The sequence below is a fragment of the Pinus tabuliformis genome, chromosome J, assembly GCF_031772625.1.
Source record: "Pinus tabuliformis cultivar Carrire ecotype Pingquan chromosome J, CPIR1, whole genome shotgun sequence".
In the NCBI taxonomy this organism is placed as follows: domain Eukaryota; kingdom Viridiplantae; phylum Streptophyta; class Pinopsida; order Pinales; family Pinaceae; genus Pinus; species Pinus tabuliformis.
In genome coordinates, this window is record NC_142295.1 from 1459916215 (window position 1) to 1460812938 (window position 896724).

The 896724-nt window shown below is 39.7% G+C and overlaps 3 protein-coding genes and 1 long non-coding RNA gene across 5 annotated transcripts; 2 read left to right on the plus strand and 2 right to left on the minus strand.

Moving 5' to 3' along the window:
- Window positions 1-46814: 46814 nt before the first annotated feature.
- Window positions 46815-47956, plus strand: LOC149232871 (uncharacterized). Its single transcript, XR_016248191.1, has 3 exons — window positions 46815-46934; window positions 47084-47178; window positions 47414-47956. It is a non-coding gene; the product is annotated as an uncharacterized LOC149232871 (long non-coding RNA).
- Window positions 47957-58345: 10389 nt separating this feature from the next.
- Window positions 58346-86990, minus strand: LOC149232872 (receptor-like protein 14). The gene is made up of 2 exons (XM_089382026.1): window positions 86975-86990; window positions 58346-59031 (listed from the first exon to the last, which is right to left on the minus strand). The coding sequence occupies exons 1-2, from the start codon at window positions 86988-86990 to the stop codon at window positions 58346-58348; spliced, it is 702 nt and encodes a 233-aa protein (XP_089238152.1).
- A 60282-nt stretch (window positions 86991-147272) lies between these two features.
- Window positions 147273-685493, plus strand: LOC149232873 (uncharacterized). 2 transcript variants are annotated; one of them, XM_089379531.1, is made up of 23 exons: window positions 147273-147406; window positions 147530-148242; window positions 182685-182890; window positions 183046-183164; window positions 183468-183599; window positions 268911-269417; window positions 319969-320088; window positions 320225-320285; window positions 320384-320469; window positions 320584-320628; window positions 334503-334706; window positions 334838-335042; window positions 335125-335282; window positions 335407-335531; window positions 372098-372211; window positions 372339-372480; window positions 468649-468858; window positions 491193-491225; window positions 491355-491474; window positions 491978-492115; window positions 594339-594458; window positions 684739-684837; window positions 684923-685493. In XM_089379531.1, the coding sequence occupies exons 2-23, from the start codon at window positions 147944-147946 to the stop codon at window positions 685043-685045; spliced, it is 3366 nt and encodes a 1121-aa protein (XP_089235657.1). In that variant the 5' UTR covers window positions 147273-147406; window positions 147530-147943; the 3' UTR covers window positions 685046-685493. The 2 variants fall into 2 exon arrangements, 1 of the variants encoding a protein (XP_089235657.1); XR_016248192.1 differs by lacking the exons at window positions 147273-147406; window positions 684923-685493 and adding an exon at window positions 639153-639338 and having other exon boundaries at window positions 147437-148242; window positions 684739-684836.
- Window positions 604107-607191, minus strand: LOC149232874 (uncharacterized). Its single transcript, XM_089376596.1, has 2 exons — window positions 604898-607191; window positions 604107-604773 (listed from the first exon to the last, which is right to left on the minus strand). The coding sequence occupies exons 1-2, from the start codon at window positions 607100-607102 to the stop codon at window positions 604579-604581; spliced, it is 2400 nt and encodes a 799-aa protein (XP_089232722.1). The 5' UTR covers window positions 607103-607191; the 3' UTR covers window positions 604107-604578.
- Window positions 685494-896724: the final 211231 nt, after the last annotated feature.

Genomic DNA, 896724 nt, shown 5'->3' on the forward strand with positions numbered 1-896724 from the left:
TGCTTTCAAAAGAAAGTAAGGGCTGTATGAGTGGCTGGTTATGCCTTTTGGCTTAACTAATGCTCCTGCCACTTTCATGAGAGTTATGAATGATGTTCTCAGGCCTTTTATTGATGATTTTGTAATTGTATATTTAGATGACATTCTTGTTTTCAGTAAAACATGGGAAGAACATTTGAAGCATGTAAAACAGACTTTAGATGTTTTGGAAAGAGAAAATCTCTATGTTAAGTTATCAAAATGTGAATTTGGCAAAACATCTTTAAATTATTTGGGTCATATTGTAGGGGGTGGTGAATTGAAGATAGATCCCTTTATGGTTGAAGTCATTGTGAGCTGGCCTAAATCCAAATCTGCTACAGAAGTTAGGAGTTTCCTAGGAGCAACACAATATTGGAGAAAGTTTATTGCTAACTTTTCCTTGATTGCAGCTCCCTTACATGCTTTAACAGGATTGAACAAGGTGTTTCAGTGGGGAGGCAAATAGCAAAAAGCCTTTGACACCTTAAAAGAAAAAATTAGTACAACACCAGTACTAGCACTGCCAGATCTTCAACGACCATTTGAGATTGAAACAGATGCTAGTGACTATGCCATGGGAGCAGTGTTGATGCAACACGGTAAACCCATATGCTATCATTCTGAGACATTTAATTCTGTAGTAGTTAATTATCCCACATATGATAAAGAATTGTATGCATTAGTACAGAGTGTGAAAAAGTGGAAACATTACCTAATGGGCAAAGAAATAATCATACATACAGATCATCAGCCACTTCAATATTTGCACTCAGAAACTAAATTGCAGCAATCAAGACACTATAGGTGGATGGGTTTTCTACAACAGTTTCATCTTGTCATCAGATATAAGAAGGGCATACACAATAAGGTTGCAGATATGTTATCTAGACCAATCATAAATGCATCTACTATACTTAAGCATAACTCAGTAATGCATGAAAGCTACATTGAACAATATGCTCAAGATATAGATTTTAAAGATGTATATGCAACTTTAAGTCATGGCAAACAAGTAGAAGAATTGGATTATTATGTTAAGGACCAACTCTTGTATCATTTGGGAAAGTTATGCATTCCACAAACTGAAAGAGTTAACATAATCCGAGAAGCACATACTTCTCTTATATCAGGTCATTTTGGTGTAAGTAAAACAGTTGCACAGCTGCAAAGGTTCTGTTATTGGCCAAGAATGCATGAAACAATTTCTAGATATATTAAAGGGTGTACCATGTGTGCTAAAAGCAAGCCCAACAATAAAAAATTAGGCTTGTACACTCCACTATTAGTTCCTTCTCGTCCTTGGGAAAGTGTTTCCATGGACTTTGTTGGGGGATTGCCAAAATCTAGAAAAGGTCATGACTATTTATATGTTATTGGGGACAGGTTTAACAAAATGTGTATTTTAATACCTTGTAACAAACAGATTATCGCTGAACAAACAATGAAGTTGTTCTTTCAGCATGTATGGGTTCATTTTGGGTTACCCACTTCCATTGTATCTGATCGAGATTCCCGATTTGTTGGGAAGTTTCGGTCAGGTTTGTGGGAATTGATGGACACCAGACTGAAGAAGAGCACAACCTTTCATCCACAAACAGATGGCCAAACAGAGGTGGTCAACCGGACAGTGATTCAGTTGCTGAGGGGCTATTGCAGCAAGCATCCCAAGCTTTGGGATGAACATTTGTGTTATGTGCAACATGCTTACAACCATGCCAAGCACTCTTCTACACAGAGATCTCCTTTTGAGACTTCTATTGGTTTTACACCAAGGTCTCCCTTGGATTTTGTCTTTGGAAAAGACATAACGGTTGATGGACACAATGATGTGGACAAAGCAACCAAGTTCATTGAACAGATCCAAAAAATTCACAAGGAAGTGTAGGAACAGCTGGAAAAGAGCCAGGCCAAGTACAAGGCAAGGCATGATAAACATCGAATTGAACATAGCTTCCACGTTGGTGATCAAGTTTGGCTATACATCAACAAAGACAGAATGCAAAGTGAAGGAAAGAAGCTGAAGCCAATAAGGTATGGGCCTTTCAAGATACTTGAGAAAATTGGTGAGAACGTTTTTTGCCTTGATTTTTCAACTTACATGCACATCTATTCAGTGGTTAATGCAAAAAATTTGTGACTATTTGAACCTTCATTAATTGAAGATCCCGAAGAGCAAAGTTAGTTGCCTTCTATTGATGATCTGTTGCTTGGATATCTCAATGAGTTGCAGGAAGATACAGTTCTGGACAGGAAGGTGAGAACTACGCGCAGAGGGGATATTGAGTACCTCAGAATTGGACTCAAAGGTTCAAAACCAAGCAGTGCACGATCGATGGAAATTGGACAAGTGAGGAAGCTGTATCCTCACTTGATCAATGCTTGAAAACCAACTTTTGGTGGTCCAAAAGCTTTTTCAGTGGGAAGGCATGATCCAAAATGTATCCTAAACACCCTCTAAGTCTTCAAACATCCAAAGCTATTGCATACATCCAAAACTATCGCATAAGAAGAACCTTTAAAAAGGGCGGATTACACTATCGGGAGTGAAAAACACAAGGAAACAGTGGAAATAGAGCCTATCGGAGGTCAAACCAACTTTGCACGGGAGCTGTCAGATCTGGCCGATCAACGGTCCAGATCTGTTCGGCATATTGCAGCCGGCAGTGACAGATGGAGGCTATTGTTGGTGACCATATGACAGTTGCGATCGCGATCAGTACGGGTCAACGAGGACCGTCGATCGAGCGTGCAGATCGACGGCCCAGGTTAACTCGCAACATCGCAATCGACAAATACAAGGAGTGCTTACCAAACTGTCCGGGGTCTATGCGATATGCGATTGCGATCAATCGCACTGCAATATCGCGTTGGAGCAGTACAATGGAGCGGGGCCGATATATATATGACTTGCGATAGCCGGATCCAATGGAGTTATAGCTGATATTTTATATATTTTGAGATCCGGAAAACAACATTTTCTTTTGTATTTCGCATTTTCGTTAAATAAACGAAATGCAAAGGAAATGCGCCCGTTGCGATGAAGTGGACTCGATGGAACTTATAGATGAAAATATATAGCATTTCAAGTCCGCCATAAAGCCATTTTGTGATATTTTCAGTGTTTTAATGTATTTTTCAAATACAAAGGGAAACCACAAAACGAGCATTTGCGACATGCGATAGCGATTTAAAGGCGGACCTGATGGAATATAGGGCTGAATTCATAATATTTGATGTCCGATAAACAATGAGTTGGCGATTTTTCTCGTGTTTTACAGTGTTTCTCTGTGTAAACAGAGAACACTATTTTTGGGGATTTCAAAGGCCCGATGGTCCCTTCCGTTGCAGAACAGGTGGCCACCTTCCCTGAAGACGTTATGCCATGATTGCTAACGCTGAGAAGGGGATTCGAGCGAACAAAGGCCAGGAGCCAGAGAGCCTGAGAAGGGGAAACGAACAGACAATGCCGATTGGATTTAAAGCTACAGGCTGACAGAGACAGAGAGGAAGCAGTACTCAGACAGAGAGAAAACAGAGACAAAGAGTGAAAGAAAGATTCTGTGTACTCAGAGAGGCTTGAGGGATTCAAGCAAACTCCTACTGTTTTGTATCTATGTGTTGAGACTCAATTTGAGTTCACACTTTTGTAAAAACTCTGCTCTTGAAGACATAATAGAGAGGTCATCATTGAAGGCTGGACCAGGAGATGTAGCCCAAGCTTTTTGGGTGAACTCCATATTAAACTTGTTGTGTTTATGTGTGTTAGTCTATTATTTTTCTCTAACTGCTCAATTGTCTATATTATTCGCAATCTTATCGATCCGTTGCACCAAGTAATATAGGAAACTCCATGCACATGAGTCTGTAATACCTTAAAAGTAATCTAAGATCTTCATTTTCAGATCACTTACTCTCTGTTTCATAAAAAATTACATCCCTGTGCACAATAAATTTTCCATTTGTCAAAAGACATTACCCTTTCTTCTCATTAGAATATCTAATCATTTTGCATTTCAAACTTCTTAAGTCAAGCTTAGTTCTTTTTTCTTTCGGAATTAAGGCATAACATACTGATCCGAAAACTCTAAGATGTTTAACTCGAGGGTTGAAACCAAACCAAGCTTCATAAGGTGTGATTCCGTCTAAAGAAGCAGTTGGAGATCTGTTTCTTAAGTAGACAACTGCATGAATTGCTTCTGCCCAATATGTTGGACTTAACTTTTTGAAAGTTAACATAGATCTCGCCATTCCTAAAAAGGTGTGCTTCATTCTTTCTACTACTCCATTTTGCTGTGGAGTGTAAACATTTGCAAGATGTCTTTTTATGCCATTATTGCTGCAATAAGTTTTCAATTCATTTGAAGTGAATTCTCCCCCATTATCTATCCTGAGAGTGCCTATCTTTTCTTTGACTTCATTTTCAACAAGTTGGCGAAAATTTTTAAACTTTTCAAATGCTTTTGATTTTTGCTTCAAGAAATAAACCCACATCATTCTACTGAATGTTGAAATTTGGTACCGGAGGACAGGTGGTTCCCTTAGGCTTTGATCTTTGGCCTAGGGAAAAGTGTCCAAAAGAATTTAATTTTTCTCCTAAAGTAACTTTATAATTTTTATAAAGTTAAATCTAATTTAAAAGTGACTTTAAGTGATAAAGTTACTAAGTCTAATTTTAAAGTGACTTTTATAAAGTCAATGAAAAATTAGAAAGGAAAAGTGACTTTGGAAATAAATGACTAAGTGGGTCTTTATTAAAGTGGGGTGAATTAAAAAATAAAAAGTGAGATTTAAATGAGCATTTAATCTCAGCCTTAGATCTCAATTTATTTCAGCCATTGGATTTAGGGATCACCCAAAAGTCACTTGGGGTTAGATTAAAGGAGGAAAAGGAGGAAAAGGTCATTCATTCTTTCATGAGCAGATTGGGAGAAGGAGAGCAAGAGAGCAAGAGAGGTTTCTGAGCAGGGAGGAGAAGGAGACAACAGCTTGGCACACATTCCAAGGCAGCAGTTGAGCAGATTTGTACAGCTGGTTCAACACACAGTGAAAGGCAGATTTTGGCATGATTTTCGAGGAGTGGTTTGCACAAAAATCGAGCAGTTTGCTGATTTTTCTGCACACAAAACGAGGGCCGTACAGTGCATTTAATGCTGGCCGTACAATAACATTTAATGCTGAAAGTGGGCACGAAAATCGAGGAGGCCGTACAGCATTTATTGCTGTCCTGTTTGCTGTAATTTCCAGATTGCTGTGAGGCACGGGAAAAGAGATAAGTTGTAAATTTGCTTGCTGATTTTTTGCTGAATATTTCTCACTGTAAAAAGGCAATTTTCAGAAATAAAGAAGAGCTCTCGAACTGGTTTTCCCCAAGAGTTGTAGGGGGTTTTTCCAGGGTCAAGTTGACCAAAAATCTCAGTGTTTAAATGTGTTTTAATGGCTGTTTATTACTGCTGATTTTTATTTCTGCAATTTCCAGCATTCTGTAAAATTTCCAGAATTTGTGTTTTCAGCAATATTTATTTTTTTCAGCTTGTTAAATGTATGGTTATGGGAAAGGGCATTTAACTACATGGGAGAAATAAGGTGAAACTGAAAACCGGGATGGGAAAACAAAAATTTCTACACTGAAATCATCAATAAATAGTAAGAAATATTTGCAACCACCGAATGAAGTTTGTAGTGGTCCACAAACATCACTATGAACTAGTTTCAGCAGCTTGTTTGCACGCCATGAACTTGTTGGAAAACTTTCTCCACTTAGTTTTCCATAAATGCAAGCTTCACATTTTGCATTTTCATTTTTGAAAGTTGGAAGTCCCTTAACCATTCCTTGTTTTTGTAGTTGAGAGAGACTGTCAAAATTTAGATATCCATATCTTACATGCCACAATCTTATAGGTGAGATTCCTGTAGTCACTGCCCCGACAAAGTCAGAATGCCTTGGAATAACTGTCCCTTTCATCCTTAACAATTTTCCATCTTCATAACCTGTCATCACAATTTGCAGGCTCTGTTTGACTAAATTAATCTTAACTAAGCCATCTTCCATAATTACTTGATGTCCTACTTGTCGAATTGTGACTAAAGATAACAAATTCTTCTTAAAGGTTGGTACATACCATACATTTGAAATCATTTTTTCTCCAATGCCAGGGAGAGAAACTTTAACGACACCTTTTCCATAAGGAGTATGTTTTGTATCCTCTCCAAGAAAGATGGAATTAAGATGACAATCTTGAAAATTCCAAAAGAAGTCACATCGATAAGTCATGTGCTGAGTTGCTCTTGAATCCAACATCCAAGCATCTTCATAATCACTTTTAAGATAGGTGAAAAGTTGTAATGTTGATGAAGAAGTAAAGACATATTCTGAACCATCATCATCTTGATCATTTGCAAATTGTGTTGAATGCTGATGAAACTTGGGTATTTTATCAATAGAAGTTCGACAATCTTCAGCATAATGTCCAACTTTGTTACATCTTCGACACACAATTTGACTTAAGTCTCTTCCTCTTCCTGGAGATTGTCCTCTGCCTCTGCTTTGACTTCTGTTTTGAGTTTGTCCTCTACCTTGATTATTTCCTCTTCCTTGAAAATAGCCTCTTCCTTGACTGTTTCCTCTACCTTGAAAATTACTCCGGCCTGAACTGTTGCCACTGCTAAAGTTGTTTCCTCTGCTTGGCTTCGACCATGACTTTGTACATTATGTGCTGCTTGATTCTGATTGAAATTCCCTCTGCCTCTGCTTCTAGAACTGTCAGTTGATGATTTACTCGTGTTGGCCTATGTGAAAAAGACATCTTCACCAACTTTCTTTTTCTTCCCAAAGGTTTTATCATGTTGGGTCAACATTTCGCAGAGCTCATCAAACTTTAGCTTCTCTAACTTTCCAGTTAATTGTAGAGTTTACAAAAAATGTGTGTAGGAAGAAGGAAGTCCAACAATTAAAATTGTGACCATAAAACTATCATCTACTGCTTGAAAACCAACATTAATGATTTCCTGCTTAATATTCTTAAGTCTGGAGATGTATTCAAGGGCATCACCTCCTTTTGTCAATTTTTGGTGCAACAATTTTAATAGTAGATCAACTTTCTTTGATTCAGGCTGAGTATCAAAGAAGTCTTTAAAAATCTACAAAGCAGACCATGCATCTGTAGCATTTGCTATATCGACATACATTTCATCATTAACAGAAGATTTAATGAGAGCTAATGCTTTGGCATTCTTAACTTCCCACTTTGCTAGTGCGGCTGCATCTGTGGGTTTATTTGGCTTAATAATCCCATCACATATATCATGCCAAAGTTCATTATAAATGAGAGTACTTTCGATGAGGTGTTGCCATGTTTTGTAAGATTTTGTGCCTTCAAGCTTATCAGAATCAGAGAACATATTAATTAACTTCAACATCGTTGTTTTGAAGCTTTGCACCAAAAAGAATCAAGCAGAAGAAAAAGATGAGCAACACGTCACACGAAATACACCACACAAAAAACGATCTATCGGGGCTTGGCCTTGACCCTCATATAGTTGTTGGGGGAGAAAATTGACTGAGCTTTGCACTTGGCTCTAGTCAATTTTCTTTTAAAATTTTACAATGAAATCTTTGAAAATTTGATAGATTTATAATCCTTGCAGCATTTTATGCAAAATGTACTTTAACCCCCCCTCAAAGAAAAAAATTACTTTGAGTTACAATGTCACGTCTATCTCTCCAAAATAAGAAATTTACAAATAGAATCTCTTTATTACTCTGAAAATTACAAATATCCTTACCATTCCTATTACAATTCTTTCAAAAAAAAATACGACTAGAGCATCACTGAAAGCAGCAGAGATTTCAGATCTCAGTGCACAGCGGCGAAGACTGCTCAAAATGGCATAATGCTTATGAGTGCCATGCTCTACGTTGCTGCTACACTTGCCCATGTTGCAAGCGCTCCTCCACTTCAGCTGGACTTTCGACATTTTTCACCATAGGCCGGTGAGAAAGGAATCTTCGTGAATTCTTTTCACCATATTATAACAACGTGCTCGACCCTCTTTGATTCAACAACGTTCTATGAACATTGAACGTCAAGACCAACGAATTTCAAACTCGCAGGCAACCGTGGGTGTCTAAGCAGATTTGCAGGTATTGAAAACTGTTTTGAATGATTGAGAAGAAAATCTTGTGATGGCAGAAGAAGGCAAGAGCGTAATCGAATCTGCGAGAAGCTCCGTGCTGTTGGATCCCTATGGCTGACTGGGTTGGCTGGTTCCTTTGCTTCCACTACACACATGAATGGCAGCATATGTGCATCAATGGTAAGCTCTGGATGGATATGGACAAAAATTTGGGGCTTCGGACATCATTTATATCATTTATACACCACTTTGTTATGCAAAGGACCTCTACGGACTCCTTTGCATGCACAGGCACTTTGCAATCTCTCTCCTCCACCCATGGCCCATCTTCCTCAAATATACTAGTCAAACACACTGGTTCACACTTCGAACAGCCAACGAGTCTACTTCTGAGGTCACGAGCGAAGCAGAAGATGGATAGGATGCCACCGATGTCGAAATAGAGGAGTTCTTGAAAAACCAGTTTGATACACAACTCTGCGAGGTTCTAATGTGGTAGCTTCCTCTGCACGCAAGGGCTGGTAACAAAATTTTGACACAGGAAAACTATGTACTCTCACACTCTACCACAAACTTTATGTACATTGGATTCACAAGTTACAATATTCTCTGAATTTATTCGAACAAAGTCCCATTGCCAAAGGGAAGCTGATTTGCAAATTGATAGGTGACATTATCAACAAAACAAAGCAACATATCTGGAAGCATCTAAGTGGAATTTTTTTATAGAAAAGATTAGCTGAGAAAGAGAGGTTGCACAAACCAAGGTTCTCCACACGCACGTTTTTGAATATTGAGCTGGATGTTGTGGCCAAGAGCTCGACTCGCAAGCTGACGAGTCCAAATCCCACTCAAGGAACTTCTGTGCCCCCAATTTTTAGGAAGCAATTTATTAGTCTGCTTCAGTGGGTATGCGATTGGGCAAGTCTTGAACTATAATTTTCAATCCTCCAGCAACCTTATCGAGACAGTTTCCAAGAAGCGTTGGATTGTAGGTGCTCTCTAAATCTGCGTGCTGCGGAGTAAGATCTACCCTGGACTGCGAAACGGGGCCGAGAAGATATGAGATTCAACACTTACATTGAACTAAGCTCTTTCAGGAATAGAGGCAATCAAGTCCACAAAAATGAAAAACACGACAACATTTCATGGGAGAGGAAAGAGCATGCAGGTCAGAGGAACAATCTCGGTGAACTCTTCCAGCATTAGCTCATAGCCGATCACCTTAATCTCCTCTCACATTTAACCCAGAGCTACCAAGCTCTGATACCACAATAATGTAGAAGTGTCCTCAGACACGTAATTTTATTAATAAGAAAATAAATTACATCGGGAATTTTGCAAGAGTTTATACCCGAACAACAAAACACTCTTGCAATGAGCTATTCATAAGCTCAATGTCCTAACTACCTCTAATTATGGATCACTTATAAAATAACAAGTGTCCATTTACAATAAAAGCTATTTAAACAACTTACTAACAATTCTCCTAAATTAGAGCCCAAGATACGACACATTTGTAGAGTCATATCTTTTTACAACAATATTCTAATTCTAAATGTCTATATTTAATAATTAAATATCCTAGATTAATAATTTTAAAATATTAAATTAATAATTATTTTATTCTAACTTTATAACCTATGATAATATTTTATTTTTGGATCATCTAACAAATAATAAAATTTAATTTGTTACATTGTAATTTTGTTTTTTATTAATAAAATTAGGAATAACTTTTTAGATAAAAGAAAATAATAATATACATATTACATTAAAATATATAAGTAGCACCAATAAATTAAGATCCATTTTACCTTATAAAATAGAATAATGATTCTGTAACCATATTTAAATTTAATTAATAAGCATATAAAAACTTTAACACTTACATAAACTTAAAATATAACAATATGTTTAACCATGGATATTCAGGTCCATTTTTCATAGATATTATTAACTTGTAAATAGAGTTTGTTACAATACGATGGGCCAATACCATGACTCATCAATACAACATGCCCAAAAACCATCTCTTATTTCACAATCAAAATATTTTATAAATATTTAATTTGAATTTAATTTTATAATATTTTTTTGATTAAATCTAAACGAAAAAGATTTTAATTACTTTTGAGATATATCTACACCTCTATCACATTATTGTATATTAGATATAAATAGCAACCAACCTAGATCCATCTTAACTTCAGATCTATGAACCTCTGAGAGGGATCAAATCTCTTGAGGTGCAAACCTTTCTTCAAGTTTTGCACTCAGAAAAGAGGTTTGACCTCGCCAGATTTGATCCCTTTTTGCACTTGATAGATCCAGAGGTAAGATGGATCTAGGCTGGTTTAATCTTAGCCCTAATATCAAACGAGGTAAGATCTAATCTTTGCTTTCAATCACTTTGTACATTAAGGTTAGGGATTTAGCTCAATGTAAAGTTATAAAAGCAAGGCTAGGGAGAAGGAGAAGACACACCACACAACAACACAAGATTGAGAGAGGCTTCTCAGTGAGTGTGTTGAGTCCAAGGAAGTGGCAACAAGGAGATCTAGACCAGCCAAGGAGGGTTTGATCAGTGAGATCAGATCTAATGTTGTATGTAATTCCTCAGTTTGACCATTTTCCTAGGAAGGGAGCCAAAGTAATTTCAGAACTTAATGAAGAACTCTAATTGGGTAGAATCTATATGTCATTTTTGTAGTGCTTGCTTTTCATTGAATTTATTTTGTTAATACCCTAGTTGGTGTTTTTATTCAATAGATGTAAATATGCTCAGAACTAATTGTTGGTTTGCTAGGCTGAGAAAAAACTTACATGAATAGACGGTGTCTTCTCTTTCTAGTTGTAGTGCATGCTCAAGGCTAGTGAGTGGGTGGTTGGGTTTTTCATCACACAAACATGTGTGTGGATCTCTTTCTCTGCATGACTTCCTTATCTTTGGATGCTTTTTTCCTCTTGAATGTGGTTCCTCATCGTAGGTTTAATTGTTTGCAAGGAAGGATTATATTCACTAAGAACAATTCCTCCAAACAAAATGTAGATGTGGTCTTTTCTATTTAGTCTTGATTTTTGAGCAACCTAGAGATAAATATCAAGTGATACGATCTTGATTATGCTAGATCTTGAGATCTAGAGCATTCCAATAATGTTATAAACATGATAATAAATTAATTAGTTAATGAAAATTCAAAAGGGGACAACCCTCTCACCTTGTGACCAATCAATGTTATAAGCTGCCTATCACGAGCCTCATTGTGGTGTCAACATTCTTATTATTTATCAATCAATACATATTATCTCTCTATCAAAATATTTATCTTCAAATATTAATTAATTAGTTAATGAAAAGTCAAAAGGGGACATACCCTCTCACCTTGTGACCAATCAACATTGTAAGTTGACTATCACGAGCCGCATTGTGGTGTCACCATTCTTATTATTTATCAATCAATACATATTATCTCTCTATCAAAATATTTATCTTCAAATATAAATAGATGCTGTTATAACATTGGTATCAAAGTCCTGCCAACGACTCCCTGTTGTTGTCCATATAGCTACAACAATCAATAAAAAAGTGTTTGTACGCTACTTCCCCCTTATTGTTCGTACCATTTCCATTTGTTACTGTACAACCATCACATCACCTATTGTCGTATTCTTACCAATTTGTCGATCCATACAATTTAATTAATTTATTTGCGCTCAACCACAACTTTGTCACCATCCAATTGCCCTATTCCACTTGCCATACAGTGGCAACTTTGTTGCCTTGCCCTCATTGTCTATAATGCCATCATCATTGATTGATTCACTATACGTTGTTCTGTTGGAATTGTTGCCACAAGCTTGTACGGCCGCACCCCTTAAATTTTCACGCTATACACTGACGATAAAGTTGCGTCCTATTAAATTCTTTTTGCAATTTTAGCGTCGCGAGTTTATATAGGTCGACTCGGTCATAAAGTCAAAGTTATTAAATCCCTTTTCTTATAAAGTCAATTTATTAAAGTGGGAAATTCAAAAACTTTATATAAAGTAAAATTAAATTTAAAATAATATTATATATATACTATTAAAAACAAGGAAATCGAATCAAGTATGAAAAAGAACGAGAAATTACTTGTAGAGGTTAATCAATGTAGAGGTGAACTCAACAACGTAAGACGTCATCTTTGTAATGTTGAGAAGGCACACCAAGAGTTAGGAGAAGGTAAAGAAGAGTCAATGGATAAAATCAATAAACTAATAGAAAAAAAAGACAAAATTGACAAGTTGCTAGAAGAATCCTAGAATTGATGGCAAACCGCATTATGAATGAGAAATGGCGACAAGGATGAAATGACAAGGATACTTAACTATCATGGGGAAAGAATTGACTAACTAGCCTGTTGACCCTGTCGCCTACACCTACCTACAAGTTAGTGAGAGAAGCCTTCAACCCCACAAGGTGTGGTTGGTGGCAGGGAACTCAAAGAAGGGGCTGTCAAACTAATCCCGACTCTTTCCGTTTGAGCTATCTCCTAGGTTAGCTAAGGGGGGTGGTCCCTAATGAAAAGTTAAGTTAAAAAGGATGTGAGTTTCTAGGAGAATTGTTAGAGTTAAATAGATTATCTCTTTAAGATTTATAAGCAAAAACTGATATGAGAAATAACCATCATAAGATAAGCAGGAAATCCATAAACAACCAATGCCTTCCAAGTATTTTCTCTTTAGAAAATGAAATTGTATTTTGCTTAAAATGAAGTGAAATGTTTTCAAATGGAAAGCCAAAATAACCCTGAAAAGTGAAACAATAAATTGTTAGCACAAGATATTATAAATGCTTTCAAGATGAATAAGTCTACAAATCATAGCATGGAAACTATCTTGCTGAAAAAGATATAAACAAAACTCAAATGTTAGACCAAGATGACAACATGTGATTAAGTTTGTAACCCAAAATAATAGTACTTGAAAGTGAAATCAACCATTCATGACAATAAGCAATTAACCAAAAGATGAGTCAATTTCCAAGTACAAGAAAATTAAGCTTGTTGCAAAGTTAAAAGAGATTACAGTGCTTGCATCCAAAGTGTCTTTTGAATTAAGATTTTCATGTGAGACTTTAAGCCAAAGCAAATGTGATAGAATGTTTTTCTTGGTTCATTTTATTAATTAGTGCTAAGGCAAAGTTACAATTGAAATCTAGTCCTCAGACCTCATCCTCGCCCAAATGTTTGGATCTCCCAATGAGGAGTCAATAGAGGTAGAGAGTCACTAAAAGTCTATTCAACCAACTTAAGTTGGAGGTAAGTTTTAATGAGGCTTGGGGCCTTCCTATACTAAAATGCCTAGATGAAGTGCAAATTGTGTTAATTCCCCAAATTAAATTAATGCTTCATGCAAATGCTTCAAAGAGAAATAGTTTGCAAAACTTGAGAGCGTATGCATGTGGGAATTTAAATACAAGATTAGTAAACATTTAAGCATGCACAATATGAAATTTAAAAGTTGGAAAACTAAGAAAAAACTCTTGGAAAATTTAAGCATGCACAATACGAGAGAGATCTTTACAAAGGTGAGACTAACAAAATTAAACTCTCTTCCCAAAAAATATAACAACAACAAACTTGAAGATGGAAAAACTCTCCAAAAGAGATTCACAAGGCTCAAAAGGCCCACGACTTCAATGAGTTTGCAACTATCTCCCAAGTGCTTATGGCCTCCCTAGAAATCAGTCTTTGGATAGCGTGAGGAGGTCCTGCATACACATGAGTGAGTAGTTTTCCAAAGCTTCTCCTCAAGCTCCTTGTTGCCCAATGCTCAAGCCTATGGGTTGCAAAACACAAAAAAAATAACAATTGTCAGTGTAAAATTAGGAAAAAGAAACCAAAACTAAACTTATAATTTAATTTACAAAGTACTAACTCAAGTAATGGGAGTGAAACCCCATACTTGCCTAGCTTTAGAAATGAGTCTTGAATAGAAGATATAACTTTGAAAGAAATAGAATCAAAGGAGTATTTTGAATTTTAAATGGATGATCAAGTAGCTATAGATTAAGAAAACTCCTTTTTGCTCTTCGTTGGATTGAAAAGTTGAAGCGAAAAAATCGCTGAGTCTTGGATCACTGTGATTCTAGGAGTGAGTTGATCTAATTGAGATTTCTTCCACTTCCAGATGGATTCCTGCACACAATACAAAAGATCTTTCCCACACACTTGAACATATATTAGTTTGCACAAGATTAGAGCAATATAATGAATAAGATAAACCAAACATTCATTTTAAAATGAATTGGGAAGCTTATCCCTAGAATACTACTCTAAATCAATGATATGTGCAAGATAGCTTGCAGACATCAATCCAAGCAGGATGAAAGGCATAAACTAATATTAATTCAACATGCGAAAGAAATTAAACACAATAGCAGTAGTACGAAAGGACATTACCTCGTAATGCCAAGATAACACCAGCCAAATATCCCCAAAGTATTGATTGCATTAAGAAAATGCAAGTACAAAATGGCAGAGTTTCCTCAAGCCCAATAGCTTATTACATGATATTACAAATGAGAACTCAAGGCTCTATTATATAGATCTATGGGAGCCAATCCCAATGTAGAAGTGATTAAACAAGTGGCATGAGGTGACAATACCAAAGAGAAATTCAAATTTGTTGAATGGAGCTCCAATGCCAAGTGTAAAAATCGAATTCTGGCAAGTGGACATTATTTTCTTCTTCCTTTATGTGCCAGATTCGAATTTTATGATGGAATGACAAGTGTATATGGGTGGTAACCCATGTGGGGACAATTTCCCACAAAAATCTCCACCAAATATTCTCCCAAATCCTCCCAAATGTGCATTAACTTCACAAATTCGAATTTCCAAGTAAGAAGCTTTTTCATTTATTGTCAGAAATTCGATTTTATTTGAGTACATGTCTTTTCCTTGATTTTATTAGTCCACATCACATTGAGACTTCACTTTAACTCCCCCATAATTTTCCACTTCATTTCCACAACATTCAGCATGTGTGGATATTTATTTTTCTCCATTTATTTAATTTCTAGCTTAATTAATTGCCATATTTCCCACTAAACTTAGGAAAAGTGGGGTTTGAAGGTTCAAAACACATTTTTAACCTCTCAAAGTGTGTCATACTAAAAAGTTGAAGGTGAGAGGTACAAATTTTATTATTCATACTTCATACAACTTATCTAAACATCACTTATTACATTACAAATACAATTTTATTAGCAATTTCTGCAATGCGGAAAATCTAAAAATTTAAAAAATTACTACCTAGACCTATCCAAATTCCACAATTTTTTTTTTGTGTGATCTAGAATGGTAATATACATCGTCTCTATACACTAAGATGTGTTAGGGGCTCAACTTTCAAACCGTCACCCCAACTTTGGGGTAAAAAGTGAGTGAAAAAACCCAAAAAATTATCCATCTCTGAAAAAGAAAGGATAATTATTCAGATAAAAAAAACACTCCAAGGTGTACTCCTTTGCTGATCGAGTCCCAACATCTTAGGCCTGTTACATACTCAAAACTCATCATTACTAGTATCACTTATTACAATTCCCCGCAGGGTGTGGAATCTGGGTACAAGAAAGATGATGAGAAAATAGAAGTAGAGTTAAAAAAAACTTTGTTGACTGATGATATCTGATGGTACAAGTGTCCTCGGATCATCCTTGGGCATGGAGTCTTCATATAATCATCAGGTGCCACTCTAGTGGTCAACATAGTCAGAAAAGTAGACTCATTATTTGAAGAGCCATTAGCCTATCAAAGAGTGATGCAAAGTCCAGAAACACAAAAGACAAGAGTTCACAGACATCAAGAAGCACTAGAATTAATTTTTTTAGGTAGTAAGTATCAAACGAATTTCTAGATAGAGATTATCAAAAAATTGAAAAAGAGTTATGAAAATATTGCAGTAAGGACCATGGAGGAGTATCTTTGAATCAAATCCCTTGTTTCGGTGAATGAGAAAAAATAATGACAACCTCCAACAACTTAGAAGGGGAAACTTACAATTGGTTTCTATGGTGGCCTAGAAAATGTGACGTTCATTCCTTCGATTGACAACTTTTCACGATTGATTTATTAAGAAGGTTGCATGACGAAGAAGACAATGACTTGTATAACAAGTTCATGCATCTTAAACAAAAAGGAAATGCCAATGACTATACACATGAATGGGAAGTTCTAGCAACAAGTCAAAGCAGATTCATTGATGAGAAGTTGTTAAAAATGTATATCTGTAGGTTGAATGATTACATTTGTAGTGAAACAAAACTATGGAATCCAAAAACTATTGAGAATGCCATATATGTGGCAAAATTATTTGACGAAAAAAACAAGTTCAATAGGACATCATTAGCTAGGGAGGATAAAAATCGAAACTAGGACTAGGATAAGAAATGGGTAAACAAATGTAGATATTGAGACAAATGCTTGACAAGGCATAAATGCAACAACAAAAAACCTATATACTTGCGAAATGGAGAAGAAACCTGACACATCTCGTAGTGAATTAGATAGAGGGAAAAAGAAGGAAAATAATTGTCGTAATTATGAAAAAATTGGACACCGGGCCATAGATGTGAAGACATGTCATTTCGATACTATAAAATAGTGGATAGGTAGCAAGTAGAAGTACATAAGTCAGATGATGAAATCACTATAACGTAGAATGTAGATTCAAACCATGATGAAACATTGCAAAAGGCATCATGAGCTTAAATCTCATGTGCCCAACAAAATAGAAATGAAAAACAAAGAACTACAAAGAAAAATAATTACTCTAGAAGACCAAACACAAAAACCGATTAAAAAATACATTCCACCACATTTTAGAAAGGATAGGATCTGGTCCTCAAGAGAAAAAGAAGGCAAACCTAAAACCTCTATTGGCAACCATGACAGGTAAATCTCAATGTAAAACCTTGAAGCTTAAAGGAGTCATAAAAATACAAATGTCAGAATACTCGTAGATATTGGTAGTACTCGTAATTGTATAGAATTTTTTGTTGCTAAACAACTTAACCTCTTTGTGTACCCCACCAAGGACCTCATTGCTATAGTCGCTAATGGACAAAAGTTCAAAGAAGTAGGAAAGAGTCAAAGTCTCAATTCAAATATAAGCACACACTATTGCTCGATGAAATGGATATGGTTCTAGGTGTGGAATGGTTGATGCGGTTGGGAAGTTATACAACAAACCTTGATGAATAGTTCATGAAGTTTAATTGGCAAGGTCAACATTGTAAATTGTAGGGTGTTGAAAGGTTCCACTCTCAAGAAGTGTCAATTGCAGTTTATAGAAAAAGGGAAAGAAACATACAAACTTCATTCCATTGCAAAAACATGATGAACTAGAGAAAATCCTATTTACTATGCTTTGAGGACAAGGCATTCCTTAAGAGGGTGGCAATGCTATAAACATAATAATAAACAATGATAAATTGATTAGTTAATGAAAAGTCAAAGGGTACATACTCCCTCACCTCGTGACTAGTCAGTGCTATAAATAGACCATCACAAGTCTCATTGTGACATCATCATTCGTATTATTTATCAATCAATATATATTATCTACCTACCAAAAAATTTGTCTTCTAATATAAGCATGAACCATTATAACACAAACTTCAAACTGTTGGAAAATAGAGAGACTTGAAAATTAGAACTTATTTTCCTTATCATGATAATTACTTGTGATATTATTTGGTTCTTTGTTACTTCATTAGATCTGTTCATCAAGCAATTACCAAAACAATGAAGATCACAAAGAGACAATACACAAGATATAGGGTCCAAGCCAGGGAAAGACCCCTCCAAGGGGAAAACCCAGAAAATGCTTCTCTTCTTCTTTAGAATCTACTTACAAAAGAGACTTCCAAGACCTAAAGGCCAAAGCCAACAACCGCTTCAAGCCCCGAGCCAACCCCCAACAAAATCTTGCTTGAGACAACTTCCAGAACATTGATAATGCTTCATTGCTACTACAACTTTGACCTCTGCAATAGAATTTCAGCCCTGCAACTTCATCCCCCTGCAACTACTATATAATTTTGTCCTCCTGCAATTGGCAACTTCACAAACCCTCGAGAGACAAGAGAAAAGCTTCCTTGACAAAATTTCGACTTCTGCTCTTCTTCTTTGTCCTACCAGCTACTCTTCTTGTTCGCTATTGCAGATTGAACTTGCTTGAGATGTGTGTCCAAATGAGCTCGAGCTTCCTTGTATTTATAGCCTTTCTTGATGGTTGAATCGCCCTCCTTTAGCCTGCCTTGATCTTGCTCTTGGGCCGACTTGGTCTTGGGCTTATCCATGACTTTTCTTTGATAAAATAAATATTTTTCTTCATTACAATGAGTCCAAATGGGACTATGACACATGACCAATATTATTCTTTATCCTAGAAAGACTTAGCAGACATAAAAGCACGGAGAACATGCTTTTGACTCAAACTTGAGTATGAAACCCAAACTCCAAAAATATAATTTCTTTTCTTTCTTTATAAATAATATATAATGTCATGATTATAATTACATCATAATGAAGACTGAACCTAGTTACAATTTTCAACACTCCCTCTTAACTAGGGAGGTATTCATGGTACAAGGTATCTCAATCTTGAAGCATCTTCATAAGAAGATGTTAGACCAGGGGGTAACTCCTCAAATGTGGTAGTGTTATTCATTCAGGTTGTTCATTATAATATACAAGAGGGTGTTACTGTTTAGTTCATCTCCCGATGACTGTCCATTTCCTCTATTATTTATTTACACTAATTACCGCTGTTCACCCAATCCCTATGATTAGGTGTCAAACCCCCCCTTAATCTGAAGGGATGTTGGTGAGTCCAAGCATCGTTTTGAATCTTTCAAGCTTTTCTCTTCCAAGCGCTTTGGTGAAGATGTTTGCAATCCGTTCATTAGTGGAACAATGGCGGAGATGGATTGTTTTGGCCTCAACATGATGTCGAATCAGATGATATTTTGTATTGATGTGCTTCATTCGATCATGGAACTTTGGGTTCTTGGCCAACTTTATTGCTGAGGTATTGTCAATCATGAGTGGAGTCGATTGTACTTGTTTTACCTCCATGTCAGACCAGGAGGTAACTCCTCAAATGTGATTTTGCATTTGCGAATCTATCAAAGCAATCAAGTTGCCGCTCAACAACATTGTCAGTTTTGGATGATTTAAGAAAGATTACATTTCTAGATACAACAAACTTTTTATTGACTTCATCGTAGAGACGGTATGCTTTGGAGGTGTTTGAATACCCAAGGAAGATACACTTACTACTTCTTGCACCAAGTTTGTTTCTATGTACCTTTGGTATCAAGGCATAACATGTGGAACCAAAGAGCCTGAGATGGTTTACCGAAGGAATGTGCCCATACCACATTTCATATGGAGTCTTGTTTCTAATAGCATTAGATGGACATCTATTCTTTACATATACAACATATAGAACAACATCAACACTAAACATCAATTTTACATTTTTGAAAAACATCATGGAGTGCACCATATTTAAGATTGTCCTATTCATTCTTTCAACTACTCCGTTCTGTTGGGGATTATAAGGCATAGTTGTTTGATGTTTGATCCCATGTTGGTGAAGATAGTTTTCAAATTAATTTGAAGTGTATTCTTTTCCATTATCAGTGCGAATAGAGCCAATATGAGATTGTGCATCATTTTCAATCCATGTATGAAAGTTCTTGAATGTTTGAAAAGAATCAGATTTGTTCTTCAATAAATAAACTCAACACATTCTGGTGTAGTCATCAATAAATGTCATCATATATTTATTTCCATTTGCAGAAGGAACAGGCATTGGACCACATAAATCTGAATGAATGAGTTCAATTTTTCTATGTGCTCTGGAATGTGAATCATGAAAAGACTGTTTGCTATGCTTTCCTAGAATGCAAGCATCACATTGCTTAAGTTTTCTAGGAATTGTAGGCAAACAGGTTGTCATAGTTCAAGTGTCCAAATCAACAAGCGGAGGCTGTCATAGTTCAAGTGTCCAAATCTAGCATGCCATAATAAACTTGATGGAAATGTACCTTCTTCATAATGAGAATTGTATGAGAAATTTTGTGCACGAGCAAAGATACCCTGCAGCTTGAGAAGCCTTTCTTCTTCTATCCCCATCATGACAAGTGAGTGGTCTGATGCTTTTCTCACCTCAAGCTTGCCATAAAACATATGAATGGAGTGTCCTTGTTGGCGGATGTGGACCAAGGACAACAAGTTTCTCCTCAGCTGTGGGAGATATAGAACATGATGCAGAAGAAAGTCTGGAAGACCAGGCAATTTAAGCCTGATTCTACCAAGCCCTGATGGCTTGAGTTTTGATTTGTCTGCCAAGTATACTACTCCATCAACATTGTCAGTAAATTCTTCAAAAAAATCTCTTCTAAAACTCATGTGGCGAGTTGCTCCTGAATCAAGCAACCAATCATTTTTCCAAGAAGCAAGTGAAGCATTAAATAAATCTTCATTTACTCCAATATTACAGTGTGCCACAACATAGTGAGCGGATTGAGGTGCTTTACCTTTCTCTTTGTCATTAGTTTTACCTTTGGGTTGGTTTCTTTCCTACTCAATTCTGTCCCAAGGCAACTTGCATGTGGATGCGTCATGTGATCCATCTCTTTTGCAGCGTATGCAGTGCAAATCTGACTTTTCTCCTTGAGAGTGTCTGCCCCCTTGCCTCTGAAATTTCTTCCTCTTCCTCTTCGACCACCTCTTCTTCTGGAAGAATCTTGAGCAAGATTCTTTTCTCTATGTGCAAGGCACACAACCTCTTCAGAAGACTGAGGAGCTGTCTTCTTCCCAAAAGCTCTCCCTTTCAGCAAAATTTTTCACAAGGGAGTCAAAGGTAATATCTTTGATGTTTCCATTTGCTTGCAATGACTCAAGATAATTTGAGTAAGTGGGATAAAGTGCCTTGAGAAAAGCTATTAGAGGAATATCATGAATAATAGATTTTACTTCTGATGCAAGAGCAAGAGGATCTGTAATTCAACGATGAACAGTTTAATCATGAGTTGAACAACTTCAAGTGCAGAGTGTGAGTCATAGAGTTCCTTTAGTTTTTGTAAGGCTTCGAAAGCATCTGAACATGGCGAAATATGGCGACTCACTTCTTCATTTACTGATGCTACAATCAATGCATAAGCCTTGCTGTTCTTATTTTCCCAAATGGTGAATTCCTTGTCTGAGGTAGGCTGTTCTGGCTCTTTGTCTCCGTTTCCAACACACACTCCTTTCCACAACTCATTAAAAATGAGAGTGTGTTTCATTTTCCGCGACCATTCTGGATAGTTCTCCTTGCCAGTGAGAACCACTCCCACAATAGATATCAATGAATGCAATTTTTTTTTTATAATTTGTGTATTGTAAAAATATACTTCTGCTTCCAAAAAATAGGACTTCCAGTGGTAGTTTTGTAAAAAAAAAAAATTACAATTCTGATACAAAATATATATCAGAGGTTCTTAATGCAATGTGTTATGCAAAGTGCCACTGTTATGTAGTGTGGGATTGATATAGCAACATGGAAGGTGCTATGGTATGGGAGGTGCTAGCTGCGAATTAGAGTTGGCTGCGTATATGAGCTGGTTGCGTATATGGGCAAGGAGCAACGTATATTGGGAGGAGGTAGCGTATACCAAGAGCTGGCTACGTATACCAAGAGTTGGCTACGTATTAGAGCAAGGAGATTGTATATGGTATAAAAAACAGCGCAGGCACACAGTGTAAAAACGCACATAATAAATCACATATGGTATATGGGAACAATGTTAATAACATTCCAATAGCATGAATATCATACCAAGCATTCCACACAGCAAAAAAATGTGATACCACACAACAAAATCCGTGATATAACACAACAAAAAAACGTGGGTTGAGTAGTCCACTGTGTGTATGGTGTTGTATGCGGAGTTTGTGCCTGAGACTGGAATTCATTTTTTAACGCTGCATGTTATCAGACTCATTAACAATGATTTATAAATCAGAAGAGTCACAAAGGCTTTGGTACCTGGAAGCACAATGTCAGGCCTCGAAACTAGCGTTCAGTTCCACAGTCGAATAGATGGGAAGGGCTGCGATAAACCATTTTGGAAGTCGTAAACTTCTTTGGAGCTGTTGCCAATGGAACTTAACCGAAGGTAACCAAAAACCAAAGCTCACAGCTCACGAGCGCCTCTTCCTCTTCTTCAATGCCACGAAGTGACCAGCATATGAAGAGCACCTTTGAATGTGGTGGAGTGGGGATATTAACATAGTGGTATGACTTTGGAGACAGTGCACAGTTGGGAGCGTATGTATAAGGAGCGGAGCAGTATGGAGCAGAATCCCTCGACTATTCTCTCGTCTTTGCCACAGGGCTCATAATGTTAGAAATAGAAAACACATATGAGAGTGCACTATTCAGGCCTTTGGAGCATGACAAAGGTGTCAGTTCTGCAAAATAGGCAGAACATAGGCCAGGAGGAGTTATAAGGGCAAACTGTAATGCCAAAGATAGAGTTGGCTCTGATACCATGTCAGACCAGGAGGTAACTCCTCAAATGTGATTGTGTTATTCATTCATGTTGTTCATTATTATATACAAGAGGGAGTGACTGTTCAGTTCATCTCCCGATGACTCTCCATTTCCTCTATTATTTATTTACACTAATTACAGCTGTTCACCCAATCTGTATGTTTAGGTGTCAACAGAAGAGTTGGAGTGATAAGCCATCTTTTTTCAAGCATATTTATCATAACCAACATTGTCCTTGAAGGCCTTAACTGGACAAACTCATCTTTATTTATGAGCCTTATGCTGGGAAGCTTTATGTGAGTTGCCACACTACCTCTCAAGGCACAAACCCCATCCAGATGTCTACAAGGTATGTTCTTTTAGGACTATTCTTATCTTGGATTCCAAACTTGGATCCTTAAATAATATCGGTCCACTTCGATTCCTCTTATATTGGATGCCCTACCTCATCCTCAAAGAACATCGGTCAACAACTTCTTTCCCTGGATTCTACAATCCATAAGAAGTTCCAATCTAGATGCTTATCCAATCCTCCAGACTCCATTCTTTCTTTATGGCCTTCACTAAGACTTACGACTGTTAGTCCTAGTCTAGTGCTTGACCCATAAAGACAAGAACTATCCGATATCACTCCCTTTCAATCAGGAAAGAAATATCCACCAAACCAAGTTTATTGTTGAGGTACTCAAGCTTCTTGTTTGGCAACGCTTTAGTTAGTATGTTTGCTACTAGTTCTTCTTTGGTAGATAATATAGTTCCACGACCCCATCTTGTACCAAGTTGCTGATGTAGTGGTACTTGTTGTTTATACGCTTCGTCTTGGCATGAAACACTAAGTCTTCTGTCAATCTAATGCAACTTTATCACAATGTATCCATGTAGGGCTAAGCGGTCTTTTAAACAAGTCTGATAGTAACTTCCTGAGCCAAACTGCTTCACGACAGACCTTGCTTGCAACAACATATTCAACTTCAACGCTACTCAAAGCAACTGTATCCTACTTTCTGCTCATCGATGAGACCATGGAAGAACCTAGGCTGAAGCATCCACCTCTTTTTTCGTCTGTCTCACTACCAGTCCAATCTGAATATGTACCTCTTTTTTCGCCTATCTCACTACCACTCCAATCTGAATATGTATATTCCACAAGTTGGATTTCCTTACTTGTATACCAGAGGTAGTGATATATAGTCCCACGTAAATATCTTAGGTTATGCTTGGCTGCAATCCAATGATCATATTTTGGCTCCATCTGAAACTGACTTAGAATATTTACTGCAAAACAAATGTCCGGTCTAGTATTTACTAGATACATCAAGGACCCAATTAGTTGTCTGTAGCAAGTAGGATCCACCGGAATAGATTTTGAACTCCCTAGTTTCTTTAAGTTGGTAATCATAGAAGTCATCATAGGCTTGCAATCCATCATGCCATACTTTTGAGGCATCTTGATCACATATTTACATTGACCAAGATATATCTCTCCTGGCTTTTGCCATACCTCTAGTCCCAAATAATAATGCATGATCCCAAGATCCTTCATATCGAATTCCGCTACTAATTGCCTCTCACATTCCTGAATCCGATGCTCTACACCTGTAGCTAGTAGATCATCCACATACACGAGTATGATAACTGGTTCATATTGGACCACCTTGGCATATAGGTTAGGATCCATAGAACTCTTGGTAAAACTAAGTCTCAATAGATATGGATCCATCCTTGCATACCAAGCCCTTGGTGCTTGCTTTAAGCCATATAGAGCCTTCTTCAATCTACAGGCATGAGTCTCCCTCTAATTTATTTCAAATCCTTGAGGTTTCTCAGTGTAAACCTCCTCATCAATGGTCCCATTCAGGAAAGCTATCTTGAGATCCATTTGATGAATGTTCCATCCCATAGTAGCAACCAATGAAATAAGCGATCTTATTATTGTATACCTAGTCGTGGGATCAAAGGTTTCCTCCTAATTAATTCTTTCCTTCTATGAGAAGCCTCTTGCTATAAACCTTGCTTTGTACTTGTCTACACTCCCATTTGCAACGTGCTTTATCTTGTAAATCCATTTTGAAGTGATTGTAGATTTGTCACTTGGCCTAGGGACAATTTCCAAGACATCATTGTTCATTACAGGGTTGCAGGAATCGCCCCCCCCGGATCCTAACCCGGAACCGCGACCCGTGCGGAAGCGTTCCGGAATCTCCAAAGGAATCGCGATTCCGAATTTGAGGTGGCGCGCTTCCATGTTTTAAAAACGATTCCTGCCAATAAGGTTGCGTTGCCCCCGGAATCGCGCTTCGGAAGGCGATTCGGGCAAGAGGTGGCGCCACGCAACCTGCCCGGAAGCGCACGCCACCCGCACGCCACCCGGGCGCAACCCGCACGCAACCCGCGGGGCAGCAAAATAAACATATTTTTTTTTAATTTCATTTAAAATTTAACTTAACTAAGCATGAGGGGGTGGGTTAGGGGTGGGTTAGGGTCACTTTAGGGTGAGTTTAGAAAAGAATAAAGCCCCCATTCTCTTCTCATTTTCTCACTTTGAGTTTATGAGAGTTGGAGAAGAGAAGAGAGGAGAGGAGAAGAGAAGAGAGGAAAGGAGAGGAGAAGAGAGGAGAAGAGAGGAGAGCTTGGAGGAGTGAAGAAGGAGGAGCTAGGAGAAGGAGGAGGAGCTTGGAGCAAGAGCTTGGAGGACTTCATCTACAAGAGCTAAAGAGGTAAGTTCAAACCCCAAACTCCCTTGTTTTTTTGAAAAAAAAATTGTATTTTTCTCCTCCCTCTCCTACTCTTTCCCATTGTTTCTACTTGCTCCTTTATTTACAGGTTGTCCACCACCTATATCCATATTCCAAGATGGTGTTCTTTTGGCTTCTATGTATCATTCCACTCTTGGTTTTAATGATGGCAAGGGTGAGGAATAGAGGGGAAGAGGAAGGGGATGAACTTGGTCCTAATAGTAGTGACCCAATGTATGATGAGGAGGAAGGGTTTGAAGAGGAAGGGGATGAACTTGAAGGGGACACTGAAGCACAAGATGGGAAAGGTACATCAAATCCCTTGTGGAACTATGTGACCAAACTTGAAGGGGGAAAGGGTGGTGGATCTTACAAATTTTTGTGCCCTCATGGTTGTCATGGAGGAAAACCATATACGGGTTCATATACCCGTCTGAGGAGGCATCTTTGTGGGGTGCTGGAGAGTGATGAAAAAAAGGGTTCTGTGGGGGTAACCATTTGCCCAAACATTTCAAGTGAACAAAGACAAAAATACATCCAAATAGAGATGGCTGCACAACGAAAAAACAAGAAACAAAAAACTCATTCTGAATCAAGTGCAACCTCTAAATTTGGTAGTTGCCCATCTCCTCATGGTACTTTTGCAACCTCTGGAGGTAGAAAAACAATAGGGGATTTCCTTAATGTTGCTGGGAGGGATGATGTGGATGGAAAGATAGTCCGTTTTCTTTGTGCTTGCGGTGTACCATTCAATGTGCTTCGCTCTCCCTATTGGCATGAAATGGTAAAGGCCATCAATGAAGCCCCAAAAGGATACAAGGCCCCCAACTATGAGAAAGCTAGAACAGTGTTATTAGAAAGAGAAAAAGCTAAGGTTCAAAGAGCTTTGACACGTTTTACACATGAGTGGGTGGATTCTGGGGTATCCATTGTATCAGATGGGTGGACAAATATTAAAAACCAACATTTGATAAATGTTCTTGGTGTTTCTTCTAGTGGTGCAGTATTTATTGCATCTCATGACTCCTCCTCCATCAGTGCAACTGCACAAAACATTGCAGATCTCCTATTGAAATCAATCAAAGATGTTGGTCCGAATAATGTGGTTCAAGTGATCACAGATAATGCAGCAAATTGTAAGTTAGCAGGAAAAATTATTGAGCGTACTCATCCACACATCTTTTGGTCTGGGTGCCTGGTTCACACATTGAACCTTTTGATGCATGATATTGTGAAACACAAAGATTGTGGGTGGATTGCTGAGGTTTACAGGAAAGGGAAGCAGCTCATTAAATTCATCACAGGGCATACAAGGGTAAACTACTTCTATGGCACTTACTCCAAGTTGCAATTGCTTAAAATTGCAAAGACAAGATTTGCTAGTTATTACCTCACCTTTAGGCGGCTAGTGAGGGTGAGACAAGCTTTAACTAATCTGGTGTGTGCTGAAACATGGGATGAAATTAACACTGACACAGATGGTGCTAATGAAGTCAAGGACACTGTTCTTGACAGTTACTTTTGGTCACAGGTTAAATATGTTTTGCAATTCACCAAACCAATTTATTACATGATCAAGTTTGCAGATTCAGATCGACCAGTAATTGGGGAGGTGTATGAGCAAATGGATAGCATGTTGGGGCAGATTAAAGACATTGTTGAGCCTAGAGATACCACCTTGTACAATTATATTCGTGAAGAGGTGGAAAAACGATGGGATATGCTAAATGTTCCATTGCATGCATTAGCATATGTTTTGACACCTAAATACTATCATCCATCATGGCTTTCAAAACCAGCACCTGGGGGGGGAAGCAGGAAAAAACCACACCAAGATAAAGAGGTTCACGAAAAATATATGGCTGCATTGAGTAGATTAATCCCTGATAATGAGGAGGCTGCATTGGTACGGAGACAGGTGAGCAACTATACGAGCAACACTGGTCCATTTGGGAGCATGCATGCAATTCAAGATCGAGAGCATTTTTCTGCTCTTGAGTGGTGGAACATGCATGGAGGGCCTACTCCACTTCTACAGAGTTTGGCATTGCGGGTGCTATCACAGGTGGTAAACACTTCTTCTGCAGAGAGGTGTTGGAGCTCTTATTCTTTCATCCACAGTGTTAAAAGGAACAGGTTGAATTTAGACCGGGCAGAGAGCTTGGTTTATGTTCATTACAACTTGCGATTGTTGTCCCATTACTGTGAAGATGCAAAGTCTAATAAAGACTTGTTGACTTGGGACAAGAATCCAGAGGAGCCCAATTTGGAGGATGGAGTGTTGCGACTAGAGCAATTAGAGGATTCTCTTATCCAGGTATGTCCATTGTGGTATGAATTTTCCAATTTTCCCTTATAAAGCATTTCTCTAATTCATGTTTTTAATTTTTTTGTTAACTAGTGTTTTTTTTTTTTGCATGAATTTTTTGAGCGATTCTAGGATGATGACACGGGAGTTGATATGCCACAACCCCCACCCCCATCTGGTCCCTTGGTTTCTAGGTTCCATGGTTCAACACCAACGGCAGGGGGTTCTTCTTCATCAGTTCCAGTGCCACGACTTACACAGGGACCATCTTCTTCATTGCCACCACGTGGAGGCCCGCCATCACGTTCTATTCGTGGTGGAAGGAGGAGAGATTAGTAGATATATTCACAATCTACTTCTTTTTGTCATAGATTACTCATTAGACTTGTAGACTTGTGAATTTGAATTTTGAACCTTTTTGGCTTGGCGGTGACCAAGTGACATATTTTGTAAACATTATTATTTGAATTTTGGACATGACAAATGTTGACAGTTGCTCACTTGCTAGATAAATCATAATATGCTCTATGTTTTATAATATGCTTAAATGTTTTATGTTTTATAATATGCTTAAAAATTTGATGTATGTTTGTAATAGCTAGAATATAGATGATTGTTGTACATACTAGTAACTACAATGGAATCATGGATGCCATATCTATCTTGATTTATGCAAAAATATGCATGTTTTCATGTCTTCTACAATTAATTTGGTATTTGGGATGTTTGTTTTGAGTATAAATGCAAAAAAATATAAAAAAAAATATATATATATAGCAGACGCTTCCGTGGACGCTTCGCTTCCTAGATTTTTGGAAAATGACGCTTCCGCGCTCCGCGCTTCCGCTTCGCGCTTCCGCTTCGCTCCCGCTTCGCTCCCGCTTCGTGCAACATTGGTTCATTATGGATTGGTATTCTTCCTATATAACACTTCTCCACTCTTGATGCTTAGCTGCATCCTCATAGGAGGAAGGTTTTGCTTCAATAAGCCTTGTCATGTATGCAACGTATCCATAATACTTCTTCCTCTTACTTTCCCTGGATGTCCCTGATGCTGTATGTCCTTTTGCCTCTTGAAGAGTAGTTTTTAACCAAACAGGCCTCTTCTGATTTTCTGGTACATATACTTGTTGTATAGGTTCACAAGGACCTTCAACTTTTAATTGAGCAGGTCCTGGTTCTTGGCCATCATTATCCCTAAAGATATCCTCAAAGATAGGTATCTCCTAAAGATATACTGAAAGATAGGTATCTCTTCTTCATCAGAGTCAATCGAAACATCCCTTGATTTCTTGTAAGCTATGCTCTCATCAAAGATGACATCCCTACTCACCTCAATTCGACGATCCTCCTTGATATAGATTCTATATGCTTTTGATGAAGCACTATATCCCACAAAGATGCCTTTTAGACTGGTAGAATCCAATTTCTTCCTCTTGTCCTTGGGTACAAGATACCCAAATATGCGAAGATGATTCACACTTGGCTTCTTTCCTGTAAATGCTTCTTTCAGAGTCATGTTGTTAAGAATCATGTGAGGACTTCGTTTCTATAAGTAGATATCTGTCATGCATGCCTCACCCCATCAGAATTGAGGGAGATCTTGATCATGTAGCATAGCCCTGACACATTCTTGGATAGTATGGTTCTTACTTTCTATCACACCATTCTGTTCAGGATTAGATGGAACAATGAGCTACCTCTTGATTCCTGCTTCCTTGCAGAAAGCTATTAACTCTTTGGAGGTGTATTCTCCACCATTGTCTGACCTTATAATTTTGATCTTTCTCTTAGTTTGATTCTCCACTTCATTCTTGAACTCCTGAAACTTTTCGAATACCTCATCCTTGTTCTTAAGAAAATATAAGCAAGTCTTCCTTGAGTGATCATTAATGAAGGTTACATAATATTGATGCCCACCAAGAGACTTTACAACAATAGGTCGACATACATTTGAGTGCATGAGATGTAAAATTTCCTTAAATCTAGTATCACTACTTGCAAATGGTTTCTTTATATTCTTGCCTAGAGCACATCCCTTACAGATCCCTTCATGATATTTTATTTCAAGGATGCCATTGACCATTTGACTCAAAGATGGCAAAATCTTATAATGAAGGTGTCCATACCTTCTATGCCATAGTTTGGAAGGACTCACTTCTAAGTGAACTGGGGCTTGAGTTAGAGGTGTATAGAGTCTATACAATGTCCCCTCAGGAATCCCAATCACCCTTGCTTCATTAATACTAGAGCCCTTACCTCAATACCAACACCTTGCCGTCAACAAAAGCAATGCTATCACCCTTACCCTCTAGACAAGAAATAGAAAGTTTTTCTTCAAACTTGGAACATATAAGATGCTTTTAAGGTGAATGCTTCCACCTGAGTCGAGCTATAATGATCAGTGTTTTTAAAACCGGAACCGGTGACCGAACCGGTCCACCTAATGAACCGGTTTACCGACCGGAACCGGTCTAACCGGGACTGGTTTGGTCTAAACGAACCGGTTTTTAAAAAATACATTAAATAATTAATTTTTAATGAAACAAAACTATTTTTAAGATGTAAAACCATGATTCCAAGCCAATAGAGACAAAATATGCAAAGTTTGCTCATTTATATACCATGCAAAGGTGAATATATCAAAATGGCACCGAGTGCAATACATATCATCGACAAAATAGCAAAATACATAAGAAATGAGGCTCTAAATGGCCTATAAAGTCCAAAAACAATGCTGCAAGCTATGAGGCCATTGGCCTACTACAAGTCTTCAGTTAAGTTATAAACCGGCCGGATGTAATGTCCTTCAGTCTGCATATTTATTCTCTCTACAAATCTATAGAAGTTAGGAGTAGGACATCTCTTGTTAAGGGAAAAATTTCAACTCTTATTGGTGAATAAATATTATTAGGATCCTTGAGTTGACTGTTGAACAGATCAAAGCTATCCTTTTGCAGTGATTGGTGAATCTTGATAAGCCCTAGATTTATGAGTTTTCGGACTTTGCAATAAGCAAAAGATTAGCAAGTGTTGAAGTGACATATGTGATATATGAATAAAAGACACCTTTGTTAGGTATCCCATTGTGAATATATGACATTGACCCCCTCCGCAATCTCATTGTCTTGTTGAACAACTTAAAGTATCAAAATGCACTAAGCCAATGATTGAATTTAGTGTTGTGTTTTAGCTCAGAGCATTATAATTGAAGGCATATCTTTAGTTATACTAAGAACAATTGGAGTCATCTTTGCAAGTCAAAAGGAAACAACATTAAGCAAAAGCATCTTGATAATATAACCAAAAAAGGGACTATTATTTCATATTTAATCACAGTGAGAATTTTAAAAACTACACAGTTCATGACTAAGGGTTTTCATCATTTACAGTAACACTAACAGTGACAAGTAGCAGTGTATCTTGAGAAAGTCTTTTGTAGAAGGTGACTTTGTATTTATTAGGAAAGTTCAAATGATGTAGGACAACAAGATATTGACTGTCCTATTTTGGTTTTAGCAACAATATTATTGATCATAAGAAGTGACAGTGGTACAATGATAATAACTTAACAGTGAACAATGTCCATAAACTGGCCGGTTTAGGACGGAACTGGCCGGTTTGCTATAAACCGGCCGGTTCCGCCCTAAACCGGCCGGTTTTTACCGGTTAGGGCCTATTTTTGGGCACGTTGGGGTGTAAACCGGGTTAGAAGGGCCGGTTCGGACCGGCCAGCCCTCCAACCGGCTGGTTAGACCGGTAACCGGTTTTCTGGGCCGGTTTTAAAAACTATGATAATGATGAGATGCCTTTCAGTGGATATCTCTTGTTGTATCCAAGTTCGATAGAGTGAGATGAGTTTCCCTTAGATAGGGTTTGGAGCTGATTGCATTCTCCCGTCATATGTCTAGAGGAACCACTGTCAATAACCCATACATTCTCGTCCTTAAATGTGCTGGATAAAGCAGAAAACAAGCTTTGATCTGTTATTTCCTTTGCGAGCTTGGCGATGATCTTTAATAGACAATTCTTGATAGATGTAGTGAGATTTCCAAGAACCTTGAAACCCTTCCTTATAACCCTTGCCATAATGCTAACAAAGATGTGATCTTTAGTTTCCTTCTTGCACCTTAGCTCTGGTACCATGTTGGAAAATATAGAGACTTGTAGGTTAGAACTTATTTTCCTTATAATGATAATTACTTGTGATATTATTTGGTTCTTTGTTACTTCTTTAGATCTGTTCATCAAGAAATTACCAAAACAATGAAGATCATAGAGAAACAAAGTACAAGATATAGGCTTCAAGCCAGGGCAACACTCAAAAAATGCTTCTCTTCTTGTTTAGAATCTACTAACAAAAGAGACTTCCAAGACCCAAAGACCAAAGCCAACAAACCCTTCAAGCCCCAAGCTAGCCCCCAACAAGCTCTTCCTTGAGACAACTTCTAGAACATCGATACTGCTTCATTGCTACTGCAACTTCGAGCCCTGCAACAGAATTTCGGCCCTGCAATTTCAGTCCCCTACAACTACTACAAAATTTCGTATCCCTGCAACTGGCAACTTCACAAACCCTAACAAGACAAGAGAAAAGATTCCTTGACAAAATTTCGACTTCTATTCTTTTTCTTCGTCCTCCCAGCTACTCTTCTTCTTCTTCGCTATTGCAGATCGAGCTTGCTTGAGATGTGTGTCCAAATGAGGTCGAGCTCCCTTGTATTTATAGCCTTTCTTGAGGGTTGAATAACCCTCCTTTAGGCCGATTTGATATTTCTCTTGGGCCGACTTCGTATTGGGCTTATCCACGACTTTTCTTTGATAAAATGAATATTTTTCTTCATTACAATGAGTCCAAATGAGACTATGACACATGACCAATATTATTCTTTATCCTAGAAAGACCTAGAAAGACCTATAAGACCTAAAAGCACGAAGAACATTCTTTTGACTCAAAACTTGAGTATGAGACCCATACTCCAAAATATAATTTCTTTTTCTTTACTTATAAAGAAAATACAATGTCATGATTATAATTACATCAAAATGAAGACCGAACCTAGTTACAATTTTCAACACACACTGCTAATCTGTGAGTGGTTTGTGAGAGGTCTGAAAAGTCTTTCAAATAGCTGAAAACCGAGACTGCAGATCAAAGTGAAATATATTCAAACAATCATGCACAAATGAGACGCCTACAATGCTACATAATTGACTGTCACATAGATTTCCTTTCAGTTTGGACGTGTTCAGCCTTTTTATTCATGACTCTTCCAGTGACCTAGCAGATTGCTTAATGCTGATTTGATGAGATCAATTGTAGATTAAGGCACATGAACAGAGCATGTGAAGGCACTCTTATAAGCCATTTAGTGATAGACAATAAATAAATATTTCCGGCCTCTATGATTCTACAAGAACATCTCTTCTCAAACAAACAAATGCAGAAAAAGAGTTCGAGTGGAATAGATCAAATGCTAAGTAACTTGACCAAATTTGGAAATTCTTTACTTGTTTGATTATTGACAGATCTTTAAATATTTCTAGATATACGCCATTCATAAATCAGGTCTGTTATGATAAAAAACAGATTTGGACTCTTTCCTCAACAATTTCTTGGATTACTACCATGGAGAGAGAAGTGCTATGATGCTCTTAAGACCAAATTGCTCTTTATGAACAATCGTTAACCTCATAGTAGTCTCATATTTTGCAAGAATAAGTAATCCACTACTACACTCGACTTCATCAAATGCTTAGTATCAAATCTCCAACAACATTTTTTAAAGCTTCCTCATTGGCTCTTTCATGGCCTTCCAATGGAACACCACCATGGATTTACTGGGCCTCTTAAGACTCAAGGACACTTTGATACAATGTTAATATTATAGCACAAGTAAGACATGATAAAAACTAGGAAAAACGGCCTTAATCCATTCTCTACTCATTGTATTGATCTTATGATATCAATTTATTATACATGAAATTAACCACTTCTAGATCTAAATCTCACTCACAACTCATTTGTGGATCATGACAAAGCCACATCACTAGATAAGGATTACAACTCATAAATAGGTGGTTTCAGACTTCGATATCGTCTAGGGACTCACAATCTAACTTGTCAAAACATTAAAAGGTTTGGTTGTGGTTGTAACCTACCAACCAACCAAAATTGTAGTTTTCATGATATATTTAATATTAAAATGTAAATAAGATAGAAGCCACTTTTGCCTATAATGACTGTATAGTAATTAAATACGAATGTTTCTCACACGACGTAGTTAGGAATAGATAATGGTAGAACAATCCTGTGAAAAGCCAGTTGTATATGAATAAGAATATATAATATCATCATTAATAGGATTCTTAGTGTATTGGCCTTTGACTTGTACATGGGCAGTGGAAAGCCTTAACAAGTTCATATACCATACCCTTGCGGCTGTTGTGGAGGTGCTGAACTATTCATCAGTTCACTCATAGCTAGAGCATCAAAGGTTATAGGACTAGATGGTTCCCAAACAGAGCCCCCCCAACGACAGGTTCCTTCACAACGTTAGCAGAGTAGCCAGAGAGTTAGCCAGAGCTTTATTCCTTTGGCCTTAGATGGTAGAAGTATCCCTCGCTCCTACATCCTCAGGATCATGTAGCTAGACACCTCGTTGGATCCAAGGGACTCTGATAGCGCGCTAGCGCCATTGTCACACCCCTCATCGTCGGCTATCATATTCAGACATTCTTAACATCATTGGCCTCCAACCTTGGACTTATTCACTTAGCCATCTACATTATGCGGTTATATGCATGTTTATGAGGCTGTCCTATTATTGTATCCTTTTCTACCTCATTTGATTCGAGATTTAGCTTTGGCATTTTCTAGGAGTTGCAATTGCACTCCCACATTGTACTCATACTAGTTGTATCCTTCAGTCCCGTTGACCTATTTATGGTCATTTGTTGGACATTAATAAAATTATCTTATCTTTATCTTATTTCAGATAATGTATAATCCCTTTAAGGAACTTGGTGTCCACAATGCACATATTCGTAACAAACATAATAATATATATTTATGAAAAGCTGTAAAAGTGTGTGCCTTAAGAAAGAGACACGACTCTTCTATTGAAGAATTTAGGGCATTCAAGTTAATATGATTCTTCTTGTCAATGATAACTATTTGTGAAGTATTTTTAACTTTTCTTATTATCTCAACCTTTGCTTGTTATTATTAGTAGATCATGTCTTCTCATTTTATCAAATAGTTACCAAACCAAAAGAGACAAGAACACAAGATGTTGGCTATCTGCCAGTGTCAAAACCTCTCACTCTTTGAGAGGAAAACCCACACAAAATTATTCTTATAGAGATTCCAATTGACGAATACCAAGACCATGACCCTTGACCTATTTAGCCACTCCAAGACCAAGACACCAATCCTCTTCTTTGTCACAACTGAGATCATCATCATTGCCGCACCATTGAGGCCATCACTACTACACCACCGAAATCTTCATTACTGCTGCAACACCATTGCTGCACCTTCACCGAGGTCTTCATCATAACAACTAGATCATTGTTGTTGCACCATTGCTGCTCCTTCACTGAGATCTTCACCTTATGACTATGTCTCCTTTAAGATCGAGATCATAGTTGTGCTAAGATCATGACTGCACCTTGAAGTATGTCAAGACTGTGTGTGTTATATCGAGATCATAATTGAGATCTTGACTGCGTCTGGAGGTATGTCGAGACAGAGTGTTCTCTCCCCGCACCGAGATCATCCTTGTCACCACTATGCCAACACTGTACCTTTGTGGTACCCATCCGAAAGTGTCTTACAGTTTCATCTGAAATTTCAAAGTTGTATGTGCGAAGATCTCAGGCCTGTACACATTTGAAAATCTCAGACCTTCTTGGTTGTACCCATCCGAAGTGACTTACTGTTTTTCCATCCGAAATTTCAGGGACATATGTGAAGATCTCACTGTATTTACCACCGAGATTTCAGAGGTATGTTGAGATCCTGAACCTTCCCTTTTGCGCAGACCCTAGCTGGGTATATATAGTGGTTTGTCCTCCATATTTAGCCGACATGAACCAATGAAGAGATGTGTCACCTTATTTGAGCCGACATGACTGCTTTTTATTCATTTAATTCCTTTTGCAGACCGACATTAAGAGGATTGTGCTTGTCTTTTTGGAGGGTTTTTCTAGACACTAGGTTGACTCATATATATTTTACATATGCTCAAGAAGAGCTCTTCATACATGACATTGACTCTTTGACTCAATAATAAATTCTAAGGCTCTCAATGGGAGCCACTAATAAATAAACCTCTTGCTCATGAAACCCATGCAACAAGGCATACAAAAATAATTTTGTTTCTTTTATTTCATCATTTACAAAGATCATGTCGTTATGAAGACCGAACCTGATTACACTTTTTTCAACACTCCCTCTTAACTTGGGAGGTATTCATAATGGTACTTGGTCATTCTCAATTTGAAGAATTTATAAGAAGAATCGGATTACTAACCCATCTGTATAGCATCATAGTAACCAACATTGTTTCCATAGCAAGGCCTTGATTGACATCTCTATCTCTTATTGGATCAGAGCACAACGTTGGCAAGGCCAATGACTATAGACACCTTCATCATTGTTTCTCAAGGTACATACCCACCCGGGTGTTCATTGAGTATCACCTTCTAGGACTATTCTTATCTTGGGTTCCCAACACTCAAAGAATATCGGTCCTCTTGCCCACTCTTATCTTGGATGCCCTACACATCCTCAAAGAGCATCAGATACCAGATGATTAGCCAATCCTCCATTCTTTCTTCCTAAGTGAAGACAAGAATGTTGTGTCTATCTCTCCCTCTCAACTAGAGAGGATACATCCATAATGTGTCTACATTTCTCTTCATGGCCTTCACTAAGACTTACGATTGTTAGTCTTGGTCTAGTGCATGACACATGAAATGGAAAAAGACAACTGTCACTCCTTTTTAATTAGGGGTGATCCAATCCAACCTCCCTCTTGATCAGGGACCTGTTAGAGTTCCCTCTTAACAAGGGACTCTCCTTTTTCATCAGCAGCTTCTTCTTCGTGGGCCCTTAAGCTGCTTGATCAACTTCTTTCCTTGTTGTCATGAAATTCAATGGAGCTTCTTCCTTGTAGGGCATTGGCCATCCATCACTTTCCTTCTTGGTTCATTATGTCATTCCTTTCTTCATGGAAAGTGGCCTTCTTGATACATCTCTGGAACCTCCGTCATATGGCTACTTCTTCCTTATCATGTTTCTTTCAGGAATTTCCATGCACCACATGGATGCTAGTTGTACTTGTACTTATAATTCTGGTTCCAGTAGCCCTACATGAACTCATCCAGATATTATTCAAGAAATCATAACATTAAATCAAATAGTACCTCTCAAGATGGCTCTTCATCATGACATCTTTCTGTAGGTATCAACATCCTTTATACATGTTGACACATCTCCCAAAGATATGCATTGTTAAGGGTCTCCATCTTTTTCAGACTTTCATCAGAGTCTTCATATCTTTTCCGAGAGATTTCCTAGTCAAATCTTCTTGGTCCTTTGGATGTTGATTGCCTTCATCATGGTTGCATATCTCACGATCTCTTCCTTCCTCACACATTCCTTTCCCAGGAGCTTTCAATTAGAATTTCTTAATTGTAGTCAACCACCTCATACTTCATATGAGGACATATTATGTTGATTTCATCTTAGTGTGACTTATGCCTTCCTGCGTCCTTTCATAAGAGGAGATCCTTTTCCCTTGATCATGCTTCTCAAGATAGAAGTAGTGATCCATGTTACCTGCAACCATACGACATGATATTATAATATTAACACAAGCATACATACCTCATTTTACCTTTAGGTCATCTAGGCTTCTTCCAGTAGCTTCCTTGATTGAAAAGATCTTCAATCCTTGATCTGCTTCATCATACAATCATCCCATGAATTCCATAAGTTGGAGTTCCTGATGAAACACTTGCTTCCTCTCTAGATTAGTGAACCCTCCGATGAGGATTCCATCAAAGAAACTTGAGCATCTTGCATATCCCCATCTGGCGGATGTTTTCCCTTTTGTATGATGAGCCTTGTCCTGGATGACTTCTTCCTTTCCTGCAATATCTAATGAGGTTCCCAAGAGCTATATCCTTCATGTTTGACTATCATAGATTATGTGCTCCATGATTCCCATGATGATGTCACGAGCTCTTGTTTCTAATGCTTCCATGATGCCACGATGCATCTTATTATCATGGTCATATCTATAACACAAGAGACCTGTTACTCCCTCTTTCCTTGGCCCCTTTTTTTTCCAGCTTCGTCAATCTTTCTGGTGATATGAGCTTCTTTCCATCATCTTTCCATAGCATTGAATCTTAGCTATATAATTCTGTCTTGTTTGAGGACCAACCTTCCCTTTCCTTTCTGCACATGTTTGAGTCCTTTAACCTTCAACACTTTTGCCCACAACTTGTCCTTTTCTATCTAGCATAGAGACCACAAGTTGTCGAATGAGGTAACCTTCTTGTTCATGGACATTTGTTACCTTGCTTATTAGTTAATGATGATTATCTTCTTATCATCTCTCCCAAATCTCCCAATTGAGATCTCATGAAGATATTCCTTCATTCTTTGATACCGTCAATCAGGGCTAAGTGATATGACATTCTTCACTGTATTTCAGAGAGTATATCTTGTAGCATTTCATATATCTCTTTTATGTTTCCTTTCTTGCTACATACAGAGGAGAGGACCTTAAGAGTTCCTTCCCATGAATTAAAGATTGGAAAGTACTTTCTTAACAAGTGAAAATGAACTCTTCTACTTGATCACTTTGATGATGGTTGAAGATGTATTAGGGCTTCTCCTTGGATGATCTTCTTTCAAATGAGAAAGCCTTTCCTTAATAGAAAAGGTTGCTCCTTTTGATGAGGACAATTTGTTGCTTCTTTGGATGATCTTCTTTTAGGGCAAGGAGATAATCCTTTCTGGAAGATGACCATGCCTTATTGCCTTCAATATGCTTTGCCTTCTTTTGTAGTGTAGATCAGGACTGCTTCTAGGTTTCATCCTTTTCCAAAATGATGTGATCTTCGTTTTTGAGGTCCTTTGAGCTACCTTGCTTTTTAGACAACTTGATGAGGGTCTTGGTGGCCTTTTGATGATGACTTGTGGAAACAAAAGTTCTTGCTGTTGTAGACTGCTTCTTTGAATGTCTCTTTGCTACCCTTCCTTTGACTTCAGCACCTTAGCTCTAAAACCATGTTGAAGAATCTAGGGCATTCAAGTTAATATGATTCTTCTTGTCGATGATAACTATTTGTGAAGTATTTTTAACTTTTCTTATTAGCACATTCTTTGCTTGTTATTATTATTAGAGTGTGTCTTCTCATTTCATCAAATAGTTACCAAAACAAAAGAGACAAAAACACAAGATGTTGGCTATCTGCCAGGGCCAAAACCTCTCTCTTTGAGAGGAAATCCCACACAAAATTATTCTTATAGAGATTCTAATTGATGAATACCAAGACCATGATCCTTGACCTATTTAGCCACTCCAAGACCAAGAAACTAATCCTCTACTGCTGAGATCATCATCACTGATGTGTTCTCCATGGCGACTGTAGCAGGATTGATGTGTTCTCATGTGAGGCCTGGATTGATGTGTTCTCCATGGCGATTGTAGCAGGATTGATGTGTTCTCCTGTGAGGACGGGATTGATGTGTTTTCCTGTGAGGACGGGATTGATTAAGTTCTCCTGTCGAGACATCCTACCCATGCAGTTTGGGACTCATGGGAAGTACCTCTCATCTGATCAATGAGCAGGGAAATGAAGTTAGGGACCATAGTAGTACCGATGGATGCATCGTTGTATTTATCGTACTCCCTACGCTAGGATGACCTCCATTGATCTAGGATCAATGATATTGGTCTGGGACCAGTGGTAGGAGTTGTACCATACTATGACACTGGCTTCGGGTCGGTTGAGACTGGTCTGGGACCAGTGGTACATACTCTGAGACTGACTTTGAGTCAGTATGATACATCCTCGATCATTTCTTCTTCATAATTCAGACAAAAGTAGAGCAGAATAGAACAAAGCAGAGCAGCGCATAACAGAGCAGAGCTGTATAGATCAGTACATGGCAGAACAAGACAAAGCAGAATAGGCAGAATAGAGCAGAGCAGGGCAAGGGTTAGGTTGTACAGGGCAGTGCATTTGATGGATGAATAGTAACGATTGATAGACAGACTGCAAATGAGGTTCTCCCTAGTTGAGAGGGAGTGTTAAAATTGGCAACTAGGGCAAAACTTCATGTGGGTAATCTTATTCATGGCTGATAATATTTTTATTAGATTCCCCTCGTCGAGAGGTGTAGGATTGATATAAAGATGATCCGATTACGATAAGTATTCACAGAGATATGAATTTATTTTGATTATGGAATTATTATCAAGCCGACCTACAACTCATGTAGGCTCAGAAGCCCAACAGTCGCATTTATTTAAACACCAACGTTGTGTATAAATATAGGAGGAATTTTCCTCATTTGGACTCACTCATCTCATCACATCTCTCTCTCTCTACTACGCAGAAAAGAGTCTCTTCTCTATTGCGCGGAAAAGGGTCTCTCCCTCACACATGTGAAGCCGGAAGCTGTCGAAACTGAAGCTGCAACTGCAAAAGTAAAGTTTGACTTGTGTGGACTAGAAGATCTCCTCATCTGAACTGCGCTGTAGGTTCATCTGAACCTCCTCTGAAAGCCACAACTTTTGGTGGTGGAATCAAGTCAATCCGACGGATGGTTTGCAAGATATCGACTGCCCTAGTTTGAAGCTAGAAGCTGCCGAAACTAAAGTTGCAATTGCAGAAGTAAAGTTTGACCTGCGTGGACTAGAAGATCTCCTCACCTGAACTGCGCTGTAGGTTCATCTGAACCTCCTCTGGAAGCCACAACTTTTGGTGGTGGAATCAAGCCAATCCGATGGTCGGTTTGTGAGATATTGTCTGCTCTAGTTTGATGAGGAAGCCACTAATGCTGATGTTGCTGATCTAGGGTTTGCTACTGCTGATATAAATCAGATTTATTGTACTATTTCTCTCTGCTGAATTATTGAAGATAAAAGAAGATTTGATCAAAGGGTTTCCCCACACATTGTGGGGTTTGTCCTTGGCTAGCTGTCACATCTTGTGTCTCTTGTCTTGGCTTGTTTTCTGTCGATCGTTTAATGTTCTATCTTCACTTTACTTTATGTACATGTGATTGCTAATCTGTGGAATATAATAAGAAAAAGAAGTAAACTGTTATAAGCATAGAACATACCATAACTTAACATGGTATCAACGCTGAGGTGAAGACAAAACCCGAGCAAGAGCAAGAGCAATCACCGAAGAGAAGATTGTCAAGGCTATCCTAAAAGAACTATGGGGTCCTCAACACTCTTTCCTGCCAAAGACAAGCTCCGTGAGAACACTGACTATCATGGATGGAAGATGTCTATCAATCTAACCCTAGAAGATCAAGGAGTGTTTGGACCATGTAAGATGCAATATTGTTGAGCCTCCATCAAATGTATCCGCTGCTGCCAGGTACAAATGGAAAACCTGAGAAGTCAAAACAAAGAAGATCATCCGGGACTCTATCGACAAGCACTTGGTGGCCTACATCTCTGACCTGAACACCCCCAAGGAAATCTACGATAGACTGATGAGTTAATTTAAAGTTAATGATGCAAATCAAGTTTTGCTTCTTAGAAATAAGCTAAGGGAAATCAAGAAGGGTAAAGATGAGAGTATGCAACTATACTTCTTAAGAATCACCGAGATCAAGAACGATGTCCTATCTATTGGGGAGACTATTACTGATAGGGAAATGGCACTCACGACTCTTGGAGGATTACCATCCGAATGGTACGTGTTCAGGACTACTCTTCTGAACAATAATGTAATTCCTTGTTTCGAGTAATTAATGGCTAGATGCATTCAAAAAGAAACAAGGGTAGAAGAGCAAGAAATGCCCTTGCCTAAAGGTCCTCCTACTGCCTTTTCTTCTCATGCTAAGAAAAGAAATAATTCTGGGACTAAATCAAAAGGAAAGGCTGGACCTAAGGGTGGAAGAAAAGGACGATGTTACATCTGTGATAAAGCAAGTCACTATGCAAGGGAGTGCCCTGATAGAAAGCACTCACACCAGGACGATGATCAAAATCCCTTTGATGGCAATCAAAGGAATGACAAATTCAATAACAAAGGTAAGAGGAGAGCTAGGAATCAAGGAAGAGGACAACCATTCAAGAAGGCTAGAAATTCCAGGATGTATTAAATGCAGCTGACCTCCGAAAGAACCTGGTGTCCATCTCGGCAATGGAAGACAAAGGCTACAACGTAACCTTCACCGATGCAAGGTACGTGTAGCGAAAAATAATGTTAAGGATGCCTTTACTCTTGGGTTTTGTGTTGATTCATTATATCAGGTTGATGGAAGTTCGCTAGGTGTCATGTCTTATGACACATCTCTTCAATCCGAACTTTGGCATCGGAGGTTTGCCCCCCTTCATTATAAAGCTCTACTTGGTGTAAGACAAATGATGATAGGGATGCCCGAATTCGGAGTAGAGAAAGGTGGTATGTCTAGGATGTGCCGAAGGAAAGCTCAAAAGGGGACCATTCCCCTCAAGCCAAAGCAAGACCTCCGATATATTACAATTGGTTCACTCAAACATATCTGAGGCTGGCATCCAGAGGGAGACTACTACACCACATGCTCCTGAGCAGAATGGTGTGGCGGAAAGGAAGACCTGTACGATTGTGGAAGCTGTCTCTATGGGTAAATGATGTAACAATGCCTGATGTGGAGGAACCCATGGATCCTATTTATCCACCTGAGCCTTCCTCTTCTAAGAAGAGGCCTTCATGGCTTAGGGGGATACTTGATGATGCTGAAGGACATGCTGCACCCCGAGGAACCTTTCGTGAAAGTAAGAAACCTAATAGGTATCAGGGATACCTGACCATCATGAGCACAATCATACAAAATGAGCCTTCATCATTCTCAGATGTCGTCAAGCATCAAGTATGGAAGGATGCTATGACCGAAGAATATGAGTCTATTATGAAGAATGATGTCTGGGAAGTAGTTCCCAGACCCCAGGACAAGACAGTTGTTACTTCCAAATGGCTTTACAAGATAAAGCATGCGGCAAATGGAAATACAAAAAAGTACTATTAAAGCATGCGGCTACTGTTGATATAAATTAGATTTATTGTACTATTTCTCTCTGTTGAATTATTGAAGATAAAAGAAGATTTGATCAAAGGGTTTCCCCACACATTGTGGGGTTTGTCCCTGGCTAGCCGCCACATCTGGTGTCTCTTGTCTTGGCTTGTTTTCTATCGATCGTTTAATGTTCTATTTGCGCTTTACTTTATGTAAATGTGATTGCTAATCTGTGGAATAATATAAGAAAAAGAAGTAAAGTGTTATAAGCATAGAACATACCATAACTTAACATGAAGTGCAGAAGGTTGAGCAATGACGGCAGGGTATTGTGCAGGTAGCACAAGAAGTAGAAGAGCTCCTGCGATCCATGGTTGGAAGAGGTGGAAGGCTTGAAGATGTGACCAAAATGCAGTGATGGAGGTGAAGGTGGAAGGCTTGAAGATGTGACCAAAATGCAGTGATGGAGGTGAAGGTGGAAGGCTTGGAGATGTGACCAAAATGCAGTGATGGAGATGAAGGTGGAAGGCTTGAAGACATGAAGAAAGATGGAATACTAGAGGAGCTGGATGTATTCAAATTAGTCCCAGCTAAGGCAAAATTATGATTGGGGAATGGATGTGAATAGGCCATACAATTAGACACATGGTTGTGGTTTAATTGCAGGATGAAGGTTCTAGGTTTGGATGATACACTTTCCAGATTATTGCAGGGGTTTGGAGGCTTGGTTTGCGACTTTATAACACTTTGGTCCCTAGGTGTGGAAAGGTACAACTTCTTGAAGTTGAAATCAGATTCTACGTCTGTGGTATATCAACAGAAAATACTAGCCAACATTGACACTTATCCTACTAAGTGTCAGTGCTTGATCAAATATTCGGTGAGGTGTTTCACATTGCATCAGTCATGCTGGTCACATGACTTGTAGTTGACATTTTTGTTCATTTGGTGTCAACATCAAAATCTGATTCTTGGGGTGCATTATAGAGTTGTGCTGCAAAGTTGCAAACATCTTTGACATATTTGGTCCAGATGAGTTTGTATTATGGGACAAACATTTGTTCTTCATATGAGCATTAAGGGAGGGTGTTACAGTTAACATATAATAATGGCCATATGATAAAGTTATAATGACTTATGTCACTTACTAGATAAATAGAGTTGTGTTAGATTAGGTTAGAGCTCAAGTTGTACAAGATTTTGGTATGGAACTTTGTGCCCTTCTGGTTTGCATGCACTGTCAATGTTCTTGTGTGATTTTCCTCACAAGTACTTCAGTTAATAAGTTTTTTCCAACCAGACAAATTAACAATCCCCAGCCTTTTCCACTCAATCAAACAATCCAGACATTAAACTGATAAATTCCCTTTGAAAATGCTTACAATTTGCCTGAGCCAGACTGCATTCACTAAGCATTTTTTCTTCACAAATTCTTGGTTGCTTTCTCTGCCAAAATTTGGCCCATTTTTAGAATTTCTTCCTTTGCCAAATATACATGTCTTGGGCTTGTTTTTCTCCAAAAATATCTTCTCTTCTGGCTGGCAAACAGACTACTCTGCTAGGGCATGACTTCTGCAACTGCAAAAACATCATGCTGGCAGTTTGTCATGAATCTTTTGGACTGAAAGTGAACTGCTTGAATTTGGGTTGCTTCTCTGCTTAAATTTGGGTCTTACCGCAACCTGTCCCAATAAACTAAAGTACTGTACATAGCGTTATAGTCCTTTTTAAGACAATCCAAATCCCAAACCCCTAAACTGTGGTACTAGTATTGTTTACTATTATGTTGGCTCTGGAGTCCTATTATAACATAATTCTCATCTGAAGCTCAAAGCTAAGTCATTATAACTTTCACATATCGTCTTAACTTATACGTTCTAATATTGATGGAATCTATCTTTGTAACTTTTGATTTGGATGTATGGATGACGATGCTATCTATTAATTGCAGATATACAGAAGTACAAACTCCATACACACACGTGAATGCATGTGTTTTACATACATTTACACTTGATATTAACACATGAACTCCAAAAATTTTGTTGTTCATCTCTTCACCCTTTCCCATTACTTGCACGTGGACAACCTTTTTAAAACATGAAATATTGCGAAGTAATAAAATAATATTAAAAGATCTAATATTTAATTAACTGCGGAATTCTATTAATAACATTACAAAATGTTAAATTAGAATTTGTTTTTATGAAGAAATAGAAATGTGAGAGTATTATCATGGCAATTATTCTACACGTATAAAAAGTTAAAAACACAATAGAATATATATATATATATATGGAAACTACTTCATCGCACATGTATGGAGTGACGTCATAAATACTTCCATCACGCCCAATTATTACGATGTTTAAGTTCATATAATTAGTCTTATCATGCATAATGTTCGATTCAATAATATTTGCTTTTCTTAAGGGGATATCCTATCATTTACTTCGATACATCTATATGAACATACAACTATGGTTTTTTACAATTGCAGGTGACTCCATATAAAAGATGGATTTAATAATTATTTTAGGGGCTAGGAATTGTAAGTTTCATTAACATACAACTACTACAGTTTACAATTATAAGCGATTCCATATATAAAACATGAATTTAATACCTGTCTTTTGGTCTAAGAATTTTAAGAAATCACTTTTCTAATAATATAAATTTCAATGTATGGCAACCTCAATTATCCTTAATATTATATATCGACGAAGCATTCTTATGTTTCAGGATTATAATGTACATCTAATTCTTGATTAAATTTTAAGCTTTAGTTAAATTCTTAGATACCTAAATTGCCTCTGCAACAAACCCAAGAATAAGGTTTATGACATGTTGGGATTAGAGAAGTTTCTTGGAATATATTGGAATTTGAACATTTCAAAAGGTTACATGTATATATACTCAAGCAACTTTGTAGATCCCATTGTGTGTGTACAGATCTAACCCTTGGGCTTATATAAATAAAATTTCTAAGTCTGTTACTTAACCATCTACCAAAGGTGTGTTGCTGATGGGGAGGTCAGAAGCCGTTAGTTCAAATCCTGTTGAGTCCCTTAGGGATATTAGCTGATATATTGTTGGCAGTTTAGATGTCCTCTATCTGGATATTCTGGGGAATGGGGTTGGATTCCACGAAGTTTTCCCTGGAATATATATACACACATTTGCTTTTTAGTTTCTCAAACCTGATACTATGCTTATAAGCAGACTGTTGATCATAATCAGTTCTTTATCAAATGATAAATAAGTTTCTATCTGGTTGAATAGCTTATATATTGATGGATGTTCTTATAAGATTTAAGTTCTGCTTAATGTGTCTTATAATCAGGGACTGTTGTTTATAACTTTATATAAACGAGGTCAAATGAAGCCTTTTGATTAACAAGATTTATTTGACCAAAAGAACGTCGTCTATTTTCTCATTCCCCACTGCAGGATACATCACATAATTTTTACTTCTGATGGTGCTAACTTGAAATTAATTTAACTCTAAAACTGTCAAGATTTTATCTAGAGGAGGCAAGTATTATTTTATTGTCATTATGGACAAGGCATTGATTTGATTAACAAGGTCTAATGTCACATGGCTGTGATTGAATTACTATTTTTAAAGCCTTTAATCAATATATGTTCTCAGAAATGCTAATTTCCTCCGATGCTATTCAAACTGCTCTCGGAATATATTATTTTTCAGTAATGATCTGGAATTAAGAAGTTTGAAAAGTAGTTTATGCTATTTGATAGGTGCGGACTTACTCAGAGTGGGTGATAGATGGCGATTATGATTGGCCTACAGCCTGCAATAAATGTCAAGTAGGCTTTGATGATGGAGCTGCTACTACTCGACTGGGTTGCTTACGTAAGACTGACCTTCCTTCGAATAGGATATGGAATATTACCAATATCTTTGTGGTTCATTTAATGGTACATATGGATCTTCATTGCTTTTATCTGGCTTGATGGATTTTGGAAATCATTCCTGACTATTGTATTTTCAATTAAATTTAGATGTTGTGCATACACACTGTTTGGTGTCACATCTCCAAAGTTTTCCTCCCCACACAGCTCCAGCAGGATACGTCTGCCCTTCTTGTTCCTCTCCGGTAAAATGTTTTCTATATGTTTTCGTTATCTTAAAGTTCTCATCTGCATATCTTTAACAACGTTGACTTCTGGTATCTTTGTACTTTTGTAAAATTTGTCATTCATTTTAAGTTTTAACCATGTTTTCTGCTGTTGGTAACACAACTTAAATTTTGGAAATTTTATTTATCTTTCAATATACTCACTAGTGCATCTTTGTAACGTATATTGTGCTAAAATATATTTCGTCAGCAGCAAACATTTTGGTATAGAACTACTGGAAGTGACTTTGTGTATCTGCTGGTGGCAAACTGCCTTCCATTTGTTCAATTTGAGACTTCAAACAGTTATATGATTAACACCTTACACAAATCAAGGGTGGCAATGCAGCATATCCAGAACTGTCTCTGCAATAAAGCTTCTCTAATGGGACAAAAGAGGCATCAAATGATAAGTTTGACCTCTCATATTGTCTAACTGTGGCTGCAGTAAATACAATTGAATAGCAGGCTACACACAAGTGAAACTTATCGATATTGACATCTCAATGCATGGCTTCTAGAGCTACCTGTCATAAACATCATGGCCTAAGACTAATTGCATCGAGAGAAGTGAGGTGCATTCTACATTCTAGCATGGGAGAGATGCGTAATGTCTGTACCTAATGATGACATGGCACATGATATAATTTAGCCCAATATAATATTAATATTTTTAGAAAAAATAACAGCACAGTATGGATGAAATATGTAACATCCATGCTTATAAATCAAAATATATAAAAAGTCCTTGATACAATTTTTTTTTTTAAATGAAGAGAGTACCAAACATTAACCAATTAAAACATACACACTCCCTACTGTATATCCAAATTACTTCATGATCTTTTTGTAAGATTACACAGAAATTGAACAGAGAGGAAACCGAACAAGTGGGAAGAGAACTGTCAAGTTTATATTCATTCAAAATCATGATATGTCTTCCTACATATATACAAATGAAGAGGAGAAAGACATTACGTAATTATTTCTTGTTTATTTGTTATTAACTTTAAAGTACTTAATGTACTATGTATTAATGCAAAGTAAATGCTATTTAATAAAAAAATACCTATTAATAATTACATTAACATTCTCCATTAATCGTGATTCTGAAAAATACACCAAGCTTGTACCTAAATTTGAAAAACATATCTAGACCGAGTGGCTTGGTGAAGATGTCTGCAGTTTTGCTTGTGTGATACAATATTGAAGTTCAACCTCTTTATATTCTACAAGCTGTTTTATGAAGGATGATATACATCATTTTGTTTGGTGTGCACATGAAACACTAGATTATTTTCTAATTTTTAAAACAAAAATAACTCTCTTTGGTCTGCTGAAGCATCAATTTTCCAAGTATTATTCCAACTTCCAAGACAAACTGTTCCACATCCTCCTTTTGCTGCCGCCCAGTACTCTGCCTCAGTAGAAGAAAGTGGAAGATGATGCTGTTTCTTGCTAACCAATGACACTGCATCTGTTCCAAGACTGAACACATAACCAATAATTGATTTCCGATCATCTGCTGATCCTGCCTCATCAGAGTGTGTTTAATGAATCTGTTGAAGTCCATCACTTTCACCATGTAATAATCCAAAATCAGTTGTATCTTCAACATATCTCAAAATTCTTTTTGACGCTGTCCAATAGTCAACTTTAGGGTTTTCCATAAACCTCGATATGTCATTGATTGCAAATCTAAGATTCGGCCTAGTGGCTGTAAGATAAATTGAACTTCCTCTGGCTGCCTATAAATTGACCGCTGGTTGATTTTAAGTTGACTTTGGCTGAAAGTTTCAGCTCTTTCTGCATAGGTATAAAATGAATTTTTACAATCAACCATCTTGTCTTTGTTTAATAGACCTTTGTCATACTTTGAGAAACAAAGACACATTTGTTAATTGGCAAAGTTCTACACCTAAGCAATAATTTAGGAGGGGTTTGAGTTTATCATGTCAAAAGAACATAATTTAGTGTTTACCTTGGTAATTGCTTGGACCTCACTTCCTATAATGATGATGTCATATACAGATATCAACGATAATACCATATCACCATCCTTACTTCTTCTAAATCCATTATCCTACAAATGTTTGTAAATTTTGATGTACGAAGCTCTTGGTGCCTGTTTGTTAAAATTGGCAACTAGGGCTAAATTCCACCTGGGGACAGCTCATTTAATGGAGATGATGATTGCATTAGATTCCTCTTTTTGAGAGGTCCAAGATGTTGAAATTTGATGATTAAAAAAAAGTTTCCAACAATCCCAACCTGGTTTTAATTTCACCTTATCACTCCTATTAAGTGAAATGCCCTTTCCGATAAACATACATTCAACATGTAGAATTCTGGAAATGAAATTTTCAGATTAAAACACATGGGACTGTCAACACATGCTGAAAATAAATATGGACATAACCAGACCAGCAATACACATAAAAATACACAGATTTTTGGTCAACTTAGACCCAGGCAAAACCTCTTCAATCTTCTCTGGGGAAACCCTGTTAGAGAGCTTTTCAAACTTATTTATCTTTCAAGTTCAGGTAAACTACATTTGCAGACAAATCAAAATAACAAAATACAACTTATCTCTTCAGCCCAAAACTCCTTGAAAACGGTGCCCACTTTGCCTTGATTTCCATTCCCACTTGAAGCTGAAAATATGTACTATATAGATACGACTGTATGGATGCACTGTACTGACTGTACAGATTTCGGTACTGCTGTATGGACTGTATGGATTTTTTTTTCAAAAACTTCTCTTGAATGATGTGCAACTCACAACATTAAATGATTTTTGTACTGTACCTTCCGCTGTCTTCTAAACCTTGATTTCCATGCCCAGCGTTGCCCAGAAATCACTCCTTCAGCTTGCTGCAACAAATTTCTCCTTCATAACTTTTTTCTAGCTCTCAACCTCCTTTCTCCAATCTGCGCATGAAGAATGAATGCAATCTCTCTTTTCTTTTCTCTCTTTTGTTTCCCTAAATGACTTTTGGGCAACACTAAGATCTAATGGCTCCGATTCATTTACATCAAGGGATGAGAATAAATGTGCATTTAATTCTCACTTTTATTTTTTAACTCACCCATTAAATAAAATACCTACATTGTACTTTATGTCTAAAGTCACTTTTCACTTTATAATTTAACATTGAATTCACCACTTATAAAGTCATTTTCACTTTATAAAGTCACATTTAGGAAAATAATTATTTTGGACACTTTTCCCTAGGTAGAGACTAACCTATGGGAAACTACTTGTCCAAGGTACATTAAAAATCAACACTCCCTCTTACCGAGGAAAGTGTTTCTCACCACACCCATTTTGTCCTTGAAATGAACATGCTTGCCTCTTGGCAAGGACTTCGTGAGAACATCGACCACTTGCTCGTCTGTTGATATATACTCCGGCTTCACTGCCCCCTTCTGAACATAGTCCATGATGAAATGATATCTGATGTCAATGTGTTTTGACTTGTCATGAAACACTGGATTCTCCGTGAGTTTAATGCAACACTTATTATCACAGTGAATAACCGTCGTTCTCAACTCCTGATCAAATAGGCCATACAACAACTTGCAAAGCCAAATGGCCTCACAACTAGCCTAGCTAGTAGCCATATACCCAGCCTTATAAGAGCTCAAAGCAACTGACTTTTGCTTTCGATTGAACCACAACACAACTGTCGAACCCAATCCGAAGCAACACCCTGAAGTGCTTTTCCTGTCAGAAGCATAACCTGCCTAATCTGAATCTGTGTAACCTGCCAACCTCACTCCATCTCCCCGCCTATAGTCCAGACCATAATCAACAGTTCCCTGCACGTATCGAAGAATGTGCTTTGCATCTACCTAGTGCACCTTCCTGGGCTCATCCATGAATTGGCTAAGCGTGTTCACTGCAAAGCATATATCTGGCCTAGTGTTGACCAGATACATCAAGGACCCAATAAGTTGCCTATACAATGTGGGATCCACCAAACTAGAATCTGAAACATGAAGCTTTTTCCAGTTGGTGATCATAGGTGTAGACATGGGTCTATAATCTGCCATGTGAAATCTGCTCAACACATCCACAACATACCGCCCTTGCCCTAGAAAGATATGCCCCTCCTCCTGCCACACTGCAAGCCCCAAAAAGTAATGCATCAACCGATTGTCCTTCATCTCGAACTCCATAGCAAGATTCTCCTTGAAACCACTAATCAGTCTCTCTGCCCCAGTAATGAACAAGTCATCAACATACAACAAAAGAATAAGCGAATCATCCCCCACAATGTAGTATAGGTTTGGATTTGCATCACTCTTCGTGAAACCCATCTGTTGCAAGTAAGTATAAATCCTCGAATACCAAGCTCTCGGAGCTTGCTTAAGTCCGTAGAGTGCTCGCCTCAATCGACATACATGGGTCTCCCGCCTAAGTACCTTAAAGCCCTGTGGTTGCTCAACATACACCTCCTCCTCTATAACTCTGTTAAGAAATGTGGTCTTCACATCGATCTGATGGATCTGCTAACCCATTTCTGCAGTAATAGAAATAAGAGACTGGATAAGAGTGTACCGAGCTACAGGAGCGAAAGTCTCATCATAGTCAACTCCCTCTATCTGTGAGAACCCTCTAGCCACAAACCTCGCTTTGAACTTCTCAATGCTACCATCCACAACATGCTTGATCTTGTAGAGCCACCTGGAAGTCACAACTGACTTGCCCTCAGGCCTAGGCACCACTTCCTAGACATTGTTCTTAATGATAGAGGCATACCCCCCCACCACAGCCTCTCTCCATACCTCTTGGCTGGAAGCCTCCTCATAGTTAGTAGGCTCAGAGTCAACAATGCTGGTAGCCTTGGCTACATAACTGCAAGATCGCTCAGGTGGCACACTCTCCCTGTTCACCCTCTTTGGAGGACCAATGGGCTTGGCTTCCGTCAAGGTGTCTTGAATCCACTTGGGTCTCTCTTCCTTGAAGAAGCTTCCCCATAGAGAACCTCATCCTCTGCCCCCCAGTCTGGTGAACCTGAAGGTTTGCCAACTAACCCTGGTGTGCTTGAACCAACACCTGTCCTCGAAGACCCTGTATTGGCACCTATGCATGTGTCAGCTGAAGTGCCATGTGAACTCTGTACTAGTGGAATCCTTAAAGAAGTGCTTAGTGAACTTGCCACTGGTGCCTCAGATGTCACTGACGTTGAAGTACCTCTTGTACCAATTGATCCAGAACCTTGAGGTCTTGCTCCCTATACGTGACCTCCCTGTTGAGGAGAAGTCTGTGACTCTCTCTCACCATACTTTCGTGATCTCCGATAGGCCCTATCCTTCTCGAACTTCACATCCCTCCTAATCACCACTCTCCGTTTAGAAGGAATGAAGATCTGATAGGCCTTCAAAGTCTTACTGTAACCCATAAAGATACCCTTCTTTGCCATGGGTTCCAGCTTCGTCCTCTGCTCCTTGGGGATATAAGAATATGTGAGACATCCAAAGATACGAAGATGTCCCACATGACACTTCTCTCCAGTGAAAGCCTCCTCCTGAGTCATATTCCCCAATATTCTGTGAGGACTCCTGTTTCGAAGATAAACAATAGTATTGCAGGCCTCAACCCACAAAAACAAAGACAACCCCTGATCATGAATCATCGCTCTAGCAGCCCCAACAATAGCTCTGTTCTTCGTTTCAGACACCCCATTCTGCTAGGGGTTGTAAGGAATCGTGAACTCTCTCCTAATGCCCCACTGTGCACAAAAGTCAGACAACCCACCATCGGTGTACTCACCACCATTGTTTGACCTCAAGACCTGGATCTTCCTACCCGTCTGCTTTTCCACAAGAGCTTTGAACTCTTTAAAGTGACTGAAGACCTCATCCTTGGTCTTCAGGAAATATATCCAAGTCCTCCTAGAGTAGTCATCAATGAATTCAACAAGTTCATTTGCAGCAGTAGGAGGTACAAGCACTAGCTGCACTATATCCCAAACTGTTGCCTCCTCAAACACTCTTTGAATTCTGTCCTTCCAAATGACATAGTTGGATATCCCATCTAGTCTGTCCTTTATCCTTAAGAACATGGCCATCACTGCTGTCCAAAATTTACAAAACCAAGAAAATGGAGGAATGAACTTTCCAGCACACCTTGCTGTCCCAAAATATCCGTTTGTTGTCCACACTGAGTTTGGTGTCCAAAAATTCACTTTGTTGTCCAAACCATTGTTTGCTGTCTGCTGTTCAAACTGCAATTTTCAGCCTGTAGCTCTGATACCATGTTGAAAATTGATGATTAAAAAAAAAGTTTCCAAGAATCCCAACCTGATTTTAATTTCATCTTATCACTCCTATTCAGTTAAATGCCCTTTCCCATAAACATACATTCAACATATAGAATTCTGGAAATGAAATTTTCAGATTAAAACACATGGGACTGTTGTTAATTTTAGGTATGTTCTTTGCTGAGAGCACATTTACTTCAATTTTCCATATTAGCTCACTATCAATTCCAGACTAGCAATCACATTTAGCATGATAGTAAAATGCAGATAGAACATAAACATAAATCATAGAAAACAAGCCAAGACGAGGACACAAGATGTGGCGCCATCCAGTGACAAACCCCAATGTGGGGAAACCCTTCATCAATTCTTCTTATGTTCTTCAATAGTTCAACAGAGAGAGATAGTACATATACATCAGAGGTCAACATTTTGACTTATCAAAATAAGAGCAAAGATCTTTTCTATGAAGATCATACAAGAAGTAGTTGATCTGAACTCAGGTGAAGGTATACTGCTTCAACTGATTCTCGAAGGTGATTCCATCACCATGCTGCAGCCATCACAGTGAGCTGTTCTCATCACTGTGCTGCTCTATCATTGAGCTGCACCCATCACTGTGCTGCACTTCGTTACACTATGCTGCACTCATCATCATCACTTTGCTGCACCACTGTCATGCTGCACTTGACACTGTGCTGCACCCAATCACTATGCTGAACTCATCATCATTACTGTGCTGCACCACTGTCATGCTGCACTTGACACTGTGCTGCACCCAATCACTATGCTGCACTCATCATCATCATTGTACTGCACCACTGTCATGCTGCACTTGACACTATGCTGCTCCCATCACTGAGTTGTACCTCATTGTACTACAATACATCATCATCATGCTGCTGCAATACATTCTTGTTCCTGCTCCATGCCCATCATCACTGCGCTGCACCATGCTACACCATGCTGCACAAATGCTGCACCCATCTTCACTGTTATGGAACAACCTTAGGTGCTTGTTATGGGCTTGTAGCCTAGCAAAGCAACTAGCTGTAACTTGTAGAATCTCTGCTCCATTCATGACTGCATTAGTCACCAAGATCCTACACCCAAGACTGTAGCTTGTCTTCACTTGCTCCCACAGGCTGCATAAACTTCTGTCAATATTCCACCTAGCACAAACTCAACATAGATACAACGTGCATCTAATATATCTCTGTTGCAATTTGAAGTTTGGTTAGGGCAAGATGACAGTCATCTTCAGCCCACTCAAATATGCACAAACTGTCCTTAATTAGGCCATGCTATCATACAGCTATGTGGCATCATGACAACAATTAAGGATACTGCAACAAGGTTTCTATGAGCTGCTAATAGACAACGGTTAAGGTCATCTTAGGATAGCATGTAGGGATCTCTTTGAACAGTAATACGAGTCTTCACAAGACTGTTAACTCAGTAGATTAAGGCAGCGTAAGAAGGACCTTGAGACAACAGATGAGATCCCTCCATGGACTGCGTATACCTCTCTTCCTTGACAACGTCTAGGGCACCATCTTGCAACACTTGATTGGACTGCGGTTAGGGCTTGTCAAGGCCCCCTCTTTACAACGTATACATGCCTTCTTTTGCTGCCTATGAAACCTTCATTGATTGCGTTCTAGGTGACAAGAACAACAGCATTAGACCTGCATTTAGGTCACTCCCTTGCTGCGTTATGAAACCTTCTTCCTTGACTGCGTTAGCCTTCATGACTGCGTATTAGTTAGGGCATCATTTAGGCCAGGGTTAGGGCTTCTCCATACCAGCGTTAAGCTTCTCTATCACAGCGTAAAGCCTTTTCCATGACAGCTTCTAGGGCATCTCCTATTAGGGCAACATATCACCTAGAGCACTCCTTCTAGATCTCATCTTCATCAAACCTAGAATAGAATGAAGAGAGATCATAAGAGTGTGTGAAGAGAGATCATAAGAGAGTCTTCTTCTATTTATACTAAAACGTGGAGGATAAGTGGGGCAATTTGGTCGCTGGCCGACCTTGACGAGTTGTCACATAACACAAATAAATTCATATCTCTATGAATAATTGTCGGAATCAGATGATCTTTAGATCAATCCTACACTTCTCGACGAGAGGAATCCAAGAAAAATATCAGCTGCCATGAATAAGTAGACCCACATGGAGTTTGGCCCTAGTTGCCAATTTCAACAACTGTCAACACATGCTAAGAATAAATATGGACATAACCAGACCAATGACACACATAAAAATACAAGTATTTTTGGTCAACTTAGACCCAGGCAAAACCCCTTCAATCTTTTCCAAGGAAAACTTGTTAGAGAGCTCTTCAAATTTATTTATCTTTCAAGTTCAGGAAAAATACATTTGCAGACAAAACAAAACAACAAAATACAACTTATCTCTTTAGCCCAAAACTCCTTGAAAATTGTGCCCAAGAGACCTTGGGATCTGAAACCCAAGAGTCACAACATTGTACTATAAATGTAAATCTCTTGTTAATAAAAAAAAGCATTGCATGATTTATCTTTCACATTGTTTTCCTATCCATGTGTGTTTAACATGGTATCAGAGCCGCTTGTTTTTCTGTGGCCTGTCCTGCACCTCTGCACATAATTCTATGTCTGAGCTGCTCATACCTGAGCGCTGCCTTGACATATTCATTTGAATGCGCTCTGACTCCAAAACCGTTTCATATCCTCTGCACTCCCTGGGCTGTGCATATTCCTCTCCTGACATGCTGCCTCTGCCTCTGCCATATAACGCATCTGTCCAAGCCGTTATGAGAACTGCGTTCTCTGTCCATATACGCACCATTTAAAAGCGCCGCACCACCTGGGATTTATCATTATTCCCTGACAAAACTGTGTTTAATGATACGCTGCTCAATTTTCATTGTCTCAGAGGCCCCTGCGCTTCAAAGGGTTTGGTCTCTACATTCATAGCTGTGGCCGAAGGTCTCGAAGAACAGTATAGCAAAGCCAAAGGCAAAGGCATTCATTGCATGCTGTAGGGTTATTATGGTGTACTTTGCTTCTCAGGCTTTCCAGCACAAGAGGAAGAAGAAAGCACGCAATTACTGGTAAAATCCGCTGCTTATGCCTAGAGATTTTCTTGTTTTTGGATGCAAGATTACGAATGCGCGGTGTTTTGTTTTGAATCTCTTCCGTAAAGTAACAACCTTTTAGGAGTTTTTTGGGGTTTGTTCCCAGCACAGACGCTGGCTTTTCTCGTGGTTTGAACCGTTCCGCTTGGGGAAGGTTTTGTGTTTGAGGAAAGTTTCAATCTTTGAAGCTTGGAAAGTAGTATTTTTCTGAAAATTTTGTGGAGTTGAGCCGTTATTGAACGGTTTTTTTTCGAGGTGTGAAGTTCTTGAGGAGATATATTGCAGTTCATCGTGGTGGAAGAAAGAGGTCCGGTGAAAATCTCGTCTGCTGAGTGGCTTCTTTACGAGAAATTGAGTCTCGGTTGTTTATTTTGAGTGAAATTTGTGTTTGCAAAGCTTTTGAGCTACCCGAAGCTGATAATTCTCGGCATTTAAGCTTTTCCTTTAAATTTCGAGCTCAAATCCGTGATTTTTAGGGATCTCTGTTTTGACGAGTACTTGTGAAGATTTTCTGCAATTCTGGTTGCAGTTGGATTGTTAGAAGCAAGGTCATCGAAGTCTTGTTGTTCAGGCCGTTCTTTAAAGCAATTTAAAATTTTCACTAATTATTTTGAGGAACCTTTGCAGTCCCTTAAATTTCTTGCCTGCAATATGGATTGCAGAGATATGGACACGCTGAAGGCTGAGAAGATGATGGCCGTTTGTGGTGACTTATCAAAAGGAGGTCATGAGTTCGATAAGACCGCATGAAAAGGAGAAACGAGAAGCCGTATTGCTCATTCCATTGCCGCTGTTCGAGAATACTTCGAGCATCTGAAGAGACACCAGAACGTTAATGCGAGAATGCCTCTGTCCGCCTGCTTTGGAACGGTGGTTTGAAAAGTCGTTTGGAAGGCTCTTCCCTTTTTGTGGCTTGGCTGTAAATTAGAGCACTGGGCTGAGGATGAGTTGAGCGAGTTTTGATATGCGTTTTTAATGAATTGATGCTATGATGATTCGGTGCAGCGTTTTCATGTGATATATACATATGCGCTCTGTTATATGCTCAACATATATGCGCTCTGTTATATGCTCAACATAGATGCGCTCATTAATTTCTGTGTTAACCTGGTTGTGAATTTGTTCTAAATTTCTCATCGAAATTAGTTTAGTATTTGGTATGTGTGTTCAACAATGTCTGAAACCTGGCACCTAATACTATGTGTCCGCTCCATCCGTGATCGTTTCATCTGAGGGTTATCTCTGGTTGGCATGTAACTGTCTCTGGCTATCTCAACATAGAACTGTCTCTCCTATTTTTGCCCTGTGTATATAGGAAATATCAACATAATGAGCGTATTATAACTAAAGCTACTTTTTAGTTGGAAGATTGATGGTGGACTTGCTAATGCCTAAGAAGAGATATTAATGGATATCTATAGATCAAAATCTCTGAAAGAGAATACCTAAAGGTGTTCATGTGCACTAAAGCATTTATCAAGAATCGAACTCTCATCATCATCGGTGCCTCTGTTGCATTATTCATTCTGTTCATGATTATGCCCTTGCTTCGCTGCGACAGATGTAAATTTATCTATTGATGAAGTTGCCTCTATAACTCGTATGAATCCAGAGAGGGAGACGTTTCATTTGAAATGATCATAAAAAGAAGCAGCATCACCGTGCCCCTTGGTATTATTGTTCAAAGGTGGAGACAGTAATCCCTCATCTCCATCACATAAAGCTGATTGACTCGACATTGTCTTGATGTTACAAAATTCTGATAGAAGAAATTATTGCCACCGCTATTACGGCCGCTATTATTGCCACCCGTGCTGTGTTATCATCGTCTTCAGTATTACTTACCCCTGGATCTGCCTGCCTGCTGAGGTAGCAAGATTGGTTAAGTGGAAAACCACAGAGAAATTTATTGCCCAGATACGAAGAATTAGCGAATGTATTGAACTGACGACCTGTTGGAATCACACCAGAGAGATTATTGTATGAGAAATTCAGTAACGCCAGGCCGGTTATACCCGTCAACGCCGTTGGTATTTGGCCGTCCAGATGATTTATAGATAAGTCCAGCAATTCCAGCTGGGTTAAATTAGCAAGTGCAACCGGGATATTGCCACTGAGAGTGTTGCTGGAAAGGTTCAAATTTCTAAGGCTGTTCAATAATCCCAATTCAGAAGGAATCCGCCCACTTAGTTGATTTCCAGATAGATCCAAAAATGCCTGCGTCGCAAAGAAATATGTGTAAAAGAGCTCCCCTCCCTTGAAATTCAATATGAGTTTGTCCTGCCACAGCGTTTCCGGCTGAGACTCTGCTGCACCGTGTTTCCTCAGAGCTTGTAAAAGACCAATCTTTGCGGGGATCTTACTAGAGAATTTGTTGTTTGAGAAATCCAGAAGTTGCAGGCTGTTGAGATCCCAAAGCCAATCCGGTAAATTTCCTTGTAATTTGTTAAAATTGACATGGTGTTATAATTGTTGAAGTTTTGATAGCCATCATTTAGTGAAGGAGTATTTGAAGGATCCAAGCAAGTTTGCAGTTGCTGCTGCCCAGTTGTGGTATTAAAACTCATTATAGTATCTGTCCACATATATATGCATTGATTCATTTGCTGCACATTTATAAAGGATATTGCTGTGTACTGTGAGTGGGTATTACTTTTCTGCATTGAGTAATAGTTGTGATCAGTTTTTAAGGTGTAAATCTGACATTGAAGCAAAAATGGCTAGAACCAGTGATGTATTACAGTTCCTTAAAACTCTGATATTATCTACTGTTGATGACACATTACAAATCAGCAAAGGATCTCTCTCAGAAATTCAGACATGTCTACAAAATGCACAGGAAAAGATCGATTTTTTGCAGCTTGAATCACAGCTACAGCAAGAAGAACTACATCAAAATAGACACCATTCTGAACCTGTTTTTGTTCAGAACATTGAGACAACCACCCATCAGCAGCGTGTTAATAATGGTACAGTGCATTCAAATAAAGCAGCAGTTGTATATGCAGATGCAGAAACTCAGTCTGCACTTCCCAAGCCCATCATCAGACCTTGGGAACAGCTTGTCCACAACAAGCACAGAACTGGTCTTGGATATGATAAGGACTTGTCCTTTCATATTCCAGACTATGCCAAGCCCATTCAGTTTCAGAGTGCTGGATTCATTCATGACAGTTCACTTGCTTCTCATGACAGCTCACCTCCAGCTGTTCCATATTCTGCCCCTCTTCCACAGCAACAACAACAACAAAAACAACAGATCGTGAAATGCCAACACTGTGACCGAGTTGGCCATTTGAAAGATCACTGTTTTAATCTTCATCCATGTAAGCACTATCATAAAACCAGCCATTCTTCACACAGATGCTTCAAAAACAAACGTCCTGCAAGAACAAAGATTCATCTTGGATGGATCGCTTCTTGGCAATGGGCATCAACAGCCAAGAAGATATTCCAAACACATGTCAGAACTTGTTCCAGAGTATTGAACAGTCTTGCAGTTGAGTTTTCTCCACCTTCTCACCTTGTACCTGACAGGGGGGGAAATGATGGTCATCTACAAGCTTCAAAGTCACATCAAGCGAGCCTGAGCCACAACCTGCGACACCAGTTTTAGAGTTGTAGCCAGCGACAAAGATGCCCCTGAACATGCCTTCAATTGGCAATCTGGGACACTTCCTCTAGCAGAAGACTCCAGCTTCTTGCCAGTTTTGGAAGAATTCCAGGAATTGTAGAGTTGTTGGTCATCCTTAAACCATCACAGATTGAGAACACTTCCTCTAGCAGAAGACACCAGCTTCTTGCCATATTTGGAAGAGTTCAGGAATTGCATTAAGCATTCCAGAGTTGTTGGTTATCCTTAAACCATCACAGGTTGAGACTTCCCTTTTCAGGTTGAAGTTTTACCTTTTATGCGGGGTGAGACCTCCCTTTTATGGTTGAAGGTTTCCCTCTTTAAAACAATAGGATCACTTCCTCTAGCAGAAAACTTCAGTTTCTTGCCAGTTTTGGAAGAGTTCCGGGAACTGCACTAAGCGTTCCAGTGTTGGTGGTCATCCTTAAACCACCGCCCTTTTTTACCAACATTTCATAGAGCACATTCAGCCTAGTGCTGCCATGTATTTTTTGCACATTTTGTATTACAGCTCTCTTCTTGGACTCATACATAACCCTTCGGATTAAGGGGGGGAATGTTGGACACCTAATCCTAAAGGGTTAGTGTGGAAGCCGAAAAGACTAAGCAGTCCAAGAGACCTTGGGATCTGAAACCCAAGAGTCACAACATTGTACTATAAATGTAAATCTCTTGTTAATAAAAAAAAGCATTGCATGATTTATCTTTCACATTGTTTTCCTATCCATGTGTGTTTAACAATTTCCGTGCCCACTTGAAGCTGAAAATATGTATTGTACGGATACGACTGTACGGGCTGTACCATACACACTATACGGATTTCTATACCACTATACGAATTTTTGTACTGCTGTACGGACTATACATTTTTTTTCAAAAACTTCTCTCGAACGACGTGTAGCTCACAACATTAAATTCTGCTCGTACTGTACCTTCTGTTGTCTTCTAAACTTTGATTTCCAAGCCCAGAAATCACTCCTTCAGCGTGTTGCAACAAATTTCTCCTTCAGAACTTTTCTCCAGCTCTCAGCCTCCTTTTTCCAATCTGCTCATGAAGAATGAATGCAGTCTCTCTTTTCTTTTCTCCCTTTTGTTTCCCTAAATGACTTTTGGGCAACCTTAAGATCTAATGGCTCAGATTCATTTAGATCAAGGGATGAGAATAAATGTGCGTTTAATTCTTACTTTCTATTTTTTAACTCACCCATTAAATAAAGAACCCACATTGTACTTTATGTCTAAAGTCACTTTTCACTTTATAATTTAACATTGACCTCACCACATATAAAGTCACTTTCACTTTATAAAGTCACACTTAGGAAAATAATTATTTTGGACACTTTTCCCTAGGTAGAGACTAACCTATGGGAAACCACTTGTCCAAGGTACATTAAAAATCAACACAAGATTGGTATAAAGATCATTTCATTCGGACAAGCAGAAGTGTGATTTTGAATTTATGCCCACACATGTGCAAATTGTTCAGGTCGGCCTCATTATCATGTAGGCTCAAGAAGCTCAATGGATGTGTCTCTTCACCCACAACGAAATGTATAAATACAAGAGACCTCACACCTCATTTGGCACATTCATCACTCAAACATTCTTCTCACTTCATCTGGTTGGTTCGTACAACTATTGGGCAACTTCTCTCTCTCACACGTGCGGCAAGGAGGACGACTTTTCTGGGTTAAACTGTAGATCGAAATTTCAGAGTTCTGTGACAGGTATGACCAACGTTGACCGAGGGCTTGTTGACCAAGTTTGACTACATTTTGGGGTAAAAAATTTGATCTTTTTACGCCACATTTTTGGGCACAAAAATTGAGGAATTCTGGATAGTTTGACCAGTGTTGACTTCGGGGTTGATTGCAATTTGACCATAGAAAAATTACAGTTGTTTTCTCTCTCTTTGACTGAGTTTGACCACAGAAAAATTACAGTAGTTTTCTCTCTCTTTGAACGAGTTTGACCGAGCTGCTTTGGGATGACTTTGACCTCCTGATCAGGCTGAGTTTGATTGAGGAAGACCGAGTTGCTTTGAGGATGATCTGCTGCTGCTTTGACCAACATTGAATTTTTGGTTAGGGTTGAAAATTGACTACAGAAATTTATAGCGCTGTTTTGACTTAGAAATGGGCAAGTTAATTTGATTTTTGTACTCTCTCTCTATTGAACTTTTGATATAATAATAAGAAGAATTGATCAAAGGGTTTTCCCCACATTGTGGTTTTTCCTTGGCATCCACCAAATCTGGTGTCCTCTTGTCTTGACTTTTCTTCTGCACTTTGTTTCATGTTCTATCTGCTTTTAGTGTCAATGTGATTATTGTGATTGCTATTGGAAATTGGAAATTGTTATTGGGCTACTAAGGAACATTGAAGTAACTTGTGTTAAGCATAGAACATACCATCGTTAATTAAATTAACATGGTATCAGAGCCCAGGTGAAGACAAAACCCAAGCAAGAGTGAGAAAAGCAATCACTAAGGAAAGCTGTTGGACAAAATATTGGTATAGCTTCAATGACTACTACATCATACTTCAAATTCGAGGACAAATCCAACTATCATGCATGGAAGATGACTTTGGATTTGACTTTGGAAGAGAATGATGCTATGGACTATGTAAAGGGAAGAGTGGTGGAGCCTCCTTCAAATGCACTTGCTGCTGCAGAAACAAAGTACAAGAAAGGTGAGGCCAAAGCTAAGTTGCAGGAAATGTTAGAGAAGGGTCCGTTTCCAGCCGGAAACGAAACGGAAACGAGGAAACTCGTACCTTATGGCCTGGAAACTCGTACCTTATGGCTTCTAATTTTTTATTGGGCGACTAAAATATCTTCTGGATGTTTCTAGATGCCTCTGAGTGGGGCAACCTAATGTTCAAGCCTATGGCCCTAGTGTTGATATGCAGTTCATGGTAATGTTAAATTCTTAAAGTAAAAGTGACATTCTCCTTTATTTTTCATTTTCATCATTTTACTTAAATTTTTAACATTACCATGAAATGACTCAGGATGTTTGAGAGTGGTTTCACCCTTATTGGATTTCATATGGAGAAAGAAGAATTATAGATCTCACTCAAAATCCAATAGACTTACCTATTTTTCAGGATTTCAGGATTGGGGGGATTACAATGTTTCCATTGGATTTTGTCATGTACTAGGGTATGGAACTCACATTTAATCAAGAGAACCAAGCCCTCTATGCACGGGAGACTCCCAATAATCAAGAGCACGTAGGGTACTAGGGTATGGAACTTGTATTTAATCAAAAGCACTAAGGTCGTTTGACTATGTAGGAGGAGACTCCCAATCAAGCATGAGAAAAGAAATTAGAAATTTCACGTGGCTGATTTTTGATATTGCTATTTTCATTATGTGATCATTCATGAGTAAATGTGATGTAGAATTAGAGACTTATAGTTTATGCCTTGACAATTGACAATTTAATCATAATGTAATAAATTAGAATGTATCATATATGCTTTATGATTGCACATATTTCTTAAATGTCTTAATATATATATATATTTTGCATTTCCTAGTTTCCAAAATTTGGGGAGGTCATGTTTCGTACCCGTGCCCGTTTCGGAAACTCGTACCTGTTTCCCTGTTTCGTGCAACTTAGGGCCAAAGGTAAGAAAATTATTGTAGCCTCCATTCTAAAGCATTTGGTTGCCTATATTTTTGATTTGGAAACATCTAAGGAGATGTATGATAAGCTAGTTGGGATGTTCAAAGTAAACAATGCAAATCAAATCCTCTTTCTCAAGAACAAGTTGAAAGACATCAAGATGGATGGAGGAGATTCTATTCAATCCTATTTCATGAGGATTCCCTAAATCAAGAATGATCTTTTGTCTATTGGAGAAGTTGTTGGTGACAGGGAGTTCACTCTCATTGCACTTGGAAGTCTTACAAGAGCATGGCATGTGTTTACCACCACCATCCTCAACAATGACAGGATTTTGGGTTTTGATGAATTATTGGCTAGATGCACTCAAGAAGAAATAAGGATGATGGAAAAGATAAGCCCTCCAATGGAAATGATCCTACTACTTTCTTCGCTCATGCTAAGAGGAAGAACAACGCTGGTGCAAGGAAACAAGGTTAAGGGTTTAAGCCGAGATTCAAAGAAGGAAGAAAAGAAGATGCTACAATTGCAACAAGTTTGGCCACTATGCTAGAGAGTGTCATCAAAAGAAGGATACTTCAAGGGATGATGACAACAACAACCACAACAACTACAAAGGTAATGGCAATCAAATGAACAACAGTTTCAACAATAAAGGAAAGAGGAATGCTCCCACTGCTCGGTATACAAATGGTCGACCTCCTAGAAGATCAAGAAATTTCAGGCATGAGGAAAGTAATGTTGTAGAAGACTAAATTGCAAATCATACTTGAAGATAATGCCACCTATCCCGTTAAAGGAATAGGTACTGTCACTCTTCACTTAAATCAAGGTCAAACCATTCATCTACAAGAAATATTGTATGTGCCCGATTTGAAGAAGAACCTGATATCTATTTATGCGATCGAAGATAAAGGCTTCAAGGTAGCATTCATTGATGGAAAGGTACGCCTTTGGCAAAGAAACCCTAAAGATGCATTTACACTTGGATTTTTTGTTGATGGTCTTTATCAAGTTAGTGGAAGTCCTTTGGGAGCCATGTCTTGCGACACCTCTTTTCAGTCCGAATTATGGCACCATAGATTTGCCCACCTTCATTACAAAGCCTTACATGGGGCAAGGAAGATGATCACAAGTATGCCCGATTTCAACATGAATCATGAACGTGTTTGTCAGGGTTGTGCAGTTGGGAAACTTACAAGGGGACCATTCCCCTCAAGTGAAAGTCAAACTTTTGATATTCTTCAATTGGTCCATTCTGACCTATTTGGTATGTTGCCCGTAACATCATTAGGAGGATACTTATATTATGCTATCTTTGTGGATGATTTCTCTCACAAAACATGGATCTATTTCTTGAAGAAGAAGGATGAAGTGTTCAAATGGTTCCATGCTTTCAAAGCCTTGTTGGAGAATCAAATAGGGAAGAAGATCAAAATATTGAGGATCGACAATGGAACTGAATATGAATAAAATGAATTCAATGAATTTTGTAGAGAGGCTGGCATTAAGAGGGAGACAACTATTGCATACACTCTTGAGCAAAATGGAGTTGCTGAAAGAAAGAATTGAAGGATCATGGAAGCCACCCGTGCCATTCTTCATGATCTAGGTCTATCGAAGTTCTTATGAGGAGAAGCTGCAAATACTGGCATATATGTTCAAAATAGGTGTCCACATCAAGCATTAAATTTCAAGACACCAGAAGAAGTTTTCACTCGTAAGAAACTTGATGTTTCTCATTTTAGAATATTTGGTTGTCTTGTGTATTTTCATGTGCCTAAAGAGAAGAAAAACAAGTTGGGAGCATGTGGGAAGAAAGGAACATTTGTGGGCTATAGTGAAAACTCAAAGGCATATAGAATCTATGTGCTTTGGGCAACGAGATGTGGAAGTAAGTCATGATGTTACATTCGATGAAGACACTGCTCTTGGGAAAGCCAGAGACCTCCCCATTCCAGGAAAAGAGAATGATGATGCTACAGGAAAGTAGGTTGAACCTCCGTCCGATGAGCTTATGCTCGATGTTGAAGGCTTGATGGATCCCATTGATCCACCTCCTGGTGATCCCTCTACCTTAAGGAAAATACATTTGTGGCTCAAAGACACTCTTGAAGATGCTGAAAAGCATATTGCTCCAAGAGGGACATTTCATGAAAGTAAGAAGCCCAATAGGTATCAAGGGTACTTGCTGCTATGAGTACCATTGTTCAATCTGAGCTTTGTACGTTCGAAGAAGCTATGAAACACCAAGTATGGAAGGATGCGATGAATGGGGAGTATGAATCCATCATGAAGAATGATGTCTGGGATGTGGTTCCCAGATCAAAGGACAAGTCTGTGGTCACTTCTAATGGCTTTACAAAATCAAACATGGAGTTGATGGGAGTGCTAAAAAATACAAGGTCAGATTCTTTGCTCAAGGCTTCTCTCAAAAGGAAGGAGTGGACTATGATGAGATATTTGGACTAGTTGCCTAATATACCACTATCCATTCGATTATTGCTCTTGCTGCCTCTCAAGGATGGAGCTTAAGCCAAATGGATGTGAAGACTGCTTTCTTACATGACTCGCTTAAGGAGGAAGTCTACTTGGAACAACCTATGGGGTTCGAAGTACAGGATCGAAGGACACACATATGCAGATTGAAGAAAGCCCTCTATGGGTTGAAGCAAGCCGCAAGGGCTTGGTATGAGAGGGTTGATAACTATCTTATGAAGCTGGGATTTACAAGGAGCGAAGCTGACCCTAACATATATTTCAACGTTGAAAGTGACATGCCTCTCATTCTGGTCCTTTATGTGGATGATCTCTTTCTGACAGGTGCAGACCCTGTCATTTATTTCATTTATCAATACAAGAGGGAGTTGGCTTCCGAGTTTGAGATGAAGGACTTAGGATTGATGCTCCACTTCCTAGACCTGGAGGCCTTGCAAAAGCCAGGTGAGATTTTCCTTTCTCAAGGAAAATACTTTCTGAAGTTGCTAGAGAGATGTGGGATGGTGGATTGCAAGTATGTGTCTACTTCGATGGAACTCAAGAAGCTATGTGGAAGTGATGCTCGGCCCGAGTTGGCAAATCTTTCCGAATATAGAAAACTTGTGGGGCCCTGATGTCCTTGGTAAACTCCTGTCCTAACATATGCCTCGCTGTGAACACGTTGAGTTAATTTATGGTTGAGCCTCATCACATGCATTGGATTGCTGCTAAGAATCTCTTGAGATATCTCGGGGGCACAATCTATTATGGACTGAGATACACTGTCGGGAATTTGAGACTGCATGTATATACAAATGTTGACTGGGTTGGCAGTGTGGTGGATCATAAGAGCACGTCTGGATGTAGCTTCTTTTAGGGTCTGCTTCAATTTCTTGGATGAGCAGGAATCAAAAATTGGTTGCACTAAGCACCTCCGAGGCTGAATTCATTACAGCTAGTATGGCCTGTTGTGAAGCGTTTGGTTGAGAAAGCTCTTTAGTGAGCTATTTGAGCACATTCTGGATACCACCGTGATCTTCTGTGACAACCAGAGTGGGATTCACCTTTTAGAGAATCTCGTGTTCCAAGACCGCTCCAACCGCATTGATATCAAGGACCATTTTATCTGGGATATGGTACAACGGGGAGCAATACAGCTCCAACACATCAGGATTGATGAGGAGGTCGCAAATATCCTCACGAAGCTTTTGGGGAAGGTCAAATTCTTAACCTTTCGAGAGAGACTTGGAGTCATGGAAAGACCCTTCCATGAGGGTCCTGCGTGAGTTGGGCACCGAACTTTGGGAGCTCCTGGGGGCTTGGGGTACTTGGAGCTATGAGCGACCATGGGGTGAGTGGTTCACGTTCCCCTATGTGGTGCGCTGTGTACAAGGTGAGTGATTCACCCAATGTTGCAGTAATCGTTATCCGGATTAATTCGGTGCGGGGAAAAAATCGGAAAAAATCGGTAATAATCGGGAAAAAATCCTCTGGTACAAAAATATTCATTTTTTTCAATTTTTTTAATATCTAAACTATCTACAACATAAAATAAATACATTGACACATAAATATGATAAAAGAATTAATATATAAAATGTTTAATATCATTTCTAGTGCTAAAATCACACATAACAGTGAATCATGTCCTGAATAGTAAGTCCTGACTCCCGAGTCCCAACTCCACCTCAAAATATCAACAAAAAATATAATAATGTATCTCATATCATGAGTCATAATGTCGTATACAATGAAATGAACCAAATAACTAAAGTCTAATACTACTGATTTCCTTTGCCCCTCTAGATGTAGATGTCGGTAGAGTTGGCAGTATACTCTACTATGCTCTAGAAGCCGAAGAACTAGGAGCTACAGGAGGTAGACCATGTCCTCTACTTGTAACAGGGGTAGCTTGGGTCAACTCCTCCTCCTCATGAAAAAAAATAAAAATAAAATGTCCACAATTTTTCCCAAAAAATTGCGATTTTTTTTCGAAAAAATCGGCTAAATTTATTTATTTTTTTAATCTGATTACTACGCGTGATTTTATCTTTTCTTTGAAATTATCGTGATTATACAATAATATCGCGGTTAGTGCAACACTGGGTTCACCTTCCGTTGTGATACTCCATGGTGACGTGTGTAGGGTAAGTGGTTCACCTTCCCCTACAATTGACATATGCATAGGGTGAGTGGTTCACCTTCTCCTATGGCATATGAGCATGATGAGTGATTCACCTTCTCTTGCTGATGCCCCAGCGTACATCCTACCCATGTAGTCTAGGACTCATGGGAAGAACCTCTCATCTGCCCAATGAGTTGGGAAACGTGGATAGGGACCATAGCACTACTGATGGACGCAGGGTGTACGTCCATAGTCCCTATGTTTAGGATGCATGGTGTTCAACAACTTGATCTGGGATCATTTGAGGTCCTACCTTTGGATTGACTTTTGTCGGTGGAGAGTGGTAAGGTCCTGTGACTCACTCTCGATCAACTTTTCTTCATTATTACTTCGTGGTTCAATAGAGCAGAGATGAGATGACAAAGATGATACATGAGGACAGGATGGTATGATGATCGATGACGACAGAAGGATTGGCAGGTGGAATTCTCCCTAGTTGAGAGGGAGTGTTAAAATTGGCAACTAGGGCCAAATTTCACCTTGGGACAACTCATTTGATGGAGATGATGATTACATTAGATTCCTCCTTTCGAGAGGTCCAAGATTGATATAAAGATCATCTCATTCGGACAAGCAGAAGTGTGATTTTGAATTAATGCCCACACGTGCAAATTGTTCAGGTCGACCTCATCATCATGTAGGCTCAAGAAGCCCAATGGATGTGTCTCTTCATCCACAACGAATTGTATAAATACAAGAGATCTCATACCTCATTTGGCACATTCATCACTCACACATTCTTCTCTCGCTTCATCTGATTGGTTCGTACATCTAATGGGCAACTTCTCTCTCTCACATGTGTGGCAAGGAGGATGAATTTTCTGGGTTGAACTGCAGACTGAAATTTCCGAGTTTTGTGACAGGTTTGACCAGCGTTGATTGAGGGCTTGTTGACCAAGTTTGACTGTGTTTTTGGGGTCAAAAGTTCGATCTTTTCAGGGTACATTTATGGGCATAGAAATGTTGGATTTCTGTATAGTTTGACGAGCGTTGACTTTGGGGTTGACTACAGTTTGGCTGCAGAAAAATTATAACAATTCTCTCTCTCCTTTGACCGAGTTTGACCGAGCTATTATGGGCTGGTTTTGACCTCTTGATCAGGCCAAGTTTGACTGAGGAAGACTGAGTTGCTTTGAGGATGATCTGCCGTTGTTTTGACTAGCATTGACTTTTTGGTTAGGGTTGAAGTTCGACTGCAGAAATTTACAGGGCTATTTTGACTTTGAATTGGGCAAGTCAATTTGATTTTTGTACTCTCTCTGCTAAACTTTTGATATAATAATAAGAAAAATTGATAAAAGGGTTTTCCCCACATTGGGGCTTTTCCCTAGCATCTGCCAAATCTTGTGTCCTCTTGTCTTGGTTGTCTTCTACATTTTGTTTCATGTTCTATCTCCTTTTATTGTCAATGTGATTATTGTGATTGCTATTGGAAATTGGAAATGTTACTGGGCTACTAAGGAACATTGAAGTAAATTTTGCTAAGCATAAAACATACCATTGTTAACTAAAATTAACACTGTTTGAGGCCATAAAGAACCTTAACCAATTTTCATACCAAATGTTCTTTTATAAGAACCTGAAAACCTTGAGGTTGATACACATAAACCTCTTCCTTCATATGTACATTGCGGAAGGTACTCTTGAGTCTTAACATCCATTTGACAGATAGTCTAGCCAAAGTGAGCAGTAGTGGGAGTGAACGTTGAGAAGTTTAGGGTGTGGTATATTGTCTCTATATACCTTCTTGACTACAAGAAGCATTGAAACTATGAGAACAAAATTCACCACCATTATCTGTCTTAAGAAATCTGATGCTTCTCTGATCGCTTTTTAACCATAGCTCTAGATTTTTGAAATGTAGAAAATACATTTGATATTTGTTTAAGGAAATACACTCATTTTTCTAGAAAAATTATCTACAAACAACGAAAAGAACCCTGCATTGGAAAATGATACTATCTTCATGTTGATTTTCGGTAGATGTGGTAGGTATTCCCCAACTACAAGTTGGCCCATGAAAAGGAGGGAAAATTTAAATTAAAACTTGAATTTAATGGTCAGGTAGGCCCCAAAGTATAGGTAGGCCCAACACAAGGAGATGTGCCCCTTGGGCACCTCTTGACCACTATAAATACAAACTCGACCTCCTTCATTTGGCATCAAATTTGGATCATCATCACAACATCTATTATTCTGTTCACACATGCGAGAGGAGGAAGTCTTATGAAGTTTGACCGAATTTGTCGAGATCTGTTTGTTGATGTTTTAAATAGCAGCTAAATGTATTCCCTTCTGGAAAACAATGTATAATATATTATATTATGTACAACAATATATATTTATATAACATATTATATTATATACATAATATATTATATAAATAATCAATAATTAATTATTATAAAAAGAAAGAAAAGTCATGTCTATTAATGAAAAGACATCCCAACTATGTATATTGTAATCTGTTACGAACAAAGTTCATATACGCAACAAAATATTCAGAATATCTGAAATATAAGAATGAAAATCATGGGATGAATGATATATTTATATTAGAATGTTTGAATACAAGTGATATGAGATATGAGATATGATTGTTACAACCGAGGGTCTGTTTATATACATTCATGAATGGTCATGTCATTAGAGACATGCCTCTTCTATATTAATCATTATTTGATTAACCATATATATATATATATATATTCTTGATTTTGGGTAGCGATGTGCTCTAACCTTGAAATTTGGTGGAGAGGCTCAGACACATGAGTATCTGCAAGACTCATAAATCGTTTGGAGAATTTCCACCCGGATGAAGAGTTATTAAAATAATTAATATTTTTAATGGGTTCCTAAGTCTAAACTTAAGAAAATAAAAATATTAATGGGTATTAATAAAGATAAGGGTGAGAAGCTTCTGTGAGACGAGGATCAAGTTTGTTTTAATCTTAGCCGTTGATTAGAGACTTAATCTCGGTCGTTGATTCATCAATAGGAAAAGTATAAGAGAAGAGTTGAGGATCATTTGGAGACACGCAGATACTCAGTATCCCAAGGAAAATTGACTCTCAAAGAGAAGGAGATCAATTTCAGAGGGAGAGTAGCAGGATGGAGGAAGAAGAGGGGAGCAACAACAGTCAGTGACTGAGGAGGAGGTGATGCAGGGCTATCAAGAGACAGCGCAGAGGGAAGATACAGTTCTCAAGCAGAGGCACACAAAGTGACGCAGAGCAGTGCAGAGTGACACAGAGGTAGGAGAAGGGTCTCCTGGGTGTCAGAAATTTTCCAAGAGAGGGATGAACTATGCCTCAGGTGTTTTCTCTCAGTAGTATCTTAGTTTATTTGTATAATCATTCCTTGTAAAGCGATTGTTGCTGAAGATTAATAAAACCGTCATCTGTTGCACCGATTTTCCCACATTGGGTTTTTCCGGGAACAATTGTCCAAAAACAACTGTGTTGATGTGATTGGTTCTTATGCTTGTATATCACTGTTATTTTCTATATGCATTTATGTGATAATTGCAGTAGAATTTATTTTAATGTTTACTAAAGGGATTTCGTAAATAACTTATTGTGAGAAATAAGTAGGTGAAATAAATCAATTGCTGCAGTAGAATTTTGTATTTGGAAAATTTTCACATGGTATCAGAGGAAAGATCAGGTAACAAGGGAGACAAATTTGATATGAGTCAAGAGCATGATGCTGAGGCATCAACTCAGAGGAACTCGTGCAAATCTCTAGAGAAAGAAGAAAGCATGAAGAACATGGATCACGATTATTCTATGTTAGCTTCCAGACTGGAAGAAAAAGTCGCTTGCCTAGCAATTTCTGTCTCCTCTGAGGTTTGGTATATAGATAGTGGAGCTTCCTGGCATCTGACAAGAATATGAGAATGTTGTTCAAATTATCAGGAAGAAAGGATGAATTTTTAGATCACCATGGGAAATAAAGTGTACCCCCATAGGAAAAGGTACTGTAGTAATTCAAATAGAAGCAGGGAATCAGCTTCGGGCAACCAATGTGCTACATGTACCAGGATTGGGGATGAACTTACTGTTCGTATCTCAACTTCAAAACATGGCTATGGCGTTTTCTTCATTAAGGAGAAAGTATATGTCAAACAATTGAGTTTGAAAAAGAACGCCCAGATTGGAATCAAAAGTAACAAGCTATATAGATTGCAACTATAATCTCCAATGGCACTGATAGGTAGCAGTGGGGATAAAGATTTGAATGAACAATGGCACAGGAGGATGAGACACCTACACCATGGGGCTTTGAGAATTCTCATAAAAACAGTATCAGGACTTCCAGAATTAAGTACCGAAAGAGATGATGTATGTAGAGGGTGCGCTCTAGGCAAGTATGCCAAAGCAACTTTTTCCAGAAGTAACAATAGGGCTCAGAGTGTTCTAGGATTGATACACTCAGATATCTGTAGACCTATGTCCACAAAAGCTCTTAGTGGTGCCGAATACTTCGTTACCTTCATTGATGACCATTCTAAGAAGACTTGGATCTACTTTCTAAAAACCAAGGTTGAGGTTTTTGGTCGATTCAAAGAGTTCAAGGCTCTAGTAGGGAATCTGAGAGGAAAGAAGATAAAAGTGTTGCACTTAGACAATGGTGGAGAGTATGTTGACAAGGACTTCACCGATTTTTGCGCTAGGGAAGGCATCAGAAGAGAGTGGACAACTCCCTACAATCCGGAGCAGAATATAGCAGCAGAAAGGAAAAACAAGACTATTGTGGAAGTAGCTAGGGCGATGCTATATGATCAGGATATGCCCAAATTCCTATGGGTAGAAGCAAGAAGCACGATAGTTTATGTCCAGAACATGACTCCGCACACAACATTGGGCAAGATTACTCTAGAAAGTGATGCTCAAATAAACTATACCTTCCAACTGGGTCAGCAACTACTAAAGTGGGGGTTGACTGAATTGATTTCTTCGGCAATGAAACTGGATCATCCTGCCTGATTTATCTGCCAATGAATGAGACAGTCTCATCCTGATACCGAGAAGACACCTGAAGTCAGTGACTTCAGGATATTTGGGAGTTTGGCTTATTGCCGTATACCCGAAGAAAAGAGAAAGAAATTGGATCAAACTGTTGAGAAAGAATATCTTGTGGGATATAGTGAGAATGCTAAGGCATATAGAGACTATCTTCTAGGAAGTAGGAAGGTAGTAGTTTGGCGGGATGTAAAGTTCATGGAGGACAGAGCTTTTAGGAAATCTCGAGAAATGCCTTCCGAGCTGCAGTCAAAAGACGATCCGTTGGTCCAACCACTTCGACTAGTGGAAACTAGTACGAGCAATTCTTTTAGAGGCGAAGTTTCAGAATAGGTGGAATGTGAGGAAGAGGAGCTGATAAATGTACCCAGTGGAAGAATGAGGCGGGAACTCCAACAGATTCTACGAGATGCAGAGGACTTCATTGGTGCACCCAGGAATGATAAAAGGGAGCGAAGTTAGCCAGACAGATACCAGGCCTTAGTAGCTCAGGTTAGGGAACCATCTAGCCTTCAGTGGGTTGTTCAACATCAAGTATGGGTAGATGCTATGGTGGAGGAATACAATTCTATAATGGTCAATGATGTCTGGGAAGTGGTACCTAGGTCTGAGGACAGGTCAGTGGTAGGTTCAAGATGGATCTACAAAGTCAAATATGATGCAGACGTCAGTGTGGAGAAATACAAAGCCATGTTTGTGGCTAAGGGGTAAGCTCAGAAGGAAGGGATAGACTACGAAGAAACCTTCGCCCCTGTAGCCAGGTATACTTCTATTAGAACTGTGATATCCCTTGCAGCGCAAATGGGGTGGGAGATTCACCAGATGGATGTTAAAGCGACGTTCTTGAACGGGGTGATAGCATAAGAAGTATACATTGAACAACCAGAGGGTTTTGAGACACATGAGAAGGAATCTCATGTATGCAGGTTGAAGAAAGCTTTGTATGGGCTTAAACATGCACTTAGAGCATGGTACGGTCGAATTGATGGCTACTTGCAAAAGATGGGATTCGTCAAGAGTGACGCAGATCCTAATCTCTACTATCTTGTCGTAGAGAATGAGTCTCTTATCCTTGTGTTATATGTGGATGATCTTTCCCTGACAGGATCATCCAGGCTTATCAAAGACTGCAAGGAGAACCTGGCCACAAAATTTGACATGAAGGATTTGGGACAGATGCATTATTTCCTGGGATTGGAAGTTTGGCAATAGAAGGGTGAGATCTTCCTTGGACAAGGGAGGTATGCTACAAAGATTTTGAAAAGATTTAGAATGCAGGACTGTAGACCTATGGCTACTCCAATGATCACCAATTGGAATAAGATTAATGCATCAGAAGATAAAGACGTCGATCCCACCTTGTACAGGCAACTTATAGGGTCCTTGATGTATCTAGTCAATACTAGACCAAACATTTGTTATGCTGTCAACACACTCAGTTAGTTCATGGTGGAACCCAAGAGGGCGCACTGGGCAGCGGCCAAACATGTTCTCAGGTATATACAAGGGACAATCGAACATGGACTATTGTACACCCAAGGCAATGCCATTAGGCTGAGTGGGTTCACTGACGCAGATTGGGCTGGAAGTTCATTAGATTGGAAAAGTACCACTGAGTACTGTTTCAACGTTGGATCAGGAATGACCTCCTGGTGTAGTAGAAAACCGAAATCCGTGCCTCTAAGCTCAACTAAAGAAGAATATATGGTAGCTAGCACAGCTTCGTGCGAAGCCATATGGCTTAGGCAATTGCTTGTGAATTTATTCAGGAGAAGGATGGAAGCGACCAGGATTCTGTGTGTTAATCAGAGTTGCATCGAGCTCTCTGAGCATCCAGTGTTTCATGATCGGTTGAAATACATTGATATCAGGTGTCACTTTGTCAGAGACTGTGTCCAATGAGGGGCAGTACAATTAAGGTACACTCCAACAGGAGAACAGGTAGCAGACATCCTCACCAAGGCTCTAGGAATAACAAAGTTTGTTTATTTCAGGGAGAAGATGGGGATGATGAAGAATCCATTTCAGTAGTAGAAACATATAGTATTGGGAGTTGCAGTGCAACAGTTAGCAGTGGCAGTGCTATGGGCAACATGATGCAGCATATTCAGAGGGAGTTGTAATACAAATGTAGCAATGACAGTTGCATTGTCATGGGCAGCAGTGTAGGTTGCAACAACGCAGTAGATGAGGGGCAGAGGATCGATGCCATGGATCAGTGTGGTGTTTCTATTGGGAAGAACTGTTAGAGCACATTCCTCGCTAAGAGGGAGTGTTGATTTTGGGTAGCATCGAATGTGCTCTAGCCTTGAAATTTGGTGGAGAGGCTCAGACACATGAGATCTCCAAGACCCAGAAATCGTTTGGAGAATTTCCGCTTGGATGAAGAGTTATTAAAATAATTAATATTTGTAATGGGTTCCGAAGTCTAAACTTAGGAAAATAAAAATGTTAATGGGTATTAATAAAGATAAGGGTGAGGAGCTTCTAAGAGACGATAATCGAGTTTGTTTTAATCTTAGCCATTGATTAGAGACTTAATCTCGACCGTTGATTCATCAACAAAAAAAGTATAGGAGAAGAGTTGAGGATCATTTGGAGACACACTGACAGATACTCAGTATCCCAAGGAAAATTGATTCTCAAAGAGAAAGAGATCGATTTCAGAGAGAGAGTAGCAGGGTGGAGGAAGAGGAGGGGAGCAATAACAGTTAGTGACTGAGGAGGAGGTGACACAGGGTTATCGAGAGACAGCATAGAGGGAAGACGTAATCCTCACACAGGCTGACGTAGAGGCACACAGAGTGACGCAGAGGTAGGAGAAGGGTCTCCAGGGTGTCAGAAATTTTCCAAGAGAGGGATGAACTATGCCTCAAGTGTTTTTTCCCAGTAGTATCTCAGTTTCTTTGTATAATCATTCCTTGTAAGCGTTTGTTGCTGAAGATTAATAAAACCCTCATTTGCTTCACCGGTTTTCCCACATTGGATTTTTCCGGGGACAATTGTCCAAAAACAACTGTGTTGATGTGATTGGTTCTTGTGCTTGCATATCACTATTATTTTCTCTATGCATTTATGTGATAATTGCAGTAGAATTTATTTTAATGTTTACTGAAGGGATTTCGTAAATAACTTATTGTGAGAAATAAGTAGGTGAAATAAATTAGTTGCTCCAGTAGAATTTCGTATTTGGAAATTTTCACACACACACACACATATAACATTGCCTTCCTCTTTAGAAAGATTTGTCCTCAAAGCTTATTGCATCCCAACTTAAACATGTTTGAGGTGCTGTACCCCAGGTTTCAGCATCTGTACTTCGCATTTTAGCATCCCTATGGCACATGTGGGGCCGTAGGGTGTTACAACATGCTTGTGTGGCATGTGGGTCGAACACAAATTATTTTAAGAAAACTATAATTTACGAGTGGGAAGCCTAATATTCAACTGTAGTGCCCTACTAATGATATGTAATTAATGGCAATGTTAAGGATATGCCATGTAATTAATAGTAATGTTAAATTCTTAAAGTGAAAGAGACATTCTTCTTTATCTTTTTGTCTTTCATTTTCATGCACATTCTCCTTTATCTTTTTATCTTTCATTTTCATCATTTTACTTAAATTTTTAACATTACCTTTAATTGTTTTAGAATGTTCAAGAGTGGTTTCAACCTCACTCGATTTCATATGGAGAAAGTAGAATTTTAGATCCCACTCAAAATCCAACAGACTTAATAGTTTTTAGGATTTTAGGATTGGGGGGATTACAATGCTTCCATTAGATTCTATCATGTAGGAGGGTATTTGTTGAAATTTGATGACTAAAAAGTTTTCTGCAATCCCAACCCAGATTGAATTTCACCTTATCACTCCCATTCAGTTAAATGCCCTTTCCCATAAACATACATTCAACATATAGAATTCTGGAAATGAAATTTTCAGATTAAAACACATGGGATTGTCAACAAATGCTAAAAATAAATATGGCCATAAACAAACCAGCAACACACATAAAAATACACAGATTTTTGGTCAGCTTAGACCTAGGCATAACCCCTTCAATCTTCTTTAGGGAAAACCTGTTAGAGAGCTATTCAAATTTATTTATCTTTCAAGTTCAGGAAAATTACATTTGCAAACAAAACAAAACAACAAAATACAACTTATCTCTTCAGCCCAAAACTCCTTGAAAATCGTGCCCACTTTCCCTCGATTTCTATGCCCAATTGAAGCTGAAAATATGTACTGTACGGACTGTATTGTATGGATTCTGTATGGATTGTATGGATTTCCATACTGCTATACGGACTGTACGAATTTTTCATTTTTTTCAAAAACTCCTCACGAACGACGTACATCTCACAACATTAATTGCTGTTCGTACTGTATCTTTTGCTGCCTTCTATGCCTTGATTTCTGTGCCCAACTTTGCCCAGAAATCACTCCTTCAGCGTGCTGCAACAAATTTCTCCTTCAGAACTTTTCTCCAACTGTCAGCGTCCTTTCTCCAATCTGCTCATGAAGAATGAATGCAATCTCATTTTTTATTTTCTCCCTTTTGTTTCCCTAAATGACTTTTTGGCAACCCTAAGATCTAATGGCTCAGATTCATTTAGATCAAGGGATGAGATTAAATGTGCATTTAATTCTCACTTTCGATTTTTTAACCCACCCATTAAATAAAGTACCCACATTGTACTTTATGTCTAAAGTTAATTTTCACTTTATAATTTAACATTGGCTTTACCACTTATAAAGTCACTTTCACTTTATAAAGTCACACTTAGGAAAATAATTATTTTGGACACTTTTCCCTAGGTAGAGACTAGCCCATGGGAAACGACTTGTCCAAGGTACATTAAAAATCAACAGTATGGAACTGGCATTTAATAAAGAAAACCAAGCCCTCTATGTGCCCTGATGTTAGTGGCATTGGTTGTTGAACTTGTCTATCATGAACCTAGTAAAAGTGTACCCATCACTCAAACAAAATCTGGATTTGACATGTTAAGTGATTTCAATCTTATTTAGTGCTTAGAGGGTGATTTGACGATGAGAATCCCAATATAGGCAATGATTTCGATGATATGTAGGTATTTGTTGTAGCATTATTTTCTTGGGCTTTGGGCTTTGGCACTTCATTTATTGATGAATTTGTATTTGTATTCTAAGTTATAATGTTAAACTTAAATGTTTTTTTTGAGATTTTTAGTATAATTTTTCTGAAATATATATATCATGCTTCCCCGTTTCCTGATCTTTGGGGGGTTACATTTCTAGCGCATTCCTGTTTCAGATACACATTTCCATTTCCTCGTACCATGCAACTTAGTATTCATTCATTATCAATTATGTAATTATTCAATCTTATATGGTTATCAATTATCTTTAATTACTATTTTCGTTATGTTGTTGTTAGAGCCCCTTACAGAGAACTTCATTGATTTTGGCTTTTGGCCACAGTTAGTTTATTAGAATATTCTATTTCTTGTGTTTGACCACACCTTTTTATCTATGTTACTGGATCCGGCAGCAGGGGTTCCAAGATCTACGGATCCTCGGATCTGATCTGGATCCGGATCCGAATACGGAAAAATACCACTGAAATATGGCATGTGGCGGATCTATCTTCTCGGGAAATGGATCATGCTCACCAAAAACGCATCTCAGTTCATTTGCGGTAACTCGCAATTTTTTTCCCAAACACCGGAACTGGTAAACTTTTTGGCCAAAAGCTGGAACCTGCAAACGTTAAAAACTTAAAGCATGTAAGGAATTTAGGGTTTGCGTTTTTGACTTTAGTTAAAGGTGTGGTCCCTCTTTGTCGGCAGTGCACCGAACATTCAACAGGCAAAGTTGGAACAATGACGACATTCAACGTTTGATTTGGCGTTCAACGTTTGGTTTGTCGTTCATTGTTTAGGGATTGCTGCAACATTTGTTGTCTGCTGGACGAAGTCACACAACCTGCAAGCTATTTGTTTAGGCATTCACATTCAGGCATTCAACATTCAGCGTTGTGGGCGAGGTATTAGGTATTTGTTTCGCCGCTCGGAAATTCTTCTGATTATTTCTGCAGCCCAGAATTTTTTAATATTTATAGACACATTAATCTACAAAGCCAACCGCCCGAAATTTTTTATACACATTAATATACAAAGCTGTCCCCTGATATTTTTTATACACATATTTTTATACACTATATAGTATATACAAAGCCCAAAACTTGAAAGTGATAATTTTTTATACAAAGCCCGAAACTTGAAAGTGATAATTTTTTATTAAAAGCCCGAAAGTGATAAATTATAATTCATATTACATACAGTGATAATTTCCTATTAAAAGCCCGAAAGTGATAAATTATAATTCATATTACATACATTATATACAAAGCCAATCTGATAAATTTTTAATTTTTTATATACATATATTATATATACAAAAGAGAATGTGTGATTGATCATTAGAATTTAGAAGCTAAATACTAAAATAGTAAAAGTTTTTTAAATGTTTTAAAAGTATTTTAAATGTTTTATAAGTTTAAACTTTAGGTTCAAAGAATATCAATAAAGTATGTATATTTTTATTTTAATAGAATTTATTAGTATGTATGTATGTAGAATTTATTAAAGAATGTATGTAGTATTAAAAATTTAAATGTAGTAAATGTTTTAAAAGTATTTTAAATGTTTTATAAGTTTAAACTTTAGGTTCAAAGAATATCAATAAAGTATGTATATTTTTATTTTAATAGATTTTATTAGTATGTATGTATTAGTATAATTTATTTGCTTTGTATTTTAATTTTTATTATTTAATTGTGTATTGATAATTATTAACATATTATAATTTGAACTTTATATGTAGTACTGAATAAGGTAACTTATAGACCATTATCATTATGGAACCTGAATCATCACAACATGAGCAGAGTGAAGGCGAAATCATCAAAATAGACCCAAAATCTCCTCTATGGCAGTGTATGGAGATTATTGGAAAAAATCCCGGAGGTGGTTCATTTAAATGGAAGTGAAATGAATGCCAAGATATCAAAAATGGCTCATATACTAAAGTGAAGGCCCATCTCATTGGTCATAGGGGTACAAATATGCATCGGGCCAAAAGATGCAAATGACAATCTTGGCAAAGGTTTGAGTCTTGGAAAAATGAAATTCTATGCATCTTTGCAAGAAGCTACTAATAGGAAGCTTGCTAAGGGAAAACACCTTGTGCAAAGCTCTACAACTAGGCCTCCATTGCCATCTAGGCCTGTTGCCACAACTAATAAAAGGCCCACTCTAGGCCCACTTGAAGCAGCTTTCAATAATCAAGGTGGAGACATAGCCGATGAACATGTAGCTCATTGTATCTATGCAAATGGGCTAGCATTCAATTTGGTGCGTTCCCCTTATTGGCAACAAATGATGAAGGCAGTTAGTGAAGTGCCAAAAGGGTACAAAATCCCTGGATATGAAAAGGTTTGCACTACTTTGTTGGCATAAGAGAGACAATCCATGGATAGACAACTACAGGGAATCTGGGATACATGGGCAAAAACAGGGGTGTCCATCATTTCTGATGGATGGAGAGACCGAAGAAACCACCCATTAATTAATATTGTTGCAGTATGCCCCTAAGGGGCAATTTTTTTAAGGTTGTTGATTGCAGTGGAATAGAGCAAGATGCATCTTTCATATCCACAATTCTTATTGATGCAATAGAAAGTGTGGGGCCACATAATGTTGTCCAAGTCATTACAGACAACACACAGGTTTGTAATGCTGCAGGTTTGATTGTGGAGGGTCGATATGATCACATCTTTTGAACTCTATGTGCAGTACATTCATTGAACCTTATGCTTGCCAAGATTGGTGATATTGAATGAATTAATGAAATATATGTAGTATCAAAAGAAATCCAAATGTCCATAACAAATCATTCAACGTCCCAAGCGATTTATCGGGGTTTTGCAAAGTTGGAGCTATTGAAGGTATTTTTCTTTAATCAATATTATTTGTATTGGAAATTCTTATTTTTAATTACAAATTTATATATGGTTTCTCATTTGAGATTCGACTTTTTGAAACTTGTACGTTGCTGAAACTCGTTTTGTCTCCCACACTCTTGTCATATAGAGACTTGTGGAGGTGAGACAAGTATTACAAGCAATGGTCATTGACCCTCTTTGGGAATCATGGAGGACTTCCATTTCTGATAGAGGGCAAAAAATCAAGTCCATCATTCTTGATGATTCATGGTGGAACAAGGTCCAATACCTTTTACCGTTCACCGAACCAATCTTGATCTTGCCCAGGGCATTTGATACAGATACACCTTGCTTAGGGGAAGTTTATGAAAACATTGATAGTATGTTGGAGAGGATAAGGGAAATTATTAGGGCAAGTGAAAATGGCCCTTATGAAACATTCTATTATTTAGTGAAGGACATAGTTACAGAATGGTGGAACAAAATGACCACACCATTACACCTTTTGGCATATGCATTGCACCCTAAATACTATCATTCTAAAATTTTGTCTTTACTTGGTAAAACAACACCAAACAAAGATTCTGAAGTGGTACAAGGATACAAGACAACTTTGAGGAAAATACATAGAGATATGGGAGTTGCAATGGAAGTCTGCCAAGAATTTGGAGGGTTTGTACAATCTACTGGTAGCTTTTCAGATCCAATAGCTATGGATGATCGAAGGAATCTTGATCCTATTACTTGGTGGGGCTTCCATGGTGGGGATATCATTCATTTCTATACTCTAGCCACCAGGTTATTATCACATGTTGCTAGTTCTTCATTAGATGAGAGGAATTGGAGTACATATGGCTTCATCCATTCAGTGAAGCGAAATAGGGTCGGAGCGGCAAAGGCTGAGGATCTTGTTTATGTTCATTCCAACCTTCGTCTTCTATCACATGTTGAACTAGAGTATAAAAAAGGTCCGAGCAGGATGTGGATGTGGAGCCTGAGATCTATGACTTGAACCTAACACTGAATGCCATGAATCACCTCAACCTACTTGAGGATATTGTTCCACCACCAGTCCAGCCTACTTATGCAACTTACTACATTTCGGGATCCCCATCATCTATTCATGATGTAGAGTTGCAATGTGCAGAAGATATAGATCCATTTGAGGATATATAAATGTATTTACTATTATCATTTATGATTTTATGATCCTTTTTGTTACTTTGTATGAGGGAGGATGTATCATTTCAGTGTTTCAATCTTCATATTTATCATTCAGTGTTCTAAAAGTGTTTGATGGTTTCATGGAGTATTTGATTTTTTAGCTCTAAAGTGTTTTTTAAAATTTTATATATCTATATATATATATATATATATGTTTTGTTTTGGTGTACGTGACATATCTTTGCTGTATTCGGATCTTGGATTTTCAAAAAACTAGTGGATACGGGTCCGTATCTGTATCTGAATCCTAGTAACATAGATTTTTATCCACACAAAGTCGGAGAGAAAATAACAGATCTAGGTCCTAGACCACACACCAGTCTTTGGCCATTTGAATTTCAAAAATTCAGTTGAAGAGAGATCATTGTGTTGATACCAAAAGGTGCCAGAAAAGAACAAAATATCAGTACTGGCTGAAAATAAACTCAAAAGTACCACTGCCACACAATAGACCATCTTAGAGAAAACACAAAGGTGACCTCTTTCCTTGTTCAAAACATTTGTTGCTATTGGAAAACATGTTGTAGGTGTATATGCACGACGCACGCATTTGTCAGGGGAGAATAATCTATGGGAGAGAAAGCCTCTTTTGCTTGGAGATACTTGTTTTGTCAGGCAATAGGAGGTGACAATTGTCCTCTATATTTGCTTGGATTGAGCTGTGGTCAAGCTGTCCGCGACTGTGGACCTTACAAAAATGTCAATCATTTCATCATGGGTATCTTTAGTCTATTGTGATTCTGTTCATTTAATATGCTACTCTCCATAATAGTGGCTACTCAAGACGAAGATTTGTTTTTTTAAGGTTTAATAAGTCATAAATAGTCTTAGTTAATAAGTAGGGTTATACAAGACATGAATAAATTTTTTATTAATCCATGCGTACTGATCCAACCTAGATACATGCTCAAGAAAGTGATAACTCAGATAGCATCCATGAGGGATTGTTACATACACAGAGTCCCCCAGACATGCTATAGTATAGGACCACCCACAAAGTACCACTCTGGGATTGTTACATGAGTCCCCCAAGAATGCTCAGAACTGTACCATCCAAATAGCACCACTTTGGGATTGTTACATAGCTATAAACTCTAGACCTAGCCATCGACTCTATACCGAGCTATAGAAATCCTAAATCACTCCTTTACAATTCCCCTATCCACATTTCTTGCAACTTAGATATCAAGAGATCTTGGATAGGAGGTGACAATTGTCCTCTGTATTTGCTTGGATTGGACTGTGGCCAAGTTGTCAACCACTATGAACCTTACAAAAATTTAGATAATTTCATAATGGGTATCTTGAGGCTATCGTGATCCAGTTCATTTAATATGCAACTCTCCATAATAGTGGCTACTCAAGAAGAAGATTCATTTTCTTAAAGGTTTAATAAGTCATAAAGAGTCTCATTTGATAAGTAGGGTTACACAAGACAAATATAAAAATTAATACCTTAAGGCTTTATTGAAGGAAAATAATATATATATAGAAAATCTAGTGTCAAAAGTCACCATCAAGCCGTGATATTTTTCATGCGACCTCACATGTACCACTTAATTATAAAATAATCATAAAGTTGAAGAAATTTATAAAATTTAAGATTCATAAAGTTGAAGATTTTCTCTTTTCCTTTGAGAACCTTGCTGATCTGTCTATTTTGAATCACTTTATTGTCCTTTATTCTTGTCCATTTGTGCTTGCGCACAGGGTTCATAATTGGACTAAGGCCTGAAGAGCATCTCTTGCCTCCTTAAATGACTATGTAGACCATCCAAATGCTTGATGACTACATCCAAGTTTGGACAAATACCTAGTTGGATTGCTTGTTTTCTGATCTCGGTAATGTACTCTTCTACACTTTTCCTTTGCTAAGTAGGAAGTAGTGTTAGTGGATCCTTTAGTCCTCATACTTGCTGGAATAAAAATATGGGTTAATGAGGTATTTGAATACCTCCCACTTAGTTTTGATGGATTATTCTCAGTGTAAGTGTCTTCGATCATTCTCTAATTTAAATGTCTTTGTATAACTTTCCCATCGAGTTCGGGCATGCTCTTCTAAATTTGGTCAAGCAAATGCTATTTTATTCTTTTCAATTTCATTATGGACATTGAAGTAAACTTCACTTGTTGCAACCAATGATTCGACTTAACTATTGATTTTGTAGCTTTAGAAGGTCTTCTACATAGGTGAGTGTTTTGCATGCAGGAGAAGAAGTTTTCTTTATGTGGTTGTTTGAGAGGAACAACTAATATGATTATTATTTTGAGGCTTTTGCGATTAGTACTTTGTATGTAGTTTTCTTCCGGAGTTCTTGCATCCATAATTGTTTGAATCAACGTTTCAAGCCATCCACCGTGGCTTATCATCAGGATTGATCAGTGAGTGTGTAAGACAGATCTCATTGGAATGAATAAATAGAGTTGAGAGATGTAATGGGAATGGAATCCGACCCTGCCATAATTGTTTTACAATATTTGGATTTAATTTAACAATATAATAAGAATAAAATGATTTAAATTGAAATATTTAATTATATAATAAGAATTTTTAATTGTTTTCAGTTTATTGAGAATAAAATAAATTTAAAGGCTTTTTTTAATTGTTTTTATTTATTAATTTTATATTTGCTTTTATTTTATAATTAATTTGTTTTGGTTTTGTTCTTACTTTAGAATAAATTAATTAGAATGATTTTAATAATAATCTAGAATTAATGATTAAGATCCAATCTCAATATTAGTGTTAATTAATACTAAATTTTAGTATTAGTTCTGTTCCTATGAATTTTTATAATTTTAATGATTTTTATTTTATTTGTGATCTATAAATTGATTTTAATTTTGACTAAGAATCCTATTAATCTTTTTAATGAAATTCTTATAAAAATTCTTCTGGTTTAAGTTAATTTGAATTGGTTTATAATTATAAAATACTATGTTTAAATAATATAAATAAGGATATTAATATTAATTAATATTAATGTTAATATTAGTAATGAGAAATAATTTAATTATTTGTTAAAATAATCTAAGATTTCTATCAATCTTCTTAAATGAATTTCTTATAAAAATTCTTCTAATTTTAAGTTAATTTGAAATGGTATTATAATTATGAACTATTATGTTTAAATAGTGTAAATGAGGAAGTATTAATATTAATTAATATTAATGTTAATATTAGTAATGATCTTTGAAACTAATTTAATTATTTGTTAAAATTATCTAAGATTCTTTGTTTTTAGTTAAAATGTAAATTAATAGTTAAGTTTTAAGAATTGGAAATTAGGATTAGTGTTTAATACGAGTGCAAAGTGTAGAGAGAGAGAAGTGAGGTTGGAGAGGGAGGTGGAAGGTCAAGCGTAACGGGGGAAGGGCTAAGTTAGGAGAGGGTGTTCTTTAGGATGTTAAAGTAGGAATCCAATTGTCACTTATTTTCCATCATTCATCTCGATTGAGGTTGTTAGGGTGTTTGCTTATTTCTATGACTTCTCTTAGTTTTCTATGGTGATAATGATCAATTTTGGCTACTATACTAGAGTTTTCAATGCAGACGTGATGATTGGTTTTACTGGAATGTTTGGCCAGAGCTGACGTGGTGATTGAGAGCCTTAGGATTTATTATTGAGTCAAAAAGTCAATGTCATGTATGAAGAGCTCTTCTTGAGCCTATGTTAATTGTATACAAGTCTATAGAAATGTTTAACAACCCTCCAAAGACAAATATAATCCCTCTTGAAGAAGTCGGCCTCCAAACAATAGCAAAAGAAGTCACGTCGGCTGACCTATGGAGAGACACCTGTTCAACATGACACATCGGCTCATTTATGGAGGTCAAACTACTATAAATACCCTGTTGAGATTTTCACATAAGGATAGGTTCAGGATCTCAGATACCTATGAAATTTCAGTGGTAATTACAGTGGGTAATTACTGTAACAACTCAACCATCTCTGAGATTTTCGGAAGTCACCACAGTGGTTCAGTATTTCGAATAGATCAACCTCTCTGTATTTTTCGGATGGGTACCCCAAAAATAAAGTCTCGGCAGCCTCACAATCATAATGATCACTGTCTCGGCATATCTATAATGATAAGGATCTCGGTGCAAGAAGAGAACACTTTGTCTTGGCATACTTGTAGATGCAGTCATGATCTCGGTACATTTGGATGAGGAGATCTCATAGTTACACACTCTTTCTTGGCATACCTCTAGATGTAGTCATGATCTCGGTATGATCCTAATGGAGATGTAGTTACAAGATGAAGATCTCAGTGAAGGTATAGCTATGGTGCAACACTAATGATCTCGTCGTTATGATGAATATCTCAATGAAGGTGTAGTAATGATGACCTCGGTGAAGCAACAATGATGATGATGATCTAAGCAATGACAAAGAAGAGGATTGGTGTCTTGGTCTTGGAGTGGCCTAATAGGTCAAGGGTCATAGTCTTGGTATTCGTCAATTGGAATCTCTATAAGAAGAATTTTGTGCGGGTTTTCCTCTCAAAGAGTGAGAGGTTTTGGCCCTGGCAGAAAGCCAACATCTTGTGTTCTTGTCTCTTTTGTTTTGGTAGCTATTTGATGAACTAAGAAGACACACTCTAATAATAACAAGTGAAAATTGTGCTAAGAAGAAAAAGTTAAAATACCTCACAAATAGTTATCATCGTAAGAAGAATCTTATTAAACTTAACTTGCCCTAGATTCTTCAACATAGTATCAAAGCTGTTGATTTTGGGTAGCATCGGATGTGCTCTAGGTCCGAAATTTTGTGGAGGGGCTAGAACACATGAGATCTCCAAGACCCATAAATCGTTTGGAGAAATTCCACCCGGATTGTGAGTTATTAAAATAATTAACATTATTAATTGGGTTCCTAAGTCTAAACTTAGGAAAATAAAAATATTCATGAGTATTAATAAAAATATTGGTGAGAAGCTTCTAAGAGACGAGGATCAAGTCTATTTTAATCCTAGCTGTTGATTAGGGACTTAATCTTGGTTGTTGATTCATTAATAGGAAAAATATAAGAGGAGGCTTGAGGGTGAGTTGGAGATACACCACGTTGATTTGTCAGTTCGATTTTTCTGGGGCTTGGTTCGCTGAGAAATCAAACTAGTGATCTGAGTTGCAGTGAGAGGGGCAGAAGTAGTGATTTGGATCGGAGAGGAACTTCCGAGCCAAAGAGTACGTAGCAGAGAGGCAGCTTGAGTATCAGGGAAGCAACGCAGAGGCCTACGTAGCCCAGGAGGGGTTCACGCAGAGCTGATGTAGGCCAGGAGGGTCTCTTGCAGTGGTAGTGTAGAGCATTCATAAGAAGTCCGAGATTTTGCTGGAGAAGCAAGGTTCTGAGTCGGGAGGGCTGAACAACAGTCTTCCTCTAGCAAATCGATCCAACATAAGGGGTGACGCGGTTTTCTAAAGGCAAGACGCTGGCCCACGCAGTGATTGCGAAGGGACTTCACAGTGTTTGTCGGGAGGAGCTAAATCGCTCATTGGATCAGCTATGAGGTAAACCCTCGTATTTATTTCTTGTTGCCGTGATTTCTCTGTAAGGTTAGTTGGTGTGAGAGGCAACCTGTTGTACTCAGATTTTGCTTGCTTAATAATACAAACCCTTTATATGTTGCACCGGATTTCCCGCATTGGGTTTTTTCGGGGACGTATTGTCCAAAAATAACGGTGTCCCTTGTGTGTTTGTCTCATCTATTGTTTTAGTTTATGATCTGTATGTCAGTGTAGTCTGCAGTAGTGTTCGTCATCACCATTTATAAATTAATTAACTTGTTGAATGAAATAACAAGTAGGAGATGCTAATCCAGTGACTGCAGTAGCATTTTTGTTTGTAAAGATTCAGAATTTTTCACACGGTATTAGAGCGTTGCAGATCATAGGATACTGAAGCTATCAGCTGGGAGATCCAGCAAATCCTCTGCAGAGAGGTAGCTGTCCCGAGTGACAACGCTGTTCCAAAGCCAGAGACACAGAGGGAGAGTGACGCAATGCAAAAGAGGTGACACAGAGGGAGAGTGACACAGTGCATAAGAGGTGATGCAGAGGCTCACACAGTGCCTGCGTCAGCATTTTGAGCCAGGTGCGGGTGACACAGTAGCTGGGAGGAGCCCACGCAGTAACTGCGTCAGCGATCTAGGTCAATACAGAAGCGCAGATCAGGCTCACATAGAGCCACATCATCTTTTTGAGCCATGATGGAGTGATGCAGTGGCTAGGAGGAGCTGATCTAGCTCACGCCGTGACTGCACAGGGCCCGAGGAGCTCAGATTCTTCAGTTGCTGGGACAAAGGGAGCAATGCAGATTAGATCTGAGGTGCTGGTGGGACGCTGTTGCTGCTGGTGCAGAACAATGTCTGAAGAGACAAAACCAAGGTGGAGAGAGTCACTGCCTTAATAGATTTCTTGCCAACGAAATCTAGATCCGGGTTGCTGAGCAACAACAAAGGAGGATCAGAGAGGGGTGATTCGACATTATTTGGCGGAAGGATTTTCGTGAAGGAAATCAAGACTTAGAGGGAGTCTAGAGGGAACTTGTTCCTTAGAGGATTTCTGGCGCCAAAGAAATCCAGATTTGAGTTTTGCTGAGCATCAGCGAAAGAGGGAGAAGAGAACATGTTCGACACTCATTTGAGCAGAGATGACAGTTAATGGACCGAGGGATCTGAACAAATTGGATGGAGCATTCAACTTTGTCATCTGGAACGCCAAGATCTTGGCATTCTTGGACAAGAATCACTTCAAGGATTATGCCTTGAAGGTGGTTGCTATTCTGATCGATGCTGATCCTCTCAAGAAATACAAGGAGGCTCAAGCAAAGGTGAAGTGCATGATCTTGGACGGGGTCAAGGATCATGTGGCCCCACATATTGCTAAAAAGGACACAACAAGAGAGATGTGGGAGGCCTTGAGCACTTTGTATGAGGGAACTTCCGTTCAATGGAAGGTGTTGCTTGAGAACCAGCTGAGATAGTATGAGATGCAAAAGGGAGAAGAAATCAATCACTTCCTTCTCAGGTTGAAAGGGATTTGAGACCAGCTGACTTCCGCGGGGTCTACACTAGGTCCCAAGTTCATGGTCAGCACTGCCTTGAATGCAGTCACTGAAGACTGGGAGACTTTTGTCCAGAGCATCTTGGGCATGGCTTCTCTCCCCAGTTGGCAGCTCTTCGACAGGAAGAGATCAGATGGTTAACCAAGGCAGGAAGTAGCGACAAAGGAGTCAGAGTCAAGGAGGAAGAAGAGGATGCAGCTCTTGCATCAGCGGGACAACAAGGGAAGAAAAAGAGGAAAAAGAAAGACATAACCAAACTCAGCTGTTTCAGATGCGGGGAATTAGGACATTTCGCCACTCAGTGCCCTCGAAAGAAGGGCAAGGAAGAGAAGTCTGACTCAAAGGCTGCTGCAACAAAAGTTGACAAGGAGGATGATGATGAGGATCTCGCCATGAGTGCTCATGCACCTCTAGAGAAGAGGTGGGGCGATATTGAGCTGTAGTCAGGAGGACTACACCAGGGGTAGGATCCTTGAGGTGCCCAAACTCTTGGATCACATATAGCTATGGGAACCCTTAATGACAGTAGTAGAATGTCGGGAGTCAATTGGTGCGAGGGATGATGGAGCAACAATGGCAGAGCTAGAGTGCCAAAGTCTGAAGCAATGCAGTGGACTGTTGCAGCAGTGTGGGAAGCACAAACCAGATACAACAACAGTGCAATAGCATTAGAGGGTCAGCACAAATTAGCAGCAGAGGTAGCTTCAGTGTCAAGGGGCATCCAGACTAACTAGCATGTCAGCCTTTGGGTGGCTATTCAGTTGATTACTTCTTAGCAACTGAGTTGCATTACAATAGTTAGCAGTGGCAGTGCTATGGGCAGCATGATGCAACATATTGAGAGGGAGCTGTAGTACAGATGCAACAGTTTCATGGGCAATAGTACAAGTTGTAGCAATGTAGTGGATGAAAGGCAGTTGGTCGAGCATCAACAACACAAAGGATCGATGTTGTGGATCAATGTGATGCTTCTGCTGGGAAGTATTGCTAGAGCACATTCCTTGCCAAGAGGGAGTATTGATTTTGGGTAGCAACGGATGTGCTCTAGCTCCAAAATTTTGTGGAGGGGCTAGAACACATGAGATCTCCAAGACCCAAAAATCGTTTGGAGAAATTCCACTCGGATTGTGAGTTATTAAAATAATTAATATTTTTAATGGGGTTCCTAAGTCTAAACTTAGGAAAACAAAAAGATTAATGAGTGTTAATAAAAATTTGGGTGAGAAGCTTCTAAGAGATGAGGATCAAGTCTGTTTTAACCTTAGCCGTTGTTTAGGGACTTAATCTCGACTGTTGATTCATCAACATGAAAAGTATAAGAGGAGGCTTGAGGGTCAGTTGGAGATACACCAAGTTGATCAGTCAGTTCGATTTTTCTGTGGCGTGGTTTGTTGAGAAAATCGAACCAGTGATCTGAGCTGCAGTGAGAGGGGCAGAAGCAGAGATTTGGATCGAAGAGAAAGTTTCGAGCCAAAGAGTACGTAGTAGAGAGGTAGCTTGAGCATTAGGGAGGCAACACAGAGGTCTACGCAACCCAGGAGGGGCTCACGCAGCGCTGACGTAGGCCAGGAGGGTCTCTTGCAGTGGCGGTGCAGAGCATTTGTAAGGAGTCTGAGCTTTTGTTGGAGAAGCAAGGTTCTGAGCCGAGAGGGCTGAACAACAATCTTCCTCCAGCAAATTGATCCAACAGAAGGGGTGACGCAGTTTTCTAAAGGCAAGACCTTGGCCCACGCAGTGATTTTGCAGGAATTCGCAATGTTTGCTTGGAGGAGCTAAATCACTCATTGGATCAGCTGTGACTTAAGGAACGAGGTAAACCCTCATATGTATTTCTTGTTGCCATGATTTCTCTGTAAGGTTAGCCGGTGTGAGAGGCAACCTGTTGTACTCAGATTTTGCTTGCTGAATAATACAACCCTCTATCTACTGCACTGGTTTTCTCGCATTGGGTTTTTCCGGGACGTGTTGTCCAAAAATAACGGTGTCCCTTGTGTGTTTGTCTCATCTATTGTTTTAGTTTATGATCTGTATGTCAGTGTATGTTGAAGTTTCTAAGTTTACTTAGTTAGAAACCTTCCATGCACTTTATCTGATTTATTCTTACCTACTTGTTATTTTACTTAACAAGTTATTTACAATGTAAATATTGAAAATAAACAGTAGTGCATGCTCAACATATTACAGATCAACAACTAAAGGAAATAGAAACAATCACATCATATGACACAATTATTTTTGGACTAATGTCCCCGAAAAAACCCAATGTGGGAAAACCGGTGCAACTATCTGAGGGTTTTCTTATTAAGTAATCTCAGAGTACAATTTGGGTGCCGAAACTAGCCTACCCAATAAAGAATTTCCTTGGCAGTAATACCTCTCAGTTTCTGACAAATCTCCTGGCTGAAACCCCAGATAAATCTTCCGGCAGCTACTCAGCACAAATCTGCACCAGAAACCCCAGCGTCATCCTCTCTCTGGATTGCGTCAACCCCTTTCTACCCAGCGCTGGCCCTGCGTCACCCCGGATGGTTTTGTGTCAGCCTTAGGAGGCCCTACGTCAGCCCTCTAGCCCTCTGCATCAACAATGTTGGCCTCTCTGCGGCTTTGCGCAGCTCCCGACTGCCTATGCGTGGCCTTGCGTGAGCCTTAGCTGGCTCTGCGTCACTCTACCCGGCTAATGCGCTGCTCTCCTGACACTATCTATGCCTCTCTATCTCTCTGTACTCAAATGCCCCTCAGCTGCAGCTGCATCTCCCGATCACTAATTCTATCTCTCTCAAACCCCGCTCTAGAGAATAGAATGACTGATCACTTTGGTGTTCTCTCCAAGTGACCCTCAAGCCTCCTCTTATACTTTTCCTGTTGACATATCAACGATCGAGATTAAGTCCCTAATCAACGACTAAGATTAGATCTAGAGAGATCCTTCTTCTTCCGCTTTTCTTGCTTTCCCTCATATGCTAGGGCAACATCTTCCTCCTCCTGTTTGACTTTGATCCCCTTGCTGTTGCTACCCGTCTTCGATTGTCGTCTGATCTCTTCCTGGCGAAGAGTTGCCCACATCTCGTCCCAAGGTGGGAGAGTCCCTCTGCCCAGTATACTCTGGACAAATACTTCCCAGTCTTTTGAGACAGCATTCAGGGCTGTCCTCACCATCAACTCCTGATCCGGTGTCGCTTCTATAGCAGTCAACTGATCTCGGATCTCATTCAGTCCTCCGAGGAAGGTGTCAATCGGTTCTCCCTTCTTCATCTGATACGACCTCAACTGATTCTCAAGTAGCATTCTTCTCTGCACAGAAGTATGCTGGTACAATTTCTTGAGAGCCTCCCACATCTCAAATGCCGTTTCCTTCTCGGCTATGTGTGGTACTACATGATCCTTGACCCCGTCAAGGATGATGCTCTTGGCCCTTGCCATTACCTCCTTGTACTTGTCGTTATCATTGGGGTCGACTGGGATAGCTATTACCTTCAAGGCGAAGTTCTTGACATGATTTTTGTCAAGTACGGATAAGATTCTGGCTTTCCAGACTGCGAAGTTCGATGCTCCGTCCAGTCTATCCTGGTCTCTTACTCCGTGTAGTGCCATAATGCTCCTCTACTGCCCTCCTGGAAGTTCACTGTTCGACTCCTCTGAGTCTCTACTACCTGTCTGGAAATTCTCTTCTGAACTCCCTCTGAGTCCTGATTTCTCTCTTGGTATTCCTTCTGCCGCTGTCAAGATGCCCCCTACTCTAATTTTCTTGTTCAACCGCACCACTGATTCGGGTTCCTCGGCTAGAAACCCTCGATAGCAGCTCCTCTTGGCCTTGCTCTGTTAGGTACTGTTCTAACTATAGTACCTCACTAGCTCCACTCTGCAATATTCCCACAACCTTCTAAACCCCAGCAACCTGAAGGTGAGAGCTCCCAGGGTCTGCGCAATTCCAGCACCAGCAACCCGACCTCCTTAGCCAACTACGTTAGCCCTCCCAGCTACTGCGTGGCTCTGCGTGAGGCTCCCTTTGCCTTCCTTCGCCTCTGCACTGCCTCTTTCGGCTCACCTTTGATGACGTAGGCATTGCGTCACCCTTCCCTTGTTGCTGCTTCGCTATAAACAACTTCTGTCACCTCGAGACAACTGTTTTCTGTTGCTATTGCTTTGCTCAGCTGATGTCCTTAGTCCTCTTGTGTTCTGCAACTACCCTCTAATACCAGGTTGAAGTTTCTAAGTTTACTTAGTTAGAAACCCTCCATGCACTTTATCTGATTTATTCCTACCTACTTGTTATTTTATTTAGCAAGCTATTCACAATGTAAACACTGAAAATAAACACTAGTGCATGCTCAACATATTACAGATTAGCAACTAAAGGAAACAGAAACAATCACACCATATGACACCATTATTTTTGACTAATGTCCCCGAAAAAACCCAATGTGGGAAAATCGGTGCAGCTATTTGAGGTTTTTCTTATTAAGCAATATCAGAGTACAATCTGGGTGCCGAAACTAGCCTACCCAACAGAGAATTTGCCTGGCAGTAGTACCTCTTAGTTTCTGACAAATCTTCTGGCTGAAACCCCGGATAAATCTTCTGGCAGCTACTCAGCACAAATTTGCTCCAGAAACCCTAGCGTCAACCTCTCTCTGGATTGCGTCAGCCCCTCTCTGCCTAGTGCTGGCCCTGCGTCACCCCAGATGGGTCTGCGTCAGCCTTAGGAGGCGCTGCGTCAGCCCTTTGGCCCTCTGCGTCAGCAATGCTGGCCTCTCTGAGGCTCTGCATAGCTCCCAGCTGCCTCTGTGTGACCCTGTGTGAGCCCTAGCTGGCTCTGCGTCACTCTCCCCGGCCACTGTGATGCTCTCCCGACACTATATCTGCCTCTCTGTCTCTCTGTACTCAAATGCCCCTCAGCTGCATCTCCCGATCACTAATTCTATCTTTCTTAGCAAGCCCCGCTATAGAGAATAGAATGACTGATCACTTTGCCGTTCTCTCCAATTGACCCTCAAGCCTCCTCTTATACTTTTCCTGTTGACATATCGACGGTCGAGATTAAGTCCTTAGTCAACGACTAAGATTAGATCTGGCTTGATCCATGTCTTTTGGACCATTCTAACGTAGTTTCATATTAATACACATTAATATTTTATTTTCCCTAAGTTTAGACTTAGGGACTCCATTAAAAATATTAATTATTTTAATATCTTCTGGACTGTTTAGAATCTGCCCAAACTTTTTCTGGGTATTGGAGATCTCATGTGCCACAACCTCTCCACCAAATTTCGTGGCTAGAGCACATCCGATACTACCCCAAACCAACACTCCCTCTTAGCGATGACTGTGCTCTAGCAATAGTCGTCACTGAGTATTACTCTGATCATTCGGCATCGCTCCCTGTGTTGATGCTAGGCCTTCCTGCCCAACATCCTCTCCACTGCTGCATCTTGTACTGCTGCCCTTGGTTCTGCCACTGCGGCTGCTGCATCGGTACGACAACTCCCTCTGCATCCGTGCTGCTACTGGTCCTTTCTCCCAGCACTGCATCCGCACTGCACCTCCTCTCATCATGCTGCATCGCGCTGCCCACTGCTGCACTGCAACTCAGTTACTGAGAAGTAAGTAACTGATCTCCCAAATTGACCTCCCTATTGGGCTAGAGACACCACTGATGCTAAAGCTCCCTTTGCCGCTGACAAGTGCTCCCTCTCTGACCTCTGCGCCGCTGCAATAACTCCCTGCATCTCGCACCGTTTGCACACCTCTCTGTGCCATCCTGCACTGGTGCAACACTCCTGTGCCTCTCGCATTGCTGCAACCTGCTAGTCTTGCGCTGTCTCGGGGCTCTTGCATTGTAGCTCCCTTTGTAGCTCCATCTGCATCCGTCTCTACCCACATCAGCCGGTCCTGCTACTTTTCGGGGCTCCCATAGCAAGGTCTAATCCAAGAGGCTGGGTACTTCGAGGATCCTGCCCCTCATCGCCTGTAGTCCGCCTGACTACAGCTCGATGTCTCCCCACTTCCGCTCAAGTAGCGCATGTGCACTCATGGCACAGTCATCGTCTGTCAAAACTTCCTTCTCTGCCCGTGCTGGCACTGCCTTAGTCTCAGAAGACTCTCCCTTACTCTTCTTCCTTGGGCACTGGGTCGCATAATGACCCAACTCCTCACAGTGGAAACACTTGATTTTGGAGAGATCCTTCTTTCGCTTTTCTTGTTTTCCCTCAGATGATCCTCCTCCTGTTTGACTTTGATTCCCTTGGTGCTGCTACCCGTCTTCAACTGCCGTCTGATCTCTTCCTGGTGAAGAACTGCCCACATCTTATCCCAAGGTGGGAGAGTCCCTCTGCCTAGTATACTCTGGACAAATACTTTCTAGTCTTCTGAGAGAGCATTCAGGGCTGTCCTCACCATCAACTCTTGATCCGGTGTCGCTTCTATAGTAGTCAACTGATCTCGGATCTCATTCAGTCCTCCGAGGAAGGTGTCAATCGGTTCTCCTTTCTTCATCTAATATGACCTCAACTGATTCTCAAGTAGCATTCTTCTTTGCACAAAAGTATGCTGGTACAATTTTTTGAGAGCCTCCCACATCTCAAATGCTGTTTCCTTCTCGGCTCTGTGTGGTACTACATGATTGCTCTTGGCCCTCGCCATTGCCTCCTCATACTTGTCGTTATCATTGGGGTCGACTGGGATAGCTATTACCTTCAAGGCGAAGTTCTTGACACAATTTCTATCAAGTATGGATAAGATTCTGGCCTTCCAGATTGTGAAGTTTGACGCTCTGTCCAGTCTATCCTGGTCTCTTACTCTGTGTAGTGCCATGATGGTCCTCTACTTCCCTCCTGGAAGTTCTCTGTTCGACTCCTCTGGGTCTCTACTTCCCGTCTGGAAGTTCTCTTCTCGACTCCCTATGAGTCCTGATTTCCCTCTTGGAAATCCTTCTGCTGCTGTCGAGATGCCCCCTACTCTGATCTTCTTGTGCAACCGCACCATTGATCCGGGTTCCTCGGCTAGAAACCCTCGGTAGCAGCGCCTCTTAGCCTTGCTCTGTCAGGTACTGTTCTGACTACAGTACCTCACCATCTCCACTCTGCAATATTCCCATAGCCTTCTAAACCCCAACAACTTGAAGGTGAGAGCTCCCAGGCTCTGCGCAATTTTGGCACCAGCAACTCGACTTCCTTAGCCAACTGCGTTAGCCCTCCCAGCTACTGCGTGAGGCTCCCTTTGCCTTCCTTAGCCTCTGCGCTGCCTCTTCCCGGCTCACCTTTGATGACGCAGACACTGCGTCACCCTTCCTTTGTTGTTGCTTTGCTAGAAACAAATTCTGTCACCTCGAGACAACTGTTTTTTGCTGCTATCACTCCGCTCGGCTGATGTCCTTAGTCCTCCTGTGATTTGCAATCAACCTCTAATACCATGTTGAAATTTCTAAGTTTACTTAGTTAGACACCCTCCATGCAGTTTATCATATTTATTCCTACCTACTTGTTATTTTACTTAACAAGTTATTTACAATGTAAATACTGAAAATAAACACTAGTGCATGCTCAACATATTACAGATCAACAACTAAAGGAAACAGAAACAATCACACCATATGACACCATTATTTTTGGACTAATGTCCCCAAAGAAACCCAATGTGGGAAAACCGGTGCAACTGTCTAAGGGTTTTCTTATTAAGCAATATCAGAGTACAATCTGGGTGCGGAAACTAGTCTACCCAACAAAGAATTTCCTTGGCAATAATACCTCTCAGTTTTTGACAAATCTCCTGGTTGAATCTTTGGATAAATCTTCTGGCAGCTACTCAGCACAAATTTGCTCCAGAAACCCTAGCGTCAACCTCTCTCTGGATTGCGTCAGCCCCTCTCTGCCTAGTGCTGGCCCTGCGTCACCCCAGATGGGTCTGCGTCAGCCTTAGGAGGCCCAACATCAGCGCTCTGGCCCTCTGCGTCAACAACGTTGGCCTCTCTGAGGCTATGCGCAGCTCCTGGCTGCCTTTGCGTGGCCCTGCGTGAGCCCTAGCTGGCTCTGCGTCACTCTCCCCAGCTACTACGCTGCTCTCCCGACACTATCTCTGCCTCTCTGTCTCTCTGTACTCAAATGCCCGTTAGCCGCATCTCTCGATCACTAATTCTATCTCTCTTAGCAAACCCCGTTCTAGAGAATGGAATGACTAATCACTCTAGTGTTCTCTCCAAGTGACCCTCAAGCCTCCTCTTATAATTTTCCTGTTGACATATCAACGACCGAGATGAAGTCCCTAATCAACAACTAAGATTAGATCTGACTTGATCCATGTGTTTTGGACCCTTCTAACACAGTTTCATATTAATACACATTAATATATTATTTTCCCTAAGTTTAGACTTAGGGACTCCATTAAAAATATTAATTATTTTAATATCTTCTGAACTGTTTAGAATCTGCCCAAACCCTTTCTGGGCATTGGAGATCTCATGTGCCCCAACCTCTCCACCAAATTTCGTGGCTAGAGCACATCCGATGCTACCCCAAATCAATAGTGTAGTCTGCAGTAGTGTTCTTCATCACTGTTTATAAATTAAATAACTTGTTGAATGAAATAACAAGTAGGAGATGCTAAACCAGTGACTGCAATAATATTTCTATTTGTAAAGATTCAAAACTTTTCACAAAAGCATGGTATCAGAGTGAAGGTGTTGAAGTCAAAGGAAGGGCAACAAAAAGAGACATTCAATGATCAAGTTTCAAGAAGGGCATCAAAGCAAGTTGAAGGTCATCAAAGAAAAGGGTCAAGTTCTAGATTGAATAATCGAACCTTGATTTTGATCAAACCCTAGATCAAAGAAGCAGCGTGCAACAAGAAGAGCTTTTGTTTCGGTAGACATCATCAAAAGGACACCAAGACCCTCATCAAGCTGTCTACAAAACAAGGTAGCTCGAAGGACCTCAAAAACGAAGATCACACAATCTTGGAGAAAGTCGAAACCCTAGAACATCCCTGGCACATAAAGAACATCTGACACTTTCAAGGGAGGTTTGGACTCCCTCTGAAATGTCAGTGTCCCCACCCCGACTGCTCTAACAACTCTGTCATCACCGAGTACTACCTCTATATCAGTGCCACTCTCTGAAAGCTCTGAGAAGTACTCACGGACTCCTGTCATGTGACGTGAAGCCCCACTGTCCACATACCAGATACCTGAAGATGCTCCACTAATCGAGGGAAAAGCATGCTCCCTCTGAACCTGTGTGGCAAGTGATCCTGCACTAGAGGACTCACACGTAGTGAACGCAAACTCCCGGTCAAAACGACCTGCAAAGTCCTCAATCTCTGCTGAAGCTGCCACGTCCTGGCTCTTCCCCTTCTTCTTCTTCTTCTCCGAACACACAACTGCATAGTGTCCCATCTTTTGACAATTCCAACACTTCACCTTGGAATAGTCCTTCTGTGTGTTACCCTGTTTACCTTTACCTTTGCCTTTGCCCCCACCACTGCTTGTGGAAGCCTGCTTCTTCCCTTTGCCTTTCTTGCCCCCTGCCACCAGTGCTACATCCTCATCCTGCTCAACTGGCTTGGCTGCCCCAAGCTGACCTTTCCTGATCTCTGTCTGAATGCAATCATCCCAAAACCTCTCCCTGTGGGAAGGGTCTCACGTGCACAAACCACATCAGCGAAGTTCAACCATGAACGGGGGAGGCCATTCACTGCAATCCGCACCAACTCAGTGGGTGGAATGGCCTCTCCAATTGCTGCCAACTCATCTCTCACATTAGTAATCTTTGTGAGATATCCAGCTGCACTATCATTACCCATCTTAATGTTCTTCAGCTTCTCCTTCAGGACCATCTTCCGGTTCTCATTGGTACTCTGGTAGAGATTGGACAATGCTGTCCACATCTCATGGGCATTGCTCTTTTCTCTCACATGAGGAATGCAATGGTCTTTGATTCCGTCTAGAATCAGCCTCTTATCCTTGTTGTTCTTTTTATTATAAGCTGTCAACTGAGTAGCATCAGTAGGCACAACAATAGGGTTCTGTGTAGTATGCACCATGATATCCCAGACTTCTGCCTCCTCAAAGATACTCTGCATTCTCTCCTTCCAAACGTTGTAATTTGTATGTCCATCCAACCTATCCTCCACCCTCAATCCCAATGACATCCTGCTGTCCTAAAACTGAAAAATAGCACTGCTGTAATAAAGGTAAAACTGCTGTTTATGAAAAAATCAGCTTGCTGGAATTTTCTGAGTGAAAAATCAGCAATTGTTATTTTTCCTTTTGCTGTCCCAAACTGTCTTTCAGCACTCAAGCTCTGATACCATGTAGAAATTTCTGTTTTCCCACCCCGGTTTTCAGTTTCTCCTTATTTCTCCCATATAGTTAAATGCCCTTTCCCATAACCATACATTTAACAAGCTGGAAAAAATAAATTTGCTGAAAACACAAATTCTGGAAATTTTACAGAATGCTGGAAATTGCAGAAATAAAAATCAGCAGTAATAAACAGCCATTAAAACACATTTAAACACTGAGATTTTTGGTCAATGTGGCTCTGGAAAAACTCCCTACAACTCTTGGGGAAAACCAGTTCGAGAGCTCTTCTTTATTTCTGAAAATGCTTTTTTCACAGTGAGAAATATTCAGCAAAAAAATCAGCAAGCAAATTTACAACTTATCTCTTTTCCCATGCCTCACAGCAAACTGGAAATTACAGCAAACAGGACAACAATAAACGCTGTACGGCCTCCTCGATTTTCGTGCCCACTTTCAGCATTAAATGCTGTTGTACGGCCATCATTAAATGCGCTGTACGACCTGCAATAAATGCGCTGTACGGACCTCGTTTTGCGTGCAAAAAAATAAGCAAACTGCTCCTCGATTTTTGTGCAAACCACTCCTTGAAAATCGTGCCAAAATCTGCCTTTCACTGTGTGCTGAACCAGCTGTACAAATTTGCTCAATTGCTGCCTTGGAATGTGTGCCAAGCTGCTGTCTCCTCCTCCCTGCTCAGAAATCTCTCTTGCTCTCTTGCTCTCTTGCTCTCCTTCTCCCAATCTGCTCATAAAAGAATGAATGACCTTTTCCTCCTTTAATCTAACCCCAAGTGACTTTTGGGTGATCCCTAAATCCAATGGCTGAAATAGATTGAGATCTAAGGCTGAGATTAAATGCTCATTTAAATCTCACTTTTTATTTTTTAATTCACCCCACTTTAATAAAGACCCACTTAGTCATTTATTTCCAAAGTCACTTTTCATTTCTAATTTTTCATTGACTTTATAAAAGTCACTTTAAAATTAGACTTAGTAACTTTATCACTTAAAGTCACTTTTAAATTAGATTTAACTTAAAAAAAAAAATTACAAAGTCACTTTAGGAGAAAAATTAAATTATTTTGGACACTTTTCCCTAGGCCAAAGATCAAAGCCTAAGGGAACCACTTGTCCTCTGGTACCAAATTTCAACAGCTATACAGATGGGTTAGCAATCCGATTCTTCTTATGAGAAATTCTTCAGATTGAGAATGACCAAGTACTATTATGAATACCTCCCTAGTTAAGAGGGAGTGCTGAAGAAATTGTAAACTTGTAACTAGGTTTGGTCTTCATAATGGCATGATCTTTGTAAATAATGAAATAAAAGAAGTAAAATTATTTTTGTTTACCCTACTGCATGGGTTTCATGAGCAAGAGATTTATTTGTTAGTGGCTCCCATTGAGAGTCTTAGGATTTATTATTGAGTCAAAGAGTCAATGTCATGTGACATGTATGAATAGCTCTTCTTGAGCCTATGTTAATTGTAGACAAGTCTATAGAAATGTCTAACAACCCTCCAAAGAGAAGCACAATCCCTCTTGAAGAAGTCGACCTCCAAACAATAGCAAAAGAAGTCATGTCAGCTCACCTGTGGAGACACACCCGTTCAACATGACATGTCGGCTCATTTATGGAGGTCAATGAAGCGAACAAAGTTCCTTCTTTAGATTAATTACTCCTAAAGACTTGGAATATAAAGTTATCCATGAGGATACAAATATTATATATTAAATGTATGAATAAGAATATGAATCATGATACAATGAGAACGAGAAGCTTGCTTATATATCAAGCAAGTGTCTCTTCATGGAGAGTCATGTCCTATTTAGACATGCCTCTTCAACTTAATTTACTAATTATTATTAACTAATCATTATTACAATTATCCTCGTTACATATATTTATATTATTTATATATATTTTATTCGTAACATTACCTTCTTCCTCAAAAAGCTTTGTCCTCAAAGCTTGTCGATGAAAAAGGCTTGATCTCTTTTTCAGCTTCAAATGACTTTCTCTCTCGGAACAATCATCTTTGTCGATACAAGCTGATATGATCTTCTAAGTGACAAACAAAATTGTCGCACTGAGAAGGGATCAGACCATCCTAGATTAATTTTCTGTGGAATATTCTGATCACTGGAATTTTGTAACGACTTGTCAGCATAAGACGAGATTGATTTTATGTCATTATTCTTTGAAACATCAATTTGTTGTTTCTGGTCTGAATGGTCCCAATACGTAGCTTGGTTGAGTTGTCTACTCTCATGATTCGGATGTCGATATGGGACTTTACTTTCCCTTATTAGGTGTGTGAAATTTTTTTGATTTACTTCAGGGGATGATGTTGTTGAGTTCGTTACTAAACCTTCACTTGGGGTGTTTATCATCTGAATTGCAACATCCAAGTGCGTCTTTTCTTCAACTTGCTTGTCTTCTTCTTGAGTTGTGACATTCACTGGATCGGTATCTGTTGTTTTGTCATCAACTTGAATTCCTACATTTGATGCTTCCTTCTCGATAAGTTGTTGTACCTTGTTTTCTAATGACTTCTTATCCTTCTTAAGTTTCTTAATTTGCGTGGTTAATTTTTCACTATGGTTTTTAAGTCGAGAAACTTCTTCATTTTTGTCAACAATGATTTTGTCAATTTCATTTTGCATATTTTGTAATGTTTTTTACCTTATTGAGAAACTACTTTTGAAATATCTGATATATCTTCTGGGCCAGAGGAGGCCACGTGGGAAATGGTTGATGCCATGAAAGTCAAAAGTCAACTATCCTTTCTTGTTTGATGGTTAAAACAAACATGTACAATTGTAAATATTGTATAGAGTTATGTGTATAAAGATCCACAAATAGTATATGTTGCATTTTGATTTTGTGACTGTATATAGAAAACTAAACACTGAGGATGACATTCCCTCAAGGGGGAGGGGACTATGACAGCCCCACCCAAGGTCCCCATAAAAAGGGCACTGTAAATGCACTGGAAATGTTGTACGACGAATTGAAATAAATAATGGGGGCTGAGTCAGGGACACGGATTCCAGAACTAGGAAGGGAGTTACTGCTTGGGACATTATGGGTTTCTTGTGCAAGGGTGAAATCTGGAAGTACACGACAACCATTAAAGACTGGTAGGTGTCAGAAGTAAAGAAGAGATATATTGAAATTAAATGAGCAGGGAAAGAGGTAAGCATGCCCATGCTTCTTGGGAAGCTACCCCAAGAAAGATGGGATAGGAATGTATGGAAGAGAAATCAAATTGTAGACAAAAGAAAGGACACATCAGTAATAGAAATCGAGAAAAAGAGGAGAACGTGGAAGTGGGAGACAAACTGAGTGGGATGCGCGTGAGTGGAGGAGGAGTTCACTACACGCGACGCCGAGAGAAGAGAAGAGAAGTGAAGGGGATTAGATCTCTCAAACCCCAGAGGTTGTGGGTTGTGATGCTACTCTCTGGAGCCCTGTAACAGCTTGGGGTCCTTGGAAGGCTGTGGGTTGAGAAATCCCTGGAGCCCTGTAACAACTTGGGTTCCTATAGGTTGTGGGTTGATACAGAGGTCTATGAAGCCATGTAATAGCTTGGTTTCCTGAAGGCTGTGAGTTGGGATAGAGTCTTTGGAGCCCTGTAACAGCTTGGGTCCCTTGGAGGTTGTGGGTTGATACAGAGGTCTATGATGCCACGTAATAGCTTGGTTTCCTGAAGGTTGTGAGTTGGGATAGAGTCTTTGGAGCCCTGTAACAGCTTAGGTCCCTTGGAGGTTGTGGGTTTAGATAGAAAACTTTGGAGCCCTGTAACAACTTGGGTAGAGGCCATCCTGAAGAAGAAGTTGTTGAAGGCTAGAACAACGACTAATGATTAATGCCCAGATAAAATAGTGGATTCTGGATGCCAGGAAGGGGGTGAATCATTGTGATAACACTTGGGGTGAGGTTGGTAACCTTTGGACTCCCGTGTCATCTAAGAAAGAAGTTGTCAGCGTGTGGTAATTGACAAAGGAAGTCTTCTAGAATCCTAGAATCTAGTAATCGATTGGTGTGTTAGTCCCTGAAGCACACACTCTTCCTCGACTCTAGAATCTAGCTCGGGGGTGATGACTTCAAGTAATTGTGGTTGTAGCTATCTATAGTTGGATGGAGAGTTCTTGACCCAGACTCAATTTCCTTGTCCACTTCAATATAAGTAACTGTGCATTTTGTATAACATATGATGAATGTTGTTGCTGTTTTATAGACAATGATTTTGTTGTTTTATAGACAATGATTTGAATTTGGGGACTACTTGGTAATGCTAGAAGTGTTCCTATTATATATATTACATCAGTGATTAGCCATATTTTTGTTTTTTTGGGTCAAAGTCTCTATGCAAATCTCATCCTTTCTTGCCTAGATTAGATTGCAAGATTCAAGGCCTAGAGTTTAGACATGGAGAATACAAATGCATTAGATTTTAGGCAAGTTTTGGTGCTTAGTATTCACAAGGATTCTCTCATTGGAACCTAACAAGAAGAACCCAACTAACTCTACTTAAGTTGAATTGAAACAAGAACATATGGTGTTGTAGTCTAGCGAATAATATTCATTAGTTAATGGTAGAGTGGAACATCAAATAAGCTTAAAAAGTAATATGCATCACATGGAAGAGAAAAGAGACGCAAAAGTATTAGAGATCCAACTAAAGAACAATTGTATTAGATATATCTCAACAAGTAACCATCCAACCATCTACATAGAGTCAAGTACATATATATTTATATCCTACAATAACTTAATGGTCTCAACTGACTTATCCAAATTTACTTTTTCGGTTGACTCGACAAAGGATCTTACTGACATACAATACATCTTTGGTGAGTTGGCTCGACATAGCTAGTTGAATTAGTCAACTAGCCCCTCCAATAGATGGTTGATTGGCTCTAGTAACTAACAGTAAGTCAATTATCCCCTTCAATAGATGGTTAATTGGCTCACGTAACGAATGGTCATAAACCAACAACACTCTCCTCTCTCAGATGCTAGTTAGAAATAAGCCAATAGATTACATTTTTTTCATTAATGTGTAATTTTTATAAAGTCAAAAGAATTTTAGATGTCTTTCCCAAGGTGGAAACATGCAAAAAAAATGGAATGTCTATTTTGTAGTTTATAGTAAACTATGTTATGTAGTGACAAACAACTATTTGAATCAAGGATTTGAAACTCTGAAGCAAGATTTTGTATATAGTTTCTAGCACTAGCTACAACAGTTTCAATAATATAATATTTCCCTGTTTTGGCCACACCAACACACATACACACTTTTATTGAAAGTGTATTCATAATTCATATGAGCTAATACTAACAAAGTGAAATAACAGGAACCAATTGAGACTAACTTGGGTGGTTGGGAGGAATGATTATAAAACACCCCTCTCGATGTTAACTTCTTAAAAAATATAATTGCGTGAGTTGTGTCAAAATTATATTCCATGAAACTATGTTCATATATCAAACTTCTATTAAAACATTTCATAAACATGGGCTAATATTTCATCTATGAGTTTTATTGGTATAAAGGCATTTAATATATTATAAAGAGTAATTGTGTCCAACCTTTATATAAATAATAGTTGATGGTATATAACATTGCACACTAATTTATCTTTTGTCAACATTACACTAAATGTTTTTAGATGATAACTCTTGTATTGTACACTTTATATAGGACACGTTCAAACCTAGTTATTTCACACCTGTTCATGCCACATGTGCCACATTATGAGGGTTTCATGTTATATTCACACACCATTTCATGGTTTGATGGAGAAATGTGTGCCATTTGAGTATTTATTACACATTATTTGAGGATGGTTACACCTTGGAGCTTGAGTTTGGCACACTTCTCTTGAGTGCTCATTTTGAGGCCTCTTTGTGCTACTTTTCATGATGATGTGGAATAAATATACTTGAGGAGGTTGTTTCCACATGCTTCCATGCTAATTTGTTGAGGAAATATGGCTATCTTGAGGCTTGGTTCACATGTGGGATCCCTCTCTTGACGGGAGTACTTATGGGGAGAGTCATCTACTATTTTTGAAGATGATTATATGGTTAATGCATCATCTAAAGGAGGCACCCTATTATCTAAATCCATTCGCGGAGGTGGTTGCTAACTAAATCCATTATTTTACCATTGATTGACTTGTCTATTGGAGTTAGTTACTTGAGATCCTTATTGTATTGTTTTCCTTGGAGATTTTATTGTAACCTCTTAGAGGAAATTGTGGATCTCAACACATTGCTAGTTTTAGTAAGAAAGTTGTTGAGAGGGTTACTTTATTGTTATTACTTGGAGGACTTATGGATCTAGGAAAACAATTTCTTTTTTATTGTAAATGAGATAGATTTGAAAACTATATAAGGGTTTATTGTCTCCATTTGTAAATGTAAGTGAAAGAGCTCCCAAACTTTGGAATAAAGTTGCTTCTATCTTTGTCTAAGATTTATGGAAATGGTGATATCTCTTTTTTGAATGTGAGGAAAATTATTCTTGGTGCATTATTGGTAGCTAAAATTGAATTTTTGTGGATGCCAAAGTCCACTTTAGGGCCATAAAGGAGCAAGCTTGTTACATTGGAAGAGTTATATGTGATGGATCCTACTCCTTAAATTATTTCTTTAGTTTGTTTTAAAGAGGAAAACCTTATGCTTTATAATCACTAAATTTATTTGCATTTGCAAAAATATATATTCACTTGGTTATCTACTATTTTTGTTGTTTATGAAGCATATATTTTGTAAACCCTTTACTCCTTCAAACCTATGGTCCTTAGTTTCCATATTAGGGTTATTGTTATGCAAGCCACTTGGCTATATACAACCTCTATAATTAATAATAATAGCCCTCTAAAGAGCCTAACCTGAACCTATAGCCAAAGCAATATAAGGCACTAGTCTTCCCCTTCATCCACCACCCAAAAATATTAAATTCTCCAAAATATTTCTCCTTTTTAAATTCCTTTGCTCCCACTTTATATATAGGACATTGAGCTCAGTAAACCATCAAGATTCTACCTTAGAATGTAGTTCAACTAATCTAAAGAAAGAAAGGAAAGGGTACTAAAGTGACGATGGGAAACTTGCCTAAGTTCCCCTTATTGTTTCACAACTTGTGCTTAGGGAATTTTACAACAAGTGAGGACTTGGGAGGTAACATTTTGGCATCATTGTTCGACACAAAGTTCATTTACTATTAAATTTGTAGACCATGCTTCATGATGGTGACTTTGTGAAGGGAAGAAGTCCTTTTTCTCACAAATGTTGAAGACTTGTTGCTTGTATAGTAAGGAAAACAACATTGTGAAAGCATTAAATACTCATATTGACGACTCCACTCCACTCTCTTGAGTATGAGGTATGATAGTGTTTGGTAGATTTCTTGTTCAAATTTGAAGATTTAAAGTAAAGAAACATGGATTTGTTAGAGTGGTTACTAAGTATTATGTTCTGTTTTATTTCTTAGGTATCCCTATATTTCCAAATGAGGACCCTAACCTTTGTTGGCAAGATCATGTTCTAGAATTTTGTGGGTGTAGTTTAATAATAATTCATGTCATATCCTTAGTGAAAGTCATAATGGATATTAATGTTATACATCAAGATGTTAACATAAGGATGTTTTGACATTCCTTAGATGATGACACAATAGAATGGTATTAAATCTTTGGTGACAAAGAAATTGCTTTATTTGTAGAATTTTGAAGTTATTTCTCTAGCACTGGAATCCTCAATATGAGGAAGATAAGTACAAATGAATTATTGAATATCTCATAGCAACCTTTCCCAAGGAAGAAAAAACACCTCATGATCCTATGGAATATTAAGCATATGAATAATCACTTCATGAGGAGGAAAAAATTAAAGAAATCACTCATTCATCCACTCTAGAAGACAAAGGTTTGGTTAGTTGTACTTCTTTCTAAATTTTTGAGTTTTATGATACATCCTTTTATGACTTGGAAAAGGAAAAATTTGTAAAGAAAACCTCATTTGATTAAGGGCGTGACAACTATGTGATTGGTACTATCTTCCATATTGAAAGGCATATGTGGTATAAAAATTGTTTCATTTTGATGGGGATCCTATTAATGACACAAATGATGATAGTTATAGGGACAATACTATAAATTTTTAGTCTCTTACATAGTTATATAGGTTGAATATTTCCATAGAAAATTTTGGTGGTATTTTCTAGCCATATATGATGATTAACAATATAGATTTGGGGTAACATGTGGAGCACATTTATGGTAAAAAATGCAAAAAAAAATCACAATGCGACAAATTTTTGTAGCCTTATGTTATGGGTAAGTTGGCATGTAAGCGGGTGTTAAATTACGAGATTTTGTAGGCTTTTATTCCCATATGCATGGAAAATTTATTTAAGCCTTTAGGTCATGTTTACAACAGTCATAATTTAGATAGTTTTTAATCATTCTTTGCCTTAAATAATTCAATTTTTGGATGTGAAAAATGCAAAAACTCTATATTCATCACTACTTGTATATTTCTTTGTGTTATACGAAAATATGCCTAGAAATTTGATGTTTGGTGTTGGAAATTATTGGATACAACAATTTTTTCAAATTAAAATATGTGGTAGTAATTTTTAGCCATCCAAAACTAGGCAACAAGCCCTCCGAGTTGAAAATAGAAATGTCTTTCTAATAATAAATTTCTTACCCACACTTTAGTTTTATGCTTGTTTGAAGAAGGATCATAATTGGATCCAACCACATCTTTGTTGATTTAAGGTGTAAATGATGTTTTACATGTAGATTTTCCTTTGAATAAGGATACAAGTCAAATTTTGTTGGTTGATGATGGGTTTCCATATGCATTTTCTAAGATTCGAACCCTCTTCAATGTGGGATTGGATTGTCATGTGTTGGGTTATGCCACTCTTTCATATATTTTTGTATTAGTTTCCATGCCAATGATGTAGTTCCATATTGTATCTATCATATCATGTATATTCTAGCTCATGTTTACTTAGTGATGAGCATCTATTTGTTTTGGTTGGTGATGAAACACAAAGGAAGAGATAATGACTTTGATGAAATGGGCACATTGCTCCATTGGTTGTAAAATTATACTTAACACTTTCATTTTTATATGCTAAATGGAGGGAATAGGAGAAATAAGCTCTCTAGTATGAGCATTGGATTTCATTTCATGTTATTATTGGCATTGTATGCTTAGCTATTTTGTTCCTTGTAAATCCAATTATGAACTATGTGATGGACCATATGAACATTGTATGTCGTGTTTAGGGATGTGGAATCATGCATCTGTTTTTTCACATGGCTTTATTTCATTTTCCGAGAAAGCCTGCCCAACAAGTACCACTGGAGATTTTAGGGTTTCCATCCACTCTTGTTCAAAGAGCACATGTCCCCAAATTAAAACTATTTGTTACTCCTCATATTGCATGAGAGGTAAATTTGTGATTTCATCATATGATAAGGCTTTCTAGATTACATGACGATGGGCCTAAGGTATACATCTTCTATTTTTGCTTTGAGATTGATGATTATGGATCCTCTTACTTCATCATAATGTTGCATGGGCTGCTACACATTCGCTTAATTACTTATACAATGGATTTTCTTAGTACTTACTTCTATATACATGATTACATTTGATGCTTAGATAAATGATGGTGACATGCTCTTTGGTGATGTGATATATCACTGGCAGATGGCCCATATGGTTGTAACATTCATATTGCATGCATTTTCTGAATGGATCAACTTATTTGATGATGATGCTTTCACCTTGCTTCACATGAGCTATATTGGCATCATGATATTTGTACATTTGTAAGGAATTATAGTCATTGATATGACATGATGAAATATGGATTTTATGGAGGACCAACCTACGGATTGACGTCTCTATTATGCTCATATGATGATGCTTACTTTCATAGAATGCTCACTTTGCCATGTGGATTTCATGCATATTGTTTGATTTTTGGATAATCAGAGGGTTTTTAGGTTGATTACACATGCTTTGAAACTTGATCATGAGGATTGCTCCACTTTTATCAATTGATGGCTTCATGACACATATATTGTAGATTCTAAGGAGTTGTTTTCCTTGAGTATTATGATCGCTTCATTAGGAGTTGTAACCCTAGCTTGGGCAATGCAATGTGCATTTAGAATTGTGATGGGGTTCATTTGGAGTTGTGACAAGTTCCTTGGGTGTTGCGGCATTGCCTAGGGTGGTGTTTCTTTGACTAGGGCATTACATCCATGCATTGGGTGTTGTGTTTGGTTGCTAGAATGGTTGTGGACATCCACCTCTTCGAGAGATACCTTGGGGTTTTATTTGTGTATATTGATGAGTTCGTACATGCCATTGAAGGATTTGATTACACACTTTTTCATGCCACATATGCCACTTGAGGGTTACACATGATTTGAGAAGGGTTACACCCTGGAGCTTGAGTTTGGCACTCTTTTCCTAAACATTCCTTTTTTTAAAGCCCCTTTTCACTAGTTTTCGTGACAATGAAGAGGATGTCTACTTGAGGAGGTTGTTTGCACATGTTTCCATGCTACTTTGTGGTGATTTTATAGAGATATTCTTAATTGATAATTATTTCCAAGTAATCTTAGTTCAATTAACCTTATACCATGTTCATCATTAGTCAATTATACAAGAAGATTATCAGAAATAAAGCAATAATTCTAGTAAAAAGAAGAAGAGACGTCCAAACACAAGAGACACAAATTTATCTTGGGAAAACTGCAAATAGGGGAAAAACCCATCAACCTTTTCTTAGAGAATTTTTTCCATTCAAGAAGAGATACAATCTAAACTTCCAAATCAAACTAGGTCATCTCGACCATAGAATTTAGCATAGACCAAACTTGGTCAAACTTTCCATTAGCCAAGTCAATCTGTTGATCATAGAATTCGTCCTTCCATAAACTAGGTGTGTTGTCTAGATATGCTCAGAAATAAGTGTCTTAGATTAGCCTAAGATTTGTCCTCCATTAGTCCTGAAATTTAGGCTCAGAAAATCCAAAATTTACCTTAGAAGTGATCCGAATTCTTGTGCAAATGAGGAAGATGATTGCCCTTATTTACAATGATCAATGGAGCCCCAAGAGGTGCAAATTTTGGGACAAACCAACATGACTTTATGCTGGACCGACTTATCAAATTTTAGGACACAAAATTCATATTATAAAAATTCAAATTTCATTTCTTTGAAAGATGACTTGAAGCCAATTTAGGAGGGCTAATACTGATAATGAAGACCAACCGAAGCTACAAAACTCCAACACTCCCTCTTAGCTAAGGAGGTATTCATAATGACTTCTATAGATGTTCTCTTGTTGAAAAATTATCTATTCCAAGAAAAGGTTGAATGAATCCATCCACCACATGTTCATCACCAAAACCACATGGACAACATCCAACATCAACATTAGGTACAAGCTCAACCCACTAGCCGAATCCCATGGCAATAAGGTTAGAACCCCACTAACTGAGGGATAATTTTATGTTGTTCATGAGGCCAATCTCTCCAACCATAAATAATGGTTTCCCAGTCAAGCTCCATGACCTAAGAGAGTAATCAGATTCAATCTCCCCGACCATAACCAATGGTCTCTTGGTCAAACCCCATGACCTAAGGGAGTAATTAGGACCAATCTCTCTGACCATAATAATGGTTTCCCGGTCAAACCGTGTGATCTAAGAGAGTATTTAGGACCAATATCCCCAACCATAAACAATGGTATCCCAATAAAACTCCATGACCTAAGGGAGGAATCCCAATATTAAAGTTAATTTCCCCGGCCATATGGTCTCTCGATCAAAACCCATGACCTAAGGGAGGAATCCCAATATTAAAGTTAATCTCCCCGACCATATGGTCTCTCGATCAAAACACATGACCTAAGGGAGGAATCTTGATCTTGATGTTAACAGATTCAATCTCCTCGACCATAAATAATGGTATCTCGATCAAAATCCATGACCTAAGGGAGCACTCCAGGCCTCAGTACTCATATATCCAATCTCCCAGCCACCCTCCATGGTTTTCAGGTCAAGCCCCATGACCAAATGAGAAATATAGGGTTGATGCTTATAGAGCCAATATCCCAGCCAAAATGCATGGAAATAAGGTCAAACCCCATGACCATGGGAGAAATCTAGTCTCATGGATGTCGAGCCATCAATACTTCCTTTCACCAAGGAAGGCATTCTCAATTTCTCCAAGCTTGTCCCAGAAGTACACCAACTTCATCCAAGGATAGAGGCTTTAACCAACTCAACCATAGAAATACATAGGAGCCTCACCACTCCTTTAGTACCATGTGTAATGATCTGTCATCCTTCACTTGATTAAACAATCCTGAAGTTATCCTACTTCATAACATGCCAAACAAACTACAACACATTCTAAATTTGTATATCTAGAAGTTATGCTTTGTCATATGAAATATATCTCAATCAATAGTAACATATTAGTACCTCAACACATGTTGTATCGCATTCCATGTCTCAACCAAAAACTGATCAGCTTGAATCCATCTCTACAATTGCTTTCCAATTATTCTAATGTTGAAACAAATGTTTCTAGGACAATTTGAGCAACTCCCTCTGCCACCGATCTTCATCAATATGGATACCATGCAAATGCCAATGGACTTATTGTTTATCATAACAATATTTCATCCCTTTTTACTAAGGAGGATTCCATCATCTCCATTTGTCATCACTGCTCCCTCTATCACGAAATCAAATCTCCCTTCCATTATTGCTTCCTTTGGCACGTGAGTCCTTCTGCTTTTATTAGAAATAAACCATATAATAACAGATCAATTAGGGCTCATCATATATCCACCTAAGGTTCATATAAAGTCTTCTTTGGTCTGGAGCAAATTCCTTCTCATATCTCTCTCTCCCTCTTCTTGGGAGAATTCTCATCCACAAACTTTTCTTCGTTCTTCCAATACTTCCATTTGTTGCCAAAGTCTTCACAACCCTTCACGATGTGTCTGCAATCCTCACTAAGAGGTCATGGAAGAGCGATTATAACCCAACAAAGAGAAACAAAAACGAGAGGCTACCTAATGGTAAACCAACAACAATAATAATCAAGAAAGAGAGAGATAATACTAGATTGACAGCTTAGGTATGTCAAAGACTGGATTGACCCCTCTATCACTAAAGGGGTTTACATGATCCCTTGTCCATATGGGAATCCTTATATAAGTGATACATGTCATTCTATCAAACGTCAGATTTAGGAGCACATTGCGGACATTAGGCATAATTGATCTCTCACTCTTCAACGCTTCCTGAGCATTCTGAAAGACTAAGTATCATATTTGTATCGAGGATGATCATGTTCTTGCTAGGATTTTCCATTATCATCACACAAAGTTCAAGGTGGCCATCGAGATAGATAAATGAGCCACCAACAATCTTAATCAGGATGATGGATAGAGAATCAATAAACATTAGATCCCTACTCTCTCCTTGAAGCATTCTTCTTCTTAGTTTTTATCTTTCTAGCTTTTAGTAATTTTTCTAATTTCTTTAAAAAAAATTACTTTATTTTTATTTTTATTAGTACTAATAAAAAAATTATTTCCTTCTACTTCTATTTTTTTTTTACCTTTAGCTAATATCTCTATTAATTTTATTATCTATTTATAAAAATATTATTTTTATTTTTATAAAATTATTATTAATAATTTTATTTATTGAAATATAATTTTTTTTGTTGGTCTAACCCATGAGGATTTGAACTTTGAATCTCATGCTTTACATATTACTTCATAACAAAGCGATCACCAATTGAGCTACACCCGTGGGCTATTTATAGAAATACTATTATTAGTATTTATTATATTAATAAATACAATTTGTGGCTCGCATATGCACTCTGCGGTGCGAATAACTCAAGGGTGAATACAATTTGTGGATCACACATTAACTCTGCAGTGCGAATAACTCGAGGACGAGTACATATGTGGTTCAACAATTTGATCCCATATTATATCAACTCTATGATGCAAATAAATCGAGGGTGAATACAATCTGTGGCTCATATATAATTCAAGGGTGAATGCATTTTTTCATACAAACTCGGTGGTGAAAATATGGGTTATCTCTACAGCCTCCTGCAATTTGATTGACCGAATTCTTCAATGGTTCATATTATCTGATATTTCAAGGGTGAATACAATCTGTGGATCACACATTAACTCTGCAATGTGAATAACTTGAGGACGAGTACATATGTGGTTCAACAATTTGATCCCATATTATATCAACTCTATGATGCAAATAAATCGAGGGTGAATACAATCTATGGCTCATATATAATTCAAGGGCGAATGCATTTTTTTCATACAAACTCGGTGGTGAAAATAAGGGTTATCTCTACAGCCTCCTGCAATTTGATTGACCGAATTCTTCAATGGTTCATATTATCTGATATTTGCAGACTCTTTGTGGACTTCATTCTGTGGTCGTCTGGGTTTGTGTCTTTTGATCTATGTAGCCTCCTTCTTTGCGGTGGAAATAATATTCCTCTACAATGGTTCGTATTTGATCTCAATGGTGGAAAGAATATACGCCTACAATGGTTCCACAATAAATAAATATACTATCTTTGTGACTTATTGCAATTTGATCAAGCAAATTCTTTGATGGTTCATATTATTTGATCTCAGCAGCGGTTCGTATCTGTGGTGTCGACTCCATAAACATTCTAGGTGCATCAGTTCCTTTACCTACTCTCTCTTCTACTTGCTAAACTCTATTTGTTACAATTATCAGAACTTCTCCCCATATTTCTTAGCATGCCTCTAGCAGAGGGATGCCAAGCTAAATTACTCTAGAAAGCCTCTATGAATACATTGAATCTTTAGAAAAGTGAAGGGAAGAAAGAGAAATACATAAACAAGAATTACTACAATGCTTATGGAATAAAAAATTGAATTATCTACGATGCTTAACAATAGCCTCAAATAATTAGAAGGTAAAGTGATGGCACTGAAGATTGAAATTCAAGGAATGAAAGACACAATGAAAGAAATAGGACACAAAAAACAATCAATGGCTGAAAAAAATTGCCCCTTGAGAGATGAGGTTAAAGAATTAAAATAAAAACTAGATAATAATTCAACCATAAGTAACACAACGAATAAAATAGATATCAAACCCATAAAAGAGGAAATGAACAAATTAATTTAACTGGATCATGAGTGCCACAAAAGAGCCTGGAACCTTATAATTATTGGTCTAAAGGAGAAAAATGACAAGGACACCTTAGAAATAGTAAAATAACAACTAAAGACTAACTCACAAATTCAAACAGATTATCTAACAAAAGCCAAAGGGGTGGGAAAGATTCTAGAGCATAAACATATACTAATTTGTGTTAAGATAAGTTGCAATGACCACAAATTATATATACTTAGTAAATATCCAAGTCCAAAGGGTCGAGAATCTTTATAAATAAAGATCTTATTCCAGAAGATCAATTTGAACTAAGAAAATAGGTCCAAAAGGTAAAAAGGGCAAGAAAGGAAGGAAAATGGGCAATCATTAGAAATAGGAAAGTTATTATTAGAGATAGAGTCCAAAATAAAAGTGATAAATAGGAATTAGGAACATTATGGATCCTCTTTTAGAACTCCCTTGGTTTTCCATGGTGTAAAGGTCCCAAGTTAAGCTGGATCCTAAGTGATATTGATCTTATTTTCTTAGTTTAAACCTAGGAACATGACAAATATAGGGTCCCCCACATCGATGGATTTATTCTTTGATCTGCCTGGAACAGGAAATCCTCTCGTATAGGATTTGGCGGTATAACTTGTTATGTAAAAAACACTATTGATTCCTGCATCTGAATTCATAATGTTGACCCCCTCAATCGGTACATTTGGATCGAAATTCCTAACTCTAATGCCAATAGGATCTTTCTTGAAATTTGTTATTTTGCTCCTATCAACTCTTCCTCCTATAAGAAGAACAACTTGGATTATAACTGCCCTTTCATTCCCATATAACAGGATATCCAAAGTCTAAGGAATGAAGACAATATCATTTTTCTTGGGGACTTCAATGCTAGAACTGCTACTAACCAAGTTAATCTATTAAGTAATAACTCTAACTCTAACCCCCTATGGCTTGATGAGGATCGTGACTTAGCTCATAAATTTCAGAGAAATTTTGATGACCTAACCGAGAACCTATTTGGTACCAATCTAATCAAGCTTTGTAGTTCCCAATATTTGATTATATGTAACAAGATTAGTAAGTGGTCTACATATGGTGTGATGAATTGTATTCATGGGGTTGGTAACAATGTTGTGGCCTATGTGATATCTGATACCTAGATTCGCAACCATATTATTAATTTTGACCTCCTAGATGACCACGAGCTTGATTCTTACCACATACCACAAAACCCTATCCTTGAAACTAAACCTTGATATTCACACCAACCACATGCAAAATAATGGTGAGAGCCACATACACATTTGTTTTAACAAAAGTAAAATGGATCTCTTCTTAAAAGACTTAACAAGGGATTTAGGTCTCTTAATGTACAAGGATAACTTTTATCACATCTACCATAATTTTACTACAACCCTGCCCACTACCATTAACAAATTCTTTACCAAAGTATCTTTATAAAAGAACAATAAACCTTCCAACCCTTGGTACAGTAAGGATTGTAAGATTGCCATGAAAGCGATTAGAGATGCTCCTAACGAAAACGTAAAGCTTGAAAAAATTAGTGTGTATAAAGTTCTTATCAAATGGAAGAAAAGTTACTATATAAATAAGAGGCAAGAATGTCTTCTTCACCTCTCTAAAGTTGAGCCTAGAAAGTTTTGGTGCAATAGTCTTGTCCGTAAAACGAAAGAAGATAATTGAATCCCCTTAAATAAAAAGGATATCTATATTAGGAATCTTTATGACTCCCCAACACCATGGGAAACATCGTAAACACTCCTATAGAGGAAGATATATTTTCTTTGGAAGATGTGGAGTTTGGGATTAAGAAGCTCACTAATGGGAAAGCTAGAGATATTGAAGGTTCCCACACTGAAATTTTCAAAATGGGAAGGTCTATCCTCATCCCTCATATACACAAAATTCTCAATTTTCCATGAAACATGGCTTCCCTAAGCCTTAGACGTAAAGCCTTATTTTTCTTGTCTTCAAAAGTGGGGATAAAAACCGTCCCCTCTAACTATAAGGTTATCATGATTAGCCACATTTTAGCTAAATTGTATGGGCTCATTTTGGAAAATAAGATGAGCGCTTGTCTTGAAATTCATGGTAAAAGAGCTGAAGGGAAAGTTGTTTTTAGGAGGAATCACCCAACTATTGACCACCTTGTCACTCTTAGGACCTTTTTTGAGGAGTGTCGCAATAGTAAAACTAATATCTTCTACTACTTCATTGACTTTAGAAAAGTTTTCGACATTGTCCCTTAAGAGAAGTTATGGCCAAGGCTAGGTGAGATAATTATTCCTCTCGAGCTAAGGGTTGTCGTACCTAGTTTATACAAGAACATTATTACTAAGATTAATACCACTGAGGGTTGGTCTAAGGATATTAAATCCAATATTGTACTTAATCAAGGATTTCCCTTATCCCCTACCCTTTTTGCAATTACATTGATAAGCTAGAAGAGTGTTTAGAAGTCGCAGGATGTGATGGACCCAAACTCACCGGTATAGTCATTAATCTTATCCTTTATGTCAACGATATCGTTCTTCTTGACAAAATCCCTGATGTTCTCAACAAGAAACTTGTAATCCTCTAGGATTACTACTCCAAGATGGGTATGACTATTAATATCGATAATACTAAAGTCATGAAAATTAAATCCAAGAGGATCAACTATGATAATTTCATTTATGATAATAATTACCTAAATAAGGCTTCCTCATACAAATACTTAGGTATTGACATTCACCATCAACTCAACTAGAACTATAGCATTGAGAAAATGATTATAGGAAGCTAGAAAGCTTAGTATGAGCTTGAAAACAATTGTAAGTCCACTGACCTTAGGGTTTGGAGTAAAAAAAAGTTCCCCTTCGAAACTCTTGGCACCCCTGTTACTTTATATGGATGTGAGGTTTGGGGTTGCAATATATCTAGAGAATCATGAAGAAATATTGAGATGATCCAAAAGCAATTTATAACCTACAACCTCAAGATTAAAGGAAATACTCCCTACCATATTCTCTTGATTGAAGCTAGTTTGTCCCCCATTGAAAGCATGGCTATGTTTAGGTATTTGATGTCCAAGAAGAAGTTGTACAACATGGAAGCGAAGAGACTCCCGAAAATTGATTCTAACTCTAGGAAGAACCCCCACTTCTAGCTCAAGTGAGGCTAGCATAAAGATGCCCATTCTTGGCTTGATCAATGGGGGATAAAGGATGAGATTATCTTCAAGAATAAATATGATATTAAAAACATTATTACCTCCAAATTTAAGGATAAGATATGGGAGGATAAGGAGTTAGGGGGAAAAGGAAGTTAAGATATTATAAGGAGGTGATCAACCCCTCTCTTGATTACTAGAATTATCTCTTTCGTGACCAGTGCCAAGAAGAAAATGAGCATTGCAAAGATAATAACCAATTCTCATGAGCTTCGAAGTGAAACTCGATGTTGGTGTATTCCCACAACACCTTGGGATGAAAGAATATGCCTCCTTTGCAACACTAAGAATGTTGAAGATGAAAAACACTTTCTCTTGACCCTTACATACGTTCTCCTTTTCAAAACATTAGCTACACTCCCAACCTTCATGACTTGTTAAGTCAGCCAAACTATAGTGACCTCAGAACGCTTCTCTCACTTCTTTTCGATCGTAGAAATAAAATATTAAAGAACCTCAGTTAATCGCTTACCTTCTTAAGGTCTGATAGACCATATGCGTCTTTATGGATGTTAACCACCACCACCATGATCATTATATTTCGTTTTTTAATATTACTAGCCTTGAATTTATGTTTGACTTATTATTGATTTACTTATTTTTGGTTTTTCATTAAATTTCGATCTCTTTGACTTAATTTATAATTTATTATATTTCATTCATTATTATTAGCCTTAAATTTATATTTGACTTCATTTTTTATTATTTATTTACGTATATATTTAGGTATTTTTGGTTGTCCTTGAATTTAGATTTCTTTAACTTACTTTATAATTATTTAATAACATATTAAAACATTATATATAGTCCTTTTTTAGATCTCATTTTTCTTAATTTATATTTTTATTTATTAATATCATTTTAATGTATTATGTATTATTTATTTAGTCTTAATGGACCCTTATTAAGGTTATTTTTATTTTTTATTTATTTATTTATTTTATTTTACTTATAATTAAATATTAATAATTAATTATGACTTATTTAGCTCTAATTGTATTTGACCCTTATTAGTATTTATTAATATTGAATTATTTACATTTACATTTATTTGTAATAAATTTATTTTTCTAACAATTAGATTTTTTACTTTTGACCTAGTTCTTTAGCTTTTTGAATCCTTCCTCTTTTTATACCCTTGTTGGATCAGATTCTCTTCATTTATTCATCCTGATGATGAATCGCATTGATTGGTTCGAAACGCGTCATCAATCAATACATTTATGTGATGGATGGGGAAGGCAAATATTTAAATATTTCTACTCACAAAAGTCTCCATTCATATATAAGATACTTATATTTTGAGAATATAGGGGAATTAGTCAGCTCCCTGTTGATCCTTTCCATTTTACAAAATTCACCAGAAATCTCATCATCCTTGTCTTCATTATCAACACGTGGTCATTGCTTTAATGAGCGAGGGTATCTTCTTTCAGCAGAAGCATCAACCTTCAATATTTAAGGTCTAGCGCTAGGGTTTTGACGCACAAATCCTAGACCATTCTTATTCAAGTCTTATAGTCAACTAGGGTTTACAAACCCTATATTTTAAATTATGGAAGTTCATATTCAAGTGTCCAAAACCATAAAAACTCTCACATGAGATGAAATCCATTACTGTCATTAAATAGTTATAGGAAAAGTTTCAAGATCAAGGATCTTCCAATGAGATGTCTCTGTTAGCCTCCTGCTGCAGCAGGTTAATCATCTTTCATGATCGACATTTTTACATGCCAAATATGTCATACTTTGCTTGCTGCAGTGCTCCATATTTGCTACAGATGGCCAGAGAAGTGTCCTTGAGAGTGTGCTAGTCTAAGTGCCACTGCTGTGTTCCATTTTTTATGGTTGATCCATTTTGATGAGTTTTCAGCTAAGGGAGGTCCAAACAGCTTAATCTTGGTCTCCCTAGGTTTCAATTTCCTGTTGTAGAATATAGAGAATGAACATCTGTCCAAACTGTTTAATCTTGGCAGATCTGTAAATAGGTAGAGAAACAAGGGTGCTCAACAGCCTAATCTGAGCCCCTGGATGCAATAGGTGTAGATTTAGATAGGAGGACAGCAAGAAGAAAAGAACAAAAAGCTGGGCATGCTAGTTCAAGTGCACCCAAACCAAAAAGAAGAGAAAATGCTAGGTGAATAGGCCGGGTAGGTAGCTTTGTGGTTGCAGAATCATGTCTTGTGATCCATTTCATATTGTCAAGTGTTATATCTATCATATCACAAGTTGAAGGTGATTTTTTAGTTGGAGGACTTCAAGAAATGCATGTCTAACTTCCCCTTCTCCCTCTTTCCCAAATCACTCACTAACTTCCCCTAAACAGGTCAAGATCTGCTTGATACCTCTTAGATTCATCATTCTCCATATCATCTGCCTTGGTGAAGATCTGCTTCACTAAAGGAATGTTCACACTTCTTCTATCAGTCATTTTCCCCCCATTGATAGCCTAAGACTTCATTCTTAGCGCTTTTTCTCATCATTATCATATTAACTACTAACTTTATTATGTAACTCCCTATCTCTTTTCCCTTCCCCTACTAAAACTATCTCTATAACTCCCCTATATACTTATCCCCTCCCCTTGGTTGAAAAATAACCATATACATCCTTGGGAATTGCTAAGTTTATCTGAAACTTAGCAAGAACCCTCATTGACCCCTCTGACCATCTTCCAAATGCATAAGGACTCATTCCTTTGCATAGTTTCCCTTCATATGTATAAAAATCATCTCTTTGGCCTTGGTTTGCCTTTATAAGGCATGAAACCCTCTTTGGTCACTAAACCCCTCTCAAAACCACATCACTTTCCCCCTAAATGCCTTTGGACTCCTTCCAAGGCATAAGAATACAAAAACCATGCAAAAACCATGAAAAACCTTCAAAAAAGGATAAAATCCTCCCTTTTTTGGCTATCAGACCCCTTCCGATGCCTTAGAATCCATGCCAAACTATAAAGGAACCCTTCCGATTTCCCAAAAGGCTTGGCAGTTCACAAAAACATGGGTCCAATATAATAAACTTTCATTTGGACCCCCTCCGATGCGATATCGCTATCGGGAGGGGGTAGTGGCATATATAAGCGAAAATGGCTAAGTCTCAAGGCATGGGGCATAGCGTCGATGGGCCGGACCCGAAAACATATAAAGTGGACTGGTAATAGAATATCGGGTCCGCGCAGTTCGGCGATCACATATATGTCAACCCTCTGCCCCGCCGATTGCCGAAGTCCCGATATAATCGCATCCATCCATTTTTGGGCCCCAGATCTGACGGTCCAGATCTTGTCGCGCAGCCCCCCACTTCGCATCGCCCCATATACTGCTCTGAGTTGGCGGAGCCGATGAGTTATCAAATGCAGTGTTAAGGGTTTTCGGGTCCGCAGACCCATTCCACTGTTAAAACCGCCGATTTGGGTCCCGCCGATGGGACAGACCCGAAATAAAATAAAGAGGGCCTGTATAACTTATCGGGTCCGATGGGTTTCGGCGTTTTTATGTGGCAACCCCATGACCCCGCCGATAGCGAATTGCCGAGTTAATCTCAGCCGCCCATTCAGGCCCAGAGATCAACGGCCCATATTTAATCGCATCACTCCTATATGGCTCCGACCAGCGGAGCCGAAAAGTAATAAAGCGCGGCATAAAGGCATATCGGGTCCGAAAGGGTCCGCACTGTGTGCTCCTATATCCTAGAGCCGAAAAGCTATGAAGTGCAGCATATAGTATTTCGGGTCCGCTTACCCATTTTTACCAAATCCACCGATATGAAAGCTCCGATGGGCCGGACCCGATCTCCATAAAGAAAGGGCATATAAGCATTTCGGGTCCGTGGCATTTCGGAGGTTTTATGTGTTGGGACCAATGGTCCGCCCCGATGCGAGTTAGCGCCAGCCCTTGGATCTGCCTTCGCGATGATCCAACGGCCAGGATTTAATCTCTGCTACAGTGCCGCTCCCGTCTATGTTTTTCACGAATTTTACATAGAAAATGGTCTTTTTCTGTGTAAAAGAAAAGGCGGCATTTGTTCATATTTTCACATATATGCCCACGCCCGGCTCCCGATAAGGGAATTCATGCATCCCTAAGTTTTCTGAGATGGCTCCAAGGCCCAGTTTTGCTTCAGATAGCCAGTTTCGGCCTCGGCACAGTCGGCAACACTTTTTCCTCCTGTTTGCACCATTTTTCAAAGTTTAAAGCTAGTTTTGATCGGCCAGAGCACCGATAGCATTCCAATGGCCACAGAGGACATTAGCAGCAGTTATTTTTGCATTAAAAGGCAGAAGGGGGCGATGGGACAGTTTAAAGAGTATCAGTGGTGAGAAAAGGCCCAGATTCAGTGCCAAAATGTATCAGGATGCGGCAAAGAGTATCAGTCCAGTTTTTCAAAGCAGATGAAAGAAAAGCAAGCCCAGCAAAGTCAACAAAGCATCATTCAACCATTAAGGCTCACCAACACTTCTTTTGTTGCCTTAAAGCCACCTAAAGGCATAGATGAAGGCTTTCAAGGCAGAGTTATTGCAGAGACATTGTTCCCAGTCATATTTTTGGAGCAGCGCTGCTTCCTTAATTGCGCAGTTATCACACAGAGGACAGCGCGTGGCTCAAGGCACTCTTTCAGTCCATTTTTGAAGCTGCAGGACCCTGTGCAGCCCTAAAGAGCCATTTTGATGAGGCTGCTCCCTCATGTGCAGTTGTTTTAGATATTTTATTGCATTTATTTCCAGCACAACTTAGCATTAGAAGCAATTATTGCACAGATCTCTTTTGAATCTGTTTTGATAGATATTTTGAGATATTTTCTCCCTTGACACCTGTTCAAGGGATGTTTGTAAATATTTTCTATTTAAACCACCCTCTGCACTGTTTTAAGGGTTGGTTGGTCGATAACTTCCTCTAGACTTGCATTGTATTTTCTGAGAGTCTCTATAATCAAAGATCGCCGGAATGTTTGGGAGATGAACTGACTGTTGTGTTTTAATGTCTGAAGAGTGACTATGGAATCCTAACGCTTCTACATAGCCCAATAAGTGTTTCTTATCTCTGTTTACAGTTTATATGTGTTTATGCCATCATTGTTTCACTATCTAAATAGCAGAAAGAAAGAATAGTTCAGAGCTCACTTAGTTGTATTCTGTTCTCAATTTCTGTGATTTATCTATGTTTTTCCTCTGAATTAGTCCTAAATATGAATACTGATTTGCTCATATTTACACTAGTTCTTTCATATATGAATGTTGTTTAGGAATCCTTGATTGCTCCTATATAATGTTCATTCACCTTCCCTCTGTTAGCATAATGAGAGCTAATTAGTTGCCTTTCATTCACTGACCTTCATTCCATCCTTATTCCAGTTTGATATTGTTTTATGTGTAGCTATCCTGCTCTGTATTCCTCTTATGACCAAGAAAACGCAACAGCAAGCCTAATCCACGACTCCATGCCCAATGGTTTGAACCTCTCACACTATGCATCCCAACTCTGTTTGAAAGAACCCTCCATCCCACCAAAATCAAACAAAACCCAAGAAAATCATAACTAGCCTAAAATCAACCCAAAACAAAGCTAAATTATAAAGAGAGAGCCCTCTTTGATTACAGATAGGCTAGGACCTGCAGTCCAAAGATTGGTTTGTGGTTACCTCGGCCGTATCCTTTAAGGAGCTTTAAGGACAACCTGAGTGATAACAGTCTCCATGAAAGATCCATATCATACTTGGTTTCTAATACAACATTTCTAGAAATGATATTTTTCATAAATCATCTAAAAAACAGTTTTGACTCTTTCAACCAAAGAACTTATCTTTCATCAAGGAATGGTATTTGAATTATCATATTCAAACAAATTTCAGAAGGCATGAGAAAGTACCAGACTTTCTTCATAGAACTTGCTCACAAATCTCTCTCTACTCCTTTCAAGCTAGGTAACTTGGATTCTTCAAAACAATTAATGAGAATAAATCTACAAATTCTGGAAATAACTTAGCTTACCATGGATTCTTCAAAAACATTGTCACGATAGTAATATTTTATCTTCGAAAGTATAGTCTAAAGACTTATGAGACAGTTGACCTCATTTTGAGTGTTCTTCTTTAAAAAATAAGTTACTTAAGTGCAGAAAATGATGACAATTTATCTTCCTTAACTTGGTGGCCCTAAGTTTAATTCAATGTCCTTTCTTCACTCCCTCTGACTCAGAGGGGAACTTTATTGGTGAATTAGTCAAAGATTAAAGTTTTGCATCATGTCCTAGTCTTAATCATAATCTATGGAGTACAAAGGAAAATATCTTCAAGGAAGTGTCCATATTGTCAACAAAACACATTCGATTCATGGCAATTACATCTTCTTGCAGTCCTTTGATCTGAGAAGTTCATTATCTTTCAAGACACATAAATGAGTTTTCATTCTTCATGGAATACTGAGATCAATGTTTACTCTAGAACATACTTTTCAACTAGACTTCTACTTGGCGTCACATTCAAATGCTCAAGGAGACATTGAACTTCAAATTTGGCATTCGAACATTTCGATTTTATCAACTGTTAGACTCTATTACACGCAATGCATTTCAGCTTGTATAAAAACAATGTCATGCTTGTTTGATGCCTAGAGTATATCTTCAACACTTCAACTAAAGCATCAATTCTTCTACTTATATGATCTCAATTTTAATAGTCATATCATTCTTTAGCTTCCTCCAAAATAATACAAATATTTCATTGTAGTAGGATTAAGAAACATAAGTACAAACCTTTAGCTTCAACTATATGAGCTTATTGGTTTTTTTAGTAACAAAATTATTTTGGTCTGATGTACTTCAAATCTTCTAAGGTCTCAGTCTTCCTGAAATTCAGCCCTGAGGTATTTTTCTGAAATTCGACCCCGAGGCCTTCTTGAAATTTGACCTTGAGGCCCTTCCTGAAATTCAACCCAGAGTTTTTTTTTTTTTAAATTGATTTCAGACTTCTAAGTTATTTCAGAATGAGGCTCGAACTCAGACGATTTCGGCCACATATATTCAAAACAATGATTAGGGCTCTTATAACATAATCTTGTGGATGAGGTCTTCATCATTGTCTTGGGAAAATTTCAAACAAGAATGGCAAGTCTAGGCTTTCATTAGAAATTTGCTCCTCAGACCAGGGCTTTTAAGATTGATGTGAAAACAAACCCTAGAGTGTGTCTTGAAAAAAAACATTCCAATCACTAAGAAGGTCTAATGCCCTCTCAAGTAGCTGCAACAACACTAGTTAGTCCATGCATTCATCGACCATTCAATAACTTATCAAAGCGTAACAAGAGCCATAGATAGAGCACATCATAGAACCATGCTTATAATAATAACATTAACCATGAAAAAACAACTATCAAATCAACATAATAACAAGTACAAGTGCTCATAAATCACAATAGGAAAATAACTCTTATTAACATATGCAAAATCCAACCAAGTCAGGGACTTCCACGTACCACCCGACCATAGATTGAGTTGAACCAAATATTTCTTTCAACCAATCACCCTCGTTCGATATTCCAAGCATGAATGTGGGATCTCATGGGATAAGCCAAGACATAAACAACCAAGGAAATCCATAGGTTAAACCATCTCCACCCTCAAACTACCGTGATCTCACCTAAACTAGTCCTGAGATCACAAAACCAAACCAAGCTTGGATGCCTCAGAATTTCTTCACCGTACCTTGAGGGATTTTATTGTCTCCACCCACCTATCGAGGGCTTCCCAGAGATAACCATCTCCACCCCCAACCCTTGGGATTTTTTCTGAGACTACCTCACTCGGTTCCAAAACCTTTCGGAAATCCAAAGCTCAGATAACCATCTCCACCCCCAACCCTTGGGAATTTTTCTGAGACCACCTCACCCGGTTCCAAAACCTTTCGGAAATCCAAAGCTCGACCAAGAAATGAATCCCATCACACCATGGATATCCAATAAATGAAAAGGCAAGGTTGAAACCAATGTCACACCAGGGAAAACCGATGCCAATGACAACAAATGAACCAAATAAACATATGCATGTACCATGCATTCACACATCAACTAGGAAATCACACATGCAACCTATTATCTGCAAAATCTTCCCGCTAAAGCCATTGACCCAATATTCTCCTTGCTTTCCTTTGCCTTCCTTCCTTGCTTTTCCTCTTCTTGCTTGATTTATCCTCTTGGATCTCTCTCTCTCTCTCTCTTTCTCACGTGACCCAAGCTAAAACTGACAAAAGCTAAACCAACAAAAGCTGTGAATTGATTCTCTGATGCCTTTTGATTATTGATGTCTCCTTTTTCTTCATTTTCCTTCTAATTTCCTTAGCATGAAAATTTGTGTCTCTTCACCTTCCTTTTCTCCTATTTTCTTTTATTTCTCATAAATAAATGCCAATTATTTCCTCTTTGCCTTTGCTAATTTCCATAGCCATTAATAACCAAAAGTGATTCCCACTACAATGTTTGCCCAACATTTAGTTTGGAATACGTATCCCATGACCTTGGTCTTATTTTGTTATTACATAAACTTTTACCCAGGGCTGTTACAAACTCCTCCCCCTTGGGGGAACATAGTCCTCAGTATTCTATGACACCAATAACCAAAAAACCACTAAAAACAAAAGATACTACCTATGGAGCTTTATAACATAACTTGATACAATATTCACAATGACAACCAAAATATATATATACATATACCAAAAACTCATTTGCTTGAACCGATAAATAATGAAGGATACAAAGCAAGCATTTGATCAACCATCTCCCATGTAGCTTCATCAGGCCCAAAGTGCTTCCACTGCACTTTAACTTTCTTTATTGCTCGGTTCTGGAGCATGAGTTGTTTCCGCTGCAATATGAATTATGGTTTTGGCCAGAATTTTCCCTTTGGTTCCACCTGCAGTACAAACTAGTCAATCATTTGATCAACAACCTACACATATCTCTTAAGTAATGAAACATGGAAAACATAATGGAATTTCACTGTCAGAGGCAATGCAATTCTGTGGGCCACTCTTCCAATCCTCTTAAGGATCTCAAAAGTCCCTCAAAGAGCTCCTCTTAGGCTTGATGCGTAGACACACAGGCTTCCCAACCTGAAACTCCTTGAATGCCCTGTGTTGATCTACATAACTCTTCTACATGTCCTATGTTGCCTTAAAATTCCTCTTAATAACCTGCATATAATGTTCCATCTCTGTCAACATATCTGGTCCAATCAACACCCTGTCCACTGGATCACTCCAGCTGATAGGAGTATTAAAACTCTGCCCATAATGGGCCTCAAATGGACTCATCCTCAAGGATTTCTGATACCCATTATTATATGCAAACTCTACCAGTAGAAGATACTCCTCCCACTTCCTATGTTGATGCATCACGTACATCCTCAACATGTCCTCAAGAATACTGTTGACCCTCTTTTTTTGTCCATCTGTCTGCGGATAATAAGTTGTACTAAAATCCAACTCGATCCCCAAAATTGCAAACAACTCCTTCTAAAACCTGGAAGTGAACTTGGCATCTTTGCATGATATGATATTCTTGGGAACACCATGCAAAATCACTATCTCCTTGATAAAGATATGAGCTACCTCGTTAGATGAATTCGTAGACTTCACTACAATGAAGTGATCCACCTTACTCAACCGTCAACCAAAACCATGATAGAATCATGCTGCTTTAATGTCCTCGACAAACCTGTAATGAAGTCCATGGAAACGGCCTCCCATTTCCACTTTGGAATCAAAATCGACTGTCATAAACCACATAGATGCTTACACTCTGCTTTTACCTGCTGACAGTCCAAACATCTCGCAACAAACTCAGTCACCTCTTTCTTCAAGTTCGACCAATGGTATAATTTTTTAATTGTTGTCAATGTCTTTTGATATCCGGGGTGGCCTGAATACAACTTGACATGAAACCCCCTGAATATAAGCTTCTTGAGCTCACTGTCACCTAGCACATAAATCTTGTTCCTGAATATGACCAAGCCATCTATTGTGAGATGATACTCCTCATCCTTATCACCTTCACCCTGCTATTGTAACCTATACATTAACTGTTGATACATGTCATCATGTTGTCTCGCCCGCAATATTCACTCCTACAAATGTGTCCCATAAGAACTCACAATTGAATTATGATTCACCTGCACTCTCCTATTGAGAGAATATGCAACCTTGTTCTCCTTGCCTTTGATGTACCTGATCTCGAAATAAAACTCACTAAGAGTAGCCAACTATCTAACTTTCCTGGCATTCAGATTGGGTTAGTCAAACAAGTACCTTAGTCCACTATGATCACTCGTCCTAATAAATATCCTTCCAAGAAGATAATACCTCCACATATTTAAGGCATGAATGATAGCTGCCAACTCAAGATCATGAGTCACATAGTTATGCTTGTGCTCATTCAACTTCCTTGACTCATAACGTACCACCTGTCCTTCCTGCATCAGGAGTCCACTAAGTCTTCTCTTGCAAGCATATGTACACACCACGAACTCCTTATTAGGATATGTAATCTTCAAGATCAGAGCATCTGTAAGCAAATGCTTTAACTGCTCAAAACTAGATCCACACTCCTCAGTCCATTCAAACGTCTTTCCTTTTCTCTGCAAAGATGTAATAGGATAGGAAATCCATAAGAAGTTCCTAATGAATCATCTATAATAACCTGCTAGTCCCATGAATGATCTGACCTCATCCACATTCCTAGGAGTTGTCTACTCCATGACAGCTCTAATATTTTTCGGTTCCGGTACTATACCTTCATTGGAAACAATATGCCCCAAGTAATGAACTTCAATCTAAAAGAAACTGCAATTTCTAAGCTTGGAATACAATTGATTCTCTCTCAACAATCTTAATACTACTTCCAGGTGCTCCACATGCTCTTCCTCATTATTAGAATATATTAATATATCATCAATGGACACTATCACAAACTTGTCAAGACAAGAACGCAACACACTATTCATTAGACACATGAAAGTAGTTGGAGCATTAGTAAGACCAAAAGGAACCACCACAAACTCATAATTCCCATACCTAGTACAAAATGTTGTCATGTAAATGTCCTCTTCTTTGATGCATACCTGATGATATCCTGATCTCAAGTCAATATTTGAGAACATTGTTGCTCCCTTTAATTGATCAAACAAGTCATCAATCTGCGATAAAGGATACCTGTTCTTGATCGTCACCTTGTTCAACTGCCTGTAATCAATACAATACATGAGAGTACCATCATTCTTCTTCAAAAATAACACTAGTGCACCCCAAGGCAATACACTTGTCCTAATGTATCCTTTATCAAGCATTTCCTTAAGATGCAACTTCAATTCCACTAACTTTGGAGTGCTCACCCTATATGGTGCCTTTGATACTAGTGATGCTCATCGTACCAACTCAATAGAAAAATCCACTTCCCTATGAGGTGGTAAATCTGAAATCTTTGTTCTAAATACATCTTGAAACTGCTTCAAAACCAAATACCTTTTCAAGACTTCAATGTCCTCAACATCCTTCCCTTTGTCACTGGAAACACACATTGCAAACTATACACACCCTTTCTTGCAACTACGCTTTGCTTGCATAGTTGTAACCATTCTTACTAATGTAGGCTTCTTTTTTCCCTACAAGATTCTCCTCTCCATCATCATCCAAGCACTCAATAGCCTTATCGTAATACTATACCTTAGTCCTATGAAGGTACAACCAATCCATACCCAAAATCATGTTATATGAACCCAATGGAAGCACATTTATATGTGTTGATGTAGGCATACCATTCAACTCAAATGCACAAGCTCTCACCCAATGATGAACTCTTTTCTTGGTCCTTGTAGCCAACTGCACCAACCAAGACTTTGCATGCACTTCTTTACTCAAGCCATAATTATCCACCAAATCAGGATTAACATAACTATAATTAGATCCAGGATCAATCAAAATAGGAATAACTCAGTCACAGAGCTTACCTTTCATCTCAATAATGGACGCTTAATGATCCATCTGCTTATTATCAAATGCTACATAGATCCGATGAACGCTTTGTTCAACATCCCTAACTAGTTGTGCCTCCTGAGCACTATAAATCTGAGGTCTTCCACCCTGATGCAATGGATAATCCTTCTTACGGTGATGCTTGCCACATATCCAACACTACAACGGATCTTTGCCACTACCCTTATTTTGTTTCTCTCCAGGCTGAGGTTCGTGTCCCTTTTCTACTATATTGAACTTCTTATAAGGGGCCATATTTTCTTTCTCACTTGCAACTTGAGGTATTTCCCGCTTCAGAGGCCATTTTCCCTTGGTCTTTTTCATTACCTTTCCAATCATGCTTAGGCTCAGCCTTTCACTTTGATTTCTCATAACAGTGCTTCAACTTCCCAATGACTTCCTCCAACGACCAAGGCTCATCATACTCAATCTGATCCTTGAATGCTAATTGTAGTCCAATGATGAATCTTTGAACCTTTGTCTTCTCATCCTTGAGATAAGGCACATACCTCAATAGCTCCAAAAATTTGGTTGTGTTCTCTTCATCTGTTATAGACCACATCTTTAGCTCATAGAACTCCTTAGCCTTTCCATCATAGTATCTCTCAGACAAGTACTTCTTCCTGAAGAGTCTCTTAAACTCATGCCAACTCAACTCCTCTATCCTGATGCCTTTGAAACGCTTCACATCTTCCCACCAGATATACGCCTTTCCTTTGAGACTGAAAATAACTATCCTAGCTTTCATATTCTCTATATAATCATGTAGCTTGAAGAATTTCTTCATCCCAAGAAGTTATGCTTCCGCATCTTCCAACTTCTTCAGCTCTCCATTAAATGTAGGAGGCTTGGATTTCTTAAACTCATATGGAAAGTACCCCCTCTCACTCCTCCTATAAATATGATAGCGATGATGACCATGATGTTTATGTGAATTAGAACTGGAATAGGACCCATAACCACTACCTCTTCTGTGAGGTGTATCCAACCATCTTTCACCTCTGATCATGTCATCCATGTCCAACATGTGCCCTAATCACGGCCTGCTACCATATGCCCCATTATCCCTTTCCTTCTATCCATAACTAATCCGTGGATATCCTTGTCTTTGCAAATCTTAGAAACTCTGAAGGATGATTGCATTGACCTGAACTTGTTTTTCCTGAGCTCTGGAAAGCCTTTCTTGTGACTAAATTATCCTGTCATTTTCTGCCTTGCAAATTCTGATTTATGCCTTCAGAATTCTCAAGGTATCTGCTATGCCTAGATAACATTGTTCTCCTTGCTACTCAACTGATATATAAGGAGAGTCACGTGAATTGTAGTCCACCATTTTGCTCATCGTCTATGATATTCTTCTTCATGCAAACGTACCACGTCAGATAACTAAATATAAACATAATCAAACATACCTTAGTGAAGTCCAGGGGAGGGTATATCGTGTGCACAAAACAGTCTAGATTAACACGATATGCATGTATACATATATAATATCACCAACATATCAACCTATCGACACCATCTCAATCATCAGGCATGATTCCACAAACTGTAACACCGACTATACACATGACAACTATAGCCACGACAATACATGCATATGACTAACATGCATGCATAACAATCACATCCCACCCATCTAATCCACGTTTTTGAACCTAGAAGCTCTGATACTAATCTGTAACATGCCCCACCCCACATTTACTCACTTTTAAGAGCCCTACGGGTAAATGTGAAGTGGAGTGCTTCTATGACATGACCCTACCTCCAAGTTCTAGTTATGGAAGTGGGGTCAACAAACCGACCTTACTGACAAATCTCAGAGACCATAGACCACTCAGAAGGGAAAACCACCCCAGGTGGTCAATCCCCGAGTTGGACACCATTTTCACTAACCTAACACGCCAACTGCATGCATAACAAGGGGAGAGTGCGGTTATTGGCCTTCAACCGCATGCATAGGCTTGCTTCCATGTGATTATGGCCTAAACTCTTCAATTCTGAGCATGCGGTTCCAGGATCTGTGCCACCTTTTCAAACCAGCCTCCAAACCACTGCCCATAATTTCCTGTAACTTTCCAAAATCATAATTTACATTACGACAAAGCCAAACATTCAAACTTGCAACAAGTACTTGACCTAGACTTCCTAGAACACATTAAACATTTCGTCAAACATATGGTAAATTACTACAGGTCATGAACATATATCTAAGTATAAATATCTGAACTTCATCTAAAAATCACCGAGAAGGTCTAATTCCCTCTCAAGTAGTTGCAACAACAGTAGTTATTCCATGCATTCATCAACCATTCGATAACTTATCAAAGCATAACAAGAGCCATAGCTAGAGTACATCATAGAACCATGATTATAAATAGCATATAACTAGAACATTAACCATGAAAAACAACCATAAAATCAACATAGTAACAAGTAAAAGTGCTCACAAATCTTAATAGAAAAATAACTCTTATTAACATATGCAAAAACCAACCAAGCCACGAACTTCCACATACAACTTGACCATAGATTGAGTTGAACCAAATCTTTCTTTCAGACGATCACCTCGGTGCCATATTCCAAGCATGAATGTCGTATCTCATGGGATAAACCAAGACATAAGCAACCAAGGGAATCCATAGGTTAAACCACCTCCACCCTCAAACTACCGTGATCTCACCTAAACCGGTCCCGAGATCACAAAACCAAACCAAGCTTGGATGCCTCAAAATTTCGTCACCATACCTTGAGGAATTTGCCTCTCTCCACCCACCTATTAAGGGATTCCCAGAGAAAACCACCTCCACCCCAACCCTTGGGAATTTTCCTGAGACCACCTCACCCCATTCCCAAACCTTCCGAAAATCCAAAGCTCAACCAAGAAATCAATCCCATCACACCATGGTTATCCAGGAAATGGCAAGGCAAGGCTAAAACCATTGTTACACCAGGGAAAACCCATGTCAATGACAACAAATGAAACAAATAAATCAATGCATGGACCATGCATTCACACCTCGGCTAGGAAATCACACATGCAATCTGTTACCTACAAAATATTCTTGCTGAAGCCGTTGATCCAACCTCCTCCTTGATTTCCTTTTCTTTCCTTTGCCTTCCTTTCTTGCTTGCTTTCTCCTCTTGGAGCTCTCTTTCTCTTTCTCACTTGCCCCAAACTAAAACTGACAAAAGCTAAACCAACAAAAGTTGTGAACTGATTCTCTAATGCCTTTTTATTATTGATGTCTCCTTTTTCTTCATTTTCTTTCTCATTTCCTTAGCATCCAAATATGTGTCTCTTCACCTTCCTTTCTCCTATTTTACTTTATTTCTCATAAATAAATGCCCATTATTGCATCTTTTCCTTTGCCAATTTCCATAGCCATTAATAAACCAAAAGTTATGCCCACTATAGCGTTTTCCCAACATTCAACCTGGAATATGTGTCCCATGACCTTGGTCTTATTTTTCCTTTATTAACCTTTATTACATGAACTTTAACTAGGGGTTGTTACATTAACATATACCAAACTTAGTCAAACTTTCCATAAGCCACGTCAATCGGCTACTTAGGGAATTCGTCCTTCCATAAACTTGGTTTGTTTTTCATATATGCCCATAAATAAGTGCCTCAGATTAGCCTCATATTCGTCCTCCATTAGTCCTGAAATTCTGCCTCAGACAGTTCAAATTTGACCTCATAAGTGATCCAAATTCTTACGCAAATGAGGAGGATGATTGGCCTTATTTATAGTGATCAATGGAGCCCCAAGAGGTGAAAATTTTGGGACGAGGCGACATGACTTTATTCTGGCCCGACTTAACAAATTTTAGTAGGCAAAATTCATATTATAAAAATTCAAATTTCATTTCTTTGAAAGCTGACTTGAAGGAAATTTAAATTTGCCAATTTTGGAGGGCTAGTAAAAATAATGAAGACCGACCAAAGCTACTAAACTCCAACACTTTGTTGAGGATATCCCACTATCTTGAGACTTAGTTCACACATGTGATCCCTCTCTTGAAGGGCACACTTATGAAGATGGTCATACACTAGTTTTGAACTTGGTTATATAATGGATCCCTCATCTCAAGGAAGTGCCATACTCTCTTGTTCTTTTCTTAAATGTGGTTGCTAACTACCTCCATTATTTCACTATTGATTGACTTGTCTATTGGAGTTAGTTACCAGAGAGATTTATTGTACTTGTTTTCCTTGGATATTTTATTGTAATGTGTTGGAGGAAATTGTGAATCCCAACAATTCATTGCTAGTTTTAGTAAGAAAGTTATTGAGAGTGTTACTTTATTGTTATTCCTTACATGATTAATGGATCTTGGAAAAAAATAACTTATTTATTGTGAAGGAGATAGGGTTGAAACCTATAGAAGGGTTTACTCTCTTTGTTGTAAGAATAAGGGAAACAGCTCCTAAGGTTTGTAATAGAATTGCTTTTATATTTGTCTAAGATTTGTGGAAATGGTGATGTCTCTTTGTTGAATGCAAGGAAAATTATTCTTGATGCGTTATTGGTAGCTCAAATTATTTGTGGATGTGAAAATTGACTTAGAGCCATGGAAGAGCAAGCTTACTATGTCAAGGTGATTACATGTAATAGATCCTACTCCTTAACTTCTTTGTGTTCTTTTCTTTAAAGAGGAAAACATTATTCTTTAACATTATTAAATTTACTGCATTTATAAATAATCTCTAACCTCATTATATTTAGGGCCACCTTTTGTGTTGTATTAAAAGCAAATATTTCACAAACCCTTTATTCCTTCAAACTTATAATCCACAGTTGCCAAATTAGAGTTGTTTTCATCCATGTCATTTGAGTGTCTACAACCCCTAATACTTCAACATCTCTAATACTTCAACATCTCTTGGACTATTATAATTTGCAAAGTAATTAATTAGAATTCATTGCACTTTATAAGTATAATAAAATCAATAGCAAATTACAATTCATTCATGACAACATGAATATTTCTTTTCTTAAAAGTTACTTTCCCGAAGGTGGCAAAACCTATCAAACTCAGGTGTCAAACCAACAGTGAGGACAGCCATCTCTGGCTGCTATCCGCGAATGTCGGTTTGACTCATCACCGTTATCAAGGAAAACCACGCCACCTGTAATAACCCGCTGGTGGTCCGTAAGGGAGCAGGCTCTCACTCCTGCCAGATGCCTCTGGGTCTTGGGCCGTTAACCTGTTTCCTTACGTCCGAGGAAGACGAACTCTTAGCCAAGCAGAAGCAGTTTTACGGCATACTCCAGGCCGTTCTTAAAAGTTACTTACGTAACATATTTAAAGTAATAATATAAAAACAACAAATAATTGATAATAAAATAAAAAGTGAATAAAATTAATAAATTAACTTGCACGATATAATATTAATTTCAACTTATAATAATATATAAGTATTAACAGTAACTCTTCTCCTCAGCTGCCACTGCCCATATATGTTTGACGCGTCCATTCATAAACCTAACATTCCATAAACCTAACCTTCCACTACCATTATATATAATAATTGTTGACTTCACGCCGAATACATAGTTTAACCATCTATTCATTGTGCTAGACGAAGTGTCAATCACTTTAATCTAATTAAAAAATTTATTCATGTTTTCATTTTGTCCCATACCAACCAAAGTTTCAACCGCTTTAATTTCTAACTCTCCATAAATAAATCTACACATAATGAATTTAAAATAAATAAATACCTTTCCTAAGTTCCTTCAATCATATCTACGTTAGTAGAAATATGATATTTATAATAACAATAATAATAGAGATTTTCAATAAAATAATATTTATTATAGATAATTACGTTATAAGTATGGTTTATATTGAAATTAGATTTGGGTTTGAGGAATTTTGATTTTTAAATAAATGAGTGGACAAGATTTGATTTCAAGAGAATACTTTTTGTCTAATATATGATCCAATATATAACATAAAAAATATTTAAAAGGTTTTTAGTTTCAAATAAAAAAATATCAAAAAATTAATTTATTTCACCACTTGTTAAATACATTAGAATCAAATAATTTCCTTTGGTTATCTTTAACATTGAGTGATTCAAGCGCTTTGACACCACGTGTTTACATAACACAAAATTATAAAGAAACATAACAATCATGGTAGGGAATCAGATCACAACATATTTAATAGAGAAATAATGATCATGGGAATGATAGAAGTACTTTGCTACATGAAAGTGGCACATGAATGAATTCCAATGGACAAATTGGTTGCTTTTAAATATATAGTTACACATTTCAAAGTTTCAATTCTAGTTCCACTAGATCACTATCAGGACAAGTTCTAAATCATCAAAAAAAAAATTTAAATGTTATCTCGACAACTCAGCCATTTATGTATGTTGGTTGCAAGAGACATAATTGATTTGGCTTAACCGCATAGATTCTTCAACAACTTTGGCCTTACTCTCATCCTCCTATAGTGTAATTGTAGTCAACACATGCATTTTAGATAAGGGAATTAGGATTGTAGGAAGTGATGCAAAAATGTTTGTAGCTCATTTGAGTGTGGAATTGGATCATCTCTTTGCTTATTCTATTTTCTTACCCTTAGCATGTGCAAGTTGGGTTATAGGGATTATGGCTGCTAACGTTCTCACAAACAACGATGTTGGAAACTTTCTCATTCTGGAGGCCACAAATCGAATAAATGGGTGGCTAATGAAGCATGAATTCACTGACATTACAGTGAAGGGTGGTGGAGGATGGATAACAAGGGTCAGGGGAAACATGATGAAGCCCATTTGGGAACATGCCATCAAGCACAATCTTCACACCTCCTATTCTGATTATAGCAACATTTCATCCAACATTTATGACAAGAAGTATTAAACCAAACACAAGGCCAGTGTTGTACTGATTTCATTTCTATTGTCTGTGTCATTTGCAATGGCGTCAGAACATAGAGAGTCTTATATATAAATATGTTGTGTATCCGATGTATCTGAAAGAGGTGTTAGAGTACTTGCATCCATTGTTGATACTTCATATGATCTAGAAGTAGACTTTGCTAATCACGCTCTGGCCATCGAAGTTGCTTCATCCATGGTCGACATGACGATAGAGGCTAATTTTGTTTTCCTATAGCATGAAATAAAATCTTGGATTTTGTAAGGATTCAAATTATAAAGCCTGATTTTAGGAATTAATGTATTGTTCGATCAAGTCGCAATGCTCTGATTCATTTTTTGTTCTTGATACTAATAAGCCTTCCTTTAATGCCGTTGGAATTGGTAATAGACTTAAAATATTATATTTTTCACCTGAATCCGATAAAGCAATTTCAAGAAAGAACATGATTTTTTGTTGTTTAAAGTGTAATTTTGAATGCATAAATGGATTCAACACCCTGAAAAACCCATGAGCACTAGAATTCTACGGAATAAACAACTTGAACTTGCGGATTACAAATACCTCATAATTGACTTCAACAAAAATCTAAGCTGGGATAGTTGTAGAAAGAAAAGATCTTTCGGGGGTTGGAAAACATTTTATGCTTTTCAAAATAGGTGCAGAGAGGCAGAGTTATGGGACTGGAAAACCACTCAAACTCTTTTTGGGCTTCTAGTGATTTTGATGATTCTCTATGGTTGTGAACTATGGGCCAATAGTACATTTGACATGTAGTGGAAACAAATTGAGAAAATTCAGAAGCATTTGATTACAAACAAATTCAAGATTAAAAGTGAAGTTCTTTATGCTATACTGTTAAGTGAAATAGGGGTTGCTCCTATTGAAGCAATTGATATGGTGCGAGTCATAAGGTATTTAAAAAAAATTAAGCAAATGGAAGAGGGTAGATGGCATAAGGTTGTCTTTAATGACATATTGTGCAACAGAAAAATGACTTATATGCAACAAAATAACAAATGGTTTAGTAAATGGGGTATTTGCTTGAACACATGTCCCATAAACAACAAAGAGATAAAAGCTTTCATTATGGATAAGTTCCAAAAGCGTACTTGGAATAAGGAGCTAGGAAGAAAGAAAAAGTACTATATTGAAGTGTTTAATCCCACTCATAGTCATCAACCAAAAGCATACATAGAGGCCAATATCTCCTCGAGAGCCAAAATTCTTATTACTCAATTAAGGACTAATTCTCATCAACTTTGTTGTGAAACAGGGCGCTGGAAAAGGCCAAAAGAAGTGTGGGAAGAAAGAGTATGCATTTTTTGTTCTTCCATAAAAGTGGAAATAGAAAAGCATTTAATTTTAGAATGTGAGGCCTTCAAAGACAACAGGGAAAGTTATGCAAATATGCTGGCATTTAGCTTTTGGGATAATCTATTTAGTGAGGTGTTTTTCAAGAAGCTAAGAGCATTTATTGTGAGGCTTCAAATAAAAAGGGTCGAATACACCAAGCAGATGAAGAAGCAATATGTCCCATAGGCTATCTTTATCCTCGTGGACGTTAAAATAATTTTCTTTTCTTTCTTTCTTTCTTTAAAATTAACCAGAAAAAATGTCGTGAAAAAGGTCATTTCGTCTCTAAGTTAGACTACGCCTATTAGTCTTGTGGAGGTTTGCCGTTACACCAAAACCCGCAGGTGTTGGTAAACATTACAAGCCAGTAACTAGGATCCCCAGGGTGGAAATTACGGATTCTATAGAGGTGCGGTGATTATTCCAACACCCCCCCTCAAACGCAACTTGGGGGAATCGAACCTGGGTCCAAGCTCTGATACCATGTGGAGGTTTGCCGTTACACCAAAACCCACAAGTGTTGGTAAACATTACAAGCCAGTAACTAGGATCCCCAGGGTGGAAATTACGGATTCTATAGAGGTGCGGTGATTATTCCAACAAGTCTAACTTATAATCAAAATGATCTTTTTTCACGACATTTTTTCTGGTTAATTTTAATCAAATTCTAATTAAGATTTTTAAAAACTTGAGTTTAAATTGTTTAATCTATATATTCGAGTGTCCCAGGGATTTTCAGGGTGTTGAATCCATTTATACATTCAAAAATGTATTTTAAACAACAAAAAATCACATTATTGTTTGAAATTGTATTGCCGAATTTTGGTGAATTCCAGTGAAAAAGGCTATTCGTTTATAAGTTAGACTACGCCTATATAAAAACTAGAGTAAATATCCAATTTTATTAAAAATAAAAATATTATTTTATATATTTTATTTAAATGTATTTTAAATAATAACAAAAAATATTCCCCGAAGGGGGTGTTGAACGATGTGATCGCAAGCCCTGAAGGGCCATGTGGGGATTGATGATGGGCACATGGATGCAAGTACGAAGGCCTGCCCCAAGGCCTTCTCCAAGTACCTTGAGATTGGGGGCACTGAACCTTGAGTGTGTGAAACATTCACTCGAAGGGTACGTTGCAGGTGGTGGCGTCAGGGGAGCGCCCATGGTCGGGGAGGAGGCCTGTTATAACCCAGACAAGGCTTCTGTTAATTTCAAAATCTTGCATGGTGAATGATGTTACTACAGCTCCTAGTGTGTGAAGTTGGAGAGGGAAATTGCTAAGTCATGAGCGTAACTGGTGTGGGAAAAGTGGTGGATTTACCGTCAACAGTCTTTCTGGCTCCCGCGATGGTATATCCTGATGAAGTATTGGTTAAGCCTGTGCATATATTTAGTGGGTTGGAGTAGCTGATGGGATAATTAATTTATCCTTGAGCAACTGTGGTTCAACAAAAGTTGGGGAATTCTTCTGCTGAGAAATTAGGGTAGGGAGGTGCGTGTTTGGGGGTGGAGAGACTTTGTTCTTGGTGCTCTCACAAGTTCTTCAACTAGGGTAACTTCGTCCCGGTGGCATAGTGCGCCATGGGTGGAAGACTAGGTGGTGGGCAACATTTTCCCCTCATGCGTCGGTGGTTTTGTGTTGCTGGTGGTGAGAAGGAGAGCTTCCCCGGTGGTGGAAGGAGGGAAGCCCTCCATTGCTCTTTCAGTTAGTTTTTTCTTGTGGATTGGAATGAGGCTGACACCTCGCATTTCACGCAGGTTGTCCCGTCCGAATCCTAATTCTACAGACCCTATGGGTGGTGGGAGCCTATCCATGATGGCATCGACATCCAGTGAAAAACATATAGGACGCTGTGGTTCTAAGGGTGGCTATCTTTGCTCATCAGCTTCAGTAGGCCATGGGGGAGGAAGCTCTGGCGGAAATTGCAAGGATGGTTCAGAGGTTCGGGGAGGTAGAGGCCTGGGAGGTTCAATTGGTGGCCAAGGTGGCCACACCATGAGAGGTCGGCACTGAGGAGGGTTTGCTCTTCACAAAAGAGGACGGAGTCAAGGGGTGGTGCGTCATGGAGGAAGGGGGCAACAACAGACATGCTACATGGATCGTTGTCGGGACCTCATCCAAACAATTATGGATAGATTGGCTACCGCAGAACGTGTGAGGTAGGAGGAACATGTAGAGCTTATCGCGACTCTGAACAACATGCACTATTTTTAGTGCCATACACAGGAACATGTGGTGGTGATCTGGCACAGGCAGAATCTACTCTCCGATAAAGTTGAAAAGATGGAGGTCTGGATGGCCCATTTCGAAGAGCATGTGTAATGTGCCTTCCGCCCTCCTCCGCCTCCTAGAACAGCCCCGGACAACCCAACCTCCATCACTTCTGATGATTGATATGATATCAAGTGTTTTATGTATCTTGCTTGTCTTCTGGTGCTTCTGGCCCTTTCAGTTGTGGTCTTTGTTACTTTCTGTTGTTTTGTTTTACTGTCACTTGCTACTAGCAATAGTCAACAAACCTGGTCGGGTTGAGACTACTTGCGTTTTTGTTAATGATGTACATTTTTTGGAAGAATGAATAGAACACTAATTTACAAAAAAAAAAGAAAAAAAAAAAAAAGTATATTAAAATTTATTTTCCTTTATATTTAAAAAGCATTTTTTTCACTGTATTCAATTTAATTTAAACCATTAAATCCTAATATTTATTTAATTAATGATCTCATCATTTTCTCCTATCATTCCTTCCACATAATGTCTATATTCTACCTCCATTTTCTATTTAATTGGTCTAGTACTCTTCACATCATCTGAAAAGCTTAATGTTCCTAAAAATGGGTGAATGTTCACTGAAAACATCAAGCAGATAAATGACAACATAGAGTTCACCAAAAATTTTGATCTACAAAACAATTTTAATTAGAACATACATTTTAATTTTAAAATAACTAATAACAAATAGTTTAAGTGATTGGAGACTTCCACAGTGATTCATATTGTTGTTGGAGGTTTCCGGAGTAGAACTGTGTAATCTTTGAGATTCATCCAATGTTTTAGATGGTAAATCCATCTATCATTAGGGACCAAAGAGCCTTGTGGGTAAATGAGTGCTGAAGGGCCTATTTATAGGAGAAAAGTAACTAAATATTTGAATGGTTAAAAACTATAACCAATAAGTTAAAATAGAAATAATAATTAGAAATTATTTGTCGAAATTCACTTTTTGACATTTCTTTTTTTTAGGCTTTGTAGGATTTTGATTTTCGAGTTTACATGTCCATTATTCACCCCACTACGGGGGGAGGGTAGCACAAGATTCGAACCCAAGATCTCTATTTTGGTGAGACTTCATTCCACGACCATCGCCACTTCAGCTACCCCAAGTGGACTTTTCTTGACAATTAAATAAAAAGAATTAGGTATATATATATATATTTATTAATTGAAAAAAAATTAAAGAAAATTAGGAATTAAATTATAAATTAATTAAAATAAGAATTAAGAAAATTTGAAAATAAAAATACAAATAAAAATTAATTAATAAAAAATAGCTAAAAATTAAAATTAATAATTAAATAAAACAATAAGAATTAGTTAAAATTGACCATTTTTTAAATGAAATAAAGAAAATTTGAAAATAAAAATTAATTAATAAATAAAAAATAGCTGAAAATTAAAATTAATAATTAAATAAAAACAATAAAAATCAATTAAAATTGAACCATTTTTAAATTAAATAAATTTTTTTAAAATGAATTGAAATATATATATATAAATAATGGAGTAATGAGGCTTAAGAATTAAAAAAGATTTAATTAAAATAAGAATTACAATGTTAATTGAAAATAATTTTTTTAAAAGAATTAATAGAGAATAAGAATTAATTAAATAATAAGATTAGGATTTGTTAATAATAAAGCTAGAGCTAATATATATCTATATTTATATATATATGGTTGAGATGAACAAAATTTTAATTAAAGAATAATTGATTTAACATAAATTAAAATTAGAACATTTATAATTAAAAGAAAATGAAGGCACAAAGGGGAAGAGGGTAATTAAAGTCGAGAAGGTAACCAAGAGAGGGTTAGGAATCAATAGGTGAGATGGTAGATTACAGGTTTCCAAGATTGGCTAAGCATGTAACCATCCTCCCTATTAAAGTTATTAGGGTTCTTCTTGATTTCGAGAGCTTCTCGAATAATACGAGAGTTATAGAATGGTATAGAGGCTAGAATTTTTGATTGATCGAAACAAATTAAGTGCCTGGACTTAAATTAGTGTTCAATGATCGCATGCTTTGAAAGACGGTTATGGTTGGTCTCAACTATGTGTTCCTTGAGGCTGGCTTTGAAATGACGACTAATTTGATCACTGTAAGATTTTCTTCAAGAACAGGGGATATGGTAAACCCCTGATCCTTGCATGGGATCTGATATGTCTTTAGTTGATCAGAGCAATTGCTTGAGGGTTTTATGGGGTTTAAATATAGTTTTTATGTTTTTCTTGGCCAAAATATTTGTAATAAGATCAGTGGTTCCTTTAATGTATGGGAGGGTGACTTGACGATAAGAGGGAGAGGGATCCAAATTGGAGGATCTAGGGTGAGCAACAAAATGGAAGGCTTTAAAGATCTGAGCAGAGGAATAGCCATTGGATTTGAAAGCCTTGACTACATGGGATTTTTTCGTTGAAAGAAATTGGGGAGAAAAGATTTTTAAAGCTCTGGAGATGAGGGTTTTGAGAACACCTGACTTTTGGGATGGGTGGTGATGAGAAAGGGCGTGGAGATAACGATCAATGTGAGTATTTTTTCTATAGACTTGATGGGAGAGGGAGCCATTGGGGAGGCGGGTAATGAGGACATCTAAGAATGGAAGGGATTTATTAGATTCAATTTCCATAGTGAACTGGATATAAGGGGAAATGTTATTAAGATGGGAATAAAGACATCAAGTGTAGGTCAACCATGTTGCCAAATGACAAAGGTGTTGTCAACAAACCAGAACCAACATTTGGGTTTGAGATGCCAAGAATTAAGAAATTTGGTTTCAAAGTGTTCTATAAAGATGTTAGCAACTACTGAAGAAAGAGGAGAGCCCATACCTATACGTTACCTTCTATATGCTCATAGATTTTCCTAAAAATTATAAATATGAATGAAATATAAATCATTTCCCATACTATGGATGCATAGAGAAGGATTTCCATAACCATGGATACATTAAAAATTTTGGCAAGTCCTCGTGGCTGAACTTTTACTCACTTCTTGGTTCTTATGCAAAGTTGTGCAACGTATTGTTTTTTTCCTTTCTGTCTCTTTGAAAAGTTGTAGGTTATCACATTTTGAATTTTCTTTTGTATATTTTTTGGGTTAATTTTGTCTGAAAAAAAAATAATTTTAGCTTGTTAATTTTTTACAATTCAAATGAATTTTTAAGATAGTGTTGAATTTATATAGCAAAAAATGTATTTAAAAAAAATCAGCCAAATTTTATTTTTCCAAATTCAAACCAAAACAAAATATAATAGCAACTTTGCTGCTTAGTACCCACCTTTTATGCAAAAAGTAATTGATAACTATTATTGAATGCTTGGACAAGTTCTTAAGTCTAATAATGAAACACAATTGGATATGATGAAGAGAAGTAACAAAATAATTAATGCACTGGATAACCTTGGAGCAAAATAGAGAGAGGGGAATAGATAATTTTGGATAAAACATTAGCCCCAACATTATTGTTTGTTACAAACGTTAAGAGTTTATTGAAATGTGTTTGTGTACATTTTATTCCATCTTTAACTTATTGGACCATAGGAGAAATTACTATGTCTAATATCCCTATATATATATATATATATATATATATATAGTTAATTATTGTAACAAATTATTTATTTAACTTTAAATTTATAGTCATCCTAATTGAGCATCAAATAAATAATCTATGGTAGAATTTTGATGTCGAAAAAAATAAATTGATAGGAAGTATCTTGTGTCATCTTAATTGCATGACAAATAATTTATATGTAATAAAATATCTAATATAAAAATAACAATGTCTAGTATATTACAATAAAAATTTAAGTTACACAGGCTTAAGTGTGAGTGTAAAAGATTCATAAAAATATATATATTTTTATTTTTATTTTATCTTTTTAAGTTATGATTAAAATTGTGAAGACAAAAGAGAAAATCTTGTTTATTGTAGTGTTGACGTAATTTTTTATTTTTATTTTTTATATTGCATCATGATTTAAAATTAATGGTGAAAATATGTAATATAGGTAAGTTTTATTGAGGAAAATGATTGAAACAATTCCATTTAATAATGAAAATCAACAACAGGAGGCAGGAGCAGGAGGGGTGATTTTTAACCTCGAAGAAAAATATGAAACAAAGTTCGCATGGGGACTCGGGAAAGCTAGACAAGACTTGATGATAAGCATCTCCAAAGGTATAAAAAATTGATTGTTATAGGCGACTCAATGGTGGTGATCCAAAAATGTATATATCTCCTCATAAATGAATAACTAATTGAGTCTGAAACCTCCTCATTGTTAAGTAGGATTGTGATATTACTTAAAAAGTTCAATGAAGTTAAACTTTTCCAAGTTAAAAGGGATAATAATCAAAAGGCCGATTGACAAGCTAATGTGGGAGTGACATTAGTGCAATGAGTATTATATATTGATGGGAATATGAATGCCACGTACCATAATGAATGACATATATTCACACTTATTGAAGTACAAAAGGGTCATTGGGATAATTGCGATACTGAGTGTATTAATTAAAATCTTGGGGATGGCGAAGGGACCATCGAAAGGTGGTGAAGGTAGCTGGGCATTAAAACAGATGGTTGTGGCTGGGAAACAAGGTCATGTTGCAAGACAGGTGGATATCTCCTAGTTGGTTATTAATGGGGGAAGCGGGTGAGATCTTGTCCAGTACATTAGAGTATCACTCTGAATATATTTCGACGGTGTTGCGGATGGAGGAGCGTGCCTTGAAGGAGTTGCAGGTAGGGAATACAATTAATATTGATAAGATGGGAGTCTCTTCTCATATTGACCACGCGGTTATATATAGAAGATGGGTCATGCAGTTGAGGAACATAATTGTTCTGGTGCAGACAAGGATAGCGAGGAAGATGGCAACAACGAATTCTGGCAGGGGGAATGGTGCCGAGGATATAGGGAGGAATGGAAATGTAGGGGAGATGATTGACAAATCATCCAAGCAAGTTGTGAAGGAGATCCAAGACAAGATGACTATTGTGCTGACTCATTTAGTAGGGTTAGGGAAGGATATGGAACTGTTGCAAAAGTCTATGGAAAATCTGAACATCGGGATGATAAACTTGAAGTTTAAAGTTGATAATATTGAGGTAAAGGTTGAAACGACTACTGTAAATGTGTTCAAGGAACTGTTCGGTTTGCGTGATGTTCTCGTGCCAATGGCAGAGGTTGCTGAAGGTGCTGCGAACATCGCCCTGGTGCCGTTTGCTGAGAATAATTTGAACCTTAGCTAGCCTTTTGATGCTGCAGAACAAGATGGTCATGGGTAGCCTGTCTTTCTTTATATGTTATGCCAAATTGTAAAGCTTTGTGGGGTGTTTTGGGAAGTTTTTAGTATAAACAATGTAATGGTAAGATATAGAAATAAAGATAGTAGCATTAAGGTTTCAATGGAAAAAACTCTGTATGTTTTTTACACTGAATTTCTTATGTATGTAAAAGCCTTGAATTCCAGACTTTGATATAAAATATTGCTATATTAACAAAAAAGGATAATGAAAATCAACAAGGGGAAAATTAGTGTATATATAGTGCTGTTACTTTTGTTTTTTAAATTGGTCAATTTTTATGGTTAGTAAAAACCTTAAATGTAATAAATCCATAAATTTGGATACACTTGGTGATTAGAGATTTTTTTTTTTGTTAATTTGAAAATTTGATTTTAAACCACATAAAATTAATTATTCACACTCAAAAAAAATAAAAAAATTCAAATTTCAAAAATTCAAAAAAAATTCATTTCTTAAAAAATAAATTTAATATTTAATTATATCAAAACTTTAATAAATTTTGGAAATAATTTAAAAAAAATTGCAAATTAAGTAAGATTCAAACCATTTTAACATTATGCCTTGTTTTAACCTAATACAATTTTTGTGGAAAAAAAATGAAATTCAGAGGATGATGAATTTTTTTTTTTTTTTTTTTAAAACATTAAATTTTTTCATAAGATTTGGAAAAACACTCAAAAACCAATAGAAATTTAGATAGTGTTGTGAACCGATTCAACAAATATTTTTGACAATCCTTATTATAGCTGTCCGACTTCATAATTTTGAAAGTGTTTTTTACCAGAATCCTGGCGAAATTCTGATCTCGGTAAGCAACGCTTAACAATGAAGCCTTCCTCCTTCCATGCATGTGCGAAGTCTTTGTCTTCTTCCTGCCGACTCCGTGTCATGTGTGTAGTAAGTCATTCCGTCTCTTTCGTCTTTCTTTCCTCTTCGCTTGCGCTTTTGAAAATTTGTAATCATGAACGCAAGAGCATGAATTTTCTCGTCCCTATACGACTGACTACTTTCTTCTTTCAGCCATGGAAAAGCTGGGACCATAAATGATATCGGAAGCAATTTCTTTCTCGTCCCTGTACGACTGACTACTTCTTTCTTCTTTCAGCCATGGAAAAGCTGGGACCATAAATGAGATAGGAAGCAATTTCTCGAGATATGAAGTCTTCTTCTTCTCCTGTAAAGCTCCGGGTCTGAACCATGAATGGAATAGGAAGAAATTTCTCGTGATATTTTAACTTTTTCGAGTTCAGACCGTCAAGTTGTATTTTCAGACGTGCATGTTTGAAATCTTCGGGTTGATTTTCTCTACTGCCGAGGGCTCTGCTGTGCTTAGCAGGCCACTGTAGATGTAGCTTTAGAATACATACACGCTATATATACTTGCATTCACAGTACTTGCGTATTAGTATTGATCAGCAGCAGAGGAAACTAACTATGGCATCAGATAGTACAAGTGTTCTGCTCCCTTCAAATTCTCCCAGCATTAGGGAAGCCATTAGAGTACTTCTGAAGGAATTCGATGCAGAGCTTAGTACAATTATGGACCCAATTGCAGAAAATGAAGGATCATGCCGTTCTACGATAACCCCTTTTACTGAGGCCGAATGGCTGGCCCATTTAGAGCTCAAATTTGTATTGCGTATTCATTATAGTAAATTGCTGCGTGCTATCGGACGCTGTGTCGGTGTAGGGACTCGAGAAGAAGCTGCTCCGCGAATTTCTGCGACTGAACTGTAAGTTTACATCCCGAACTTTTAAATTATACACATCCCGAGCTTCATATTCAGACGCACAGCTATTCGTGTTTTGTAATTATTTTTCGCAAAATAATTTGCACTGTTCTGTATTTTAATTTCAATTGAAGTTATATCGAAAGTTCTCACAATCCCCGTTTTTAAGCACAAAATAAGATGTGAATAAATACGATTCGAGTTGTTGAAAGCCCATGTGGATTACGCCATTTTTAGGGTTCTGTTGTTCTAGTTGGAAGCTGTTTTGAGAAACATGCATACGCTATATAACGTGGACTTCCTTTGGCTAAGGTGCCCAGTCTGTGGTATATATCCAAGGCTTTGCTCTTGACGTCATTCCTTATTGACATGCCATTCGGGGGTGGTAGACCAGAGCAAGAACGGAACCTTGACGGAGAGAGCTTAATGGTCCGTCAATCACAAACAAACGAACTAAGGCGCTGTGGGATTTTGATTCTATCTATTCCCTTGGTACTGAATTCTCGAGCAATGGTGGCGTTGAATGCAACAAACTTGTAGAATATAAGTCTAAATGGATTTCTTTGGTTCAAATTCTCAGTGTCAAAAGGTCTGGATCGAATCGTACCAAAGTCCAAAAGTATGTGTCCTGGCCCCTGGGTTTTGGACCTGATACAGGAGCTTTGGCAAACTCGCTCATTCTTTCCGGTAGAGGCTCCTGGGTTCCTATCATGACATTACAAAACATGCAGATCAATGGTCAAACTTTACAATCTTTGATGTAAACACTTCGTAGACGACGAAGAAGCATGAAATCTGCAGTGTACTGCACAAAACTGCAACGTTGACCCTTATAAAAGCAAATATATTACAAAACAATGACAATTTTAATCCTTTCAGTTGATTTTTTCATTGGTTCTTCGTCCCATGGGCATGGAGAATGAAAAGAGAGAGAATACCAACAAGGCAAGAAAATCTTGCTGATAAAGAAGTCTTAGGTCTGAATCTATGACCTGTTTAGAGCAATCGTGAAAGGAATTCTCGCACAATCAAGATGACCAGTTGGCTGTCTAAAGAGGGTATTCTTCTTTGTTAATTGAAGTTATAGCAAATTTACGAGTCTGAAAATATCAGAATCAGGGCAAAGAACCTAATGGGATTTGTTACCACCTAGCACCTTAGTGGAAAGTTGAATCACAGGTGCTACCTTGGGCAATAGGATGGGAATTGTGTCATTGTCATCTCAGTACAATATCCCTTTCACTTTAGGCTAGCTCCAAAGACTGCGGGGACTATCCCTATGTACTAATGATAGATGATTAAGAAAATCGCTTTAAGTGAATTAATCTCATTCAAGCTTATGATTTTCTTCAATGAACCACAATATGTATAACAATGTAAAGTTCAAGGATTCCAAGAAGTGATTAAACACCTTAAGATTGCTTTCCAAGATCAATAGCATAAATCACAAAATATCCACTCAAGAGAGATGGTTAGGAACTAGTGGATGTGTGTTCAAAATTTGATTTAAAGATAAACAATAAATATAACTTCAAATTTGCATTTATATGATTATCACTCCAACAAATGAAATTTGTGAGAGGTGACTTGAACTTAAACCATTTTAAGCTACTTTAGAGCACTTAGGAATGAAATGTTGGGTCCCTATAATACTAGTGATTACCCCATTACTATTGTAGTTATACCCCTTATTAATATTGTTGTGCCCCTATTGCCCCCATATTGTTATTACTGTGCCCCATAGAATCTCTCTATTGTTATTTTTGTGGCTTTATATTATTATTGTTAGGTCGGCTGGATTATTTTGTGACTCCTTAGACTCCTATATATAGAAATGAGGTTTTGTCATTTGAATCATCCAAGAATTGTTCATTTATGTAATGTAAAGGAGGTTGCCCCCTCGAAGAGGTTAAATTCTAAGGCGTTGATCTATCTTTTCTTGAGCTGGTTTCATAACATTTGGTATCAGAGCTTTGGATTCTAAGGTTTCGCTGCTCCAAACAGGTCATTGTGGCATTTTCGCTATAACTTTTTTTCTGTGACGTTTCAGAAGTCGCAAAAAAAACCTATTTGAGAAAAAATCGCGTTGAACCTTGGGTCCGAATTTCAGAGCTTTTCGCGCGATATTTGCGGAGATATGATCTGAGGAAGTTGGTCTTTTTGCAGACTCCTGAATTACATTCAAAACAGGTGACCTGGGGAAAATCGTCATAACTTTCTCTCTGGGGATCGGATTGAAATTTCGTAAGAAGGTACAGAAAGAGGACGGACTGTAGTTTCTTGTATGAATTTTTCAGATCCATAGGTCGAAACAGTGACTCATGGCACGTCGTACAAGTTCGCTCTACTGAACTAGTCTATAATCAAGTCACTGTGGGAGATTTCGCATAACTCTTCCTTGGAGAATCCAATTTGGGTCAGACTTGTGGCATTGGAAAGAGGACGCAGAAGGCTACTACAAGTCGCAATTTCAGAATTGGAGGATCTGGAATTACAGAGATACATCAGATTCAATATCAGGCTTCTACAAAGTGAAAAAAGGTGTGTAGTTTTTTTTAAATTTTTGTGTAAGCTGGGTTTGAAGGAATTCAAAGGGCATAGTAAAGAATTATTATCGGTAACTGATGCCCCGAGGAAAGAAAATGCAAACACCTAGTGCAACAAATGTCACACTCACAAAAGCTAACAGAAGCTAAGATAAATGGCATGGAATCTAAGATAAAGGGCGTGGAAGCTAAGATGGATGATTGGAAGACAGATTTGAAGACAGACATGGAAGAATTGAAGATAGATTTGAACTCAAACTTGAAGACAGGCATGACAGATATGAAGACAGATTTGACAAATTTTCTACAAGAAATACTTACTAATGGTGAAAAGGTAGTAAAGGAAACTCATGATGTGAACACAATAAATGTTAATCATGATATCATAGAGTCTAATGTTGGATCGAAGACCCACCATATTCCAAAAATAGATATGAGAAAGTTTGATGGCAAGGATCCCGCAACATGGATATTACAGATGGAACAATTTTTCGATCTCAATAATGTGCAAAACATACAAAAGGTACGTATGGCAACTTTATATTTGGAACCAAATCAATTTGTATGGTATCAATGGCTTTGCTCTCGTAAACAATTTATCACTTGGGCAATTTTTACAGAAGAATTGATAGCACATTATGAGGATACGAAAAGCAACACTTTTTTTAGCTAATTGATAAGTCTCAAACAAAAGGGTTCAATAATGGAGCACATTGAGGAGTTCCAAAAATTGAACATAAGGGTAAAAGATATTCCAGAGGAGCATAGGATTGATGTGTTCATAGGGTCTTTAAAGGATAATATCCAACATGATGTTCGCCTTTGGGAACCTGATTCATTAGAGAAGGCATTCAGGTTAGCAAGAAAATGGAAAGCAAAATTATGGCAACCAGGAAGCATACCACTCACAACTATAAAGACGGAAGTGTTGTTGCCCATAGTCTTCCACAACCTATAAGGTTGACACCACAACAATTGGAATAAAAAAGAGCAAAAGGGCTTTGTTACAGTTGTGATAGCAAATACACTAAAGGTCATAAGTGTGCTGAGAAGAAATTATTCTACATAGATTGTGAAAAGGAAGAAGAAAAGGAGAAAGAAAGGTCAAAAGAAGAGGATATACTCCAGGAACAAAGCCTAGATGAAGAACAAATAAATCCGACCATATCTTGTAATGCATTGGCAGGAATTACCACTCCTCAAACCATCAAGATAGAAGGACAAATCAAGAAGAAAAAGGTAATAGTGTTGATTGATTCAGGAAGCACCCACAATTTTATTCATTGTAAGGTAGCAAAAGAATTGAATTGCTTCCTATATCCAGCACTAGAGTGTCAAGTGATGGTTGCAAATGGAGGAACAATAAATTGCTCTGGAAAGTGCCATAATATCAAGCTATCCATGGGAGAATATGTATTGACTAGCCCAATGCTTTCTATTCCAATGGGAGGTGCTGATGTTGTACTAGGAGTCCAATGGCTACAATCCTTGGGCACAATAGCTTTTAATTTTCAAGAACTTTTCATCAAATTTTCTACGGAAGGAACGGAAGTTGAATTAAGGGGTATTGCAGGGAAACCAGGAAAGATAATTAGCTCTAATAGTATGACAAAACTCCTAAAAAAGGAGCAAAGAGGTGTAATTGCACAATTATGTTCGCTAGATGTTTCCACATCGGAATCATCTATTTCTCCAGATCTCCAAAAAGTCCTGGACAATCATTCCAAGGTATTTGAGACTCCCAAAGGTCTCCCACCTATGCGTGATCATGATCATGCTATTCATCTGATTCCAGGAAGTGTTCCTCCAAACATCAGACCATACAGATATCCCACTGTCCAAAAGAGTGAAATTGAACGTATGGTTGCAGAAATGCTAGAGGCTGGTATAATTCAACCGAGTCAAAGTTCTTTCTCTGCTCCAGTAGTATTGGTGCACAAGAAGGATGGATCATGGCACATGTGTCCAGATTATAGGGAGTTCAACAAGCTCACTATTAAAGATAAGTTCCCCATTCCTGTCATTGATGAATTACTGGATGAATTGCATGGATCAATTTACTTCACCAAGTTGGATCTTCGTTCAGGATATCATCAAATCAGAATGAAGATTGAAGACATTCCGAAAACAGCATTTAGAACTCATGAGAGTCATTATGAATTTTTGGTCATGCCTTTTGGCCTTACTAATGCACCTTCAACATTTCAAGGTTTGATGAATTCAATTTTCAAACCATTCCTTAGAAAATTTGTGTTAGTATTTTTTGATGATATACTAATCTACAGCAAGTCTTGGAAGGATCATGTTGAACATGTTGACAGGGTGCTACAACTATTGGAGGAGAAACAATTATATGCAAAAAGATCCAAATGTTTCTTTGGAGTCCAGGAGGTGGAATATTTGGGTCATATTGTATCTCATGAAGGAGTTAAGGTAGACCCTAGCAAAATTAAAGCCATTAAGGAATGGAAAATCCCCACATCCATAAAGCATCTGCGAGGATTTCTTGGGTTGACAGGGTATTATCGCAAGTTTGTTAAGAATTATGGGAGAATAGCAGCACCTCTAACAACATTATTGAAGAAAGATGCATTTTCATGGACTCCGGAAGCAACAAAGGCCTTTGAACATCTTAAAGAGGCAATGTGCCAAGCACTGGTCTTAGCTACACCAGACTTCACAAAAACCTTTATTGTGGAATGTGATGTTTCAGGAAATGGAATTGGTGCTGTTCTAATGCAAGATGAAAGACCCATTGCTTTTGAAAGTCATCCAATCAAGGGAAAGTTTTTAAGCAAAGCTATTTATGAGAAGGAAATGTTGGCAAGAGCACTTAATAAATGGCGACCCTACCTAATGGGAAGACACTTCAAGGTAAAAACAGATCACGATAGCTTTAAATACTTTTTAGAACAAAGATTATCCTCTGAAGAGCAACAAAAGTGGGTCACAAAGATGTTGGGTTATGACTTTGAAATCATCTAAAAAAAGGGAAGCAAAATGTGGTGGCAGATGCACTCTCAAGAAAGGATGAGGATGTGGAAGCATTGTTGTGCGCCATTTCTATTATCCAACCAGATTGGATAAACGAAGCAAGGGAGGAATGGAAGAATGACGAAGAAGTGTGGGCACTTATTCGAAAGCTACAACAAGATTCCAGTACGTCTGATACATTTAGCTGGCAAAATGATTCATTATGGTACAAAGATCGCTTATACCTCTGTAAGAATTCCCAGCTAAAACAAAAGATTCTTATGGAATTGCACACTTCTCCCTTAGGAGGGCACTCATGATTTTTAAAAACTTACCACAGGGTTAAGAAGGAATTTTTTTGGGATGGCCTTAAATCAGATATTCAAAAGTTTGTGGCGGAATGTTTGGTTTGCCAACAAAATAAAGTGGAAACAATTAAGACACCGGGTCTATTACAACCTTTATCCATTTCAAGCCAACGTTGGGAGGAGGTTTCAATGGATTTTATCACAGGTTTACCCAAATCTGAGGGAAAAAGTGTCATCATGGTGGTAGTTGACAGACTTACCAAGTATGCACACTTTTGTGCATTATCACATCCATTTAAAGCCAGTACAGTTTCTACTGCATTTATGGAAACAATTCAAAAGTTACATGGAAACCCAAAGATTATTGTAAGTGACAGAGATCCCATTTTCACTGGAAATTTTTGGACAGAATTATTTTCTTGTCTTGGTACTCAGTTAGCTCATAGCTCATCTTATCATCCTCAATCTGATGGGCAAACTGAGATAGTAAACAAATGTTTGGAAGGATATCTTCGTTGCTTTGTATCTGATAAACAGATATAATGGGTCAAATGGTTGCCTCTGGCTGAATGGTGGTATAACACTTCCTTCCATACAGCAACAAAAATGACCCCATTTATGGCACTTTATGGGTATCAACCACCATCCATCACATCATATTTAAGAGAAAATTTTAAGGTTCAGGCAGTGGAACATCACATCGAACATCAACAACAAGTCCTCCAACTCTTAAAGGATAACCTCGTGTTGGCACAGAATAGAATGAAACAACAGGCAGATCAACATCGCAGTGAAAGAAGTTTTGATGTAGGTGATTGGGTATTCCTGCGGCTACAACCATATAAGCAAATGTCCCTCAAGCAAGCTAAGAAGGATAATAAATTATCACCAAAGTATTATGGTCCGTACAAGGTGTTGCAAAAGATTGGTACTATGGCATACAAATTGGAGCTTCCTACAGCCTCTCGATTGCACCCAGTTTTCCATGTTTCATGTTTAAAGAAGGTTATAGGCGACAAGCTCTTAGTTCAAACAATATTGCCAGAACTTGATGAGGAAGGAAAAATTATATTGGAACCGGAAGCAGTCATAGAAACAAGAACTCGACAGCTACGAAATCGATCAATTTCAGAGTATATTATCAAGTGGAAGAACTTATCTGCTGAAGATTCCACATGGGAGGATGAGAATTTTATGCAGAAGTATCCATAACTACTCAAGCGTTGAGGACAACACTTTTTTGAAGGCGAGGGGCATGTTGGGTCCCTATAATACTAGTGATTACCCCATTACTATTGTAGTTATACCCCTTATTAATATTGTTGTGCCCCTATTGGCCCCATATTGTTATTACTGTGCCCCATAGAATCCCTCTATTGTTATTTTTGTGGCTTTATATTATTATTGTTAGGTCGGTTGGATTATTTTGTGACTCCTTAGACTCCTATATATAGAAAGGAGGTTTTGTCATTTGAATCATTCAAGAATTGTTCATTTATGTAATGTAAAGGAGGTTGCCCCCTCGAAGAGGCTAAATTCTAAGGCGTTGATCTATCTTTTCTTGCGCTGGTTTCATAACATGAAATCGGCTAGTATAAATTGATGGTGAAATGTATGTTTTGAGTGTGAAACGATCATATAGTGAAATAAGGATGAGCTTAGGGCTGTCCTGCACTTCTAAATATGTTTTAACAATGAATAAATTCAGATTTTAAGATTTTGAGTGAAGAAAGAAGCATCAAAGAAAGAGATATTCTTTTTATATGCAAGACGTCTTTGATGATTTAGCTAGGGCTTTGGATATGCAACAAGTAAGTGTTGAAAATAGTAGTGAGAAAGGTCCTTATTTGACTTGTGCCTTAGTCAAAGAGACCAATAAGCAATTTTTCCTTAGCATGCACGAGTTCCTAAAAGGTAGGATGAGTTCCTAAAATTTAGGACAAATTCCTAAATTAGGGAAAATTCCTATAAGTTAGGATAGTTCATGAAGTAGTTTGACTGATAAGTAGAAGTGGAAGGTTCAATTTGTTTGTATTCTAGTGTGAGTTATCTTTTGAAAAAGACAAGTGAGTGAGTCTCAAGTTCTAAAGTGAGGATGGATGAGTTGCATGAGTCAGTTAGACTCATTTAACTCATCAATCACTAGTTTGAGCTCCAAAAATATAACTTGCCAGATGTATCCTATTTAAAAAGCTTATAAGGAGGACCAAGGCACAGAATTATTCAATTGTTTTGTGAGCACGAGTTGGTGAGACAAGACAATAGAGAGCACGAGTTTGTGTGTGTGGGAAGGGTGTACTGAGCAGAAGCTTGTGCACAGATTGATAGAATAGAATTCCTTGGGATTTAGGAAGTAGATTAGGGTTCTTGCAAGGTGTTTCAAGCTTAGGACAAGCAGAGGGAGAACAAGATTGTTTTCTGATTGAAACATTTGTATTGTAAGAGATCTATTGCTCAAATTTCTATCAATAAATTCTCAAACAAGCAAAGGGTTTTCCTAGTTGGGTTCCCTAGAAATTTCTGTGTTATTGTATTGTATGAATGTGTTTTTAATTCGGTTCTATTCCGTTGCAAAAGAGTAGAGAAATTATGTGTTTTGGTGGTACAATTTAGTTTCAAATTTGTTCATTCAAGCAGATCAAAATTTTCGTGGATTTTCTACATGGTATCAGAGCGTGGATTAGAATAAGGACCAACGCATCACAAGTGCAACAATTCCAAGGAAAAGGAGATCTGATCAACTGTAGCCTCAAGGAGTCCAACCGAAGTTGAGGAGTCTGTTTTGGTGTCTCTCTTGTGACTGGACTAGGTTGAGTTGAGGAAGAGGGTTGGAGGACGAGTTTTGGACAATTTTGTGCATAGGGTTCTGTGCAGGAGGTTGACTCCTATAGCTCTGTTTTGGGAGGGACGCAGGGGTAAAAGGGAACTGGAACAGGGGCCGAGAGAGATCAAAGGGTAGCGTAGGAACAAAGGTCTGTTAGGAGAGAAGGAGTGAAGTTTTTTTTGGGCAGTTCATGTCCGAGTTACCGCTGTTCTATAGTGCTACAATCAACCCTAACCAAAGGGCCAAAAATTGTAATCTTCAGTGCATGTACAAGGGCAGAGATTTGGGACATAAGTTAACTTCTTAGGTATGGTAAATCTTCTTCTAAGCTGGTGTTGTTTGCTAGGTTGATTGTCCAGGTTTGGGACAGTTTTGTGGGCAGCTTATGTACAAGTTGGATGGTTGTTAGTAGTTGCCCTATTCAGCGCTTGTGAAGGACTACAACACTGATAAGAGAGCCATAAGTACAACTTCTTGTGAAGGATTACAAGGCTGTTAGTGGGAAAGTGTGGAGAGCTCTCTAAGTAGGTAGAATGGCATGTCAAGGATTGAGAGTCAATCATTGCTTAGAGGGAGCATCAAATTTCATCTCTTGGAAAAGGAGGATCACAATAGTGTTGGAAGATAATGGGGTGGGAGAGTTCATCAAGTAGGTGATAATGCCACCTTAAGATCCCCAACAATTGGCCCATAATAATAAGAATGATATTAAGGCAAGGAGGATTATTCTAGAAGGGGTCAGAGATCATATAGTTCCTCATGTCCATGAGAATAAGACAACTTATGAGATGTTCAAAACTATTTTAGAACTATATCAGAGTAGCGGTGCTACTAGGAAGCTTGCTCTTAAGGAGAAGCTAAGGAGTATCCAGATGAACAAGGATGAGCCCATCGTCACATATTTGTCAAGGTTCACTGAGGTACAAGATGAATTGGGTGGTGTGGGGGTGGATGTATCTGATCATGATTTTGTGAGTTTTGCTTTATTTGGACTTCACAAGTCTTGGAAAGGGATCTAGGATGTTGTGAGTGGGAGAGAGAACTTTCCAAATTCTGAAAGGTTTTGGACTGACTGCATACATGAAGAGATCCAAAGAGGAGCCATAGAAGGGAGAGCAGTTATGTCAGTGGACAAGGAGAACCTTGCCTTGGCAGGTAAGGCCAAGGGCAAGAAAGGCTAGGGAGAGGCTGAGTCCAATTAGAAGGGCAAGAAGAAGGATCTAAGCAAGATTAAGTGCTTCCACTACCATGAGTTTGGACACTATGCCACTAAGTGTCCTAAGCAGAAGGAGTCCAGTAAGGATCATGTTGCTACATCATCAAAGGTAGATGCATTTTTTGCCTAGTTCGAGAAAGATTTATCATTGATTGCTTGTATGGCAAGCTCAATAGATAGCAATATATGTTATATTGATTTAGGAGCATCCTTCCACATTAACGGGAACAAGAAGAGTTTCAACCACCTGAAGGAGAAGGATATGTAGTTTCAAATTGAGCTAGGAGATGATGGTCACTATGTAGCTAGATGGGTTGGTACAGTTAGTTTTCAGAGGGAGTTAGGTAATCCTCTTCATCTCAGAGATGTTCTCTATGTTCCAGGATTGAGGCAAAATCTTGTTTCGTTAGCTACCCTTGAGGACAATGGATATGATATCATCTTCAACAGAGGTAAGGTGTACTTGTTGCACTTAGCTTCTGGATGTAAGAAGCAGATAGGTGTGTTGTTTTTTCACGACACTGGAGAATCTAGGTTAGTGTCTTAGAATCTCTAACACAACCATCTCAAATGCCACAACAAACTACTTTGCGCAGTGGAATAAATACAACAGTAAATCAACTAGTGCACGAATAAACAAATTTTTACAAATTTTCAACAACCCAACTTTGTTATATTAACAAACTGTAGTACAATTGTTTAGGTCTCTCGTACTAGGGATCATGGCCTTCATATAATCACTGATACAAGAATACAATCTAGGGTTTGGTGTCAACAACTATGACCACAAATCTACCCTGAGCAAGATACAACTGACCTAGTAGCTGATGTAGTGCACTTCATAGGTCCACTTGGTCCACGTATCCTGAACAAATTTGCTGGTCCTTCTGCTCCCAATCTGCAGCAACACCAATCTGCCTCTATCAATGAATCCTACTCCTTTAGGTCATTGAACACGACTCACCAATTGTTTGCCCTCTAGCTGATCATTAGTCCATCAATGAGTCAACACATAGGGACTTCCGTGAGTTGTTCACAACTCCTAAGCTACCCAGTTGCTGCTCCTTTGTCCTTCAAGAGCATAACACTTTGGGACTTCTTCCCACTATTGCCTTCTTGTGCTACTTTAATGAAGACAAAATTTAGGGTATGGAGGCTGCCCACTATCACTATCAAAAGTCCTCCAACAGTCAACTTAGTGCCTGTTCGTAAGCCCACTTGGCTGCCCATATTCCTTCAAGAAACAAACCATTAGGCTTCACTTCATTTTCTCTTCTAATAATCCTTAAAGTCCTTCATAAGTGACTGTACTTAGCGTTGATTTGGCACTTATTGTCAGCCCTCCAACTGCTCCTTTAAATGCCAAGAAAACTAACCAAACTAGGACTCTCAACCACCAAGCAAAAACATCATCTTAGGAGAACACTTACCTTTGATTTAAGGACACCTTCCTCTGCTACTGGTCATGGACTTGTGCAAATTCAAACCTGAAGTTTTCGGCCTGGTTAGGGCACTAGAACAACCCTTAACTAAACCTTAAAACTACCAAAAAACTTCGTTGTCCCTCTCTAATAGACTTCCCTTCCTGCGCTGTCACTTAGTCCTCTTTAGGACGCTGATCTAACACCTTCTTGACCACAAACCAACCCAAAGCTAGGGCTCGGTCCCATCTATAAGCTCACAGAAAGTATTGGCCCTACTTCTCAAGAATAATCAACCCATAATGAGATTGTCTTTCGGATTAATCACATCATGATTATTTGGTCAATGTTTTGAACCATCTAATGTGGTTCATCCTCAGGACAAAGGTGAAAAAATCAATCTTTGCAAATGATTAAATAACAGAGATGCATCTGGGTCCAGAGTTAGCCATTAGGAATTAGTTTTATTATTTAATTATTTTTATTTTTATTTTATTATAAATATTAAAATAATGTCAAGCCAAAACTAGAATAATTTAATATTTAATAAAGGGAGGGGAATTGTTAGTTAGGAAATAACCGTTAGTAATCATTTTAGTAGAAGAATAATAATAATAAATTAATAATTTATTTTATTTTTATTTTTATGTTTGATAACAATTTTTTATTTATTTTTAATTAACATGAATTAAGTTAATGGAAAATACTTGAAAGATTTTTAAAAATTAACTATAATAAAGTTATCAAACTATCAGATAAAAAATAAGAAAGCTAGAAAAAAATCAAAATATAAATAAATTAAATTAAATAAAATCAAGTTAAATTAAAAAAAAGATGGGAAATCAAGAGGAGAGGGTATGAATCCAACTCCTACCTAATGTCCAACCATCGTCCCTATTGAGGTTGATTGCATGCTTCTCGATCTCAATAGCCTCTCTTAGCTTCCTATGATAGAAGTGATCAACCTTAGTGATGACATGGGAATCCTTAATGCAAACATGGCGTTTGGATTTCATCGCATGCTCGACTAAAGCAGAGGAACGAGAACGACTGTGCCCAATGTCTGCTGCATGTTCATGGATTCTTTGGTTGATGGAACAACCTATTTCACCAGTGTAAGGAATCCCACACGAACAAGGAATAGAGTAGGACCCTTTCATGTCTTTAGGGTTGATCAGGTCTTTAATAGATCTAAGAGAGTTTCTAATGGTATTAAGGGGCTTGAAAACATCAGAAACTCTGTTTTTCTTAAGAATATGAGCAATCTTATCAGTGGTCCCTTGGATAAAGGGAAGCTGCACATTGGGAATCTAATCATCACGAGTAGGTTTAACTTTGGATTATGTACTGGCTCTTTGAAACGCTTTGAGGCCTTGTTGCCTACTATAGTCATTATTTTCAAAAACCTTCAAAATATGAGATTTTTCCTCTTCTAAGTGATTCTCATTAGAAATCCTGAGAGCATGGGTAGCCAGAGTGTTAAGAACTCATAATTTTTGTGCCGAAAAATGATGAGAATTGGCATGAAGATATTGTTTCGTGTGATTTTTTTTGCGAAAAACTTGGTGAGAAACGAAATCATCATCCATCCTAGAGAGGAGAATATTAAGGAAAGGAAGGCACCCGTTAACTTCGACTTCCATCGTGAATTTGATGGACTCGGATTGGGAATTAAGGTGGTTGAGAAACATATCTAATTTCTCACGACCATGGGGCCAAATGACACATGTATCATCAACAAACCTTTTCCATCGCTTTGGGCTATTTCCTAACTAACAATTCCCCTCCCTTTATTAAATATTAAATTAATCTAGTTTTGGCTTGACATTATTTTAATATTTATAATTAAAAAAAATAAAAAAAATAAATAAATAACAAAACTAATTCCTAACTAATTCCTAATGGCTAACTCTAGACCCGGATGCATCTCTGCTATTTAATCATTTAGAAAGATTGATTTTTTCACCTTTGTCCTAAGGATGAACCACATTAGATGGTTTGAAACGTCGACCAAATCGTCATGATGTGATTAATTCGAAAGACAATCTCATTATCATTATGGATCACAAAAGTCTAAGATCTAGAATAATCAACCCAATCAATGCAAAATTCAGTCCCTCAAGCTTGCGGCTAGCCTCCTGCTCCTATTCGGACCTGTACCAAACATAAGAAGACCCACAAACCAGTCCCTTTGAAGTTATCCTCTCTTAGTTGCGGCTGCCTTAGCCTTCAAATGCTCTCCACATATGACGAATTGCACTTGGGTTGGTGAGAAATGAGGCTCCTCGTCCTTTTATTTATATGTTTTCAAGGGTGTGCAACGTCTAGCCCTTATGGGCACCTTCTAAGTCTAGGCCGACTTGAATCTTTTGCTACAAGTGCACACAAACACACAAATAAATTAATTTATCCACATTGAAAAGGGCTCTCTTGGTGTACTTGGCAACCCCTTGCTCCATTAAGGGTGCTCCATCATCTCCAAGTGCTAAGTCATCAAAACACATGCATGGTTTCACACACACAAGTTTGGGTGCAAAACCCAACTCTTGGGATTTGAGCCCACAAACCCCTTTTGTGGTGTCAATTTCTCCACAACCTTGTACCCTAGGGTTTGTGTTGTTTTTCCATGACACTGGAATCTAGGTTAGGGTCTTAGAATCACTGACACTACCAATCCAAATACCACAACAAACTACTTTGCACAACGAAATATAAACAACAGTAAATCAACACATGCACAAATATAGATAACTTTTTACAATTTTCAATAACCCAACTTCGTTATAGTAACAAATTGTAATACCACTGTTTAGGGCTCCCGTACCAGGGATAATGGCCTTCATACATCTACTGATACAAGACTACAACTGGGACTTGGTGTCAACAACTATGACAACCAAACTGCCTGAACAAGATACACTGACCGTCTAGCTGATGTAGAGCTACTTGCAGCTGCCTTGGTCGTACCCTGAACACATCTAGCCGGTCCTTCGGCTCCGATCTACAACAACACCTCTTTGCCTTTATTAATGAGCCAACTCCATTAGGTCACTGAACACGACTCTAACTGCTGTCTAGCTGATCGTTAGTCCATCAAAACACATCAACACATAGAGACTCTTATTGAGTTGAACTGCTCACTGCTGCTCCTCAACTCCTTTGGGATTCCCTCCCTCTAATGCCTTCTTACGCCACTCCAATGAAGACAAACTTTGGGCCGGAGGGCTACCACCTATCACTGCAAGATGTCCTTCTCCAACAATGAACTTGGGCTGACTCTCTTAGCTATCCTTTGTCCTTCAAGGTATCAACACTAAAGCCTTTAATCAGCCTGTTATAGCAGCCCCCTTTGCCCTTCAAGAGACTGCTTCTAGGCCTCCAATCTTCATTCTCCTTACAACTGTTAATGTCCTTCTTGGCAAGCTGATCTAGGGCCACTTTGAGCACCTACTTGTTGCCCTCCAACAACCTCAAGATGCCCAATCAAATCTGTCCAACTTGGACCACTCATCCACTAGCAACAAACCAACATAAAACACATCACAACATACCTTTATGAGTTGATGTGCACTGATGTTAAGTTTGCGGTCTGGTTAGGGCACACTACAGTCCATGTCAACCCTAATTGTTAGCTCCAATAGGCCTCCTACAGCTGTGACCTTCCTCCCTTAGCCTCCTACTCCCATACGCTGTTGTTCTAAGTGGAATCCAACCCTGTTTTAGGCCTTGCTGCCCCTTCCAACTTGAGGTACAGGGCTCATGTTAAAATTGGCAACTAGGGCCAAATTCCACTTTGGACATCTCATTTGATGAAGATAATTATTGCATTAAATTCCTCTCTTCGAGAGGACCAAAATTGACCTAAAGAACATCAAATTTGGATAAGGAGAAGTGTGTTTTTGAATTTATGCCCTCTCACATGCAAATTGTCAAGTTCGGCCTCCACTCCATGTAGTCTCATAAAGCCCAACTGACATGTCTCTTGACCCTCTCCATCTTATATAAATAGAGGAGTCCTCCTACCTCATTTAGATCATCCAATGCTTGGTGATATGTTTGAGGTAGCCGTGTACTTAGAAGAGGAGGACAAAGCGTGGTTTGTCTTTGGGTTTTCTTCTGCATGAGGGTCGAGATGCTTCAGATAGACAGCCACAAGCCTTGAGGAAATTCTGGATAGTTTAGAGGATGTATTAGGATTGTTTTGTGTGGGACCTTTTACTTCAGGTGAGCCGCTGCACTTGGAAGGCTACTTCAGTTAGGCTGCAGGCCTATATTCTCTTGTGTGATGGACTGGATTCCATAAGAAGGGCGGCCGAGGCTGTTGGAGCAAGTCTGGGCATATTTCATGGGCATTTGAGGACAATTATGAGCAGTGTTTGACTTCACGTGCAGGCCGCATATGTTCTATGGAGATTACAGGGTTTGGACCAAAGTTTGATGGTGATCGTAAAGCCTAAATATCACTCCATCCTTAGCCGCAATATCTGCAAGGAAGTGCGAGCTCTTTTGGGGTTAATCACATGACTTTGCTGCAATATGTTAGGACTGATGTATGCCCTAACCAGACCTGCAATCTTCTCAGAATTGAACTATTTTGGGTTCACGATCATCAACAAAGAAGTCCGCATTAGTTGATCCTGAATTGAGCTTCTTTCAGGAGACTGCCTTGTAGCCGCTTTGTCTATTGTTGACCTCTGGCTAGGACAGAGTATGTCTTCTATTGTTTGAAGGTTGAATGAAAGACTTGTTTGGGCTACTTCTTGGTCATTTGGACTGAGGAATTGATCATCATGTTGGCAAGTCACACTTGACTTTGATTGTACTCTCATTCTCTGCTGAACATTTGATATTTGATAATAAGATGAATTGATCAAGGGTTTTCCCCATCTTGGGGTTTTTCCCTGGCTTGAGCCATATCCTTGTGTCCTCTTGTCTTGGCTTGTCCTCTACTCTTATCGTCTATGTTCTTTCATCAGTTACTCTCAATATGATTATGTTCTATGTGATTGCTAATGGAAATGAAATGAATTAAAATTGGGCTAATATGGATCTTAGAAGTAATTGTCCTAAGCAAAGAACATGTTTTCCTAAAATTAACAGCTCAACCCTTCTCCCAAGCAATGTATAGGTTTGCAGCTGCCTTATAAGAAACTGCCCAAACAAGGCTTCAGCCTCTTGTAATGGAACAAAACCCTGCGACCTACAAAATTGAGGAATATGCCACTCAAAACAACACCAAAACAACAATATAAAACGACTCTAGACATTAGGACTCACCCAAGGCCTCTCCATCAAGCCACATTTCGACTTTGGGGTTATGCTTGGAGGAAAAAACTCAATTAATTATTAAGTCCTTGAAAGAACCTAATAATTAACCAAGTAAAAAAACCTCCCAAATTAAACTCACTTAATGACAAGGTCCCAAGTTACCTAGGCCTATTACATGACTCAATTCATCACACTAGTATCACCTTACATCATCCCTGCAGGGCTTGTGGAATCTGAGTACAACATAGAAGAAGACGAAAAGAAGAAATTTGAGTTAAAAAGCTTTGATGATAGATGAAATTTGATGGTACATGAAGCCTCTGACATATCTTTGGGTATGGAATCTTCAAAAATTTCAGGTGCAACTTTAGTGGTCAACAAGTTGTGCACTCAAATATAAAAGCATAATTAAAAAGAAGTAAATGACGCACTAGAGGGTTGGAAAAAGTAGGCCAAGCATGGTAACTCATGCCTCCACGATTGCTCCTTCCATTACATCTATACACTCATGATGTGGACTCCCCTTGACTATGACACTTTGCCATGAAACCTTTTCCCTATGATTGCCACTTATTTACACTAATACCTATTGATTGAAGTGTTGACCTTTAAAATGCCACCTCTCCTTGGGGTTTAGATGCACCTAATAGGGTTGACTGTCAGCCACTCATACCAAGGTAGGGAATGCCTTTACGGGACTTGGTTGTGAAATTTCCTTTGAATCGCAACAACTGAAATTATTCTCCCAATCGATTAGCAATTTATTAATTTTTGGATTAATACTGAATAAATCACACTACAATTCTTCACAAATAAATTCCACAGAAGTTGAATAAAATGATGGAATTGAGAAAATAGATGCACACACATTAAAATCGACACAATAATTTTGGACTAAAAGTCCCCGGAAAAACCCGGAAGGGAAAACCAGTGCAGTAGATGAGGGTTTATTTTTATTAGTATGCAACAATAATATCTGAGTACAATAATTTGGATGCCTTACTGGCAATCCTCCAGCAAAATAAACTAGCCAAAATATTTGTGAGACCAATTGTCTCACTCCCCAATTGATCCAGCTCCAGAAACTGGCCCAACTGGGCTACTCGAAATGCCCTTGTGTCAGCCTTTGCACAAACCCTACTCATATTGCTGAAGAATGTAACTAGGTTTGGTCTTCATAATTGTATTTGAGTCATAATGAAATGTATTTATCAAAAGAAAGAAAAATATTTTTTTTATTATTATTATTATGACTTATTAAGACATGTTTCATGCTTAGGTCATCATGTTTTAGGTCAAAGTCCCCATTGAGGACTTCGAAGTTTTGTCTTGAGTCATTAGAGTCATTGTCCATTTAATGAGACCCTTCTTGGGCTTTTGAATCATGTAAAAATAATTATTATTGGGTAAAATAAGTCATTTGTCAGCTCCACACCAATTTGACCCTCACCTAATCAAGTCGGCCTACATCAGGGTAATTCGAACTCCAGAAGAGGCTATAAATATTGTGTAGTTCGATTCATTTGGTGCATCCACTCTCACAAGTTCGATACACAAGGAGCAGTAGAAAAAGTGTGAAATTGCAGAAGGGTGAGGAGAATTGCTGGGAAAGACAAGATTGATTTTTTGGGTTATCTCTCTCTCACACATGCCCATCCGCAGAAGAAGGGATGGGCTGAATTGGTGGTTGAAGGAAGTTTGTGTCTAGGTCAAGGAGTCTTGGATTATCTCGTGAAAATATTGAAGGAAGAATTGTTGACTGGGTTTTCCCCTAGTTAGGGGTTTTTCCCTGGCTGTCCACCTACATCTGGCGTCTTTGATCTTCATGTTATGGTTATTGATAATTGCTTGATGAACTAAGTTAAAAGGAACACAAGAAATTTAATAAGAACATAAGAATATCACAAGTAATTATCAACATAAAGAAAATATTTCTGCCCTTCTGATTTTCCAACACGCATTACCTGTGGAATTGCCTGAAATTTATTGATCAGCCTGACTCTGCCTCTGGAAATCACTCGCTTGGCCTTCTGGATATTTTCTCGGCCTTTAACACCTGAATCGACCTCCTCTTTAGCTGAATCGAATTGGCCCTTTGAAGCTTCTTTGCTACCCCTGTCTAGCCTCACTGAGGAAATAATGCGACCTCCCTTCTGCTGACTCTCTGACACTGGAACTCCACTGGAACTCTGCTATTGCTTCCTCAATCACTGTTGTTCCCGTTTTCTGGCTCAAACTCTCCTTCCTTGCTGAATTACTGCACTGGATAGCTCGATTTGCCTAAGGATTTCGCTCTCGCTCTTGCTTGATGTGTCTCACAACTGTATCTATCTCCAACCCATCGATTTGCTCTCATAATCTCTCATTGGAACACCAACAACCATGATTAAATCGTTACCAACGACTAATATTATCTTAGACTCGATCCGTGTGAGTGTCTAGAGCTTTCTCGATTAATTGTTGTTAATTAATCAATTTTCCTAAGTTAGACTTAGGCATTTTTAATTATTGATCAATTAACTTAATTGAGTTGTTTCTACGTGTTTTCTCCCAATTTTTTTTTTGGGTTTTGGAGATTTCGTGTTCTTTAGACTCTCCAACATAATTTGAGACTAGAACACCTATCTGATGCTACCAAAAACTATCACTCCCTTATAGCGAGGAAGGTGTTCTCTATCTTCTCCACTCTACTACTATACCCATCACCCTAATGAATATCCTGAAAGTCTGTAGCTGGACCACCTCACACTGCTGATGTCTGACAACTATGATACAACTACCTCTCACTGTCCATCAACCACTATGCATACCTCTGATTCATCTGCTAACCTTGTAGCTAAACCATCCTGCATCCACACTGTTGCTGACACTGCACTGTGCCATCTTGCACTGCTGCCAACACTGCGTGCGCTGCATCTGATCTAATGTTGTTGCTGCTGTTAAGAATTGATCTACGGATCCACCGTGTCCTTGTACTGGGTTTGCAACTGTCTCCTGAGTCTCTGCACTGTCTACTGAGTATCTATTTGCACTCATCTGATCTGTGCCCCTCTAGTAACTCACTGCAACTAGTCTGTGCATTGCCTATCAAGATCTGACTGTGCCTACTAACACTGATCCTCCTGCCACTGAAAACTGTGGGCCTTTGTGGAAAAGGTATTATTCCATATGAAGAGTATATTGCAGTTGTTGCTGCTCTTCCATGGACCCTTCCCAAACCAAAAATTCTGAAGTTATCATGCTCCTCCTCCATTTGGATGTATAACTGCTGCCAATGCAAACTCCTCCAACCTAGAACACCCATTTAATGCTATCCACACAAGTTCATTATCATTTGGTTGCTCACCTACTACTGCTAGCTCATAACAAATGTCCCAAATTCTAGTGAGGTATGGAGTCACGTCTTCACTTTTCAGCATCTATGTGGTCCTCAGCTTCTCCATGAGAACCATCTTATGATTCTTTTATGGATCCTAGTATAGCTTCACAACGACATCACACATCTCCTTTGTTGTTTCTTTCTTTGCAATATGATCTCGAACCCCATCTAGGATCATCCTCTTAGCCTTGGCCATTTCTTTGTTATAGGTTGCATGTTGTTGTGGATTTGTTTGTACGATAAGAACACTATCCGGAAACTCCTTCAGTCCATACTCATCCAACAAGAAAGTCATCCCAGCCTTCCACACACCAAAGTTATGTGAAAATTCCTTGAAATGCAACAACTAAAATTAATTCTCCTAATTGATTATCTGGTTTATTAATTTTTTGATTAATATCGAATTAATCACACTGCAATTTCTTCATAAATAAAAATAAACATTGCGGAAATAAAATTGTTGGAAACTGAGAAATGCTAGGACACACACACTGTTATTTTTGGACAAATGTCCTCAGAAAAATCCAATGTGGGAAAATCGGTGCAGCAGTGAGGGTTTTTATTATTATGCAACAACAAAATTTTTGAGTAAAATAAAATGTTGCCAAACTAGTGATTCTACCCAAGAGAAATATTGACAAAAATATATTGAGGGATTTTTCCCTCTCTCCAAGCAATCTCGGCACCTAACTGCCTCTGAAAAGCTAGCCGTCCAAACCCTCTGCGTAGGCCTTGCATCACTTCTGCGGAAACCCTCTCACGCTCAACCCAAAACTACTACCAATCAAGCCATCCTGCATGTTGCTGATTGGGAAACACTCTTCGACACACTGGAAAATATCCCTAGCCTCTGGAATTGAAAAAGACCTTCCCTTCACCCCAATCGAACTGCTCTGCTAAAGCAACTGTGCAGTCCCTGTGTTGCTTCTTGGAGAATAATTTCGACCCTCTTCTTTTCGACTCTCTGGAAGTGGAAACTCCATAGTAATACTATGCTGCCCCTCTTCCACATGCTACTGGCTTGATATCCACCGCTGAATCACTCCTGCTATTGGGAATACGAACTGCATAGGCAACTAAGTATCTGCACTAGTATATTCTCAATCTACCCATCGACCTCTTCTTATAATCTCCAATTGGGACTCCAACGACCACGATTCAAAATTAATCAATGGTTGAGAACACCTCCAAGTCAATCCGTGTGAGTTTCTAGAGAATTCTCACCTTTCTCAATTAATTACTATTAATTAACCATTTTTCCTAAGTTAGACTTAGGAAATTTTTAATTATGGTCAATTAATTTAATTAAGCCATCTCTAGGTGGAATTTCCATAAACGATTTCTGCGTTTTGAGAATTCATGTGTTTAAGCCTTTCCTCAAGGTTTCAAGACTAGAACACCATCTGATGCTACAAAAACTAACAAGTTAGAGGTTCCGTAAAGTCTATCTTGATCTTTGAGACCTGCTGTGGCTATCCCTGCGAAACTCAAAAACTGAGAAATACACTGGAATTCTCCTCTCTTTCTTGCTGCCCTGCTTCTACTACTCTCACTTCCTTTGAAAATGTGCAGATCTGCACCTGCTTGCCTCCAGAAATCCTTCTTCGATCCTCACACTGTCTGCAACACCTCAACTGGGCAACTCGCTCAACTTTCCGAAAGTTCTTCTATAGAATCTGGCACATGTTTTGCTGCTCTTGATGCTAACACTGACTAACTGGAAAAACTACTACGACCTGCAACTGAAAATATCGAATCTCCACCTAAATATGGATCTGGAAACCCTCTGAGAAGTTTTGAAAATTCCTATTCAGTTTGCTTTTCTCTTCCACCTAACGTTGATCTGTTGTTGCAAAACTTGCTTGAAACCAATTGCGCCCATATCTGCTCAATGAATTAACTGATTTTCTCATTGGACCCTCTATTCGGCAAATCCACGACTAGCAAACCTCTTTTTTTTCCAAAGGAAAAAACAGTAACTTTTTATTAAAAAATAATAAAGAGTTACACAATCATATGCATTGAAGCATACCTGAAAAGGTGCCCATTGGGCTCCAGTGCTTTCGCACCACATGCAACATTACAAAGAAACTGTAATAGAGAAAGAGAAAGAGAAAGAGAGGAGGGAAGATAAAGAGGGGAAAAACTACATTCCGATGGTGAGTAAGGACTCACCCATCAGGTTTTTCTCCCCTTTTTCTTTTCGACCTTGCGCCACTCACCTTGAGTGGGCTCAATCGATGCTAAGACCAGCTGTGTTTCTGCTTTCTGAGAGGCTGTTTCCTTATCTGAATCTGAAGTATCTGAGTGGTGATGCCTTTTGATCCCTCCCATAATCATACCCTCGCTTGACTTCTCTGTGTGAATCTGTGCATCCTTGTTGTCCGATGTGATTCCTTGCTGGTTCTCCATTTCTTGAGAAACCTCGGTCTTCTCTGCGGGGATCTCTTCCTCCTCTGCTTCTGATGCTTCGTCCTCTGAATCTGGAGGTGAAAATCGCCATCCTTTCTTCTGCTTCCCTTTCTGCTTCTTTTTACTGTTTGCTTTCTTGGCTTCTGGACATGAGCTTTGCAAGTGTCCTGTCTGCCTGCAGAGCCTACACCTGAAAGCGGTGTTTTCATAATCTAGGACTTGCAACCAATTTTGTTGCTTGTAGATCAGCCTTATACTATCCGGCAACCCTTTACTTAAATCTGCTTCCACACATATACGTGCGAAAGTGTAGATTCTTTCATCGATCCTTTCCAGATCTGTTTTGATATATTTCCCTATGCTGTTCCCAATGCTTTCCAAAACTCGTTCATTCCAAAAATGAAGAGGAAGATTGTATAGTCTCACCCAGACCGGCATTTTAGATACAGTCATTTTGTTTGGATCGAAGTCTGGAAACCATGGGGTCATAAACAGCCCCGCTGTTCCCCAAAACCACGGACCAGTACTGATGATTGTATCTCTGACTTCCTTGGATGTAAATTTTACTATAAAGAACCCCTTTGAACATAGATGAATATCGCATTCCATGGTCCAGCTGGTGAAGATCCAATGGAAGAGATCCAAAGGTTTGGGCCAGAAACTGTTGAAACGGCATATTAAGGCTTGCGTTTCATAGGACTGAACGAAATCATCAAGCCCTGTAGTATCTAAATTTAGGGCTGGGGTTTGATCTGATTGATCTACTATGTATGGCCTGGGTATGTGTCCGCCTTGATCTGGAGAGGACCCTGAATCTCTGCTGCCCTGTAAAATATTTTTGTAGGATAAGCCTCCCTTGGGTTGTTGCTGGGATGCAGTTTTTTTTCCCTTGTCTCCCCCTGAGGAGCTTGGCTGTCCCTGAGGCAGGGCCCCTCCTTTCAATCTGAAGTTTAGAGTAATGATTGATCCTGGACCAATCTCATAGTTTTCCAACGATCTACAGTCCTGGAGGGACCGCCTACCACTGACCAGATGTTGGATCTGAACTGGGTAACCCATTTCTGCCCATATTTGCTGTTTCAGCTGCAAGGAAGTGCTACCTGCATGTACCCACACTAAACGAGTTTTCCCCTGAGGAGGTTTAATCAGAATCTGAAAACGATTAGATGTTACCTGCTCTGGCTGTAAGCAGTCTTCCAGATCTGGCCCCGTTTTTGAGCATTTGACCTTTTGCATGTCTAGATCTGCAAAAGCTCTGCACGATCTATTATTTATACCTTCGATCTGCTTCCTGGACTCTGGCTGTGTACGGATATAGTCTAGATCATGTAGATCCAAGCCGGATCTACAACGTTTGGGCATCTGCGTTGTAGGAGGGATCGGATCTGCTGCATGCAGTCCCTCCCTGCCGTTTCTCCATATGTTCTGGGTTTTGCGATACCAGACCTCTAAACGCCTTACGGCATGTAGGCAGCTTTGTTCTAAAACGCATTTTCTGACCTCGATCCACCGCAAAAGGAAACCCTCCTCGTGTGCCCACGCCAGAAGGTGAGCTTCCGTTGATGCCCTCGCCTCGTGGTCTCGTTGGAACCTTGTATATCGTTCCCAGTCCAGGATCGGATGATTTCTCTTGACGGAAAACCCCACGGATGCATAACCACGCAGATCTGAGTGTATTTGAGGCTTTTGGCTGCGGGAGAAAGGCCGTTCCTCTGCATGCTCTTGTACTAAAGGATACCTTACAGCGGCGATCGTCGTCATCCCAAGGCATGGATCGCCTTTGGCCCTTGAGGCGGCCTTAGGAACCGATACAGCCGCAGATCGATCTCTGCTCGCGCAAACCCTAACAAGCGCCATTCTCGTCCCTGTATGCCGGCTTCTCATGGATAGCTTCACGACTAGCAAACCTCTACAATTGAGGTTGATCAATTTTTCCTCCCACCCGAATTTGGAAATTGAACCTTCTGCCTCTGCAATTCACACTTCTTGGTGGCTTGTGCGATCTGAGAAGTTCGTGCTTAGAGCTCCCTCTAAACCTGCACAATTTCTCCTTCTCGCCACTGAGCCTATGATCTGATCGAAATCGCTTTGATACCATGTGAAATTTTCTTTGAACCGTAGCAACTGGAATTTATTCTCCTAACTGATTAGCCGTTTATTAATATTCTGATTAATATCAAATAAATCGCATTGCAATTCTTCACAAATAAATTCTGCGGAAGCTAGATAAAACGCTGGAACTGAGAAAATATATATACACACAAAATAAAACTGACACAACAATTTTGGACTAAAAGTCCCTAGAAAAACCCTGAAGGGAAAAACTTTGCAACAAATGAGGGTTTATTTTTATTATTTTGCAATAGTAAAATTTGAGTACAATAATCTGGATGCCCTACTAGCAATCCTCACACAAAATAAACAGGCCAAAATATTTGTGAGACAAATTGTCTCACTCCACAATAGATTCGGCTCCAGAAACTGGCCCAACTGGGCTACTCGAAAAGCCCCTGCGTCATCCTCTACGCAAACCATGCACAAACCCTACTCGCACTACTTGGAATTGCTCAAAATTTGTTGTTATACCTGACTTTGCCTCTGGAAATGACTCGCTTAGCCTTCTGGAAATTTTCCCGGCCTCTGGCACCCAAATCGACCTTCTCTTTAGTTGAATCGAATTGGCCCTCTTAAGCTTCTGCGTTGCCCCTACACAACCTCACTAAGGAAATAATGCAACCTCCCTTCTGCTGACTCTTCTACACTGGAACTCCACCAGAACTCTGCCACTGCTTGCTCAATCATTGTTGCTCCCCCTTCTCTGGCTTGAACTATTCTTCCTTGCTAAATCACTGCACTAGATAACTCAATCTGCCTAAGGAACTCGCTCTCCCTCTTGCTTGATGTGTCTCACAACTGTATCTATTTCCAGCCCATCGATCTTCTCTTATAATCTCTCATTGGAACACCAATGACCATGATTAAATCTGAAGCATAAAAATTGATAGCTTGTTGGCTTGAATGTAAAAGTACACAAAAAGTATTTTGTAATAATAATTTATTATATATAAAATTGTACAAGTGATGATCAAATGTTACAATGAGGACCCGCATATATACCTAAGCAGGTGTCCTTTCGTGACTGGGCATGTCTTTTAGACATGCCTTTTCACTTAACCTAATGACTATTTAACATAACCAATATCTGATTATTTAATATTTACATTTATTTTATTTATTTACTTGTTATGAATTATATTCATAACATAGCCCCTTCCTTCAGAAGCTTTGTCCTCAAAGCTTGTTGATGAAAGGACTTGATCTCTTTTGTGCTACGAATGTCTTCTCTTCACTTGACTGCTAATGCTTTCTTCATTTGACTGTGCCTTTGGTAGCTCATCTTCTATGATTCGCTGGTAACTCTGATTTGAGTCCAAGGTTAGGTAAACTCTTCCCCCCTTTTTTTTTTTTTTTTTTTTTTATTATTTATATATATATATATATATATATATATATATATATATATATATTCAAATATATATATATATATATATATATATAGATAGATATATCTATTTTTTTTTTCAAATATATATGTATATATAATAACTCAATTTTTATTTTTTTTAATAACTTTTTTTTATCGAATTTTTTTTTGAATAATATATAATTTTTATTTCTTCACTTGACTGTTAATACTTTCATCATTTGACTGCGCCATTGGTAGCTCATCTTCTATGATTTGCCGGTAACTATGATTTGAGTCCAAGGTTAGGTAAACTTTTCCCCACCTTTTTTTTCTTTTCTTTTATTTTTATTATTTATATATATATATATATTTTTTCAATAATATATATATATATATATATATATTTTATATAATAACTCAATTTTTATTTTTTTTAATAACTTTTTTTTTTTACTGGATTTTTTTTTTGAATAATATATTTTTTATATATATTTTTAAATAATCATATAGTCGATTTTTTTTAAACTATATATATATTATAAGGTTATAATATATAAAGTTATAATTTATATATAAGATGTAAGTATATAACTTATATGTGAATTAACTTTATTATTTTCTTAACAAATCGACGATCGTTCAACAGTCATGATGCTTCATTGACATTTTGACCGGATCCATTCTCCGTATCAGTCGATAGTCAACTACTCCACGTCACTGAGCCACGTCTGTTTGTGGAGCGCTGTTCTCCACGGTGGTCGACGGTGTGACGACGTGTTGTTCACGGTGGTCGACAATATTTTGTACACAGTGAAAACACTCTGGGGAATGACTCCACAGCCGTCGTGGTTCTCCCTTGCTGTCCGTAACCCCAATTCTTGTACGCACAGAATTTGTCGAGTGCAGAAACCGTCAGTGTTTTATGGTGATGCGTCGGCTGTATTGAGGCTGCAGTGTGGACTGATCGATTGGTGGAGGGATTGAAACCAGAGCACGAGAGGCGGATAGGAATTGTAGGCCCTACCACATATTATGTTGGGTCGGATTTGGCGTAACAATATGAGAGCCCGCTGATTGCTCTGGCAATCTCCATTTGGATCATAACTTCGTATACGATCTCTTGAAACCTTCTACTTTGTTCATAACTTCGTATATGATAGAGAAGGTCCCTTTTCCGATCACCCCGAGCATCACATAGTCTTTCTCGAATCGATGACCCGAGACAGTACCAATAGCGGGGTGTTCCATATCAATAAACCCTCGCTCTCCAGAGTGAGAAACTTCCGAGTAATAATCTGGAATCTGTATTAGAAAAAAAGTTTACACAGTAACCAATAGCCCCACTCTCTGCTCGCAATTTATGCTCAACTTCCACCTGTGTGCTAACTGGCTTCTTTCGTGGTGTACTTGGACATTTAGGTGAAAATATTTGCTCATTTTCTAGAGTTCTTAGAGTGAAAACTCTTGAACCATAAGAAGACACACTTAAAGGAGTTGGAGTACAATCATCACATTCGCTTGGGTTTCTTTCAGACTTAAATTTCACCCAAGGCGACGACCTCTGTGAAAAGTGTGTCCCTTGTGGAATGTGTATAGCAACTGGGAATTTCTGTGAGTTCAGTGACTCTCCACTGACCACCTTTCTCTTTGACTGTGGTGTGAAGAAAATTCAACTCCCACTTCGGTTATCAGTTTTCCTTACCACTCCATGCATTTAGTTTTAAATCCAAGAATGATAAAAATTCTAAAATCTGGAAATGACAATATTTTCCGAAAACACAAATTTAGAGATTTCACAACTGTTGAAATTGTAGAAATAAAACACAACAAAATTATGACAGCCACACACAGAAAATAACACAGTGATTTTTGGTCAATGTGACCCTGGAAAAACCCCCTACAGCTCTTGGGGAAAACCAGTTTGAGAGCTCTTCTTTATTTATGAAAATGCTTTTACAGAGAAACTGAAATACACAGTAAAAATTCCAACAACCACAAATTACAACTTATCTCGATTTTCGTGCTTGATTTCCACCTCGAAAATCATGCCAATTAGTAAATAGTTTTTCCAGCAATAAAACAATATTAAATGCTATATGACCCACCTTGAAAAATGTGCCCAGAACTTGCTGTATGGACCGTACAGATTTTAGCAATACGACTACCTCGAAATTCGTGCCCTTGCTGCTATCCCTCTTCCTCAATTTCTATGCTATCCCTCTTCCTCGATATCTGTGCCTTTCTCCTACTGTACGATTTTGCCTTGGAATGCGTGCCAATAAATGCTGCTGCCCAGATTTGCTGAAATGTCTTCTTGCTGCTCTCCTTCACTTCCTCACTACTCAGAATTTTTCTCCTTGCTCTCTCTTCTCTTTCTCTCAAATGCTCATGAAAGAATGAATTGATCTTTTTTTTTATTCTCTTCTCCTTTTACTCTCTAAATCTAAGTTGCACGAAACGGGGAAACGCGGAAGCGAAACGAAACGAAACGCGACCTCCCCAAATTTTGGAAACGGGGAAACGCGAATATATATAATAATATATATATATATATATATATATATATATATATTAAAAATATTTAAAAATTATTATTATATATATGTGCAATCATAAAGCATGAATGATACATTTACTTACATAAACATTTAAACATTAAGATTAAATTTACATCACATTTACTACCTGGAAACCCTAAAAAAAATTAAAAACAAATTAAAAAAAAAAAAAAAAATTAAAAAACAAGTGTTTTTTTTGGGGAAACGTGGCACGTACGGCCTGGAAACGCGTTTCCGGCCGTACGGCCAAGTTTCCGTTTCGGGAAACGTGGCCGTACGGCCGGAAACGCGTTTCCAGGCCGTACGGTACGCGGAAACGCGTTTCCGTTTCGTTTCCGTACGGAAACGGACCCTGTACCTGCATTTCCTGCAACTTAGCTCTAAATGACCTTTTGGGTTACCCTAAGATCTAATGGCTGAGATTCATTTAGATCTAGGGATGAGAATAAATGTGCATTTAATTCTCACTTTCTATTTTTTAACTCAACCACTTAAATGAAGACCCACTTAGCCTTTTATTTCCATAGTCACTTTTCACTTTCTAATTCTTCATTGACTTTAATAAAGTCACCTTTAAATTAGAATGTAACTTTACCACTTATAAAGTCACTTTTAAATTAGAATGTAACTTTACCACTTATAAAGTCACTTTTAAATTAAATTGACTTTACCACTTAATAAAGTCACTTTAGAATAAAAGTGCAAATAAATTTGGACACTTTTCCCTAGGCCAAAGATCAAAGCCTTAGGGAACCACTTGTCCTTTGGTACCCAAATTTTAACATGGTGAAGCTCCACTGATCACCTCGCTCTTTGAGTGATGCAAAGCTGCATCGACTAAAATAGACCTTAGCCTATGCTTCTAGTGGTATTTTGTTTGAGGCATCCGTGACTGATAATCTTTTCGTATTAATTTTGTAGAGCCACTCAGTGAATCAGAATCACAACTTGCTCCATCCCATTTATGACTTCTAGTATGTTCATCATAATCTTCTTCTTCCAGTTCAGGGAGATCAGTATCTGGAGGCTGCACTTGGAATTGAGCACTTGGTGCACATGGCAATGAATTAATGTTTCCAAGTATTTTGGACCTATTTTTATCCAGCATCTGCTTCGTGTTCTTATTTTCTTGTTTCCCAAGATAGTCTTCATCCACATCTTCATCCTCATTATCATTAGAATCATCATCTTGATCTACATTAGCTTCATCTTCAACATTATAATTATCTAATGCTTCACCTTGTTTCGTTCCTTCATTGTCACTATCGTCTTCCTCTGCATAACTTTTCTTTAGACATGTTGAAACTTCTGCACATGATTTTTCTAATCGTTGAAATGCTTCTTGAATTTTACTAAACTACTCAACGCATTCAGGACGTGAACGTAATGGCACATTGTGTGGTGAACAACGTTCAAAGACCCGCATGATTATATTGTGCACCATGGCTTTGATACCACTGAAGCATAAAAACTGATAGCTTGTTGGCTTGAATGTAAAAATACACAAAAGCTATTTTGTAATAAAAATTTATTATATATAAAATGTATATGTGATGATCAAATTTTACAATGAGGACTCCCATATATACCTAAGCAGGTGTCCTTTCATGACTGGGCATGTCTTTTAGACATGCCTTTTCACTTAACGTAATGACTATTTAACATAACCAATATCTGATTATTTAATATTTACATTTATTTTATTTATTTACTTGTTATGAATTATATTCATAACAAATTCGTTATCAATGCCTACAATCATCTTAGAATCGATCCATGACATGTGAGTCTCTAGACCTTTCTCGATCTTTCTCAATTAATTGTTGTTAATTAATCAATTTCCCTAAGTTAGGCTTGGGCATTTTTAATTATTGACCAATTAACTTAATTGCACTGTCTATAGGTGTTTTCTTCAGAAACCTTTTCTGGGTGATCTCGTGTTCTTTAGCATCTCCAACATAACTCGAGACCAGAACACCTGTCTGATGCTACTAGTCTAGTTAAATATTGGAAGGTGATCCTAGTTTTAAATATTTATATGCCCTTAACATCCAAGTTTTGTCCACTTACATGCATATATGATCTTAATCTCTAATGAATGGTTGCTTTCACTGTAGTTTAAGTTGGTCTTGTCAAGTGGCCTACAATAGCACAAGCCTTAAGGGCACCCACTCCAGAGGTACGTAGGTTTGACCAGTGTTTTAAAAGCCGGTCGGCTCGGAATCGACTCGGCCGAGTTGGTTCGAGCTGGTAAAACAATTTGCAACTCGGTCGTTGAACCGGTTCGGTCGGCCGAGTCTGTATCAACTTGGCCGGGTCACTTCATGCGGCCAGTAAACCCCAAAAACGCAATTTTTTAATGTTTTTTCTGAGTGTGGGGGACTCCAAATGGTTTTATTAATTGGTTTTTTGGTCTTTGGGGTCCATTCCCCTCTCCTAGTATTGATATGCTATTCAAATTTCATGGTAATGTTAAATTCTTAAAGTAAAAGGATGAAAATACTTAAATTCTTAACATTACCATGAAATGACTCAGGATGTTTGAGAGTGGTTCCGGCCTCATTAGATTTCATATGGAGAAAGTAGAATTTTAGATTTCATTCAAAATCCAGTAGACTTATCAGTTTTTCAGGATTTCAGGATTGGGGGATTGCAATGTTTCCATTGAATTTTGTCATGTATTAGGGTATGGAACTTGTATTTAATCAAGAGCACCAATCCCTCTATGTACCTTGATGTTAGTGACATTGGTTGTCGAACTCCTCCGAGATTCGCTCCCAATCCGGGAGCTTCTGAAAATGTCGCTCCTGCTCCTGTTTTCGCTCTCGCTCCCCACTTTCGCTCCCACTTCTAAGTAACACTGAGCCAAATGATGTTGGCAACTCTAGCAGTAGCCAGTAGTACTGGTCACAGACTTTTGTTGTAGAGGCCATTTATAGCCTCCTTGGTTATGTGTTTTTGTTTTGATCTCTATATCATCATCGTGTATGTATTGGACAGTGCACTGGGTGCCATTTTGATATAATGGATATATTCATGAACCTACTTTGATCATATGTTGTCATCAATCCATATTCTAATGTTGTGTGTTTGGAAACATGAATGAAAATCTTTAAAATTATGTGTTTTTATAAAAAATAAATATTTAATGTATTTTTTACAACGACCGAGTCATTGAAATCGAGTCGGCCGAGTCGATACTGAGTCGGAGTCGACCCTTGGCCGAGTCAGAGTTGGAGTCTGAGTTTTAAAACATTGGGTCTAACAGAGGGGTTGATGACTTAGCAGATGTAAATTGCCCATTTACATTAGAGTGTTGGGCAATATGATGAATGGAAAAACTGATGCACATTTTGTAGTACTTGTGGGACTGAGGATGCTGGTCTTCTTTTGCTTAGCATAGAGGATTATTGATGATTGCACCATTAGACCCAGCATGCCCCCAAGTTGGCCTTGACACTACTTGATGGGCAAGCCATGATTTAGGGCCCATATGAGGACGGTCTTCCATGAGAGGAGTAGGGAGGGCTTGTTGCATCAGATGGAGCCCTAATGCTAGAGGAAGAAGGCACTACGTTGACCATTGGACACCCATGGAGATGACACGACGACTCCCAGCGAGATTTGGGACCTTTGGAGTTGCTTTGAGACTAGATTTCAGGACTAAAATGTTGGGTGATTATGATGCTTGGAGACACCTTCAGCCTTCTCTTCACTATCACTCAACATTTGGGGCCCAAAAAGGGGCATGACATCATCATAATTGAGGCTTATGGCTCACACATGTGGGTATATTTTGGCACAATTTCATGTTGAGCTAGTGGGTTGGTTGGTAACCCAAGGTTTTCTTGTGTTTACTCATTGTCAAACTTGTTTTAGGGGCTTCTTAGTTGAAATTAGGTGAGGTAGACCTCATATAAATAAAAGGTCACCTCACTCATTCATTCATCATCACTTGTGGACTATTTTGACCCTCTTAGAGATTTCAGCCTAGCTCTTGTAGCTTGCTACTCTTGTGGAGATGTGATCTTTGTGGATATTTTTACTATTGGAGACTAGTCCTTTTTGTGGAGATATCACTTTGGGATAATAAAGGATTGTTCATGGATATCTTGTGAGTATTTTTATTGTTGAATATCTTTTATGGTTATTGCATGCAATATATTTTTGCTGGGGCTTCTATGTTCTTTGTCTAATTGCATATCTTTATATGAAATTTTTATGGGATATTTTATGCTCTAATTAAAGAATCTTGAACATCCCTTGAGAACCTCCTAGAGAGCTTTTCTCTTGATTTTATCCCCGTATTGAGTGATAGCTAGGGTTTTGAAAAAGGAAAATTAAGGTTTTCTCACTTACTCCCTTCTAGGGTTTGATATCTCCATAGTAATTTTTCCCTTAGACTCCATCACCCAAGAAGTGGGCACTAGGTTCCACATAGATGATCAAACACTAATACTACATTATTTTCTTTCTCAATCAATTTCGACCCTTCAAGGCAAGCCACTAAGGCTAGGGCATAGGGCCAAATTCAACTAGGGTCAAGTCGTTGATTGGTTTTGAGGCTCTTCTTTATTGTTGGACCTTATAACATCAAAATCTTCCCTTGTGCATGGTTGGAATAGCCTCCCTAGGGTTGACATCATAAACCCTAGGCAATTTTGCCCTAGGAAAACCCTAATCTAGCATTAAAGCTTCAACTTAGGGCTTGTTGACGGCTTGTGGCTCCTTGTTGATCACACCTATCTTGCAAGCCTTTTCTTGGTCTTATATGCATGAGTGTGCCAATTTTGTAGCATATTACTCGAACCCTAGGCTATAAGTATTCTTGGTAAGTTCCTTGGAGGGCTTGCTATTCCTTATTTTATTGGATTGATCCTTTTTCTTAGTCTGAGTGCCCTACCTAAGCCTATTCAAGTTGTCACCTTCTAGCTATTGCCTTAGAATGTCTATTAGGTGATTTCTACTGAGAAGCCTCCCTTGTGGTGAAACTCCATTAAAGAGCAGGGGGTGGAGTGCTGCAGTGATAGTGGCCTCCACCTCGTTGTTGTATCTTGGTGTAGCCTTTGTCTTGTGAGCCCTCTCACAAGGCCTGCTAGATTTTGAGGCAACATGGCCTACACACACTTCCCCTTCTTTTCTTTTTGATTTTTCTTTATTTTTGCTAAGTCCTTTTTTGATTTAGATAGGTATTTTGTTGTTAGGACCTCGAAAGATGGGTGGGGCATAGAGGAGTAGTTTATCTTTATATTTTCTTTATTTGTTTTGCTCTTTACCTCTTAAGCCTTTTATTTTAGCTTGAGTTAGTTAGGTTTTGCATTTTTCCTTTCTCCTTTGTTCTTGACCCTTTTGATGACATTTGATAAGTTAACTGTAAGTTAGGGATATTGATTATTATTATTATTTTAATGGATGAGATGAAAACCTAAGAAAAATTGATTAAAAGTGTATGGAGGTGATGTGACTACACAACTCACCTTGACTTCTTAGTAGTACCTAGTGGCCTAGATTAAGGCACATTTATCTAGAAGTAATTATGTCCCAAAATGGTTAGATATAGTAACAAGGTAACATCTTTGCTTAGTTATGGGTGATAAAGTATCCATCTAATGCTAAGCACATTTGACAAACAAGTCAAAACCTTAGCATTACTTCTAAGCAGGGAAACAACCAAAGGAAAACCATACCAACTGCAGACTAAGCGTCATGAGGCATCATCTAGCACATCTGAGATAGAGAGCATAGGACACAAGGACTGATATACCACTAAACTGATGAGCACAGGTATGCAACTGATGAGATGGAGAAACAGGTCTGGGTTGACGAGCAGGTCTCTCATCAAATCAACAACAAATTGCACCCATATGAGTGTGTCTCTGATGTAGCTGATTGAAGGGAAACAGGAGGGATGCTGGGATTGATATTTACTTGGCCAAATTTCCTTATTTGTGTCTTCAAGTCATTCTTATGTTTTGATGTGAATTTAATTATGTTTGCCTATCAGCCACTATCATTAACATCATGATCAGCTTTCTTATATTTCTTAGTCTTAAATTGTCTTGGTTCAATAACAGGAAGGATGCAATTACGATCATGGACGAATTGATTGAAAAGATTGAATCCAGAGCACAATCACGCCTTACAGTGACTGATCCAGATGTAGCTCCAGTGATATTGCGTTTAGCACATCGTTATGAACTATCTGCTGCAGAGTCAGATTTGTTTCAGCTTCTTTTTGTTAATGGTGCCTCCAGATCTGTTTCATTTCATGCTGTAACAGGTGACTTATATTATCTAAAGTAGAATGTATTGACATATTTTCTCCTTGATGGTTAATATGTTGATCTGAGACTATATGTACTGCACTATAGGCTCATTGATTTTCTATTTTAGTTTTCCTGCTAGGCATGTTTTATTTGATTATGGGATGTGCAGGAGGAAAGCAGGATGCTGAAGAGATGGCTATGAAGCTTTGTAGAATGAGCTTATTGGAGTTGGAAGAGTTCTTGGATGACAAACGGACTCATATATCTGAGGGCATTATTGTAGTACAAGTATGTTTAATGAACAAGACTCATCTGAGAGTCTAGTTGTATTTTTGTTTAACAGTTGAACTGACCGTCCTTTATGTTTTGATTGAGTTACTTTTGGTAATTAATGAGCTTAATGATACAAGTGGTGTGAGATGAATATGATCATGTTGTGTTTGAAACTTTGAATTGAGAACTGCTAGCTAGACGGAACTGATTTTCCTTCAAGTGGTGTAGTATATATAAACTAAAATATTTTCCTTTTGGAGTTTTTTTTTTTTAAATTTATGAAATACTTGGTTGATTAATTGAGCATCGATACTTCAGGTTGACTATAATGGGAAAACAATTCGGATGGCCAAGGAAGCTATATCAGCATTGTTGCTGAGGCCGCTGGATACTGATCAGCGATTGAAATTGAGCAAGACAGAGCTTCTTAATGTTATGGAGACTTCAAATGTAAGTTTGATGTCGATTTGGGCATGTTTTCTGTTATAATTTTCATGTTAGACGTCAATGCCTTTCTTGGTTCTGTAGTCCATAACTATTTGTTTATGCACAGGGAAAATTTAATCAGATCATATGACAGTTAATTATAGCATATGAATTTACATCTTTTTTCTGTAAGAACTCTAATGGCAGAAGATCTGTATTTTAGAAACACGCAATTTTGTAACTTGTTTTCTAAGCATTATTGAATAAGAAACAATGATTATATTTCTGGAAATTTCTGTAATTATAGCATGTGAATTTACATCTTTTTTCTGTAAGAACTCTAATAGCAGAAGATCTGTATTTTAGAAACACGCAATTTTGTATCTTGTTTTCTAAGCATTATTGAATAAGAAACAATGATTATATATCTGGAAATTTCTGCCACTTTTCATGGAGAAATTTTAATTTGTTGAATTTATCACATCTGCTAATCCATTTTATTGGCAGAGTTGTTTGGTTATTCTTTTTCATAATTACTGTTCATAAATTTGAAACTAAGTTTTTCTTTTTCATATTAGTTACTCAGAAATTTGAAATTAAGTACTTTGTATATATAAAATAATGCAGAATCAATATTCTTAGATGTTCTCTTCCTTGTCAGTTCATGAACTTCTCTTAGGGTTGTGATGCACGAAGTAAGTAGATCCATTAAGAGTAGGCCATGGTAACAATTCATGAATATGCCACCTTTTATATTGCTTTGCTTTATATGATCCTTTTTTCCCTAATTTTGGATTGTACCATGTTTCCCTTTTCAGAGTTTCTTCAGTCTCAATGACATCAAGCTGTATCCATGTTTCTGTCTTGTATCATAGCTGTGCTCCAAGATATTGTAGGTCATTTTATTTAGTTAGCTTCTTTATGAATAGTTTATCCATGCCACTTAGATTTTCTACACCATGGTGTTGGCCCTAAGATGGCCTTCTACTTGGAGCACTTTCTATCGCTAAGGGAATGGGCTTATCATGTACTCAAAGTACACTAGTTGAAATTTGTCATCTCAGGGAGAAATTCCCTCCTTTGGGAAGCCCTCCTCACCCTAAGGAGATCCTACTAGCCCTTGGACGAATTTAATTTCTACAAGGAAAAAATATTATTTTAATATGAAACCACAACTGCACAAAAGTACAAGTTGGCCTAAAGGAGGAAATTCGACCTGCTGAACCACATATAAATAGACATCACTTTGCATCATTTGGAGGCATCACATCACATCTTTTCTTCTCATTGGTTCGTACAAGTCTGAAATTGCAGGGCCAAGTTCACACATGTGAAGGAGAGTGTCTTTTTCTGTTGACTGAGTTTGACTTCTGTTTGGGACTGTTTTGACCAGCGTTGACTATGGAGGATTTGACTTTGTTTGACTGATTTTTGGATCTGTATGGAAGGCTGAGTTGACTGGGAGGTTGACCAAGAGGTCTTCTATTGTGCATTTGATTTACTGTTCTATCTATAATTGCTTATTGTTGTTGGAAGATTGAATTTATTGGATAAAGTGATTGCTAATGGAAGAATAATTGTAATAAGTGATTTTGTCAGCATAGAACACTGGAAACTTAACAGCCCTTAGACATATGGCCTTAGGTTCTTCCTTCCCCATTTCAGCATTTTCCCTTAACACCTTTGGGTTGAGTATAGTCAAGAGGAGAGGATTGGTTAGTGATGGCACTTGTAGGAGGTGGACTCAGAAGACATTTACATTTTTAAGTACCCCATTTATTATGAAATCCATGGCAGACACCATTGTTGGTTTAAGATCACATGGTTACTCTGCACTTGAGGCCATGTGTTGATTGATTGTATTGATTGTACCATAGCTTCATGGACCTTGTTACAATGTATTGAAATGACAGTGTATATATCCCCTGTTTGTGCTTTATGGACCTTGTTACTTGCCAAATTAGCAGCGTGGATAAGGTCCCAATCAAGGGGATGTATACACTATGACTTTGATACACTCTCCCCACACTTTAGGCTAGCTCCTAGGAAGCCACAGGGGCTATCCCATTGATGTATCTAAGAAGGACTTCAACACACATGCGTTAGATAGACTAGTGCCTTAGTAAAGATAAAATGACTTATGAAGCAAGTTTTAGGCGTGAACTACCAATGGATGCAGAGGGTTCGGAGTTAGATAGTAAATAGGCATATCCGATATCTGCATAAACACTTCAGAAAATTCAGACCAGCAAGATGAATTCCACTTACTCACTCAAATAACAATGTTCTTTTAGTGCACAAGATTAAGTGTTGATTGCATAAACTAAGGAGAAGAGTTATATTTGAGTTACCTCTTGAGTATATGCTTGAACAAGGACAGATTGGTTGCTGTCCTGCACTTCTGAATCTGATAAATGAGTAAAAACACATAAAATTACAGATTTAAACGAAGTTGAGAGCGACCCTGAAGTGTGGAAACACACTAGGACCTTATGGACCTTGGGTGCTCTTCCTAAGGCAATAATATATAGGTGAAATAACAGCCCAGCAATAGAAATCAGCAAGTAAAATGAGTTATAACACAGTTCACTGCAGCTGTACTTTAAACAATTGCAGCAATTTAAGAGATTGAATTCACTTCCAAATGTTGATGCGAGTAGCATCGGAAGGCCTTCTACAACTGCTTGGCGTCTTAGCATGTGGAAGGCATTATTTGCCTCTTCTAGTGATTTATATCTTCTTTCCTAAGTTTAATTTAGGAAAAGTATAATAATTAAAGTCAATTAATTATTGTGGACTATTGGGTTATTTTCTAAGGATAAATAATTTAATTATTTAAGCGAGTTAGAAATAATCTTTGTCATTAATCTTCAAGATATTTCTAGAAGGAAGATTCAAGATGTCTCTAGAAGGAATCTTCAAATGTCTCTAGAAGAAAGATTCAAGATGCTTATAGTGGGGAGATTGGGGTTAGAGATTTGGAATCAATGAAGATTATGAATGGAGGCTAGCGATGGAGGTGAAGACGCAATGAAGAGCATTAGTGTGTGAGTGAGTCATCATGAGAGAGCGACTCTCTCTATGGTGCGAGTGGCTCAGTGACCAGTGTGCAGAGGAGGAGAAGTGCCAGTGGGTTTGAGCAAATCCAAGAGGGTCGAGTTGCAGGGCCGGGTTGCCAAAACGAGATTGAGTGGGGTTTTTCCAATGTGCATTAGTGGCAGGGTGCAGATTGAGTTGCTGGGGGTGTAGATTTGATAGGATGCTGTTTTTTTTAGAGCAATTTCATCTGGATGCAAATTTATTTGTGGTCAACTTACTTGGGCCGAATTCATTATGAGGGAGCTGAGTTGCAGGTTCTAGATTGTATTTTTTCCTTGTATCTCTATGGGTCAAAAAACCCATATTTTCTAGATAATGAAATGATGGAGAATTGTTTGTGGGTTAACTGATTTTGCAATGTGTGATTGATCTCTTCGGTTTATTTTTGCTGCCCATTTTAAATTCTAGAAGTTAAAAATACCAATGATTTTATTTTTCGGAGATTCAATTATATTTGGGTAAATAATTAATAAACTAAGGATCAATTAAATTGCCGCGAGCAAATAAATTTGGTTGGTATTAGAAATCTAACATGGTACCAGAGCTATCTAAAAGAATCTGAAAGAGAGATTTGAGATCATGAGGTTTTGTGGCAGCAAAATTATTTCTAAACATTTTGAAACTAGGTTTTGTTGCCGTGGTTGATTTGCAAAGGTGGCATCATTAAACAATTTGAGATACGCAGATAGGTTGGACGGGTTATCCATTTTCAGCCCCTGGAAGGAGCAAATTACCTGGATTCTGAAGATGAATGATCCTTGGGATTTAGTGAGCAGAGATGTGTACGTTCTTTCAGATCCGGTACAAGCAGCAGAACATAGAATCAAGGATATGAAAACACGGTCCATAATTTTGGATGGTGTGAAGGGTCATATAATTCCTCACATATCAGGTGTTAATTTTCTTAAGGCGACATTGTACTTTGCTATGATAGTTGCATTTCATCATAAATACATTAAGCTCACCCCATATTATCATTACATTATTCAGATCTACACCATTACATATCAACATATGCAATTACATAGAAAGAAACAACATCACCATCATCATCAATGCAACTGAATGTAAAAGGAACAGTAGAAGAAAGCATGCACACACAGAGAGACACCATGATTGGTCCGAGACCAAGGCAAAACCCACTATGGGGAAAACCCTTGTAAATGTTCTTCTTCTTAGATCGTCGTCAAATGATGCAGCAAAAGAGAGTACAATGATCCATCACTTATATATGTAGCAAAACCATAATGATATCTATGAAACAAATCTAATCATGTTAGGAATCAGAACCCACATACTGATATCTGTAATGTGCTGTCACAAACTGATATCAACTGCTGTATATTGTTGTCAATGTGTAAAACACTGCTGAGTACTACTGTCACTGTGTCGAATACTGCTGAGCACAACTGTTTGTTGAAATTTCTATGTCTGACACGTTAGAAATCCCTACTGCATTATCTGGTTTAATTTCTCCTACTTGTTTATTCCATTAACAAGTTATTTATAAATATAAATACTGAAATAAACACAATTGCAACCTTAACTCATATACAGATCAACAACTGAAATCAATGAGACAAACACACAAGGGACACCGTTATTTTTGGATAATCGTCCCTGGAAAAACCCAATGCGAGAAACTGGTGTAGCAGATATGAGGGTTTTATTATTATGCAATTTTTGAATACAACTAGGGTGCCAGAAATGGCTCACCCAACACAGAATGCCCTTAGTAGTAGTACCTCTCCCCGGAGACAGATATTGCAGCTGATCAATCACCAGATTAACGATCCCACAGCAACTATTGCAGCTTCCACTGCTATGTGTCACTCTGTAGGGACTATATCACCCTTCTCGGCTCACCAACACTCAATCTGCCCCACGAAAATTCATCCAGCGCTGCCTCTTAGCCCTGCGTCAGCTCTGCTAGCCTTTGTGCAGCTATTGAAGCCTTTGCATCAGCTCTCAGACCCTCTGCGTCACCCACGCTGGCCTCTTCAGCCTCTACGTAGCTCCTAACTGCCTTTGCATAGCACCCAACTGCCTCTGCATCAGCCTATCCAGGCTCTGCGCTATCTCTCTGGCACTATCTCTGCCTCTCTGCTATGTATTCCCGACCTCGTGCCAAACTGCCTCTTGCTGCAACAGATCACTGGTTCAATTCTCTATGCAAAACCCTGCTCCAGAAAATCAAACTGACTGATCAATTTGGTGTGTCTCCAATTGACCCTCAAGCCTCCTCTTATACTTTTCCTATTGAGTCTTCAACGACCGAGATTAAGTCCCTAATCAACGGCTAAGATTAGATTTGGCTTGATCCATGCCATTTAGAACATTCTCACCCAGTTTTATATTAATAGCCATTAATATTTTAATTTTCCTAAGTTTATACTTAGGAACCCCATTAAAAATATTAATTATTTTAATAGCTCTCCAACTGGGTGGAATTTCCCCAAACCATTTCTGGCTCTTGGAGATCTTATGTGCCTTAGCCTCTCCACCAATTTTCATGGCTAGAGCACATCCTATACTACCACAAATCAACACTCCCTCTTAGCGAGGAATGTGCTCTAGTAATGCTTCTTTTTTTCCAAAGAAAAAAATCGAACTTATCATTAAAATAAAAAGTTACATAGTATATGCCTTAAGCATTCAATTTGACTGTATGAAAGTAGATCATACAACCCGCAGGATACAGTCCTGCCTAAAAGCAGAAAAAGAAAGTGCCGCTCCTATTATCTGGAGTGCAGCCTACAAAAAAAAATCAGCTGGCCTAAGTCTTCCTAACCTTCTTCTCCACTTTTCGCCAACCACATGTTGGGAGTGGGGTCAATAATGGCAAGTTGGTTTTCCATTGTGCTCATTGGTTGTTCCTTATCTGAATCCGATCCTTCGGACCGTGACTTCGTTTATTACCACTTATTTCCAGCTGGAGCTCTTGATCCTTTTCCTCATTAATCTCCTTATCCTTATTGTCCTGATCTTTTTCCTTTGCTGTATTTTGTTCTTTCTTTGCTGTAGTTGCCTTCTTGTATGCTGCATCTATGTTCTGCCATCCTTTCGACTTCCTTTGTTGTTGCTTGCTCTTGTTGAGGCTTGGACATGCATTGTACAGATGACCTGTTTGTTGACATCCCCGACATCTGAAAGCTGTATTCTCATAGTCCAAAGGCTGTTTCCACTGTGTATTATTGAAATTCAGGATGATGCTTTCAGGTAGTCCTCGGCTGAGATCTACCTCGACACATATTCTGGCAAAAGTAAATATTCCTTTTATGTGTCTCTCTCCGTCTATCTTTAACATTCTCCCCAAGGTATTTCCAATTGCTATTAGAGCCTTTGAATGCCAAAAATGTAAAGGAAGATTATGCATCCTAACCCATACTGGCATCCTTGATACCACCATGGTGTTGGCATCAAAATCAGGAAACCAAGGGGTAATAAAAAGTCCAGCACTGCCCCAGAACCATGGCCCTTGGTTGAGAACTGTTTCCTTTTCTTCTTCTGTGTGAAAACATACTATAAAGAACCCCTTAGGGTATAGGTAGATTTGGCAATTTTTTGTCCAAACCGAGTGGATCCATTGATACAATGCATCAGTTCTAGGCCAAAAGCCATTAAATCTACAAATAACTGCATTTTTTTGTAGCTTTGAATATATATCATTTACCTCTGGTATTTCGATGGCGATAGATGGGCTCTCCGGCATTTGATCTACAATGTACTGCCCCGGAGGTTCAGTGACAGCTGTGGGGTTTTTCCCTTTGCCCTTCACTGCTTCCTTAAAAGACCCTTTGCTTTGCGAGCTAGGTCCAGCGCTTTCGGCTCCTCCTCGTAATCTCATATTGAGAATGATTGTAGAGCCTAGTTTGATGTTGTATTCTTGCATGGTTCTGCATTCCTGCAGCAATCTGCCCTCATTTAACAGGTGTTGTTTCTCAACCGGGTAGCCAATCTGATCGGCAATATTGTTCTTCAAATCTGAAACCCTGTCGCTGTCATAAGTCCAGATCACGATTGTGTTTCCTTTTGGCGTCTTTACAAAGATTTGGAAACCGGACCTGGCAATCTGGGGTGGCTCGATTCGTGTTAGATCTGATCCATCCATCTCCGTATCTGATTTGTTTAAAAACTTCATTTCCTGAGCATAACTTTGGATCTCACTTGCCTTGCGGAGATCCTCTGCGCTTGAAAAGGGATTCTGTAGGAATTTACAGGGTAAGTTCCTCAGAAAGAATACCAAAAGGACATCGCTCACAACCAGATCACAGATCAATACACCAGTATTTTTGACGTGGTTAAAACCCTCAAAGAGGGAAACAGTCCACGACCTGTCCCAACGTGGGTACTACAGGCAATTTATTAATCAAAGAATGAAAATTTACATAAGCTTCTCTCATGCACGGATTCCCCGAACAATGACCCTCCATGCGCTTTAAATAGAACTCATGGACCAATCGGGTGTCAAGCCACGGATCAAGTGTCGGTAATACCGAGGTGAGAGTGAACCGTCGGATCACTACATATCGTGACCGTCGGATTGTAAGTTACAAAATGTACAACGGTAAAGAAAGACACTTTACCTAACTCTATACCTAACTCTATACTAGACCAAGTTGAACTTAACTATATCCTATGTGTCGGAATATCCTAACATCCCCCCTTAAGAACAACTTGGGATAGGATTGAAGGATTTACAAATATGACACAATAGGAGAAGGAAGGAGGCACTAGAGCCTATCCCCCCTTAGTGACAACTTCCTGAACTCCAAGCATATATCGAAGTTTAGTGAACTTCGCCTCTGCGAGAGCCTTTGTGAAGATGTCTGCAACCTGATCATCTGTTGAACAATATTGCATTTCAAGAACATGGTCATGAATGAGCTTTCTGATGAAGTGCATGTGTAGTTCAATGTGTTTGCTGCGCTGATGCTGGATTGGATCTTTGCATAGCTGAATGGCACTTTGATTATCACACCAAAGTGTGGTAGGATGCTGCTGCTCAAAGCCAAACTCTGATAGGATCTGACGAAGCCACAAGGCTTCCTTACTAGCTTCCACGGCACCACGATACTCTGCTTCTGCTGACGAAAGAGAAATGGCAGCCTGTTTCTTGCAAGCCCATGTAATAGGTCCTGAACCGAGAGTGAAGACATAACCGGCAGTAGACTTCCGATCATTAGGGTCACCAGCCCAATCAGAATCAGTGAAACCAACTAATAGAGGAGCGGCTTTGGCACTGTAATGAATCCCAAACTGTACTGTACCTCGAACATAACGAAGTATTCTTTTAGCTGCTTTCCAATGACTTTCACGGGGGTTTTGCATAAAACGAGCAACAAGGCCAACAGCAAAGGAAAGATCAGGACGAGTATGGGTTAAATACAAGAGTTTTCCTACAAGTTGACGGTATAAGGTAGCATCAACTTCAGGAGAAGTACAAGAGACTGAAAGTTTGTCTCCAGACTGAAAGGGAGAAGGGGTTGGCTTACAGTCTTCCATGTGAAAATGACGAAGAATATCACAAGCATACTTGGACTGGGAAAGGAAAATACCCTCCTTGGATTGCAAGACTTGAAGACCGAGAAAATAGTGTAAGTGTCCTAAGTCTGTCATTTCAAATTTCTTTTTAAGGCTGGACTTCACATGGTTTATAAGGTTGGGATCACTACCAGTAAGAATAAGATCATCAACATAAAGAACAAGGATGATAAGAGAGTTGCCCACTTTCTTGGTGTAGACAGTATTGTCAGAATGACACCTAGAAAAGCCAGATTCTAAAAGAAAGCTATCCATTTTGGCATACCAAGCCCGAGGAGCTTGCTTGAGGCCATAAAGGGATTTCTTAAGTCGACAAACAAGGCTGGAGTCTGTTTGTATGAAGCCAATGGGTTGTTCCATATAGATTTCTTCCTGTAAGTCTCCATGCAAGAAGGCAGATTTAACATCCATCTGATGGACTTCCCATTTTAAAGAGGCAGCGAGGGAAAGAACAAGGCGGATAGAGTTCATTTTGGCAATAGGGGAGAAGGTTTCAGTGTAGTCAATGCCTTCAACCTGTGAAAAGCCCTTAGCAACGAGACGAGCTTTATGTTTATCAACTTTCCCATCTGGTCCATACTTGGTTCTGTAAACCCATTTACATCTAACAAGTTTGCGTCCCTTTGGTAGAGGAACAAGATCCCATGTATCATTTGTCATCAATGAATGATATTCTTCATTCATAGCTGCTTCCCAATGTGGATGGCCTGAAGCTTCTGCAAAAGTGTCAGGATCATGATTTACTGGAGCTTGAGCCAGTAAAGAAGAGGCTCTTTCAAACTGAGAACGTGTACGTCGCTGATCTGTAGGATCACCGGCGAGATCACCTGCTGCATCCCGAGTAGCACGGACCCATCTTGGAAGTTGAGGATCCTGAGAAGGTGGGGGAGGATTATCATCCTCGCTTTCATCATCTGAAGAAGAAATGTTTTCAAAAGTAGAAGAGATAGGAAGAGGGGGCACATCCGCCGGACTAGGCTCGCAGGCCGATTTATTTTCATCAAATTTTACATCTCTTCTAATGATAACATTTTTGGACTTAAATGGAATAAGTCTATAACCTTTTACATCTTCAGAATATCCAACAAAAGTACATTTCTCACTCTTAGGTTCTAAAGCTTTATGCTTTTCATCTGGAATATGGGCCCATGCTTCACTTCCAAACACACGAAAGTGACTTACATCTGGTTTAATGGAACTCCAAGCTTCTTCTGGAGTGATATTCTCTAGAACCTTAGTAGGAGTGCGATTGATTATATAATTTGCACAATTAATTGCTTCGGCCCAAAAACTAAGACTGAGTCCTTTAGATTGCAGCATACAATTAGCCATTTCCTTTAAGGTGCGATTTTTCCTTTCAGCTACACCATTTTGTTGTGGAGTGTATGGAACAATATGTTGCATTTGAATTCCATTTTCGGTGCAAAAGTTGATGAATGTGTTTTTAACATATTCTCCACCATTATCAGTTCTTAGCTTAAGAATTTGATGTCCAGATTGTTTTTCAACAAAGGCTTTGAAGGCCAAAAATGTGTTAAATACTTCGCTCTTGAGTTTTAAGAAGTATACCCAAGTGCGTCTGGAGAAATCATCAATGAAAGTTAAGAAGTACTTGCAGCCAGAGAATGAAGCAACAGGAAGAGGACCACATAAATCACTGTGCACAAGCTGTAAAGGGGCTGAGGCGTGCCAAGAGGCACGTTTGTCAAAACTGTCCCGATGATGTTTTCCGAGTACACATCCGGAACAAACACCATCTCTGCAAGATACCATAGGAAGACCTGTCACCATATTTTCTTTACATAGATGCTGAAGGGAGCGATAGTTTAAGTGACCAAATCGCTCATGCCAAAGTTTGCTCACTTCATCATTATGAGCAACAAATACTGAGGGAAGATTGGATGACCCAAAGTTGTGAAACTTATACAACCTTGTGGAATCATCAGCAAGACCAGTAGCTAGAATCTGTTTAGGATCTTTTAGATCCTTGATTACAACATCATGAGGTGAAAATTCAACAATTTTACCTTCACCTGAATGAGTTATCTGATAGACAGATAGAAGGTTGCAGGATAAGGTTGGAACACATAATACATCATTAAACTGACCAATGTCTAGATGAACAGTTCCAGTCCCTACAACATTAAGAGATCTATCATCACCAACATATATATTTTTGGTGTTACAATCATTTAAAGAAGAAAACATGGCTTGGTTTTTGGCCATGTGATAAGAGGCTCCAGAATCAATGAGCCACTCATGAGAATGAGAAGAAGAAGAAGATACATTTAATGCATAACCAGACTGAGATGATTGACAACGACATGCAGAAAGTGCCATTCCGGAAGTTGAAGTTGAAGTAGGCTCCACATGGATGTTATGTTTCTTCATTGCGGCTTCCAAGGCTTCCATCTTCTTAAAGCATTTAGATTCTAAGTGGCCATCTCGATTACAAAAGTTACAATGTCTATCAGTCTTCTTCCATTTGTTTTTATTGGTCTTATCATTTTGCTGAAATGATCTTTCATTTTGAGGCTGAGTTGGTTTAGGACCATTCTTTTGAGGATATGACTTCTTAGGATTCTTTGAATTTGGTTGCTGCTGGGCGGCTAACGCTTTCGTGGAAGAGTTTCCAAGATTAAGAAGACCAAGGTGTAAGAGTTTTTCTTGTTCTCTTATTAAGGAATCACAAAAGGAGTCAAAGGAAGGGGCCTTGTAGTCTTTTCCTTGACAAATGAAAGCTTCCCTTGTAGAATGGAAAGTGGAAACAAATACAGAGTAGGCTGGTCCCAACTTAGTAAGGATGGAATAAATGAGGTTACCATCTTCTTTCTTAACTTTAACACCTTCCAAGAGATATCTAAGGGTCTTGAATTTGGACAAGAAATCTTCAATGCAAGAAAAATTATTAGGATCCAAAGTAAGCAACTCATTTTCAAGTTGATGGGCTCTAATTTCATTTTTAATCCCAAAAACTTTAGCGAGTTTTTCTAATGCTTCATGAGGAGTCTCAAGTTCTGCAATGTGGAATCTAAGATCAGGAGAAATAGACATCCCTATCAAACCACGTGCTTGATCTTGTCTATTTTCCCATTTTGTAGCCTTGTCTTCATCTTTTGATTTCTTCTCTTGGTCTGTGGCTATTCTGAAGAGACCTTTACTTCTAAGTAAATCTTCCATGTAGGCTACCCATTGGAAGTAGTTAGTGCTGTCAAGAATGACTTGGCATGGACTTTCCATTTTTAAAAAAAACTGAAGCTGAAGATGCTGAAAGTAAGTGTTCCAATGGATAGATCTCGAAAAAATAGGCGGTTTTAAAAAAAACGGCTCTGAAAAAGGCTTCCGGATGAAGAAGTTATGGCTTTTTGAAAAAAAAAATTGTTGATGTTGCCGGCAAAGTGCGCGAATGTGCGGGAATGAAAAAAATCCGCCCCCACAAAATGGAGACTTGAACCCAAGACCTCTACTCTCTTAAAATAGCTTTGAACCAATTGATCTATACAAAAAATTTGAGAGAGAGAGAGAGAGAGGGGGGGGGGCCTTGGTTTGCGTGCTTGCCTTGAGAAAGCTCTTTTTCCCTACAAAACACAAAACACAAAACCCAACACGAATATGCAAAGAAAAACGAACCTTGCGGCTCGAAGTTAGCTTTAGCAAAAAAAATCTCAAAGTTAGCTTTAGCCGAAAAACTAAATATTTTTCTCAATGTTTCTGATTTTCCGAGATCACACTAAGGTGCAGGGAAAAGAGCATACGCATGAGAAAAATCCTTCCTTTCTGTTTCTGATTTGCCCAGATCGCACAGAGTCGCAGGGCAAAGAGCATACGCAGAAATGAAAGGTATAGATCCGGTTAAAAAAAAGGGCTAAATAAACCGAAACCGAAATAAGCAGAGAGAAAATAACAGTAAACTGCAAAAAACACTGTATACCTCCCGATCTGAAAAATGACGCAGCTAGGGCTACCGGAAACCTTTTCGCGTGAAACGAAAGGGGTTCCTCACTGGAACAGATGCTCCGAACGCAACAGAGCAGTCCTCTCGGCCCGAAAGCAGTCAGAAACAACAGATCTAGGAAACGACAGCCGCATGCAGTTCTACCGGCTTCAGATTTGGATCACCAACGGACGCGGCCCTCAAATAGCTCCGATACCATGTAAGAATTTACAGGGTAAGTTCCTCAGAAAGAATACCAAAAGGACACCGCTCACAACCAGATCACAGATCAATACACCAGTATTTTTGACGTGGTTAAAACCCTCAAAGAGGGAAACAGTCCACGGCCTGTCCCAACGTGGGTACTACAGGCAATTTATTAATCAAAGAATGAAAATTTACATAAGCTTCTCTCATGCACGGATTCCCCGAACAATGACCCTCCATGCGCTTTAAATAGAACTCATGGACCAATCGGGTGTCAAGCCACGGATCAAGTGTCGGTAATACCGAGGTGAGAGTGAACCGTCGGATCACTACATATCGTGACCGTCGGATTGTAAGTTACAAAATGTACAACGGTAAAGAAAGACACTTTACCTAACTCTATACCTAACTCTATACTAGACCAAGTTGAACTTAACTATATCCTATGTGTCGGAATATCCTAACAGACTCGTGGTAAAATTATTTGATTTGTTCCCAGATCCATACTTTGGTTCTGCACGAGTCCCAAAATAAACCTGCAGCAGCTTCTGATAATCCAAAATACCGGCGGCTTCATCTTCGTTTGCTGCTGCCGTTGAGTAGACAGTCAATCGCCCGATCTGCAGATCCTTCTTTTGCTGAACCGCTTCATTTGCTCCAATCGAAGCTCGTCCATTGCAGGGTTCCAATTTTGGAAGATCGGCATGCAGAGGACGTTTTTGCAGCTCCAAATTCATCAATCGGTTCGGCAATGTTAAGTTATGGTATGTTCTATGCTTATAACAGTTTACTTCTTTTCCTTATTATATTCCAAAGATTAGCAATCACACGTACATAAAGTAAAGTGCAGATAGAACATTAAACGATTGACAGAAAACAAGCCAAGACAAGAGACACAAGATGTGGCGGCTAGCCAGGGACAAACCCCACAATGTGTGGGGAAACCCTTTGATCAAATCTTCTTTTATCTTCAATAATTCAGCAGAGAGAAATAGTACAATAAATCTGATTCATATCAGCAGTAGCAAACCCTAGATCAATAGCATCAGCATTAGCGGCTTCATTATCAAACTAGGGCAGACGATATCTTGCAAACCGTTCGTCGGATTGACTTCATTCCACCACCAAAAGTTGCGGCTTTCAGAGGAGGTTCAGATGAACCTACAGCGCAGTTCCAAAGAGGAGATCTTCTAGGCCACGCAGGTCAATCTTTACTTCTGCAGTTGCAGCTTCAGTTTCAGCAATTTCCGGCTTCAAACTAGGGCAATCGATATCTTGCAAACCATTCATCGGATTGACTTCATTCCACCACCAAAAGTTGCAGCTTTCAGAGGAGGTTCAGATGAACCTACAACGCAGTTCCAAAGAGGAGATCTTCTAGGCCACGCAAGTCAATCTTTACTTCTGCAGTTGCAGCTTCAGTTTCAGCAGTTTCCGGCTTCAAACTAGGGCAGTCGATATCTTGCAAACCGTTCATCGGATTGACTTCATTCCACCACCAAAAGTTGCGGCTTTCAGAGGAGGTTCAGATGAACCTACAACGCAGTTCCAAAGAGGAGATCTTCTAGGCCACACAAGTCAATCTTTACTTCTGCAGTTGCAGATTCAATTCAACAGCTTCCGGCTTCACATGTGTGAGAGAGAGACCCATTTCAGCGCAGTAGAGAAGAGACTCATTTCTGTGTAGTAGAGAGAGAGAGAGATGTGATGAGATGAGTGAGTCCAAATGAGGAAAAGTCCTCTTATATTTATACACAACGTTGGTGGGTGAATAGATGCGACTGTTGGGCTTCTGAGCCTACATGAGTTGTAGGTCGTCTTGATAATAATTCCATAATCAAAATAAATTCATATCTCCATGAATACTTATCGGAATCAGATGATCTTTATATCAATCCTACACCTCTCGACGAGAGGAATCTAATAAAAATATTATCAGCCATGAATAAGATGACCCACATGAAGTTTTGCCTTGGTTGCCAATTTTAACAGGCAACCCTGCTCTTGACTGCGCTACTGGGATTTGTGCGAGATTAGGCATGGATTCACCGAGGTTTTGAGAGACGCAGAGGGCCATCGCATCTGGTTAGGGTTCCTCAAGGATTCCTTCTACTCTAGTAATGCTTTACCATGGAAACATCACACTGATCCTCTGCACTGGTACCTGTGCTGATGCTAGGCCTGCTGCCTTACATCATCTGCACTGCTGCTTCCTATATTGCTACCAATGACACTGCCACTGCCATTGCCACATCTGTACTGCAACTCCCTCTCAATATGCTCCCCATGCTGCCCCTAGCATGCCACTGCTAACTGCTGCACTGCAACTCAGTTACCGAGAAGAAGGTAACTGGCTTCTCCTAAATACTGACAATCCAGTCAGTCTGGAAGCCACGTGAAACTGAAGCTACCTCTGCTACTATCTTGTGCTTCCTTTGCTGCCACTGTGCTACTGCATACACCTTTGTGTCTCTTGCACTGCTGCACCCTCCACTGCGTTGCCTCAGATTTCTGCACCCAAGCATTGCCTTGCTGCTCCACTACACTTTGCTCCACCCGACATCTGTCATTCTGCTACTATCGTTAAGGGCTCCCGTAACCGGATATGATCCAGGAGTTTGGGCACCTCAAGGATCCCGCCCCTAGTTTGTAGTCCTCTTGACTACAACTCAATGTCTCCCCAACTCTTCTCTAGAGGTGCATGAGCACTCATGGCACAGTCATCGTCAGTTTCGACCTCTTTCTCCGCCTTAGTTGGAGCTGCCTTAGAGTCGGAAGCCTATCCCTTGTTTTTCTTCCTTTGACACTGGGATGTATAATGTCCCAGCTCCCTGTAGTGGAAGCACTTCACCTTGGAGATGTCCTTCTTTCTCTTCCCTTGCTGTCCCGCAGATGCTAGAGCCGCATCTTCCTCCTCCTCTTTCTTGATTCGACTTCCCTTGCCACTACTCCCCGCCTTGGTTAACCTCCTGATCTCTTGGCGAAGAACTGCCCACATCTCCTCCCATCTTGGAAGAGTAGCTTTGCCCAAAATAGTATGAGAGGCTTGTCATCTATAACCTTAAAGTAAGGGTTAGGGTCGGCTTCACTCCTAGTGAATCCCAGCTTCGTCAAGTAGCTATCGATTCTCTCATACCATGCTCGGGGTGCTTGCTTTAGCCCATAGAGGGCCTTCTTCAACGTGCACACATGAGATTCTCGATCATAAATCTCAAATTGTTCGGGTTGCTCCACATAGACCTCCTCTTTGATCGAACCATGTAAGAAAGTAGTCTTGACATCCATTTGATGTAGGTTCCATCCTTGCGAAGCAGCAAGGGCTATGATCGAGCGGATGGTGGTATATCGGGCAACAGGTGCAAATATCTTGTCATAGTCTATACCTTCCTTCTGGGAGAAGCCACAAGCAACAAAACGAGCCTTATACTTTTCCGCACTTCCATCAACTGCACGCTTTATCTTGTAAAGCCATTTTGAAGTGACAACAACTTTGTCCTGGGGTCTGGGGACCACATCCCAAACATCGTTTTTCATAATGGACTCATATTCCTCGGTCATAGCATCCTTCCATACTTGATGCTTGACGACATCTGTGAATGCGAAGGCTCATTTTGAATGAGCGTGCTCATGATGGTCACGTATCCCTGATACCTGTTCGGCTTCTTACTTTCACGGAAGGTTCCCCTGGGTGCAGTGTGTCCTTCAGCATCATCAAGTGTCCCCCCTAAGCCATGAAGGCCTCTTCCTAGAAGAGGAAGGCTCTTGCGGAGGTGGATTAATAGGATCCATAGGTTCTTCCACATCGGGCATTGTCTCGTCTTCCTTTTCCTTCGATTCCTCGGTGTCAGCTTCTTTAGATCCTCTCAGAGTAGGAAGATTGTCAACTTTGCTAAGAGCCATATCTTCGTCAAAAGTGACATCATGGCTGATTTCAACTTCCCTTTGTCCAGCCACATAGATTCTATAACCCTTAGTATTTTCGCTATAGCCCACAAAGATTCCTTTCTTTCCAGATGCACCCAATTAATTCCTTTTCTCCTATGGCACACGAAAATATACAGGACTTCCAAAAATTCTAAAATGAGATACGTTAGGTTTCTTACCAGTGAACATTTTTTTGGGAGTCTTGGAACCCAATGCTTGATGAGGGCATCGGTTTTGTACATATACGGCGGTATTTGGAGCTTCGGCCCATAGAAACTTTGGAAGTCTTTGATCATGGAGCATAGCATGGTCGACTTCCACAATTGTATGATTCTTCCTTTCCGCCACACCATTATGCTCAGGAGTATATGGTGTAGTAGTCTCTCTCTTAATGCCAGACTCTTTGCAAAATTCATGAAACTCATTGGATTCATATTCGGTCCCATTATTAGTCCTTAAGATCTTGATCTTTTCGGTTTAATTCTCGACAAGGCTTTGAAGTGCCGAAACCAGGAGAACACTTCATCCTTCTTTTTCAATAAGTATATCCAAGTCTTGCGAGAATAATCATCTGTAAAAGTGAGGTAATATAAATATCCTCCCAAGGAATTCACAGGCATCATACCGGATATGTCTCAGTGAACTAACTGCAATATATCATAGGTCTTGCTTTGGCTTGAGAGGAATGGTCCCCTTTTTAGCTTTCCTTTGGCACATCTTCGACATACACCTTCTTGCTCTAATCTGAACTCCGGCATCCCGGTCACCATTTTTCTTACATCGGGTAGAGCTTTATAATGAAGATGAGCAAACCTTTGATGCATAGTTCAGACTAAAGAGATGTGTCACAAGACATGACACCCATCGGACTTCCTCTGACCTGATATAATGAATCAACTCGAAACCCAAGAGTAAAAGCATATTTAAAGTTCTTTTTCCATACACGTACCTTGCCATCGCTAAAGGTCACCTTGTAGCCTTTGTCTTCCATTTGCCGAAATGGACACCAGGTTCTTCTTGAGATCAGGTACATATAATACATCTTGTAAGTGGATGGTCTTACCCTGATTCAATTGAAGAGTGACATTTCCTACGCCTTTCACGGGATATTTTGAATTATCTCCAAGAAAATTTCCAAGTTGGTTTCCTTCTCTATCAGATTATAGAGAGCTTCTTTGTAACCAGTGAAGTGCCTTGAGGCACCACTATCAATAAGCCAATTTCCCAGCGAGTTTGGGGGAGCAATAGTAGATAGAGTTGCTGGTAGATTATATTCATCTTGCTTATTGTTAACAATGTTAGATTCGTACCTGGAATTTCTTGCCTTTTTGAATGGTTGTCCTCTTCCTTGATTTCCGACACTTCTTTTACCTCTGCCATTTTACCTTCCATTCCTTTGATTGCCTTGAGAGGGATTTTGATCATCATCCCGGTGTGAGTCCCTTTTATCAGGGCACTCCCTTGTATAGTGACCCGTTTTATTGCAATTCTAACATTTTCCTTTTCTTCCACCTTTTGGTCCAGCCTTTCCTTTGAATTTAGCCCTGGAATTGTTTCTTCTTTTAGTATGAGAAGAAAAAGCAGAGGGATGACCTTTAAGTATGGGCATTTCTTGCTCTTCCATCCTTGTTTCTTCTTGAATGCATCTGGCCATTAATTCCTCAAATCCAGGAATTACGTTATTGTTGAGAAGAGTAGTCCTGAATATATACCATTCAGATGGCAGTCCTCCAAGAGTTGTGAGTGCCATTTCCCTGTTAGGAATTACTTCCCCAATGGATAGGAGATCGTTCTTGATCTCGGTGATCCTTAAGAAATATGCTTGCATACTCTCATCTTTGCCCTTCTTAATTTCCTTCACCTTATTTCTAAGAAACAAGACTTGATTTGCATCATTAACTTTAAATAAACTCACCAGTCTATCGTAGATTTCCTTGGATGTGTTCAGTTCGGAAACATAGGCAACCAAGCGCTTGTCGGTAGAGTCCCGGATGATCTTCCTTGCTTTGACTTCTCCGTAATATTCCTAATTAGCCATGGCTAATTGGAATATTCGATTTTGCTCAATTTTGCCTTCTATAGTTATTTATAAATAAAAAGGTGAGGAAAGGGGAGACATAACTCACTTTTAGAATAAAGTCTCTCCCTAGTAGCACAACGTTGTAACTTAAAGGGGGAACCAAGGGGGGCCAAAGAACCACATAGAGGAGGGGCCCACGCAGACACTTGGAGGGACTGCGCAGATGGAGAGGAACACGTGGCAAGAGAAGGAGCTACGTTGGAGGAGGTGAGCCTTGGGGATGAGAGAGGCCAACGCTATAAAGGAGAGAGGAGCCTCCTCATTTTGTCATTCGATTATGAGCATTTGAGCTAGTCACTTCGACTTGGAGCACGTTGGCTGTTTAGCCTGTCTGCAGCACTGTTTAGTGCACTGAGTGTCTCCGTTCGGAGATCTCACCCTTAGCCCCGGGGGACTTCGAGTGCCTACTTGGGCAAGGTAGTTTCAGTAGTCTTTTTGCAGTAGTATTGATCTTTGGCATTGAGGAGGAGCTGAGCATTGGAGGACTGCGCAGTCTTGAGAGAGAGGGACGCAGTTCTTCTGGAGGTAGTTCCGGATTGGGGGTTTGTGGAGGATTTGAGCTGGGAGATTGAGCAAGGGATCAACCCTTGCATATTGGAGGATTTTGGCTGAGTTTCAAGTAGAGTTTTGGTGGGTTTTATTCAGTGGCAGCGCAGAGCCTTGAGGGATTGTGTGGGTTCTCAAGGGGGCAATTTTCGGGGGTCGGCCATTTCAGAAAAGCTTTCTGGGTTTCTTGAGTAGAGTTCGATTCCAGAGTTTCAGCATTTTCTGAGGAGGGAACAACCCCAAATCCTCATTTGATTTCCAGCAGCAGCAACAGCATGACAGTTCTCCAGCAGCTTGGACGTAGTTCAGAGAGAGGCCATTCTTTTGCTATTCTAAATGTATTTCTTCACTTGCCTTGTGCAAGTTGAGGTGCCATCTTTCTGATCACCTCCTGTACTCATTCTATTACTCAGTATAATAAAATGGCTTAGCATTTCTCTCTGCATTTCTTGAGTATTTGCTTATATTTCATGTTTATATTATTATATGTTGCACCATTGTTATTTCCATCACTTTGAGCTTCCCGGTTATTATATCATTTGTACGTATTTGGTTGGAGTTTACTGGGGTTTGGGGAATATCTCTGAAACGGGATATTACAGTGGTATCAAAGCATAGATTTGGCTCAGCCTATGGAGCTAGCAATCTATGACACCGGGGGAAAAGCCCTACATTTATTATAGAGGTAGGAGATACAGAGACACTGGACGTAGGTTGGAGAACACCTACGGGGAGGGAGACTGTGTTCCTGTGGTGGACGCAGAACAGGAGGAGCCTGTGGTGGACGCAGAACAGAAGGAGCCTGTGGTGGACGTAGAGCAGGAGGGTCCGATGGTAGATGAGGACGGGAAGAGATTTGCGGACATGCTCGTCAAATCAGTGCAGGACCTGTCAAGGTAGATTGAGGTGATGGAGCAGAGATTCACGGTAGTGGAGGCTAGACAGCGTGAGAACCCACGGGTTTTCCAGGTTGGTGAGGGATCGGGTACATCCCACTATTTTCCAGAGCAGGGTGCCACTCAGCGTGACACTACTCAGCAGATGGCCTCACATGCCCCTACACGCTCTACCGTGCCCACTTTCCTAGGAGCAGACATAGGGGCTGGAGCCCAGCAGGAGGTAGAGCCCGGTCACATGGGCAACTATTTTGCAGAGTACTAGGCCTATGGGCAGGAGTTCAGGGAAACTCTCTCATTCAGAGACTTTGTTCAGCTCCAGCGGGATAGTAGACCCCGCGATCATCATAGAGGACATCGGCATTATCACGATGGAGACACCCACCACACAGCTAGTAGATTTCACTTGCCTATGTTTGATGGTTCATCAAACAGTTCGGCAAGGTCTTGGGTGGAGAAGCTGGACATCTATTTCCAGCTTAACCAGATGTTGGAGGCAGAGGCCATCAAGGTGGCGACATTACATTTGGATGGTGACGCCTAGGATTGGTGGTTCCATGGGATGGTTACACTCAGACATTCCACAGTGACGACGTATGTCGATTTCACCAGGAGATTGATGGAGAGGTTTGACCGGAGGGATCCGGAACAACATTTTGTTGAGCTGACGAGGCTCAAACAGACCGGGAGCCCTGAGACCTACATCGCAGACTTCTTGAGGGTTTCAGTGATGGTGCCAGATCTATCCATGGCACGGAGGATCTACATGTTTGTGGAGGGGTTAGCAGAGCCACTTCGGGGTCTAGTCAGATCCACTAGACCAGCCACACTCCAGGATGCTATTAGCAGGACCCAGGACTTACAGGATGCCTTACCCAGGACCCGGGCACCTTACCCCCAGAGACAGGCTTTCCAGCCTAAGGGGAAGGATGTGAGGATTCTACCTCCAAAGGGGAATCCAGGACGTGCACAGATTGACGATGACGCGAGGAGGGAGTTGAAGAAGAAGCGTTTGTGTTTTACCTGTCAGGAGCCGTGGGCACCAGGACATAGGTGTGCTATTGGCAAGGCACAATTTATTGAGGTCTTCTCCGAGAGCAGCGGGGAAGAAGATGAGGAGGATGATGTGGAGGCAAGAGATAGTCATGCCGTGCAGGGTCCTTTGCCACCTCCACCACCAGCAACAGGTGGTGCAGCTTTTGCACCTACCGGAGGGGCCCTTGCAGCATTGCGAGGAGTTCCCAAGTATTTGATGCTACGCGTACGGGGGACAGTACGTGGCCAGCGAGTATCAGTTTTGGTTGACAGTGGGGCCACCCACAACTTCATTGATGCACAGATGGTTGAGTGGAGAGGTATACCGATAGAGAGCTTCGATGGATTTTCAGTTCTGGTCCCAGGAGATCAGACCATGGTGTGTGCTCGTTATGTTCCAGAGTTATCAGTGACGATGGGCACCTACACACTGACTAACCACTTCTTCGTGGTCAATATTCCGGACACCAACATAGTACTGGGTGTTCAGTGGCTTATCACTCTAGGGAAGGTCACGACAGATTGGAAGGCCCTAGAGATGGAGTGGGATGATGAGAAGACAGGGAGGCATGAGAAGATACGGGGACAACACACATACCCGCCTCAGATTGTTTCGGCTCATCGGATGGAGGCAGTCCTCTAGAAGGGAGACATAGAATGGGCAGTGGAGCTGCATGCAACAGAGGCAGGGACCACAAGACAGACAGTGCACCTAGAGATACAGTCCATCCTTGACCGGTATGCCACAGTATTTGCGGAGATTCCATCGGGATAGCCACCGGACCGGGGATTTGAGCACACCATCGAGCTTGAGCAGGGAATACAAGCAGTGATTACTACCCTTATAGGCATCCCAAAGCCTATCGGGATGAGATTGAGCGGGCCATTCAAGAGTTGCTGGCTCTTGGGCACATTCGGCCGAGCACAAGTCCTTTTGCTTCTTCCGTGGTGTTAGTGAAGAAGAAGGACGGTACATTGAGGATGTGCATTAACTACAAGGCCCTAAACAAGAAAACATTGAAGAACAGGTACCCCATACCCAGGATCGATGAGTTGAGAGGAGCACGGTTCTTCTCAAAGATTGATTTGAGATCTGGGTACCATCAGATTCGCGTGAGGGAACAGGACATTCCCAAGACCGCCTTCAGGTGTCACTATGGGCACTTTGAGTTTTTGGTGATGCCCTTCGGGCTAACCAACGCCCCCGCTACATTCCAGTCTTGCATGAATCACATCTTCCGCAGTCATTTAAGGAAGTTTGTGTTGGTGTTCTTTGATGATATCCTCATTTACAGCAGGACTTGGGAGGAGCATCTCCAGCATATTGAGACAGTATTGCGCATCTTGGAGGAGCAGTAGTTCTATGCCAAGCTCTCCAAGTGTGAGTTTGGGTTGACGGAGATGTTATACTTGGGACATATCATAGGGGTGGACGGAGTGAGGGTCCACGAGGAGAAGATCAGGGCCATCAGAGATTGGCCGGAGCCGAGGAATGTGACAGAACTTCGAGGATTCATTGGCATTTGCACCTACTACCGGAAGTTCGTCAAGAGTTCTTCGCAGCTTGCTGCACCCCTGATGGATTTGACGAGGAACGGGGCATTTAGTTGGTTGTATACAGCGCATCGAGCCTTTGATAGGCTCAAGGAGGTTATGAGCAGCTGCCTAGTGCGTGCATTGCTGGATTTTTTGTAGCGATTTGTTTTGGAGTGTGATGCGTCAGGAGAGGGGATCGACGCAGTATTGATGCAGGGAGGTCACCCTCTAGCCTTTGAGAGCCGGAAGCTCCTTCCGCACGAGAGGTTGTATTCTATATACGACAAGGAGATGCTAGCCATCATGCATGCATTGGCAAAGTTCCAGCAGTATCTAGTGGGTAATAGGTTCAGGGTGAGGACTGATCACAACAGCCTCAGGTTCTTTTTGGAGCAGAAGCAGCTACAAGAGAGGCAACAAAAGTGGATCAGTAAGATCCAAGCATATGACTTTGACATTGAGTATGTCAAGGGTAAGAAAAACGTGGTAGCAGATGCCCTTTCATGTAGACCAGCCACGTTGTCTCTTATGAGCTTGGACGCAGACTGGAGGGCTCGACTCTTAGTTGAGTACTCCAAGGACAGATTCGCATGTGAGGTTCTGGATGGGTAGGTGGCAAATGACAGGTACAAGGTGGTCGATGAGATCATCTACTACAGGGACCGGATCTTCTTGATTGAGGGGTCTCAGCTCAAGAAGAAGATACTTCAGGCATCACATGATTCACCATTGGCCGGCCATCAGGGGTTTACCAAAACCTACAGGGCCATTAGAGAGAGGTTCTCATGAAAGGGCCTCAAGGAGGACGTACTCCAGCATGTCCGGGATTGCGATGTTTGCCAGAGGAACAAGGGGGAGATGAACCATCCCGCAGGATTATTGCAGCCTCTTCCCCTTCTGGAGGGGAAATGGGAGTGTATTTCGATGGACTTCATCACATGGTTGCTCATGGTACAGGGCAAGGATTGCATCTTTGTCGTCGTTGATCGACTGACAAAGTACTCACACTTTTTTACCATATCCGCACATTACACAGCATCACAGGTGGCCGAGCTGTTCTTCAGAGATATCTTCAGGTTACATGGTCTTCCCAAGGCCATCACCAGTGACAGGGATAGCTGTTTCATGGGTGGATTTTGGCAGGAGATTTTCCGGTTGGTGGGGATGGAGTTGACACCGAGTACTAGTTATCACCCACAGAGGGATGGGCAGACAGAGATAGTTAACAAGTGGCTGGAGGGCTACTTGCGTAACTATGTCAGTGGGCAGCAACGAGCATGGCTGAAGTGGCTGCATCTAGGGTAGTACTGCTACAACACTACACATCACATGTCCATTGGTATGTCACCATTCTATGCTTTATATGGATATCATCCTTTATCTTTTGCTGACGTGATGTTTGGTGCTAGCAAGGCTCCGAGAGCCAAGATTTGGATACAAGAGAGTTAGGATATTCTCCGAGCTCTCAAGGATAATATGGCTACAACGCAAAACTAGCAAAAGCTGTATGCTGCCAGGGGTCGGGTGGAGAGACAGTTTGAGGTAGGAGACTTGGTCTACCTACGATTACAACCATACCGACAGTTGTCACTGAAGCAGAAGGGGGTTGAGAAGCTCAAGCCCCGCTTTTATGGGCCATACAGGGTGATACGCAGGATTGAACAGGTTGCGTATGAGTTGGCGCTGCCCCAAGGCAACAAGATTCATAACGTCTTTCACGTATCATGCCTAGAGAAGGCATTGGGGCAGCATGTGACAGTGACAGATGAGCTATCGCCCATGGATGATGAGGGGCATTTGGTGTTGCAGCCAGAGGCTATTATTGATACCAGGGAGAGGCAGCTACGGAACAGGACAATCCGGGAATTCTTGGTGAGGTGGAAGAATTTGCCAGATGAGGATGCCACTTGGGAGAGTGAGAAAATTTTGTAGCATCCACCACTTCAGTTGCTTGAGGACAAGCAACATTTTGCCGGGGGAGACTGTAATATTCCTAATTAGCCATGGCTAATTGGAATATTCGATTTTGCTCAATTTTGCCTTTTAGAGTTATTTATAAATAAAAAGGTGAGGAAAGGGGAGACATAACTCACTTTTAGAATAAAGTCTCTCCCTAGTAGCACAACATTGTAACTTAAAGGGGAATCAAGGGGGGCCAAAGAACCACGTAGAGGAGGGGCCCACGCAGACACTTGGAGGGACTGCGCAGATGGAGAGGAACACGTGGCAAGAGAAGGAGCTACGTTGGAGGAGGTGAGCCTTGGGGATGAGAGAGGCCAACGCTATAAAGGAGAGAGGAGCCTCTTCATTTTGTCATTCGATTATGAGCATTTGAGCTAGTCACTTCGACTTGGAGCACGCTGGCTGTTTAGCCTGTTTGCAACATTGTTTAGTGCACTGAGTGTCTCCGTTTGAAGATCTCACCCTTAGCCCCGGGGGACTTCGAGTGCCTACTCAGGCAAGGTAGTTTCAGCAGTGTTTTTGTAGTAGTATTGATCTTTGGCATTGCGGAGGAGCTAAGCATTGGAGGACTGCGCAGTCTTGAGAGAGAGGGACGCAGTTCTTCTGGAGGTAGTTCCAGATTGGGGGTTTGTGGAGGAGTTGAGCTGGGAGATTGAGCAAGGGATCAGCCCTTGCATATTGGAGGATTTTGGTTGAGTTTCAGGCAGAGTTTTGGTGGGTTTTATTCAATGGCAGTGCAGAGCCTTGAGGGATTGCGTGGGTCCTCAAGGGGGCAATTTTCGGGGGTCGGCCATTTCAGAAAAGCTTTCTAGGTTATTCTGGGTTTCTTGAGTAGAGTTCGATTCCAGAGTTTCAAAATTTTTTGAGGAGGGAATAGCCCCAAATCCTCATTTGATTTCCAGCAGCAGCAGCACGACAGTTCTCCAGTAGCTTGGACGCAGTTTAGAGAGAGGCCATTCCTTTGCTATTCTAAGTGTATTTCTTCACTTGCCTTATGCAAGTCGAGGTGCCATCTTTCTGATCACCTCCTGTACTCATTCTATTACTCTGTATAATAAAATGGCTTAGCATTTCTCTCTGCATTTCTTGAGTATCTGCTTATATTTCATGTTTATATTATTATATGTTGCACCATTGTTATTTCCATCACTTTGAGCTTCCTGGTTATTATATCGTTTGTACGTATTTGGTTGGAGTTTACTGGGGTATGGCGAATATCTCTGAAATGGGATATTACATTCTCGCTTGGTCCATTTGTTCCTAGCAGCAACGGATGCATTTGAAGGAGGCTCAACAATTCCGCCTCTCACATGGTCCAACACTCCCTGTTCTTCTAATGTTAGATTGAGAGACATATTCCATCCATGATATTTAGACTTCTCACGGAGTTTGTCTTCAGCAGGGAAGTGTGTTGAGGACCCCATAATTTCTTTAAGATAGCCTTACCAACCTTCTCTTTGGTGATTGCTCTTGCTCTTGCTCTTGCTTGGGCTTTGTCTTCACCTCGGCTCTGATACCATGTTAAATTATGGTATGTTCTATGCTTAGAGCAGTTTACTTATTTTTCTTCTTATTACCCACAGTTTAGCAATTACATATACATTAAGTAAAATGTAGATAGAACATTAAATGATCAACAAAAAACAAGCCAAGACAAGAGACACAAGATGTGGCGGCTAGCCAAGGACAAACCTTAATGCAGGAAAACCCTTTGATCAAATATTCTTTTATCTTCAATAGTTCAGCAGAGAGAAATAGTACAAAATCTGAATTCTGTAATTTTATATCAGCAACAGCAAACCCTAGACCAACAAAGTCAAACTTGGTCAAACTAGATGAAATTGACCTCCAAATGCTTGGTCAATTTCTGGTCAACTTGCCCTTGAATAGCTTGAATAAACAACCCTTGAACGACCTTTGAAGTACAGTCAAATAGCAGATTTTTGAAGTCAACTGGCAGCCCTGAACTAGGGCAGTGAACATCGATCAAACCAGAGGTCAGATCACCTCGGTTTTTGTGCCAAAAATTGCGACTTGCGTAGGAGAGGCAACCACACCCAATCCGCACTTTTGGATGGTCAACACTTGGTCAACGCTGGTCAAAGAGATGCCCTGCTGCCTTAGCATCCTTCTTTCTACGTCTTCCTTGCCCTAGGACGTCTTCCTTTCAGCCACACGTGTGAGAGAGAGAGGCTCCTTTTATGCGTAGGAGAGAGAGAGAAGATGAGTGAATGAATTGTCCAAATGAGGAAGAAGGCTCCTTGTATTTATATGCAAACGTTGAGGATGAATAGACGTGACTGTTGGGCTTTTGAGCCTACATAAGTTAGTTGGCCGACCTTGACAATTTCTCCATAATCAAAATAAATTCATATCTCCATAAATACTTATCGGAATCGGATAATCTTTAGATCAATCCTACACCTCTCGATGAAAGGAATCTAGGAAAAATATCAGAAGTCATAAATAAGGTGATCCACATGGACTTTGGCCCTAGTTGCCAATTTTAACATCACCCGATATCATCATTACATTATTCAGATTTACACCTTTATATATCAACATATGCAATTACATAGAAAGAAACAACATCACTATCAACATCAATGCAACGGAATGTAAAAGGAACAGTAGAAGAAAGCATGCACACACATAGAGACACCAGGATTGGTTCGAGACCAGGGCAAAGCCTGCTATGGGGAAAACCCTCGTAAATCTTCTTCTTTTTAGATCGTCATCAAATAATGCAGCAAAAGGGAGTATAATGATCCATCACTTTATCTATGTACCAAATCAATACTGATATCTATGAAACAGATCTAATCATGCTAGGAATAAGAACCCTCATACTGATGGCTGTAATGTGCTGTCACAAACTGATATCAACTGCTGTCATTGTGTCGAACACTGTTGAGTACTGTTGTCACTGTGTCGAATACTGCTGAGCACAACTGTCACTGGCAATGAGCCCAATACATATGTTTGCAACAAAAACTAACAAATCAGATCTACAGATCTACAAATCTGTATAACAATATAAAGAAACCCAGATCTACCTGATCACTGAAGTCAACTGAAGCCAAGATGTGAAAACCTAGATCTGAACTGGGTCACCCTCATCAACACTGTCCGCGGGTGACTGAAACTTCAGGGTCACTCTCATGAACACTGCACGCGTGCGACTGTAACTGCACAGTCGCTCCCAGGCGGTCACTGTCCGTGCGACCTCGACACCGGACTGTAAAAACCCACAGCCGCACCCTTAATGAGTTGTGTGAGCGACCCGGAGAATCAAAGTCGCTCTTTGGTTGAACTGTGCTAGCGATTGCACTGGCAGGGTTGCTCCCAGAGCTACTTGGTGCGAGCGACCAGGAACTGGGTCCTTCCGATCTGACTTTGAACTTAGAGTCACTCTTTCTGAATTGTCTCCGAGCGACTAGAGAGCCAAATTCACTCCCTTGACCACTCTGTCCCTGCGACCGTGGTCGGAAAACTTCTGATTTGTGCCAGTGATCGAGGTCTAGAAAAACCCTAACCCAGAGCGAACTTTTCGCCGTACTTTTGGACCCAATGTGAACTTCTGCAGATGAACCTGTGCGAGCCAAAACAAAATAGAAGAAAAGAAACATGTCTTGATTGAGTGTATCCAAATGAGCTTGAGGTCTCTTCCTTTTATAGTCTTTCTTGAGGGTTTACTTGGGGTTGAGGTTGACCCAAGTAGTTACCCAAGTGGTTAGGGCCGACCCATTCCATAGTGAGTGAATGAATAAAATAATTCAAAACTTAACTTCTTCTTAACTGAATTGGGTGATATTTAGGTCAATTTTGGTCCTCTAAAAAAGAGGAATCTAATGCAATCATTATCTCGGTCTTTTGAGTTGTCCAAGGTGGAATTTTACCGTAGTTGCCAAAATTAACATCAGGGAAGGATACTAGTAGACATATGTGGGTAGCTTTGACTAGTCTTTATTAGAGTACAAACGAGAACAAAAAATAGGTGCTGCAGGAAAAGTTAAACAACATTAAAATGGGCAGATTTGAGACCTTGACTTCTTATATCATGAGGGTCCAGTAGGCTTGTGATGAGCTTGCAGCTGTGCGGGAAACTATGCATGATTCAGAGCTCGTCAAAGTTGCTTTGGAGGGGTGCTTGAAGTAGTGGTAAACTTTTGTGGACGAGATTCTTACTCATCAACAACTTCCTGATTGGAGCCAGCTATGGGACGATTTCAACCTAAAGGAGATCTGGGAAAATTCATAAACCGGAGGACAATGAAAGGGTGGTGAGGAGAAGGACGAAGTTGCTCTTACTACACAAGCAAAAAAGGGAAAAGCGAAGGCCAAGCAAAACCAGAGTGGGAAAGCATCTTCACAGAGCAAGAAGGAAAAGGACATGAGCAAAGTTAAATGCTTTTCTTGTCATAAGTTCGGGCATTTTGCTAGTTAGTGTCCTAACAAAAACAAGGGCAAGGGTAAGACTGCTACGACAACTACTACATAGATGGAGGAGATGGAGGAGAAGTTTGATAAAACTTCACCCTAGTATCTTTCCTTTCTAGAACCGTCATGAGAGGTGTTTGGTTCGTGGACAGTGGAGCATCTCATCATATGACGGGATCACGGGACTTCTTCACCAGCATGACCAGGGGGCTTAGAGATGTAAATGTGGAGCTTGGTGACAAATCCAGGTATGTTGTCGAGGGCACTTGGAGTATCGAGTTCTAGATGGACTCAGGTGGCATCTTGGAGGTGAACGAAGTGCTAGATGTATCGGGTTTGGAGAAGAATCTCCTTTTAGTTTCTGTCATGGAAGCAAGAGGACTAGAGGTTAACTTTATGGGAGGTGAAGTGGTTGTTGGGTCGAAGGGCACTGCTTTCAACAAGAAGTGGGTGATCGGTAGGAAGGAGAGAGATCTCTGTTTGTTGAGAGGATAGTTTATGAAGGCTCTCATCCATGAGAGTGACAACTAGAGCGAGATTTGGCGAGCAGGCCATAGATGATTATTCTAGGAAGACTTGGATCTATTTCCTAAAGACTAAGGATGAAGTCTTCCATCTATTTCAGGAGTTCAAGGCTCTTGTGGAGAACTAGACATGAAGGAAGATTAAGGTACTGCAATCATATAATGGGGGCAAGTACACCTCCAACGAGTTCCTAGACTTTTGTAGGCAGGCAAGAATCAAGAAGGAGCTCACAGTACCCTACAACCCTTAGTAGAATGGGGTTGCCGAGAGGAAAAATAGGACCATCATGGACGTAGTGAGGGCAATGATTTATGATCAGGAGTTGCCTATTTTTTGTGGGTGGAGGCATGCAACACAACTGTGTATTTGCAGAACAGGAGTCCTCACAGGGTGTTGGAGGACGTGACTCTTGAGGAGTTGTTTACGGGAGTGAAACCGAATGAGTCACTTGCGCATATTCAATTGTCCAGTTTATGCCCTTGTGACTATAGAGAAGAGGACTAAGCTGGAGCTCTTATCTGAGAGGGGTGTTTTTGTTGGCTATAATGAGGTCTTGACAAAGAAAGGTGATCTTGAGTTGGGATGTTAGATTTGATGAGGATTGGACCGTCGGGAGATCTCATGAGTGAGAGCTAGCAGTGGTAAAGGAGGAGCAAGAGGCTCCTAAGGCTGAACAGGGACCAACATCCCCAATAGGGACACAACTAGTAGATTCAGAGGATGAGCTAGATATTCCTTCGTTTTCTACCAGGAGGATGCTAAGATAGGCCTAACAAACATAGAGGGATTTTGAGGAGCATGTACAGGCTTCCAACAACACTTTCAGGCAAAGTAGACTACCAACTAGATATTCTGATAGAGGAGTATAACTCCATTGTCAACAACGATGTTTGGGTTATAGTGCCGAGATTGGAGGGGAAGTCTGTGGTCACTTCTCAAGGATCTACAAGATCAAACATGCAACAAATGGCAATATTGAGAAGTATAAAGCGAGGTTTGTGGCGAGAGGGTTCTCCCATAAGTAGGGTGTCGATTACGAGGAGACATTCACACTCGTCGCCATATATGCATCTACTAGGGTAGTTATGTCCATCGTTTCAGACATAGGTTGGAGGATACACTGAATTGATTTGAAGACTGCTTTCCTCAATGAACTGATTGATGAGATGTATATTGAGTAGCCTTGGGGTTTTGAGGTGCATGAGAGAGATTCCCATGTATGCAGGTTGAAGAAGGCCCTTTATGGGCTAAAGCAGGTTCCGTGCGCATGGTATGCTAGGATCAATGGATATCTTCTTGGTTTGGGCTTCATCAAGAGTGAGGCGGATCCTAACTTTTAATATGTACTTGTTGAGGGTGAACTGCTTGTCTTGATATTGTATGTGGACGATCTCTTCTTGACAAGATTAGAGAAGCTCTCAGAGATGTACAAGGAGGATCTTGCTTTAGAATTCGACATGAAGGAAATTGGCTTGATGCATTACATTTTGGGATTGGAGGTGTGGTAGCAGCCATGAGAGATTTTCCTTGGGTAGGACAAGTATGCGATGGAGATCTTGAGGAGATTCAGGATGGAGGATTGTAGGCCTTGTGAAAATTTCAACTATTGCAACAACTGGAAATTATTCTTCTAATTGTAAATTTAATTATGTAGTTTATTTGCTACGACAAACAATGAATAAAATCACAACTGCAATTTTCACCATAAAAATGCTGCAGAAAATAAAATGTGGAAACTGAGAAATCCTAACACACACACAAAATTTTGACACTGTTATTTTTGAACAATTGTCCCCGAAAAAACCCAATGCGGGAAAACCGGTGCAACAGATGAGGGTTTTAATATTATTCCTCAGTAGCAAATATGAGTACAATAATTTGGATGTCAAAATGACAATACAATATGAGAGAATCACTGGAAAAATTCTTGTGAGGATTTTATTTCACACCACAGCTAATTTCAGCTCCCGAAACTGGCCCCTCTGCAATTCGTAATTCCTTCTGTGTCAGCCTCTACGTAGTGCTTGTGCAGGCCTTGCTGCTGTTGCCTTTTGGAGCTCGTGAAATCTGCAACTCTAATTCTTGGGACTCCAACGACCAAGATTAAAACATAATCGATGGTTGAGATCATATCTGGATTGATCCGTGTGAGTTTTTAGATGATTCACACCTTATCTCAATTAATTTTGATTAATTAACCAGTTTTCCTAAGCTTAGACTTAGGAAATATGAAAAAAAATAGGTTAATAATCTAATTGAGACAATTCTATGTGGAATATCCAGAAATGATTTCTGGGTTATGGAGAATTCCTGTGTTTTAGCCTCTCTACAAAGTTTCAAGACTAGAACACCTCTGGTGCTACAAAAGCTAACACTCCCACTTAGCGAGGAAGGTGTTCTCTCTAGTGCTGCACATTTTGCCACAACACCCTATCTCTCTACCATCCTTTGTCATGCTACTGATGTCTAGCTATGCTGCCCACCAACCACTGTGCAACTCTGATGTTGCATCTGCGCTGCTACTAACACTGCTATACTGCTGCCAACTCTGCATCTACACTGCAACTCCCTCTCATTTGTTGTTGCTGCAACTGCAACAACTGTAACTGAGAAGCATCTAAAATATTTTATCCCTACCACTGAAACGAGTTCTCCACATTACCGATCTGTTCTCTGAAATAAACGAACTTAGCTCTCCCTAGGGCTTTCGTGAGTATGTCTGCAACCTGCTCATCTGTGGGAACATATTTTAGTTGGACTGCTCCACATTGTAAACAATCTCTGATGAAATGACACCGGATATCTATGTGTTTCGACCTGTCATGAAACACTGGATTCTCAGGGAGCTTGATGCAACTTTGATTATCACAGTAGACACTAGTCGCTTCCATCCTTTGCCTAAACAAGCTTACTAGCAATTTCCAGAGCCATATAGCTCCGCACGTGGCTGTACTTGCTGCCATATACACTTCTTCTGTAGAGCTTAGTGCTACTGACTTTTGCTTCTTGCTGCACCAAGAGACCATCCATGATCCAACGTTGAAGCAGTGCCTAGAGGCACTTTTCCTGTCCACTGAATTGCTTGCCCAATCTCCATCTGTGAACCCACATAGTTTGACGTCATCTCTTTGGGTATATTTCAACCCATACTCGATTGTGCCATGCACAAACCTCAAAATGTGCCTTGCTGCTGTCCAATGTACCCTCTTTGGTTCCACCATAAACTTATTGAGGATATTGACTGTGAAGCAGATATATGGCCTAGTATTGACTAGATACATGAGAGAATCGATGAGCTGTCTATACAAGGTGGGGTCATCATGCTTGTCGTTGGACGCATCTATCTTCTTCCAGTTGGTGATCATGGGCATAGACATGGGTCTATAATCCTACATTTTGAACCTCTTCAGAATATCTGTAGCATATATTTTTTGACCAAGGAAGATCTCTCTGTCCTTCTACAACACTTTTAATCCTAAGAAATAGTGCATCTACCCCAAGTCCTTTATATCAAATTCTATTTCTAGGTTCCTATTGCAGTCCTCTATGAGCCTTGATGACCTTGTCAAGAAGAGATCATCCACATACAATACTAGGATGAGTGGCTCATCTTGTACCATCAAATATTAAGGGTCAGGATATGTGTCACTCTTGATGAATCCCATCTACTGCAAGTAGTTATCAATCCTACCATACCATGCCCTTGGAGCCTGCTTGATCTCGTATAGAGCTTTCTTCAGTCTGCACATATGAGTGCGCCTCTCATGAGTTTCAAAGCCCTCTCACTGTTCTATGTAGACTTCCTCCTCTATCACCCCGTTCAAGAATGTTGTCTTGACGTCCATCCAGTGAATCTGCCATCCCATCTGAGCTGCTAGGGATATAACTGAACAGATAGAAGTGTATCTGGAAATTGGGGCGAAGGTCTCTGATAATCTAACCCTTATTTCTGTGCATACCCCTTTTCCACGAATCTAGCCTTGTACTTCTCCACGCTGCCATTTGCAGCATATTTGATCTTGTAGATCCATCGAGAACCTACAACTGACTTGTCCTCAGACCTAGGCACCACCTCCCAAACATCATTTGTCATGATAGAGTTGTATTCTTCCACCATGGCATCTACCCACACTTGATGTTGTGCAGCTTCCTGAAAAATAGAAGGTTCTGCAACCTGAGCCACCAATGCTTGGTACCTGTCAGGTTGTCTGAGCTCTCTCTTGTTCGTCTTAGGAGTTCCAATAATTTTCTATGCATCCCTCAATGTTTGATGAACCTCTCTGTTGGCACGACCACTAGTGGTGGGAGGTTTAACCAACTCTCCTCATCCTGCGTCTGCTGCTTCGTGTGCTGTGAACTCACTGGATCTCTTGTAACTAAGGAAATGCTAGTACTAGTCACTATGCTAGATCCCTGTGACTGTCCTACTGGTGGTCCCACTGGCTGCCCCTGCTGCTAGACCAATGGAGCTTCTGCTGGCTGATTCTGATCACCTGCAACCATCTTATGAGATCTCTTGAAGGCTCAGTCCTCCATGAAATTTACATCCCGTCTTACTACAATCTTCCTATTGCTAGGAATATAGACCTTGTATGCCTTTGAGGTTTTTCTATATCCATTAGGAAACCCCTTCTCTATAGTCTGATCCAATTTGGTGTGCTTCTCATCTGGCGCGTGACAATCTGCAATGCTGCCAACGTTCCTGAAGTGACTAGCTTTCGACTTCTTCCCTGTGAAGACTCCTAGTGTTTTCTTCCCCAATGCTCTATGAGTTGTCTTGTTCTGAATATACACTGTTGTGTTACATGCCTATGCCCATAGAAACCTGGGCAAATCCTATTCATATAACATCACTGTAGTAGCCCTGACTATAGTTTTGTTTTTCCCCTCCACTATTCCCTTTGGCGGTGTATTGTATGGAGTTGTGCACTCTCTTCTGATGCCTTCCTTCGAACAAAAATCTATGAAGTATTTATCAATATACTCTTCATTATTTGATCAAAGCACCTTGATCTTTTTCCCTGTCGCATTCTCCACGAGAGCCTTAAACTACCTGAAACGATTGAAGACCTCATTCTTGGTCTTCAAGAAGTAGATCCAGGTTTTTCCGGAATGGTCATCAATAAAGGCGACGAAATATTCGAACCCACGGAGAGCTCTAGTGGACATCGGGCCACAAATATTTGAGTGTATAAGCCCTAACACGCCCTTTGCTCTGTTGTCACTTCTTGGGAATGCTGCCTTAGCATATTTCCCAAGCACACACCCTCTGCACACATCATCGTGTTCTGTGCCAAGTTCTAGAACCCCTGTTACTGTTTCTCAGAGCATCTTGAGTGCTCTATGATGTAAATGTCCCATTCTCCTATGCCATAGCTCATTCAGTTCCTTCCCACTGCTACTATCATTGCCTATTAGTGCCATTGGAGAATCGAGCTGCAACCTATATAACCTGTTGCTTCAAACTCCAATCTGTCTTACCCTCTTCCAACTTGGGTATTTGACAAACAGATTTTCCCCTATGAAGTAGACAATATATCCTTTATCCTTTAGCTGGGATACTGAAATTAGGTTCATACCCAATCCTGGCACGTGTAGTACATTTGTATGTTTGGTACTTGCTCTTGACTTCCTCTGAAAATCGATGGTACCTCTCCCTACTGGAGTACATTTCGTTCTGTTTCCCATCATAATTTGGAAATCCATATGCTCCTCATTGTAGCTAGAGAAATATTCTCTAACCCTTGTAATATGAGCTGACTCTCCACTGTCTATATACTAACCCCTGTAATATGAGCTGCAACCTATATAACCTGTTGCTTCAAACTCCAATCTGTCTTACCCTCTTCCAACTTGGGTGTTTGACAAACATATTTTTCCCTACGAAGTAGACTTTATATCCTTTATCCTTTAGCTGGGATACTGAAATCAGGTTCATACCCAATCCTGGCACATGTAGTACATTTGTATGTCTAGTACTTGCTCTTGACTTCCTCTAAAAATCGATGGTACCTCTCCCTACTGGAGTACATTTCGTTCTATTTCCCATCATAACTTGGAAATCCATCTGCTCGTCATTGTAGCTAGAGAAATATTCTCTAAACCCTGTAATATGAGCTGACTCTCCACTGTCTATATACTAGACACCCTGTGAAGTTGAGCCTGATATGTAAGTAAATTCGTCCTCCAACCTGGAAGACAAGTTTGAGGCTCCCTGAATATCAAATCAATCCATGGCCATATTGGAGAATTCTTCAGTGTGTTATTTCTATTCCACTTGACACAGATTCTGCTCCAGCAATCTACTACAAAACCCTCTGTGTCCAAACAAGGAAACTGCTCAGCGAATATCTGAGTTGCTGTTGGTTCCTCTACCTACTGGAATTACTCAATTTGGAAAGTCGAATTTTTCTTCCATTTTGCATAGAAAAATCAAACTTCCCCTAAGCAACTTGGCCAAGCAACTCACCTTGCCTGGCTAGGCAATGCGCAACACCATAAAATTTCTGCTTGCTGCTCCCTCTGATCAACGAAATTTCCTTCTTCTACCTCTGAGCTTCTCGAATGATCAATCATGCTCTGATACCATGTGAAAATTTCAACTATTGCAACAAATAGAAATTATTCTTCTAATTGTAAATTTAATAATGCAATTTATTTGCTACGACAAACAATCAATAAAATCACAAATGCAATTTTCACCATAAAAATGTTGCGGAAAATAAAATACTGGAAACTGAGAAATTTTAGTGCACACAAAAATTTTGACAGTTATTTTTGGACTATTGTCCCCGGAAAAACCCAATGCGGGAAAAGCGGTGCAACAAATGAGGGTTTTAATATTATTCTTCAGTAGCAAATCAAAGTACAATAATTTGGATGTCAAATTGACAATCCAATGAGAATCATTGGCAAAATTTTTGTGAGGATTTTTCCTCACCCCATCGCTGATTTCAGCTCTCGAAACTGGCCCCTCTACAATTTGTAATTACTTCAACGTCAGCCTCTGCGTAGTGCTTGCACAGGCCTTGTTGTTGCTGCCTCTGGAAGCCCATGAAATCGGCAGCTTTGCTTCTCTATGGCCTTGAAACCGATTCAATAGCCTTCCTGATCAAAATCCCGACCACCAGCTACTGAATCGACTGCTCCTCCTGCTAGGTTGAACTGCTCTGCTGCACAATCCTTGTGCAATCCCTCTGGGAACACTCACACTCTCTCTCACTTACTCTTTTGAAACTGGAAGACTTCCTCCGGAAATGTTGCTAACCTCTTTTTCCACCTACTACTCACCCTATGGTTCAATCTCCTCTGCTAGATCTCTGCCACTGAGAAAATTGAACTGCCTAGGCAACTGAGTATCTGCCCCTGGTGTGTTCTCCATCTACCCATCGACCTCCTCTTATAATCTCTAGTTGAGACTCCAACGACCAAGATTAAAACATAATTGATGACTGAGATTATATCTGGATCGATCCGTGTGAGTTTCTAGATGATTCACACCTTATCTCAATTAATTCAGATTAATTAACCAATTTTCTTATGTTTAGACTTAGGAAACTTTGAAAAGATAAGTTAATAATCTAATTGAGACACTTCTAGGTGGAATTTCCAGAAACGATTTCTGGGTTATGGAGAACTCTTGTGTTTTAGCCTCTCCACAAAATTTTGAGACTAGAACACCTATGATGCTACAAAATCTAACACTCTACACCTATGATCACTAACATGAAGGAGCTGAGCGCTTTTGAAGGTGAATTATTGGATCCAACGATGTATAGGAAACTGATAGGTTCCTTGATGTATCTGGTCAACATTAGACTAGATATATGTTTTGCTGTGAACACACTAATCCTGTTCATGGTGGAACCAAAACATGTTCAATGGGTGGAAGTGAAGCATGTGCTGAGATATTTGCATGGGACAATAAACTTCGGATTGAGATATGTCAGAGCGAGAGGAGTGGAGCTATAGGGGTACACAAATTTTGATTGGGCAGGGAGTGTGGTGGATAGAAAGTCCACATTTGGATGTTGTTTCAAATTGGGATCAACCATGATCTCATGGTTCAGTAAGAAGCAATAGTTTCTGGCACTTAGTTCGGCAGAGGCAGAGTACATGGTAGCGTATGGTGAGTTGTGAGGCAGTGTGGTTTTGCAAGATTCTTGTAGGATTATTTGATTTGCAGATGGGGCCAATGGTGATACACTGTGATGATCATAGTTGCATTAAGCTCTCTAAGAATCCTGTGTTTCATGATCGACCCAATCATATAGATATCAGATTGGGTAGGCAGTGTGGTGGATATAAAGTCCACATTTGGATGTTGTTTCAAATTGGGATCAACCATGATCTCATGGTTCAGCAAGAAGCAACAGTTTTTGGCACTTAGTTCGGCAGAGGCAGAGTACATGGCAGCGAGTATGGCGAGTTGTGAGTACACAGATTTTGATTGGGCAGGGAGTGTGGTGGATAGAAAGTCGAAATTTGGATGTTGTTTCAAATTGGGATCAACTATGATCTCATGGTTCAGCAAGAAGCAACAGTTTCTGGCACTTAGTTCGACAAAGTTAGAGTACATGGCAGCGAGTATGGTGAGTTGTGAGGCAGTGTGGCTTCGCAAGATTCTTGTAGGATTATTTGATTTGCAGATGGGGCCAATGGTGATACATTGTGATGATCATAGTTGCATTAAGCTCTCTAAGAATCCTGTGTTTCATGATCGACCCAATCATATCGATATCAAATATCACTTCATTAGAGACAAGGTCTAGAAGGGTGTTGTGAGATTACAATACATTTCTTCAGAGGAGCAGGTGGTAGATGTTCTCATGAAGCCTTTAGTGAAGGGAAAGTTTGTGATGTAATATACCAGAACTAAATAATGCAAAAAATTTAAATAAATTTCAATAAAACCTTTCATTGATGCCTTTTTACAAATAGTTAGTACACAAAGCTTTTGTCAAACGTTTCAGAAGCACGTTGGAACACTGGCACAATGATGAAATTAGAGGGAGAACAATATTTTATTCAACTGATGAAGAGGAATTACAATGCTTGGGAAACTTGAGACATCCTTCAACAATATAATTCTGAACACAAATAATCACCATGGAGGGAACTCATCCTTTGGATCACGACCTCTTAAAGTGATGGAAATCTGGGCCTTCTAAACAACATATATCGCATTCATACATGAGCCTCCTATAACAAACAACTCGCTCATCTAATAGGAACTCAAACCTCTGATATATAATCTTAATGACAAGTACGATAACCTCTGCTAGAAATGAGACAAATTTGGCTCCAAATGAAATGCTACAAGATGAATCTCGACCCGCAATTAGGATGCTCTCAGCCTTAAAGAATGAGAGAATTCAGTTTGAAAGAAATGCCAAGATCTGCCAACAATTCAACCCTCAGAGAAGATAAAATTCCGCCCTTTGCTGAAAGAGATAATTTGAGCCACGAAATCTTTAGTAATCATCCTCCTGGAACTATATTTAAGCTTCATATTCAATGAAAAATACCACCCACCCCCTCCCCCCTAAGGTCGAAAGTATTGAGTGCTGAAGGTAAGGGAATTTCAACATTCTAAAAATAATTACATTAAAGGAACTCGTCCTCTCTTGTCTTGACTAAGGAAGTCGATGCATATACAAATAGGAATCTTGGCTCAATTGATTTTAGAGATCGAACCCTTCTTTAAGTGTCTGCTTGGTGTTAACAAACATGAATAACCCTCTACAATATTGTTGAAGTTTCTAAGTTTACTTAGTATAGAAACCCTTCATGCACTTATTTTGATTTATTCCTACCTACTTGTTATTTTTCTTTAACAAGTTATTTACAAAGTAAATACTGAAAATAAACACCAGTGCATGCTCGACATATTACAGATCAACAACTAAAAGAGACAAGAACAAACACACCACATGACACCATTTTTTTTGGACCAATGTCCCCAGAAAAACCCAATGTGGGAAAACTGGTGCAGCTATCTGAGGGTTTTCTTATTAAGCAATATCAGAGTACAATCTGGGTGCCGAAACTAGCCTACCCAACAGAGAATTTCCTTGGCAGTAATACCTCTCCGTTTCTGACAAATCTACTGGTTGAAACCCCGGATAATCCTTCCGGCAGCTACTCAGCACCAATCTGCCCCAGAAACCCCAGCGTCTGCCCAATCTGGACTGCGTCAGCCTCTCCTAGCCCAGCGTTGGCCCTGCGTCAGCCTATCTTGGCCTGTGTCAGCCCCAGGAGGCCCTGCGTCAACTCTTTGACCCTTTGCGTCAGCTACGTTGGCCTCTTTGGTGCTCTGCGCAACACTTAGCTGTCTTTGCATGGCCCTGCGTGAGCACTAACTGCTCCTGCGTCTCTCTCTCTGGCTGCTCTGCTGCTATCCCAACACTATCTCTGCCTCTCTGTCTCTCTGTACTCAATGCCCCTCAGCTTCTCCCGATCACTGATTCTATCTCTCTTAGCAAACCCTACTCTAGAGAATAGAATGACTGATCACTCTGGTGTATTCTCCAAGTGACCTTCAAGCCTCCTCTTATACTTTTCCTGTTGACATCTCAACGGTCGAGATTAAGTCCCTAATCAACGGCTAAGATTATATCTGGCTTGATCCATGTCTTTTGGATCACTCTCACACAGATTCATATTAATACACATTAATTTTATTTTAGCTAAGTTTAGACTTAGGGACTCCATTAAAAATATTAATTATTTTAATATGTCCTGATTTGTTTAGAATCTGCCCAAACCCTTTCTGGGTATTGGAGATCTCATATGCCCCAACCTCTCCACCAAATTTCATGGCTAGAGCACATCCGATGCTACCCCAAATCAACTCTCCCTCTTAGCGAGCACTGTGCTCTAACAATACTCCTCATTGAGTATTACTGTGATCATTCGGCATCGGTACTTGTGCTAATGCTAGGCCTTCCTACCCAACATCCTCTACATTGTTGCATCCTGTACTGTTGCCCATGGTTCTGCCACTGCCACTGCTGCATCTGTACGACAGCTCCCTCTGCATCCGTGCTGTTGCTGGTCTTTTCTCCCAGCACTGCGTCCGCATTGCACCTCCTCTCATCATGCTGCCCACTGCTGCACTGCAACCCAGTTACTGAGAAGTAAGTAACTGATCCTCCAACTGACCTCCCTGTTGGGCTAGAAACACCCATTAATGCTGAAGCTCCCTTTGCCGTTGACAAGTGCTCCCTCTCTCTGACCTCTGCACTGCAGGAACAACTCCCTGCATTTCGCATCGTTGCACACCTCTCTTTGCCATCCTGCACTGGTGCAACACTCCTGTGCCTCTCGCACTACTGCAGCCTGCTAGCTCTGCACTGTCTCGGGACTCCTGCACTGTAGCTGTCTTTGCCGCTCCATCTGCATCTGTCTCTACCCACCTAGCCAGTCCTGCTACTCCTCATTGGGGCTCCTGTAGCAGGGTCTAATCCAAGAGGTTGGGTACCTCGAGGATCCTGCCCCTCATCTCCTGTAGTCCTCCTAACTACAACTCGATGTCTCCCCACTTCCGCTCAAGTGGCGTGTGTGCCCTCATGGCACAGTCATTCTCTGTCAAAACTTCCTTCTCTGCTCGTGCTGGCGCTGCCTTAGTCTCGGAAGACTCTACCATACTCTTCTTCCTTGGGCACTGGGTCGCATAATGACCCATCTCCCCATAGTGGAAGCACTTGATCTTTGAGAGATCTTTCTTCTTTCGCTTCTCCTGCTTTCCCTTAGGTGCTAGGGCCACATCCTCCTCCTCTTGCTTGACCTTGATCCCTTTGCTGCTGCTATCTGTCTTCGGTTGCTATCTGATCTCTTCCTGGCGAAGAGCTGCCCACATCTCGTCCCAAGGTAGGAGAGTCCCTCTGCTTAGGATACTCTGGACAAACACTTCCCAATCTTCTGAGACATCATTCAAGGTTGTCCTCACCATAAGCTCCTGATCCGATGTCGCTCCTATGGCAGTGAATTGGTCTCGGATCTCATTCAGTTCTCGGAGGAAGGTGTCAACCGATGGACCCTTCTTCATTTGATACGACCTCATCTGGTTCTCGAGCAACATTCTTCTCTGCACAAAAGTATGCTGGTACAGGTTCTTGAGAGCCTTCCACATCTCAACTGCCGTTTCCTTCTCAGCTATATGTGGTAACACATGATCCTTGACCTTGTCAAGGATAATGCACTTGGCCCTCGCCATCGCCTCTTTATACTTGTCGTTATCATTGGGGTCGAATGGGATAGCTATAACCTTCAAGGCGAAGTTCTTGACACGATTCCTGTCAAGCACTGATAAGACTCTGGCCTTCCAGACTGCGAAGTTCGATGCTCCGTCCGATCTATCCTGGTGTCTTACCTAGTGTAGTGCCATGACGCTTCTCTACTTCCCTCCTGGAAGTTCTCTATTCGACTCCTTTGAGTCTCTACTTCCCGTATGGAAGTTCTCTTCCGGACTCCCTCTGAGCCCTGATTTCCCTCCTGGAAATCCTTCTGTCTTTTGTTGAGATGCCCCATACTCTGATCGTCTTGTGCAACTGCATTGCTGATTTAGGTTCCTAGGCTAGAAACCGTCGGTAAAAACTCCTCTGACCCTGCTCTGTCAGGTACTGTTCTAACTACAGTACCTCACCAACTCCACTCTGCAATATTTCTTCAGCCTTCTAGACTCCAACAACCGCCTCTCTGTGAACTGCGTTAGCCCCTCTCTGCCTCACGCTGGCTCTGCGTCACCCAGATGGGTTTGCATCAGCCCTGGAATGCCCCGTGTCAGCCCTTTGGCCCTCTGCGTCATCAACGCTGGCCTCTCTGAGGCTCTGCGTAGCTCCCGACTTCTTTTGCGTGGCTCTGCGTCACACTTCTTGGCTTCTGTGCTGCTAGAAATAGCTTTTGTCATCTCGGGACAACTATTTTCGGCTGCTATTGCTCCGCTCGGCTGATGTCTTTTAGTCCTCCTGTGATCTGTAATCACGCTCTGATACCATGTTGAAGTTTCTAAGTTTACTTAGTTTAGAAACCCTTCATGCACTTATTCTGATTTATTTCTACTTGTCATTTTTCTTTAACAAGTTATTTACAAAGTAAATACTGAAAATAAACATCAGTGCATGCTCAACATATTACAGATCAACAACTAAAAGAAACAGGAACAAACACACCACATGACACCATTGTTTTTGGACCAATGCCCTCGGAAAAACCCAATGTGGGAAAACGGTGCAGCTATCTTAGGGTTTTCTTATTAAGCAATATCAGAGTACAATCTGGGTGCTGAAACTGGCCTACCCAACAGAGAATTTCCTTGGCAGTAATACCTCTCTGTTTCTGACAATTCTACTAGTTGAAACCCTGGATAATCCTTCTGGCAGCTACTCAGCACCAATCTACCCCAGAAACCCTAGCATCTGCCCAATCTAGACTGCGTCATCCTCTCCTAGCCCAGCGCTAGCCCTGCGTCAACTCTCTGACCCTCTGCGTCAGCTACGTTGGCCTGTCTGGTGCTCTGCGCAACACTTAGTTGTCTCTGCATGGCCCTGTTTGAGCACTGGCTGCTCCTGCGTCTCTCCCTCTGGCTGCTCTGCTGCTATCTCGACATTATCTCTGCCTCTCTGTCTCTTTATACTCATTGCCTCTCAGTTGCTCTCCTGATCACTGATTCTATCTCTCTTAGCAAACCCCGCTCTAGAGAATAGAATGACTGATCACTCTGGTGTATTCTCCAAGTGACCCTCAAGCCTCCTCTTACACTTTTCTTGTTGACATCTCAACGGTCGAGATTAAGTCGCTAATGAACAACTAAGATTATATCTGGCTTGGTCCATGTCTTTTGGACCACTCTAACACAGATTCATATTAATACACATTAATATTTTATTTTTCCTAAGTTTAGACTTAGGGACTCCATTAAAAATATTAATTATTTTAATATCTCCTGATCTGTTTAGAATCTGCCCAAACCCTTTTTGGGTATTGGAGATTTCATGTGCCTCGACCTCTCTACCAAATTTCGTGGCTAGAGCACATCCGATGCTATCCCAAATCAACAAATATCACACTGAATGGCTTTCCAACTTGACCTCTGGACCTATAAAATTATCAATGCAATTCGACCCTTTGTTGTGACGATTCGGCCTCAATGAAACATCAATTTCAGCCTCAGGTTTGTGAAGTGAATTCGACCCTTGGATGAGTGGACAATTTGGGCTCCTGGTGAGACAATTCGACCCTCAAACCTATGCCTTCACCAGGATAAAGCTCCTGTGAGCATAATTTTGTCTTGGGTTCATGAGAGAAAAATGATGATATTTGAAACGACTCAGCCTCCTTAGGGAAAACCTCCTGTAATCAAACAATAAATTTCTCCAGTTTTCCCTGGAACAAGATTAGCAATGAAATCTGAATAAAATATGAATTTCAACTTGGGTGGAAAAGGTGTCCATCGAAATTGGATAGAAGCTAGCTAGGATGGCAATGAAATCCACTGAAACTAGTGTGAGGATCTTGATTGAAACCCTCATTCTGAAACTTGCTTGAGCACTGTTGTCACACAGATTGTCACGACAACGCTCAGACCGGGGGCTGTCACCCTGATCCTCGATCTCTCCGTTTAAGCCTGTCTCCCGCGGCTAAGGGGGGTAGACCCTATAGGAAAATGGATGACCAACTGTGAACCAGTTGGGCTGGGAGACACGATGGGAAACCAACACTAAATTGATTCTATTAAGTTAATAGACCAGTGCCTTATGAAATGAATGATGAAACGATTATTTATCAAATGCTATAGAAATATGAGCTCATTAACAATCATTTACCATCAAATAACTCAAACAAAGAATAACTTTTGCCAAATGCGAGATAATCAATAAATGCTTAATGGCTTAATGATACTCCAGCAATCAAAACTTCGAAAGATAAATGCTTTAAACAATCACGCAATTTCAAACGCTAACCAGATATCACATTCATATAGCTGATCCTCAAAATGATCTTTCAAGCATGTTAAAAATGAAGAAACATTAATTCCCACATCAAAACTTTAGCCTCAGCAGGAAAGATATATCGCAAATACGACGCAGCCTTGAGCCGAGACTGAATCTGGCAAAATATTCCAAAATTTTTATACTTTTCAAACAAGACTAAAGACTAAATGAAACTTTAAATCTAAAATCTAAATAATACTAAGATCTAAACTAAATTAAAAGAAACCTATTTATTATTATTATTATTATTATTTTTATATTTTTTATTATTATTATTTTTATATTTTTTATTATTATTATTTTTTTGTTGTTTTTGTTAGTTAGTTAAAATCTAAACCTAAACAAAATTAAATAAATCTAAACTTAAAACTAAAATTTAAAATCTAAATATCTAAAAGCAAAAAAAAAAACCTAGGCCAAACTAGGGCCCAAAATTAAATTTAAAGTTAACATCTAATGAAAAAATGAAACTATGGCTCCCTAGCCCTTCTGGAGAGACAGTGTTTCCGGCACCACTTCCAAGACATCTCGTCTAGAATGAGTATCATGAATACCTTGATTCGCCCCACAGTGCTTTACGGCTCAGAGATCTGGGGTCCCTCTCTCCTAGAATCAGATTGGGCTTCAGTGGAGCGAGTCCAGACCCTACTTCTGCGTTGTTTTATTAGGTGCAAGCAGACAGTTCCCCATCACATCATCTTAGCCGAATTCGGGGCTCAACCTTTCCGCCTAGAGGTAATATTCAGGCTAGTGTCACTCTTGCACAGACTCCGCGGCCTGGCAGACACGAGCGAGGGTCGTGACAGATACCCATATTTAGCATATTGCTCCTCGGAGAACATCGCCCGTATACAACCAGGCCGAACCAAGTGTTGGTACACCGGCGTAACAGAGATTCTGGAGGCTTCCGGAATCCAGATTGAGCATCTCCCCCCTTTTCAATACTCTCTGAACGCACCAGGCCACCTCCTTCCCAATCAGCAGGAACTGAACAAAATCATCAAGGAAGATATCTACAGACGGTACATTCAGATTACATGGACCAATCCTCCCCATGGGTTGCGCCCTAAAATGGCCTTCTATGCAGAACATTGCTTGGAGATCAAGGATGGGCTCATCATCAGACCCCAGTACATGTTCCAGCATTGGATGCATGCCCTTAGAATCCCCCTCGGGCAGCTCAGAGTTGGATCTCACAGACTCCGGGTGGAGACAGACCACCACATCGACAGAGCAGATAGGATCTGCTAGTTATGTCACTTACAGGAGATAGAGACAGAGACACATTTCATCTTCGGATGTCCTGCATATTACGAGATCCAGGGCCGTTTCCATTGCCTCTTCAGGTCCTCTCAGACCCTGTCTAGCTTCCTCAGTTTGTTGACCCGAGATGCCTTGCACTTTATCTCCAGGAGGCCTTCAGATTTCGGGCCCGCTTTCTTCAGCCCCCCGCCAGATTAGACACCACACAAAAGATCACGGACTTCTTTAAAGCGCTACCCTCAGCGCGGGGCACCAAGAGAACCATAGACCGACCCACAGCCACTGAGACCAGATCAGTGCGGCCCAGAGGGGGCCGACACACCAATCTGCACCAGAGATCCAGGACCGGTCTCACTCCTGGGAGGTGCCTCAGAACTTCCAGGCAACATCAACGACAACGCAGTATGCTCACCAGACAGCAGACTTTGACGAGCTTCTCTCAGTTTTCTTCTCTCGACCTCGGATGTTAGGAGTAGGGACCAGTCAAGGGACTCCCCCCCCCCTTTTTTTTTCTTCTCCTTCCTCTCCCTTGCTCCGAAGCCATGAGATTCTTGCTTCTTCATTTACATTTTAGATGTATTTCCTGCTTTTTAAAGAAATTTTAAAGGGGACCGCTTGGTCCACCGACTTGCATGATGTAATCAGTGTAACCGACAGTCCCGTTGACCTATTATGGTCATTTGTTGGACATTAATAAAATTATCTTATCTACTTTTTGTATATTAAAACATACTCTGTATATGTAAACAAGAGTTAACTGTAATCGATATGCATAAAAAAAAAAGAACTAACACTAAACGTATTTTATTGACAACCCTAAAAATTTGAAAACGAAGCTCAATCCCATAAAAGTTTAAGTTCTAAATATTAAATTAAATAAAAGCTCAAATTTATAATAAAAAAAACCTACGTATGACCAAAGCTGTTAACGTATTACAAACGCAGAGAAGTTTCAAAGTCGTATTTTATTGTGTGATTAAGGTGACGGCGGGAAAAATTTTGCTGGTGAGGAAGCCGCGGTTCAGGCGTAGATGGGCTCACGGGGTTTACACTACGAGGGTGCAGGTCTGACAAATTCGATGGCAGACAGCGGAGGAGTACGCAGGAAGAAACAAATTTGCCGCAGGCTGGAGGTCAGACGGATGGACGACGAGGTAAGGGGCAGCTAAAACACTGCGTGCGGAGGCTGAGGCTGCTTAAAGGGAAACGTAGCTTGAGGGCAGCGTTTTGGATGCAATGTGATGAGGAATGAGCAGCTATTGCGTGGGATTGGAGGATTGATCGTGTGAGGGTTAAGATGGATGCAACTGCGAGTGGAGGGAAGATAGTGAAGTGAAGAGAAGTAATGCTTGAAAAATTGATGGGAAGCTTGTTGCAGTCCCAGGGCAGCGTAAACCTTTTTTAAAAAAAAAATCGAAAAAACTTTCGTGCAAAATTGAAACCCTGGGCAACAGTAAACAGCCTGAAAGGAACCGAAATCTATTTAGACAAGCCCTGCAAGAATTGATCTTAAGGCCAGATCTTGTCCTCCAAGGCCTAGATCTGGCTTCAAACAAGATTTTCTTCTCAGACCTGCAACCTGCAATGGCAAAACAATCACCCAGAGATTATATATGCAAGGTTTAAAACTAAAAACACTACAAACCAGTTAAAAAATTACAATATTTACAGAATTATAGCTCTACAACAGCCAGATTTGTCAGTTATCATCAATAATATTTTCAGAACTTCAGATTTGCTATGAAATGCTTTAGAAAAACTCCCATGCAACTCAGAAATAAACTCTAAATGGTAAACCCAGAATCAAAACTGGCTGGGCTCTACAAGAAAATGCTTTGTGGGAGTTGGCTGGTTCAGCCGAGAACTTCCCCAAACGCCCACTGATTTCTTCAATAAGGGTTTCCTGCACAGCTCACTTCAACCATCAATAAAGAGGGAAAAAACAGTACTAGATTCAAGATGCAATGGAGATACCTGCCATTATTTCAGAAATACTATTACCATTCAAACCCTAGTAAGTGAACAAGATACCTGTGTTCAACAATACTCTACATCAAGCTATTACTAATGGCTGAAAATAAAATTATGCAGAAAATAAAATAGCTCACAGCACTTCAGGAGAGTAACACCAACAAGATTTCAACCCCAAAGTCTTTCTTTATTTGCACCAGAAAAAGTTTACAAGAGAGCTTTCTTCAGCACAAGACTCACAGATCGAATGATCTCAAATGACCCCTAGCACCCTATTTAAAGGAAAAATTCCCAACAGCTAGTTCGAGTGATCCATGTCAAAATGATCTCGACCGTCGATGAGGATCAAGATATCTCTTAATCTCATCCGTCGAATTTTTAATGCATTAAAAAATTGAAATTCTGCATTTATTTACTCAAAACTATTATTATTTTATTATTTTATTTTATTTATTTATTTATTTATTTATTATTATTATTTATTATTTTTATTTTTTTATATCTTTTATATATATATATATATTTTTAATTATTTTTTATCTTTTCAATTTTTAATTTTTAATTTTTAATTTATTTTTAAATGGATCCTCGAACTTAGCCTTTGGAAAAAATTCCCTAGGACCTAGGACTTAGGACTTATGAGGGGATTAAAACATTTCCTAACTCTCAAGACACTTTACATCATGACTTTTACAATTTTACATCTCAAGGGGGAAACCCATTTGACATAGACCCTCATAAACCACCCAGTTCTGCGACACAACTATAATCTAGCAGATTAACACACTAGGATTCCTCTAAGATTCTAATGACACAATTCATTCCGGCTTTGGGGTTAGGCTGAAGGAAAACTCTGACTATCATGGATCGGTGAGACAAAAAACCTTCCAAAACGTAGATTATCACTAGAAAATTAGGTCCACCTAGGCAATTTACATACATGACTCAACTCTGCTAAGATTATTTACAATTCACATATGCAGACTGGGTTTACAACATAAATTGATCAAGTCGATGATGACTGTCGAATGGCATGGACACGTCAATCAAGCGCTATCCCTTTTGCGAAGAAAAGGGGGTGTACTGCTATGGGAAGTTGACACGTAGTGGTAAACATCTGGCTCCACTTGGGGACATGTTGCTGCACTGCAGGAATGTGAGAATCCAGGATCTGCATCCACGCAACACACAACAGGAATAAGTAGCGTCCATTCAAAAATCATCATATAACATTTAAGCACATGAAAGATAGAAGCTCTTCATTTATTAACAAGGAAAATAAATTTAATCCTAAATCAGAAATAAAATGTTGAAATAACAAGGAGTAGGGTTAGAAATACAATACAAAGGATGCCCTATGGCATCAGATATCATCTTTGAAGAACAACTTGAGCATTTGGCCATTCACAGGTAGATCAAGTGATTCACCATCCAATCTGCTCAAGTGGAATGAGTTTGGTCCAGCTATATCTCGAATGATGTAAGGTCCCAGCCACAAACTGTCGAACTTCTTATGTTTTCCTGGTTTCTCATTCTTGTGATCCCAAAGAAGTACCATATCTCCCACCTGCAACGATCTAGATCGAGAGAGTTTATCAAAGCTTTTCTTAATGTTAGATTGATTTTTACATATAGCATCAAAGGCTGTCCTACGAGCTTCATCTAACTCCACAATCTGATCTATTCTATTCTGAACAACATCTTTATTAGTAGAAAAATTATGAAGGAGCTGATAAGCTGGCAATTTCAGGTGCATAGGTAAGGTTACATCCAAGCCATAAACTAATTCAAAGGGAGATTTACTAGTAGCTTTCTTCTTAGTGATTCTATCTGCCCATAAAGCATACTTGATTTTGCTATCCCATGATCTCTTATTATCTCCTACTATCTTCTTGATAATGGTTATGAGATTCTTGTTACTTGATTCAGCCAAACCATTACCCTGAGGATAGTAATTTGATGAATGAGATAAGATAATGCCATACTTGAAACAAAAAGATGAAAACTCTAAGGAACTAAAGGCTTTGGCATTGTCAGTAGTGATCTTAGCAGGGACACCAAATCTAGTAATGATGTTATTTTCAATGAAATCCATAATAACCTTTTCAGTGGCATTCTTAGCAGGAATGGCCTCAACCCATTTAGTGAAATAATCCATAGCAGTCAAAATCCATGAGTAGCCGTTGCTAGAATTTTCATGGAACTTCCCTATGAAGTCCAGACCCCAATGCTGAAAGGGTGCCTCTACAATGATAGGATGTAGGGGCAGGGCAACAAGTTTCTGTTTCCCAGTGAATAGTTGACAGGCTTGACAATTTCTAACAAACTTATGCACATCAGAAAAAATTGAAGGCCGATAATAACCAGCGCTCAGGATTTTGTGGGCAGTAGTTCTAGCAGCATAATGACCACCACAAAATCCTGAATGAAACTCAGAGATTAATTTCTTGGACTCAATATCATCAACACACCTAAGCACTATGCCCTCAGGATTTCTCCATCCAAGGCCATCCTTCATAAGGCAATACTTAGTGGCTTTTAGTCTAAGAGCCCTTCTCTTATGAGCAACTAAATGGTTAGGACATGCAAGATTCATCAAGTAATAAACTATGTCCTTGTACCACTCATGCTCTCCTAATCTTTGCAACTCCGGCGAAGATAGATCGCTAAGACAAAACAAACCAAGAGTCTTTTCGTTACCTTCGGTCAACATTTGAGCCAAACCGTGGCCTTTGACTAGCTTGGTGGGTTTGATCTCTAAATCATATTCTTGTATTTTAGTAACCCACCTAGCACGAGTCCCTAAGCAATCGGTTTGAGTTAATATATCTTTAACAACAGAATGTGGGACGAAAGCAATGATTTTAGAATAACCCACATATGAATGAAGTGCTAAGAGACTTGACCAGGGCATAAGCTTGCTTTTCCATGGTATTGTACTTCAATTCAGAATTTTGAAGCGCTCTACTCATGAAAGCAATAGGCTGCTCGTGACCATCTTTATTCTTTTGTAGCAGGACACCAACAATGGTATCTTCGGAAGCGAAAGAAAAAATCATGAAATCCCTGGAATAATCGGGACTAACTAAGACAGGAGCTCTTATAATAGCATATTTGATTTCTTGAAAATCCTTTTTGCTGTCTTCTTGCCAAACAAATTTTGCATCTTTCTTTAGAAGACTTTGAATAGGCTTAGCTATTTCTGCGTAATTTGGAATAAACCTTCTAATAAAATTTGTCTTTCCAAGGAAAGACTGAAGGGATTTAAGATTATGAGGGAGGGGAATCTTTTGGATTGCTTCAATTCTTTCAGGATCAATCTTGATTCCATCCCTAGAAATGATATGGCCAAGTAATTTCCCTTCTGTTACTCCAAAAACAGACTTAGCTGGATTCAAAGAAATCCCATATTCTCTACATCTGTCAAAAACCTGCCTGAGATGATTTACATGACTGATACCATCTTTAGAAAAAACAGTAAGATCATCTTGGTAAATCTCAATAAATTTCCTGATTAACTCCTTGAAGGCATAATCCATAGCCCTTTGGAATGTAGCCCCAGTGTTGGTTAATCCAAATGGCATTCTGATGTATTCAAAGGTACCCCATGGTGTGGTGAATGTGGTTTTATGACGATTTTCCTTTTTAACCCATGCCTGATTGTATCCAGAAAAACCATCTAGCAACGACATCATTCCAGAACCGGTTACTCTTTGCAACAAAGTCTCCATGTTTGGCAAAGGGTAATTATCTTTCTTGCATGCTAGATTAAGGTTTCGAAAATCGACACAAAGCCTTATTGTACCATTCTTTTTCCTAACAGTTACCAAATTTGAACACCATGTCGAATGCCTGGTTTGAGCGATAATTCCTGCTGCAAGCATTTTCGCAAGCTCTTTTTGAACCAAAGGGGCTAATTTAGGATTAATTTGCCTAAGTTTCTGGCGAAAGGGTTTAGCATTTTCATCTTTTAAGGGGATAGTATGTTCCATGACATCTTCCCTATAGCCCTTTAATTCATCATAAGAAAAAGCTAAAACATCTCGATATTCGCGAAGTAAATTAGTTAACTTTTTTCCTTCCTCCACACTAGTACCTTTACCAATTTTAACAATCTTTGGGTTTTCAGAAGTACCAATGTTTATGTCGAGATATTCGCCTGGGTCCATCTTATTTTCTTCCCTCAACTTCATGGCATCATGTCGATCAAAATGTTGCTCTAAGGCAACCACATTCCTAGGAGTAGGATTTATGATATGCTCATGTTTTAAAGATCCATCCTCCTCAGAGTCTATCCGGAAATCCTCAAACTCATCCAAACTATTAAGAAAGCGAATGACTTGTTTTTCATCATTAAAGACTTGCCAATGCTCTGAATTATCTGGAACAGATGGTCTAAATATTACTTCCATTTTGATCTTATCCTTAATTAGCTCATCAGATAACTGGAAAGTAGTAGCGGCTACGGCAAGTTCATCTGCCAAACTATTTTGCTCTCTTGGGATAGCTTTGAGGTCAAGGGCATCAAAATGCTCCATAGTATCCCACACAGCATTTCGATAATTTCTTAATCTTTGATTTTTACATGTGAATTTATTCTTAAGCTGCATGATAATTAAATCAGAGTCCCCCTTAATGCTAAGCAACTTAATCTTCAAATATTTTTCCAATTCAAGACCCAACAATATAGCCTCATATTCAGCGACATTGTTGGTTGCTTCAAATTCTAATCGATAGGAAAACTTGAAAATGTGATCAAGGGGAGATTTAAGCACTATTCCAGCACCTTTACCATGCCTAGACGATGCACCATCGAAGTACATGTACCAAACTCTATCCTTGAGATCCTTAATCTTATCATTGGGAGGAACTATGAAATTAGACATGATGGCATAATTCCCAAAGTCAGATTGCTCTTTGATTATCTCGTTGTGAGGTCTCTTAGGATCTTCGACATGAAATTTTCTTTCGGGCTCTCTATTTAGTCTTACAAAACCATCACCCCTAGGAGAAGGAATCATAGGATATGACCAATTCATTTGAATACTTCCTCCTAGATCAGAGGCCCACTTTCTGGATAAAAGCATACCCCAGGCATCAGGCACATCCACAACAACAATATCCATGACAATCATGATGTCTGGGTAAATTGATAGATGAACTTGCAAATCTTTGATCAAACCATGCACTTCAATTTTCTTAGCATCCATGGCACATATGTTATTGTAGGGTCTAGAAACTCTTAAGTTAAGTTGTTCCATGACCCTTTTAGTCATTACACAAGCTGATGCACCAGAATCCAACATGCAATTATTCAATTTATATCCATTAACTAACAAGGTGATAAAGAAAGGTTGGTGATCTTTGTTATTCGCATCTAAGCTTTGCAAATATATGGGAGCATCGTGATAGTCAACTTCCCGAATCTTCTGCTGAGAAGTATTTATTTGAGGACCTTGGATAACTTTTAGTAACTTATCTCTTTGGGAAGGGATCTTAGCAATCTCGGAGACAGGAACCCAGATTTTTGCATTGTTAAACCAACTTCCCAAATCGACATCTAATCCAGAGTTTAAACCAGGGTTAAAAGTTCGAGGGGGAATTTGATTCTCACTTTGATCTTTATCCCTTTTTTGATAGGTCAAACCTTTATCTCTAGCAATTTCCAAGATTTGCTGGGGAGAGGGTTTTTCACCATATAACCTAGCCAAAATGTCATCTTCATTTTCAAGGTTATTTATACTAAAAGCTGATGAAGGATTCATAACATCATGACTATTTTCCTTGACCTCTATCCAATTATCCATAGACAAAGGAAACTTGCTACCTACCACATTTATTTGATCACCTGTCCCAAACATTGCATTATCCAAGATTCTTCTAACGATAGGGCAAGTGGCCTCTTCATGAAGAGCATCACAAACCCGACAATAAGGAGCGTTATCAACCAAATTTGTTATCGGATTAGGAGGTCTTTGCTCACTAGACTGACCCTTCTTTTGCCAATTGTTATTTCTGTTATTATTATTTCAAGGTTGGGAGTTTTTCGTTTGTGTTGTTTCCATTTGAATCAACCTATTCTGCAAAGTGGCTATATCCTTATTATGATTAATTTCCATGGTTTCAATCTTTTGGAGCAATTTGAGAACAAGTTCACTTTCAGGTTCTTGAACTGCTTTTTCTTTAGGTTCTTTTAGTTTCGTAGCAGCCCTATCGAAACCTGGGATCTCAGACTTCCCAGATGTTGCCTTGTCCTTTTCAAGCTCTATAGCTAAATTCTGGCAATCTCTATAATCATTAAGTCTAGCACGCCTTAATTCATAAGATGGCTCAGGACTAAAGGCATCAATGTAAAAATCTCGAAGAGATTTTTCAGTAGGTTTATAGTCTTGAGGTAATTCTCTAACAATACCATTAAACCTTTTATTAAATTCTTCAACAGTTTCATTCTCTCTCTTTTTTATTATGCTGATAGCTTTTACAAGGTGTCTTCCCTCTTTCTTATCTCCATACTTTTCTTTAAAGGAATCAATGATTGACTCTAAGGAATCAAATGAATTCTGAGGCTTTTCAGTAAACCATTCATGAGCATCGCCCCCCAAGGTTAAAATAAAAAGAGTCATTCTAACATCCTCATGATCGAAATCAGGAGACCTTGCATACTTGGCCATCCATATACTAAAATCTCTCAGATGCGAATTTGCACTAATCGCATTATCTCCCTGAAAGCTAGGCAACTTATCTATCCCAAGTGATGGAAGAGCATTGGGGTACCCTGGAATATTAGAAAAATTGCAAGGGGCATACATATCCATGATGTCGTGCCCAACTGGACTAGTAAAAAGCAAATGGATATCAGAGAGGGCTTCTTGTCCGAGGTTAACAAGAAGTGTACGAGAAGAGAGTTTGTGTAATCGTACCTTGAGGGCCCTTTCAGGATCAGGAGCAGGATTGCACAGACTGCTTGGATGTCTTCTAGTATACACTCTTGTAGATAATATATGAAGTGGAGTCGCCACCCGGACAGGAAGTGAAACACAAAAAGCTCGAAATGAAAGGACCAAGGACAGAAAAAACTCTATCCCCGGCAACGGCGCCAAAAAATGTTGTCGCACAGATTGTCACGACAACGCTCAGACCGGGGGCTGTCACCCTGATCCCCAATCTCTCCGTTTAAGCCTGTCTCCCACGGCTAAGGGGGGTAGACTCTATAGGAAAATGGATGACCAACTGTGAAACAGTTGGGCTGGGAGACACGATGGGAAACCAGCACTAAATTGATTTTATTAAGTTAATAGACCAGTGCCTTATGAAATGAATGATGAAACGATTATTTATCAAATGCTGCAGAAATATGAGCTCATTAACAATCATTTACCATCAAATAACTCAAACAAAGAATAACTTTTGCCAAATGCGAGATAATCAATAAATGCTTAATGGCTTAATGATACTCCATCGATCAAAACTTCGAAAGATAAATGCTTTAAACAACCATGCAATTTCAAACGCTAACCAGATATCACATTCATATAGCTGATCCTCAAAATGATTTTTCAAGCATGTTAAAAATGAAGAAACATTAATTCCCACATCAAAGCTTTAGCCTCAACAGGAAAGATATATTGCAAATACGACACAGCCTTGAGCCGAGACTGAATCTGGGAAAATATTCCAAAATTTTTATACTTTTCAAATAAAACTAAAGACTAAATGAAACTTTAAATCTAAAATCCAAATAATACTAAGATCTAAACTAAATTAAAAGAAACCTATTTATTATTATTATTATTATTTTTTATATATATTTTTTTTTATTATTATTATTTTTATATTTATTATTATTATTATTATTATTATTTTTGTTGTTTTTGTTAGTTAGTTAAAATCTAAACCTAAACAAAATTAAATAAATCTAAACTTAAAACTAAAATTTAAAATCTAAATATCTAAAATCAAAAAAAAAAAACCTAGGCCAAACTAGGGCCCAAAATTAAATTTAAAGTTAACACCTAATGAAAAAAAATGAAACTTTTAAATTTTTTTATATTTTTTTTTATACTTTTTTCTACTTTTTGTATATTAAAACATACTCTATATATGTAAACAAGAGTTAACTGTAATCGATATGCATAAAAAAAAGAACTAACACTAAACGTATTTTATTGACAACCCTAAAAATTTGAAATCGAAGCTCAATCCCATAAAAGTCTAAGTTCTAAATATTAAATTAAATAAAAGCTCAAATCTAAAAAACCTACGTATGACCAAAGCTGTTAACGTATTACAAACGCAGAGAAGTTTCAAAGTCGTATTTTATTGTGTGATTCAGGTGACGGCGGGAAAAAATTTGCTGGTGAGGAAGCCGCGGTTCAGGCGTAGATGAGCTCACGGGGTTTACACTATGAGTGTCCAGGTCTGGCGTGCTTATCGTGGGTAGGTCTGGCGAATTCGATGGCAGACAGCGGAGGAGTACGCAGGAAGAAACAAATTTGCCACAGGCTGGAGGTAAGATAGATGGACGGCGAGGTAAGGGGTAGCTAAAAGATTGCGTGCGGAGGCTGAGGTTGCTTAAAGGGAAACGCAGCTTGAGGGCAGCGTTTTGGATGCAATGTGATGAGGAATGAGCAGCTATTGCGTGGGATTGGAGGATCGATCGTGTGAGGGTTAAGATGGATGCAACTGTGAGTGGAGGGAAGATAGTGAAGTGAAGAGAAGTAATGCTTGAAAAATTGATGGGAAGCTTGTTGCAGGCCCAGGGCAGCGTACACCTTTTTTTAAAAAAAAATTCGAAAAAACTTTCCTGCAAAATTGAAACCCTGGGCAACAGTAAACAACCTGAAAGGAACCGAAATCTATTTAGACAAGCCCTGCAAGAACTAATCTTAAGGCCAGATCTTGCCCTCCAGGGCCTAGATCTGGCTTCAAACAAGATTTTCTTCTCAGACCTGCAACCTGCAATGGCAAAACAATCACACAGAGATGATATATGCAAGGATTAAAACTAAAAACACTACAAACCAGTTAAAAAATTACAATATTTATAGAATTATAGCTCTACAACAACCAAATTTGTCAGTTATCATCAATAATATTTTCAGAACTTCAGATTTGCTATGAAATGCTTTAGAAAAACTCCCATGCAACTCAGAAATAAACTCTAAATGATAAACCCAGAATCAAAACTGGTTGGGCTCTACAAGAAAATGCTTTGTGGGAGTTGGTTGGTTCAGCCGAGAACTTCCCCAAGCGCCCATTGATTTCTTCAATAAGGGTTTCCTACACAGCTCACTTCAACCATCAATAAAGAGGGAAAAAACAGTACTAGATTCAAGATGCAATGGAGATAGCTGCCATTATTTCACAAATACTATTACCATTCAAACCCTAGTAAGTGAACAAGATACCTGTGTTCAACAATACTCTACATCAAGCTATTATTAATGGCTGAAAATAAAATTATGCAGAAAATAAAACAGCTCACAGCACTTCAGGAGAGTAACACCAGCAAGATTTCAACCCCAAAGTCTTTCTTTATTTGCACCAGAAAAAGTTTACAAGAGATCTTTCTTCAGCACAAGACTCACAGATCGAATGATCTCAAAAGACCCTAGCACCCTATTTAAAGGAAAAATTCCCAACAGCTAGTTCAAGTGATCCATGTCGAAATGATCTCGACCGTCGATGAGGATCAAAATATCTCTTAATCTCATCCGTCGAATTTTTAATGCATTAAAAAATTGAAATTCTGCATTTATTTACTCAAAAATATTATTATTTTATTATTTTTAAGTTTTTATTTTATTTTATTTTATTTATTTATATATTTATTATTATTATTATTTATTTATTTTTATTTATTTATATCTTTTATATATATATATTCTTTTTTTATTGTTTTTTATCTTTTCAATTTTCAATTTTTAATTTTTAATTTATTTTTAAATGGATCCTCGAACTTAGCCTTTGGAAAAAATTCCCTAGGACCTAGGACTTAGGACTTATGAGGGGATTAAAACATTTCCTAACCCTTAAGACACTTTACATCATGACTTTTACAATTTTACATCTCAAGGGGGAAAACCCATTTGACATAGACCCTCATAAACCACCCAATTTTGCGACACAACTATAATCTAGCAGATTAACACACTAGGATTCCTCTAAGATTCTAATGACAAAATTCATTCCGGCTTTGGTGTTAGGCTGAAGGAAAACTCTGCCGATCATGGATCGGTGAAACAAAAAACCTTCCGGAACGTAGATTATCACTAGAAAGTTAGGTCCACCTAGGCAATTTACATACATGACTCAACTCTGCTAAGATTATTTACAATTCACAGATGTAGACTGGGTTTAAAACATAAATTGATCAAGTCGACGATGACTGTCGAATGGCACGGACACGTCAATCAAGCGCTATCCCTTTTGCGAAAAAAAGGGGGTGTACTGCTATGGGAAGTTGACACGTAGTGGTCAACAAGCACCACTCCAATGACAATGAGAAATCACAATATAGAATGATGAAGAATGGCTTCCTCTTCCCCTTTGATAAGACTTCGTTGAACTTTCTCCATCCTTCTAGAACCTTTTCTTTCATTATTTTATTGACGAGGCACTTATTTTTCCTAAGTGACTTTTGGCCCCTTTCTTATTAATAATTATTTTCCCCTTTTTATTAATACTAATAATAACAAAATGGGGTGAATCTCTCATGATCTCCTTGGTAATTTTTTTCTCTCTAGCCTAAAGGAGACAGTTAGGCAAGAGGAAATAATAGCTCTTTGCTCAAGAGATGGGGGACATTATAGTCCTCCTTGCCCAAAATTGCTTGCCCTCAAGCAATTTGAGTACCAGGCGCTGCAATATCTGTACTCCTTCCCACGTCGCATCCTCCAAAGGTGGATATTTCCACCGCACCATATACTCTCTGATGGTTCTGCTCCTCAACCTTTTCTCCCTTACTTCCAATATTTCCTCATGGATTAGTACTAAATACCCCTCGTCATCCAAGGGAGGTAACTTGAATGAAGTAACAATTTGTTGTTCAACGACCTTCTTCAAACAAGACACATGGAATACTTTATGTGTCTTCCTTCTGGAAGCTCCAACTCGTAGGCCACTTCTCCTATTCCGATGACAACACAGTAAGGCCCATAAAATTGTGGCTTAAGCTTTTCCACGCCTTTCTTCTTGAGGGTAGATTGCTTGTACGGTTTCAAGCGCAAGTACATTGTATCTCCCAGCTCGAAGCTCCTCTCAATCCAGTGCCGATCAACATATAACTTCTACCGATTCTGAGCCGTGTGAAGGTTATCCTTGAGTGCCTTAAGAATATCTTGGCACTCCTTGACCCAATCTTTGGCGATTGAGGCTCGACTATCTTCGAAGACCATGTCTGCAATGGATAATGCATCATAGCCATATAACACTCTAAATGATGACATCCTGATTGACATATAGTATGGTGTGTTGTAGTAATACTCCCCCAAATGTAGCCACTTCAGCCATGCCCTTTACTGTCCTAATACATAATTTCTCAAGTACCACTCTAGCCATTTGTTTAATATCTTCGTATATGGCTGATATCTCGTGCTAAGGGTAAGTTTTGTGCCCACTAATCTGAATAGCTCCTTCCAAAATGCTCCCATAAATTTGTTGTCCTTGTCACTGACAATAGTCTTGGGTAGACCATGTAGCCTAAAGACCTCCTGCAAGAATAATTCTGCCACTCGGGAGGCTGAGCTCTAGCAAGAGATCACAAATAAGTGAGCGTATTCAATCAGTGAATCCACCGCCATGTAGATACAATCCTTTCCTTGCACTGCTGGAAATATCGTGATGAAGTCCATAGAAATGCTCTCCCACTTTTGTTCTGGAACAAGAAGTGACTGCAACAGGCCTGCTGGATGCATATACTCCTTATTCTATTGGCAGATGCTACATTCTGGGACATATCTCAAGACATTCTCCTTGTAACCACTCCAAGAGAATCTTTCCTTAACTTCCTAGTAGGTCTTAAAGTAGCCTGGATGTCCTAGAAGTGGAGAATCATGTACTTCCTGTATACTTTTATCCTCCAATTGTGATTTTGGCACCAAGTAGATTATGTCCTTATAGTAGATGATATCATGAACTGCTCGGTATCCACTATCTTGTAATTTCCCATCCAAGATTTCACATGCCATCTTGTTCTTTGAATACTCCACCAATAGATGGGTGCCTTAGATGGTGCATCAACAACCACATTATTTTTGCCCTTGACATACTCGATCTCAAAATTGTAAGCCTTAATTTTGCTCACTCATTTTCGCTGTTGATCATTCAATACCTTCTGATCTAACAAATATCTGAGGTTGTTGTGATCAGTTTTAACCTTGAACCTAAGTTGCATGAAATGCTGAAACTTCTGGAAGTTTCCGAAACGGGTATGGCTGGAAATGCGACCCCCAAAAAATGGAAATGTTGGGTGAAACATCATATATATATGTATGTAATTTTTTTTAACAAATAAGTTAATAACGCATCTTGTAAGAAAAAAAATGAGACACATAAATGACATTTTAGAAGGAAAACCCAGTCCATGTTAACTCGCATAGATGTTTACATGATTAAAATCCCAAAAATATCCTTTATAAATGAGGTTGTACACCCAAGATTCAAAAATCAGCCTTTATACACAAGGCTTTACATCCAAAATCGACCTTTATACATGGCTATATATGCTGGAAATTAAACATAACATGAGCTAATGACAATGCAATTACATATCTTATAATCTTAATCCTCATCTTCATTAACAAAAATAGAACAAGTTGTTTTTTTTTGCAGAACTAGAGCGTGGATTGATTAAAGATAAATTAGTTTTTGGAGTGATTAGATATAAAATTTAGTGTTATATTAAATCTATTTTGGCCATTGAAGGGCCCCACAACATTCTTGGGGGCTTGAGTGAGCCCGCAGAAGCAAAAAGTCACTTAAACAGTGTAAAATTGGGTGGAAACAGGTAGATTTGGGCTAAAACGCCTCTGAGACATTTCAGTGGTGTTTGGTGGCATTTCCAAATTAGGAAACGCCACCAAGGCATTTCAACTGTGTTTTGGTCACATTTCGGTGGTGTTTCGGGGAGTTTTGGGTACGGGTACACCACCTTGGGAGCCGTTTCTTGCAACATAGCCTTGAACTGATTTGCCACCAAATATGGCTTGAACTTGGCCAATGCATTCATGATAGTGAGCATATCTTTGTCATATATAGAGTAGTGATGCTCGTAGTCCCTAAGCATCTTGCTCTCGAAATCAATAAGGTGGTCATTCAACATCAATATTGCTCCAATACCTTCACTTGAAGCATCACACTCTAATACAAATGATTGTGGAAAATTAGGCAAAGCTAAAACAGGGCAAGTACTCATTACCTCCTTAAGTCGTACAAAGCCCTTTCCGCTGCATCTGTCCACCTAAAGGCCTCTTCCTTAGTAAAATCTGTAAGTGGTGTTTCCAGTTGGGAGATCCTTTGGTGAATCGCCTATAGTATGTGTAGATACCCAAGAAGCATCTCAACATTGTCACGTTTTTGGGAGTAGGCCATTCAGTGATGGCTCAAATTTTCTCCTGATCCACATGCACTCCTTCACCAATCACGTGCCCCAAATATAGCATCTTGGTCATCCCAAACTCGCACTTGGATAACTTTGCATAAAATTGTTGTTTCTCCAATATCCTCAACACTTCCTCCAAGTGTTGTAAATGTTCCTCCCAAGTTCTACTATAATACCAAAATGTCATCGAAGAAAACCAAGACATATATGCACAACTATTTATTAAAAACATGATTCATGTAGCACTGAAAAGTAGTGGGTACATTGGTTCACTCGAAGGGCACAACCATAAACTCATAGTGGCTATTGTGACATCTGAAAGCAGTTTTTGGAATGTCCTGCGCTCTAACTCTAATCTGGTGGTAACCCGAATGAAGATTAATTTTGGAAAAATACTTGGCCCCTTTTAATTCATCCATCAATTCATCAATTCCAAGAATGGGGTATCGATTTTTGATAGTCTTCTTATTCCATGCCCTATAATCGATACATATCCTTATGGACCTGTCCTTCTCTTTGACTAGGACTATTGATGAAGCAAATGGGATAGAACGAGGACGAATGTGGCCTAGTGCAAGTAGCTCTTGAATAGTCTTCTTGATCTCATCCTTATATGCCTTGGGATGTCTGCATAGAGTAGTGATGACTACTTGGACTCCCTCCTCCAACTCAATAATATGCTCAAATCCCCTACCAAGTGGCCTCCCTAGAGGAATATCTCCAAAAACCTTTTGATACTTTTGCAATAAAGCGACAATGTTTGTTGGTGGCTGTTGATGTTGCTTTGCTGATTTCTTCTTGTTAGTTTTTGTAGCATCGAACGTGTTCTAGCCTTGAAAGTTTGTGGAGAGGCTAGAATATATGAGATCTCCAAAACCCAGAAATCGTTTCTGGAAATTCCGCCTAGAAGTGACTTAATTAGATTATTAACCAATGTTTTAATGCTTCCTAAGTCTAAACTTAGGAAATTGGTCAATTAATCAAAATTAATTAAGTAAAGGCATGAATGATCTAGAAACTCACACTGATCGACTCCAAGATGATCCTAGCCATCGATTATGGTTTTAATCTTGGCCATTGGTGCTCCAACAGAGGATTATAAGAGGAGGTCGATGTGGTGATGGAGAAAACACTTGAGCAGTTCGATTTTTATGAATAGATTGATTTCTTGAGTAGCAACAGTCAGTTGCCGGAGAGAGAGCTAGTGAGATCGAAGTAGTGAGAGAGGGGCAGAGATAGTGAAGCCAGAGGAAGGTTTCCAAATATGGTGAGTGCATTTGCAAAGAGGCAAGAGAGCCACAAAGAGGCTGATGCTCGGGCAATGTAGTAGCCTCTAGAGGCAAAGTCAATTTGTTGGGAGAGATTGATATTTTCAGTTCCAAAGGCTAAGAAGGAGTCCTAGAGTGCCGGAAAAGCATATTTTTGGTTAGTAGAAGGCGGAACAACTTCATCAGTGTCTAGTTCGAGTCTAGACGTCCAGCCAGCGACGCAAAGCAGTGCAGAGGTTGAAACAAAGGCTTAGAGGGCCGAAATTTTGAAGGCAAGTTGTGCCAAGAGATTGCCTATGGGGTGAGGAAAATTCCTCTTCAGATTTTTGCCAATATTTCTCTATAGGATTGCCAGTTTCGGCATTCAGTTGTACTCAAATTATTTCACTGCTGCTTAATAATAAAACCCTTAGTTGCTGCACTGGTTTTCCCAATTTGGGTTTTTCTGGGGACATTTGTCCAAAAATAACTGTGTGATTTTATGTGTGTGTGCTAGCATTTCTTCTAGCGTTTATTCTTCTGCAGTTTTATGTGTAGGTTGCAGTGTGATTTATTCAGTATTTGTTGTAGCAAACAATAAATAAATTGTTAAATTAAATTAAGAATTAGGAGAATAATTTTCAGTTGCTGCATTAGGATTCCGGTTTGGCATTTTCACATGGTATCAGAGTGCAGTTGATCAACGAAAGAGCTTAGAGGCGAAGAGAGAAGGAATTTCGCTGTTCAGTGTGAGCAGCAGATCGAAATTCCTAGGGGAAACACAGTCACTTTGCCAAGAGGCCGAGTTACTTGAGGAGATTCGATTTTTCTGAGTGAGGGGCAAAAAAATTCGATCTCTCTAGATCGAGTGATTCTAGAGACAAAGGGAGCAACTCAATATTTTCGTGGAGCAGATCTCTAGCTGGACGCAGTGGTTTTGCAACAGTTTGCTAGAGCAAAGCCAACGTCGGGTGGAAGGAAGAAGAGCACATAGAGGGAAAATTTTCCTTAGGGAACTTCTAGTCTCAAGAAGTTTGATTTTTCCTTGTAGATCAACAGTGGTTGTGAGCAGATATTCTCACTTCAGAAGGGAGTGTGAATACCAGAGCAACATCTCAGCAGAAGGGAAAAGGAGATTTTCGACATTTTGTTGAGATGGCCACTGTTAGGCTTCGAGATCAGGACAAGTTGGATGGGGCCTCCAACTACGTCATCTGGAAGGCAAGGATGTCCTTCCTTCTAGATGAGTTTGGCCTAAAACATATATTGATGCAGTGGTAACAGTTTCCACAGATGAAGATCAGCTAAAGGAGTACAAGAAAGAGATGGCACAGGCGAAGAGGCTAATCCTGGATGGAGTTTGGGATCATATTGTCTCACATATAGCGGCCAAGGGAACAACTAAAGAGATGTGGGAGACTCTCTCCACGCTATACTAAGGTACTTCCAAGCAACAGAAGATGTACTTAGAGGAGAAGCTGAGATGCATCAAGATGCTGAAGGGGGAAGGCATAGACCCCTTCCTTACCAGTATTCAGGAGGTCTGGGACTAGTTGTCAGCTGTTGGGGCAATGCCTCAACCTACAGAGCTTGTGAGATTGGCACTCAACTGTGTCTCCGAGGAATGGCAAGTCTTTGTCCAAAGCATATTGGGTAGAGATAAGTTACTAGAATGGGACAGAATGTGGGCTGACTTGCAGCAGGAGGAATTGAGGCGAGCTCTTCTAACGAGCTTCATCAGTGGCAGCAGCAGCGTACAGAAGCAGATGTAGGAGGAGGAGAATGTGGCCCTGGCATCGAAGGGTCCCAGTCAGGGACAGGGGAGAAGAGAAAGAAGAGGAGTTGTTAAAGGTCAAGTGCTTCAGATGTGGTGAGCTTGGTCACTATAGTACACAATGTCCTCTCAGGAAGAAGGACAAGGAGGAGAAGCAGGACCAACAGGCAGCTTCAACAAAGATCGATAGGCTTTCCTCTAGGCTGGAGGAAGACTTAGTGATGTTTTTCGATATACCTCCAGGGGTGAGGTGGGGTGGCTTGGTGTTGTAGCCCCAGAGCACTACAGATGGGCATGATCCTTGAGGAATCCACCTCTTGGATCAATACCTTGCTACAAGGGCCCACAGTATTCAGTGGCAGGATGGATCAGTGACAGTTGATGCAGTCAGATGCTAGAGTAACCATTGGAGAGACAGGTAGTAGTTAGATGCTAGGGAGCGCAATGCAGAGTTGGCAGTAATGCAGAGTCAGGAACAATGTCGATCCTTCAGTGACAGTGCAGATACTAGCAACAGTCAGGGACTTGGGGGGACAAATGCATTATACCGATCACAGTTGATTCAGTATTTTGGATGCTTTTCAGTTGCACTAGCAGCAACAACAAATGAGAGGAATTTGCAGTGCAAATGCAATGTTGGCAGTGGTTCAGCAGGGTCAGCAGCAACAAAGATGCAACGTATACTAGATTTGTGCAGTGGTTGGTGAGCAGTATGGCCAGACATCAGCAGCGGGAGAGGAAATGATGCAGACACAGGGTGCTGCTACAGGTTGTGCAGTAGCACTAGAACACATTCCTCGCTAAGAGGGAGTGCTAGTTTTTGTAGCATCGGATGTGTTCTAGCCTTGAAATTTTATGGAGAGGCTAGAATATATGAGATCTCCAAAATCCATATGTCATTTCTGGAAATTCCCTCTAGAAGTGACTTAATTAGATTATTAACCAATTTCTTAATGTTTCCTAAGTCTAAACATAGGAAAATTGGTTAATTAATCAGAATTAATTAAGTCAAGGCGTGAATGATCTAGAAAATCACACGGATCGACTCCAAGATGATCCTAGCCATCGATCATGTTTTAATCTTGGCCATTGGTGCTCCAACAGAGGATTATAAGAAGAGGTCCATGTGGTGATGGAGAAGACACTTGAGCAATTCGATTTTCATCAGTAGATGGATTTCCTGAGTAGCAACAGTCAGTTTCGAAGAGAGCTAGTGAGATCGAAACAGTGATAGAGGGGCACAAACAGTGAAGTCGGAGGAAGGTTTCTAGATCCGGTGAGTGCATTTGCAGAGAGGCAAGAGAGCCACAAAGAGGCTGACACTGGGGCAACGCAGTAACCTCTAAAGGCAAAGTCGATTTGTTGGGAGAGATTGATGTTTTTAGTTCCAGAGGTCGGGAAGGAATCCTAGAGTGTCGGAGAAGTGTCTTTCTGGTTAACAGAAGGCAAAATGACTTCATTAGAGTCCAGTCTAAGTCTGGATGTCTAGCTAACTACCTAGAGTAGCGTAGAGGTTGACACAGAGGCTCAGAGGGTTGAAATTCTGAAGGCAAGTTGCGCTGGGAGATTGCCTGTGGGGTGAGGAAAATTCCTCTCTAGATTTTTGCCAATATTTCTCTGTAGGATTGCTAGTTTTGGCATCCAGGTTTACTTAGATTATTTCATAGCTGCTTAATAATAAAACCCTCAGTTGCTGCACCAGTTTTCCCAAGTTGCATTTTTCCGGGGACATTTGTCCAAAAATAATTGTGTTATTTTATGTGTATGTGCTAACATTTCTTCCAACATTTATTCTTCCACAGTTTTATTTGTGTAAGTTGCAGTGTGATTTATTCAGTATTTGTTGTAGCAAACAATAAATAAATTGTTAAATTAAATTAACAATCTAGTTGCTGCAATAGGATTCTGTTTGGAATTTTCACACTTTTTTGATACGTAGCACTCTACTGCCCACTCCATGTCTCCATTCCGAAAAATCGCCTCCATTCTGTTAGATGTCACTACTTTAGGGGGATAGGTGTGCATGCCCCTTACCACCTTTTTTCCATAAACTACATCTCCATCTGCTTGTATTCAGTGGTGTATGTTAATTTTTCTTAGAGCTATATTGCTTTTTGCTTTAGATAATTGCATTTCATCATTTACATATGTATTCACTCCATACATCAAGACAGATCAGGGGTAGGTTCGAGATGGATCTACAAGATTAAATATGCTGCAATCGACAGTGTTGAGAAATACAAAGCCAGGTTTGTGGCTAAGGGGTATGCTAAGAAGGAAGGAATTGACTACAAAGAGACCTTCACCTCGATAGCTAGGTATACATCTATTAGAACCGAGATATCTCTTGTAGTACAGATGGGGTGGGAGATTCATCAAATGGATGTCAAAACAACATTTCTAAATAGTGTGATAGAAGAAGAGGTATACATTGAACAACCAGAGGGCTTTGAGACACATGAGAAGAAGTCTCATGTATGCAGATTGAAGAAAGCCTTGTATGGGCCGAAACAGGCACCTAGAGCGTGGTATGGGCGAATCGATGGCTACTTGTAGAATATGGGATTTGTCAAGAGTGACGCAGATCCAAATCTCTACTATCTAGTTGTAGAGAATGATCCTCTAATCTTAGTATTATATGTGGATGATCTCTTCCTGACAGGATCATACATGCTCACAGGGGACTACAAGAAGAATCTAGCCACAAAGTTCGACATGAAGGATTTGGGACGAATGCATTATTTCCTAGGGTTGGAATTTTGGTAGCAAAAAGGGGAGATCTTCCTTGGGCAAGGGAGATATGCTACAGAAATCCTCAAGAGATTAAGGATGGAGGACTGTAGACCCATGGCTACTGCAATGATAACCAACTGGAAGAAGATTGATGCGTCAGAAGACAAAGATGTTGATGCCACCTTATACAGGTAGCTCATAGGGTCCCTGATGTATCTGGTCAATACCAGGCCATACATTTGCTACGCTGTCAACACCCTTAGTCAGTTCATGGTGGAGCCGAAGAGGGTACACTAGGTAGCAACCAAACATGTTCTTAGGTATTTACAGGGAACAGTCGATTATGGACTCTTGTACACTAGAGTAAGGATATCAAATTGAGTGGTTTTGCTGATGTAGATTGGGCAGGAAGTTCAGTGGATCGGAAAAGTACCTCTGGGTACTGTTTCAACATTGGATCAGGAATGACCTCCTGGTGCAGTAGGAAATATAAATCCGTGGCTCTGAGCTCAGTTGAGGCATAATATATCGCTGCAAGCACAGCTTTGTGCGAGGCCATATGGCTTAAAACACTGCTTGTGAACCTATTCAGAAGAAAGATGGAGGCGACCACGATCATGTGTGATAATTAGAGTTGCATCAAGCTCTCTGAGAATCTAGTGTTTCACGATCGGTCAAAGCATAATGATATCCGGTGTCACTTTGTCAGAGACTGTGTCCAACGAGGAGTTGTACAGTTGAGCTACACTCCTATAGAAGAACAGGTGGCAGACATACTTACCAAGGTCCTTGGAAGAACCAAGTTTGATTATTTCAGAGAGAAGATGGGGATGATAAAGAATCCATTTCAGTCGCAGAAATGGGTATCATGTTGCATTGCAGTAGTATCAGCAGTAGCACGATGCAACATGATGAGAAGGAGTTTGCAGTGCAAATGCAGTGTTGGGAAGAAGGACCAACAACAACACAGATGCAGAGGGAGTTGCAGTGTTGGGAAGATGGACCAGCAGCAGCACGGATGCAGAGGGAGCTGCAGTACAGATGTAGTAGTGGCAGTGATAGAGCCATGGGCAGTAGTACAGGATGCAACAGTGCAGAGGATGTTGGGCAGGGAGGCTTAGCATCAACACAAGTACCGATGTCGTATGATCAGAGTAATGCTCAGTGTGGAGTATTATTGGAGCATAGTCCTCGCTAAGAGGGAGTGTTGTTTTGGGGTAGCATTGGGTGTGTTCTATGTTGATTTGGGGTAGCATCGAATGTGTTCTAGCCATGAAAATTGGTGAATAGGCTAAAGAACATGAGATCTTCAAGACGCAGAAATGGTTTGGGAAGATTCGAACCGGTTTGGGAGATATTAAAATAATTAATATTTTTAATGGAGTTCTTAAGTCTAAACTTAGGAAAAATAAAATATTAACGGGTATTAGTATAAAACTGGGTTAGAAGGTTTTAAAAGTCATGGATCAAGCCAAATCTAATCTTAGCCATTGATTAGAGATTTAATCTCGGCCGTTGAAGGAACAAAAGGAAAAGTATAAGAAGAGGCTTGAGGGTCAGTTGGAGAATGCACTGAGGGAGATCAATTAGTTGGATTTAGGGAGCAGGGTTAGCTGAGAAATTCGAACTAGTAGTCTGGAGAGCAGCAAGTACGGAATAGAGAGTTGAGAACAACACCAGGGGAACAATGTAGAGGTTGGAGAGGTAGATGCAGACGTTGCAGACTATGCAGTCACTGGAGGGTCTGCATGGGTGATGCAGAGAGGGCTAGTGTTGACGCAGAGAGGCAGGGGTTGACACAAAGGGTCTGGGAGCTATGCAGAGGTCAGCCAGGCTGACGCTGAGACTGGGGGAAGTGATGAAGAATTTTTCTCTCTATTGGGTGAGCTAGTTCGGCACACACTTGCACTGAAGAATTACTGAATAATAAAATCCTCCCTTGCTGCACCAGTTTTCCCACATTGGGTTTTTTTCGGGGACTGATTGTCCAAAATATTTCTGTATTATGATGTGATATCTACAGCAGAATTTATTTTAATGTTTACATAAGGATTTTCATAAATAACTTATCGGGAAACAAGTAGGTAAAATAAATTAGTGGTTGCAGTAATAGAATTTTCACATTTTGTAACTCTAGTTAAGAGTTGATGTAGTCAAACTTAACCACTAGTAGGCTATCGGGTTGTGTTATAACCGGGTACTAGGAGGAAGAGATTCCATTCTTTCGAGAGCATTTTGTTCCATAGCTGAGCAAAGATAGTCAAGAGAGATAGGAGGTAGAGCACACAGATTGGATCTGTGCACTTTAATACCCCACGGGCCACATACATTACTTCTTTGTATCTGTAACCATATTTCCAGACAGAGAAAGAGAGTGAAGCGGCCTCACCTTCTAGCTGGGTTTTTTCCTGAAAGGATTTCCCAGAGAGCATATCTTCTTGTGTATTATGTGTGTTATATCTTATTTTGTCGTTCTCTACTTTTCTGCTTGATTTACTTTTACATGCATGCACTAATTACAATTAACTTTACAGATCTAAAAATTAAATAAAACTGTAATTGTGTAGAATCTCAGATTTTTAATATAATATTTGTCAGATCTGTTGTGACGAACTGTCTAGTGGAATATCCACGGAAGTTTACGGATCAGTTTCAGTCACGGGTTCTATAATCTTTGCATTACTTATCCATCCTCCCAAGTCAATATTTAAACCAGATGTAGGTGGAGTGAAAGTTTTATGGGCATTTTGATTTCTTTCCCAATTCCTTGCCCTTTTTCTCTGTTTGGCCATTTCTACCATTTTATTTGGTGAAGACTTTTCTCCATACAATGCAGTGATCCTATCAACCTCTTCAAAGTTATTCACACTATGGGAGGATGGAGACTTCTTACTTATCTTTTGGCTATTGTCCACAACTCCCATCCAATTCTCCATGGACAAATGATGCTCTTTGCCAACCACATTGATTTGCTCACTTGTCCTAGCCATTCCTCCTAAAATCCTTATGGCATAAGGACAAGTGTCTTCATCATGCATTTCATCACAAGGTCTACAATATGGGATTGGATCATCAACTAAATTGGTAGACTCAAATGGATTTGGTGGCCTATGTTCCCTTCTTTTTCCATTTGTCATTGCCTCGATTTTGGAATCTCCTAGCTTGATTTTTGTCCATGGCCACCAATCTATTTTGGATGGCATTCATTTGATTAGTGTGAGTTGCTTCCATTGTATTAATAAGTTGATTCAACTCCTTAATAGGATCATATGCACTTTCTTCTTTTGCCTTCCCCTTAGAATCATGAGATTTTGATGGGCCTCTATTGAGACTAGGAATTTTAGATTTTCCTGATTGCTTTCTACCCTTTTCCATCTTCAGGCCTTCAGTTTCAGCTACGCCCAAATTCCTAGGCTCTTTGCATCTCAACTCATAAGCAGTATTGACACCAAACGCATCCAAATATGAGCACAAGAGAAATTCATCAGGAGGTTTAACAGTAGCAGGCATGCTTTTCACCAATTCATTAAATCTCTTGTTAAACTCCTCCATGGTTTCATTCTCATTTTTGTTCATGTTGCTAATGACATTGATCAAGTGACTATTTTCTTTATTTTCTCCCTATTTTTCCATGAAAGCATTGATAATTGCTTGCAAGGAGTCATAAGAGTTAGCAGGTTTCTCAGTGAGCCAATCAAGAGCATCCTCTTCTAAAGAGAGAACAAAAAGTCTCATTTTTACATCCTCATAGTTAGTAGTGTTACACTATTGAAAGATGCGAACATTGAAGTTCTTCACATGTGATGCAACACTAATGGCAATGTTACCTTGGAAAGAAGGCAACTTTTCAATAGTCTTGTCTGGGATATTGTGAGGAGAGCCATTTATGTTTGTAAAATTACAAGGACCAAAAAGATCATTCATGATGCTTGGCTCTACTTGTTCTTGAAAAAACAAGTGAATATGAGAAATAGCCTCTTGCCCAAGATCAGCAAGAGTTCTACTATGAGAAAGTCCATTTAACCCCTCTCTAAAAACCTTTTCAGGATTAGGAGTGGGGCTAACTAGACCACTTGGATTTCTCCTAGTAGAAACTCTTGCAAAATTTGAATTCAGTGGAGTCACCACTTGAGCAAGAATATAATCTTAAAGTTCAATATGCCAAAACCAAAAGTTAGTCGATTTTCTAGGTACAAGAAGGCTTGTCCCCAACAACGACGCCAAAAGAATGTTGTCGCCTGTCACACACACCGACCAGTTAGTGAGAAAAGTCATTGACCCTACAAGGTGTGGTTGGTGGCAAATTAAAGAGATGGGGTTGCCACCTATTCCCAACTCTCTCCATTTAAGCTATCCCCTAGGTTAGCTAAGGGGGGTGGACCCTAAATGGAAAACTAAGTTAAAAGATGTGAAGTTTTTAGGAGATGTTAGATTGAATTGAATTACTTTGGAGATTACAAGCAAATATAATATGAACAATGTGAACCAAAATGAACTTTAATAACCATCAACACATGAGATAGTAGTAAGTATATGTAAAACCAGTGCCTTCAAAATATTGTTCAAAAATGAAAGATACTTGATCAAAATAAATGAAATGTTTTCAAATGGAATCACAAGTAATCCTGAAAACGAAATACAAGATGTTAGCACAATAAAATAATCAATACACAATATAAAGATGCTTTCAAGATATATGATCATTTGTTAATCCAAAGCATACAAGGATAGAATATCTTGCAAAGGAAACCATTTAGAATTCTACTTACAAAATATAGAATGAGATGATACTTGCCAAAAATAGAGTGTTCAATTCAACACATTCACAAATGACAAGTGTAATGGTTATTTGCAAGTAAAACAATAAGATGTGTTAATATGAAATGCACCTCAACTAAAATTGGATGCAATTATCTTGGTTACTTTTAGTCTAAATGCCTAATCTAGGTCAGAGATCCTCCTTTTGAGCTCTTGCCAAAGGGTAAAAATTGGGGTGACCGTAAGAAAGAGGGGGCGAGGACATAGTGGTGTCATTAATGATACCCGTCCCCTGAGTCTTACTAGCCAACATGTGCCTTCCTTCCTACAAGGGGACAAGCCACCTTCATAACTGCAGGGTCACACACCTTTACCTTAATTTGTACCAATTGAAAGAACTTTCCAATAAAGTTTTTTCCTATGATTCTATCAACCAAGCTTATGCTTGGAGGTTAATTTTAACATGCAACTTAATTAGAATGCCTATTATGATATGCAAGTGATATTATAAGTGCCATGAAAAAAATTGTTTAAATTAAATATTATCCACAAGATTACTACTCTAGATTCTCAAATAAACACAAGATGCATAAGCTTCATAAAAATTGTGAGTTTCTAAAGATAGATGATGAACCAATAACCAACTAAAGCAAATGAAGTTCATAAAATTTCTCAATGTAAATTGCAAATGCTTTGAAAGATAAACTTGAGATTTGTGCTCACAATAGCTTTGCAAAAAGAAACTCGTAACTTGAGAAAATGAAAGACAACTTGCTTGACATGAAAGTAAATGATTGCCTTGAAAGATAAATTTTCCCAATACACAATGCTCGAAATATACTCAAAATGGAAATGTGGCACAACCATAAAGCATGAATGATTTAGACAATAGCCAAGCCAAGTATGTCAAGATTTGCTAAAACAAAATAATAAAGATGCTTGCACAAAGTGAGAGTACATTACTTTGCGAAGGAAAATGTAAATTTGAGACTTGTAGCAACAATTGTAAATGGTGCAAGTTTAAAGAACTTTAGCAAACTTGAAGAAAGTAAATGAGATAGTTGGCTATGTTAATTACTAATTTAAATAGAAAACTTGAAAATAGAGAAATGCGATTTGTGTTATTTTCCAATTAGAGCATGCATATGTGATGTGAAAGAAAAATGGAAAAGTTAGAACCAACAAGTCAATCCATCCAAAATTCTCTCCTAAAATGGAGAGGTAGGGATGCCAATGGGTAGGCACACACTCCCACAACAAAAACATAAATTTTATTATTATGGTGTTACAATGAGGTTAGAGTCTCTTTGAGGGCTACCCAAGGAGTAATGGAAAGATACAATGATAGCTCTTTGAATAACAACGAATTCCCCACAAGAATGGGAGCCTCAAGAGAGAAGAAGAGGCATTACAATTAGAAATTAGAAGCTCCAAAGTGATGCATGGCCTAGCTTCTTCCACAAGCACTCCTTATGCCCACGACCTCCTTGGAAATGAATCTTTGGAGTTTGAGAGAACCTACAAAGAAAAATGTTAGAGCTGCAAAACTAAAACCAAAGTTAGTGTAAAAAGAGGGCATGTAAGTGAGTGATAATGCTACAAAATGATATAAAAAAAACTAAATCAAGTGATGGGAAAATACCCCATCACTTGTCTAGCTTATGAAAGCTCTTGACTATCTATATAAGTGTGAAAATTCCTAAACTGGAATCCCTACTGCAGCAACTAATGATATTTCTCTTACTTGTTAGATTTACATGAACAAGTTATTTGCAGTTTCCTACGACAAATATTGAAATACATACACTGCGGCCTTCACTTAATTAATTTATATGCGGAAACAAGAGATTGACAAAGAAAGAAAATACAACACAATAACACCGTTATTCTTGGATAAATGTCCCCAGAAAAACCCAGTGTGGGAAAACTAGTGCAATAGATTTAAGGGTTTATTATTATTAAGCAGTAGCAAATTCTGAATACATCTCTGAATACCTCAAGGGTTATTAAGTTACAAAGAGAGAAATATTGGCAGAAAGATTTGTGAGATTACCTCACAAAATCACTGAGAAAAATCCTGGCTGATCCGGCCATTGGAAGAGGTGCCTCTGGCAGGCCCTGTGCTGCCTCTGCGCAATCCCTGCTTCAACCCCTCTAGGCACTGCATCACCTAGCCAACTGATCGATTTGCTGCCTGGAGTCACTGCTCTTAGCCTCTTGGCCTCACACTTTGGCTTCCTGGCTTCTGAAACTGACTCTGCTACAAAATTTCAGACTCTCTCTCACCCTCTGTGCTGCCTCTGCTTGGCCCTGCGTGGCACTACGTCAGCCTCTGTGTGAGAGCTGCTAGATCACTTTTTGCCTCTCTCTGTTGATGATTCTCCGGCTGAGAAAATCTCTCTCTCTCTCCGGATGCTATCTCTGCCCCTCAACTGCAAGAAATCTACTCGATCAAATTTTCCTCCTCAGAACTTCTCACTTTATAAATTCAATCTTTTGATCTGTCGGTGTATCTTCTAAATGACCGTCAAGCTTTCTTAAATAATCTTCTCGTTGACATTCAACGAACCGGATTAAAAACTATTCAATGGCTAAGATCATTTTAGCTTGATCCTCGTCTTCTTCTAGAAGTTACACCCACAATTAGTTAATACCCATTACTATTTTTAATTTCCTAAGTTTAGACTTAGGGGCCCATTAAAAAATATTAATTATTTTAATAAAATTGTTTATGGGTGGAATTTCCCAAAACGCTTTCTGGGTTCTTTGGAATACATGTGCCCAAGCCTCCTTGTAAAATTTTAGGCTTAGAGCACATCCGATGGTACCCCAAATCAACACTCGCTCTTAGCGAGGAATTTTCTCTAGCAATATACGCTGTTGCATACTGCTCTGGCTTTGAAGCATCGTCCTCTACACTGTTGATGTCTGACATGCTGTCTACCAACTACTGCGCTGTTGCTACAACTGTACTGTTGTTGACACTGCCACTGTCAACACTACATCCGTACTACAATTCCCTTTCAAGTGCTGCATCTGTGTTTCTACTGGCATTGCCACTACCAATTGCCACTGCACTGCACTGCAAACTGTTGCTTCTACTCCATCAACAACAGAAAAACATCCAAAATTACTGAATTAACTATGTTCAGTATGATACCTATTACCACGTGAATACTGGAGCTTGACTGCTGCTAGTCTTTGCGCTGACCCTTTGAATCTACTGCGCCACTGCTAACCTCTGCTTTGTGCCATCTACACTGCTGCCAACTCTACTCTGTGTTGCTCAGTCTTTGGCACTCCTAGCCACTACAACTGTCTCTCCGACACTCTTCGACACCATCCGACACTAGTCCATCTTGCTACGTCTGTTCTAGGTTCCCGTAGCAAGGAATTGATCTAAGAAATGGGTTCCTCAAGGATCCTGCCCCCCTGTAGCTCTTTCGAACTACAACTCCAAATCAACCCACCTCCCTCTTGGAGGTATCTCGACAGTCATTGCGAACTCCTCTTCGATCTTGGTGGGCGCAGCCTTCAGATCGTGCTTCTCTTCCTTGTCCTTCTTCTTGAGAGGACATTGAGTAGTGTAGTAACCCATCTCACCACGCCTGAAACACTTGATCTTCGAGATGTCCTTATTACGTCTTCGCTACTCTTGCTGTCTTTTCGATGCAAGGGCTGCATTATCCTCCTCCTCCTTGGGCTTCGACCCACTGCTGTTGCTTCCGTCAAGTTTAACTTTGACTAAGTCTCTTCTTAACTCCTCTTGTTTTAGAGTTGCCCACATCTCATCCCAATTTGGCAAAGCTACTCTGCCCAGGATACTCTGGACAAAGATTTGCCGCTCATCTGAGACAAAATTGAGGGCCAGTTTAACCAACTTTGAATCTTGAGGTGTATGCCCCCAGACAATTCATCATGGGTCTCCTGAAGCTTTGTGAGGAATGGATCCACACGCTCCTCTTTTTGCATCTGAGTAGATCTTAGCTTCTACTCAAGGTACATCTTTTGCTGCTCGAAAGATCCCTAATATAACATAGACAAAGCGTCCCACATCTCCTTAGCAGTCCCTTTGCTAGCGATGTGACAGACCACATGATCCTTCACTCTGTCTAGGATTATTCTTTTCGCCTTTGCCAGATCGATCTTGTATTTCTTCAATAGATCTGCATCTACAGGGACAACCACCACGCTATCAACGTATGTCTTGAGGGCATGCTCCTCTAGAAGGAACGACATTCTTGTCTCCATATGACGTAGTTGGATGCCCCATCCAACCTGTCATGATCCTTGAAACCACTAGTTGCCATTTCTGCCACAAATGTCGAAAATCTCCTCTCTCTCTGCTCTGCTGCTGGGCTAGCCTACGCACTCCTTGCTGGAGCTAGTAAAACTGCTTCCCCTTGCTGCTGCTTAGCTCTAGAGAATTCAAATTCCTTGGCTAGGAATTCTTTGAGGAAGAAATTCCCTCAACCATGTTTCTCCTCTCTCTTTTGACGATTTTTTGCCTAGCAAATTGCTTGCAGAAAAAATTGCACCCCACCAGCTTCTCCTCACGCCGAGGCTTCAGCGCTGCTCCCTCTCCCTTGGAAAAATCTTGATCCGGAAGCTCTTCTCTTTGTCGACTCGCTCGGAGAGAGACTGCCTTGAAATTTCAGCCTTCCAGCTATTACTGCGCAATCCCTTTGGGGTTTCGAACTTCTACCTCCTACAACTTTTCGATCTTCCTCTTCTGCTCAGCGTTGGGTCTTCTTGTTCCACCTATAGCTTTGATACCATGTGAAAATTCCTAAACCGGAATGCTTACTACAGTGACTGATGATATTTTTCCTACTTGTTAGATTTACATGAACAAGATATTTGCAGTTTACTACGACAAATATTGAAATACATACACTGCAGCCTTCACTTAATTAATTTATATGCGGAAACAAGAGACTGAGCAAGAAAGAAAATACAACGCAATAACATCGTTTTTTTGGACAAATGTCCTCGGAAAACCCAATGCAGGGAAACCGGTGCAGCAGATCTGAGGGTTTATTACTATGTTACCAGGATTCGGATACGGATACGGATACAGATATGGATCCGGATCTGGATCCGCTAGTTTTTTTGAAAATCCAAGATCCGGATACGGCAAGGATACGTCACGTACAAAAAAATAAAATATAATAATATTTTTAAAATTTTAAAAAACACTTTAGAGTTCAAAAATCAAATACTCCATTGAACCATCAAACACTTTTAGAACCGAAAACATTAGATATATTATGAATAGGAAGATTGAAACACTGAAATGATGCATCATCCGTCATACAAAGTAACAAAAAGGATCATAATATCATAAATGATAATAGTAAATACATTTACATATCTTCAAATGGATCTCTATTTTCTGCATATTGCAACTCTACATCATGAATAGATGATGGGGGTCCTGGAATGTAGGAAGTTGCATCAGTAGGCTGGACTGGTGGTGGAACATTATCCTCAAGTAGGTTGAGGTGAGTCATGGCATTTAGTGTCAGGTTCAAGTCAGAGATCTCAGGCCTCACATCCACATCTTGCTCGGAACTTTTTTATACTCTGGTTCAACATGTGATAGAAGACGAAGGTTGGAATGAACATAAACAAGATCCTCAGCCTTTGCCGCTCCCAGCCTGTTTCGTTTCATTGAATGGATGAAGCCATATGTACTCCAATTCCTCTCAGCTGATGAGGAACTAGCAACCTGTGATAATAACTTGGTGGCTAAAGTAGAGAGATGAATGCTATCCCCACCATGGAAGCCCCACCAAGTAATAGGATCAAGATGTCCTCGATCGTCCATAGCTATTGGATCTGAAAAGCTACCTGTAGACTGTACAAACCCTCCAAATTCTTGGCGGACTTCCATTGCAGCTCCCATATCTCTATAAATGTTCCTCAACGCTGTTTTGTATCCTTGTACCACTTCAGAATCCTTGTTTGGTGCTGTTCTACCTGGTAAAGACAAAACTTTGGAATGATAGTATTTAGGGTGCAATGAATATGCCAGAAAGTGTAATAGTGTGGTCATTTTGTTCCACCTTTCTGTAACTATGTCCTTCACTAAATAATAGAATGTTTCATCAAGGTCATTTTCACTTGCCCTGATAATTTCCCTTATCCTCTCTAACATACTATTAATGTTTTCATAAACTTCCCCCAAGCAAGGTGTATCTGTATCAAATGCCCTGATCAAGGTCAAGATTGGTTCAGTGAACCGTAGAAGATATTGGACCTTGTCCCACCATGCATCATCAAGAATGATGGACTTGATTTTTTGCCCTCTATCAGAAGTGGAAGTCCTCCATGATTCCCAAAGAGGGTCAATGACCATTGCTTGTAATGCTTGTCTCACTTCCACAAGCCTCTTTATGACAAGAGTGTGGGAGGCAAAACGAGTTTCAGCAACCTACAAATTTCAAAAAGTACAAAAGTCAAATCTCAAATTGAAATGAGAAATCATATATAAATTTGCAATTAAAAGAATTTCCAATACAAATAATATTGATTAAAAGAAAATACCTTTAGTAGCTCCAACTTTGCAAAACCTCTATAAATGGCCTGGGACATTGAATGATTGGTTATGAACATTTGGATTTCCTTTGCTGCTACATATATTTCATTAATCCATTCAATCTCACCAATCTTGGCAAGCATAAGGTTCAGTGAATGTACTGCACCTGGAGTCCAAAAGATGTGATCATATTGACACTCCATAATCAAACCTGTAGCTTTACAAACTTGTGCATTGTCCGTAATGACTTGGACAACATTATGTGGACCCACACTTTCTATTGCCTCAATAATAATTGTGGATATGAAAGATGCATCTTTCTCTATTCCACTGCAATCAACAGCCTTAAAAAACATTGCCCCTTGGGGGCATACTGCAACAACGTTAATTAATGGACGGTTTCTTTGATCTCTCCATCCATCAGAAATGATGGACACCCCTGTTTCTGCCCATGTATCCCGGATTGCCTGTAGCTGTCTATCCACAGATTGTCTTTCTGATGCCAACAAAGTAGTGCGGACCTTTTCATATCCAGGGCTTTTGTACCCTTTCGGCGCTTCATTCACTGCTTTAATCATTTGTTGCCAATAAGGGGAATGCACCAAATTGAATGGTAGCCCATTTGCATAGATGCAACGAGCTACATGTTCATCAGCTATCTCTCTACCTTGATTATTGAATGCTGCTTCAAGAGGGCCTAGAGTGGGCCTTTTATTAGTTGTGGCAGTAGGCCTAGATGGCAATGGAGGCCTAGTTGTAGAGCTTTGCACAGGGTATTTTCCCTTAGCATGCTTCCTATCAGCAACGTCTTGCAAAGATGCATAGAATTGCATTTTTCCAGGACTCAAACCTTTGCCAAGTTTGCCATTTGCATCTTTTGGTCTGGTGCATACTTGTACGCCTGTGTTAGTTTGACCAGTGAGATGGGCCTTCACTCTAGTATATGAGCCATTTTTTATATTTAGGCATTCATTGCATTTCCATTTAAATGAACCACCTCCGGGATTTTTTCCAATAATCTCCACATACTGCCATAGAGGAGATTTTGGGTCTGTCTTGATGATTTCCCCTTCACTTTGCTCGTGCTGTGATGGCTCCATAGTGATATATAGATTACGTAACTTACTCTGACTCACAATTGCATATAAAATTCAAAATATAATGTATTAAAATTTAATAATTATCCATACACAATTTGAATTAAATAACTAATATATATATATCAATAGACAAAAACTAAAATATATATGAGATTTTAAAAAATTAAATATTCATTTGAAAGCTACATATATATATTATTATTATAATATTATGTATATATCAAAATATCAATACCAAAAGCTAAAATTAAAATATATATGATTTCTTTTAAATGTTCATTTGAAAACTCATTTGAAAGTTAATGAAACTGCAACATATCCAATATGGCTGGTAAAACCTCAAAGTAGGATTTGCTATCCAATATTACATAAATTTTAATAATCATATGACAAAGACTCAAATTATTGAAAAGTCAAACAGGGATTATATTTTATAAGTAACCCTTACTGAGCATTGGCTAAAGCAGTTGACAAACCAACAAAGCGGATGGGGCGTGCTGTTTGTGAAGAAATAAATCTCATCCGAGAAACAATGGTTAACCTACAAAGCCAAAGTTAATGGCTGGTATTTAAATTATATATATATATATTTCAAATTATATAAACGCTGATAAGTTTAAACTAAACGCTGATAATTTAATAATTTATCAAACTGATAGTAATAATTTATAAACGCTGATAATATATATTTTATAATAAACGCAAACGCTGAGGGTAAACTACTAAACGCTGATAATAATAATATATATATTATAAAATCTATGGGTAAACCGTAAAGTTGTAAACGCTGATAATTAAAAAAAATAATGCGGCTGTCGTAAACCGTAATAATGCTGATAAGTTATAACTATGGTTATTTTAAATAATGCGTCTATCGCAGTGCTGGTAATAACCCTCGAACTGTCGCTTGGAACCCTCGAACTGCTACAAGGAGGTTTTAATATTTTATTGTTCTGGTAATAACAATGCGGCCTGGGAAAGATTTCAGGTTTCAGCACATTCCATAAAAACTTAAAATACCTTGCGTGGTTTTTTGGTCCAGCCGACAGACGTTGAAACTTGAACCTGAACGCTGGGCCTCCTGAAGCTAAACGCCAAAAAACTGAAAGCTAAACCGTAAACGCCAAACGCTTCTGTTTCGCCTATTGGGTGCACTACCAACCAAAGGGGGACCACCTAAGCAAAAACCTTAAACTCCAATGCAGATTTTACTTTTTCGCTTTTTCGGGTTTCAAAATTTCGGCAAAAGTTATGCGGGTTCCACCATTCTACTAGGCATATGTTTCTGGCAAGGAGGAGCCGTTTCCAAAAATTGCCATCCGCCACGTGTCGTATTTTCCACGTATTTCTCCGTATCCGGATCAGATCCGAGGATACAGAGATCTGTGACCCTCGGCTGCCGGATCCAGTAACGTAGGTTTATTATTATTAAGCAGTAGCAAATTTTGAATACATCTTTGAATACCTCAAGGGTTATTCAGTTACAGAGAGAGAAATATTGGCAGAAAGATTTGCGAGATTACCTCACACAATCACTGAGAAAAATCCCAGCTGATCAGGTCACTAGATGAGGTGCCTCTAGCAGGCCTTGCGTTGCCTCTGCGCAGTCCTCACACAGTCGCTGCATCAACCCCTCTAGGCACTGCGTCACCCACCCAGTTGATCGATTTGCTGCCCGAAGCCACTGCTCTCAGCCTCCTGGTCTTATACCCCGACTCTTGGCTTCTAAAACCGACTCTGCTACAAAATTTCGGACTCTCTCTAACCCTCTGCGTTGCCTCTATGTGGCCCTACGTTGCCCTGTGTCAGCCTCTGCGTGAGAGCAGCTAGATCACTTTTTGCCTCTCTCTGCTGATGATTCTCCGACTAAGAAAATCTCTCTCTCCGAATGCTATCTCTGCCCTTCAACTGCAAGAAATCTACTCGATCAGAATTTCCTTCTAAGAACTTCTCACTTCAGAAATTCGGTCTCTTGATCTGTTGGTGTATCTTCCAAATGATCCTCAAGCTTCCTTAAATAATCTTCTCATTGACAGTCAACGACCCGGATTAAAAGCTAATCAATGGCTAAGATCATTTTAGCTCAATCCTCGTCTTCTTTTAAAAGTTACATCCACAATTAGATTAATACCCATTAATATTTTTAATTTCTAAGTTTAGACTTAGGGTCCCATTAAAAAAGATTAATTATTTTAATAAAATTGTCTCTAGGTGGAATTTCCCAAATCGCTTTCTAGGTTCTTTGGAATACATGTGCCCAAGCCTCCCTGCAAAATTTGAGGCCTAGAGCACATCCGATGCTACCCCAAATCAACAATAAGAAATGAAAACACAAGAGTATAAGGTATAGATTTGCTTGAAATAATCGGCTTAAACACAAACTATGTCAAAAGGACCCCTGCAAAACCAACACTCTCAAAAGATAAGCTATTAAGATTCAAATAACGATAGGAGCTCTTTGATAGCTATGCCAAGAGCGGGTTGGCCTCTTGAAGACTTTCCCTCACGCTTGCTAGTTGATTCAAAAGATGGCCTCTACAAAAATTCAAATGCGCATTAGGTCATATGGATTAAATCAATAAACAATGAGAAGAGAACTCTAGAATTTGTACGAAAATAGTAGAGTTGTTTAGATTAGAGCATATCAAATAATCAATTGAAAATGTAAGATAGTTATACATTCACAACTCTCTAAAAGCATATGAGAAAATAAAATCAAATTAAACACAAGTAGAGAAATACACCATCATTGAGCCAAGCACAACTTCAAGATAGAAACACCCATGAATGAACTCCAAAGTCTTTTTATTCATATAAAGCACAATAATACATAGGAGCAGAGTCTCCCCAAGCACAAGAGCTAGTTGCAAAAGATTACAAAGTGAGAGCCTAAGGCTCAATTATATAGGAGAATGGGTGGAGATCCCAATGAAGAGCCAAATTCCAAGTGTGATGATGACAATCCCAAAGCTCAATCATGCAATTCGAATTCCCCAGAGAGGCCAACATAATTCATGGGAGGAGCTAACTCGTAGTTGAGGTGGGACATGTGTATATGGGAGTGGAGTGGTAGGAGACCACTCTCCACTCATCTCCAGTAAAAATCCAAGTCAAATCCCACCAAAAAGTTGATTCACTAAGGCAATTCAAATTTCCTTCATTAAATGTGTTTTTTCCTTGTGGTCCCCTCCAAAAAATCGATTTTCTTGGAGCACATGTCTTTTCTTTGATTTTAGGGGTCCACATCACCTTCGGACTTCACTTTAACAACTCCATGATTTTCCACCTCATTTCCACATCGTTTAGCATGTGTGGATATTTATTTTTCTCCATTTATTTAATTGTTGGCTTAATTTATTGCCACTTTTTCCACTAAACTTAGGAAAAGTGGGTTTTGAAGGTCCAAAACACATTTTTAACCCCTCAAAGTGTGTCTTAGTAGAAATTTGAGTTTTAGAGGTGCAAATTTTTATTACTCATCCCATGCAACTTCTCTAGACATCACTTATTACATTTCAGATACAAATTTTATTCCAATTTCCGCTCGGCGGGAAATTTTAAAAATTAAAAAAATGACCCCGTAGACCTAACCAAATTCCACGAAACTTTACGAGTGATCTAGTATGGTAATATACAATGACTCTAGACATTAGGACTCACCCAAGGTCTCACCATCAAGCAATACTCTGACTTTGGGGTATATTTGGAGGAAATAATTCAATTAATTATTAAGTCTTGGAAGGGAGATGATAATTAACCAAGTGAAATAAACCTCCCATAGTAATACTCGCTTGATGACAAGATCCCAAGCTACCTAGGTTTGTTACATGATTCAAGCTCATCATGCTAGCATCACTTTACATCATCCCCGTAGGGCTTGTGGAGTCTGGGTACAATAGAAAATGATAAGAAGAAGAAATAAAGTTGAAAAACTCTAGTAATGTGATGATCTCCGATGGTACAATCATCCTTTGATACATCCTTGGACATGGGGTCTTCAGATAATGCTCAGGTGCCACTCCAGTGGTCAACAGGAAGCAGAGACAAAGAGGGGTAGGGACAGAGAGTCCGAAGAAAAGTTTTTCCAGATCCAGAGAGTCAGAAGTTGGAGGGACGTATTTCCCAATGGCGCTGTGCAAGGGAAGCGCATAAGGCTTTAGAGGGAGATCGAGTTTGCTGAGGGAGAGAGAAATTCAGTTGTTGTTGGTTCAAAAATTCTTTAGCAGGCCAAGTGAATTTCTCCCAGAGGCTGAGTTAGCTGGGATGTCATTTTTCTTGTAGTTTCGGGCTTAGTGAGCCTGGGTTTGCGCAAGCACTGTGGAGAGGCTCACGCATACGCTGTACGACTAGCCAATTTTCTCAGTGGTCGAAGCAGGATCAGGCGTGGTGTTGAGGTATTTGCCTCATAGATATTTCGACCAAATTATTTGTTGTTTGGATTGCCAGTTGGGAATCCATAGATTGTACTCAAAATTTCATTGTTGCTTAATAATATAATACCCTTAGCTGCTGCATCAGTTTTCCCAAGTTGATCTTTTCCAGGGACATTTGTCCAAAAATAGGTGTTTCAAATTTTGTGTGTGTATGCTAGTATATTTCTTAGTTTCCAACGCTATTATTTTCCACAGTTTTATTTGTGAAGGTTGCAGTGTGATTTATTCGATATTTGCCTTAACAAATAAATTGTTAATTAATTAACAATTAGAAGAATTGATTCTAGTTGCTGCAATAGGATTTCAGACTTGAATTTTTCACAATCACATCTTTTGCCCCTCATGGCTGCCCTAGGAGAAATCAGACCTCCTTTAATGAAAAAATAATGCTTTAAATGGTGTTTTGGGAAGGGCATAAAAAATTCTTCGACTTGGAGATGATTTGGCATGCCTTAGAGAGTGCAATGGACCTCCTCCTTTCCTTGGAGAATGTGGTATGTTGACGTGGGGAGCACAAATGCAACGTGAACTGTGAGACTGCCTTAAAGAATGATGGCCATGGCCTAACATGTGTGCATACATAAAATAAATGGTTCATTTGGGGACCAAAAACAGGTGTTCTAAGATATAATGAAATGGATGTTTCCACTATTACATAGTGCCATCACCTTTACAGGTTACAAAACATAAGTTTCCTTGTAAGCCATGTGTCCAAGTATATCCATTTTCAGGGCGCCGAAATTCAACCTATGACATAAGAACGTCCATGAAGGCAGGTAGTTATTGCCCGCTAAAGAGACTCAGCAAAGCCATAAAACCAAACATGAAGATAAAACTAAGAAGACTGATCATGACCGTCCACCCAAGGGGAACTAGGATACACTTTACACTTCATCTGACATGGCCTTGTAGGGCCATAAATTGCACACATTTGGACTTACAAATGGTACGGTTCAAAATTTTTGGCATATCCCTTCTGAAAGAAGGGTAACAGGGTACATACTATTAGTTTTTTAATTTCAACCTTAATATACATAAATAGAAGAATGACAGGCTAGATATAATTTGCTTGGAGTGTCAGGCTTTTCTTTTGTCTTGAGATATTCCTTGTTTTCAGCAGAAAAGTTTGGTAACTATTTCCTTTGATTTTGAGGTCTTTTAGCACTATTTTCTTATGAGTTTTCTTTATTGCAGGGTCAAAGCAATAAGCTCGTAGATACTGAACATGTTTCCCAGATATCACTACCAGCTTTTAGAGAGGATAATGCTACAGGTTCTCTTTTGGTTTCGCAAACTGGATTAGACAATTCTTTTCCTCATAAGGGGAAAAGTGAAGCATTTGATCAAGCAGCTATGGATGATGATTCCACAGTTGAAGTGGCAGATCTAAACAAGCTAGTCAATCAAATACAGATGTCTGACTTCCAAGAGGTCACGGCATCTGCTGATAATGAAAGTAAAGATATAGAATTTTGTGGAATCAATGGTGAAACATGTCCTCTTCCCTCTGGTCACTTAAATGAAGTGGCTAAATCTATAACAAGTGATCTTGCCCCATACAGTTCAAGTCTTGAATATCTGGATGATGCATTTCAAGTTTTAGCACTGATGCTTCGAATTGCAAAAGCACGCCATAAAGAGAATCTAAAAGAAGCCTGTAATGATGAACGCCCATGGTATGATATCCACCGACGAACTAAAGTAAGTTCAAAGCTCAAACTGGTTACTTGTGACTTGAAAATGCCTCTTGATAGTATGCTCTGGATGTTTTGTAATTTTTCTTGTTTTGCTGAAAGTTTGCTTGATCTATCGAATGCCGATGAAGGAAAGGTTTGATGAATATGTTCTTAGTGATTTAATCTGTTTTTTAGTTTGATTTAAGGACTGCAGCATCTTCCATTGGTGGCTGTACATTCAAGTAAACAGAACCCCCCATACCAGGACAGATTAAGAGGCTCTTCCAGCTTGGCTGTCAGGCAAATAATGTTATTTTGTCATTCCCAATGAATTGAATTTAGCACTTGAAAACTTTGAATAATCTGCTGAATTTCCTTCATCACTGTATTGTCTTTTCAGGGAGTATTATTTTAGTGATTTTATTAAATACAATTAATAACAATGAGCCTAACATGTTTTGTCTTAGTAACTGATTTTACCAATGTCATTCTCCTCTCAACACAACATCCTACATGATTTTAGAAGATTTTGTCACATTATAAATAAATAATTATCCACTTACTCCAAAACGTGATAATTAATCTTGCACCTACTCCAAACGATGAACCAATTTATCCATGAACTGAGGTGGGTGTTTGAGCCCCTCCCACCATAAAAAAAAAAGCTTTTACTGCAAGTTTATCCTCGTTACTAAGAGCCTTTTTTATTTTCACTAAATGGCTTTTACTCTTTCACGTCCTCTGCAACCTTAAAAAAATAACCTATGGGTAAAAGGTAATGGCCCTGAGTCACACTCATACTTTATAACTCCAATTGGAAAATTTTCACCTAATATTTTTTAATTAGAAAGAGCACCCATTAAATATTATAGGGACTAAACTACATAATAATATAATAGGTTTGATAACTTGTATAAAAGGTTATATATTATTATATAATAAAGTTATATCGTATGTATTTTGTTGATATATAAAAACTATCTATATTATATGATTATGTGGTTGGTTTATTTTTTAATTTTTAAGGATCAATTATTTTTAAAAATAAATATTTTTTCTCTTTTTAACTAACCACTAAATTTATACTTTGATTGTAATTTATTTTATTTTGAAGGATCAATTATTTTGTTAGTCATAAAAAAAGAAAAAGAATTCGATAATTGGGAGGAAAACAACAAGATCAACATGGATGAAAAGGGGTGAAGACTCAAATTGAGTCTTATGTGCCAAACTGTGTAGCAGTGAAATCCTACCTAGGTCTACCTAAGTTTAGTTTGTTGGAATTGTGGAGGTTACCCTTGGAGGAGGGGACCTGGGTTAGGGCCTATTGTGGAAGGTAGAGACATAATTTGTCTTACGGAAACTCATGAACATGATGGTTGCAAAACTCTTGTGTTTGACAGGTATTTGAAGTTGGCAGTTTGGAACAAGGTAGCAGAAAATAACAAAGGGTATGGGGGAATAAAAGAAAAAGAAGGCCGTCACATTCTGTTAATGAAAGAAGATGCAAATAAACAATATTTATGGTTCGAAATATCAGAGAATGAGAATCACATAAGAACTGCAACATGCTATTTTGCCCCTCAAGTCTCAAAAACTTACAAAAATAAACGGCTAGACAACAAAGATCCATATGTAGCTTTAAAGCAAGATATTTCCGCGTACTCTCAACAGGGAGAAGTTCTTTTAGTGGGAGATTTTAATGCTAGAACAACAAATCAGCAAGCTGGTATTCTATGTTGCAAAGAGGATCACAATCCTATTTGGCTCACTGAAGAGGAGAATCCCCAACGGGTGAGATGTTCAGAAGATGACAAAATTAGTAATCATTTTGGAGAGGAGTTTCTTACACTGTGCGGTGCTTTCATCTTAATTATTTGCAATTGTCTAGATAGATGGAAAAGGATCGAGAACTTCACTTGCAACACACACAATGGGGCAAGTGTCATTGACTATGTGATTTCTTCACAATGCTTGATAGAAAAGATAGACGAAGTTAAGATTGGAGAGCATATTTGGGACTTAAAATCAGACCATAGCCCAATTTATATAAAGTTATCATGGTTAGAAGAAAGACAACATAGGAGGAAAACCCAATGCTCTTGGCAATCACTATCAAGGGGCAAAATTCTTCTAACACAAGAAAATTGTACTATCTTCAAGATAACGCTAGAGAGATTAATTCAAAAGGAGAAAACTGGTTTCCAAAGCTTCAATAATCATGAGTTAACAAATATAATTCAGAGTGCGTTTGAGAAGTGCAAAAGAGCAAATAATAGGAAAACAAAATCAATTTGTTTTCCTGTAAATGCTTGGTTCGATGAGGAATGCAAAATATCACAGAGAATAATGAAAAAGACATGCAAGGAGAAGACGAATGTAAATTTATATAAGCAGGTACTAAAAAGGAAAAAAGATGAGTTCATGCAAACAAGGCAAGAAGAGTTAATATATCTAGGCAAGAATAACCCAAAGCTTTTCTGGCAGAAGCTTCAACCAAGGAAGAAGCAAATTGAAAATAATATTATGGCCAATCAATGGTTTGAATATGCAAGACAAATCTATGAGAAAGAATCGGAGGTTGAGCCTCCCTCCAGGATCAACGCAACTACAAAGGTCTTCATGTTACAAGAGGGGGAGATTGGAATTAAGAAGATGAAAACAGGAAAGGCAAAGGACTTGGTTGAACTTCAAGCAGAGTATCTAAAATGGGGAATGAACACTCTTGCACCGCACATCATGGAAATATTCAACAACATCATTCAACAAGGATTCCCAAGAGACTAGACAACTAGCCTAGCAATACCCCTTTTTAAAAGTGGAGACATTAATAATCTTTCCAATTATAGTACCATTATGATCAATCCTTTGTTTGCAAAGCTTTTTGGCAGCATGGTAGAAAATAGAATCAGTAAGTGGGCAGAAGTAAAATAAAAGAGGGCAAAAGGACAAGTGGGTTTTAGGTCGAAGCATTCTACAGTGGATCATGTTGGAATTTATAAGTCTATCCATTAGAAATTTTTCCTGTACTATCTGATTTATTTCTTCCTACTTGTTTAGTTACTTAACAAGTTATTTACCATGTAAACACTCCAAATAAACATAAGTACAGTATCAACACATACAAATCATCAATTGAAAGAAACAAGCACACAAGTGACACTGTTGTTTTTGGACTAATGTCCCCAAAAAAACCCAATGCGGGAAAACCGGTGCAGCGATTCAGAGGGTTTTATTATTATGCAGTTTCAAAATACAACCAGGGTGTCAGAAATGGCTCACCCAACAGAGAATGCCCTCGGCAGTAGTACCTCTCAGTCAGAGACAGATACTTCGGCTAAATCATTGGATGAACGATCCCACAACAACAATACAGCTTCTGCTGCTCTGCCACCGACTTCTACTTTGTGCTCATCTAGGATATCGAAGCAGAACCCAAGGAAAAACAACACCTGAAAGTTCTATTGCGATCCACCCCATGTTTTAAAAACCGGCCACAAAAACCGGTAACCGGTCTAACCGGCCGGTTGGAGGCCTGGCCGGTCCGAACCGGCCTAAAAAACCCGGTTTAATACCTCTTGTGACCAAAATCTGGCCCTAACCGGTCAAAACCGGCCGGTTTAGGGCGGAACCGGCCGGTTTGTAGCAAACCGGCCGGTTCCATCCTAAACCGGCCGGTTTATGGACAGCCCGCCGATTAATGAAAAAGGTGCAGTGGTTTTGTGGTTTAGGGGTGGTTTAGGGGTTTTGGGGTTGTGCATTACTACCTTGACTTGCCAAATATGATAGAATTTTCATTACCATTTCCATCCTTCGGTTATCCATGGGTGTCTTTCTTTCTTTAAGAGTGCAATTAATCCAGCTGAAACAAAAACATTTTCTAGAACATAGATATTACTACCTTGATTTGTTATTCATGGTGCAATTTCCAGCACCATTGAATGCTTTTGACCTCGACATTTAAACTTTGTTACAAGGCTACAACTATAGATACTTGAAGTTTATTCAAAACATTTTGGATACAATACCACTTGATACAACATATATTAACATATTTATCTATCTATCCATCCCTCTACACAAACACACATATATCCATTTTAAAGGATGGTACTAATTTTAAATCAGAGTCCATGAAGAAATAGAGTTAGTTGTCAGAATCTAGCAGGCCTATATGCAAAAAAAAAACAATAAAACTGCAAATACAGATATGAACTGCAATAAAGAAAAATTTGATATCTGCGGAGCTCAAATTATAAGAAGATCCAAAAACTTAAGACTGTTAGAGGCACCAGAACACTCAAGTGGACTGCACCTGTAAATATGAATGTATGGAGACATCTCCATTGAAACTTTGTTGAATACATAGTTGAAGTGCAAAAAAAAGGTTACAAAAAAGCATCTGGAAGGCCCCTATGTACACAAAAGAGAGAGAAACCTCATATTTGAGGCCCAAGTTACTGTTGAGAAGTACCTAGGCCCTAATTACATGAAAATGACATTCATTATTGAATTTTGAAACATAATACCATAAAGGCCCACGGAAAAAACATTATTACAACATTATGAAGCTTAAATATACCTTAAATACATGAATTTGTTAGTGTGAACAAAAATGTTGTGCTTAGGTGCACAACATGCAACTCCCCAGGAAGCTTTGTCCCCAAAGCTAAAAACCGGAAAGGTGGGAGTCCAAGATTAATAATTTTGATGACAAGCAGAACTTGAAAGATGTAATTATGCCACAATACAAGTCCAAAATGCATAGTATAATAGCTCAAAAAATGCAAAAACATACCTCTCAATTTCAAAAAAAAAAAAAAAAACATTACAATTCTGAAGTTCATCAGTTTACACCACCTTTTGGACTCCCAAATAATCTGTGATTCAAAGAATATGGAATTTGGTTAGGCATGTGTATTTGCAAATATAAACTAAAAAGGTAGAGTAGGGTGACCCCTATACTTATAATCAGGCTAAAAATACATAAGAAATGAGCCTCATTTCTTATGTATTTTGCTATTTTGTCGATGATATGTATTGCACTCGGTGCCATTTTGATATATTCACCTTTGCATGGTATATAAATGAGCAAACTTTGCATATTTTGTCTCTATTGGCTTGGAATCATGGTTTTACATCTTAAAAATAGTTTTGTTTCATTAAAAATTAATTATTTAATGTATTTTTTAAAAACCGGTTCGTTTAGACCAAACCAGTCCTGGTTAGACCGGTTCCGGTCGGTAAACCGGTTCATTAGGTGGACCGGTCCGGTCACCGGTTCCGGTTTTAAAAACACTGGATCCACCACACTGCCTGCCAAATCAAGAGCGGAATAACCATGCATCCTCACATCTCTGGCAGTGTATCTTAGTCCATGAGTGATTGTGCCCCGAAGATATCTCAAAAGATTCTTGGCACCAATCCAATGTGAGTGATAAGGCTCAACCATATATTGGCTCAAAGTGTTGATTGCAAAACATATATTCAAACAAGAGTTCACCAAGAACATTAGTGCTCCTATGAGTTGACGATACTTAGAAGCATTTCCCAATTCAGGTCCGACAACACTACCGCATAACTTCTTGAAGTTAAGCTCCATCGGGCTAGTCACGGGCTTGCAGTCCACCATCCCAAATCTTTCCAATATTTTCACCACATATTTTCCTTGAGATAGGAAAATGCCATACCTCCAACCCTAGGAATTAGTGCATCAGTCCTAGGTCCTTCATCTCAAATTCGGAAGCCAACTCCCTCTTACATTTGTGAATGAGAGGGTCTGCACATGTCAGAAAGAGGTCATCCACATACAACACCAATATGAGATGCTTATCATCTTCAACCTAAAAGTAAAGATTCAGATCGACTTCACTCCTAGTGAATCCCAACTTCATCAAATAGCTATCTATCCTCTCATACCACGCTCGGGGTGCTTGCTTCAGCCCATAGAGAGATTTCTTCAACCTGCATACATGAGATTCCGAATTATGAATCTCAAACCCCTCGGGTTGTTCCACAAAGACTTCCTCTTTAATCGGGCCATGCAAGAAAGCGGTCTTGACATCCATCTGATGTAGGTTCCATCCTTGCGAAGCAGCAAAGGCTATGATTGAGCGGATGGTGGTATATCCGGCAACAGGTGCAAATATCTCATCGTAGTCCACACCTTCCTTTTGAGAGAAGTCTCGAGCAACAAAGCGAGCCTTGTACATTTTAGCACTCCCATTAGCTCCATGCTTGATTTTGTAAAGCCATTTCGAGGTGACAACTGATTTGTCCTGGGGTCCGGGGAACACATCCTAGACATTATTCTTCATGATGGACTTGTATTCTTCATTCATAGCATCCTTCCATACTTGAGGCTTCACAGCTTCTTCGAATGATGTAGGCTGGTTTTGAATGTTGGTGCTCATAATGGTCAAGTATCCTTGTACTTGGTTGGCTTCTTGCTTTCACGGAAAGTCCCTCTGGGTGCAATATGTCTCTCGGCATCTTCAAGATTCCCCCTAAGCCATGAGGGCCTCTTCCTAGAGGAGGAGGGCTCTTGAGGAGGAGGATCAATAGGATCCATAGGTTCTTCAACATCCGACATTGTTTCATCTTCTTTTTCATTCGGCTTCCTGGTGTCAACTTCTTTATCCTTCCTTAGAATAGGAAGATTGTCAACCTTGCTAAGAGCCATATCTTCGTCAAATGTGACATCATGACTTATCTCAACTTCCCTTTGACTAGCCACATAAATTCTATAGCCCTTAGAATTTTTGCTATAGCCCACAAAGATTCCTTTCTTTCTAGATGCACCCAATTTGCTTCTTTTCTCTTTCGGCACATGAAAGTGTATGAGACTCCCAAAAATTCTAAAATTAGAGACATCGGGTTTCTTACTAATGAACATTTCTTTGGGAGTCTTGGAGTCCAATGCTTGATGAAGGCACCGGTTTTGAACATATATGGCGGTATTCATAGTTTCGACCCACAGAAACTTCGGAAGCCTTTGAGCATGGAGCATGGCATGAACAACTTCCACAATCGTACGATTCTTCCTTTCAACCACACTATTCTGCTCAGGAGTCTATGGTGTTGTGGTCTCCCTCTTAATGCCAGCTTCTTTGCAAAAGTCATGGAACTCATTGGATTCATACTCAGTCCCATTATCAGTGCTTAAAATCTTGATCCTCTTCTTAGTTTGATTTTCGATCAAGGCTTTGAAATGACGGAACCAGGTGAACACTTCATCCTTCTTTTTCAAGAAGTAGATCCGAGTATTGCGAGAATAATCATCTATAAAAGTGAGATAATATAGATATCCTCCCAAAGAGTTTACGGGCATCATACTAGATATGTCAGAGTGGACCGGTCTTATATTCTTCAATAATTCAGCAGAGAGAGAGAGAGATAGTACAAATATACAATTTTGTAGTTTTATGACAATAACAACAAAACCCTAACCAACAAAGTCAAAGTTGGTCAAATAGGTTAGATTTGACCTCCAATCAGCTTGGTCAATATCCCAATCAACTCGGCCTAGGACAGCAAGAAGAGGTATCCCAAAATAGTCCGAAACTTTAGTCAAACTGCAATCAATGTCTGGTCAAACCTGCGGTTAGCTCTTTGGCAGTCAACGTTGGTCAAAGTGTGGTCAAAGAGTGGTCAAAACAACTGTTCAGAAATGCGGCTTGCTAAGGAGAGGCAGCCTAACCCAATCTGTAGTCAAAGAGGAGTCCATGCTAGTCAATGCTGGTCAAAATAGTCACCCTGCAGCTTTGGTCAACCTAGGTCAACGCTGCCGTAATCAGAAAACCGTTCTTCGAGCCACACGTGTGAGAGATTGAAGCATAAAAACTGTTATTGAAGCATGAAAACTGATAGCTTGGAGGCTTGAATGTAAAAATACACAAAGGTATTTGAATTAATAAAATTGTACAAGTGATGAATGTTATAATGAGGATTCGCATATATATACCTAAGCAGGTGTCCTTTCGTGAATGGGCATGTCTTTTAGACATGCCTTTTCACCTAACTTAATGACTATTTAACATAATCAATATTTAATTATTCAATATTTACATTTATTTTATTTATTAACTTGTTATGAATTATATTCATAACATAGCCTCTTCCTTCGGAAGCTTTGTCCTCAAAGCTTTAATGTTGTGGATTTTATTCACTTAGTGTCTGTCGCCTCGATGTATATAATTTGGCCATCCTTTCATCATGTAGCTCATTAGTAATATTCCCTTGGAATAATTTTTTTTAATAACTCTAATTTTTTTTCTTATAATTCTATTTTTTTTTTTAATAATTCTAATCTTTTTTTAATAACTCCAATTCTTTTTTTTTAATAAGGTTGTTTTGTTTTTTTATAATAATAATAATTGTTCTTTTTTTAAATAATAATTTAATTAATTAGAATATATTAATTAATTAAATTATAATTATAATATATATATATATATATATATGTTATATAATTATATGATATATAAATAATTATAACGTATATATATAACTATTTATATGAACCAAAAACAAGACGTACGAACAACACATTAACACTAGCAACCAAACGACACGACAGACAACGGTTTACACGCTGGCTCGAAAATGAAACTGTAGATGAGCAGCGGAATCATGGCCGTCATTGGTCTGGTGTTTGGTGTTGCCATAGCAGAGTTGCAGACCGTGGAAAGGCAGGGCAGCATGGAGCAGAGGACTGCGATGACAGCGAAGGGACGGGGTTGGAATGAGACGGAACTGTCATTTGTCGTGTAGTGGGAAGGAAAGACGGCAGACAACGAAGAGCAGACGAAGACAACGGATGGTAGCTCGATGACAGTGGCAGCGAAGATGGCGGGTGGTTGGCAATTTGTGTGACTGGATTGCAAACATGGACAAAGTTGTTGGATCTGCCATTAATGAGAAATCGTCTTGTGCCTAATCCTCGGAAAAGAAATAACATTGGAACCCTAGAAAAAAGAGAGTGCACACACCGAAGGTTTGGAATGTGATTGACATACATGAGAAAAATAAATCCTTTATCCAAATTCGCATGAGTGTGACGATCCAACAGTTTCTTCTCTCTAATGGCCACCATCGCTTTTCTAGTGCCTGCATCCAAGTAAAGAACACAATGTTTGGGTTCCTCGTGCAACCTGGACTCACCATGTTTTAAATAATCTGGAACATTAGACAATTGCCTGTTCTTTTTCACCTCAACCAGTTTTATATAGTGTTGAACTAGCCCTTGAAGTGTGAACTTGGCCTCATCATCAACATATATGTCCATAGGATCCTGCATGAATTTCTTGCAGACAGTCCTGATTTCCTTGCTTAGTGTGGTTGTAAACATCATGACCTGCTTGTCATGAGGGGTCATCTTGGAAATGTCCTGTACATCTCTCCTCATGCCCAAAGATTCTAGCATTTTGTCACACTCATCTAGAATAAAATGCCTAATATTTTTCAGAGTGAGATTCTTGTCTTCTGCCAATGCCCCAATCCTTCTAGGGGTCCTAACAACTATTTGGGGGCATTCATTTTTCAATATTTCCTTGTGATTTTTGATAGGTAGGCCTCCGTGGAATACATCGACAACCTTCAATTCTTTCAGATTAGTCATAAACGTCTCAAATTCATGGATGTTGTTGGTGAAGGTGATATGATCTTCTTTATTTTTCTCCAATTCTTTCCCGTTGCTCTTAATATTTTGAGTGATCCGAGAGATTGCTTCTTTCAGCTCGAGGACTTTTGGTTGCTTATCAAGATTAGCTTTTTTCCTTGTTGTCTTCTTTTCATAAAGCAAGACCTCCTTGAGATATGCAACTTGCTCTTTTTTATCCTTGATTTGAAGTTCAAGGTTCTTTAGTGATTTTGACACATTGTCAAGGTTTTCTTTCTCCACTTCAAGCGCTCTTTCATCTGCCAACTTTGGATCAAAATCTTCTTGTTGTCCCAAATCTTTCTTTTCTTTCTGTGCCTTTGCTTTCTAAGTCGCCTTCTCTTTCTCCTCATCTGGAATATCCATTGGTTCTGGCTGACCTGGAGGTGGGCATAATGGAAACTCCAGCTCTAAGGGAGGGACTACAGGTTTCTCCTTTTTCCTTTGCTCATATTGTTGTTCTTCTTTTGATTCATATTGATCCACTTCATCATGTATTATATCATCCAGATGTAATCCCCTTTGTTCACTTCTTCCCTCCTCTGAAGTAACCCTACCAACACTTTGCTTTGGACTATGTTGAGAAGCATATTCGGGTTGTTCTTCCTTGCCAGAATAACCAAAAACATCATGCATATCTACTGTTGAACAAGTTACATGGTGATCATCACCTTGATCACTTAGTTCTCTAACTGGCTCGGTATCTGCTCCTTCTCCTTTACTTTCAACATCAACTTCATCTGAACCATCATCTTGATCTTTTTTAATTTCTTCATTGTTATTATCATCTTCCTTATTATCGATTTCCTTTCAACATTCTTTAACTTCTGCATATGATTTTTCTAAACGCTAAAATGCTTCTTGAATTTTACTAAACTGTTCAACGCATTTAGGACGTGAATGTGATGGCACATTATGCGGCGAAAAACGTTCAAAGACTTGCATGATTGTATTGTGCGCCATGGCTCTGATACCATTGAAGCATCAAAATTGTTATTGAAGCATGAAAACCGATAGCTTGGAGGCTTGAATGTAAAAATACACAAAGGTATTTGAATTAATAACTTATTATATATAAAAATTGTACAAGTGATGAATGTTACAATGAGGACCCGCATATATATACCTAAGTAGGTGTCCTTTCGTGAATGGGCATGTCTCTTAGACATGCCTTTTCACTTAACTTAATGATTATTTAACACAATCAATATTTAATTATTTAATATTTACATTTATTTTATTTATTTATTTGTTATGAATTATATTTATAACAGAGATGCTGCTCCTTTATGCATACCCAATCAAGAGGAGAGAGAGAAGGATGTGAGATGAGATGATTGAAATAATGCCACAAGGTCTCCTCTTTTTATATGCAACGTTGAGGATAAGCTGGGGGTGAAAATCACTGTTTTGCTTGTTGGCCGACCTTGACAAACTGTCAAGAATACAAATAAATTCATATCTCCATGAATACATGTTGGAAACAGATGATAATTAGATCAATCCTACACCTCTCGGAGAGAGGAATCCAAGAAAAATATTTGCTGCCAAAAATGAGGTGACCCATATGGAGTTTGGCCCTAGTTGCCAATTTTAACAAAGTAGTTGTCAATCCTACAATACCATGCCCTAGGAGCTTGCTTGAATCCATATAGAGCTTTCTTTAGTGTGCAGACATGAGTGCGCCTCTCATGAGTCTCAAAGCCCTCTAGTTGTTCTATGTACACTTATTCCTTTATTGTTAGTTTTTGGTAGCATCGGAAGTGCTCTAGCCTTGAAAATTGGTGGAGAGGCTAAGGCACATGAATTCTAAAGAACCCAGAAACCGTTTGGTGAAATTCCACCCAGATTGTATTTTATTAAAATAATTAATATTTTTAATGGGGTTCCTAAGTCTAAACTTAGGAAAATTAAAATATTAATGGGTATTAATGAAAATATGGGTGAGAATGATTTAGAAGGCGGATCAAGTCATGTTTTAATCTTAGCCATTGATTAGAGACTTAATCTCGACCGTTGAAGACTCAACAGGAAAAGTATAAAATGGAGGCTTGGGGTTTGTTGTCACACAGAGTGTCTAGGCACCACGGCAACGCTCAAACCGGGGGCTATCACCCTGATCCTCGATCTCTCCGTTTAAGCCGTCTCCCTAGGCTAAGGGGGGTAGACCCTATGGGATAAAGGAAGACCAATTGGGAACCAACTGGGTTGGGAGACACAGCGAGGCAATCAACTACTATATTTTAAAATTTGATTAGATCTTAAATGCTCAAGACCAGCGCCTTCGCTAGATGAAGTGAAAACTGAGTAATTGGTTTGCTGTTGTTGCTTAGGAAATAGAAATATGAACAAGCTCTTAACAATTGCTTGAAAATATTTACTGAAATGTCTAGCATACAATGAGCATTAAAATATTCAAGCAATAATGATCAATTTCAATGACTTGGCAAAGCTCCAACAATTAAATTTTCAAAAGATCGAATACTTTAAATAACCACGAAATTTAAAAGCTAAGCACCTAGAATTTAAAATGATTATGCTTGAAATTCCAAACCTAGGAAAATTTATCATTTTCCAAATAGTTAAACTCCAAATATTTTTTTTTTTAGCACTTTTAACTATAGTAAAATGATAAAACACTGATACCATAAAAATCTTTTCTTTCAAAGCTTTAAATCCACAATCTTAGAAAATCCTTTTGGAAAAATTTATTTATTTATTTATTTTATTTTTTTTACTCAAATCCTAAAGATTAATCTTTATGCTTTTTTAGGAATTTTTTATTTTTTATTTTTTATTTTTTATTATTAAATTTCTTTCAATAAATCTAAATCTAAACCAAATAAAGATCTAACTTAAAATTCTTATTGATTTTAAATCAAAATAAAACAAAGAAAAATAAAAATGAAACAAAATAACAAAAAATCGAACTATATGCAAATTTATGCTTAAATATGATTCAAAGGAATTAACCCTAAGCTAAGACCATGAAACCTAACTTAATAAAAAAAAATCGAAATGCCAAATCATAAACTAAATGCATAAAAGAAAATAAACTAAAGTATGAGCGTATTGTTTTCCCTGTTATGCTTGTGTGCAGGTTTTCGACAGCGGCGACCAGTAGCTAGATAGAGGAGGGCAGCGACGACAAGAAGAGAGTCGATGAGATCAAGGGAGAAGATATCCACGCACATTTTTTGTAGGTATGGCAACTAGGAGCTATACACAACTGGTAACATGGGATGGCGTGGAGGAGTGAGCAGTGTATGAGAGTTGCGCGACGGTGCCTACACCACAACAACGAGGAGAGGGTATCGGACTGAGAGGTGAGGAGACCACAGAAGGAAATCCTTGCAGGTTGAAGCTGTGATGAGGATGTAAAGAAAATGGACGACAACGTGGAGAGCAATACGTAGGCTTAGAGATAGCGCATGGACAGTGAGCAGCGAATGATGGATGGGGGATAAGCAGAGAGTGTATGAGAATGGAGCAACAGGGAGCCAGATGGGAGTGCGACCAAACGAGGAGAGCTTGGAGGTTGCAGGTCAAAGCAAGGAAGGGAAAGAAAAACGCGTGGGGAGAAGGTTGTTTTGCGGGACGTGTGGAGTATGAAGAATTTGCAGGTTGATGAGGAGCAGCGTGGGGAGCTTGAATGAAGGTTGCGTGGATGAAGTTGGAGCAACACGTTGAAGAGCAATAATGGCGTATAGTGAGAAGGGCGAGGGGTATAGCAGATGCCGCAAGGAAACTCGAAATTTTTCCAGAAACCTCAACATAGTAGCAGACAAGAGAAGAAAGCGGATTGGTGCCCCAGAAACCTTTGAAGAAATTTTAATAAAAATTTTAAATTTGCCCTGCTTCAGATTTGACTGATGAAAAACCCAAAAATTTTCCAGATCTGAAACAAATACCTCTGCAAGAGCTGATTCTGAGGCCAGATCTTACCCTCCAAGGCCTAGATCTGGCTTCAAACAAAATCTCCTCTTCAGATCTGCAACCTGCAATAACAAAGAAAAAACAAAACACCCAGAAATAATATATGCAATGGTGAAACTAAAAACTCAAAACCGGCTAAATAATTACAATATTCACAAGTTAAAGGCTCTAAGCAGCCAGATCTGTCATTATGCCACACATATATTTTTTAAAATTTTAAATTTAAGATGAGGTGCTTCAGAAAACCCTTCATGCATCCACAACAGAAGTTCTAATGATAAGCCCAAGATCAAAACTAGCTGGGTTCTTCAGAAAATGCTATCTGCGAGTTGGCTAGTTTAACTGAAAACTTCCCCGAACGCTTTGTAATCTCAAAACCAAGGATTTCCTACACAGGTTAATTCAACCACTAACATAGAGAGAGAAAACGACAATGAAATTCAGATTTAATGGAGATACCTACTATTATATTCATAAATTAAACTATCATTCAAACCCTAGTGATCAAACAAGATACCTGTGTTTAAATCACTCTTCAATAAGCTAACATCAATGGTTGAAGGTAAATCTAAGCAAGAAAATAAAACATCTTACAACATTTTCTCGAAGAGTAACACCAACAGAGATTAACCCCAAAGTCTTTCTTTATTTGCACATGAAAAACGATTACAAGAGAGCTTTCACTCAGCGCACGACTCAAAGATCGAATGCCTCAATTGACAACTGACCTCCTATTTAAAGAAAATTTTCCCAACGACTAGTTCGAGTGATCCTTGTCAAAGCGATCTCGACCGTTGATGAGGATCAAAAAATCTTTTAATCTCATTCATCGAAATTAAATTATTGGGGAAATTTGAAATTATCAATTAAATGCATTTTAATTAATTTCCTCAAAAATTTGACTTTGACTTAACCCTAGGGACTAAGGGAATAAAATTTAACAAAATAATCATTTAACCTTAGTCCCTGGACCTCTTAAAATTTAATTTTTTACAGGACCCTCGAATTTAGCGTTTGGAAAATTTAAAATTACCTAGGACCTAGGACTTATGAGGGGATAAATTATTTTTATAACCCTCAAGATGCTTTACATCATGATTTTTACATTTTTACATCTCAAGGGGGAAACCCATTTGACATAGACCCTCATAGACTACCCAGTTCTGCGACACAAATATAATCTAGCAGGTCAAGCAATTTGTAAAAAATAACCTAACCAAATAGTTAGGATTATTCCCAAATCATTTTTACATAGACTCGATCTAGCACACTAGGACTCCCCTATGATTCTAATGACAAAATCCATTCCGGATTTTGGGGTTAGGCTGAAGGAAAACTCTGCCGACCATGTTTCGGTGAGACAAAAAACCTTCCGGAACGTAGATTATCGCTAGAAAATTAGGTTTTCCTAGGCAATTACATACATGACACAGATCTGCTGAGATTATTTACAATTTATACATGCAGACTGGGTTTACAATATAACATGATTAGGCTGATGATGATAGTCGAATGGCACGGACACGTCGATCAAGTGCTATCCCTTTTGCGAAAAAAGGGGGTGTATTGCTATGGGTTGTTGACACATAGTGGTCAACATGGTTCATTTGGAAACACAGAGAGATTGAGGAAATCGATTTTCTGAGGTGAGAAGTTCTCAGGAGGAAAAACGATTGGGGAGATCTTGCAGCTGAGGGGCAGAGAGAATCTGGGAGAAGCACTTTCCGGAAAATACATAATAGAGAGGCGGAGAGAGCTGCAAAGAGGCAGCGCGGTAGTCAGGAGAGCAGAGGCAGAAAAGTTGCTTGTCACGCAAAATCCAAAACTGTCGGAATAGCTAGGAAAGCTAACGCAGAGGCAATTCAGTAGTCGGGAGAGCTGATGCTGAAAAGCAATGTGTCACACAAAATCCAGAACTGTTGGAACAAACGAAACTATTGGGAACTGCCAAAACTGCTGGAATTGCTAGGAGAGGTGACACAGAGGGCAGAGAAGGTGATGCAGGGTTGACGCATAGCCAACGCAGAAATAACCGGGGTTAGCCAGTCTTGTGCCGGATCAACCAGAATTATGTCGGGTGAAGTAAGGTAAAACTCACTAAGATTTTCCGCCAATAATAAGAATGCTCAGATTTGCTGCGTCGGTTTTCCCACATTGGGTTTTTCCGGGGACGATTGTCCAAAAACAAGTGTGTCAATGTGATTGTTCATATGCTGATGTTTCTCTTGCCATTTAATTTTCAGTTCTAGTTTGTGAAGTCTGCAACTAAATTTATTTTGGTATTTACTGAAGTGTTGGTAAATAACTTGTCATAAATAAGTAGGAGAAATAAATCAATTATTGCAGCAAAGTTTCACATGGTATCAGAGCATGGTTCAAGCAAAATGGAAGCAAAGAAGAAGGGCATGGAGAACAATAGGGATTAGAATATTTCTGAATTTGCTTGTAGACTGGAAGAGGAGTTTGCTTGCCTATCAAGTTCTGCATCAGCTGAGGACTGGTACATTGATAGCGGGGCTTCAACTCATATGGCTGGAGAACAAGAATATTTCTCCAGCTATCAGGAGGAACATATGAACTTTCAAATCACAATGGGTAATAGGACGAAGTGCACCCCAATAGGAAAAGGAATCGTTATATTCCAGACAGCAACAGGAGATAGTCTTCGGGCCACGAATGTACTACATGTGCTAGGTATGGGAATGAATTTGATTTTTGTCTCTCAATTACAAGATAAGGGATATGATGTATACTTCATTGATAATAGAGTATATGTCAAGCATCCAAGGTGGAAAAAGAGGGCCCAGATGGGAACTCGAAGCAACAGATTATACAAGTTGTAACTCGAGTCTCCTATGGCATTGATAAACAGTAATGTCGTTGGAGAAAAAGAATTAAATAAGTTGTTGCATAGGAGGATGGAACACTTACATCATGGGGCGTTACGGATGCCTAAGGAAACTGTTACAGGGGTTCCAGTTCTTACTATCAAGCATGATGATACATTATGAGGCTGTGTGCTAGGTAAGTATGCCAAAGCAACGTATTCCAGAAGAACCAATAGAGCTAAGAGTGTATTGGGGTTAATACACTCAGAGATTTGCGGTCCGATGTCGAGAAGGGCCATTAGTGGCGCTGAGTATTTTGTTACCTTCATAGATGATCATTCTAGGAAAACTTGGATATATTTTTTGAGAACCAAGGATGAGGTCTTTGATCGGTTTAAAGAGTTTAAGGCTCTAGTGGAAAACCTGACAGGAAGGAAGATCAAGATATTGCGATCAAACAATGGCGGTGAATACACAGATAAGAACTTCATTGATTTTTGTGCAAGAGAAGGGATCCAAAGAGAATGGACATCACCCTATAATCCAGAACATAATGGAGTCGCAAAAAGCAAGAATAGAAGTATTGTTGGAGCAACAAAGGCGATGTTATACGATTATAATCTACCCAGGTTTTTATGGGCAGAAGCATGCAGCACGGTTGTACACATTCAAAACAGGATTCCTCACAGGGCTTTAGGAAAGAAGACACCAGAGGGAGTTTTCATGGGAAAGAAGCCAGAAGTAAGTCACCTCAGGATATTCAGAAGTGTAGCTTATTTCCATATTCCAGAAGAGAAGCGGAGCAAGTTAGAGCAGACTATCGAAGTTGGGTATCTAGTAGGTTACAACGAGACTTCAAAGGCATATCGGATCTACATTCCGAGCAGCAAAAATATTTTAGTAAAGCGGGATGCGAAGTTCATGGAAGATAGAGCCTTAAGGAAATCTCGTGAGATTCCATTTGAAGAATAGGATGAGGATGCTCCTCTAGTCCAGCAACAGGGATTAGATTTGGCAGGAAGACAAGTATCTGGTTCAAGCAAAGTAACCAGTACTAGCATCTCCTCAAGAGAAGACGAGCCAGGAGTGTCACAACAGGTATAGGTAGAGGAATAGATGGAACCTCCCACCACCAGTGGGAGAACTAGCCAAGAAGTACGACAAACTCTGAGGAACAGTAGAGGAATTCGTTGGAGCTCCTAGAGCTGAGAAAAGGCAGCGTAAACAACCTGACAGGTACCGAGCATGGTAGCTTAGGTCGAAGAACCCTCTAGTTTTCAAGAAGTCGTACAACACCAGGTATGGGTGGATGCCATGGTAGAAGAGTACAGTTCTATCATGACAAATGATGTTTGGGAAATTGTACCAAGACTAGAGAACATATCAGTTGTAGGTTCAAGATGGATCTACAAGATCAAGTATGTTGTAGATGGTAGTGTAGATAAGTACAAGGCTAGGTTTGTCACAAAAGGATATGCGCAAAAGGAAGGAATAGACTATGAGGAAACCTTTGCCCCAGTAGCTCGATATACCTCTATCAGATCCATTATATCCCTTGTAGCACAGATGGGATGGGAGATTCACCAAATGGATGTCAAGACAAAGTTTTTGAATGGGGTGATAGAAGAAGAGGTATATATCGAACAACCAAAAGGCTTCGAAATACATGAAAAGAGAACTCATTTGTGCAGGTTGAGAAAAAGCCTTATACGAGCTAATACAAGCACCCAGAGCTTGGTATGGTTTAGTTGACAGCGACTTACAGCACTTGGGATTCATCAAGAGCGATGCCGATCCCAATCTTTATTATTTGCTGGTAGAGGGTGACTTGTTGATTTTGGTATTGTATGTGGATAATCTATTTTTGACAAGATCATCCAAACTCTGAGGACTATAAGAAGAACTTGGAAACTGAGTTTGATATGAAGGATTTAGGGCTAATGCACTATTTTCTGGGATTGGAAGTTTTGCAGTAGTATGGTGAGATCTTCCTTGGCCAAGGAAGATATGCATCAGAAATTCTGGAAAGATTCAGAATGCAGGATTGTCGACCTATGGCTACGCCTATGATTACCAATTGAAAGAAAATAAATGCTTTGGGAGACAAGTGGACCCCAACTTATACAGACAACTCATTGGGTCACTTATGTATTTGGATCAACACCAGGCCAGACTTGTGTTATGTTGTCAACACCCTTAGTCAGTTCATGGTGGAACCAAAAAGGGCGCACTGGGTAACGACAAAGCACATTCTCAGGTATGTGCGTGGAACAATAAATTTTGGATTAAGGTACACCAAGGGAAATGATATCGAATTGAGTGCATTCATTGATGCAGATTGGGTAGGGAGTTCCGTTGACAGGAAAAGTACCATTGGGTAGTGCTTCGGTAATGGATTTGGGATGACCTCCTAGTGCAGTAAGAAGAAGAATTCTATAGCTTTGTTGAAGCTAAGTATATGGCAGCTAGCAAAGAAACATGTGAAGTTATATGGCTCAGGAAACTGCTTGTAAATTTATTCAGGAGAAGAATGGAAGCGACAAGGATCTTCTGTGATAATCAAAGCTGTATCAAGTTCTTTGAAAATCCAGTATTTCATGATCGCTCCAAACACATCGATATTCGGTGTCACTTTATCAAAGACTGTGTTCAGTGTGGAGCGGTACAGTTGGAGTACACTCCCACGGGAAATCAGGTGGTAGACACACTCACCAAGGCTCTAAGAAGAGCCAAGTTTGTTCAATTTCAGGAACAGATGGGTATGTTGGAAAGTCCCTTTCAATAGAATGATGCAACAATTGAGAGGGAGTTGTAGTACAAAGGTAGCAGTGGTAGTGGCAGTGTCATGGGTAGTAGTACAGTAGCAACAGTAGCACAGTGTTGGTGGCAGCAACAGTGCAGAAAGGAGGTGCTTCAGAAATAGAGCAGCATGTAGGTGGACATTGTTGCTAGAGCATTGTCCTCGCTAAGAGGGAGTGTTAGTTTTTGGTAGCATCGGAAGTGCTCTAGCCTTGAAAATTGGTGGAGAGGCTAAGGCTTATGAGTTCTACAGAACTCGGAAACCGTTTGGTGAAATTCCACCCGGATTATATTTTATTAAAATAATTAATATTTTTAATGGGGTTCCTAAGTCTAAACTTAGGAAAATTAAAATATTAATGGGTATTAATCAAAATATGGGTGAGAATGATCTAGAAGGCGGATCAAGTCATGTTTTAATCTTAGTCATTGATTAGAGACTTAATCTCGACCGTTGAAGACTCAACAAGAAAAGTATAAAATGGAGGCTTGGGGTTCATTTGGAAACACACAAAGAGATTGAGGAAATCGATTTTTTGAGGTGAGAAGTTCTCAAGAGGAAAATCGATTAGGGAGATCTTGCAGTTGAGGGGCAGAGAAAATCCGAGAGAAGGAATTTCCGGAAAATACAGAACAAAGAGGTGGAGAAAGCTTGTAGAGAGGCAATGCAGTAGCTAGGGGAGCTGAGGTAGAAAAGTTGCCTATCACGGATAATCTAGAACTGCCAGAACATCCGAAACTGTCGGAATAGCTTGGAAAGTTGACGCAGAGGTAGCGCAGTAGCCGAGAGAGTTGACGCAGAAAAGCTGTCTGTCACGCAGAATCCAGAATTGCTGGAATAACCAAAACTGCCGAGAATTGTCGTAACTGCCGGGAAGTACCGAAACAACTGGGAGAGCTGACACAGAGGGCAGAGAAGGTGATGCAGGGTTGACGTAGGGCCAACGCAGAAATAACCGAGGTTAGCCAGACTTGTCCTGGATCAGCTGGAATTCTGCTGCGTGAAGTGAGGTAAAAATCACTCAGATTTTCTGGCAGTATTTTCTCCGTAAAGGATTGTTAGATGAGCATCTTAGATTGTATTCAAATATTTATTGCCAATAATAAGAATCCTCAGATCTACTGCATTGGTTTTCCTACATTGGGTTTTTCTGGGGACAATTGTCCAAAAATAAGTGTGTGAATGTGATTGTTCATATGTTGATGTCTCTTTTGCTGTTTAATTTTCAGTTTTAGTTTGTGAAGTCTACAACTAAATTTATTTTGGTATTTACTGAAGTGTTGGTAAATAACTTGTCATAAATAAGTAGGAGAAATAAATCAATTATTGCAACAAATTCTCACATCTATCACCCCATTCACGAAGGCTGTCTTGACATCCATCTGGTGAATCTGCCATCCCATCTAAGCTGCCAGGGATATAAATGACCAGATAGAAGTGTATCTAGCAACTGGGGCGAAGGTCTCCTCATAATCTATCCCTTCTTTTTGTGCATACCCGTTTGCCACGAACCTAGCCTCGTACTTTTCCACAATGTCGTCTGCAACATATTTGATCTTATAGATCCATCTAGAACCTACAACTGATCTGTCTTCTGGCCTTGGCACTACCTCCCAAACATCATTCGTTATGATAGAGCTATATTCTTCTACAATGGAATCTACCCACACTTGATGCTGTGCGACCTCTTGAAGGTTGGAAGGTTTTGCAACCTAAGCCACCAACTCTTGGTACCTATTAGGCTGTTTGTGCTGTCTTTTGTTCGTCCTAGGAGTTCCAATAAATGCCTCTGCGTCTCTCAATGTATGAAGAACCTCTTTGCTGACTCGACCACTGGTCGTGGGAGGTTCAACCAACTCCTCCTCATCTTGTCTTTGCTGCTTCATTTGCTGAGAACTCCCTAGATTTCCTGCACTTGTCAAAATACTGGTAGTAGTCACAGTACTCTATCCTTGTGACTCTCTTCCTGTCTGTCCCATTGGCTGCCCCTTTTGCTGGACCAAAGGAGCTTCTGCTGACTGATTCTGATCACATGCAGGCATCTCACGAGATCTCCTGAAAGCTCGGTCCTCCATGAACTTCACGTCTTGCCTTACTACAATCTTCCTATTGCTAGGAATGTAGATTTCTTATGCGTTTGAGGTTTCACTGTACCCAACGAAGAGCCCTTTCAATGCAGTCTGATCTAGTTTGGTACGTTTATCATTTGACACATGGCAATAAGAAACATTGCCAAAAATTCTGAACTGGCTAACTTCTGGCTTCTCCCTATGAATACTCCTTTTGGTGTTTTCTTCCCCAATGCTTTATGAGGAGTCCTATTCTGAATGTATACTGCCGTGTTACATGTCTCTGCCCATACAAATCTAGGTAGATCCTTGTCATATAACATAGCCTTTGCAGCTCGAACAATGGCTCTACTTTTCCTCTACGCTACACCATTATGCTGTGGATTATATGGAGTTTTCCATTCTCTCTTGATGCCTTCCTTCATATAAAAATCTCTGAAGTCTTTATCAATATATTCTCTGCCATTATCTGAGCGAAGCACCTTGATCTTCTTCCCTGTTGCATTCTCCACGAGAGCTTTAAACTCTCTAAGATGATTGAAGACTTCATCTTTGGTCTTCAAGAAGTAGATCTTGGGTATCCTGGAATGGGTCATCAATAAAGGTGACGAAATATTCGGCACCATTGAGAGCTTTAGTGGACATCAGTCCACAAATATATGAATATATGAACCCTAACACGCGATCAAATCTACTATCATTTCTTGGAAATGTTGTCTTAGCATACTTCCCAAGTACGCATCGTCTGCACACATCATCGTGTTCCGTGCCATGTTCTGGAACCCCTGTTACAGTTTCTTTGAGCATCCTGAGTGCTCCCTGGTGTAGATGTCCCGTTCTCCTATGCCATAACTCATTCAGCTCCTTCCCACTACTTATTAGTGCCATTGGAGAATCAATTTTAACCATTTCAATCTGTTACTTCAAACTGGAATCTGTCATACCTTTTTCCAACTTGGGTGTTTGACATACACTTTCTTCCCTACGAAGTGAATATCATACTGCTTATCCTGTAACTCGGATACTGAAATCAGGTTCATACATAATCCTGGCACATGCATTACATCTATAGCGCTGGTGTTTGCTCCTGACTCCCTCTGAAAATCTATGGTACCTCTCCTTACTGGAGTACATTTTGTTCTATTTCCCATAGTAATTTGGAAGTCCATCTGCTCCTCCTTGTAGCTAGAGAAATATTCTCTAACCCTTGTCATGTGAGCTGATGCTCCACTGTCTATATACTAGACACCCTATGAAGTTGTTCCTGATTGTGAAAAATCGGTTACCCGATTCCTACTGCAGCAAACTGATGATATTTCTCCTATTTGTTAATTGTTGTTTTGGGGTAGCTTTAGATGTGCTCTAGCCGCGAAAATTGGTCGAGAGGCTAAAGCACATGAGATCTTCAGGACCCAGAAATGGTTTGGGCAGAATCTAACGAGTTTGGGAGATATTAAAATAATTAATATTTTTAATGGAGTCCCTAAGTCTAAACATAGGGAAAATAAAATATTAATGTGAATTAATATAAAACTGAGATAGAATGGTCCAAAAGTCATGGATCAAGCCAAATCTAATCTTAGCCATTGATTAGGGACTTAATCTCGGCCATTGAATTGTCAAAGAGAAAAGTATAAGAAGAGGCTTGAGGGTCAGTTGGAGAACACACCGAGTTGATCAAGAATTGATTTTCTGGGGCAGGGCTTGCTGAGGAAATCGAAGGAGTGATCAGAGTTGCAACTGAGGGGCTGACTGGCAGTGAATACAGTAGCAGAGAGGCAGAGATAGTACCAGAAGCATCAGTGCAGAAGCTGGGAGAGGGTTAACGAAGAGCCAGCTAGAGGCAGCCAAGAGTTGCGTAGAACCTGAGGAGGGCCAGCGTGGGAGACGCAGAGGCTCCATAGGCTGACGCAGAGCCCCGAGACGCTGACACTGGGCTAGAGAGGCTGACGCAGACCCTAGAGGTTGATGCTGGGAGATTTCGTGGGGCAGATTGGAGCTGATATCTGTCTCCGACTGAGAGGTACTATTGCCGAGGGCATTCTTTGTTGGGTGAGCCATTTCTAGCACCCAAATTGTATTATGAAATTGCTTAATAATAAAACTCTCAGATAGTTGCACTGGTTTTCCCACATTGGGTTTTTCCGGGGACGTTAGTCCAAAAATAACGGTGTCACTTACGTGCTTGTTTCTCCTTCGGTTGGTGATCTGTATGTGTTGAGACCGTATTGGCCTTTATTTTCAGTGTTTACATGGTAAATAACTTGTTAATTAACAGAACAAGTAGGAAGAAATAAATCAGAAAGGACAGGAAGAATTTCTAACAGATAGACTTAGAAATTCCAACATTAATTACTTGAATAAATTACTTGTAGTTTTCTACAACAAATATTGAAATACATACACTGCAACCTAGACAAAATAAATACTGCAGAAACTAAATACTGCACTAGAGAGAAATAAATCTGAGTACAAATCGTTGGATGCTCAAACTAGCTATCTGATACTAAAAAGTGCTGGCAAAGAGTTAGTGAGAAAAATCTCACACTGATTCGGGAGATCCAACACTGATCATGGGCTAGCTAGCTAGCCCCACATTGCCTCTGCGCAACTTCTGCGTCAATCCTACGTAGATCTGCATCACATTGGCTGGGCTCTGCGTCACCTTCTCTGCTGATCTCCTGCTATCTGGAAATTCGACCTTCTGGCCCTCTGGTCTCACACCCCGGCTTTTGGCACTGGATCTCGACTCTCCCAGCTGGATTTCGAACTCCCTTTGAAGCTCTGCGTTGCCTCTTTGAGCTGCTCTAAGCCTTCTCTGTTTTGCAGTCTCTAGATCTGGAAAGCTCTCCTCCTGACTACTATCCCTGCCCCTCACTGCAAGAAGATCACTCGATCTGAGTCCAACAAATCAATGTTGCTACTCTTGAGAAATTTGATCTTTGATCTCTCATTCGATGTGTTTTCCAAGTGCCTATAAAGCTTCTTCTTATAATCTCTCATTGGAGCACCAACGACTAAGGTTAAAACATAATCAAGGGCTAAGATTAACTGGGAGTTGATCCTCGTCTTTATCTAGAAGATTCACACTAGATTTAATTAATACCCTTTAATTAATCACATTTCCTAAGTTTAGACTTAGGAATACATTAAAAATGATTAATTATTTTAATTAAACCATCTCTAAGTGAAATTTTCCCAAACGATTTCTGGGTTTTGGAGAATGCATGTGTCATAGCCTCTGTGCAAAATCTTGAGGCTAGAGCACATCTGATGCTACAGAAATCAACACTGATAAACAAGCAAATTCGTCCTCCAATCTGGAAGACAAATCTAAAGTCTCCTGAATGTTACTTTTGTCCATGGTTATTTTGAAGAATTTATAGTGTGCAATTCCTCTTTTCCACCTCGATGCTGGCTCTGTTTATAGCGAACTGTTGTACAACCTTCTGTGTTTAGCTAGAGATCTGCTGAACGAAAAAATATGAGCTGCTCCCTCTACCTCTGGAATCACTCGATTTGAAAGGATCGAATTTTTCTACCCCTCATAAAAATTGAACTTTCTTCAAGCAACTCGGCCACCTGGCAAAATACTGCGCTGCCCTTGGGAATTTTGGCCTGTTGCCCTTGCTGAGCAACGATATTCCTTTCCTTCGTTATTCTGAGCTCTTCCACTGATCAACTGTGCTCTGATACCATGTGAATTTTTTATCTGTTGCAGTAACTGAAAATTATTCTTCTAACTGAAAACTTAACTATGCAGTTTATTTGCTATGGCAAACAACAAATAAAATCACAACTGCAATTTTCACCATAAAAATATTGCAGAAAATAAAATACTGAAAACTGAGAAATTCTAACACACACACAAGAATTTTGACATAGTTATTTTTGGAGAATTGTCCCCGAAAAAACCCAATGCGGGAAAACCGGTGCAACAGATGAAGGTTTTATTGTTATTCTTCAACAACAATTCTGAGTACAATAATTTAGATGCCCAACTGACAATTTATTCCGAGGAAAATGCTAGGAAAATTATTGTGAGAATTTTCTCACCCCACAACTAATTTCTGCCACCAAAATCACCTCCCTAGCCTCTGCGCTGAGCCTCTTGCGTCACCCTTTGGGTAGAGCTTACATTGGCCCTATGAGAATTTCGGCCTTCCTTCCTTTGCCTCTTCCGTGGATTGGAAACCTTCCTTTTGGAAGGCTGCTGCCCTCCTCTTCCACTTGCTAATCATTTTCTGGCTCTATCTTTTCTGCTGAGCTACTGCTACTGAGAAAATCGAATTGTCTGGGCAACTGAGTATCTGGATTCTACACTGGTGTATGCTCTATCACCACATTGACCTTCTCTTATAATCCACTGTTGGAGCACCAACGACCAAGATTAAAACATAATCAATGGTTAGGATCATTACTGGATCGATCCATGTGAGTTTCTAGATTATTCTCACCTTATCTCAATTAACACTGATTAATTAACCCTATTCCCTAAGTTTAGACTTAGGAAATATTAAAAAAACGATTAATAATCTAATTGACACACTTCTAGGCTGAATTTCCAGAAACGATTTCTGGGTTTGGAGATCTCATGTATTCTAGCCCCTCTACTAAATTTTGTGGCTAGAAGACATCTGATGCTATAAAAACTAACACTCAATTGGGTCATTTCATTTGTATTTCAAAAGAAAATTTGTCCTTTGATCCGATTCTCCTCCCTCAATAGGGCGAGCCCCTCTAGTGTTGATCAACTCCACATCCTTGACCTAGTTTGAGTCCACTTTGGTTCTTTGTGGTCCCACAACTTTATAACTCAATTCCACAAGGATTGCATAGAAATCATTCCTCTGCATGGTTTTTTAGGTCTAGGAAGTTTCTTGTCAAGCAATTTTCTCCAAACCTAGGCTCAAGTATCCTTTTAGCCCTTCCTAGAGAGACCATCACCTTGCTTCCTAAGCAAGCAAGCCATTTAATTGAGTCTCTCTTGTGAATAGGCTCTATGAATCATCCTCCATCCATTCATTGATCTATTCATCTTTGTGATTCCTCTTATATCGGGTCTCCTCCCATCGGTGAAAGTCTGTAAAGAGCAGGGAGTTATAACTAAGGTGACAGTGGGCTATTGCTCCATTGTTGTCACTTGACCTAGTAGTTTCTCTATAGGATCCCCTCTTAGGACCCTTGATAGTTTGAGTGGTAACATGACCCATTTTCCAATGATCAGCTCTACAAAAGCAGGCTCCCATAAAACCATGAGTCCTCAAGTAAGCCCACCTAAGGTCCTCGAATCCTATATAGGATGAGAGGAACCCAAAATGAACTACAAGGGACCAGCCATGGTCCGACCAAGACAATGGGATACAAACAATGAGAACATGACCCATGCTTGGGATATTTAATATAAAACCTCACATGCTTTTTAGAGTGCTTTGACTTATGACCTTGGGCTTACAATGGTGGTGATAAATGATGCAATTTTTTTTGCATGTATCCCTACTAACATGTGGTGTAATAGACCTTACAATGTGTGATCATTCCTACAAAACCAATGGCTCCTCTAAACCATGAGTCACGATGGGATCCATCCAAAGCCCTCTAATCCGATCCAAGCCAAAACCACTTGGAACTTAACCCAATGGGACCGGTCATAGCTGACACTAATGTTGTTTTTCCACGATCTTGGTGTCCAAGATAAAATCTTAAATCACTGACGCTACCAAACGAAGAATCACAACGAAGCTACTTTGCATAGCGGAATATAAACAACAATAAATCTACTAGTGCACAAAATATACACAAATTTTTACACAATTTTGTATAATAACCCAACTTTGTTATATTAATCCAACTAAGTAATATAACAATCTAGGGCTTCCGCACCAAGGATAATGGTCCTCATACATCCACTGATACAAAGATACAAAATTGGGGCTTGGTGTCAGTCCATCGACAACCAATCTACCCACAACAAGATACTCTGACCATCTCGCTGATGTAGAGCTCCTCACATCTGCCTTGGTCGTAACTTGTACACATCTTCCCGATCCGTCGGCTCCCCATCTGTAGCATCTGCCTCTATCAATGCTTCAAGTCCATCTAGCCACTGAATCTCGCCTCAACCATCTGCTCTTTCGTTTACCGTTTGTCCACGAATACATCGAGACTCTTGTTGAGTTGTTCGCAACTCACAACTGCCCACTATTGGTCCTTAGCTACTCAGGGACTTCAACCCACTATAGTCTTCGTGCGCTGCTCCAATGAAGACTAACATAGCGCACGAAGGGCTGTCAGCTATCACTGCAACATGTTTATGTCTCGAAATGAACATGGGCTAGAAGGATCACCCATCTTCTGATGTAGATGTCCTTCTCCACACACAAGTCTAGGGCTACTCAAACTACTCTTGGTTGATTAGACGCTTGAGCTCAACAACTGCCACTCTAGCAACCATCTAAGTCCATGAAGATGGTGCACACTGGGCTCCACACTTGGTACACTCTCACACTGCCCTCCAATAGACCATAAATGCCCAATCCACTGTCCACACTTGGTACACTCTCACGCTGCCCTCCAATAGACCATAAATGCCCAATCCACTGTCCACACTTGGTACACTCTCACGCTGCCCTCCAATAGACCACGAGTGACCAATCCCTGTTCTAGCATCTACACTCTAGTTATGGCATCCAACACCTAGGAAACCCTTCTTCTCAACTGTCAACAAACTTCCTAAACAACTTCTTGTCGCACAAAATGTGTAGGCATTGCGGCAACGAATCAGATTGGGGGCTGTCACCCTGATCGCCAAACTCTTCGTTTAAGTTGTCTCCCTATAGTAGGCTAAGGGGGGTAGACCCTATGGAAATGGAATGAAGGAGAACTAGTCGGGAATCAACCAATTCGGGAGACATCGTGAAGTGACCAAGTACTTGATTTAGATTTAGCAAGACTTATATGATTTGATTAGATTTAAACGATTGATACCAGTGCCTTATGGAGTCAACAATTTTGCTAGGAAATTTAGGACCAAGTAATTGATTTGCAATTGCTGCTTGGATGAGAAACTATCTTATATGAAATGCAGATCCTAAAACTAATGTGAGATGCAGGAAACTTGGTTAATTTTAGTTAAATGCCTATCTAAGTTTTAACCCTTCAATCCTTTCTATATTGAGCCTGATTTAGTAGTAATTTGCAGAGAGAAGATAAGGTGAAGCACACTAAGGTGTGATTGACGATACCTTTCTTGAAAATCTAACATACCCGGTGCCTCTGGCGCTGCAGAGAATTGTGGCTCTAACGACTGCAACGTCACGTTTTATGTACTATTAAAAGCAGGCTTCTCAAGTAAAGATGGATGGGTACCTATCTCTCTATCGACCAAGCTTATGCTTGGAAGTAAATTTTAATTATGCAGAACTAACTTAATATGCAAATGCACGAGATGATTAGAAGATGAAATGAAGTTAGATTCAAGGATGAAAAGTGCTTATGTCGTGATCTATCAAAGCTCTCAATCACCAAAATGAAATGTTCACTTCACTAGACAAAGATTGAAAGATAAACTTCTTAGCAATATGACAATTAAACCAGAAGCTTACTTCAAATCTTTTTAATACAATAAGAGCTCAAAGAGAACAAAAGCTTCTTCACAATTTAATATTAGATGCTCAAAAAATACTTAGCTTAGGAAACAAAAGATATGCAATTTATCACAATTCCATGATAGAGTAATAATTACTCGAAATATTCGCAAAATATTTAACATCAAATAAACATCAAATAATTCAAGTAATTAAATCACGCTTAGAGCTAATTCAACGACGAACAATCTCAATAGATGCCAAACATAAGAAAATGCTCAAAACCTTAGCATGCAAAATATTCTAGCAATTAAATTTCAAAAATTTAAATACCATGAAGAACCATGAAATTCAATTGCGACAACACTTAACAATTCCAGAATTAAAATGATTTTTCTTAAATGACCCAAATCCTGAAAAATTTGTTGATTTCCTATAGTCAATCCTTTAGAGACAATTTAAAAAATATGTAAGTGTGTTTTGACTATAGAGAAAGTTAAAATTTTTAACTCCACAAAATTTTCCCTTCTAAATTTTAGAGTCTGTTGTCGCGCGGATTGTCACGACAACGCTCAGACCGGGGGCTGTCACTCTGATCCCCGGTCTCTCCGTTTGAGCCTGTCTCCCGCGGCTAAGGGGGGTAGACCCTACAAGGTGAAGGAGACCAACTATCGACTAGTTGGGTGGGAGACACGGTATGGCAAACACTAAGATGATTTTGTTAATTTTAATAGACCAGTGCCTTATGAGATTGGTGCTTAAATGATTACTTGCCATACGGTATAAGAACATGAACCATAAACAACAATCATTTATCATCAAATAAAGAGAACAATGCTTTAAATATCCAGTAAAATCACAAAGCTCTTCAAATAACGATATCCAGCGACTAAAAAGAAATAAATGCTTTAATCAATCACACAGTCATTGACTAGATACCGTATGCAGCTAACATTCATGTACGAGTAAATATTCATTCCACATCAGTAATTTTTGAATCTGAGCATGAAAATTTCTCAAATAACTGGATCTGGCGAGCAAGAAAATTTTCCACAAAATTTTTTTTTTTTTAAATAAAACCTAAGAAAATTCTAAACTAAAAAAAATAGATACTAGATCAAACTTAAATCTAACACATTAAAATCTAATCAAAACATAGAAATTAAATCTAATAAAAAACTAAGACTTAATACATGAACCAAAATAAAAAATTGAACAAAAAAAATGCAATAACCCTAAAGCCAAATCGCACTTTTTTTTTTTTTTAATTTTAATTCTTTATAAAACTAAAACAAACAAACATAAAAACCTACGTTAAAAAAATAAAAGGTTGAAATTTAATTTTGAAAATTGATAAACTAAAATAAAAAAAGGAAATAGACGTAAGCCGTAAAGGAGTTCGAGCTGCAGTTTCGAACGACCAAAGGTTTAACCACGTAAAAAAAAAATCGAATGGCGGAAGGCGATAGGCTGAGGGTTTGAACGATACCTGCGCGGTTTGGATTGAGCTTTACCTGACTCCGAACGCAACATAAACCCGGAACGTCCTCACGCTGAGGACTGAGTAACTCTGTCCGCGGATACCTTTGACAGCAGCAAGTTTAGATCGATTTTCCAAATCGAATTTCTATGCAGATGCATATGCTAACCCGATGGCAGATAACTTGAATGCTTTCCGGAAGATTTTTGGCATATCGGAAATGTATAAACGACAGAGTCACAACCTCCCTGGGCCGGCGGTGAATATATGGTCGATTTTCTGCGTGATGGCCGCTGTTTCGTTTGGAGGATTTCACGCTGGTCGTGGTGACAGTCCAATCCGAGCAGCAACGACAAAATGAATATGATTTCTCGCAGGCCTCAACGTGGGTCTTTGAAACCCTTTGATATTTCTCAGATAATTCCTTGGCTTGCCTGAAAATTTCATACAATAATGCCCATCACAGTGTTAGCACATGTTTTTACAGCCTCGGATCGGAAGTATGTGAGCCTGCAAAACCCTAGGCAGTGCAATGACAACCCTGGAGAACAAAACAAGAGCCCGGCAGATAATATGCAAAACTTCAAAGTGAAACCCTTCAAAATTAACCTAGAATCACAAAGAATTTACAGCTCTAAGATAGCCAGATTTGGCAATAATTGCAGTAATGTTTTCAATATATCAGAAATTTGAACTTTGCTGTGAACAGAAAGAAAATCTCTCATGTAAAACAGGAAATAAACTTTAAATGATTAACCCAGGGCCAAAATCAGCTAGGCTCTGCAAAGAAGAGCCTGTGGGAGTCGGCTGGTTCAGCCTAGAACTTCCCCAAACGCCCACCAATATCCTTCACCTAAAGATTTCCTGCACATCTCAAGCAACCATCAATAAAGAGAGCAAGAATGCTGCTAGATTTCAGGAAATAATGGAGATACCTGCCATTATTTCAGAAACCCTAACAACACTCAAACCCTAGCAGGTGAACAAGATACCTGTGCTCACAATACTCTGAAAACAAGCTATTATTAATGGCTGAAAACTGAAATATGCAGAAAAATAAACATCTCACAGCAATTCCAGAGAGTAACACCAGCAAGATTGTTGGACCCCAAAGTCTTCTTTATTAACCAGAAATCAGATTACAAGAGAGCTTTTTCAGTCTTGGACTCACAGATCCGATAAACCTGTAAAATGACCCCCTAAGACCCTATATAAAGGAAATGATCCCAACGGCTAGTTTTGTGTGATCCATGCTAAAGCGATCTCGACCGTCGATGAGGGTTAAGACATCCCTTAATCTCATCTGTCGATTTTATTTAAAAAAGCTATTTTGCATGCATTCACAAAAATATTATTATTTTATTGCTTAGGGTTTTTGCTTTATGTTTTTTAATTTTTTATTGTTTTTTATTTTTTAATTTTTTATTTATTTTATTATTTTTATTCATTTTTTTTAAATTTTTAATTCATTTTAAGATGGATCATCAAACTAAGCCGTTGGAAACATCACCTAGGACCTAGGACCTAGGACTTATGACTCATGAGGGGATTTACAACATTTTCAACCCTCAAGACACATTTCATCATGATTTTTACAATTTACATCTCAAAGGGATGAACCCACTTAATACAGACCCTCATAGAACACCCAGTTCTGCGACACAACCATAATCTAGCAGATTAACATACTAAGATTCTCCTAAAGTTCTGATAACAAAATGCATCCCGACTTTGGGGTCAGGTTTGAAGGAAAACTCTGCCGATCCATGGATCGGTGAGACGAAAAACCTCCCGGGACGCAGATCATCATTAGAAAGTTAGGTCCACCTAGGCAATTTTACATACATGACTCTGATCTGCTTAGATTATTTACAATTCATATATGCAGACTGGGTTTACAACAAAACGATCAAGCTGTTGATGACTGTAGGCTAGCACGGACACGTCGCTCAGGAGCTACCCCTCTCTGCCAACAGAAAGGAGGTGTACTGCATGGGTAGTTGACCGGTAGTGGTCAACAGAGTCCTAAACCCCTCACACAAAACCCCAAGAAGGAACTTTAGATTAAAAATTTAATTATTCCTTTAGCAAATTTAATATGCTAAGATTTAAGAATTTTTTTTTTAATGTGGCGAATGATTAATTATGTTTTTTAATATGACAAATGTAAAAAATTCAAAAGACTTAATGATTTAAATTTTTAATGGGCCGAAGGCCATATAAAAATTTTAAATTTTAATGTGAGAGTGCAAAGTTCTCTTTTGATTTAATACTTTAGAAATATGAAAGTCACATTAAAAAAATGAAAATATAAATTTTTTAAATTTTTGTTTTCTTTTTGTTTCAAACAAAATCAAAATATTATAAAAAAAATAAAAATCAAAACCAAAAAGAAAAGCAAAAAAATAAAAAAAATTCAATTTCTAAAAAAAAAAATCAATGCCACAAAAAATGAAAAAAAAAAAAAAACTTAAGAAAGGAAATCGAGGGAATTTGTTTTTGTAGGCTCGATGGCAGTGGCGAGGGAGAGAAGCTTTGGCAGTCGGCAGGGAGATGAAGCTCTAGGGATGCAGTGTTGCAGGTCTACGAGGAGGAAAAGGGGCGTTTGGCCGCGGGTAGATAAGGAGATAGCACGCGGATGAAGGGATTCGAGGGCGAGGGGAAGAGGGAGGAGCAACTCACGCAAATGGAGAAGGAGAATGTTGGCTCGACACAGAGAGGAAACAAGAACTTGGGCAGTGAGGAGATAAGGACACACAGAAAAGAGGGAGAAAGGCTGCGGGAGGAATAGAGAATCTGAGGGCCGCGGATCAACAAGGGAAAGGCAGGACGTGCAGAGGAAAGGCAGCGAAAGAGGGATGCTAATGGAGGAAAACACAATGGAAAAATGCAAGGAGAAAACACAACAAACAAAAAAATGATTTCAAGCAGAAGAAAGGAAAAACACAGAGGACCTAGCAGCGAATGGTAGCCCAAAAACCTTAAAAAAATTTCCTAGAAATTTTTGATTGAAATGATATATTCCTCTGCTTCAGATTTGTCCTAGAAAAAATTATAAAATCCTCAGATCCAAATTTTTAAACCCTCGAACTGTAAATAACTTTGAATAATGTCCCTGCAAAATAGTATTGAGGCCAGATTTTGCTCTCCAGGGTCTAGATTTGGCTTCAAATTAAACTTCTCTTTCAAATTTGCACCTGCAAAAAACGAAAACAAAAATACTCAGAACCCAGATATACAAAAAAATAAAACCTCAGAAACACAAGTTAGAAAAAAATCCAGATCTAGGTAAATTTTTTACAAATTTATGCACAAAAGTTTTAGATCTGTCAGATCTAAGGAGTATGAGTTCTACTCCACTCCCAGATATGATAATCTAAGGCTCTTACTAGCCATATCTTATCAATTTTTCCACAAAATATTTAAAAGATTTTGAAATTTTAGAGAGGTACTTACTACTAGCCCAAAAACACCTTGCAAATATATTTTTTTATCGTTTGATAACTCTTGGAGCTTAAATGAGGTAGGCTCTTCAGAAAATATATGCTGAGAGTTGGCTTGTCCAACCAAGGACTATCACCAAATGCTCAATGAAAACCCAAGAGATCTCCTGCAAACACTAGATCAACCATCAAACCAACTAGAGAAATAGAACAATGAAATTATGAAGAAATAGAGATACCTGCTACTTCGATCAAAATTAAAAATGTTATCCTAGATCCAACAAACTGAATAAGATACCTGTATTCAGATTCTTCTAAGAGAACTATTGATTGATATTTTTCACATAACATTAAGCAGGAATTAAAACAATGTTACCATGAATTCATGAAGAGGAACACCACCGCATGTTGAAACCCCAAAGACTTTTGCATTAGTCCAAAAAGTACACAAGAGAGCTTGAGACCTTAGTCCACGATTCAAAGATCGGATGAAAAGACACACTGACACTGACCTATGATTTATAGGTAAAGTCTCCAATGACTAGTTGGCTTGATCCCTATTAAATTAATCTCGTCCATTCATAATGATTTAATTAATCTTTAATCGTCATCGTCGAAATTATTTAATTTTTGAGGAAAAATCGAATTTATCGTTTAATTGATTTTTAATTAACTCAAAATTAATTATTTTGAGTTAATTCCCTCAAAAATTTGACTTTGATTTAACCATCAAGGCCCAAGGGTCCAAAATTTCTTGATTTCCTCAATGTTCTCTTGGCAGGGAACCTCCAAAAATTAACTTTTTTAAAACCCACGAATTTCACCATTGGAGAATTTAATTTTACGTAAGACACAAAATGTAATATTCCTAATTAGCTATGGCTAATTGGAATATTCGATTTTGTTCGATTTTGCCTTCTATAGTTATTTGTAAATAAAAAGTGAGGAAGGGGGAACATAACTCACTTTAGACTAAAAAGTCACTTCCTAGGTACCACAACGTTGTGACTTAAGGGGAACCAAGGGGGCCAAAGGGGGACGCAGAAATGGGGCCCACGCAGACACATGGCAGGACTGGGCAGGAGGGAAGGAACACATGGCAAGAAGGGGATCACGCAGGGGAAGGTGAGCCTAGGGATTGTGAGAGGCAGAGGCTATAAAATAGAGAGGAACCCCCTCATTTGGGATCATTCAATTATGTGCATTTTGAGCTAGTCGTTTCGACTTCTGAGCACGCTGGTGGTTTAGCTAGTCTGCAGCACTGTTTAGTGCATTGAGTGTCTCCGTTCGGAGATCTCACCCTTAGCCCCGGGGGACTTCGAGTGCCTGCTTAGTCAAGGTATTTCCATCGGTATTTCAGCAGTAGTTTTATCAGCATTTCAGCAGCAGTTTTATCCGCATTTTGGAGTACTGCGTAGCACTTGGAGAGGGATGCAGTTCTTTTTGGTTGTAGTGTTGGATTGGGGTTTGCAGGTGGATTTATGCTGGGTGTTTGAGCAGGGGTCCAGCTCTTGTCTCATTGGAGGATTTTTGGCAAGGTTTTAGGCAGTGTTTCAGGCAGAGTTTAGAGGGGTTTTCTTCAGTGGCAGCGCAGGGCATTGAGGAACTGCGCAGAACTCCAAGGGGGTGTTTTTCGGGGGCCGGCCATTCCAGGAAAGCTTTCTGGGTTTCTTGAGTAGAGCCCGGATTCAGAGTTTCAGCTTTTTCTGAGGAGGGGAGCAGCCCCAAATCATCATTTGTTTTGTAGCAGCAACAACATAGTAGCAACATCCACGGAGAGAGGCCATTCTTGTCATTCTGAGAGTATTTCTTCACTTGCCTTGTGCAAGTTGAGGTGCCATCTATCTGATCACCTCTTGTACTCATTTTATTGCTCAGTATAATAAAATGGCTTAGCATTTTCTTGCTGCATTTCTTGTGTATTTGCTTATTGTTATGAAACCAGCTCACAAAAAGATAGAAAAGAGAGATCCACGCCTTAGAATTCAGCCTCTTCGAGGGGGCAACCTCCTTTACATTACATAAATGAACAATTCTTGGATGATACAAATGAAAATACCTCCTTTCTATATATAGGAGTCTAAGTGGTCCCAATACAATCAAAGCCTACATAACAATAATATTGTAGGGCACAACAATAACAATAGTGGGCTTCTATGTGGCACAATAGTAACAATATGGGCACTACATGGGTACATCAATATAAATAAGGGGTATAACTACAATAGTAATGGGGTAATCACTAGTATTATAGGGACCCAACATGCCCCTCTCCTTCAAAAAAGTGTTGTCCTCAACGCTTGAGTAGTTCAGGATACTTCTGCATAAAATTCTCGTCCTCCCATGTGGAATCTTCAGCGGATAAGTTCTTCCACTTGATAAGGTACTCTGAAATTGATCGATTTCGTAGCTGTCGAGTTCTTGTTTCTATAACTGCTTCCGGTTCCAATATAATTTTTCCTTCTTCGTCAAGTTCTGGCAATATTGTTTGAACTGGGAGCTTGTCGCCTATAACCTTCTTTAAGCATGAAACATGGAAAACTGGGTGCAATCGAGAAGCTGCAGGAAGCTCCAATTTGTATGCCATAGTACCAATCTTTTGCAACACCTTGTACGGACCATAATACTTTGGTGATAATTTATTATCCTTCTTAGCTTGCTTGAGGGACATTTGCTTATATGGTTGTAGCCGTAGGAATACCCAATCACCTACATCAAAACTTCTTTCACTGCGATGTTGATCTGCCTGTTGTTTCATTCTATTCTGTGCCAACACAAGGTTATCCTTTAAGAGTTGGAGGACTTGTTGTTGATGTTCGATGTGATGTTCCACTGCCTGAACCTTAGAATTTTCTCTTAAATATGATGTGATGGATGGTGGTTGATACCCATAAAGTGCCATAAATGGGGTCATTTTTGTTGCTGTATGAAAGGAAGTGTTATACCACCATTCAGCCAGAGGCAACCATTTGACCCATTGTGTCTGTTTATCAGATACAAAGCAACGAAGATATCCTTCCAAACATTTGTTTACTATCTCAGTTTGCCCATCAGATTGAGGATGATAAGATGAGCTATGAGCTAACTGAGTACCAAGACAAGAAAATAATTCTGTCCAAAAATTTCCAGTGAAAATGGGATCTCTGTCACTTACAATAATCTTTGGGTTTCCATGTAGCTTTTGAACTGTTTCCATAAATGCAGTAGAAACTGTACTGGCTTTAAATGGATGTGATAATGCACAAAAGTGTGCATACTTGGTAAGTCTGTCAACTACCACCATGATGACACTCTTTCCCTCAGACTTGGGTAAACCTGTGATAAAATCCATTGAAACCTCCTCCCAACGTTGGCTTGGAATGGATAAAGGTTGTAATAGACCCGGTGTCTTAATTGTTTCAACTTTATTTTGCTGGCAAACCAAACATTCCGCCACAAACTTTTGAATATCTGATTTAAGGCCATCCCAAAAAAATTCCTTCTTAACCCTGTGGTAAGTTTTTAAAAATCCTGAGTGCCCTCCTAAGGGAGAAGTGTGCAATTCCATAAGAATCTTTTGTTTTAGCTGGGAATTCTTACAGAGGTATAAGCGATCTTTGTACCATAACGAATCATTTTTCCAGCTAAATGTATCAGAAGTACTGGAATCTTGTTGTAGCTTTTGAATAAGTGCCCACACTTCTTCGTCGTTCTTCCATTCCTCCCTTGCTTCGTTTATCCAATCTGGTTGGATAATAGAAATGGCACACAACAATGCTTCCACATCCTCATCCTTTCTTGAGAGTGCATCTGCCACCACATTTTGCTTCCCTTTTTTGTAGATGATTTCAAAGTCATAACCCAACATCTTTGTGACCCACTTTTGTTGCTCTTCAGAGGATAATCTTTGTTCTAAAAAGTATTTAAGGCTATCATGATCCGTTTTTACCTTGAAGTGTCTTCCCATTAGGTAGGGTCGCCATTTCTTAAGTGCATGGAGTATTGCCAACATTTCCTTCTCATAAATAGCTTTTCTTAAAAACTTTCCCTTGATTGGACGACTTTCAAAAGCAATGGGTCTTTCATCTTGCATTAGAACAGCACCAATTCCATTTCCTGAAGCATCACATTCCACAATAAAGGTTTTTGTGAAGTCCGGCGTAGCTAAGACCGGTGCTTGGCACATTGCCTCTTTAAGATGTTCAAAGGCCTTTGTTGCTTCCGAAGTCCATGAAAATGAATCTTTCTTCAATAATGTTGTTAGAGGTGCTGCTATTCTCCCATAATTCTTAACAAACTTGCGATAATACCCTGTCAACCCAAGAAATCCTCGCAGATGCTTTATGGATGTGGGGATTTTCCATTCCTTAATGGCTTTAATTTTGCTAGGGTCTACCTTAACTCCTTCATGAGATACAATATGACCCAAATATTCCACCTCCTGGACTCCAAAGAAACATTTGGATCTTTTTGCATATAATTGTTTCTCCTCCAATAGTTGTAACACCCTGTCAACATGTTCAACATGATCCTTCCAAGACTTGCTGTAGATTAGTATATCATCAAAAAATACTAACACAAATTTTCTAAGGAATGGTTTGAAAATTGAATTCATCAAACCTTGAAATGTTGAAGGTGCATTGGTAAGGCCAAAAGGCATGACCAAAAATTCATAATGACCCTCATGAGTTCTAAATGCTGTTTTCGGAATGTCTTCAATCTTCATTCTAATTTGATGATATCCCGAACGAAGATCCAACTTGGTGAAGTAAATTGATCCATGCAATTCATCCAGTAATTCATCAATAACAGGAATGGGGAACTTATCTTTAATAGTGAGCTTGTTGAGCTCCCTATAATCTGGACACATGCGCCATGATCCATCCTTCTTGTGCACCAATACTACTGGAGCTGAGAAAGAACTTTGACTCGGTTGAATTATACCAGCCTCTAGCATTTCTGCAACCATACGTTCAATTTCACTTTTTTGGACATATGGATATCTGTACGGCCTGATGTTTGGAGGAACACTTCCTGGAATCAGATGAATAGCATGATCATGATCACGCATAGGTGGGAGACCTTTGGGAGTCTCAAATACCTTGGAATGATTGTCCAGGACTTTTTGGAGATCTGGAGAAATAGATGATTCCAATGTGGAAACATCTAGCGAACATAATTGTGCAATTACACCTCTTTGCTCCTTTTTTAGAAGCTTTGTCATTCCATTAGAGCTGATTATCTTTCCTGGTTTCCCTGCAATACCCCTTAATTCAACTTCCTTTCCTTCCACAGAAAATTTCATGAAAAGTTCTTGAAAATTAAAAGCTATTGTACCCAAGGATTGTAGCCATTGGACTCCTAGTACAACATCAGCACCTCCCATTGGAATGGAAAGCATTGGGCTAGTCAATACATATTCTCCCATGGATAGCTTGATATTATGGCACTTTCCAGAACAATTTATTGTTCCTCCATTTGCAATCATCACTTGACACTCTGGTGCTGGATATAGGAAGCAATTCAATTCTTTTGCTACCCTACAATGAATAAAATTGTGGGTGCTTCCTGAATCAATCAACACTATTACCTTTTTCTTCTTGATTTGTCCTTCTATCTTGATGGTTTGAGGAGTGGTAATTCCCGCCAATGCATTACAAGATATGGTTGGATTTATTTGTTCTTCATCTAGGCTTTGTTCCTGGAATATATCCTCTTCTTTTGACCTTTCTTGCTCCTTTTCTTCTTCCTCTTCACAATCTATGTAGAATAATTTCTTCTCAGCACACTTATGACCTTTTGTGTATTTGCTATCACAATTGTAACAAAGCCCTTTTGCTCTTTTTTCTTCCAATTGTTGTGGTGTCAACCTTGTAGGTTGTGGAAGACTATGGGCAACAACACTTCCTTCTTTATAGTTGTGAATGGTATGCTTCCTAGTTGCCATAATTTTGCTTTCCATTTTTCTTGCTAACCTGAATGCCTTCTCTAATGAATCAGGTTCCCAAAGGCGCACATCATGTTGGATATTATCCTTTAAAGACCCTATGAACACATCAATCCTATGCTCTTCTGGAATATCTTTTACCCTTATGTTCAATTTTTGGAACTCCTCAATGTGCTCCATTATTGAACCTTTTTGTTTGAGACTTATCAATTGGCTAAAAAAAGTGTTGCTTTTTGTATCCTCATAATGTGCTATCAATTCTTCCGTAAAAATGGCCCAAGTGATAAATGGTTTACGAGAACAAAGCCATTGATACCATACAAACTGATTTGGTTCCAAATATAAAGTTGCCATACGTACCTTTTGTGTGTTTTGCACATTATTGAGATCGAAGAATTGCTCCATCTGTAATATCCATGTGGCGGGATCCTTGCCATCAAACTTCCTCATATCGATTTTTGGAACATGGTGAGTCTTTGATCCAACATTAGAGTCTATGGAATCATGATTAACATTTCTTTTGTTCTCATCATGAGTTTCCTTTACTACCTTTTCACCATTAGTGACCCTTTCTTGTAGCAACTTCTTCAATTCTTCCATGTTTGTATTCAAATCTATCTTCAAATTTGCCATCGAATCCTCCATCTTAGCTTCCATGCCCTTTATCTTAGATTCCACACCATTTACCTTAGATTCCACGCCACTTATCTTAGCTTCTGTTAGCTTTTGTGAGCGTGACATTTGTTGCACTTGTTCTTGTAATTTTGATATATCATGTAGCATTTCTTCCTCTTCTTCATGAGTCATGCTAGAGCTTTCAGGTTCCTTACTAGGTGTTTGCATTTTCTTTCCTCGGGGCATCAGTTACCAATAATAATGCTTTACTATGCCCTTTGAATTTTGTTAAACCAAGCTTACACAAAAATAAAAATAAAAACTACACACCTTTTTTCACTTTATAGAAGCCTGATATTGAATCTGATGTATCTCTGTAATTTCGGATCATCCAATTCTGAAATTGCTACCTGTAGTAGCCTTCTGCGTCCTCTTTCCAATGCCACAAGTCTGAGCCAAATTGGATTCTCCAAGGAAGAGTTATGTGAAATCTCCCACGGTGACTTGCTTTTAGACTGGTTCAGTAGAGCGAAGTTGTACGACGTGCCACGAGTCACTGTTTCGATCTTTGGATCTGAAAAACACCCACAAGAAACTACAGTCCGTCCTCTTTCTGTACCTTCTTACAAAACTTCAATCCGATGCTCAGAAAGAAAGTTATGACGATTTTCCCCAGGTCACCTGTTTTGAGTGTAATTCAGGAGTCATCAAAAAGACCAACTTCCTGAAATCATATCTCCGAAAATATCGCGCGAAAAGCTCTGAAATTCGGACCCAAGGTTCAGCGCGATGTCTTCTCAAATGGGTTTTTTTTGCGACTTCTGAAACGTTACAGAAAAAAAGTTATAGCGAAAATGCCACGATGACCTGTTTGGAGCAGCGAAACCCTAGAATCCAAAGCTCTGATACCAAATGTTATGAAACCAGCTCACAAAAAGATAGAAAAGAGAGATCCACGCCTTAGAATTCAGCCTCTTCGAGGGGGCAACCTCCTTTACATTACATAAATGAACAATTCTTGGATGATACAAATGAAAATACCTCCTTTCTATATATAGGAGTCTAAGTGGTCCCAATACAATCAAAGCCTACATAACAATAATATTGTAGGGCACAACAATAACAATAGTGGGCTTCTATGTGGCACAATAGTAACAATATGGGCACTACATGGGTACATCAATATAAATAAGGGGTATAACTACAATAGTAATGGGGTAATCACTAGTATTATAGGGACCCAACACTTATATTTCAAGTCTACATTATTATATGTTGTTCCACTTTTATTTTATCATTTCTGGGTTATTATATCATTTGCACATATTTGGTTGGAGTTTTTGTTGGGGTTTGAGGAATATTCCGGGTTAGGAATATTACAGTGGTATCAGAGCATAGATCTGGCTCAGCCTGTGGAGCTAGCAATCTATGACACCGGGGGAAAAACCCTACATTTGTTACAGAGGTAGGAGGTACAGAGACACTGAGCGTAGGTTGGAGAATACCTACGGAGAGGGAGACTGTGTTCCGGTGGTGGACGCAGAACAGGAGGAGCCTGTGGTGGACGCAGAACAGAGGGATCCGATGGCAGACGAGGATGGGAAGAGATTTGCGGATATGCTCCTCAAATCAGTGTAGGATCTGTCGAGACAGATTGAGGTGATGGGGCAAAGATTCACAGCAGTCGAGGCCAGATAGCGTGAGAGCCCACGAGTTTTTCAGATTGATGAGGGATCAGGTGCATCCCATCACTTGCCAGAGCAGCGTGATACTGCGTAGTAGGTGGCCTCACATGCCCCTACACGCTCTACCATGCCCACTTTCTTAGGAGTAGACACGGGGGCCGTAGCCCAGCAGGAGGCAGAGCCCGGACATATGGGTGACTATTTTGCAGAGTACTAGGCCTATGGGCAGGTTTTCAGGGAAGCCCTCTCATTCAGAGATTTTGTTCAGCTCCAGCGGGATAGTAGACCCCGTGACCATCACAGAGGGTACCGGCATTATCATGATGGCGATACCCACCGTGCAGCTATTAGATTCCACTTTGCCTACGTTTGATGGCTCATCAAACAGTTCGACAAAGTCTTGGGTGGAGAAGCTGGACATTTATTTCCAACTTAATCAGAGGTCGGAGGCAGAGGCCATCAAGGTGGCAACGTTGCATTTGGATGGCGAGGCCCAAGACTGGTGGTTTCATGGTATGGTTACACTGGGGCACTCCACAGGGACGATATATGCCGAGTTTACCAGGAGATTGATGGAGCGATTTGATCGGAGGGATCCAGAGCAACATTTTGTTGAGCTGACAAGGCTCAAACAGACAGGGATTCCAGAGACCTACATTGCAGATTTCTTGAGGGTCTCTGTGATGGTGCCAGACCTCTCCACGGCACAGAGGGTCTATATGTATGTTGAGGGGTTAGCAGAGCCACTTCGGGGTCTAGTCCGATCCACTAGACTAGCTACGCTCCAGGACGCTATCAGCAGGACCCAGGACCTATAGGATGTTTTGCCCAGGACCCGGACACCTTACCCCCAAAGACAGCCTTTTCAGTCTAAGGGGAAGGACGTGAGGATTCCACCTCCAAAGGGGAATCCAGGACGAGTACAGATTGAGGACGATGTCAAGAGGGAGCTGAAGAAGAAGCGGTTATGCTTCACATGTCAGGAGTCGTGGGCACCAAGACATAGATGTGCTGCTGGCAAAGCACATTTTATTGAGGTCTTCTCCGAGAGCAGTGGAGAAGAGGCTGTCGAGGAGGATGTGGAGGCAGGAGATAGCCATGCCATACAGGGACCTTTACCACCTCCACCAGCAGTAGCAGGTGATGCATCTTTTGCACCCACCGGAGGGGCCCTTGCAGCGTTGCGAGGAGTTCCCAAGTATCTGATGCTACGTGTACGAGGGACAGTACGTGGCCAACGCGTATCAGTTTTGTTTGACACTGGGGCAACCCACAATTTCATTGATGCACAGATGGTTGAGCGGAGAGGCATCCAGACAGAGAGCTTCGATGGATTTTCAGTATTGGTCCCAAGAGATTAGACCATGACATGTGCTCGTTATGTTCCAGAGCTGTCAGTGACGATAGTCACCTACACATTGACTAACCACTTTTTTGTGGTCGATATTCCGGACACCAACATGATATTGGGTGTTCAGTGGCTTATTACTCTAGGGAAGGTCACGACGGATTGGAAGACCCTAGAGATAGAGTGGGATGATGAGAAGACAGGGAGGCATGAGAAGATACGGGAACAACACACATATCCGCCTTAGACTATGTCGGCTCATTGGATCGAGGCAGTTTTCCGGAAGGGAGACATAGAGTGGGCAGTGGAGCTGCGTGCATCAGAGGCAGCGACTACAGGGCAGATAGTACATCCAGAGATCCAGTCCATCCTTGATTGATATGCCATAGTGTTTGGAGAGATTCCACCAGGACAGCCACCGGATCGGGGGTTTGAGCACACTATCGAGCTTGAGCAGGGCATCCAGGCAGTGATCACCACCCGCTATAGGCACCCCAAGGCCTATCGGGACGAGATCGAGCTGGCTATCCAGGAGTTGCTGGCTCTTGGGCACATTCGACCAAGCACGAGTCCTTTTGCTTCTTTTGTGGTGTTGGTGAAGAAGAAGGACGATACATTGAGGATGTGCATTGACTACAGGGCCCTGAACAAGAAGACCTTGAAGAACAGGTACCCTATACCCAGGATCGATGAGTTGATGGACGAGTTGAGGGGAGCACGATTCTTCTCAAAGATTGATTTGAGATCTAGGTACCATCAGATTCGCGTGAGGGAGCAGGATATTCCCAAGATCGCCTTCAGGTGTCACTATGGGCACTTTGAGTTCTTGGTGATGCCTTTTGGGCTAACCAACGCCCCAGCTACATTTCAGTCCTGCATGAATCACATCTTTCGTAGTCATTTGAGGAAGTTTGTGTTGGTATTCTTCGATGATATTCTCATTTACAACAGGACTTGGGAGGAGCATCTCCAGCACATTGAGACAGTATTGCGTATCTTACAGGAGCAGCAGTTCTATGCCAAACTCTCCAAGTGCGAGTTTGGGTTGATTGAGATGTTGTATCTGGGACACATCATAGGGGTGGACGGAGTAAGGGTCCACGAGGAGAAGATCAGGGCCATCAGGGAATGGCCGGAGCCGAGAAACGTGACGGAACTTCGAGGATTCATTGGCATTTGCACTTATTACCGGAAGTTTGTCAAAGGTTTCTCACAGCTTGCTGCACCCCTGACAGATTTGACGAAGAAGGGGGCATTCAGTTGGTTAGATACAGCGCAGTGAGCCTTTGACAGGCTCAAGGAGGTTATGAGCAGCTACCCAGTGCTTGCGTTACCAGATTTTACGCAGCCATTTGTCTTGGAGTGTGATGCGTTGGGAGAGGGGATCGACGCAGTATTGATGCAGGGAGGTCACCCTATAGCATTTGAGAGCTGGAAGCTCCTTCTGCACGAGAGGTTGTATTCCATATACGACAAGGAGATGCTGGCCATCATGCATGCATTGGCTAAGTACTGGCAGTATTTGGTAGGCAACAGGTTCAGGGTGAGGACTGATCACAACAGCCTCAAGTTCTTTTTGGAGCAGAAGCGGCTACAGGAGAGGCAGCAGAAGTGGATCAATAAGATCCAAGCATATGACTTTGATATTGAGTATGTCAAAGGTAAGAACAACGTGGTAGCAGATGCCCTTTCACGTAGATCAGCCACGTTGTCTCTTATGAGCTTGGATACAGATTGGAGGGCTCGACTCTTAGTAGTGTACTCCAAGGACAGGCTTGCATGTGAGGTTTTGGATGGGTAGGTGGCAGATGACAGGTACAGGGTGGTCGATGAGATCATCTACTACAGGGACCGGATCTTCTTGACTGAGGGGTCTCAGCTCAAGAAGAAAATACTTCGGGCATCACATGATTCCCCATTGGTAGGACATCAGGGTTTTACCAAAACCTATAGGGCCATTAGGGAGAGGTTCTCATGGAAGGGCCTCAAGGAGGATGTCCTCCAACACATCCGGGAGTGCGATGTTTGCCAGAGGAACAAGAGAGAGATGAGCCATCCCGCAGGATTATTGCAGCCTCTTCCCATTCCAGAGGGGAAATGGGAGAGTATTTCGATGGATTGCATCATAGGGTTGCCCATGGTACAAGGCAAAGATTGTATCTTTGTCGTCGTTGATCGACTGACGAAGTACCCACATTTCTTTGCCATATCCGCACACTATACAGTAGCACAGGTGGCCAAGCTGTTCTTCAGAGAGATCTTCAGACTACATGGTCTTCCTAAGACCATCGTCAGTGACAGGGACAGCCGTTTCATGGGCGGGTTTTGGCAAGAGCTTTTCCGATACCGAGTACCAGCTATCACCCACAGACGGACGAACAGACGAAGATAGTTAACAAGTGGCTGGAGGGCTACTTGCGTAACTATGTCAGTGGGTAGCAGCGGGCATGGCTGAAGTGGCTGCATCTTGGGGAGTACTGCTACAATACTTCACATCACATGTCCATTGGTATGTCACCATTCTATGCCTTATATGGGTATCATCCTTTATCTTTTGTCGACGTGATGTTTGCTGATAGTAGGGCTCTTAGAGCCAAGATTTGGATCCAAGAGAGTCAGGATATCCTCTGAGCTCTCAAGGATAACATGGCTACAGTGCAAAACCAGCAGAAGCTGTATGCCGACAGGGGTCGGGTGGAGAGGCAGTTCGAGGTAGGGGACATGGTCTACCTATGATTATAGCCATACCGACAATCATCACTGAAATAGAAAGGGGCTGAGAAGCTCAAGCCCCGCTTTTATGGGCCATACAGGGTGATACGCAAGATTGGATAGGTTGCATATGAGTTGGAGCTACCCCAAGGCAGCAAGATTCATAACATTTTTCATGTATCATGCCTAAAGAAGGCACTGGGTAGCAGGTAACCGTGATGGATGAGCTACCACCCATGGATGATGAGGGGCATTTGGTATTGCAGCCGGAGGCTATCATTGACATTGGGGAGAGGCGGTTGCAGAGTAGGACGGTCCGGGAATTCTTGGTGAGGTGGAAGAATTTGCCGGATGAGGATGCCACTTGGGAGAGTGAGGAGATCTTACAGCATCTATCACTTCAGTTGCTTGAGGATAAGCAACATTTTGCCGGGGGAGACTGTAATATTCTTAATTAGCTATAGCTAATTGGAATATTCGATTTTGTTCGATTTTTGCCTTCTATAGTTATTTGTAAATAAAAAGTGAGGAAAGGGGAACATAACTCACTTTCGACTAAAAAGTCACTTCCTAGGTAGCACAATGTTGTGACTTAAGGGGAACCAAGGGGGCCAAAGGGGGACGCAGAAATGGGGCCCACGCAGACACATGGCGGGATTGCGCAGGAGGGAAGGAACACATGGCAAGAAGGGGATCACGCAGGAGAAGGTGAGCCTAGGGATTGTGAGAGGCAGAGGCTATAAAATAGAGAGGAACCCCCTCATTTGGGATCATTCAGTTATGTGCATTTTGAGCTAGTTGTTTCGACTTCTGAGCACGTTGGTTGTTTAGCTAGTCTGCAGCACTATTTAGTGCATTGAGTGTCTCTGTTCGGAGATCTCACCCTTAGCCCTGGGGGACTTCGAGTGCCTGCTTGGGCAAGGTATTTCCATCGGTATTTCAACAGTAGTTTTATCAGCATTTCAGCAACAGTTTTATCTGCGTTTTGGAGTACTGCGGAGCACTTGGAGAGGGACGCAGTTCTTTTTGGTTGTAGTGCTGGATTGGGGTTTGCAGGTGGATTTATGCTGGGTGTTTGAGTAGGGGTCCAGCTCTTGTCTCATTGGAGGATTTTTAGCAGGGTTTCAGGCAGTGTTTCAGGCAGAGTTTAGAGGGGTTTTCTTCAGTGGCAGCGCAGGGCATTGAGGAACTGCGCAGAACCCCAAGGGGGTGTTTTTCGGGGGTCGGCCATTCCAGGAAAGCTTTCTGGGTTTTTCTGGGTTTCTTGAGTAGAGCCCGAATCCAGAGTTTCAGCTTTTTCCGAGGAGGGGAGCAGCCCCAAATCATCATTTGTTTCCTAGTAGCAGCAGCACAGCAGCAACATCCACGCAGAGAGGCCATTCTTGTCATTCTGAGAGTATTTCTTCACTTGCCTTGTGCAAGTCGAGGTGCCATCTATCTGATCACCTCTTGTACTCATTTTATTGCTCAGTATAATAAAATGGCTTAGCATTTTCTTGCTGCATTTCTTGTGTATTTGCTTATATTTCCGGTCTACATTGTTATATGCTGTTCCACTGTTATTTTATCATTTCTGGGTTATTATATCATTTTCACATATTTGGTTGGAGTTTTTGCTGGGGTTTGAGGAATATTCCGGGTTAGGAATATTACACAAAATTAATTAAATTTCCGGCCTAGGATTTTAATTTAATTTTGTCAGAAAAATTAATTAATTGACTGATGAGGGGATTAATAATCTTTCCAACCCTCTAATACTTAGCCATGGTGTCTAATTACGAGGGACCATGCACTAAATATTTTTTTACATAAAGATTTTACAATTAAATATATGAAGGGGGAACACCCGTTCATTACAGACGTTCAACATTTACCCATTTTTGTGACACAAAATATGATTTAGTAGACCAAGTAATTTGTAATAAAATAATCTAGCCAATTAGCTAGGGTTATTCCCAAATTACTTTTACAAAGACTCAATAAAAAACACTAGGACTCAATATCTTGACGACAAAATCCACCCTAGCTTTGGGGTGAGGTTGGAGGGAAAAACTATGCTGATCAATTGTGTTTAGAGACAAATGAATCAGTGAGACAAAAAACCTCCTAAGGTAGAAATTGTCATCAAAATATTATGCTTACCTAGGTTGTTACATAATGATGGTCTTACTAAGATCATTTACATTATAACCATGCGTAATGGGTTTAAACAGAACTGTTCACTGATGATGAAATCTGAAAGGCACGAACACTCGAACATGATAGACCCCTTTTGCTAAAAAAAGGGTGTACTGCTATGGGGTTGTTGACACAGAGTGGTCAACACAACCCATCCAAATCAGGTCCAAAACTAGACCCAACACAAGTCAATAATGGAGAAATGACATACCTCTTGACTGCTGTTCATGAACAGAATTCTGGTCACTGGTTAGGGCTTCTTCTGTAGCCTACAGCAGCCCACCAGCTATGGCCAAAACTCACCTCAAACAGTGCAGCTTCCTTCCATCTTCAAGACTAGGCAACTCGCTGCCTTGTTAGGCTCCTCCACAACCCTGTTTTAGGCTTGGTCAGCTCATCAAACTGTCACTACTGGTCTGCGGTCCAACAAACACAGGACTGCCACCTTTTCGGCCTACTTCAAGGAAGAAATCCCATGTCATACTAGCCCAGAACAGGTCCTCTCCAATGCATCCTTCCAGCTGATTAATTTGCACCTTCAAGCAGTCACAAGGGAACCTAAACGTACCTCCTCTTCCTCGCTGAAGATGCTCCGAATCTGTGGCCACCACAGAGCTGTCTTTCTCCTCCTATACGAGCTGCTTTCCTCACTCCTTCGCTGCCCTTGTGTTGCACTCTTGGATGTGTATCAGAACCTCACACAACACCTCCTTATATAGGATTCTTAAGGGCTCCAACGAACTACCCTTTGAGGGTTTGACAACTGTCATTAGACCTCTAACAACTAGGCCGACTTGACATCTCCTTATGCAAATCCATGCTCGTACTTCAAAAATTAATATCTCAAGATTGACAACTCGGATTTCTGTGATTTTCGATGCATCCAGTTGCTCTCAGAGTCCTCTATCATCTCCATCCATCACATGTAAAAATCTCGTCACGGTTTTGGCCCAACAACTTTGGGTGCAAAAACCCAAGCTTGGGTTTCAAGCCCACAAGTCACTTTTGTGGCGCTCCAACCTCCAAAGCCTGAACCCTAGGGCTTGGAGTACCTCCCAAGCTAACAAAAATCAACACCTAATAGGCCTAAGATACCATAATACATAGTCTCTGCATGGCTTTAGGGCTTTTGACTTGCATTCTTTGGGCTTAAAATGGTGCTGCCAAAAATGAAAGCCTGCATATGTACGCCTGCTGAAATGAGGGGTAATAGGCTCAAATCTGGAAATTTGCCTCAGCTATGCATAATAAATCTCATTTTGAGTTTAATCTGTTAATTTCTTAATTTTTTTAGCATCTAAGTGGATTGATGTGAGATAGAGCTATTTCACTAAGGTTAAATCAATTTAAGATATTATATTGCAAGTGTTGAATATTTTATATGTTACATGCTATATCTTTTATTGGATTTCATTACCTATTGTTAGAGTAAGTCTTTGTGTCTTTTAGTTTACCACATTAAAGATTTACTCAGACTCTTGTATTAACCATTTTATATCAAAGGGATACCCCCCTTGGCCTCTTGAAGCCAGCCTAAAGTGAAGAGGAGTTTGTATTGAGGTGACAGTGATATGACTCCTATCTATTACTTCAAGGTTGCATCCATGGATTGGACTTTTCCACTTAGATGCAAGTTTAGGTGGTAACACCTTGCATGTAAGAGATATGAATATGAATCGAAGCTTTCAGACTTATTGGGCTTCGGCATTTTCCATGAACATTCAAATACAGGATTTGGTTCAAACGTCATGTCCTTACTAAATGGGGCACCGATTTTGCCATGTTAATGTAAGGAACCTTCTTGTCTCTTAATGAAATAGTATGCAGGACCATTCCAATTGGCTTGGCTTTTTTTGCTGCTGCATCTGCTAAGGTATTAAACACTGATACAGCCTGGGAAAACTGGTAGGAAAGATAGGGGGGGAAATTTGAGCCCTCTATGCAGCCACTATGAAAGGAAACAAGAAATAGAGAAGAAAACCTAGTTTTTCTTAAGTATTAGTTGTTTTTAATCTATGGTTAACATGGAGGTCCTTAACTCAAGATTAAATAGGTTGTACCTTAATGGCCTTCAATCTTTTTCCAAAATTTGGATGCTAGCATAAATGCATGAAACTATAATCAATGGTAATTCATGTTGCTTGAACTTCACACATGTTTTAACAATAAATAGGAAGATTTTACACTATTTTTTGTTTGTTACTAGTTGCTGATGTATTCTAGTTTTCGATTTCTGTTTATGTGTGTGCTTTGTGAGTTTGGTTGAAATTGATATTCATGTTGACAATTATTTCTTCTTTGACTTGTTATAGGTTTCTAGCATACGAGAATTATGTGCAAAGTTGAAATATGTCCAAAATCGGCTTCAGGAGAGGATCAAACTTACGGAGCAAGGATTGAAAAATGGGTTTACAGAACTTCCTCGTTTGGAGGTGACTAGCTATCATGCACATGTGCCCTTTTACACTTTTTGACCAACCTAACGTTATACATATAATTTAGGAGGCTGGGTATTTTCCAATTTATGTAGATTGGTATCTTAATAGATTGTCTGGTCCTCTCATTCAGGCCCTGGCTAGAAAACTTGGACTAGATGAATTTGAAAAAGGAGCTGTCCTTATGCTTACGGGTAGGTTGGGATGTTTTTGGGTAATGCCATCTGGTTTTAGTACTATGGATTATTAATTTTTCATTGTAAGTTAAAACTATGATCTACCATAATTTTAGGGATTGCAATATCTCCGGTTGTGAAGAGTATTTTTGACGGTGAAGTTGGAGATGGTAGCTTTCGTCGTTATCGTGACTCAGTGCAGGCATGTAATTACATTGAATTGAACTTTTCAAATGTTTTATTTGTTTGAATTATTGCTTAAAGTTTAACCAGGCTGTGTATTTTGAATAAATATTTATCTTAATCTTTCCTACAGGTGAAAGATATTTTGACAGTCTATTGTGATTCCTTCAAGGAACAGGTACTATTTTTTCAAGTTTTCAGTTTTCTTGATTTTCTAGAATGGTTTTAAAAAACAGGGTTAAAGTTGTCCCAGTTAAGATTTTTGTTGTCTGCTTCTAGCATTTGCTTAAAATTGTAAGTTCATGTTTGGTGTAATTTATTGAATTTGGATTCTGGGCTTGCTGAGTTATTTGAATGGCTAAAGAACTATCCATGAAAATGGCATTGCTAACCTGCATTGAATGGAATCCTGGTGATTATTCATGAAAATATCGTAATCGCAAAAATATCAAGAATACATTCCACTGTTTGGCAAAGCAAATCCTTTATATTCATGGGTGATAAGTATTGTTCAGAATGATGAAAGCTTCATTGACATGATTAAATTACAATACACCGAATACTTCCAATTAGTTGAGCCATTTTGAAAGAATGTATTCTATCAACTTGTCCTTAGCCACCTAATGTATATATTGCCAGAATTACACAAAAGTTTAGTTTTGATGAAATCTAGCGTAGGTAAAGTAAATCATATGAAAAATGCCTAGAGTGCTATCTAGAGTTGGTAAGGAAAATTGGTACTGATATTATGAAGATTGAGGTCAGCAGAGGATCTTACTCGACCTTTTTTCATAGTTCACAGGATATTTTTTTAAAATATAGGCATTATACCAAGTCAAAATGTAATATTCCATTTGATTTATTCTGCTAAAAATTTCCAGGGAATATTTCAATAGAAATTTTGCTGGAAATATTAATAAAATGCGACGCAATTCCACATAATTTTTTGTGAAATTGTTGTCATTGCAACAAATACCCTCCAAACTTTTGGTTACACTTGAATTTTGGAGCCTACTGAGGATTTTGCGATCTATCATTCTATGGTCACTTCGTGGTCATCTAATGTTTTGTAAAGTATTGAGTCCTCTTCTAAGTGTGAAAGTCACTTGCTTATGCATGCTCCGTTTTTGAAGAATTTACAAGTGCGCTTCTTTCGATGCAAGCTTATGTAGGCACTACGCAACTCTTAAAAATAAGGCTTGTGCAATCACTGGTGACATTGACTGCGCAATCCATAAGTATAGTGTACTGTGTAACACATGTTGATAGTTAGTGCATACTCTCCATTGATAGTCCTTCTCACTTCGATTGCAATTGTACTTTTATTTCAATGAGTTTTCTCAACTGTCGCTCTGGCGCATTGTGAGTGTCACTTTCACATTCGCGACTGTCATTTTGGCTTGATTTGACTTTGAAAAGTGTCGTTTTCATGTTATCTTCACTCTGGCATGTATCACTTTCACTTTCTATAAGTTTTTGCAAGTGTCATTTGCACTTTTCTCTCACTTTCCAAAGTGTCGTCTTTTGGTGTGGGAGTGTTGCACATCACAAAAAACGAAGTTATGGTTCATTTCAAGGGGAAAATTTGGTGTCAATGGGTCCTATTTATCATATAGACATGTATTAGACCCATTCCCAAAGTTTCATGTACTGTCGCACAAATGTCGTCATTGTCGTTGCAAAGTGTACCTTAAGTGTCACACTTTGAGAAGTATGTTATTTTGCTATTGCAATAAGGTGACCATGTTGTTTCTAAGTGCTTAATGTTCTATGTTGTGTCGTTGATTGTTCTGAGTGTGTGATCATGTTCAAGTCTTACCTTGATTTCATATCTGCTTCATTGATCCCATACTTAGCCAAATCCTAGAAGATCTTTTGCCTGACCAACTTGAGCTCACTCTGCTCTCCTTGAACTACTCATTGCATAGTGGCATGCCTCAAGCATGCACCGTTACCTCATTGCACAATTCCCGCCTCCAAGGATTGCGCATTGCACAGTCATAGTGCTCAACCCTGGCCTCCTGACCTCCACAACTGCGCAATCAAGCCTCCTTGTCAGTCTCCTTTTGCGCATTGCGTAGTGGTAAGCAAAAAGCTATCTCCCTGCCTTCCTGAGTTGTGCAATTGCGCAATGCCCTAGCCTTCCTCTCTACTGAACTGCCCATTATGTAGTCTCAGTGGCCAAGCCTGCCTAACTGAGCTCCTCAACTACACAGTCTTCTTGCTTAAGCCCCCAGAATTGCTCATTGCATAGTCACAAGCACCGATCCTCCACTCCTGGCCTCTGGAACTGCGCACTGTGCAATCCCTCGGTCTTCCTCCTAATCCAGTACCTAGTTCCAACTCCATCAATGATTTTCATGAAGCATGTTAGACTAGGAGCTTTTCGAGCTGATGTCATCTTTTCATGAGTGATTTCTAGTTGCAAGTGTTATATCTTAACATGACAAGATGATGATTGAAGAAAAGGAGAAGGAGACTCTGCTAGAAGACACTCATGAAGCGGTAAAGAAAAGTTGATCATTGAACAAGAAGATGAAGGGGCACTAGATTGCGACGGAAGTTGGAAGATCAAGATCATAGTAAAGACTCCATATCATTCACCCTTTGGAGGGTGAAGATGAAGAACAAAGCAGATCTTTCATGAAGATGGAGTACCGAACAAACCTCTCACGAAGATTGAAGACAAAGCAGCAAGAAGAACAACTTGGCATTGCCACCTCATCATGAAGTCCATGTCATCATTGTCAAGTTGTGACTTGTACCAGTGTCATCACAATATCATACGTCCGTGTGTCTTGCCATGTCATTTGTGGAAGTAATGATGTAATTATCAAAAGGAAAGTACAAAATGTAATATGTGGAAGTCCAAGGGTCATATGTGGAATGTGAAAAGTCACATAGTCATATATGGACAAAAGAGTCTTTAGGAAAAATCCAAAAGTCATATAGAAGTCCAAAGGTCATATTAGAAGTATAAGAGTCATGAGGGTAACTCAAGAGTCATAGGGGATATGAAAGGTCATTCCTCTTGTTATAAAAGAAACCTCATAACTCAAGCAAATGGATTTTGGAGGCATAGCCTTTGGAGAGCTAGCCTTGGCCTCTCTAGCTTAGCATAGGAGAGAAGATGGTTGTTTGGAGAAGCAAGAAGTGACTTAATATTCCACTATTGGAACTTTTATAGCTCAATCTAGCAGGGGTCCTAGGAGGGGTTCCAAAGGGACTACTACTAGACGAAGTGACAACAATGGGATAAGGACCCACTGTCACCTCAGTTGATGTCTCCTGCTCTTTACGGACTTTCATTGATGGGAGGAGTCTCAGTATAAGGAAATCACTAGGAATGATGAATCAATGATCTGATGGGTAGAGATTTCAAGGGTCCATTCACAAGAGAGACTCAAATAATAGGGCTTGGTTTAGAAGCTAAGTGAAGGGCTCTCTAAAAAAGGATCAAGGGATGACCTCGAGCTTAGGAATATTAAAAAATGATGAATGCCTAAGATCAAAACATCCAAAATCCCTCACTTGTGATCTAAGTTGCAGGAAACGTGCCCTAGGGGTCCGTTTCCGGCCGGAAACGAAACGGAAACGCGTTTCCGCGTACCGTACGGCCTGGAAACGCGTTTCCGCGTACCGTACGGCCTGGAAACGCGTTTCCGGCCGTACAGGCACGTTTCCCGAAATGGAAACTTGCCCGTACGGCCGGAAACGCGTTTCCAGGCCATACGGGCCCCGTTTCCCCAAAAAAATGACTTGTTTTTAAAATTTTTTTTTTTTCTAATTAGTTTTTAAATTTTTTTAGGGTTTCTAAGCTGTTCTAGAAGCTGTTTCTAGGGTTTCTAAGCTGTTCTAGAAATTTTTTTAGGGTTTCTAAGCTGTTCTAGAAGCTGTTTTAGGGTTTCTAAGCTGTGACTTGTCTCTATATATATATATATATTATTATATATATTCGCGTTTCCCCGTTTCCAAAATTTGGGGAGGTCGCGTTTCGTTTCGCTTCCTCGTTTCGTTTCGCTTCCGCGTTTCCCCGTTTCGTGCAACTTAGCTTGTGATTGATGTGTTTATACTAGGGTTCCAAGTGAGGCAAGGATGGCTCATTCAGTGGAAAGATTCAATTAAACTGTGAGCTTTGGGAGAAGCTAGGGTGACTTTCCACGAAAAGCCCCTTGAGAGAAATACTATAAGAGACCAAGGGTTGAGAGATATACCATGGTAAAGGCTCATCCAATGATCACCTATAGTTAAAGAGAAAAGGTTTTGAATGATGAACTACAAAGTTCAAAACTTCAAGAAATCCCCTAGTCAAAGCAACTTCAAGGGTTCCGTCTTGGTGTGATAGCTAGGGCATCAATTTATTTGAAATTCCACCGTCGGAATTCGTTCAAAACTGGAGGATGGCTAGAGGAGACATAAATGAAGAAACTTGTCTGGACATAATACTAAGGTTCCTCATCCCTAAAATTTCGCACCAAGCCCAAGAAAATCTCCTATCCTTAGGGGATGAAGAAACGAGGAAGAAAAGAGGTGAAAGAATGATTTTCGCTAAGCTAATGTGATCACCAAGGATCTTGGACCAATGCCTAGCTATTGGGAAGATTGGAGTCGAAATGATCAAGATTTGGGAGCTTTGCTCTTTAAGGAGGCCTAAAGAAGTAGCTTCACTACTAATGGATGCAGCTACATGACAACTTTAGACTTTTATACTTCGATATGCAATATTTGATGGAGTTTCAAGGTAAAAGGTGCACAACCTACCCCAACGAAAATTCGTTCTTCTTGCCAAGGTGAATAACTTATGTAACAAGCCAAGATTTCAAGTGTTTCTTAAATTCACATTAATTTTTAGGGCACAAGCAAAATCAACTCGTAGCATTCGATACAAGACATAAACTATCAAGAAATTCACATGAAAAGAGCGCTTACATGACAAGAGAGTATATCCATCCATCACATTTGCAAAATAGAAGCTCCAAGAGAGATAGTGGAAATATTCCACACATCAAAATGCATTTAATCATCCAAATCATTCCACAAATTGCAAGTCAGAAATCTTTAGAAAGATATATCCCAAATTCAAATGACGATGAAAGATCAAAGGAACCTCTCTTTTATTTATATGATCCTCCAAGGGATTTGAATGGCCTAGTTATGCCTAATAATGGCCATACAATAAAAATAATGTGCAAAATAACATCCTTTTGGTGACAAGCCCACCGAATAGCTGCACAATAAGAATAATTAGCCTCTCAAGAGGGCCAAAAGGAAAGATAAGTAGCTAAGAGGGCCGTTGGAAGGCTAAATGAAGTCCAACATATGCCAAAATGAATAGAAGGGCTTCAAAAATAGTGACGAAGGGGATGGCCCCTTGATCTCAAAGCAAATGAATTGTGGTGCCCCTAAGTGGTTATTTGGGCACAAAATCATCCTTATGGGTCTCCAACTGAATCGAAGAAGCATGTATCCCATCTACAAGGGTTGAACAATGATGCAAGCCCGCCCTTTGTCTCCCATGGTGAGACACAACCCCCATTTGGTCCCTGGATCAACTGCCTAGTGTGTGGTCCAAGAGTGTAGCTGACTGGGCAAGGTGGTCCAGGTGCATCACCATCATCAAATAGTGGGGCATGAGCGAGCAATGATTGGTGCTGAAGGATCCCATGGCATGACTATCTGATCTCTACTATAGTGGAGGCCCATGCCTCTCAACGCACACCCTATAAATGCTAATATGACCCTCTGGAGGGCTTGCACCCCGTCTAGAGAGACCAGACCCCAAGATGAAAACCCACCCGCAATCTTGCAAAAGATCCAATGCATCTCCTCGCCTTCTAGTACAACATCATTAGTGTAATTGAGCAAATGAGCTTACAAGTCATGGAACCAAGTGGGTGTGAAAATTCCTAAGTCTAACAATCTTAGGAATCGTATTGCAACCAACTGAATCTACTTCACCTAGATTGTAAATTACATTAGAAACTTATTTTAGATTTCTTCTTGAAATATTGAAGTAAACTATTGAAGCAGCCTACACCAAATTAAATATGATTTTGAAACATAGAAACTGAGCAAGGAAATACAAACACATAGGACACCGTTATCTTTGGACAAATGTCCCTAGAAAAACCCAAATGCGGGAAAACCGGTGCAATAGTTTTGAGGATTTATTATTATTAAGCAGTAGCAAAATTTGAATACATTGTTGAATACCTCACAGGCTTATTCAATTACAAGGAGAGAGATACTGGCTGATGCTTTGTGAGATTATCTCACACAATCACTGAGAAAAAGTGCCGGTTGATCTGGTCACTGGATGAGGTGCCCTTGGTAGGCTCTGCGCTGCCCCTACGCTGTCCCAATGTGAACTCTCCTAGGCACTGCGTCACCCATCTGGGGAATCAATCTGCAACTCAGAGTCACTGAGCTCAACCTCTTGGTCTCACCCCGACTTCCGACTATTGAAACTGACTTTGCTGCTAGATTTTCGACTTTCTCTCTCACCCTCTGTGCTGCCTCTATGTGGCCCTGCTTTCCCTGCGTCTGCCTGTGTGTCTGGGCTACTGGATCACCCTCTGCCTCTCTTTGCTATTGATTCTCTGGCTGAGAAAATCTCTCTCTAGAAGCTATCCCTGCCCCTCAATTGCAAGAGATCTCCTTAATCGAATTTTCCTCTTGAGAACTTCTCACTTCAGAAAATTGATTTCTTGATCTCTCTTGGTGTGTATTTTCCAAATGACCCTCAAGCCCCTTCTTATATCTTTCCATTGGACAACCAATAGCCTAGATCAACTCCTAATCAAAGGCTGAGATCATTTTGACTTGATCTCCGTCTTTATCTAGAAGATTCACCCACAATTAGATTAATGCCCATTAATATTTTAATTTTTCTAAGTTTGGACTTAGGAACTCCATTAAAAATATTAATTATTTTAATAAAATAGTCTCTGAGTGGAATTTCCCAAAACAGTTTCTGGGTTCTTTGGAATGCATGTGCCCAAGCCTCCCTGCAAAATTTGAGGCCTAGAGCACATCCGATGCTACCCCAAATCAACACTCCCTCTTAGCGAGGAATGTGCTCTAGCAATATACTGCTGCTGCATACTGCTCTGACTCTGAAGCATCGTCCTCTGCGCTGCTGATGTCTGACATGCTATCCACCAACTACTGCGCTTCTGCTACAACTGTATTGCTGCCTTTGAAATTGATATTGCCAATGCTACATTTGTACTACATCTCCCTTTCAAATGTTGCATCTACTATGTTGCTAGCACTGCCACTACTAACATTGCATCTGTACTGCAACTCAGTTGCTGAGAGAAGCAACTGAAAAACATCCAAAATTACTGAACTAACTGTGTTCAGTATGATACTACGTGAATGCTGGAATTGACTGATGCTAGTCTCTGCGCTGACCCTCTGAATTTATTGCGCTGTTGTTGACCTTTGCTTTGTGCCATCTGCACTGCTGCCAACTTTTCTTTGCGTTGCTTAGACTCTGGCGCTCCTAGCCACTGCAATTGTCTCCTCGACACTCCTCGGCACCATCTGACGCTAGTCCATCCTGCTACTCCTGATCTGGGCTCCTGTAGCAAGGTATTGATCCAAGAGGTGGACTCCTCAAGTATCCTGCCGATTTGCAGCTCTTTCGAACTACAAATCCAAATCAACCCACCTCCCTCTTGGAGGTATCTCGACTGTCATGGCGAACTCCTCCTCTTCAATCTTTGCGGCTGCAACCTTAGGATCGTGCTTCTCATCCTTGCCCTTTTCTACAAAGGACACTGGGATGCATAGTGGCCCATCTCGCCACATCTGAAACACTTCAACGTGGATACGTCCTTCTTTCGTCTTTGTTGCCCTTGCTGCCCCTTCGATGCGATGGCTGCATTCTCCTCCTCCTCCTTGGGCTTCGACCCACTGATGCTGCTGTTGCCGTCAAGTTTGACCTTGACCAGGTCTCTCCTTAGCTCCTCTTGTTTTAGAGCTGCCCACATCTCATCCCAATTCAGAAATGTTGCTCTGCCTAGGATGCTCTGGACAAAGGCTTTCCACTCATCTGAGACAAAATTGAGGGCTAGTCTAATCAACTCTGAATCCCGAGGTGTATGCCCCGCAGCAGACGACTCATCACTAGTTTCCTTCAGCTTTGTGAGGAATGGATCCACATGCTCTCCCTTCTGCTGCATCTAAGCAAATCTTAGCTTCTTCTCTAAGTACATCCTCTACTGCTTGGAAGATCCATGATATAACGTGGCCAAGGCATCCCACATCTCCTTAGCAGTTGCTCTACTAGCAACGTGACACACCACGTGATCATTGACTCCATCCAGGATTATCCTCTTGGTCTTCGCCATCTTAACCTTGTACTTCTTCAGTGGATCTGCATCCACAGGTTCAGCTACCATGTTATCGATGTACGTCTTGAGGGCATGCTCATCTAGAAGGAAAGACATTCTAGCCTTCTAGATGACATAGTCGGATGCTCCGTCCAACTTGTCCTGATCCCGCAAGCCACTGGTTGCAATCTCCTTCGAAAATTGTTGAACAACTCCCTCTTTCTCCCTTCTGCGTAGCTTCTGGGTTGACATACATACTCCCTGATGGAGCTGGTAAGTTTGCTACTCCTCTGCTGCCCAACAAATGAGAAATATTGATTTCCTCGGCAAGAAACCACTGAGGAAGTATTCCCTCACTATGCGATCTGCTTCCTTCTTCCGACGACTTTTCTGCCCAACACTCAGCTTGCAGAAAATTGCGTCCCTCTAGCTCCGCGCTGAGGTTCTCTACTTTCTCCCTTTGCCTTGGCAAATTCTCGATCTGGTAGTCTTACCTCTCTGTCGACTCACTCAGAGAGAGACAACCTCGAAAATATAGCCCTCCTGGCTAGAACTGCACAATCCCTCAGGGGATTCGAACTGCTGCTTGCTGTAGCAAGTTGGCCCTTGCTTCAGTGCTATATCTTCTCTTCCTGTTTCACATCAACAACTTTGATACCATGTGAAAATTCCTAAGTCTAACAATCTTAGGAATCCTACTGCAACCAACTAAATCTACTTCACCTAGATTGTAAATTACATTACAAACTTATTTCAGGTTTCTTCTTGAAATATTGAAGTAAATTACTGAAGCAGCCTATACCAAATTAAATATGATTCTGAAACATAGAAACTGTGCAAGGAAATACAAACACATAGGACACTTTTATTTTTGGACAAATGTCCTTGGAAAAACCCAATGCAGGAAAACCGGTGCAGCAGTTCTGAGGGTTTATTATTATTAAGCAGTAGCAAAGTCTGAATACATCGTTGAATACCTCACAGGGTTATTCAGTTACAGAGAGAAAGAGATACTGGCAGACGCTTTGTGAGATTACCTCACACAATCAATGAGAAAAAGTACCGGCTGATCCAGTCATTGGATGAGGTGCCCCTGGTAGGCCCTACACTGCCTCTATGTTGTCCTAGCGTCAAATCTCCTAGGCATTGCGTCACCCAGTTGGGGAATCGATCTGCATCACAAAGTCACTGCGTTCCGATCTCCCACCCCGACTTTCGGCTACTAAAACTGACTCTATTGCTAGATTTTCTACTCTCTCTCACCCTCTACACTGCCTCTACGTGGCCCTGTTGACCCTGCGTCAGCCTCTGCATTTGGGCTACTGGATCACCCTATGCCTCTCTCTGCTGATGATTTTCCGGCTGAGAAAATCTCTCTTTCTCCAGAAGTTGTCCCTGCCCCCAACTGCAAGGGATCTCCTCAATCGAATTTCCCTCCTGAGAACTTCCCACTTCAGAAAATCTATTTCTTGATCTCTCTTGGTGTGTATTTTCCAAATGGCCCTCAAGCCCCTTCCTATATCTTTCTGTTGGACAACCAATAGCGTAGATTAACTCCGAATCAAAGGCTCAGATCATTTTGACTTGATCTCTCTCTTTATCTAGAAGATTCACCCACAATTAGATTAATACCCATTAATATTTTAATTTTCCTAAGTTTGGACTTAGGAACTCTATTAAAAATATTAATTATTTTAATAAAATCGTTTCCGGGTGGAATTTCCCAAAACGGTTTTTGGGTTCTTTAGAATGCATGTGCCCAAGCCTCCCTGCAAAATTTGAGGTCTAGAGCACATCCAACGCTACCCCAAATCAACAGTGGGCACTTCATAGTGGCATGCCCTTCTATAATGGGCTTTAGAGTGTACAAGTGTCTCCAAGTTCATGAAGGAGGTTAATCAAGGGCCCTATTAAGTGGTTTCAACCTCTAAGGGAGTGACATGTGCATGGTACATCTGTCATATGGCAGGTGTCATGTGATATAATGATGGTACAGAGTGGGGTATCAGGGAAGGCTCTAAGACACATCCTATGGTACAAGGGTAGCTATGATGAGGGAAGCCCACTCGGGTGTATAGATGTAGAAGGGAGCAATCGTGGTACATGAGTTACCTCGACCTTTGTTTTTCTACCCTTCTTGATATGCTTTTTGCCTTTTATTGATTTTTCTTTTATAACTACTTGGGGCTCTAGGGGATGAGAGCATGATGCAAATGATATAGCAGTGAATACCCCCTTTAAGGTTGGACAGTTCATCACCCACCTGGGGTTGGGACAATCATGGGTTTCTTAGTGATGCAGGGGGCGAATATAGGGGCCCTAGGAACTAGGGTGATGGTCATGATGATAGGGGTAGAGCTCATGTTGGCTCTTGCCCATGTGCTAAATTTGTATGTCTTGACCATCTTTTGCATTTTATGGTACATTTCCTATTGAGAGTGGCCAAACTATGCTTTTTACTTCTTTTTTAGCTGCATCAACTTCTAGGGTATCGTTCCTGGCTCGACCCAAAGTGTGGACAAGGGGAGGGGGAGGCTAACTCGTTGTGGACCCAATGGATAAATGTGGACCCAGATGGGAAATATGTGAAAAGGAGTTATAATGAGTGGAGGGGGAGTGATGTATGTGATGTCAGTAAGTGGGACCACACAACCAAAATCGGGTTTTCCCATGTAGTGACACTCGTAAAGCTAGTAGCCAATAGAGGAGATCCCACGGGACTAGGATACAAGTTTAACCACCAAGTTGGACAAGGGGACAAGAGTACAAACCAGACCCCTTCTTTCCACCAAATCTCCCCACTAATCCATTTCCAAAAGTGTCCATAATAAGTAAGCAAAAATACTCAACTACATAATGAAAGCCATACCTTTAGGTTTGGAAGGCCACCTTCAAACATATGATTGTAATAGATGGGTGAGGGTGCATAAGTCCTGGGTCATCTGCCAATTGCATGGTACAACTGTGGGGTTGGCTGGGCAGAGGTGAACTAGGTGCATCTTGCTTGTCCAATAGTTGAATCTCAAGCAATCTCTGAACATCTCTGTGGATCTATGGAGTGTTGTCTACTGCTATGGAGGCCCATGGCTCTCAATACACCCTACATGTGCCAATGTAGCCGTCTGGAGGGTTAGCACCCCGTATAGAGAGACCAAACGTAAAATGGAGACCACCTGCAATCCTGCAGAAGATCCAATGCGTCCCTTAGCCTTCCAGTACAACAAGTCATCAAGGAAATCGAGTAAAAGAGCTTACAAACCATGGACAACAAGGGGGGGGGGGCGGGAAATTCATAATGGCATGCCCTTCCATAGTGGTCTTTGGCATGTGCTAATGTCTCCAAACTCCAAATGGGGTTAACCAAGTATCTTATTAGGTGGTTTTTACTTCTAAAGGGGATAGTATGTCCAAGGTACATCCTTTAAAGTGTGGTGGCATGTGATAAAGAGGTGAATGGAGTAGGGGATGAAATGGGCAGCCCTAGGCCACATGCTGGGGTACAAGGGTAGTTAGTAAAAGAAAAGCCCACACTTGGGTATATAATGTATAGGAGGGAGCAATCATAGTACATGAGGTGCTCTGACCTTGATTTTTCCACTCTTGATTATATGCCTTTTGCCTTTTATGATTTTTCTTTAATTAACTGCTCGGGGCTCAAGGGGTAAGAGCATGATGTGTGAGATATAGCAGTGGATACCTCCTTTAAGGTAGGGCGGTTCTTTCCCACTAGGTGTTGGGACAATCATGGGTTCCTAAATGATAAAGGAGGCTCATCTAGGGCCTGTAGGAACCAGGGTGGTGGCCATGATGATGGGGTAGAGTTCATGTATTGGCTTTTGCCCATGTGCTAAATGTATTTGTCTTGGCCATCTTTGGCATTTTTGGTACATTTTCTTGTTGAATGTGGCCAATTATGCTTTTACCTTTCTTTTCAGTTGCATCAACTTCCAGGGTATCATTCCAGGCCCAACCCAAGGTGTGGGCAAGGGGAAGGGGAAAACTAGCCCTATGTGGACTCAGTGGAGGAATGTGGACCCAGGTGGAAGAAATGATGAATGGGGCTATAATTAGTGGAAGGGGAGTAATATATATTGATGAAGGAGCGGGACCACACAACCAAAATCAGGGTTTCCATGTAATACCATCCCCAAAGTCGAAGGGTCAGTGAAAGAGGGCCCATGGGACTAGAATCCAAGGTTAACATCCAAAATGGGTTTAGAAGACAAGAGCACAGACCTAGCCCATTCTTTTTGCCAAATCCCCCCATTAATCCATGCCTAGAAGTGTCCATGATAAGCAAACTACAATACTCAATTACCAAATGACAAGGCATACCTTTAGGTTTGGAAGGCCCACCTTCAAACATACGATGATGGCATATGGGTGAGGGATGACATGGCTGGCTCAGGTGTTGGAGAAATGGCACAACGAGCTAGTTGGTCGCTGCAAGGGGCTGTTGGCTACCGGTTGAGGACCATCTTGGAGTTTTTTTTTCTCCTAGGGATATCACCCACAAAATGGTGGGTAACCAGAGGTAAGGGAGCAAACTCGGCTTTTGCTATGTAAATTGATCACTTTGGCAAATTTCTCCTTGCTTCGGCAACTTGACCTCTCTGAAGCAATTCGCACTATTGGGAAACTCAACCTCCCTGCAGATAAATCAACCGCCCTTTATCTTTGAGAAATTGGAAATCGTGGTGAAGAATTTTCTCTGGAAACTCTGTATTCAGTCACTACTGATCTTAATCTGCTAGTGTTGTCACAATATCCCTGCACCTTTGGTATCACTGCAAATATGTGTCTCTGATGTGTGCTTCAAATGCCCATTGATTTCCTCTTATAATTGCTTGTTGGGCAATCAATGGCCACGATCTATTCTTAATTGATTGCTAAAATCATCTTGACTCCATCAAATGACTTTTCTAGAAGTCACTAGAGGAAAATCAATTAAACTCAATAAATTCCGATTAAGTAAACCATTTCCCTATGTTAGACTTTGGAAAATTAATAAATTGGCTAAATTAATTCTAATTAAGGCAATTCTCCTTAGAATTATTTTTGGGTATTGGAGAAAATTAATCCACTGTGTTCCTTAGCCTCATGGACACCATCTAAGACTAGAACACCTGTCCAAGCTACATAAAATAACACCAATTCCTTGGTGAGCATGCCTTGAAGATCCATACACTTTTTCCCATTGTTTCCATCAAATGTTAACAACTAATGAAGATGGCGTTCACTACTTATTTCTTTCCAATATGAAGTGGTAGTAAGCAAGTGAATTCACAACACAATGTCATATTTGATGTCTTTTTTCAACAAAATATGCATTTGTTTGGCAATTTGCAGTTTCCAAAAGTTCGCCTGGAATTGCTTCACATATTATGACGAATGGAGGGCAGGGAAAGTAATAGTGGATTACTGTTCTCTTTTATCTTTGTTTACTCAATTTGCTTTCTTCAATTGCTTATATTTGTGAATTCATGTTTGTTATTCGTTGGAAGGCAAGTTCATTTTCCATATGAAGAAAAAACAACCAAAGACAAATCCATATTTGCATAGAAATAGCATTTGTTGAGCTCAGACAGTAGAATACTGAATCTAGAATACTCCTACAATATTTTCAAAATTCTTATTGCATTATCTTTTTCATTCCTGTACTTCTATTCATATGCCATCACGTCTGATGGTTGTATTTATGTTTTTGGTTTAGGTTCTGGCTCGTAAATACTTCTACAAGTCCAGCAAACTCGTTGCTAGAGGTGTGATTAAGTTGAGAACGAGTACATATTCTCATGGAGGTGGTGACTTGATGGATCAGCACGTGGAACTAGATCGTCGCATGCTGGATTGGATTGTGGGTCTTGATACTGAAATGAATGAGCTTGTTGAAGGAAGCCATCTGTACAAGCCAAAGGTATAAGTGGTATCAAATGTCTTCAAGCAGTGTATTTACATGTACTCGCTGCAATATCCTTTTTCTATATTTCATTTGCACATTTTAAATGATTCTATGTGGCTATTTATTTCCATCCATCAATTGAGCAGGTGCCAATGGAGCAGGTAGTGCTCCCTGATGAGCAAAAAGAAATGCTATTGTGGACTGCAGATAATTTTGGCAAATTTAAACAATACAGAAAGAATGCTGGTCTTGAAGATGTGATAACTTATGGAGCAGGACTTATTATACTTCTCTGTGGGCCATCAGGAACTGGAAAGACAATGACAGTCAATGCTGTTGCTCATCATCTAGGTGCAAGTTATTCACAAGGCTACTTATTAGGAAACCAGAAGGAACTCGTGGTGATTTTTTAACCCTCTCTTTCTGTTGTCAGGGAAACGTGTTCTTCTTGTAGATTTTCATTCACTTCAGTCAGCTTCTGGAGGAAGCAAGCAGAAGGACAATTCCGCTGACCTTTGTGGACTTTTTCGAGATGCTGATATGAATGATGCCATTATTTTTTTTGATGAATGTGAGGCTATTTTTGCGAAGGTAGAATTGCAGCTATCAATTGAAATCATTCTCGGTTGTTTTTGATTGTCATGCTATGCATGATTATATATAGTTGGTAACATATGATACTGTTCTGCCACCTTATGCATGCATCACTTTTCAGAGAGAAGGTGGTGGAGATAAATTGCTTAATACACTTTTGACAGAGATGGAGCGGTATGAAGGAATTATAATGCTGGCTACTAACCGACCTTTAGATCTTGATGAGGCAATGCATAGGCGCATAACGTATATCCCTTCCTCCTTGAACACATATTTTCTTTTATTCCAACCAACATTTTTTAACTTATGTTTCTAGAAAGTTAGAAACCATGGCTCTTTTCTCTGTAGGTTTTTTTTTGAACATTGGTCAATTTGATTTTCTTATGTACCTCAGGTTCTTCTTATGTGCATGTATGTTTTATAATAAGCCATATTGTGATGCTCTGAACAAGTCATTACCATAGTTGCAAATTTCAGTGATATATCATGTGTTTTCATTTCCGCAATACTATTGGCAGAAAAATGTTCTGATATGTCATCCAAATATCACAAGATCATGGACAATATCAGCTGGGTTATGATATTTCTTGAAATTTTGGATTTTTTTGTTATTCAAAGAAAAAAAGGGATTGGAATGTAGAACAAAATGGTTACTCATTGTTACACTTTCCTGTGAAAAAGCCAGAGGAAGTGGGTTGCTTGATTTTTTTAAATAAAAAAAATTGAATATATTAGTATTTTTAAAGTTTGCTAAGATTTTCTGATATGTCCAGTCAGTTCTTTTGTGCACCCTCGGTGACATATTTGACAACACGATGTATGAGACATTGGTCATAATAAAATATTAGCTGCAAAAAAGTACAAAGGCCAAAATATAATGTCGATTGACAAAATAATAAATAGTTGAATATAAATGAGATGATACAATTGAACAATGCAATACTTTGTATATTGCTTGAGGGGATTATGTCATCAGCAAACGGATGTGTTACTAAGTTTTTAGTTAATAATAGTTGTAATACTTTATATTGTTATATTTATGTTATTCTGGGTGCATGACACATACTGAGGGTTATGTTATCACTTCAAATCATCCTTTGGAGAAATCAGTCACTATGGAGTCAAATGAACATTTGAGTAAGTTCTTCTGTTAGTGATACAATCCCTATAATTCTTGCATTGGTGCTTTGCTAACTAAGGGCAGTTATCCCTATGAAAATTTTCATAACTCAATTTCGATTTTTAAAATGTTATCAGAACCAAATCCAACGGGTGATGGAGAGGTTGAAAGAAGAAAATCAGCAAGGTAACGCTACGCTAAATCTTGCTAGTTAAAAGCTTTAAAAGTTGAGATCATGAAGAAAGGAGAACCACAAAGGATTTCTGAACAGTAAGCAACTTTAAATATAAAACAAATCTGTCTCTAGTAATCAGAGATGCAATTGCATAATTTGTTGAATTTTGTAGCTATGATCAGTCTTCATTTCAAATATATATGTAATAATAAATACAAGACATGTTCTTGATGTCAATTTCAAAAGAAAGAATTTTGAATTCTTAAATCTGAATTTTTGGCTCCAGGAAGGTCAAATCACCCCTCCCAGTGATAAAGTTGGCCCAGCTTGTTGTGGCACCCATTCGGCCTCCCAGAAGACTATCTATAAGGCATTCAACCTCCTCCTCTTGGCACAATTCGGAATCCGGATCTCACACAAGACACAATATCTTCTTGGAAAGAACAAAGTTCGTTCTTTAAGTTAAATACTCCAGAAGACTTGGAATATGTAGATCTCCTTTTAGGATACACAAATATATATTAAAATGTATGAATAAGAATGATGATACAAATGAGAGTGAGGGTCCTGTATATATAGGCAGGTAAATACCCTTTCACAAATGGTCATGTCTATAGAGACATGCCTCTTCACTACTAATTATTAGTTAATTAAATCATTGTTTGTCTATTATTATTTATATTATTTTTACTATTTATATATATATTTTTTTCATAACACTTATATTCATCTAAGCAAAGTAGACGAGACAAGAAGGATGACGACAATCCAAGTATTTTCTCTCTCTCTCTGTCTCTCTCTTTCTTACCTTGTACGTGTGGATTTTCTCTCTTTTTGTGACCTCACATGTGGAAGACAGACCGAGTTTCTGGCATATCTATGCAGTAGGACCGATGTTTTCTAGGTGTAGAGGAAGGCTGAAATTTGACCCCAGCTGATCAAACCATGGTTGCGAGGGAGCGCCCCCTTTGAATCCACTCCCTGTAATGTTCCTTTTTCTGGTGTTCCTCATGGCATGGTTAGAATGGACTTTCAGAGCTGGGGCAGACAAGTCACAGGTGCATGTTTGTTAAGTTATGGTATGTTCTATGCTTATAACAGTTTACTTCTTTTTCTTATTATATTCCACCGATTAGCAATCACATGTACATAAAGTAAAGTGCAGATAGAACATTAAACGATCGACAGAAAACAAGCCAAGACAAGAGACACAAGATGTGGCGGCTAGCCAGGGACAAACCCCACAATGTGTGGGGAAACCCTTTGATCAAATCTTCTTTTATCTTCAATAATTCAGCAGAGAGAAATAGTACAATAAATCTGATTCATATCAGCAGTAGCAAACCCTAGATCAGTAGCATCAGCATTAGCGACTTCATTATCAAACTAGGGCAGACCATATCTCACAAACCGACCGTCGGATTGACTTCATTCCACCACCAAAAGTTTCGGCTTCCAGAGGAGCTAAGTTGCACGAAACGGGGAAACGGGTACGAGTTTCCGAAACGGGAAGCGATACGAAACGCGACCTCCCCAAATTTTGGAAACGGGGAAACGCGAATATATATATATATATATATATTGAAAATATTTAAATATATATATATATATATATATATATATGTGCAATCATAAAGCATAAATGATACATTATAATTTATTACACTTAAACATTACGATTTAATTTACATCACATTTACTCATGAATGATCACATAATGAAAATAAAAATATCGGAATATCCAAAAGCAACCTTTATTATATATCCAAATCTCAAAATCAGCCTTTATTTATATTAATATATGAGGCTGCAAGTACAATAAAGACTATAAGGCTGCAAGAGAGAGATCCAAATCAAGATTTTCTGCATCCACATCCCATTCTTTAGAAGGACCACTATTGTATTGGGAGTCTCCTCCTACATAGTCGAACGACCTTAGTGCTGACTTGATTAAATACACGTTTCATACCCTAGTACCCTACATGATCTTGATTATTGGGAGTTTCCCCTGCATAGAGGGCTTGGTTCTCTTGATTAAATACAAGTTCCATACCCTAGTACATGATAAAATCCAATGGAAACATTGCAATCCCTCCAATCGTGAAATCCTGGAAAACAAACAAGTCCGCTGGATTTTGAGTGAGATCTAAAATTCTACTTTCTCTATATGAAATCCAATGAGGGCGAAACCACTCTCAAACATCCTGAGTCATTTCATGGTAATGTTAAAAATTTAAGTAAAAAGATGAAAATGAAAAATAAAGGAGAATATCACTTTTACTTTAAGAATTTAACATTACCATGAATTGCATATCCCTAACTTCTAGAACATCCTGGAAACCCTAAAAAAAATTAATAACAAATTAAAAAATAAAATAAAAAACAACTGTTTTTTTTGGGAAACGTGGCTCGTACGGCCTGGAAACGTGTTTCCGACCGTACGGCCACGTTTCCGTTTCGGGAAACGTGGTCGTACGGCCGGAAAAGCGTTTCCAGGCCGTACGGTACGGGGAAACGCGTTTCGTTTCGTTTCCCCTGGGGAAACGACCCCTAGGGCCACGTTTCCTGCAACTTAGCAGAGGAGGTTCAGATGAACCTACAGCGCAGTTCAGATTAGGAGATCTTCTAGGCCACGCAAGTCAATCTTTACTTCTGCAGTTGCAGCGTCAGTTTCAGCAGTTTCCGGCTTCAAACTAGGGTAGTCGATATCTTCCAAACCGTTCGTCGGATTGACTTCATTCCACCACCAAAAGTTGCGGCTTTCAAAGGAGGTTCAGATGAACCTACAACGTAGTTCCAAAGAGGAGATCTTCTAGGCCATGCAAGTCAATCTTTACTTCTGCAGTTGCAGCTTCAGTTTCAGCAGTTTCCGGCTTCAAACTTTGGCAGTCGATATCTTGCAAACGGTTCGTCGGATTGACTTCATTCCACCACCAAAAGTTGCAGCTTTCAAAGGAGGTTCAGATGAACCTACAGCGCAGTTCCAAAGAGGAGATCTTTTAGGCCACGCAAGTCAATCTTTACTTCTGCAGTTGCAGCTTCAGTTTCAGCAGTTTCCGGCTTCAAACTAGGGCAGTCGATATCTTGCAAACCGTTCGTCGGATTGACTTCATTCCACCACCAAAAGTTGTGGCTTTCAAAGGAGGTTTAGATGAACCTACAACGTAGTTCCAAAGAGGAGATCTTCTAGGCCTCGCAAGTCAATCTTTACTTCTGCAGTTGCAGCTTCAAATTCAACAGTTTCCGGCTTCACATGTGTGAGAGAGAGAGACCCATTTCAGCGCAGTAGAGAAGAGACTCATATCTGCGCAGTAGAGAGAGAGAGATGTGATGAGATGAGTGAGTCCAAATGAGGAAAAGTCCTCTTATATTTATACACAACGTTGGTGGGTGAATAGATGCGACTGTTGGGCTTCTGAGCCTACATGAGTTGTAGGTCGGCTTGATAATAATTCCATAATCAAAATAAATTCATGTCTCCATGAATACTTATCGGAATCGGATGATCTTTATATCAATCCTACACCTCTCGACGAGAGGAATCTAATAAAAATATTATCAGTTATGAATAAGATGACCCACATGAAGTTTTGCCCTGGTTGCCAATTTTAACAATGTTTACTTCATCAACGGGCCCAGGGGCTTCAGGGGGTGTTTCATGTGGTTTTGAGGGGTTTTTATGTGGTCTGATGGCATTCACTTGCTGTATTCCATCATCTGCACAGTTTGCCTTTTGTTCCGTTGCATTCAACAACATTCAAAAACTTGAGTTATTAATGGGCCTGACTCCATAATTATGCTTAAGGTGGTATTTCGGGAGGAATACTTGGCAGAACACATTAGTGTAATAGCTCGTTGGAACTGGAACAAGAAGACCTATAAGATGGGATGGATAGAAGTGATTTTTGATGGCTTGAGGAAACATGGTGGCCAATTTACCATTTTCCCACATTAAAAATAATATTTTAATTAAGGGAAATGTGCTCAATGATTATAATAATAATAAAATAGGAGCCTCTAGAGGGGTCTATCAGATCTATAAAAGAGGAGGAGGAGGCCATTAGAGGACATATTGGATTTGATATTTCTTCTTGTATGAAAGGTTGAGAACCCAGTTCTCTACTTCTGCAGTAGCCCTAGGACAGAAACCCTTGGGTGATTCAGTGAGATTGGGTGAGTACCCATCTCCCCTTGGTGAATTCATATAATTCGCAGGAGATCTCAGCAGTGATATTTCAGTTCAGTTTTGGAGGGCCAGCATAGTGTGGGAGTAGATTCTTGAGGCCAGTTCCCCATCTTAGCTATTTTATTGTATCAGCATGTAAACCCCATTTTATATTATAATAAAGTTGATATTATTTTTTGCCTATCGTTTTATAGAATTGCATGCACTTTATCTATTATATTTTACATGGCAATCTTTTGTTAAATGAATGATAATTAAATGGTGAAATTTGGGTTGAGTTCAATTTCTGCAAATCTAGTAAAATATCCGATTTGGGACATTATAGTGGTATCAAAGCCAATGCATCTTGACACCCTGAGGGTTCCCTTGGGCTCATTACGGGTTGAGATCAATTTTGCATGGGTTAAGGGATGAAAATTTTTAATTGGGCAAAACCAGATCGAGTCCTCAATCTGGGTTCTGTTTCCACGTGAATCCTCTGAGCGGATTTGCTGTCTATCCAAAGTCGTATTCAGGGCCCGACTCCATCTAATGAAGCGGCTAAGTTGACGAGAATCGATGAGTCAAGGAAAACTTCTACCGTCTTAGAAGTAATTGATCTGAGGCACGTGAATGTGAACCCGAGAAAAGCCGTTGATGCCTGAATGTAAATTCTATAACAAAAGTGTTGATTTGGGGTAGCATCGGATGTGCTCTAGCCACGAAAATTGGTGGAGAGGCTAAAACACATGAGATATCCAATACCTAGAAATGGTTTGGGCAGATTCTAAACAGTTTGGGAGATATTAAAATAATTAATATTTTTAATGGAGTCCCTAAGTCTAAACTTGGGTAAAATAAAATATTAATATAAAACTGTGTTAGAAGGGTTCAAAAGTCATGGATCAAGTCAGAGTTAATCTTAGTTGTTGATTAGGGACTTAATCCTGGCCGTTGAATTGTCAACGAGAAAAGTATAAGACGAGGCTTGAGGGTCATTTGGAGAACACACCAAGTTGATCAAGAATTCGATTTTCTGGGGCAGGGCTTCCTGAGGAAATCGAAGGAGTGATAAGAGTTGCAACTGAGGGGCCGTGAATACAGAAGCAGAGAAGCAAAGAGGGTACTGGGAGCATCAGCGCAAAAGCCAGGAGAGAGGGATGCAGAGCCAACTAGAGGCCACTTAAAGCTAGTCAAGGCCCATGCAGAGGCAGCCAGGAGCTGCACAGTGCTAGAGAAAGCCAGTGTGGTTGACGCAGAGGCTCTAGAGGCTGACGCTGAGCTGACGTTGGGCTAGAGATGCTGACACTGGATATTTTGTGGGGCAGATTGGAGGTGAGAGCTGTGGGATTGTTCATCTGGGCTTTTAGCCGAAATATTTGTCTTCGACTGAGAGGTACTATTGTCGAGATCATTCTCTGTTGGGTGTGCCGGTTTGGCACCTAGATTGTATTCTGAAACTGCTTAATAATAAAACCCTCAGATAGTTGCACCGGTTTTCTCGCATTGGGTTTTTCCGGGAACATTGGTCCCAAAACAACGATGCCACTTGTGTCCTTGTTTTTCCTTCAGTTGATGATCTATAATGTGTTGAGCATGTACTTTGTATTTATTTTCAGTATTTACATGGTAAATAACTTGTTAATCAAACAAAAAAAGTAGGTAGAAATAAATCAGAGAGTACATGAAGGATTTCCAACATGGTATTGGAGCATGGTTGTAGATCACTGGAGAACTGAGCGCATCAGCTGAGCAGAGCAGCAGCAACAGAAACAGCTGTCCCGAGTGACAGAAGTTGTTCCTAGCAGAAAAGCAGCAAGGAAGGGGTGACGCAGTGCCTGTGTCATCAAGTTTGAGACGGGAGAAGGATTAGCGCAGTGGTTGACACAGTCCCTAGAGGCTGACGCTAGGGTTTTCATGGGGCAGATTGGAGCTGGGAGCTGTCGGAGTGTTTATCCAGGGTTTCAGCCAGAATCTCCGACTGAGAGGTACTACTGCCAAGATTATTCTCTATTGGGTGAGCCGGTTTTGGCACCCAAATTGTATTTTGAAGTTGCCTAATAATTAAAACCCTCAGATAGCTGCACTGGTTTTCCCGCATTGGGTTTTTCCGAGGACATTGGTCCAAAAACAATGGTGTCACTTGTGTGCTTGTTTTGTTTCCTTCAGTTGATGATCTGTAATGTGTTGAGCATGTACTTGTATTTTTTCAGTATTTACATGGTAAATAACTTGTTAATTAATTAGAACAAGTACGTAGAAATAAATCAGAAAAGTACATGAAGGGTTTCTAACAGTTAGGCTTAGAAATTCCAACATGGTATTGCAGCGTGGTTGTAGATCATAGGAGAATTAAGGACATCAGCCGAGCAGAGCAATAACAACAAAACACAGCTGTCCCGAGTGACAAAAGCTGTTCCTAGCAAAGAAGTAGCAAGGAAGGGGTGACGCAGTGCCTACGTCATCAAGTTTGAGCCGGGAAGAGGATCAACGCAGTGGCAGAGGGGAGCAGACTCGACCTACGTAGTGCCCGGTCATCTTTCTCAGTTAGGAAGGATTGACGCCCGTGGCTAGGAGGTGCGGATTTTGCTGGTGCCGGGATTGTGTAGAGCCTAGAAGCTCTAACCTTCAGTTTGCTGGAGATTAGGAGGCTGTGGGTAAGTTGTTGAGTGACGCTGGTGGGGTACTGTAGTCAGAACAATACCTAACAGGGCAAAACCAAGGAGGAGGGAGTTCTCTACCGAGGATTTCTAGCCAAGAAATCCGGATTAGTGGTGCAGTTGCACTAACGGTTGGAGTGGGGGCATCTTGAAATCGAGGCTCAGAGGGAGTCACACCAAGAACTTCCAGGAGGGAAGTAGAGGAGTAGCGAGATGGCAACGAATAGGATAAGGGACCTGGACAGACTAGACGGAGCCTCAAACTTCATAGTCTGGGAGGCCAGAATCTTATCCGTTCTAGATAGGAACCATCTCAAGCAATTCACCTTGAGGACAATAGTAGTCCTAGTTGACCCGGCTGATAATGATAGGTACGAGGATGCAATGGCGAGGGCTAGACTGACAAAGGCCTTGTGGGCCTATCGCACAACTTGACGAAATACTACTGGATATTCTTTGTACCAACTTGTATTTGGAAAAAAACCTATCTTTCCTATTGAATTTGAAATAAAGACTCTCAGAATAGCTCAGGAAGTGGGATTGGATCTGACATAGGCCCAAACCAAACGACTTCAATAAATAAATGAATTGGACGAGGCTCGACTACTTTCTCCACAACGCACCACAATTATTCAGCAGCAAAGGGCAAAGTGGCATGACGGTCTTATTAAAAAGAAGGCATTTCAAAAAGGAGATTGGGCACTCCTCTCTGTCTCCAGATTCCAAGACTTTCTGGGAAAGTTATAGAAAAGGTGGCTTGGCCCTTATGAGATTCAAGAAGCACATAACAATGGTACTCTCACTCTGACTACCATTGACAGGTCTAGCCATTCTTTCAAGGTGAATGGGCATTGGGTGCATCTTTATCACAAACCACTCACCAAAGAGTCTTTTTGTCAACAGGTATGTGATGACCCCACTATGCAAATTTTAGCTGCAGGGAGTGATGACCCGGCAGCTTTGCTCTCATAAAAATGTATCTTTCTTCAACTGTAAATAATGTATATATTCTTTTACGGTTGGTTGCAATCTAGTTAGGCATCACCATGTAAATATGAGGATTTCTCTTGTTTTTGGGTGTGTTTAGTAATTGTTGTTCAATCATTGAACAACACTAATTCCTTTTGTGTGTTTTTCTGTTCAATCATTTGAACGATTATTGTTCAATTAACTGAACAACACTTACTTTTTTGCGTTTGTTTTGATGTTCAATCGATTGAATGCTTGTTGTTCAATCAATTGAACAACACTTTTTGTGTGTTTTGTTGTTCAAAATGATTGAACAATTGATGTTCAATTGATTGAACGATTTATGTCCAATCGATTGTACGATTGTTGTCCAATCGATTGTACAATTGTTGTTTGGGTGTTTTTTTTGTTCAATCATTTGAATGATTGTTGTTCAATCAATTGAACATCACTTTTTGTGTGTTTTGATGTTCAATAATTTGAACAATTGTTGTTCAATCAATTGAACAACACTTTTTGTGTGTTTTGTTGTTCAAATCAATTGAATGATTTCTATTCAATCATTTGAAGGATTGCTTTTCAATCAATTGTATGGTTGCTGTTCAATCAATTGAACAATAGTTTTGTGTGTTTTTGATGTTCAATCATTTGAACGATTGCTGTTCAATCAATTGAACAACAATTTTTGTGTGTTTTTGATGTTCAATCGTTTGAACGATTGTTGTTCAATAAATTGAACAACAATTTTTGTGTGTTTTTTTTGTTCAATCGATTAAACGATTGCTGGACAATCAATTGAACAACACTTCTTTATTTTTGTGTATTTTTTGTTCAATCGATTGAACAAAAACCATTGTTCAGTAGAATGAATAGTTGTGACTTATTTTTCTTGTTTTATTGTCGAACATTCTTTTTGACATTTTCTTTCTCTTCTATGTTTTGAATAAAAACCATCTGGTTGTATTTGTGCCTAAGATAAAGAAAAACAATAATGTTAATATCATTATTACTTATGAAACCTTTTGATGGTCATCTTTATTGAAAATCTAACATGGTGCATCTCTATAATGACTAGCTGAATATCTTCCCTTTGGACACATCATAAAATGATTTATTATCTTAATACCATGCTGTTTTATCTTTCACACTTTCAAATGGAAAAATCCATTTGATACGATGAGTAAATCCCTTTGAGGCAACAGTGTGAGGTGCATGGAGTTGTTGCAGCAACACAGAGGTCAGAGAGGGAGAACTTGTCAGCGATCGAAGGAGTTTCAACATCGTGGGTGTCTCTAGCCTGAGGAGATGTCAAAATTGGGAGATCAGTTACTTACTTCTCAGTAGATGAGTTGCAGTGCAATAGTTAGTAGTGGCAGTGCTATGGGCATCAGGATGCAGCATGATGAGAGGGGCTATCGTACAGATGCAACAGTGGTAGTGGTAGGGCCATGGGTAGTAGTATATGATGCAATAGTGCAGAGGATGTTGGGTAGTAGGCCTAGCATTAGCATAGGGACTGATGCCGGATGATCAGGGTGATGCTCAGTGAGTATCAGTGTTGCGGGGGAGCGCCCCCCCCCCCCTTCGAACCCGCTCCCGAAGCGCGCTCCGGGCGGGAGCGGCGCTCCCGTAAAAAAATTTACGCTCCCTGGTCTGTTAGGGAGCGACTCAGGGAGCAATCGCTCCCGCGCTCCCGGAGCGTTTTTTAATGCCTGGGAGCGATCGGGGAGCGATCGCTCCCTGATCACTCCCGGGCATTAAAAAACGCTCTGGGAGCGAATCGGGCCGGGCCGGGAGCGGTTCGGCGGAAAAAAAATCCGCTGGACCCGAAAAAAATAAAAATTTTTGAATTTTTTTTTTTGTTTTATAAGGCCAATGGGCCAAAAAAACTTTCATTATCACTTCATTGAGCAAGTTGGAGCTGGAGCAAGAGCATTGGAGCGAAGAGCAAGTGCTGAGGAGCGAGGAGCAACTGCCAAGGAGCGAGGAGCAGGCCTGCAGAGGTAAGTAACTTAGTAATCTAGTTAGTTTAGCTGGTTAGGTAGTTAATTTAGTTGTTTGAGTTTAACTGTTTAAAAATCATGTATTTAAATTAAATTAATAAATTAAATGAATTAATCCCAATAAACTAAATTAATTTGCAGATTCAAGACTCAAAACCCTACAAACATCAAACACCATGGACCTGGGGATATTTATTGGCATTTTCCTCTTCCTGGTCCCTTTTATGGTTATTATGGTGGTGGAGAGTAGGAAACGGAGGGGGCCTCAAACTGAAGAGGCGGATGAAGAAGCCGGAGGAAGTCAAATGGGTGAAAACCCCAGTGAGGAGGAGGTGGAGGAGGGTGAACATGACCCTCAAAAAACTAAACAAGACCAAACTCCATTGTGGAAATATGTTCACAGGGCTGAAACAGGGAGAGGGGGTGGAACCACTAAATTTCATTGCCCCCATTGCAACACTGATTACACAGGCTCATACACCCGTGCTAGAAGACACCTCTGCGGGAAAAGGCCATGGGATGGAGAGAAACAAATAGGAATCAAAACTTGTGCAGCGGTGTCAATAGCAGATAGAGCCAAATACATAAAGGAAGAGGATGACGCCCAATACAGAACAAAAAGATCAAGGGGTTTCTTTGAACCAAGCTCACAATCACAAAGAACTCCTTCAGCATCCTCCCAAGGCAGTGGATATGGACATGGAGGCACAGGGTCATCATCTTTAAGGCGTAGAACCATATAAGATTTCCTTGATGAGGGGTGTAGGAATGATGTGGATTCAAAAGTTTACAGGTTCCTCTATGCATGTGGGATACCATTCAATGTTCTACGCTCACCTTATTGGCACGAAATGGTTTCTGCCATAAATGATGCCCCTAAAGGATACAAGAGCCCTGGGTATGACAAGGGAAGAACTGTTGGCCTTGATCATGAAAAAGCAAAAATATCACATTCTTTGAATAAAATGACAAGTTCTTGGACTGACAATGGGGTGTCCATTGTATCTGATGGATGGACAAATGTAAAAGGCAAGCCATTGATAAGTGTTCTTGCTGTGTCTGTTAGTGGTCCCATCTTTCTAGCTGCACATGATTACTCAGACAAGTTCAAGACCGCTATCAACATTGCAGAAGCATTACTTGAAACAATTGAGCGTATTGGCCCATACAATGTCATCCAAGTCATCACTGATAATGCTCCTAATTGTAAGGCAGCGGGAGCAATTATTGAGGATAAATACCCGAACATATTTTGGTCTGGATGTTTGGTTCACACATTGAACCTTCTGTTGCATGATATTGTCAAAAACAAAAATGAACAATACCAATGGATTGGTGATTTGTACAAGAAAGGAAAACAAATGATAAAATTTGTTACAAATCATAGCAATACCCATGGCCTTTTCCGCAGTCACTCGAGATTGGAGTTGCTGAAGATTGCGAGGACTAGATTTGGTAGCTATTACCTCACCTTCAGGCGCCTTTTGAAGGTAAGAGAGGCATTAGCTAGCATGGTATCAAGTCCACATTGGCAGGTGTTAAAGGAAAGGGCTACAAATGTAGCTGACATGGCAGGTTTTGAAACGGTGGAGGAGGCCGCTCTTGATGGGCAGTTTTGGACAACTGTGAGGCAGGTATTGGATTTCACCAAGCCAATTTATCACATGATTCGGTTTGCAGATACAGACAAACCAGTGATTGGCGAGGTGTATGAGCAAATGGATACCATGTTGGGGGAAATAAAAGACATTGTTCATAATAAAGATCCCAACTTGTACAAACTGATTCATGATTGTGTGTGTGAACGGTGGAATAGGCTTAACCTTCCACTACATTGCTTGGCGTATATCCTTACGCCAAAATACTACTCTACATCTTGGTTGGGCCAACCTGCAGCAGGGGGTGGGGTTAGGACCAAACCCCATTTAGATCAAGAGGTAACTAAAGGATATCTGGAAGCGTTAGAAAAGTTGGTGCCTGACAGGGAGGAATGTGCAGCTGTGCGCCTTGAAATAGGCAGATACTTCAGTGGCACTGGTTTGTATGGTAACTTCCATGCAATGGACGACAAAGATAAATTTGATTCTCTCACATGGTGGGAAACATATGGCGGCCATAGACTTTTGCCAAAATTGGCAAAAAAGTTCTTTCACAGGTTGTAAATTCTTCTTCTGCAGAGAGGTGTTGGAGCACCTACAGTTATATACATAATGTGAAAAGAAACAGACTCAACGAAAACCGAGCAGAAAGCTTGGTTTATGTGCACTACAACTTGAGGTTGTTGAGCCATTACTGTGATCGGGCTAATGAAGATCCCACATATAAAATTTGGGACAATCACCCTGAGGACGACAATTTGGAGGATGGCATTGTACATATTGAAGAACTAGAAGAGGAGCTTGTACGGGATGAAAATGAAGCAGCTGCAACAACCATGCCACCTCCACCTCCACCATCCAGTAGCAGTGCTCGAGGCCCGAGTCTTGTTCCATTATTGTCGCCACCTCCATCGACACCCTCGCGTGGAGGTTCTAGTTCTGGTCGTCGGTCTATGCGGGAGACTCCTAGAAGACCACCACGACCTGCTTATACTCCTGGAGACTCTCGTGGCAAGGGCCACTTGTAGATTTACAGTTTACTTGTCTTTTTTAGTTTCTATTAGACTTTAGTTTTCATAACTGTTGAGTTTTGAGTCCTTGACTCTTGACTCTTGAATCTTTCATATCATTATGACATTATGATATTTTTTGTAAACATTATATCACTGTGACAATGAAAATTTGAAGTTTGAAGTTGGGCCTTGGCAATTATAACTCATTGGTAATGATTGTGAATTATGAATATGATGCTTTGTGAAAGACTAAAGTTGTTTCATTTCATCTCATTATTCATGTTTCATTTTATAAATTTTTAACATTTCATATCATGTTAACAGTTAGAAGTTAGGACTTAGAAATATCTTCGATATTACTTCTTGTAATGGTTAAACTTGGCTTACAAGTACAACTTTGGTGATCAATGATGATAAATGTTATTGAATTTTCAATTCTGAAAGCTTGAAGTTGAAACTTTAATATTGAATTTGATGAATCATGATTTATAAGACTCAATATGTTGCAGTTGTAATATGTATTTTACTAACTTGTGGACATGGTTGATGACGATTATAATTTCTAGATGATTGATGTGATATGGTTCAATGATCAATTTATGTTTTTTTATGTTTTTTATGTCTATTTCATCATTCTACATGTTTTTGTTGACATATATGTATCAAAAATTAAAAAATATAAAAAATATATATATTTTTAAAAAATCGCTCCCGGATTCGCTCCCAAACCGGGAGCTTCTGAAAATGGTCGCTCCCGCTCCCGCTTCCGCTCCCGCTCCCGCTCCCGCTCCCCGCTCCCGCTCCCAAGTAACATTGGTGAGTATTACTAGAGCACAGTCCTCGCTAAGACTGAGTGTTGATTTGGGGTAGCATCGGATGTGCTCTAGCCACGAAAATTGGTGGAGAGGCTAAATCATATGAGATCTCCAATACCCAGAATTGGTTTGGGCAGATTCTAAATAGTTTGTGAGATATTAAAATAATTAATATTTTAATGGAGTCCTTAAGTTTAAACTTAGGGAAAATAAAATATTTATGTGAATTAATATAAAACTGTGTTAGAAGGGTCCAAAAGTCATGGATCGAGCCAGAGTTAATCTTAGCTGTTGATTAGGGACTTAATCTCAGCCGTTGAATTGTCAACGAGAAAAGTATAAGAGGAGGCTTGAGGGTCACTTGGAGAACACACCGAGTTGATCAAGATTTCGATTTTTTGTGGTAGGGTTTGCTGAGGAAGTCAAAAGAATGATCAGAGTTGCAACTGAGGGGCATTGAATACAAAAGCAGAGAGGCAGAGATAGTCCCAGGAGGATCAGCGCAGAAGCTGGAAGAGAGGGACGCAGAGCCAGCCAAAGGTTCACGTAGAGCCAGCCAGGGCTCACGCAGAGGCAGCCAGGAGCTGCGCAGTGCCTTACAGAGCCAGCGTGGGTGACGCAAAGGCTCTAAGGGTTGACGCAGTGCCTCTAGAGTGTGACGTAGGGCGAGCTAGGGTGACGTTGGGCCAGAAAGGGTTGACGCAGTCCTAGGGGATGACGCTTGGGTTTTCGTGGGGTAGATTGGAGCTGGGAGCTGTCAGAGTGTTTATTCGGGGTTTCAGCCGGAACATCTGTCTCCGACTGAGAGGTACTACTGCTGAGATTATTCTCTGTTGGGTGAGCCGGTTTTGGCACCCAGATTGTATTTTGAAACTGCTTAATAATTAAAACCCTCATATAGCTACACTGGTTTTCCCGCATTGGGTTTTTCCAGGGACATTGGTCCAAAAACAACGATGTCACTTGTGTGCTTGTTTTGTTTCCTTCAGTTGATGATCTGTAATGTGTTGAGCATGTACTTGTATTTATTTTTAGTATTTACATGGTAAATAACTTGTTAATTAATCAGAACAAGTAGGCAAAAATAAATCAAAAAAGTACATGAAGGATTTCTAACAGTTAGGCTTAGAAATTCCAATAAAAATATGGTTTGCATTTTGGTCAACTCAAAGCAGTGAAAGCAACCGAATTGAATTTTAAGGGGGGGCGATTCCAGCAAAGCAAAATTCACAAGGGTCGAGCAAATCATACAACTGTCAAATTTTATTTTCACCATGTCAAACAAAATCACGTTTGTCTCTCGATCATTATCGGGCCACAAAATCCATCCGAACTTCATTTAACAAAATGCACAGATAGAGCATAGTGTCATAGGAAAATTCATGAGATTCTGCGGCTGGGTCTATTAGAAACTGTGAATCAATATTTGCCTACAAAATCAAGTGCAAACCTAGGGCGTGATTTCCTTCAGTGGCAAGACGGGATCACTGACTCAAAGTCAAAGCCAAGTCGAGCTGCCAGATAAATTATGTTGCATGGCCATGTTTTGAGCAATACCAATGTGATTGATGGAGCAATGAGTATACACTGCTTAGAGATTGCATTGCCATGAAGACCGTGCACATTAACTCGATTGTGTAAATTCGCCACAAGAGGAGTTAGCGTCATCGATCCATTGCCAGGGACCAACAGGGGCGAGTTTTGTAGGACTGGGCACATCTATTGATCAAATTTGTGTGCGGGAATGTTATAGCAGAGGGCAGGTTAAGGCTGGGCCAAGCGACGTCAAGAATCAAGAATCGCACACAGTGCGCAACCAACCACATGCCAAGTGTTAAAATTGGCAACTAGGGCCAAACTCCATGTGGGTCTACTTATTCATGGCAGCTGATATTTTTCTTGGATTCCTCTCGTCGAGAGGTGTAGGATTGATCTAAAGATCATCCGATTCCGACATGTATTCATGGAGATATGAATTTATTTGTGGTATGGGACAATTCGTCATGGCCAGCCAACAACCAAATTACCCCCACTTGTGCTCAACATTTTAGTATAAAAAGAGGTGGCTTGCAAGTCATTTGGACACACTCTTCTTATGATCTCTTCCTCCCCACTTGTCTTTGGGTTTTGGTGGAAGGAGGAGTCACTAAGAGGATACGCTTCCCTAACTCTAGACTCTATCTAAGGAAAGTCTATACGCTGCCCTAAGAGGAGTTACCCTAGCCCTACTTACAGTCAAAAGGAGAAGGCATCTACGCTGTCTTATATCCAGTCAAAATGAGGGTCTCCTAGCAACAAGGATGAAGTTTCTAGCAAGACTTAAACATTTTCCAAAAGAAGTCTATATGTTGTCCTAAACACAGTCTCCATGGCGCAGTCAATAAGGGTTTATACGCTGTCATGAGATGGTGTTCTAGCAAGCCTTAAAAGCTGTCAAGAGAAGGTTTTCCATATGCTGCACAAAGGAACTTCAACATGGAGCAAGGGGATAGCAAGTTCTAGTGCTAACAAGTGTTTTATGATGATGTTCTAATTGAAACACAATCATGAAGGATAGATGTTAAACGCTGTCATCCTAATGCTAAACGCTGTCAGTCTCCTAGCCGCTGCACTTAAGGCAACAAGAAGGGACACTTATATATACATCCATTATTCATTGTCCTTGAGTATCATGAAGAGTGTAACTATAACCTAGCTGCTTTGCTAGGCTGCAAGCAATAGCAAGCAACTAAGGCTGGTAAGATACAGTATTGCAGTGCAGTGATGGTGCAGTAAGGTGCATGGAGCATCATGGTGCAGTAAGGTGCATGGGCAGCATGGTGCGGTAGGGTGCATGAAGCAGCATGATGAATGGTGCAGCATAGTGCACAGTGACAGTGGTGCAACACAATGCACAATGATGCATAGTGCAGCATGATGCATAGTGCAACATGATGAATAATGCAGCATGATGATGAAGAGCAACATGTTGGGTACAGCATGATGAGGTACAACTCAGTTATGGTGCAACACAGTGATGATGGACATGATGAATGGTGCAGTATAGTGCATAGTGACAGTGGTGCAACACAGTGACGCATAGTGCAACATGATGATGAAGAGCAACATGTTGGGTACAACATGATGAGGTACAACTCAGTGATGGTGCAACACAATGATGATGGACATGGTGATGGTGCAACATGGTGCAACACAGTGATGATGGACATGGTGATGGTGCAACGTGGTGCAACACAGTGATAGGTACAACAAGGTGATGGAATCACCTGTGTTCAGATCAACTACCTCATGTGACATCTTCTTAAAGAAGATCTCTGCTCTTATTTTGACAAGTCAAAGTGTTGAGTTCTGATGTATATGTACTATCTCTCTTTCTCTCTCTGTTGAATTATTGAAGAACATAAGAAGAATTGATCAAGGGTTTCCCCACGTTGGGGTTTGTCCTTGGCTGGCGCCACATCTTGTGTCCTCTTGTCTTGGCTTGTTTTCTGCGATTTATGTTTATGTTCTATCTACATTTTACTATCATGCTAAATGTGATTGCTAATTTGGAATTGATATTGAGCTAACATGGAAAATTGAAGTAAATTTTTTCTCAGCATAGAACATACCTAAAACTTAACACCAAGCGAATAGAGGAAACTCATGGAGAAATAAGTCGGATGATTGGAATTATGCTCATGGATGCAAGATCAAACGGGAGGTAGAACTATTAACGTCCCAACCATATCGATTGACTAGACCACCTGAGCAAAATTTAATCGCAAATCTGGATTGTGTATTAGTCTGATCTGAATGCTTGTATGTTGATGCTGTGCGAGTGTTAGTTTTGGTAACAATTTGAATATTGCCGAGACTCCATCTACAAATTCATTACGCCAACAGTATATTGGGATTATACGCCGCTAGATTCGACACAAGTCATATGGGGTGCTCACGTAATTACAATATCCGATTTTGGAGATCAACGTGGAACAACCAAGGGAGATAACAACCATCTGGAATTGAATCCTCAAATCTGTGCGAGCGGAAGCGTTGCAGTGTGCACAGAAATGTCAGTGATGAATGGATTTGATGGGCGTTGATGTAGTTTCAACGATTTTAAGTGCATTGACTGCTTGTCTGTGCTGAGGATTGTGTGAGTGAGAAAATGGTGTCGGTCTACTTGTTGGGCGTGTAATTGTGGGCGTCCATATTCCTGTTTGCTTAACTGGAGTATATCGGAGGGCTTCATTGTGTGAAAATTCTATCACTGCAACATCTGAGTTACTTTGCCTACTTATTTTCAATAAGTTATTTATGAAATTCCTTAAATAAAAATTAAAATAAACTATGCTGCAGATGTCACACCATAATACAGAAACAAACACATGCACAAGAATCAACACATCGACACAGATATTTTGGACAACAGTACCCAGAAAAGCCCGATGTGGGAAAATTGGAGCAGCAAGGGAGGATTTTATTATTCAGCAATTCTTCAATACAACTGGGTGCCAAACTAGCTTACCCAACAGAGAGAAAAATTCTCCAACACTTCTCCAGTCCCAGCGTCAGCCTGGCTGACCTCTGCGTAGCTCCCAGACACTTTGTGTCAGCCCCTGCTTGTTTGCGTCAGCCCTGTGCCTCTCTGTGTCACCCATGCAAGCCCTCTAGTGATAGCGCAGTCTCCTGCTGCCTCAACGTCTGCCTAAAAGGCCTTGCATTTGCCTCTCTTGACTCCCGACTTTGCTTCGTACTTGCTGCCTCCTGCTGCTCTCCAAACCACTAGTTCGAACTGACTGGTCTCCCTCAGTGTGTTCTCCAACTGACGCTCAAGCCTCTTCTTACACTTTTCTCATTGGTGCATCAACGACCGAGATTAAGTCCCTAATCAATGGCTAAGATTAGATCTGGCTTGATCCATGACTTTTGGACCATTCTAACTTAGTTTTATATTAATTCACATTAATATTTTATTTTCCCTAAGTTTAGACTTAGGGACTCCCTTAAAAATATTAATTATTTTAATATCTTCCAAACTAGTTAGATTCTGCCCAAACCATTTATGAGTCTTGGAGATCTCATGTGCTTTAGCCTTTCCACCAATTTTCGTGGCTAGAGCACATCCGATGCTACCCCAAATCAACACTCCCTCTTAACGAGGACTATGCTTTAGTAATACTCCTCACTGAGTATCACCTTGGTCATCCGACATCGGTCCCTGTGATGATGCTAAGCCTCCTTGCACAACATCCTCTGCACTGCTGCATCCTGTACTGTTTCCCATGGCTTTGCTACGGCCACTGTTGCATCTGTACGGCAGCTCCCTCTGCATCCGTGCTGCTGCTAGTCCTTTTCACCCAACACTGCATCCACACTGCAACTCCCTCTGCATCCGTGATGCTATCACCCCCATTTCTGCTATTGAAACGGGTTATTTATCATCCCCATCTTTTCCCTGAAGTAATCAAACTTTGTCCTTCCAAGGGCTTTGGTGAGGATGTCCACCACTTGTTCTCCTGTAGAAGTGTAGCTCAATTGTACAGCTCCTCGTTGGACACAGTCTCTGACAAAGTGACACCGGATATCAATATTCTTTGATCGATCATGAAACACTGGATTCTCAGAGAGCTTGATGCAACTCTGATTATCGCACATGATCCTGGTCGCCTCCATTTTCCTTCTGAGTAGGTTCACAAGTAGTTTTCTAAGCCATATGGCCTCACATGAAGCTATGCTCGCCGCCATATATTCTGCCTCAGATGAGCTCAGAGCCACGGACTTCTATTTCCTACTACACCAGGAAGTCATTCCTGATCCAATGTTGAAACAGTTCCTAGAGGTACTTTTCCGATCCACTGAACTACCTGCCCAATCTGCATCACTAAATCCACTCAATCTGATATCCTTACCCCTTGTGTACAAGAGTCCATAATCGATTGTTCCCTGTAAATACCTAAGAACGTGTTTGGCTGCTGCCTAGTGCGCCCTCTTCGGTTCCACCATGAACTGACTGAGGGTGTTTACAGCGTAGCAAATGTTTGGCTTGGTATTGACCAGATATATCAGAACTACTTGTATAGGGTGGGATCAACATCCTTGTCTTTTGATGCATCAATCTTCTTCCAGTTGGTGATCGTTGGAGTAGCCATCAGTCTACAGTCCTCCATCCTGAATCTTTTCAGGATTTCTGTAGCATACCTCCCTTGCCCAAGGAAGATCTCTCCCTTTTGCTGCCAAACTTCCAACCCTAGGAAGTAATGCATTAGTCCCATATCCTTCATATCGAATTCTGTGGCTAGATTCTTCTTGCAGTCCCCAATGAGCCTGGATGATCCTGTCAGAAAGAGATCATCCACACACAATACTAAGATTAGCGGCTCATTCTCTATAACCAGATAGTAGAGATTCAGATCCACATCACTCTTGACAAATCCCATCTTCTGCAAACAACCATCGATTCGACCATACCATGCTCTAGGTACCTGTTTCAGCCCATACAAGGATTTCTTTAATCTGTATACATGAGACTTCTTCTCATGTGTCTCAAAGCCCTCTGGTTGTTCAATGTATACCTCTTCTTCTATTACCCCGTTCAGAAAAGCCGTTTTGACATCCATCTGATAAATCTCCCATCCCATCTGAGCTGCAAGAGATATCACGGTCCTAATAGATGTATACCTTGCTGCCGGGGCGAAGGTCTCCTCGTAGTCAATTCCTTCCTTTTGAGGATACCCCTTAGCCACAAACCTGGCCTTGTATTTTTCAACACTGCCGTCTGCAACGTATTTGATCTTTTGGATCTATCTCGAACCTACTACTGATCTATCTTGAGGCATTGGCACTACCTCCTAGATATCGTTCACCATTATGGAGTTGTACTCCTCTACCATCGCATCTAGCCAAACCTGATGTTGTGCTGCCTCTTGGAAACTAGTAGGCTCCCTATCCTGAGCTACTAATGCTTGATATCTATCTGGCTGTTTTCGCTCCCTCTTATTGTTTCTTGGCACACCGATGAAGTCCTCTGCATCTCATAGAATCTGACGAAATTCCCTGCTAGTTCTTCCTCTGCCAGTAGGTGCCTCTGTTAGCTCCTCAACCTATGAATCTTTCTGATCCAAGGAAGAATTCTTTACTTCTGTTGGTTGAAGAGGTTTAACCAACGACTCTTCTTTTGACTACTCCTCGAAAGGCATCTCATGAGATTTTTTGAAAGCTCTGTCCTCCATGAACTTTACATCTCGTTGAACCACTACCTTCCTGCTTCTTGGAAGATAGATTCTGTATGCCTTAGCATTCTCGCTATATCCCACTAGATATCCCTTTTCCGCAGTTTGATCCATCTTTTTCCTCTTTTCCTCAGGTATGCGGCAATATGCTAAACTCCTAAATATCCTGAAATGACTGATTTCAATCGTCTTCCCCGTGAAAACTTTCTCTGGAGTAATCTTGCCCAATGCTCGATGAGGAGTCCTGTTCTAAACATAGACTGTTGTGTTGCATGCTTCTGCCCATAGGAATTTTGGCATATCCTAATCATACATCATGGCCCTAACTGCTTCTACAATAGTCTTGTCTTCCTTTCTACTACTCCATTCTGCTCCGGAATGTACGGAGTTGTCCATTCTCATCTGATGCCTTCCTTAGTGCAAAAATCAATGAAATCCTTATCGACATACTCTCCTCCATTATCTGAGCGCAAAACTTTTATTTTCTTCCCAGTCAAATTCTCCACTAGAGCCTTGAACTCTTTGAATCGCCTCGTCCTTGGTTTTCAGAAAATAAATCCAAGTTTTCCTTGAGTGGTCATCAATGAAGGTAAGGAAATACTCGACACCACTAAGAGCTTTGGTGGACATAGGTCCGCAGATATCTGAGTGTATCAATCCTAGTACACTCTTGGCCCTGTGTTTACTCCTAGGAAATGCTGCCTTGGCATACTTTCCTAGAGCACATCCTCTGCATACATCATCTCGTTCCGTACTAAGATCCAAAACTCTTGTTACAGTGCTCCTGAGAATTCTCAGAGCCCCATGGTGCAAATGTCCCATTCTTCTATGCCATAGTTCATTCAAGTCCTTGTCTCCATGACTGCCTATTAGTGCCATTGGTGATTCTAGTTGTAATCTGTACAACCTGTTACTTTTGATCCCGATCTGCACTTTCTTTTTCCAGCTCGGGTGTTTGACGTATACCTTCTCCTTGATGAAGTAGATGTCATAGCCCTTGCCTTGAAGTTGCGACACGGAAAGTAAGTTCATCCCCAATCCTGGTACATGCAGCACATTTGTAGCACGGAATCGTTCTCCCGATTCTGTTTGAAAAACTATGGTACCCTTCCCTACTAGAGTACACTTTTCCTTGTCCCCATGGTGATCTGAAAGTTCATCTTCTTTTCTCGATACTCTGAGAAACATTCCTTGATTCCCGTCATATGCCAAGAGGCTCCACTGTCTATATACCATACTTTTGGTGATGCAAAACTAGTCATACAAGCCACTTCTTCTTCCATCCTTGAAGCCAACATGGAGAAATTGAAATCTCTTGTGCAGTTTTTTGAAAATCTGTTCGAGTCCCTTGACGTGGATGCCTTTGCGTCATGATGTCGACCCATAACTGATTTTCCCTTTCTGTCTCTGATTACTCCCCCTGATACCATGTGAAAATTCTATCACTGCAACATTTGATTTACTTTGCCTACTTATTTTCAATAAGTTATTTATGAAATTCCTTCAATAAACATTAAAATAAATTATGCTGCAGATATCATACCATAATACAGAAACAAACACATGCACAAGAATCAACACATCGACACAGATATTTTGGACAACAGTGCCTGGAAAAACCTAATGTGGGAAAACTGGTGCAACAAGGGAGGATTTTATTATTCAACAATTCTTCAGTACAACTGGGTGCCATACTGGCTTACCCAACAGAGAGAAAATTCTCCAGCACTTCTCCTGTCCTTACGTCAACCTAGCTGACCTTTGCGTAGCTCCCAGACACTCTGCATCAGCCTCTACTTGTCTGCGTTAGTAGTGGGCCTCCCTGCATCACCCACGCAAGCCCTCTAGTGACTGCGCAGTCTCCTGCTGCCTCAGCGTTTGCCTCTCCTGACTCTTGACTCCCTGCTTTGTACTTTCTGCCTCCTGCTGCTCTCCAGACCACTAGTTCGAATTTCTTAGCTAACCTTGCTCTAGAAATCGAACTGATTGGTCTCCCTTAGTGTGTTTTCCAACTGACCCTCAAGCCTCTTCTTATACTTTTCTCGTTGGTCCAACAACGACTTAGATTAAGTGCCTAATCAACGGCTATGATTAGATCCGGCTTGATCCATGACTTTTGGACCATTCTAACTTAGTTTTATATTAATTCACATTAATATTTTATTTTCCCTAAGTTTAGACTTAGGGGCTCCATTAAAAATATTAATTATTTTAATATCTTCCAAACTGGTTAAATTTTGCCCAAACCATTTCTGGGTCTTGGAGATCTCATGTGCTTTAGCCTCTCCACCAATTTTCGTGGCTAGAGCACATCCGATGCTACCCCAAATCAACCCATTGCAACGCTGAGGAGCTGAATTTATCATTGACTTAGCTTGAGCCATTCAGGAGCCTGGTCCCACTACTGAGGAACGAATCTAGACTTGTCCTTTGTAGGGTCGAGTTCTGAATTTATTTGGTGGAAGGATAATTAGACGAAAGGTTCCAGGGAAGAAGGAGAAGGGGTCATTTGATCTACTAAATAGAAGCAACATCTCTTATATGTGAACATTCATGACAAAGGAGCCAACTCCTTAACGTAACCAGGTTCCTCTATTAAATTTATGCCTTATACTTATGTCTTAATGATTGTGGAAAAATGTATGATGAAATGCAAATGTTTCTTGGTTAGTTTGTTCAAAACGCTTGGGGTTTGATGGCTATAGCGTCAATGTCACAGTGATAGATATATGTGGGTGTCCCTATAATCATCATTTCTGAGCTAGATTGTTTTTCATTTGCCTTGGTTAGCAGAGAGGGTAGTGTCTTGCATATTGTTGTAGCTTTATATTTTGCTACAATTGATATTAAAGTAGCATTTTGCATGTTTGAGTGCGACTCTTGGAGGTCTGAATAGTTATTGTCCATTGTATGGCTATATGTCCTAGTTTGATTTGTATTGCTAAAGGGATTTAATGAACATAATTGGTGTCAAGTTGAGTGTTGGGCTGTCATACCATGGTGAAGGGACTGTATTGAGTCAATTGGTCATTTATTGTATACTTTGTTATGCTATCAGTCCTAGTCATCTATATGTAATTGCCGCCGTTGAACAAAAACATGGATGAAAATTTCACAAAATCCCTTCATAAGCTAGCAGCAACAATCAACCAATCATTCTCCAAAGGGATACTTACCTTGCTACAACAAGAGGAGCCACATAAAAAACATGAGTTGGGATACAAAATTTATGCCCTTGGAATAGATTTGAGATGCATGGGGGTAACAACAAAAGGCCTTCTCAAAATAGAGAACTTGCTTCACTCCTCTCCAAGGTGTATTAGTCAGATGGGGAAAACTTAATTTGGTTTCTCAAACCAGCCATGCTTTCCTTAGTACAACACAAGTATTGGGAACACCTTTGTGTAGGAGTCAAACTTCTAGTTGCCTCTTGTCTCAGTAGTATCATGATGCTGACCACACTATACCTCCTTACAGTGATGGCCTTATGAGGAGAGTCTTTAGATTGATAGTAGAGACCTTTCAAGATTTGGATAACAATGAGGGCCCTGTTGTCGCACAGATTGTCACGACAACGCTCAGACCGGGGGCTGTCACCTTGATCCTCGATCTCTCCGTTTAAGCCATCTCCCGCAGCTAAGGGGGGTAGACCCTATGGGGTAAAGGATGACCAACTATGGACTAGTTGGGTTGGGAGACACAGCAAGGGGAAACAAGCGCTTGATTGATTTTATAAGTTAATGTGCCAGTGCCTTATGGAGTTAGTGAATGAATAATTGTTTATCAAATACTGCAAAAATATGAACTCATTAACAATCATTTACCATCAAATAACCCAAACAAAGATTAATTTTACCAAATGCGAGATAATCAATAAATGCTCAATGGCTTAACAATATTCCAACAATTAAAATTCGAAAGATTAAATGCTTTAAATAACCACGTAATTTTAAATGCTAACCAGTTATCACTTTCATATAGCTAATCTTCAAATGAACATTTAAGCATGTTTAACCACATAAAAAATGATAAATATTAATCCCACATCAAAATTTTAGCCTCAGCAGAAAAGATATATTGCAAACATGACAAATCCTTGAGCCAAGACTGAATCTGGCAAAATATTTCCAAATTTTTTTGTATTTTTATATTTTCAAATAAAACAAAACTAAGCTAAGCAAAAACTAAAGTCTAAATAGATGAAACTTAAATCTAAATAAAAATCTAAACTATAGAACAAAATAAAAAGTCTAAAGATTACTTTTTTATGTTTTTGAGAATTTTTTATTTTTTATGATTTTAAAATAGAACAAAAATGAACTAAGCAAAAATTAGAGTAAATAAAACTTAAAGATTATTAACACTAAACTAAACTAAAACTAAAACCTAACTTAAAAAATAAAAAATAAAAAATAAAAAAATCAAATTTTAAACTAATCTAAATTTAAAATTTTAATTCTAAAACTAAATAAAAGAAAACTAAAAAAAACTTTTTATGCCTTTTTTAATTTTTAATTTTTATTTGATTTTTATAAAATTGAAATCAAAACTAAGTCTAAAAATGAAACGGAACTTTAGATTTCTGAACTATATAAAATAAAGAATCAATTCTAATCAACATCTACATGGAAAACAAACTTGAACCTAACTTAAATTAACACATACATATGAAAGTCGAAAATTTGCCTTTTTTATTGTTGCGTGTGTGCAGTCGGCAAGGAAAATGCGAGAAAACTGAGGGAGATCACGCAGGAGGAGATTACGAGTTTTTTGCAGGCAATGAGATGGGCAATCGACGAGGTTTCAACGCAGGTCGAGGAGCTTGTGAGCACTTGCAGGTCGCAGGATGCTTGGACGCGGGATGCTGGCAGCAGATTGAGGGACGATCGAAGACTGCGTAGGCTTTGAATACCTGAAGGGAGAGCAACTCTACCGAATAGCAGTTCAATGACAGCGCGGATGCAAGGGAGGAGAGGTGACGTGAATGTTTGCAGGTGGACGAAAGGATAAAAATGGCAGGGAATGGATGCGCAGCAGAGAGAGGTTCGTGAAGACTGAACACAGGTAGAGAGGATTGAGGAATAGACGCGGGGTTTGGAGAAAAATTCGTGGAGAGGGTTTGGAAATGCGAAAGCTTACTGCGGATGAACAGAGAAAGGAGCGCAGGTGGCTGAGGGATATGCGTGCAACGTGAGAGAAAAACGTGAGAGAGACGCGTGGAAGGTGGAATGGCCAGCGTGATCAGAAAAGGTGGATTCACACAGAGGAGGGTATGGCTTGTGCAACTTTGAGCTTTTTTTTTGAAAACTTAAAGAAAATTTAATTCCCTTTGCTTCAAAACCCTGCAACAAATTTCTAGATCTGACAGTGACTTGAATTTGAAACCCTTGGACAACAAAATAGTGCCCTTGTAAGAACCGGTTTGTGGGTCAGATCTTACCCTCTAGGGCCTAGATCTAGCTTCCCACAAAAATTTCTTCTCAAACCTGCAACCTGCAATGGAAAAACAGACACCTAGAGAATATATATACAAAGATTAAGACTAAAACCCTACAAACCAGCTACAATAGTTACAGTTTTATGACTCTATAACAGCCAGATTTGTCAGTAAACCACAATAATATTTTCAGAATTTCAGATTTATTATGAGATATTTAAGAAATCTCTCATAAATTCAAAAATAAACTTAAATGATAGACCCAGAATCGAAACTAGCTGGGCTCTTCAAGAAAATACTTTATGGGAGTTGGCTGGTTCAGCCTAGAACTTCCCCAAACGCCCATTGATCTCCTCAATCTAGATTTCATGCACAACTCACTTCAACCATTAATAAAGGGGAAAAACAGTACTAAATTCCAGATCTAATAGAGATAGTTGCCATTATTTCCAGAAATTCTACTACCATTAAAACCCTAGTGAGTGAACAAGATACCTGTGTTCAACATCACTCTTCATCACGCTATCACCAATGTCTAAAACTAAATTTATGCAGAAAAATGAAATAGCTTACAACACTTCAGGAGAGTAACACCAGCAAGATTTCAACCCCAAAGTCTTTGTTTATTGCACAAGAAAAGGTTTACAAGAGAGCTTTCTTCAGCACAAGACTCACAGATCGAATGATATCAAATGACCCCTAACACCCTATTTAAAGGAAAAATTCCCAACGGCTAGTTCGAGTGATCCATGTCAAACTAATCTCGACCATCGATGAGGCTCAAGATTTCTTTTAATCTCATCCGTCGAATTTTTAAATGCATTTTAATATATTAAAAAATTAGAATTTTGCATTTATTTACTCAAAAATTTGACTTATTATTATTATTATTTTTTTATTTTTTAAATTTTTATTTTTTAAATTTTATTTATTTATTTTTTAATTATTTTTAAAATTTTTAAATTTTATTAATCAATTTATCTATTTTTTAAATTTTAAATTTTTATTTTTTGGATGCTCGAACTTAGCCTTTGGAAAAATTACCTAGGACCTAGGACTTAGGACTTATGAGGGGATTAAAACATTTTCTAACCCTCAAGACACTTTACATCATGACTTTTACAATTTTACATCTCAAGGGGGAAAACCCATTTGACATAGACCCTTATAGACCACCCAGTTCTGCGACCAAATATAATCTAGCAGATCAACACACTAGGATTCCCCTAAGATTCTAATGACAAAATTCATTTTGGCTCTGGGGTCAGGCTGAAGGAAAACTCTGCCGATCATGGATCGGTGAGACAAAAAACCTTCCGGAACATAGATTATCACTAGAAAATTAGGTTTACCTAGGCAATTTACATACATGACTCAGATCTGCTAAGATTATTTACAATTTACACATGCAGACTGGGTTTACAACTTAACATGATTGGGTCGACGATGACAGTTGAATGGCACGGACACGTCTATCAAGTGTTATCCCTTTTGCGAAAAGGGGGTGTACTGCTATGGGTAGTTGACACGTAGTGGTCAATAGGCCCTACCTTCGGGAAGAGGCTAGAGATTCTAGAAGTCATGGCCTTGGTTAGATCTTATGACCTCATGTTTGAGTTGGAGTATGACGATTTGATCCTACAGATGTTCCAATGCTTTTTCAGCATTAGGAAACATCATCCTGACAGAGTCATAAGACACATGCAGTCCATTTTTTCCTCATGTATGGGAGGCCATTATGCCATTTGTAGGAGGTTGCAGTCTAGGTTGTTGGCCATTTAGAGGGAGGAACAGTTAGTTTCACTTGTTGCTTATGAACTAGCAGAAATGTTAGTTGAGCGGAACGTTGAACTGTTTAGGAGACAGTTGACCCAGGAGGAGTTGCAGTTGATTTATGGCAACCAACCATGCAACAAGAATGAGATGAGGAGGAAGGGTTTTTGCTTCATCTACAAGGAACCTTGGGGACCTAACCACTCATGCTTGAGAGATGCAGAGGAGATGGCAGAGGTAGAGCAAGATATTCCTTCTATCTTTCAGGATGAGGACTCTTCTTTGGATGAGTCCATGGGGTCATACAAGGATACCTTTGGGGAGCATAAGCAGTCATGTGGATTTGTTGACAACAATTGTTTTACTATTTTGAGGGTTGTTTTATCTTGTTGTTTGGAGGCTGAAGTTGACTAAAGTTGACCGATTTGCTTAGGGTCAAATCTACCCTGTTGACCAATGTTGACTTTTCTGGTTAGGGCTCTTTTGATGTTATAAATTATTAGATTTGTAAATTGTACTATCTCTCTCTGCTAAACTATTGAAGACTAAAAGAAGATTTGATCAAGGGTTTCCCCACATTAGGGTTTGTCCCTAGTTTTGCCACATCTTGTGTTCTCTTGTCTTCTACTATTTATGTTTATGTTTTATTTGCATTTTACTATCATGTTGATGTGATTGCTAATCTGAATATTGATATTGGGCTAATAAAGAAATTGAAGTAAAATTGCTCTAAAGCATAGAACATATCATTGTTGCCTAAAGTTAACGCTTTCCTCCAAGATCGAACCAAAGATAGCCCGACGCAGAAACCCTAGCTTTGACTTGCATGTGAGAGAGAGAACTAGCCCAAGCACTTCGATCTCTTCTTTGTCCTTCTTCTTTGACCTCTTCTTCTCCTCTTCTTCGCATAGAATGAGATGTGAGTATGTCTAATGGAGGACGAGTTCCTCTCTATATATAGGCCTCATCAAGGGTAGACATGGCTCTTCATGTAGGCCAACTCGACAACTTCTAGGTCGACTTGATCTTGGAGGGCGTTTCGACACTTTAAAGACAAAAACAATTTTTCCTTTATAAGATACTGTTGTTTTAGGGTAGCACCGGATGTGCTCTAGCCACGAAATTTGGTGGAGAGGTTAGGGCACATGAGATCTCCAATACCCAGAAAGGGTTTGGGCAGAGTCTAAACAGTTTGAGAGATATTAAAATAATTAATATTTTTAATGGAGTCCCTAAGTCACTTAGGGAAATTAAAATATTAATGTGAATTAATATAAAACTGTGTTAGAATGGTCCAAAAGACATGGATCAAGCCAGATCTAATCTTAGCCGTTGATTAGGGACTTAATCTCGTTCGTTGATATGTCAACGAGAAAAGTATAAGAGGAGGCTTGAGGGTCACTTGGAGAATACACCTTATTGATCAGTGATTCTATTCTCTAGAGTGGGGTTTGCTAAGAGAGATAGAATTAGTGATCAGTTGCAGCGAGGGGCAGTGAGTACGAGGCAGAGAGGTAGGGACAGTGCCAAGAGACCAGTGTAGAAGCAGAGAGAGGCAGACGCAGAGCTAGAGGAAGCCACGCAGAAGCAGTAGAGACTGCGCAGAGCCAGAAGGGCCTGTGTCATCCACGCAGAGGCTTCAGGAGTGATGCAAAGAGCTAAAGAGGCTGCACAGAGCCTCAATAGGCTGATGCAGAGGGTTTCAGGCTGATGCAGAGGCCAGCGGGGCTGACGGTGAGCTTCAGATTGTGCTGGAGAGGGATTTCGTGGAGCAGGCTTTTTGAATACCTGTTTCCAAAGAGAGGTATTGCTGCCATATTTTTTATCTTTGTCAGATTAGCCAATTTGGCACCCAGTGTACTCAGAAAAGAGCTGCTTAATAATAAAACCCTCAGATAACTGCAACCAGTTTTCCCGCATTGGGTTTTTCTGGGGACATTAGTCCGAAAATAACGGTGTCATTTGTGTGCTTTTTTTGTTTCCTTCATTTGATGATTTGCAATATGTTGAGCATGCACTTGTATTTATTTTCAGTATTTACATGGCAAATAACTTCTTAATTAACAGAACAAGTAGGTAGGAATAAATCAGTAAAGTGCATGGAGGGTTTCTAACTGGTAGACATAGAAACTTCAACAGATACAATGTGCCCATAGGGTCTACAATATATGACAACGACTCTTAAACCTAGGACAAACCCTAGAAGCACTCAATGGGTGCTTGACCTATAAAATAAAAAAACTTGAGCATGAAACCCATGCTCCAATAACAATAATTTCTTTTCATTTTATAATCTACAAGAATATGTTTCATACTTATGAAGACCGAACCTAGTTACACTTTTTTCAACTCTTTGGAGGGGTAGATGCACCTTCTACCTCAATGATGTCATGCCCTAGCTTGATGATATCACCCTAGCACCCGATTTGATGATGCCATGAGATTTTGGAGGATGATGTTGGTTGATGAGAGCTACTTTGGTGATGTAGCCCCTTATTTGGATGGAGAACATGACTTATGGAATAAGATACATCCCTTGAGCTATTCATTTCACCTTTTCATGGAGATATATGCCTTTTAGATTCCAACATTACCTTGGGAGAACTGGTTAATTGAGGCTTATTTTCATATTATTTCATTGTGTTGGCTGTCTTTGGGGGTTGGCTTAATGATTCATCCACCTTGTATCATGGATTTAATAATTCTTAGGGATTTTAGTCTAATTTAAAGGAAAATCAACTTGGTTACCCTCATATAAATAGGGGAGTCAATTTCCTCTTGATGATTGTCACACTTGGAACATAACTCCTAATCATTAGCGATTTTCTTTCTATTATTCGCAATGGTGGACTCGCATAGCGACTTTTGTTGGGTCAATCTTGTGATGTGATGTGATCTCTTTTCATGGATGCTTATGGTGGATCTTGTTAACCACCTAATCCTAAAGTTTATTTAGATAATTAGTTAATTAGTTTTGCTAAATAAATAAAGTTATTCTAGAATGTATTAGTTCTAGAATAATAAAGTGAATTCTAGAATTGTTGTATTTCCTAGGTGATAGGTAGGACTTGTCAGAGCTTTGTCAGATTGATTTTCCTTAATTTGTTGTTCAAGGACACATGGCATGCTGAGATAAGGCTGGAGAGGTTAGATATATGCTATGCCTCTCACCCTTTATGTAAGTCTTAATTTTCTGATTAATAAAATTATGTGTTTAAGGACACTTCTGCTATTTTATCATGGTATCAGAGCCAGGGTAAAGGGGTTTAGTGTAATGAGAGAATCATGATGAAACATAGGCGATGGATCCATGCAGACAAAGATTTGAAAGCTGGGGCGTGATCTCTTCATCAAGCAAATGATAGTCTTCAAGAGGTACTCTGTTTCAAGGAAATCACTTGCAATTCTGAATATTAATTCAGATCTACAATTGTTTAAAAATTCTCAGAATATATTTCTATTGTTATAGAAGGGTAAAGGAGGATTTGCCATTGTGAAATTGTCCATAAATCTGGGAATTGTTTTTTATCGGAATGATCTGAAATGTGAGTATTTTTGAGGTGGGGGGCGGGCAGGTGGGGGGGAGGGGGGGGTGGGGGTTTTTTGCTGTTGTAAAATTATCCGGATCTAGCAATGAAGGGGGCGGGTGGGGGTTTTTTGCTGTTGTAAAATTGTCCAGATCTAGCAATGAATTTCTATATATGAGATTTTTTTTTTTAAAAGGGGGTGCTCTCACTACTGTAAGATTGTCCAGATTTAAATCTGACAGTTTTTTTATTTTCACTCCAAATGACTATTTTTCTGACAACCGTAACAATTTCAAGCAATTAAATTTCTTGCTCTCTGTCCGGAGTTTTCTGAATACAGAAACCACAGGCTGAGGCTGTGGCAGTTCAGATCTATGTATACTTTATAGAGTAGTCTAAGGAGGCAACGTTTTTGCGGGGAAAATAATGGAAAATAGGGCACGGTTTTGACAAAATTCGGCAGAATTTTTTGGAAATTCAGGTTACAGCTGTCAAGCTTCAGAATTTTGGGTGTCCCATGGGTTCTTGGCAGTGCTGAATCCATTTCCACCTTAAAAAAAATCATTCAAACACTCCCACGGTTGGATTTCTTGAAAAGAATTGTCAGATTCCGACGAGAAATTTGCCATCTGGGAAAAATCGTCCCCTTGTTAGACAAGGACATACTTTATTTTCTCTCTGAGAAACCACAATGACCCAAATCTGGCAACACATTTTGGTCATCAGGCAAGCTATCTTCACAAGAAATGGGATATGGTTGCAGTGTTCAGAATGAAACCTGTGCAAACACTACTAGCTTGGTCTAATTTGACTGAAGAAACCCGAGACCCTTCATCTGATTGTAATTTGTGAATTCCACAATCACATGAGAAAGTCAAGTATGTTGAAGAAAGTGTAACTAGGTTCGGTCTTCATGACATTGTAATTATGATTTATAAGAAAATGAATTTATTATGCCTTGCTGCATGGGTTTCATGAGCAAGAGGTTTATTTATTAGTAGCTCCCATTGAGAGCCTTAGGATAAGGCAAAGAGTCAATGTTATGTAATAAGAAGCTCTTCTTGAGCATAAGAAAAATATGAGTCTAGAGAAATGTCAAGTAGACCTCCAAGACAAGCACTAGAAGAAATCTGCCTGCAAAACGATGAAGAGAACAGTTAAATGCACCTCAAAATGAATATTAATGACAAGTCGGCTCAAAATAAAGACACATCGGTTCACCCTAACATGTCGGTTAATTATGGAGATGTAACAACTATATATACCCAGCTAGGGTCACCACAGAAGCTAAGAATCTCTGACAAGCTCTGCAACTTCGGATGAGGAGCAGTAACCTCGGATATCTCTGAAACTTCGGGTAGTTGCAGTCACACAGAACTCGGATTCATCTGATGATTCTCGGAGGAAATTACAGTGGTTCAGAACCTGGGTCAAGTGCAGTGGTTCAGTACTTCGATGAGTACAGTAGTCCTATATTTCTCGGATGGGTAACTCAGAAGTAAAGCATCTCAGTGATTACAGTCTTGGCATAGTGAACAGTCTCATGAAGATGTTGGTGTAGTAAGAAAACACATGGTTTCAGTATATATATCCAACAGAGTACACTCTGTCTCGGCATACCTCCAGATACAATTAAGAATTCAATTCTGGTCTCGATATAGCACACACTGTGTTGACATACTTCAAGGTACAGTCACAAGCATAGCTATGATCTCGATCTTGAAGGAGACATAGAGAAGATCCAAGTGAAGGAAGCAGCAATGGTGCAGACCTCGGTGAAGGTGCAGCGATGGTGTTGCAGTAGTAATGAAGACTTCGGTGATGCATTAGTGATGGCCTCAATGGAGAAGAAATAATGATGATCTCAGCAATGGCAAAGAAGAGGATTGGTGTCTTGGTCTTGGAGTGGCATAGTAGGTCAAGGGTCATGGTCTTAGTCTTCGTCAATTGGAATCTCTATAAGAAGAATTTTGTGCGGGTTTTCCTCTCCAAGAGGCTGAGGTTTTGGCCTTGGCAAGATGCCAACATCTTGTGTTCTTGTCTCTTTGTTTGGGTAGCTATTTGATGAACTAAAGAAGACACACTCTAATAATAATAAGTGAAGGTTGGAATAAGAAGAAAAATTGAAAAGCACCTCACAAATAGTTATCATGTCTAGAAGAATCCCATTCACTTCACTTGCCCTAGATTCTTCAGCAAAGTACGCATACCAGTTACACTAGTTCTACATGTATATAGGTGTGTGTGTATGTCATGAATCATTAGGTCAGTTATTGATTGTTTGCAAGGATGTTTGTGCTTGAGGTAGTTATGTATTTTTATAGAGAAAACTTCAATTGTATTGATCTTGTGTTGAAAATTAATATGTACTTAGATAACAAGAATTAGTCCTAGTCTTTATATCTATTGTTTCTGTTTCATTAGGAATTTAGGTGACTAAAGAGACCTGAGACCCTTCATGTGATTGTAATTTGTGAATTCCACAATCGCATGAGAAAGTCAAGTACGCATACCAGTTACACTAGTTCTACGTGTATATAGGTGTGTGTATGTCATGAATCATTAGATCTTAGAAATACCAATGTAATCAATGATAATTTAGGTCAGTTATTGATTGTTTGCAAGGATGTTTGTGCTTGAGGCAGTTATGTATTTTTATAGAGAAAACTTCAGTTGTATTGATCTTGTGTTAAAAATTAATATGTACTTAGATAACAAGAATTAGTCCTAGTCTTTATATCCATTGTTTCTGTTTCATTACCTTTCTATATAGTGATCTGGTTCTCAAGGTCAAGAAGCATAACAAAATTACTTCAATTACCTACTCTTCTATTGGCATTAAAAGTCACAAAAACACTTGCACTACTATTTCTAGTAGTTTGATTTATTTTCGTTCCATACTGTCAGGTATTTTGTCCATCAACACGTATTCTTACAGGTTGGTTAACTGTTAAACAATGCTCTGTTGCAAAACACACAAAAACAAAGCTCTAAGTAATATAGAATAGCTTAGGTTTAATTTTACAATTCTAATTTAGCTTTAAGACTTATACTCTTCTCTTTCATTATTCTTGAGTTTAGCACATTTTGCTTTGACACTTTATCCTCACAATCTGCCTTCGGCACTTCATTTTCATTTCAGCACTTTTACTTTTGTATAGTTTTCATTTCTGCGGTTTTTGCAAATACAATATTAGAGTCTGGAACTGAGAACTCCAACTGGGAAACCCCATCTTGCAACATTCATCGAACCCTCATTAGTGTATGCTTCAAGTAGGGCCCAGGCATTCACGGAGATAAAAGGTGGTGTTTCCACTTAAAAGGTGGTGTTTCCACTTAAACATATTTTCAAACCTGTGGTCAGCATTCATGTTGCAATCTAATTAAACAATCCACACATAAAATGAATTCTAGTGGCGCGCATCACCAAACTTAATCAATTTATACAATCTCGGTTTATAACTAATCACAACTTACTTTGTTTTCTTTTGCTGCCTCGTGGTTCTCTTCGACATAAAATTCCATTCATTTAGTGGGTTGCAGAGGTTGCTGTGCATCTCTATCCTAGACGGAAGTAACTGAAAATAGTTGCCAAACTGTCATCGTAAATAAATCTTCTAAAGAAACATGCCAACAAATATTTCCTCTTTCATAAATTTATTGTTGCATGCTTCTTGTCCAGGATTTGATCAGCGGCTTCACACATGCTTGTATATAGTACCAGCTAGATCTAACTCCGGATTGATCATGCGCTGAGAGTGATCAAATCCCTCAAGGTGCAAACCTTTCTACAAGTTCTACACCCCCAAAAAGAATGTTTAACTAAATATATATATTTTGGTTTCTTCGTAATTTTAAAAATACACATGTGAACTCTATGTTGAGCACAAACCAAATCATACATCCACGTTGAGCACAGACCAAATCACACGTTGCCTTCATACTGGGCTGTAGAATGCACCTCTAGGCCCAATGAATCTTAGCAAGCGTTTGTGTTTCTCATTCTGAGAATTTCAAATGTTGAGAAAGGTGTTTTCTGTGTTGCCGATGAATACAAGCAATTATGTGGATAATATCAAATTAGGCAGCTTATTGCATAGTTGAGTTCGAGTTTTTACAATTTTCCTGGTAGTATTTATTGATTTTAAAAGGTCAGTAATAAGTTATGCGATCATGTTTTAAGAGAGTTGCATTTTCAACCTTACCCAAGTTGGTCATATTATTCCCCTCCTTACATGGTTTATGTTTACCTCCATTGAAGTGTTGTCTAATTTTTAGATTTTACATAGCAAATGCCCATGTTAATATCCTGAGATTGATTTATTTAATGTGTGGGGTTGTAGTTGTGTGAGTGACTTTCACACACCAGATCACACGCAGCGATACAAGATCTGGAAGCTTGCATCAGAACGCCTCCCAGTCGCTGAGAACATTGATTGGGAGAAAATATCTTTACGGTAGATATCTCATTATACTTGAAGTTAATGCTTTCGTAATTTATAATTGGCTTAATATGCTTACATTTAGTCCTTACTCTCTGCACAAATATTATTAAGTTATTTCATATAATCTCTCACTTTTCAGGTATGAGTTAACAGGAGGGTACATAAAAAATTCCTTGTTAAGCGCTTTGCTCTTGGCTATTTCTCGGGATGGCAAAAATCCGACTATTATTGAAGAGGATGTTATTTCAGGATGCCGGTTACAAATGCGCGGTAGTCTGCAGGTATTGTGAGTGAGGTTTTCCTTAACAATTTCCTAATTGCCTTATTGTATTTACTTCTTTGTAAGTGATTAATTTTTTATGATTAATGTTAATTCTCCCTTATAGGATAGTTAGTCGTTGAAGGGAGAATGTTAAGTTAACATCTCTCTCTTGTTATGTAACCGTGTCGAAATGTCAGAGTGATTGGCATCCTTGGCTGGAATATTTGAGATATTGATTTTCTCTCTATCCCTTGAAGTGATATTAGTGGAGATGCACCAAGGTAGACCTTCCATGGTCTTCCACGTGTTAAGCCATTATCCAATTGCTAGACAAGAGATATGCCATAGACAAGATATATTTATGTCAGCAAAGTTTAAAAAAGGCAGAAGGTTATATACAATTGAACTTATATCCTCTTCCTCAATGCTACTAAAGTAGGAATAAAATTCAAAGATGCATCAAATTATAATGTTCATCATAAATTATAATTTGACCATGACTTAGGTATGAATCCAATAGCTTAGCAAATATAAGTAAATAACCCAATATACATAATCATAAAAACACATAAATTCTAGTGAAGTACCCTAATAAGGGAAAACCCCACTCTGCACGAAAAGTTCGAAGTTCAATGCATATATTCAAAGTTTGCATGCATGTACATTTGAAGCTATGGCCTTGAATATATATAGGTTTAGGATCTTAGTTAGTTACCCCTAAACCTTCAATTGTGAAACCACAAGCCCAACCAATTAATCACCTATATGGATTTAAACCTTGATATCGGGTTGACTGCAGCATCTCCCTTTAAACACAACTTTGAAGAACCAAGTAAAACTAACATTTCCACACCCCCCTTAATTTTACTTAGTTAGGGATGCTCATCCCATCAATCATGACAAATGCCAAAGAAGGAACAACCAAAAGCCTATAATTCACAAACATGTTTTCTCTGTTGAAATTTCTAAGTCTAACCCTTTAGAATTTTTTCTGCATGATCTGGTTTATTTCTCCTACTTGTTTAATTATTGAACAAGTTATTTAACCTTATAAACACTGAAATAAACACAATGCAGTCTTAACCATGTACAGATCATCAAATGAAAGAAATAGACAAACACACAACGGACACCATTATTTTTGGACAATCGTCCTTGGAAAAACCCAATTAGGGAAAACTAGTGTTGCGGGGGAGCCTTCCCCCCCGAACTCGCTCCCAATCCGTGCTCCGGGAGGGAGCAACTCGGGAGTGGGTCGGGACACTTAGGACACTTACATTATTTTCTCGGTCTTCAAGTCTTGCAATCCAAGGAAGGTATTTCCCTTTCTCAGTCCAAGTATGCCTGTGATATTCTACGCCATTTTCACATGGAAGACCGTAAGCTAGCCCCTTCTTCCTTTCAGTCTGGAGTCAAACTTTCAGTCACTTGTACTTCTCCTGAAGTTGATGCTACCTTATACCGTCAACTTGTAGGAAAACTTTTGTATCTAACCCATACTCGTCCTGACCTTTCCTTTGCCGTTGGCCTTGTTGCTCGGTTTATGCAAAACCCATGTGAAAGTCATTGGAAAGCAGCTAAAAGAATACTTCGTTATGTTCGAGGTACAGTTCAGTTTGGGATTCATTACAGTGCCGAAGCATCTCCTCTATTGGTTGGTTTCACTGATTCCGATTGGGCTGGTGACCCTGATGATCGGAAGTCTACTGCAGGTTATGTGTTCACTCTTGGTTCAGGACCTATTACATGGGCCTGCAAGAAACAAGGTGCCATTTCTCTTTCTTCAACAGAAGCAGAGTATCGTGGTGCCGTAGAAGCTAGTAAGGAAGCCTTGTGGCTTTGTCAGATCTTGTCAGAGTTTGGCTTTCAGCAGTAGCATCCGACTACACTTTGGTGTGATAATCAAAGTGCCATTCAACTATGCAAAGATCCAGTCCAACATCAGCGCAACAAACACATTGAACTGCACATGCACTTCATTAGAAAGCTCATTCATGACCATGTTCTTGAAGTGCAATATTGTTCAACAGATGATCAAGTTGCAGACATCTTTACAAAGGCTCTCACAGAGGCGAAGTTCACTAAACTTCGATTTATGGTTGGAGTTCAGGAAGTTGTCACTAAGGGGGGATAGGCTCTAGTGCCTCCTTCCTTCTCCTATTGTGTCATATTTGTAAATCCTTCAATCCTATCCCAAGTTGTTCTTAAGGGGGGATGTTAGGATATTTTGACACATAGGAAATAGTTAAGTACAACTTGGTCTAGTATAGAGTTAGGTAAAGTGTGTTTCTTTACTATGTACATTTTGTAACTTACAATCTGACGGTCACGATATGTAGTGATCCGACGGTTCATTCTCTCCTCGGTATTACCGACACTTGATCCGTGGCTTAACACCCGATTGATCCATGATCTCTATTTAAAGAGCATGGAGGGTCATTTGTAGGGTAATCCGTCTATGAGAGAAGCATATGTAAATTTTCATTCTTTTATTAATAAATTGCCTGAAGTGGCCGCGTTGGCTCAGGTCGTGGACTGTTTCCCTCTTTGAAGGTTTTAACCACGTCAAAATACTGGTGTATTGATCTGTGATCTGTTTGTGAGCGGTGTCCTTTGGTGTTCTGTCTGAGGAAGTTACCCTGTAAATTCCTACATCTGCAACAGTTCCATTTAAACATCAAGTACAAGAAGGGAAAGACCAATAATGTTACAGACTGTCTCAGCCGATCACTGGTTATGGTGTTGGCCACTGTGCTCGACTCTTGTGTACACGAGACTTTGGGGCGACCGCATCTTTTTGATGAAAGGAGATTTTGGGGTAAACCAATTTCCCCTTTCTTTATAAATTTCGATCCTGAGGCCTGTGGTTTATGGCCCACAAACCTATCAGAAGCATAAATTGAAGCCTTAAGCCTTTAAACCGGGACCACACAACTATCAGAATACAAAGGAATACACAGGAATGCACGTGGAAACCCAACCCAAACACTTAGCCGGATCTCAAAAATTATACATCCGCAACTATAATTATCGGCGGGTCCGCTCTCGATCGATCACCTCTTGCGAAATGTGACCACCGATCACTTCTGGACTATCGATCTGATTCCGATGCAACGGTCGAGCTCCTTTCCTGATCCAAAAGTCGCTTGATGGTCCTCTGACGTTGATCTAAACTTAAAGGATCTGATGGTTCACAACGATTTCGACCGGACAACTTGTGCAAGGATTAACCGCTCGATAAGCAGTTTCCTCTCTCCTCCTCGCTGCTGCATGTTGAGTGGCTAATGGAATCGAGCGGACTCGTGATATTACCACTTACCACTTAGAGTGCCCCCGAAATAACATTTCGTGTTGCAAAACTGCTTTTCTTGCGCATTAACGCCCTTGCAGTTTACCCACGTGATAACCGTCGATCTTGTCTTCTACGCTGTTGATCTTCCAAATGCAACGGATCCTATGCATCGTTTCTCCAACCTCCTCTTGGACTTGATCTCTTTCGATTTGATGGATTTCTGTGTTTTAACACAGATTTGCCACATTCCATTTCACACACGACATTCATATAACACAGTTATTCGTTTATCGATGGATCGCCATCGATCCTCCAGTGATCGATGGTCGATCAAACCTACAACACTGGAACATTTAGACGGTTTACAAAATACACACAGGCGCACAAAATCAACGCAAGGCACACTTTTTGTATTATACAGAACAATTACATGCTAAGACGTTTCAGCGTTAGAACAAGCTCCCAATCGATTACATTTTGAATACTCTATCTCTCACTTTGTATTACTATATTACTCTCTCCCTCATTGAACACGCAGGTTCATCATATATATAAGAAATATTGGATCGATCACTGAAAGGATCCATTCAGATCTCGCCATGATTTCCTCTAACAAAAGCCCTAAAGTTTGCTATACGCATACATACATATGGCAGATTACATTTAATTAAGTCTTCTAGAGACTTATCGCCTCCATCAAACTAGCTCTATTATAACAGAATTTGTCCCTGTTTTTCTTCGATGGTCCACGTCGTCCTCCTTACTCCACTTTGGATTCCTTCTTTAATGAAGAGTGCCGAATGCTCCTGCATCAGACTCCCGAGGCACAAAAATTTATGACCTCCTAGTCATATGCTTCTCTTTGTCCTTAGCAATTCTACCCACATCCCTATGGAATTGCCTTTATGATCTTCTGTGAGCTGCAACCAAACCTCTGTAGTAACAGTTTTCCTCTGCTACACGATGTTGTCGCGCGGATTGGCACGACAACGCTCAGACCGGGGGCTGTCACTCTGATCCCCGGTCCCTCCGTTTAAGCCTGTCTCCCGCGGCTAAGGGGGGTAGTCCCTACGAGGTGAAGGAGACCAACTGTCAACCAGTTGGTTGGGAGACACGAGATACGATATAAAAAGCACTAAAATGATTTGATTAATTGAGCAGACCAATGCCTTAAGAGATTGTGGTTAAAAGGATTACTTGTTAAATGATATAAAAAATATGGACCATGAACAGCAATCATCTATTATCAGCTAAATCACAATGCTCTTAGAATGACCAAAACGATATCCAACAACTGAAAATTTCGAAAAAGATGAATACTTTAAAACCACCACAAGAATCATTAACCAGATATCGTATTCGTATCTCGACTTGAAAATTTTAGATCTCAGCACGAAAGATATAACGTGATAAACAACTGAAACTGGCTCTGAAAAAGAAAATTTTCCCAAATTTTTTTTATTTTTTTTTTATTTTTATTTTTTATTTTTTTATAAATTTAAAGAAATGAAAATTAGAAATCTAACTAATATCTAAAATCTAAAAAAATAAAAATAAAACTAAGGCTTAAATTTTTTTATAAATAAATCTTTTTTCATTTTATTTTATATTTTATATTTTTTTTATTTTTTCAAAAGTTAAAAAATAATGAAATCTAAAAAACACTAAATATTAAAATCTAATACTAAAATCTAAAATAATTAAAATCTAAAAACTAAAAATTAAAATCTAAAAACAAAACTATACAAAAAAAAAATCTAAACCAAACCAAAGTTAGATTAAATAAATCCTTTTTATTTTTATTTTTATATTTTCAAAATACCAAATTTAAAAGACTAAATTAACAACCACATAAAACAAAACCTAAACTATATGAAAAAAAATTAAATTAAAATCTAAATCGAAAATCTAAAACACTAACATTTAACATAACATTTAAATCTTAACTAAAATATAAAAGCTAAATCTAAATATATTAAAGAGGAACTAACATACAAAAACTATGAACAGATAATATACAAAGCCTATTCAATAAATTAAAACCTAAAAGAAATAAGATCTAAAAAAAAATACGTAACTGCTAAAAACAAAATAAATTCTAATTGAAAAATACATATACGCTAAACTAAGACTAGTCGCAAAACACAAAAATTCAACGAAAATGCTGATACGCAAAAAACGAAGGCGCTAGAGGGAACGAGGGTTCGCGTGTTGAAATATTACCTGACCCGTCTGTGGAGAAGATCGATATTTTTACCTGTCCGCATACCCAAATTCGATTTACCTGTTCTGCGTAAATGCCTGAATGCTGAGCCGTCAACACTAATGCTGGTCCGATGCTTTGTTTCCGAAACGTTGTCAACGGTGCTTCAGAAATCGATACTAGCGAATGTCTCAGTCAATGGTGATGCAGGTCGATGGAGAGGCTGCGGGCTTGCTGCTGCTTTCTCCAGCGGTGATTGGCAAAACGTGTGGATACTCCTGACGTCTTCCCTCACCAACACTTGAGAAACTTAAGATGATTATATGCGGATTCACAGAATTTTGATGGAGGAATGACGGCGGCGAGAAGGGGTCACGATTTTCTTTTATTTGTAAGACCCAAAAACGCTGAGCCGGTGGTCCAAACAAAAATTCCACTAACAATGCTTTAACCTGGCCCGTGCTGTGCGTTTGCGGTGTATGGAGCAGCTTGGAAACGTGGAGCAGCGTACAAGACTGTAAATCGATGGACTTTCCCTTGTTGTCCACGCTAAAAATTGGTGTTCGTGTTGAAATCTGCTGCTTGTGCACTGTGTGTCAGCGTATCAACCTTGACGGCAGTCCTGCAATTACAAAAACGACAAAACCCTAATGAAAGATGCATAAAACAAAAATATGAAACCCTAGATCAGCTAGTTAATTTACAGATTTGGCCCCTTAACAGCCAGATTCAGCAGTAAGCACGGGAAACATTTGAAAGAACAGAAATTTCAGATCGTCACTGTGAAGAACTTCAGAAAATCTCTCATGCAAACTTAGAAAAATAAATCGAATGATAGACCCAGGATCAAATCCAACTGGGCTCAGCAAAAATGCTTGCGGGAGTTGGCTGGTTCAGCCGAGAACTTCCCCGAACGCCCACAAAATTTCCTTCAATGATGTTTTCTGCACAGCTCAAAACAACTGTTAATAAAGAGGGCAAAAATGCTGCTAGATCTCAGGAAGTAATGGAGATACCTGCCATTACTTCAGAAACCCTAACAGCACCCAAACCCCAGCAAGTGAACAAGATACCTGTGCTCACAATACTCTACAAAAAGCTATTATTAAGGGCGGAAAATAACATATGCAGAAAATGAAACAATCTCACAGCATTTTAAGAGAGTAACACCAGCAAGATATGGACCCCAAAGTCTTCTTTTATTAACCAGAAACAGATTTACAAGAGAGCTTCTTCAGTATCTGACTCACAGATCCAATGATCTGAAATGACCCCTAGCACCCTATTTAAAGGAAATGACCCCAACGGCTAGTTCGAGTGATCCATGTAGAAATGATCTCGACCGTTGATGAGGATCAAGACATCTCTTGATCTCATCCGTCGATTTACTCACTTAAAATATTATTATTTTATTAGTTAGGGTTTTTGCTTTATTTTTTAATTTTTTATTTATTTCATTTCTTTTTTTATTTATTTTATTATTTTATTATTTTTATTCATTTTTTAATTTTTTAATTCATTTTAAAATGGATCATCGAACTAAGCCTTCGGAAACATCACCTAGGACCTAGGACTTAGGACTCATGAGGGGATTTAAAACATTTTTCGACCCTCAGGACACATTACATCATGACTTTTTTACAATTTACATCTCAAGGGGACAAACCCACTTAATACAGACCCTCACAAATCACCCAGTTCTGCGACACAACTATAATCTAGCATATCAACACACTAGGATTCTCCTAAAATTCCAATGACAAAATCCATCCCGGCTTTGGGGTTAGGTTTGAAGGAAAACTCTACCGATCCATGGATCGGTGAGACGAAAAACCTTCCGGGACGTAGATTACCATCAGAAAGTTAGGTCCACCTAGGCAATTTACATATATGACTCATGTCTGCTAAGATTATTTACAATTCATATATGCAGACTGGGTTTACAATAAAAATGATTAAGCTACTGATGATGGCAGGATGGCACGGACATGCTGATCAGGTGCTGCCCCTTTTTGCCAAGAAAAGGGTGGCGTACTGCATGGGTAGTTGACCGGTAGTGGTCAACATCTGGCTCTACTTGGGGACACTTTGCTGCTTGCAGGAATGTGAGAATCCAGAATCTGCATCCATACAACACAAAAAATAAGTAGCGTCCATCCAAAAATCAGCATATACGTTAAGCACAATAAAGATAAAAGCTCTTCATTTATTAACTATCTAAAGTAGAAACGAAAATGCGAAAAAAACAAGGAGTAGGGTTAGAAATACGATACAAAGGATGCCCTACGACATCAGATGTGTTCAATATAGTGCATACTGAGCATTTGCTTGCTTTCAGGCAAATCTGTCGGCTGCTTGTCGGATGTGCCATGTCCAATTTTGCATATGGTAGGACTCTTTCCTATCCAAAAATCAAGCTGCTCGCGGCCGTCTGATGAGTCAAATCTTCTTCTTATTTTCTTTCTCTTGCGCTTTTTCTTTCTGGCTGGTTGAATTACTGATGACCTGGTACTTTCTGTTTCAAAGCTATCAGATGAAGTATGTAAGATATGCGTGCTATGTCTTTCTTCGTCTTGCATCTGATCTTTATCATTCTTAAGTCTGTCTGGATCACCCTCAATCAACCATCTTTCAATCAAATCAACAACCTCCCAATAATAAGATGAATCTTGTTGTAGCAAATGAGAAGACTCCTGATCTGTTGATGTTTGCTGGTTTCTCTTATCCTCTGCCAGTTGCTGAAACCTTTGAACTTGTATTTTAATGGCATCCATCTGACTAGAGTGTTCAACCTTTGTAGCACTGATTTGTCTGGCATGGTGTTCTTGCATGTCTTTTATTACTTTAACATTCTTTTCCTTTATGTCCATCAAGCAATGCTGCATAAAATTTATTTCTTCTTTATGATTCGCTTGCATGTCAGCCACTTGATTATTATGATTGAACGTCATGATAGTCATTTCCTCATCCATAGTTAATAACTTGTTTTGCATAGAGTCAATTTCCTTATCATGATTAGCTTTCATGGTCACCATATTTTCCTCTAAGACTGACAACCTGCTTTGCATGATTCTAATTTCTGTTTCATAATTAGTTTTTATGGCCTCAATTTCTTTAGCATGGTGACTTTGCGTGACCTCAATCTCCCTGTTACGTTTTTCCAGATGGGTGCATAAAGTTTTCACATCATTGACATAATTAGTTTGATTGATTTCCATATTTCTCACCAGCATCATTAGGTCTCGTATAATTTGCTTTTGCTCTTCTTTTTCATTGTCATTTGTCCCTGATTTTTCACTATCATGAACTTGATCTGCAATATTTCCAGTGGATGACACATTCTGACATGATGAATCATCTTGGGATCTTTCAGCTGGACCTCTTATCAAATTACTTTCATTCTGTTGCACAATTTTAGAGGCAGAAGGCAAGCTGTTTGGATAACCATATCTATTTTTAAAAGCATCGACAATGTCTTCTAAAGAAGTGAAAGATTCCTTTGGAAAATTGTTAAACCAATTCAAAGCATCATCTTTTAAAGAAAGGACAAATAGACGCATTTTGATATCTTCATGATTAAACTGAGGGGATCTACAGTATATGGTCATGATGCGAGTAAACAAGACTATATGCCTTCTAACAGCGATTGGATCACCATCCGAGAAAATAGGTAACTTAGGAATGGCATCTTCCGGAAAATCATGGAGACGTTCAGTAAAACGACATGGCTTAAATGAATAATCCATGATGAATGATAAGGGATTAAAAGGATGATAGAACTAGATACCTGCTCAAGAAAATCAAGAGATGAAAACAGTGGAGTCGCCACTTGAACAATGAATCTGATTCTAGGATCCAAAAGGTAACCACAAGCAAATATGAGGAAAGCTTCTTGTCTGGGAAAAATGAGAAAGTGGAGTCGCCACCCAAACAAGAAACAAATCCAAGAGATGCTGCTGATATGGGACGAAAAGATGTCAATAATATTGAATCTGCCAGCTCAACTGAGAGATGAGAGATGAGAAGATAAATGTCGATGAAACTCCGAGAAAACAATTTCCCCGGCAACGGCGCCAAAAAATGTTGGCGTTGCTGGGCCAGATGAATGATAAAAATGAGAAGGAAGATTGTCGTTGAAACGCCGAGAAAACAATTTCCCCGGCAACGGTGCCAAAAAATGTTGTCGCGCGGATTGACACGACAACGCTCAGACCGGGGGCTGTCACTCTGATCCCCGGTCCCTCCGTTTAAGCCTGTCTCCCGCGGCTAAGGGGGGTAGTCCCTACGAGGTGAAGGAGACCAACTGTCGACCAGTTGGTTGGGAGACACGAGATACGATATAAAAAGCACTAAAATGATTTGATTAATTGAGCAGACCAGTGCCTTAAGAGATTGTGGTTAAAAGGATTACTTGTTAAATGATATAAAAAATATGGACCATGAACAACAATCATCTATTATCAGCTAAATCACAATGCTCTTAGAATGACCAAAATGATATCCAACAACTGAAAATTTCGAAAAAGATGAATACTTTAAAACCACCACAAGAATCATTAACCAGATATCGTATTCGTATCTCGACTTGAAAATTTTAGATCTCAGCACGAAAGATATAACGTGATAAACAACTGAAACTGGATCTGAAAAAGAAAATTTTCCCAAATTTTTTTTTTTTTTTAAATTTAAAGAAATGAAAATTAGAAATCTAACTAATATCTAAAATCTAAAAAAATAAAAATAAAACTAAGGCTTAAATTTTTTTATAAATAAATCTTTTTTCATTTTATTTTATATTTTATATTTTTTTTATTTTTTCAAAAGTTAAAAAATAATGAAATCTAAAAAACACTAAATATTAAAATCTAATACTAAAATCTAAAATAATTAAAATCTAAAAACTAAAAATTATAATCTAAAAACAAAACTATACAAAAAAAAAATCTAAACCAAACCAAAGTTAGATTAAATAAATCCTTTTTATTTATTTTTTTATATTTTCAAAATACCAAATTTAAAAGACTAAATTAACAACCACATAAAACAAAACCTAAACTATATGAAAAAAAATTAAATTAAAATCTAAATCGAAAATCTAAAACACTAACATTTAACATAACATTTAAATCTTAACTAAAATATAAAAGCTAAATCTAAATATATTAAAGAGGAACTAACATACAAAAACTATGAACAGATAATATACAAAGCCTATTCAATAAATTAAAACCTAAAAGAAATAAGATCTAAAAAAAAATACGTAACTGCTAAAAACAAAATAAATTCTAATTGAAAAATACATATACGCTAAACTAAGACTAGTCGCAAAACACAAAAATTCAACGAAAATGCTGATACGCAAAAAACGAAGGCGCTAGAGGGAACGAGGGTTCGCGTGTTGAAATATTACCTGACCCGTTTGCGGAGAAGATTGATATTTTTACCTGTCCGCATACCCAAATTCGATTTACCTGTTCTGCGTAAATGCCTGAATGCTGAGCCGTCAACACTAATGCTGGTCCGATGCTTTGTTTCCGAAACGTTGTCAACGGTGCTTCAGAAATCGATACCAGCGAATGTCTCAGTCAATGGTGATGCAGGTCGATGGAGAGGCTGCGGGCTTGCTGCTGCTTTCTCCAGCGGTGATTGGCAAAACGTGTGGATACTCCTGACGTCTTCCCTCGCCAACACTTGAGAAACTTAAGATGATTATATGCGGATTCACAGAATTTTGATGGAGGAATGACGGCGGCGAGAAGGGGTCACGATTTTCTTTTATTTGTAAGACCCAAAAACGCTGAGCCGGTGGTCCAAACAAAAATTCCACTAACAATGCTTTAACCTGGCCCGTGCTGTGCGTTTGCGGTGTATGGAGCAGCTTGGAAACGTGGAGCAGCGTACAAGACTGTAAATCGATGGACTTTCCCTTGTCGTCCACGCTGAAAACTGGTGTTCGTGTTGAAATCTGCTGCTTGTGCACTGTGTGTCAGCGTATCAACCTTGACGGCAGTCCTGCAATTACAAAAATGACAAAACCCTAATGAAAGCTGCATAAAACAAAAATATGAAACCCTAGATCAGCTAGTTAATTTACAGATTTGGCCCCTTAACAGCCAGATTCAGCAGTAAGCACGGGAAACATTTTAAAGAACAGAAATTTCAGATCGTCACTGTGAAGAACTTCAGAAAATCTCTCATGCAAACTTAGAAAAATAAACCGAATGATAGACCCAGGATCAAATCCAACTGGGCTCAGCAAAAATGCTTGCGGGAGTTGGCTGGTTCAGCCGAGAACTTCCCCGAACGCCCACAAAATTTCCTTCAATGATGTTTTCTGCACAGCTCAAAACAACTGTCAATAAAGAGGGCAAAATTGCTGCTAGATCTCAGGAAGTAATGGAGATACCTGCCATTACTTCAGAAACCCTAACAGCACCCAAACCCCAGCAAGTGAACAAGATACCTGTGCTCACAATACTCTACAAAAAGCTATTATTAACGGCGGAAAATAACATATGCAGAAACTGAAACAATCTCACAGCATTTTAAGAGAGTAACACCAGCAAGATATGGACCCCAAAGTCTTCTTTTATTAACCAGAAACAGATTTACAAGAGAGCTTCTTCAGTATCTGACTCACAGATCCAATGATCTGAAATGACCCCTAGCACCCTATTTAAAGGAAATGACCCCAACGGCTAGTTCGAGTGATCCATGTAGAAATGATCTCGACCGTTGATGAGGATCAAGACATCTCTTGATCTCATCCGTCGATTTACTCACTTAAAATATTATTATTTTATTAGTTAGGGTTTTTGCTTTATTTTTTAATTTTTTATTTATTTCATTTCTTTTTTTATTTATTTTATTATTTTTATTCATTTTTTAATTTTTTAATTCATTTTAAAATGGATCATCGAACTAAGCCTTCGGAAACATCACCTAGGACCTAGGACTTAGGACTCATGAGGGGATTTAAAACATTTTTCGACCCTCAGGACACATTACATCATGACTTTTTTACAATTTACATCTCAAGGGGACAAACCCACTTAATACAGACCCTCACAAATCACCCAGTTCTGCGACACAACTATAATCTAGCAGATCAACACACTAGGATTCTCCTAAAATTCCAATGACAAAATCCATCCCGGCTTTGGGGTCAGGTTTGAAGGAAAACTCTGCCGATCCATGGATCGGTGAGACGAAAAACCTTCCGGGACGTAGATTACCATCAGAAAGTTAGGTCCACCTAGGCAATTTACATATATGACTCATGTCTGCTAAGATTATTTACAATTCATATATGCAGACTGGGTTTACAATAAAAATGATTAAGCTGCTGATGATGGCAGGATGGCACGGACATGCTGATCAGGTGCTGCCCCTTTTTGCCAAGAAAAGGGTGGCGTACTGCATGGGTAGTTGACCGGTAGTGGTCAACACACGATACCTCACCAAGCTTTCTCCTGAGTTTAGTCTTTTGGCATCCTTCTGGTTCTCTCTTCTTTGGAACCACTTGAGCACTCGATGCTCTAGGTTGCTGCAAGTCTTCTCATCTTCCGTTGCTGTTATTTGTATGGCAGTAAGATCATAACTCTCCAGCTTTAAACAACTGTACCTCCTTCTCCTTCTGCTTGCAAACTCTTCCTCCTCGTAGGAAATATTCTTCCCTTTCCCTGCTCTAATACCAAATGATGAAAGGAGATTTTGGGGTAAACCAATTTCCCCTTTCTTTATGAATTTCGATCCTGAGGCTTGTGGGTTATGGCCCACAAACCTATCGGAAGCGTAAATTGAAGCCTTAAGCCTTTAAACCAGGACCACACAACTATCGGAAAACAAAGGAATACACAGGAATGCACACGGAAACCCGACCCAAACACTTAGCCGGATCTCAAAAATTATACATCCACAACTATAATTATCGGCGGGTCCGCTCTCGGTCCATCACCTCTTGCGAAATGCGACCACCGATCACTTCTGGACTGTCGATTTGATTTCGATGCAACGGTTGATCTCCTTTCCCAATCCAAAAGTCGCTTGACGTCCTCCGACGTTGATCTACACTTAAAGGAATTTGACGGTTCACAATGATTTCGGCCGGACAACTTGTGTGAGGATTAACCGCCCGATAAGCAGTTTCCTCTCTCCTAATGATGAAAGGAGATTTTGGGGTAAACCAATTTCCCCTTTCTTTATAAATTTCGATCCTGAAGGTTGTGGGTTATGGCCCACAAACCTATCAGAAGTGTAAATTGAAGCCTTAAGCCTTTAAACTGGGACCATACAACTATCGGAATACAAAGGAATACACAGGAATGCACACGGAAACCCAACCTAAACACTTAGCCGAATCTCAAAAATTATACATCCGCAACTGTAATTATTGGCGGGTCCGCTCTCGGTCCATCACCTCTTGCGAAATGCGACCACCGATGACTTCTGGACTGTCAAGCTGATTCCGATGCAATGGTCGATCTCCTTCTCCAATCCAAAAGATGCTTTACGGTCCTCCGACGTTGATCTACACTAAAAGGATCTGACGGTTCACGACAATTTCGGCCGGACAACTTGTGCGAGGATTATGTAATATTCCTAATTAGCTATGGCTGATTGGAATATTAGATTTAGTTCAATTTTTGCCTTCTATAGTTATTTGTAAATAAAAAAGTGAGGAAGGGGGGACATAACTCGCTTTAGAATAAAAAGTCACTTCCTAGGTAGCACAATGTTGTGACTTAAAGGGGAGCCAAGGGGGGCAAAGGGGGACACAAAAATGGAGCCTACGCAGACACATGGAGGAACTGCGCAGGAGGTAAAGAACACATGGCAAGAGGGGAATCATGCAGGAGGATGTGAGCCTAGGGATTATGCGAGGCAGAGACTATAAAATAGATAGGAGCCCCCTCATTTTGGATCATTTAGTTATGTGCATTTGGAGCTAGTCGTTTCGACTTCTGAGCACACTGGCTGTTTAGCTAGTCTGCAACACTGTTTAGTGCATCGAGTGTCTCCGTTCGGAGATCTCACCCTTAGCTCTGAGGGACTTCGAGTGCCTGCTCAGGCAAGGCATTTCCATTGGTATTTCAGCAATAGTTTTATTATCATTTCAGCAGCAGTTTTATTAGCTTTTTGGAGGACTGCACAGCACTTGGAGAGGGACGCAATTCTTTTTGGTCGTAGTGCTGGATTGGGGTTTGCGGGTGGATTTATGCAGGGAGATTGAGTAGGGGTCCAGTTCTTGTCTCATTGGAGGATTTTGGCAGGGTTTCTGGCAGTGTTTCAGGCAGAGTTTGGAGGGGTTTTCCTCAGTGGCAGTGCAGGGCATTGAGGAACTACGCAGAACCCCAAGAGGGTGTTTTTCGAGGGTCGGCCATTCCAGGAAAGCTTTCTGGGTTTTTCTGGGTTTCTTGAGTAGAGCCCGAATCCAATGTTTTAGCTTTTTCCGAGGAGGGGAGCAACCCCAAATCATCATTTGTTTCCTAGCAGCAGCAGTAGCATAGCGGCAGCATCCACACAGAGAGGCCATTCTTGTCATTCTGAGAGTATTTCTTCACTTGCCTTGTGCAAGTCGAGGTGCCATCTGTCTGATCACCTCTTGTACTCATTTTATTGCTCAGTATAATAAAATGGCTTAGCATTTTCTCGCTACATTTCTTGTATCTGCTTATATTTCCGGTTTACATTATTATATGCTCTTCCACTGTTATTTTATCACTTCTGGGTTATTATATCATTTGCACATATTTGGTTGGAGTTTTTGCTGGGGTTTGAGGAATATTCCGGGTTGGGGATATTACAGATTAATTTCCCGATAAGCGGTTTCCTCTCTCCTCCTTGCTGCTATGTGTCGAGCGGCTAATGGAATCGGGCGGACTCGTGATATTACCACTTACCACTTAGAGTGCCCCCGAAATACCATTTACTATTGCGAAACTGCTTTTCTTGCGCATTAACGCCCATTAACGCCCCCGCAGTTTACCCACGCGATAACCGTCGATCTTGTCTTCTACATCGTTGATCTTCCAGATCCAACGGATCCTGTGCATCGTTTCTCCAACCTCCTCTTGGACTTGATCTCTTTCGATTTGATGGATTTCTGTGTTTTAACACAGATTTGCCACATTCCATTTCACACATGACATTCATATAACACAGTTATTCATTTATCGATGGATCACCATCGATCCTCTAGTGATCGATGGTCGATCAAACTTGCAACACTGGAACATTAAGACGGTTTACAAAATACACACAGGCGCACAAAATCAACTCAAGGCACACTTTTTGTATTATACAGAACAATTACATGCTAAGGCGTTTCAGCCTTAGAACAATCTCCCAATCGATTACATTTTGAATACTCTATCTCTCAGTCTATATCACTATATTACTCTCTCCCTCATTGAACACGCAGGTTCATCATATAGATAAGAAATATTGGATCGTATCACTGAAAGGATTCGATCAGATCTCTCCATGATTTCCTCTAACAAAAGCCCTAAAGCTCGCTATATGCATACATACATTTGGCAGATTACATTTAATTAAGTCTTCTAGAGACTTATCGCTTCCGTAAAACTAGCTCTATTATAACAGAATTTGTCCCTGTTTTTCTCCGATGGTCCACATCGTCCTCCTTGCAACACTTTGCATTCCTTCTTTAATGAAGAGTGTCGGATGCTCCTGCATCACTTTCCAAGAGCGATCCAGTGTTTGGCAACACATACCAGATGCTTCTGGAAGGCAAGCAAGTTCCAGATTTACACCTCCAGGGCACACTGTTATGCCACTGGGGACACCTCTGTGTTCCTTCAAGCGAGCATGCCAAGATGATTTGGGAGACACACTATAGTCAGGTCGTTGGTGTGAAAATTATATCATTGCAACATTTGATTTACTTTGCCTATTTATTTTCAATAAGTTATTTATGAAATTCCTTCAATAAACATTAAAATAAATTCTGCTGCAGATATCACACCATAATATAGAAACAAACACATGCACAAGAATCAATACATCGACATAGATATTTTGGACAATAGTCCCAGGAAAAATCCAATGTGGGAAAACCGATGCAGCAAGGGAGGATTTTATTATTCAGCAATTCTTCAGTACAACAAGGTGCCAAACTAGCTTACCCAATAGAGAGACAAATTCTCCAGCACTTCTCCCAGTCCCAGCGTTAGCTTGGTTGACCTCTGCGTAGCTCCCAGACACTCTGCGGCAGCCCTAGTCCTCCCTGCGTCACCCACGTAAGCCCTCTAGTGACTACACAATCTCTTGTTGCCTCTCTGTCTACCTAAAAGGCTCTGCATCTGTATCTCCTGCCTCTGCGTTGGTCTTCTGTTGGTGATCTTGACTCTCTGTTCTGTACTTGATGCTTCTTGTTGCTCTCCAGACCACTAGTTCGAATTTCTCAGCTAACCTCGCTCTAGAAATCGAACTGACTAGTCTCCCTCAGTGTATCTTCCAATTGACCCTCAAGCCTCCTCTTATACTTTTCTTGTTGGTCCTTCAATGACAAAGATTAAATCTCTATTCAACAACCAAGATTAGATTTGGTTTGATCCATGACTTTTGGAACCTTCTAACCCAGTTTTATATTAATACTCATTAATATTTTATTTTTCCTAAGTTTAGACTTAGGAACTCCATTAAAAATATTAACTATTTTAATATCTCCCAAACTGGTTAGAATCTGCCCAAACCATTTATGGGTCTTGGAGATCTCATGTGCTTTAGCCTCTCTACCAATTTTCATGGCTAGAGCACATCTGATGCTACCCCAAATCAGTACTCCCTCTTAGTGAGGACTGTGCTTTAGGAATACTCCACACTGAGCATTACTCTGATTGTACGACATTGGTACCTGTGCTGATGGTAAGCCACTCTACCCAACATCCTCTGCACTAATGCATCCTGTACTGTTGCCCATGGCTCTATCACTGCCACTACTACATCTGTACTGCAACTTTTGCTGCATCCATGCTGCTGTTGGTCCATCTTCCCAACACTGCATCTGCACTGTGACTTCCTCTGCATCCGTGTTGTTGCTGGTCCTTCTTCCCAACGCTGCATTTGCACTGCAACATCATACCCATTTCTGCTACTGAAAATGGATTCTTTATCATCCGCATCTTCTCCCTGAAATAATCAAACTTGGTTCTTCCAAGGGCCTTGGTAAGGATGTCTACCACCTGTTCTCCTGTAGGAGTGTAGCTCAACTGTACAGCTCCTCGTTGGACACAGTCTCTGACAAAATGACACCGGATATCAATATGCTTTGATCGATCATGAAACACTTGATTCTCATAGATCTTGATGCAACTCTGATTATCGCACATGATCCTCGTCGCATCCGTTTTCCATCTGAATAGGTTCACAAGTTGTTTTCTAAGCCATATGTCCTTACATGAAGCTGTGCTTGCCGCCATATATTCTGCGTCAGATGAGCTCAGAGCCACAAAATTCTGTTTCTTACTGCACCACAAAGTTATTCCTGATCCAATGTTGAAACAATACCCAGAGGTACTTTTCCGATCCACTGAGCTTCTTGCACAATCTGCATCAGTAAATCCACTCAATTTGATATCCTTACTCCTGGTGTACAAGAGTCCATAATCCACTGTTCTCTATAAATACCTGAGAACATGTCTTGCTGCTACCCAGTGTGTCGTCTTTGGTTCCACCATGAACTGACTGAGGGTGTTGACAACATAGCAAATGTCCGGCCTGGTATTGACCAGATACATCAGGGACCCTATGAGCTGCATGTATAAGGTGGGATCAACATCCTTGTTTTCTAATGCGTCAATCTTCTTTCAGTTGGTGATCATTGGAGTAGCCATGGGTCTATAGTCCTCCATCCTTGATCTTTTCAGGATTTCTATAGTATACCTTCCTTGCTGAAGGAAGATCTTTCCCTCTTGCTGCCAAACTTCCAATCCTAGGAAATAATGCATTTGTCCCAAATCCTTCATATCGAATTTTGTGGCTAGATTCTTCTTGCAGTCCCCAATGAGCCTGGATGATCCTGTCAGAAAGAGATCATCCACATACAATACTAAGATCAACGATTTATTCTCTACAACCAAATAATAGAGATTTGGATCCGCGTCACTCTCAACAAATCCCATCTTCTGCAAGTAGCCATCGATTCTACCATACCATGCTCTAGGTGCCTGTTTCAACCCATACAAGGCTTTTTTCAACTTGCATACATGAGACTTCTTCTCATGTGTCTCAAAGTCCTTTGGTTGTTCAATGTATACCTCTTCTTCTATTACCCCGTTCAGAAAAGCTGTTTTGACATCCATCTGATGAATCTCCCACCCCATCTGAGCTGCAAGAGATATAACGGTTCTAATAGATGTATACCTGGCTATCGAGGCGAAGGTCTCCTCCTAGTCAATTCCTTCCTTCTGAGCATACCCTTTAGCTACAAACCTGGCCTTATATTTCTCAACATAACCGTCTGCAACATATTTGATCTTGTAGATCCATCTTGAACCTACCATTGATCTTTCTTGAGGCCTTAGCACTACCTCCCAGACATTTTTCACCATTATGGAGTTGTACTCCTCTACCATCGCATCCAGCCAAACCTGATGTTGAGCTAGCTCCTGAAAAATGGCAGGCTCGCCATCCCGAGGTACTAATGCCTGATATCTATCTTGTTGTTTTCGCTCGCTCTTATTGTTCCTTGGCGCACCGATGAAGTCCTCTGCATCTTGCAGAATCTGACGAAGTTCCCTGCTAGTTCTTCCTTTGCCAGCAGGTGCTTCTGTTAGCTCCTCCTCCTCATCCTGTGAATCTTCCTGACTTGAAGAATTCTTTACTTCCGTTGGTTGAAGAGGTTTAACCAACGACTCTTCTTTTGACTGCTCCTCGGAAGACATCTCACAAGATTTTTTGAAAGCCCTGTCCTCCATGAACTTTAGATCTCGTTGAACTACTACCTTCCTGCTCCCTAGAAGATAGATTCTGTATGCCTTAGCATTCTCTCTATATCCCACCAGATATCCCTTTTCTGCAGTTTGATCCAGCTTTTTCCTCTTTTCCTCGAGTATGGGGCAATATGTTAAACTCCCAAATATCCTGAAATGACTGACTTCAGTTGTCTTCCCTATAAAAACTCTCTGGAGTAATCTTGCCCAACGCCCGATGAGGAGTCATGTTTTGAACATAGACTGTTGTGTTGCATGCTTCTTCCTGTAAGAATTTTGGCATATCCTGATCATACATCATGGCCCTAGCTGCTTCTACAATAGTCATGTTTTTCCTTTCTGCTACTCCATTCTGCTCCGGATTGTAGGGAGCTGTCCTCTCCCTTCTGATGCTCTCCTTAGTGCAAAAATAAGTGAAGTCCTTAACGACATACTCTCCACCATTATCTGAGAGCAAAACTTTTATTTTTTTCCGAGTCAGATTCTCCACCAAAGCCTTGAACTCTTTGAATCGATAGTGTTGTCGCGCGAATTGACACGACAACGCTCAGACCGGGGGCTGTCACTCTGATCCCCGATCCCTCCGTTTAAGCTTGTCTCCCGCAGCTAAGGGGGGTAGTCCCTGTGAGATGATGAGACCAACTGTGGACCAGTTGGTTGGGAGACATGAGACACGATATGAAAAGCACTCGATGGATTTGATTAACTTAGCAGACCAGTGCCTTAAGAGATTGTATAAAAATATGGACCATGAATAGCAATCATCTATCATCAGCTAAATCACAATGCTCTTAGAATGACCAAAACGATATCCAGCAATTGAGAATTTTCAAAAGATGAATGCTTTAAACCACCACGAACCATAAACCATTAACCATATATGATATTCGCATCTCGAATTTAAAAATTTAGATCTCAGCATGAAAGATGATAAATCCCGAAAACGACTGGATCTGACGAAGAGAAATTTCCACAAAATTTTTTATACTTTTTTCGAAATTTTTTAAATCCTTTTTTTTTTTTTTTTTTTTTAAATATCAAGCAAAACCTAAAAATAAAAAATTAACCAAACTATAAAAATAAAACTAAAATTTTTTATTTCCTTTTTTATTTTAAAACCAAATCTAATTTAAAATCTAATTTAAATTTAAAAGACTAAATTAAAATCTAAATAAAATAAATCCTAAAACTTAAATTAAAATCTAAGTCAAAAAAAAAATAAAAAAATCTAATTAAGATCTAAATCTAAAATCTATTTTAAATATAAAAGAAAACTATACAAGATTTACATTTAAAAACTTAACATAAAATCTATTTTAAAGATAAATCAAAACTATGAAAATTTTAAATCTAAACTTACTAAACTTAAAAAATTTATAAAACAAATCTAAACTAAAATCGAATTGAAACTATAACGGAACCCTAACTTAAAGACCTAAAGTTATTGAAACATAAATACGCAACAGTCTATAGAACAAGCCTCTATGCGTAACTCGACACACTATGTAGACTTGTGACCCTGAAAAAGTCGATATCTGGATATGCATAAAAATTCAGTGCGATAGAAGATGACTGAGACAGGGAAAACAAAAATCAATCTAAGCTTACCAATATTACGCAGTGGATTCGAGAAATCACATGGGCGCCAGACAAATTGCAGTCATTGAGGATCGAATTGAAGCTGGTTTTATTACCTGGAGCTCCCACTGTTGACGCTTTGAGTACTTCCACGCACAACGCAGCAAAGGGACTCGACAGCGGATGAGGAGTTTGACGGCGGATATTGAGAACTGATGTGCCTCTGATCGAAGTTGATTAGAGCTCCACTGTCTGTGCATCACCCTCCCGCAAGCTTGAGATGCCTGTTCAAAGACTCATTTCAGCAATTTACCCAGAAATCTGGATTTTACATGCTCCGTGGTCGATTCCTGCGGGAAACTTCGCCAGTCTAATCTCTGTGGCTCCTTCAGATGAATCGATTCTGCTTTTCAACGCTGCTCTCCTAAAATGTATTGTTAAACGCTGAAGAGGTACGTTGCTGGAATTGTGATCGGGAATGCATCTTGAACAGAGCAGGTCTCGAAGATGTCCGCGTAGTGATTAATGCACAGTGAAATCCACCAAGAAAGAAAGCTGCCGCTGAATTTTATGGCGGGTATTTTTACCTTCGACTCCCGAGGATTCCAAAGCCGAAACCCCAGCCAGCCAACCTCTTGACTCTAACCAGATCAACAATCCCACTTCATCATACGGGTGTTGTTGGGCGCACTAACTGAAATAACCAGAACACAATGGAAAATAAAGCTAAAGGACTCGATGCGCTTGTTCATCGCATTATGTAGGTACACAGAATGATTGCATGCAGGTGTAGACAGAGGCTTGCTGGCGAAATAGGGTGCAGATGATGGCCCTGAAAATTTAATAATCCTGCAAACCTGAAAGGAAAAGATCACCCAAAGGAAAAATATGCCTAAAACCAAGAAACTGAAAACCCTAATTGAACCTGAACAAAATTTTGAAACCCTAGAACAGTTGATAAATGTACAGATTTTTGGCCCCTTAACAGCCAGATTTAGCAGTAAGCACAGAAAATATTTTAAGAAAAATTTGAGATTTTCACTGTGAAGAACTTCAGAAAAAAATATCTCATGCAAATCAGATAAATAAACCGAATGATAGACCCAGGGTCAATCCAACTGGGCTCAGCAAAAAATGCTTGCGGGAGTTGGCTGGTTCAGCCGAGAACTTCCCTGAACGCCCACAAAATTTCCTTCAATAATGTTTTCTGCACAGCTCAAAACAACCGTCAATAAAGAGGGCAAAAATGCTGCTAGATCTCAGGAAGTAATGGAGATACCTGCCATTACTTCAGAAACCCTAACAGCACTCAAACCCTAGCGAGTGGACAAGATACCTGTGCCCACACTACTCTACAAAAAGCTATTATTAATGGCTGAAAAGAAAATATGCAGAAAATTAAACAATCTCACAGCATTTCCAGAGAGTAACACCAGCAAGATATGGACCCCAAAGTCTTCTTTTATTAACCAGAAACAGATTTACAAGAGAGCTTCTTCAGTATCAGACTCACAGATCCAATATATATGAAATGACCCCTAGCACCCTATATAAAGGAAATGATCCCAACGGCTAGTTCGAGTGATCCATGCTGAAATGATCTCGACCGTTGATGAGGATCAAGATATCTCTTGATCTCATCCGTCGATTTATTCACTTAAAATATTATTATTTTATTAGTTAGGGTTTTTGCTTTATTTTTTTTTTATTATTATTTTTTATTTATTTCATTTTATTTATTTATTTTATTATTTTATTATTTTTATTCATTTTTTAATTTCTTAATTTATTTTAAAATGGATCATCGATCTAAGCCTTCGGAAACATCACCTAGGACCTAGGACTTAGGATTCATGAGGGGATTTAAAACATTTCTCGATCCTCAGGACACATTACATCATGACTTTTACAATTTACATCTTAAGGGAGAAAACCCCTTTAACACAGACCCTCACAAATCACCCAGTTTTGCGACACAACGATAATCTAGCAGATCAACACACTAGGATTCTCCTAAAGTTCTAATGACAAAATCCATCCCGGCTTTGGGGTCAGGTTTGAAGGAAAACTCTGCCGATCCATGGATCGGTGAGACGAAAAACCTTCCGGGACGTAGATTACCACTAGAAAGTTAGGTCCACCTAGGCAATTTTACATACATGACTCATATCTGCTAAGATTATTTACAATTCATACATGCAGACTGGGTTTACAATCAAAATGATCAAGCTGCTGATGATGGCAGGATGGCACGGATATGCTGATCAGGTGCAGCCCCTTTTTGCCAAGAAAAGGGGGGTGTACTGCATAGGTAGTTGACCAGTAGAGGTCAACAGATAGAAAACCTTGTCCTTGGTTTTCTGGAAATAAGTCCAAGTTTTCCTTGAGTGGTCATCAATGAAGGTAAGGAAATACTTGGCACCACTAAGAGCTTTGACGGACATTGGTTTGCAGATATCTGAGTGTATCAATCCTAGTACACTCTTGGCCCTGTGTTTACTCCTAGGAAATGTTGCCTTGGCATACTTTCCTAGAGCACTTCCTTTGCATACATCATCTCGTTTCGTACTAAGATCTGAAACCCTTGTTACAGTGCTCATGAGAATTCTCAAAGCTCCATGGTGCAAATGTCCCATTCTTCTGTGCCATAGTTCGTTCAAGTCCTTGTCTCCATGATTGCCTATTAGTGCCATTGGTGTTTCTAGTTGTAATCTATACAACCTGTTACTTTTGATCCCGATTTGCACTTTCTTTTTTCAGCTCGATTGTTTGACGTATACCTTCTCCTTGATGAAGTAGACGACATAGCCCTTGCCTTGAAGTTGCGACACGGAAAGTAAGTTCATCCCCAATCCTGGTACATGCAACACATTTGTAGCATGAAACCGTTCTCCCGATTCTGTTTGAAAAACTATGGTTCCCTTCCCTACTGGAGTACACTTTGCTTTGTTCCCCATGGTGATCTCAAAATTCATCTTCTCTTCTCGATACTTTGAGAAACATTCCTTGATTCTCGTCATATGCCTAGAGGCTACACTGTCTATATACCATACTTCTGATGATGCAGAGCTAGTCATCCAAGGCACTTCATCTTCCAGCCTGGAAGCCAACATAGAGAAATCGAAATCTCTTTCTGTTGTGCAATTTTCTGAAAATCTGTGTGAGTCCCCTAACGTGGATACCTCTGCATCATGGTCTCGACCCATAACTGATTTTCCCTTCCTGTCTTTGATTACTCGCTCTGATACCATGTGAAAATTCTATCACTGCAACATCTGATTTACTTTGCCTATTTATTTTCAATAAGTTATTTATGAAATTCCTTCAATAAACATTAAAAGAAATTTTGTTGCAGATATCACACCATAATACAGAAACAAACACATGCACAAGAATCAATACATCGACAAAGATATTTTGGACAACAGCCCCCGGAAAAACCCAATGTGGGAAAATCGGCGCAGCAAGGGAGGGTTTTATTATTCAACAATTCTTCAGTACGACAAGGTGCCAAACTGGCTTACCCAACAGAGAGAAAAATTCTTAGGCACTTCTCCCAGTTCCAGTGTTAGCCTAGCTGACCTCTGCGTAGCTCCCAGACACTCTGCGTCAGCCCCTGCTTGACTGCATCAGCCATGGTCCTCCCTGCGTCACCTGCGCATGCCCTCTAGTGACTGCACAGTCTCTTGCTGCCTCTGCGTTTGCTTGAAAGGCTTTGCCTCTGCCTCTCCTGCCTCTGCACTAGTCTTCTATTGCTAGTCCCGACTCTCTGTTATGTACTTGCTGTTTCCTGCTGTTCTCGAGACCACTAGTTCGAGTTTCTCAGCTAACCCTGCTCCAGAAATCAAACTATCTAGTCTCCCTCAGTGTATCTTCCAATCGACCCTCAAGCGTCCTCTTATACTTTTCTTGTTGGTCCTTCAACGACCAAGATTAAATCTCTAATCAACGACTAAGGTTAGATTTGGCTTGATCCATGACTTTTGGAACCTTCTAACCCGGATTTATATTAATAGTCATTAATATTTTATTTTTCGTAAGTCTAAACTTAGGAACTCCATTAAAAATATTAATTATTTTAATATCTCCCAAACTGGTTAGAATCTGCCCAAACCATTTATGGGTTTTGGAGATCTCATGTGCTTTAGCCTCTCTACCAATTTTCATGGCTAGAGCACATCCGATGCTACCCCAAATCAACAACTGGATATTTCGGAGTAGAGAAAATAGTGGCAGTGTTGCAGAAGTATTTTTATTGGCCAAACCTTTGACGGGATGTTAGGAAGTACCTCAAATCCTGCACTGCCTGCACCGTTGCCAAACCAACAATCATGAAGTAAGACCTATATAATCCTCTACCTACTCCTAGTCGGCCTTGGGAATCCATCTCCATGGATTACATGTCTGGCCTTCCTTCTACTAAGCATGGAAACGACTGCGTTTTCGTGGTCATAGACAGATTCTCTAAGATGGCCATTCCGGCGGCTTACAAGAAGAGTATCACAACTGAAGCCACTGCTAAACTCTTCTTTGAATGAGTGTGGGTACACTTTGGGATCCCACCGTCCATTATCTCAAATCGAGATAGCAAGTTCCTAAGTACATTTTGGTCAAGCCTCTGGTCAATGCTGGATACCAAGCTCACTAAGTCCGCAACCTTCCACCCCCAAACTGATGGCCAAACAAAGGTCGTCAACAGGATGATCGTGGACATTCTTCGCATGTAGAACTCAAAGCATTCATGCACATGGGATGAAGGCCTTCCCTATGTCCAACACAACTAAAATAGAGCTCTCCATAGCTCAACTGGCCACAGCCCCTTTGAGGTGGGATTAGGTTTCTAGCCACTATGTCCCATTGATGTGGCCATGGCATTTGCAGCTACTCAGGAAAATTCGGCTCATGTCCAATTCGACGCTGACAGGGCTAACAACTTCGTTGAGTGCATTTAGCACATCCGCTAGCAGGTCCATGACATGTTGGACAAAGTCAATGCTATGTAGAAGTAGCATCATGATCAACATCGGGTGCCACACAAGTTCCAGGTGGCCGAAAAAGTTTGGTTACATTCACAGAAGGAGTGCCCCATTGGGCCCCATCACAAGGTTCACCCGTTCCGATATGGGCCATACACCATCACCAAGGATGTAGGGGACAATGCTTTCGAGCTCAACATTCCACCGTTCCTTGGCCTGCACCCAATATTTAATGTGGACGGACTACGACCATACTTTACCCCATTGTTTGACACATCCGACGTTGCTAAGCAACTAACACCAACAGAGCTCAACCCAAGTTGCATCGAACAAGCTGCGACTAATATGGTCATGGAAATACAGCTCAAGAACAATCGCAAGCGGAGGATCCAACTATATCGGGTTGTCAAAGTAGGGCAACTCCTTCACCAGGGCAAGTGGTTTACTAGGGCCCAGGTTCAACAAAAATTTCCTCACCTCATTGTGGCTTTGCACATAATGGGGACCATTGTTTCCTAAGGGGGAAGGATTGATCTAGGTGGATATTGGTGGCCACTTTCCTATTCCACCTAGACCTCCAGTTGATTTCATCAGTTTCCTTGATTATAGCATCATTTACTATTTTTAGCAGTTTTTTCTAGTCTAAACTTCCAGAGCTGTTTTGACCCCCTAAACAACGTTTTTTTGAGCTCTGCAATAGGCCCATAGTTGTTTCTACGACTACGTGCTGACCTCAAATCTTGTATTACTTAGAGAGATCTTTCAAATGAGGTATTGTACACGCCAAATAGAGATCATATGACCAAGTTACGACCTCGGGAAGTTGCCTACCCAACTAACCCCAATGGGGCGCACAAACTCTTGGTGTTCCATCTCCTGGGGTTAGGGTTTTGGTTGTTTAGGGTTTCTCTTTATTGTTCAATAATAAAAATGCCTTTGAGCCTCATTGTAACACAGTTCAGAGGCATGTTTCCGCCACATCTCTTCTCAAAGATAAACTATCATCGACCAAGCTAGTTTATTTCCATTTTGCTTGTAAGCATGTTTCAGTTCTTTGATATTAATGAAATGAAGATTTATTTTTGTTGCATCTCTGTGTTTATGTTTATATTTGTATTATGATGCATTCTTGCATAAGTTCGGATTAGGGGAGAGCTTATCTCTATATAGATTTTCTAGCTCAACTTCTAATAATAAAATATCAAAAAGTTTGTTCTAGATCCACTCCTTTCTTGAAGAGATGACAGTAGGTATATCCACAAAGGTTCTTTAAAGTAGGGTTCTCCACAAAATAATAAAATATACATGCTAAAGGGTTTTAATGGATGCATGACGCTACTTGTCTATTGTCTTGAAATCACCACGAATATAATGCACAACAATTAAACCATTAAACGATTCCACTAAACTTGGAGGGGATCTCCTTAGAAATCCAACCACGCCAAACAATGGGGAAAGTTTCTCTCTCTATATATTTTCTAGCTCAACTTCCTACAATAAAATATCAATAAGTGGGTTCTAGATCCACTTTTGCCTCCAAGATATAACAATAAGTACATCCACAAAGGTTCTTCAAAGATGGGTTCTCCACAAAATAATGAAATATGCATGGTCAAGGGTTTTAATGGATGCATGATGCTACTTGTCAATTGGCATGATGCTACTTTTTATCGGGGTACTAAAGTAACAATTTTGCTTGCCTAAGTGTCAAGTCTATTAGAGGGACCCACAAGACAACCACTTAGTAGAATATTAATTTATTTAACTATTTCTTAAAGTTAGACTTATGAAATATTTTAAAAAATCCTCAACTTATGATTTAATTTCAGCCCTTCATCAATATCTAATCTTAGCCATTGAGAGTGATGCTAGGGCTAAAGTCAAAATGTAAGAGGAGAATTTTGCGAAGATGTGGCCATTTGAAGAGCACGAGTAGTGTGTGTCAGATCAGCGAAGGGAGAGACTAAGGTTTTAACAAATCACAAAGTTTCAACGACCAAGAAGGAGAGAGGAAGAGAGGGTTGAACTACCCTTTCTCAATCAACTTCAATAGTTGTTCAACTTGCACGTGTGTGTAGGGACAGAGAGTTGCATATCCATATGGGGCACAAATAGGCCAAACTATGCAACCATTTGTTAGAGCGTGTAGAGGGAGTTGGATTTTCCTTAGGGGAGCTAATAAAAAAAAATTGTGGTGAAAGGGGAGTTTTCCCTTTTAAATTTTCTAAAGAATTACCTTTGTAGAAGATAATAAAAATCACACACAGTTTGTAGGTTTTCCTCGAAGTTGGGGTTTCCTGGGTATATCTTGTGTTCTATCTGTTTGGTGCATTTGTGTTTTGATTTATTTATTTCCACTATGCATTAGTTAGAAAACTTATTGTATTTGTAATTTAATTTCTAGAGTAGTTGTTGTTTGTATTTCTGGTTTTACACATGGAAAATTGTGAATTAGTTATTGGGTTTTACGCTGGGTTGCACGAAACGGGGAAATGGGTATGAGTTTCCGAAATGGGAAGCGATACGAAACGCGACCTCCCCAAATTTTGGAAATGGGGAAACGCGACCTCCCCAAATTTTGGAAACGGGGAAACGCAAATATATATATATATATATATATATATATATATATTATATATATATATATATATATATATATATATATATATTAATTAGGACATTTAAGAAATATGTGCAATCATAAAGCATATATGATACATTCTAATTTATTACATTATGATAAAATTGTCAATTGTCAATGCATAAACTATAAGTCTCTAAATTTACATCACATTTACTCGTGAATGATCACATAATGAAAATAGAAATATCCAAAATCAGCGACGAGAAATTTCTAATTTCTTGTCTCGTGCTTGATTGGGAGTCTCCTCCTACATAGTCGAATGACCTTAGTGCTCTTGATTAAATACAAGTTTCATACCCTAGTACCCTACATGCTCTTGATTATTGGGAGTCTCCCCTGCATAGAGGGCTTGGTTCTCTTGATTAAATACAAGTTCCATACCCTAGTACATGATAAAATCCAATGGAAACATTGCAATCCCCCAATCTTGAAATCCTGAAAAACAGATAAGTCTGCTGGATTTTGAGTGAGATCTAAAATTCTACTTTCTCCATATGAAATCCAATGAGGGCGAAACCACTCTCAAACATCCCGAGTCATTTCATGGTAATGTTAAAAATTTAAGTAAAAGTGATATTCTCCTTTATTTTTCATTTTTATCCTTTTACTTTAAGAATTTAACATTACTATGAAGTTATGAACTGCATATGTCTCAAACTTCTTGATGAACTGCATATCAACACTAGGGAAAAATTTCACTTTTATAACTTTAGACAGGCATCTAGAAGTAGCTAGAAGTCACTAGCATAACCTAGGAAAAAAAAAAAACGTAAGTAAATGCTGAAATGTGGGTCGTACGGCAGTGAAACGCGTTTCCGGCCATATTGGCCACATTTCAGTTTCATGAAACGTGGTAGTATGGCCGGAAACGCGTTTCACGGCTATACCAAATGCATTTCAGCGTTTCGTACTCATTTTTGTTCGGAAATGCACCCCTGCCCCACATTTCCTGCAACATAGGTTTTAAGGAAATCTAGCATGGTATTAGAGCATAGCCTCTGATTGAAGACTAAACACATATTTTATCTTTATGAGAAGGTGTTGCGATTCAAAAGGAGTGAGTTCACCAAATCAATTTGGCCGCTAGTGTTTCTGGGTAGTGCAAATTGGTAGTGTTAGTTTTTGTAGCTTAGACGAGTGTTCTAGTCTTAGATGGTGTCTATGAGGCTAGGAACACAAGTGGATTAATTATCTCCAATACGTAGAAAAAGCTTCTAAGTGAAATGCCTTAATTAGATTTAATTAGCCAATTTTAATCATTTTCCTAAGTCTAACTTAGGAAAATGGATTTTCTAATCGGGATTAATTGAGACAAATCGATTTCCTCTAGAGACTTCTAGAAATGTGATTTTTAGAAGTCGATATGGTCTTAGCCATCAATTGGAGTTAGATCGTAACCTTTGATTTGTCAACGAGAGATTATAAGAGGAGATTGATGGGGCCTTTTGGATATCATTCGAACAAGCAAATTTGTAGTGATAGTAGGGGCGCAGTGATAACGTGGGAGACACCAACAATAGGGTTTTCAACAGGTGAGATTGAGGAGAAAATTTCCAGAGAAATTCTTCACAATGATTCCAGTTTTTTGAGAGCAAGGAAGAGGTTGAATTATTCTACAGAAGGAAGGTCAAAACAAGCAGTGCGAGTAGCCAGTTTACCCAGTGTGAGTTGCCAAAGGCTTGTTTTAGTTGCCAGTTGCCAGAACAACTTCTCATAGGCAGTGTGAGTTCGTTTATTAAGTTGTTGGAGGCAATATTTACTCGCAAGATTAATTTTTGGAGACAATGCAAGTTTCTGGAGGCCAGTTGATATTTTCCAGATTGCCAGTGCGAGTTGCAAGAGGAAGTGTGGATTTCCTAAGAGAGGTCGAGTTTTTTTGTAGAGAAAACTCTTGATTTCCCAGTTCGATTTGGTCAGTGGAAGTGGAGAAAATAATTTGTCGGAGGTTTGCTAGTGTTAGGCAAGCAGTTGTTGTAATCCGTGATTTGCTGAAGAAATATTAAAACCCTCATCTGCAAAACTGGTTTTCCCTTCTGGGTTTTTGCAGGGACTATTTGGTCCAAAAAGATCAGTGTCAAATTTGTATGTGTTATTTTCTCAGTTCTTGTTATATTTTATTTGTGGAATTGCAGTTGTGTTTTAATTCAATATTTGTTGTAAGTAATTTACGCAGGACAAATAATTTGCAAAGATAGAAGATTAATAATAAGTAATTGCAATAGAATTTTCACACGGTATCATAGCAACTCAGTGAAGCACTAGATTTGAGGGTAGAAGAGGCTCAACATAGGGCATAGGAAGAGAAATTGAGGATTTATAAAACCTAGTTCAAACATCTCTAGATTTATTCAGGTTTTGTCTATTTTCCGATGGTTTTCAGAATGGCTTCAATTGGATTTAGAGATCGGGACAGATTGGATGGAGGTTCAAACTTTGGTGTCTGGAAAGCCAAAATTTCTTTGTTGCTGGAAGATAATGGTCTCAAAGAATATGCGACCAGTGTTGTAGTTGTACCAACAAATCCAACACAACTCATAACATACAAGGAGGAGGATGCCAAGGCGAGAAGAATAATCGTTGATAGGGTTAAGGATCATATAGTTCCACATATTGCAAATTTGGATACAACAAAGAAGATGTGGGATGCCATTCTAAAGTTGTTCCATGATGCTACTGTTAATAGTAAGCTAATTCTCAGAGAGAAGCTGAGAATTACTCGGAAGAGTAAGAGTGAAAATGTTGTTAGTTACCTCACCAAAGTTCGACTTGTCAAGGATGAGTTGGTTGTTGTTGGAGATCAGTAATTGATGATGAGCTTGTGAGAATGACCTTGAACGGGTTCTCAAAGCAATGGGGCATGTTTGTTTAGGTGATCAATGGACGAGCTACACTACCGAGTTGGGATTGAATGTGGAGAAATTTGACTCAAGAGGAGCTTAGACTGAGTCTTGTTAATGGTGATAGTAACATTAAAACTCATAAGCACGAAGATGATGAGAACATTGTCCTAGCAGGAAAGGGAAAGGCTAAGAAGGGTTCTAGGAAAAGGTTAAAGGGAGGAGAGAAGAAAAAGGACTTGAGTAAAATCAAGTGCTTTGGTTGTAGTTAGAATGGTCACTATGTCAATCATTGTCTAGACTCTGAATAGGAAGAAAGGAGACAAGAAGAAGAAAGGGCATCAGATAGTAGCTTTAGCAGACATTGATGAGCTATCTTCTAGGCTAGAGGATGAGTTCGCCTTCATAGCCTGCCTCTCTAGCTCTACATCCACAAGTGTCTGTATATTGACAATGGAGCGTTATGCCACATGACGGGGTTTAGAGAATATTTGTCTAGTTATTAGGGGTTGACCACTCCATGTCAATCACCCTATAACAACATACATTTTTTCAAAGCACTACACCATGCTCAAGCACTCAGAGATCATCGTTGTCTTTCAGATGACTGTCAAGTCACGTAGATCCAAATTTCGCTGCCTTGTGGGCCTTTATTGTAAAATTGATTCTAGTATGACTATGAAGCGATGTAACACATCTAGGTAAGCTTAGGAATTTTCATCAATGAGTTTCATACTAGGGAGTTTTCTAACCTCCTCGAATTATATGTGTTTTAAACACGGATAATCGACAAAGTTTTTCTCCCAGATATACCCCAAAGCTAGCGTGGGATTCGATGATGATGTCTTACATGAGTCTTATTGTATCCAGTCTATGTATAATTATCATATTAGATCATGTCTTGAGTCTCGCAGAATTTGGTTGAGTCTAAGTGTCTATTTTTAATTATTAAATTTCCAGCTGGTTAGGAAATTTAATAATTTGGATGTAAATTGTAAAATCAAATGATTGTAAAAGTTGAAGGGGGTAGAGTACTCATAGTTAGAACCTCTACACCTCAACTTAGTGTCTAGACACCTTTTGAGGGTTGAAATTATCTTTATCCCCTCAAATTATTTTTACTTTTTGTTTTCTAGCAAAAATTGAGCCAAAAAATGGTCAAAAATTTAAAATTGAGAGAAAATAAAATTCTCTCCAAGTAGGTAAACGAATTTTGGAGAAGGTGGTCATTCCCAAGGAAGAATTATAGTGACAAACTCAATTCCAAGGTAGAAAAAACCACAAGAAATTCTTTCGGGCCAAAAAAGAATTTTTTTTCAAGGAAATTATTTTTTCTCGGTCAAGTTAGTTGAAAAAAATTTGTGGGTCTGAAGGATGTCCAATTTTCAAGGTTCTCCATCAAGGAAAAAATCATTTTCTAACAAAAATTGAACTTATGGATCAAGGTGATTAAGTCAAAATTGATTTTTTTGAGGAAAAAAATGTCAAAATAATATTTTTTGGACCAGGAAAAAAGGGAATTGTCATGGAATTTCAATTTCTTCATCAAGATCAAGGGACAAGATTTATTTTTGGCATGGATCAAGCAACAACTAGCCATTATTCTCCAAGATCAAGTTAAAATTTTGCAATTTATTGGACTTAGTGATCTAGGTGGCTTCAGAAAGGCCTAGAAATCAAAAGTGGGTTTGAAAAGGCTCAAAAATCAAAATCCTTGGATTGCAACGAAACCAAGATCATATCAAAGAGCTCATTGTAAGCTTTCCAATGCCGTAAATGACACCTTAATCTGAGTTCCTATGCAAAAGTTATAGCCATTCAAAGTTTTGGTCAACTAGGCCCACTCGCTAAATTTGGCAGAGCGCCAACTAAATCTAGAGACTCGCCAAATATGAAAGTCTACTAAATTTGGCAGCCACTAACGAGGCGAAAAATTGACACTTAACAGTGACAGTTTTCGGTGGTCGAAAAGGGCGAAATCGTCACCTACTTGATTTTTTGGTGACCCTTAAATTCCGGTTGAAAATTTTTGACCATATTATATCCAAAAAAAAAAAACGTTATATGGGGGCGAGCCCGACAGACCAGCCCACCCCCGAACATTGTTTATATTAAATATATAAAAAGTAACGGCCATACTATGTCGATATTATTAAGTAGGGCTGGTGGGTATTAACCCCGCACTGGTCGCTGACTAGCTTGCCATCGGTGGCCCTCCCAACACCAACGACAGAGAAAATTAACCATTTTTATTATTGTTTAAAAAGAGATATGTGACAAAGTTTGGTCCGCAGGTTGAACCTGTGACCCTGGGGTGGCCCCACTAACCTAATTTGGCATAGTAACCAACGCGCCAGTGTGGAGCTTTGTAACATCCACCCTCACAATAAATATTTAAAGCATTCCTTTGAGCCACGAAAGGGGGAACGAAGACTGCTGAACCAATGACAAAACAAAAGCAGGGGCACACAAGCCTCGTGGAACCCATCCCGGTATGGTTCCCGATGCAAAATATTTCAGAGAATATTCCTTCATGTAGATTCTTGTGGAAAATCTTTAAGATTCCCTTGGAGTCAATTTTGACGGTGACAGAAGTATGTCAACTTTATACTCATTTTTCTCAGTTTTTTGCAAGAAGTCCGATGGTGTAATCAGATTCCTCATATGAGCAGCAAAAATTTAGTCACCCTGTAGAAAAGAATCTTTGTGGAATCTTGAAGAATCTTTGAGATTCCTTGGAGGCCTTGTTACCCACCATTTTGTGGGTGATATCCCTAGGAGATTTTTTTCTCAAAGATGGTCCACAACCGGTAGCCAACAACCCCTTGTAGCCACCAACTAGCTTATTGTGCCATTTCTCTGCCACCTAAGCCAGCCATGTGGTCCCTCACCCATTTGCCATGATTATATGTTTGAAGGTGGGTCTCTCGAACCTAAAGGTATGCCTTCTCATTTGGTAATTGAGTATTGTAGTTTGCTTATCATAGACACTTATGGACATGGATTAATGGGGGGTTCAGCAGAAAGAATGGGTTAGGTCAGTGCTCTTGTCCCCTAGAGCCCTTTTAGATGTTAAAATTCAATTCTAGTCTCGTGGGACCTCTTTCACTGATCATTTGGCTTTAAGGATGGTATTTCACGGGAAACCTTAATTTTGGTTGTGTGGTCCCTCTTCCCCATTTGCATATATTACCCCATTTCCACTCATTATTACCCCATTCATTTTTTCTCCCACTTGGGTCCACATTCCTCCATTGGGTCCACACAAGGTTAGTTCTCCCCTTCTTCTTGCCCACACCTTGGGTCAGGTCGAGAATAATGCCCTGGAAGTTGATGCAGCTAAAAAGAAAAGAAAAAGCATAATTGGTCACATTCAATAGGAAAATGTACCACAAAATGCAAAAGATGACTGTGACAAACACATTTAGCACGTGGGCAAAAGCCAGTAAATGAGCTCTATCCCATCATCATGGCCATCACCCTAGTTCCTATAGGTTTTGTGAGCCTAGTTCATCATATAGGAACCCATGAGTGTCCCAACCCGTGGTGGGAAATGAACCGCCCTACCTTAAAAAGCGGGTACCCACTGCTATATCTCACACATCATACTCTTGCCCCTTGAGCCCTGAGCAGTTAATCAAAGAAAAATCATAAAAAGGAAAAAGGCATATAAAGAAGGGTGGAAAAATCAAGGTTGGGGCACCTCATGTACTACGATTGGTCCCTCCTATACATTATATACCCAAGTGTCAGCTTCTCTTTTATTAGCTACCTTTGTACCCCAGCATGTGGCCCAGGGCTGCCCCTTCTCATCCCCTATTTTATTCACCTCTCTATCACATACCACCACCTTTTAAAGGATGTACCTTGAACATATTATCCCATTTAGAAGTAGAAAACACCTAATAGGATACTTGGTTAACCCCATTTGGAGTTTGGGGACATCAGCACATGCTAATGTCCATTATGGAAGGGCAGGACATTATGAAGTCCCCACCTGTGGTTCGTGGTTTGTAAGCTCCTTTACTCAATTTATCTAATGATTTGTTATACTGGAAGGCTAGGGGATGCATTTGATTTTATGTAGGATTGCAGATGGTCTCCATCTTGGGTTTGGTCTCCCTATATGGGGTCCTAACCCTCCTGAGGGCTACATTGGCACATGTAGGGTGTGTGTTGAGAGCCATGGGCCTCCATAGCAGTAGACAACATTCCATGGATCCCAGAGGATGTTCAAAGATTGCTCAAGATTCACCTATTGGACGAGGAAGATGCACCTCGTTCACCTTTGCCCAGCCTACCCCACAGATGTACCTTGCACTTGACAGCTGACCCAAGACTTGTAGGACGATGTGGTGTCACCTAAACCATCATCAGAGCCCTTATAGATGATCTACAGGCATATTCGACTCATTTGGAGACCCGTGAGGTTATTATTGTGCTGCTACACCCACTGGGAGCACCACAGGTTTATTGTTTGGAGAACAAGGGGCAACCCCTTGTCCATCACTTTTGAGGGTCTTATTCTTCATTATGGCACCTATGGAGTTCATCAGGCCTCTTGGAGGGCCCTATGACATGTATTATTTATCATTCGATCTCTTAAGAGGCTAATTATTTCATTTGTGAGTTAGTTTGGTGGGCTTGCCACCAAAAGTTAGGTTATTAGCACATTATTTTATTTTGGGGCTTTTGTAGATCTAGGAGACTAATTCAGACTCCTCATTAGTGCATAAATACAAGTGAGTTGAGTTGATTTGCTCATCATCACTTTGGATTGGATCTCTTTTCTCTCTTGAGAGTTTCGCACTTCTTCTTGGAGGATGAATTGGAGCTTTATGGATGAATTTTGATGTTTGGATTTGGTTTATCTTATCTTGGAGCTTCTCTATTGTCAAATTGTGGATATTTGGATATGATATATGACATGTAAGTACATGCTTTTAATGTTATTCTTATTTTACTTTTTCATATACATTGGATTGGGAATTTCGCTATTTTTAGGGCTAATTGTTGCATGCATTTACTACTTAAAATTGTGGAATTGTCTCTAAATAGCATCTCTCAATGTATGGGCCATGTAATTTTGAATGAAACTTCCTAGGGATAATTTTATTAATGAATTCATCTTGATAAGCCATCAACTTTTGCAAGTCGAAGTATAAAGCTGTAAGGTTGCTTCCCCTTGTCCTAGAAGACAAGTGAAGTAGTCTTAAGGCTTCCTTGACCAAGAAACAAGGTCCTCATTCATATTTATCCAAGACTCCATTCTCCCAAGGCTAAGGAACTGATCTACCAAGAGGTGGTCACCCAAAAGTCAACTCTTTTTCACCTTCTTCTAGGTCTAGCCAAGTTGGGTCACCTAGGGCATCACTTTCTCGACGAAGTAGCCCTCCAAAAAGTTTGATCTCCTAGCCCCTCTTGCACTTGTGTGTCCTCAAGGCATCCTCCAATTTTTAAGCCATTCTGACGGTGTATTTGTGAGATAACCCAAGCCCTAGCTTCGAGATCAAACTTTTCCCTAACATCCCCAAGGCTAGTGCCTCATAGGATCGAATTGACACCTTTAAGTGGAAATTTTTGCTTTGATCCTTTGCCTCTCATTGTCTGGGTTAAGAACATCATTGGTTGCTAAATTCAATCTCCCCCTTAACCTACGCTGGGTCCACTTGGTCCTGTGTGGTCCCGCACCTTTGAAAAGTCAAATCTTCAAGAACCATTCAAGAAGTCAAGTTCAATTAGGATTTTAGGATTGGGAAACTCCATAAAGCATATTCCTCTAACTTAAACCTCAAGTCCTCATCGCCTTCTCCTAGAAGTCTATGTACCTTGCTTGATAACCGAGAAAGCTTTATTCTTAAAACCCCTTCTAGGAAAAGGATTATAAGGGTCATTTCATATCCATTGGTTGATTTATCCCTTACAAGTTCTATATATACTAGGTTTCCTCCCATCACTGAAATTCCGTAAAGAGTACGGAGTCTTAATTGAGGTGAAAGTGGGCTAAGCCTCCATTGGTGCCCTTTAGGAATCCCTTTAATGACCCTTGCTAGTTTGAGCGGTAACATTTTGGCACTGTTGCCGGGGACACGAAACGTGTGTTTTGTTTCCTATATGACATATTGACATGTCATTATTGGAAGCCCATTGGAAGGACGAAGCCCTAGTTCTTCACTAAGCTTCAAAGTTAATGCTTGTAGGGTGAAGCAGACATTTATCAAGGCCCTTTAATTCACCTTGGCAACTCCATTATAATCTTAATATGCAAAATCATAGAAAAGGGAGATTTCTCTTGGTCTTATATTTATAAAACTCAATAACCAATAGATTCAGGAACTACAAAAGAAAGCGGTGGAATATGTAGAATCTTATCAAAATATATTGGAAGGCAGGGATATGGAATTCATGATTAGGTTTTATAGGTCGCAAGAAGCATAACTCGACATGGTAAGGTGTGCTTATCAAAAAGATCCTCGTTGTCTCCTTGACCTTGCTCACATAACCTGTGCTGTGAATATTCTGGATAACCTGATCAATAACAATGAGAAAGGGAATACCTCCTCTGAGGATGAAGAAGAGTTGGATCTTGTGAGCCTCCAAATCACAGAAGAAAGAATGGATGAATATAATAGGTCTCTCAGGGGGTTAGTAAGGGAATGTAATTCTAATCAAATATTCTCCTGTTTATATGATGACGAGGTGAAGCTTCATAAGATGAAATGTGAATATAAGAGAACCCCACTAACATTCTCCTCCTAGAAGCATATTACCAAAATCATGTAACAAATACCTTAGCCATTGTTCTTCAAGAGAAGAGAGAACAAGAGAGGTCCCGCTTGTCAACTAACCAAGATACAGATGACCTTTAGGGTGTTAGTGATGAGCAGGAAGATGAGTCCTCCTTTTGCCCACAAGATGGACAGGATGATTTTGAGAGCACATGTGTTGACGATAATGAGGCCATGGAAAGTAAGGCCGAGATTGACCTTACCTTTCTCAAGGGCATCACTCTTGATGACTCTCCTTTTCAGAAGCTTGAGGAAGGTGATCCCATGACTCCTTGGAAGATGACATTGGAGATTATTTCCACATTGAAAAGGAGAAATGGGAGATTATTGGGCCTCAATTTGATCGTGGTCCCATTTATGATACTAACAAAGAAGATGAGGTTGAGATTGGTTTTCCTTTTATCCCGGGCATTACTCGCAATGACATATCCATCAATACCCTCAGGAAGGAAAATTATTATTTTCCCTTGCATGCAGAAGGATAGTTGGAAGTGATTGATTCCCCTTTTAACGAAAACCCAACCTTTGATGCTTATAATGAGGAAAGCAATGAGGCTCATACCTACCCACCTTATGATTATATAATCAAATTGCTTGAGCCTTTAGATTATGGGGAAGGAAAAATTGTTGAGTATGACACTTCACCCTCCCCTTTGCCTTCGCCCCTTGTTCATCATCTCGAGTCTTCATCAAGTGATCCCTCGTCCCTTTTTGCATGACCATGAGTGACCATGCCCATTTTCCCCTTTCTGAATATGGTGTTAAGGAAAACCCTTCATTGAATATACTTTATCCCCTTTGACTCATCCTCAGGACTATGATCGCTCTGAGACCTCCCCTCCCTAATGTGACCATCACCATGGGAGACCTATTTGTTGCACTCCTCTTGTCCCTAACCCTTCGTTCCCTTCTCATCACAACCTTGTGGCATCTACAAATCATATTATAATCAATGATTGTGATAGGAAATTCTTAAGAGTGATCTTTCGTTCCATCATTGTGTAATTAGAAGGAAAGCCCTTCACTTCTAGATCAATCTATTCTCCTCCTCTCAGGGCTTCCTTTTACATCAAATGGAGATCATGTTCTCCCACCTCCCACCCACTTTGTCCTCCATGTGATTGTGTCCACAATCGCTTTGGGTTTTGTTTCATGAGTAATCATACTGGTAGGCATATGTACATTGATCTGATGATGTCTTGGTTTCACTGGTTGTATGATTACACTTAGTATTAGCCTTACTACATGCATGTTAGGATAGGATGCATTGCATGCTCGTTTTCTCAATAGAAATAACATCATATGATATTTCTCATGGTAGATTAGATGCATTTAGATAAAATTTGCGTTGTATTTACTTTCAGTTGATTTTATGGCCTAACATTAAACATGTGCAATCATGAGACGCCACAAAAGCATGTTTCCTTGTGTTTTTCATCATTGATATGTGCAGGTAATAGGTCTGCAGTAACCAAGAGATTGTTGGAGTTCTTGACACCTCTCGTTTGAGTAGCTTCTTCCACTTCTTTGAGAGATCATGTCTTAGTTGGAGCTAGATGTTACCCACCATTTTGTGGGTGATATCCCTAGGAGAATTTTTTTTCCAAGATCGTCCTCAACCGGCAGCCAGCAGCCCCTTGCAGCCACCAACTAGCTTATTGCGCCAATTCTCCACCACCTGAGCCAGCCATCTGGTCCCTCACCCATCTGCCAGAGTTGCATCCTCTTCCTCTTCCTTCTTGATCTAGACTACTTTGCCACTACTTCCCGTCTTGGTCAGCCTTTTAATCTCGTCTTGGCGAAGAGCCACCCATAATTCTTCCTAATTTGGAAGACTTGCCCTGCCCAGTATGCTCTGGACAACTGCCTCCCACTCCTCGGAGACTGTGTTTAGTGCAGTCCTTACCATCAACCCCTGATCCGGCATTGCCCCTATGGAAGTCAGTTGGTCCCGGATCTCCTTCAACCAACCGAGGAAGAGATCTATCTGCTCTCCCTTTTGCATCTGGTATGACCTTAGTTGATTCGCACAATGTCTTCAAGGTGTCCCACATCTCCTTTGACGTTTCCTTCTCGGCAATATGTTGGACCACATGATCCTTAACCCCATCAAGGATGATGCATTTTGCCTTGACCATTGCCTCCTTGTACCTTTCATTAGCTACCGGGTCAACTGGGATAGCCATTACTGTCAAGGCAAAGCCCTTGAAGCGATCTCTGTCTAGAATGGACAGGATCCTAGCCTTCCAGACCACAAAGTTGGACGCTCCGTCCAGCCTATCGTGATCCCTCAGTGCATTCACGGCCATCTCTCTACTCTTCTCTGTCGACTCCTCCAAGTTTCTCTACTTCCCGCTTGGAAGTTCTTGGTTCGACTCCGGCTGAGTCTCTCTATGTCCCGTCTGGAAGTTCTTGTTTCGACTCTTCCAAGTCTCTCTACTTCCCATTTGGAAGTTCTCTTCTGGACTCCCACTGAGTCCCAATTTCCCTCTTGGAAATCCTTCTGCCAACTATCAAGTTGCCCCTCTCCAATCGTCTGTGCAACTGTAAAACTGATTCAGATTCCTTGGCTAGAAATCCTCCTCGACAACAACTCCATCTACCTTGGTTTTGCCCTGTTAAGTACTGTTCTGACCACAATAATCCACCAGCTTCGCTCTTGCAAGCTGCCCATAGCTTCCTTTGCCCCACCAACTGAAGGATTAATCCTCTTGGCTCTGCGCAATCCCAGCAACGACAAAACAACTTCCTTAGCCAACTGCGTCAGTCCTCTTAGCCTCTGCGTGGCTCTGAATGAGCCTCTTTCTACCCTTCTTAGCCTTTGCACTGGCCTCTCTTTGGCTCGGACTAATGATGCATTCCCTCTATGTCAACCCTTCCTATGTCGCTTTTTGCAAGGATTAGCTCTGTTACTCGAGACAACTGAATCTGCTGCAAATGCTTTGCTCAGTTGATGCCTTCAGCTTTCCTGTGATCTGCAACCACCCTTTGATACCATGTTGAATTTTCATATCTATCCGTTAGAAAATTAATCTGTATTCTGCTGGTTTATTTCTTCTACTTGTAAATTTTGAACAAGTTGTTTGAAACATTTAAATACCGAAATAAACACAATACAGTCACAACATCTACAGATCGTCAGCTAAAAGAAAACAAACACACAAGTGACATCGTTATTTTTGGACAAATGTCCCCGGAAAAACCCAATGCGGGAAAACCGGTTCAGCTATTTTGAGGGTTTATTATTATGCAGTATTTCCTTGAGTACAACTAGGTGCCTAATCGACTCACCCGAGTCCCGACAGAGAAAAAATACACGGCAGCAATACCTCCCTATTCGAAAACAGGTATTCAGAAACCTTGTCCCACGAAACCCTCTCTAGCATCTTTGAAGCTCTGTGCTGGCCCTTCTGGCCTCTGCGTCAGTCTCTTGCTGCCTTGCGTTAGCCTCAAACCTCTCTATGTCAGCCCTTCTGAGGCACTGCGCATCCTCTGGGACCCTCTACGTCACTCCTGTAGCCTTTGCATGGATGACGCAGTCCCTCTAGCCTCTGCGTTGTCTCTGCTGGGCTCTGCGTGGCCTGAAATGGCTGTTGCTTCTCGATCTCTGCTTCTGCACTAGTCTCTTGGCACTATCTATGCCTCTCTGCCCAGTACTCATTGCCCCTCGCTATTGATCGCTGATTCGACTTTGCTTAGCAACCCCGCTCTAGCAAATCGAATGACTGATCACTTTGGTGTATTCTCCAACTGACCCTCAAGCCTTTTTTGATACTTTTCTCGTTGGTCCTTCAACGACCGAGATTAAGTCTCTAATCAACGACTAAGATTAGATTTGGCTTGATCCATGACTTTTGGAACCTTCTAACCTAGTTTTATATTAATACCCATTAATATTTTATTTTTCCTAAGTTTAGACTTAGAAACTCCATTAAAAATATCAATTATTTTAATATCTCCCAAACCGGGTACAATCTGTCCAAACCATTTTGGGGTCTTGGAGATCTCATGTGCTTTAGCCTCTCCACCAATTTTCATGGCTAGAGCACATCCAATGCTACCCCAAATAAACACTTAGGAGAGAGGGTTCCCACTAGGGAAGGACACCCAAGTATTTTGTTGGGTTTCAGTTTGGGAGCAAGCATGATACCTCTCAGGAACTTTTTGAGATGGGATAACACTTCACATGGGTGGTCTTATGACCAGCGGGATGTGCTTGGCCCCATCATATATTACTCCATCAGGTTCCAGGAGGGGAGGATATGATATGAGTACAATGGATAGTTGACCATAGTCACTGTGGCCTAGTGTCAATATGGTGGTATCCTTTCGAGATTGTCATGGGACCCCAGTATTACGAGGCTTGGTAGATCAACCACCCTTAGGGACGAGCTCGTCTCTACAGGGGAGGTTAGGCGGATCTTCCATTGGGGTTCAGTTCTATGGAGAGTATTTGGTCCCCTAGAGATTTGCTAATGACTCAGTGGCACATTTGCGACCCTGTTATTGTTTGCAGTGATAGTTGGGTCAGTAGGGAGAGAGAGCTTGTTCAAGCATTGCTTGAGGATAAGCAATTTTTGGCGGGGACAACTTTAATGTCCCTTTGAGGAGGTCAACGAAGATTTTGTGAGTGGTGCTAAGCATAACACAATTTTGAAATTTAGGAATTGGAGGCGGTTTTGATATGGGAGGCATGAAGGACTTAGGAAAATAGGAGAAATTTCAGCCTTGGTGGAATGTGGGGACCACAAAAAGGAGGCAATTCGACCCTTGGAGATAATTCACACTTGTGGAGGAAGAGAGAGAAAGAAAGGGGGTGCGAGTTAGTGGAAAATGGGGTCCACCAAGAGAAAGACAATCAACTTCTATAAGTAAGGCGAGGAGGACTCCATTTGGTATCTTTTGACAATCTAACTTTGAACACAAGTTTGCTTGAGTTGTTTAGCCAAGTAAACCAGTGTTGTTTAGTACAAGGAATTCCCAAGCGGGAATATCATCTCTACCTTTGGTGAACTTTGAGTGTCACCCTAGGAGAGTACTTTAGAACTCAGTGGGGAGAGATTTGCTAGAGTTCGTGGGACACATCAGCTCTTGCTTTAGCTAGTTCGAACTTGTAGGACGATGCAGGGACAAAAATCAAACCACTGAGTTGAGGTAGTTTCAAGGGAAATTCGGGCCAACGAATTTAGGATAAATTTCATTGAGGGTGGACTAGCATTTGTGGAGAATTCTGGAGCTGGAAGTTGTTGCTGTTGAGAGAGCTATTGTCACACAGATTGTCACGACAACGCTCAAACCGGGGGTTGTTACCCTGATCCCCGATCTCTCCGTTTAAGCCTGTCTCCCGCGGCTAAGGGGGGTAGACCCTGTGGGATAATGCGTGACCAACTGGGGACTAGTTGGGTTGGGAGACACGAAGGGAAACCAACACTAAATTGATTTTATTAAATTAATAGACCAGTGCCTTATGAAATAAAATTAAATGATTATTTATCAAATGTTGCAGAAATATGAACTCATCAACAATTGTTTATCATCAAACCACTCAAACAAAGTTTAACTTTTACCAAATGCGAGATAATCAATAAATGCTCAATGACTTAATGATACTCCAACAATTAAAATTTTGAAAGATAAAGTGCTTCAACCACGTAAAATGCTAACCAGAGATCACATTCAGGTAGTTAATCTTCAAATGAACGTTTAAGCATGTTTAACCATATAAAGAAATGATAAATATTATTCCCACATCAAAATTTTAGTCTCAGCAGAAAAGATAAAACATAACAAATTCCTGAGGCAAGACTGAAATTTGCAAAAAAATTCCAAAAAAAATATATATATATATATATATTTTTATATTTTTCAAATAAAACAGGACTAAGCTAACTAAAGACTAAATAAATGAAACTTTAAATCTAAAATCTGAACAACATTAAAATCTAAACTAAAGGAAGTTTTTGTTTTTATTTTATTTTTTTATATTTTATGAGAGAATTTTTATATTTTTTTATTTTAAAATCAAAATCAAAACTAAAATTTTTCGGATCTTTAAAGCTATGAAATTGAAAGTAAAAAGAAAGTCGATTTCTAAATCTATATCTCTACATATATATATATTCTTTTTTTTTACGAAATAAAACTAAAATTAGAATCTAAACTAATCTTGAAACTAAATGAAAAGAGAAATCAAAATCTTAAAATCTAGATTCTATATACATAAAATGAAATTCATAAAATCTAACGCCTAAATGAAATAAAACTTAAAACTAGATCTAAATCTAACTTCAATTTTTTATTTTTATTTTTTTATTTATTTATTTTTAATAAAGTCAAAATCAAATAAACTATATTCAAATTAGACTAAGATGTAAAACCCAAAAAAAACGCTGAGTTGAATAAAACTAGCACTACATACGAATACTACATAAATCGAAATTAAAAAAAAGAAAAGAAAATCAGATTGAAAATAAACTTGAAACTAAAATCTGATTAAGTTATGGTATGTTCTATGCTTATAACAGTTTACTTCTTTTTCTTATTATATTCCACCGATTAGCAATCACATGTACATAAAGTAAAGTGCAGATAGAACATTAAACGATCGACAGAAAACAAGCCAAGACAAGAGACACAAGATGTGGCGGCTAGCCAGGGACAAACCCCACAATGTGTGGGGAAACCCTTTGATCAAATCTTCTTTTATCTTCAATAATTCAGCAGAGAGAAATAGTACAATAAATCTGATTCATATCAGCAGTAGCAAACCCTAGATCAGTAGCATCAGCATTAACGGCTTCATTATCAAACTAGGGCAGACCATATCTCACAAACCGACAGTCGGATTGACTTCATTCCACCACCAAAAGTTTCGGCTTCCAGAGGAGGTTCAGATGAACCTACAGCGCAGTTCAGATGAGGAGATCTTCTAGGCTACGCAAGTCAATCTTTACTTTTGCAGTTGCAGCTTCAGTTTCAGCAGTTTCCGGCTTCAAACTAGGGCAGTCGATATCTTGCAAACCGTTCGTCGGATTGACTTCATTCCACCACCAAAAGTTGCGGCTTTCAAAGGAGGTTCAGATGAACCTATAGCGCAGTTCGGATGAGGAGATCTTCTAGGCCACGCAAGTCAATCTTTACTTCTGCAGTTGCAACTTCAGTTTTAGCAGTTTCCGGCTTCAAACTAGGGCAGTCGATATCTTGCAAACCGTTCGTCGGATTGACTTCATTCCACCACCAAAAGTTGCGGCTTTCAAAGGAGGTTCAGATGAACCTACAGCACAGTTCCAAAGAGGAGATCTTCTAGGCCACGCAAGTCAATATTTACTTCTGCAGTTGCAGCTTCAAATTCAATAGCTTCCGGCTTCACGTGTGAGAGAGAGAGACCCATTTCAGCGCAGTAGAGAAGAGACTCATATCTGCGCAGTAGAGAGAGAGAGATGTGATGAGATGAGTGAGTATAAATGAGGAAAAGTCCTCTTATATTTATACAAAACGTTGGTGGGTGAATAGATGCGACTGTCGGGCTTCTGAGCCTACATGAGTTGTAGGTCGGCTTGATAATAATTCCATAATCAAAATAAATTCATATCTCCATGAATACTTATCGGAATTGGATGATCTTTATATCAATCCTACACCTCTCGACGAGAGGAATCTAATAAAAATATTATTAGCCATGAATAAGCTGACCCACATGAAGTTTTGCCCTGGTTGCCAATTTTAACACTCCCTTTCAACCATGGAGAACTTCATCTGCAATCTGTCTATCGGTCGTTACTATTCATCCATCAAATGCACTGCCTTGTACAGCCTGACCCTTGCCCTGCTCTGCTCTATTTTGCCTGTTCTGCTTTGTCTTGTTCTGCCCTGCACTGAGATGTACTGTTTTGTTCTGTTCTACTCTGCTCTTGCATTGTTCTGTTCTACTCTGCTTTTGTCCAAATTATGAAGAAGAAGAAATGATTGAGGATGTATCATACTGACTCAAAGTCAGTCTCAGAGTATGTACCACTGGTCCCAGACCAGTCTCAACCAACCCAAAGTCAGCGTCATAGTGAGTACAACTCCAATGGTCCCAGACCAATATCATCCTCCACTGACTCAAAGTCAGTCTTAGAGTATGTACCACTGATCCCAGACCAGTCTCAACCGACCTGAAGTCAGCGTCATAGTATGGTACAACTCCTACCACTGGTCCCAGACCAGTATCATTGATCCCAGATCAATGGAGGTCATCCTAGCGTAGGGAGTACGGTAGTTACAATGATGCGTCCATCGGTACTACTATGGTCCCTAACTTCATTTCCCTGCTCATTGATCAGATGAGAGGTACTTCCCATGAGTCCCAGACTGCATGGGTAGGATGCCTCGACAGGAGAACTAATCAATCCTGTCCTCACAGGAGAACACATCAATCCTGCTACAATTGCCATGGAGAACACATCAATCCAGGCCTCACAGGAGAACACATCAATCCTGCTACAATTGCCATGGAGAACACATCAATCTAGGCCGCCATGGAGAACACATCAATCCAGGCCTCACAGGAGAACACATCAATCCTGCTACAATCGCCATGGAGAACACATCAATCCAGGCCTCACAGGAGAACTAATCATCCTGCTACACAGGAGAGCGAATCATCCTGTTCCACAAGAGAGCGAATCATCTTGTCCCACAAGAGAGCGAATCATCTTGTTCCAGTGTGCACCACCAGGGGAGGGTGAGTCACCCTGTGGTCGTATGTTGCTCCAGTAATAACCGCAAGCCCTTAGAGCTCCCAGAGCTCAATGTGTGCAACATGTAGGACCCTTGTACAAGGGTTTCTTACCGACTCCAAGTCGTTTGGGAAAATCACAGATTAGATCTTTCCTCGGGGCTTTGACAAGGTGTATCAACCTGTACATCATCTTAATGCGATGGAGCCTCCTTGCTCATCAACTTACCATATCCAAGATGATGTCTATCTGCTGGAGCAATCGACAAATACGGGATTCCTCAATAATCGAATCCCACCTCTGGTTGTTATAGAGAATCACAGTGGTATCCAATGTAAATCCAAATAGCTCACTAAAGAGCTTTTGCAACCAGACTACCTCACACGAGGTTATGCTAGCAACAATATATCCTGCTTCGGCGGTGCTCAAAGCCACCGACTTCTGCTTCTTGCTCATCCAGGATATCGAAGCAGATCCCAAGGTGAAACAGCACCCGAAAGTGCTCTTACGGTCCACCACACTTCCTGCCCAATCAACATCAGTATATCCAAGTAGTCTCACATCTCCGGCAGTGTATCTTAATCCATGAGAGATTTTGTCCTGAAGACATCTCAGAAGATTCCTAGCTTCAATCCAGTGAGGCTCAACCAAATATGAGCTCACAATGCTAACTGCAAAAATTACGTTCGAACGGAGGTTCACCAAGAACATCAATGCGAATGAGTTTATGAAACTCAAAGGCATTTCCCAAATCTGGTCCAACATCACTACCATATAACTTCTAAAAGTTAAGATCCTCGAGGTAGTCACAGGCTTGCAGTCCATCATACCAAATCTTTCCAATATCTTTACCACATATTTCCCTTGAGTTAGGAAAATTTCCCTTGGCTTCTGCCATACTTCAAGTCCTAGGAAGTAGTGCATCAGTCCTAGGTCTTTCATTTCAAATTCAGAGGCCAGCTCCCTCTTACATTTGTGAATGAGAGGGTCTGCACTTGTTAGAAAGAGGTCATCCACATACAATACCAGTATGAGAGGCTTGTCATCTTCAACCCAGTAAAGGTTAGGATCGGCTTCACTCCTAGTGAATCCCAGCTTCATCAAGTAGCTATCGATCCTCTCATACCATGCTCGGGGTGCTTGCTTCAGCCCATAGAGAGCTTTCTTCAACCTGAATACATGAGATTTTCGATCATAAATCTCAAATCCTTCGGGTTGCTCCACATAGACCTCTTCTTTGATCGAGCCATGCAAGAACGCAGTCATGACATCCATCTGATGTAGGTTCCATCCTTGTGAAGCGGCAAGGGCTATGATCAAGCGGATGGTCATATATCTGGCAACAGGTGCAAATATCTCATCATAGTCTATACCTTCCTTTTGGGAGAAACCTCGAGCAACAAAACGAGCCTTATACTTGTCCGTGCTTCCATCTGTTGCATGCTTTATCTTGTAAAGCCATTTTGAAGTAACAATTGTCTTGTCCAGGGTCTGGGAACTACTTCCCAGACATCATTCTCCATAATAGACTCATATTCTACGGTCATAGCATCCTTCCATACTTGATGCTTGATGGCATTTGAGAATGACAAAGGCTCATTTTGTATGATCGTGCTCATGATGGTCAGGTATCCTTGATACCTATTAAGTTTCTTACTTTGACGGAAGGTTCCTCAGGGTGCAGCATGTCCTTTAGCATCATCAAGTACTCCCCTAAGCCATGAAGGCCTCTTTGTAGAAGAGGAAGGCTCATGTGGATGAGAATCTATCAGATCCATGGGTTCTTCTACATCAGGCATTGATTCATCATCCTTTTCTTTCGGTTCCCTGGTGATGGCTTCTTGAGAGCTCCTCAAAGTCGTAAGATTGTTCACCTTGCAGTGAACTTTTCTTTAGGAGTCTTGGAACCCAATGCTTGATGAGGGCATCAATTTTGTACATATACGACGGTGATTGTAGTTTCAGCCCATAGAAACATCAGAAGTCTTTGATCATGTAGCATGGCCCAGACAGCTTCCATCATCGTGCGGTTCTTCCTTCCCACCACACCATTCTGCTCAGGAGCATGTGGTGTAGTAGTCTCCCTCTTAATGCCAACCTCAAGTATGCCTAAGTGAACCAATTGTAATATATCAGAGGTCTTGCTTTGGCTTGAGGGGAATGGTCCCCTTTTGAGCTTTCCTTCAGCACATCCTGGACATACACCTTCATTCTCTATTCAGAATTCGGGCATCCCTATCACCATTTGTCTTACACCGAGTATAGCTTTATAATGAAGGGGAGAAAACCTCTAATGCCAAAGTTCGGACTGAAGAGATGTGTCATAAGACATGACACCTAGTAGACTTCCATGAATCAACACTAAACCCAAGAGTAAAGTCATCTTAAACATTATTTTTCCATATACATACCTTGCCATCGCTGAAGGTTACCTTGTAGCCTTTGTCTTCCGTTCCCGAGATGGACACTAGGTTCTTTTTGAGGTCAGGTGCATTTAATACATCCTGGAATTTCTGGCCTTCTTGAATGCTTGTCCTCTTCCTTGATTCCCAGCTCTCCTCTTACCTTTGCTGTTGAATTTGTCATTCCTTTGATTGCCATCAAAGGGATTTTGATCATCGTCCTAGAGTGAGTCCTTTCTATCAGGGCACTCCCTTAGATAGGAGATCGTTCTTGATCTCAGTGATTCTTAAGAAGTATGCTTGCATACTTTCATCTTTACCCTTCTTGATTTCCCTCAGCTTATTTCTAAGAAACAAAACTTGATTTGCATCATTAACTTTAAATAAACTCACCAGTCTGTCGTAGATTTCCTTGGAGGTGTCTAGATCAGAGATGTAGGCCACCAAGTGCTTGTCGATAGAGTCCCGGTGATCTTCTTTGTTTTGACTTCTCCATTTATCCATTTGATCCAGGCAGCAGCAGATGCATTTGCTGAAGGCTCAACAATATTGCCTCTTACATGGTCCAGCGCTCCTTGATCTTCAAGGGTTAGATCGATAGACATCTTTCATCCGTGATAGTCAGCTTTCTCACGGAGCTTGTCTTCGGCAGGAAAGAGTGTTGAGGACCCCATAGTTCTTTTAGGATAGCCTTGCCAATCTTCTCTTCAATGATTGCTCTTGCTCTTGCTCGGGCTTTGTCTTCACCTTAGCTCCGATACCATGTTAAGTTATGGTATGTTCTATGCTTATAACAATTTATTTCTTTTTCTTATTATATTCCACCGATTAGCAATCACATGTACATAAAGTAAAGTGCAGATAGAACATTAAACGATCGACAGAAAACAAGCCAAGACAAGAGACACAAGATGTGGCAGCTAGCCAGGGACAAACCCCACAATGTGTGGGGAAACCCTTTGATCAAATCTTCTTTTATTTTCAATAATTCAGCAGAGAGAAATAGTACAATAAATCTGATTCATATCAGCAGTAGCAAACCCTAGATCAGTAGCATCAGCATTAGCGGCTTCATTATCAAACTAGGGCACACCATATCTCACAAACCGACAGTCGGATTGACTTCATTCCACCACCAAAAGTTTCGGCTTCCAGAGGAGGTTTGGATGAACCTTCAGCGCAGTTCAGATGAGGAGATCTTCTAGGCCACGCAAGTCAATCTTTACTTCTGCAGTTGCAGCTTCAGTTTCAGCAGTTTCTGGCTTCAAACTAGGGCAGTCGATATCTTGCAAGTCGTTCGTCGGATTGACTTCATTCCACCACCAAAAGTTGCGGCTTTCAAAGGAGGTTCAGATGAACCTACAACGCAGTTCAGATGAGGAGATCTTCTAGGCCACGCAAGTCAATCTTTACTTCTGCAGTTGCAGCTTCAGTTTCAGCAGTTTCTGGCTTCAAACTAGGGTAGTCGATATCTTGCAAACCGTTCGTCGGATTGACTTCATTCCACCACCAAAAGTTGCGGCTTTCAAAGGAAGTTCAGATGAACCTACAGCACAGTTCCAAAGAGGAGATCCTCTAGGCCACGCAAGTCAATCTTTACTTCTGCAGTTGCAACTTCAAATTCAACAGCTTCCGGCTTCACATGTGTGAGAGAGAGGGACCCATTTCAGCGCAGTAGAGAAGAGACTCATATCTGCGCAGTAGAGAGAGAGAGATGTGATGAGATGAGTGAGTATAAATGAGGAAAAGTCCTCTTATATTTATACAAAACGTTGGTGGGTGAATAGATGCGACTGTTGGGCTTCTGAGCCTACATGAGTTGTAGGTCGGCTTGATAATAAGTCCATAATCAAAATAAATTCATATCTCCATGAATACTTATCAGAATTAGATGATCTTTATATCAATCCTACACCTCTCGACGAGAGGAATCTAATAAAAATATTATTAGCCATGAATAAGATGACCCACATGAAGTTTTGCCCTGGTTGCCAATTTTAATAATTTTTTTATATTTTATGAGAGAATTTTTATATTTTGTTATTTTAAAATCAAAATCAAAACTAAAATTTTTCGGATCTTTAAAGCTATGAAATTGAAAGTAAAAAGAAAGTCGAATTCTAAATCTATATCTCTACATATATATATATATATATTCTTTTTTTTTACGAAATAAAACTAAAATTAGAATCTAAACTAATCTTGAAACTAAATGAAAAGAGAAATCAAAATCTTAAAATCTAGATTCTATATACATAAAATGAAATTCATAAAATCTAACGCCTAAATGAAATAAAACTTAAAACTAGATCTAAATCTAACTTCAATTTTTTATTTTTATTTTTAATAAAGTCAAAATCAAATAAACTATATTCAAATTAGACTAAGATGTAAAACCCAAAAAACAGGCTGAGTTGTATAAAACTAGCACTACATACGAATACTACATAAATCGAAATTAAAAAAAGAAAAGAAAATCAGATTGAAAATAAACTTGAAACTAAAATCTGATTAGGCTAATTCTAAACCTAAACTATATGCATGCAAAAAAATTTAAATCAAAAAATGAATCTGCCGTACGTAACGTGTTGAACGCAGGTCCAGCGGAGCAAACTGAACAGCGAAGAGGTCGTCTGATGGAGAGCAGAGGCAGCTTTGCTTGACGGCAGGTTGGAAGGGGAGGAAATTCCAGGTTGAAGAGGAGAAAGCGTGGGCAGGGTGAAGGAATCCAAGGCTGCGTTTGACAGGATTGCAGGTGATAGATGAGGGCTTCACGTAGGGGAAAAACAACGCTTGGATGAATGAAAAATTCTGCTGGAATGGTGGAGCTGACTGCGTATTGAATGCTAAGAAGGAGAAGCAGACTTGTAGCGTTTTGCCAATGTGTTTTGCTGCTGACTGCAGGTTTGCAAGCAATGAAGAAACGAGATGGAAAGCGTGGGATGCGCTGCGATGATGGGCGCAGGGACTCTTTTTTTGTAGATATTGCAGCGTACAGGTTGCGTTGGAAATTGATGGGGAGCCTGTTGAAGGCGGAGAGTAGCACATAAGAAAAATTTCGAACAAAATTTCTGCAAATAATGAAACCCCATTGGGCAGATAGTTGACCCTCTTTAGATAGATTGAAAACTTGCACCTGCAACCTGAAATCAATGGAAACAAGCAACCAGAACCTAAAAACGTAAATAAAAATAAATGAACCAGCTAAAATTATTTACAGCTTTGTGACTCTACAAAAGCCAGATTTGTCAGTAACCCTCCATAATATTTTCAGAATATCAGATTTACTATAAGATATTTCAGAAATCTCTCATGCATTCGTTAAAAACAAACTTAAATGATAAACCCAGGATCGAAACTCGCTGGGCTTTGCAAGAGAATGCTTGCGGGAGTTCGCTGGTTCAGCCGAGAACTTCCCCAAACGCCCACTGATCTTTTCAATAAGGGTTTCCTGCACAGCTCACTTCAACCATCAATAAAGAGGGAAAAAACAATACTAGATTCTGGATACAATGGAGATACTTGCCATTATTTCAGAAATCTTATTACCATTCAAACCCTAGTAAGTGAACAAGATACCTGTGTTCAAACAATACTCTACATCAAGCTATTACTAATGGCTGAAAAAAATAAAAATATGCAGAAAATAAAACAGCTCATAGCACTTCAGGAGAGTAACACCAGCAAGATTTCAACCCCAAAGTCTTTTTTTATTAGCACCAGAAAAAGTTTTCAAGAGAGCTTTCTTCAACACAAGACTCACAGATCGAATGATCTCAAATGACCCCTAGCACCTTATTTAAAGGAAAAATTCTCAACGGCTAGTTCGAGTGATCCATGTCAAAATGATCTCGACCGTCAAAGAGGATCAAGATATCTCTTAATCTCATCCGTCAAATTTTTAATGCATTAAAAAATTGAAATTCTGCATTTATTTACTCAAAAATATTATTATTTTATTATTTTTAAGTTTTTATTTTATTTTATTATTATTATTATTATGATTATTATTTTATTTTTTTAAATGGATCCTCGAACTTAGCCTTTGGAAAAATCACCTAGGACCTAGGACTTAGGACTTATGAGGGGATTAAAACATTTTCTAACCCTCAAGACACTTTACATCATGACTTTTACAATTTTACATCTAAAGGGGGAATATCCATTTGACATAAACCCTCAGAGACCACCCATCTGCGACACAACCATAATCTAGCAGATCAACGCACTAGGATTCCCCTAAGATTCTAATGACAAATTCGTTTCGGCTTTGGGGTTAGGTTGAAGGAAAACTCTGCCGATCATGGATCGGTGAGACAAAAAACCTTCCGGAACGTAGATTATCACTAGAAAATTAGGTCCGCCTAGGCATTTTACGTACATGACTCATATCTGTTAAGATTATTTACAATTCACACATGCAGACTAGGTTTACAACATAATATGATCAAGTCGACGATAATTGTCGAATGGCACGGACATGTCCATCAAGCGCTATCCCTTTTGCGAAGAAAAGGGGGTGTACTTGCTTTGGGAAGTTGACATGTAGTGGTCAACATCTAGCTCTACTTGGGGACACATTGCTGCACTGCAGGAATGTGAGAATCCAGAATCTGCATCCACGCAACACATAACAGAAATAAGTAGTGTCCATTCAAAAATCATCATATAACATTTAAGCACATGAAAGATAGAAGCTCTTCATTTATTAAGAAGGAAAGTAAATCTAATCCTAAATCAGAAATAAAATGCTGAAATAACAAGGAGTAGGGTTAGAAATATAATACAAAGGATGCCCTATGGCATCAGATATAATCTTTGAAGAACAGCTTGAGCATTTGGCCATTCGCAGGTAGATCAAGTGGTTCGCCATCCAATCTGCTCAAGTGGAATGAGTTTGGTCCAACTATATCTCAAATGATGTACGGTCCCAGCCACAAAATGTCGAACTTCTTATGTTTTCCTGGTTTTTCATTTTTGCGATCCCAAAGAAGTACCATATGTCCCACCTGCAAAGATCTAGATCGAGAGAATTTATCAAAGATTTTCTTAATGTTAGATTGATTTTTACATATAGCATCAAACGCTGTCCTAGGAGCTTCATCTAACTCCACAATCTGATCAATTCTATTCTGAACAACATCTTTATTAGTAGAAAAATTCTGAAGGAGCTGATAAGCTGGCAATTTCAGGTGCACAGGTAAGGCTACATCCAAGCCATAAACTAATTCAAAGGGAGATTTGCCAGTAGCTTTCTTCGTAGTGATTCTATCTGCCCATAAAGCATACTTGATTTTGCTATCCCATGATCTCTTATTATCTCCTATTATCTTCTTGATAATGGTTATGAGATTCTTGTTACTTGATTCGGCTAGACCATTACCCTGAGGATAGTAATTTGACGAATGAGATAAGATAATGACATACTTGAAACAAAAAGATGAAAACTCTGAGCAACTAAAGGCTTTGGCATTGTCAGTAGTGATCTTAGCAGGGACACCAAATCTAGTAATGATGTTATTTTCAATGAAGTCCATAATAACCTTTTTAGTGGCATTCTTAGCAGGAATGGCCTCAACCCATTTAGTGAAATAATCCGTAGCAGTGAAAATCCATGAGTAGCCATTACTAGAATTTTCATGGAACTTCCATATGAAGTCCAGACCCCAATGCTGAAAAGGTGCCTCTACAATGACAGGTTGTAGGGGCAGGGTAGCAAGCTTCTGTTTCCCAGTGAATAGTTGACAGGCTTGACAAGCTCTAACAAACTTGTACACATCAGAAAAAATTGAAGGCCAATAATAACCAGCTCTCAGGATTTTGTGGGCAGTAGTTCTAGCAGCATAATGACCACCACAAAATCCTGAATGAAACTCAGAGATTAATTTCTTGGACTCAACGTCATCAACACACCTAAGCACTATGCCCTCAGGATTTCTCCATCTAAGGCCATCCTTCATAAGGCAATACTTAGTGGCTTTTAGTCTAAGAGTCCTTGTCTTATGAGCAGCTAAATGGTTAGGACATGCAAGATTCATCAAGTAATAAACTATGTCCTAGTACCACTCATGCTCTGCTAATCTTTGCAACTTCGGCGAAGATAGATCGCTAAGACAAAACAAACCAAGAGTCTTTTCGTTACCTTCAGTCAACATTTGAGCCAAACCTTGGCCTTTGACTAGCTTGGTGGGTCTGATCTCTAAATCATATTCTTGTATTTTAGTAACCCACCTAGCACGAGTCCCTAAGTAATCGGTTTGAGTTAATTTATCTTTAACAGCAGAATGTGGGACGAAAGCAATGATTTTAGAATAACCCACATAAGTTTTGAAGTGCTTAAGAGACTTGACCAAGGCATAAGCCTGCTTTTCCATGGTATTGTACTTCAATTCGGACTTTTGAAGTGCTCTACTCATGAAAGCAATAGGCTGCTCGTGACCATCTTTATTCTTTTGTAGCAGGACACCAGCAATGGTATCTTTGAAAGCAAAAGAAAAAATCATGAAATCCTTGGAATAATCGGGACTAACTAAGACAGGAGCTCTTGCAATAGCACATTTGATTTCTTGAAAAGCCTTTTTGCCGTCTTCTTGCCAAACAAATTTTGCATCTTTCTTTAGAAGACTTTGAATAGGCTTAGCTATTTCTGTGTAATTTGGAATAAACCTTCTAAGAAAATTTGTCTTTCCAAGGAAAGACTGAAGGGATTTAAGATTATGAGGAAGAGGAATCTTTTGGATTGCTTCAACTCTTTCAGGATCAATCTTGATTCCATCCTTAGAAATGATATGGCCAAGTAATTTCCCTTCTGTTACTCCAAAAATAGACTTAGCTGGATTCAAAGAAATCCCGTATTCTCTACATCTATCGAAAACTTGCCTAAGATGATTTATATGACTGATACCATCTTTGGAAAAAACAGTAAGATGATCTTGGTAAATCTCAATAAATTTTCCGATTAACCCCTTGAAGGCATAATCCATAGCCCTTTGGAATGTAGCCCTAGCGTTGGTCAATCCAAACGGCATTCTGATGTAGTCAAAGGTACCCCATGGTGTGGTGAATGTGGTTTTATGACGATCTTCCTTTTTAACCCATACCTAATTGTACCCAGAAAAACCATTTAGCAACGACATCATTCTAGAACCGGTTACTCTTTGCAACAAAGTCTCCATGTTTGGCAAAGGGTAATTATCTTTCTTGCATGCTAGATTAAGGTTTCGAAAATCGACACAAAGCCTTATCGTACCATTCTTTTTCCTAACAATCACCAGATTTGAACACCATGTCGAATGCCTGGTTTGAGTGATAATTCCTGCTGCAAGCATTTTCGCAAGCTCTTTCTGAACCAAAGGGGCTAATTTAGGATTAATTTGCCTAAGTTTCTGGCGAAAGGGTTTAGCATTTTCATCTTTTAAGGGGATAGTATGTTCCATGACATCTTCCCTATAGCCCCTTAATTCATCATAAGAAAAAGCTAAAACATCTCGATACTCGCGAAGTAAAAATTTGTTAACTTTTTTCTTTCCTCCACACTAGTACCTCTACCAATTTTAAGAATCTTTGGGTTTTCAGAAGTACCAATGTTTATCTCGAGATATTCGCCTGGGCCCATCTTATTTTCTTCTCTCAACTTCGTGGTATCATGTCGATCAAAATGTTGCTCTAAGGCAAACACATTCCTAGGAGTAGGATTTATGATATGCTCATAATTTAAAGATCCATCCTCCTGAGAATCTATCCGGAAATCTTCAAACTCATCCAGACTATTAAGAAAACGAATGACCTGTTTTTCATCATTAAAGACTTGCCAATGCTCTGAGTTATCTGGAACAGATGGTCTAAATATTACTTCCATTTTGATCTTATCCTTAATTAGCTCATCAGATAACTGGAAAGTAGTAGCAGCTATGGCAAGTTCATCTGCCAAACTATTTTGCTCTCTTGGGATAGCTTTGAGGTCAAGGGCATCAAAGTGCTCCATAGTATCCCACACAGCATTTCGATAATTTCTCAATCTTTGATTTTTACATGTGAATTTATTCTTAAGCTGCATGATAATTAAATCAGAATCCCCCTTAATGCTAAGCAACTTAATCTTCAAAGATTTTTCCAATTCAAGACCCAACAATATAGCCTCATATTCAGCGACACTGTTGGTTGCTTCAAATTCTAATCGATAGGCAAACTTGAAAATGTGATCAAGGGGAGATTTAAGCACTATTCCAAAGGGGAGATTTAAGCACTATTCCAGCGCGTTTACCATGCCTAGACGATGCACCATCGAAGTACATGTACCAAACTTTATCATTGAGATCCTTAATCTAATCATTGGGAGGAACTATGAAATTAGACATGATGGCATAGTTCCCAATGTCAGATTGCTCTTTGATTATCTCGTTGTAAGGTCTCTTAGGATCTTCGACATGAAATTTTCTTTCGGGCTCTCTATTTAGTCTTACAAAACCATCACCCCTAGGAGAAGGAATCATAGCATATGACCAATTCATTTGAATACTTCCTCCTAGATCAGAGGCCCACTTTTTGGATAAAAGCATACCCCAGGCATCAGGCACATCCACAACAACAATATCCATGACGATCATGATGTTTGGGTAAACTGATAGATGAACTTGCAAATCTTTGATCAAACCATGCACTTCAATTTTCTTAGAATCCATGACACATATGTTATAGTAGGGTCTAGAAACTCTTAAGTTAAGCTGTTCCATGACCCTTTTAGTCATTACACAAGCTGATGCACCAGAATCCAACATGCGATTATTCAATTTATATCCATTAACTAACAAGGTGATAAAGAAAGGCTTGTGATCTTTGTTATCTACATCTAAGCTTTGCAAATATATGGGAGCATCGTGATAGTCAACTTCCCGAATCTTCTGTTGAGAAATATTTATTTGAGGACCTTGGATAGCTTTTAGTAACTTATCTCTTTGGGAAGGGATTTTAGCAATCTCGGAGATAGGAACCCAGATTTTTGCATTGTTAAACCAACTTCCCAAATCGACATCTAATCCAGTGTTTAAACCAGGATTGGGAGATTGTAATGTTTCTAGGTGACACCACCTACCCGGGCTACCCCTACCACCAGTAGAGGACGTGGTCTACCTCCTATAGCTCCTACTTCTAGTTCTTCAGCTTCTAGAGCACATCAGACTGCCATCTCCACCAGCACAGGCACCAGCATCTACATCTAGAGGGAAAGGGAAAGTTGTGGCATTTTCTCGCAAGAGGGGCAGAGGAAATCAATAGGATCAGGCTTTCATTTTATTGTATATGACATTATGACATGATGAGATACATTATCATATTTTTTGTTGATATTTTGAGGTTGAGTTGGGACTCAGGAGTCAGGATTTACTATTCAGGACATGATTCAATGTTATGTGTGATTTTAGTGCTAGAAGTGATATTAAACATCTTATATATTAGTTTTTTTATCATATTTATGTGTCAATGTATTTATTTTATGTTGTAGATGGTTTAGATATTAAAAAAATTGAAAAAAAATGAATATTTTTGTACCAAACGATTTTTTCCGATTTTTTCCCGATATTTCCGAATTTTTCCGATTTGTTTCTCGCGCCAATTTAATTCTGATCATGATTTTCACAACATTGAAGAAACGAGATGGAAAGCGTGGGATGGGCTGCGATGATGGGCGCAGAGACTCTTTTCTTGTAGATATGGCAGCGTACAGGCTGCGTTGAAAATTGATGGGGAGCCTGTTGCAGGCGCAGAGCAACACATAAGAAAAATTTCGAACAAAATTTCTGCAAATAATGAAACCCCAGTGGGCAGATAGCTGACCCTCTTTAGATAGATTGAAAACCTGCACCTGCAACCTGAAATCAATGGAAACAAGCAACCAAAACCTAAAAACGTAAATAAAAATAAATGAACCAGCTAAAATTATTTACAGCTTTGTGACTCTACAAAAGCCAGATTTGTCAGTAACCCTCCATAATATTTTCAGAATATCAGATTTACTATAAGATACTTCAGAAATCTCTCATGCATTCGTTAAAAACAAACTTAAATGATAAACCCAGGATCGAAACTGGCTGGGCTCTGCAAGAGAATGCTTGCGGGAGTTGGCTGGTTCAGCCGAGAACTTCCCCAAATGCCCACTGATTTTCTCAATAAGGGTTTCCTGCACAGCTCACTTCAACCATCAATAAAGAGGTAAAAAAAATATTAGATTCCGGATACAATGGAGATACCTGCCATTATTTCAGAAATCTTATTACCATTCAAACCCTAGTAAGTGAATAAGATACCTGTGTTCAAACAATACTCTACATCAAGCTATTACTAATGGTTGAAAAAATAAAAATATGCAGAAAATAAAACAGCGCACAACACTTCAGGAGAGTAACACCAGCAAGATTTCAACCCCAAAGTCTTTCTTTATTAGCACCAGAAAAAGTTTACAAGAGAGCTTTCTTCAGCGCAAGACTCACAGATCGAATGATCTCAAATGACCCCTAGCACCCTATTTAAAGGAAAAATTCCCAACGGCTAGTTCGAGTGATCCATGTCAAAATGATCTCGACTGTCGATGAGGACCAAGATATCTCTTAATCTCATCCGTCGAATTTTTAATGCATTAAAAAATTGAAATTCTGCATTTATTTACTCAAAAATATTATTATTTTATTATTTTTAAGTTTTTATTTTATTTTATTATTTTATTATTTATTATTATTATTATTATTATTATTATTTTTTTTTTTTTTAAATGGATCCTCGAACTTAGCCTTTGGAAAAATCACCTAGGACTTAGGACTTAGGACTTAAGAGGGGATTAAAACATTTTCTAACCCTCAAGACACTTTACATCATGACTTTTACAATTTTACATCTAAAGGGGGAAAATCCATTTGACATAGACCTTCATAGACCACCCAGTTCTGCGACACAACCATAATCTAGCAGATCAACGCACTAGGATTCCCCTAAGATTCTAATGACAAAATTCATTCCGGCTTTGAGGTTAGGCTGAAGGAAAACTCTGCCGATCATGGATCGGTGAGACAAAAAACCTTCCGGAACGTAGATTATCACCAGAAAATTAGGTCCACCTAGGCAATTTACATACATGACTCATATCTGCTAAGATTATTTACAATTCACATATGCAGACTGGGTTTACAACATAATATGATCAAGTCGACGATAATTGTCGAATGGCATGAACATGTCAATCAAGCGCTATCCCTTTTGCGAAGAAAAGGTGGTGTACTTGCTATGGGAAGTTGACATGTAGTGGTCAACAAGAGCCAAACTCACCATTTTAGGGCCTGCGCAGAAGTATTATCGGGCAGAATTTGTGGGGCTGGATTCATCTTATTTGTGTCGGGTTTTGAAGGGAATTTCACTCACATCTTCCGAAGGAAATTTGTAGGGAAATCTTACAACTAATTGAGAAGGAACTGGTGACATATCCAACAGTTTGAATTGTGGGGGACGCAAAAATTGTCAAGGAGAGAGTAGCCCCAAATTTGGGTAATTATGAGAGGTTGGAATTAGCCCAAATAATTTTTAGGTTTTGCTGGACTAGCCTCAAGGAGTCTGCTCCTAATTTTGCATAATTTTTGGAGGAGTTTTGGTGCCCCAAAATAGCAGGATTATTTAGCAGCGAGTTAGGAGTGAGCTTAAATTTTGGGTCGCAAGTGGTCGGTAGAATTGGCCAAAACCTTTTCTAGACTTTTGGCAAGGACCTCAAATCTACTTTTGTAGAATTTTTGGGTAGATTTGAGGGGTCAAATCAGGGTCTCAATACAGCCAATAGTGTAGAATTATAGGACCAACGCAAATTTTCTAATAGATAAACTCCAACAACAATTGGGCATTGGCATATCGATCACCTCACGCTTGTAGCTTGCCTTATGCAAGCACGAGTGCACTCTTTCTATTTCACATTGTACTCCAACAATTTATGTAATAAAATTGCCCATTTTTGGCGTGTTTGGAAGCATTTATGGGTTGTTGGTGTTTACTGAAATTTTTTATGCTAAATTGTTTTGCATGTTTTTTTTTTCACTGTAAATTTTTCCATTAGAAATATTACAGTGGTATCAGAGCATGATCTTGGCCAACTGTGGGGAGGCTAGCAATATCATGGAAGAGTTGATGAGGCAGAGCCAACAATTGGTGAGGCAAAACCAACAGATGTTAGAGGTGATACAACAAACGATACGTAACCAGGGGAGAATCGAAGCATAGGCACACACATCCCAGACGTATAACACCCATACATATGGCCAGTTTGGCCGCCCTATGATGCCTTGTTTCTTGGATGAACAGGAGAAGAGTATGGTTCAGGGGTTGGATCATCATGTAGAGGAGGGCAATTGGAGGGTGAGACCCAGAGGCTATTTTTCTGGTGGAGACCTGGTTTTAGACATCAGGATCCTGATAAGGAGGTTAGGATGAGGCTAGGGGCATGCAGGGTTGTGAGGATCATGTTCATAGACATAGTGTGACATAGGATCCACCCTTCTGGGAGTGACCTTTGGTAGCCTCGATTGACACATTGGTGGAGACAGTTGGGCACACACCCATAGGACCATCCATTGATGAGGTGCCAATAGGCATAGAGGTACCTAGAGCTGTGACAGAGTTTCTAGGAGATAGCTACATACAGTAGCATGGAGAGCACTTTAAGGAGCGTGAGCTAGATGAGGATGTTATGCTTGAGGAGCTACCTGTGGTGGGGCAGCGTGGGATTCCTGTTGAACCCATAACTCGGACCAGCGTCTCTCTCGCTAACTGATCAACTGCTATATGGAAAATCGATCCTCCTGGCCTTCGGGCTCCCACTTGGGCTTCTAACACTAAATTTCGACTTCTCCTCAACAAAATACAGATCTCACGCTGAAGCACTATGCTGCCTCTCTGCTCTGCGCTGTCTCTCTGTGGCACTCATTGCCTCTTTACTATGCACTCACCAAACTGGGGAAACTTCCTTTCGGTCTTACTATCCCTGCCCCTCTCTCACTGCATCGACTTCATTGAATCACCTCCGGCAACTAACTGCTGCTACTCTGGAGTTCGATATCCCCGCAAAATCGAATTCCTTGTCTCTCAAGTGTGTTTTCCAAACTCCATCGAATTTCTTCTTATAATCTCTTGTTGAGACATCAACGACCAAGATTAAAACATAATCGATGGCTCAGATTAACTAGAACTCGATCCATGTCTTCTTCTAGAATATTCTCACCATGACTTAATTAATACACTCTAATTAATCACTGTTCCTAAGTTTAGACTTAGGCACCATTAAAAAAAAAGATAAATTAATTTTAATTAAGTCGTCTCTATGTGGAATTTCCAAAAACGATTTCTGAGTTTTGGAGAATACATGTATTCTAGCCTCTCCACAAAGTTTCGTGGCTAGAACACATTTGATGCTACAAAAATCAACACTCCCTATTAGCGAGGAATGTGTTCTAATATTGCAACCCACTGAAGAAACATCCTGTTTCTGCACTGCCTCCTATTATGTTGTTGATGTCTAGCTGCTTTGCCCACCAACTACTGCACAACTCTGATAAACGCTGCATCCGTGCTGCTGCCAGCCCTGTTGAACTGCTGTCAACACTTTAACTTCTTCTCCATCTATTGCTGCTGCAACTGCAACAACTGCAACGGAAAATCCAAAATACTGAACTAGTTGTGGTCATTATGATACATCTGTCACCTGAGTCCTAACTTCTGCTAGACTCTGCGTTGTCACTGAAGCCGCTGCGTTGTTGTTGACTTTGCTCTGTGCCAACTTAACTGCTGCCAACTCTACATTGTGCTGCCCAGCATCTGACCTGCTACTAGCTACTGCATCTGTCACTTTGGCACCTGACTGCACCAACTGCCATTGATCCATCCCGCTACTGCATGCTATGGGCTCACATAGCAAAGTATTGATTCATGAGTGTATTCTGACACTTTTAAGGACAAGTATTTTTATTTACAAGTTACAATGTGCCCAGTGGGGTCTTCAACTTATGACAATGACTCTTTTGACTTCTTAAGCTAGGAAAAACCCTAGAAGCACTCAGTAGGTGCTTGACCTATCAGATAAAAGACCTTGAGCATGAAACCCATGCTCCAAAAATAATAATAATAATTTTCTTTCATTTCATAATTTAGCAGAATAAAAAATACATTTCATACTTATGAAGATCGAACTTAGTTACACATTTTTCAACACTCCCTCTTAACTAGGGAGGTTTTGATATGAAGTACATTGACATTCTCAATCTGAAGAGATCTCATAAGAAGAGTCGGATTGGTAACCCATCTGTCTAGCATCATATCAACCAACATTGTCACATAGCAAGGCCTTGACTAACAACTCTATCTCTCTACAAGATCAAAGCACAATGCTAGTAAGACCAGTGATTTATAGACACCATCATCATTGTCTCTCAAGGTACATATATGTACATACTTCACTCGAGTGTTCACCGAGTATGACCTTCTTTAGACTATTCTTGTCTTGGATAGCTAGTCCTCAAAGAATATCGGTCCACGACTACTCTTATCTTGGATGCCCTACCTCATCCTCAAAGAGTATCGGATGCCAAATGGTTACCCAATCCTCCATTCTCTCTTCCCAAGTGAAGACAAGAATGATGTGCCTATCTCTCCTTCTCAACTAGGGAGGATATATCAAGCAAGCCAAGCTTGTCTCTCAAGTACACAAGCTTTTTGTTGGGAAGAGATTTTTTCCATATGTTAGCTACCTGCTCATCAATGGAGATATATTGTAGCTGCAAAACATGCTGTACTAGCTCCCAAATATAGTGATACTTGTTGTGTATATGCTTTGTGTTTCCATTAAATATTGGGTCCTCAGACAAACATATACAACTGGTGTTGTCACAATGTATCATTGTAAGGTCCATCAGTCCTTCGAATAGGTCGGCTAGCAACTTCCTTAACCACACTGCTTTTATGCTTACATCATAGGCCGCAACATACTCGGCCTCAACACTACTCAAAGCAACTGTGTCTTGCTTTCTGCTCCTCCATGAGATAATAGAGGATCCCAAACTGAAACATCCTCCCATAGTGCTTCTTCCATCCTGCATGCTGCCTACCCAGTCGAAATCTGTATATTCGTCAGGTGGACATCATTCCTCCTATTATATTTCAGGCAGTAGTGGATAGTTCCTCGCAGATATCTCAATATATGTTTCCCTGCTATCCAATGAACATGCTTTGGCTCTGTTGATTTGGGGTAGCATCGAATGTGCTCTAGCCATGAAAATTGGTGGAGAAACTAAAGCACATGAGATCTCCAAGACCCAAAAATGGTTTGGGGAAATTCTGCCCGGTGAAGGAGATATTAAAATAATTATTATTTTTAATGGGTTCCTAAGTTTAAACTTAGGAAAATAAAGTTATTAATGGGTATTAATATAACACTGAGTTAGAAAGTTCTAAATGACATGGATCAAGCCAAATCTAATCTTAGTCATTGATTAGAGATGTAATCTTGGTTGTGGAAGAATCAACAGAAAAAGTATAAGAGGAGGCTTGAGGGTCAGTTGGAGATATACTAGAGTGATCAGTCAGTTCGATTTTCTAGAGCGGAGTTTGCTAAGAGAAATCGAACCAGTGATTAGAGTTGCAGTGAGAGTTAGTGAGTGCATAACAGAGAGGTAGAGATAGTGTCGGAAGACTAGCGCTGAGGTAGAGAGGCGGACGTAGAGCCACAAGGAGCCACGCAAAGGCCAATAGAGACTACGAGAGGACTAGAGGGCCTGCGTGAGTGACGCAGAGGCTGTAGATGTGATGTAGAGGGCCAAGGAGGCTGCACAGAGCCTTAGAGGGTTGACGCAGAGGCCTGGAGGGCTGATGCTGAGCCTTAGAGAGGTGTTGGAGAGAGTTTTGTGGAGCAGACTTTAGAGTATCTGCTTTCGAAGAGAGGTATTACTGCCAGATAGATTTCTCTATAGGGTGAGCCAGTTTAGCACCTAGTTGTACTCAAGAAAAGTTGCTTAATAATAAAACCCTCAAAATTGCTGCATCGATTTTCCCAAGTTGGGTTTTTTTGGGGACGATTGTCCAAAAAATAACGGTGTCCCTTGTGTGTTTATCTATTTCTTTCATTTGATGATCTGTAGATGGTTGAGACTGCATTGTGTTTATTTCAATATTTATATGGTTAAATAACTTGTTCAGTAATTAAACAAGTAGGAGAAATAATCCAGATAATGTAGGAAAATTTCTAACGGGTTAGACTTAGAAATTTCAACATGGTATTAGAGCATTATAGATCACAAGGGAGTTGAAGGAACCAATTGAATCAGAGAATTTGCAGCAGAAACAACTATCTCGAGTGACAAAGTTGTTCCTAAGCAGAAAGCAGCAGAGAAGGAGTGATGCAGAGGGTCTGTGTCATCATTTCGAGCCAGAGAGAGGTCAGCGCAGAGGCAGAGGAAGGAAGAAGAGGCTCACGAGGAGCCATGTCATCCTACTCAGCCAAGTAGGAGTGACACAGTTGGCCAAAAGAACGATTCAACCTTGCCGGGATTGCCTGGAGCCAAGAGTCTCAGTTTCTTCAGTTGTTGGGGCACAGGAAGTTGTGGGCAGATTGTGGAGTGTGAAGCTGGTGGGGTGCTATTGCTGTCGAGGTAGAACAGTACCTAACGGGACAAAGCCAAGGTAGAGGGAGTCGCTACCTAGGTGGATTTCTAGCCAAGAAATCCAGATCAGTGTTGCAGGAGCAAAGAGGATCAGAGAGGAGCGATTTGACTGTTGGTAGAAGGATTTCCAAGAGGGAAATCGAGACTGGGAGGGAGTCTGGAAGAGAACATCCAGGAGGGAAGCAAAGACTCAGAAGGAGTCAAAGAGAGAACTTCCAGGAGGGAAGTAGAGACTCAGAGGGAGTCGAAAAGATGAGCAGAGATGGCAATGAACGGACTGAGGGATCAGGACAGGTTTGACGGAGCATCCAACTTTGTCATCTGGAAGGCCAAGATCCTATTTGTTCTGGATAGACATTGCATCAAGGCCTTCACCTTGAGAACCGTGGCTATCCTAGTCGACCCAACAGATAACGAAAGGTATGAGGATGTGATGGCCAAGGTAAAGGGCATAATCCTTGATGGGGTCAAGGATCATGTAGGTCAGCATATTGTTGAGAAGAATACGGCAACATGTGGGATACCTTGACGACATTGTATCAAGGCACTTCCGTGTAGAGGAAGATGCTACTGGAGAATCACCTGCGGTCGTATCAGATGCAGAAGGGGGAGCAGATAGATCACTTCCTTAGCGGGTTGCAGGAGATTCGGGACCAACTGACTTCCATAGGGGCCACGCCGGATCGAGAGTTAATGGTGAGGACCACCCTAAACGCAGTCTCCGAGGAGTGGGAGACATTCGTTCAAAGCATTTTGGGCAGAGTGAATCTTCCAGATTGAGAAAAATTTTGGGCAGCTCTTCGCCAAGAAGAGATCAGATGGTTGACCAAGGCGGGAAGTAGTGGCAAAGGAGCCCGGGTCAAGAAAGAGGAGGAAGAGGATGCAACTTTGGCATCTGCAAGGAAGCAAGGGAAGGGGAAGAAAAAGGACCTCTCCAAGATTAAGTGCTTCAACTGTGGGGAGCGGGGCCATTATGCAACCTAGTGTCCTAGGAAGAAGAATACGGAAGAGGCGTCTGACTCCAAGGAAACGCGAGCTAAGGCGGAAAAGGAGGTAGAGGATGATGACGATTGTGCCATGAGTGCTCATGTACTTCTAGAGAAGAGGTGGGGTGACATTGAGCTGTAGTTAGGAGGACTACAGGAGATGAGGGGCAGGATCCTTGAGGTACCTAAACCCTTGGATCATATCTGGCTATGAGAGCCCCGAAGAGACAGTAGTAGGATCACAGATGTTGGTAGAGGCGGATGCAGATGGAGCGCAGAACAATGCTAGAGTGCAGTAGTCCCTGGCAGCTTAGAGAGGGTTGCAGCAGTGCGAGAGGCAGAAAGGAGGTTTCAGCAGTGCAGGAAGGCACAAAAGTGTTTGGAATGGTGCGAAAGGCACATAGTTTGTTGCAGTAGTGTAGAGACAACAGAGGGAGCACATGATAGCAGCAGAGAGAGCTTCAACATCAGGAGGGTTTCTAGCTTGACAAGGATGTCAGTGGTTGGGTAGATCAGTTACCGTCGTCTCAGTAACTGAGTTGCAGTGCAACAGTAGCAGTGGTAGTGCTATAGGAAGCATGATGTAGCATGAGAAGAGAGGGCTGCAATGTAGAGCAGAGCTCGGAGGAAGGACCAGCAACAGCATAGATGCAGAGGAGCTGCCGTACAGATGTAGCAGTGGCAGTGGCAGTGGTAGAGCCATGGGCATCAGTGCACGATGGAGCAGTGCCGAGGATGTTGGGCAGCAAGGCCAAACATTAACACAGGTACCAGTGCCGGATGATCAGGGTGATGCTCAGTGGTGGAGCATTACTAGAGCACAATGTTACTTGGGAGCGGGAGCGGGAGCGAAAACGGGAGCGGGAGCGACCATTTTCAGAAGCTCCCGGTTTGGGAGCGAATCCGGGAGCGATTTTTTAAATATATATATATTTTTTATATTTTTTAATTTTTGATACATATATGTCAACAAAAACATGTAGAATGATGAAATAGACATAAAAAACATAAAAAAACATAAATTCATCATTGAACCATATCACATCAATCATCTAGAAATTATAATCGTCATCAACCATGTCCACAAGTTAGTAAAATACATATTACAACTGCAACATATTGAGTCTTATAAATCATGATTCATCAAATTCAATATTAAAGTTTCAACTTCAAGCTTTCAGAATTGAAAATTCAATAACATTTATCATCATTGATCACCAAAGTTGTACTTGTAAGCCAAGTTTAACCATTACAAGAAGTAATATTGAAGATATTTCTAAGTCCTAACTTCTAACTGTTAACATGATATGAAATGTTAAAAATTTATAAAATGAAACATGAATAATGAGATGAAATGAAACAACTTTAGTCTTTCACAAAGCATCATATTCATAATTCACAATCATTACCAACGAGTTATAATTGCCAAGGCCCAACTTCAAACTTCAAATTTTCATTGTCACAGTGATATAATGTTTACAAAAAATATCATAATGATATGAAAGAGTCAAGAGTCAAGGACTCAAAACTCAACAGTTATGAAAACTAAAGTCTAATAGAAACTAAAAAAGACAAGTAAACTGTAAATCTACATGTGGCCCTTGCCACGAGAGTCTCTAGGAGTATAAGCAGGTCGTGGTGGTCTTCTAGGAGTCTCCCGCACAGACCGACGACCAGAACTAGAACCTCCACGCGAGGGTGTAGATGGAGGTGGCGACAGCAAAGGAACAAGACTCGGACCTCGAGCACTGCTACTGGATGGTGGAGGTGGAGGTGGAGGTGGCATGGCTGCTGCTTCATTTTCATCCCTTACAAGTTCCTCTTCTAGTTCTTCAATATGTACAATGCCATCCTCCAAATTGTCATCCTCTGGATGATTGTCCCAAATTTTATATGTGGGATCCTCATTAGCCCGATCACAGTAATGACTCAACAAACTCAAGTTGTAGTGCACATAAACCAAGCTTTCTGCTCGGTTTTCATTGAGTCTGTTTCTTTTCACATTATGTATATAACTGTAGGTGCTCCAACACCTCTCTGCAGAAGAAGAATTTACAACCTGTGAAAGAACTTTTTTTGCCAATTTTGGCAAAAGTCCGTGGCCGCCATATGTTTCCCACCATGTGAGAGAATCAAATTTATCTTTGTCGTCCATTGCATGGAAGTTACCATACAAACCAGTGCCACTGAAGTATCTGCCTATTTCAAGGCGCACAGCTGCACATTCCTCCCTGTCAGGCACCAACTTTTCTAATGCTTCCAGATATCCTTTAGTTACCTCTTGATCTAAATGGGGTTTGGTCCTAACCCCACCCCCTGCTGCAGGTTGGCCCAACCAAGATGTAGAGTAGTATTTTGGCGTAAGGATATACGCCAAGCAATGTAGTGGAAGGTTAAGCCTATTCCACCATTCACAGACACAATCATGAATCAGTTTGTACAAGTTGGGATCTCTATTATGAACAATGTCTTTTATTTCCCCCAACATGGTATCCATTTGCTCATACACCTCGCCAATCACTGGTTTGTCTGTATCTGCAAACTGAATCATGTGATAAATTGGCTTGGTGAAATCCAATACCTGCCTCACAGTTGTCCAAAACTGCCCATCAAGAGCGGCCTTCTCCACCATTTCAAAACCTGCCATGTCAGCTACATTTGTAGCCCTTTCCTTTAACACCTGCCAATGTGGACTTGATACCATGCTAGCTAATGCCTCTCTTACCTTCAAAAGGCGCCTGAAGGTGAGGTAATAGCTACCAAATCTAGTCCTCGCAATCTTCAGCAACTCCAATCTCGAGTGACTGCGGAAAAGGCCATGGGTATTGCTATGATTTGTAATAAATTTTATCATTTGTTTTCCTTTCTTGTACAAATTACCAATCCATTGGTATTGTTCATTTTTGTTTTTGACAATATCATGCAACAGAAGGTTCAATGTGTGAACCAAACATCCAGACCAAAATATGTTCGGGTATTTATCCTCAATAATTGCTCCCGCTGCCTTACAATTAGGAGCATTATCAGTGATGACTTGGATGACATTGTATGGGCCAATACGCTCAATTGTTTCAAGTAATGCTTCTGCAATGTTGATGGCGGTCTTGAACTTGTCTGAGTAATCATGTGCAGCTAGAAAGATGGGACCACTAACAGACACAGCAAGAACACTTATCAATGGCTTGCCTTTTACATTTGTCCATCCATCAGATACAATGGACACCCCATTGTCAGTCCAAGAACTTGTCATTTTATTCAAAGAATGTGATATTTTTGCTTTTTCATGATCAAGGCCAACAGTTCTTGCCTTGTCATACCTAGGGCTCTTGTATCCTTTAGGGGCATCATTTATGGCAGAAACCATTTCGTGCCAATAAGGTGAGCGTAGAACATTGAATGGTATCCCACATGCATAGAGAAACCTGTAAACTTTTGAATCCACATCATTCCTACACCCCTCATCAAGGAAATCTGATATGGTTCTACGCCTTAAAGATGATGACCCTGTGCCTCCATGTCCATATCCATTGCCTTGGGAGGATGCTGAAGGAGTTCTTTGTGATTGTGAGCTTGGTTCAAAGAAACCCCTTGATCTTTTTGTTCTGTATTGGGCATCCTCCTCTTCCTTTATGTATTTGGCTCTATCTGCTGTTGACACCGCTGCACAAGTTTTGATTCCTATTTGTTTCTCTCCATCCCATGGCCTTTTCCCGCAGAGGTGTCTTCTAGCACGGGTGTATGAACCTGTGTAATCAGTGTTGCAATGGGGGCAATGAAATTTAGTGGTTCCACCCCCTCTCCCTGTTTCAGCCCTGTGAACATATTTCCACAATGGAGTTTAGTCTTGTTTAGTTTTTTGAGGGTCATGTTCACCCTCCTCCACCTCCTCCTCACTGGGGTTTTCACCCATTTGACTTTCTCCGGCTTCTTCATCCCCCTCTTCAGTTTGGGGCCCCCTCCGTTTCCTACTCTCCAGCACCATAATAACCATAAAAGGGACCAGGAAGAGGAAAATGCCAATAAATATCGCCAGGTCCATGGTGTTTGATGTTTGTAGGGTTTTGATTCTTGAATCTGCAAATTAATTTAATTTATTGGGATTAATTAATTTAATTTATTAATTTAATTTAAATACATGATCTTTAAACAGTTAAACTCAAACAACTAAATTAAATCAACTAAATTAACTACCTAACCAGCTAAACTAACTAGATTACTAAGTTACTTACCTCTGCAGGCTTGCTCCTCGCTCCTTGGCACTTGCTCCTCGCTCCTCAGCACTTGCTCTTCGCTCCTTTGCTCTTGCTCCAGCTCCAAACCTTGCTCAATGAAGTTATAATGAATGTTTTTTGGCCCATTGGGCTTATAAAACAAAAAAAAATTTCTAAATTTTTTTATTTTTTCGGGTCCGGCGGATTTTTTTTCCGCCGAACCGCTCCCGGCCCGGCTCGAATCGCTCCCGGAGCGATTTTTAATGTCCGGGAGCGATCAGGGAGCGATCGCTCCCCGATCGCTCCCGGGCATTAAAAATCGCTCCGGGAGCGCGGGAGCGATCGCTCCCTGTGTCGCTCCCCAACAGACTAGGGAGCGCAAATTTTTTTAAGGGAGCGCGCTCCCGAAAATCACTCCCGTCCGGAAGCGATTTTGGGAGCGCGCTCCCGAGCCGCTCCCGCCTGGAGCGCGCTTCGGGAGCGCGTTCGAAGGGGGGGGGGGGGGGGGGGCGCTCCCCCGCAACATGGCTAGAGCACATTCCTTGCTAAGAGGGAGTGTTGATTTGGGGTATAATTGGATGTGCTCTAGCCATGAAAATTGGTGGAGAGGCTAAAGTACATGAGATCTCCAAGACCCAAAAATGGTTTGGGGAAATTTTGCGCGGTGAAGGAGATATTAAAATAATTAATATTTGAATGGGTTCCTACTTATGAAAATAGAAATATTAATGGGTATTAATATAAAACTGGGTTAGAAGGTTCTAAATGACATGGATCAAGCCAAATCTAATCTTAGCCGTTGATTAGAGATGTAATCTCGACCGTTGAGGAGTCAACAGAAAAAGTATAAGAGGAGGCTTGAGGGTCAGTTGGAGATACACCAGAGTGATTAGTCAGTTGGATTTTCTAGAGCGGGGTTTGCTAAGAGAAATCGAAACACTGATCAGAGTTGTAGCGAGGGGTAGTGAGTGCATAGCAGAGAGGTAGAGATAGTGTTGGAAGACCAACGTAGAGGCAGAGAGGCAGACGCAGAGCCAGAAGGAGCCACGTAGAGGCCAATAGAGACTGCGCAGAGGGCCAAAGGGCCTGCGTGAGTGACGCAGAGGGCCTGAGAGGCTGCACAGAGCCTCAGAGGGCTGACGCTGAGCCTTAGAGAGGTGTTGGAGAGAGTTTCGTGGAGCAAACTTTCAGAATCTCTGCTTCCGAAGAGAGGTATTACTGCCAGATAGATTTCTCTGTAGGGTGAGCCAGTTTGGCACCCAGTTGTACTCAAGAGAAGTTGCTTAATACTAAAACCCTTAGAAATGTTGCACCGTTTTTCCCAAGACGGGTTTTCTCGGGGACGATTGTCCAAAAAATAATGGTGTCGCACGTGTGTTTGTGTATTTCTTTTAGTTGATGATCTGTAGATGGTTGAGACTGCATTCTGTTTATTTCTGTATTTATATGGTTAAATAACTTGTTCAGTAATTAAACAAGTAGGAGAAATAAACCAGATAATGCATGAAAATTTCTAACGGGTTAGACTTAGAAATTTCAACAGGCTCCACTTGGAATTGAATGAGATATTTACTGCAAAATATATGTCTAGTCGAGTGCAGACTTTTAGAATATCTGCTTCCAAAGAGAGGTATTACTGGCAGATAGATTTCTCTGTAGGGTGAGCTAGTTTGGCACCTAGTTGTACTCAAGAAAAGCTTCTTAATAATAAAACGCTCAGAATTGTTGTACTGTTTTTCCCAAGACGGGTTTTTTCGGGGACGATTGTCCAAAAAATAATGGTGTCCCTTGTGTGTTTGTCTATTTCTTTCAGTTGATGACCTATTGATGGTTGAGACTACATTCTGTTTATTTTAGTATATATATGGTTAAATAACTTGTGCAGTAATTAAACAAGTAGGAGAAATAAACTAGATAATGCACGAACATTTATAATGGGTTAGACTCGGAAGTTTCAACAGGCTCCACTTGGAATTGACTGAGATATTTAATGCAAAATATATGTCTAGTCGAGTGTTCTCCAAGTACATCAGTGAGCCAATCAATTGTCTATACTTGGAAGGATCCATAGGGCTAGATTCGGAACTCCTTAGTCTCTTCAAGTTTGTGATCATCGGAGTTGTTATAGGTTTGCAGTCCATCATGTCAAACCTCTTCAACATCTTGATCATGTACTTTCCTTGACCTAAATAAACTTCATCAGGTCCTTGCTAGACTTCTAGTCCCAAATAGTAATGCATCAACCCTAGATCCTTGATGTCAAATTCTATTGCTAGTTGCTTCTTACATTCTTTAATTCGACCCTCTATACCTGTCAAGAGAAGATCATCTACATACAAAAGAATGATTACAGGTTCTCCATGTTGAAGAATCTAGGGCAATTAGGTGTAGAGTGATTCTTCTTGACTTGATAACAATTTGTGGAGTCTTTTTACAATTTCTTGTTAGCTTAATCTTCTTCTTCTTATTAATGCATGTGTGTGTACTTCATCAAACTGCTACCAAAAACATAAGAACAAGAACACAAGATGTTGGCTCTCTGCCAGGGCCAAAACCTCTCTTCTCTTGAGAGGAAAATCCTTTAGTAAGTTTGTCTTATTGAAGTTTTTTATTGATCACTGCCAAAACCTAGACCCATGAGAAGAATATCCTCCAAGCAGAAGTCAAGTCCTTCCTTCTTCCTGCACTTTGTTTCCTGGCACTTCGTCCTCCTACTTTCAGCAACTGGTGATAGATCTTGTTATGCTTAGTTCTAGAAGAGATATTTTTCCTTGATCCTTAGTGAACTCTTTCACATAAGATGATGCCTTCCTTCTCTTAACCAAATGAGCTTCTTCCTTGAGATGTAGGTACAGACTTAGTATGACTGTCCTGCAGCCCTAATTTCTCGCACGTGTGGTGGTTTGCTTGATGTTGTAGACTCTTTTCTCCTTCGCTTGAGTGCCCTTCTTCTTCACTAGATTGGGAGGCCTTATAGGCCTAGTTTACTAGCCCCAAATGGTGAGGTATATTAGTTGTGAGTTGCTGCTGTCATAACCGCAGAGACAATCCTTCTTTTGTCACACGTTTAGCTGTTTCTTGCCCTAAAAACAGTGGTCTTTAAGCTCAGTGATATATCGTTCTTCTTCGCTGCACTTGGAGATCTTTTCTTGCCCTTTGTTCATGTTAATTTTAGGTATGTTTTATGCTTAGAGCAATTTATTTCAATTTTCATAGTTAGCTCCATATCTTTTCTAGATTAGCAATCACATTAGTATTAAAGTAAACTACAGATAGAACATAAACATAAATCACAGAAGACAAGCCAAGATAAGAGGACACAAGATGTGGCGCTAGCCAGGGACAAACCCCAATGTGGGGAAACCCTTGATCAATTCTTCTTATATGTTCTTCAATAGTTCAGCAGAGAGAGAGAGAGATAGTACGTTTACAACAGAAGTCAACACTTTGACTTATCTAGATAAGAGCATAGATCATCTCTAAGAAGATGATACATGAGATCAGTTGAAGACATGCTGCTTCAACTAATTCTCCAAGGTGACTCCTTCACCTATTGTTGTGTTGCATTTCGTCATCATGCTGCACCTCACCGTGCTGCACCATGTTGCACCCATCATCACTATGCTGCATCTCATCACGCTTCATTAATCATGACTGTACCCATCACTATACTGCATTATGTGCCATTGCTGCACCATGTTGCCATCCTGACCTATGTGTTGGCTGCACCTTGCTTGCTTGTTGTCCCTAGCATGCTTGTTGTCCTTAGCATGCTTGTTGTTGCATGCTAGTTGTCCCTTGCATGCTAGCTGTAACATTGCATGCTTGGTGTATTTGCTGCTAAGTACCATACAATTGTCCCAATGTTAGTTAGCTGTCCCTTACATGCTGCTCTCCTTCGGAGACAGATGCTCTGGCTGTTTCTGGAGTTCCCGACAGTTTTGGTAGTTTCGACTGTTCTCAGCAGTTCTGGCAGTTTCGGTTGTTCCCGGTAGTTCCAGCAGTCCCGGCAGTCCTAGTAGTTTCAACTTTTCTGGCAGTTCCGGCTTTTCCGGCAGTCCCGGCAATTCCAGCAATTCTGGCTTTTCTGACAGTTCTGAATTTCTTCCCTCTGGATTAGGGCAACATTATTCTTTAGGATCTCTGCTCCTACTAAAACCCAAAGACAAGTAGAGAGAGGAAGAGATCCCAAGTGTGTTGAAATGACTTGAAGGCCACCTCTATTTATACTAAAACGTTGAGCACATGTGGGGTTTATTTGGTTGTTGGCCAAGACCTTGACGAATTGTCTTATAATGAAAATAAATTCATAACTCCATGAATACTTATTGGAATTGGATGATCTTTAGATCAATCCTACACCTCTTGATGAGAGGGATCCAAGAAAAATATCAGCTGCCATAAATAAGATGACCCACATGGAGTTTGGCCCTAGTTACCAATTTTAAGACTTCCTCTCAACTAGGGAGAACTCCATCCGTTGATCCATATGTCCGACTGTACTATCTCTGCCATCAGTGCCCTGCACTGCTCTGCTCTACTCTGATCTGCTGAGCTTTGCTCTGCTGAGCTCTGTTCTGCTCTGCTTTGCTAAACCATGAATAAGAATTGATCGAGAATGTCTCATACCATTCTCTACTGACCCGAAGTCAATTTCATCTGAAGAGAGCGTGTCACATCACTCTTACTGACCCGAAGTCAGTTTTATTGATCCCATATCAATGTCACAAAAGAGTGTCTCAAACCACTCATACTGATCCCAGATAAGTTTCATTTATCCCAAATCAATGTCACAAGAGTGTGTCTCAAACCACTCATGCTGATCCAGATTAGTTTCATTGATCCCAGATCAATGGAGGTCATCCTAGCATAGGGAATACAGTAGATACAGTGATGTGTCCATCGATAGTACTACTATGGTCCCTATCATCATTTCCCTGCTCATTGATCAGATGAGAGGTACTTCCCATGAGTCCCAAACTACATGGGTAGGATGCCTCGACATGAGAACTAATCATCCTGTCCACAAGAGAACGAATCATCTTGTTAGTGGATGCCACGGAGAACTAATCATCCTGGCCCACAGGAGAACTAATCATTCTGTTCCACTGTCACCACAGAGAACAAATCATCCTAGCCCACAGCAGAACTAATCATCCTGTTCCATAGTGCACCACCAGGGGAGGGTGAGTTTCCCTGTGGTCGTATGTTGCTCAAGTAAGTACCCCAAGCCCCCCAGAGCTCCCAGAGCTCAATGCATGCAACATGCAGGACCCTTATAAGAAGGTCTCTCAACGACTCCAAGTCGTTCGGGAAAGTCACAGATTTGACCTTTCCCCAGGGCTTTGACAAAATGTCTGCAATCTGTACATCAGTCTCAATGCGATGGAGCCTTCTCACTCATCGACTTACCATATCATAGATAAGGCAGTGTCTGATGTCTATTTGCTGGAGCAATCATCGAATATGAGATTCCTCAATAATCGAATCCCCCCTTTGGTTGTCACAGAGAATCACAGTGGTATTCATCATGTGTACAAACAGCTCACTTAAGAGCTTCTGCAACCATGTAGCTTCACACGAGATCATACTCGTAGCTATGTATTCGGTCTCGGCGGTGCTTATAGCAACCGACTTTTGCTTCTTGCTCATCCATGATATCGAAGCAGAATCCAAAGAGAACCAGCACTGAGAAGTGCTTTAGTGATCCTCCACACCGCCTACCCAGTCAGCATTCGAATAATCATGCAGTTTCATATTTCTGGTAGTGTATCTAAATCCATGAGAGATTGTGCCCCGAAGATATCTCAGAAGATTCTTGGCACCAATCGAGTGAGGCTCAACCAAATATGAGCTCACCATGCTAACTGCAAAACATATGTCCAGATGGAAGTTCACCAAGAACATCAACGCGAATGAGTTTATGAAACTCAGAGGCATTTCCCAAATCTGGTTCGGCATCACTACCATATAAGTTCTGAAAGTTAAGATCCTTGAGGTAGTCACAGGCTTGCAGTCTATCATTCCACATCCGGAATCCAACTCCCTCTTACTTCTACAAATGAGAGGGTCTACGCCTGTTAGAGATAGGTTGTCCTCATAAGGTGCTGGTATGAGAGGTCTATCATCCACAACCTTCGAGTAATGGTTTGGATCGATTTCACTCCTAGTGAATCTCAACTTCATCAGACAACTATCAATCCTCTCATACTATGCCCAGAGTGTTTTGCTTCAAGCCATAGAGGGCTTTCTTCCATTTGTATACATGAGATTCCCGATCATGAATCTCAAACTCCTCGGGTTGTTCCAAACCTGTGGACCTGCTTCATGAGGGGAATGGTCCCCTTATAAGATTTTCCTTCGGTACATCTCAGACATGTACCTTCATGCTCTACTTGAATTCAAACATCCCTATCACCATTTGACTCACATCAGGTAGGGTCCCTTAGGTATACCTCTGGTGTTATAGATGCGATATGTCAATTGACATGATCCCCAATGGACTATCCTGCAACTTGATACAAATTTGAACTCAAAAACATCTTTGAAAATTCTATTTTCAAACACGTACCTTTCCATCGATGAGTGCCACCTCGTAACCTTTGACTTCCATTGCTGAAATGGACACCAGGTTCTTCCTGCAATCAGGTACGTAAATGAAATTCTGTAAATGAATTGAGTTACCCTTATTCAATTCAAAGTTAACATTCCCTACACCCTTTCCAGAATAGGTGGCATCGGCTCCAAGTATAATCCCACGATTGTTTCCATCTCTACCAAATTAGAGAGTGCACCCATCTATCTGATGAAATGCCTTGAAGCACTACAATCTATAAGCCAGATTCCCAAATAATCTGAAGGAGAGGGCCAATACAAGATAATGCTTCTTTATCTTATCAGAAACAACATTTGATTCTTCATACCTGGGGTTCCTTGCTTTCTATGAAGAGTCAGCCATTTCCTTGATGACTCGCATTACCTGTCATTCCTTTGATCATTGAAGATGTCCCTGGAAGGATTGTTATCATCATCAAGTGATGTGTCCCTGGCATTCAGACACTCCTTCGCATAATGGCTGAACTAGTTATCTGCCTTTCCTTCCACCCTGAGATCCGGTCTTCCAATGAAGTGATCTTTAGGTAGGCCATATTTCGCTACGCCATTTTGATAATATTCTCTGCTTCGACTTCACCCTTGGTGAATTTGAAGAGGGATGAGGAATTCACTGATCCTTTTGTCCTTTCCCAACTATCTTTGGTGATTGCTCTTTCACTCTTGCTTGGGCATTGTCTTCACCTTAGCTCTGATACCATGTTAATTTTAGGTATGTTCTATGCTTAGAGCAATTTATTTCAATTTTCACAGTTAGCTCCATATCTTTTCCAGATTAGCAATCACATCAGCATTAAAGTAAACTGCAGATAGAACATAAACATAAATCGTAGAAGACAAGCCAAGACAAGAGGACACAAGATGTGGCGCTAGCCAGGGACAAACCCCAATGTGGGGAAACCCTTGATCTATTTTTCTTATGTGTTCTTCAATAGTTCAACAGAGAGAGAGAGTGATAGTACATTTACAACAGAAGTCAACACTTTGACTTATCTAGATAAGAGCATAGATCATCTCTAAGAAGATGATACATGAGATCAGTTGAAGACATGTTGCTTCAACTAATTCTCCAAGTTGACTCCTTCACCTATCGTTGTGCTGCATTTCGTCATCATGCTGCACCTCACCGCGCTGCACCATGTTGCACCCATCATCACTGTGCTGCATCTCATCATGCTTCATTAATCATGACTGTACCCATCATTGCACTGCATTATGTGCCATTGCTGCACCATGTTGCCTTCCTGACCTATGTGTTGGCTGCACCTTGCTTGCTTGTTGTCCCTAGCATGCTTGTTGTTGCATGCTAGTTGTCCGTTGCATGCTAGCTGTAACATTGCATGCTTGGTGTATTTGATGCTAAGTACCATACAACTGTCCCAATGTTAGTTAGTTGTCCCTTGCATGCTACTCTCCTTCGGAGACAGATGCTTTGGGTGCTTCAAGAGTTCCCGACAGTTCTGGCGGTTCCCGCTGTTCCCGGCAGTTCCGACAGTTCCAATTGTTCCCGACAATTCCGGCTGCCCTGGCAGTTCCGGCTTTTCCAGCAGTTCCGGCTTTTCCGGCAGTTCCAGCGTTTCTAGCTTTTCCGGCTTTTCTGGCAGTTCTGGCTTTGTTCCCTTTGGATCAGGGCAACTTTATTCCTTAGGATCTCTCCTCCTACTAAAACCCAAAGACAAGTAGAGAGAGGAAGAGATCCCAAGTGTGTTGAAATGACTTGAAGGCCACCTCTATTTATACTAAAACATTGAGCACATGTGGGGTTTATTTGGTTGCTAGCCGACCTTGACGAATTGTCTTATAACGCAAATAAATTCATAACTCCATGAATACTTATCGGAATCAGATGATCTTTAGATCAATTCTACCCCTCTTGATGAAAGGGATCCAAGAAAAGTATCAGCGGCTATAAATGAGATGACGCACATGGAGTTTGGCCCTAGTTGCCAATTTTAACAGTTCACTCTTTTCTTTCTCCTTTTCTTCACTAATTTCAGAGATATGATTGCGTTCTCTTTAGAGGAGTAGACAACCTCTATATATAGTGGACTGTCCCTTGTTTAGGTCGACTTGTAGTTCGACTTACTGCTTTGAAGCCGACTTGTCTTCCTTTGTTGTGATAGGTGCTTTTAATGGCACCATTGCTTCTTTTGATGGTGTCTTTGCTAGGGGATGTCTAGACTTTTCTTGGAAGTTACGTCTTTGACTCTTATACATAATGTAACATATCTTTAAGGTCTTTAACATAATTCTTTTGACCTTTTGATTTACCTATAGGACTTTAACATGTACTAGACCTACTTCAATGAGCAAGAAACTCACTTACATATAATATAAAAATAATATTTCTTTTCTTGAATAAATACAAATATCAAAAGTACATTTATGAAGGCTGAACCTAGTTACATTTCCTTCAACACTCCATATACAACCTTGATATAAAGGTTTGGATCAATAGAATGTTTTGTGAAGCCTTTTCTTTGTAGGTATGCTCCATTCTAACATACCTGCCCTTGGTGCTTGCTTGAGGCCATATAATTCTTTCTTCAATCTGCAAACATATGCCGTCATGTCTTTAACTTCAAATCCCAAGGGTTGCAATATATAGAATTCCTCATTAATTGTGCCATTTAGAAATGCAGTCTGGACATCCATTTGATGGATGTTCCATCCCATCGGTGCTGCTAGAGAGGCCAATGAACGAATCGTTGTACACCTTGCTATCAGAGCAAATGTCTCTTCATAGTTGATGCCTTCTTGTTTAGAGAACCCCCTAACCACAAATCTTGCCTTATATTTATCTATACTTCCATTTGCCACGTGTTTGATCTTGTAGATCCACTTGGAAGTCACCACTGATTTGTCTTCAGGCCTAAGTACAATTTCCCAAACTCTATTCTTCATCATAGATTGATACTGTTCATTCATTGCAACCTTCCATTCCTGATGGTTGACAACTTCTTCAAAAGTGGATTGTTCTGGTTCTATTAGTTTTGTCATGTATGCAACATATGTTGGAATTTCTAAGTCTGACACGTTAGAAACCCTTCATGCACTTTACTGATTTATTCCTACCTACTTGTTCTATTAATTAACAAGTTATTTACTATGTAAATACTGGAAATAAATACAAGTACATGCTCAACATATTACAGATCATCAACTGAAGGAAATAGAAACAAGCACACAAGTGACACCGTTGTTTTTGGACTAATGTCCTCGGAAAAACCCAACGCGGGAAAACCGGTGCAGCTATCTGAGGGTTTGATTTATTAAGAAGTTTCAAAATACAATCTGGGTGCCAAATCCGGCTCACACAATAGAGAAAAATCTTGGCAGTAGGACCTCTTTACTCGGAAGTAGATATTCCAGTTGAAACCCCGGATAAACACTCCGGCAGCTCCAATCTGCCCCATGAAACCCTAGCGTCAGCCTCTCTCTGGCCCTGCATTAGCCCAACGTCACTCTGGCTTGCCCTGCGTCAGCCTCTGGAGGCACTGCGTTAATCCTTTGGCTCTCTCCATCACCCACGCTGGCCCTCTGAGGCACTGCATAGCTCCTGGCTGCCTCTGTGTGAGCCATGGCTGGCTCTACGTGAACCCCTGGCTACTTCTGCATCCCTCTCTCTGGCTACTGCATTGATCCTCCTGGTGCTATCTCTGCCTCTCTGCTTCTGTATTCACTGCCCCTCAGTTGCAACTTTGATCACTCTCAACTTTTTCAGCAAACCCAGCTTCAGAAAGTCAAAATCTCGATCTCTTGGTGTGTTCTCCAAGTGACCTTCAAGTCTCCTCTTATACTTTTCTCGTTGACAAATCAACGGCCGAGATTAAGTCCCTAATCAACGACTATGATTAGATTTGGCTTGATCCATGACTTTTGGACCATTATAACCAGTTTTATATTAGTTCACATTAATATTTTATTTTCCCTAACTTTAGACTTAGAGACTCCATTAAAAATATTAATTATTTTGATATCTCTCAAACTGTTTAGAATCTACCCAAACCCTTTCTGGGTATTGGAGATCTCATGTGCTTTAGCCTCTCCATCAATTTTCGTGGCTAGAGCACATCCGATGCTACCCCAAATCAACACTCCCTCTTAGCGAGGACTTTGCTCTAGTAATACTCATCACTGAGTATCACCTTGTTCATTCGGCATCAGTCCTTGTGCTGATGTTAGGCTTGCTGCCCAACATCCTCTGCATTGCTGCATCCTGTACTACTACCCATGGCCCTGCCACAACCACTGCTACTGCTGCATCCATATTGCAACTCCCTCTACATCCGTGTTGCTGCCCATAGCCTTGCCACTGCCACTGCTGCATCTGCACTGCAACCCCTCTGATCATGCTGCATCGTGCTGCCCATAACACTACCACTATTGCCTGCTGCACTGCAACTCAGTTATTGAGAAGTAAGTAACTGATCTCCCAACTCTAACATCTCCATCAAGCTAGAAACTCTTGATGCTGAAGCTCCCTCTGTCATTGACAAGTGCTCCATCTCTGTTAAAGTTGGCAACAAGGGACCAAACTTCATGTGGGTTATCTTATTCATGGCTGATAATATTTCTATTAGATTCCTCTCATTGAGAGGTGTAGGATTGATCTAAAAATCATCCGATTCCGATAAGTATTCATGGAGATATGAATTTATTTTGATTATGGAATTCTTATCAAGCCGACCTACAACTCATGTAGGCTCAGAAGCCCAACAATCGCATCTATTCAAACATCAACAATAGTGTATAAATACAGGAGGACTTTTTCTCATTTGCACTCACTCATCTCATCACATCTCTCCCTCTTCTGCGCAGAAAAGAGGCTCTTCTCTATTGCGCAGAAAAGAGTCTCTCTCTCACACATGTGGAAGGAAGTTGCTGAAACTGAAGCTGCAACTGCAGATCCAAACTTTGACCAGTGTGGACCATCAAACCTCTTCTTCTGAACTGCGCTGTAGGTTCGTCTGGACCTCCTCTGAAGGCCGCAACTTTTGGTGGTGGAATCAAGCCGATCCAACGGTCGGTTTGCGAGATATCGACTGCCCTAGTTTGAAGGAAGCTGCTGAAACTGAAGCTGCAACTGCAGATCCAAACTTTGACCAGTGTGGACCATCAAACCTCCTCTTCTGAACTGCATTGTAGGTTCATCTGGACCTCCTCTGAAGGCCGCAACTTTTGGTGGTGGAATCAAGCCGATCCGATGGTCGGTTTGCGAGATATCGATCACCCTAGTTTTGATGATGAGGCTACTAATGCTGATGCTGCTGATCTAGGGTTTGCTACTGTTGATATAAATCAGATTTATTGTACTATTTCTCTTTGCTGAATTATTGAAGATAAAAAAAGATTTGATCAAAGTGTTTCCCCACACATTGTGGGGTTTGTCGCTGGCTCGCCGCCACATCTTGTGTCTCTTGTCTTGGCTTGTTTTTGTCGATCGTTTAATGTTCTAGCTGCACTTTACTTTATGTACATATGATTGCTAATCTGTGGACTATAATAAGAAAGAGAAGTAAATTGTTATAGAACATACCATAAATTAACAATTTCTGACCTCTGCGTTGCTGCAACAACTCTGTGCATCTTGCACCGTTGCACACCTCTCTATGTCATCTTGCACTGGTGCAACACTCCTGTGACTCTCGCACTGTTGCAGCCTGCTAGCCTCGCGCTGTCTTGGGAATCCTGCACTGTAGGTCTCTCTGTCGCTCCATCTACATTTGTCTCTACTAACATCCCCAGTACTGCTACTCCTCTTCGGGGCTCTCGTAGCAAGGTCCAATCTAAGAGGCTGGGTACCTCGAGGATCCTGCCCCTTATCGCCTGTAGTTCGCTTGACTATAATTCGATGTCTCCCTACTTCTTTTGAAGTGGTACATGAGCACTCATGGCACAATCATCGTCTGTCTCGACTTCCTTCTCTTCCCTTGCTGGCGTTGCCTTGGTCTTAGAGGCCTCTCGCTTACTCTTATTCCTTGGACACTGGGTCACATAATGACCCAAATTCCCACAGTGGAAGCATTTGACCTTGGAGAGGTCCTTCTTCTTCCGTTTCTCTTGCTTTCCCTTAGATGCTCGGGCAACAACTTCCTCCTCCTTCTTGATTCTGATCCCCTTGACGCTGCTTTCCGCCTTGCTCAACCTTCTGATCTCTTCTTGGCGAAGAGCAACCCACATTTCCTCCCAATCTGGAAGGGTTGCCCTGCCCAGTATACTCTGGACAAACACCTCCCAGTCTTCTGAGATTGCGTTTAGGGCTATTTTCACCATCAATTCTGGATCTGACGTTGCCCCTATGGAAGTTAGTTGATCCCGGATCTCCTTCAATCGATCAAGGAATGTGTTGATCTGTTCTCCCTTCTGCATCTGGTATGATCGCAGCTAATTTTCTACTAGCATCTTCCTCTACACAGAAGTATGTTGATACAACTTGGTCAGGGCCTCCCACATCTCTTGTGCCGTGTTCTTCTCAGCAATATGTGGTACTATATGATCCTTGACCTCGTCAAGGATTATACTATTAGCCCTCGCCATTGCATCCTTGTACTTGTCGTTATCAACTGGGTCAACTAGGATAGCTATCGTCCTCAAGGCGAAGTGCTTGACACTATTCTTGTCTAGTACAGATAAGATTCTGGGCTTCTGGACTACGAAGTTTGAGGCTCCGTCAAGTCTGTCCTGGTCTCTTACTCCGTGTAGTGCCATTTCGCTGCTCCTCTACTTCCCTCCTGGAAGTTCTCAGTATGACTCGTCTAAGCCTCGATTTCCCTCCTGGAAACCATTCTGGCAATGTCGAGATGCCCCTCTCCAATTGTTTGGGCAACTGCAACACTAATCTGGCTTCCTTGGCTAGAAATCCACCTAGGCAACAACTCCCTCTACCTTGGTTTTGCCCTGCTAGGTACTGTTCTGACTATAGTACCCCACCAACTCCACTCTACAACTTATCCACAGCCTCCTAAAGCCCAGCAACTTGAAGGTTAGAGCTCCTAAGGTGTGCGCAATCCCCACACCGACAAATCAACCTCCGCAGCCAACTGCGTCAGCCCCCTTGGCCTCTGCGTGAGCCTGCCTTTGCCTCGCTCAGCCTCTGCGCTGCCTCTTCCTGGCTCAATCTTGATGATGCAGGCACTGCATCACCCCTTCCTTGTTGCTACTTTGCTACGAACAACTTCTGTCACTTGGGACCACTGTTTTTTGTTGTTGTTGCTCTGTTTGGCTGATGTCCTTAGTTCTCCTATGATCTGCAACCACGCTCTGATACCATGTTGGAATTTCTAAGTCTGACACGTTAGAAACCCTTCATGCACTTTACTGATTTATTCCTACCTACTTGTTCTAGTTATTTACCATGTAAATGCTGGAACTAAATTCAAGTACATGCTCAACACATTACAGATCATCAATTGAAGGAAACAGAAACAAGCACACAAGTGACACCGTTGTTTTTGGACTAATGTCCCCGAAAAAACCCAATGCGGGAAAACCAGTGCAGCTATATGAGGGTTTGATTTATTAACTAGTTTCAGAATACAACCTGGGTGCCAAATCCGGCTCACCCAACAGAGAAAAATCTCGGCAATAACACCTTTCTACTCAGAAGCAGATATTCCTGCTGAAACCCCGGATAAACACTTTGGCAGCTCCACAGCTCCAATCTGCCCCACGAAACCCCAATGTCAGCCTCTAGGGACAACGTCAACCTCTCTCTGGCCCTGCGTTAGCCTAGCGTCACTCTGGCTTGGCCTAATCATCCTCTGGAGGCACTGCGTCAGTCCTCTGGCCCTCTGCGTCACCCACGCTAGCCCTCTGAGGCACTGTGCAGCTCCTGGCTGCCTCTACGTGAGACCTGGCTGGCTCTGTGTGAACCCTTGGCTGCTTCTAGGTCCCTCTCTTTGGCTACTGCGCTGATCCTCCGGTGCTATCTCTGCCTCTTTGCTTCTATATTCACTGCCCCTCAGCTACAACTCTGATCACTCTCTCAACTTTCTCAGCAAACCCAACCCCAAAAAGTCTAAATCTTGATCTCTTGGTGTGTTCTCCAAGTGACCCTCAAGCCTCCTCTTATACTTTTCTCGTTGACAAATCAACAACTGAGAGTAAGTCCCTAATCAATGGCTAAGATTAGATCTGGCTTGATCCATGACTTTTGGACCATTCTAATGCAGTTTTATATTAATTCACATTAATATTTTATTTAAGTTTAGACTTAGGGACTCCATTAAAAATATTAATTATTTTAATATCTCCCAAATTGTTTAGAATCTGCCCAAACCCTTTCTGGGTATTGGAGATCTCATGTGCCTTAGCCTCTCCACCAATTTTCGTGGCTAGAGCACATTTGATGCTACCCCAAATCAACAACATACCCAAAATATCTCTTGGGTTTCTCGCTTTCTCTAAATGAGCTTTTCGCTGCCCCATGACCTTCTGCATCAAGTAGTGTAGATTTCAACCAATTTGGTTTGTTTCTTGATTCGAGGACCACAGGTTGAATGAGTTCACTAGGACCCTCATATTCATGATGAGATTCTTCTTCTTCCTTGTTAACTTCTTCTCCAAATACTGGAAGTTCTTTGTCATCAGAGTCCATGGGAAGTTCCTTAGATTTCTTGAATGCGACACTTTCGTGAAATATGACATCTCGACTTACTTATATATGGTGTCCTTCCTTTAGGTAGATTCTGTAAGCCTTAGAGGAGTTGTTGTAGCCAACAAATATTCCTCTCACACCTGATGGATCCAACTTGTTCCTTTTGTACTTTGGTATATGACTATATACAGGACACCCAAAGATTTGGAGATGATCTACAGTAGGCTTCTTCCCAGTGAATACTTTTTCAGGAGTCTTGTTGTCCAATGACATATGGGGACTTCGATTTTGAATATATACTGCAATCTTCCTGGCTTCTGCCAACATAAATTTTATTAGATCTTGATCATGTAACATATCCTTTACACTTTCTTTAATGGATCGGTTCTTTCATTCTGCAACTCCATTTTGTTCGGGATTATATGGGACTATCAACTCCCTCTTAATCCCTGATTCCTTATAGAATGCTATAATCTCCTTGGATGTGTACTCTCCTCCATTATTGAATCTTAGTATCTTGATTCTTCTTTCTATAATGTTCTCTACTTCAGCTTTGAATTCTTGAAATTTTGTAAATACTTCGTCCTTGGATTTCATTAAAGTAAACCTAGGCCTTTCTTGAATGATCATCTATAAATGTCACATAATATAGATGACCTCCAAGAGATTTAGGAGTCATAGGGCCACATATATCGGAGTGAATGAGATCCACGATTTATTTTGACCGTGAAGCACTGCTTTCAAATGGTCTCTTGGTATTCTTACCCAATGCACATCCCTTACATACTCCTTCATGGTCTTCTTTCAGTTCAGGTATTCCATCTACTATGGAACTTAGAGTTGGGAAGATCTTGAAATGAAGATGACCAAATCTTTTGTGCGATAGTTCAAATGGGCATATTTCAATGTGAACCAAGGCTTGAGCTAGAGGAGATATCAACCTATAAAGTGTTCCTTCTCGAACACCATTTACTCTGGCATTCTCTATGCTTGAGTTTTTACTCCATAAAACAACCTTTCCATCAATGAAAGCTACTCTATCACCCTTGTCCTCTAGACTTGAAATGGACAGCAAGTTCTTATGCAAACCTAGAAGAAATAGGATGTTGTTGAGGTGAATGTTGCTTCCATTCTCGAGCTCTGTAGAGGTTGATTCAATGCCTCTCACGAGATAGCTTTTGTTATCTCCAAATTCCACTGAATAAGAAGATTTTGCCTTTGATAAAGTCTTCAATTGTTTTTGATGACCTGTCATGTCCCTAGATGCACCATTATCAATTACCCAAATGCTCTCGTCTTGGAATGTGCGAGTGAGTGCCGAGAAGAGACCTTCATCCTTTTCTTCGATTACTTCCTTCTTTCTAGAGAATAAGAGACTCCATGCTTCCTTGATGCTTTTCTTGAGATAGCTTGCTACCTTTGAGCACTTCTTGATGAACTTCTTCAATGTATTGGTGATCTTCATGATTTCCTTAGCCAACCTTAGCTCTAATACCATGTTGAGAATTCAATAGGGCAATGATTATGGTTAATTTTCATTACTTTATAATTGCTTATGATTCTTTTTTTTTACTTATTAGCTTTGTTCTTTATTATTATATGTGTGAAGCATCAAACAACTACCAAACCAAGAAGAACAATGACACAGTATATAGGCTGCAAGTCAGGGCCAAAACCTTTCCTCTTGAGAGGAAAACCCTTAAATCTCTTCTCTTCCTTATAGATTCTTCAATTGATGAATCCCATGACCTTAAGATTGAAACCAATACCCTCCAAGACCAAGACCAACCTCTTTTGATGATGTGCCAACTTTGATCTAGTCAAACTCAGTCAAATCTCTTCCAATAGCACCTTTTTTACTTCCTGCTGCAAGATTTTCGGCTTCCTCTTGCAGATCTAAAATTTCGGTCTCCCAGTAACTGTTACTGCCACACATGGGAACTTCGATATTCTTCTAGAGCCCTCCTTTGTCCTATGCTTGCCTTTCCCTAATTTCTAGAGCTTGAGAGAGACCCTTAGTGACCTTTGCTTGACCTCTTTTCCTCCTTTTCTCCAAGATAGAACTTGAATATGGATGCCCTAGGCCTGTTGCAGAAACTCTAGTCCTCTGTAGCACGTGAGAGAGAAAAATGGCCAAAACATAAATCTCTTTTGTCCTTCTTCTTTTTCTTTTCCTCTTCCTTTGCTAGAATTAGTGGTGAGTGAGTGTGCTTCAAGGAGGACAAGTCCTCTTCTATTTATAGGCTTCTTCAAGGGTGGACATGGCTCTTCCTTTAGGCCGACTTGCTAGCTACCAGGCCAACTTGGTCTTGGAGGGTATTTCGACACTTTTAAAGACAAAAATAATTTTCTTTACAAGTTACAATGTGTCCAGTGGGGTCTTCAACTTATGACAATGACTCTTTTGACTTCTTAACCTAGGACAAACCCTAGAAGCACTCAATGGGTGCTTGACCTATAAAATAAAAGACCTTGAGCATGAAACCCATTCTCCAATAATAATAATAATAATTTTCTTTCATTTCATAATTTACAAGAATCAAAAATACATTTCATACTTGTGAAGACTGAACCTAGTTACACATTTTTTAACACCTATTAGGTGGTTTCAAATGCTAGAGAGGGTGACATGTCCATGGTACATCTATCAAGTGGTAGGTGGCACATGATATATTGATGAGATGGAGTGGGCCATAAGGGGAAGGCTCCAAGCCACATGCCACAATACAAGGGTAGCTACAATAGGGGAAGCCCACACTTGGGTATATTAATGTAGGAGGGAATAATCGTGGTACATGAGTTACCCTGACCTTTGTTTTTCCACCCCTTCTTCACATGCCTTTGCCATTGAATGATTTTTTTGCATAGCTGCTTGGGGCTCCAGCGGATGAGAGCATGATGTGTAGGATATAGCAGTGATTACCCCCGTAAGGTGGGGCAGTTCATCACCCACTAGGGGTTGGGACAATCATGGGTTCCTCAATAATGTAAGGGGCGAATATGAGGGGCCCTATGAACTAGGGTGATGGCCATAATGATAGGGGTAAAGCTCATGTTTGGCTTTTTCCACGTTCTAAATTTGTATGTCTCAACCATCTTTTGCATTTTATGGTACATTTCCTGCTGAGAGTAAACAAGATATGCTTTTTCTTTTCTTTTTAGCTGCATCAACCTCTAGGGCATCATTTTAGGCCCGGCCCAACGTATGGACAAGGGGAGGTGGAAGCTAACTCCTTGTGGACCCAATGGACAAATGTGGACCTGGATGGGAAAAGTTATGAATGGGGTTATAATAAGCGGAGGGGAGGTGATGTATATGGTGTCGGGAAGTGGGACCACACAACCAAAATCAGGGTTTCCCATGTAGTGCCACCCCTAAAGCTAATAGCCAATAAGGGAGATCCCACGAGACTAGGATACAAGGTTAACCATCAAATCGGATGGAGGAGACAAGAGTACAGACCTAGCCCACTCTTTCTGCCGACTCCCCCCACTAATCCATGCCAAAGTGTCCATGATAAGTAAACAAAAATATCTAATTACAAATGAAAAGTCATACCTTTGGGGTTGAAGGGCCCACCTTCAAACGTATGATCATAACAGATGGGCGAGGGACCACATGGCTGGCTCAGGTGGCAGAGATAATGGCACGTCGAGCTATCTGGCAGCTATAAGGGGTTGTTGTTTGCCGACTGAGAAGGATCTGGGAGAAAAAAAATTCTCCTATGGATACTACCCACAGGTGGTGGGTAATAGGCCCTATGCAACCTTAATGTGGAATACCTTTGCACTTGCTACTACCTCTCCGGAATTGGAAAACTTCCTCTGGACTCACTGTCTTTTCCCCTCTCTATGTTTACGTCTCCTCTCTAGCTCAAACTCTTTTGAATGAATGTTGCTCTCTAGAAAATCAAACTGCCAAGGGAAACTCGCCCACCCAGTATGTGTTCTCCATCTATCCCATCAACCTCCTCTTATAATCTCTATTTGAGACTTCAACAACCAATATTAAAACTTAATCGATGGTTGAAATCATCTCCAAGTCGATCCGCGTGAGTTTTTAGAGAATTCTCACCTTTCTCAATTAATTCCTATTAATTAACCAGTTTTCCTAAGTTAGACTTAGGAAAAATTTAAATGATGGTCAATTAATTTAATTGAGCTATCTCTGGGTGGAATTTCCAAAAATAATTTTTGGGTTTTGGAGAACTCATGTGTTTTAGCTTCTCCACAAAGTTTGAGATTAGAACACCATCTGATGCTACAAAAACTAACACTCTTCATTTCCTTTTCTTGTTTTGAACAACAAATGCAGAGGGCTCTCCTTCTTCATGTTTTTGAATCCTCCCTCTAGAGATCATCCTGGATTCATCTTGAGTACATTTGCCAACCAACTCATCAAATGTCGGAAATTTGTCACTGTTTCTTATAGTAGTATACTAGTAATGAAGGTTTCCCTAATAGGGGGAAGACCTCGAAGAGTGACCAACACTAGCTCTTTATCAGATATAGAGTCACCAATAGTTTTCAATTGATCCCTTAATTGGGATATCCTCATAACATAGGATTGCACAACTTCCACCTTATTCATCTTGACGTCGTTGAGTTGATTCTTCAAGGAAGGGATGTGATCAAATTGTTGACCTCATATGTCCCAACTAGCTTATCAAAGATATCCTTAAACTTCTTCAATTTTCCAACTTAAGTAAGCAAATGATCTTTCAAAGAATCAATAAGAATTTTCTTGGCATTGGGCTCACCATTCCTATATTTGGACATGGTAGCAGCAAGAGCATTTTCAGTGGCTCGGGTACTTTTCCTTCCACATATTCCAAAACATCATTGTCATCCAGTATGACTTCCATCCTGATCTTCCAAGCAGCAAAATTTGATGAGTCACCCTATTTCTTTGTATCCTTGAAGTAAAAGGTAGACATCTTAACCGAGTCAAATAGGCTCCTTTAGCTTCTTCCAAAGATGATTGCTCTTGTCTCTTGATTCCTTGGGCTTGTCTTCTGTAATGTCCCACTTAAATCTTATCATGCAAATTTTATTAATGTTTACATTACCTGAAAATATTGAGAAACATTGGTGAATACCTTCATTTTGGAAACCATAAATTTATTTACTAATATAACATTCATTATTTCTATTTAATTACTAGGGAGAAGACATGGTCCTCTCCATTTAATTACATCTCAGATTCCCAATGTACTCTCACATTTACTAGGGAGAAGACATGGTCCTCTCCATTTAATTACATTTCACATTCCCAAATGTACTCTCACATTTACTAGGGAGAATACATGGTCCTCTCCATTTAAATACATCTCACATTCCCAAATGTACTCTCACATTTACTTGGGAGAAGACATGGTCCTCTCCATCTAATTATCAATATATATATTCATCTCACATTCTCAAATGTACTCTCAGATTTACTTGGGAGAAGACATGGTCCTCTCCCATTAATTTCCCAATTTTATATTCATATCACATTTCCAAATGTACTCCCAGATTTACTTGGGAGAAGAGAAGTCAACTGTAAGGATGGAGGAGAAGTTAATGACATTAATGAGAGGTGGTTGAGGTGGAGAAGAGAGGGAGGGTATAAAAAGGGAAGGAGGAAGGGAGAAAAGGGCATGTGGGGTCTTGCTTTGATTTTGGGGTTGGCTGTGATTTTAGGATTGCTGTGATTTTGGAGACCTAAGGAACTTATGGAGGTTTCTTGGGTTAGTTGAGAGGAGGGAAATATTGTTTATCTTGGTCTGGATTATTCATTTTGGACACACTACATCTGGTTGGACTTGGGCTCGGAGGGCTAGGGAATCTGTGGAGGTTTCCTGGGCTAGGAATTATTCCCTAGTCCGCTGGGAGGTAAATCCAATCGGTAGTCGAGAAGAGCGTTTCAGCAGGAGCAACAGCGCAAGGACATCTCTAGCCACTGGTACAGGTATTCCTCTATGCATAGGTTACTCATATAAATTATTGAAATGAAATGTTCACTATAAGTTGTGAGGATTAGAATGTAAATGGTAAATTTTCATTGTTTAAATGTCTTGTAAGAAAGTAAATTATTGCCTCTTATTGTATTTAATTTCCAGAGAAAATAGATCTATTAGAAGCATAGTTTTAAAATTCGGCCGTTTCGAAACCGAAACGGCCGAGTTGATCCGTTTCGTTGCCCTCAGGAGTGACTCGGTAGAAGAAACGGCTCGTTTGGCCGAGTCAGCCATGACTCGGCCAACTCGGCCGTTTCCATATTGACTCGGCCGAGTCACAAACAGCGGCCCGTAACCCCAGTAAAACAACGATTTAACAATTTTTTAATGATTTTTTAAGGTGTTTGCTGATTGGTTTGGACTCCAATGTGTTTTATGAATTAGTTAAATGTTATTTGGGGTCCATTTCCCCCTCCCAAACCCTATTTAACACACTCAAATGCTCTGTACTATTGATATGCTATTCAAATTTCATGGTAATGTTAAATTCTTAAAGTAAAAGTGACATTCTACTTAATCTTCATTTTCATCATTTTACTTAAATTTTTAACATTACCATGAAATGACTCAGGATGTTTGAGAGTGGTTTCGGCCTCATTGGATTTCATATGGAGAAAGTAGAATTTTAGATTTCATTCAAAATCCAGCAGACTTATCAGTTTTTCAGGATTTCAGGATTGGAGGATTGCAATGTTTCCATTGAATTTTGTCATGTATTAGGGTATGGAACTCGTATTTAATCAAGAGCACCAATCCCTCTATGTACCTTGATGTTAGTGACATTGGTTGTCGAACTCCACTAGGATTCGCTCCCAAACCAGGAGCTTCTGAAAATGTCCCTCCCGCTCCCGTTTTCGTTCTCGCTCCCCACTTTTGCTCCTACTCCCAAGTAACACTGAGCCAGATGATGTTGGCAACTCTAGCAGTAGCCACTGGCTAGTAGTACTGGTCACATACTTTTGTTGTAGAGGCCATTTATAGCGTCCTTGGTTATGTGTTTTTGTTTTGATCTCTATATCATCATCGTGTATGTATTGGACAATGCACTGGGTGCCATTTTGATATAATGGATATATTCATGAGCCTACTTTGATCATATGTTGTCTTCTATCTATATTCTAATGTTGTATGTTTGGAAACATGAATGAAAATCTTTAAAATTATGTGTTTTTATAAAAAATAAATATTTAATGTATTTTTTACAACGACCGAGTCATTGAAATTGAGCCAGCCGAGTCGAGTCGAGTCGGAGTCGGAGTCGGAGTTGACCCTTGGCCGAGTCGGAGTCGAAGTCGGAGTTTTAATACTATGGTTAGAAGACCCTAGGATAGGTATTTACATCTTCACCTTAGCTCTGATACCATGTTAATTTTCCACTGTTATATGCTTAGAACAATCACTTAGCCCAATCTTTTTTTCAATTAGCAATCTAATTTAATCTTCCAATGATAAATAGCAATTGTAGATAGAATAGTAAATGCATTGTACAGTAGAAGACAATCAAGAGCGATAACAAGAGACACAAGATTTGGTCAAAGAACAGGGAAAAACAACACAAGGGAGAAAACCCTTTCAAATTCTTCTTTTATTAGATTGTCATCAAATGTTCAGTAGAGAGATTACAGTGTTCCAATTCATCAATCAAGAGTCAAAGTCAAACCTTTGACTAACCAACAAAACCAACCAATTAATATCCAAAAGATGAGCCCAGTAGTCAAATCTAGTGAACAAGTCAAATCTGAAATTTTGGTCAAAGTCAACAATAGTTGTAGTGGTCCCAAATGGTCAATAGTCAATGGACCTCCAAAAGAGCTCAGTCAATAGTCAAGACTCAAAAGTGATGCCTTGAATGCTGGTCAAAGTGTAGTCAAAATAATTCTCCAAATTCGATCAAAGTCAAAGTCGAAGTTTGTAACTTGAAACCCTAGTTGTAGATCTGTAGTCAACCAAGGTCAAAGTACCCAGAAAATTTTGTCCTCCTTGCCAAAGAATTCAGCCTCCAAAACAGATGCAAAATCTCAAGTCAAACCAATCCCAGACTCCAAAAAGTCAATGTTGGTCCAAGATAGAGTTTGGCCCAATCAGAAATCTTCTCTTTCCTCCTCTCACTATGAAAGAGACACGCAATTTTCAGAAGATGTCAAACCTCCAAGAGAAGAAGACGAAGTGCGATGATGATGTCAAAATTAGGTGACATTGAGGTGTATTTATATGCTCCTTTGGAGACCCAATTTGTCCTTTAGGCCAACTTGTACTTTTGTGGACTTGTGGGTTTTCCATTAAAAATTAATATTTTTCCTTGACCAAATTAAATTCTTCCAAGGGCAAAGAGGGTCTTCTTTGGATGAGGAAGGCTGTCCAAAGGAGGGAATTTGTCCTTGAGCTGCCAAATTAACACTCTCTTTCTCTAATCAATTTTGATGGAATGCATGCATCATTATGACAAATCCTGCTCCTATTTTGCCACCTAAAAGACCCCCACACCAGTTGATCAACTTCAACCACCTATAACTACATCACGCCTTCATTGTTTGGAAAAATTTCAACATGGCATGTCATCTCCTCATCAATCTGAGCATTTTGGAACCAAGTTGACTTTTTGACTTATACACCACTTGCATTAGGAAATGTGAACTGCCTCTAGAAATGTGGAATTGTTGATTTTGTGAGAATGCCATGTTGAAAATCATTTGAGGAATACAGTGCCAAGCCCAAAGTCAGATATAGACTCAATGACCCATAACCATGCAGTAAGACAGGTGTACCTTGATGCAGGTTGTACTGGCCCATACACCAATGATGACCCTTACATAAGCAAGGCTCCTCTAAACATGAGTCATCCAGAGATACATTCAAAACCGCTCAATCCAATACAAAACAAAGAAACCAAGGGCTTAGCTCAAAAGGAAAGGCCATGGTGGACCATTAGAAAGTCTAGGATACCTAAATACAAGGACGTACATGGTTTTTACAAGGTTATTGACTAATGACCTTGGCTTACAATCATGATAAATGCAATGTGAAAGTATATGTAACCCCGCTGACATGAGGCGTAACAGGTAGAATTCATGGTTAGACTTACCACTTGAACGGTAGTTTAAGTGGTAAAAGAGACCTATATATTTAACAGTTACATTACATTAAGTGGCTGCTAGTATTAGAAAGGCAACATCACTTTAAGTTTAAAGTTTTACTAGTGTAGCTATATCTCATTTAGTGCATCTTCTGTGAGGCAAGTACGCATTATATTTATTATTTTAGTTGTACTATTCTTTTATGTCTGCTATTAATTTTTTTTCAGCCTAGGGAAGCTTTTGGTACTCCTTCTGAATTGTCCATATGTTTTTGGCAGTCACATTGGCTGTTTCAGGTCATCTGTGGACATTAACATGACTTCTGACTTTCTTTCTGCTTCTTTATTTTTGATAACTTTTTGGCAGTATTATCATAATATTGTAGAGGTATTTGAGCTTTGAAAATCTTCTCTATATTCTTAATGATTCTTCTGCTACCTGTAACTAACATTACTTCTTATGCATACATTATTTAACTATCTCTTATGTTTAGTTAAATGCATCCTAAACAGGTGGAACTGTGACTAAAGTTGGCAACATTAGAGAATATCTTATTTTCATCTCTTATATATATATATACATGCTCAAATGTGTTTGATATTAAATTTGTTGTTCATGATTCCAATGCACAGATGAAGTCATTCACAAACAGGGTTGTTCCAAAGATTTCAATGGATGAGCTCATACTTAGTAGTGCTATACGCAAGCGTCTGGAATCCATCATAAGCTTTGAAAAGGCAAGAGCAGTTCTCCTTGGACAATGGGGTTTCCAGCAGGAACAGCTTGGTACTGCATGCTTTTTCTGGGGTTCTCATGGAACTGGCAAGTCTGCTGCTGCAGAGGTAAATGATCAACCTTTGCCTATTTCCCAATTAATGTCTTTATATTAGTTTTTCAATTCATTAGGAAAGCTATTTTTTGCAGGTCTCCTTTGGGGAAATGATGTTGTCATTTTATATGTATTTTAATTTTTAAGAGCTTGCTTTACAATTTTGTTGGAGTCTTTGTTATTTCATTAAGTTGCAGTAAAGTTCCTCGGAATTCTGATTCACTGTGGCACAAAACTGGAGGGATGGAAACAAAAGAGAGGAATCTTACTAGTCTCAGGAAACCATAGAAGTGGAAAATGAACAATGCAAAATCCTTCAAGCTTTATATGGAAGAATAGGAGCAGAAGGCATAGCAATGTGCATATCTTACATAATTAGTGATGAAATTCCTCACATGCTACAGGATGATACTTTGAATATATGTCTTACATTTATTAGTTAGCTGTGTTAGCCCATAATCTTATGTGATGCTATCTTGTCCTATATCAATCTCCCCATCTAGCATCTTTTACCACAATCTGGAATTGTGATTAGAATCCAAGCATGTAATATCTGGAATTGATTAATCTGAAGTTAGAATCAATTGGTTGGCACTTGGCAGTTGCCTCCACTCATTTTGGACAGGTAACCTTTAAAGGATATAAAGAGTCCCTGTTGCCTCAAAATCTAGCAGGCCTTGTGAGAGGATTCACAAGGCAAAGGCCATACCTTATTGTAACAATGAGGTAGATTGCCGTTGTCACCTCAACAATCTTCCTCCTACTCTTTAGTGGAATTTCACCGGAAGGGAGGCTTCCTAGTGATCACCTCAGAGAATATTCTATGTTATAAGGTTCAAGATGACGAATAGATAAACTAGATGAAAACACTCTTTAATGGACAAAGGCTTTGTTGGTCACACTTTGTCAACAGTCCAAGGAAGCAGAGTACAAAGATGTGAAGACAATTTTTCAAAGCCATCAACCAACACTATTATATCATTGCAAACCCAATTTCTGCGAGTTATATTGTAAATGATGCTAGTATGACTGTTTAAATATGTAACAACACCTAGGTAAGCCTCTGATTTTGGCAATGAATTTCAATTTAGGAAATTTTTTTAACCTCACCGAATTATGTGTGTTTTTAAACATGGACAATCGACAGAGTTTTTCTTCCAACTTAAACCCGAAATGTAGGGTGGAATTCCTTGACGAAGTCTTAGGTGAGTCCTAGTGTTATATCGAGTCTTTGTAAAAGTGTGTTTGGGAATAATTTAAGCACATTTAGCTAAATTATTTTATTACAAACATACTTGGTCTATCCTGTTGAAAAGTGTAAATAGGTTCGATCTTCATAATGACATGTAAATATGATTTTATGTAATGAGATGTAAATAAGAAAAATGAAATTATTTTATTGACTTGCTTCATGGGTTTCATGAGCAAGGATTTTGTTTTTAAGTCAAGACTCCCATTGAGAGTCTTTAGGATTTATTTGTCATCTAGTCATAAAATGTAAGAGTCATTGTCATGTAATGAAGTCGTGTTACACTTTGTTGTCTATGTAAAAGTATCCTCCAAGAACTTGTCACCCAACCTCTTCAAGTCGGCCTACAACGATGAAGGAATATGCTAGAACAAGTTGGCCTAAAGACCCAGTGAAGACATGTATAAATAGCCTAACTCGGCCTCATTTGTAGACATACAATTCAGACAAGCAATTTGATATGATTTCAGCTAGAGAAGTGCGAAAACAAGGCAGAAAGAAAGGTACGAAGATAGGACTAGAAAGAAGTCCGAAGAAGAGGCAAAAGGATGGTGTGATGAAAGAGAAGTTTCTTCTGGGCATACGAAGAGGATTCTTCTGGGTATGCGAAGTAGAATTCTTCTGGGATTTGCAAATTAGGGTTTCCTCTAGGATAGCAAAGGAAGGAATCTTATGGGGCAGTAAAGGAAAGATTCTTCTGGGTAATCAAGGTAGAGACCAAGTTTCTCTATAGAAGACCTAGAGACTGAGATTCTCTAGGGAAGTTGTGAAGGTGTAGTGGAAAAGGATAGAGACCGAGTTTCTCTAGAAGGAGCCAAAAATGAGCAGTTCTAGATCAAGAAGAAAGGAAAAGGAAGGAAGAGGCAGAGCATCAAGGTTGGTGACAAGGTTCTTGAGAGGATACTAGAGTCAAGGGTCTATGTCAAGGTCTTGGTACTTATCAATTGAAGATCTAGAAGAAGAATTTTGATCGAGTTTTCCTCTCAAGAGGTGAGAGGTTTTGGCCCTGGCTGAAGAAGCCTACATACTATGTCACTTGTCTTTTATGCATATTGGTAATTGTCTTGATGAAAGAACACATTAATAAGCTAACGAATAAAAGACTATAAGATTAAGAAGTAAAAGTGCATCACAAGCAATTATCAAGAAGAGAAATTGTTAACTCTGAAAGCCCTAGATTTCTCAACATATACTAGATCATATTGTGTTGCAAAATTGGGTAAATTGTACAAGTCTAAATGTGTTTTCCCCTTTCAAGGATTGATATTGTAATAATTTGATGTAAAAAATATTTTGGTGCATGGTCCTTCATATTTAGATACCGTGGCTAAAATATTTGAGGGTGGAAAAATTATTAATCCCCTCTATTGTTAATTAATTATTTTTTTTGGCTAAATTGAATAAAAATCTTAAGCCAGAAAATTAATTAATTTTGAGTAAAAAATAATTATAGAGAAATTAATTTCTCTCCAAGTGGAAAATAATAAAAAGTTCATAGGTAAAAAAAAAGAGGTCCCCCACCAAGGCAAAAGTGGATATTTTAAGAAAATTTGAGCCGTTGGACCTTGGTGGTTAAGTCAAAGTCAAATTTTTGAGGAAATTAATCCAAAATATTTATTTTTGGATTAATTAAAAGTGGGTTTTAAGAAAAATTCGATTTTTTCCTCAAAATTAAAAATTTGATGGTGGAGATTAAAAGATGATAAAGTTATTTTCAACGGTCGAGATTATTTTGACAAGGATCAAGCCAAGTAGTCGTTATTTTCAGCTTGTAGGGGTCTATGTATATAAAGAAGTCATTTTGCTTCTATTGGATATCTTTGGATGATGTAATTCTTGAATGCTGGTATTGAGCTACTACTTATTGGGAACATTTGATATCATAATCAGGGTTGCGGGGGAGTGGCCCTCCCCCCTCGGACCCGCTCTCGAAGCACACTCTGCATAGTTTTAAACACTGACCTGCATGAACTGGAAATTGGTCAAACTAGCAAATTCATTAGGAAACCGATTCGAACTGGGCAAAAAATTTGGTTTAAGGGCCAACTTCTCAAAAAAACACATAAACCGGACCAAACTGACCGATTTAGGACGAAACCGGTCGGTTTATGGTCAAACCAGTTGGTTCCATCCTAAACTGACCGATTCATTTCCAAGGTCACGACGGACCCACACAATGTCTTTTTGGAAGCTTTCTAGGTGTTTTGGAGGGAAACCAAGGGTTGTTTGAGTTTCCCTCCAAAAACACCCTCTCCAACCCTTTAGAAGGAGCTCACCCCCCTCATTTTCGGAATGCCAGATGATTACACAATCCTCCATTCTTTCTTCCAAACTGAAGACAAGACTGTCGTGTCTAACTCTCCCTCTTAACCAGGGATGAGTTCCAAGTTTCTCTTTACACAGAAACTTACTCATGTTCCTTTACTCATAGGAACCTTCTAGATCTCCCTCTTAAACAGGGGCTCTATCATCAGTACTTTATAGGGTCTTCTAGTTGATTGATGATCCAAGGCCTCGATGTCATTAATTTCTTCATATGTAGGGTTCATCCATCCATCACTTTCCTCCATAATGTCATTCCTTCTTACCCGAAAAGTATCCTCCTTGGCTTTACATCTGGGGCTTCACTCCATAGGGTCATCTATCTTCACTTTTCCTACAACGGTGATTGCTCTAGATCACAAGGTATATAGTTGTGACATCCTTCATAACTCTCCTTACCTTGGCCCTGCACACATACCGAGACTTTCTCCAAGAGGTTAGAAACCAAAAGCAAATCACATATTAGCTTTTTTTTTGGTGATGGCCTTTTCTAGTGACATATTCTTGTAGGTATCAACACCTTGCATACATGTTGACATATCTCCCAAAGATATCTGTTGTCAAGGGTCTTCATCTTTTCAGACTTCCATCAGAATCTTCATATCTTTCAGGGAGATTTCCTAGTCAAATCTTCCTGATCCTTTGGATTTTGATTGCCTTCATCATGGTTGCATATTTCACGATCTCTTCCGTCCTCACACCTTCCATTCCAAGGAGCTTTCATTCAACATTTATTAATTGTAGTCAGCCACCTCATACATCATATGAGGACATATTATGTTGATTTCATCTAGTGTGACATAAGCCTTCTTGCATCCTTTCAGAGGAGGAGATTCTTTTTCTCTTGATCATGTTTGATCCATGTTACCTACAACCATATGACATGACATTACAATATTAAACACAAGCATACATACCTCATTTTACCTTTAGGTAATCTAGGCTCCTTCCAACAGCTTCCTTGATTGAAAAGATATTCAATCCCTTGATATGCTTCATTTCTCATGTCATTAGACCTTCATCTCATGAATTCCATAAGTTGGATTTCTTGATGAAACACTTGCTGCCTTCCTAGATTAGTGGATCCTCCGTTGAGGTTTCTATCAGAGAATCTTGAGGATCTTGCATGTCTCCATCTGGCAAATGTTTTCCCTTTTGACTTCTTGTCCTTTCCTTTGATATCCAATGAGATTCCCAAGAACTATATCCTTCATGTTTGACTACCATGGATTTTGTCCTTCATGATTCCCATGGTGATATTACGAGCTCTTGTTTCCATGATGCCAAGATGCATCATGTCATCATGATCATATCTGCAGAAGCTTTGGAGCTTGTGATAGGACCCTTTTGTGAGGGACACATCTCAGTCATAGTAGACTGCTACTCCCTTTTTCCTTGGCCCTTTTCTTCAGCTTCCTCCATCCTTCCGACGATATGAGCTTCTTTTCATAGCATTGAATCTTAGCTATACTATTCTGTCTTGAAAACTTCCATTGCCTTTTTGCACATGTTTAAGTCTTTTTAACCTTCAACACTTTTGTCCTTCTTCCATCTTGCAGAGATATCACAAGTTGTTGCACGAGGAAACTTCCATGTCTGAAGGACACTTGCCATAGATGATTATTTTATTATCATCTTTCTCAAGTCTCCCGATGTTAATTTTAGGTATGTTCTATGCTTAGAGCAATTTATTTCAATTTTCACAGTTAGCTCAATATCTTTTCCAGATTAGCAATCACATCAGCTTTAAAGTAAACTGCAGATAGAACATAAACATAAATCGCAGAAGACAAGCCAAGACAAGAGGACACAAGATGTGGCGCTAGCCAGGGACAAACCCCAATGTGGGGAAACCCTTGATCTATTCTTATATGTTCTTCAATAGTTCAGCAGAGAGAGAGAGATAGTACGTTTACTACAAAAGTCAACACTTTGACTTATCTAGATAAGAGCAGAGATCATCTCTAAGAAGATTATACATGAGATTAGTTGAAGACATGCTGCTTCAACTGATTCTCAAAGGTGACTCCTTCAACTATCGTTGTGCTACATTTCATCATCACGCTGCACCTCACCGTGTTGCACCATGCTCCACCCATCATCACTATGCTGCATCTCATGATGCTTCACTAATCATGATTGTACCTATCACTGTACTACATTATGTGCCATTCCTACACCATGTTGCCATACTAACCTATGTGCTGGCTGCACCTTGCTTGTTTGTTGTCCCTTGCTTGCTTGTTGTCCCTAGCATGCTTGTTGTCCTTAGCATGCTTGCTATTGCATGCTAGTTGTCCCTTGCATGCTAGCTATACCAATCAGTGTTTTAAAAACCAGCCGGTCTGAACCGGCTTAAAAACCCAGTTTACCTCTTGATTTCGCCTTTTTTTTTCCCTAACTGGCCGGTTTAGGATGAAACCAATTGGATTGTGGTCAAATCGGTTGGTTTTGTCCTAAACCGGCCGGTTTATTGCTAGGGCAAATATAACCCCCACAGAATGCATTTTCGTCTGTTTTGAGGGAAATTTGGGGTTGTTTTCCTCCAAAAATAGTCCCTCCAAGAAAACCATGCCTACCCTCTCATTTTCCTGACACATCTAACCCCTAACAATGTTGGCAATTACTGGTAATGTTAAATTCTTAAAGTAATCCTTTTACTTAAATTTTTAACATTACCATGAAATGACTCAGGATGTTTGAGGTGGTTTCAACCTCATTGGATTTCATATGGAGAAACTAGAATTTTCGATTTCACTCAAAATTCAATAAACTTAATGGTTTTCAAGATTTCATGGTTTGGGGGTTTGCAATGTTTCCATTTGATTCTATCATGCATGGGGGTATGAGATTAGCATTTCATCAAGAGCATGAAGCCCTTTAAGAACCTTGGTCGTGGTGACATTGATTGTTGAACTTTGTTGTTGTTGGTGGTACTGATTGTTGAACTCCTCTACCATGGCCTTAACAAGAACGCACCCTTAACTCAAAGGAAAACAACTGGTTAGGCATGCTAATCTTTTTCTACCACATTATAAGGTTGAGGAGATGAACCCTTTACTCAAACCAAAATCATTGGTTAGGCATGTTAAACATTTTCAATTTCTATCATGTTATAAGGTTGAGCAATCCAAGTCTGAAGACTTTGAGCTAGTTTGTAATATCCCGTTTCAGAGATATTTCCCAAACCCCAACAAAACTCCAACCAGATACGTATAAATGATGTAATAACCGGGAATAAAAATAACAATGGTGCAACATATAATAATATAAACATGAAATATAAGCAGATACTCAAGAAATGCTAAGCCATTTTATTATACTGAGTAATAGAATGAGTACAGGAGGTGATCAGAAAGATGGCACCTCGACTTGCACAAGGCAAGTGAAGAAATACGCTCAGAATAGCAAAGGAATGGTTTTTCTCTGAACTGCGTCCAAGCTGCTGGAGAACTATCGTGTTGTTGCTGCTGCTAGAAAGCAAATGAGGATTTGGGGCTGTTCCCCTCCTCAGAAAAAGCTGAAACTCTGGAATTAGACTCTACTCAAGAAACCCAGAAAAACCCAGAAAGCTTTTCTGAAATGGCCAACCCCTGAAAATCGCTCCCTTAAGGACCCATGCAGTCCCTCAAGGCTATGCATTGCCACTGAATGAAACCCACCAAAACTCTGCTTGAAACTCAGCGAAAATCCTCCAATGTGGAAGGGCTGATCCCCAGCTCAATCCCCCAGCACAAATCCCTTTGCAAACCTCAATCCAGAACTCTTGCCAAAAAGAACTGTGTCATCCCTCTCAAGACTGTGCAGTCATCCCAGATGCTCAATCCTCCTGCCAAAATGATGATGAAACTACTGCAAAATACTGATGGAAATACCTTGCCAGAGTAGGCACTCATAGTCCCCCGGGGCTAAGGGTGAGATCTCCGAACGAAGACACTCAATGCACTAAACAGTGCTGCAGACTAGCTAAACAGTCAGCGTGCTCTAAGTCGAAGTGACTAGCTCAAATGCACATAATCAAATGCCAAAATGAGGAGGCTCCTCTCTCCTTTATAGCCTTTGCCTCTCTCAATCCTAAGGCTCACCTACTCCAGCGCAGTCCCTCTCTTGCCACGCATTTCTTCTCTACTGCATAGTCCCTCCAAGTGTCTGCGTGGGCTCTGTTGTCGCACAGATTGTCACGACAACGCTTAGACCGGGGGCTATCACCCTGATCCCCAATCTCTCCGTTTAAGCCGTCTCCCGAGGCTAAGGGGGGTAGACCCTATGGGATGAATGAAGACCAACTGTGGACCAGTTGGGTTGGGAGACATAGCGAGGCAATACCAGTACTTGATTGATTTTAGGAGTTAATGTACCAGTGCCTTATGGAGATAATGATTAAATGATTATTTATTAAATGTTGCAGAAGTATAAACCATGTAAAAAAATCAGTTATCATCGAATATCCCAAGAGATACAAGCTATTCAATAAACTCAAGCTTTAATAATAATCCAGCAATTAAATTTTAAAAGATTAAATGCTTTAAACAACCATACAATTGAAATGCTAACCAATTACCACTTTCATATAGCTAACTTTAGATAAACATTTAAGCACATTTAACTATAGAGAAGTGGAACAAAAGGCACCAAAAATGAATTTTTCATTAGCCTTTTTCAAAAATTTATTAATATATATATATATATATATTTTAATATAAAATTTTAAGTCTAAAAATAAACAAAGCTAAAATCTAATTTAAATTAAAAATAACTTAAAGACTAACCCTTTTAAACTTTTTAAATTTTTATGAAAGTTTTTATTTTTCATGAATGAAATAAAAAATAAAACAAAACTATTCTAAGCAGAAACTAAACTAAACTAAATCCTAAAAGAACTTTTTTACTTTTTTATGATTTAAAAAAAAGAAGAAAAAAACAAAAAAAAAACACAAAAACCAAATCGAAAATTTTAATTTATTATTATTTTTTTGATTTATTTTAAAACCAAGAATAAAACAAACTAAACTAAATTAAAAATAAAGATTAAACTAAACTAAGCCAAAAATAAAACTTAACTCTAAAAATCAAATATTTAGACTAATCTAAATCTAAAGCTAACACCTTATCAACTGTTTTATTTTTAAATTCTAGACTAGAGAAAAAAAAAGTAAAAAAATATTTAAGTCTAAAACTAAGATCTAACTTAATAAAATCAAAATCTAATCTAATTAGCAAAATCAAAAAATCTAAATTAAAATCTAACTAAAAGAACTAGATTGTTCTCCTGTGAGGCCTGGATTGATGTGTTCTCCATGGCAATTGTAGCAGGATTTATGTGTTCTCCTGTGAGGCCTGGATTGATTTGTTCTCCATGGCAATTGTAGCAGGATTGATGTGTTCTCCTGTGAGGACAGGATTGATTAGTTCTCCTGTCGAGGCATCCTACCCATGCAGTCTGGGACTCATGGGAAGTACCTCTCATCTGATCAATGAGCAGGGAAATGAAGTTAGGGACCATAGTAGTACCGATGGACACATCGTTGTAACTACCGTACTCCCTACGCTAGGATGACCTCCATTGATCTGGGATCAATGATACTGGTCTGGGACCAGTGGTAGGAGTTGTACATACTATGACGCTGACTTCGGGTCGGTTGAGACTGGTCTGGGATCAGTGGTACATACTCTGAGACTAACTTTGAGTCAGTGGAGGATGATATTGGTCTGGGACCATTGGAGTTGTAATCACTATGACGCTGACTTTGGGTTGGTTGAGACTGGTCTGGGACCAGTGGTACATACTCTGAGACTGACTTTGAGTCAGTATGATACATCCTCGATCATTTCTTCTTCTTCATAATTCGGACAAAAGCAGAGCAGAACAGAACAATGCAAGAGCAGAGCAGAACAGAGCAAAACAGTACAGATCAGTGCAGGCAGAACAAGACAAAGCAGAACAGGCAGAATAGAGCAGAGCAGGGCAAGGGTCAGGCTGTACAAGGCAGTGCATTTGATGGATGAATAGTAACGACCGATAGACAGATTGCATATGAAGTTCTCCATGGTTGAGAGGGAGTGTTAAAATTGGCAACCAGGGCAAAACTTCATGTGGGTCATCTTATTCATGGCTATTGATATTTTTATTAGATTCCTCTCGTCGAGAGGTGTAGGATTGATATAAAGATCATCCAATTCCGATAAGTATTCATGGAGATATGAATTTATTTTGATTATGGAATTATTATCAAGCCGACCTACAACTCATGTAGGCTCAGAAGCCCAACAGTCGCATCTATTCACCCACCAACGTTGTGTATAAATATAAGAGGACTTTTCCTCATTTAGACTCACTCATCTCATCACATCTCTCTCTCTCTACTGCGTAGATATGAGTCTCTTCTCTACTGCGCTGAAATGGGTCTCTCTCTCTCACACATGTGAAGCCGGAAGCTGTTGAATTTGAAGCTGCAACTGCAGAAGCAAAGATTGACTTGCGTGGCCTAGAAGATCTCCTCTTTGGAACTGTGCTGTAGGTTCATCTGAATCTCCTCTAAAAGCCGCAACTTTTGGTGGTGGAATGAAGTCAATCCGACGAACGGTTTGCAAGATATCGACTGCCCTAGTTTGAAGCCGGAAACTGCTGAAACTGAAGCTGCAACTGCAGAAGCAAAGATTGACTTGCGTGGCCTAGAAGATCTCCTCTTTGGAACTGCGCTGTAGGTTCATCTGAACCTCCTTTGAAAGCCGCAACTTTTGGTGGTGGAATGAAGTCAATCCGACGAACGGTTTGCAAGATATCGTCTGCCCTAGTTTGATAATGAAGCCGCTAATGCTGATGCTACTGATCTAGGGTTTGCTACTGCTGATATGAATCAGATTTATTGTACTATTTCTCTCTGCTGAATTATTGAAGATAAAAGAAGATTTGATCAAAGGGTTTCCCCACACATTGTGGGGTTTGTCCCTGGCTAGCCGCCACATCTTGTGTCTCTTGTCTTGGCTTGTTTTCTGTCGATCGTTTAATGTTCTATCTGCACTTTACTTTATGTACATGTGATTGCTAATCGGTGGAATATAATAAGAAAAAGAAGTAAACTGTTATAAGCATAGAACATACCATAACTTAACAGCACATGATAGCAGCAGAGGTAGCTTTAGCATCAGGAGACTTCCAAACTGATATGGATGTCAGAATTTGGGTAGATCAGTTACTTACTTCCGGTAACTAAGTTGTAGTGCAGTAGTTAGCAGTGGCAGTGCTATGGGCGGCATGGGCAGCATGTTGAGAGGGAGCTACAGTACAGATGTAGTAGTGGCAGTGGCAGTGTTATGGGATGCAGTACATAGGATGTTAAGCAGTGTTCCACAGGGATGCGTCCCCCAGGGTCGGGTGCGTGCACACCTCGCACTCCACATACCTGGGATGGGGGGATGTTTGGGGAAACTTTTCCCCGCATCCCCCTTTTGGGAAGACGCAGGGAGACGCAAGGGGGACATTTCCCCAGTGTGGGGGATGCGACTCCCCAAAAAGGGGACTCCTGGGCATTCCCCCTCAAAATGGGCTATGCGTCCCCCCCTTAAATTTGCTTGTACACAATGATTTATGACAGGGAAAACCTAGTATTTGACCATATTTCCTTACTAATGCTATGCAATTCATGGTAATGTTAAATTCTTAAAGTAAAAGTGACATTCTCCTTTATCTTTCATTTTCATCCTTTTACTTAAATTTTTAATATTACCATGAAATGGCTTAGGATGTTTGAGAGTGGTTCCAACCTCATTGGATTTCATATGGAGAAAGTAGAATTTAGATCTCACTCAAAATCCAGCAGACTTGACAGTTTTTCAGGAATTCAGGATTTGATGGATTGCAATGTTTCCATTGCATTTTGTCACGTACAAGGGTATGGAATTAGTATTTAATCAAAAGCACCAAGCCCTCTGTGTATTTTAGAGTGACTTTTAGACTCATCACTCCACTGTTTTTGAGTTTTAGTTATATCAATTTACTATTCTAGACTTTAGATTTCAGTATCTATTATAGTCTATTTTATTACCAATTAGATTCTAGAATGATGAATGATGAATTTAAATTTTAAATCAATTTAGAATCTAGAGTGATGAATTTAATTTTTAAATCAATGTAGATTCTAGAATGGTGAATAATGAATAATGAATATGGATCAGAGTATTTCAATATTGAATCTCGTGGTTTATGGATGAATCATGAATGTATTAGTAAGGATGATGAGTATGGATCAATGTGTTTCATTATTTAATTTAAATATGTACGTATTATTGTATTTATGCTTTCATTATAGAATATGAATTTGATATATATATATATATATATATATATATATATATATATAGATTAAAAAGGAAAAAAATTATATACCCCGACGTCCCCCCGTCACCCCTAAATTTCCCTAAAATTTGAGGATATTCCCACATGTCCCCTTTGTGCATCTCCCCGCACTTGCGTCTCCCCGTCCTGGAGTCTTGGTGGAACATTGATGTTAGGCAGAAGGCCAAGCATCAACACAGGTACTGGTGTGGAAGGATCAGTGTGATGGAGCATTACTAGAGCACATTCCTCGCTATGAGGGAGTGTTGATTTGTGGTAGCATCGGATGTGCTCTAGCCATGAAAATTGGTGGAAAGGCTAAAGCACATGCAATCTGCAAGACTCGGAAATGGTTTGGGGAAATTCCACCCGGTTAGAGAGATATTAAAATAATTAATATTTTTAATGGAGTTCCTAAGTCTAAACTTAGGAAAATTAAAATATTGGGTATTAATATAAAATTGGGTGAGAAGGTTCTAAGTGACATGGATCAAGCCAAATCTAATCTTAGACGGTGATTAGAGACTTAATTTTGACTGTTGAAGACTCAACAGGAAAAGTATAAGAGGAGGCTTGAGAGTCAGTTGGAGACACATTAAATTGATTAGTTAGTTCGATTTTTTTGGGGCGAAATTTGCTAAGAAAATCGAACAAGTGATCTGAGTTGCAGTTGAGGGGCAGTGAATACATAGTAGAGAGGCATAGTTGGTACTAGAGAGGTAGCGCAGAGCCCAGAGAGGTTGACGCAGAGGCAGTTGGAGGCTACGAAGAGGCAGCCAAGAGCTGTGCAGAGCCAGAGAGGCCAGCGTGTGAGACGCAGAGGGTCCACGGGCTGACGTAGAGGCTCTAGAAGCTCATGCAGAGGCTCCAGAAGATGACGCAGAGGCTAGCAGAGCTGATGCAGGGCCTAGAGGCAGTGCTGGGAGGATTTCGTGGGATAGACCGGCAACTGGTGAGCTAGATAGTGTGACGCAGAGCAGCAAAAGTTGCAATTGTTGCTATGGGATCATTCATCCGGTGATTTATCAGCCGGAATATATGTCTCCGAGTGAGAGGTACTACTGCCGAGGGCATTCTCTGTTGGGTGAGCCATTTCTGGCACCCTAATTGTATTCTGAAAACTGCATAATAATAAAACCCTCTAAATCGCTGCATTGATTTTCCCGCATTGGGTTTTTCCGGGGACATTGGTCCAAAAATAATGGTGTCACTTGTGTGCTTGTTTACTTTTAGTTGATGATCTGTAGATGTTGATACTGTACTTGTATTTATTTTCAGTATTTACATATTAAATAACTTGTTAAGTAATTGAACAAGTAGGAAGAAATAAATCAGATAGTACAGGAAGAATTTCTAATGGGTTAAAGTTAGAAATTCCAACAGGTCAATCGTCTGATCTCTTCCTGTCGAAGAGCTGCCCACATCTCCTCCCAAATGGGAAGAGAAGCCCTGCCCCAGATGCTTTGGACAAAGGTTTTCCAGTCTTTAGTGACTGCATTCAGGGTAGTCTTAAGTTCTTAACCATAAATTCAGCATCTAGTGTAGACCCTATAGAAGTTTGCTCATCATAGATCCTTTGCAACCTGAGAAGGAAGGGATCGATTTCTTCTCCCTTCTACATCTAAAATTGTCTCAGTTGACTCTCAAGCAACATCTTCCGCTTAACGGAAGTTCCCTCGTACAATGTGGTCAAGGCCTCCCACATCTCCCTTGTTGTGTCTTTCTCAGCAATATGTGGGATCACATGATCCTTGACCCCATCCAGGATCATGCACTTTGCTTTTGCCTGACCCTCCTCGTACTTCTTGAGAAGATTAGCATCAACCGAAACAACAACCGTCCTCAAGGCATAATCCTTCATGTGATTTTTATCCAAAACTGTCAAGATCCTAGCCTTTCAGATGACGAAGTTGGATGCTCCATCCAACCTGCCCTGATCCCTCAGTATGTTAACGACCATCTTTGCTCAAATGAATGTCGAATTGATTCTCTTCTCCCTCTTTCGTTGCTACCCTAGCAAAACTCGGATTTGGATATCTTTGGTGCTAGAAATTATCTAAGGAACAAGCTCCCTTTGAATCTCTATTTCCTTCACGAAAATCCTTCAGCGAACCACTGTCAAACCACCCGTCTCTAATCACTCTTTGTTGCTACTCAGTACTGGATCTAAATTTCTTGGCAAGAAATCTTCTGAGGAACTGATTCCCTCTACTTTGCTTCTACTCCACTAGTTATTGTTCTGCACCAACAGAATCAGCACCCCATCAGCAACTCCAGATGAAATTTGCGCTGCACCTCTAGCCACAGCAACCGGAAAAACAAGACTCAACAGTCTCTGTGCTAGCCCAGGAACCACTGCACTGCCCTCTGCAGCAACAACGTCACCCAATCAGGCTGACGCAGGCTCTGCGTGAGCCTCCCTTGGTGATAGTGTCACCCCTCCTCTGCACTCTTGGCCTGAAACTGCACTGTCTCTCGGGACAGTTGTCTTCACACACAAATTTTAATCTGTCCTTTCACTGATGGCTTCAGTCCTCCTTGATCTGCAAGTGCTTCGATACCATGTGAAAATTTCTGAATCTATCAAATCAGAAATCCTACTACAGTAAACTGATTTGCATTACCTACTTGTGTTCTTCATTTTAACAAGTTATTTTCAGAAATATTCAGAAAAATATTAATTCAAATATACTGCAGCCTATCCCAATATACAGATCAAGTACTAAAAAATAAATGAGACAATCACACAAAGGACACTTATTTTTGGACTAAACGTCCCCGGAAAAACCCAATGTGGGAGAACTGCTGCAACAGATATGAGGGTTTTATTATTAAGCAGATTTCTAAATACAACTAGGGTGCCAAATCTGGCTCACCCAACAGAGAATAAACCCGACAGAAGTACCTCTATCCGGAGATAGATATTTTGGTGGATCCAACAACTGGATGAAGAAACCCCACAGGTGACTGCGTTATCCCTAGTGCTGTGCAATGATGGTTGCTCCCAACTTTCCGCTGGAACTGTGACACCTCCTCTAGGAGTTGCATCACCTTCCCAGCTCAGAAATCGATCTGTTGAATTGATGCCCAATCTACCTCACAGAAACCCTAGCGCTGCCTCTAAGTGACTGCATCAACCCTCCAGCCTCTGTGTCACCCTCCTGGAGTTGCATTTTCTCTCCCTGGTGTTGTGCTGTCTCTTTGTTATGTATTCTCAGCCTTTGACGAAAGTCCCACTGCCGAAACGCCCCTCTCTGCACTAGAAGCTCACTCCGAAATTCTCAACAAACCACGCCCCAGAATTTCGATCTAGCTCAAGTGTTGCTCTCATTGTGTGTATTCTCCAACTGACCCCAAGCCTTCCTTTATATACTTTTCCTGTTGAAAAATCAACGTTCGTGATCTAATCTCTAATCAATGGTTGAGATTTAAATTAAACTTTATCCTTGTCTCTTAAAAGCTTCTCACCCATATTTTCATTAATACCCATTAATATTTTAGTTTTCCCAAGTTTAGACTTAGGAACCCCATTAAAAATATTAATTATTTTAATAAAATACATTCCGGGTGGAATTTCACCAAACGATTTCTGGATCTTGGACATTTCATGTGTTCTAGCCCCTCCACAAAATTTTAGAGCTAGAGCACATCTGATGCTACCAAAAAATCAACATTACCTAGGTTATTACATAATTAAATGGTCGTACTAGCGCCATTTACATTACAAATTTGCAGAATGGGTTTACAATTACATAATAAGTTGTTGGTTGATAATTCCGATCATTTTACAAAATATTGGCACAACTGCTCCTTGGAACTGTGACAAAATGTGTGCAACATATCTCACAGGCCATTGTCTATTATAATCTTGGGAACATTTTTTGGCACCGTTTAATTTGAGCACTTTCTCTTGTGGTGAAAATTTTCATTTATTCATTGTTTAAGTACTTCATTGTCCTAAATTGAAAATCATTGTATCTTGTCCTTAAGCACTTAGGGTCTTTAACAATCTCACCTTAAGAGCATTCATTCATACTTTGCACTTGCACCCTAGGCCTAGTTTTGCACTCATTAATTAACGTCCAAGCATAACCTCGGTCAATAGAGAGATAGGCCCACCTTTCTCACCTAGTTTGCGAAGTCTAGACCCTCTTTAGTGGTTAACACGATGACTTTGCAGTCATCAGAGCCACAGTCTCTGCAGCGCTGGAGGCCTCAAGTGGTTAGAACTCAAGGGGAGGGATTGCTAATCAAGCCATATCTTGCTTCCCCTTGGTTTCTCTCTCACAAACTACTCTAGAGACTAACTTCAAAACAATTGAGATGAAGGATTCACAAAGGTAGGCATATAATTTAAAATAAAACAAGTCTCTACATCTCACTTAGATCTTAGGCTTTGCATTTCATCCAGGATAGTGAAGCTTCCTAAGGCAGCAAATGTTCATCTGGTCACTTGGTAATAATTCATATAAATCAAGTATTTGACTCCATTAAGGCATTGGTCTTTCAAGATAAATCTAATCTAATCATTGAGCTTGCTAAATTAACCAAGTTGCTAGGCCATTCAGTTGTGTCTCTCGGACTTGCTGGTTTCCAACGAGTCTCTCATCTTCACATTTCATAGGGACCACCCCCTCTACTCTGCTATAGGGAGACAACTAGAACGGAGAGGACGGGATCAGAGTGATAGTCCCCACCCTGAGTCGTTGTCGCATTTACTTGTACAAAATGGGTGACAACAGGACCTAAATTTTCTGTGTCTCATTTTGTTCTTGGTTGTCTTCTATTGTGCATTTGGCTTATGTTATATCTACAATTTCTTTACTAATATTGCAGTAGAAAGATTTTTTTGGAATAATTAATTGTTTCAACATAGAACATCAAAATTTCAACATTACCTAGGACCATCCATAGTCTAAAGTGAGAAAAGCACAACCATTGAGGTGAAAATGGTGATTTTCCTAAGTTTCCTTCAAGGTCTCATCCTCGTGCTTAGGACTTTTACACCTAGTGAGAATCTAGGAGGTTATCCCCCCCTGGGCCTCTTGAAAGCCAATCAAAAGTGAGGGAGAAATTGTATTAAGGTTATAATGGTATGAATCCCATCCGTTACACCAAAGTTGCATCGATGGCTGGACTTTCCACTTTGATGCTAGTTTAGGCAGTAACAAAGCGGAATATTAGAATAGAACACGGGGAGAAGATTATCACATAGAAGGAAATCAAAAGCCATAAGGTGTATTGTACTCCATATTGAGACAATCTTTCTTTGTATCATGCATTATTATCTAAGAGGAAAAGAGCAAGGTAGAGTCCACATTTCTTGTTGGGTTTTCCACATTGTGTTTCCTAAGCGCATCTTGTGTTCACTATGTTAATGGTGTGCTCTATTTTTGCTAATGCATCTTTTCTCTTATACTCTAGTTTATTTCAATATTTTGAGTTGTGTGCTTCTAAAGTTCTAATATGATATCATAGTCATGAGTAATCACTACATAGTATAGCATAGCCTCACAACATGCTTCTAATATTACATCTTAATCATAAGTAACACTACATAGTATACCATAACCTCATGGTATGTACAGTAGCATTTTGAGACCTATTGTGGTGAATGGAATAACCATGGCAGTTAAAATATCATATTTGAGGAACTTGGGAGACAAAATATTTCAATGCTATCATTTATTTATATCATGTTGATTTGGGGTAGCATCGGATGTCCTCTAGCGACGAAAATTGGTGGAGAGGCTAAAGCACATGAGATCTCTAATACCCATAAATGGTTTAGGTAGATTCTAAACAATTTGGGAGATATGAAAATAATTAATATTTTTAATGGAGTCCCTAAGTCTAAACTTGGGGAAAATAAAATATTAATATAAAACTGTGTTAGAAGGGTCCAAAAGTCATGGATCAAGTCAGAGTTAATCTTAGTCGTTGATTAGGGACTTAATCCTAGCTGTTGAATTGTCAATGAGAAAAGTATAAGAGGAGGCTTGAGGGTCATTTGGAGAACACACCAAGTTGATCAAGAATTCGATTTTCTGGGGCAGGGCTTGCTGAGGAAATCGAATGAGTGATAAGAGTTGCCGCTGAGGGGAAGTGAATATAGAAGCAGAGAGGGTACTGGGAGCATCAGTGCAGAAGCCAGGAGAGAGGGACACAGAGCCAACTAGAGGCCACGTAAAGCTAGTCAGGGCCCACGCAGAGGCAGCCAGGAGCTGCGCAGTGCCAGAGAGAGGCAACGTGGGTGACGCAAAGGCTCTAGAGGCTAACGCAATGCCTCCAGAGGCTGACACTGGGCTGACATTGGGCCATAGATGCTGACACTGGAGATTTCGTGGGGCATATTGGAGCTGAGAGCTGTGGGATTGTTCATCCGGGGTTTTAGCCGAAATATCTGTGTTCGACTGAGAGGTACCACTGTCGAGATCATTCTCTGTTGGGTGTGCTGATTTGGCACCCAAATTGTATTCTAAAACTGCTTAATAATAAAACCCTTAGATAGCTGCACCTGTTTTCCCGCATTGGGTTTTTCCGGGAACATTTGTCCAAAAACAATGGTGTCACTTGTGTGCTTGTTTTTCCTTTAGTTGATTATCTGTAATGTGTTGAGCATGTACTTGTATTTATTTAGTATTTACATGGTAAATAACTTGTTAATCAAACAGAAAAAATAGGTAGAAATAAATCAGAGAGTACATGAAGGATTTCTAACAGTTAGACTTAGAAATTCCAACATGGTATCAGAGCGTGGTTGCAGATCACAAGAGAACTGAGGGCATCAGCTGAGCAGAGCAGCAGCAGCAGAAATAGCTGTCCCGAGTGACAGAAGTTGTTCCTAGCGGAAAAGCAGCAAGGAAGGGGTGACGCAGTGCCTACATCATCAAGTTTGAGCCGGGAGAAGGATCAACGCAGTGGCAGAAAGGAGCAAACCTGACCTACACAGTGCCTGGTCATCTTTCTCAGTCAAGAAGGATTGACGCCTATGGCTAGGAGGTGCGGATTTTACTGATGTCGGGATTATGCAGAGTCTAGAGGCTCTAACCTTCAGTTTGCTGGGGCATAGGAGGCTATGGAGAAGTTGGGGAGTGAAGTTGGTGGGGTATTGTGGTCAGAATAATACCTAATAGGGCAAGACCAAGGAGGAGGGAGTTGCTACTGAGGATTTCTAGCCAAGAAATCTGGATCTGTGGTGCAGTTGCACTAACGATCAGAGTGGGGGCATCTCGACATTAGCAGAGGAGTTTCTAGTAGGGAAATCAAGGCTCAGAAAGAGTCATACCGAGAACTTCCAAGAGGGAAGTAGAGAGACTCGAAAGAGTTGAAAGAGGAGCAGCGAGATGGCAGTGAATGGGGTAAGAGATCAGGACAAATTGGACGGAGCCTCAAACTTCGTTGTCTGGAAGGCTAGGATCTTGTCCGTTCTAGACAGGAATCATCTCAAGGACTTCGCCTTAAAAACAATAGCGATCCTAGTTGCCTGGCTGAGAACGATAAGTATGAGCAGGCAATGGCGAGGGCCAAGAGCATCATCCTTGACAGGGTCAAGGACCATGTTGTACTAGATATTGCCGAAAAGGAAATGACAAATGCGATGTGGGAGGCCCTGATGAAATTGTATCAGTATACTTCCATGCAAAGGAAGATGCTACTATAAAATCAGTTGTGGTCATACCAGATACAGAAGGGAGAACAGATCGACACCTTCGTCGGTCAATTGAAGGAGATCCGGGATCAGCTGACTTCCATAGGGGCCACGCGGGATCAAGAATTGATGGTGAGGACAGCCCTGAATGCAGTATCAGAAGACTAGGAGGTGTTTGTCCAGAGCATATTGGGCAGGTCGACCCTTCCAAATTGGGAGGAATTGTGGGCGGCTCTTCGTTAGGAAGAGATTAGAAGGCTAACCAAGGCAGGAAGCAATGGCAAGGGGGTCAGAATCAAGAAGGAGGAAGAGGAGGATGCTACCCTAAAATCTGAGGGAAAGCATGAGAAACGAAAGAAGAAGGACCTCTCCAAGGTCAAATGCTTCCACTATGGGGAACTGGGTCATTATGCGAGCCAGGGTTCGAGGAAGAAGAGCAAGGGAGAGGCTTCTGAGACCAAGGTTGTGCTAGCAAGGGCAGAGAAAGACGTAGAGATAGATGATGACTGTGCCATGAGTGCTCATGCACCTCATGAGAGGAAGTGGGGAGACATCGAGCTGTAGTCAGACGAACTACAGGCGATGAGGGGCAGGATCCTCGAGGTACCCAGCCTCTTGGATTATACCTTGCTACGGGAGCCCCGAAGAAGAGTAGAAGTATTGGTAGATGCCAGTAGAGATGAATGCAGATGGAGCGACAGAGGGAGCTACAGTGCAAGATTCCAAGACAGCGTGAGGCAGCAGTGCGAGATGCATGGAGTTGTTGCAGCAGCGCAGAGGGGGTTTTAGCATCGTGGGTGTCTCTAGCCCGACAGAGATGTCAGAGTTGGGAGATCAGTTACTTACTTCTCAGTAACTGAGTTGCAGTGCAGCGGTTAGCAGTGGCAGTGCTATGGGCAGCATGATGAGAGGGGTTGTCGTACGGATGCAGCAGTGGCAGTGGCAGGGCCATGGGTAGCAGTACATTATGCAGCAATGATGCTGGGTAGCAGGCCTAGCATCAACACCAGGACTGATGCCGGATGATCAGGGTGATGCTCAGTGAAGAGTATTACTAGAGCACAATCCTCGCTAAGAGGGAGTGTTGATTTGGGGTAGCATCAGATGTGCTCTAGCCATGAAAATTTGTGGAGAGGCTAAAGCACATGAGATCTCCAATACCCAGAAATGGTTTGGGCAGATTATAAACAGTTTGGGAAATATTAAAATAATTAATATTTTTAATGGAGTCCCTAAGTCTAAACTTACAGAAAATAAAATATTAATATAAAATTGTGTTAGAATGGTCCAAAAGTCATGGATCAAGCCAAAGCTAATTTTAGCCGTTGATTAGGGACTTAATCTCGGCCGTTGAAATGTCAATGAAAAAAAATATAAGAGGAGGCTTAAGGGTCACTTGGAGAACACACTGAGTTGATCAAAAATTCGATTTTCTGGGGCAGGGCTTACTGAGAAAATCGAAGAAGTGATCAGAGTTGTAGCTGAGGGGCAGTGAATACAGAAGCAAAGAGGCAGAGAGGGTACTGGGAGCATCAAAGCAAAAGTTGGGAGGGAGGGACGCAGAGCCAGCGAGAGGCCACGCAAAGCCAGTTAGGGCCCACGTAGAGGCAGCCAGGAGTTGTGCAGTGCCAGAGAGAGCCAGTGTGGGTGACGTACAAGCTCTAGACGCTGACGCAGGGCAAGTTGGGGTGACGCTGGGCCAGAGAGGCTGATGCTGGAGATTTTGTGGGGCAGATTGGAGCTGAGAGCTGTGGGATTGCTCATTCGAGGTTTTAGCCAGAATATCTGTGTCCAACTGCGAGGTACTATTGCTGAGATCATTCTCTGTTGGGTGAGTTGGTTTGGCACCTAGATTGTATTCTGAAACTGCTTAATAATAAAACCCTCAGATAGCTACACTGGTTTTCCCGCATTGGGTTTTTCCAGGGACATTGGTCCAAAAACAACGGTGTCACTTGTGTGCTTGTTTTTCCTTCAGTTGATGATCTGTAATGTGTTGAGCATGTACTTGTATTTATTTTCAGTATTTACATGGTAAATAACTTGTTAATTAAACAGAACAAGTAGGCAGAAATAAATCAGAAAGTACATGAAGGATTTCTAACAGTTAGACTTAGAAATTCCAACATATCAACATTTTATTTTCAGCGAGCTGACCCACATTTAATGTTAATGGAACTAACAATTACTGGTCATATTAATCTTTCATAATCCTTTGCCATTGTTGTGATGTTTAGGCCTACATGTCATGCTCGTAGAAAAACTTTAAACCAGTGTCACAAAAATCAGATTCAGAAATAACTTGCAAGGGTCAAAAAAATGATAATTGGGAAAAAAATTGGCAGCCACACAAGTTTTTGAAATACGCAGCAATTTTTTTAGCAGAACAATTTCAAGGCAATTTTTCAGCCAGTTTCTCAGATAGAGATTAACTCAATGACTAATCAACAATTTCATTCTCAGCCAATTTCTCAGCTAGAGATTAACTCAATGATTAATCAACAATTTTCCCATGAATTAGTTTGACTTGTATTGATTATTAATGTTAGTAATGAGTTAATATGGTAACACTAAATTTATTTGTTTTTTAAGCATGCCATGCCAAAACAATCAGACTGATCCCTTCTATATTGGCTTGGGTTGCAGTAATCTAATGCCTGCTTGGCTGATCTTCCAAGTTATTTATTCTGTCTGGTCTGTGTTTAATGTAATGGGATATGCGGTCCTCTTGAATGGTTGTTTCTGATCTCTGAATAGGTCCTCATTATTTTTAATATTGTTTCCATGCAGGCAATTGGATACGAATTGGGGCGCCCTCTAAAGGTAAACAGTTTCTTAATAGATTCAGGAAAAATAAACCCACTCCAGTTTCATTGGACACTTTACATTTATTTTGTGTTAATTATTTTCTTCCTGAATTCATTTGGTGGAATACATGATCTGGACTATCAGGTGGTAAACTGTGCGCAACTAGTATCAAGAGAAAACAGTGATAAGACAAGTTCTAACATTTGCTTAGTATTTAAAGATGCCCGGCTTATGGATGCCATTCTTTTGCTGGAGGACTTTCAGGTTTTATTCTTCTCTTTTTGTGTGTGAGGAGGAAATTTATCTTTATTTACATTTTGATGGAGATCACATTGAGAATTAGACAAGGCACAAGCCTGTTGATGAAGGACATTTTCCCAACTGTGCAAGTAGGCTAGCCCATCAGCCCCAGAGCCCTGGCTCCAAGATCTAGAGAATCCTTATATATGTTATTAATTAAAGCCTAAAGGCCATCAATTCAGCACAGATCTTCATAATCAAATCATCATTAGAAGCTGAAAGTTCTCCTGGGTTAAGAGGGGTGGAGTCAACATTCAAAGTGACCTGACACCATTTCCACATGAAATATAGAGCTGTATGGGACAATAACCCCCAAAGTTCTCATCTTCCTGAAATATCTTCCAACTGTCATAGACCATCCCCTTTCCTTGAAGCATATTATTTAGAGTAATTGATTATTTTCCTCATTTGACCTTTATCTAGAATTGGGTTCTTTTTTCCCATCGTGACTAATTGTTTCTGTGCAGATCATTGCCTCTGAAGAGGCTTCTTCTAGGGTGGGTATGACTAGTGTTTCAGCCTGGTCAGATGTTGCTATTGGTCTTCTTTTACACGAGCTGCAGCGTTTTCCAGGCATTTGTATCCTTATCGCAAACTTGACACAGGTTTGATAGCTGGATGGAGTTAATTTGATATGTTGAATAGTCTGTTGAATTGGATTTATTTGGAATGTTGATATAAAAAGTGGAAATTTCAGTTGTATACATCATAGCAGTATGCTATGGTAAAGGCAATGTAATAATTGTCAGAAGTGTCAATAGTATATATTTGAATAAAGATTAAGAAAATATTTGCACCAAGTGCGTAAGTAATGACTTAAGACAAATCTGCATGTGACTATACCAGTTCTTTTCAATGTTGCATAAATCTGCTTATGAATATACCAATTATTTTCAATGTTGCAAACACTGTGAGGGAAAGTATATCGCTGAGGGTCCAGAAAGAACTTATCTGAAAATATTGGAAAATGGGAAAATATCAGCTAACTTAAAAAATACATCTGAAGTAACCACCTCCCTTTATCCCTTTTATGGGCAAATGTAATAGTGAATAACTGCTTGTTCTCAATCCCTTTCTTTCCCTCTTCAAAATGAACAAAATTCCAAGATCTCTTGACTTGGCTGATATTTTCCCTTTTGTCGCAATACATCCAAAACTTGATAAAATTGTCATGGGAGAATCACGATATATGGCAATGCTGGCAATGATCACTAATATTTGCAACACGAGTTATTTTTATAATTTGGAGATGTCTTGAATTTCTTAACAAAGATAAACTTGTGTGGTTCTTTGTTTTTTTTTCAAAACTGTCTTATATACACGAAAATATCTACATCAACAAATCTAAAAGGCAAAAAAGTATATACTATGTACAATGGAACTTATATCATCTTCCTCAAAACTACTAGTGCATAAATAAAACTAGAATATGCTGCTACATCTAGGGATTTGGTATCCTCTATTAGCAAGACCCCTTTGGCCAACTATTGCATACGTACCTCATCCCTAAACATGAAACAAAAAGTAGACAAGGCACTAAGCTCATGACTGTTAACAAAGCTATATCAGATCTTCCATAGAGTTAAAAAAATCAAGAACCACAGCCAATGCCAAATGCTAATAAAGGATTTACACACCAAATAATTGCAATCGTTTGAGAGGGCCAACCTCCAATTGACTATCTCCTGAAGGAAAACTGAGTACTAATCTTGGGCATACTACAATGCTTTCCTCGCAATTAACAGTCCTAAAATATATGCTTTATTTTCTTGGGGTGCTGGAAAATTAGGCAAAGACCATTAAAAAACCAAATTGGCCAACCTAGCCTTGGAAGGAAGCCCCTAATATATAACCAACCAAGCAAACACTGTCAACTTATAAGATGTTAAAATTTCCAAATACCAGACAAATTTATTTTCTCGTGGCAATTGATTTTATTCCCAGCAATTTATTTATTTAGCCAAATAAATACTGAATTATCAAAAAATAAAATCACTGGTATTTTTAACTTCTAGAAATGAACATTTGCAGTGGAATTTAAATCAGAGAGATCAATCACACATTGCAAAGATAATTCACCCACTACAATTCTCCATCATCTACTAGTTTGGAAAATCTGAGTTTTCGACCCACAGATATACAAGGAAAAATACAATATATGGAACCTGTTGTTGATTTCTGGTAGCATTGGATGTGCTCTAAGTCTCAAAATTTTCAGGGAGGCTTAGACACATGAATTCTCCAATACCCAGAAATCGTTTTGGGAAATTCCACCCGGAGACAATTTTATTAAAATAATTAATTATTTTTAATGGGACCCTAAGTCTAAACTTAGGAAATTAAAATAATTAATGGGTATTAATCTAAACTGTGGGTGAAACTTCTAGAAGAAGATGGAAATCAAGTCAATATGATCCTAGCCATTGATTAGAATCTAATCTAGGTCGTTGATTTTTCAGCAAGAGGATTATAAGAGAAGGCTTGATGCGCACTTGGAGGACACAGAGAGAAAGTTCAGAAGATTGAATTTCTGAAGCAGAGCAGCTGCCGAAGAGAAATTCGAAGTGAGCTTTTGCAGTGAGGAGCAGGAATAGTATCCGAAGGGAAATCTTTCCCAGTCGGAGAATTTTCAGCAGAGAAGGAAAAGGAAGATCCAGCAGCGGCAGCGCAAAGCCAAAGGGGCTGACGCAGAGCTATGCAGGCCCATGCAAAGGCAGCGCAGAAGCCAAGAGGAAGTCCGAAAATTTGTTGAAGGAATCGATTTCAGAAGCTGGGAGTCCAGGTGTGAGACCGGGAGGCAAAAATCGAAGTTCCTGGGTAGCGAATCGATCAGCTTCTTAAGAGACGTTGTCCCCAAAGGGCTTGACGCTGTGCTGACATAGACACTACGTAGAGGCAGCGCAGAGGCAGCTAGGGGTAGTCATTCAAGGGCTATATCAGTCAGGATTTCCAGTGATAGTCTGAGGTAATCTCACAAGTCTCTCTGTCAATGATATTCTCTGTAACTGGATTGTGGGGAAGGCATCTAGAAGTTGTATTCAGATATTACTACCGCATAATAATAAAAACCCTCAGAACTGTTGCACCAGTTTTCCCACATTGGGTTTTTTCGAGGACATTTGTTCAAAAAAAACTGTCACTTGTGTTGTATCTCTTTCTTGTTCAATTTCTTGTTTCGGCATATTATTTTTAAATAGTGAATATTGTACTCATATTTACTTTGATATTTATCGTAGAACACAATAAATAACTTGTATGGATTAACAAGTAGGAGAACATCAATTTGCTGCAGTAGGGATTTTGGGTTTAGGAATTTTCACATGGTATTAGAGTTGCGGTGAAGCAAGAAGAGCAGAGCCGGAATACCCAACGCTAAAGGAGGAAGGGAATGCGAAATTCTTGCAGAGGCAGCAATTCGAATCCCTAGAGGGTTTGCGTAGTTCAGTCTAGGAGGGCTATATTCTCGTGGTAAATCTCTCTCTAAGTGAGTCGACAAAGGTAGGATTTCCAGTTCGAGATTTGTCAACAGTGCAGTAGAAGCTTCAGTGAAGAGGTTTTTCTAGTGGGACGCAGTTTTCTGCAAGCAGTTGCTAGGCAGAAAGACGTCAGAGCGAAGAGAGAGACATAGTTGAGGGAATTCTTCCTCAGAGGACCTCTAGCCAAGGAGTCTGAATTCTCACTAGCTAAGCAACAGCAAGGGGCAATAGATCTATTGACTCCAGCAGGGAGTGCGTAGGCTAGCCCAGCAATAGCGTAGAGGAGAGAGGAGGCCATTCGACTTTCTATGTGACAGAGATGGCAGCCAGTGGGTTGAGAGGTCAGGTCAGGTTGGATGGGGCATCCAACTATGTGGTCTAGAAGGCAAGGATGTTGTGCCTTCTAGATGAGCATTTTCTCAAGGCCTACGTCGACAGCGTGGTGGTTGTGCTTGCAGATCCAGATCCGCTCAAGAAGTATAGAGGAGAAATGGCGAAGGCAAAGAGAATGATCCTCGATGGAGTGAAGTGTCATGTGTTATGTCACATCGCTAGTAGGGGGACTGCTAAGGAGATGTGGGATGCGTTCTCTACACTGTATCAGGGATCTTTTAAGTAGCGAAAGATGTACCTTGAGCAAAAGATGAGATCCATACAGATGCAGATGGGGGAACGCATAGATATGTTCCTCACGAAGCTTCAGGAGATCCGTGATAAGTTAGCAATTGTGGGGTCTACACCTCAAGGGTCAGAGATGGTAAGACTGGCCCTAAATTCTGTTTCTAAAGATTGGCAAGTCTTTGTCCAAAGTATCTGGGCAGGGTGACTTTTCCAAATTGGGATGAGATGTGGGCAGCTATTAAGCAAGAGGAGTTGAGGAGAGGCTTGGTCAAGTGTAAACTTGACGGAAGCAGCAATAGTGGGTCGAAGGCCAAGGAGGAGGATGAGAATGCTACCCTTGCATCCAAGGGGCAGGAGGAGTAGCGAAAGAGGAAAAAGGACTTTTCGAAGATTAAGTGCTTCAGGTGTAGTTAAATGGGTCACTGCGTAACACAATGTCCTCTCGGGAAGAAGGACAAAGATGAGAAGCATGATCCGAAGGTTGCTCCCGCGAAGATGAGGAAGAGGAGTTTGCCAAGAAAACCCAGATACCTCCAAGAGGGAGGTGGGCTGATTTAGAGTTGTAGTTCGAAAGAGCTACAAATGGGCAGGATCCGTGAGGAGCCCACCTCTCAGATCAACTCCTTGCTGCAAGAGCCCAAATCAGTAGTAGCAAGATGGACCAGTGTCAGTTGGTGTAGAGGAGTGTCAGAGTGACAGTTGCAGTGGCTAGGAGTGCCAAAGACTGAGCAGCACAGAGCAGAGTTGGCAGCAGTGCAAATGGCACAGAGCAGAGGTCAGTAGCAGTGCAGAGGCTTCAGAGGGTCAGCGGAGAGAATCTAAGAATAGCAGCAACGAGATGCATCATACTGAACACCATTTCAGTAATTTGGGATGCTTTTCCATTGTTGATGTAGTAGCAACAACATTTTGCAGTGCAAGGGCAGTTGGCAGTGGTAGTGCCAGCAGCAGCATAGATGCAAAAAATTAAGGGGAGTTGCAATACGGATGCAGGGTTGAAAGTGGTAGGGTCAGTGGCATTTGCGTAGTAGTTGGTGGACAGGATGTCAAACATCAGCAGCGCAGAACAAGATGTTACAGAATAGAGTGATGCTTCAGCAGGGTGCATTGCTAGAGCACATTCCTCGGTAAGAGGGAGTGTTGATTTCTGGTAGCATTGGATGTGCTCCAAGTCTCAAAATCTGTAGGGACGCTTAGACATGCATTCTCCAATACCCAAAAATCATTTTGGGAAATTCCACTCGAAGACAGTTTTATTAAAATAATTAATTATTTTTAATGGGACCCTAAGTCTAAACTCAGGAAATTAAAATAATTAATGAGCACTAATCTAAACTGTGGGTGAAACTTCTAGAAGAAGGAGGAGATCAAGTCAATATGATCCTAGCCATTGATTAGAATCTAATCTGGGTCGATGATTGATTAGCGAGAGGATTATAAGAGAAGGCTTGATGGGCACTTGGAGGACACAGAGAGAGAGTTCAGAAGATTGAATTTCTGAAGCAGAGGAGCTACCGAGAGAAATTCAAAGTGAGCTTTTGCAGGGAGGGGCAGGGATAATATCTGAAGGAAATCTTTCCCAGTCGGAAAATACTCAGTAGAGAAGGTAGAGGGAGATCCAGAAGTGGCAATGTAGAGCCAGAGGGGCTGAGGCAGAGCTACATAGGCCCACGTAGAGGTAGTGCAAAAGTCGAGAGGAAGTCTGAAAATTTGCTGAAGGAGTCAATTTCAGAAGTTGGGAACTGGGGTGTGAGACCGGGAGTCAAAAATCGAAGTTCCTGGGCAGCAAATCAATCAGTTGGAGGAGTGACGTTGTCCTTAGAGGGCTTGACACTAGGCTGACGCAAACACTGCGCAAAGGCAGCACAGAGGGAGCCAGGGGCAGTCATTCAAGGGCTGGATCAGCTAGGATTTCCAGTGATAGTGTGAGGTAATATCACAGATCTCTTTGTTTGTGATATTCTTTGTAACTAGATTGCCGGGAAGGCATCCAGAAGTTGTATTAAGATATTACTACTGCATAATAATAAAAACCCTCATTACTGATGCACCAGTGTTCCCGCATTGGATTTATCCGCGAACATTTGTCCAAAAACAACTGTGTCACATGTGTTGTATCTCTTTCTTATCCAGTTTCTTGTTTCGGCATATTATTTTTAAATAGTGAATACTGCAGTTGTATTTACTTCGATATTTATCGTTGAACACAGTAAATAACTTGTATGGATTAACAAGTAGGAGAAGTAACATCAGTTTGTTGCAATAGGGATTCCGATTTTAGGAATTTTCACACCTGTAACTCAGCCCCACAAGAGTAATTTGGCCTAAGGAATTCAGCCACTTGGAAATCGACCTTTGGAAGAATTCGGCCTGGAGGAATTTGGCCCAATCAATCAACAGGGAAATCAACCTGCATCCTCCCTACTGTCATTGCACCCAAGAAAACTCAGCCCCCCAACAATTCGGCTTTGTACAAATCAAATCGACCTTCCTCGAGCAACTTGGCCTCTTGGATTCACCCTCAATTCTCCCATACTCCTCTATGCTCCAATCCACTAAGCCACTCGCACTAGAGAAAATTGCTCTCTTTGTGATGACTCACTCTCTTGAGTTCTTGTATGTGTATGTGTGTCTTCACCTCTTTGCTAGGTTTTTTCTATGATCTTCATTAAGTCCAAATCCCTAACCCTAATCTCCCTTCTAGAACATCTTGGAGATCAACAGTTGAGATATAGTTGAGATTATTTCTAGGTCACTCAAGTAATTAAATTATTCCTTATAAAATGACTTAATAGTCCACAATAATTAATTGACTTTAATTATTGTATTTTTCCCAAGTTAAACTTAGGAGAGAAGACATAAATCACTACCTCCACCAAGCAAGCACCTAAAGAGGCAATAAATCATCTCCCGCATGCTAAGACACCAAGCCTATGCAAAAAACCTTCCAAAGCTATCACTAGCTTCGACATAATGCAGAAAAGGCCACACATTGTGAAGCCAAAGAACCCACTTGTCCTCTGAATCATTAATCACTTAATGGGATTTGAGAACTAGGGCAATAGTAGGGAAAGAGTATGTCACTAATGCAAAATGGTGCAAAGATGCCATAGTCATACTACTGAAGAAGGCGAATGAGTTATAAAAGAAGGAAAATGAGGAATCCCTCATTCTTTCTTTTGCCCATTTGAGAAGAAACTTGGAGAACTCTTGAGGAAGAGTCTAGGGTTTTTGGAAACCCTCGCTGCTGGTTGCTAATTTCGGTGTTGATACCATACACCCTAGCTAGTTTGAGAGCAAGATCACTCATATTTCACCATTGTGCTTCAAAGAAGAAAATATGGTAGAGATGAAGTAAGTTTCCAAGGTGTTATCAGTTGATTTTAAGCTTTGATTTTGTATTTTCTACATATCTCTTTCTGGTGGTGTTGCCAAGCCAAAGCTATGGGTCGAGTTATGGAGGAAAGGGGCCAAGTTCTAATAGAGTGAAGAGGTTGAGTTTTATTCCCTGGAAGGATGAGTTTACACTGCAAAGAAGGGGCCACATTATGCTTGCATCTTTGCTGGTCAAGTTGTTGGGATAAGGGGTCAAGTTCCACTGAAGAAAACAAGTCGAAGTCATCACCATTCCTATGGGTCAACCTCTATTATACAAGAGGCCGAGTTTTTTCGTAAAAAGGGGTCGAGCTAGCTCTCTTTGTCTGCTAGTTGAGTACCCTCTAAATCTGAGTGTACCATTCTCCATGGAGGGTCGAGCCTTTAGGTTTTGTTGGAGGGACGAAGACTGATAAAGAAGCCTAGTTTATGAGAGGTTGAATAGCTGTTGAAAGAGGTCGAATCTCTAGTCATCTTTGCTGGAATATTTACCAGGTTCTAATTTGAGTTCTTATACCATGTAACCTTTGTTTACATGACTGTGTGCTAATGAATTCACTGTTGTTATGATTTTGGGTTATTTTCATTAATGAAAGGTGTTTAATATCTTATCAGATGGTCCATATCAATGGTGTCTTTCTTGTTGAGTGTTTTATAAATGATATATTGCTATATGAAGACATTTATCTAGCTTTGTGTTAACTCGCTTGGGATTAAGTTGAAGAAAAGTGCACCGACAACCACTAGTAAACAAATTGTTTGACTAAATGTCCCACTGAAACTCAGAAATTTTAAGGGGAAATTTTGAGGTGTCTCAGGAGGGTATCTTACAGTGGTATCAAAGCATAGTCTTGGACATTTGTGTGGTTTGAGGGGCAGACTTTGGCATAGGTTTGATGAGTCATGAAGAAAAACGCTTCAATGGTATTGCTTATAGGAGGAGTTACCAAGTTAGAGAGCCCACTCCTCTATGGGAAGAAGAAGAAGAAACACCTCAAAAATGGAAAGGGGAAGAAGTACCCTCTTAAAAAGAGAAGACAACCATGGGGGATAAGGAAAATCAGGAATTTAACAACTTGCCTAGTGTCCTAAATGACTTAGCTAAGGGTCAAAAGGAGATGGTGGAGTTGATGTGAAACTTAGGAAGTAGAGGGCATTGAGGAAAAACAATGAGCTCCAAAAGACACTGGGGAAAGTGTTTATTCCGTGCTTTGATGGGTCATCAAAATGCTTAGCTAGATCATGGGTCCAAAAGTTGGACACCTACTTTCAATTACGTTAGATGGTTGAGGTTGATGCCATTAAATTGGCTACATTACATCTAGATGGGGAAGCCCATGAGTGGTGGTATCATGGGTTAGTGACCATGGGTCATGCTAGCATCACCTCATATCATGAGTTTACTCAAAGGCTCGTAAAGTAATTTGACAAGAAGGATTCGGAGATTCATTTTAGAGAGTTGGCTTAGCTCAAGCAAATAGGTAGTCTAGAGGCATATATCGTAGAGTTTTAGAGATTGGTAGTTATGGTCACAGATATATCTGAGGCACGGTTGGTGATGTTATTTGTGGAGGGGCTATCTGAGCCTCTATGTGGTTGGGTTAAGGGCTATCAACCTGCCACTCTACGAGATGCAGTTAACAGAGCCAGGGACATGTAGGATGTTGTTCCTAAGAGTAGATTTCCTCCCAGACCATCCTTCCCTCAAAAGGGTAAAGAGGCCAAACCCCTTCAAAGGGAGTACGCTAAGAAATCAAAGTTGGATGACGAGAGTCGAGACCTAGAAGGAGTTGACAAAGAAGAAGCTTTGTTTCAGCTATCAGTAACCTTGGGCTCCAAGACATAGATGTGCGGGAAACGAAAAAGCGGTCAAGCACACTACATTGAGGTCTACTCTAACAGTGATAGTGATGAGGATGATGGAGAGACACGGCAAGGACAGGCACAAGAGAAGGGGCATCTGACTGCAGAAGAGGAGTCATCTCAAGTCGGGGCTAAAGGCCCTATGACCACTCAAACTAGCAGGGGTCCCAGGAGGGGATCCTATAGAGAAACTACTAGATCAAGGGCAACAATGGAGCGATAGCCCACTGTCACCTTAGCTAAGGGTCCCTGCTCTTTACAAGGTTTCACCGATTGGAGGAAACTCGGTATAAGAGGTATGACAATAATGAATATGTCAATGAGAGGATGAAGGGTGATTCCCAAGGCCTATTCCCAAGGGAGACTCAATTATATGGCTTTCTTGCTTGAGAAGCAAGATGATAGGCTCTCTAGGAAGGGCTAAGAGGATTCTCGAGGCTAGGGTTTGGGAATGTATCTTGTAAAGATGTTTCCTAAGCTTAGAAATCCTTATGGAGAATTGGTCTTTAGTGATCTTTGTGGAGTTTGATTTGTAAAGTTGTGGGACCACATGAGATCAAGTGGACCTAGAGTTAGGTCAAGGAAGTGGAATTGATCAACCAAGGAGGGGCTTGACCTAATTGTGGAAGGGAAGAGGATCAAAGGACAAATATTTCTAGAATAGAATGCAATGATCCAAATGAGGATACTAGCCAAGGTAATCCTAGGGCAAGAAACAATCCTTGAGGTAGGGCTTCCAATATCGCAAGATCCCACCGTCGGAATTTCTTGAAGTTTGGAGGGCCTCTAGAGGAAATCCTAGCGCAGTAATGGACAAGCTATCAAAGTCTTTTGATGGCTAGAACGTGAGATAAGTGATGCCCTAGACGACCGATGGAGGCTAGGCCTAAAGAAAGGAGAGGTGAGAGAAATATTCATTAAAGGTGACCACCTATGGAAGGAATAGCGCCTTATCCTTTGGGAGAGATGGAGTCAAGGAAAATTTATGGCTTGGAAGAGGTTTACCCAATCAAGGAGGTCTTCAAGCAACCTCGCATGGCATTAGGGCATGAGAACAACTACTTGAGATCTTTATACTTCAATATGCAATAATTGATGACTTATCAAGATGTATTTTAACAAAATAATCTCTAGGAACATTCACCCATTCATACATGGCTCATGCAATGATGAAATGCTACAAAAGATCAAATTTCCACAATTTCACATAGGAAAGCAGTGAATTTCATACTTGTATAGCAAAAATCCCAACAACATTCATGTGAAAAAGTAAATAACAAGAATAAGCATGAAAAGATTACTTACATGTACAAATGAGTATATCCAATCATCATATTATGCCAATAATGAAGCTCCAAGACAAGAGAAATAGATCCAAACATCAAAATTCATCCATAACATCCAAACTCGTCCTCCAAAAGGGAATGTGAAATTCTCAAGAGCTACTAAATCTCAATTCAAGGGATGATGATGAAAATGAATCACCTCACTTGTATTTATACAATCACTAATGAGTTCAATTTTCCTAATTTGGCCTAATTGAACCCCAAATGGCAAACAATAAAATAATGTGTAATAATATCATCCCTTGGTGATAAGCGCACCAAGATAGCTCAATAAACAATAATAAGCCTTTCAAGTGGGTAGAATGATCAATAAAGTGAGTCATTGGGCCTTTAAGGAGGCCTAATGAAATCCAGAGTGTTCCATGATGTGAGAATGGACCTCAAACATAGTGGACAAGGGGTGCCTCTTTGTTTCCAAGCAAATCCCTGTGGTGCCCACAAGTAGGTGTGAGGGGCACAAGGACGTCCTCATGGGTCTCCAATTGGATTGAAAATGCCTATAAACCATCTATAAGGGCCATGATGATGACATAAACCCTTTGGAGGGCTTATGTCATCTAGACCCTGGAACATCTACAAGTATATGGTGCAAGTGTGGAGCTAGCTGGACATGGTGAACCAGGTGCATCATCCTCATCCAAAAGGTGGAACTTGAGCAATCAATGAGTGGTGTTGAGATTCATGAAGTAATTTTTGCTATGGTGGAGGCCCATGGCTCTCAATGCTCACCCTACAAGCACGAATGTGGCCCTCTAGAGGGCTAGGACACCATATAGGGAGACCGGGCCCCAAATGGAGACCCATCTATGATCCTGTATAAGATCCAATGTGTCCCCTTTCCCTCTAATACAACAATTCGTTAGAATAATCAAGTAAAAGAGCTTACAAGTCATGGAACCAATGGGGCACTTCATTGTGGCATGCCCTTCCATTGTGGACTTTGGCATGTACAAGTGTCTCCAAGCTCAATAAGGGGGTTAATCAAGGGCCCTATTAGGTGGTTTCAACCTTTAAAGGGGGTAACATCTCCATGGTACATCCCTCAAATGGTAGGTGGCAAGTGATATCATAATGGAACGGAGTGGTAATCAGGGGAATCATCCAAACCACATGTCATGGTACAAGGGTGTTGAAATTTCTAAGTCTATCCATTAGAAATTTCATCTGTATTCTTCTGGTTTATTTCTTCTACTTGTTAAATTCAAACAAGTTATTTAAAACATTTAAATATCGAAATAAACACTATACAGTCTCAACATCTACAGATAATCAGCTGAAAGAAAACAAACACACAAGTGATACTGTTATTTTGGGACAAATGTCCCCGAAAAAACCCAATGCATGAAAATTAGTGCAGCTATTCTGAGGGTTTATTATTATGCAGTATTTCCTTGAGTACAACTGGGTGCCAAACTGGCTCACTTGGAAGAGAAAAATAACTGGCAGCAATACCTCTCTATTCAGAAACAGGTATTCAGAAAACCTGTCCCACGAAACCCTCTCCAGCGACTCTGAAGCTCTGCACTAGCCCTTCTGGCCTCTGTGTCAACCCCAAACCCCTCTGCATCAGACCTCTAAGGCACTGCATAGCCCTTAAGACCCTTTGCATCACTACAGATGCTCTTTGCATGGATGACGCAGTCCCTCAAGCCTCTGCGTTGTCTCTGCTAGGCTTTGCGTGGCCTGCTCTAGCTGCTGCTTCTCGCTCTTTACCTCTGCGTTGGTCTCTTGGCACTGTCTCTGCCTCTCTATCCAGTACTCACTGCCCCTCACTGTTGATCACTGATTCGACTTTGCTTAGCAACCCTGCTCTAGCAAATTGAATGACTGATCACTCTGGTGTATTCTCCAACTGACCCTCAAGCCTCCTCTTATACTTTTCCTATTGGTCCTTCAATGGTCAAGATTAAATCTCTAATCAACAGCTAAGATTAGATTTGGCTTTATGCATGACTTTTGGAACCTTCTAACCCAGTTTTATATTAATACCCATTAATACTTTATTTTCTTAAGTTTAGACTTAGGAACTCCATTAAAAATATTAATTATTTTAATATCTCCCAAACTGGCTACAATATGTCCAAACCATTTCTGGGTCTTAGAGATCTCATGTGCTTTAGCCTCTTCACCAATTTTCATGGCTAGAGCACATCTGATTCTATCCCAAATCAACACTCCCTCTTAGCAAGGATTGTGCTCTAGTAATACTCCTCACTGAGCATCACTTTGATTATTTGGCACTGGTACCTGTGCTAATGCTAGGCCTCCCCGCCCAACATCCTCTGCACTGCTGCATCCTGTACTGCTGCCCATGGCCCTGCCACTACCACCACTACCTCTGTACGGCAGCTCCCTCTACATCTGTGTTGCTGCTAGACCATCCTCCCATCATTGCATCTACACTGCATCCCCCTCTCTTCATGCTACATCGTGCTACTGCATACTGCTACTACACTACAACTCAGTTACTGAGAAGTAAGTAACTGATCCACCCAACTTCTGACATCCCTGTCAAGCTAAAAACACTCCCGATGCTGAAGCTCCCTCTGCCGCTAACAAATATTCCCTCTATTGCCCTCTACGCTACTGCAACAACTCCCCACATCTCGCACCGTTGCACACCTCTCTGTGCCATCCTGCACTAGTGCAACACTCTTTGTGCCTCTCGCACTATTGCAGCCTACTAGCCTTGCGCTGCTCGGGGACTCATGCACTATAGCACTCTCTGTCACTCCATCCGCATTTGTCTCTACCTACATCCGCCAGTCTTGCTACTCCTCTTTGGGGCTCCCATAGCAAGGTATAATCCAAAAGGTTGGGTACCTCAAGGATCCTACCCTTCATCGCCTGCAGTCCTCTTGACTACAACTCGATGTCTCCCCACCTCTTCTCTAGAGGTACATGAGCACTCATGCCACAATTGTCATCCTCCTCAACTTCTTTTTCCGCCTTCACTGGCGCTGCCTTAGAGTCAGACGCCTCTCCCTTGTTCTTCTTCCTCGGACATTGGTTCGCATAATGACCCAGTTCCCCACAGTGGAAGCACTTAACCTTGGAGAGGTCCTTCTTCTCCCTCTTCTCCTGCTTTCCTGCAGATGACAAAGCTCCATCATCTTCCCCTTCCTTCTTGATGCAAACTCCTCTACTGCTACTTCCCGCCTCGCTCAATCCCCTGATCTCCTCTTGACAAAGAGTCGCCCACAATTCTTCCCAATCTCTACCTAGTATTCTCTGGAAAAATGTCTCCCACTCCTTGGAGACTGCATTAAGTGCAGTCCTTACCATCATCTCTTCATCCGGGGTGGCTCCTATGGAAGTCAGTTGGTCTCGGATCTCCTTCAATCGACCGAGGAAGAGACCTATCTGCTCCCCCTTCCGTATCTGATATGACAGTAGTTGATTCTCAAGTAACATCTTCCTCTACACGGAAGTATGCTGGTACGTCTTCAAGGTGTCCCACATTTCCTTTTCTGTCTCCTTCTCGGCAATATGTTAGACCACATGATCCTTGACCCCATCAAGGATGATGCATTTTGCCTTGGCCATTGCCTCCTCATACTTCTCATTAGCTACCAGGTGAACTGGGATAGCCATTGTTCTCAAGGCAAAGCCCTTGATGCAATGTCTATGTAAAATGGATAGGATCCTGGCCTTCCAGACCACAATTTAGACGCCCCATCTAGCTTGTCCTGATCCCTCAGCCCATTCACGGCTATCTCACTGCTCTTTTTTCGATTCCTCTGAGTCTCTCTACTTCCCTCTGGAAGTTCTCCTTTCGACTCCTGCTGAGTCTCTCTACTTCCTGCCTAGAAGTTCTCTGTTGGACTCCCTCTAAGTCCCGATTTCCCTCTTGGAAATCCTTCTGCCAATCGACAAGTCACCCCTCTCTGATTGTCTGTGCACCTGCAACACTGATCCAGATTCCTTGGCTAGAAATCTGCCTTGGTAGCAACTCCCTCTACCTTGGTTTTGCCCTATTAGGTATTGTTCTGACCACAGTACCCCATTAGTTTCACTCCCGCAAACTGCCCATAACTTCCTACTAGCAACTGAAGAACTGAGCCTCTAGGATCTGCGCAATTCCGGCACTGGCGAAAATAGCTCCCTCAGCCACTGTGTCAACCCTGCTAGTCTCTGCGTGAGCCTCTCTCTGCCCTCCCCAGCCTCTGTGCTGGCCTCTCTCTAGCCCGGACTAATGATGCAATCCGTCTATGTAAACCCTTCTTTTATCGCTTCTACAAGGATCAGCTTATGTCACTCGGGACAGCTGATTCTACTGCAAATGCTCTGCTTAGCTGATGCGTTCAGCTCTCTTGTGATCTGCAACCACCCTCTGATACCATGTTGAAATTTCTAAGTCTATCCGTTACAAATTTAATTTGTATTTTTCTGGTTTATTTCTTCTACTTGCTAAATTCGAACAAGTTATTTAAAACATTTAAATAACGAAATTAACACAATACAGTCTCAACATCTACAGATCATCAGCTGAAAGAAAACAAGCACACAAGTGACACCGTTATTTTTGGACAAATGTCCCTGGAAAAACCCATTGTGGGAAAACCGGTCCATCTATTCTAAGGGTTTATTATTATGCAGTATTTCCTTGAGGACAACTGGGTGCCAAACTCGCTCACCCAACAGTGAAAAATAACTGGCTGCAATACCTCTCTATTCGGAAATAGGTATTCAAAAAACCTGTCCCACGAAACCCTCTCTAGCGACTTTGAAACTCTGCGCTGGCCCTTCTGGCCTTTGTGTCAACCCCAAACCCCTCTATATATACTTTTCTTATTGGTCCTTCAACGGCTGAGATTAAATCTCTAATCAACGACTAAGATTAGATTTGGCTTGATCCATGACTTTTGGAACCTTCTAACCCAGTTTTATATTAATAGCCATTAATACTTTATTTTTCCTAAGTTTAGACTTAGGAACTCCATTAAAAATATTAATTATTTTAATATCTCTCAAACCGGGTACAATCTGTCCAAACCATTTATGCGTCTTGGAGATCTCATGTGCTTTAGCCTCCACCGATTTTCATGGCTAGAGCACATCTGATGCCACCCCAAATCAACACCCCCTCTTAGCGAGGATTGTGCTCTAGTAATACTCACTGAGCATCACTCTGATAATCTGGCACTGGTACCTGTGTTAATGCTAGGCCTCCCCACCCAACATTCTCTGCATTGCTGCATCCTGTACTACTGCAAATGGCCTTGCCACTGCCACTACTGCATCTGTATGGCAGCTCCCTCTGCATCCGTGCTACTGCTGGTCCATCCTCCCAACACTGCATCCCCCTCCCATCACGCTACATCATGCTACTGCACTGCAACTCAATTACTGAGAAGCAGTGTTTTTAAACCCGGTTCAGTCGGTCGGGTTAATACCGAGTCGGCCGAGTTGCTACACAACTCAGCTGGCTCGGTATTAACCTGGCCAGCATGGCCGAGTCCGTATCAACCCGACCGAGTTATAGACAGTGGCCAGTGAACCCCAAAAAACCGCTTTTTTTATTTTTTATTTTTATTTTTCTGTGTGGGGGACTCCCTGGGCTTCCCTGTCTGACTCATGGGTTTCCCTGTCTAACCCTGATCCCTAGTATTGATATGTTATTCATGGTAATGTTAAATTCTTAAAGTAAAAGAGACATTCTCCTTAATCTTCATTTTCATCCTTTTACTTAAATTTTTAACATTACCATGAAATGACTCAGGATGTTTGAGAGTGGTTCCGACCTCATTGGATTTCATATGGAGAAAGTAGAATTTTAGATTTCATTCAAAATCCAGCAGACTTATCAGTTTTTCAGAATTTCAGAATTGGGGGATTGCAATGTTTCCATTGAATTTTGTCATGTATTAGGTTATGGAACTCATATTTAATCAAGAGCACCAATCCCTCTATGTACCTTGATGTTAGTGACATTGGTTGTCGAACTCCTCCGGGATTTGCTCCCAAACTGGGAACTTTTGAAAATGTCGCTCCTGCTCTCGTTTTCGCTCCCGCTCCCAAGTAACGCTGAGCCAGATGATATTGGCAACTCTAGCAGTAGCCAATAGTACTGGTCACAGACTTTTGTTGTAGAGGCCATTTCTAGCCTCTTTGGTTATGTGTTTTTGTTTTGATCTCTATATCATCATCGTGTATGTATTGGACAATGCACTGGGTGCCATTTTGATATAATGGATATATTCATGAGCCTACTTTGATCATATGTTGTCTTCTATCTATATTCTAATGCTGTGTGTTTGGAAACATGAATGAATATCTTTAAAATTATGTGTTTTTATAAAAAATAAATATTTAATGTACTTTTTACAACGACCGAGTCACTGAAATGGAGTTGGCCGAGTCAATACCAAGTCGGAGCCGGAGTTGGAGTCGACCCTCGGCCGAGTCAGAGTCAGAGTCAGAGTTTTAAAACATTGCTGAGAAGTAAGTAACTAATCCACCCAACTTCTGACATCCCTTTCAGACTAGAAGCACTCTCATTGTTGAAGCTCCCTCTACCGCTAAAAAGTGCTCCCTCTACTGACCTTTGCACTGCTGCAACAACTCCCTGCATCTCGCACCGTTGCACACCTCTTTGTACCATCCAACACTGGTGCAACACTCTCCGTGCCTCTCACATTGCTGCAACCTGCTAGCCTCACACTGCCTAGGGACTCTTGCATTGTAGCACTCTCTGTCGCTTCATCTGCATCCGTCTCTACCTACATCCACCAGTCCTGCTACTCCTCTTCGGGGCTCCTGTAGCAAGGTATAATCCAAGAGGTTGGGTACCTCAAGGATCCTGCCCCTCATCGCCTGTAGTCCTGCTGACTACAACTCGATGTCTCCCCACCTCTTCTCTAGAGGTACATGAGCACTCATGGCACAATCGTCATCCTCCGTGACTTCTTTCTTCGTCTTCGCTGGCACTGCCTTAGAGTCAGATGCCTCTTCGTTGTTCTTCTTCCTCGGACACTGGTTCATATAATGACCCAGTTCCCCACATTGGAAGCACTTGACCTTGGAGAGGTCCTTCTTCATCCTCTTCTCCTGCTTTCCCGCAGATGCCAGAGCTACATCCTCTTCCTCTTCCTTCTTGTTCCAGACTCCTTTGCTGCTACTTCCTGCCTTGCTCAACCACTTGATCTCCTCTTGACGAAGAGTAGCCCACAATTCTTCCCAATCTGGAAGATACACCCTACCCGGTATGCTCTGGACAAATGTCTCCCACTCCTCGATGACTGCGTTAAGTGCGGTCCTTACCATCATCTCTTCTTCTGACGTGGCCCCTATGGAAGTCAGTTGGTCCCGGATCTCCTTTAACCGACCAAGGAAGAGATCTATCTGCTCCCCCTTCTGCATCTGGTATGACCATAGCTGATTCTCAAGTAACATCCTTCTCTGCACAGAAGTATGCTGGTACAACGTCTTCAAGGTGTCCCACATTTCCTTTGCCGTCTCCTTCTTGGCAATATGTTGGACCACATGATCCTGACCCCATCAAGGATGATGCATTTTGCTTAAATGATACTCCAACAGTTAAAATTTCGAAAGATAAAGTGCTTTAAGCTTCAAGGATGCTGGCAGTTTTGGACAAAAATCACATCAAGGATTATACCTTGAAGAGGGTTGTTGTTTCGGTTGATGCTGATCCTCTCAAGAAGTACAAGGTGGCTCAGGCAAGAGTGAAGTGCATGATCTTCGACGAGGTCAAGGATCATGTGATCCTGCATATTGGTAAGAGGGACACAGCAAGGGAAATGTGGGAGGCCTTGACCACTTTGTGTGAGGGAACTTTTGTTCAACGGAAGATGTTGCTAAAGAGTCAACTGAAACAGTATCAAATGCAGAAGGGAGAAGAAATCAATCCCTTCTAGGTTGCAAGGGATCTGAGACCAGCTAACTTTCATAGGGTCTACACCAGATCTTGAATTCATGGTGAGGACTGCCCTGAATGCAGTCATTGAAGACTGGGAAACCTTTGTCCAGATCATCTTGGGCAAGACTTCTCTCCCCAGATTGGAGGAGATGTGGGCAGTTCTTCGTCAGGAAGAGATCAGAAGGTTGACAAAGGCGAGAAACAACAACAAAGGGATTAGAGTCAAGGAGGAGGAAGAGGAGGATGCAGCTCTCGTATCAGCGAGACAGCAAGGGCAGCAGAAGAGGAAAAAGAAAGATATATCCAAAGTCAGATGCTTCAGACGTGGAGAATTGGGTCATTTCGCCACTCAGTGCCCTCAGAAGAAGGGCAAGGAAGAGAAGTCTGACTCAAAGGTTGCTCCAACAAAAGCTGACAAAGAGGACGATGATGAGGATTGCGCCATGAGTGCTCATGCACCTCTAGAAAAGAGGTGGGGCGATATTGAGTTGCAGTTGGGAGGGCTACAGAAGTAAGGGCAGGATCTTTGAGGTGCCCAAACTCTTGGATCACATACAGCGACGGAAGCCCTTAATGACAGTAGCAGAATGACGGGAGTCGGTGCGTGGGATGATGGAGCAACAATGGCAAAGCTAGAGTGCCAAAGTTTGAAGCAGCGTAGTGGAGTGTTGCAGCAATGCGGAAGGCACAGAGCAGATACAACAACAGCGCAGTAGCATCAAAGGGTCAGCATAGATTAGCAGCAGAAGTAGCTTCAACGTCAAAGGGCATCCAGACTAACCAACATGTCAGCTTTTGGGTGGCTTTTCAGTTGCTTACTTCTCAGCAACTGAGTTGCAATGCAGCAGTTAGCAATGGCAATTCTATGGGCAGCATATTGAGAGGGAGCTGCAATACGGATGTAGCAGTGACAGTGGCAGTGTCATGGGCAACAATACAGATTGCAATAGCGCAGTGGATGAAGGGTAGCGGGCCGAGCATCAGCAGTGCAGAAAACTGATGTCATGGATCATTGTGACACTTCTGCTGGGAAGTATTACTAGAGCGCATTCCTTGCTAAGAGGAAGTGTTGATTTTTGGGTAGCATCAGATGTGCTCTAGCTCCGAAATTTTGTGGATGGGCTAGAACACATGAGATCTCCAAGACCCAGAAATCGTTTGGTGAAATTCCACCTGGATTGTATTTTATTAAAATAATTAATATTTTTATTGAGGTTCTTAAGTCTAAACTTAGGAAAATTAAAATATTAATGGGTATTAATAAAAATATGGGTGAGAAGCTTCTAAGAGATGAGGATCAAGTCTAATTTAATCTTAGCCGTTGATGAGAGATTATATCGCGGTCGTTGATTTCTCAACAGGAAAAGTATAAAGGAAGGCTTGGAGTTAGTTGGAGAACACACATAGAAAGATTGAGAAAATCTATTTTCTAAGGTGAGAAGTTCTCAGGAGGGAAATCGATTGGGGAGATCTTGTGGCTGAGGGGCAATGATAGTTCGGGAATACAGACAGAGAGGTGGAGAGAAACTTGTGAAGGCAGCGCAGTAGCCGGGAGAGCTGACGCTGGGCCAATCTGGGCCCACGTAGCCTTAACGCAGAGCCAAGAGGGCCAGTGCAGAGGAAGAGTTTCCTTCCACGCAGAAAGTCGAGGAGCTGTCGGAAACTGTCGGAAGAGCCAGGAAAGATGACGCAGAGCCTCAGAGAGCTCCAAGCAGTTACTGCGAAGGGGGAGCGCAGTTGTAGCCAGGGCCAGCAAGTTTTATTGCCGGGTGAAGTGAGGTAAAATTCACTCAGGTTCTCTGCCATTGTATTTCTCTGTCACTGGTTTGCAGAGAGGGCAACTAACATTTGTATTCAGAACTTCTACTTAATAATAGAGAACCTTTAGAGCTGTTGTACCATTTTTCCCGCATTGGGTTTTTTCGAGGACGTTTAGTCCAAAAATAAGTGTGTCCTTTGTGTGTTTGTCTCATTTATTTTCAGTACTTGATCTGTATATTGGTGTAGGCTGCAGTGTAGTTACATTAATATTTTCTGAACATATTTGAAAATAACTTGTTAAATGAAGAATACAAGTAGGTGATGTAAATCAGTGTTCTGCAGTAGGATTTCTGGTTTGTTAGATTCAAAAAAATTTACAATTGTCTCAGGTCAAAGATGACCTTGCTGCCATCGGTGCGACTGTCTCAGATGGAGATATGGTAAGGATTGCCTTGAAAGGGTTCACCGAGCAATGGAAGCCCTTCATCAAAGGGATCATTGCCAGGGAGAAGTTGCCAGACTGGGATACGCTGTCCGATGAATTCATTCAGGAAGAGTTGCGAGACAAGGATCTTCAACCGAAGCACAAAGCTTCAGATGATGGCGTGGCACTGCATCACGAATGAAGGGTAAGCACAAGGATTCAAGTAAAGTCAAATGTTTCAACTGTGGCGAGATGGGTCATTTTTCGTCAAGATGTCCAAAGAAGAAGAAGGGGGATTATGAGAAAAGAAAAGGGAAGTGGCTGCCCTTATTGCTAATAAAGTAGAGATGGATGAGCTCGCTAGAAGATTGGAAAACGAAGAGGAGTATTTTGCTATGATTTCTCATTTCTTGCAAAGTACTATCAAAGAGAATGGATGGTACGTGGACAGTGGTGCGACGAAGCATATGACAGGGTCACAGGATATTTTTTTAGACTCTAGCTAGATGGGACTCGAAGTTGCGCATGGTGTTGGGCGACAAGAGATGGTTGGAGATCCGAGGATCGGGTGTTGTGCCATCCAGAATGGAGACAAGACATATGATGTGGGTCCAGGATGTATTGTTTGTACCAGGATTCAGATATAATGTGCTCTTTGTCTCGATGATGGAGAAGAAGGGGTTTGAGGTCTTGTTCCAGGATGGAAAGGCAATACTTTGGCTCAGAGGCTCTAAGTCCGATGGGATTGTACTCGGAGTTAGAGAGCATGGTCTCTACAGGTTGACGGGCAATCCTATGGATCATGGAAAGAAACAATGGGAGCAGGTACAGGTTCCAGAGAAGCAAGAGCAGGTGAAGGTGCAGATGCAGGCTTTAGAGGAGAATGTACAGGTTCCTGAGAAGAAGGTACACTTTTCCAACAAGGTCCAGGTTCTAGAGACTCAGAAGGAGTCTAGTTTGAGAGGGAGCTTGCAGATTCAGAGGGAGACTCTGTAGCCCAAGAAGAGCACGTGGTCAGTGGTGAGCAAGGGTGCTCCTACAACTACCAAGAAGGAATCATGGAAAGAATGGAAGACATTACAGGATAAGACAAAGAAGCAGGTTGCTTCTGGCAGTGATAGCGACACTTCCGAGAAGGGCGTAGTTCACTGTACAGGGATTGCTGCGATTGTGAGCGCCAAGAGTTGGGCAAGTGTTGCGAGCAGTGATGATGATAATGAGATACTTCCTAGTCTTGGAAGTACCTCCCTCGCTAAGAGGGAGTGTTGATTTGTGTAGCTTGGGAGGTACTCCAAGCCCCAGGGTTCAGGGTCTGGGGGGAAAGCACTTCAAGGGCAACTTGTGGGCCAAGTATGGGGTTTTGGCACCCATCGAGATTTGGGACAAAGACATGATGGATTCACGGCATGTGATGGATGAGGATGTTAGTGCTTGGAAAGACGATTCCAACGCAACAAAAATCGTCTAAATCCGAGTTGTCGTTAGTGAGATATGAATTTTTTAAGTTGACTAATTATTATTGGATGTCAAGTAAGCCGACTTGAAGAATCCAATGGATGTGCTGCTTCAAATATGACATTTTGGGAACCCTTTTTTATTGTATATATAGAAGGTGATATAGAGTCATTTTGAGCATCCAATAAGTGCAACACACACAAGGAAGAAGAGCTCGGATATCTCTGTGAAGCCGCAACAACTAAAGGGAAGGAACAACAAAGGGCAAGGACTGTTTCTAAGGTTGTTTCAAGCTATGTTGCATGAACTTCTAAGAAGCCGACGTTCGAGACATACCCATACTCGAAACTCCGAAACTCGGCTGAAACTTGACCGAACCTGACCATTATGCAATCATCTCTGAAAGTTAGTATAGACTTGGTTTCCCTTCTAAATTGTCATCTATGGGTCTTATTCCCTTTTTTCTTGCAAGATAATGTGTTATTCACTTATTTATATATTTCTTTTATATATATAATAATATCTGACATTTCAGCCAATGTTTCGGTCAACGTTTCCATTTTTGGGAGGTGACGTTTCTAAATGTACTCGTTTTGAAAACTCCGAAACATTTCGGCGCTTCCATGCAACTTAGGTTTCAGGTGACTAAAGTGTTGGAGGAAGCTGAGGAGAAGAGCTGGAAGGCCGAGATTGCTGGGGGTGTTTGCAAATCTGTTTGAGGGCAGAAAATAGGTGAGAAGTGACTGTTTTGGAGGGTTGTTAGGGTGCCACAAAAACTGAGGTAGGCTGCAGGCGTAGCCTCTCCAAAACAGGCCAGTGTTGGGGTGTTAAGCGCTGTAATATTCCTAACCCAAAATATTCCTCAAACCCTAGAAAACTCCAACCAAATAGGTGCAAATGATATAATAACCTAGGAGTGATAAAGTAACAGTGGAACAACATATAATAATATAAACCAAAAATGTAAGCAGATACACAAGAAATGCAGCGAGAAAATGCTAAGCCATTTTATTATACTGAGCAATATAATGAGTACAAGAGGTGAACAGACAAATGGCACCTCGACTTGCACAAGGCAAGTGAAGAAATACTCTCAAAATGACAAGAATGGCCTCTCTGCATGGACGCTGCTGCTGTGCTGCTACTGCTAGGAAACAAGTGATGATTTGGGGCTACTCCCCTCCTTGGAAAAAGTTGAAACTCTGGATTTGGGCTCTACTCAAGAAACCCACAAAAACCCCAGAAAGCTTTCCTAGAATGGCCGACCCTCGAAAAACACCCCCTTGGGGTTCTGCGCAGTTCCTCAATGTCCTGCGCTACCACTGAAGGAAACCCCTCTAAACTCTGCCTGAAACCCTGCCAAAAATCCTCCAATGAAACAAGAGCTGGACCCCTGCTTAATCTCCCAGCACAAATCCACCTGCAAAACCCCCAATCCAGCACTGCAACCGAAAAGAACTGCGTCCCTCTCCAAGTGCTGTGCAGTCCTCCAAAAAGTTGATGAAACTACTGTTGAGATGATAATAGAACTACTGCTGAAATACCAATGGAAATACCTTGCCCGAGCAGGCACTCAAAGTCCCCCAGGGCTAAGGGTGAGATCTCCGAACGAAGACACTCGATGCACTAAACAGTGTTGCAGACTAGCTAAACAGCCAGCGTGCTCAGAAGTCGAAACGACTAGCTCAAAATGCACATAACTGAATTATCCAAAATGAGGTGGTTCCTCTCTATCTTATAGCCTCTGCCTCTCACAATCCCTAGGCTCACCTTCTCATACGTGATCCCCTTCTTGCCATGTGTTCCTTTCCTCCTGCGCAGTCCCTCAATGTGTCTGCGTGGGCCCCATTTCTGCGTCCCCCTTTGGCCCCCCTTGGTTCCCCCTTTAAGTCACAACGTTGTGCTACTAGGAAGTGACTTTTTATTCTAAAAGTGAATTATGTCCCCTGTCCTCACTTTTTTATTTACAAGTAACTATAGAAGGCAAAAATCTGACAAAATTGAATATTCCAATTAGCCATGGCTAATTAGGAATATTACAGTCTCCCTCGACAAAATGTTGCTTGTCCTCAAGCAACTGAAGTGATGGATGCTGCAAGATCTTCTCACTCTCCCAAGTGGCATCCTCATCCGGCAAATTCTTCCACCTCACCAATAATTCACGGACCGTCCTGCTCCGCAGCCGACTCTCCCCGGTATCAATAATAGCCTCTGGCTGCAACACCAAATGTCCCTCATCATCCATGGGTGGTAGCTCATCTGTCACTGTCACCTGCTGCCCAATGCCTTCTTCAGGCATGATACATGAAATACGTTATGAATCTTGTTGCCTTGGGGCAACTCCAACTCATATGCAACCTGTCCAATCCTGCGTATCACCCTATATGGCCCATAAAAGTAGGGCTTGAGCTTCTCATCCCCCTTCTTCTTCAGTGACGACTGTCGGTATGGCTGTAATCGTAGGTAGACCATGTCCCCTACCTCAAACTGTCTCTCCGCCCGACCCCTGTCGGCATACAGCTTCTGCTGGTTCTGTGTTGTAGCCATGTTATCCTTGAGAGCTCGAAGGATATCTTGACTCTCTTGGATCCAAATCTTAGCTCTAGGAGCCTTGCTATCACCAAACATCACGTCAGCAAAAGATAAAGGATGATACCCGTATAAGGCATAGAATGGTGACATACCAATGGACATGTGATGTGTAGTGTTGTAGCAGTACTCCCCCAGATGTAGCCACTTCAGTGACACTCGCTGCTGCCCACTGACATAGTTACACAAGTAGCCCTCCAGTCACTTGTTAACTATCTATGTCTGCCCGTCTGTTTGTGGGTGATAACTAGTACTTGGTGTCAACTCCGTCCCCACCAACCAGAAAAGCTCCTGCCAAAACCCGCCCATGAAATGGCTATCCCTATCACTGACGATGGTCTTAGGAAGACCATGTAGCCTGAAGATCTCTCTAAAGAACAGCTCGGCCATCTGTGCTGCTGTATAGTGTGCGGATATGGCAAAAAAATGTGCCTACTTTGTCAGTCGATCAACGACGACAAAGATACAATCCTTGCCCTGTACCATGGGCAACCCTGCGATGAAATCCATCGAAATACTCTCCCATTTCCCCTCTGGAATGGGAAGAGGCTGCAATAATTTTGCGGGATGGCTCATCTCTCCCTTGTTCCTCTAGCAAACATCGCACTCCCTAAAGTGCTAGAGTACATCCTCCTTGAGGCCCTTCCATGAGAACCTCTCCCTAATGGCCCTGTAGGTTTTGGTAAACCCCTAATGTCCTGCCAATGGTGAATCATGTGATGCCTGGAGTATCTTCTTCTAGAGCTGAGACCCCTCAGTCAAGGAGATCCGGTCCCTGTAATAGATGATCTAATCGACCACCCTGTACCTGTCATCTGCCACCTGCCCATCCAGAACCTCACATGCAAATCTATCCTTGGAGTACTCTACTAAGAGTCGAGCCCTCCAGTCTTTATCCAAGCTCATAAGAAACAACGTGGCTGGTCTACGTGAAAGGGCATCTGCTACCACGTTCTTCTTACCCTTGACATACTCAATGTCAAAGTCATATGCTTGGATCTTGCTGATCCACTTCTGCTGCCTCTCCTGTAGCTGCTTCTACTCCAAAAATAACTTGAGGCTGTTGTGATTAGTGCTCACCCTGAACCTGTTACCCACCAGATGTTGTCGGTACTTAGCCAATGCATGCATGATGGCCAGCATCTCCTTGTCGTATATAGAATACAACCTCTTGTGCAGAAGGAGCTTCCGGCTCTCAAAGGCTATAAGGTGACCTCCCTGCATCAACACTGTGTCGATCCCCTCTCCCGACGCATCACACTCTAAAACAAAGGGCTGCGTAAAATCTAGCAACGCAAGCACTGGGCAGCTGCTCATAACCTCCTTGAGCCTGTCAAAGGCTCGCTACGCTGTATCCGACCAACTGAATGCCGCTTCCTCGTCAAATCTGTCAGGGGTGCAGCAAGCTGTGAGAAACCTTTGACGAACTTCTGGTAGTAAGTACAAATGCCAATGAATCCTCGAAGTTTCGTCACATTCCTCGGCTCCGGCCATTCTCTGATGGCCCTGATCTTCTCCCCGTGGACTCTCACTCCATCCACTCCTATGATGTGTCCCAGATATAACATCTACGTCAACCCAAACTCACACTTAGAGAGTTTGGCATAGAACTGCTGCTCCTGTAAGATATGCAATACCGTCTCAATGTGTTGGAGATGCTCCTCCCAAGTCCTGCTATAAATGAGAATGTCATCAAAGAACACCAACACAATCTTCCTCAGGTGACTATGGAAGATGTGATTCATGCAGCACTGAAATGTAGCGGGGGCGCTGGTTAGCCCAAAAGGCATCACCAAGAACTCAAAGTGCCCATAGTGACCCCTGAAGGCGGTCTTGGGAATGTCCTGCTCCCTCACGCAAATCTGATGGTACCCAAATCTCAAATCAATCTTTGAGAAGAATCGTGCTCCCCTCAACTTGTCCATCAACTCATCGATCCTGGGTATGGGGTACCTATTCTTCAGGGTCTTCTTGTTCAGGGCCCTGTAGTCAATGCACATCCTCAATGTACCTTCCTTCTTCTTCACCAACACCACAAAAGAAGCAAAAGGACTCGTGCTCGGTCGAATGTGTCCAAGCGCCAATAACTTCTGGATAGCCCGCTCAATCTCGTCCCAATAGGCCTTGGGGTGCCTATAGGGGGTGGTGATCACTGCCTGGATGCCTTGCTTAAGCTCGATAGTGTGCTCAAACCCCTGATCCGGTGGCTGTCCTGGTGGAATCTCTCCAAACACTATGGCATACCGATCAAGGATGGACTGGATCTCTGGGTGTACCGTCTGCCGTGTAGTCCCTGCCTCTAATGCCCGCAGCTCCACTACCCACTCTATGTCTCCCTTCCGGAAGACTGCCTCCATCCGATGAGTCGACACAGTCTGAGGCAGATATGTGTGTTGTCCCCGTATGTTCTCATGCCTCCCTGTCTTCTCATCATCCCACTCCATCTCTAGGGTCTTCCAATCCGTCGTGACCTTCCCTAGAGTAATAAGCCGCTGAACACCCAATATCATGTTGGTGTCCGGAATATCGACCACGAAAAAGTGGTCAGTCAATGTGTAGGTGCCCATCGTCACTGAAAGCTCCGGAACATAACGAGCACACGTCATGGTTTGATCGCCTGGAACCAATACTGAAACCCTCGAAGCTCTCTGTCTGAATTCCTCTCCGCTCAACCATCTGTGCATCGATGAAGTTGTGGGTTGCCCCACTGTCAACCAAAACTGAGACGTGTTGGCCACGTACTATCCCTCGTACGCGTAGCGTCAGATACTTGGGAACTCCCCGCAACGCTGCAAGGGCCCCTCAGTGGGTGCAAAAGATGCACCACCTGCTATTGGTGGTGGAGGTGGCAAAGGTCCCTGTATGGCATGGCTATCTCCTGCCTCCACATCCTCCTTGTCATCCTCTTCTCCACTGCTCTCGGAGAAGACCTCAATAAAATGTGCTTTGCCAGCGGCACATCTGTCTTGGTGCCCATGGCTCCTGACAGGTGAAGCACAATCGCTTCTTCTTCAGCTCCCTCCTGGCATCGTCGTCAAGCTGTACTCGTCCTGGATTCCCCTTTGGAGGAGGAATCCTCACATCCTTCCCCTTAGACTGGAAAGTCTGTCTCTGGGGGTAAGGTGTCCGGGTCCTAGGTAAGACATCCTATAAGTCCCGGGTCCTGCTGATAGCGTCCTAGAGTGTGGCAGATTTAGTGGATCGGACTAAACCCCGAAGTGGCTCTGCTAACCCCTCAACATACATATAGACCCTCCGTGTCGTGGATAGGTCTGGCACCATCACGGAGACCCTCAAGAAATCTGCAATGTAGGTCGCTGGGCTCCCTGTCTATTTGAGCCTCGTTAGCTCAACGAAATGATGCTCCGGATCCCTCCGATCAAATCGCTCCATCAGTCTCCTGGTAAACTCGGCATATGTCGTCACTGTGGAGTGCCCCAGTGTAACCATCCCATGAAACCACCAATCCTAGGCCTCGCCATCCAAATGCAATGTTGCCACCTTGATGGCCTCTGCCTCCGACATCTAGTTAAGCTGGAAATAAATGTCCATCTTCTCCACCCAAGACTTTGCCGAACTGTTTGATGAGCCATCAAACGTAGGCAAGTGGAATCTACTCGCTGCATGGTGGGTGTAGCCATCATGGTAATGCCGGTACCCTCTGTGATGGTCGCAGGGTCTGCTATCCTGCTGGAGCTGAACAAAATCTCTGAATGATAGGGCTTCCCTGAATTCCTGCCCATAGGCGTGGTACTGTGCAAAATAATCGCCCATATGCCCGGGCTCTGCCTCCTGCTGGGATACGGCCCCTGTGTCTGCTCCTAAGAAAGTGGGCATAGTAGAGCGTGTAGGGGCATGTGAGGCCACTTGCTGCGCAGTATCATGCTACTCTGGCAAGTGATGGGATGCACCTGATCCCTCACCAATCTGAAAAACTCGTGGGCTCTCACATTGTCTAGCCTCTACTGCCGTGAATCTCTACCCCATCACCTCAATCTGCCTCGACAGATGCTGCACTGATTTGAGGAGCATATCCGCAAATATCTTCCCGTTCTCGTCGGCCATCTGTTCTGCGTCCACCACTAGCTCTCTCTATTCTGCGTCTACCGCAGGTACTCCTATTCTGCATCCACCACAGGAACACAATCTCCCTCCTGGTAGGTATTCTCCAACCTACGTCTGGTGTCTCTGTACCTCTACCTCTGTAACAAATGTAGGGTTTTTCCCCTGGTGTCATAGATTGCTAGCTCCACAGGCTAAGCTAGATCTATGCTCTGATACCACTGCAATATTCCTAACCAAGGATATTCCTCAAACCCAGTAAACTCCAACCAAATAGGTGCAAATGATATAATAACCCAGGAGTGTTAAAGTAACAGTGGAACAACATATAATAATATAAACCGGAAATGTAAGCAAATACACAAGAAATGCAGCGAGAAAATGCTAAGCCATTTTATTATACTGAGCAATATAATGAGTACAAGAGGTGAACAGACAGATGGCACCTCGACTTGCACAAGGCAAGTGAAGAAATACTCTCAGAATGACAAGAATGGCCTCTCTGCGTGGATGTTGCTGCTAGGAAACAAGTGATGATTTGGGGCTGCTCCCCTCCTCGGAAAAAGCTGAAACTCTGGATTTGGGCTCTACTCAAGAAACCCAAAAAGCTTTCTTGGAATGGCCGAACCTTGAAAAACACCCCCTTGGGGTTTTGCGCAGTTCCTCAATGTCCTGCGCTGCCATTGAAGGAAACCCCTCTAAACTCTGCCGAAACACTGCCTGAAACCCTGCCAAAAATCCTCCAATGAGACAAGAGTTGGACCCTTGCTCAATCTCCCAGCACAAATCCACCTGCAAAACCCCCAATCCAGCACTGCAACCAAAAAGAACTACGTCCCTCTCCAATTGTTGCGCAGTCCTCCAAAAAGCTGATGAAACTGTTGCTGAGATGATAATAGAACTACCGCTGAAACACTGATGGAAATACCTTGCCCGAGCAGGCACTCGAAGTCCCCCGGAGCTAAGGGTGAGATCTCCGAACGGAGACACTCGATGCACTAAACAGTGCTGCAGACTAGCTAAACAGCCAGCGTGCTCAGAAGTCGAAACGACTAGCTCAAAATGCACATAACTGAATGATCCAAAATGAGGGGGTTCCTCTCTATCTTATAGCCTCTACCTCTCACAATCCCTAGGCTCACCTTCTCTTGCGTGATCCCCTTCTTGCCATGTGTTTCTTCCCTCCTGCACAGTCCCTCCATGTGTCTGCATAGGCCCTATTTCTGCGTCCCCCTTTGGCCCCCCTTGGTTCCCCCTTTAAGTAAGAACGTTGTGCTACTAGGAAGTGACTTTTTATTCTAAAAGTGAGTTATGTCCCCAGTCCTCACTTTTTTATTTACAAGTAACTATAGAGGGCAAAAATCTGACAAAATCGAATATTCCAATTAGCCATGGCTAATTAGGAATATTACAAGCACTGTCATTTGCCCAGAATAGCAGCCCACAAGGAGGCCATCTCACCTTGCCTAGGCCGTAACAAAAAGGTGGTTGTTAAGGTGAATTTTGAAGGTCTTTTGCAGCATGCACTTCCCCTAACTAGGGACAACAATACTACAATATAGCAGCAACATTGAATGTGTGTTGGATCCATGTTTTTGGGCCAGTTTTGAATCGTGAGATTGCAATGTGTGGGAGCTAATAAAAAAGGCTGACTTGGAGAGTTAGAAGCCTTTCTTAGGAGCAGATCTTGCAATGACGAGATTGGGTGTCATAGAGCCGGTTGGAGGGCAGCGTGTTGGCCACCCAAAGTAGCCCTAAACAAACTTTCTTGAAGGACGAAGAGCAGCTGAAGGTTGGGTGAAGGACAGTGACGAAGTGCAATACTTTGATGGACTAAAGTTGTTGCTAGCGTGGCAGATTGGAGCTCGAGAATTAGGCCTACCCAGAGAGCAGTTGATGAGCTTGTGTTCATTGTAGCAGACATGACTTGCAGCAGTGATAGGAGACAGCCCTCTTGGTGTCTCGATGTGTAGTGGCCTTGATGGACTAAGGCACTACTAGTGAGCAGTACGGGTGCGACGAACCTGCAGGACAATGTTGAAATTTCCAAGTCTGACACGTTAGGAATTCCTACTGCATTATCTGGTTTATTTCATCTACTTGTTTATTCCTTAACAAGTTATTTATCCATATAAATACTGAAAATAAACACAAATGTAGTCTCAACTCATATACAGATCACCAACTGAAATAATAGACAAACACACAAGGGACACCGTTATGTTTGGACAATCGTCCCTCGAAAAACCCAATGTGGGAAAACCGGTGAAGCAATTCTGAGGGTTTTATTATCATGCAGATTTCTTGAGTACAACTAGGGTGCCGAACTGGCTCACCCAATAGAGGTTTTTACACAGCAGTAATACCTCTTCTCGGAGATAGATATTCAGCTTCTCAGCACTAGTCTGTCCCACGAAAATCCTTCCAGCACTTCTCCGAGGCTCTGCGTCAACCCTGCTAGGCTCTGCGTCAACCCTGCTAGCCTCTGCGTAGCTTTGGAACCCTTTGCATCAACCTTTTGCCTCTGTGCATTGGCTCTCTGGCCTTCTGCGTCACCCACGCAGGTCCTTCAGCCTCTATGCAGTCTCTAGCTACCTCTGCATGGCTCTTGCTACCTCTGCGTAGCTATGGCTGCCTCTGCATCAACCTCTTCAGTCTCTACGCTGACTCTCCGGCACTATCTCTGCCTCTCTGCTATGTGATCACTAATCCTCGCTGCAACAGATCACTTGTTCGAATTTTCTCAGCAAACCCTGCTCCAGAAAATCCAACTGACTGATCAATCTCGATGTATCTCCAACTGACCCTCAAACCTCCTCTTATACTTTTCCTGTTGAGTCTTCAACGACCGAGATCAAGTCCCTAATCAACAACTAAAATTAGATTTAGCTTGATCCATGTCATTTAGAACATTCTCACCCAGCTTGATATTAATACCCATTAATTTTTTAATTTTCCTAAGTTTAGACTTACAAACTCCACTAAAAATATTAATTATTTTAATATCTCTCTAACCGGGTGGAAGATCCCCAAAACATTTCTGGATCTTCGAGATGTCATGTGCTTTATGTAAAAATTTCTGTTTTCCCACCCCGGTTTTCAGTTTCACCTTATTTCTCCCATGTAGTTAAATGCCCATTCCCATAACCATACATTTAACAGACTGAAAAAATAAATATGGCTGAAAACACAAATTCTGGAAATTTTTCAGAATGCTGGAAATTGCAGAAATAAAAATCAGCAATTAAAAACAGCCATTAAAACACTGATATTTTTGGTCAACTTGACCCTGGAAAAACCCCCTACAACTCTTGGGGAAAACCAGTTTGAGAGCTCTTCTTTATTTCTGAAAATTGTCTTTTTACAGTGAGAATTATTCAGCAAAAAATCAGCAAGCAAATTTACAACTTATCTCCTTTCCCGTGCCTCACAGCAATCTGGAAATTACAGCAAACAGGACAGCAATAAATGCTGTACGACCTCCGTTTTGTGTGCAGAAAAATCAGCAAACTGCTCCTCGATTTTTGTGCAAAAATCTGCCTTTCACTATGTGCTGAATCAGCTGTACAAATCTGCTCAACTGCTGCCTTGGAATGTGTGCCAAGCTGTTGTCTCCTTCTCCTTCCTGCACAGAAATCTCTCTTGCTCTCTTGCTCTCCTTCTCCCAATCTGCTCATGAAAGAATGAATGACCTTTTCCTCATTTTCCTCCTTTAATATAACTCCAAGTGACTTTTGGGTGATCTAAGTGACTTTTGGGTGATCTCTAAATCCAATGGCTGAAATAGATTTAGATCAATGGTTGAGATTAAATGCTCATTTAAATCTCACTTTCTATTTTTTAATTCACCCCACTTTAATAAAGACCCACTTAGTCATTTATTTCCAAAGTCACTTTTCCTTTCTAATTTTTCATTGACTTTATAAAAGTCACTTTAAAATTAGACTTAATAACTTTATCACTTAAAGTCACTTTTAAATTAGATTTAACTTTATAAAATTATAAAGTCACTTTAGGAGAAAAATTAAATTCTTTTGGACACTTTTCCCTAGGCCAAAGATCAAAGCCTAAGGGAACCACCTGTCCTCCGGTACCAAATTTCAACACTCCGTCTTACCGAGGAAGGTGTTCCTCACCACACCCATCTTGTCTCTGAAGTAGACATGCTTGCCCCGTGGTAAGGCTTTGGTAAGGATATCTGCAACCTGCTCATCAGTGGAAATATACTCAAGCTTCAAAGCTCCCTTCTGAACATAGTCTCTGATGAAATGATATCTGATCCCGATATGCTTTGACCTGTCATGAAATACTGGATTCTCGGTGAGTTTAATGCAACTCTGATTATCACAGTAAATTACTGAAGGTCTCAACGGCTGACCAAATAAGCCAAACAACATCTTGCGAAGCCAGATGGCCTCACAACTAGCTAGACTGGCTGCCATATACTCTGCTTCCGCTGAACTCAGTGCTACTGACTGCTGCTTCCGGCTGAACCATGACACTACTACTGAACCCAACCCAAAACAACACCCTGAAGTGCTCTTCCTATCAGAAGCACAACCTGCCCAATCAGAATCAGTGTATCCTGCCAATCTCACTCCATCTCTCTGCCTGTAGTCCAGACCATAATCCACTGTCCCCTGCAAGTACCGCAAAATGTGTTTTGCAGCCACCCAGTGAACCTTCCTAGGCTCACACATAAACTGACTCATCGTGTTGACTGCAAAACAGATATCTGGTCTAGTGTTGACCAAATACATCAAGGAACCAATCAGCTGCCTGTACAATGTGGGATCCACCAACTCGGAATCCGAAGCATGAAGCTTCTTCCAGTTGGTGATCATCGGTGTCGACATGGGTCTACAATCCTCCATGTGGAATCTGCTAAGGATGTCCACAATATACTTCCCCTGCCCCAGGAAGAAATGCCCCCCCTCCTGCCACACCTCCAAACCCAAAAAGTAATGCATCAAGCCGATGTCCTTCATCTCAAACTCCGCCGCAAGATCTCTCTTGCAGTTCTCTATGAGTCTCTCTGCACCTGTAATGATCAAGTCATCCACATACAGCACCAGAATGAGAGGCTCCTCACCAATCACAATAAAGTAAAGGTTCGGATCTGCCTCACTCTTTGTGAAACCCATCCCCTGCAAGTATGCATCTATCCTGGAGTACCAAGCTCTGGGAGCTTGCTTCAGGCCATAAAGGGCCTTCTTCAATCGGCACACATGGGACTCTTTCCCATGCACCTCAAAGCCCTGTGGCTGCTCAATGTACACCTCCTCCTGTATGAAGCCATTGAGAAATGCGGTCTTCACATCCATCTGGTGGATCTTCCAACCCATCTCTGCTGCTATCGATATAATGGAGCGGATCGAAGTATATCGAGCCACGAGAGCGAAGGTCTCCTCATAATCAACTCCCTCTACTTGGGAGAACCCTCTAGCCACAAACCTCGCTTTGAATTTCTCAATGCTGCCATTTGCAGCATGCTTTACCTTGTAAAGCCATCTGGAAGTAACCACGGATTTGCCCTCAGGCCTCGGCACCACCTCCCAAACATCATTCTTCGTGATAGAAGAATACTCCTCCTGCATGGCCTCTCTCCAGACCTGCTGGCTAGCTGCCTCCTCATAGCTAGAAGGCTCAGAGTCAAAGATGCTGGTAACCATCGCCATATAACTACAAAACCTCTCAGGTGGTCTACTCTCTCTGACCGGCCTCTTCGGCTCAGCAACAGATGTGGCATCTCTCAAGGTGTCCTGAAGCCACTTGGGCTTCCTCTTCCCTGAGCATGCTTCTCCCATAGGAGAATGAAACTCCTCCTCCTCATCACCATCAGTAGCCTGAACTCCTGACTGTCTGTCTGCTGTCCTCCTGCCTGCACTTGAACCTGTAGAAGCTGAGGTACCGTGTGAACTGTCCATCAGTGGACTCCCTAGTGAACTGCTCTGCATGCTGCCCGGAGCACCACCCCTCTGGCTCGATGAGCCACTGCTCACTGACGGACCTGACATCCTCATAGATGTACCTCCTGATCCTCCTGATCCCTGCCCACTGGATCCCTGCGACTGACTCAACTGCTGTTGAGGGTCTGGCTGATCCAGATACTCTAATTCCCGTGACCTCCTAAAGGCCCTGTCCTCCTCGAACTTCACATCCCGTCTGACAACAACTCTCCTCTGTGCAGGAATGTAAATCCGAAAGGCCTTTGAGGTCTCACTGTAGCCCACAAAGATACCCTTCTCTGCGGTGGGCTCTAGTTTGGTCCTCTCCTCCTTGGGTATATAGGAGTATGTAATGCATCCAAAGATATGAAGATGACCAAGATCAGGCTTCTTCCCAGAGAAAGCCTCCTCCGGAGTCATGTGCCCCAAGGCACGATGCGGACTCCTGTTCTGCAAGTAAACAGCTGTGTTGCAGGCCTCTGCCCACAAGAACAATGGCAACCCCTGATCATGTATCATGGCTTTGGCAGCCTCTATGATGGATCTGTTCTTCCTCTCCGCAACCCCGTTCTGCTGGGGGTTGTAAGGAACAGTGAACTCCCTCCTAATGCCTGCCTCCGCACAATAATCAACAAACTCTCCAAGGGTGTACTCTCCTCCATTGTCCGACCTCAGGGACTTGATCTTTCGACCTGTCTGAGTCTCCACAAGAGCTCTGAACTCCTGAAACCGCTTGAAGACCTCACTCTTGGTCTTCAAAAAATAAATCCAGGTCCTCCTGGAGTGATCATCAATGAATAAAACATAGTACTCATATCCACTCAAGGAAACATGAGACATCCGACCGCTCACATCGGAATGAATCAAATCAAGTATCCCCGTCGCTCTGCTGTCACTGCTGGGAAAAGGGGATTTGGCAAACTTGCCCATCGCACAACCTCTGCAAGTATCAAAGTGATCAGTACTGAAATCTGGCACACCTGTAGTGATCTCCCGCAATGTCCTCAAGGCTCCATGATACATATGTTCCATCCTGCGGTGCCAAATCTCACACAGCTCAGAACTGCTAGCTCTGCTGTCGGTACTACTGCTCAATGCCAAAAGGGGTTGGAATGCAAACTTGTACACCTTTGCATGGCGTACACCTATCACTCTAGCTGAATCAGCTGGAGTGCCCCTGGGATACATCAACACCTGTCCTCCCCTGAACAGTACCTCATATCCTCTGTCCTCCAAAGCTGAGACGGATATCAGGTTCTTCCTCATCCCTGGCACATAAAGAACCTCTGACACCTTCAAGGGAGGTTTGGACTCCCTCTGAAATGTCACTGTCCCCACCCCGACTGCTCTAACAACTCTGTCATCACCGAGTACTACCTCAATATCAGTGCCACTCTCTGAAAGCTCTGAGAAGTACTCACGGACTCCTGTCATGTGACGTGAAGCCCCACTGTCCACATACCAGATACCTGTAGATGCTCCGCTAATCGAGGGAAAAGCATGCTCCCTCTGAACCTGTGTGGCAGGTGATCCTGCACTAGAGGACTCACACGTAGTGAACGCAAACTCTCGGTCAAAACGACCAGCAAAGTCCTCAATCTCTGCTGAAGCTGCCACGTCCTGGTTCTTCCCCTTCTTCTTCTTCTTCTCCGGACACACAACTGCATAGTGTCCCATCTTCTGACAATTCCAACACTTCACCTTGGAATAGTCCTTCTGTGTGTTACCCTGTTTACCTTTACCTTTGCCTTTGCCCCCACCACTGCTTGTGGAAGCCTGCTTCTTCCCTTTGCCTTTCTTGCCTCCTGCCACCAGTGCTACGTCCTCATCCTGCTCAACTGGCTTGGCTGCCCCAAGCTGTCATTTCTTGATCTCTGTCTGAATGCAATCATCCCAAAACCTCTCCCATGTGGGAAGGGTCTCACGTGCACAAACCCCATCAGCAAAGTTCAACCATGAACGGGGGAGGCCATTCACTGCAATACGCACCAACTCAGTGGATGGAATGGCCTCTCCAATCGCTGCCAACTCATCTCTCACATTGGTAATCTTTGTGAGATATCCAGCTGCACTATCATTCCCCATCTTAATGTTCTTCAGCTTCTCCTTCAGGATCATCTTCCGGTTCTCATTGGTACTCTGGTAGAGATTGGACAATGCTGTCCACATCTCATGGGCATTGCTCTTTCCTCTCACATGAGGAATGCAATGGTCTTTGATTCCGTCTAGAATCAGCCTCTTACCCTTATTGTTCTTCTTTTTATACTCAGCCAACTGAGTAACATCAGTGGGCACAACAACAGGGTTCTGTGCGGTATGCACCATGATATCCCAGACTTCTGCCTCCTCAAAGATACTCTGCATTCTCTCCTTCCAAACGCTGTAATTTATATGCCCATCCAGCCTATCCTCCACCCTCAATCCCAATGACATCCTGCTGTCCTAAAACTGAAAAATAGCACTGCTGTAGTAAAGATAAAACTGCTGTTTATGAAAAAATCAGCTTGCTGGAATTTTCTGAGTGAAGAATCAGCAACTGTAATTTTTCCTTTTGCTGTCCCAAACTGCCCTTCAGCACTCAAGCTCCGATACCATGTAGAAATTTCTGTTTTCCCACCCCGGTTTTCAGTTTCACCTTATTTCTCCCATGTAGTTAAATGCCCATTCCCATAACCATACATTTAACAGACTGAAAAAATAAATATGGCTGAAAACACAAATTCTGGAAATTTTTCAGAATGCTGGAAATTGCAGAAATAAAAATCAGCAATTAAAAACAGCCATTAAAACACATTAAAACACTGATATTTTTGGTCAACTTGACCCTGGAAAAACCCCCTACAACTCTTGGGGAAAACCAATTTGAGAGCTCTTCTTTATTTCTGAAAATTGTCTTTTTACAGTGAGAATTATTCAGCAAAAAATCAGCAAGCAAATTTACAACTTATCTCCTTTCCCGTGCCTCACAGCAATCTGGAAATTACAGCAAACAGGACAGCAATAAATGCTGTACGACCTCCGTTTTGTGTGCAGAAAAATCAGCAAACTGCTCCTCGATTTTTGTGCAAAAATCTACCTTTCACTATGTGCTGAATCAGCTGTACAAATCTGCTCAACTGCTGCCTTGGAATGTGTGCCAAGCTGTTGTCTCCTTCTCCTTCCTGCACAGAAATCTCTCTTGCTCTCTTGCTCTCCTTCTCCCAATCTGCTCATGAAAGAATGAATGACCTTGTCCTCATTTTCCTCCTTTAATATAACTCCAAGTGACTTTTGGGTGATCTAAGTGACTTTTGGGTGATCTCTAAATCCAATGGCTGAAATAGATTTAGATCAATGGTTGAGATTAAATGCTCATTTAAATCTCACTTTCTATTTTTTAATTCACCCCACTTTAATAAAGACCCACTTAGTCATTTATTTCCAAAGTCACTTTTCCTTTCTAATTTTTCATTGACTTTATAAAAGTCACTTTAAAATTAGACTTAATAACTTTATCACTTAAAGTCACTTTTAAATTAGATTTAACTTTATAAAATTATAAAGTCACTTTAGGAGAAAAATTAAATTCTTTTGGACACTTTTCCCTAGGCCAAAGATCAAAGCCTAAGGGAACCACCTGTCCTCCGGTACCAAATTTCAACACTTTAGCCTCTCCACCAATTTTCATGGCTAGAGCACATAGGATGCTACCACAAATCAACAAACAAGATACGACATAGAAGTGTTGCAGCCAAGTTTGTCATTGTATCTTGTAAACCATAGACTATTGTATTACTCAGTTTGTTTAATATAACGAAGATTGGGATTGTACATATTGTACAATTTTGTTTAAAACTGTGTATATTGTGCATATTTGGTTTACTGTTTTATATTTCCATTGTGCAAAGTAGTTTATGGTTGAGATTCTTGGTTTGGTAGCGTCAATGATTTTAAGACTCTAACCTAGACCCAAGGTCGTGGAAATTCAACATCAACTCCATACCCTTGACCTAATTTTGGGTCTGCTTGGTCCCATGTGGTCCCACAATCTATTGACGCCAAGAAAGCCATATAATTGAGTCTCCCTTGTGAATAGGCCTTAGGAATCACTCCTTGCCCTCTCATTGTTCCATTCATTTAGTGATTCCCCTTTATATTGGGTCTCCTACCATCAGTGAAAGTTCATAAAGAGCAGGTAGCTTTAGCTGAGGTGACAGTGGGCTATTGCTCCATTGTTGCCCTTGACTTACTAGTTTCTCTATAGGCTCCCCTCCTAGGACCCCTGCTAGTTTGAGCAGTAACAAGCCGTAAAAGAAGATTTGATTAAAAAATGAAATATTATTATTATTGATTTAATTTGGGGAAAGCATTTGGAAAATATTATTAATATTATTTGAGGAAAATTTTGAACTTTAATTATTTCCCTCCATAATATAGAGTTGGCTCCAAGGCTCCCTGTCGACTCCTCTAAAAAGTCGTTAATTGAAACAATTATATATACCCATTGTGTTGATCCAAAAAGGCAACTTCGGATTATACATTCTATTCTAATATCTTTGGATATTTTTCTGTGGTGAATTTCGTAAGGGTTGAAGGTTTCTCGAGACTACAACAATCTCAAATTATGTCTATAGGTATTTCATTTTGTCTACAGGTCTCGTATTATGTCCAAAGGACTCGCATATGTCTATAGGTATTGCATTTTTGTCTACAGGTCTCCGATTGTGTCCATAGGACTCGCATATGTCTACAAGACTCACATATCATCAATTATCTGAGCCTTCACCTTTATTATATAAGCATCACATATATAATATTAGGCATCGCTTAGACGACTTGAAGCAAGGCAATGTTCCCGAGCCTCAATTCGAATTTGTCTTATCTGTGGCTTTCCTTTTAAGTTGTAACTCGTATAATTTCTTACGATTTGTGTGGTTCGCATGTACTCTACAGTGGCTCGATCTCAAGTCTAGTTCACTTTATTACCTGTACAAAGTTTCACACTCACAGTGGTTTGCACTCTCTAACATTGATGGTGACATTTCTATACCTCACAGGAACTCCCTACATGCTTTAAGGCTCATATATATTATTTTTGTGTGGTCACTCTTTCTCAACAATGATATCCTATATCCTATGGTTTGTATGACTCATGGCACGCACAAGATATCCCTGTGGTTTGCATTCAATATTTCTATGTGGATTACAAAGATTTTTTATATACATCTCAGTGCTTCACATTTTACTCACATTGGTTCGTCTCATTGGTTTGAAATTATATCTCAAAATGTTTCCATGTTGCTTGATGACTTGAACAGAGACCTGAATATATATATATATCTCATAGTCTGGGATATTGACATTGATTAGAACAATAACCTGGGTATATATGACTTGGACACTCATACATTTCATATGACGATTAGGAGACAATGACCTAATCAGAGAACATCAGTATGGCAGTGTTGTCGCGCGGATTGGCACGACAACGCTCAGACCGGGGGCTGTCACTTTGATCCCCGATCCCTCCGTTTAAGCCGATCTCCCGCGGCTAAGGGGGGTAGACCCTGCGAGACGATGTGACCAACTGTCGACCAGTTGGTTGGGAGACACGAGATACGATATAAAAAACACTCGATGGATTTGATTAATTTAGCAGACCAGTGCCTTAAGAGATTGTGGTTAAAACGATTACTTGTTAAATGATATAAAAATATGGACCATGAACAACAATCATCTATCATCAGCTAAATCACAATGCTCTTAAAATGACCAAAACGATATCCAAACTGAAAATGTCGAAAAAAGATAAATACTTTAAAACCACCACAAGAATCATTAACCAGATATCATATTCATATCTCGACTTGAAAATTTTAGATCTCAGCATGAAAGATATAACGTGATAAACAACAGAAACTGGATCCGAAAAAGAAAATTTTCCCAAATTTTATTTATTTATTTATTTTTTTAAATATCAAGCAAAACCTAAAAATAAAAAATTAACCAAACTATAAAAATAAAACTAATTTTTTTTTTATTTCTTTTTTATTTTAAAACCAAATAAAAAAAATTTAATTTAAAATCTAATTTAAATTTAAAAGACTAAAAAATAAAACCTAAAACCTAAATTAAAATCTAAGTCAAAACAAAAATAAAAAAAAATCTAATTCAAATCTAAAACAAAACTATAAAAAATTTAAATCTAAATCTAAAATCTATTTTTTTTTTTTTTTTTATTATTTTTTTTTTATATTATAAAAATCAAAAAAAGAAAAATCTAAAACTAACAATTATAAAAATTTAAAATAAAATTAAACCAAAGCTTGAATCTAATGACTAAGTTACGCAAATCTATAAGACTAAAACTATAATCTAAGAAAAAAAAAATCAAAATCTAAAGATCTAAAACCGTAACCACTAAAATCTAAAACATGAAAAATTTTGCCCGGAACTATACGCTTAACCCATCTTACCCATATATCAATCAATTAAAAGTAAACAAAAGCTTAACGATTAAACCTAAGAAAAGAAAAGAAATACGATTTACAATGACCCTAACGATTAAAAACGTGACCCAGCAAAATGATGTGATACGCAGATGCTAACCTGAGCAATTTTGGGACGGGCTCCTTACCGCAATTCTTTACTGTTGAACTCTGATTTACCTGGGCAGACGGCGGTGGAGTTGAATCGATTTTGCAGATGCGTAACCCCAGAATTCTGACGGCGGAGAAATGGAAATCTCAAGCACTTTTCCTCTGGCCCGATGGCGTTATCAAAAATGCCTGACGTCCATGGAAGAAGACCAGTTTATGTGAGATTTCACTGCGCTCACGCTCTCACTGATGCCCATACGCAGGTTTTGCAGGTATTTTCCAATGGACAGAAGACAGCAAATGCTGACAACGCAAGAGAAAGCCACCTGAAACCGTCACCCAGGTTGCAGCACGTTCGGATCAATTCTTAAATCGACGGATCACCGTTGGAAAGCTCTCAGCACATTTTCGTTGTCACCATACACAAGATCGAAACTTGATCCAAAATCTTGACGCCGGCGCGGAAAGGTTTCAAACCACAGAGACTTATTCACGCTGAGACTGAGATACACTGTTTGAAATCGTTTTTTGAGCTCCAGTTATCTCCACGCACAACGCTGAGCAGTCCAGCGTTTAAAAAAAAATAAAATCGATTTGGATTGAAATCGATTTATCCCTTACGATCTCAGAATTCTATGAATTTGTTCTCAGCATAATCGTGTAATGAAAACCTGAGCAAATGGCAATGAATGCGATTTGGAGCTGCACACTATTATCTTCTCACGATTTTGATACCCAGGCCCACGGTTTTGCCGATTTATTGATCCACAGGCTTCTTAGTCTCCTATCAGTACTTTGGCAGCCTTGTTTTCAAACATCCGGTGCTGAGATTTTGCATTTACGTTCCTCCAACAGCGATTTTATAAAACGCCATAAAAAAATTTCTTTCCTTATTGGCCAGATAATAATAGATCAGCGCAATATGAAATGCCCTAGGGCATCTGGAATCTTGAGCTTAGTGCGGAAGGACTGCTGGCGTAACAAGATCACCCAAGGAAAAATGCACCTGAAACCAAAAAACTGGAAAACCCTAATTAAATTCGTACAAAACAGAAATTTAAAACCCTAGCTCAGAAAAATTAAAACCCTAGGATAGTTTATTAATGTACAGATTTGGCCCCTTAATAGCCAGATTTAACAATAAGAACAGGAAAATTTTAAAGAGAAGAAATTTCAGATTGTCACTGTAAAAAAAAAACTTCAGAAATTCTCTCATGCAGATCATAAAAATAAAACCGAATGATAGACCCAGGATCAAATCCACTGGGCTCAGCAGAAAATGCTTGTGGGAGTTGGCTGGTTCAGCCGAGAACTTCCCCTAACGCCCACCAAATCTTCTTCAGCAAGGGTTTTTCTGCACAGCTCAGAAACAACCATCAGTAAAGAGGGCAAGAATGCTGCTAGATCTCAGGAAGTAATGGAGATACCTGCCATTACTTCAGAAACCCTAACAGCACCCAAACCCTAGCAAGTGAGCAAGATACCTGTACCCACAATACTCTACAAAAGCTACTATTAACAGCTGAAAATCACATATGCAGAAAATCAAAACAATCTCACAGCATTTCAAGAGAGTAACACCAGCAAGATATGGACCCCAAAGTCTTCTTTATTAACCAGGAACAAATTTACAAGAGAGCTTCTTCAGTCTTTGACTCACAGATCCAATGATCTCAAATGACTCCCTAAGACCCTATATAAAGGAAATGATCCTAACGGCTAGTTCAAGTGATCCATGTAGAAATGATCTCGACCGTTGATGAGGATCAAGACATCTCTTGATCTCATCCGTCGATTTATTAACTTAAAATATTATTATTTTATTAGTTAGGGTTTTTGCTTGATTTTTTAATTTTTTTTTTATTATTTTTCATTATTTTATTATTTTTATTCATTTTTTAATTTTTTTAATTCATTTTAAAATGGATCACTGAACTAAACCTTCGGAAACATCACCTAGGACCTAGGACTTAGGACTCATGAGGGGATTTAAAACATTTCTCGACCCTCAGGACACATTACATCATGACTTTTACAAAATTACATCTTAAGGGACAAACCCATTTAATACAGACCCTCACAAAACACCCAGCTCTGCGACACAACGATAATCTAGCAGATCAACACACTAGGATTCTCCTAAAGTTCTAATGACAAAATCAATCCCGGCTTTGGGGTCAGGTTTGAAGGAAAACTCTGCCGATCCGTGGATCGGTGAGACAAAAAACCTTCCGGGACGTAGATTATCATCAGAAAGTTAGGTCCACCTAGGCAAATGACTTCATGTCTGCTGAGATTATTTACAGTTAATACATGCAGACTGGGTTTACAACAAAAATGATTAAGCTGCTGATGATGGCAGGACGGCACGGACATGCTGATCAGGTGCTGCTTCTTTCTGTCAAGAAAAACGGGATGCACTGCATGGGTAGTTGACCAGTAGAGGTCAACATCTGGCTCTACTTGGGGACACGTTGCTGCTTGCAGGAATGTGAGAATCCAGAATCTGCATCCATACAACACAAAAATAAGTAGCGTCCATCCCAAAAAATCAGCATATACATTAAGCACAGGAAAGATAAAAGCTCTTAATTTATTAACTATCTAAAGCAGAAATAAAAATGCGGAAAAAACAAGGAGTAGGGTTAAGAATACGATACAAAGGATGCCCTACGGCATCAGATGTGTTCAATATAGTGCATACTGAGCATTTGCCTGCTTTCAGGCAAATCTGTGGGCTGCTTGTCGGATGTGCCATGTCCAATTTTGCATATGGTAGGACTTTTTCCTATCCGAAAATCAAGCTGCTCACGGCCGTCTGATGTATCAAATCTTCGTCTTATCTTCTTTCTCTTGCGCTTCTTCTTTCTGGCTGGTTGAATTACTGATGACCTGGTACTTTCTGTTTCAAAGCTATCAGATGAAGTATGTAAGATATGCGTGCTATGTCTTTCTTCATCTTGCATCTGATCTTTATCATTCTTAAGTCTGTCTGGATCACCCTCAATCAACCATCTTTCAATCGAATCAACAGCCTCCCAATAATAAGATGAATCTTGTTGCAACAAATGAGAAGGCTCCTGATCTGTTGATGTTCCCTGGTTTCTCTCATTTTCCAATTGCTGAAACCTTTGAACCTGCATTCTAATGGCATCCATCTGTCTAGAGTGTTTAACCTTTATATCATTGATTTGTCTGGCATGGTATTCTTGCATGTCTTTTATTACTTTAACATTTCCTTCCTTTATGTTCATCAAGCAGTGCTGTATGGAATTTATTTCTTCTCTGTGATTTGCTTGCATGTCAGCCAACTGATTGTTATGATTGAATGTCATGATAGTCATTTCCTCATCCACAGTGAATAACTTATTTTGCATAGAGTCAATTTCCCTATCATAATCAACTTTCACGGTCACCATATTTTCCTCTAAGACTGACATCTTGCTATGCATGTTTCCAATTTCTGTTTCATATTTAGTTTTTATGGCCTCAATTTCTTTAGCATGGTGACTTTGCGTGACCTCAATCTCCCTAATACGTTTTTCCAGATGAGTGCATAAAGTTTTCACATCATTGACATAATTAGTTTGATTGTTTTCCATATTTCTCACCAGCATCATTAGATCTAATAAAATTTTCTTTTGCTCTTCCCTTTCATTGTCATTTGCCCCTGATTTTTCATTATCATGAACTTGATCTGCAGTATTTTCGGTTGATGACACATTCTGACTTTGAAATCTTTCTTCAACAGCGGAATTACTTTCTTTCTGTTCAACAATTTTAGAGGTAGAAGGCAAGCTGTTCGGATAACAATATCTATCTTCAAAAGCATTGATAATATCAACCAAAGAAGTGAAAGAATCCTTAGGAAAACTGTTAAACCAATTCAAAGCATCATCTTCTAAAGAAAGGACAAATAGACGCATTTTGATATCGTCATGATTAAACTGAGGGGATCTGCAATATATGATCATGATGCGAATAAACAAGTCAATATGCCTTTTAGCAGCGATTGGATCACCATCTGAAAAAATAGGTAATTCAGGAAGGGCCTCCTCCGGAAAATCATGGAGACGATGAATAAAACGACATGGTTTACATGAATAATCCATGATGAACAATAAGGGATGATAGAACTAGATCTTTGCTCAAGAAAATCAAAAGATGAAAGAAGTGGAGTCGCCACTTGAACAATAAATCTGATTCTAAGATCCGAGAAGCAATCAACAAACAGATATGCGGTAGGCTTCTTGTCTGGGAAAAATAAGAAAATGGAGTCGCCACCCAAACAAGAAACAAACCCAAGAGATGCTGCTGATATGGGATGAAAAGATGCCAAAATATTGAATCTGCCAGCTCAAATGAGAGATGAGAAGATGAGAAGATGAATGTCGATGAAAATCCAGGAACAGAAAAACTCCGTCCCCGGCAACGGCGCCAAAAAATGTTGTCGCGCGGATTGGCACGACAACGCTCAGACCGGGGGCTGTCACTTTGATCCCCGATCCCTCCGTTTAAGCCGATCTCCCGCGGCTAAGGGGGGTAGACCCTGCGAGACGATGTGACCAACTGTCGACCAGTTGGTTGGGAGACACGAGATACGATATAAAAAACACTCGATGGATTTGATTAATTTAGCAGACCAGTGCCTTAAGAGATTGTGGTTAAAACGATTACTTGTTAAATGATATAAAAATATGGACCATGAACAACAATCATCTATCATCAGCTAAATCACAATGCTCTTAAAATGACCAAAACGATATCCAAACTGAAAATGTCGAAAAAAGATAAATACTTTAAAACCACCACAAGAATCATTAACCAGATATCATATTCATATCTCGACTTGAAAATTTTAGATCTCAGCATGAAAGATATAACGTGATAAACAACAGAAACTGGATCCGAAAAAGAAAATTTTCCCAAATTTTATTTATTTATTTATTTTTTTAAATATCAAGCAAAACCTAAAAATAAAAAATTAACCAAACTATAAAAATAAAACTAATTTTTTTTTTATTTCTTTTTTATTTTAAAACCAAATAAAAAAAATTTAATTTAAAATCTAATTTAAATTTAAAAGACTAAAAAATAAAACCTAAAACCTAAATTAAAATCTAAGTCAAAACAAAAATAAAAAAAAATCTAATTCAAATCTAAAACAAAACTATAAAAAATTTAAATCTAAATCTAAAATCTATTTTTTTTTTTTTTTATTATTTTTTTTTTATATTATAAAAATCAAAAAAAGAAAAATCTAAAACTAACAATTATAAAAATTTAAAATAAAATTAAACCAAAGCTTGAATCTAATGACTAAGTTACGCAAATCTATAAGCCTAAAACTATAATCTAAGAAAAAAAAAATCAAAATCTAAAGATCTAAAACCGTAACCACTAAAATCTAAAACATGAAAAATTTTGCCCGGAACTATACGCTTAACCCATCTTACCCATATATCAATCAATTAAAAGTAAACAAAAGCTTAACGATTAAACCTAAGAAAAGAAAAGAAATACGATTTACAATGACCCTAACGATAAAAAACGTGACCCAGCAAAATGATGTGATACGCAGATGCTAACCTGAGCAATTTTGGGACGGGCTCCTTACCGCAATTCTTTACTGTTGAACTCTGATTTACCTGGGCAGACGGCGGTGGAGTTGAATCGATTTTGCAGATGCGTAACCCCAGAATTCTGACGGCGGAGAAATGGAAATCTCAAGCACTTTTCCTCTGGCCCGATGGCGTTATCAGAAATGCCTGATGTCCATGGAAGAAGACCAGTTTATGTGAGATTTCACTGCGCTCACGCTCTCACTGATGCCCATACGCAGGTTTTGCAGGTATTTTCCAATGAACAGAAGACAACAAATGCTGACAACGCAAGAGAAAGCCACCTGAAACCGTCACCCAAGTTGCAGCACGTTTGGATCAATTCTTAAATCGACGGATCACCGTTGGAAAGCTCTCAGCACATTTTCGTTGTCACCATACACAAGATCGAAACTTGATCCAAAATCTTGACGCCGGCGCGGAAAGGTTTCAAACCACAGAGACTTATTCACGCTGAGACTGAGCTACACTGTTTGAAATCGTTTTTTGAGCTCCAGTTATCTCCACGCACAGCGCTGAGCAGTCCAGCGTTTAAAAAAAAATAAAATCGATTTGGATTGAAATCGATTTATCCCTTACGATCTCAGAATTCTATGAATTTGTTCTCAGCATAATCGTGTAATGAAAACCTGAGCAAATGGCAATGAATGCGATTTGGAGCTGCACACTATTATCTTCTCACGATTTTGATACCCAGGCCCACGGTTTTGCCGATTTATTGATCCACAGGCTTCTTAGTCTCCTATCAGTACTTTGGCAGCCTTGTTTTCAAACATCCGGTGCTGAGATTTTGCATTTACGTTCCTCCAACAGCGATTTTATAAAACGCCATAAAAAAATTTCTTTCCTTATTGGCCAGATAATAATAGATCAGCGCAATATGAAATGCCCTAGGGCATCTGGAATCTTGAGCTTAGTGCGGAAGGACTGCTGGCGTAACAAGATCACCCAAGGAAAAATGCACCTGAAACCAAAAAACTGGAAAACCCTAATTAAATTCGTACAAAACAGAAATTTAAAACCCTAGCTCAGAAAAATTAAAACCCTAGGATAGTTTATTAATGTACAGATTTGGCCCCTTAATAGCCAGATTTAACAATAAGAACAGGAAAATTTTAAAGAGAAGAAATTTCAGATTGTCACTGTAAAAAAAAAACTTCAGAAATTCTCTCATGCAGATCATAAAAATAAAACCGAATGATAGACCCAGGATCAAATCCACTGGGCTCAGCAGAAAATGCTTGTGGGAGTTGGCTGGTTCAGCCGAGAACTTCCCCTAACGCCCACCAAATCTTCTTCAGCAAGGGTTTTTCTGCACAGCTCAGAAACAACCATCAGTAAAGAGGGCAAGAATGCTGCTAGATCTCAGGAAGTAATGGAGATACCTGCCATTACTTCAGAAATCCTAACAGCACCCAAACCCTAGCAAGTGAGCAAGATACCTGTACCCACAATACTCTACAAAAGCTACTATTAACAGCTGAAAATCACATATGCAGAAAATCAAAACAATCTCACAGCATTTCAAGAGAGTAACACCAGCAAGATATGGACCCCAAAGTCTTCTTTATTAACCAGGAACAAATTTACAAGAGAGCTTCTTCAGTCTTTGACTCAGATCCAATGATCTCAAATGACTCCCTAAGACCCTATATAAAGGAAATGATCCTAACGGCTAGTTCAAGTGATCCATGTAGAAATGATCTCGACCGTTGATGAGGATCAAGACATCTCTTGATCTCATCCGTCGATTTATTAACTTAAAATATTATTATTTTATTAGTTAGGGTTTTTGCTTGATTTTTTAATTTTTTTTTTATTATTTTTCATTATTTTATTATTTTTATTCATTTTTTAATTTTTTTAATTCATTTTAAAATGGATCACTGAACTAAACCTTCGGAAACATCACCTAGGACTTAGGACTCATGAGGGGATTTAAAACATTTCTCGACCCTCAGGACACATTACATCATGACTTTTACAAAATTACATCTTAAGGGACAAACCCATTTAATACAGACCCTCACAAAACACCCAGCTCTGCGACACAACGATAATCTAGCAGATCAACACACTAGGATTCTCCTAAAGTTCTAATGACAAAATCAATCCCGGCTTTGGGGTCAGGTTTGAAGGAAAACTCTGCCGATCCGTGGATCGGTGAGACAAAAAACCTTCCGGGACGTAGATTATCATCAGAAAGTTAGGTCCACCTAGGCAAATGACTTCATGTCTGCTGAGATTATTTACAGTTAATACATGCAGACTGGGTTTACAACAAAAATGATTAAGCTGCTGATGATGGCAGGACGGCACGGACATGCTGATTAGGTGCTGCTTCTTTCTGTCAAGAAAAACGGGATGCACTGCATGGGTAGTTGACCAGTAGAGGTCAACATCTGGCTCTACTTGGGGACACGTTGCTGCTTGCAGGAATGTGAGAATCCAGAATCTGCATCCATACAACACAAAAATAAGTAGCGTCCATCCCAAAAAATCAGCATATACATTAAGCACAGGAAAGATAAAAGCTCTTAATTTATTAACTATCTAAAGCAGAAATAAAAATGCGGAAAAAACAAGGAGTAGGGTTAAGAATACGATACAAAGGATGCCCTACGGCATCAGATGTGTTCAATATAGTGCATACTGAGCATTTGCCTGCTTTCAGGCAAATCTGTGGGCTGCTTGTCGGATGTGCCATGTCCAATTTTGCATATGGTAGGACTTTTTCCTATCCGAAAATCAAGCTGCTCACGGCCGTCTGATGTATCAAATCTTCGTCTTATCTTCTTTCTCTTGCGCTTCTTCTTTCTGGCTGGTTGAATTACTGATGACCTGGTACTTTCTGTTTCAAAGCTATCAGATGAAGTATGTAAGATATGCGTGCTATGTCTTTCTTCATCTTGCATCTGATCTTTATCATTCTTAAGTCTGTCTGGATCACCCTCAATCAACCATCTTTCAATCGAATCAACAGCCTCCCAATAATAAGATGAATCTTGTTGCAACAAATGAGAAGGCTCCTGATCTGTTGATGTTCCCTGGTTTCTCTCATTTTCCAATTGCTGAAACCTTTGAACCTGCATTCTAATGGCATCCATCTGTCTAGAGTGTTTAACCTTTATATCATTGATTTGTCTGGCATGGTATTCTTGCATGTCTTTTATTACTTTAACATTTCCTTCCTTTATGTTCATCAAGCAGTGCTGTATGGAATTTATTTCTTCTCTGTGATTTGCTTGCATGTCAGCCAACTGATTGTTATGATTGAATGTCATGATAGTCATTTCCTCATCCACAGTGAATAACTTATTTTGCATAGAGTCAATTTCCCTATCATAATCAACTTTCACGGTCACCATATTTTCCTCTAAGACTGACATCTTGCTATGCATGTTTCCAATTTCTGTTTCATATTTAGTTTTTATGGCCTCAATTTCTTTAGCATGGTGACTTTGCGTGACCTCAATCTCCCTAATACGTTTTTCCAGATGAGTGCATAAAGTTTTCACATCATTGACATAATTAGTTTGATTGTTTTCCATATTTCTCACCAGCATCATTAGATCTAATAAAATTTTCTTTTGCTCTTCCCTTTCATTGTCATTTGCCCCTGATTTTTCATTATCATGAACTTGATCTGCAGTATTTTCGGTTGATGACACATTCTGACTTTGAAATCTTTCTTCAACAGCGGAATTACTTTCTTTCTGTTCAACAATTTTAGAGGTAGAAGGCAAGCTGTTCGGATAACAATATCTATCTTCAAAAGCATTGATAATATCAACCAAAGAAGTGAAAGAATCCTTAGGAAAACTGTTAAACCAATTCAAAGCATCATCTTCTAAAGAAAGGACAAATAGACGCATTTTGATATCGTCATGATTAAACTGAGGGGATCTGCAATATATGATCATGATGCGAATAAACAAGTCAATATGCCTTTTAGCAGCGATTGGATCACCATCTGAAAAAATAGGTAATTCAGGAAGGGCCTCCTCCGGAAAATCATGGAGACGATGAATAAAACGACATGGTTTACATGAATAATCCATGATGAACAATAAGGGATGATAGAACTAGATCTTTGCTCAAGAAAATCAAAAGATGAAAGAAGTGGAGTCGCCACTTGAACAATAAATCTGATTCTAAGATCCGAGAAGCAATCAACAAACAGATATGCGGTAGGCTTCTTGTCTGGGAAAAATAAGAAAATGGAGTCGCCACCCAAACAAGAAACAAACCCAAGAGATGCTGCTGATATGGGATGAAAAGATGCCAAAATATTGAATCTGCCAGCTCAAATGAGAGATGAGAAGATGAGAAGATGAATGTCGATGAAAATCCAGGAACAGAAAAACTCCGTCCCCGGCAACGGCGCCAAAAAATGTTGTCGCGCGGATTGGCACGACAACGCTCAGACCGGGGGCTGTCACTTTGATCCCCGATCCCTCCGTTTAAGCCGATCTCCCGCGGCTAAGGGGGGTAGACCCTGCGAGACGATGTGACCAACTGTCGACCAGTTGGTTGGGAGACACGAGATACGATATAAAAAACACTCGATGGATTTGATTAATTTAGCAGACCAGTGCCTTAAGAGATTGTGGTTAAAACGATTACTTGTTAAATGATATAAAAATATGGACCATGAACAACAATCATCTATCATCAGCTAAATCACAATGCTCTTAAAATGACCAAAACGATATCCAAACTGAAAATGTCGAAAAAAGATAAATACTTTAAAACCACCACAAGAATCATTAACCAGATATCATATTCATATCTCGACTTGAAAATTTTAGATCTCAGCATGAAAGATATAACGTGATAAACAACAGAAACTGGATCCGAAAAAGAAAATTTTCCCAAATTTTATTTATTTATTTATTTTTTTAAATATCAAGCAAAACCTAAAAATAAAAAATTAACCAAACTATAAAAATAAAACTAATTTTTTTTTTATTTCTTTTTTATTTTAAAACCAAATAAAAAAAATTTAATTTAAAATCTAATTTAAATTTAAAAGACTAAAAAATAAAACCTAAAACCTAAATTAAAATCTAAGTCAAAACAAAAATAAAAAAAAATCTAATTCAAATCTAAAACAAAACTATAAAAAATTTAAATCTAAATCTAAAATCTATTTTTTTTTTTTTTTATTATTTTTTTTTTATATTATAAAAATCAAAAAAAGAAAAATCTAAAACTAACAATTATAAAAATTTAAAATAAAATTAAACCAAAGCTTGAATCTAATGACTAAGTTACGCAAATCTATAAGCCTAAAACTATAATCTAAGAAAAAAAAAATCAAAATCTAAAGATCTAAAACCGTAACCACTAAAATCTAAAACATGAAAAATTTTGCCCGGAACTATACGCTTAACCCATCTTACCCATATATCAATCAATTAAAAGTAAACAAAAGCTTAACGATTAAACCTAAGAAAAGAAAAGAAATACGATTTACAATGACCCTAACGATAAAAAACGTGACCCAGCAAAATGATGTGATACGCAGATGCTAACCTGAGCAATTTTGGGACGGGCTCCTTACCGCAATTCTTTACTGTTGAACTCTGATTTACCTGGGCAGACGGCGGTGGAGTTGAATCGATTTTGCAGATGCGTAACCCCAGAATTCTGACGGCGGAGAAATGGAAATCTCAAGCACTTTTCCTCTGGCCCGATGGCGTTATCAGAAATGCCTGATGTCCATGGAAGAAGACCAGTTTATGTGAGATTTCACTGCGCTCACGCTCTCACTGATGCCCATACGCAGGTTTTGCAGGTATTTTCCAATGAACAGAAGACAGCAAATGCTGACAACGCAAGAGAAAGCCACCTGAAACCGTCACCCAAGTTGCAGCACGTTTGGATCAATTCTTAAATCGACGGATCACCGTTGGAAAGCTCTCAGCACATTTTCGTTGTCACCATACACAAGATCGAAACTTGATCCAAAATCTTGACGCCGGCGCGGAAAGGTTTCAAACCACAGAGACTTATTCACGCTGAGACTGAGCTACACTGTTTGAAATCGTTTTTTGAGCTCCAGTTATCTCCACGCACAGCGCTGAGCAGTCCAGCGTTTAAAAAAAAATAAAATCGATTTGGATTGAAATCGATTTATCCCTTACGATCTCAGAATTCTATGAATTTGTTCTCAGCATAATCGTGTAATGAAAACCTGAGCAAATGGCAATGAATGCGATTTGGAGCTGCACACTATTATCTTCTCACGATTTTGATACCCAGGCCCACGGTTTTGCCGATTTATTGATCCACAGGCTTCTTAGTCTCCTATCAGTACTTTGGCAGCCTTGTTTTCAAACATCCGGTGCTGAGATTTTGCATTTACGTTCCTCCAACAGCGATTTTATAAAACGCCATAAAAAAATTTCTTTCCTTATTGGCCAGATAATAATAGATCAGCGCAATATGAAATGCCCTAGGGCATCTGGAATCTTGAGCTTAGTGCGGAAGGACTGCTGGCGTAACAAGATCACCCAAGGAAAAATGCACCTGAAACCAAAAAACTGGAAAACCCTAATTAAATTCGTACAAAACAGAAATTTAAAACCCTAGCTCAGAAAAATTAAAACCCTAGGATAGTTTATTAATGTACAGATTTGGCCCCTTAATAGCCAGATTTAACAATAAGAACAGGAAAATTTTAAAGAGAAGAAATTTCAGATTGTCACTGTAAAAAAAAAACTTCAGAAATTCTCTCATGCAGATCATAAAAATAAAACCGAATGATAGACCCAGGATCAAATCCACTGGGCTCAGCAGAAAATGCTTGTGGGAGTTGGCTGGTTCAGCCGAGAACTTCCCCTAACGCCCACCAAATCTTCTTCAGCAAGGGTTTTTCTGCACAGCTCAGAAACAACCATCAGTAAAGAGGGCAAGAATGCTGCTAGATCTCAGGAAGTAATGGAGATACCTGCCATTACTTCAGAAACCCTAACAGCACCCAAACCCTAGCAAGTGAGCAAGATACCTGTACCCACAATACTCTACAAAAGCTACTATTAACAGCTGAAAATCACATATGCAGAAAATCAAAACAATCTCACAGCATTTCAAGAGAGTAACACCAGCAAGATATGGACCCCAAAGTCTTCTTTATTAACCAGGAACAAATTTACAAGAGAGCTTCTTCAGTCTTTGACTCACAGATCCAATGATCTCAAATGACTCCCTAAGACCCTATATAAAGGAAATGATCCTAACGGCTAGTTCAAGTGATCCATGTAGAAATGATCTCGACCGTTGATGAGGATCAAGACATCTCTTGATCTCATCCGTCGATTTATTAACTTAAAATATTATTATTTTATTAGTTAGGGTTTTTGCTTGATTTTTTAATTTTTTTTTTATTATTTTTCATTATTTTATTATTTTTATTCATTTTTTAATTTTTTTAATTCATTTTAAAATGGATCACTGAACTAAACCTTCGGAAACATCACCTAGGACCTAGGACTTAGGACTCATGAGGGGATTTAAAACATTTCTCGACCCTCAGGACACATTACATCATGACTTTTACAAAATTACATCTTAAGGGACAAACCCATTTAATACAGACCCTCACAAAACACCCAGCTCTGCGACACAACGATAATCTAGCAGATCAACACACTAGGATTCTCCTAAAGTTCTAATGACAAAATCAATCCCGGCTTTGGGGTCAGGTTTGAAGGAAAACTCTGCCGATCCGTGGATCGGTGAGACAAAAAACCTTCCGGGACGTAGATTATCATCAGAAAGTTAGGTCCACCTAGGCAAATGACTTCATGTCTGCTGAGATTATTTACAGTTAATACATGCAGACTGGGTTTACAACAAAAATGATTAAGCTGCTGATGATGGCAGGACGGCACGGACATGCTGATCAGGTGCTGCTTCTTTCTGTCAAGAAAAACGGGATGCACTGCATGGGTAGTTGACCAGTAGAGGTCAACATCTGGCTCTACTTGGGGACACGTTGCTGCTTGCAGGAATGTGAGAATCCAGAATCTGCATCCATACAACACAAAAATAAGTAGCGTCCATCCCAAAAAATCAGCATATACATTAAGCACAGGAAAGATAAAAGCTCTTAATTTATTAACTATCTAAAGCAGAAATAAAAATGCGGAAAAAACAAGGAGTAGGGTTAAGAATACGATACAAAGGATGCCCTACGGCATCAGATGTGTTCAATATAGTGCATACTGAGCATTTGCCTGCTTTCAGGCAAATCTGTGGGCTGCTTGTCGGATGTGCCATGTCCAATTTTGCATATGGTAGGACTTTTTCCTATCCGAAAATCAAGCTGCTCACGGCCGTCTGATGTATCAAATCTTCGTCTTATCTTCTTTCTCTTGCGCTTCTTCTTTCTGGCTGGTTGAATTACTGATGACCTGGTACTTTCTGTTTCAAAGCTATCAGATGAAGTATGTAAGATATGCGTGCTATGTCTTTCTTCATCTTGCATCTGATCTTTATCATTCTTAAGTCTGTCTGGATCACCCTCAATCAACCATCTTTCAATCGAATCAACAGCCTCCCAATAATAAGATGAATCTTGTTGCAACAAATGAGAAGGCTCCTGATCTGTTGATGTTCCCTGGTTTCTCTCATTTTCCAATTGCTGAAACCTTTGAACCTGCATTCTAATGGCATCCATCTGTCTAGAGTGTTTAACCTTTATATCATTGATTTGTCTGGCATGGTATTCTTGCATGTCTTTTATTACTTTAACATTTCCTTCCTTTATGTTCATCAAGCAGTGCTGTATGGAATTTATTTCTTCTCTGTGATTTGCTTGCATGTCAGCCAACTGATTGTTATGATTGAATGTCATGATAGTCATTTCCTCATCCACAGTGAATAACTTATTTTGCATAGAGTCAATTTCCCTATCATAATCAACTTTCACGGTCACCATATTTTCCTCTAAGACTGACATCTTGCTATGCATGTTTCCAATTTCTGTTTCATATTTAGTTTTTATGGCCTCAATTTCTTTAGCATGGTGACTTTGCGTGACCTCAATCTCCCTAATACGTTTTTCCAGATGAGTGCATAAAGTTTTCACATCATTGACATAATTAGTTTGATTGTTTTCCATATTTCTCACCAGCATCATTAGATCTAATAAAATTTTCTTTTGCTCTTCCCTTTCATTGTCATTTGCCCCTGATTTTTCATTATCATGAACTTGATCTGCAGTATTTTCGGTTGATGACACATTCTGACTTTGAAATCTTTCTTCAACAGCGGAATTACTTTCTTTCTGTTCAACAATTTTAGAGGTAGAAGGCAAGCTGTTTGGATAACAATATCTATCTTCAAAAGCATTGATAATATCAACCAAAGAAGTGAAAGAATCCTTAGGAAAACTGTTAAACCAATTCAAAGCATCATCTTCTAAAGAAAGGACAAATAGACGCATTTTGATATCGTCATGATTAAACTGAGGGGATCTGCAATATATGATCATGATGCGAATAAACAAGTTAATATGCCTTTTAGCAGCGATTGGATCACCATCTGAAAAAATAGGTAATTCAGGAAGGGCCTCCTCCGGAAAATCATGGAGACGATGAATAAAACGACATGGTTTACATGAATAATCCATGATGAACAATAAGGGATGATAGAACTAGATCTTTGCTCAAGAAAATCAAAAGATGAAAGAAGTGGAGTCGCCACTTGAACAATAAATCTGATTCTAAGATCCGAGAAGCAATCAACAAACAGATATGCGGTAGGCTTCTTGTCTGGGAAAAATAAGAAAATGGAGTCGCCACCCAAACAAGAAACAAACCCAAGAGATGCTGCTGATATGGGATGAAAAGATGCCAAAATATTGAATCTGCCAGCTCAAATGAGAGATGAGAAGATGAGAAGATGAATGTCGATGAAAATCCAGGAACAGAAAAACTCCGTCCCCGGCAACGGCGCCAAAAAATGTTGTCGCGCGGATTGGCACGACAACGCTCAGACCGGGGGCTGTCACTTTGATCCCCGATCCCTCCGTTTAAGCCGATCTCCCGCGGCTAAGGGGGGTAGACCCTGCGAGACGATGTGACCAACTGTCGACCAGTTGGTTGGGAGACACGAGATACGATATAAAAAACACTCGATGGATTTGATTAATTTAGCAGACCAGTGCCTTAAGAGATTGTGGTTAAAACGATTACTTGTTAAATGATATAAAAATATGGACCATGAACAACAATCATCTATCATCAGCTAAATCACAATGCTCTTAAAATGACCAAAACGATATCCAAACTGAAAATGTCGAAAAAAGATAAATACTTTAAAACCACCACAAGAATCATTAACCAGATATCATATTCATATCTCGACTTGAAAATTTTAGATCTCAGCATGAAAGATATAACGTGATAAACAACAGAAACTGGATCCGAAAAAGAAAATTTTCCCAAATTTTATTTATTTATTTATTTTTTTAAATATCAAGCAAAACCTAAAAATAAAAAATTAACCAAACTATAAAAATAAAACTAATTTTTTTTTTATTTCTTTTTTATTTTAAAACCAAATAAAAAAAATTTAATTTAAAATCTAATTTAAATTTAAAAGACTAAAAAATAAAACCTAAAACCTAAATTAAAATCTAAGTCAAAACAAAAATAAAAAAAAATCTAATTCAAATCTAAAACAAAACTATAAAAAATTTAAATCTAAATCTAAAATCTATTTTTTTTTTTTTTTTATTATTTTTTTTTTATATTATAAAAATCAAAAAAAGAAAAATCTAAAACTAACAATTATAAAAATTTAAAATAAAATTAAACCAAAGCTTGAATCTAATGACTAAGTTACGCAAATCTATAAGCCTAAAACTATAATCTAAGAAAAAAAAAATCAAAATCTAAAGATCTAAAACCGTAACCACTAAAATCTAAAACATGAAAAATTTTGCCCGGAACTATACGCTTAACCCATCTTACCCATATATCAATCAATTAAAAGTAAACAAAAGCTTAACGATTAAACCTAAGAAAAGAAAAGAAATACGATTTACAATGACCCTAACGATAAAAAACGTGACCCAGCAAAATGATGTGATACGCAGATGCTAACCTGAGCAATTTTGGGACGGGCTCCTTACCGCAATTCTTTACTGTTGAACTCTGATTTACCTGGGCAGACGGCGGTGGAGTTGAATCGATTTTGCAGATGCGTAACCCCAGAATTCTGACGGCGGAGAAATGGAAATCTCAAGCACTTTTCCTCTGGCCCGATGGCGTTATCAGAAATGCCTGATGTCCATGGAAGAAGACCAGTTTATGTGAGATTTCACTGCGCTCACGCTCTCACTGATGCCCATACGCAGGTTTTGCAGGTATTTTCCAATGAACAGAAGACAGCAAATGCTGACAACGCAAGAGAAAGCCACCTGAAACCGTCACCCAAGTTGCAGCACGTTTGGATCAATTCTTAAATCGACGGATCACCGTTGGAAAGCTCTCAGCACATTTTCGTTGTCACCATACACAAGATCGAAACTTGATCCAAAATCTTGACGCCGGCGCGGAAAGGTTTCAAACCACAGAGACTTATTCACGCTGAGACTGAGCTACACTGTTTGAAATCGTTTTTTGAGCTCCAGTTATCTCCACGCACAGCGCTGAGCAGTCCAGCGTTTAAAAAAAAATAAAATCGATTTGGATTGAAATCGATTTATCCCTTACGATCTCAGAATTCTATGAATTTGTTCTCAGCATAATCGTGTAATGAAAACCTGAGCAAATGGCAATGAATGCGATTTGGAGCTGCACACTATTATCTTCTCACGATTTTGATACCCAGGCCCACGGTTTTGCCGATTTATTGATCCACAGGCTTCTTAGTCTCCTATCAGTACTTTGGCAGCCTTGTTTTCAAACATCCGGTGCTGAGATTTTGCATTTACGTTCCTCCAACAGCGATTTTATAAAACGCCATAAAAAAATTTCTTTCCTTATTGGCCAGATAATAATAGATCAGCGCAATATGAAATGCCCTAGGGCATCTGGAATCTTGAGCTTAGTGCGGAAGGACTGCTGGCGTAACAAGATCACCCAAGGAAAAATGCACCTGAAACCAAAAAACTGGAAAACCCTAATTAAATTCGTACAAAACAGAAATTTAAAACCCTAGCTCAGAAAAATTAAAACCCTAGGATAGTTTATTAATGTACAGATTTGGCCCCTTAATAGCCAGATTTAACAATAAGAACAGGAAAATTTTAAAGAGAAGAAATTTCAGATTGTCACTGTAAAAAAAAAACTTCAGAAATTCTCTCATGCAGATCATAAAAATAAAACCGAATGATAGACCCAGGATCAAATCCACTGGGCTCAGCAGAAAATGCTTGTGGGAGTTGGCTGGTTCAGCCGAGAACTTCCCCTAACGCCCACCAAATCTTCTTCAGCAAGGGTTTTTCTGCACAGCTCAGAAACAACCATCAGTAAAGAGGGCAAGAATGCTGCTAGATCTCAGGAAGTAATGGAGATACCTGCCATTACTTCAGAAACCCTAACAGCACCCAAACCCTAGCAAGTGAGCAAGATACCTGTACCCACAATACTCTACAAAAGCTACTATTAACAGCTGAAAATCACATATGCAGAAAATCAAAACAATCTCACAGCATTTCAAGAGAGTAACACCAGCAAGATATGGACCCCAAAGTCTTCTTTATTAACCAGGAACAAATTTACAAGAGAGCTTCTTCAGTCTTTGACTCACAGATCCAATGATCTCAAATGACTCCCTAAGACCCTATATAAAGGAAATGATCCTAACGGCTAGTTCAAGTGATCCATGTAGAAATGATCTCGACCGTTGATGAGGATCAAGACATCTCTTGATCTCATCCGTCGATTTATTAACTTAAAATATTATTATTTTATTAGTTAGGGTTTTTGCTTGATTTTTTAATTTTTTTTTTATTATTTTTCATTATTTTATTATTTTTATTCATTTTTTAATTTTTTTAATTCATTTTAAAATGGATCACTGAACTAAACCTTCGGAAACATCACCTAGGACCTAGGACTTAGGACTCATGAGGGGATTTAAAACATTTCTCGACCCTCAGGACACATTACATCATGACTTTTACAAAATTACATCTTAAGGGACAAACCCATTTAATACAGACCCTCACAAAACACCCAGCTCTGCGACACAACGATAATCTAGCAGATCAACACACTAGGATTCTCCTAAAGTTCTAATGACAAAATCAATCCCGGCTTTGGGGTCAGGTTTGAAGGAAAACTCTGCCGATCCGTGGATCGGTGAGACAAAAAACCTTCCGGGACGTAGATTATCATCAGAAAGTTAGGTCCACCTAGGCAAATGACTTCATGTCTGCTGAGATTATTTACAGTTAATACATGCAGACTGGGTTTACAACAAAAATGATTAAGCTGCTGATGATGGCAGGACGGCACGGACATGCTGATCAGGTGCTGCTTCTTTCTGTCAAGAAAAACGGGATGCACTGCATGGGTAGTTGACCAGTAGAGGTCAACAGGCAGTAACCTAGTATTTAATGACTTGGACAGTAACCCTGTTATGACTAAGATCTTTGATATAAAGAAGCATCATTATATTGTTGAAGAATCTAGGGCAAAGTAGTGTAGTGTGATTCTTCGCTACTTGATAACAATTTGTGGAGTCTTTTTACTTTTCTTGTTAGCTTATTCTTCTTCTTCTTATTAGTGCATATGTGTTGAAATTTCTATGTTTAACACGTCAGAAATTCTTCCTGCATTATCTGGTTTATTTCACCTACTTGTTTATTTCTTAACAAGTTATTTAACCATATAAATATTGAAAATAAACACAACTGTAGTCTCAACCATCTACAGATGATCCACTGAAAATAACAAATAATCACACAAGGGACACCGTTATTTTTGGACAATCATCCCCGGAAAAACCCAACTTGGGAAAATCGGTGGAGCAGTTCTGAGGGTTTTATTATTAAGCAGCTTCCTTGAGTACAACTAGGGTGCCAAACTAGCTCACCCAACAGAGATATCTATCTGGCTAAATCACCGGATTCGTCCTAAACCCCCTGCGAATCCCGAATCCGGCGAATCCGACACGATTCGGTCCGGATTTGTGTCCAAATCACAGGACACGTCGTGTCCGAGGGCGTGTCGCGATTTTCAGGGGCGTGTCGCGATTTTAGGACACGTGTCCGGTTTCCAGGACTCGCTAAGCTCAGCACGGGAATGAAAAGGGCGTGTTTGCACTGGTTATGGCAGTGAAATATTAAATATATGATGGTGTGAAGTGTCTTTATAAGACAAGTAGTAATCTACTTAACAATGAGACTGTTCTGTAACTAGATGACATTGCAGAACAGTGATCCCGATTGACATTCCTCTACAGAAATGGCATAGAGACTAACTTCTAATTTATGAGCTGTCGCCTGTCATGAGACGTATAGAAGTATTTTGGAAGACTTGATAGTATAAAATTTAAATAAAACAGTGAGGGTATGGTCCAGCAAATAAAATTTTGTGCCGAACACCTACAGCAAAGTTATAACGAAACTTCCAAAGTTCCAAGTTGTATGATTGCTGTAACTTGAAGGTAATCGACTAAGGTACAGTTCATTACCATCTGATTTAACATTGCTTTTGAATCCCCTGTCACAATCTGCGTTTGTATGCGAGAGTTGTTAACTATATTCAATCCATAAAATACAAAGTTTGTTTAATGACTTACGAAATTTCCCATACATAAGATGATTCAATCGTTCTTTTAAGACACACAATAACCCATTCTGCACCTGCCAGCCCATACCTGACTTTTTATTATATATCAAATTTATTTTACTTTTAATTTTATATAATTAAGAATGTCATATTCAATGTACAATACTAACCTATGAGATAAATATTACAATCTCACCTGTAAAATACAGCTACCATCTCATATAATTATAATTTACAGTGCTGTTCAGTGTTGGATTGATGGAACATTGGAAACCTTGGCATTGTAAACATTTTGATCACAGAGCTGAGAGAATCGATGTTTCAAATCTTGAATGCTGTGAGCCTGTGACACTTAAAAAGTCTGAATCTAATGTCTTTCTGCTAGAAGTTTTGCGTTCATGTTTTCATTAAGAAGAATGTACGAGTACCCTTTCAGCCATTGGATAATACCAACCCAAGGTTGCAGCAATTTAACTATTCAATGATGGAACAACAACATTATAATTTTGAGTCATTTATGAACTTTATCATATCATTCTACCAATTTATGTGATATAAACATAAGCCTCAGTTAAAATTGATTAATGCACAGTGAGTGACCAAATTAACATTGTGTTACGTGGTAACAGGTGTAATGTGACCAGTACCACTGACATTTATTTGAATTTTGTATGTACTATGCATGCTAATAGCTATAGATGAAGATCTATGTTTGAAATCAATAAATTTGTATCATTAACTAAAATTTGTGTAAGAAATATGATATCTAATTTTTAATATATATATATATATATATTTTAAATATATATATATATATATATTTTTAATAAAATAATATATAACGTGTCCTGTTCCGGGGGGTCAGCGTGTCCGAATCCGACACCACGAATCTCGAATCCTACGTGTCTCGAATCCCCGTGTCAGGTGACTTAGCTATCTGGTAGTAATACCTCTCTTCGAAAGTAGATATTTAGCAAGTCTGCCCCAGTGTTGCACGAAGCGCCCCCCCCCCCCCAGTTCCAAGCCCCGAAGCGCGTCCCATACAGAAGCGCCTAGGAAGCTTGGCCGGAAGCGGCACTTCCGAATTCGGAAGCGCCGCTTCCTGGAAATTTGGAAGCGCTGTACGGAAGCGCCGAAGCGCGCTTCGTATGGCGCTTCGGAGGAGGAAGCGTATGCTTCCGTACGCTTCCAGAAAAGCTTCCGGAAAGGCGTTTAGAAAATCGTTTTTTTTCAATTTTTTTTTAATTTCAGGTGAGTTTGCTTGTTGGGGGTGGGTCCACCTTGGGTTAGGGTGACGAATGAAGGCAAAAAAAATATAATATAGCAGATGCTCCCTCATGGTAATGTTAAATTCTTAAAGTAAAAGTGACATTCTCCTTTATTTTTCATTTTCATCCTTTTACGTAAATTTTTAACATTACCATGAAATGACTCAGGATGTTTGAGAGTGGTTCCAGCCTCATTGGACTTCATATGGAGAAAATAGAATTTCATACCCTATTCAAAATTCAGTAGACTTAACAGTTTTCAGGAATTCAGGATCAATGGGATTGTGGCATTTCATTAGATTATATCAAGTATTAAGGTATGCGATTAGCATTTAATCAAGAGAACCAAGCCCTATATGTACCCTAGTGTTGGTGGTGTTAATTGTTGAACTCCTTTGTCATGCGGCACGCCCTTAGCAAAAAATTACCTTTCAATCAAGTCAAAATCATCGATCAAACATGTTAAGCTTTTTCTACCATATTTTAAGTCTTGAATTAGGTAGTTTGATCAAAATTGGGCAATGTTGACTAATATCCCTAGACAATCGAGGTAGAGGCAAAGGCTAGACAAGAGGAGAAGAATCTAGATTCTAGATCATTAATGTACAATGGATGTTATATCTATCTTGATTTATGCAAAAATATGCATGTTTTCATGTCTTCTACAATTAACTTGGTATTTGAGATGTTTGTTTTGAGTATAAATGCAAAAAAATATAAAAATATATATATATATAGCAGACGCTTCCGCGAACGCTTCGCTTCCTAGATTTTTGGAAAATGACGCTTCGGTGTCCCCGCTTCCAAAAAACGCTTCCGCTTCGTGCAACATTGGTCTGCCCCGCGAAAATCTCTCCAACGCTTCTTTGAGGCTCTGCGTCAGCACTCCAGGCCTATGTGTCAGTCTGAAACCCCCTACGTCAACCTTATGTTGCTCTATGCTAGCTCTCTAGACTTTTGCGTCACCCACACAGGCCCTGCTAGCCTCTGCGTAGTCATTCTAGTCCTCTGCATGGCTCCTGCTGGCACTACGTAGCCTCCTCAATCTCTGTGTTGGTCCTTCAGCACTATATCTTCCTCTCTACTATGCACTCACTGCTCCTTGCTACAACTCAGATCACTTGTTCGAATTTTCTTAGGAAACCCCGCTCCAAAAAATCGAACTGACTGATCAATCTTGGTGTATCTCCAACTGACCCTCAAGCCTCCTCTTATACTTTTTCTATTAAGTCTTCAACGACCAAGATTATGTTAAAATTGGCAACTAGGGCCAAACTCCATGTGGGTCATCTTACTAATGGAAGCTGATATTTTTCTTGGATCCCTCTCATCGAGAGGTGTAGGATTGATCTAAAGATCATTCGATTCCGATAAGTATTCATGAAGATATGAATTTATTTGTGTTATGAGACAATTCGTCAAGGTCGACCAACAACCAAATAAACCCCACTTGTGCTCAACGTTTTAGTATAAATAGAGGTGGCCTTCAAGTCATTTCAACACACTTGGGATCTCTTCCTCTCTACTTGTCTTTGGGTTTTAGTAGGAGGAGAGATCCTAAGGGATAACGTTGCCCTAATCTAGAGGGCAAAAGTCAAAACTGTCAGGAACTGCCAGAACTGTCGGGAATAGCCGGAATTGTTGGAACAGCGGAAACTATTGGAACATCCGAAATTGCCGGAACTGCCAGGAACTGCCGAAACTGTCGGGAACTGCGGGCACTGTTAGGAACTGCCGGAACTACCGAGAGCAGTCGAAACTGTCGGGAACTGTCAGAACTGTCGGGAACTGTCAGAACTGTCGGAACTGCTGGGAACTGTCGGAACTGCCAGGAACAACCAGAACTGCCAAGAACTGCCGGAACTGCTGGGAACTGCCGGAACTGCCGAGAACAACTGGGACTACGGGGAACTGCCGGAACTGTCGGAACAACCAGAGCATCTGTCTCCGAAGGAGAGCAGCATGCAAGGGACAACTAACTAACATGGTTCAGCATAGGTCAACAGAGCAGAGAAATGCAGGGCACTGATGGTAGAGATAGTACAGACGGACATATGGATCAACGGATGGAGTTCTCCCTAGTTGAGAGGGAGTGTTAAAATTGGCAACTAGGGCCAAACTCCATGTCGATCATCTTATTAATGGAAGCTGATATTTTTCTTGGATCCCTCTCATTGAGAGTTGTAGGATTGATCTAAATATCATCCGATTCCGATAAGCATTCATGAAGATATGAATTTATTTGTGTTATGGGACAATTCGTCAAGGTCAACCAGCAACCAAATAAACCCCACTTGTGCTCAATGTTTTAGTATAAATCGAGTTGGCCTTCAAATCATTTCAACACACTTGGGATCTCTTCCTCTCTACTTGTCTTTGGGTTTTAGTAGGAGGAGAGATCCTAAGGGATAACGTTGCCCTAATCTAGAAGGCAAAAGCCAGAACTGTCGGGAACTACCGAAATTGTCGGGAGCAGTCGAAACTGCCGGGAACTGTCGGGAACCACCGGTAATAGCTGGAACTGCCAGGAACAGCCAGGAATAGCCAGAACTGATGGGAACAGCTGGAACAGCGGAAACAGTTGGGAACTGCCAGAACTACCGCGAACTGTCGGAACTGCGGGGCACTGCTGAAATTTTCGGGAACCGCCGAAACTGTCGAGAACAGCCAGAACTATCGGAACTGTCAAGAATTGTCAGATTTGCCGGGAATGGCGGAACTGTCGGGAACAGCCGGAACTGCCGGGAACTGCTAGAACTGCCGGGAACAGCTAGAACTGCCAAAATTGCCGGAACAACTGGAGCATCTGTCTCCGAAGGAGAGCAGCATGCAAGGGACAAATAATAACATTAGGACAGTTGTATGGTACTTAGCAGCAAATACACCAAGCATCCAATGTTACAACTAGCATGCAACAACAAGCATGCTAAGGACAACAAGCATGCTAGGGACAACAAGCAAGCAAGGGACAACAAGCAAGCAAGGTGCAGCCAGCACATAGCTCAGTATGGCAACATGGTGTAGCAATGGCACATAATGCAATACAGTGATGGGTACAGTCATGATTAATGAAGCGTGATGAGATGCAGCATAGTGATGATGGGTGCAGCATGGTGCAACGCGGTGAGATGCAGCATGGTGCAACGCGGTGAGGTGCAGCATGATGACGAAATGCAGCACAATGATAAGTGAAGGAGTCACCTTGAAGAATCAGTTGAAGCAGCATGTCTTCAACTGATCTCATGTATCATCTTCTTAGAGATGATCTATGCTCTTATCTAGATAAGTCAAAGTGTTGACTTCTGTTGTAAACGTACTATCTCTCTTTCTTTGTTGAACTATTGAAGAACATATAAGAAGAATTGATCAAGGGTTTCCCCACATTGGGGTTTGTCCCTGGCTAGCACCACACCTTGTGTCCTTTTGTCTTGGCTTGTCCTATGCGATTTATGTTTATGTTCTATCTGCAGTTTACTTTAATGTTGATGTGATTGCTAATTTGGAAAAAATATGGAGCTAACTGTGAAAATTGAAATAAATTGCTCTAAGCATAGAACATACCTAAAATTAACAGATTAAATCTCTAATCAACGGCTAAGATTAGATTTGGCTTGATCCATGTCATTTAGAACATTCTCACCCAATTTCATATTAATACCCATTAATATTCTAATTTTCCTAAGTTTAGACTTACAAACTCCATTAAAAATATTAAATATTTTAATATATCTCTAACTGGGTGGAATTACCCCAAACCATTTCTGGGTCTTGGAGATCTCATGTGCTAGAACACATCCGATGCTACCCCAAATCAACACTCTCTCTTAGCGAGGAATGTGCTCTAGTAATGCTCCACCATTGAACATCACCCTGATCATATGGCACAGGTACCTGTGTTGATGCTTGGCCTGCTGCCCAACATCCTCTGCACTGCTGCCCATGGCTCTGCCACTACCACTGCTACATCTGTACTGCACCTTCCTTTGCATTCGTGCTATTGCTGGTCCTTCCTCCCAACACTGCATCTGCACTGCAGTTCTCTCTCATCATACTGCATTGTGCTGCCCATAGCACGACCACTGCTAATTGTTGCATTGCAACTCAGTTACTGAGAAGTAAGTAACTAATCTACCCAACAACTAACATCCTTGTCAAGATAGAATCCCCCTGATGTTGAAGCTACCTCTGCTGCTATCCTATGCTCCCATTACTGCCTTTGTGCTGTTGCAACATCTTTGTGCCTCTCGCACTGCTGTAACCATCTTTGTGCTTTTCTGCACTACTGCAACCATCTCTGTGCCTTTCACACTGTTGCAACCCTCACTGCGCTGTCAGAGACCACTGCACTCTAGCCTTACCTTGATGCTCCATCCACATCTTGCTTCTACCGAAATCCGTCATCCTGCTACTGTCTCTTGGGGCTCCCATAGCCGGATATGATCCAAGAGTTTGGGTACCTCAAGGATCCTGCCCCTCATCTTTTGTTGTCCTTCTAACTATAGCTCAATGTCACCCCACATCTTCTCTAGAGGTGCATGAGCACTCATAGCACAGTCGTCATCTGTCTCGACCTCTTTCTCCACCTTAGCCGGCGTTGCCTTGGAGGCAGAAGCCTCTCCCTTATTCTTCTTCCTGGGACACTCGGTTGCATAATAACCGAGCTCCTCACAATGGAAGCACTTTATCTTGGAGATGTCCTTATTCTTTCTCTTCCCCTGTTGTATCGCAGAAGCCAGAGTCGCATCCCCCTCCTCTTTCTTGATTCGACCTCCTTTGCTGCTACTTCCTACCTTGGTCAGTCGTCTGACCTCTTCTTGGCAAAGAGCTGCCCACATCTCTTCCCATCCTGGAAGATTAGCTCTGCCCAAAATGCTTTGGACAAATGTCTCCCAATCCTCGGAGATTGCATTCAGGGCAATCCTCACCATGAACTCCTGATTCAGTGTGGCTCCTATGGAAATAAGTTGGTCCCGAATCTCCTGCAACCTACTGAGGTATAGATCTATTTGCTCCCTCTTCTCCATCTGATATGACCACAACTGATTTTCCAGTAGCATCTTCCTCTACACGGAAGTGCCCTGATACAATGTCGTCAAGGTATCCCACATTTCCTTTGCCATGTTCTTCTCGGCAATATGTTGAACTACATGATCCTTGACCCCACAAGGATTATGCATTTTGCCTTGGCCATTACATCCTCATACCTTTCATTATCAGTCAAGTCAACTGGGATAACCATAGTTCTCAAGGCGAACCCTTGATGCAATGTTTATCCAAAATAGACAGGATCCTGGCCTTCCAGATGACAAAGTTGGAAGCTGCATCCACCCTGTCTCGATCCCTCAGTGCTTTCATTGCCATCTCCGCTCTTCTCCTGGACTCCCTCTGAGTCTCAACTTCCCTTTTGGAAGTTCTCTCCTAGACTCCCTCTAAGCTTGATTTACCTCCATGAAATCCTCCTGCCAACTGTCGAACTGCTTCTCTCCAAACCTCTATGCACCTACAATACGGATCTAGCTTTCTTGGCTAGAAATCCCTCAAGGCAGCGGCTCCCTCTACCTTGGTTCTATCCCGTTAGGTACTTTTCTGCTTCGACAGCAACAGAACTTCACCAGTTTCCCAATCCACAATCTGCCCATAGCTCCCTAGGTCCCAGCAGCTGAAGAAACTGAGCCTCTTAGCTCTGTGCAATCCCAGCAAGGCTGGATCACTCCTCTTGCCAACTACATCAAGACTACCTGACTAAGTAGGATGATATGGCTCTTCGTGAGCCTCTTCTGCCTTTGCCCTGGCCCTTTATCTGGCTCGAAATGATGACGCAGGCCCTCTGCGCCACTCCTTCACTGCTACCTTCTGCTTAGGAATAACTCTATCTCTCGAGACAGTTGCTTCTTCTGCAAATTTTCTGATTTAGTTGGTGCCTTCAGCTCTCCTGTGATCTGCAACCCTCTGATACCATGTTGAAATTTCTAAGTTTAACACGTCAGAAATTCTTCCTGCATTATCTGCTTTATTTCACCTACTTGTTTATTTCTTAACAAGTTATTTAACCATATAAATATTGAAAATAAACACAAATGCAGTCTCAACCATCTACAAACCATCAACTGAAAATAATAGACAAACACACAAGGGACATCGTTATTTTTGCACAATCGTCCCCAGAAAAAACCCAACTTGGGAAAACCGATGCAGCAGTTCTGAGGGTTTTATTATTAAGCAGCTTTCTTGAGTACAACTAGGGTTCCAAACTAGCTCACCCAACAGAGATATCTATCTGGCAGTAATACCTCTCTTCAGAAGCAAATATTTAGCAAGTCTGCTCCATGAAAATCTCTCCAACGCTTCTCTGAGGCTCTACGTCAGCCCTCCTGGCCTCTGCGTCACTCTAAAACCCCCTGCGTCAGCCTTCTGCTGCTCTCCACTAGCTCTCTGGCCTTCTACGTCACCCACGCAGGCCCTGCTAGTGTTGGAATTTCTAAGTCTGACACGTTAGAAACTCTTCATGCACTTTACTGATTTATTCCTACCTACTTGTTCTGTTAATTAACAAGTTATTTACCATGTAAATACTGGAAATAAATACAAGTACATGCTCAACACATTACAGATCGTCAACTGAAGGAAATAGAAACAAGCACACAAGTGACACCGTTGTTTTTGGACTAATGTTCCTGGAAAAACCCGATGTGGGAAAACTGGTGCAGCGATCTGAAGGTTTGATTTATTAAGCAGTTTCAGAATACAATTTGGGTGCCAACTCTAGCTCACCCAACAAAAAAAAATCTCAACAGTAGTACCTCTCTACTCGAAAGTAGATATTCTGGCTGAAACCCCAGATAAATACTCCAGCAGCTCCACAACTCCAATCTGCCCCACAAAACCCCAGCGTCAGCCTCTAGGTACTGCGTCAGCCTCTCTCTGGCCCAGCATCAGCCCAATGTCACTCTAGTTTGGCCTACTTCAGCCTCTGGAGGCATTGCGTCAACCCTCTAGCCCTCTGCATCACCCACGCTAGCCCTCTAAGGCACTACGCAGCTCCTGGCTGGCTCTGTGTGAACCCTTGGCTGCTTCTGCGTCCCTCTCTTCGGCTACTGCGCTAATCCTCCTGGTGCTATCTCTACCTCTCTGCTTCCGTATTCACTGCCCCTCAGCTACAACTCTGATCACTCTCTCAACTTTCTCAGCAATCCCAGCGCTAGAAAGTCGAAATCTTGATCTCTTGGTGTGTTCTCCAAGTGATTCTCAAGCCTCCTCTTATACTTTTCTCGTTGACAAATCAACAGCCGAGATTAAGTCCCTTATCAACGGCTAAAATTAGATATGGCTTGATCCATGACTTTTGGACCATTCTAACACAGTTTTATATTAATTCACATTAATATTTTAATTTCCCTAAGTTTAAACATAGGGACTCCATTAACAATATTAATTATTTTAATATCTCCCAAACTGTTTAGAATCTGCCCAAACCCGTTTTGGGTATTGGCGATCTCATGTGCCATAGCCTCTCCACCAATTTTCGTGGCTAGAGCACATCTGATGCTACCCCAAATCAACACTCCCTCTTAGCGAGGACTGTGCTCTAGTAATACTCCTCACTGAGCATCACTCTGATCATCCGGTATCGATCCCTGTGTTGATGCTAGGTCGGTTGTCCAACATTCTCTGCACTATTGCATCCTGTACTGCTACCCATGGCCCTGTGACTCCACTGCTGCATCTGTACTACAACTCCCTCTGCATCTGTGCTGCTTCCCATGGCCCTGCCACTGCGACTGCTGCATCTTCATTGCAACCCCTCTCATCATGTTACATCGTGCTACCCATAGCACTACCGCTATTAATTGTTGCACTACAACTCAGTTACTAAGAAGTACGTAATTGATCTCCCAACTCTAACATCTTCGTCAGGCTAGAAACACCCCTGATGTTGAAGCTCCCTCAATCACTGACAAGTGCTCCCTCTCTGACCTCTACGCTGCTGCAATAACTCCATGCATCTCGCACCGTTGCACACCTCTTTGTGCCATCTTGCACTAGTGCAACACTCCCGTGCCTCTCGCACTGTTGCAGCCTGCTAGCCTCGCACTGTCTTGGGAATCCTGCACTGTAACTCCCTCTGACGCTCCATCTGCATCCATCTCTATCGACATCTGTCAGTCCTACTACTCCTCTTCAAGGCTCCCGTAGCAAGGTCTAATCCAAGAGGCTAGGTACCTCGAGGATTGTGCCCCTCATCGCCTATAGTCCTCCTGACTATAGCTCGATGTCTCCCCACTTATTCTGAAGTGGCACATGAGCACTCATGGCACAATCATCGTTTGTCTCCACTTCCTTCTCTGCCCTTGTTAGCGCTGCCTTGATCTCGGAGGCCTCTCCCTTACTCTTCTTCCTTGGACACTGGGTCGCATAATGACCCAACTCCCCACAGTGGAAACATTTGACCTTGGAGACGTCCTTCATCCATTTCTCCTGCTTTCCCTCAGATGCTAGGGCAACATCCTTCTCCTCCTCCTTGATTCTAATCCCCTTACCGTTGCTTCCCACCTTGCTCAGCCTTTTGATCTCTTCTTGGCGAAGAGCAGCCCACATTTCCTCCCAATCTGGAAGGGTCGCCTTGCCTAGTATGCTCTAGACAAACACCTCCCAGTCTTCTGAGACTGCATTCAGGGTTGTTCTCAGCATTAATTCTGGATCCGGCGTTGCCCCTATGGAAGTCAGTTGATCCCGGATCTCCTTCAATCGACGAAGAATGGGTCGATCTGTTCTCCCTTCTGCATCTGGTATGATCGCAACTGATTTTCTAGTAGCATCTTCCTTTGCACGGAAGTATGTTGATACAATTGGGTCAGGGCCTCCCACTTCTCCTGTGTCGTGTTCTTCTCGGCAATATGTGGTACTATATCATCCTTGACCCCATCAAGGATGATACTCTTAGCCCTCGCCATTACATCCTTGTACCTGTCGTTATCAGCCGAGTCAACTGGGATAGCTATCGTCCTCAAGGCGAAGTGCTTGACACGATTCCTATCTAATACAGATAAGATTTTGGCCTTCCAGACTACGAAGTTTGAGGCTCCATCCAGTCTGTCCTGGTCTCTTACTCCGTGTAACGACCCATATTTAATTGCACATATTATGTGCCCTTGTATAAAAAATAATAATACTAAAATATAATAATAAAGCAATAAAAATGATAATTATAAAATAGAATAAAGATTTAGTATTGTATCAATAATTAATTAATTAATCTAAAGTTTTAAAGTTATATTAAAATAAACATAAATAAACTTTATATATTAGAAAAATATATATATAAATAAAACAAAGTATATATATATATATAAGGTACATATCAATATAATCAAGTAATATAAAGTATGTCATATAACATAATAGTGTTAATATATATATGATGATCAAACGTTATAATACCTTCAATCTTATATATATAAACCATCGCATAAAAAGAACTAAACCTTAAGCAAAGCAGAATCGTCTGTACGGGAGGATGACTCACAGCTGGAGGAAGCTGTCACCGCGAGAGTAAGCGGTGGAGTCGTTGGTGTACAGGGCGGCCACCGCTTAGCTCTGACTATAAAATCACCGAGACAGGGCTGAGAAGGGGACAGAAAAACGGAGAGTGGAGGGTAGGAGAACCAGGAAATCAGGAGTTCAAACCAGAGGGAGCTTTATATTGATTTGAGGTTCTGGGCACGGGGGCAGTGAGCTTCGGTGAGAATCTTACTGGATTGGCTGGGAGGAATTGGTTTCCCGGTAATTGGATCAGAATAACCGCGGCGTCATCAACTACATCGAAGCAGGCAGCAGTTCAGGTAGGTGTTCGAAATTCCTTACAGTTACTGTATTTTTGTTCTGCTTATCACCTTATTTCAGTTATGGTCTTTACACATGGTATCAGAGCCAAGTTCAAACCCTTTCGACCTCATAGGGCCTGCGTTGTGGTCTGTGTAAGCTTCACTTCATCGTAACAGTAAAGAAACGAGTCAATGCCAATACCAAGGCACTTGACGGCTGTGTTGCTGCCTTATCCATTTCGCTTTGGCATTTTAAAACTTCCGCATCACTGTTGGTACAGAACAGTATCTTGTACCGAGGGTTTTGCATAACACCAGTGTGGGATTTGCGTCCTTCGTATGCATTTGAATAGTTAAAAGGGATTTTGCACAGCCACTTCATTTTATGCCACGCTCTTTACTGTTCTTGGTTTTGGTATTTAGTTGATTTCCATTTTTGTGTCTCTGGTTCTTACATAAACCCGCGACCTCCTATCCGACACCCTTCATATTCATTCGATGCGGTGGAAATGGCGGATTCAATGAACGGACTCTGAATCCTCGGTATTCAATACGAAGTTTTTCCGTTTATTCCGCATTTGAAATGATCCAAATTTGGCTGATGTAAATTTGAGTACATCAGCGTTTTTTGTTTTAGTATACACTGCCCGATTTCAGAGGCTTAAGAAAGCTTCAGAAGGCAGCCTAGAGTTTCTGCACATTTTATTTAAAGTGCCAAAGAATTTAGGCCGGGTGATTTCTTAGTTTTCTTCATCTGGAGTCTTTTACCCGTTCAAAAATCGGGGTCGCTTCCTCAGACATGGCCGCACTGCCCTTGTCTACGCACAAATTTAGAAAGTTGTTACCGCTTTCCCTCTATTGGAGTTGTGGTGGTGGGGATTGAACTTGGAACTTTTGTCTTTCAAAAACCACATTCCTCTATTCATGAAACTACTTTCCTTTCTGTTTATTTATTTTAGCTGACGCGACCGATAAACATACGTGGTATAATCGAACACGGTGTGTCGAGCTTCATTTTTATCTGACGTGTACAGTAAGACCTGGTAACGAGCCACGTGTTCAAGAAGCGAAGTGTTCGATGTGTTGGTTTATTCGTCTGACGTTTACGGCAATTGGCTAGCTGGGGCATTCAATATGATGGAGCATACAGGTTCAGACATGCCGTGATCTGCTAAATCTCAACGACCGTTTCAAAATAGACGAAGTCATATTCTGAACATTTTATTGTCTGTTAATCAAATCGAAATGGTTACTAGTGTATTAATGCAATGCATGTGGTTTGTATAGTATTAAGAATGAAAAATTTAATTTATATGGATAATTAATTTAATATAAATGAATTAGTTTGTCTACTAGGTTAGGGATTTTTTTTGGTGATCATAAATGATCATAAAACAATTAAAAGAGTACATGTAGCGGAAGCTGGATGATGTGCCACGCACACTGTTGACAACGTGTAATTGGAATTGGCGGAGCACTGTTATATTTGGCAACATTTGAGATGTGGGGTTGACACATATCCAAGATGAGAAAAGGGATGAGTAGGCTGAACATACATACTGACACATTGGACCTTTGTATACGTATGAAAATATATAACTGACTATCCCATGATTGCTTGCTATATGAATATGTAGGCAGCGATATGTTATTGACTATTTATTGATTGAACTATATCGTAGAGCCCGTTCACTGATTGGCATAGTATACATACACCATGCATCATAGTCATGTGAATACATCAATATAGGGATACATGAGAAAACTGCAAATTCCACATTTTGTCATATTAGAAGTATTGTCTGCAGAAGATAATATCAAGGAACATGTTATTTAGTGCAAAAAAAAAAAAAAAAGAAACAACTTCCACTGAGTTTCTATTGTAGGAGCTGTAGCTATTATTTCATGAGTTTGTGTTGTGGATGATGATATGTTAGATCCAAGCTGCTGGTGCTAATGTTTGTGTGACTAAGTGTGGTTGTCAGTATGACCTCATGTATGGTTGAGTGTGTTTGAATACATATGAGAGATGCTAAATGTGCAATTGTTGATGTATTGAGCGGAACTGTTGTATAATGCTAGGGTTTGATAGTTTAATGCATGTGTTGAGTAGAGGTTTATATTGCCGACAAGGTTGTATTTTGTTGATATATGTTGCCAATGCAGTGACTAGATCATCTTGATGATATTGTTGCTATAGCAATATTGATGTGTGTTGCTGCTATGGTTTTGGCTTAACTGAAGATGCTAGGGTTTGGCAGTACCAACACTTAGGGTTTGCTTATGGCTAGAAGTTCTAGGGGCTGCATTATAGTTGCTGAGCTGTTCTCCAAAGAATACATTATTGAGAGCATTTTGTTGCTGCTAGGGTTTGTCAATTTCATGTATTGTTGAGCAGTGTTGATATGATGTTAGGGTTTGGTAGTACTAATGTATTGGGAAGAGATGGGGCGTGATTTCTGGATTGTCTTTGATTTGATTCATCATTTATTTTATAAAAATTTGAAAGCACAGATACCCATATCTGCAGTTGCTGGCATGGTATCTCATTAAATACCTGGGAACCAAGTTAATGATTCTGGGGACATCTTTTATTATCCTTATTTTGCTTGAGGTGAATTGTTTTTGCTAAAACTGATAAGTACCTACTCCTCATTCTTTGCACCAGACTCTCTTAAAATAAGACTCAGTTTTGTATTGTAAGAATCACTGTGATGGCTTCGATATTTTACTTCTATTTTTAGACATGATTATTTCTTAGTGTGAACTTACCATTAATTGGAAACCCAGCTCTTACAATTTAAAAGAATATATGTTGCATATATAAAGGGCATAGAAGTGTGTACTAGACCAAATTGGAGTTTCATGATCTACTGATTAGATGTATTTGGAAATGACTTCTATTCCTTAATCTTAGTGTCATGTGCTGTAAAGTATACACAATGTTTCCTAATTATGCACTGTATAAGGTCATACATGCAGTTTTGTGCTTCTGTACTTCAATTCGAAATCCCTGTTTTTGAATAAACTAATCCCAAGTATACCTAAGGTGAAACTGAATGGCCCATTGTCCTCACTCACCCGTTTAGAATAACCCGCGTATACATTACCTTCATGATTTAACATCCCTCATTTAGTATTCAACTGCTAATGCAATACTTATTCCACCGTGCATCTTTTCCAGTGCCCTGGGCAGACTCATAGTGAGAGCCGCAAAGCAGTATAGTTTTCACCATCATCGAACTCCGCGTTGTCACTGCTTAGGTGAACGAATCACTGGAGGCTGGTTGAAGTATGGCGGGTATGTTACCGACGTACATTGGAACGAGACATTTAACATTTTTCAATTGTGGATGTTATTTGGTAAATAAACTTTAGATGTTTTACCTTAGGAGCTAATAACCCTACACTTCTGCATTATTCATATTAGGATAGAATACCCTGCATTAGGACAAGGAGGTCGTGAGACCACCCTCCTTGACCTCGGTACCAGTAAGATCCGCCTAGCGGGTAAAAATAGCAAAACTATACCCGTTTATGAATGTGAAGTCGCAAAAGAAAATTATGCGTTAAATTCGGTTGTCTACCTCAAAATTTTGATAAAATTTTATTATGTGTTCAGGAACCATTACAATGGTAAGGACGTATGAGCGACGACGACGTGATCGGGCAGCATCACCACCATTAATGCCGCCACCGTCGCCATCATTGTCCCCATCGCCACCACCATCACCATCGTCACCACCAAGACCATTGTCAACATCAAACGCTCCAACGCCAAAATTGATTGTGATAAAGAACTCTTTGGAAGCCTTATTGGAGACATTAAAGGAATCCACTAAGGCCAGAACCAAAGGGAAATTTCATCATGTAGCCACCAGTTCAGTAGAACCAAATAATTATGAGCCCAGAAGACCAAAAGAAGACATTTCCAGGGAGCTTCAGAAAATTAGACTCCCAGAATTCTCAGGAGGTCGAGCAGGTGAACGCGCTGAAGCATGGTTAGAAGGAATGAACAGATGCTTTAGGTTAAGAGAATATTCGTCTTCGGCAAAAACAAAAATTGCCGTGTTTCAACTAAAGGAAAGTGCCCTGATTTGGTGGGGAAATTTGGAAAAGCAGCTACACCTTACATCAGATAATGCCCCTTGGGAACTATTTGAGGAAAGGTTCCGCGCAAAGTATTTACCTCCATACTTTCAACAACAGCAAGCGAGAGCCTTTCATACATTAATTCAGGGAAATGAAACGGTGGAAGAGTACGAGATTAGGTTTATGGAGCTTGTAAAATACATTCACTACTTAGATTCTGATGAACGTCAAGCTGAACGCTTCATATTTGGGTTAAATCCTCGCATTAGAGCCTTGGTAAGCATGTGGAAACCGTCATCAGTAGCCGAGGCGGTTGAGTGTGGTCGTTATGCAGAAGAGCACCTTGGAATCAGAAAAGAGATAGGGCTAGCAGAACCTTTACAATCAGGGTTTCCTGGAAAGACTCCTCGAAACTTTATCAACGGAGGTAGCTCAAGGCCACCTTACAATAACAGGTCTACCTCTAGAAATATTGTAACAAGAGCTCCCATGGCAGTAAACACTATAGCCTCGGAATCATCAAACGCTAGGTCATGGTCATCTCAAGGGACTGCCAGCAGAGGTAGAAATTCGAGAGAAATCAGCATGAGAGGACGAAGCTCGTTCTCTAGAAATTCACGTCCTGAGTCAAGAGGATCAATGCCGCTAAATTGTTGGGGATGTGGGGGACCGCATTTTCAATGGGATTGCCCGGAAGCTTCGTCGAATATGTCGCATAGGACTGGAGAGGGACCAATATCAAACAATCAAGATAATCATAGAATTCATGCAGTAATCAGCAACGACCAAGCAGCGCATCAACCTACTATAGCGGGATCTTCAGGTATGGAACAAGGGAATCGTAACGGTCGAACCATTACGTATACTGGGACGTAGGGTTCGATAGCTGAGGAACCGCCTGGTGGACCAAGTGAGAGTCCATTGGGACAAGTACAGTCCTGGATCAGCAACTTGGGAAAATACAGAGGACATATGTCAAAGATACCCTAAACTATGTCAATTTTGAAGAACTTTAAACTATGTTTAGTATATATTTTTACTCTATTGCAGTCAGAGACCCAGAAACATTTTGAATGATTATAGATAAACGTGAAATTTTGTGACATAATATATGTTTAACTTCTGCTGGTACATGGATACCAAAACGATATATGTGGTTCATTTTATCAAATTATAGTTGTCGAAGGAAAGTTAAAACAGTTAAAGGATTTTACTTCTAATAGAAATTAAGATATTGTAAATCTATTTTGTTTTTACATGTCAATATGATCAATGGCATGGAAATCAGGAAGTGAATACATTTTAGATGGAAGTCAAAAGACATGCATAGAAAATGGTAAAAATATGTTATACTGTAGTATCATATGTGAATAATACATGAGTTATTTTGAATATGCTGATGCACATTTTACGAATGCATGAGTGAGTGTATGATTGTAGATTCAAGTATCCAATTACCGGGATGACCACGTGATGACAGAACCTCAGAACAATTAAAGCTCCAAGAGATTCTATGATAGGGTGTTAGCCCTAAGTTCTATTGGGAGGGGTGGAGGTGTTGCCCACCGTTTATCCTCCGAACCCTGGGGTCATGGGAGGACTGTGTGAATCACGCTCCCCTAGACGTGTGATGATGACTGCCGGATGCCTACTGGGAATCAGGTCGGTATAATCGACGCTGCCACCTTAGAGTTTATGAATGGTTAGGTCAGTAAAACTGACGCCATGGCATACTCCAGTAGAGGACGGATAGGATGGGAGCGGAAGAGATTAGGAAGGATAGGATGATTTTAGAATAGCTTGGGAACTTGGATAGGGTAAAATTTATCCATCAAAATCATAAACTTAAAACTCTCTAACTTCGGGACGAAGTTTTCTGAAGGGGGAGTGTATGTAACGACCCATCTTTAATTGCACATATTATGTGCCCCTGTATAAAAAATAATAATACTAAAATATAATAATAAAGCAATAAAAATGATAATTATAAAATAGAATAAAGATTTAGTATTGTATCAATAATTAATTAATTAATCTAAAGTTTTAAAGTTATATTAAAACAAACATAAATAAACTTTATATATTAGAAAAATATATATATAAATAAAACAAAGTATATATATATAAGGTACATATCAATATAATCAAGTAATATAAAGTATGTCATATAACATAATAGTGTTAATATATATATGATGATTAAACGTTATAATACCTTCAATCTTATATATATAAACCATCGCATAAAAAGAACTAAACCTTAAGCAAAGTAGAATCGTCTGTACGGGAGGATGACTCACAGCTGGAGGAAGCTGTCACCGCGAGAGTAAGCGGTGGAGTCGTTGGTGTACAGGGCGGCCACCGCTTAGCTCTGACTATAAAATCACCGAGATAGGGCTGAGAAGGGGACAGAAAAACGGAGAGTGGAGGGTAGGAGAACCAAGAAATCAGGAGTTCAAACCAGAGGGAGCTTTACATTGATCTGAGGTTCTGGGCACGGGGGCAGTGAGCTTCGGTGAGAAGCTTACTGGATTGGCTGGGAGGAATTGGTTTCCTGGTAATTGGATCAGAATAACCGCGGCGTCATCAACTACATCGGAGCAGGCAACAGTTCAGGTAGGTGTTCGAAATTCCTTACAGTTACTGTATTTCTGTTCTGCTTATCACCTTATTTCAGTTATGGTCTTTACACTCCGTGTAGTGCCATTTTGCTACTCCTCTACTTCCCTCCTGGAAGTTCTTGATATGACTCCTCTGAGCCTCAATTTCCCTCCTGGAAACCCTTTTGCCAATGTCGATATGCCCCTCTCCAATTGTTTGTGCAGCTGCAACACTGATCTGGATTCTTTGGCTAGAAATCCACCTCGGTAGCAACTCCCTCTACCTTGGCCTTGCCATGTTAGGTACTGTTCTAACTACAGTACCCCACCAGCTCCACTCTGCAACTTACCCACAGTGTCCTAAACCCCAGCGAACTGAAGGTTAGAGCTCCTAGGCTCTGTGCAATCCTGGCACCAGCAAATCAGCCTCCTCAGCCAACTGCGTCAGCCCTCCTGGCCTTTGTGTGAGGCTGCCTTTGCCTCCCTCAGCCTCTGCGCTGCCTCTTCCTGGCTCAATCTTGATGACGTAAGCACTGCGTCACCCCTTCCTTGCTGCTACTCTGCTAGGAACAACTTTTGTCACTCGGGACAGCTGTTTTCTGCTGTTGTTGTTCTGTTCGGCCGATGTCCTCAGTTCTCAAGTGATCTGTAACCGCCCTTTAATACCATGTTGGAATTTCTAAGTCTAACATGTTAGAAACCCTTTATGCACTTTATTGATTTATTCCTACCTACTTGTTCTGTTAATTAACAAGCTATTTAACATGTAAATACTAGAAGTAAATACAAGTACATGCTCAACACGTTACAGATCATCAACTGAAGGAAATAGAAACAAGCACACAAGTGACATTGTTGTTTTTGGACTATTGTCCTTGGAAAAACCCAATGCAGGAGTTCCGGTGCAGCTATCTGAGGGTTTGATTTATTAAGTAGTTTCAGAACACAATCTGGGTGCCAAATCCGACTCACCCAACAGAGAAAAATCTCAGCAGTAGTACCTCTATACCTGAAAGCAGATATTCCGGCTGAAACCCTGGAAAAACACTTTGGCAGCTACACAACTCCAATCTGCCCCATGAAACCCCAACGTCAGCCTCTAGGTACTGTGTCAGCCTCTCTTTGGCCCAACATTAACCCAGCGTCACTCTAGCTTGGCCTGCGTCAGCATCTGGAGGCACTGTGTCGGCCCTTTGGCCCTCTACGTGTTGATTTGGGGTAGCACCGGATGTGCTCTAGCCACGAAAAATGGTGGAGAGGCTGAGGCACATGAGAACTCCAATACCCAGAAAAGATTTGGGCAGATTCTAAACAATTTGGGAGATATTAAAATAATTAATATTTTTAATGGAGTCCCTAAGTCTAAACTTAGGGAAAATAAAATATTAATGTGTATTAATATAAAACTGTGTTAGAATGGTCCAAAAATCATGGATCAAGCCAGATCTAATCTTAGTCGTTGATTAGAGACTTAATCTCAGCCATTGATTTGTCAACGAGAAAAGTATAAGAGGAGGCTTGAGGGTCACTTGGCGAACACACTGAGGGAGACCAGTCAGTTCAATTTCTAGAGCGGGGTTAGCTGAAAAATTGAACCAATGGTCTGGACAGTTGTCAGGAGGCAATAAGTATAGAACAAAGAGACGAGATCAGCACAGAGGCAGATGCAAGGCCAGAGGGAGCCATGCAGAGGCAGTAGGGCCTGCGTCATCCACGCAAAGGCTGCAGGAGTGACGCAAAAGCCTAGAGAGGCTGCGCAAAGTCTCAACAGGTTGATGCAAAGAGGGTTTCAGGTCACACAGAGGTCAGTAGGGCTTACGCTGGGTTAGGGAGACCAGTCAGTTCAATTTCTAGAGCGGAGCTAGGTTGCACGAAACGGGGAAACAGGTACGAGTTTCCGAAACGGGAAGCGATACGAAACGTGACCTCCAAATTTTGGAAACGGGGAAATGCGAATATATATATATATATATATATATATATATATATATATATATATATGTATGTATATGTATATATATATATAGAATTGAAAATATTTAATATATATATATATATATATATGTGCAATCATAAAGCATAAATGATACATTATAATTTATTACACTTAAACATTAGGATTTAATTTACATCACATTTACTCATGAATGATCACATAATGAAAATAAAAATATCCAAATATCCAAAAGCAACCTTTATTATATATCCAAATCTCAAAATCAACCTTTATTTATATTAATATATGAGGCTGCAAGTACAATAAAGACTATAAGGCTACAAGAGAGAGATCCAAATTAGGATTTTCTGCATCCACATCCCATTCTTTAGAAGGACCACTGTTGTATTGGGAGTCTCCTCCTACATAGTCGAACGACCTTAGTGCTCTTCCCTAGTACCCTACATGATCTTGATTATTGGGAGTTTCCCTTGGATAGAGGGCTTGGTTCTCTTGATTAAATACAAGTTCCATACCCTAGTACATAATAAAATCCAATGGAAACATTGCAATCCCCCCAATCCTAAAATCCTGAAAAACAGATAAGTCTGCTGGATTTTGAGTGAGATCTAAAATTCGACTTTCTCCATATGAAATCCAATGAGGGCGAAACCACTCTCAAACATCCTAAGTCATTTCATGGTAATGTTAAAAATTTAAGTAAAAGGATGAAAATGAAAAATAATAAAAGATGAAAATGAAAAATAATGGAGAATATCACTTTTACTTTAAGAATTTAACATTACCATGAACTGCATATGCCTCAAACTTCCTAATGAACTGCATATCAACACTAGGGCAAAAATTCACTTTTATAACTTTAGACACACATCTAGAAGCAACTAGAAGTCACTAACATACCCTAAAAATAAATTAAAAAAAAAACACAAGTTAATGAGGAAACGTGGGTCGTACGGCTGTGAAACGCGTTTCCCGCTGTACTGGCCACGTTTCCGTTTCGAGAACGTGGCAGTACGGCCAGAAACGTGTTTCACGGCCGTACCAAACACGTTTCCGCATTTCGTACTAGTTTCCGTACAGAAACAGACCTCTGTACCACGTTTCCTGCAACATAGGAGCGGAGTTAGCTGAGAAATTGAACCAGTGGTCTGGAGAGCAGTCAGGAAGCAACAAGTACAGAACAAAAAGACAAGAGATCAGCACAGAGGCAAAAAAGGTAGACGCAGGGCCAGAGGGAGCCATGCAGAGGCAGCAAAGACTCCGCAGAGCTAGCAGGGCCCGCGTCATCAAGTAGAGGTTGCAGGAGTGACGCAGAAGGCCAGAGAGGCTACGCAAAGTCTCAACAGGTTGACGCAGAGGGTTTCAAGTCACGCAAAGGTCAGTAGGGCTTAAGCTGGGTTCAGAAGAAGTGCTGGAAAATTTGTCTATATATGGTTAAGCCAGTTTGGCACCCTGTTGTACAAGAAAATTGTTGAATAATTAAATCCTCCCTTGCTTCATCGGTTTTCCCACATTGGGTTTTTTCAGGGACATTAGTCCAAAATAACTGTGTCAATGTGTTGATTCTTGTGCATATGTTTGTTTCTGTATTATGATGTGATATCTGCAGCAGTGTTTATTTCAATGTTTATTGAAGTAATTTCATGAATAACTTATGGTGAAATACGTAGGAAAAGTAAATCAGTTGCTGCAGTGATATAATTTTCACATGGTATTAGAGGAAGTAATCAGAGACAGAAAGGGAAAATCAGTTATGGGTCGAGACCATGATGCAGAGCTATCCACCTTAGGGGACTCACACAGGTTTTCAGAAGATTGCACAAGAGAAAGAGACTTTGATTTCTCTATGTTGGCTTCCAGGCTGGGAGAAGAATTGGTGTGCATGACTAGTGCTGCATCATTAGAAGTATGGTATATAGACAGTGGAGCCTCGTGGCATATGACGGGAATCAGGGAGTGTTTCTCAGAATATTGAGAAAAGAAGATGAACTTTCAGATCACCATGGGGAACAAGGCAAAGTGTACTCTAGTAGGGAAGGGTACCATAGTTTTTCAGACAGAATCGGTAGAGCAGTTCCGTGTCACAAATGCGCTACATGTACCAGGATTGGGTATGAACTTACTTTCCGTGTCACAACTACAAGGCAAGGGCTATGACGTCTACTTCATTAAGGAAAAGGTATACGTCAAACACCCAAGCTAGAAAAAGAAAGTCCAGATCGAGATCAAAAGTAATCAGTTGTATAGATTACAACTAGAATCACCAATGGCACTAATAGGCAGTCATGGGGACAAGGACTTGAACGAACTATGGCACAGAAGGATGGGTCACTTGCACCATGGAGCTCTGAGAATTCTTAGGAGCACTGTAACAGGAGTTCTGGATCTGAGTACTGAACGAGATGATGTATGCAGGGGATGCGCTCTAGGAAAGTATGCCAAGGTGACATTCCCTAGGAGCAAACACAGGGACAAGATTTTACTAGGATTGATACACTCAGATATCTGCGGACCAATGTCCGTCAAAGCTCTCAGTGGTGCCGAGTATTTCCTTACCTTTATTGATGACCACTCGAGGAAAACTTGGATTTATTTTCTGAAAACTAAGGATGAGGTTCTCTTTCGATTCAAGGAGTTCAAGGCTCTAGTGGAGAAACTGACTGGGAAGAAAATAAAAGTTTTGCGCTCAGATAATGATGGAGAGTGTTGTCGCGCAGATTGACACGACAACCCTCAGACCGGGGGCTGTCACTCTGATCCCCGATCCCTCCGTTTATGCTTGTCTCCCGCGGCTAAGGGGGGTAGACCCTGTGAGATAATGTAGACCAACTGCCAAACAGTTGGGTGGGAGACACGATATGATGAGCACTAGATGGGTTTAGAAATTAAAAGACCAGTGCCTTGTAAGATTAATTTTTAAAAGATTACTTGTTAGATGATATAGAAATGTGGACCATGAACAGCAATCATTTGTCATCAAATAACTCAAAACAACGCAAGATTTTCTGCTAAAACCGCAAAGATCTTGAAATGACCAAATCTCAATAACGATATCCAGCAACTGAGAATTTTGAAAAGATGAATGCTTTAAACCACCACGAGAATCATAAATCTTTAACCAAATATCATATTCATATCCAGACTTGAAAATTTAAATCTCAGCATAAAAGATATAACATGATAATTCCCTGAGGAAAACAACTGAATCTGGCAAAAATTTCCACGATGCTTTTTTTATGCTTTTCAAAATTTATTTATTTATTTATTTATTTTTAAATAAATTTAAAAGAAAATGAATCTAATTTTTTTATTTTTTTTACTTGAATTAAAATCTAAAGCTAAATAAAGAAAATAAATCTTATCAAATCTATTCTAAAACTTAAGCTAAGAAGAAAAAAAAAATAAAAAGAATTAAATCTAAAAAATAAAAATAAAAAGAATTTTTTAATGTCTTTGTATACTTTATATTGAAATAAAGAAAAAACAAAATACATAAATCCTAAGTCTAGCGTAACTAATAAACAAAAGCTGAAAGCCTAAATACAATACATGATTTTCAAATTTTCTTATTCAAATAAATGTAAAATTCAAAGTGTAATTTAAAAACTAAATCAAATAACATATATGAAAACCTAAGCTTAACCTACGCTTATGGAATCAAGACTTACGTTCTAATCTGAATGAACTCGCCCGACTGCAAAAAATGAAACCTCTTACGATGAAACGAACAAGCAGACCCACGCGATGTCAACAAGGAAATCAAATGCGCGTTTAATCAAATGATATACTGGAACGATAATCATAACCCTTGTCGACTGAGCGTGATCATGCCGAAGACCGCTTCGAATCTGAAGAAGACTTCGACTGGGCTCAGATATTACAGGGACCCTAGCCGTCAACCGTGCGAAATGCTGAGCAAATTGAACTGAGTGTCGTTTCACCTCACGCTGATCCTGACGCTGATCATATTTACCATGAAACCGAAAGGAAATTCTGTGCAGAACAGTCGTAATTTGTGTATTGACGCCCACGCTGAAACCGCTGGTTGTCTGCGTAAATGAAGAGATTTCTCGGACGAGCTTTAATGTCTCAGCAGCTTGCTGCGTCTTTATATGTTTATACAGTGTGCTTTGTTTGTACGCAGGTCAACCGGAGAGCAGCGTGGAGACGTATATTGTTTTTCAACAATTGAAACGCACAGAAACGCACAGTGTTTGAATGCTTTTCCGCACAGCACACACAATGCCCAGCACGTAACCTTGTGTCCACGGATTGGCGTTTATCATTACAGGTGCAGTGGGCGAGAAGATTGACAGCGGTCCTGCAATTGCAAAGAGACAAAACCCTAGTGAAAACTATATATAAAAAAAATTTGAAACCCTAGAACAGCTTAATTAATTTACAGATTTTGCCCCTTAACAGCCAGATTCAACAATAAGCACGGAAATATTTTAAAAAATAAAAATTTAAGGTTTTCACTGTGAAGAACTTCAGAAAATCTCTCATGTAAATCAGAAAAATAAACTGAATGATAGACCCAAGATCAAATCCAACTGAGCTCAGCAAAAAATGCTTGTGAGAGTTGGCTGGTTCAGCCGAGAACTTCCCCAAACGCCCACCAATTCTTCTTCAATGATGGTTTCCTGCACACCTCAGAACAACCATCAGTAAAAAGGGCAAAAATGCTGCTAGATCTCAAAAAGTAATGGAGATACCTGCCATTACTTCAGAAACCCTAACAACACTCAAACCCTAGCAAGTGAACAAGATACCTGTGCTCACAATACTCTACAATAAGCTATTATTAATGGCTGAAACATAAAATATGTAGAAACTAAATTAGCTCACAGCACTTCCAGAGAGTAACACCAGCAAGATTTGGACCCCAAAGTCTTCTTTTATTAACCAGAAAACAGATTACAAGAGAGCTTCTTCAGTACCAGACTCACAGATCCAATTATCTGAAATGACCCCTAGCACCCTATTTAAAGGAAATGATCCCAACGGCTAGTTCGAGTGATCCATGTCGAAATGATCTCGACCGTCGATGAGGATCAAGACATCTCTTAATCTCATCCGTCGATTTATTAAAAAATGATATTTTGCATGCATTCACTTAAAATATTATTATTTTATTATTTAGGGTTTTTGCTCTATTTTTTAATTTTTTGTTATTTTTTATTTATTTCATTTTTTTAATTTTTTTAATTTTTTAATTTTTAATTTTTATTTATTTTATTGTTTTATTATTTTTATTTATTTTTTTAATTTTTTTTAATTCATTTTAAAATGGATCCTCGAACTTAGCCTTTGGAAAAATCTCCTAGGACCTAGGACTTAGGACTCATGAGGGGATTTAAAACATTTTTCAACCCTCAAGACACAATACATCATGACTTTTACAATTTACATCTTAAGGGGACAAACCCACTTAATACAGACCCTCACAAAACACCCAGTTTCTGCGACACAACTGTAATCTAGCAGATTAACACACTAGGATTCTCCTAAAGTTCTAATAACAAAATGCATCCCGGCTTTGGGGTCAGGCTGAAGGAAAACTCTGCCGATCATAGATCGGTGAGACGAAAAACCTTCTGGGACGTAGATTATCATTAGAAAGTTAGGTCCTCCTAGGCAATTTTACATAAACGACTCATATTTGCTAAGATTATTTACAATTCATACATGCAGACTGAGTTTACAATTAAAATGATCAAGCTGCTGATGACTGCAGGATGGCACGGACACGTCAATCAGGTGCTACCCCTTTCTGCCAAGAAAAGGGGGTGTAATGCATGGGTAGTTGACCGGTAGTGGTCAACATCTGGCTCTACTTGGGGACACGTTGCTGCTCTGTAGGAATGTGAGAATCCAGAATCTGCATCCATACAACAACAAAATAAGTAACGTCCATCCAAAAATCATCATATACATTAAGCACAGGATAAATAAAAGCTCTTCATTTATTAACTATCTAGAAAAGTAAATCTAATCCTAAAACAGAAATAAAAATGCGGAAAAAACAAGGAGTAGGGTTAGAAATACGATACAAAGGATGCCCCATGGCATCAGATGTGTTCAATATAGTGTATACTGAGCATTTGCCTACTTTCAGGCAAATCTGTCGGCTGCTTGTCGGATGTGCCATGTCCAATTTTGCATATGGTAGGACTTTTTCCTATCCGAAAATCAAGCTGCTCTCGGCCGTCTGATGCATCAAACCTTCTTCTCATTTTCTTTCTCTTGCGCTTCTTCTTTGTGGCAGATTGTGTTACTGATGACATGGAACTTTCTGTTTCAAAGCTATCAGATGAAGTATGTAAGATATGCGTGACATGTCTTTCTTTATCCTGCATCTGATCTTTATCATTTTTAAGTCTATCTGGATCACTTTCAATTAACCATCTTTCAATCGAACCAATGATGATGACTGCAGGATGGCACAGACACGTCGATCAGGTGCTACCCCTTTCTGCCAAGAAAAGGGGGTGTACTGCATGGGTAGTTGACCGGTAGTGGTCAACAAAGAGTATGTCGATAAGGACTTCGCTGATTATTGTGCGAAGGAGGGCATCAAAAGAGAGTGGATAGCTCCCTACAATCCTGAGAAAAATGGGGTGGCAGAAAGGAAAGACAGGACTATTGTAGAAGCAGCTAGGGCCATGTTGTATGATCAAGATATGCCAAAATTCCTGTGGGCAGAAGCATGCAACATAGCTGTCTACGTTTAGAATAGGACTCCTCATCGGGCATTGGGCAAGATTACTCCAGAGAAAGTCTTCACTAGGAAGACACCTGAAGTCAGTCATTTTAGGATATTTGGGAGTTTAGCATATTGTCACATTCTCGAAGAAAAGAGGAAGAAGTTGGATCAGACTGCAAAAAAGGGATATCTGGTGGGATATAGCGAGAACGCTAAGACATATAGAATCTATCTTCTAGGAAGGAAGGTAGTAGTATGATGAGATGTAAAGTTCATGGAGGACAAAGCTTTCAGAAGATCTCGTGAAATGCCTTCCGAGGAGCAGTCGAAAGAGGATCCGTTGGTCATGCCTCTTCAACCAACAGAAGTGAATAATTCTTCCTCAAGTCAAGAAGATTTTCAGGATGAGGAGGACGAGCGAACAAAAGCACCTGCTAGCAGAGGAAGAACTAGCAGGGAACTTCTTCAAATTCTGCGTGATGCAGAGAACTTCATTGGTGAGCCAAGGAACAGTAAGAGGGAGTGAAAACAACGAGACAGATATTAGGGGTTAGTAGCTCAGGATGGAGAGCCTGCCAATTTCAAGGAGGCAGCTCAGCATCAGGTCTGGCTAGATGCGATGGTAGAGGAGTATAACTCCATAATGGTGAACAATGTCTGGGAGGTGGTGTCAAGGCCTCAAGACAGATATGTGGTAGGTTCAAGATGGATCTACAAAATCAAATATGCTGCGGACGGTAGTGTTGAGAAATACAAGGCCAGGTTTGTGGCCAAGGGGTATGCTCAAAAGGAAGAGATTGACTATGAGGAAACCTTCGCCCTGGTAGCTAGGTATATATCTATTAGGATCGTGATATCTCTTGTAGCCCAAATGGGATGGGAGATCCATCAGATGAATGTCAAGACGACATTTCTGAACAGAGTAATAGAAGAAAAGGTATACATTGAACAACCAGAGGGCTTTCAAACACATAAGAAGAACTCTCATGTATGCAGACTGAAGAAAGCCTTGTATGGGCTGAAGCAGGCATCGAGAGCGTGGTATGGTCGAATAGATGGCTACTTGCAGAAGATTGGGTTTGTCAAGAGTGACGCGGATCTGAATCTCTACTATCTGGTCGTAGAGAATGGGCCGCTTATCTTAGTGTTATATGTGGATGATCTCTTTCTGACAGGATCATCCAGACTCATTGAGGACTGCAAGAAGAATCTAGCCACAGAGTTCGATATGGAGGATCTGGGAAAAATGCACTATTTTTTAGGATTGGAAGTTTGGCAGCAGAAAGGAGAAATCTTCCTTGGGCAAGGGACGTATGCTACAGAAATCCTGAAAAGTTTCGAGATGGGACACTGTAGACCTATGGCTACACCAATGATCACCAACTGGAAGAAGATTGATGCATCAGAAGACAAGGATATCGATCCCACCCTATATCGGCAGCTCATAGGGTCCCTAATGTATCTGGTCAATACCAGGCCAAATATTTGCTACGTTGTCAACACCCTCGATCAGTTCATGGTGGAACCAAAGAGGGGGCACACTGGGCAGCAGCCAAACATGTTCTCAGGTACTTATAGGGAACAGTTGATTATGGGCTCCTATACACCAAAGGGAAGGATATCAGGTTGAGTGGATTTACTGATGCAGATTGGGCAGGAAGTTCAATGGATCAGAAAAGTACCTCTGCGAACTGTTTCAACATTGGATCAGGAATGACCTCCTAGTGCAGTAGGAAACAGAAGTCTGTGGCTCTGAGTTCATCTGAGGCAAAATATATGGCAGCCAGCACAGTGTCGTGTGAAGCCATAAGGCTTAGAAAACTGTTGGTGAACCTATTCAGAAGAAATATGGAGGCGACCAGGATCATGTGTGATAATGAGAGTTGCATCAAACTCTTTGAGAATCCAGTGTTTCATGATAGGTCGAAGCATATTGATATCCAGTGTCACTTTGTCAGAGACTGTGTCCAACAAGGAGTTGTACAGTTGAGCTACACTCCTACAGGAGAACAGGGAGCAAATATCCTCACCAAGGCCCTTGGAAAGTCAAAATTTGACTACTTCAGGGAAAAGATGGGGATGGTAAAGAAACCCTTTTAGAAGTAGAAATGAGTGTGTTAGCAACACGAATGAAGAGGGAGTTGGAATGTAGATGCAGTGTTGGGAGAAAGGACTAGCAGCAGTACAGATGCAGAGGGAGTTGCAATGCGGATGCAATGTTGGGAGAAAGGACCAGCAACAACACGGATGCAGAGGGAGTTGTCGTACAGATGCAGCAGTGGCAGTAGCAGAGTCATGGGCAGCAGTACAGGATGCAATAGTGCAGAGGATGTTGGGCAGGGAGGCTTAGCATCTGCACAAATACCAATGTCGGATGATCAAAATGATACTCAGTGAGTAGTATTACTAGAGCACAGTCCTCGCTAAGAGGGAGTGTTGATTTGGGGTAGCATCGGATGTGCTCTAGCCATGAAAATTGGTGGAGAGGCTAAGGCACATGAGAACTCCAATACCCCGAAAGGGTTTGGGTAGATTCTAAACAATTTGGGAGATATTAAAATAATTAATATTTTTAATGTAATCCCTAAGTCTAAACTTAGGGAAAATAAAATATTAATGTGTATTAATATAAAATTCTGTTAGAATAGTCCAAAATTCATGGATCAAGCCAGATCTAATCCTAGCCGTTAATTAGGGACTTAATCTCGGTTGTTGATTTGTCAACAAGAAAAATATAAGAGGAGGCTTGAGGTTCACTTGAAGAATGCGCTGACGGAGACTAGTCAGTTCAATTTCTAGAGCGGGGTTAGCTGAAAAATTGAACCAGTGGTCTGGAGAGCAGTCAGGAGGCTGAAAGTACGGAACAGAGAGACGGGAGATCAGCATAGACGCAGAAAAGGCAAATGCAGTACCAGAGAGAGCCACGCAAAGGCAACAGGGTCTGCGTCATCCATGCAGAGGCTACATGAGTGATGCAGAATGCCAAAGAGGTTGCGCAGAGTCTCGACAGGCTGACGCAGAGGGTTTCAAGTCACGCAGAGGTCAGTAGGGTTGACGCTGGGTTCAAAAGAAGTGCTTTCCAAGTGACCCTCAAGTCTCCTCTTATACTTTTCTCATTGACGAGTCAATGGCCGAGATTAATTCCCTAATCAACGGCTAAGATTAGATTTGGCTTGATCCATGACTTTTGGACCATTCTAACACAGTTTTATATTAATTCACATTAATATTTTAATTTCCCTAAGTTTAGACTTAGGGACTCCATTAAAAATATTAGTTATTTTAATATCTCCCAAACTAGGGTAGCAGAACCTAAAAAATGGATAATAATAAATATTAAGAACCGACCTTCATCTCATCAAAACAACTCACCTCATAACTATTTAAAACTCTCATTTAGCTCTTCTACTATCAAAATTCAGAAATAGTCCTGATGATGGATCCCTGTTGGGATTTGAAACGTTGACAGAATATGGTTATTACTATGGGTTCTCCGGTAACTAACTCAGAAGATTTAAACCATAGATGTCTAAAATCCAGGATCTCCCAAATTGTTTAGAATCTACCCAAACCCTTTTTGGGTATTGGAGATCTCATGTGCCTTAGCCTCTCCACCAATTTTCGTGGTTAGATCACATCCAGTGCTACCCCAAATCAACAGCTAGCCTCTGCGCAGTCACTCTGTCCCTCTGCGTTGCGCCTGTTGGCACTGCGTAGCCTCCTCAATCTCTACGTTGGTCCCTCGGCACTATCTTTGCCTCTCTACTATGCACTCACTGCCCCTTGTTGCAACTCAGATCACTTGTTCGAATTTTCACAGCAAACCTTGCTCCAGAAAATCAAACTGACTGATCAATCTTGGTGTATCTCCAACTAACCCTCAAGCCTCCTCTTATACTTTTTCTGTTGAGTCTTCAACGGCCAAGATTAAATCTCTAATCAATGGCTAAAATTAGATTTGACTTGATCCATGTCATTTAGAACATTCTCACCCAGTTTCATATTAATACCCATTAATATTTTAATTTTCCTAAGTTTAGACTTAGGAACTCCATTAAAAATATTAATTATTTTAATATCTCTCTAACCGGGTGGAATTTCCTCAAACCATTTCTGGGTCTTGGAGATCTCATGTGCTTTAGCCTCTCCACCAATTTTCATGGCTGGAGCACATCCAATGCTTCCCCAAATCAACAATATGTGTGTACTTCATCAAATTGCTACCAAAACGTAAAAACAAGAACACGAGATGTTGGCTTTCTGCCAGGGCCAAAAGCTCTCTTCTCTTGAAAGGAAAACCCTTTAGTGAATTTCTCTTATTGAAGCTTCTAGTGATCAATGCCAAACCATAAACCCCTGACTAAGAGATCCTCCAAGCAAAAGTCAAGTCTTTACTCATTTCTGCACCATATACCCTGGCACTTCTTCTGGCACTTTGTTCTCCAACACTTCGTCCTCCTTCTTCTGGCATTTTGTTCTCTTATGAATCTTGTCTAGAAATAGACCTTCTTGAGTGAGTCTTCTAGGTGAGGTGTTCCTCTTCTATCCTTGCACAAGTAGACTTCAACGTTGACCAACCGAGATCCTTAATGAGATATGATAGTATGATAGTGTTGCTGTTCTGCTTCCCTAGTTTCTCATACGTATGGGAGGATCACTAGGTTCATATGCTCTTCTTTCCTTTGCTTGAGAGTCTTCCTTCCACACTGGAGTTGGGGGGCTTTGTAGGCCTAGTTACTAGCCCAAACAATAAAGAACATACCACTGTAATTTCACTGCTGATATAGCCGCAGACTGTCCCTCATTCCTTCACACATGTGACTGTGTATACCCTAGAAACAGTCTTTTAACCTTCGTTGTTCTTCCTCCTTTCTTCGCTGCCCTAACAGATCTTTTCCTTGGCTTATCTTCGTCCTTCTTGTTCTCTTTCTCATGCGGATTTCAGAGCACAATTGATGCGTTCTAATTGGAGTGGACAGCCTCTATAAATAGAGGATTGTCCCTCCATTTAAGCCGACTTGTCTGGCTGTCTTTAGGCTGACTTGTCCTCTTAGTTGTAGGCCGACTTGGAGGGCTGTTTGTAGGCTGATTTGGAGGGCATTTTGGTGGCTGATTTGCTGAGCAGACTTCACACATTTTCCATGGTGGTGTAGCATGCTTGAAGGAGCTTCTTGAAGGTGTCCTTACATAGGATTAGACTTGACTTTGCTTGGAGGTTTCCCTTTGACTTTAATATATATTTATACATAGTGTAACATGCCCTTAAGGCCTTCAATATTTTCTCTTGACTATTTGACTCACCTATAGCACTTTGACATGTGCTAGACCTACTTCAATGAGCAAGAAACTCATTGACATATATTATAAAAATAATATTTATTTTCTTGAACAAGTACAAATATCAAAAGTACATCTATGAAGACCGAACCTAGTTGCACTTCCGTCAACATATATGACAGTCCTGGAGGCATTTCTTTATTGTAGTGTCTTGGATGACTGTACCTTGTTGCATGGACTTGTGATAGCTGAAAATTACTTGGCTATGACTGTGATGGATATGCTCACCAGTCACACTTTTATGACATCATTGTGTCATGATAGCTGTAACCTTATACTTTGATGGCAGTGACATGATGAAGATAGAGATAGATGCTACTTGGATAGGCCTTGAAGGCCAGATATGAATAATGTATCTTACTATAATTGTACTTTGTATCTCAACTAAACAATTGATGAAATCTAATAGAAGAAAAGGAAGTATTGATTGAGGGTTTTCCCCCTTGTAGGGTTTTTCCCTAGTCTCCGACCAAATTCTGGTGTCCCCTTTTGTGCATGCTTTTCTTGTGATGTTCCTTTTATTATGCCGCTGCATTGTTGATGATGTTGTTCTTTCTATATAATTGCTAATGATGTAATGATGCTATGGGGTGAATGCATATGTAAATGATGAAAAGGATATAAATGCAACTATCAAAAGAAAAGAACAATATAGCCCTATGAAAATTAACAAGATAACCCAAAAAGCATCCTCAAATATTTAAAAGTCCCCCATACTGTGGTGAATGTGGTCTTGTGCCAATTCATAGTCCTTTGTAATCAGAGATGGCATCTTTGCACTGGCTTATGTGGCATCTCGGCATTTATATATATGTCTATTCTTTGCATGGCTTGGTATCTTTGTTACTCACACAGCACCTTTGTTATCATTGTTGACATCATATATATGGATCCCTGTTGACATCACATGTATGGATCTCTGTTGGAATCTTATTTAAATTTATTGATGGCACCTTTGCATTGTATGTATTGCACTATCATTCTGAGTTATACAAGGCACAGATTCACAGATTCACAGTTGTGTTGATTTGGGGTAGCATTGGATGTGCTCGAGCCACGAAATTTAGTGGAGAGGCTAAGGCAAATGAGATCTCCAATACCCAGAAAAGGTTTGGGCAGATTCTAAACAGTTTGGGAGATATTAAAATAATTAATATTTTTAATGTAATCCCTAAGTCTAAACTTAGGGAAAATAAAATATTAATGTGAATTAATATGAAACTGTGTTAGAATGGTCCAAAAGTCATGGATCAAGCCAGATCTAATCTTAGTCGTTGATTAGGGACTTAATCTCGGTCGTTGATTTGTCAACGAGAAAAGAATAAGAGGAGGCTTGAGGGGCACTTGGAGAACACACTGAGGGAGAGCATTCAGTTCAATTTTTGGAATGAGGTTAGCTAAGAAATTGAACCAGTGGTCTGGAGAGCAGTCAGGAGGCAGGAAGTACAGAACAGAGAGACGGGAGATCAGCGCAGAGGCAGAAAAGGCAGATGCAGGGCCAGAGGGAGCCACGCAGAGGCTGTGCAGAGCCAGCAGGACCTGTGTCATCCACGCAGAGGCTGTAGGAGTGACGCAAAAGGCCAGAGAGGTTGCGCAGAGTCTCAACAGGCTGACGCAGAGGGTTTCAGGTCATGCAGAGGTCAGTAGGGCTAACGCTGGGTTCAGAAGAAGTGCTAGAGAATTTGTCTATCTGTGGGTAAGCTAGTTTGGCACCCTGTTGTACTAAAAAATTGTTGAATAGTAAAATCCTCTCTTGTTGCACCGGTTTTCCCACATTAGGTTTTTCCGAGGACATTACTCCAAAATAACTGTGTCAATCTGTTGATTCTTGTGCATATGTTTGTTTCTATATTACGGTGTGATATCTGCAGCAGTATTTATTTTAATGTTGATTGAAGTAATTTCATGAATAACTTATAGTGAAATAAATAGGAAAAGTAAATCAGTGGCTGCAGTGATAGAATTTTCACATGGTATCAGAGCAAGTAATTAGAGACAGAAAGGGAAAATTAGTTATGAGTAGAGACCATGATGCAGAGGCATCCACCTTAGGGGACTCACGCAGATTTTCAGAAAATTGCACAAGAGAAAGAGACTTCAATTTCTCGATGTTGGCTTCTAGGCTGGAAGAAGTGGCATGCATGACTAGTGCTGCATCATCAGAAGTATGGTATATAGACAATGGAGCCTCGTGGCATATGACGGGAATCAAGGAGTGTTTCTCAGAATATTGAGAAGAGAAGATGAACTTTAAGATCACTATGGGGAACAAGGCAAAGTGTACTCTAGTAGGGAAGGGTACCATAGTTTTTCAGATAGAATCGAGAGAGTGGTTCCATGCCACAAATGTGCTGCATGTACCAGGATTGGGGATGAACTTACTTTCTGTGTCACAACTACAAGACAAGGGCTATGACGTCTACTTCATCAAGGAAAAGTTATACGTCAAACACCCGAGCTGGAAAAAGAATGTCCAGATCGGGATCAAAAGTAATGGGTTGTATAGATTACAACTACAATCACCAATGGCACTAATAGGCAGTCATGGGGACAAGGACTTGAACGAACTATGGCACAGAAGGATGGGTCACTTGCACCATGGAGCTCTGAGAATTCTCAAGAGCACTATAACAGGAGTTTCGGATCTGAGTACAGAACGAGATAATGTATGCAGGGGATGCGCTCTAGGAAAGTATGCCAAGGCAGCATTTCCTAGGAGCAAACACAAGGCCAAGAGTGTACTAGGACTGATACACTCAGATATCTGCAGACCTATGTCCGTCAAAGCTCTCAGTGGTACCGAGTATTTCCTTACCTTCATTAATGACCACTCGAGGAAAACTTGGATTTATTTTCTGAAAACCAAGGATGAGATTTTCTGTCGATTCAAGGAGTTCAAGGCTCTGGTGGAGAATCTGACTAGGAAGAAAATAAAAGTTTTGCACTCAGATAATGGTGGGGAGTATGTCAATAAGGACTTCATTGATTATTTCACTAAGGAGGGCATCAGAAGAGAGTGGACAACGCCCTACAATTCAGAGCAGAATGGGGTGGCAGAAAGAAAAATAGGACCATTGTAGAAGCAACTAGGGCCATGCTATATGATCAGGATATGTCAAAATTCCTGTGGGCGAAAGCATGCAACACAGCTGTCTATGTTCAGAACAGGGCTCCTCATCAGGCATTGGGCAAGATTACTCCAGAGTAAGTCTTCACTGGGAAGACACCTGAAGTCAGTCATTTCAGGATATTTGAGAGTTTAGCATATTGCCGCATACCCGAAGAAAAGAGGAAGAAGCTGGATCAGACTGCAGAAAAGGGATATCTGGTGGGATATAGTGAGAATGCTAAGGCATACAAAATCTATCTTCCAAGGAGCAGGAAGGTAGTAGTACAACGACATGTAAAGTTCATGGAGGACATAGCTTTCAGAAGATCTCGTGAAATGCCTTCCGAGGAGCAGTCGAAAGAGGATCCATTGGTCATGCCTCTTCAACCAACAGAAGTGAAGAATTCTTCCTCAGGTCAGGAAGATTCTCCCAATGAGGAGAAGCGAACTGAAGCACCTGCTCGCAGAGAAAGAACTAGCAGGGAACTTCGTCAGAGTCTGCATGATGCAGAGAACTTCATCGGTGAGCCAAGGAACAGTAAGAGGGAGCGAAAACAGCCAGACATATATCAGGTGTTAGTAGCTCATGATGGAGAGCTTGCCAGTTTCAAGGAGGTAGCTCAGCATTAGGTCTAGCTAGATGCGATGGTAGAGGAGTATAACTCCATAATGGTGAACAATGTCTGGGAGGTGGTGTCAAGGCCTCAAGGTAGATCTGTGGTAGGTTCAAGATGGATCTACAAGATCAGATATGCTACGAACGGCAGTGTTGAAAAAAACAAGGCCAGGTTTGTGGCTAAGGGGTATGCTCAAAAGGAAGGGATTGACTATGAGGAAACCTTCACCCCGATAGCTAGGTATACATCTATTAGGACCATGATATCTCTTGCAGCCCAGATGGGATGGAAGATCCATCAGATGGATGTCAAGACAACATTTCTGAACGAGGTAATAGAAGAGGAGGTATACATTGAACAACTAGAGGGCTTTGAAACTCATGAGAAAAAGTCTCATGTATGCAAACTAAAGAAATCCTTGTATGGGTTGAAGCAGGCACCGAGAGCGTGGTATGGTCGAATAGATGGCTACTTGCAGAAGATGAGGTTTGTCAAGAGTGACGCAAATCCGAATCTCTACTATCTGGTCATAGAGAACAAGCCGCTTATCTTAGTATTATATGTGGATGATCCCTTTCTAACATGATCATCCAGACTCATTGAGGACTGCAAGAAGAATCTAGCCATAGAGTTCGATATGAAGGATCTAGGACGAATGCATTACTTCCTAGAATTGGAAGTTTGGCAGCAGAAAGGAGAAATCTTCCTTGGGCAAGGGAGATATGCTACAGAAATCCTGAAAAGGTTTGGGATGGGAGACTGTAGACCTATGGTTACGCCAATGATCACCAACTGAAAGAAGATTGATGCATTAGAATACAAGGATGTCGATCCCACCCTATACCGACAGCTCATAGGGTCCCTAATGTATCTGGTCAATACCAGGCCAGATATTTGCCACGTTGTCAACACCCTCAGTTAGTTCATGGTGGAACCAAAGAGGGCACACTGGGCAGCAGCCAAACACGTTCTCAGGTATTTATAGGGAACAGTTGATTATGGGCTCTTATACACCAAGGGGAAGGATATCAGGTTGAGTGGATTTACTAATGCAAATTGGGCAAGAAGTTCAGTGGATTGGAAAAGTACCTCTGGGTATTGTTTCAACATTGGATCTGGACTGACCTCCTAGTGCAGTAGGAAACAAAAGTTCGTGGCTCTGAGCTCATCTGAGGTAGACTATATGGCAGCAAGCACAACTTCGTGTGAGGCCATATGGCTTAGAAAACTGGTGGTGAACCTATTCAGAAGAAATATGGAGGCGACCAAGATCATGCGTGATAATCAGAATTGCATCAAACTCTCTAAGAATTCAGTGTTTCATGATAGGTCGAAGCATATTGATATCCGGTGTCACTTTGTTCGAGACTGTGTCCAACAAGGAGCTGTACAGTTGTGCTATACTCCTAGAGGAGAACAGGTGGCAGATATCCTCACCAAGGCCCTTGGAACGTCAAAATTTGACTACTTTAGGGAAAATATGGGGGATGGTAAAGAACCCCTTTCAGAAGTAGAAATGAGTGTGTTAGTAGCACGAATGAAGAGGGAGTTGTAGTGCAGATGCAGTGTTGGGAGAAAGGACCAACAGCAGCACAGATGTAGAGAGAGTTGTCGTATAGATGCAACAGTGGCAGTAGCAGTGGCAGAGCCATGGGCAACAATATAAGATGCAGCAGTGCAGAGGATGTTGGGCAGGAAGGCTTAGCATTAACACAAGAATCGATGATAGATGATCAGAGTAATGCTCAGTGAGGAGTATTGCCAAAGTACAGTCTTCGCTAAAAGGGAGTGTTGATTTGGGGTAGCATCTGATGTGCTCTAGCCACGAAATTTGGTGGAGAGGCTAAGGCACATGAGATCTCCAATACCCAGAAAGGGTTTGGGCAGATTCTAAACAGTTTGGTAGATATTAAAATAATTAATATTTTTAATGTAATCCCTAAGTCTAAACTTAGGGAAAATAAAATATTAATGTGAATTAATATGAAACTGTGTTAGAATGGTCCAAAAGTCATGGATCAAGCTAGATCTAATCTTAGTCATTGATTAGGGACTTAATCTCGATCGTTGATTTGTCAACGAGAAAAGTATAAGAGGAGGCTTGAGGGGCACTTGGAGAACACACTGAGAGAGACCAGTCAGTTCAATTTCTGGAGCAGGGTTAAATGAGAAATTGAACCAGTGGTCTGGAAAGCAGTCAGGAGGCAGCAAGTACAAAACAAAGAGACATGAGATCAGCGCAGAGGCAGAAAAGGCAGACGTGGGGCCAGAGGGAGCCACGCAGAGGCAGCAGAGACTGCGCAGAGTCAGCAGGGCCTGCGTCATCCACGCAGAGGTTGCAGGAGTGATGCAGAAGGCCAAAGAGGCTGTGCAGAGTCTCAACAGGCTGACACAGAGGGTTTCAGGTCACATAGAGGTCAGTAGGGCTAACGCTGGGTTCAGAAGAAGTGCTAGAGAATTTATCTATCTGTGGGTAAGCCAGTTTGGCACCTTGTTGTACTAGAAAATTGTTGAATAATAAAATCCTCCCTTGCTTCACTGGTTTTCCCACATTGGGTTTTTCCAGGGACATTAGTCCAAAATAACTGTGTCAATGTGTTGATTCTTCTGCATATGTTTGTTTCTATATTACGATGTGATATCTGCAGCAGTGTTTACTTTAATGTTTATTGAAGTAATTTCATGAATAACTTATGGTGAAATAAGTAGGAAAAGTAAATCAGTTGCTAAAGTGATAGAATTTTCACAAGTTGGTTCTCAGCAGTGGCATATAGCTCTTGGCAGTGTCATATGGTTGTAGCTTTTGGCTTTGGTTCTTAGCACAGTGATCTCTGCCCAGCAATATATATATATATATATATATATATATATATATATATATATATATGGTTTCAGTATAACACTCACAGCAATATGATATGTATAGTTCTTATGCATAGTCATCATAGTATCGCAGTTGTATATATCTCAGTTTCACAATGATACGTTTGGCATCATAGTTCCTCATTGATGTATTTCAGAGCAGTTATGGTATAACGACTATACAGAGAGTTATTGATGACAATATTACGTAACAACATTGTTGATGAATCTTGTTCACAAACGAAGTTGTGAACAAGACATGTATAGGCCTTGGACGACCTATTGATATTTGTACCTTCTAGCTCCATGTTGAATTTTTCAATGACAATCTAATAGAAGAAGAAGAATTCAGATGGGTTTTCCCCCTTGTGGGGTTTTTCCCTAGTCTCTGAACAAAATTCTCGATGTCCTCTTTGTGCACGCTTTTCTTCTTATGTTCCGCTACTATGATGTTATTGTTCTTTCTGAATAATTGCTAATGTTGTAATGATGTTATGGTGTGAATTATATATGTGAATGATGAAATGTTTTAAACACAATTATCTAAAGCACAAAACAATATGGTCCTAAGAAAAATTAACAAAACACACTCAAGGCCTAGTTAATAATTGCACTCCAACTTTGGAGGACGTGAGTGAAAAAACTTAATTAATTATTTATCGCTAAAAAGAGAGAATAATTAAGTAAAAAACAGTCTAGAGTGGTGTTCTTACCAACCAGGTCCCAAGTGTCTAAGTTTGTTACATAAGTTCAACATGCTAGCATCATTTTGTACAATTTCCCCATGGGAGTATGGAATTTGCATAGAGAGAGAAGATAGAGGAAGAGAGAGAGAAGAGGCAATATTTTCCCTGCTAGACTTCTGAACTCTAAAAATTTGATAGGTGCCTTGTACATTGGGCCATGGGGTCTTCATTATTCTGCTAAGTACAACTCAGCAGGTAACAAGTTCAACATGCAATAATGCTAGATTTTTCTTTTATTTTGTTATTAATGCATTTCCTAATTTGAAGGCAATAAAGATCAAACATACGTTTACTTTTTAGCAATTCACATAAAACCTTAGCCCTAACCCTAGGTATCTAGGAAAATGGGAAAAGGATAAATTTAATTAATAAGATGGATAATCAACACAGTTATGACTAGTGCCTTGCCCTAAATGGGATAGATGGAGTCTTCTAGGGAAAAATTCAATGAGAATGACTTTATTGGAGTAAGGGGGATGACTAGGGCATTCACTTTAAAACCAAAGAATTTCCCTTGTGAGGGAATAATTTAAATTTAAGGAATGCACACTCGGAGTTTCCTTAAAGGTTTCAAGGATAACAATTTTGCATGCTATAAAGGAGCAATTATATATCTCGAACTTTTGTCAAACTTCAAGGTCACCAAACTCGAACACAAACACAAACCGGGTGACTTAGCTTCTAACTTCTACTCTATCATGTCTGAATATGATTATCATGGGTTTTGTAATAGTCATCTTGTTGCAGCTGGCCTCCTATCCTTTGCAGAATAAAGCTTGGTTTTGATTTATTTTGTCTCTCTAGGTTGATCGATGTCTTCATGTTTATCTTATGCAATATTGTAAATGTTTTTGAGCCATTTTCATTGGTTTAAATTTTCCATTTAAATGTGCTTTCTGTCTATTTTCTTCCATTCAAAAGCTAATGTTAGAGATTACTCCACCATTTAAAATACAAAGTATTTTACAAACTCGTTTGGCCATTAACTTGTTGGTCAAAAACCATTGCATGATGTTTTTCTTAGTGTTATTTTGCATATTTTTGGGTGGAAATAGTATATGCAAGACTAGGGACACCTCTTTGTGGTTGGTTAGCACTAACCCAAACTGAAAGGGAAGTTTGCACATGACAGTAAGGGCTAATTTTTCTTACATGCTGCATTGAGATTGTTTACCCCAAATTCATCAAATAATCTAATTTTTGAAGGGGTAAAAATCTATTCTAGCAGGTAAGAGGTCTCCAACCCTCAATAGTGTCCCTAGTTGCATTCTTAAGAATCAACTTATCAAGCCTCAGATTAAGCGGCTCAAAAAGAAAATATTTCAATTGCCAAACATTAGAAACCATCCCCAACCATACCCCACATGCCCTTGTCAAAATACAAGCCCAATATAAGCTTGGGGACTTTCCATTCCTTTTTTTTCAAGAAGTCGCTCCACAGATTGGCGTTCCCTCATCACATGCACTTGAGAATTTCCACCAATCCATGTTGTCCTCTGTTACTTAACTTTGTTTTTTTTAAATACATCATATATTAACGAGTATATATTCGCAAAGCCAATAAACATTATTTAACCACTTTTTATAATGTTTCAGGGTTTGAACCTACAAGTGGAAGGGCTAGTTGAACAAATTAATTAAATTTTCCAATGCCACATAAAAGAAATGTGGAAATGTGAACTTTTAGCTTAAAAGTGGGGCAATATTATAACTTAGTTTGTATATGTTTATTATTCTTATAACGTAGATTTATGAATTAAGTGATAACATCACCTAATTTTTCATGTTTTGTATTGATTTCTCAACATCCTCTAACCTCTTAAATTTCAGTTTGTTTTTGTTTATATCTCACCTATTGTTTGTTTGTTTATTTTTATTTGCTCAAGTTGTTGATAATACTAAGCAGAAATGGAATTTCTATAGTTGATTTTTAACAATAAACATCATGTTGTTTGATAGGGAAGCATGATTCATAGGTTGAGCCCCGAGTTACTTCGTAGATTGAAATTTGTCATTGAATTCAAAATGCCAGATCAGGTTGTGCGAAGCCAAATGTGGAAGAAAATGATTCCTATCAAGGTAAGTCACCTCTGTCCTTGGTTTTAATCTTGTGAAAGAAAATGCTCGTCTCTATTATTGTCCAATTTTTCTATGCCATAAACATAAACTTATTAATCTTGTTCAAATTTCAACTTCTTAATATTGCTTTAGAGATAGTTTTTCTCTTACATTAACTTTTTTTTTCCAAAATACTCGTTGAGAAACAAGAACAAAGCTTTGTCATATTAAAACATTCTAAAAAATGGGTTGTATTATTGGTAAAATTCCAAGAAATTTGAGGGAAGTTAAGGGAAAAGGGTAAGAAATACATCACAAAACACAAATGGGTTGTAAGTTATGTGTGGTCAAAAAGAGACCTCAAGGGTTTGAGCTATGAGGACCTATGATTAGGATGTCAACAACAATCTCCTATTGACTTTGGGACATGTCTTTTGGAAATCTAGCAGATGTTTATGTTGCCACCTAATCTACACCTTTGGCCTACGTGGAAGAAATATTTAATCCCCTGAGTGTGGTCTTGTGGGCAAGTTTCAAGTTGAGTTGTTGTCACTCAAATCTCAACTCCTCCGTCTAGGTTAACTACTAGTGAAGCCATGGGAGGTAGTCCCTAAAACAACTAAGGCTGATTTAAGGTATAGTAAATGAGAAAATATTTCTAGGATTTAATTGAAATTACACAAGATTACATTCAACCATCAACATATAATTCACGACATACAATTTAGAAGCGTGTAAATACAATTCACAAGGAAATGATATAATAATCACAAGTGCATAAATATCTATTCGTAAGTAAATGATATAATGATAAAGACCAATGGCAAATAAAGAAGGCTCATGTTGCTTGAAAATAGATATGGCAAATGTGATCCTAAGCCAAATGGATATGTTGTAGAAAATGTTGTGTAAATGAATATGAAGAGGATTCCAAATCTCCAAAGCTTGAGGCATTTGTGAAACTTCACAAATCCTTGCCAAGAAAATTTGTTAATAGATAGGTGTTCCCTACACATGAAGTTTAGAGAATATGTCAGTCAACCAAGAAGCACATATAATCTAAAACTTAAAAATGTAAGGAAGAAAATAGACTAACAAATAACCGACTTTGAGAGTCTATTCCTACTGGGTGACAACACCCCTTAAAAGACCTATTACAACAAGAATTTCAAAGCAATATAATTAAAACCATTATACCTCAATTAAACTCCAAGCTACCACACAAATATCAACACCATGTAGCCTCCAAAGCCTCCTTTTACTAACAAATGATAGAACAATACAATAGCAGCAATTCTCCAAGAGCTCCAACCCTTCAACTCTAGCTTGCACAAGAGGCAAGATTTTTTCTTTATAGAAAATGAGGGCGAATATCCCAAGAAAAATGATAATCACAAGGGAGTGATGATCCAATGCAATTGATAATCCCAAAGAGAGGCACGAGTTCCCTGTTAGTTTTTGTAGCATCGGATGTGTTCTAGCCATGAAATTTTGTGGAGATGCTAGAATACATGAGATCTCCAAAATCCAAAAATAGTTTATGGAAATTCCGCCTAGAAATGACTTAATTAGTGTAGAAATTTCTGTTTTCCCACCCCGGTTTTCAGTTTCACCTTATTTCTTCCATGTAGTTAAATGCCCTTTCCCATAACCATACATTTAACAAGCTGAAAAAAATAAATATTGCTGAAAACACAAATTCTGGAAATTTTACAGAATGCTGGAAATTGCAGAAATAAAAATCAGCAGTAATAAACAGCCATTAAAACACATTTAAACACTGAGATTTTTGGTCAACTTGACCCTGGAAAAACCCCCTACAACTCTTGGAGAAAACCAGTTTGAGAGCTCTTCTTTATTTCTGAAAATTGCCTTTTTCACAGTGAGAAATATTCAACAAAAAAATCAGCAAGCAAATTTACAACTTATCTCTTTTCCCATGCCTCACAGCAAACTGGAAATTACAGCAAACATGACAGCAATAAATGTTGTACGGCCTCCTCGATTTTCGTGCCCACTTTCAGCATTAAATGTTGTTGTACGGCCATCATTAAATGCGTTGTACGGACTGCAATAAATGTGTTGTACGGCCCTCGTTTTGCGTGCAGAAAAATCAGCAAACTGCTCCTCGATTTTTGTGCAAACCACTCCTCGAAAATCGTGCCAAAATCTGCCTTTCACTGTGTGCTGAACCAGCTGTACAAATCTGCTCAACTGCTGCCTTGGAATGTGTGCCAAGCTGTTGTCTCCTTCTCCTCCCTGCTCAGAAATCTCTCTTGCTCTCTTGCTCTCCTTCTCCCAATCTGCTCATGAAAGAATGAATGACCTTTTCCTCCTTTTCCTCCTTTAATCTAACCCCAAGTGACTTTTGGGTGATCCCTAAATCCAATGGCTGAAATAGATTGAGATCTAAGGCTGAGATTAAATGCTCATTTAAATCTCACTTTTTATTTTTTAATTCACCCCACTTTAATAAAGACCCACTTAGTCATTTATCTCCAAAGTCACTTTTCCTTTCTAATCTTTCATTGACTTTATAAAAGTCACTTTAAAATTAGATTTGGTAACTTTATCACTTAAAGCCACTTTTAAATTAAATTTAACTTTATAAAATTATAGTCATTTTAGGAGAAAAATTAAATTCTTTTGGACACTTTTCCCTAGGCCAAAGATCAAAGCCTAAGGGAACCACCTGTCCTCCGGTACCAAATTTCAACACTCCCTCTTACCGAGGAAGGTGTTCCTCACCACACCCATCTTGTCTCTGAAGTAGACATGCTTGCCCCGTGGTAAGGCTTTGGTAAGAATATCTGCAACCTACTCATCAGTGGAAATATACTCAAGCTTCACAGCTCCCTTCTGAACATAGTCTCTGATGAAATGATATCTGATCCCGATATGCTTTGACCTGTCATGAAATACTGGATTCTCCGTGAGTTTAATGTAACTCTGATTATCACAGTAAATCACTGAAGGTCTCAACGGCTGACCAAATAAGCCAAACAACATCTTGCGAAGCCAGATAGCCTCACAACTAGCTAGACTGGTTGCCATATACTCTGCTTCTGCTGAACTCAGTGCTACTGACTGCTGCTTCCGGCTGAACCATGACACTACTGCTGAACCCAACCCAAAACAACACCCTGAAGTGCTCTTCCTATCAGAAGCACAACCTACCCAATCAGAATCAGTGTATCCTGCCAATCTCACTCCATCTCCGTGCTTGTAGTCCAGACCATAATCCATTGTCCCCTGCAAGTATCGCAAAATGTGTTTTGCAGCCACCCAGTGAACCTTCCTAGGCTCACACATAAACTGACTCATCGTGTTGACTGCAAAACAGATATCTGGTCTAGTGTTGACCAAATACATCAAGGAACCAATCAGCTGCCTGTACAATGTGGGATCCACCAACTCGGAATCCGAAGCATGAAGCTTCTTCCAGTTGGTGATCATCGGTGTCGACATGGGTCTACAATCCTCCATGTGGAATCTGCTAAGGATGTCCACAATATACTTCCCCTGCCCCAGGAAGAAATGCCCCTCCTCCTGCCACACCTCCAAGCCCAAAAAGTAATGCATCAAGCCAATGTCCTTCATCTCAAACTCCGTCGCAAGATCTCTCTTGCAGTGCTCTATGAGTCTCTCTGCACCTGTAATGACCAAGTCATCCACATACAGCACCAGAATGAGAGGCTCCTCACCAATCACAATAAAGTAAAGGTTCGGATCTGCCTCACTCTTTGTGAAACCCATCCCCTGCAAGTATGTATCTATCCTGGAGTACCAAGCTCTGGGAGCTTGCTTCAGGCCATAAAGGGCCTTCTTCAATCTGCACACATGGGACTCCTTCCCATGCACCTCAAAGCCCTATGGCTGCTCAATGTACACCTCCTCCTGTATGAAGCCATTGAGAAATGCGGTCTTCACATCCATCTGGTGGATCTTCCAACCCATCTTTGCTGCTATCGATATAATGGAGCGGACCGAAGTATATCGAGCCACGGGAGCGAAGGTCTCCTCATAATCAACTCCCTCTACCTGGGAGAACCCTCTAGCCACAAACCTCGCTTTGAATTTCTCAATGCTACCATCTGCAGCATGCTTTACCTTGTAAAGCCATCTGGAAGTAACCACGGATTTGCCCTCAGGCCTCGGCACCACCTCCCAAACATCATTCTTCATGATAGATGAATACTCCTCCTGCATGGCCTCTCTCCAGACCTGCTGGCTAGCTGCCTCCTCATAGCTAGAAGGCTTAGAGTCAAGGATGCTGGTAACCATCGCCATATAGCTACAAAACCTCTCAGGTGGTCTACTCTCTCTGACCGGCCTCTTCGGCTCAGCAATAGATGTGGCATCTCTCAAGGTGTCCTGAAGCCACTTGGGCTTCCTCTTCCCTGAGCATGCTTCTCCCATAGGAAAATGAAACTCCTCCTCCTCATCACCATCAGTAGCCTGAACTCCTGACTGTCTGTCTACTGTCCTCCTGCCTGCACCTGAACCTGTAGAAGTTGAGGTACCGTGTGAACTGTCCATCAGTGGACTCCCTAGTGAACTGCTCTGTGAACTGCTCTGCATGCTGCCCGGAGCACCACCCCTCTGGCTCGGTGAGCCACTGCTCACTGACGGACCTGACCTCCTCATAGATGTACCTCCTGATCCAACTGATCCTCCTGATCCCTGCCCACTGGATCCCTGCGACTGACTCAACTGCTATTGAGGGTCTGGCTGATCTAGATACTCTAACTCCCGTGACCTCCTAAAGGCCCTGTCCTCCTCGAACTTCACATCCCGTCTGACAACAACTCTCCTCTGTGCAGGAATGTAAATCCGAAAGGCCTTTGAGGTCTCACTATAGCCCACAAAGATACCCTTCTCTGCGGTGGGCTCTAGTTTGGTCCTCTTCTCCTTGGGTATATAGGAGTATGTAATGCATCCAAATATATGAAGATGACCAATATAAGGCTTCTTCCCAGAGAAAGCCTCCTCCAGAGTCATGTGCCCCAAGGCACAATGCGGACTCCTGTTCTGCAAGTAAACATCTGTGTTGCAGGCCTCTGCCCACAAGAACAATGTCAACCCCTGATCATGTAACATGGCTTTGGCAGCCCCTATGATGGATCTGTTCTTCCTCTCTGCAACCCCGTTCTGCTGGGGGTTGTAAGGAACAATGAACTCCCTCCTAATGCCTACCTCAGCGTAATAGTCAACAAACTCTCCAAGGGTGTACTCTCCTCCATTGTCCGACCTCAGGGACTTGATCTTTCGACCTGTCTGTGTCTCCACAAGAGCTCTGAACTCCTGAAACCGCTTGAAGACCTCACTCTTGGTCTTCAAAAAATAAATCCAGGTCCTCCTGGAGTGATCATCAATGAATAAAACATAGTACTCATATCCACTCAAGGAAACATGAGACATCCAACCGCTCACATCGGAATGAATCAAATCAAGTATCCCAGTCGCTCTGTTGTCACTGCTGGGAAAAGGGGATTTGGCAAACTTGTCCATCGCACAACCTCTGCAAGTATCAAAGTGATCAGTACTGAAATCTGGCACACCTGTAGTGATCTCCCGCAATGTCCTCAAAGCTCCATGATACATATGTCCCATCCTGCGGTGCCAAATCTCACATAGCTCAGAACTGCTAGCTTTGCTGTCGGTACTACTGCTCAATGCCAAAAGGGGCTGGAATGCAAACTTGTACACCTTTGCATGGCGTACGCCTATCACTCTAGCTGAATCAACTGGAGTGCCCCTGGGATACATCAACACCTGTCCTCCCCTGAACAGTACCTCATATCCTTTGTCCTCCAAAACTGAGACAGATATAAGGTTCTTCCTCATCCCTGGCACATAAAGAACATCTGACACTTTCAAGGGAGGTTTGGACTCCCTCTGAAATGTTAGTGTCCCCACCCCGACTTCTCTAACAACTCTGTCATCACTGAGTACTACCTCAATATCAGTGCCACTCTCTAAAAGCTCTGAGAAGTACTCATGGACTCCTGTCATACGATGTGAAGCCCCACTGTCCACATACCAGATACCTGAAGATGCTCCGCTAATCGAGGGAAAAGCATGCTCCCTCTGAACCTGTGTGGCAGGTGATCCTGCACTAGAGGACTCACACGTAGTGAACGCAAACTCCCGGTCAAAACGACCTGCAAAGTCCTCAATCTCTGCTGAAGTTGCCACGTCCTGGTTCTTCCCCTTCTTCTTCTTCTTCTCCGGACACACCACTGCAAAGTGTCCCATCTTTTGACAATTCCAACACTTCACCTTGGAATAGTCCTTCTGTGTGTTCCCCTGTTTACCTTTACCTTTACCTTTGCCCCCACCACTGCTTGTGGAAGCCTGCTTCTTCCCTTTGCCTTTCTTGCCTCCTGCCACCAGTGCTACATCCTCATCCTGCTCAACTGGCTTGGCTGCCCCAAGCTGACCTTTCCTGATCTCCGTCTGAATGCAATCATCCCAAAACCTCTCCCATGTGGGAAGGGTCTCACGTGCACAACCCCCATCAGCAAAGTTCAACCATGAACGGGGGAGGCCATTCACTGCAATCCGCACCAACTCAGTGGGTGGAATGGCCTCTCCAATCGCTGCCAACTCATCTCTCACATTAGTAATCTTTGTGAGATATCCAGCTGCACTATCATTACCCATCTTAATGTTTTTCAGTTTCTCCTTCAGAACCATTTTTCGGTTCTCATTGGTACTCTGGTAGAGATTGGACAATGCTGTCCACATCTCATGGGCATTGCTCTTTCCTCTCACATGAAGAATGCAATGGTCCTTGATTCTGTCTAGAATCAGCCTCTTACCCTTGTTGTTCTTTTTATTATAAGCTGTCAACTGAGTAGCATCAGTAGGCACAACAACAGGGTTCTGTGTGGTATGCACCATGATATCTCAGACTTCTGCCTCCTCAAAGATACTCTGCATTCTCTCCTTCCAAACGCTGTAATTTGTATGCCCATCTAGCCTATCCTCCACCCTCAATCCCAATGACATCCTGCTGTCCTAAAACTGAAAAATGGCACTGCTATAGTAAAGATAAAATTGCTGTTTATGAAAAAATCAGCTTGCTGGAATTTTCTAAGTGAAAAATCAGCAGTTGTAATTTTTCCTTTTGTTGTCCCAAATTGCCCTTCAGCACTCAAGCTCTGATACCATGTAGAAATTTCTGTTTTCCCACCCCGGTTTTCAGTCTCACCTTATTTCTCTCATGTAGTTAAATGACCTTTCCCATAACCATACATTTAACAAGCTGAAAAAAATAAATATTGCTGAAAACACAAATTCTGGAAATTTTACAGAATGCTGGAAATTGTTGAACTAAAAATCAGCAGTAATAAACAGCCATTAAAACACATTTAAACACTGAGAGTTTTGGTCAACTTGACTCTGGAAAAACCCCCTACAACTCTTGGGGAAAACCAGTTTGAGAGCTCTTCTTTATTTCTGAAAATTGCCTTTTTCACAGTGAGAAATATTCAGCAAAAAAATCAGCAAGCAAATTTACAACTTATCTCTTTTCCCATGCCTCACAGCAAACTGGAAATTATAGCAAACATGACAGCAATAAATGCTGTACGGCCTCCTCGATTTTCATGCCCACTTTCAGCATTAAACGCTGCTGTACGGCCAGCATTAAATGCGCTATACGGACTGCAATAAATGCGGTGTATGGCCCTCGTTTTGCGTGCAGAAAAATAAGCAAATTTCTCGATTTTTGTGCAAACCACTCCTCGAAAATCGTGCCAAAATCTGCCTTTCACTGTGTGCTGAACCAGCTGTACAAATCTGCTCAATTGCTACCTTGGAATGTGTGCCAAGCTACTGTCTCCTTCTCCTCCCTGCTCAGAAATCTCTCTTGCTCTCTTGCTCTCATTCTCCCAATCTGCTCATGAAAGAATGAATGACCTTTTCCTCCTTTAATCTAACCCCAAGTGACTTTTGGGTGATCCCTAAATCCAATGGCTAAAATAGATTGAGATCTAAGGCTGAGATTAAATGCTCATTTAAATCTCACTTTTTATTTTTTAATTCACCCCACTTTAATAAAGACCCACTTAGTCATTTATTTCCAAAGTCACTTTTTCTTTCTAATTTTTCATTGACTTTATAAAAGTCACTTTAAAATTAGACTTAGTAACTTTATCACTTAAAGTCACTTTTAAATTAGATTTAACTTTATAAAATTATAAAGTCACTTTAGGAGAAAAATTAAATTCTTTTGGACACTTTTCCCTAGGCCAAAGATCAAAGCCCAAGGGAACCACCTGTCCTCCGGTACCAAATTTCAACAATTAGATTATTAACCAATTTTTAAATATTCCCTAAGTCTAAACTTAGGGAATTTGGTTAATTAATCAGTATTAATTAATTCAAGGCGAGAATCATCTAGAAACCCACACGGTCGATCCAGAGATGATCCTAGCCATTGATTAAGTTTTAATCTTGGTCATTGGTGCTCCAATAGAAGATTATAAGAGAAGGTCAATGTGGTGATGGAGAAAACACTTGAGAAGTTCGATTTCATGAGTAGATCAATTTCCTGAGTAGCAACAATCAGTTGCCAGAGAGAGAGTCAGTGAGATCAAAGCAGTGAGAGAGTGGTAGAGACAGTGAAGTCGGAGGAAGGTTTCCAGATCCTATGAGTGCATTTGCAGAGAGGCAAGAGAGCCACAGAAAGGTTGATGTTGGGGCAACGCAGTAGCCTCTAGAGGCAAAGTCGATTTGCTAAGAGATATTGATGTTTTTAGTTCCAGAGGTCCAGAAGGAGTCCCAGAGTCTTGAAGAAGCGTCTTTCTAGTTAGCAGAAGGAAGAATGACTTCATCAGAGTGCACTCTGAGGCTAGACGTCTAGCCAGCTACATAGAGCAGCGTAGAGGCTCAGAGGGCTGAAATTTTGAAGGCAAGTTGTGTCGAAAGATTGCATGTGGGGTGAGGGAAATTTCTCTCTAGATTTATTGCTAGTATTTCTCTGTAGGATTGCCAATTTCGACATTCAGTTGTACTTAGATTATTTCACTGCTGCATAATAATAAATCCTCAGTTGCTACACCGGTTTTCCCAAGTTGGGTTTTTCCAGGGACTTTTGTCCAAAAATAATTGTGTTATTTATGTGTGTGTGCTAGCATTTCTTCCAGCGTTTATTCTTCGCAGTTTTATTGTGTAGATTGCAGTGTGATTTATTGAGTATTTGTTGTAGTCAACAGCAAATAAATTGTTAAATAAAATAAAGAATTAGGAGAATAATTTCAAGTTGTTGCAATAGGATTCTGGTTTAGGAATTTTCACATGGTATCAGATCGCAGTTGATTAGCCGGAGAGCTTAGAGGCAAAGACAGAAAGAATTTCGTTGTTTAGTGTGAACAACAGATTGAAATTCCCAAGGGTAGCACAATCATTCTATAAGGACGCGAGTTACTTGCGAAGGTTCGATTTTTCTGAGTGAGGGGCAGAAAAATTCGATCCTACCAGATCTAGTGATTCCAGAGGCAGAGGGAGCGGCCTAGATTTTTCGTTGAGCAGATCTTTGTTGATTTTTAGTAACATCGGATGTGCTCTAAGCCTCAAAATTTGCAAGGAGGCTAGGACCAATGTTGCACGAAGCGGGAGCGAAGCGGAAGCGTCATTTTCCAAAAATCTAGGGAGCGAAGCGTCCGCGGAAGCGTCTGCTATATATATATATATTTTTATATATTTTTTTGCATTTATACTCAAAACAAACATCCCAAATACCAAATTAATTGTAGAAGACATGAAAACATGCATATTTTTGCATAAATCAAGATAGATATGGCATCCATGATTCCATTGTAGTTACTAGTATGTACAACAATCATCTATATTCTAGCTATTACAAACATACATCAAATTTTTAAGCATATTATAAAACATAAAACATTTAAGCATATTATAAAACATAAAACATAGAGCATATTATGATTTATCTAGCAAGTGAGCAACTGTCAACATTTGTCATGTCCAAAATTCAAATAATAATGTTTACAAAATATGTCACTTGGTCACCGCCAAGCCAAAAAGGTTCAAAATTCAAATTCACAAGTCTACAAGTCTAATGAGTAATCTATAGACTATGACAAAAAGAAGTAGATTGTGAATATATCTACTAATCTCTCCTCCTTCCACCACGAATAGAACGTGATGGCGTGCCTCCACGTGGTGGCAATGAAGAAAATGGTCCCTGTGTAAGTCGTGGCACTGGAACTGATGAAGAAGAACCCCCTGCTGTTGGTGTTGAACCATGGAACCTAGGACCAGATGGGGGTGGGGGTGGTGGCATATCAACACGGTCATCATCATCCTAGAATCGCTCAAAAAATTCATGCAAAAAAAAAAAAACACTAGTTAACAAAAAAATTAAAAACATGAATTAGAGAAATGCTTTATAAGGGAAAATTGGAAAATTCATACCACAATGGACATACCTGGATAAGAGCATCCTCTAATTGCTCTAGTTGCAACACTCCATCCTCCAAATTGGGCTCCTCTGGATGCTTGTCCCAAGTCAACAAGTCTTTATTAGACTTTGCATCTTCACAGTAATGGGACAACAATCGCAAGTTGTAATGAACATAAACCAAGCTCTCTGCCCGGTCTAAACTCAACCTGTTCCTTTTAACACTGTGGATGAAAGAATAAGAGCTCCAACACCTCTCTGCAGAAGAAGTGTTTACCACCTGTGATAGCACCCGCAATGCCAAACTCTGTAGAAGTGGAGTAGGCCCTCCATGCATGTTCCACCACTCAAGAGCAGAAAAATGCTCTCGATCTTCAATTGAATGCATGCTCCCAAATGGACCAGTGTTGAGCGTATAGTTGCTCACCTGTCTCCGTACCAATGCAGCCTCCTCATTATCAAGGATTAATCTACTCAATGCAGCCATATATTTTTCGTGAACCTCTTTATCTTGGTGTGGTTTTTTCCTGCTTCCCCCCCCAGGTGCTGGTTTTGAAAGCCATGATGGATGATAGTACCTAGGTGTCAAAACATATGCTAATGCATGCAATGGAACATTTAGCATATCCCATCGCTTTTCCACCTCTTCACGAATATAATTGTACAAGGTGGTATCTCTAGGCTCAACAATGTCTTTAATCTGCCCCAACATGCTATCCATTTGCTCATACACCTCCCCAATTACTGGTCGATCTGAATCTGCAAACTTGATCATGTAATAAATTGGTTTGGTGAATTGCAAAACATATTTAACCTGTGACCAAAAGTAAGTGTCAAGAACAGTGTCCTTGACTACATTAGCAGTAGCACCATCTGTACACTGGTTAATTTCATCCCATGTTTCAGCACACACCAGATTAGTTAAAGCTTGTCTCACCTTCACTAGCCGCCTAAAGGTGAGGTAATAACTAGCAAATCTTGTCTTTGCAATTTTAAGCAATTGCAACTTGGAGTAAGTGCCATAGAAGTAGTTTACCCTTGTATGCCCTGTGATGAATTTAATGAGCTGCTTCCCTTTCCTGTAAACCTCAGCAATCCACCCACATTCTTTGTGTTTCACAATATCATGCATCAAAAGGTTCAATGTGTGAACCAGGCACCCAGACCAAAAGATGTGTGGATGAGTACGCTCAATAATTTTTCCTGCTGCCTTACAATTTGCTGCATTATCTGTGATCACTTGAACCACATTATTCGGACCAACATCTTTGATTGATTTCAATAGGAGATCTGCAATGTTTTGTGCAGTTGCACTGATGGAGGAGGAGTCATGACATGCAATAAATACTGCACCCTTAGAAGAAACACCAAGAACATTTATCAAATGTTGGTTTCTAATATTTGTCCACCCATCTGATACAATGGATACCCCATAATCCACCCACTCATGTGTAAAACGTGTCAAAGCTCTTTGAACCTTAGCTTTTTCTCTTTCTAATAACACTGTTCTAGCTTTCTCATAGTTGGGGGCCTTGTATCCTTTTGGGGCTTCATTGATGGCCTTTACCATGTCATGCCAATAGGGAGAGCGAAGCACATTGAATGGTACACCGCAAGCACAAAGAAAACGGACTACCTTTCCATCCACATCATCCCTCCCAGAAACATTAAGGAAATCCCCTATTGTTTTTCTACCTCCAGAGGTTGCAGAAGTACCATGAGGAGATGGGCAACTACCAAATTTAGAGTTTGCACTTGATTCTGAATGAGTTTTTTGTTTCTTGTTTTTTTGTTGTGCAGCCATCTCTATTTTGATGTATTTTTGTCTTTGTTCACTTGAAATTTTTGGGCAAATGGCTACCCCCACAGAACCCTTTTTTTCATCACTCTCTAGCACCCCACAAAGATGCCTCCTCAGACGGGTATATGAACCCGTATATGGTTTTCCTCCATGACAATCATGAGGGCACATCCATTTGTAAGATCCACCACCCTTTCCCCCTTCAAGTTTGGTCACATAGTTCCACAAGGGATTTGATGTACCTTTCCCATCTTGTGCTTCAGTGTCCTCTTCAAGTTCATCCCCTTCCTCTTCAAACCCTTCCTCCTCATCATACATTGGGTCACTACTATTAGGACCAAGTTCATCCCCTTCCTCTTCCCCTCTATTCCTCACCCTTGCCATCATTAAAACCAAGAGTGGAATGATACATAGAAGCCAAAAGAACACCATCTTGGAATATGGATATAGGTGGTGGACAACCTGTAAATAAAGGAGCAAGTAGAAACAATGGGAAAGAGTAGGAGAGGGAGGAGAAAAATACAACTTTTTTTTCAAAAAAACAAGGGAGTTTGGGGTTTGAACTTACCTCTTTAGCTCTTGTAGATGAAGTCCTCCAAGCTCTTGCTCCAAGCTCCTCCTCCTTCTCCTAGCTCCTCCTTCTTCACTCCTCCAAGCTCTCCTCTCTTCTCCTCTCCTTTCCTCTCTTCTCTTCTCCTCTCCTCTCTTCTCTTCTCCAACTCTCATAAACTCAAAGTGAGAAAATGAGAAGAGAATGGGGGCTTTATTCTTTTCTAAAGTCACCCTAGACTCACCCTAAACTAACCTAACCCACCCCCTCATGCTAGTTAAGTCACATGTTAAAACAAATTTAAAAAAAATAAATTAAAAATCCGCTGGCCGCGGGGTTGCTTCCGGAAGCGCCTGGGTGGCGTGCGGGTGGCGTGCGGTTCCGGGCCGGAAGCGTGGCGCCACCCCGTGCCCGAACCGCCCTCCGATCCGCGGTTCCGGGCGGCCGCAACCCAAAAAGGCAGGAATCGTTTTTTTTTAACGGATCCGCGCAACCGCCAAATCCGATCCGCGCTTCCAGGGTGGATTCCGGGACGGTTCGCTCCGATCCGCGGTTCCGGGTTTGGATCCGGCGGGGGGGGGGCGATTCCTGCAACCCTGGCTAGGACACATGTATTCTAGAATACTTAGAAATCATTTTGGGAAATTCCACCCAGAGACTGTTTTATTAAAACAATTAATTATTTTTAATGGGTGCCTAAGTCTAAACTTAGGAAATTAAAATAATTAAAGAGTATTAATTAAACTGGGGGTGGAACTTCTAGAAGAAGACGAGGATCAAGTCGAAATGATCTGAGCCATTGATTAGAATCTAATTTGGGTCGTTAGTTACTCAACAAGAAGATTATAAGAAGAGGCTTGATGGGCATTTGGAAAACACATCGAGTGAGAGATCAAGAGATCGATTTCTGAAGAGAGCAACGCAGCAGTTGTCAGAGAAGTGATTGAAGTGATTTCTTGCAGTGAGGGGCAGGGATAGTTTCCAGAGGAAGATTTCTTAATCCGGGAATACGTTGCAAAGGAGGTAGAGAGAGATCCAGAAGAGGCAGTGCAAAGCCATGCTGGGCAGCGTAGGGCCATGCTAAGGCAATGCATAGCCTGAGAGGAGATCTGAAATTTGCTGGAGAATCGAGTTCTAGAACTAAAAGTCGGGGTGTGAGACGGAAAGGGAAAAAAAGTTGAAGTTTTAGAGGCAAATCAATCAGCCTGAAGGAGTGATGCAGTTCCTAGAAGCTGTGACGCAGAGCAGCGCAGTGATTGTGCAGAGGCAGCTAGGGGCTAGCCATTCAGTGGTTGGATCAATACTGGATCGCCAGTGATAGTGTGAGGTATATCTCACTCATCTCTCTGTCAATCAGATTCTTTGTATTGGATAGCCAGTAAGGCATCTAAAGATTGTATTCAGAAACTACTGCATAATAATACAAACCCTCAGTTGTTGCACCAGTTTTCCCATGTTGGGTTTTTCTGGGGACATTGGTCCAAAAACAACAGTGTTACTTGTGTGTGTTATTTCTTTCTTGCTCAGATTCTTGTTTCCGCATGTTATTTAAAGTTGTGAAGGTTGCAGTGGTATCTACTTCGATATTTACAGTAGAACACAGTAAATAACTTGCATCGATTAACAAGTAGGAGAAGTAATATTGGTTTGTTGCAGTAGTGATTCAGGTGGATTCTCGAATTTTCACATGGTATCAAAACACAGGAGAAGCAAGAGAGCAAACCGAAAGAGCTTGCATTGAAGAGAAAGAGGGAGATTGAAGTGTTGCGTAGGCAGCAAATTGAATCCCTAGAGGCATTGCGCAGTCCAAGCCAGGATGGAAGGACTCTCGTGGAAAATCTCTCTCTGAGTGAGGTGACAGAGAGGTAAGATATCCAGATCGAGATTTGTGAGCGGCATAGGGAGCAGCACAGAGAAGTCTTCAGGTGAGACACAGTTTTCTGCAGCAATTGTTGGGGCAGAAAAACATCAGAAGACGGAAGGAGACACTTTTGAGGGAATTTCTTCCTCAGAGAATTTCTAGCCAAGGAATTCGATTTCTTAAGTGCTGAGCAGTAGTAGAGAAGAGAAGATCTACTAACTCTAGCAAGGAGTGTGTAGGCCAGTCTAGCAGTTGCGCAAAGGAGAGAGGAGGCAGTTCGACATTTTTTATTGGCCGAGATGGAAACTAATGGGCTGAGAGATCAAGATCGATTGGACGAAGCATCCAACTATGTGATCTGGAAGGCTAGGATCTCCTGCCTTCTGGATGAGCATAATCTCAAAGCCTATGTCGGCAGTGTGGTAGCAGAACCTGCAGATGCGGATCCACTCAAGAAGTACAAGGCTAAAATGGCGAAGGCCAAATGGTTGATCCTTGATGGAGTGAGGGATCATGTTGTACCTCACATTGCTGGCAAAGGAGTGGCCGAAGAGATGTGGGATGCCTTGGCTACATTGTATCAAGGATCTTCCAAGCAGCGGAAGATGTACTTGGAGGAGAAACTAAGATTAGCAAGGATGGAGAAAGGGGAACGCATTGATCCGTTCCTATCAAAGCTTCAAGAAGTCCGAGATCAGTTGGCAGCGGTAGGATCAACACCTCAGCCTACAGAAATGGTGAGGTTGCCCCTGAATTCAGTTTCAGAAGAATGGAAAGTTTTGTCCAGAGTATCCTGGGAAAAGAAAGATTGTCAGATTGGGACGGGATGTGGGTCGCTCTTCAATAGGAAGAGTGTGAAAATTTATGCTGCAATGATTGATTTATTTCTCCTACTTATTTACAATAATAAGTTATTTACCAATGCTTCCGTAAATATCAAAATAAATTCAACTTCAGACTTCACAAATTATGAACTGAAAAAGCAAGAGAAACACTGGCACATGAACAATCACATTGACACACTTGTGTTTGGACAATAGTCCTCGGAAAAACCCAATGCGGGAAAATCGGTGCAGCAAATCTGAAGGTTTCTATTATTGGCAGTAAATTTTTGAATACAATCTGGATGCCCCAGAGAAATGGCAATCCACTCAGAGAATATAACTGATAGAAAAAAAATAATGAGAATTTTCTACACTGAATCTGGAGATTTTGCATTGACCCCAACTCCTGGACGACCAACTGCGAAGTCTCTGCATGAGCCTACACAGTCACTAAGTGGCTTCTGTGTGGAGACTCCCTCTGATTGTGTCACCCTTTCTGTTGCTATGTATGTTACTGAGAAATCGAGATTTCATCTGTCAATCACCCACAGTGATTCCTGACACTGATCTCTGTTATCCCCCAGCAGTTCTGTGTCAACCTCCTCCAGTTGCTGCGCTGTCCCTCCTTGGCACTGCGTTGCCTCTCTGATCCTTCACTATCTTCTTTGAAGTATATTCACTGGAACTGGAAATCACTTCCTTCCAATACTGCCTTTGATCTTCACTGCTTGATCACTTGTTCGAATTCCTTAGCCAACCTTGCCCTCAGAATATCAAACTAACTGATCAACCCTCTATGTGTTTTCAAATGAACTCCAAGCCTCCTTATACTTTTCTCATTGAGACTTCAACGGCCGAGATTAAGTCTCTAATCAACAGCTAAGATTAAAAACTTGACTTGATCTGCTATCTAGAACATTCTTACCCATATTTTGATTAATACCCATTAATACTTTAATTTTCCTAAGTTTAGACTTAGGAACCCCATTAAAAAGTATTAATTATTTTAATAAAATACAATCTGGGTGGAATTTCACCAAACGGTTTCTGGGTTCTTTAGAAATCATGTTCCTTAGCCTCTCCACCAATTTTCATGGCTAGAACACATCCGATGCTACCAAAAACTAACAAAGAGATGAGGCAAGACTTGGTCAAGTGCAAACTTGATGGCAGCAGCAGCAGTGGGATGAAGCCCAAGGAGGAGGAAGAGAATGCATCCTTGCATCAAAGGGGCAGCGAGAGCAACGGAAGCGGAAGAAGGACGTCTTAAAGATCAAATGTTTCTGGTGTGGTGAATTTGGTCACTATGCTACACAGTGTCCTCTCAAGAAGAAGGACAAAGACGAGAAGCATGATCTGAAGGCTGCTACCGCAAAGATCAAGGAGGAGGAGTTTGTCATGGTTGCCCAAATACCTCCAGGGGAGAGGTGGGGTGATCTAGTTCTGTAGTTCGAAAGAACTGCAAGTGGGCAGTGTTAAAGAAAGTGTAACTAGGTTCGGTCTTCATGACATTGTAGTTATGATTTTTGTAAACAAGAAAATGAATTTATTATTATTCCTTGCTGCATGGATTTCATGAGAAAGAGGTTATTTATTTAGTGGCTCCCTTTGAGATCCTTAGGATGTATTATTAAGATTCAAAGTCATGAAAATCTCTTCTTGAGCATATATGTAATGTATATGAGTCTATCTAGTGTCTAGATTAGTCCTACATGACAAGCACAATCCTCTTGAAGAAGGAAACAAGCAAAACAATGTAAAACACAGTCATGTCGACCTGCAAATGAATTAAAAAAAACAGTCATGTCGGCTCAATAAAAAGACACAACGTTTCACACTGTCATGTCGGCTCAAATGCATAGGCAGACAACTATAAATATGTGGCTAGAGTCACCACAGAAACACAGATTTTCGAACATACCTCAACAACTTCGGATGGCACAATAAGTGCAAGAACCTTGGACAACCACAAGAGTATAAACACTTCGGATAAGTAACTCAGATTCTCTCGGATGGGTACAAGGATCTAATCCGCATTACAGGAGGACACTATCTCGTGGAAAACTTCAGTGAGCAGATTACTATCTCGGTATAAATAAGATGATAAATATCACACTGTTAATCACTAGCTCAACATATCAGATGGAGAAGATACACTCACTGTCTCAGCACAATTGTGATCTCACAAATAATACACTCTTAGCATACTAAATGCAATCAAGACCTCAACATAATGACAATCATGGTCTCGATCATAATCCTAATGAAGACAAGGTCATAATGAAGATTTCAGTGCATTAATGAAGACATGGAATCAAGGTCGTGATGAAGATCTCAATGAAGGAGTAGTCATGGTGCAGCAAGTGGTACAGTAGTGATGGCCTCAATGGTGAAGCAGCAGTGTTGATCATGAACTCAACAGTGACAAAGAAGAGGATTGGTGTCTTGGTCATGGAGTGGCATAATAGGTCAAGGGTCATGGTCTTGGTATTCGTCAATTGGAATCTCTATAACAAGAATTTTGTGCGGGTTTTCCTCTCTGTTGTCGCGCAGATTGTCTAGGCAGTGCGACAACGCTCAGACCGGGGGCTGTCACCCTGATCCTCGATCTCTCCGTTTAAGCCATCTCCCTAGGCTAAGGGGGGTAGACCTTATGGGATAAAGGAAGACCAATTGGGAACCAACTGGTTCGGGAGACACAGCAAGGCAATTGAATACTCGATTAAGGCTCAAAATTTATAATTTGATAAAAAATGATTAATACCAGTGCCTTATGGAGTCAATGAAAACCAAGTAATTAATTAGTTGCTGCTGCTTATGAAGTAATTTAACGATTGCTTGAAAATATTTACAAAATATCCAACATGTAACAAGCATTATATAATCCAAGCAATGATTAATTTCGCAAGATGCAAGATATTCAAAAGATGCACAAAGCTTTAGCAATTAAACTTCAAAAGATCAAATGCTTCAAGAAACCACGAAATTTTAAATGCTAACCAATTCATAAAATGATTCATCACTTTCAAATAGCTAATCTTCAAATAAAACTTAAGCGCATCTAACTGTATAAAAATGACAAATATTAATCCCACAACAGAAAAAAGATATCAAAACGAATTTTCAATTTTTAATTAGTCCTTTTTTTTTTAAATTATAATTTTTTTAATGATTTGGATTTTTAGGATTTTTTAAATGTTTACATTTTTTTTTTTATAAAAAATAAAACTTAAATCAAAATTTTTAGTTTATTTTTTTTTATTTTTTTATTTTTTATTTGAATTTAAAATCAACTAAACTAAAACTAAAGACTAAAGCTAAGTTAAAAGAAATCAAAATAAAAACTAACACCTAATCTATATATATAAGAAAAAATGAAAATTTATAAAATCTAAATCCTAACTAAATAAAACTCAGATTTAAATCTAAATCAATTAAAAATCTAACCTAGCCTAAAACTAAACTAACAAAAATGAAAATAGAATTTTTTAAATTTTTTATTTTTTAATTAATTCATAAAAATAAAAACACATTCAAAAATTTTCTTAATTTTTTAACCTTCTTTTTTTTTTCTCTTTTTGTTTTTATGAATGAAATCAAAACTAAAACAATAAGAAAAAAAAGTAAAATAAAACATCAAACCTAAACTCACAAAAATATACAAAATAAAACTAACTAAAATCCTAATGAAATAAAATAATAAAAAAAAGGAAATCAAATCATAGCACAAATATTAATTAAATTGAGAAAAAAAATAAAAAATTCAAAGTGTTTGCAGGTTTGAACTTGACGGCGGAGAGAGAGCAGTGTGGGCGACGGACAGGCAGAAGGGTTTGGATTGCAGCAGATGAGGATGTCGGTGTATTGCAGAAAGCTAGAGAGGAAAATACGTTGAGGCTAGCAACGTGAGGAGAGGAGTGCGATGGGAGTGAAAGCAATAGTAGCGATGGAGAGTGAAATGACAGGAAAATGGAGCCGCGAGGCAGGTTGACGGCTTGGGAAGGGAACTACGGCAGAACAGAGCAGTGATGAAGGGACGACACGAAGGGAAATGTGTTTTGTTTTTTTTAGTTGCTCTATATTTTGAGTTTTGTCCGCAGGTATGGTAGTGCGCTGGTGAGGAAAACAACAGGCCAGAGAAATGAGGACAGTGTTTAGGCAAAAAGATGTGCGGGTGTCTTGGCAGTGTGGAGCTGCGTAGGGTTTTTGCAAGGGATCTGGCAGTGTGAGGGGGAAGCAAGGAGCTGAATGATGCAAATAGGCAGCACGATGTATGGCAGCGTGAGAATGGGGAGAGAAAATGTGTGGAGGTGAAACAACAATCCCACAACCTGTCTTAAAAAATTTTGAAAAATTTTCTATGAAATAAAACCCCAGGATGCAAAATGAAATCCCAGGCAGCAAACAAATAGCCTAGAAAACCCCCACGATTCTTCAGAAACCTTAAAAAAAAATTGAATCTTTTCGCTTCAGATTTCCTTGATGAAAACCCCACAAGAAATTTCCAGATCTGAAGTAAATATTCCTGCTAGAGCTGATCCTGAGGCTAGATCTTACCCTCCAGGGCCTAGATCTGGCTTCAAGATTGAACCTCACCTTCAGATCTGCAACCTGCAATGACAAAAACAAACTCCTAGAAACAAAATATGCAAAAAACAAAATTAAAAACCCTAAAACCAGCTAAATAATTACAGTATTCACAGTTTGAAAGCTCTAAATAGCCAGATTTGTCAGTATGCCACAAAAATATTTTCAAAATTTTAAGTTCGATATGAGGTGCTTCAGAAAACCCTTCATGCATCCACAGCAGAAATTCTAATGATAAGCCCGGGATCAAAACCAGCTGGGCTCTTTAGAAAATGTAATCCGGGAGTTGGCTGGTTCAGCCGAGAACTTCCCCGAACACCCGGTAAACTCAAATCAAGGATATCCTTCACAACTTAATTCAACCATTAACAAAGAGGGAGAAAACGATACTAAAATCTAGATCCAATGGAGATACCTACCATCATATTCAGAAATTTAACTACCATTCAAATCCTAGCGACTAAACAAGATACCTGTGTTTAAAATCACTCTTCATAAAGCTATCATCAATGGCTGAAATTAAAATCATGCACAAATATAAAACACCTTACAGCATTTCCAAAAAAGTAACACCAGCAAGATTTCAACCCCAAAGTCTTTCTTTATTTCACATGAAAAATTACTACAAGAGAGCTTTCTTTAGCACAAGACTCCCAAATCCAATTCTCTCAAATGACCCCTGACACCCTATTTAAAGAGAAAATTCCCAGCGGCTAGTTCGAGTGATCCATATCAAAGTGATCTCGACCATTGATGAGGATCAAAATTTCTTTTGATCTCATCCATCGAATTTTTAAATGCATTTGAATATATTAAAAAATTAAGATTTTGCATTTATTTCCTCAAAATTTTGACTTATTATTATTATTATTATTATTATATTTGGACCCTCGAACTTAGCCTTTGGGAATTTTACCTAGGACCTAGGACTTATGAGGGGATAAAACATTTTCTAACCCTCAAGACACTTTACATCATGATTTTTACATTTTTACATCTCAAGGGGGGAAACCCATTTGACATAGACCCTCATAGACTACCCAGTTCTGCGATACAAATATAATCTAGCAGATCAAGCAATTTGTAATAAAATAGCCTAACCAAATAGTTAGGACTATTCCCAAATCACTTTTACATAGACTCGATTTAGCACACTAAGACTCCCCTAAGATTCTAATAACAAAATCCATTTTGGCTTTGGGGTTAGGCTGAAGGAAAACTCTACCGACCATGGGTCGGTGAGACAAAAAACGTTCCAGAACGTAGATCATCACTAGAAGATTAGGTTTACCTAGGTAATTACATGACACAGATCTTCTAAGATTATTTACAAATTTACACATGCAGATTGGGTTTACAAAATAGCATAATCAAACTAATGATGATAGCCAAATGGCACGGACATGTCGATCAAGCGCTATCCCTTTTGCGAAAAAAGGGGGTGTACTGCTATGGGTAGTTGACACATAGTGGTCAACACTCTCCAAGAGGGAGAGGTTTGGCCCTGGCAGAAAGCCAATATCTTGTGTTCTTGTCTCTTTTTTTCGTAACTATTTGATGAATATAAGAAGACACGCTCTAATAAGAACAAGTGAAGATTGTGCTAAGAAGAAAAATTAAAATACGTCACAAATATTTATCATGCAAGAAGAATCTCATTAACTCTTAATTGCCCTAGATTCTTCAACAAGCAGGATCCTTGAGGAGTGCACCTCTTGGATCAATACCTTGCTATGGCAGCCCATATCATAAGTAGAAGGATGAACCAGTGTCAGTTGGTGCAATGGAGTGTCGGAGTGACAATTGTAGTGGCTAGGAGTGCCAGAGACTGAGCAGTGCAAAGCAGAGTTCGCAGCAACACAGAGACTTCAGAGGGTCGACGCAGAGACTAACAGTAGTCAAAACTCTAGCAACAGATGCATCATGCTGAACACTTGTTCAGTAATTTTGGATGCTTTTCCGTTGTTGCGGCAGCCGCAGCAGTTGGAGAAGGTTGCAGCACACATGCAGTGTTGGTAGTGGTAGGGCCAACAACAGCACAAATGAAAAAATTGCGAGGATTGCATTGTAGATGTAGGGTTGGCAGTGGCAGGGCCAACAATAGCACAGGTGCAACATTTGCGCAATAGTTGGTGGGCAGTGATGTCAAACATCAGTAATGCAGAGGGAGATGTTACAAAGTTAGAGTGATGCTTCAGCAGGTTGCATTACTAGAGCACATCCCTTGCTAAGAGGGAGTGTTGATTTCAGGTAGCATTGGATGTGCTCTAAGCCTCAAAACTTGCAAGGAAGCTAGGACACATGTATTCCAAAATACCTAGAAATCGTTTTGGGAAATTCCACCCGGAGACTGTTTTATTAAAATAATTAATTATTTTTAATAGGTGCCTAAGTCTAAACTTAGGAAATTAAAATAATTGAAGGGTATTAATTAAACTGGGGTTGAAACTTCTAGAAGAAGATGAGGATCAAGTCGAAATGATCTGAGCAATTGATTAGAATCTAATCTGAGTCTTTGGTTACTCAACGAAAAGACTATAAGAAGAGGCTTGATGGGCATTTGGAATACACATTGAGTGAGAGAACAAGAGATCGATTTTTGAAGAGAGCAGTGCAGCAGTTGCCAGAGAAGTGATCGAGGTGATTTCTTGCAGTGAGGGGCAGGGATAGTTTCTGGAGGAAGATTTCTTGATTCGAGATTACAATGTAGAGGAGGCAGAGAGAGATCCAGAAGAGGTAGCGCAGAGCCACGCTGGGCAGCATAGGGCCACGTTGAGGCAACGCAGAGCCTGAGAGGAGATCTGAAACTTGCTGGAGAATCGAGTTCCAGAGCCAAAATTCAGGGTGTGAGACCGAAAGGGCAAAAAATTTGAAGTTCCAGAGGCAAATCGATTAGCCTTAAGGAGTGACGCAGTTCCTAGAAGCTGTGACGCAAAGCAGCGCAGTGATTACATAGAAACTGCGCAGGGCTAGCGATTTAGAGGTTGGATCAGTACTAGATCGCCAGTGATAATGTGAGGTATATCTCACTCATCTCTTTGTGAGTCAGATTCTTTGTATTGGATAGCCAGTAAGGCATCCAAAGATTGTATTCAGAAACTACTGCATAATAATACAAATCCTTAGTTGTTGCACCGGTTTTCCCACATTGGGCTTTTCCAGGGACATTAGTCCAAAATGTAGGAATTTACAGGGTAAGTTCCTCAGATAGAACACCAAAGGATGCCACTCACAAACAGATCACAGATCAATACACCAGTATTCTTGACATGGTTAAAACCCTCAAAGAGGGAAACAATCCACGCCCTGAGCCAACACGGCCACTTCAGGCAATTTATTAATAAAAGAACGAAAATTTACATAAGCTTCTCTCATGAACGGTCACCCTACAAATGACCCTCCATGCTCTTTAAATAGAGATCATGGACCAATCGAGTGTTAAGCCACAAATCAAGTGTCGATAATACCGAGGAGAGAATGAACCGTCGGATCACTTCATGTCTAGAACATATCGTGACTGCCGGATTGTAAGTTACAAAATGTACATAGTAAAGAAACACACTTTATCTAACTCTACACTAGACCAAGTTATACTTAATTATTTCCTATGTGTCGGAATATCTTAACATCCCCTCTTAAGAACAACTTGGGATAGGATTGAAGGATGTACAAATATGACACAATAGGAGAAGGAAGGAGGCATTAGAGCCTATCCCCCCTTAGTGACAACTTCCTGAACTCCAACCATAAATCAAAGTTTAGTTTGCCTCTATGAGAGCCTTTGTAAAGATGTCTGCAACTTGATCATCGGTTGAACAATATTGCACTCCAAGAACATGGTCATGAATGAGCTTTCTGATGAAGTGCATGTGTAGTTCAATGTGTTTTTTGGGCTGATGTTGGATTGGATCTTTGCATAGTTGAATGGCACTTTGATTATCACACCAAAGTGTAGTCGGATGCTGCTATTGAAAGCCAAACTCTGACAAGATCTGACAAAGTCACAAGGCTTCCTCACTAGCTTCTACGGCGCCACGATACTCTGCTTCTATTGAAGAAAGAGAAATGTCACTTTGTTTCTTGCAAGCCCATGTAATAGGTTCAGAACCAAGAGTGAAGACATAACCCACAGTAGACTTCTGATCATCAGGGTCACCAACCCAATCGGAATCATTGAAACCAACCAATAGAGGAGATGCTTATGCACTGTAATGAATCCCAAACTGAACTGTATCTCGAACATAACTAAGTATTCTTTTAGCTGCTTTCCAATGACTTTCATGTGGGTTTTGCATAAATCGAGCAATAAGGCCAACAACAAAGGAAAGGTCAAGACAAGTATGGGTCAGATACAAAAGTTTTCCTACAAGTTGACCGTATAAGGTAGCATCAACTTCATGGGAAGCACAAGTGACTGAAATTTTGGCTCCAGACTGAAAGGGAGAAGGGGCTGGCTTAAAATCTTCCATGTGAAAGTGGCATAGAAGATCGCAGGCATACTTGGATTGGGAAAGGGAAATGCCTTCTAAAGGGAAATTCCTTCTTTGGATTGCAAGACTTGAAGACCAAGAAAATAATGCAAGTGTCCTAAGTCTGTCATTTCAAACTTCTTTTTGAGGCTGGACTTCACATGGTTTATAAGGTTGGGATCACTACTAGTAAGGATAAGATCATCAACATAAAGAACAAGAATGATAAGAGACTTACCCACTTTCTTGGTGTAGACAGTATTGTCAGAATGACACCTAGAAAAACCAGTATCTAAAAGAAAGTTATCCATTTTGGCATACTAAGCCCGAGGGGCTTGCTTGAGACCATAAAGGGATTTCTTAAGCCGACACACAAGGCTAGAGTCTGTTTGTATAAAGCCAGTAGGTTGTTCCATATAGATTTCTTCATGCAAGTCCCCATGCAAGAAGGCAGATGTAACATCCATCTGATGGACTTCCCATTTGAAAGAGGCAGCAAAGGAAAAACAAGGCGAATAGAGTTCATTTTGGTAACAGTGGAGAAGGTTTCAGTGTATTCAATGCCTTCAACTTGTGAAAAACCCTTAGCAACAAGACGAGTTTTATGTTTATCAACTTTTCCATCTGGTCCATACTTGGTTTTGTAAACCCATTTGCATCTAAGAAGTTTTCATCCCTTTGGAAGACGAACAAGATCCCATGTATCATTTGCCAATAATGAACAATATTCTTCATTCATAGTTGCATCCCAATCTGGATGGCCTGAAGCTTCTGCAAAGGTGTCAGGATCATTATCCACTGAAGCTTGAGCCAGTAAAGAAGAGGCTCTATTAACCTGAGAATGTGTACATCGCTGATCTGTAGGACCACCTGCAAGAGCACTTGCTGCATCCCGAGTAGCATAGACCCATTTTGGAAGCTGAGGAGCTGAAGGAGGATCCTGAGAAGGTGGGGGAGGATTGTCATCCTCACTGTCATCATCTGAAGAAGAAATATTTTCAGAAGTATAAGGGATAGAGAGAGGTGGCACATCCGTCGAACTAGGCTTGTAGGCCGATATATTTTCAACAAACTTTACATGTCTTCTAATGATAACATTTTTGGACTTAGTGCAATAAGTCTATATCCTTTGACATCTTTAGAATATCCAACAAAAATACATTTTCCACTCTTAGGTTCTAAAGCTTTATGTTTCTCATCTGGAATATGGGCCCCTGCTTCACTTCCAAAAACACGAAAGTGACTTATATCTGGTTTAATTGAGCTCCATGCTTCTTTTGGAGTAATATTCTTTAAAACCTTAGTAGGAGTGTGATTTACTATGTAATTTTCACAGTTAATTGCTTCTTCCTAAAAATTAAAACTAAGTCCTTTAGATTGAAGCATACAATTAGCCATTTCCTTTAAGGTGCGATTCTCCCTTTCAGCTTCACCATTTTGTTGTGGAGTATATGGAACAGTATGTTGCATTTGAATTCCATTCTCAGTGCAAAAGTTGATGAATTTGTTATTAACATATTTTCTACCATTATCATATCTTAGCTTAAGAATTTGATGTCCAGATTGTTTCTCAACAAAGGCCTTAAAGGCCAAGAACATGTTACAGACTTCACTCTTGAGTTTTAAGAAGTACACCCAAGTGCGTCTGGAGAAATCATCAATGAAAGTTAAGAAATACTTGTAGCCAAAGAATGAAACAACTGGAAGTGGACCATATAAATCACTATGCACAAGCTGTAAAGGGGCTGAGGGGTGCCAAGAGGCATGTTTTTCAAAACTATCCCGATGATGTTTTCCGAGTACACATCCAGAACAAACACCATCTCTGCAAGATACCATAGGACGACCTGTCACCATATTTTCTTTACGTAGATTTTGAAGGGAGTGATAGTTTAAGTGACCAAATCGCTCATGCCAAAGTTTGCTCATTTCATCATTATGAACAACAAATACCGAGGGAAGAGTTGATGACCCAAAGTTGTTAAACTTATACAACCTTGTAGAGTCATTAGCAATGCTAGTAGCTAAAATCTGTCTAGGATCTCTTAGGTCCTTAATAACAACATCGTGAGGTGAAAATTCAACGATTTTACCTTCACCTGAATGAGTTATCTGATATACAGATAGAAGGCTGCAGGATAAGGTTGGAACACATAGTACATCATTAAATTGACCATTGTCTAGATGAATAGTTCCAATCCCTACAACACTAAGAGATCTATTATAACCAACATATATATTTTGGTGTTACAATCATTTAAAGAAGAAAACATGGCTTTGTTTTTGGCCATGTGATAAGAAGCTCCTGAATCAATGAGCCACTCATGAGAATGAGAAGAAGAAGATACATCGAGTGCATAACCAGATCGAGATGCTTGATAATCACATGCATAAAGTGTTATTCTTGAAGATGAAGTTGAAGTTGAAGAGTGCTCCAAATGGATGTTATGCTTCTTCATTGTTGTTTCCAAGGCTTCCATCTTCTTAAAGCATTTGGATTCGAAGTGGCCATCTCGATTACAAAAGTTGCAATGTCTATCAGTTTTCTTTCCTTTGCTTTTATTTGCCTTATCATTTTGTTGAATTGATTTTTCATTTTGAGAATGAACTTGCTTAGGACACTTGTTTGGTTTAGGACCATTCTCCTTAGGATACTGCTTCTTAGGATTCTTTGAATTTGGTTGATGTTGGGCGGCTAACGCTTTCTTAGAAGAGTTTCCAAGATTAAAAAGACCAAGATGTAAGAGTTTTTCTTGGTCTCTTATTTAAGAATCACAAAAGGCATCAAAAGAGGGGGACTTGTAGTCTTGTCCTTGAGAAATGAAGGCTTTTCTAGTAGAATGGAAGGTGGAAACAAACACAAAGTACGTTGGTCCCAACTTAGTCAGAATGGAATAGATAAGGCTACCAACTTCTTTTCTTAACCTTAACACCTTCCAAGAGAAGTCTAACGGTCTTGAACTTGGACAAAAATCTTCAATGGAAGAAATATTATTTGGGTCCAACGTAAGCAACTCATTTTCGAGTTGATGGGCTCTAATTTCATTTTTTAATCCAAAAACTTTAGTGAGTTGTTTCATTGTTTCATTAGGGGTCTCAAGTTCTGCGATATGAAATCTAAGGTCTGGAGAAATAGACATCCCTACCAACCCACGTGCTTGATCTTCTATTTTCCCATTTGGTTGCCTTATTTTCATCTTTTGGTTTAGTTTCTTGGCCTGAGGCTATTCTCTAAAGACCTTTACTTCTAAGTAAATCCACAATGTAGGACCACCATTGGAAGTAGTTGGTGCTGTCAAGAATAACTTGGCATGGACTTTCCATTTTAACAGAAACTGAAGTTCTAGATGCTGAAACTAAGTGTTCCAATGGAAATATCTGAAAAAATTAGGCCGATTAAAAAAAAATGGCTCTGAAAACGACTTCCGAATGAAGAAGTTATGGCTTTTTGAAGAAACGTTGTTGAAGATGCCGGCGAAGTGCGTGAATATGTGGAAGTGAATGATAATGTTATATTTAAAAAAAATGCTCCCCTTTCCAAACTTAATTTAATTAGCTCACTTTGAAAAAAAAAAATTTATGTGACTCACTTTTATAAATAAGTGAAAGTCACTCTTACAATGGTACTTTATGAGTTACCCACTAAATTGTAACTTAAATAAAAGATAAAGAGAATTTAGAATTATAAGTGACTCACTTTTTATAATGGGTGAGAACACTTTTACATAAAGTAACTTTAAAACATAAGTTACATGTGCTTTTTGAAGAAGTAACTGAACAAAAAGAAAGACTTGAACCCAAAACCTCTATTCTCATAAAGTAACTTTGGACCAAGTGAGCTAGTTTAAAAGGTTAGTAATTTTTGGAAAAGAAGAAAAGTTTTTTTTTTTTTCATGTCACTGAAACTTTGGGGTGTGTACTTACTTGAAAGAACTCTTTTTGCTTACAAAACAAGAAACCACACAACCCAACACGGACATGCAAAAAAAAAAAAACCTTAAGACTTGAAGTTAATTTTCCCCGGAAACTAAATATTTTCTTCAATGTTTTTGATTTTCCAAGATCACACTAAGGCATGGTGGAAAAGAGCATACGCATGAGAAAAAAAATTCCTTTCTGTTTCCGATTTGCCTAAATCACACAAAGTCACGGGGCAAAGAACATACGCAGAAATGAAAGGTATAGATCCGGTAATAAAAAACAGAGAGCTAAATAAACTGAAATAAACAGAGAGATGAATAGCTAAAACTACAAATAAAGACTATATACCTCCAAATCTTAAAAATAACGTAGCTAGGGCTACCAGAAACCCTTTCACGTGAAACGAAAAGTGTTCCTCACTAGAACATATGCTCCTAACACAATAGAGTAGTCTTCTCGGCCCGAAAGCAGTTAGAAACAGTAGATCTAGGAAACGACAGTCGGATGCAGTTGTACCGGCTTCCGATTTGGATCACCAACGGATGCGGCCCTCAAATAGCTCTGATACCATGTAGGAATTTACAAGGTAAGTTCCTCACAAACAGATCACAGATCAATACACTAGTATTATTAATGTGGTTAAAACCCTCAAAGAGGGAAACAGTCCACAGCTTGAGCCAACACGGCCACTTCAGGCAATTTATTAATAAAAGAAAGAAAATTTACATAGGCTTCTCTCATGAACGGTCACCCTACAAATGACCCTCCATGCTCTTTATATAGAGATCATGGACCAATCGGGTGTTAAGCCACGAATCAAGTGTTGGTAATATTGAGGAGAGAATGAACCGTCGGATCACTTCATGTCTAGAACATATCGTGACTGTCGGATTGTAAGTTACAAAATGTACATAATAAAGAAACACACTTTACCTAACTCTACACTAGACCAAGTTATACTTAACTATTTCCTATGTGTCGGAATATCCTAACACAAAAACAATGGTGTCACTTGTGTCTATTATTTCTTTCTTGCTCAGATTCTTGTTTCCACATATTATTTAAAGTTGTGAAGGTTGCAGTTGTATTTACTTCGATATTTACAGTAGAACACAGTAAATAACTTGCATCGATTAACAAGTAGGAGAAGTAATATCAGTTTGTTGCAGTAGTGATTCAGGTGGATTCTCGAATTTTCACAATCTCTAGCTGGACACAGTGGTTTTTGCAGCTGTTTACTAGAGAAAAGGCAGCGTTGGGTGGAAGGAATTAGAGCACACACAGAGGGAAGATTTTCCTCAGGGAACTTCTAGTCTCAAGAAGTTTGATTTTTTCCTTGAAGATCAGCATTCGTTGTGAGCAGATCTTCTCACTCCAGAAAGGAGTGTGAATAACAAAGCAGCAGCTAAGCAGAAGGAAAGAGGTTTTCGACATTTTTTGAGATGGCCACTGTTGGGCTTCGTGATTAGGATAGGTTGGATGGGGCTTCCAACTATGTCATCTAGAAGGCAAGGATGTCCTTCCTTCTAGATGAATATGGCCTGAAAGCATATATTGATGCAGTGGTAGCAATTCCCTTGGATGTAGATCAACTAAAAGAGTACAAGAAGGAGATGGCACGAGCGAAACGGTTGATCCTAGATAGAGTCCTAGATTGTGTTGTTTCACATATAGTTAGCAAAAATACTGCCAAGTAGATGTGGGATGCTCTCACCACGTTGTATCAAGGTACTTTCGAGCAGCGAAAGATGTACCTCGAGGAGAAGCTGAGGCTCATCTTGACGCTGAAGGGGGAAGGCATAGACCCCTTCTTCACCAAGATTCAGGAGGTCTGGGACCAGTTGTCAGCTGTTGGGGCCGCACCTCAACCTATAGAGCTAGTGTGATTGGCACTCAACAATGTCTTAGAGGAGTGGCAAGTATTGTCCAAAGTATCTTGGGCAGAGATACCTTGCCAATGTGGGACAAGATGTGGGCCAATTTGCAGGAGGAGTTGAGGCGACCTCTATTGTTGAGCTCCATCAGTGGCAGCAACAGCAGATCGAAGCAGGTGAAGGAGGAGGAGAGTGTGGCCTCGCATCAAAGGGTCCCATTTAAGGACATGGGGAGCAGAGGAAGAAGAAGAAGGACCTGTCGAAGGTCAGGCGCTTCAGGTGTGGTGAGCTCGATCACTACAGTACCCAGTGTCCTCTCAGCAAGAAGGACAAGGAGGAGAAGCAGGACTAGCAGGCAACTTCAGCAGAGATCGATAGGTTGTCCTCCCAGCTGGAGGAATACTTCGCCTTGTTTGGCGATATACACCCAGGAGTGAGGTGGGGTAACTTGGTGTTGTAGCCCCAGAGCGCTACAGATGGGCAGGATCCTTGAGGAGTCCACCTCATGGATCAATACCTTGCTATGAGGTCCCACAGTGATCAGTAGCATGATGGATCAATGACAGTTAATGCAATCAGATACCAGAGAGACAGTTGCAGAGACTAGTAGAAGTCAGATGCTGGGGAGCGCAGTGTAGAGTCAGCAGCAGTGCAAATTCTTCAATGACAGTGCAAATACTAGCAACAGCCAGAGACTCGGGTGACAAATGCATTATATTGATCACAATTGATTCAGTATTTTGGATGTTTTTCAATTGCAGATGTTGCAGTGGCAGCAACAACAGATGAGAGGGAGTTGCAATGCAGATGCGGTATGGCAGTGTCAGTAGCAGCACAAATGCAGCATATATTAGAGTTGCACAGTAGTTGGTGGGCAGTATGGCCAGACATCAGCAGCATGACAGGAGATGATGCAGAGACAGGGTGTGCAGTAGCACTAGAATGCATTCCTCACTAAGAGGGAGTGCTAATTTTTGTAGCATCGAATATGTTCTAGCCATGAAATTTTGTGGAGAGGCTAGAATACATGAGATCTCGAAAACCCAAAAATTGTTTCTGGAAATTCTGCCTAGAAATGACTTAATTAGATTATGAACCAATTTTTAAATATTTTCTAAGTCTAAACTTAGGGAATAATGTTAATTAATCTGTATTAATTAATTCAAGGTGAGAATCATCTAGAAACTCACACAGATCAATCGAGAGATGATCGTAGCAATTGATTAAGTTTTAATCGTGGTCGTTGGTGCTCCAACAAAGGATTATAGGAGGTCGATGTGGTGATGGAGAAAACACTTGATAAGTTCGATTTCATGAGCAGATCGATTTCCTGAGTAGCAACAGTGAGTTGCCAAAGAGAGAGCCAGTGAGATCAAAGCAGTGAGAGGGGCAGAGACAGTGAAGTGTTAGTTTTTGGTAGCATCAAATGTGCTCTAGCCATGAAAATTGGTGGAGAAGCTAAAACACATGAGTTCTAAAGAACCCATAAATCGTTTGGTGAAATTCCACATGGATTGTATTTTATTAAAATAATTAATATTTTTAATGGGGCTCCTAAGCCTAAACTTAGGAAAATTAAAGTATTAATATGTATTAATCAAAAAATATGGGTGAGAATGTTCTAGAAAGCGGATCAAGTCAAGTTTTAATCTTAGTCATTGATTAAAAACTTAATCTCAGCTGTTGAAGTCTCAACGAGAAAAGTATAAGAAGGAGGCTTGTCATTCATTTAGAAAGACACACGAAGAGAACGAATTAATCTGGAGTTCGATTTCTGGGGCTAGGAAGCTGAGAATTCGAACCGAGTGATCATTCTGCAGCAAAGGGGCAGGGATAGTTGAGGAATATTGGGTAGAGAGGCGGGCAGCCACTAGTGGAGGCAGCGCAATAACTATAAGGACTGACGTTGGGCCAATCTAGGCCCAGGCAGGCCTGACGCAGAGCTAGAAGGGCCAATGCAGAAGTGAAGTTTCCTTCACGCAGAAAGTCGGAAACTATCGGGAAACTGCCGGAACAGCGGGGAAGGTTGACGTAGAAGGCAAAAGAGATAGCGCAGGGCTGATGCGGGGCCTACACAAGGCCACCGTAGAGATAGCCAGAGTTAGCTAGTTTTGTTGCCGGATCAGTCGGAATCTGCTGGGTGCAGTGAAGTAATCTCACTCAATTTTTTGCCATAATATTTTCTCTGTCACTGGATTGCTGAGAGGGCATCCAGCATTGTATTTAGAATTACAGCTTAATAATAGAAAACCCTCAAAGTTGTTGCACCAGTTTTCCTGCATTGGGTTTTTCCGTGGACTATTTTGTCCAAAAATAACTGTGTCCTATGTAGCTTGTTCTTTGCTCAGTTTTCTATTTCATGAAATCAAATTTAAAGTTGTGTAGGCTGCAAAAGTAATTTACTTCAGTATTATTCTGAAAATAACTTGATAATATATATTAAAATCAAGTAGGCGAAGTAAATTCAGTTTTGTTGTAGTAGGGGTTCCTTGAGGATAGGAATTTTCACATGGTATCAGAGCATTCATTTTGAAACAGGAAGAGAAGATCCAACGCTGAGTAGAGAGGCCAATAGTTGCATTTGACAGCAATTTGAATCCCCTTGAAGGGATTGCGCACTCCTGTGCTGAGAAAGCAGAGATTCCGAGGAAATCTCTCTTTCAGAGAGGTACAATTTCCGATTCGTGAGTTTGCAGAGGCAGAGGGAGTGACGCAGAGCCTCAGCGTAATGCTTGAAGGATGTAGTTTCTGCCAGGGGAGAAATCCGTCGGAAAAGAGCGAAGACACATAGAAGCGGAATTTCTCCTTAGAGGACTTTTCTTGCTAAAAGTCTGAATTCTTCACTTGTGGACAACTGATCAGTGTTGGGAAATGACTAGAGGAGTCAATTCGACAGTTTGGGTGAGATGGCATCACATGGACTCGAAGATCAGGACAGGTTGGAAGGAGCTTCCAACTATGTCATATGGAAGACTAGAATCTTAGTTGTTCTAGAGGTGTACGATCTCGAAGCTTACGTCAAGATTGTTGGGCCTATTCCCGTGGAAAATAATCAGAAAAAGAAGTACAAGGCCGAGCAGGGGAAGGAGAAGAGGTTCATACTTGATGGATTTCGAGATCATGTGGTCTCACACTTGCAGGGCAAAGATACAGCCCAAGAAATGTGGGAAGCTTTGTCTTCACTGTATGAAGGTTCTTACGAACAGCGGAAGATGTACTTAGAACAAAAGTTGCAGCGAACATTGATGCAAAAGGGGGAAGGGGTTAACTTTTATCTTCAACGTCTTCAGGACACCAAAGACCAACTAGTTGCAGTGGGGTCTACTCCTCAATCTACCGCGATGGTAAGGACAACCTTGAATGGAGTCTCGAATGAATGGCAAGTCTTCGTCCAAAGTATATTGGGCAGGGAAATACTACCTTCATGGGAGGAGATGTGGGCAACTCTTCAATAGGAAGAATTAAGGAGGGACTTAGTTAAGGCCAACCTCAATGGCAGTAGTGGGAGTGGCACAAAGACATAGGAGTAGGAGGAGAATGCAGCTCTAGCATCAAAGGGACAACAGAAGCAAAAGCAGAAGGAGGACATTTCGAAGGTGAAATGTTTTAAATCTGGCAAGATGGGCCACTTTGCATCCCAATGTCCTTTGAAGCAAAAGAATAAAGATGAGAAACATGATCCTAAGGCTGCTCTAGCAAAAATTGACAAAGATGAGTTTTCCATGAATGCCCATGCATCCCTAGGGGGGAAATGGAGCAATATTGAACTGTAGTCGAGAGGAGTACAAGTGCGCAGAATCCTTGAGGAGTCCACCTCTTGGATCAATTCCTTGCTATGGGAGCATGAGATTCAATAGTAGCGAGATGGACTTAGTGTCAGATGATGTAGTGGGTTGATTGGAGAGATAGATGCAGTAGCCTGAGATCAGAGAATGATCAGCACAGATCAAGGTTGGCAGCAGTGCAAAAGTTAGCAGCAACGCAGAAGATTCAAAGGGTCGAAGACTAGTAGCAGTCAGATTCCAATATTTACATGGTATTATGCTGAACACAGTTAGTTCAAAAATTATGGATGCTTTTTTCGTTGCTGAGCAGCAACAATTGGAAAATGACAAAGTGTAGAGCTAGTTGTGGCAGTGTTAGCAGCAAATGCAGATGGAGTTGTAGTACAGATGCAACAGTGGAAGTGGCAGTGTCATGGGCAGCAATATAGTAGCAGCAGCAACACAGTGTTGGTGGCAGCAACAGTGCGGAAATGAGATGCTTCAGAGACAGAGCAGCATGTAGTTGGACATTGTTGCTAGAGCACTTTCCTCGCTAAGAGGGAGTGTTAGTTTTTGGTAGCATCAAATGTGATCTAGCCATGAAAATTGGTAGAGAGGCTAAGGCACATGAGTTCTAAAGAACACAGAAATTGTTTGGTGAAATTCCACCTGGATTGTATTTTATTAAAATAATTAATATTTTTAATGGGGTTCCTAAGTCTAAACTTAGGAAAATTAAAGTATTAATGTGTATTAATCAAAATATGGGTGAGAATGTTCTAGAAAACGAATCAAGTCAAGTTTTAATCTTAGTCGTTGATTAGAGACTTAATCTCAGTCGTTGAAGTCTCAACGAGAAACGTAAAAGGAGGCTTGGGGTTCATTTAGAAAGACACACAAAGAGAACGAATTGATCTGGAGTTCGATTTTTGGGGTTAGAAAGTTGTTGAGAATTCGAACTGAGTGATCATTCTATAGCAGAGGGGCAGGGATAGTTCGGGAATACTGGGCAGAGAGGCGGAGAGCCACTAGTGTAGGCAACGCAGTAGCTAGAAGAACTTACGTTGGGCCAATTTGGGCCCATGCAAGCCTGACGCAGAGCCAGAAGGGCCAGCGCAGAAGTGAAGCTACCCTCACGCAAAAAGCCGGAAACTACTGAGGTATTGTTGGAACAGCCGAGAAGGTTAAAGCAGAAGGCAAAAGAGATAGCACAAGGCTGACGTAGAGCTTGTAAGGCTAACGCAGGGCCAATGCAGAGATAGTTGGGGTTAGCCAGTTCTGTTGCCAGATCAGACGGAATCTATCGGGTGAAGTGAGGTAATCTCACTCAGTTTTCCGCCATTATATTTTCTCTGTCACTAGATTGTCAGGAAGGCATCCAACATTGTATTCAGAATTACTGCTTAATAATAGAAAACCCTCAAAGCTGTTGCACTGGTTTTCCCGCATTGGGTTTTTCCAGGGACTATTGTGTCCTATGTATCTTGTTCTTTGCTCACTTTTTTGTTTCATGAAATCAAATTTAAAGTAGTGTAGGCTGCAGAAGTAATTTACTTCAGTATTAATCAGAAAATAACTTGATATTGTATATTAAAATCAAGTAGGTGAATTAAATTCAGTTTTGCTGCAGTAGGGGTTCCTTGAAGATAGGAATTTCTACATGAAGTCAGAGCAAGGTTTCTAGATCCGGTGAGTGCATTTGCAAAGAGGAAAGAGAGCCACAGAGAGGTTGATGTTGGGGCAATGCAATTGCCTCTAGAAGCAAAGTCGATTTGCTGGGAGAGATTGAAGTTTTCAGTTCTAGAGGTCAGTAAGGAGTCCTAGAGTGCCATATAAGCATATTTTTGGTCAGCAAAAGGCAGAACAACTTCAGCTGAGTCTAGTCTAAGGCTAGACGTTCAGCCAACTACGCAGAGCAGCGCAGAGGCTCAAAGAGCTGAAATTCTGAAGGAAAGTTGTGCCAAGAGATTGCCTATGGGGTGAGGAAAATTCCTCTCCAGATTTTTGCTAGTATTTCTCTATAGGATTCCCAATTATGGCATCTAGTTGTACTCAGATTATTTCACTGTTGCATAATAATAAAACCCTTAGTTGCTGCAAAGGTTTTCCCAAGTTGGGTTTTTCCGGGGACTTTTGTCTAAAAATAACTATGTTATTGTTATGTGTGTGTTAGCATATCTTCTAGCATTTATCCTTCTGTAGTTTTATGTGTAGATTGCAATGTGGTTTATTCAGTATTTGTTCTAGCAAACAACAAATAAATTGTTAAATAGAATTAATAATTAGGAGAATAATTTCCAGTTGTTGCAATAGGATTTTGGTTTAGGAATTTTCACATTTCCAAGTGGCAAGGATGAATTCTGTTGTCGCACAGAATGTCTAAGCACTGCGACAACAGTTCAGATCGAGGGTTGTCACACTGATCCCCAATCACTCCATTTGAGTTGTCTCCCAATAGTAGACTAAGGGGGTTAGACCCTATGGAAATGGAAAAATGAAAGATTAGTTGAAAACCAACCAACCTGGGAGACACAGCTAAGAAACCAATACTTGTTTTAGATTGCGCAAGATTTTAAGGATTCAAAATGTTTTGAAGAAAGTGATACTAGTGACTTGTGAAGTCAACTATCTTGCGAAGAAAATAAAGCTCAAGTAAAGGATGGGAAACTGTTGCTCAAAAGACTCGACTATCTCATATGCAAATGCGAAATTCAAAACTATGTGAAATACAGGGACTTGATTAATTTTAGTTACATGAGGGGCTAAAATTATTTCTGAAATATGTCTTAAATGTTACTTAACTTAAGGCTCACAAAGGTGGTGATCTAAATGTGAAAGCAGGGACTTATACCAACACTGCAAAATGTAAAATCTACACAAATAGTTACTAAAATACACAAAGAACTGAAACGTGAAACACTGGAAATAAAACACTTTTAAATTCAAAAATTCATTTATATGAAATGCTCAATCAAAATCATTAGATACATAAGTAAAACTATATTAGTCCTACTTGCATAAGCATGTAAAAAACAAATGAACTTCAGAAATTAAACTAAATATTTAAACTCATATCACATTAATGAAATATTAGTCTAGTAATCTGCTCTTACATCAAATGTTAAAACCAACAATATATTCTAAAACGGCAATCCTATAACCATGCAATATTCAGAAATTTCTATGTATAATAGAAGAAATTTTTAAATGACAAACTAATAACTAAAATTCAAAAAAAATTGAGTTTAATTCCCTATGATCTATTGATGTATTTGATCTAAAAAAACTTAGAAATAAACTATTGAACAACAGTAAAACAATTTTCAAAAATTTGTTTGCAAAAGTTACTGAAGCTAACTTCTATTTCTGCAATTATACAACAGTGAAAATGTAAATTAAATCTGTTGCTAAATTCAGAAAATTTCTGAGTTTAATTCTTTCTCTGATCTATTGGTATATTTGATCTAAAAACTCAAAAAAATTACTGAGAAAAAAAATAAAATAAATAAATAAATAAAAGAAAAAATAAATAAATAAAGTGAAATAATATTCAAAAAATAGCATGCAAAAGTTTCTGAAAGTAATTATATTTCTGAAATGTAATGCAGTAAAATATGCAAACTAATTTGCTGCTAAATTTCAGATAACTGAAATTTTATGCCAATATTAATCTTGTTTTCAATTAGATCAATTGAAAAGGTAAGGGTTTAGAGGATGTGCACCAGCCAGCCCTTAGGGGCTTGAAAACACCTAAAGATATGCTGCCCTAATCACTGAAAATCCTCAACTCAAAATTCTTTTGTGAAAAACTTTGTTAAAATTTTTTGGGAAATTTTTAGGGAAAAATTTAGGAAAAATTAGTGAGAGAATTTTGGTGAAAGAGGGAACGCCGTAACGCTGAAAGGAAGACCGAGAAAGAGGCTGGAGATGACTAGCACAGGGCCTCAAGGCCCTAAAAAAATTTGCCCATGATCCTTCTGAAATTTCTCCTCAACCTGCAAACAAAATGGAGATGCCCTCTAGGGCTTAGATCTTTCTCTGGAATCCACAAAAATCACTTGCAATTTTTAAAAATTTTCTTGCATAAATAAAAGACAAAAAACTCCAAAGCATGTATATACAAAAATATGAAATACCCAGAACCCCAATGAATTAGAAATTTTCTATTTACAAATCTACAATAATATTCTACAGATCTAGCAGATTTGCAGATCAAAGCCCTCTATTAGCCAGATTTAAACAAATTTTGCACAATATTTAGAAATAAATTTGAAATTTTAAAGAGGCACAAGCCCAAGAAAAACCCTGTAAGTAAGATATTCTATAAAATAACTTTAGAAATTAAAAAGATAGTGGGCTCTTTTAGATTCTGCAAACTAAGAGTCAGTTGGTCTAGTTGAGGACTTCCCCAAATGCCCAAATCTTGAATGATAACTTCTGCACACTTAGATCTGATTGTTAGATTAATAGAGATTTAAAAATGATCATAAAATCATCAAGAAATAGAGATACCTGCTACTTCTATCAAATCAAAATGATATTCTAAAAACCCAGAAATTTGTGCAAGATACCTGTACACAGATCAATCTTCAAAGGCTATTAACCAGCAAATGCAAATAAAAGCAGCAAAGTATTAAGAACAATATTACCACATAAATCTAAAAAAGGAACACCATGATCTGAAACTCCAAAGTCTTTGCGTTTTATTAACCAGAAAATTTTACAAGGGCTTTCTTAGAGCAAGTACACGATTCATAAATCGAATCCAAATAATGGAAATAAGCCTCTCATTTATAGAAAGAGTCTCCCATGGCTAGTTCGCTTGATCCCCGTTAAAGCAATCTCAATCGTTAATGAAAATCAAATGATCTTTTAATCATCACCGTTGAAATAAAGTTACTTTTTGAGGAAATTCGAATTTTACTTTTAATTTCCTTTTAATTAACTCAAGAATGATTATTTTGAGTTAATTGCCGCAAATGTTGACTTTGACTTAACTACTATGGCCCAAGGGTTCAAAATATCTTGAAATTTTCAGTATTCCATTGGCCGGGGACCTCCAAAAATTAAAAACTTTAAACCCACGAATTTTAAATGTTGGAAAATTTAATTTTTCCTAGGACCTAAATTAATTAAATTTCTAGCTTTAGCATTTTAATTTATTTTAGCCAGAAATTTTAATTAATTGATTCATCAGGGGATTATTAATATTTCCAACCCTCTAATATTTAGCCATGGTGTCTAACTATGAGGAGCCATGCACTAAATATTTTTTTACATAAAATATTACATTTCTAACCCATGAAGGGTGAACGCCTGTTCGTTATAAACCCTCAATAATTACATTTTTAACCCATGAAGGGTGAACATCTGTTCGTTATAAACCCTCAATAATTACCCATTTTTGCGACACAAAATATGATCTAGTAGACTAAGTGACTTGTAATAAAATAATCTAACCAAATAGTTAGAATTATTCCCAAATCACTTTTACAGAGACTCGATAAATAACACTAGAACTCATTTTAAATCCTGACAACAAAATCCACTCTAGCTTTGGGGTGAGTCTGGAGGGAAAAGCTCTACCGATTATCCGTGTTTAGAAACACACATGAATCGGTGAGACTAAAAACCTCCTAGGATAAAAATCATCTTCAGAAAAATAAATTTACCTAGGTTTTTACATACATTTGTCTTACTAGGATCATTTACATTACAAAATGCAAAATGGGTTTACAAAACTCTAGTGTACATATAGATGATAATGATGAATTTGTGGATCATCTGAGTGCTCGGACATGATGGAAATCCATGCGCAAAAAGATGTATAGCTATGTTGTAGTTGACATGGAGTGGTCAACAAGTTCCAAGTGTGCAATGTGTGTCTCTCCAACGGGGAATGTGTATCAATCAAGGAGACAATGCGTATGGGAAGAGGGAGTGAGTTGGGAAGAAGAGGGAGTGAACTCCCAGTCACTCAAGTCAACTTCCCCATACATTCACTTAACATTGTTTTTGGTGCAGCTTGCTCCCGAACCTGTATTTGATGATATCCTGATCATAGGTCAATCTTTGAAAAGTATACTGCTCCATATAATTCATCTAGTAATTCATTGATCCTGGGAATAGGGTACCTACTTTTGATGGTCTTTTTGTTTAGTTCTTGGTAGTCAATACACATCCTCCACATGCCGTCCTTTTTCACCAAAACCACCGACGAGGCGAATGGACTTGAGCTGGGTTTGATGTGACCAATCGCGAGCAATTATTGTATTGCATTTTCTACCTCGTCCTAAAAATTCTTTCGGTACTGAAATGGTGCAGTGATTACAAGTTTGGCCCCTTCTTCCAACTCTATAGTATGTTCAAATCCTCTTTTAGGAGGTCATCCTTGGGGAATATCATCAAATACCTGGCCATGCTTGTCTTGCACTTGTTGAATGTTTGCTTTGTATTGCGGCCTTCTATTATTAGGCATCTTCCGACTTGTAATCATGCATTCTGTAGCATATGCTACATCTCCATGCCTAAATATGGCCTCAATTCTTCTGACGGAAGGACTACCATTAGACATGCCTCTCAATACTACTTTACTACCATTGCATACTTCAAAATCCATCTCCATTGCTTGGTGGTCCATGGTAAACTTTCCCAACGAGTATAACCATTGAACTCCCAACACTACATTGATATTTGCAAGACCTATTACATAAAAATTATTAGCGAAAGTATAATTACCAGGCATTATGCTCAAAACTGGAATTACTCATGTACAATCCAAGTTGTACCCATCCGCCACAATCACATTGAGACCCTCAAATTCATCTATGTGAAGGCATATTTTTGCTACCAATGTTGCATCGATAAAATTGTGCGTAGCTCTGCCATCAACCAAAGTTGTAATGTGTTGTCCCTTGATAACTCCCCTAATCCTGAAAGTGTAGCACCCAGGGGTACCTGAAAGAGAAGCAATCTTAACTTCAGTCGAGTTTTCTTCTCCTCGAAGAGATTTTCATCCTCTTTAGCTTCCTCCTATGGTTGTTCTTCCTTTGGACTGCTAGGCTCAGCATTTGGGGTGGGTTCTTCTTCTTCATCATCATTGTCAGAGACTACTTTAATGTAGTGGATCTTTTCTTTGCCTAAACAATGACACCCTGGATCCCATGGTTCCTTGCAAGTGAAACAAAGCTTCTTCCACCTTAGTTTGCTTCAAGTTTCATCATCCAATCTATCCCTTTCAGGCCAATCACATTGAAAGGGTTTCTTCTCCTTATCTTTCTGAGGGATGAAAGGCATGGATAGGGCCTTAGATTTGCTCAATGCATTCCCCATATCACGAGTCTTCTTGATGGCATCTTGTAGAGTTGGAAGATCGAATGCCTTAACCCAACCTTGAAGGCGTTTTGATAGTCCTTTTGTGAAGAGTACGACTAGTCTTTCTTTAGATATATCCATCACCATGGCGATGGTTCTTTCGAATTTTGTGATGTACTCTTTCGGTGATCTTGTCTGTTTGAGTTGTGCCAATTCTTTGAAGTGTATTTTTGGGTTCTTTCAATCAAAATCTATCTATCAATCTTTGTGTAAAGTCTACATAAGAAGTGATGTTTGCAGGCCCCAACGTAACCAGTCCATGATACCAGCATTCATGTGCTTCCCCTTCCAAATGTAGTGTGGAAAATTGGATAGCATCTACTTCTAGCATAGGATTGAGTTGTGTCAAAAATTCTATTACATTTAATCGGTTATTATTCTCCCATCTTTAAATAGATTGTTTGTCCCAAAAAATTATTTACTGCAAAACGAATAAAACAAAATTGCAAATTTCACCAATTAAATAAACTACGAAAACTCTGATAGAAAACCAATCACAAAATAGACACAATATTTTTTGGCTCAAATGTGTTGGAAATACTGAGAGGGAAGTGAATCAGTATTTCTTTCCAATTAGTTAATTTTAATCTTCAAATCAACATCACACTACATAAACAGTAAATAACACCATTCAACAATGCACAATAATGAAGACAGTAGACACGAGATTTTTAGGTGGAGACCCTTCCGAGAGAAAAACCACTGAACAATTTTTAATATAGGTCTTTTCAATATTACATCAAAGGGAAGCTCCAACTTACAAATTTATTAGCGCCAATTGAAGGAGGCTCCAACACCCTGGGTTACAGGTTCTCAACTTGAAGGACACTCCAACGCCCTTGTTTGCAGGCTCCAACCTGAAGGATGCTCCCAGAGTCTTAATATATGTCTTGGATTGCATCACTTGGAAACTTCAATAGACATGAAACTTTGGAAGGATGGCAGGAAACCCTAAAATCCCCATACTTGTTGAATATTTTAAGGATGAAGATTAGTCAATTTGCTCTGGAGACCTTGATTAATTGATGCTCCTCATGCTGATTCTAATGGTAGGCGGCACACCACAAGGTTCCTCGCAGTTTGGGAGATATGATTGGTTAAAGATTGAAACCCCTTATGGTCAAAATCCCCAAGATGAGATGATGTGGCAACTCCTCATTCGTTAAGAAATGTGCTCAAATAATGAGGCCAAGGAGGACTTTTAAACAAAGAATTTAATTAAATATTTGGAGTCAATTTTCGTATGTTTTAAGGGCATAAAATTAATTAATTTTTGGGAATAAGTTGGCTCCATTAGAAGCCCATTCTCCACTACTATAAATTAAGGCTCAATTTTCCCTAAAATCACAACTCAATGTCCTATCTTTCATGAAGCTCTGTGACCTTTGAGTAGTTAGGCCAAGCAAGCAAAAGCATGTCAAATTCAGAGTACTTGAGTTTTTATTTTTATTTTTGATTTAAGGGCTTTTGCTGGGCAGAATGTGGAACTCAGACTTCTGATCTTGAGACAAATTACTGTGATGTCTTCTGAGGCCTCTCGGTCCTTTTTCTGAAACTGATCTGCATGTTCCTGAGGCATTTTCGTGGAGGTTCTGTGCACTGATTCAACCCTTCCTTCTGGCAAGAATTCAGCCTTTTGTAAGCCTAGATTTCAGTCCATTTCAGGACTACTATGTGGCATGAATAAAGCATAAAAGTTCTGTTCTGTGGCACTGTGTTTCAGGCCTGAGGGTTTTGATGCAATGTGATTGGACAAATTCCATGCCCTCTGCATTTTGGTGTATGGCCTGAATGCGAGAATTCCAAATGAATATACATACGAGTCATCTAAGCATTGATGAGATGAGTCCTTGTGTTTTGGCAGCAAAGAATGTGAAGTCTGATTCAATGTTAACCATGAAGCGTATTACTACAGGAGCAATTTTACAAGTGAATTTTTGGTTGACAGAACTGATGATACACAATGTTGTGCGTATGGGTGCATTTTCCTGAGCCTAAGCGATGATTGTCGATCAATTTATTGGTGCATGCCTCCAAATAGTGATTGCTGTAGCAGAAATGATGATTGATCTGGTATGTTGGCAACCTGTAGTGCTATGTCATGCAAAGATGGCAGAGTTTGTGCACATGGAGTGAGGCCCATTCACCTGTGCGCAAATCAAATGCGATGGAGATCTATAGTCAAATGATCTGCATCCCTGTGCAATGAGATCGAATTCCCTTGGTCGCTGGAGTATGTATGTTTTGAGCGATAAACAAAACTCATTGTTCGATGGAAGATCCATATCTTTGATGCAAAACTCCCCGTGGTCACTTGATGATCCACATTGTTGAGCAACTAGCCAAATATCCTCATCATTGAGAATGGAAAAATGTGGGCGAGATGAATTTTTCCTAGCCACCAATAAAGGCAAGGCTATATCCTGAGGAAATGACATTGCCAACAACACAAGAGAAAGCAAGCTACAGAAATCAAAATTTTCCATCAGTACGAGAAGAAGCCTAATGCATCAGTGCTAGGTAAAGCAAAACCTTGAGTAAGAAAGGTAGTCCTTGATCCAGAAAAATTTATCGCTTGGCCAAGATTTCTCACATTAGAAGATTATTTGGATATGTTACATAATATCACCATAAGATTCCTGAACGTTGTAGTCCTGTCGGGCAGTAGAATGAAGGTGATATTGCTTCAGATAGAGTTTAGCATGATAGGTTGATTGTATATGGAACTGCCAGATTTGTGCCTCCATGTAAATGTCTGCGTTTGAACTGGAGTGTAATGCACACAAATGCAAAGCGATTAATAATGGTATATCCATTTAGTTGAGTCAATAGCCAGGAGCTCATACGAGGACACGGGTTCGATCTTCTACCTGACAGGTCTCACTATATTTTTATTTATTTTTATTGCCAATCTATCGCATTGTTAACAGACCGTTGAGAGCGCTTTTGTAGCATCATAGCTTGAAAAGACTCAATTTCTAGAAGGGCGCCCGTAAAGAGATATTTTGTCAAATATATATATATTACTATGGTTATTTTTAATTTATGGAATCATTATTCACCCAAATTGAGATTTGGAAGAAACTGAGCAATCAGGGTTCAGTGATGGATGCTGCAATCTAATGCTACTATATCATAGTTTATGAGCCTAGATATGATAATGATGGTTGTATACAACTGTTGAGGCTTGGTCAGTTATGTATGATGTTTTTGAGCAGAGATGTTGAGACAAATTTTTTGGTGGAGTTATTTATGCAGGGTCTCCCAGTGAGAGTATGTTGCTGAGCTAGGGTTTGATATATGTGATGAGCAGAGGTCTTGTTATTAGACAAGTTGATGTACAGATTGAACAAAAGCAGAGTTGATCAAGCAAAGATTATATTGCAGTATTAATTTTGAGAATAGGTGGATCCAATCCGAAAATGTTAATTTTAAGCAACAATGGTATGTTCTATGCTTTAGAGCAATTTTACTTCAATTTCTTTATTAGCCCAATATCAATATCCAGTTTAGCAATCACATTAACATGATAGTAAAATGCAGATAGAACATAAACATAAACAATAGAAGACAAGCTAAGACAAGAGAACACAAGATGTGACACCAGCCAGAGACAAACCCCAATGTGGGGAAACGCTTGATCAATTCTTTTTATATTCTTCAATAGTTTAGCAGAGAGAGAGAGAGAGTACAATTTACAAATCTGATAATTTATGACAGCAGCAAAAGAGCCCTAACCAGAAAAGTCAATGTTGGTCAACAGGGCAGAATTCTTCCTCAATTCAGCTTGGTCAAACCCAGTCAACTTCGGCCTCCAACAGCAAGTCTAATCAGCCCAAAATAGTCTGAAAAAGTCTAGTCAAAACTGGTCAACAAAAGTCAACCCTGCAGCCAGCCCTAGTATAGTCAACGTTGGTCAAAACAGAGGTCAGATTGCCTCGGTTTTTGTGCCCAGATCTGCGGCCTGCTAGGACAGAAATTCCTCACCCAAATCTGCAGTCAAGGAAGGTCAACGCTGGTCAACGCAGCCCAAGAAAACAACCTCTGAAATTTGGTCAAACTGGTCAATGCCTAAAACAGAAAATCGTCCTCCTTTCCTTCGCACATGTGAGAGAGAAAGCTGCCCAGAAAATGTGTACCCAATCAGATGAGGAGAGAGAGATGTGAGTGAATGAGTGATGTCCAAATGAGGCTCAGGCATCATGAATTTATAGCAAACGTTGATGATGAAAGGACGTGATTGTTGGGCTTCTGAGCCCACATAAGTCTATTGGCCGACCTTGACAATTTGTGCATAATCAAAATAAATTCATAACTTCATTTGTACCTTTCGGAATCAGATGATCTTTAGATCAATCCTACACCTCTCGAAGAGAGGAATCCAAGAAAAATATCAGCAGTCATAAATAAGATGATCCATGTGGAGTTTGGCCCTAGTTGCCAATTTTAACACTCCCTCTCAACTAGAGAGAATGCTAATCCATTTGCCAATCTATACTATCTCTGTCATTAATGCACTGCTCAACACTGCTCTGCTCTGCTGAACTATGAAGAAGAAGAAGTGATCAAGAATGTATCATACCATTCTCTACTGACGCGAAGTCAGTCCCAAATAAAAGAGTGTCTCATACCACTCTTACTTACTCGAAGTCAGTTCTAGTCAAAAGAGAGTATCTCATACCACTCTTATTGACCCGAAGTCAGTTCCAATTGATCCCAGATCAATATCGATCATCCTAGCATAGGGAGTACAATAGTACATGATGCAACCATTGGTAGTACTATGGTCCCTATCCTCATTTCCCTACTCATTGGCCAGATGAGAGGTACTTCCCATGAGTCCCAGACTGCATGGGTAGAATGTCTCAGCAAGAGAAGGATGAACCACTCATCCTGCCTACATGTCGCCACGGGGTATCACAAGGGAAGGTTGAACCACTCACCCTGTACACAGTAAATCACCAGGGGAAGGCTAAACCACTCACCCTGTGGTTGCTCATTGCTCCAATAAGACCCTAAGCCCCCCGAAGCTCCCAGAGCTCAATGTCCATATCATACAAGACCCTCATAAGAGGGTCTTTCTACTACTCCAAGTCGTTCGGAAGGCTAGGAACTTGACCTTCCCCAGGGGCTTTGTCAGAATATCGGCGACCTGCTCATCAGTCCCAATGTGATGGAGCCTTATTGCTCCTCGTTGTACCATATCCCGGATAAAGTGGTACCTGATATCTATATGCTTGGAGCAATCATGAAACACGGGATTCTCTGATAATCAGATCCCACTCTGGTTGTTGCAGAGGATCACGGTGGTATCCAACACATGTCCAAACAGCTCACTGAAGAGCTTCCTCAACCAGATAACTTCACAGGAGGCCATACTAGCAGCTATGTATTCGGCCTCAGTGGTGCTCAAGGCAACTGATTTCTGCTTCCTACTCATCCAGGATATCGAAGCAGAACCCAAAGAAAAACAACATCCATAATTGCTCTTGCGATCCACCACACTACCAACCCAATCAGCATCAGAATAACCATGCAGCGTCACATCTCCGGCAGTGTATCTCAATTCACGAGTGATTGTGCCCCGAAGATATCTCAAAATATTCTTGGCACCAATCCAATGTATATGATGTATTGGCTCAATGTGTTAACTGTAAAACATATGTCCGGATGGGAATTCAACAAAAACATCAATGATCCTATGAGTTGACGATGCTCATAAGCATTTCCTAGTTCAGGTCCGGCAGCACTACCACATAACTTCTTAAAGTTAAGTTCCATCGGAGTAGTCACAGGCTTGCAGTCTACCATCCCAAATATTTCCAATATCTTCACAACATATTTTCCTTGAGATAGGAAAATTTCACTTGCCTTTTTCCAGACCTCCAACCCTAGGAAGTAGTGCATTGGTCCTAGGTCCTTTAGCGCAAATTCAAAAGCCAACTCCCTCTTACATTTGTGAATAAGAGGGTTTGCACCTGCCAGAAAGAGGTCATCCACATAAAGTACTAAAATGAGAGGTTAATCATTTTCAACCTTAAAGTAAAGGTTCAGATCGACTTCACTTCTAGTGAATGTGAAAATTACTTAATCTAACACATCAGAAACCCCTACTGCAATTTCTGGTTTGCTATCTCCTACTTGTTCTTTACATTAACAAGTTATTTAATTGCATAAACATCGAAGTAAACATAAATGCAGCCTTCACAGATATACAAATCATGCACTGAAATAAACTGAGGCAGTCACACAAGGGACACCATTATTTTTGGACAATCGTCCCCGAAAAAACCCAATGCAAGAAAATCAATGCAGCTTATAGAGGGGTTTATTATCAAGCAGATTTACGAATACAACTAGGGTGCCAAAAATGGCTCACCCTTCAGAGAATATCCTTGGCAGTAGTACCTCTCTCCGTACACAAATATTTTGGCAAATTAGCAATCGGATGATCAACCCCACAATGACTCTGACTGTTCCTTGTACTAGACAGCGAAAGTTGCTCCAAGCACTGCTCTAGAACTGTGCCACCCTCTCCGACTCAGGATCTGCTGATCAGCTCCCAGTGTGACCCACAAAATCTTCCAGCGCTGCCTCTTTCGCCACTTCATTGCCTCTCTGCTATGTATTCTTCAGCCTTGGATCGAAATCCCTTGTTGAACTTCCCCTCACTGCAACTGATCTCTAACTCGATTTCCTCAGCAAACCTTGCCCTAGAAAATCGAATTCTTGATCTCTCTTGGTGTACCTCCAACTGACCCTCAAGCCTCCTCTTATACTTTTCCTGTTGACAAATCAACGACAGAGATTAAGTCCCTAATCAATGGCTAAGATTAGAACTGGCTTGATTCTTGTCACGTAGAACTTTCTCACCCATTTTATATTAATACACATTAATGTTTTTATTTTCCTAAGTTTAGACTTAGGAACACATTAAAAATATTAATTATTTTAATATCTCTTCATCCGAATGGAATTTCTCCAAATGATTTCTGGGTCTTGGAGATCTCATGTGCCTTAGCCTCTCCACCAATTTTCATGGCTAGAGCACATCCAATGCTATGTAAAATCAACACTCTCTCGTAGTGAGGAATGTGCTCTAGCAATGCTTCACCACAAAAGCATCACATTGATCTTCCGCATCGGTCCTCTATTGATGCTTGGCCTGCTGCCTTACATCCATTGTACTACTACTTCCTGTACTACTGCCCATGACACTGCCACTGCCACTGCTACATTTGTACTGCAACTCCCTCTCAACATGCTGCCGACAGCACTGCCACTACTAACTGTTGCACTGCAACTCAGTTACTGAGAAGTAAGTAATTGACTTCACCTGAACACTGACATCCTGGTCAGTCTGGAAGCCTCATGATGTTGAAGCCACCTCTATTGCTATCTTGTGCTCCCTCTTCTGCCTCTGTGCTGATGCAACCTCTTATGTGCCTCTCGCACTATTGCAACCTCCACTGCACTGCGACAGACTTCTACACTCTACAACTACCTTGTCACTCCATCACACCTTGCTCCACCTGACACTTTTATCATGCTACTATTGTTAAGGGCTCCCGTAGCCGGAAGTGATCCAAGAGTTTGGGCACCTCAAGAATCCTGACCCTCTTCTGTAGTCCTCTCGACTACAACTCTATGTCTCCCCACCTCCTCTCTAGAAGCGCATGAGCACTCATGGCACAATCATCATCAGTCTCGACATCCTTCTCTGCCTCTGTTGGAGCAGCCTTTGAGTCGGAAGCTTCTCCCTTGCCTTTCTTCCTGGGCACTGAGAGGCATAATGTCCCAACTCCCCACAGTTGAAGCACTTGACCTTGGAGATATCTTTCTTCTTCCTCTTCTGAACCCCCTGTTGTCTCGCAGATGCTAGAGCTGCATCCTCCTCTTTCTTGATTCGAACTCCCTTACTACTACTCCCCATCTTGGTCAATCTCCTAAACTCTTCTTGTCGAAGAGTTGCCCACATCTCCTCCCACTTGGGGAGAGTCACTCTACCCAAAATGCTTTGGACCAGTGTTACTTGGGAGCGGGAGCGAGAACGGGTGCCGGAGCGACATTTTCAGAAGCTTCCGGTTTGGGAGCGAATCCCAGAGCGTTTTTTATATAATATATATATTTTTTATATTTTGATATGTATATGTCAACAAAAACATGTAGAATAATGAATTAGATATTAAAAAAAATAAAAATAAAAAAAACATAGATTGAACCATATAACAACAATCATCTAGAAGTTATAATCTTCATCAACTATGTCCACAATTTAGTAACATACAGCATATTGAGTCTCATGATTCATCAATCTTAAAGTTTCAAGCTTTCAAAATTCAATATATAACATTTATCATCATTGATCACCAAAGTTGTACTTGTAAGCTAAGTGTAACCATTACAACAAATAATATCTAACATGAAATGAAATGTTATAAAATAAAATGAAATGAAACAACTTTCAACTTTCATAAAGCATCATATTCATAATTCATTACTAATGGGTTATAATTGCTAACTTCAAACTTAAATTGTCATATATTGTTTAAAAAAATATCATAATAAATATGAAAGAGTCAATTGTTATAAAAACTACTAGAAACTAGAAAAGACAAGTAAATATATTGAATTTTGGGCCTCTTGCCACCACGAGAAATGTCTAATTTTTTAGTCTTGTTGGAAAATCAGGATCTTTGTCATTAATATCACCCTCTAAGCATTAATATCCAGAGGTATCTTTGTCATTACCTCTGTATCTGTATTGGGATCTTTGTCATTAATATCACCCTCTAAGCATTAACATAAGATAGAAAAAGCATAGCATGTCAAATCAGGATTTTGTTTGAGTGATGTGTACATTTTTAGGAGGGTCATGATAGAGGAGTTCAACAACCAATGTCACTAACATCAAGGTACATAGAGGGATTGATGCTCTTGATTAAATACGAGTTCCATACCCTAACACATGACAAAATTCAATGGAAACATTGCAATCCCCCAATCCTGAAATCCTGAAAAACTGATAAGTCTGTTGGATTTTGAATGAAATCTAAAATTCTACTTTCTCCATATGAAATCCAATAAGGTCGGAACCACTTTCAAACATCCTGAGTCATTTCATGGTAATGTTAAAAATTTAAATAAAAGGATGAAAATGAAGATTAAGGAGAATGTCACTTTTACTTTAAGAATTTAACATTACCATGAATAGCATATCAATACTAAGGCTATAGGCTTGATCATTAAGCTGCCCCACTCAAAAATTATTTGTTTCTTTCAAAAAAAATTGCATTTCGAACATTACTACAAAAAAAAATTTGCAAAAAAGGCAAAACGCCCCTGAAAAGGCAGGGAGCGAATTTTTTTAAGGGAGTGCGCATTCGGGAGCGATTTTGGGAGCGCATTCCCGACCCGCTCCCGAGTCACTCCCGCCCAAAGCACAGATTGGGAGCGGGATCGGGGGGGGCGCTCCCCCGCAACACTACATTGGACAAATTTCTCCCACTCGGAGACTAAATCAGGGCAGTCCTGACCATGAACTCTAGATCCGGTGTAGACCCCACAGAAGTAAGTTGGTCTTGAATTCCTTGTAACCTAAGAAGGAAGTGATCTATCTCCTCTCCTTTCTGCATCAGATATGACCTGAGTTGATCTTCTAATAACATCTTCTGCTACACGGAAGAGCCCTGGTATAAGGTGGTCAGGGTCCGCCACATCTCCCTTGTTGTGTTCTTCTCAGCAATATGTGGTATTTCTTGATCTTTGACCCCGTCTAGGATCATGCATTTCGCCCTCGCCTGGGCCTCCTTATACTTCTCATTTGCATTAGGGTCAACTGGGATAGCTACGATTCTCAAGGCATATTCCTTGATGCGATGTTTGTCCAGAACTACCAGGATCCTGGCCTTCCAAATGACAAAATTGGAAGCCCCGTCCAATCTATCTTGATCCTTCAATCCATTCACTACCATCTCTGCTCCTCTTCTAAACTCCCTCTGAGTCTTGACTTGCCTCCTGGAAATCCTGCTACCAATTGTCAAATCACTCCTCTCCAATCCTCCTTTGCTGCTGCAACTCGGATCTGGATTTCTTAGCTAGAAATCTGTTGAGGTATTGCTTCGCTCTACCTTGGTTCAGTCTCCTTACACACTGTTTTGCAATGACAGAAACAACGTCCCACCAAATCCTCAAATCAAAATCTGCTCAGCTCCCTTATCCCCTGCAACTCTAAGAATTTGAGCCCTTCTAGCTCTGCGCAATCACAATGAGAACTAGATCAGCTCCTCCTGGCCACTGCATCAATCCTTCTTGGTTGAGAAAGATGACTTGGCATTGCGTAGACCTGATCTGTTCTTGTGAAAATTCCTGAATCTAACACATCAAAAATCCCTACTGCATTTTCTAGTTTACCATCTTCTACTTGTGTTGATTTGGGGTAGCATCGGATGTGCTCTAGCCATGAAAATTGGTGGAGAAGCTAAAGCACATGAGATCTCCAAGACCCAGAAAGGGTTTGGGAAGATTCTAACTGGTTTGGGAGTTATTGAAATAATTAATATTTTTAATGGAGTTCCTAAGTCTAAACTTAGAAAAAATAAAATATTAATGGGTATTAATATAAAATTGGGTTAGAATGGTCCAAAATTTATGGATCAAGCCAAATCTAATCTTAGTCATTGATTAGAGATTTAATCTTGGTCGTTGATGGACCAACGAGAAAAGTATAAGAGGAGGCTTGAGGATCAATTGGAGAACACGCGAAGAGAGATCAAGTATTCGATTTTCTGGCACAGGGTTTGCTGAGGAAATCGAGTGAGTGATTTGAGTTGCCGCTGAGGGGCAGTGAATACATAGCAAGAGGCAGAGTTAGTACCAAGAGGATCAGCGCAGAGCGGGGAGAGGCTGATGCAGAGCCAGGCAGTGGCAGCGAGGAGCTGTGCAGTGCGAGAGAGGGCTAGAGTGTGAGACGCAGAGGATCTAGGGTCTGACGCAGAGGGTCCAGAAGCTGACGCAGATCCCAGAGAGGCTGACGCAAGGCCTAGAGGCATCGCTGGGAGAATTTCGTGGGACAAACTGAGAGCTAGAGAGCTGGATAGGGTGACGCAGTCCCTATCAGAGTGACGCAAAGCAATAGAAGTTGCATTGTTGCTGTCGGATCGTTCATCCGATGATTTAGTGATCCAGGAGGATCCATCGATTCAAATTGTACAGGGGTTCAAGTGTCATTCAGTGTCGTCGTCACTTCAGTTCAGCTTCGATAGATCGACAGTGTTGGTTATGATCAGGTTGTTCAGGTATTGTTATGGTTTCATGGCGTTCAGCGGAGATGATTTAGTGCCTGGTTGTCGACTTGAGTTCATCGACAATTCCTCAACGTTTTGGTCAACGACATGTGTTTTGTCGTTTGACTTTGCAGGTTTGATGTGTCAACATCAGTCTCGTCAGTGGCATAGATTCATCATCCAAGTTGTCGTTGCAAAGATAGCAAGAGTCAACGATGTGCGTGGGTTGTCGTCGTGGCAGAGGATCGATATTGTCGTTTGTCAATGATCGGCATGGATTTGTTGTCATCCTGTGACGATTTCACAAATGTCACATTGTGACAAAATTGTACATATGGGTTTTTTAAAAATTACATATAAACCCTAATCTATGTACAAACCCTAAACCTATGCCTAAGTCTTACAAACTCAAAATCCTATGCTAAACACCATTCCCTAAGCTACATTCATGTATCAAGTCCTAATCTATTACCATAAACTAATGACCCTAACTATCATATTCAAACCAAGTTATAAATCCTAAACCTATCGCATTCAAAACCTAGTCTAAAACCCTCACTCTAACCATCGGCCATTGAATATGTGTTAAAAAACATTACAAATTAAATACACAGTCCCCTAACCGTAGAGTTAACCGCGGCGGGACCGTGTCATGTGAGCAGGCAGAGGAGTTGGCAGCGGGGGTTAGCCCTAACTGCCAGCCTAAACCATGTCAGAGGTCTCGACATGTGAACAGCGTTGAAAAGCCATCGGGGTTAGCAATAGACCGCCACCCTAACCACAGCAGAATGGTAGAGTTAACATGTGAGCAACCAGGGGTAACCGTCGGGGTTGGAGTCTGACAGTTACCGCACCGTTGCTGCAACTACTAGAGGAAAGCGTGTTCACATTAATGATTACACAGTCATTGCAAGGCTATAGGAACTGTCAACTGGAATTACCGGAAGAAACCGCGCAGGTGGCAGTCAACGACCTAGTCACATGGCAATCGACTGTTCGGCGCGCCGATTGTTAACTGCCGGTGGTTCGAGGGGAAGACCAAAGTCATTTCTGGGTTTTAAAATGTATTTTTGGCATGAAATTAATTCCATGACCATGACATTAACCCTAAGGTGGCAAATTGTCACTAGACTGAACTTTTAACCGATCCTGAAGCAAAAAAATGCGTCTACAAACCAGCCAAAGTGGTTTCAATGTATCCACAGGCCTTTAAACGGCGGATTTGTCCATTGAAAGACAGGAGAGTGGTTTTCAGCTTTTGTATGCAGATTTTGGAGGGATAGAAGCGATTTTGTTTTTAGTGTTTCGTGAGCATCCGAAGTCGAATTTGGAAACCGTAAGTGGCGTTGGAAAGCTGGTTCAGAGAGTTATCTGATGACAGAGGTCAGAATTGCCTGTGTGCAAGTTCTTTCTGCCTAATTCACTGTGTAATCGACTTCTTCTTCTCCTTCCTAATAAAAACAGTTGCCCATCTTGAAAGCGGACCCGGAGACGTAGTCCATCAGGGACGAACTCCGTAATCAATATTGTTGTCTGGTATATCTGTGTTTTCATTGTTTTCACTTTTGTTTTGCATCTTACTTATGGTTTATCAGTTGTCGTAAAGTGTTCTGCTCTAGCAGTTTTTCTCGATTTCCGCAGTTCCAGTGAACATTCAATTCTTAGATGGCTAATCACTTCTACATCATTTTTTAGTATATGGTCATATCAGATCCTTTACCCAGAATATTTGTCTCCGACTGAGAGGTACTACTGCCGATGGCATTCTCTATTGGGTGAGCCATTTTTGGCACCCAGGTTGTATTCTGAAACTGCATAATAATAAAACCCTCTAAATAGCTGCATCGGTTTTCCCGCATTGGGTTTTTCCGGGGACATTAGTCGAAAAACAACGATGTCACTTGTGTGCTTGTTTACTTTCAGTTGATGATCTGTATGTGTTGATAATGTACTTGTATTTATTTTCAATATTTACATGGTAAATAACTTGTTAAGTAATTGAACAAGTAGGAAGAAATAAATCAGATAGTACAGGAAGAATTTCTAACGGGTTAAACTTAGAAATTCCAACAACGTGTTCTTTGCATTAACAAGTTATTTAATAACATAAATATCGAAGTAAACACAAATGCAGCCTTCACAAATGTATAGATCAACAACTGAAATAAACTGAGATAACAAAGGGACACTGTTATTTTTGGACAATCCTCCCCGAAAAGACCTAATGTGGGAAAACCAGTGCAGCAGATATGAGGGTTTTATTATTATGCAATTTTCTGAATACAACTGGGGTGCCAGAAATGGCTCACCCTTCAGAGATTGTCCTCGACAGTAGTACCTCTCTTTGGAGATAGATATTCCAGCTAATCAGCGACCGGATGATTGGTCCCACAGTAATTTCAATTCTTCCTTAGCTAGACAGCGAACGCTGCTCCAAGCTATCTTCTAGAACTGTGTCACCCTCTACGGTTTTGCGTCAGCTAACCAACTTCAGTCTGCCCCACAAATATTCCTAAGCATAGTCTCTTCAGCCCAGTGTCAGCTCTGCAGCACTCTACGCTGCTTGCGTCAACCCCTTGGCCCTCTACATCCTCTGCGCTGGGCTCCTCAGCCTCTGCGTCAAGCCTTGCTGCCTCTATGTCAGCCTTCCTAGGCTCTGCGTTGTCTCTTTGGCACTTTCTCTACCTCTCTGATATGTATTCCCGACCTCCTACCGAACTGCCCCTCGCTGCAACAGATCACTAACTCGATTTCTCAACAAACCCTGCCCTAGAAAATCGAATTGATTGATCAATTTGGTGTGTCTCCAACTGACCTTCAAACCTCCTCTTATACTTTTCCTGTTAACGATTCAACGGCTGAGATTATGTCCCTAATCAACGGCTAATATAAGATCTGGCTTGATCCTCGTTATTTAGAACTTTCTCACCCATCTTATATTAATACACATTAATATTTTAATTTTACTAAGTTTATACTTAGGAACCCCATTAAAAATATTAATTATTTTAATATCTCACCATTTGGGTGGAATTTCCCCAAACAATTTCCGGGTCTTGGAGATCTCATGTGCCTTGGCCTCTCCACCAATTATCATGGCTAGAGAACATCCGATGCTGCCAAAAATCAACACTCCCTCTTAGCAAGGAATGTTCTCTAGTAATGCTTCTCCACAGAAACATCACACTGATGCTCTGCATTAGTACCTGTGCTAATACTTGGCCTGCTGCCTCACATCCCCTACACTGTTGCTTCCTGTACTATAGCCCATGACAATGCCACTTCCACTGCTACATCTATACTGCAGCTCCCTCTCAAAATGTTGCCTCATGCTGCCCATAGCACTGCCACTACTAACTGCTCCACTGCAATTCAGTTACCGAGAAGGAAGTAACTGACTTCCCCCAAATACTGACATCCCGGTCAATCTAGAAACCTCGTGATGCTGAAGCTACCTCTGCTGTTATCCTGTACTGCTACAAACACCTCTGTGCCTTTCGCATTGCTGCAACCTCTGTTGCGCTGCCATAGACTTCTAGTAGCCCTACCTTGCCGCTCCATCAGACTTTGCTCCACCCAACATTTGTCATCATGCTACTATCATTAAGGGCTCTTGTAGCCAGATGTGATCCAAGAGTTTGGGTACCTCAAGGATCCTGCCCCTAGCATGTAATCCTCCTGACTACAACTCGATGTCTCCCCACCTCTTCTCTAGAGGTGCATGAGCACTCATGGCACAATCGTCGTTAGTCTCGACATCCTTCTCCGCCTTGGCTGGAGCTGCCTTTGAATCAGAAGCTTCTCCCTTGCCTTTCTTCCTGGGGCACTGAGATGCATAATGTCCCAGCTCCCCACAGTTGAAGCACTTGACCTTGGAGATGTCCTTCTTCTTCCTCTTCCCTTGTTGTCCCGTAGATGCTAGAGCCACATCCTCCTCCTCTTTCTTGACTCGAACTCCCTTACCACTACTCCCCGCCTTGGTTAACCTCTTGATCTCTTCCTGTCGAAGAGTTTCCCACATCTTCTCCCAACTGGGAAGAGTCTCTCTTCCCAAAATGCTTTGAACAAATGTCTCCCAGTCCTCAGAGACTGCATTCAGAGTAGTCCTGACCATAAACCTTGGATCCGATGTAGACCCCACAGAAGTAAGTTGGTCCTTAATTTCTTGCAACCTAAGGAGGAAGGGATCTATCTTCTCTCCCTTCTGCATCAGATATGACCTCAGTTGATTCTCTAACAACATATTCCGCTTCACAAAAGATCCCTAGTACAAGGTGGTCAGGGTCTCCCACATTTCTCTTGTTGTGTTCTTCTCAGCAATATGTGGTATGACATGATCCTTGACCGCGTTTAGAATCATGCATTTCGCCTTTGCTTGGGCCTCCTCATACTTCTCATTAGCATCAGGGTCAACCGGGACAGCTATGGTTCTCAATCTGTCCTAATCCCTCAATTTGTTTACTGTCATCTCTGCTCCTCTTCTGGACTCCCTCTGTGTCTTGACTTCCCTCCTAGGAATTTTTCTGCCAACTGTCAAATCACTCCTCTCCAATCCTCCTTTGCTGTTGCAACTCAGATCTAGATTTCTTGGCTAAAAACCTGTCAAGGTAGTGCTTCACTCTACCTTAGTTTTGTCTCCTTAAACATTGTTCTGTACAAACAGAAACAACGTCCCACCAGCTCCTCAAATCACAATCTTCACAGCTCCCTTAGCCCCCGGCAACTGAAGAAGCTGAGCCCTTTTTGGCTCTGCGCAATCATAGTGAGAGTTGGATCAGCTCCTCTTGGCCTCAACGTCAATCCTTCCTAGTTGAGATAGATGATAGGGCACTGCGTAGGCATGATCTTCCCCCCCCCCCCCCACCTCTGCGCTGGCCTTTCTGCTCACTCAGAATGCTGACGCAGGCTCTACGTGAGCCACTGCTTCACCCTCTTAGCACTGCGTCACTCCTCTTGCCTCTTCAGCTCTGGAACAGCGCTATCTCTCGAGATAATTGCTTCTCTGCATTTTTTTGCTTACCATCTCCTACTTGTTCTTTGCATTAACAAGTTATTTAATAACATAAATATCGAAGTAAACACAAATGCAGCTTTTCTGAATACAACCAAGGTGCCAAAAATGGCTCACCCTTCAGAGATTGTCCTCGACAGTAATACCTCTCTTCGGATATAGATATTCCGGCTAATCAGCAACCGGATGATTGGTCCCACAACAACTTCGACTATTCCTTAGTTGGACAGCAAAATCTGCTCCAAGCTATCTTCTTGTTGAAATTTCCTTAAGTCTAACCGTTAGAAATTTTATCTGTATTCTTCTAGTTTATTTCTCCTACTTGTTAATTACCAAAAAGTTATTTAAACATATAAACATCGAAAAAAAACAATACAGTCTCAAGTTCTATAGATCAACAACTGAAAGAAATAGCAAACACATAAGTGACACCGTTATTTTTGGACAACTTGTCCCCTGAAAAAACCCAACTTGGGAAAACCAATGCAGAAATTTTGAGGGTTATTTATTATGCAGTATATCCTTGAGTACCACTGGGTGCCAAACTGGCTCACCCGACAGAGAAAAAATAATCGACAGTAATACCTCTCTATTCGGAAGTAGATATTCAAAAAAGATGCCCCACAAAACCCTCTCCAGCGCAACTAAAGCACTACGTCAGACCTCCTGGCCTCTGCGTCAGCCCTATGAGGCACTACGCAGCATCTACAGTCCTCTGCGTCACTCCTGCTGCCCTCTGCATGGATGACACATGCCCTTTGGCCTTTGTGCTGTCTCAGCTAGCCTCTGCGTGGCCTGCTCTGGCTTCTGCGTCTGCCTCTACGCTGGTCTCTCGACACTCTCTGCCTCTCTATCCAGTGCTCACTGCCCCTTGCTGCAAACTAATCACTGATTCGACTTTTCATAGCAAATCCCGCTCTAGAAAATCGAATCACCGATCACTTTGGTGTATTCTCCAACTAACCCTCAAGCCTCCTCTTATACTTTTCCTATTGGTCCTTCAACGGCTGAGATTACATCTCTAATCAACGACTAAGATTAGATTTGGCTTGATCCATGCCTTTTAGAACCTTCTAACTCAGTTTTATATTAATACCCATTAATATTTTATTTTTTCTAAGTTTAGACTTAAGAACTCCATTAAAAATATTAATTATTTTAATATCTCCCAAACCGTTAGAATCTGCCCAAACCATTTCTAGGTCTTGGAGATCTCATGTGCTTTAGCCTCTCCACCAATTTTCATGGCTAGAGCACATCCAATGATACCCCAAATCAACACTCCCTCTTAGCGAGGACTATGCTCTAGTAATACTCCCACTGAGCATCACTCCGATTATATGGCACCGGTACTTGTGCTGATGCTAGGCCTCCCCGCCCAACATCCTCTACACTACTGCATCTTGCACTGCTTCCCATGGTCCTGCCACTACCATTGTTGTATCTGTACGGTAGCTCCATCTGCATCTGTGTTGTTGTTGATCCTTTCTCCCAACACTGCATCTGCACTACAATGCCCTCTCATCGTGTTGCATCGTGTTACTGCACTGCAACTCAGTTACTGAGAAGTAACTAATCCACCCAATTACTGACATCCCTGTCAGGCTAGAAAAACTCCCGATGCTGAAGCTCTCTCTGCCGCTATCAAGTGCCTCCATGTTGCTGCAACAACTCCTTGCCTCTCACATCGCTACAAACCTCTGTGCCATCCTGCACTATTGCAACCTCCTTTGTGCCTCTCGCACTGCTGCAGCCTACTAGCTCTGCGCTACCTAGGACTCCTGCACTATAGCACTCTTTTCCGCTTCATCCACATTTGTTTCTACCGACATCCACCAGTCCTACTACTTCTCACTTCGGGGCTCCCGTAGCAAGGATCTGATCCAAGAGTTTGGGTACCTCAAGGATCCTGCCCCTCATCGCCTGTAGTCTTCCTAACTACAGCTCGATGTCTCCCCACCTCTTCTCTAGAGGTACATGAGCACTCATGGCACAATCGTCATCCTCCTCTACCTCCTTTTCCACCTTCGCTAGCGTTGCCTTGGAGTCAGACGCCTCTCCCTTGTTCTTCTTCCTCAGACACTGGTTCGCATAATGACCCATTTCCCCACAGTTGAAGCACTTAACCTTGGAGAGGTCCTTTTCTTCCTCTTCTCCTGCTTCCCTGCAGATGCCAGAGCTACATCCTCTTCCTCTTCCTTCTTGATCCGGACTCCTTTGCTGCTACTTCCTGTCTTGCTCAGCCATCTGATCTCTTCTTGGCAAAGAGCCGCCCACAATTCTTCCCAATCTAAAAGATTCGCCCTACCCAAAATGCTCTGGACAAATGTCTCTCACTCCTCGGAGATTGCGTTGAGAGCGGTCCTCACCGCCAACTCCTGATCTGGCTTGGCCCCTATGGAAGTCAGTTGGTCCCAGATCTCCTTCAATCTACTAAGGAAGTGATCTATCTGCTGCCCCTTCTACATCCGGTATGACCGCAGCTGATTCTCAAGTAAGATCTTCCTCTACACGGAAGTATGCTGGTATAATGTTTTCAAGGTGTCCCACATTTCCTTTGTCGTCTCCTTCTCGGCAATATGTTGGACCACATAATCCTTGACCCCATCAACGATGATGCATTTCGCCTTGGCCATTGCCTCCCCGTACTTCTCATTATCAACCAGGTCAACTGGGATAGTCATTGTTCTCAAGGCAAAGCCTTGATGTCTGTTTAGAATGGAGAGGATCCTGGCCTTCCAAACCACAAAGTTGGACGCCCCGTCCAGCCTATCCTAATCCCTCAGTCCATTCATGGACATCTCTCTGCGCTTCCTTTCGACGACTCCGAGTCTCTACTTCCCTTTAAAAGTTCTCTCTTCGACTCCCTCTGAGTCACTACTTCCCGTCTGGAAGTTCTTTGCTAGACTTCTTCTGAGTTTCGATTTCCCTCCTAGAAATCTGCCTGCCAACTATCAAGTCACACCTCTCCGATCCCCTGTGCACCTGCAACACTAATCCGGATTCCTTGGCTGGAAATCCACCTCAGTAGCGACTCCCTCTACCTTGGTTTTGCCCGTTAGGTACTATTTTGACTTGGCAACAACAACACCCCACCAACTTCACTCCTCGCAATCTGCCCACAGCTTCCTAAGCCCCAGCAACCGAAGGATTGAGCCTCTAGGCTCTGCGCAATCCTGGCACTGGTTGAAATGCTCCCCTAGCCAATTGTGGCAACTCTCCTGGTCTCTGCGTGAGCCTTTTCTACCCTCCTTAGACTCTGCGCTGGCCTCTCTCTGGTCCGGATTGTTGACGCAGTCCTTCTGCATCAACCCTTCTCCCTCGCTTTCTACTAGGAACATTTTTTGTCACTCGAGACAGTGGTTTTTGCTGCAAATGCTCTGCTTCAGCTGGTGCCTTCAGCTCTCCTGTGATCTGCAACCACGCTCTGATACCATGTTGAAATTTCTAAGTCTAACCGTTAGAAATTTTATCTGTATTCTTCTGGTTTATTTCTCTTACTCGTTAATTATCAACAAGTTATTTAAACATATAAACATCAAAATAAACACAATACAGTCTCAACCATCTACAAATCAACAACTGAAAGAAATAGCAAACACACAAGTGACACTGTTATTTTTGGACAACTTGTCCCTGGAAAAACGCAACTTGGGAAAACCAGTGCAGCGATTCTGAGGGTTATTTATTATGCAGCATATCCTTGAGTACAACTGGGTGCCAAACTGGTTCACTCGACAGTGAAAAGATAACCAGCGGTTATACCTCTCTATGTGGAAGCAAATATTCAGAAAATCGGCCCCACGAAACTTTCTCCAGCACAACTAAAGCATTGTGTCAGCTCTCTGAGGCACTGTGCAGCCTCTATGGCCGTCTACGTCACTCCCGCTGCCTTATACGTGGATGATGCAGGCCCTCTGATCTCTATTTGTCTCAGCTAGCCTCTGTGTGGCCTACTCTGGCTTTTGCATCTACTTCTCTGCCTCTGGTTGGTCTCTTGGCACTATCTTTGCCTCTCTGTCCATTTCTCACTGCCCCTTGTTGCAAACTGATCACTAATTCAACTTTTCTTAGCAAACCCCTTGTTGGTCCTTCAACAATCGAGATTACATCTCTAATCAATGGCTAAGATTAGATTTGGTTTGATCCATGCCTTTTGGAACCTTCTAACACAATTTTATATTAATACCCATTAATATTTTATTTTTCTTAAGTTTAGACTTAGGAACTCTATTAAAATATTAATTATTTTAATATCTCCCAAACCAGTTAGAATCTGCCCAAACCATTTATGGGTCTTGGAGATCTCATGCACTTTAGTCTCTCCACCAATTTTCATGGCTAGAGCACATCTGATGCTACCTCAAATCAACACATCTGAAACTGCGTCACCCTCTACAGCTCTACGTCAACTAACCAACTCTCAGTGTGTCCCACGAGAATTCCTCAACACAGTCTCTTTAGCCCTACGTCAGCTCTACAGCCCTCTGCACTGCTTACGTCAACCTCTTCAGCTTCTGCGTCAACCTCTTGGCCCTCTGCGTCCTCTGTGTTGGCCTCCTCAGCCTCTACATCAACCCTTGCTGCCTGTGCGTCAACTTCCCTAAGCTTTGCGCTGTCTCTTTGGCACTTTCTCTGCCTCTCTGATATGTATTCCCGACCACCTTCCGAATTGCCCCTTGTTGCAACAGATCACTAACTCGATTTCTCAGCAAACCCTACCCCAAAAAATTGAATTGACTGATCAATTTGGTGTGTCTCCAACTGACCTTCAAACCTCCTGTTGACGAATCAAAGGCCGATATTATGTCCCTAATCAATGGCTAAGATTAGATCTGGCTTGATCCTCGTTATTTAGAACTTTCTCGCCCATATTATATTAATACACATTAATATTTTAATTTTCCTAAGTTTATACTAAGAAACCCTATTAAAAATATTAATGATTTTAATATCTCCCCATCTGGGTGGAATTTCGCCAAACAATTTTTGGGTCTTGGAGATCTCATGTGCCTTAGCCTCTCCACCAATTTTCATGGCCAGAGCACATCCAATGCTGCCAAAAATCAACACTCCCTCTTAGCAAGGAATTTGCTCTAGTAATGCTTCACCACAGAAACATCACACTGATCCTCCGCATTGGTACCTGTGCTGATGCTTGGCCTGCTGTCTCACATCCCCTACACTACTGCTTCCTGTATTGCTGCCCATGACACTGCCACTACCATTGCTACATCTATACTGCAGCTCCCTCTCAAAATGTTGCATCATGCTACCCATAGCACAACCACTGCTAATTGTTGCACTGCAACTCAATTACCGAGAAGTAAGTAATTGACTCCCCCCAAATACTGACATCCCAGCCAGTCTGGAAGCCTCATGATGCTGAAGCTACCTCTGCTGCTATCCTGTGCTGCTACAAACCAGTGTTGCACACATCGCGATCGGGATTTAATCGGCGCCGGGAAAAAAGCGGAAAAAATCGTTAAAATCGGGAAAAAATCGGAAAAAAGCGGGAAAAAATCGTTTGGCACAAAAATATTCATTTTTTTTCATTTTTTTTCAATTTTTTTAATATCTAAACCATCTACAACATAAAATAAATACATTGACACATAAATATGATAAAAAAACTAATATATAAGATGTTTAATATCATTTCTAGCACTAAAATCACACATAACATTGAATCATGTCCTGAATAGTAAGTCCCAACTCAGCCTCAAAATATCAACAAAAAATATGATAATGTATCTCATCATGTCATAATGTCATATACAATAAAATGAAAGTCTAATCCTATTGATTTCCTCTGCCCCTCTTGCGAGAAAATGCCACAGCTTTCCCTTTCCCTCTAGATGTAGATGCTGGTGCCCGTGCAGGTGGAAATGGCAGTGGAGTCTGATGTGATCTAGACGTTGAAGAACTAGAAGTAGGAGCTATAGGAGGTAGACCACGTCCTCTACTGGTGGCAGGGGTAGCCCGGGCAGGTGGTGTCACCTGGAAACATTACAATCTCCCAATCCTGAAATCCTGAAAAACTGATAAGTCTGCTGGATTTTAAATGAAATCTAAAATTCTACTTTCTCCATATGAAATCCAATGAGGCTGGAACCACTCTCAAACATCCTGAGTCATTTCATGGTAATGTTAAAAATTTAAGTAAAAGGATGAAAATGAAGATTAAGGAGAATGTCACTTTTACTTTAAGAATTTAACATTACCATGAATAGCATATCCATACTAGGGCCTAGACTTGATCATTAAGCTACCCCACTCAAAAATTATTTGTTTCTTTCAAAAAACATTGCATGAAAAAACCCAAAAAAAGTTATAAAACTATGCTGTCCTGATCCCCCACGATTTTTTCAGTAAAAATCGGCAAAAAAAAAAGTAGGCGATTTTTTCGTATAAAAATCGCGATTTGATCGGCAAGATGAAAAAATCGCGATTTTCCGATAAAATCGCGATTTTATCGCGATTTTAACAACACTGTTAAAGACATGCTTAAAAGATATGGAATGGAAGACTGTACACCCATGAGCACACCTATGACCACAGATTGCAAACTAAGCAAAGATGATGATTCTCCTCCAATAGATGCAACTCATTACAGGTCAACAATTGGAGCTCTTCTATACTTAACTGCTGCGAGACCCGACATTATGCAAGCAGTAGGAATGGTGGGAAGATTTCAATCAACTCCTAAACAATCCCATTTTTTTGTTGTAAAAAGAATTCTCAGATACTTGAAAGGAACTCCTGATTTTGGTCTTTGGTACACTAAGAGCTCAACTCTTGCTGTGACTGCATACACTGATGCTGATTGGGCCGGAAGTGTCGATGATCGAAAAAGTACTAGTGGAAATGCATTCTTCCTGGGAGACTGTCTAGTATCTTGGCTCAGCAAAAAACATACATCCATTTCACTATCTACAACTAAATCCGAGTATATAGCTACTGCAAATTGTTGTACTCAAATATTATGGATGAAGGAAGCTCTGAAAGATGTCAACATAGGTACAAATCAACCAATCACCATCTATTGTGATAACACAAGTGCTATCAGCCTCAACAAAAATCCAGTGATGCACTCAAAGACCAAACATATACCAATCAAGTATCATTTCCTTCATGAACAAGTAGCTGAACAAAACATCATCTTGGAATATATCAATACTAAGGAGCAGATAGCTGATATTTTCACAAAACCTCTTCCGCGAGAAGCATTTGAACATCTTCGTCAAAAGATGGGGGTTATTTCTTTAGCATCACTTTAAGTTGATTCATAAAGATGTTGCATGACAAGGGGAGCAGTTCGATAGGGGGAGTTCTTGTGCACTCCTTTGCCACTAATGTCAAAGGGGGAGAGAAGAAGAATATTGCCATCAATGAAAAAGGTGGAGATTGTTGATCTAGATTGTCATTAATGTCAATATGGCAATATTCTAGGATACTAAATGATGATATAAAGCCAAGGAGAAGCAGAGTAGATCCATGAAGAAACAGGAGCAAGAAGCCAAGGAGCAAAGCCATCAGGGAAGCCATCGAAAGAGGTCATTGGAAGCCACGAGAAGCAAAGAGGAACACATCGGCGGAGGTGCATAAACAGTGTTAACATGGAATATCAGAGCAGAGAATATCAAAGCAAAGCAGAGAATATCAAAGCAGAGCAGAGCTATCAGAGCAGAGAAGAGCTATCGGAGCAGTATCGGAAGAGCGAGGGTAGGAAAGTACGGACTTCCTTGATCGTGGCTGAAGTCCCGCACTCGATCCTAGTCGTCGATCTAATAGTCAACCCTCAGATCACGGTCAACTGCGGGGGTTAAGGGCGGTTGTAATCCAAGTGCCAGTTGAAGTCCCGCAAACCGTATATAATATCGGCAAAAATCATATCAGCGGGTTCTATTATGTGCCACTACCCAAAACCCCCGATGCGATATGTATTGTGGACCCGAAACATGTTATGGCAACAGCACTATACAATATCGCATCTGTCACGTCGCAAGTATTGAAGTTGTTGTTACACGGAAATCCCCGATTGCGATAAGTCTTGTGAACTCAACCGCCGATTGTGATATAAGTTGTGGACCCGATTGAGTTATCAAAAGAAGCTTATTGGAATATCACATCCGTCGGAAATAGGGGCATCGGCAATGTTATATCGTGAAGCCAAAGGGTTGCGATTACGGGAGTTTCTGAAAGTTGCAATTGCGAATTGAGGTAGTGATGTGGCATGTGGGACCTCCCTATTGGTGTAGCCTCTCCTATGAAATCCTCCATAAATATTGAGTCTATTGTATAAATATTAAAAAGGGCCTCTCTGATATAATTTGAATATGCAACACTTTTGTAATTCGGCCTCTCTTCCAAATGAACGTGTCTTTTGAGTATTGGTGAACTCGAAGAGATAGAGGAAGTTGAAGGTCGAGAAGCCAGAAGATCAAGCGAGCGAAAAGGAAGCCAAAGGTCAGGGCGTATCGGGCATCTATAAAAAAGAACAAGGAAAGTTTACAGAAAGTTTACTGTAAGAAACAGAGGAAGCCGAAGGTCTGGCAGAGGTGGAAGAAGCAGGAGGACAGAATTAAGTCGTAGGTCCAGCAGGGTTGGGAGCAGAGAATTACTACCAAGCGGATCCAGACAACTTACAGCAAAGGGTTGGAGCCCTTGGGGTTGGTGCCTCAGAACTGGAAGAATTGGTGTCCTGGGAATTGGTGCTCCTAAATCCAAGATTGGTGCCTTGACAAGACAGGGTTGGTGCTCTGGAGGTTGGAGCCTCACAAAAAGTCCAAGTTGGTGCTTGGCAACTGGTTGAAGCCCTACATACATTGTACTTGAGTTATTGCAAAGACTATATTAATAAAAGAACTTATTCTTGTTATTTATTTCTATATTCTAAATATAAATGATTTAACCGATAAAAAACAATTGAAAAGAAATATCGATTCACCCCCCCCCCCCCCCCCCCCCCTCTCAATATTTCCAACACGTGTAATGCAAGGATCGTGGTTGATTTTAAGTTATATGCCTAGCCTATGGGTGAATACCTTCTCCTCAATTGTCAAAACCTGTCTTAAAACAAGGTTGTTGGAAGAAGTGTTGGGGAAGGAGGCAATGACCTCATTAACAATACCTACCCAGGGCTTCTAGCAACCCAAGTGTCTTCGTTCCTACAAGGGACTTGGCCACAAGAGAACTGCAAGGTCACCTATTTTAATCGTTGTTTAAGGGTCAAGCTTCTTAAATTGAATGGTGGAGAAGGTTGTCCTAAAATTTCTATTCAGCCAAGCTTAAGCTTGGAGGTAGATTTTAAAGATGCAGATTTAAATCTATATGAAATGCAATGCTCCAATGAGATACAATTAAATCAAATGCTTTAAAAAAAAGATACTAATCCACAAGATAATGATAAGCACTTAGAACAAGATTAGCTTACACAAATGACCAATGAAGCATATAACAATTACTCAATGAAACAAGAAATGACAATTAGAATTAGATATTAAAGCAATAACTCAAAATGCACTTTAGTTAAAATTCTTTTAAGATGTTCTTCACTTATGTTAGACAAGGAAACCAAGTGAGAATTATGATGAAAGCACACTTAAGAGATGGCAAATGAGATTGCTAACAAGAAGATAAAGAAACTACTTTAGATCTACAATTGCAAGTGAAACAAAGACGAGATATTCTAAATGCACTATATCAAGTAGCCAATATGCAATTCAAGAGATTAGATCAATGATACAATGAGCATGCAACTAAACTAATCCAATGAGATGCATGAAAACAATTAGGAGCTAGATCTAAATGCTAGAAAAGGAAAATTAAACCAAGAAAGAAGAAATCCTCCCTTTTAAATGAGGGGGGATACCATGGGAAAATCCCAAGTTCCCTTATGAAACAAGATCAGTTTTTATTATTATGACTACAAAGGAAGAGGCCCTTTAGAAAGAGATAAGGGCTCTTCTACTCAACAAGATTTACAACAGTGAAAAGAGCTTTACAACAGCCAATTTCTCCTCAAGATACAAAGTTGATCTACTTATGATTCTGATTTCAAACCCTCCAAAACGAATGCTTCAGACCTCCAATGGCCCTCGGCCTTCTACAAGGATGAATTTCAGTCCTCCAGAGGCTCTCGGCCTAGGTGAAATGAAGGCTAGAAAGCCCACGGGTAGCCCAAAAATTTGATCAAAAAAAAAAATTTAATCTTATTGAAATTATGGTGAAATTTTTTTAGGCTCAAAGTCTGAACTTCCTGAAAAAAAATTGTTGTAATCCTTCCTCCAAACTACCTTTCGCACTAGTGGATAGATAAATCTCTTTTGGAGCTCACAACTTGAAGAAAAAGGCCTGTGGCTATCCCAAAAAAATTGCAAATTAAAATAGGCCTTCACAAATCGATCTCTCACCCAAAATTTCAGCAAAAAACCCTTCAACAAAATTTATTTTTCTTTGCAAAATCCCAAAGGTTAGCGTGTGAAATCAAAGGCAAGAGATAAGCCCTAGAGGTCTTGCGGCTTCCTCAAAAATTTAGTCTCAAAATTAACCCCCAACGGGTAACTTTTATCCCAAAAATTTATAGAGGAAAACTTCAAAAATGTATTGATTTCTTCTGCAAGGATCCAAGGGTTAGTCACCTAATACCAAGAGAAAAATACAAATCCGTTATAGGCTTGCGGCTAGGTTAAATGAGCCCCAAATATACTTGCAGCCCTGCCAAAATATACAAGTTATCAAACAATGAATTTATAGCCAAAATTTTGAAGAGAAACCCCTTCAAAATGACCGAAATCTTTGCAAAACAATAAAGGGTTAGTTGATCAGTTCACCAAAAGAAAATCAAGCCCTCCTAGGCTTGCGGCCTAGATGAAAAATAATTTGCGGCCTTCCTAAAAAAAATTTGCAAATAAACCATGTGAGCCACAACATTTTAAATCCTTGGCTATGTCAATCTAAATAAATATATGCAGCTTGCTAATAGTGACTTCAAAAAAATCTCAAACCACAAGACAATGATATATATCCACAAGTCTCAGCTTTAGAGGCTAGGAGGAGCCTGCGACTCACAAACAAAACAAAATCCAAGTCTACAAAATGAAAATCCCAGTGAGAAAAATCTTTGAAAAAATTATCTATAATTAAAACCCTTTCAAATTATTCAAACCGATGCAATAGGAGGCCTTAAAATGTTTGCGGCCTTAATAGGATAACTAGGATAGGCATGCGGCTCTCAAAAGAATATAAATAAATTTGATAACCTAGGCTGCAAATAAAGAGGAGGGTTTGGCCTCCCAAATAATCTCATTTATCTTTGCTTTTGAAGCCAAATACACCTGCAAAACACTTGTCAAGTGATCCAATCCAAAATCGAACCCTGGTTCTTCAGATTTGCAAGTAAACAGTGAAGAAAAACCCCAAAAGAAATATATTTACAAGATAAACCGAAATTTATACAAAGCTTATGCTAGTAAAATATTTACAAAATTAATTACAAATCTACAAAGGCTAAATCGATGGAATATGAGTACAACTTGGTTCCATGATTAGCAAATAGTAGCTCTATATTAGCAGATATCTTCAATTTATAGCACAATAATAAGAGAATAAATGAAGATTAATGAGTTGTTTTCCTAAGCAATGACTAAGAAGTTCCTGCAACACTCGTTAGATAAATCTTTGGGGAGAGACAAAGTAAGCTCTTTGATCTCTATCTTTGGAGTTGGTTGGTCAACCAAAGACTTCCCCTCACCCAAGATCTAAAAATGATTGATCTCTACACACTTAAAACACAAGAGTTAAATAGCAAAATTGAAAGAACATATCTAGAAATACCTGCTAGATCTATTAAATTCAAAATTGATTCTCTAACCCAAAACTAATGCTATATACCTGTGCAAATTGTTAATTTTAGGTATGTTCTATGCTTAGAGCAATTTATTTCAATTTTCACAGTTAGCTCAATATTTTTTTCCAAATTATCAATCACATCAGCATTAAAGTAAACTGCAGATAGAACATAAACATAAATTGCAGGAGACAAGCCAAGACAAGAGGACACAAGATGCGGCACTAGCCAGGGACAAACCCTAATGCGGAGAAACCCTTGATCAATTCTTCTTATATGTTCTTCAATAGTTCAGCAAAGAGAGAGATAGTACGTTTACAACAGAAGTCAACACTTTGACTTATCTAGATAAGAGCATAGATCATCTCTAAGAAGATGATACATGAGATCAGTTGAAGACATGCTGCTTCAACTGATTCTCCAAGGTGACTCTTTCACCTATCATTGTGCTACATTCGTCATCATGCTACACCTCACCGCATTGCACCATGCTACACCCATCATCACTATGTTGCATCTCATCACGCTTCATTAATCATGATTGTATCCATCATTGTATTGCATTATGTGCCATTGCTGCACCATGTTGCCATACTAACCTATGTGTTGGCTGCACCTTGCTTCCTTGTTGTCCCTTGCTTGCTTGTTGTCCTTAGCATGCTTGTTGTTGCATGCTAGCTATCCCTTACATGCTAGTTGTACCAATACATGCTTGCTGCACTAATTATCATGCTACTGTGCCAGTATTAGTTTGTTGTCCCTTGCATGCTGCTCTCCTTCAGAGACAGATGCTCTGGTTGTTCCGGCAGTTCCAGCAGTTCCTGGCAGTTCTGACAGTTCCCGACAGTTCTGGCAATTCTGGAAATTCCAGCTGTTCCCCGCAGTTCCGATAGTTCCGGCAATTCCAGTTGTTCCGACTGTTCCTGGTAGTTCCAGCTTCTGCCCTTTACGTCAGCTTTCCTGCCTGTTCCGGCAGTTTTTGGCAGTTCCAGCAATTCCGACAATTTCGGCTATTCTAGCTATTCCGGCTATTCCCGGCAGTTCCAGCTTCTGCCCTCTGTGTTAACTTTCCCGGATGTTCTAGCAGTTCCCAACAGTTCCAGCTATTCCCAACAGTTATGGTAGTTTCGGCAGTTCCCGGCAGTTCCGACAATTCTAGCTTTTCCCGATAGTTCCGACAATTCTGACAATTCTAGTTGTTTCAGTTGTTCCCGGCAGTTCCGGCTTCTGCCTCTGAATCAAGGCAGTGTTATCCCTTAGGATCTCCCCTCCTACTAAAACCCAAAGACAAGTGAAGAGGAAGAGATCCCAAGTGTGTTGAAATGACTTGAAGGCCACCTCTATTTATACCAAAACATTGAGAACAAGTGGGGTTTATTTGGTTGCTGGCCGACCTTGACGAATTGTCCCATAACACAAATAAATTCATATCTCCATGAATACTTATCGCAATTGGATGATCTTTAGATCAATCCTACACCTCTCAATGAGAGGGACCCAAGAAAAATATCAGCTTCCATTAATAAGATGACCCACATGGAGTTTGGCCCTAGTTTCCAATTTTAACACTCCCTCTCAACTAGGGAGAACTCCATCCATTGATCCATATGTCCGACTGTACTATCTCTGCCATCAGTGCCCTGCACTGCTCTGCTCTACTCTGCTCTGTTGAACCATGAAGAAGAAGAATTGATCGAGAATGTCTCATACCATTCTCTACTGACCTGAAGTCAGTTTCATCTGAAGAGAGTGTGTCACACAAACTTACTGACCCGAAGTCAGTTTTATTGATCCCAGATCAATATCACAAGAGAGTGTCTCAAACCACTCATACTGATCCTAGATCAATTTCATTGATCCCGGATCAATGGAGGTCATCCTAGCATAGGGAGTATAGTAGATACATCGATGCGTCCATCGATAGTACTACTATGGTCCCTAACCCCATTTCCCTGCTCATTGATCAGATGAGAGGTACTTACCATGAGTCCCAGACTGCATGGGTAGGATGCCTCGACAGGAGAACTAATCATCTTGTTCACGGGAAAATGAATCATCTTGCCCCACAGTTGCCACGGGAGAACTAATCATCCCGGCCCATAGGAGAACTAATCATCCTGTTTCACAGTTGCCACGGGAGAACTAATGATCCTGGCCCACAGGAGAACTAATCATTCTGTTCCACAATTCCCATGGGAGAACTAATCATCTCAGCCCACAGGAGAACTAATCATCATGTTCCACAGTTGCCACGGAAGAACTAATCATCCCGACCCACAGGAGAACTAATCATCCTGTTCCACAATTGCCACGGGAGAACTAATCATCCCGACCCATAGGAGAACTAATCATCATGTTCCACAATCACCATGGGGTATCACAGGGGAAGGTTGAACCTGTTGTCTTGTACATAGCGCACCACCAGGGGAGGGTGAGTTGCCCTGTGGTCATATGTTGCTCCAGTGAGTACCCCAAGCCCCCGAGAGCTCCCAGAGCTCAATGCATGCAACATGCAGGACCCTTATAAGAAGGTCTCTCAACGACTCCAAGTCATTCGGAAAAGTCATAGATTTGACCTTTCCCCGGGGCTTTGACAAAATGTCTGCGACCTGTACATCAATCTCAATGCGATGGAGCCTCCTCGCTCATCGACTTACCATATCCCAGATAAGACAGTGTCTGATGTCTATCTGCAGGAGCAATCATGGTGCAGCGATGGCACATTGCATTATGTGCCATCGCTGCACCATGTTGCCATACTGACCTATGTGTTGGCTGCACCTTGCTTGCTTGTTGTCCTTAGCATGCTTGTTGTTGCATGCTAGCTATCCCTTGCATGCCAGCTGTACCAATACACGCTTGCCGCACTAAGTATCATGTTGTTGTCCCAATATTAGTTTGTTGTTCCTTGCATGTTGCTCTCCTTCGGAGACAGATGCTCTGGCTGTTCCAGCAGTTCCTGGCAGTTCTAGCTGTTCCTGACAGTTCCGGCAATTCCGGCTGTGTCCGACAGTTCCGGCTTCTGCCCTCTGCGTCAGCTTTCCCGCCTGTTCCGACAATTTCTGGTAGTTCCGGCGATTCCGGCTATTCCCGACAATTCCGGCTTCTGCCCTCTGCATCAGCTTTCCCAGATGTTCTGGCAATTCTCGACAGTTCCGGCACTTCTGGCACTTCCGGCTTTTCCTGGGAATTCCCAACAGTTCCTCGCAGTTTCAACTATTCTGGGTTTTCCCGACAGTTCTAACAGTTCCGGCAATTCTGGTTGTTCCCAGCAGTTCCAGCTTCTGCCCTCTGGATCAGGGCAGCGTTATCCCTTAGGATCCCTCCTCCTACTAAAACCCAAAGACAAGTAGAGAGGAAGAGATCCCAAGTGTGTTGAAATGACTTGAAGGCCACCTCTATTTATACTAAAACGTTGAGCACAAGTGGGGTTTATTTGGTTGTTCGCTGACCTTGACGAATTGTCGCATAACACAAATAAATTCATATCTCCATGAATACTTATCGGAATCGGATGATCTTTAGATCAATCCTACACCTCTCGATGAGAGGGATCCAAGAAAAATATCAGCTTCCATTAATGAGATGACCCACATGGAGTTTGGCCCTAGAAATACCTGCTAGATCTATTAAATTCAAAATTGATTCTCTAACCCAAAGCTAATGCAATATACCTGTGCAAATATTTAGTCCACAACTAGCTAGTGAAATAACATATCAATTTAGATCCAGTAGAGCATTAAGAGCATTATTTAGAATATAGTACCACGAAGGAAAGAAGAGAAACACCACTATGAACGAACCACAAAGACTTTTGCTTTATTATTCTAGGAAAAAGTAACACATTCCGGTAGAGCTTTGCTAGTCAAGAGCTTGATTACAATGTGTTACAATGAGGAGCCTTGAGCTCAATTTATAGAAAAATGAGAGATCTAGATCCCTCTCCAAGTGAAAAATAGCTAGGTGCACAAAGTTGACTTGATCCCGAAAAAAACAACTAGTTGAAAGGTTGATCCATGTCAAATTAATCTCGTCCCTTGATGCTTGAGGAAAAAATTCAATCTCCTTAGTTGATGGAGAAAAAAATTTGATCCTGGTCCAAAAGATATTTTGGCAATTCTTTTTTTTTGAAAAATTCCTATTCTATTAACTTCCTTGGTCCACAAGTTTGATTTTCCTCAAAAAATCGATTTTTCTAGGAATTAATTCCTTTTTTATGGTCGAATGATTTTTTTTTTGGGACTTTTCCTTGCCTAATTTGTGGAGATTCTTTTCTTGGAAAGTGCACATTCCTTTTTTGATATTTTTCACTCTCTCATTTTAATTTTCTGACCATTTTCTGGCTAATTATTTTGCCATTTTGTGTCGGAAAATAGAAAATATGACTCTAGAGTGGTATGAACATATTTTTCCACCCTCAAAGTGTGTCAAAATAGAAAGTTTAGACGATGAGGTCTATTTTGATTTGTCGTAGCATCGTATGTTCTCTAGCCATGAAAATTGGTGGAGAAGCTAAGGCACATAAGGTCTCCAAGACCCAGAAATGGTTTGGGGAAATTCCACCTGGTTAGAGAGATATTAAAATAATTAATATTTTTAATGGGGTTCCTAAGTATAAACTTAGGAAAATTAAAATATTAATGGGTATTAATATAAAACTGGGTGAGAATGTTCTAAATGACATGGATCAAGCCAAATCTAATCTTAGCCGTTGATTAAAGACTTAATCTCGGCTGTTGAAGACTCAACAGGAAAAGTTTAAGAGGAGGCTTGAGGGTCAGTTGGAGATACACCAAGATTGATGAATCAATTTGGTTTTCTGGAGTGGGGTTCGCTGAGAAAATTCTAACAAGTGATTTGCGTTGCAACGAGGGGCAATGAGTACCTAGCAGAGAGGCAAAGATAGTGTGAAAGGGTCAGTACAATGACTAAGGAGGCTACGCAAATGCAACAGGAGCCACGCAGAGGCAGCTAAAGACTGCGTAGAGGTTGAGGGGCCTGCGTGGGTGACGCAGAAGGCCAGAGAGCTGACGCAAAGCCTTGGAGAAGCGCTGGAAGGATTTTTTTTGGTTAGACTAGTGCTGAGAAGCTGAATATCTGCTTCCGAGAAGAAGTATTACTCCCGTGTAAAAATATCTGTTGGGTAAGCCAGTTTGGCACCCTATTTGTACTCAAGAAATCTGCATAATAATCAAACCCTCAGCACTATTGCACCAGTTTTCCCGCATTGGGTTTTTCTAGGGACGATTGTCCAAAAATAACGGTGTCCCTTGTGTGTTTGTCTAGTATTTCAGTTGTTGATCTATATATGAGTTAAGGTTGCATTTGTGTTTATTTTCAGTGTTTATATGTATAAATAACTTGTTAATGGAAGAAACAAGTAGGTGAAATAAACCAGATAATGTAGTAGGGATTTCTGATGTGTTAGATTCAGAAATTTCAACATGGTATTAGAGCATTATAGATCACAGGAGGACTAAAGGCACCAGCATAATCAAAATTATTTGCAGCAGTAGTAGCTGTCCCGAGAGACAGAGTTGCTCCTAAGCAGAAAGCAACAAAGGAGTGATGCAGAGGGCCTGCGTCATCATTTTGAGCCAGAGAAAGGGCCAGTGCAGAGGCAGAGAGAGGCAAAAGAGGCTCACCAAGAGCCACGTCATCCTACTCAGTCAAGTAAGCTTGACGCAGTTGGCCAGAGGAGTGATTCAGCCTTTGCAGAGATTGCACAGAGCTGGAAGGCTCAGTTTCTTTAGTTGTCGGGGCCTAGGAAACTGTGGGCAAATTGTGGAGCTGGTGGGTTGTTGTTTCTGTCGGAGTAGAACAGTACCTAACGGGACAAAACCAAGGTAGAGGGAGTCGTTGCCTTGACAAATTTCTAGCCAAGAAATCCATATCCGAGTTGCAGTTGCAAAGAGGATTGGAGAGGAGCGAATTGATAGTTGGCGGGAAGGTTTCTAGCGGAGAAATCAGGACTTAGAGGGAGATTTCCAGGAGGGAAGTCGAATCTCAGAGGGAGTCCAGAAGAGGAGCGAAGATGGCAGTGGAAGGCCAGGATCCTGGTTGTCCTGGATAGACATCGCATCAAGGGCTTCACCTTGAGAACCGTGGCTATCCCAGTGGACCTAGCTAATAATTAGAGGTATGAGGATGCAATGGCGAAGGCAAAATGCATAATCCTTGATGGGGTCAAGGATCGTGTCATACCACATATTGCCGAAAAGAACACAGCAAGGAGATGTGGGATACTTTGATGACATTATATCAGGGCACTTCCGTGTAGAGGAAGATGCTATTGGAGAATCAACTACAGTCTTATCAAATGCAGAAGGGGGAGCAGATAGATCCATTCCTCCTCAGATTGCAGGAGATTCGTGACCAACTTACTTCCATAGGGGCCATTCCGAATGAGGAGTTTATGGTGAGGACCGCCCTGAATGCAGTCTCCGAGGAGTGGAGGACATTTTTCCAAGGCATTTTGGGCAGAGCTACTCTTCTAGGATGGGAAGAGATGTGGGCAGCTCTTCGCCAAGTAGAGATCAGACAGTTGACCAAGGCAGGGAGTAGCAGCAAAGGGGGTCGAATCAAGAAAGAGGAGGAGGAGGATGCGGCTCTGGCATCTACGGGATAGCGAAAGAGGAAGAAGAAGGAAATCTCCAAGGTGAAATGCTTCCATTGTGGGGAGCTGGGTCATTATGTAACCCAGTGTCCCGGGAAGAAGAATAAGAGAGAGGCTTCTGACTCCAAGGCAGCTCCGACTAAGGCGGAGAAAGAAGTCGAGACTGATGACGACTGTGCCATGAGTGCTCATGCACCTCTAGAGAAGAGGTGGGGTGACATCGAGCTGTAGTCAAGAGGACTACAGAAGATGAGGGGCAAGATCCTTGAGGTACCCAAACTCTTGGATCATATCCGGCTATGGGAGCCCCGAGTGACAGTAGCAGGATGACGGATGTCGGTAGAAGCAAGATGCGATGAAGTGACAAGGCAGTCCTAAAGTGCAGGGGTTTGTAGTAGCGCAGTGGGGGTTGCAGCAGTGCAAGAGGCATAGAGGTGTTTGCAGCAGTGTGAGAGGCACAGTGGAGGTTGCAGCAGTGCGAGAGACACAGAGGTGTTTTCAGCAGCGCTGAGGGAGCACAGGATAGCAACAGAGGTAGCTTCAACATCAAGAGGCTTTCGAACTGACAAGAATGTCAGAATTGGGTATTTCAGTTACTTACTTCTCGGTAATTGAGTTGCAGTGCAGCAGTTAGCAGTGGCAGTGCTAGGGGCAGCATGGGCAGCATGTTGAGAGGGAGCTGCAGTACAAATGTAGCAGTGGCAGTGACAAAGCCATGGGCGGCAGTACAGGAAGCAACAGTGCAGTGGATATTGGGCAACAGGCCAAGCATCAGCACTGGTACCGGTGCGGAAGGATCAGTATGATGATCAGTGGTGGAGCATTACTAGAGCACATTCCTCGCTAAGAGGGAGTGTTGATTTGTGGTAGCATCGGATGTGCTCTAGCCATGAAAATTGGTGGAGGCTATGGCACATAAGATCTCCAAAACCCAGAAATGGTTTGGGGAAATTCCACCCGGTTAGAGAGATATTAAAATAATTAATATTTTTAATAGGGTTCCTAAGTCTAAACTTAGGAAAATTAAAATATTAATGGATATTAATATAAAACTGGGGAGAATGTTCTAAATGACATGGATCAAGCCAAATCTAATCTTAGTTGTTGATTAGAGACTTAATCTCAGCCGTTGAAAATTCGACAAGAAAAGTATAAGAGGAGGCTTGAGAGTCAGTTGGAGATACGCCAAGATTGATCAGTGAGTTCGATTTTTTGGAGTGGGGTTTGCTGAGAAAATTCGAACAAGTGATCTGAGTTGCAACGAGGGGCAGTGAGTACATAATAGAGAGGCAGAGATAATGTCAGAGGGTCAGCGCAGTGACTGAAGAGGCTACGCAAAGACAGCAGGAGCCACGTAGAGGCAGCTAGAGACTGTGCAGAGGCTGAGGGGCCTGCGTGGGTGATGCAAAAGGCCAAAGAACTGACGCAGAGAGGCAGAAGGCTGACGCAGAGCCTTGGAGAAGCGCCGGAAGGATTTTTGTGGGGTAGACTAATGCTGAGAAGCTGAATATCTACTTCCGAGAAGAGGTATTACTGCCATGTAAAAATCTTTGTTGGGTAAGCCAGTTTGGCACCCTAGTTGTACTCAAGAAATCTACATAATAATCAAACCCTCAGACTGCTGCACTGGTTTTCTCGCATTGGGTTTTTTCAAGGACGATTGTCAAAAAATAACAATGTCCCTTGTGTGTTTGTCTAGTATTTCAGTTGTTGATTTGTATATGAGTTAAGGTTTCATTTTTGTTTATTTTCAGTGTTTATATGTATAAATAACTTGTTAATGGAATAAACAAGTAGGTGAAATAAACTAGATAATGCAATAGGGATTTCTAATGTGTTAGATTCAGAAATTTCAACAGTCTAATTATGATTACTCATACCACCTATAACTTTAATCGACAACTCTTTTTTATTTTTTTACATCAAATATTACATAAAAATCCCATTTAGAAGGGGAAAATCGACAATTTAAAAAAACTGACCCCTAGACACAACCAAATTCTTCGAAACTTTAAACATGATCTAGTATGACATTTTACATCGACTCTATACACTAGGACTCACTTAAGACTTCACCATCAAGCCCCACTCTAGCTTTGGGGTATGTTTGGGAAAAAAACTCAATCAATTATTTGCAATTGAAAAACACAAATAATTAGTTGAGGAAAAAGATCTCCCTAGAGTGAAACACTCTAGTAAAAATTCTTAAGCTTGCCTAAGTGTGCTATATGGCTTCATAAGTATAATAGAACCATTTTTACGTAATGGCCCACAGGGCTGCAGAATTTGGATTACATTTGAAGACCAAATGCATGATGAAATCTGAATTTATTTTTTATTACTTTGACCATGTGTTCTGCTCATGGGGTAGTTGACACTTGGTGGTCAACACACCCCATAATCCATATAAGTTGTTGAAATCATGATGTTCTATGTTGTAACAATTACTTATTCAAAAACAACTTTTTTTGTTGCAATATTAGTTAAGCAATTATAGATAGAACATAAACCAAATGCACAATTGAAGACAGCGAAGAACAAGATAAGACACAGAGAATTTAGGTCTGATGACTAGGGAAAAATCCACAAGGAGAAAACCCAACCAAATTCTTCTTCTATTAGATATCAATTGTTTAGCAAAGATACAGAGTACAATGAGAGATCAAGAGAATGAGTAAGTTCACCCAAATCTGAACAAGTTGTAGCATAAATGATCTAGGAGGATCTCGAGACACTAAGGGGATGGATAAGGCTCGAAATTCAAAATGGCAAAAAGGAGGATTTGGTGGCATCAATTGAGAGGGCTCATCTACCTGATCGCAGTGGCGCGAATGGTTCGTCAATCTGAGCCTGTATGCAAAAGATAGAGCTCTTCAAAGATTGGTATGGCATGAGAAAAATGGGGCCCTCAGTGTGCCACATGGCATCCTAGTCAGCGCGTGGGATCCACATGGCAGCTTGACACTTGGCATCCCTCCAGTGGCCTCAAACGACATTTTGGTTATAACAATAATTTTTATATAGTTATTAAACTAACTATATAACACAACCCAAATTCTAATATACCCCAAACCATATATATATTCTAAAACCGTTATGGTATATAGTCAAAGGGTAATATTATATGGTTATATATATATACCATATATAACATGGATCTCCAACCAAAGCACATCACATAACCAACATATATGTGTTGACAGCCCACGTGGAAAGGTTGTTGGGGTTAATACATATGAAATATAGAATAAAACTATATATATTATATAGTTATAACCAACAGATATAAAGGTGGGTGGGTCAATGGATGGTGGACCGGCCCTTGGGGCACGGACCCAACCAATCCACACCCCATTTAAACCTTAACATATATCCACAACCGTGTAACCAACGCATGTGGGTAGAGCCATAAAGTTGAAACAACTTCAAACTGTCGTAGAGCATGATCCGTTGACCAAGGCTTGGGTAGGCAGCCACATGGTGGTCTCGCCACCCATGTACAAGCACCAAACATAAATGCGCACTGTTGGGATGGGGATGGGTGCAATCCCGTGAAGTACGGGCCCACCCCCCAGTTATACAAACTTTACAGTTGGGGTAAATTTATATGGTGTAACAATAAATCATAACAACTTTTATGGTAAAGCCTGCCATATTATTATTTAAACATCCGATTTTTGTCAGCATAAGGGGGGAGAGATCAACAGGCACGGATTTTGAGACCAGGTGGCGGAACCCTAAGCACTAAGAAACACTGGTGGAACCTTCCTTCAGCAGTGTTTTTGTAGGAGGGCGATTTTGGTCTAGACTCAGAATTGGGCAAGTTTTATATGGATTTTACACCTCTCGGCGATGGGAATCCATTGGTGGTGTTATTTTCTGCGACAGAGTTCTCCAATTTTCGGGCATTTTCAGGATGGAGGTATAATGCTCCATTTTTGTAACTGATGAATATAACTTCTTTTTGATGCCATTTTTAATGAATGAAGGCCTCCCCATTGATCGAGCAGGGCCCGGAGACGTTGTCCAAGAGGGACGAACTCCGTTATCAAGTTCTTGTCTTCTTGTCTTCTTATGTACTTCTTCTTATTTCTCTCACATGTGCACATTTAAAGTTTCTCTTTGGTTAAGCTACAAACTGTATATGTAATTCTTTTAATGCATCTATAAACAAAAGATAACCTGGATCAAGTGGTATCAGAGCAGGTGTTTTTAGATGTGAATTGCATGTTTGTATGCTAACGAGAAACAGGCTCCGAAGAGGCGAAGGGGAGTTACAACCTTTCGATCCCGAGGCAGGACATGCACATCAAAGAACATGGCAGATGACGAGACTCGGCATGATGAGGAGCGGAATTTTCGCAAGACTTTCTATATGATGGCAGATCGTGTTGAGAAGTTGTTCTCAAAGCTCGAAAAACTGGAAAATGCAGAGGGGAAAACTCCAGAAGGACAAGGTTCAGTACATGGAGATGATGATGGAGGAGATCCACCTCCTTCTCCTTCCACAAGTGGAAGTTCTTCCTCTTCTTCTCACCATCATAATAATCGAAATTCCAAAGATGCATCTAAGAAACCTTTTTTTAAGTTAGATGTTAAATTTGATCTCCCCGTGTACAATGGTGAAAGCAATGCAGAGAAACTTAATAATTGGATTAGGCAGATCGAGATCTACTGCAGGATTCAGCAGATCGTGGAGGATGAAGCAAAGATTCAGTTGGCGTCTTTGTGATTAACCAACACTGCTCTCGTTTGGTGGGAGAGCAAAGTACAAAGCAGTAAGGATGTGGGTAATCTTTATTCCTCTTGGCCTAATTTCATTTCTGCATTAAAAGCACAATTTTATCCATTGGGTTACATGCAAAAAGCTTTAATGAACTAGCAGTATTTAAGGCAAGGCAAAGGTCAGGATGTTCAGAGTTTTACAGAAGAATTTAGGAAGCAAGCACTAAATTTGGGTATTGCACTTGATGCACCTAAGATTGTAACTAAATACATTGGATCGTTATATAATTATATTAGACATTCATTGTTATTGTTTGAACACACTAACATTGATGCAACCAATGTAAAGGCCATTCACATTGAGAACAGGGGCAAATATGACAAAGATGACCAATCAAAGAGAACGGAAGCAGTCAAGAGAAGGGGAGCAAAACCCTCTTGTACCCATTGTGGGAAAGAGGGGCATGATGAAGAGAATTGCTGGAAGCTGCACCCTGAACTAAGACCCGAGAGGAATGATAGAAATGGGAAACAAAAGGCCGTCGCCACCATACAACAAAGCCAAGATTCCAAGTCGGAGGAAGATGAGAAAGTCACAGCTACAGGTTTTACAAGAGGTAGGCCCGTTGACTTGGGGTCTGACTCCGGTGATGAGATGAAGTTTGCAGCCCTGGGGGTCGCGACAAGAGGACCCATAGATTTGGGGTCTGATTCTGGTTATGAATCAAGGATTTCAACCAGGACACTTCCCTCAGCAGGACGCCAAGAACTTGAAGAAATTAACCACCGCATCCAAGCAGAGAATGCAGAACTAAGGAGGCTTCTACAAGAGGTGAGGGATGAAAACCAAAGGCTGCTACGCAAGTTGCAAGGCAAGGATGGGGCCTTGGAACCGCCGCAACATAGCTATCTAGAGGTAAAAAGCGATTCTCCAATTTCATATGATTCTCATGATGATCAATTTGCTGCTTTTGAAAACCATACCACAGGGATTGGATCCAAACTAATGAAGAAAATGGGATATCAAGGAAAGGGCCTCAGCATCAAAGGCCAAGGCATCATAAACCCCATCAAAGTCAAGGAGTTGCCGCACCATGCAGGGATCCGATACACCAAGAAGGAAGTGGGGGAAAATTCCAATATCGCTAGTAACCAGCCAACAACAGACGATGAAATTCCTTCCTCACAAGCCAGCGATAGTGAGGGCTCCATGAACACATTTCGAAGAAACACCAAGGAGAAGCGCCCCAAGGCAGCCCCGAAAGTTTGGAGGAGAAAGAATCGTTCTAATCATTGCAACAAAGAGGGACACCAACAAATCAGGTATCCAATGCTCCATGTTCCAGAAACATCATTAGAGGAGCCGAAAGATGAACATGTTCAACAGATGAATCTGCACCATTCACGATGGTCTGCTTTGTTAAGATGGTTTTTTTTAGGGTAATAGCTTGTTATGGCCACCATTGTACGTTGCAATGTAAAAATGATGGCATGTTTCCCATCACTTCAAGACACAACGATGATATTTTGGCCTTTCCTTATTACTATTTGAGGCATTAATTACTTTGTATGTAATCCTTGGCCAATGAGTGTGTGTTATGAACTCTTGGCAAGGAGGGGTTTTTGAGTCATGTGTGGTGTGCATGATTGCAAGAATGTACTAGTTTTGCGTGCAGGGGATTGACAGTGTGCTAATGCTTTTGGAGGACCAAAAGCTCCTCAGTGGGGAGGATTGATCCAGGAGGATCTCGAGACACTAAGGGGATGGATAAGGCTCAAAATTCAAAATGGCAAAAAGGAGAATTTGGTGGCATCAATTGAGAGGGCTCGTCTCCCTGATCGCGGTGGCATAAACAGTTCGTCAATCTGAGCCCATATGCAAAAGATAGAGCTCTTCAAAGATTGGTATGGCATGAGAAAAATGGGGCCCACAGTGTGCCACATGGCATCCCAGTCAGCGCGTGGGATCCACATGGCAGCTTGACACTTGGCATCCCTCCAGTGACCTTAAACGACATTTTGGTTATAACAATAATTTTTATATAGTTATTAAACTAACTATATTTCACAACCCAAATTCTAATATACCCCAAAACCATATATATATTCCAAAACCGTTATGGTATATAGTCAAAGGGTAATATTATATGGTTATATATATATACCATATATAACATGGATCTCCAACCAAAGCACATCAGATAACCAACGTATATGTGTTGACAGCCCACGTGGAAAGGTTGTTGGGGTTAATACATATGAAATATAGAATAAAACTATATATATTATATAGTTATAACCAACAGATATAAAGGTGGGTGGGTCAATGGATGGTGGACCGGCCCTTGGGGCACGGACCCAACCAATCCACACCCCATTTAAACCTTAACATATATCCACAACTGTGTAACCAACGCATGTGGGTAGAGCCGTTGAAACAACTTCAAACTATCGTAGAGCATGATCCGTTGACCAAGGCTTGGGTAGGCGGCCACGTGGTGGTCCCGCCGCCCAAAGCCACCCATGTACAAGCGCCAAACATAAATGCGGACTGTTGGGATGGGGATGGGTGCGGTCCCATGAAGTATGGGCCCACCCCCCAACGATGAGTTAAAAATACATATAGTTATTTACAAACTTTACGATAGGGGTAAATTTATATGGTGTAACAATAAATCATAACAACTTTTATGGTAAAGCCTGCCATATTATTATTTAAACATCCGATTTTTGTCAGCATAAGGGGGGAGAGATCAACGGGCACGGATTTTGAGACCAGGGGGCGGAGCCCTGAGCACTGAGAAACACTGGTGGAACCTTCCTTCAGCGGCATTTTTGCAGGAAGGTGATTTTGGTCCAGACTCGGAATTGGGCAAGTTTTATATGGATTTTGCACCTCTCGGCGACGGGAATCCATTGGTGGTGTTATTTTCTGCAACAGAGCTCTCCAATTTTTGGGCATTTTCAAGATGGAGGTATAATGCTCCATTTTTGTAACTGATGAATGTAACTTCTTTTTTATGCCATTTTTAATGAATGAAGGCCTCCCCATTGATCGAGCAGGGCTCGGAGACGTAGTCCACGAGGGACGAACTCCAGTATCAAGTTCTTGTCTTCTTGTGTGCTTTTTCTTTCTCTCACATGTGCACATTTAAAGTTTCTCTTTGGTTAAGCTACAAACTGTATGTGTAATTCTTTTAATGCATCTATAAACAAAAGATAACCTGGATCAATAAATATCATTGGTAACCTTGTAACCCATGCCATTAAGGAGGTACGCATGCCTTGGTGACTTATGCAATAAAGGAGATCAACACATGCCTTTGTAACTTATTCCATAAAGGAAAGAATGTAACATATGCATTAAAGGGTGCGTAAGAGGAATCTTTTATGACATTCTTTAATGAATGTGTAAGAGGAATATGCCATGTTTTTACCGAGTGAGTAAGATATTGAAAGGAGCACTATCATTTACTATATTCAAGTGCTAGGGATTTTCTTCCTCCTCTTGTTGGTTATAAGGATTGTCCTCTTGGGAGTGTGGCTCCTCAAAATATTGACACCAAGGGGACTCTTCTTGTCCCACTAGGTTGGTTGAGGCAAGAATGTTTGGAACGCCATGTTGAGTAGTATGGTCTCCCTCAGCAGTCTTTCTATTGAAGGACTTGTCCTTATTGAATTGAGCTTTAGGAGGATAGCTAGGCCGAGATCACTTTTCCCTCTCTATCATGGACATTTTGTTCATAAGTGCCTTTTAACCTTGAATCAACTCACCAGTGAGCTTGTCAAACTTTTGAGCGAAAGCTTGCATGAACAGATGAACTTGAGAGCTAGAACTAGGTGCATCACATGTATAATCCATTTGATGAAGTAATTTATAACCAAATCCTTTATTGTGCTTCTCAAAATTAGGAGAATACTAATCATGAGTAGCCAACTGTACATGAGAAGAAATGAAATCAAAAGGGAAGTCACTGTCCTCTCGCAAAGTGAGAAGAACATCTACCCTCTCCTCTATTTAGAATCACCAAATTAAGGAGAAGACACAAAAGTAGGTGCAACAGGGATTACATGTGTAGACATAAAAGGGAGGTGCATGAGTAGATGCAAAAGTAGGTGCAAGAGGAATTTCATCAAGAAGACGGATTTTTTCTTGAGAAGTGGTGAACATCCTTTTCCAAATAGTTAATTAGTGTTTCCTTCTCCTTTTAGCAATCCAAGGTTTGGAAGTTGCAAGCATAAGTTTCTTTGACTTCCAACCTTAAAAAAAATTATCGCTTCAAAATAAGAAGGAAAAAAAGTGATTCTCTAATGCAATCCTTTATTGGACCTTCAATGCCTCTTAGTTTACTTACTTTTTGTATAAGCTCTTGAATTGATGTCACAAATCCTAGGGGAGGAAGGAGTAGATCGTAATCATGCTTCAAGTCTTGATACTCATCAAGGAGACGGACATTGTCATTTTGAAGTGGGACAGTGTCCTCATGAAGGTAGGTAATAAAGTTGTGCAATAAAGAGCTTGATCTTGAAGTCAAATACAAGTTTCCTACCGCGAAACAACCTGCTTTCTATTAGCTTTCCACAGTTACATAATAATATCTTGCATATTGGCTTTAATATCTTGCAATAAAACAACTTCATTACAAAGTTGAGAACTAACTCATTATGCTTGGTAATGTTGCCATGTATAGTGGCATTCTTCTCAACATTTTTTAAACAATTTTGTTTTTGCACAAAGAAATGTAAATCCTCGTCCTCATCAAGATCAATGATAATAAAATTATGCATTATGTAACTATCAATTTATGGACAAGAAGTTGCCATGTGTCTAGATGAGTGTGCGAAATGAAAAAATCCTTGTGCAAAAAAACAAAGATGCCCTCTTTGTTTTGCACAAAAAAATTTAAATCCTTGCCCTCATCAAGATCAATGATAATAAAATCATGCAATATGTAACTATATATTTATGGACAAGAAGTTTCCATGTGTCTAGATAAGTGTGCGAAGTGCAAAAATCTTTGCGCAAAAAAATAAAAATGCCTTCTATCACAACCCCACATTGTGGGTGGTTACGACCACCATGGGCGTTGTGCAGCACCCGCACAATTTCACCTTTTAAAGTTACTTTCACCCGGACTACACCTACTTCCAACACTTATTCAATTTTTCGTTAAGTGTTCACTTCTTGAACTATGCAACGAAATTCAATATACTTCATTTATATTCAATCATTCAATTCTGTGATATTCAATAATGTGTGATATTGTAAACCATAGTGATAAACAACAATATATATGGGAGGGGGCAACTCCCCAAAGTAGTTCGCCCCAATCTTATTACTTCTGCAAATATAATACAAAGTATATTTTACAAAGTTACAAAGGCGTGGCAGTTGCATGGTCCAAACCAGCGACTCGTCCACCCTGCTTATAGAATTGTGCAACTCTTGTCCACACTGTTCTACCCAAGTCTGTTGCACATTCTGCATGTACGTTTTGTTTGTGCGTTCTACCCAAGTTTATTTGCACGTCAACCTACTCAGAAACTCCAAAAATTCGGCCCAAAACAAAGACGAACAAACTTTGCCCAATCCTACTAGCTCGCAGGGCGAGCCCCACCTTCCCTGCACCCTCTTGCTGCGTCCTTCTACCCTTTGTGTGAACTTCCAGTTTTCTGTGATATCGCAGTTCACTTTGTTTTGCGATGTACTTGGTCGAACTTCCTTGCCTTTGATCGAGCTCCCTCTCTCCAATATATATAAGTGTTCTTGCCTTTCCATTTTATGTGGCGGACACCCCTTCATTAGTTCGAGCTGACCCTTAAGTTTTGTGTCGAACATGTTGGCATTATGAGACAAGTGTTGTCCTTGATGGCAAATCACACAGCTGATAAATTATAGTTCCGCAAAGTTATTTTCAAGTTCACGCACTTTCATGCAGAGAAAAGTTTCCTTCATATGGTGAAAAGTTCACGCACTTTCATGCAGAGAAAAGTTTCTTTCATGTAGAGAAAAGTTCACGCACTTTCATGCAGAGAAAAGTTTCTTTCATGTAGAGAAAAGTTCACGCACTTTCATGAAGATAAAGGTTTCTTTCCTGTAGAGAAAAGTTCACGCACTTTCATGAAGATAAAGGTTTCTTTCATGTAGAGAAAAGTTCACGCACTTTCATGCAAAGAAAAATTTCTTTCATGTAGAGAAAAGTTCACGCACTTTCATGCAGAGAAAAGTTCCCTTTATGCAAGAGAAAAGTTCACGCACTTTCATGATTGGTTCATGGTATTAGTCCGACAGTTTTTGATCCTATGGTTTTGGTCCGTGGTATTGCATCCAAAAGTGTTGATCTCACGCACTTTCATGGTTGGTTCATGGTATTAGTCCGACAGTTTTTGATCCTATGGTTTTGGTCCGTGGTATTGCATCCAAAAGTGTTGACCGTGGTATTGTGTTATTATGGTTTTGGACCGTGGTATTGTGAAAGGCCTAAGACTATAAAAGAGGAAGGAGATCATTTGGCAAAGCATCATCTGAATTATTGAATATCTGATAAAGTGCTAGATCTGGAATACTGTGATTGGGTTATGGTGCAGATCTGGATCTGAGCTAAAGAGGGATCTCACCGGTTGATGGAGAACAAGATCTAAGGATAGATCAGGATCAAATGGTTTGAAATGAACTATCTCTATATAGTTGATTATGCTTATTCTAGATCTGTATACTAACGCTTGTAATGATCTGAACTGGGTATAACTTAAGTTTGAAATCGCTGCAAGTCATGATTGAATATTTATAGATCTGTACGCGGGTTGGCTTTGGTGAAAGCGCGTATGTACGCAGGTTTGGTTCATTGTAGTAGCGTATACCATTTGAGCTATGATGTTTAAAGTTACAGGTGGTTCAGGTTGTTGATGTGTTCTGATGACTGCTTAATGGTGTCAGTATTCTACATATTCAGTATTGATGGTTGAATGGATCAAGTTCTTAATGACTTATCTTTATGTGATCCGATGGACTAGATCTGGTTGCTAACTCACATATTATCCTTGTATATGTATTGATCTGGTGATGGGTGATTCAGAAGATTGATTGATTATGTGCTTCAATGATATTAATGGGTCCAGTATGAAAATTGGATGAAACGTGGCCTTTCAGATTATGTGTTGTGCTTCAGGAGTATCCAGTATGAAAATGTATGAAACGTGGTACCCGGAGGAAAGAAAATTATAGGCCGGCACCTACGTACTAGTATCTTAGCTAGTACAAGAGCTAAGGGGGTGGTAGCTCCCTTCCAGTAGCAGTTGAAAACTTTGGAGCATTGTAGCAGGTAGCAGCCTGCGTACTAGTAAATGGATCGGCTAGTACAAGAACTATGGGAGTTGTAGCTCCCTTCCAGGAGAGACTGGAGAACGAGAGAGGGTTGTAGCTCTCTGCAGGTAGAAGCCTGCGTACTGGTATAAGACTGCACCAGTACAAAAATATTGTAAAAGGATTTTCTTATTAAGAAGAAGATTGAGATGACTTGCAGCAAGTGGTTTTCTCCCACATTGGGTTTCCACCTTATATCATGGTGTTCATGTGTGTGGCTTATGTGTGATGATCTGTTCTATTTTACTGCACCTGTTTGCTGTTAATATGGTTGATAATGTTCTAATGCACTCATTGAAGATCAATTAACTAAATCATAAGTTTACTGAATATACGTGGGTATTCTTAACTGAAGCAGCATATATGAATCAGAGTATGGAAATGAAAAAGTTTTATTGATTTGATAATACTAATTCACCCCCCCCAGTATTATTTCCAACAGAACACCCCTTCATGGGCGGGCACACCCCTGGGCCGACTTGCCTATGGGGTAGTCAAGCGCCCCTCCCTGGGCGCTTTGCTCGTCGCACATGCTACCCGAACTTGGTCGCATGCTTGTCGTGTACTCCAAGTCGTTGTTCGCCCGTCGCATCTTGCTTGCTCCCTTGTTGTCGCGTCGCATCTACCTACCCGCTATGCTTGGTGCCCGAGCACCCTTTGGTGTGGGCACGCCTGTGGGCACAGGTCCACAAGTCAGTCACTATAAGTTTCCGATGTGCGCGCTCCTTGTCTAAGTTGTGTGGGCGCCCTTCGCTCTAGAACGTTCCCGCCTCTCAACTCACCCTCCAATGTGAATGTGTCGCCACCAAGTCACCTCATCGCATAGGTGGGTGCTCTGCCTTCGTGTAGGTGCACCCATCATGCGCTCTTCCCTAACTCGGTCCAACTTCAGTTTTTCGACTCTCCAAGTGTTTGTGGGCGGTCATGAGCGCCCATTGGCCTTGGTGCCAACTCGGGGCCCTGACACCTTCTCTTCTTCCAAAATCTGATTTTTTCCATCAAGAAAATAAATCTACAAAAAACACAAACAAAAACAAAGTAAAATTAAGTATTGTAAATTTAAAAAAATTGCCTCCTCACTTTCAGAAAAAGGGTCTTTTCAAACTAACAACTCTCATATCTACTCTCCAAAAATATTCTTGTACCTAATCACTATTTTATTTTATTTTAAATTTCACTAAATTTACTGTGGCACTGGTTTCTCTTTCATTACACATGTTTTACTTTTGCTTTTGAGTTGTTGATGTTACCCTTCTTCTTTTTCTAATATAAAAAATGGAGAGGAGATTTGAATCATGTTATGGTCTTTTTTGGTTAAAACATTTAACCAACCAAGAGAGTTAATATATTATTGACAAAATTAAGCTAGAAACAACATAATTCCATCCAAAATAACTTTCAGATCATGTTGGTATCTAGGATGATATCATCATCATTATTTAAAAAATGAAAATCTGTGAGTCCTTTGTCATCACTTTTAAACATTTAAAAACATATTTATGTGGATTCATTTGCATCCGCCTGTTACTGTTGTGGGTGGGCAAAGCGGATGAGACTGGCGGCAGAGTGCAGTGAAAAACACCGATCTCATGGATAACTATGGAAGCTCCGCAGTGTGCCCTCCTTCGTGTTGCGTTCTCCAAGCCCGAGAGGGCGTGGTGACTAATTGTGACCACTGTGAAATTGCACTATCGTTGCCTATTTATCTGTCTTCTTGAAGAGTGGTTATGCTTTTCTTTACTTCATACTTAGAAATCATGTCTCCTCTTTCTTCGGGTCATGTACTGACATGTCGATAAAGAGTTTTCCAATTGCCATTGTTGGAGACTCGAGGTTGAAACCAAACAAATTGCTGCCTATACATTCATTCATAAGCCCTGCTATATTTGCTCTATATTAAGCATCGTTAATGGACTGTTTTGAGTTTTTGGGCTCTATGTTATTCGTGAGCATCTAATCTAGCACTGAAGACATTATGTATTTTCTGGAACAGGCACCAGTTGCCCCAGATATCAACTTTGAAAAGTTGGGCCGTCAATTTGAATTTACAAGTGGGACAATCAGTGCAGCGGTTATACGGGCAGCTGCAGAGGTATGTTATTACGAGTTTGGTCTCGCTCTCTCTCTCTCTATCTGTGGCTGGGTAAGTGTGCTGATAACAGACTTACATAATACAGGCTGCACTACGACCCAAAGAAGCGCACAGGATAACAATGAAAGATCTGGTCAATGCTGCTGAAGCAGAACAGGAACACATGCGAGATGAACTCACTGAAACTGTGCTTCGTTCTTTTGTTTAGAAACTAACGAGATTTTTTAGCTCTGCCTCATCGCAACAGGTGAACTGTTATAGAATCATGTCGGTTCTGTTTCTTTGATAGACTTGTTCAAATTGGCATGTAAACCTGAACAACTGTGCAAACTTGAGTATTCGCGAATAGATTCAAGAATGTGTCAAACTTTCTGCGCTGATTAGTATTTTTATGGTGGTCTTTGTGACGCTTGTTAACAAGAAGCTTAGAGGGGCAATGGCATCTGTTTTTCCCTGTGGATTAGAGGGGCAGTGCTATCATTTTTCCCTCTGGATGAGAGGGGCAGTGCTATCTTATTTTTCCTATGGATTAAAGACTATATAAGGGGAATTTAGAAGAAATCTATCTCAGATCCAAAGATGATTAAGCTACAGAAAATGTACGTAACAAGAAAATTACTATTGTCTTTTAATTAAAAATCATTTATTCAAAATTTTATGAAGGGAAATTGAAACCATACTTTCAGGGACAAAAATATGAACATGTTCTATTAAAGGAGACATGTTTCCCCTACTCTATTCGATACCATACTCTGAATACTGGGACAAGTATATTCACAACTCTCAGGCTTTTACCATGTCGTAGGTATTATCAGCATAGATTTATTTTAATATTGAATTTATTAACCATCGAGAGTCATTAAATTTTAAATTATTTTAAATGTTAGGTGTAAATTTCTTTTATAAAAAAAAAAATTGCACAATAAGGGATTTGATCATTTTAGTGTTAGATAGATTTAAAGTCAAAATAGATTTATATTGATTTTTTATTTATTTCTACTATGAATTAATTAAGATGGACCTGTCGTGGTTCTTTATATATATATATATATATATATATATATATTTTTTCTTTATTAATTAAGATGGACCTTCCGTGGTTCTTTATATATATATACAATGAATCAATTCCATGTTGAAAGAATTACACATTTTTTTAATTCTGTACTAATACATCAATAAAATGTTTTGGCGATATAGTTTTTTATGAAATTTTGGCAATGCATAAATTAATGGCTAGTCTAACTTATAGATGAAATACTCTTTTGTAGATTCAGCTCTCTCAAAAACCCTGGGCTCTCAAATTATACAGATTAAACAACTGAACCACAAGTTTTTAAAAATCTCTGCCAATTTTTGGTTAAAATTAACCAAAGAAAAGTCATTTCATCAATAAGTTAGACTACTAAATTAATTCAATGCTTTGATAATCCCCTTGAGCAGTGGGATTGTGTAATCTTAAACTTGTAATTTCAACAAAATTGAATAAAATTGACCAAAACTATACTTGAAAAGTGACCACAACACAGAATAATTTATAACCTAAATATTGAAATATTTTATTTAAACCCAAATTAAATACACATTTCAATGACACATTAATTGATATTGATATTTTTTAAATGACACATTTCAATTTCATATTAAAAATGGAATAAATACACATTTTCATAACCAGTTGAAATATTTTATTTCCAATTATTCTTTTTAGGGAGAACACGTTGACATAAAATTATTTTATTGAAGATGGTTATTGAAATATTTTATCTATGGTTAATATTAAAAAAATTTAAAAATTTATCACTTTATAGATATATATGAAATTGATATTGAAATACATTACTTAATTTGAATATTCAAATATTATATTAAAAGTTTTAGTAAAAATATTTTTGTTAGAAGTAAAAGAATTATATAGCATCAAGTGAAAATATAATTTTTTTTTTAATTTTCAGGTACTTTATCTATTTATATAAAGTTGATATAAAATTATGTTATTAACATGGGTATTAAAATATTTTATTTATGGTTGATAGTGAAATTTTTTTATTTTTTTTATGTCAATTTTGTGTTAAGCATACACATCTCCTTCATACAATTAAATATCAACAACAACAACAACAATATCAATCAAAGAATCAAGCAGGTACAATGAGTGAGATTATTGATGTTTCATAATTCTTCTAATTAAACTTAACCAAATAATTAAATTTAGTTTTGTCTTTGAACAATGCTTTTTTATTTAGTAAATATTTTATTTTTATTTGAAAACGGCAATGTTTCAACTCCAAGTTGAGTATAGAAAGAATTATAAGTTTTTCTCTTATTAAGCTATAAAATGCACCTCTCTATATAAAAATTAGTGGGAATATAGTGAAAATTGTATAAGCAACCCCTTCATATTTTCTTCTTAGTTAGAAACAATTGAGAAAAACTGATAAAATACATGTGACTAAAAAACTAATTTTAGTAACATAGATGACATCCCCATATCCAAGTGCAAAAAAAGGGACCTTTGCCATGGCTAGTTGGAAGAGTAGTTCCAAGTACAAGGGATCAACGGTATTTGTATAAATAAGGTCGAGAAGTTACGAGAGTTCAACCATTTGTGGTAGTCTTGGTGAATATGTAATCGTACAAACATATCCCCTTCTTAAGGAGTTTTCGAAGTTATTACCAATATGGGCATGAACATATTAGGATTATTATGGGAACTTCTCTTTAAACTAAATTGGCATGGGAAGGTTAAGTATGTGGCAAGTTTGGTTTTTTTTATTCATAAAGGAAATGATTTTCTATTTCATAATTATTATTTATCTAAATATCTTACTCAAAAATTTTAGGTAGTAGTGGGTGAGCGCATGGAGTTGGGTTACACTTTTTGGTAAAGCGATGGTGCGTTTTGGTGAAAAAAGGGTGCTCGATCAAGTTGTTTTGGCACTTAAAAATAGTTTGATCAGGTGTTTAAAAAAACCTTCGATTGAGTCATTTTCTAACCCAAGTTAAAGGTTTGATTGAGAGTTAAGGCTTGATCGAACTATATAGTTCGATTGAGCTCTATGGCTCGATCGAGTGCTTTGGCTCGATCGAGCGCTTTTTCTTATTAAAAGCCCAAGCTGCGGCTTGCGTATGTCATTTTGCTCAGACCGCGAGAGAAAAAGGAGTTTGACGAAAGATTTCTAGCTCGACCAGATGGAGGAACTCAATCCAACTGCCCATCAACCCCGCCAACAACCTAGAGGCTCAAGCCAAGGTAGGTTTCTTATCATTTTTCTCTCTTTTATTAAAAAACAAAAAAACAAAAAACAAAAAACCTACCATACAAAATCTACAAAAAGCAATCACGAAAACCACCATGAAAACCACAAAAACCACTATGAAAACCCTTAACCACCCAAAAAAACGATAATTTAGGTTTTAAATTTTTTTTATTTCATTGTATAAGTTATTTGCAATGGTAACATGTTTATTATTAATACTTTATATGGTAAAAAACTTTATTTTTAATTATTTTAAGTTTTAAAGTATTTTTTAGGAATTTAGTGAAATAAATTTTCAAAAAAATGATTTTTCGTTAAAAAATACATTTTAAATTTCAAGCAAATTTGACTATGCCCAACAAAATTCCAAAACATAAAACAGCTAAACTATAACCAATAAATATATAAATTAGGAGCTTTAGATTGACATAGAGAGCAGTTGTCCATAGGCTGTATGAAGAGGTGAAAGTCAAAATTAAAACTTTAGCAAGCATTTATGAAAGTTTTAGAAGCGATATTGGGTTCAAGCAAGGTTGCCCACTATCTCCTACCCTTTTTGGTTTATATATCGACAAGCTTGAGGAGTGGTTAAATTCACAAGGGGGTGATGGTATCTATTTGTGCAAGTTTGTTATAAGGCTTCTTTTGTATGTAGATGACCTTATTCTAATTGCTAAATTGGCTCTTGGTTTGCAAGAGCACTTACTATCCCTTGAGCATTTTTGTAGAAGTGTGGGGATGCAAGTCAATATCAGCAAAACAAAAGTAGTGGTCTTCTCTAAGAAAAGAAAACATAACCAGCATAAGTTCTACTTTGAAGGCAACATTTTGGAAGAAGGTGCGGATTACAAGTACCTCAGAATTGACTTCAACAAAAATCTAAGCTAGAATGTTGTAGAAAGAAAAGAACTTTGGGGCGTTGGAAAGCATTTTATGCTTTTCAAAATAGGTGTAGAGAGGCAGAGTTATGGGACTGGAAGACCACTCAAACTCTTTTTGGGCTTCTAGTGATTTGGTGATTCTCTATGGTTGTGAACTGTGGGCTAGCAGTACCTCCGACATGCAGTGGAGACAAATTGAGAAAATTCAGAAGTGTTTGATTACAAACAAATTTAAGATTAAAAGTGCAGTTTCTTATGATGTCTTGTTAAGTGAAACAGGGACCACTTGTATTGAAGCAATTGCTATGGTGCGAGTCATAAGGTATTTAAAAAAAATTGAGCAAATGGAAGAGGGTAGATGGCCTAAGGTTGTCTTTAATGATAGATTGTGCAAGAGCAAAAAACCTTGGATGCAACAAAATAACAAATGGTTTAGTAAATGGGCTATTTGCTTGAGCGCGTGTTCCATAAATAGCAAAGAGATAAAAGCTTTTGTTATGGAAAAGTTCCACAAACATACTTGGGATAAGGAGCTAGGAAGAAAGAAAAATTACTATATTGAAGTGTTTAATCTCACTCATAATCATCAACCAAAAGCATACATAGAGGCCAATATCTCTTGGAGAGCCAAAATTCTTATTTCTCAGTTAAGGACTAATTCTCATCAACTCAATTGTGAAACAGGGCGCTGGAAAAGGTCAAAGGAAGTGTGGGAGGAAAGGGTATGCATTTTTTGTTCTTCCGGAAAAGTGGAAACAGAAAAACATTTCATTTTAAAATGTGAGGCCTTCAAAAACAACAGGGAAAGATATGCAGATATGCTGGCAGCTAGCTCTTAGGATAATCTATTTAGCAAGGGGTTTGACGAGAAGCTGGAAGCATTTATTGTGAAGCTTCACAGAAAAAGGGTTGAATACATCGAGCAGATGAAGAAGCAATTTGTCCCATAGGCTATCTTTAGCCTCGTGGACGTTAAAATAATTTCTTTCTTTCTTTCTTTCTTACTAATGAATATGGTTACTCACTCTATTATATCAAATAAGAAATTTTATTTCATTTTTTATTTTAAATTTAAATTAATTTATATTTTAAATACTTTTCTAATAATAAATATAGTAATTTGTTTTAAAAAATAATTTTAATAAAATAAAATATTATTTTTTTGTTATTTAATTAAAATTTATTAACCATACATATATATATAGAATAAGATAACATAACTATATATATAGCTATATATAATATAATTATATAATTATAATATATATAAAACATAATGTCTAGTATATATACATATTTCTACTCTATGAATGAAATGCATTATTTAAAAATGGTAAAAAGTGTCAGTTAGATGTGATCACTTCTTTCAATTGTGTTTACATGGAACTCAATACTTTGGTTGATAGTTTATGAAAAAAGAGAGTCTATTTAGTTTAGGACTTCAGCCTAGATTATTCTAGTTGAGTTTATAAACAGTTTTCTTGTCGACATTCTTTCTATGCCAACATTTTTTTCTTGGATTAGTTTATATGTATTATATGTAATTTGTAGAGTCCTCTCCCATATGCCCCCCAACTGCATCCCATTGAAGTGTTAGGGGATCTGTTATACATGGTCGGGCTCGTGATAGATCACACAACCCAACTAGAATGTGTGTTCCACTCATAGATCCTCCCTCCAACACTAGTCGGAGTGTCAGAGGCGGTGTTTCTATCTTCGTTGATGGTCTTGCTACCAATAGTGGACCTTCTTCACATGTTGTAAGTACACATCTTGCATTTTAAATCCTCTTTAAACTTTATGTCTTTGTGTCTTGAAATTATGTTTAATTTTTAAATCATCTTCAATTGATTTGTTTCAATTTAATGTATATGTTATTATGTTGCTAGTTTGTTATATATATTAAATTATGTTTATGATTTGCAGACCCTCAATAGGGTGAAGATGAGGATCACAATGCAGCGTCGATCCCTTCGTGGAATGACGTTATAGCTAGCATCACAGTTGTGGATGTTAGGGCCCAACAGACATGGATCACACGAGAGCTAGATAAAATATATGCTAGTTTGCCTACTAGGTGTAGTTTTCCTTTGATGTTGGATAGCATCAACAGGTTGATCAAGACATACCAGAGAGCAAGCCCACAAAGCCACCTCTTATATTCCATACATTGGATTAGAAGGTTAGAGGCCCACATAGTTGGAAGGTGGTGAAAGATGCCACCAAGAACATTGATGTTCATGGGGAATTGTTTGACATCCCTCTGAACTGTCATGCTAGACATGTTAGTCTGATTCCACTAAAATATTTTAAGAATATTGATGTGGACCCTTTTGTTTATGATCGATTCATTAGAGCTTAGGTTTAGTTCCTCCACCATGACCAGGTCCCTATTTACTTTGCAAAGAATATATATGCGGAGTTTGTGCTACATATGAGGTCGGATTACACCAGCACTGGGTTTAAGTTTTATGGGCCCAACTTGGGACGTACTTATGAACGTGTCAGGGCTCGTAGCGACCCAGTGGATGTAACACCACCTATGAGATTATTGCCATGACCATCCTAGAGTGTGGTATTGTCAACAAAGCTAGAGCAGTCATCGCAGCATGGCACTGAGACTAGGCATACCATTGTACATAGCATGCAGAGGACATTGGCCATCGTACATGTCACATTGCATGGAGAGATGATCGGAACACCTTTGTTGCCTCATGGCCCAATAGTTACATTACATGATGATTCATATCTCGAGAGTCTAAGGTGTGACCAACTTTTGTCATATGCACATACATTTTGTGATATTGTCATGACACTTGGAGGGTGCACGGCTTGCATGACATAGACCAGGTACAGATATACAAAACTTTTGACTCTTATCGTCAAATTATACATTATTTATATTAATAACATCGTATCAAAGTGCATTTGTATTAATAAGTTCATAATGGCATGCATGCATAGCCCAGCTACATAGATGAGTTGTCGAGGTCATCTAAGCAGGTAGTTGACCAGCTAGAGCAGCCTCCTCTAGTGCATGTTTCCATGGCTTAGACTCCTCCACCTCATAACACTCATGTGGAGGAGAGTCACTATGTACAGCCACATGGTCCAACAGTTGAAGTAAAATTTTTGCATTCCTAATAGTTCAACATTTTCTTTTTTTAGGTTACATGTATGCATGCTAATTAATTCGTACACTAATTATAATTTGTCTTTGCCATTGTGTGCACATGCCCATATGCATAGTGGCGTCAATGCCACAGTTATGTGGACGCATGAGTGGGATGTTGGGTATGGAGGCATTGAGCCACAACCAGAGGAGCACCAAACCTAAATTAATCAGACCCCTATCCCACCTGACTTCCATTTGCACTTGACTGAGTCACAGGTAGGGGACTAATTAAATGCATAGTTCAAAATCATTTATTTCTAGATTGTTTATTTTGTACAAATAATGTTCTAATTAATTTGAATTTGAATATGTTATATTACAATATCGGATTATGAACGCTTACTCTATATAGCAGAACACACATAAGAGTTCTAGAAGTGATCATTTCTAGAGTGGATCATAGATAGTTTGTATATTTTCAGACTCATTTCATAGGGCACATTCACATGTGATGTACAAACTTTGCATATTTTCATACATAGACATATTATGGATGCATGAACATTATTCCAGTTTATGGATGCTCATTTTTTCAATTTATTGATGTTCATGTAGAATGTAATTTGTATATATTTTGATATGGACAGTTTATTATCATACATAACTAACAAGATAACAATTTTGATTTCTCAGGAAATAAACTAAGAAAACAAGTACAATTTTAGACTATGATGCAAGTCACTTTGATACTTAAAATGAACTAAAATATATCATGGTTCAATTAAAAAACACAAATAGGATTGAAATAAGTTTTACATTCAATTTTAAAAGATGTCTTCAATCAATAATGTTCAATAGATATGTTTTATTAAAAAAAAAATCTTTTGAGGTCATCTACAGGATCTTAGTCATAACATGATATAAGTAATATGTATTAGAATTTAATATACTAAAAAAACAATTAATGATATGTTTTTAGATAATTTTATATAATTTTATGAATTTTCCTAAATTTACTTGGCTATCCAAATATTTCAATCAATTCCTTAACTTAAGACCTTCAATTAAGAACATTCAAGAAGTAAAATTTTACAAAATAACAATTTTGATTTCTAGTTTCATAGACTAAGGAAATAAGTACTTGATCTTACTATGATGCAAGTCACTTTGATACTTAAAATGAACTAAAATATGATCATGTGTACATCAATTTAATATTGAACTTGTAAAAAGTGTCTTTTAGTGCAATCAATGTATGTTAATTTAAACAATTAATTATATGTTTCTATAATTTTATGCACTTTCCTAAATTTACTTTTCTATCCAAGTATTTCAACCAATTCCTTATCTTAAGACCTTCAATTAAAAACATTCAAGTAAAATTTTCCAAAATAACAATTTTGAATTCTAGTTTCATAGACTAAGGAAATAAGCACAATATTACTATGTTTCAAGTCACTTTGATACTTAAAATGAACTAAAATATATCATGTACATCAATTTAATATTGAATATGCAAAAAGTGTCTTTTAATAATTTAAACAATTAATTATATGTTTCTATAATTTTATGCACTTTCCTAAATTTATTTGTCTATCCAAGTATTTCAATCAATTCCTTATCTTAAAACCTTCAATTAAGAAAATTCAACAAATAAAATTTTACAAAATAACAATCTTAGTTGTCATATTGACTTGTATAAAGTGTCTTTTAGTGCACAATCAATATATGTTAAACTACAATGATTTTAAAAGATGTCAAGATATAAACTACAAATAAGTTTTATTCGATTTTATTTCTTTTGAGGTTATATAAAAGCTAAATCGTGGATTGGAGGCGGAGGAGCGGAAGACTAGGGTTGAGCGGTTTCTGCGCGGGATTTTCTCCATGGACGGAGGCAGAGGAGGGAGCTCCACTCCCTCCTACAGAGAGGTAGTGGTTAACAAGGGCAAGATACCTCTAGAATCAGGCAGAGGTAACACGATGGTAGGAGGAAAAAATAGGGAAGAGGAAACAAAAAGCAACAAGGAGAAGGAGAATGATGGCACAAAAGACAAGGAGGAAAATGACAAAATACAAGGAACAAAAGACAGGAAACAAAAGGGACCGTGCAAGCCCAAAGCTGAAATCACTCCCAGAGTAATCTTAAATAACCCAGAGCTACAGGCCCACAGGGAGCACATGCAGACTTATGCAATCATATGCAAATTCATGGGACTATGGCCCACCGAAAAGGCTTTACAAACATGGATCAGATACCACTGGAAGCCTAAAGGAAGCATCGATCTTCATCTAGGATCCAAGGGTTTTTTCACTGTGGTGTTCACAAGCATTGAGGACAAAGACAAAGTGTTTGAAGGTGGGCCCTACTTCTATGCAGCAGCAGGGCTCTATATGCGGCCGTGGATGATGAACTTCGTGCCGGAGCGGGAAACCTTTACCTCAGTCCCGGTTTGGGTAAGACTCTATTCGCTACCTCTGGATTATTGGAAAATAGAATCACTAACAGCCATAGGCAATAAATTAGGGAGGTATGTCAAAACTTCTGAAGCCACAAGAAGGGGAAAATATACCTCTTTTGCTAGGATTTGTGTAGAGATGGACCTATCTGGAGCACTTCCGAACGAGGTCATATTGGAGGTTTATGATGAGGAATGGGTGCAGACAGTTGACTACGAGCATATTCCATTTAGATGTCGAAAATGTCATGAACACGGACACCTTCTTCGAGACTGCCCTCTCTGTAAGGCAGAACAAAAACAAACCTAACACAATGAAAGAAACATATGGTTTTCACAAAGTAGCTCACAAAGGTAAAAATGGCAAAAAAGGGCCAAAACAACACCAAAGTGGAAACCAAAAAGTGATACCGAATCAGTTCCATGTTCTCGAAGAGGAGGAAGATACAGCAGTTGAAAATCAAGTAATGAAGGATGGATATGATAAGCAGGAGAAGGAAGAAGAACAGGTTAAGGAACAGGTAAAGGAAAAACAGAAAGGGATCATGATGAGTGAAGTAGAGATGGATATGGATCAAGAAATGACCTAGAGCGAGATGGAAATGGAAGACAATGAGTTACAAGAGATTCTTGACAGGGAAAACCTAGATCTGGAAGGGTTCTTGAGTAAGGGAGCAACGGGTGGGGTAGAATCTCTACCACAAGAAGAATGTAATCGAATAAAGTAGTTATTCTTATGGAAAACTCAGGCAAAGGGCTTGGTAGAAGATAATAGCATTGAAAGACAGGGCAACCATGGAATGAAAGCAGTAAAATCAACTCCAGGATTAGCTCCAAGAAACCCGGGGAAAAGAAGGGGCAGAAAAAAGAAGAACGAGCTATTAATGGAATGTGGAAAGCTCATGATAGACTCAGGTAAGATGAAAGATCTAACCAGTTACTCCTTTACCAATTTGTAATTATGAAGTTTACAACTTGGAACATCAGAGGTCTAGGAAGCAAAAGAAAACAGAGAATGTTGAATAATAGAATAAAACAAGTAGCTCCAGATATAATTTTTGTCCAAGAAACGAAATGCTCTGTTCAAAAGATAAGACAAATCCACAGTAAGTGGCTTAGCAGATATGAGTTTATAGAAGTCAAAGCAGAAAATACAGCAGGGGGTATCCTCATCCTCTGGAATCCCCAAAAAATAGGTATTATTGATGCGGAGGCATCAAGAAATTATTTATCAGTTGTTATACAGCCTGTAGGAGACAGGGACACTTATCTTGTAACGAATGTTTATGGCCCTCAAAGGTTAGATGACAAAATCAAGTTTATTGATTCCTTAGTGGACCTTCGAAACAGATTTGCAGGGCTACCATGGGTTATAGGAGGAGATTTCAACATGATTAGATCTCTCTCGGAGAAAAAATGGGGTACAAGAGCACTAAACAAATATTACTCAGCTTTCCAAAGTTTTTCTGAAAACATGAAGCTGGTGGACATTGAGACTAACAATGGTCTTTGCACATGGAATAACAAAAGAGGAGGGGAATTCCAGGTAGCTTCCAAACTAGACAGATTCATGATATCTGAAGAACTCATGCTTCTAGACAAGGAAATAATAACATATATTCTTCCTTTTGGAGGCTCAGATCACTGGCCGATTCAAATGGAGATCAAGGGCATTGGCACCCCAAGAAACAAACCGTTCAGGTTTGAAAACATATGGCTTTCACACCCGGATTTCATCAACAACATTGGTAAATGGTGGGCTGAAGACCTGCAGATTCAGGGATCATCTATGTTCCTGCTACATAAAAGATTAAAACACATCAAGCAGAAGCTAAAGGAATGGAACCAGAAGGAATTTGGCAATATTTTCACAAGTAAAAAAATTGTGGAAAACAAAATCCTAGAGCTCAATCAAGCTTTGATCAAGAATGGCTTTGATAAAGACAAAAATGATCAAGCAGAGAAATATCACCAAGAATGGGAAATGCTGTGTAAACAAGAAGAAATTTTTTGGAAACAAAAATCTAGGGTTCTATGGTTAAAAGAAGGAGAACGAAATACTAAATTTTTCCACAGATCTACCATCGCCAACAGAACTCACAACAGAATCTCTTCGATCAAGGACGAGAATGGCCAAATTCATCAATCCCATGAGGAGATAGATGCAGTGTTAGTAAAGCATTTTCGGGACATGGCCAAGGAAAACTTTTCAGGAAGAGAACCTTTCATTAAGAACTTAATTAAACACATACCTAAACTGGTATCCAGAGAGGATAATTGTAATCTCAACAGACCTATAACTGAAAAGGAGATCAGTGAGGTCCTCAAGGAAATGAAAAATGGCAAGGCACCAGGTCCAGATGGATTTAATGTGGATTTCTTCAAAGCCTGCTGGAATATTGTTAAAAGGGATATTGTAGAGATAGTAGAAGACTCCAGGCGGAACAAGACCATTTTGAAAGCTCTCAATACCTCCTTTATTTCCCTTATTCCAAAACAGGATAATGCTCAAACACCAGAGAAATATAGGCCCATCACCTTATGCAATGTTGTCTACAAGATAATTTCCAAGGTTGTGGCTAACAGACTCAAACCCCTGCTGCCCACGCTTATCTCCGGGGAACAAACAAGGTACATATAAGGAAGACAAATTATGGACAACATAATTCAAGCTCACGAGGTGGTTCACTCGTTAACATGCAACAAGAGAGCGGGCATGATCATGCAACTGGACATAGCCAAAGCATATGACAAAGTGAATTGGATATACATCAAAAAAGTGCTCACAGCATTTGGTTTTGATCATAATTGGGTCAGATGGGTCATGGCACTTGTAACGTCATCTAGCTTTTCAATTTTAGTGAATGGCTCTCCTTCTGAACTTTTTCTCCCTTCCAGGGGTCTCAGACAAGGTGATCCACTCTCTCCTTTTCTCTTCATCCTCATGATGGAAGGGCTGGGGCGATCCATCAAGCATGCAAGAGTAATGGGAAGAATTCAAGGACTCCAACTTTCGGAGAATGGGCAAGTTCTGACTCATCAACAGTTTGTCGATGATACCATGTTATAGGGAATCCCCACAGTTAAAGAAGCACTTGCTTACAAACAAATTTTGAATGACTTTGCGAAGGCTATAGGTATGGAAGTAAACCTTTCCAAATCAAAAGTCTTTTTCTTTAACACTCATATTGCCATCCAGAGAAATGTCTCCAGAATTTTAGGCTTTCAAAGAGAATCCCTTCCCTCTAAGTATTTTGGAGTTCCTCTTACAGCTAAACCCCGACACAAGAGTATCTGGGATACAGTGGCAACTAAAATTCAAGACAAGGTCAAGAAATGGACAAACAGATCTTTAAATTTAGCTGGTAGACTGGTTCTTACTAAAGCAGTTCTCCAAGCTATCCCAATCTTTATGCTATCAGCCCTCCCAGCTCCAATAGGAGTCTTACAGCAATTTCGGAATATTCAACGAGATTTTCTTTGGGGCAAAGAGGAAACAAGGAAAAAATGGGCTTTAGTCTCATGGGAAAAGATCTGTAAACCCAAGAACCAAGGAGGCCTGGGTTTGGACAATCCAGAGATTCTCAACAAGGCTCTAGGAGCCAAACTTTGGTGGAGGTGGGTTAAGGATCCTAAAGCTCAATGGGAAAGCATCTGGAAGGAAAAATATGCCAATGCCTGGCCGGCTTCTGATATCATACGTATGACAGGTACAGTGAAAGGCTCCCCCATATGGAACAAGGCTTGGGAGAACAGAGAAGTGGTTCAAAAAAATAGTTTCTGGGAAATTAGAGAGGGAGATCTGGCACTTTTCTGGGAGGATAAATGGCAACAAGAACCTATTCTACTGAAGGAAGAATTTTTAGGCCTCAAACAAGAGACTGACAATCAAGGATTAGTAAAGGTGAAAGACTTTTGGGAGAATCCACATAATGTAGGAAAGTGGAGAATTTGGAAAAAAATAGAGGGCAGAGAGGATAGGACCCTCAACAGTAAAGCAGAGTCCCTTAAGAGATTGTTGGATCAGAGAATAATTTTAGTAACGGAAGGGCAGGACCAACTGAGATGGGGTAACAACAAAGAGGGCAACTTTAATATCAAGGAAGCTAAAGGTTTTCTCCTTGATCTGGAACCCCAAGCTCCAAATAATACTTGGCAGAAGCTTTGGAGGCACAAAGGCTGGATGAAAATCAAACTCTTCATGTGGTTAGTTCACCATAGAAAAATTTTAACCTGGGACAACCTTAAAAAAGGGGCATGCTGGGACCCTCCAGATGTCATCTCTGTGGGACCCAAGAGGAGACTATCGAGCATCTTCTCAACAGCTGTATTTTCACCGACAGGATATGGAATTTTTTTACCAACATCTTCAAACAGTCTGATAGAGACAAAGAAAGTATTGCTAACACTCTAAACAATTGGAGGAATAATTTTTCGGATAATGAAGTTCTCAATTCGGCCTGGGATCTCTTGCCGAGTTTCATTATATGGAATGTGTGGAAAGAAAGGAACAAAAGAATATTCAAAGAGGTAAAGACTGACTCACTTAGCCTGGTGGAGCTGATCGTAAAACAACTTAAGGAGACAGTTGGCACCACGGTTAGGAATCTCCCCAAAAATCCTCCCTTAGTAGAAGAGTTAAGAATCCTCCAGCTGTTAGACATGCAGGGGTTTATTCCTCAAGGTCTAGACAGGAAAGCAAGCATGAGAGATAGGGTGGAGGAATTCTGGCATCCTCCCCCTGAAGGTTTTTTAAAGTACAACATTGATGGAGCTTCCAAAGGCAACCCGGGGGAAGCAGGCTTCGAGGGAGTTCTAAGGGATGATATAGGTAGCATAATCTCCCTCTTCCATGGACACTTAGGAAAAGCCACTAACAACATGGCAGAACTAATGGCTTTGGAACAATGCTTAGAATTTTTGATACAGAATGATTGCCAAAATGTTATAATAGAAGCGGATTCAGAGTTAGTCATAAACGCAACCAAGAGAATCAGTAATGGAACAGGGCCAGAAAAGGTCACAAAGCACTAGAGGTTAACTCGGGTTCTACATAGAATTCAAGTACATCTACAGGAACTTCGTACTCTCAGATTTATTCATGTGAGGAGAAAGGCCAACAAATTGGTAGACATTCTAGCCAACCAAGGTGTCAGCTGCAAGGACAGCACAATTTTAAGGAGGTGGAACACAATGGCGCAAAGCAACCTGAAAAAACTCTGTCATAACCAGGCGGAGGAGGACAAAGAAGAGTATAGAACCAAAATGATAGATTCCAACTAGCATTGGACAGTGGTCAGAGGGCTTCGCAAGGGTGGACAAAAAGGTACACGATGGAAGGTAAGCCAAGGTTAGCGGTTCAGTTGACCACAATCAAGAATATGCTCAGTGACGGGCGACAGAGTTTCCCTGACCGAAGAAAGTAGCAACCAAAACTTCCGCATCACTCAATTTTTTCAGTGGCTGAAGTCAAAACCACCACTGGAGTGGTTTCGAAGCGATCACACCGCTTTCATGATTAAAGTGGTTTCCATTTTTTGGCAGCGATGCCATAGAAAGCTTGACACGTGGTGGAGGGCCCGGTCCAAAAACCACTCTCCCCGCTCCCTAAAGGTCGACGACTTCGGGCGCGCGATTTTCGGCTCAGCCATCCGATGGAACAAGGTAAATCAATGCTCAGGATCGAACGAGCAGTTTTGTGGGGCCCGTGGGTTAATCTGCTTACCTATCCTTGGTGCGAGAGATAGCTCGGCCGTTAGATCAAAGAAAAGATCGAACGGCAGCGTTTGAAAGTTGGGAAGGGTTTTGTATATGTGGTTTCACAAGGGGAGGGCTTCGAGCACCTGCGCTGCCCGATGTTTTTTCGTGGATTGGAGGCAAAAAGGGTTGGGAGAGTAATTTTGTAAAACGAAGGGTTAGGCTTTAGATTTACACTTGTCTTTGGCCGGTGACCATTAGAGTGAAGAAATTTGTTCATATTGTAAATTTTATTTGATATAATGATAAGAAGGCACGTCTCTTGCTTTAGCAAAAAAGAGGTTATCTAAAAGAGCTTAATAGTCATATATATATATATATATATATATATATATATATGCACTTTTTACAATCCAATATGAAGCATGTGTGTAACTCTTTCCATGTTTTATATCAAACTAGCACATGAGATTTATTAATAACATAAAAATATTTCAATGTTGTTCATAACCTAGATAGTTAAATCTCCATTTTAAGTAAAATAATATTATATCAACTTGGTTGTTACATACTGAAATGGATTTTCTAGAAACCAAACGTATGACATGTATATAGATCTATAAAATACTCTGCATGTTCAACATGAATACTATACATGACATTTAAAAAAAAATAAGATCAAAAATTTTAATTAAATCTAAATCTAAATCCCTATTGATTCTAAATTTTAATTAAATTTTAGATATATGGGGTTCACATAAGGAACCTATCCCCAAAAATAAAACTTCCTTAAAATTTGGTGTACTTTAGAAACTAAAGTTTATATAACATATATGTACACCATTATGAATCCATCTTAGACCAGAGGGAAACATTTCTCTGTTCAAAATTACAAGAGTATTCAACGGTCACAATTATAAATTACAAAATTCATACATTTGAGATCTCTTATACTAGATTAGACTACACTTCACTGATATAGGCTCGGCTTTAGGGCTTGCCAATTCCATCATCTACTCATTTGGCCATTGGCTCATAGGAATGCAAGTCTCCATAATACATTCATGGTCTGATTTTGTAATCTTTCATCTCCTTGGTTCACCTTTCTTTGTTTTGATTTCTATGAGATTGATCTGAGATGCTATGACTAGATGACTACATTGACAAGGTACACATTCATGCATAACATCTCTATAAATGATGTGATCAACTTGTTTTTTAACATTTTCAAAAAATGGCCCATCACAACCATGTCACCATTTTGGTATGTGCATTGTCAATCTTCATACAGTCTCACCAACCTACTTTTCACTTGTGTGCATCGCATCAAATAGTAGGCCACGTTCTCTTTGTTTCCTGAGGGAGCAGTGATAGCAAAAACATCGCCTACAACTAAATATCAAAATATGTATTAATTAAATACGTTCAAGATTTCAATTTATAGACGAAATTGTTAATTATAGATGGGCCACATACCTTCCCTTACAAAATCAGAGACTCAATCATGATCAAGTGAAATGATGGTCTCTTCATCGTGCATCTCTTGCCATGTCGGAATTAGATGAGGTCCCTTTGGATTAAGAGGGACATATTTCCATCCTTTCACGTACACATGTTTTTCACAATGAACAAGTATACATCCATCAACACCAATGCAAAACTCAGAAAAAACATGTGAGTTTTCTTGTCTCAATGGCAAATATTTCCCCCGTGCCTTTGCTTCACACTAAGTAGTTCCCTTGTTCCTTCTACAATATTACAATACCAAGGAATGGCTCTATTCACATCGCTAATTTCCACATTCTAGAAGAACCTATGCATAGCTTTAATAGATCTGTGACCTTCATGTCCTAATTGGGATTTGTAGCAGTTGACCACCTCTAGTGATGATTTGAGTCAATCTGCATCATGACTCATTTGGTACCTCCTAAGTGCTTTCTTCACACAAGCACCTGCACCATCATGCTCACCATTTCCATGTCTTGTTTCAAAGTAGCTCCAAGTATGTTGAAATTTGTCATCTGGTTAGTCGAATCAACCAATAAAAACTGTGTGTTGACTTGAACTACCATGCACAACCATCTTACCATATCCAATGCTCTCTGAATGATATGTCATTTTTTTAATGATTCATAAGTCAAGTCAAATCAATGTTGCACAAACAATATATCATGCTCATGATTTTCACTAATATAAAAGTGATATTCCTTAATCACATCATGTGACTCGTCATTGTTATCCCTACCATCAAGGTTCAATTGTGCATGTTTGTACAGAACATGTACGAATATGGACACTTGGTATGAGTGATAATACTCACTTTGGATCTTTGTCTGAGGAGAAAATGTGTAATTCTCAGCAAAGTCCACCACTGATAAGATTGCACCTGGCTGGAATACTTCACGAGAATGCTTAAATTCACACACTTTCCACTTGGAACTGTGCAAGTGTTTGATATATTTATAGATTTGTCTTTGAAACAACCCCATGAATTGTGAAATAGGAATATCATCCTCAACATAGTTGATCCTCCTAGGCATCGGAGTTAAAGAAGATGGTTGATTTCCCATGGCATACTCATAATGCTTCCATGTGATGGTGACATCTGACATCCCATACTGGTTGAGATCAATAAGAAATTTCCTATGGAACAGTGACAAATCACCACATTCAGTGCATCTTCTCCCACCTATACATGTTTTCTTGTAAAACAACTCGTTTGGCTCCCTTATGCACAATATTAATGAAGCAAAGTCATGCACTATAGGAGGAGGAGGGTTGTCATGACAGTTCTTCTTGTCAAATTCCTATAAAGTGTCGTAATGAAGTTGAAATTTAACATGATATCAAAAACAACACATGTCATGGATTGTATTAAGCCTAATAAACCATGGTTTCAATTTCTGAAACATCCTTATGGATATCTTCACATGGTGATTGCTTTCCTAAATTCCTCGAACAATGCAACTTCTATCATTTCTACAATATGATTAGCATGTTCCACATACTCACATTTAGCTACGTGATGTCGTATGACATGCTTTCTATTTGGAATAGCATGAGAATGGCTCTCCCAAAACTCTACCACAAGTGCTCTAATTCTTGTTGTAAACATGTCTTGGTAGAGTTTCCTTATGATAAGAACCCAACAAGAATATTCATCATTTTCATTTACTCGAACCATGAATTTGGTATGCTTGTGCAATTTTTTTCTCGAGACATGGAGCAATTATGACATTGTTGCCAACTTTTGTTGTCTTAATGTACTTGATACAACAATAGCAGTTGTAATTTACCTGTGTGTAGCTCAAACATCGGGTTTTCTTGATTTTCCAAACATATTAAATTCCTTTGATATATTTTCAATGACATATGTTTCTTCTTGCTTTTAGCACATTGGGCACCCAAAAGCTTTGTGGCATGTTTTATTTTCTTATGTTTGATCAACCCATGTAGTATCTGAGCTTGTGCAACAACTGAATATTGCTCAAAATATTGTCGAATGATGTTATTGACATGGTCTCTAATAGTGTGAGCAAGGATAGGCTCCCCAATTTCCTTTGTTGTGCTTGCATCCAAATTTTATGCAAATGGTCCACCCCTTTCCAAACCATTTCAACTCCCTGATATCCTATTAACTTGAGAGGAAACAATTCATTCTTTCGGTGGTTGATCAGCTTGATAAGGAAAATCTTCTTCCTCTAGTGGTTTATTAGCATCATATGGCACATATTTTTCCCTTGGTGACAATTGATCAACTTGATAGGGAACATGTTCCTCTAGTGGTTGATTTGGTCCATAGGGCACATCTTAATCATCCTTTGGTTGATCAGCTTGCTGGGACACATCTTCTCTCTCATGTGGCTGCTCAATTTCTATCCCTGCATAGTGGAATACAAAATATATTTGTAAGTCAAGTGAATCATCATCATATGACAAGTGAATAGTAAATCTACACATGTTTATTTAATAAATCACCATAGGTGGAAGGTCATGATATGATTTGATAGTAGGCAGCTAGGTAGCAGAATTTGACATGGACCAAGGGTTCTAAGTTGAAACATGAAAACAAAAGGGTTTCAAGCTTAGGGAAAGATGGGTTGAAGAAGAGTGCACCAGTAAAATTATCGGTCCTTGTGTCAATAAAAAGGGTGTTTTAGAATATCATGAAAGGTAAAATCATTCCTCCTTAGTCAATAAAAATCAATTTGGAAACCCTAGAGTTCTAGTCACAAACCCTAGGGGAAATTTAAATGAAAAACAAGTTGAGACTTGGTAACTTGGTAGCAGGAGTTGACATAGACCAAGGGTTTTAAGTTGAAACATGAAAAGAAAAGGGTTTCAAGCTCAGGGAAAGATGGGTCGGGGAAGGGTGCATGTCAGTAAAAGTATTGGTCCTAGTGTCAACAAAAATGTTGATTCAAAATATAATGAAAGGTAAAAGCATTCCTCCTCAGTTAATAAAAATCAATTTGGAAACCCTACGGTTATAGTCACAAACTCTAGGGAAAAGTTAAATGAAAAACAAGTTTATACTTAGTAGCTAAGTAGTAGAATTTGACATGGACCATAGGCTCTAAGTTGAAACATGAAAAGAAAAGGGTTTTGAGCTCAGGGAAAGATGAGTTGAAGAAGAGTACACTAATAAAAGTATCAGTCCCTGTGTCAACAAAAAGGGTGATTCATAATATGATGAAAGGTAAAAGCATTCAACATGTATAAAAGGTAAAAGAATTTTCATGGTGATGTGAATTATATGTAGGAGGCACCTGAAAATGCTATAATCCCTATGAAACATGTAACTAATGACAAGTGTTATATTCTAAGAAAGAAATCAGTTGGTAAGAAGGAAATAAATGAACAACACCTAAGATTGTTGCATTTGTAAGCACAACTGAGCACATTCATTTTCTTTAGGAAAACCAAATTAATCACATACATAATACAATGAAAAAAATAAATGGTCAATTTTCCATTTAATTCTAATGTGTGAAACAATCAACAAAAAAGGTTTTGTGAGGTTTTGCATACGAGAAAATTTCCTAAAAATACCTAACATCCTTTTGCTCAAGTAGTAATTGGGCCTTGTGAAGATTTTAGAATAGGGTACTGGGGCCACGTCATAAATGTCACTGGTGACGCTTCCAGCAGCCAAAAAACCAACCAAGGTATGGAGAGGGTTATAGTGGCCAAACGTACTAGGGCTACATCCCAAAAGAGTTGGCAATGCTTCCAATAGCCTAACTAAGATCACCTTAGGTCTAAGTTCTCCCGCACCTCAACCTATAGGGAAATATGCCCTAAGATTTGGCCACTAAGTTACCTGCATCTAGTGGGAATGGATGAATCTCAGCTTCTGGTTTTCAATTTTGGACCCAAAACCCCTATCACGTGTCAGGAGAAAACATGAAGGTTCGTGATGATCTACCACATAGGCCTTACTCCCTTCACAAGCTTTTTTCCATGTACAATATTTTTCATTGGATGATGTAGGATTTCAAGCTCCCTAAAATACAACTTTCTATGTTTCAATATGAAAAACAACGATGATGGCTTATGTGATGCCTATCGTCATGGTCCTAGCCTAAACTATAAATTATCTTGTGGCCCCTATGGGGAATTTAGTGTGTTTAGGTTAAGGTTGTTTTTAGAAAGGCTTTGCTTCACTTAGGGTGTGCAACAAAATATAAGCTCAAATAAATTAGGTACAAAGATTCCAAAAATAGGACACCCTTTATACAAAGTTTAAGTGAGCTTAGTGTGTGGGGTGAATGTGTGTGCAAGTGAAATTGTGAGCATACAAAGTGTGAATTGATGTGGATATGCAGTGATCCTTTACAACTACCCTAATTACACTATGTGATGTTTGTTCCTTGCAAGAAAAAAATTGATGTGTGGATGATGGGCTACTTACTTCCTTCCTAATTATACTATGTGAGCATATGTTTGTGTGTAAAATTTCAAGGTAAAATATAAGAAATTACTCTATTTGTAATGGTTAGTAAAGCAAATTGGTTAGTAGTGATTGTGTGTGTAAGGTGAATCTAGTGCACTTACAAAGTGTTTTAATTGCAATTATGTGTATATGTGGCTCATGATCCTTTAATACAACTCCCCTAATTACACTGTGATGTTTGTTACTTACAAGAAAAGAAATGATGTGTGGATGATGGACCACTTACTTCTTTCCTAATTATACTATGTGACCATATGTTTGTGTGCAAAATTTCAAAGTAAAATATAAGCAATTACTCTACTTGTAATGGTTAGTAAACCAAATTGGCTAGTAGTGATGGTGTGTGCAAGGTGAATCTAGTGCACATACAAAGTGTTTGAATTGCAAGTATGTGGATATGTGGTTCATGATCCTTTAATAAAATTCTCCTAATTACACTATGTGATGTTTGTTCCTTGCAAGAAAAGGAAAGATGTGGATAATGGACCAATTATTTTTCCAAATTATGCTATATGTGAACATAGTATAGGGAGATGAAAAATTAGTGCTTTGGGAAACATTATATTTCCATTATGAGCTAAATTGAATTACATAACTTGATTTAGTTAAATAACTGAAATTTGTTGTTTAAGCATAAATCATAATTTAACTTAAAGGGATGCCACAATTGAGAACACCCAACAGAGGAACCCCCATGTAGAGGATAAGAAATTTGCAAACTAGTTGAAGGTACATGCAATTTGTAATATTTGCACAATTAAAATTTATATTTTATGTTTTAAATATGATCCTATGCTAACAATGAAAAATTAATTCATTTATATATAAATTTTAATGACAAAATTTAAATTTACCTTTTATGTTAAATTATGAAGTTATGTTGGCAAAAAAAAATTCATCAATCATATATAATTTTTAATGATATATTATAATTTAAGTGTTTAAAAATTGTCATTTGAAATATATATGTTATAGTTATAATGTGGTTAATAAAATACAATATTGTCAATATTTTTAAATAATTTATTTTTATAATTTTTCCAATATCATAATTAAAAATTGTTAATTTATATTTCAATATTTTTTATATAAAGTTATTGTATTTATTCAATTATTTATAGAAAATGTACCATACTACGAAAAAATTGGAATTGTTTTATTCATTTAATATTGTAAAAAAATAAAACAAATAAATTCATAAAATATATATATTTTTAATATATCCTTCCATTTCTTCATTTACCAAGTGAAGCATTTGACCTTTTTCAAAAATTAGTTCTTCTTAGCAATAAATTTTCATTTTTTCAAGAGACTATATCAATCCTAAGTTAAAAGTGATATCTACAACAAGGATGGTGTTATATTTTTGTTCATATATCTCATTCACCAAACATTTGAATTAAAATCCAATGTCAACTAAAAGGGATTGTGAGAACAGAAGGAAAGAAAAAAATTATTTAAAAAGAATAAGGGTTAAGAATAAAATTATAAAAATTGGAAAGTGAATTATCAATATATATTCCCAAGTAATCTAGTCCCACGAGCAATAATCTCTCTTCACTCTCCCCCCAACACATGTTTAAGAAATGAAAAAACTTAAAACTATTTGGGCATAGGATTGAAGGGTGTGTGATAAACGTGATCTATTGTTAGATATAACCCTAAAATTTTACTAGTCAATCTAGGTTTGAAGCTTTGTTTGGTTTCACAAGAAGTTACATTTACCAAGTGGAGCATTTCAATACATTAGGGAAATAGATTAATTAATTAGTAATAATTGAGACATGGTCAATTTTGCTCTAGAGACTTCTAGTAAAGTTTCTAAGTGATCTTAGTCATCAATTAGATCATTTTCAGATATAGATATTGGTCTTTGATTTCTCAACAAGAGATTATAAAGTAAATTGATGGGCAATTGTGGAGATCAATTCATTGTAGTGAAGAAGGTGCAATAATAGCATGGGATTTGGCACCATTGAGGATTTCAGTAGTAGTTGAAACAATAAATATTTATGGAGTTTTCTTTCATCAGTATTCTTCTAGTTTCCAAGATCTAGAGGGGGAATTCTCCTAGAATTATTCTATAAACACAGAGTGTCTGAGATTTCTAGGAGAAGCCATAAGAGATTGGCAAAGAGAGTTCATACGAGTTACTAGTTTATCACATCGATATTTTCAGTTATAGAGTGAGTTGTAGAAATCAGTGCAACTACATTGCAAGGTGAATTGAAGGAATTCAAAGTCAATGTGAATTGCAAGAAAGGTCGTGTCAGGTTTGCAGAGGTGTTAGAAAATCAAAAAGGCAGTAAAGATTTTCTTGACCTTGATAATTACTAGTGATGTTTCGTATTATTACAATTCTTTATATCTTCTATCTTTAGTTCATCAAGAAATTACCAAAAGCAGCGGCACATAAAACAATAGACATAAGATGTAGGCACATGCCAGGGCAAAACCCCCCTCGAGGGGAAAACCTAGTCAAGATAATTATTCCTTTCAATAGTATTCTTTGAGACTCTTCACCCTAGACCAAGACAAGACCTTCCCTCCACACCAAGTCAGCCTCCCGGAATTCGACCTCTTTCCAGCAACTTCGACTAGGGAAGTAGCTTCTGGAAATAGCGAAACTTAGGAGACTTCATTCTCCTAATCCAGAAGACGAAATACAGAGAGAGAGGCACCAAAATTTTGATTTTCCTTTCTCCTTAGATTTCCCCAAACTTGCATTCAATTTGGCTCCCTAGCAACAAACTTCGTACCTTTTCCCACCTACAAGACAACTTCACACTTCTTCCCAGCTACAAGAGAAATCAAACTTGTGTGAAAGAATGATGCTCCAAATGAATTCGATGTGCTTCCTTTTATAGGCTTCTTGTGGGGTCGAATAGGGTACTTAGGCTAACTTGATCTTCTTCTAGGCCGACATGGTGTGGAGGTTACATAATTCATATTTGACTCAATACTTAACCTTTTTACATTATTCAAAATCCCAAGAACAGTCTCTTTATATGTACAATAACTTTATAGACTCAAAATAAATCCTAGAAGTCTTCAATGGGGACTTTAACTTAAAACATGGTGAACCAAGCATGAAACTCGTGCTTTAATAAATCAGAATAATAATTATTATTATTATTTTGAAAAGTACACTACATAATGACTTAAGTACATTATTGAAGATCGAACATAGTTACATTTCCCTACACTCTATATTAATTAGGGAGGTATTCATAATGTAAAAGTACAATGAAAGATATCAAACTATATGAACCATGAAGAACTTTAGGCACCACAATGCCATGGAATAGATTCCAAACCAGGGCAATCTATCCAAACAGTCACTCAACAGTTTAGGCACCACAATTCCATGGAATAGATTCCTAAGTAGGGAAATCTATCCAAACAGTCACTCAACAGTTTAGGCACCACAATGCCATGGACTAGATTCCTAAACAAGGGAATCTATTCAGGTGGGACTAATATGGAATCAATCTTTTAGCCCCTTTAGGTACCCTCAGGCTTATTTGTTAACCATCAAAATAAAAATCTAGGTGTGTATCCAAAACAGACCTCTTTGATCAACACCGCCTTTCCAACCTCGAGACTCATACATCAACACAAAGTGTCAACCACATGTCTTCCCAAACAATGCTTCACTCATAAATCCTCAATACCCCTTGATCTGGCGGATCAAGAATGACCAATCTCTCCCAATCAAACTTGATTGGTAACCAGCATGCTATGAAATCCTTCGAGAGATTCACCTGTACAAACACAACCCCAATCAATAATATTTTCACATGTACATAATCAAATAGAAACCTTTGAGGTCTACCAGACAAAAGATGTTGCTTCTCAACTTTCCATAGTAGTACTATCAACCGAATATTTGACAGAAGATTCCTCAAGCATACATTATTCTTCCTACTTCATATGCAACAACATATTCTTCAACAGAACCTCAAAATGTATTCTCCAATTTCCTTCTCCTACTCATAGCCCTCACTAAGACTTACGGTTGCTAGTCTTGGTCTAGTGCATGACACATGAAGCAGAGAATCATATATGTCACTCCCTCTTAAACGAAGAGGATATAATCATTCATATACAAGGAATATTCTCAATCATCCTCTTATCCTAGGGAGATTCCTTTCATTCGAGCTCCCTCTTAACCTAGGGAGATTTCATCATGACTCCCTCTTAACTTAAGGAGTTCTACTTCTTCTTTTTGTCATCGAAGAATCTTTTGTGGATTCCAACCATTTCATCAGAGTTATTATCATCCCCATCCCGTTTATCACATCAATGAGCATCTTCACAATATTGAATATTGTGTACCTACATAACTTAAATAGAAAGTACAACCAAATCTATAGAAACGTGATGTTAACCATATCATAATCATGAAAGCATTTCATATTTATGCATATCAGATACCCAAACTCAATTACAAACAAGAGACATATACTCTTCAACATCTTGCTAAGGACTTTTTTATACAACCTAGACTACTTCATAACAAGATCCATTCCATTTAGGGTTTCAATGTGTCTTCCAAAGGTATGGCATACCTTACTACGACATATAGCAAACCCTAGAAACAATTCACAAAAATATAGATCTACAAAGCATCTAACAACTTTTCAACATATGTTAGACTTCTCACTGGGGATTCATACAAATACAAAGTCAATCATAGCTTATTCATTAACCTAGCCAACGTCCACTAGGGTTAGTTCCAAACGCATAGATTTTCAATCAAACAGTGACTAACATGACCAACTATCACTAGGGTTAGTTGCAAACCCTAGATTTTCAATCAATCATCAATATCAACCAAAAATTCAAATTTCAACAATCTTTCACAAATCTCAAATTATCATATAGTCATCATATATCAGAGATTTCTACTTCAACTAAGGTTTAACTCCAAAACCCTAAAATTCTAATTTCACAATCTCAGCAATCTTACATAGATCTCAAATCATCATATTTTAGAGATTTTACTTTGACTAAGGTTCAACTCCAAAACCCTAGAAATTTATTTTCACAATACATAGATCTCAGATTGTTATATTACACACATCAGACAATGTCACCACTAGGATTTAACTGCAAAACCATAGATTTTCATTTTCCAACTTTCCTTGAGAGATCCTCCTCCTTGCAAGTGTTTTCCTTTGTTTCTTGACTAAACTTGTCTTGATAGATCCTCCTTCTTGCAAATGTTTTCCTAATCAAGAAAACAGAGGGAGAAAGGTGATTAGTGTTACACAAAAATATCGTCACCATGATTATTTGCAGTCAGTATGGGTCTATCATCACTTGTACTGTCCTCCTAAGCAAGTCTCAGACCTCAGCTCTTCAAGTCAAGCTTTGAAAATGAGAGAAAGACATTGAAAATCAATAAAACTCTAGTTCCGCACTTTCTCTCACTCTTGCCTGCGGTCCCGCACCTTCTGTTTACAAAAAATGCGGACCTGCCCGCTCTGTCCCTAAAGGTGTGGGTACGGACCCTTGTGAAAGTCAAAAAGGTGCAAGTTTATTCTAAAAAACTCACTTTGGGTTAATTCTAGATGATTCTAGAAGGAATTTTGACGTGGATTGGCCGCTCTTAGGTGGTTCATGCATCCCAAAAGAGAAGGAGCTAATCCCTTGATGAGAGGAGCTATCCCTTTGAAGGAGGGCTTTATCCCTTTGAAGAAGGACCTAGTAACTTCCCTCCATTGCACTATAAATTTAGACATTGGGCTGGTTGCTAGGGAGGTTAGAAGCTTAACATTTTTTTAGGGTAAATGCTGGTGAAATTAAGACTTCCTAGTTGAGCTTAAGAGGAGAGATCACATACCTTTTTGGCTTTATTGGGAAGAGAGTGAAACTTGTCAAAGTAGAGGAGACTTCTTGTTGGACCCTGGGAGGAGCTTGTACAGCGTCAAGGCACAGGTTGTAAAGTTCTTCTTGATTTGAATTAATACAATCAAACTCATTTTTCTCAACAAATTGTCTCATGCCATTTGTTTCATGAATTCCTTGACTTTCATGTTAAATATGTTTTATGATATTGGATTTTCAGGTGCTATTTAATTTGTTTGCTTGTTTGTGTTTGCAGATTCACGACAAAGGAGCTCATTTGGATCGAAGGAGCGAAGGCTTCCACAAACTTGTGTTGGACCTAAGGTAGGCCTAAAACACTTGTTTGCCTTTGTTTATAAAAGCATATTTAGAGAAAGATAGTGTGTGATTGGTTTGCTTGTCATTAGGTCTTCTTTAGATTTTAGGAAGGTCTATCTTGTCTGCAAGATCGACTTATTCCGTGTGACAATTAGTATTTTAATATATTCAAAACTAAATGAGTAAATGAACCCAAAAATTGAAAAGACATGAGATACTAATCTTTGGGAGTTCTTGACTACAAGTGGTTCATAAATCTTCAAAGGTAGAAGCTACCTTCCAACTATTGAGACCTACAGTAAATGCACCTCAAGAGGGTGGAAATCCTAATAGAGTAGTGATCACCAGTTCTTTGTCCGGAACAATCTCATCGATGGAAAAAAGATAATCCCTGAGTCTAGATATCTTCACAAACAAGGTTACCATGGTATCTTATTTATTCATCTTCATGGTCCTCAGCTCATTCTTCAAACTTGCTACTTGACCAATGTTGTTAATAGTGAATAGATTCGACAAGGCTTCATACATCTCTTCAGCATGATCGATGTTAACAATGAATGGGACAAGATTGTCTTTTATCCCTTCTACCATCAGAGTCATAGCTACCAATTCTAAATCCTTGAATTTCGCTTTTTTGACATCACTGGCTTCTTCTGTAGACTTCTTTACATTTCCTTTTACAAAATCCAGCAACTTTTGCTTCTCAAGGATTAGGTCAATCCTCTTCTTACATGACCTAAAGTTAGAGGCTCCTTCAATTTTGTTCTCACCCTTGATTGAGTTAGACATCTTCCTTGAATATAATTGAATCCTTTCCTGAGATAGTACCTATGCATGGATCAAGAGCTTGAGACTGCCTTTTTCTTCTTTCTTCACCAAACCTCTGATATCGTGATAGAAAATTTGTTATGAAACCAACTCACAAAAAGATAGAAAAGATAGATGAACGCCTTAGAAATAAGCCTCTTCAAGGGGGCAACCTCCTTTACATTACACAAATGAGAAATTCTTGGATGATACAAATGAAAAGACCTCCTTTCTATATATAGGAGTCTGAGGGGTCATAATATAATCAGAGCCGACATAACAATAATAATGTAAGGGCACAATAATAACAATAGTGGGCTTCTATGGGGCACAATAACAATATTGGCACTACATGGGTAAATCAATATAATAAGGGGGTTGTACTAATAACAATAAGGGGTTACACTAGTAGTATAAGGGCCTAACATGCCCCTCTCCTTCAAAAAGTGTTGTCCTCAACGCTTGAGCAGTTCTTGATGCTTCTATATAAAATTCTTGTCCTCCCATGTGGAATCTGTTAGAGTCGGTCTGGTCATCCCTCCGTCAGAGATCATTTCTCTTATTGCATTTCATTTTTAGGTGTCTCGCTCAATTCACTCAGTTGCATTTCGCTAGGGGCATGCCATAATCTGATGGAAGGGTCTTGTCATTCATTACCCCTCATGCCTTATCATTGCTGGCTCAAGTCTGTTCATCAAAATCATGTTTTAAAATCACTTACAGTCCTGTTTTAGTCTATTGATCAGCAAGAGTCATTTCAGTCACTACGTCTAGGGTTAGTTAATTTTGTCTTCAATAATGTCCAACAATGCCAGCAGACCCATGAGGGAGGTCCTTATTAAGTGTTCATTTTCAATATTTTCATCATCATATGCTCGACTATGACTTTTCTTCAAAACTCTGTTTTGAAGAAAATTCATCATTTCGCTTTGTAATAAATTGTCATGTAATTTAAAAAAAAAAAAATTCAGCTGTTGAATTCTCCAGGCGCAGCCCTGGTCTTCCTTTGTCAAGACATGCCACTATCCCTGCAAAAAATTGACAAAAGATTCATCACTCAAGCCAAAAAATCAAAAGGGAAACAAAAAGACAGAGTTTTATTAATTGTGGAAAAAGTGCCAAGTCAAAACATTACAAAGTGGGTTTGTGAGAAACAAAAATCAAATCCATCACTATAAGATGTTCACATGGTTTCAAAACATTCATTTGCCTCCAAGAGATCAAAGAGGGTCGAAGTCTAGTGGTGAGAGGGCGAAATTGTCAAGTTTCAAGCCAAAGCTGTGTTCAAAACTGGGCGCGGCGCATAGAGCAAGTGGCACGGCGCATTGGGCGCGATCATTCAGTGTAAATTAACACGGGCGCGACGCACTGGGGAGGCACGGTGCATTGGGCAAGCTACACGGCACACTCAGCTGACTGGACCGAAAAATTCCAGAACGGCCTCCAAACGCCAAAAACGTGAAAATTTCTCTTGATTTCAAGTAGGTTGGGCTCCTCCTTCGTTGTTCATTCATCCAAGTTTATGGTGTATATTATGTTTGATGTGGTGAATGCCAAAACAAAATCTCAAACCCTACCATGTCAAAATATTCATATGGAAAGTGTTGTTTAGGGTTTCAAAAATTGTTTGCCACCAAGCTTACTCTTTTCCATCATTTTCTTTTCTCCTTGACTCCATTTTTTCCCCTGATTTCATTGTTCCCTATCCCCTAAAATTACTAAACCCTATCCCAAATTCCCTTTCCCAAACTTTTAAATGTGAAACCCTAAACCCTATTCCCACACATAAATCCCAAACCCTCTCCCATATTTCCCTAACAAATCTATCCCAATAGTTCCTAATCCCTTACTATTATTTCCCCTTCCTAACAGTCCCTATTTCATTTGTTTTCCCCTTGGTGGCAGAATTTAGGCACATCACTAAAAGAGCAATTCAGCACAGTTTTCATACACCAGCATCTATTTCTCCAAGGCAATTTGAATAACAGCAGTCATGGCATCTGAGCATTCATCTGATTATGAAATGGAAACCCAAAGTGACTCACCCATGAAGGAGCATGCACCCCGGAGGCCTCATAGAGGTGGTAGACATATCAGAGAAGAACCAATCACCCTCACTGAATTATAGGCCTGCCCTCTAGCCATTTTCTATTTTCAGCATCAGTCATGCTATGAGTTTTGTGAAAAGGTGGCTAATGTTCAATTTCATCATGAGTTGGCTCGTCTATTTGTGTTGCATTTACATGGAGATCAGGCTACCTTAGCTGGTGTCACCTTCACACTTACACCAGAATCTGTCTCACTAGCAACCGGCATACCAAATATTGGGGAACCATGGACCAAGAGGAAGAAGATTGACTGGCAGCATTATGAGCCATACATTAAAACTGGTTTCTTGAGGCAGCTCAAGAGAGTGTTTCCATTCTGATATCTTAAAGATGAATATGCTCAACTAATGAAATTGATCATGAAGTATTTCAACTGTGAATGACGGTTCTCACGTTTATATGCTTATCACATCAGGTTGCCCATGCATTTCACCAGGGTACGGATGATGAACATTACGTATTTCATTTGTCGGAACATAGAGAGGATGACCACCCTTGTGCAGCAAAAAACCCCTCAACAGCAACTTTACAGTGTTTATCATTTTGCTCTCATCAAGATTTTGGTGGTTCATCAGCTTGGATTACAGGGCATCACTTGGGATGATTTCATCTCTCGTGACTTCTTCATAGCTTCACAGGGATTATCAAAGGTTAAGCATGAGACAGGTGGACCTTCTCATCAGTATGAGCGCCATGAGACCGCTAGTGTGCCGGTATTCATCACATATCAAAGGGGCACTAGACATTTGTTTGCAGCAGCGAAGCGAGTGTTATCTCCACCCGATGTGGAAGGGGCCTCGCTTCCGACATCAGCACCACAGGTACAGGACAAAGGCAAGAGGCCAATGCAGGATGAGGGGCCTTCAGGTGAACAAGAGACCGACTTCATTCTCATTCATGATGATGATACAGATACGGGCCCACAAAGTGCACATCTTAGAGAGATCATCCAAGAGCAGCAAACAGAGATCAAAGCTTTATCCCTTGACTTGGAGAGGGCTAAGTGGACTATGAAATACTTAGAGCAGAGGAAAAAACAGCTTGAATATCAGCAAGAAATCATGGAGTTACAAAACATCTGCGAGAATCGCCAAGCTGCACAAAGGAGAAGGGTTGAGCTCACTTCATTGGAGCAAGAGATTAATGATGATTGGGAGTCTTGGCTCGAGAGAGTCAACATCCACTTAGAGGGACTGCTGGACAAGGCTGATAGAGACAAAGCATTGCTGAGACACATGGCTTTCCATTACATGGCACGGAACAAGGTTTGCAAGGCACGAATAAGGAATCTAAAGGCAAAATTAAAGAAGGCAATAAGGAAGCAAACGAGGCAAAAGGAGCTTGATCATCTTAAGATATTGGCCGAAGCCTCTTTAGCCCAGCATGACACTTGATGGAGAAGCTCCAGCCCAAATTTCAAGAAATTTGGGGCATTTTTGGCATTTTGACAAATTTTGGCACAAAAAATAGGGTTTTTCTCCCTATGCGCCGCGCCACGTGGCGCGCGCTTTTGCTAGGGAGCTCCAAATTAAAAAAACTTTGCATTTCTGGATTTGGCATGAAAAATCATGGTTTCTGGTGCATGGCCAAGAAATTTGGGTAGGTTTTGAGTCCTCAAGAGGCCAAAAACACTCAAAAAATGACCTCACTGCCCCTATTTTGACACACAGGAAGCAGTCTTGGGAGATTGAAGTTTTGGAGGGGCAAATGACATCCAAATTCAGAAATTCCACTTGGGTGGGAAAGTAGATAGGTAGACCTTTCCAGCAAGCATGCTTGGGCTCAATTTGGACTTCAGGAAGTGCCTCAAAATCAGCTCCAAAGTGGCGCGATGCATAGAGAATCAGGCACGGCGCATAGAGGATTTTTGCCCATTTTTCACTGTTCAGCTCAGAAATTCACCCAGTTTTGACCAGTTTTGCTTCTTGAAGTTACTCTTGACCTTTCATGATGTAATTTGATAACCATGATGTAATATTGGCACATTTTTACTTGTTCTAGAGGATTCATTCACTAAAAAGTGAGAATTAAATGAATGAATTAGTTTCCTAGCATATAGGGGTAAGTTGTTTAACTACCTAGATTTCAGTTCCTTGTTTAGAATTAGTTCAAACAGCTCCTAAAATGATGAGCTCGACCCCTAGAGGCAAGGGAATAGGTTTGGCTTGTCTATATTATGTAATTTCTAAGTCATTTTCAAGGTTAGACACTTGGGATTGCTTAGCACTCTATTGTACTTTCATTTCTGCAATTTTGGCAAAGGAAAGACCAGGGTTTTGCAGCACTTGTTGGGATCCATGTGGCTTTATGTTTTTATGGTGTGTTTCTCTATGTATTTTTAAGTTCATTGATGTTATTGTGTATCATTTTCCCTTCTCTTGTCTTCTGCAATTAAACAAAAAAGTGATTAAGGTAGAATTCATGGACTGCTATGCTCTACCTGGATATTTTGTTTAATTCTTCATGTTTTCATATGTTTGAGGAGGACTCTTGAGACCTTCCTGCCCTCCTTGGCCTCTCACCGATCTGATCCACCCATCAAATCCAAAGCATCAAAACTACTGCCTACCTTGCCCCTACCTGACCTCTGCAAAAATCTGGCCTCATCCCCGGACCCAAAATTTGCCTGTCCCTTTTTCCAACAAAACCCCCAAAAACTCAAATCATAACTTTTCACTTCATACCTAGCCTAAGATCAGTTGCTAAATCAGTCATCTCAAGCCCCATTGATTATCTTTCACTGAGATTGACCCGAAGAGAGCCCTCTCCTGTCCTCGTAGGGCTAGCTACAAGGCTGAGCGTGGTTTGATGTGGACCTAGAACCTTGTCTTTTCAGCCTGAGGCAAATCTAGGCTCTAACATAGTGGCGACCATACTAGGGAAGAAAGTTTATTTTCATTGTTTGGCTTTGTAGACTACAGACGGAGCCTGAAGTTATGCCAGGTAGCCTTCGAAACGCTCTTACTTTGCATTAGCGCAAGTAGATAAACACTGCTTCAGTCAATCTCCGGTCTAGTTTATAAACTGAACATCTGATCTAAACGATCACCCTAGTACATGTATCAAGTTCAGATTTGATTGTTGATGGTGAACAACGATCAGACACAGCAAGGCTGAAATCATTCACCTGGCGACTCCAATGTCGAAGAATCCCAAGCCTCAGAATTTTTATGGAAACTCCACTCTTCAAGAACCAGTATCCTGAAAAATTTCTTGGTGAATTCATTGTTATCAAAATGGATTCTCTTGCTCGAAGGTATGCTCCCATGAGCCGAGATCACATTCCAGGTTTTCCAAATAAAATTCCGAAGGTAGATTGGTCATGGAATTTGCCTACATTTAAAGATGATGATAGGAAGGATGTTGCTTTACATCTGGTTAGATTTCACATGCATATTCGCAAGTTGAAGGTTGATTTTCCTGAAGATTGCTTGATGAAGATATTCCTGGCCACTCTGGAAAGTGAAGCCCAATCTTGGTATGAAAGTTTGTCGCCTGCTTGTATTTACTGTTTGAAGGATTTTCATGCCATGTTCTTTGAAAGGTATAAAGAATATTATCCATCATTAAATTTAGTTCAGAACTGTTGCAAACATGCTTATAGTTTTATTGAAAGCCTTGAGAAATATTATGAAGATGATGACTTCATGGATGATGAGATCATGGAAGCCTTGTACGAGAATCCATTTCAGCAACATGAAGAGAACCTAGAGGATTCCCATCAGGATGCTCAGGAAGCTTTGCAACAGGATCAAGATCTTGGTACAATGGAAAATGATGAAAGAGAAGGTTTTATTTCAAATCTGTCCATAGATGAAGAAAACAGTATGCAGGAAAGTCAAGTTTCAATTTCAGAATGTGATAAAGTCAAGTCAGCTATTTCAGATCTAGATTCAGATCGTGATGATGTAGACTACCTTGTTTTGAATCCCATGAAGGAGAGATCTGTTGTTGAGATCATCTGGAATGAAGAAGTCAAAGTTATTGACCAAAGCCTTCATGAGGAGGTAATACAACCATTTCATGAAAACCAAGATGAGATCTTTGTTCAAGTAAGTGAAATATCTTCTTTTGATAACTCAGTGGTAAATGATAATTTGGATAATTTGATTACCATGTCATATGAAGATGATCAACAATGTTTTCAAATTTCAGAAGATCAAGGAATTAAGGACTGCCATTTAGATTTTTCATGTTTTAAAATGTTATTTCAAGAAAACAATACTTGTTTGAGCAAAAGGAAACAGAAAGTATTATCTCCCCTGTCTGAAGATGAGATAGATCAACTCTTGAAAGGTCATGTTACAGCCCAAGCTAAAGCAGATTTGCAGTGCACACATGGTCAATAAGGTGATGGTGGAACTTCTTCCCTTTTTGAAAATGATGACAGTCTTGTAATTAGCTTTATAGATCAGCAAACAGATAATATTTTCTTTCATGAAGATGATAAGGCTGTCATGTTTGATAATCTTGAAGATTGTTTTCTGTTTAAGAATGACCTAGACCATGAAGTTGAGGAATATGAGCTTGAGAGAGACAATATGCCAGAACTTCTCACAGTCAAGAAATTTACAGTTAACACTCAGATGCCAGAAGCTTATACCTCTTTGTGCCTTCCTATCACTCAGCAAACAGTTGTTCTTTCAGATTAGAATGAAGGGAGTACTTGTATTTTTGCTGTTGGATCTCAAGATAAGCTAGTGCTTCAGGATTTTCAAGATCCCTTCGGCATTCTTCTGCAAGCATTAGAAAAGATAAATATTGCCTGGTTCATTATCATAAGCTTTGGTTTCAATGGTTATTTTGAGTTGCCTACAGGTTCATCGTTCCGCCTGCTCGAGAAAAGTGAGAGCAGAAATTTGGTATGTAGCCATCTGCTGGATTGGTTACATTGGAAAGCTCATTACACATGATTGTACATATTTCATTAGTATGCAGTTGGTTGTCATCATGATTTGAAATCTTGATGGACTTCTGCCCCTCAATAAGCTTTGTAAGTTCTTGTTTTAGTTAAGTCAGTCATGAGTCATTTGTGAGTCAGTTTTCAGTCTTGTTGTTAAGTTAGTTTGTGTCGGTTTTCAGTCATGCATTTTAGCTTGAGTTTTGACTCCATTGCCCAATGGATGAAGGCACTGTCTGCTCTCCCAAAGATCTGTCATTCTTGGCACCTCCAAGGAGCTACCATCCCCATTGGAGCCAATGTTAGAGTCGGTCTGGTCATCCCTTCGTCAGAGATCATTTCTCTTATTGCATTTCATTTTTAGGTGTCTCGCTCAATTCACTCAGTTGCATTTCGCTAGGGGCATGCCATAATCTGACGGAAGGGTCTTGTCATTCATTACCCCTCATGCCTTATCATTGTTGGCTCAGGTCTGTTCATCAAAATCAAGTTTTAAAATCACTTACAATCCTGTTTTAGTCTATTGATCAGCAAGAGTCATTTCAGTCACTAGGTCTAGGGTTAGTTAATTTTGTCTTCAATAATGTCCAACAATGCCAGCAGACCCATGAGGGAGGTCCTTATTAAGTGTTCATTTTCAATATTTTCATCATCATATGCTCGACTATGCTTTTCTTCAAAACTCTGTTTTGAAGAAAATTTGTCATTTCGCTTTGTAATAAATTGTCATGTAATAAAAAATAAAAAAAAAATCAACTGTTGAATTATCCAGGCGCAGCCCTGGTCTTCCTTTGTCAAGACATGCCACTATCCCTGCAAGAAATTGACAAAAGATTCATCACTCAAGCCAAAAAATCAAAAGGGAAACAAAAAGACAGAGTTTTATTAATTGTGGAAAAAGTGCCAAGTCAAAACATTACAAAGTGGGTTTGTGAGAAACAAAAATCAAATCCATCACTATAAGATGTTCACATGGATTCAAAACATTCATTTGCCTCCAAGAGATCAAAGAGGGTCGAAGTCTAGAGGTGAGAGGGCGAAATTGTCAAGTTTCAAGCCAAAGCTATGTTCAAAATTGGGCGTGGCGCATAGAGCAGGTGGTGCAGCGCACTGGGGAGGCGCGGCGCATTGGGCGCGATCATTTAGTGTAAATTAACACGGGCGCGGTGCACTGGGGAGGCATGGCACGTTGGGCAAGCTGCGCGGTGCACTCAGCTGACTGGCCCGAAAAATTCCAGAACGGCCTCCAAACGCAAAAAACGTGCAAATTTCTCTTGATTTCAAGTAGGTTTGGCTCCTCCTTCGTTGTTCATTCATCTAAGTTTATGGTGTATATTATGTTTGATGTGGTGAATGCCAAAACAAAATCTCAAACCCTACCATGTCAAAATCTTCATATGAAAAGTGTTGTTTAGGGTTTCAAAAATTGTTTGCCACCAAGCTTACTCTTTTCCATCATTTTCTTTTCTCCTTGACTCCAATTTTTCCCCTGATTTCATTGTTCCCTATCCCCTAAAATTACTAAACCCTATCCCAAATTCCCTTTCCCAAACTTTTAAATGTGAAACCCTAAACCCTATTCCCACACATAAATCCCAAACCCTCTCCCATATTTCCCTAACAAATCTATCCCAATAGTTCCTAATCCCTTACTATTATTTCCCCTTCCTAACAGTCCCTGTTTCATTTGTTTTCCCCTTGGTGGCAGAATTTAGGCACATCACTAAAAGAGCAGTTCAGCACAGTTTTCATACACCAGCATCTATTTCTCCAAGGCAGTTTGAATAACAGCAGTCATGGCATCTGAGCATTCATCTGATTATGAAATGGAAACCCAAAGTGACTCACCCATGGAGGAGCATGCACCCCGGAGGCCTCATAGAGGTGGTAGACATATCAGAGAAGAACCAATCACCCTCACTGAATTACAGGCCTGCCCTCTAGCCATTTTCTATTTTCAGCATCAGTCATGCTATGAGTTTTGTGAAAAGGTGGCTAATGTTCAATTTCATCATGAGTTGGCTCGTCTATTTGTGTTGCATTTACATGGAGATCAGGCTACCTTAGTTGGTGTCACCTTCACACTTACACCAGAATCTGTCTCACTAGCAACCGGCATACCAAATATTGGGGAACCATGGACCAAGAGGAAGAAGATTGACTGGCAGCATTATGAGCCATACATTAAAACCGGTTTCTTGAGGCAACTCAAGAGAGTGTTTCCATTTCGATATCTTAAAGATGAATATGCTCCACTAATGAAATTGATCATGAAGTATTTCAGCTGTGAAGGACGATTCTCACGTTTATACGCTTATCACATCAGGTTGCTCATGCATTTCACCAGGGTACGGATGATGAACATTCCGTATTTCATTTTCCGGAACATAGAGAGGATGACCACCCTTGTGCAGCACAAAACCCCTCAACAGCAACTTAACAGTGTTTATCATTTTGCTCTCATCAAGATTTTGGTGGTTCATCAGCTTAGATTACAGGGCATCACTTCGGATGATTTCATCTCTCGTGACTTCTTCATAGCTTCACAGGGATTATCAGAGGTTAAGCATGAGACAGGTGGACCTTCTCATCAGTATGAGCGCCATGAGACCGCTAGTGTGACGATATTCATCACATATCAGAGGGGCACTAGACATTTGTTTGCAGCAGCAAAGCGAGTGTTATCTCCACCTGGTGTGGAAGGGGCCTCACTTCCGACATCAGCATCACAGGTACAGGACAAAGGCAAGAGGCCAATGTAGGATGAGGGGCCTTCAGGTGAACAAGAGACCGACTTCATTCTCATTCATGATGATGATACAGATACGGGCCACAAAGTGCACATCTTAGAGAGATCATCCAGGAACAGCAAACAAATATCAAAGCTTTATCCCTTGACTTGGAGAGGGCTAAGTGGACTATGAAATACTTGGAGCAGAGGAACAAACAGCTTGAAGATCAGCAAGAAATCATGGAGTTACAAAACATCCGCGAGAATCGCCAAGCTGCACAAAGGAGAAGGGTTGAGCTCACTTCATTGGAGCAAGAGATTAATGATGATCGGGAGTCTTGGCTCGAGAGAGTCAACATCCACTTAGAGGGACTGCTGGACAAGGCTGATAGAGACAAAGCATTGCTGAGACACATGGCTTTCCATTACATGGCACGGAACAAGGTTTGCAAGGCACGAATAAGGAATCTAAAGGCAAAATTAAAGAAGGCAATAAGGAAGCAAAAGAGGCAAAAGGAGCTTGATCATCTTTAGATATTGGTCAAAGCCTCTTTAGCCTAGCATGACACTTGATGGAGAAGCTCCAGCCCAAATTTCAAGAAATTTGGGGCATTTTTGGCATTTTGACAAATTTTGGCACAAACAACAGGTTTTTTCTCCTTATGCGCCGCGCCACGTGTCGGACTCAAAACAATAGCATATAACAGTAGCATTATTGGAAATTACTCAGTAGATTCTTTCCTCGGCAATTTTAATGCTCACGTGTTGTACAAAGCAATCGGGTTAGACGTCAAGTACCTTCAAGTTTTCGGAGACTCTGAAATTGTAGTTAGACAGGTACATAATACTATACATTGTTTATCAGGTCATTTAAAACATTATCAATCCTTAGTTCAAGATCTGACTGAGCATTTTATAGCATTTAATATTTCTTCAATTCCCAGACTCCAGAATGCAAGTGCAGACCTTTTGGCTAACGTAGCTTCTAAGCTTATTCCTTCAGAAGATTTTAGTCCAGATAGATTTTCAATAGAATTAATCTTTAGACCTGTTAGCGCTTGAAATTTCACCTCAGGCTGAGAAAGGTAAACCTCAAGGCAACATCAAACCACTTAGCCTCGTAGCTAGCCCTACGGGGCAGGAGAGGGCTCTCTCCGGTCTATCTCGGTAAAGATCTTCTTTGGGGAAAGGTAGGAGACAGTATTGATGCCTTTGATTGAGGTGGATGATTAAGAATGATAGATGAGGAGTTAAGGAGAGCAAACAATAACTTTGAATTCTCCTTAAACAGTAGAAAACATTGAAATTAAGCAAACTTAAAAGCAGAGCATGACAGTCATGAGTTCTACTTTAACACTTCATTTGATTAATGTGCAGAAGGAAAAGAAAGGAAATGATTCACATAACACACTTACAAGTACATAGAGAAACACACCATCAATTCATGTAACCACAAGAATCCCAAAAAGGACTGCAAAACCCTGGTCTTCCTTTGCCAAAAATTGCAGAGATACAGTGAGTAATACAATAAGAGCTTCTCCCTCAAGAGTCCAACCTTCCAACCTCTAAAAATGACTAAGAAAATACATAATATAGGCAAGCTAACACCTTTCCTTGCCTCTAGGGGTCGAGCTCATCCTTCTAGGAGCTGTTTCAACCAATTCTAAACTGAGCACTAAAATCTAGGCAGTCAAAACAACTTGCCTCTAATCGCGCATCACTGAGAAAATTGTTCAAGAAGGAAAGCTTCTAATTGCTCAGTCACCTGTAAGCCTGAAAATTGCAAGAAAGCGATGATAAAACAAACTGGAAAACAGAAAGCTAAAGAAAAGGCAGAAGCAATCCATAGGGTTAACCAAGTTGAACTGGGATTATTACTGGGCATACACGGTAAAGCTACATAGTCAGTGGATGACTCTCAAGTATATCATCGATTTTGCTGAGAAGATGGTGCCAACTCTTGCCGATTTTGTTTGCTTAGCTCAACTAAAAGCGGAAGACAGTCAGCCGACTCTACTCAAGCAAATACTGAATGCTTGCAACGTTAAGGAGCAAATGCAAAAATAGTTAGATATTAGATTTAATTTTAGAAATAGTTTTGCTTTATTTTTGCTTAGAAAAAAGACGGTCATTTAAACCGTAACCTGAATTTTTGTAAATAAGTTATTTTTAGATTTATCTAGTAGTATTTAAACCCTTCTCATGCATTTAGAGAAGGGTCCAGAAATTTATCAAAAACTTGTCCTCAGAACATGCACTTTTGCACCCTCCGAGGAGGTTTTGATGAATGAATGGAACAAGATTTGTTGATGTTTGTATTTAATATCTGCTACTGATGTTGCACTTCTGTACTCTTAGTGGATGTTAGATCAAGGAGAGATAAATCATTGTCGCTTGAAGCTCATGAGTAGGACTAGTTATAAATGGTACTTTTATCTCTTAACCATTTCTGCGTATGTGTTAAAGTGATATACAGTTTTTAGTTGTTTGTGTATTATTGCATGAATGCATGAGTTATCATTTGGCACTTTTGTACGGTGATAGCTATTTATTTTTGCTTAATGTATGAATAGCTCATTATGCGATACGTTTTTCACAACTGTTTCTTCTAACTTTTTATACGAAGTGGTTCATCTTTATTGATTTCTTTTCTCATAATAGCTGAATGATCTTTATTACCAGTTGTTATTTGAAATCTTTTTAGATCGCATAATAGAAGAATTACATCCCGGGTTAGTATAGACTTAGATGTTGTTGCTTATTAGAATACAATAGCATAGCATTAGATTAAAGTTAAAATTAGAATATCTTAATTAGGAACTGATAGATCAGGAACATCAGATTCTACACGCACACACTCATAGATTGGGAAACTGGTCCCATATCCCCAGTCGGACCCGCTATACCAAATGGATAAGGAGTTGCCAACCAAGGTCCCGACTGGGCGGGTATTCCCCTTGTTGTAGACCCGATTTTCGGGGCTTCAACAAAGAGAAATCCAAGGGTTTAATACCCAGATCGATTTCCATAATTAGTTTGAGGAATTTTACCAGTGTTAGTTTTTGCAAGAGGATAATTAACCAATGTGAATTTCCAATTTAACAGTGCATGTTGTCGGAGACATGGTTTCATTGGTCAGATTCTAGATGTATTTTCTGGAGGCATTTCGAGTGGGTTTCTCTAGTTTCTAGAGGAAGAGAAATTTGACAGACTGATTTCCCTAAGGTAGTGCGAGTTTTTGGGAGCGCCCGTGTGAAGTGCAAGTTCACAGAGGAAGTGTGAGTTTCCCAGTAGCAGTAGAGATCACTTACAGTGGGAGACCACAAGGTTTTCCATATTCTTTTGATAGTTTGTAGAAAATATATTTATTTTATTTTCTCTCAAGGGCTTCGGTAATGGCTTCAGCATGATTGAGGGATCAAGATAGGTTGAATGGCACATATAACTTTGGCATCTGGAAATTTCAGTGCCTTATTATTTTAGAAGAGCTTAGGCTGAAGGAGTTTTCTATGTCACATATTGTTGTACCAACAAATCCTATCATGTTTCATGAGTACCGAAAAGGTGATGTTGAGGCCAAACGTATTATTATAGATGGGGTCAAGGACCACATAGTTCCACACTTAGTTGAAGAAGATATAGCAAACAAAATGTGGGATGCCATTAACAAACTCTTCTAGGATAAAAGCATGAATCGAAAAATAATCCTAAAAGAGAAGCTCAAAAACACTAGACAAAATAAGGCAGAAAATGTTGTGAGTTATCTCACCCCCAATAGGATAGTTAGAGATGAGCTAGTAGCCATTGGAGAGAAGGTCAAGGACGAAGAGCTTGTGAGAATATACTTGAATGGGTTTTGAAAGAAGTGGGATGTTTTTTTGCAAGTAGTTAGTGGAAGATTTGATTTTCCTAGTTGTGAACGCTTGTGGAATGAATTCACATAGGAGGAGCTTCAACTAAGCCTTATGAAAGGAAAAAGTGGTACTAGCAGTAATTCCAAGTAGAGAGGAGATGACAGAAAGAATATTTCTCTTGTTAGCAATGGAAAAGTGAAGAAGGAATCCAGTAAAGGGTCCAACTCCAAGGAGGAAAAGAAGAAGGACATGTCAAAGATCAAATGTTGTGGTTGTCACGAGTTTGGCCATTACCATAGCAATTTCCCACATAAGAAGAAAGGTGAAAAGAAGGGAGAGAAGCACACAGTAGCAGTCACAGATGATCTTGTAGGAGGATGGAGGACGAGTTTGCACTCATTGCTTACAGTAGTAGTCCAAGAGAGGTATGGCAGACTTGAATGGGCCATGGGGCACTCAAGGTGACAAGACTCGTAGATGCGAGCATAGAGCATGATGGTGTACAACATAGAACAACTTCCTCACTAAGAGGGACTGTTGGTTGATGTAGCTCAAATAGGTGTTTTAACCTCTTGTGGTTTCAGTGAGGCTAGGAACACAAGAGCAAAAAATATCTCCAAGCCCAAGTTATTCTTTTGAATGTAAATGTCTTAACTAAATTAATTAATCATAATAAATATTTTCCTAAGTTTTAACTTAGGGAAATAGATTAATTAATTAGTAATAACTGAGACATGGTTTCTTTTCCTCTAGAGACTTCTAGTAAATCTTCTAAGTGATCTTATCCATCAATTAGATCATTTCAGATCTACATCTTAGTCGTTGATTTCTCAATGAGATATTATAAAGGAAATTGATGGGTAGTTGTGGAAATAAATCCATTGCAGTGAAGAGGGTGCAATGGTAGCATGGAATTTGGAACTAGTGAGGGTTTCAGCAATAGTTGAACCAATAAATATTTCTTGAGTTTTCTTTCATTTGTATTCTTCCAGTTTCCAAGATCCAGAAGAGGAATTCTCCCATATTTATATTCTACAGACATAAAGAGGTCGATATTTCTAGGACAAGTCACACGAGTTATCAGTTTAGTAGATTGAGATTTTCAGTTCGAGAGGGAGCTGCGGGAAATCAATGCAATTGCAGTGCAAGGAAGATTGCATAAATTTGCAATCAATGTGAATTGCAAAAAGGGTTGTTTCAAATTGTAGAGGGAGGTCGTAAGCCTTCTAATGGTTAGATAGACTTGTGGAAGTGAAGAAATTGTATTCTGAGCATTTCCATGGTTTGGAAAGCAGTATTGTAATATTCATAAATTGCATAATTTGTTGAAGATGATAATAAAACCCTCAAATTTAAAGAACTAGTTTTCCCTTCAAGATTTATCCAGGGACGTTTTGCCCAAAAATATTTGTGTCGATTTTGTGATTTGTTTTCTCAAGTTTTCTATCATAGTTTACGCAGTTTATTTTTTTGAATATTACAATCATGTTTTTTTTAGTACTTGCAGTAAAATCATTTTTCTCAAATTTAAATACAACGGATAATTACCAATTGATTGCAATAAGTGATACTTTTATCAATTTTTCACAATTTCTCAATGACTATGAATGCTTTATATCTCATGCTTTAATGAGTGACTTGTTGGGGAATTTTAATAGTTGTCTTTGCATGAAAGTTTCTTCCTCATATTAAAATATGAATGAAAAGAACTTATATATTTTTGTGCATTGATATAACCATGTAATTTTATCCAAGTATACATATGAATGGGATCTAGCATAATGAAGTCGTTATTTACTACAAAATCATCTAGGTGTCATAGATTTTCTAGGGATCATATCACAAGATCCATGAAATGAATATTGGAATTTTTTGGTAGAGGGAATATTTACATTATTATGAACACACCCACCAAAAATATAAACTATTCAAATCATGATTTGAAGGAAAATAGATATTTATTGGAAGAACAACATTTTGACTTGGTAAAATTTCACGAAAATAAAGTTGGCATATCCAATTTTTGGGAGACCAAATGGATAGATCCTTAAAACTTGTTTCTAGGGTATACTCTCATATTAATCTATTTTGCAACAAAACTTGAATTATTTCCTTTTGATATTGTACGAGAAAGTTATGCCCTAATTACGAATTGCCTATCATAATTTTGCATTAAGAAAAACTTTGTTTCCTAGGTTGTTCATTGGTGTACTGGACCAATCTATTTTTCATGTTTTTAAAATGTGCTTCTAATGTAGATACCTAAATGAATCTACTTACATATCCAATCATAATCAAACTGAGAAACAAAAAATGTATGCTAAAAATTGTGATTGTTGGTCTAGGATGGAAATTTAAAGCAGCATACCCTGTAGCATGTTTCTCATCATGTTTGACATATGGTTTATGTTAGCACTTTGTAATTCCTCTAGGTTGAGGAAGGGAACTCAAAGGTAACCACAAACCAATATTTAGGGCTAGAAGTTATCCCTTCCAAATCTAGAGAGGGATCTCTCTTCTGAAATTTTCTGGATCTTAGGCTAGGTCTATAGATTAAGGTAGAATAATTTCAAAAATTTGATGGCAAGGGAGAGGGAAAATTCGTTCGGCATGGATTCAAATTAAGATAAATATTTTCAATGCTATGATGGGAAAATGAATAATCTTTATACAGGTGCAAGGTAGGCAATCCTTTATGGTGTCTTTATCAAATTTAATTGTAGAGAGGTGAGTAGAGGAATAATGAAATTGATAGTATCTAAAGCATCTAGCTAAGGATGGATTTTAGATATTATGGTGGAGGACAAAACACTAAAATGTTTAGTTACTTTTAGTAGAGCATCTGAAAATGAATTTTGAAGTGAGTTTGTTTAACTAAACATTGAATACATAAAATTTAAGCATGACCATAAAAAAAGATATGAAATAACACAGACAGGAGATAAACATGACCATAAATTATTGACATATGAATCCCTGAACAGGTAGACTTTGGCCTTCATCATTCACTGAAATTTTCAAATGGAACTGTACAATGCACAATGTCTTTTCTCTATCACACGCTGACCAACTCCTTTGCTTAATAAAAATTACATCATATATACATCAAAAAATATTATGTCCTCCCTTTAGGAACCAAATTCGCCAAAATGACTTAGTTTTCTGCTTGTAGCAGCGAATATAGAACCACCTTCTACAAATTAGGAAATTGTTTTACTATAGGCATATTTAACAAAATACATTGAATGGTTGCATAAAGATGAGGTTGGAATCTCCAAGACACTTAATGACACTTTTCAAACCATAGAAATCAATTTCAAGAGGTATGGAGTCGAATTAAAAGGTCAAACTAATGATTGTGTAGAAGCGCAACGAATTTGTTGCATTACTTCCTCCTTAAGAAAAAGTGCAGCAAAAACATAGTGAATTCATCATTATTTTACTTTTGGTTATCTCCTCGAATTTTGAATGTGTCAAAAAAGTGGAAGATAACCCCTAAAACATCAGATACCTGTTAGAAAACATATGTTTGAACTGCAAACTTCTATTCTTGAGAATCATCACTTACAGAAAAAGCAGTGACTCGGTGCGACGAAACTTCATTTGCATGGATTTGACCAGGTTTTGAAGTCTCTAGGTGACAAAAATGGTTGATCGATGATGTTTACAACCTTAAATACCTTCTTTTATCCTCCATAAACAAAAAGGAATGCAAATTTGTTGTCAAAATCAAATCTTAGATGCCTCAGCTAATAGGTTCAACGTTCCTCTTCTTTCCTTCTATTTTTCCTGCAATGCCTCATATAATTTTTGTTTTGTATCCCTTAGCTCCTTTTTCAAAATGAGATGTTTTGTGTGAATGTTCTTGAGTTTTCTATGTAGGGGCATTGTTCTCTTCAACATATCTCTAGCTTTAAACAGTGTTGGCCCACAGCTATTCAGGTGATAATGTATCTTTGTTTAGCCATTTCATCTTGTTCTCTAAGCTTGATGATTTCATCCTGAGATTCCCTTAACTGCCTTCTTAGCCTATTGAAATTTTTTGTCCCTCATCCAAGTCAGTTTTTTCTTCTCTTGCATTGACTTTTATTTCATTAAGATTTCTTTCTGTAGCTCCAATTTCCTCGATGAAGATCTGGTTACAGGGATCCTTGATTGTGAGGTCTCTAGATCCCGGATGTTCTTTGTTTCTACCTTCGTTTTACCTTTACATCTGGTTGAAAGTGGAGTTGTCTTAATTATTGCTTATGCTTCATCAGCTTTTTATGCCTTTTCCAAAATATTGTTCGTCAACTCCCTATTATCATGTTGAAGTTGAGAAATAACTAAATGGGCCTTTTTCAACTGCTCATGCAATTCCATAATTTCTTTATCCTTGTCATCTAACTCAATATTCTCTGGTATGCTATCTTGAACTTCAGTAGGTTATTCAGGCATTCTCTCAATGAATAACCTTTTTGCAGCAGCTCTTGTGTGTGGTTTCTTGGAAACCTCTACCACCTTAAGAGAGAAATGAAGTTTTTTTCCTTTTTTCTTGTTAGATTAGTCAACTAAAGTTTGTGGCCTTTTGGTTGAGATTTCTACTGATGGTTTAACATCCTTTGCCACTAATAAGGGTGTATATTTTTTATTTGAGGATTATCTTAAAGTTCTTCTTTCAACTTGAATGAATCCAAAAATGCTTTCCATGACTGATTTTTCTTCTTCAGCTCTTCCACCACTAACAATTTGATCAAGGATAAATGAAAGAGACTAGGCTTCACTTGAATCTTCTTACCCTGAACCTTATCTTCCATCTTACAAATGCTCCTAAACAAGTAAAAACGTAGATTTAAAGGATTTTTACCTGTGAAATTGTTAAAATTGGCAACCAGGGCAAAACTTCATGTGGGTCATCTTATTCATGGCTAATAATATTTTTATTAGATTCCTCTCATCGAGAGGTGTAGGATTGATATAAAGATCATCCAATTCCGATAAGTATTCATGGAGATATGAATTTATTTTGATTATGGAATTATTATCAAGCCGACCTACAACTCATGTAGGCTCAGAAGCCCACCAGTCGCATCTATTCACCCACCAACGTTGTGTATAAATATAAGAGGACTTTTCCTCATTTGGACTCACTCATCTCATCACATCTCTCTCTCTACTATGCAGATATGAGTCTCTTCTCTACTGCACTGAAATGGGTCTCTCTCTCTCACACATGTGAAGCCGGAAACTGCTGAAACTGAAGCTGCAACTGCAGAAGTAAAGATTGACTTGCGTGGCCTAGAAGATCTCCTCATCTGAACTGCATTGTAGGTTCATCTGAACCTCCTTTGAAAGCCGCAACTTTTGGTGGTGGAATGAAGTCAATCCGACGAACGGTTTGCAAGATATCGACTGTCCTAGTTTGAAGCCGGAAACTGCTGAAACTGAAGCTGCAACTGTAAAAGTAAAGATTGACTTGCGTGGCCTAGAATATCTCCTCTTTGGAACTGCACTGTAGGTTCATCTGAACCTCCTTTTAAAGCCACAACTTTTGGTTGTGGAATGAAGTCAATCCGACGAACGGTTTGCAAGATATCGACTGCCCTAGTTTGAAGTCGGAAACTACTGAAACTGAAGCTGCAACTGCAGAAGTAAAGATTGACTTGCATGGCCTAGAAGATCTCCTCATCTGAACTGCGCTGTAGGTTCATCTGAACCTCCTCTGGAAGCCGAAACTTTTGGTGGTGGAATGAAGTCAATCCGACTGTCAGTTTGTGAGATATGGTCTGCCCTAGTTTGATAATGAAGCCGCTAATGCTGATGCTACTGATCTAGGGTTTGCTACTGCTGATATGAATCAGATTTATTGTACTATTTCTCTCTACTGAATTATTGAAGATAAAAGAATATTTGATCAAAGGGTTTCCCCACACATTGTGGGGTTTGTCCCTGGCTAGCCGCCACATCTTGTGTCTCTTGTCTTGGCTTGTTTTATGTCGATCGTTTAATGTTCTATCTACACTTTACTTTATGTACATGTGATTGCTAATCGGTGGAATATAATAAGAAAAAGAAGTAAACTGTTATAAGCATAGAACATACCATAACTTAACATAAATGCATCAACAAGATGAAGTGGTATCGATAAACCCTCCCAAACCTGCCTTCACAAGTGAAAAAACTTTGAATCGCCTTGAGTAATTTGTTGTAGGGTTCAAGAAGATATTACCTTGGCACGATAGCCCGATATTCTTTGTTTTTATACTTTGGCTTTAGAAAATATTTTTAGTTGACTCTATCTGAAGGAATGCCCTTGAACCATTTTTATCCATGTAAAGGGATCTATGTAGCTGCTGAGATAATAACCTTTGAAACCGAGAAACTCAATTCTCCAACCTTGGCTTCCACACCAGTGAAGTTTAAAGAAAATTATCTAGTCACCTAAAGACTGTAACTATGTATCTTTTCACAAAACTTGATGCAACCAGTTTGCTCCAATGCAACCCTGATAGTTGGATCTGAATTCAACAAGGTAAGATCTTGAGGCTCAAATCTGACTATGTCACACCCTCTGTACCTTTTCTTCCTATTTGGTGTTGTCATGACTCACAATGAAAAATCTTAGGGTTTCAAAATATAATGACAGCACTCAACATCTTAAGGCAACAAGAATGTAACAACAATGGAATTAGGGTTTCGTTGATGCTTTTTGGCAAGATTTTGAATGGAAAACCTCTTTATTTAAAAGCTTAAACTACAAGAATTTAAGTCAAATGCCAAAACGTAGCAACTATTTATTTTTGTACACAACAAATTTACCAAAACACAAGCGCAACGAGGAAATCACAGCGAGTTAAATGTTCTCTGGGTTGAAAACTCATCTAGGTGATCTCCTCGGATGTTAAAGATGAATTAGACTTCATACAACATAAATAATTTCAGAAAAGGGAAAGTTGAAACATGGATGTGGTCGTGGTGGTGAGAAAACCCTCAGTTTGCAGAAGTGATCCCCTGCATCCAAAACGCAGCTAGATCTCGTTGATATTCAGGGCATCTAATGAGGATGAGTAACGTGCTCAATGGATTTTTGAAAGATAAAACATATCTTTATAACCCTCCACACGATCCAGTACTTCCTTTAATTTCAATAATGACTAATGTTCAAGCGCAATGCAAAGGAGAAGCGCAACAGCAAATTATGGTGACAAAGATATGATCTACTATCGAATTTGACCATGCAACTGACTGAAAATACATCACTAACTTGTCCCAATAATGAAATGCCAAGCCAATTATTGCATGTATCCATGAATTTGATGACACATTAACCCTAGACTTACTAGATCATAACAGCACTTTATAAATTGACCAAAATAATAAAAATACCAAACTTGACTTTGAATACTATAACATAGGACTCTAACAGTTTCAAATCATTTCTAAAATTTGTCTATATTGGATATATATATTTGAATCTACTTCAATTTGGCTTTGGAATCACTCCAATTGGATGTCATATTATCATCAAAATATCATCGGGTAATCTAGGTTGGTTACCACTCCCTAACAAGTAACAATGAAAAACTTTCAATCAATCCTTTAAGAGATATCTTTTATATGAATTTTTTGAAATCATTTTGATTTTTTATTGGAGAAATAAACTCCTCATGGTTTCTTTCCGTAATAATTTCATCTTGTGTTGTAGGCACAATGTTAGTTTTTTTGCAAGTCAAAGAAGGATCGTGAAGGTCAATCCATGAACAAGTGATTTTCAAAGACAAAATTTCATGAAATAGGGCATGTCACCAACCATGAAAATAATTTTTCTATCATATAATATTAATTCCTTGAACGAACCATGTTTGAAGATCAAGTCCCTAGGGACAGGTTGCAAAATATTCCAACTATTGACCTACATGGATTTTCAACAAAGTTCAGATGGAAAGAATACAAGGAGAATGGGGAATTAATCAAAGACCAATGTTACAAAAGTATGGCCCCATTCTACACTATTGATCCCATTGGTGCACAAGGCCCCTTCAAGAAGATTTGAATTACCATGGTATTCCCATACATCTTCTAAAACTCAAATTTCCCATTGAAGTTTATGAAGTTTTATTTTCCTATGTGGTTAACTTTAAATCCCTTGAATATCATTCATGTAACCATTGTCATCACGTCACAAATCTAGCGTACTTCTTTTATCCATAACACCATAGCTTCCTACTCCACTCACCCCTAACCCACCCAATAAAATAACTTGGTTCACTTACAATGTTAAGTTACCTTGTTAGTTTCACTAGTTATTGAATAAAGAGATCTTGTTGCTACCAATCCATCAAAGGTTTTTTCTACTTACTACTAATATTGGCTAGCATGATTCCTTCATATTCAAACATATGGCAATGTGCTACAAGTCTTGCAGTATGTTTCTATTCTCAATAATACTTCACAGATCCACCATTGTGATAGAAGCAACAAAAATAACAAAAACTCTTAGGATGACATTGGTATTGTCACACAAGAACCAATACCAATTATTCCTATAGTTGTCACGCAAGAACCAACTACATGATTTCTGAAGAAATAGGCATTGTCACACAAGAACCAACACCTGCCACTCATGTGGTCATTACACAAGAGCCAAACACCAGATTTTTGAAGAAATAGGTGTTGTCACACAAGAACCAATGCCTGCCATTCATGTGGTTGTCACATAAGAACCAAGCAATGTATTTATAAATAAATAGGTGTTGTCACATAAGAACCAACACCTACCATTCATGTGTTTGTCACACAAGAACCAACAATAGACAAAAAAATGAGTTGAAGAAATGATCCATCTAGAAAAGACTATTGTCCCAAAAGAACCTATAGCAGAACAAGTTGTTGCAGAAGTAGTATTCCCTAAAAGATTCAAAGAAAGATATTTCAAAACTAGGAGGAGACTTTATTGTTAGAACTTGGCATACATTTTCAAAAATGTTGTCTCTCCACCATGAGAACCTGTGAAGAATGTGTTGTAGAAGATCATATGCTCGCTGCAAATTTCATGAAATCCTTGGGTACATACAAGTATGATTGTTATTTATATTTGTTATCAAATTCATTAAATACCTTAGATTTGTATCTGGAAAGCACTTAAGCCTACTTCCCTACCATTTGCTAAATTTCTAAGGACAAAAAAATCTTGAGTTTGGGGGAGAGGGAACATTTTCACCTTTATCATTCACCACCACTTATCATACCATTCCTACCCTTGTTCAATTCCAAAGCCTTCACCACACCACCCAAACCATGACATCATATTATCTTATTCCCATGTTTTATGTCCATCCCAACACCTCCCTATTTATCCAAGCAATAAAAAGGGCTAGAAGTTGTTAAAGGAAAGACATTAGTGTTGCTACATCAAGAATTGATGTTATTACACAAGAACCAACATTAAGAAACCCTATTGTTGCTCCACAAGAACCAACATCAGGAAACCCTATTGTTTTTGCACAAGAACCAACAACAGAAGGCCTTTCTATTGTCACACAAGAACTAGTAGCAAGAGAAAAAGAAGACACGAGTGTTACTACATCAAAAATTGTTGTTGCTCCACAAGAACCAACAACATAAAAGAAGTGTAACAGCCAAAATTAAAAAATATCTAATTTAACATTAATTTAAATGAGAGTGCCACTTACCTAGCCTAATAACCATGATTTTAATTAACTAAATGTTACTTGAATGAATAGTGCTTACCTGTTTACCTGTGGTCGAAGTAGGCTTACCGCAACAAGGTTTTGGGGACGACTCTCCACCCAACCGTAGGCTCAATTGTGCAACGTCTTGCTACAACTGGCCACCCCCGAGCCCTCAATCAACGTTCTACTGCCAGTGACTCCTAGGTCTTAGTATACCATTCTCCCAAGAGAATGAAAGACAAAATCTCGGAAAGATGAAATGTCGGAATCCTCTCATCTTCCTCACCATCTATTAAATAGAACAACATTGGAAGGGGAACCACATGCACACACTCCATGTGTCTACATGCAACTTTCTTTTGATTTTTAGCTTTCTTGTTTTATTTATTTACTTTTCTTTTGATTTTTAGCTTTCATGTTTTATTTCCTTCTTTTTGATAGTTTTCTTGTTTTATTTCTATTTATTCTTATTTAGAGTTTTAGTATGGTTATTACTATTTTTATTTTTTTACTATTTTTATTTATTTTCTTGTATATATTTTTAATATCATTTATTATTTAACATTTATGATTTATTATCTTTATTATTTTTATTATTTATTATTAAGTGATTTATTTATTATTATTAATTATTATTTTTGCATTATTTATTTTTATTATTATATTATTATTTGTTATTTTTATTATTTATTATTTATTATTAAGGGGAGGGATATTACAAGAAGTAGATAACATGGACAAGCCAAGGAAATAATCGAAAGAGGAACATGCTTCCATCAGGAAAAAAATCAAGTTGTGATTCATTGGAGGTTGCATTATATTTGGTATGTGGATTACAAATCATTTCATATACATGTTACAAAGGAGATTGATGTGTTGTAGTTCATAATAAGTGTTGTTCACTACATATAATGTGAATAAAGTGTTCCAAAGATCAATTATGTTGCCAGTATCCTCAACAACAACTACAAAGGCTACAACACTCATGTTTCAAACCTCTTTTGACATATTGTAACAAGAAAAAGACCTTTTATAAATTGTTGCAGTTCCATCAAGTTGCTACATATTCCCTCTTATAGGGTGGTTTGTGGTAGCTTATATCAGCATAATTTCTCGTACTGAGCCTAGACACATAACATAAATCATGGGGCATCTAAAGACAAGCAAGAAACCTAATTGAGAACAAAGGGAAACATTGTAGTCTTGATCAAATTTGAATAAGACTTCATGACTTGACTAATGCTTGGAGGTGGAGCCATCAAATTAAGAAATATGTATTGAAAATGAAGCTTCATTAAGTAGTTATCATCATAGCTTGGTTGAAATATAGGTAGAGGTTTGCATAAGGAAATGCAACATATTGAGTTTGGGGTAGATGATGAGTCACAAAATTACCATCATTTTACACCACCCTTTCCTTCCTTTTATCCATTTTTCATTTACCTATAACCATGTATTATCCATTTTAATGCTCACACGTGAGATTCATGCTCAAGATGTTTTTCAGTACATTTCTTAGTACTTCATTTGATTTATGATTAACATTAGATATTATTAGTATATTATGTATTTACTTTTGAAGTGACAACTCATGTGTGGACAAGTTATTATATGGTTTTTATTCACATGCTACGAAATCATGTTCTCCATAAATCACGGTTGTTCCACATCCATTTCCATAGATTTAAGTCATTTTTATGGCTACTACAACCACAGGGTTCTCATATGTTTAAAACAGTTGTTGCATAATCAGACTTGTATCAGCCTGCTAAAAAATCATACCTATAGCAACCTACTACAAAATCAAACTTGTAGTTTCCTATTGCATAATATTATTTTCACCTTTGCAATAATTGCAACACTTGAAGCCATATCAAAGGAGGTTCAAATGCATCATAAATAAAATGCAACAACAAGATGGATCACCAATCACATAGCTAGTTGGGGAAGACAATGATATATATATATATATATATATATTTGATTATTGAAAGGCATATTTCTATGTGCTTAAGTGTGCATATCCACTTTTATTATGGATTAAAGATCCCCGGTATATATACCATGGATCTAGGGAGCCCAACACTATTAATAATTATTTTTTAACATATCTTGTGCATGTTATTATAGCCCACATGACTTATTTTGAATTTGACAAGTAGTGGCATCCCAAAATATGTGGGAAGTTAACAAGAATCTTGGAACTATTCTAGTTCTTGTACCTATTTGAGAATATTTTATCCTCAAGTGCCTCTATATTTAGATATTTGTTCTAACCATTTGAGGATATTATCTAGTGGATCTATATTTAGCAAATTGTTGTAACCACTTGAGAATATCTTATCCTTAAGTGGATCTATATTTAGATATTTGTTGTAACCATTTGAGATATTATCTAATGGGCCTATATATAGAAAATTGTTGTAACCACTTGAGAATCTCTTATCCTCAAGTGGGTTTTTAGTTTCAAGCAATTTTATGTATAAAAGGGTGTGCCATCTCCACTCCAAGAGAAGGGGACTCCTAGAGCACAAGTCCAAACCATGATGGAATACAATAAGCTTTATTCAGATCTTCCTCAATATAGATTGTAGTTTCATAGTTTTTTGTAGTGTGTGAAGTGATTTATTTATGTTGTTCTAATTTTAATTCATTGGCTTGTTCTTAGGAGGTCGAGCTTACTCCATAGGATCAAGCCATTGAACAATTTGTTCATTTTTTTGTGTCAAGGTTTATTTTTAATTTCCTTTGTAGTTAATTTATTTTTATTACTTTATGGCTTATACAAGTGTGTTTTAATTTTCTATAATGCAATTTTTAAATTCATAGTTATTTTTATTTAAGGTGATGATTCCTATGGAGTTCAGCTACTACAAATCTTTGTAGTAGTTTTTACATGATCTGTGTGTTGGAGAATTGTCTAAGTTCAATTCCACCGGTGAAACGAAGCTAAACATCCTAACTTTGGATGCATGGGGTGCCACATAACCATGCTTTGGGGATAACTTGTAGAAACATTTTCTACCTAGACTCCATGTCACATTAGGATTTCCTTTCCGTTGCATAGGTCATTTAGGAAATCGTAAGATTCTTTCTTCTTGTGTATACAACAGGCAACTTACTGACCCTTGTTTGACAAATAAAGTGCACAGTGTATCTCAAAACCCTAATTAAAATAAATAACATATAAATACTTTGTCACGAAGCAACATGAAATAAAAGTCATAGAACAAGTGGATGATCCACCTCCTTCTACAGTGTCTTAATTTTCCAATCCATTATATTGAGAGAGAGTGAGAGAGAGAGAAAACATGGTTTTCAGGCACTACCAACACTTAGTGATGTTAGAAAACTATGCACTAGATGATATCACCAAGATAAGAAAATTGTGACTCAGACTAGCAGAGTTCGAAAAAAAAAAAAATAAGAATAAGAATAAGAAAAATAACATATCTACTTTTGCTTTTTCAACATGATCTTTGTTGAACCTGTAACACCCCCGGGTTAAGTTTCCATGTAAAAAAAATATAAGACCAAGGTCATGGGCACATGTTCCAAGTTGAATGGTGGAAAAACATCCTAGTGGGTGTCACTTTCAGTTATTTATGGCTAAGGAAATTGGCAAAGCCATTGGCAAAGAAAAAAAAGCATTAATTGGTATTTATTTATGAAAATAAAGGAAAATAGGAGAAAAGGAACATGAAAGGTCACATATTTGCATGATAGGGAAATTGAAGAGAAAATGAAGGAAACTGAAGAAAATAGAGGCCTCAATGATAAAAAGGATTTTGAGAATCAGTTCACAAACTTTTGTCAATTCAATCTTTGGCTCTCTCATTCATTCTCTCATACTCTTGTACACTTAGAGAATTCTTGGAGCATGCTTAGAAAACTCTAGTAATCTTTTGGATTGGAAAAGAAGGCAAGGGAAAGCAGGAAGGCGCAAGGGAAAAGTTGGATCAGTGGCTACAGCTGGAATTTTTTGTAGGTAACAAGTTGCATGTATGATTTTCTTGCTAGTTTTGGCATGCATGGTACATGCATGTGGTTTCTCGATTATTTGTTGTCATTGGCATGGAGTATTGCCTAGATAGACAATGGTTTTAGCCTTGCCTTTCCATTTCCTAGATAGCCATGGTGTTGTGGATTTTTCCACCTGTTGTTTTTATGGGTGCCCAGGTTCCTTAGTGGGTTGAGTTACTAGTCCCTAGAGCTGGGTTGGACAAACACTCTAGAGCCCTGGAAGGTTGTCAGTTGAGTTACTAGTCCCTGGAGCCACAGTTGGAACAAACACTCTAGAGCCTAGACAACTTAGGTAGAGACTGATTTGGTTGGTGTTAGTGATGTCCAACCGTGAGGTGGAATCACTAGTTGAAGGTTGAGGTGATTTTGCCTCTGGAAGCCCTGGTTTGGTTTTGCTTGGCTTATTCCATGAGATCCCACATTCATGATTGGAATATGGTGCGGGTGTGATTGGATGAAAGAGAGATTTGGTACAGCCCAATCTACCGTCGAGTGGTACGTGGAAGTCCCTGACTTGGTTGGATTTTGCATATGTTAATAAGAGCTCTTTTCCTATTGTATTCTATGAGTATTGGTACTTGTTATTATGTGGATTTAATGGTTGTTCTATCATGGTTATTATTCTGGTTATATGTGTTGATTTTGGGTAGCATCGGATGTGCTCTAGCCATGAAAATTGGTGGAGAGGCTAAAGCACATGAGATCTCCAAGACTTGAAATGGTTTGGGGAAATTCCACTTGGTTAGAGAGATATTAAAATAATTAATATTTTTAATGGAGTTCCTAAGTCTAAACTTAGGAAAATTAAAATACTAATGGGTATTAATATAAAACTGGGTGAGAAGGTTCTAAATGACATGGATCAGGCAAAATCTAATCTTAACCATTGATTAGGGACTTAATCTTGGCCATTGAAGACTCAACAGGAAAAGTATAAGAGGAGGATTGAGGGTCAATTGGAGATACACCAAGATTGGTCAGTCACTTCAATTTCCTAGAGCGGGGTTTGCTGAGAGAAATCAAACAAGTGACCTGAGTTGCAGCGAGGGGCAGTGAGTGCATAATAGAGAGGCAGAGATAGTGCTAGAGGGTCAGCGCAGTGTTTGAGGAGGCTACGCAGAGCTAGTAAGAGCCACGCAGAAGGCTAGAGAGATTGCACAGAGGCTACCAGGGCCTGCATGGGTGATGCAGAGGGCCACAGAGCTGATCCAAAGGGTCTGAGTGCTGATGTAGGGGGTTCCAGATCTACGCAGAAGCTAGCAGGGCTGACGCATAGCCTTGAAGAAGTGCTGGAAGGATTTTCGTGAGGCAGACTTGCTGAATAGCTGCTTCCGAAGAGAGGTATTACTACGAGATAGAAATCTATGTTGGGTGAACCAGTTTGGCACCCTAGTTGTACTAAAGAAAGTTGCTTAATAATAAAACCCACAGAACTGTTGCACCAGTTTTCCCAAGTTGGGTTTTTCCAGGGACGATTGTCCAAAAATAACGGTGTCCCTTTTGTGTTTTTCTATTATTTCATTTGATAATATGTATATGAGTTGAGACTGCATTGGTGTTTATTTTCAGTATTTATATGGTTAAATAACTTATTGAGTAATAAACAAGTAGGAGAAATAAACTAGATAATACAAGAATAATTTCTAACGTGTTAGTCTTAAATTTCAACATGGTATCGGAGTGTTGTAGATCACAGGAGAACTGAATACACCAACTTAATCAGAGGCATTTGTAGCAGTAGCAGTTGTCCCGAGAGACAAAGCTGCTCCTAAGTAGAAAGCAGCCAAGAAGGAGTGATGCTGAGGGCCTGCGTCATCATTTCGAGCCAAAGAGAGGACCAGCGTAGAGACAGAGAGAGGCATAAGAGGCTCACGAAGAGACACATCATCCTACTCAGTCAGGTAGGCTTGACGCTGTTGGCTAGAAGAGCGATGCAGTCTTGTCGAGATTGCGCAGAGCTAAGAGGCTCAATTTCTTCAGTTGTTGGGGCCTAGGGAGCTATGGGCAGATTGTGGATTCAAAAGTTGGTGGCGTGTTGTTGTTGTTGAAGTAGAACAATACCTAACGAGACAGAACCAAGGTAGAGGGAGTCGCTGCCTTGAGGGATTTCTAGCCAAGAAATCTAGATCTGAGTTGCAGATGCAAAGAGGATCGGAGAGGAGTGGATCGACAGGTTGACGGGAAGATTTCCAGAAGGGAAATCAAGACTCAGAGGGAGTCTAGGAGAGAAATTCCAGGAGGGAATTCGAGACTCAAAGGGAGTCCAGGAGTAGAGCGGATATGGCAATGAACGAACTGGGGGATCAGGACAGGGTGGACAAGACCTCCAACTTTGTCATCTGGAAGGCGAGGATCCTATATGTTCTGGATAGACATCGCATCAAGGGCTTCGCCTTGAGAATCGTGGCTATCCCAGTTGACCCAGCTGATAATGAAAGATATGAGGATGCAATGGCAAAGGCAAAGTGCATAATCCTTGATGGGGTCAAGGATCATGTGATGCCACATATTGCCGAGAAGAACACGGCAAAGGAGATGTGGGATACCTTGACGGCATTGTATCAAGCACTTCCGTGCAGAGGAAGATGTTGTTGGAGAATCAGTTGTGGATGTATTAGATGCAGAAGGGGGAGCAGATAGATATATACCTCAGCAATTTGCAAGAGATTCGGGACCAATTTACTTCCATATGGGTCACACTGGATCAAGAGTTCATGGTGAGGACAACCCTGAATGCAATCTCTCAGGATTGGGAAACATTTGTCCAAAGAATTTTGGGCAGAGTTGATCTTCCAGGATGAGAAGAGATGTGGGTAGCTCTTCGCCGAGAAGAAATCAGACAGTTGACCAAGGCGGGAAGTAGCAACAAATGAGGTCGAATCAAGAAAGAGGAGGAGGAGGATGTAGCTCTAACATCTGTGGGATAGCAAAGGGAAGAGGAAGAAGAAGCACATCTCCAAGGTAAAGTGCTTCAATTGTGGGAATTTGGGTCATTATGCAACCTAATGTCCCAGGAAGAAGAATAAGGGGGAGGCTTCTGACTCCAAGGCAGCTCCGGCTAAGGTGGAGAAAGAAGTCAAAATGGATGACGATTATGCCATGAGTGCTCATGCACCTCTAGAGAAGAGGTGGGGAGACATTGAGTTGTACTCAGGAGGACTACAAAAGATGAGGAGCATGATCCTTGAGGTACCCGAGTATCTGACTATAGGAGCCCCGAATGATGGTAGCAGGATGATGGATGTCGGTAGAAGCAAGATGCGAATGAAGTAACGAGGCAGTGCTAGAGTGTTGGGATCTATAGCAGCGCAGTGGAGGTTGTGGCAGTGCAAGATGAACAGAGGTGGTTTTAGTAGTGCAGAGAGGCACAGAGATGGTTGCAGCAATGTGAGAGGCACAAAGGTGTTTGCAGCAGCGAAGAGGCAACAGAGGGAGCACAAGATAGCAGCAAAAGTAGCTTCAGCATCAGGAGGATCCTGCACTGGTAAGGAAGTCAATAGTTGGGTAGATCAGTTACTTACTTCTTGGTAACTGAGTTGCAGTGTATCAGTTAGTAGTGGTAGTGTTATGGGCAGCATGATGCAGCATGTTGGGAGAGGGTTGCAGTGCAGATGCAGTGTTGGGAAGAAGGACCAACAGCAACACGGATGCAAAGGGAGTTACAGTACAGATGTAGCAGTGGCAGTGGTAGAGCCATGGGCAGTAGTACAAGAGGTAGAAGTGCAGTGGATGTTGGGCAATAGGCCAAGCATCAGCACAGGTACTGGTGTTGGATGATGAGTGTGATGCTCATTGGTGGAGCATTACTAGAGCACATTCCTCACTAAGAGGGAGTGTTCATTTAGGTTAGCATCAGATGTTCTCTAGCCATGAAAATTGGTGAAGAGGCTAAAGCACATGAGATCTCCAGGACCCAGAAATGGTTTGGGGAATTCCCACCCGGTTAAAGAAATATTAAAATAATTAATATTTTTAATGGAGTTCCTAAGTCTAAACTTAGGAAAATTAAAATATTAATGGGTATTAATGTAAAACTGGGTGAGAAGGTTCTAAATGACATGGATCAAGCCAAATCTAATCTTAGCCATTGATTAGGGACTTAATCTCAGTCGTTGAAGACTCAACGGGAAAAGTATAAGTGGAGGCTTGAGGGTCAACTGGAGATACACCAAGATTGATCAGTCAGTTTGATTTTCTGGAGCGGGGTTTGTCGAGAGAAATTGAACAAGTGATCTGAGTTGCAGCGAAGGGCAGTGAGTGCATAGCAGAGAGGCAGAGATAGTTCCAGAGGGCCCGTGCAGTGATTGAGGAGGCTACGCAGAGCCAGCAGGAGCCATGTAGAAGGCCAGAGAGACTGCGCAGAGGCTAGAAGGGCCTACGTGGGTGATGCAGAGGGCCACAAAGCTGACCCAAAGGGTCTGAGGGCTTGTGCAAGGGGTTCTAGAGCTACGTAGAGGCTAGCAAGGCTGACGCAGAGTCTTGAAGAAGTGTTGGAAGGATTTTCGTGGGGTAGACTTGCTGAATATCATCTTCCGAAGAGAGGTATTATTGCCAGATAGAAATATCTGTTGGGTGGACTAATTTGGCACCCTAGTTGTACCCAAAAAATTTCTTAATAATAAAACCCTCATAACTGCTACACCGGTTTTACCAAGTTCGGTTTTTCCGGGGATGATTGCCCAAAAATAATGGTGTCCCTTGTGTGTTTGTCTATTATTGCAGTTGATGATTCGTATATGGGTTGAGACAGCATTTGTGTTTATTTTCAGTATTTATATGGTTAAATAACTTGTTGACTAATAAAAAAGTAGGAGAAATAAACCAGATAATCTAGGAAGAGTTTCTAACGTGTTAGACTTAGAAATTTCAACAATATGTTGGTTATAAGCATGGTTCTATAACAGGATCTAGTTATGGCTCTTGATATGATTTTATTATTGATGAATGGTTAATGAATGCACGAGAAAAAAATGTTATTTCAGCCATTATGAGAGGGCATTAGACCTTGTTGGTGATTCTCAAATAAGTTTCAGACCCCTATGTTCAAATATGCATTCATGACTGGTAGATTACATGTTCACAATATGTTTGACAAAATGGTTGTCATGGTTAGGCTTCGTTAGGTCAATTCCTTGAACAAGTTTTTTATGAATGGATTTGTCTTGATGTCATTATTGATTCTGGAAAGTCTCATTGAGTTCCAGGGAGTGGTTTGGACGTTGACTTGGAATTTAGGCTCAGAATTTGGGATTGCACCCTCTGAATTTAGAAATATTGGGTTGCAACCGCATGGATGCAGGCTTGTGCATGCGATTGGAGGCTCCCAACCGCATGGAGGAGTTGTTGTGGGAGCGGTTGAGGGCCTAGGGCCAAGATAGAGGTCTAGCTTATGTTTGGGCCACCTAGGGTGGTTGTTTAGCCCTTGAGTGACCTGTGGCTCCTGTAGGAGGTGTTGAGTTGTCAGTTTGTCGTCATCAGTCAACCCCACATCCTTAAGTGGATCTAGGAGGTCAAGTCAGGTCATAGTATCTCTTCCTCTCATGTTAACCCCAGTGGGCTAGTGAAACTTGGTAAATGTGGGAGGGGTGGTTACAGAACCTCTGAATTTTCCTCCTTCTAACAATCCATTTTTCCTTTTTCCACCCATTTTGTTACACATTTTCACTTCATTCCATGTTGTTTATGAATTAAAGGTCATCCGGGTCATGCAAGTTACAATGAAAAGGTAATCATCCATCAGTAACTCAAAATATATGTTTTCTTTATGAAATTGGTTTAAACTATACTATAGCTACCAAAATGTGCACTTTCTATAGCTAACTTGAATTCCCACAGCCAAACCCAAATTTCTAGTGGTTCGCACATGTTAGAGAACAACCAAGACACATGAGTAGTTTCCAAATGCCACCTACATGGATGTCCACCTACTGGTCACAGGTGGAAACTCACAGGATAAGCGTGGCTCATTGGTCAAACTTGTGGTCAACGTCGCTATGGAATACTTGTTTTGTGCAATATATCAAGAGACTGACTCTACAATCAAGTGAGCATGGAAATAAAAAGCGAGCAAGATCAGAAGACATGAATTTAAGTTGATGATGTGTCAATAAATGACTTCTCATGATTTTCTCCTTCAATAGCGAATCATGAGAAGCAGAATTCCTATTTTGGTTCAAAATCTTAGATGTCGATTTCAGTTCTCGGTTCTTGGCAATAATTCCTTAAGTTGTTAATCTTGAAACCATTATAAAGACACTTTGTTTTGAAATCGAAATACAGTGAATTAATTTCAAAACTATTGTTATTATGACTTCATATTATATACTTTGTTTTTACACTTCAAGTAATACAAGCTCTGTTCATGACATACATGTGATTTTATTATGGATTCATATCTCGTGATCTAAGTTTTTAACCTCTCGCACTCATCAGGAGGGCCCCATGAGGATGTCTAAGATTGTATAGATGTATTTTGTCATTTTGATTCCATTTCTTTATGCTCTGCGACTAGATTAGAATTTGCTTCCTTTAGTTGTTCAATTCATTTGAATCCTCTATTTAATTTTAACGCTCGATTTTAAATTAGGATTGTACTCATTTATCTTTGTTCCATTAAAATTCAAGAACTCTAGTTCAGAAATGCACACTTGTAATCTCTTATGCGCTCAAATATTTATCGATATTCCCTTACCTTTTGGTTATTTCTTTCTAGAATAGATTCAATTCCAAGCTCGGTATATTAGCTCTGCTTTCTCAAGTTTTATAGTTTAGAATTTATTTCAAGCCTCATAGATTAAATTTGCTTCAAAGTTTCATAAAATAGGTTTCTTTTCCATGTCAATAGTTTATATTTCCTTTCAAATCATACTAGAGTAATTTTGTCTTTCAAAGTTCAATAAATTAAGATTTCATTTCCTTGCTCCATAAGAATAGATTTTGAAGTTTTTGCATTAGCATAGTTCGTTTTGAATTCATTTACTTTTCAAGTCTTGAATTTAATTTTGGCGTCTGAGACAAAACATGTGCATGTACTTACTAAGTTCTCGTCATAAATAGGTTTAACATACTTCTTGCAATTAGAATAGTTTTATTTAAATTAAAAGTTGGTAGCCTAGCATATATAGTGCAAGTGTACCTCGCAAGTTCATGAACCCTAGATTGATGATTTAATGAAAGTAATTTAGTCAAAAGTTAAATTACACAACAATCTTTATGATGCCATATGATCTAGACATGTTATTTGGATATGATCTCGCAGTAATAATTGTAATGATGATAGCATCTCCAAGGCTATCTTTCAAAACAAGACTACATGAGGTGAGCAAAAGAATGGCATGTCTAGGTATCTTATCTGTAATGCAAACTTAAAGGTGATGGGAAAATTTGCAAGTAAAATTTTATGTCTTTTAGGCAATGGATCACTTTGCAAAAGAACATAAAGCAATGGTTTTAAAACTTAGTTAACAACATAAAAATAGAAACAAATATACCATATCAGAAACACAAGATACCAAAATAAGGAGTTCAACCCTCTCCTGGGCTACATCTCCTGGTCTAGCTTCCAATGTTGGGCCTCTTTCATTAAGTGCTCAAATATGTGTTTATATGGATTTACAGTGCTCAAAATGTAAAAATTATGTCTCCAATGGCTCCAGAACAGTCAAAAACCCCCAGTTGGGCTCTTGTTGGGCTCAATTTGGCAAAAAACTAAATAAGTTATGCTCTAGAGACGTTTTTCTGTGAACTGCTCTATAAATTGTACTCTCCTACTAACTATCCTACGAATTGCGCCTTTTCTGGAACCAAATAGTACCATTTTCTCCCTCCACCGAAGAGATTTCCATTGGTTAAAGTGCAATTTTCCACCTCCTTTAAACGCACAATGACCCCTTAACTTCGAAACTCACGACCATATGGGCCACACAAGGTCAAGGGTTGGGCCTTAATGCCTACCCCTGCCAGTTAAGCACCTTTTTCTTTGGAACATGGTCTTATGGGTGCCATGAGTCTAAGGGTTGGGGTAATTGCACGCCCTTCCCGCTACCCCCTTAACTGTCTGGGCTTGGTCATATAATGGTCCAAAGGACCTTGGGTTGGCCCTCTTGTTGGAGCGCCTTCCACTTGGCGTCTTCAACTTGGAGTTGTGGTCATGTGGGCCCACATAGAACCAAGGCCTAGGGCATATGCCTAGCCCTCCTTTCGTTGGCCCTCAAACTTCTCCGCTGAGGTCATATTAAGGCCAAATGCCCAGGGGCTGAGGGCCATTCCCAAGCCACTTTTCCTCGGGCGCCTTTCAAACTCCGTTGAGGATGATATGCAGTGAACGTGACTGGGTTGTTCCCATATTATCTACACCCATCACCAAACTCCACGCCCACGGTCGTGTGCATCACATGTGACCTCGACCTGGGCTTAACCTCTAGCCTCCTCAACAGATAGCACTCTGGTACTTTGCTGCGTGGGCATATGATATGTCATGGGACCTCGGGCTGGTGCCTTGTCCCAATCCCCTAGACTATTAGCTCCAAACTCTGTCGGTTGTGGTTATATGAGGGTTTTGGGACCTTGGGTCGGGGCTAAGCCCGAGCCCTCAGCTCCCATCTACCTACGATCTTGTGGGCAGTAAGGTGACCAAGGGCCAGGACTTAGCCCTGACCCCTTTCCCCAACATAACTACACATAAACTTTAAATAAAAGTTCATTGTTATATATATTAAGTTCCACCATGCGATCTAGCGATAAGCTGTTGTGCTACTTGTTTTGAGATATTGTGTTTGATTCTCCCTGGTGGCAGTCCGACCTTAACCAAATTTTGCTCAGTACCAAGGTGCCTCGTGGAAGCTTGTGATTGGGCCACATGGCACCCAACCATTGGGCCACTTAACAATTGCGACCACTAATCAAATGCACCCAAAAAGTAAACCAATCACATGAGGCCACTTGGAAGCCTATCATTGGCCCAAGAGGTATAGTCAGCTTGCCTATTCACCCTACCTAGTCAACTTATAGACTGCCCAGTGAGTAGTCCTGCACCCAATCTGCAATTCTTTTACCTGCTTGGGAAAACGATTAGAACATGATATCGGGAGCATACGATATTAGTTTTGAGCGATTCAAGTTGTGTTGGATTCAAGTCAGCGAGCTCTACGCTTTGGCAGAAGTTTCGAGCACTTTTTAACACTTTGAATTTTGAACACTTTATTAATCCCTTGGATCACTCCTCCCAGATGGAAGCTTTTGGAGCTCCAAAAGACTATTTTCAGTCAAAAAATAGATGAGGGTACAATTCCCTCACCCTTCCAATCTCAATTGATTTGGCTTTGCTTGGATTTGTACCTTTGAGCCCCATACGAAGGTGCTTCCCATTCCTTCTTCTTGAAGTTCTTGTTTTTCTGTCAAGGGTAGTATCTTGCTACAATTATTCAAGATATTTAGGAGATAAAACTTCTATTGAAAGAATTTGAACATTCTCTCCTTGATCTTCAATAAAAGGAGACTCACCCAATTTCAAGTTCTTTTCACCCTGAAGCGTTTCTTTGCTGATGCAAAGCCTTACTTCATTTCCAACTTGGAGATTCTAGTCAACACGATGCTTATCATGTCTAGCCTTATATTTGGCTTGACTCTTCACCAAATGTGATCGCCATCACTACACACCATCCTTCTTCAAAGCCAAAACATTAGGAGACCCACAAGAAGATTTATTAGAACTAATGTTCCCTTTGTCAAGTAGCTCTTGCATCTGCTTCTTGATTCATGCATTCTCTAACACTGGCATCTTATTCATACCAATGTTCAAAAGTGGTGCATCCTACTGCAATTGAACTTCATGTTGTTTTCTTCTTTTAGGAGGCAACACATTAGATTCCTGAAACATCTTACCACATGTGTTGACAACTTCAACTAAATCATATTTTAATCTTGCATCACATTCTTGGAAGGCTTCTTATTCCTTAGCATATTTATGTTTAATCATTAACAATGTAAAATTTTGACTAGCATTTTCAAACCTCTTCATTTTTCCAGCATTCACAAGAGATAAATTAAACTTCTTGTGATGTGATCTAACAATATACTCAATCCCATTTTTAAACAATTGACACTTTTTCTCACGGTGATGAAAGATGGCTTTCCTATCATATAGGTATGGGCTTCCCAAAACAATCCCACATATGTCAAGTGGTACTACATCAAGTTCTACCTCATCAATCAAATTTGGAGTGATGGCGAATTTAAGTATGCATTTTCTTGTCACTTGCAATTTGGCATTGTCACATACCCAACCCAAAGGATAAGTTTTAGGATGAGGAATGGTTTCCAAATTTAGTTTCTTGATAGTGTCTTCTGAAATAAGGTTTTCTTTTGATATATTATCAAACAAATATCTAATTTGTTATGTTGTTTTATGACTCTAATATGGAAAATCTCTATTATTTCTCTTTCATTTTGAGTTTCAATGGGCTTGCTAGAAGAACTCGTACTTGCAATATAATCCTTACCTTTCAATCCCATGGTTATGATTTTTGTTTCATCTCTGGAATCAGATCCTAGATCTTGTTGTGTAGTTGCAGCAGTCTTTTCTTTCTCCTTGTTGTTAAACATTTTGGGTTTCATCTCAGGATGAAGTTTCCAATAATGGTCTTCATCATGGCCTTCTTTTGAACAGTTTTTACATGTGATTTTTTCTCCCTCTTTCTTGATTGAAACATTATTTTTATCCTTTCCTTTGTACTTCTATTTTCTTTTTTCTCAAGACTTAAATGAATTCTCACTAGTTTCTTCAGAAACGTTCTTCCCTCTTGCTTCTAAATGAGTTTCCTGTACACAAACTTCATCTAATTTTGTAGGGTTAAACATGAGAATTTTGTGTCTTAAAAACTATGAAAACCTCAAATGTATTTTAGTAGAGTGTCTTGAGAGGATAAATCTATACCCAAAATTAAAGCTCTTTTCCTAAATTCTAAGGTATAGCTTTGCACATTTTGACCCTTAGCTTGCCTAAAGTTCTATCAATCCATTATAGTTTTTTGCATGTATGCTAATGGATAAAATTGTCTTCTTATTGCAACAACAAAATCATTCCAAGAGGATAAAACCTTACCATTTTTCTTCATGTCCTCTTGAGTTTTGGCCTCCCACCAAATAAGTGTTGTATTTTCCAACCTAAGAGAAGCAAGCTGAATTTTGGTTTCATCATCTTTGATTCTTTGTATCCTGCAATACACTTCAATCTGACGAAACCTAATTATCTAATTTCTCAGTATTTACATCTACATCATACATAGGCAATTCGAACTTTATGTCAAGATTTAACAAAGGAGTTTTACCATGTCCCTTTGAAGAATTTGGAGGTGTTTGTGAAGGGGAAGAAGTAGAAGAAGATGAGGATGAATATGAGGATGGAGGTGAAGGTGGTGGGTTGTCACCATCTCCTCCATTCCCTTTTGAAGTTTTGTCTCCATTTCCTTCATTTCCTTTTGGAGGTTTTGATCTCTCTCCCTGCGACCTTGATTTCCTCTCCTAGTGAAGAAATTTTACCATTTCAGACATTTCAAAGAAAGATTTTCTGAAAGTTCTCTCATCCTCAAACATCCCTTCAGGACCTTCTTCATGTGCCATGATTGGTGAAGCTTGAGATATGTGTGTTCTCCTTGAAACAATTTGAGACCTTGGCTCCACAAGTTCTCCTTCTCCTCTTTTGAGCTTCAACCTTGTAAGCATCAGAAAACACTTGCAAACAAAATCAAACCTTCAAAATAACCTTGAGCTCTGATACCAAACTAATTTGTAATTCAAACTTTAAGGTGATGGGAAAATTTGCAAGTATTATTTTATGTCTTTTAGGCAATGGATCACTTTGCAAAAGAACATAAAATAATGGTTTTAAAACTTATTTAACATCATAAAAACAAAGACAAATACACCATATCAAAAACACAAGACAGCAAAATGATAAAGGAGTTCACCCCTCTCTTGGGCTACATCTCTTGGTCCAGCTTCCAATGTTGGGCCTCTTTCATTAAGTGCTCAAATTTATGTTTACATGGATTTACATTATTAAAAGTGTAAAAATTATGTCTCCAATGCCTCCAGAACAGTCAAAAACTCCCATCTGTACTCTTATTGGGCTCAATTTGGCCAAAAACTAATATGCTCTAGAGAAGTTTTTCTGCTAACTACTCTACAAATTGCACTCTCCTGGTAATTGTCCTACGAATTGCGCCTTTTCCGAAACTATCAAGCATCATTTTCGCCTGGCATCGGCGAGATTACCACTAGTTTGAGTACAATTTTTCGCCTCCTTTAAATGCACAATGACCCCTTAACTCTAAAAATCACAGCCATATGGGCCACATAGGGCTGAGGGCTGGGCCTTAAAGCCTGTCCCCATTGGTTAAGTGCATTTTTCTCTAGAACGTGGTCTTATGGGTGTCATGGGTCCAAGGGTTGCGTTAATCGCCCACCCTTCCTCCTAGGCCCCTTAACCATCCATACTAGGTCATATAATGGTCAAAAGGACCTGGAGTTGGCCCCCTTTCTGGAGCGCCTTCCACCTAGTGCCTTCAACCTGGAGTTGTTGTCTTGTGGGTGCACATAGAACCAAGGCCTGGGACCTATCCCTAGCCCTCCTTTTCTTGGTGCTTAAACTGCTCCACTGAGGTTGTATTAAGGTCGAATGCCCCGGGGTTGAGGGCCATTCCCAAGCCCCTTTTCCCCCGGTGCCTTTCAAACTTTGCCGAGGGTCATATGCAGTGAACGTGACCGGGGCAGTTCCCATATTCTTCACACCCGTCACTGAACTTTGATCTGCCCATGCCCACAGTCATGTGTGTCACATGTGACCTCGACCTGTGCTTAACCTCTATCCTCCTCAACAGATAGCGCTCTAATACTCTGTTGCGTGGGCATGTGATATGCCATGGGACCTTAGCCTGGTGCCTTGTCCCAAGCCTCCCTATTGTTAGCTCCAAACTCCGCTGGTTGTGGTTATATGATGGTTTCGAGACCTTAGGCCAGGGCTAACCCGAAACCTCGGCTCCCATCTACCTGTGATCTTGTGGGCGGTAAGGTGACCAGGGGCTAGGGCTTAGCCTTGACCCCTTTCCCCAACATAATTGTGCATAAACTTTAAATAAAATTTTGTTGCTATATATACTAAGTTCCACCATGCAGTCTAGCAATAAGGCATTGTGTTACTTGTTTTGAGGTCTTTTGTTCAAATCTCCCCAGTGGAAGTTTGGCCTTAACCAAATTTTGCTCAGTACCGGGGTGCCACGTGGAAGCCTGTGATTGGACCACATGGCACCCAACCATTGGGCCACTTAAAAATTGCAACTACCAATCAAATGTGCCCAAAAAATAAATCAAACATGTGACGCCATTTGGAATATTACCATTGTCCCATGAGGTACAGTCAGCTTGCCCAGTCACCCGTTCCCAGTGACCGTATGGACTGCACAGTCAGCGTACGGACTGCCTAGTTAGTAGTCCTACGTCTAATTTGCAATTGGTTTACCTATTTGGGAAAACAATCAAAATGTGATACCGAGAGCATACTCTATCAAATTTGAGCAATTCAAGTTGCATTTGATTCAGGTCGAGGAGCTTTACGCTTTGGCATAGGTTTCAAGCCCTTTTGAACAATTGTAATTTTGATCACTTTACTGATCCCTTGGATCAGTGTCGCATGCTTTCTAACATGGGTCAAGTACTCTTTGAGAATTTCTTTAGTTTATTTTCTAAAACGTTCTTAGAAAGCTAGTAGTATGTTAATCTTATCATAATATTTCCTAATCTATTAATTGTTCATTCCATTAAATCCCCATATTCCAGTCACCTTATGTGTCTCTCTTACTTTTCATATTTATCCCTTACCTTTTACCTTTTACCTTTTATAACACTTAATTTACACTTAGATGCATGGTTTTAATCCTATTAATATGCATTGAATTTATTATGTTATAACAATTGATTTATATCACATTTTCAATAAATAAATGAGCAAGTTCCACTTAGCACAATGATGCCCCACAACCATTTTGCAGCATATTAGCCATTTTGTAGCACGTGCCATGTTTCGTAGCATGAGGTGCCATTTTGAAGCACCCCCCTTCTCATGGTTGGGTAGTACTTTCAGCCTGAAAAACTATCATGGCACGAGCATAGCAAGAATCAAATCACAGCCGACCAGTAAGGCAATAAACTCAGACAATTAATGGAAATCATTAGCAGAATCATCATATCGACTAGTTTGAAAAGATACTAGTGAAAGGAATTTCCCTCAGCACATGTGGTGCGGAATTGGGAGAGCAGGGTTAGTATACAGGTTCATACATTTGGAATTTTGATAGAAGGGAGGCAAAATCATATATAGTATTATGGGAGGAAAAATGGTTCGTATTGAGCCAACAAATGTGGAAGCCATCGGGGCAAATCCAGTAGGTTGGGATATCATTGTCTGAGTTAAATATATCGTGTTTCTCGAAAAGTTTCAAGGGCACAATACTTATATTACCTTAGAATTTTCCAGCACTTTCAATTGATCTTAGACTTTACTTCACCAATTCACTATCATGGTGAATGAGGAAACCCTCATGGAAACCACAGAGCTTCCATAGACCACCAAAAAATGGTACAAAAACTTTAAATTTTCCAACGCGAATTGGTGCTCATTGTTGGAGGAACCCTCATTATTACTAGGCCTAAAGAAAGGGATTTGAAGAGAACTATTTTAGCCACTATGGCGACAGGTTGTCTATTTCATCCAAAAATTTATTACTTGTGAAGGTCGTTTCAGCAAGGTCTACCATTACCATATACACATTTTGATGCATTTAGTTGGAATTAAGGCCATGAATATGCCTTTTTGCCTTCTAAGGAGTTTGACGAGAATAGTTGTAGTTCGGAAGCAAAGGAACCTCGAAGTTGTGCATTATTGGCAAGGATGTGCTGAAACGAATTGTATCCCATGAGGACCATTTTAACAGATGGTGAATACCAACTATGGGCAACAATCTTGCTAATCACCAAGAAATTAGTAGCCATGGATACAAAGGAGTCAACCACGATCAACAAACCCAAGCGTTGTCACCCTACAATAGCCTTGCGATGGGAGAAGGGTAAGCAAATTGTAGAAGAATGTGTGGAAAATACCAGTGATGATAAGCCTTAACCAACGGAAACTGACGTGGCTAATACCCTCAAGGTTGACTACCTATTTCATAATGAAGGCAACTTTCCATTTTAGAATGAATGTGATTTTCCATCTCAAGATGAGGTTGTACAATTCAATGTTAGGATGATAGAATACAAATCAAAGAAGAAAAGACAAAAGGTAAGGTTGATATGCCCCACTCCTTTCAGTTCTCTATTTTAATGTATTAGACCTTGTTAAAACAAAATAAGAGACTCTTATTGCAAAATCAAAAACTAAGAGCTCGGCTGCAAAAAACTTAGGAGAGGTTTCATAATTTGGACTCTATTCTTGAGGCCATCGACTAGGTTGAAGGACTATAGGTCAAAGTCGAACATTATTCCCAGGAATATACCATAAAATCCCAGCACTTATTAACAATATTCTGGATGATATTGTTACATATATGTATTTTTTCTTCAACTTAAGCATGACCTTCCCCAAAGAGAAACGAAGGATGAATTACTCGAACTTGGGATTAAAGACAAGGAAACTCGCTGATATGTTGTTGAAAATATGAGAAAACATTGGTTTACCATGTACTTCGCTCAGGGGGCCAAGTGGGGGGAAGAGATCAGGAAATTGAAGGAAAAGCCCCCACAAGAAGAAAAACTTAAAAATATTTCAAGTGATCTAGGGTTACAAGCCATTACCTGTCGAATACCTTTAAGGGTCTACCCAATATTTATACATGAACATTGGGTAACTTTTCGGCTGACACAAATCTTGGTATACCAACCTCATGTGATAACACATCCATAGGAATTCATAGATCTATATTTTAATGTTGAGAACATTGATTAGAATCTCTTATGTGGATTATATCTTTTCAATTTTATTTTGGAAGATAAATCAAGGTGTAACCCAAATATCTTTGTTGGAGGAGTACAACTTAGGGCCCTGATGTTGTATATAACTAATCTCATTCAGTGGAAGAAATCCCAAAACTTTTATGGGGCAATGTAGTAAATCTAGTCGTCAAAGAATAATATCCTTTGACGGAACCCATCATGGATGATCTAAATAGGCTCAAAATGGACCTTGTAGATGTTGTTACTGTCTAACATAATCAAAGATTTGTAGTCATACAGTACAGGGTATTGGTCAGAACTGAATCCCTCAAAGCTCTCATCGTTGCTCAAGATATGTGGGATGGGTTTCCCAAATACCTCCAACATAGGAACCCATTGGGTTATCCCTATTTCAGCCTAGATCTCAATCAAGCCACTTTTTATACTAGTTATGTACTAATATTTAGGACTAGATGGATTAGGTTACAATTTCATTTCCCAATCATCTAGTGCCCCACCAGGTTTTATTAGGCGCCCACTCATTGAGATAAGTAGGAGAAAAGGACACGATGGCACGAACTAGAATGTTGCTTGGGATATTATTATACTAGACAATTTGTGCATCCTTCATACTCATGGAGTGATATACACGCAGGCCTTCCTGAAGAAGAAGATGATGATGCATGAGGGCATGCATCAGGACTAACAGGGGGGAGATGTCAAACTATGAAATTATTCTTTTTGATGTGAAATTACCTACTCTATTTTTCACTATTCCACCTCTTTTTTCCTTAAAATTATCACTAAATCTTTGTACACATATCATGGGTAGCTTAAGGTATGAAATACATGTTTACTAGTTTTCTTATCATGTTTCTATATTAGAACTGAAGAATGTTAAAGAGTAGAGTAGTAGTAGTAGTAGTAGTATATATATCTATATATATATATATATATATATATATATATATATATATATATATATATATATATATATATAGGGTGTGTGTGTGTGTGTGTGCACGCACAGAATAAATGATGGGGCACTAACTCGGGTAAGTGAAGGTGTGTAATTGATATCATATGATTAACAGTCATGTTGGCAACTACAAAATTGGTTTGAAAATTCCTAACTCTAACAATCTCAGGAATCCTACTACAATTAGTTGAATCTACTTCACCTAGATCGTAAATTACATTACAAACTTATTTCAGATTTCTTCTTGAAATATTGAAGCAAATTAATGAAGCAGACTACACCAAATTAAATATGATTCTAAACATAGAAACTGAGCAAGGAAATACAAACACATAGGACACCGTTACTTTTGGACAAAAGTCCCCAAAAAATCCCAATGTGGTAAAACTAGTACAACAGCTCTGAGAGTTTATTATTATTAAGCAGTAGAAAATTCTAAATACATCGTTGAATACCTCACAGGGTTATTCAGGTGCAGAGAGAGAAACACTAGTAGAAGCTTTGTAATATTAACTCACACAATCACTGAGAAAAAGTCTCGGTTGATCCGGCTGTTGGATGGGGTGCCCCTGGCAGGCCCTGTGTTGTCTCTACGCTACCTCTTCGTTATCCCAGCGTCAACCCTCTTAGGTATAGTGTCACCCAACTGGGGAATCGATCAGTAGACCAAAGTCACTACTCTCAGCTTCCCGATCTCACATCCCGACTTCCGGTTGCTAAAAATGACTCTCTGCTCTGATTTTCAACTTTCTCTCTCTCCCTCTACGCCGCTTCTACGTGGCACTTCTAACCCTGCGTCTTCCTCTACGTCAAGGCTACTGGATCACTCTCTACCTCTCTCTATTGATAATTCTCCGGCTGATAATATCTATCTTCGGAAGCTGTTATCCCTGCCCCTCAACTGCAAGAAATCTCCTCAATCGAATTTTCTTCCTGAGAACTTCTCACTTCAGAAAATCGATTTCTTGATATCTCTTGGTGTATTTTCCAAATGACCCTCAAGCCCCTTCTTATTCTTCTTGTTGCACAACCAAGCCTAGATTAACTCCTAATCAAAGGCTCAAATTGTTTTTACTTGATCTTCATCTTTATCTAGAAGATTCACCCACAATTAGATTAATACCCATTAATGTTTTAAATTTCATAAGTTTAGACTTAGCAACCCCATTAAAAATATTAATTATTTTAATATAATCATCTTTGGGTGGAATTTCCCAAAACGGTTTCTGGGTTCTTTGGAATGCATGTGTCCAAGCCTCCCTGCAAAATTTGAGGCCTAGAGCACATCCAATGCTACCCTAATTCAACACTCCCACTTAGCAAGGGATGTGCTCTAGCAATATACTATTGTTGCATACTGCTCTAACTCTGAAGCATCGTCCTTTGCATTGTTGATGTCTGACATGATGTCCACCAACTACTACGCTACTACTATAATCGTACTACTACCTTTGACACTTCCATTGCCAATGCTACATTTGTACTATAGTTCCCTCTCAAATGTTGCATCCGTTATGCTACTAACACTGCCATTGCTAACAATGCATCTGTACTGCAAATCAATTGTTGAGAGAAGCAACTAAAAAACACCCAAAACTGGACAAGTATCCAGTGGATACACCTCGGTGCTGAAAGCTTGACCGTTGTTAGCCCCACATTGTCTTTTGAAGCCACTGCATTGTTGAAGCTATGCACTGTGCCTCCATGCATTATTGCCTCTCTGCTCCGTGCTGCTCAAGTTCTGGCGCTACTAACTACTGCATCTATCACTCCAACACTCCATGGCACCAACTGAAAACTCCTCCATCCCGCTACTACTAATCATGGGATCCCATAGTAAGGTATTGATCCAAGAGGTGGACTCCTCAAGGATCCTACCCATCTGTAGCTCTATCGAACTACAGTTCTAAATCGGCCCACCTCCCTCCTAGAGGTATCTTGGTTGTCATGGCGAACTCCTCCTCTTGTTCAATCCTTGTGGCTACAACCTTAGGATCGTGCTTCTCATCATTGTCATTTTTCTCCAAAGGACATTGGGATGCATAGTGTCTCATCTCACCATATCTAAAACACTTCACCTTGGAGATGCCTTTCTTTTGTCTATGTTCCCCTACTACCCCTTTGATGCAAGGGCTACATTGTCCTCCTCCTCCTTGGGCTTCGACCCACTGTTGTTGCTGCTTCCATCAAGTTTGACCTTGACCAGGTCTCTCCTCATCTCCTCTTGTTTTAGAGTTTCCCACATCTCATCCCAATTAGGAAATGCATCTCTCCCCGAGATACTCTGGACAAATACTTGCAATTCATTTGAGACAGAATTAGGGCCAGTCTCACTAACTCTGAATCCTGAGGTGTATGCCCTGCAACCGATGACTCATCACGGGTCTCCTTCAGCTTCGTGAGGAATGGATCCACACATCCACCCTTATGCATTTGTGCACATCTCAACTTCTGTTCCAAGTACATCTTCTATTGCTTGGAAGATCCATGATACAACATGGCCAAAGCATCCCACATCTCCTTAGCAGTTGCTCTGCTAGCAACATGGCACATCATGTGATCCTTGACTCCATCCAGGAGCATCCTCTTGGCCTTTTCCATCTCATCCTTTCACTTCTTTAGCAGATATATGTCATCATGTTTATCTACCACACATTCAACATACATCTTGAGGGCATGCTCATCTACAAGGAAAGACATTCTATCCTTCTAGATGACGTAGTTGGAAGCTTCGTCCAACCTGTCCTGATGCCTCAAGCCACTGGTTTCTATATGCTCTGAAAACTGTTGAACAACTCCCTCTTTCTCCCTATTGAGTATCTTCTAGGATGTCTTATGCACTCCCTTATGGAGCTGGTCTCACACCCCGACTTCCGGCTGCTGAAACTGACTCTCTGCTTTGATTTTCGTCTTTCTCTCTCTCCCTCTACGCTGCTTCTGCATGGCCCTTCTGGCCCTGCGTCAGCCTCTACGTCAAGGCTACTAGATCACTCTCTGCCTCTCTCTGCTGATGATTCTCCAACTGAAAATCTCTCTCTCTGGAAGTTGTTATCCCTGCCCCTCAACTGCAAGAAATCTCCTCAATCAAATTTTCCTCCTAAGAACTTCTCACTTCAGAAAATTGATTTCTTGATCTCTCTTGGTGTATTTTCCAAATGACCCTCAAGCCCCTTCTTATATCTTCCTGTTGGACAACCAACGGCCTAGATTAACTCCTAATCAAAGGCTCAGATCGTTTTGACTTTATCTTCGTCTTTATCTAGAAGATTCACCCACAATTAGATTAATACCCATTAATATTTTAATTTTCCTAAGTTTAGACTTAGGAACCCCATTAAAAATATTAATTATTTTAATGTAATAGCCTTTGGGTGGAATTTCCCAAAACAGTTTATGGGTTCTTTGGAATGCATGTTTCCAAGCCTCCCTACAAAATTTGAGGCCTAAAGCACATCCGATGCTACCCCAAATCCACAATTGGAATAGATTTCATCTACATATTTAACTGCATGTCATAAAGAGGGAAATGACTTCAATTCGAGCATCTACGAGGAATTCAAAGTATACGAGTGTAGTCACTTGTATATTGTTACCTGGACATTATGCATAATACCAATCGTAAGCTGGTCTATTATATGGATTACATCCAAGTCTAAGTGTTGTAGCGGCTACAACCACCCTCCAAAATTTTTCCCTAGCTTCTGTTAGCGCTTGAAATTTCACCTCAGGCTGAGAAAGGTAAACCTCAAGGCAACATCAAACCATTTAGCCTCGTAGCTAGCCCTACGGGGCAGGAGAAGGCTCTCTCCGGTCTGTCTCGTAAAATCTTCAATAGATGAGATGACCAATAAGGTAACACTGATATTAGGCTAGTAAACTGATCAAAGGGTTTGATTTGGGGTTTTTTGGGTTTTTTGTGGCGAATTGAGGAGAGGGCAATTTTGGGTGCGGGGATTGGACACAGTTTCTGCAGGGGGTTCCTTGGGGCGAGGTAGGAGACAGTGTTGATGCCTTTGATTGAGGTGGATGGTCAGGAATGAAAGGTGAAGAGCTAAAGAGAGCAAACAATAACTTTGAATTCTCTTTAGACAGTAGAAAACATTGAAATTAAACAAACTTAAAAGCAGAGCATGGCAAGCATGAATTCTTACTTTAACACTTCATTTGTTTAATGTGCAGAAGTAAAAGAAAGGAAATGAGTCACATAACAAGCTTACAAGTACATTGAGAAACACACCATCAACACATGAGTCCACAAGAATCCCAAAGAGGACTGCAAAACCCTGGTCTTCCTTAGCCAAAAATTGCAGAGATACAGTGAAATAATACAATGATAGCTTCTCCCTCAAGAGTCCAACCATGAAAATGAGCAAGAAAGTACATAATATAGATGATCTAACCTCTTTCCCTGCCTCCATGGGTCGAGCTCACTATTCTAGGAGCTGTTTCAACCACTTCTAAACTAAGCACTACAAATTAGGCAGTCAAAACAACTTGCCTCTATAAGCTAGGAAACCAATTCATTCATTTAATATTTACCCTTTTCATGAATGAATCTTCTAGAAGTGTTACATAAGAGTAAAAGTGTCTTAAAAGTAAAATAATTACATCAAAGAGAATCATAATTCACCCCAAAAAGTCAAACTGGGTCAAACTGCGTTTTTCTGAGCTGTACAGTGCATTTTGGAAAAATCTGCCTGACGGGTCGCGCGCCCCTGCCTGACAGGTCGCGCGCCTTTGGAGCCACTTTTGGGGCACTTACAGGTGTCCAAATTGAGCAAAAGTGGGCTTGTTGGAAAGTTCTGTGAGTCTACTTTCCAACCCAACTGGAATTTTTGAATTTGGAGTTCATTTTCCCAGTCAAAAATCAATTCTCCCAAGACTGCTTTCTGCAACTCAAAAAAGGGGCAGAAAGTCATTTTTTGCTAGTTTTTTGACCTTTTGGAGGCCCAAAACTCCATAAAATCTCAAGTCCATCCATGAGCACGTGTAACTTTGCATGAAAAATCTGGAAATGCTGAGTTTTTGCCAAATGGAGTTGCCATGATGAAGGGTCGCGCGGGGGGTGAGACCCGTTAATGGAGAAAACCTGCAATTGGCATAAAAAATTCACAAATGACAAAATTTTCTCCAAATTTCTTGAAATTTGGGCTGGGAGTCCCCAATCAAGTACCATGCTCAGTCAAAGAGGCTTTGGCCAAAATTTGGAGTGGATCGGGCGTTTTCCTTCGTTTTTTGTGCATTGGCCAATCGTCCTTGGAGCACCTTCGTTCTCGCCGGTATTTTTGACATTTATTTAAAACCATGACACCTGTGCAAAAAGTGAAGGACGTTTTTCTTCCTTGGCATGTTGTGGACAAAAACCTCTCTCAGTTTTCCAAAATTCATCTTTTATTGCTCTGGAACATCATTTGAGTGCGACTTGTCCCGATGTGTGAAACAAGGAATTTTGTCGAAATGGAGCGAAATGAAGGGAATAGGGGGCTTCTAAATTCTTGGGGAAATTTTTGGAAGTAGGGAGGGATGTTAGGAAGCAGGGGAAAGTGGAATCTCAGAGATTGAGTGAGGGGAAGGGGTCCAAAAGGGCAAAACACAGGCCCAACCTAGAAAATTGCCAGGTTGTAGCTAGAAACTAGGGTTTGTGCAAAAATGAGGAATTTGGAGGATCTAAGGGATGGGAAGTGTTTGATAAGGTACTTTAAGGATAGGGGAAGGTGTATGAACATCAGGAAACAATTTTTGCTGGTGATTTGACCATCCAAGAGAAATTGCCTTCAAAACCCTAGGAGAGGGAAATGACCTTGCCTAGGCACAACTGAAGCATGAATAAGGTGTAACATGACCCAATGGAACCTAATATGATGATAGCAACCCTCTGAATGATGATAGGCTCAGCTGAATGATGACATGGACTGACATTTGGACAACTTTGAAAAGTGTGAAAGCAAACCCTAGACCTAATGCCTAGTGACCAAATTTTACTTGAAGACTCACTGAAATGACAAAATTTGACCTTGACACTTCAAAATCACTTTGTAAGAGCATATTTGATCACTAGAGGAAGGCTGGAAAGACTGACACTAACAGCTTCATTTTGGAGCCTCCCTACCGACCATCCTCAGCAACATGTCTTGCACTATCAAGCACATAGGCTTCAGATGTTTCATAGAGTTTTGCTAGCCTATGCATGCAGGTTTATTCCATCTCCTTCATAGGCTTCCTTCCAGACTTAGTGTCAATTGCTAGTTGAGCAGCTCCCTCTGAGAATTACACAATTACGGAGGGGAATCAGCCTTCCCTCCAGAAATTGCGCAAACCCAGTTGGACACCCAGCTGGGCTCCAGAATTGCGCAATTCTTCCTGACAGTCTTCCTCTCAAAAATTACGCAATTCATCCCAAGACAACTGCTCAGCCCAGAAATTGAGCAATTCTGGGCAGTAGTCACCAGCTACTCCCAGAAATTGTGCAATCCCTTTAGGACATCCAGCCCAACAGCTAGCATAAATTGCGCAAACCATTCAAGCAGCCTGGTGGGCTCAGAAATTGCACAATGTAATCAGACAGGCTTCCATGAGAAAATTACACAATCTGACCCAGGAACAGCGCAGATTTTCATCCCAAGCTCGGAGACCAATGCATGTGCCTTCAGGTTGACCAGTTCCCTCTTGCACTGAGAAAAATTGATTTGCATGCACAAACTTCTTTTCCCAAGGTAGCATGCAAAGGCATCCCTAGATTTAGGGATCTAATTTTAGCAGTTAGAGGTTAAATGCAAGGATCATTTCAGAAACCTCCCGCCAAGTGTCGCTTTTCCTAGATTTATGGCATGCACATCATAATCTCGACCTTATCAAAACTCATCAACTAGACATTGCAGAGCTCATTCCTCTCATCGACCTTGCAACTCTGATATCCCACATTGCATCTAGGAGTCGTCAGCAAATTCAACTCATTTGTTTCAGGGTAAGCCCGCTTTTCATGTCTTATGTTGCATTTTTGTCGCTTTTTGTGTTTCGCTTTGTGTGAGTGTTTTCTGCTTGATTTCTGTGAGCGATTGTTGAAGTTTTGATGTATGTTAGCCTATAGAAGCACCATTTCAGTTTTCGTTCGCATCTCACTGTTGTCAAATGCATGACACTGTTTTTGCACCGACAGTCGGCATTGCAGAAATTCACTTCACACACATGCATGTTTTCTCGTTTTCTAAATCCTACACATTGTTTGCATGCATGATCATTCACTCTTGTTTACACTCAATTTCACCATGCATTCAGACTTCTCATGTTTTCAGTCGCCCGTCGACAAGTCTCGGTTGCTTTGGCCAGGACGATGCCTTGCCCTGCTAACACTACGCATTTCCAGAAGCGAAGGCTTTGCGTTCCCTCCAGAAATTGCACAAGTCTGGCCTAACACTAACCTCTAGGCTTGCTTTGCGTAATTCTTGGAGGCAGTGTCCTACTGGCCCTAGAAACTACGCAATGCAATTTGCTGGTTACATGTCACTACTGACTAAAATTGTGCATTGTGTAGTTTTAGTCCTCAGCAGGCCAGGTTGGACTATGCATTGTGCAGTTTCAGCAGTTAGTCAGCCTCCTAACAGCCCGGACTGTGCCTTGCACATTTTTGGCAGTCAGTCTCCCGACCTCTCGGCAGAAATTGTGCAACCTTCACGATCAGTGACACAGGTATGTTGCATGTCATTCCTTCAGTTTGTTTTGGTTTTCAACTAACAAATTGCTTGCCATGAGTGTTGCTATGTCTCCAAGTATCACAGGTGTTCATCTACCTCATAGCGACACTGGTACAATGGTTTACAGGAGAGTAGAGTCGACGACACCGTTCAGAGCACAACTGGGGATGCAGTCGATCAAGTGTCTATGAACTTTCCTATCCATGAACACATCAAGTTGTTCATGGACAAGGATATCAAGGTGAATGGCAATGGTATCATAGCGAGTAGGACCATCAATAGCAGTAGAATGCAGCACACCTACACGCAACGAATGCAAGAGGAAGGTTGTTGACAACATAGAGGCGAAGAAAAGTTGCGAATTCAAATCAAATACACTCATGATGAACGCAGCTTTGGAGATTGGCGCTATGAGGTGACAGCGCGACACGAAGACCGCGCAAAGGCAGAAAGAGAAACAAAGAAGGATTTGCATGTGCTGAAGCGACAACTCAAGGAAGAACAAGAGCTGCACAGACAAGAGAATGAGTTGTAGCAAGAATAGGTACAGCAGGGGGTGCAACATGCACAAACAGATGAAACTGCACCCATACAAGTTATAGATCTATCCCAGCAGCTCGCACGGAGCAAACAAGGTGAGGAGTGTTGTTGATCGCATGCAAGGGAATTCAACAGCATGCATGTCATTGTGTGCACGCATCGATCCCACCCATATGGCACACTCACCAAGGCGAAGACAAGAAGAAAGTCCGACTGGAGCTAAACATGTACTTCGACAACTTGATGTGCATGGTCACCAGCACACACTTGGAGATCAGCACAGACACTATGCATCAGTATGTTTCTGTTCCAGCCACACTCAAGACAATAATGCACATGTTATCAAACAAGTTGGATAGGGGGGCCATATCAGTGTACCTGGATGCAACGAAGGCAAGAATTTTCTTTTAGGAGGATGTCACCATTAAGCGCACGAACACCATCATGGATGACCAAGCTTGGCATCAGTTTTCCACCATCAATCATTGCAAGGATGTTGAAGAGTTGGTATTACCACAACGTTCTGAGTGTTAGTGATGTCTTGCATGGCTTGCTCAAGCCTATTTTGTCTCACATGGGTACATGTGCAGATTGTATGTAACATCTTGTCAAGTGGAAGTTCAAGTGTCAATAGTTGAATGTGACAGACATAAAGTAGCTGAAGAGTCATGATGGTAGGTGAACAGTCACAAGGGGAATGTCAAGGGCCACCCCACCCTTTGATATATATAGTCCCTCATAACACATTGTATAGGAATTTGGTCATCCAAGCTTCTGATAGGAGTATCTTATAGAGAGCTTGGACAGTATTGTAAAAAGTCTTGGATTCTCCACTGTGCAGAGCTAGTATATCTCTTTGGAGGAGCAGGTGACAGTGACTGTAACGTTCCACTGTCGGAATTGGTGGTTGGTCATGGTTGTATTGTATGATTGGAACTTACACTTCTTAATATAAAAGAGCCAGCACGTTTCATGCATATGTCATATTGTATTTCAGCTATCTTGTTTACTCTAAATGATATATGTATATATGAATCTTACTCAAATGTGTTGTTGGTTTAACCATCACTTTGGATTGCTAGCTCACTTGCCCTCTATGTTGTGATGCATCTTTGCTCGTGTGTTCCCTTCTTAACTTCGTGCTTTCACAAGTTTCCAAGGGGCGCACTCACCTCACCCTCCATGTGTTAGAACCGCTCATGCACCTTCCTTGACTTGCTGCATATGTCACACCATTGCTACCAACAGGGACATCTTACTTGCCTCTGTGCGTAATCGCAGTCAAGGCAATAATGCACGACCCATTGCTAGGACTCCTACACCAAATGGTCTGAGGTCTAGTTAGGACTTCTTACCGGGGAGATCCCCTGACATGTTGGTGGGTCCAACACTATTAACATTTTGGCGCTAGAAGGAGGGCTAGATGACAAGCTAATCCCTAACAATCTATTTTGAATCTCTGCATATCTATCATGACTAACTACAGAGTTTCTCTTCCGGAGTGTATGTCTTATGGAAATGACTTCGAAATATTGGAAGAGCTCTCAGATAACTTGTCACATAAAACATATGATAGTGGAGGCTATGTAGCCTTGGTTAGGCATGTGGTCGGCATTATATGCTCATGCAAAAAACATGGAATCTTTGAAGAATACATGACCTGCACGTTTTTCATCTACATGCTTCGAGGGCACCCATTGCACTAATGTGCCACACTGCCTGAAAATTCTATTCATTCTCTTGCTCATCTGGCCGCAAAGATAGACCGTTCTTTTAATCACTTTAACCGTAAAGCACTCGATAAAGAAATTATGAAATTATGAAAAGCACCCGATGAATCAGTTGAACAGTTTCACACACGCTTTTGTAATCTTGCATACTAATTTCCTAAAGATGAAATTGATTGGGAATTTATCGATGGAAGATTTGAGTATCTTCTTTACATATCCAAAAATCCACAATTCTTGAAATCATTTAGATCCCGCTTAACACACTTCGGTGATGGAGCTACGCAATCACAGGCAGGAAAAGTTACAGACACAAGTGATTGTCTGCCTTCACCTCATCAGATAGCTCCACCACTGCAGAGTGATGTGGGAGATTATGCACAAACATTTTTTGAACTATCACATCCTCCCACCCCACCTGCTCATGATATCTGCGTAGATTTGTCTTGCAAACCTATTGGTTGTCACGTGGATTCATTCCCTCAACCTCTGTCCCCGCATTCTGTTGATCCTCCAGATTATACTGTCTTGTGTTCTTCCATTCCGGACTCCTCACTTGTTGTGAACAAGGATCAAGTTGTCGACGGAGTTGGTGTTATACAACCAACTTGTGCCATCATTCATGGTGAGTATGTGCAAGAATCTAAAGAAGAAATTGCAGTGAAGGATGACTCCCTTCCAGTCGCACCTCATCCGCTTTATCCTGACATCCCTTGTGATTCTGCCACTGCTGATTTCCCTTTTGAAAACTCATTTCTGGATGTTTCTATTTCCGATCGTTCACAGGACACATTGGATGTCAGTCTGTCATTACATTGTGGAGAGGACACATCTTCCTCCGAAAATCCATCCAATCTGTTATCTGTCATTTCTAAAAACGCAGAGGGTGAACATCTTTGCTTCTCATCTACCCCTTTGTACAATTCATCAAATTATGAGGAGGTCGACGAACATCCTATATTTTTTGATCTTGGTTATCATGATCTCTCTACTTCTACATCCAGTCACGATGTTCATTTACTCATTGTTAATCTGTATAATACATTGGTCTACGATGATCTATCTGTTGACAAAGTCGAAACCCCGCAGATTGTCGAGGCACTTAAGCCTCAGATGATGGTTATGTCAGGCCCCCACTATCCTAAGGTTGGTTTCCCTTCTAATCAGGAAATTTTTGAAACAGGCAAGGCTCCTCATCACTCTCTAATTGCCATTCAAGGTCAATCAAACACTTATATTTCACTTCCTCCACTCGAACTACACAATCCCATCGCTCATGCATTGGAGGAATGCTACATAGAAAGCACACTTGCATAATGTAAGTGGTCTACCTTTCTCACGTTTGCTTGCATGTCACAGTCAAGAGAATGCATACACTCAACATCTGCACACAGTGTAGCATAGCACCATGGCAAGTCCAAAGAGTGCATGTCATGCGCTTTCACTCATTTTTGTTCTATGGACGCTTGTAAGCTCGGAGTGTGTTCGTCTTCATCGTTATATCTGTCATGCTTGTTAGTTTGCACAACTGTGATGTTTGAAAACCATGCCTTCACCAACATGGGTCGACCAATGCGTCGGTGGCTGCATTGTAAGTATCACTTCATGTGAGACGACCCATGCACTATTAGCTTAGGAGTAGGAGTAGTGTTTGCTTTTGAGTTGTTTGCTTGCATGCATGCTTTCTTCTTTTTTTGTGTGTTTTCTTGCTTTCTTGTTTGTTTTCATACTCGCTTTGCATATGAATTTGCTTCTGCTTCTTGCTTCTTCTTTTTTGGTTTGCTTTCTTGTTATGTATGTATGTTAGTTTCGCATGGACTGTGTGCGACTCTTGAAACAAGTTGGGTGAAGTACAAGAGGACTTGTACAGCTATCAATACTCGGTTAGATGTCATCCTGCCTCTTACGTAAGAACTTGTTTTCTTCAGTCCATGATACATCAATGGAAAATGCGTACTCTTCAAAGTGAAGCTTGGTGAAAACATAACGCTTGCGCGCAAACAAGTATCACCTACTCTAGTCGGCTGTTTTTTTGGGTTAATCCTTGTCAGCTCAGTCAAGTAGAATAAGGTGAGGGGGAAACCTTAACAAGCACGTCAGAGATATATACAAACTACTTCTTTAAGGAAAAACCTCTTCTTCTCTCAATAAGTCGAGATCCCTCTTCCACCTCTAAAATGAATAAGTGTTATGCACAGTTATGAAAAAACAAAAAAAAAAAATTGAAAATATGAAAATGAACAAGGTGAAAGAAGAGAAAGGATTCATGCACAGAGTGGTGATGCAAGTAACTTTGTCGGGGTACTGACTAGGCTCGCTAGCACTAGAGTGATGCTTGTCTTCCTGCGTGACTGTGCCGGGGTACTGTCCAGGCCTGCTGGTAGCAAAGCAACACCAAAGATGAAACTAAAACTCTGACAATCATATGACTTGTGCACCAATATACCCCTAATTCCCAATCGAAACAAATGTGTTGGCTTGGCTTGGAATTTGTGTCGACTAACCAAGAGCTTGGCAGATGCTACATCTTACAATCAAGAAAGTGTGGTAACCAAGACAAATAGAGAACTGAACAATACCTTCAGAGGTGTTAGAATTTGTTTTCACGAACAAGGTCCATTCGGAGAGCTGTAATTCTACCAGTGTGTCACCAAGCGTTGTAGCAGCTACAACCACCCTCCAAAAATTTTCCCTAGCTTCGTTTTGGAGCCTCCCTACCGGTCATCCTCAGCAGCTTGTCTTGCACAGTCAAGCACATAAGCTTCAGTTTTTTAATTGAGTTTTGCCAATTTGTGCATGCAGGTTTGTTCCATCCTCTTCATAGGCTTCTTTCCAGACTTAGTGTCAATTGTTAGTTAAGCAGCTCCCTCTGGGAATTGCGCAATTTTGGACGGGAACCATCCTTCCCTCCAGAAATTGCCCAAACCCAGCTGGGCTCCAAAATTACGCAATTCTTCCTAACAATCTTCCTCTCAAAAATTGTGCAATTCATTCCAGGATAGCTGCTCAGCCTAGAAATTGTGCAATTCTAGGCAGCAGTCACCTACTGCTCCCAGAAATTGTGCAATCCCTTTGGGACAGCCTACCAAGTAGCTAGCATAAATTGTGCAAATCAGTCAGGCAGCCTACTGGGCTCAGAAATTGCACAATGCAGTTAGACAGGCTTCCTTGAGAAAACTGAACAATCTGACCCACGACAGCTACTCATCCAGAAATTGCACAATCCTAAGAGACAGTCACTTGTTCCTCCCAAAGATTGCACAATCCCTCTGGGACAACTAGCTTTGCTCAGCCCAGGAACAACGCAGATTTCCATCCTAGGCTCGTAGACCAATGCATGTGCCTTCAGGTTCACAGGTTCCCTCTGGGACTGATCAAAACTGATTTGCATGCTTGAACACTTTTCCCAAGGCAGCATGCAAAGGCATCCCCAGATTTAGGGATCTATTTTTAGCAGCTAGAGGTTACATGCAAGGATCATTTCAGAAACCTCCCGCCAAGTGTCGCCTTTCCTATATTTGTGGAGTGCGTGTCATAACCTCGATCTTATCAAAACTCATCAACCGGACGCTGCAAAGCTCATTCCTCAAATCAACCTTGCAGCTTTGACATCCCACATTGCATCTAGGAGTCGTCGGCACATTCAGCTTAGTTTTTTCAGGGTAAGCCCGCTTTTCATGTCTTGCGTTGCGTTTCTGTCGATTTTTGTGTTTCACTTTGTGTGAGTGTTGTCTGCTTGATTTCAATGAGCGCTTATTGTCATTTTGATGTATGTTAGCTTGTAGAAGCATCGTTTTAGTTTTCGTTCGCATCTCGTTGTTATCGCATGCATGACATTGTTTTTGCACCAACGATCATCGTTCCAGCGACTTATTTCACACGCATGCATGTTTTCCCATTTTCTGAATCCTGCACTCACTATTTGCATGCATGATCATTCACTCTTGTTTACACTCAGATTCACCATGCATTCAAACTTCTCATGTTTTTAGTCGCCCGTCGACGAGTCTGGGCTGCCTTGGCCCGGACATACCTTGCCTTGCTAGCACTGTGCATTTTCGGAAGCGAAGTCTCTGCCTTCCATCCAGAAATTGTGCAAGTCTAGCCCACCACTGACCTCCAAGCCTGCATTGCGCAATTCTTGGAGGCAGTGTCCCGCTAGCCCAGAGATTGCGCAATGTAGTTTGCTGGTTGCATGTCACTGCTGAATGAAATTGTGCATTGCACAGTTTCAGTCCTGAGCAGGATAGGCTGGACTATGCATTGTGCATTTTCAGTCCTTAGCAGGCTAGGCTGGATTGTGCATTATGCAGTTCCAGTAGTCAGTTAGCCTCCTGACAGCCTGGACTGTGCCTTGCGCAGTTATGGTAGTCAGTCTCCCAACCTCCCGGCGGAAATTGTGCAACCTTCACGATCAGTCACACAAGTATGTTGCATGTTAGTCCTTCAGTTTGTTTTTGTTTTCAACTCACAGATTTCTTATCGTGAGTGTCGCTATGTCTCCAAGTATCACAGGTGTTCATCTACCTCTCAGCGACACAGGTACAGTGGTTTCCAGAAGAGCAAGTTGAAGACACCATTCAGAGCACAACTGGGGATGCAGTCGATCAAGTGTTTATGAACTTTCCTATCCACAAAGGCATCAAGTTATTCATGGACAAGGATATCAAGGTGAATGGAAATGACATCACAGCGAGCAGCACCATCAGCAGCAGCAAAAGGCAGCACACCTGCACTCGACTAATGCAAGAGGAAGGTTGTTGACAACAAAGAGGCAGAGCAAAGCTGTGAATTCAAAGCAAAGCCACTCATGACGAAAGCAGCTTTGGAGATTGAAGCTATGAGGTGACGGTGCAACACGAAGATCGCACAAAGGCAGAGAGAGAAACAGAGGAGTTTCATGTGCTGAAGTGACAACCCGAGGAAGAACAAGAGTTGCACAGACGAGAGAATGAGTTGCAGCATGAACAGGTATAGCAGGGGGTGCAACATTCACAGACGTATGAAACTGCTCCTACACAAGTTATAGATCCATCCCAGCAGTTGGCACGAAGCAACCAAGGTAAACAGTGTTGTTGATCGCATGCAAGGGAATTCAGTAGCATGTATGTAATTATGCACACGCATTGGATCCCACCCATATGGCACACTCACCAAAGCGAAGACAAGAGGCAAGTCCAACTGGAGCTGAACATGTACTTAGACAAGTTGATGTGCATGGTCACCACCGCACACTTGGAGATCAGCACAGACACTATGCATCAGTGTGTTTCTAGTCCAGCCACACTCAAGACGATGATGTGCATGCTATCAAACGAGTTGGATAGGGGGTCCATATCAGTGTACCCAGATGCAACGGAGGCAAGAGTTCACTTTCAGCAGGATGTCACCATTGAGCGCACGGGCACCATCATGGAAGACCAAGCTTGGCATCAATTCGTCATCGTCGATCATCGCAAGGATGTTGAAGAGTTGGTCTTACTACAACAATCTGAGTGTTAGTGATGTCTTGCATGGCTTGCTCAATCCTATTTTGTCTCACATGGGTACATGTGTAGATTGTATGTAACATCTTGTCAAGTGGAAGTTCAAGTGTCAATAGTTGAATGTAACAATCATAGGCTAGTTGAAGAGTCATGAGGGTAGGTGAACAATCACAAGGGGAATGTCAAGGGCCAACCCACCCTTTGCTATATATAGTCCCTCATAACTCATTGTATAGGCTTTTTTTCAACCAAGCTTTTGATAGGAGTATCTTAGAGAGAGCTTAGACAGTATTGTAGCAAGCCTTGGCTTCTCCACTGTGCAGAGCTAGTATATCTCTTTGGAGGAGCAAGAGACACTGACTGTAACGTTCCATTGTCAGAACTAGTGGTTGGTCATGGTTGTACTATATGACTGGAACTTACACTCCTTAATATAACAGATCCAGCGTGTTTCATGTATATGTCGTATTGTATTTCAGCTATCTTGTTTACTCTAAATGATATATGTATATGTTTGCTTACGCATGCATGTGTAACTATATTCTGTATATGCATGAATCTTATTGAAATGTGTTGTTGGTTTAACCATGACTTTGGATTGCTAGCTCAATTGCCTTCCATGTTGTGATGCATCTTTGCTCGTGCGTTCCCTTCTTAACTTCGTGCTTTCACAGGTTTCCGAGGGGCGCACTCACCTCACCCTCCATGTGTTAGAACCGCTCATGCACCTTCCTTGACTTGTTGCATATGTCAAACCCTTGCTACCAACAGGGACATCTTACTTGCCTCTACACGCAATCGCGGTCAAGGCGATACTACACAACCCACTATTGGGACTCCTACACCAAACAGTCTGAGGTCTAGTTGGTACTTCTTACCGGGGAGATCCCCTGACATGTTGGCAGGTCCAGCATCGTCAACACTAAGAAAGACATTTTGTTCTCTAATAATTTGTTGCACTAATAATTGAATTTTTATGAGATGCCTAGACACGTAATAGTCATTACAACCAAGAGGACCAATTGAGTTATTACTCACAGGATTTCTTTGTTATTTCTGTTAGAGTCGGTCTAGTAGCCCTCCATCAGCGATCAAAGCTCTTTGCATTTGCATAGGTAGGTGTCTCATCAGTGTCATTCTTTGCATTCCGTTAGGCATGCCATAACCCTGATGGAGGAGCTGGTGTCTTTGTTCCCCTCTTGGCATTGTTGGATCAAAGTTGTTTCAGTCCTTAAACTCTTTTGAAGCTTACTTGTCTTGTCTTGAAGTCAAATTCTAGGTCTAGGGTTTTGGTCAAGATTGTCTTCAAGGTCATTGTCTCTGAAGGTCAATAAGTGCCCAGCAAACCAGAGGGATGTTTTTCAAAGTGTTTCTTCGAAAATTTCTATCTTGTACAGTTAATTTTCACCTTGGATTTAAAAACCCTGTTTTTAAAGCCAAGGTCATTTCTCAAAATTTTGTAAAAAAATGGTAAAATTTCAAAAGGCTTCAAAGGACAGCATGTAACCCTGGCTCCCTTGCCAAGATCCCTCAGATGTTATCCCTGCAAAAAGTATCGAGCAAAAGCATCAAATTAGTCAATTTCAGGATAAAAGGAAACCAAAAACATCAAGTTTATAAAGTGTCAAAGAAAAACATTATAAAGTGCGTTTGGGCATGAAATTAATTCAAATCAAATTTCTAAGAGCCCAATCTCCCTCCATAGACCCTCATTGTGCATCTAAGTCACTTGCAAGAGAGATTGGGTGAGAAATTGGCCGAAGTTGAGAGCTGGACAGGCGTGCGACCCGTCAGACCTGGCGCGCGACCCGTCAGGCGCCCTCCGCCAGTGCAAAATTATAACGGGCGCGACTCGTCAGAGGCGCGCGACCCGTTGGGTGAGGCGCGCAACCCGTCAGCGCCCTCTTTGTAAAACCGCCTGCAAATTCACCAAGGAGCCGCAAATCGCCAAACTTCGTAAGGTAGGCCCTCAATCTTAAACAATTCTTGCTTGCCATGGTTAAAGGAAATCATGATTGCATTCTCAAAGGCCTTCATTTGCAAATGAAAAGCTCCACTTTGCTTTGGTTTAAAGTTGTAAAAATGGCTTGGGTTTATATGCTATTTTAAGGTATCCCCTTGTTATCATTTTCTCCCCATTTCCGATTTCTTATTCCTTGTCATTCCATGTAAATTTCCTTTCCAAATTTGTGAAAGAAACCTAAACTCTACCCCTTTTCCCTAAGAAATAAAAATCAAACCCTAACCCTACCTCTCATAATATCCATGTAAATAAATTTGTATAATGATGTATATGCAATGATTTTGAAATGATTTTCCCCTAAATCCATGTTTCATTATTATTCCCAATTTCCCTTTAAAACATCCCTTCCCTAACATTTCCCTTGTGCTCCTTGTCCCCTTGAAACAGCATTTTAATTAGCAGTTTATAAAGCAGAAACAGCAGTACATTTCAGCCATTTTGCTCCTAAAACAATGTCAGAAACCGAAACCGACTATGAGCAAAGTGATGATCGTGAGTCAACACCAGAAGTTTAGCCTGCTCCGGAACATGAAAAAACCACTATTGGGCCCGAATGCACGTATGCAAGGCAAAAATGAAGGTGCTCCACAAGCGGTTGGCCAAAGCACAAAAACGAAGAAAAAGGTCCAACCCCCTCCACATCTTAGCCGAGGCTTCCTTGAAGGAGCAAGGCACTAAATATCTCAGCCACAGCACAAATCCCAAGAAATTTTGAGCATTTTGGGTCAATTTTGGTTTTTTCAGGCAATTTACAGGTTTTGTCCTTTAACGGGTCTCACCCCCCGCGCGACCCTTTCTCTTGGCAACTTCATTTTGCAAAAACTCAGCATTTCCAGATTTTTCATGAAAAGTTACACATGCTCATCCATTGCCAAGAGATTTTATGAAGTTTTGGGCCTCCAGAAAGTCAAAAAACAAGCAAAAAATGACTTTCTGCCACATTTTTGAGACACAAAAAGCAGTCTTGGGAGATTGCAATTTTGGAGGGGCAAATGACAACCAAATTCAAAAATTCCAATTGGGTTGGAAAGTAGACTCATAGACCTTTCCAACAAGCCTACTCTTGCCTCATTTGGACACCTGGAAGTGCCCCAAAAGTGCCCTCAAAGGCGCGCGACCCATCAGGGAATGGCGTGCGACCCGTCAGGCAAATTGCTCAGGATTTCAGCCTACAGCTCAGCAAAACGCAGTTTTGACTATGTTTGACTTTTTGGAGTTGATTTTTATTCTCCTTGTTGTAAATGATGTAATTTTATGACACTTTTACACTTATGTATCTCTTCTAGAAGATTCATTCATGAGATAGGTGAAAATTAAATGAATGAACTGGTTTCCTAGCTTATAGAGGCAAGTTGTTTTGACTGCCTAGATTTTAGTGCTCAGTTTAGAATTGGTTGAAACAACTCCTAGAAGGATGAGCTCGACCCCTAGAGGCAAGGAAAGGTGTTAGCTTGCCTATATTATGTATTTTCTTAGCCATTTTCAAGGGTTGGAAGGTTGGACTCTTGAGGGAAAAGCTATCATTGTATTATTCACTGTATCTCTGCAATTTTTGGCTAAGGAAGACCAGGGTTTTGCAGTCCTTTTTGGGATTCTTGTGGTTACATGTATTGATGGTGTGTTTCTTTATGTACTTGTAAGTGTGTTATGTGAATCATTTCCTTACTTTTCCTTCTGCACATTAAACAAATGAAGTGTTAAAGTAGAATTCATGACTGTCATGCTCTGCTTTTAAGTTTGTTTAATTTCAATGTTTTCTGTTGTTTAAGGAGAATTCAAAGTTATTGTTTTCTCTCCTTAGCTCCTCACCTGTCTTTCTCATCCATTCACCTCAATCTAAGGCATCAATATTGTATCCTATCTCGCCCCAAAGAACCCCCTGCAAAAACTGTGTCCTATCCCCGCACCCAAAATTGCCACTCCTCAATTTGCCACCAAAAACCCTAAAAATTCCAAATCAACCTTTTTGATCAGTTTACTAGCCTAAAATCAGTGTTACCCTATTGGTTATCTCGCCCATTGAAGATCTTTATCGAGATAGACCGGAGAGAGCCCTCTCCCGCCCCGTAGGGCTAGCTACGAGGCTAAGTGGTTTGATGTTGCCTTGAGGTTTACCTTTCTCAACCTGAGGTGAAATTTCAAGCGCTAACATATTGGCGACCATACTGGGGAGAACAAACTTGTCTGTGGTTTGATGTGTTTTTTTTTTCATAAGTCTTAGAGGGAGCCTGAAGTTATGCCAGGTAGCCTTCGAAACGCTTTTGCTTTGCATAAGCGGAAGTAGATAAACGCTGCTTCAGTCCATCTCCGTGAGCTTGTGAATACAACACTTCATTTGCACTTTACCCCAGTACATGTATCAAGTTCAGATCTGATCGTTGATAGTGGACAACGATCAGACACTGACAAGGCTGAAATCATTCACTGGCGACTCCTTCACTGAGATCAATGCTTCATGGTGACTTCACTGCAGAGAGAACAGTAGCTTTGAGCTTTTCAAGATGGATCGGATTGCAAGAAGATACGCTCCCCTGAGTCGAGATCACATCCCTGGTTTTCCAAATAAAATTCCAAAGGTAGATTGGTCAAGGAATCTGCCTATATTTAATGATGATGGTAAGAAGGATGCTGCTCTTCATCTAGTTAGATTTCATATGCATATTCGCAAGTTGAAGGTGGATTTTCCTGAAGATTGCTTGATGAAGATATTCTTGGCCACTCTGGAAGGTAAAGCCCAATCATGGTATGAAAATTTTCCGCCTGCTTGTATTTACTGTTTAAAGGATTTTCATGCTATGTTCATTGAAAGATATAAGGACTCTTATCCATCATTGAATTTGGTTCATGGCTGTTGCAAACATGCTTCTACTTTTATTGAAAGCCTTGAGAAATATTATGAAGATGATAATTTTATGGATGTTGAGATCATGGAGGCTCTGTATGAGAATCCATTTCAGCAGCACACAGAAATCTTAGAGGATATTTGTCAAGATCAGCAGGCTGAAGATTTCCATATGGTTGAAAATGAGGAAAGAGCAAATGTTGTTTCAGATCTGTCCATAGAAGAAGACAGCATGCAGGTAACGCAGGAAAGTAATGTTCCAATCTCAGAAAGTGATGATGATAAATCAGATCGGGAGATAAATTGTGATGAGGCAAAACATGTTGTTACGAATCTCATAAAAGAGAGTTGTATTGTCGCAGCTGCCTCAAATGAAGAAAATGGAGTAGCAGACCTAAATGCTCTCATCTCACCAGCACTAGATCTTCATGAGGAGGTAGTTCATTGCCTATGTGAAAAACAAGACAAGATCTTCATTCAAGTAAGTGAAAAGGTTTCTCTGGATGAATCTATGATAGCTGATAGAAATGTTAGTGTTGGGTTTCACGAAACATCTGAAATTTCTTTTCTCATGATTGATGAATGTAATGAGAATCTGGTTGTCATATCACATGAGGATAACCTACCATATATTCAAACTACAAAAGATCAGACCATTCAGGATTCCATTTCAGATTCTTCCTCATATGTCTCATGTTTTGAAATGTTATTTCAAGAGGAGATCTGCTCACCTACTTGTTCAGAATTTTTTGAAGCCCATGAGCATACTTTTACCGAAGCACATGATGAAGGCAGATCAGAATTTGAAACAAAAGACACCTTGTTCTTTCAGCAGGAGGTGGCAGTGGCAAAACTTCATGTTTTTCAAGATCCAATGGCAGCCCTGTTGCAGTCAACAGTGAAGGTGATTATTGCAGTATTCAGTGATGAAGGAGAATATGGTCAACTATGTTTTTGGATGCCCAGTGATAGGTTTGTATTGTTGACCAGAAGATCTAATCAGGAGAATCAATCAAGAAGGCATCTGCTTGATTGGTTGCATTGGCATTTTGATATAGTTTGATGTATATTGTCTTGTAAGAAACACAGGTGGTTGTCATCATGATTTCAAATCTTGATGGACTGCTGCCCTTCAATAAGCGTTGTAAGTTGTTGTTTTCGTTAAGTCAGTCATGAGTCATTTATGACTCAGCTTTCAGTCATGTTGGTTTCATAATTGTGTTGGCTTGAGTCAAGTTTCAGTCAATAAATGAGTCAAAGTCTTGTGTCGTTTGCCGAAATAATGGACTCCATAGCCCAATGGACGAAGGCGCTGGTCTGCTCTCCCAGAGGTCTGAGGTTCTTGGCACCTCCAAGGAGCTACCATCCCCATTGGAGCCAATGTTAGAGTCGATCTAGTAGCCCTCCATCAGCGATCAAAGCTCTTTGCATTTGCATAGGTAGGTGTCTCATCAGTGTCATTCTTTGCATTCCATTAGGCATGCCATAACCCTGATGGAGGAGCTGGTGTCTTTGTTCCCCTCTTGGCATTGCTGGATCAAAGTTGTTTCAGTCCTTAAACTATTTTGAAGCTTACTTGTCTTGTCTTGAAGTCAAATTCTAGGTCTAGGGTTTTGGTCAATATTGTCTTCAAGGTCATTGTCTCTGAAGGTCAATAAGTGCCCAGCAAGCCAGAGGGATGTTTTTCAAAGTGTTTCTTCGAAAATTTCTATCTTGTACAGTTAATTTTCACCTTGGATTTAAAAACCCTGTTTTTAAAGCCAAGGTCATTTCTCAAAATTTTGTAAAAAAATGGTAAAATTTCAAATGGCTTCAAAGGACAGCATGTAACCCTGGCTCCCTTGCCAAGATCCCCCAAATGTTATCCCTGCAAAAAGTATCGAGCAAAAGCATCAAATTAGTCAATTTCAGGACAAAAGGAAACCAAAAACATCAAGTTTATAAAGTGTCAAAGAAAAACATTATAAAGTGGGTTTGGGCATGAAATTAATTCAAATCAAAGTTATAAGAGCCCAATCTCCCTCCATAGACCCTCATTGTGCATCTAAGTCACTTGCAAGAGAGATTGGGTGAGAAATTGGCCGAAGTTGAGAGCTGGACAGGCGCGCGACCCGTCAGACCAGGCGCGCAACCCGTCAGAGGCGCGCAACCCGTCAGAGGCGCGCGACCCGTCAGGCGCCCTCCGCCAGTGCAAAATTATAACGGGCGCGACCCGTCAGAGGCGCGCGACCCGTCAGCGCCCTCTTTGTAAAACCGCCTGCAAATTCACCAAGGAGCCACAAATCGCCAAACTTCGTAAGGTAGGCCCTCAATCTTAAACAATTCTTGCTTGCCATGGTTAAAGGAAATCATGATTGCATTCTCAAAGGCCTTCATTTGCAAATGAAAAGCTCCACTTTGCTTTGGTTTAAAGTTGTAAAAATGGCTTGGGTTTATATGCTGTTTTAAGGTATCCCCTTGTTATCATTTTCTCCCCATTTCCCATTTCTTATTCCTTGTCATTCCATGTAAATTTCCTTTCCAAATTTGTGAAAGAAACCTAAACTCTACCCCTTTTCCCTAAGAAATAAAAATCAAACCCTAACCCTACCTCTCATAATATCCATGTAAATAAATTTGTATAATGATGTATATGCAATGATTTTCCCCTAAATCCCTGTTTCATTATTATTCCCAATTTCCCTTTAAAACATCCCTTCCCTAACATTTCCCTTGTGCTCCTTGTCCCCTTGAAACAACATTTTAATCAGCAGTTTATAAAGCAGAAACATCAGTACATTTCAGCCATTTTGCTCCTAAAACAATGTCAGAAACCGAAACCGACTATGAGCAAAGTGATGATCGTGAGTCAACACCAGAAGTTGAGCCTGCTCCGGAACATGAAAAACCACTATTGGGCCCGAATGCACGTATGCAAGGCAAAAATGAAGGTGCTCCAAAGGCGGTTGGCCAAAGCACAAAAACGAAGAAAAAGGTCCGACCCCCTCCACATCTTAGCCGAGGCTTCCTTGAAGGAGCAAGGCACTAAATAGCTTAGCCACAGCACAAATCCCAAGAAATTTTGAGCATTTTGGGTCAATTTTGGTTTTTTCAGGCAATTTACAGGTTTTGTCCTTTAACGGGTCTCACCCCCTGCGCGACCCTTTCTCTTGGCAACTTCATTTTGCAAAAACTCAGCATTTCCAGATTTTCATGAAAAGTTACACATGCTCATCCATTGCCAAGAGATTTTATGAAGTTTTGGGCCTCCAGAAAGTCAAAAAACAAGCAAAAAATGACTTTCTGCCACATTTTTGAGACACAAAAGCAGTCTTGGGAGATTGCAATTTTGGAGGGGCAAATGACAACCAAATTCAGAAATTCTAGTTGGGCTGGAAAGTAGACTCACAGACCTTTCCAACAAGCCTACTCTTGCCTCATTTGGACACCTGGAAGTGCCTCAAAAGTGCCCTCAAAGGCGCGCGACCCGTCAGGCAAATTGCTCAGGATTTCAGCCTACAGCTCAGCAAAACGCAGTTTTGACTATGTTTGACTTTTTGGAGTTGATTTTTATTCTCCTTGTTGTAAATGATGTAATTTTATGACACTTTTACACTTATGTATCTCTTCTAGAAGATTCATTCATGAGATAGGTGAAAATTAAATGAATGAACTGGTTTCCTAGCTTATAGAGGCAAGTTGTTTTGACTGCCTAGATTTTAGTGTTCAGTTTAGAATTGGTTGTACAGCTCCTAGAAGGATGAGCTCGACCCCTAGAGGCAAGGAAAGGTGTTAGCTTGCCTATATTATGTATTTTCTTAGCCATTTTCAGGGGTTGGAAGGTTGGACTCTTGAGGGAAAAGCTATCATTGTATTATTCACTGTATCTCTGCAATTTTTGGCTAAGGAAGACCAGGGTTTTGCAGTCCTTTTTGGGATTCTTGTGGTTACATGTATTGATGGTGTGTTTCTCTATGTACTTGTAAGTGTGTTATGTGAATCATTTCCTTACTTTTCCTTCTGCACATTAAACAAATGAAGTGTTAAAGTAGAATTCATGACTGTCATGCTCTGCTTTTAAGTTTGTTTAATTTCAATGTTTTCTGCTGTTTAAGGAGAATTCAAAGTTATTGTTTGCTCTCCTTAGCTCCTCACCTGTCTTTCTCATCCATTCACCTCAATCTAAGGCATCAATACTGTATCCTATCTCGCCCCAAAGAACCCCCTGCAGAAACTGTGTCCTATCCCCGCACCCAAAATTGCCACTCCTCAATTTGCCACCAAAAACCCTAAAAATTCCAAATCAACCCTTTTGATCAGTTTACTAGCCTAAAATCAGTGTTACCCTATTGGTTATCTCGCCCATTGAAGATCTTTATCGAGATAGACCGGAGAGAGCCCTCTCCCGCCCCGTAGGGCTAGCTACAAGGCTAAGTGGTTTGATGTTGCCTTGAGGTTTACCTTTCTCATCCTGAGGTGAAATTTCAAGCGCTAACAATTTCTACTCCTTATTTAGACAAACAATGTATCATGTGATAAATTTTTATGGTTAAAGTGACCTCTAATTGCAAACGATATATTGAGACTTAGATTTCCCTCCATCAAATAAATATAAGTACTCTTAAACAAATGAGGGAGCACATGAACTATATTGTAATTTTGTTTGCTTTTAATATAAAATCCTTCCTATGGATGCATTGTCTTTTTTATTGAAGTTGCATTGGTGAATTCGTGAGTTCCTAGGCATAGGAAAAACATCGACTTGGAACCGCTTAAGGTAAGGTCTTGCACTGTGTTTATTTATTCTAAGTTGTGTGTTTTATTTAATTTCAAAATATATAGAATCGACTGAATTAAATTATGCAAAGTATGCATATGTTAATTTCAATCTTCGCGGTGTGTTGATGTTTATTGAATTTCCATTCCTATATTCTTTGGGCCATGTTTTGAGGATAGAAAACCCCAAAAAGGCCTTCTTGGTCTACACAGAAGGTTATAAATAAGGACTAGGTGGAGTCCTGATGTAAAAAAGGAAATGTGATCTATTATGAGTCAAGGAATTAAATGAGCATGAGAAAAACTATGTCACTCATCACTTGGAGATGGCAACATTTGTTCAAGACCTGAATATGTGGAGACACTAATTGCTTGGAAGAAAGTTTTTGTTGATGTCATATCATAAAGGGTTGAGATACTTGTTTGATCAACCCAAAATAAATGCAATATAAACCATATGGTTAGCTCTAATCAGTGAGTTTGATTTTGAGATCAAGCATATTAAGGTTGTTAATTTTGTAGAGTTTTAGGCTTAGCAAAATCAATTACAACAATTATTCTTCAATTAGTAATCACTTTACCCAATAATTTCAGTCTTTTAGTGACAGTAAGCAATTGTAGATAGAAAAATAATCCAAATGCACAATAGAAGACAGCTAAGAACAAAAACAAGAGAGACACAAGATTTGGTCAAAGACCAAGGAAAAGCCCCACAAGGGAGAAAACCCTTTCCAAAATTTTCTTTTATTATATTGTCATCAAATGTTCAACAATCAGATACAACATTCCAATTAATCAACAAGGAGTCAAATTCAAATCTTTGACATCCAAAAACAACTAACCAATATCCAATCAAGATGAGCCCAAAAATCAAATCTGATCCAAAGTCAAAGTTTGCAATTCTGGTCGAAGACAACAATAGTCAAAGATCACTAATTAGTCCAAAAGTCAATGGTCAAAGTTGCTCCAAAAGGTTCAATCAACTTTCCATTAAATGTGGCCTTCCTTGCTAGTCAAAGTCCAGTCAAAATAGTTAAAATTTTGCACATACAAATTCATTTAAAGTCAACCTTTGACCCGTGGAAACCCTAGGTGTAGGACTGTGGTCAAATATGGTCAAACTACTTAGAAAAAATCATCCTCCTGCCCAATGAATTCAGCCTTCCAAAACAGAGACAAATTCTAAAATTTCAAGTCAAAATGTTCCAAATCAACCCAAGTCAAAGGTTGGTCAAACTATCCCATTCAGAGAGTCAATGCACAAAACATAATTATCCTCCTTCATTTTGCATTTGTGATCTCAAACTTCCTTATTTCATACCATTACAAACCAATCCAATCAAGAGAGAAGATGTGATATGTGATGATGATGCTCCAAAGTGATGTGACGGATGGTATATTTATATGTGACTTAAGGGGTCGAATTAGCTTGCTTAGGTCAACTTGTAATTTTGTGCACATGTGGGTTTTACCTTTAAAAATATATTTTTCCTTGAAAAAAGTAAATTCTTCCATTGGCTATTAGGGGCTTCTTTAGATGAGGAAGACTCTCTAATGGAGGGAATGTATCCTTGTGCTGCCAACTTAACACTTCCTCTTAACTATGAAGAAATTTTTGACTACAACATAAGTCCCATCTCAAATGTCTCATCATCATCATCAAGTCATCCCATCTTTGCTCATCTGTTGAACACTCTCAAATATAAAGAAAAAGAATCATCATCATAATGGAGCTTCAGCTACCACACTATATCCAAGTACAATAGGCAAGAGCCCAACTTTTCATAAAGGAAAAGGATCACACATCCTATTTCGTGTTGATCTTCCCACCTTGACCCTCAAGAATCAAATGGTAGAACACTTGTATCCTATCACTTTGGGAGGATACCCAAATTACCAGAGGTAAGGATCACACACTCCCAAGTCTCTCCTCACCTAGTGGCCAGATGGGTAGCAATGCCAACAGGCCCACTTTGTGGGAGGATGCATACTGGGGTATACTATGTCAAGCCTTAAACAAATGGTAGGGGAGGATAGCCCAACTTGTCATAAATTACAAGGATCACATACACCCTACAATAAAAATAGGAAGGATAACCCAACTTGCCATAAATGACAAGGATCGCACATCCTATTGTCTAGAGATCCCCCAACCCCAAGATCTCTCATGGCTTAATTCCTCACCTTGGGAGCTCGAATAGGGGGAAGAGCGTAGCTCAGCATTCTTGATTAGTGGAGACCCTTACACAAGAGGGTCACATCCATCAATCCATGTTTCTCTTTGAAGACCAAGAACTTCCCTTTCAATAAAGCCTTTGTAAGAATATTTGTTATTTTCTCATCTATCGAAATGTGATGGAGTCTCACTGCTCCCGTTTGCACCATATCTCAAATGTAATGATATATAATCTCAATATTCTTGGACTTGTCGTGTAACACGGGATTCTCTGCCAATCGTATCCCACTCTTGTTGCCATGGTATATCACTATCGTATCTAAAACCTACTCAAATAGTTCTCCAAAGAGATTTCTCAAACATATTGCCTCACATATATCCATGCTGGTAGAAATTTATTCTACCTCAGTCATGCTTAAAGTAATAGACTTCTTCTTCCTACTCATCCAAGATACCATGGTAGAACCAAAACTAAAGTAGCACCCTGATATCCTCTTCATGTCAATAACATTTTTGGCCCAGTCAACATCAGTGTAACCATGAAGTGTCACATCTCTAGTAGTATATCTCAGAGCAAGATTAATCCTCCCATGTAAATATCTCAGCACATGTTGAGGCAACATCGTAATGTGCATGTAGAGGCTTAGTCATAAATTGAATCAAAGTGTTAACTGCAAAACATATGTATATTCGGGTGTTCACAAGGAACATTAGTGCCCCAATCAAATATCGATACTTAGAGGGATTCACCAGGTTGGGTCCAACATCTTATCCGCATAATTTCTTAAATTTTATCTCTGTCGGTGTGGCCATGGACTTGCATTCTACCATACCAAATATTTCTATCAATTTCACAACATATTTTCCTTATGAAAAGGAAAAAATCACTAGGCCTTTACCACACCTCTAAGCCTAGGAATTAGTGCATCAATCCAAGGTCCTTCATCTCAAATTTAGAGGCCAACTCACTCTTACACTCAATAATCAAAGGCTCTTGACCTGTCAAGAATAGATCATCAACATATAAAACCAAAATAAAAGGCATACCTTAGACAAATTTGAAGTAGAGGTTCAGGTCAGCATTGTTTCTCGTGAATTCAAGCTTCATCAGGTAGCTATCAATACAAGGATACCAAGCTTTGGGAGCTTGCTTCAATCCATAGAGATCCTTCTTTAGCCTGCACACATGAGTCTTCCTATCATGTACTTCAAATCCCTATGGTTTCTCAACATATACTTCTTCTTGGAGTATCCCATGAAGAAATGCAGTCTTCACATCCATTTGGTGAAGAGTCCATCCTTAACTAGCAGTGAGAGCCACAATGGTAGTATAGCGGGAACCAGTGCAAATATGTCATCATAATATTCTCCCTCTTTCTAGGAGAAACCTCTAGCCATGAACCTTTCCTTGCATTTCTTGATGCTTCCATCTGCCCCATGCTTGATTGTGTATAGGAAGTCATAATAGACTTCCCACTAAGGTCTCGAAACTACTTCCCATACATCATTCTTCATAATAGACTCATATACCTAAACCATAGCATCTTTCCAAACCTTCTCTTTCACTTATTCTTCAAAGGTCGGAGGCTCAGCCTGTGTGATGGTGCTCAAAGCCACAACATAACCTTGATATCAACATGGATTATTACTTTCTCTAAAGGTTCCTCTAGCAACGGTATGTCTTTCAACATCTTATAAAGTATCATGAAGCCATAATAGTATCTTCCTAGCAGGGGAGTCACATGATGGAGGATCCAAGGGGTTCATGGGCTCCATGGGATCATCAACAACATTTGTCTCAGGTTCAGACACAGAAGAATCTTCTAGTAGGTCCATGTCATCATCCTTATTCTCAACAGGAGGAGGAGGAGGAATATCCCTTACTTTTCCAAGGGAAACATCTTCATCGAAATTCACATCCTTGCTAAACTCAATATTGCTTTGACTAGGCACATGTTATGCAACCAGATCACAAAACAGAAGAAAATATAGATCAACTACTTGAAAATTAGCCTCTTCGAGGGGTCAACCTCCTTTACATCACATAAATGAACAATTCTTGGACAATACAAATGACAAGACCTCCTTGGTATATATAGGAGTCTAAGGGGTCACAATATAATCATAGCCTACATAAAAATAATAATGTAAGGGCACAACAATAACAATAATGGGCTTCTATGGGGCACAACAATAACAATAAGGCGGCTACACTAACAATAACAATAAGGAGGCTACACTAGTATTATAGGGACCTAACATGCCCCTCTCCTTCAAAAAAGAGTTGTCCTCAATGCTTGAGTAGTTCTAGATGCTTTTGTATAAAATTATCATCCTCCCATGCGGAATCTTCAATGAGTAAGTTCTTCCACTTTGTTGTCTAGGTAAATCCTCTCTACGGATAGAGATGATCCATTTAGCCCAATGAGTGGGTCTAGCAACCGAGTTACAATCTACTAGACACTTTCCTAAGTTGCAATTGAAAAGAGAGACGAAGAAGATGGCCTGCCTCGTTCTGATGTTATCTCGATCTCCTTTGCTGAAGACCTTGAATCACTTGTGTCACGAGCTCGTTCGTGCTGCTATTAGCGTTTATGCACCTGCACAAGAGATCAAGACACAACAAGGCATGCAAATACAAATAGAATATTCAAAAGAAACCTACTTTACTGATCAAGGAATGTTAAGCTAAATGATACATGAACATACACATTTAAGAAAAATGAACCAGCAGTTGTCTATTAATAAAAAATAAAGGGAAGCATACAACCAAGCCTTGATGTTGATAGGTTCTCCTTGAAATGAATATCCAAGTCCAAGCTAATCTCTCCAAGCACTCCTTCTCCAAGCCAAATGAGTAGCATGTAGGCACAATCTTAGCATAAGAGTGCAAATAGACATAGACCAACCCCAGACCAACCATTTGGGAATGGGAGAGGATGAATATATAGTCTGGGAAAGGGAGTTAGGATCTCCCCAAAGATAGGAGTAGGCCCTCATCTCAAGGAGGTAGCTCATAGGGATAAGACCAAGAGGCCAAGTTGGGAAAACTCAACCTCATCTACGTCGAACAACCTCCAGCTCGCCGCACTGGGAGCTTCTAGATCACGAAGCTTCTCATCATCTTTGGGAAAATTTCCTTTTGGGATCATCGCAGGTATACAAGTAAACAGAGCGATGCCATTGCGGGTCGAGTATAATACAACAGGCAACCATCGTGGTTTTTAGTCTCATAAGAGCGATGATTCTCAAATTAGGGTTTAAGAGTTATTTCCTTCAGGGGAAGCTCAAGGAATTTTCCAATAAATGTCTTAGGGAGGATCTGAGCTGCATATATGAATGAGTACACTACATAATGGTCATGTTTCAGGCACTTCGGGGTATGTCACAGGGAAGTGCAGGAGGTGTGACAAAATATTGTGTAATAGATACCCCCTAAAGCATCAAGGTAGAACAAGGAGTGATGGCTAAGATGCTTTACGAGATTTTGTAAGGATGAGTACAAACACTATCGTGAGACTTGCAAATCAAGGACGCATATACATATACATATCTGACATCAAAACACAAGTCCATGGTATGGACGCAACCATTCGGATAATAAGGACTATATGAAAGGATCCATGGTATGAGTGCAATCATCCAATATAGAAGGATCATCTGTAAATCTAAGATCTAAGGCATGGATGCAACCATCCGATATAGAAGGTGTTAGCGCTTGAAATTTCACCTCAGGCTGAGAAAGGTAAACCTCAAGGCAACATCAAACCATTTAGCCTCGTAGCTAGCCCTACGGGGCAGGAGAAGGCTCTCTCCGGTCTATCTCGTAAAATCTTCAATAGATGAGATGAACAATAAGGTAACACTGATATTAGGCTAGTAAACTGATCAAAGGGTTTGATTTGGGGTTTTTTTTGGGTTTTTGGTGGCAAATTAAGGAGAGGGCAATTTTGGGTGCGGGGATTGGACACAGTTTCTACAGGGTGTTCTTTGGGGCGAGGTAGGAGACAGTATTGATGCCTTTGATTGAGGTGGATGGTCAGGAATGACAGGTGAGGAGCTAAGGAGATCAAACAATAACTTTGAATTCTCCTTAAATAGTAGAAAACATTGAAATTAAACAAACTTAAAAGCAGAGCATGACAGTCATGAATTCTTACTTTAACACTTCGTTTGCTTAATGTGCAGAAGGAAAAGAAAGGAAATGATTCACATAACACACTTACAAGTACATAGAGAAACACACCATCAATACATGTAACCACAAGAATCCCAAAGAGGACTGCAAAACCCTGGTCTTCCTTAGCCAAAAATCGCAGAGATACAGTGAATAATACAATGATAGCTTCTCCCTCAAGAGTCCAACCATGAAAATGAGCAAGAAAGTACATAATATAGATGATCTAACCTCTTTCCCTGCCTCCATGGGTCGAGCTCACTATCCTAGGAGCTGTTTCAACCACTTCTAAACTAAGCACTACAAACTAGGCAGTCAAAACAACTTGCCTCTATAAACTTGGAAACCAATTCATTCATTTAATATTTACCCTTTTCATGAATGAATCTTCTAGAAGTGTTACATAAGAGTAAAAGTGTCTAAAAAGTACAATAATTACATCAAATAGAATCACATTTCATCCCAAAAAGTCAAACTGAGTCAAATCTGCGTTTTCTGGGCTGTACAGTGCATTTTTTGAAAAAACTGCCTGACGGGTCGCGCGCTTGGCCTGACGGGTCGCGTGCCTTTGGAGCCATCTTTGGGGCACTTGCAGGTGGCCAAATTGAGCAAAAGTAGGCTTGTTGGAAAGGTCTGTGAGTCTAATTTCCAACCCAACTGGAATTTTTGAATTTGGAGTTCATTTGCCCTGTCAAAAATCAAATCTCCCAAGACTGCTTTCTGCAATTCAAAAAAGTGGCAGAAAGTCATTTTTTGCTAGTTTTTTTACTTTCTGGAGGCCCAAAACTTCACCAAATCTCAAGTCCATCCATGAGCATATGTAACTTTGCATGACAAATCTGGAAATGCTGAGTTTTGGTCAAAAGGAGTTGCCATGATGAAGGGTCGCGCGGGGGGTGAGACCCGTTAATGGGAAAAACCTGCAAATTGCCAAAAAATGCCAAAATTCACCCAAAATTCTCAAAATTTCTTGGGATTTGTGCTGTGGCTAGGCTATTTAGTGCCTTGATCCTTGAGTGAAGCCTCAGCCAAGATACGGAGGGGATTGGGCCTCTTTCTCCGTTTTAGTGCTTCAGTCAACCGCCTTTGAAACATCTTCATCTTTGCCTTGCACACATGCATTCTTGCCCAGTAATGGTTCTTCATGTTCCTCAACAATTTCTTCTCTTGGTTGGCCTTAGCCAACAGCCTCTCCAAGTGTGCATTTTCCCGGATGAGCATGGACTCTCGGTCAACGGGCAATGGGTCACCAGGCCTTCTTTGGTTCAAGATTCGGTCACTACGAATCCTCCATAGCTCATCAAGTGCTTTCTCCTCCTCCAACTGTTTGTTGCGCTGCTCCAGCTATGTGATGGTCCATTGTGCACCCTCTAATCTCCTCTGTAAGGCATCATTTTCAGCTCTGAGATGCTGAATGACCTCCTTTGCCTCTTGGCTCGGAGAAATGGCCTCAAGATCAACAAGCTCAATATCTGGAACTCCTGATGGCCCCTCATCAATCTTGGGTTGCTTACCCCTCTGTACTGCTTGTGTTGCTGAAGAGAGCGAGGCCCCTTCCACCTGATGTGGAGATAACACTCGCTGAGCTGATGATGAAGGCGAGACCCCTTCCACCTGCTGTGGAGATAGTACTCGCCGAGCTGTTGCAAATAAGGCCCTCGGGCCTTTTTGATAGGTAACCAGGGGTGAGGAGCTGACATGTCTAGTGACAGGGATGTCATGCTGCTGGGATGGTCCTCCCTCCTCGTGAACAACCTCAGGATGTGGCGAGGGTGGTGCTATGAAAAACTCACGAGAGATGAACTCCTCCCATGAGATGCCATGCTGAGCCAACTGATGCAATACTATAAGCTGAATCAAACCATAATGGTACAGGCTCCTATACTGCTGTGCTGGGTGTTAGAGTCGGTCTTGAGCCCTCCATCAGCGATCAAAACTCTTTGCATTTGCATAAGTAGGTGTCTCATCAGTGTCAATTTTTGCATCCCATTAGGCATGCCATAACCCTGATGGAGGAGCTGGTATATTTTTCCCCTCTTGGCATTGCTGGCTCAGGTCATTTCAGTCATTAAGCTCTTTCAAGCTTGTCTTGTTTTGTCTTGAGGTCAATTTCCTAGGTCTAGGGTTTTGGTCAAGTCTGTTTACAAGGTCATATCTCTGAAGGTCAATAAGTGCCCAGCAAGCCAGAGGGATGGTTTTGATGGTGTTTCTTCGCAAATTTCTATTTTGTACAGTTAATCTTCACCTTGGATTTAAAAACTCTGTTTTTAAAGCCAAGGTCATTTTTAAATAATTTTGTAAAAAAATGTTAAAATTCAAAAGTTTTCAAAGGACAGCATGTAACCCTGGCTCCCTTGCCAAAATCCCTCAGATGCTATCCCTGCAAAAAGCATCAAAGAAAAGCATCAAATCAGTCAATTTCAGGACAAAGGAAACCAAGAAAAAGTTAAGTTTATAAAGTGTCAAGGAAAAACATTATAAAGTGGGTTTGGGCATGAAATTAATTCAAATAAGGTTATAAAAGCCCCAATCTCCCTCCATCGAGCCTCATTGTGCATCTAAGTCATTGAGCAAGTGCCTGCAAGAGAGATTGGGAGAAATTTGTGAGCTTGACAGGCGCGCGACCCGTCAGACCAGGCGCGCGACCCGTCAGAGGCGCGCGACCCGTCAGCAGCCTTCCAGCAGTGCAAAATTATAACGGGCGCGACCCGTCAGTGGCGCGCGACCCGTCAGCGACCTCTTTGTAAAACCGCCTGCAAATTCACCAAGGAGCCACAAATCGCCAAATTTCGTAAGGTAGGCCCTCAATCTTAAACAATTCTTGCTTGCCATGGTTAAAGGAAATCATGATTGCATTCTCAAAGGCCTTCATTTGCAAATGAAAAGCTCCACTTTGCTTTGGTTTAAAGTTGTCCAAATGGCAGTCCATGTCATCATTCATCTGAGTGTATCATGATTCAGAGGGTTGTCATCATCATATTAGGTTCCATTGGGTCATGTTACACCTTGTTCATGCTTCAGTTGTGCCTAGGCAAGGTCATTTCCCTCTCCTAGGGTTTTGAAGGCAATTTCTCTTGGACGGTCAAATCATCGGCAAAACTTGTATCCTGATGTTCATACACCTTCCCCTATCCTTAAAGTACCTTATCAAACACTTCCCATCCCTTATATCCGCCAAATTCCTCATTTTTGCACAAACCCTAGTTTCTAGCTACAACCTGGCAATTTTCTAGGTTGGGCCTGTGTTTTGCCCTTTTGGACCCCTTCCCCTCACTCAATCTCTGAGATTCCACTTTCCCCTACTTCCTAACATCCCTCCCTACTCCCCAAAATTTCCCCAAGAATTTAGAAGTCCCCTATCCCCTTCATTTCGCTCCATTTCGACAAAATTCCTTGATTCACACATCGGGACAAGTCGCACTCAAATGATGTTCCAGAGCAATAAAAGATGAATTTTGGAAAACTGAGAGAGGTTTTTGTCCATAACATGCCAAAGAAGAAAAACCTCTTTCATTTTTTGCACAGGTGTCATAGTTTTAGAAAAATGTCAAAATTGCAATCGCCAGATCCAAGGAGGTTGGTGAAGGCACTAAAACGGAGAAAGAGGCCCAATCCCCTCCGTATCTTGGCTGAGGCTTCACTCAAGGATCAAGGCACTAAATAGCCTATCCACAGCACAAATCCCAAGAAATTTTGAGAATTTTGGGTGAATTTTGGCATTTTCAGGAAATTTGCAGGTTTTTCCCATTAACGGGTCTCACCCCCCGCGCGACCCTTCATCATGGCAACTCCTTTTGACCAAAAATCAGCATTTTCAGATTTTTCATGCAAAGTTACATATGCTCATGGATGGACTTGAGATTTGGTGAAGTTTTGGGCCTCCAGAAAGTCAAAAAACTAGCAAAAAATGACTTTCTGCCACTTTTTTGAATTGCAGAAAGCAGTCTTGGGAGATTTGATTTTTGACAGGGAAAATGAACTCCAAATTCAAAAATTCTAGTTGGGTTGGAAAGTAGACTTATATACCTTTCCAACAAGCCTACTCTTGCTCAATTTGGCCACCTGCAAGTGCCCCAAAAGTGGTGCCAAAGGCACGCGACCCGTCAGGCAGTTTTTTCAAAAATGCACTGTACAGCTCAGAAAACGCAGATTTGACTCAGTTTGACTTTTTGGGGTGAATTATGATTCTCTTTGATGTAATTATTGTACTTTTGAGACACTTTTACTCTTATGTAACACTTCTAGAAGATTCATTCATGAAAAGGGTAAATATTAAATGAATGAATTGGTTTCCTAGCTTATAGAGGCAAGTTGTTTTGATTGCCTAGTTTGTAGTGCTTAGTTTAGAAGTGGTTGAAACAGCTCCTAGGATAGTGAGCTCGACCCATGGAGGCAGGGAAAGAGGTTAGATCATCTATATTATGTACTTTCTTTCTCATTTTCATGGTTGGACTCTGGAAGGAGAAGCTATCATTGTATTATTTCACTGTATCTCTGCAATTTTTGGCTAAGGAAGACCAGGGTTTTGCAGTCCTTTTTGGGATTCTTGTGGACTCATGTGTTGGTGGTGTGTTTCTCAATGTTCTTGTAAGTGTGTTATGTGAATCATTTCCTTTCTTTTCCTTCTGCACATTAAGCAAACGAAGTGTTAAAGTAAGAATTCATGACTCTCATGCTCTGCTTTTAAGTTTGTTTAATTTCAATGTTTTCTACTGTTTAAGGAGAATTCAAAGTTATTGTTTGCTCTCTTTAGCTCCTCACCTTTCATTCTTTACCATCCACCTCAATCAAAGGCATCAATATTGTCTCCTACCTCGCCCCAAAGAACCCCCTGCAGAAACTGTGTCCAATCCCTGCACCCAAAATTGCCCTCTCCTCAATTTGCCACCAAAAACCCAAAAAACCCCAAATCAAAATCTTTGATCAGTTTACTAGCCTAATATCAGTGTTACTTTATTGGTCATTTCATCTATTGAAGATTTTACGAGATAGACCGGAGAGAGCCTTCTCCTGCCCCGTAGGGCTAGCTACGAGGCTAAATGGTTTGATGTTGCCTTGAGGTTTACCTTTCTCAGCCTGAGGTGAAATTTCAAGCACTAACATACTGGCGACTCCACTGGGGAGAACAAATTTGTTTGTGGATTGATGTGTTTGTTTCATAAGTCTTAGACGGAGCCTGAAGTTACGCCAGGTAGCCTTCGAAACGCTTTTGCTTTGCATAAGCGCAAGTAGATAAACGTTGCTTCAGTCAATCTCCGTGAGCTTGTGAATACAGCACTTCATTTGCATTTTACCCCAGTACATGTATCAAGTTCAGATCTGATTGTTGATAGTGGACAACGATCAGGCACTGACAAGGCTGAAATCATTCACTGGCGACTCCTTCACTGAAAACTCCAGAGATCAATGCTTCATGGTGACTTCACTGCAGAGAGATCAGTAGCTTTGAGCTTTTCAAGATGGATCGGATTGCAAGAAGATACGCTCCCTTGAGCCGAGATCACATTCCAGGTTTTCCAAATAAAATTCCAAAGGTAGATTGGTCAAGGAATCTGCCTATATTTAATGATGATGGTAAGAAGGATGCTACTTTACATCTGGTTAGATTTCATATGCATATTCGCAAGTTGAAGGTGGATTTTCCTGAAGATTGCTTGATGAAGATATTCTTGGCCACTCTGGAAGGTAAAGCCCAATCATGGTATGAAAGTTTGCCGCCTGCTTGTATTTACTGTTTAAAGGATTTTCATGCCTTGTTTATTGAAAGATATCAAGCATCTTATCCATCATTAAATTTGGTTCATGACTGTTGCAAGCATGCTTATAGTTTTATTGAAAGCCTTGAGAAATATTATGAAGATGATAATTTTATGGACGTTGAGATTATGGAGGCTCTATATGAAAATCCGTTTCAGCAGCACACAGAAATCTTAGAGGATACTTGTCAAGATCAGCAGGCTGAAGATTTCCATATGGTTGAAAATAAGGAAAGAGAAAATGTTGTTTCAGATCTGTCCATAGAAGAAGACAGCATGCAGGTAACGCAGGAAAGTAATGTTCCAATCTCAAAAAGTGATGATGATAAATCAGATCGGGAGATAAATTGTGATGAGGCAAAACATGTTGTTCCGGATCTCATAAAAGAGAGTTGTATTGTCGCGGCTGCCTCAAATGAAGAAAATGGAGTAGCAAACCTAAATGCTCTCATCTCACCAGCACTAGATCTTCATGAGGAGGTAGTTCATTGCCTCTGTGAAAAACAAGACAAGATTTTCGTTCAAGTAAGTGAAAAGGTTTCTCTAGATGAATCTATGATAGCTGATAGAAATGTTAGTGTTGGGTTTCACGAAACATCTGAAATTTCTTTTCTCATGATTGATGAATGTAATGAGAATCTGGCTATCATATCATATGAGGATGACTTACCATATATTCAAACTACAAAAGATCAGACTATTCAGGATTCCATTTCAGATTCTTCCTCATATGTCTCATGTTTTGAAATGTTATTTCAAGAGGAGATCTGCTCATCTACTTGTTCAGAATTTTTTGAAGCCCATGAGCATACTTTCACCGAAGCACATGATGAAGGCAGATCAGAATTTGAAGCAAAAGACACCTTGTTCTTTCAGCAGGAGGTGGCAATGTCAAGTCTTCATGTTTTCCAGGATCCAATGGCAGATCTCTTACAGTCAGCAGTGAAAGTGATTATTGTTGTGTTCAGTGATGAAGGAGATCATGGTCAGCTATGTTTTTGGATGCCCAGTTACCAGTATCTATTGTTGATCATGAGATCTGATTGGGAGAATCAATCAAGAAGGCTTCTGCTTGATTGGTTGCATTGGCATTTTGATATAGTTTGATGTATATTGTCTTGTAAGAAACATAGGTGGTTGTCATCATGATTTCACATCTTGATGGACTGCTGCCCTTCTCTTGTTTTAGTTAAGTCAGTCATGAGTCATTTGTGTTTGGTCTATTGAGTGAGTTTTTTCAAGTTATTTCAGTTTGACATCAAGTCGGTTTGAGTCAAGCTTCAATTAAGTTTCAGTCAGTTTTCAGTCAAGTTTTCATTCAATAAATGTGTCAAAGTTTTGTGTCAAAGGTGTAAATAATGACTCCATCGCCCAATGGTTGAAAGCACTGGTCTGCTCTCCCAGAGGTCTGCGGTTCTTGGCACCTCCAAGGAGCTACCATCCCCATTGGAGCCAATGTTAGAGTCGGTCTTGAGCCCTCCATCAGCGATCAAAACTCTTTGCATTTGCATAAGTAGGTGTCTCATCAGTGTCAATTTTTGAATCCCATTAGGCATGCCATAACCCTGATGGAGGAGCTGGTATATTTTTCCCCTCTTGGCATTGTTGGCTCAGGTCATTTCAGTCATTAAGCTCTTTCAAGCTTGTCTTGTTTTGTCTTGAGGTCAATTTCCTAGGTCTAGGGTTTTGGTCAAGTCTGTTTACAAGGTCATATCTCTGAAGGTCAATAAGTGCCCAGCAAGCCAGAGGGATGGTTTTGATGGTGTTTCTTCGCAAATTTCTATTTTGTACAGTTAATCTTCACCTTGGATTTAAAAACTCTGTTTTTAAAGCCAAGGTCATTTTTAAATAATTTTGTAAAAAAATGTTAAAATTCAAAAGTTTTCAAAGGACAGCATGTAACCCTGGCTCCCTTGCCAAAATCCCTCAGATGCTATCCCTGCAAAAAGCATCAAAGAAAAGCATCAAATCAGTCAATTTCAGGACAAAGGAAACCAAGAAAAAGTTAAGTTTATAAAGTGTCAAGGAAAAACATTATAAAGTGGGTTTGGGCATGAAATTAATTCAAATAAGGTTATAAAAGCCCCAATCTCCCTCCATCGAGCCTCATTGTGCATCTAAGTCATTGAGCAAGTGCCTGCAAGAGAGATTGGGAGAAATTTGTGAGCTTGACAGGCGCGCGACCCGTCAGACCAGGCGCGCGACCCGTCAGAGGCGCGCGACCCGTCAGACCAGGCGCGCGACCCGTCAGAGGCGCGCGACCCGTCAGCAGCCTTCCAGCAGTGCAAAATTATAACGGGCGCGACCCGTCAGTGGCGCGCGACCCGTTGGGTGAGGCGCGCGACCCGTCAGCGACCTCTTTGTAAAACCGCCTGCAAATTCACCAAGGAGCCACAAATCGCCAAATTTCGTAAGGTAGGCCCTCAATCTTAAACAATTCTTGCTTGCCATGGTTAAAGGAAATCATGATTGCATTCTCAAAGGCCTTCATTTGCAAATGAAAAGCTCCACTTTGCTTTGGTTTAAAGTTGTCCAAATGGCAGTCCATGTCATCATTCATCTGAGTGTATCATGATTCAGAGGGTTGTCATCATCATATTAGGTTCCATTGGGTCATGTTACACCTTGTTCATGCTTCAGTTGTGCCTAGGCAAGGTCATTTCCCTCTCCTAGGGTTTTGAAGGCAATTTCTCTTGGACGGTCAAATCATCGGCAAAACTTGTATCCTGATGTTCATACACCTTCCCCTATCCTTAAAGTACCTTATCAAACACTTCCCATCCCTTATATCCGCCAAATTCCTCATTTTTGCACAAACCCTAGTTTCTAGCTACAACCTGGCAATTTTCTAGGTTGGGCCTGTGTTTTTCCCTTTTGGACCCCTTCCCCTCACTCAATCTCTGAGATTCCACTTTCCCCTACTTCCTAACATCCCTCCCTACTCCCCAAAATTTCCCCAAGAATTTAGAAGTCCCCTATCCCCTTCATTTCGCTCCATTTCGACAAAATTCCTTGATTCACACATCGGGACAAGTCGCACTCAAATGATGTTCCAGAGCAATAAAAGATGAATTTTGGAAAACTGAGAGACGTTTTTGTCCATAACATGCCAAAGAAGAAAAACCTCTTTCATTTTTTGCACAGGTGTCATGGTTTTAGAGAAATGTCAAAATTGCAATCGCCAGATCCAAGGAGGTTGGCGAAGGCACTAAAACGGAGAAAGAGGCCCAATCCCCTCCGTATCTTGGCTGAGGCTTCACTCAAGGATCAAGGCACTAAATAGCCTAGCCATAGCTCAAATCCCAAGAAATTTTGAGAATTTTGGTTGAATTTTGGCATTTTCAGGCAATTTGCAGGTTTTTCCCATTAACGGGTCTCACCCCCCGCGCGACCCTTCATCATGGCAACTCCTTTTGACCAAAACTCAGCGTTTCCAGATTTTTCATGCAAAGTTACATATGCTCATGGATGGACTTGAGATTTGGTGAAGTTTTGGGCCTCCAGAAAGTCAAAAAACTAGCAAAAAATGACTTTCTGCCACTTTTTTGAATTGCAGAAAGCAGTATTGGGAGATTTGACTTTTGAAAGGGAAAATGAACTCCAAATTCAAAAATTCCAGTTGGGTTGGAAAGTAGACTCATAGATCTTTCCAACAAGCCTACTCTTGCTCAATTTGGCCACCTGCAAGTGCCCCAAAAGTGGTGCCAAAGGCGCGCGACCCGTCAGGCAGGGGCGCGCGACCCGTCAGGCAGTTTTTTCAAAAATGCACTGTACAGCTCAGAAAACGCAGATTTGACTCAGTTTGACTTTTTGGGGTGAATTATGATTCTCTTTGATGTAATTATTGTACTTTTGAGACACTTTTACTCTTATGTAACACTTCTAGAAGATTCATTCATGAAAAGGGTAAATATTAAATGAATGAATTGGTTTCCTAGCTTATAGAGGCAAGTTGTTTTGACTGCCTAGTTTGTAGTGCTTAGTTTAGAAGTGGTTGAAACAGCTCCTAGGATAGTGAGCTCGACCCATGGAGGCAGGGAAAGAGGTTAGATCATCTATATTATGTACTTTCTTGCTCATTTTCATGGTTGGACTCTGGAGGGAGAAGCTATCATTGTATTATTTCACTGTATCTCTGCAATTTTTGGCTAAGGAAGACCAGGGTTTTGCAGTCCTTTTTGGGATTCTTGTGGACTCATGTGTTGGTGGTGTGTTTCTCAATGTTCTTGTAAGTGTGTTATGTGAATCATTTCCTTTCTTTTCCTTCTGCACATTAAGCAAACGAAGTGTTAAAGTAAGAATTCATGACTCTCATGCTCTGCTTTTAAGTTTGTTTAATTTCAATGTTTTCTACTGTTTAAGGAGAATTCAAAGTTATTGTTTGCTCTCTTTAGCTCCTCACCTTTCATTCCTGACCATCCACCTCAATCAAAGGCATCAATACTGTCTCCTACCTCGCCCCAAAGAACCCCCTGCAGAAACTGTGTCCAATCCCCGCACCGAAAATTGCCCTCTCCTCAATTTGCCACCAAAAACCCAAAAAACCCCAAATCAAAATCTTTGATCAGTTTACTAGCCTAATATCAGTGTTACTTTATTGGTCATCTCATCTATTGAAGATTTTACGAGATAGACCGGAGAGAGCCTTCTCCTGCCCCGTAGGGCTAGCTACGAGGCTAAATGGTTTGATGTTGCCTTGAGGTTTACCTTTCTCAGCCTGAGGTGAAATTTCAAGCGCTAACACCGGGCTCTTCCTCTGCAACATGGGCACCATCCTCTGAATGTTCTGATAGAAGAAAACAGGGATGTTCATCATCCTCACTCGGGTGAAGTGCATCAAGAGGCGAATATGATATGAATATACCTGTGAAAATCTGCCCTCACAGGTAAAATAGTGCATGATGAGCCTCATCATGGGAGCATACTCTCTCCTGAGAAACCTAAATGGAAACACACCTACCAAATGTCTCATGAATGGTGGCCGGACAAAAGGCTCAAAGTGAACATTATCCAACACCTTGCACTTATTCCACACCTCCCCAACATTAGGTATCCCTGTGGCATGTGAGATCACCTCGGGTGTCAATGTAAAATCCACCCCTGCAAGGTTGACATGTCCGTCATGCAAGTGTAAAACAAATAGGCGAGCCAACTCTCTATGGTGCTGAATCCGAGAGATCCTCTCACAAAACTCATAGCAAGACATATACTGGAAACATGTGACTGCCATAGGACAGGCCTGTAACTCTGCTAAAGAGGTGGGCTCCTCTCGCTTATGATGTCCACCCTTTCCGCCCTTATGAGGCCTCCTCTGTACCTCGATCTCTGAAGCTGATGACTGGTCATCACTTTGCTCATAAGTTTCGGTTTCTGACATTGTTTAAGGAGCAAAGTGGACAAACTGTACTGTTTCAAGGGGACAAGGAACATGAGGGAAATGTTAGGGGAGGGGCATTTTTACAAGGAAAATGGGAATACATGTATATAACAGGGAATTTAGGGAAATACACTGCAAACATCACTGCACATGCATCATCAAATTCATGTGTTTACATAGGTATTATGAGGGGTAGAGTTTAGGGCTTGATTTTTATTTTTTTAGGGAAAAGGGGTAGGTTTTATTTTCTTTACAAATTTAAAAGGGAAATTGACATAGAAATATAGGGAAAATGAAATGGGAATGAGAAAAATAATTACAAGGGGAAAAACCATGAAACAGCAATAAACCCTAACACACTTTTACAATGTAACATACAGCCATATGGAGGTCTTGCTCTTGTACATTTCGATCATTAAAAACACATTCATAATATCCATCAACCATTACCAACAGTCATAACCAAGATTAGGGAACCTACCTCAAGCAATTTGATGGCTTGGAGGGCGTTTGAGCAAATTTGAAATAGGTTTGAAGGGAGGTTAGCTTGACGGGTCGCGCACCTCGCCCAACGGGTCGCGCGGGCCTGACGGGTCGCGCCCGTTGTAAAAATGCACTGCAGGAAACCCTCTGACGGGTCGCGCGCACCTGACGGGTCGCGCACCTAGCCTGACGGGTCGCGCGCCTGTCACTCGCCCGAACTTGCTCTGCTTTCGCTCCTTTCACTCTATCACTCACTCAAACTTCTCTTGCAAGTGTCTTGGATGCACAATGAGAGTGAAAGGAGGGAGATTGGGTTTTTATAAGTTTCATTTGAAAAAATTTCATGCTCAAACCCACTTTCTAATGTTTCTCTTTGACACTTTATAAAATTGACTTTTTGGTTTCCTTTGTCCTGAAATTGACTCATTTAGTGCTTTGACTTGATTCTTTTTGCAGGTAGATCATCTAAGGGATCTAGGCAAGGGGACCAGGGTTGCATATTGTCCGCTGAAAACTTTTGAAGTTTCATCACTTTTTACAAAAACTTGAAAAATGACCTTGGCTTTAAAAACAGAGTTTTTAAATCCAAGGTGAGAATTAACTGTACAAGATAAAAACTTCGAAGAAACATATTTACAATCATCCCTCTGGCTTGCTGAACATTTATTGACCTTCAGAAACATGACCTTGTAAACATTTTTGACCAAAACCCTAGACCTAGGAAATTGACCTCAAGACAAGACAAGACAAGCTTGAAAGAGCTTAATGACTGAAATGACCTGAGCCAGCAATGCCAAGAGGGGAAAGATATACCAGCTCCTCCATCAGGGTTATGGCATGCCTCATGGGATGCAAAAATTGACACTGATGAGACACCTACATATGCAAATGCAAAGAGTTTTGATCGTTGATGGAGGGCTCAAGACCGACTCTAACAGAAGGATCATCATAAATGTAAAGTCCCATGGTATGGTCACAACCATCCGTATAGCAGAAACATGTGTACAATCATGAATACCACATAACTCCATGTAGCCTGAGACATATCAGACAAGACTCAGGGACTTGCACTCCATCACAACCCAATCAAAGTACGAATTCTAACATGTGAATGAACGTGTCGAAGTCGAACATGCTAGAAAACTGCCTGATTACCAGCCAATGATGTGGGTCGTTAATAGGTATGAGAGAAACCACCAATGATGATGATGGCTCTCAAGGTACAATAGTAAAACCCGTGAATGTGATAATGAAGTTGAATTCAAACGCTTGTGGAATCATCCAATCAAAGGCCAATGATGGAAATATTTCGTTGGATGCGAAGAACTTTCCATTAAGGCATGCAAGCTCTAAGGTACTGAAAGGGATTTTCTAAGTCATCTTCTCGGATAATGAGTTGAAGTCGACAGGAAGTGACCCATCGAAGGAGGGTCATAGCAAGTCCCCCATCATGGACATGAAACAAGGAATAAACTGGAATGAACTGAATAAGATCCAAGACTGTAACAATGGGTTAGACAATGTATAGGTAATAGACTGCAGATAAGACTTCTCTTGAACATATTGGCAACACGACTCCGGAGTGTGGCAGCATTTGACTCAGCATAGGACCAAGGGTCATAATGACAAAGTGGAATATTCAAATGAGAGGAAAAATGTATAACCCATACCCAGAATGAAAAGTGACTAAGTGAAGATGTCCCAAACCCAACATGAGAAACAGATGAGTGTCATTTTCAAGAGTGACATGCTGCCTATACAAGAGATGTTTCACTTTGAATTTTTCCCCATTATTTCTAGTGAGTAGCTCTTTATTTTTACACAAGCTTTGAATAGGATACCATATGATTGTCATATAAGTTCACCCTTCGGATGAATCCATCCTAGTAATTTTTACGAGCCCTAGGAAGGAGAAACTCAATCTTGTTATGGTGACAAGTCTTTCGTCATTTAATTTTTACGAGTCCAACAGAAGAATAACTCGACATATTTTTCATATTTAGAGAGTTTGAAAAAGAGGTGAAAAATAAAACTCTATCATGCCCTTTTCGTAATTTGTCCCTTGAACCCGAAAAGGTAGAAAACAATATTTGAGACAACCTCTTGACCATATCGACCAAGGTGTACCTTTTTCGTAAATAGTCAATCCCAGCCCGAAAAAAAAGGGGTAAACATATACTGAGACGACATTAATTCATTTACGTTAACAAGCTCAAAATGACAAGTACTCGGAAAACTTTTCATGTTTCAAGATTTAGAAAAGAGCTTAAAGATGACTCTTCCTGGAGGAACATGTGGTATAAAGGATAGCAATTGGTTTCGGTAACGATGGAACTGCTCAAAACATGTAATAGTCAAGAGGCTAGCTAATAAGACCACTCATCGCAGATGTTCCTCGGGTAAGGGTAAAACGATCAATTGAAAGCATACGATCGGCCAAAGAGGTGGTGACGATGGAATGAAAAAACCATGGCTCATCTAGAAAAAATCGGCTGATAAAAATGACAATCATGAGATGTAAAGTGGGAATGGTTTCATTTTTACACAAGCTCAAAACCTAAGAAACTATGCTTGAGGATACTTGAGGATGGTTTCATTTTTCACAATATTGAAACATGAGAAAAAACTATGCTTGGATTTGGTTTCATTTTTACACAAGCTTGAAACTGAAACAAACTATGCTTGGATTTGGTTTCATTTTCACACAAGCTTGAAACAAAGATAAACTATGCTTGAGATAAGTTTGCATGCCCCTAGCATAATAACTCAATTTGAGGAACATTCCCGCCAAGCTTCACTTCATTCACCTAAGTAGACTATTGGTTATTAGCAGGTGGATGGAATGAAGGTTCATTTACAAGATCAAGTGAAAGACTCAACTAGGATTTTATGAGATCTAATCAAAGACTCGAATTGGAAGGGATTTGTTTCATTTTTTAATGAGCTTGACACAGGAAAATAACCATGCTCATGACACCTTGTTTCATTTTTTAATGAGCTTGACACAAGTAAAAGAACTCTGCTCATGGAGACCTATTTCATTTTTTAACGAGGTTGACATAGTAAAAGAACTATCCTCATGGCCCTTGTTTCATTTTTTAATGAGCTTGACACAAGACAAGGAACTCTGCTCTATCCCTTGTTTCACTTTTTAAGGAGCTTGACACAGGACTGGGAACTTTGCTCCAGACACCTTGTTTCATATCTCTTGTTTCATTTTTTAAGGAGCTTGACACAAGATAAGGAATTATGGTCCATATCTCTTCTTTCATTTTTTAAGGAGCTTGACACAAGACAAGGAACTCTGCTCCATTGTCCTTTGATTTCAAACCAAAAGAGGCCATGGATTCCAAGAGGTTCTCAACAAATGGGAGAACAACACTCTAGAAGGGATACATGTCTAGGGATCCAAATGAAAAATTGGGCTCTAATGACCCCAATACATGATGCACTACATCATCCACTAGATCATCAGTAGATGCAAGCATGGAACAGGTGGCTACATAATTAACCTATGGCGAGGGTGATACCGCTTGCACATAAGAACCATTTAGGGATGATGGTTGAGTGGGAGTTTATTCAAGACCAATGTGTAAGTCGATCAATGATCAAAATGCTTCCTTCATGTGGGAAACACATCACTCGAAAGAGGGAAGAGACAAGATCTCCCATGACATAAACATAGTCACGACCAAGGAGTAGATTATAATCTAAAGGGCCTTGGACAACCATCACATCTATATAGACATTCTTTCCTCCCAAAGTAATAGGAAACTTAGGAAGGATCCATAACAGTTGATTGGTTCCTCTGTTAAAAGCTAATAGATTATGGGTGACAGGTACAAGCTGAGGAGAACCTGAAGCTTGCCAAGCAGTTGAGGACAGAATACTAACAGATGTGCCCTCATCTATGACTATGCTAGGTATGACCATATGGTAAGCATGTACTGTAATCTAGAAAGGCACATAAGACGGAAGACGATATCTTGCCAGTCGACTCTAATAAAAAAAAGTGACTAAACTACTCGGAGGGGGTGTCACAGGAATGTGAGACCTACCCTCTTGTGCTATGGGAACAGGATAATTACTCTCATGAACCTCGGGAATGGGAGTATTTCGCTCCAATTCATTTGAAACTCATGAAACTAGAAGAACATGAGCAGTATGGGGTTCACTCTCTACCTGAAAGGTACGATTGACTGAAAGTGGAGTCAATTCTACCGGTTTCTCAACCAATGGTTGGTTGAGAACGAACTCATGAGACTCACTTCCAGAGAGAGTGGGGTTGATCGAAGATGAATTTTGATCAATCACTGGATCAAGTAGTGAAGGATCAGGGGAAAGCTTTCAATACCTCGTTAGAAGACGAGGTTGAGAAGCTGTAATATTTTCCAACTCTTTGGAAGCTTCATCCATAAGAGGACAAATGTGAATGGGATGATTACCTTCACACAACTTACAAGGAAATATGACTTTTCCCTTTTTCCCATCAGATTTATTGTTACTAGTTGATAGTTTGTCACCAGCATGATCACCAGAGGCTAATGACAAAGGTCAATGTGAACCTGTAGATCACACTTCTAAGACCTTGGGAATACTAGGACAATTCTAAAGAAGGTGGTCACCCTTCCATAACATGCAAGGGAATTTTACTTTCTCAGGTTGGTTGGAAGATTTGTCTACATTAGTTTCATCCATAGCAATGACTACTTGGTTGCCCCCTTGCTTATTTTGCTTCTTCTTCTTCGTCCTCTTCTTCTTCTTTTTGGTTACTAGAATCCAGACTTTCACCAGGCAAAGAGGAAGAATGGGGTGAAGAAATAGGCGAAGAAGTCGAGGGGTCAACTTTAGGATCAACATGAGGTTGATGTTATTTAGTTGGAGGAGAACTTGGTTGAAAAGAAGTTTGGACACTCAGAACCACCGAGGTCAAAAATAACCAAACTGGCAGACCAATGGTCAATCCAGGAAGGGACAACGTTGCCATATAGGGAGCACCAACATTTCCAAAAGAAGGAAAAGGACTAGGATTCCCGTCAGGGGGATTTCCTTGGTTGGTAGACTCGAGAAATGTTGCCATTGGTATCAACCTAAGATCTACTAAGGAGTATTTCCAGAGGAAGGATGTTGTTTTGTGGTCAATTAATTTTAGAATTTAAAACAAAAACTTTATCTTTTCATGTTTTAAGAGTCGATAAAATGACAAAAAGGTGACTCTAGTCACTTTCGTTGGTTTAGCGAGATTGAAAGGACAAGTGCTCGATGATCTTTTCAAATTTAAGGAGTCAGAAAAGATCGAAATGACTACTCATGATACTCTAGGAAAAAGGGATTACCAAGTAACTGTGAATTGCAATATACACCTTAGCAAATAAATTTACTAAGGAATTGACGTACATGCAGGCAATCTCCACGAATGTTGTTTTCGGTGTATCATGTTTATAGGGCGGCAAACTCGGCTTCCTATCAATAAAAGTTTGAAACCTATGAAGGTCTCCCTTTATATACTCGACGGTAGAGGGACCACAAGTCCGTGCTAGCGCTGTCTAATGAAAGAGTATGCGAATGACAGCTGCTGAGTTTTATAGACATCGGAACACGTCTCTAGCCTAGACCACTAAGCATAAGTGTTAATGTTTCAAATGCTCCTTAGATTAATTGATAGATTTTAAAGTTTATCTTCAATTATGTTTTGGTTTTAAGGCTCAAAACGATGTCACCTTAACACCTAAGATGCCACTATATGAGAAAAGGAATACTTTTCATTTCAATGAAAACTAGACTAATCAAGGGAATAAATTTCAATAAAAAAAAGCATCAAACAAAATGCATCATGCAAAAATGCCTTCCACTAACTTTCACACTGAAAAATGTGAAAACGAAATCTAATCTTTCATTTCACTAAATGCAATGCCAAGATGTGATCCTATAAGAAACAAAAATCTCTTTCCTTTCACTAAGATGCAATAATGATTTTTTATTTTCACTTTGATTCAATCAATGCAATCTAATGCAATGAGCAAAGGAAAATGCAATCAACTCAATGAAAAATGAAAATTTCTTTCACTTTTGTCTTCCAAATGCAATGCCAAAATTTAAAAATTATTTTCACTTTTCACTATCCTAAATGCAACTTTTTTTAAAGCAAAATGATTTTACTTTACAAAGATGCACTTATATGAATTATGCTTTTCTTTCTGTTTTGAATGATTTGATGCACCTAATATAGTTTTTTAGCTCTCAGTCACTAAAAAACGTGATCTATTTTTAATGATGAATCTCAAAAAATAACTTTTCAATGCAACTAATCTAATGCATTTACATGAAAAGTAGATTTTGAAATACAACCTAAAACAAATGCAAAACGATGTTTCCAATGATTTCCACATAAAACAACACTCAATCAATCAGCAAAACAAACATCGCAATGACACCAACAAGCAGCGAGTGATGACTAATTGACTAGAAACCTTGGAATTCAATCAGACTTCACTTCAAATCCAGTGAGACAAATTTTGAAAAGTAATCAAGGAAACCAATCAAAACACTAACAAATCCAAGCATATAGGATGGGAAAATACCTTAGGGGCCAAGACACACAGGATCCTAAGGAAGAAACCTTAAAAATTCTCACATTCAAGTATTATCGCTACTTTATATACGCAAAACTCATGATGATGGGGTTATCATCGCTACTTTGCATAGGAAAACCTGCGATGGTCGGGGTCATCATCACTACTTTGTATAGAAAAAGTAGTGATGATTAAAATTCATCACGATTGTAAAGGTAAAAACCACGATGCCATCGCAACTATTAAGGCTAAACCCACGATGGGCAAGGAATATGGGAAAAAACTAAAAATATTTCAAGAAACAATCCAAACTTAACACTCTAAGGAATTAATCAGTGATGGTATAAATCTAGACTGATGCAGACAAGCCGGGAAATCAATGGTTGGTCTAACTAGTCAAAGGATCTAATTGAAGGAATGGATGGAAAGGGTTATAGTTTCCCCAACGGAGTCGCCATTTTGTTGTCTAGGTAAATCCTCTCTGTGGACAGAGACGATCCCTCTAGCCCAATGAGTGGGTCTAGCAACCAAAGTGACAATATACTAGACACTTTCCTAAGTTGCAATTGAAAAGAGAGATGAAGAAGATGGCCTATCTCATTCTGATGTTATCTCGATCTCCTTTGTTGAAGACATTGAATCACTTGTGTCATGGGCTCGTTCCTGCTGCTCTCAGCGTTTATGCACCTGCACAAGAGATAAAGACACAACAAGGCATGTAAATACAAATAGCATATTCAAAGGAAACCTACTTAATTGATCAAGGAATGTTAAGCTAAATGATACATGAACATACACATTTAGGGAAAATGAACCAGTAGTTGTATATTAATAGAAAATAAAGGGAAGCATACAACCAAGCCTTGATGTTGATAGGCTCTCCTTGAAATGAAAATCCAAGTCCAAGTTAAGCTCTCCAAGCACTCCTTCTCCAAGCTAAATGAGTAGCATATAGGCACAATCTTAGCATAAGGGTGAAAATAGACATAGACCAACCCTAGACCAGCCATTTGGGAATGGGAGAGGATGAATATAGGTTGGGAAAGGGAGTTAGGATCTCTCCAAAGATAGGAGTAGGACCTCATTTCAAGGAGGTAGCTCATAGGGATAAGACCAAGAGGCCAAGTTGGGAGAACTCGACCTCATCTACGTTGAACAACCTCCAGCTCGCTGCTCTGGAAGCTTCTAGATCACGAAGCTTCTCATCCTCTTTGGGAAAATTTCCTTTTTGGGATCATCGTGGGTATACAAGTAAACAGAGCGATGCCATCACGGGTCGAGTATAATACAACAGGCGACCATCGTGGTTTTTAGTCTCATAAGAGCGATGATTCTCAAATTAGGGTTTAAGAGCTATTTCCTTCAGGGGAAGCTCAAGGAATTTTCAGGCACTTTGGGGTATGTCACTAAAGAAGTGCAGGATGTGTGACAAAATATTGTGTAACACACTTAATTGTTGGGTCGTGTTATATTCTTTCCATGACTAACCCTATAATAGGTGGGTGGACCTACCTATGGTTTTGTGCATGGATTTCGCACATGGTTTTGGGCATGGTGGTTTACTGTCCATGGTATTTTATAGATTTGTTCAAGAGAACTACGGTTATGTTCTAATGCAGGGTTAATGGATTGGGTTTATGGATGCTTCGACATGTATATATATGTATTGTAACATTGAAAGGAACATAATGAAAAATCAATCTGGTAGCCCCGGTTTTGGGATCCAGGGGAAAATCTTCGTGTATATTTGTTTTATGTTTTATGCTCTTTCCATTCTTTATTTTCTGTTTTTAGAATTTGTATGCAGGTAATTTATGTATGAGGTTAAAACCTACATTAATGAGATACTCTAAAATTAATCGATTCCATAGTTGTCAGGTTCTTATTTACGTGACTGATTCAGGATCCAATATGATTTTTCCTTCTTCATCAAGTTCTGGAAATATTGTTTGAACTAGGAGTTTGTCACAAATAACTTTCTTTAAGCATGAAACATGGAAAACTAGGTGTACTCGGGAATATGGAGGCAACTCCAATTTCTACGTTGTAGTACCAATCTTTTACAACACCTTTTAAGGACCATAGTACTTGGGTGCTAATTTAGTATCCTTCTTAGCTTTCTTGAGGGAAATTTGTTTGTATGGTTATAGCCGTAAAAATACCAAGTCACCTACTACAAAACTTATTTCACTGCGATGTTGATTTGCCTGGTTTTTCATTTTATTTTGTGCCAGAGTGAGGTTATCCTTTAAGAGTTGCAGAACTTCTTATTGACGCTTGATGTGATATTCCACTACTCTAACCTTAGAATTTCCTCTTAAATATTATGTGATTGACAGTGGATGATATCCATAAAGTGTCATAAATGGAGCCATTTTTGCTACAGTATGGAAGGAAGTGTTATAACATCATTCAGCCAAACATAACCACTTGACCCATTGTGTTTTTTATCAGATACAAAGCAACGAAAATATGATTCCTTCCAAACATTTGTTCACTATCTCAGTTTGCATGTTAGATTGAGGATGATAAGATGAGCTATGAGCTAATTAAGTACCAAGACAACAAAATAATTTTGTCCCAGTGAAAATGGGATCTTTGTCACTTACAATAATTTTTGGGTTTCCATGTAGCTTTTCAGTTGTTTCCATAAATGCAGTAGCAATTGTATAGGCTTTAAAAGGACAATATAATGCACAAAAGTGTGTATACTCAGTAAGTATATCAACTACCACCATGATGACACTCTTTCCTTTGGACTTGGGTAACCTGTGATAAAATCCATTAAGACCACCTCCCAACGCTGACTTGGAATGGCTAAAGGTTGTAACAAGCCCAAGATCTTAATTGTCTCAACTTTATTTTGTTGGCAAACTAAACATTTTGCCACAAACTCCTGAATATCGTATTTAAGGCCATCCCAAAAAAATTCCTTCTTCAAGTGTCCTCCTAAGGAAGAGATGTGTAATTCCAAAAGAATCTTTTGTTTGAGTTGGGAATTCTTACAAAGATATAAGTGATCTTTGTACCATAATGAATCATTTTTCTAGATAAATGTATCACATGTACTAGGATCTTGCTACAACTTTTGAATGAGTGTCCACACCTCTTCTTCATTCTTCTATTCATCCCTTGCTTCATTTATCCAATAAAGTTAGATAATAGAAATGACATAGAGAAATGTTTCCAAAACCTCATCCTTTCTTGAGAGTGCATCTGCAACAACATTTTTCTTCCCTTTTTTGTAGATGATTTCAAAGTCATAAACCAACATATTTGTGACCATTTTTTTTGCTCTTCTAAAGATAATATTTGTTCCAAAAAATATTTAAGACTCTCATGATTTGTCTTTATCTAGAAGTGTCTTCCCATTAGGTAACTTCGACATTGCTTCAGCACATGTAGTATTGCCAACATTTCCTTCTCATACACAAGTTTATGTAAATACTATCCCTTGATTGGACAACTTTCAAAAGCAATGGGTCTTCCTTCTTGGATTAAAATAGCGTCAATTCCATTTCGTGGGGCATCACATTCCATAATAAAGGTTTTTGTGAAGTTTGGTGTAGCTAAGACCGGTGCTTGGCACAATGCCTTTTTAAGATGTTCAAAGGCCTTAGTTTCTTCTGGAGTCCAAGAAAATGCATTTTTCTTCAGTAGTTATTAGAGGCACTATTATTCTCCCATAATTCTAACAAATTTGTGATACTACCATGTCAACCCAAGAAATCCTTGAAGATAATTAGGGTGGTGGGGATTTTCCATTCCTTAATGGATTTAATTTTGTTAGGGTCTACCTTAACACCCTCATGAGATACAATATGATCCAAATATTCCACCTCATGTACTACAAAGAAACATTTGGATGTTTTTGCATATAATTGTTTCTCCTCCAATAGTTTGAGCACTCTGACAATGTGTTGTACATGATCCTTTCAAGACATATATCATAAAAATATATACTAACACAAATTTTCTAAGGGTTTGAAAATGGAATTCATCAAACCTTGAAACGTGGAAGGTGCATTAGTAAAGCTAAAAGGCATGACCTAAAATTCATAATGACCTTCATGAATTCTTAATGTTGTTTTTGGAATGTCTTTGGTATTCATTCTAATTTGATGATATCTTGGACGAAGATACAGCTTGGTGAAATAAATTGCTCCATGTAATTCATCCAACAATTCATCAATGACAAGAATGGGAAATTTATCTTTAATAGTGAGCTTGTTGAGCTCCCTATAATCCAAACACATACACCATGATACATCCTTGCTTGTCCACCAATACTACTCGAGGAGAGAAAGAACTTTTGCTAGGTTGAATTATACTAGCCTCTAGCATTTCTGCAACCATATGTTTAATATCACTCTTTTGGACATAGGGATATCTGTAAGGCATGATGTTTTGAGGAACACTTCCTAGAATCAAGTGAATAGCATGATCATAATCACGAATAGGTGGAAAGCCTCTGGGACTCTCAAATACCTTGGAATGATTATCCAAGAATTTTTGCAGATCTGGAGAAATGGATGATTTCGATGTTTGAACCTCTAGTGAGCATAATTGTGTAATTACTCCCCATTGTTCTTTATTCAAAAGTTTTGGCATGCCATTAGGGTTGATTATATTCCCTGGTTTCCCTACAATACCCCTTAATTCAATTTCCTTTCCTTCCTAGAAAAATTTCAAGAAAAGATCTTGAAAATTAAAAGCAATTGTCCTCGAATATTATAACCATTGGACTCCTAGTACAACATCATCACCACACATTGGAATGGAAATCATTGGACTATTCAATACCTATTCGCCCATGGTTAGCTTTATATTTTGGCACTTTTCAGAGAAATTTATAGTTCCTCCATTTGCAACCATCACTTGACACTCTAGTGTTGGATATAGAAAGAAAATCAATTCCATGGCTATCTTACAATGAATAAAATTATGGGCACTACCTGAGTCAATCAACAATATTTCCTTTTTCCTATTGATAAATCCTTCTATCCTGAAAGTTTGAGTATTAATTCCTACCAATGCATTACAGTATATGGTCGGATTCATTTCTTCTTTTTCTAGGGTTGGTTCTTGGTGTATATCCTCTTCTTTTGATGTTTCTTGTTTCTTTTCTTCCTCCTATTCACAATCTATGTAAAATAATTTCTTCTCGGCCCACTTATGACCTTTAGTGTATTTGTTATCACAACTTTAACAAAGCCCTTTTTCTCTTTTTTCCTCCAGTTGTTTTGGTGTCAACCTTGTAGGTTGTGTGAGGCTAGGAGCAGCAACACTTCCATCTTTATAATTATCAGTGGTAGACTTCCTTGTTGCCATATTTTTGCTTTCAATGTTTCTTGCCACCTTGAATGTCATCTCCAATGAATTAGTTTCCCAAAGACGAAATTAATTTTGGATGTTATCCTTTAAATTATCTATAAAGACATCAATCCTATGCTCCTCTAGAATATTGGTTACCCTGATATTCAATTTTTAGAAGTCCTCAATATGCTCCGTCATTGAACTGTTTTGTTTGAGATTTATCAATTGGATAAAGAAGGTGTTTCTCTTTGTATCCTCATAATGTGCTATCATTTCCTCCATAAAAATTGACCAAGTGACAAGTAGTTTACGAGAATAAAACCATTGATACAATACAAAATGATTGGGTTCTAAATATAAAGATGCAATGTGTACCTTTTGTGAGTGTTGCACATAATGTAGATCAAAATATTACTCTGTCTGTAGTATCCACGTTATCATATCGTTTCCATGAAACTTCCTCATATCGATCTTTGGAATATGATTGGTCTTCAACCCAAATTTAGAGTCTCTAAAATCATGATTAACATTCCTTTTTTCCCATCATGGGTTTCATGGAATACCTTGTCATCATTAGGAAGCATTTCTTGTAGCAACTTTGTCAAATCTTCCTTCAAACCTTCCATCTATGATTTTAAACCATTAATGTCCCCTTGTATTTATACTTGTAAACCATCCATGTCACCTTTTATTTTTTCTTTTAAACCATCCATGTCCCCTTTTAGTTCATGATCTTTGGTTGCTCTTTGTGGGAGTGAAATTGTTGCACTTGGTCTCGTAATTTTAATATATCATATTGTAATTATTCCTCTTCATGCGTCATAGTAGAGATTTTTCAAGGCTTAATGGTTTTAGAATTAATTTTTTTAGGAGGAATTTTAGAACCAAATACTAATATTTATACTTCAATATGCCTTTGGAATCACTTCAAATTGATTTTTCAAGCAAAAGTTATGCAATTCAAAAAACAAATACACACCTTTTTCTTCCTTTTAGGAGCTTGATCTTGAAACGATTGTATCTATGTAGTTTTGGCTCTCCAAGGTGTTGGGTTGTGTTATATTCTTTCCACGTAGTTAACAGGGGGTTTGAAGGGCACCCGTAACCCCACTTTATGGGGTCTGGGGCAGCGCCCCGGAAAATTTTGGTTTTGGACCCCATGTTAGGTTGGGCGGACCCACCTATGTTTTTGTGCATGATTTTCGCACATGTTTTTTTTTGGATGCAATGGTTTTCAATCCATGGTATTAGATGCTTCGGCATGTATAAATATGTACTGTAACATTGAAAGGAAAATAATGAAAAATCAAGCTGGTAGTCCCGATTTTGGGATCCAGTGGGAAAATCTCTATGTATATGTGTTTTATGTGTTATGCTCTCGCATTGTTTATTTTTCTGTGTTTTAGAATTTGTATGCAGGTAATTTTTGTACAGGGTTAAAACCTACATTTGGTATTAGAGTTGTTTTGGCTTCAAGGGGACGCCTTTGTTGCTAATGGGTTTCGCTTGGGCTTGTGGTAGACCCTGTTCAGTGGGAGATCTGCGAGATCAATTCTGGTGGTAAAAGAAGATGGCGAGCAGTGGAAAGATAGAGATCGAGAAATTTAATGGTCAGAGTTTTGAGTTGTGGAAACTCAAGATGGAGGATCTGTTGGTGGATAAAGACCAGTGGATCGCGGTAGATCCGGGTACTAAACCAACGGGAGTGACCGATGAAGAATGGAAGGAGTTGGATCAGAAGGAAAAGAGCACAATACGATTGTGTGTCTCAGATTCAATATTGTTGAATGTATCATGGGAAGCTACGGCGAAGGCTTTGTGGGACAAGTTAGGGATTTTGTACCAATCTAAGTCTCTGGTGAATAAACTGTTCCTGCCGAAAAAGCTGTATAACCTGAGGATGAAAGATGGAGACTCGGTGACAGAGCATCTGAATGCGTTTAATACTATGGTAAGTCAGTTAGCATCTGTTGATATTAAAATTTCAGATGAAGATAAGTGCATTAGTATGTTGTGTTCTCTACCAGATTCGTTGGATAGTCTAGTTATTGCACTAGGTAGCAATGCAACTGCCTTGCATTTTGATGAAATAGTCTCATCCTTGCTGACGGAGGAGATGAGATGGAAAAATACGGAGAGCCAGAATGGTGATGCCTTGTCTGTATGAGGACAGCCTCAGAATAGAAACAAAAATAAGTCATCAAGTGGGAGATCTAAATCTCCAAGAAAACCTGTAAAAGTGGTGTGCTGGAAATGTGGAAAGGAAGGGCACTTCAAAAGGGACTGTAAATCTAAAGCTCCTGATAAAGGAAAGGAATCTGATGATGCTCCTCCTATAGAGGCGAAAACCACCTCAGATGAAGGTGGGGATGTGTACTTGGCTTCTTCAAGTACACATGTAGATCATGAGGCATGGTTGATTGACTCGGGTGCATCCTTTCACTTCACTGCCCATAAAGAGTGGTTCTGCAAGTATGAGAAATATGATGGTGGTGATATCTTCTTGGGGGATGACAGAAAGGTTAGAATCATTGGTCGCGGAAAAGTAAAGTTGAAATTGCAAGGTGGAAGGGTTAGAACACTTCCGGGTGTTCTACATATTCCTGCATTGGCTAGAAATCTGATTTCTGTAAGCAAGCTGGATGATGCAGGTGTAAAAACAGTGTTCGAGAAGGATACCTGCAAGATGGTTTAGGGAGCACTGGTATTGATGCGAGGACTTCGAATTGGAACTCTGTACAAGCTGCAAGGAAGCATTGTTATTGATGGGTGCAATAGTTCTATGGTTCCTGAAAGTGGAGCAGAAAATATAGTGGTCTCTGGAGAGAAGACCATGTTGTGGCATTAAAGGCTTGGAGATATTGGAGAAAAGGGATTTTGGATACTTCATGGTAAAGGTATGGTAGAACGTATGAGTAATAGCTCTCTGGATTTTGATTTCTGTGAAAATTGTGTATATGGGAAGCAGAATCGGGTGAGTTTCCCCTCTGGTAGTAAGAGGGAAAAACAGATATTAGAACTTGTGCACAGTGATGTGTTTGGACCTGTGAAGGTTCCATCACTAGGTAAGTCTATGTACTATGTATCATTTATAGATGACTTCTCACGGAATACATGGATATATTTCCTTAAGAAGAAATTGAAGTCTTTGACAGGTTTGAAGAATTTAAGGCTCTGGTGGAAAACCAAACAGAGAAGAAGATAAAGGTGCTGAAGGCAGATAACAGTGGAGAGTTTTGCAGTAAGGAATTTGAAGAATTTTGTAAGAAGTGTGGTATAGCACGGCAGAAGACTACTCCATATACACCTCAGCAAAATGGAGTTGCAGAAAGAATGAATAAGACTTTGACGGAAAGGGCAAGAAGCATGCTCAGTGGTGCCGGGTTAGGACAAGAATTCTGGGCAGAGGCGGTGGATACTACATGTTACCTGGTCAACAGGTCACCTTCATCAGCGTTGGAGGATAAGACTCCACAAGAGGTACAATCTGGTAAGAAACCCTCTCTTTCACATTTGAGGGTATTTGGATGTGATGCATATGTACATGTTTCAAAGGAGAAACGAACCAAGTTGGAAAGTAAATCTGAAAAGTGCATCTTTATTGGGTATAAGGATGGTTTAAAGGGTTATAAGCTTTGGAACCCAGTCACACGGAAGGTTGTGTACAGCTGAGATGTGGTGTTCAGATAGGTGAAAGATGTTATTAAACATGAAGTCCAAAGAAAGGAACCTGAGAAGATAGAGTTTGAGCTAAAGGAGGAAGAATCAGACTCTACAGCAGAGGGGGGATCAGAAGATGAAGAGCCACAAACTCCGACTATGAGAAGATCAGTTCGAGAAAGAAGGCAGCCTGAAAGGTATAGTCCATCTGCTTTCTATTCAAATTTTGTTTTATTTATTACTAACGATGATCCCAGAACTGTGAAGGAAACAGTAGATTCAAAGGATGGAAAACTCTGGAAAGAGACCGTGGTTGATGAAATGGCATCTTTGCACAAAAATGAGGCTTGGGATCTGGTGGAGTTGCCAGCTAGAAGGAAACCCATTGGTAGCAAATGGGTGTTCAAAAAGAAGACAAATGCAGAAGGAAAAGTGGAGAAATACAAAGCTCATTTGGTAGAAAAAGGTTATTCCAAGGTGCCAGGAATTGATTTTGGTGATATTTTTTCTCCTGTTGCCAAGGTAACTTCTATTAGATTACTTTTATCTGTTGCTGCTGCTTTTGATTTTGAGGTAGAACAGATGGATGTGAAGACATAATTTCTTCACGGGGATCTGGAAGAGGAGATCTACATGAAACAACTTGAAGGCTTTGTGGTGAAGGGTAAGAAAGAACTGGTATGCAAGTTAAAAAAGTCTTTGTATGGGTTAAAACAGTCACCAAGGATGTGGTATCATAAATTTGATACATTTATATGGGGACTTGGCTTCACTAGAAGCAAAGAAGATCATTGTGTGTATTTTAAATTAATTGGTGACCGTGTTATTTATCTGGTCTTGTATGTGGATGATATGTTGCTGGTTGGAAATGACAAAGAAATTATCTAGGATTTGAAGATCCAATTGTCCTCCAAAGTCGACATGAAAGATCTTGGTGCTGCAAACTATATTTTGCAGAGATCGGGAAAAGAGGAAGCTCTAGTTAAACCAGAGGAAGTATGTCGAGACAATATTGCAGAGGTTTAATATGCAGGATAGTAAACCGATGAAGGTTCCTATTCCTGTAGGTGTAAAGTTATCTGTTGAACAGTATCCCAAGACAGAAGAAGACGAAGAGGATATGTCCTGTGTTCCATATGCAAGTGCAGTTAGTAGCCTGATGTATGCAATGGTCTGTACTAGACCAGACATTGCACATGTAGTGGGAGTATTGAGCAGGTTTATGTCAAAACTAGGAAAGGAGCATTGGACAGTAGTGAAGCAGGTTTTCAGGTATTTGCGTGGCACTAGTGATTATGGTTTATACTACCAAGGAAGACCAGGATTTGGCAGAGTGTTGGATATTCGTGGCTTTGTTGATGCAGAGTGGGCTGGAGATCTGGATTAGAGAAGATCTACAAGTGGGTATGTGTTTAACCTATTTGGAGGTGCAGTCAGTTGGACGAGTAAGAAACAATCTATAGTGGCACTATCAACTACAGAGGTAGAATACATGGCAGCCACTCATGCAAGTAAGGAAGCAGTTTGGTTGCAGAGATTTTGTTCAAGTCTGGGGTTAGTACAGGAAGCTATAAGGATAGACTGTGACAGCCAAAGTGCAATTTTCTTGGCAAAGAACTCTGCATATCATTCAAAGACAAAGCACATTGATGTTCAGTATCACTTTGTGAGGGATATGATAAAAGACAAAAAGGTGTTGCTGGTAAAGGTGGACACTTTGAAGAATATTGCAGATGCATTGACAAAATCTATGAGCTCTGAGAAGTTCTCTTGGTGTAGAGAGACAATGGGCATTTCAGGGCTGGGAAAATGACTAAGCTCTCTTGTGGGCCCCTGTGGAAAGAAAACAACAAGTGGGAGAATGTTGGGTTGTGTTATATTCTTTTCACATAGTTAATAGGGGGTTTGAAGGGCACCCGTAACCCCACTTTATGGGGTCCAGTGCAGCGCCCTGGAAATTTTGGTTTTGGACCCTATGTCAAGTTGGGCGGACCCACCTATGTTTTTGTGCATGATTTTCGCACATGTTTTTTTTTGGACGCAATGGTTTTCGGTCCATGGTATTGGATGCTTCGGCATGTATAAATATGTATTGTAACATTGAAAGGAAAATAATGAAAAATCAAGCTGGTAGTCGCGTTTTGGGATCCAGTGGGAAAATCTCTGTGTATATGTGTTTTATGTGTTATGCTCTCACATTGTTTATTTTTCTGTGTTCTAGAATTCATATGCAGGTAATTTCTGTACGGGGTTAAAACCTACACAAGGTCTTAAATTTCGTCATGTGGTATACATATTATTCTTATTTCCAATGCCACAGGTCAAACCAAGATTGGATTCCTCAAGATAAATTTATGTCCAATCTCCCATGATGACCTATTTATGGATTGGTTTAGTAGAGCGAACTTGTATGGAATGCCACATGTCACTATTTCAACCTTTGGTAGTAAAAATGATATAAAAAAAGTAAAGTCTATTCAATTTTAGTAACTTTTTACGAAATTAAAATCCAATGCTCATAGAGAAAGTTATGACGATTTTCCCTAGGTCGCTTGTTTGAGACTAAATTTTGGAGTGTGCAAAAACCCTAAATTCTTCGGACGATATCTCAAAAAATATAGATAACCAAGATCTAAAACTTTTCCTTAAACTTCACCAAGATTTTAGAACCACATGGTTGAAATTTCGGCTTCTGAAGCCTCGTAGAAAAAAAGTTATAGCGTAAATTCGAAGATGGCTTGTTTGAAGTAGCAAAACACTAGAATCCAAAGCTCTTATACCAAATGTTATGCAAACAAATCACAAAACAGAAGAAAAGTGTTGAGCCTCAAACCTGCACCTTCCTATACACCCTCTCAGCCTTCTTTTTCCACTTACTTCATCCATCAAGCTGTTAAATCATTGCATTATAGTCTAAAAAGAGCTTCTGACATGGTTTTCTAACTATGCTTATGACTGTTGTTTGGTTTAGATTTTTGTTCAGGCAGCTGCGGAAACTTGTCAGTTTCCGCAGCCAGCACAGGATTCCACCGCCATTTTGTTAAAGGCTATGCTACAGGTGTCCTATGAAGAAACGAGCCACATGGGCAAGCTACAGGTGATGAGAACATGGAACGTGTCCCTTCAGATCATCCAAATCATCCATAGAAGGTCACGGTCAACAAGGGTCAAAGGCAAAGCCAACCAAGGAATTTAGCAGTGGCACGTCTCTGTTTGGAGCACGTGAAAGTTTACGTGGCACAGTCCTCAGCCCACGGAGACATCGGCACACCTGGAGATCATCCCCGTAACCTGAATCCAACAGCTACCACTCCGAAGATTTAATAGACATGATGACCGTTACACTAGATCTCGGCTGAGGAGATCTACGTGTCTCTGGCAACGCAGTTAATAGCATAGGATTCAGTTAGTTAGTTTCAACACTTTTTCATTATAAATAACGCGTTGATGAACGCTGTGAAGAAGCTTTTTGCGATGTAATTTTTGAATTGTTTCTATTATCACCCCACTGTACTCTGTTTTATATATTTTGTTGCTGCTTTAATACATGAGAAGACTACTTTCCTAAGTTCATTCTTGTGACTGTTCATTGACTGGCTAAGGTGGCAGAGGGCCCCTGCGCACTAAAGCCCTGTATAGTTTTCATTTGATTTTATTATGTTTCTGTTTTCATAATCATTAGCTTGTATATAACATGTTGTTTTGATGTTTTAATTCACTGTTGTTTACATTTTCACTTCTGTTTTCTTATAGCTGTCAGCTGATCAATGCTTTTCTACAGGTTTTCTTAGGCAACCCGGGCGAATTTTCATCTTTTTGATAACTATTGACATATGATATCATCTTGTCCTTCCTGCTAATTTTCATTTTCTGAAGTTTAATTCCAGCATTGTCCTTTTTCAAATTGTGTTTTGCTTATTTATTTTCTGCTACTTAGACATCATACTACTCATTTGTTTATGGTTTCTTTCTATAGTCAAGTGACTCTATTAGTAAGGAATCAGAATATTATTTATTGTAGTGTGATTTAGTTATCATATTGCTTAACTTATTCATGATTGCTTCCCATAAGGTAGATTGAGCTGAAGGGTAAAGGATCAGAAGAGTTGAAGTAGTGTGATTAGTTTCCTTTATGCAATTTAATTTCTTGCCATTTAGATATCATATTGCTTAAACTTGTTCATGATTGCTTCCCACAAGGTAGATTGAGCTGAAGGGTAAAGGATCAGAAGAGTTGAAGTAGTGTGATTAGTTTCCTTTATGCAATTTAATTTCTTGCCATTTAGATATCATATTGCTTAACTTGTTCATGATTGCTTCCCACAAGGTAGATTGAGCTGAAGGGTAAAGGATCAGAAGAGTTGAAGTAGTGTGAATTAGTTGCTTTGCTTTTAGTTTGAGTTGCTTTAAGTTCAGTTTTTACTTTCTTTTTCATTCAGCAGCAAGGATACTGGGCCATTGTCATTAGTTCATTGTTTGATACATTTACTTCCTCTTAAGAATTGATTTCATTACAGTTGTTTTGAAGCTTTATTTTTGAACACTTTTAAGTTTTGGAAAATCACTGTAGAAATCACCATTACCATCCATACTTAACTTTCATTTTTGCCATCACACATTAGGGAAAGATAAATCCAAAAACAAACTAAAAAAACTCAAAAACGACAAAATACTAAGGAAATGGTTATCTTGTACATATAGTACACTTCACTTCGTCAGCTTACGAATCCCGGATTGACATTTTAAATAGCAATTTATAACACACTAAATTGTCCAAACAAAAAGATATATCAAAACTTTAAAATTAGCTTATTCGAGGGGGAAACCTCCTTTACATCACATAAATAAACAATTCTTTAATGATACAAATGACAAGACCTCCTTGGTATATATAGGAGTCTAAGGGGTCATAATATAATCAGATTCTATATAACAATAATAATGTAAGGGCATAACAATAACAATAGTGGGCTTCTATGGGGCACAACAATAACAATAAGGGGGTTAAACTAATGATAACAATAAGGAGGCTACATTAGTATGACAGGGACCTAACAACACATATATTCTAAAAGCTTTAAAATTTTCACAATATCTAACAAATGTACCTTTCTTTCCAATGGCTTCCAACTTGTTCCTCTTGTCCTTCGGAACATCAAAGAACATGAGGCATCCAAAGATCCTTATATGTCCAACATTAGGCTTCACACATGTGAACACTTCTTCCGAGGTCTTTTCACCTAAGGCTTGATGAGGGGTCATGTTTTGAACATAGACCGCAGTGTTTGCAACTTCACCCCATAGAAACATCTGCAACTTTTGATCACATAGCATGGCTTGAGTAGCTTCCATCATGGTTTTATTGTTTCTTTGAAACATTCCATTTTGTTGATGGTTGTAAGGTATGATGGTCTCCTTCTTGATCCCATCTCTCATGCAAAATTCAATGAACTCGTTCGAAGTGAATTCTCCACCATTATCATAATTGAAGACTTTAATTATTTTCCCTATTTGATTCTCTATTAGTGCCTTGAAGTCCTTGAACATATCAAATGCTTCATCCTTGTGCTTCAATAATAATATGCATATCTTCTAGGAGAATTCATCTACAAAGATTATATAGTAGATATAGCCACCAAGACATTTCATTGGCATGGGTCCACATAAGTGAAAATGTATGAGTTGTAGAATGTCATTGGACTTGATCTTGCTAGAAGGGAATGGTCCCTTCCATATTTTTCCACTTTCACATCCCAGACAGACCCCATCGTGATTTGATTGAACCTCATTAATTCCAAAAGCCATCTACCATACTTTAGGTAGGACTTCATTGTGAAGATGGGAAAACCTATGGTGCCATAGCTCACTTTCATGATTACTATCATGTATTAGTGCTCACTTCAGCCTTCCATTAACTCTATAGAGTCCTTCAATTCCTTATCCCAAGGTGAATGCATCCCTCATGTGGGATTCCAGAGGTCAAGTGAGGACCTTTCCTCTTATGAAGGCAACTCTTGTCCCTTTATCTTCCAATGCAGATATAGATACAAGGTTCTTCTTTAACCCCAGTACATACATAACATCATGAAGATGTACAATTTCCACATAGTCCAAATGATATGTAACAGAACCAAAACCCTTGTGTTCCTTGATATATTTTGAGGACGACAACCTTCATCACAATCATCAGGAGCATCTCTTCTTATTCTATTATTTAACATGTTGTTGTTGAACCCACAGTATTTTTTGTATGACCTAGAAGCATTCTCATTTTCCGGGCAGTCTTTGGCAAAGTGTCCATAGCTATGACACTTGAAACATTCAACTATGTCATTTATAAATCTTCTTTGAAAGTCCCTGGATGTTGGTGCTGGATTTCTTGAATTAAATGGTCTTCCTCTTCCTTTCTTCTTGTTGTCTTGAGCAGAAAAAGCAAAGAGCTCTCCTTCTTCATGCATTTGAATACTGCCTCTAGAAATCATCCTTGTATCTTCTTGAGTGCCCTTGCAAACCAACTCATCAAATGTTAGAATCTTGTCATTGTTGCTAATAGTAGTAATAAAATTCTCCCAAATTGGAGGAATACCTTGAAGTGCAATAAGTACCAGTTCTCTATCAGACATGGATTCTCCAACAGTCAGCAATTGATCCTTGAGTTGGGATATCCTCATGAAATATGATTGTACAGTCCTCCCTTGTTCATTTTGATGTCCTTGAGATGATTTTTCAAGGAGAGAATATGATTCAAATTGTTGACCTCATACATCCCAACCAACTTATTATAGATTTTTTGGAATTCTTCAATTTTGAAATACATGTAAGCAAATGATCTCTCAAATAATCAATAATTATTTTCTTGGCTTTGATCTCAAATTTCTTATACTTGGCCTTGGTAGCATCATAAGAACTTCCTAGAGGCTCGGGTACCTTTCCTTCCACATATTCGAAGACATCATTCTCATCTAAGGTCACTTCCAACCTGATTTTCCAAGCAAAAAAATAGATGAGTCATTCAGCTTCTCTCCCTCCTTGAAGTATGAGGTAGACATCTTGACCAAGTAGCTTCTTCCAATTAGATTCCTTCAACGGTGGTTGCTTTATCTCTTGTCTCCTTAGGCTTGTCTTCACCTCAGCTCTAATACCATGTTAATTTTCCATAGTTTTATGCTTAACACAATCACTTACAACAATTCTTCTTCAATCAACAATCACTTTATCAAAAAAATTCAATCTTCTAGTGAGAGTAAGAAATTGTAGATAGAACAATAATCCAATTGCACAATAAAAGACATCCAAGAACAATAACAAGATAGGCACAAGATTTGGTCAAAGACCAAGGAAAACCCCACAAGGGGGAACCCTTTCCAAATTCTTCTTCTATTAGATTGTCATAAAATGTTCAATAGAGAAATACAATGTTCCAATTCATCAACAAGGATTCAAAGTCAAATATTTGACCATCCAAAAACAACTAACCAATATCCAATCAAGATGAGCACAAAAGTCAAATCTGATCCAAAATCAATAATAATCAAAGATACCCTAACCAATCCAAAAGTCAATGGTCAAATATACTCCAAAAGGTTTGGTCAACCTGCCAATAAATATGGCCTTCCTTGCTGGTCAAAGTCTAGTCAAAATTTCGCCCATACAAATGTAGTCAAAATCAGTATTTGACTGGTGGATACCCTAGGTGTAGGACTGCGATCAAAGATGGTCAAACCGCTCAAAAAAAAATTGTCCTCCTACTCAATAAATTTGGCCTTCCAAAATAAAGACAATTTCTAAAATTTGAAGTCAAAATGTTCCAATTCAACCCAAGTCAAAGGTTGGTGAAACTGTCCCAATCAGAAAGTCAACACACAAAACAAATTCTCCTCCTTCCCTTTGCACATGTGAGCTTGAACCTCCTTATTTCAGAGCTATACAAGCTAATCCAATCAAGAGAGAATATGTGATGTGTGATGATGATGCTCCAAATTGATGTGACAAATGGTCTATGTATATGTGACTCAAGGGGTCAAATTAGCTTGTCTAGGCCAACTTCTACTTTTGTGCACATGTGGGTTTCACCTTTAAAAATATATTTTTCCTTGACCAAAATTAAATTCTTCTGAGGGCTAGTAGGGGATTCTTTGGATGAGGAAGACTCTCTAATGGAGGGAATTTATCCCTGAGCTGCCAAATTAACAAAGGTTAAGGAGAACAGAGTGGCAGATGTACTTAGTACAATTTTACAAGTGGCTCACTTGGCATCCATGAGTAATTGTGAGTTTTACACAAGGAAAGGATCGAAGAGGTATTTATACATGATGAATATTTTCATCATGTTAAGGAATGGCTATAACAAGAACTAGAGGGAATAATCAATAACGACTACAATCTCACCGATGATGGTTTGTTGTTGTTTAAAGATGGACAATATGTACCTTGTGTGACAGATTTGAAGAAGCTTATAATGGATGAGCTTCATGAAAGACCTTACTATGGTAATCTTGGTTATTAAAAAATGATGAAAACAATAAATATATCATATTATTGGTCGAGATGAAGAAGGAAGTTGTCGAGTACATTGTCAAGTGCCTGGAATGCCAACAAGTAAAAGTAAAGGGTAGGCACCCAACGATATTGTTACAACAAAACCAAATTCCCAAGTGGAAGTGGAAAGTCATATCCATGGAATTCATCATGGGGTTTCGAAGGATACTCAAAGAGCATGATTCCATTATGGTGGTAGTATAAAAATTGAGCAAGGAAACTCACTTTATAGATGTTAATTCCACCCACAAGGCTATTGATATAGCTCATATTTTCATGAAATAAATATTTAGACTACACAGATTAACCAAAAAAATCATCTTTGATTGGGACTCCATGTTAACTTCCAGTTTTTGGAAGAAATTATTGTCAGTTTTAGAACCCATATAGCTTTTAATACGACATAAAATCCTCATACATATGGTCAAATAGAAAGGGTAAATAGAATTCTCGAAGTCATGTTAAGGATGTATGCCATGCATCAACCAAAGAGGTGGGAATAATTCCTACCATTAGTTGAATTTGCATATAACAACCGGACATAGAGTCACTAAAGATGAGCTCGTTCAAGGCATTATATGGTAGGAAATGCAATACTCCCATTAGTTGAGATGACCTAGTGAAACGAATTTCTTGGAACTAACATTTCGAAAGAGATGGGGAAAGAAGTAATTAATATCAGGAAAAACTGAAAGTATCCCAGGATAGGAAAAATAGCTATGCAAACTAGCAGAGAAATCCAGGTGGGAGATCATGTGTATCTCCACATCAGACCAAGAAATAGCTCTTTAAGAGTGGGAACTTGTACTAAGTTAGCACCCAGATTTTGTGGACCATTTCATATTTAGGAAAAAGTGGAACCAATGGCTTACAGACTAGCCTTACCACCCATAGTAAAAGCATGTGGTGTTTTTCACATTTCATTACTTAAGAATTATGTACATGACGTTAATCATTTGGTCGATGGGTTTGTGATACAGGTGGAACCTAAGGGAGAATTCCAACTAGAACCACTGTGCATCCAAGATTAGAGACAAACCAAATTCCATTATCGAGTAATATAGTAGATCAAGGTGCAATAGAAGCACTTTGGACCTGATGAAGCAACCTGGGAATATGCAAAACAAATAAGGGTACTTTACCCATTTTTGTTTAATGGATAAGTGGATGTAAAAGCCATGATTATAAAGATCATAATTTGTTTCTTTTATTTCCTAGTTACAAGACACTGAGGATGTCATTCCTTTAAGGGCATGAGGTTTGTAACATCCCCACCTCTCCTTATTTTTTTTAATTAATTATGACTATGTATACTAGTGTGAAATCTACAACTGAATAAGTTGAATTCCTATGAAAACTTGAAAATTTTGATTCTTTTTAAAATATAAAATTTTGAATCTAGCCTAAATGAAGGGATGCCCAAATCCACAATATAAGGGGGTGGTGAGCTTATGTGCCTTGAAAGGCCACGAACCTAGCATAATTAAATATTGAAGTCGACAAAACTAAATTTGGAATTCAATGATAGGCCAATCAAAGCCACAGCATGATCGATTTTGTATATGATGTGATTGGGAAAGAACTAACTGCCATCGGTCACTTATGTGATTGGATTGGGGCGGTGGAAGCATAAGTAAGTGTTGATTTCCCTAGCAAGCAAAAGATCCAAGTGAGAACTCTCTTAGACACATGAAGTGATGCGTATGAAAATTATAAATACGCACGACAGAAGAGACAGGGGAGGCGTTTTTCCAATGGGAGTTGGCCTTTTATCATTGATCATGTGAAAGAGTTGTGCCTCTATCTCCCTCTATCTCAATTCTAGTGTGTGATATTTCTCTCATTCTACTAGGGGAAATGTAAAAATTCCCACTGTAGATCACCTGATAATGCAATATACTAAAGCAAAATACTTGATCTACTTCTACAAACAAACTTGTGGAAGCTTAATCAATTTTGAGCAAGATCAATTTAGAACACATATAATAGAGAATGAGAAATCAATCACACATGAACACAGAAGAATAATCTGGGGAAAGCCTCAGCTAAAAACCCCGCTATTTGTATTATCAAACAAGTGGAAATATCTCAGAGATTACACAAAGCTTTAGCTCACAAGCTATCCAACTCTCAGTACAATCCCTCACTGCTGCTCATAGACAGTCAAAGGCTTCTCACAACCTTCTCCTCTGCCCTCCAAGCCTCCTATTTCCTTACGCAATTTCTCCTGGGTCCTCAAGCTACCACTTGTGTGTAATAATCCCTCACACACTGCTCTGGCCTCTGAAATAACTGTGAAATCCTGAAGGAGATAATTCCTTCTAGATGGATGAGTTTCCTTTATAGGAAAATTCCTCCAACTGATATTACAATGTCCCTGTCTTTAATCTCAACTGGGTCTCTGTCTGAACTAACATGCATGAGTTATTTATGAGAGAATATTCAGTTATCTAGAGAACAATAGTTGCATGCATGCATGCATTAACTAACTGAACTCACAATTAGTTCCGAAAACTATTGGAACTAATCTAACTGGACTTAACTCAGTTAACTGAGCTAACTAATTACAACTCAAATACAACTCATCCTTATCTCCTTAATTAAGGGAAACTTCCTCAATCAAAGGGATAATTGTTGCATGTCTTCACATAAACTTCATGTTTGATTTTCTCCAACTAATTAACTCAAGATGAATTAATTAATTATTTTTCAAACAGATGCTGAGATCAAATTCGAATTTTAATTTAGGGACTAATTAAAATTGGAATCTATCCTGAAATGCTATTTTTAGCATTTCTGTTTTTTGTTGTTTCCAACAGAGTTGAAGTATATTTTGAAATGTTATGTATAGCAATGCTCTTTTTAGCATTACTATTTTTAGCATTTATTGTTGCTATTTTCAACACTCCCTTTAAACAAGAAAGGCATTCAACTCAAACCCAATCCTGAACCTTTGGAATGTTATGCATGCAACACTACTCTCAAGTGTTGTTGCTCCAGCAACTCTAGAAACACAAAAAATATCCAACCTGAATCAGATTGATGCCTGTGTCATCAAAGTCTTTGACTGTTATTACCTCTATCGACTGAAAACTCTGCACCTCTGTGCTCTTCAATATCTGATTGCTCTAGCCTCTGTCACTTTGATATCTAACTGCATCAATCACATTGATTCCTACTGCTGCATCTGTGTTGCTGCTAGTCCTATCTCCCAGCATGCATCTGCACTACACCTCCTCTCATCATGTTGCATCGTGTTGTCCACTGCTGCATTGAACTTAGTTACTGAGAAGTAAGTAATTGATCTCCCAACTGACCTCCCTATTGGGCTAGAAACACTTCTAATGTTGAAGCTCCCTTTGTCGCTCCATCTGCATCTATCTCTACCCACTCAGCCAATCCTGCTACTCCTCGTCGGGGCACCCATAGCAAGGTCTAATCAAAGAGGTTGGGTACCTCAAGTATCCTGCCCCTATTTCAGCCTTCTTGGGACTATCACTTCACATCGCCCCACCTCACACCTGGAGGTATGGCTGTATGTGATCCCTCTGCCCACTTGGCTCGAAATTTCCCCCTACTGGAGGTCTCTGCATGAGTGGATGCCTCCACTCGGTCTCCTCTCAGCTTCTCCAATTGTGGCTCCTCCACAATTCTCTGAGACTTCTTCTGGGCCTTCATATTGAGAGGTAATTTACTCTCCCTCTCAACCACCAAGTCTCTAACATTTGTCTTGCTTCTCAAGGCTTTGCATGCATCTTGTACCTCAAGTGCATACAGGTTCTTGGCTAGCACACCAATCTGTTTCATCTTTCCCGCCGTCACAAAATTTTATGGAAAAAGAGCTGATTTTAAATTAGCGATATCTCCCTCATCCAAACTCCGATTCAGCCGATTTTTTTTATTTTGAATTTGGGTATTTTTTCGCAAGGAATCTAGATCTACTATTTGTTTCTAAAAATTTTGCACAAAAATTTTCAGATCTGCTCTGCAAAATCGCGACCCAATTTTTTTTTTTTTTACTTTGAATTCTCTTCTTCGTATATTGTTCACAACTCCGATAACCTTTGCTCTGATACCATATAAAAATTCCCACTATAGATCACCTGATAATGCAATATACTAAAGCAAAATACTTGATCTACTTCTACAAAAAACTTGTGGAAGCTTAATCAATTTTGAGCAAGATCAATTTAGAACACATATAATAGAGAATGAGAAATCAATCACACATGAACATAGAAGAATAATCTGGGGAAAGCCTTAGTCAAAAACCCCGCTATCTATATTATCAAATAAGAGGAAATATCTCAGAGATTACACAAAGCTTTAGCTCACAAGCTATCCAGCTCTCAGTACAATCCCTCACTATTGCTCATAGACAGTCAAAGGCTTCTCACAACCTTCTCCTTTGCCCTTCAAGCCTCTTATTTCCTTGTGCAGTTTCCCCTGGGTCCTCAAGCTCCCACCTGTGTGTAATAATCCCTCACACACTACTCTGACCTCTGAAATAACTGTGAAACCCTGAAGCAGATAATTCCTTCTACATAGATGAGTTTCCTTTATAAGAAAATTCCTCCAACTGATAGTACAATGTCCCTGTCTTTAATCTCAACTGGGTTTCTATTTGAACTGATATGCATGAGTTATTTATGAGGGAATATTCAGTTATCTGGAGAACACTAGTTGCATGCACACATGCATTAATTGACTAAACTCGCAATTAGTTCCACAAACTGTTGGAACTAATCTAACTGGACTTAGCTCAGTTAACTGAGCTAACTAATTACAACTCATCCTTATCTCCTTAATTAAGGAATAACTTCCTCAATCAAAGGGATAACTGTTGCATGTCTTCACATAGACTTCATGTTTGATTTTCTCCAACTAATTAACTCAAGATGAATTAATTAATTATCTTTTAGCCAGTTGTTGAGATCAAATTCGAATTTTAATTTAGGGACTAATTAAAATTGGAATCTATCCTGAAATGATATTTTTAGCATTTCTATTTTTTTCTATTTCCAACAGAGTTGGATTATATTCTGAAATGTTATTTATAGCAATGTTATTTTTAGCATTTCTTGTTGCTATTTTCAGTAGGAAATATGTCATTCAAGACCACTTGTGGACCACGTGTATTTTTGGAGCAGTGGTAGCCTAATAGAGTAGTTGTGGAATTTATTTTTGAACCTTGGGACTAATTTGAATTGCTATGAAATTGGGTGATATTACCCTATGAATTTTTTGAGGAAACTAGACTATGTATCTAAGCCTAAGTGGTCAGTGGGAGTCTCAGTGGATGACTGAATCATTTTGATGCTTATTTTAAGTTGATAAACCAAATGGACAGTGGATTTAACCTCTTGGACTAAGAAATACCCCATCTAGACCTTGGATGAAGCCCTGTGAATGATCTGATAGGAGTGACTAGGTCACTATGGTGCTTACTACTAGAAGGCGGTTGAAAAACCACCTTAACAGTGGACTCCATCTCTTGACTATTTCCCAAGAATTGGTGTGAAATATCCCTGAGAAAACATCCCTCAGACTTTATATCTGAATCGGGGGTGGTCAACTGCAAGAGATTTGCATTGTAGCTAGCCTGTGGTTAGGTGTAGGGTGGAAGTCCCTCCAGTTTCTAGCCACCTTAACATGCAAAAATTAAGTTTAATTGATGGTACATATTGGATTACAAAATATGATATTCCTTAGTTATTATGATTAATACTTAATCCTATATGTTCATGAGTGAAAGCTTGAAATCCACTATAGTGCTAACATCTGACTAGATGTCTTATGTGTTTATGAATATAGATTGTATGCTTTAACTAATTAGTTCATTATCAGATGCATGATTATAATATTCCTCAAATATTTGTAATTGATTTCATGCATTTTACTGTGAAACTTTGGATTAGCAAGTTACCTTACAGGTTTATAGTTGTGTTGAATGCTTGAAATGTGGATATTTCTTCCATACTTGCGAGTTACAACTATCTTGTTTGTTTGTAGTAGAAATAAAGTTATGGGTTGTGTTGGTTAATGCTATGTTCATGATGGATGTAATAAATTCTGCCCATGCTTATGTTTCCTTTACTTGACAATCTTGATTTATAAATAATAGTTCAGCTTACTCAAGAGGATTCGTGATGCTTGATAGTTAGGCTATTGTTTTCTTTCAAAAGTCATGTCACCTGTGAGTTTCATGTTTAGACAAGATATTAGTTCACATCTCTTTCAATGAATTTAAACAGACTGTACAAGAGGCCAAAAAAACTGAATTGATTGGTGCACTACTCCATGCACAAACATTGAAAAATGTGTAAAATTGGCATTTAGGGTTTTTCCCTTTCTATTTCAAGATCGATGCCCTTTAGTGTTATGGGCCTTTCCCCTTAGTTTTTTTCATACTCATAACTTTGGTGTTTTCACCCTCACACCATAAACCACATAATTTTTTCATTCTTTATCATCCTCCTAGGATATAGCCTCGACTTATTGTGTTCCTCGACCATCAAGCCACCAGACCACCAGAGATATTTGGGACCTTGGGTACCGGAACGTTATCCTTAGCTTATACCTTAGACCTCAGCATTTCCCAATTGAGGTAAGCCTTGCGAGGAATTTCTGATGTTGAAGGGTCAGTGGCAAAACATGTGAAGAGGAGGTATGTGTAACCTTGAATGTTAGAGTGTTGTTATCAATTGTCGAGTCTCGAACCTTGTATCTCAACACATTTAATAGAGGGAGGCAAGGAGGAAAACCTTGATGCCATGATCATGAGATTATGTCTATCAATGGGCTCCACCATGGGCATTAGATGCACTGAATTGACACCACGAATATCGGACCTCACAACTTAGTGTTTTCCAAATTGAGGTTGGAATATAAATAAGGTCAAGAACTTGATGTCGAGGTGATCTGGCTTGGGAGATGACTTGACTGGGATGAAAAGGCCTACGTTGACAAGGCCTGAGATGACATGGCCTAGGGTGACATGAAAATGATATCGACTAGTGGACCCTACCAAACTTGTGTCTCTTTTAACAACTGGAATTTTCAAGGAATTAATTGGATAAATGACTTAGAATTATCATGGTTTCACACCAGACCTAAAGTAGGTCAAAACTATTTTCAAATGGGATGAAATCACTTTGATTGTCCCATGTGCATGGAGAGTGTTAGCACCTTTCTTCCCATGAAGTTCGTGTTAAACTTTATGCAATTTAACTATGCGAGATCTATGATGGTCATTAAATAAAGGAATATTCACAACAAAGATCGATTGAGAGGCCCCCATTGTAGTCAATGTTTATCAAACAAAGTGGGTGGGGGGAGCACAGTTGGGATCAACATCAATCTACCCATATCTAATAGACAATTGAGATTAATTAGGGGGTGTCCTTCCCCAAATTCAAAACCACCATTGGACTCACCAACATTCAGGGGATCACCCCTATATGAAGTCCCAACTAGATCTCACACGGTTTGGTGTGGGAGTCCCATCCGATATGATGGCCTGGTTGCCATTGTCTTAAGAATTTGACTCAACTCTTGCTTGTTAGCACAAGAGAGTGGTTCACTTTGTCTTCGAGAAGTGAGGTTCACGTGCCTAGTGAGTGTAAGTGTACTTGTGTCAATGGTTCTTTCATTGTGAGGGTAAGAAGGTGAAGGTGAGCTCCAGGTTGAAAGGGATCAGTACCAACTCGGCTAGGAACACACAACACAAATGGACATACACAGCTTCCAGTGGAGCATTCCACTCGAATGTGGTAGCCACAGCATACAAGGTAAGATAACACGTACAAAACTCATGGATCAGTCTGAATGAGTGCAATGGTTTTTACTGCAAGGTTCATGTGAAAGGTCTGTCTGATGTCCGGCAAAGCAGTCGACACGGACGGGACAGCATTAACAGCATATACAACACATTTCCATTAATAGATTATGCATTACAAAAAATGAATCAGTTCAGATGCAGAACACAGGTTAAAGCAACATGCATTACAAGTGTTAAAGATTAGTCTTACAAAAAATATAATACATGTGTGAAAACATGTTGGTGTGTTAACAGGCTTTTGAATTAAGCGAAAGTTCCAAGACACATCACTATAACATACATCACTAACCCCGTCAACGGGGCATTGGAGCCACTACTTACTCCTCAAAAAAAGATTACAAACTCTCTTGGCTATGTGGGAGGAGCTGAGGTGAAAAGTCCTTTCATGTACAAATAAGGGGGGTATTTATAGCCAAGGGTGAAACCGACCCTTGTGGCTGTTCGACTACCCTCATGACCATTCGACTTCCATGACTTTCTGACTTACATGAATTTATGTTCAACAAGTGGGTATCTTGGACTTCCACGTTACATCACGTTGATTGACAACAAGCCCATAGTGGAGATGTGGGCAACATGACTCATGACTTGACTCGACATGACTTGACATGACAATGTTGGTATATTTGTGTTGTTGTTGGAGTGCATGTCGAGCTAGAGTGTTGCTGAGTGATGGATGTCTTCATGGTGTATCATAGCTTCACCTCCACATGGCGAAGTGTGTGGAGTCTTCGATGGTCCTTGGTTCGCTTGATGAAGCTTTAGAATGTTGTTCCTTGCTTTCATGCTGGAAGGCTTGACAAGCTCACTTGTTGGTGAGGGTGCATGTTTGTCGCGTTCGTCCGCTTCGCATGCTTCGTTCATTCATCCATTGGTGAACCTGCCCATCTGCATATGCTCCCTTCATTCATCACGTTCGTTGTCTTGACATGTTTGTTGGTGTACATGTACCTACAATCACTCATGACGAGACGACATCAAATCCAAAACCTCCTAGTCTACCATGACACATGATCATTCAAACGCAGGTGATCGGAAGAGGCAACAGGGCTATGATGCAGGATGGTGGCTCCGGGCAACTGCTGATGAAAACTACACAAGAGTCGCTGAGGGATGGAGACAGACAATCTGAGTCAACAGTGACTATCTACAAGGTCTGACTCAGTTGGGAGGCAAAATTGCGCAAATTTTGGGAGGGACAGTCTGGGTTGTAGAAGGGAAAGGCAGGCATGCTCTGTGCATTTTCTGGAACGAATAATTAGTAGGGACTGGACAGCCAAATTTGCACAATTTTCTAGAGGAACGGGTCGAGCTGCATGAAGCGTCAGCAAGTAGGGATTGTGCAGTTTTTCTGGGGAACTACCCAGGAGACTGGCAACCAAAACTGTGCAATTCCCAGAGGGAATTTCCAATTGGCTGCTGGGGCCACTAGCAGCCATAATTACGCAATTCCCAAAGGGAATTGCCAGTTGGCTACTGGGGTCACTGGTAGCTAGACTTGTGCAATTCCCAGAGGGAACTGCCAGTTTTCTACTGGGGTCACTGATAGCAGAAACTGCGCAATTCCTGGAGGGAACAGGCAGTCTGCTGCTGGGAGCTGCTGGCTGGGAAAACTGCACTAAGGCCGGAAGGTCAGCCTGCTAATCATCTCTGCGCAATTTCTGATCTGAGCTGACTGATGGGAAATGGGAGGCCTACTCATGAGCATTACGCAATTTCTGACATGAACAACTGGTCGACTGTCTGAGTGGCCAACATGAGTGCTGCTTGAGTTGCTTCCAGGCAACACTACTTGAAAGAACTAGCTTAGTGCTTCTATGCTGTTATGGTTGATAGTCGATTCAGTTGAAAGCAGGGTGATGGTCCGGCTGTCAGTGAGGAGTTTGGTCATCGGAACTTCAGAAAAAATGACTAAGTGTGTGAACAGTAGAAAGATGCATAGGTGATCATACGAACGCACACTCACATGACTTGACGATGAAACGACCGAACCATCCAGACACACATGTTCAACATGACTAACCGACAGTGCAAGCGACAAGCGCGACACTCGTGATTGATCGTTCATGATCAAGACGACGCTTGTGCGACAATGAATGTGACTCTGTGTGTGAGTGCGACAGATGCTTTCATGGCGAACACAACAAACACATACGAAGCAAATACTTTGAGCATAACCAGAACACGGTCACAAGCATGACTTAGACATCAACATGCAGAGACTTGAGTGCAATAAACAAGCAAGGCGAATGTAAAGACTCACACGAGCTCACAGAGTGAACCCGAGTGTGTGCAGTCATCAAGTGAAACTCTCCAAGGGAGGCTCCGAAATTGGTGCAAGCCAAAATTTTGGAGGGTGGTTGTAGCCGCTACAATAGGAGGTTTCATACCTATTGCAACTCACAACAAGGCAGTGAACTGGTGGATAGGTAAGTAGATGTAATAGTGCCACATTGGCTAGGTAAGGGCCATGTAGGTGCCACATGGAAATTCATGGATCAACATGGACCATTCTAATTGGAAAAATTCAAATCGGCATAATTTTTTTATCTAAAAACTGGATTGAATTAAATTCTATATCACTTGAAATCTCTCAATAATTTGATCGATGTGGTGGCATCAAAACTAAATTCCACAAAGATCGAAAAAATGATTTTTTTCTAACCCCATCTTCAAACCATACCTTGGATAATGGGTCAAAACAAACAAGTAACACGTCCTGCAACAAAGATAAGACAAGGGGGTGGCATGGAGTGTTTCATCTCTCTCAAGTATTGGTCATCACATTGTAATTTACTTTCATAAATTAGGACATAAATCTTATCAACCTCGAAGTCTATAGACTTAGAAGCACATCATTATATGTGAATAATTAGCCTCAGATTATCCTTATTGTCACTTAAGGTTAAAGAATGAAATTTCCTGTAACAAATTCTAAATGAAATCCAAATTTATTGCTATCATTAATTAACTAAAAGTGTAATTGGAAAATGAAATTTAAACTAAAATAAAATTAAAATGTAAATTGTTAGCACTCCTTAGTTTCCCAAGGTTGAGAAAGGAAACCAAAGAGGTAACCTCAGACAAACTTTTGACTTGGTAGCTAGCCCTACCAAATCAGAGAGGGCTCTCTCTAAATCGACCTCACAGCCAATGGAAGTGATTGGAGAATACTAGGGTTTTAGGCTAAGTATTAGCTCAGTAGGGTTTTGATTAGGGTTTGTTGAATAAGAAACACCAAGTTTATGAACTAGGCCAACTATTCCAAATGATCAGTTGCAGTCATAGAATGAGGCAAGGTAGGTGTAATCAGAGACACAAATGGACCTACCATCGTAGTATGGTAATGAGGAAAGAAGGAGAAAAATGAGCATACATGTATGAATTCACTTGTTTTAGAGGATGAAAACACTTGTATGAAAATCTCAGACAAAACAGAGCATTCAAGACAATGTATTCTTCTTAACAACTTAAGAGATAATCATGAGAAGAAACATAGATGTTTGCCCAAAAACATTTAAAAATAAAATGCATAAGAAACAGTGGAGAAAACAATGCCACTGAGCACAACACAGGAATCCCATAAAAATAGATGCAACTGTATATTATTTCTACCAATATCAAGTACACTAGTTCAAAAGTATGAGCTTCCAATATCCAGCCTTGTCTTTGAATTAATTTTGACTACATATAGATGAAAAACAATGTTTCCCCTCTAAGGGGTCGAATCCTTCTTCATAGGAATTGTTTACTTGATACTCTGTAACCATAACCAAAAACTAGGGGAGTTAGAAACCACTTCCCCATTTAAACTAACTAATTTTCAAAGCATTTAATTACAATATTCTTCACTACATTAACCCCTAAAAAGGTCATTTACATCAGATGAACTCAAGTTACAATCATTTACATGATCCATATTTGACCTTTCAGCATTACATACAGTAAATAACTTAATTCACAAAAGTGCAGCAAAACTCAGCAGAAGCGCAGTGAGTCTTTGCATGATGATTTGGAGGCCTTCCTGGATGATTTTGTTGTTGAAAAAGGCATGTTTGGAAGGCTGAATATGTCCTTTACACACTTGAGTCATCAATACTTGCAAAAACCTCCTTCTAACCCCTTAAAAATTGACTTCAAGATACATTGTCCAAAAACGAGCAAGTGCCCTGAAAAGGTGGCAGAAAGGTGAAAAATAGGCATTATTTGACCATTTTCTGAAAATTTATGATTCTTCAAGTGTCCTAAGTTACTTTTATGATATACCTATGCCTTAATCTATCCTCACATGCTTGAAAATCTGCATTTGGACCTCCTGAGGAAAAGCGCAGCAACTAGTTGCGTTTCTAGGTAGTCAAATTTCTGCATTTTTTGTAAAAATAGGGGTCAAATATGGAATAATATCTATTTAACCATAAAACTTTTTACAAAAATGGGAGAGGTTTTTGTAGATAAGATTGTTTTTAAGGAAAACCTCTATTATTTTTGTGAAATTCATTCCCATATTCTTGTAATCCATGCCACAAAATAATGACTAAAACAGGAAATTAAATTGGAGAATTTGATTTTCTGAAATAGGCCTTCAAGAAAGTTTAATATCTACCAATCTATGAAACCTGTGTAGAAAATGAAGGATAATATTGTGTTAAGGTCTTTCCTTAACAAAAACCTCATTTTTTTTTTCCAAAATTCATCTTCATTACTTCAAAAACTGATTTTGAAGTCAAATTGTCCTCGTGTGCAACAAATGACCTCAAAACCCTAAAAATCATGCCAATCACCTCCTTCTTTTGACTTCTTTTTTGGTCTTTGATGTTTCCATGGTGTAGGATATATAGAATTACCCTTTGGATTGACATGGAATGCAAACAAAGGTATGAGGAAGTGTTTCTCACGGGAAAGGGGTTGTGAAGGGGAAGCAAGGGATTTGATCTGCAAAATAGGGCTAAAAGCGCAGCAACTTGAGGGGAGGGAATGAAGGGGAAGGAGGAAGGATAATTTTTGAGGAAATTAAGGGGGGTAGGTATATGTGTGATGAAGGCAATGGAAGTGGAATTTCTCAAATTGAGTGAGGAAAGAGGGGTGAAAAGGGGAAAACACAATCCTAGGCTAGAAGCGCAGCAACTAGCTAGGGTTGTGAGGGAAAATGATAAAATGAGTGAGTTTGAGTGTGGGGAATGGTGGGAAATGCTTGATGAGGGTAATTAGGGATGTGTAGGCTTAGAAACAAAAGGATTTCTTTGTCAAGTGAAGCAAAAGCCCATAAAAATGAAAAGCACAGCAAAACCCTAAGCAAGGATTTTAATCATCTTTATGAGGAAATTGACTGCATCAAGGGTTTGTGAAGGCTCCACTTACTTGTTTAGATATGCTTTGAAACACTGAGATGAAGATTGAACCTATTCTTTCCTCCTTTTGGCCTCCAAATGAAAAGCACAACAACCTCCTCCAGAAGCGTGGCAAGCAGATGAAACAAGAAGTTGGTGGTGAATTTTGAAATTTGATGGCTATGACAAGTATCACAATGGAAGAGAGGATCTCTTGGAGCTTTTGGAAGGATAGAATTAAGTTCTAAAATTCTTTGATTCTCCTTAAGAACTTAGAAACTCGATTTTTTGGCTTGATGATGGAATGACATCATGTGTACTTTTTGATAAAATGACTAGTAATGTGATTTGACTGTAATGCTATTTCTTCAATAGGAAATGTTACTTTGATTCACTTTATTCCCTAATTGCTAACTCCCATGATGATGACCAAAATGGATGACATGACTCCCTAAATAGATATTGGTGACTAATAATGATGACCATCAACTATATATCTAGACCATGAACTATATGGTGCCCATTTAACTCATTTGATGACCTAGGATAGGAATTGATGACATGCCCAAGATGCCTTTTGTGACCTTGACCAAGTGGAGGGAGTAGCAATGACAACTAGGCCATGACTTGTGACCATTTGACAACCATGAGATGTGTCAAATTTTATTTTGAAAAATATAAAATTTGACCTAAGACTCTATGAATAATATGGAAAGAGTGCATTTGATCATTGTGGCTATTTGACACTAACATAAATATTGACTAAGTCACTGTAGTAGAAATAATGAAAATTTTAACTTGCAAAGTACAACAAGATTCTAGTTTATCAACTCAACAGGAAAGGAACAAATCTTCTTTGCTCTGGGCTACAAAATTTACATGAGAAGAAAATAAAGTTGTGGAATTATATGCCTTGGGAAAGGCCCACACATTGGTGCTCTTTTCACTTATGTAGATTCTTGACTAAAGAGCGAATTCTAAGCATGCATGCATGAATGAAGTCTACTCTAAAGAAACTTGAAAAATGTAACTTCGTCAAGTTTAATTGATTGATTAGGCATTCATTACAACCTCTATTGATATAAATTTTGGTTGCAGTATCTTTATCTTACTCCCTCAAGTGGATTAAATACTTTCAACAACAGTCCTTTAACTCCTCAATCTTAACTCAATGAAGCAATCTTAAACTTGGTTTCAAAATAAAATATAATTTATTATTAAATGAAATTAATGTTACATATGAATAGTGAGAAATGTGTACATCTATGATAGTAAATTAACAGGAAATTCAAGAATATAGTATTTGCAAATAAAAGGTAGAATGAACCATAGTATTCACATGGAAAGAATGGTGTACATTTCAAGGAATTGGAGGCCTCCAAGCCTCAACTTGCACGTTAAAATATATATCTATCATAGAAACTTGAAGCTATTGCATATATTAATTAAAAGAATGCAAGTGAAATGCCCTTTAATCAAAATTTCAACTATAAATGGAAATTTCTCACACCTCCCTCTTTCCTTCACTCCTTAAGTTATTTATTCAAAAAAATGAAACAAACTTGTTGATAATGTTCACCCAGCAAAGTGATTTCTAATTTTATATTTGTATCCATCAATTTTGACCTCTAAAGTGGCCCAAATTTGCTGCAAAATCGTAACAATGCTCAATAATATGAATTTGTTGGCAAAACTATGTGTTTCCCTTTTGAGTGGCAGCATTGACCAGACCTATATGATTGGAATTTCATGGATCCAAGAGGACAAGATCCATCTTGAGAAATTGGCAATAATTCATTTTTTCCCAGCATGTATTTATATATCTTAGCAAAGGAAAAATTTACTAGAATGCATCATTTCTTGTAAAATCTAGTGAAAATGACTTTCCATTGTATAAAAATATTAAAAAAAATAAAAAATAAAATGATACGATAAAAACACCTTTTGAATGGTTTATTGGTCAAAAATGAAGACAAAATGTAACAAAAGTGGCAGGTGATAGATTTATTATGGTCAAAATAAGGTTTATTAATATGGCTATTTTCCATGTTTGCTTGGGGTAGCTCAATTGGCAATGGACATGGAAATGAAGTCTCACCGAACCGAAAGTCTTGGGTTCAAATCTTGTGCTATCCCCTCGATCGGGTAAGAAGTTGGACAAGATGAAGATGTATTCCTACCAAGCTTAGAAAAAAAAGTATGGTTATTTCTCATAAAAAAAAATGAGGACCAACACATAGTTCCCTACGAGGTAGAATTCCTCCTTGAGCGCATGAAAAAAAGTGACCCAAGTGGGTCTTGCATTGAATATGGTAGAGTCATCTTCATTGTGACTCTCACAATAACCTTCCCACCAATATTTTGCATGGGGAAGGGTTTCTAGAAGCACAAAGGTAATATTCTCATTGTCGGAGAAATTTTGGATAGAATAATAGCCCTCTAACAGATTTAACAATTTCTTAAAATCATTTGCATATATTTGGCCTTCAAGTAAAGGGATATAAAAGTTAACTTGTACCTTGAAGGGTGTTGCACCTCTAAAATTTATGCTTGTTGAAGGTGCCTCAGCTACTGTTGGTAGTTGTTGAAGGATCTAGGCCAAATCGTCCATCTTCTCATTCCTTTGTTGCATCATTGCTTCCTTGAGAAACAACTTGATAGGATCTCTTGCTCTACCATCTATATTTTCTTCCACCATGGGAGATTTCTTGTTTTGGAAAGAGAGATTTTTCCCAAGAGAAACCATATCGAGACCTAATTCTTTATACCCCGACCTCATCTGGAACATGCACTGGAAAAAAAAAGGATCATATTTCTCTAATAACTTTCAGACCAAGCAGTAACTCCTCAAAACAATTCATTGATTTCATTTATGTTGGTGTTTATTATATACATGAGGGAGAGACTGTTCATTTCGTCTCCTGGTGACTATTCATATTCTCTATTATTTATTTACATCAATTTCAGTTATTCACCCAATCCTGATGATTATGTGTCAACATTCCACCCCTTAATCTGAAGGGATGTTCGTGAGTCCAAGCATCATTCTGAATCTTTCAAGCTTTTCTCTTCCAAGCGCTTTGGTGAAGATGTCTGCAATTTTCTCGTTCGTGGAATAATGGCGGAGATGGATTGTTTTGGCCTCAACATGATGTTGAATCAGATGATATTTAGTATTTATGTGCTTCGTTCAATCACGGAACTTTGGGTTCTTGGCCAACTTTATTGCAGAGGTATTGTCAATCATGAGTGAAGTTGATTGTACTTGTTTTACCTGCAAATCTTCAAGAATTTTCCTGAGCCACACAATTTCTTTTATTGCCTCAATTGTTGCCACGTATTCTACTTCTGTTGTGGAATCTGTTGGAACTGATTGTTTGCGTGATCTCCATGAGACAGCTCCTGATCCAAGACTCATAGCATATCCTGAAGTAGATACCCCAGTTTCTTTATCTCCATCTGAGTCTAAATCAGAGTATCCAATCAAGCTGAAGTCATCCACCTGTGTATACTTGATTCTAAAGTCTTGAGATCCCTTCAAGTACCTTAGAACTCTTTTTGCAGCAGACCAATGTCCCTCACAAGGCTTTTGCATAAACCTGGAGAGGATTCCAACAACAAACGAAATGTCTGGTCTGGTAGTAGTTAGGTAGTTGAGACTTCCTACAAGTTGTCTATACTTTGTTGCATCCTCAAATTCTTTTCCTTCAATAGATGTGAGCTTTAAGTTTTGTTCCAATGAAGTAGTAAGAGGATTGCATTCTATCATGCCAAACTTGTTCAACAGATCTCCAATGTACTTCTTTTGAGAAAGAAATATGGACTTCGGATGTTGAGTTACTTCAATACCAAGATAGTAATGGACATAGCCCAAATCAGTGATTCCAAAACTTTTCCCCAATTCCTTCTTTATGGATGCAATGTAGCTTTCATTGTTCCCTGTCATCAAAATATCATCTACATATACCACAAGATATACAACTATTTTGCCAACTTTCTTGACAAATAAAGTTGCATCATCAAGATCATAATGTTTGAAATTGAGTTTCAGAAGATGCTCAGTTAGTTTTTCATACCAGGCTCGTGGTGCTTGTTTGAGGCCATACAAGGATTTCACAAGTTTGCATACTTTATGTTCATGTCCTTTCACAACAAATCTTCAGGCTGGGACATAAAAAAATTCTCTTTTAGATCTCCATTCAAGAAAGCAGTTTTTACATCCATTTGATGGACTTTCCAACCGTTCTGAGCTGCTAGGGCAAAGAGTGTCCGGGTGGTAGCCCATTTTGCAGTGGGGGCAAATGTCTCCTCATAATCGACCCCTTCCTTCTGTGCAAAACCTTTTGCCACAAGCCTGGCTTTGTGCTTGTCAAGTGAGCCATCAGCTTTATACTTGTTCTTGTAGACCCACTTGCAGCCAATTGGTTTGGTTCCTAATGGAGGATCAACCAACTTCCAAGTGCCATTCTTTATGCGGGCATCATACTCCTTTTGCATCGCTTCTTTCCATTCGTCATGAGAAGCAGCTTATTTGAGGGAAGTTGGTTCAAGATTTGTAGACAAATTCAGTTCACAATCATAAGAAACATCCATATCAACATGTGAATTAGAGTCATCTACATCACCTCCATTTTGTTGGTTTGAATTTCTAGTTCCTGTCTTTCCAACCTCATCAAGATGAACACTTTCAAGTGTCTTTATCAGCCACTTTGGAGGACCTTTCTTAGATGGTCCAGGTTGCTCCGTTGGTTGAATTGGGACTGAATCAAGATTGAGTCTCCCAATTCTATCAATCACATCACTTAAAGCATCATCCGTTGTTGGAGTTTCATGTGGGGGAGAGAGTTCTTCAGAAGAAGATTCCACATGTTGATCTAGTATAGGAATCCCCCCTTCAAGATGTGGAATCTGATTATCAAATTCTTGAAATGATTTTGCATTTGCGAATCTATCCAAGTGATCAAGTTGTCGCTCAACAACATTGTAAGTTTTGGATGATTCAAGAAAAATTACATCTCTAGATACAACAAACTTTTTATTGACTTCATCATAGAGACGGTATGCTCTGGGGGTGTTTGAATACCTCAGGAAGATACACTTACAAATTCTTGCACCAAGTTTGTTTTTATGTATCTTTGGTATGAAGGCATAATAGGTGGAACCAAAGACCCTGAGATGCTTTACCGAAGGAATGTGCCCATACCACATTTTGTTTCTAATAGCATTAGATGGACATCTATTCTTTATATATGTAGCACACAGAACAGCATCAGCCCAAACCATTATTTTTACATTTTTGAAGAAGAGCATGTAGTGCACCATATTTAAGATTGTCCTATTCATTCTTTCAACTACACCATTCTGTTGGGGATTATAAGGCACAGTTGTTTGATGTTTGATCCCATGTTGGCAAAGATAGTTTTCAAATTCATTTGATGCGTATTCTTTTCCATTATCAGTGCGAATAGACCCAATATGAGATTGTGCATCATTTTCAATCCATTTATGAAAGTTCTTGAATGTTTTAAAAGCATCAGATTTGTTCTTCAATAAATAAACCCAACACATTCTGGTGTTGTCATCAATAAATGTCATCATATATTTATTTCCATTTGCAGAAGGAACAGGCATTGGACCACATAAATCTGAATGAATGAGTTCAAGTTTTCTATGTGCTCTTGAATGTGAATCATGAAAAGATTGTTTGCTATGCTTTCCTAGAATGCAAGCATCACATTGCTTAAATTTCCTAGGAATTGTAGGCAAACCAGCAACACCATTTTTCTTCAACAAGCGGAGGCTGTCATAGTTCAAATGTCCAATTCTAGCATGCCATAATAAACTTGATGGAAGTGTACCTTCTTCATAATGAGAGTTGTATGAGAAATGTTGTGCACGAGTAGAGGTACCTTGCAGCTTGAGAAGCCTTTCTTCTTCTATTTCCCTCATGACAAGTGAGTGGTCAGATGCTTTTCTCACCTCAAGCTTGCCATCAAACATATGAATGGAGTGACCTTGCTGGTGGATGTGGACCAAGGACAGCAAGTTTCTCTTCAGCTGTGGGAGATATAGAACATGATGCAGAAGGAAGTCTGGAAGACCAGGCAATTTAAGCCTAATTGTGCCAAGCCCTAATGGCTTGATTTTTGATTGGTCTGCAAAGTATACTGCTCCATCAACATTGTCAGTAAATTCTTCAAAAAAATATTTTCTATGAGTCATGTGGCAAGTTGCTCCTGAATCAAGCAACCAATCATTTATCCAAGAAGCAAGTGAAGCATTAAATAAATCTTCATTTACTCCATTATTACATTGTGCCACCACATAATGAGCAGATTCAGGTGCGTTACCTTTGTCTGTATCATTAGTTTTTTTTTTTTGTTGGTTTCTTTGCTACTTAATTTTGTCTCATGGTAACTTGCATGTAGAGGCATCATGTGATCCATTTCTTTGGCAGCGTATGCAGTGCAAATCTGCATTTTCTCCATGAGAATGTCTGCCCCCCCACCTCTGAAATATCTTCCTCTTCCTCTTCGACCACCTCTTCCTCGGGAAGAATCTTGAGCAAGATTCTTTTCCTTATGAGCAAGGCACACAGCCTCTTCAGAAGATTCAGGGGTTGTCTTCTTTCCAAAAGCTTTCTCTCTTTCAGCAAATTTTTTGACAAGAGAGTCAAAGGTAATATCTTTGAGATTCCATTTGCTTGCAATGACTCAAGATAATTGGAATAAGTAGGATAAAGTGCCTTGAGAAAAGCAATAAGAGGAATATCCAATTCAACGTTAGTGGCTTTGATATCATGCATTATAGATTTTACTTCAGATGCAAGAGCAAGAGGATCATTATTTTGCAATTCAAGAGTGAAGAGTTTAATCATGAGTTGAACAAATTCAAGTGCAGAATGTGAGTCATAGAGTTCTTTCAGCTTTTGTAAGGCTTCAAAAGCAGTTGAAAATGGCAAAATATGGCAACTCACCTCCACTTACAAATGTTGCAATTAATGCATAGGCTTTGTTGTTCTTATTTTCCTAAATGGCGAACTCTTTGTCTGAGGTAGGTTGTTCTGGCTCTTTGTCTCTGTCTCCAACACACACTCCTTTCCACAACTCATTGAAAATGAAGGTGTGTTTTATCATCCGGGACCATTCAGGATAGTTCTCCTTGCCAGTGAGAACTATTCCCACAATAGATATGATTGAATGCATTGTAAAAAATCTAAGTGCTGTAAAAATACTTCTACTAGCAAAATGTGCTTTTGTGGAGAAAAAAACTTCTGCTGCTAAAAATTTGCTTCTGATATATGATATATGGACATAGAGGTATGCAAAATAATTTATCTTCAAAGCTATCTCAATCCAAATTCACAAAAAATATCAAAGATATATGTGAACAAATTATTTTCATCTTCATGGCATCTTCGCAATTATTGTCGATGTTGTCAAATGAATTTATAGAAAACTACTGAGACTTGTATAAGCAATTCCAAAAATGAATCAACTGCTATAATAATGCACCAAATTAGTCAGTCTACAAAAGTCAATTGGCAATCTTCAGCATAACCTTAACTTCTTCGAAATCGCCCCTTTGCAAGCTTCTAGGATACAATGCAACTAGATTTATTGAGCTTACTATCTTATTTAAGGACGAAAATGAGCTTTATCAATGAAGCAAAGACTGTATATCTGCTACTGCATCACCCTTATGTTCTCGCAATATCCTCTCAGCCACTTTCTTGTCCAACTCAAGTTTAGTTGCAATCAGATCTACATCAGCCGGATCAATTTTGATAGTTGCATGTTCTTTTTCTCAGATCCTCATTACATTCTTATCCACCTCTGCTGATGAGGCTATTAATTCTTTCCACCTGTGTAACTCCTGCACATACATTGAAGCAGAACCCATGTGCGATACAGCGCATGATCCAACGAGAATCAACGTATAATCAACAGTTATAATCGGTGGAAGGTTAAACGATATGGGATACCAGTGCGAAGTATGTGTATACCAGATGTATACAATTGTCAGTAAGGTTAAACGATATGGATGGATAAATGATACCAAGAGTATGGTGAATATGGGATAAACCCCACGACCATAGTCAACGCAGCAGAGAGGTAATACAAGCCCATTAAAAACAATAACATCCCAGCAGCCACACTAGCATTTCTACTCGCTTCCACCTGCAATCGACACTCCATCTTGCACCTTGAGCAGCACTGCGACTGGTGGTTTCCAATGACAGATCCTCTGTTTCTGGAATATCTGGATGTTGCCAGAGGCGTTGGAGGATTGTCAGTCAGTATTAAGTTTGACAGAAAACTCGGTGCATGCAAGGAAGATTATAGAGCAGAGTAGTGTATTATATGCAGGTGATTATGAATAAAAAACGGTCAAAGAAGAGCAGAGGAGCAGCACTTTGTATGCAAGGCAGAACATAGCCAGAATAGGGATTTACAAAGCAGAGGGAAGCCAAAAATGGCGTTGGCTCTAATACCATGTCAGATGAGGCAGTAACTCCTCGAAACAATTCATTGATTTCATTTAGGTTGGTGTTTATTATATACATGAGGGAGAGATTGTTCATTTCATCTCCCGATGACTATTCATATTCTCCATTATTTATTTACATCAATTTCAGTTATTCACCCAATCCTGATGATTAGGTGTCAACAATAACAATGACCTAGGTTGTACAAGGAATGAAATGGTAGTAAAGGAAATGAAACATAGAAATAAATATATCAAAGAGCACAATAATATAGTTAAAACCCAACTTTTGTTGATAAATTACATAACAAAATGCAATAGAACACAAACCAGTGAGAATGGTGGTAGTTGTCTCCAAAGGGGGAGAGATGGAGGCTAAACTTGTTTTCAAAAATATATTGCAAGAGACCAAATAATGGCCATTTAACATAAAGAAATAACCTTAGATGTATAAAACCCTAACCCTAAAATATGAGTGCCAAAGGTGTGTAGGCCCCAAAGTGGTTAGTTGTTACATCAACTTCTCACGAGTGCAACTTTTACATATAATGTATTTTTTGGGTGCGCAGTAGTTCATTGGAAATAACTATCCTAGTATTAGAACGTTTGGTTGGGACCAAGGTATGCCATGGAAATCCTTGGCCCCTTAAATCACCAAAAAACATTGTTTAGGGCCTCACAATTGCCCCAAAAGTTTGGGACCCAAAAAAACCATAGAAAAACTACCAAGAAGATAGAGAATTGTTGAGTCGGTGAAAGAGGTGGGTGGCTGCTAATATCCACCTAGATAAAATAGCCAGATGTGATGACTATAACTCTTCAAGTACGTTGCACCAAGAGCTAGAGATGACCTCTACAACTCTTCAAGTGCATGATACCAAGGGTGACACCAAGCCGACTCAAATACTTCAATTATCATTTTTTGATGGTGAGCGAATGGTATCACAATTAGGACCAAGTTAACCTAGTTCACTTACCTCTTATGAGAAACTAATGGCCATTGAGGAATAAGTATTGATGCCTTATTCTACTCCCCTAAGAAAAACCTCGTGAGTGACTAAATCTACAACCTATCCTCACTACAACATGTTTTATAATGCTACATTTGTAGAAGGTTTTATCAAAGAAGAATGTACTCAATATAACAAAACTTTTCCTAGCCTAATCAAATATTGGAGAAGAGACTCAAGTAAACATAAGGAAGAGACCTATATTGCTTCTATGCTTTGTAAAAATTTTGTTAAAAATGATGTTTCACATTTTCACTTGGATTGGGTGCCTCTTATTCAAAGGGCTTCGGAGGGATACATGCTCAATTGGGCTAATATCCTGTCAAATAATCTTGTCATTCATATTACCAATTTCTGTCATGATAAAATTGTCACCCATAATCCCCCTTTCTATATGTCAACCTTTATCATGCATGACATTTGTTTCTCCACTTATTTTCTAGCAGTGAGTTGGAAATGGACACCCATTGAACCATCACCCATCCATGTGTATCACAGTAAGAACTAAGACGAAAATTATTTCAACCACTTCTACCAAACTTTTCATTTCATCATTGTACCCATCTTTGAAGTTATTTTTAGTACAAAACCTCCGAGAATGGCTGAATAAGCCATGGATTGTCTCTTAACGTTTGGTGATTGGTTTGAAAAAGAGAATTTCACATACATAAGAGTACATGGCTATCAGGGTCCTCCTCATGCTCTTCCCCTCTATATTCTTGATAGACTATTTTGAAGGGAGATATATTATCAAACATTTGAAACAGGGATAATAATCGAGTTATGAAAATACTTCAAGAAACTATGGCTTGATTTCCCAGTTTAAATTGGCATTTCTGCTCTTCAAAACATTCAACGTGCTCAAAAAACAACTGACTACCTTTCACCCACTAAAGTTAGCCACCATTCCCTTAAAGTTGCATGATCCTTATGGTGAAATTGGAAGAGTGGCCACTGAAGCAAGCATAAGGAAATATGTACATGCAACATGTATTTATGATGCCTTGTTTTGTAGGGTTAATTCTTACTAGGAAGTTTGTAGGAAAGCTAAAAGATTGTCTCAAGATAATTATCAACATTTTTTAATATTCGGAGATGGAAAGTGAGCCTCATTTTCTTTAATTTTGTAGCAAACAATAAGGAAATCAATATAAATAGAGGTTTCAAATTCTTCAATGCAAGGAGTTACCATAAAATAAGAACCATGCAAGAAGAAAAGGTGATCTTTGAAGTTCCCACCAAACTACTTGAAAATACTATCTATGAAAGAACATGGACCTTTATTATAAATCAACAATGGGAAGTCTTTGAGAAAATAACTTCAAAATTTCCCTAGCAAACACTAAGTGTATCAGCCATGGAAGAAACTCATGTATAAGATACAGTGGAACTTCTATTGACATATCCTCCTCCAAGTGTTTTTGAAACTTGTTTAGTTTATCCAAAAGTTATTATACCAAGTCCTATCAGTTTTTTGCTTGGTACAGAGATGGTTAAAGTACCACCAAGCTCTATTACTCCAATTGAAATAGAGCACATACCACCTTTTAAAGTCTTATATACACCCTGAGCAAAAAGCTATAATAAAAAGGACTAAGAAAAAGAAAAAAGTTATAGAATCATAAGTCTTATCAGCAACCCCTTTAGAAATAGTTTGGGATAGAGCCCAACTGACACCATATCATATTGTAGAAGAGTTGTCTATATATATTGGTGCATATGGTAATGCAAACATTGATGCAACTTCCAGGCTAAAATATTCCATTCAACAAAAGGATGATAGAATCCAATAGTTGGAACAATTGGAGCAAAGTTCATCTCAGGAAAAATATTAGATGCAGATAGAGTTAAAGCTCAAACAAGCAAAAATTATGTAGTGAAAAACAGGCTTCAAGTTGAGAGCCAACAAAAGGATTCTCAAATAAATGAATTGCAAGAACAATTCTAGCAAGTAGAAGAAAACATGATAGACTTAACACGGTTTAAATAAGAGGATATCAGTATCAACTAGCAGTTCCTTCAAGAGCAAGAATTATTTTGTGATAAAAGTTGAATTCAATACAAATCTAGGAAGGGTTACCTAATTCCTATTTCAATGACATGGTTGATATGGAGGTTGAGTGTGATGAAGCAAAGTGAAAACTAATGGATCTATTGTCTTAGAAAAAATATCATAAAAATGTATATTTTTTAAACTACCTAGGATCACGTCAAGTCCCACTAGCAAAACCAGTTGAGGATGGGCCTTGTCAGCAAGGTGACCCAGGATCAAACCTCACGGGGGGTGGTTGTGCCATGTGCTAGGGGAAGGAGATATGCTAAAAAAACTATTTAGCTAAGGGCTAGTGTGGCCCAGACCGAGTGCGATCCCCGAGTGAATTTTACGGCTTAGATGCCCCTAGGTCGCGGCTCCTCAAGCCACAAGTCAAACCTAGAGGCTCACGAACAACTTGACAAAAAAAAAAAAAAAAAACTACCTAGGATCATTGAAATGCAGAAGACCACATTCCTCGAGGATTGGAAATCTCATGTATGCTCTTCTAAAGAAATAGTTTTGGCAACACAATGTATTTGTACTCCATCAATGCAATCCATCACTCAATTCCTCAAAGAAACCAACTTGTTTTCACATATCTCAGAGGAGAAAATTCCAAAGGTTGGAATATTAAAGGAGAAGACAAGAGAAGACAGAATGGAGTCTAATAACAAAATTGAACAAATATTAAAGGTTAACAACGAATTAATTTGGGAATTCATGGTTAAATGACACAGTGATCTTCAGATGACCAAAATGATAAATAACCAGATTACTAAAGTGTTACCAATGGTTGAGGCTCATGTGTACAACTGTCAAGTCAATGTTAGACCTAACTCTCCTCCGAAGCTAGTAGAGCTTCTAGAAGTCTACAGTCATTGGAAATTAGCCCAAATTATCCCATAGTGCTTCTGTGTTAGTCTCTCCAATGAGTTAAGGGTTTATTCATGTCCATGTATCAAAACAAACTTCTATTTTAACATATTTACTTTTTAAGTTGCGTCCACATGATGCTTTAATACTTTGATGCTAACTTAATGATCTTCCAGCCTCCTTAATCAAACCTCAACTCTGATTCCATGTTGGAAATTCAGGAGGTTTTCAGCTTATCATTAGATATCCATTTCGTTAGTAATTTCTTTTGAATATTGTTGCCTTCTTTTGAATTTTATTATTTTTCTTTCATCAAACAATTACAAAAATACAAACACGAAGATCATAGAAAAATAGTGAACACAAGATATAGGCTCCAAGCCAAAGCAAATCCCCTCCAAGGGGAAAACCCATAAAATTATCTTCTAATAGAATCAGATCAAATGAGATATCCAAGATCCATAACCACAAAAAATATCCACCTCTAGATGCCAAGTCAAGCCTTCCTTCTTTCTAGCAGATTCATCAGCAAGGTACCAACAACAAGAGATGTACCAAGGCAGATCTTCCAAAAACCCTAACTCAAGAAGATATCCTCTCTTTCATACTTTGGCCCTCCACTTCTTCTTTGTCTTCTCTATGATATTTCAAACCATAATCCAATGAGTGTGTGTGTCCAAATGAGCTCCATCTTCCCTCTATTTATATAGTTCAAAGGGGTGTGAATAGACATGTCCATTGGAGCAAGGCCGACTTGACATGTAGGTTGACTTGGCACCTAGAGGGGCTTCTTTCCCAAAATTACATATTTAAAAAGCCTTTATCTTTTTATTTTACAACAGGTCCAAATAGGACATTGATTCAGAAACCTAAAAGCATGAATAACATGCCTGTCTAGAAAAATAATAATCATTTTTCTTTTTCTTTTTACATAAAATACATAATGGTAGAGATTATGAAGGCTAAAACTAGTTACATTCTCCAACACTCCCTCTTAACTAGGAAGGTATTCATAATAGTCCACCCAGTACATGGATACTCCCAAACTAAAATATTCTCATAAGAAGAGTCAGATTGATAAGCCATCTTTAATCATCAACATCATAACCAACATTGTCAACATAGTAAGGCCTTAAATTGACAAGTTCTATTTATATCATAACGTAATTCTAGGAGGCTTTACGTGAGATACAACACTACCTCTTAAGGCACATACGTCATCCTTATGTTCACTAGGTATGTCCTATTAGATTCCCAATCCTCAAAGAATATAAGTTCTCTTTGACCACTCTTATCTTGGATACCTATCCAATCCTCAAAGAGTGTTAGTCTCCTTCCTATCTTGGATTCTTTATCCTCAAGGATTATCACTCTTAGATGCTTATTCAATCCATTGGACCCCATTATTCCTCCATGGCCTTCACTAGACATACGAATTTTATTCCTGGCCTAGTGCATGACATATGAAGGAGAGAATATAATGTCCATTTCCCTGTCAACCAAAGAGGAAATCCCCATTCCCTCTTGATTAAGGAATAGATCCTTTCTCATCTTTAAACATTTTAAGAATACTTATTGCTCCCCCTTAAGCATAGAGGATACTCCTTACTTCCTGTCAATTTGGAAGTCATAACCACAAGTTCTTTTAACATGTCTTTATCAATACACTAGTTACTGGTTCTTCATGGTGATCTTCGAGTAGCTGCATGGCTCCTCCTTTTTCCTTTATATCTCATCATATAGAGTTTTTTACCTTTCCAAATCCAATCTATTACAGGTTTCAAGCCATCAATCTTACATATCACTTTACTATATTCATCATCATCATAGCATTATATTATTCCATTTGAAGTAGAGATAATCATAGTTTCCTCTAATCATGGAAAGTATCTTCATTGTCATCGAAACATACACATCAAGTTATCTTCTTGTATTGTTACCTTTCAATCCCAAGATGATGTAGACATCTTAACAACATAATCCTTCAAGGATTACCAAATTCGTCCACTCAATCCATGTATTCATTAAATTAATTTCAAAACAAATTGTTGTAGATATACTTTCCTCAACTTCCATTATGCATTTCTGCAACATCCTTTCAAGTAGCAAAACCATATTGGACCAGATAACCAAAACCAAAATATCAATATCAAAATCACCTCAATATGATGGCCTCTTGTCAAAATATTAGATTTTGCTTACTGCCTTCCCTTGTGAACAACATTCTTCTACATGGTCTATCTTCATACTGTACAAGAATCTTTCTCCATGAATTCACATTTAGTCAAAGTGCCCATGGAACGAACTAATCAGTAAGTTAAAATATCTTCTTTCTTGGAGTTGTCATTTTCAATTCTCTCTCTCTTTATTCAGGAGAGCATATCTAATGTTTGATCAATATTATCAAACAAACTCTCCTTTCAACCTCTTCACGTGCGTCTGCAATAGGGAGACAAGTCATGTCCTAAGTAGTTCATCAATATCATAGTTATCAAGTTATAATGGCATCTTAGACACAATGTCAAATTCTATTATTAGCTCTTTTTGAACTCAACGTTTCTTTGCATGCTTTATCTTCATATTACAATAAGATTATGCTTCATCTTCCAATCATTATGTTTTCCTGGAATGAACTCATCAGCTAGAAGTTTCAACATCATGTCTATCAGGGTCCTTACAATTCCCTCTTTCTATCATTCTCGTCATTTTTGAGTCATGAACAAGCACAACTGTTGCTTTACCTTTCCATCTTGTTTTGCTTCCTTTATTATGTACCTACAATTTTCACTAACAAGTACAACCAATAAAAATATACAAATACAAGAGAATGATGTCAATTATGACAATATAGGGTTTCCATGGATTTCAAGGTTGTTACAAAACCCTATATTTCTTAATCTGACCCTTGATAGGTTTTTTACTTTCAGCGAAAACATCAACTCTAGAGATTCGATTTTAAATCCTAGGTTTTACCTAATTCAACTCTTGCTTAGGGTTTTACCATATACCCTAGATTATCCTCGCAATATTTAGATCTACAAACCATAGATGTTATATCCCAAGTGTTAGGGTTTCTTAAGAGGGATCAATCAAATAGGATTAGGATTTTCATTGTTCTAGGGTTTTCCAATCCAAGACCCATCTATGGTTTATGAACCCTAGATACCAAAAACCTTAAAAAATTGTAAACCTTAGATTTAATCATAAAAAGTATGCTTGCAAAACCCTAATTAATTTTCAAAACCTTTATCATAATCTTGACTCACATCATAAAAAAAGTGTGCATACCTTTTATTATGCCTTTTCCTTCGCAAGGATTCAGTCCTAACTTCAATTTTCAAAGGCCACTCATTTTTCAATAAGGATGCTCCATGGTTCACAAGATTTGGTTCTTTTCAACAAGGTAACTCCACTTCTTTCATCTTAGATGATCATGTTCTTACCATTATTGAACATTGGTAACAATTACATTACTATCACATAAAGGTTACCCTATCACTGTTATATAGGTTACATTTGTGTCGCTTGGTTACTAGTGTGTCATTTGTGCAACTAAGATTATCATAATCCTTTATACCATGGTTACTATTAATGGAGAATATAGTCAAACGCGTCTTCCCTGCTAACTATGAGACAGTAAATGTAACTGACTGCGTATCATCGTCGCTAATAGCTTAGCTCCAAGAACTCTCAATGCGCGCATGAGTGACTGGACTCACTGGGTGACAGGATTAGGAGAACGTAATTAACGTGAAAAACGTGTTATATCCTTTTGCCTATGAATCTATGATTAGTCTGAGTTATTTTTAGCATAGTCAGTCAAAATATTTGAAAAATCATAGATATATGTAAGGTATGAAGGTTTGTACCAGATCACTAATGGTACAAAAAATTACCCCGTCATTTATAAAAATAACAATGTTTTTGTTGGCTGAAAAAATAAAAACGATGTTTCTGTTTACTCGTGTTTTGTTAATCGATGGTTGATCATTGGCCTGGTTTGAAAGTTTTTTTTTTTAAACATATTCATATATTAAACTAAGCCAACACTTTTGCTGGCCAGTAACCCGATTGGATATACGAACTTTTTAATATTTCGATGTACGATGTTTTGGCAATTTTTTTAATAGTTCTTTTACAAAGTTAGTCTCAAGTGATATTGATTACGTGGTATATAAAGTGCGGTAAGTAATATTTAGAAAGGTATTATAAGTGTAAAACAAAAGGGGGAGTAATTAAATATTGAGAGATTGTTAATAGTGTGAATAGGAGATCCTCCACCTATATACTATGGGTTTTCTCAATGGTTTTTATTTGTAATTATTTATTAGTATGATGTGTTGGTAAATATTATGAATTTTGGGTTATGTTGTAGCGGAAACAAACCATCCTCCAAAATTTTGTCTTAGTTTCGTTTTGGATTTTTCCTACCAACTATTTTTAGCAACATGTTTTGCACTGTCGAGTACATAGGGTTCATCTCAGTTTCAATGGCATGTCGGCCTGTGCATGTCAGCTTGTTTATCTCCCTCCCGCAGATCGGCCTTTTGGACTTAGACTATTTGCTGGCTTAGAGGCTCCCCAAAAAAATTGCACAATTCTGGAGGGGAAACAACCTTCCCTCTAGAAATTGCGCAAATTAGTTGGGCAACCTGCTGGGCTCCAGAATTGTGCAGAATAGTCAGGCAGTTCTCCCTCGGAAAACTACGCAATCTGACCCGGCACTAGGCCTCAGCGCAGAAATTGCGCAATGCCTGACAGACAGACAGTCCTGCTCATCCCAGAAATTGCACAATGCCTGGCAAACAGACAGTCCTGCTCAGCCTAGAAACTGCGCAATTTTTCATCCTAGGCTCGCAGGTTGTTGCATGTGTTTTCAGGTTGATCGGTTCCCTCGGGACCGAGCAATCCTAATTTGCATGCATGGGTTGTTTTTCCCGAAATAGCAAAAGGCAACATGTAAAAGGCATCCCTAGATTTTAGGGATCTATTCTTAGCAAATGGAGGTTACATGCAAAGATCGTTTTAGAAACCTCCCGCCACGTGTCATTTTTTCCTAAATTTGTGGCATGCGCATCATAACCTCGATCTTATCAAAAATTATGTATCGAACGTTGCAAAGCCCATTCCTCACATTGTTCTTACAACTCTGACATCCCACATCGCGTCTAGGAGTCTTCGGCACCTTCAGCTTAATTGTTTCGAGGTAAGTTTGCTTCTCATGTCTTGCGTTACATTTATGTCGCTTTTTGTTTTTCGATTTGTGTAAGTGTTGTCTCCTTGATTTCAATGAATGCTTGTTATCATTTTAATGTATGTTAGCTTGTAGAAGCACAGTTTCAGTTTTCATTTGCATTTCACTGTTGTCGCATGCATGACAATATTTTTGCACTAACGATCGCCGTTGTGGCGACCCGCTTCACACACATGCATGTTTTCCCATTTTTTGAATCCTCACTTACTGCTTGCATGCCTGGTCATTCGCTCTTGTTTACACTAAGTTTCACCATGCATTCAGACTTCTCATGTTTTCAGTGGACAGGTCTAAGCTGCCTTGGCCTGGACCTTGCCTTGGCCGGTTAGCATTATGCATTTCTAGAAGTAAAGGATTTTCCTTCCCTCTAGAAATTGCACAATTCTAGCCCAGCACTGACCTCAAGGCTTGCGTTGCACAATTCTGGGAGGAAGTGCTTTGCTGGCCCTAGAAACCGTGCAATGCAATCCGCTGGTTTTGCATGTCACTGCTAATTGAAATTGTGCATTGCGCAATTTCAGTCCTCAACAGGCCAGGTTGGACTATGCATTGTGCAGTTCCAGCAGTCAGTCAGCCTCCCGACAGCCCAGACTGTGCCTTGCACAATTTTGGTAGTTAGTCTCCCAACCTCTTGGTGAAAATTGCGCAATCTTTAGAGACAGTTACACATATATGTTACATGTCAGTCCTCCAGTTTGTTTTGACTGACAGATTGCTTGCCATGAGTGTTTCTATGTCTCCAGGTATCACAGGTGTTCTTCTGCCTCTCCGCAGTAAAGGTACAGTGGCCCCAGAAAGCAGAGTCAAAGGACATCGTTGAGAGCGCAATTGGGGATGCAGTCGATCAAGTGTCTATGAACTTGCCTATCTATGGAGACATCAAGTTGTTCATAGACAAAGATATCAAGATGAAATGGCAGCAGCAATAGAAGGTAACACACCTGTGTGCGGCAAAGGCAAGTGGAAGATTGTTGACAGCGCAGAGGCGGAGCAAAGCGACAAGTTCAAACAGATCCACTTATAATGAGAGCAGCTTTGGAGATTGAGGCTATGAGGTAACAGCGCCATAAGAGGAGCGCGCGAAGGTAGAGAGAGAAATAAAGAAGTAGTTACAGGTGCTGAAGCTACAACTCAAAGAAGAATAGGAGTTGCACAGACGAGAGAAGGAGTTGCAACATGCACAAACTGATGAAACTGTGCCCATATAGGTTATAGACCCATCCCAGCAACTAGCACAGAGTAGACAGGGTGAGCAATGTTATCGATCGCATGCAAGGGTGTTCAGGAGCATGAATGTCATTGTGCGTGCGCATGTGATACCACCCATTGACACACTCACCAAGGTGAACACAACAACCAATTTCGACTGGAGTTGAACATGTATGTCGACAAATTGATGCACATAGTCACGAGCACACACTTGGATATCATCACAGACACTACGCATCAGTATGTTGCTGGTCCAGCGGCACTCAAGACGATGATGCGCACGTTATCAGATTAATGTACCCAGATGCAACAGAGGTGAGAGTTTGCTTTCAGTAGGATGTAACCATTGAGTGCTCGGACACCATCATAGATGACCAAGCTTGGCATCAATTCGCCACCATCGATCATCGTGAGGATGTCAAAGAGTTGGTCTTCCCACAACTGTCTGAGTCTTAGTGATAGTTTGCATGGCTTGCTCAAGCCTATTTTGTCTCACATGGGTACATGTGCAGATTGTAATGCAACATCTTGTAAAAGTGAAAGACCAAGTGTCGATAGTTGAATGTAATAGTCATGTAGTAGGTGAAGAGTCATGAGGGTAGGTGAAGAGTCACAAAGGGGAATGTCAAAGGTCACCCCACCCTTTGTTATTTATAGAACCTCATAACTCATTGTAAGGGCTTTTGGGCAGCCAAGCTTCTGGTAGGAGTATATTAGAGAAAGCTTGGAGTGTATTGTAATGAGCCTTGACTTCTCCACAGTGCAGAGCTAGTACATCTCTTTGGAGGAGCAGGTGATAGCGATTGTAATGTTCCATTATCGGGACTAGTGGTTGGTCATGGTTGTATTGTAGGATTGGCACTTTCACTTCTTAATATAACTGAGCTAACATGTTTCATGCACATGTTGTTATTGTATTTCAGTTATCTTGGTTACTCTAATGATATATGTATTTGTTTGCTTACGCATGTATGTATGTGCTCTTTTTGTATATGTATGTATTAATCTTATTGAGATGTGTTGTTGGTTTAACAATCACTTTGGATTGTTGGTTCACTTGTCTTCCAAGTTGTGATGCATCTTTTCTCGTGTGTTCCCTTCCAAGCCGCGTGTTTCGACAAGTTTCCAAGGGGCCTACTCACCCCACTTTCTGTGTGTTAGAATCGTTCATGCACCTTCCTTGGCTTGTTGAGCATGTAACACCCTTGCTACCAACAAGGACATCCTACTTACCTCTGCATGGAACCACGGTCAAGGCAATACCTTACGACCCACTGCTAGGACTCCTACACCAAATGGTCTGAGGTCTAGTCGGGACTTTTACCAGGGATATACCCTTGACATTTTGGCAGGTCTAGCACCGTCAACATTTTGGCGTTAGAAGGAGGGCCATATGACAAGATTTGTCCTCTCATCTTGTTTTGAATCTTCAAACATCTATCATGGATACTATCAGACTCATTCCTCTGTGATGTTTATAGCATGTCGAACCTCTCAACATCACGAGGGAGTTTTTTGATCTCTTGTTCGAATTCACGTATGATGGTGAAGGCGAAGTAACCTAACCTGAGTACTTAAAAAGACTTCTATGTATTTCTTGAGGATGCAGACAAGTTTTATGCAGAAGAGGTTAGCGTGCCTCTTTCACACACACTTCGCAAATCCCCGAAACGATGGTGCAACAGTCTGCCACACGGAAGCGTGCACTCACTTGACCAATTCTGTGATCTCATTGAAGCCGCTTTCCATCATTTTGATCCAGAACCTCTTGAAAAAAACTGTTAAAACAATGAAAGACTCTGCAAGAATCGCCTATGGATTTTTTGGACCACTTCCGAGTATTGCAATTTGAAGCTCCAAAAAGTCAAATGAAATTCCAGTATCTCATGGATAGATTTGAATATTACCTTACCAAATCTATCAATCCTAAGAAGAAGTTAAAGTTCAAACCCCGCTCAGCATACTTCGGTGATGGAGCTATGCAATCACAAACAGACACTGTCATTGTCACAAGTGACTATCCATCATCCTCTCATCAAACAGCTTCACCACCGCAGAGTGATCTTGGAGAACATGCACACACATCCGTTGAACTGTCACATCCTCCCAACATTACTTCTCTCAATTTTCGTGCAAATTTGGTTGCGAAGCCCATGGGTTGTCACATGCATGTCTTACCTCAACCTCTGTCTTCGTGTTCTGTTGATCCCCCGGATTGCACTGTCTTGTGTTCTTCCATTCCGGACTCTAAACCTGTTGTGAACGAGGATCAATCTATTGACGAAGCTGGTGTCATAGAACCAACCTGTGTCGTCATTCATGAAGAGTATGTCTGGGAGCCTAAACATCAACCCGCGGCGAAGGATGATTCCCTTCTGTCCGCGCCTCCTCCGTTTTTCCTTGACATCTTTGGTGATTCTGCCATCCCTAGTTTCACATGTGTATCTCCATATACAGATGCACCCATTGTTGATCATTCGCAAAAGACACCGGATGTCATTCCATCATCCGACAATGGAGAGGACAAATCATTCTTTGAAAACCCACTTGATTTTTCATCTACCTTTTCTGGAAATGCAGAGGCTGAATTTTTCCGCTTCTCATCTACCCCTCTGCACGATTCATCAAATCATGAGGATGTCGACAAACATCCTGAATTTTCTAATCGTGGTTGTCGTGATATCTGTAGTTCTTCATCTAATCATGATGTTGATTCACTCGTTATTAATCTGTCTAAGCCATTGGTCTCCGATGATCTACCTATCGACGAAGTCGAAACCCCGCAGGCTGTTGAGGCACTTTAGCTCAAGCTGATGGTTATGTTAGGCCATTGTTGTCCTGAGGTTGGTTTTACTTCCGATCAGGAAATTGTTGAAACACACAAGGATCCTCATCACTCTCTACTTTGAATTGAAGATCAATCAAACACCCAGATTATGCTTCCGCCACTCGAACTACACGATCGCATCGCTCTTGCATTGGAGGAATCTTACACAAAAAGCACACTTGCGCAACGTAAGTGGTCTACCTTCCTCACATTTGCTTGCATGTCACAGTCAAGAGTATGCGTATGCTTAGAAGCTACACGCAGCGTCGCACAACACCATGGTAAGTCCACGGATTGCATGGCATGCACTTGCACTAATGTTTGTTCTGTGGACGCATTTAAACTTGGAATATGTTTGTCTTCATTGTTACATCTTTCATGTTTGCTGGTTCGCATGGATATGATGTTTGCGAACCATGCCTTCACCAAAATGGGTCGAACAATGCGCCAGTGACTGCATTGGAATTATCACTCCACATGAGGAGACCCATACACCATTAGCTTAGGAGTAGGAGTAGTGTTTGCTTTTAGTTTGTTTGCTTGCATGCATGTTTGCTTCTTACTTTATCTATTTGTTTTCTTGCATGTTCGTTTGTTTGCTTGCTTTTCTTTCACATTTTTGCTTCTGCTTTTCACTATTTAGTTGTTTGTTTGCTTGTTTGCATTCGTAGGTCAGTTTTGCATGAACCATGTGTGACTCTTGAAACAAGAAAGGTAAGTACAAGAGGACTTGTGCAATTATCAATACTTGGTTATATGTCGTCTTGTCTCTGTATGAAGAACTTGTTGTCTTCATTCCATGTCCTCATCACTCTCTACTTTGAATTGAAGATCAATCAAACACCCAGATTATGCTTCCGCCACTCGAACTACATGATCGCATCGCTCTTGCATTGGAGGAATCTTACACAAAAAGCACACTTGCGCAACGTAAGTGGTCTACCTTCCTCACATTTGCTTGCATGTCACAGTCAAGAGTATGCGTATGCTTAGAAGCTACACGCAGCGTCGCACAACACCATGGTAAGTCCACGGATTGCATGGCATGCACTTGCACTAATGTTTGTTCTGTGGACGCATTTAAACTTGGAATGTGTTTGTCTTCATTGTTACATCTTTCATGTTTGCTGGTTCGCACGGCTATGATGTTTGCGAACCATGCCTTCACCAAAATGGGTCGAACAATGCGCCAGTGACTGCATTGGAATTATCACTCCACATGAGGAGACCCATACACCATTAGCTTAGGAGTAGGAGTAGTGTTTGCTTTTAATTTGTTTGCTTGCATGCATGTTTGCTTCTTACTTTATCTATTTGTTTTCTTGCATGTTCATTTGTTTGCTTGCTTTTCTTTCACATTTTTGCTTCTGCTTTTCGCTATTTAGTTGTTTGTTTGCTTGTTTGCATTCGTAGGTCAGTTTTGCATGAACCATGTGTGACTCTTGAAACAAGAAAGGTAAGTACAAGAGGACTTGTGCAATTATCAATACTTGGTTATATGTCGTCTTGTCTCTGTATGAAGAACTTGTTGTCTTCATTCCATGATACACCAAAGGAAAATACGTTATGTTCGAAGTGAACCTTGATGAAAACACAACCCTTGCGCGCTAACCTACTCTAGTCGTTTGTTTTTGGGTTAATCCTTGTCAGCTCAATCAAGTAGAATAAGGTGAGGGGGAAAACCTTAACAAGCACATCAGAGGTATATACAAACTATTTCTCTGAAGTAACAACCTCTTCTTCTCTCAATAAGTCAAGATACCTCTTCCGCCTCTGAAATAAATAAGTGTTATGCACCATTACGAAAAATGAAAATGTGAATTAATTTCGAAGAAATGAAAAATGAATAAGGCGAAAGAAGAGAAAGGCTTCCTGCGTAGAGAGGTGATGCAACTATCTTCGTCGGGGTACTGACCAAGCTCATTGGCAATGAAGCGATGCTTGTGTTCCTGCGTGACTCCGTCGGCGTACTATCCAATCCTGCTGACAGCAAAGCAACACCAGAGATGAAAACTTACAATGTGAATATCATATGGGTTGTGCACCAATATACCCTTCGTACTAATAAAAAAAACTATGTTGGCTTGGCTTGGAATGTGTGACGACCGATCAAGAGCATGGAAGATGCTATGTCTTACAACCAAGCAAGTGTGGAAGCCAAGACGATCATAGAACTGAAAAATACTTTTGGAGGTGTTAGACTTGTTTTTCATGAACAAGGTCCATGTAGAGAGCTGGAGATCTACCAGTGTGTCGCCAAGTGTTGTAGAGGATACTACCACCCTCCAAAATTTTTCCTTAGCTTCATTTTGGAGCCTCCCTACCAACCATCCTTAGCAACATGTCTTGCACTCTCAAGTACATAGGCTTCAACTGAGTTTTAATGGCCTGTCGGCCTGTGCATGTCAGCTTGTTTGTCTCCCACCCACAGACCGGCCTTTCAGGCTTAGACTATTTTCTAGCTGAGAGGCTCTCCCAGAAAATTGCGCAATTATGGAGGGGAACCAACCTTCCCTCCATAAATTGTGCAAATCATCTGGGCAGCCTACTGGGCTCCAAAATTGTGTAGAATAGTTAGGCAATCCTCCCTAAAAAAATTGCACAATCTGACCCAGCATTGGGCTTCAACCCAAAAATTGCGCAATTCTAGGAGGCAGTGACCTGCTCATCCCATAAATTGCACAATGCCTGACAGATAGCCAGCCTCGATCAGCGCAAAAACTGCACAATTTTGCATCCCATGCTTGCAAGCTGTTGCATGTGCCTTCAAGTTGACCAGTTCCCTCCGGGACCGAGCAATCCTGATTTGCATGCATGGGTTGTTTTTCTCGAAATATCAAAAGGAAACATGCAAAAGGCATCCCTAGAATTTAGGGATCTATTCTTAGCAAATGGAGGTTACATGCAAAAATCATTTTAGAAACCTCCCGCCAAGTGTCGCTTTTTCCTAGATTTGTGGCATGCGCGTCATACCCTCTATTTTACCAAAACTTATGTACCAAACACTACAGAGCTCATTCCTCACATCGATCTTGCAGCTCTGACATTCGACATCCCATTTGGGTTGTTTTTCTCGAAATATCAAAAGGCAACATGTAAAAGGCATCCCTAGATTTTAGGGATCTATTCTTAGCAAATGGAGGTTATATGCAAAGATCGTTTTAGAAACCTCCCGCCACGTGTCATTTTCTCCTAAATTTGTGGCATGCACATCATAACCTCGATCTTATCAAAAATTATGTATTGAACGTTGCAAAGCCCATTCCTCACATTGATCTTACAACTCTGACATCCCACATCGCGTCTGGGAGTCTTCAGCACCTTCAACTTAACTGTTTCGGGGTAAGTTTGCTTCTCATGTCTTGCGCTACATTTATGTCGCTTTTTGTTTTTCGATTTGTGTAAGTGTTGTCTCCTTGATTTCAATGAATGCTTGTTATCATTTTAATGTATGTTAGCTTGTATAAGCACAGTTTTAGTTTTCATTTGCATTTCATTGTTGTCGCATGCATGACAATATTTTTGCACTAACGGTCGCCGTTGCGGCGACCCGCTTCACACACATGCATGTTTTCCCATTTTTTGAATCCCTCACTTACTGCTTGCATGCCTGATCATTCACTCTTGTTTACACTAAGTTTCACCATGCATTCAAACTTCTCATGTTTTCAGTGGATAGGTCTAGGCTGCCTTGGCCTGGACCTTGCCTTGGCCGGTTAGCATTACACATTTCTAGAAGTAAAGGATCTGCCTTGCCTCTAGAAATTGCACAATTCTGGCCCAGCACTGACCTCAAGGCTTGCGTTGCACAATTCTGGGAGGCAGTGCTTTGCTGGCCCTAGAAACCATGCAATGCAATTCGCTGGTTTTGCATGTCACTGCTAATTGAAATTGTGCATTGCGCAATTTCAGTCCTCAACAGGCCAAGTTGGACTATGCATTGTGCAGTTCCAGCAGTCAGTCAGCCTCCCGACAGCCCAGACTGTGCCTTGCACAGTTTTGGTAGTTAGTCTCCCAACCTCTTGGTGAAAATTGCGCAATCTTTAGAGACAGTTACACATGTATGTTACATGTCAGTCCTCCAGTTTGTTTTGACTGGCAGATTGCTTGCCATGAGTGTTTCTATGTCTCCAGGTATCACAGGTGTTCTTCTGCCTCTCAGCAGTAAAGGTACAGTGGCCCCAGAAAGCAGAGTCAAAGGACACCGTTGAGAGCGCAATTGGGGATGCAGTCGATCAAGTGTCTATGAACTTGCCTATCTATGGAGACATCAAGTTGTTCATAGACAAAAATATCAAGATGAAATGGCAGCAACAACAAAAGGTAACACACCTGTGTGCGGCAAAGGCAAGTGGAAAATTGTTGACAGCGCAGAGGCAGAGCAAAGCTACAAATTCAAGCAGATCCACTTATAATGAGAGCAACTTTGGAGATTGAGGCTATGAGGTAACAGCGCGATAGGAGGAGCGCGCGAAGGCAGAGAGAGAAATAAAGAAGGAGTTACAGGTGTTGAAGCTCCAACTCAAAGAAGAATAGGAGTTGCACAGACGAGAGAAGGAGTTGCAACAGGAGGCGCAACATGCACAGACTAATGAAACTGTGCCCATACAGGTTATAGACCCATCCCAGCAACTAGCATAGAGTAGACAGGGTGAGCAGTGTTATCGATCGCATGCAAGGGTGTTCAGGAGCATGAATGTCATTGTGCACGTGCATGCGATACCACCCATTGACACACTCACCAAGGTGAACACAACAACCAAGTCCAACTGGAGTTGAACATGTATGTCGACAAATTGATGCATATAGTCACGAGCACACACTTGGATATCAACACAGGCACTATGCATCAATATGTTACTGGTCCAGCTGCACTCAAGACGATGATGCACATGTTATCAGATTAATGTACCCAGATGCAACAGAGGTGAGAGTTCGCTTTCAGCAGGATGTCACCATTGAGTGCTAGGACACCATCATAGACGACCAAGCTTGGCATCAGTTCGCCGCCATTGATCATCGTGAGGATGTCAAAGAGTTGGTCTTCCCACAACTGTCTGAGTCTTATTGATAGCTTGCATGGCTTGCTCAAGCCTATTTTGTCTCACATGGGTACATGTGCAGATTGTAATGTAACATCTTGTAAAAGTGAAAGACCAAGTGTCGATAGTTGAATGTAATAGTCATGTAGTAGGTGAAGAGTCATGAGGGTAGGTGAAGAGTCACAAAGGGGAATGTCAAGGGTCACCCCACCCTTTGTTATTTATAGAACCTCATAACTCATTGTAAGGGCTTTTGGGCAACCAAGCTTCCGATAGGAGTATCTTAGAGAAAGCTTGGAGTGTATTGTAATGAGCCTTGACTTCTCCACAGTGCAGAGCTAGTACATCTCTTTGGAGGAGCAGGTGATAGTGATTGTAATGTTCCATTATCGGGACTAGTGGTTGGTCATGGTTGTACTGTATGATTGGAACTTTCACTTCTTAATATAACAGAGCTAACATGTTTCATGCATATTTTGTTATTGTATTTCAGTTATCTTGGTTACTCTAATGATATATGTATTTGTTTGCTTACGCATGTATGTATGTGCTCTTTTTGTATATGTATGTGTGAATCTTACTGAGATGTGCTGTTGGTTTAACCATCACTTTGGATTGTTGGTTCACCTGTCTTCCAAGTTGTGATGCATCTTTTCTCGTGTGTTCCCTTCCAAGCCGCGTGTTTCGACAAGTTTCCAAGGGGCCTACTCACCCCACTTTCTGTGTGTTAGAATCATTCATGCGCCTTCCTTGGCTTGTTGAGCATGTAACACCCTTGCTAACAACAAGGACATCCTACTTACCTCTGCATGGAACCACGGTCAAGGCAATACCTTACGACCCACTGCTAGGACTCCTACACTAAATGGTCTGAGGTCTAGTCGGGACTTTTTACTAGGGATATACCCTTGACATTTTGGCAGGTCTAGCACCGTCAACATTTTGGTGCTAGAAGGAGGGCCATATGACAAGATTTGTCCTCTCATCCTGTTTTGAATCTTCAAACATCTATCATGGATACTATCAGACTCATTCCTCTGCGATGTTTTTAGCATGTCGAGCCTCTCAACATCACGAGGGAGTTTTTTGATCTCTTGTTCGAATTCACGTATGATGGTGAAGGCGAAGTAGCCTAACCTGAGTACTTAAAAAGACTTCTATGCATTTCTTGAGGATGTAGACGAGTTTTATGCAGAAGAGGTTAGCGTGCCTCTTTCACACACACTTCGCAAATCCCCGAAACGATGGTGCAACAGTCTGCCACACGGAAGCGTGCACTCACTTGACCAATTATGTCATCTCATTGAAGCCGCTTTCCATCATTTTGATCCAGAACCTCTTGACAAAAAACTGTTAAAACAATGAAAGACTCCGCGAGAATCGCCTATGGATTTTTGGGACCACTTCCGAGTATTGCAATTTGAAGCTCCAAAAAGTCAAATGAAATTCCAATATCTCATGGATAGATTTGAATATTACCTTACCAAATCTATCAATCCTAAGAAGAAGTTGAAGTTCAAACCCCGCTCAGCATACTTCGGTGATGGAGCTACGCAATCACAAACAGACATTGTCGCTGTCACAAGTGACTGTCCATCATCTCCTCATCAAACAGCTTCACCACCGCAAAGTGATCTTGGAGAACATGCACACACATCCGTTGAACTGTCACATCCTCCCAACATTACTTCTCTCAATTTTCGTGCAAATTTGGTTGCAAAGCCCATGGGTTATCACATGCATGTCTTATCTCAACCTCCGTCTTCATGTTCTGTTGATCCCCCGGATTGCACTGTCTTGTGTTCTTCCATTCTGGACTCTAAACCTGTTGTGAACGAGGATCAATCTATTGACGAAGCTGGTGTCATAGAACCAACTTGCGTCGTCATTCATGAAGAGTATGTCTGGGATCCTAAACATCAACCCGCGACGAAGGATGATTCCCTTCTGTCCGCGCCTCCTCCGTTTTTCCTTGACATCTTTGGTGATTCTGCCATCCCTAATTTCGCATGTGTATCTCCATCTACAGATGCACCCATTGTTGATCATTCGCAGAAGACACCGGATGTCATTCCATCATCCGACAATGGAGAGGACAAATCATTCTTTGAAAACCCACTTGATTTTTCATCTACCTTTTCTGGAAACGCAGAGACTAAATTTTTCCGCTTGTCATCTACCCCTCTGCACGATTCATCAAATCATGAGGATGTCAACGAACATCCTGAATTTTCTAGTCGTGGTTGTCGTGATATCTGTAGTTCTTCATCTAATCATGATGTTGATTCACTCGTTATTAATCTGTCTAAGCCATTGGTCTCTGATGATCTACCTATCGATGAAGTCGAAACCCCGCAGGTTGTTGAGGCACTTTAGCTCAAGCTGATGCTTATGTTAGGCCATCGTTGTCCTGAGGTTGGTTTTACTTCCGATCAGGAAATTGTTGAAACACACAAGGATCCTCATCACTCTCTACTTTGAATTGAAGATCAATCAAACACCCAGATTATGCTTAGGCCACTCGAACTACACGATCGCATCGCTCTTGCATTGGAGGAATCTTACACAGAAATCGCACTTGCGCAATGTAAGTGGTCTACCTTCCTCACATTTGCTTGCATGTCACAGTCAAGAGTATGCGTATGCTTAGCAGCTACACGCAGTGTCGCACAACACCATGGTAAGTCCACAGATTGCATGGCATGCACTTGCACTAATGTTTGTTCTGTGGACGCATTTAAACTCGAAATGTGTTTGTCTTCATTGTTACATCTTTCATGTTTGCTGGTTTGCATGGCTATGATGTTTGCGAACCATGCCTTCACCAAAATGGGTTGAACAATGCGCCAGTGGCTACATTGGAAGTATCACTCCACATGAGGAGACCCATACACCATTAGCTTAGGAGTAGGAGTAGTGTTTGCTTTTAGTTTGTTTGCTTGCATGCATGTTTGCTTCTTACTTTATCTGTTTGTTTTCTTACATGTTTGTTTGTTTGCTTGCTTTGCTTTCACTTTTTTGCTTCTGCTTTTCGCTCTTTAGTTGTTTGTTTACTTGTTTGCGTTTGTAGGTCAGTTTCGCATGAACCATGTGTGACTCTTAAAACAAGAAAGGTAAAGTACAAGAGGACTTGTGCAATTATCAATACTTGGTTATATGTCGTCTTGTCTCTGTATGAAGAACTTGTTGTCTTCATTCCATGATACACCAAATGAAAATACGTTATGTTTGAAGTGAACCTTGACGAAAACACAACCCTTGCGCGCTAACCTACTCTAGTCAATTGTTTTTGGGTTAATCCTTGTCAGCTCAATCAAGTAGAATAAGGTGAGGGGGAAAACCTTAACAAGCACATCAGAGGTATATACAAACTATTTCTCTGAAGTAACAACCTCTTCTTCTCTCAATAAGTCAAGATCCCTATTCCACCTCTGAAATAAATAAGTGTTATGCACCGTTACGAAAAATGAAAATGTGAATTAATTTCGAAGAAATGAAAAATGAATAAGGCGAAAGAAGAGAAAGGCTTCCTGTGTAGAGAGGTGATGCAAGTAACTTCGTCGGGGTACTGACCAAGCTCGTTGGCAATGAAGCGATGTTTGTGTTCCTACATGACTCCGTCGGGTACTATCCAATCTTGCTGGCAGCGAAGCAACACCAAAGATGAAAACTTACAATGTGAATATCATATGGATTGTGCACCAATATACCCTTCGTACTAATCGAAACAACTGTGTTGGCTTGGCTTGGAATGTGTGATGACCGATCAAGAGCATGGCAGATGCTACGTCTTACAACCAAGCAAGTGTGGAAGCCAAGACGATCATAGAACTGAATAATACTTCCGGAGGTGTTAGACTTGTTTTTCATGAACAAGGTCCACGTAGAGAGCTGGAGATCTACCAGTGTGTCGCCAAGTGTTGTAGAGGATACAACCACCCTCCAAAATTTTTCCTTAGCTTCATTTTGGAGCCTCCCTACCAACCATCCTTAGCAACATGTCTTGCACTCTCAAGTACATAGGCTTCAATTGAGTTTTAGTGGCCTGTCGGCTTGTGCATGTCAGCTTGTTTGTCTCCCACCCACAGACCGACCTTTCAGGCTTAGACTATTTTCTAGCTGAGAGGCTCTCCCAGAAAATTGCGTAATTCTGGAGGGGAACCAGCCTTCCCTCCATAAATTGGGCAAATCATCTGGGTAGCCTACTGGGCTCCAGAATTGTGCAGAACAGTCAGGCAATCCTCCCTAAAAAAATTGCACAATCTGACCCGGCATTGGGCTTCAACCCAAAAATTGCGCAATTCTGGGAGGCAGTGACCTGCTCATCCCATAAATTGCACAATGCCTGACAGATAGCCAGCCTTGCTCAGCCCAAAAACTGCACAATTTTGCATCCCATGCTTGCAAGCTGTTGCATGTGCCTTCAAGTTGACCAGTTCCCTCCGGGACCGAGCAATCCTGATTTGCATGCATGGGTTGTTTTTCTCGAAATACCAAAGGAAACATGCAAAAGGCATCCCTAGAATTTAGGGATCTATTCTTAGCAGATGGAGGTTACATGCAAAAATCATTTTAGAAACCTCCCGCCAAGTGTTGCTTTTTCCTGGATTTGTGGCATGCGCGTCATACCCTCTATTTTACCAAAACTTATGTACCGAACGCTGCAGAGCTCATTCCTCACATCGATCTTGCAGGTCTGACATCCGACATCCCATTTGGGAGTCTTCGGCACCTTCAGCTTAACTGTTTCAGGGTAAGTCTGATTCTCATGTCTTGCATTGCGTTTCTGTCGCTTTTTGTTTTTCTTTTTGTGTAAGTGTTCTCTTCTTGATTTCAATAAATGCTTGTTGTCGTTTTAATGTATGTTAGCTTGTAGAAACACAGTTTCAGTTTTTGTTTGCATCTCACTGTTGTCGCATGCATGACACTATTTTTGCACCGATGGTCACCATTGTGACAACCTGCTTCACACACATGCATGTTTTCTCGTTTTCTGAATCCTGCACTTATTGTTTGCATGCTTGATCATTCACTCTTTTTTACACTCAGTTTCACCATGCACTCAAACTTCAAATGTTTTTAGTCATCCGTCAGTGGATCTGGGCTGCCTAGGCCGGATAGCATTTCACATTTATGGAAGTGAAGGCTTTGCCTTCCCTCTAGAAATTGTGTAATTCTGGAAGTGAAGGCTTTGCCTTCCCTCCAAAATTTGTGCAATTCTTGCCCAACACTGACCTCTAGGCTTGCGTTGCACAATTCTGGGAGGTAGTGCTTTGCTGGCCCTAGAAACTACACAGTGCAGTTTGCTGGTTTTGCATGTCACTCCTCACTGAAATTGTGCATTGCACAGTTTCAGTCCTCAGCATGCCAGGTTGGACTGTGCAATGCGTAGTTCCAATAGTCAGTCAGCCTCCCAACAGCTCGGATTGTGCCTTGCGCAGTTTTGGCAGTCAGTCTCCCAGCATCCCGATGAAAATTGCGCAATCTTCACACAGTCACACAAGTATGTTGCATGTCAGTCCTCCAGTTTTTTTTGATGGATAGATTGGTTGCCATGAGTATTTCTATGTCTCCAAGTATCACAGGTGTTCATCTGCCTCTCAGCAGTACAGGTACAGTGGCCCTAGAAACCAAAGTCAAAGGACACCGTTGAGAGCGCAACTAGGGTTGCAATCGATCAAGTGTCTATGAACTTGCCTATCTATGGAGACATCAAGGTGTTCATAGACAAGGATATCAAGATGAAATGGTGGCAACATCACAATGAGAAGCACCATCAGCAGTAGCAGAAGGTAGCACACCTGCGCGCAACAAAGGCAAGAGGAAGGTTGTTGATAGCGCAGAGGCGGAGCAAAGCTGCAAGTTCAAGCAGATCCACTTGTGATGAGAGCATCTTTAGAGATTGAGTCTATGAGGTGACAGCGCAACAGGAGGATCACGCAAAGGCAGAGAGAGAAACAAAGGAGTTACAGGTGCTAAAGCGGCAACTCAAGGAAGAATAGGACTTGCATAGACGAGAGAAGGAGTTGTAGCAGGAACAGATACAACAAGAGTTGCAACATGCACAGACTGATGAAACTGCACCCATACAGGTAATAGACCCATCTCAGCAGCTGGCACGGAGCAAACAGGGTGAGCAGTGTTGTCGATCGCATGCAAGGGTGTTCAGGAGCATGGATGTCATTGTGCACATGCATGTGATCCCACCCATTGGCACACTCACCAAGGCGAAGACAACAACCAAGTCCGATTGGAGCTCAACATGTACGTTGACAAGTTGATGTGCATAGTCACCAACACACACTTCGAGATTAGCGCGGACACTATGCATCAGTATGTTGCTGGTTCAAATACACTCAAGACGATGATGCACATGTTATCAAATGAGTTGGACAGAGGAGCCATATCAATGTACCCAGATGCAACGGAGGCGAGTGTTCACTTTCAGCCGGATGTCACCATTGAGCGTGCAGACACCATCATGGATGACCAAGCTTGGCATCAGTTTGTCACCATCGATTATCACAAGGATGTCAAAGAGTTGGTCTTCCCACAACTGTCTGAGTCTTAGTGATAGCTTGCATGGCTTGCTCAAGCCTATTTTTTCTCACATGGGTACATGTGCAGATTGTAATGTAACATCTTGTAAAAGTGAAAGACCAAGTGTCTATAGTTGAATGTAACAGTCATATAGTAGGTGAAGAGTCACAAAGGGGAATGTCAAGGGTCACCCCACCCTTTGCTATTTATAGAACCTCATAACTCATTGTAAGGGCTTTTGGGCGGCCAAGCTTCTGATACGAGTATCTTAGAGAAATCTTGGAGTGTATTGTAACGAGGCTTGACTTCTCCATAATGCAGATCTAGTACATCTCTTTGGAGGAGCAGGCGGTAGTGACTGTAATGTTCTATTATCAGGACTAGCGGTTGGTCATGGTTGTATTGTATGATTAGAACTTTAACTTCTTAATATAACTGAGTTAGCATGTTTCATGCATATGTTGTTATTGTATTTCAGTTATCTTGGTTACTCTAATGATATATGTATATGTTTGCTTACGCGTGTATGTATGGACTCTTTCTATATATGTATGTATGAATCTTGTTAAGATGTGTTGTTGGTTTAACCATCACTTTGGATTGTTGGTTCACCTGTCTTCTAGTTTGTGATGCATCTTTTCTCGTGTGTTCCCTTCCAAGCCACGTGTTTCCAAAGGTTTCCAATGGGCGCACTCACCCCACTTTTCGTGTGTTAGAACCGTTCATGCACCTTCCTTGGCTTGTTGCGCATGTCACACCCTTGCTACCAACAAGGACATCCTACTTACCTCTGCGCACAACCACGGTCAAGGCAATACCGTACGACCCACTGTTGGAACTCCTACACCAAATAGTTTAAGGCCTAGTTGGGACTTCTTACCGGGGAGATCCCCTTAACATGTTGGCCGGTCCAGCACTATCAACAAGGTATTAAAATGAGAACAATAGACGATATGTGGAACATTGTTTCCAACGGGTTTGAGGAACTTTCAAATTAAGTAGCATTTTTTCATTCAACAAGATTTGGATGACAATATTCTTCCCAAAATTGCAGCAACAACCACAACCAAAGAAGCTTGGAATATTCCTTCCTTTTTTTTCCACAATAACTGCAAAATTTCCAGAGTTCGTTATACATTTAAAATTGAATAAACACGGACATTAGAACCATAAGAATTTATCGTCTAACCTCCCTCTACATGACTCGCATTATAAAAAACCATCTTTTAAGATCTCAACTGTGATTCACATTATGAAATGTTTATATCTTGATGGAGACATTGTTAATATAGTAAAACATCATAGTTTAAAATCGTCCTATTTTATATATCATGAGTATAGATTTATTTTAAATGTGGATTTATTATTCATATAGGATGCGAATTTTTTATTATTATGCTAATAGGTTTATCATAATAGTGTTTTTAAGATTTGAGACGACATTCTCCCTCCGCATCGAATCCAAAATTTTGTAACTAGACTTTGGTTTGCACAATGGGGCCCAGAGATGTAGTCCCTCATGGACGAACTTCGTTATCAACAGCGATTGTTTTCATGTGTCGATGATTGTCATGTTCCTCTTCTTTATAGCATGTAGATGTATTCATTTATTTTCTTTTAAAAATGCAAATTAACACATCACGAAAGTAAAAGGTCTTGGAAGGGTCTTTCATGACACCCGGACCTGGATCAAGTGGTATCAGAGCGGTCTTTGCGTGGATGTGAATTGCAGCGTGAACAATGGAATGTGCAGCGACAGAGAATGAAAAAGCGATGTACGAGACCATGCTCAAAATTTCCAAAAGGGTGGAAATAATGTATGAAACTCTACAAAAAGAGACAGAGGAAAAGGAGTGATTGCAGCTTTAGTTGTGAGCCATGGGAGAGGCCTTGGAAGAATTGAAGCACAATAACCAGAATATTCAAACAGATAACGCTGAATTGAAGATGCGTTTACATGAAGAGAAAGAGGAAAAACATAGTTTTCTACGACAGCTGCAAGCTAAGGACGAGGCCTTGGAAAAGCTGCAACATGACCCATGTGAGGTAAACTAGTTCTCCGAATTCATGTATGTTTCCTAATGATGATTTCGCTATTTTTGAAAATCATACCACAGGAATTGGCTCCAAATTGTTGAAGAAAATGGGGTATGAAGTAAAAGGCTTGGGCATTAATTGCCAAGGCATTATCAACCCCATCAAAGTGGAGGAATTACCCCATCAGACAGGGCTTGGATATGTCAGAAAGGAAGTTGGGGAATGCATTGAGACAGTTAGTGAACCAACAACAACAGATGATGAGCAGCCCTCATCAGTTCTTTCCAAATCGATAGAGCAGGTAAAAAATTTTGATTCCCTTTTTGTTTCATCTTCACATAGTATGATTTCTGTTGGAGATGTGGAGATCCCAATTACAGGGACAAACATGAGGCTTCTTACAAGGATAAGGTACAAGGAGGAAAAATAACTTGGTGTTAATAACCAAGGCATAACTCAACCATTGGAGGATGTGCCGAGATCTCGATTTGCAGGCTTGAGATAGACTGAGGGAGAATGCTCTAAGGTGTCAGATTCTTATGAGACATCATCAAAATCGTTAAGGAAAGAGAATGATGGGAACACATCCCCATCATCCCATGGCAGTTTCCATTGTAGGGAAAGAGCTGAGGCAAGCTCTCATCGCCATACATACACCAGAGACAACAAGGAAAGGTATAACCACTCTTGAAATTCGAATGTTCATTTTGATTATAATCATGTTTTTAATGATGAGCGTAAAACATGGCATCAAAAAACATGTATCTTTTGTGGATTACATAACCATACATTTTCTAAGTGTTGGAAAAGAATGGCAGCACACAAAAGGATGAGGCATGAAAGACCCTCTCGACAGCAGGGAAAGAAACATGTTAAGCAAATCTAGAGGAAGAAAACCTATTGCAGTCATTGTGACAGAAGTGGCCATCAAAGAGCCACTTGTTGGAGGCTCCATCCAGGGCAGCGCCTTAAAGACAAAGCATCGGTGCATGAACCAGGTGAAACAATTGTTCGACAAGCAAAATCGCCACAGGGAGGCGACCCATTCACATTGATGAGTGAAAAATGGTTTCTCGATATGTTAGCTTTTCATGGTCATGCTTTTGTAAAGCATTTGTTGCATTTTAAAATGTAAAAGTGATGGTGTGTTTTCCATCACTTGTTTAGCAATAATGATGTCTGGCCTTATTTTGTGTTGCATGATAAACTGTGAAAGTGATGTCGTGTTTGAGCAAAACCCTGAAAAAAAACTAAAAACGCAAGCTGGAAAAACATTTGGCAAGCTATTCCAAAATGTCTTTGGGGAAAGTGTGGTTGGCTCGAAATGAGTGCGTCTTCAACAACAGGCTCCCAAATTCAGTGGAAGTGGCAGCCAAAGTAAAATCTCTCTTGTTGGAAATAGTAAATAATTCAAATTCTGCCTTTACTCTTACAGCAGAATTCTCTGCTGGCTAGGACCCTGCATGTTAGGAGAAAGGAAAGAATCAATCGACAAACCGATGAAAGCTCCTACTTGGCGCCTGCGTCTCACTGAAGGTGACTTTCTTACGTGGTGGCAGGGAACCTCAAAAACCACTATTTTCTTTGATGGAGCGTCCAAGGGGAATCCAGGCACTGTAGGAGCATGAGGATTGATTCTTTCCCCAGATAGATCGAATAAAACCAGCTACAGTTGGGGCCTAGGCATAAGCTCGAACAACCAAGCAGAGAGTTATAGCCTCTTAAAAGCTTGCCAGATTGCGAAGGAGTTAGGTTATAAAATAATCCAAATATTCAGAGATTTGGAGATACTGATTAATCTCTTAAACTCCGAATATTATTTTCGTAACCCAGCTTTAAACAAAACCTTGCAGAGAATTCAAAATACATTGAAAGGCTTTGACACAGTAGAATCATACCATATTCTGCGGGATTTAAACAAGCAAGCAGATTTGCTGGCAAATAAAGGTTGTCTATTGTCTCAAGGAAAACTTAGTATTAATGGAGGAACCTACGCGATGCATCCTTTGCCGTAGACAATCTATAGAAGGAGATCGGCACTCACTGGCCCCACTATGGCAAAAGGAGCAACAACCAGAAAGAATGGCAATAGAAGGAACAGCAAGCAGAAGGAACAACAACAGAAGGAACAGCACCCGAAGGAACAATAGGTTGAAGGAACAACAGCATAAGGAACAGCGAGCAGATGAAGGAACAACAGTAGAGGGAACAACAACAGAAGGAACTGCACCAAAAGGAACAGCAGTAGAAGGAACAACACAAGAACGAACAACAAGCAGAAGGAATAACATCTGAAGGAACAGCAGGCCGAAGGAACAACAACATAAGGAACAGCAAGCAGATGAAGGAACAACAGTTGAGGAACAACAACCAGAAGGAACAGCAAGCAGAAGGAACAGCAGCAGAAGGAACATCTTCCGAAGGAACAGCAGGCCGAAGGAACAACAGCGGAAGGAACAACAAGCAGGATGAACATCAGCAGAAGGAACAACAAACTTAAGGAACAGCCTAATGAAAAACACAAGGAAAAGGCCACAGAATATGCTCTGCCAGAGACAATACGCAAGACAGAAAATATGAAAATCCAAAGAATCCAATGAATATTAGAAGATAAGCATAGGAGAAGGGACTACGTCCTCAGCTCGTTCACATTGCTCAATTTGTAAAATCCGCTGTCGATTGTAATAGGAGCATGCTCCACTTTTGGCAATAAATACACTAACCGTTCTTATTAAAAAGAAAGAAAAAAAAAGTGATGTCGTGTTTCCATCACTTGTCAAAGAAACAACAGTGTTTGGCCTTACCTTTGTAAATCATGTGTTGCAGTGATGAAGTGTTTTCCATCACTTGTTGAAACAACAATGATATGTTGGCCTTGTTTTCATAGTTGTGGTATAGTGTCCATCTTGATGTAAACTTGACCATTGAGTATGTCTTATAAACTCGTGGCAAGTATGGGATGATTGGGTCATTAGTTGGTCATGAAAGTCAAGAATGTAACTTGCAAAACAATGTACTACTGGTTGTAGAGATTGCAGGTGTCGGCTCATCGCTTAAGGCTCTGAAGAACAAAGCTGAAGGAGATGAAAGCGGGGCCTTTTTCAGGACGCTTGTGATGCAGACAAGGTACAGGGAAGTTGTAGATTATTTTTCATGCTTTTGGAGGACCAAAAGCTCCTCAATGGGGAGGATTGATCGAGGTGGCTTTAGAGACACACACAGGACAAAGAGGGCTTAGGGAAGATCGAAAATCAAAGTGATCAGAATGCTTTCAAATTAGGACTAGAGCGTAGATCTCGTCGTCCTGATCGCGACGGTGTGAACGGTTCGTCAATCTGAGCTCGTATGAGGGAGAACGAGCCAATCAAAGTTTTGGTCAAAGTTGGGTTGTGGGCTAGGTTTAAGTGTCCTACAATTTGACCGACCCCGAGGCATGAAACCTAGCTCCCGAAAACGGTCGAAATTGTGGCCTCGTTAAATTGCCCAATAACCCTTAATTTTGAAATATTTAAAAATGAATATTAAGGTTTAAAAAAATAAAATAAAAGATATATTTTTTGGGGTGGTGGGCCACCAACCCCGCCACCCTGCCATCCAACATAACAAATTCATTTAAATTTGGCCTATGGACCATGACCCCTATCGACCCCCAAACCCAACATCCAAACTGTAACCACATATTAATATTAATATGGGGTCACCCCCAAAACCTCGCACCAAACAAATCATATGTCGTAAAAATTGATGTGAGGCTGGTGGGGATCAAACCCGCCTAGCCCATGTGGGCCAGCCCCCAATGGGTGGCCCCATGCGGTGGCAAAACCAAACGTCCGCACTAATATTAATATGCTCCTCCAAACATAACAACCACCCCATTTAATGCGCCAGTTAAATATAAAATGTGCCAACTGCATGCGTTATGGAGGGTATGGGGCGAGCCACCCAATGCGGACCCGACCCCCAAAATGAGTTTTGATTTGGTTTTTAAATCAAAACAAAATGTTTTAAAATGGAGGAGGTGGGGTTTGACCACCCGACCTCCTCCACCAAATTCAAAGATCTTAACTAATGTGCCAAACAACCTTTTTGGTAAATCTGCCTTGAAAAATTATATAAACCTTCATTTCACCAGTGTGCCCAGGCAGGATGGAGGAACCAGAAGCGGGCACGGAAATCAAGGCGATATTTTTTTTAATTAATTTATTGCAGGTGGAACCATGACTTAGCAAAATTTCCAAGAGGGTGAAATTTTTGTAGTGTCCATATTGGACAAACTTTTATGTCGATCTTACACCTCTCAGTGACACAAACCCGATGGCATAGTCAGTGTTCTGATTTGAACAACAAATATAAAGAGGAACCGAAGGAGGGAATCTTTGAGGAATCTAGGGGGGATCTAAAAGATTCCTTAAGCCCCAGATTCTCACTTTCTCAGAATTCAGAAATTTGACAGTCGATTTTGCACTGTTCGACACCACAAATCTAATGGTGTGTTCAGATTTTCTATTTTCTCATTTCATTTTTCAACCATTTTTCTAAGTGGAGTGCAGGTGTTATCATTCATATGTGAGTAGTCATTCCATGTGATTCGACTCTGTGAGATCGATGGTACGAACAACTTCAATAGTTTGACATCCTTTTCTCCAGATGGCCCGGGGTGTGAGGTATACGCAGTGTGTTCATGTACTTCTTTTGCTATGCATTGTGCTGCATAGATCCCTATTTGATGTTTGATGAGGGATCTTGTTTCTTACTCGTTTTCATGATTCCTGCTTGATGTGATGCGGAATCAGCTATGTGATGTACTTGTTGTCATGATTCATCATGTTGTGTTTGAGATCCCTTTATTGTATGTTGATGGGATGCTCATGTGTCGCCATGCATGTCTGCATTGAGATCCCTTTTATGCCATGTCAGTGGGATGCTCATTATCTTCATGCATGAGTTTGTGTCATACTGACAGGAGTCCTTTTTGACTGAGAGTTTCTGTAGCGGAACACCTCTTGGAGCCACTACGGCGTGAGGGCATTTTCCTTGTATGATAGCGACATCATCTCTTATGACATCATCACTATTGACAACACTTAATGCAGAAGCCTACACCATCTTGTCACCAGGGCCTGGAGATGTAGTCCCTCCTGGACGAACTCTGTTATCAACGGCTATTGTTTTCATGTGTTGATGATTGTCATGTTCCTCTTCTTTACAACATGCAGATGTATTCATTTATGTTCTTTTAAAAATGCAAATTAACACATCACGAAAGTAAAAGGTCTTGGAAGGGTCCTTTGTCACACCCGGACCTGGATCATGAACCCAAAAAAAGCACAATGAGCTTTATGATAAACATTGTGTTTCTCCCACGATTGAAATTGGCAACCAAGTTTGGTTTCCCCTCCAAAAAGAGAGATACTCTAGAAGTTAACAACATTGAGGTACCGCATGTATTCAATGCTCAAAGAGTTCATGCATTGACAATAGACATTGCCATGTAATTGATTTCAAATGTTTAATGGCTCAAGCATTATGTTCTATCTTTGTTGAACCAACTAGATGAATATCCACAACAACCACTTCATTTGTTTTCAGAATATATTGCATCACATACTGCCACACCACAATTAACCATGCACTTAATTAATTTTGGCAAACACAATCATCCTCAATACTATTAACGAGGCTTCCCGAGTTAAGATATATATATATATATATATATATATATATATATGCAATCATTTGATCTTATTACCGATTGTGACAATGATAATTAGCAATATGTTCTACATTCCTCTTACAAGAAAACAAGTTTAGTAAAGTCCAATTAAATTTAGTAAATGGAATATGAAACCGTGAAAGCAAAATCCAACTTCAACTACTTAAGTCATTTAACCACCAACCTTAAAAGCATACTTTGTTCCAACGAATCCTTTTTTGACTTGTTCAAAAGATGAAGCTACCACAAATTTGTTTTCTTTTTTAATGAGAATTTTGTTGAACATTGTATTTTATTTAATTGATAAGAATTCTAATTATAAATTGTTTTCATAATATTTATTTGATATATGCACTAGACTAAGTTCTTGATGTATATGATTGCAAATTAAAAATTAAAAAAGCCAAAAAGCATAAATAGATTAAACAACCTAAATTTATTATAATTTAGTGTTCTTATCAACCTCTTTTACACCTTTCGTGACCACTACTAATTATCATTGGTATGAATATCAAATTCTCACAACCATTGCTACACTATAATAGATGTGAACCATGATATGATTAATGCAATCTATCCAAACCAAGGATCATGATTCTTGTGCCACAAATTGTCGTTGATTGTTATATTATATAACTATAGTTCATGGTACAATTATGTCACATCCACTGTAGCGTTGAGAGCTACATCATGATGTTAATTTTGATATTACTGTCATCAACGAGTCACCATGGTGAGCGGATCATAGATGTTATCCATGTACTTAAGGGGTTATTGATATTCATTACTTGGATTCACTTAAGATATTAGTCATGAGGATGTCAAGATAAAGTATCCAATATATCTTACCTTCTTTGACACAATAATATGTTTCATAAAACTTAATAAACACTTCTTAGCAAAATAAAAATAACAATTCTCTTGGTTGGAAGCTTTTCCCAAACATTTAGCATGTAAGTAATGACAAGTGGCCAATATCTCCTGGAGAGCCAACATTCTTGTTGCGCAGTTAAGGACTAATTCTCATCAACTCCATTGTGAAACAGGGTGCTGGAAAAGGCCAAAGGAAGTGTGGGAGGAAAGAGTATGTATTTTTTGTTCTTCCAAAAAAGTAGAAACAGAAAAACATTTCATTTTAGAATGTGAGGACTTCAAAGACAACATGGAAATTTATGTAGATATGCTGGTAGCTAGCTCTTGGGATAATCTATTTAGCGAGGGGTTTGTCGAGAGGCTGGGAGCATTTATTTTGAAGCTTCACAGAAAAAGGGCCGAATACATCAAGCAGATGAAGAAGCAATCTGTCCCATAGGCTATCTTTAGCCTCGTGGATGTTAAAATAATTTCTTTCTTTCTTTGTTTCTTTGTTTCTTTCTAACAAGGATTGTTTTGGTAATATATTTTAATAAACATGTAATGGGTAAGGTAAATAGAAATAATCATAATAAAATTCATAACCAACATCTAAATTTAATGTCCTTTATCGCCTAAAACTCATGTTCCATTTTCACAAACACGGGTCTGTTTTCTATGTAAATGAAATTCAATTTTGTTTTATAACAAATCTAAACATTCCTATACGAATAAAAAGATATATAAATTTATATTATTGTTATGTTATTATCCAATGCATATTAAACCCAAAAAACATAAAATTAAAATTCACATATTACTACATTTTCCATTTTTCCAAAATTTCACCACCTATTAGTGATTATCCATTGGTTGTTGAATTGATAATTGTGGCCTCCCTAAACTCCATCCATGGGTACCTATGCATGTGACCACAAGAAGCCATGATCACATTTAAGCGGATGAATTTTTAAAATTTATACTAGAAGTAAAACATCTAATTATATCTTGAGAACTAATAATTAAATTACATCTTCTTGTATTGTAATACACGACACTTGACCCAATAAATTATCAAGCATAAGCAAAATTTCATCATTACACAATAATTTAAAACAAAGAAGTTCCCATAGAAGGGATGACAGTAGTTACATGTGACTAAGAAGCTCTTTCTCTCATAACACAACTAGAATAATGTTTTCTATTAAAGCATTAACATTGTTTTTACAATATAAAACTCAATAGTCTAGTCATTATCAACGTTATTTCCTAGACTTTAGAGAAATTTTCTCCAAAGCTATAGCAAAATGTTAGCTTCTAACATTCACCACTTGTTAGGATAATTATTCGCAAAAAAAATCCTCAAATGACTACTATATGTAACACCCTCCTCCCACATCTACCCAAGTAACTAGCCAACCGAGCTAAACATGAGACGAGAGGCCACTATGATTGGATTGGACCTCCTATGTGACCTTAAGGAAGTGGAATCAATGGAAACATCACACACAATCATCCAACATCAATTTTAGAATCCTCAAGAGACATGTTAGTCACTCAGACAGCCTGTCCCTGGGTCCCACTGATGTTTTGGACATCTTAGGCCTTAGTTGCTCCCATGCTATAGGCAAGAGAGCGTCCAGAAACCCAAAGTCGCTCTCATAGGCTTGCCTGCCATTGACCAGAGACTAAAATTACCAATTATGTGCCAACAACCCTAGGATTTAAGCCACTTTTCAAGTCCAAAGGCTAGGTCACTGCCCAAAATGGAGTGATAGCTTAAAATCAGTAAAAGTACAGGGAAACAATGATGCAAAAGCCATAAGTTGAACAAGACCTTAATCAGACCCCTACTAGCCATGTCAGGCATTTCATCAAACATATCATCAACATGTAACCTATAGGTGCAAATAACAGAATTAAGTGTAGGGATCTCATACTTATCTGAGAATCGCTATGAACCATTGTTCCCTCATGTCATTTGCTTTGTTACCATCTGTTAGGCCATAGATACATTATCCATTCATTTACAAGTTAAAACATGCTAAGAGCCATACATAGTTGTTGTCATAAAACATACATATAGCCAACATAATAGGGACATAAATATCATAAGCATATCAGCCATAAAATCCATATATACCTCAGTACATTTACACATGAAAATCAAGGGAATGAATTTCTCATTAATGAATGCAATAAACCAACCGAAGATGGGACTACCACATTCCACCCGACCATAGAATGGTTGAGCCAAATCTCTCTTCAGTCATTCACCCTCGTGTCATATTCTAAGCATGAATGTGGGACTCAAACCAAAAGAACCAACGAAGGCATACCGAGGTTAAACCACCTCACTCTCATCAATAGAAAGGATGCTTTATCATAATTCATCCCAGATCACTAGGCCAACACAATGAACACGTCATAACAAGCTTTACCATGATCTCCACCCAATCACTAAGCCAAACAAGCGTGGATGCAACCAAAATTCTCCATCTACACTATGAGGAATTTTCATGTCTCCTAGTCTCTCAGGGTTTACTGCAATCCAAACCCGAATCACTAGGCCCTAAACCGAGACCCACTCTCCAGGCTTTACATTATATCCAAAACCTGGGATTACTGGGCCCAACAGAGAGAAAACCACCTCTTGGCTCTACCATATATCCTGTCATTCACCAACAAGGATTCCTAGGCCCACTGAGGAAACACAATCATGGCTTTATTGCAACTCACAACTTGGCTCAGGGGTCACTAGGCCGGTGACTGTTATGAAACCACCTCACAAAAATATAGAAAAGATATATCAATGCCTTAGAATTCAGCCTCTTCGAGGGGGAAACCTCCTTTAAATTACACAAATGAACAATTCTTGGATGATACAAATGACAAGACCTCCTTTCTATATATAGGAGCCTAAGGGATCATAATATAATCAGAGCTGACATAACAATAATAATGTAAGGGCAAAATGAAGAAGCTCTGAGACTGCGAAACCATGGAAATCAAGGGTTTCTGACAAACCCTTCCACGACAGTAGCACAGGTGAGGCGGGCCTCCAGTGAAGTGACGTAGTCTTTCAAGCACAATATTAGTCATGCTGATAGAGTATACACAATGAACATTTAGATGGGTGAGGCCACAGGGCCTCCCCCCACAGGTAGCAACGACAGACGCAGCCCAAACAGGAATAATGATGAAACTGAACAGTCCTTGCCCGGGAAAACGGTACAACCGCAGAACCAATTCGCCCAGCAACAGGATATAGGACCTCCCCCCAACAAATGTGATCAAACTAAACCTCGATGGGGCCTCAAAAGGCAACCCAGGCAAAGCAAGATATGGAGGCATATTCAAGAACCATGAAGGCAACCCTCTATTACTATACTTTGGATCAATTGGCTGGGATACGAATAACTCAGCAGAATTGGAAGGATTATGGCAGGGACTGTGTTTGGCTCATCAACATAATTTCCACCCTGTTATAGTAGAAGGGGATTCCCAAATACTCATCAATATGTCTACCCAAATACAACAGGGGACCTCGGCTTGGAAAGTGGCTACTAGTTGGAGACTGGCGGCTCGTTTAGAACTCATAGAGAGATGGCTAAAAAACAAGAGAGCTATCACCTTCAATCATGTCAAGAGACAGGGCAACAAGGTTGCTGATCTTTTGGCAAATATAGGGGTAGACCATGATCAAGTACTCCAATCAGGATCCCTCACCATCCTTAATGATAGCACTCAATTACAAGAATGCACTTACCTGGTGCACAAAGAAGAAAAACTCTTGAATGCGGGTGTACGTAGGGGCTGATCTGATGGCAGGGGAACGGGACAGCAAGTGGCATAGCCACATGGCCACCAGTAAACCCGCACACAAAGCCATAAAACCGTCTCACAACAGCAGTAAATTCCATTCAATTCAGCACTCAAATCAACTCGCCAGCGCCAACCTGCCTCAGCTCTGCATCATGGAGCCCTCAAGTAATATACGACCCACCTCCTCTGTTTCTACTCCTATGCCTCTAAGTTGCAATTACCCACTAACTGCAGTGGAGCCAAGTTCACGAACAACAACAGGCAGGCGATGCAACATTCTCTATTGCATCGATTTCGGATAGGGCGGCCATTACACTCAAAGCCTTATATGCAACCTAACTTCAATTCTGCGCCTTCTGAGCCTTCCGAGCCCCACTCAGTGCTGACCTCACATAGTCATTCTCTTCATCCCCACGCCATCATGCCCAAGTTACGCCATCGAATGCGCAACAGAAGGGGTAGCAGCAGAGGCAGACTGCCTCGATCTCCGCCTTCAACAATTTCAGACTCCTCTTCCCCCGCGACAAATTATGTCTCAGGTCGTTATCCAAAAACTCGCAGCGGTAAAGGCTGCTTAAGCGCTACCCACTCCCTCCCTTCGCAAACTACCATTCCAGCTATTGACATCCCCTCTAGCTCTCGGCATCCTAACCATTCGGCCCAATTCATCTACCATTGCTCTCTGAACTGACCACTCATCAAGGCGACCATCACAGTCACCTTCCAAGAGGAGCCATCAAGCGACGAAGGACACCCCACTAGCGCAATGGAGAAGATGGATAATGCTCAGGGCAAGACCATTGCAGTGGAGCAAAATCAAGAACCTCAGGCGAAGGATGACACGGGTGCGCTGCAAAATGACGAGGACGGCCTTGACGCCTACAGGTGTTTCATCATCGAAGAACACCCGTCAGCACCGCATGACACATAATTCTCCACGCATTTTTGGTTTTCAAGTTAACCGGCAATCAAGTTTATCGTTTATTTTTTGAATTTTTGAGCAAAATCGTTAACCTTGAAAATGAAGTCAATAGAATTTTGCTACATGACTCAACTTCTGGTTTCCCTTGTGCAGACAGCAATCTTATTTTGGATTGGACTTGTTTCCCACTTCTGGGCAGTCATAATCTTGCTTCTGATGTATTATGCCATGAACCTTGGCACTAAACTGCAGAGGCCAAAGCCTCCTTGTATTATTTTGTTACAGTAATAGATATTAGACTTATTTAAAAAAAAAAAAAAAAAAAGGAGTAACGGCAAAATAATAACAATAGTGGGCTTCTATGGGGCACAATAATAACAATATAGGGACTACATGGGCAAAACAATATAATAAGGGGGTTGTACTAATAACAATAAGGGGTTACACTAGTAGTATAGGGACCTAACATGCCCCTCTCCTTCAAAAAGTGTTGTCCTCAACACTTGAGTAGTTCTTGATGCTTCTGTATAAAATTCTTGTCCTCCCATGTGGAATCTTCAGCGGGTAAGTTCTTCCACTTGATGAGATACTCTGAAATTGACCGATTTCATAGATGTCGGGTTCTTGTTTCTGTGACTACTCCAGGTTCCAATATGATTTTTTCTTCCTCATCAAGTTCTGGCAATATTGTTTGAACTGGGATCTTCTGCAACTTTTGAATGAGTGGCCACACTTCTTCGTCATTGTTCCATTCATCCTTTGATTCGTTTATCCAATCTAGTTGGATAATAGAAATGGCACAAAACAATGCTTCCACATCCTCATCCTTTCTTGAGAGTGCATCTGCAACAACATTTTTCTCCCCTTTTTTGTAGATGATTTCAAAGTCATAACCAAACATCTTTGTGACCCATTTTTTTTGTTCTTCTAAAGATAATCTTTGTTCTAAAAAGTCTTTAAGACTATCATGATCTGTTTTTACCTTTAAGTGTCTTCTCATTAAGTAAGGTCTGATGTTTGGAGGAACAATTCCTAGAATCAAATGAATAGCATAATCATGATCACGAATAGGTGGGAGGCCTTTGGGAGTCTCAAATACCTTGGAATGACTGTCCAAGCGTTTTTGGTGATCTGGAGAAATAGAAGATTTCGATATGGGAACCTCTAGTGAACATAATTGTGCAATTACACCTCTTTTTTCTTTCTTTAGAATCTTTGTCATTCCGTTAGAGATGATTATATTTCCTGATTTCCCTGTGATACTCCTTAATTCAACTTCCTTTCCTTCCGAAGAAAATTTCATCAAAAAGTTCTTGAAAATTAAAAGCTATTGTACCCAAGGATTGTAGCCATTGGACTCCTAGTACACCATCAGCACCAGCCATTGGAATGGAAAACATTGGGCTATTCAATACATATTTTCCCATGGATAGCTTGATATTATGGCACTTTCCAGAGCAATTTATGGTTCCTCCACTTCCAAACATCACTTGACACTCTGGTGCTGGATATAGGAAGCAATTCAATTCCTTGGCTATCTTACAATGAATAAAATTATGGGTACTGCCCGAATCAATCAACACTATTACCTTTTTCTTCTTGATATGTCCTTCTATCTTGATAGTTTGAGGAGTAGTAATTCCGTCCAATGCATTAGAAGATATTGTCGGATTCATTTCTTGATGCTCTAAGTGATCTTTCGCTTCTTGAACCTTTTTCTTCTTGATATGTCATTCTATCTTGATAGTTTGAGGGGTGGTAATTCCGGCCAATGCATTACAAAATATGGTCAGATTCATTTCTTCCTTCTCGATGTGATCTTCCACTTCTTGAACTTTTTTCTTCTTGATATGTCCTTCTATCTTGAGAGTTTGAGGAGTGGTAATTCTTGTCGATGCTTCACAAGATATGGTCGGATTCATTTCTTCTTTCTCTGGGGTTGGTTCCTAGTGTATATCCTCTTCTTTTGATGTTTCCTGATCCTTTTCTTCCTCCTCTCCACAATAAATGTAAAATAATTTCTTCTCAGCACACTTATGACCTTTAATGTATTTGTTATCACAACTGTAACAAAGCCCTTTTCCTCCCTTTTCTTCCAATTGTTGTGGTGTCAACCTTGTAGGTTGTGGAAGGCTAGGAGAAACAACACTTCCATCTTTATAGCTGTGAGGGGTAGACTTCCTTGTTTCCATAATTTTGCTTTCCACTTTTCTTGCCAACCTGAATGCCTTCTCCAATGAATCATGTTCCCAAAGACAAACCTCATGTTGAATGTTATCCTTTAAAGTCCCTATGGAGACATCAATCCTCTACCTCTCTGGAATATCATTTTCCCTTATATTCAAGTTTTGAAAGTCCTCAATAGGGTCTAACATTGAACACTTTTGTTTGAGATTTATCAATTGGCTAAAGAAGGTGTCTCTCTTTGTATCCTCGTAATGTGTTATCATTTCCTCTGTGAAAATTGACCACGTAACAAGTGGTTTAAGAGAACAAAGCCCTTTATACCATAAAAATTGATTTGGTTCTAAATAATTAGATGTAATACGTACCTTTTGTAATAATGGTACACCATGTAGGTCAAAATATTTCTCCATCTGTAGTATCCAATTTACCAGATCCTTGCCATCAAACTTTCTCATCTCACTTTTTCTTGATTTTAGGAGCTCGATCTTAAAATGATTGTAACTCTGTAATTTCAGATCTTTAAGTTCTAAAATTTCAGCCTATAATAGCCCTCTGAGTCCACTTTCTAACTCTGCAAGTCGGATCGCAATTGGATTCCCGAAGAAAGATTTATTCCCAATCTCCCGCGATGACCTAATTATAGACTAGTTCAGTAGAGTGAACTTGTATGACATGCCACGTGTCACTATTTCAACCTTAGGTTCTGAAAATTATACCCAAACAAAATACAGCCCATCCTCTTTCTGTAACTTCTTATGAAATTTCAATCTGATGCTCAGAGAGAACGTTATGACGATTTTCCCAAGGTCACCTGTTTAGGATGTAATTCGGGAGTCTGCAAAAGCCCTAACTTCCTTAGATCATATATCCAAAACTATAGTGAGACAAGAACTGAAGGTTCAAACTGATTTATTCTCAAATGGGTTTTTTTTGTAGCTTCTGAAACTTTGTAGCGAAAAACATTATAGCGAAAATTGCACGATGACCTGTTTTAGATGAAATTCTGGAGCTTGCACAAACCTTAACTTCCTCAGATCATATCTCCGAAAATATAGTTAGAAAAGATCTGAAATTTAGACCCAAGGTTCAGCGCGATTTCATCTCAAATGGGTTTTGTTTTTAGCTTCTGAAACGTCGCAGAAAAAAATGTATAGCGAAAATGCCACGATGACCTGTTTGGAGCAGCAAAACCCTAGAATCCAAAGCTCTGATACCAAATGTTATGAAACCAGCTCACAAAAAGATAGAAAAGATAGATCAACGCCTTATAATTCAGCCTCTTCGAGGGGGCAACCTCCTTTAAATTACATAAATGAACAATTCTTGGATGATACAAATGACAAGACCTCCTTTCTATATATAGGAGTCTAAGGGGTCATAATATAATCAGAGCCAACATAACAATAATAATGTAAGGGCACAATAATAACAATAGTGGGCTTCTATGGGGCACAATAATAACAATATGGGGACTACATGAGCAAAACAATATAATAAGGGGGTTGTACTAATAACAATAAGGGGTTACACTAGTAGTATAGGGACCTAACAGTGACTTTACCATGATCCATAGTCTATTTCAGGGACCACTAGACCATGTGTTTTATCATTCGGAGATCCACCTCACTCAACTTCAAATCCATCTGCTAATCTAGCTCAACCAAAACAATAGAACCCTATCACACCATGTGATCCAAGAGGATCCTCGAAATGCTCAAAATTCAACAGTCTCAGATGCTCATGAAACAAAACACCAAGTTGAAGAGCTCGTCATGTTCATTCCGAGGTATATTGAGTTTGCAAAATGGCCTCCGTATAAGGGAAAAAACACATTCTAAAGTTTTTCCCAAATAGGCAAAAAAATGGGCCAGAGAAAGCCAAGTGGCAATCTTAGAACAGGACACATGGAAGTTTCACAGTAGGGAACGTGGTAGTCAAAATCAAACACCAAGCAGAAAGGTTAGACTACCAAGGTCGAAGGTTGAACTCGCGACCTTCGATCCAACATCACAAAATCTTACCAACAACCCATATCTATGCTTCATTAATCAAAGGCGCACATGTGATATTTAAAGTTTATTGTATTTGGTATGGGGGGGAGGGTTGGCGGAGCCCGCCATATCCAACAGACCTGGCAAATCAAAAGTTGGTTATAACCTTCGCTCCAAATATTAACATAAGCCATAACTATATGATAAATTGTATGCCACACCGCCGAGTAGTTAGGTAGTCGCCAAGTTTAATGTCAAAACAATCACATGCCACGGGTCGACATTTATATCATCGTCGGGCGTTGGTTGAAACCATATATTATATATGGTATGGGCAACATTATTAAATACTATGTTAATATTATTGTTTCAACCATATGATTAATATGGCGCGGCATAATAAATCAAGCAGCCATATATTGTAATGTTGTTATAACAATTGCTACGTTATACCATGTCGTTGCCATTCAAATCCCGGGAGGTCCACGGGTTTGAACCTAGGACCTGCCCGCAAACTTATAAGAGGATTTGCCACTACGCCCTTGGCAGAGGAGTTGTAAAGTGTGTCTGTTGAACCTATGTTATTTGTACTTGTAAACTGTCGTTTAAGGCATAATTTGGCCAATATTGGGCATTTTTTAAATCTGTAAGTTGCGTTGGAGAGCGAAGGCTGAGGCCTATCAATTGACAGTAGCCATTGATGCCTGTGTGCACATTCCAGAATGGTGAAAATTTATGTAAAGATACTTTATGATCATTTTCAATATAACAGACACCCATTGGAAGCGGACCCGAAGATGTAGTCTAGAAGGGACGAACTCTGTCATCAAATATTCTATGTTTGCTTCTTATTTCTATTGTTCATGCCTATTTTCAGATTTCAAGTTTTATGTTTAAGGCACTTTAAAAATCAGTTTTCCTCATTAATTCACTTTAAAAACAACCTTAGTTAATATTTGGTGACCTTGAGCAAATAGTCAATTCTGTTGTTTTTGGATCATATTTTGGTATCAGAGCGAGGTTGATCATGTATAAGCAGGATATTTTCCAATGTGAATGTTGACTAGATCTAGATTTCGACGCGGAGAAGAGAAACTTTAGAAGATACATCTAGAGATTGGAAAGAGGAAAGTCTCTCAAAAGTTGAAGATGGGAGAGCCAAATGAAGGAGAAGCTCCTAAAACAAAGGTCGTTGGAGATGAGTAATATCAACAAATGTTCCTTAATATGCAAAGGATGATTAGATAACTTTATGAATACAAGAAGACTAGAGATGCAACTTCATCTTCTAAAGCACGAAAGAGAAAAAGGGCAAGGAAAAAGATGATGGTAATGAACCTCCTTCTCCTCCATCTTCGTCTTCTTCTTTATTCTCTTATCATTCAAGTTCAGATTCAGACACAAAAGAAACCAAAGAAATCTCCTTTTTTGAAGCTTGATGTTAAGTTTGAGTTGCTAATATATGATGGTGAAATGAATCCTAAAAAGTTAGATAACTGGATAAAGCAACTTGAGGTGTATTGTAGAATTCAAAATGTTGTTGATGATTCTACAAAAATTCAGTTAGTTACACTTAGAATGGGGGGAACAACTTTGATTTGGTGGGAAAGTAAAATCAATCAGATTTGAAGCAAAAAGGTAAAATTATCTCCTCATGGTTTAAGTTTGTTAAAGCTCTTAGAAAGCAATTCTATCCTTTAGGATATATGCAACACGTTGTAATGGATTGGCAACGTTTAAGGGAAGGTAAAGGACAAAGTGTGCAAGAGTTTACACGGGGATTCAGGAAAAAAGCATTAGCACTTAATGTTCCATTAGACATATGGGAAACTTTGTTAAAGCATATTGGAAGTTTGCATTCCTATTCGCAACATACATTGCTTATGTTTAATTCAACTACCTTTGATGAAGTGTGTGTACAAGCCATTCATATTGAATAAGGTGGCAGACCCTTTTAGTCAAACTTTTCAAAGAAACCATTCAAGCATTTAGAGAACAAAGATTCCAAAGAAGGCAAGGGAAAGAGTAAGTTGAAAGGGAAGAAATTGGCAACAACTAAGAAAGAAGGAGAAAGGCCTACTTGTACTCATTGTCAAAGGGTTGGACATGCTGAATCCAAGTGTTGGAATCTTCATCCAGAACTTTAGCCAAAGAATTCCTTAAGAACAAAGGCGAGATGAAAGTTAATGCTGCAGTCCAACAAGATTTGGGATCTGACTTCGGTGATGAAAAGAAGATTACCGCTATGGGTCTTACAAGTAATCCTTCTGAAACTAGCTCTAGTTCTACTTATTTTGCATCTTCTTCAAAATCTAATAATGTGGTTGAAGAAAATAAGAGAGTTGAATTGTTTCACATAAGGATCATATCCAAGCACACTAAGATAGACACATTATTCGATAATGGATCACAAGCAAATCTAATTTATGAGGAACTAGTAAGGAAATTGGGATTGGAAACTAAAAATCATCCAAAACCATATCCTTTAGGATGGTTGAAAGAAAATACTCAGATGAAAGTCACAAAACAGTGTTGATTAAGGTTTGCAATTACAACTAATTTTATTGATGAAGTTGAGCTAGATGTGATTCCTTTGGATATATGTGGAGTTGTGTTAGGTAGTCTGTATCTTTATGATAGAGATGCCATATTTCATAGAAAGGAGAATAAGTATCATCTCTTTAAAGATGGAATTAAATATATTTTTAGGGCACACAGAATTAAGACAAACTTGGATTTAATCAATGTTAGTCAAATGAAAAGGCTAATAAATTAAAGTAAAAAGTATATTCTCATGATTGTTAAAGAACAACCTAAAGATAAGTATGATGCTTTTCAAGGGTGTGATTCTCAGTTTAAGGACAAATTGGTTGAAATAGTATATTTTTATAAGGAATTGTATAAAGAACCAAAAAGTTTGCCTCCAAAACGAGAAATACAACATGAGATTCAATTACAGTCTGATGCCCCTCTTTCGAACATTGGCATGTATCGTATGTCAATCATAGAGAATGACGAGATTAAGAAACAAATTCAGGAATTGGTTGATAAAGGCCTTATTCGACCTAATTCTTCTCCATGTGGATCACTGATCATATTAGTCCCAAAGAAAGATGGAACTTGGAGAATGTGTGTTTATTTTAAAGCCTTAAATAAAATCACCATTAAGAACAGGTATCCTCTTCCTAGAATCGATGATTTGCTTGATCAGTTAAAGAATGTTGTTTACTTTACAAAACTGGATTTAATAAGTGGTTATCATCATATTCGTATTGCAAAGAATGATGTATGGAAAACTGCATTTAAGACTAGACAGGAGCTTTATGAATGGTTGGTTATGCATTTTGGGCTATGCAATGCTCCATCAATTTTTATGAGAGTGATGATTGATTTTTTTGTCCTTTTCTTGATAAGTTTGTCATAGTCTATCTGGATGATATTCTTATTTTCAGTTCAAGTTTGGAAGAACATGTAAAGCGCGTTAAACAAGTTTTTGATGTGTTGCAAAGAGAGAAACTGTATCTCAAACTTTCTAAGTGTGAATTTGGAAAAACTTCCTTAGTATATCTTGGTTACATAGTTGGAGGAGGTCAGTTAAAAATAGATCCAACTAAAATTGATGTAATTATTAAGTGGCCAAGACCTCAAAATGTGATGGAAGTTAGAAGTTTCTTGGCGCAATTCAGTATTGGAGGAAGTTTATTTCTCATTTCTCTTTTATTGCATCACCACTTCATGCTTTAACAAGTTCTAAAGTCTCCTTCCAGTTGGGAGGAAAACAACAAAAACCATTTGATACTTTAAAGCAGAAAATTGTTACATATCCAACCTTGGCTTTACAAGACCTTCAACAACCATTTGAAATAGAAACTGATGTTAGTGGGTATGCAATGTGTGCACTGTTATTGCAAAACAGAAAGCCTATTTGTTTTCATTCAAAAACATTTTATAAAGCATTTGCTAACTATACAACTTATGATAAATAATTTTATGCATTAGTGGAAAGTGTTAAAAAATGAAAACATTATTTAATGGGCAAAGAAACAGTGATTCATACAGTTCATCAACCACTTTAGTACCTTCAATCACAAACTAAGTTGCAACATTCTTGACATTATAGATGGATGGGGTTTTTGCAGCAATTTCATTTAGTAATCAAATATAAGAAAGATACCACCAATAAAGTAGTTGATATGTTATCAAGACCTTCTTTGAATGCTTTAGTTATTTTGCAAAACAATTCTTTAGCACGTGAAAGTTATATAGAACAATATGTTGCAGATACTGATTTCAAGGATGTTTACCAATCACTAACTCATGGTGCTCAGGTGGAGGAAGTGAATTATCATATTCATGACAAGTTATTGTACCATCTTGGCAAGTTTTTCATACTACAGGGAGAAAGAGTGCATGTGATCAAGGAAGCACATTCTTCTCGTGTTTCAGGGCATTTTGGTGTAGGTTCTTCTATTAGCAGATCTCCTTTTGAAACATCTTATGGGTACTTGCCAAAATCACCAATAGACTTTAGGTTTAGTGAGGAAGCTAATGAGGGTGGACATGGAGATGTCGACAAAGCAATCAAGTTCATTCAAAGAATCCAAAAGATTCACGAAGTAGTGCAGGATCAATTGGAGAAAACTCAGGCCAAGTACAAAATGTGTCATGATAAGCATCGAATGGAGCATCACCTCCAGGTTGGTGATCAATTATGGGAATACATTAGTAAAGAAAGGATGAAAGGTGAAGGTAAAAAGTTGAAACCTATCAAGTATGGTCCTTTTAAAATTGTTGAAAAGATTGGGCACAATGCATTCCTGTTGAATTTGCCTCCATACATGCACATATAGTCAGTTGTAAATGTTGAAAATTTGAAGTTGTATGAACCTCCAATGATCATGGATCCAGAGGAAAATGCTCAAATTCCAACCGTAGATGATTTTTCACCTAAATGTATCACTAAGTTACAGAAAGATACCATTTTGGATAAGAAGGTTCGTACTTCCAAGCGAGGAGATGTAGAGTATCTTCAAGTGAGACTCAAAGGTATGAATCCAAGTAAAGCAAGGTGGATGGAGATCAAAAGGGTGATGGAGTTTTACCCTCACCTCATATCTGCTTAAAACCGAACTTTTGGTGGTCCAAAAGCTTCCAGTGGAGAGGAATGATCTAGGAGGATCCTCAAAATGCTCAAAATTCAACAGTCTCAGATGCTCATGAAACCAGCACCAAGACGAAGAGCCCATCGCGTTGATTCTGGTAATATGTTTGATTTTCAAAATGGCCTTCATATGAGGGAGAAAACGTGTTCTAAATTTTTTCCCAAATAGGCCAAAAAAAGGGCAGTGGTAGTCTCAGAACAGGGCACATGCCAGTCTCAGGGCTGGGCACGTGGCAGGAGTCAAGTCAAACCAGGCGGAGGAGTTGTGGGTCGAACCCGTGACCTGAGTAGTCAACCCAGAACTTTACCAACAAGCCAAGGTATTACTTTATGAATCCATGGGCGCAAGGTTATATTTAAAGTTTGCTTGAATTGGTATGGTGGGAAGGGTTAGCGGATCCCGCCATATTCGGCGGGCCCACCAAACCCAAAGTTTATGTTATCAATGCCTCCAAAGTTAGCACGGGTGTCAATCATATATTGCACAACCACCATAGTATTAAACCATATGCCAACGTTATGATAAATATGGCGCCACGATTATGGGTGGAGTCTCCACATATCACGTGGGGAGATTAATATTATCCAAAGTCTAAAATTAAAACCTATGGCTATAACCATGCCACATGGGGAGTATGAAATCACCATCGGACTATGTTAATATACCAACAAATATATGTTATGTTAAAACCTTTAGTTCCAAACATATGCCACGGGGATGTTCATATGCATATCCATTGGTATTGTTATACTATGTTAAAACTATGGTGATAAACCATATGTTATATATTTGGCGCGGGATATTGATATTACAACAATCCTATACCATATTTGTATCACCGTCGGTCCGTTGTAAAACTATACAATATAGTTTCAACAATATATTTGATATATGATTATGCCAAACTCGACAATTGCTATGTATCGTAAATCAAATCCTAGGAGGCCCGCAGGTTTGACCCCGGGACCTTCCTGCAGAGTTATAAAATATTACACCGGGGCACCTTTGGGATAGGAGTTGAAAGCATCAAATCTATAATTGTTTTATCAATGCCTTTAAAATGCCTTTTGAGGCAGAACTTAGCCAATAATGCCTTTTGTGTTGGAAAGTTGAGGCGGAGACCTATCTTCCAGAATGGTGAATTTGATGTAAAGAGACTTTATGAGCATTTTTAATACAACAAACGCCTATTGAAAGCAGACCCGAAGATGTAGTCTAGGGGGGGACGAACTCCTTCATCAAATTTGATGTGTTTTCTTCTTATCTCAGTTGTTCATGGTTGATTTCAGATTTCAAGTTTTAAAGTTTTAGGCACTTAAAAATCCATTTTCCTTGTTAATTCCAAAATCCAAACCTATCTTTTGTTTTTAATCCCTAAGGATTATGCCATATCCAATCTACTTAGAATATCAACCAAGCAAGTTGATACATATGTTTTTCAATTCTCACCACTAGGTAATAACCAGTGCAACCGTCTGGATGGAGGTGGTCTCCAATTCCGGGAATTATCGCCATAACACCGATGAAGGCCTTATACCGAATGGAACTTTCAAAATCAAGTTCTCGCCATGCCCATGCTATTCCACATGTCCATAATCTAAAGAGGCTTTGTGAACTCCATTTTGTTTTGAATTTGGTTAGTAAAGAAATCTGGGGTTTGTTTGTCTTAGGTAATTTGAAGGTCTCTCACATATCTGAAAATATGAGCTATGTGAATTATATGCGAGATTGTATTGCAAGTCAGACAAAGCGAGTCTATGTCGGGACTGTGATGCTAATTGGTCCACAGCGTAAATTTTATCATGGTGTGGCATTGCTGAAGTTTGTTATGCCAAATTTGCTAATCTGACAAGCCTCTGGTGCAAAGCCCAGTTTGACTGTTTCCATATGCAAGACATACGTTGGCGGAAGCTGCGATACTGAATTCTTTGTTAGATTTTTTAATTCCACGCCAGTCATATTTTTTAATTCCACGTCTCAATTTTTTATTGATGGGAGGAGGACGAAAATCAGATGTTTAATTCCACGTGTTAAATTTTTATTGAATGGAGGAGGACAAAAACCAATGCCTACTATTAGTTGGGGTGAACAATATATGCTTAGCCCAAGCCCGTAGAGGAAACACTTATCGACGTAATTAGTTACTAGTCAAGTTTTAATTAAAGTATGTTACTAGTTAATATCAAAAGTGATCTGGAATCTAAATAATAAGTTTTCTTTTAATTATAAGTATGTAAGATTAATAAAATATGTTTTCCCAAAATTATTATCATTACAATAATAAAATAAAATAGAAACTATTTTAAAATATTATTTTCAATTTAAAATGTTTTATTAATATAATATAAATTCAATTTCAATATTAAAAAAAACATAATCATATTATAATATATATTTTATTTAATATTTTTAAAAATATTTTATTTAATATTTAAAAAAAATATTATATAGAAGATTATAATTTAAGTTTTTTATTTATTTATTTTTAGTAATAATAATAATAATAATTTTGAAATTGTTATATTTCACCACCACTATCATATATAAATTGCATTGTTGTTGAATTAAAAAAAAATATTAGATATTTCTAAAAGCTTAGAAATGAAATGATATTTTAAGGTCCACGAGACTAAAAATAGTCTTTGAGACCATTAGTTCCCTGTTTTTCGCTTTTTGCAATTCAATAATTTTCCGATTCAAATTGATGATGAGCTGGCCCAACCTTCCAACAATCCCCTCGCTAAAAAGACAATGCCAAGAAACTGTTGCTAACATGTTCTCATAACTTTCTCTGATGTCTTTGAATGCGTCACATTCCAAAATGAAATGTTTTTCTGATTCGAGAGCCCCAGACATGCAAAATGTACACACCTGTTCTTCCCAAGTTTCTTTAGGCCTTTTCCACTGTCATGTTTCACACCGAAGTTGATGTGAGTTGGTCCTTAATTGAGCAATAAGAACCTTTTTCCCTCTACGAAATGCTAGCTCCAATGAACTCTTTTTGTTGTAGATCACACGTAGGATTGAATTCCTCAATGT

What these genes read in the sequence shown, in the direction of transcription:
- LOC149232873 (XM_089379531.1), top strand. Translation starts at nt 147,944, where the DNA reads ATGGCATCAGATAGTACAAGTGTTCTGCTCCCTTCAAATTCTCCCAGC. An exon ending in CGAATTTCTGCGACTGAACT is followed by an intron (nt 148,243 to 182,684) that starts GTAAGTTTACAT and finishes GTTCAATAACAG; the next exon opens with GAAGGATGCAATTACGATCA. An exon ending in GCCATCTGTACAAGCCAAAG is followed by an intron (nt 334,707 to 334,837) that starts GTATAAGTGGTA and finishes TCAATTGAGCAG; the next exon opens with GTGCCAATGGAGCAGGTAGT.
- LOC149232874 (XM_089376596.1), bottom strand. Translation starts at nt 607,102, where the DNA reads ATGGTGTTCTTTTGGCTTCTATGTATCATTCCACTCTTGGTTTTAATG. An exon ending in TAGAGGATGCTCTTATCCAG is followed by an intron (nt 604,774 to 604,897) that starts GTATGTCCATTG and finishes GAGCGATTCTAG; the next exon opens with GATGATGATGACCGTGTTGA.